Below are 923,485 nucleotides of genomic sequence, written 5' to 3' on the forward strand. Positions count from 1 at the left end.
TTGTTAATATTACATAGTTTTTATATAGAGACTTTTTTGTATTAATATAACTCATATTGATTGTTAATTGTTGTGATCAATTTGATTCACTTTATCTTAATCATGGTTCATCAGTTTATCATCATTAATTGATTCACATTGAGGATTGAGGATTAATCTTTGATTCCTTAGCATCAAGTTAATTGTTATTATTGGTTTACCTGTAAATTTTGATAAACTTTAATCATCTTGATAGTTTGATGTTGTATTTGTAACAATTTAATTTACCTTTTCTTGTTAATATTGTTATTGATGATTACAATTGATATTCAATTAAACTTTTCATCTCATCAGTCTTGATCACAATTGATTGTTGTTATTGTTGTTATTTTATTGATAGTTAATTAAATGATTATTATCACACTTGATCAATTGAAATGGTCCACTGATTAGTTAATTGATTTTTACAGGTTCTTGATATTGAGAAAACTTTTTTTTTCCAATCATAATGAATTACCAATGGTCACTACTAATTGTCAAAGTTAATTGTTGATAAATCAACATTTTCTAATAAATATATTAGATTACAATTGAAAATTGATTAACTTTGCAACTTGAAATTTAATTTAACTCATTTGATGACCAGTTAATTAGTTAATTATGACAATTTGATGATATTTATTGAATCTTTTTAATGTCAAACAAAAAGATTAAACAAATTTGATTCAATTTTCAACAATTAACATGGTTACAATCAATAATCATAGAGACAATTTGATTATTTAACCAATTACTTTAGCAAGTTGATTAAGTGTTAAATCAGTTTGGTAATTGAAATGATAGCAAAAGTCAACAATCAAATTTAATTGTGACTTGGTTATTATTATGATAATTTCAACGGATTTTTAATATGTTTAAATGAGTTTCATTTGATTAACCAAATTAACAGTTAATCTATCCATGTTAATCCATGTTGATTATGATTAAAATTTAATTTGATTCAATTTTCTTGGTTTCAATCAATGCTTTTAAATCCCAAATACAAACAAGTTTAAAGTTAATTGTTAATCTTGTTCATGGTTTGATTTCAAGCTTATCACTCAATATATAAGACAATTTGATTGTAATAATCAAGTGAAATTACAAAATTTAAGATTTGACGATTAAACAACAAGTGATTTAACATGATTAAGGATGATTATCAGTGTTAATTGTTGCTGTTAACAATAAGGATTAATATAAATACCCAGAGGAATACTGAAACAATCAGATAAATTTGAAAAAAAAAAGTTCTGAACAATTTTGATTTTCAATTTTTGTTGAGTAAAAAAAGTTGTTGATGGAAATGACATTTAATCAACAATTTAACATGTAAATTTATAAATCAAATCAATTGTGAAGCCAGTGGGTGGTGTTAAATCAATTAAACAATATAATATATATTTATGATAACAATATGATTAGTTGATTGTAATCAACTGTTATCATTTCAATATCAATGTATAACCAATCAACTTGATCACTCTGAGTGTGGCCTGGGTTTTAATACAATAACAACAAAGGCTCCGGAGGTTGAGGTCAAGACTCACCCAAGTTGGACCACAGTGGCTACTATTTTGTTTATATATATTAAAAAAAAAAGGTGAGAAAGATTCATTATCATCATCATCATCTTTATCTTCATCTTCATAGACATGACAAGCTCTATTGCTTAAGAGATGATGATGATGATGCTGTAAGTGGAAAAATGGGTTTACCTTGATGAGTATTAACAGGAAAGTTTTAACAGCAAAAGCGTGAAAATTGTTCACCTATGTAATGAAAATGAAATGTTGTGATGATGAGCAAGATGATGATCATCCTCATCTCATCTTGGCGTGTTTTCTAATACCAGCTATCATCCTCATCCACTTGATTGGCGTTATATAAGATTCTGTTTTGTTTGCTCCTTGCAAATGAGATGAAGATGATGAGAAAGGTGAGACATACAAAGCACCTTAACAAGCCTCTCATAGTGAGATGGATAAGAAAACAACAAGATTATGTTAACTTGATCATCATCTTCTTCTCATCATCATCATCATCGTCATGATAATACCCTATTCTTAAAGGTGTTTAATTATACACAGACTTAATGTTGATGTTGATGGTTAAAGACGATGACGATGATGATGATGATGATGGGAAGAGGATGATATTAAAGGCTTTTTTACCTTCATCTTTGTTTTTTGTCAAGTTTAGGTTGTGTTTGTGAGGTGGATGAATAAAAGTGGGTGGCAAGGAGTAGATGATGATGATGATGATTACAATGGGATGATTATGATGATAAGGATGATGATACAAGGCTAAGGTGAGTCGGAAGGAATGTATTGGTGGTCTCCCATCAAATTATATGCTTTTGATACTTTAACTACTGTTTAAGATGAAGATGAAGATGATGAGGTAAAAATCAAGGTTCTTATGTTCATATGTACAAATGTAAACGTTGAAATGGTTTCTTAATATTTACCTCGTTTCATGATGATCTTCATCATCTTCATCTGATTACGGGGATATTTTGGTCTCTCTCTCTCTCTCTTCATCTTTTTTTTGCTTGGAAAACTTGATGTTACAATGATGATGATAATAATAGTTAGGTAATTGAAAATGATGTTGATGATAATGATAATAACAATAATAATGTTAATCAAAAGTAATAATCGTTGGGACACACGCATCAATTATATTGCCATCAGTTTTGTAACGATGAAACATTTTTCACTCTATTATTACAATCATCATTGACGACCTTTTCTTCATCATCATCTTCATCTTCATCGTTTTTTTATTTACTCAGCATCTTCTTTTCCCTTTCTCACTTAGTATCATCCTCATCTCTCTCTCTCTCTCTCTCTCTCTCGTCAGGAAACTCAATCGAGAAGAGGAACCGAACCTAATTGTTAAATTATGGTTTCAATTTGGATTCAGCTTCTTCTCATCATCTTCATCTTCATCTCTCTCTCTCTCTCTCTCTCTCGTTCTCTTCATCGTCTGAATGATATTTTCCCTTATCTTTTATCATTGGAAATTCTTGCTCTCTCTCCTTATCTTCATCTTCATCTTCATTTACTAGATATCTTTAGGATCGTTTTGTAATTTCTCATTGAGAATCAATGACAAATCTGATTGTTGTTTAACTTTATTCTCGTTAGTTAGTTAGTGATTAGTTAATTTGAATACATCCATAGCAATTTGTGAACATTTTGATGCTAATTAGGATATTGATTATTATAAATATATATTGATAATGATGATTAATAGGCTGATATAATATTAGGTGAGTGTTATAATGTTTCGTAACGAAACCGAATCAATCGTTTAAATTAAACACTAATCAAGGTAAGTTTTTGTTTTAACAGTTAACAACATAAATAAGGTATAATTAAATACTATCAACTAATTGTGCGACGAAAAATTTGTGAAAACTTTTACCAATCATAACTAATCAACTAATCAATTATCGCTAATCATGAGTTTTCATGTCAACCAGAAACACCCAGAAAAAAAAACCAGAATCAAATATTGAATAAAAGTGATAATGTTAATCATTCACCTAATCATTTACTTATTAAATTGTCAACAATTAAATCAAATCAACAAAGCGAAAGGATAACAAATAACATTGGAGAAACTGAGAGAGAGAGAGAGAAAAACTTTTTTCTACTTCGTTAGAACTTTTTTTTCTGCTCTCAATCTGAACGATAAATCGTTGGAGATTTAACATAAATTACGATCATGTAATTAAAGATATTAATCAAACAATTAATCAACTAAATGATGATAAGAATTTAAAGATTACGAAGGTTAAATATTTACTTTTAATTGAAATTATATTTGATGAGATTTAATTGTAATGAGATGATGAGATTACCCACAGGAATCGACATTATTATTAACTAAAGGAAAAATGATTTAAACTAATCAACAAATTGTTGGATAGTTAGTTAATTGTTAATCACCTTGAAGCTGCAAATCAATTGGTTTGTGTGTTTTTTTTAGTCAACAGGTAAAATTACAGGTAAATTTGTATCATATAATATTTTGGTTGGTTGATTCAGTTAGACTGAAAGTTAATTGTCACTTAAATTGTTCAACAATTTGTTGATTGTAAATCTCTCAGGTTTGATTATCTTTGTATGTGTGTCCTTTTAATCAATGATAATCAAATTATTAACGCTACATCAAGATTGATCCTTAATCATTGCGAACCATAATTCACCTAGAAAAACATTAAGATGATAATCACAATTAATCTTGTTGATTAATTTTCTTGATTGTTTACTTTTCGTTGTCTCAACAATTTATTACCATTTAGTTTTAGTTACCTTACTTTTAAGGTGAAACTGTGTTCTGATTATCGTTTATTTGATTACAATCAATTAATTTAGTTAATTTGATTCCTCTCAATCTTTAATCATCAATTGAGAATCAGTTTGGCTTGTTAATTGTTGGTGTTGATTGTGATTCTTGTTTGATTGTTATCGCTCTTATATTATATGTTTAATTTTGCTTCTTGGTGAAAAAATATTTATAACAATTTAGTTTAATTGTCTGAATTTTGTTATACACGCAAAGGTTAATTATCTTTACTACAATTGAATTTGTTAATTAACTTGATTAAGAAAATTATTTTTCTCTTCTTCATTTTCTGTTAATGTTAATTCAATTGTTAACGTCTCGATTTTAATAGTTACATTCTTGCAAATTGTTGGGCTTATTATTACAATTAACTTGTTGATTGTTGCCAGAATTTGATTATTCATCATTTACTATTATCACTGATCAATTTAAATATTGTTAATGATAACAATTTAAACTCTAATCTAATAGGAAACTATTAACATCCACTCGTTGAAAGTTTGAAAGTTTTTTTTTCAATTTCAATTTTGATTATCCAAATGATTAAGTTGATTGTTGATCTATTGTTAGATTAATTCATTGGGATAATAATGGTAACAATTAGCGGTTAATTATTAATAGTCAATCTTTTCAACTTAATTAAGGTGATATATTGAATTGGGAAATAGTTTTGTTGATTGTTACAATTAAATTAAATTAAATTACACATTTTGATTGTGAATGTGAAAGGTGAACAATTTATTATTAAACTTAATCGTTGTGTTTAATTAACTTCTAACTATGGTGATGATTTAATTTCAACTGTACAACAATTAACAAGTTTAATTGTGTATATATGTGTGTGTGTTTCTGTTAATTTAATTTAATCATTTACAGGTAAATCACGAAGTTATATTATTGTTAATTAAGATACAAGTGTCTTAATTAACTTTTGTGGTTAATTTTTCCTTCTGTTGGTGTTAATTGTGTTTCTTACTTAATTTTCAATCTAAATTAATATCTAATTGTTTCCATAATAATGATGATTATTTGGTAACCATAATTAACTAACCAGGATTTTGTTTATCTGTCTTGTTGTTTTTTTTAATATAATAATTATCAAATTACAATTTAAATTTAAATTTGCTACTTTAATCATTGTAACCATTTGTTGTGTTAACCTTAATTAACTTTTACTTATCATTAACTTTAATTGTGATAATAATAATAATTTGAATTGAATTTTGATTGATAAATCATTTGAAATTTTAGTTTTTCAAACTAATCAGAATCATTTTAAACCTTGATTATTGGTTAATTAACATGTTACCTGATCATTTAGAATCACTAATTGATAAACTTTTTTTACTCTTTACCTAATCAACAATTTATTACTTGATTTGAATAATCAAAGTCTCTCCATTAATTTTAAATTATATTGATTAGTGTTTGTTGTTGAATTAGTTAAATTTTTTTGTGTTCAAATGATTTAATTTTCGGGTTAATATTTTTTTCTCAACTCTGTTTATGCAAATTGTTAATTAATATCAATAATTTATCGCAATAATTAAAAGGTCAAATTTTTAATATCAAGAGAAAAAAACTTTTCATTTCAATTTAATTGCTCGAATTGGAATCAATTTCATTTCGACTTCTCCAGATGAGCTTCAATATACCGATTCTTCATTCCAATAATTTCTAATCACTTGAAAATCAAATGTAATCAATCAAAAAAAAGTAAAAAGTAAAAAGTAAAAAGTCCCGTTCGACTTTTTCACTCACCAGATGGCGTCACTTTCTATGCCACATGTTTATGTCAACACATGTGATTGAATATTGAAAAAAATTTTCAACTGATTGTTTATGTTTTTAGTAAATTGATTAATTTAATTGATTGATTTTCTTTTTTTTGATTAACTAGTTAATTAATTGTTCATCTAGAATGGGTAAATCTTGTGGTGTTGCCAAACGAAGGAGAAAAAATGCCAATCCAAGGTTTCATCATAAATCTAAATTTGCCAAAGATAAAAAGAAATTGATTCTTAGACAAAAAGTGAAAGAGTAAGTAAATTAATTGTTTTCTATTATTGTTTTTATAGTTTTTTTTCTGTGAATTTTTAAATTGATTGAATTTCTAATCTTGTCTTTTACCTTATTTGTTGTTTTTGTTCTGTCATAATTGTTTACACAGTCCTTTGGTTCGTCAAGGTTGGGATCTTAGTATAAGTAAAGCAAAAAATTTAAAGGAAATTGGAATAACTGATGATCCTAATAAAGTGATTCCAATTCCTAAACCAATCAAAGGATTATTAAAGCCTAAACAACCGCTGATTGTCAAGGTACCACCGATAAGTCAACCTAAAAGAAAAGAAGTTCTTGAGAAAATTGAAGAAAGGAGTAAACGTAAGAAACCACTCACCTTCCATTTTGGTCCTAATCTAGTTGGTTGGTTAACCGAAATGATGTCGAAACATGGAGATGATTATAAGGTATTGTCAATTGTCTTTCTCGAAAATATAAAACTAAATATTCTAAATTCTGTTCTGTTTTATGTATATATCATTCGATAGGCCATGGAAAGAGATCCTGATAATCATTATCAACACTCAGCTGGTTTTATCCGACGGAAGATCAAACAATTCTTGACCAATCCCTTCACTGGTGAAGCTTATGACAAAGCCATGGAAAGTTTAGAAACTGATCTGTATTCTGATGATGATTCTAAGGATGAAACTGAAAAGACTGAACCAGAACAATTAGAAGAACCCGAGGGAAAAAAAGAAGAGGAAAAAGTAGCTACAGAGGAAATTACGAAAAAGAAAAAGGAAAAGGGAAAGAAAAAAAGTTCTAAGAAAAGCAACTGATCTTAAATTCGTTGAATTAAGACAATCGTTAAATGGTAACCCATTTCATCAAAATCTTTTCAATAAATTGTCAAAATTTAAATTCTCTTGTAATTAATTGCAATCAAAGTTTGTTAATCTAATCATTCATTTGTAAATATCAAAGACAATTTGATGCTATTAACCTGAGAATTGGTTCCATTCAAGTGATCTATTATGGATGACAATATGTACCATTGTATTTTCTGATTGTAAATAACGGTATTAAGTCGTGGATTGATTAACAAATAAAATTACTAATTAATTAATCAAAATTATAAATTTTTCTCAGTCAACTTTTATTCCGCAACAATAGATGGAGCCACTAAACGAACATGTGATCGGATTAATTTTTGAATTTTTTGTTTACATTTTTGTTTAATTCTGATGATTTACTTTTAATTGTTACAATTATTGTTAATTTTTTAATTTATCGGCCGAACAATTAGCTGATAGCATCACTAATCATCTAGAGATATTGTTTTAATAGTCTTTCGATTGTGTAAAAGTAACTTTTGTTTCGTTAAACTTATTGTTGTTCACATTTTGATTGTGTTGACTTGTTGATCCATTTAAATTGGTTAATTAATGATGACTAACATCAAAGTTAATCAAATCAAAGAGGGTAAAGCATTAATTGAAAGTTCATCTGATGTCTTTTACAATCCAGTTCAAGAATTTAATCGTGATTTAAGGTTTGCTTAATCGTTTTGTGTACAATTAAAAATTTCCCTTTCAATTATTGGAAATGATGACTGATTGTTTTTTCTTTTCTCTTCTTCTAATTAGCTTAATTGTTCTGGACACTTACCTGAAAAACAAACTCTGGGAAAAGGGTCACAAAAAGCCAGTTGAAAGTAACTTCAAGATTTGTGAAGCTTTAAGTGCCACCGGATTGCGGAGTATAAGATATGCACTGGAATTGGAGAATCACAATTGTATTAGAAAATTTATTGCCAATGATCTGTCAACACGAGCAGTTGAACTGATGAATAAAAATATCAAATCAAATGGTTGTGATAAACTAATTGAGACAACAAACGAAGATGCTTGGTAAGTATTAAGATAATTTCTCAATATCAATGGAAGAAGAAGGAACAAAAAACCAATTCGAAGAAAAAAAACTCTCATTACTTTTACAGTCTTTTACTCTACAAATGTCGGCAACATTCCGAAAGATTTTTGGCCATTGACATCGATCCGTACGGAAGTGGAGCTCCTTTTATCGATTCTTCCGTCCAAGCGCTGGCCGACGGTGGACTTTTAATGATCACATGTACCGATGTCGCGATACTTTGTGGTAACGCAAGCGAAACTTGTTACGCCAAATACGGTTCCATGTCCCTGCGATTGGAATCTTGTCATGAAATGGTTCGTTGAAAACTCTAATCGGCCTTAATCTCCATCCTTCAATATCCTTTGATCCCTTCCATTAATCTTTACTCCTTCTTTTCTTAGGCTTTAAGGATTGTACTCAATTCAATCAACTCATCGGCTTCACGTTATGGCAAATACATTGTACCTTTACTGTCCGTTAGTGTTGATTTTTACGTTCGGCTTTTCGTTCAAGTCTTTTATGGACCTGGTCAAGCAAAGATGAGTGCAAGGTAAATGATGATTAAGAAGGAAGATAAATCAAGTTGACTAATTAAGTCACCTGAATGATTTCCGTTCGTTATCAAGTCCTTAATATGAGAGCCATTTTCATTTCCTTCTCAACGCCTCGTTGTGTCTTATTGCCCTTAAATCATTTTAAATTAATCTCTCACACAATCAACTCATTAAGAAAAAAAAAGTCCATTGTATCCAATTTGATTATCGTGTTAATCATTTTGCTAATTAATCTTTTACCAATGTAAACGGAACACATATTGGAAAAGGAAATTAATATTTAACATGGTCAACCCTTTTTTTTCACACATACGATTGTTAAACAATAATCACTAAATTGTGAATAATTTTTACTAATTGTTGCTAATTGTATTTTATCCCAGTAAAACAGGAATGGTTTTCAATTGTAATGGTTGTGAATCGTTTACCACACAACGACTTGGTAATGTTACCTTGAAGAATCCTAAATCAGATAAGTAAGTCGATAATTAAACTATTCTTACTCAATGTTTATCAAATTACAATAACGATGTTTTTTTTTAATTGTTATTACTCTTTCTCTTCCCATTTATGGTTTAGTGTTGCCGTACGATATAAATTTACACCCTGTACAGGACCACCGATTGACGAAAGATGTAAATTCTGTGATCATCATCATATAATTGGTGGACCCATTTGGTTGGACTCGATTCATGATAAATCATTTATATCACTAGTCAAGAATCGTTTAGATGAAATTGAATCAGGAAACATGAAATTGAAAACCTTGAAAAGAATTGTCGGTTTAATTGAAGTGATTAACGAAGAGTTAATCGATGTACCACTTTTCTATTCCTGTGATCAAATTTGTCGCATAATCAATTGTACTCCACCCAAATCGGAACTACTTCGATCAGCGCTTCTTAATTCTGGTTATCAAGTATCATCTTCCCATGCACATCGTTCATCATTTAAAACAAATGCTCCCAATCAATTTATTTGGGATATATTTAAATCGTGGGCATTAACTTTTACCGTTGGCGGTGAGACCATTAAAACAACCGATAAGATGAACGATAAAAGTGTAACCAAGAAAATTGTATCTTCACCAATTTTATCAACAATATCATTTACCCTTCATCCCGATGCTAAGCCTCCCTCACGAGAGAAAGGTCTCCTTCGATATCAGCCCAATCCGTTACCATTTTGGGGACCCAAATGTCGACCTGGCGAGAACAATTTAGAAGATGATAAAAGAATCAAAAATCAAGGGAAAAAGAAAAAGAAACTTGAAGATAACGTAACTTTAACCATGGAAAATGAGCAACAACAACAACAACAATTAACCGAACCACCAACAACTCAATTAACTTAATCTTCCACCACCTACATGATTAACCTTCAATAATTTATATCTTTATGACAGAGTAACGATAATAACGATGATTTTGTTTTCTCATTGTTATTAATTTGTGTTTAAAGTGTTCATTTAAACCATCTAATTGTCACTTCATCTTTTTTTTTCTCTCGCTCATTTTATCATCTCTATTTCACTAATGATTAATGATTAGTTAAATTGTCAACAATTACACAAACAATTGACAACAACTTATCGTATATTGTGTTGACAGTGAGAGATTTTCATTTTCACTTGAAAAGATTTTGTTACTTTTTTTTGTAATTATGTGAATTGACTTGACAATTAAGCAATTAACAAGTTTTCAATTAGTTAATCATATTACTATTACAACATTGGCTTTCGTTATTATCTTAGTTTAATCTGGTTAATTGAAAAAAAATTACTTTGATTGATAATAATATTGTTGAAGAGTAAAAAACTAAATCTTATAATTTATCATGATCAAGATTTAAATTTAGTTATGCTAATATTTAAATTACAATTAAATGGTTGAGTGGGTGATTTAACTAAAAAATTTCATTGGATAATAATTAAACTGAAACTTGAAACACTATTTACAAATTGTTAAAAGTTAAATTGTTACTTTGAAATTAATAACAAATCAACAAGTTGTTGTTTGAATTACAAGTTAATGTTAATCATCAAGAGGAATCAAGGAAATTCATTGATTGCTGATTATCCGTTTCGTAATTAAGTACAACAATTAGAATTGGAAATTATGATAAAACAGAGAGAGAGAGAGGAAATTAATTCTAACTCTTGATTGAAAAGAAAAAAATTCGATCAATTGATAATTTCGGCGTTTCAACTTCGATTTGAAAAAAGTACTTTTTATAAGCCGAATTTCCAACGACTCACTTACTCATCATTCTCTCGATGACTCACTTTAAGTCGATTTATGATGTAACTTGATGTCGACTAAAAGAGGGAAAAATGATAAAAGTGAGAGAAAAAGAAAGAGAATTCATTCGGCTGAGCCGAAGAATAGTAAATAAGCTGAGCCGTTTTCTTTTCTCTCATTGAGTTAACTCATCTATATTTGCTCCTTCTTTGTTGATGGTTATTTGTGGTTCTTTTTTTTGTTTTCATCTTTGATTGTGGTGTTAATTGTTAATTTTTTTTTCGATAATTGATTTGATTTTTACTAATTCATCTTCTTCTTTCTGATTGTCAACCATTTTATATGCTTCTACTGTTGAATCTATTTTACTTTTCTCTGTTTCTCTTAATCTAAAAACCAAAAAGGAAGAAGAACAAAAAATAGAATAGAAAAAAATTGTTTACTATGTTTAAGACCAAACCCATTGGTTCGGCAGCTGCTGCTGGAGCCCTTGATGAGGACATGTTCTTAAAGGCTTTCGAAAATCCTCCCAAGGTCAATTTACCATCGGTCAGAGATGCTGAACAAGAATTTCGTTCCATGTGTGAATTTTTATCCAATTCAAGTATTGATTGGCAACGAAGGGTTGACACTTTGAAACATTTTCGAGGCTCCATCAATGCTGGTATAATGGATTACAAGGAGATTGTGGATAGCCTGAAATTATGTGAATTACCCTTTCAAAATTGTGTTAAAGATTTAAGGAGTCAGGTCGTTCGGGAAGCTTGTATAACCATTGCTTTCATGTCCTTCAAGGTTGGATTAAAAGTGGCTCGATTTTGTGAAGCCTTGTTACCCACTCTGTTTAACCTGATACCCAATAGTGCCAAGATAATGTCCAGTTCAGCTTTGGTTTGCATTAGGTTAATCTTTCAATACACTAAATCAGCTCGTTTAATACCAATTGTAGCTTCTAATTTAAATTCTAAATCAAGAGAAATTCGTAAAGCGTGTTGTGAATTTTTGGATGTCATTGTTCATACCTGGTCATCATCTACCCTAGAGAAACATATTCCCATTCTTGTTGATGCAATTAAACGAGGAATCGCTGATGCCGATGCTGATGCCCGAAGATCAGCTCGTAAAGCTTTCTGGGGATTTGCTGAACATTTTAAAGAACAATCTGAATCACTTTTAAATTCACTTGATCAAAGTAAACAAAAAGCTCTTTTCAGTGATCATCCATCAGTTAGTAATTCAAGTAGCACCAATTCATTGATACAATCAGATTCTGGACACCATTCACTTCAGCCCATTAGATCAATTTACAGTTCAACCCGATCTCCAATGCCATTTGCATCAAGCAGCTCAGTTGAAAATCTCAATCGCCCCATTACCAATATCTCCTCAATTAATCGTAATCGATCCGGAATACCAATATTTAACTCACCTAAACCCGATCCAGGTTGGTTAATCTTTTTAATTGAATTACTTTATCAAACAATCAAAATACAAATCTCTTGTTTCCAAGAAACAAATTTACTATTATTTACTCCATCATTCATTGCTCATACACACACACACGATTCACACTCCCTCTGTTTCATCATGAGCTTTAATTGTAGATCATCATGATCGTCATCACCATCAACTTTGATTTATTTTATTGCTAATTAACTTTTGTTGTTGTTTTTTTTTATATTTTCAATTGTTAAATTATTAATTTGTATCTCTATTATTTATTTGTTTGTTAATTTTGATTTTCTTTTTCTCTTTTACCTTTCAATTATTCAGTTTCCACTTCTGTACCCTACCCTCTCCGCACGACAAGTGCCATTGACGTGGGCGCAGCAAGGCGGGCAAGAGCTCGAGCTGCTATTGCTGTCGCCAACGCCAGGTCCAATCATGTGTCTGGTGACTATTTGAGTAAGTTTTGATTATCATGATTATTATGATTTCAAATTCAAGAACAACCATTTTCTTGAATAGTCCAAAAATAGTCCATCAAATTTACATCTTTCTCTCTCTCTCTCTCTCTCACAAAACACTTATCACATCGCATCACAATTAAAATGCTTGATTACAAATAACATTTTCTCTTTCAACACTTACCAATCATATGTACCCACAAATAAACGCATCTTTATTCCCACTCTTATTCATCTATTTTTTCTTCTTCTTCCTCTTCTTCTTTCAGCTCGGTCTTCAGTTAAAAGGACACCATCAACTCTCTCAAGTAAAACAAATGCATCTTATCAAGTGTCAACACCGGTAACGGTCACTTCACCTGAACGAGTTGCTCGTTCTAGAGCAAGAATGTCACAATCTCAGCCCACAAGTCGTTCAAATTCACCAAGTCGAACGGGATCTTCCAGTTCTCAGGTTGATTCTGGTTTAAGATCAAGACGACGCTCAGGTATTCCAGTATCTACAAGTCGTGATACAAGTCCAACTCGTCCAGCGATCACCAGTTACGCAGCAATGGAACGTCGTCTTAGCAATAGTTCAACACGTTCCAAGATAATAACAAATAGTAACAATATAGCAACTCCAACCACCGCCACAACTACAATTGGTCAAACTGAGAATACAAAAGTAAACTCTAAACAATTAATGGCCGAGAAAATATTACAACAAAGTCACGAAGCTGAAGCAGCCATGGCCAGTGCTCTAAGAACCACCAATCCAATTCTTCCAAGGCATCGATATGGATTCGATGACCATTCAGACGAAAGTGAAACTTCAAGCGTATGTTCTGACCGATCATTTGGAGGCAGAAATATTGAGGTTAGTTAACAGAATAGAGAGAGAGAGAGAGAATTGATCTTGAGAAGAGAGAAAATAACAAAAAATAATCATCACGATAATGATCTTGTTCAGCAAGTTTGTTTCTCTTATTTTTTTTCTTATAAAATCAATTTGTTTTCTCACACACTTTTCATTATCTTCTTCCATCATCATGATCGTCATCATTTTTCCTTCTTATTGTATGATTATTAATTTTTCTCATTCACACTTAACATTTACTCAATACCCTGTTGATTTCTAACCTTTTTCTCTTCCAATATAAACAGGATGTATCCGAAATAATCAGGAATCTTTCAAGTGCCCATTGGTCAGATAGGAAGGAGGGTCTTCTTGGTTTACAATTTTTCCTCCGCCATTCAACTCGATCACTACACACCTATGAGCTGAAAAGAGTCACCGATATATTTACCAAGATGCTTTTAGATCCACATACTAAGGTAAATTTAAAACGAAAAGAAAAAGGAAAACATGATTAACTAATGCATATCAAGTTAATTAAAATGAGACTAATTGATTATTATTATGATTGTTTATTATTTTTTTTTCTCTCTCTCAATAATTAGACGTTTACTTTATTCTTGGAGATTCTTAATGAGCTGATTATTGCCTACAAACATGAGCTCAACAATTGGCTTTACATTTTGATGACACGATTGTTTTTAAAGATGGGTCATGATACTTTGAATTCTGTTCAATCAAAAATTGCTGAAACATTGGACCTAATCCGTGACTCTTTTTCACCCTGTGACCAATTACATGTGATAATTAGATTTTTATCTGATCAAACTCAAACACCGGGAGTTAAATCAAAGATCAGTACACTTCTTTACATTAATTGCCTTTTACCGACCATTGAACCTGGTGAATGGGCAACAAACAGTCAACATGAAACTCAAGTTGCATTAATGAAAATAATCTCCTGGACAGCTGATCCAAAAAGTTCTGAACTTCGTAAATGCTCAGCGGAAGCACTTTTAAACCTTTTTAACCTAAATGAGAATGAATTTCTTGACAATGTTTACGGTTTACCCAAAAATTATCAAGATGCAGCATTTCAAGTTATCCAAATTAAACGACGATCATCACAGGAGTCCAATTATGCTAAAATATCATCTCCCTTACACAATCCGGGAGCATCTTTTTTCAACACCTCTAGTCCCTCACGAAATACATACAACTCATCATCATCAACATCATCATCTGATATTGGTATATTAGGTATAATGGCAAGTGGACTAAGTGGCAGCGGAGGAGGCGGCGGGGTTAGTAAAAGTCAACCCGTTAATAGTCAATTAAAAAGCTCGAACCAAAATGATTATCTTTATGATGATGCGGAAAACATGAATCCTGAAGAGATTTACAATTCATTGAAACAAACAACTGATGAGATACAAAAGTATAAATTTGAGGTTTCCAATATGGACAAAACGTTGACCAGTTCACAATTACAAGGATTTAACGAAACAATTAAAAATGGCTCCTCAACTGAGTCCAGTCCAAAGAAAACTTTTCTCACCTCATCACAGGAAATGTCATCATTATCCAAAGATTCAGGAATCAGTCAAATTGATGGGAATATTAAAGCAACAACCATAATCGTTAATCCAAATCGGATCAATAACAATTCACCAACCAAAACAATCAATAATAATAGACATTGTACTGATTCATCAACATGTTCATCTTCATTTCAACCAATCAATAGTAATAATAACAATTGTCACAATGGTAATCAAATGATGGAAACACCAGAGAAACATTTTAACATGGACAATGTAACATTGGTTTTAAGTAATCTCAAAAGTGGATCAAAGGAAATTCAATTTCAAAAATATGCTCTAAATGAGTTAATTGAATTAATTCGTGAAGGTTCATCACTTAATTGGGATAAATTTTTTAAAGATATTTTGAAAGTTCTTCTCGATAAGATTAATTCTGATCCGAACAGTGTTATTCGTGCACTCTCATTGAAAGTATTGTGTGAACTTTTGATCCAACAATCAAATTATTTCCTTGATTATATTGAATTAACCATTTTAAGGATTTTGGAGGCAAGTAAAGACATGGAAAAGGAAGTTCAATCGGCCTCCTCGTCAGCGGCATCAACAGCGGCCGCTGTTTTACCCTCTCAACTTTGTCTCAAAGTGTTGAAAAGTGTTATAACCACCGGAGAGTTCCCAATGAATCAAGCAGCAATTAAAATGTTATTAAAGGTAAATAAACAATCATTTGAACAGCCTTTTCGCTACACTGATTTGTTCACCGCCAAATAATAATCGGATGGATTTGTCTCTCTCTCTCTCCCTCTCATCTTTCAGATAATTGAGAAACAATCGCAGGAGACAATTGAAAGTCTATTACCTGATATGATGCCTCCCTTGATCCAGGTAAAAACCTTGAATCTTTTTTTTTATGTATTTACTATTAATATGATAGTAGTAAGCTTGAAGAGGGTATTAAAATGATTACCATGGTTTGGAACGTGAAAAAATGATGATGATGATATTACTGGTAGAGAAGAAAAATATTCCCCCAACTATTACCATAATTATTGTATCATTACAGTTTGTGAGTGAATTTAATGCAACTCTGAATTTGTTATATTATGTATTTGAAATTGAGATGGAAAATTGTTATTTGAAAGTTTTCTTTCTGGTTTGATGACAAGAAAAACTGTCAGACTAAATCATAGACAAAGAATACATCATAATCTTGACTAATCATTCATCACTTTAATCACACATTTTCCAACCGAATTATCATTTGTACTTAGTTTTCCATTAATAAGATATATTACTGATCCTTATCCTTTTTTCTTCACATTTCTTTTTCTTCTTTATCTTTTTTTTCTACTTTGTTGATGTTCTTCTTGATTTCATCTCTCTCTCTCTCTCTCTCTCCTCTTCAGGCATACGACAATCCTGAAAGCGCTGTACGAAAAGCTGCTGTTTTTTGCATGGTGGGAATCCATGGTCGGGTTGGCGAAAGGATGAAGCCCTATCTTAATGGGCTTAGTGGCAGTAAGATGAAGCTCCTAAAGCTTTATATTGACAGAGCTAAAAGTCAATCAAGTGGATGTAATTCACCAGTATCACCGGTTACCTATGTCTCCAGCTGATGAAATGATGATGAGAATACAGAAAAAAGTCACAATCAACTCCTTCTTATTGTAAACATGTCTCTCTCTCTCTTTCCATTCATGAGGCTATTCATATGAAAGATGAGCTAAATGATCATCAGAAACAAAAAAAAACACGATCGATAAATCCGATCCTGGTTACATCATGAATCCACTAAAACTCCTTGTAAATCATGATCACAATTATGGTTATTATGATGATTATAATGATTAAGATGATGTAAGAGATGATAAATTATATATATTGAGTTTTTGATGCAAAGATGCAAAGATGAAAAGCAGATTAAGGATTTTTTTTTGTTTCCAACGTAGCTGATGTATCTAAAATGATTAAATCTAATTGCCAGATCTTTATATCTTCAACTTGTAATATATTACGTCAAGTTGGATGCACATCTATTTATATGGTAAATCACATCGGAGAGAGTAAAAAATGAATTACAATTCGAGTGCCACACCAGTGCCATAGTTTAATCCAAAAGACGTTGATGTACAATTGACTGGACTGTACATGTACCTGTAATTGTAAATCTCTCGTAACAATTGGCTGATTAATCAACTTGAATCAACCATTCAGATGATTCAGACATTGACACACATCAAAAGAAAATGAAAAAAAACTTATTAATTCTCAATTCCAACGAAGGCCTTTCAACATTATTCAACTAATCACAACACTAATTATAAAGCAATCAAATCAACAAAGAAAGAAATCATTCAATAGATTCCGAGTAATTGTAAACATGGAAATTCATTCCTCTCAATGGTGTCAAAGGAAAACTTTTCTCCTTCATTGTTCATCATCTTCCTTTTCTTTTCTCTCTCTCTTGGTTTATGTTACATCTCATTCTCTCATCATCCATCATTCTCATCATCATGATCAAGAACATGGCGATAAGATGAAAAGAATTATCAACGAACCCACCATAACCATTGACGATTTTTTGGTCTTCTTTTGTCGAAAGCACTTTGACCTCTAACCCCTTGGATCGTTGTTGCTTATTATTGACTATTATTTCGCTGTTTCTCTTATACATTATCATTATCATTCTCATCTTATATATTTCACTGATCATTTTTAAAATAGAAAAACTGAAAAATGTTGAAATTGAAATTCTCCATTCAGTTTATCTCCATTTTCCCCTGTATTATAGTCTTAATGGTAGATTTTTTCAGCCATTTTCTCCTCCCTTTTTTCTCCTTCATTCAACTTGATTGTTTTTCTTTTTCTTTCCAAAGATCTTTATTTATTTCAGACTATGGATCCTCATGAAAGAAGTAAGAAAGATTCGGAAGAGAGATGATCTCTCTCTCTCTCTTGCTCTTGCCAATGATTTGAACCAAGAAAGATACAATTTAAGATTTCAGTGTCAATAATAAACCGATGAACATGTTTATGAATTTCAGCTGATAACCTTGTGGAAGCAAAAACTTTTTGTTTATTGTTAAGCTGAACAAGAGGATCACGAGAAGACAATAGAGGAAACAAGGAAACGAATTTGGCTCAATTGATTACCGATACATTCCTTTATTATCATCATTCAATATCATCAACATAATCTTCAATTTGAATTAATCATAACAATCAAAAATCCTTCCATCTTCTTATCACCACCAAAAACATGAATTGATTCATTTTCCTTCGTTCTATCATGTATTTATCTTTCCGAATCCTTTTGATCCTTGTATCTCTCTCTCTCTCTCTCTCTTCACCTCTGACTTTCAATTTCTCACTGATCTCCTCTATCTCTTACACATCAATTCTTCATCTTTCTGAACCTTTTCCCCATTGTTCTTGTTTCTCATCACGATTTTCATCAATTTGCTCATCTCTTTCTCTCTCACACACACAAACAATCAGCATGATGAAAACACTCATGAAATTTAAGATTACTGATTGATACTCTCTCTCTCTCTCTCGCCCTCCCTCCCTCTTTCTTTAGTAATAACTTTCTCAATAATTTCTCAACAGTCTGTTGAATATAATGTAATATTAAATTGCCTGAGGATAAGTTTATCATATCCTTTATCAAGGCTGTTTCATGATGATTAATAACAAATTGATTCATAAAAATCATTTCAATCTAATAATCAACAATCAAACATTCAATGCATTGATTTAGTGTAGGGAAAACGCGAAAAAAAAAGTTTTAACCACAACAATCAACCAAATAAAAAGTTTCTATTGATATTGGATTGAATTTCTATTATTGAGAAAAAAGGACAATTTCAAATTATTATTGATACCAAACAATCAATTCTAATTGTTATTCAGTTAACAGAAAAACAAAACATGAGATGAATCAGGAAATGAAAAAGGACAAAATGAGGTTTCAAGTTTCATTGGAAATGTTTTTAATCAATGGTTAATGTTTAACAATCAGAGAGTTGATTCATTTTGGTTGTTTAGATGATTAAACGAAATGTTTAATTGTCTTCAATCAACTCGACCAACAGGTAATTCAGTTGTGATAAAATCTTTCAATGAGGATTCAGTGATTGCTGATAAAATGGGAGAGGATGCTGATGATGGGAATGATGAAGATGATGAAAGTATAAGTGATGAATATTGGACAATATGTTTAACTGAATCAACTGATGGTGGATTAGTTGATATTTCATCATCTAAACCATTTCCACCCTCACTTTGTGGTGGTAACATCATTGTAACCACTTGATCCTTTTGAATTGATGAAACTTGATAGGAACTTGTTGTTGTTTCCTCCAAGGTTGAACCAAGGGTTGAAAGGGTAATTAAAAACACTAGAGTTGATATAAATTTCATTGTTGCCAGTTAATTGTGGTCTTGGAAGGCACGAGAAGGTAACAATTAGGATGATTGATTGTTATCAATGGGAAAGGGTAACAGGTCAGTTGCAAGGTGGACACACACACACACGCAGACACAATCGTACACACGTTAACCTTTACCTTGAATGAGAGATCAGAGGAAGATAATAAGGTTAAAGAAGATGGAGAAAGGTAAAAATGACCTTAGGCTATTTCTTGTTTTCAAGACTGTTCATTGGTTCATCGAGTTTAAGTTCCAGGGGCAAAGTTTTCTCTTCAATTCTCCGGAATTTTCTTACTTTGCCTTCTTATTTTTTAGTACCTTTGACCTTTAAGACCAAAAGCTTCGGTCATTTTTAGTGAATATGTAGTAGCCTCTCTCTCTCTCTCACATTGGTCAGTTTTTAAACTTGAATCTTGAGCTGGTCAATATACATTGAAAACTAGGTCACTAATTTGGTTCTAAGATTTTTCTTGCCTCGTCTTTCAAGTTTCCAACTTATTATTTATCTTCCAATGTCCGATATTTATCATTTCACTTCCGGGTTGCAACTGACCACTCGTTTTCTGTGTCTTGTTTTGAAAAGAAAACTCTAATTTGAATATAAATTGTCACTAATTACAGTTTAGATTCATTTAAATGATTAAGTTTCCTTTATTTTTGTCTACAAAATAAAACATACTAATTGTTTTAACCTTCAAATTGATTGTTAATTATATCATGTTTCACTTTTTCTTTTAATTAATTCATATTCACCTGAAGAAATAGCTTTTTTATTTTTACCAATACAATTTTCATTCAAAACTATCCAATTGTTAATTGACCTAAATTAACAATTAACCATAAACTAAATTTACTCAACTGATTGTTAGTCTAGCTGTTAGTTTAAAGTTAATTAGTATGTGTGTCATTAAAGTTAAATTAATAATATGATTACTGATTATTGATCCATACTTATTAATAATAATAATAGTAGTATGAATTTCTGATTGATTTAGTTAATGATCATTAAAAATTAATAATAATCAACTGAAAAGTTATTAATATTTTTGCTGATGAGTTGATCAAAATTCAACAAATGGTTTACTTTTTACCCGACAGATGGCGCGAGGCGCTCGTTGTGTTTTCTGTTGATTGAAAATGATTTGAATTCCACCTTCAATTATAAGTTAAATCTTAAATTATATATGAATTGTTTGAGTTAATTTAGTGAAATACAGTTAATTACAACCTGGAGCATCTTAAAAATCAAAAATAATAAGGTAAGAACAAAATAATTACATGAAAACAAAGGAAAACAAAAATGGGGCGTAAGCCAAACAACTAACGGCTAATATTACTTCCGTTTCCTAAACAGTCACATGTTTGAAACACTTACCCTTCCTCACCAAATAATTTCTCATGTTAACACTTCCAAATCAATATTTAATCTAAATTACCTTCTAATTTCTAATTATTATTAATTGTTAGTGAAATCAAAGTGAAACAATGGCAGTTAATACAGTAATGGTAAAATCTTTGAAACAAGATTTAACAAAGAAACTGATCACCAAACAAGACTACGATGAACAATTAAAGAAAATCTCAATCACGGAGATTCTGGACTTGGCTAAATCATCATTAATATTTCTCAGATCACCGGAATTGCTTCGAGAACATAGTCTTGGACCAACGTATCAATATAAAATGAAATACATAATATCATGGCTGAAAAAATATCCACCTGCTAATCTAACAAGTGAAGAAAAATTAATAATTGATGAAGTTAATCAATTTGATACGACTAAATGGATTATCACGATGGATAATAATACTACAACAATTGAAGAAGAAGATGAGGAACAAATTGATACTAACCTTCAACCAAGAAACTATGGTGGTAAAGAAACAATTAATAATAGACGAGAGGAGCAACCAAGCACCTCATCAAATGAACAAAGATTATTAGTGGTAAATGATAAAGTGGTCTCACCGAATCAACTGATGCCGGAAGAAGTTCAGCTGAAACAACATTCCCTTAAAAGACAGTTTGTGAATTTCAATCTCCATGAAGAAAACATTCAAGTTACCTATGAAACAGCAAAAAAGATACGGAAAACTGTTTACAAACAAGAAGAAACTCCGATTCCATCAACTTGGAAACCCTGGTCAGCTCATTTAATGGAGCCAATTTTTCTTGTTCAACACCCAGAGCTCAATCCAACACAAATAAAAGACATTATTATTAAGGCAATTGAACAATCGCAACTTCAACCAATCATTGGTACTTTCATTACTGGAAATGAAGCCTTAAGAATCAAATCTCCAGATTCAATCACCAGGAAAACTAACATGTCTCGTTTGAAAGATTGGCTTCCGGAATTGAAAATTCTAAAACCCAAAGTCTTTGACCCAAAGATCAGATTATCAAGAGTTTATTATGAAGGCTCATTGTTGGATAAAGATCAGCTGAAACAGCTAATTATTAATATTTTGAACTCATCAGGATTTACTGAAGAGGACAAATATACAATTGATTCAGCCTACACAACGAATGTGAAAAATCATATTGATGTAATAATATCAATCTCTCCAGCTCTTCGAGATAAAATTCATGACAAACGAGGTATTTTGTACCATCTTGGCAATGAAATTAAGGTAAAAGATTACTTTAAAGTAAGTAATTGCTCAAGATGCTACTCATATCAACACAAAGAAAGAAAATGTCAGAACCAACAATGTTGTAAATTCTGTGCTCAGCTTCATAATTGGCGTGAATGCAAAATTATTAATGATCCATCAAAATATTGTTGCATCAATTGCAAAGACAACCCGAGGACTACTGCCCATGCAGCTGATGATTGGAATTGTCCAATTTATCAAAAGAAACTCAGGGAATCAATGCAAATGATCAATTATGAATACCGATGGATAATTCAAAACTAAAAGTAAGAATTATTAATAATTGCCTTTAATAACAAGATGATAATAATAATGATAATAATAATGATAATAATAATGATTTCATTTTCTTTATAACTGAAATCAGAAATTATGATTTTACACAGATTACAATTGAGTAAATCAAAAAAAAAAAAAAAAAGGGAAAATAAATTCGATTTCAACAAATTCTTCTCACACGATAAAATTCGATCTCAAATAAACGTAAGTTCAAACTGAATGTAAATAAATGAATATTAATAATTTCAATTCTCCTTTGATTTTAGCTTAAAGCTTCCCAAAAATTTCACCTTCATGAGTTTATCAGCTATGGCAATTTCCTCCTTTTTGGGTACCAAATTAATAATTGATTCCATTGGAATGGATTGTAGGAATTTACCGAGAGACTCATATTGGCTCAGGCATCGATATTCGACCCACACCAAATCAAAAGCGGTTTTAATTCCAAAACGCTTAGATAAAAGCTTTAAAGTATCGACGGTACTCAATCGTTGGTCAATTTTTAGCTCCGGAATATTAATAATAGATCGAAGATTAAGAGTTACCATATCGACACAATCATCATAAAAGAACAATTTAAACTCGTTAATATTATTATTACATATTAACTGATAATCTTTCCTTTTAGCAGCAATTGAATCAAAACCACCAACCACAAAATTATCAATAGTTGGCTGCACAGTTTTAACGATTTTAACACAATTTTCCTTGCTTTTACCACAATTAATAATATGTTGTTGAAAAAGTCTCAATTTAAACACCAAATTACATTTCTTACATTCAATCATTGTTTCCTCATATAATTTTCTTTCAATATTACTTAAATATCGGAAATAAGGATCCTTGAAATCATGAGGACAACCACCAGGACATTTAACTTCAGTTTTTCTTGATTGTTTGTTGAAAAAATTATTAGCAGGTACATCTGAAAAGGGGTAACAACAGGTACTACAAAATACCTTGGTACAGAATCGGCGACGATTACCACCATCATGTACCATTGGATCAAGTGCCAAATTAGAACACAAAGAACATAAAAAGTCTTTAACTTTGACCTTATCAACCACTTGATCAACAGTAATAATCATATTAATAATAATAATAATTCAAAATCAAATTAATATCAACAAATTAACTCGAAAATCAAAAATTCAAAAATTTAACTCTCCCTCTCAAAAATAAAGCTAAAAATCACCATAGCAACAGGGACCATTAATAAATTAACAACAGTAAATTCTAAAAAAAGAACAAATAATTTAAGGAAAACCAGTAAAGATAATAAGAAAACGCCTTTAAATTTGAATTTATACTTGTGATAAATAATATTATTATAAATAAAGATGTTCAACATTATTCATTGGAATTCTTGCAAATCGACAGAACAAACAAATGAATTATTAATGGTGAATAAAGACAATGAAGTAATCATCTCCTTAAATGAACTACCAGGAACATTTGTGATCGACAAGTTGGAAAAAATCATAGAATCTGATCAACTAACTAATATTAATTATATTAAATGGGAAAATTACAACATCTTTATCGAAGGAAAAACAGCGATATGTACATCTAATAATTATAAAGTAAAAAATTTAAACATGAAAACTAAAAATACGGTTGGAGTGGAGATCGATCATCATGGAAAATTATACATATTTATATCAACGTATGTAGAAATTGGACAACGAGAGAAAACCAGAAAATTTTGGTCTCTATTTAGAGAGGAATTATTAACATTAGAAAATCCAATCACTATCATGGGTGATTTCAACACCGAACACCCGATGTGGTCACCACGAGTGACAAAATGCTGCTATGACTTACCGGTCAACAACTTTAATTCAGTGTTTCCTCCTAATATTAATAATTTTACTTATGTTAACGGTGAAAAGAAGACCTTCATAGACGCAATTCTAGTACCTAAAGATACGATCATCCTGAGCTCTCGATTATTACGAGTTAGAACCAATGACCACCTGATCTTGGACACGAAAATACTAATTCAACTATCCAGAAAACCAACATCAACATCAAAGTTAAAATTTGTTATTCGGAAAATTAAACAACCTAATATTACGCTAGAAAACACAATGACCGCCGAATCAACATTAGTAAAAAATGGAAGAGAGATAATCAACTATCCAGAAGCAACAGGACGATGGATCACCTTCACACCAAGTCAAACATCCAATAATCTCCGAAATCTACGTAAAAAGTTGAAGAGAAAAAATGATACAAAGATCAAAAAAAGAATAATCGAATTACGGAAACAGTTCAATATTAATAGGAACATCAAATCGATTATATATAAAAAAGAAATCCCAGAACAGACTCGACTTTGGAAAGCGTTATCTCTCATTGTGAAACCACGTAATAATAATATTCTACCACAAAATTATCCCTCAATTTACTCAAATGCAGTTAACAATTACATCAGCAAATTCACTCTAAATCGACCGATATTTAATGATGATCATTACCAATTAGTCAAAGGAAACTTTCGAGAAGATCATTGGTATAAACTGGTAAACAAGGTTAAAGGATTCAAATCATCATTATCAGCTGATGGTTATTCCAAGATTCAATGGTACAAATTCTTTCAACGTAACCAACACCTGATAAAGAATATTATGATAATAATAATGAAATCATCATACATACCTTCATCATTTCGAGTCTTAGGTGGAGGATTCATACCCAAAAACAATACAACTAAAGTAAGAATGATAAAAAGTCCCAATTACCTTCTCAAATGCATTGATAATTTAATATCGATGCAATTATCTGAATTAATTGACGAGTATCTTTTACCAGAACACCATTTCGCTTTTATTCACAACTCCACAAGAGATAAATTTATATTCAAAATAATATTTGAAACTGATTTCGATAAATTTAATATTATCCAAGCTGACATAGAAAAAGCCTTCGATGAAGTCAATATTAATTGTGTGATAGAAAGACTTGAATCAATGGGACAATCATCATTATCAAAATTAATCAAAAGTTTTTGCTCAACAAGATATGTCAAAATTAGACATGCAAACAAAAATTGGTACTGTCGTGAAGAAGTCGGAGTTCCCCAAGGCTGCGCATCATCACCCCTACTCTTTTCCATGGCACTAGACTCGGTGATTAGATCTTTAAAAGACAGAAATATTAATATTATCTCATACGCTGATGATATCGTAATACAATACCCTATTAACAGTAATCAAGAATTGATAATGGAACAAGTAAAATCAACATTAATTAATATTAATCTTAAGATTAATAATGAGAAAACCAATTCATATTCAAAGAAGAACTTGAACAAACTAACATTAGTGGGTTTCAAAATTTTTCACCCATTCAATAACAGTCAATTGAAAAGCTTCTTAGCGTCGATAGAAAACTCCTTCATGAGTAATTTCAAATGTTTGAAATCAACCTTAATATGTTTACCTTTTAAACTGAAAAGATTAATTATTAATAATATCCTTTTTCCCAAATTCATAGCCACAGGGTTTTGGGTCTTCACCCAAAATAAAGAACAATACATTAAATATCTTGAAGCATCAGATAAACTCTTCTCAACATTGGAACCATCAACAATTTCATCTTCTTATCTAACAATAATATATGGACTAAATCATCCGCTAACAGACCAATGGTTAAAGGTGGTTGAATACACAAAAAGGAAAAAAATTAAGTTACATGAAGACTTTCACATTGAATCAAAAGAATTACTTCACATAACGAACATTGAGATGAAAAGGAAAATAGTAAACAGATTCACTCACCCCAAGTTCGAACCATCTTTAATGTATTACTACGATGAAGAGAAAGTTATAATTGCGGTTAACAATAATATGGAAGCGATGAAATTTGACCGTTCAGACCATTGGAATTTACTCCTAAATATTATTTATGCTCAAATAGTTTATCATGACAATAACAGAATAACTAACCCAATAATAATAATCCCTAAACAAATGACACTAAAAATAGACTCTAAATCTCCTTACATTTCAGATACTTTCTCAATCCTCTCGAAGATAATTAATTTCCAATGGAAATGGTCATATGGGACCATGTACCGAAATCATTTTACCCCTCACATTATACATAATATAACAATCTCATGGATACCAACAAAGATTTGGCAATCAGAAGTTCGAGATCAAATATTAATAAGACATAATAGTTGGACAAAAAATCAAAAACTCTCATGGAATCGAATGATAAAAAGTGAACGCTTAACTAACTCATATGGATACATAAGAAAGATCCCTTATTGGAAATTGACGAAATTATGGTCAAAATTTAACTTAAGAATTATTAATATTCCCTGCTGTCAAATGTTTAAAACAGGAAACCACAATCCAATAAATTGCAACAGATTATTGAACCTGATGAACGAAGAATGGACTGAAGGAAAAGTAATAGAAGAGAATTTAGAAGAATATATTATAATCGCAGAGCAAATTACACGAGTCTCCAAAGAATTTAAAAACTACTCAATTAATGTCTAAACAAACAAATCTAAATAATGTAATCTAATAATGTAATCAAAACACCCCCACTACCCTAAATGAGTCGTACTCACTCATAACATCATTTCTTAAAATGATGGAGTCTTTGGAGACTCGCTGTAATAGCTTATAATATATAATGAAAAATCATTTTATTGATTTGGTTAATTAATTATCCTTGTTAATTGTTAACTATTGATCAATTTATTTTAATTTGTTGGACCATTAAGAATCAAAATAAAGGGATGGATTTGATTGAGATTTAAAATTGTATTTGTGATTGATTCGCGAGTGAGAAAATCAATTGACTTTAATTTCAATTGATAATCAAAAGTTTTGTAAATTGTTTCCAATTGTTGATTTGTTTCTCGTTGATTGTTATGGTTTAAATTAAGGTTTGAGTGAGTGGAAAATTACAATTAATGACATCATTAACTGTCAAGTTTTAATCATCTGATGGGCAACAATCAAAAATAATGACTCACTGATACTCGAGATAATTAAAATGAATTAAATGTTTAAGAAAACAAGAAATCCTTGATTGTAGTTTAGATTTTTTCTTAATTGTTCAAGGTTAATTCGGGTTATTTACTTTCAATCAAATACACACACTGATTTAATTGTGATTATTTATAACTTTCTAGTAAATTCATTGAGAAAATTTAACTTTCTTTTAATCAGTTTAATTGATTGGGAATTAGATTTTAATTGTTGTGGTAAATTGTTTTCGTTTGTTTATTTTTTTCAACCTTTCCCTTAATTGTTAATAATATGAACAAACTTGTTGGCTCAATGAATTAAATCAATGACAAATGTTGATAAAGTTAATTGTTACACTGATTGTAATTTGATTGAACAGTTAAATTGTTGGTTGATTACTTTGTAATTGTTGAGTGTGTTTATTAACCTGAAACAAATTGTAATTATTATCATTACCTTGAAACAGATAAATTAGTTAACCCAACAATTAACTACAAACAAACTTAGTAATTTTTTTTTCAAAAATCAAAGGAAATCAAAATAACAACGGAAACTAATTAGTTAATTGTGAACGATTCTGTGATTAATTAAACTCTTTTCAAGTCATTTAATTAGTGGAAATATTTTTCCACAATTATCATTAACTGTTACCAGGAAAACAATCAACTAATTATTGTAAATAATTTCCGATCGTTTTGATTGTTTTGATAAAATTTGATTGTTTACTGATTCATGTTGATGATTTAATTGATTAATCATCCCAATCAGATGATTAATACATTAAATTGTTTGGAGATTGGTGATGCAATTAAAAATTGATTGAGTTCGAATACGAAAAAAAAACTTTCACGAAAGTTTTAATTGTAATTACAATGATCAATATTAGTTAATTGTTGTTGATTAAGACCTGAGTTAGGCTTAAGGATTGTATTATTTTAGTTTAACAGTGAATTAGGTTAATTGTTTGGCAAATTGGTTAATCAATAAGAGTTGAAATGTTTTTTTTGTTAACTATTTACTTTGATTGTAGTTAATTGCCATTCGGATTTATAATCAGTTTTGATTGTGATAATTTAATCAATCATTATCATCAGTAATCATTGTCACAATATAAGGACAGTTAACTAATTACAGTTAACATGTTAATCAACATGATGATGATAATAAACCAACAACAATCAAAAGTTAACCTTTTCAATGTAACAACAAGTTGATCAATTTGAACAATTAACTTGTTGTTATTACTTTTTATTAATTTAACTCCGTAATGATTAACTGAGTAATAAAATTAATTACTTGTTAATAATTAGAGAATTAAATTCTTAATCAACAATTAACAGAAAAATATTAACAGAGATATTGGCTCACCTTTAAGGATAAGAAGCAAATTGATTGTTAGAACTAAATTCAATTGGTAAAGTGTTAATTGCAATTAAGATAATCATCATGATGGAATCTAAATGATCCCTGACAATCATTTTCCTTCAATTCTTGAATCAGTCTGAGATTTTTTTTTTCTCATCTCATGTAATGATTAATCTGCGAATCATCATGAATTTCATGTTACTTCAACCCGAACCAAGAGATGAACATGAAATAGGAAATTTTTTTTTTCTTTTCATCAATTTTTTTTTTCATTCATAATCAATGTATAACCTTTTATGACGATGATGATACTTTAAGGTTATCAAAGTAAACCATTTAATTTACAATTAACCTTTTTATGCTCTCAATTTGTTAGATTATTAATTAATACATGATGTAACCAGATTGATAAATGATATTTTAACAATATTGGTTTTTGATTGATTAGATTTGATGGAGACAATTTATTTGACAATGATGAAGAGTGTGAAAAAAAGATGAGACGAGTGAAAGATGAAGGTGAGTGAGCGAAAGATAGAGAGAGAGAGAGAGGAGGTGGAGGTGGAAGGAGAAAGAGTGGGAAATAGGGAGGGAGAGAAGATAAAAGAGATCGCGAGGAGTTTTTTTCTCTAATTTAGTAACATCGGTGTGTAGTTATCCATTTACAGTAACCAACAAAATGTCAATATATGAAGTGGGGGCTTCCTTTTCCATTATGTTAACGTCGCCATATAATATTTTAGTTGTTGTTTATTTTTCGCTTGAAAAATTGCAAGCCTCCAAGAGTGGGTTCTTCTTTGAGAGTGTGTGGATTATGATTTTTGTTGTGTACGTTAATATGATTTCCTTTTATAATTAATTTTTTGTTGTGGCTTTTTTAGTATTCTTTTGGAATCACTTAGATAAAATGCGCGTAGATTTCACTTTGGTTAGAAAAAATACATTTACAACTAGAATCAACACCTCAAATATCTCTGGTATATTTTAGTTGCTTGTTTTGTGTTTCGTTTTGTTGGTTTTGTTTTTCGGTTGATCAATTTTTACTTCATTCATTTGTTAATTGTTGTTGTTGTTGTTGTTGTTGTTGGTTCTGGATGAAGTTTGTTTCCATTAACATTTTTTTCAACCTTTTATTATCTTTATGCTTATGCATTTCCCCTTTTCTCATGCGACTTGAGTTGTTAATAATCGTTGTTGAGACCAGGGTAACTTTCTTCTTCTTAAAAACCGAGGCCAAGGTAAAGGCCATTCCAGGGAACGAGGGATAACAGGAACAGGCGAATCACATGTACAAGATTGGCAAGGGGGATGATCACAATTCAAATTACGACAATTTTGAACTTTTTCAAAGAATAATAGCAAACGGAACCACCAGATACGTGACAAGTAATTAGTTGATGATGAAGTCTAAAAATTGAAGAAAAAAAGTAAAGAGTAGAAAGCAAAATGAGTATTGATTATTTAAAAAACAAGAGAGAGAGAGAGAGAGTAAAAGTAAAGAGTGAGCATTGTGAGGGTGTCAAATGATAGTAAAGTTTTCTTAAACAATGAATAAAGTTATGAGTCATGATTGTTGTAGTATTTGATGTGTAAATGTTACACCAACGCACACATAAAACACCACAATCAACAATCAACATCAAGTTGACAATAGTAATAGACTAAACGGTTAACCTGTATATTGTCGAGTCGTTAATACTATTTAGTTTACCTAAAAAGTCAATAAGTTGTCACTCTATTAAGAAGACAATTTAGTAAACAAGAAAAGAGTTGGAACTGTTTACAGTACTTTGATTAAGAAAGTTGATAAAAGATAGAGAGAGAAAAAGAAAGAAAAAAATTGGAACAATCATTCGACTAATTGAAAATTGTTCCCGGTTTCAAGCCAATTAGAGATAAATTTCTTAATCTATTATCTCTTGATCATTGAGATTAACTTTTTTGTTTGTCTACACAACGATTGTTGTTGTTGTTAGTTAAATTGATATTCTGAATAAAAACGTAAACAATATCAATGATCTCATCGAAAATTGTGCTTTGATGTAAACGTAATCATCTAATGTAGTAATTACCAGTAGTGAATGATTATAAACCAAAGTATGATAAATCCAAAAGACCATAGTGGTAACGTAATAAGCCAATATGATATCGATCAAATAATGACCTCGAGAAATGATCACACATATCACACCTCCAAAACATGAAAGGAAGAGCAGACAATGGAATAATTTCCAAGCGATTGTTCGGCATCTTGATGGCATGAGATATTCTCTTAAGACAAGAAAACCTGCGAAGAGAGAAGGAAAAAAAAATAATAGAAAATCAGTAAGTTATCAAAATAAAAGTCAGAAAAAGAGGTGAGATTACAAGGAAAAATATAAGAAAGGTAAGAAGGTATGAAGAAGAAAAATTCACAACAAAAACAGGTAAGTTGGCTGAGAAATTCCTTAAAGAAGAAAAGGCTTCAACAGGGTGTGAAAGAGAGAAGGAAAGAGAGCGAGAGAAAGAAAAATCTTGAAAAGTTACGAAAGTAGGAGGTGAAGAAAAGGATGCGAAAGGGGATGAATTCAAGGGAAAAAGTATAAGGAAAATATAACGGAAAGTCATGCTAAGGGCATTCTAAACCGGACTGATTGATTTGTACAAGTTCAACTAAAACCTGAATCATCATCATCATCATCATCAACCTAATCGTCGTCGTTTCTTGTAGGTCAAAGATTAAAGACCTGAAATGCTACACATTGACCGTTGTTGAAGCTACAAATTTCTACATTTCTCTCTCTCTCTCTCTCTCTCTCTTCTCATCTCTTCTCTCTTTAATTCATTGCCAAACCTGAAAAAAAACTAATGACAGAAAACAATTTACACGGTCAAAGTTATTCTGTTCCTTTTATATCTAGCAAATGATAGAGAGATGAATATTTCTCTCTTTTTTGCTAAATATTTACTTGCTAATCTTGATAACAAACATTTTCTATTAAACGTGTTCATGACTATTTACAAGTAAACATGTAATATCGTCAACACAGCATTTTGTGTGGTATAAGCAGCTCAGTTAACAGGATAAACTGACATTAAATACTAAGTCTCATTGCAATTGCATTTTACTTTTTCGTCTTTTTCTCATTCTTGCCTAATAGTTGAATTTGGCAACAAGATTGTTAAAGAAAATCATGTTAAAATGGATGAGCAAAGGGAGATGAAGATTTATTCAGGGGGTGGGATGATGGATAAGAGATGAGCAATATATTTTTTGTTTTCTTTTTGTTTTGAAAGAAAAAAGTTTGAAGGAAATAAACAGGGAGCTAGTTAACTGTTACAAGAGCAACATTTTGACAAGGGTTTGGCATAGTTTAAGGTTAGGGTTACACACAGAGAGAAAGATGTTACTCATCATCAATTTGAAGTAAATAGAAAATGTGAAAGTATGAATGATAATAACAGAGGAACAAGAAATGTTAGAAGGAGGGAAAACAAAGTTAAGGCCAAGAATAGAATTGTTTTCATTTTAAGAGAGAAAGAGAGAGAGAAAAATACTAACCTAATGTGAGAATGACTGTATGTCCACTGAAGAGATAATCACCACAGTAACTGTGTCGTCCATTAATGGACAATCCAAAACCCAAAAGCATATAACCGACTCTCGATGCTATTGTGGACACATATTCTCCAAAAGAAATGTCTAGGTGTTGGGTTCCATTGTGTAACTGTAAATAGAATAGAGTAAAAAGAAATGACGATAATTAATACACAGAGGTAATTAATCGGATAATAAAAGAAGAGAGAGAGAGAGAGAGAGAAGATAAATAGACGTATGAGTGAATTAAAAAGCCAGCGATGAATCAGTTGATAATGAGAGACGTGGAGAGAATAAGAGAATCAGATGATAAATGAAACAAGGTTAAAAGAGTTTCAGAGAAAAAAAATAAAAAAGATTTTTTTTACTTCGTAGTTAATTTAATTCATACCTGAGGTTGACAAGGGTAATGCCTATTGGCCAACGGGAATACTGTTGATATCATACAGATACCTCTGAATAAATATATGATTCCCATCATCAATGAAATTCTTTTAAATATTATGACCCTGAAGAAAAAGAAAAAAAAACGATAACGTTAGAGAAAAGAGATAACCATGAAATTGATGAACAATATAAATGAATGTTTGAGTTAAAAAGGTAAGAAGAATCGAGAATAAAGAAAAATAATGAAAAATGGTTATAGTGAAGGAGCCACACCAAAATCATTTTCATCATTTCTTTTTCCATCATCAATAAATTGCTTTCAAATCTTAATGGTGAAAGACTTTAAATGAGGTAAACATATTATCCAATGTGTAATAAGAGATTGATGAAGGTAAGAAGGTAAAATATACAACACACAAAGAGAGTGGAAGAAGGTTGAAAAAGAGTTGACCTTTACCTATGCCTATGAATAAAGAGTAGAAAAATAATAAGAGCAGAAACAGCAAGGATTATATATTCAGCAATATCCAATGTCCAATCTACTTCGGGTAAAAGGTCAAATCCTAAATCTGGTAATGGATGAGTAATATCCAGTGGTACTCTTTCATGGACTATCGCTAGTATTACTAAATTAGAGACCATACCAAAAAAGGCAAATAGAAAAGCAAGAATGGCCCGACAATAATCTTCATCACCATAATAATTACGATCAATTCGGGTTGTTACACAAGGATGGTGATGGTGGTAATGGTGATGTTGACCGCTTGATATTCCGTGATCGGCACCGCCAACTCCATTACAGGTTGAAACTGTTGAGGTTGTTTTCTCATTTTCTGAGGTGTTTGTTGAAGAAAGTACATGGCGTCGATTAAATGAATCAGGTATCTCTATCTGAAGATGATCTTTAGCTGTCGAAGGTCCAACTGCTGTGGTGATGATATTTGATGATGGAGAGGCTGGAGGGGATGATGTTGGTGGGGTAGATGTGGAAGCCATAATATCATCTGTGTATGTCATACATAGTAAAAGATGAGAATAATGTTAAGAAGGTGGTGGCGGTAGTGGTGTGAAAGGTAAAAGTGGGAGAAGTTAAAATAAGCACAAGTATCACCAAAAATAAATAAACACTTTGGTTAATATAATTACAAAGAACAATTATTTTTCTTTTAAATGGATGTTTTTCCTTCTTCACTCTCTATCTCTCTACAGTCTAAGAAATAAATAGTATATATACACACACATAAAAACAATAGAGGTTTACACTTGTCTCTTTTTCTTTCTTTCTTTCAAGTCTCTTTTTCTACTCAATCCAGAAATATTGTTATTCCTTGAAATATCGATTACAGATTAGGAGAAAAAAGGTTTTTGGTGTTTTCTTGGAAATTCGATGATGATGGAAACAATCCTTTTGTAACAGTAGAACAACTAACACAATAAATTCAACTAATTAATAGGAAATTTAAAATATAAGTTATACAATTAACACTTTGAGAGAAGAGAACAAATTTAAGATTAACAACACACAACATTTACAATCTAACAGACAAGAAAGAAAAAGACAAAACCTAAAAGAGAAAAACAGCTTCGAAAAGTAACTCCATCTATTGGAAACTATGGTAACTTTTCCAAGTTCCTCCCAAATTTTGCCTCCTTTTCCGCTCTCAAGAAAATCAAATTTTTGTTTCTTTTAATTAATTAATGTAACAGTTAATTAGGTTTTTTTTTTGTTTCAAATTAATGAGGGAAAACAATTGTCGAACACGTGGAAGTTGTTCTCCTTTTCTGTTTAACCCTTGACATTCAACTTGAAAGATGAAAGTCTTTTTCGCTTATTGGATGGAAGGGGAAATCATTTAAACAAAAGAGAAGAGAAAAATTAATGTTCTATTCTATTTTTTTTTCTGTTTGTTTGTTTCTCCTTTTCAGTTGTTTAGAATTTTTTTCTGTGGTAATTTGATTACATGAGTTTTACAGGGTGTGAAAAAAAAGTATACAAATTGATGTTTTTTCCCTATGCGTAGTGAAAAGGTTGAAAATGTTGTTGTTACAATTAATGCGCAGGGAAAAACAATCAACCTTGTAAACGTTACTTTCTTCAGGCCTTGTAAATGGTATTTAATGTTGGTCAAAATTGGATTAAATTTGTCATTTCCATTTTTGATCTAATCATTTAGTTAACTCAGTGTTTCTATATTAGGATTTTTCATCTTCATTTCATACAATTGTTACTGGTTATTTTTCCAATGTTTTCCATTTTTAGTTCACTTATATGGATCCAAAGTGAAGATGTGACGACGTACAAATAACATTTCTCCAACTCTCTTAATATTTACCAATTGATTGGTTTATTTAAATGATGGAACGTAACTGGAATGATTAACTGGATACGGTTTTGTTTTTCTCTATACACATAATGGAAAAAGATTAAAATTATCCGATAAAAAAGAGGCTAATTTAGATTTGAAAATCATTGTCTAGGATAATAAACCAAATTGGATGGATTTCTTTTCATTTTTCTTTCTATTTAGCTTATTTCCCGTTTTATGGGAATATCTCTAAATAGGATTAAATTGATAATAATGAGACAAAATCAGATGATTATCTGAACCATTTCCCTTATTTGAGAAGATTTTTTTTCTTCTTGTCTGACTCAATTAATCTTTATGATCTTAGGGATACTGTTAACAAAATGTAACTTAAGTTGTGTAGCTTCTAAATTGAATCAAAATTCAACTTGAGACAATTTAATAGATGAAATAAGAAATTTGTTGGTAGTTTAAAGAAATTGATTTCAAAGAAGATCATCAACTAATATCAACGAAAGAACAAAAGGAGAGAGAGAGAAAAAAAGATGGCGGATCAAGTACACGTTTGGGTTAACCCTTTTTTTTGTCAACTCATTCAAGTGTAGCTACTATTTGGTAGATAATCAAAGTTAAACATCTAACCGATTGTTGATAAAGATGTAGATTGTTTCCACCATGAATCGAATAGAAAATCACAACAATTAACAAAGGTTTTCAAACAATTAAGAATATTAATCATAACTGTAGAGAGGGAAGGAGAGAAGAGCAAAGAACATAAAAAGAAGAAGCTTGAATGTCACATACTTTTTCCATTGTTTTCATTGACAATTGATGAGAAATGAGCATCATCCATGGTACCATAAGTAGGACTGTTAAGTGGATAAAGAGATGATAATGAAGTTGTCTTAGTTAATTTAATTGAAACACCAAAGAATTGATCAGAAGTGGGTGAGCAAGAATCAGGGTAAGATGAAGGAGACAATGAAGGTAACGATGAGGAGAAAGAAACTGATGAAACTTGTGAAGATGATGATGGAGATGATGATGATGATTTATATGGTATTAATACTAAGGAAGATGACAACGTTTTCATGTAGAATCAATTTGAGGGAATAGAGATCCGCTCACAGGAAGAAAACCAGAAGGAAAGAGAATAGAAGAAGAAAAATATACACAGACAATTGGAGAAAAAAAAACAAAGAGAATAGAAAAACAAATGAAAAAGAATATTTATGACTTCACACCAAGAGAAAAGATTCTCTGTGTATTCAGTAATCAAACACTTCAACAATTAATTAATTGCGATGATTGAAGGGAATAACAATCAATGGAGACACGAGAACAATTAATGAGAGAGAAAATTGGAAAACAAGAGAGAAAAGTGATTCTCACATGTGAATATCACCAATGGAAACACAAGAGAGAGAGAGTTGAGAGGAGAAGGAGAAAAGGTTAATCCAAACGGCGAAAAGAATTTTAAATTCACTAATCAATAAGATCACTTTTAATCTTCTTCTTCTTCTTCTTCTCCTTAAAAGGATTAGAATTAATAAACTGTCTTCCAAATCATGGGAGAAGTTAATTAATCCAAAGAATTAGAAACAATGAAAATCCCAAGAGGAGAATAGAAAATGAAAAACTAAAGAGAATCAAAAAGAAAGAGAAAAATTTTTCGTCTCTTTTTCTCTTTCTTTTGGTTTGAGTTTCCCTCGTTTCTAAAATGTAAACAAAGAGAAGTGACAATTAGTTAATTGTTACTCGATTCACAATTAGAATCAATTTTCCAATGGTTAATCTTGGATCATTTTAATTGTTGATTTTTCACTTTCTCGATAATTTCACTTTCGCTGATTATCAAATTTTGAGAGTTAATTGTTAACTGGAAAAAGGAGAGAAAAATGAATTAATTTAATTTAATTCGTTGATTTGTTGATTCTAATTTTCCTCCTTTTCTGATGTTCCAATGATTTAATAATAATTACATTCTAATTGTTGACCTAATTGCTGTCAAATTTTAACCTGTGTTTACCTCGAGGACAATTAATATTTACAATTCAAGGTTAAAATGTTTTCAACAATTTAAATTCACAATCAAATTAATAACGATTTTTACCTTAATCATAATATTTAACGGGAAAAATATGATTAAAGTTTAATAACAATTAACAACAACAGTTAATTAGTATGTATGGTTTATATAATCAAGCTGATTAACTTGATATACAAAATGAGTTAATTGTTTTTTACTCTGATTAGTTTTGATTGTCTTAAAATAATTTCGATAATTTAAAGATTATTATTATTAGTATTTAGCAATTAGTTTCCAATGATTGTGATGATTAACTAATCGATAACAATCAATGAGAGATAATTAAAATGAAAATTCATTTCCAATTTTCACTTAAAGTCAAAATAACGGAAACAATTAAGTAACAATTAACAATTAGAAAGTGTTTACCAATCAATCAGAATGAAAGATTAATCAACAACATTGTGCCAACAATTTGATTTAATCAATTACAATTAACAAGTAACTTTGATAAAGATTAAATTGTAATCCAATGAAAAAAGTTTTTCCTTATTGTCAACAATTAGTGTTAACAATTAACAGTTTTAATCCCAATCAATTAATCTGATGAAATAATTATTGATTGAAATGAGACTAATAGTCAATAACATTAATAATCAACTTAAGATGATTAAATTAATCACAATTAAAAAAATGAAAATCACCTGGAATCATTTACTTGGTAAATATAATTCAAACAATTAGTTAATCAATCAAATTTAGCCAAAAATAAATCCAAGGACAATTTATTAATATCATTCAGTTTTCTGGTAAATTATTTTTAGTTAACTAATTGTTGATTGTTCATTTAATTTAACCATAGTAACCAAAATTGATTGTGTTTATATTGAAGTTAATTGTTACAATTGAAAGTTAATCAATTTGTCAACAGAAAAAATTTACCAATCATGAAAAGATTGACATGAAATCGATCACAATTAACACTGACAAAGTTAAATAATCAATAATAACTTGAGAAATTAAACTTTTTCATCTTAGTGATTAGTTAATTGTAGTTGATTTGAATCATTTGACATTGAATTTGGTATTTTTTTTGCTAACTAAATTAACTTTAACCAAAGTAAAAGGGTTAATTATCATTCATGTTTACAAGCAATTGGACATAATTTATTAATTGTTAGGCTCAACCGCACCCAGTCTAGAGTTAATCATCTTTAAATAATTAATCATTTAGATGATAATCAATTCTTAATCATTGGTTAACCAAAAATAACCATGAAAATCAAATGTCTTGGATAATTTAATCATTCACAAAATCGGAAGTTAATCCAGTTACACCTTTTACTTATGATTACAATCAGTCAGTAATCAAATCAAATTAACTTTAAATTATTGGGTGTTTACTTAATCAATAAAACCATATTTGACTTTAATTGTGACAATTAAAACATGGTAACAATCAAGTAAATAATTTAAATCAGATCAACTTTTTTCATTCAACCAACTCAAGGTTAATTGTGAATAACTAATCAGCTAATCACTTAATACTAACAATTAACCATTTTATGTCAATCAAATTAATTAATTTAATAATTTCATATTTATGATTAACATTAAACTAAACTAAAATTTACTAATTGTTACTCTAATTGTATCTCATTTCCTAATTAAGAGTTAACAAAAATTGAATACAATTGTCATTAATAATTAACCATCATGATTAATAAATTGTTGTAAAACTTTTTCATACCAATTTAAGTAAAACATTATAATTAATTTAAATCATAGTGGTAACAATTAGCAATTTAAATTGCTGCTCATTGGGATAAATTGTGATTAACAACAAAATCAAATAGTTCATGACCTCAAGTTTAATTATAACAATCAGTTGATTTGATTACTCGTCAAGATTTACAATATAATCACATTTAAATGTTGATATTGACAATTTAATAAATGATTTAGTGTAATTTGTAATCGTCTTAATAATAACAATTAACTGTCTAAATGAAAAAAGGTTAAATTGTCAATCGGTATTATCGGACAATTAATCGTTACTATTAATACAATTAAGTACAAAAATATATAAATACTGTTCAACCTGGACTATTAATCGTTAATTGTTGGCTCAAATTGATCAATAATTATGTTGATTTGTTATATATATTGATTGTCTTCACGGAATCAATCAACCGATTAACAACAAATCAACTGAACAGTTAATCAACTAATCATAACAGTCATTAACCTACACGATCAGTTGTTTTTTCAACAATCAAATTAATTCTGATACAATTCCTGGTTCATTTAATCATTGATTATCATTTGATTGTGGTATTTATAATTTAGCAATAATTTACCATTAGTTGATGCAATTAATTCAAACAATTAACGCCAAATTCAAGTGTAGTTATTGATTTATTTTATCATATTTTTCATTTAATTGTGAAATTTAATCATAATTAGATAACAATTGAGTCTGTAATTCAATTGTTAATCATTTACCTGGAAATGTCAAGGTGGTTAAATTGTAACAATCAACTGGTCAGTTAACAAGTTAATCAATTGATTAACTAACTGTTGTTGATGAAAACTTCAATCAATCAATACAAGGAAAAGCAATTAACTAAACACAATCATTTGAGGTAACAATTTATTCATGGTTACAGATAATTTTTAATTGTTGATTAATTGTTCTTGCTGTTATTGTTAATTAGTATCATTTGGTTAATTGTTTATGAAAAATGGGAGTTAATTGTGAAAAAATTTGTTAGTTCATAGTGTTAATTAATAAATTAAATTAATTGTCACCATTAATCACAATCAAAGATAATTATTTCTTAAATCAGTTAATCAGATAGTAGTTAATTGTTGTTATTTGTTGGCTCTTCCTCTTGAGCTGATTTAATCTCAATTTTTCAACAATGATCAAAGGTTAAACTCTAATTGTGACAATTAACAAGCCTTAATTATCTCAAACTATTACGAACATTGTAAACAATCAACTAATTGTTAATAGGATATTTAATCTTACCCAGAATCAGTAAACCGGTGCCATGAACTGATATCATTATTTTTATCCATATTGTTTACAATTAGAATTGACTAATTAACAGTAAATCCTGAAAATTTGATTGGTAACAATTAACATTTAATTTGTCGCGATGAAATCACCATGAAAATAAAACCAGTTGATTGAAACTGTGAAACTTTTTACTTCAACATGAGAAATCATTTGATTGGAAACTTTAATTGTAGTTAATCGTTGTGATTAAATTGTTGTTATTAAATCACATCAAGTATATAATTAACATGAAACTCACAACTTTAAATGACTGAGAAAAAAAAAGTCTAATGAACAATTTAGTTGAACAATTAAAAGCATCAAGTGAACAACAAATTAACTTAAATTGGTTGAAATGATCACCACAGTTACTAGATTATTGGTAAAAACGTTGATTAACTTTGATTAAATCAAATTAACGCCTACAATTTAGAGATGATGATAAAGATGAGGGAGAGGAAATGAATTAACATCAGATGATTATAATGTGATTAGTAAATGACAACAATCAAGTGTCGCGATTATTGATGATTAAAAAGTAAATAAGTTCAATGGTAAACCAACTAGACACAAATAAATTTCAATTAACTTGATAATAAAAGTTAATCAGTTTCATTGTTGATAAAAAATTAATTTCATCCAAAATCAAATCAATTGATTGTCAATGTTAAACTTTAACATACATAAATAATATTGATGATAATCAAGTAACAACAATCAATTTAACAACAAAATTGGTAACCAGGATTATATCATAACAATAATAAACAAAGTTGATTGTCAAAGTGATTAACTTTTTTGTTCAATGTTATCATCACCTTGACATGATAATCAACTGATTGTAGCAATTTAAATAATGATTAATCCAAGAGATTAAGATTAATTGTAGAGAAAAAGTAAAATGTTAATCAACAATTGACATCTCAGGTTCAGTGTTTCCAAATCATCATCATCATCCTCATCCTCATCATCTTAATCATCCTTGTCTTCCTCCCACAATATCATCATCATATCTTAACAACAAGTTAATTAATGCTCATTACAATCTTGACCTAATTCACCTTGAAAAAAAAGATGAGGATGACAAGATGATGATGAGATTTTCATTCATCTCAAGGTTCAATCATATTTGGTTCAACTGAATTAAATTTAATCATGAGAACAATTTTCTCATTTAATAACCTCACCACGTATAATGAATAATTAACAATCAAATAAATTGTCACAAATTAGTTAATATTATTACTACACTTTGTGCCATCTACTGAATTGATTAGTTAATTTGTCAATTGTTTTCAATTCTCAATTTCCTTAATCATTTTTCATCCGAAAAGTTTACAATTTAAAATCAATGAAAAGTGAAAATGATTTAACCAGAAAATAAAAGAGTAATTGATTAACGATATTAGTTAATCACCAAAATGGGTTTCAACTAATCAACATTTAATTGTTAATAATAATCATTGACTCTCTCTACTCGTAACCAAACGTGGTTGATTATTTAATGATTACAATTAGGAGATTATCACTCAATCAGTACAATTAAGTAAATCATTAGGATGACGAGTAATTAAATTGTATGTTAAATATAAATCTAAATATAAACAGTTAAATTACTGTAACGGTAAATTGTATGTTTGTGATAATCAACAAATTGTTGTGACAATTAAGTGAACACAAAAAAAAAGGAAGAGTAAAACTTATCAGCTTCACTGAATTGTTATTAACTACAATTGTTGACAATTAAAATAAATTTTAAATTCGCTAGCTATTAATATATTAACTTAATCAACTTGCATCAACTCACCTTAAATTTAAATCATTTTGCACTTTTCCTCACAATTAAGTTTAGCACAATAATTATCAAGATTTATTTGATTGTAATGAACAATTTAAACTATTTGAATACGTAATTAACTTGATTTGGTTTGATAATTAAAAACGATTAATATCAATGAAATAATTACTAAATTTTTCATTGAGTTGTGATTATAATGATAATCAGTAGACGAAGCAATTGAAGATGATGATTATTAATGTAATTGCAATGATTGGGTCATTGTAATTCGGTAAATTGTTTTAATTAATAATTATTTTCGTTGAGATTGTGTTAATTAACTGACCCGATTAAATTTTCCCTTTAATTGTTGACAATATAATAATTTATACGGATCAACTAAATTCCGTTTAGAGAGAGAGAGAGCTGAATTGATGAAGATTAGTACAAGAACATTGTGATTAACAATTTTTTTCACCACAATTAGAGGTTTGATCATCGTTTAGATGCTTAATTGGACGGTTAATTCTTGTGATTAGTTGATTGTTTGGTGAACAAAACTGAATCATGAATCTCGTACCAATAAAGATGTAAATCAATTGATGGATTTGTGGTTCGATTGATGAAAAGTTGATTGAAAAAGAGGTTAAATTAGTAAAGGAGGTTTGATATTCGTGAAAGAAGATGAATTTATGTAAATGATGGTGAAAAATGGCGACGATGAGTGAGTGATGGCAAAAATAAACGAATATTATTCTAATAAAATGTTTCCGTTCTAATCGGTATCGAACCAATCACTGACTCGGTCTCGAATTCCCTCCCAGAAATCGCCAGCGTTTTCTCTGAATCTTTGTAAACCTTCACGAGCTCTTCCAATTATTCCTGGTAAAGGAGCTTCGGTTGAATCACTTTCTTCTTCTCCAGGAATTAAAGGTTCACTTCCGCTTCCACTTCCACCTCCATAGTCTTGTCTTGACACTGGATCAGCTAATGAAGACACTGGAAGAGAAAAAGAAACAAGTAATTAATAAAATCTCCTCGATATCATTTTCGCGGAAAAAAAATGAAACTGATCATCATGAGAAAATCATCTCATTAATTAAGATTGAGAATCAAATTGAAATCAACAATTAGATAATAACAGTTGATTATTTCACAGTAAATCCTCTGATAATGAGATTTTATCAATAAACGGATTCTGGACTAAGCTCAACTCTATTGTAAACGATTTCTATTTGTACCAATTGCTATTGAAGAGTAAGTATAATCTAATGTTCAGAATTGATAACCGATAATCTTTGAAATTTAGTAAATTGATCAAACCAATTAGGTAGATTAATATTGTTCATTTGTTAGAAATCACAGCCTCAGGGATTGTTGAAGAGTTTCAACTTGTTAAGACAAAACTTTCTGATGAATTGAACAACACTGAGTAATAACATGGAGGTTAATGAATGAAATAAACACGATGAAATGAATTGTAGCAATTGAATTGTCACTGTAAGGAAGAGAAAGTGAATCTCACCTTTTTTGTCTGAATTATCCGTTGGCATTGATTGGGTTGTGTGGATAATCAATAAAACAATAAGCAAAGGGTAAACAATTAAACCAGTTGAAACCATTGTGATGAATTTGTGAGTTGGTGATGAAATTAAAATCCGTTGATTGCGAATGGGTTTCACTGAGTTGTATAAAAAACTGCGATTTCAATGTTTACTGAATAACTAACTGTCACTAAATAACAACCTCGACAAGTGAGAAAGGGCTTTTATACCAATTACTTAATGAAAGTATGCAAATGCTACAATAAGATAACAATTGAGGAGTAAATTGAAAGTTTAAATATGAAAATTATATAACATCTTATTCTCTCTCTCTCTCTCTCTCTCTCTCTCTCTCTCTCTCTCTCAAAAGGTTATTTACATTGTATTATATTAAAAGGTTTGATCTAATTGTCGACAAAATGGTTGTTTACCGTTAAAAACGCTCCATAACGTGATCTCGAGCCGCAATCAAGATTCCTGTTATGGTTCATCAACGGTGCGAGTAACTCCAATCTCCACTCATATAAGTTAGTTAACTTTCTCTCTCTTTGATTAGCATATTAATTAGGAGTTTTCTTCCATATTTTTATCTTTTACTTTCGGTAATTTGTATCCATCAACACGATCAAGATGATCATCATAATTATCAACGAGTTTGCAAATGATACCGATGGTCAAGATAACTGTTATGACGATAGTAAAGTCACTCACACGCGCAAAATTTCCCGCTAAGGGCCGCGAAAATCAAGTCCAAATACCGATTTCGAAATCAACTTTTATAAACTTTGAACACCAATACATTTACATTCAATTGAACGAAGTGGTTGATTCGAAAAATGTTCCAACATTTATTAGAACAGGATTCAGATAACATGATTTTTTTGTAAGAAAATCTCAGAATTCTCATCGTGAGTCTTTTTTTGTCCACCAAGGTTCATACGAATTCATTAGTAAAATGGTCATAGCAGTAATTCACGAAATGCTGACGGATCCTGAAAAGTAATCTCGAAGACGAAGGCGCTAAATAATCGAAACTTTTTTCGATTGTCACTCAACAGTTACGAGCAATAGAAACAGTCGAAATTAGTTTAGACATTAATAGCTCATTAAGGTAGTGACCAATCGACCTGGTCGATCTGGTGTCTAAATCAAATGTTTCCTTCGTTCGTTTTTACAGATCAAACCACGTTGACAGTTATCGTCTACCTATGTACGTAATCGAGCTACCTGTTCATCACTTAATATCTTTTAGCTTTGTCCTGTAAGTTTACTGACAATTTCGTCTAATTGGATTACACAATTTAATTAACTTCAATTCGTTCTCTCTTGATTTTCGCGCTTGTGACTTTGCTTTTTTTACTTTTGCTAATTTGAACTTGAACCTTGAAATTAGCCGCGAATATATGAGATAAACCAACGAATTGTTGACATGATAAGTGTCGAAATTAAGTTTTTGTGTTCACTTGATTTCTTTTTCATAACAATTGAAACTCGATGCTAGATGATCAGTGCAATTGTATTGATTTAAATACCATTATGATTAAGTTGATTGTGAAAATGAATCAATTTTATCATCGGTACAATTGTACTGATTAACTAATTGTTAGGGAAACGATGATAATTGCATAGTAAACATTTCGAGGTATTCAAATTGATTTTCATTTGATTGTCATGGAGTAATTTGATTTTAGTACAATCAAATTAAATTGTTTGGTATAAATTTTAAGGTGATAATCAAAAAAGTAAATCAATTAAATAAATAATTGCTATTATTTATTGATTGTTACAATCATTTTGTGAGTAATCAAAGTTAATTGTGAATAATTATTGAAAAATCATTCAGGGTTACATTTGATAAGATAACAATTGAATTTATTGTTAATATTTTCAATCAATTGTGAACAAAAAAAAGTGTAATAACAATTAAGGATACATTTTCTATCAGAAATCAATTAATTGCAGTTAGTTAACTACAGGAATTAACCAAAATCTGAGTGACCTGATAAACAATTACATCAACAATTAACTCAAATGACAATTAATTCATTGATGGTTTTCAAGACGTTGACAAAATGTTAATTTTAAACAATTCAATTAATTTTCAACAATTAATTTAAACATAAAAATATAATATTAATCCAATTGAATTGAGGTCAAAAATTGTCAGACTAATCAAGTTAATCAAACATTATTGGAATCAACAATTAATATTGATAACAGATGAAAATTGATCAAATCATTTGAAATATGATCAATGGATTAACCAAAATTTCAATTGAGATTAACTAACGATAACAAGATTAACTTAATTCAGTTTGTTTTGATTATATAAAAACTTTAATTGCACAAATAAAGTTAATCAATTTAGTAATTTAATCATGTTCAATTAGTTGTTTATCATCATGATGATGACGTTGTTGATGATGAGAAGGAGAAAAGGATAAAGATGATTAGATAATCATTAATAGTGAATGAGTTTAATGAAATTGGAAAAGTTAATCATTTGAAAGTTAATTGTGAAGATGATGATGATCAAGATGAAACTGATTGTTTCTAAATTTACTTGATTGTTTGTATGAGGTGATCATCAATGATCAGGTTATTAGTTAATTGTTATAAGGTTAAAAACAATGATTAGCACTTGCAGATTATGATTTAATGATTAGTTGATATGATTTTAAATTGATTGTAAATACTTAACATTAACAATCATTATTTGTAACAATAATGTTTACGGTGTTGATTAAAAGTGAATTAAATTTTGATGATTGATTATATTTGGTAAAAGATCAATATATTGATTGTTAATTGAAAGTTTAAATTGTGAACATAAAATCACAAAGAGATTGTTTGATTTTTGTTGTTGATCAAACACCAATATTATTATTGATGATTAATAAATTGTTTGGATCATTATGAAAAAGAGGAAAAGTTAATCAATCTCATCATGAGTATTTTGATTAACTTTTTCTTCCTCCTTATAATTAAATCATCATCATCTTCTTAATTGAATAATCTATATCGTCAACAAAATCTAATCAACATCATCATCGAGAATCAGGAATCACTGGAGTTCCGGTTTCAAGTGATTAACAAGAAACCAGAAATTACCCAATTCTGGTTAACCAGAAAATTGTTGTTTCTTTAATCAGAATCAGTGATTATCGTTACCCTTTCATGGTTAATTGTTAATTCATATTGAAAATTGATTTGATTACTTACCTTTTAGTCTGTAACATTTAAACTTTGTTTCTTTGATTCTAAATGGTGTCAATGTTAAATCACAATGATGGACACTAATTGTTGATTCACTTTTCAATCACTTCTGGTGATTAAATTGATTCACTTAAACATTTTATGCAATCGTAAGGGACAATTGAAAATGGCGACGAAAGAATCAGCTAAAGTTAATGAGAAGAACTTGTTGATTATGTAATAATAATGAGAAAATAGAACTTTTGAAAATAACAATCAAAAGAGAATAGAAAATATAAATTGTTCGAAAAAGAAGAGAAAAACAATCAATACTTTTCTCTGACTTTTTTTTTTGGAAATCACAGAGATTTTTAAATCTAAACACAACAATCAATCAATAGAATCACAAAGAAGATAATTAGTTAACTGTGTTGGTGATAATTAATTGCGATCAATTGATTTTCCTTTAATCAAATGGGAGAAAACAAAAAATCTCGTATGTCTCCTGTTTTGTTAGTTGACACAATCAATCAACATAATTAATAATAGCACTTCAATTGTCGATTTGATTATAACCTAAATCAAGTAAACTAGAACACGATGAACTGGCAAATGATGATGAGTTAACAGTTACAATTAAGAGAAGGTAATAGTTTATTTTAAGGAGATGGAAACAAGTTAAGAAAAAGACAAAACCCAAAAAAAGATGAGCCCGAAAAAGAAACTCAGTTAACCAAATTTTAAGATTTTACTCACAAACGAAAAGAAAATATGTTTACAGAAGAAGAAGAAGAAGAAGTAACAATTAACTGTTTGCATCTAATTGTTTACAAATTAAAGGTCGATTAAAAGTCACAATTAAGATAAACAAACAATCAACTAAAGGTCAACAATTAGAATTGTTGATGTAAACAAATGAGAAATTTCAATTTTCAAGGTTGAAAATTTCGAAAAAAGATTACCAGGTGTCGCTACTTTCGCGAATAAAAGTCGATGATTAACTTTGATTGTTTACATTTAATTCTGATTGTTGATTGTCTAGTTGATTCGCACTTCATATCAACTAAATTGGTGTTTTATTTGTCTTAACTTGAATTGATTATCAAGGATCTTAATTGGATGAAAATGAAAGGAAATGGACCTAATCCTTGAGATCGACTGTTCTTGATAAACTATTGATATGAATACGAATTGGTTGAAATTATTGATGAACAATTAATTTTCATGTTCTTTTATTGATTATTTTTTGTAAATCAATTCTAATTGAAATTTTTTAATATTTTTCTAAAAACGGGCTGATGGTGAGACTGGTACTAGTGTCGAACTGGATTGGCCTGAGTAAGAATGTTGAAGATGATAAATGACCGCATCATGGACCATTGGGAATATCGATGAATAATCAGCGGGTAAATGATCTCTGAACGAGGTTCGCTCGAACATGGCCATAAGTGAGGCTGTACATGAAGCGAGATGACATCGAATTCCGAATTCTTTAAGAGTGGTAATAACCTCTAAAATGACCTCGACACCGGTTGAATCAACGAAAGCGATGGTTGAACAATCGATGATTACAGTTTGAATTCTGAAGTGAGGATTTTGTTTCTTCTCCAAGAATTTCATTAGTTGAACGTAACTTCGATTCAAGCAAAGACGATAAACTGAATCACGGAAATTGACCTGATTAAGGAAGAAAAGAGCACTTGAAAATCTGAATATCTTCAATCCGGGAATCTCTTGAGCGTCTTTGAACTGATTGATATCAACGTAAATTTCCGTCGATGGTAAGATTCCTCTTATCGTTGCTTTCGGCCTGAAAAAGAAAGAGACAAAAAGTCAACCGAACCAAGGAAAAAAAAAATTAGCACCACACTAACGAAATGTCCAAGTTAACTAATTACTTACAGAATAAATTGAACAAGCAGAATGAGAAGCGAGGACGCAATTCCGAAAATGATTCCGTAATCAACGTCAATCGCAATGACCGAGAAAAAAGTGATCGCCCAAGAGAGACCTTCGAGTCGGGATATTTTCCATAATCGGACAAGGTTCGTCGATTGCATCAACATCCCTTTCAAACAGACCAGAATAATACATCCAAGTACACACTTCGGCAGAGTGTAAAACAAATGACCCAAGTAAAGAATGATGACCAAAAGGATGACCGACGAGATGATGGACGCTAATTGTGATTTAACTCCCGATTTCTCCATCAATAGACTTCGACTGATTCCACTTGTGGCCGGAAAACAACTAGTAAACGAGCCCAATAGATTAGCCGACCCAAGAGCGATTAACTCTTGACTTGGATCGACAACATATTTATACCGTTTACCATATAAAAGACCAGCGGTCAACGTGACCGTGTAACTGACCAAAGCCACGACAACGGCATCGGGCATCATAGGGACTGCCAGGTCAAGACGAGGAGCTTTAAACTCAGGTAAACCCGAGGGAATCTCACCAATAATGGGAACACCATATTTACCATTGAAATCAAATTTCCACGAAAGCGAAGTGGCAACAATTAAGAGTAACAATTCAATCGGAATTGAAATCGATGACCTTAACTTTTTCTTCAACCATGGGTCAAGAAACTCCTTCACACTGACCATGAAAAATATCACAATTATCGATATTATCAAACAAGCTAAATTAGTGGTGAATATTTTTCTCATCACTTCAATCCAAGTCTTCATTGTAAAAGATAAACATACAATAAGTTAAATCATTTGATTACAATTGTGATTTGATTTAATTTACTCACATAGATTAACTTGAGGCCTCCTGAATATTTGTTGAGCTTGATTCCCAATATTGATTCAATTTGAGCCGTTGCGATGTGAACAGTTGCCCCGCAGGCAAAAGCGGTTAACATTTGCTCTGAAAGGACTAACGATAAAGCTCCTAATTGAAATATTCCAGCAATTAACATGATTAACGCACAAATTAAGGATAAACAGGTGATCACCTCTTCAATTGTCGGCGGACGATTTTCAATTGATTCTAATTGAGTTGAATTCAAACTTGCCTGTGGAATTGCACCAAAGTTATTGACCACATTACTGGTCATTATACTTGTAATCGCCATTGTACCTAAAGATGCGTGTCGACTTTGTGACATAAGAGCATAAATTAGAACCGGAAAAAAGGAAACGTAAAGTCCGTTCGCTGGACTTGTACCCGCCAATAGGCCATAGGCCATTCCTTGGGGAACATGGATAATTGAGACTGTGACACCCGTAATTATATCCGAAAGTAAATTGTTCTTGATGTTATATTTTCTCATCCAATTGATACACGGGAATATCGCTAAAAGCCATTGGATTATTGGACTTTTGAGACAAAATGTTTCCGCTGTATCGGTCACTCTGGTCATCGTACTATCCTGATGTCGCAATGGACTTCGTCTGAATTTAGTTTCGACATCAGTCCACTCAATTGGGTTACGTTTAACCCGAATTGATTCAAATGGTGTTTTAAATTTTAATTTAGTGTTGTCATCGTTTAAAACTGTCGCAGTTAACGTTGTTAATTGTTGCGATGGTTCTGTAATTTAATCAAAAAATAAACCAAATTAGAAAACTCATCAAACGGATTTAAGTGGATAATTAGTTGATTGTTATTAATTATATTCAACCTGTTTTGTTTTCTGGATCCATTGTGAAGATTACACTTAATTTATAGTTATTTTAATCACAATTGAAGATTTTACAAATTAGTAAATAATGTGAATCAATTTCTACTTTAATAAGATTAACTAATTAATCTTAATTCTGTCCCATTTATAATTTTATTGTATTTTCTTTTCAAACTGATTAACCTGAGCAATTAACTTGATTTTTATAGCATCTTGGAGATTGACATCTAATTGATTAACTAATCTGCTTTCTTAATCTTAGTTAACTCCTTAATTGTCACCCAGGTCTTAGTCTCTTGATTGCGAATCATAAAAGTGTAAATTGTTGAGATAAATTGTCAGAAATATCAAGTAATTACACTTTAATTTGGTTAATTTGCTATTCAAATATGAGAATTATAAATCAACTAATTATCTGTAAGCTTTGTAAAATCACCAAGCATTTGATTGCTGTTAGGCTGATCAATTGAGATCAAATGATTAAAGTCTAACAAGTATATTAACTAATTACTGACAATTAAGAAAGATGATGAAACAATTAAAATGAGTCACTGAATATAATCAATTTGATTATAACGATAATTGTTAAATATCAAGTGTAATTGTACAAAAAAAGTAATTAAATGTCAATTTCAAATGTATTCAAATAACTTAATTATCATACCTATCAAGGGATAATTAAGTAATCAAGTGATAACAATTGATTCAAGCAATAAAAAGCTCACAATTAACAATTAATTGGCTAGAAAACATAATCATTTGTTAATCAAAATGGGACATGCGAAGTGTTAAATTGCCATGGATCAGAATTTTTGTAAACAATCAACTAATTGTTAACAAGATATTAAATCTTACCCAGAATCAATAAGTCGGTACAATCAACTACCAACTATTGTTAATTAGCAATAGTCTTGATAAATTGATTGTTAACAATTAACATTCAATTGAATATCAATATCGACGTGAAACTAAATTAGTTGATTGAAACTTTTTCAATTGAAATAACGATACAAATAGAAGGGAATTTATTTGTTGATTGAAACTTTAATTGTAATTAATCGTTGTGATTAAATTGTTGTTATTAAATCACATCAAGTATAATTAACACAAAACTCACAACTCAAAATGAATGAGGAAAAAAAAAGTCTAATGAACAATTAAGTTGAACAATTAAAAGCACAAAGTGAACAACAAATTAACTTAAATTGGTTGAAATGATTACCAAAGTTACTAGATTATTGGTAAAAACGTTGATTAACTTTGATTAAATCAAATTAATGCCTACAATTTAGAGATGATGATGAGGATGACAATTAAATTATGAAGAAAATAGATAAAAAATTTAACAAAATATAATTATTAGTGATTTGTTTCAATCAAATTAAAATAAATTAATTATTTCGGTTGGTTGTTGATCAGATCCTTTTAATTAGACAAGTTAATTTACTTCAATCAGCCTAATCAAATTATTCATTTATAATTATTTTTATTACTCAAAATTATGAATGGTTAATTTTTTTTGATTGTTGATACTCTGGGGGTTGATTGTTGAGCCTGTTGTATGTTAATTGCTGCATTAATTTCAACAATTATCCTTTTCCTTTTGGCAACAAATTTGATCAAATAAAATTAGAAATTAAGTTAATCTTAAAGGCAAGATGATTCCTAAATTGCTCAAAGTTTCAATGGTCAAGTAAAAAGTTTGAGTTGCAATTAGTTAATTTAGTATTTAAATTAGTTGAAATGTCAGTTGCATCCATTGATGTGCCAAATGTTTGAATCGAATTGATTTTTTGATCTAATTTGACCTGCAAGAAGCGGATTAATAGCATATAACCAATCATGTAGCTCTTTGTCATTGGTAGAGTGCAGGACAAAGGTTCGGTGTTTGGTCTCAATTGAAATCGATCGGCATTGATTAGAATCGGTCAAATAATCGGGATATTCAATGTTGGCCGTTGCCAGGTTGATTATGGCCCGTTCAATGGGATCACGTTCATCACAGTGGATAAATAGATATGGACGACGGACGATTGCCCATCGTTTAAAAAGTTTGGATGTTTTTTCATCCGATAAAAGGATTGAACCTTTTCGAGAGATAACTGGACTTAAACGTATCTCCTCAATTTCGGGGACAAACAAGGGTTTCATGGTTGGATCGAGTAGCCCACTTAGGACAGAGTCACGATCTTTATCAGATATATTACTATTTCTTTGTGACCAATCATTGGTACTAAGAGGTCGATCAGGTGATAATAGTTCGGGACTTGAATGGATTGATGAACAAAGGTCAGATTCATCACCCGAAGGTGTCCCAAGGGAAGCTTTTTTCACTTGATGTGGACTTGGTTTTGATGGTATATGGGCAAGAATATGATTGACACACTTTTGACATAATTCTTTCTCCCTTGGTGACATGTCCCATGGTCGATAAACGGCCTCATCAGTGACTGGAGTTGTTGCTGGACTGGCGCTTGCAGCTAAAGCAGCTAAATTCATTCGAGATCCACTTGATGTTAATCCACAGGAAAGTAATTCCGGTTGAGGTGAACCTTTTTCTAGTTTCTCTCGAACTGTAAGAACATGTCGAACTTTTTCCGTTAATTCGAGGCGTTTAATCTTCTCCAATTCCCATTGATGGTCAAATATCAACGAATCACCTCTAGGCTGCCAACCATTTAGATTCTCCTCTCCTCGAACATAAGTACCAGAAGTGTCCAGAACTCGACGTTGCCTTCTCTTTACTCCAGGAGACCCACAATCAACTGCCCTTTTCAAGGTCAATTCATAAACCGCCGAAACATGGTTACAATCAGCATTCTTATAAGCGCCACTGATCAAATGACGAAGTGCCTTAGTGTTTGGAGCTAATCGAGGAAGAGTTCGAGCATCTCTTTGGTAGATCATTAGACATAAATCTTTGGTTATAATGGCCAATTGATTACAATTCTCTAACTGTAACGAAATAGAAAATGAATGAAAAAAAATTCAGAAAAATTAAATGAACCATTGGAAGAAAAATTAATTGTAATTACCTCGAGATAAGCTGAGAGGGTTAAATAGATTCGTTCACCCGTTGGTGTGACTCTATTCATGAGGTACGAGTTGTGAAGCGACGTGTCCCAGGCCGCTTCGAACCTTCTAACGATTCTACCGTCCATTTTATCGAGATATTCAATGGAAAATAGACTAAGAGATAAAACTGATTCATCATCTTCGTCGTCAAAATTATCCGGATAATCAACGCTGGTTCGTATTCGTCCTAAAACCAATTCTCTTATATCTTTCCAAACGATATCTGGATCGTCTTCATGGATAACTGTTATTCTTAGACGACGTTGAATACCATGATGAAGAAGTAAAGTTCCCCTACAGGGTGTATCATCGTGATGATCAACAACAACGGGAATGTATTCACCGGTCGGTGCCAATTCACAGACTTCGAACCAAACAAGTAGATCGTATTTAGCATGAATATGAGCGGAACTTGGGGACGCGTTTAACAATGAGTATCGTTGCGATGGAATGGGCTGAGAAACGGGAATAAATTGAGGGAACATTCGTCTGGGTGGTTGACGAACAGAATTACTATTAGAAAAAAAAAGAAGACAACGAAACGAAAACAATATAATCGAATGTATGAAATTCAATCAGAATCAATTTTCGAGGGAAGAAAATTTCAACTCACTGATTCTGTGCTCCTGGAATAAAATCTCGTACATCTTTCGATTCTTTATGAAGAGGATGCTGTTGGTAATGTCCAAACACTTCGAAGACAATTGGATACGATTGTATGTAATCAATGAATTCTTGAGTTACCTGGATGGTGATATTTTGAATTCGAAAAAATCCCGGCGGTGGACCTTTACCTGTATTCTTGATTGGTTCCGTTGAAAAAGGTTCATCGTGACGGTGGAGAAAATTGAATTGACAGAAAATGTCCCCATACTCTTTGGCAATATCGATTATTTGTAAAATTATCACACGAAAGGTAAAATCTTTACCTAATTTAAGATGTTCACTTAATTTAGATAACATTTGATTATCGTTGTTTAGCTTATCCTCATTTTCACCTTGATCACTTGACGATTCTGGATCATCACCATTATTGTTTTTAAATTTATCACCGGAACAATTAACTAATTGTAATAAGTTGGGAATATTAAACTCCTTTGATCCAACAGGCTGACACCATTTTGATTTTAATGTTAACAGTTTAGGATCATCAGAATTAAATTCAATTCTTGCTGATTGTCGGATATTCAATGAAGTCGCCGAGCCGATATCAGGAACATTAGCTGAATCATCATCATCTTAATAAGAAAAGAAGATTTAATTTTAATTGTTGAAGGAAATAAATTGAATTAAGGATAATCAATCAATCAACTTGACTAAACCAACAAAAGCAAATCAATCAAACTCATAATATTATTACAAAAAACAAAGATACAAAATCAGCTGATTAATTTTAAATTATCACGAAAATTAAGATTATTATCTAATCTTAATCTTCCTGGAAACTGTTACAATCTATCAGAATGATAAAATTAGGTTATAATCAACAATTAAGGTTAATTATTGATCATCAAACTGATTTCATACAAACAACAATTGATTGTATTTCTTTTGTTGTTGTTCAATTTGATTCTCATTTAAATTGTTGGTTTGTTTTCATTTGTTTGCTCATTTCCATTGGAAATTGTTTCTAATTGATTGTTGATTAGTTAATTGTTGGAACTTACCAGTTACTGGTTGTATTGCTACTCGAAGAAAACCTTTAACATCACCTTTCTCAGTTACGATTGGAACTTTTTGAACCAAAGTCAGCGAATGGAAAAGATTGGAAATATAAAGAAAAGTTCGACCAATTAATCGAAACCAGGGGAATCTATCATAGAACGGATCACCTCCGGTCGAACCAGAATCGAAATTACATTCAGGTGAGGTTGGTGACATTTCTGCTTCGTTTTTGTACATTTCTCTCATCAGTTCTAATCGTTTTCTTTATTATTATCATATGATATCATTTGGAAATCAGTTGGATCATCATCAGAATTGATTATCAACCAGCATGAGATCAAGAAAAGAAGAGAAGAAAAAAAAACAAATTGAAATTGATAAACATCGAAAAGTAACTTCTATAGATGAATAATGATTATAATCATGAAGGAACATGATGATGATTGAATATTAATAATAATCTTAAATTGTGATTAAGTGAAAGAGAGAGAGAGAGAGAAAAAATTAAGACAGAATTTAGATTAAATCTAAGAAAACATGGAAAATTAAAGTTAATCTAATATAATCATTATCATTTGGATTCTGATGAATTGTGATAATTGATAATCTTTTCAGGTAGTTAATTAACCTTTCTTGAAACTGGATTTGATTCATCATCTCGTCATTAAAGAAGGTAAATGATTTCATCAATTGATCAGAACTTGATTCAGAACTTATAACATCTAAATCGTCAAAATAATGATAGTAAATATGACGCATCATCTCCAGTCGATGCCTGTGAAGGGATTGGATAAAAAATAAAGGTAAAAGGAGGAAACGGAAATTACAATTAGGTTTCAACTAAATTAACAAGCAACTACGATGAAACAAAAGGTAAATTGATTGATGCGTGTTTGTCAATGTTTAACATGGAAACAGTTACGAAGGTTAATCAAATCAAGGAAATCAAGGTTTTCACATTCATTTAGAGTTTGAACAATTTGAAATAGATTAACGGTAAAGAGAGAGAGAGAGAATTGAAAGTTAATTGTGATTAGAAATAAGTAGTGAACTAAACATGCAGATAGTTAATTGTTTAACCAAAATAATCAGAATTGAGATTTTAACAAGCAGCACAAAAAGAGTTAAATTAAATAGGGAAACAATTACAATTAGTGTCATGGAATTGAATTGATGGTCAGTTACCTTAATTTACTCAGTGACCAGTAATGTGTTGCTCCGTTTTTGGTGTCCAGCACTTCAACGGCCACTATGGTTCGAGGATCTTTCATTTGTGACGGATTTTCGTATTGTAAATTTGGTACATTTTCTAGTTGATTGTAACAATTAACTGATTTTAGATCAACTGGGAGAGGTGAATACATTGTGTCCGTTAGAAGGACGAATTGAAATTGAACGCGTTTCTTTAGCTCAACGGAAATTGCATTCGCTTCTTTAAGGAATATCGCATTTCCCCAAAGGTCATCTCGAAGGCTGGTGAACTGATGGTGTTTCCACTTTTCGAATGCACTTTCGACAATTTTATACTGGTCATCTGTCCAATTGATTTCTTCACTGAAAACATCTTCTAATGTTAAATCGTCTTTACAACTGACCATTGAGGTTACCATCGAGGTGACCATTGATACACAAGGTGAAGATAAGGTCATCGATTGTTCATCAACCTGCCGCTGTAAACTCTCAATTCTGGCCTCATAATTTTTCGTTGTTCTTCCTTTTCTTTTCTGAACTGTTCTTCAAGGGCAACAAGTTTCTTTTCCATTTCAACTTTCAGGTCAATCCCTTGTTTCTCTAACAGTTCAAGTTGAGCGAAACTCCAATCGACCAGTTTAAGGCCATTTTTCTCTGGATTAATAATCTCTTTCGGTGGTTCTCTTTGTAATCGAGCTTGTTCTGGATGCTGGAATCGAAACACATGATATTTACCAAGAATAACTCGAGAACCAGTTTTAAGTTCAACCGGTTTATCGACTTTCATTCCGTTGACATAGCAAAGAGAGTCTCGAACTGGTATTAAAGTGACCTTACCATCACGATTCTCGAAGATACAATGTTCAAGAGCAATGTGACTTCCATGGAGTTTTATATCTTGAGGTATTTCGGCCTCCGAAAGACCCACTCTGGTGAAACCATCTTTGATGTAGTAAATTAGACACTCGGACATCAATGGATCTTCATTAAGGTTAACTAGATGAGGTGTTCGTTGGGGTGAAAATAGGCCAACTGTGTCACCATCTTCGCCCGTTGCCACACCCATTTCGACGAGAACTGCTTCTCGTTGTAATCGAATCATTTCTGTTCGTTTTAATTTCTCTTCCCATGTTTCATTTAATTCTGACATTAATTTCTCGGATTCTTGAAGCTGTTCAATCGCCGTCTCACCAACTTGTGATACTGAACCAGTTCGCCGTTTAACCGATTGAACATCAACCTGAGCCGAATCTTCACCCATCTCTAAACCTTCAGCTCGAAGTAAAGCTTTCAATTTAATTATCTCTTCCTTTAATTCTCGAATCAATTTAGCATTGGCATCTTCATTAATCACCGCTTTGCATACAATTTGTTTCGCACGATCAGCATAACGTAATGTACTTAATGTTTCATCGTAATTAATATCAGCCGGACTAATCGCCGCTATCATTGCAGTCTTTGAATTTCCACCTTGAATTATCAAGCAACAAAAAAAAGAAAGAAACAATTTCAAAATTAGTTAATTGTTCCAATAGGAAAATAAACAATCAGTACGAACCTAAATTTTCCCGAAGAAGCCAAGTCAGTACCGAATCTCGATATGGAATATGTTCACCTTTTTTCTTCTTCTTCGTTGCCTAATTGTAACAATTAACAGAATCAATTAATTATCTTCTAATATGATTAATCAATATGATGAATAAAATTGATCCGATTAACTTACCGACTATTTTTGATAATCACGAAAACGTAGTTATGACAATAGGGAATAAGTGAAATTTTGGTGGAAACAAAATAAGAATCCAAGTTAATTGTTGACACATATGAAGATAATTAACAATTAATCAACTCACCATTTCAACGAGAGCCGAAATGACTTTACCTAATGTCGTTAATGATTTATTTATATTTGCGCCTTCCTTTAATCGGGTTCCTTGAGCGCCGGTTGAATCAGCTCGTTCGCTTCCGGCTAAATCAACAAGCGATATTTTTGAAACTTTCTCCGCCTCCAGGCCAGTAGCTGAATCAGTCCGTCGTTGAGTGAAAATAATCGTGAAAACGGCATGTGACCTACTACTCGTCTCGTTCATATTAGTTGCAGCTACAGTTCTAGAAAAATAAATCAACAAGAAAATGTATAACAAAATAATAACTTTAATCAAATGATGATGTTGATGATGATTAAAATTTTATCCTAATCTCCCAGAGGATTTAGTCTTGAATATGAATCAGGGTTATGACTTGGGGAGAGTAAAAAATGCTCACTGATCAACATGGTAACTGAATAAGTTAATTGTAGTTGATTAGCTAATGGAAAACTTAAACTCGATGTCAAGTAATTAGTTAAATTGTTGTTCTAATTGTTCTTACCTTGCCTTGTTACCTTCATCCATCAATTCCCTTATATCTTCATATGAAGTGACCGCAAGTCGAGATAAATCCTCGACGTATGGACCAAGAACTGGATGTTCACGAACTCGAAGTGATGAACGATTTTTAGGATTTAAAAGATCACGAACTCGTTCACAATAAATTTCCATGAAAGAAACTTCAACCGAATAGAGGGAATTCTCATCATCATCGGATAGAACTCGATGGAAAAGGTCACGGCAGATATGAGGGATGACACCTTCTTCCTCTTTGGTGCCCATCATCGTGTAACTTTTACCCGCTCCCGTTTGTCCATAAGCGAAAATGCAAACATTGTATCCCTCGAATGCGTGTTGTAACATTTTCTCACCGATATCTTTGTAAACCCGATCCTGGGAAGCGAAATTTGGATCATCCGGATTATGTGACCAATACGAGTAATCGAAGTTGAAATTTTTATCTGTATCCGAAATCTTTGGATTGGTAATTGCTGTCAGAGAAAAACAAAGAAGGATTAACAGTTAATCTTAATCATTGGACAATCGATTAGCAATTCAATACTTACTTGTTGTCTGTCCATTCATACCAATGATACATTTACATTTGTAGCTAATCTCACGATTATTAAAGGGCCGAACCCGAACAGCGACTTTAACTGAGGACATGGTCGATTATTATTATCGATTTGATTGAGTTGGTCTCGATTTTATAAATTGATCTAATTTCTAATTGTATATCACAAGGAGCGTAACCTGATTAGAGGAAAGAAAAGCAATTGTGAACAATTAAGATGAGAATGATTAGAGTTTATGATTTGGATTAATCGATGTGGAGATTTAATTGTGATGAATTGGATTGAGATCGATTTGATTCTAACTGATTGAGATGTAAATCAATATTCGTAAATTGAATTAATGAATGATGCAAATGAGAAAGGAAGAATTAATTATTTAAGAAAATTTCATAAGACTGAATTTCTAATGAATCAATTTTCATGCATAGAAACACATATACACATAAAGCTGGAATCAAATTGATAACATTGAGAGAGAAAAAGATGAGGATGATAAATTCTGGACAGAGAAGATAATTAAAGATGATATAAAGAGTAAAATATGTTTAGAATTTGGAATAGAATTTTTTTTTTCTTCTATTCTCTTTTCTAGTTATATTTTCCATGGGTGTTCAATGATAAACGCGCGCAGTTAACTCAATGTGGAATCATTAAAATGATGATGAAGAGATGATGAGATACAAAGAGAAATAGAAAGACAAAGATGATGATGATGAGAGAGAGAAGGAGGTGATTCTATCGTCGGAGGTTACCAGGCAGGGAAGGTTAACATGGAAGGAAGAGATAGAAAGAGAAAAAGAAAGATGAAGATAAAAGAGATTCGAGAAAATCGATATTCTATCTTATCCAATTCTATTCATTTATAAAGATAAATTCTTATTCTTTTTTTTCACTTAACCATCTTATTAGAACTAAGAATCTTATTTATTGGCACTTGTATTGATTGGAAACAATTAGCTGATCATAAACAATCAACTAATTGCGATTTCATCTTGTTCATCATGTTGAGTATTTGATTGGAAATCCTTGGAATGGATTTTATCAATTCTCATTTCAAATGGATTTTATTACTTTGATACTCACCTTTTCATTGAATTTGATGAATAATATTAATCACTTTTCAGCAATCAAGATATTAGGTGATCAGAATTTATAATTACACTGAACAAGGTGAATTTACAATTAGATTAAATTGTCAAATGTTACATTTGATTGGCGATTAAACAAAACAATAATCACGAAATTTTGTCAATTCTTGTAACGCATGAGCGTTACCTTGGAATTGAGATAATTGTGATTGATTAACTAATAGAAGTGTAACAATTAACTGATCATTTTGTCTGTTCTTTGGTTATCATAATGTCGAAATGAAATGATGATGATTAAGATGATTAATTGTTTTTATTAGAAATTGAAAGGAAAAGTTAATTTCAAATGAGAATAATAATTTAATTTAATCCAATTATCAATATGATTTATACACAAGAGGATAAATTGTTTTAATTGATTTTCTTGCTTATTGATTGAGTATTGGGATTAACCTATTAGTATTTTGTTACTGTTGATTTACCAATTGATTTAAATATAATTAGATTTGTGTATTTGGGAATCTCAGCAATTAAATTTCATTTTTCATTTTCATTTTCATAATTATTGTTTTTTTTTGATTTTTTGCTTCAAGTCTTTTGGTGATTTGTGTTGGGATAATAACGATTATTTAACATAATTGTTAATCAAGTTGATCAAAAGTTTTCGTGAATCATGATTAAGATTAAGAGATTAATCTGATTAAAAGATTTATACATAATTTATATTTACGAACAAAATTTCACTTGTATTTTCATCAGCAAACATTAACAGAGAGAGAAATAAAAATTCTGATTCCATATATTCATGAGATTGATTCAATTTCTTGCGATAAAACTGATCATCGAATCTAATTAACTTTCTGATTGCAAATATTTGATTTTCGAATTGATTTTCGATTAATCTTCAAGTGGATGAAATGAAAGTCAATCTCTTTAAGGTGAGAAAATTGGATAATATCATCAATCTCAGTTCCAATCTCGGATTAAGTTACCATGTATTAGAATGAGAGTGAAGGTGAGAAGCCATGATGAAGGGAACATGGGAAGATAGATGATGATGGTGAATAAGAGAAGAAGATAAAAGATGAATCAGGAATCGTCTATTTGGAATGCGTAAGGCCAATGAAGATTCGATGGAGTTGTTATTAATTTCTTTAAATTAAGAGGCAATTAAGGTAAGATGACTAGAGATACACAGAGAGTGAGAGAGAGAAAGTGATAATTAAAAGAAAAGAAAATGATTAATATGAAAATTGAAGAGAAAACAATCAAACAGCAAATAGATCATCCAAATCCATAGGATCCATTTTTTTAGGAAAAAAGGAGAAATTTTTTTTTCTTTTGCTTTTCAATCAATTGTAACACTAATTTATGATTTAGTCCCAGTTAACCTTAGAATTCAATTATTATATGTATATTTATATGCATAGCATTGTAGAGATAATTGTAGATTCAGATGATCAATTGTCTGAAGTCCAGTGTGAGTTCACTCAGGGAGAGAGGAGGGAGAGGGAATTGATTTCCAAGCCATGAGAAGTGATTGATGAATTAAGCATGACAATTAAATTGCAGAATCAAAAATAGCAACGAGAACAATGATAACAGTGATGAGTATATATTATATGAAATTTGCTGTAATGATAACTCGTTGAAAAGATGATGATAAACTGACCGCATCCATTATGAAGCTAAAAGGCCAATCGGCCGATAAAAATGTTCGTGTTTTCCTTGCATTGTACTGGTCATCGTGATATTTGATTGACCATTGAATGGAGATGATAATATGTTGCCAGTCAATTTGATGATCTCTCAGAGTAACTTTGGTGTCAATAGAAGAGTAGATTAGAATTAAATTGTGATGTTAAACGGTGAAAGTGATCTGATAGATGTGAAGAAAAAATTTGATTCTATTCAGATGATGATGAGAATAGAAGATGAATTAAAAAGATAACTGTAATTCCATGTGTGTGTGTGTGTGTGTGTAAATCCAGTGACCATTGAGGATTAATTATTTGAGAAGCTTTTGAGCTCTTTCATTAGCGGTTTGAATCCTAAGTTTATTGGAATCGGCTTTAAGGTTAATCCTTTCCAATTGAGCGTTTTGTGACCCAATTTCTTGGCCCATGTCGATGGCCATGTTTCGTAAATTACCGATCATTGTAGATACACCTTGCATATTTTCCTCCATCTCGTCTTCTCGAGCATCTTTGGTAACCCGAGCGATATATTGTCCACCCATTGGTCCACCGCCATTCCGTTCATCCATAACTCGAGCTGGTTGACCAGCGATTACTTTACCATCTTCACTTGATTTCCAGGTTGATTCGTTTTCTTTAAATTCTGATTGTTTATTACAAGGACAGGTACACAGTCCACAACATTGCTCCATACCAGTTAATGCTTTTTCCGCTTCCTTCATGTCGGCGTTTATTTTATCCATGTCCTCTTCGACCCTGTCCAGTTGTTCACCTTGTTCATCTAAAGCGACCAATGTCCGAATACCGGCTTCTTTACTGTCCTCGCATAGAGCAAGCATACGACGAGTCGATTCGAGGGACTAAAATAGAGACGAGGATGAAAAAAGAAACGATTAACTTACATTATCTGAAAGAAAATTATTCTTAATCTTAATGACTGATTATCATCAACACCTCACATGGTGGATTTATCATTAGTTCTGCAATTAGAATTGCAAATGATTTAATTGTTTAAGGGAGGAAGGAGAATTACAAACCTCATCAGTTACTTCATCAGCTCTCATTTGTAACCTTTCACCTTCGGTCTTGGGTACAACCGGTGCTGGAGGCTCTTCTGCTGGAGGAGGAGGCATTTTGATTGATTGCTTGTGATTAAAATTAGTCAATTAACTTGATGAAAATATGACGATTGGTCAGTTTATCCAAATCGATTGGCAGAGTGGATAAAACACCCAAAAGCCTGAAAAGGTCAACACTAAGGTGAATATATTGATAGAAGGTTAAAATGGATACAGAATTTGAATATGTTGATTGTTGTTTATGATGTTTCGAAATCGCTGGATAGTAAGGTGAAAGGTGAATTTATCCAGGGTAATGTTGATTCTGAGATGAAATTTATCACTAATCAGAAAGATTTTCGTAGTATAAATAACAGGCCACACAATAGAAATACAATTTTTCTCCGATTTTTGTTCAAATCTAAATCAAAGTATATTAATTGTCTTCTGTTCTTTCCAGATCACAACCAGATAATAATAGTAAATAACAGTCTTGAGAATTGAAAAGAATATTTTTTTCGTCTATTCTTTGCTAATCTAGATAAATGAAGAAAAAATTCAGAGAAAATATCAATAAACATTAATAGTGATTCTAATATCAGGATATGTATTCATTGATACAAGAATCAGAGACAATCCCATGAGTTTGCAAAGATTTTCAATGAATATTAATCATCTTCTTACCTTTAATGATGATTAGAAGATTTTAATTGTTTGGTGTAAATTGAAATGATCAACAAACATACTAAATTGTGAAGAGAAACATTAGATTAATCAAAGATAATTGTATTCAAGGGAACCAAGAGAAACAATTGTAATGTTATTGTGTCACCAAAGAATTAATTAGATTCTGAATGTGTTGATAGTCGATTCAGTGATTAATTAACATCATACTAATCTACAAGAAGATAAATATTATTAGTAAATTGGCTTAAATGTTAGATTAATATGATAAATGTAATAGAGAGAGAGAGAGACATTGAAAACAAGAGAAGAACCAAAAATATCTGAGCAGAAGCTTTTTAGGTTTCGTCGAAGTATTTTTTTCTTACCTTTCTCTTTCTCTCTCTCTCATTCTGACTCTCTCTCTCCCACTCTCTCAATACCATGAATACCACCACCAACACCCATTTACCACCCAAACAATTACTCCAAAAACCAGAGAAACGACAAAATAATAACAATAAACTGAATCCTTTTCGCAATCGAGACTTTGTTTATCTCTTTCTCTCAAATGTCCAAAACTTAATTGTCATCCTCGAATTGATCATTTTAATCATCATTGATCATTAGATTATCTTCATTTAACCTTCTCTCTCATTTGATAATCATCTTCAATCTAATCCTTTATTGTCAATCAATTAAATGGATTTGAAACTCACAAAGACAATTATAAATATTCATAAATTTCCATTGTCGATTTAAATTGTATTAGAACTTTTTTTTTCCAATTCGACTTTAATATTAATTTGATTATCTATTATTAGATTTGAACTTTTCATTTGCAATTAGTTAATCATTCAACGTAATTATCTTGAATCAACTTAATTTCATCACTACAACTACCTTGTAATTACAGTTAATTGAGTTTAGAAACTATTAAAGTAAATAATATATCAACAGTTAATTCAGTTTGATTTTCATTTAGAAGGCAATTTAAGTTTTCTGATTAACAGTTAATTTCTGATTCTATTAAGAAGTATTTTTAATTGAAACAATTTACAATATTTCACAAAAAAGAAGATAAATTGTTACAGCTAATTAGATAATCACCATGATTAGGTGATTAGTTTATCATTTAGAAAACGAAATTAATTTCTTCCAATATAGTAATTTAATCAAAAGTATCTATTATTATTACGATGATTGTAATCGGATTAATTGATTTTCATGTCTGGTTGATCATGGGAAAGATTTTGAAAGTTTTTTTTAATCACAATCAAGTTAATTGTTACAAAGAAAACTCAATCTACTATTGGTTTACAATAGTAAAAGATAATATTTACAACGATCAATTCTGATGATTAGAATTAACTTTTCCTCTCTCTCTTTAACAATTAATTGCTAGTAGTAATTTAATCGTTTCCTTGATTGTATATTGTTAACAATAAACATCATCAAAAATTAATCATCATCATGAATCACCAAAATAATGACCAGAGTTCCGGTTTCATGAGATTTACAATTAACCGGTTAACCAGAAATCAACTAACCAGTTCTGGTTAGTTAACCAGAAAATTTGTTTCTCTCTAATTTTAATTTTCACGGTTAATTGTAAGTTGATTTGAAGAGATTAAAAGTTGATCAATTGAATGAAGATTTACCAGAAAAACAACTTTCTCACAATCGTAATGATATTAATCAGTTAATAGTAACAATTAGTTGAAGATAATGTTTATTTTAAAGAGATTGTTAGAAAAAGAGTGAGAAAAAAAAAGTATGAACCAATTTAAATGATTAGTTACATGACATTTTCATGACAACTTTGTATATATAAACAATTAACTTGGATCATTAAGTGTGAATTGGTTTGTTAGATTCGATACACAATTAGAAGTCTAAATTATCAAATATTGATAAACATTTTTAACGAGCGGACAATAATTGTTATGTGGTGTAAATGTGTAAACAAGAAAACAATAGAAGACAATAATTTCTTATTAACCCGCTCTCGCAGGATAACATATGCATTAGACGCTGCCGAAAATGACCTGGGCCATTTTAAATCATTCCTTTTGTGTAATAATATCGGACGGATTTACCAGGAATGGGTTTTTGTTCAGGAAAATTATGAAAAAAAACAAACAAACGTGTCACAGTTTTAACAGGCGTCACACTCGTTGTGGAAACAAATGATTAGTAGATTAACTTACAATTCCTGGAATGAAAGAGAGATTCAAGTTTCATGTGTCTTTAGGATTCGGATGATGGTGATGATGATGATAAAGACAATTTACAATCAATAGGATAATCAGGTAAGATTGAAGAGAAAGAGGTAAATTAGAAAGACAGAGATTTTTCCTCATAAGTATCAAACATAAATATGTACTTCATGATGGTTAATTCAGTAAAATTAACAATTGTTTGGTTTTGTGAAACATAAAGAATCCATAGTTAAATCAACCATTTATAAAATTTTGCGTCAAAAAGATTGATGAGATGTCAAAGGTTGTGGTGAGAGAGAGAGAGAGAGAGAGGAGAGAGAGCACAAGAATTTCTCCTTGACTCTCTTTCTTCACTATCTAATCCTCTTAAACATAAAAATTCCATCTTCTCATAATCGACAAGCACTTAAGATAATTTGGTTTTCACTAATAATTTTTGTGTTCTGTCTTATTATCTTGATAATCTCCATTAGGATTGTAAACGAAAACGGAACCAAAAATGAAATCCAATTTAAAGAATCCAGGTAACAACTAGAGATTAAGGTTTCCTCTGATAAATAAATTTTCTTTTTTCTTCTCATGTAAATATTCAAAATAAAATTTAAGTGATGGTAATTGGGTTGAGATTATTTTGATTGTTGTTTTGATTCCTCTGTAAATAGTTTCATCTTTTCTTTAAATGTCAACTTTTCGGGTCCTTGGATGACAGCTTTGATTGGCTGATTCTTCATCTTTTCAGCTTCTATTTTCTCCCGAGGATCCTTGTAAACTTCATGAGCACCAATAACATTTGGATTGTAATTTTTGTTTTGATTATTCTCATCATTTTCATCATCCATTTCGAGCACTTTAATCATATCTTTAAGTGTGAAACTGGGTGAGGGTGAAGGTGTATAACTTTCACGTTTAATTGTATTATTTTTAGGGATAGTTGAATTTGTTGTGTTGTTATTCATTTTTGTGTTATTAATTGTAGGATTACTTGTTGCTGGTTTCATCACCCGAGGTGGTGGTGATGGTTGATTAAAATTATTGTTAACAAGTAGTTGCTGTTGATGATGGTAACTTGTTGGTGTTGGCGTTGGCGGTAATGAAGGACCATTGTAAGGAATTCTCATTGGTTGAATTTGTTGTGGATGAAGTTGTTGATGAATTTGGTGCGGATGAATTTGTTGATGAATTTGCTGGTGAATTTGTTGCGGATGAATTTGTTGTGGATGAACTTGAGGATGGATTTGCTGGTGAATTTGCTGTGGGTGAATTTGTTGTGAATGAACTTGTTGTGGGTGAGATTGAAGTGGATGAGATTGATGTAAATGTGACACTGGTGTGGCATTGTTAAGCACTCTGTGCTGAGGGGAATCGGTTAAAAAAGGTGAAAGTCCATTCGTGTATGCAGCTTGTTTGGCTACAACCAAAGTAACTGACATATCAGTTTGAGTAATTAAATTGGCAGCTACTTCTTGAGGAACATCAATAAGAGATTTATTATCTACTGATAACAATTGATCTCCAGGCTGTAGGCGACCATCCTAATTATAAGGAAAGAGTTTAAAATAAAAGATAAGTTAATAAGTAAATAATTTAAGAGGATAAGTAAAGAAGTAGAAAAATACTTACGATATCAGCTGTTCCTCCCTTTACAATTGATTTGATAAAAATGCCAACACGTCCAGTCCTTAAGCTTCGGGCAGCGACAATAGATAACCCTAAACTGTGTCCGATTTTGTTTAATCTTATTATGACAGGAGCTTCTACTGGTGCATTTCGTATTGGCATTGGTATGGGTGTTGGTGAGGGTGATGGAAGAGAGGATTCGCTCATCATGTATTTATTATGCATTGCAATTCCTGGTAAATTACCATAAATTCCTTGATTAATATTAATTAAAGAGTGATGGTAAGAAGGAGGCACTTGAGACATGTAAGGTTGGGAGTGTTGAGGTGTTGGTGGTAAAGGCTGTTGTGGTAATTGCATTTGTTGTGGCATTTGCGGTGGTAATTGTGGCGGCAACTGTGGTGGCAATTGTGGTGGCAATTGTGGTGGTAGTTGTGGTGGTAATTTTGGTGATAATTGAGGTGGTAATTGTGGCGGAATTTGAGGTTGATTTTGGGATTGAGGTGGTAACTGTGGTGGTAATTGCATTTGTGGTTGGGGTGTTAATTGTGACTGTGATTGGGGCTGTGGCTGTGGTGGTAATTGTCGATTCTGTTGAGGTTTAAGTTGTGATGGTGGTGGAGAAATAAATTGTTGCTGTGGCTGTGGTTGTGGTGTTAATTGTGGCTGAAGTCCTTCAGGTCTCTTTTGTAAATGGAAAGTAAGTTGACCTTTTGCAGGATCATGATGTTGCTTAATTGCAAGTGGACAATCATCGTCATTTAAAATATACTGAATTATATTATTGTCAGCTGTTGGTGAGTTGGTAGGATCGATTATTAGAACTAAACAATAGTCACGAGCAGGTTCAACTTGCTTGGGTGTTTCTTCTCGATTATTCTTTTCGGCAGATTTCGGGTAAATATCTCGGTATTTGTCCAATATCTGTTCAACAACAAAAGCAGCATTATCTTTGGTTGAAAGAAGTAAAGTTTTATAAGGAACTTCTTTATTTAAACATTCACCGAAAATTCTCAGAGTACCACCGGAATCTGGTCCATTTTCTTGTAATTGTTGAAGTTTTTGTTCTAATTTTTGTTTTCGGCGACGTTTCATCACTGCTTCCGGGTTAGAAATTGATCGGGTGAAACAGGTTTCTGGTAATTCATTGTACAACGTTTGGGCTAAAGTGTCTTTACCTGCTTGACCTTTCTCTTTCTCTTTTTCCTCTTTCTTTTTTTTCTCTTTTTTCTCTCTTTTGGAAAGTTTTCTCGACAAAAAGGAAGCTTTTAAATCAGTTGGAGGAAGAGCCGAATCACCACCATCAATTTTTTTCATCAAAAATCGTCCTTCCCTATCATCAGCATTCCAATTAAGTTGAACCAAGAGAGGACATTCATTGGCATCAAGTTTTCTCTCCTCACCATTCTCATGTACCTCATAAAGACCATATTCAGGTATAGAAAGCATCCTAATATCAGCCCTAAATTTATCAATTAACGTACGAATAACATCATTGGTAGTAGCAGTAGATGCAACCTGTACACACTTGGTTGCAACTCTTTGACCATCATCTTGAAAACAAAATCTCATGACACCACAAAATTCACCATTTGAATCAGGTAAACTAATATTAAAAAGAGGAACTCTATTAAGATTCCATTGGGTGATTAACTCAACTAAGTTATCCATATCACCCGTTTGAACACTTAACCGACACAAGTAGAAGAAGAAAAAAAAAAGTTAAACAACAGAATAAAAAAAAAAGGAAACCACCAAACAAACAGAACCACGAAAAAGCAAAAAGTATCAAAAAGAAACCAAGAAACAATAAAACCAATCAAATGTATGAGAAAAAATTAGAACAAAAAATGAGAAGAAGAAAAATTAATAGAAAATCAAAACAATTAACTTGTCACATTAGAAAAGTGAATTAACTTGAAAGGAATTTCTCTCAACCAAAATGGCCACAGACAGAGAAAAAACGTCATCACCTTTTCTCTCTCTCGGTCTCTCTCTTTTTCGATGTATCGATGTTTTCGATTTTCGATTAATCGAATTTGGGTTTGTTTTCATTTCTAATGTTGTTTTTTTTTCTATTCGCTTGCTCTTTGTGTTTATCTAATTTAATTTTTCTGTTCCATTTGTATTTTATTGAATCTGTTAAATTATTTCTTTTTTGATCTCAACTGATCGTTTGTGTATCTCATTCTTTTATTGTTTGGTGCTGTTTCATTTGGCTCTTTAGCTCTTCATCTTTGTCTCTCGATTTTTTTTATAGCTCTCACTGTCTCTCTTTCTTTGAGTCTGTGTGTGTGTCTCTCTCTTTCTCTGTGTCTCTGACTTTGTGTCTTCTTCTTTTTTTTTAAATTAAGAATATGAGTCAAACGGAAACCATGGAAAAAGAGTTTTCTGAGACGGAATTGGCGGGCGGTGAAAGTTTGATTGAAGATGAGGATTTGTCAGACGAAGAGTATGTTGAGGCTCTTGGTGAACACGATGAAGATGGTAATGAAATTGTCTCAAAGAAAGTTAAATCACCTGTTTCATCACCCATTCATCAGCAGAAGAAAGATTCTGGTAAAGATGTTAAAACTGTGAAGAAAAGTGAAAAACCAGCAGACGAGAAACATGATGTTGTTGCCGTAGCTTCTTCTTCTTGTATTGTTGATACTGATGTTAATGCTACTGATAAAGAAAAAGAGACAAGCGAAAAAGATGAAGCCATTTTAAAAGCCAAAGATGATAAGGATACTAATGATGATATTGATCAAAATGATGATAATGTGATGGATAAGACTCAAGTCAATTTGGGTGATGATGATGATGAGGATGATAATGAAGAAGAAGTAGAAGGTGGAGAAATTGAAAAAGAGGAAAACGAAGATGAGGACGAAGAACATGAAGATGAAGAAAATGAAGATGGAGATGATGGTGAATCTATCGAAGATGAAAATGAAGCTGAAGATGATCAGGTAAGAATTTTAAAATTTATATTTCTCTTTAACTTTTGTTGGTAATATTTTGGATTTCTCCTTTGTTTTATGTTACAGGAAAATTCTGATCTTTCCAAACAAGCTAATAAAGAATTGGATGATGATGAAGACAGAAGAAATCCTCAATATATACCAAAGAGAGGTGCTTTCTATGAACATGATGATCGTTTAGGAACTGATGATGAAGAAGAAGACGAAGAAAAAGAACCAGAAAAGGCTGAAGTTTCAGTTGAAAAGAAACCGGAAAATCCTGTGGTTGAAATAAGAAAAGCTAAAAAGCTTTGGTCCGATGATGCTAAATGGGGTCATGATATGTTTGATGATGATGAACAGAGGCCCAAACCTAGAGACGAAATTGTTTCTACCTATGGTTATGATATAAGAAGTGAAGATGGTCCACCCAAAGCAAGAAGACGCCGTCGATATGGTCGAGGTCCAAATAGATACACTCGAAGTTGGAAAGATGAAGGTGCTTATTCCAAACCTAATGAGGCCCCAGCTCGAGAAAAGGCCAAACCTGAAGCTAATGATAACCCGAAAAGGGAGAAAGAGCCAAATAGACCTTTTATCACAAAAGATGCCAGTGAAAAGCCCATCGATAATAATAGAAGTGGTGCTAAAGGTCAACAACAACCACTAGCACAACCACAACAACAACAACGACGTACTGAATCTAAATCAATAGCAATGGAAGGAAGTGATCGTAAAAGACCACAACGTGAAAGAGACACAAGAGATTCGCGAGACACAAGAGATTCACGAGATACAAGAGATTTACGTGGTCAACAACAACAACGTGATAATGATCGTAATCGAGATCGTAGGAGAAATAGTTCCAATAATAATATGAGCCCCGGGCCCTCTAAAGATCTAAGAGAGTTTATTAATAACAAAAATGAAAGATTAGCTGGAGTTGGAGGTGGAGATGTTAGAAGAAATCAAAAAAATTTCTTTGAAAATGATTTTCCTGAACTTCCACAAAACAGTAAAGATAAAATGATGATGAGACAACAGCATCATAATCAACAATTACATCATCAGCAACAATCAAGTGCAACAGGAGACACAAATCAACCCAATGCTTGGAGTAAATCACGACCAAAGCATTCAGATGCTAGAGAAACTATTCGAGGAGTTGAAAGCTCATTAGATTACAAAACGGAACCCTTAAGGGTACCCGAATCTTTTGACAATAAACACCGATCATTTAATCTTTCCGAGACAAATCCCAAGATCGAGATCGTTAAAACTCAAACTTTTGAAAACTCACGTTACTTTAATAGGCGACCATTAACCAAAGGAAGCGGAAGTCATCATCCAGAGCCATCGAATAATATTAAAAAAGATCTGTCAATCCATAGGAATAATAGAGGACGAACAAGACCAACCGGTGAACGGGATTTTAGAAGTGAAGTTGGTCGACCGATAACTAAAACAAGTCATTTGACTGATGATTATGAAGATGGTGGTAATAGTAGTGGAAATAATATGGAACAGCAACAAAGAAGAAATCGTTACAATGTTAATAAAGAGAGAGAATATCGAGGTAATCATCATGGTCCAGATGATCGTGATCGACGTGGAGATTCAGATCAGAGAGGAGGGCGAAGTTATCTTGACGATAGACATTATGAGAGTCAATTTAATGATAATCAAAATGACATCTCAGGTGGTCTGAATAAATTAACACTAATTGACAAAGGTAACAATCGATTATCATCTTCAGAGGTAAATGATTCAAATAATTTATCCAAACCTAAACGATACTCATCATTACGCCAACATCAAGCTCAACAGCAACAGTCAGAACCTTTGTCACAACATCAACAACTTAAACAACAACCTCAACCCTCACCAAATCAGCAACAATCAACACGAGATGTACATCAATCAAATTCAACTCAATATCCATCTACTTCTCAACATTTAAATTTGAATCATCCAAGACAGTCAACCAATGTTCAATACTATGAGGCAGCAACCGGTGCCAATCCACAGGCAGCACCACCACCACCACAACCCCCAGCCAGTTATTACATTGACAATCGGTCACCACAATCATCATTTGGTTTCATACCCTCAACCAATATTGAAGGAGCTTCAAATGCGACCCGTTTCCTTTCACAAATTGCCCCTCGTTTTATTCCACCTCCAACCGCTCCACCACCCACAGCTCCTGAACCAAGGTTCATGGCTCAAGCGGTCGCCGCTGCCGCAGTCGCTGCAAACCCTGCAGCAGCCGGAGCAGGTACTATGCCCCCTGTGATCCCTGGTCCACCAGCAGCTACTTACTTGCCAACCTATCCACCCGGTTATCCACAATATCCACCTCCACCTCCACAAACTGCAGCCCAATTCACAATAGCTCCCCCTCCACCTCCACCACCGCCACCAGCTCCTGAAATGTATCGCGGAGGTGTCACTTACTACGATACAATGACTCAACAAGTTAGCCCCCGACAATTACCCCAACGAAGGCCTAAAAACGCCTTACCCATTGTACCACCACCAGATTTACGTAATAATCCCGATGGAACAGTAGATAACCAAGGATATGAAGTCGATGAAAATGATTTGAATCAAAACGTTGAAACAATTACCTGTTAAAAATCATTGATTTGATGACAATAAGTAATCAAATCAACAAAAAAAAAAGTAAATTCAAAAGAACAAACAAATTTAAACAACAACAACAACAACAACAAAAAAGAATAGGAAAAAAACGTAAATCCAAAAAATCAACAAAAAATTTCTTATTACATTTATGGATAAAAAAAAACAAATCTTAAGATAAACAAGAGACTAAATCAAAACAAAATTTAAATCGACGATTAAATCAACTCTTCAATCAACAAACGAGAAAAAAAAATCATAAACAATTAATTTCTTTTTTTTTGAGTTGCTTGATTAAAAATTTGAAAATAAAATATTGTATCTTGACATTATCGAAAAAAAATTTCTCCTCAATTTTACATTCACTGATTAAGAGACAATTAAAAAATAAACAATTAAGAGAAAGTTGGATTGGTTGAAATTTGATTTGGAAAAGAAAAAAGTTGAAAAAGTAAATCTCTCTGGCGGGGAATCGAACCCCGGTCTCTCGCGTGACAGGCGAGGATACTGACCACTATACTACCAGAGACTTCACATGAAAGAGAAGGATTTTTGCAACATATAAACCTAATTAAATTGATTGTTATTGTTAATTTTTTTCTCGCAATTAATTTTGATTAATTTTCTCACACTTTATTATTAATCATTTAGTTAAATGGAAATATTTATCAACTTTATTGATTTCAAATAGTTAATAATGAATTGAATGTTGGATAATATTGTTTATATCAATATCTCTGTGTGTGTATATTTGTTTAGGTTAATTGTTTGATTGAGATTCTCATGATGAATTAGTTAATCATATTGATTTTGATTTGTGTTTACTTATCATTTTTCAATTGTTAAGGTTGAAATGTGAACAATTGTTGTTTTTTTGTTCATTGATTTAGTTACCTGGATGTTGAAGGTTAGTTATCAATGAATGATTTGATTTTGAGTTTAATTGTTTGATTACTATGGATTCTAATGGGATTGATCGTCGTCAGGTTAAATCGTCGACTCGATGTCCTACACCCAAACCTAGCGAACGGAAGTTGAGTATTGTTTCCTGTTCCTCTTTGATTGCTCGTCATTTTGGTGAAAATGGTGAAAACGGTAATAAGGTTTTTCCGGGTGGACATTTTGTTGGACATGGCGGTGGACAAAGTGACATTTTATCGATTGAAGATGTTGACCCAAATAATATGACGGATACTGAAGGTTCGGGGACACTTTTTGTTCTTAAAAATTTAATCTGGTCCATGAAGATTATCGGCTTATGGCCAAAAGCGCAGAGTAAATTTTTCGATCGGCTTAACCCTCAATCGTGGGTCGTTTTTGTTTACCTTCACGTTTACGCCGTTCACAATGTGGTCAACTGGTTATTCACTTATTATCAGTACTCAGGTGAGTTGACACTTGATCGAAAATATTATCACCTTAATTGGAAAATTGGAGGTAAGATTATTTTTCGATTGACGAAACTTTTAGATTTCACAATTTTCTTGGAAAACGCATCCATGGTCATTAGAACTGGAGCAACGGCCGTGACATTTGACCTTTTCTTCATAAAATACTTGGAATCGGTTCGATCAATTAAACAAGTTGGACTTTTCCCCTTCAGTGAAGGAGGGGTCAGTCTAATGGAGCTTAAAACTCCGATCAATCTACTGGTCATCGCTAGTTGGGCCTATCTGATTATGGTTCTTGGGTTCACTTCGTGGTCAACGGCAACAATGGGAGTCCAAAAGTTTATGGACTATTATTTTTATGGATTCAGGGTAATTATTTCAAATCAATCACGAGCCTTTCGATCACCAACAATTTAATCTATCCCTTAGGTCGGACATGTAAACGCCATCGTGATGAGATTCGTAATGGCCTTTGTTTGGATCGCTCATATTGGTATAACTTTGTCGGCGGAGATTTTTCTTAAATCCTTTTACGTTGCTTCGTGCCTATTGTTGGGTAAAACGGCTCGAGCTTATAATGCAATGGTGGCCAATCTTGGTGAACAGGACACGATGACCGGAGCCGATGTTAACAAGGTCAACAAATTACACACCCAATTAACTGACCTTGTCCATGGAGTGGACAAAAATTTCACCCTAAAAGCTTTCATCTGGATATCAACAATTTTCCTTAACCTTTGCATTAAAATTGGAATCATTTGTATCGCTACTGACCCAAGGTCAGTATTCAAGTTTCTTGGTACACAAATTTTGCCTCGAAAATTTTTTGATAAACTTTTGTTCATTTCTTTGTTTTCATTTTCGTTTAGTTGGGTGAGTAATGCTACACTGGACATTATTAACTATCTGGTCATTTTTGTCGTCATCTCATTGACCGCTGCTGATGTTTCCCTTCAATGTGAGATTTTACTTCCGCTTGCCCACCGATTAGCAGCAAAGCGGACATGAAAAACTTGACCGTTCTTTATCAGGCTAAATTGATGATCGCTAAGATGAGCCACCCGATCGCCCAATTAACGGGATGGAAATGTTTTGTTCTAGATCGACCCTTCATCTTGACCATTACTGGAACCATCTTGACCTATTCAGTTGTACTCATGCAAATGTCCAGATCAATGGCCGCTCAAAATAACATGAAAAACTTGATCGCTAACAATACAAATCTTATTGAATCAATGAAAAACTCAACAATTTGATTTAATATTCTTGATTACTTCTTAGTGTTGATAGTTAATTGTTAGTTAATCAGCTCTCTCTCTCACTCTCGTTGGATTTGATAAACTGTTATAATATTTAAATTCAATTGTATTCATGTAAAACTAAGTAATTAATTGTTAACCAATAAAATTATGTTGCACTTTGGAAAATTCAATTGATTAGATTTTATCAATTAGTTGAGAGTCAATTTTTCTCAGACAATCAATTGATTGTTAAGAAGTAATTAATTTAACAACAGCAACAGGAAGTGTTTTTATTCAAGTTAATTAAGTTTATCGTAATAACTTATCAGATTATTCTAGTTGATTAAACAAATTGTTTATTTAAGTAACAAGATTAATTTATTTGATTCGATATAAGTAATTAAATATCAATCGATTGACAAATTATTTAAATTATCTGGGAACAATTAGAATCAAGTTAATTAATAAGAAACTAATCGTCATTGAACTTTAGGCGATGACAATCAAGAAACTTTAATTTCTCAATTATTTTGTTAGAACTGTTTTTTTCTCCCTAATCAAATTAGTTAATTGTAATGGAATCAGTTGATTAACCGATCATAACCCAACCCTGTTCTATTTCATAAGTGCTAAATTTATTTCGTTCCTTGGCTTCTAATAACGAGATCCTTTGGTCGGCAATCATTTTCGTGTATTTCGCTTGTTCCGATCTCAAAAGTGACCTTAAACTTTCCAGAGAATAGGTACAAGTTCCGTTAATCTCTTTTTCTATTTGTGACCTTTCAAGGCGATTTTCTTCCAGAACAATTATATTGAAATACTTTTCCAAATAATTTTTAGCCTCTTCACGATGGAGCTCGTAAAGTTGCATTGAAGCGCTATTTTGAACATTAGGTCGAGTGGGAATGAGATCAGGTGAAAGGAGAGCCTCGAAATCATCGTCATCGAGACCATCATAAGTATGATAGGAATCATTTGAATAGCGAGATGAGAGTTGACTTGGTTTGTCCAAAAATCGTAATTGTTTATTATCTTCACTCGAACTATTAATCTATATAATAAGTGATAATAATAGACAATCAAAATCAATGATAATCAACATAAACAATTGCACGTAAAATTATAATAGAAATGAGAAAATTAAGAAGACAAATAATAGTAAAGATGAAGACGATAGACATTTAGAACATTTTGAACATTTGATTACGAATTCTTTTCGAAAACGAAACTTGAGAAAATTCATCGGAAAGTGTTAGATCTTTTCTTTTCTTTAGATTACCGAATAATTTGAAACATACCAGTGGCCTGGAAGTCGACGGCTCATCTAATAGTTCTGATCGAGATGTGATTTGCTGTCATTTAGAAAAAAAAGAAAAAGAAAATAAGTTGATTGTTCATCTCTCATAACTTATATAAAGTGAAAACGAACCTGGAATGAAGGAGAGTTAATTGTTGTATTGGACTGAGGTTCCAACGAATTAATTGTTCGATTAGAGTCAACGGAAAGAGGTAGAGATACATTTAGAACATCGGATGATAGAGTTGATTGATAATATGATTGAGATGATGAGTCTTGAGATGATGTTGATGAATGAATTGAAGGAATCGTAAGGCACAACGAATCGATGGAATCGTTTTTATCATCGATGTAAAAGTTGAACAATTTTTGCATGATCGTCTCAACGGTGTGAATATCTGGCCTGAGGGAACTATCTTTGTTCCAACAACGGACCATTAGATGTTCCAATACTTCGGGACATTCTTTCAGTAACGGGGGACGAAGGCCTGCGGCAACAAGCCAGAATATTCGGCAAGATTCGGTTGTATCTTCGTAAGGTTTTCGACGGGATAAAACTTCCCATAAGATTATTCCCCATGAATAGATGTCACATTTTTCCGAATATGATTTAGTTTGAAATACTTCGGGTGCCATCCAGGCAGCAGATCCTCGTTGATTGGTCACCTCTGTGTCCACCATACGTAGTGTCCCAAAATCACAGAGTTTAATTGTTTGACCCTCATCGAACACTAAGAGACTAATGGAAGATAATTAAAAGTATCATTGCAGTTAATTGTTGTGGTGGTCCAATATTAAATTGGTACTTTACTTGGGTGGTTTTAAATCACGATGCATCATTGGCTTTGGTTTGATTGAATGTAAATATGAGATACCACGAGCAGCTTGAAGGCACCAGTTAATTGCGTGCGATAGTTTATAATTAATGTCCATTCTTTCATGAAGAACTAGATTGAGATGGAAATTGAAAGGATAAAAAATCGTTAGTGATAAAATCATAACAAACGGTGAGGGGAATTTAGTAAATGTAAGGGAGAAAATGTAATCAAATATTTACATTCACAGGTAAATTAACTAATCAGCTGATGGGTGTTGAAGATTAATTGATGAGAATAACAATTAAAGATGAAAATCAAGGACAAATTGTCACAAAAATAGAGATAAAAATAGCAAGACAATAGAAACTTACTGTGATCTAATGAGCCTAATTCAGCATATTCCAAGACTAGAAGTGAATGTTTCGGACAAATGCCGAACAATTTAATTATATTAGGGTGTTTATCTTGGGGAAAGTGTTTGATTTCAGCGTGAAAATTTTGCTTATAGTGGAAAGATTTAGTGGCCACAACTGTACCATTCCAACGGGCGATCCGAATCTGACCGAATGTCCCATGGCCACAAACCTGAACAAAGAAGAAACAAAGACAACAATGATAGAAAAAAAAAGAAATGACAATTGGTATGAACAAAGTGATAGACAAATGGTAGAAAATGAAATGATTGAAATGAGGAATCAAATTAGATAAACAATCAATCAAAATCAGAGAGGAAAACAAAACAAAAGGAAAAACAGAAAACAAACAAGAAGAAAATAAAAACAAATAGAAAAACTCACTGGTCCATATTCAAGTTGTTCACTTGGAATTAGATTGAACTTTTGATACAGTTCATCATCCGATATAACTGACGACATAATTAGTTAATTGTTCGCGGTGAAGAAATAACAATAATCAACTGATTAAACCGATTCACTGCAAGTACGATTATCAAATGAGAAAATCACCAATTCGGATTAACTGTTTACTTTTACGCCACCTAACGAGTGGATCGAATGAGGAAAAACTCAATTGTACCTTTTTCTGTAATTAAATTTAGTCTATGATTTAATTGTGTGAAAAATAATCAGCTCATCAATTAACTGTCATTTCTGGTGATTAAGTTTCATTACAATTTGGTTAATTGTTACACGATGATGGACAATAAGATGGATACATGTGTATATAAGTGTATACAATGTATGAGATTTTTGTTTCAATGATAATGTTATAAAATTGATTTTGTTTTAATATCTTTGTTTGTTTTGGTTGATTTGATATAAATCCTTGCTGTTAATGAAGATTGGATTAATTAGCATCAAAGTCAATTAATTTCTTTCTTAATTTTAAATGACGGATGAATGTATGAAATGAGAGAGAGAGAGGAGGATAAGGATGGAGATGGGAATAGGTAAATGTCAACAAGATGATTGATTAAAAAACAATAATCATCATTTGGTTCACTTTTGTTTTTGTTTACATTTTTATAATAAGAAATCAACTTGAGAAATAAACAACTAATTACACAGATTATATATTAATTAGAGGAGAAAATAAGAAGGAAATTAAAGATTTAGATGGTGGAAAGTGGTGGTGGTGATGGTTTGTTGATTAGTGGATTAAGGAATAGGATTCACTTGATTTGGAACCGGAATTGATTGAATCGATTGAAGAAATTAAAATGTCCAAATCTTTTTTGTTTTCCCTTCCTTATTGTTGTGGTTAATTGTTTTGACTTTTTTTTTTGATACACTTTTGTCTCATGATTAAATTTACACAATCAAATGATGAGGACAAAAGGTATTCATGTTGATTTATTTAGGATTTTTGCACAATGGTGAATGAGAATTGAATCAGAATTAATCTGAAAATCCTCAGTTGTTTTTTTCTTTACACCAAATTAATTGTTCACAAAATCACTTATTGATTAACTGGTTGTTGATTATCAGCGTAATTTAAAGTGTTGCGATTTTAAATGTTATCCTTTTAATTTGTGATGACTTATAACAGCTGACCAATTGTGATTTGATTGTTTGTATATTATATTTACTATTGTTGTTATATGTTGGCTATATTGCTTTGCTGATGGTTTCCAAGCTATTTGACCAAAATTGTTGCAGCCAAAGGGCAAAAATGATCTTAATTGTGTCTTTGTCATTGTAGTTGTAGACAAGATCATGATAAGGAAATTTTCATTATTAATACATGTATTTGGTGTGGTTCATGTAGATGACAATGAATTTGTTATAGAGTTGAGGAAAAAAAGAAGATGTTGACAATAAGATTGTTGTTGTTGTTGTTTTGGTGGTGGTGGTTGTGTGTTGGTGATGTTGATAATTATGAATTGTCATCAAATTATAGTGAAGAACTGGTAAGAAATTGTTTTTCTCTTTTCTCGATAGTCCATTTAAATGTTTTCGAATCAATGGTTTCATCCCAATAAAAGGATTAATAGTAAACATAATGTTCTCGCATCTCATTAAATTTGGTGCAAGAATTTAATTTGTAGGCTCTGGCTTTTTCCTCCAATTCTTTATCCCCATAGCTTCGGGCTCTCCATAACATTGCATCTCCTAAACATTGAAAATGGGGGAAAAAAGTAAATACATTCATATTAATACGATTAAACTGTTACATAACGATGATATTGAATAGATTAATTAATATAGAAAATTAATATACTTACGATGATTTTTCTCTCGATAACAAGCTGCTCTTAGATTGTTAGCATATTCTTCTTCTACTAAAGCTTCTACTCGTCTTAAATTACTTTTGTATTCATTTTCAAAATTATCTTTTACATAATAAGGGACCTTAAATGAAGAAGTTGTTCTTTCATTTGAATATTTTCTGCAAAGAAACAAAAAGAGATTAATAGTAGAGAGATAAAACAAGGTGAGAACAAGAGCATAAATCTACTTTCAAGATTAATCCTGATTCGGACTTTGATATGGATTTTTTTTTCTCAACTATAGTTGAAAATCTGATGATCAACTAATTGTTTAGAAATGGAGAAGAGAGAAAAAGAGAAAGCTCACTGAGTGTGGATAACATTGAATCATTTTCTCTTTCATCTGATTTAAGGTTAAGAGATGATATTGAAAAGTAGAACGATTAACAATTGAAGAGTTGGTTGTGTTCTGTCACATGAAGTAGATTTACACTGATGATGTTTAACTGACTTACAGAGTTCTTTGTAAACTGAATGCTGGATCTGAGACAAAGAATGAGCTCATCATTGATAGGCAGACAAGGAACAGAACAGGTAACATTTGAATTAGGACACCAAAACCGCTTGGTTCTTGTTGTGGTGATTGATTTTGAGTCCTTGAACTAGGATAACGACCATTACGACGTAAATATACATTTCCACCACCAAAGAACATATTAAACAATTCTTCAGCTGAAACATCACCATCAAATCCTCTATGATATTCAAAGTAATTACCATCATCAGTAAAAACGGTTGTTCTTGAACGAGAACTAGTTTGTGATCGACTAGATCCATCTTCAGGTCCATATAGATCATATTGCCTTCTTTTCTCGGTATCTGAAAGAACCACGAAAGCATTACTAATCGCTTTAAATGCTTCTGAAGCTCCTGGTGTTTTATTCTTATCCGGATGAAATTGTAAGGCCATTTTACGATATTGTTTCTTTAATTCAGCTTCCGTAAATTCTTTGCTCACTCCTAATAGTTCATAATGATTTTTACACCGTTTGATACGCCGAACAGCCTCCAACTGTTCCTGAGTATATTCATTTGAGCTGGATGATGAGGGGGAATCCATGGTATTAACAAAATGTAAAAATCAAGGGGAACAAGTCTAAAAACAAAAGATTAATTAGTAGTCCCTAAATTATTAAGAAATAAACAAACAAAAACCGATTAATTTACCAATAAAAACAAATGACCAAATAAAATGAATCAACATTCAGATGAAAACAAGCAAATATCTGATCCTTTCTTAGGATCTTTTCAGAAACTGATCCGTTTTGATTCTGATGGCGGTTCGTTTGAATCGGTTCGTAATTGAATCCAAACTTTGGAATCCAAAGTTTGGATTGTGATTAACTGATTGGAATGATTATTTAGAGGAAATTCATGTTTTCGGTGAAATTGGTAAATTCGACTTGATGGGTTGGTGGATTTTAATGTGAGTAAATTAACAGGGGAAAGTGATTTGGGTTAAGATGGAAATGATCTTAGAGATTTGGTTAGTTAATTGTTCAAATGTTTATTGTTAAAATGAAAATTGGTTACATAAGTTTGATAAAGAGAAGAAAAATTAAACAGTAATTAAAGATTAAAAGGTATATTGAGATTATCATATTGTAAGATTATCGATTCTTGTTTTGGTAACTATTTTAGTCCCTGAATGAGAAAATTAAGAAGTAAGATTATAATTGATTTGGTTTTTTTCTTTAGACGACATTACAGTTCATTAAGAACTTAATTATTATCGCCATGATTGTTTCATCTTCTTTGGCTTTCTTGTTATCTTCTTCCTTGGTTTGATCAAGTTTCGCCTTCTCTTCATCAGTGAATTCTGAAGGTTTATTAGGTGCAAGGCCACTTTCCATGACCGAAACACCCGATTTAACCGAATCGGCCTCACGAGAAAATGATGAAATCTGAGTTGATTTTTCTTGCGATTTCGGTTGACTTTTGATTATCATTGGGGCCACTTTGGCTAATGGTTTCGGTTTAACAACCTGAGCATCGGATTTCGAGGATGATGACGATGTCGATTTAGTTGATGATTTAGGTAGAAATGGAGATGATTTCGGTCCCCCTGATGATTTAGAGGGAATTAAATCTTTCGGTGAAACAAGTAGATTCGACTTCAATTTGGTTGATGGTAAATTAACTCCAGGAGAAACTGATTTAGCTGGAATTTGTGGTTGAGAACTTTGTTTTGGAGTAATTAGTGGTGCTGGTGATGAGGATGGAGGCTCTTGTTTAGCTGATGATTTAGGAGGAGATGTTGATGATTTTAATCCACCTGATGATTTCGATAGAGTTAATGATTTCGGTGTAATAGTTAAATTTGATTTCGATTTGGTTAAAGGTAAACTGAATCCTGGAGGAGTTGGTTTAGGTGATTCAGTTGATTCTGATGATTTAAGAATTGTTTTAGACTTGGAAACGGGAACTGCTTTAATCAATGGTTTGGGTGGAGATGAAGTAGATTTTAAGCCATCTGATGATTTAGATGAAGTTACTGTTATTGGTGGGATAGACAATTTAGACTTGGATTTCGATGATGGTAAATTAAGAACAGGGGAAAGTGATTTAGGTGAAGGTGAAGATAATTTAGTTCCACTTGACGATTTCGATGGAGTTAATGATTTGGGTGACAAATTTAAATCTGATTTCGATTTAGATGAACTTAGATCAGGGAAAAGTGATTTAGGTGCAATTGATGGTTGGGAACTTTGTTTTGAAGTAACTAATGTCGACTTTGGTGTCAACGCTGATGAAGATACTGATCCTGGTTTAGTTGATGATTTAGGTGGAGATGAAGTTGATTTCAATTCAGTTGATGATTTCGGTGAAAGAGTTAAATTTGATTTTGATTTGGATAAACTCAATCGAGGTGAAAGTGACTTAGGTGATGGTGGAGATGATTTCAAGTCACTTGATGATTTAGATGAAGTTACTGATGCTGGTGAGACGGATAATTTGGACTTGGATTTCGATGAAGGTAAATTAAGAACGGGAGAAAGTGATTTAGGTGAAGGTGGAGCTAATTTAGTTCCACTTGATGATTTCGATGGAGTTAAAGATTTTGGTGAAAGAGTTAAATTTGATTTGGACTTTGGTGATGATGGAGATGATGGAGATAATTTCAATCCACTTGATGATTTAGAAGAAATCAAAGGTTTTGATGTGACAGTTAAACCAGATGATGGAACAACAGTTTTCGACTTGGAAACGTGTGATGATTTAGAGGGAATTAAATCTTTCGGTGAAACAAGTAGATTCGATTTCAATTTGGTTGATGGTAAATTAACTCCAGGAGAAATTGATTTAGTTTGAATTGGTGGTTTGGAACTTTGTTTTGAAGGAATCAATGTTGACTTTGGTTTCGATGATGATGATGATGCTAGAGATGGAGATCCTGGTTGAGTTGATGATTTAGGTGAAGATGGAGATGATTTAAACCCACCTGATGGTTTAGATGGAGTTGATGATTTCGGCGAAAGAGTTAGTTTGGATTTCGATTTGGAAGACGGTAAATTAAGACCCGGAGAAAGTGACTTGGGTGATGATGGAGATGATTTTAGTCCACTTGATAATTTTGGTGAAATTGGTAAATTTGATTTTGGTGATGATGGAGATGATTTTAATCCACCCGGTGATTTAGGGGTAATCAATGGTTTTGGTGGAGTGGGTATAGTTGATTTCGATTTGGATGAAGGTAAATTAAGACCCGGAGAAAGGGATTTGGGTGAAGATGGTGATGATTTTAGTCCGCTTGATGGGATTGATAATTTTGGTGAAATTGGTAAGTTCGACTTGGATTTTGATGAAGATACGTTGAGGCCCGGAGAGAGTGATTTAGGTGAAGATGGAGAGGGTTTCGAATCACTTGAAGGTTTCGGTGGAATTGTTGGTTTTGGAGTTAACCCAGATGATGCAAGAACAGTTTTCGACTTTGAAACGGGCGATGAAGGAATCGATCCCTTTGGTGATATAGTCAACTTTGACTTGGACTTAGCTGAAGGTAAATTAAGACCTGGAGAAAGTGATTTAGGTGATGATGGAGACGACGGAGACGATGGAGATGATTTTAATCCACCTGATGATTTGGGTGAAATTGGTAAAGTTGATTTCGATTTGGATGATAAGTTAAGACCAGGAGAAAGTGATGGTGGAGCTTTGAAACCAGTAGATGATTTGGACTTAATTAATGATGAAGGTGCAATCAGCATTTTCGACTTGGTTTTTGCTGAAGGTATTTTAAAACCAGGGGAAAGTGAATTAGGTGGTGATGGAGATGATGGAGTTGATTTCAAGCCAGTTGATGATTTACCTGGAGTTAATGGTGAGAGAGATAATTTTGACTTGGATTTTGATGTGAGTAAATTAACAGGAGAAAGTGATTTGGGTGAAGATGGAGATGGGGATGATTTTAATCCACTTGATGATTTGGATGGAGTTAATGATTTCGGTGTGACAGTTAATCCCGATGTTGTGGACTTGGAAGCTGGTGATGATTTCGGTGAAATTGGTAAAGTTGATTTCGATTTGGAAGAAGGTAAATTAAGACCTGGAGAAAGTGATTTAGGTGATGATGGAGATGATGGAGATGATTTCAATCCACCTGATGACGGAATTGATATTTTTGGTGAAATCGGTAAATTTGACTTGGATTTCGATGAAGACAAATTAGCACTCGGAGAAAGTGATTTAGATGCGATTGATGATTGAGAATTTTGTTTTGGAGTAATTGAGCTCGACTTTGATGTGGTTGATGTTGATGACATTGATCCCGGTTTAGTCGAAGGAGTAAATTGAACTCTACTCTTAGATTTTGAAGGTATCGATGGTGATGTTGATTTAGGATCCAAATTTACCTTAAGCAATGATTTAGGTGCTGATGGAGATGAAGGAGGTTTCAGTCCACCGGACGATTTAGAGGGAGTCAATGGCTTTGGTGGAGTGGGTAAAGTTGATTTAGATTTAGATGAAGACACATTGAGGCCTGGAGAAAGTGATTTAGGTGATGATGGAGATGATTTTAATCCACCTGATGATTTAGAGGGAATCAATGGTTTTGGTGGAGTAGGTAAAGTTGATTTCGATTTGGATGAAGGTAAATTAAGACCTGGAGAAAGGGATTTGGGTGAAGATGGAGATGGGGATGATTTTAATCCACTTGATGATTTCGATGGAGTTAATGATTTCGGTGTAACAGTTAATCCCGATGTTTTGGACTTGGAAGCCGGTGATGATTTCGGTAAAGTTGATTTAGATTTAGATGAAGACACATTGAGGCCTGGAGAAAGTGATTTAGGTGATGATGGAGATGATTTCAACCCACCTGATGATTTGGATGGAGTTAATGATTTCGGTGGACTTAAACCAGATTTAAATGACGATTTACCAACACTCGATTTACCAGTGGTCACTTTTTCCTTGGACATTGATTTATTGTCTTTCTTTCCTGAAAAGGAAGGTGGTTGTTTAGATGAACTCATCTTGCAAACCTTGTGATGATAATTTAATCACAATTAAAATAAAAACTTCCTTAATTGTCCCATTCACAATGGTTGTTACACTTTCACCTCGTCACAAAATAAAATCAAAACCCAATCAGTCAATCAACTTAATTACTTTGATACAAATTATTGGGAAAAACAAACAATACAATAAGAGAGTTAACTTGATTTAATTTAATTGTTGTAACAGTTTTCTTTAAATAAAAAAATTGTATAATCATTGTTTAAATTGCAATTTAATCTAATTGTTGTCATCTTGATTTGCTTTATTTTTAATATCTTCAACCTTTTTCTTGTTGTTTACAAGTTAATTTTTACCAAATGAGTTAATTGTAAGCAATTATTATCCCTCAACTATTAATGGTAAAGCTTTTAATTGACTAAAAGAACAATTTTCGGTTAATTGTAATTAGATTCATTTGATTTATTTTTGTAGATTATGAATTAGGAAACAAATCTCAAAGCTCAAAGACAAAAATTTACATCAAGGTGGGAAGGGAATTGTTATATTAATTATATGAGAAAAAATCAGGTTCAAACTCTGTAAACATTTTGGCAACAAAAAATCAACATTGCAAACAATTTAATTTAAAAATACAACAATAAATTGTATCTAAATTTTGTTGATTTTGATTGAATTCATTTAAATATCTGTTGTATCATTTTCCTCGAGTTGAAAGACCTTTACTTTCATAATTGGGTTTATGTTTTAGATTTAGGATTATGATTAAAATGGTAAAGATGAAATATTGATTAACTTGGAAAAGAAAAAGAGAGAAAACAAATCAATGAGTAAACAATTAAATCTTATTTCATCATTTCTTTGCTGAAACAATTTTCTTTCCATCGCCAGTACCACCACTGGCAGCGAGATTGGCCGCCGCTGCTTTAATAACGCTGGGAGCCTTTGATTCAGTCGGTGGGACTTTGGCAGCGACAACACCGTTATTTTCAACGGACTCATAGGGTTCGGGAAACTTTTGTCGAGTAGGAGTCACTCCCCAAAGTTCAGTAGCGTACTCAGATATCGCTCGATCAGATGAAAATTTACCAACAGAAGCGATATTGATAATGGCCATTTGAGTCCATTTTTCTTGATCCTATGAAGGAAAAATCAAATTAAAGTTAATTGTCTCTTGTAAAATTATTTCATTGATTGATCATTTTTTACCTGATAAGTTTGAGATACTTTATCTTGAGCATCGATATAAGCTTTATAATCAGCGAAAACGAAAAACCTATCATGATTCATTAAAACGTTGACGACATCTTTAAAAACGGAGGCATCGCCTCTTGAATAGAAACCATTGTCAATTTGATCTATCACAGTTTTCAGCTCAGGTATAGATTCATAATAATCATGAGCGTTGTAACCTTTGACTTTCAGGGCTTCGACTTCAGCATCGGTCATACCAAAGATGAAGATATTTTCATGGCCCATTTCCTCAGCCATTTCAACATTAGCTCCATCAAGAGTACCAATGGTCAATGCTCCGTTAGCCATGAATTTCATATTACCAGTTCCAGAAGCTTCAGTACCAGCAGTTGATATTTGTTCAGACAAATCAGCAGCGGGTATAATTTTCTCAGCTGAAGAGACTCTATAATTAGCTAGGAAAATAACTTTCAATTTATCACCAACAATTGGATCGTTGTTAACAACATTTCCTATTCCATTGATTAATTTAATTATCTGTTTAGCCATATGGTAACCGGGTGCGGCTTTACCACCGATCATAATTGTTCGGGGAACAATATCAGCCTCAGGATCGGCTCGGATTCGATTGTAAAGAGTGGCAATGTGAAGAGCATTAAGTAATTGTCTCTTATACTCGTGGATACGTTTAACTTGAATATCAAACAATGAACCAGAATTAATTTCAATTCCATATTCATTTTCCAATAGATTGGCAAGTTTCATCTTATTCTCCTGTTTAACCCTTTGTACAGATCGGATAAACTTTTGATCCGAAACAAATTTCCTTAATTCTTTCAATTGATATAAATCGGTAATCCAATCTTGACCAATATGATCAGCAATCAGATCCGCCAAACTAGGATTACACATCAATAACCAACGTCTTGGAGTAATACCATTAGTTTTATTGTTAAACTTTTCGGGTGTCATCTGATAGAAATCATTGAAAACATCTCTCTTGATAATCTCTGAATGAATCCGGGCAACACCATTAATCGAGTGTGAACCAATAACCGCTAAATTGGCCATGTTAATCTGCTTGTAAGGCCATTCTTCAACCAATGACATTCGACCCATTTTAGCAAGGTCATTGGGCCATTTAGCGGAAACACCTTCCAAGTGTTTAGAATTAATCTCATAGATGATCTGTAAATGTCGAGGGAGTAAAGTTTCAAATAGGGTAACCGGCCATCGTTCCAATGCTTCAGGTAAAACGGTGTGATTTGTATAGCAACAAGTTTTCACCACAATCGCCCAGGCATCATCCCAAGGCATACCTTCAATATCAACCAGAATCCTCATTAATTCAGGAATCACGAGAGCAGGATGAGTATCATTTAATTGAATTGCAACCTTGTCCGGGAATAAATCGTAACCAAGATGAGTCTCATTTTTCATTTTACGAGCATTCTTATAACGACGGATGATGTCATGAAGAGTTGCAGCAACCATGAAATATTCCTGTTTAAGACGTAATTCTTTACCTCCAAAATTATTATCATTTGGATAAAGAACTCGGGTAATATTTTCAGCCAGATTACGATCAAGAACCGCTTGAATATAATCACCGTCATTGAAAAATTTAAGCTTAAAATTGATTGGTGATCGAGCCGACCAAAGTCTCATTGTGTTGACAACATTATTTTTATATCCTGGAACAGGATAATCATGAGGTGTGGCAAATACGATTTGAGTGTCAACCCATTTAGATCTTCCATCCTCTTGGATAACTCGACCATAAAAGTTAACAGGTATGGTTGTTTCAGGTCGATCTTTTTCCCATGGATTACCAAATCGCAACCAATCATCAGGCTCTTCAACTTGTTCACCATTTTGAATACGTTGATTGAAAATACCATAGTCATACCTTAGACCATAACCATAACCAGCAATTCCTAAAGTTGCCATTGAATCGAGGAAACAAGCAGCCAAACGACCTAAACCACCATTTCCAAGACCAGCATCTAATTCTTGCTCTTCAAGTTCCTCAATTTCCAAGCCCATTTGATAAAGAGCCTCATCACAACTACCCTGAATTCCAAGATTCAACATCGTATTGGTCAATGATCGTCCAATGTAATATTCTAATGATAGATAATAGATTCTCTGTAATAAGAATCATTAGGATTGTGGAAGAGAAGAAAAAAATGAATCAAGACAAATTAATCAAGAGAAAAGAAAACAAATATACACAAGGTGATAGAGAAAAAATTTCTAACATCCGATTCAATATTGATCGTTATTTAATCATTTTCCACTAATCATTGGTTTACTTTTTAAGCTTCCATAATTAATCCCTCCTTTAATTAATTTTCTTTACCATGTATCAGGTGAAAACTAGTTGGAAGGAAAATTTAGAAAACAGATAAGATATTTTGTTGAGGTTTCTTCTTCTTTTTCTAGTGATTTATGGAGATATAAACTAAAGAAGAAGATGAAAAAAAAGAAATGGAAAAATAAACAAGGGTCACTATCATCAGGTTATCAACACGGGAGAGTCAATGGTGGAAAGACATAGCACCCATTGGCACTCTGCGTGATTGATTGTCAACCTAATTGTCCTTGAAAGAATTGAGCTTTTTATCTTATTGAAGCTTTTAATTTTCTCCTCTTTCTCTTGTTGTTTGGATAGAATTACATATATTCTCCTTTATCTTTGATTGGCGAGACTATATTGTTTTCGATATAAAAAAAAGGTTGTAAATCTTTTAGGTTGAAAGATTAGGTTAGGGAGAGCGAAATTATTATTAGAAAATAGAACAGAATAGAGAAGAACATTTGGAATAAAGGAGAGAATTTTTTCTTTCTTATAAGAGAATAGAAAATTTTTCAAGATGATGAAATTTCTAACCTTTGGATCTTCAGAATAATATCTTTGTTGGGTTCGTATCCATCGAGAGACAAGATGATCTTTGGCTGTGTGAGCGATTGCATGGTAATAATCTCGATTGGTGGCTACATTTCTATCCTTTACCAGAGTATAATGAAGGTGACGATTAAATGACTTCTTTATTGCTGTAACATCTTCCACCTCGGCTATACCACGAACCGAGATTTGCTTATGCTTGATGGCATCCGAAGTTGACATTGTTGACACTTAGTAAATATATAGAGAACTTAAATTGATTCAAACACAAAAAGAGAAAAAGAATTCAATTATATTAGCCTAATTGTTTTGATTGTCTAACTATCAACACAATTGATATAATCAAGTGATTGAAAGAATGAGAGAGAGAGAGAGTGTGTGTGAGAGAGAGCAACAGAGGGAGATTGTTAATGACAATTGTGAACCAGGAACAAAACAAACAGGATGATGATGAAGATGATGATCAGAGGAAACGAAACTGAGAGAGACCGAGTGAGTGAGAGATAAATAATATATTCCACAGAGGAAGTTGACCAATGAAAGAGAACAAAAGTGAGATTTACTCTCGAAATCAGAGAGAAAATGAAGGACTTTCAATTCAAGGACGAAAAAACTGGAGAGAGAGAGAAAGAAACTGAGAGAGAAACAATTTATTTATTCTTACAGCTTCTTCTCTTTGGCTTATTACCAGAGAAAAGAAAAAGAAAAAAACTCTTTTTAGTTTCATTTTCTTCCCACCAGATGGAGCCACTTTAGAATATCGCATAATCTCAATTAAATTAATTTCGTTTGGAACAATTTAAAGAAATTAATGAGAAAAAAAGATAACAATTTGATAGAAATCAATTAAAATTGAAATTATTCTTCTCTCTTTTTGATTAATGAAGAGTATTATCACTTTGGTTATTTATAATTTCTGTTAATTGTTTTTGATGATCAAAGAAAATGAAACGATCAACTAATTCCAAGGATAAAAATGATTAATTAAGAAAAATAAGTTATCATGTTAATCCAAAGAAAACAAAATCAACATATCGCAAGATCATCAATAGGATTAAATTGATTTTCTCCATTAATGAGTTGATTAAAAGTGGTAATTGAAATCAATTAATTGTCTCTTTCTCATTGAGCCAAAGTAAACAACATTAATGTGAAGGTAATTGAAATGTTATCTTCAATAGGGAAGAAAAGAAAAAAAATAACAATTGACTGAATAAGAACTGAAGATTTGATCTAATTGATTGAGAAAAAGTTCTATAAGATTTATATATGTTAAAAATCATTTAATTTTCAGTTCAAGGCCCGTTAGCTCAGTCGGTTAGAGCGTCGTGCTAATAACGCGAAGGTCGTGAGTTCGACCCTCACACGGGCCATTGAAATTTTTTTTCTCTTTCCAATCAACCAAATTTCAAAAGTTCTCATCAAAGATCCTCATCAACTATTAGAAAATAGATCATCGAGTCCAAAATCCGTTAGAATTTTGTCCATTTTCTTTGGTCGTTTCCAAGAGAGAAACTTTTTCATTCCCAATCGATTTTTGTTCGTCATGTTATTCCAGAGAAAAGAAAATCTAATCTCACGATTCTCAACTAATTGTGAAACTTTTCCACAACAATTAATCAATCTCATGGTCGTAGATTTATAATTACAATCAGTTGATCATCGATTCAACAATCAATTGAATTTTTGTTTTTCGATTTTCGATTGTTCTCTAAGTGTCTCCATCTATTAGCAGCGAAATAAAAATAAAAAGATTCTGAGTTTTGTTCAATTCAAGTTTCCAATTCTTTAATCATTCAACTTTCCTCTACCATGTCAGGTAGATTGGAGAAGCTAAAAAGCTTCAGGTGAATCAAAATTAAAGAAATTGAATGATTTCAATTGATTGTGAATGAAAATCTCTTCAATTTCATGTTGGTGTTTTTTTCTCGCCTTTTCGACTAATTAATAAAACCAGTGATTCTATTTCTCGGTGATTTTGTGAGTTTCTTTCTCCCTGAAGTTCACCTTATTTGGATATTAATCAATTCTACAGAAAAAGAATTTATTATAACGGATTAAACTGGTTTTCCACCAATACCTTAATCATCCTATCACCAGATTAATCACATTGGTAAATACAAATTGTTAATCTCCAAATGATATCTCATAATAATCGTGAAAAAAAATCATCAACAATCAACGTTAATTCAATGAGATTAATTTCTCATTAACGTTTGTTTCTCTATTCTAGTCGAAAGTTACAACAATTAACTAATTGTTCCCCAACCTTGACTCCAGTTAACTAATGATAAACAAAAGGATTTGACCATTACCCTGTTCTTAGTGTCATCAACAATTAACTGTTACAAATCATCACCATCATTAAGTTAATCAATTGAATTTCATACCCGCAACTATTTGGCAAATATTAAATTGTTATTATCACATCAATAACAACTAAATCATCATAATAATTGAAAAGTAACAATTTAAATCTCACTCACTCTCAGGTAGGTTTAACTTTTAACACTAATCAAAGTGATTTAATATAATTTATTACTCGCAATCAAAAATGAATGAAGGTAACAAATTGATTACAATGACAACCATTAAATCAATTTACTTGATTGTAATAATTTAATTTCTTATATATTAATACTTAATCAATCATCTCTTTCTTAACATGTTAATCGAAATTGTTGTTATTATTAATTTGATCCTTCACTTTTAAACTAATCCATTTGATTATATTTAATTGTCTCGATTATAATAAATCGTTTCTCTCTCTCTCTCTCTCTCCTCATTTAATTGTCCAACACAATTAAGTTTATCAATCATGACAATTTACTTAATCTCATTCTCGTTTTGGTAACTAAACAAATATTTTGATTTTCTGGTTTGTCTTTTTTTTTCATTCTGTTTCTTGTTCGTTGATCAAATGAGGACAAAATTAACCGGATTTACTGATTGTTGTTGTTGTTTTTTCTTCTTCTTCTTGATTGGATAAGAATTTTAAAATTAACCTCTCAATTTAATCAACCAGGTAAAAAGAATGAAGAAAAATAAAAAAGTTCTAAGAAAAATCTTAAGAGAAGAAGAAGAAAAAAAAAAGTTCTGAAAGAAACAACATTAAATTTCCTACGAAAGTTTAGTCTCATTTATCATGGTTAATCAACCAGGAACGACAAAATATCATCAACTCAATTCTCTCATATAACTTTCATCATCTTCTTCATCTTCATCATCATCTTCATCTTCTCATCCACCCAATTTTCCATCATCTTCCCAATGAATTTCTCACTTACTCCATCAAATTCACATAACATCATTTTCTATGTGGTGTGTGACTTTTTTTTACTCCCCGACTATTATTTTCTTAACGGATCATGATGATTACATGATCATATCAACATGAACATGAACATTAAATGAACATTGAAACTATTATATATCAACAATCAAGTCTCAACAAAAGAATCAGAAAAAAAGACAAACTAATTAACAGTTAATTTGTCAACAAGACTCATTGATATCCTAATCTAACAGACATCAAATTTTATTATCCAAATGTAACATTTTAATTATTTTAATTACAATCAACCAAAATCCATAAAAATATCCTTCAAACTAATCAAATCTATTTTTAATCATCTAATTTCAATAACTAATATCAACAAAAAAATCGAGGATATGAAAAATTAGTATTACCAATACCAATCACTATTATCTTAATGATGTTAAATTATTAATACAATTACTAATTTCATTATTATTATCATCCTCATCTTCATCTTAATCATGATAACAATGATAAATCACAAATATGAATCAGAACTATGATAATATTGTTGATTATTATTATATTTCTAATAACAATCAACTCAACATTTAAATATCCAATTGGAAATAACAACAAAAAAGTTTTTCTCGTTCATTTATCACAATTTATTTAATTTTTTTTCTTCTTTTTTTTGATTATTATTAACAAATATCCAAAATCATCTGATAATGATAATAATAATGATGAAATAATAATAGTGATAATAACAATCAAATCATAATAATAGATTTGATTGGTAGATCAAAGTAAAAAATGAAAAAATTAAAGGTAAATGTAGGTTAGTGTTAAGTTTGTATATGTAAAAGTTTTGTTATCATTTTGTTGTTATTAACCATTATTAGCATTATAATGATCATTTAATTGTAATTAACTAACAGTATTTAATCAGGCGTAAATATCTCAATTGAAAATTCATGTTTCCACCTTCTTCCTCCTTCCACCTCCACCATTAGAGATTTTGTTTTCCCACCTCCACCTTTTAGACCCAAAACCATGATAACTTTTCATCTCTTCCACCTCCTTTTCATCCTCCTTCAAGATCAATTTTGCTTGGTCAGTTTACAGGTCAATCTAACGTTTCTCTTTCTCTCTCTCTCTCTCGATGAATAAATAGTAAAATTGAGGTAACTTAATAATAATAACTGAATTCTATTCGTTCTTAGGAACATCATCATCCTGATCATCATCTTCCTACTCCAATAATATTTTCTATTATATATCAAATGTTATATTTCTGGTTTTTGTGGTTCATCATCAACCAGGTAACATAACTGGTTCTTATTATATGTAACTCTTTGGTCTTCTCATTTTCTGACCATCATCTTCATCTTCATCTTCATCATTAACATTATCATCTTGTTGAACCGGTTGATCTCTTTCATCTCTCTCTCTCATCTTTTCATTTTATCCTCATCTTTGAATTTATCTCATTTATCAGTCATATATTTTGATAATATTAGCTCAAGATCAACTCTTTTTTTTCATCCTCATCAATGATGATCCTTGAGTTGGAACTTGATCAGATTTATCTCTCTCTCTCTCAAAATATAAATTAAAATAAGAGGAACCTCAGTTTCTGATTGGATCCCCTTGGCACTAAATAGTTTTTCATCATCTTCATCATCTTGAGCATCATCATCATCATCATCGTCTCTTTATCTTAATCCGGGTCATTTGGTCTCGTTTGTATTACAAGAAAATCAATCCGTTGATTGACTTACAATTGACAACAATTTATCCATCAATTAATTACCATCATGATTGAACTTTGATTAACTTTCATTAGAAGTTTAAATTGCAAACCGTTATCAATGATAATCATCAGCATATAATCATATTAACATATAAACTTACATCTAATATTAAGTTTATCATTTCAAATGATGATAATAAACTTAATCGTTTAGATAATCTTAATCACGATTAACGTTAAAATAATAATAATTATCCAATAAGTAATGGATTAACCAATTGAAAATCATCAGTATCACTCAGTTAATATCATATTGATTGTTTATTTATTTATTTTTTCATCAACAATTAACACAAGCAAAAAAAAAGTTATAATCTAATCAACAAGATTATAATATAATTAATAACAATTTATTAATATAAATTAACATGTTGATCATGATAATATAATATAACAAAATGATGATCAGTAAATCACGACAAATCATTCAATCTCATTAATCTTTTAATCATAATCAACATTTTTTTTTGCTCAACCAACAATCAAGATAAAATAATACTTTAAATAGTAACTATTACAATTAACCGTTAATCATTATAACTTTTTTCTTGATTCACTTTTGGTAAGAGGAAAAAATTAAAGTTCAATGTAGGTTAAGATTAGATTAATCAACTATCCATGTTAATCATTGTTAACAATATAATCTTATATATATGATTAAACAGTTACCTGTGATTAGTTTTAATCATCTTGTTGATAATAAGAGGCCGATTTGATTATAATAATAATAATAATATAACAAAAAGGGTTAACCCTAAATTGTATTATGATAACAATCAATGATTAATCAATTGTGTGTGTGTCCCATTGTTAAATTATGTAGATTCAATGATGATGATGATTAACTTTAATTTACAAAGAGATGATGAAAAAATTAAATTACAACCATGAATAATGAATGGGACTTAACCGAGACAACACCAAACATAAACTAAAAATTGAATATGATTATCACAATTAACAACAATCAACAATTCCGGTTAGACCAGATTTGATTGTTACTTGATTGAATTAATAAAGCACAATGAACAATTTACTGATTGTGTGTGAGTGAGTGAGTGTGTGTTGATTGTTGTTGGTGTTGGCCCTCAAATAACAATCAGCTAAATTATAATCAAATATAATACAATATGTATACAAATTAAATGTTTTCAGGTCACTTTAACACGGACTTTTTTTTTGCGTGTTAATGGTTAATTGTTGGTCTTTTTATCGTTTAAATTGTGATCAACGTTTGATTAGGTTAATGAGTTGAAGAAGAGGTTGAAAATTAAGTGTTTTTCCTTCAACAATCAGTAAATTGTTGCTAATCAATGCTGGTTAATTTTGGTTATATTTTACATTGTTAATCTAGATCATTTCATGGTTCAATTAGATTGTAATTGTAATTGTTTTGTTTGTTATTCACAATTAACTTTTTCTGCCAACTATTTATTATCAATTTTAAATTGCTGATTAAAGTTATTTTTTTTAAGGTCTTCCCTTTGATTGAAATCTTGTTAATTGTGATGAGGTTTTTGTTTAATTTATTGATTCAACTTTAATTGTTGTTGATCATTTCAGAGTTTCTATTCAATTTGAAATCTTTTCCCATGAATATTATTTCACAATCTTGACCTGATTGTCAATATTGATTGGCACCCGTTAATCACTTACAATCCAATTGATCACAATTTGTAAATTCACTGAACTGATTACCACCTTTGCCAAATAACTACAATAATCAACCTTAATTACTAAACACAATTAACTGTTAATCTTGAAAGAAAATCATCACTTTCCAATCAACCGAAATGCGAGAAAAAAAACAAACAAACTAATTTACCGTTATAATTGTTGTTCGATTAAAAATCTTTATAATTGTTGTTTCAAATTTTCGTTGATCGATATGTTGATTATCAGTCATGAGAACTTTTGAAATTTGGTTGATTGGAAAGAGAAAAAAAAATTTCAATGGCCCGTGTGAGGGTCGAACTCACGACCTTCGCGTTATTAGCACGACGCTCTAACCGACTGAGCTAACGGGCCTTGAACTTGCAGGGAGAGGAAAATAAAACAATTAGTTGATTAGTGAGAAAATTTTAGTTAATCAGATCAACTTACAATTAGAATTGAAAAACTTTCTAATCACAATTTAAAGCTAATTGTTTCTCCTTCTGCTGAAAGCTTTGTGTTGCTAACGTTATGATAATAACTGTTAATTGTGATGTTATCTACTGATTAGATTAGAAAAGGTTTCAATCAATGTTTTCTCAAGATTGTCACAATTAACTAATAGTAAACAATTAACAACTTAATCTGAGTTACTTAACTTTTGTTATCACTTTTAATCATTCAATTAATCAGTCAAACTAATCGTAATGTTTATCAGGGTCTTGGTGTTACTTATGTTCAACATTTAGATATGTAACCTTATGATTAGAATCAAATTGTTAATTTTTTTTACTGGATTAACATGATAATTAATAAATTACATTATCTACTTTATCCTTTTAATGGTTAATCCTTGAATTTGTTAATCATTTTTGTTGTTTTTCGTGTAAATCATTTAATATGTTTACTCTTTGGGTTTGAACGAGATTAAGATTACTGATAATCATGTTTGTTGGTTGATTAAGTGAAGGATAAAATTAACTAATTGCTGAACAACAAAAAAAGGTGTGATGAACTTGTATCGATACAATTTAAAGTTTTTTCTTTCAATAAATTATATTTAATTCAGTGAATTAAATAATAAAGATCAATGATCGAGTCAAATGTAATATTAACGGTTGATTGATAATGATGATGATTTAGATTACGATTTAATAATTGTTGATGATTAGTTACAAAGTTAATAGAGAGACGGATGTTGAGGTCAGTTTTTAATCTTAATCTTAATCTTAATCCTAATCCTAATCTGGTTGATTAACTTTTCTCTTCCTCCTTCCTACTAAAAATCCGAGTTGATTAATTTTCATCAAATTTAAATCAATGAAATTGTTGAAAAAACTTTGATTTGGTTAATTGTTAACTATTTAATTTGTTTGAAAACGTTCAAGTTGTTATGACTAATTAAAGAAAGTTTAATGCTAGAATTGATTTGATTGTAATTGTTTCACTTTTTTGATCAATTAAAATGAAAACTCGTTAAAAAGGTTAATCAACTTTTTCTTTTTTCTTGTTTATCCCTCAAAACAATTAATCTAATCACTTTAATTAGGTTGATCATTTGTTTTTGTCTATTAAATGTATATAAATATAACAAACTTTTACAATTAATTCAATAAATCAACAGAAAGTAAATTAAATTTATTTTCACAATTTAAAATGTTTAACTAGTTACACCTTCATTATTTAATCAACTGAATTAAATCAAACAATAACAAAGTGAATTTAATTTCATCACAATTTGATTAATGATAAAAATGAACATAAATTGTACAAAAAGAAATAGTTAACGACAATTAATCAACCAAGTTAATAGTAATTAGATTAACCATTGAAAAGGAAAAAGAAAACAAAATGTTAATAACAATTAGAATAAAAAATTTCAATGGCCCGTGTGAGGGTCGAACTCACGACCTTCGCGTTATTAGCACGACGCTCTAACCGACTGAGCTAACGGGCCTTGAACTGGTGAGTCGAAGCTTATTTTGGTTTATAAATTTAATGGAAATTTATTTATCCAAATCAAATTGATTTTGAAACTTTTTTTGTCGTTGTTGTTGTTGTTGTTTTCAATCACAATTAGTTAATTGTTTGGATATGGAGTTTGCGCTAATTGTTTGTTTCCTCCCTTCTCAATAATGAAATGAGAAATTGTTTTGATTGAAACATTTTATTTGATTTGTTGATTTGGTTACGAGGAGAAACTTTTTTAGATTTTCGTTGTTGTTGTTAATTTATTTAAATTGTTCAAAGTGATTAATGAACTCATTTTGCGAAAGAAACTACAATGAGATTAAGGTTAATTAACTTAAACAGTTAAGGTGAAAGGACCTGGAAAGTGTAATTTAGATGACAATTGGAATTCAGAGAATCTTCTGTCTGTCAATTATCATCTTCTTTGTCTTCTTTTACCATTAGCAAGATATTAAGATGATGAGAATGAAGATGAAGATGAAGATGAGGAGGAGGAAAAGGACATTAAAATAGACAGAGAAACATTTTGAATAATCAAACAGTTATAACTGTAAATTTCTTGGTATTGATGAAAAATTTGCTTCCAATTGCCAAGAAAATGATTCACTTTTATTTACATGGGAAAAAATGTCAAATGAAAGACAGAGAGAGAGAGAGGAAAGTGGGAGGTGGAGGTTAGAAGATGCTGATGATGAAGATGATAATTAATTTACATAACATGATTATTAATAGATTCGACTGAGAAATTAATAATAATGAAATTGCTAAATTGATTATCAAATGACAATCAATATGTACGAAAAAAGCATCTAAATGGTAAATACATTATGATATTATCGTAATCACTTGGAAGGTGAAGATGCCAAAAATGATGATTAACTTAATCTTGTCTTCTATTTTTTTTCCTTAATCTTGATCATCATCATCATCATCTTTTATCTTTCTTTATCCTCGAATTGATGATAATTCATGTTTCTCTTTGAAAATTGTATCTCTTTTTGTTAGACTAACATTTACTCTCATCTTCATCTTCATCATCTTCCTTTCTTCTTCTTGAGACATCTCATCATCTTCATCATCATTCACCACACAACCACTCACAATTACTACACATCAGATGATCAACAATTAACATTAATCTGATTCTCATACTTTTAATTAAAGTTTTCCTTTTAATCACAATCAACAAACACTTTCCTTTTCAATCATTTTCTTTTCTCTTCCTCATCATCCTCCACACTATTGATCATCATGATGATGATGATCCATTGGAAGCCACAGTTAGATCCTTAATTGCGAAAAAGTTTCATCTTTAATCATCATAATCTTAATCACAATTAAGTCAAATATTCAATTTCTCTTCCGTTCTTACCTTATTTACCTTAACCTGTGCTCTATTCACTTGATTATTGTTTAGTGCTTCTCATTATTATTAACTGGATTTAATGATTGGTTTCTTAACTATAATAAACTTTTACGATTAAATAAATTTAATCATCATAATTAAATAAGTTAATCATATTTATAATCACTGAAAAGGTTTCACATTTGTTGTTATTGTTGTTTCTTTACCTGGTAACTATTAACAACCATTTAAATTGATCTCATTCATTTTTCTTGATTCTTTTGTTTCAAATTGTGATGATAATTTAGTTTCTTAATCAATCAGCTTGTAAATGTTTTAATTGTGCCTCTCTCTCTACCTCTTGTGAGCCTCTTGATGATTACTTGATTGTTAATTAGTTAACAACAATCTAATTGTCTGGATACCAGAAAATACAAAATAAATTGTGAAGATACAATGAAAGACAATGAAAGACAAATGATTAACCTAAAGTGAAGGATATAAAATGAAAAAGTGATCAAATTTAATTGTTTGTGTGTGTATAAAGTTATTTATTTTACCATCACCATAATTAACAGTACAACAATCAACTAATAATAACAACAATTGGTTAATTAACTTTTCTATCTTGTTCCTTGTCAAGGTCTAATTAATGTTTTATTTTTTTTTCTTCTTCATCTTCATCAATTATATTAACTCCTCACTCTCTTCACCCATTGACTTGAAACGTGTATCAGTGTATTTGTGTTACCTGTTCAATTATTTATCTATTAATCCTTTTGGTCCAATAATCAGCTAATTGTCTTGAATAATTAGATTGACAGTTAATCAGTGATGAATATGGATCTAGAACTGCCTGGAGGTGTTATCACCACCCATTGTGTATCCACAGTGATCAGACCTGGAAGTAAAGTAACTCATGATCCACTACAATTTGTTAAAATTCAATCAGCTGAATTGAGTAAAAAAGTGAGTATATTTTAAGAATTGAAGAAAATTTTTCTTTCTTTTCTATTTCATATTCATTATATTAATCATGTTCATCTTGATGATATCGTTACAATTATCATGATAATCGTATTATAATTATAATCATTATTCTGCTTTTCTAACAATCTTACGATTGAGACTGAGTAATCTTCCAACCATTTACACAATAATAATAATAATAATACTCTCATCATCTTATTTATCTTCATCTTTTCATTTTCTCTTGATCATGGTCGAGTGCCATTAGTCTGAGTACCTTTCATGATGATGATGATGAAAACGCACCCAACACACATACACAGTAAGGTGCATCTCATCATTTCCCCTCACTGACCTACCTACCGACTAGCCTATCAAGAGAAACCAGAAAATGACCTCAGGTTATTCTGGAAAGATGATGATAATAGACTGAAGATGATTCCAAATTCATGAGATGATAAAGATAAAGATGAATTGAAGATGATGATGGAGGAAAAACTTTTCTCTCTCTCTCTCTCTCTCTCTCTATCAAACAAAATGATGAAGATGAAAAAAAAGTAGCCATCAAGGTAGATGAACTGATTTAACAATATAACAGATCAACAGGTAGACATAAACAAAAAAAAAGTTAACCAATTTATTTGATTTTTTCTCATCCTCATCATTAACTGTTGATAGATTTCAACATTTCATCATCATTCATTTGATATCAACAATTGACAAGTTACAAATATCAACAAATGTTAACCAATTATTATCATTTATTAATATGATGAAATGATAATGATGATGATCAACTTGATACAATAAACTTAAAATAGTTAACAATTTAAAGGCTTTTGTTGTTGTTGTTTGCGTTCAAAGCTAACAATTAAGTGATTGTTACGATTATAATTGGGTTTATATTTAATTTGTCTTAATTGTTTTTCCTTTTTAATTGTAATTACAGGCAGTTGAACAGATTCGTTTAGCTGAAGAAGTGAAAATAACCAAAGATAAGATTAAGGAAGTAGAAGAGGAATGGCAGAACAATTTACTTAATTGGAAATCGAAGAGGCGACAATCAAGGACAACTAATTGCTCGTTAACTGATACTGAAGGAGATCATGATAATGAAGATGATGTTGGACATCATCGTCACCTTTCCCATCATCATCATCATCTTTCCCATCATTTATCTCATCATCACCTCTCTCACCATCACAATGATGATGATGATAATACCAATCGGAAAATTAAAACCTTCTCAGAGATATTGAATGAAAAAGCTAAATCAGGCTATCGAATTGGTTATAATCTTCATAAATATATTCGAAATGGTTCTGAAGATGATGATGAGGAAGAAGAAGAAGACGAAGATGAAGGATGTAAAATGATGGAAGATGATGTTACCTCTAGATTATCATCTTCATCTGATGATTCCTCTGATAAAAAGTCAATCAATCAATCATCATCATCATCACAATTAACACCAACATCTACAAACGATTCATATTCAGGTGATTATAATTAACGATTAATTTTATTTTTATTTTTCTTCATCATTAACAATTTAAATTGATCATGTGTTCACAATGTTTCAAATTTGTGTATAAGTAATTATGATAATAATCAATGAATTGTTGTTGGTCAATTAAATTACAACTTAAGTGAAACAAATAACCTTAACAAAGAGGGAAAGAGTTGATTGTAAATGTTAATTGTTAACTTGACCATGTTAATTGTTACTTTATGATGTTGAACAAATCGTGTGAGATTTTGTTTTATGGTTAACTCTGAGTACTAAATGAAAACAATAACAAACAAACAAGATTGATAATAGATTTTGATTGTTGATTAAAAAACAGAAATTCTGATTTCGTGATGAGCATAGCAACGTGTTCATAAGTGTTAATAAGATGTTGCACTTTCACCTGAGAGAGAGAGAGAGAGACATGAAGATGAGGATGAAGATGATGATGATGAAAAAAAAAGTGAAATGATAAAAAAAAAGTTCAGTGAACTGATTCAGATACAACTTTAAGTTCAATCATAATCATGAAAACTGATTAACAAGAATGAAAGATTTTTATGTTTTTCTAATATAATCAAACTAATTCATTACGATTTCAGGTTAAATTTTCATTTCAAATTTAAGTCAATTATCAAGTATTATTACTCAATGATTTAACTTTTCTCTCTCTCTCTCTTCAATTAAAATAATCAACTAATCAACTGAAGATATTTATTTATATAATAATAACAAAATTAACCACAAAAAAATAGTATTTACTATATAATTGTATGAATATATAAGCAATTAACTCTCGAGTTAAAAAACAACAACAACAATTCATGATAATATAAGCATTCATGTTCTGATTTTTTTTCCTTCGGAACTTGACCTGAGCATGATGATGATGAGGAATGAGAATAGGTTGTGATAAATTCAAGATGAAGAAAATGATTATGTTGATGATCATCTTGATGATGATGATGATGATGTATCATGTTTACAGGAAAAAAAAAACAAAATAATAAACAAGAAAAATTAACAATAACAGGATTTGAATGTAATTCATGCAATAATAATGACGATATTTAATGAACATGATTACTTGATAAACTTTTAATTAATTTGATGATGACGATGTTGTTGTTTCTTTCACTGAAACAATGGATAAATTGTCAACAATTTTCCTTCACAACAATTTAACTAATTTTTTTCTTCTTCTTCCAATTCAATTACTACTATTAAATTACAGGTTCCTTGTTGGTTAAGAGAGGAGTTGATGGAAACGATGATGATGATGATGATGATGATGAAAATGATGGAGATGATGAAGCAGCTCATGACAGTGTTGATGACAGGTCATCATCATCGTCGTCATCATCATCATCATCTAAATTGGTTAACGAGAAGACTATTAATTTAAATGGTTTGATGGCAAGGAAACCATTGGATAATGATAATGAATTAATTGACCGACGAAAACAACAACAACAACAATCAAATGAAGATGATGATGATGGACAACAATTAACTGATAAAAAAGAGGAGCAGATTAACCTAAAAAACGATCACAATAATAGTCATCATCTTGATTACCAGAAGCCTGTTAACAATCAACCTGGAATAATGAAAAAATTAACACTAGCACCATCACTATCATTACCACCTTTACAATCAAAGTTAATCAAGCCACCAATTTGTAAGATTAACAGTTACAATGATTCAGTTAATCCAGTTAATACCAATAGTAACATGGGTAAAAAAGTTATATTAAAATTTAAGATCGACAAAGATATCAGTCGACAATCAAGTTTACCGTTATTATCTTCATCAACAACGGCGATTTCTTCGTGCTCATCATCAAATTATGATAGAGAAACAATTAATAAACGATTCTCATCATCTGAGAATGAGATTAAGGAGATTAACGTTAATCAAGAAAATCAAGAACCTCGATTATCTTTTCGTGATAAATTGTCAAACTTTGAGAATCTTTCAAAAGGAGAAGACATTGGGTCGTCTTCTAATCATCCTAATAATCAAAATCTTCATCATTCTCATCTTCAAAAGGTTAGAAAATCAACAGAAATATCATCATCATCATCATCATCTTCTTCTTCATCTTCATCTTCATCTTCATCATCTGCAACTTGTGATAAAGAAACAATCAATAATTGTTCATCATCTTCCGAGGCTGAGATAATCAATGAGATTAAAGTTAATCAAGAACCTCGATTATCATTTCGTGATAAATTGTCAAACTTTGAAAATCTTGCTAAAGGTGAAGACATGATTGGATTAACTTCATCATCATCTACTACTACTAATCATCCTGCTAATCCAAATCATCTTAATCATCTTCAACCTCACCTTTCAAAAGACAGGAAACTCACAGAAGTAACTTCATCATCCTCATCTCTATCATCGTCATCATCATCTTCCACTCGAATCTCAGGTCACCAAACACTAACCTCTTCTCTATCTTCATCATCACTTACCAATCATCCTCATCTTCATGATGAACAGATTAAAAAAGATCATGATTCATCCCCTAAATTAGGTGAGAAATCATGTTCTGAAGCTCAATTGTTGATGAAAAAATCAAATGATAATCTAAAAGGTAATCAAGATCAACGATCAATGTTATCAATCAGTGGTAAAAAAAGATGCTCTAATTGTGGTGATGAATTAGGTAATTAAACAATTGTTTTCCTATTCGTATTAATAACCTTCAATTTGGATACAACAACAATTTAAATCTTAATCCCTTCTTAGATTTTAACCTTGTTTTCCTAATTCTAATCTTTTCTTGTTTTCTTTTTAATTGTCATTAATTTTTAATTGTCTCACTTTCCGTTCATATTAAAGGTCGAGGATGTGCTGCCATGGTTATTGAAACTCTTTCACTCTATTATCATATCAACTGTTTCCGTTGCTCTGTTTGCCATATACAATTAGGTGAGTAACACAATTAGCGATTAATTAACTGAATATCATCACTCTTACCTCTTTAATTAAACTAATTGCGTGAGTTACAATTTAGTTGAACGATTACCTTATTGTAGTCTGTGTCTTGCTAGCAAACTTAATTCAGACTCAATTGTTGAATGAAATGAGATTGTTACTCTTATGATTTCCAATTTAATTTGTTTAATTGTTATTGGAATAACAATTAGTTTTTCTCTCTGTTATTTTTTCATGGAAAATGTATGAATAATTTAACTTGATTTTCTTAATTGTTAAATTGATTGTTTTCGGTGAAAATTTTCGAGTGTAAATCATGATTCTTATGGCTTTCATCCAAGAGTAATTTACATGATATTCAGTGGAAAAATGATTAAGAGTAAAATAATGATTCTAATTAGTGAATTTAACAATAATAGTGACGACAATTAAGTTAAATGAACATAAATATGAGACAATTTATTTATCATAGAGGAGGAAAAGTTTTTGACAATTAACATCAACAATCAGCTAAGATCATTGATCGCAATCGTAAATTAAATAATAGCAACAGACAATTAACCTTTTCCATTTATTATTAATATCATTTCTTGTTGTATTTTAAATGATTAAACTTAAAGTTCATTGTCCAATAACAACAATTAACAAATCATAATTATTTGGAAGTAAAAAATTTTTCCTAGAAAATTAGTTAACCAACAATTTACTGATCATTTAGTTCTAGTTTTCAATGATTACAATCAACTAATGTTCATGTTCAGGTAATCAAATGATATCATCTAATTGTAACTATTATTATTATAATCAACTCGTGTAATAAGCATGACTAACAATTAACTAACCCAACTAATTCAATATTTAATTTCTGTTGATGATTTATAACTTAACCTTGCCCTTGTATTGTTAACCATTAAATCAACAAGTTTACATCATAATCATCAACAATTTATATTTAATTGTGGTGGCAAAAAAAAAGAGTAAGATTTAAATAATGTGAATCTTGTTTACATTATTGTTGGTGTTTCGTTGATAATTTAAATCATCATTAAGTTAATCACTGTTAGGTGAACACTTTGATTGCTATTGTCAGGTCATTATCATGATGATGATGATAATAATGATTTTCTTGATCATCATTATCAACACAATTAAGAAATACCATTGAAAGATAATCAAAATATTGACACGGACAAAAATGATCACAATTAACTTTTTTTTCACCATTAACTTTAATTATTATTATACTTCAAGTGTTAGTTTGTATTGTATGACTACAATTAACTGTTAACGACTAAGATTATTATCATGATTAATAATAAATCCTTAATCATTGGACCTTAAATTGTTAACCAGACATATTAGTTGATAAATTGGATAACAATTAGCATTGATTTGGTTACAATTTGATTTCTGTGGTAGTTATTATATTATGAGAACAATTAAAAATTTCAATCAATTGACAATCGGTTATAAATTGAATGAGTTGAAAATTTAATCTAATTGTTTCTGATTGTAAACTGATTGTTTGATTAATTGTTTCAATTCCGGTTTTTGGGTTGAGTAAATTGTAAAATTTGTCCAACAATTAAACTTGATCTTTGTACATCAACAAATTGTTACAATTAATAATTAATATAAATAATTATCACAAAATGAGTTCATGATTGTTAATTATGATAAAGTTTAATTTAGTTAATTGTGATGATAATGATTTAAAGAGAAGATGAAGAAAAAAAAAATTAAATTAATGAAAAACCTTAATGAGAAATTAATTTTAATTCATTTAAAATTATCAATTGAACCGACAATCTTTGATTGTTAAAGTTAATTGGTTATTCAGTACAATGTTATTATCATTACAATCAGTTGATTATCTTGATTTAAACTTTTCAATAATTAAAGTCTTTGTCATTAACATGATTATCGTTGATTGTTAATAATAATTGCGTGTTGACTTTTTTTTTATAGTTAATCTTGATTACGATTGATTATTAATAAATATTGATTCGGTCAGTGATTAGATTATTTAATTGTTTCATTGGCTCATTTATTTAGTTTCTCAATTGTAATTTGTTTATCTACTTTTTCATTTGTTTCCAATCACAGTCAAGGTTTTGATTACTATCAAATTAAATTATAATCATCAACAATTTAATATTAGTCATTGATTGTGAATGTCTATTGATTAATATGATATAAAAAACGCAAGTTAATCAACAAATGAATAGACTTGATAATGACCTTAATGACCTTAATCATATTTGATTAATAAACAATTTCGACAAAAAAAAAGTTCTAATCAAAGTAGATCAAGTTGATTGTTTATCATTGATCATTTCGAGACTTTTTTTTGTTGCTGTTGAATTAACTTCAATTTAATCTGCTACAACTAAATTAACCTGACAACAATCAACTACAATCAAATGGGTTTACTATATTTAATTGTTATCTCATTGATTACAATTTAACTGAAATGTTGTAATTACTTTTTTTTTCTTGTTACCGATCACCAATCAAACTAAAGTGAATTAACTTTACTAATCAGATAACATCACCAATTAAACTGTTTTGATTAGCTAATTGTTGAGTATTGATTATTATTAAACAGACAATTAACCTTGAGATGTTTAATTGTTTCGTTTTTAATTGTTAACAGGCAATGGTACTTGTGGAACTGATGTAAGAGTCCGAAGTAATCGATTACATTGTCAAAATTGTTATTCTAATGACGAAGGTAAGTAAACAATTAACTTTAATTACTCTATGATTATGTTGATTAAATTGTAATTCTTTTTGTGTAATCATTTTCTTTACAACAATTAGTTGGATTAACTCGTGTTTAAGATGATCAACAATCAACTCTCTCAAATGGATTAGGACGATAATCAAATTTGATGGCAAATAAAAAATTACGATTCTGATGATAATTAAATCTAATTGTAGCTTTGGCTAATTTATTAATCACTTTAATGTTTTCCATTACTTTAATCCTCTCTACTACCTTAATTATAATTGCGTTACAATTTAAAAAAAAAATTAAATTTTGTTTCCTTTTTTCCTCCTTACCAATGTATTACAATACACTTTACAATTACTATTATTAACTGTTACAATCAACAACAATTAAGCTTTAAGAGATTTATCCGCTGTTACAGTTTTCTCATGATTTAATTGTGACCACAACAAAATCAACATTTAAATTGAACAATTAAGAAATAAAAAGACAAAAAATTGACAAAATTTTACCAACAGAATCTCAATTTTATCTCAACTAATTAGAAGCAAATTGCAAACTGTAATTAACTTTTAATTAACACTGAAAACTCGTCAATTTGATTGTTCAACTTTTCTCACTGATTAAAACTCTAATATCGTTCTGGTTGATGTTGTTAAACATGTTAACAATTTAGGGCATGTTTAATGAACCATCATGATGAAATTAAATGTTATCCTTTTTCTAGATTTTAATTGTGCTGATTCTTTGAGAATTTTCGCAATTCTAATTAAACTGATTAACTTGAGACAGAGAATCTATTCTTTAAATTAGAATGTCATCTTAATTTTTTTTTCTTCTTCTTCTTTGATCTTGATAATCTTAATTTCCTCGGTTTGTTGTTGTTGTTTGTTTGTTTGTTATTATTTTCTTTCTGTCTCTTAATCTGACTATGACCCGGAAAATAATCAGATCAGTAAATGGTTATAACCTTTGCCTAATCACTTTGTTAACAATTAATGACTTGATGTTGATGATTAAAGTTATTTTAACCCCTTCTCTCTGAGGATAATTTAATGGACCATTAAATTTGGCAGATTCTTGTAAAAGTAAGATAAATTGTTTGGAAGAGACAAACATGACAATTTATAAAACTCCAGGAGAGTAAATGTATTTAACAAAAATTCACCAATGATGAACCGGATTCTTCATTTAATTTCAATTGAATCAAAAGTTTTTCTATTAATTGTTCAACTTTTCAAAAAAAAAAATTTTTTTCTAAAATTTCGGTTAACAGCGCCATCTATGGATTTCTTTTGGCAAATTGTTTGGACCATGTGGTTGAAGATTTCAAGTTGAAATTATTTGTTTACTTCTTGTGATTGAGTTTTTTTGTTGTTTAAATGATTAATTTGTTTGATTAATTGTCTGGTTATTATTGTTGTTTTTTTTTATGGTAACAATATGGATTTAGATCTGTTTGATGTGTTTGATCAAGATGAACCTGTGGAAGATTCAAGTTCATCGGGAAGGAAACGTAAACCTGAAGTTGATGAAGTGATTGAGAAAAAATCAAAGCAAGAAGATGTTAAAGAAATTGTTACAATTGATGGTGAAGAAGATAAAGTTAAATCGATTGATTTGGAATCGGTTAAAGATGTAAAAAGTGAAAAAAGTGAACCAAAAAAGGAAGACGATGATGATGACGACGCCATTATTGTTGATGATCCAATTGAACCTTTAGATGAAGATAGTGTGGAGCCTATTGAAGATCCTTTAAGATTGGATAATTTGATTGCTAAAGTTTCAATTCACCAATTAGATGCTGAAGGTGGATGTTTACATGAGGTTGTTTGCCCAGTTGATTTGGAATATGTTCCATTGCGAGATCCACAAGACAATGAAGGCTATAAACCCGCGAAAGAATATGAATTTGTTCTTGATTCTTTTCAGAAAAAAGCTGTTCTTTGTATCGAAAACAATCAAAGTGTTTTGGTTTCCGCTCACACATCAGCGGGTAAAACGGTTGTCGCTGAATATGCCATAGCTAAATCACTTCGTGATAAACAACGAGTCATTTATACTACACCAATTAAAGCTCTGAGTAATCAAAAGTATCGAGAATTTTTCGAGGAATTTCGAGATGTTGGTCTAATCACCGGAGATGTTACCATTAACCCATCGGCATCTTGTCTCATCATGACAACGGAGATTTTACGTCTCATGTTATTCCGTGGAAGTGAAATCATGAGAGAAGTTGGTTGGGTAATTTTCGATGAAATTCATTACATGAGGGATAAAGAAAGAGGTGTTGTTTGGGAAGAAACAATTATCCTTTTACCAGATAATGTTCATCACGTTTTCCTTTCAGCGACAATTCCAAATGCTCGACAATTTGCCGAATGGATAACTCACCTTCACCATCAACCCTGTCATGTTGTTTATACCGATTTTCGACCTGTTCCCCTTCAACATTACATCTTCCCGCTGGAGGTGAAGGTCTTCACCTTGTTGTCGATGATCAAGGTACATTTAAAGAAGACAATTTCAATCAGGCCATGAGCGTTATCCAGAAAGCGGGTGATGCGGCCAAAGGAGATTCATTCAGAACAAAGAAAGGTGGAGTTAAAGGTAAACAAAATCTCACAAAATAATCGATCCTCTATTCAAATTGTATTCTAATCAATTATTTTCTCTTCATATTTTTCATCATTTCTCTCATTAGAACAATCAAATTGTTTCAAAGTTGTTCGAACCATCATGGAAAGACAATTAGCTCCAGTTATCGTTTTTAGCTTCAGCAAGAAAGAGTGTGAAGCTTATGCTATTCAAATGTGTAAACTTGACTTTAATACGCGTAAGTTAATTTCTCATGTGTATCTAAATTGTTTACTGTTTCATTTGATCGATTTAATTGTTTTGGTCTATCTACTATTTGTCTCCTAATAGAACAAGAGAAAGATATGGTTGAGGAAGTTTTCAAAAACGCCATTGAGATTCTTAGTGATGAAGATAAGAAATTACCACAGGTAAATGGAGATTAATTTGTGTTTAAAGTTTTCTATTTTTACTAATCCGTTAATCTCTATTTTCTTTAATAATCAGATTCAACATGTTCTTCCACTTCTTAAAAGAGGAATTGGTATCCATCATAGTGGATTATTACCACTGATTAAGGAGACAATTGAGATACTTTTTGGTGAAGGTTTAATTAAAGCTTTATTTGCAACGGAAACATTTGCCATGGGTCTTAATATGCCTGCTCGAACTGTTGTTTTTACCAATGCTCGTAAATTTGATGGACGAGATTTCCGTTGGATAACATCGGGTGAATATATTCAAATGAGTGGACGAGCAGGTAGACGTGGTATTGATGACAAGGGTATTGTTATCTTGATGATAGATGAAAAAATGAGCCCATCAGTGGGTCGTGATTTAATTAAGGGTAAACCTGATGCAATTAACTCTGCTTTCCATCTAACCTACAATATGGTTTTAAATTTGCTTCGAGTGGAAGATGTTAATCCCGAATACATGTTACAACACAGTTTCTATCAATTTCAACACTACGCTGAAGTCCCAAATCTATTAGAAAGTAAGTGATCAACGACTCACAATCATTAACGCTTAAAATACAAGCGTTTTTCAATTGGCTTTATTTACATTTCGTATCTTACTTTCTTGTTTTTTTTTTGTTTATCTTATTTAGAACTCAAAGATTTAGAGCAACAATATTCCGAGTTGACAATCAAGGATGAAGAAATTGTTACCAATTATTTCAAAATTAAGAATCATCTTTCTAATCTCAATGATAGATTTTTGGAAACAATTAGACAACCAGGTTACTTGGTTCCTTTCCTTCAGCCTGGACGTTTGATGAAACTCATCTCCGATGATGGTGTTGAACTTGGTTGGGGTGCGATTGTTGATTTCCAAAAAAAGATGAACAGAAAACGTAATCCAATTCTTGATGAAACTGCGATCTATTCAATTGACTGTATCATCAATATCGATAAAGTTCACGAACGAGCTGGCCAACTTCGACCCCCAAACAAACCAAATGATGGAGAGATGCGAGTTGTCTCTGTGATGTTGAAAAATATAATCGCTATCAGTTCAGTTCGTATTTTCATTCCTGCCGATATTAAAGCTTATGATGCTCGTCAATCTGTTAAAAAGTCAATTACTACAGTAATCAAACAATTTGGTGATGATGTTCCTCTTTTGGATCCCGTTAAAGATATGAAGATAAATTTTAAAGAATTTAAATCACTGACGAGTAAAATGGAAACCGACAAGAAACGCTTGAAACAATGTAGCTCAATATCGGATTCCCAGAAAGCCGCTTATGAGAATAAAAAAACGATCGCAGATAAAATTAAAGCAGTTAAATCTGAATTACGAAAAGCTCAAAGTCTCCTACAAATGGACGAGCTTAAATGTCGTAAACGGGTTTTACGTCGGTTGGGCTATTGTACGACCGCCGATGTTATCGAGATTAAAGGTAGAGTGGCCTGTGAAATAACCAGTGGAGATGAACTTTTGATTACCGAAATGTTATTCAATGGACTTTTCAATGATCTTAATCCTTACCAGATCAATGCTCTTCTTAGCTGTTTTGTTTTCGAGGAGAAAACTGAATCAATGCCCAAACTGACCGATGAATTATCTAAACCACTTCGACAAATGCAAGAACTGGCCAAACGTATCGCCACAGTTTCCAAAGAAGCTAAACTAGAAATCGACGAGGAAGCTTATATTAGCTCATTTAAGCCCAATTTAATGGACGTAATTTATGCCTGGTCAAAAGGAGCAACTTTCGCCCAATTGTGTAAAATGACCGATGCTTTTGAAGGGTCAATAATCCGATGTATGAGACGATTAGAGGAGTTACTCCGTCAAATGTTTCAAGCGGCAAAAGTGATCGGTAACACTGATTTGGAAAACAAATTCTCCGAGGCCGATAAACTGATTAAACGTGACATTGGTTTTGCTGCAAGTTTATATCTCTAATAATCCAATCGTTTTTTTTTACCATCAATACAAATCATTTCATATTTGATTGTTGTAAATCACCACTTTCAACACCATCAAATTCATTCATATAAATCAACTAATCACTCAAAAACAGTAAAAAAAAGTCAACTCATTGATGATAATCTATTTTTTTCTTGTAAATATTGATAATAGTTAATGTAAACTTGACAACTAAATTACAATTGTAATGAAAGAAACAAAAAAACATTCAATCAAAACAATTGTCAACCTTATTTTCAAGATCAAAGTTGATAACTGAAAATTGATTTGGTTCAAGATTAACCTGATTGTTTTCACAACTTTAAATTGAGTAAAAATTGATGTTGATATAATTACAATTGACAAATGAAATAATCAAGGTAACTAAGATTAACCTAATCCAATCTCGTCTAATCAATTGTGTCACTTTCTAATGAAATGGTGAATTTTTTTTTCTTAAAGCTTTAATACCAACAAAAAAAGAGTAATCAAAATAACAATCTATGGAATTTGATTGGTAACAATCAGTTGATTAATAAACGATTTCTAATGGGAATGATGGTGTAACCTCGAAGAATCTCCAGTTCGTTGAGTTCGACGTCTTAGAACTTCTTTGGAAACTCTTCGGCGATCGTAAACTAGTCCAAGAGCAGCACAACAATCGATGAAAATTGTGGTTAAATTGATTTTCCATCCCAATTCCGAGGCTGAATAATCATAAGGAAAAGTGTGATGGTAATTGTGAAAACCTTCACCAATCGCACCAATAGAAACACCAATGTTTTCCCGTGGACCAATAGTCACATCGTAAGGCTGATTGCCCCACATATGAGCAGCTGAATTGACTAACCAGGTCATATTAAGGGTGAAACAATATCGGAAAAGGCCACAAACCAAGTAGCTTGTTAAAAGTGATTCGGACCAAAGGAAATGAGGAATGACCGTTGGAATGATAAAACAACAAGTGACCACCAATGGAAGATAATATCTTGATTAATGAGAGAAAAATGTTTCAATGATTGATGAAAGTGTTTGGAAAATTTTCGGTCCAAATGAATTGTTAATTACCTTCGTTGGAATCGGACAATCGGGTCTCCTAATATATCGGAACAATCAACTTTTTTACCCTTCTCAATGACCGCTGGGTGTTTGCGACACAATAGCCAACCAACATGGGCGAAGAAAAAACCTCGACGAGCATCATGAGGATCGGCATCGGTTTCAGAATACAAATGATGAACTCGATGGTCTCTAGTCCATTCGTAGATATCGTTCTGTAAATCGTTATAACGAAATGTTCAAGAAGAAAAATAACTAACAGTTAAATCATTGACTAAATGATCAGTTGATTGTTTAAATGTTCACCTCAAAAGCAATCGTATTTGCTAAGGCCAATAAAAGTCGCAACGGCCATTTAGCTTTGTATGATCGATGTGACCACAATCGATGAGCACCGGCGGTGATTCCCAGGCCACTGAATACATAAAGGAAATAAGCTGAAAACAAAAGGGAAACAATTAACTAACGATGATGAAACTTTCCCATCTCATGAAATACAAATTCAATGCAATTGATCATTTGATCTAATTAACAGCTAACCAGTTAAATATGTAACAATTAAAGCAAGAAAATTGAATCATTTTGTTGTCTGATTCAAATTTCAATCGTATCCTATTAGTTGATTGTTATTAGTTGATTGGATTTGATTAACTTACCAAAAGCAATTGTTAACCATTTGGCTGATGTAAAGCACAATGTGAATCCATAAAGAGCACCGATGTGAAGGATGGCAAAGATAATTACATTTCTCCAAACAATTTGTAAACGATAATTAGCTGATTGTTGTTGGTTATTATCCTTAATTGGTTCAGCAAATCGAACCAATTTACGGTTAACAATTGAATCACTTTTTTTAATCAAACTTTTGGGTGAACCATTTGGTGAGATATCAACAATTTCCAATGGTTCAACTTTCACATTTGGAGCCATTGATAATAGTTAATTGCTGTGATCAGGGTGATGATGATGATACTTTCACTTGATATTAAATCAAGTTAAATTGCTTGGATATATCAACAGATTAATTAGACCAACCTGATAGGAAGTCACATAAAAAATATTTCATTTAATTGTTACCGTTGGTTATTAATATTGTTGTTGTTGCTGTTAACTGATCAACAACTTAAATGAGATATTGTTGTTTGTGATCAGTTGTTAATCACAATTTGGTTTCTTAATTATAACCCAAGGTTGTTAAAGGTTAAATTGATTCAGTTTTTTTAGAAAGAGAAACATTTCAACAACAATTACCTTGATTAATAGTATTAATAGTTAGTTAATTGTCTCAATCTAATTTTTCCGGTGCTCACTGAATCAGTGAAATTCATGGAAACGGTTTCATTGGAACCATTTCCTTTTTTCGAGTCACAATTAACTAATTTTATGTTTAACAATTAAGTCGGTGATTAAAAAGCCTGTATGTTAACTGAATTTATTGATTACTGTACAAATTAATTGTTAAATTGTGAGATCTTAAATTATTATCCAATTGATGAAAATACGAAACAAATAAAACTTTTGATTGGTAGAAAATTTTGAGCGAAAAATTTAAATAATTAAATTGTTTGAATTGATTAGTTCAAGTTTCTCACGGGTAATTTAAATTTGGTTAATTAACTAGCGGATAGATTTAGTTTAATTTTCATTATCATCCAATTACCAAATTACCATAGTTTAAATTACTCATGAAATTAATTATTATCCGATTGTATGAAAAATCCTAAACAATTAACACTTTGGTTGATCAAAATTGATTTACACTTACAGTTAATGGTTGGTTAATTATTGGAAATTATTTAAAATTAACAATAATCATTATCACAATTAATTGAAAACATCAACTCATGGATGAACCATTTAAATATAATAGAGTTACACTTAAATTGTAACAATTAACTTTTGTGTCCAATTGTAAGGTCACCCAATTGGAGAGAAAGTAAATCAACTCAACTATGATGATTTAACCATGACAATTACAAGAAAAAATTAACAAATTGTCAAAGAAAATTAAAACCATTTCCTTTAATTACTATTTCCTTGATTAACAAAACAATCAATTGCTTAGATTGAAACATCTCAAAGCAAATAACCAAACAACAACAATCAAAATAAAATCAAAATCAAAATCAAAATGATCTAAAAAAAGTGATGATCATTGATTTGGTTAATTAATTCAATGAACAATTAATTACAAATCGTAATGGAAACTTAATCAACCGATCAGGTAATTTACTTCATCGAATAGTAAACCAGATCTAAACTGTTCAACTTTCTCTTTAATGACAAAATTAAATAAACAATCAGTTGATTAACTCTTCGATCAACATGATAAATGGTTAATTGTTAAAATGGAAAATTGAAAAAAATCAATTAAATTAAATTTTCCATTCGATTCAAAGTAACCGCTTCCCAATGGAAGATTCTGATTGGCTGATTCATTTCGAAGTTAAAATTGAGCAAAACATAAGTTACATGGAAGAAGCTTTTTCAATTTTTTGGTTCATCTTTTTGTTTCTCTTTTAATTGTTATTTAAATTGTTTAAATATTCGTTTTAATTGTTACTTAATCAATGTTGGCTATCATGGACGGCGATAATATAATCAAAGGTTCCAGAACCCGTCCGAACCCGTTCAAATTGATCTCATGTAAAAAGTATGGTAATGACACTGAGGTAATTTTTTTTTCTCTTCAATTTCATTCATTGTCTTTGGTCAGTTTTTAGCTTATTTTTATTGTGATAATTATCAGAGATTCATGTTTGTTTAATTGGTTGCAAGATTAATTAGTCACTATTGTGTAAGAATTTAATCTCAAGGGTAAGAGAATTTACGATCTTTAGTTTATTCTCTTACTTTTTGTTTCTTCTTCGCAATTGTTGTTTTTCTTTCATATTCTTTTCTCCTTCTTCTTGTTTGCTTCTCCAATGTAATAATTCATCTTGTTGATAATTAGTTTTGGGAGTTTTCCTTTCCTTTCCTTTTCTTTTTATTCTTTTCTCTTTTAATTGATTTAAAATTCTTTTCTGTGTTTTCTTCCTTATTTAGGCTCCATTTTTTCTTACATTAAGCGTTGAAGCTTTAGCCATAATCGATGTCCACTCTCATTGTGTTCAAACCGAAGTGATCGGACTTTTGGGTGGTTTATACTGTTCTCGATATAGACAATTAAATATCTTAACTGCCGAACCCTGTGAAAGTTTAACTTGTGGTACTAGTGATTTACAATGTGAAATGGATCCAGGTTAGTTACTAACTAGTAATTTCGACCCTCTTATCGAGGTTAATCCTCTAATTGCTAATTTTTTTCTATGACATCATTTTATTTGCTCTATCTTTTGATTCATTTCATTTCATTTTCTATTTGTTTTTGTTTTTGTTTTCCCTCGTTTCTTTTCAGTCTCTCAAGCGGATGCCTTGGAAAAATTAACGAAGGCGGGCTATCAGGTTGTCGGATGGTATCACTCACATCCGACTTTCGTACCCAATCCAAGCCTTCGTGATCTCGAAACACAAGCCAAATACCAACAACTTTTCGCCGATGGCAATCAACCTTTCTTATCTCTCATATTAAATCCTTACTCTACATCTAACCAAACCTTAAACAAAGGTAATCTTGTCTCAAAATACAAATGCCTTATGCTTAGTGAACAAATTTCACCCTCTCAGGTAAGTTATACGTTTTTACTGTAAAGTTATTCACTCGTGAGTTAAATTTCCGTTTTATCTTTTCATCCGTTTCTTTCAGAACGAATCAAGAACACCATTTGCCTTTAATCCACATTTAGTGAGAAGAGAAAAATTGTTTTACAATTTAACTCGTCGCTTGGAAGAATTATGTTCAAAAATCGAAGGACAACCGTCGACACTTTGTATAACCGACAAGCTAAGAGGCAAAGATATGCAATATTTGACAAAGGTAATTACGTGATTACCTAATTAATTTGGTTAATTATCTTTCTCTTTCTAACAATTATCCTTTTTCTCTTTGTTTAGATCTCAAGTAGTTTAAGGCACCATTTTGATGTAACCGGACTTTCAAAAATTGAATCGGAAAGATTAGTTGACCAAATCAAAGATATCCTGTTAGCCCATTTACGGAACAAATCAAATGGAAGATGAAACTTTTAATCAACAATTAAGACCCAGTGATCAAGTGGCATCCATCTAATTATCATCAACCTTTGAACTGCCAATTTTACCTCAATCAACAAAGACAAAGTTTCTTTGTTCTCGCCAGAGTAACAAAAATTGAGAAAATCAAATTACGTTACATTTAAATTACAACAATCAAAATCATCTCACACTTTTAAAATTAATGCTTCAAGTCATCATCAGAATCACATTAACGACATAAGAAATTTAAATTTCTTGTAAATGACTTTTATTTTGATATAAATATAATATCATCACTTAAATCATCATCAAAAAAAAGTCTCAATAACAATTAAAACTGTAAACTCTCTCTCTCCAAACAGTAATCAAAAACTATAATCAAATTACTATTTATAATCATCAAATTATAGATAAAATAAAATAACAACAATTACAATTGTTGTTGTGGTTAACCAGTTTACCAATTAAATAAACAAAAGATCACAATTTAAATTGTCTTCAAGTAGACAATCAGAATAATAACTTTTACAGTGAAAATAAATGTTAAGTAATCAAAAGAAAGGTAACAATTTGTTGTGATCAATTAAATGGTTAAATAAACAATAACAATCAATGGTTATTATTGAGAAGAGGAAAAAAACGACAATACTAATTGTATCAACAATTAGAATTGTCCATTTAAAATAGATGAACCAATCGGACATTGAACGATAGAGGAAGATGAGAAAGTGAATTAATATCGTTGGACAAGGATGATGATGATGATAATAATCAGAATGAACAATCGACCCTTGAACTTGATTGCAGACAGTAAATTAGAAAGAGAGTCGAGTTAATCTAAAGGTAAATCAAAGTGTCGTCAATTGATTTGGCCTCAATTTCAACCGTTCACCACCTTCTACCTTTAGTAACGGCCAAGATGAGGATGATGATGATGATGGAAGATGAAGAAAGGGAAAATTTAACTTATTATTATAATTGTGATGGAAAAGTAGGAAAGTAGTTCATCTAAATTTAGCTTGATTATGATGATCACCAATTGAAGTGAACGGTTGATTCACCAAATCGGTAACCGGTCTGAAGAATCAAATGTTTACACATTAAAGAAAACGGGACTTTAAGTGATTACTTTTACTTGTGAATCTTTTTTTGTTCATTAATCAACAACTACCGTTAATTTAGTGATTAATTATTGGTAATTTTCTCTGTGACTGTTTGAACAATTTAAAGTCCATGTGAATTAGTTAATCGTAAAGAGATTTGGTTTAGTTTGTTTCGGATTAATTTTTCATTTGGTTGTGTGAATTTTGTTTTTTTTTATATTTTCTGTTTTGTCGATTGTGATTAATAATTTTTGAATCTTTGGTGCGTTTTGATTATCACCATGAAAGTGATCAATTTGTTTGGATTGTTTGTTTTTATTGTGATTCTACAATCAACCTGTTCCATTATAATTACCAGTGTATATGCGGGGAGAAAAAAGTTCAAAACCTTTTCGTTTGATTGGCTTTTCCCACCGATTGTACTTGAACGGGCCAATAAATTGGGCTTTTCGTTCAATGGACATTACCGATTACAAAAGCCCAATTTCAGGATTAAATTTAATATGCCACTTAAATTTCCTATTCACATGAATTATGCCAATAATTACGATGAGATCGACGATAACTCTCAGCCTACACCAAGCGATTACAACGGACTTGGGATGCCCGATGCTGGTGCTCATGATCACGAAGATACTAATGAACCTAATCATGATTCAAATGGTGGTGAATATGCTGATTCTAATCAGAATCCATCGCAATATGAATCAACAGATCAAGGCGATGCTAATCAGCCCGATGAGAGTGACAATAAACCTGAACAATATCCCGTTTATAACGATAAGCCAAAATTCAAAGTGACACCGATCATCACATTAGGAGGTAAATTACCAAATGAATATGAACCTTCATCGTCCAATGTCAAAGTAGCCACTGGTCAAGGTGTTTCTCCGGATAAAATACCTTACACAGGTAAAGCTCAAGTGAGTTCTTTCATTGACAATGGACAATTTATCAATGCCCATCAAACAAACGTCATAATGAAAAATGAACCATCAAAAAACACTCAAGGTGGATTAGTAGACGAAGCTTTTGAAGATCAACTTGAGGGAGCTTATGGTAAATCGGCTGTTTCCTCTTCCTCTTCATCCACATCCTCATCATCGCCAGCAACAAGTGAATCATCACCCAGACAATCAAAATTCACATTAGAATCAATTAGGGAGGAAAAAGCTGATTCCAACAATCAACCAATTGATCAAGGATCGAGACGCGAAGACACAAGAAGGTCAAAAATTATCGCTCCTTTAATGGTCGCGAAAAAGATCAAAATGTTAAAGATTCCCTTGTACGCGAAAAAATTAGCGCTCAATGATTATTCCAAAATTCATACAGTTCGATTGGGCTACAAAGGAGCACCAGCCGAGAGCAGTTTCCTAACGCAATACGAGGCCACTCCGGACGTGGTTCCATTGTCGCTACCACAATCCAAATATAGTAATTATTATTCATCATTATCGTTCACCAATGGAATGCACGGAATCCCTTATGAGCCCGTTGGCTTTGGTCCGTTCGGTACAATCAAGTGGATCTCGAGGATGTTCAATAAGCCAGGAAACGTCGCTCCACCGGTTAAATATCGGCTGCCGACTAAACATGTTCACCTTGGATGATTCAAGAATTTAAAGTTCAACAAAATATTGATTTTCTCTTAAAGAGAAACTTTTTTTCTTCATCTTAATCAATGAGATTAACCATGAAAAGTATTAACCTTTCAATTCCACAATCATAGTCATCCTGATCATATTCATCTCTCCATTATAAGTGAACTCGACTTTTTTTTTGTTACACAAACACCACCGTTAATTTTTTTCCTTCTCATAACATTTAAATATAGCCATATAATAATAAAGAATTGATTATATTTGAATCCATGTAATGGTTTTGATGTGTTTTTTGTTTGTCTTTTGAAAGAGTTTAACTTGGATGGTAATACCGATATGTGAGAGATTGTAGTTTCTGGTAGTCATTGAGACAAAATTGTTTGATAATACACACATACATCAATCGGCTGTTATTAAACTTATTTTATTAGCGAATTGAAAAAACGCATGATAGTTTTTATTGTAAACCAACTACAAACGTCGTCCACGGCGACCTCCTTTCCTTCGTGAACTGTCAGATGGAATGGGAGTAACATCCTCTGTAGAAATTTAAAGATAAAAGAGAAAATTAATATGAGAAATTTAAGGTAAGAAAAAAATTAATTTCTATATGGATGATTCATTACCTATTCTACCAATTTTCATTCCTGAACGAGCTAAGGCCCGAAGAGCACTTTGAGCTCCTGGTCCTGGTGTTTTGGTTCTGGTTCCTCCGGTTGCTCTCAGTCTAATGTGAAGTGCATTGATTCCAACAGATTTACATTTTTCAGCTACATCTTGAGCAGCTAACATAGCAGCATAAGGAGATGCTTCATCTCTGTCAGCTTTGACTTTCATACCTCCAGTAACACGGGCAATAGTTTCTCTAAAAAATGAAGAAAACAAAAAAAAAGAAAGAACAAAATGAGAATATATAACCAAATAACGAACAGTATAAACAGCATGGTTTTTACAAAGGTCGAACACACAAACCAACCATCACCATAAATTAGCTTTCTAGACAAAATTAACTTACCTTCCAGAAAGGTCAGTAACGTGGACAAAGGTGTCATTGAAACTGGCGTAAATGTGAGCTACACCAAACACATTCTCTCCTGGTTGTTCTGAAGGAAGTTGCAAAACAGCAGCTTCCTGAGTGACTTTACCTTTACGTGGAGCCATAGCTTGGACTAAACAGAAACAGCAATCAAAGAAAAACAAAGAAAAACAATAAACAATCAGAAAAGACTTCTTTCAAATGATGAACCAACAATCAAAATACAAATTTAAATCATAATTAAACTTACCTAATTAATTTAACTAAACAAAATTATATAAATTACAAGAGACAAAAACAAAATTTACCATCAAACAAAATCGGATATACAAAACTCCGAAACCGAATTGAACTTCCGCTTTCACTGTGGTTTCCATGGCAACGCAGCTCCACCTGGAGAAACTTTCACCGCTCATTTTGAACGAACAAATTCTTAACGATGGAAGTTTGAAATTCCAAGAAAATATTGAATAATATCAATAAAACTAATTAAACGACTAAATTAGAATTATTTTGAGTTGGTTTTTCTATTCCCTTTCTTTGTATGACCAGTCTTTTTGTATTCTAATGACCGAGAACTGAATACATATATCGATTGGATTTTCTTATTGTACCTTGGTGATTACGATTGTTTAATTTGATTTGATTTCGATTTGATTAGAACTTTTTGTTTGATTTCAATATAATCAATCTGGAATTAACACAATTTCTGTTGAAATTTAAGTTTTTCATTTAGATTTTAAATCTGATCTTCTTAAATTGTCATGAATTCAAAAATAAAAATGAAAAGTTGTAAACTTTTTCTTTTGTTACGAATTATTTATTTTCGATTTTTTTTTACTTTAATTACATTTTAATTATAACAATTAACATTTTTTTTTCTTTAATTTTATGACTAAGAATTTATATAAATTCTTGTTTAACTTTGTAGGTTCGTTTCCAAATATCACATAGACAAACAGTTGAATGAAATCTAAAGAAAATGGTCAAAGGTGTCGTCACATGAGTGATTATGGTCCAAGCCCAGAAACCATAGAATGTCATTTGAACGGGATTTGAATCAGCTCGACGGGTCTCGAGGGTATTTATGGCCCACATCGCGAAATTACAAACCAACAGAAAGGTGATCATCTCTCGAGCGGGTTTTCTTCGTACCTTTTGAGAGCGAAAAGTAAAAAACAATCGAAAACATTATCATTATTATCAAAATGAGAATCTCTGGAGTTTCAATTTATTATCGAGCGAAAAAAATCAAGTTAATCGTTTAATTACTTGTTCAGGAGTGGAAGCATATCTTCGGGTGGCATCGAGTATGAAAACCGTTTGTAAAGTGGACTGGACCAAACAAGCGACAGCGTTGACCTTGACCAGTTGAGTGTTACGACTGACACTCGTATTCAAGAATTGGGCACCGATCAATGAGAACATGTTAAAAACGTAAAGACCACTTTGGGCGACAATTAACAGAATATTGTCCAATTCAACGTTACGATGTCGATTGTAATTTAATTTACGAATCTATATGAAGACAAATACGTTAATTAAGTAAATTCAGAGACACAATTTCTTCAAATCTCAATAATTAATCAATCCAACAATCAATCATATCTTTTCAATCAATGATAAAATTCAACAACTAAAATGTATAATCAACTAACTATTGAACAGCAATTCAAATGTTTGATTGCTGATTTTAAGTAATGATTAGTTGTCTGATTTTCTGAATACGGCTAATTAAATTTTCATTTTTCTCCAAATTAACTAACCTGAAATATTGCAATTAAACAAGCGACAGCATTGATCCCATAAACACCTATCTCAACAATATGAGCTTGAAGGACTCCCAAGTGTCGATAATTAGGTTTCTTAATTAACACGAAAAACAAAATTAACGATATAATACAAACAACGAGTAGGAAAATGCCACAGAATAAACCTTTATGAGCCTTAGCACAATCGACCTTAATTGTTGGAAAATAAAGAGACAATTATGATTAGTAGACATTAAATTATAAGCGATAGATTTTAATAATTACCTGATAATAATGACGTTGATGATGATTAACTGTTGATGTACTTTGGGCACTTCGGTGTCTAAGTCGATCAGTGTTCAAACTGTGAAAAAAACAATCAAATTAACAACAATTAGCCATCAAAATTAACGGAACCAATTAAAGTTAATGATAAGTGATTAGACTACTATAAATAATAGATCAAAAATGGTTGATTTAATTTTAGTCTTTCAATAATTAGCTGTGAAAATTACAGTTAAATCAATCAAATTGATTGTTATAAATCTGATTAACTGGATTAAATATTTTCAAAAACAATCAAATTGAAAATAAAAAAAGCGATTTAACAACTAATTGTTTCAATTTTTCTTATTATTTGAAAGGTTTAATGTTCTAACCGCCAATCACCAATCAACAATATTCTACTAGCAAATTGGTTAACAATTAGACGGAAAAATAATCAATAATTGGAACGAAAGAAATCAATACAATCTAAATTAATTTTCATAAAAAGAGTAAAAAAATCAACCGATTATCACAATAAACACTCAATTTATGAAGTGATTTAAATCATTTTGGTGATAAAATTGGTCGATTATAATTGTTCACAACAATTTATCAATTAGTAGAGTTACTATATTAAGATAATCATGCAATTAAGATCTTTATTAAATCTCTTTTGATTTCTCATGGAAACAAATTCTAAATCCAAGTCTGAATTAACAGGAAGTTGTAGTAACTTAATTTCATTCAAAAAGTTGATCCAATATTTCACATCTGATGCAACGACCATAGGAACTCAACACTGATGATTTAGAATAAGTTCTGTGAAATTATCGACAAATGACCTTCAGAGACACTAGTTAATCGATAAACTCAACGATTGACCTCTTTGACAAATGTGCAGCCCTCAAGTCCAGGCCATAGGCCGTTCGCAAGTCTCTAAGACTTATGAACGGCCAATTGAAAGGGCAAATTCAGAGTCTTTTGATTTGAACTCTTTGTACCAATATTTGATTCGTTTTATGAAAATGAAAGCGAAAGTTTTAAGACAAATTACATTCGAAGAGGTACTTTTAATAGTCCTAAAAATCGCGACGAAAAACCGACCGATCGATTGAAGATTCAAATTGCTTTGATTACTTCTTGTTATTATATCGATCATATTCTCATTGTTTTCCTATGTCATTTTATCGATGATAGAATAATAAAACTCTGAAATTCATCATAAATGTTATCGAAAATAACCTAAATGACCTTGACCTTTCGACTGTGAATCAAAGTATCGCTGTGACACTTGCAAATGTCAGTTGTTGAGCCACAAAATCAGTTTAATCAAATTGTTAATTCTGATCACTTTTGCCGATCAAAGTAATTAATAAATTGTTCAAGACTTGGATTGAAAATGTATTAATGTTTTTATAATTGAATGATATTTATCAACTAAAATAATCAAAGTTAATTGTTGTTGGTTCATCAACCATTTAATAAAAATGATTTAAATAGTAAAGTTTATAACTATGTTTATTAATATCTTCCTAATTGGTTTGAATAAAATTAAATTATTAACCAACAATTACGAAACTTCAATCATCAGACAAAATGATTAACTTAATTTTCAAGGGTAAATTCAATGATATCAAAATAAATTGAATTAATTTAAGATTAGCAATAGAATGACAATTAGATGAGTAAATCATTTCAACAGGAAGTTACTAATACTAATAACTACTTTCATATACAGCTGAATAACTAAGAATAACTAAGATAATTAAATTGTAATTAAATCAATTTCATATTAATGGTAACAATCAATTAATTGTACAAACAAAAATCGACGAAAAAAAAAAGTTACTTGAACTCAAAAGAAACAAGAAAACAAAATAAGGAAACAAAGAAGCAAAAGAAATTAAATCAAACAATTAACATAATCAGATACTAATCTAAATCATGATCATGATCATGGTCATCATCAATTGATCATGAACGTGATGACCATTAGCCTGTGGTCAATGGTAAGTTAATTATATCAACCAATTGAAGACCAGTGAACTTTTCAAATTGAATTTGATTACAATTGAATTGAATAAACTTTCAAAAAGTTTTACAGATTAACTTGATAATCCTAATTGTCTGTGGTCAAAATTACACAATAACAACAATTAATCAATTTCAATTCAATTTTGAATAACATTTAATTGTTAACGGAAGTTATTAACTGTTGTTATTTACAATTCATTCATTAAAATGGATGCAATTAAATCAAATTTAATTATCACCATTATAATAACTTTTTTATTGTTATTTTAATGATAACTGACAAGAAATTAAGTTAATTTTTAATTCTTGTTGATATTATTATTAACACTACAGTTAATTGTGATGACAATGTTAACACGGAAGCAAATTGTTAATCACAATCAACCATATTAACCATTCATTATAAATTAGCCAATTGATTGATTGATCATAAAGGAGATTATTGATCAATTATAATCAACTAATTAACTTTCAACAACTCTACTAATCATCTGATTAGTTAATTGTTGTTATTTTTCTTTTGATTTTGTAACTTTTTTTTTGACATGTTAATTACAATTTAGATTAATTTACAATTGGAGATGGAAAAGTTTTCCTAATCAAAAGTAAACATCATTTATGATTAAACTGATCAAGGATTCAAGTTCAGTCTCAATGAGAGTAACAATTAATATTAATAGTATTAATATTTATTCAATAACAATCAACAGTTCAATGAAAATATTGATTAATGAAATGAGTAAATCCAATCATAATAACAATCAGTGGTGAGATTAATTTTCATTTTATCAGCAATTAATTAACAGGAAATGAAGGTGATATTTTTTTAAATCGTCAAGATGATTAACTAATAATAACAATTAATGATAATTGTTAAAAGTTTATTGATGGTAAGCAATAAAAAACACACAACGTTAATTGTGATTAAAGGATGATACTGTCAGGTTACCGTTAATTGTGATCAAGTTATTGACAATTCAACACTTCCTGAGTAATATAATCATCATGATTGTCATGATATTTTAACAGAAATTAATGATAACTGTAATTGAATTAAGATTAACACTTAATTGAAGCCGAAGAAAAGAGTTGATTAGTTAAGAAAACACTCAACGAATTTAGATATCTAATTGTCTGATTTATCTAATTTGTGGATGATTAAAATCTCAACTTTAATTGTTGGTATTTTGTTTTCTTCTTCTTTTCTTAATTTCAAACAATTTGAAGGTTAATTGTGGTTAAATTATTATTCGCATTAATATATGAATATAATAGTAAAGATAATGACGAAAAGTTATTCAAGAATTAGCTAATTGTTGAATATTAGTAGACACAATTAGTTGTATTCTTTTATCAACTAAATTGTTACAATTTGATTCTTAATTGTTACAATACTTGATTCCTTTTTCATGGTTAAGTGTGATGATGAAGGTTATTTAAGGCCATCATTGTTAATCAATCATTATAAGATACAATTAAATTAACTAATCACATGGTAAACATGAAAAACTTCATTAAAAGATATAAAATAATTGTAATCAGATTAATTGGGAATGTTAATTGTTCGGGTGAGAAATAATAATAAGAGGCGAAATCAATGTAATTGTCTAATCGTTAATTAGGCCTTCAAGATTGTTTAATTATCGCCATAAGTCAATCAATAAACTTAAATGTTTAACTTTAATCACAATCAACATGATTTTTTGTTAAGATTTCAAATCACAAGAGACTAATAATCTTAATCATTGATGATTATGATTAAAACAAACTAACAATTAACTCGGATGATGAGGAAGACTTGAAGATGTATACACTTGAGTCTTAATCTTAATTTGCTATTAATCCTTTGATAATTAATTTGATTACTATTTCGTAATCATATCTAACAGCTGATAATCTATCAATTTTTATCAACAAACAATTAAAGTCAATTTTAATTATCAATCTAATTAAAACTGCACTGAAATAATATCAACACAATCAAAATGATAAATAACATTTTACAAAATTGAAATGATTTCAATGATAACTGGATTAAAGTTAATCCAGTAATCCAATGGTTACGACATTGAGCTAAACATATTAATAGTTTAATTGTTGTAAATGTTGTAAAATCAATTGTTAATCTGGAAACAAATTAGTGATTAACCTTGACTTAAGACGAGAGATTTAAATTGTTGATAATCAGTCATTGTCTTAATCTAAATCCTTGATTACTACACATTAATATTCAATATGATCAAATGTGATCAAAGTTAATTATTGACAATTAACACCAATAGATTAATTTTAATCCACCTTAATCACAACGACCATGATTAAATAATATTAGTTAGTAAATAACAACAATTTAATTATCTGTCACTAAACAATCAACCTTGAACTTGAACATAGACAATTAGATGACAATTAACTAACAAATCAGCAATTAATGGATAATATTACAATCAAATTAAATAAAGCAATTAACCATCATAAGTAATTACATTTGTAATAATTTGCTAATAATCAACTATCAATTTGATTGTTACTAATCAAAATCATTTGAATGAAATTAAATTTTTGACAATTGAGAAAATCATTTGAAAATTAATCAACAATTACTATTAGTTAATTGCTAATAGTTAAGTTGAGAATAGAATAGTTAATCAAAGTATATTAATGGAAAGTATCAAATTAAATTGTAATCAGAAAACAATTAACTATTAATTGTTGCGAGAGAAAATTAGTTAATCGTGAATAAGGAAAACAATATAAATGAAGACACGTTCTGATCATAAGTGGATGTTAATAATAGAGAAAGAAATTAAATTAAATAGTAAAAGTTATTAATCAACTTTCTCATCAATTGATTGTCACAACAATCAAAGTGAATTAAAAAAAATTACTATCACTGATTGAGTTATCGAGTTAAATTAGTAAATGTTGGAAGATCTTATTTAGTTAATCATGAGGAAAAAAAAATAGAGACGTTAATTTGATCAACATCCTTTGATTGTTATCAATCAATTTGTTAATTGTGAGAGATGATTTCTAATTTTTTTCTTCTCAAGGAAATTAAACTCGCAGAGATGATGATCAAGTTGATTAACTATTTCCGCTAAAAATTAAGTTGATTTTGTATCTTCCAAATATTGTCCTTGTCTATTGAGAATCAACTATTAACTAATTCGAGGCCAAACAATTAACCTTGCTACCAAACTAATCAAAGAGTTAATCATATATATAAGTGTCGCAGTTAAGAAAGCAAAAACTTTAAATTCATTTGAAAATCAAACAACAATTAAAGTTTTGTTTTTCTTGTTTTCCTTATTGATCAATTCATATGGTTTAAATTGTTATGCAAGTAAATAATGTTACAGAACTGAATCAGTTAATTGTAAAGGGTTAACGACCTTTTAAAGTGATAAAGATGATAAATGTTTCGATTGTCAGTAAAAGTTAATCAATGGAAACAATTAACTGATGATAAGTTGATTACGATCTTTACCTGGCCGAGTCGGTGTGTTTCCACATGATGTACAAAATGGCGGCACAGATCAGTGAATACTCAATGGTACAGGGGAACAGGAATTGGCTGGCATCTTGGACTAATTCACCGATGACATTGGATCGGCGGCAAACCCCGTGAGTGGTGAAAATTTCATGATCATCGATACTACGACGGGATATGTGATGAATAACTGATGAAGGTAATGATGAGGATGGAGAGGATGAGGATGAGGGATAAGAGGATGAATAGGATGATGCCGAAGATAATATATCTTCACCAAGTGAATTGATTAGTGATGAAGATGAATGAGATGAGGATGAAGATGAAGATGAAGATGATGAGGGTAATGATGATCCTGGAAATGTTGAGAAAGAACCATCAGTCGACAGGAAAGGATTATGTTTATCTTCATCCATTGCGAAACCAAAGCTTGTTAATTCATAATCAGGTAAAAATATCTCTCTCGAAGTGGCATTCGGATTAAGGATAATCATTATTTGATGTTTCGTTTCTTGGATTAAAACATGAAGCCAAACACAAAGATTAGTGGCAATCATATGCATTAATCCAAATCGAGCTAAGGAAACGTAAAAATAAATATTACAATAAGAGAGAGAGAGAGAGGAAAAAGTTAATTAATCAATTGATTTGGTGGAAAAAGAGTTAAAAATGTTATTTATCATTAATATCTCACATTTGATTGATTGTTAATCGTTAATTTAACGATTTGATTAACTATTACCTACTCATTTGATAATATTATAACAATCAACGGAAAAATGAATTCAATTTTTAGGCGCTAATTAAGTTAATCATATGATATATTTAGTAATCACCAGTAAAAGTATTATAATAATAATAAAAGTAAACAAGAGTAAATTGTTTTCATGTTGTTACAATTAATAGGTAATCATTGTAATTAGAAATGAAAATTAAAGTGACAATCAAATAATGTTAAAGATGAGGAACCTTTTTCTTTTCCTCATCTTCATTGATTACAATTAACTGATGATCCACTCTAATTATATTGCTAAAGTAAATACGGAAAGACTGGTAAATGTGAGTGTGTATGTGATTTATGATGATGGTTAATCTAATTTTAATCTAAGAAAACATGAACCAATAGGATGACAATTAAGAAAAAGTTGGTCAATAATATCAATAATCTTGATATCGATAAATTGATTTAGGTGAATAATCTGTTGATTGTTATGTAACAAGCGATTAAACTTACCGATGTAATTGTGTTTGGAGATGAAATTTTTTGAGTTCATGAAAATAAAGTAAAGTTGAAAAAAGGTAAAGGTCATATGGGCCGTGGGGGTGAATCCATAGAGGAAACTGTAACACTGTTCCTTGGATTCGAGTTCGAAATATTGTCCAAACTCGAGGCCTGAATAGATCATTGATCCAATTCCAAAAGCAACGGCTCCAAGTCGTAAATAAAAGGAGCCAAAATGAACTGGACCCGAAATTTCATCCTCAGAAAGTGAACTGTTTGTTGAACTTGATTGTAATTTGGTTTCACCTCGACGTCCTCCGTGTGAGCGTCCACTTCCATCGGTACCACCGTCGATTCCAGATTCAACATTTGACCAGAGGAAAAAAGTTTTCGCTCGAATCATGAGTGATGACTTTTTCCGTTTACCCGTTTCCCGGAACAGATAGATCAATATGAGAAATAAAATCGAACCAAGATAAAGGTAAAGGTAGAAACCTTCATACCAACCGATGGGTATTCGATGTGAGATGACCTCCGCCATTGGGAAACAAAGACCAATGATGACGATAATTTTAGAGTAAATGGCACTTAGAACGAAAACCAGGCCATCAAAGGCATCTGAGTGATTTTTGTATCGAGACGAATGAACAGTTCGAGGTCGATACTTTCGATTATGAGCACCACCGCCATTACCCCCACTTCCTCCTCTTCCTCCTCCTCCTCCTTCACCACCACCATTGGTGATACAAGTACCTGCAGTACTCCCTGGACCACCACCACCATTATTAACACTAGAAACACCAAAAGAAGCACCCGATGTACAGTTAATGATACCCCGACCAACTGTTGACCTATTTAACTCTGAGTATAACGGTGGACGGCCAGAATAATCATTCGACAAGGGTATAGTTCCGGTTCCTGTGGTTGAAGGTGAACCTCTGGAAGAAGGTTTCATTTGAATGGTCGTCTCAATATCATCCGATTTATTTAGTGGACAGTTTTCATCGCCAAGATAGAAAGTGGCATCTTTACGACTTCCGTTGTTGGTCATTGACATCCCATCGATACACGATAAATTGCTTAAGGTCACACGGTACTGATGAACATTGGGCTTACAGATAGACATTATTGGCCTTTGGACAAACGGTCAAGAGGGAAATAGAGATGATCACACCGAGGAGGGTAAATCTCCTCCGGGTGGGTTGACAAAAAGGGTTAGAACGTTGAATGGCCGATGGTGGGAAAAGGTGATCACTTTTTCATTGATTAGATTGGAAAAAAACAGTTAACCAAACAAAAAGGAGAAAAAATTTATTCCTTATTATAACTGTTAATCTCGTTTCGATCACAACAATTAGTGTTATTAAACTGAATTAGAATAGATAGAAATTCATTTAGTATATTAGTTGGAGTAACTTTCAGATGAACAATCAAAGAATATCAAATATTGTTGGTTATGTTTTTACTCTTTTAATGACTGATTAACTTAAATTGTGAATTGATTGTTGCTTTAGATCATGAGGTGGATATAAAATGTTGACAATAAAAAGTTAACTGAGAGAGAAAATAAGATTTATCAACAATCGAGTTTTAATATTTTCTATCTTATACTTTCTTTAGGTATTGAAGTGGTTTTTATGGATTCAGGTTTAGAATGAGACTCACGAATCATGATGATGATAAAGCACAGATAGTGAGAGAGAGAGAGAGAGAGAGAGAGAGAGAGAGAGAGGATGAATTTAATATTAGGGAAAAGGAAGACAAATGAAAGAGGAGATTTTGCTCAGTCGATTGAAATAAAAACACACATCAGAATTTAAGAGAATTAAGATTTCCCTTGATTCGCATATCAAGTAGAGAGAAACTCAAGATATCATCTTGAGAGCTTCTCCTTGATCTCCCTACTATTATCTTCCCTTATCATCATCTTCTTAATTGTCAATAATACGACAACAATAACCGGCGAAAACACCAAAACAATTAAAGTTGATTCCAATTCTCAGTAAACTTTTTCGCTGTTCATGAAATAATATATTCAATTTACGATTCGATACTTGAGACTTACAATTATCACATTCAATTCATCTCTCAACAGGTATAGAGACATTGAGGTCAGAGAAAAATAAAAAAACACTAAAATTAACAAACGAGAAACAATTAACAATCAAATGTAAAAATAATTCAATTGAAATACTAATTAATCATTTAATTAGCAACGTGATTAACGCCATCTATTAAAGAGTAAGATTAACATATCATTTTAATTGTTTTCATTTACTGAACAATTAAGTTATATTGGTTAGTTAATTTGAACGGAGAAAAACAAATTAACTTTAATCATTTGATCATTTGAAGTTCTTGATGATAGATTAATTTACAAAATGTTTATTAGAGTTGAATTTAGTTGGATGTTAGTTGATTAAATGTACAATTAAAAGATGAATTTTTGTTTTAATTGAGAACAATTTATACACCAGTTTAATCACTTGGAATTGATTAAAATAGTTTGGACTATTATTTCTCGTTGATTGTTGCTATATGAACAATCATCCGTTCATGAATTATTGCTGCGACGACCACGATCACGTGGAAAAGTTGATGTGAATGTCCGAAAAGGTCAACTGACCCTGGTCGGAATCGTTCAGGTAAACGGAATGAGTAAATAATACCACCGATTAAGTAAATTGTTCCCGTGTAGGTGATGCTGATAATTATTTTACTCGTTTGCGGTTGTGATGATTGACTGAACAATAGAAAGACGGGAATGATTAATGAAAGACCATAGACCATGTAAAGACCTTAGAAAGATAATTGAGAATATTAAATTTAATGAAGACAATTAAGAGAATCAATAATTGTGTCGTACCAGCTCTTTGGCCGCGATTGTTGCGTCCATTGAATCGATCAAGTTGTGTGATAACTGCGACCAAAAAACCACCGAAACAAATGGCATAAACATAGATCGAAGTGTCCACCGTATCCTCGTGGAAGGCATAATAGATCCAGGTCATAAATGATTCGGTGATGAAAACGGTAATTCCAATGTAATCAATTCTAATAAAAAAAGGAGGAAGAAGAAAATTCAATAACAATTAGAAATTATCTTCGCAATTAGTTGATTGTTTACCTTACAAGTAGATCACGAACATAATGTGAATAGCAACAGAATAGATGATAAATAGCTGAACATGTGAACGCAAAAATGGCCGATAAATGGTAAAGTCGCAGGAAAAGATCGTCATTATTGAGCGCTGAACAATTATTTGTACCGTTATATTGACCTACATACAAGGTGAGGAAATAAATTGCGGCCAAAAGATGAGACCAAATCGAAATGGTTTCATTGTGAAGATAACCCAATGAAACTAAACAAGACCAAAAAGACTGATTCGCTGGACGATAACCAGAAGTGACCAGGTCATTATCTTTCAACCAATCGGGTAATTCATTGTAATTAATAAATCGACGTCTTCTTGACCTTAAACTTTCACGGTTGTTGTTATTTCCACATCTTCGAGTTGAATCATTTGTTGACGATGAGGATGATAAAGTTTCCGGTGGATCCATAATAATGGAAACATTATTTAGTTAACTAAATGGGATGAGATTGGGATTCGGTTAATTGTTGACAATTAAACATTTAATTTCTTATAAACCAATTAACTGACCATAAACATATAACTTTCTGTCCATCACTTTTCATCCCGGTCAATTAAAAGATCAATTTTTTTCGTGTTCAACTTGATATCTTGACTTTATTTTGAGTGTTTTTTTTAATTCAATTCTGAATATTGATTTAATTGTTTTTGTTTCTTTTTTGATTGTCTCTTTAAACGTGCACATAAATATAAGAGGTAACATATGATTTTTGTTGTGAATTCTCATTATCTCTTGTATTAGAATTATTGTTTTTCTTTTTAATATCATATTATTATTGTTATTTTATATTATTGTAAATCAATAGTATTATTAGCATTAGAATTGTGAAGATGATGATGATGAAAATGTTGATGAGAATGATGATGATAAGAGATGAGAATCCTGAAAGTATTTTGTAAGGAAGGGAGAAAGAGAGAGAGAGAGAAAAAAAATTCTTTCTATTAAAACAAATAATCAAAAAGTGATCGATTTTGTTTTCTCCTTTCAAATATTTCATCGGGATCGTTGAAATTGTACACAACTGTTTGTTTGTTAATTGCTGTAGATGATGATGATGGCGGTAGTGATGATGATGAGCTTTAGACAATCAGTTAATTGAGTTGACAATCAATCGATTGTAAGTATGAGTTTACTGTAGATTAGGTTTTGTTGGCCGAGATTGTGAGTAAATGTTGGATTTCATTGGGGGAAATTCAACTGATCCGGTAACGAGTTATTTCTTGTCTTGTTTGTTGTTGATCTTATTTTCTTGATAATGATGATGTTACTTTTTGGTATGATGTTTGGTAGAGATTAAGATGAGAAGGTGAGAGAAAGAGAGAGAGATGAGAAGAGTGTTTTTGAAAAAGGATATTGACTGACAAGGATGGAAAAGTTTTCTTTTATAGCCCATTTTGATATTCTTATTGTGATTATGATTAACAACCAAACAGATATTAGAAATCAGCAAATTATTAGATGAGGTGAGAAATCATTCTACTGTTGTTGATTGGCTAGCTTAAGGTGATTTGTAATTTGAAATATCCTCGCTGATCAGAGTTTGTTGTTAACTCGCTCAGTCTCTTGGCAGCTTCGATGCTTTCATTGATATCTACATTATCGTAAATGGAGCAGGATCTTTGAATTTTACAGAAATCATTAACTTCCACACTGTAAAGAAAAGAAAAGAGGGAAAACATTGATTAGTTGAAATCAAATTAAAAGTAGAAAATAACAATGAAGACAATCACAGTCACAATAAAGGGGAAAAAAATATAAACAAGAAGCAAATTTGAAATAAGAATTGGACAAACATCGATCAATACATATAAAACTATTCTTTTTGTTTTCTAGACACTAAAGTTATTATGAACTTCTTATTACTATTTGAGAAGCAGTAGCTTCATGATGAATAGATGAGATTCAGGGTCCATCATCTTTCCTCTTTTCTTCAGGATTATGAACTTTGCGACTAATGGAGCAGCAATAAGAACAAGTTTGAAAAGAAAGAGAAAGAAAGATATTGAAGATTAGGAAGGATAAGTTTTCATAGTTTCGCTTTTCTTTTGATAGAAAAACACTGATTAATCAATCGATCTAAATCATTGTGGAAGATGAATTAAATTATCATGAATCTTTGGGTTTTAACAGTTCAAATAACAGCAACAAAAAAAACTGTTTTCATCATTCAATCCAACCATCATCATCTTCGTAATGATATCGGCAGGATATTAATTACTCTATTTAAATCTCTCACTTAACTTTCACTAAACTGAAAGATGTGATTAACATGTTTATAACAGAGAAATGAGACAGTTTATGTTACTGAGCAATTATTTTGAATTAGATTGTAACGATTATCATAGACTAAAACTAGATAAGGTTAGAAACTGAGCTTGAAGATGAGACACATGATTGCTTTTCCATCATTCACATTTAACATGAATTCATGATCTTTTTTTTCTCGTTGCTTGTTTGATGTTACTTTAATATCCTTTTCTATTTTCCTGTCATTTGCTTTAAAATTTTCCATTGGATTATGTGTATATTAAGACTTTTTTTCACTTTGAACGATTGTTTATCGGGTCTGATTCTTTTTTTCTTTCTTTCTGTAATTATCTTTCTCTCTTATGGTTCATTGTGTTCATGGTGGAAGAAAACATACTCATCCAGCTCAGAGTTTTCCAATTCATTTTGATCCACTTCACTACTTGTACGAGAGGTTTGAGCCAATGATACGGAATCAGAGTTTTTCAGATTAATACTGCCGGCAATACTACGATCATCATTTCCCGTCATTATTGATGCATTATCTGCCTGTAATAACATTCCGAATGGTCTGGTTGGTTTCTCAGCATCGGTGTTGTTTTTGGGTGGTGATTCCATCTTTTGTTTTCTAAGGGTTGAGATGATACAAGAGAGTGAATGAGAGAAGGGTTAATAACAATAAAAGACGGAAATTGAAATTAAAGTTTACCTTAATTCGGTTATAGCAATTTGAAGCTCACGAATGGCCTGGTCATCTAGATATCCGAAATCTTTTTCCAAATCGATTTGTAGGAATGCTATTAGATCTTCCATACTCTTTTCGAGAATGGATCCTAGGTGATAAAAGATGATGGAAAAATAAATAAAAGATTAATAATAATCCGAATGAAAACAAATTCGCAACAGATTAAGTGTTAAAATTCAGCGATTAACTTGATAAAATTTTGGCAAAGTTCCAGTTACACACTCACTAGAACTTGCGAAAGAAAATTATTGAACTAAAACTGTTCTTTTTTTTCAACTAATTAGCAAGGGAAAAAATCGAAAACTAAACCAATCTGAACTTGGAGAAAGTGTATAAACAGTTGATAGAATCAGGTGAAGGTGGAAAAAATTAGAGATAAACTGAATTACGGTGTTGAGATAAACATGATCGATAATGTGACAGAAAAAAACTATTGAAAATTAGTATGAACTGAGGTAAAGTCGAAAGTGAAATACTGGTAAACCTAAACATTTATCAACAATTAACAAGGTCTCACTTTTTAAATTGATCAATGAATAAAGTGTAAATTATCAATAATCTATTGGTAATTAATATTTAAATTGAAAAATGGTGATAATTAATGGAAAAACAATTCGTACTTTTGTGTAATTTAAGGAGAGTATAACTGAAACAGGTAAGTATTATCTCGCCATCTAACATGAAGCAATCCCAAATCCTATGATATAAATAAAAGATTAAAATAATTAAATTGATTAAATATGACTGGTAAAGGTAATTAAATAGGTGATTTACCTTAATGTTAAAGAGAAAGGGACTCGGTCGAGGAAACATTGGAAAAACCATTTAAGAGTATATAAAGTAGCATTGATGTCAAATTTCTGGTACAAAAGGGTAGTAAAAAAGATGAACATGATTAAGAAAAAAGTTCTGATTAGAAATGATAAATGTAATGGTAGCAAATTGTGGTAATGATCATGATAATGATTATGAGTAATTTGATTCAATTGAAGAGTTAAATTGAAAAGAAAGAGAGTATAATTTAAATTTACCTTAAAATGCTTATAAACTCGTGGGAGGAATTTTTTAAGAATTTTATCATGATGATCAGCAAATCGCGACAATTTAGGAAAACCGTCAATGAAAAACCCTAAATAATAATAATAATGAGAAAATTAATAATTAGAGTTAAATGGGCAGAATAAACATGCGATGATTTAATGTAAAGTTCAACATGGAGATGATAATTAAACAAGATGAGGAGAAAATAGTTTGTCATAAAAGTAAAGATTTAGTTGAAGTGTGATTTAGATTGTGATTAAATTGTAACAATTAACTTACCATGCATAGCATACTTTTCTCCTGACATGAGACGATCTAATGACCAGAATGCATCCTGGTTATGGTGTGGGTTTGATTCGTGAAGATACAAAAAGATGAACAAGAAAATAAATAAAGGAAATCATGATTAGTCTCAATAATAACCATGAATTAAACGTAAATCTAATGTCAATGCTATTGGATTATGATGATTTTTGTTGAATGGAAATTTTTTTTTTGAAAGATGAAAGATAATTTATCTAAATAGGTAAAAGATTGAGTGAATGATTAAAGGTTGTCAATGGATTGTCATCATTAGAGAAAATAAAATAATAAATGGTTGATAATATTTGGATTAAAATGATAAATTAAACGGTAAAACAAAAAGGAGAGAAAGATTAATTAATTATAGGGTTATTATTATTATTATTATTATTATAGATGATAGAAAAATTTTCAATATCAAGGAAATTAAGAAATGTTGATGATAGTATTTGAGTTAATTACTAATCTCTTACCTCCTCATTAGATGTGTACATCAATAGGAGGGCAGCGATCTGAGACATTCCTTGAGTATAGCCGATTTCCTGTAATCAGAATGGAAGATGAAATTAGTTAATTGTTGAAATGAACTTTTTGTTTCCATCATTTTCACATTACCTTATTGTACACACTGTAAGCAACAAGAATTCTGAACAATTCTTGTTGTTTTGCATTAAATCTGTCACGAAACATATCATTGTTTCGAAAGGTCCGGTTTATATCTAAATCAATTTGTCTGATATCTTTGGAGTTATAAAGACCATATTCAAGAAGCTCTTGGTATCGACCTGTAGGTGATGAAAGAAATAAAATTATAAGGATTAGAAGATGATTAGAGATTAAAGATATTTTCCTATGATTCAATTGTTTTTCAGCGATTATTTTCACAGATTATATGAGAGACTGAAGAAACTAACATGCATCTCGGTAATCAGGGTGAGATAATCTGTAGTTTTTTTTTTCATTAACAATATATAAACTTGGAAGGTCTGAATTCAAGGCTATTAATATATATATATTTACAATTATTATTATTACTTCAAAGCTAATCCTTATTACTTTAACTGGTATAGATTGTTAAGTGAACCGTCCCATAGAAAGCAGAGTAAAAGTTAACAGGGGCGAAAGTATTTCCAACAACAACACATAAAATAGTTGATAACGTTAATTATCAGAAAATTGTATCAACAGATAACATGACATATATCACCTGAATAAAACACCTCAATCATCAAATTGATATTCAATTGCTATACACAGTAAACATAGAGTTTAAAGTGAGAGAGAAAAACACTGATTATGTATGTACACTGGTTTGGAATAGATAATCAATGGAATAGCGATTCGGTGTGAATGTCGAAATGGAAATGGTTCTAATGTTTCAAATTGGGGAAAAAAAAGATGAATGGGAAACGATGAGTTGTACCTTCTTGCTCCTTTTTCACTTGAGGTACTTCCATTAATCTGGTCCATACTTCACCACGAAGTGAATTGGGTATACCTTTGTAGACTCTTTTTCTTAATTTTTCATTATTCGGAAAATATTTGTCCCATTGTTCTAACATTTTAAGCCATTTATTTGTTCGAGAGATCTCTTTTTGTCGAACCTAAAATACAACCATGGAAAAGAAAATGAGAAAATAAGTTCAATATATTGAAATATGAAGACATTTTCTATCAAAAAAGTAAATCAATAGAATCAATCAATTACCTTAGCTTCATGTTTACTTAATCGAGGTGGAAGTTGTTGATCACTGTTAATTTGTAGCAAGAAAAAAGGTAGAAAGAGAGAAGAGTTAAAATGAAATAGTCAGCGAAAGAGATCAAGTGTAGAAAGAAAGAGAGGGAGAGAGAACAAGAATCAATCAACAGTTAAAATCCGTGAACGATCAAAATATGCCAAAGGCGATTCCTGGTTAACTGTTGAGCCTTCAACGGAACTTACTGGATGAATCCATAACGGTCCGTGAAAAGGACCAGGTTTTGTGGATCTTCCCAATCACCAATCTGATCTCGAATCTATGGGAAGAGAAAAAGCAAAAATAGCGATTAATCATCTCTCATCCTGGATAATGTTGAAATGAGATTTGGGGAACATTATAATGTTCCAGAAATACAGTTGTTGACTGTTAACATAAAACAGAACAAATTAAAAAACGAGTTAAGTGGTGATTTTGATGAAAACAAACAAGGAAGTTGATGAAAGAGAATAGGAGAAAATCTACAATGTGAGAGAATCAAGTCCAAGGTAAAAGGTAATTTCTTATTTTCACATATCCAAACAGGATAGAGAGACAAAGGTGAGAAACCATAGGTTGATGGAAAGGAAAAAAATTAAAATAAAGCCTAATCAAGATGGAAAAAAAGGAGAAACAAGAGATGTAAAGATTAACCCCAAGTGACAAGCAAAAAGGATGCAAATGATATAAGCACAACACCCGAAAAAAAAAGAGGTTGTTTTCTTATCAGTTACATATTTTTCTCTTGGTGATGTAACGAATAATGAATCATAGTGATGATGATATAGAATAATAGTGATAATAAATAAGAGAATAGAACAAAAATTACTCAAGAATAAAAAGAAAAAAAAATTGAAATAAACAAGAAAATCCATCAAGATAATTCTCTTACCTTTTCTCTTCCTTTTGTGTATCTTTCAACGATTGTCCGACGTTCCTCATCGGGATCAATTCGGTGTTCATCCATTCATCTGATTGTACTCATAAATAGATTGAAATTGAAAATTACACCAATTAAAGTAATAAATAAGAAAATTTAATTTCACAAGAGATTATTAAACCCAAAAAGAAAATAAAAACAAATTAACTAACAAAAAAAATCCAAGTGAGAGATAAAAACATCAGAATTGAAGTGAACAAAAAAATAAAAAGCTCATCAGAGATTCGATACATCGAATTACACAATCGATAGTAGCCGATATTCGAAAAGATATTTTCGGATCGGATACTTGAGATATTCTGTCAATTGAATGTAAACAATTCGGTTGCATTTTTGTTTCTGATTAAAATTGTTATTCTCACAATTTTAATTGTTTAATTGTCATTATTTTCATCATGGTTGCTTCTTCCAAGGTTACACGTGTCATTGATCGAAGGGATGTCCACCCATTGTTGCAAATGCTTCGACAATGGTTTTATGGTGTAAGTATTTTCTTCCTTTGCCCTTGGAAAGGTTGATTTTTTTTTCTATTTTTTTTCACTTTAATTACGGTTAATTTATATCCTTTTCTAATGAATTTCTTTTTTCTTATCAATTTACACACTTACGTTGATTCATTGATACACTTTCTAGAGACCTTACAAAAGTCAAACAAGATGGAGGGAAGATTTATCACCCAAACCAGCTGATCCTTTAAAGAAGTAAAAAGAACCAAATTGGTTTTGGAAAAAACAAAATGTTCGATGATAGAAATCAAACCATTGATCATTCTAACATTTTCTTTCATCATGTACACAATGGTAGTTAATCTAAAAAAAATGGTTATTGTAATCTGAAGTATAATTACAATTGATTGTAATTAAAAGCAAAATCCAAATTAAAAGACTAAATAATTTAACCTTTTAACTGAATTTTGTCTGCGCCTGTGCATCGGTTCATGTGTTGGTTACGTGGTTAAAGTTAACATTTTCATTGTGATGTTCAGTTGATTGTCCCAATTTTGTTGTCACTTAAATGTTTCAATTTCTAATTGTGATTAGATTTTCTAAATTCTATCAAATCAACCAAGAGAATGTAACACTTTCCATCTCCCGTGGCAATTAATTCCAATTGTTTTCCAATTGATTGTTTCAACCATTTACAAAGAAATCATGTCAACACTTTTAAATAATCAATTACTGGTTAAATCTTATTCTTTACTAATTACTTAACTAACTTAATTTCTTCCAATCAAAAGTGAATCCAATTTAAATGGTTTACCTTGTGAATATCCAACCAGAAGAAATAATTTCATCTCATAAAAAATTCTTAACCATCAGTGTAAACAATTGGCAATTGGTTTTCTCTATACAAACAGAATAAGAAAATTCTATTCTCATCTCAACATAATCACCATCATCACCAACCTAAAGGAATATTCTACTTTGTTATTTTTCGTTGTTAATTCTATTCTACAATCTCTTATTTACACAATTCTAAATAAGATGAGAATGTTGCCAAAAAATGAGCTCATCATTGTGATATTATGTATATTGTGGTACACCGTTTCCTCGAGCAATGCGATCGTCAGTAAAACCATTTTATCTCATTTTCCATTCCCGATGACAGTTTCCATTGTACAATTATCGTCAATCTATTTCTTCCTTAAACCAATTCTCATGTATCTCAAAGCAAGTGAGAAACAAGTAACATTTGAGAGGCGATATTTTTGGAGAATGATAATTCCTCTGGCATTGGGTAAATTTGCTGCTGCTCTCTCATCACACATCTCAATTTGGAAGGTTCCAATTAGCTATTCACATACAGGTAATCAAATTTATCATTTTCATCATAATTGCCCACGGAACAATTTAACTAATCATCTATTTTCTTTCATTCTCTCATACAGTCAAATCAACAATGCCATTGTTTGTAATATTTTTGTCTCGGTTAATCAATGGAGAAAAACAGTCAACCAAAGTAAGCAATTAACTTCCTGTGTATTTGCTTATGACAATTCAAATCCTGTCCTGCCATTTTTCAACTGGATTCAATTACTATTATATTATTATCGTTCACCTTAAATTCAGCTAGTCCAAGGATCTATTGTAAAGGCTTAATCAATTTCCAGTTTGCTTGATTTATAACAAAATTAATCATGTTTCAAGTTGCTCTTTATCATTTCTAATGGCAGATATTGTATTCAATTTAGTATTCATCTAACAACAATCAGTCCAAGATGTCCCGAGTTAACCAATTAACCAACAAGCAATTATATTTTTCAGTTTACTTTTACTTTTTTTAATACTGATATCATCTAATTGATAATTAACTGTGTTAATACAATTATTTGTGCTTCGAGCAACAATATCTTTTTTTAAAAAAATGCTTATATAGTAGAGAGATTTTCTTTAAAAAATCAGCTCAATCAGCACCTCAAGAACGTGTTTGGGTTAAATTGTTACGATGTGAATCCATTTGAATCAACTGAATCAACTAAATCAACTTCAACTGTAGTCGTTTGCTCAAATAATTCCCGTTAAATCATCAAACTGGTTTCAAATTGTTCTCTTCCTATTCAACTCTCCTTCTGTTTCTCCTTTTAACTTAATCAAAAATCACTGATTGTTATGAGTGAAACTGTTTCATTCATTATTATATTTGGAATGAGCCATTTTTAATTATCTCTTCTCATGACATCAATAAGTTCTGATGATCATCTTAAATTTTGTATCATTTTCCATTGGATTATTGTGGCGAAAAGAGTTGATTGAACTTGAGAAGGAAAAAAAAAATTTTCTCTCCTTCATTGACGATGATGACAAACAGCATCTTGATTGTCTCACAATTTCTTAATCACAATCAACAAGCAATAACAATCTCAATAGTCAATCAATTGATTCTACTAAATTTTTTCTTCTCCCTTCATCTTTAACTTAATCACAGAAAACTAATGATAACAATTTATCTGTTTTTCTTACCATTTCTTTTAGGTCTATCTATCAATCATCCCAATTGTCGTCGGTGTTTCCATTGCAACCGTAACTGAATTAAACTTCAATGCAATCGGATTAACATTTGCACTTCTATCAGCATTTATCGTCTCCCTGTTGAATATATTTTCCAAGAACGTGATGAAGGAGAAACCAGGTCTCCATCATTTAGCTCTTCTCTCAATCATCTCTAAATACGCATTCATAATCTCAATACCAACCTGGATTTACATGGATGTATTCACGATAATTAAAACATCAAATGAAAGTCCACCCCATTTATATGGTTATCTAATTCTGGATGGTTTTCTCACCTCTCTTCAGAATATAATTGCTTTCACTGTTCTCTCCCTGGTTTCACCTTTAACCTACAGTGTTGCCAATAGCTCCAAGAGAATTGCAGTTATAATTGTTAGTCTAATTACGATGAAAAATCCGATAACCTTTACTAATCTATTCGGTATGTGTACTGCTGTAACGGGTGTCCTATTGTATAATAGAGCCAAACATGAGCAGAATGTCATAAAACACAGTTTACCTGTTTACTCAAAGATGAATGGCTCAATCAATGGTTCAGTTAACGGTTCAATTAACGGTTCCATCAATGGTTCAACGGTTAATGGAAACGCTTTACTCAATAATGGTTTAATGATGAACGGACATAAATCCTATGGACCCACTTATGTGCGCTATTATTGACCGATAATTAATAGTTATGATACTTAAATTGTATTCTCTGTACCATATATTATATATATATATACACTTCTCATGATACAGAAAGAATCATGTTCTGTGTTCATTGTGAAAGAGAAAAGAATTTTTTTTTTCGTTAATTATTGTAATTTAAATTGAAATTTCGAGCAAATTGTTTCTTGTTTTTCTCTCGCAACTTTGTGATTATGTTTTAACTAAATAGTCCAAAAATCATTTGCAATATTTACATTGTTTACCTGAGAGAAAAGTATCTCCAGAATAATGATATTCTCATTTGACCAGGAAATTAAATTTAAGAATAAAAATTAACTCACAATTAGTGTTAATTTTTTATTTGCAATTCGAAAACTTTTGTTATTTTAGTTTTTTTTTCATTTAGATTGAAATCGAAATGATCATCAAACGATTCGATTTCGTTGTTTAGTTTTAAATGGTCATTGGAATGAATTTATTCCCATGGTTACAGCGATTTCATGGTTTCATCTCATTCTCGTGATAACAATTAGCTTGATTAGTTTTAAGCAAATGTTGGAATTGACCCTGGAATATATTTACCCAAAGAAGCCAAACTGTTTGCCTGTGGAATTAAAATAAAATTTGATTGGATTAATTGGTGAGAAAATGGACTTAAAGTGATTATCGAACTTACTTCACATCGTTTGATGAAGATTTCCTGAGCTGCAACAATCTCTGAATGATTAGTGGACCAGACATTCTGAGCACTGGCCTGAAGAGCGCGTCCATAGCAGAAAGTTAGAGCCCATGGTTTAGGTCCTGGCGCTTGATTGATGGCGTTCAAGTTTATCGACGATTCCTCCTCAGATTGACCTCCTGATAGAAAGCCGACTCCTGGAACAGCGGGAGGAACAGTTCGTGATAAAGCCTCAACTGTGGCGATAGCAGCTCGTTCAGCGGTGACTTGTTCGTTAGATGAGCGACCTGGAAGTACCATGTTGGTCTTAAGGATAACACCTTCCAAGTGAACGTGATGGTCAACAAGAGCCTTAAAAGTTGCTGACCAAATCTCTTCCATTACCTTTTGGCATCGATCCAAAGTGAAATTACCTTGAATTGAGACATCAGGCTCAACGATTGGCACTAAACCGGCCTGTTGGGACAACAGAGCGTATCTGGCAAGTGTGTGGACATTTTCTTGAATGGCCAATGACGAGGGTGTGGTGTCGGTTATTGAAAAAGCCGCTCGCCATTTAGCAAAACGTATTCCCAAATTGTAGTAGTTTTGACAACGAGCTTTCAAATCATCGAGACCTTGAGTTGCGGTCTCACCTGGAAAACCTTGTAAATCGACAAGACCCAAATCAGCCTGAACTCCAGATAAAACACCTTTGGACAGCAGATATTCGGGAAAAGGGACTCCGTCATTCGTTTTATGATAAACGGTCTCATCGTACATTATGGCACCGCTAATATATTTCTCGATTCCCGGTGATGTGTACAAGAGTTGCCGATAAAATCGTCGACTCTCCGCTCCAATTGGAATACCAAATCCAACAAATCTCTTATCAATATCACCTAAATCACCACGAACACAAATTTAATCATTAAAATTTTCCCACTAATCAACAACAATACCAAATTAAACTCTCTTACCTGGTAAATCATCAGTGGCCAAAATACCTTTACCTTTGGTTACCAATTGTAAGGCTGTTTGAGTCAACTGATTTCTCAAATCTTCGGGAAGATATTCAAATTTACCTGCCATTCTGACAATTCAGCAAATCAAATTCTGTAAGAAATTAACGCAAATTAACAAATGATTAAAGTTTGCAAAACAATTTACTGTCAAATCACAATGAAAATTAACAATTACCTTGAACAAGCAAAAAGTTATGATCACAATTAACAATGTTAACCAAACCTGGATAACTGGTAAAGTAACATTCAATTTAAGATGAATTCAAATATTAATCATTACAATTTAACTCCTCTTTTTATCTTCCAAATCTTATCATCTCTCTCCTTGATTTCTTGGTATTTTCTTTCATGATTATCCACATCATCCTCATCATCTTCATCTTCATCATCATCATCATCACTTATCCTCCTCCTCTTTTCTTGTTCACCTCATCATCTTAACTTGATCCCCACTGAGGTTGATTATCATCTATGGACAAATAGTCATGGTGATTATCAAATAAGCAAAATGTTGCATTCCAACAATTTAAATTGCAAACCAAAGTGAGACGATAATCAATGTCTATGGGACATAAAAGGAGCTCGTGATTTAAGTGATTTACAGCCTACAATCAATATTAATCATAATTGATCAATATCCTTACCTGTTGTAAATTCAAGTCTATTTTTAATTGTCTGTCAACTCAAAGAGGTTTTTTTTTCATAACAATCAAACTGATTAGTTGATCAACGTTTTGACAAACAAATCACGATTCAACTTTTTTGATTGTTATTAAGTTCACAGTGGTTAATTGTTGGGAATCTAGAAATTCATCCCGATCAACTATCAATACATATACGAAAATTATTTGTTGATTGTAATCAAATTAATCCACAAATCTTTGATTATCATTATTAGCATAATAAACTAATTTATTGTTTCAATTTAATCTAATCCAGTTAGCTTTGATTAGAATGATTTAATTGCAAGTAATTAAAGAAATTAAATCATTTCAATTCATTATTTAAACTATACAAAGTTGCTATTCAAGTAATTGAATTGATAACAAGTTTAATCAATGAAATTTAATTGTTACCATTTTCTTAAACTGGATATGTTATTAAATAATTCAATTAAATTTGATCATAATCAATATAAGATGTTACATCAACAATTAACGTCACTAAATGATGTAAATGATTTACTGATGATCAGGAGTTAATTTATTACTGGTTTAACTAAATACTACAAAGGATATTCATTAATTGAGGAGAGTTTATGATTTAATTGGTGAAATTAATTGTTAGAAATCAATGGAATCACAAATTCACAGAAACAGAAAGTTGATTAAAACAATAAACAAACCATTGTGTCCGTGATTAAACATTATTGTTAATCAACAATTCAGTTTCTAGGGTTAAATAGTTTCAAGGATAATCAAAATAATCAAGGTTATCAATTGATTACATGTAACAACAATTACCTAATACTTAGCAACAAAAGTTAATCATTCTTATAAAACTCAAGCTCTTATGGTCAAGTAATTAAATTGTTCAATCAATTAAATTACTTTTAACGGTTAATTTAAATTACTTTTCACTAAATTTTCTCAATTGAGTAATTAGATCTTGATTAGAAAGGTAATACAATATATACATACAATTAGTTAATTTGATAATTTAAGATTTAATTTTCAGAAAAAATCTAATACACTCAATGTTTAAACAGAGAAAAATATGAAACTAATCAAAGTTAATTTGATTTGTTTAAATTAGTTTTCTTTTCGATGATTCCACCAACAAAACTGATCATTTTAAAGATGATTTAGGAGAAACAATTAGCAGGTAAAATTTCAATTAATCGATGATGACGATAAAGGAAAGTATCAGAAAAAAAAGAAATCAATAGATTAATAATGATGATTAAATGTAGACCAATTGATTAATTAGTGACCCAATTACAAGAAGTCAACCAAGGGTATTTGTCCATTTTTCCATGTCAAGTTTACCTTTGGTTAATTGTAGTTACAGGTTTACCATTTACTTTTGATTAATAACTCAGATCGATATAACAGAATAGAGAAATAAGATGACATATTGCTTGAAATGGTTAACAATTAAAGGGGCAAAAAGGCGTGAAGATTATGATTAAAAATAGATTGGCAACGATTGAAATGATTAACGAAATCTAAATAGAAACTAACAAAAAAGAAACGATCGAAAAGGAAAAGGAAATAAACAATAAGCTAAACTTGTGGTTCGTGAGCGGTGGGAAAGAAACAGAAAACAAATGGTCAAACATGAATAATAATAAGTGTATAAACTAGAAACAGTGTTAACTATTGTTGTTAAGTTGATTGTTAGGAAAATGATTAAATCAATAAGCATGATTTTTGATGAAAAGTCCTTCACCAGCAGCAGCTCCAGCGATACCACCATCATATTGACCAAGTGATGCCAAACTGTTAGCCTGTTGGTCAGCAGGGAAAAAAAGAGATTGAAAATCAATATTAGTCAATAAGAATTAGCAGAAATAATTAACATGTTAGTTGACACAATTTTGTACAAATATCAACAAGACGAGAGAGAAAGTTCAAGGTGAAAGTTGACCCAAAGTGAACAGAATTGGGTTAAGGGGTTAAATTGTTTGAGAAATTAACGGAATTAGTAACAAAAGCGAAAGGGAAACGAGTGAAAACCCAAAGCAACATGAAGAGAGTTTGAAACAATTGTTGCTTTAATCCCGACAAAGAATTAAAATTAATCAACCAGAAAAAAAACCAACACCAGATAATCAATTAACAGATAGAATTTGAAACAATACAAATAAGTATAAATTAAAGACTTATTATTATGTTTTACCCTAGAAAATGGTAAATTATCGTGAGCGCAATTAACTGAGTTAAATCTAATATTTGTGAGAAGCAACAAAATTAGATGAAACCGAAGCCAAACTAGGAATGGAACCAGCTTGATATTGGCCGACGCAGGCTAAACCATTAGCCTAAATTGTTCAATATTATAGTTGCAGTTAAGGATAATTGATGGGAGAAATTTAGAAATTAAAAGGTAAAATTATGCAATAAAGGTAGAAAATGGAGAATAAAAAAAGAGAGAGGAAAGTAGGAAAAGAAAACAGGATATCCAAGTATTCATGTACTTGAATTGATCTTTACTGACCTGAGCCCGTTTAAGGAATTCAGCTTGTCCAGCTCCAATATTTTCCTTCTTACCAGACCAAGCTTTAAGGGCGCTGGCCTGTAAGGCGCGACCATAGCTAAAGGTAAGAGCCCAAGGTTTCTTGGCGGCCAATTTGTTGATTGCGTTCAAATTAACTGAAGCTTCTTCCTCCGATTGTCCCCCTGAGAGGAAAACAACACCAGGCATAGCGGGTGGTACAGTTCGTTGAAGAGCAGTAACAGTAGCCAGAGCAACTTGTTCGGGTGTAGCCTTGGCGGAAGCGGATTGTCCAGAGGTAACCATATTTGGCTTGAGCAAAGTACCTTCAAGATAAACATTATGATCACTAAGAGCCTTGTAAACAGCGGCTAATACTTTCTCGGTGACCTTTTGACATCTTTCCAAGGTGTGATCACCATCAGGTAAGATTTCAGGTTCAACAATTGGTACCAAACCAGCCTGTTGACAACAGGTAGCATAACGAGCCAGAACATTGGCATTTTCCAAAATGGCCAATGGTGATGGTGTATGTTTACCGATTTTAAGGACACATCGCCATTTAGCAAATCGACAACCAGCATCGAAATATTTTTTACACCGTTTGGACAAATCATCTAAACCTTGGGTGGTTGATTCACCTTCGGTACCTTGAAGATCAACAACACCAGTGTCTACTTTAATTCCGGGAATGATTCCTCTGCTTTTCAATAGATCGGGAAATGGTGTACCATCATCGGCTTTTTGGTAAACAGTTTCATCAAATAAAATGACACCGCTAATGAATTTGGGCATATCATCATTACTGGTGAATAATAATTGACGGTAAGTACGACGATTCTCCTCATTGTTTTCCACTCCAATGTTTTGAAGTCGCTTTCCCATGGTACCTGAAAAAAAGAGTAAAAATTTACAATTAGAAAAAAATTCACAATGAAAATGAACATTTCCACAATTATCCTTACCGGTTGATTCATCGGCGGCCAGGATACCCTTGCCAGGGGCAACAATGGCATCAGCAGTAGCTTTCAAAGCTTTTTGTAATTCAAGAGGAAGATATTCAAAGTAGGCCATTTTTGAAGAAAAAGATGAAGTGGATGAAGATCTTTTCTTTAGACGAGTTACTGTAATTGTGAATAGAAAAGGAAGAAAAAAAAAATTAGCAAAGAAAACAGTTAATGATTAAGGTGATAAAATGAAGGGAAACACCAAGAAATCATAAAGAAATCAATTGCTTATTGGTGGAAAATTGTTGAAGATGATTAAGTTGATTATTGAATTGCTGTTTAACTCGATTATAATTGTCTATCTAAATTATCTTATTTTCTCTTATGACAAAAATCCAAAAACATTATTAACTATTTGGTGCGAAGGTTAATCAGATAGCAAGAAGATAATCATCTTTATAAGAAATGGAAAATAAGATTAAATGAGAATGAGAAACAAATAATGTGATAATAATTATGTTGATGGAGAAATAAAAAAAAGGAAATAAAAAGAATCGAAATTAAAACATAATAATTAGTGATGAGAATTGAATCAACAGGGAAAAAAAGTCATCTTCAAGGTTATCACCAATAAGCAATTCTTTTCATCATGTAGAGAGAATAGAAAATGATTCAATGGTGAATGTTGATTAAGTCATTTGAGAAAATTTTTACATGATCGAGATATTCTTCCCATCTTGATGAATAATAGATAATCTTCTAAATCTCAGGGAACAATTAGAATCAAGAGCAATTAATGAAATAATAAGAAAAAGAAAATAAATTAAAAGCAAAACATTGGATATTGAAGCTCTTTAGCTTTTCCAAAGGGTTAGAATAGAAGAAGAGAAAGAAAAAAAAGAGAAACAACAATTAACCTTAATCAACATTTACCCGATTGATTGTTGTGTTTGGGATACTAACAATTTTGGATTAATGGACAACATATCATTTTTAATAGTCAAAGTGTTAATAGAATAATAGATTAAATTGACTTACCTTAAATAAGAATCAAGAGAAACACAATTTGCAAGGGCAATCGGTTAACCAGAAGCAAGAACACAAATGATGTAAAAGACAAGGGAGGTTACATACTTGGTGGAAGATGCGCTCTTATGGTTAACTTTTTTGTTCGTTTCATTTCAATTTGTTGGAACAATTAAATTCATCCATCATTTGGTTTGATTGTCACAGAGAATTGAACAATTTTCTAGATAATTAAGAGAAAAAGAAATTTGATTCTTCAGGTTAATTGGTTGAGAAAAGAGGAGAGCTAAAAATGTAAACAAACCTTTTCATTTTCTTTTTTTTCCCATTTTCATTCCAATGGAACTTTTTTTCTTGTATTCTCTTTATTGGGAATTGATTGTAATATTGGTGTCACGACCTTGTACCTTGTTGGCATTTCTCGTTCATATGGTGGCCTTTATAAGGAGATGATAAGGTTAAGGGTAAAAAGGTTAGAGTTTATGTTTACATTAAAGTGAACATATGTGATTAGATTGAAGGGAAAATCATCATGAGAAAGAAAAAGTTACAGTTTTTGTTTTGTTTTCTTTTCTCCTTCCATTACAATTGACAAATCGAATCTGACCTTGGACTTTCTATTACTATTCTAGTTAACCTACAACCCTTTTCGTTGTTTAGCTTAACCCTAAACACGATACAAGGTCTTAGGTCACAACCTTTTCAAAACGGTAAACAACAGACGATTTTCATTCTATTGACATTGAGATTAACCATTTTAAAAGTAAAAGTGTTAACCCTTTCGACAATTTGTCCTTCGATTGTAACAATTTAACCCGAAGGGAACCTTTAGTGGCCTTGAAACATCAAAATCCAACCTGAACTCTAGGTTAACGGAACCAAAGGGTTACAAATAAAATACAAAAAAAAACAGAAAATCAATAAGAAAACCATGGAAAATAGAAAAGAAAAGAAATTAAAACTCTTACCATTTAAAAAGAGAAAAATATTCTGAAAAGATAACTAAACCTTTTAAACCAAAACAATCAGCTAATTGTAAAACCAAAATACTAATAACAATTAAAAAAATGAATCACCAAAACAATTAAACGAAAACATAAACAAACATTTAAAAACAGATTAATGATCAGAGTTTAAACGATAAAGATAAGAAAAACAACTTATCGTGATTAATAACAGTTCCAATAGATGAAAACAAATTAAAACAATTAATCACAATGATAACAAGAAAAAATTAAAAAGATAATTAAAATTAAAAAGATTAAAAAAAATCGCAAAGATGATTTCAAATCGCGCGCTCAAAATTCTGCAATGATTTTGATTTTTTTCTTCTCAAAAGCAACACCAGAGGGCGAAGAATTCCGATCCGAGCCTTTTAATTGTGTTTATCTTTTTTATTATGTTACCAATAGAGCCTCTGATGTCTCTTAATTTTTTGTTTTTGTTTGTTAATTAACTATTAGTTAATTAAATGTTTTTTAATTAGTATTCGAGTTATTATATATTGTCTATAAGTATTGGGTGAATCTTATTGTATCGGTGTTTTATTATCACAAGTGTATTTCTACCAAGAAATGAAGGTTGATGTTGAAGTCCAGATAGAGTTGGGCCATAGTGCAAGCCTCAGAGAAAAGCCTACGGCAGAAGGCTATACACATGATTGGACCGTATACGTTCAGGGTATTGATGGAGGTAATATTAAATATTATGTGGAAAAGGTGATCTTTTTACTACATGAAAGTTTCCCTAAACCGAGAAGAGGTGAGTAATCAATTGATATATCATGAGAAATTCATTTTAAAGCTTGGTCAAGGAAGAGAAAGAGAGGGAATTTTTTAGCTTCTTCTATTTTTCTCTTCTTCTTTTGCCACTTATATTTATATTATTTTTCTTTTTTTCTTCCTCTCTCGTTCTCGCCATCTTTCACTCTCACTATCTCTCTTTTTCTCTCTAATTTCATATCTCCCAAGGCCTTGTTGACTTGTTTATATCTATTTTATTCTATTAACTTGTATCTTAAATTTATTTTTCTTTGGTAAACAAACATATATAGTCACTTTTAGCTTCAACATCGATATTTGTTGTTCTTACTGTAGTTTTAAAGAGAAAACACTATATGTTTCTTTCTTGTTCTCTTTCTTTTACCTTCACTTTATATATGATAGTTACCTGTCAACCGCCATTAACGGCGCCATGATGGATATCATTTTTATGATGATGAAATTATTTTCTCTTATAATGAATATATTTTTTTATTAACGTTCTTCTCTTTTTCTTTTTTTTTCTCTCTCTCTCAACAGTTTTAAAGGAACCTCCATATCAAATATCAGAAAGTGGTTATGCTGGATTTCTGCTACCCATAGAGATATATTTTCGTAACAAAGATGAGCCAAAGAAGGTTGAATATACTTACGACCTTTTCCTCCAACTCCATGGGCCTTGTAACAATTCAAAACTCCAGAAGCTCACATTCAAAAATCCCAGTGATGATTTTAGGAAGAAACTTCTAAAAGGCGGAGGGGTATGTGTCATATATATCTCTCTCTCTCGCTCGCTCAATCCACTGACCATCTTACCAAATATCAATCAAAATTTATAAATTTCTAGATTATTTATATGTTAATACATTATGACACATATGTGATACGTAATTATCTTAACCCCCTTTATCTGTGTGCTCATGTTTACACCTTTCATGTTGCTCATTTTTGTCAATATGTTTCTGCTTTTAAACCAACGACCCTGTAATAGCTATAAAGCTTAACTCCATTGCGACAATTAGCTAATTCAAATGATTTTGATGAAAGCGGTTGTAGTACGTTATTACTTTAGGTAAATTAGAGATGGCGATTGTGAGCAACATGAATTGATGACTTTCTAATGAGTGTAAAGGCTTATTGTTCTATCTCCCGTCATTCCTCCCACCAGCTTACTCACCTGTTCTCCCAAAAAATTCTGCTATCTTATAATTTCTCTCCCTCTTCAACTCATTCACACCTTAAAATTATCTTTTCCCCCATCCACCATTTTCTCTCTCTCTCTCTCTCTCTCTCCTTGCCTCTCTAAAGTGCTTAAACCAGTCCTTATTACATTAATTTGATGTTGATCTTATTTCTAGAGAGTGAGGGGAGAGAGAAAGTTACATCTTGTTTGGAGAAAAATACCCAAAGAAAATATTCTCTTCTCCTCTCCTGTTTTTTATATGTTATTCTTTTTCTTCTCCACTGTTTTTTCCATCACAATAAGTGTCAACGTTAAATGTTAATTCATCCACAAGTTATTCTAATTAACCCCGTTTGCTATAGTGTTGATTCTCCTCTCTAATCGATAGGTTATAATTCATCAATCAATGTCGTGATATCTGTTTTCTAGTTTCTTTTCTTCTATTTAAAAACTGTTTCTCTTAGAGAAATAGCTTTTCTCATCTTCTTTTGCCTTCATTCATTCAGTTTCTTTCATCTGTTTCACTTACCTATCTCTCTCTCTCTTTCTCTCTCTATTTTTTCTCCAAATCCTCTTCACTTGTTTTTCTTCTTCACTTCTCATTATAACATTCATCTTTACCTTAATACTTGTTCATCAACAACATCATCAATATTTTTATATATCAACATTGTGAACCCAACAGATTTAACGCAATTCTGATACGTTTTAATCTTATTTTTGTTTTTGTTCTTGTTTTCTGGTGATGAAAAATCATGTTTCGATCCGGGCACAGGTTGGACAAACTTTTCCTATTTCCTCTTGTTTTCTTGCCTTTTAAATTTTGTCCATCACCCATTTAAATGTTACCCTGTAGTTGCTTTTGATCCGTTATGTTGATGAATGTTGATTTAACTGTACGACGTTTTAAGTGTATAGCCATGTGGCAAACAGGAATTGATGGCAAACAACTTTACCCCAATTTTATTTTTCTCTTTCTACTTTACTATTTCTCTTTCTTCATTCTCTTTCTTTCTTTCTTTCTCTCCCGTCTTTTTCTACCTGACTTGATCAATACTTTCACCAATTTCTTTTCTTCTGCTTGCTTTTTACCTGAAAACTCGCTCTCCTGTTTCCTGGTTTCCGTCCCGAAACTGGGACAAATTTACCCGTGTAAATGAGTAGCCAATTGTTTGATTGAATGAACATTTTTTCTTCATTTGAGAGAGAGAGAGAGAGAGAGAGAGATTTTGTTAACTCGCTCTCGTTCTCTCTGATTTTGATTGCATTATTTCTCTATTATTCCTCGCCATTTTACCTTTACTCACGATTCTAATTAACTTTGATTTCTATTTTGTATTCATTTTTTAGCTTCTCCATGATAGATCGCAAATTTCTGATTCTCCCTCTCGCTCTCTTCCTGCCCTGGCTTTGGGAGATGACAGTAAACACAGTCACAAATCTAGTAAATCGCTTTCCAGAGATGGTTCTGGGGAGAAGAAAAAGTCTAGTAAAATGGCGAGTGTCATACCTTCCAAAGACAAATCTCTACATAGTCAACAATCATCGTTATCTTCAACCCAAGGACAAACTACTACATTATCATCTCATCACTCACAGATCAGCAGTTATCACGAAAAAAGTGTCAACTCCTCCACTTTACCTCAACCTTCCTCATCTTCATCTCAGTCATTACAAGATCCTTTTACCGATCTTTTTGGTACCCCCATAAAGACCCGACCATCGCCCGATTCCCTGAATTTTAAGTCAAAGGTAAAACTCTCACACCAAATCCTCTTTCTCTCTCTCTTTCCATCTCCCTCTTTCTTTCAGTCGAAATGATTATTTACTTTTTTCTCCACCAATTATCTACCTCTTTAATGTTCATTTTTGAATACGTTGTCTTTTTTTTCCTTTCTCTTTCTCTCTCTTTCTGTCTTTCTCTCTATTCCATTTATTCAATCATCTCTTCTGTTCCACCAACTCACACGTTTACTTTTCTCTCCCTCTCTCCTTTTCTCCTGTTCTCGATTTATATTTTTCTTGGTAACTCATCATTTTTGTGTCTTTTTTTACTTACTTTGCAATTTTAGGATAACGGTGGAAATGGTAGTGGAACAAGCAAATCAAGCTTAAGTAGCCACAAATCAAGTACTAAGAAGATCTCACCGTCCGATAATATTAAATCTTCATCTGATCTGATAATTAAATCATCAGAAAAGGAAAAGAAACTGAAACCTATCAATGGAACCATAATTAGTTCGAAAGAAATCAAAACTGAAAAAGATGCCAAGCCAATAAAAGACAAGTCATTCAAGAAACGAGATGAAAGTCCTAAAGTAAAGAAAGATAAGCTTAGTAAGTCTTCGTTTGATGGAAGGCCAACAACTCCAAATTTAAGTGCCACTTCTTCAAATAAAAAAAGTTCCAGCCTGAATAATACAACTAGTATAAAAAAGGAAACCATCGATAATTTAAATGTCGGTGGAAGTGGAGGTATTAAAGACAGTAGCAAGAAAAGGAAACGAAGTCTCTCTCCGCCATCTTTTCCTCCTTCAACTGACAACACTGACAAGAAGGAGACCGAATCTCTAATCAAGTCAAGTAGTAAAGATGGTCTCTCGGAAAAAAGTCATAAAGAGAAATCAAAGAAACAGAAAGTTTCTTCTCGTGATCAAGTCTCATCAAGTGCAACAACTGGAAGCAATAGTAATCATAAAGTGAAAGATGTAAAGAAAGAATTGTCCACCTCGACAACAATTAGTTTAACCAACAATGAAAACACGGGTACAACAACATTGGAAATTAAATCGGTGAAAAAGGAGAAAACCTGGGACAGTGAGATGAAAAAGTCTCGATCAAAAGAGCATAAAAGTGACGAAGTAAAATCGAGTAGAGAAAATGTAAGCAAAGATGTTAACAAAGTTCAAGTTCGTGATAAAGAGATGCTCAAAGAGAAGGAAAAAGAACAACCTGTTCTCGAAAAGAAGGATAAAGAGAAAAGTAAAGAGAAATCTAGTAAAAATCGTGATAAAGATCGAGATCGAGATCAAAAAGACAAAGAAAAGGAAAAGAAAAGAAACAAAGAAAAAGATGCCATTCACGACGATCTATTCAGTTCAAAAGAACCCGTTATAAGTAAATATGCAAAGATTCCTAAAGAAAAGTACCTTGGTGCAAATTTAAACGTAAACAGTAACAATCATCTAAGTGGTCACGTTAACAGTTTACGAGAAACAAGTAGCAGTCCAGCATCAATTGTGTCCGGCTCTTTAACACCCGGAGGTGGTGCCTTCATCGGTGCACCTTCATCTGTTTCATCATTAAATGGTCCAATAACAACTTTAATGGCTGAAATGGATCAGGAATCATTACCTGTTTCCCCTTTATCATCAAGTTGTGATCCTCATTCACCTTTAACATTTGGTTCAAAAGATAAAATAACCTCATCTGATGATGAGAACAGTAATCCACCAATTGACCATAGAAGTACCAATCACTCAAGAGACTCCAATGGCAGTAAAAACAATAGCATAAACAATAATAATAATAATTCACTTAATATAAACAAATGTTCATCTATTCATGGTAATAATAATAAAAGAAAACAAGACAACACAGTGAGAGACGAACCACCGCCACCAATGAGGAATATACATTCAATGGAAAGGAATAAAAATATTCGAGAAAATCCTTCAAGTGGTAACAATAATAGTGGTAATAAAAAGAGGAAAGAAATTGATTCTTCACATCATGCCAAACAAATGGATCCAATGGATGACCCAATGGAAAACCAAGTATCTCCTAGACAAGCCAATAATAATTCCCGATCACAACCTTCATCATACGACTATGATTATATCAGCCAACTTAAAATATTACATCGTAAAATAAATGATCTGAGAGACCGCGATGTCCTCCAACGAATTGTAGATATAATTGAAGAAACAGGTCTTTTCAATATGACCAATGCTGCCTTTGACTTTGACTTAATGCAATTAGATAGAAACACTGTTCGTAAAATCCGACAATGTCTCATCTCAACCTGATGGAAACACAAAAGAATCAATTTAAACGATAAATCAATGGAATCACCTAAATAATAATATCAAACAAAAAAAGATAAACTCTCTTTCTTTAAAAACCATAATAATTATATCCAATATGTACATACCTTTGTACTTATGTAATAACTTCTTATAAATGTAAATATCACTTTTTTTCTTGTGCAATTTAATGTTTAAATGGTTACTTTTGATTAAGTAATTTCCTAATAAATATATAAATATATATTTAATTTGATTCTCGTCATTGTAAGTTAATTTTGTTTCGCGTTCTCTTGTAATCAACTGAGGATTTAATGACCGATCATATGTTAATCGATTTGGAGAATAGATAAGTTGACCATTGAAAGTCGAACAAATTTATTCACAAAATTATTGATCAATCCTAAATAGAGTTAAATCTAGTTAACATATTAATGGTGTTTATCTTTCGACCACCTTTAAAAGGTCTTCCTAGTATTGAGGAAACACTTTGGAACTGTAACATTTGTTTCCTTTAATTTACTTTTCTGTTGATAATCAGGTGATTTTTGTAGTTAAAGAGATGTTTAGTTGGTTAATTAGATGCTTTGAGTTTTTGTTTTTCTCCCATTGAAAGATTTTCCAAAGCTTTTTTCACCAAATCAACAGTTAATCCATGTTTGGGATTAACCTCGATACAATTAACACCTAAAGGAGCCAAATCATCAATGTTTCTTTTCTCGTCATCAAAGAGTATCATCTCTGAATAGGGAATACCAGTTGTCTCATGAAGATTGGTAGCATGGCGAGTTTTTCGAGCAGGGAAAACTTCTTGGTGTGAGAACAATTTATCCCAACCATAATAGAAAAGGAGAATCGGTCCTCCATGGTAATAGTAAGATCTTGAAACAGCAGCCAATTCAATTCCATGATCTTTAATCAAATTAAGAGCCTTCTCAGCTTCAGGGAAAGGTTCCATTTTAACACCTTTAGCATCGTAAACACTATTATCTTTCTTCATGTATGGTGGAACCATTTTAAATTGGTCAATTCCCCATGGCCATAAAGTATAATCCAAATCAATTAAAGCCAAACGAGGTTTTCCTGCAGCTCTCAACAAACTGGTAATTCTCATCTTCGGATTTTAAAGACTAAATGTACAAACACTGGGGAAAGAAAAGAAAATGAACACAGATTAATAACACAATTTTCTTCTAAAAAATGCAAATTATTGAGTCAAAAATTTACCGATTAATTAATTAATCACCGATGATTAAAATAAATTACAAATTTTAGGCTTCAAAACCAAAGATAAACACAGAGGCCAAATAGGACATTTTCCATTGTCGCCACCTGGTGGAAAAGAATTTCAACCAAAGCGGTGAGTTTAATTAACAATTAAGTTCCAATTGCAATTAATTAAGATTCAATGTGTGAGTTTTTTTTCATCGAACGAATTTTGCGATTTTCAAGCAATTAGATAAATTATTCAAGCAGAAATCAATGTTGATGTTTCTCGTTCTTGACTGGATCTAATTGCTTGTCTTAGTGATTAATTTTTTAATTATTATTAGTATTTTGGTTTTACAATTAGCTGATTGTTGTGGTTTAAAAGGTTAAGTATCTTTTCGGAATATTTTTCTCTTTTAAATCGTAAGAAATTTAATTTCTTTTCTTTTCTATTTTCCATGGTTTTCTTATTGATTTTCTGTTTTTTTGTATTTTTATTTGTAACCCTTTGGTTCCGTTAACCTAGTGTTCAGGTTGGATTTTGATGTTTCAAGGCAACTAAAGGTTCCCGTCGGGTTAAATTGTTACAATCGAAGGACAAATTGTCGAAAGGGTTAACACTTTTACTTTTAAAATGGTTAATCTCAATGTCAATAGAATGAAAATCGTCTGTTGTTTACCGTTTTGAAAAGGTTGTGACCTAAGACCTTGTATCGGGTTTAGGGTTAAGCTAAACAACGAAAAGGGTTGTAGGTTAACTAGAATAGTAATAGAAAGTCCAAGGTCAGATTCGATTTGTCAATTGTAATGGAAGGAGAAAAGAAAAGAAAACAAAACAAAAACTGTAACTTTTTCTTTCTCATGATGATTTTCCTTCAATCTAATCACATATGTTCACTTTAATGTAAACATAAACTCTAACCTTTTTACCCTTAACCTTATCACCTCCTTATAAAGGCCACCATATGAACGAGAAATCAACGGGTTACAAGGTCGTGACACCAATATTCTGTGTAAATCTCATCTCACTCTCAATATATTATTTAATATTCTAACAATTTAAATGTACTAACAATTATCATCTTAGACACAATGATGATTCTGAGTGAAAAAGATCTACAGTTATTATCATCCATGTCAAATACGAATATCACTTCGGAAGCTGATTCAAGTTTTAAAGACAGTGAATTAAAAATTGAATTTGATGGAACCACAGTTCTATGTCGTGTGTGGTGATCGAGCCTCAGGGTTTCATTATGGTGTTCATTCATGTGAGGGTTGTAAGGGTTTCTTTCGTCGTTCAATTCAACAGAAAATTCAATATCAACTCTGTACTAAAAATCAACAATGCTCAATCCTCAGAATAAATCGGAATAGATGTCAATATTGTCGTTTAAAAAAGTGTATCGCTGTTGGAATGTCTGTTAAACGCTGTTAGATTTGGACGTGTACCAAAACGTGAAAAGGCTAAAATACTCGCAGCCATGCAAAAGGTAAACGCTAATTGTCAAGAGAAACAATTAACTGAACAATTGGAAGATGAAAGTCGATTGTTATTAAATATTTTACAAGCTCACGAGGAAAACTGTGATTATACCAAAGAAAAGGTTATCCCGTTAATTGAGAAAGCTCGAGCTAATCCAGTTTACGCTCGATGTCCATCAACAATGGCCTGTCCATTGAATCCACTTCCACCCTCAATTGAAAATGGTGGTGGTGTTGGTCCACCTGATGGTGTAATGGAAGATTTTAGTGAAAGATTTTCACCCGCCATCAGAGGTGTCGTTGAATTTGATAAACGAATCCCCGGTTTTGCAATGTTATCCCAAGACGATCAGATAACTTTACTCAAAGCGGGTGTTTTCGAGGTGCTTTTAGTACGTTTGGCTTGTATGTTTGATAAATCGACCAATTCAATGATCTGTTTAAACGGAATGGTTCTTAAACGTGATTCCCTTCATTCACAATCAAGTGCTAGATTTTTACTTGATTCAATGTTTGGTTCTCTGAGATGCTCAATGCACTTGGATTAACCGATCATGAGATTGCCCTTTTCTGTGCGGTTGTTGTCATCTCACCCGATCGACCTGGTCTTCGTAATACTGATCTAGTTCAAAAGATTCACCGTAAATTGGATGATCTCCTTCAGAAAGCAATCATTTCAAACCATTCCGATAATCCTGGTCTATTCAGTGAACTTAAGAAAAAAATTCCCGACCTTCGAACTCTAAATACACTTCATTCAGAGAAACTTTTAGCATTCAAAATGGGTCCTAAAAATGGTCAACAATCACAACAATCACAACAATCACAACAACAACATCAACAACAATCAAATGGTTATCATAATTTATCAGCATCCTCATCACCTGTATCACCAATTTCATCATCATCACTTTCATCATTAAATCATCACAATGGTAACAGCAATAGTAGCTCAGACGGAGACAGAAATTGTAACTCACCTGGAAATATGAATACAACATCTACCTGTTCATATGCCTCATTATTACCCGTTCAATGGCAAAATTTCACGATTCGGGACAATAACGATGGACCTACTTCATCATCTTCATCTTCATCCTCATCTTCATCTAATTCATCATTATTATCGCGAACGACCAATAACATCAATAATTCAAATAACATTAACACCAATAGCTCATCTTATGGTTTAAATGAAGATGAAAGTTTATCATCATCATCACCAGGATCATATGATAGGAACAGTGTAACCTCATCAGATCACATTTTAATTACCAAATCAACTAAAAGTGCCAACGGATTAAATAATAACTCTAATAATAATAACAATAGTACTAATCATTATACAAACTCTAATTATCATCATCACCATCATCATCATTTAAATGGTCACAATCAACAAAATAACACCTCAAATAGCAGTTCATCATTAGCAAATCATTTTATTCTTGGTCAACGATTACTTCAACAATCAACTAATTCAACAATAGATACCAGTTCAAATATAAACAATAAGATGAGAGATAATAACAAATCTGGTTGCCCTCGAGATAATTTAATCAATTCATTTAATCATCATCGTTATCAAGAAAATAACAACCATCATCATAATAACCATTATGATAATTATCTCTCTCTCTCTCTCTCTCTCTCTCTCGACTTGTGTCGGCCAATGGTTGGTTGAAATTCGTCGTCGAACTGAAATGGAAAGTCTGAGTGCTCTTCAGGCTAAATCAGTCGCTCTAGAACAAGACTCTGTTCGTGCTCTATCGGTTCGATGTGCCTAAGTTTCAGTTCGAAAGGTTCGATTTGCTTCCGTTCAAATTATCGATGATATTGATATTCTCATCGACAATTTACCAGTAACTTGTGGACGACTTCGAGATTGTCAACACGATTTCAACATAATCTACAGTAACATTGTTAATCTTGTCGATACTTGTGCTCGTGGTCTTTTACGAGCACAAGTATCGACACCAACTTGATTAACCGATTTCGAAATTTACATAATTGTATATATAAATTAAATGTAATCACTGTAATTATTGAGTAAAAAATTTACCGATTTGAAATCATGTTTGGGTTTTTATTTAATCTTTTTAATTTTTTTCTTGTTATCATTGTGATTAATCGTTTGAATTTGTTTTCACATCTATTGGAACTGTTATTTTGGTTTTACAATTAGCTGATTGTTTTGGTTTAAAAGGTTTAGTTATCTTTTCGGTTTTGGTTGTAAATAGCTAAGCCCAGCTAAGGTCTAAAAAGCCAACTCTAAAGAGCAAAATCATAAGAGCTAATTTTTACAATGTGCATGACTTGAAAGTTCTTTTTCTCAATAGATGGCGCAATTAAAAAACTTTTTTTTTGAATTCATTATTCTGATTCAGCCGAGGGATAAATACAAATTATTGTTATCAATGAATTAATAATGGTCATTTTAATTAATGAAGTATTGTAGTGCGCATAGATCAGATGAAGCGTTATCTACTGCGCATAGTTTTGAGGAAAAAAAGTTTAATTATTCGAATTAATTAAATTCTGCTAATTTAGTGTAGTATTTGACCTTTTCAAGAAATTCAAAGGAGTCAATTAGTAGATTATCGTAATCAGAAGTCAGATTCAGGATTCTTTCATTGATATCTCTATATTTTCGGGTTCCAATTCCTGAGCGGGATCCATGAGCGGCCATGAGAAGCAGAACTTCATGATTATTTTGTTGTTTTATCAAACTTTCGATGAACATCCATAAATTTGCATGATTTCGACCAACTGATTTGTTGAATCCTGAGTGCCAGCCTTCTACGTGATTATTGGTCATCAAGTCAGAGTCATTATGATGATTCCGAATTTCCATGGGAAATCGCGATTCACAAAGTAAATATGTTCTTTCGAAATATTCAATAAAATTCATCATCATTGCATCATTGGGAGCTAAGGAACGGATTCTATGAAAACAAGGTACAATATCAGGTAACTGTAGAAAAGGTAGAGCCGATAGCCTTCTCACTGTGTCTTTCACTCCGTCCAATTCTGATTTGTATCTTTCGATTAATCCATGTTTACCTACATTCCGCCACAAACTTTGGCCAAAGTGAAAAAGACAACATTTCAATTCACATGATTGAAACAACTGTTTCGAAGATGATACTCAATTGAATCACAAATTGTACGATTTAGATTCATTTGCGTGAATGAATGATCGTAACAATGAACTTTTGATAGACTGATCTTTTGTCCATAAAGAAAAAACTCGCATTGGACCTTTGATTGTCAATTGTCGATAATTAATACAATGGTGATCAGTTTATTCCATTTCAACTTAACTTTTACCTGAAAGTAATTTCGTCTGAAACAACCGTTTCGAAGATGATACTCAATTGAATCACAAATTGTACGATTTAGATTCATTTACGTGAATGACTTCGATCACCAATCGTTCGTTTTTTACTATGTATATAATTGTCAAAAACTAGTAAATTTGCACCTTTATTGGATTTCACGAAGAAAAAATTATTTTCCATTTCATCAATTATTCGTAGAGTTAAAACTATCACGATGAATGGCGAAGGAAAAATGATTCAGAAAATATATTCTCCAAAAATTCAATAAATAATAAGTAAATCTATTTATTCATGAGAAAAACAATTTAGTTTAAACATTTTAATTTCGAATCTTCAATTGCAATTTAATCTACAGGGCAATTCAGCTATTTTTACCGATGTTTTTTGCGATTTTCTCAGCAACTAAAAGTCGTAAAGACACGAGACTTGAGTGGTATGAGTTTGAGCAATACTTGTTTGTCATATCAAAAGATCAAGGTCATTCAGGTCATCGGTAAAATAACACGTTTCGAGGTCATCTGAAGGTAATTCTACAAAGAAGAATATTCAGAGACACTACTGACAAGTTTTGAGGTTTCTATGAGCTTTGCAATGCACGTTATGATGAATTTATTGCATAGAAGATTTTCAGCAGTTATTCAATTAAATCCAATTATATTCAATTGCCCTGTATTTAGCGATTTTGAGTTTAGCCTTTTAGACCTTAGCTCTTAAGACCTTAGCCCTTTAAGTTTAGCTGTTTAAACCCTTTACCATCTTTTCGGAATATTTTTCTCTTTTAAATCGTAAGAGTTTTAATTTCTTTTCTTTTCTATTTCCATGGTTTTCTTATTGATTTTCTGTTTTTTGTATTTTTATTTGTAACCCTTTGGTTCCGTTAACCTAGTGTTCAGGTTGGATTTTGATGTTCCAAGGCCACTAAAGGTTCCCGTCGGGTTAAATTGTTACAATCGAAGGACAAATTGTCGAAAGGGTTAACACTTTTACTTTTAAAATGGTTAATCTCAATGTCAATAGAATGAAAATCGTCTGTTGTTTACCGTTTTGAAAAGGTTGTGACCTAAGACCTTGTATCGGGTTTAGGGTTAAGCTAAACAACGAAAAGGGTTGTAGGTTAACTAGAATAGTAATAGAAAGTCCAAGGTTAGATTCGATTTGTCAATTTAATTGACTCAATTGTAATGGAAGGAGAAAAGAAAAGAAAAGAAAACAAAAACTGTAACTTTTTCTTTCTCATGATGATTTTCCCAGCAATCTAATCAAATATGTTCACTTTAATGTAAACATAAACTCTAACCTTTTTACCCTTAACCTTATCATCTCCTTATAAAGGCCACCATATGAACGAGAAATCAACGCGTTTCAAGGTCATGGTAATGTAACAATCAATTTCTCATAGAGAGAATTAAAAAAATCCAATGTTTTTTTTCTCAAAAATTTCAACTCTTTTTTCCAATTAGTGAATAAAACGAATTTCTTTCATTAGAATAAAACAAAAACCAGAATAAAGTGAATAGAATACAGCAATTGGATACAACAATAATTCTACAATTTATTCAAATAGAAATCAAATAAAAATTGATTCTTAGAAATTGAAAAAAACTGATTAACTTCAATTAAAAAATAATCGAACTTTTTTTCTTCTTTTGCTGCCATCTAGTGTTCTATTTACGAAGTATAAAGATAAACACATGTTTGCATTTGGAAAATTTTCATTCTTGTTTAATTGTTGATCCACGTTGATCAATTTCTTTGTAATTAATTAATTTTATTTACAATTAATTTTCGATTCTTATTGAATAAGATTAATTCAAAGTCATGGAGTACTTGGAAGCTGATCAAATCACTCAAACACAGGGTAAAATGTAAGTTAATTTCAATTAATTGTCCATCAATTTTTTTGTTCTTTAAGGCTCATTCGTTTTTTGTTTATTCTTTCATCATTTAGATTATGTTGTGTTTGTGGTGTTTTAATTGACCCTAATCCATCTAATATGTGTGCATCTTGTTTGAAAACAAATTTCGATATAACCCAAGATATTCCTAAATCAAGTAATCTTTACTTTTGCCGAGGCTGTGAAAGGTAAGTTGATTAACTTTGATAAAACCACAAAGAATCATTTTCCTTTGATTGATTTTTTCCTTATCAAACAATTAATCTCCTAGATATCAGCATTCTCAAGGAAATTGGATTAACTGTGAATTAGAATCACGTGAATTGCTGTCTTTGTGTCTTAAAAAATTGAAAAATCTTAACAAGGTTCGTATATTTTGTATTGTTATTAATTTGTTTCTCTTGATCATTTTTTTATCATTTGATTTTCCTCTCAAACAAAATTGACTCTTCTCTAGGTTCACTTAACAGATGCTTCATTCGTTTGGACTGAACCTCACTCGAAACGGGTTAAGGTTAAACTGACCGTTCAACAAGAGGTCCATGGTGGAACCGTTTTACAACAAGTCTTCATTGTCGAGTATGTTGTTAACAATCAATTCTGTGAGGCTTGTCATCGACGAGAGGCCAAAGATTTCTGGAGAGCATTGGTCCAAGTACGACAAAAGGTTAACCATAAGAAAACCTTTTTCTTCCTTGAACAATCAATTCTTAAACATAAAGCCCACACCAATTGTACCTCAGTAAAAGCGACAACGGAAGGTGTTGACTTTTTCTTTGACAAGAAAGATGATGCTCGAAAATTTGTCGATTTTCTTCAAAACGTTGTACCTTGTCGATATGTTCCATCCCAACAATTGATCACTCACGATGTTCACAACAACACTTTCGTCTACAAACACTCATTTTCAGTTGAAATTATTCCAATCTGTAAAGATGATTTAGTTTGCCTTCCACCTCCGCTCGCAGCCTCACTTGGTAACATCGGGCCACTTTGCTTAGTTCTAAGGGTCACCAATAATATTTATCTACTTGACCCTTTCACCCTAAGATGTAAGTATTTTCATATTAATTTGTTTTCCCAATCAAATCGTTAACCATTTTCTTCAAATTTATCCAAATTAATTTAGATGCTGAACTGACTAATCAAAACTACTGGAGACATCCTTTCAAAGCTTTAGCCAATTCTAAACAATTAGTTGAATATACAGCAATTGCTGTTGACATAATTAATAGGAAACAAATTCCTGGTCAATCAAAAGCTCACATGTCCACAAAGGTTTGTTTTCATATTGATTCAAATTTCAGAAGAATCTTTTTCATATTCTAATTGTAACTAATAATCTTCTCTTAAATTTTGTAGCACGCATTAGCCGACGCTTATGTCCAACGAAGTAGTGACCTGGGATCGGCTGAATCAGAAATGCACACTCGAACTCACTTGGGTCATCTAATAAATGCTTTCGATCGGGTTATGGGCTATGATATGGCAAATTCAAATTGGAATGAACCAAATTTTGAGAAATATGAGATTGAAAATCGAGGTAACATTCCGGATGTTATTTTGGTTAAAAAATTCTATGGAGATCGGTCAACTCGTAAACGTCTTCGAAGATGGAAACTGAAACGAATTGAGGTTATCGATGACACAGCATCTTCGGAAGGTGATGATATCGCTGAATTTATGGATGATTTAGAAGAAGATCCCATGCTTCGTGAGCGTGTTAATGTTTACCTTGATAAGAAAAAGATTAATTCAGAAATGGCGGTTGACACGGACGATTTGGATCATGAAGGAATACCCCAGATCACTTTACAAGAGATGTTGGAAGATTTAGATCTTGATGAAGACGAAGATTAATCATAATACCATTGAAAACAAGAAGAGAAAAACAAAATCGATTGACAATTTGTTTTTCTCACAATCACAATTAACAGTTATAACTAATATAATATAAATTAATCAATTTATAATAATAATTTACAAGGGTGTTAGTTGATATTAATTTCACTTGAATCTTTTCAAATGATCAAAATCAGTTGAATGTCAATAAAACTTTTTCTTTGACTTTCATTTCTGTCAATCAAATGATAACATTAATATTATACAAAATTGCGATAATCAATAATGTCCAGTGAAAAACTTTTCCCCCTCTAATTGTCTTCTTCATCCTAACGATCATCATACTCATAATAATAACTCATTAATTCAATATTTCGGTCACGATGAACACAAATGAACTTAAATTGATAATTTAAATTTCTGTCCATCAACACAAAGATCCTAATGGTCATCAAATCTTTACGAGCCTCGTAATATCCTGGAAGTAAAATCCATCCATAATTAGCAACACACCCTCCAAAAATTAAATCAATTTTCACTCAGTATTTGAAACAAATAGACATTTACAATAAATAGTAATCGAGGAAAAAGTTTCATTGACAAATCGACAAACTAATTGAACATATGATTCGCTATGGAATCGCCACCTGGTGGTAAAAAGAGTTAATCTTGGTCGCACTTTTAATCATCACTGATGAGAAACAGTTTAATCAATTGTGTCACTTTAATTAGTTTGGAGAATTGAATCTCTCTCAATGAGATTAATTACCAATTACAATTATTTGTAATCACTATTCTTATTTGGGGTAAGTTTCTTATTCAATCAACTCTGTTTTTCGAAAATTTTTCCATTTCAATTTTTTGTTTTCTCTTTTTCTTCTTCTACATTTGCTTTTTTTGCTTCTTTTCTCTTTTTTTTCTTTATGGTCATTTTTCTTTTCCTTTCTGTCTGCAGTTTCATCTTTTGTGACATTTTCATCTCTTTACATCTTCTTGCCTATCCCAATGTTATTAATATTGTTCCATAATTTCTCTTTAATGATCATTTTTTCTCTTTCTCTTTAGAAAGCAAAAAGCATTTGACAAAACCACAGCGACACCGAATTCATAACAAACAAAACAAACCCTATGAGAGTGTAAACACTTATACCGGTAAGAGAAAAATCTTTGTTCTTTCATCGACATCTTTTTTAGAATTTATCATATTCTTTTAATAGATTTTACCTTTGTTTTTTATTTCAAATTCTAAATCAAGTAAGTAAATTATGGTCCATTGTTTAACGAATTAGCTCTGAGAATAGCTTTTAATGCTATTTCTAAATCTTTTTTAGTTTCTCCTTATTTTTTACTTCTTTCATGTTCTCTTCTACCGAGACAAGAAGAAGAAGAAGAAAAAAACAGAGAAACAACAAGATTAAGAATAAACAAGTGACCTCATCTTGATAATTCTTTAGAGAATATAAAATGTTTCTTTAAAATTTATCTCTCTCTCTCTCTCTCTCTCCTTCCTCCCTTGTTTCCAAGCCATTTCCTGTCTTGAGCGTTTAATTAATTTGCTCAATGAATGTTGATTCCATCGCTTTCTATTCAAACTTGAATATTTCCACCATCAACATGGCCCTTCATTTCTGGTCAAATTCTGTTTAATATTAACAAGAAGCTCAGGCCTGATTTGATTATTATATCTCATCTTTCGCTCTCTCTGTCTCTCTTTCCCTCTCTGTCTCTCTCTCTCTCTCTTTCTCTCTTTGCTTTTGTTATTTTGTATTTTATATGCTTATGCCTCTTAGCTTTTCTCTATACTCCTTGAAGGATCTTTTTCTCTTCTCTCTCTCGCTTTTTCTCCTCTTCCTCTTTATTCAATCCTCATCATTTTCTCTTCGTCTTTCTCTTCTTTTTTTCTCTTTTTCCTTGCCTCATTTTCCCAATTTTTCCATATCTTTACTTACTGTTTTTTCTCTCCTTTTTATTCTTAAAATTTCATTTTTTCTCTGTGCAAATCAATCGGTGAAATCTTTTTTTTCCTCGTTTAATTTTCTTAGATTGTTTTTATTTTCTCTCTTCCTTTTCAATATTCTACAGTTACAATAGTTACCTTATTCTTTTTGGACCTTATATATAGTTGTAACTCTCTACCTGTTCTTACATCTAAAGAAAACTATCAAAGATGAATGAAGAAAGATTAGATAGAGAAAGAAACAAAAGAATGAAGGTTAGTGGTGGTCGTATCTCAGGTAGCAACTCATCTACCACTCCAACAACCGATGCCTCATCATCTTCATCATCAGCTGGACCAAACAACAATTTACCTTCGACATCGAATTTTAATAACAGTGTCTCCCTTTCGATGCCAAGTTCTTCTAATGGTACCCATAGTGTATCGTCGGCTTCTGCTTCTTCTTCTCTATCAACTTCTACAACCTCCTCATCCACCTCCACCTCTTCATCTTCATCTTCAGACTCCAGTAATTCTGCAAGTCGTGGATCGATAACCAATGGATCCAATGGTCACATTGAATCAGGTGAATCGGAATCTGCCCGAAACGCAGCAACTCCAACTTCCACCGAACGAGTTAAATCAAGAGAAACCTCTCTCACTCATCGATTTCATGATAATCCTCGAATGCACAAATCATTATCAACCAGTGCTAAAAGGTTTGAATTGCTTATTTCTCAATCTGTTTCTTTGTTTCTCTTTTTCAAGAGAGAGAGAAAAAAAGTGCTCATGACTTTGTTGTTATGTCTCTTTCTCAGCTTACAAGTTGTCCAACTCCTCTTTTCTTCAAAGTGTTTCTCTATCTCTCTTTCTTTCTCCCTCCCTCCCCATTTCTGTCTATCTTCTCTTCTACAACATGATCGATTTAGTTTAGCGTTAACCATCATCATCATCATCTTGCCTTTTCTCTTTCAACCTTAGCCCTGTATTTCTATAACGCTTGTTTTCCCTCAAATCTGACTTATATCCTCATCATTTCTCCCTCTCTCCTTCTTCCCTCTTTCATCCCTTGTCTTCTCTCCCTCTTCATCTATTTCATCATTAACTTACCTCTCTTTTTGCTCCTTTTCTCTCTCTCTCTCTCTCTCTTTCTCTATAGGATTCAGAAAGAGCTTGCAGAGATTACCCTGGATCCTCCGCCAAACTGTAGGTAAGGTTAACATTTATTATGAACGCTCTTTTTATTTACTTGGTCAATGTTGACATGAGATGAAAAGTAGAGAAAGAAAAAAATTTGTTCGTTTCAAGTTATATCAAACTGTCAAAGGTAAAGTACTCTGATCGGATCTCAGAAAGAAGCTAAGTAAAAAAACAATATCTATGTAATCAGATTTGTTCTTATTGATATTGATTCAATAACTTTGTTAATCTTTACTATTTTTACGACAGAATAGCAAAGAGCAATGTGACATTACATTGAACAAATCAGTTGAGAAAAAAAGTAAACGACTCAAACTAATCAGTAAAATTGGAACAAATCTGCTCTCTCTCTCTCTAACTCACTCGCAATACACATTTGATTATTACACTATTTTCTCATTTTGTCATAGACTTTTCCACCTTTTCTATTACTAATTCTCAAACAAGATTTCTTAATCAATAGTAAATCACATTTTTTTAATAGCAAACAACTAACCAATTTGGTAAATGCAATCAAATTAATTCTCTAACATAATCGTCAGCTAATTTGATTGTTGTGACAGTGACCCAATATTAGAAAACGTTGATAAACTCATAAAGTATCGATCGTCTAGTCAACTTATCAACACCAAATTATCTCAAATTATCAAATTTCAAATTATTTTCATATTAATGTTGTTGTTGACAACACACACACACACATCTCGTATCAATCGATAAGCCTTCACTTGCGTGTTTATCCATTCAAATAAAGTGAGAGAGAAACTCACATATTATAAAAACTTATATCAAACTTGATAGAAGATAATCTGTATTTTTTTTCTCTCTCACTCAATTCAAACTCTATTCCGATATCAAAAAAAAAGTTCATGCACTTTTTTTCAATTCCTGTTCATTATGTTCCATCACCCTGATCATTATTTTCACCATTCACCTTTTAAAGTACATACAAATACGATTCGAAATGAAGTTCTCTCCATTTCCACCCATATCTATTTTCTATTCTTATTCATCTCGTTTACTTATCATTCTACTCTCTCTCTCTCTCTCTCTCACTCACTTTATTATTCGTCTTCTTTTCATCTTATTCTCTCCTTGATCATCATCCTCATCTTGATGTATTTTTTGAGTCTGTCAGCTTTTTATGCGTCTTCTCTTGTTATATTATTGTATTAGCCAGAAAGTGAATTGGATTAGATTAAAGGAAACAAACTGATTCCATGAAATAAAAATCTTCTATCATGGTAATTGTGAATATAAATAGATTTCAATTAGAAATGATCTTTGTTTCATTTCTCTGTATTGTTTGATTGCTATTTCCACTTTTACAATTAATTTAATTTCTTTAATTCATCTCCACCAAATTCCCAATATAATCAATCCATTTATTATACATCTATCTTACTATTATTATGTAAACAATTTATTGACAGTTTTCATTTGGTGTTTTCTTATAAATAATAATAATCTTATTAATCAATTTATGATGATGATTATTATTAACCAAATTATCATGATATTTATTTATTAATTATACTTTGATCTTTCATCTTATTAATGTTTTTCTCTTCCTTCTCATTCAATCATCACCTTATCATCTCATCTCATTTCCTCTTCTTCATTTTTACCCTCATGTTAATCATTGATTAGTTTTTCTGGACTAATGGATTGTTAATGAACTTTTATTCTGTCTATTGATTTTTATCAACATCTCTATGAATACATATTGTATTAATACTATCAATTATCTTAACAAGTAAAAGTTAAAGTGTATGTGCCCGTAAACATTGTTATTATCAATCAATTGGTTAATTAATTTCACCGCTAATCACCATTAGTGATTAGTTTTCACTCTGATTTTGTCCATTCAGATTAATTCATTGATTAAGTTTGTTAGCTTTTCATATTATCAACAAATTTCAATTAAAATGTCTTTTAATGTATTACTTCATATGATACAGTTGATTCATTTAGACACAGACTCAATTGAAGGAAACTTTCCTTATCATGATGATATTTAACCATGAAGATAACACAGAATTGAAATTCTCATTGATTTCTGTAAATCTCTATCATTGTTAGGTAAAAAAAATTTTTTCTATTGCAAGAAAATCACGAAACTGATATTAACTATGATACATTAGTTATTATACTTTTCATGAGAAATTTCAACACTTGAATTGATATTTTCTTGAATCCATTGAAATGTTGAATCAATGATAGTCTGTATAATTTCATGATAGTAAACTATTACTACTGATTCTGATTTGAAACGATTCACCCACCAGCAATTAGTTGATCTTATTTGATTGCTACAGATAATGAAAAAAAAGGTCAACAAAACTCAGCCAAGTCTATTAGGTTAACATGGTTAATAATTGAATATTCAATTTGAAATTAAAATTACATCATTGAACTTAATCTCTAATCTTTCCTCTCATGTAAATACTATTCATGTTACCATGAAGATCAGGCGTAATAAAGATATTACAGAACTTGTGATTTAATTGTTACTTTTTATTTATATTTCTCATTTTAAGAATTACTTTTGATACTTTGGATGAATTTTGATGAAAATTTCATTCATTTGTTTAAACTTTGATGAATTTACTGTTCATGTTGACATAATAGTCTCATAACTTTTACAATAACTAATATATTATGATTATTATTGTAATTAAGTTAATCTAAATCTCTTAATGAAATTATCCTCTTAGTGATTAAAACAATGTTCCCCTCAATCATTTACTGTCAACTTATGAAAGCTTATACATCTAATTGTGTCATCACTTACACTTCTCCAACTCTTCCAACTGAATCTGAATTTCATATGATCAGAAAAAAACAACTATTTGTTATTTTCCTTTATCCCTTTTTTTTATTATCATAATTATCAGACAAGATAACAGACAAGTTATTGGAACTTGAAAAGCCCTGAGGTCAATGAGAGAGTAATAATGAATCTGTATAAAAAAAATCAAGTAAAGAAGAAATAAAATCGATCATTTTCCTGCATAAAAATTTTCCATAGAATTTAAAGTGAAAATAATGATGAATATCATTTTATTCAGAAAAAGAGAGGATCAGAATTCACATGGTTTTCTATTATCTATTCTGGTCTATTCTCATACAGAACATCAACTTTGATCATTTTTCCTCAACACAGATTATTGATTCTGGTTTGAATATAAAGCTTATCAACAGAAATTCACTCAACATGAATTGATTTACTTTTGCTGGATTTTGTTTCAATGATATTATTATATTTTTACCTTTTCCAAACTTATTTCATATCAACGATTAGTTTGCAAAAGAAGCTCATCTATCATAGTTTATGGTTTATAACCCATGAAAATTGATATAAATTTATTTCAGTAATTAGCTAAATAGTAACAGTTTATTAACCGATGAAAATAACCTGATTATCTACCTGTGTTTATCTCAATCTTAATATTTATCTTAATATAAGTTTTTGCTTTTACGATTGATTTTGTATTTTATCAAATCAAATTGCAATGTATAATATTTTATGTGTTTGTATTGGAATTGAAATTGGAAGTGTTCATATACAACCAATTGGTTAGAGATTTTGATATAACAAGTTAATTTAAATGGATCACGAAGTAATTTCAGTTGATGATATCAAATGGTTTCACTTGATAACTACCAGAACAGTTTAACAAGGGTCAATTTGATGATGGTGGTGACGATGACCATCATTGGAAGACATGAGCTCTATTCATCTCTCTGTTTCTCTACCTTCGTAACTTCCCATTTTCTTTTCATATATTGAGAAGAAAAAAGCATTTTTACCTTTCTTCTAGTTTTCTTCTTCTCATCTTTCTCCTTCCTTAATCGAAATACATCTCTCTCTCTCTCTCTCTCTCTCTCTCTCTCTCTCTCTCTCTCTCTCTCTCTCTCTCTCTCTCTTTCTTTCTTTCTTTCTTTCTTTCTTTCTTTCTTTCTTTCTTTCTACTTTATTTTCCTCTATTTCTCTTGGTAGAAAAGAGAAATCAACTTTGTGAGAAATAAGGTTGACCTTTTTCTCGATTTCCACAAACAACTTAATCTCTCTCTCTGTCTATTTCTCATCTCCTCCTCTTGGAAATGTCTTTTTGATACTATTCAAGTTTCTCTTTCTGTATTTGGGTTCGGTTTTGTTCTGATAAAAAAATGAAAATGTTATCACTCTAATTTCGACCTGTTTGTTATTATTTTTGCTCTAATGTTTTTATTTCGTTTTCTTCCTCATTTAGTGCTGGTCCAAAAGGCGATAATCTATACGAATGGGTATCAACCATATTAGGACCTCCAGGATCAGTTTATGAAGGAGGAGTTTTCTTCTTGGATATTCATTTCTCACCAGAATATCCATTCAAACCTCCAAAGGTTGGAACTTTAATTGTGATCACAAAAATAATAGAAAAAGAAGACAGAAAGAAAGAAAGACCTTTTCATCATTGTACTAACTGTTGTCTCCAGAGGGAGTTGGTTACTCCTTACTTGCTGTCGTAGTAATAGTTTCCTTTTTGCCTTCGTCTTCCTTTACATCATCATCTTCCCAGTTGATTGGCAATCCTTTCGGAAAATTAAATCACCCAAACAATTTAATTGGAAAAATCAATTAAATCTTCTCAAAAGTCTAACAACTTGTCTTATCAAGTGATAAATTACAACTTTTTGTATCTATTTCAATGATAATCATTCAAATTCATCACTGATTTGATTGATATTCCTCTCTACTAATTGAAAGTTTTAGTTATTAGTTTTCTTCCTTTCTCCAAGTTAAATTACAATTCAATTTGTTTATACTAACCAATGAATGTAATTTAATCTTGATTAATTACACTAGAAGACCAATTAGTTTGTTCAATGTTATTCAAGTTAAAAGAAATGAAATTTTAAGATAAGAAAAATATTAATCATTTAATACAAAATTAGGAGCCATTATTGTACAATATATACATTTTCATACAGATCAATTTGAATGAATAGTTGATTTTTTTTATACAATTTACAATATTATCAAGGACTGATAATGTTAACATGATATGTTATTGAATGAAATGTTATCCTTGTTGAATTTTACTCAAATATGAGAAATTTTTGTTGATAATTTTTCTCTCTCATTCCTAAAGGTCACTTTCCGAACTCGAATCTATCATTGTAATATAAATAGTCAAGGCGTTATATGTTTGGATATATTGAAAGACAATTGGAGTCCCGCTTTAACTATTGCCAAGGTTCTGTTGTCAATTTGTTCACTATTAACAGATTCCAATCCTGGTAATATAAACTTTACATCAATTTAATTATTTGTTATGATGAAAATTTCAACTAATTTACGTTTTATTTTCTTCATTTAGCTGATCCTCTTGTTGGAAACATAGCCACACAATATTTACAACATAGGGAAGAACATGATCGAATTGCAAGACTTTGGACTAAACGATACGCGATGTAATTGTGTTAATTAATATCTTGGTCTCTCTTCACCCATTAGCTTCTTTGTCTCTATATTATCTGCACGAATCTTATGAGCGAAAAAAATTGATGTAAAGCTTATATTTTTTATTAATAATATACTCTCTCTCTCTCTCTCTCTCTCTCTCTTTCACTTTCTCGCCTCTTCTCGTTCATCCTCATCACCTTTATCACTGTTTCCTTTTTCATCTTCCTTCATCATCTTACTTCCTTATTCTTATTATTGTTCGTCTTCTCTCTCTATCTCCTTCTTGGTCAACTCATGTTGAAAATTTTCTTCTTCTTAGTCCGTAATCGAGTATATTGATACAATTTGAGAACAATTACATCTTTTGTACTTCGATGTCCACCAACTTTCCAAGAATTAAAGAACTTCGTCAGATCGGTTGATCTTAATCCACGTTTAGTCTTTAAATCGTCCTTTGGATTACCATTGAAGTTCCCACAAAGTCCACAAACTTGACCTTTATAACTACGAGGAATGAAAATCTGAGTTGTATCATGACGATTCCATGTTACACGAATTCCTATTAAGATAAATAAAATCAAATTTCCAACAAAAATGAACCAATTGGAAAATGAACACAAAATCAATTAAAATAGACGAAAAACAAAATCAAGAGAAAAATAATAAAATTCAATTGATTGAAAAGTAAAATTTGGAACAATTAACTTACCAATATTTGATCGAACTATAATCTTAGGTCCATCTCGAATGACCGAAAGGACACCGAGTTTGACATAAGGTAAATTGATCTCTTTTCGTCCAATTTTAACACTCGATTGACTTATTCGAACTTTAATTCCTTTAATTTTAACGACAATTGTATTAAATGAAGGTCTAATTGGTGGTGTTAATTTAGATGATTGGTCTAGATGATTACTTGTTATAATTGAATAATTTAATTGGTGATGATTGGAATTAGTGTTCATGAGGGGATGATGATCTTTAATTGTATTACTAGTCCAAGCAGCGGAAGTTGCAGGTAAAAATGATGAAGAAGATGAAGATGAAGATGAGGATGAGGATGATGATGGAGTTGATTCATTACCTGAATCAGTATTCACTAAATGAACTGAGAAAATTTTCTTTGAACAATCTCGAGTTGCAACATAATTAAAACGACCAATATACTTGTAGGAAAAACCATCAAAGGTCAATAATCGTGACGGATTTGAATCAATTTTACAAACACCGAAACCGTTTTTGTTGTTTAACTGTTGCTGATGATTAGAATTAACTTTATTACGATTGTTGTTATTGATTCCAATCGCAGAGACACTGCCACTACCGACACCATTTTGATATACACTTGCCTTGGCACTACCGAACCCTCCGGAATTGAAAAGCCCACTACCACTTAGTCCACTTCGACCTCCGCCTTCAAAACCGAAACACGATTCCCTTTGACATGTAACCTCACCAGCGACACATTTACATGATATGTTACATGGATCCTTGGGCAGGAACGGAACTTTAATCAACTGACCTTCGTTTGCGCACTTAATTGGTGAACCTGGAGAAATGGTGATTGAACGAGAAAAAGAATCATTTAATTAGTTGAGTGATTTAATCCAAGAATTAATCAATAATTTGATTGATAATAATTGATTGGTGATCGTTGTGATCTGATGTAACCAATGGTGGAAATGAATTGAGTAAAACGAATTAAAAAATAATAACTAAAAGCAAATTTCCTTGGAAACAATTGAATCAATGATTAAATTACAACAATTCAATCACAATAAAAAATTGATGAACATTATGATTAAGTAAATGATTAAAGATTTTGTACCTTGGATGAAACTTAAATTCTTGGAACATGAAACTTGGATAAATTTTTGATTAATTATGATAAAAAGGATTAAAGTTGATAGAATACAATCTACTATGAACGTTGACGATGAAAATACTGATCTTTTAATTGTTTCATTGGTAATTAATGTTATCATATTGTAGATATTAGATGACAAGATGAAAGATGAAAGATGATGAGGTTTATGGATGAGGATGATGAAGGATGATGAGGTATTTTGATATGTTCCAAGTTTTTCTCCTTCCAAAGTAACTTGTACTTTCTCTTGTTTCAAACGAAATGAAAACTGGTCGAGATGAAGAAGAGAAATCTCTCTCTCTCTCTCGCCTTGGTCATCATCATCATCATCTTCTTCTCTCTCTCAATCTCTCTTTCTCTCTTTCTTTTTTTCTTTCTTTCTTATAACAAACTAGCTCGTTCGCTCCCAATAATCTTCCGTTCAAACTTTTCTCTCTCTCTCTCTCTCTTTCTCTGTCTGTCTATCTCTCTTTCTTTTCATCTTTCCATTGACTCTCCCAATCATCTTCATCTTTCTTCATCCTCATCATCAACATACTCGTGACATCATCTCTTTACAAATTTTACGAAAGAGAGAAAACTTTCCCTTTCTTTTTCTCTTTCATTTAACAATTTAAATGATTATTAACTAGAATACCTTTTACTTAGACTTTTCAATTAAATTTCATTAATTTACTCAGTTTAACCTTGCAGTTAATTTGTTTCATCTCAGATTATTATTCAAACTATTATCATGCTACTGAATTTTATCAGATCAAGATAATCATTATTATTATTATCACTTTGATAACTTCGTTCTCGTTAATCATCAATTAACCAGCACGTTCTTCCTCATCTTTAATCATCAATTTATCATTCCATCGACTCTCTCTCTCTCTCTCTCTCTCCTCTACCCAAATTTATCATCATTTCCACCCACTTATTGTCTTTCTTTTCCTCTTTCTATTTCCCTGATAACCCAAATCCAGAAAAAACTCCTTGGCAACTCATTGTTTTGATTATCTAACTAATGATAATTTCTCAGTGTAAATCATTCAATTCTGGTGTCTACTTGTTAATTCATTGTCTACACTTATCTCAATCATTTAATTGTCACAATTAAAAGACACAATTATGTCACTATTTCGTGCTCGAGATTGGTGGACAACCAATGCAGGAAGTGATGAAACTTTCGGACCAGCGTCTTTAGTAATCGCTAATATTGATAATAGTCGAGACAATTCAGGTAAGAGAATTACAATTACAATTAAATTAACTACTCGAACTAAGGAAAAACACTAATCAAAATGAAAGTGATCACTTTGAAGATCACAAATCATTACCAAAGGTAAATTAGTGTAAATCATTGATGTTCAGCAACAATAACAATTGACCAAAGTGACCATAGTGATCAGAATGACCAGTGAAGCAAATTTAAAAACCAATATATTGACCATTCGAAGAGACAATAATGATTGGCAGAAGCAATAAACTCTAATAGTAATAATCAAAGTATCAATAGCCATGGTAATTAGATGATTATCATGATTTGTTGTTGTTGTTGATTAACAATTATGTTGATTGCTTTTTCCATCCTTTTGTATAATAATAACAAAGGCTCAAATTTAGGAACAGATTAAGAGGAAAGTCTCTCTCTCTCTCTCTCTCTCTCTCTCTCTCTTGTCCTGATTAAGAGGATTAACTGATTAATCTGACTGATAAACTTACACCGCACAAAGAAGCCGTTCAGTTAATCATATCTTAATCCTAAGAACAGTTTTTTTCTTATGTATCTAATTGTTTATATCATCGTATTGGTCACTCAGCTCTTCTCATCTTGACCACACAATAGATTTGCATGGAAATGAGTGTTTCTTTTCATGTACTAATAGGAATTGAATATTACTTGGAAAAATAGAAAAGGAAGATGATGAAAGAGAGAGAGAGAGTCAGGTAAATATCGCCGAGAGGGTTTTCTCTCTCTCTTTCTCCCTTTCTCTGTCTCCCTTGTCTTTTGCAAGAGAAATGATGAGAAGCGGAATTCTTGTTGAGCGTAACTAACAACTCTTCATAGTTAGTTGATTGTTTTGGTTACTCGAGTCGCGACAGAGATTAAAATGAGACTTGGGTTCTCCTCATCCTCATCACTAGTAACAAGAGTAGCATCATCTTCATCTTGAGAGTGTCCACCAAAAAGTGACTGTCAATTGTAGTTAAGGTTTTGGTCAATTTATGATGGCCTCATAAAAACCTCTTATCGATTGGTTGATATTTCAAGTCAGATTTAAATCTTAAGATAATTTAGTTTCTCAGGACAATTTACAGGGTGGGTGGTGATTCCTTTATTATCTACTGATAGTATCTAAAGAGAGATGATGATGATGGAGAGATGAAGAGGCGGTGGAGAGGGAGAGAGACAAACAACAAGAGAAAAAGGATTATCTCGTCATGATAAATACGAAGAAGGAAAAATGTTCAATCTACCGACCTACACAGAGAAGAGAGAAAGAGAGAGAGAGAGAGCGAGATAAAAAAGAAGATAAAAGATGAAGATAATACTTGAAGACGATGCTCAGGATGATGATAATGATGCTGGAATGTCAATGATTATTGTTATTAGTCAATGAATGAATTGATTTTAATCTTTAATAACTACTAATCATAAGAACGACTCTCGAAACCCATCAATTTAACAACAATTTAGACCAACAATTTACGACTTTCAATTCTCACGCTTTTCCCAATCTCTCTCTCTCTCTCTCTCTCTCTCTCTCTCTCCATCCTCATCTCTTTTTCTCCATATCAATCAATCAACCATGATGAAAGATTCTAACAGTTTGTCTTCAATGGAAATTCATCAAAATAATACAACATTCACCATAGACGATTCCATAGACTTGAAACGAATTGATCAAACTTAGATTTTACTGAATAATAATAATTGTTGTCATTCTGTTGATCAACTTGTTAACTAATTAGGAGACAATTAAGTTAATTGGTAAAGAGACAGGAAATCGTTTGGTTTGATTTTACGAGAGAAATAAATTCATTGATGATTATCAAGTTTTCGGATGATTTATGATTTCAATTGATGAGGAAAAAGTTTCATGATGATTCAATTTTTATCTCATTGACAATCAGAAAGATAATGATGATAATATGATGATGTCTTTTCTTTTTATTTTTATTTTTTTTCCAAAAAAAAAAAGATAAAATAATAACTGGAAGTCATGAAGGAATATTGAGAATCTATTCAACCGCCAATACGATTGATGATAAAACACTGAAACCATTTCAAGCCAATGATCTTCTTCTTGAAATTGACCTGCGACAACCGATCCTACAATTAGCCTCAGGGCAACTTCTATCAGCAAGTAAATCCCTTCATTTGGCTGTTCTACACCCAAGGAAAATATCAATCTACTCAGCGGCAGGTAAATTGTTTCCCTAATTCAATCAACATTATAATCAAAAAAAAATTATCAAATCTCATTCCCTAAATTGTTTCAAACCTTTCAAATTGATTTGATTGTTTATCTATTGTGTGGACACAGATGATCACTGGACTTATATATTCAGGTACACAGGTATAAAGATATTTACAGTTAACAATTTAACCCAAATTAGGGCAACAATTTACAATTGTATTGTAATAATAATAATAATTAGTATCATCATCTTATTGGAAAAGGTTTACCATAATCAAATAAACAGTTTGCTTGGACGTTTGCACAACTGTGATTGTATTAACCTGAAAACATAAATAATCAACAATCAATTGAACAATTAAACATTAACAATGGTAAATAATAATATTATTGAGAAAGAGAAAGTAAAAAAATTAAACTGTTGAACAATTTAATACATTGTGTCAACAATTAAACACTATGGATTCAAATACCTGTGTAACTAATGTAAATGTCAACTATTCAATTGTTAATTGTCATCTATTGATATTATGTGATGATTATGATTATCAGAATTAGTTATGCCATTAGGTATGCAAATTGTTTACAACAATTAAGATGATCATTTAGTAGGTAATTAGACGGTTTTGAGTATTTTAAGTCAGTAATTAAAGGATAAACTTACATAGGGAATTGTAAGTTAGTCAGTTAAAAGTTTATTTTGAGAGTCGAAAAACTTGTTTCTTTAATTGTTATTAACTTTTCAACGAGAAAATTAAGGAGTAAAAAGTAATTTATTAATGATTAGAATCATTTTAATCATAGTTTTCACCACTAATCGTCATTAATCAATTGGAAAACAATTTAAATTTAGTTAACCTCCTAATGTGTGTGGTATTATCATGATTATTGTTATTGTTGTTGTAAGATTTAAATCTTTACCTAAAGATGAATCAAAGTTAATTGTTAATGGTAATTTGATTCAGTTGTTTAATTTGATGGTGAACACTTTCAATCCACGCTTATGTTGAAGATAATCAATGAGATATTTAATATATTTAATTACTAATGATTGGTAACAATCAATTTGTTTATTATTCAACTGGTTGTGAAGGTTAATTAACAAAAAACGCACTCGGAACCTTTTGATAGTTAATTTAATCCGCAATTTAAATAATCATTTACTGAGTTGATTGTTTATCTAAATCATTTTGATGATTGGAAAAGGCAATCAGCCAAATTGATTAAATTAGATGGACAACAAAAAAAAACAATAATGTTGTTAATTGTTGATTTGATAATTAGTCTAAACTAAAGTGTAACTTTAATCACTTTCACCTTTTGTTTGTGATGTTTGATTGTTTACCTTTAATTGCTAATTAAAGATGAATGAGTTTAATTGTTTAAACAACAAAGCTGATCAAAGGAAAACAAAGTTAATCCAGTTTTCGTTTGCTTTTCAATTGTCCGGATTAAAAGATTAAAATAATTGTAAATGATCACATATCCAATTGAATTATCGAAACAACTGATTAGTGATTAAATAATTAGCGACAATCAGATGGATTGAAGTTTTCATGGGAAAAAAAGTGAATTGTCATCTAAATGTTAATGTTAAACAATTAACTCTTTGTGAACATCTTAAATAATTAAAGGATTGGAAATGATTTCTAAATCAGTGAAGATTAGTTTCCATGAGAATCAATGAAAAACCTCAATCTCTGTCCATGAGTTAATCCTCTTTCTCATCCCAATTACCACCGAAGGGATAATCCTCTATCTCCTTTTGCCTTTCGAAAATGCTAAGAGATTATCAAAGCCAATCAACGGCTAGACAAGCAAAAAGCCAGAATAAAACAAAAGGGAAACAATTGATTAACTAATTATCGGTTTTCTTTTCCAAACATTAGCGACAATTGGAGTCACAGAATATGGTTCGTCTTATAACGTGTTACTTATTTACGAACACAATTTACCTCAAAGTGCCTACAATTTCACGATTGGACCTTTCGGTCAGGTGAAAGGTCGTGATTTTCTGTGTGTCCAGTCAATGGATGGAACTTTATCTTTCTATGAGCAGGAAAGTTTCGCCTTCAGTCGCCATTTGACCAATTTCATGTTACCAGGTCCATTTATTTATCTACCGACAACCGATTCATTTATTATCTCCAATGGTTCTTGGTATCTTGAATCATTTCGCTATCAAGTTCTGGCCATTTCCAGGGGAACTGAGACCAAATCATTTGATGATCATGATAATAATCTAAGAGGATTATCTGGATCACCATCAACAGGTATTATCCCTTCATCGGGCTCCTCTGGCCGTCGTATTACACCCGATTGGTCATTGATGATCGGTGAACCATTACTCGAAATTCAGACTCACACGTTGGACAAAAGGTCAATCTGGTTGTGGCTCTTGGTGAACGTAATTTATATCTAATCAGAGATTCAGGAACAATCAGTTGGATGAAAAAGTTGAACTTTACTCCTTTCGCTCTCTCCTCACACCTCAACTCATCTTCCGATGGTGTTATCATCCTGGTTGCCAGTGAGAATGGTAATCTACTAATCTATTCAGGAAATTGCTTACGATGGTCAAGTCAACTTCCTTTCACTCCAATCGCCATGGGAAGAGGCTCATTTATCAATATTCATGGAGCTTTGTTACCCTTTCACCTTCCGGTGAATTGGCTGCTTCTTACTTGGGTACATGTCCATCAGCCTCTTTATCATCGACAGCAAATCGCACAGATGACCAAGGGTCAAGTGTCAATGTGAATTATGCAGATACTGAAGCTGAACTTTCTGAATTACGTCGGATTATCGCAACATTTAACTCTAATCCCTCATCAATACCATCGGGCGATAATACAACTGGACTTAGATCATCATCTAAATATGGATCAGAATCAGATGATGATTGTTGTGATATCAAAGTAACTTTGGGAAATGTGGTAACATCACTGGTCAGATCATCAACTGGACATGTTATTGATGATTTACTACCCATGGTTTCATTGACAATCTCGTTAAATTGTAAAAATTCAGTTTCCAATGTAAGAATTTCAATTGAATCATCCTCACCGATCGTCTTTGAACCACCTCTTTTAACTTATCCTTCATTAACGATGGGCAATGAAACCCAACTGACCACCTTAATTGCAACATTATCCAATCTAATTTTACCTGTTAATCTATCATCATCCATCCTGATTACTTATACAAACGCCTCAGGTAGTCCTCGAGTTTATCGTAAACCATTTCATCTTCCTCTATCCTTGATTTGTCGTTTTCACTCATCATCTTCATCATCATTGACAACAACAACAACAACAACTTCACCTTCATCTCCACCTCAACCTATCGAAGTGAATTTAACTGTTCAAGGTTCGATTAACCTAAGAACCATTTTCAGTGATCTCACCATTAATCCAACATCATGTTCATCTTCAGGTCAACCTTCATCTCCACCAATACAACCATCAATCTCTGCAAGTGATTCAATTGAATCAAACAATTTATCAATCAGTTTCTATATCGATACAATGTCAATTGTAACAATCACCAGTGGAATCAAAATGAAAGGCTCATTGAATAAGATTAAATTACGATCAGATAATCTTCATGGTATCTCGTTAATCGCTAATGAGCTAATCTACCGATGTAAATCATCAGGAATACATTTGGAAACAGTTTATTATGATCGTTCATCTCTTCCCCTTGAATTGTATCTTAATTGTTTAGAGAGACGATTTAATCTTCGTAATAGGATTAAAAGTCTCTCATTAACCCTGGCAATTAAGACGAGTTACTTTCGAGCGGTTCAAAAGCGATTACTGATCAAATTTAAAGATCGTAATCCAACTCCATTATCTAATCTCGATATACTTTTGGATGAAATTTACTCCAAGGTAAAAGATTTTGGATTAACAATTAACAATTAACTTTTTTCTCAATTAAATCAGCAAAATATTTAATAGAAATGATAATCGTTGAAACTTGTTACCTAATTTGTTTTTCATCAAGAGTTTAGATTCTCAGATTGATTAACATTATCATGATTCTGATTGTGATTAATAATATCAAGAGATCAAGAGGAAACGAGATCATCATTAGTTAATCCAATTTGAGTTTTTCTTTATCTCTCAATACAATCAGTAAATTGCGACAAGCTGATTACTAAATTGCTCATGATGATTAAGATTAGTAAACATTATAAACTTCAACCCAGTTTTAACTAATCATTGATTTAAATTCTGGATCAAGTTACATTTTTGTTTTAAATTGTGATTATCTTATTGTATCAACAACAACAACAAGAAAAATTTAATCCAAATTAATGATTGATTATCAAAAATTGTTGATTTGATTAATCTGAATGAAAGTTGTTCACTAATTATTAACTACTGGGTGTTGTTATTAATAAATAAATATCCAAGTAAATTGCAATTAGTTAATTGGAATAGGGAAAAATATTTATTAGAAAACAGGTAAGGTTAAGATTGATTGGAAAGTAGAAAAACAAATCTAATCAAATTAGATGATTTTTAATGATTTAGAGAGATGGTAATTTAATTTATTGATTCACAATTTACCTTGACAATCAAGTTTAAACAACTTGATCAGTTGATTACTCTTGTTGACAGTGAGTGTTGTTTGTCAACACAGGAAGAAACATCAATCAACAATCATTAAGAAAAACGTTAATATCATTAATTAACTAACTTTAAAGTAATAGTTTCAATGAGAAAAATGATTAACTTTAATCGTAATTAAATACAATCAACGTTGAGAAATAAGTAAAAAAAAAGAGAGACGATAATTAACTTGATTAGTTGATTTAATAGTTTGTTTGTTTTTTATATTTACTTTGATTCTTGATCAAAGTAAATGTATCAAGTTGGGATAAATTTGATTCTGATGTTGATTAAGATTAACTGGTGATTAGTTGATTGAATCAATTTTGGTTAATTGCTAATACCAAATGAATATAATATCAAATATACATGATATATAAGATTTAAATTGTTCACTTTTGATTATTTCTGTAATATAATTTATCCTCCCAATCAATTGATAATCAACTTATTAAAAGGTGATTCCAATTGATTATCAATCTTTAATTGTCTTGAAATCATTTGATTTAAATGATGAGAGAAACCTTTTTTTTCAGCTGATGATTGATTATTACATTTAAATGAATATTTCATCAGGAGAAATTAACAATTAAGTTAATTATACAGAAACAATTTATGGTTTAGATGATTAAGAATATTGAATCTCAATGAGATATTAAACTCAACAGGGTGTGAGCTTCAACAATCAACCAATTTTAATCATGATTGATTGTTTGGCTTAATGTTGATTTTGTTAAATTACATTTTCTCAACAATAACAATCAATTTAAATCATTTCCAATTGATGAAAATAATCCAATACAATTACCCTCCAGGTTAACTGATTAAAATTGGCTTGTTGATTATGATTATCATTTGATTAGGAAAAGTTTCACAATGAAATCTATTGATAATCAATTGTCTTTGTTATTTAATTAGTTTTTCGTGTTGAAAAATTGAATTTTAATTGTTTCATTAACTAAACAATTAAAATGAATTTTGATCAACCATCATTACCATTTAGTGTATCCAAAATTGTATTAACAATTAATTAACAACAGAGTAACATGATTGTGCCGTTAATTGTTCAATTACATTATTGTTAATTGTTGTAATCAATGTTTTCATTTAAAGGTATTGAACCTGAAAACGTTACAATCAAATAATTTATTATCACCATTAAAACTTTAGCCCATTAGTTAAGTATTATTATTATCAAATTAATTAAATTTATTAGTCTGATAATGTTAATCAACAAGAGGCTTAATAGATTGTTGATTTATTTTCAATTCAATTGAAGTTAATTACAACGATAAAATAAAAATTAACTAAATCATCAAGTAAGAAAAAAGTAAAAGTAAAAATTTTCAAGAGCATTAATCAAATAATGGAAATACTAATCAAACCTGATTAACTTTCACAATCAAATTAAAGAAACAAGTTAATTATAATTGATAAAGAGGAAAGAGACTCTTAATTGTGACCCAATTGCTTATCAATTGTAAGTAATTAAGTATTAATCCAATAGCAACAAGATTTGAATACTCGATCAATTTTGATTTTCAAGTGACAGTCAAAACTGACCAGTGGTCAGTCCACTTGGTTATCTTTGTATTATCTTGAAATCAATGGTATTTAAATGATATTTAACATCATCGTGATTACTTTGAAACTTACCTGTGGTCCAAACAATTATGATCATTAACATTTTACCAATTCTATCAATGGCTCTAAATGTCCACTTGATTGTCCATCTTGATTAGGAACCTTCATTGTCCTAATTAGTGATATCATTTTGGAAGATCTCATATTTATCTTAAGCTCATCTCTTTCAAATTGTAGTTTCAATTCATCATCTTCATAGTTTTAACCTTGGATTTTGTATCACCAATAAGATTTGATTGTTTTCTTGTATTTGATTAACTTAATTGTCATTTTTTTTTTGCTTCGATGTTGAAGTTTTCAAATGTTCATTAGTGTTGATATTTAATTGTTTCATTCTCAATTGTTTCAGATACTTTCATTAACTAATCAACTTGTCACTAGTCAAGCTGAATTTGAACGATCAACTAATCAATTGGCCTCTGCAACTCAATTAATTCACAATTTACTTGAAATTGTTGGTAAAATGAAACCTGATGAAGTTAAATTGATGAAAAGCATTTGGTCAACATCAATTAGACCTGATTCTGATGAGGTAAGTTAATAATCAACAATTAAGTCATTAATCAAATTGATTTGATTATATTTAAAACCACAAAGAGTCAGAAATTAAGTGTAAATGATTAACTGACTAATTTTCAATATCGTATAAATTATTTGGTGATCAAAGTGATTTGATTTATCGCTCACAATCAAACTGATGCAGCGATGATTAACTTAATTATAATTTTAATCATACTGTTAAATCAACCGCGATTATGAAGCAAATTAATTTTTAATTTTCTACCAATCAACAAAGTTAATCTTATTTGTACCATTTTTTTTAAATAGTTACGATCACGCAGATTTAATTATAATAAATTTAGCTACGATTTAATCAAATTGTGATCAGTGTGAATTAATCAGCGTGAGCTTCAAGTTTGTTTACAAAATTAAAATAAATTATCGCAAATTTTGATCATTAAGAAGATTTCAATCCAATTTAAAGTTGTTATACTAAATCAATCTAAATGCTGACTGATTAATTATTGATTCAAATTCATTTTATCGAAGAGAGAAATTTAATTTTTTCATTAATTCTTGATTCTCGTTTTTAATTGTTCCAGGGATGGGAAGAACGGGTCGAACTTGCTCTTAGTTCAGAGCTAACGAACAGTTCTAATCGTCCAGGTAAAGATCAACTTTCGACTGATTCTCAATTTACCAATGGTATTCTCGAAATGTCAACTGATTGCGACAATTTAAAGACGTTGATTACAAATTATGTTGATCAAATACTTTCATGTGGATCGACAACAATAACTAATCCGATTGAGATTAAATCTCCTCGAGATGGATCAACATTCATGATAACAACCACATCAGTAGCTGAAGTTATCAATGAAATTGATAATCAAAGTTAATCATCATCACAATCAATCAATATAATTACTATTATCGTAAACATTTAACCAATTTAATTTATGAATGAGATGAAAATAAAGGACTGATGACCTGAAGAGAGAGAGAGAGAGGTCATCAGATCATCAAGAAAACAATCATTTGTTTTACAATCTAATTGTAGACAATTAACTGATTGTCTTGTCTGAAAATCAAAACAAAGTTTAACCACAAATCATTGATTATCATCAGGATTGTACAACAATTAGCTTTGTAATACATGGAGTATATAAGTAATCAAGTAACCAATGTACTTGATTGATTCTCATTTTTGCCCTTTTGTTAATTATGGATTAGTTAATTAAATTGTTCAATTCGAACGCCAAAAAATATCTTAATTGTTCCCAAAATATCTGCCCTTTAACTTTTTTTTTGTTGATTTTGTTTTGATGCTTTTAAATTTTATCGCATTTGCTTTTCTATGAACACAATTATAATTTTTTCACTGGGCAGTTGATTAGTTGTGGTCATTGAGGTTCATCACATTTATGCGGGTTGAGGTGTGGTTGATTGCCCACTAATCTATTTCCTTGGTTGTTGGATGGTGTGGTTCTTTGGGTGGGATGGACGATAATCGTGAGCGGCCGTTGGCTTCTCATGGAATGCCTTGATTGCTTCGGGAGGGAAATCAGCGTCACCCTGTTTCATGAATAATAAATAAACGGAGAAAATAAGAGAAACGATTATTAGCAATTTATACAATTCCATTGACAATTTAATGGAAACATACTCGTGCAACTGCACCCGAAATAACAATATTCTGGGTCTTTGGTGGACTTTCAGATATCGGGATTCCAGTTTCTTCTTCGGCCTCTTCATCAACTGGTCGAGTTTCCTTTTCCTCTTTAGGTTTTTCCGGTTTATGTTGAGTGATTCTCATCCCACCAACTTTAACTGTTAAACAATTGAACGAAAATATCGATTAGTTATCATTGAACAATCAATTATGTTGTTGATTCGAGATCAACTTTCATATTTTACAAAATGGACAATTAATTTCATCCCAATGTTAATATTATAATACATTGAGAGTATTAAATAATAAGTTTCAAGAAAACAATTAATCATATTGGACAGTTAATTGTTGGTAAGTTGACAACAGCGCATTCAAAATTGTTTGATCGTTCAGCAAAAGTGAAAGCAATTGATTGATTATTATGCAATTACTTATATATATTTATATATATTTAAAAGGGTAGAGTGATAATTAGAGTATTCAATTTGAGCTAAATTTTGAGGGGCACATGAAAAGATATCATGATAATTGAATCATCAAATAGTTAACTGCGAATCGGTGATTAATAAATTGAACTAATATAATTGTTCAGCGGAAAAGATTGAAATAAGTTTCATTGAATGATCCAGATAAAAAAAGTGATATGAATAAAAAATAACTGTAAATATTATTCAACAATCAGGCTAATTGTTACTCGTGCGTAATATTAACAAACAATCAAAAAATTGTTTTCATTTAAATAAATATCATCAAAAGTGACAAATTCAAATCAATAACATTAACTAACGATATTTAATTCAATTTAATATCATTGCGATATAATTTGATTGCTTATAAAGTGATTAAATAACAATTACTTTACATTGATGACAATTTGAAACAATGTTAATCATTAATAAATCATATTTTCTCAGGATAATTTCATTGGCAATAATTAAGAGAAAGGTTAATTATTCATTAACTTGATTGTTTATCACTAAAAATCAAAGGTGAAAATAATGATAACAATCATCATGATAATTGTAAACAAAGCTAATCATATGTATGAGTTGATTGTAATCAACAAGATATTGATTTTAATCATTGTGTTTGCTTTTCCTGTACACTCAGGATAATAATTAAGCTTAAAGGGTTAATTGTAATTCAACAATTGATCAATCAAGAATCATTGAAAAAGGTTATCTACCTTAACTAATGACCATGAAAATGTTAATCATTAACAACAATTAAAATGATACAATTTCGTAAACTTGTAAATGATTAACTGATTAACTGATGAGAGCGATTGTCAAGTTGACCTTAAGTCTCTATGTACTAAACAATTTACTAATTGCTAATTGTAATAACATTAACAAAAAGTTAACGATTAAACAATTAATAAAACTAATCGTTAGGAATTGATAGTAATCATAAAAATAAATAATCTAAGAGAGAGAGAGAGAGAGAAAGGTGATTAATCAGTTGATCAATTTAGTTAATTGTCAATGTCCAAATGGGTGTAATCTTTAATTACAATAGTGGCAACAATTAAGAATGACAATTATAAAAGAAAATGAAACAATTTTAATCAACATTAATTAACTAAACACTTTGCTTAGTCAAGTGATGAATATATTATTATATAATTATTTTACTTTCTCTAATCAATGTCGAGGATAATAATAGTAACTATTATCACCCATTATCATTAACAATTGATATCCAATATAATAATGATCATGATTGTAATGATTAACATGATCATGATCACAATAACCCTGATTTATTTATACAGATTGTGATTAATCAATGCTGAGTACAGAAAACACAACAATCAATTTAAAAACAGTGATTAACTTGTTCACAGGTCCGAATGATCAATTTTTAAGATCATCATTATAATATCACGTTAAAACAAAACAAAAAGGCAAAAGTAAACTTAATTGTTGGTAATTAAAGTTAACTGTTAATCAATAACAGTAAATTAATGTTAACAATCAAATATCAAATTTACCATTTAAAGAAAAAAAAAGTAATATATTATTTATATTTAAATATAAACAATTAACTGATTGGATTGATTTAGTTTCTCAATTTTTTTTTCTTGAAATGATTACAAACATAATTACAAATCAATAACGTGTTCATCATTTGTTTAATTGTCAATCATCATCAGTTGATTCATGTCTCAGGTAAACCAACCGGAACCATGAAAATTGAATATCAATATGAAAACATGATAATGAAAGCAAATCAACTGGCAAGATGAATTAGTTGATTGAAATAAATTGATGATCAGAATTGAAAATTAATCACTAATTGCAATTCAAATGAAGATGAAATGAAAAAACTATCAATTGAAATTAGATTTTGCTCAATTTTTGCTTAATTATTCAAAATTAATGCAAAAAAATTACCAAATTAAAACGAAGGCAAATTAATTGAATTACAAGAAGAAACAAAAAAACAAATTATTCATTCAAAGTGTTAAAGGTTCAGAGTTGAAACATTCAAACAATCAGATGATTATCAGGTAGTTAATTAAGCTACAATATCTCAATTAAGAAACAATAACATGCGAGGCGTTTAATTTGTTGACAATGCGTTTAAATGGTGGACAAATATAACTGAAGATTTGATGATAATTTTGAATAAATGAAATAATGTTGATTCGCGATTAATGTTGTTTGATTAACTAATTATAAATGAGAAAAAAAAAGGTTATTCGCCGAGGTAACGGTCTGATAGAGAAGGGAAAGTATCACTTTCGTTGTTGGCCTTTTTCGGAATCATCGTAATGTTTTATTATGATTAACATCGATGTATAAATGGTTATATTAGTAGTTAAAGTAAATTAGTTGTAATATATCAGCAGCACAATCAAAATATCAACAATCATTGAGAAGAGTAAATAATTAGGCCAACGTACGGTGACAGAAACACGTTGCGAGTGCGTTTATAACAAGTACGTGCCGAAAGGGAGTAGATTCAAGGGGTGAAAATGTAAGAGAGAGAGAGAGAGAGAGAGAGATAATATTTCTTTCTCTCTCTCTCTCTCAAAATCTGATCATGATATTGTTACAATGATATGATCATGTTAATATGAACAACTCAGCATCTTCCAGGTAATCAAATGGATTGTTAAACCTTGAAAGTTACTCAGTCAAAGGGTAAATTGTCACCTTCCTTAAAAAAAAAGTTCTGATATTATCGGTACTTTTGTCAACCTTAAGTTATTCATGACGATAATCATCATGATAAATGTGAACAACATGTCGACAGAGAAATAGAAAGGTAGAGAGACATTTTCTCTTCGATTCATGTCATCGTTCAATACATTTTTAGGTGAGTTTAAACCTAACAATATCATCGCTATCATGTTCTATCTCATGTCATGATAAACTATTCAATTTGAAATATATCATCAAGGGAGGAGTTTATGTTTTCTTCATCAGGATGATAGATTATTGTGAGGAAATTCATTGGGAAGGAGTTAACCAGCTGATGATTAGATTCGGGGGAGGGATGAAAATTAGTATTTTCAATATGAGAGAAGATGATTGATTAAAATCTTGTAGTCAAACAATAGTGTCAATTGAATATTTGAATTACAGTTATCGAGAAGAAGATGAAGATTAAGATGATGAGAGGAGGGTATTCATGGAATCGTCCAAGCGAATAGGCTTGCGAATGGGTTTAAAACATCGGTGGGTTGACGGAAAATGATTCAGTTTCATGGAGTATCAACAAGTGAACAGTAAGATATAAAAGGAAAATAGTGTTGACAATTAAATCATATTGTGATTTGTGATCATCAACAAACAGGAGTAAACAAACAATTAATACTTTTCCTTGTGATAATTTAACAAAAGTTTTCATTTAAACGTTTGTGAGTGTGTAGAGAGAGACACTTAACTAATTCTCAATCCATTTAAAGCCAAATATTAATCAACTCTTTTTTTGTCACTTCCAATTAACGCAAATCAACAATGAGTCCAATTTGGAGTATACTTCTCATCGCTCTTCTCTATGTTAACCTGAGCCTTGTTGAGGCAGGTAAGAAGATGAATCAAGATGAAGTAATTGTAATCAACAACAATGGAGGTGGTAAATGTGGTGGACACACAAGGACAATTGTCAAAACCGCTGGACAAGGTAAAAAGGGAAAAGGCAAGAAAGGTAAGTTGACCAATATTATCGATTTGGGGTAGATTCAGCAAATCAATTTCAGCAAATTCACTTTCAGCAAAATCTTTTTGAGCAAATTGTGTTTGAGCAAAACAAGCAATTGCTAATCAAATGAAAATAATATTAACAATTAAGACAAAAACTTAGTTGTGACTCAATTTTGTGAAAAATTTGACTCTAACAACGGAAACCGATGGATTTAACTTGATTCTAATAGTCAAAATACTAATATTTGTTTGATTAATCGCAACTTCGGACCCAAAATTTAAGGTAAATTCATTGTTGATTAAACTATTTTAATCTAAAGGTAAAAATCTTCTATTCTGTTTTTGCTCAAAAACAATTTGCTCAAAAAGATTTTGCTGAAAGTGAATTTGCTGAAATTGATTTGCTGAATCTACCCATCACCATATTATCAATATAATTCATCGATAGGGATTAGAGATTATTAGTTTGCTATCATGGAAAATTCAATTTACAGAATTGAATTTTCAATAATTCTCAATGTAGATAATTAGTTTTATTTAGATTTGATTTATATTTGTTTTCTTTTTTATGTTTCTTTCTTCAATTTATATTGTCAATATATAAATTGATTATTATAAAATGATCGCAATCTAATATAATAGGTAAAGGTCACAAAATCATCTTATCATCTGGAGGTGGTAAATGTCCAGGGGAACAGAAAATTACTCATATTCCCTTCCCAATGCCTGTTCCTCACTATGAACATGTTCATCATCATGGTGGTTGGGGTCATGGTGGTTCTGAGAGACGAGAAAGTCAAATGGCTGCTGGATCAATGCCAGTTGGCTCAATGACCTCAAGCAGTTCACCAGTTCCCACAGCAACAGTAGCTGATAAAGGAGACAGAGGAATGATGATCCCATTCCCCTTTGACCCACAAAGAATGGACATGCCCTACGCACCTCATCACATGGAAATGGCCGGTGCCAATCCCGCTGTTGCCTATGTACCTCATCCATATGGTGGACAACAACAAGCTCACCATGGACACGGTGGTCCACATCATCATCATCATCAAGGTTATGGGCCAATGCATCAATACATGTAGACGATCATTTTAATTTCATCTCAAATACAACAATCATCTAATTAGAAATAGTAATTAATTTCTCTTGTATTTTTAATATTATTTTTTTTTCTTTCTTTCTCTCTCTCTCTCTCTATCTTATAATTTGTAATTCCAACACAATTAACTTTTTTTTCCACACATTTTCAGTCAACAACTAAAAATATAAACACGATCTCAATTTGAGACGCAAGGTAGATCCTTGGAATCGTAATCAAATTGGATCAACATTTTCTGTCACCCCAACAAATTAACATTGTTTTTTTTAAGCGATCAGCCTCCGAGAATTCAAAATGGCCACCGATACATATAGCCCTAAGGCCTATGATCAACGACACATAAACACACACACACACATACATCATTACCACAAACATCACACAAATTTCACCTTCATCATCATCATTCAATTATAACAATGACAAGATTTGATATCTTGATCAGTTAATTAACTTTTTTTTGTTCGATAACTTTTTTTTTTATATTCACAAGAAATGGGAAAACCCTCTTACAATTAAAAGAGTTTGTTTCTGATTTTACAACTGGTTTGGTATTTACAGTAAATTGTAAATAAAAAATTGATTAGATCAAAATCAAGTTTGTTAATTATTCCATATGATGTATATTGTTGTTGTTGATGAATATACAATAATAATAATAATAATATAGGAAGTTAATTAAGCTCTCAAGTTGAAACATTATCATCGTCATCAAATAAACAAATTATATCAACTTGATGAGCATAGAAACTGAAAAAATAAGTTTGTTAATTGTTCTAAATCCTCATATGTAGTAAAATATATAAAAAGAATTGTAAACAATTAACTGATGATCTTATTTGATTAACCTGTTAATGATGTTTTTCTCTTCAGTCAATTTAAAATTCATATAACCATTTAATAATAATAATAGGAAGTTAATTAAGCTCTCAAGTTGAAACATTATCATCGTCATCAAATAAACAAATTATATCAACTTGATGAGCATAGAAACTGAAAAAATAAGTTTGTTAATTGTTCTAAATCCTCATATGTAGTAAAATATATAAAAAGAATTGTAAACAATTAACTGATGATCTTATTTGATTAACCTGTTAATGATGTTTTTCTCTTCAGTCAATTTAAAATTCATATAACCATTTAATAATAATAATATTAGAAAGTCAAGTTAATTTGAATTGTTAAGGTGAACGCATATAAAAATTGTGTATTAATTGTTTAACGAAAAATGAATTGCGATCAGTAAACTCAAGCTTGTGAGTATCTATACTGATTATAATGATTATATCAAGAAAATTAGGGTGAAGATGAATGTGATTAAGGTAAAGGTAAGTGAACAAAATAATCATCAACGTACAGGGTTGATGATTTAAGAGAGAGAGAGAGAGAGAGATGAACAGATTAATGATATAAAAAAAGTAGCAGGTAATCAGGGCCAATCAACCAGCCTCATGTTACTTGATTACTATGATTATAATCATTATGATTGTTATATTACATTAAAATTAGGGCTTTACTAACTTGGAGAGTAACAAGATTTACCTTGGTAATGTTGTTACTGGTGTTTGAATGTTTATTGGAATCATTTTCATGGTTAACTGGTTAATAGAAAATGATGGTTAGTTGAACTGTTAATTTCTCACTTGCTAATCAATGAGGAATTATTTTTATGCATCATTACCGAACCGATTTATCGAAAGCACCCATAATAACTTAATAATACATATAAATGTATATAAAAAAAGGTAAAAATTGATATTGATGGATATTGTTTTCACCGGTAAACATTTCTACAAATATTCATTGATAGGAATTACCAAATAGGTGACACACAAGAAATACGAACAGAAAAAAAATAAGTGTGTTACTTAACCAATAAGGTAAAGCTATGTGATTACAGGTAAGTAGAAATGTTTACACCTCATCAATACCATTGAATTATCACAATTGTGTTAATAACAAACATAGAAAAGATGATGACGAAGCTAATGGTGACGACGATGAGAAGAGAATCATAAGAGGATAGAAAACAAAAAGAATATAGAAAACAAAAAGAGAATAGAATTTGGGTGAAAAAGAAAAAATTAACCGATTAAAATTTGATTTTTTCTTTTTTTTCCGCTGATTTGCTATTTTCTTCATTTCCTCTTACAAATCAGGTAAGAAGACATTAAGAAGAAGACTCATTTTAAAAGATTAAACAATAACGTTAATTAACCTTGAAGATGACAGATCAAATCAAATCGAAACACCATTAACCTGGTGAAATGGAGGTGAGAGGTGGGTTAACAGGTAAGAGAGAGAGAGAGAGAGAAAAAAAGAAAAATTTTGCAGGAAGATAAACACAAAGAGGAAGCAGAAGATGATTGGAAGAGAAGTTTAATGATAAGGTAAGTGAGAGAGATAATGGTAAGTTAAAACAAAGAGACAATCAGAAAGGAAATAGAAACTAATTAGAGTAAATAATTGTGATCAACAATAAATTACCTGCAGGAGGATGTCCAGCTTTAAGGTTACTAGTTTCTTCAGGTGAAGACATAATTTACTTAAGGTGAGAATAGAATGAAACAAAAATCAATTCAATTAAAGATGAAACAATTTGATCAAATTTCCAACAACTCGTATGGTTATTAAACTACAAATGGAAAAGAATAAAGAATAAAAAAAGAATAAAAAACAACCAAGAGAGAGAGAGAGAAAAGAAAACGATGTGAAAGAGAATAAAAGAAACAGAGAAAGAAAGAGAAAGAAAGTGAAAACGAAACGTAGAAATTAATTCTCTGTCTGTGTCTCTGTCTTTTCAATTCTATTCTCTTTCTCTTTGGTTTCGCTTTTTTTTGTTCTTCTCTTTTTCGAAAAAACCGCCTTAGTGTTAGGAGATATTTTATCGGATTCGTTTCGAGTATCGGATATTCTTTGATCGGCTCATCAATTGCACACTGAATGTGAATTTCTTGTATTTTTTTTTCTTGTGTCGATTTGTTGTGTGAATTTTTAGCCAATTTAATTAATTACCTCTTCTAATTATTTCCTTACCATTGATGGTGCTTTTATTATGGAAAAGCCTTCATCAATGGCTAATCATAAAACAGAAAATTGGAAATTAATTGTGGACCCAGCATTTAAAAAGGGATCTACTAAAGTTTACCGATATGAAGGTGTAGTAGCTGGGGTAAGTGGTTTTCTCTTTACTGATGTTTTCTTTTCTCTTTTTTTCTCTTTCTTTTTTTTTATTTTCTTCTTTTCTCATTCTACTTTCTCTCTTTTTCTCTCTTTTTCTCTTCTTCTCTATCACTTTTTTCTCTTAATCTCTCTCACATGAGATGAATTTTTATTTTAAATGTTCTTCCAATTTTTAGCCTTTTTTCTTCGTTAGGTTTCTTTCAATTTTCTCCTCGACCAAACAAATGGCTATTGATGGTCATACTTACATTAATCTTCTTCATTTGTTATCATGTCTTTTATCCTTGTCTTCTTGTTCTTTTTTTTCATTAACAGAAGGAATGTTTATATCCACCAGTTGTACCCAAAGATCCTCGATCCAAATTGAACATTCGATTAAAAAGCTCAGAGACATTTGAATACAAATTAACAAAGTTCAAAGTAAGAATTGAATCGCAAAGAGAAATTATCTCATGTCTAATATTTATTTTCTCTGGCTCTCACTCTCACTCTCACTTTCTCTTTCTCTCTCTCTCTCTTGTTTATTTTTCTTCTTTCTCTCCTTTATTTTAGATTGATAGTAATTATGTTGGTCCTCCTCCACCTGTAGAAGTTTCAATTTCAAATTTAAATGATAACGTAAAGGAAAATTTTTTAAAAGGACTATTGGAGCCATATGGTGAAGTTGAAGAACTTGAAATCTATTATCATCCCAAAAATAATAAACACTTGGGATTAGCTCGGGTAACATTTGCCAGCACAAATGCAGCCAAAGCTTGTGTTGAGAAAATGAATAATGAAACTGTCATGGGAAATATTCTCATTGTTTTTTATGATCCACATGGTCAGTATGACTTTTTTTTTTTTCAACTTTCCATGTAATATGTTTTTTTATATTTTTCTCTCTTCTTTTACATATTTTCATCTCTCAGGTAAAAAGATTAATCAACTTAAGGAACAGCATATCAATCCACCACCACCACCAAAACCAACTCAACCTCCAACTTCTAATAAACATTATACATCTAGTGGGACCGACATTGATGTTAGCCATCTCAACTCAAAACCATCAGAAAATTCATCTCTTCCTAGTGTACAATCATCTCATTATGGTTATAATTGTAAAAATAATGGCGCAACAATCCCTTATCCTGATCAAGCTGGATCAATGAGACCGCCGGATAGTAATTATCCATTCGGCGGTGGTAGTATGTCTTTTATTAATAATTCAACCGGTATGCCAAGCTGGGCTCAGGCAAGTTTATGGGATGCAACATCAAATGTTAACAATACACCAACTATCCCTAAAGGAAGTCCAATGAGAGAAAGTTTAGACTCAAGAATAGAATTGCTTCTTCAACAAAGGCATATCGGTTCAGCGCCAACTTTTCTCGGTGAAATTGGAGGTATGTCTGGTTTGGGTAGTCCTCCTTTCGATCAAACTGGATTCACACAAGAATTTACCCAATCATTTGGGACCAAATTGTCATTACATCAAGAAGACTCAAATACATCAGAACCCGATATGTTATTAGACAAAGCGGATTCTGTTTGTGAAACACCACCATCACCTTTTGAAACGGGAACGGCTTTCATTGAATGTTACAAAATGACCAAAGAAATTGATGCGGGAAGAGAACCTTGTTTAAATAGTGATGAAGGCGACGAGGAAGACGATTTTAACATTGATGATCAGGATGGTAATGCAACCCCACTTAAAGATGAAAAGTATAACCTCTAGTAAAAAGCGTTCAAAGATTAAAAAACTTCAAGCTGTAAAAAACCATGGTGGTGGAGATGATGATAGAATGTCTTTATCATCTTTAAGTAGCGGTGAGAAACTTCAAGTGACAGCTAATGAGCCTTCCATGACTTCAGGTATTGTTCATCACCCAATGTTCCCAAGTGAACAAGTCCAAATGATGGCCCGAATGGGTATTTGGAAACCCGGAATGGGTTCCGGTGTAATTGGAATGCCACCTACTGGTGGTGGTCAGCAAAGTTATTTTACTTCTGTTGGTTCATTCCATCAAACATTTCAACCTCTCTCATACCCACTAACCAATTTAGCCATAACACCTTCCAGACCTCCTTTTACTCCTTTTCCATTCACATCTTCAGGACTTTTTACCAGTTATCCGATCTCCGGTTTTTTAGCAATGCCAAATTCAAGTAACAACTTGGTCAACAACAAGATGCGATTGAATAACCATGATAACCATCAGAATCAACAAAAGTCAAATAGGGACGAAGGAAATTGGAAACAACGAAGATTAGAAGACAAGAGAAGACCTTTAACCCAACGTGTTTGTGAGAAGATTGTCCAAGAACTGAAAGAAATAATTGATAGAGATATTAGGAAAAAAATGGTTGAAAATACTGCCTTCCGAATGTTTGACAGTTGGTGGGATGATCACGAGAAATCGAAACAAAAAAGTCGAATCAAAGATACCTCATCAACAGTTACATCGGTAACAACAAATACCCAACCTCAGAATAACAATAATCAACAAGAAGATAAAAAGGAATCTAGTGCTATCAACTCTTCTTGGGCTGCAATATCAACTTTTTATGACAAAAGCAAGGAAATTAATACTTTTAAAATTAGTAATAATGCAGGCTTTGGTTTAGGCCTTGGTCTACGTTCAGTGATACCCAAAATGCCTTCTTTCCGGCGTAAAATGAGAAAACCACCAACACCACCACAAGAAGATGAAGAATCTCGAGATGCAAAAGTTGCTTCTGACGATGAAGATAGTAAAAAATCATCTGTTGACGAGGAAATGTACAAAAATGGAGCTACCGTAAGCAGTAATTGGAAGAAAAATCGAGCCGCTGCGGTAATTGAAGATGAAAGGCACGATTCGTCCTCCGATGAATCTGAATCTAGTCAAACAAAAGCACGAAGGCACCGAAGTCACAGTTTATCAAGTATCAGCAGTTCTAGTATGACTTCTGGGATCGCCAGTAGCAGCTCAAGTTCTAGTTCAAGTGATGAGGATGAACCTTTTGGTTCAGATTTAAGTTCAGATTCTGAGGTTTCCAGTGATGATGAATCAACTGTAGCCACAGATGAAGAGGGACCAGTGAAAATTAAATCCAAATCTAGTAATCGTAAATTGATCACATCAGAAGATGATGAAACTTCCTTCCAAGAGACTATTTTAAACAAGGAATTTAAAGACACTGCCAAACCAACAACAACAATTAGTAATAAACAAAAGTCAACCATCGAAGTGAAAATTGAACCTAAAAATGATCTTAGTAGACTTGAATTTGAAGCATCCGAAGCACTAGTTGCTTTATCTACATGTTTTAAACCATCCGGAGATAAATTACTTCATTCAGATGTTAAATCAAGTGAATTAGAAAAGAAAGATGGAAGAGTAAAAAGTGCAAGTGAAACCGATTCAGCTCCTGAATCTGAAAGGTTTGACAATTCAGAGGTCGATATGCCCGTTGAATCGGTCGCTTTTGATCACTCTTATTGTATTCGAAAAGGTTCTAAAGAGGTGTTGATAAAACCAAGTATTGATTCTGTTATTGACTCTGTTATTGACTCCGTTGTAAAAGGTCACGATGATGAAGATGATGTTGATATGGTTAATGATCATGTTTATAGTAAATCACATGAAAAGGCAGGGAAAAAATGGAATAAGAAAAAATCATCAACCACTACAACACCAGTGATACCAAGTGATTTCTCCGTCTTCCCTCGTGTTGCCTCTGAATGGCGTCGGGCAAAGCGTAATAATGCAAGTGAGATTATTGATTATGAAATTGTTGCCGATGATTTTATGGAACAAGTGAAAACTGTCTTTAAACCTAGAGAACCAATTGATGAGTTGAAAATATTATACGACTTTTTAACCAACGGAATTGATGCTGAAGATATCAACTATTTAAAACGATCATATGATCTTATGTTACTTCAAGAAGATTCAAGATATTGGTGGTTAAATGAAATCCATTGGTTTGACCATCCACCAACTGCCTGTAAAGACTCAGTGCCTAGAAAGAAACGTAAAACAGATGATAATCATCCTAAAGTTCATACAACGGGTTGTGCTCGAACCGAAGGTTATTATAAGATGACCAAAAGTGAAAAGATGAAGTATTCGTATCTCACCTCAACCTCTGTTAACGATGAGAAACAAAAAGCACTAAGGGTGCGAATGCCAACCACTCAACAGTCAACACGTGAAGCTCGTTCAAATCAACGAAGACTATTGGCCAGTGTTCAGGACGCTGCTTGGTCAGATCTTGTTAAATTTAATCACCTACAGGTATTAAATATATTCCTTACCTTATCTTACCTTTGAAACTCACAATCAATCTTACGATTTAAATTTCAACATTGATTTAATGCCTTTCTAACTCTCTCTCTCTCTCTCTCCTCTCTTCTTTCCTATATTCCAGTTCCGTAAAAAACAACTTAAATTTGCAAGAAGTAGAATCCACGATTGGGGACTTTTTGCTCTGGAACCGATCGCTGCTGATGAAATGGTCATCGAATACGTGGGACAGGCGATCAGGCCAATAGTCGCGGATCTAAGAGAAAAGAAATACAACGAAATGGGCATTGGAAGTTCGTATCTATTCAGGGTCGATTTAGAAACTATTATAGATGCCACCAAATCTGGAAATCTGGCTCGTTTTATAAATCATAGTTGCACTGTAAGTACAATTTATTACTCATTAATTGATAGTCTTGAAAAAATCAACACTGATCTTTTTTATCCACGAGGGAGGGGAAGAGTCATAAGTGATTAACATAAGGAAACATTAAACCCTAACAATTTGTCTGAAATTATTTTTCATTTTTCTGTTATCTAATCAGCTGACTGAGCTTTTTCATCATTCAGCCAATGAATCATTCATTTTATCATAAAGCTGATCATTTAGTCAAAAGATGGAGCCTTATTTAATTTTAGCGCGATAATTGTATTCTAAAAAACTGTAATTGTGTTTAAATTTATGTTATTAGGGAATTCATTTTTTACTTTTCTCAGTGTTAATTATATCATTTGATCATATTGATAATCATGGCTTATCAATTTACTTATAATAATAGTAACGTTTCTTTATCTAATTCAATTTTGTTTTTTTTTCTCTTCTCTTTTTCCTTACAGCCAAACTGCTATGCTAAAGTTATCACCGTTGAAAGTCATAAGAAAATTGTGATATATTCTAAACAACCCATAGAAGTGGATGAAGAAATAACCTACGATTATAAATTCCCTATAGAAGATGAGAAGATACCCTGTTTATGCTCGACACCGCAATGTCGAGGTTTCCTAAACTGATTTCTCTTAATCCATCTTCCTTTTACATCTTCTCAATCACAACAAAAGTACATCTCACTCTCTCTCTCTTTTCTCCTTCTTCCTCACTTTGTACTTTAAAAATTATCCTCTTCTCTCTTCAGACTCTCTCCACTCACACACTCATTCACATAAACACACACACACACACAAACGCTCCCTCTTTTTCTACCTCACTCCCAGTAAATTGTTTCTCTCCTTCTTTTACCCGATTCCCTCTCTCTCTCTATAAATATATATAAAATTCATTTGTAAACTCATCAATTCAAGCGACACAAAAAATTGTTGCATTAGTGAAAAAAGATAATATTTTGTAAACAAAAACAATTAATCAGTTATCATCAGCAACAAACAAAACACAAGTCCATCTCTACATAATAAACAAAACAAGAAAAAAAAACATCACTAATAACAATTAAGATGAAAAATCTAAATCAAAAGACTCTGATTTTTTTTTCATAATTTAAAATGTTAAAGTTTTGAAGATGAAAAATTAACCAAAACAATTAGCTCGCAAATCAAATGTGCTGGAAAACATTTAAATATAAAAGTTTAATTCTATTAACAAAAAAAAAACGATTAAGTTTCCATTTAGGTTAATTTAATCATCTGATTTATGGTTAATTGTTAATGAAGGAATTACAATAATCTTTAATCAAACACACAACGGGAAAACATTTAATCATTTGAACAACTGTACAAATTTGTGAGAACAATGAAAATAAATTGTTTATCTGGGAACAGAATTGAGGTTCGTTATTTAATCATCATTAACTTAATTGTTACCATCACATGAAAATATTGATATAAGGAAACAGGAACATGATATAAGGTAAACATTATCATGTGGATCACATAGGAAACCAGGAACCAGAATAAGATGTTGAAGTGATTTTAATACTTGATAGCAGATCAGAATCTCTCATGCTGGTTGAACTCTGGAGTTCTGGCTTCATGGTGGAAGATGATAATAGCAATGAATGAGAATTTTGATAAATGGAAGAAAAAATCATCATGAAGAGAGAGAGAGAGAGAAAATTGTAAAAGGCTAATACATGATAATGATGGAGAATTTGAAAAGTTGTATCAACAACCATGATGATTATCCCGATTTCTGGCTGGAAAAGAATCAAATGAAAATGGTAATTGATGTAATCGTAATTTGAACATTTACGTTTTTTGGTTCGAAATGAAAAATTCTGATCAACCAATCATTTTGTTGAGAACTTTTTCCTAAAACTGTAGGAATTGTTTTTCCTTCCATTGATTTGATTACCTGCGATTTTATTGATTCTCATTGAATTATCATGATACATAATAGATACACTTGTAAACCATTAACAGTAACAAAAGCCATTATTGATCATTGATTGTTAGTATATTATTTTCAGGCAACAATTTAATCTGATCACTTTAAGTGTAAAAATGTTGATATCAATCATTTCGATTGTATCAATAATTTAAATTTCACTTGAATCTGTCCAAATCAATAGCAAATAATAACTGTATTGCCAATTGATTTAATTGTTATGTACTATAAAAATCATATTTATCAATGACAATTGAATATCATCGTTTAATTGGATTAATCAGTGTCACTGTTACAATTAATATTGATGGAAAATCAAATCCAATGGTATTAATTGTTTACCTTTATCATTTGTGTAAATATTGATTATCATGATTGTTATCATCACAATTGATGCTTTATTCATATTCAATATAACAATCAACCATTGGAACTAAAATTAACCTGACAATTTAATCATGATAATCACATTACAGATAATCAACTTAATCATATATAACAATTATAAAATAGTCAACTATTAATATAATAATAAACATAATGATTTATTTTTGTACAATATGATTTGATTTAGTTTGTTGTTGTTGTTGTTGTTTTTACAATTAAATCATGTTTCATGTTAATCGTTAGCACAATAATAAAATTGATCATGTTCAGGGTGTTGAACAATTTGAATTTATCTCTGTACACCTCGGAACCATATCAATTGAACCATTGGTAATTGATTTAGTATTATTTGAATGGGTTGATCGAGTTGAATTGTTGGCATAATTTGATTGTTGCTTTTTATTACGATAATTTGAACGATAACCATTACCAATAACGACCCCACCAAGGCCGGTGGGACTTGTATTGGCGGTGTTATTGGTTCCACCGGCATTATAATTATTGGGATAGAATCTTTTTCCAGCAACTCGACGTCTCATTGACAAATTATTCCACTTTGAATCATATTGATCTTTATGATTAGAACAACAGAAACACAATATACTTTGGAAATATCGACGAAATCTAATCAAAAGTAAACAACAAAACAAAGCTAATTAAATGTCTTCTCTTTAACAATATTGTTTATCATCTTAATTACCTTCCATTCATTTTGTAATATATCACAGGATTGTAGATTGAATTGGACATTGCTAACCAATAGATCGCCAGGTAAATGTTTTGTATATTCTTATAATGTGATATTTTTGGAAAATGAAATATAATCAGAAAATAGATATGATAAGGTAACCAGCAGATGACGAAAATAAATACAACAGCAATTAACATGCGAACGATCTGATTAAATTGTTGGAAAATAGAAGAAGAAGAAAAAAATTACTTGTAAATTAAGTTTTCACTTCGATGATCAACTTGATTGAACAATTAACGAGTTTTCTATTAGATTTGATAACAATCAATTAACTTGAATTAATCGTTCTTGTTATAAATAAATTGTTACTCGATTTTGTTGTTTATCTTTTTTTTTCAGAAAAAACTTTTTATTTTACTTTCTAAGTTTCGAAGTCACGAATTTTTTTTCCTCATTGTGATAAGTTCAATTTTCATTAACTTTTTTTTTCTACTCTTCGATTACTCAATTAGCTGGTTTGCTGATTAATTGTTGAAAAGCAATTAATTGATTGTTTATTGTGTTATTACAACGTTTAAATATTAGATTATTGATAAAATGTTTCATCTAATCATGTCGATATTATTTCATCATGTTTCAGTTTAATCAGTCAATTGGAATGTAAATTCTGATGGAAATCTTGATTTTGTTTCCTTACATTTATCGTATGAATAGTCTGTGATTGCAATTAGCTTAATGAGATTATAATAAACATGCAATCTCATGATGGAAATGATTAAGATATTCAATCAAATTTGATGAATCAATTCAATGTTTCGTAACTTGTTGTTGCTATCAATTTGGTTATATTGGTTAATTGATTTTCTCCTCGTTAATTGTTACAAGTTAATGTTTCATACCTTTCTTTTGGCTTTAATTGCACTCTTAAGACGGTCAGTTATCTCACCGATACTTTGACCTCCCCAAAGGACAGAGATCATCTGAGGATAAGTAGCTGCCATTGTCATGACAGGCACAATGTAGGTTATCAAGAGGAAAACAATATTATACCTGAGAAAGAAATAAAAATAATATAAACAATCAAATTTACTATTAAATTACCAACAAGAAAAAGAGAGATGTAGTTATAAATAGAACTGTAATTTGATTCAGTTTCATGGTGATTTTCATGAGAAGGTTAAAACTTACACATAATCAGTTGAAGAGTAACCAGCAAACCCATCAGGCCACTTTAGTAGGCAAACAGTTCGTAGTGAACCATCAGGATAAATGTACGTTACCGTCAATGAGAATAATAAATTAGGCAATGAGATTATCGCACCGATAATCCAGATTAGATTAAGAATGATTAATGTCGCTCTTCTGGACATTCGTGAGCTTAATGGTCGCACAATAGCAATATACCTTGAGGGGAAAATAAGAGACAATTAGTAAATCGTAAGGAAAAAATAAATATTCAAATGTAAAACATTTCAAATTGATTGAGATTAGTTTACATTCATTGAACTCACAATATTCAAAGTAAACAAGGAAACTACAATTAAGTTAATTTGATTTCATTGATCAAATTTCCAACCCTAAATCTCAACACTTGACAATAGCTAATTGTCAGGATGATTAAATAATATCATTGACAATTGTTTTCCATTATGATTAACAAATGTGTTTACTTTTCTGTTGACAATTTAATCAAATTAAAAAGCCCAAATTTTGATTATACTAATTATTTAATCAACTAATATATTGATTAAAACTCTGTTTCAAAATCAAGGACACTCATGATGAAACATTTTAATTGTTATTATCAATACTTATTCATGATTAGCATTCAAATTGAAATTGTTGTTGTAAATTACTCAATAATCAACAATCAACAGATAATTGTAAACAATTTATCAACATTATTGGAAAATGTTGATATAAATTAAGTTTACTATTAACAATTAATCATATCAACATTTATTGTTCAGTGGTATTGAAGATACTTGGGAAAAGGAAAAAGGAAAATATAATTTACTCATATTAATAATAGAGGGAAACAAAGAATCGGTTACCATGGTTACTATACAGAATTCATTGATAAAAAGGATTCAGTTGAGAAAAATATGAGAAGAGGAAGAAAAAAATATCAAATGAAAATGAATTAATCTATTACTTAATTAAGGTAAAGAAAATACGTTAATAAAGTTAACTGATTAACTTATTAATCAATGGAAAAGATAATTATGCAATCATGTGTCTTTGTATTACAATTACTTATAAGAAGATAATTAATTGTAATCGGAAGTGTTTAAGATAATTAATCAAATCAGATTAAGTTATTAATATTAATTCTGTCTGGTTATCCTTTTTTTTTACCAGGATTTCTGATAATATTTATTTCCGCTTCCTAATTACAGATAAATATCCTTTTACAATGAGCTAATTAACTTGATTGTATTTGTTTGACTTTAATTACAATTAAATTGTCTACAAATCCTTTGAGATTATCAAGGTTACAATTTAGATTACACAATTGGAAGGTTAATTGTTTAAGTATCAATAGCATAATAAGAAGGTCAGAACAGTTCTAAGATTCGTAAGGTTAAGGTTTCTCGAAGACTCGAAAATGTTGAGAGAAAGTTTTTTTCTTCTCGAGTATTAATCCTTTCGAGTGACTGATTAACAATGAATAATGTTCATGATAAAATCTGTCCAATCAACGAATTGAATCAACTTGTTTTTCTTTTGCCTTCACCATGATGCTGATTATCATGATGAAATTATGATAAAAAGTGACTGAGTAAATATTTTATCATCATCAAGTTCATTATCAAGAAACTTTTACTCAGTGTTATGATGAATTTCATGTAGACTTTTGTTGAACTTTTTTTTTTATCAAATTTTGACGACACATTTGACTAATCATTTTGATGGCAATTGATTTGAAAAGTTTAACTTGTGATTTATTTTTACACCTTAATCACTATGATGAGAACGTGATTAACCAGAAAATCCTGAGATTGGTGGTGTAAATAAAAATTCTGGTGAATTAAAGTTTAGATTTTCAGTTATATTTACATACATGATGATACTTGGAGAAAATTATTCAACTGGATAACTGAACAAATTTGAAACTTTATGTTTATTATTGAGATTCATCATCAATTATCCATTGGGAATAAATATAATATAATATAATTCTCTCCATATGGTTCGAGAATCTTTTCAACAACTTTTCAGTTGGAACTTGAACTTTTCGAAAAGTTCAATCAATATTGAACTTCTAAAATAATAATAATAACAAAATTTAAAAGAAAAACACTTAATCCGATTTAGTGATTAAGATCTCAAGTTAAGTCAATTAAATTGAGGAGACATCATTTTCTAATTAAAATGCTAACACTACAAATAATTGATTAGATTTTCATTAACCATCACAATTAATTGGATGAAGAATATCAAACTAATTTGATTATTTATTAAAGTTCAATAAGTTATCATCAAATTTTCAGCATCTTTTTTGTTTAAAACCAGAAAATGAAAGTACGAAAACTTTAATCAAAAATCAAATTCTAAAACTGATTTTTGAAGATTATCATGATTATAATGAGAAACTGTCACTTTCACCACCTTTTATTTCAGAATTGATAAAAAGGGATAAAAGTTCAGACAGTTATTGAAATGGTAATGATCATGAAAAAGGTCAAATCAGATTTCAATTATCATGAAAACTGATTGAACAAAATACAAGGTGACCAATGGTGATTGGTCAGCAACTAGATACTGAATATCTTGAACCTCTGAAGTATCATAAGTACATGAATTTATATATTTATAAATTTCTTTCGCAACAATTTATCCGAATTCAAATTACTTTCTCTCTCTCTCTCTCTCTCTCATGGTATGAACATTTCAAATTGATATCACAGGTAATACAATTACCATGGACCTTGAAATGTTTTACTGGTCAGTTGGAGTAAATTGGGTTTCTCAAGGGTCCAAAATAAGAAGAGAATAGAGAAACTTATCTTCTCCATGATTGAAACTCTGAATTATCATGATTCAAGTCAAAAACAGACCATATCCTGAATTCTGTTGGACACAATAATCCATTGGAGGGAGGAAAAAAAACCGATTTAGTTATTTACTTTCATATTACATTATAATAATAATAGTAACACTTGAGATCAATTGAGAATTGAAAATGATAATATCACTGAAAGATACTTTTCCTGATCAACTTACTCTTATTCCCATGTAAGTTTATTGTTCATCAACATCATATCCTAATAACCATGAAATGACCTTCAAGTAAATAATATCAAGTCAATTTGATTTGCTATCGATTAAGTAAAATGTTGAGATGTATTATAATAAATAATACTCGATACGTTTCAAGCTAACAATCTGTAAGATAATATTTATTATCATAACGATATAATTGTAATCGTATCAAGATGAATCATGATAAAAACTGAATTTAGTCAATCTCAACTAATCACAACTATTAGCATGGTAACAATAAGGAACAAGGTTGACCAGCAAATCTATTACATCATCATCATCATCATCAGACCATTTCTTGTATAAACACAAACTGAATCCGTTTCAATGTTTCAGTTCAGAATTTGTTTCTCATATCATCAACTTTATCATGTTCAACAAAAGCATCAAAAATTGGGTAAGAAAAGGTAGTTGTTGTAATATATATTATCTTTTGTTGTTACAGAATAAAATTCCGTATGGAATAATATTGTCTCCAGAATTGAACAAAGAATACAAAGCTTCGGTATTCAGTTCCAATTCAGGTATTACATGAGCTCATGGTATTTCAAGGTAATAGTATTAACCTCTTGCCAGTAGACAGCAAAGTATTTTCAAGCATTGGTGGTTTTGGATATCATGTTATTTCATGGTGAATGCTAATTCGTCTGATTTACTTTTTTTAGCTCCAATAATATTATAATATTGAATTCTGTAAATAAATATTTTTTTTTATAATTGTTCATATCATATTTTTATCTCTAGCATTTACCAAAACAAAGTATATTTTTATATATATCATTCATGGTAAATGCCTGAGATCTGATTGACTGATTCATGTTTTTATCTTGGAATCATAATATTAGTAGAAAATGATTCTGATAAAATATGATGACACTTATTCAGTTAAAATAACAAATTGATTAGGAAAAGTATCTCTGGTTATTATTTTTATCAACATTCTGAAGAGATTCTGAAAGATTTCCGGACATCATGTTGATCTGAAATTCATTTTGAAAAGGTTATGTTCAATGTCAAATTAGAGCTTATTAACTTTCACCTTGATTACTTTCCCATTCAATTTCCATTCAGTTAATTTATCATGAATCAGGGTCACTCGGTTTTAATAGTTTTCCTTTATCTCATGCAACTTGAGTGACCAACAATAATCTTCACCTAAACCTTGAAACTTAATCTTACCTGAACTCAGAGTAAACATAAACTACACCCATGTAAGGATATTAAACTAATCTCAAGGTAAAAATATCTCATACATTCATGAATTCAGGTAATCATTTTTTTTGCTGAACTTTTTCATATTGAACTTTTTTCTTACTTCGTTACAACAACAATAATTTCAAGTTTACTTCCCTCAACTCCCTGTTCAGGGAAGGAGAAGTTGATAAGGAATAATAATAATTTCCATGGTTAAATTAGAATCAGAAAAATATTATTTACAATCATCATGGTAAAGGTAAGAAAAGACCACGATGCTGAATGGGCAGAAAAAAAATCTGATCGATTCATGTTGAAACTTATATTCATTCACCATGATTATTATTTGGAATGTGAAAGTAAATATTGAATTTGAATTGATGATAAAGATTATGAGATTAACATGATAATGTGAAAAGACAAATAAATTTCATGGTGATCATTTCAATGGATTGAATTTGTTTACCAAATATCCTGTTTGTTGAATATCATTGATTCACAAGTGATTATTATCGTTACGAGTATTCATTCACCTCTCATGGAATCTCAAATTACGCTGAGATTGTTATTTTCTGTGGAAACGATAATCTTAAAGTCTCTCCATGTATTCAGCAAGCTTTTCGAAAAGTTCTGAGAACTTTTTTTCTGCTTATTTTTTGTTCGTTTTGCTTTTTTTTTCCTTTGCTTCTTTCTTTCTTATTATTATCTTGGTTATTCAAGTTACCATCATCATCATCATGATCAGAATTAACTTTCAGAATTTAATCCGCAATTTCATGTAATACTTTTCAAGGTGATAAAAAAAAGTTCATAAATATAAATTCAGCGACAATAAGTAGCTCAGAGATGAAAAATTTTCTTTCTCCATTTGTATTAGTTAATAAGTCTCATCTGAATTTCAAATGAAATCACAAATAATTTGATCGGTATCAATCCCAAGAAGATCATCATGTTATATTTCATATGAATTCTCAGTGAGGAAGGAAAAAAAATAGCATAACAATTTAAATAAATTGTTCATGTAAATCAACAAGAAAAAAAGTTTCGAAATTACAAAATTCCGATTTGACTCTGAATCGATCATGTTAATAAGTGTATCGACTTTTTTTCAACAGGTATTTCAATCATCACTTGAGTTGAGATTCGAGATGAAAAAAAAGAGTCTCAAAAGAGTCTCTTATGAAATCTTACATTTCAAACATGATATTCAGACTCAGAACTTTTATCCAGCATCGGGATTGCATTTACCATATAACTGAATAGGTAAAAATTGGTGGAAAAGTAAAGTGGTGATTGAGCTTGAGAAATGTTGGCTTCTCATTGGAACCTCATCACCTTCTCATGGTCATGAAAATGAACATCTATCAGACTGAATTTTACAATAATCAGCAGAATCCATGGGAACTTATAGACGGAATAAAATTCAGAAGAAAAAGAAGAAGAAAAAAGTTCAACCCTTTGGTTACCTTGTTGTATTCATTGTCTCGTTGTTATTGTTATTGGATATTTTCACCCTGAAATAACAGGATCAAATTCAATCTTCAATTAGTCTCAGCGTATTCATGTGATAATAATTTTTGACAGAAAAATTTTGGCGATGTTGCAATTACCATGATAAGAGAAAATCAAATGGAAATTGGGTTCATACTTCAAAATGATCTGTAAATATGTTGAAAGTAATGATGATTCTCTAGCAAATTTCATGAGCTTTTATCAGAAAATCCATTAGAACCTTAGATATAGTGAAAGTCATGGGGGATAAAATTTCATTCCTGAAAAAAAGCTCTTTAGATTCATTGTTACTTTCATGATCATACTCTGAATAAGATGAATACAAAGTATTATTGTTTTCATGCTCGACAAAGCAAATGCTACAATACCCATGGTATCATCAGTGTTTAATTGTCATTTTTATATTATTAGAATAAAATTATCCCCATGTAATAATAGTTTTTAATACTTTTCTTATTATTACTCTCAACATGGATAATCGTACCTTGGATTCAGACTAATTGTTGATTCTTCAAATTTAATTTATTCTCAGATATTACAATTGTTTCAAGCAATTTTTAATCTGATTCATCAATTCTCAATTCAGGTTAACAAGATTTTCCATGTTGTTCATTTATGATTCTTAGATTCGTCGAGCAGAAATTCATTTATCTTTAATCGTCCAATCCAGGGAATTGATTAAATTTACTGATTACCGGTGATTATTATTATTATCTTTGGGCATCTTCAATTATGGTTACAATTGTCGTTGAAGAAAATGATACAGGTCAAATTCATCATTTCCGTTTCCGTTTCTCATTCTTAACTTAAGAAAAAGAAGAAGAAAAAAAAATAATAATAATGATAAAGATTCATCATCAACGGAAATGAGGAAAAAGCAAAGTTCTTGAATTGAATTTTCAGTTCATTTCCTTTAGTAATAATTCATTTCAAATCAATTTGATTTCTGGTTAAATGATCACTTAAACTATCATATCAATTAATTAAAATCAGACTAGTAATCATGATTAAGGTTAATTGTAAAAGCAAAGAGTATGAGACAAATCAATCTCTGAATAAAATTTGATATAATCATCTGATGATTACCATCATTGATGATTAGATTTCAATCAAATCAAAGTATCAAATATCAGCTATTTAAAGTTAAATTCAATCATCGCAATGATTAATGTTGTAATTGGGTTAATTGTTTATCATTAAATTGAGCTTAATACTGAACTTTGAAAGTTTCCAGATGAAAATTACTCAGTTGAAATGAACTGATTAACTGAGAAATAAACAAATAGCAAAATCGTGTATCAGTTTGATGGATTAAAATGAATTAATCATTTTCATCTTATGATAATCATCATCATCATCATCATCATCATCAGGAAACAATTCCAGATAATGATTAACTGGTGTCTCCATGATTCCATCATCATGGATTTTTCATCTTCAATTACAGTTGCAAGTCTTTTTTGCCTTTGTCTCCCATAGAGACTGTTGATAAATTGTTCAGTTTATATTACGAACTATTAATCTGATGTTTTTTATCATTGGAAACACAAGAAACCTTTTCAGTTACGATTACCATTGTTTAAGCTTCTTTGGGTAAACAAGTAACTTAATCTGGGTCAGTAAGGGTCAATATGATGCATCACACTAGTGACCTCTTCATCTGGATGGTCAGTTTCATGAAAGTATATGTAATGTAAAGTCAACTTTTGGAAAGAGAAACCAAAGGATAAGAAATCCTCTTTCTCATCTCTTTCTTTATTTTCTTTTTCTCTTTCTTTTTCTCTTTCATTTTCTCTTTCTTTTTGATTTAATTTCTCTCTCTCTCAACCTACAATTAATTAACTAATTGTTGCCAAACATTTATTGTTATTGTTGCTGTTGATCAACAACAACAACAACAACAACAACAAGTCAGTTGGTTACTTGATTAGGATGGTGATGGTTAATTAATTAATCATGTTGATGATTAATTAAAATGATTTCTAATTAATAAAGATTTAATTGTTTAAATTGGATTGAATTTCAATTAATAAGTTTTTATTTCAGCATCGATTGGTTTATATTTCCAAGGAAGTGATTAATTGGAATTCATATTCGGTGATAATTTCTGATTGGAAATATTTCTGTGAATTTCTGGCTGAAGCTTCATATTTTATAAGTCGACAGGATTATCATCTGTCGGTGATAATCCATTGATTAATTCTTTTCTTTTGGTGATCAATTAATTGATTGATTATCAATTGGAATCAATTGGAATCAACCAAACCAATCGCTGACCCAAACACCAACTCAATCGCTGAACCAATTGCTGAACCAATTGCTGAACTAATCGCTGAACCAACCAAACTAAACCAAACACTGAACCAAACACTGAACCAAACACTGAACCAAACACTGAACCAAACACTGAACCAACCATTGAACAATATGATTACCACCACCAAGCTAGTCACTGGTTCGAGAGATAATTCTCTCTGATTTCTCTCTGCTAATCTTTCACTTCACCCGCTGATAGACTTTAATCCACAGCCACTAAATCCATTTATGCCCACTGACCAACGCTGTTCACCATCTGAATCCGCTACCACCAACACTTTACCTTTTCCTGTTCCATCCACTATTGTCTGTTGTCCACTGCTGTCCATCCTCCTGTCACTGTAGTTGCTGTCCACCCATTACCACTGACCTGTTTCTGTCCTTCCATCTCTACTATCTTCTCATTACTATCCATTGCTGTTATCATTATCCATCCATTGACTCTGTCCATCTTCATACTGGTTCACCTTGATAACTTCGGTCCACTTTCATCATTGACATCAGTAACCACTAACAACCTTTGACCTAAGAGTAACTGGATATAATAACAAACTGGTGTTATTATTGTTACTCCAACTGCTGATTTCTTATAATCAACTAATAATTCATCCATCTAATCACATTTGCTGCTGTAACCAATCGTCCACTGAGAATCATGTCCTTTGATTCAAATGCTAAACTGCAGTTTCCCGATCGCTCAGGTGACCAAACTGTCGATCCGCTGATTAATTTCACCAGATTGAAATTCCACCAATGTGATGATGTTGATTATTACTGTGATTATAAGGAATATTATTCTCTACTCGCTGGATTATCTGAGTCAAATGCTGTTGCTTTGATGATTGAGGACTTGACATTTGAACTTAAACTATTTTTCATTGGTCTTCATGTGAAAACCTATGAACATTTTCGTCAAATTATCAAGACAGGTTATCAAACATTATTCGAACCAATGAAGTCACATCTTCAGATGAGGATGATGATATTCATATTGAGTATATTCATGAGAACTGTTCACCACCTTGTCTTCTCAAGACTCCGAGAGCTCCATGTTGGAAATGTTACATCGCTGGAAGACCAACACAGTTCCATTGGTATGATCATTGTCCCTTCGCTGCTGATCAAGAAGACCAAAGTACCAATGATGATCAAGCTGATACTCCCGCTGCTAATCAAGTCCATCAAACTGGTGATGAGATTGATTATATTCAAATTGACTGAATTATGCTGATAATTCCCTCCGTTTAATCATAAGGGTGGGGATGTAATGTAAACAACTTTGAAAGAGAAACCAAAGGATAAGAAAACTTTTCTCATCTCTTTCTTTATTTTCTTTTCTTCTTTTCTCTTTCATTTTCTTTCTTTGATTTAATTTCTCTCTCTCAACCTACAATTAATTAACTAATTGTTACAACATTTATTATTGTTATTGTTGTTGATCAACAACAACAATAAACAACAACAAGTCAGGGTTACTTGATTAGATGGTGATGGTTAATTAATTAATCATGTTGATGATTAATTAAAATGATTTCTAATTAATAAAGATTTAATTGTTTAAATTGGATTGAATTTCAATTAATGTTTTATTTCAGCATCGATTGGTTTATATTTCAAGGAAGATTAATTGGAATCATATTCTGATAATTTCTGATTGAAATATTCTGTGAATTTCTGGCTGAAGCTTCATATTTTATATATATTCATCTAATAATAATAGTACAATATGAAGGTCTAATTGGTACTATTAGAGGTTAAAGGGTATGAGAATTTTTTTCAGAATCATCTACTGACCCTGCTAATGGTCATTTCCTATTTCAAGTTCAAGATTAATCTTAATCGAACTGTGATTTAGAAGGAAACGAGAGAGAGAGAGAGAGAAAAAAAAATAATAAAGTAATTGAAAAGATTGAGAGTTCGGAGAGAAAAAAAATGTTCTTTTAGAACAAAAAGTTCTCTCTCCTAAACTAAATGACCATTCTAATGATATCATTACATATATTTTCCTATCCTAGTGGTAGATGGTCAGTTTGACTGATGATAGATGTGATTTTAAGTGACCAATGGGGATTGTTCAACCATAAGATATCATCTCAATCGTTGAAGCTTGAATTGATTCAGTTGACTGATTGATTGAAGATCATTTAGAAAATTTTTGTTTTTATTAAATTTCCAAGGAAAAATTTTCAAGATAATATTTAGACTTAAAAACAAAATCTACAAACAAAAAGTTCTGATCAAAGTCGAACTTCGTATTAATCAGAATAGATTATTGTCTTCATGTCTCATTACTTTTTCTCATGGTGATGATTCTCTCTCTCTCTCTCTCTCTCTCTCTCTCTCTCTCTCTCTGAATAAAGAGAGATCCAATTTCCTAATCATAAGAATGACAATCTATTGTTGATGGATCAGCAATAGATTGTCACCATTTAGATAATCACATTATAATTATACACGTTGATTGGGTAATCATTTTGTTGATATCTGCTAATTACACGGTTCCAAAGTGGTGATAATATAACATTATTATCATGCTATGGCGTTTCCTGAATAAATGAATATCAAAGCTCAGTTCTGATGAGATGAAAGATATTGACTTCAACTTATTGGGAAAAGAATCCAAATTTTGAGAGTAAACATTTTATGAATCAATAGATTTGATTAATAATCTAATCAAGTTGACGATTACACGATGACTATTAATCTGAATCCATAAGTAATCAACTTGTTAATCATTATTAATCATGATGAATGATTTTCTCTTCTATTTCTATGAGATTCATGAACTTTTATCGAATTGAAAAAAAAGTAAAAACAAAATTTTCTCATCAAACATTTCGTTCAGATTTTCATCTCTACCATTGAAAATTCAACAGAAAAATCCTAATCCTTTCATGTAAACATCTCAACAAAGATACTCATGAGATTATGTATCTCGTAAATTCATATGAAAAAACATCATGAAACAATGAACATTTGTCAAGGTTGAAAATTTCATTCCATGAAATTTTGAGAATCATAAGTTAACATTCATAGTATTTAGTGTTAGCTTGAGTTGTTACATTATTTTTTTTTCCATCATATGACATTTTGGAACAAAAAAAAAGTCCAAACAAAAATCAGGCAAACAAAGAGTCAGAAATTTCATCATCATCAGAATCATCATCTATTGTATTATCATGATATCTCATCATGTAGCTACTCCTACCAACAATTAAGGGTTGACATTTACAGTTGACAAAACTTTTATTACTCTCTCTCTTCATATTTACATGTAAAAGTTTATCGGTTGCTATTGTTACTCATAATATGATCAATTCTAGATATCAACCAAGCTGAATGTTAATGTACAATAATATATATACCTAATGATGAACAATTTCCGTTTTTGATAATAAAACTATTATTTATTACAACAAGTTCCAAGTCATTACAACTCATTTACCTATTGAACAAATAGTTTAACCATAAATAACCCGGAAGTGAATCATTACTATTAAGGTGTAATATTATTGTTTCCAATATTTATTCATATAATATTTCATCACTATGAATAAATTATGAAACCTTTCATGATAATATTGTCTAAAAAAGTTACAGAAAAATATTAACTAATATAACTGTAAACTCAACATCTATCAATATGAATAATAATTTTATCATTAAGATATTTACAAACTTTTTCAAATTAGTATTCAAGTAAATTGCTGCATACTAATTGTTTACTACTTTTCAATGATTTATTATGATTGTCATGGTATTCATTGCTGACCCGAGGGTATGCTGAAAATATTAATGCTTCATTGGTATGAATTTAAAATGAATCTAGAAAAATAAATTGTTACAACTGATAGTTTATAAGAAAAAGTTATAAATAAATTGTTGGGAGTGAGAAAGAAACTCAGTTAATCCGGTTAACTCCTGATTCAATCAAGTATCATGCTCACAATTAACTTTACAATTTAATAACTAATTTATATTATGGATTATTAACCATTAGTACTAATTATTAATCGTAATTAGAAATTGTTACGTTAATCATTTATTACTGTTTGTAAAGTGAACTTTTTTTCCCATTTCTCTAATTAATTTACCTTTTTTCTTGATTAATTAATTTAGATTCAATTCTGAGTTACAGATAATATTGATTATCTTGATATTAAGCAATTGAGTTTGTTTTTTGTTAATATTTGATTGATGAAACTTATCAAATTAAGTTCAGCTCTCATGATGATAATGAGAGATTGATTCAAGTTTTTTTTCAGCTAATTCTGATTCTTCATTGGCAACAACTAAAGATTCATCAGGAGCTTCCCCTGTATTATAAGCAATATATTTTTCATGAATAGTAAATGATAATAGCACTTGAACTTGTTGAAAATCAATTTCAAGCAATTGTCGTGAAAAAAGAGGTTCAGTTTCAGAGGAAGAGGAAATACTTAGGTGATTTTGTTAATGATTTCGAGGAAAAAATTAATAACCTGATAAAGATAAAGGGAAAGTCATTGATTTTCTTACAAGTTAACTGATGAAATGATTAATTCATAACCATGTTTGAGCTAAATACTTTCATGAAAATTCAGGATCAACAATTGTATCAACTAAATTGATATAATATTTCATGATATTGTTCAATATTTGGCTTACATTATCAGCAAATAGCTTCAATTGCATGGGTGCTTACAACAGAGCTTAATGAAAGTTTCAATGATGAACAATTTCAATTTCAAATGAATTAATATTATCTGCTGATGGTGTTTACCTGAGCCTATTTAGATAATACCTTTATTTGTTGTTTTACTTTAATCGTTTATGGTTTGGTGATCAATTAATCAACTTGAAATTCAGCTAAGTAACATTTATTGATTGCTGTTAATATTTAAATTTAGATGATAAATTAATGAGGGATATTGAAATTACTATTAGTATCAATAAAGAGATACTTGTATTAATATTTACAAGGGATAATATTAAATGTAACCCATTAAATTGTTTTTTAAACAATTAAGGATTAAAAGTGAAATAGGATTAATTTACTTTACTATTAAATTTTTTCACTCACATGGTAATCAATTGGATCGATTGAAAGTTTAATTGTACTGGAAGACAAACAATTCTAGTAATTAACTGGTAAATATCAATAATTTACAGGTAACAAAATCTTCAGGTAAAAGTTATTTATTCAGAATGAGTTGTAACTTTTTTTTCCCTATCGATCTAATAATATAAATCAGTTGATCACGATTGAGAATCAATTTTTTTTTACTCAATAAAAGTTCAGTTTTGTTTCAACATCATGTTATCATGTATTCAGATAATCATTTTGTTTATATTGTAAAAGTTTTCTATCAATTTGAATTGAAATTGTTACTTTTCAATAGTCTCCAGGTTGATGAGTATTTTTCCATGGGTTGGTTAATCTATAAGAGGATAAAGTTGAGATTTGGAAGGAAAAAAGTTCTGTTAACTTTTCTCAAGTTTCAAGAACTGATTGAAAACTTTTTTCTCCACCCTGGTAATATTATAAACATCACATGATTATGTGTATTCATGTAACGTTCATGATGCTGTTAACATTTACAATTGACTCACACTCGGATTTTAATGATGATAATGATGATAAAAAACTGATGATAATGATATAAACTCTGCTAATGATCAATAATTTTTTTTGATCATTTCATGATAATCATAATCATCATTATGTTAAAAAGCTCAATGAATTTTTCAGAATCAATAGAAGCTCAGTCAGATTGTTAATGTTTATCCATTAGACTCTCAAGCTTATCATGAATTCTTGAACAATCACCTAGTCAGATAATAGATAATATCAAAGCACGATTTTCATGAGAGCGAAACAAAAAGTTCTGAAACTTTCTTATCGTAAAGGTAAATGAAAATCTTTCACTCTTCAAACTTCAATAATACAGATAATTACATGGTGGTGGCCATGGTGAATTCATGATACAATTTTTTGCTTCTCCCATATAATTAATTAGATTTAAAGTTTCATTTACAAATGAATTTCATCAAGAAAATAGTTTCATTGAATTAGAATTTTTTTCTGATAATTTCCATATGATAATCTGCTCAGTTCCCTTTGTAAATTCATTTAACTGTTGATGATAATCATGATAACACTTGACCAGAATAATTAATTGGCCAACAAATCCGATAAAATTAACAATTAGCATTTCAATTACCAACCATTAATTGTTGTTGCTTCAAACGAAACATTTATCATCAATTAACTAATCTTGTTACTGTTGATTACAATTGATTGTTGATATGTTTATGATAACAATAGAAACTCATTAATTGTAAATCAAATTAAATCGCAAATCTGATCAAAAGCAAAATATTTACACAATCAAAATCTATGATTAGATTAATTAATGTATCATTTAGTTTTTATCAGGAAAATTCAAACAATTTAAACCATTGTCATTACTTGATTATCTAAATTGTTGACGTTGATTGTTCAATTTGTCTAAAGGGAAAAATGAAAAACCTTTCCTAATTTAAATAGTTAGTTAGTTAATAGTAATTTCCCCTAATCATATACCCTCAGGGCTATTAGACAATTTAAATATTCAACAATGATGATCACTTGAGAGTGACACTTAATTACTGATTGTTGATTAAAGTGATCAAATAAAGTATTTGACAAAAATTTTAAATGCTATTGGGTGAAAACGGTTAATCACAATTAACATGCTATTCAATTGCTGTTTAGATTTGATTACAATATTGAAATTGTTTTCAAGATAAAACTGTTTTGTTTTGATGTTTTAATTAAACACTTTGTCGTAATTGTTGCATCATCTTAATTGTCCTCATCACTTTCAATGAATAGATGCAGTTAATAGTTGCAATTAGCTTTCAACTTGTATTAATTTTTGATGATCTAGAGGACTGGTGATGACAATGATTAAGAGTAGCAGGAATTGTTGACACTCCTTTGATTAACTATTGATCAATAAATGTCACAACACTTTCTAACTTAATCATCAACATGCACAATCTAAACTGGTGAAGTTTATGTAACAACAATCGGAGGAAATGTTCATAAAGAAAAAAAAAGTTCACAACTCGAAAGAATCGAAAAAAAAAACAATTTTTTGACAAGAAAAAGAAGAAGAAAAAAATATCGAACAAAACAAGTTCGATTCTTATTTTTTTCATGTATCAAACTCTTTGATAATACCAAATATTATTTTTAGAACTTTTTGAGAATCTATCTTAACGATTAGATAATCTTACTAATATTGATAGTAGATTATCGTGTAATTATTATCCTGAGAATATATTAATCAATTCGAGAGGAAGAAAAGTTCTAATGGGCTATTTATACGTTTTCGATGAGACAAATTTTCTCAACTTTTTCTTTCCCTCAGAATTTTAGTGTCAATGTATTGACAGAAAAGTTTATCACTTAATTCTTACATTCTAGTCAATGGATTAGATTTTTTTTTCTCGAAATTAATACTCACCTATCAATACTCATAACAGTGAGGATAAAGACCGACGAGAAGACCGTTAGATGGGCCACGAAATTATTGATCGAACAGTAAATTGTACCAAAAGGCCAATGTGAGTTCAACATCCATGTAAAGTTGAATGCGGTGTTAAACAGAGCCATTAATAGATCGGCAAAGGCCAAATTGAGTAAGAACAAATTGGTTATCGTTCTCATTCGGACATGGGCCAAAATTATCCAGATAACGAGAGCATTTCCAATCACGGTTGTGGTTATAATACCGGTGAACAATAATATCCATATGATTCGTGCCCATGGAACCAAAATATAAGGTGCTGATCCGATTCGTAGTTTTAAACATTCAACCAGAATCCGAGAGGTGGTCAAGTTAATTGTCGCACTTTTGATTCCACTGTTGAGCCAAGTACCATTGTCTTTATCACTGTTTAAATTAATTAGATCATTACTAATATCACTTGCACTTGTAACACATTCAGTTACATTTGACCAGAAAAGTGGATCCGATTGATTGTAAAAATCAACTAAATTATAAACTCTGGAAGTTGATTCTTTCATAATTAAACCTGATTATTGAAATTATCAAAGGTTGTTGATGATAAATTGTAACCAAAATTCACATAAAATCAGTTAACAATTTATAATCAGTGTAACTTTATTATGATTACATGATGATAACGATAAACATTATGATTATTGTTTAGCTTTGACGAGATGATCATTGAAAGATTAAATTGTTATTGGTTAATTTGTGGCTTTGATTGACAATTAAAGGTGAACAATTTTGTTTCAATCACGTTTTTCACTTGATTGTCCGTTTTTCACACACAATTTAGATCACAACAGTTTAATTGTAACAATAAAAGGTAAATACTTTAATTCTGTTTCCTTCTTGTTCATCAAATTCACATCGTTCATCATCCTCTTCATCATCTTGTTCATCCTTGAAATTGCTCATTGAGAATTACAAAGGAAAGTTGAATGATGGAGAAAGCAAAGAATCAACTTGATTAACTAACTAACTTGGTTGATTATTGTTTCTTTCTGATTGTCAATTAAATCAGTGTGATGAACATGAAGATAACATGAGAAGAAAATTTTTCCAACTTTCTCTCTTCTTCGTCTATACTAACTAAGCTTCTGAAAACTAGTTACCTGAACATTGAATATAATAACTCACTCCTCATGTGCAATCGCTCCCATTTACGATTCTGTCTCATTCACTCACTCATTCACTCTCTCACTCTCCATATCGTATTGAGCGTTAATCATGACATATTAATATTTTCATTCATTTTCTATCTCCCTGAAGGGAAATTTCATCTTATCTCTCCTATTATGAAAATAGATAAGATTATTATAATGAACAAGTGAGACAAATTAACATTATCATGAAGATTAAGATCTTCTCATTGATTCTGATGAAAACTTGAAGTAACTTTTTCCAATTAAATTGATCCCCTTGAGGCGATTGAGATAAAATTAAGAAGCTCATTGTAAAGTTAATACTTTTATATTGAATAGTATTTAAAGTTAATTAATAACGTATGTACCTTTTTTTTAACGATAACTTTAATTGTCCGTTTAATTCTGTAAACAATTTTAACAGAGATTATGTTTTAATCAAGTTTTCCAAAAGGTTCTCATTTCTTATTATTATCAATGAGAAATTATATTGAATTTCAATACACACAATCAATGGATAAATTTTGAACGAGTTGTTATTTATAGTACAGTTCATATTTCGATAATAGTTCAGTTTCGATAGACACAAATGTAATAACTTCTAGTGACATCTCTAGGAGTTTAAATGTGATAGAATTCCAGATTCTATTAGTATCATATATGATAGAATCATCCAAATTTATTATTCTCTGCAACTAATAGGAGATTAATGTTTCTTTCTCGTAAGACTTTCGATTGAAAATTGATATCGGTCCAAGGATCAAGCATTTGAGTGAAGTTCAAAGGTCATTCTGGTCGTTTCACTTCTATTGATTCAATTTGAACATCGAAAATGTCAATAACTTATCCTAACTGACCTTGAATCTTTGGCTATAGTAGATAGAATTAAATAATTGATCTCGTGTTTGAGGTTCGATTTTTACTCTTCTCTTAATTGAGATGGAAAGAACTCGATTTTCACTTGGAACTTTATTATAAATCAATTTGATTTGATGTTTCAATCTGAAAACACTTAAATAGCCAAGTTTATATGAAAAGTCTGCATCTCAGCTGCCTTTTGACGGTGTATCATCAAACCCAAGACTTGAGTGTAACTTTTTGTGTTCTTTCACACGAAGACCTTAAAATGACCTTTAAACGCTACCTTCGAGAAATGACCTCAAAGACCTTGAAAATCATAAAGTCGAGCGCTTCAATTCTTTTCAGTCCTCTGGTCAATTCTGACATTCATATGACCTTTATTTCTTGAGATATTCAGCGAAATAGCCGAGGTGGATAAAAACGCCCTGTATACACTGGCTCAATGAGAAGATAATCTAAATACTCTCTCATTGCCACAATCTTTCCCATCAATAGTTCTTATGGGCTGATTTCTGAGTTGAAAATGTGTTCAATGTAAATTTTCTTGGACGATAAATTAGAGGGAATTCGCTATGGTGAAGAAGACATCATATCGGTTTTCCATGAGAATTGTTCTGAACAATTGCCTAAGTGGATTCATCCAATCAACGAAGATGCTGTAACGTATTATTATCTTCCATCTCTTGATTATCGACAATTGTCCTTGTTAGGATCTAGAAGATTCTAATGTAACGTCAACCCTAAGTACAATCAAGTACATTGTTAGAATCAATTAGTTGATCTTGTCGTTAAGAATTCATGACCAAGGTAACCTTTACATTTTGTATATAAAGTCTTGTGTAGGCAATATACAAGTAACCAGTTAAGTTCAGTTCACCTTTGTTAAAACAAACGTTATACCTTCAACTATTATAATTTACCCCTTGAACCCTTTCTTGATTATTTGCCTATTAAAGCTATTTTCTATTCTAAGTACGATCTATTCTAATGTCCTCTTTACGTTTCAAGAACCGTCTGTAATCCGTACATGTTTGGCCTTCGATAAAGGTCAGAAAGTAATGTAATTTTTGACGAATCAATTTTTCATTCTACATTTTCTGAGAGAATTTAGAGGTCAAAATTTGACCATTCGTTCCTGAAAAGTTTTATTGGAAGCGATTCTCTGGATCATATCGAGATGATTTCTTATCCCAATTCAGTTCTAATTTGTGACAAGAAAACCAAAACCATTTATCCATATGTGAAAGACACAGACTATTGGGAATTCATAATTAAAACTGAATCTTTCGGAAAGATGATTACAATTGTATCAATCAATTTACCGATTGATTCAGAATAATTAATGATTGTCCGAAATATTGATGGTCAATTGTTTGATGTTTCAATCTGAAAACACTTAAATAGCCAAGTTTATATGAAAAGTCTGCATCTCAGCTGCCTTTTGACGGAGTATCATCAAATCCATGACTTGAGTGTAACTTTTTGTGTTCTTTCACACGAAGACCTTAAAATGACCTTTAAACGCTACCTTCGAGAAATGACCTCAAAGACCTTGAAAATCGTAAAGTCGAACGCTTCAATTCTTTTCAGTCCTCAGGTCAATTCTGACATTCATATGACCTTTATTTCTTGAGATATTCAGCGAAATATCCGAGGTGGATAAAAGATACGCCCTGTATACACTGACTCTCAATGAGAAGATAATCTAAATACTCTTCTCTTAATTGAGATGGAAAGAACTCGATTTTTCACTTGGAACTTTTTTATAAATCAATTTGAAATTTTATCAAATGGTTGTTATTCAAACTCGTTCTCCATTACTATTACTTGATTGATTTATTAATCATTTCATTGAAACTTTCTCACAAATTAAATTGAAATCAAGGTAAGTCAGCAAAGGAAAAAGTTCTGAATACTTTTTCCCACAAATTCAATCAAATTTATATTTCCCATGGATTGTTTATTTCGTTGTAAAATTTAAAAAAATCAATTGTTGTTGAATATATTTTGAAATTTGATAAATTTCCCAATGATTTTATCACTTCATTGTCCTTATAGTGATTAAATGGTCAATTCAATGGATTCATGATGTTTTTGCACCGATGAACTATGGGCATAGCTAAGAAACCAGTAACTAGTAACAGTAAAATTCCCGCTCTCGCTACAACGATAAAAGAGCCTTCGTATTCAGTTCAAACGCCATTCTGTTCATCATTACCCCTACGACGGATATTTTGCTGGACTTTAACGGGCTTTGGACTCATTTGGCAAGTTTGGAGTATCTCAAGTGTCTACTTTCAATATGCAACTCGTGTGGACATTGACATTGAAGTGCCATCGCAATTATCAATGCCCGCTCTTTCAATATGCCTCAGTTTGGTCTACAAAATCGATGACCTTTATCCTAAATATTATCCAACCCGTGAATCAGTCCCACCCAAAACCGCTCTGCCCATTAACATACTCTCCCAATTACCGATTCCAAATATAACCATAAACTGTACGACTCCGTTTGATGAGCTCCCAAAATTGACCAAACCAAAGGCTACGCTTGTGAAAATTACTCGCCGATTCTGGTGAGCATTCATTATACCGAAGGTATTAACATTCGTAAATGTTTCACTTACTTTTATCGAAATGCAACTACTCCCGCCTTTCTGGTCAATTATGCCGATTCGAAGGATTTTTTTAACGTGGAACTGATTTCCAATGATAACATTTCCGTTTCCATTTTCGTTCATAACCCAATTGAGATTTTACTTGTAAGTGCCGCTGATACCTTCACCTTTCACACCAATGCCACTTCTGACCTTATATTATCTTCATCGAAATTGATTACGAAACTACTTCCATCGCCTTTCCGAACTGAATGTGTTGAATATCATGAAAAACGATTCGGTCGAACTGGTTGTATCTTCGACTGTCTTGAGGAAAGTTCGATGAGAGAATGTGGAGTCTGGCCTTCTACGGTTCCCGCTGATCCTTGGTTACCGCACTATTTCAATCGAGTGGATAAACCTTGTAGCTTAACGTTAGAACAGAAAGAGATTTGTACTTCATCGAAAGTAACTTGTCCCAACCAGTGTCTTAATCTTTGGTACACAACGACTTTGGTCACTCTTCATCAGCCCATTACACCGACAAATTTGACTCGTATCTTCATTCGTAGACCTTCAGAAGTTGAATTCACATACAGGTACACACCTCGACTTGATCGTATTGAATATCTTTGCTATGTTGCTTCTTGTTTCGGCATTTGGTTAGGAATTTCATTTCTCGATATCTTACAAAATTCAATCGTTGCCATGAAACGAAAATTGGCCGCACAAGAGCCTCAAATAATGGTCATCACACCAACTTACATTTACTTTTCTCGTAATCGTGTTAGTTCAATTTCCTCAACAATAACGACATGAAAACTACTTAGGGTTACATTTATCGTTTCATCTCATTCGATCCAAAATCAGATCACTTCATCCAATATATCCAAAATTTTATTCTCTACTGATAATTCAATCAATATTAATATTCTAAATAAAATCTTGGGTCCATATTCATCTTTGCTGATCAGCAATTGACTCAATTTTCATTTTTCCATGAACTTTATTTGTAGCAATTAACTCAACAAATAGAGATCAACTTTTGACACGAAACAGAGAGAAATTGAGAATAAGTTTATTTTATCAATCGTTACAATTTATTTGACAATTTCGGGCCATTTTCAGCTCATCAAATCTAAGCTGTTCTAAGTGATCCTAATGATATTTTACTTTTACCAGGATTTTTATGGTCAAACGGATTTAAGACCAAAATTTTAGTCTCCCGTCGGGTCATCCATGTATCAGCAAATTCGGATATTATATAGATTATATCGAGAAAGGAGATACCCAACCAGATACCAAAACACGAAGCAATGTAACATAGAAATTCAATTCCATTCATTCGAGGAAGATAAGTGTAGATTATTTCAACACCGAATGGACGTCGAACATAAAGTTCTGTCACATTGGAAAATGTTCTTTTCTCTTGATTAACAATTAAAGTTGTAGTATACCAATAGTTGATACACTGAGCTGGACAAAGGTCATTATTTGAACATTCAAACTTATTCTTTAAGTAACAATGTTTATCTCTTAGAGAAAATGATTCGGTTTGATCGATTTCCGCTGGAACTGACCAGGACCAAGCACTTTGACATTCTTTCTTGATTCGAGAAACTCGACATTTAAAGATACAACCAGTTCGACCATAAATCTCTCCAGAATAATTGTAACAACCAGTTCGATAGGGAGTTGGTAGTAAATAGGTGATCAATTTAGAAGTGGTCAAGATCATTCTGTCCGTTTGTTCAATAAAAAAGTGAAACGAATCTGCTTCCGATAAATGAAGTACCTCCATTGGATTGTGAATGTAAATTAAAACTGATGAACGATTAAAATTAAATATCGACTCTGCTCTATTTGTATGAATGAAAATTTTATAAAAATCTTTGTCATCTACTGAATTAAGTATATATGGTGACGGAAGTGTCAATGAGTAAAAGTAAGTTGAACATCTCCAGAAATCATCGGATCCACCATTGAATTGAATTGTTGTCTTAACTGTTGTATAATCTTCACACATCTCAGGAATATCTGATTGGGTTGATTGGTTTTGTTTCAAGGGTTTCAATTCAGGGAACGGAGTTTTACAAATGATCCTCACCGGTTGGGTCGGTAGTTGAGCTAAGACATTTATTGGAATATAACGGTAAATGGAAGCATTATGATTAACCCTTCGAGCCCAGTCGATAATCCCTCGAGCCGGAGGGTAAATCGTTTGAAGGTAAGTGTAATCAGTTGTTGTCTCAATCTTGAGGCACATCGTTAATCCTGGCATGGTGATTAGTGCTGGAGCTTCAATCTCCATGTCAACCTGAGTTTGGTACTTGAAATAGACTATGGATATTTGGTGCATTTGCCAACCTAATCCAATGGTTGATAAAATCCAGCAAATTAATCTGATTGTTGTTCCTGATCTGGTCTTCCTTTTAATTGCCATTTAGATGAACGTTGATGATACACAACAAGCACTGATACAAATCAAATTGCAATTAAGATGAAACAATCAATGTTATGTCTCAAACTTTATTATTATAACGATTGTGTTGATTATGTTGATCTGATTTCGAGTCACTTTGATTTCTGCTCACTGAATAGCTTAATAGTCTCAACATTTTTGATTACTACAATTTACTGATTGAATTTTACTTCTCAATGTTAATTAATCATCTCGATACTTTTTAATTGATGAATTTACCAGTTAATCTATCAAGTAATTGTTGACACTCTGATTTACTGAATCTTAGAAAAATGATTAACTTTTTGTTTTCATCTCTCGCAATTTGATTTATACCTTTTTTCTTTCAAGTCAACAATCGATTGATTATATTTTTCTTTTCAATTACAATTAATGTTAATTGTTATTATCTGGTTGACAGGAGGAGGGAAAACATAATGATTCGTTTTTACAATTCCCTTGGTCAACTAATTTAGTCTCCAATGTATTGATTAGCAGATTCGAAGATTTCTCATTCCTATTGTGAGAGGATCAATTAGAATTATCATTGATTTGTTTTTTTCGAGAAAATAATTAATTTTTCTTTTCGCATTTTCGACAATTAACCTAATCATTTGCCACCATTTTCTCAATCATGAAACTTTTCATCTTGAAAGTAAAGTTCTAACTCCATTTACAGGTAACAATCATTTTCGAGATCTGGTAAACATGTTTGTTGTTATTTCTTAAATGTTACCCAGTTAATTGTTGTTGAGAAATAGCTACAATCAGATTAACTTTTTTCTTATTCCTCGAAAAGGTCAGTCCAAATATCAATTATCATTAAATCATTTACAATCACATCTTATTGGTCAATAATTGTCTTGATTTTCTCAGCATTGATTCTTGATTTTTTTTCTCATTCTCTTGCTGGTAATAACTATTGGATAATTGAATAACGATCCATTAATTAGTAAATATAACTGAAGAACGGATAATAATCTTAAAAAGAATTTTTTTCTATGGAAATTCGATTAAATCATTAAGATAATTGCTTTGTTATTCTCGCTATCATTTGATTTACAGGGAGTTTTTTTCTCTCTCAATTGTTTGTTTTAAATTATTTATTCAGATTCACAACCGAAATGCACAGAATCCGTGAAAATTTTCACATCAAAACAAAATTAGCATTCAAAGTTGATTAATTAACAATTAATTTGAAATTTGGAGAAACTTATTTTCCCATATTAGCTATTTAGTATTAATATTCACTGAATAATTAGCGCCTTTTGAATGATTCCATTTCTGGGTAAGTCATGGAAACTTGGATCAATCTCAATTTTACACAATTCCGAATTGGCTTGGCCCCTGAATCCGAGTTCTATGATTGAAATTATAAGTATTAATTTGTATCTCTAATGAGCTTTTACCATGGAAGAGGAATTAAAGTTCAATGGTGAGATGTGTTTCCTTAACGCAGCTTCAAATAGGTATGGAAGCGATACGTTTACAGTTGGTAGGATAAAAGAATATGGATAAACGACATATTATTGTTTATTTCAAATTGAACAAATTGATTGTTCGAAAAATTTAGTCCATTTGAACTTTTTTTCCTGCTCGAAATCAAAATATTTTCCTGGACTGAAATTCTCCCCAGCGAAATCTATCGTCGATAAAAGTAACTACGGGGAAGAAGTGACGTAGCCGCAATAAAGTGTTTACAAATTTTTGTGCTGGAAAAAAGTCTCAACTGTTTTGATTGTTTTTCCTTAGTAATTTTTTTAATTAAATTAAAATTTCAACGATTGTGATAGTTAATTAGTCAACATGGAGATGCCAATTAGTTTCCATTCTAATTGATTGACTTATGATCGGTTTCATTTAGAAGATCAGTTTGAATCTTGGGTGTTTTACTTTTAATGTGAATGAAACATTTTGGAATATAATTATTTTCTTTTACCATTGATGAAATTTACTATTTTATTGGACAATTAAAAGGGTTAATTTGTTGTTATTATGGATATCAGAGAATCGATTGGAAATGGTGATACTGTGACTATTGGTGGCGATGGTAATATTGGCTCTTCAAGTGGAGGATTAGGAGGAGGAGGAGGAGGTGGTGGTGGTGGTGGTATTAGAGATGATAGATTAATATCATCTCCATCAACCAGTAGTTTAATTAATTCAAATTATATTTCCGCTCATCATCCAAATAATTCAATCTCTCACAATCACAATCAGCCTCATTTATCTTATTCTTCACCATCACCATTACTTTCACCAGACTGTTTGGATGACCATGATGAAAGTAAATCTCCAACCTTTGGCCGTTTCCTGGAGCGAAATGCAATCTACCTTTATGAACAATTTGTTAAAATAATCGAAGGTCGTGGTAAAGGATCACGTAGTCCATTTGTCACCTCTCTTTGTATATCACTTGTCGTTATTTATCTAATTAACCTGTTAACCAGTGAATGGGGAACAAGCGGATCATCTGGAAAAAATGGAAACAATAATAATCGGATATCATCTGAAAGTAATTCAGAATTTTTCTGGACCAATTTTGATTCACCAATAACCGAAATGTTCACTTTAACACCGGGTAACATTTTATCACCACGATTCTGGATCTGGTCAGCCATTTCCACCATAACCTATCCCTTAATTGAGCTTCATTGGTGGCAAGTGGTTAACGATGTACTCGCGATCTATTTAAGTTCAACCCTAATTGAACCTCTTTGGGGATCTCGAGAATTGTTTTCATTTTTTCTCATAATCAACCTTTCGGTTGCCTTTTTAACCACAAGCCATTACATAATACTCTATTCCATCTACGGGTCGGATGAGTATCTTTACAACGTACGATTGTACGGTTGCTCTGCTTATTGTGCGGCCATTTGTGTCTCCATTAAACAATTATTACCCGAATCAGTTTTAATTGGAACACCGTTTGGAAAATTTAAGAACAACAATGTGCCTCTAGCCGGTCTTTTTGTTCCCTCTCTTCTTTATATTCTTAACATTATCGAAAGTAGCCTGGTTCTTATGTTCTTCTATGGACTTTTGGTCAGTTGGATTTACCTGAGATTCATTCAAAATCATCCTAATGGTCATCGTGGTGATCTTTCTGATAGTTTCTCATTTGCCTCCTTCTTCCCAAGTATCTTGAAACCTGGTGTTTCAATAATATCTAATTGTATCTACTCCTTTTTCGTGGCCATCCGATTGTGTTCACCAATTGACAGTCGACAATATCAACCGTTAAGAGTATTAGGTGAACGTTTAAATCAAGAACATGATTCACAACCAATTCCCATGAGAGGTCATAAATTTAAGCATCATCAAAGTGGCGATTATCAATATTTATCTCAACCAATGCACGTTTAATGATCACTAAATTATGGTACTTTCAAGATTGAGATTGAACAGTAAACAACAACAACAACAACAACAATCAACGTAAATCAATGAAAGTAAACATGAATAATATCATTCGCTGCAACATTAATTGATCATCGTCATCATCGCTAATAAGATGAAATTTGGTCCAGAAATGATAAAGTTTGAACACCATTGAGAAGGAGGAGAAAAAAAAATTAACGAAAAAGATTAAATCTTATATCAAGAGCTAAATTATTTTAATACGTAAATAACTTTAATCATCATATTTCATCACTAACTGTCAAAATTGGTCAAATTTCACCCTTTCCCTTGATGACCTCGTATCCCTGTTAATCCCACTTTACAGCTACAATTATAAAGCATCACATCAAAATGTAAATTGTTTCCCATGGAAAGAAGATGATTAAGATAAAAATGGTGATATTTTCCAGCCCAATTAACGTCCATTAATTGCAGATCTTTCATATTCATTGATAAAATTAAGGAAATCCAATGAAAAGGATCAATACAATTACGATAATAATTTTGTTACCCTGTTTTTCATGATTGGAGCACAAAACAAAAAGCAAATCCTGAGAATTGAACATAAACAATTTACCGATTTAACTAATTATTAATTGCTATTATTGTAATAACAAGGAGAGAGAGTGAGACTTTCCTCCAGAAATTGGATCAGATTAATCACCGCAAATGATGACAATTGAAAGAGGATCTGGAAGACATTTCAATTTTTAATCTCTACTCTTAATCCAACAATCAACTGTGAGGTATTAATAATGTTACCTTATTTAAATTAGATAATAAATTGATTTTAAATTGTTTTTTTGGAAATTACAAAATCACCTTAATGTTGATTGTAGCGTAACAATGATAATCACAATCAGATCCAATTGAATAACAATAATGAGCTCTTTCTCATTGTAATCAATATGTTATATTCAAGGTTGACAATTAACCATAATCCTAATTAGATTTTGTTTCATCATCTCTGCATGTTAATTGTATTTAAATTGTCAGTGAATCGTCAACAGGATATGACAAACCTTGGGTCCGAAAAAGTTATTATATCAAATGGTTGGTAAATTTTGACAAATATAATTAATATTTTTCATCATCTAATCAAATTGCTAATCAACGAGCAAAATTTAACAATTAACTTTGTTTTTATTTGATCAACAAAATGTTTATTCAATGTAAACATTTTTTTTTTTACATAACCGGATATTTATCAATGATTAGACCTTAATATACATTTAGTAGGAGTTAATTGTTATTACTTGTCAAATTGATTAGACCAAAAGTTGTTTAATTAATTTGATTGTCCTTCTCTCTTGTCTGAGTTTTTATTATCATGGATAAAGGGGTATGTCAACCCTAAAATCGACCTCCGTCAAACACAAAATTAACAATTGTTTTAGTTAGAACATTTAAAAAACCTTCATCCGTTAGTCTTTAAAATTTGGTTCACAATCGGCGATCAAGTTTTGTTCGATCATAAATTAAACGATTCATCGATTTGCAGAATGTTGCCTGTTACGATCCATCGACGACAAAGCTCTAGGATTAGATACTATCCAGGAGATTGATCTTTTCTTTCGATCGCAGCTCATTTGTCGTTCACCGCAGGTTAATCAGATCAAACTAAACATAGCTCTATGTTGACCGAGTTTCGACAACTTTTCTTTGACCTGCTACAGCAGTTGATCTGATCGACACATACAACTTGAGAGCGTATAACTTCGGAATGAAACTAGATCACCCAGTTAGATCATTATGCTTCTGATTACAAGCGCACTAATATATCTAGAGATCAAAAGTCTATTTTATTGGAATTCAATACCCAACTTTTTGTTAACACGCTCGAAGTGGGGCAAATCTCACGATAAAGTCGGAAACTTTTGATCTCTAGATATATTAGTGCGCTTGTAATCAGAAGCATAATGATCTAACTTGGTGATCTAGTTTCATCCAGTGGCTCAGTTGTATGTGTCGAATCAGATCAACTGCTGTAGCAGGTCAAAGAAAAAAGTTGTCGAAAAAAGCTCGAGTCCAGCTATAGAGCTATGTTTGAGGTTTAATTTGATCTACTTAAATAAATTCCTGACGGTGACCTGACGAAATGAGAGCTTGTCGAAAGAAAAATGACCTCAAGTCCATATCCTGAGATAGAAAAATATCTAATCCTAGAGCTTTTGTCAGTCGATGGATCGTAACAAGAACTAACATTCTGCAAAAACGATGAACGGTTGGTTACATGATAATCGAAAAAAAACAAAAACTCGATGTAGCCTAACCAGAATTTTTTTAGAGCTTTTAAAAACGGATAGAGAGGTTTTATTAAATGTTCTAACTAAAACAATTGTTAATTTTGTGTTTGACGGAGGTCGATTTTAGGGTTGACATACCCCTTAATATTGTTATTTACTATTTTATCAAGGGAGATTTTTGTGTGTTATCAAACAGTAATCAATTTAACAATTTAATAATCTACCGTTGATAATTAGTTAAAAATGAACAATTAACATTTGAGCGATGATTAGTTGATCGGTGAGATATGGGAAGAGACATTGTGAGAGACAGAGAAAACAAATTGATCAGAGAAAAACTTGATAATGTCAATAAAGGTAAGTAATAATAAGATTTTGAGTATGATTAAGGTTAACCAATATAAAGGTGAACAAAGTTAATTAACTAACTAAATTTGATAATAGTGATTATAGATACATTTATATATATATCTCTCTGTTAGGGGATTTTCTTAGTAGTTATATTATTTACAGTTATTGACATAGACGATACTTATTCATGTTTATGTGAATCATTATGATTTAAAGAAACACAGAAATTGAAAATTTATCTACTTGGAAGAAGATAATGTTTAACTAATTACAGGGTGATAATTAAGTTCGTGTGAAAGGGGATGGGAATTGAGATGCGTTCGAATAATTAAAAATTGAAATTTGATTAACTGTACATCGTAACACTCCAAATACCTTTCACACGAACTTTTTTTTTTACCACCGTGTACTTGGTAATTTACATCCTTCCTCAATGAGATTATATAAATTTGGTAATGTTGCTCGAGGATCGGTTGTTTTGAGAGAAAGGTAATGTCTTAGTTGGGCGATATTCTTGTTTATCAGGTAAACAGCATAACTAAAGGCAATCCTTTTATCCTTGGAATTGGTATCGCAGTAAAGGGGAAAAACTCTTCCCGATTTATCTAATGAGGGATCAATATGATCAATAATACAGGAATTGGAACCATAAGGGATAAGTGAATATCGCAATGGAATATCTAAAAATTTCGATGTCATTAGAAGGAAATGACAAACATAACCAAGAGCCACCGATAGATGAAATGTATTTTTACCCTTGAAATCTTCGGAATCGGGAAGGTGTACATTACAAATGGAATATTTACCTGAGAAGAAAAAGAGAAAATAAAAAGAGAAAGAGAAACATTAGAATCATTCTGTTTTTCTGTCTTTATGTTTACCTTTATACAAGAAAAAAAAAGACAATCATTTAATGTAAATGGGGAAAATATGTCACATTTAAATGTCGTTTGTATTGTAAGTTGACCTCAATCTAATCTTGATACTTTAAGATGTAGATGAAAAGGATTTATATCAATAGACAACAAAAAATAATCTCTCCAAAGATGAATGTTTAATTTTTGATTGTTTACTTGTTTACTTGTTCAGCTGATTGTTAATGATATTAAAAAAGAGACTTAATATTTACCTTGATAGTTTTGAATTGGATAAATTTGACAAAGCTCCATAATTAGACTGTTTCGACGTAAGATGAGATTATAATTGTTACTGGCTAGTATTTGTTTCTCTTCGGCTAATTCATTTCGTCGGCTTTCCAGACATTTATAATCGATTCTCATTTGTTCCCTTTGAACATCCATGTCAATTGATGTCTCTTGGATTAATCGTTCATTTGAAGTTGATTTATCTTCTTGAGATTGGAAGCTTGAATGAGCTAGATTGTATTCTTGGTTTAGACATTTGATTCTTGCTTCAATCTCTTGTATATGGATTAATAATTCACGTTCACTTTCAATTTGATGAAGAATTGATTCCAATTTAGATTGTGTATCACTGATTAATTTATCTGTTCTTCGGATAACTTTATCAAGGACACATATTCTTTCAAATACTTTAAAACAATAGGAGACTCGTTGGTCTGAATTAGACATTATAAAAACTGTTAATTATCAGGCGAAGGTAGTAAAGGTGAATGGTGACTAATCACCGTCGATAATTAAAGATGATTATATATATAGTTAATAGAGTAACGAAGTGAGGGGAGAGAGAGAGAGAGAAAGACAAAATTGACACACTAAAAATACCCAATCAACAATTCAAGTCCCCAAGATCGATGAAGCAAAAACCAGACAAAATCGGCCATAAACATGAATGGTTGTGGTGGGAAATCGGGTTGAAATCATAATCCTTTCACGCTGTGAAAATGTAAAATTAGCAAGAAGATGGTAACCATGTAGACGATTTAGAGAGCAGCAGAAAAGAGGAATAGAACCAGAGATATATTGGAAAGATAGCCAAGAATAAGAATAAAATAATCAATATATCAAGAGACGAAAAATTAAATTTTGCCGAATAGAAAAATGTGCTTTCAATGGGTGGTGGTTGTTACACTTTACCAGAATAGAGAATCACTTTTTCCCATTAAGGCGCCACATCTAAAACAAATTCAGTTGAAATGTTCACAAATGGGTGGAAAATGAATTAGATAAACAGAATAGAAAATAATTGGATTAACAATTAAAACCACAAGAGAAAAAGAAAAATATGATAAAAACAATCAATTGATTAAACTAATTGTCTACATTGAGATGAGAAAAAAAAACAAATTCACTCACCGGGAGAAAGAACATTAGTGTCGCCATCTCATGTTTCTATTTGTAACTAAATAGAAAAGAATTTCTGTTTTCTTTTCTTCGGATCAGATATTCGATATTCGGATCTCTTTTAGAAAACATGATTTTCTGTTTATGTTCAATTCTTGTTTGGAAACAGTTACAACAACATCTCTCTCCCTCTTTCTTTCTCTCTCTCAACGAGTTTACTGAGTTTCGATCTGATTGTTGTTTAAATTGTTAAATGATTAACTGTTAAAGATGATTTTATGTGTGGATAAGTGAATTAATCTATTTGAACAGTTTTTCTTCAATTGTGTTAATTTGTTGGGCAGATGAAAATGTCATGAGATTTTCTTTCTCATTTTCTAAGTGACGGTGATTTGTTGGGGAGAAAAGAATTTCGAATGGCATAGAGAAAGAGAAAATTTGACTCAAAGAATAGAAAAAAAAATTACAATCGAACATTGTGATGAACAAATAATTGTTTTTCTCCTTCTACATTGTTTTATCTTCTTCTTACTCTTTTATTTTATTTTTTATTCTTTTCTTTGACATTTATTATTATCCTTTTTTTTCAATTTTCTTCCATTTCCAAGTAAATAATATATTACAGTTTCTTCGTCTCTCTCTCTCTCTTTATTTCTCTTTGCGAGAAAGTGGAGAAAATCACAGAGAAAAATCAAGAAAAAAAAGAGACAAAGTTCTCTCTTTTCTCCCTGGTTTCCATTCTTGGTCCTCTCATCGGAAGAATCATCATCAATATTAACTAATCGACATCATCAACATCATCCATTACTCACAATTTATATTCTTGTGACTCTTCAAAACTCTCATCGTCTTCTTATCATCAATAATCTTCTTCTTTTTCTATTAATCAACAATAGATAAATTTATAAAACCAGTGAATGTACAACTTGTCCAGAAGAAAAAGAGATCAACATTAATCCAATTTGAAAATCTTTTTCTCTTCTCTTTATTTTTCATTCTGGTTAACTTACCCCAATACATTTTCTCCAGCAGTGGTTTGGACAAGTGAGAGAAAATAAAATCTCGACACTAATTACATTCGTTTTAATTGATTTATAACCTGATCCAAAGAGTAATAAGTATAGTATCTCTCTCTCTCTCTCTGTCTCTTAATCATCTCTTCAAATCATCATGTGTTTTTAGTGCTTTATCATCATCCCAATCTTCAACTTTAATTCTTCATTCTCTCGATTTATTTTATAATCTCTAATCATCATAACCTTCAAATCCAATCAACAATTTTTTTTTCTCCACTGATTTTCTTGTGTATTTGTTGTTATCAACTTTAGCCAATGGCAACAGGATATATGCTATTAGATACAATTATTGTTATATTGTCACAGTTTGATAAAACAGAGAGAGAAAGAGAGGGGATGACGAGAGAGAGTAAAGCAAAAAGTTTAAGTGGATTTATCTTCTCTCTTATCTTATTAACTGTCTCTCTCTCTCACTTTTCTTCTCCATTTCTGTGATTTCTTTTTCATCATCATCAACCGATTATTAAATCATCATCGTTCTCCATTTCTATTACAGCTTCTCTACTCTGTCTAGTTATTTTTTTCTTCTTTTCGATTGATGATTAATCCACAGTTTGATGATCTTCTATTGTCTTCAAGTTGATAATGTACCTGAATTTATATGTCACACATAATTATTACCAATAGTGATTGATTCATCTGCTTTTCTTTGCTCAGTTTTGATTACGAACACAAATCATCTTCATTAATTCATCTTATTGATCGTTGAAAACCAAAGTGAACACTTTCAATTTAAACTCGTTCTTTAACTGGAACAATAAAAACTATCATCACCCAACACCCAAAGTTCAACAATTTAACCCTCATCATCTCAAGGTATGATTATAATTAACAATATAAAAACACTAACCATCAATTGAGAAAAAGGTTATTTATATTTCTTTGTTTTTTTTTCATCTTTACAGAAAATCGAACGAGTTTTTTTTTGGTTCTATGAGCTTAACTGTTTAATCAAGTCCAGCCATAAACTTTGATGACCAGTCTAAAAAGATTAATCAATCTGATTACCTAAAAGCAAAATTAATCATTACAAAGTACAATTATCATCCCCAATCACAACCCGTTTACTTGGCCGAGAGAGAGAGAGAATAATAAATTTCAAAAGGACCAAAAGGAGAATTAAAATTCTTAATGAGAAATGAAACTTCGCGGTGGTCATCGACTTAAAATAATCTATTTCAGTGTATTACTCGCACTGATACCCGCCTTAACCATATTGGTACTTTTCACTGGTGATATTACCAATGATCGATCAATATCAGGACCGTCTAAAGAAGCCATATTACAACAACAGCTGATTGAACTGAAAGAGAAATTAAATCACGTTGAGATGCTCAATCAACAGCGTAAAATTGAGGTTAACTATTTAAGGGAAACAATGAGAGCCGTTTCATCAAATGATAGTAAATGGTTTGATTCATCATCATCTTTTAGAGAATCAATCAATAATCTTGGTGGTAACAGTAATGGAGGTGGTTTTGGAATCGCTGGTTCCAATATTGGATTAGACATTCCCTTTCAAGGTCGCTCAGTTTCATCTGATCAAATTGAACTACCCACCCTAGTCCACTTTTTACCCCATCTACTAAAATCTTCTGACCCATTGACCCCTGCTTTCCGTCGAGCCTCATCTCGTTATCCCAATGGTCGGCCTGGAGTTACCTGTGTCCTTGGTATACCAACAGTGAGACGACCCGTTCAATCATATCTTGTACAAACAATTCGTAATCTAATTAACAACCTTAATCCAGCAGAAAGAGAGGAAACATTAATTGTTGTCTTCATTGCTGAGGTAAGTGTAACCATTTCTAATACACTTTAATTCAACTTATTTCCCTCTCTATCATCATTATCATTTTTTATTTACTTACAATTTGCTACAAGAGAGTCAAAAAAAATACTCAGTGTTAATTTTCATACTATTGTTGTTGTTGATTGTCACCCAAAAAGTGTTCCTCTTGTTATCATCTCATTTTAATGGTTAAACTCATTGAACATGATGATAAATCTGTATCATTCTCTCTTTGCATGGTAATGATTTTATCTTGAAATGTTTTATCTTTTTCTCCATAGTAACTCATTGTTACAATTGGAATTTTTCTTCTCCATTTCTATGTCTCATTTACTCTGATTTTGTTGTGATAAAGATGCTAGAAGAAAGAGAGAGAGAGAGAGATGATGTAAATAATCATCTTTCTCCTTCACTTTTGTTTTAACATGTATTCCCAGTTTAATGACCTTAATCATGGCAGAAATTATCATTACTTTCTTTGCATTTTGATTCATCATCATTAGCTGGTTTTACTCAAACTTAATCAGCTGAATGTTTTTGTTTTTGTTTTTGTTGACGCTTGGGATGTTCGGGGTGATGATAATTTAGTTTGTTGAAACAGAAAATCATCTTTCCCAAAGACACAATCTTGAAAACTATAATAACAATTAAAAAACATTCACATAAAAATTAAAGTAGAGTGATTAAGAATTAAATATTAAATGAGTTGTTAATTGTTGACTTAGTTTTAAGTATTAGATACAAAGGTTTTGCTCCTAATTCTGTTTATTATAATCTCTTTTTTTCTTTGTTAATTGATTGCAATACAAACAGTTACTTCATCTTTGTAATTACTTGAGAAACTTTCTTTCATGAATCGACCACTATCCTGATTGAATGAATTGTATTTTGTTTTACCTGTTTTCGAGTCACGATGTTGTCCTTTTCTTGAATTTTCGCTGTTCCTTAAATATTATTGTGAAAAAAGTGAATTTGAAATGAGATTTATCAACTTTTTCATGAATATCCTCAATTTTGTTGTGGTGATCATGAAAAAGATTACGAAAAAAATGAAGACGATGCCAGAATAATGTTAGTATATTTAATGATGATTATGTTTAATATTCATTATTATCACAGTTTGATAAAGATGAAAACTTGAAAAGGAAAGAGTTTATTTGGCTTGTGAGTGAATGTACCGTTACTTTTACTCATCCTCATCCTGTAAAATGGGGTCACTATTATTATGATGACGATTCACTTAGAATCAGGTATCCGGATCCTGAATTTTCATCACTTTCTGATATTGTATCTTTTCAGCTTTTTACCATCGTCATAATGGTGATAACTTTTTCTTTGGCATTTCCTTTATCTATTACATCATTGTGATTATTTTTTATCATCAATATCATTGTCATTAATGATCAACAATTTACTTGATTCCTTTGTATTAATAGTTAGATCATCATTGTAATTGATGTTTTATTTTTACTATTTTATTGATTCTTTCTAATAATAATAATAGTTCTTGTGATGAAGATGTATTATCTTGATCATTTTTCTCTTATTCCATGGAAATCAATCTTGTCTTATGTCAATCAATGTGATTTCCTGGTCTTTTTTACATCTAACTCATATTTCCATGATAAAAGATCTCATCTTACTGATTGTTGCGTAGATTGTTAAAAGATGACGATAAATAATAGCAATTAAAAGCAAAAAAAGAGAGTATAATCCATATAAAGTTCCTAATCTCTTTGATTAATCTAATCTTTAATCATTTCCAAACGTTGCCTCTTCACTATGAGATTAACTATTGTTTGTACAATATTTTAATTGTCCCACTTAGCGATTCTCAGTTGTAATTGTTTTTATTAACAAAACTTGTTTATCTTCATTCATATTTCATCAATTGTTGGAGAAATAACTTATTTTTCATGATGATTTAATCATCTTTGTAAACATGAAAATCTTACACAACGTAATTACAATTTTCTGATTGATGAATCTCTTTCTCTCTCATTTAATATTAATTTTATTTCTCTCACTTTTATTTTTATATGATAACATTTCTCATTTTTCTTGATAATATTCATAGATATTTTTATTTTCTCATACTCGGGACAAAAGTTTCCAGAATTAATTTAGATTAATTTGTTTGGTGATTAACTGTTTCCCACTTAATTGTAATTAACTGTCAAAAAAGTGAAACCGTAACAAGGTTTTTCTTTGAGCTTTTTCATTTTCTTTTAAACTTTAACTTAACTTTTTCTCTTCTCTTATGATTCTCTCCATGTATCAGCTGATGAATTTTTTTCTCTCTACCACCCTTTATGATTTGTTCACCCTGATTGACCTACTTTCATGATCTCTTACTATTATCACCATCATAAACTGTAACAACAGCATGATAACAATAACCAATTAATCAGAATTAATCTATTTCGCTATTTAATCATTTCGTTTTGCTATCATTTGTCTTGAATTGTTTTCTTTTTACTTATCAATCTACTTTATTTATAAACAAACAAATCTAATTGTTTGTTATTCAATTTCAATCGTTGGTGACCTTTCACTTTTTATATTGTCGTTTTTGTAGTCAAACAAAAACAAAATGTCAAGTTAACTAATTCCACTTATCATGATGTCGATTAAGTCTGATCATGATGATGATGATTTCGTGTGTAAAAAATAATCTTGAGAAAGTTAAAGTAACAATTAATAAAGTAACTTGATATTATTATGAGTTAATATTTAATTACTTTAACAAATCAATTATCATGTCTAACAGGAGTAAACAATTTAATATAACTTTCATACAGTATAACCTTAATTAATAATTTTAGACAACAATTAATTATCTAGAGGTCAGAATAACTTTTACCATTTGAGATTCATTTGAAAAGCTCATTGTTCTTGATTAAGTTATTAATATTATCATTATTTTGAGTTTACTTTCTTAATTGTAATAGATTAGTGTTCAGGTTGGATTTTTTTATTTCTCATCTACCATCATCATCATAATCATCATCATCATCATCATCAACTTAATCATCTGTCTTGAGATTTAAATGATTCAATCTAATACATGATCATCATGTTTAAGCTTTAATAATACTCTGAGGAAAAAAACGAAAGTTTCAGCAATGGGAGTTAAATTATTTCTGCTCATCATAATGATCACTTGTAATTATTATTTTCAATATTAATTACAATTACTTGAACTTGAAACTCTGAAAGTACAGTTAATTGTTATTGGTTGAACAAAAAATTCAAACCAAATCAAATTAGATTAACTAATAGCTATTGAACACACACACATATATACAAAAAAAAAGTTTAATTGCTAAACTGAATTTAGGTTAACAACTTGGTTGTTTAAATATTAAATATCTTGATTATTGCTAAATTTATACCAACTGAATCAACTTGATGATAACATTTGATTGTGATTTTATAATAAAGCCAATTATAACACTTTAAATCTATTCTAATTAGAAAATCGATAATTTCAGCAATTTAATAATAATACACTCCCAATGAAATGAGCTCATTATATTCAACTATTGATCTAATATGTTACATAGGAAGAGAGAGTGAGAGTTGACAAAACAAATTGTCACATTTAGAATACATCTCAGAATTAAATTAATTGCAATTGATTGTGTAGTTAATTTTGATCTTTCTGTTGATGATCAAGGTTGACAAAATCAATTGTAATTTAGTGATTATGTATATTGATATTAAGGTAATCATCAAATTTGTTGCGATAAATATTAATAACAGTAACTTTCCATTAGTTTAAATTGTTTATCATCTTAAATTGAGTAACAACACTGATAAATTAAATTTTCAAACCATTAATATGTTACTAAATTGTTACCATGCTGAGCCCTGATATTATATTCACATAAACATAACCTTGTCAAACACAAAGTCCTCATCAATAATGATGATGATGGTGATGATGAGGATGAAGTTGATGTAGATGATATCAAACAACAACAATACATGGTAATCAATAAATTGATCTGATATTATCATTTTATCACCATTAAGCCAACAATTGAAATTGCATTCGTCCAGATATAAGGTTTTGACAATTGAACAATCAAATAATAATAATGAACAATTCATGAAGACAATTGAATGTTTGAATTAAAAATACTAGAGAGAGAGAGAGAGAAACTTTTTCCAATTAATTACAATAATATTATAATTATTATTATATATTATGCATTCGGTGTTATATCAACTTTAACAATCGCCATTGTTAAAGAAGCAAATGATCATTTAATTAATTGATGATGATGAGCAATTTAATTAGCTAGAGGAGTAGAAAAAAACAATAGTTAAACTTACAATTAATCTCAATTGATTTTCATTTCAATTGTGATTAAAATCAATTCCTATCTTCTATTGAAGAAAAGATTTCATTGGAAACATGTTATGTTTCTCAGGACGATTTTCAATGAGATGAAATGTGATTCACAATTAATATTCCAGAAAAATAACAATCAAAGATCAATTTTTTATTCCATATAAAAAGTAAAATTAAGATGAGAATATAATTTTAATTATGAAATGATGAATAAGTTTTTTTGGTTCTTAATTAATACTATTGAGAAAAACTTCTTGATTTTCGTCAAATTTTTGTCAACTTTAGTTAGAAGATTATTTTATGAGAATCGCTTTTTGTAGTAAATTGAGCCAACGATACCTGCAGCAAATGCGACAACGAAGAAAAATGAACCTAAACCCATAGCGACACCAAAATGATCTGAACCTTTGACGACTTTCGAGTTTTGCGCAATTTTGGCCTTATTTAGATAAACTGAACAAGCTGTACTTGTTGAATCTGCCGTAACGAAGTTGTCTGAGCTTGATGATGAGAGACGACAGGTCACTCGTAAGTTTTGTCCATTTGTTGATGATTCGCAATATTCAAATGAATTACAATTTCCATCGTCAGAATTACAATCAGAAGCGCATCTTTCAAGACTAACATCACTTATCTCTTTGAGTATTTTAACGGAACCTTGTTTATATTGACGACCAACATAATGGGTGTAATCTCGAGATAATCTCACTGGAAAACAAAATGGATTATCGTTAGAATGAAATATTTCATATCCAAATATCAATAAATGATTTTACCTGCATAATGGTCACATGTCGATTTACTAAAGTCCCAAACGGCATCTTTAATCTCATGAGCTGTGTCCTCAACGGCATGGAATTGGTGAAGGAAACATTCAGTCCTAGAGTCGAAATAGTTTAATAGTTTAGAACCAAATTGAGATCGAATTCAATCAGTGGAAAACTTACTTTGATTCTGAGGTCGAACTACAAATGTCAAATGATTTACAAGGGAATTCAGTTGATTCGTAGCATCGACGAGCACATTCAGATTCATCGATGTTTGGAATAGTAGCAATTGCGTCTTTTACGAGACTTTGTCCAGGGAATTTACGATAAAAGGCAATGAACGATTCTGTTATAGATCAAATGAGAAAAAAAGTCTTTAGATGTTAAGTTGTGTTTCATTCGTTTAAATATTGACTTACTTTCGAAAACGTCACAACTATCAGCATGTGAAGTTTTATCGGACAGAGATTTGGTCAAATTGGCTTTCGATTCGGTACTTAGAACACACTCTTTGTGTTGATTGAAACAATATGAAAGTGAATAACAGTCATCATCATTTTGACACAGTTTAAGACAATCTGAATAACTAACAGAATCAACAGTTTCCCCAGAAGATAAACGCGAATCAGAAACAATAACACTGTATTCATCACCCTTCAGGGGAGTAAAGAATCATCGAACTCCTCTGCAACTCCACCAATCTCTTCAGGTCCACTGACAACGAACATATCTTCCGCCGATAATGAATATTTGGACAATACGAATTCACCAGAATTTACTTTAGCCTTGATTTGGGATAAAATGTTTCGAGTAGAGGCTAAAATGTTTCGATCGATGGCGGATTCGGGAGCATCGTAGGTTCGCTTTTGGTACCAGGAACATTTATCATCTGTGACTACTGATGAATAAGTTACCGTGGAAACGAAAATTTGACAATTTAAATCGCTACAATATGAAAACTCTTTACAATTTGGATTGTTGGTACAAACTTCGCCACAATCTTCTACATGGTCTCTAATTAAGATGGAAGTTGGATTTTCGATTTTGTATTGTTCTGTTGTTGAATAATGGAATATGAATGGAGGTCGTTCCAATAGTTTGGCAGTAATATAGTAATTGAAATCGTAAAGATTAACGACAACCTCAGGTATACGAATCTTGGGAATGAATTTTTCCAAAGTTTGTTCAAAATAAGTTCGTATGTTGGTCAAATCTTTGGTATTTGTTCCTGATGAAGCATCGGACATGACAATTTGGAACCAGGTAAATTCACCGGGGCCATCGAAACAACCTGATACATCAAAACGATCGGAAAGATCAAACTCTGATTCAGTATAATCGATAAAGACAATCTCAATTTGGTTCGGAACGGGATATGACATTGAAATGTACTGTTCGTTGTGAGGCTTGATTATTATTTTCGCTGGGGCTTGATTAGGTTTTTTAGTTCTGTCAATTACTGGGAAATAGTAGGTTACAGAGGCATCCATGTAGTTATCATCTGAGAAAAATGAAGTCAGATCATCTTCCCATACATCCATAAGTCCACCATCAGTGGTAACTTGTCCCATATAATTTGACCATTGTCCACTTATGTCCATTATGGATTTTAGTAAATTGAAACTAACCTGTTTGTGAAGTGGCCATGTAACAGCTAAATCACCAACAAATATTTCCTCATAATCTAAATCTTGAGCTTTACATTCACCAGTTTCAGTGTTTACTATATATCTTCCCATGTGGGCAGGATTTTGAATGATTCGAGTTGTATTTGGACCATCGCTGATCTCAAATGAATAAGTATCTTGATATTTCATCATCCGAAGGGAGGAAAGTAAAACTTGATCAGGATTATTGTACATTATCATGGCTTCAGCATCAAGTGAAAACATTTCACTATTCAAAAACGACGGTAACTTAGGTTGATCTTTGGCCTGACGATAGCAACCATAGCCAATTGGATATTGAACTACATCGTTAACCGTATTTGCTACTGGAGTAAAGATGAGGAAATTGTAAACATGAGGATCGGTTAAATTTTTAGCTGAGCTTAATGAAAATCTAAATGGTAAATTGTTTGAAGCTTCGAACCACCAATCAAGGTTAATCTCGTCGCTCAAGCAATGGAACCAATGATTGACAGTTCGACCATCAATCCTATCAGATCCAAGCCATTGAGCTTTATCACTGACACTTGCAGCATAAGTCATAAGCACAGAGGGACCGAGAATGTCCAATGAACCAAACAAATCAAGCTCATCCTTAGCCGCTTCAGGACTAATCCAATCATTGATAATATTATACTTTACTTCAGTTGTAAGTTCACTTGCCGGACAATCTTCGGGCTCAACTATATAGCTTTCCTTGGTTGCCTGATAATAGTAATGACTTCGAGTTCGACCCTCGTCCACCCAATCGATATCAAAAGTACCATAAAGCTTAGCACCGTTGTAAGTTTCGGTGATCATGATAGATTCCTCTTCGGGAGTGATTATCTCAATGGTGGCTGAGTAACCTTTCTGATCTTTGTTGAGTGATAAAATATCGGGAACTTTTTTACCTCCTACAGTACCTTTTTTTGGACAATCACCGTTAATTGAATTAACGGTGAAACAAGAAAAGGTGACACAGATAATCACAAAATTAACTTTAGTAAACATTTTCACGAACAATCAAAAAAGAAGATCCCAAACAATTAGTTGATTTGTGTTTTAAATGTGAACCTTTTAGAGGTGGAAATGTAAATGATTAATGAATTTATTTTATAATTGAAAGAAATCAACAGAGGTGTAAACTAAATTAAACCAAATTTCATCGATAAAATTTTATTCAATCAATTATTGATTAATTAATTGGTGTTGACGATTTATCTTGAAATTAATGGTTTCACTAATTAGGTTTACTTGTTTTGTATCAAATGTATCAAATGTTAGTCGCTTAATCATTTGACTTTTTCATTTATTGTTAATATTAATCAGTTGAGTTAATTGTTCAGGGTTGAGACTGATTATCTTGTCTATTTGAAGGTGTAATGGATAACATTTGAATTACTAATCTCTATTATTTTTATTTTCTAATCAATTGTAAATGATTGTTACAATTTGATTATTTGTTTACTAATTATGATGATAACGAATACACCCACGGGATATAACTATCATTATGTTGATTGTTACCAACTAGTGAATATTTATAAGAGTGTTTTGTACGTGAATTGTAATGACCTTTTTTCAAACGTGAACTGACCAAAAACATTGGAGATCTAAGGTTAATCCTTGACCCTGAGATCGTTGTAACTTTTTGGTAGATCCAAAAAAGTTTGATTCCAATGGGAAATACAATCAAGGTAAAGAGATAAGGTCATTACAATTAACTGTTTCATAACTAACAATTAAGATAATCACTAATTTTGTTGATCAATTCTAAGAAATCAAGTTTATTTTCATTCAATATGTTTCCATTTAATTGTTATAAGTGAAGGTGTAAAATTGATTAACTAATTGCTATCATGATATAATAAACGCCTAGAGATCGGTTGATAAAATAATGAAGAAAAAAAAACCTAATTGTTTATTTAGAGTATTTTATCAATTTAACAAAATGGTAATTGAATCAGAAATTTTTAAACGGAAATTAAAGGGTGTCCCGATAGTTTTTAAATAGAAATTAAAAATTACCGAAAGTTTCAGAGTTAAAAATTCCATGTTATTGATCCAACTTGCTAGCGCTTCGAAAAAATGACCTGATTCGTTTAAATTTAAACTTCGATTATTTAACTAAGGTTTTATTAATGATTGGCCACGAAAAAGTAACAGTTACTAAAGAGACATCCATTTATTAATGTTATGTGGTAGCTTTTTGATAATGTTCAATACTGTTAATGATTTCGTATCATTTGCTTACAATTAATCAACAATCAGTTTACTTGTACTGAGAGATTGAGTATTTTGCTTTTAAATGTTTATTAAATTATTTTTTTGAGCATAAATGAAACCAATGGCACCGATAGCGAATGCTAGGATAAAGAAAAACGAACCAAATCCAAAGGCCAAACTGGTTCGATCCTTTTGCTCTGGTTTGATATTTAGTTTATCTTTATTTCCACTTGATTTACTAATTTTCTCTTGATTGACGTAAATTGAGCAAATTGTTTCGTCCGAAAGTGATTTATCGAAATACTTTCTAAATTCTGGATCATTTGTGTTCGAAATGGTTGTTGGTTTGAAATTGGATAAACGACAAGTTGATTTAATAATAATCGAAGTAAAGTAAAACATATCACCCGAATCATCCTCAAGGTTTTCAGGCTTCTCACAATATTCAAAAGTGTAACAATTAACTGGATTAGAATTACATTTTGCTGCACACTCTTCTAAAGGTAACTCTTCATAAGTACCAATAACCTGAGTCGCTGGACTAAATTGATGGGCTACAATGTGCCTGTAATCGTGATCAGCTTTTTCTGATTGAAAAAAAGAAAACGTAAATTTGAATGAAATTGAATGAGACTAAATTGTTTATCTTACTTGAGAAATGGTCACATCCACTTTCAGCGATTTTCCAATTCGTAATATTAACTGAATGCTTTGGATCGGCTGTAAGATGATTGACATGTAGGAAGCAAACTGAATCATTTCTGATATTAAAAGCAGATTAGTAATGAATCACTTTTGTGAAATCGAATCTAATTTAGTGATTTACTCACTTTTGGAAATGGGAAGAACAGTAATCAAAGGATTCACAATTGAAATCTTTCGTATTGAGACATTCTTTGGCACAATCAGTGAACTCAATGCCCTCTTTGATTGCTGCAGCATCAACATCCAAACTCTTACCAGGATATTTAGTGAAATAGTTTGTGAAGGATTCTGAGAATGAGAATTTGAATAATCAATCATTACGAATTTAATAAGAGACTACAATTAGATCAGTACTCACTTTCATAGATGTTACAGCCTTCGGCTTTATCTGTCAATGTTTCTGTTGAGGTCTCCAAGTTGTACGTTGTCTCTGAGGATAAGATACACTCCTTGTTTTGATTTGGACAATATGAGAGTGAATTACAATCATCATCGTTTTCACATAAGCTTAAACATTCAAGATAATCAATTTTGATTAAGGTTGCAATTCCAGAATTTAGTCTACGATCAGGTTGAATTAGAGGGTATTCATCACCTTGAAAGAAATTAGGTAAATCATCAAAGTCTCCAACTTGTTGTTCAGTTAAATCACCAATCTCTTCAGGTCCATGGACGATGAATAATTCCTCAGCACTAGAAGAAATCGCTCTGACAACGAGTAAATCCTGATCGATTTTACGACGAATCTGATGTAATACAGATTTCATTGAAGATAAAAAGTTCTGTTTGACAAAATCTGAAGCCTCATTGTGAAACTCGACTGAATAATGAGTACAACCCTTTTCATAATAGACTTGTGTATAACCATTAGAAGTGGTCATTGAACAAGTAAAATCAGGACAATAACTGAACTCGAAACATGCTGGATTCGAGGTACAAGCTTGTTCACAGTCTTCAATTCGAGGAGACTTGACAATCATATCGGGATTTTCCAATCTACCATCTTGATTTGGTCTATAAGCTTCGATAAAATGTATTCGATCGAGAAGTTTAACGTTCACATAGAAATTATAATCTACAGGATTAATGACAATATCAGATATTCGAGTGATTGGGATAAATTCAGTGAGAAATTCGTGAACTTCACTACGAAGTATCTGCAAGTTGTAGGAAGTTGAAGATAACGATGGATTCGAAAACACAAGTTGAAACCAAGTGTACATTCCGAAATCTTCGTAACATCCGGAGACATCAAAACGATCTTCAAAGTCAAAATAATCTCTTCTAAAGTCAATGATGGTCACTTCGATTTGATCTGGAGTATCAGTTATGTAATTTTGTGAGCGATCTTTTGTAAATACAATTTTTGCTGGAACATTATCTGGATCTGTTGAACTGTTCGAAACAGGATAATGATAATCGACTATGGCATCGATACTATTCCTTATGAAGTTTTTTGCTCTATATTCTTCAATTATTTCTGGACCAAGATCAAAGGTACCAACGTAAGATGGTCGGGCCTCTGTGGTTGGTTTCATGACGATATAATAGAGAAGATTGAAACCTCGATCCTTAAAGAAAGGCCATCGAGTGACCAAAGTTATATGAGATTGATAATCTGATGTGTAGTATTTACATGATCCAGTAAATTCATCAACTTCCCATCGACCCAATGGAGGTGGATTCTCAATCGACCTGGTAGTACCTTCACTTTCCGTTATTTCGTACGAGTAAACATCGCGATGTTTCATAACACGAGCTGTAGATTTGATAATTTCCCCATTAGGATATGTTATAACGGCTTCCATGTCTAAAGTGAACTTTGTTATCGATGTAAATTCGGGTAATGGTTTTTGCCATTTACTATCTTTTCGAGCGCAACCATAACTGACCGGATAAGGCATCGGTTCGTAAGGTGAAATAACCAAAGGCTTAAAGATGAAAAAGTTGTAAACATAAGAAGAATGTCGACCTTCCTCTGTTTGGACAGTCTCATTTCCGAAAGTTTCCGACTTTGGATAGTAAAGCGAAAATCGGTATGGAAACGAATTCTCAGTGTCGAAATAAAAATCGATATAAGGACCAGCATCTTCGATACAGTAAAACCAATGATCTATCGAACGACCATCAATCAATTCGGTTCCAATGAACGAAGCTTTATCGCCTATCGAATTGGCGTAAATCATCAACACAGAAGGTCCAAAGTGGAGAAATTCTTTGAAAATTTCACTTTTTTCCACGATATCTGCTGGTTCGAACCAATCTTTTATCGATTCGACCTTTTCAGATTGTGTCAAGTCCATTCGCGCACATCTATTATCAAGAACTGCAATTTTTTCCTCTGTATCATGGTAATAGTATCGACGATTCATTCCGTCCTGTCTCATGGCCTGCAAGTCAACGAAACCAAATCTACTATCGACGTTAAAATATTCGTGGACCAAATTTTCGCGATCCTCATTATTCACCTCGACGGTCGAATAGTAACCATTTTGTTTATCGATTAGTTTCAAAATGTCGGGAACTTTTTTACCTTTTTTGGTTCCAATCGATGGACATTTAAAATCATCACAATTAACTAATAATATAAAACCAATTGAAAAGAAAATCGTTCGCAATAGAAAATTGTTCATATTTCGTATGAATTAATTACTTTTGCTTTTCAGCTTCAATATTAACTTTTAATTGTAAGAGACAATTTATTCTGATTGTTCAAAATCAATCAACTTTTTTTTGTCTTCTCTTTAACGACAATTAAGGTTGATTATTTAGTGGGCGTAAGGTGTTAATAACAATATAAGTTAATTGTTGATTAGTTTTATCATTTAGTAAAATTGTTTTCTAAATGCAAAGTGAATTCAATTGTACGTTCACAAATATCGCGTTGATTGGAAAACAATTAATCTTTACGATAAAATCATATTACTAATAATCAATTATCACCAATGATAAACGTTAATTGTTAGGTTGTTAATTAAGGTGAGAGATTTTTTTCATCAAAGTGTTAATCATTTGAACGCCCTAGAACTTGCAAGGTAAATCTTGCGACCAACATGATCGCTTTTCTCTGAGTAAATGCTAAGCGATTGAATGTGATCTTTCCGTCTTTTTTTGTGGTCGAACGGGACAACCGTTACTTTTACCTTAAGTTGAACAGAATAATCAAATGTTTGATTAACCTCTCGAAGTTTTAATATCCCCGAGGCGTGCGATCGATTACAATTAAAAGACTTACATTCATCTGATGTTGTTTTTGAATACTCTTTGCAAAACCTTATTTGCTAATCTATTCAAACCTCCCACCGGTGGAAAAATTTATATCAATATATTTACAATATTGATCTATTATTTTCAATGGAAAACCTGTCAACATGAACTTTCAGTTTTTACCATATTGATGTTGATCATCTTATTGGAATGATCATGAAAAGTTTATTTCAAACCATGATCATCAATAGTAACAATAAATGATAATAATAATAATAATAATACAAAAAGAGATGATTGTTGAAAGTTAAAGGGAAAAATAAGTGAGCTGTCATTCACAAAGTTGATGCTTTTTTTGTTTGAAGTGATTGAAAACACTCACCAAGTTTGGTTGTATTTTGTTTACCAAAATCAAAACAATAAACACATCATGTAAACAATTAAACTGTAAACTGATTGTTTACTGTTGAATATTGAACAATTTTTCTCATCTAATCAAAGTTGATGCGGTGAAATATCAATTTAGTCTATGATGTTTTCATTTTTCCATATTTGTTATTTTACTTTTTACATTTGTTTTGTTAACCTTTTCCTTTACATTTGCTAATCACAATATTTCATTTCTTAATTAACATCATTTAACTTGTTCATCTTTTCATTGTTTACTCTGTTGATTATCTTCTTGACCACACAAACAATCAGTTGAGAGATTTTTGTTGCTGATTACAATTATTATTTCTCAATTTCTTTGATTCTCCATGACCCTGGATAGTGTTTTCTCCTTTGGAGAAATTGAACAAATTCTATGATTTCTTTCAATCTCTCTCACTCTCTTTCCTTCTTCCTCTCATCTTTATTTCATGTTGATCCTCTTTTATAAGCTTCTTTTCCTCCACTATCCATTGCTCAGTATCTTCAATTGGTAGTAAGTGTTTTTTTATCTTCTACCCATAATGATCATCTTGATGATTTTTCAACTACTTCTAAGTATTAGAAACTAATGAATCTCTGATTTTTAAACTTCTCTTGCCACTCTGATAGTTGTCCTTTTATTACCTAGTTTATTTTTCACTTCTCTGGTCTATTTAGTATTTTTGTTACCTGGATTTTTTTATATACCTTTTCACAAGACACTGAATCTAAACATTTCATGACAATGATGCGTGAAAGGCTAGATGATGATGATGATGATGAAGATAATGAAGGCCTCCGACTCAAAGTTAATCAAATCTGAGAAAGTCCAAAAGGAAGAAGTAAAGAGTCTCAGTAGATAGGAAGAGAAAAGGAAAGGGGAGAAGATAAGTAAGATGATGAAGACAAGGAAAGTCCTTTTCTATTATAATGATGAACGCAATAAAATGATGTTGTTGAAGTGAGACACGGGAGACAAACAAGCTGAGAGAGGGAGAGAGGGAGAGAGGAGAGGAGGAGTAGGAGGAAAAAGAAGTGAAAGAAGATGAAGATAACGATGATGATGATGAAAAAAAGGATGAAGATGAGCATGATGACAAAAAGAAAAGCAAAGGTTAACATGAGCTTTAATAGAAATTTAGAAAGAAATAGAGTGAGTGAGAGAGAGAGAGAGAGAGAGAGAGAGAGAGGAAAGGGGAGATGATGAAATAAGAGAATGGTCAAGTTGAATGGAATGAGATGAGTGAAGACAATTGTTATCTTGATTACAGGTATGAATTATCTTTTAGAATTGGGTGGACATGAAAGATGATGATACTCATGATGGAGTAAAAGATGCAGGATGAAAATAGTAGCCAGAAAAAGATAAAGGGAGGCTCAGATATGTTGCCATTAATAATAGACATTGGGATGAAGATAAAGTTGAAGGTCGTGTTTGTAAAAAATAAGAATATCCTTTTTTTCTGTTCTTTTCTTTCTCCCAATTGTATTGATGGTGGTAACTTTTCATCGTAATTTTCTATCTTCTCTTCATCTCTATTCCAATCATCAGATAAGCTCACTATTCAGTCTGAACATTGCAAGTTTTTTCTTTCAATTTAAACTCTGTTAGTTTTTTTTTCGTTTTTAGTCTTATTATTTTTTTCGCTTCTCTTTCTCTACCTTTTCATCATCTTTCTGACATATGAAACTGATGGAGCAATAAAAGATGAAAAAAATTAGGATGAGAAAAAGTTCTGAAAATATTCAAAAGTAACAAGCATCATGATGATGATTATGTTTAAACGCATTATATTTGTTTATTTAACTCTCTCTCTCTCTCTCTCTCTCTCTCTCTCTCTCTCTTTCTTTCTTTCTCTCTTTATCTTTATTTCTGTGTGTTTTTATAATGATTGTTGTGTTTAGTTTTGAATTTAGAAGTAGAAAAAGTTTTCATGTATAATCTTGATAGTTTAAGTTTTAACGATAATGATGATTATGGTGATGATTATCATGATGATGATAATGTTTAAACATATATGATTTAATCATCTTTGGATCTAGACTAAAGATTATCTCTTCTACTGAGATTTTATCATGAGATTACAAACTAAGATGAAAGGAGGAAACATTAAAGATTATCTTGTTTTCATATCATGAGCATCATCATCATAATCAACATGTTACTAAATCTTTGATCTGTTTGTTGAAACATCAACAAATACTCAGGTAAATCTTTGAGAGGATATTTACTGTTTTTGCCTTTACTTTTTATCTCTTTATCATTGGAAAGTTAATTGTTTACTCTAATCAATATTCAAAAACTTTACCATGTTAAATATTCATATGATCAGAATATTAATCTTATGAGATCTCTCTCTCTCTCTCTCTCTCCACTTATAAAAATTGATTTAATCGGTTATGATCAATTTTTGGAAACAATTTATTCCCAATGGATCTGATTTTATTATAACAGAGTTTGAATAATTGATTATGATTAAATTTGATTAGGGACAAAATGTCATTGATGCATAACCAATATGATCGGCATCAGATATTACAAACTGATTTACATTATCTGGTTACTTTCATAATCAGATGTTAACATCTTGAGATGATAAATCTACTCATGTTGATGATGAAACTTTCAGGATAATATGTCCAACCATGAGTACTTTCATTATGAATATTGTCTTGATCGTCACCTTATCTGCCAGCTCATTATCCCAGTTTCATCATGATGTTATTTGAGGAATCAGTAGATACCATGGAAACAGATTTCACCATTGATGCTATTCTATTATTCCATTTAATATAATCTATCGTCATTATCTATTTTTCTAGAACAATTTCTCTTGACATCTCTCTCTCTCTCTTATTTTATCCTTTATCTAATACACTCTTCATCTTTAGCATCCTTCCTTTTCCTTATACTTCAACTGTTTCTTCATCTTCCTCCCAGGTTATCATGCATTTGATGACTTCTCTCTGTTACAGTTACCACTCTGTTAACCACTTTTCTATTCTTAATTTTCACCTTCTTCTTTTTCATCTCTCTCACCATGTCACTTTACCTCTTTTCATCCATCATCTTTAACCTCACTTTTATATATTATCTCTTTTCATTTCTTTATTTCTTCATCTTCACATGAAACCTGAAATGAGCTATCGCCCTAATAATATCATAGTTATCATTATGTTACTATTATCACACCATCTCACTTTGCTTGTCTCTTTCTATTTGCCTCTATTGTGATGAATTAACATGATGATGAAAGAAAACTCAATTCAAACTGAATTAGAATCACATGAGGCCAACAATGTATAATACGCGTGTCTTATATAACATTTCATGGTCTTTATAAATGGTAACAATGATAATTGTAGTAATAACTTTTTTTTAGAGAAAAAAACTTACAATCTGATTTAACGAATGGATTGTCTTATAAATTGAAGTATTTCATGCTTCCTTAACTCATATCAACTACATCATATGTGCCATCAAATTTTTTCTTCATCAAAACGACTCCTTTTCCTTATTATCTCTCTTTCGCTCCTTCTTTCATCTATGCTGTCATAAATTCAGTGAAAAAGCTTCAAGAATCTAAATCGAAAGGCAAAAGAAAATGTAATATTTTCAATTCACCTGATTGACTGACGTAGAAACATGAAGATTGAAAGTGAAAAGAGAAGGAGAAAGATGCAAAGAAAGGAAATAACCAAATATTTTCAGGAGAACATGATGATTATTATGAAATAGAACTTTTCTTCTCTCTCTCTCTCTCTCTCTCTCTCTCTCTCTTGCTCTCTGTTTACTTGACTTATAGTTAACAATAAGTTTACTTACGTTCATAAACAGTCACGTTACTCCTAGTATGTAACTTCAATTTACTTTCATTTTTTTATTCTTCATCTTTAACTGACCATCAACTGACCAAAGCTGTTTTTTTTGTTATTTCTGCTGTTGTTAACCTTTACCATCATGATTTTTACCATTGCTTTTTTTAACTTTATCGTATTTAACTTTTTCACTGGCTCGGTGAACAATATCTTTCCTTTCTCTCTCTCTCTCTCTCCCCATTTTTGTAACTTCCATGTTTCTCTCCAGCACGTATCTTCATCAACAAGAAGATGAGTTTGGTTCTTCTCTCCCTCATCATTTTTATCTCCATCCAATCAACCAATCCTTTCTGATTAAACTTAATCAAAGCTCTTTTGTCAATAAATGAAACTTTAACCTCATCTCTTGCTCATAATTTTCCATTGTGTATCTATCTGTCTGGTGAATCTTATTTCAGATTATCTGAGGAGAAAATGATGAGTGAGATGAATGAGAGATGTGGGATAGATTAAGAATCATAAAAGATAAAAAGGATGAAGATGAAGATGAGGATGAGGATGAGGATTGATGGTGATTTTGATGATCGTCAATTAATGTCAATATTATCAATGGTGATGATTGGCATGAGAAGGACTCGTCAGTTCACTTTTACTTATGTTACTCTCAAGTCAATTCTTTTTCAAACATCTTCACCATCATTATCATCATGCTCTTCATCAACATCATCATCTTTACAATCTTCATTCATCACTGATCATCTTTCTCCTTTACTCTCATCTTTATTGTTGTTGTTCATGTGTTGTACCCTCATGTTGTTATTACATATTCCCTTGAGATAATTTTTACTATCAAGAAAAATAGGTTTATTTTTATCGACAATCATGATGAAGATGAAGAGATAATCAAGATAAACAAAGATGATTACATTGTTAGATCATGTGAAGTATTAACATTTTACTTGATCTCTAATGAAAATGAAGCTGTCATTGCGTGATCACTTTAACTCATTCCATTCATTTCTCATTCATTGTTTCAAGTTCATTTAATCTCTGATATCATGTAAAACAGCAGAAAGAGAGAGAGAGAGAGAAAAGAAATGAGCCTGAAAAAAAAATTTCATATTCTGATGAGAATCGGAATTTTTTTCTTAACATTTTCTTCATTCATGAAAAAAAAAGACTCTATCTTTCATAGATACTCTTGTATTTTTCTGAAACTTATATTCACCCTGATATCAATCATGTTGATGGTAATTTATAACAAATTATTACGATTCAGGTAACAATATCATGTTTTCATGATTAAATAACTCAACTTTTTCATCTCTTGTTCAAATTTCAACAATTTATCAAATCTTACTGATCTTTTTTTTTGCCAATTGAATGTAATTTAATTCCTACCGGAGTCTTGGAAAAGCTTAACTCATCAACGTTTAGATTTCATGATGATTCAATCAATATTATTAAATTATCTGATTACCATTATAACTGTTACAGATTATTAAATTGTCAATGATTATTGAAGTTAATCTAATAATGAATCTTGTTTTTTCTTCACCGTTCATTAACTTATATCAATTATATATCCTTTAAATGGTGCAAATATTAAATCAATTGATTGTTTACTTGCTTATAGTTAATACATAAACAATTGGTAAATTATTATTAGTTAATAATCAACAACAATTGATGTTTTCACCATTAACAGTTAATTGTGATAATAATCGTCATGATGATCATCCAAAATGAACCATTATTAGTTTTATATGATTACCGTTATTAACAAATGAATACAATCAACACAATATAATGATAATCAATGATGATCCTTAATCATTATTTATTACTCAATTAAATTAATACCTTTTTTGTTTTCATATATTATATTATATTGTAACCATTAATCCTCAGCATCTTTAGTTTATAGTCAATACAAGTTTATTATTACCATGATGATCATCATCGACATCCTGATTAAATTAATTCAATCATAGGTTGACTAATATTATTATTTAAACAACAATCAATTTGATTATTTTCAACAATTTAATTTAGTGTTGTAACACCGATCAAAGTAATTTATTGATTGCATTTGGGAAATAGTAGATTAGTCGTCAATCTTTTGTCAATCGTTTTTATTAGGTATCCACATAAGTAATGTCGCTTTTTAGATAGAGCTCACTCGTTAGTGAATTTCTCGAAGACGAGCCAATAAAAAGTGGCAAAAAATTTACAATATTAAGATCAATTCTCCAACTATGAAATAATATAACTTTCGCCGAAATCGATTGTTCAATTTTGATAATTTATAAATTAAACTAAATCAACTTTTTTTCAATTTTTGAGATTATTTTTTCGAAACGATCATTTTTGACCTTAACAGTATCAGAAATTTTTAAAAACTAGATCAAATTGTAGAACATGAGTTGGACTATTCGATATAAAAGTTTGATCATTTAGGACAATTTCCTCGAAAAATAATAATAAATTGAATTCGGAATGAGTTAACATGGAAACTCCATTGACTTGTATTTTTCTTAAAATTTCCCTTTTTTCTGAATTTTATTTATGGTTTTTAAATGGTAAATAATGCATAAAATTCCTTAATTTTCGAATTCAATTTATTATTATTTTTCGAGGAAATTGTCCTAAATGATCAAACTTTTATATCGAATAGTCCAACTCATGTTCTACAATTTGATCTAGTTTTTAAAAATTTCTGATACTGTTAAGGTCAAAAATGATCGTTTCGAAAAAATAATCTCAAAAATTGAAAAAAAGTTGATTTAGTTTAATTTATAAATTATCAAAATTAATCAATCGATTTCGGCGAAAGTTATATTATTTCATAGTTGGAGAATTGATCTTAATATTGTAAATTTTTTGCCACTTTTTATTGGCTCGTTTTCGAGAAATTCTCCAACCAGTGAACGCTATCTAAAAAGCGACATTACTTATGTGGATACCTAATAATTCTTTTTTGGAAAAGATTCAAGTTGATTATGAAAACTTTTTACCATGAAGATGATATTTCTTAATCATCATGATTCTATTTTTAATTAGCTACTTTTTGTTGATTCTTTCTCTTTGAATACTTTGATAGAATAATAGTTTTATCTGATTGATTCTGTTCAATTTCTTTGTCTGAATCATCACCATGAATTTTGGGTGGAAAAAGTTATTCTTGCAACTTTTCACTTCCGTTTTCATGTTCTTCCAATCACAAGTAGCTCATTAGTCTCTCTCTCTCTCTCTCTCTCTCTCTCTCTCTCGCAATTTCAAAACAATTGAAAATGACGAATCAGATTAATCCTCTGTCCTAATGATTTCGATACGACAATTTATCACAACTTTACGTCTTTAAGACTGAACAATAAATAATAGCTAAAATGATTCAGATGAAGTGAAGCAATCATTTGATATGATTAGCATAAACATTAGGTTGACATTGATGATGCTTATGTTTTTCAAAACAATGAGATGAGGATACATTGAGAGAGAGAGAGAGAGACTTTAAGTGTAACTCCTCATAGATCAACAACAATCCAACTACATTTTATCATCATCATCATCGCTATTATTCAGTATTTTTATCCTATTCCAATGGATAAAAACTCTTTCATTTACTTAAATATAATCATCTCTACATCTTAATATATATCATGAAGGTTTCAACAGATCTACCAGAATATTCATTCATTTCATACTTCCTCCTCTCCATCCCAACTCCTCCTTCACCACTTTCCCCATGTACTGTGAACATTATCTCTATATTTTTCTCGTCTTATCATCATCATCATCATTATTATTATCATGATTATTATTATTATTACTTCTGTTCATTGTTGTATTGAAGTGATTGTAACAAAACGAAAAGCAAAAAAATAAGAAGCCAAGACACAATCAAACACTAACATGCAATTTGTTTTCATAGATGATAAATCAAAAATATACTCAGAACTCAATTTGAAACAGCATTTGCATCAATAGCTTGATGATTAAGAAACAATTTAACTAACAATTGAAAATTTAACTATTCAGAATGTTCATTGTTGAAGACTATTAATTACTCTTGTTAAATGGCTTCTCATCATTCAAATAATTATATGGGTTCATCTTAACTCATTAAATTTCATAGTTGTAACTCATTATCACTATTTTTTATTCAAATAGTTTAAAGATTGAGTTATAATCATTTGATTCCGTTTTTTATCCTCGATTATCCACTTATTCAGATTATCGGCAAGATTCTGATGAGATTTGTTATTATTAACTCTCTTGATGGATTTGAATCAAATATCCAAAATAACGATGAAGATTTAATATCCAGCATGACTTGTTTTCCCTGATTGTTAATCTAATTTGGTTAATCAGTTAATATTAATACTTGTTAATAGTAATTCCTCTTTCTATCCCTTTGTCTAATCCCGAGATTAGTCCAATAATCGGTTCAGTCCGTAATATTATTACTATTAAACTGAATGATGGTTATTTCCATATTTCTAGTAATTAATTGCTGATTAATAGCTTGATATCAATTAAGAGAGTTAATTGGGTTATCATTGATTAATAATACAATTAGATTACCAAATATTGTATGAGTTTCCATTGAATTTGGATCCATGTCTCGAGTTTGTTGATGTTTTTATTTAGCTGCTCGAATTGATTAGATTTTTGAAGAGGCAAAAAAAAACTCAGAACTTTTTTATCATTGATTTTCAATATTTGATGATTGTACCTGTTTTTTTTATCGCTTTTATCATATTTCAAATGTAAATGAGCAATAGGAAAATTTTACAACAATCTCCATGGAACAGAATCAGAATCTTGAGATCGATATATTTTATCCCTGATTTTTTATTCATGCTTCTGGGTTATACTTTGGTGGTGATTGTGTGGTGATGCATTTCCATCAATTGATAAAATAAGTAATAAGCTTCAATCTTATTCTCAAGCTTTTCCTTAATTAATGATAATTTTACTTATAGACAATCAATCTATTAATAAATGAATTATGAATATCTCCTTCAATTTCATTCTCTATTCATTTTTACATTGTTTTTCACCATAATCATCATTTTATCGTGATGAACATGATGATTATCATAATGATTTCTCTCTCTCTCTCTCTTCCTATTCAGTGTTAATGATAAGTAACAAACTGTTTAATAATCAAGAGAAAACAAAAACCAATTCAACTCCATGAACGAGTGTCTGAAACCTTAATGGGTTATACATCTGAAACTTTCAGGGTGGGTAAAAGGTAGATCAGGGTGTGAAAAAAAGGATGTGGTAGAAATGATTGTGGGTGATATTGGTGTTACCCATCATCTTCTCCTCCTCGATCATCATCTTTGATGTACATAGACTAATGGATTGACTCAAATTGATGTTATTTTTATTTTCTAAATCACCGAATCTTTTTTTTGTTCAAGCTTCGAAATCGATTTTTCCCTTTCTTTCCATAGAAAACATTATACTAACCATTCCCTCTTCCTCCTCCTTCACCTCCACCCTTTTCCACCTCCTCTTTTTTTCACTTTCCACTCTTTTCCACCATTATAAACACTTTCTTTTTTCACTACCTGGGCAGGGCATTTCCTAGTGCAGATAATGATAATATCATTATTATCTCAACACTCACGTAATCTTATTAAGATATTTATAAATATCATCGAGTTTTTCTATTTTCAAATTCTCCTTGAACTTTGTTCACATTTTCATTGTTCCATGTTTGAGTTATTTTCTCTCACCATGGATGAGATATAATTCTAGTGAAATTAGATTATCTTCAACAAATCGACTATTATTTTATTATCACCTTAGAAAACAGTCAACATCTTAATTAGAAGGAGACACAAGATGATTAGTTGATATTCAATTTCATACCTTTGGTTAAAAGGTTCAATTAATTTAAAACTGAGCTCATGTCATGAAAACTTTGAAGTTTAAATTTTCAGGATTACCAGAACTTTTCAATCGGGTTGATCAGTTTTCGAGTTGATGATTTAACTTTTCTTAGTAACAAACTTATCAAGATCTTGAGGTTTTAGTATTTTCAACAGTCTCAATTTGAATTGTCAATAACAATTAGTAACGTTAATCATGATTAGTGTCACTTTTTTTCATTGTCATTCATTTAGAGGTTTTATAATCCATTAATAAACTGTAAGATATTCATTGAGTTACCATGTAAACTTTTCCCTGGGAATCTTGAACATGTTGAACATTTTTGTTATTGTTGCTCATCTCCATCATTATCTATCTCCTAATGTTTACCCAATGAAGTTTTTTTTCCCTTAAATTATTTGCTATCATCATTAATTGATTAATTTACTTTCACTAATGCAAGTTAATCAGATAATCAACCATCTATTCTGAGCATGATTATCTATTCATGAATAGTAACATTTATCGAAAAATAAACAAACAATTTCAATGTATCATTAAAATACAAACTGATTTAAGATAACATTCATTAACATTACCTCAATTACAATGGATAATATAAATGCATATTCAATGTAATTACCATTTAACCTTGATTATTTAATTCACTTTGATTATTAATAAGCATCTTCTTTCATGATAATAGTAATTATCATGATAATTACATTATTCATTCAGATTCTAATTATATATATATCTTATCAATGAATTTCTGGATAAGAGATACTCACACTTTCTCACAATTTAGAGTAACAATTTTTATTCAATTTCATCTTTGATTAACTCTCAACATGATTCTAGAAAATTAATTCACATTTATATATAAATGATTCTGATGAATGAATCAAATGAATGAGTTAATTTTATCATCACCATGATTCTCATGAAATTATCTTTTTTTTACTTGGTGACGATGAGAATGATTCTGATAGGATAACATTATCATGATAATATGAAAAGAAACCAAGAGTTGATTTATTCATCAGAAATATTTTCAGTTCTATCAATTTTGATATAGTTAATGATCAGAATTATTTTATTGAATTTTTTGTTTCCATTTTCTCATCATCTAAAAATGATGAATGAAGACAAGATGATCATGAACAATAACAACAACAACAAATATATTATTTCATTGATGCATAAACTTTTACTACTGAATTACAGGTTAATACAATTAATATATTTGATTATAATTTGCTAACATTTGATATATATTGTATTTTGATATATAATTATTATTATCTTGTATTATATCATATGTAATTGATGATAAACCTGATAAAATGATTCATTCATGATAATTATGATTATCAACTATGAAAATAAACAAAACTCATGAAAAGATTAACCAAATCTAATGGTATCATCAGTATTTGTTTACATGATAATATAACAAAAACTTAGTGACCATTGAATTGTAGACACAACAAAAATGGTTACCGTTAGTTTTTGGTTATCATATCACATATAATATTTATAACCATAAATCATATTTATCACATTTCTTTATACTATTATCCTTACCATTGATATTTATTTCATATATTATATTTATATATATTTATACTAATATGTATCTTTTTTTATTCCTTTGATTTATATTTGTATCCATACATTTACCTTTTACTTTGGATTGGTGGACATTTGGATTTCTCTTTCTCTGATGATGATGATGATGATTATTGATCGATGATTATTTTACCTTATTTTGGACGATAGACTGATCTCAATTACGTTAAATCACAAGTCATTGAATTGGAAGGTGAATTCAGTGAATTCCTTGATTCCGGATTATTGGAAATAATTTCACCTTCTCCTGCCTATTATCCTGATTTTAATAATACCCTTAAGCAAACCTTAGGTGACCCAATGGACCGAGTTAAGTGGCGATCAAAACAAAATCTAGACTTTGCCTACCTGATGATGTATTGCCAATCAAAGGGGGTTTATTATGTTCAATTAGAAGATGATATTATTACAGAACCGGGTTTCTTGAGTAAAATGAAAAACTCTGCCCTTAAACATACCGCTGAACGTAAAGATTGGTTCATCATTGATTTCTGTTCCCTTGGATTTATCGGTAAAATGGTCAAGGCGGTTGACCTTCCTTTTCTAATAATCTTTTTCATCATGTTCCATAACGATAAACCTGTGGATTGGTTACTCTTTTCAATTGGTAATGTTCGTTATTGTCGAACCGATGGAACAGAGAAACAATGTCGCCAGGCCATCTCTCGACATTGGATACAACATTGGCCTTCACTATTCCAACATATTGGAACCCATTCATCGCTCAAAGGAAAGATTCAAAAATTGAAGGAAAAAAGTTTCGGTAAAGTTTCCGGTTACTCGCCTCATACCGATAATCCATCGGCAACCATAACTTCAACCGTTCAACATTATAAAACGTTCACACTTCAAGGTGCCTATGAGGGTTATACCTACTTTTGGGGTATCTCACCGAAAGCTGGAGATTATATATTAATTGAATTCACTGATCCAATTGTTATTGATAAATTTTTCATTCGAACCTCTAATTATGAACATCCGGAGGATAAATTTTACAATGCAACCGTAGAGGTTAAACCTATTTTCAAATTGTTACCCCCACCTCCGGATATCACAATAACCACATCATCATCTCAGCAACAATATCCTTTCCCCTCTTACCAATCATCATCTCCACCATCATCTCAATTTCAAAAATCGTTACCATTTTTATCATCTTCATTGTTAATGTCATTACAACCTTCATCTTTATCATCATCTCGTCCATTCACTGAACAACAACAACAGCAACAAGCATCCTCATCATCATCATCTTCTGATGTTGCAGGTCAACCAATATTATTAACTAATCAATATAATCGGACATCCGATGGTTTTGTGATTGTTGGTGAATTTAAATTATCTTCAGGAATCGCTGAAGGTTCTTGTAGTCATTTAGGTGCTGTTAAGATGCTCCGAATTAATTGTCACGTTAATTCCAATAAATGGGTTTTAATTAACGAGGTAAATTTAATAACAGTCAACATCAATTCTAATCCATTGATGAAAATTGAATCAACTAATTTATTTATCTTTCTTGTTTCTCTTCCTATTTCCTTTTCCTTTTCATCATCTATTTCCCATCAATAGATTTACATCAAGCCAAAGCTAAAGTGAAAAAGGCCTTAAACTTTAAACCTGATGAATATAATACGATTATAATACAAAAAAGTTACCAAAAAAAATCACCTAAAAATATATAAATTAATTGATTAAGATTGTTGATATATTTCTGTTTCGATGATAATTTGATGAAATTGTTTTTCTTTTACAATTAAAAACAAAATCAATGAGAAATTGGACAAAATTTTCTCCCTCTCCCTTTAATCATTTCATCATTGGGAAAGTTTACCTGTTCATTAAGAGTTAAATGACAATCTCCAAACAGAGCAAATCATTTAGACGGAATCTCAATTGTGATCTGAATTTATCGCGTAATTGTTGTTGATTCAATTGACTAACATTAACCAACCTTGATCAATTAGGGTGGAACTGATTGTTAAATCTTTTGTTCATCTTTCTCTCTCTCAACTCACAATTGTAATTAGTTAATTAGTTAATTTGTTTTCTTCTTCTTTTTCTGTTAATTTACTTGTATGTTAATCTATTAGTTTTTTTGTGCTTTCATATTCTTGACCTTTACCTGAGTAATTGTTGATTTAATTGTCTCTTCCCATTTTCTTTTCAATTGTTAACAATCAAATTAGCTAAAAGCAATTTATCGGTCATTGTTTAATTTCCTGATTATTGATGATTACATTTCCGTTGAGTTATTTTTCATGTCCTTCATCATTATTCAGTTAATTGCAACAATTAACTTCCGAATGAACCATAACAATCAACTAATTGTTGTCATTGTTTCTTTTTTTATTTTGATTTATGTCTCTATTTTTTTATTATTATTCACTACAAAATGAGTTGATTATGATTAACGTTTAATTGTTACTTTTAATATCACTTTTTTTTTTAGATTTTCTTGTTTACCGTAACAACAATTAACTTGATTGTTTATCGGAAGTTTAACCTTGATCAAATTTTCAGAGTTAATTGTTTCGTTCTCACTTATATAAAACTAATTGAAATTAATTGACTATCAAGTTGATAGTTTTTATTCAATTTAATTGTTGCCATTTTGGTTGACGTTCAATGTTACTTAGGTTACTAAATTAATTGAATTTAATTATTGATCTGATTTAATTTCTCATTGTCTTTTGGTTAGCTTTTAATTTCCTGTATAATTAATTGTTGCTATAATTAACTCTTCGTGGATTGTGTAATTTATTGATTGTAGTTTTCATTTTCCCTTTACCTTTTCCCATCGGAAATTTATTAATTCAACAATTAATCCTTTCCTGGTTAGAAATCAACTCAATTAATTGATTGGTTCAATTTTCAATTGTATCTAATTGATTGATAACTTGATTAACTTTAGTAAAAAACAGTTACTTTTGTGAGTAAAACTTTGAAACATTCAAATCCCATTGATAGTACTGTTAAAGTCCTTAATTGTGTTTACAATTAACACAATTTATTAATCTCATTTGATTCAATCTAAATCATTAACGGATCTCATTTGGGTGACAATCAAATCTTTGTGAAACCCTTGGGTTGACATTTAGATTACAATTGTTATCTTATATACATTATCACCAATGTTTATCGTAGGGTGAGATGATTAAAGTTAATTGTTGATTAAAAACTGTTTGATTAACAATTTACTAATTGTTTGGATTAAGCGAGTCACTTGGCGCCATCTATTGTCTCCCAATTGAACTAAACAGTTGATGCAAAAACTTCAAATATTTTGATTATTGAACAATTAAAACTGATTCATTCTGAGATTATTTAACTTTCTTAATCAGTCTAATTAATTTGAATTGATTGCATCTTCTTTTACAATTAGATAATTGTCAACTAGACTCAAATGTGATCAATTTGTGATCCAATTTTTTGTTTTCTTGTAATCGTAACAATTTAAACTTCGAGCTGATTGTTAAAAGTTGATACAATCATTTAATACGAGAAAATAATTAATCATTTCTATTTTTTATCCATTAATAATTGAAATTGATTATTTTTCATTCTAAAAACAGTTACAATTGTTGTGAAAATTGCCCCGAAGGTACAAAAGCAAATATTAACTACAGATAATTATTCAGGTTAAAAATAGCAATTTAATTTAAATTGTATATTAATCATAGAAAGTAATTATTTTCATCACAATTGTGTGGTCGAAAGTTTGATAATTTAAATCCATTGATTGAGAAATAAAGTAAATCCGATTAACCAGAAGTGACTTTTAATCATTTTCAGTTGTTTCTTGCCAAAGTAATAATAAAATGTCAAGTTACAATTAACTGAAAGATGATTGAAATAGACAAGCAATCAAATTATAAATCAATTGTTGACTCGAATCAGGAATGAAAAAGTTTAATTGAAAGCAAAAAAAAATTTGATGATTTCAATTGGGATCAATGATAAGTAATAATATTGATAAAAGTAAATGTTTCATTCAATGTGTCACTATGTTAATATTGTCATGGAAATGTTGAATTTCACCATGATGATAATAATAATAATAATCATCATGATGATTTCCATGCACACAAACTGAATTATCGACTGAATCTTGGATGCGCAACTCAATTTGATTCCAGAGGCAGAATTGAAAGCAAGTTTCAATATCTTTCATGGTGAAAAGAAGGTAACAGAAGAAGATAAAGAAAGAAAAAAAGAAAGACCAGTTCAGATTACTATTTACTCCTTCATCGTCATCATCATCATCATCTTTGTCACTTTCCTTCATTCACCAGTATTAACAGAGAGAGAACGAGAGAGAGAGAGAGAATCCAAAACAACAACAATGTTCAGAGAATTACAACTTTATCATTTTTACCTGTTCTCTTGTTAACTTTCATATATAATTTTCATTTTCTCTTCAATTGTGATTAAATTACGTTCTCTTGGTGTGTATCTAACTGTTCAAATTGAGCATTTATCTTCATCGGCCTTGAATTTTATTCTCCATCATCATCATCTTTGCTCTTCTCTCTCTCTCTTCATCATTTCCTCGTTCTTTTCATTCTGGTTGTTCATCACAATTTTCATCTCTTTTTCATTTCTTCCTCACTCTTATCCTGAGCTCTATCCTTCAATTTTACCTGAAAGAGAACCAGAAAAAAAAGTGATTCCAAATCGATTCTATCTGATTATCGGTGTTAATTGTTATCGTTACTCTTTAATTTACAAAACATTGTTAACTGTTAATTTCCATTAATTATCATGAAAGTATAACAATCAATCAGATACCAATTTGATTGCTTATTCATTTTTACTTTTCATTTGGTTTTCTTTTTATGGTGAACATTGTTACACCTTCAGCATCAGTTTCAATGCTTTTGGTAAGTTAACCAATCAATTTAATTATAATCCTTTTCGTTGAAACAATTAGATGAACCTAAATCACTAATTGTCAACCAATAATTGAATAGTTTAAACAACCTAAACGACCTTATCAAAACCTTTGAACACCTTAAATCATCATCATCATCATCTTAAGTGATTAAATCATTTACTTTTGTAGGAGAAGATGAAGAAAAAAAAAATCAATAAAATCAATGTTAATCTTTAAGTAATTAGATTACAACAATTATCCCTTTAGTAATTGATGATGATTGATAAAAGTTTTTCATACTCACACACACAATTTAAGTTGATTAAATATGATTTAGATTATAATCATTTACCATTAAAATTATGATAGATTTGACTTTCTGATTATTTCCTTGCATGATTAAGTTAAATTGATTAGATGATGATGATTAAAAAAAAGAGATTGAAAGATGATTGAAATAAAATTAACAATCAAAAAGTAATCAATTATCATTGTTGATCACATTAGTGGTGTTTCATATTCATTAAATTGTCATTATCATGATAAAATCTCCTTCAAATGAATGATATACTTTTTTTTTCATTCAAATTCCCATATTGTACCTTGAATGATGAAGATGAAGATGACAACGACGACGATGATGATGATGATTATGATGATGATGATGAAGCTTAATCACAAATAATCAACATATTATTAAGCTACAATGTTAAAGATATAATAATAATCAATAAAACTGCTATTGGGTGAAATAGAGTTGCTCAGATTACTCTGAACTGAACTGAACAATGATAATAGTGGATCCATTTTTGCTTTCTCTAAGCTTGATGGACTTACTATTTAATCATGATTACAAGGTTAGTTGTTGATCATCAATATTTGATGACAACAATTTACTAATTTACATTTAATGAACTTGCAATGAACAGGTAACACATACTATGGACCAATTAGTTGATTGAAATGTAAATCATATCATGTACACCTTATTGATCATCATGATAATGTATCATTTTCTTTACCTTTAGAATACAATTAACTTGATGATCAATCACAATCGTAAAGTAATAATAATAATAATAATAATCTTAATACAGTTTAATTGTTTGCTTTTCCATTGATAATGATTGTTGATTGTTCCTTGGAATAAATTATTCCATTGATTTCTGGTTACTTTTCTGGTGCCAATTTCTTTCCCTTTTTTTACTTTGTTATTACCTTGAAATGTTAATCAATTGATTGACAATTTATTTAGAACTTTTCGAATTTTTTTTCATCTTTTTTTCTCTCTTTTTCGTTCTCTCAGAACATTCTGAGAATATCTGATTTTCTATTCCCTAATAACTCATGAGACTTTTTTTCCCTTTGATTGTTTCTCTCTCCCTTTTTATCGTCAACAAATTGGACGAAATCAATGATTGACATTGATTTCTTTTCATAATTTACTTTAATTCTGATTGTGATTCAAGATGAGAAACAAATAAACACCAAAGCGAAAGGAATAGTATTCAAAGTAACAGAAACATCGTTCGTATATTAGATAATTTGGTTAACCAGAATCTGTTCTTTGTTCCCTGATAATCATCATGATAGCAATGAACAATTGTCTAATCATCATCATGTCAACACATGAATATATTCTCGAACATTGGAACAGACTCAGAGACAAAAACTCTAATCATTTCTTCAATGTTTCCATGAGATTTTCTGCTTTTCTCAAATGGAAATCACCATGATATCCATTAATATAGAGATCGAGATGGAAACAAAAAATAACAATAATAAAGGAGAAAAGAGAGAAAAAGTTCTTAATAATTTCATCTTGGAACAGAAAATCGACCTTGTAATTAGATAATCGAATTAAAGTTCTAAGTATATATATTTCTTTCTTTCTCCCTAATCAATAAACTTTCACTTTCCATCATCTAATTATAATCATGATAATCATCTGATAATTATCATGGATTCATGTTGATTGAGTGTTAAAGTTATTGTAGGAAAACTTTTTCCCCTTCTTTAGTTTTAATTATCAGTTAATTGTCTTCCAATGGTTTAACACGCAAGAATTGATAGAAAAGTGAATAATTAAAATTAGATTATTGATGATTAAGTTTCATTCTCTTGATTAATTCTGAGACATATATTATCATGATAAGAAAATATCGAGCTGATGAGAGGAAAGAAAACCAAAAAGTTCGTTCTGATAGTTGAACGATTATAATTTAAATGGATAATTTTTAATAATACTAATTGTTTGTCGTCACTTGATGATTAAACCAATTACTGTAAACCTATTTCTAATCTGTATCCATGTAAATTGTTCATTTACTTCAATTCTGCTGACACCGTTCTGGGTGAAATTGAAAGCTAGATTTATCCACGATTCTCAATATCAACTGTTGGGTTTATATACCAACTGAATGAGGAAATAAAAAAGATTCAGCTTATCTCAGCTAAAATTATCTCTTCTAACTGATTTATCATGGTAGACATAATGATGATGATGATTATCATCATCATGAGTCTGATCAATGTTACATTTATCATATGTGTGTGTCTCTGAGCAAATATAACTCAAGAATCCATTTCTATCATGTCCATATCGTTACCATGTTGACTTTGTATCTTCAAGTATTATTATTGGGATACTTCAGGTTGAAGATAAAAAATAAGCTTGAAAAGTATCGTTCTTCTTGTATTTTTCATTGCAAGATGAAGGATTAGCATCCTCATCATCCAATCGATAACTGAACAGTTGAGAAAACGATTTGGGAAAAAAAAGCAAGATAAAGATACGAAGGAGTAAAAAGAGTGAGCCTGAAGAGAGATGTTGATGTTGATGATGATGATGGAGGTGATAAAGATGATAACGTCAGAACTGTTCATCCTCATCATTCCCAATTCTATGTGAGAGATAACATGTGAATTGGAAAAATAAAACTCAAATAAAAAGCTAGAAATGGAAAAGACAATCAGGAACTTTGCAACTTTTTCCTTCCTTCAGTTGATAATATTTCTTATTCCAATTGGAAATACAATAGAAAATATATTTTCCTCCATTTCTATTTCATCTAAATCGCGAAAAATACTTACGATTATAACTTTTTATCTCAACCATTTTGTCCACCATTGAAATCACGGCGATGGAAAATCATCACCATGAGTCTCATCATTAACTCAAACCAATGAATTGCCCAAAATATTATAAACATTATCATGATTATTGAACAATCTAGAGTAATGGTTGACAGTTATTCTCATGGGATCAATGGATATACTCATGAAATATTTGCTTTTAGTGGAAGAAAAAAAATAAGGTTAAGTATCAGAATTATCTTAATCATTATCATGATTATCATCATCAACCATTCATTTTCATGATGATGATATAATCTTTCATGATGGCGATTCTTTTATCAACAATTTCGAGAAAGAATTTTTTTTTCTTTCTTCTTCTCTATTTCTTATATGTATGTAATCAGCTTTGTTCATTAATTCATCGTCAGCTGAATAGAGACATTCTATCAACACGATTACTTAATTAACTTACCATTATTAACTCAGTCATCATGATTGAGTTGATGACCATTGAATGACCATCTTCATCTTGTTTCCGTTTCTGCTGACAATCAATTGATTTAACAGCTATTACATATGATATTATGTTTCAAGGTTACAATCTAATCTTATATATTATTAGCTAATGAGTCTATTGAGGTTCATCAACATTGATTATAATCAGTTGATCAACTCAATTGATTGTTTGGGTTACCCTGCTAATTTCAAACACAATCAGAGGTAAATTATTATTACTTTTAGGTTGATTGTTGAGCTTACAATTAACGATGTCTTTGTTATCATTTACATTTTGTCTGAATGTCAAAGTGATTCTGGTTAGTTGAATTTATTATCGTTCCCCTGGTTTTCTGGTTTTCTGGTGAAAATTTCATTCTAACCAGAAAATTGATTTTTCTTTCACTCCATTTCAGTTGATTCATTGATGATGATGATGATGGAGGAAAACAGATATAAATTCATTACATGATGTAAACAGTTTCATGATATGAAAAAAAGAGTCTATGTTAACACAATCGATAAACTTTTCGTACGATTTCAATTTAAATTAGATTGTGATTGTTGACAATTCTCATTGACTATTATATTGGAAATGCAAATGATGCAATAAAAAATTAATCATCATTGAGGTAATAATAATGAGAAGGATTTGAAACTAATTAACTCGAGTGATTAGTAAGAAAGAGAAGGTCAAAGTATCACAATTAACTTGACAATCGATTTGGCTGAAAGTTCAATTATACATAATTCAATACTCTGATTGAGATAGTTTTAAAATTCTGAAACTTTCTGTCTACATTATTGTTTTATTTTCTGTCCACTGGTCAACTTTAAATTCAATATTTTGATTGCTCATTAATTTATCATCATCTTGTTTCTTGTTACATGGTTGACCAAAAAACAGCATCATCACAACCAGATAGACTCTGTGTGTATGTGTAACATTATGAGATTATATCATTTGGGATTTTATGAAGAAGATGATGAAGATAAAGTGATGATGATGACAAGGGTAAACCTTGAAGATGTCATTGGTTATAATAACTCAGCATCATCTTTATCATCATAGTAATAATAGCTTCTTATTATTACTTTGATTGATTTCAAGGGAAAAACATAGAAAGCAAATGCTGATGATGATGATGATGATGTTAATGATAATGATAATTATGATGATACACAGCCCACCCCACTTCAAGTAACTTTACTCATTATGAAACCCTTCAGATCAAATCTCTCATTTATTATACTGATTACAGTTATTCAATTGAGTTGATTAGTATTAATTTATATCCATCTATGTGATTATACCTACAGAGCATTTTTCCTTTTAAGTTTTTTTTTCAGAATATCATTGAGCAGTTAATTAGACCTCAAGTTCGAGTTTTGAGAGTTCGAGTGATACTCAGTTGTCATGTCTCAATATCGAAGAAGTTCAGGCCTGATAGGATTCATTTCGAGGGACATTTGATGGTCAGAATAAAAGTTTTGATCAACGTTTGATACAATAAAATGTAAGCACATTGGCTACGAACGGTTTGTAGATTTGGTCATTTGGTTTTCTCAATAAAAACACAGGTAGACAGAAAAAGCTCAAAAGCAATTAGATTGAGAAATTAATGTCAATCATGTTAGACAAATGTTCATGTTGAACCATCTAACGAATTCGGCTCGAAAGTCTAAGCTTATAAAAAGTTAATTAGCTCAATTTACTCCGATGAGAAAAAAAAATGTAAACAAAAATCGTGATATTATCAAATTTAACTTTCAATTTATTCAATTAAAAGGTATCATTGAAATTCATTTGTATCATCTTCTTGTTTTCAACTCGAAATAGAGTTGAGCTTTGTAATGAATCTCTGACGATGAACTGAATGCTGGACTCTTGAGTTAGAGACTTTCACAACAGAGGTCATATAATCTGGTTCGTTTTTGGTTCAATCGATTTGAGATCTTCAATGCTGGTGAAAGAATGAAAATATAATTTATATTATATGAATTTCTGGATTGAATTTGAAGCTGATTGTGATTATCGATGGTTCTTATACAAGGGTAGCAAAACAACGATGATAATATCATCCTGATAATATAAGAACTGATTTAAGGTGATGGTTAAATAAAAGCTTGAGGTTGATTGATTATGTTAAGAAGAAGATAGAAGAAAAAAAGTTCGAAGGCGAAAGTTTCAGATTGTTCTGAGATTCTGATAACGATGATGAGGTAGAAAAAAAATAACTTTTTTCACCGAAGTAAAAGAGACAGAAAAAAAATGGGAAAGAGAAGATGAAAAAACGAGGATGATGAGAAAAAGGAAGAAGAAACAAGAAAAATCCACTTCCAACCTCCTTCATCTTCCATGATCTATTCACCAACCTCTCTAGTCCACATATCATCTTCATCATCTTCATCATCTTTTCATACCCTCCCACTGAACCCTCCACATAGATTGTCATTCTTACCCTTTTGTGCTTCACCCTCCTCCCAATCCCAATCCCACTCACATGCCTCATGATTGATTGTTACTTTTAACCTGATTTCATGATGACCTTTTTTTGGTGTCTATCTACTGATAATGAATCCGATTCCAATGGTGGTCTATCTGCTGTGCTACCAAAGTTCAACCATAAAGTCAAAAAAATATGAGAAATCAAAAAGAAGAGAGAGAGAAGAGAAAAAAACTCATCATCAAGGTACCAATCAAATTATGACTCAATTTCCCATGTGAATACCCTGAATTGGGTGTAATAATGATAGGGAATGATGAAGATAAAGATGAGAAGAGTGAAGAGGAAAAAAAACTCTCTCAATCCAATAAAAAAAACAACATCATCATGAAGATTGAAACTGAAATGCAATAAGTTAACCGATTATGGAATATATATTTAATATATCTTTTTGAGTTTCAAATTCCATGTGAATTTTGAATTTTTCCTCTGTTATTCCCTGAGGGTATTCATGAGATAATGTAAGAGTAGCAACAACGAAAACACAATAACCATGTTGTATTTTTCCTTGTACCCTGACATTAAGATTATAAGATTACGATAGAGAGGTTGAATAAAATGATTCTGATCATGATGATAATTGTATCATGTTAAAATTTAATCATATTCCAGGCACCTGAATACAATTAAATTAATCATTGTGAAAATACATTGTGATCCATATTGATCTGTAAATTTATTGGAAATGATTTAAGGGAACAATTTACTTTTTTTTCTGGTTCATTAAAATCCAATTAACTTATTAATTTAATCGTTAACCTGTCAGAATGAGTTTACTATTAAGTGGTTATTATATCTCCTCTCAATATGCTCAGTATCATCATGAACATCACCATGAAAAAGATACAAGATTTATGGTGTTCATGTAAGTATCTGGGTGGATGATGGGGAGGTTGAAACTTTCACCCAATACTCTGAGACTGATGAACTTTTTATCTTATTGTTTCATATAATAAATTATTATATTCTGCTCATTCTCATACTCATCATACAATTAGTCTCACAGGGAGAGTGAGAGAGAAGTGAAAAACAAAAATGAAACCAATGATGAGAAAACAATACAAAACCCAAATGGATGTTCATCCATGATGATAATATATTAATATAAATACAAAGTTTATCTTAATCATTCAATTAACATGTTACATGGTAACCCAATCAAATCAATAAGATGCAATTTACCGTTATCTCTTAATCTATTAATAACTTTAATTATCCTGTTTTACTTGTATGATATTGGTAACAATTTATCACCATCAACCTCCGAGCAAATATATAACCACCATAGAGATAGAAAAAGTATCATGAAGATGAAAAAAGTTACTCAATTCTCAGCATGTGAAAGTTTTATTATGATAACTTGCAAATCCCCGAATAAGATGATAAACGATATTCAATGTAAATGGTTATTATTATGGCGAAACTATTAGTCAATTACATGGGAAAGAGAAAGAATATTTTCCCTAAGAATTCAGAATTTTCATCGTCATAAATGCTCAGAGAATTTTGGTTTTGAATCTTCTTCTTCTTGCTGACCAGATGAATTTTTCTCTCTTAAATTCTAACCTGAATTCTGGTTAATCTCCTGCAATTGATGAGAGAGAGAAAAAAAAAGTTTAACTGATCCATTATCATGATAAGTTTCAATTTATCTCATAAATGAAATTGGAATTGGTAATAAAAAATGACCAAAGTTGATAATCATGAATACGGTTCATGAAACAACATCAACAACAACGATGATGATGATATATTATAATATATAATTCAGGTAAACAGATATCTACAGGGTAAAGGTATTGATTTGATTGAATCATGAGTAATGCATTGAACCAATTGTAGAAAATCAATAACATTATTAAGGTGAGAGTATCTTTTTTTTTCTTACCTTGATACAGAAAATGATGTTTTGTATCTCAGACAATGAGGTAAAAAAAAATAAAGGATAAGTGGAAAGGGTAATGATGATGATGGAGGAGGAAGATAAGGTTGATTTGAAGGTGGAAATGATGATGATGATGTTGGTGGGTAATGACATGAGAATGTGATAAAATTGATAGCATTGAGTTTGGAACATTGTATCAAAATGTAATCATATGGATTCTATTGGAAGCGATTGTTTCTCACGTAATTTGGTCAGCCTTTAATAAGGAAGACGAAGGAGGATGAATACAATGGCTATGAAGTTCAGGGTATTGGTGGTGGTGATGTTGATCAAATGAATGACTCTTGTTACCTTTTCATGATATTCCAACTCAAAACCCTGCCCAAGTAATTTATTTTCTTCTTGATTTCTTATTATCAGATAAGAGGTGAGAAGTTATAACTTTTTTATGAAGAACAAGGAGAAGAAGAGTGAAGAAAGGAAAATAATAAGAGCAAGATGAACAAGAGAGAGAGAGAGAGAGAGAGTATTAGAATATTGTTAGAACTCGATGTTGATAATGATGATATCGAATTTGAACTTTGTTGCACTTTCGATAATTTTCTCTATCGATATTAACTTATACTCGAGAGTAACATATTGATTATCATGAACCCATGATGATGATAAATATATCATTATCAACGCCTTTGCGTGATCATTATCCGTATGAAATGTTATCATCATGATTATGATAAATTCTTGAGAATTATTATCATTAGATTGAGCTTTTGGAGAGATCGAAAATTTTATCTGCTATATTCCAGTTGATAATACATGAAAATTTTCTTCCAAATTCGTCCACTCTACATGAGGGAAAACTTCTGAATTATCGTTGGAATTATTTTATTATTAATCTCTTTTTTTTCATATTTGATTCTGAATCAGCATTTCTATTCATACTCAGGAGAGAGAGAGAGAGAGAGAGAGAGAGAGAGAGAAAATAGTTGAAAATTCAATATCTTCGTATTCATTTTTAGCATTTGATTTCCATGATAAATAAAATACAATTAATATTAATACTGATACAATATTATCATGTAAGATGAGTAATTCATTTCATGATATTGTATCAGATTTGTTTCAACATCATGGATTCACCATAATCATCATCATGGTGGAAACTTATTATATTGATGAAAAAAGTAAATCTAATCTATTTTTTTTTCTACTGAAAATTTATTTTCTCCTTCACTGAACTTTCCCTGTAATTTGACAAATATATTTACCATCAGTTTGTTATGATTACCAATCATGTCAACATGATAAAATTAATAATCGATTCTGATGAAATATGTATATAAATAAATCTTCAATTGATCAAGATTATTATGAGACAAGAGATTTTATTTAAACATTTCAATATTAATCAGCTCATCTGATTGTCACTTGTTCAGTACGATAATTATCATATATGAATTTGAGATGATTAGTTGATAAATTTTCCGATTAATCTGGAACTGGACCCTGAACTTTTCATTTATCATGATTGATCCATGGAGATGATGATAACTTTTTATTTTCTCTTAACCCTTTTCCTGTTTATTTGATGGATATTTTTATTCCCCTCTCATATATTTCATGAGATGATTATTATTACACCAGTGAGAGTTGTCATCATGATCATTGTGTTGTCATCATATTAATAAATTGTTGCCCAGAACCTGACAATGAGATGATATAGTTATTGTTATCCTCTTTATTGTCATCGCCATCATCATCATCATCATCCATTACAATTATCATTTGAACTGAATATTATCATGATCATGGTAGATTCTGTACTTGAATTGAGTGAAATGAAAAAAAAAGTAAATTCCTCTAATAGTTTCATTCAATTACGATGAAAAATTAAGTCACATAACAATAATAATGAAGCCAAAAATGTAATACAAACTAATTCATATTGTTTGTTAACAATGATAACTGTAAATGATTATCCGCCATTGTTGTTGTGCTTAAGCTTGGAATACTCAGTTTATCAACTATTTCATCATCATCATCATCATTACAATTACATGAATATGATTCATTGTTGATAAATTGCTATTCTGTATACTCAATTTATTAATATCTCAATGATATTTCATCATATCAAAGTATCAGTTGGAATTGAAAGTTTATCATGAATTGAAAAATTCTGGTTTCAATTTCATCATCAACTTTGTTTCTCATGAAATTTTCAGCAGACAATTGACTTAATTTTCATCAACAATAGTTCACATTCATGTATCTCATCATGTTAATTAATTTAATCTTCTTAATTATCATTCATAATCACTGTCATAATCAGTTGATTTTTTTTTCGTTACTAATATTAATATTTTCCTTGATTCGTTTTGTTATCGGTTCAATTATTTTCAATTTAATCAACGTTTTTCTTACTCATTGTAATTACAATTTCATTTGATTTACATTCAATTTAAAATTCATCTTGGTCTTTGATTGTTGAATCGGATAATTGTAATTACGTTTCATGTATTGATATCGTTATGATATTATTAATACATGAAATTAAATGAGTAGTGTGGGTTTTCAAATTCATTTGCTCATTGATTTGATTAATTGTTTTTGTTTTTTTTTTCCTCATTTTTATTCATTTATTTTAGGAGATTGAAAAATTGGTCCTCGATGAGATATCTGACTTTACACCTCCCAACCAGGGGGTGAACCTTTGTCCAGCTCCGGAAGGACATCGAGATCCAATTGCTAAATTATTATCATCAAGCAGAAAAAAGCGAATTGGATTTAATTCAAATTGTGATTCAATGATTAAGATGATGATCCATTGTGATTATGTTGATTGTGATGAGGATGAAGAGGAAGAGGAAGATGATGAGTATGATGAAGAGGAGGATGAGAATGATGAGAATTCAGATTCAAGGAATTATCATGATAATGGGAATGAAATTGATTCTAATTGTGGTGATGATAAAAGAAGAAGATTAAGAAGAAGACGAGGTGAAGAAGAGAGAGAAGGACGAGGAGGAGGAGGAGGAGGAGGGGAAGTTGAAGAAGATGATGATGAAGATAAAGAAAAAGAAAAAGAAAAAGGTAAAAGAAAAGTAAAAGGAATAAAAGTTGGAACTGGAATTCGAAATAGGATAAGAAGACGAAGACCAACCGGTAATACTACTGTTGATACAAATTCTGCTCTCGTTGAGATGAATTCACAACTTTTTCTCCATGAAGATGATTGTTGCCTCTCACCTGATCTCGATTCTAGGTCTGGATCACCATCACCAGTTCACCTTATTTCAGGTAAACAGTAATTTAATATTACTCTGAGGAAAAAGAATTTTTTTTTCTCTCTCTCTCTCTCTCTCTCTCTCTCAAATGATACACAATTACATGGATCATGATTCATTCTGAAAAAATGGTGGAACTTTTTTTCACACCCTAGTTGAGTGTAAGAACCAAAGTATTCACTTTATTATTAAGGTGGAATTTTTTTTCTCCATCAATTAAGGTTATCATTTAATTGGTAATAATAAGAATAAATTTATTAATCTAATGGCGATGATCATGAAAAAAATGAATTGAATCAAATGTTATCATGTTAATTGTTACCAAGGAGACTAATTTAAACCCACGTTTCATGGTAAATTAATTTCATAGAAAAAAAAGAAAGAGAAATTGTTAATATATGCAAAGAGTAACCATGGCAACGTTCTGATCGAATATTGAAAAAGTTTTTTTGATGAATTTTGTATTTCGAATCATCTAAATGTAGAGAAAATGTCGTGACGAATTTTTCTTTTCATTTTTTTTTTCTCTTTTCAAAGGTCCGAATGGTCATCGGTCAAACAGCAACAATAACAGAAATAGTGATCATGGTGTCCTTCATGAAACTGATCGTAGGGAGCAATTGAATAGTCCTGATGTGAATCAATTCCTAACCCATGAACCTCCTGATGGATGTGAAAAGGTTAACATAGTGAAAGATATTTCTAAGAAAAGGTAAATATTGAGCATTTTTATCAGTTCTCTCTTCAGATTTCATCATGAATCCATGGGAGAAATTTCAATTTATTACTTAATTTGGAAACTTTTTTTTAATAGTATAAATTGTCCTTCTCATTAAAGATAATAAGCTTATTAGTCAAGAGAAAGAGGAAAAAGAAAGGGAAAAATAATAAGAGTGAAAGAGAGAATAGAAAGTTGAAAAAGTTCGAGAGGAGAAAAGTTCTGACTGAATTTTCTGTTATTCAGAGTAACATGGTGATGATCATGATCATTATCATTATTTACTTAAAGTATTCTAGCAATAATAATAATTTCTATTCATCTATTAGATAATGAAGATGCTCATTAAAAGATGAGAATGAGCTTCATGAAAAGTAAACATGAATCAGAATTAAATGATAACAATGAAAGAGGAAAAAAAGTTCCGAAATTAATATAATAGTTATGAGTTATTAGTATAAAGTTGATCTTATGTTAATTGTAATGATACTAATCATTAATATCGTCAAAAGATAATCACTAAAAAGTTACAATGTTAATATAATATGAAGAAATGAGGGATAAAAAAAAGTTCCAAAAAATCTGAGTAATAATCATGGGGAAAGTTGATTAGTTCAGAGGTTTCCGATTCGATCCATGAGTAAAGTAAAGGTTCTAAGGTCTTTCTTTTTGTTGTAATTTTCTCTTTCTTTTGTAGCATTCGACCTTTGAACTCCCTGTCCCATGTCGTCCTTGCCCCATGTCCACAGAAACCATGTAATCCGGGGTTCGTTTTACTTCCCAGTCAAAGTTCAGCGTTTTTACCCTTGAATCGACCTTCAAGTGACCATCTCACCCATTTGGACAATATAACAAATCGTCTTAACAATACAGATCTAATCGGTAATGAGTATTATCAGTCAATCATTAACAATAATAATAACGAGAGCAACAATTAAGCTAATTGTTTGTTGATCAGACAAAAAGCAAGGATCAAAAATCACAATCAAATTGAGGAAACAAAAGTAAATCAATCAACTTGTTATCGGATCCTGAACAGAATCTCAATTAACTAAAAATACTAATTACAATTAACGATTCATTTTGAATTTTCGACAATTGATTTTCTTGCTATTCTCTTGATTTTTTTATTTGATTAAATATTGGTGACAATTAAAATCATTCATATTATTGACTATTGAGATTCATTGTTTTCTTTTTGTTTTTCATTTAATTGCAATCGAAATGATTAATTGATTATTACACAATTGCATCTCCCAATCAGTTGATAATTGTTTTCTTATAATTTAAATCCATTTTAAACTGTATTATCCAAAGATTAAATTGTCAATTACAATTAACTTTTAAATTATCAACACTGATGATAATAATAATTTGGACAGACAATTGATAAGATATGTAAATCATTACAATTAAGAAATTGATTATGATTAAAATAATTGTAACATGTATTTGATTATGATTTGTAAATGAAATTGAATCAAGTTTGATTAAAAATTAAGCAATGATTAACTTTTAAAACTTTTAATTAATTATTATGAGAAAATGTTATTGATTTAATTGAGGGGAAAAGTTAGTTAATTGTTGTTGCAAGTTTTCAATGAGAGTTCAATGTAATAATAAGTTGATTTAGTATTGGATTAACTAATCAATAGTGTTCAACAATCAACTAATTGTTAGTTATTCCAATTGTATTACTATTGGAGTTAGTTTTCAAAACTTTAAGAAAATCTTTCTGATTGTTGGAGGTACAATTAACTTTAATTGTTAACAACATTAAGTATAAAATGAGAAAGTGTAACTTTCAATTGAATTAAATTAATTGTAAAATGTTAATTAATCTAATGATTTGATTGTTAACTCTAGATGAAGTTTGATGATAAAAGTAATAACAATAACAATTGAATGATAACAATCAACTGAATTAAGTAAACAATCAAGTAGATTAGTTTTGAACCCATCCTGAGGGTAATAATTTGTTGATCATAATGATGATAATCAACATTTAACAGCAGCAATCAACTGAATCAACATTAAAATTGTATTTGTTTTACAATTAAACCTTCAAAGATAATAAATTATATTGTTGAAATGATGAAATGATCAATAATGATAATTCAAGTTTGTTTACCTGTTAATGATGATTGGGTTAATTGTTTTGAAAATGAGAAACTGAAACAATTAATTTAAATTGTTGAAGTTTTGGTTTCTTTTGATGGGGTGGTGAAGGTGCGGTTGATTGTTGGTATTGGTGAGATAAGTAAATTGCAACAATTAAGATGATTACATGTGATTAACTGTGTTGACAATTCAACTCTCAGTGTCAAACCAACCTGATCAATATATTAATCATTTACTTTTAAATTAACAGTTAATCAACAACAACAATCAAAATAAGGAGGTACAAGGTAAACACCATGTAATCAAAAAATCGTAAATTCAAATCAATTGATTAAGTTGATCATCGACAATCAGAAAAATGTAATTCATTGTTTCACTTTTTGTTTCTGTCAATTGAAATCAATTGTTAACTTGATCACAATTGGTAAATGAAAAATCATCAATCATTAATTAGTGATCACTGATCAGTTAATCATTATGATCGGTTTCAGTTTTTTGTGTTCAACAATTTAAATTTTGTCAAGTAAATTATGTTCATTTTTTGTTAACTAATTTGTACTTTAATAATTATTGTTACAATTAAAAGGTTAAGATATCAGTTAATTATGTTGATGATATTCCCATTGGATTAACACTTAATCATGTTATCATCTATATTGTTCAATCTAATTGTACTAATCAACTTGGCTGATTATGGTGGACCAGTTGCAATTTACCTTCCACAATCAAAAGTGTTACCAGTATTCATCCCAATGTAAGTTTTAATTTAATTGTCTTTAATTGTCCTGAGCTTAAAGTTTTAATCAGTCAACATGAACATAAGTTTTAAATTGTGATCAAATATTGCTAATCAAATAGACATCGTTATGTAAACAATTAACTATTTTCTCATCAGTTAAATTGAACCTTAATTGTAACAAATTAATATTAATAACATTGATTGTTACTGAGATGAGACAATTAAAATTATTGTTACAATTGTTGGGTAAATGTTTGTTCACAAACAAATGCAAATGATTAGTAAATTGTTACAATGTCATTGTAATTGATACAATTAAAACTATTAACATCAACACCGTTGAAAATGATAAACTATTAAAATTAGTTTATAATGATTAACAAATTATAGTTTATGATTTACAACAACAAAAATAAAGTGAAATATAATCAATATCAACGACAGTGAATTTGATTAAGGTGATCAAGAGTTGTTGTTAGGAGTGTAATCAATTATCATTGTTTAATTGATTACAATTTCACAGTTAAGGAATAATTAAAAGCTCATTAATTATAGTGGACTGAGTTTGTAATCAAATAAATTACAATCAACTCAATTGTGTTGGTTACTAACACTTTGAGTAACTTTGACCATGAAAATGTAACATTTTTGCATCAATGGTTCCAATGTTAATTTACTAATTATAATTGTACTAATCATGAGATAACCATGATTATATTAATTACTATCATGTAGGAAGGTGGAAAGAGGGAGAGAGAGAGGTAATATTATACAACTCGAACTAAATATCCAAAAAGAATATCAATTGGATGAATATCATGAGAAGAAAAAATAGAAAATCGAGAAAAAGATTCGATCGATTTTCCGTTTTTTTCTTCTATCATTTGATATCTGATTTCTTTCTTTCTTTCTTTCTGTTTCTCTTTCGAGTTCTGAGTAGCTCTGAATTTCGTTGTTTCCATCATGTTGTTTCGTTCTTGTGTCTTTCGATGAGTAAAAAATTCCAAATATTATCAATCTCTTTTTCTTTTGTTTATTCACCATGATATTGTTGTTCCAACGTTAGAACATCTTCTTGTACTTGTTATCGTTAGGAAAGAGATAATAAAATATTCTCCATGTTATCAGAATTTTCACCAGATTGGATATTATGTTTTCCTTGTTCTCTTTTCTCATCTTGGAATATCTTCCATGTTGTTGTTTTCTTTATCATTCACTGATTGTTATCATCTCTTTTACGATTGAATAGCAATTAACAAGCTTATCCCTTTTCTTGAAGAATTAAGAATTAAATTGATTGGTAAAATTGATCATCTCTTTTTCTGGTGAATTGATTAAAAGTTTATCCAGACAATCAAATATGATTGTGAAACAAGTTTAAACATATATGAGATATGATGATAAAAGCATCAGATTATTATTATAAATAATGAAGATAAATTCATTCATTCAATGATATAACTTCAAGTCTCTCTCTTCAATTTGTTAACGAAATGAGTTTTTCTTGGAAATGATTAGTTGATTGTTGTTGGTGTTTCGTCTGTTATTTCATCTACTTTACTCTTCACTTTTTGAAGGGCTTAATGGTTAATATTTGATGAATTACAGAAATGATTAACTTCGATCAGTTTTCATCTCTCTGACGGGTTGAACCTCAATTTCTGGTTCTTGTTGTTTCTTTCAATCGTTTCATTATTTATATTATTTTCAGCCATCATTTTGATCATCACAAATCAGTAATTCTATACCTTGGGATAAGCTGATATTTCAGTTTGGTGTATGAATAGATTACATCAAAGTCAAGATCAACAGAGACCAAAAATGCAAATATCATATCATAAGAAGACGATCATTATTATGATGATATTATTGACTTTCATTCTATTATTTGTAATAATGTAATTTGATAGATGTTTCCTTCAACTTCTCATGTAATTAATTCATCTTTTTTTTCTCTCTCTTTCATTTCATTTTCTCCGTTCAAATCTCTGGCGGATACACCATTTTCTTTCTGGACTCTGAAATCTTTGGGTTTTTGTTTCCTTCCGGTAATTAATTGATCATCAAAAGTAAACATGAACATGGTAATGACAATAAACAAGGTCCAAATCATAGTATCAGTGAGACAGATCAGAGTATGAATAAAGTGAGATCGCCAATGGGTGAAGATGTAAAAACCATGAATGAACCATCACCTTCATCAGATTCATCAGATGAAAATGATGAAGATTTGACCGGACGGATGGTCAATGGTAACATTATGACGGGCAAAGAAACCAAACCCTTGGAGGGCAGTGAGAATAGTAGTAAAAATAATGACAATATCAATGGGAACGATGTTGATAATGGTAATAAAAATGTTGATCAATCCATTGGTATCAATATTGAACAGCAAAAAACTACTCTGTTAACATCATCAAGTCATCAGGCTTCAACAATCAACCAGATTAGTAATTCAGCCATGAATCAACTTTTACTTAATTCACTTGGTTCATCATTAAATGAAGACACTTCATCCCTTAGGATTAATCCCTTTGGTGATACTCAATCTGGTCAACATGTTTTCAATAATGAAAATGTAAATGATGATAACAATAATAGTAATAGTAATGGTGATGATGATGATGGTGATGAGAAAGCTAAAGCTTTAGAGAAATTGATTGCTGAGGCTGATGACAAAAGATCACAATCAGAGTTGTTATCATCTTCATTGTCTTCTACAGGGGAAACATTTTCATCTTTACCAGGGTCAATGGAAGGTGACGTTGGACTGTCATCGTCTTTGGCTTCATCTTCTGAATCCTCGCCGTCTTCCGGTTCATTAACACCCTTTTCTGGTGTTATAAGTGAAGATAATATCAATTCACTTCAATTGAATTCGTTAATGTCATCAATGAAACCTTTCCAATCGATGTCTTCGTCCTCTCCGACTTCCTCTTCGACCCATGTTCGTGGTTCACCACAAACCTTGTCTGGGGTACAGAAATTTCAATCGCTTTTCAATTCACATCCTTATTTCAATTTGGGTGATACAAGTTTGACTTCATTGAATTCACCGTCCAAATCTAATCTTAGTCCATTAACTTTAACCAGTGATCTAACGGGATCTTTACAACAAGCCTTGTCCGCTTCCTTGCCAACATCCTCTCAGTCATTGTCATCGTCATTGTCTTCATTATCTTCTCCATCATCATCTTCGTCATCTTCATCTTCATCTTCATTCCTTCCTGGCCTGAGTGGGACTTCCTCTTCATCACCAAGTGATTTTATTAATATGCTGAGTCTATTTCAACAGCTCAATGATAACACCATGTCGACGGTTAAAGATGATCTGAATTTACAACTATTGAAACCACTTTACAATAATGGAAACTCTTATTCACCACCTTTGACTTTATCCTCCTCTTCATCTTCATCACCGACATCATCCTCATCCTCATCCTCATCAACTTCTCCCTCTGGATCATCTATCGGATCGCTACTGTCTTCAAATGGCCATAAGACTCGAACATTAATATTACCGATCCTGGGTGATTCTCTATTCCAATCTGCCAATCCTTTTTATGATGCCTTCTTACAATCGTTATCAGCTTCATCTTCACCTTCGTCTTCATCTAATTTACAAGCGGGTTCATCATTGAAATTATTTCAAGATGGACTGACGAGTAACGGTGAGCTGAATTTGGATGGGACAACTAATGGTCAACCAAGTATCGCTGATCTTAGTTCACTTTCAGGCCTTACTGGTAATAATGAGATGGATGATCAATCGATATTCACTCAAGGAGGTTCACTAGTTGGTACATCATCTATGGGTAAAGGTCATCCTTATGTCGTTGTTGATGAAGAGTTCAATGCTAATGGAATCAGTTTACCACAAGGATATAAACCAGATATGATTGGTATTTTGGCAGGTCCACCTTGTGTTGATACCTCATCACATGGAGATAAATCAGATAAAAACGGTAAATCGGACAAGGAAAGGATAGAAAATCAAAATGATAAAAAGCCAACTTGTCCATATCATCATCACCATCACCACCATAATCATAAAAATGAGAATCGTAATCAAGACCGTGATCAAGATCGCGATTCAAATCGTGATCGAGATAGAGACCGAGATAGGGATCGAAATAGTGATCAAGAAAGAGATCGAGATCGAGACCGAGATAGGGAACAAGATCGAGATCGAAGCCAAGTTTCACCACCAGATCGTTATCCTGATCAAAATGATGAAGATTCAGGAAAAAATGAAAACTCAAATCAATCTCCTCGGTCTCATTCTCATCACCATCATCACCATAATCATCCTCATCATTCTCATGAACCTCATGAATCTCATGGAACCAACTCACACCAATCTGAACCAGATAATCATCGTTCACCACCAAACGATGATAAAGATAAATATCATCGTCATCACCATAACCACAATCATCATAATGATGAAGATAAACCAATGTACACACCTCGCAATCGAACAGCCTTTCGAAGTGTACCTTTAATAAAAGGAGCCTATCGATATAAACCCGATCCAGGTTACGAAGGTTCCTAAATCAATCCACCAGTAAATTGTTGAACCGAAAATTGTGTGTAAAACTACAATACAATCAATTGTTAACATAAAGAAAGAAAATTAAAATAAGAATCAATAAATAACAAGACAAAACGACAGAAAAAAGCTAGAATATAAAACTTACCTCGCGACATAATCGGAACATCAAATGATTTCATCACAAATCAAAAGTAACACTAAAATTGAAAAGTTAATTAGCGATGAAAAAACAAACAATCAACAGAGAAAATGTAAACAAAGATCATATTAATTAAAACTCTTTGGAATCTGACCAACTCAATGGAAGACAATTAAAGTCAATCAGAGAGGGAAATGATCATCGGCAAGGAAAAGATGATAGAAATTGATTCAATTCTAAATTCATTTTCCTTCCTTAATTATCATTAGGTGAATATTAATTAACTTTTTCCATCGATGGCTCAATCCGATCAACAGATGGAAAAGAAAACAAAAATGATCGAATTACAAATTTCCCTCTTCTTCCGTTTCCATGGTTACCAAGAGAAAACATTTTCTTTCTTTGGGCCTCGTGATCAACTTTTCTTAATTAAAGTTCTCATGTTTTTTTCATCAATTAATTTCTTTTAATTAAATCGATTTCGATTATGAACACGGGAAAAGTGTCTTTTGTATTAATCGTTTTCGCAAGTCTAATGATTTGTTCGAAAAAAAATTTTTCCGGTTATTTAAACTTGGAGTTTTACCTTTTCCCTCTCTATTGTTGTGTTTTCATTGGTTTCTTGTTTACCCGGTTGTTTACCATCTCACTTGGCCCGCTCTCTTTTTGGCTCCTCTTTTTCTCTCTCACTCTCTCGTGTTGATATTGGTGTTTATTTATTGTTCTTTTTTATTAATATCGAGAAATTCAACTTTAATTGTTCTACTCTACTGAAATAATAGACTGATTTCTCTTTCATTTGAGCTTATTTCTTCTTTTGTAATTTCTTCCTTTCTCATCGTCCTTTACACATCTCCCTCTCTTTTATCTCTCTCATTCCCTCTTTCTCTCTCTCTATCCTTATCTCCCTCTCTTTGTTTTTGTTTTAGCGCTCTCTTCACTTCTCATATTTTTGGTAACTTCATCTTCCATTTCTCTCCATCATCACAATCACCACCATCAACTGAGAATCAGTATTTTCTTTCTCTAGTATTTATTTTTTTTCCAATTCGTTTTTTATACTCTGTGATTTCCATTTTTCTCTTAAGTGTAATTTTCTTTTTATTGTCTCATCTTCTCTTTTTTTTTCTTCTTTTAAACATTTATTTATTCCATCTTCGTCTTTGTTTTCCCTTTTAGATTTTACTCTTCACGTCGATCTTTTCCATTCTTTTTTGTTCACTTAATTCTGTCTGGTTGAATATAACAATGATATCAAATTCTTCTCCACCAAGAACAACACCATTAACACCGCTTAACAATTCACCTTTTAGTCGAGGATCCAGAGCTGTTCATCAAGGTCAGAAGAAAGCCAAAGCTTATAATATCAGTATTGCTGCAACTGATTTTGAAATCATGTCTGGTCTATCAAAAGATGGAGGTAACGATATAAACAATGGAAAAATAATCAGATCCCCAGGTGAGACTTCACCAAATCAAGTCTGTGATCCCTTAACCCCAATATCGAAAGGAATTTTGAAACGAAAAAGAGAAGATGAACTGGAAATTGATGATGGAAATGGAGCTACTTCTAATAAAAAGAAAGTTATTTTCGCTAATCCAATTTCGGCAACAAAACTCATAGAGTCGAGGAAAAATATCAATCCAAAAACAAATAGGAAACGTCGCCTTCGATATGAAGATCAATCTGAAGGTTCAGAAAGTGCTCTAAATGAGCAACAATCACAATCCGAGCCTGAAACTGTTGTGAATAATAATCAAGGTGAACCTGTAACCACCAATTCCATTGTTGAGCCTGTTGATATAATCGTTAATAATCTTGATACAGAAAATAGTGATCCTGTTGTAGAAAGTACAATTGCTAAACAGGCCAAACTGGATGGAAGAAATCGTAAATCTGTGAAAATTGTTATCAACCCGCCAAATGATCGTGATAATGTTAATTCGTCAAAAGATTCTATTAACAATAATAATCAATTACCAATAGAATCAAATGTTAATTTAGACTCATCAGAGAAAATCAGTGAACATTCCAATAATTCTAATACTAAAGAAAATGGTGGAAATGAAAATAGTGATGATGTTTTCAGCGAAATTGAATCTTTACTTAAAGTAATTGAATCACCATGTGCTAACAAATCAAGTTCATCTTCAAACCGAATTGACCCTGGGGTAGTTGATGATGTAATCAAAGAAAATCAAATTGAAGAGAATAACAATATTGAAGCTTTACTAATTGAAAATAATACTAAGTCTAACAATTTGGATGATAAAGTAGAATCTGAATCTGATTTATGTCCAATTGTTTCTCCGAATCAACAACAACCAAATTTGATTGAACAAACAACCGATCTAAATGAACCATCGCCATCGCCATCACCACCAACATCAACATCTACCGAACAAATTTTTACAACGGAGATCGAAGAGATTGAAGAAACAGCAATGGAAGTGGAAGAATCAATTGAACCCGCTAGTAAACCTCTTCTAGAATCGTGGGTCAATGCTAAGAAAAGTGTCGATCTTTTCATTCAAAGCTATTGTAATATGTTGACAAGTAAAATGCGAAACTGGCTTAGTGTTAAAGGAATCAATACAATTGGTGACTTTGCCAATCTCGTTGGAACTTCAAGTAATCGTTTAACTGAATCGCCGATTTGCCCACTAAATGAGGAGGTACACTGAACATAATTCTATCCTACAATTGAGAACACAATTCGATTAATAATTAATTAACCATTTTTTTTTACTCTTGACTGTATTTTCTTACAAAGAAAAGTTTTAAAAAAATAACACAAATTTACTCATCATCTTTTCTTGTCTCTATTACTTCATCTTCTTTCTTACAGACTATACTTTCCACTTTCCAATTTATGATTGATCAACAACTGAACATGGAATCAGATTCAGTAGAATTAGATGAAAATATTAAAGATTCGGAAACAATTAGCAAGATTAATGAATTGGATTCGATTTCGGTTAATGGTATTTCTAAAACCAAACTCGATATGAAAAAGTTTTCGACCTTGAAAGTGGTATGGATCTTGTTTTCTCCAATTTCTAATCAATGTTAAGCTAATTGTAGTTTTCTGATTTCTTCTTAATCGTAGGTTATGCCAATTTTACCATTGGAACTTTCGTCGAAAATTAATAACAATAGTCCCGATACTCCTTCTTCAGGTGAATATTTCGATGCTCATGAAAATATCACTCTCTTAAATCCTGTAGATGAATTGGGTTAGTGATTCAAGTTGATTGGTAAAGAAAATTTGACATTAATTACAATTAATTTTCTTTTCATCAGATTGCTCAGGAACAACAATTGAGCTATCATCGGATGAGGAATCGAGTGAAATACCTGTAAAAATGAATGAAAAGTTAACCAAATCCTCGAGTAAAGATGAACCCAAGAAAAGTTCAGATGAGAAAATTTCTCTGGAGAAAAAAGAAAATGAAATGATTCCAAAAAAGACAATCAATAGTAAAGGAATTACGAGTAATAAAGAGACTCCCAGTAAATCAATTTCTAAAAATGATGTTACAATTAGTGGAAAGAAAAAGGTTCAATCAAAGCACGAAGATTCCACAAAAAAAGATACTCTCATGAAAGAATCAGCTAATGAAGATTTATCCATGAAAAATTTACCTGTTGAAGAACCAAAGAATCATGGAAATGATTTCCTATCAACTTTAACCACCAAATCGAGTGAATTTAGATCCAAAAAGGACGAATCGAGAGTGAAGAGTAAACCTCGAATCGATCCTACTAAAATTGTCCCCAGAGCAGCAATTGTGATAAAGAGATTAACTAATGATGAGATCATAGAACTTTCCAAGCCAAAGATTATAAATAATTCAGTTGAAAATTCTGAGATCGGATTAACTGAAGATAAAGGTGATAATCAAACGACTGAATCAATATCGGAAAATAAAACAATCGAAGATAAATCGCCCAAAGTTCAGGAACCACAATTACCTCCTCCATTATCAAAAGATGATAAAGTAAAAGGTTTTCTAAATGTCCAAGATGACCTTTCGAAATCAGTACAAAGTCCGTCACGAAAATTGAGACGAAAGCGCGATTCTGAACTCTCATCAATTCCACTGCCCAAAATTACAACTCGAACGGTAATTGTTGTCGTTCGTCAATTCATCTAAAACTAATTAACTGATTATCTAAATTTCTAATTGATATTTTTTTTCCTTTTCAGAGGAGACGAACTGTGGGTGTCAAATTTGATTGATTAAATCACTTTAATCGTCATTAAGTGTCCATGACCATTACAATTGTCACCAAATCCCAAAGTAATAGGAGATGTTGATAATGAGAAATCATCATTATCAAGTATTATAATAAATTGCATCAATTAAACTGTTTAAATCATTACTAAATTGTTATATGCATGTAAATTGGTGACTTTATGTCAAATGATAAAACAGCATTTTCATCAACACAATTAACTAAATAATCAATTGGTGAAAATGGGATTGACAAAATTGAATTTGTATAATCCATTGAATCTGGTCGTCTAATCATCTGATCATCAACAATTATTGGGCAAATTATTACGATTATCTGATTTAAAGGAAGAAAACGTAAAAAAAAAGTTGTAATTATCATCATGTTCAAATAATTAACTGTTAAGTTGATTCTTCTCGATTAATTAATCAACTTGACAATCAACCAAACAACAACAAGCCATCAAATTGTCCAACGTGTCTTTCATCATAAGTGCCTTTATAAATAAGAGAAAAACAAAATAAGAACAAAATATTTTGTTAATTATCGTTAATCATCATTTTTTAATCATCATCAAAAGTCATCTTGTTAATTTTGTTGTATAAAAAAAAAAGATCAGCCCAAAACCCGTTACCCGAAATAAGATCAAGCCTGAAAATAAAACAAAAAACTAAAGTAAAAGCAGCAAAAACCAACCTAATGAACGGCAACAATTAACTTTAATCACTCGCGTTAACCAAGAAAAACTTTCAATTAACAATCAACATATTTTAATTGTTTGATATTAATTCACTATCCAGACAGTGATTCTAATAATTAGTTGTAATCAGATCAAGGTTAACCTACTTAGGGAATACAAATAAAAAATTAACCAGTAAAAGTAACAGAATCAACTGATTTTCACCTTAATCACGTTTCAAGTCCACCATTAATTAATGTTAATCATAATTAACAATCAACTTTAAAGGATTAAACAAGTTGTCTAACAACCTAATCAACTTACCTTAGGGTTAGAAAGTAATCAATTAATCAATTGATCAACATCAACTTAATCATTACTTTACTATTATCATGGATTATAAATCATTTCCCAAAGTCTAATTAAGAGAAAATTTAAATTCAACTAATTCATTAAACCAAATTTAAAGATGAAATGATTTATAAATTTTCATTATAAAAGTAATTCTTTAATTATGATTAGTTTTAATTTACTTTTTCTTTGAATAACAAAGTTAATCAATTGGTTTTAATTAAAGCGAAAAATAATTTCTATCTAATCCAAAATGATTATCTTTCTGGTTTAATAACAATTTATCAATTGTTACCCTAATTTTTAGGTAATCAAATTAACAACGGGAACAATTAAAACTGTTTCTAGATTAGTTTAACAATTAAACGATCAATTAATTGATTTTAAAGATGATGAGTAATCTAATTACATTTGGAGTGATTTTTTTATCACTTTTTTTTTTACATTCAAAAAAGACTTACAATTAACTGATTGTAGATTGTAATAAGTTAATTAGATTCTAATCTGATCAGCAAACAGTTAACAGTTGTTGGATCATTAATTTAAATTTTAGTTTCTGTTTAATTACTGACAATTAAACAACTCTAATCTAAACAATCAACAATCAACCATCATGATCAAGATTATATTTTGTTTTTGTTTTCTCAGTTGACAAAACTAATTCCGATTCCGTATAAAACAATTAGCTAATTGTCAGCAGTTTTATCAAATTTTGAAATCAACAAACTTATATTATTATCAACAATTTGGTTAATTGTTATCATGTGGAAAATGAGACAATCAAGATTATGACTAACCCTAAATTGATTTGTTAATCGTTATGATTTAACACCAATAACAATCAACGGTAATAACATATTTATGTTAAGGTGTGGGTTAGGTTAACCTCACCTATTCAGTGGATTAAGTTAATTATTATCATTTTAATTTGATTATTAGAAGAAAAAAAAAAGTTTAGTTTTTAATTCACTTTCATATTGAGCCAACGATTAGCCTAAAATTTAATTAACCACACAATTAACACTTATGATTAACTAACAACAATAATCTACAATAGGAAGAGTAAGAAAAATGTTAGATTGTGAAAAGTTAATTGTTAATTTAATTGTTGTTCCATTTTTCGTCAATCATCATCATCAATTATTTAAATGATGTAGGTTTTTACTTAATCATTACGTTTCCCTTTTCATTATCTAATCACAATCAACAAACTCCCACTGATTAATCAATCTAAACAATTACTGGTTAACCCTTTTTTTTTCATCAACAATTAAATCAACACAATTAACATAAACAGGAAGTTATTTAAATTATGATTATTATCAAGTGTCACAATTAATTAGACCACTAAACTGTTGTCCATCATTAAATTGACAATTAATTTTAAACAATAATCAATTAAACTGTTAATACTTAATCATGATTGTAAATACAACTTTCAATTCAAAGTTAAGGTTAAAACTTTTTTAATTGTTTATTGGACTTGATAATCAATATTAATGATAAATGATAATATTTTTTTTTCGCAATGTTATTAAAACTTTTATCTTCACAATTAGTTAATTGTTAATTGAATGGGGAAACAGTGATGATGAAGAGAGAGATCGAGAAAAAAAATAACCGATTCCCAGTTAATTGTATTTTCTATTGTGACAACAATTTAGTGTATTGAGAAAAAAAAAGCGGAATTAAATGGTTGTTTGATTGTGAGACTAAATCACTTTGATTGTTAATTGTATTTCAGATCCTTAAATTGTTTCTTAAATTGTTGTGATTAAACAAGATATTGAAGACATGAAAAAAAGGTTCATCTTAGAAATAGGGTAACCTTGAATTTAACTGTTTCTATTTGATTGTGAACCTTTTTTTGGCTTTTTAAAACTAATAACGATAAACCTGATTTAGAGGAATTAATTAGTTAAGTAATTAACATGATTGATAGGTAGAAATCAGTGAATTACAATATGCTGACAATCAAATTAACTTGTCTAACTTTCACCTTCACGTTAATCCCAATTTAAACCAAAACGGTAACTGTAAGTTAATCACTTCAACTAACAATTAAAATACACAGACTAATAAAACGATTCCTATTAATTAAACAATAGCGGAAACCCAATAGCAATCAACTAATTGTTGTCCCTTTCCTTTTTATTCTGAATCAATTAGTTAATTGTGATAATATTAACATAAAAATTAAATGATATACTTTAAAGTAATACAAATTGTTGTACATTAAAATTAAACCTTTCAACTTATTGAAAAGTAACAATTAGTTTGATTTTTGTGTATGATTAATAAATGGTGGTAACTTTTAAAATAATCAATTGATTTATTTACATAATTTAATTGTAATCAACAACAATTAGAGGTACAATTTGTTTCTTACAACGAAACTAATACGACATTAGTTTGACGAGAACAATTGAAATTAGAGTTAATCTATTTAATTGTGCCTGAATTTCAATCGATTGAAATGATTTTCTAATTGTTTCAACAATTAATAATCTTTAATCAGTTCGATATTATTCAGAAAACAAAAAGTAGGACAAAAAGGAACCTCAAAAAAAACGAATCATCAATTCTTATATTGGCAACGCTCAACGATCGCAGTTTTTTTTTCTGGTTCTGACTTTTTTTCGTGGAACCGGCTTCGTTTCATGAGCTTATTTCAGCTGAATATTTCAGCCTACTTCAAGCTTCATCATCTTCATCTTCATTTTCATCTTCTTCATCATGTTTAACTTTCTTTCTCACACTCTTGGAATCGAGTTCTAAATCCTTTCCTTCAGTAGTATTGAATTAACGGTAAACAAGTAAACATCATTTTCTGTTCAATTCATTTGTTTCTCCAACCTTTTAATTGTTATTATCTTTTTCCTATTTGTTTTTTTTTCTTTCTCATTCATTTCTTAATCATTTGGAAACACAATCAGTCAATTAACAGGTTAATCAATTGTTTGAATATTTAATTGTTAAGCTTTACGTATTTCTATTAGTTAAATGGTTACTTTGTGTTAACTTGATTTGTGTTTACAACTTTACCTTTGATATGATATTTGTAACTTAATTGTTTCCATGTTTTAATCAATAACATTAACAATCATCATCATCATCATTTTCTGTTTAAGTTTGGTAATTAATTTGGTTATTCATTGACATTTGTTAATTTAATTTACTTGTTTTACTTGATAAAATTATATATTTAAATCATGAACTGGTTAAATTATTTGCTAATTGTTTGTCTAATTGTTTCACTGGTGGACATTGGTCATTCTTCATATTATCATTCACCTTCATCTCATCTTTATGAGGATGAAGATGATGGAGATCATTCATCATCTTTAGACGATTCACCTGATCCAATTGCCGAAGGTGGAATCCGAAGTTCTCGAAGTTATCAATTTCCACCTTCGACAATTAATTCTTACACCGGTGTAGATAATGATCCATCGAACGATGAATCAACCCAATCAGATCCAATTTCATCAGTTAGACGATTCCCTCAATATCCATCCTCATCCCAGTCTTCATCTTCTGGATCATCATCCTCATCATCCTCATCTTCATCTTCATCTTCATATCAACCACCAAGCATAATACCCACTGGAGCTTTAGCAAGTGATAATAATAATTTTGTTTCCTCGCGTCATCAACAACCACAGGTAATATCAGTTCTCAGTGGAAACGCTTCACCACACCAAAGTATTACCTGGAAACCACCGGCGACACTTAATCCACCACCAATATCAGGCCAATCTTCTCGAGTCCAACCATCATCTTCAAGTTCGGAAAGTAGATTAACAGAGGATAGATCATCAAGTCGTTACTATCCATCATCATCATCATCGACAGTTGGCCCTCGTCAGTCTAGTTTATCATCAAATCCATCATCATCATCATCATCATCATCATCGTCATTATCTCTTAAGGATAAAGATCAATCTGGATTACATCAAACAAACAAAATCACTCGATCATCTTTACCTTCAATCAATTCATCAACAGGATCAACATCACCATCAACAAACAGCACAGGTAAAAAAGATGATACTGTCATCTACTATTATTATTATTACGACGATGATGATACTAATAAAAACGGGACCGTGACCCGAGTTACCAAAAATGGGGCTGATTCAAGTTTGGACACAATACCAAGTTTAGAGGGTTATGATAAGATAACTGATAAATTACCTAAAGGAACATTTTCTTCGTCATCTTCTTCTTCATCTTCCTCATCTTCATCGTCTTCCACTGTTCCATCTCGTTCGTTTGTCGATTCGAGTACACGACGAGAATCAACTGTAACCTCTAAACCTTCAACAAGATCTTCATCTTCATCATCTAATTATTTCTCTAATTATCAATCTCGTCCAATCGATACTCATATTCACTCCCCAGTCACTCCTTCAACAACAGTTAACCCTTCAACCGATATCTCTGTTTCCGTTTCCGTTTCAGATGATAGATCATCAACTCCAAGTTCTAATTCTAATCCAATTTCAAATGTATCTCGTTATGGTTCTAATCATAATCTAATCAATCGACCTAATTATGATTCTCCTCGAGTTAATAATGTCCAAGGAATTAATTCTCGAGGTAACTCATTTTCCCCTCAATTTCCTGGTCAAGCTTTTCGTCATATTCCCAATTCATCGACCTCTTCCCCTTTCACTGGACACGGTTTTCCCTCTCCAAGTCCACCGGTCACTCGATCACCTTCCCACCCACCCAAGAGTACTGACCAATCAGACCAATTATCTATTAATCATCTTCATCATCATCGTCATTCATTACCTAATGGTGAGTCTTAACTTGAGTATTACACAGAAAATTAGTTAATTGTTTCAAAAACTATTTCAATTGATTGAAAAATGAAAGGGAAACAATTGATTTGCTTAGAAAGGAAATCTTTTTTTTTACTCTTACTAAATTGACAATTAACTGTAGATGCACTTCAATTGATTAAGTTAATTTAGTTTTTGTGCAAATCGGAAAAGTTAATTGTATATTTTTGGCTCTACGAGTAGGGTAACAATTTAGATTACAATCAAAAACAAAGCGGAATCTAATGTTGTACTATTGAAGCCAATTTAAACTAATCAAGAATTAAATATTCATTACGAAAGGAAGAAAAAACAATTTGATTAAGTTAATTTAGTTATTTTAGTTAATCAAAAAGTTGATTGGCATTAGTTTTAATTCCTGGTAGAGGAAATGATGATTTAACAACAATTTAAAAAAGGGTTTGTTGTCTATCCAAATCATTTAGTTAATCATCACCAATTATAATCAAATACACTTGAGTAACTATTTTAGTAACTACTCATTAATCAGTCTCTTATATAATAAATTAACTACTTAATCAACAATTAAATATTCAAAAATATCGTTGACAATGGTTGACATTTAATCAGTACAAATAATTATCATTGATTAAATCCGTTTCAACAACAATTAACTAATAATTATTTTCCAATTGATTCTCAACTTATATGATTGTATAAACCATTCCGATAATTGTGATTAAGATGATGAGTTAATAATCAAGAAATTATTGTGACAAAAAAATGGAAACAATTTAATTTGATTGTAATAGCAGAAAAAAAAGTCAACAACAATTTAGCAACAATTTAAATGATGTGATTATCTCCTTAGCCATTTAAGTTGATTGTTAATACCAAAATAAAATCAAATGATGATTACCTTACACACTTTGATAGTTAAATTGTTATTAATAGTTGATTAGCCTTTTTTTTCCTACAGAAATCAAACTAATCACAATTTAAATATATTTCTATTATTTTTGATATTATGAATTAAATGAATTTACCCTAAATCATTTAACTAATCATAATCAAGGGAAGGCATAAAGATCATGTTGTGATTATTTAATCACGCTTCATCAGTCTCGTTGATTGTTAATAATTTATTTATATTTATTACAATATTAAGGTAACAATTTAACTCATCAAAAAGGTAACAAATTAACAATAGAGAGACAAATTAGTTCAAATGTTAATTGTGTTATCAATTCATTGAGTATATACAAATAATATTCATTATATTTGAATTTGTTTTCACTCAATGATTAGTTAATTTTTTTTTGTTCTTACTTTAATTGTTGTTCAATCATCGTCCGTTAATTGTGATTAACTACTTTCTATTGTAAATTAGTTTGGGTAAGTTGATGTTGATTGTGAGCGAATTGTGATTTTTTCATTTTTGGTGATTTTCTGTTGATTAATTTTGTTTGTCAAAGTGATTGTTTCATTTGGATTGATAAATTATGAGAGCAAGTGATTTACTGATTATTATTATATTATCCTTGCAATTAGATTTGTCACCAGGATCACAATCGTTTAAGTCTAAATCGTTGGCACCTTCATCGACAATATCGTTAACAACACCAACGACAACATCAACCACAACAACTACAACAGTTAAACCATCAACAACAACAGCAACAACGACAACAAGTTCACCCGCAGATGAGTCCAATGATATTCGAGGTCGACCAAGACCAGGTCAGTGTTTTATTGGTTTAATTTTACTGATTAGTGTTTTGATTGTTTGACAGCTTAATGTTCATTTCGATCGGCTTTTTGTTTCTCATTAGGTTTTGGTTCTAGAAGACGATTTGGTAATACATCGACTCGACCGAGCTCATTGACGCGTCCACGATCACCTTCATCGACTACCACTACGACTACATCGACAACAACAACAACAACGACCACCCCAAGACCTCGTCCAAGAAATTTTGGAAATTCCCTTCGAAAACCATATCGAGCCAATCGTCCTTTTGGTCGGACAAGTGAATTTGAGGCCAAAGAAGATGAAGATAAATCTTCATCGACAACAGTTTCATCAACACCATCAACTAGTTCAACGACACCAAAATCTTCACCCTCTTATTCAATGCCAACAACTTCAGCTCCTCGTCGATTTGGTTCTTCCCGTGGACGTTTTGGTTCAACATCATCAGTTCGAGGTTCAACTACAACAACAACAACCACAACCACCACCACCACAACACCAACACCAGAGACACGAAGCTCATCTCGACGATCAGGATCACTCAATTCATTAACATCGGTCACAACACGGGGACGAACTCGAAGTCGACCAAGTTTCCTTCGTGGTCGAAATACAAAACCGGATGAGGAAACAACAAGTTCACCTAAACCATCAACTCCATCAGTTGATTCACCAATCAGAGAGGAAACAATTAAAGATCATAACAATAATGGCGATGATTCCATTTCAATCATCTCAGGTTCTGTTGCTGAATCTCCATCATCATCTTCATCATCATCATCTTCGAGTAAAAATGATTCTTATTCTGAAGAAGATAAATCATCCGAATCAAATCATTCTCATGCTCCATCATCAACCACCGAACGTAATTTAACTAATCAACGGCAACGATCAAGAAACTCAAACCCATTATTTAAAAGTCGTCCAAGGCCAAATCTTTTCGGTGCCCGTCGAAATCAATCTCAAGGTGAACGTTCCTAAATAGAGTAAAAAAAGAAACAATTAACTTAATTGTCAATCGAAAAGGAATCTCATTGATCACAACCTATGAGCCCAATTTCAACTTCACATCAACTTAATTATTCTCATTAATTTTATTACTTCTATTATATATTATTAATATTTTTCTATCTAATTATTAAGAATCAATTGTAATCCTGTAAATCGAAATAAATTTATTTACTTTAAATTGATTTCTCGATCAATGAACGATTTATATACTAATAGACATTTACGGTGAAAAGTAAACACAATTAACTTTGATCTCCTTTTTGATTATCACTTTTGTTCATCTCAAAGAAAAGGTTGCAGATTATTATCAAATTAAATTCGTTGGATTTCAAGTAGCACAATTAGAAGATATCGTTATGATAATAATTTGATAGAATTTTGAGAGAGAAAAAAAAAGAAATAGATTAACAATTAAGTTGAGAAAATTTCACTCGTTCGGACATGAGAAAGATTTTTATCTATTGAAACATTAACTGTTTTCTTTTCCCTGCTCATCCTGATTAACGGAACTTTCTGAATCTTGTTTAGGTTTCTGGTTCTTTGGGTCATTTCTTTTTCTACTCTTGCTTTGTTTATCTCTTTTCAACCATTTTTACCTGAGAAAAGTTTGGATTGTGTTGTTGATACGGTTGATTGTTGTTTCTACTTTTGCCAATTCGATTTGATTGATACGCTTCAAGATAATCGAGTCAATTGTCAGTATCTAGGTTTTTCTCTCCTTTTTGTTAGACCATAAATTGTCATCAACGACATTAAATTGGATATTATCCTCTTGATTCAACTGATTATCAGATGAATCGTGATTTATATTTATGATGATATAATGGATATTAGGTTGTTATGATATGGAAAGGTTTTTATCGTGATAATTGAAAGATTAATTGAACAAGACGAGTCATAATTAACCGATAGATTTTTGCTTGCGCTAATTAGGCTAATTGGTATTAGCTATCAATTAACTTTGAAGATGCTTTGGTTATTTGTTATGATCGTTACGACTTTTGCTTGCTATCAAGTAAATATTTTGAATACAAATCATTTTTGAATGAACCACAACTCCAATTTGTTTGAACTCCAATCTCGAATGCTCCAAATTTACTTGCTTGTGTCAAATCTCGTTGCATTCAAGTACAACTATTATGTATTAACTATAGCCTAAGGCTAGAATATTCAAAACTAGTGTTTAATTGAATCGTCAGTCCATTCACTATCTACAATACGACTTAGGCGTTTCTCTTTGGTGAGTAATCACAATAATTTCAAAATTATCTCAATAACGTGTATCCTGTAATTGAGATATTTGAGTATTTTGGTGTCTACTCCCTGAGTCTCAAGGATCGATTACATTATCATTGGTACCGAACCTTTCGTGTTTAAGGTCATGGTGAGGTTTTCCATTAATTGTTCTGTTTGCTTTTCTAATTATCAGCAAAAGAATGACTTTAGATGATAAGCAATTCGATCACATTGGATGGATTAATTTATCATACGTTTCTCAACTAATCCTGACGATTTAGTGATCAGCAACGATGACGCAGAGACACAAGGAAATACTCACATAATTAAAGATAAAGATTATGATTGATTTGTATTCGTTAATTGTTGCTACTAGGAAAACAAATGGAACTACAAAGAATCTAATGAGCATCTTATAATGTCGTCATTTAGTGATTCAATTAACCAATGAGAGAGACAATTGATGATTGAAGATTAATTAATTAGCATGGAAAAGGTTCAATGTAAGAAAACGATATTCAATCAATAGATTGTAGATATTATTTGTTAGTTGAATGTTATGATTAAAAAGAGACGAGGATGACAATTAAAATGACAGTTTGATTTAACTTTATTAATTTGATGAAAATTTTTGATAAAAACAAACAATTTGCAGTCAACAAAAATATTAAAATTATCATTGATTCTGAAGGTAAATTTTTACACAATTAAAAGTGATGATTTTATGAATTAAGATGATGAAATGTTACAAATATTTTATATTCACAATTGATGATTAACTTTGTTTTTAGATTACAATTAAAATACAGATGAAATGTTGAGGTGTATTTAATACTTTTCTTAATGATTAACAGTTGAGTGAAATGATTAATATGCTTGTGTCTCACGTTTTAATTTAAGTTGGTCGGAGGTGAAAGTACCATAAGTTGATTTAGTTTTGTCGTTCAATTTGGTTGAAGGTGTTGTTGGTGTTAGGCCACGACACCGATAATTGTAAACGGCAAATAAAACACCACCACAAGTGATTGAAAGATAGGAAACAATTATGAGTATCCAAAAGTTTTCCAATGCAGGTATAAAAGCGACAACGATAAATTTAGTTAATTCAGCGAATATATTTACACTCGTTTGAACACCACCGATAAGCGCTGGATTAGTTGATTCAGTTTGTATCAATTGATTAACCGAAAGATCAATTGTCCAGAGACCAGCTCGAGAAACAGTGATACCAATGAGAAACAGTATAATGGGTCCAGTCATATCTCCCCAATTAAAGCCAAACCAATCGGGACTTAGAGCAATTACAAGGCACATTGACAGAGAAATTAAATCAATAACATAACCAATAAGTCCAGTTAGTCGTAAGCCGATATGTTTAGCTGACCATTGGAAAACAAGTGTACCCAAAATACCAAAAATGGCTCCGATTAAACTGACAACACCAATGAGACCTTCTTCGACTCCTTTTGAGGTTATAAAACCAACGGTCACCGAATCAAATCCTAAAATGGACAAATAGACCAGACCAAATGCTATACCAGGTAAAGAAAAAGTTTTCCAATACTTTTTCATTGCATCTAAATCAAAGATACTCAGATCATTGACCGAACCCGATTTACTTTGTTTAGGTTCAATGAGAGCGGGTATTCCCTGGTTGTAGAGCGATTTAAGGACAGCATATTCACAGAATCCAGAGAAAAAGTTCCAGAACATGAAAAACACCGCTGATGCCAATTCCGAGTATTGCATTAAAAGACCAACCAGAAAAGGAGCAATAGTTTGACATGATAAATCCAATCGTCGCAACATTGCGTTCAAATCTGTTCAGGAAAATTAACAAAATTAACTGATTAAGTTTACGCAATTTCATTGTTTCAGGTCTTTTATGTATCAAAATCTATTAATCTATTATTTTGTTTGCAGTAAGATAACAATTGCTATTGATTAAATGGTAAAATATCATCTAATTAAAGGATAACAATTGAATTAACCAAAGGGTGAAGAGGAATCAGATATAAACATAACTGTACATTGATTGTTTCAGGAAATAAGCACAAAATAATAATAATAATAATAGATTAAGTGATTAGATATAATCAAGGCCGATGTTTTGTTTGTCAATAGATTAATTTGTTTATCAAATCACATGGATTATCATTTAATGAGTACACCGGAAGATTTTCAATTACTATTGGATTTTTCCGTTCATTGTCATCAATTAGTCAGCATTAATATTTTGACAATTATCTCAATTGAAATTGGAAGCAAATAAAACTACTATCATGTAATATTAATACTAGAAATTAGCTAATGAATGATTTGAGAAATAAGTTAATCAATTTTTAAAACAAAACCATAAATGTGAAGACCATTTTTGATGAATTGGTCAGCAAGCTAATTAGATTATCAATTGATTACCTGTTAACTTTTTCTCATCTTCAGCCAAGGTAACCAGCCAGTCCTTTTCGAGGCACAATGTGTATCCAGCACTGGTTACTTGAGATATTAATGAGAATCCAACTAATACAATTGGAGCAATAAATGCAATTGTCTAGAAAAAAGAGCGAAAAAAACAATGATTAATTGATTTGGATCACAATTGGTAATAAATCAGATTGATCAGGTTCAAAAATGCATTAAATTAACTCAAGGTGACAATTGTAATGCTAACAAGTGACACTGCTGATTTAATGCTGATTTGAGGGACACAATTAGCTTCCAATTTACCAATAGTTATGATTAAGACACAGGAAATATTGTCCAAGTGAGTTACATGAAGATTAACGATGGACAATACAATTTAGAGGACAGTTTTTGTTTTCCTAAACATACAATTAGGTTTGGGTGGTTTAGTAATAATTACTTTTCGGATTTTTTCATCTTCTATCTGATCCTGGAGAAAGAAAAGAGCGACAAATGCTGAAGAAATGACCACAGCTCCATTTTGAATGAAGAGACAAATTTTCACTTCTTGGATTCGCGATGCTTTGGTTATCCAACGACCGAAAATAGGAGCCAAGATAATTGTAGCACTTGAGGCGAGAATCCCTTGGATGGCGGTCAACAGAAGAGACGAAGGATACAATTTAATTAGATACAATCCAATAGCGAATTCCCAAGTTCGATCACCCTGTATACAAGTGGAAATGAAAAAAGAAAACAAAAAAAAGAAAATCAAAAATCAAAATCAAACCACAAAAAGAAAAACAAAACAAAGAGACAAAAATGATCTCAAAAAGAATAAAAAAATTAACCTTAGAAACGATTAACTAACAAGTAGAATAAGAAATTGGTTCACAAGTCAACAGAATATTATATTGAAAAAAAATTAACAATTAAATTGTAACAATTTAAAACAATTAACAAAAAGAAAAGTAAATTGACTTCAATTAACCGTTTTCATGGAAATTTGATCAACAAGTTATTCTCACTTTAGTTGCTCGATAAATAGACTAACATGTGAACGAGGTTAAAGTTTAGTGTTTTGGTTTTGTTTGATTGCGAAAATTAATCTTGCAATTAGTTGATTGGAAAAATACTAACCCATGATGACAATAAACGATTAAGATACAATTTATAACGATAGTCCATAATATAACTTCAATCCAATGAAAATTAAATGATCTTTCATCCAGTTAATACAATTAACAAAAAAAAAAGTGAACACTAAAAGTGAATGAAAAAAATGTAAACAAATTTGTTGCTTTCAATGTAAAGGTTAAAATAAAAAAGGTAAGTTTAATTTTCTCGCCTTTATTTATATTTAATTCTGTTAACTGATTAGTCTTTTGATTACCAAACTTGATTAGTTAATTTACTTTTGTATTAACTTGTTTTTTTTCTATGAGAAAAAAAAAATGATATCTATTAATTGTAACTCTCTCAACAAACAGTAATCAACATCTCTTTTTTGTTGTCTATCCAATTCTGTCACTTGTTAGTTGTTTTTATAGATTTTCACTTAATTTTTCCATTAATTGTTCTGTTTGCTTTTCTAATTATCAGTAAAAGAATGACTCTAGATGATAAGCAATTCGATCACATTGGATGGATTAATTTATCATACGTTTCTCAACTAATCCTGGTGATTTAGTGATCAACAACAACAACGACACGGAGACACTCACAAGGAAAAGCTCACATTAAGATTTATAATTGATTGGTATTCGTTAATTGTTGCTACTAGGAAAACAAATGGAACTACTAGATTGTCATATTATCCACAACATGATTGGCTTACAATTATCTTGGATCGTCATTTAGTCAATCAATTAATCAACGAGAGATAATTGATGAGAAAGATGGAGAATTGATTAGGAAAAACAATTGACTTGCCTTCATCTGATTTATATGAGCAATCAAAAAATTACCTCTTGTTAATTTTAAGATTTTTCATGTCAAATGATTAACCTGATTGTGATTACTAACTAATGGCTTGGAAAACGAAAAGGTTATCAATCAAATTGCAATGGAAAAGTAAATCAAATGAACAAAGGTTGTTTGATAATTGAAGATTAATTTATTAGTATGGAAAAGGTTCAATGTGAGAAAACGATATTCAATCAATAGATTGTAGATATTATTTGTTAGTTGAATGTTGTATTCGTTAAATGATTAATTCCAATCGGAAATATTGATCGAGTTTATTGAAATCAATCGTTTTCGTCATCAATATTTGATCACATTTACTTCGTAATGGTAACAGTAATTTATACTATTCTATTGATTTGTAAATCATTTAAAAACAAAACAAAAAGAAAACATCAAATTGTAAATAGATTTTTGTATAAATTAGTAAACAAGGAATAACAATTGTGAGAAAATTAATAGACGCTCATGATTAACACTTCGCAGTGATCAAGGTAAATCATTTGGTTGATTAAAAAGAGGCGAAGATCACAATCAAAATCACATAGTAGCTTTTTCTTTGATGATCCATGGAAGAGACGATTTTCCAACAATTAACCTGATTGTTTCGATGGAAGAGCAATTTGTCCATTCTCAGGTAGGACAAGTATCGTTGATTGCCGATTCTAATAGTTGCCAATAAAGATATTTCTCTTCGTTGGAGATTTCATGAGATGAGATCAAATTACGATAAATACAAACGCTAAAAGGTACTTTTTTATAATTAATATTCTTGAGGTTATAGAGTTTAATTTTGGCTCTGGAGGCCACTAAACCCGTTAGAAAAATATCCTCCATTCGTAGATAATTAGTCGACAATGAATTCTGGTACAATCTAGTGAATAAATTGGTTCCTCGGTTAACCATTAGATAAGCAGTTCCACTTAGATAACTTGGGAAAAAGTTTCCACGATATTGGCCTTTAGGAACGAACCATTTGTTTTTACGATCGCGAATGGGCTTCGCTTTGGTGAAAATTTTACCATGAAGACCTGGTGAGAGTTCGTGTACTTTTGACAATAATAACGGTACATTGATCCACATGTCGCTATCGGTTTTGAGTATGGCCACGGCATCCGGACAATAGGCCGAAGCCCAATCGACCATGGAAATTGACTTTAAAGTTAAATTATCGTAACTGTCAATAAAAGATGAATCAATGATTAAGTCTCTTTCAATTGATGATTCTTGGGATAATAATTTGATTGTTTCCTCTTCCTCTGATTGAGCAATTAAGAATCCATATGATAGACCCTCATCTCGAAATGAGCCCCAAGTTTGACGGATCGTGTCCCTTGTTTCCCGATCTTTTGGTGCAATCATAACAAGAACAATTAACTTTCGTAACCCTTGAGGGCAAATTTTATCACCAATTACCGAGTAATGACCAGTATCTGTTGAATTGGTGACATTTATGGTTCGAATCAATTGGAAAGGATAATCACTATCAAGAGTTGAATAATAATTTGATTCTAATTGTTTAGGTACATTTGAATGTCGATAATAAGTTGAATACACTTGATGAGAACCAAAAACTGGATTAGATGTTTGATTAATTACATAGAGAACACAGAAAATGATTAAGATGGGAAGGAATATAAGGAATAATTTTCCCATTGAATTGTGTCCAAACGATTTTCTCGATCACTTGACCAATACAACAATTTGAATGAAAAGAGTAATAAAAAGATCCAGTGGTCATCAGGAAAGTTATTTCTGCAGTTTGTCTCAATTATTCAATTCGAATCAGTATGAACATTTGACAATACGAAAAGTTTAATATCACAATTAATAGATTGACACATTTTTGATAAGTAACATGTTGATGTCAACAAAGTCATCGTGTTGATTGAGTCACAAATTGATGGATATTGGTCATGGTAATGATGAGAAACACTGGTAATGATGATTTCCAATCAATGAAAAACACTTTGATTATGATGATACAACTACAAACACTCAACTCGATTTGTATTTGGTTAATGATTACAATCTATTTAGTGAGCAATCAGATAATTAAGACTCCCGATGAATAGCTTATTTACACGAAATTGTCGTTGGCGTGACGACGTTGTCACAATCGTGATGACAACGAATTGTTTTTCGAGTTAGAAAGAGAAAAAGAAAGAGAATTGACCAATAGGAACCATTGAGAAAATTTTTTCCATTATTTGGTTGACTAAATTGAGAAAGAAAAACAAAATTAGATTATTATTAACAATTAGAAGGTGGAAAAGTTTACACATCCATAATTTGTTCTTATTCTTCATCGGAAACGGAAATTAATTTGAACAACAATCAACAGAAAAGATTATTAATCGACCGGTAATTGTGTTCCAAGTGATAATCTTCATAAACGATGAGATGTTGAGAGAGAAGATTAAAGAATATCAATCGATGGTGTTAATTTAATGAAATTGAATTCTAATCATCAGTGATCAGAATAACAATTAAGAGTAACAGATGTTAGATCTCAGAATTTCAATAAATTCATCGAATTCATGATAACTTAATGTACCTTTTCACGAATTTACCATGATAAATATTCTGAGAATCAATTGAATTCAAGGTCGACAGTTTCTCTCGCAATTGTTATCATGAAATTAACTTCTAGCAAACACTGATTATAATCAACTAATTGTGAGACTTAATCTCAATCTATTGATAGTTTTCATATTGAACAGCAATGAAAACTAAATTTAATCACAATGATGTTTATTGAAAACAATCATTTCAAATAAACTGATTGGAAAACATCATGAAGGGTAGAAAATCATGAAATCCTCAAACTTTCATCTTCATCACTATCATGATTTGGAAACTTGATTCATTTAAAAACATTTTCTAATTTTCTTTAATTTTCTGTTTAAATTTTGTTTAATTTCTAACAATTAGTTAATTGTGCCTATGATTAAGCTTAAAGCTTTTCTTTTCTATTCAACAATTTAACTTTGTTTAATTCCTCCCACAACTATAATTGTAATTTTCTCATTGTTATAATTAACCAATACGCTTAATTAGTATCCTAATTAACAATTGAATTAATTATAATTAACGAATCCTGATTGTTAAAACCAATCAGATTTAACTAAAATTGATTTTATATCTAAAGATATAATTTTGATTCCGATTCTTAATTGTCACAATTTACAAATTTCTTAATTGTAAAACCCAAATCTCTTAAACTTAAGTTACTAAAATTTGGTCACCAAAGAAAGAGACCCGTTTTCCTTTCTTTCCTCTTTCTTTTCCCTTTCTTTTAGTTTTCATCTTTAGTACTAATAAGCCTACAAGCTTATCTTCAAGTTCATTTTTATCTTTAACCAAAACTCAACCATAAGTCTCACTTGTCGAGACATAAGAGTTACATTATAACCTTTACCTTTATCTCATCATTAAGAGATTAATTTGTTTTCCCCTTTTCTTTAATTGTGAAACCCTTTTTCTTTGTTCTCTGTTCCTATTAGAACAAGATTTTTCCCTCTTCTCTCTTCAGTAATGTTTTAACGTTCATTTGGTTAACTTACTCAATTAAAAATTCTTTCAAAAAACGTGTTAATTTTCAAATCCATCCATCAATCTGATTTATTCAGAAATCTTTAAATTTCTCCATCTTCTCAATCAATTCAAGAGAATTAAGTTAAATAGTGAAAACGAAGACACTTAAGTGAGTCTAGATTTGAGTGCTCTTGTTATTCAGTGATCCTAAACGAATCTGTTATCGGTTTTGTGGGACCGAAAATCTTCCTTCCGAAGTCTAGAGACTTTTCCGAGTTCTAACTCAAATCCATCCATCGATCTAAAAGTGATCATCAACCCCCTCATCTCAAATCTAACCCCACAAATTGGCGACCCAGGCAGGATCCCTGAATTTCTAAGTGCTTCCCTTTTCTTTACCGAATCTCAGATTCATTGTGCTTTTGTTTTCTTTTTCTGAACCCTCTTGAGTTATCTTAATCTCCATCATGCCCCTAAACGTGGAAGAATCGCTGCAATCACACGTGTTGCTAATGCCCGCTGCGAAAGCTGCGAAAGCTCGACCTCGCCCCACCCCAACTCTTTCTCAACCTGAACAATCAGAGGACGAAACTATTGTTCCTCAATCACCTCAATCCATCTTTACTCCGGTCAACCCGCGACCACCAACTCGTGTGTCCACTGTGATTCACACCCAAAAATCTCTCAGAGATCTTTCATTTAATGAAGTTCTCGACCTCTTTCATCTGTGGAAAGCTCCAATTCCACTCAGATCTTTAGCTACGAAAAAGCTAATCGACATCGTGTCAACCCATCTCCTTCTTCTCGACGGTGAAACTGCTTCATCTGAAGAAATCCTGAACATCCTCGTAGAGGAGATAAAAAATCAACAAATTCCAAATTGGATTTTGGAATTCGATCCCAAAGCATCTCCGAATGCGAAATTCAACTCTTAAAAATATTGGAAGAGATGATGAGACAATTTTAATTTAACTCATCCAGAACTTTATGCACTTCCCTTCCCTTGTGTGCTTAATAAAATTAAGAATATTCTAAATTCTTTTGGTGCTCATATTAGTGAGCCATCACCTCCATCCATCAATCCATCAGTCACTTCGAATGACAATCTCACCCCTGCTACTTTCTTCGAGTTGATGAAACAACTGAAGACTGACCCTCATGTCCCTGAGTTCCGATCAGGAGAGGACCAATACTCATGGTTGGTTAAAACCAAAGATCGATTGTCCAAGGAAAACGTGGACGATGAAACAAGATTAAGACTTCTCCAAAAGTCTATGGCGCATGAAATTAAAACAAGTGCTGCTGGTCTCGAAGAAATTACCGACTACAACGAGTACGTAAATTCCCTCTTCGAAAAATTGAAGACCCTGAGAGTCAATATAGTGCCGACTTCGAGCTGAGAAATTGTTGTAATCCCGAATTTCATCCTGAAAATTTTCTCTGATATGAGAAGATTAGTTACCAAAGCGTTTGGTCCAACTAATGATTCCTCTTTCTCAATCTCGTTCTCCAACATATCCTCGATATATTAGAGACGATATATATACTTTAGGTATAAATGATGATAAAACTCGAATTTATAATCATTTGACTCGAATTCATTTTGATTATAAAAATAATCAAAATAAACAAAAAGTTTCTAAAAATGTTCCAACTAAAACTGTTAGTAATCAGGATAGAAGTTCCGTTGCTAAATTGTTAAAGACTAACAATACCTTCCCTCCCTCGAATCCTAATTATAAAAAGCGTCAGGATTCATCGGCATCTAAAGATGCAAAATTTTGCAATTATTGCAAAGGTGACGATCACACGATCGAAAATTGTTCGAAACTCGCTTACCGTAAAGCTCAAGAAGCTGCAGGCATCAAACCTCCTTATCAAGGTAAAAATCAAGGTTATGGTCGACAACCATTTAACCCTCAACCCGCGGCTCATACTAATCTTGCTACCCTAATTCAGCATGATCAACCAGTCCCTCAAATTCAATTACCTCCCCAACAAGTAAACACTCTCGCTCCCATTTCCCAAGTTATAACTAACCCAAACCCGTTCGAAAATAGACCCCCGTCTCCCCCCGAACCAATCCAAAGTGGACTTAGAGGAAATGTTGGATTTGCAATATCGAAAGATATTAGGCAAATTTCTCAAGTAGGAAATACTGCAATTTCTCATATGCCTCAAGTTAACTTAACTCTCTGCTTGCCCGATAAATCCCGAGTCCAAGAAGGTAAAGTGTTGGTAGATACTGGCGCATCCGCTTGTGTAATTGATGCTGGTCTCGCTAATTATCTTCAGGCTCACATCATCAAGGTAAACAGAAGTTTGAAAGGTATTGCTTCTGGTGTGTATGTTGATTCTCTTGGATTTGCATATGCAATCTTCAAGCATAATGGAATGGACGAATCCCGCATCATCAAGTTCCAAATTTGTGAAAAATTTGAACCCGTTTTTCTCCTTGGTAATGCTTTCCTTCATGTTTATTACATGAAAATTTTCTCTGATGGAAATGAATATAATATTTCTGTTAAAGAAACTCCCAATTCTCCTGAATTAGATAACCCTGATTTCTATTTCCGATTCTGTACCCCCGATGAAACTGATTTCATCATTGAAACTTCTATTAAAGTTACTGGTAATGCTGCTTCTGATTATATCTTGGATTCTAATCCAGTTCCCTCAACTCATTCGAACAATCAAACCTCCTCAACAATTAATAATTCCTCGAATCTTCAAATTCATCATCCAAATTTAACAACAATTAACCTTCCCTCTAATAATGAAAAAGAAAATTCCAAAAACTTTTCGGAACAATCACTAATTGCGCGATGCATGTTAGTTAGTGAAAAAGAACTCAATGAATATAAAATTCAACCCTTCATCGAAAAAATTAAGTCAAGGATTAACCCTGATTTAAATCAATCTCAACAACAAGAACTTCTTGAACTTTTTGAAAGTTATCAAGATATTTTTTCAAAACATAAGAACGATCTTGGTTTCGTTCCATCTTCTGTGTGTTCAGTGAAAATCGATCTTGAAGATCAAATAATTCCCTATCAAAAACCATATAGTTGTAACATTCATCGTCGTGGTGTCTTTCGTGAAATAATCAATGATATGATTGATCATGATTTAATCGAACCTTCGGACGCACTTGGAGGTGCACCTTGTCTCCTCGTCCCTCGATCTGATGGTTCATATCGGATGGTTACCGATTACCGATTACTTAATCGACTCACCAAAATCCCTCGACATCCAATGCCACGAATCGACGACTGTCTGGAAGTCGTCCGAGGTGGAAAATTTTTCAATCTCTTTGACTTGGCCCAAGGTTACCACCAAATAGAGTTGCCTCCTTCCGAAAGAGAAAAAACCGCATTTGTCACCCCGGATGGTAAGTACCAATACAAGCGACTCCCCATGGGACTTGCCGGTGCTCCGTTCATTTTTCAGCGCTTCATGAACAAAGTTCTAGAAGGACTCCAATATGTTAACTGTATTGGGTACTTCGATGACATTCCCATCGTCGGTACAACTTTTGAAGAGTTGATCGCAAATACGAAACTTGTAATGGATCGTTTGCGAAAATATAACCTAAAGGTTAAACCCGAGAAGTGCCACTTCGGTCAAACCGAAATTCTCTTGTTAGGTCACCTAGTTTCAGGTGATGGAATTCGACCTGATCCTAAAAAGGTTCAAGCCTTAGTCAACCTCCGATATCCCAAAACAGTTCGTGAATTGCAATCCCTCCTGGGTTGCTACAACTATTTCTCCCGTTACATCAAAAACTATTCCTCAATCGCTGCACCACTTTATCGTTTAATTTCAAAAGAACGAAAATTCAAAATTCTCCCTGCTGATAAACAAGCCCTCGATTCTCTGAAATCATCCCTGATCAATACTACACTATTGGTTCATTTCAACCCTAAACTCCGTCGAAAAATTTCCGTCGATGCATCTGATGTTGCCGTTGGTGGAATCCTATTACAGGAAGACGACAAATCCGAAGATTTCAACCCGGATAATCCCATAGAAACAGTTACACACTGGCTTCCAATTTCATTTTTCTCCCAAAAATTACTCAAACATCAACTACACTACAGTGTAAGTGAAAAAGAACTTCTTGCTATTCTCGTTGGCGTATATAAATACAGCCATTATCTCGATGGTGAACATTTTCTGATCGAGACCGACCATCATGCTCTTTGTCAACTCCCAAAGATCAACTTTAAAAGTTCCCGTTTACAAAGATGGTCTATCATGTTAGCCTCATATAACTTCAAAGTTATATATAAAAAAGGATCAACCCATCCCCCTGATTGTTTCTCCCGTTATCAGTCCGAATGGGACCATAGAAAAACTATCGACCCTGAGGAAGAATTTCTGGACAAAATTTTCCTTAATGAATATGTCGAAGAACCTTCATGTCATCACTCTTATGATATCGGACTCAATCTCATCAACATCTCCTTTGAATCACCTCTACTTGATTATGAACAAATCAAAGAACCTCCATTCATCTTATATTCACTCTCATCTGAAATCGCTCATCTTCAACCTCAATCAAAATCAACTCCTAATGAATTTTCTTCATGGAAAGAAAAAGTTAGAACATCCCAACAAAACAATCCCGATGTTCAATCCATCATTTCTCAACTCGCAAATCCTAATTCGATCGCTTCGAAACGATATGTTCTTAGAGACAATTTACTTTATCGAAAAGATTCTCGAACTCCTTTTGGAACTAGACTAGTTATCGACCCTGAGATCTTAATAGAGATATTTAAATTAGAACATGAATCAACTTTAGGTGGACATTTCGGTACAGAGAAAACCTATCTAAATATCGCTCGACGATTTTGGTGTAAATTTCTGTATGACGAAGTCAAAAAGTTGTGTGAAAATTGTTTAATTTGCAATTTAGCGAAACCCTCGAACGTGATTTACGTTGATCCCTCGGCAAAGCCAATCCCTCAAGAAATTTTCCAGCGCTTCGAACTTGATGTGCAAGGCCCCATCAATATTGGTAATTCTAAGAAATATATCTTAGTAATTGTTGATGTTCTCTCCCGCTTCGTATATGCGAAGATGACCTTAAATCAAACGGCTTCAACCGTAATCAATTTTCTCTCTCCCTTCTTTCATCTCTTTGGTTTTCCTAATCATATTCAGACTGACTTAGGAACTAATTTCACTTCTGATGAATTCTCAAAGTTTCTGGACAAACATGGAATTGTTCATGATACTAGTACCCCTTATCACCCGCAATCCCAAGGTATTGTGGAAAGGTGTAATCGTACCATCGCTGAAAGATTACGCGCTTACGTTTGTACTAAAGGTACCAAAAATCTAATTTCCGCTCTGCAAGCATCTCTGTATGCAATCAATTCATCTACTCACAAGATAACCCGCTTTAGCCCATATTTTCTTGTTTTTGGTCGCGAGCCAAACAAACCCCTTGACAATTACCTGTCAATCAATCATAATTCCCCAGTGACCGTAACTGAAGCCCGTAAAATTGCTTATGCGAGGCTAAAAGCTCAACAGCTTTATCAGATCAATAGGACTAAATCCCTTCATCCTCAATCCCCATACACCATTGGAGATTATCTTTTGGTAAAAAATGAATCTACAGATTCGACAGTTTCTAAGAAACTTCGTAATCGATATCATGGACCTTATTTAGTTTGTGGTTTAAAGAAAGGTGCTTTATTGTTATTAGATACGCTAAGCTATAATCTCTTTACCTGTAATGTTTCAAACACAAAAAAGTTTTCAGGAAAGTTAAGCCCTTCGATGATATCTCTTAGAGATAACTTTTTTAACCCAGACTCTTATTTAGAAAATGAAGATTTCAATTCTCCTGAAATCGAGTTAATTACTAACAATCAATTCCAATCACTTAGTGATAATGGAAATGAAGATAATGATTGTCTTAATCAAGATTCATTTTTTAACGAAAATTTAATTGACCAAAATAATGATAAAAATCTCAATGAGTTTATCTCTAATTTTCCTAATCCTGATAATCTAAGTCCAACAATTAACCCAAATCTTAACAATCAGTTAATCCATAATCATTCCAATGATATTCTAATTAACCAAAATACTCAAAAATCTAAAAGAAAATATGTCACATCTGATCAGCAAATAATCAATCAACCAAATTTAATTGTCAACAATCAAGAGAAAATCTTGACCAGACAACAATTAAGAAACAAACAAGTTTACATATTGTTCACTTTCTCATTGTTAACATATGATAATGAAAATCTTTCTTTAATTAAGATTAATCTTAATTTTGATTCTAATCTTAATTCCAATTCTAAATCAAATCACTCTAATGATAAAAATTTAAATTCTACTCAAAAAATTAGCTTTAATTATTCTAATGATGAAAATCCGAAAATCGAATTTAAATTAACAAAAGAAAAAACAAAAATTCTATTCTTTTTTAACTTCATCCCTCCCACTCATGACGGCGTTACTTTCGCTTTTCTTAATTTCCCACCTTCTTCTTTGTCTTTACCTCATTTAACCCTTTGGTCATTTCTGGTTCACTTCACCTCATTTGATTTAAAAATTTTCCTTAATTTCAAAGTTCTTTTCTGTGAAATTTTCATCAAATCTTCAGATTTATTTGAGTCTATTCTTTTAATTGTTACCAAAAATTCTAATTGTTGTGAAAATTTAATTGTTACAATTAATTGTTTTCCATCATTAATTGATCACTTTAGTGATATTAATCATCTTGTCGCCATTTTCATCACAAGTTTAAGTGCTTCCGGTCATCAGACTAAAAGTGATTTACTTGACTCTCTCCATCTTAATCATCTTCAACTTAATTATCATCTAATTAATCATCAACAATTAAAAAAGCTAAATTCGCCCACTACCCAAATGGATAAAAACGCTTCTCCCCCATCATCACCTATCAGTGTACCAGTTCCTCTTGATAATCGCCGTGCTACCGCTCATCTATTGAAATCTCTTTGTGGTTACGAAAGTGATCCCGATTGTTACTACATTCCCGGACCAATTGTGAAAACTGTTCAACCCAAATTTCCGTGTCACGAACTCACCTCATCTCCTAAGAAAACTCTGAACTGAAAAGTGTTAAATTCGATTCACCAATTGTTCAACAACCATCCAACCTCAAGCGATCAATTTCGATCGAATCATTAGATTCCCTCTCATCACCAAATCCGAAACAAATTAGAAAAGTTTCCCTGAGAAATCCAATGGAGGAAGAAAAAGGTAAGGTCATGATTAAGTCTAATTCTCAGTGTTTCATGCCATCCACTTCCTATCCGAACAAATATCCAAAACCAGGTGAATACCCAAAAACTTATCCTAATGAAATTCCAGCTCCTCTCCCGTTAGAACTTCCTTCTCATATTTCTATTGAGAAATATAATCAAGTTAGATCTTTAGTTCTAATGAAAAATCAAAATTTTAAAAACATTCGAGAAAAATATAATCGAATGATCAGAGAAAAGATATTTCTAAATCTTTACCAAGATGAAGAAATTCATTCAATTGCTCTTCCGAAAATACCTAAAGGTATATCCAAATCTTCGGTTGTTCATGAACAATTAGATTCATTTATCGATGAAATTCGTTGTTTCTTTTGTGAACAAGTTGCTCTAATCCCCCTTGAGTGCGATTTTTGCAAGCATTGGTATTGCACCAAATGCATAATTTTCATCCAAAATTTAATTGCTGTTCTAAAATTGACCCCACCATCTAAGCCGAACAAATTTATTTGTCTCAACCCAACTTGTTTAAAAACTTTCGCTTCGCTTGATGAGTACCCAACTTACAGTTCGATTTCTTATTCGAAAACTTATGTGAATTATCGTAACTGTAAATTCATTTGTCGTTTTACTCTTTGCTCCAAACAAGTTAGTCCCAATTTATTATTCGAACACGAATCAAAGTGTCGCTTAGGCTTGTTCAGGGAAGAAGTTGATTTGAAATCAATTTCAGTTTTTCATCATGGTTCCTCTGTAAAGGAACTTTCTACAATCAATCCTAAGAGATTAATTAGTTTTATTCCTCCCCACGTTAAACTCGCACCTCAGCCTCAGATCTCTTATTCTACCCACGAGTTTAACTTCGAACAGAAATTCGAGTTATACGCTTGTCTCTTAGTCCAGAAAGAAGAAACCTGACGACCCACTTCTATCAGATACCAACATTCGTTCCCATGCGAACTTGAGATTAGGTTTCTGGGAAAGTTTTAATAAGTCGAAGGAACCAACTCTCCCTCTCTCAGAGAACGAAGAGTTTGTTCGTACAATTGGTTTTCCCTCCGTTGTACCTTATCCTCCCGCTCCTTCTCGACCTCGAACTACTTGGTCATCGAATAGTAAAAGAAATTCAATCCCTCACTACCTCCTAAATGATTCGGAAGAATGGCTGAAACTCACTGCAGGAAAAGCTAATCGTGATCTTCCTCTCTCACCGATCGGTTTATCTCCCGATGCTGGTGAACCAATTAACCCATTTACGGCCATTAATCCCTTCAATCGTCTAAAAGACGATGAACAAAAAGAAATCAAAAATAAAATAAAGAAATGTTTCCATGAGAGAAGAGAATGGTCACTTTTGATCAATCCCCGACCATCAACCCACAAAGACTCGAATATCGAGCCAATCGAAAAACAAAGGCATATTATTTTCAACTCGCTGGTCGATCAACAAGTAGAAGAACTTTCTCTCACCATCAAGAACTTTTAAAAGAATGTATAAGGAACATCCTGATCCATCGAATATCTACTCAATCAACGCGGCGTATGTTCGAATTGAAAGATTCACCGCCGAAGGAAATAGAAAAATCATTCCACATCCAGTATGGATCGTAATCATCGATGGAAACATGAACGTCGTTTACGAAACCCTCGTTCATTACAAGAACATTAATTACATGGATACTCAATTCCATGGATTGAAGAAAGAAAATTTAAAGTTCGCTAAACACTTAGCTTCAGTCCGAGATCAAGTTCTCTGTTATTTGGCCTGTGCTAAGCAGATAATCGGTGCTGGTCTAATCTCTCTATTAAATTGCCTCCAACTCACTCCCCCTGAAATAGACCTTCTTCGCCCGAAATTGAGAGATGTTACCATTTACTTTTCTCCCTACCGAACATCTCCAGCATCACTCTCTCTCCTCGCCTTCATTCTCTTCAGTGGTTATACAATTAGAGCCCAATCACATTCTCCCTCAATCGAAGCTCTCACTGCAATGAGAATGTATATGTTTTTCTGGCAGGAAATCGAACAAAAAGTCAAATCCACCGGACGTGGAATTCACAATCAATCAATTCATCTTTATGTAAGAAACGATAAAGTTTCTTATCTTCATAAAAGATTCAGTCAATTGGTGGAATCCAAGAAAGCCAAATGGCCAGTTGATTGGTCTTATTATCATAATCATAAAGAAGTCCCTGAATACAATTCTTTTAATTGTGTTTCACCCGCTCCGTCACCATCATCATCATCATCATCATCATCATGTCCATCAAGTGGACCTTTACCTTCATTTTCATTCCCTCCTAATTCAGATCGTGTTAACAATCAACCGACTGAATATTTAATCGATGGACATAGAGTTCCATTTACCTCATCAAATCAACTAAAGGAAAAATATAAAAATATTCCAACATCTTCATCATCATCATCAACTCCATCACCAAATACCAAGACCCTAACCGCTGCCGCTCATGTAATTCTAGAGAATTTGCCTGACCCTCCATCAACCTTTGGTTCCTTAAACAATTCCCAGGACCCCAGGAAACAAAAAACAAAATCTCCCCAACTCATTGAATTCAGTCCAGAGAATTCACCCCAACCAACATCATCAAGTTCCCCAAATCCCAATAGGATCTCCGCTGAAACCCTGAAGAAGTATCTCAGTCAAAACGCTGGGGACTGAAGGGTAGAAAATCATGAAATCCTCAAACTTTCATCTTCATCACTATCATGATTTGGAAACTTGATTCATTTAAAAACATTTTCTAATTTTCTTTAATTTTCTGTTTAAATTTTGTTTAATTTCTAACAATTAGTTAATTGTGCCTATGATTGCTTTAAAGCTTTTTCTTTTCTATTCAACAATTTAACTTTGTTTAATTCCTCCCACAACTATAATTGTAATTTCTCATTGTTATAATTAACCAATACGCTTAATTAGTATCCCTAATTAACAATTGAATTAATTATAATTAACGAATCCTGATTGTTAAAACCAATCAGATTTAACTAAAATTGATTTTATATCTAAAGATATAATTTTGATTCCGATTCTTAATTGTCACAATTTACAAATTTCTTAATTGTAAAACCCAAATCTCTTAAACTTAAGTTACTAAAATTTGGTCACCAAAGAAAGAGACCTGTTTTTCCCTTTCTTTTCCTCTCTCTTTCTTTTTCTTTTAGTTTTTCATCTTTAGTACTATAAGCCTACAAGCTTATCTTCAAGTTCATTTTTATCTTTAACCAAAAATCAACCATAAGTCTCACTTTGTCGAGACATAAGAGTTACATTATAACCTTTACCTTTTATCTCATCATTAAGAGATTAATTTGTTTTCCCCTTTTCTTTAATTGTGAAACCCCTTTTTCTTTGTTCTCTGTTCCTATTAGAACAAGATTTTTCCCTCTTCTCTCTTCAGTAATGTTTTAACGTTCAATTGGTTAACTTACTCGATTAAAATTTCCTTTCACAAAAAACGTGTTAATCTCAATTCCATCCATCAATCTGAATTATTCAGAAATTCTAATTTTCTCCATCTTCTCAATCAATTCAAGAGAATTAAGTTAAATAGTGAAAACGAAGACACTTAAGTGAGTCTAGATTTGAGTGCTCTTGTTATTCAGTGATCCTAAACGAATCTGTTATCGGTTTTGTGGGACCGAAAATCTTCCTTCCGAAGTCTAGAGACTTTTCCGAGTTCTAACTCAAATCCATCCATCGATCTAAAAGTGATCATCAAATCCCTCATCTCAAATCTAACCCCACAACATCATGATTTACCACAATTAGGAAATTAATTGTTATCATCATGATGGTTGTTTAATTGTTATCCGGAAATAGATGATAGATTGTTATGATTTGGAAAAGGTTTTTTTTTCTTCTCGTAATAATTGAAAGATTAATTGTAGATGACGAGTCACAATTAACCGATACACTGATAATATTTTAATGATTCATGATAAATTTTTTAATTACGCTAATTAGGCTAATTGATTAGGTTAATTGTCAGTTATATATATAGAGAAAAGAGAAAAGCAAACAATTAATTTTGATGTTTCTTTTGTTATTTGTTATGATTGTTACTACTTTTGGTTACCATGAAGTAAATAAGTTAATTAGCAGCAATTTAGATCTCAATCAATCATTAATCAATCGAATCAATTAATTATGGAAATCAATTGGATTTAATATTAGTATTAATGTTTATCATCATATTCATAATATTATGATGGTTCAGGAATCAGAACACAAATTAATTAGTTGCAGAAAATTTATTTCAATAGTAAATTGGAAATAAATATTCAATGAAACAGCAATTAAAATGTTTTAAGTTAATTAACCTTAGACTGAATCGGTTGAAAATTGCAATTAGATTGTTAGTTAACTGTCGATAAGAACACCTTAATTAATGGTAAAAGAAAATGATAGAATAGTAAATATGATCGACCAATGGTCAGTTTATATTATTGATGATCGATAAATGAAAAGGAAATGAAAAATGAGGAAAAGGATATTGTTGTTAACACAAATGATAATATACAAAGTGACAATTTACTTTTGTTAATGGACTCTGGTCAAGGTTAATTATTGATTGTCCACTTACACCAGATTCATGATGACTTAATGTAATTGATGAATTTGACATGGAAAATAATCATACCAATTGATTCAAGAGCAACAATTTAACAGTTTTTCTGGGTATTAATTGAATGTTTCACAGTTAAGAGATGAAAGTAATAATTAGTGTGAAATTAGTTGGTAGAAACAATGATTAATCAACTAATTGTGAAGCTTAGTTTCATAAGTTTTTCCATTAAACTGGAATTGATCGATGAGATTTATTGAAAATAGTCATATCATTTAGACTGATTGTAAATCATCTTCATTTACCACAATTAGGAAATTGATTTTATCATCATCATCATGATTTAAATGGATAGATGTTGATTTATATGGACTGACTAATTGTTTTCCGTAAATGTTATAGCTGATGGATTATGATTTTGAAAACAATTTATCGGAGATTTCAAATAATATGAGGTACAACAAATTGGACGGTTATGCCATCTTGAAAGAAGGAAAAATGAGCGATACGTTCGTCAGTCAAGTTGAGACAAACTTGAGTGCCTGCGGCCAAGTGCAGAGTTTTGAAAAAATTAGCAACTCTTTTTATATCAACAGTAACAGAGGCGCTGAGAGTTAAATCTAAACCATCTTCGTCCGTGGAGATATTGAGAAATTTTCTTGTGATTTCGAGTGATTCCCCTTTTACTCGGAACACCAATTCACGAGATCCGGTGGCAGAAATATAAAGATTGGAAACAAAGTTGCGACATTTCGCTGTAAAACTGTTGAGTTGAATTGTTGCAGGTAAGATAACGGTTATCTAATTGACAAAAGAGATTGATAAGAATTAGATTTTGATACTTTTGTGAGGTTAATGCAGTGGTTCCAGTTTGTTGAGATCAGTAGAACGCAATAACAAGACGGTCGACCAAAATGAGAAGACTACCTGTTATTGTGTTCGACTGGTCTTGTCAAATTAGAACCATTGTGAATAAAAAGAGCTAAATGTTAATTACATCGGGAGGTGGTAAATTCGGTTCGTCATAACGGGCCCAAAATCTTTTGTAGACAACTTCCACATCAATGTAATTATAAATGATCCTATTCTTAGTAGTCAGTTGACTCTGGAAAAGAGAAAATTTCTTTGATTAAACCAATTGAAAAAATCGGCTATATTGAATATTAAAATTACTTACGGATTGTTCAAATTCTAGAGATAAACATGGCGTCGTTCGCTGTCGCAGTTTTATTTTTAAAGATCGACAGTTGGTTGCGGTTTTCAGTGAATTCATCAAGTTTTCAGCTTTGGTTTTCAGATAGATTGTATTGTCCGGGGGAACACCAACAATCTCGTAATGTGAGAAAAGAGTTGATTGAGGTACTTCGGTCCATAGTTTCATCGATCTATCAGTTACTTCAGGCTCAGCAAGAATATATACATGATCCTTTGTGAATTTGAGAATCAGAGTCTTAGATTGCTTAGCGAACAAGCTAACAATCCCTAAAACACCAGAAAAACACAAAAACAAAATGAGACATTTAATGAGAGGGACAAGAGGAACAGAAGCAAAAAAGTAAACATTACTTACTTGTTACCTGAGTAACAATCTTCATGTCAATAGCTTCTCCGTGTAGTTTCATGGTTATCACAGTTTGGAAAAAGAAAAAAAATATTCCGATTGATTGAACAGCAAACAAACCTAAATTTCAACGTCGCGACAAAAAGTAAATATTAAGGAGGGAAAAAGAGAAAAGAATTTGGTTAACTTTTGTAAAAGACAATAGGTGACAGCACATGTTCGATACAATTAAACGAATCAATTTGATTTCAATGATATTTGGTGAGATAATTGTGGTCAACAATCAAACAATAGCAGGTTAAAGTATGAGTGAGGTCACTAGACAAGAGACCTTGAGGCCTTGAAAACAGAGTCACAATGTTTGAGAGATTTGAAGAGCAATCGTCTATTAATTAGTTGGAAAGAAAGAGTAACACAAGAGAGAGAGAGAGAGAGTAATACAAAGGAGAGAGAACAAAGGAGAAAATGGACAATGAAAGATCACAACTTACTGAGTAGCCAAGACTTTGGTCACTTCTAATGCGAGTTCAGCAGTGGGTGAGATTATCGGTGGAAGTGGTTCAAGGGAATTAAGACCATTCGGCCGAATGTAATTACGTCGGAATTTGGCCTCTTGAATCGCCGATTCAACATCAGTGTAACGAATACACAATTCCTCTTGTTTACCAGTTGGAACAGGAGAAATTCTGGACAGAATTTAAGTTTTAGAACAAATTAAAGGAAGACAATTAAATGAGAACAAAATTATAAATTTGCTTTGAAAAATGAGTTAACATGTCAAACGTTTTCTTTGTAACTATGGAAACCCAAAAGAGAAAAGAATTTTAAATTTATAATTCTCATTACGATTTTCAAAAATTTCTCCTTTTTCATTTCACATGAAATTCTTCCATTTCAAGTATTGAACATAATTTTTTATTCTTTTTTTAATCACCTAACCAACATTTCTGACCAATGTAATTAGATGGACAAGATGGTCGACAATTCTGAATGAAATCGTTTTATGGCAGCTGAACCATGGACAATGTTAAGTTAACATTGTTAACAATTGATTGATACTTTTGGATTGAACTTATACTTGGGTTACCTGGATCAGATAATTAATCTTTTACCCTGGAAGCCGTAGGATCATGATTGATTGATGACCAATAGTTACATAAGAATCTTTTATTGATAAACGAACTTTTCATAGCATCATCAACACTATCACCTAATCATAATTGTGATTCTCATCTCCGAAATTGAATTTCCAATCTTCAACCCTAAAAGCAGAATCAGTTTGCTGTAAATAACACGAAATTTGTTCGTTGGAGGAAAAGAAGAAAAGAACAAAATAAAAAAGAAGAAGAAAAAACTAAACCATCAAAAAAGGGTAAAAACTGAAATTCTCACAGTAGCCATTGATCCATATTCATAGGAACCGTAAGTCGTTCCTCATGAAAATAATTACCGATGGAAAAATCAACCATGACAGGCCGGGACTAGTGCAATATAGTCCGAACTGAATTAATTATAAATTAATCGATCACATATTGTCACCGGGCCAGGCCTGTTAGAGTTTCTAATTATAAGCAGCGAGAGAAAAAACCAGTGATAATCAACAAAAGAAAATGATGAAATGAAAGCACAAAAATTCTCAACACAAAGAGAAACAAAAAAGAACAGAGAAAAATGAACAAATTGATGTTACCAGAAAAAGAGTAAAAAGTGAACTAAACCGATAGGAAAAAGAAGCGACTGTATTTAAATCTTTTCCGTTTCTTTTCTTAAACGGAAGTCCAATCATTTTCGATAATCGTTTGTAGGGAACAGATGGACAATCTGTTTGAGAAGAAGTTTCCATCCCCTTTCTTTTTCGATGCGCTAACAATAGAAAGATAAACAATTTCTACTTGTTGACGCATCGAAAAAAAGGGAAAACTTTTCCCTCCATAAACTTTTCTCCATAATATCGATGGACATCTGCTAGTTAGAATCGATTATCGAAGATGATTGAACTTCCGGAGAAAAGAAAACGGAAAACATTTTTAAACTCATTTACTTTCTTAATCTGATCCCTTTTCGGATTTTTTTTTCTTTTCCTCTTTCTCTTTAGTCTTTTATGGATTAACTTAAAACTTACTTTTAAGATTACTAATGAGCTTTTCCAATCTTATAACAGTAAAAAGTTTTGGAAAGCAATTCAAATGTTTCCATTGTTTTTTGTTTCTCTTGTGATTAATTAACATTCAATTAACCAATTCAATTGGTCATTTTGCTTTTGCAAAACAACAACAACAATTATTATGTATCCAAGTCCAAGTTTAAATAACTGTAATTGTCCAGTTAATTAGTAACCTTTAAAATCAAGGTTATCAATTTGATCTCAATTATCAGTTATCAAGAAATGATATCAAGGATAAATTGTTGAGAGAGAGAGAATTTAAATTAAAGAGAAGAAAAAAAAATTAAATTGAAATTGATTAAGATGGAGAAATGAAAGGAAAAGAGGAGAAAACGCTGATGATGATGATGATGAGTGAGTGGGAGCATAAAAGTAGCCGGAAAAAGAGAGCGTGTTGAAAGTGGTTCTAAATGATGATGAAGAAGAGAACAAAAAGAAAAATTCGAAAATGATGATGATGATGATGACGAATATGAGGGAGGGGATAATCCTTTTGTTGGGAGGGCAAATTAATGGCGTGGCTATTGAACACTAATCACAATCAATTTGAATAAGAAAATTTTCTCCATTGAAAAAATAAATTCATTCGATTGACGTTAGAAAGATCATTTTATCGTCGCTACTCTAACTGGAATCATCGTAATCAACTTTCAACAGTTAATTGTTTTCAATTAAAAGTTTAACAAGTTAGTAAACTTCATCTCAATTCTTGAAAACGATAAACATGTAATTCAAGAGTTTGGTGTTGATTCAATTCGAAATAGATCATCTTTAAAACAATCTATTTAAAAACAATCAGCAAGTACGAAATAAATTACAGAATAAAACTAATCCACTAATCAACTATTTTCAATCATTTCGATAATTGATTTTCAATGAGTAATGTTTTTTTTTGTATTCTTTTTTTTTCTCTCTCTCTCTAAATCAAGTTATACGAAAGGATTAAAAAAGAAATTCGAAATCAATCTGAAAACAATAATCTAATCTATTGATTGGATTGGTGTTTTTTTTTCATGATATTTGATTTTCAACCTTAATCACAATGAGTACTTCTTGTATTTATCATCTGTTGTCATCAACGGGTTGCTTTTCATCATCATCAACAACGTTTTGTGTCCTTTTAATTGTTTTTTCATTTGTGCCTATCATCAATTGCAGCCAAACACCAACTCAAGTGATACCAAGTGACTTAACCAGCTCAATTCATTCCTCGTCCATATTATCACCTTCATCACCTTCCTATGCATCGTTATTAGATTCATCGCCAGCATCCATATCGTTATCCGCATCACCATTTGCCTTAGAATCCACTGGATCGCCAAAAACTACCGTTCAACTTGTCGCACCTTCGAGTTATTCCCAATCCTCTGAATGTGCACTTGTCTTGCAACGAACCTACGTCGTCAATGTTGCTCCCCAAGAGTCCAATCGAAGTCCACTTTTTGCTGGTTTCTTAAGTGTCATTAAACAACAATCGTAAGTGTGAAAAAAAACATCTAAAGAGAAGAAAAAAAAACCAAATTAAAGGAAAAACAATTAACTTTTTATCGATTAAAATCTTAGTTTTACTTAATCATCGTACTGATACAATTGAGGTTTTCATGAATCGAAAATAATGTTAATAGTTAATTATTGCTTGTAATTAATTGATGGATAAATTTCTGTTGTCAATAGAAATCTTTTGAAACTGATGATACAATTTTTTAGTTATTCATTTACTACAATGAATCAACAATCAGTTGATTGAAATTTGTTTATTAGGCAATCAAATTTCAATCTTATAATTATTAATTGATTCGTTAATAATCACATCGAATTAATCAATTGAACCGAATTCAATTGCATCATCATCATCATTATGATACAATTTACTTATAATTCAAGTTCAATTTGTTGTTCAATTCTCTTGATTGAGTTGATATAACAAGTGACCAATGAACAACAAAATCACTTGATTATTTGTAGAAAATTAGTTCAGTAATTAATAATTGTAGGCATTTAGATAATTCTTGATGATATGTTACCAATTTTTTTTACCGCAATCAAGTTGATTGATTGATTTAGATCTGGTCAAAGATTTGATGTTACAATTTGTTTGTAAGTTAATCACAATTAAAGGTAAACGAGGCTCATTATTAATCGAGGAAGAAAAAAGTAACGACTCAGTTTTACCACCAAGATGATAAATAACCTGAATAACAATGTAAATGTGACAATATAAATGAAAGAAAAAGAATAGAAAAGGAGTCGATTTTATCGCATCTCTTTTTCTTTGTAACGTTTTTTTCTCTCTTCGTAGAGAATAAGAAACGAAACAACAAGAGAGAAAAAGAGAATTTAAATTCTTGGGTCAGAATTTCTAGAGACAGAAGGTCATGTTTTTAAAGATCTTACCTTTTTTTCTTTCTGTTTCTTTTTTTCTCTCTTGTTGTTTATTCTCTTTGTGAATAGTAATGTTACTAGACAGAAAAAGAGAGAAAATAAAATGGCGAATAGAGAAGTAAACAAGAGAATTTACTTACTTATGGAAGTGAACTGAAGAAAAACCCGTTGGTCAATGGATCAAATGGCAACTGTGAGAAAATGAGTTTTTTTTCCTTTTTGATGGTTGAGTTTTTTTCTTCTCTTCTCTTCTTTTCCATTTTCTTCTCTTCTTGTTCTCCACCAAACATATTTCGTGTTGTTTACAGCAAACAAATACTCCCATTAGAATAAAAGATTGGATAAATTCAACACATGAGAATCACAATAATCAACAGATGATGAAGATGCTAAGAAAAAAATAATAGCTGTTGATCACTAAAAAAGAGACAGAAACAAATCAAATGAAAAATGATCATTCTTAGATAACTATTAATACATTTACCTTTGATAGCTCTCACAACATATGATCAATCATCGGATCAATGATGAGCCATCAACCTTCAGGGTAAATACACAAATGTCTTGACCCAGGTAACCTCAGTATAAGATCAACCCAAAGGTATCAATCAAATTGCCAACATAACCATAGTTCAGCTGCCAGAAACAGAGGAAAACCATTTTCAGTAGTTTTTCAATTCAAAACTATTTACCTTCAAGTCCATCTAATTACAAGGTCAATCCATTGGTCAGAAATGTTGGTTAGGTGATGGTCATCAAAAAAAAAACTAAATTAGAAAAACAAAGAAAATGATCCTCAATCATTAGATAATTAAACTAAAGTAAATTCAAAGAGTTAATATTAATAGAAAAAAACAGTTAAGAGAATAAAATTAAATTCTTTTCTCTTTTGGGTCTCCATGGTTACAGAGAAAACGTTTGACATTCTAATCCTTTTTTCTTTGTTAATTTGATTGTTTCATTTTAATTTGTTTCTCTTTTATTCCATAGACCTGCATTTTCTCCTGTTCCAACTGGTAAACAAGAGGAATTGTGTATTCGTTACACTGATGTTGAATCGGCGATCCAAGAGGCCAAATTCCGACGTAATTACATTCGGCCGAATGGTCTTAATTCCCTTGAACCACTTCCACCGATAATCTCACCCACTGCTGAACTCGCATTAGAAGTGACCAAAGTCTTGGCTACTCAGTAAGTTGTGATCTTTCATTGTCCATTTTCTCCTTTGTTCTCTCTCCTTTGTATTACTCTTTCTTTCCAACTAATTAATAGACGATTGCTCTTCAATTCTCTTAAATATCGTGATTCTGTTTTCAAGGCCTCAAGGTCTTTTTTTTAGTGACACCACTTACACTTTAACCTCCTATTGTTTGATTGTCTTTTCTTTCCAACTCTAATATTATTCTCTCTTTCTCTTTCTCATATTCTCTCATTAGGTTTAAATTGTCTCCTGATGAGATTCTTAATGGTTTACCTTTGATTGATCTTTCACGAACTACACTTTGGGATGAATGTCCAGCTCATGTTAAACCTATTCCATGTACCATTGAACGATACCGAACCTACACTGGACACTGTAATAACCTTAAAACACCATCATGGGGAGTTACTTTTACCCCATTCGTGCGTTACCTTCCTCCAGTTTACTCAAATGGTAAGAACAATCAAATCACCATAATCAATTCTCATTTGGAAATTGTTAAGTTCAATCATGTTTCCATTGCAGTAATTGTGTCAATTTATTGGTTGTCCGGTTCCATTTAGATATGTGATGAGATTGTTCAAATAAAAGGGTAAAGGACCAAGAAGTGAGAAAAATACAAAATCTTCACTTAAATTGGGTCAATTTTTACTTTGAAAGGTAGAACATAACTTAGTTAATGACCATTATGATTACTTTCATCACCATCATCATAATTTGATACAAAAACATTTTACTCAATGTGAGAGCTGATTTGCTTATCCAGAATTCAATGAAAAATTGGAAACTGGTTCAATTTAATGGCTAATATTTACTTTACAACTTGAAGGTCTCTCAACAATATGTACTTTGCTACCGCATGATTATTATGCAACTTGGTTAACTTAATCAATTCTAATTTAGTTAATTTGGAATGAATAATATTCCAATTACTGGTTGGATAATCATTGTTACATTAATAATTCTTTTTCTATTTGTTCCAGGTATCGATGGTTATCGACTTTCCGTTGTTGATGGATCACCTTTACCAAGCGCTCGTTTGGTTACAGCAACTGTACATCGTGATGTTGATAGACCCGATTCTGATTTAACTATTTTAATCATGTCATGGGGACAATTTATTGATCATGATTTAACTCTAGCAGCACCACCGAGAGGTAAGACTATCAGGAGTATCACATAATTGAAGATCGTCATTCGAGTTATTGTAATTTTGTTGTTTGATTGATGTTCAATGGTGATAATTAACTTGATTTTGATACCGAAAATCAACTTATCAACATCACAATCATCATGTTAATCTTGAAATTTAATCTTTATAAATGCTGATTAATTCATCTCTCTCTCTCTCTCTCAAGTTTGACATTTAGTTTGAGATTAAAGTTTTAGTGATTAAAACCTTAATCTTATTGTATATAAGTAATCATTAATTAACAAGTTTTTTTATTATTATTAACGAAACAGTTTGATTAACTTTTCAACCTGTTGAGATGATTCAATCAGCAGATTATTAAGATTATGGTCATCACCATTAATCGATTTAATTGTAGCTGATTGGCACTAATTAGCACTCAATAAGTGTCAGAATTTATTTACATTGACATTTGTTTCTTAATTTGCCATTTCAACAGATTCTGATTGTTGTTGATTATTATGCATAAGGAAATACAACAATAGATGCAAATTATTGAGCTATTGTATTTAATCAGAACCAGGAAGATGAACTAATTGTTGAGTAAATTATCTTTGATTTGTTAAGCAGAAAAGGAGAGTTTCTTTTTTTCTTCCAAATTAAAATCAATAAGATTCATGATTCTTTCATCATGAAACTTGTGCTGAATGAACTTAAGTTGATTGCAAATGATTTTATCTCAATCTAAAGATTTTGTGTAGGTGAAAATAAGATTCAAATTAGACGAATTTAGAAAACTTTTTCTTCAGAACTTGAGTGTTTTTTGTTGAATTTATTTAATTCAATTAAATGTGCTCATGATGATGAAGATGAAGATGATGACAAGGGAGAGAGAAAAGGGTTCGAAAAGGTTATGCTGTAAGGAAGAGACAAACAAAAGAGGCTTGGACCATGAATAGTAAAAGAATAGAAAATAGATAAGCTTCGATGATCGACTTTTCTTTTGACCTGAATTAACGATTTTTAATCAATTCGATCAAAGAATTGACTAATTGTCTCTAATAACTGTTTTTTTCGCTTTTTATTCAAATTCTTTCTCAATTTCAATGAACACTTCTTTCTCCTATCAATCTCAAAGTCTCGATTATCATGATTCTCGACAATCAATTAATAGTATCATCAAATTGTTAACTATTATTATCCTTTGTTTCTAGATGATTAACATTGAAGAGCCAGAAAATTCTCAGACTTGATTGTGATCCTATTTTCTTAAATTGAAACAATTAACTTAATTGTTGACCATTTTCACAAGTTAATCAGACACTTTGATCCATTGAAAGCGAATCAAATTAACCACTCATTTGTTTATCAATCATCTGATCGTTGTGAATGTTAATCAAATGAACAAAAAGTTTTTCAATCAGTCTCTAATTACCGTACTTATTTTTTGTTGTTTGATTGATTTGGTGAAATTATATTACTGATTTGATTAGTAGAAGACCTTAATTACAAATCACTTGTCAGATTTACTCTGAATAATTAACGAACTGAAATCCTCTAATTATTAACAACATTGAACAATAAAGATGATTGTTTTAATGTTGATTACAATTAAGCGAAACACAATTTTTAAGGAAATGAAATTATTAAAAAAAGGTTCACTTTTAATTGTTACTTTTATGATTAAAAACAATTCAATATCAACTTGTTGATTTGAATTAAATTTTTTTCTTAACCAACAATTAAAAGTACGAGAAAATTTTACTCTTCTTGATTAACTAGTCTGTTTGAATTAATCACACACCTTATTCAACAAAAGCCTAATTGTGATCTAAATTGTTACACTTATGTGATTATAATGGATGATTACCATTAATACAATTATCATTTTATCTGATTGAAAGGATAATTATTTTGTTTTATAATTAAAACCCAATGAATTTGTTTCCATCTGATTTAATTAAGATAAAATTGAACAATAGTTACAATCACAATTTAATATTCACTGCAAGCAATTAAAGTATCAAACTCACTTTAATTAGACTGAATCCTAGCATTGAGCCTCCATCGGCAAGGCTTTTAATTGTTGTTCAATATTAATTGTAATCAATTTGAGCAATTATAGTGATTAGATTTTCTTAAACATGATGAACCTTATTTAAAACAATCAGTTAATTGTTTCGGGACAGTAAATAACATGAACTTTTCCCTTAACAATTTAGACCCAATCAATCTTGAATTAACCTTATTAGATATTAAAATATGATGATTAGTAAATTAATAAATTGAGGTCAGCTAATTGTTTTATTATAACAATGATTTAATTGCTATTTGACTAACGCCTACCAAAGTTATTCAACATGATCAGTTAATTGTTGACTAAACCATTTGATACAAATATTTATCAATAATTAGCCTGTTTCAATGTTAATCAGCAAATTAACCTTCTTGATTTAATCAATTAATCAGTCTTGTTAATCATTAACAGTTATCACTTTTGTTTTTTTTCTAAATTCATGATAAACGTTAATTATTCTAGTCGATCACAATTAATACGAACAGTTAATAATTTCCTTGCATTAACGATTTCCCAATAGTTAATTGTAATTAGCCAAACCTTAAATCACCTTAATCCAGATTGATAATCAAGTTAATCAAAAATTTTCTTGTTAATCGTTGAGATTAAACTAAATTTCCATGAAATCAAATGATTAATTGTAATTGAGTTGACAGATCATGTTTAATTATGAGTAACTCTTACAACAGTTAAACAATACGAACAGATAATTGTTTAATTATGAAGCAATGAATATTAATTGTTGATTGAATCCGAGAGAAAATGTTTTTTTTGTTGATAATTGATTATGATTGTTGTTTACAAGTTAATCAAAAGTTTCACTTTTTCACAATCAATGTTAGGGCCAAACAATTAACGAAAATTAAAAGGTAAACACTAATGATTATTTCGTGTTGTGAAAAAATCTAAATCAAAACAATCAGTTAATCGTGACAATAATAACAGTTATGATTAGGAATCCTTAAAACAACATCAAATATCAACCTTAAATCATTATCAAACCACAATCAAAATTAATCATTTAATATTAAAATTAACTTTGAATTGATTAGCACAAATTTTCAGAAGCTATTGAATCAACTATCTCTGCCCACAATCAAATTAATTTAAATAGTAATCGAAACAATTTATGTTAATTTAATGGGGTAAATTTTTTCTTATTTCAAACAGTCAATCAATTAAAAGCCATTACCAACAATCCAGTGAGTTTTCATTTGATTGTTGTGAATTGAAACGTTTGATTAATTATTTGTTTACATTGATCAGTTTACAATCAAAACAATCAATAAATTGCTATTGATACACCAATTGAAGGATAGGATTGGTTACAACAATTAACTTTTTTTTTATATATAAAACGTTGAGACTTAAGCTATCAGAAAGCTAAATGAAACTGGGTTAACTAATTGTTAAATTTAGCAGCAATTAATTGAACATCTTGATTATTTGAATCACATCAAATCAATGATAATGATGAAAAATTTATATAACTATAATTTACATAACGATTGGCTAGCTTTCAACAATTGACAGTTAATTTGAATAGTTAACTGATTGTTGTTGATGAAAGTAAATCATGTTTTATGTTTAATCACTACGATTATGTAATAATATTAAATTGTGTTCAATTAAATGGAAGCCAATTAACTTTTGCTGAAATATTTAAAATCATCATCATGTTATCATCTCAATGATGGTGATGATTAAGTTAATTGTTGAGGATTATGATGATTAGTTAAAGTTAAGTTAAATTCTAACATGTGATTAACAGTGATTTTGACATTTTCACAACAATAACATTAATAATTTATTAACTGTAAATGAAAATGGTTTAATCCAACTAATTGTACCATGTTTATGCTAATTTGATTGTCAATGATGAAGTTTTTATTTGCTCACGAATTGAGATCAAAATTGAATGTCCATCTCAAATCAGAACTTTAATTTGTAGGTCAATCTTGTTGGTCAACAACAACCCACACTTGAAAGTTACAGATAAATATTAATAATTTTATCATAATTATGATGATTATGTTTCCTTCCTATAGTAATTAGTTAACAATCATAAAAATCTCAACTAATCTTGAAATGAGATTGAAAATCAAGCTGATTACCATCAAAATGGAGGAAAAAAAATTACCGATCATCAATAATAACTTTTGATTTGTACACACAAAATGCAATAATAATAAATACTAATTGTTTATCTTTCTCTATTATCTAGATGAAAATGACCTTGAATTTGACTGTTGTGAACTTCGTGAAAGAGGAACTGACCATCCATTATGTGCACCAATTATAATACCCGAAAATGACCCATTGTACAGTCCATATGGTAAACGATGTCATGATTTTAAACGATCTGTTGCTGGACATCGTCCAAATTGTGCTCTTGGTAAATATGATTAACCTAATAATCAGTGATTATGATGAAAAACAACGATTAAGCCAATTAATCACAATGGAATTGAATTATTTATTTATTTATTCATCAATTTGATTTTGGGACAAACAATTAAAACACTCACTCACACAGTCTAACCATACAAACAGTTGATTAGCCTGGAGCAATTTAAGTCACGAGTTTGCACTCCAGAAACAAATGAAAATGATTTAATCATGATTATGTATCATAATTTTTTTACTCTTTGATTATCATCATTATTCAATATGAATCAGCAATTAACTTCCTTAAACAAGATAATCATTGTGATAACATTAATCCCATGTACACTATGCGTTTTATACTATTGTCATTTTTGATTGTCTCATTTTAATTAACAATTTATCTTAATTTTTCAGGACCTCGTGCTCATGTAAATACTTTATCATCACCAATTGATGCTAATTTCATTTATGGTTCAACTGATGCTTTGGCTAGACGATTAAGAGCATTTAAAGGAGGTGAGTTACAATTAATCGATAACCAATATGATCAATCTAATCACAAGTTTATCATCAATCGAATCGATTTTTTAATCGTTTCATTTACGTTGATCATAACATAATCAGATTTTACTAAATAATGTTTATTGAAAGTTAATTGTTACAATCAACAATTCACTTGACCTTCTCACACTTTGAATAGACTTTGATTATAACATAAGTTATTTAAATGATTAATTAAATCGTACGATCATTATGATTAAGGTGTAAGGAAACACACAAAAGTTTTTTTTTTATGATTTAGTTGCGATGAAAATTGAACAAGGTAATTGTTACTTTTAATTAGATAAATTACATTATCATATTATAGCAATTAAGACTTTCGATTAAGATAAAACAATATAATGTGATTATCTTTTCGGTTCTCATTTTGTGTTGATTAGTTAATCGTCATTAGAGTTACCTGATTGATACAACAAGTAATATGTCCATGGACTAACGATATATCCTCTAATACCCACTCCTTTAATTGTTACAATATTTGATTAACAATTTACTGATTTGATTCTGATATATATATATTATGTTGCAAATTTCCGTTATTATTTTCTCAGGTTAGTTAATTAATCTAGATGAATAATTGCTCTCCCAGTCTCCTTATTAATTATCGTTAATATTTTTAATATGGTTACCTGATTTAATTGTTACAATCATTCATAGCTTCTCATTCAATTTCAAAATTGGTTAACAATTAGCTCAATTATTTAACCCGCATTATTTTAAAGCTGAACCTTAATTACCAAAACTAGAAATACAATCATTTGATTGATTGTTCACAAGATCAGCTATCAGATTGATCAATTCAAGGTATATGGTAAAGTGATTAAATTTTAATTCTTACACTTGATTACTATTAGTGTTACTCCTTTTTGAATGATCATTGTTGGTGGCAATTAGTTTATTGCCAAAGGGTAACCTTTTCTGATTCATTAATTACAATCAATTTCGTATAATACTAACAATTGATGTTGATACTTTGCAAATTGTTGATGATTAAGCAATTATAATCATTTTAAAATTACTGTTGAAAAATGTTTATGTTTATGTTTATGAGGCCTAAGATTTAATTGTGTGGTTAATTTGGTTTACACTCATGGCTAATTTTCAACAATTACCTTGATTTTTATCTTGTTTATATGTTTCATAATTAACACCTTCCCATGAACAATTCACGGTTAATTATTTCAAGTGTAAAGTTGAACAATTAACATGATCGTTATGATTAAATTTATCACATTATCTTTTACTTGAAGTAAATGAGCTTGCTGTTTATCAATCGATATCCAACTGACCAGTAATTAAAACTATGTCTTAATTGTTAACAGCTTGAGCTATAATCAAATGTTAATTGTTGTTATTTTAATGTTCATGATGATTAACTTATAACAATAGCTATTGATGGCTTAGTAAATTGATTTTAATGACCAACTAATAGTCTCAGCAATCAAACTAACGAATGAAACAATTAACCAAGGACACCAAGATATAGCCACAATTAACTATTCCTTGATCATGATTAACACGATTACGAAATTGATCTAATAATTAAATGGTCAAATTTCATCCATCATACTATTATTAATAATATACAATTACTGTTATGAGATTTTCAGTTGGGATTTCCCTTTGATTAATAACAATTAACTTTTATTCTGTTACTTTTGAGCTTAATTTCTCAATTAAATTAAGTTGTATTAAATTGTAGACATTATAGTGAACTTGATTGTTGATTAAGGACAAGAAAAGAAGGAATAAATTTTATTAAATTAACTCTTTTTTTTTCTTTGATTTAATTGTGCAAAAATTAACGTGTTGATTATAACAATTAAACTATTGGGTGTGATAGTGGTGTTAATACATATTAATTTAGTATCACACAAACATGGCAATTAGTGAGAATTAGTTAATTTGATTAGCGAGTCTGTAAATGGAATGCAATATAATTTAATTATTACAATTTACCTTAAACTAAATCTCGAATCAAGTGATTAAACAACAACAACAACAATCTATTGAATGATTGACCCAATATTGATCAAAATATTGATTATTGTTGATAATCAGAGTTGCAAATAGTAATCAAACTGTAAATGAACTAGTTTTAATTAATCAGCAATTAAATTAAATCTTGATTGTGAAACCATAGTTTAATTCTTGTTTGTTTTGATTATATTTTTTTATTAGTTAACAATCAAGTTAATCAAAACTTTCTAATTCAAGGTTTCGGCTTCCCTGACAATCAAAAACTTGCACTTAATCCGGAAATTATTAATTAATTGTAAAAATTAGTTTAAATTAGTTTAATGTTGGGTGTTGCCTGATTGTGATTAAATGTCCTCGTAAAAACTATTATTACTGATGCAATTAATTCACTTAACTATTATGATATTTATCCTTATTTATAATTAACTGTTAATTAGTAATGATACTTGTGATTAAATTTATTTTTCAGTCCAATAATTAAAAATTGCTAATGTCTTATAATTAGTTGGCTAATTAATAAAATGTTTCCACTCCTTTAATTGCATTTGAAAGGTTTAATGAGGACTTGGGATCGATTCCAAGCCTATGGATTGAAACCCTTATTGCCACCGGAAGGTGATAACCCAGAGCGCGATTGTACCGCTCGGCCTCGTCATTTGTTTTGTTTCATCGCTGGTGATGAGCGTGTCAACGAGCAGATCCATTTGACCGTTTTGCACACTTTGTACGTTCGTGATCACAATCGTATTGCCAACGCATTGGCTCAGCTTAATCCTCATTGGGACGATGAGAAACTTTTCCAAGAGACTCGACACATTGTGGCCGCCGCTGTCCAGCATATCACCTTGAATGAATTCTTACCTCTTTTATTAGGAACTGAAATGGTTGAAAGATATAATTTAACTGTCCAAGCCGATGGTTATCGTGATGATTATGATCCTAATGTGCACATTGGTCCTTCTCATGCTTTCCAAACTGCCGCTTTCCGATTTGGCCATACATTTATCCAAGGAATGGTTCGTCGTTATGATAAATTTCATCAATTCCTTGGTGAAGATCCACTTCACAATTTACTCCGTCAACCTTTTATCGTCTATGAACCTGGTAAACTTGATGAGCTTGTCGGTGGTTTGATCAACACTCCCGCTCAAACTTTCGATCCTTTCATAACCCAAGAAATATCAGGTCGACTTTTCCAACCACCACACAAACCCTTCGGCTTAGATTTACCTGCGATCAATCTTGAACGAGGTCGTGAACATGGTTTACCAGGATACAATGCATGGCGGGAATGGTGCGGTTTAGGAAGAGCTCAAACATGGCAAGACTTGGTCCCCGTTCTGCAAAATAATACCGCTTTCCTTTACTCACAGATTTACAAGTGAGTAGAATAAATTACGAAATAATTGTTTTTGTCTAAATTACTTCGATTAACTGATCCAATCAAGGAAATTCTCACAATTTAACTTGCATGTATTTTCAGTGTTAAAGGTGCTGAAACTAAAGATATAATCAATCAAGAAAAGAGATAAAGTTGAGTGAGGAAAACACCTTAAAATTGAATAGACTATTAAACCTTGTTTAGGTTGGAAGTTTGTTCAAATTCAATCAAAATTAATCCTCTAAATGTTTTAATTCTTGAAAATTGATCAATAATCAATCTTGAATGAAGAAAAAAAAACAAATCAAATTGAAAATATTTACCTTTTAACGGTAACAGTGTTTGTTGATTTAAATTGTTGAGTTTTCGTGAGATTCAAATGATTTCTCATGAAAATGTCAGGCAACACTTCAAGGATTAACTAATCATTTGTATTAGTTTGTTTAAATGATCACGATTTAGATATCTAATAATCTAAGAGTAATCAATGATAAATGAAATGAGTAAACAATTATTATCATTGGTTAACATTCATGACATTACAATTAGAGTTTTTTTTTGTTCTTTGGTTATAAAATTTCAATGATTTTCTTTTTAATTGTTACAATTAGACACCCTGATGATATTGATCTTTGGTCTGGTGGTGTCTCTGAGGTTCGTTTACCTGGATCCATAATTGGTCCAACTTTTGCCTGTATCATTGCTCGGCAATTTTCAAATATCCGACGAGGAGATCGTTTCTGGTACGATAGGCCAGGACTTCCGTCATCATTTACTCCTGAACAATTGTACGAAATTAAAAAGGCAACACAATCAAAGATTATTTGTGAAAATTCTGATGATATTCCAACAATTCAAACTTGGGTCATGAGACAAGCTCATCCAATATTGTAAGTCGATTAATTGTTCAAATTATTATTCCATTGATTAAAAAACTGTCTTCTTTTCTCCCTTTTCAATAGTAATCCTCGAGTTAATTGTGAAGATCTACCAAGTATTGATTTAAGATACTGGCAAGAAGATCCAAACACCGGAACTTTACTTTACCAAAGTAGAAAGTAAAATCTTATCCAATCATTTTCATCATTGGAAAATCAAATTTGATTAGTGAAAACAAATATCTAAATCTATTGACCACAAAATGATCAAGTCTTTTTGACCTTCTCTCCGTGAATGGAAACATAATTATAGTAATATAATCTTTATCTTCTGTTATTGTTTTCTCTTTTTTCTTTTTCTCTTCTAATTTTCCCCGAATTCTCTGTATCATCTTTTCCGACTTCTTCATAGTTTCTCCTTGTTCATTGTTTTGATTTCATTCGTTTGTCTTGTCCTTCTTTTCTCCTTCTCTATCAAGCCAATTGTATTTCCATGTTAATTGTCACATTAGAAAGAAAGAAGAAAAAAAGAGATCAAATTTTTCGTTAAATAATATAAATTTTGTTATCAAAGAAAACACTTTAAAAGGCAAATAATTTTGGTATTATATGTTGGTGGTATTTTTTGTATCATTCATTTTGTTTTGTATTAATACATCTCTGGTTCACTTATTGTTGTTGCTGGTTGATCTTATACTGTGTGTGTGTTGTGTTGTATTTGCGTTGATGTTATTTTGAATTTTTTAATTGACTTGAAAGCCAATCAAGACCTTCGTAAAGACCATCACCACTTGTCGCACAAGTTGCTTGTATGTACCAGTTGCGACTACGAAGGGAATGAAGACCAAGTTTATCGGTAATTTCAGCAGCATTCATGGCATTTGGGAGATCCTAAGAGAAAAGATAATAGAAAATGTGTCAAGGTGAGAGATTAATTGATCTTTTAAAGAAAGAAGAAAACCAAATTTCAACAGAGACAAAAGTCAAAGGTAAAAATTATGAGAGGAACACGTAAGCTTTTTAGATAACTGGTTGTAATTGGATTATTGATAATCCTTTTTCTTGACAACATTTACATACCTGTTTGTTGGCAAAAATTAAGAGAATTGCATCTCTCAGCTCATCTTCAGCCAGCATTCGATTCAACTCTTCACGAGCTTCACCTATTCTCTCCCTATCGTTAGAATCAACCACAAAAATAAGGCCTTCGGTATTCTGAAAGTAATGCCTCCAAAGTGGCCGAATCTTGTCTTGTCCACCAACATCCCAAACAGTGAAACTGATATTCTTATATTCAACCGTTTCAACATTGAAACCTGACAAAAAAAAAGAAAACAAAACAAATAACAAATAGAACAAAGAAAAACAATAAAATTACCAAAGAATCAACTCACCTATGGTAGGAATGGTGGTGACAATTTCACCGAGTTTAAGCTTATAAAGGATGGTTGTTTTTCCAGCGGCGTCCAGTCCAACCATTAGAATTCGGACTTGTTTCGATCCAAATAGACTTTGAAAGAGAGAACTGATTGCTAAGCCCATGGTAGGAGAAAAAAAACCTCAGTTAATTGAAACAATTAGAATAAAAGAAATTGTGGAACCAAGAAAATTAAAGGTTAATCAACAAGGGAAAATTCAAAGGTAAGAGGAAATTAATCAATACTAGAAAAAGACTTTAACTCTGACACGTAATTCTGCGAATGTGTCGCCATCTGTTGTGTCGAAAAGAGGAAACAATGAAAGGCGAAGATTATAATTTATTGAGAATAGAAAAGTTTTTAATTGTTGACTTGGAGAAATTTCAATTTAACTGATTATTATATTGGAAATTTAAATTTCATCATTTTGAGTTGTGTTTATTTCTTGATTACCATGGATGAAAATTTCTATAGAAATTGAATGATCATTGAAAATAAATCGAAAGGTAAACTGAGAAAACTAATTGGAAATTCATTTATGATAATATGAAACTTTAACTGTTCTCAATGTAAATCATTTACTTTCAACGTTCATCATCATTTTCATGAATGTTCACAATTCATGGAATCACATTATTTATACATACATATCATCTACATGTAAATATCTCATGAAATTCAAGCTTAACTTTCAACTGAATTTAAACTGACATGAAAGTTAATGAAAATTAAGCCAACGAAGCTGAGAATTGAAAGAGAAACAAGTAACATGAATGAGAAAATAGAATCAACTTTATCACGATTCTCATGAATCTCATGTTATGTAGATAATCAATCTTACAAATTCCCAAAGGATTATCGAGTAGCTTGTTATCATCCATAATCATCATGTTATCATCTTCATCTAGTTGTTTGTATGTTTTTAAATTGGAAATGGTTTCACATGAAAAACGTTTTTCATCCCGAACCAAAAATTCAGTTATTATCCTGATCATATTTCCTGATGCTCATGATACTTTGTTACAATTTCATGGTGTAAATTTTTCATATCACTTTAGCCCTGTTGTTATATTAATCACAAATCAATTTAATCCATAAGGTTTATCATCAATTTAATTTCTTGTTTCCTCTTGATTATAACTATCATGAAATTGCCAATAGATCATGAATCAAGCAATCAAGGATTAATTGTTGGTCAAAAACTGACCACTGACCAACATGATTTGTTGATAATATTATACTTTCAATGAAATAATCTGATTATCATGAATCACGATTGAATTGTATTAAAATTTCAACTTTAATTTACTTCAACTCATCAAATGAATTCATAAATTAATTATTGTATCAATCAAATTAACTTAAATCTCAGATTCACTGAGATGAAAACTAATTGTTCTTGGTAACATATTAACTATCATTTAATTAATTTCAAAGACGGAAATAGTTAATTTTGTATCATGAAGCAAAATGTTTCATTATAATGATTAAGAATAAAATTAGTTAATTGTTGAACCATTGTAATTTGATCACGTTGTACTAATTGTTCAGGTTAAAAACAATTGGAGCAAATTTATGTAATAATAACGATAACAATTGAAGGAAAAATCCGGAAACAGGAAATATGATGACAATTAAGTCTGTCTGATAACAATCAAGTAATGGAAAAGGATAAATTATAAATTATAATCAAGCTTAATTGTGTCTGATAATAAATAAATAGAGATAAATTAATTTAATCATCCAATCACTTTAAATGTTTACACATTTATAGCAAATTGTTTTCTGTTTTACCTTACGAGCAGATTAATTGTTAAGGATTAGCTTTGTAGGTTTTTATGATTAGTAAATTGTTAGAGTTAATTTGAACAGTTAATCAAATTGTATCATTTGGTTTTAGGTTAATGATTAACAGAAACCGTTACAATCCCAAAAGTATCAAGGAAAAGGTTTTCAATCAATGAGTAAACACATTGAATCCAATTTAGATTTTGTTTTACTCTTCATCCTGAAACTTTGTTATTACCTTTCAAACTATTAATCTAATCAAATAGATTAACTATGAAACCAGAATCTCTAACCATGATGGAGATAAAATCAGATCAGTCGTAAGAACAAAATAAGAAAAAAAGAAGAAAAAAAAACTCCAATCGAATCAAATTGAAAAGGAAGATTGAAATTTCTGAGCTTAATCTTTGATTAGTTTTCGTCCTTGGAGGAAATTGTCTTTCGCTATCAAATTAATTCTTTTCTTGTGGATTAATTAAAGGAATTGATAAGATGAAATATTCAATCTGAATTCTCTTCGAGACAATCAGTCAGATGATCCATGGGATTATCTTTTAAATTATTGACTGAGAGGCAACGCCTAAGAAAAAAGTTCATTTGTTCAATCGGATTCAAAATTTTTTCCTTGGTATTTATGAATTTGTGGTGATAATGTTGATCCATAAATTGTTCATGGGAGTTCAGGGGATAATTTAGATGATGAGATGTTCAATCATCAGATTTTTCATCAATTTATTATTAAAGATGAACATGATTGCTGATGATAATAATAGAAACAGCAAATTAATCAGATCATTATGGGTGTAGTTTAATTTAATCAGTATTTTAATCATATGAAAACCATTTTGATCATTAACCAGTTATATCATATAATTATCATCATCTCTTAAATTATCAAAAAATTTATTTTCCACTCAAAAATTCAATCACATCGGTTCAATATATAATTAGAAACCTTGATTCTGATTGAAAACAATCATTAATTGATTAATTAGTGAAAAATGAATGAAAAAAATTGATGAGACTTACAAGACTTTTCAATTTGTAAACGAATTAGATTTAATTGTTATCATAATTAAGATGAAAAACTATATTTATTTTGTTTTTAGGTCTCTTATGTGGCAAATTTCAACAACAATTAACTAATTGTAACCTTGATTGATGAGATAAACTGTGATTAACATTACACTTACGATTCCAATGTTAATTATCAACAATTAAGCTGAATAAAAGTGAACAATTAAAAATGCTGATAAAACTGTTACAAATTTGTTACATTGTATTGTAATTGGAATGATAATTGTTAAATTACTTTATGTGATTTAATGAGTCTATTACAGCCACTGTAGAAGAAATAATTAATTTAATTACAATTAGAGTTAGTTAATAATCGTAAGTTTAATATTAATGAAAAGTAAGATAAACGATTGTTGTAAAATCGTGAGACACAAATGAATGAAAATCAAGTTAAAACAAATAGAACAATTTTTTTCCTCTTTTTCATTGACATCAATCAGAAAACTAAGATGTAACCTCCAAGGAAGATGAGATAAACTTTTCCCTCTTTCTTTTCATCATCTTCATCTTCCTTTTGAATATTTTTCTCCCTCACTACGCATCTTTTACTCAACCATTAAACCCAACAACTCAACCCCAACTATTTCACTCCCCAGAATTTAATCTCACTCCCAGTCGATTCTCTAGCAGTTATCATCCTCTCCCAGTCTCTCTCTCTCTCTCTCCTTCATCTCTTCGTCATTCTCTTTCTCTCCTTTCTAACCCATCACATGATGGAACTCAACTTACTCAATACTCTGTGACTATCATGCTCAATCATGATTCTCTGATGATGCTGAGTATAGCAATTTCTACTCTCTCTCTCTCTCTGCTGTGTTTCTCCCCATTCTCCCATTTCCATCTTCTCTTTTCATCTTCATCTTGATCAATTGAATTTTCTCACACCCAACCAACAACAACAACCATAACAATTTAGTAACATATTCTTGTGCTGTTCAGTTATATTTTCCCTTTCTTGTTGTCATCCTCATCCTCATCCTCTCATCATCGTTATCACCATAATCTTTATTTTCCTTGAGTAGTTGAAGCATGTGTTATGAAACGAGAACAACAACAATATTGCACATCCGTTCCATCTTCTTCTTCTTCTTCTTCTTCTTCATCCTCATCATCTTCTCAGTTGAACAAAAACAACAACAAACCCGAAATTCAGATAAATATCATCATCAATAAGAAATCGATTCTCTTTTCCTTTATTTTCTAATATTTTCAATTTTTCTTTCCTTCTTTTGGTTATGTTTTAATTCATCTTTTTTTCTGGTGTTTTTGGGTTTACCATTTGGTGTATTCATGTGTTGATGTGGTGTAGATGTGAAGAGGAAAATGAGTTTACCAGTAAAATGGTGGATTCGGAAAGTTAACACTCTGGTTATCACCTTGAAGGCAAATCGAGCCTTATATTACTTTTTATATTCATCAAGAGTAACAAGACAAACACTGTCACCAACAATCAATTACAATCAACAATCAACCGAAAGTTAATCAAAAATGAATTATATCATAATCTCATCATAACATTAACCACCTTCATCTCCAACACCGACAACAACAATGTCAATCATCATGACGATAAAACTAATTGCTAATTTTTTACCTTAAAAAATATTCCCAATCAACATCTTATAATTATCTTTAATTAGTGATAATACAATTAACTAGAAAAATTAAATGAAAAAACAGGTAAATTTATAAATCAATCCAATTATATGATTTTGTTTTTTTTTGCTCAGTAAATTTTGAATCTAAATCAAGTTATATAAACTAAATCATTATGTTAATTGATAAAACAACTAACACTCAACAATTAAAAAAGTTAATTTGTCTGTTAAAACAACCAGAGGATTAAAATATAAGATTATTAAGATCAAAGTGTTTTTATTATCCTTAATTGTAAGTAATTAACTCAAAAGGAAATTGCCAGATCCCACTGTTAACTGTTCATTAGTTAATTTATATATATAAAGTGATTAAATTTGGTTCATCTTTAATGATGAACAATTAACTGAACATTTTGGTCGAATTGAAACTCGATTTTCAAATTCATCAATAGATTTTATTCTGATTGGTGTGAATATCATTTACTATCATGTGGAAAGCTTTTGGAACGGAAACTGATAGTAATGATAATCGACCTCACATTGGCTACTTCCGACCTCGAATATCATCAATTTCCGGTGCATTACATAGTTTAACTAAGCAACGTTTCCTTACCCCACCAACATCAGGATCTAAAGATGATGATACAACAACGGTGGCTGGTGGAGGGCGAACTGGACCAACTAATGGTCCAGGGGCAGGTGGAGGCGGTTCGAGTGTCTTAGGCCATCATGGTAACTATGGTGGTATTAACCCGTCCTCGTTTGATGTGTACAGTTTTGATGCTTCTCGTATAAATGGGACCTGTTTAACTGGGGCCACTGTTGCCCCTTCACCGACCCGATCATCATATGGTGAACTATTGGCCTATTCAAGGTCACCTTCAGCTCGAGCTTCCATTGATTCAACTGCAGCTCATGCAGTTTACGACATTGATTTAGATGGTAAGTCCAATTACTATTTAGATATTCATACATGATTCATAATTTTGAGAGAAAAGAAAAAAATATTTCTAATTCTTGACCACTTTCACCAGTGTTGACCTCCAATCACCCGCTGGTGAATATTAACAATTAATATTAAGATAATATGAGATAATGATATTAAAGTAAACATGATGAAAACTCATGAAATTATGAGAAATATATCTGATCATGTATATCGTTTTCATCCTTGATGATGGTCATCGAAAGTAGCCTCAGGTCATCTAGAGTTTTTTTTTTGCTATTCAATGTCTTTTTCTTACTCTTGACCATTACAACAAGTATTCAATGTCCAGGTAAACAATGAAATGGTAAAAAAAATGCCCCAAGGTAAATCAAATAGACTAAAAAAACAACACTAATGATTATAATTCATTTAATATTTTGGTATATTATCTGAATGGTCTTGATTCATAGTAATCGATAATTTAATTTACCATCATAACTGCTCAGTTGATTTTGAAATGTCCATTAAATATGATGATTTGGTCAGTCTAAAGGTACATTGAAATTCAAAGGATTGAAAATTTTATTTCTCCACAGAAAAAAAGTTATCATGATGATTTTCATCCCTGAGAGTTGAAACCATCACCTTGAACAATTTATTGTATATTTTTTTCACCATCAGTTACCTGAAAATAATCATTCAAGTGACAATAAATAATAACTCATGTCCACTGAATCAGTGGACATGTTTATTTACTTATTGTTATCATGATGATGACCATTATCATGATATTTAGTTAACCCTAACCAAATCTGATTTAAAAGGTTGACAAAAATATATATACAACACACTCAATACTTGAGCATTTCTAATGGTCAGTTTACATTTTTCTAGTGTCCATTTATCAGTATGGAAATATATTTGTGATCATATTATGGATTCATCTTTTTGTTCATGGTGAATCTTCATGCTGAGACTGAACTTTGTGTGTCTATTTATGTCTCGCACGAGTGAGGTTTTAATGATATCAAAGGGGTGCAAGTGAAAGAGTGAACCAAAAAACTGTGATAAAGTTCAAGGATCTTGGTCAACCGTAACAATATCACTCTGAATGGTTATATTATATTCTGTAGATATATTCAGAGTCTCCATGGATGATCATGTATTCAGAGAGAGAAGAATAAAATTGAGAAGGAACTAAAATTATCACCATGATGGTGTTGATGATGATGATGATGATGATGAGTGATCATCATGCTCCTTAAATAAGTTTGATATTTTTTTCTGCTTCTTTTGTGATTTGATTGAAACTTTTTTCATGATGATTGGGATAACATTAAATATCGTTACTATTATGATAATAATATTATATTACTTGGACATGGAGAGAGAAAAAAAAGTTATATCAATGTTATATTATTGTAGTAACAAAGGTAGACAAGAGACTTGAGTTGGGTGAGGTTGAGGGTGGAGTGGGAAGTGTGATATTATTATTATTATTATATAGATTTTCATCATTCTAACGGCATTAATGTCAACATCAGAATACAATCAACTCCATCATCTATCAAAGAATCAATAATAATGATAAGAAAGAGATGGAGAGGAAAATGATGGAAAAGTTGGAGATTTTTTCTTTTCTTTTTTTTTGATTCCAATGATTCGCAAATCTTATCAAGTCCAGAGTTCTCAAGTTGAATATTACTTTTTTGTCTTCATAAAGTTCACCTTTTTTTCATTCATTAATTTAGATGACAATGATGATGAAAATGCTTCACAAGGATAAAAAGGGAGAGAGAGATAATTGAAAAGTGGATTATATTCTGTGTCAATATTGATGATGCTCAAGAGAAACCAAATAACAGGGAAGAGGAAATGGTGAAAACGCTGAGAATGATGAAGATAAGGATGAGGAAGATGAAGATGAAGATGAAGAGGATAAAAGTGGTATTGATAATCAAAGAAGATGCATTTCGATAACCTTTTATTGAGAATGCAAAGATTGCATTATTTGTTATAATACGTAGACTGATTTTCATCCTTCATCTTCATCTTCATCATTATCATCTTTCATCACTTACAATCCATTCTCATACTATTATAAAGATGAACAGGATAAGGAAATGATGAGGGGAGTGAAAATATCAAAAAACCTTTTCTCTTTGTTCATGTTCACTATTGATAAGATTTTATTTTCATTTTCCAATGAGTAACAATCAAATTAATTTGATTACAAGCTGAACAATTTGATCGGAGTACCAGTTTATCATTGAATTTTATATATTCAATTGAAAAGGTTTTTTTTCACCTTAAAAATGAAGTGAAAATGAAAAATTTATTGAATTTCAATCACTGAAAATCAAATCAAATGAAACATTGCTGATTGTTGTGTGCAACATGAATAATTAATGATCATTTATGGCAATCAAGCTTAATTACAGTCTTAATCAGGAGCAGAATGTAAACAATTAGTGGAAATGTCTTGATTGTTTAACCTTGTTAACCCTTAGTTAGTATGAATTGTCTGGGTTACAATTAAGGTTATTGAGTGAAATCTGTTAATTGTCATCAGAGCAATACTTGGATTCACAGGGAGTGATAATTAATCCTCATAAGAATCAAGGTTAATTCATGAAAATAAAACAATCACCATGAAATGATTTAAATCACCGGACCATAACTCCAGATACTAGATCAAGGTCACCCAATCAACAGTTCCGATTCAAAAATGAATCAAAAAGCAATCCGTAATAACCAATCCGATTCAATTTTGAATCTGAAGGTTTTTGAACGTTTTTGATTCGCAAAAAATGAGAAAAAAAATTCAAAATTCGGAAACAATTGATTTATAGATTCATATGAAGATTTATTGGTATCTTTGTCAAAAAATTTAATAATTTAAGAAAAACATCTAGAATTCCATATCGATGAAGAAGATTCTTTTCCATTGCTTTCTTGATTCTCTTCCATTGAATTGTTTTCATCAGAATCAAGATCTATTGGTGTTTGTCTTTTTCGTGAGGCTGAGTTCTTTGCACAAAGCTCTTTTCCTATTCTTATTCGGACCTCTTTCTCTAGATCATCATTATATTCGAAGATTTTAGCTTTTCTAAATATGTGAACTGAAATAGATATTGATTTTATTAGAATTTTTTCTGCTGGATTTAAATGGAAAAAAAGTTTTATTCAAATAATTCTACTAACCAACAAAAGCTTTGACGCGTTCATAGCCTCTTGTTGAATCAAATTTGCCTTGAAAAGGCTTACCAAAAGGATCTTTGAAACCCCATACAAAACACAACGGAAATTTTTCTGTTACTTGTTCAGATTTGATCATTTTCAAAAAATCTTGAAGTTCATTTTCTTTATAATATTTTTTTCCGAACGTGACATTTTTAAAATATTGTTCAGGAAAACAAACGCTGACCAGTTGATAAGCAAAAGAGAAAGGAACTTTTGTTTTCGCTCTGGATACAGCTTCTTGATATTTATCCAATTCAAACTGTATCAAGCCCTCGATGAATATTCGATTTGCTTGTTCAATTTTATATGTTTCATCTTCCTCTGGTATCTTGATCATTATCTCTCTGGCCGAAATCTCTTTTTCTGATAGAATAAGATACAAATCTTTAAGAATATCAGTTATATCTGAAACCATTAGACTGATTGTATCACATTTGGCCAAATTGGGCTTTCGTTCATTACAAAGTGAAATTTTCTCTTGTATCCTCGCAAAAATGATATCTTTTTCCGATGCACTTTTTGGTCGATGGTGAGTTTCACTAATTGAATTTTTTCTCGAGGAATCATCTCGATTGTCTTTTTGCCGTCTTTTCTTTGTTTCTTTTCTAAGGTTTTCATCCGGTCAACAATCAGATCTTCCTTTTGTACTTGGGCTTTGATAGTATTATAATCTTTTTCTTCGGGTTCATCACGTTCAGCGACTAAATTCTCTATGAAATTTTTCAAACATTCGAAATCATTAGAACTTATTATTTTTTGCTTGGGACACTGATTTCTTTTCACAAGTGGAACATGTTTGAGCTCTTTAAATAATTTAGAATTTCCTATCATTTTTTCACAATGATTCCAGTTTGGATTTTTTTCAATACACTTGGTAAGACACACTTTCAATTTTTGAGGCGTTTCTAGAGAAAAAATTAGCCATGGATTAGATTCTTATCCTGAAAACCAGAAAAGATATTTTGAGAACTTACCTCCAGTAGCTATAATTGGTCCTGAAAGTTTGAATTTACCAAATTCAACTTCAAACAAATTAGATGAGAAATCAAAATAATCATTGAAAGGTAAATCAAAACCAAAATCTATGAATTGACTTTCCCGGATCTTTATCAAAATCGGTTGTTTGATTTGTTTCAAACTATGATCAAGTAGCAGCGGCATGAAGACAGCGTGGATAAACTCAGGTTGATTTTTCTCACTTAATTCGATCTCTTCGTTCTCCTCGTGCTTTTCAGAGATTATTGTTTCAGCAGAATTTGATCGTTTTTCACTAAGCAAAGATTCTTTTCGAGAAGAAAATGAATCACTGTATCCCGAACTGGATAAAATAGACGAAGTTGAAGGTGAGCATTTGAATGAACTTTTCACTGTTGATGATAATCCTTGGGTTGATGATGATCCTTGGGTAGATTTGTTGGATTGGGAAGAGCTCAGAACAGAATCAGATAATTTGGGTTTCTTGTTTCTATTTGGATGAAGAGGTTTAGTAACAGAATATTGGAGAACTTTCGATTTTCTCATCCTTAAATTTAGTTACACTTTTTTGAAAACAAAATCACAATATTGTAGAAATAAGATTGGAAAGATATTTATTTCAAAAGAGCTCCTGGTAAATGGAGAAATAATTGATTCAAATCAAATTCAAAATTGAGATTACCACACAAATAAGAAAAATTGAGGGAAAAAAATCAAAGTAGAAAAATAAAGAAAAAATTTCTTGAAAAATTTCAGAGCAGTTTTGCATCTAAAGGGAAAATTGTCAAAGTCATTCAAGACTTAATTTGTGGAAATCTTAGAAAAAGAAAAATTACTGAGATCAGATGATACCTGATAAAGGTAAATATAAATTGATTTGATTTTTCACTTGCCAATCAAAAGAAGAAAAATTTGTACGGGGGAAAAAAGAATTGATTCCAAAATCAAATACCTTTTCCTATTGGTCATTTTTTAGTAAATCAAGAAGCTTAGGTAACTTTTTCTTTCCAATTGACTTGAAATAACTTGAAAGTTTTGCCTTATCTTCCTCAGTCAAATCATCTCCAGATTCCTCTTCTCTTTCATCATCTTGATTTTTATTTCCGGATTCCTTTTCGGTTTCCGACTCGGAAGTGAGATCTTTCTGAACAATTGAAGACATTCTACATGAATTTTCATCTTTATCAGAGGTAGGGCTGGAGATTCGTGGTCTTTTGCTTACTCTTGGAAAGTAGTTAGATATCGTTCGACGATTTCTTTTCACAGGTTGACTAGTTGATTCCATTGTATCAGAAGAAAGATCCATGACACCAGAGTCTTCAAATGAGTTGATGGTAGAATTATCAAGATCTTTATCAGCTTCACCAGTAACAGACACATTTTGAACAAGAGATGTTTCTTCTCTATTGGAAATCTCAATTGTGACTTCTGACCCAATAGCGAGATTCAGATCTTCGTTTAATTCACTGAGATTCTCGTCAAATTCTGTAGAATGAGCTGTATCTAAATTTTGAATTTGATCTTTTTCGGTAAAAACAGCTTCTTCCGAATTTACATCATTTGGATTGTCTGTTTGATCAGCATTTTTATCAACTTCAGCGAAAGTATCAGCGTTGATAGTCAACTGATCATTTTCACTCGCAGTAAGTGTCAATTCGATATTATCGTCAGGGTCAAAATCATCGTCAACGAGTGGATTCCTAGCCAAACTATCTTCACCGTCAGAACTGACTCCCAGATTAATAGTTTTTACTGCTGAGATATTTGCCATTGATGATTGCTCAAGATCTATTACCGGAACATCATCAGCTAAGGAAAATGATTCATCATCATCATCACATTCGGATGAATGATCTTTTTTCGATGGCTCACTTCGGCTTCTGAGTGATATCTTTTTTCTCTGATTTGGGCGATATGATTGATCGGAAGGATGAGAATCAGATTCTTCTGAATCCGAAGTTGTGAAAAAATCCAAAAAGCTTTTCGGTTTAGATTTCTTTGGTGGGTCAACTTTAGTCCGTTCATAGTGAATTGATTTAGAAAGTGATCCAATGATACTTTTTTCCAGAGTTTTATCGTATGATGTCCGTTTCGATTTCCTAACGACATGATCTTTATCATGTGAATAAGATTTAAAAAAATCATTATCGGATTAAGAGAAATTATGTCAAACTTACCGATTAAAGCTCTTAATCTCGATTCACCAAGACCATCATCAAACGGAGCTGCACATGGATTAGCCAAAGGATCACGGTAGTTCCAAAGATTTAGAAGAGATATTTTTCCAGCTGACCCTTTTAACGTAACATTAACCAACCAATGTTTCGGAAAAGCGTATTTTATAATACTTTTTAGTATAGTTGCTGGCTCGAGATCATCAGAATTTGCAGCATATTTCAAAGCTTTTCGATACTTTTTCGAAGACAAAGGTAAAATACCTTCAACATATGTAACTGAATTTTTATGATAAGTATTATCTACAGTTGACAAGAATCTAACAGGTCTGAATTCATCACCGCCCACAATCTTATTCGGTGGAATGACAGGATTCAAATCAATAAGATTATTTTCGATTTTCTTTGATAAAAATTCAATTGCCTTAACAACTTCAGAAGCGAATTTTCTCATTGATGGTAAACAATCTTCAGCTGCTTTTCGTAAATTATCCAAATTCAATCCTGACTGATCGATGATCAGCTGATTATCTTTGTCCATGTCCACACTTTGATGTTCCTTCCATGAACTTTGAGATTCATCTCGACTTGCATCTCCAGCTTTCGACTTTGAAAATCCAGAAGTGGTTGGAAAGTCACTTGTTGATGGCTCATCAGTGATTGAGGTAGAAATATCAGTTTTTTCCCGGCGATTTTTTGTCTTTAAACTTTCAATAGCATGTAGAATTTTGTCAAAATCTACCTTTTCAATACTCGGCATTCCTCTGGCTTTAGCTTGAGCGATTTCTAATTGATCCATGGCGATCAAATTCACTGTTTTTGCTTGTAAATTTTTAAGTTTTTGTCGCTTGACAAATATCTTATAATTTTCACTTAGATCTTTTGAATCCTCTGATGAAGAAAAGAGAAAAATATTAAAAAATGAACAGGGAATAAGATAAAATTTGACTTACCTCCGCTTGAGACAATCATGGCAATAAATTGATCACATCCCGAGATATTGATATGAATCAAATTGGATGAATTGAAAGTGTTAAGCTTTACACCTTCAGGAAGTTTGTCTTTCTCATACTTGAAGCAAACAGGCACAATTTCCTCTTTTTCTTGTGAATATTTAACTCGCACCAAAGCGATGAGTAAGATTTCATTCATTTTCAATTGAAAATAACAGCCAAAAAGCGAACACTGATCGTAGACAATATTATTTTTCCTTTGACCGACCGATTTAACGAGTTTAATTGAATATTTTTTCCTTTTTACATCCATAAAATGTATACAAATATATAACTAAAATTGAGAATCATCCACATGTAAAAAGTAATCTTTTTTATCAAAAAAGGAAATTGAATTTAGAGATAAAGTTCTCTTTATTCTGATTGGTCAAATCAAAGACTTTATCTTATTTCCGTGGCAACGCTTCCTTAGCAACGAAAAAAACATGTGTTTGTTTATTTTAGAAAAGAATTTTTTATTTGTTCTCCAAAAAGAACTTTTTGGCTATTAAAGCTAATTGTTTAGCTTTTCTTCTTTAAATTTTTTTATTATACTTTTGTTTTGTTTTTTCCAAGCAATTATGATTAATTCAAGAAATAATCATCGCTTGAATCGATTCAAACACAACTATCAACAACGTCTTTATATTTATAATCTTCCTGAACGTGACCCAAATCATTTTGATTCTTCAATCGGTTCTTCTTCAAATGTTTCAGTTAATAGTTCTTCCTTTTCCTCCTCATCGAGCTCAACAAGTGTTTCTGAAAGTGATGTTAATCGTATCTTGGGTAAAAATCCAGACAAAAAAACTTATGCAAAGATAATTTTCTCGGCTCTTTTGTCACATGGTCTAAATTTAAGATCCACCGGATTAGCTGTTAATCTATTCAATTGTTGGTTAAAAAGATTTTCAGGTGATAATTTCAATCAATTGCCGAGCTTACGCTATTATTGGGATTCCAAAGCGAAAGAAATTGAAACAAATATATATATTCTCTGTGAAAATAACCATTCACATGGACCTTATTCAGGAGATAATAATTCGTATGAATCTTTTCAATGTGATGGTGATTTAATTCCAGTTACGATCAAATATGATAGATATTTTTTTCATCTACCTCTGAAAGGACAACTCGAAAAGGTGTTACCTTTGCTTCCTGATTCATTTTGGTTGGATGAAAATGTAGAAAAAGATATTTGTGCGAGTCAACAAGCCAAGAAAGTTAAATCAAGTTCTGCTCAAGACAATAACAAACTAACATTAACATTACATGCAGATGAAATTTCTACTTTCAAGTCATCAAGTGAAAAAATTTTCCCAATATTTATTTCCATTAATGAGATAAAACCTCAATATCGAAGAAAATTTTTCTTCTTGGTCGGGCTTTTTCTTGGAAAGCATAAGCCACCAGTTGAATGCTTTCTCGGGCCTATTTGTGCAGAGCTGGATTATCTTTCTAAGAATCCGATAATTTGGGAATCTGTGTCAGGAAAAGGATTCTCTTCCACTTTTCATTTGATCTCTCTTGTAGCTGATGCTCCAATGAGATCTTATCTCAGAGCAGTAAAACAATATAATCACACACATGGGTGTGATTGGTGTCTTATTCAAGCTTCAACCATCAACGGGGCTCGTCTATACCCTAATCAAACACTTGAAGAGCTGAATGATCTACGGAGAACTAAACAGGATTTCTTAGAATTTCGTCAATTTCTATCTCAAAATTTGAACGATAGAAACAATGATCTTATTCGATTGAACCCAAGATTTCAAGGATTAAATGGAATATCACCTTTACTCCAATTAGATGATTTTGATATTGTTTCTGGTACCGCAGTGGAGCCAATGCATAGCATTAGTCTGGGTGTTTTTCGGAATCTCATGATGAAGTGTTTTCTCACTAACGATGTTCCAAGTGTTTTTGAAAAAAGAATAGATCATAATCTCTTCAAAAAAGAATTGAGTCAAAGACTCAAATCAATTTCTGTAACAAGTGAATTAATTCGAGCTCCGCGAGATTTATCTTTCATCAAATACTGGAAGAGTAATGAGTTTGACTCATTCTTGTGCTACTTTTTTTATTCAACTACCAGAGGATTATTGAAAACATCAGTATTAAATAATATTCTAACTTTATCAAGAATCTATTATCTGTCACACATTGGAATTGGATCTGATTCAGTTGAAAATGAGTTGATCAATTTGGTGGAAGAATTTCAACACGGATGTGCATCTTTATATGGTTCTCGTTTTTTATCTTACAATCTGCACATTTTGTCACACATCGCAAGTTCGTACAGTGATTTGGGACCTAATTCCAATGTATCATCTTATCCTTTGGAGGATCATATGGGAGATTTGAAAAGAAAAGTACATCGATTTTCTAACCCTGGACCTTCGCTTGTTCGATTTTTCATGAATGATTTTCAATATCAAGCCTACAAAACATCGATATTGTCAGAATGGAATCTTACTCAAAATGAAAAAAGATATTTCGGTTGTGATAGTGAGAAAATTACCTTCACAAAGGTACAGAAAAGTTTTATTCCACAACAACAACAACAACAAATTCTATCTGAATTTCAACGATTAAATGAAGATCTTCAAAATGAATGGATTCCAATTCTAGAATACTACCAGTCAATCAAATTCAAACGAAAAAGATATTCTACGATTTCATACAGTAAAAAACATACTAGAAATGATTCTTTTTTCAAAGACAACGAAAGTAAATATTTCAAAATCATAGCTATATTCTCAGCCGAAAATAATATTTACTTTGGTTGTCATCAAATTCAAGTGAAAAAAGTCAATATAAATTTCAGCGGATTAACTGGATTCTTCAATTTCCAACTCGAAAATATTTTTGAGGTCCAAAAAGAGTTCAATTCAATTTCTTTGGTACGACTAGAAAAAGTCCGTGAAAAAGTTATTTTCATAAAAAGTTCCAATTTTCATTACCGTAACAAAGACTTAATTGTTGAACAATTTCTCAGAAACAAATAAGCTCACGAGTAAAATAGCTTTTTCAGTTAGCTTTTTTCCATGAAAAAGTTCTTTTCGCCTAAGAAAAAAAGCAAAAAGCAAGAAATTTTTTGTCCCACTTTTTTGTTCATTTTGTTGTTTACCTTTTGTTGTGATTTGAAATAATTCAAGTTCATCTTTTATATTTGTGAATTCATCATTTCAATTTTTAATTTTACTTCAAACAATCAACAAAGATCATTTTGTCAACAAAATTATAAAAATCGAATAGATATAATTCAAGAAATAACCGAAAACAAGTAAGTTGAATTTTTCAGTGATGTGATAAGCCTTTTTTGTTTACATTTTTTAATTTTAGTTTTTCACATTTTCTAAGGAAAAATGAATTTTTCTGGTCAATTTCACGTGAAATTTGAATTTTCTTTTAGTGTTGATCTACCAGCGGAGCAAGATCTTCTCATCCCAGTTCATCAATCATCAACACACCAAATAATGGATCTCAAGAATCAAGTTCAAATAGCGATAATCAAATGGAACAAGATCTTTCTATCGCCTCAAATTTTTCGCCAAGCCAATCAGCATCACCATCTCCATCAATATCATCATCAATGATTGCAAATTCTCCGTCTTTTAATTGTTATGAAGATGATTTTTGGTCTATTAGATCAACTGAATCAGATCCTATTTCTGAGGACAAAATTCAAGAGGAAATAGAATCTTTGTCTGTTGAGATTGATGCTATGGAAGTTGATTCTTGTGACACTCCAATGGAATATTGATAGCTTATTTAAGCTGAAATGATTCTTTTTCTAATAATTTTCTCATGAAAAAATTCTTCTTCTCCAAATTTTACTATTTTTCTATTTTTCACCAAATTTGTATGGAATCTGTTAGAAAATCTCAAGGAAATATTTCAATATTATATTTTTACCCGATTATGATCTCAATCTACGCCTTTCAATTTATAAAAAGATATTTTTCCAAACTCATTTTATGAAAATTCAAATTGTTACAATATCAAAATCTCAAGAATCACTTTTCTACGATTAAATCAGTTACAAATTTCCAAAATTAAACAACAAGTCTCTCATTTTTTTGCTTCCAGAAATTTGAAAATTTTCTTCTTCTCATTTTTTGAATCGGAAGAGTTCCGATGATGGTTTTGTCAAAAATTTTTGCTTCTCCGATTCATTTTTGAGTAAAAAAATCGTCGGATCTTGTCAGAAAAAAAGTGACTGTTGATTGGGCAACTATTTATAATCATCACCGAACTGACCAATTGACTAACTTGGTTAGCATTTATTTTAATTCTGATTTTAATTGTGAGGATTTATTGCTTTTTTTACTCCTATTAACCTAATTATCTAATTTTTATCATGTTCAATTATTAATATAATCTCAATGCTAATAATTAACATGATGATAATTATTGATGAACATAATAATTACCGTTGAATTTTTCTGTTGCCTAAATAAATCTGCTTATTTACTGACCATTTAATTGTTGAGGGTTAATTCATAATGAATTAACCATCAGAAATTCATCAATGATTCAATTTCCAGCACTTTAATAACTTGGAACTTTTTTCCCCAATCATTAATATAATGTTCATAATAATCATTTTCTGGTTCATTGACTTACCATCATTATACTGAATCATCATGTTACCATGATGGAAAGCTAATTATTGTTTCATATTCATATGAATTAGCAAATTAACCAACATGATTAACTCATGAAATCAAGATGTAAATTTGGATCAGTGGATAAGCAATAGTGAATATACCAAGTGCGAAAAAAAAGTTGTAACGAAAAATTTTCTCGAAATTCGTTCCATTTGAACTGTTCAAAAGTCGATGATTGAAAAAAGTTTTACTCAAATTAGTCAACAATTGGAAATGATCCAACTAATTGCTGGTTTAATTTTCTTAATTGAACATAATAATAATAAGTATTATTCATTTCGAAACTTTTAATTTGATTATTTTTTTTTTCTGCGAAAACTAATTGGCTTCAAATGAAGAAAAATTGATCTTTAGTTGTGAATGGTTCCCAATTGCGACAATTCACCATCTAATAGAGATAATTAATTATTTAATTAGATTCATTAGAAATTAAATTTGCTCAGAGAAACCGAGATAAATTTTAATCTAAATTAAATTATAACTTGAAATTACCATGATAAATGAATGGGAATAATAAACAGCTCGAACTGAAAGTTTATCCAAACAAGAGCAAGAGAAAATATTAATGAATGAAACAACAAGGTTACAATTAACCAGTTAATTTAAATTGAACTGAAAGTTAATCAATTTGGTAACCTTAAAATTGTGACCTACTTTCAAGTATCATTATCATTAAGATTTAATCAAATGTAAACACAGCAAATTTTAAATTGAAATCCATCATATTGAGACTGTAACACCAACAGGTAAAGAAGATGATTAAACATGATGATGGAAATGATAAAAATGATCTCATCATCAACAACTATGGTGAAAATGATGATGATTACACCAAAATGTGAGCTATTATGTAAAGGGAATCATGATAATATGAAACATGGATGAAGTTTCAACCTAAAACATTAAACGATTTTCATTTAATACAATCAACTCGACGTGAGAGATGAAAAAATAACGGTAAACTACCTGAAAGAAAACAAAAACTATTTCTTTCTTATTAATGTTAACATTCATTTCTAAATGTAATTGTTATGGTTTGTTAATTTACTGTTATCATCATGAACAACATGATGATGATTATTATTATTATTATTTACTAGGATAATGATGATAGATTATATTGGTTATCAAGAGAAAGTAGATTAACTTGAATTATCCTAATAGTGGATGTAAATGTTTTCACTAATCAATTTGATAAGATTTTGGTATTAACATTATAAGATCTCACAATTAAAGTAATAATTGCTGGTAATTGTGAATAAAATAACAATAATATTCAATGAATGATCATGTTTATCACTTTTCTGTTAAGATGATGATGATGATGATTATCATTATCATTATTATTTCATCAGTGATTACATTGGATTGTAAGTTATTAGTTTATTAAGGTTTGTTGTTGATAAATGATTGTACAACTATTTTAACCATTAAAAGTTACTTAATTTTGATTCGGGATTTTATATTTTGTTAGTTGATTGTTGTGTTTGTTTTGGTGATGAAGATGAAAGATGACAAAAGGATGATAATGATAACTTGACTTATTGGACCGAGTTAGTTAGTAATTACTTGTGTTCCCATCAGAATCAGTATCAGCATTATCATTAGATGAATCTAACAATAGTCTGAATTTGAACTGAACTTTTTTTCTTTGCGATACAAAAAAAAAATATCTCTCACAATCTCAATTCTGAGTGTAGATGATGATGATGAGGATGCTGGTGATATATAAATAAATATTAATGATGATTCTGATGATTCTGATGATGACCTAAGAGCTAAGTTTAAGTTGTTCCTTTACTGTTGAAAATAAGGAGATACAATTTCAAGTTGTTCCTCTTTTGATTGTATTTATCGAATTGACTTTTCCATTAGAACTTTTCTTCTGTCTAATGATAACTAATTAGACGATTTTTTTTTCTTCATCATCTTCCTCTTCAAGATTATCCTTTTCAGAATGAGTCTTTTGTTTCTGATCATTTGCTGGGAAATTTTTTCTTCCTTTTGAAATCTGAACTTTCATCGAAACTCATATTAGAACTTTTTTCTTCTTCTTCTTCTTCTTCTTGTCTAAATTAGTTTTCTGAATATTTTGATCTCCATGAGCTGAAAATGTTTTTACTCTCATATTTTAATGATGTTATGATGATCCATATCATGTACTTATCTTATGAGTACCTTTTTTTCATGGTGACTTGACTTCATATAATAATAATGACATGTCAGAGGTAAAGGTTGATTCCAATTCTTAAGGTGAGTTATCATTTACCTCAGTTTTTGGTTTCCTTTTCTTCACTTTAGTTAACCTTTTCATCGTCAGTTGCATCCTCATCTTACCTTTTCCTGATAAATCAATATTGTTACAAAGCTTTAGAATGGTCAATCAGGTGAACTGGGAATTCCTTTCATAACAATATCAGGTAAAGTGCAAGATGATAATGATAATTGTTATTTTTTTCGTTCCCTTTTTGTTAGAAATGAAAAAAGAGAAAAAACTTTTTTTTTCATATTCTTTTCAACTGAATAATATTTTGATACATTTCCTTTTCCAAGGTATAACATGAACACCTACACTCACTTTCACAAGCACAATTACCTTGATTTTCCTAGTAAATCATGAATTGGAATGAAAATTGAGATGCTCTACACATAATACTTATCATCTTCCAAGAATCTAATCATGTTATTATCACCCTTGAACTGACCAACACTCTCACATCGGTCACTAAGGTCATAAGTTTCTGATAACTTTTTATTCATCTTATCAATACATAGATATTGTTACCTTAATAGTGATAACAATTGATATCTCAATTTACCAACCATACCCGATAAGTGTATACACAATATATATTTCATGTAACAGAATTGGACTGAATCATCATCAGAATCAGAAATCATCTTGATTCATGATGAGAATCAATTTCTTCTTGACCTATTCCCACTTGAAGTTTCACCATGACACACAGAGGATTCAATTACAGACTCATTGTACTGTTACTTGATTACATTGATCACTATTATGATTAAAGATATAAAATTATCATTCCCATTATTTTATCATGGGAATTGATCCATTTAATACATTACCATTCATTGGAATTGAAAATAACTTTTTATATATATAAAAGTATAAATATCAAGCCACTGAACTTTTTTTCCCCCGATAACTGAATCAGAATCTTAATTTAGTCTCTGATATTACAATTATAATTGATGCAAGTGTATTACTATTGGTTAATTGAGATGATTGAATATTTATCAATAATAATCATCAACATGATACTATTATTTCAAGGATAATAATTTACTGTCGATGACAATTTAATCGTTTCCAATCATTATCGTTATCATGTTCATGATGGTGATGGTGATGATGATTAACCACGTCAAAAGATGATCAGATTAACCGATTGAACTTGTCACTTTTAATCAGCAATGAGAAAATCTAATAACCCAATTAATCGGTAATCACGATATCCAAAGTGTAATTAACTCTCTCTTATAATGATAAGAACCTGAAATAATCATGAAAGTTTTTCCTCTTCACTTTCTCAGTAATATTATTTACTATCTTCAACTTGGGTGAAAATTTCACCAATAGAAATAATCAATGAACATTTCATGGTGAATTTTAGGATTTGAAACTTGCAAATGTAAATAAACTTCCATATGATTGAGATGTCATCGAGCAGAATTTGTATTTATTCATGATTAAATCTTGATGGACTGGATTAGTGGATGAAACGATCATGAGGAAACTTTTCACTCCCAGGGAAAGATGAAGAATAAAAAAAAGTTCTGATCCGATAATATGATAACTCGATTGATCTTTGTATCGATTGTTTCTCTGTTTGTGTAAATTGTTGTAATTCCGAAAGATGATAATATTTATACTAACCTATCATTAACTTTTATCATGATAGAAAACAATGTTCATGAAGGGAATCAGATTTGTGGATATTATCATGATGATTCTGAATTTATATGAGTATAAACAAATAACTTGTGACCTAAATTTTTCTCATGCTTCTTTCATCCTGTAAATGGTTCAATAAATATTAACATTTTCAATCGACAAGTTATCAGAAAGATTTATTTTCAACATGATTATGTAATATTAATATTTGTGATTGAATTAGAAACCAATCACCATGAACCTCTGAGAATCAGGATTCCAGGAAACTCAATGTACATTTGATGGTATATAAGATTTTCAATCCATTGATTGTGTTACCAGGGATTGATTTAAGTTCAGTCAAGTAAATATATTTACTATAACTATCACTTGATAAATATTATCTGAATTAATGAACTGATTCTGAATCATCATCATCATGTTCAATTCAGAATCGTGACTTAAACTTGAATTCAAATTCAATATAATAAAGCTAATCAAGTTCATCTTTACCTGAGTAAAAAGTTTCTTATAATTATTTTCAATAGAATCTTCAACAATTAGTAAATTGTTTACAAAATATTAATAAGTTGATTGGTGATTTGAATTTAATTGTGATTATTTTGCATCAGGATGAAATCTCAGAATTGAAATTTAGATTTTTATCATTTATGATCAACATATTGATTTGTATTATATTTGACAAGTTGATTGTTGTTAAAAATATGCTTCTTTTATTATGTTATCAATGTTGATCTTGATTGTATTTCAATTGACAATCAAAATTTGAAGCTTTTCACCTCAGGCGATTTAATCATTTCTATTCATCATTTCATTTCAAATGTCAATCTATTATATATTATCAGCTATTCATGATCAGTAATCAGAATCACCATTCATGTTTTATTATATTGGATAAATTTTGATTCATTTGATTCTTTTGATGATCAATCTAATTGTCTGTAAATTTTGACACATTTAAACCCTTCAAATTGATCATCATTTCAATCATGATTGACTGAACAATTTAAGTTCAATTTGATTGTTAAATCACACTGAACAAATAATAATAACAATAATAATCTGAATCTAACTTGAGATTGTTGAGTTACTTTAATTGTGATGCTACTAATTGTTTAACGAATTGAACTCACTGAACATATTAAAATTTAATTTCTCTTATATAATATTGTACATCTATTAAGATTAATTAATTTTTCATGTAAATACTTTCAGATTGAACTTGCTAATTGTTTATAATTGATGATCAGTAATTTGTAAATACTTTTCCATGTACTTTAACATGGTATTTGAGTATATTCAGTTGGCTCATGATTAAATTGATTCTGATCAGAATCAGATTGATTGTTTTAATCATGAGTTGCCATCTATGGGATTTGATTCGTATTGATCATCAACAATTTAGCAACAATTTAGTAGTTTTCTAAGTGCCTATTAGATGGCGATACCATATTTGAATTTCCAACAATTAGTTAATTATTAATACTTTGAACGATCATGAGTTTAGCGCAGTTTCTGATTGCAATATAATAATTATTCATGAACTTCCAGTAATTAAGTTAATTAGTAATTTAAATTATAATCTCAGTGAATGTGTTTCAAAATTATAATTCTGGTTAGTAGATTTGATAACTAAAAGCTAATCATTAACTAATCATTAACTGGGTGTAAATGAATTTTAAAATATCATTGATTTTTTGTTCAATTAGGTTGATTGTATTTGTAAAAAAAAATCAATCAACAACTATTAATGTAAAACAGAAATGATTTACCGTTAGACCAATTGATTAGCTAAATTGTTAACGATTAGATTGATTTTGTTTTTCATGGACAATCAATAAATCATAAGTGAATAAAAACCGAAATAGATTAACAAGAAATATCAATTTTGATGTTATTTTAATCATTTTTATCATCATAACAATCATCATACTGACCATCATGTGACTCAGTGAGTAAATTCAATTCATACTCATGAGTATTGGTCAGTTAGATTCATTTTAATATTATTAACTTTAGTCTTCTTGTTTGACCAGCATCAAACTAATAACGGTAATAAATAAAATTACCTATTATTTATATCTTTATGAAATTATAATGTGATCATATTGCTACCAGAAAGATGATCGTCCAAGGAAAATAATAGCCAATGGTCAACCATAAATCTATTGCTAATTTTTTGTTATCGTTGTTATTCAAACAAGTGAATCTTCAATTTCATTGTTCTCAATGTCTTATCATCAACAACAGAAAACTTCATCATCTTAATTATCGTCTTGGTTACATTAAGTGTTTTGAAAAAAAGTGAGTGAGGTAAACAGGGAGGAAGAAGAGAGAGAGAGAGATGATGATGATGACGATAAAGGGAGTAGGTGGGAAGTAAAATCATCAAAGGAAAACTAAAGGAAGCGAAAAAGTAGAAGAAGAAGATAAAGAGGAGGAGAAAATAAAACATGATGATGAAAAGATGAAGAGTAAAAAAAGAAGAGTCTGTCAGTGTAAGTTTTGTTTCGATCGTAAATAGAACAGTTCATTTAGAACTCGATAAACGGTGAGTTGGAAAATATTCCCCCTTATTCTCATATCTTCATGATAAAAACATGAATATTGCAATGAAAAAAGTTCTGAACCAAAAAATTCGAAAGAAAATAAAATCGATTGAAGGAAAAACTTACCAAGTATAATTATTAAAGTTTGTGAATCAATATGAACACAATGAACATCTGAACAATCAACATCATCATCAGCATCTTTACCTTGTGTATGAAGTAAAATTGAACTTCATTAAATTGAATCTTAATCATTATAATTTCTCATAATGATTACGTTTTAAAGTTACAATAATCGAGCGATAATATTAGTTGGACATGTTTCCAACTCGAATAGCTAATCATTCATGGATTCACCTAAAACCGTTATACTCGAACTCAATGATTCCCACCATCACCTCCACCACCACACCTTCAGTGCTAATTCCCGACTCAAGCGAATGCCATCCCAGGAATTGAAATATGTTCTGGTCGATGATGTTACTAATCAATGTTCAAATTCACTATCAGGTAAATTGTTTCGATAAAAGAAAATTTTCGAAAACTTTTTCGATTCTTCATTTGAAAACTTTTCTTCCCAACAATCAATCCATGGTACTTCTTGAATATCAGTACTAAGCTTTTGCTTATTAGTGAAAATCTAAAACTTTGTTATACTTTTGATTAACTTTGGGTGTGTTCGAGTATGATATTGGTTAATTGTTTAATTATTCATTTTATTACTTTCCTCTCACCATCAACGGGTAATTAAAGGCCACCTTAATGGATTACATGCAACTGATTAAACTGAAATCTTTAATGATACATGTATCAAGTTAATTGTAGTGATTTATGTAATATTTACTTTCTTTCTGTTGATTATCTAATTTTGGTTTATTTGTTTCCATTATGATTATTATCTTTGAGTTCTGGTTTTATTATTCAACATTAACCAGAACTTTTGTTTTTGTTTCATTTTGCTTCTTCATTATTATTCATTTATCATGTTTGTTATGGTTTCTAATTCATATCCTTTTGTATCATTAATGAGTAAACCATTGGTAATTTCAATTAGTAGATAACTGAATTGAATCTCGGTGAAATAATCAAAAATTAACTCAACAAGAAGATGATAAAAATCATGATAATCTGAATTTCCATCTGATTTATTCAGAATTTTTTATTTTCTTCTCATTTTTCTTGATTTTATCATGAAAGGAAACAAATACCAACATGTAAAGTTCTGGGAAATCATTATAATCACTAATTTGGTACCTTTTTTACCTGAATAAGGTTAAATTGTTACCATTAAAATCATCAAGGTAATCATGATGTTCACTGATTAACTAAACTTTGAAACTTAAAAACTTTTAAAATGATGATATTGAAAAAAACTATCGATCGATGTAAAAAAGTGATAAATATTTGAACTAAATTAATAAACTTGTGATAATGATTAATGAGACCCAGGGTGATGATTATAATTAACTTTTCATGATGACAAGTTAGGCAATCAAGTTAATCACCAAAGTGTTGCAACTTAAATCATAATTAACTTGGGGGAAAAAATCTTACAACTGATTAATAACAAATCTGATTTTCGGTTCTTATAATATTTACAATGGTGACTCTTAATTGTGATTAAATTAATTGAATGTGTTTGTTTTTTGTGTTAATTTCATAGTTTCCTTGACATTACCATGACAATATGATGATGATGATAATTGAACACAGTTGTAAATGACAGGTAATCTTGTTGTCAACCTGAATTTTTTATCATTTTTGCCTCCATGATGATTATATGGTTGTTATTGTAATAGTTTGGGTTTGAATTGAAGATAATTGAATAATTGAATAATTAACTGATTCTTGGATGATTATAAAGAGAGGAATTAGTTTAATTAATGTTTCGAGTGAGTTAATATTTGCCTAATAATGGGAAAAGACAAGAGTGAAAGGATCAACTCTCATGGTGGGAAAATTTTCCCTCCTGGTGATATATTAAAAATGGAATTGATTTTTTTTTCTTCACAGAAAAACCTGAAAACATTTCATTTCCAGAATTTTGTTCAGATTGTCTTGATTTCTCATGAGGAGACACATGAGGATTCACTGAGGGTTATGACATCAATTTACTTTAGGTTTTTCAATGTAAGATATTATCATTATCATGTTTTCATCTTGATCCTGGAATCATGATCAGAATGATGAACTTTTTTTTTCCTTTCTTACCTTTGAAAAGAAAAGAGAATTTTTTGCTCTCAATTCTGACAATTTGATCTGGAAACTGAATCGTAACTTCAAATGAGGATTTTCATGGTATTCTGGATACATGAACATTCAATTTGAGATTATATCAAAAGTGAAAAAGGACAAAATAATCTGGTCAGTTTGTTTGACCAGAATCAAAGTTTGCTCACAATTTTTACCTTCATTCCAGGGGACTTGTTATCTTCATTTGGTAACAGTTTGATTTAGTTAATTGCTGTTGACTTTTATCGCAATTTAATGATGATTAACATCCTCTTATAGTTAATTGGATTGTTAACCTTTTGTTACACTTTAATAACTTTTCACTATGATTTGCATCACGTTTTCAATGGCAAATCAAATGATCAGGTTAATTTGCTTCTGTTTAGATTAACAGTTTACTACAAAATAGAGACCAATTAAATTCCCACAACACTAATAACAATTAACATACACATGGAATTAATGTTGGATAAATTATCAATTGATTATCGATATTGATTCAATATTAATCTATAAAAAAAACTCAGTTGAAGTATTAATATTACAATTGTTGATTTTTTTTCGAGTTAATTTCATTTAATTGTTTTGTCTATCTAATCAATTCTCAATGGGACACTTTGTATTCACATGATATATACAGAATGCTCTTGCTGTTCATGTTCATGATTAAAGATTTAGTTAATTTTGATTAGTAAATTTTTTTAATTCCATAGCGATCAATTTAAGTCTGATGATGGAAAAAGTTAATTAGTTGATGAAAAGTTTACCATGATTTAGTTGATTAGATTATGTTGATTGGTTTGAATGTGGTTCCAAAATAATTCACAAATTACTTTGTAATATTATAATTGAAAGTTATTAACATTTTTTCAGCTCTTATTTGCTTGAATTATTCAATATGTTCACGCTGAATATTTCATTCCGGATTATTTAACATTTTCAAGGAGATATACTTGTCAGTTGATGATGATGATGATGATGATGATGATGATAACCATCATCATAATACTAATAATGATAATCCGTCACAACTTTGGACATGTAATAATATTAATTCAATTGAAAGGTATCTGAGTTTTCGTGTTGAAACTTTACTCAGAATAGTTAATATTCATTACTGTCCAGAACTTTTTTGTTATGATTATTACACTTAAATTGATCTCTCGTTGTTTTAATATATATAAACGATTCATCTTCTCGTTAAAGTAATGTAAACCAATTTATTTAAATCATTCCAATCAAACGGAAGCGATAAAAGCGTTTCCCTTTTTCCTTTAACATGGTAAATCATTAATTCATGGTTGAACTTGCAATAGAACCTTTTGCAGAATAACAGTAAAGTTAAATTAGATGATTGATTTGATTATTTACTTAGAGAAATATAATTTCCATTCAAAAAGAAATAGTCAAAAGGTTATTATCAATGGAGAGAAATCAACAGTTTATTTCCACTCGATGTGGATAGATGGAGACAGCGAACAGAAAAATCCTGGAATTTGTTTATCATCATTTTCGTTGGTTTATTTTCACTGTAGTTTTTAGCATTTCGAGCATTTTTTTTTTGTTTTTATCTAAATGAGTTTTCGTTCCTATTTAGATCATCAATCATTTGGTGTGTTTTTTTTTATAATCAAAATATTATAATGAAAATAAAACGATTATTCTGAATGAGTGGAAATGATTTTTGATTGGAACTTTTTTTCTTCTCTTTATTATCAAAATTGAATTGATTTTCTTTTGTTTTTCCAAGTTACAGTTGATGAAATTCTGGATAATATTTTCCATTCTCTTCTGGGCTTTTCGTGAGAGAACTTATTCTTTTTATATCTTTAAACTTTTGAACTCTGCTTTTTACATCTAACGAATAAGGAAATTGTTTTAATCTTAATGATAAAATCAATAAATTCTTGAAAGAAAAGGTTCTTATCCAAAATCTGAAGATAATTCAGGTTATTCGATATTCAATCTATAAAAAACTGATAACCAAAGTGCCAAACAAATTCTGTCAAACTAGTTAACCAACATGATGAAAAAAATGTTAATCGATAAACATTCAAAGGGATAGACAATTCTAATAGTAGAATTATATTAATTTTAAAAAAGTTCTTTTCGATATCCAAATGAATTAGAAAATAATGAAACTGATGAGAATGGATTTTACATTTTTCGATTAAATAACTAATTTCAGTCAAATGTATTCAGAATATCAAATCTAAATGAATTCCTGGTATCATGATAAATCCAAAGAACATTATATTCGTAATGGAATTCCGTATTTTTCCAACTCAGAACATAATGATTGAGGTAAAAAAGAAGAGAAAAAAGTTCTCCCAAAGTAAATTATTCTCAATTCCAAGCATCCATTATCTCTGCCACTTTCATGGTGGAAATTTTTTCAATCCAGAATAATAATAATACTACTTTGAAAATGACGAACTCATCCAAATATGAATTCAACCTCATGGACAGAAAATGATTATCAATATAATAGTAAGAAATTAATTTCCTATGTTAATGTCGGCACCAAAATTTGACACTGATTTCTGTCAATTTTTGTCGATTGAATTTCAAGTGAATATATTTTTTTCTGTCAACTTTTCATTCTCCTTTCAGTAATGTTCCAAATCCTTCATGAACCTTTCAATAAGTCCATTGAAATTCAACTAATATTATCAAGAGACCTTTTTACTTGTTCGACAATATCATAGATTATCAATTTATTGATTGTAACTATTTTTAAAACAAATACTACGAAACAATTTATGATGTAATGCTACAGGAAATTTCACCAGAATGAGGTTAAAAAGACTGAAAAGTTTCAGTGCTAATTTGTTGTTTTCCATTAATTCTGAGATCCAAGTCATGGGTGTATTTTGTTCAGTAAAGAAGCTTACATGATAGAGATCATCATGGTGGAAAAAAATAAAGTAAAGTAATAGAAAGAAAGTTAAAAGAATTGCAATTGAGAAAAATAATTCCATCATTTTCAGAAGTCGATTCCATGATTAAGCCAATTGAAGGGAGTTAAAAATCAATATCCAACTATCGTGTTGTTGTTTTCTGATATTCACTAAGTTTCACTGACCAAGAGAACTAGAAAAAGGAACCATTTAGTTTTATCATCTCATTGAAATAAAATTGATTGTTGGTCAAGACCTTATAATAAATTATCGAAACAATCAAACGATTGACAATCTAAATGTTATATATTAGTTTCCGTTCTTTCATGGTTATCATTTAAATCATCATGACTTTTTTACTTCATCTTTTATCATTCCGTTTCTCTCCTCTTATTGTTGCCAATATATAAATGATTTCCAATAGTTTTCCATGTTAATGGCGAAAAAAAAATTCTTTTTCAGATAAAAAGTGAATATAATATAAGTGAAAGTAGGAATCAACTGCGAAGCCCATGGAATGTTCAGAAAAAGAGACTCTCTCTCTCTCTCTCTCTCTCTCTCTCATCTGCTTCCATCTCTCTCACTCCTCTTTGACTTTTCTCTCTCTCTTTTCTCTTCTTTCGATTTCCTTTTCCAACTTAACGTTCGTGTTTGATTCTATCTTCTCTACGCTCTTGCGTGAAAATCGTACTAACGATCGATAATATTTTAGTACAAAATATTTCTCATCCTCATCCACCCTCATTGGAACCATGTTATCACTCTCAGCTGAATCTTCCAACTCTTTTTTTCCTCAGTAAAGTAGAAAAGGTTTACCATTATCATCCTGATTCTCTCCTTTCATTTCATCTTCATCATTTTCATCCCGAATTCTATTTTATTAATATTTTGCTCGATTCTCTCTTTTTTCCATCATCTATCTCATCATCTCATCTCTTCTTGTATAACTTCATATCTGTGAATTTTTGTTATTAGAATTGTTTTCATTCTGTTTCCAACATCATGTTATCCCAATCATCATTATCTTCATCATCTAATTACCCTTGGCTCATAGTTCCAATAAAATAGTGCTAATAATTAATTATAATTGATACTCATCTTCTTCTCATCAGTTAAACTTTGTTTATATTCATAAGAAATTGAAAGATGATGAGAGAGAAAAATATTCAATTGTTCATCTTTCTCATCTCCATGAACCACAACATGAGACACACATGACATTGTGTTGAAATTGAGCCTTTTATATCATCCTGATTATCGTTAAATTGTCACTTCATTTGATTTAAATAATTGATGAACACAAATGAACCAATCTGATGGTCACTTTGAATAGTAAATTGGTCATGTTAATAATAATCAGTGTCCATTATCAAAATAATCAGCTCTTTATGGATCAATCATCATTATCATCTTGACATCTAATCTGATCAATTGTAGAATCAAATATAATGATTGTTTCCAATCAAAGTTAATTTTTGTGTCCAAAAAATCAATTGTTTGTCAATTTGAATCTTCCAAGATAATGATTAGTTTACTTACAAGTTTTCTAATCATAATTGTCTTCCAATAAACAATCAATCACTTGGACTAATTGTTTCTCTGTGTAAATTAACCCATCACAATAACTATTCACTTCCAATATTAGTTTATTTAATTGCTGAAATTAGACAACAATCATCTTAATCAATCGATCAATCAAATCATGTTTACTTACGGATTAGCTCACCTTGAATGTCAAAGTAAGATTATCAACATTTTAATTTAACTTAACCACAATTAAGACTCAATTAGTGTGTTTAAATTGTTGAACACAATCAACGAATTGAATGAAATTCATTCTTCAAATTTGTTTGATAAATTTCAAGCGATTTCATGATAACTAACTGACTAATTGCTGGTAGAAGATTAATTGTTATGATTAGTTTTAATTCAACAAATATCATAACACAAATTATTAATCTCGTTTGTTTGTCTCGTTATAATTGTGAATTGTTTATGGAGTACAATCAACTGAATTAAGTAAACACTGAATTTATTATAATCATTATCAATGATATACTATCATGATTATCATACGATAACAATACAAATGTAATATATTATCATGTTTGATTAGAAATGGAAATGATTTATTCTGAGTCTCATTTGTAATCAGATCTGAGAATCAGATTAGTCTTGGAAACAAATTGCTGACCAATAATTGGTAACGATAAATCATTATTGATATAATCGCTTTTCCATCGTGAAAATTAATGATTGATTATCGTTATTAATCAGATAGAAATTAATTATTGGTTGGAAAAGTGAACAATCTTCATCAGTTCATATTAATAATTAAATGGAAAAAATTTTGGAAAAAGTTTTCATATTGAACTTTTTTTTCTTAATAATGTAAATTGAATCAAAAATCTGATGAAAATTGAACAATCTAATTGTTAATATTATACAATATGAATTGTGAATTGTTTAGTTAATATCATATGAGGTTATTATTGTCACTTTCAATTCCCGATTGTGGATTCAAAATTCAACCAGAATGTCAAGGTTATTATCTGATGAGATTATTTTTCATGATAAAGTTTTTCTCAATTCATTTCAACCTTGGCAAACAATTTAATTTAACTGTCACTTTTTGCTAAATTAAATTATATTGTAGTTTGTAAAGTAAACATTCAAGGAAAAGTGTTAATTGTTGTTTCTTAATTTTTAATCTCATTAGGTGATCATAATTCAACTACGGAAGAGGAAGCGAATGATAATCCCAATAAGTGTTCAAATCGAGCTCGAAAATGGAGTCGAGGAATATTATTAACCTTGATCATATCGTTTTCATGGGTTGGCACTTTTCACCTGATTCGACTTTGTTATGAACGAGGATCGGCACGAAGTGCGACCATTACCAGCACCCATCCCAGCAATACTGATAATCACAATCGTCTAGTTAATCACCTTAATAATGAAACTGCAACAATTAGTCCTTCCAAAGAAAGTGATAAGGTAAAAGTTTCATTTTTTTTACTGATTGTTTGTTGATAATTGACAGAAATTTATTCTTCTTGTTAATAATAAGAGTTTTTCTTGTTTCAAGTTCCCAATTTAAATGATTACATGCAAATGGAAACACAGAAAAGAGATACAATTAAGTAGAGAGAGAGAGAGAGGAAACGATTCCATGAAAAGTTCAGTCAGATTCAGGGCAATGTGAGTGTTTGCTATTGATTATCATTGATTCTGAATTAAAGTGGATCGATAATTCAGGTTTAACTGATTTACCATCACTTGAGATGATAAACTTTATGAATATAAGATTTTCTTTCTCATGAAGCTCATAAAAATACACCAAGAACGTCACCATAATAACAGAATGATTAACTTAACCATTCCATGATTTTTAACGATTATTTCATGATAATATGAGAAGATTTTCGTTTCAAATCAATAGATGAGATGACAATATCCCTTTGATAGAAATACAAGTTTTATCTGATCAATTTTGTTTCGAATTTGATTTTGTGATTACAGTTACAATTAGCACGGAATAAAAATGTTAATCCAATTGAATCGACGTTCGATGCTCCGTTTTTCATGGCCTGGTACGCGTCTCTCTGGAACGTACTTTTCCTACCGATATTTGCTTCATTCAAAGTCTGTTGTTTCAATAAAGATAAAACATCAACCAAGAAGATGATTGTGTAAGTTGAAAGGTTCAATTCGATTAACTGATTGTTGGCTAATTGTTTGTGTTCTATGGGTTCATTAATGTTTTTCTTTATATTAATTCAGTGAATCTATTCAACAATTCATGGAAAGAGGTTTTCTTTATTACAATTTTTCACTCGATGTGGCTTATTCTGTATTCTATGGATTCTATCTAATTATCTTCTAATTTATACCATTCGAAAATTGGACACTACGGTTGTCGTGGCTCTTTTTGCTTGTTCCGTTTCCTTTGTCTATTTACTTTCATGGGTTGTACTTCATCAGCAGTTTGTTGGAATCAGGGTAAGTTTCAATTTCTCTTAATTTTCATCTAATCATCAAGAGTTAATTGTCTATCGTCACTTTGTTCATGATCAGATCGTTGGGTTCATACTTTGTAACACTGGAACTGCCTTGTTGGCTTATATGGATGGTGTTAACCGAACGACTCTTTCCAATGTTTTAATTGCGATGATTGCTTGTTGTGCTGCAGCAATTTACAAGGTAATTAATTGTTAGTTCGATTATTATCTGGGTACAATTGATTGATTGTTTCATTTTCTTTCGGAAGGTTTTTTACAAACGAACCTTAGGTTATACCACTTTCGCTCAAACTTCACTATTTTTCACTCTGGTGGGTTTTATGAATGCCTTTCTTATCTGGCCCATGGTATTGTTGCTTTATTTCACTGGGGCGGAAGTGATGTCCTGGTCACAAATTCCCTGGCTTCCGCTTTCAGGGGCAGCAGCCTTAAGTTTAAATGCTAACCTATTGGGAAGCTTTGGTCTCTGTTGGACTTATGAAATGTTTCTCACCCTCGGGCTTTTATTTGCAATACCTTTTTCAGCTGGTAAGTGGCCAAAGATCATCATAATTAACCAATTATCTATTGGTTATCATTGATTAATTTGATAGTTTCCATGGTGAAATCCAATCATGAACAACTCATACTTTTCAACATTCATCTGTGATTAATATTAATATTAATATTTAGTTGTTTGGTTATCACCAAATAATCAATCATGTTAGAAAACTTAATCAATGATTTAATCAATATAAAAGTGAATCAATCAAAAAAACATTATGATACAATAATCATAATCCGATTGATGAATTAATGATTAACCAATAATAATAATCGGATAAATAATATGAGTAATTCATCATGAAAAACAATGATGATGAAAATAAAAAGTATTTCAAGTTATAATTGATTGGAAATGAATTGAATCTATTATATGAATTAATGATTGGTGTTAATTGTTTGCTGTTTCAGTGATCGATGCTACAATTTACAAGGTCAGTTTCAAGGAGATGAAACTTGGAGGTATCTTGTTAATTATGTTTGGTTTTATAATTGTCTTATTACCCGACAATTGGAATCAATATTTGGCCAATATACTGAGGTCACGATTAGCTAAATGGAAACGAAATGAACAATTGAAAAAAAACGGATCAAGGGTCCAGGATACAACGACGGCTCAACTGTCACGACTAAGAACACCGAGCGGAAGAGTCAAATGATGATGATTAAAGGTAATAATAGTGATTACAATCAATCAGCTGCTAATGGTAAACGATTATCATCTTCATCATCGACATCGTCAACAATCAAATTACCTTATCATTGATTGTTACGGAAGCCGAAACGGACTATCCTGAGACCCGAAAAAAAAACAACACCGATAACGAAACTTGTATACAAATGTTGTCCCTTGTTCATAATTGAATCAACATTTAATTGCTGAATCAAATTTAAATCAACTCGCAATAATCAATCATTTTTGGTAATCATCACATGGAATCAATGACACAATCAATGCTAATGCAATTTAATTTTCAATTTTTCATTATTTTGCTCATTGATTGTCATTAACAATCTAATCCTGTTGGCACAATTAACTAATTTTATTTTCTATTTTGTTTTGTTATTATCCCCAATTGTTATCAATTGATTACCTATTATGTTAGTTAATTGATTGTAATCAATTTCGGTTTATTTAATATTATGGTTTTGTGTTTTAGTTACAATCAATAAATTGTGGTTTATTGTTATTATTAATATAATATTATAAGTTTAATTGGTAGTACTCTTGACAATCACAATTAGATTGTTATAAAATAAATTTGCTATTGGTTAATTGTTACAAATATTTATTTTTCTGCTCTTTGCTTAATTGCAAATGATTAATTAATTATAAATATATCACTGATGGCAATCAAATAATATTAATTATAATTGTATTTACCTTTTTGTTTCTTAAATTTGATTAAATTAAGTTTTCTTACCACAATTAGTAGTATTGTAAGAATCAACTAAAAGTCAAAGTGTATTTATATTAATTATTATGATTATATAATAATAATTAATTGTTATTAGAAGTGGTTAATAATAATAACCAATAACTGCTCATTTTTAAATTGCTACAATCCTGTGATTAAATTATGATTAAAATCTAATTATATGATTACAATCGAGAATCATTTTATTTGAGAAACTTTTTCTCTTTAAGTGGAAACAAAAATATAAACCAAACAATTAGTTAATTGCATGGAAATGTTTAAATTTATCGTAAAAGGTGAAAGAGAAATTAAACTTAATTAAGATCTGTTTGTGATTAATTCCATCCAAGGCAAGTAATTGATTAGATTGTTACTGAGATTGTTAATGAATTAGATTTTTGGAAAATTTTTAGTTTTAAAAAGTAGTGAGATTGTGAATCTCTGTTAAATAGTCATTAGTTAATTAGTGTTTTAAAAGATTAGTTGAGACAATTTAATCTTCATTAAGTGCAGATTATAATTAATGAAGGAGAAAAAAACGTTCAAATAGTTAATTGGATAGTTACCCCCAGTTGAGAATTGATATAAAGGTAAAGATAATCAGTTAATTCCAGAGTTTTTTTAGATTAGATTCATTCAACAAAATCTACTCCGACTTGTTTGAGAATCTCATCACTAATTTCACGAATGGTTAATATATCGTCGAGTGGTAAAATTGGACTTTCGGTTAGACCTTTGACCAAACATTCGTGGACATGTTGAGCTTCAAAGGTCAAAAGCCGCTGTTGGCGAAATTGTAACTTGCAACAGTTTCGGGAACTTGGAATTCAAAGTTTTCCTCCGTGGAAAGATTTTCACCAGTTAACATGACCACTTTTGTTGGACACCAGAAAGGAGATAATATTTTCAGAATTCCTTTGGTACCAATAATGTGAGCTTCATTGGACATTTGTCCTCGAATAGTATTGGACATAGAGGCTACTTGACCATCAGAATATTTGAAAGCAACGGAGATTGACTCATCGATACCTATCAATGGAAATGGATTCAATTGAATATTAATTGTTTCTTTTAAATTGTAGAAATATTGAGAGAAATAGTTGACAAACTGACCATCTTCATTGAGATGTCCGGTTGCCATTATTTGTGTTGGTTTCTTGTTACCAATACACATTTGGATGACATTAATTGTGTAAACACCGAGATCAAGAACGGTTCCACCACCAGAAGCTTTTTTGGTTAACCTTTCAACTTTGGTTAAATCATAGCCAAAAGTTGCATTGACCGAGACAATATCACCAATCGCCTTTGATTTAATTTTATCCATAACTAAAGCATAGGCAGGATTAAATCGAGACCAAATTGCTTCCATTAAGAACAAATTTTTGGATTTAGCGAGAGCGATCAACTCTTTCGTTCCTTTCACAGTCATGGTGATTGATTTTTCCATGAGAACATGTTTACCAGCCTCTAGCATGAGTCTTCCAGTCCACAAATGATGGGACATAACAGTTCCTATGTAAACAACCTGGACTTCAGGATCTTTGGCAAGCTCTTCATAGGAACCATAAGCTCGGGCGATATTGTGAGTGGAAGCAAATTTCTTGGCATCTTCAAGGTTACGAGCAGCAACAGCAACTACCTGTTAAAATCAACAAGATAATCAAATTAAAAGGTAATCGTCAAAATTTCCATGGCCACTTTTCCTAAAGACTTTACCTGATGTTCCTTTGGGTTTAAACTACGGACACAAACGGTAAAATCGTGAGAGATTAAACCAGCGCTTAAGATTCCCCACTTGGTGGTCATTTTGTTTAATCGGAAAGAAGAAGAAAAAAAATTAGAAACAATTTAATCTCACAGGTTAAGACTTCAACTGATTCTCAGAGAGCAGAGAATAATCTTCACTCTTAAATACATGGAGATAATGATAACGAATCTAAGATATTCCAGAATCTACCAAACAGGTGGTTGGAATGATTAGTTAATCAAAAAAGTTAATTGTCTACAAAACAAGCGACACGTCGATGAATCGATAAAAAGTATCGATGACGTTACCATGGAAACGATGATTTCTCATCACATGTTAACTTGTATCACGTTTTTAACTCAAATTATTTTTTATTTTCGTCTCTCAAATTAATCAATTTTTCATTCGTTTCTAATTAATTGTTGATTATTTTTGTTCAGTTTTTCTAATTCTTAAATTGGCTGTTGAAGTTTTGTATAATTTCTTCCTCTTCTTTTTCATATTCTTTTTGGTTTTCTTTCTCTTTTCTTTTCTTTTCCTCCAATGGCCTCTTTTGGAGATGTTGCAACTATAAGAACTTTCATTGATCCATTTACCTTTGTATCTCCATGTGTTACACCTTATGGATCAGATAAAATAATTCTCAGTGAAAGTAAACATCTTGCTGTTCTTTACGATCTAAACACTTGCCTGCCCACTAAATGTTGGACTTTCTCAGAATTAGATCCACTGGTTTCGCCCTTTATATATGACCACGTGAATGAGAAATTTATTGCTGTTAAACAGTTGAAAGTAGCTTTGTTTAAATGTGATTCGGAAGATGATCTTATCCAGATTAAATTGGGAAAGTTGGTTCACTGTTTGATTACCAATCCTATTAAAGAGTCTTTGGTACTATTTAAAAATGGTTATATTCGACCCTTGAGCTGGGTGATTGGTGACAAAGGTAAAACCACTGGACCAGATATCATTCCAAAGAATGAGGAGATTCTTAAAACTATCATCAATCAATTCAGTCCGGAATTTTCTTGGGTTGCACTTTTAACCAAAACCCAAAACTGTTTCAATAAGCTCTATATGATTAAGGCCAATTTAGCTGAAGAAAAAGGTGAATTGGAGGCCAAGTATACTGTTAAACAACAGTACAAATGTCTTACTATGAGGAAAAATGGTCAACCAATTGGTTTAACTGAAACTGGACAAATTAATCTTCTATTGGTAGAAGGAGAACAACAATTGGTAAGAATTTTTTTCCACGCTAATTATTGAGATCATCAAATTAATCACATCTCTCTCTCTCTCTCTCTCTCTCTCTCTCTCTCACTCACTCACAGATAACTCTTTACAATTGTTCAGTGGTTAGTGCCTTATGTTTACCGGAAGAAGACACTTTAGCTGTTGTCGTAAAAGAAGACCAATCATATACACTGAAGATAATCAACCTTAAATATAAGGTGATCACCAGCCAGCTTTCCCTTGAAATTGAACCACTTGCTGATTTCATATCACAATCAAATGGCAATATTTTCATCGCCAGTCGTAAAGCAATGTTGTCCATTCAATATGAGATCAAACCGGCATCATTGGCCAGTGTGATGGGCAAAAATTTACTTGCCAGAGAATCAACAACCTTAAACATAACCTCAACCACCAGTCCTCTCAAAAGAAAAGCTTCTTCTTCACCAGATCACATTTTCCTCGATTCATCAACCGACATCAAATTAACATCATCATCATTGAATGAAAATATTTCTCTCAATGATCTAAAAAAGCTATTACCCAAATCTGGTGAACTATTATCCGAAAAGGCCATTTTTTCCGCTTTAGCAACTATTCTTAAGTCAAAGTGTTTCTCACCATTGGATGATTCGTCCAAGCAAATATTAGATACAATTATCTCTCGACCATTTAATCATCAATTTATGGTAAACGTTGTTAAATCAGCAAACCTTACGGTCGATCAATTTATTCAAATAAGTGATATTCTAATTGAAATGCTTTCTATTGATAATGGTTATATTATCGATTGGTTAATCGTTATACTGGATGCGTGTTTAAAATTGTTACTATTCACAAGGACTGATGTGATTAAAAATACTCTTAAAAAATTAGGAAATAAATTACAATTAATGGACGAATCATTGGAAAAATGTCAAACAATATCAAATCTATTAGATGATCTATTAACATCTAAGACGAAATTATCTATCAATCAAATGTATAATGGTGTAAAACATGATAAATATTGTATCGAGATTCTTGAATTATAAATATAAATTTTTCATTTTCATTAATCTAATTAATCAAATCTCAACTTTTCTTCCACTTTGGCTTAATGGAAAATTAAATCATGGAGAGTGCAATGATTAACAGATAGTTTTGACAAGTGGTTTATTATTATTTAGATGTTTAGTTTAATAATTAATTAAGCAACCAACTCATAAGCTAATGGAGATAAACTGACAGGCTTGTTTACACGAGTGACCCTAACAAAATGTCCTTCTCTGGGTCCAATCGGTTGTCGCTTAAGGTTTGGTCGTTTAACTCCTTTTTCCTTGGCGAACTTTTTGAGTTCCTCGTTTTCCTTAACACGTGTTAGAAAATCTTGTCGACACTTGGAATGAGAAACATGTTCAATCCTAATGTTAATCTTTTTAGGGATAATTCGATTGCGAACTCGCTTGTTAACAACCACACCAAGAGCATGTTGAGTTACATTGAAAACACGTCCAGTTTTCCCATGGTAAAATTTGAAAGGCATTCCCTTGTGGAAAGCACCATTACCTTTGATATCGACAATGTCACCTCGCTTGTAAACCTTCAAAAAGGTTGAAAGATGTTCAGCTCCTCGCCTTCTGAATTTACGGGCAAAAGTGTACCTGGTACCACGGCGATAACCCTTAGTGTTAGTCATCTATAAAGAAGAGAAGAAAAAATATCCAATAGAACAAAAATTAAACACAAAGAACAAAAAACAACCAAACAAAGTGATTAACCTGCTGATAGAAATTAAATCACAACTAAAACTCACCTTTGAATTTAATCAATTATTAAATTAACAGTAATTAAAACAAAACACAATTTGTTAAGCCAGAAAATGTAAAGTAACAAAAACACAAAATCCAATCGGAAACGGAAAAGAATAAAATGGAAAAAGTTAATTCTCTCAACTATAGATGTCGCTATGAGTCGAATTTTTGGAGAAAAATTAATTCAAATTTTTAATTCTCGATAAATGAAGATGAATATTGATTGTTAATCAACAGTTAAATTTCTACTTTAATTACATGAAATATTTGATTATCTTCTAATTACAATGATTAGATGACTCTCTGTGTGGGCCATCAACTTATTCTTTCAATGTTTTCGTCCATTTGTCATCTAGACTGTTTTCCTTTTAAATCCAATCAAATTAACCGAAGCCTTAATTTTTTCTGATAATTTCAATTCTAGTCATAAGAATAATCAAATTTTCTTGAGTATTAATTATTATCATTTTGATGTTACGAGATTAAGCTTTGGATCTTTGTCTCATCAAATGAAACACGTTAATCTTATTTTCAACTTAAATGTATAACTAATTCAATTTTATTTACTCTCGTTTAAAAAGTAAACCAGAGTTAAACAGTTAAAAGCACTTTTAGTGAGAGATTAAATCTAATCATGATTGATTAGAACCATTTGAGAATCGATCAACTTTTAACAGCCAGTGACTGGATCACTATATGATCAACTGAGTTGTCGAGCTTTCGACTGATACTTCAGAAAGCTCACTAACTCGCTTGCATCGGCTAAGCTTCGGAGTCCATTTTATTTGGTGATCTTTCTTCGAGCCCATTTCAGATCGGTAATTTATTCAAGAAAAATGTCTCACTTCTGATGAAAGTTTTAATTCCACTTTCTTTTTTTTGAATACTTATGAAAGTTTAAAATCTCATCCCGAAATAAATGGCGAAACTTTAATCCAATTCAATGTTGTTGAAAAGCATCTTCACCGGTCAATTGATGTGCCCATAGATTGGGAAATGGTCAAGGAAGATCTTAAGATAGTGGTTCATCAATCATACAATCAAATTCTATCGAAAGTCAGGAGGTTTGTTCTGGTGATCGGCTTTTTCAAAGTCGATGTTCAATTGAAAATTTAAATTTGAATTTACTCTCGATGTTTTCATTTCTTTTTCCAGATACTAGATGGAGACACTTGTTCGAATTAAATGTACAGTCAGACCTCTCATATTTTAACACTTTCATTTATTTGTAACACCCTGGTGGGTGCAATGATTTAACATTCTAACTACAGTTTATGTGCTGTAGCTCCTCCTGGGGAGGAAAGTTGTTCCAGACAACTTCAGGGAGGTAATTACAATAGATTTGGTTTACAAATTATTAGGTAAAAACAAAAGAAAATTTACAAATTATATTAATTGACTGGTGGTTAGTTTGATTGTCCAAAGGTCCAATTTGATGATTGTAAATAAGTACCAAGGGTTGAGGTGGAAGTGGAGATGAGGTCCAAATAAGTTTAACTCATTAGGTATGATACAAAGAAAGGGAGAAAATAAAATTAGAATTTAAATCTTTTAAGATGTGAAAACAATTATTTTGATTATAAATGTTTTAATCAATTTGTTTAACTGTATTTAAAGTATAAAGTTTAAAGTATAAAGTTTAAAGTATGAGTTAGAGAAAAGAAAGTTGTATCAAATTACCAACAAAACTTACCAAGAGAACAAAAATGGTTGAAGTTATTACGACGCAATAAGAGTCTCAGTTTTAAGAGTAACAAAAAACAACTGAAGTAACTGTTGAACTATCGTGATTTCGGTACCAACTTGATCCGTGTGACAAGATAAACAATAATAACATGAAATTAAATTTTAAATTCACAGGTAGAGTTAATTAAATTAAAGTTTATCAGGAGCGATAAAAAATTTCATATTTTAACAAAATCGCTCCATCTATTGGGTTTTAGGTTTGTCCTCAATCTTTTTCCATGGGAAATTAAATAACACATATTCTCAATCAATTTCAGCCAATCACATCTCTTCATAGACTAGTGACATCTACTGGATTTACCTACCCGTTTTGTTAAAATATGAGAGGTCTGACTGTAGTATCTCTTAGTTACTTTTTGTTTGTTTATTTGATTCCTTTGGATGCCAGGATATTACTCATCACCTGAGTTAATATTTGATCATTTTGTATGTTACAAACCATCTTAATCGTTAATTTTATTGTGTTAAATCAATTAATTAATTACAATGATCAGAAGACTCTCTGTGTCTAGTTGGCCATCAACTCATTCTTTCAATGTTTCCGTCCATTTTCATCTAGACTGTTTTCCTTATAAATCCAATATTGACCAATGTAATTAACCAAAGCCTTAATTTTTTTTTTCTGACAATTTCAATTCTAGTTACAAGAATTATCAACTTCAGTATTAATCATTATCCCTTTTGCTGTTACGAAATTAAGCTTTGGATCTTTGTCTCTCATCAAATGAAACACGTTAATCTTATTTTCAACTTACATGTATAACTAATTCAATTTTATTTACTCTCGTTCAAAAAAGTAAACTAGAGAAATGTCATCTTTACATTTGAAACAGTTAAAAGCTCTTTTCGTGAAAGATTGGCTCATCCGTCGAAGACACTGGGTTTTAACAATATTGGAGTTGTTTTTGCCTCTATTGTTAACATGTATTATGCTAAGCAGCTTAAAATCTACTCAGCTAAATGAAAATTCAACCCAAGAAATCAAAGTGGTTCCTCAAGTAGCGTCAACTGTCAGTCCCACCGAGGCCAAATTTCTTTGCCGTTTAGTTGGAGATATAGCTTTGTTTACTCCTGAAAGATCAGATATTATAGAGTTTATGAATAACCTCGCCAGCACTTGTGAGATTAAAGTTCGGTCATATCCTGATGAAAATACGATAATAGAGCTTTTAAAAAGGGGAGAGTTGTTCAATACGTTAATTGGTGTTTCATTTCATTCTTTCGATGCTGATTTACGGAGAGCCAATTACTCAATCATCTCACCTAGTCTTGGTTACGATGAACCTTGGAGTGACTCATACCAACCAATTTCCGACTTCTTTTCATTACAAGCAGCGATCAACCTTTTGATGGCTTCAGTTACTCCAATTGAATTCAACTACACCAAAGAATTATTACCCGAGAATATTTCTACAATTGAACCTCCACAATCACAATCTGAGTTGGCCAAATTATCAAACATCGACTTTTTTGTAACTTTTACGTTCATAGAATTCATGTTCTTATTCACGGTCGCAATCATGATCCGTCATATTGTCAAAGAAAAGTCAACAAATTCGAAAGAGTTTCTTCTCATCATGGGAATGAGTAATAACGTATATTGGATATCACATTTCATCAATTATTTTACAATTTCTATTTTTCATGGTATCACAATCACGTCAGCATTTTACTTTTCCGATGTGCATCCTTTCGGTAATTGGACACCAAGCCTATTCTTTATATTTTACTTGATGACCAGTATTTCTGTGATTTTGTCAACCTTTGTCCTTTCGACCGTAATCAATAGACCAGTTATCGCTGTTTTAGTCGCAATTGTACTAAGATCTTTGTTGGGTTATATCGCTGTCAGTATGAATTCATCAGTTTCGTCTTTTCTTCTAGTATCGGTCAGAACATGGTCTTGTTTACTTCCTGACGGTGGATTATATTATTCATTGCAAGACTTAGCTATTCTAGGAAATTCTAACAGGTCGGCCTGGAACCACTTGTTAACTCAAATCAAAGGCTCTATTCCATTGGGTTATGTTTTCCTCCTCATGTTAATCTCCTGGTTCATTTATGGATTTTTGACTTGGTATCTTGATGCAGTTTTTCCCTGGCAACCAGGAATTCATAAGCCCTGGTATTTCATTTTCAATAAATTCTTGAATAATAACACAGATGAAACTAAAATAATCGATATTGAAGCTCGAAATCAATCTGGTCTTCATGAATCCATGTCATTTCGATCTGAAGCAAATATTAGATGTATAAATCTCCACCGTTCGTTTGGTTCTTTGGGTTTTAGATCAATGGTTGTTAACGGAATCAACTTAGAGATAATGAAAGGTCAAATAACAGTATTACTGGGTCATAATGGTGCCGGTAAAACCACTACAATGAATATGATTACCGGTATTTTACCTCCTACGTCTGGGACTGTTTTAATAAATGGAATCGATATTCGTAAACATGTGATTGCTGCTCGACGAGCTCTTGCTTTATGTCCACAAACATCATTATTTTTCGAGGAATTGACTGTCACTGAGAATTTAAATCTTTGTGCTGGACTCAGAGGATTAGAAGAACCTGTTAAACGCCAATTGATTCCCCTCAACATTTCTCGAGTTAATTTACAAGAAAAAACAAACACTTTAGCATGTAAGCTCTCAGGTGGAATGAAACGCCGACTACAATTAGCACTCGCTCTTACAACTTCTTCAGAAATTCTTATTCTCGATGAACCGACTTCGGGTCTTGATCCAGAATCACGAAGACAAATTTGGAATCTCTTGTTGGAAATGAGAAAGAATCTCACCATTTTATTAACTACTCATTTCATGGAAGAAGCCGATGCTCTCGGTGATCGTATTATTATCATGGACTCAGGTCAAATCAAATGTTCAGGGAGTCCAATGTTCCTTAAAAATAAACTGGGTGCTGGTTATTTATTGAGAATCGCTAAGAACTCAGACACTTTCGATTTCGAGAACACAAATACTCTAATCAAATCCTTCTTTCCAAACTGTGCAATAATTAATGATACAAATGAAGAAATTGTCATTCGATTAGCTAATGAAGACTCTCGACAAATTCCTGCAAGTAATTTACCGGATCTTTGTGATCAGCTGGATGAGGACAAAGAATCTCTCGGAATAATAACCTATGGTATTGATGTTTCGACCCTGGAAGATGTTTTTCTACGAGTTTCTATGGCAAACAACGATCTAAATCCAATCAACATTAGTACTGACGATTCAATGTTCAACGTCGATCAAATTTTTGCGTACAATGCTCTCAGTGGATGGGCCTTGACACTTCAGCGTTTCAAAGGACTAGTTTACAAACGTTATCATCACGTCAAAAGACACAAAAAGACTCTAATTTTCACTTTCCTTCTTCCAATCTTGGGCTTTTGCTTCACTTTCTTTTCTGTTCTAGGTGCTGTTAAGGTGTTTGATCTTGTCCATCAAGAGAAATCTGAACTCATAGAGATCAATGCTCGATCAATTTACGGAAATGTACAAAGTGTCATATTAACAGATTCAACGGAAAACCTATCCCCTTTGCTCAGAAATTACGTTGAAATAAATCGTGAAATGGGAATAGAAACAAAAATAATCAACTCATCATGGTCAAGTTTTTCGGATTATCTGACTAAAAATAATGAAGATCGAGCGACATTTCTCCGTAAATATGTGTTTGGGCTCATTGAAATCAGAGGGAATATCAAACTTTGGCATAATCCAAAAGCCGTTCTTGGTTTGCAATTATCAATCGATGCTTATAGTAATGCTCTCGTTCGTTTGAGAACAGGTCAAATTTACTCAAGAATGACCACAATTTATAAATCAGTCCCTCCGAAAAACTTTGCTGACAAAATTTTGAAAAGCACAATCGTTGTAGCCTTGGTATCGATCTTCGCTCCCTTTGGTATTTGTTTCATCGCTTCATCTTACTTTTTGTTCCCATCTGATGAATATAATTCAAAGGTAAATTGTAAGCCAACTTGTAGATCGTTTGAGTAATTCATTTTTCTTTTCCTCAGGCTGCATTAATACAAAGAATGAGTGGAATCGAAACCCTATTATTCTGGACAAGTCATTATTTTTTCGATATAATTTATCATTCAATTGTTTCCATACTAATTTTCTCGGTGATTTGTTATGTTGATCCATTTTTCTTCTGGAACCACAAATTCTTTGGTAAAGTTTCCATGTAACAATTTTCAATTTCCTTATTCTAACCAATATTTTTTTCTTCTTTAGTTGCTACACTTTCACTTCTCCTTCTGTTTGGATTTTCGTCAATTCCTTTGACCTATTTACTTACCTATTTACCAATAACTTCTGATGGAGGATTTGTATTTATCGTTGTGATTTCTCTCATCGCCTCTTTAGTCGGAACTGTTACTTTCTTCTTATTCAACTTTTTCTTTGGAGTTGCCTATTCGGAGGTTATGCTTGGATTCCTTTTTCCTCCATTTACGATGACCACAGCACTGGCTATTCTTTATTCGAAAGTAGTTCTATTTCGCCATTGTACGGAAAACAACGAAAAATGTGATACATTTCCTCTATTCGGTATTACCAGTTGTTGTAGCGATAAAGAAATCGAAATCTACTCAAACCCTTTTGATGTCGAAACCGGAGTATATTACCACACAATTATGCTCTCAATTGCTCCGTTTATCTACTTCTTTTTACTCATCATTTTGGATATGAATCTGAATCAATTGGGTTATTGGTACGAAACTTTATTGAATTTTATTCTTGGAAAAACAACTCATCCAGTTACAAGAGAAGATGATGATGTTGCAATTGAAAGAGATCGTGTTCACGATTTACTCAAGAAACCAAGTTATCCCGATTCTTTGATTGTTTATAATTTGACAAAAGATTTTCGATCTTTTCGAGCTGTTGATAATTTGAACTTTACAGTTCGACAGAAAGAATGTTTCGGTTTACTGGGAGTAAATGGAGCAGGAAAAACAACCACTTTTCGAATGTTGACTGGAGATCTTTTAGTTACTTCCGGTGATGCTTTTATTCGAAAAATTAGTCTTCGTAATGATATAAACAAGTTCCAGAAATCGATCAGTTATTGTCCACAATTCGATGCACTTTTAAATAATCTTAATCCTCGGGAAACTTTGGCTCTTTTTGCAAGACTAAGAGGTAATTACGATTTGTTTCTGATTCTTTACTTGATTTATTTCATTGTTCCGAAAATTACTAATTGTAATAACTCTCTTCTTTTGATATGACAGGTATGCCTGAGTATAAGATACGAGAAAATGTCGATTACATGATAAAATCACTCGATCTTAGTAAATTCGAATGTACATTAAATTGTCATCTAAGTGGAGGAAACAAAAGGAAACTTTCATTAGCAATCGCATCAATTGGTAAACCTGATTTAATGTTTCTCGATGAACCAACGACCGGTGTCGATCCTGTTGCTCGTCGTAAGATTTGGTCTTCGTTAGTTTATCTTCGAGACTTTAGTGGTTCATCAATTATACTAACCAGTCATTCGATGGACGAATGTGAAGCTCTTTGCTCTCGAATCGGTATAATGGCCCGAGGGAAATTACGATGCCTTGGATCAGCTCAATATTTGAAAGAGAAGTTTGGTCAAGGATTTTCTCTGTTAATTAAAATGAATCATGAAGCAATTAAAGATCCAGGGAAAGTGGAACAGATCAACTCTTATATTTCCGATAATTTCCCAAGTTGTGACCTTCGAGATAATCATCAGACTATTTTACATTATCACATAACCGATACTTCATCTCGTTGGGGAGACATGTTGAGGAAAATGGAAGCAGCAAGTCACAATTACCAATTGAAGATTATACATTAACCGGAACAACATTGGAACAAGTTTTTCTCTCATTTGCTAAGAACACATGATCATCATCTCTCAATCAGTCATCAATTATTGATCATCGTCAATCTAATAATAGAAATATTAACACTCGAATCAATTTAAATTAACTTTTCTATTAGGATTATAATTACAAATCTCTAATTATTATTATATTTATTAATCTCTCTGGCCTAGTCATATGCTGACATTTTAATTTTATAACTTTGAATTCCCAAACAAGATCAAGCCTTTAATCAATTCAATCAACATGCATTAATCAAATTCTCGTCCAAATTTTGAAATCTCATGAATTGTCCAATTCAAAGTCTCATGCGAACTCAATTATTAAAATAAAAACACTCATTTATTAATATTATCTGAAGATTGACTTAATCATTTTACATTCATTTTTCTATGTATCGATTGAGTTTAACCCTTCGAACTTTGAATCCAAATAGATTTTAATTGCTACTCATTCAGTTTCTTTGTGCGATATTTTCATCCTTATTCCAATTAACTGATACTTTGAACTTTAATTTCGCAATTTAAGTTCGAGAAAAACTAAAAACTTATTGCGGATCTAATTGATTTGATCTTATTGATGGTTCTTACCAAATGATCTTAATTTATTTATAAATTGGTTTGAGATTGTTGTTTATCATTGATGTGGACCAATAATAATCAATTACAAAATTAGTCTTAAATTGTCTCAATGAGAGTAAAATTTGATTAATGAAATTCAATTCGTTCTAATTTACTTGAGATTCATGGTGAACATTTTCATCTTTTGATTTTTCACTCATTCTTATAATCTCCTAACACTAATTACATATCTGATTATAACTCCAAATTACAACTATCCTTAATTGTATCTCGCAAAATTAATCCACTAATTTGGTCTTGGATTAATGGCACTTTTAATCAACTTCCAACTGATTAGATGAAATTATCAAATAGTATTTGTTTTTTGTTTATTCGATTCGAATCAAATTTCCTTTGGTCATTAATGTGAATATTTTAGTCTCGATATTATTTGGTCGCTCGAAATGTGGTCCTCACAATTTAACCAGTTGAAAGCTCTTTTCGTGAAAGATTGGCTCATCCGTCGAAGATACTGGCCTGTTACTATACTCGAATTGGCCTTACCACCTCTTTTGATCGCCGTTCTCCTAACAAGTCTTCCTTACACGAAAGAACTTCTTAGAGAATATTCTGATTTAGATTCGCGCCAAAGCCAACCCGTTCTTCCCTCTTCACGTTTCGATATCAACATTAGCTGCGATCTCGCACAAGAGGGAAGTCTGATTTACGCTCCAAACCACGAAAGAATCGTAGAATTTTTGGTCCAATTAAATTTCCTTTGTCAACTTCCAATCGAATCTTATTTTAATGAAAGTTCTCTTTTTGAATACTTTGAGAGAGAAAATCTCGCAGTTGGAATCAGCGTCACTCAATTGGATGTTGATGAACGTAAGGCTAGTTACTCTTTGCTCATTCCATCCTTTTTCTACCCGAAACCTTGGGCAGGTCCAATCGAAATCTCTCAGCATTTGATGATCGCGCTCGTTACTCAGATCAACATCAATCTCTTGATGTCTTACTACCCTGAATTGGCTTTTTCGGAAGAGTTAAAATTCACTGAGCAATTGTTCACCAGATTCGATCTTCCTCCACAAATCGCCCCCAAATTATCAATGATAGACTTTCAATTGACTCATTTTTTCCTTTCGATTTGTTTCCTTTTAATGGGCGCACTTATGATCCGTCGTATTGTCAAAGAAAAGTCAACAAATTCGAAAGAGTTTCTTCGGATTATGGGAATGAGTAATAACATCTATTGGATATCACATTTTATCAATTACTTTATGATTTCTATTTACCATGCGATCACAATCACTGCGGTCTTTTATTTTTCCGCTCGAAATCCCTTTGGTGCTTGGACATCAAGCCTCTTCCTCATTTCTTATTTGATGACCAGCATTTCAATAATTTTGTCAACTTTCGCTCTTTCAACCATAATCACCAGGCCGATTGTCGCAGTTTTGTTTTATATACTTTCGAGAGCTACAATAAGTTATAGTTCTATCAGTTCGAATTTATCTGGTCCATCATTTCTTGGGATCTCAACTGAAATTTGGTCGTGTTTTCTTCCTGAAGGTGCATTTTATTGGTCACTATACGATTTAGCTGAACTTGGAATATCAGGAAGGTCAGCTTGGGATAATTTATTTACTCAAATTAGAGATTCTATTCCACTGGGTTATGTTTTCCTCCTCATGCTGATCTCATGGCTCATTTATGGATTTTTGACTTGGTATCTTGATGCAGTTTTTCCCTGGCAACCAGGAATTCCTAAGCCCTGGTATTTCATTTTCGATAAATTCTTGAACAAAAATACCGATAAAACTAAAATAATCGATTACGATGCTCTGAATCGTCCTGGTCTTCATGAACCAATGTCATTTCAATCTGAGGCAAGCATTAGATGCATCAATCTCCGCCGTTCATTTGGCTCCTCGTGTACTTTAACTATGGCTGTTAACGGAATCAACTTAGAGATAATGAAAGGCCAAATAACCGTGCTGTTGGGTCATAATGGTGCCGGTAAAACCACTACAATGAATATGATTACCGGTATTTTACCTCCTTCTTCTGGAACTGTTTTAATAAATGGAATCGATATTCGTAAACATGTGATTGCTGCTCGACGAGCTCTTGCTTTATGTCCACAAACATCATTATTTTTCGAGGAATTGACTGTCACTGAGAATTTAAATCTTTGTGCTGGACTCAGAGGATTAGAAGAACCTGTTAAACGCCAATTGATTCCCCTCAACATTTCTCGAGTTAATTTAAAAGAGAAAACAAACACTTTAGCATGTAAGCTCTCAGGTGGAATGAAACGCCGACTACAATTAGCACTCGCTCTTACAACTTCTTCGGAGATTCTTATTCTCGATGAACCGACTTCGGGTCTTGATCCAGAATCACGAAGACAAATTTGGAATCTCTTGTTGGAAATGAGAAAGAATCTCACCATTTTATTAACTACTCATTTCATGGAAGAAGCCGATGCTCTCGGTGATCGTATTATTATCATGGACTCAGGTCAAATCAAATGTTCAGGGAGTCCAATGTTCCTTAAAAATAAACTGGGTGCTGGTTATTTATTGAGAATCGCTAAGAACTCAGAAACTTTCAACTTCGAGAACACAAATACTCTAATCAAATCTTTCTTCCCAAACTGTGCAATAATTAATGATACAAATGAAGAAATTGTCATTCGATTAGCTAATGAAGACTCGACAAATTCCTGCAAGTAATTTACCGGATCTTTGTGATCATTTGGACGAGGACAAAGAATCTCTCGGAATAATAACCTATGGTATTAACAATTCGACAATCGAAGATGTTTTCCTTCGAGTTTGCATGTCTGAGAACGAATGGAATCTAAGCCAAAAATCAAACATGATCGTTGATGGGAAAGATTCAATATTCAACACGAATCAAACTTCGAGTTTCAATACTCTCACTGGATATCGATTGACCTTCCAACGTTTTAAAGGACTAATTTACAAGCGATTTCACTTCGCTAGAAGATCTCAAAAGATTCTTTTATTCACTTTCATTCTTCCCGTTTTAGTTTTTTTCTTCACTTTCAAAGCCTCTTCCTATTCTGCATTCATTATCGATGGAAATTATCAGTTCACCCTCCGATCGAAGTGAATGTTCAAAAAATGTACGGAGATGTTTACGCTGTGATTCGAACCGATTCTCCTTACAACTTGACTCCCTTTCAGGAAATTTATACCAATATAAATCGTGAGATGGGCATCGAAACGAAAATAATCGACGCGTCATTGAGCTTAAATGATTATCTTGTCCAAAGTGGTCAAGATTATTACACATTCACTCGTAAACACTTGTTCGGTATTGTCCAAATTGGCGAAGAAACAAAACTTTGGTACAATAAATTAGCGAGTTTAAGTGTACCAGCCACGATTGATGCTTATTCCAATGCTCAGATACGGTTGAATCGTCCTAACACCCATTCGAGAGTAGTGACAACTTTCAGATCGGCTTCGAATCGAAAAGTTTATTTTGATCCCGGCCCGTTAAAAATCAGCTCGATATCGATTCTATCGGCATTCATCCCTTTCGCTGTTTGTGCGATAAGTGGATCTTATTTCCTATTTCCATCAATAGAATATAATTCAAAGGTGAATAATCAATCATTCGAATGTTCAAATTCAAATTTCGTTCATTTTTCGTTGCTTTAGTCTCCATTGATTCAAAGAATTAGCGGAATTGGAACATTAACTTACTGGTCAAGTAATTATTTATTCGATATGATCTATCATTTGATTGTTTCCTTTTGCATAATCGCTGTAATTTATCTCGCTGATCCATTGATACTTCAAGACGTGGGATCGAACAGTATGATTGAGACTCTCGTAGAAATTTCGAGATTTAATTCCAACTTTTTTCTTCTTTTCATTTTCTAATAGTTTTAACCCTTATTTTATTGTTCGGATGCTCTACGATTCCATTTGCATATTTGCTATCATATTTCCGAGTTTCTTCTGATGGTGGATTCGTTCTCGTTATTTCTATTCAGTTGATTCTCTGTTTAATTGGTTCCGTTCTGTACTTTTTATCTATCTTTATTACCGACGCAAATGCTGCTGATTATTTATTGATCTTTCTCTTTCCTCCGCTCGCGATAACTACGGCTTTGGCCACAGTCTATTCAAAGACAATTTCATTTCGACATTGTGAATACTTTGGAATATGTAATCGTACCAATTTATGCTGTTCTACCAAAGAAATTGATGAGTTTGCAAACAATTTCGACGACAAATTTGGATACAAGCATCAGTTGATTATGCTCTCAATTGCTCCGTTTATATATTTCTTTTTACTCATCATTTTGGATATGAATCTGAACCAATTGGGTTATTGGTATGAAACTTTATTGAATTTTATTCTAAGAAAAACAACTCATCCAGTTACAAGAGAAGATGATGATGTTGCAATTGAAAGAGATCGTGTTCATGATTTACTCAAGAAACCAAGTTATCCCGATTCTTTGATTGTTTATAATTTGACAAAAGATTTTCGATCTTTCCGAGCTGTTGATAATTTGAACTTTACTGTTCGACAGAAAGAATGTTTCGGTTTACTGGGAGTAAATGGAGCAGGAAAAACAACTACTTTTCGAATGTTGACTGGAGATCTTTTAGTTACTTCCGGTGATGCTTTTATTCGAAAAATTAGTCTTCGTAATGATATAAACAAGTTCCAGAAATCGATCAGTTATTGTCCACAATTCGATGCACTTTTAAATAATCTTAATCCTCGGGAAACTTTGGCTCTTTTTGCAAGACTAAGAGGTAATTACGATTTGTTTCTGATTCTTTCATTGATTTATTTCATTGTTCCAAACATTACTAATTGTAATAACTCTCTTCTTTTGATATGACAGGTATGCCTGAGTATAAGATACGAGAAAATGTGGATTACATGATAAAATCACTCGATCTTAGTAAATTCGAATGTACATTAAATTGTCATCTAAGTGGAGGAAACAAAAGGAAACTTTCATTAGCAATCGCATCAATTGGTAAACCTGATTTAATGTTTCTCGATGAACCAACGACTGGTGTCGATCCTGTTGCTCGTCGTAAGATTTGGTCTTCGTTAGTTTATCTTCGAGACTTTAGTGGTTCATCAATTATACTAACCAGTCATTCGATGGACGAATGTGAAGCTCTTTGCTCTCGAATCGGTATAATGGCCCGAGGGAAATTACGATGCCTTGGATCAGCTCAATATTTGAAAGAAAATTTGGTCAAGGATTTTCTCTGTTAATTAAAATGAATCATGAAGCAATTAAAGATCCAGGGAAAGTGGAACAGATCAACTCTTATATTTCCGATAATTTCCCAAGTTGTGACCTTCGAGATAATCATCAGACTATTTTACATTATCACATAACCGATACTTCATCTCGTTGGGGGGACATGTTGAGGAAAATGGAAGCAGCAAGTCACAATTACCAATTGAAGATTATACATTAACCGGAACAACATTGGAACAAGTTTTTCTCTCATTTGCTAAGAACACATAATCATCATCATGCATTCATCTAATTGTTGATTCTAAATTAAATCTCGATTCTCTGATCTGGAATATAACAATGGATTTACTTCTATTATCTCTAATAATCCAAAATAAAAAGATTGATCTTTCCACTAAAACCTTTCAAGTAACTTAAGGAATTGGATAGAAAATGAATATCTTTGACTGAAAAGAAATTCAGCAATCCAAATTGCTAAACGGACAGAAATAAATTGACAATTATATTTAGTACTTCAGTTAAATTATTTACTTCTGAAGATTAAACCTTTACAAAAAATGAAATCTTCATTGAATAGTGATTCCACCAGATTGTTGTTGTTGAAGTTCCTTGGCTTTAGCTTTTTCAAGTTTGGCCATCTTAGCTCTAGATCTAAAACTAAGAACACCACCACCCCAAGTTTTTCTCATTTCGTCGTATCTTTCATTGAAGTTGGTCTTAATGGTTTCACAAAGTTTAGCCAAGTTGTTCTAAAATAAGAGAAAAAGGTTGAAGGTTAGCTGATGGTACAATAGATAAAGATCACAAATAAATTCAAATAGACAAGTAACTTACTTTATCCTCAGGGTTTACATTAACAAGTGCAAGACAAGCAATGCTCTTTCGTCGTACAATATAACCCAAACGTGATCGACCACCTTTAACGATACAATAAGGAATACCCATTTTTCTGCAAAGGGTAGGGAGATGTAAAACAATTTCAATAGGGTCAACGTCAGCAGCGATAACAACCAGAGAGGCTTTCTTTTGTTCAACTAGAGATGTAACCTTGTTGCAACCTGAAGTTTAAGAAATAAACAAAGGAATGACATTGTAAGTATGTAAAAATCTATTGACGGTGTATTTTAAAACGTGGTTCAAAAATGTTACTTACCATATCGGACGGTTGGTGGTCGTTTTTGTGGTGTAACCTTCTTTCCACCTACTTTAGAACCTTGGGCCATTTCCTTAGCGATTGCCTTTAACCTAAGTTTCTTAGCTTTTTTATCTTCTGGTCGATATTTTTCCAATAAACGGAACAATTGAACAGCAGTTTGTTTATCAAGATTACATGCTCTGAATTGGTTCACTGGAGGTGGAACTTTAATTCTCTGGTTAAGAATTGCTCGCTTACGTTGGAGCAAAATATACCTTGGCCATCGAACAAACCTAGTAAGATCTCGTTTAGGTTGAATATCTTGACCAATTCCAAAGTTTTTAGGCTTCTTTTGAATCAATGGATTCTTTTTCTTCTCCTTTACTGGTGGGGCCACGGGCTTTTTAGGAGCAATAACTACCGGTGGTGGTGGAGGGGGAACCTTTTTCCTCCTGATAATTTTAACCTACAACACAAAATCACCAACGTTAAACATTTGAAAAAACATATTCACAGTACACAGAATAACAATAAAATTCTTACCTTTTTAACAACCATATTGTCTTGATTAAACTAATTAAATTTAAATTGATTAACTAACAAAATATCAACTTGAAATTAAAAAGTGTTGCTGTTGATAAGACGGAAGAGGAAATGAAGACCAGGGGGAAGCTACTGGCCTCTGGTGGATTCGAAAATTAGTGGCGCGCATTTTGAGTTGTAGAATTTTTCTTTTCTATTGTGTTTTATTCATTTAACACTTTTGTGTTTTTTTTGCGAGTTAATTGTAATTGGTTTTAAATTTTCGATTGAAAATTGATTTGAATTGTTTCATCAATTGTTTCAATTGAATTTCATTCAGATAATCAGAAGTATTGAAGTTTTCAGAGTTGAGAAAATGTTTGACTAAACTAATTCAGTTTAAATTTGAATTCGTTTTTTTTGTTAATTTTTTCTCGACTTTGATTTTATTTTGAGATTGAATGTGATTTGAATTAAATGGTAATTGGTTAATTTATTTTCTAAATATATTGACTGGATTTGAACGAGACAAAATGAACTCTAAAAAAAAGAGTCACAGTTTGTGTACCAAAGATTTACAATTGACAATTTGTCCATTTTAGTGTTTTGCTAAAAAGGATAAGATAATCAGGACTCTAGATGATCAGTTGAATTTAATTACTTGTTTCCAAGTTGATTAGTTATTATGTTCGTCCGGGAAAAGGTTCAACTCGATTTTTTCTCATTAGAAAAGCGATTTTCCTTGACATATCTTCCTCATAAATGGCTTTACATCTTTCAAAGTTAAATCTTCTCCTCGCAAGAAAAGGCTTCTCATATCGCATGTTACGCCTGAAGTTTTCAAAACATCCTTCACTTGCAAGTATCCTAGAAGACAAAAAAAACAAATCATAACAATTAACAATCAAATCAGAAAATAAATTGAAAATCAAAGAAAAAATTGAAAAAAAAATACTTACTTATTCATCACCTTAAAAGCAGCTTCAACTTTACCTTCTTTGACCAAAACCGTACGACCAAGATACTTGATGTGTCTCATGTTGATATGAGATGATTAAAATTAAAGAAAAACAATTAAATTAAGTGAAACAATTAACAAAACAATTAATTAGAGGAAAACCAATAACAAGTGAAGAAACATAAACAACTACTGAAGCGCCACCTGAACAACATGTGATTAGAATTAAATTTTTTTCTTTCTCATGTTGATTAGTTAATTGATTGTTGATTTTCTCGATTTAATTGTTTCATTTTCTAACCAATTTTATGTCATCTTTTGTTACAACGAAACTTGTATCTTTTAATTGTTTAACTGTTGGTCGTAATTTGTTTTGTTATCGTTCCTTTTATGGGAACCGAAAACATGTCATCAAAAACTCAACTGCTGGAGGAACTGAGAGAATCCATTTAGTTGATGCTGAAGCAATTAAATTTACTGTTGATTCGATTTCAAATGATTGGTCCAAGGAAACAGCAGTGGTCATTGATACTTCACCTGGACCTGGTTTACTTTTAGAATCATTACTTAAAGCCGGTGCTCCAAAAGTCAGAGGATTTCTACATGGATCTAGTCCTTACAGATCAGTTTTACAGGTAAACAAAATTGATTTGGATTCTTTTCTCTCTCTCTCTCAAATTGTGTTTAATTTTCTTTGTTTTCTTGTAATTTAGTCATTGAAGGAAGCGTGGCCTGATAGACTTGAATTGTGTGATTTTGATTTCACCAATTTCAGGAGTAACTTTGTCTCTACCATTGGTGTTGAGCAGATTAAAAATGTTCTTGACTCTGCCTTGGAAACTCAATCTGCCAGTTGGACTGAAGATCCTCCAATTAAATTGATTGTTACTTTAGCTCCAAGCACAGAGAGAAGAGTATTACGTCGATTAATTACCGAATTAACTTTACAGGGTGGTATCTATGCACCCGGACGATCTCAAATATTTACCTTCATCAGTGATCAAGAATATGGTTTCATGAGGGTCAAGAGCGATGTGAAACCAGCCCATAATCAGGCCTCGCACATTTTGTATAAAACTTTCTTCGAAATCAATCATCTTAGAACATTTAATTGGGACTGTCTTCATCCAACAATCAACGTGCATAAGGTAATTCAACTCGAAAGATAATACATGAATATTAGAAGTTTAATTCTCGATTTTCATTTTTCTTTCTTCAGTCAAAAGCCTCTTCAAAAGTACATTTAGTTTCCCTAATTCCTAAATTAGAATTACCTGATTTAATATCGTCAAAGGATTGGCCTGATTACAATTATTTCGTCAAACAAACTATGGCTCGGAAAAAGAATAGAATAATTCCTTTCATGGAGTAAGTGATGAAAATACAATCGAGTGAAACAGAAAATTGATTGTTTTTGCTTTTACTTTTTCTATTTCACAGAAAATTAGTTCCTGATTGTGGCCTTAAATTAGTAAAAACTGGAATAAGTGTTCATAAAACTTTCGGTGAACTTGATCCAGAAGAGTTTATCAAATTGTTCGTTGAGATCAAAAGTTGGCCGGAATTGGAAATGTCAAATTTAGCAAATGTCACCAAAGAGTATCTTTCATCAAGTGATCATTACATTTTGCAAGAAGATTTAATCAACAAGAGAGAGTTAATCAGTTCGACCAATCAAGACTAATTAGATCGATTTTTCTACAATTTTGATAAAAAATCACCATAAGTGCCATTTATCTATTAATACTTCCACACATTAAAGAGTTTTGTCAAACAATTACGACATTTATTTCGGTCTCGATGTAAATAGAAAAGGAAAATTAAATCATCTCAGTTTCCAATCGAATCTGAACTGAGCTTTGTTTTCATTTGAATCTGTTCTGTTTCTATGGATTCGGTTGCTTTTTCTATTCTAATTACAAAATAAGACAATTTGTTTTCCAAACAAAAAAATGTTCATTTGATTGCAATCAACCTGGAAAATGGATCCTTTGTTTTTGGCCTTGTCATTGTACCGACGTCGGCAACTCGATGAGTGTATTAAACTGTGCTCTCAAGCCTTGGATAAAACTCCTTTGGATCAGGTAATTTGTTTTTTTTTTGAGTTGAAAATTAACTTAATTAGTTGTTGTTACAGGCATTTTGGTTATTAAAGATGCGTTCACTGACCAGTCAAGTTTATGTCGATGATGTTGAGGCCGATGAAGAGGGAATCGCTGAACTATTAATGGACGACAATGTCATTTCCTCTGTACCCCGACCTGGAACCTCACTTCGAGCACCACCGACGGCAATAAGTTCGCAGTCGATTGACCATCCGTTGGTCACTTCAACACCTTTCTCAGCAAACAGGCCACTTACCCAATCGGGTCGTCCGATAACCGGAATGATAAGACCTGGAACTCAAAGTAACACTTCACGACTTGGAACTATGGAGAATACGCTGAAAACACCTCGAACCTCTCGAACAGCTCGACCAATGACCTCAGCTTCTGGACGTTATGTGAGACTTGGAACAGCGTCGATTTTATCTGCTGGTGGATCGGCTGGTGGGCAGGCTGATAGTCCATTTATTAACTTAGCGCGTTTAAATATTTCTAAATACGCGACCCTGTCGACTTTATCGAAATCACTTTTCGAGTACATTTTATTTAGAGAAGGTGATACTCGACATGCTCTTGATTTAGCCGCTCAATCGTCGCAAGTTTTAATGTTCAATGATTGGTACTGGAAGTTGGGCTTAGGTAAATGTTACTTTAAAGTGGGTCTATTAAGAGACGCTGAGACTCAATTCAGATCAGCACTGAAACACTCAGAGGCCCCGATTGATGTTTACCTTTGGCTGGGAAAAGTTTACCTGCGTCTTGATCAACCTTTGGCCGCCCTTAATGTTTACAAATTGGGTTTGATTAAATTTCCAGGGGAAACTTTTCTCCTTGCTTATTGTGCTCGAGTCCACGAAGCGTTGGTACAATTAGATGAATCAGTAACCATCTACAAAGAGATATTAACTTACGAAGCGATAAATGTCGAAGCGATCGCTTGTATTGCGATGCACCATTTTTACTGTGATCAACCAGAAATTGGACTCCGTTACTATCGACGACTCCTTCAAATGGGAACCAAAAATGCTCAAATCTACAACAATTTAGGTTTGTGTTGTTATTACTCACAACAATTTGATATGGCGATCACTTGTTTCGAAAAGGCTTTGAATAGCGCTCAAGACGATGAATTGGTCGCTGATGTTTGGTACAACATCGGCCTCATTGCAATTGGATCGGGTGATAAACAGTTAGCCGGTCAAGCATTTAGATTGGCTCTTGTGGCCGATAACACTCACCCAGAGGCCTACAACAATTTAGGAGTCCTCGAAATGACCAAAAGCAATCCAACAACTCACAATCTCCATCAAGCCAAAGCCTTTTTTCAGGCCTCAGCAGCGACTTCAGAATCAAATGGCTCACCAATTTACGAACCTCATTACAATTTAGCTTTGATTGGTGAGAAAACAGGTCACTTTGATTTATCGTATCAATCAATTAAAAAGGCTCTAATTATTTACCCTGAATTTTACGCAGCCAAAACAATTTACGAGAGAATCAAAAAAGAGTACGAAAATGTTTAACCAAGACAATTAAACTAATTGCGATTACAATTAAGCTCAAACAGTCACCACCAAGTAAATCATCAGACAATCAACAAATAGTAAACCAAATGATTGAATTATAATCAATTATTTCAGTTGTGTAAAAAATTTCTCGCTTAATTGTAATACTAAGAAATTGAATGAAATAAAGTTTTAAATTGAAAAGAAAATAGTAAAATTGTTGTTGATTAATGATTTAATCATTCTAATTATACAATTTAGACGATTATTAAACTTGAAAAGTACAAAAACATCGATAAAATTTTAAAACATTATCTACAATTGCGATTTAAAAAATAACAATCAATAAATTGTTACGATTACTATTAGATGATATGAATTTTATGATCAATTTTGTCTCAGATTAACGGGAACGCTGAATCCTGTGACCATTGAATTTACATTGTTAACAATACCAAAAACTTCATCAGTTAATTTAGTTACACCAACTGATCCATCTCCAGATGAAATCATAGTTATCTTTTTACAATTAGCCAATGGAGCAGCTACTTCAGCAGTTAACTATTGAAAGATTATCAAACATAATTAGTGTTCAGTTGATTAGTAGCAAATTATGAAAATCTTACCTTCGGAAGTGTTTCCAGAATCATATCGATTTTGGCAGCGTCGTTGTATTCCTTGTAAGCGTTGGCCTTTCGAGCTAATTGTTCAGTGTCCGCCTTAGCTTTGACCTCAATCGAATATGATTCAGCGGCTCCAAGTAATTTAATCGACTGAGATTGAGCTGATGCCTCGGCGATCATTTTCTTCCTATGAGCTTCGGCAAGTTTTTCAATCTTGTATTTTTCGGCTTCGGCGATTTTTTTAACGGATGATTCGAGTTCCTTTTCCCGTCGCTTCGTTTCTTGATCTTGTAGTTCGATTTGTTGACTTCGGTCAATTAATTCAATGGTCATCTGTTCGTCTTTAATTAGTCGTTTCATCTTGGCTGTTTGTATATGGAATGAAGAATCAGCTTCAGCTTTTTTAGCTTGAATTTCGATATCAAAGATGGCCTTTTTTAGAGAAAACTCGCATTCGGCCTTGGCTATTTCAGCGTCCATTGTGTATTTTACGATCATCTTTTCCTGTTCCGCTAACGCTTCTTTGATCAGCGAATCTCGTTGAGCCTCAGCTTCACCGATTCGAGCGTCTCTTTTTACCTCAGCTATACGGGCGACTCCTAATGCTTTAAGGTAACCTTGCTCATCGGTTATATCTTTAATCTTATAAGAGATGACAGTAAGACCCATATCAGCGAGATCCGATGAGGCCATTTCGAACATTTTTCGTGAAAATCTCTTACGATTCTTGTAAATATCTTCCACCGTCATAGAGGAAATTATTGCTCGCTGATGTCCCTCCAAGGTTTCTCGGGCTATGGTCATTATTTGCTCCTCAGTTTTACCAAGAAACTGTTCACATGCCGCTCTCAACATATCGGCATTTTGACCTTGTATCTTTACCAAAGCAACACCAGTAACTGATATGAGAACACCTTGTTGAGTATAAACTTGAGGACTTTCAATCATCAATGTCATTGAATTAAGAGATATTCTGTTTACAAAAAAAAACGAGAGCCAGAACAATTGACAAGAATGATCGACAATTAACCAGAACAACTTAATTACCTTTGTACTTTGTGAATTAAAGGCCAAGCAAATACCCAACCACCCGCAACCATATGAGGCCTCGAATGGCAACAACCTTAACATAGATTGGCAAATAATCAATCACCTTAATTTGGTTTAGAAAATCAACTTACCTGAGACAATTAAAGCTTCATTTGGACCACAAGTATGGAAACTCATGACAAACAGTTAAATTGATTACATTGATTATGATTAAACAATCGAATAGAAAAAATTAACTTTTGGATTAACATTGAAATAACCCAAAAATCACATCGAAATGATTATTAAAAAGGATATTTGGTTCATCAGCAAAATCCATTTTTGCAATCTCACCAACGATTGATTAACAACAGACATTATTAACAATAATCCATCTTTATGATTACCCTTAATTACCATAAACAATTGTAAAATCAACAGTCACAATCTAAAGGGAAAACAATAATAACAAACAATTAGCAATGTCCATTTGTCAATTGGATTTGAAGAGACTCGAAAACACAAACATTGATTCATATCGATTTCGAGCTGTTAATTGTTTCAGAAATAGATTTAACCAATATTATTGGAAGCAATTATCATCTATTCTCAGCTGATTCAGATTAAAATACAACAATTAATAAATTACTCGTGAAAATAAGGAAATATTATAATGGCGGGTTTACTATGGGTGTTGCTCTCGAAAATGATTTACGAGTTTCTGAGTCTTTAAGGTAATTAACTTACGTTTTTTGATTGTGGATTCATCGTTGGGTGTTGTTGATTGTGTGACAAATTAAAAAGGTTAATTTTTAAATTCGAGTGATTTGTAAAGGCCAAATAAACAATTAACTGAATTAACTGATAATCGTGAGAGTTGAAAGGTTAATCCAAAGCAACAGTAAACATGAAAAAAGCGCAAGCGCTGGAAATTAAATTACAATGAATTTGGAATCATTTGAATATTAATTGAAATTAGAGAGATTAGTTGATTGAATAAAGAATTAAACAAATTAATGTTAATTAATCAATAGAAAAGTTTTCATGGGCTAATTATAATCAAGTTGTTAAAGTTGAATTCTTGTTGATTAAACTTAAACATTGCAAGGAAACAATTAGAATATGATCTCAGAGCAATTGCATTTTGATTTGCTTCATTTTTCATTAATCAAACAATTGAATTTTGAGCACAAATCACTGAAATATTTCAACGATTCAAATTCTTAATTGTTGATTATTTTCATCGTTTTAGTTAATCGACTTTGGAAATTGAATTAGAGAAATTGAAGCTCACCAGGTGGAGCCAAAATTCGATCATGTGTTTGTTTGTTTTGATTTTGATTCCAAAACTGTTTTGTTAATTATTACGTTTGTATTTGATTGTTAATGTGATCTTATAATTAGTAAATTGTTCGGAAATCGATAAATGATTGCAAATTAGAAGAAGGTAAAAGAATTTTATTTGAAAGGAAGAATTGATGTTAAAAGAAACTCTTTAAATTCTATTTACTAACCAATGTTTTTTTCTATTCTTTTCTGTTTCGTTTTATCATCTTGACTAAATCCTTCATCCATTGGCAATGGTAATGTTTCAATGGATTGAATTTAGATTCGTTCACCTGTCGCCTGTTTAATTGTTATCTAATTTATATGAAACAGAAAGAAATCTCGAGTAAATAGAATTGTAATCTTTTCTGGTTAAAGAGACTTTGATAGTTTCTTTTAACAGGCCGAATAATCTTGGTAAATCTATTCGACTGGAAATCTTTTCTCTCATGGACAAGGTATAGTATTTAAACAAATTTCGAGTTGAAATTTATTGTCTTGAGGTGAATTCGCACAAGGGGTAATTGAAGTGTCCCTGGGAAGGTCTGAGAATGTCACTTAAGGTTCTAGCCGAACCTCTCCTTAATTAGGAGATCGGGTACTTAGAAACCAACCTGATTTCTTCATGGTTATGGGCATGTGAGACTAATTAACTAGTTGATGCCTTTACATGGGAATTCAGTTGAAATCGATCCGAGACTAGCTCATTCTGATTAAGCTCAATGTGCGAAGTGGTTAGAGTTAAATCCTAACCATTACTCAATTCAGACTATTACATCTCAAGACAATTTTTCTTTTACCAATTAGTTGATTGATTTTTTTTCCTCCTCAATTGTAGATCATTTCAGCTTTATCTTGATTGTTGATCTTTTCCATGTGCACCTTATGAAGATACCATTGGATATAAAGGTCCAAGTGAATTAGTTTCAATTTGTTGGTTAACTTATCGATTAGTTTTACAGTTGATTGATTGACCATTTTATTTTTAATTTTTTTTTCTGTTTGGAATCGTAACCTAATCAAACTAAAGTGATTTGAAGATGATCTTCAAAAATTCATTCAAAGTGATCGTACCAATAATCAAAAGGTTTCATCAACAAATTTCAGTGTTCCGATGTTACTCAAGTAAAACTAATTTATTGGAAATACCAATTCCAAAGGTATTAATTAGCAAAGCCAATGGAGCTCAAACCAGTCGATATGAAGCCTTAATTGATGAATTAAATCAACTTCATGAGATTTTAAATGATACAGAATCTAATTTAGAGGAACTGGTTAAAGAGGATCTTCGTAAATTACATGGAAAGTTTTTAGATCTTCAAAATGATATTGTTGATACTTTAGTTCGAGATGAATATTCAAACGTCAACGAATGTCTATTGGAAATCAAAGCGGGAGTCGGTGGTCAAGAGGCCATGTTGTTTGCCGCTGAATTGTTACAAGTGTATCTTAAGTATATCAAATGGCATGGATGGTTAATATCAAGTGTCGAAGATGATTTAAGTGAATTGGGTGGATTGAAACACGCGGCATTAACTGTAAAAGGTTTTCAAGCGTTTACATTTCTCCGTCATGAGGCCGGTGTCCATCGGGTCCAAAGAGTCCCACAAACTGAAAGAAGTGGACGTATTCATACATCAACAGCTTCTATCGGCATTTTACCATTTCGTCAGCTTGGTAAAATCGAGCTCAAGGATAGTGATTTAAAATTTGATGCAACAACTTCATCTGGTCCAGGAGGCCAATTTACGAATAAAATTGAAACCTGTTGCCGAGTTACCCATTTACCGACAAATCTTCAAGTTGTTTGCCAAGAAACAAGATCATTTTTGGAAAACAAGGGACGAGCCTTACAGCGATTGAAAAACCTTTTGGCTCGAAGGGAAAACGAACTTCATTACGCCAATTATCAGAAACTAAGGAAAGATCAATATGGTGACTCGGGTCGAAGTGAAAAAATTCGAACCTACAATATTGTTCAAGATCGAGTTACTGATCATCGGTTGGGGGAAAATTTATACAACATAAAGGATTTTATGAAAGGTGAACCGGATAGATTACATAATTTAGTTGTTAAATTAGAGGAAATGAGAAAACAAACTATTTTGAAACGTCTTCTTGTAGATTGTAAATAGGAAATTGAATCCAACCGTCGAAAATTGTAAAAAAAAGAGATGCTAATTCTATAATAAATATATACCTTTCAATAAGGAATATGTAAGAAGCGTATCACTTTTTTTGACTCTTTTTTTTTTAATTTACTTTAGATATTTGAAAAACAGTTTGATACTAGCTGAGTAACCATTGGAAAGGTTATTCAGCTGGCACTTCCACCTCTTTGTTATTAATCTTTTCGATCAGGGCATGTGGATTGATACCTTCAACTGTACATCCTACACTTTGACAGGTACCGAGAATTTCTTTCACTGTTCCTTCCAATTGTTTGGCCATACTTCGTGGTCGCATTGCTCGAGCTACCGACAAGATATCATCGAAAGAAAGATTTCCATTGTGTTTAACATTTTTAACCTTTTTACGATCTCTTGGTGGTTCTTTGAGTGCTCGAATAACTAAACTAGCAGCACTTGGTACGACATCAATGGTAGCCTGTCTGTTTTGAATGGTTAATTTAACAGTAACTTTAAGTCCTTTCCATTCAGATGTTGCTTTAGCAATATCGTCACCAACTTTTTTTGGTGATAAACCAAGAGGACCAATTTTAGGAGCAAGTGATGAGGTAGCACCAACTTCACCACCAACAGCTCTAAGGTAAACTGTAGAATAAAATTAAGACAAAGACAAAAATTAAAACAAAATCCAAAAAGACACAATTAACTTAAGCCGATTGCATTAGAAAACACGTTCAATCAAAAATCAACAAGAATCATTTATATATAAAGTGTACATACCAATTTTGATTTCCGATGGATCGGCTTTTGGTGGCATGATTGTTTAATTTAAATAAACTAAATTAATAGCAAATTAATAAAAATACAACAAGAAAATACAATTAAATGTGATTTTCTCAAAACTCAACTCAACAAACGGAAGAGGAAACCAAATGTTGGTAAAGTAAAAACCTTAAGCTTGAAGCCGAGAAAAAAAGAGCGCGTGTTTTGAATTTCTTTTAATTCTTTTCAATTTAATTAACCATTTTTCTGATTAAATAATTGGAAGAAACTCGCAAAAAATTACTAATTGTAAACAGTGGCGATGAAAAAAATTTCTAATTAAATGCAAAGAAAATGATATGAAGAGGGAAAAGATATTAATTCAATTGAATGGCTGGAAAATAATTTGAAGTGATCAAGTAAATTGTGACTCTTAATCACCAACAATCAACTTTTAATCATTTGAGTCATTTGAAATTTTGTAATTTTAGAAATGAAATAAAATGAGAGATATATAATTAACTAATACGACTAATAAAGAGATCAAATTGATTAGAGATGGCTAGTTAATTGTGATTCCATAATTAACCTGATAATTTTGTTTCCAAGATCAATTTACAAGTTTCGTTAGACAAGGTCAATCAAATCATAGGAATTATGATTAATTTGATTAGATTTAAAAAATTCTCTCTACTTTCTATCTGTTGATCTGTAAACAATTAAGATTAAAATGAAAAGAAGATTATAATTGACAAGATTGTTTGTTGGATAAACAAGAAAAACGATTAATTGAAATTGAAGTTTTTCTTCATCTTTTGTTTCTGTTTTTTAATACTCTTCTTGACATTGATATGGTTAATTAACTATTGATTGTATTGTCAATCAATGGAAAGGTAAACCTTTGATTCTTTGTGATTGGAGACAATTGATGAAAGAGAGTAAAGTTGTTCACTCGATTTTCTAAATAGTGAATTAGGTTAAAAGTTGATTAGATTCAATTGAATATCAAGAAACTTGTACTTTGTTATTCAAATGTCATAGTTTTTGCTTTTTTCATGAAATACAATTTGATATATACAATATTTTTTTTGTTTTTTGAAGATTATAAAAAAAACAATTTGATTTGTTGAGATAAATTGTTCAGTGGGTTGATTAAAACATTTGTTTTCATTTCTCCCTTTCTCTTCATCTGACTAATTACTATTAAGTGAGTTTAAGCTGCAAAAGATGTGAAGACCATTTGAAGTAATATAAGTATTACAGAGAATCAGAGGAAGGCAAAAAAAGAGAAATTTTTTTTTAGATAGAAAAAGAGAGGAAGAGATGAAGAGAGAGACGAAAATATGAAGAATATGAAAAAGATTATGTATAAACAATAAAAGAGATTTTGTTGAGTAGAAAATAAAACTTTTTCAACAGTCAAAGTAATTTTTGGTTTTTGTTGTTGGAATAGTTGGATTGAAACTTTTTTGGTAATTTGGTGGTAAATTGGATGGAATCAGTGGTAACCAATCTTGATTTCTTTCTTTATGGAAGCTTTTTCTTTTCTTTCACAGATCTGTAACAGGAACTGGGCTCCTTGATTGGCAGAAAAATCTCATTTCTTGGTTACAAGTTGCAGTTATATTGGTTCGACTTTGACGATATGTATGATTACCAAAATATCTTTTCCAATACTGTTTCTCGAGATGCCTCTGGCGAAGACGGTGTAAGATGATTGATAAAACAAGAAGAATAAAAAATAATACAACAAATAGTACAGTTCCTAAAACGGTGAGCTGATTAGATGATGAGGTGGATGTTGATCGTGTTAATGAATAATACTCGTGTAAGGCACATCGAGGCTTTTGGGAAGTCCAATTACCATGTCGACAGCGAATGTAAGGAGCACCATCACGATAGTAATTTGGATTACACATGAAGGTTATTAAAGTTCCATCAGGATAACCGGTAACTTTGGAAGATCCATTGTGACGACCATTTTCTAATGGAGTAACAATAGGGCACAGTTTGGGTAATGGTTCAGGGCAGTAGAAATCATCCACAGACCAAGTACCTTGAGAAGTACAAGTAATAGTTTTAATGGTTTTGTCATGACAACTAGCCACAACTCTTTCATTAGGTTTGAATTTAGACTTTAGTCTCCCTCGGATTGAGACACCGGAATGAGGTTTGAATGGAGGACAAGTGATCTCGACACATTCTGATAAATCTCCGATCCATTTTTTATCATGAGAACATGTTAATACTGATTGACTTTTTACACGAAATCCATAGTCACAGCGAAGCGAAGCAGTGGAATTGTAACGAAGTTCATTACTGTAGATAATAACACCATTGGCTGGCTTTGGTAAATCTGGACAAGTTTTGGCTAGAAAAAAAAAATAGAACAAAACAAAAACCAGATTAGACCAGAGTGAAAAAGATTGTAAAAAGGGAGAATGAGAAACTTACGTTGACATTTAGGTCGATCTCTATTCCAGTGACCATTTACACTGCATAATAGGAATGGTGGACCTTTCATCTCGTAACCTTTATTACAAGTATAATTAACCATGGAATTGTAGGTGAACACCGATCCAGTTCTTATGGCGTTTTCTACATATCCTGGGTCAGCACAAATCACAACTAAAAGAAAAAAGAAACAAGAAATGAATAGAAAAAGATGGCATAAGAATAAAGAGAAGACAACAAAAGCAAATAGATTAACAATAAAGTTATTGTTGTTTCAATTTTTTAACAATCTATGACAATCTTACCTTGACATTTCATGGATGTGTAGGTCCAAAAAGCTTCTTGAGATGAATTAGCTCCATAACGAACCAAACATTGAATTGTATTGGGTTCACCAGTTTGTCTATAACCATTTTCACAGGAATAGCTAACCTTTGATCCTGGTGCGTATTTAGCATAAGAAGCAGCAGCGCTATTAGCATGTGTAATATTAGGTATTGGTGGGCAAGTAACTGGCTTACTAACTGGCGGAGTTTTCTGAGTATAAACTATTGAAGTGTTATTATCAGCGTTTAGATCATTAACATTATATGAATAGGCACTGGTATCAGTGATATGATTATCAGTTGGAAAATGGAAATTATTTGAGCACAAAGTTGTGTTGAACAGAGTAAAAAAGAGTATAATAAATAAACTGGTACAATTGAATATTCTTTTCCGTTTATATTGATAATTATTAAACCATCCGGGGGAAAGAAAATCAAAGAAAAATGAACAAATTAAACACATCATTTATAGTAAATAGATTGTCCCACAATTTTATACATCTGAGATTCTATCTCTACATCTGTCAACACCAAAATAGAACCATAAATATTGACCCGTAATTTTAACCAAAGAAACAAAGATTCAAACAAAACAAAAAACAAGGAAACAATTTGATGAAATGATGATACACAACAAGAATAAACCAAATATAAAAGGGAAATTAAACAAATTAATCAATATTAATTGGAAAAGAAAAGAAAAACTAAATCTAGAGCATAAGTTTCATTTAGAAAATGTAACAATCAAGTATTTTCCATCATTAAGATTCTCCCTTCAGGATCTTTAAGATTTTTTTCTTTTGTTTTCTTCGAATTCAACGCCATCTACCGATACATTCTTTCTCTTTTTCGCATTTAGGATCAGCTGACGATCTAAAAGAGAATTTTTTTTCCATTTTTCTTTTTTTCTTTTTCCAGTTAAGAGAATTGTTCTTGTTTAATGGGACGTTTTTGAAGAATTTGTTAATTGGATGTTGATTTTAAGTTTAATATGAATGATGAATTTTGATTAACTTCTGTTTTTCTAATTAATTGGTTTAATTCTATTGAAAAAGGCGGTCGAAATTCCCAACAGGGGCAGCACTTTGGTTGTTATGGTTACGACGCGGAAACGGAAAGTGGAAAACTGATCGGTGAATGTTTGTTTAGACAAAAATTATCCAAGTTTTAAATTGGTTTTTGTAATTTAATTTGACTTGTGTTACTTTAATTAATTAAACAATGGCTAGATATTCAACTGACCCAGACAATCCTACTAAATGTGAGTTAGTTTTTTGTTTAAACTGTTTGAGTTCTGTGATTTTAATGTTTTAATTTTGTCTTCTCTTTTATTATCATGTAGCATGTAAAGCAAGAGGATCTAATTTAAGGGTTCACTTCAAGGTAGGTTTTTTTTATTATGAATCTTTGGTATTTGTTTTCTCTGACACTTGATTAATTTGTGGTTATTTCTTTTTTGTTTAATTTTGTAGAACACCAGAGAAACTGCTGCTGTTTTAAGGAAAATGCCTTTACGAAGAGCTCAACGATTCCTTAAGAATGTCATCGTCAAGAAGGAAATTGTCCCATTCCGTCGTTTCAATGGTGCTGTTGGAAGACATGCTCAGGTGTGAATTTTTCTTCTATTTGAATCTAATGCCATTACGATTGTGATATTTAATGTCTTTGTTTTTGTAATTTTTTTGTCTGTGTTATTAGGCTAAGGCATGGGGAGCTGTTCAAGGTAGATGGCCTAAGAAATCAGCTGAATTTTTGTTGCAACTTCTTCGTAATGCTGAAAGTAATGCTGATCTTAAAGGTTTAGATGGCGACAAATTGGTTATTGAACATATTCAAGTTAACAGAGCTCCAAAAATGAGGAGAAGGACATACCGTGCTCACGGTAGAATCAATCGTAAGTATAAACATCACATGTGGTTAATTTAGTTTAAAATTTGGCTAAACGTGTAAATTTTATTCTTTTTTACCAATTTTATAATATAATTTATTATTTCGACATCCAATTAACCTTATTTCTTTTTCTCTTCTTCAGCTTACATGAGCAGCCCTTGTCACATTGAGGTAATTCTTTCTGAAAAAGAGGAAGTAGTCGCTAAACCAGCTGGTGGCGAAGAAGCTCCCAAGAAGAAAGTATCCAAGAAAAAGTTGGCTCGTCAAAAATTGATGAACCGAGAATAGACCAACAAGTTTGTTTAAATATTTAAAAACAATAAATGTTCATCAACAGTAAATCTGGTGTATACAATAGTTATCGAAAAACATTTAATTTTATCACACCGATAATCGGTAATTCAACTTTAAAGTCAAATTAGCGAGAAAAACCTTTCGCGTTTTTCAACATATCAAGAAAATTGATCTTTGTTGATATAATTATATCTACTTTCATCAAGAACAAGTCGGCAATGTTGATAGTTATAATGACCATGATGATGATAATGATGATGATGAGAGATGATGGTGATGAAAAATCTAAAGGTGGGCTTCGCTTTACCTTGAAAGTGAGATGCTTTTTCACACATATTTGCCGGTTCATTTAAAAAGGTGAGATAAAAATGATCAACATGATAGAGAGATGAAGATAAATGAAATTTTCTTCCAAGAGAAAAGATTGAAAATCAGTCAAGTTGAAGAGAAATTGTTCTTCTGTGTTAACCTTCATCTCTCTCTCTCTCTTCCATAGATCAAATATTCCATTTTCTAGTCGCAATTATATTTCTTGTTCCCCTTCTTCTTATGTACATTTTCACCCCATTACCCCCGACCCTCGGCTTCTCCCTCTTTCTCCTCCAACGAACCAATCGGGAGGTTATAGTTAACCGCATCAAAGAAAAGCCGACAGGTCTTACGTTACGTTCTAACATGAGCTTTGAAGTTGCCGACAATCAACAAAACACAAAAAAAGGTCCACAAGAAACAAGCAAAAGAGAAAATAACATCAAACAGTCAACAGTTAGAAAAGAGAAGAAACAAAAATATCCATAAGATAAAAGAGACTTTTCATCTCTCTCATTTTCTTCTCTTCTGTGTATTTATCCCTTTCTCTCTCTCTCTCTCTCTCTCTCTTTCTCTTCTCTGTTTCTCTCTCTCTTCATGAATACGAATCATTCTCACTCACTTGCTGCTTCTTCTTCTTCTTCTCCATCCTCATCTTTTCTTCTCTTTCCACCTTAACTGATCTTCTTTTTGTTTCTTCTTATGTTCTAATCTTTTAATTGTTCTTGGACATTTTTCCTTAATTTACTTTCGTATTTACAGTTGATTATCTTCCATTTCTATTAGTAGCTTATTAATGTTCTTCTGTGAACCAAGTGGATTATCATCTCATCTCATTCTCTTCACTCTCTCTCTCTCCAATCTTAACCTTGTTCTAAACTCCCTGTTGCTTTATTTTCATATTCTCTCAGTTGTTCTGTTCTCTTACTCGTTGATTGTTTAAGTTGATCAAATTTTCTCTCGATCCATTTTTCCTCTTCGGTGGTTTACCAATACAATTTAGAGAAAACTCCATTTGCCTCTCTCTCTTAATTTCGTCCAATGTCTTAATTGTTCGCGATTCTCTCATCTTGATTCTCTTCATCACCTGTGGATCTGTGATTTATCTCATCTTCTTTTCTACATTTGTTTACATTCATTTGCTCTCTCATCTTGGAGCAATCACACGACATGGTGAAGAATAAGTTAATTTTATCTCTTTCCATGTATCCCCATTTAATTGTCACAATTTCAATCAATCTTTTTGTATCATGTTTACTTTTGTTGATCAGTTTAAATTGTTACATTTATCCAATGAGAATCTCTCATATTTCTAACCAACATCAAAGTCTCGGTAAATTATCACAAGTGATTCGTTTCAATCCATCAAATTGGTCACCATCGCCATTAAATTCACCTTCATCCTCATCATCTTCCAATTCTACATTATCTTCATCGGTGTTTTCATCTTTTTTACCGTTAGGATCATCGCCAGTGTCTTTCGAGCAACAACATGACACTGATGATACTCTTTTCTTCACCAAAAATCCTCCAGAATTATCCTCATCCTCCTCTAAATCCACTAAAGATTTTCCCACCTCCCACCCGAACAATCATCGTCATCACAATCACAACCACAATCATCATCACCAACATTCATCTTCATCATCTCAGAAATTTTTCTACGAATCTCTTCCGTTAAAAAGGTTCATGTTACGGAATAAAAGTGTCACTTGTAACGACGGAACCAAAGCGGGCTACTATTTCCGTTCGGCTCCTGGTCCATCTAAACGTTGGATCGTTTTTCTTGAGGGTGGTTGGTACTGTTTCTCTCCGGCCACTTGCCATCAACGTTGGCTTGGGATGCGCAACCTGATGACCTCCGCTCACTGGCCTCAATCACGATCAGTCGGTGGAATCCTTTCTCCAAACCAAAGTGATAATCCATTTTTTTATAATGCAAATCATGTTTTTGTACCTTACTGTTCATCCGATTCCTGGTCAGGTGATTCACCTGCAGCCACATCGGCTGATTTATCTTTCCTCGGCTCTCGTATAATCACCGAGGTAATTAGTGAATTGTTACACATGAAAGGCTTATCCGATGGTAAAACCCTTCTTTTGGCGGGAAGCTCTGCAGGCGCTGGTGGTGTTCTTGTTAATCTTGATCGTGTTGCCGATTTAATCTCATCAACAGGATCTAAAATTGAGGTGCGAGGCTTAATGGACTCTGGTTGGTTCCTTGATAATCAACCTTTTGATTTTAAATCTTCTCCATCATCTTTTCAAAACAATTACAACAATGAAGATCCTTTAGATCTCGATAACATGGATGAAGATAAAGAGATCGATGATCAAGATAATCTTAAAAAGTTCACCTTCAAATCTCAATACTCATCATCGCCATCATCATCATCATCATCATCATCTTCCCCTTCATCAACCTGTACAAGTGCAATAAATTGTTCACCAATTGAATCAATCAAACTGGGAATGAAACTTTGGAACGGTCAAGTTCCCGATAATTGCCGATCAAGATTCCCAAAGGATCCATGGAGATGTTATTTCGGTTATCGTTTATATCCAACGCTGAAAACTCCGCTTTTTGTTTTCCAATGGATTTACGATGAAGCTCAAATGATCGCTGATAATGTTGGTGCTCCAATAACCAAAGCTCAATGGAATTACATCCATCAAATGGGTCAAGAATTAAGAAATTCTTTATCCAATGTATCGTAAGTTGATTGACATTTTCTTCTCTCTTTCTCTCTCTCTCTCTCAAAAAAATCATCTAAGTGACCATCAAACCACTTAAGTGACCACCACAAAATCCTAACCATCTGTTTAAACGCAAATCAACAACTACGATTATCTCTACCATGAGGCGATCCTTTAATCTGTAGCAAAGTAAAGCTTTCAACCCACGAAATCAGCGTTAATCTAAACCAGATTCTGTGCGGATTTTAACACTTTAGTGAAAATTTTTCGCTTCTTTTAACTTCCAAGTTGTAATAATGTCAATTTCCTCTAAATCATCAATCCACAGGAATAAGAATCTAAATGTTAAACTTACTCTAAGTTCACACTTGGAGTTTTCTCATTGAACTGAACCAAATTATCAGCTATTAACAACTAAATTATCACATTTACTATTCTAATAACTTTGCAAAATTATCAAAAATCAATAATAAATTGTTTCCATATTTGATTGATAACATAATTATTAGAATCTACAACCAAAATGAGCAACAAACAAAACAATAAACCATTTCATTGGTTTGCTGTTTATTCAGAGACAATAATTAGTCTGAGAAAGTCTGAAAAGGATTCACAGTTTAATTAACGTCAACCCAAGACAATTAAGAATACAACCAGTTAGTATGAATGAATAGCTTTTAATTCATAGTATATTATCTGGGAAAAGAATTGAATCCCTTGCGAAATGCGAATGACTTGGAAACAGTTTTTAGAGCGTAACAGTTTCTAAAATTACAGAGAGAAAGTCAAAGAGCTTAGCCCATGATAATAAAGATGATGATGATGCTCAAGTCTTAACAATGTCTATCATCCTCATCTTCATCTTCATCCTCATCTTCATCCTCATCATCATCTTTCAACACTCGACTTTTCCTATGTAATTTTAGCACCAGTTGAAAAGGATGTTTGTCTTTCATTTCATTTTGCCAACATCGCTAAAATTGGTAACAAAAAGATTGCTCATTTTTTGTTCGTTATTTATAAATATTGTCATCATCAACAATTAACAACAATATTAACCTTTAACCAGTCTAAACCTAATTAACTTGGCGCGAAACCAAAGTACAACATTTTGTACAATTTACAATCTCTCATAATCGTCAAGAAAACATAATAACAATTGAATCAATTGTCGTGTAACATTATGAAACTTGTTGAGTTGATCTCTGAAATTAATGTTGCTGTTTTCAATTAAATTAACAGTTAAATGGTTGATTTTCTGGTTGATTATCATGTTGCATTTTCACACAATTTACAGGGCAAATGTTAATACTATTCATATATTTCTCGTTTACTATTAACGGTCAATTTAATCAGTGAATCATTTGAGTTAATTAAATTTTTTTTCTCTCCTAATTTACAGCGCATATTTTGCTCCATCATGTATATCTCACATCGTTCTAACTAAATCAAGTTGGAATAGCATTAAGATCAATAATATAAGTCTTCCGCATGCGATTCGTTGTTGGGAATTATCCTCATCTTCAAATGGTTCATCGTATTCATCATCTCGACGAGATGTTACCAGTCGAACTCATAAGAATCAATACTCATCTCGATCACAAGTTTCTACTTCTTCATTTGTTGCTGATGAATTTCGTCCAAATCATGAGAATCAATCATCATTTAATCAACAACCTCTTCCAATATCATCATCATCCAATCGTCAACAAAACACAAAACGATCGCCGTCAACAGTTTCACCTCAAATTGTTCCTAATTCACATTCAATCCAATCGTTAGCTTACCTAAGTGATAATACTAATCGAACTGTAAATTCTGATGTTAATCTTAATATACTGAGTAATTCAAGTTATAGTAAGAAAAAAAATGGTAAACGTCGACATAACAAGAAACACAAAAAACGTCAACAACAGTCACAAGAAACGATTCGTTCTAAGCGACTTGCCGCTCGAAATGAGCGTCGCTTGAGACTTTCAAAACTCGAAAACAAATCTCAATGTCGATTCAATCATATCGACTCATGTTCGTGGCCTCAGTGTAATTCAGGGTGTCCAAAACTCCACAATCCATTCACAGGTAACATTTGAATTTCCTTTACAATTGTAAAAACTCAATTTCTTCTGATTTACTAATGATCGTGATTAATTTTTCTCTGTTAATTGTTAGGCGAGGAAGTTAATTTCCTGGAGCTCTTAAAGTCCTATGGTTTCAATTTAATGGCAGTCGCTCAAGCTCTTGGATTGGAACCCAAAGCTCTCAATGAGATGGACGATGGAGCTTTACTCCAATTATTTCATCGAAAGGTGTCTTAATTGTTAACCATTTTTTATTCGAGATTAATGATTGTTAATTTAATTCTAATGGTCAATCTTACGAAATTGTTAAATTATTTGAGAAAACACACAATTCAACAAAACCAAGTTAATGGAATGATAATTGTTATCATAATTTTAACTCCTTAATTATTGAAACTAATTGCGAATTATAATTATTTTGTAATCGACAACTTTTAATTATCTCACTTTAATTGTAAATATTGTTCATTTGTAGAAAGCATCACAAATCAAGATCTAAAATTAAATTAATCAGTTTTAAAAAGTTTTACCCAATTGTCTGTTTCTAAATGGTGTCGGTTCAATATCGTCAAAGATAAACAATTAAGCCTCGAATCTTAATTGTTACAATTTAACCGAGAGAAAGAAGAAAAAAAGTCTCAATGATCTTCAATTAACCGGAAAACAATAAACTAAATTACAAAGTGAGGGAACAATTATCTTCCATTGGATCTCTATCCAAATGGTTAATCATCAGAAAGATTGTCATCAGATTTGATTGTTGGAGGGAAAATTGTGCTTCTAATTACAGCGAGACAAACAGATGATTATGATGATTGCGATGATGATAAAGGTGATGATAAGTTGGGAGTGATAATCATAAAAGAAGAAGAAGAAAAAAATAATCACTTTGCTTGGAAGATGAAGTTTACCGGTGGATATCTCGACGCCATGGGATGACCCTCACTCCACCCAAAATCACCACCTTTTACCCTTTCAAGGTAGAAAAGAAGAGGTCAAAAGTGGGTGGGGAACAGGTGATTAGAGAAGAAGAAGAAGAAAAAAGTTGAAGACAAACAAACAAAGTGACCAATGGTCAATGTTTGTGTATTTAACTAACCTTTATTATGATTATTCTTGTTAACTACAGACTCCATTAACACTTTTTTTCACCATTAAGGTAATAATAACAATCAACTTTTCTCATCCTCATCCTCAAATTTACTTCAATTCTTCAATGTCAAAGGTTAATTGTTACCTTTTTTTCTTGACCCTTTTTCTTGTCCCGTTTCTTGTTTGTTACCTTTGCGATTATTTTGTTTCTTTAATAGCATTTTTCTCAACACAATTTAGTTATTTACTCAACAAACACACTACGATTGATCACTTTTCATCAATTCATTGATGAATTTATCACGTTGTTGTTATTGTAATATGATGACAAATTAGTGAACATAAATTATATTTCAATTTGTATTATTATTTATATCAAAACACAACACAATCATCATGGTGATTATTATAAAAATTCATGTAACATTTTAAAATGGATGAGATTTTTGTTTTTTTCTGGTAAATTATATTGATTAACAAACAACGGCTTTTTAATTTAGTTTCATAACAATCAATCAATTTTTTTTTAATTCTTCTCGATAATATGTAACTTTGTTACTGATCCATTCGAGAGGCTAAAAGTGTCCCCTCGGAGGGTCGATCGAGGGTCTCACAATTAGTTCCTGAAATGTCACATTCAAATGTCTCTTGATAGGTAATCACGTAAATCTTTTTATTAACCGAATCAAGGGTTAAATTAATTGTGTACCAATTTTCTAGGGGACCAGTGAAAGGTGTCCACTCGTGTCCACTACCATCAAGGTTAATACGATGAAGGCTTATCTTGGTTCCGGTGAGATGGTCATCAACTGAAGGTGGACAAATCTCAATCCAGAATACTCTGGGTTCAGTTGAGTCAATTGTCGCTGCTTTAATTTGACATTGAGTTCGAGTGATTAAGAAACATTTATCCAATTTAGGATAATAACCAATCATTAATTGTTCATCCTGAGCCTTGGAAAATGATCTCATCGCCATTGGTTGGGAGGACAAGTATCGGTAAAATAGTAACAGTGGACCGGCCACTCTTGGGACACAAATCGATCCGCCTCGAGTTACCATTCCAGCGGCTGAACAGTCTTCTCGAACCGTGTTGTCCATCAAACTTTGAATATCTTCACATCCAGCAGCGGAAACATGATGGTCACTTCGAGTCCAGGTAACAATTAACAAGAGAATGACAGAAATTGTAATCATGATTATCTATCGAATATCAAACTGGACTAATAGAGAATCGAGAAAATAAAATTGGTTTCTCGAGAAAAAGAAACACAAACGAAATCAGCTGATGTTTTACTTCTCAACACCAATGGAATTGTGATTGTCTCTTTAATCAGTTTCGAAGTTGTTAATCAATTGATTCTTTTCTTCTTCTTCTTCTTCTTCTAATCATCAACAATTAAGGTTATGACCAAACAATCAATTTTAATCATCGTTCTCTTGGCAGTAAAAAAGTAAATGGAAATTTACCAATTTTTTCATATGGATAAGTTTCAGTTGGAAATTAAATTGTTAACTGATTGTTTTAATGATTAATTTTTGGCAATTTTCAACTTTAATTTCAAGTTAATTGTTTGATTATTTGACAAGGTTTTGTTCACCTCTTTATTCAGATGAATATTTTAATGAGAGTTGATAACAATATTTAAATGATGAGAGTTAATTTACATAATGAATTTTTTTTTTCTTCTCGATTGAATTGATTGTTTTTCCCTTTCCAATATTATGGTTTATATCCTTGCGATTATTTATCAGTGTCATTATCGTTCGCAAACCAGCCTCGAACTCCTCGACCACCGGCACGAACAATATCCCAAAACTCTGTGAAACTATTTCGAAAATTGTTCCAACGATTTCTACCATAGGTACTGACCGCATCTCTGAATGTCGGATCTTCATCTTCATCGGACTGTCGACTTGTGTAACCATTTCGGCTAATCGGTGCCATTTGACCTGGAATATCGGCAAGATTGAAAGACCAAACAATCGGTTCTGATCTTGATTCCATTGGCGGTGCTCCTAATTTCGGAGGGAACAATTAACATCAAACATATCAATCAATCACAGAAATCTTTTCACTGGAAAACTTTCATCTCACAATCAAATTTACTCTGCAACAATTAAATTAGGATACTTACCAAGAGTGGAAAGAAAACAATTAATCAAAACAATTATGGTTAGAATTCCAAAAACAATTAACTTCATATTTGATGATTTCTTCCTTTAATTTGTTGCGATTGAAAATCAATGAAAATTATATTATGATTCTGATGATTAACACTTTCCAAACCTGAGAAACAGTTAAGAGGCGATAATCAATTAATTGATTTAATCCAAAACCACTGAATATTAATAGTAATTATCCAGGTAAAAGAGTAAATTACAATTGATTGTCCGTTGGAATTAACTAATCACAACGTCACTTTGTATCTTTAGTTGCAGAGAAACACCAATAACAATAATAAAAAGATCACCAATCAATGAGCAAAGTTGATCAACTTAATCCAGTTTGGAGATTTTAACTTGATTTAGTTTGTGAAAGTAACAATTTGCCAATAAGTAACGGCAACAATATACCCGAAAAATTAAGTTTAACTTTAGCAATTGGAAAATAAGTTAATAATAATCAATCTTGATTCTCGCGAACTGACAACAATCAGTGTACTTGTTTCAAAGATCACAATTTACAGTCGCAAACGGAATCGGCTCACTCATTCACTCATTCACCCTTCATCATCGTCATTATCGTCATTAACTTAATCATAATCAATTGGTTAATTTACACCATCAACGACACGATTTGCATTTTGTTCAACAATTAACAAGCTGATCAATGATTTGGAAAAACATTTGAAGATTAATGAGAGAAGAGAAATTTTCAAATTCTCCCAAAAATCTTAATCATCATCTTCGCTAAACTAAACAGTACCAATTGTTTAGAATTAGCAAATTGTGATTAGTGGAAATGATTAACAATTTATCCCCATTTTTAGACAACTAATTCAGCGGTTGGTTGATTGTGAATATAATTAATTTCAATTGTTTCCTTACTCTCATTCTCATCTTTAATAAGCAGAAAATTATTTAATCACCAATCTCTTAATTACAGTTACAATTTCATTAACCAATTCATTCATTTGAACTAATTAAATATTCACCTAAATTTCAATTAACTTAAAAAAATGATGATCTGAATGTTAACTACTTTCTAATATTAAGCTTGTAATTAAAGTTAACAATTAAAAAGCAAATCAGTGGTGACATTTAAGGGAAATCACTAATCAATTTTTAATTAATTTCCTTGATTACAATTTAATATTGATGAAAATCATGTGAATAACTTTCTGACAATTAATCAATCCCTTGAAAGGTAAATTTTCATTAAACTTCAATTAATTTTACTTTAATTGTTAATTGATCAAACAAATCTAAATAAATATTCAATTTTAATTTAGTTAATCAGTTGATTTACATGAACAAGTTAATTATTCAACTTATTGATTACAATCAGCTACTAATTATTGTTTATTTTAGTTCCTTATTTGTTAATTGTTGATTTTTATCAATCCCTACAAATACATTAGTTGATTTAAATTAATTGTAATCACTAAATATGAGGATCCAACCTGAGGAAGTAAACAATTGTCACCAAATTATTGTTACAATTTTGTTAATCTTACAATTTATGCTTCAATGATTAACTTTCATGATTAACTTTCACTTTGTAAAAGACAATCAATTGGTAACAATTTATTAATAAAACAATTAACACCAAAATCCAACTATTAATGGTGAAGGTTTTAATATAACTAAATCAATTGAACGACTATTGACTTTCTAAATTAGCTAATCACGACTAAATAATCAACAAAAAGAGATGATTTAGTTTAAAACAATCAATCAAATACAAGGAACAATCAATTGTGAAATTGTCTCAACAATCATTAAATTGTAATCATAAGGATATCATTTGATAATTCAAAAGTAATTCCTCTAATTGACTATTGAATAAAACGATAACAATCAAATTCAATCAGATTCAATTAACAATCTAATTTCCATCACAGTTAAATCCTCAATCTTTTCTATGGTCAATCATTAATCATTTGGTGTTTTTAATTCACAATTAACTCGTAATAATCAAAAACCGCCAATTCTTACAAGTCTAACGTTCAACAACATGATCACTTTATGGATAACAGCCAACTAATCAGTCAATCAGACTCTTAATTGTTTCAGTTCAATTTACGTTTATTTCCAGTGTTAATTAAGTTAACTATTATATCCTCTCAAGATAATCATCGTTTTGATTACTGTAATTTACCCAAGGTAATATTCAATTGATCAACAAAGGTAAACAGGTTCGGTGATTAATAAACAGAAACTCAAACATTTAGCTTGAGGCTTTTTCTTGTAGTTTATATTATTTATATCACTTTAATAATGATAATAATAGAGTTTAATTTAATTGTTGAAGGACATTGGATTAATTTAGCGAATTTCAATCTTCGTATAATTTGATTGGATTTAATTGTTGAAGGACAAAAGATGAGAAAAAATCTAATCAATTTTTAACATGTCACATTGTGTTTGTATGACTTTCCAATTGAAAAATTAGATTAGATTTTAACAGTTTAATGATTTAACTTTTACCTAATTGTGATTAACTTTGTAATCTTCAAGGATTAACTTGAGATTATCTTTGATTTTGTTTGGAAATCATTTTCCTGGTTCATTCATAATCTTTCAGCTGATGAACACATCAATGTTTGATTTAGTTTCTGTTCAATTTTGGAAATGACTTTAAGTCAATCAAACAATCAAAAAAAGTGAACTTTGTAATTGATTGTTTTTCAATAACAATTAAAAGATGATTGTGAACAAGGTGCTTCAGTTTAATTAATTCGTAAAGAATTAAATGATTAACACGATTTTCGGCATTTCTTACATCATAAATTTCAACCGATTCATTGACAATCATCAACAATCAACTTTCTTAGAAGACTGTGTATTCTTGCAATTAATTCATTGATCGAATCAAGTTAATCAATTAAATCAGGAGAGAGAGAGAGAGAGTAGAATGATTTCTCTCTCATCTGTAGTTTTTTCCTTATAATCTACTAAATTGTTATGTCATTAACTATCTCTTCACAATCATCAGAACTTTCATCAATTATAATCATCTTTGCCTCATTCACAATTTACTAATCATCCAACTCTGTTACCAACAACATCAAAGTCATTTAATTGTCAACTCTTGTGAATAACTGATTGACCACAATGGTGAAAAAGATCTGTGTGATCGGCGCTGGAGCCTCGGGCTTAGCTGGAATTAAGGTTTGTCTTGAAGAAGGATTCGAAGTGACTTGTTACGAACAATCAAATTTCGTCGGTGGTTTATGGAAGTATCGAGATGACGACGAAGATGGTTTGGCCTCAGTGGCTCGAACCACAATCATCAATTCATCAAAGGAAATGTCAGCCTACTCTGATTTCCCACCGCCGCCCGAAGTTGCCAACTACATGCACAACACAGCCATGGTAAGAATCCAATTATTAACCATTGTTTTCATTGTTCCAATACATTAAAATCAATCAACTAATTGTTTGTTTCCATTGATTCACCCAACACACATTAAGCATGCTTATTTTGAATCTTATGCTGATCATTTCAATTTAAAAGTTCACATTCAATTTAAACACAAAGTGATCAAGGTTGAACAATCATCTGAAAAGACTGGTCAGTGGATGGTCACTACCCTTAATTTAGATACAAACAAAGAGTCATCATCAATTTTTGATGGTGTCTTGGTTTGTACGGGTCATCATGTTAAACCTTTGGTGCCCAAATTCAGAGGACAAGAAAAATTCAAAGGTACAAATGAGGAAAAGATTGAGAAAAAAAAAATCAATCTAATTGCAATTAATATTAATAGTTACAACTAAATGATCACATGTTTCATTGACAGGGAAAATCATTCATACTCATTCATATAAAAAGCCTCAACCCTTTGAAGATGAACGAGTTGTCGTGGTGGGAATCGGTAATTCTGGTGGAGATGCTGCCGTTGAATTGTCAATGTTTGCGAAGAAGGTAATTAACAATTAATCGAGCAATTTGATTGTTCTAATGGATGTGATTCTTTCCCTCTTCTTTCATATCGATATCATGATAGTAACTTGAGTTGATTTTATCTTTCAGGGTGATTATTGAAAATCACTTTTAATTATCATTTAAAAGAAAAGTTATTCAATTGTAATAACCTTCATAAAGTTTGTTAGTTAATCAAATGTATACTGATTATGATGTGATAATTAGTAGTTATTGTATTACGATGGTATCGGTCATTAGTTCTGGATGGGCAGATAGTTCAACCTCGAACCCATGATCGGCTTGATTTGGTTAATTTAAATTTTACAACTTTAATCTTCAATTAATTTAGGTTAACACTCAATTAACATTTGATCTACAAGCTCATTTGGGTCATGAGATATTTATGAGAGGCATTTAATTTTTGTTGTTTAACAACAATCAATTAATAGATTGACAGCCCAACAATATAATCATAATAATATTCACGAAAACAATCAACTAGTTTTAATAACTATTGTAACACAATCAAAAATCATCATCTTGTTGTCTACTAATTAACTTGTTACCAAGTTTTAAACATCATCATCATCATCATCATCACCATTTAACCATCACCATCATCTTAAATTGTTCACTCGGTTTTCCGTGATTAAAACCGTGAACCCAATTTAAAAGCTTATGATTATCTTACCCAATCAATTGATTTTTAATTTTGAAATTTATCGGAAAAAAAAATAATAACATTTAATAACAATACGATCAAGACCAGAAATGAAGGTCATTTATCACGCTAACGTTACATAATATTCAAGTGTTGAATGAGTTTACTGATTGTCGTTGATAATTTGATATCATGATGTGACAATTAAAAGAAGTTGACAATAATCTAATTGATGGAGTTAATCAAGTATCATTATCGTTAATTGTATTTTCCTTTTTCTTTTTCAGGTCTATCTTGCCATTCGTAGAGGTAGTTGGGTTTTATGGAGAGTCGGAACTAAAGGTCAACCCATGGATTCTCAATTTATACGAAGATTTTACTCTCTACTTAATTATTACGCGGGTTACAAACTGGCCTCACGATTGTTAGAGTATTTAGCTAATCTTCGCTTTGACCATGAAACTTTTCATCTTAAACCAGAACATTGTGCCTTCGGTCAACATCCAACGGTCAATGATACCTTGAGTAATCGCATCATTTCCGGAACCGTTATTGCCAAGAATAATATCAAAGAGTTTACAGAAAATGGAGTTATCTTTGAAGAAGATGATAACAAGGAAACTCCGATCGATTCTGTTGTTTTGGCCACAGGCTATGAGATTTCATTCCCTTTTCTTGATAAATCATTGGTTTGGTCGACCAACGATAAAATTGATCTGTTTAAATCCACCTTCCAACCCCGATTAACTCACCCTCACACTTTGGCGATCATTGGTTTAATCCAACCTTTTGGACCATTAATACCAATCAGTGAGATGCAATGTCGCTGGTTCGCTCAATTAATGGCCGGTTAGTGACAATCAACCATGAAAAGTATAATCGCAACGACAATTAATCCAAACCATTTATTTACTTTTACCTTTTAGGAAAACAAAAGTTACCATCTCGAGAGGTGATGGCGAAAGATATTGAGCAAAGACGCGCTGAACACGAAGAGCGTTACTATTCTAGTCCAAGGCATCAGATTCAAGTCGATTATTCGACCTTCATGGACGAATTAGGTGAACAATTTGGAGTTCGACCCAATTTGACCAAACTGTTTTTCTCGGACCCTGTTCTTTGGTATCACGTTTACTTCGGACCTTTGCTCCCTTATCATTTTCGAATCCATGGGACAAACTCTTGGTCAGGAGCTCGAAAGGCCATTATGACCGTCGAAGATCGGATTCAAGCTCCATATCGAACTCGAAAATTGAATCAAATATCCAATACAAAAAAGAGCAATTTTAACTTGATTGGTCTAATTGTCTTGTTTTGTGCTATTTTTTTCTGTTTCTTTTAAATTGTCATCTACTTTAATGATAAATTGCTCAACAGATCCTTTAATTTGTATAATTTTCACTAATCAACACTTAATTGTTACCCTTTTAACATTTTAATCAACTTTCCTCATCCCATATTCTTACAATATAAAGAGAGTAATATCTCCAATCAAATTAAGCTTTTAATTGTAACAACTAATAAACTAAATTCTCAAATTTTCCCAGTTAATCAACAATTTAAAATTGTGTACAATTAATAATAGAATGATTAACGAAAAAAGCAATGGAAATTAATCCAGTTCGTTAATCGGAATAATAAACAATATCAATTCATTAAAATCCATGAGAAACTTAAATGATGATGATTGTTACTTATTTGTGTCAACAATTAATCAGTCCTTAAAGTATTATTAGTATCAGGGCAGTTAAATTGTTCACACGATTTAGTTAACAATGAATCTTTGGACTTGCAATTTAGATCCAAGTATTTAGATTAAGATTTAATCAATCGGAAAATTGATTTAAAACGAAGATAAATTAATCTTATTGTGACAATTGGTGAATAAATAAATTGAGATAATTGTTGTTGTGTTTAAACATTAATTTTATTGGATCAGCAATTTAAATCAATACCAGCGACGATTAAAGTTATTGACAGTTTGATGGTTGGTTGTTTACTCGGCGGTTTCATTGAAATTAAGGTGACAATTAATGGTCTCTAATCAAAAGGACAATATTTTATTTAGTGGACGGTCTTAATTAGATTTAATTATCTTACAATATTCTTTAATTTTTGTTTGCTTATCATCAGGTATTAACAGAATAAGATGAGAATGGATTATCGTTCATAGACCATTGATTAAATGAGAGAGAGAGAGAGAGTGACCATCAATTGTCGTTAATTGTTGTTGATTAAGTGGCGACAAAAATAATCTAGAAAATAAAATGATTTATCCCTTGATGATGATGAAGTTTGAGACACAATAATCACAACGATAGAAACCATTGGGTATGAGAGTAATGATAATGATAATCAAACAGTGAGGGTTGTAAAGGTTGATGAAGATGATTAATTATATGAATGATGTTAATTGTGGTTTGTAAATGATGAAAGAGAGACAACAAAATCATCAACAGAATTGATTTGTTTTTGTTTGTTCCGATGTGGTTGAAAAATGAAATTGAGCTGGAAAATCAATAATCAATAATTGATGAAGAAAAACAAAGATATTTATAACATAGTATCCAAAGTGATTTAGCTTAATTGTTTGTTTGTTTGTTTGGTTGGTTTTTTTGGTCACAATCAAGATACTTTTACTTGACTCTTTTCTGTAATTGTCTTGTCCGGTAAATATCAAAAGCTGGTGGATTAGCTGGATTAGAGTTATCATTTTCTGCATCTTCTTCATCGTCATCATGTCCACCTAAACTCATATCTCCACCTCTCTCCCTGTTCCCACCACCAGGACCACCGTAGGGCCTTTTAACTCCTCCAGGTCCACCACCGCCCATACCAGAATCGCCACCACGACCCTCACCACCTCGACCTCCTCCTCTTTCACTTCGTTCACCTTTTTCTGGATTGTTCACAATTGAGTTAAATGTTTTAGAAGCGTTAATAGCGGTGTCAAACAATTTAAGATTATGGTGATTATTGGTGTCCGGTTTGTAGATCGGTTTATCCAGGTTAATCTCAATTTTAACGGCGGTTCGGAAAAGGTTCATCAATTCATCGACCATTATGAAGGGGCCATGGAAAGAGGTGGGATGAGGTAATTGAGCTAGTAAATGTCCAACGGCCGGGGGTGGAGGGAATATGCCACCGGGAACAGCGTGTGATCCAGGAACTAGAACTGAAATGAATTACAAAGAAAGAAATACAAATAGTTTGACAGAGTTATAATTAAGATTAAAGGATGAGGAAAATTTGGAAAAGGATACGAAACAATTACGAGGGAGAAAAGGGTTAACCATCGGTTTTTGTTTTCGATTTTGTCGATATGACAAACATTGTACAGAGAATTCGCGGTTTTCATGGTATTAGAAAGAGACGAAATTTTCGGTGTTACAAAAGACACAGAAAATTGCGGATAGAAAATCGAGAGAAGAAAAAAAGAAAAAGAGATAGAAATAAAAGAGAATTCGTGTTAACATGTAAGTTAATACTTTTATTATCAAATAGACAGGTAATTGTGCAAAGAGATAGAATAAGAAATAAAGAAAAGAAAGAAAAACTTAATAATATTAGTAACTGCTCACCGGAAGTCATGACTGGTTTGTAGGGGATCATCTGATTAAGATCTGGATTAACTTGATGAGTTGAACTTGTCTCGGAGCTTGTGGGTATTGTTGATGAATTTGCGGATTGACCATTGGTTGATGTTGGATTGTTAGTGTTTATCGAGGCTGCAGCAGCCGCTGCGGGTCCTAATAGGTTACCCAATGATTGTGATAGTCCATTAGGTAGGGATGATTTAAATGTATAACCAATTGATTTTAATTCGGGTGTTGAACAAGGCATCAGATCTGCAAATTTATATCTATCAACCAGATAGGCCGTTTCAGAGGTCGTTTTGGTTATCTCTTGGATTACTAGGGCTCGACGTTTTTCAACCTTAATTACCGATGAAAGGTCACCAATATTTGACTCGAAGGAGAGAAAACGGTTCCATATTTTCAACGAATCAGTTTGATCCAAGGTGTGTGAGGTTAAAACGCGTTCGAAAAGGACTCTCGCGTTGTTTTCTTCATTCTGGGCTGCTAGAAAGTCGATATAAGATGATATATAATCGGCATTATTACCATACCGTTTAAGGCCCAATTCGAATATTTTACAGGCCACATTTTTATCCTTTGAACAATAATATTCCATGAGAGCGGCACAGGTAAATACTTGATGACCACATCGAGTATCTTCTCGGGCTCGTTTAAAAACCGTTCGAGCGGCTTTGATTCCTTCTGATCGACGGGAAAATTTCATAAATTGAATATAGACTAGGGTAGGATCAAAGTTATCTTCTTTTACATCTAAAAGTCTGTTATAAATGTCAACAGCTTTACTTTTATTATTTCGACCTTCTTCAAAATCAGCATATGCAAAATGAATCAACATGCTTGTCTTGAGTAGAGTTGTTGAAGCTTTATCAAAAACCGCCGCTGAATCATCTTGTAAAAGCTTAAATTGATTAATATCTCCCTTGTCATTCATTATTCTTGAATTTTCTTCTAGGTAGGCTGCATATTCATACCAAGTATCGGGATAATGACCTAAACAAAGTAAACAGGTCTCATAGGCAAAAACAACTCTCTTGATTACTAAACCCATATCTTCACTTCGAAGAGGATTATTTTTCTCCCATGCAATGTATTTCCGCCAAAGATCAACTTGTTTTAAATCTTCAGGTCGACAGGAAGGTGGAAGGGCTGGAGCTGAACGATTTAAACCTCGAGTAGTGGCTTCATATTCCTTTGCTACTCGACGGGCATTCATATAGTCTCTACTTCTATCAGCGATCATTTTCTCGGCAATCATTTGGTTAATACCTTGTTCATAGGCAATATAATCACGCCAAAATTGATCAACGCTCATCATTGGGTTAATTACTCCTCGTTGATAGACACGGCGAACTGCTGTGATCTTTTGATTTTCTGCATAACTACCAACCGCTTCAACATTTTTCAAGAAAGAAACATAATCATTCCAAATGGGATACGAATGGTTATCAATTCCAATCTTTTCAAGAGCAAAATCATAAGCTTGAGCCATTTTTTCACGGAAAGATGTGGAAAGAGCTTTGGTCTCCTAAAAAAAAAAAAATAAAAAAGCGAGAGGAAAAAAAGAACGTAAAGCAAAAAGAAAGCCAAATAAGAAGAAACAAATAAAAAGGTTAAAATAATCATCAAAGAAAATAGATTAACATTGATACAAATATTAAAAGATAAATAAACTTACTTTAATATAGTTGAGATAACATCTCCACAGGTCAATATGAAGTACTTTAATTAGACATCTTTGAAACAATTTTTCCACTCTATCATAGTTTCTAGATTTCATTTCATGATCAATGTATAGTTTCCAATATCTACCAGTGAGAGGGAATTGGGTAACCAGCCTTTCATAGAAAGGCCTTGCTTCTTCCAGCTTTTTGGCTCCATATTCTTTGATTAAAATTTGCCAAGCTTCAGTATCCCATGGATTATCCTGTAGCCGAGCTTCGGCCTTTTGTCCTCTTTCGGTTGTCATCAGGGTAATCAAGATGTTACAACTATGGTAGATATAAGATTAGAAGAATATGTTTTCAGAGTTACAGAGAAAAAAGATGAAGAGAAAAAATGTTTAAGGGGAGACAGAGAATCAATTATAATAACAGATGATACTGATGAAGAAGACAGAAAGAGAGAAAGAGAAAGAAAAAAAGAGCGAAAGAGAGATAGAGAAAAAAGAAAAAGGGACCAAGAATAGAAGAGAAAAGAACAAAAAAAAGAAGAACAATTTTACAGAGTTAAGACCAGAACAATCAGATGAACCAAAAATAATAAAAAAAAATACAAAAATCAAGGAGTAATTAATGATAAATAGACTAAATTAATTGTTCTTATCGAAATAAAATAAACAGAAAATTTTGAGAAAAAAAATTCAACTAATCAGCTGTTCCTTTAAAGTGCTTCCATCTAGTGGAATAAAAGTGAACCGAAATTCGAAAAAAAAATCAAATTGTCAAATGTTCACTTAATTTATTCGGACAGTTAATTGTCTTTAAATGTTAGCAAATTCTATTTGTAATCATTATGAAACCAATCAATCAATTAATGTATTTAAAAGTAGTTTAACTAAATTAGAGTTGTAACATAATCTTAACCTGAGAAACAATGAGAAATTAATATTGGTATCAAAATTCAATTACGAAATTAAATTAATCGAAAGAGGATAAAAAAATTATTGATTGTTGAAGTTGATTAAATTTCCATGGAGATACTTGAGGAAGAAGATGGAGAAGAGAAAAAAAATGAGTGGAAAATAGTAATTGTAACAATAAACAAACTGAATTAACATCTATTAATATATCAACAACTATTAACCAATTGAGTTGAAAATGATGATAATCAAATTATTAGATTAAATTGTCAAGCGATCGAGTAGATTAATATATTAACTATGATGATTACCTTTTTCATCAATTATCACAATCAATCAATAGTCTCATAGGTGTAACAATGAATAGTAAACATAATAATCAAATTAACTCATCATCAAAGTTAATTTAGTTGTACAGGTACCAAAATAATCACAGGAAATTGGCAATCAAGGTGATTATTATTAAATTGTAATTCCATTGATTGTTATGATAATAATAGTAAACCAAATAATACAAGATAAACATAAAGATTGTATAAAAATCATCAACAAGTAATAATAATAAAAAAAAAGTTATTTTTTGTCAATGCAACAATTTGATTCATCAAATTGGATTATTTAAATTGCCATTCAATCATATCAACTTTTTATTAATGTATTTTGATTAACTCAATTACTGATCGGGATTAATTTATAATTGCTATTGAAATTATTGGTATAGAAATGAGAAATTATTTAGTTACAATAATAATAATAGTGAATTAATCTAATCACAATGAGTATTGATCATGAAAATGTGAATATAAATCATGAATATATGATGATGAAAGTGTAGGCGATGATGATAATATTAATATTATCATTAATGAAAATGATAACATAAACAGATCTTGATAATATTTATAATATCAACAGATAATCAACAATTAAGTATTAATATAATGAGAGTTGATGATTAAATATGACTGGTTGATGATCATCAAATATTAACCAAATCCTTGGCTTTAGATTAATGTTGTAGGTCAGAAAATGATATTACATTTATTTCAATTAAGTTTCTCTCTCAAGGTAACTACAATTTACTGAAATAACCCTGAGCCTTTTCATTCATTGATCTTGATCATGAATAACAAAAAAATTGATTCAAAATGTTGATTACATTTTGATTATTGCCTCAGACTATCAAATGTTTGATTGCCTCTGATTTTTTATCCTCTCATGGTTATCATTGGACTCATTTTGATTGGGAAAAGCAGACTGGATCCAGACAGAGTTTACAATCAATTTAATCATCATCTTCATCCTCATCTTCATCCTCATCTTCATCTTCATCTTCATCTTCATCTTCATCTTCATCCTCATCATCTCCTTTTCCATCATCATCGTTTGAATGATCAGCTTTTAATGAGACTTGATTAACCATCAAGGTGACAGTTAAAAGCTTGAGGGTTTTCACCAATTTCTGATCAATTGAATTTTCTTACCAATTGTAATTAAGTAAATCGGATTGGGCGTAACTTTATCTCATTATTATCACTTCTTATTTCTCATCTTCCCTCCTCCTTGTCATCATTTTTTTCTTGATAATCTCAAAGTTTAATTAACTTTAATTAGTCTCACTGTTTAACTTTTCCTTCAAATTGTCATTGATACTATTTCACCTTGATAATGGGAAACTCAGCTTTTCATTTGATTCATTTTGATTGTCATATTGACAATTAAAGGTTCACAAGTAATCACATTGAAGATTATCAAATAATCAATTCTAATTTCTTTCTGTATTATCAAACTAATTGAAGAAAAATATGAGAAAAAAAGTTTCATCGTCAATATATAATTATCGATAATTTGTCAAACAATTTACCTAACGAAAGTAACAGTTTCTTAACGAGATGAAAATAACGACAATGATCATAATTATCTTACTTAATCAACACACAATCATTACCGTGTTAACAATTTACCCTAAAGGGTCTGGGCCAAGTTTGTGATGCAAATGATGATAAAGATGAAGATGAAAGTTTATAGAAGAAAAAAAAAGTTACTAAATTAATTTTGATTGAAAAGAAAAAAAAATCGTACGATAATAAATCTAGTAACTCATTCCATAGATAATTAGTACTCTGTGTGTAAGAGAGAGAGAGAGAGAGAGATGATAATGAAGATAATTATGATGACTGATTTACCTGAAAGGATGTAAAGGTATTCCAGCAATTTAGCTGGAATAAAATTATTCCTTTAACAGTTACCTGTTAATGGATAACAATTTAATAGCTACTTTTGTGAAGATAATTTTATTTACATTGGATAATAAGACAACGAGCCGTAATTGTAACTTTTGCTGTAGGCTTTGTAGCAATTATCATCCCTATCACCATCATCAATTAATATGCCCTCCGGTCATTTTAATCCACCGGTGGTGGAGACTGTGGGCCTCTTGAATCATTCTTGGAATTGATTATCTCACCTTTGTAAACCATTTTCTTATAGTCTGTCTACAAATTATTAAGACAAAAACGGAACAAGAAAAAGCCAGGAAGAAGCTGAATAAAAATGATGAAATAATGAAGATGAAGATGAAGATGAATAGGATGATGATGATGATGATGAAATAGAGAGCTCAGCTCAGCTCAGATGAGCTGAGAAAAGTGGATTAGTTATTGAAGACACAAAAGGGCAACGATCTTAATATAATATAATTAATTCAAGATAACTGATAATCTCAATTTGTCTTTTTTTCCCTTTAATCTCCCATTCTCATCATTACCTTGGTTATTAGCCAAAAACTCAATGGAAATAAAAAAATTGAAAGATAATATTTGATTAATCTTAAAAGTAAAGATCTTTCCCAATCATCATTCAAGATCATTCATGATAATTAATTACAATCATGTGGTACATGATGATGATTATCATCTTAGACAACTTGACGCCATGGGAATAGTAATTAGCTGATGATGAATGAGAGAGAGAGAGAGAGATGATTAAGATTATGATTAGGATGAAGGTGGTTTACCTAAAATGCTGTTACCTTGATTTCGGGAGCCTTATGATTTTCCAATGGAGAGAGAAAGAGATAAATATTCACCTTGTTAATCTCCCCTCTTCATGAGTGAGTTCAATGAATTTCCTAGGAAGATGAAGATGAAAGAATGACTGGAAAAAGACCGATGGGAAATATAGTTCACCAAGATGACGATAATCTTAATTAGTTTTCATCATTTTCACCTGAAAACTAAGGACAAAGTTAAATTTTCACTAATCAATTTGTCAACAATTAGTTTGTGTCTATCAAAATTATCAATTCTTTCAATTGTATTATCCTAAGATTAGATTGTTAATATTTACTCATCTTCATCTTTATCTTAATACTTATCGATATCATGAGATTTGGGCGGGGATGAGGAGATGCTCATGATGATGATGATGATCATCATCATCATCATGGCCTCTTACCAACTGAACCCCGGAGGTTCATTGGGTCACCGAACCCTAAGGCTTTGATAATCCACCTTGACGAGCCTCCAACAACTTTGATTGAAAAACTTTTACACAGAATTAAGTTAATCACTTTTTAATCAACTTATCGATAGATTATCATGAAAGTATAACTGTTATCACTTTTGCTTCCCAATCAACAACAATCAAATCAATCTACAATTAAGGAAGCTGATAACTTAGACTCTCTTTTTTTCATTGATTGTTGTTCACAATTTACAATTAGACAATTTAATTTATTCACTAATTTGTTAATCATATTGAGGCCATTTGGAAACAACAAAAATAATAATCAGATTTAATTACTAATCATTTGAATTTATCTAATCAAAGTTAATAACGAAAGAAATTAAATTGTGATTAGTCAGTTTGATTAACTAAATCTAACCAAATTAAATTGAATCAATCAAATGTTGTCAAAAAATTTACTAATTGTAAGCTTAATCATTTGGATTTTACTTTGATTGTGATTGGAAATTGTAATTTACAATTAAACAAAATTTACCTTTTACTTTTCTTTATCCCTTAAATTGTTAATTAGTGTGAAGAAAAATTAAAATCAACTAATCAAGTTAAGGAAACTTTTTCTCCTTTTGATTACAATTAAAACAGTGATGATCATAATTAGATTGATTAAAGATGATGATAACAATTAGTGTCTTTTATGTACTTTTAATTGCTGATTTAACTAATTACTCATTTAAATAATGATGACAATCAACCTTCATCAATGTCTAGGGCAACTTTTAATTTCCAATTACAAGTCAAGGTTATTTGAATGTTAATTTCACCATTTTTCATCATGATTATCAATCAATTTAATTCATGATAATCAATTCCAGTTGATTGTTGATTGTTAATCATCATGAAAATCAAAAGAAAGAAGAAGAAAAAAAATTCGAGGAGAAACTTTTTAATTGTAACCAATCAACATACTAAATTAACTAATATGACGATTGAACAATTAACCAGAAACTATTAATAATTATAAATATTAGTTGATTTAATTGTGAAATCTAAACAATTACACAATCATTTAGCTTGATTATTATTAATTTAGATAAAGGTTACAATCGAAACGTATTTTAATTATAATTGCGACGAGAAAATTAAATTGCTACCTAATCAATTTTATTTTACATTTTAAATTAATTGTGATTCTAGTTATCAAATCGCAATTATCGTCATCACAATTATCTTAATTATCATAATTAAACCAACATTTATATCTGATGAAAATGTTTCAAATTGCTAAGCCCTAAGGCTTTTTCAATGATGATTACATTTAATCAACATGATTAACTATCACTTTAATTGCTATTAGGATAATATTGGTTAACCCTACAAACAATTAGATTAGATTAATTTAATCGCCTACACTATTACAACTGATCAAGATTAATTTGATTTAGTTTAGTTTTTTTTCGTCTACAATTTAATTTGATTATTTTCTCATCTTGATGATTATTTTACCTCACGATTGGAGTCTAATCCTTGATTGTCATATAATTATCATGACTATTATTAGATTTAATCAAACAATTAACTTAATCACAATTACATTTGATCTCTTGTTCCTTGTTAATTGTTCAATTAGCCAACGAAATCAATACAACAATAGATTTGATAATCAAATACAAATGACAATTTAGGTCTTGATCAATAAATCAAGTTACCAATTAATTGTTGATGATTATTTAATTCACTTTACACTGTGACAGTTAATTGTCAACCGATTTTAAAATTTACTTCACCAATATTGTCATAATTAAACTAATTAACCAACAATTATCTCGATTATTTATCATTTGAATTGTAAATTTAAACGCGACGATTATCAACTGATTATGATGAGGAAAATGATTTAACTTGCTAATTATGATCAGAGTTTTATCAATCAACTTGATAATTAAATAGTATAATTAGTAATCATTAACAATTTGAAAATCGACAATTTTTTTTCAATTGCTAATTTTCTTGATTAGTTTGTGTTTCCAACGATAATTAAGGCATTTATGAGTAGGGTTTGATATATTGTTTATTTTTAATTAAAGTTAATTATTTGGCCATTTCGCTGAGTTTCATTTGATTAATTTGATAATCAATCTTAAAATTGATATTATGGTGTTAATTTTTTTTCTTCATTTCTTTTCAACACTTTGTTTTTCTCGTTGTTTTTGACATATTCCAGGTTGTTCCAAATATTATTATTACCACTTTCGGCTTTGGTAATAGCACCATCACCAAAACATGAAAGTTTCTTTTAAAGTGAATTAGATTCACATGGTGATTTGATTATCATCGGATCAGTTGTTAAGTTATGAATACATGATGCGATTATAATATTTTATGGATCTATTGTGCGTCCTTGGCGGTTTTGGCAAAACACATTGAGATTAAAGTTGATTATTGTTGATTAACAAAAGAGTTAGAGGGATAAGTTCACAATTTTGAGATAAAGGGGAAAAGCAAAGAACAATTAATTTAGGTAATTCAACAGTTAGAATGATGTGACAAAACTTCAACTTTGGGAAATTAATAGCATGATATATCTCAGAGTTTTGAGAGTTTATCAAGTAGAGAGAGAGAGAGAGAGAGAGAGAGAGAGAGAGAGAGAGAGAGAGAGCAGCAATAGCATTGAAGCTGCAAAGTTACAGCAAAAAAATAGGAGGGAAAACAAGCAAAAAAGTTGATAGCTTTGGATTACAATTAAAAATAAAAATAGATGGCAATTAAGTATTGGTTGTGTAAAGAGAGAAAAATAGAACAAGTGAGTGTGAAATGATTAAGATGATAGAATAATAAATAAAATGGATTGGATGTAAAAAGAGAAGAGATAAAGATATTCGAAAAAAACAAGGAGGGGTAATGATGATGATTAAAACTGGAAAAAGATGTAAAATCACACAATCAGTGTTTTTTTGAATTACACAGTTGACGTCGGTGGTTAATTGGTTTTGATCTTTGCTAATCAATCTGTGTTAATTTATGCACCATGGTGAGAGTTGTTGGACTGAGAGAGATAGAAATGTTTGGTGCATGAATGATGTAAGTAAACTTTTTCAATGTTCATTTCCGAGCTTTAATCCTCTTTGGATGTGGTTGTTTCTCCTTTAGCTTTTTTTGTTTACGATAAATATAACATATATTTCATTTAATATATAGGGAAAGCTTGAGTGAGATAAAGAGAGATTGACTTCATTCAAATTAATCAAATTAAATAAAAACCTAAATTAATCTAATAGCTAATGTCATTGTTTATCAGGCTATAAGAGAGAGAGAAAAGAAAAAGAAAAAAGAAAAGAACAGTTAGTTTTAATTTGAGTCTTAGGAAGATTAGAGTTGACAGATTGTTAATTGTTTCAGGGATTAATTGCTTTGGGTGGATTAGTTAATTAGTATTCTTACCTGTGCTGGATATAAGAATGACTCGATTTTATCTTGGCCATATTGATTTTCAGCGACACAAAAATAACTTCCCATATCATCCCAAGATACTTTTCGTATTAATAAATCACCAGTTGAAAGAAGATCGTATTTACCGTCAGCTGTGAATGCATTTAATTCTCTACCATCTGAGTTAATCCATTTGATTGAAGAATCTGTTCTACCATCGGTTCGACAGTAAAGAATAACGGGAAAATCTAATTTCTCTAGACGTGTATGTGTCCACATAGAAATTGATGGTTTCTTTGATTCGTGTAGGGAACACTCGGTGTATGATGAAAAAGGTGACGATTCTATTGAAGGTAATACCTTAATCTGACTTTCAGCAGCGATTTTTTCATGATTATTTTCAGCAACACAAGTGTACAATCCAGTATCCTCTGGTTTAACACAACCCAAACTAAGCTTAGATTTAGTTAAACTTAATCCAAGTTCTGGACTTTCAGATGAATCAACTATTTCAGAGTTACCATAAATAGCTTGACCACTCTGATTATGAAACGATGAAAATAATGAGAAATATGATATTAGATTTCGACAATCGAAGAGATAGAAATTCTATTTTTTTAAAGTTTTAAATCTAAAGAAAGATAATTGAAAATATTTAGTTACCTGATCAATTCGACGTCCATTTTTAAGCCAATGTATTTTGGGTGGAGGACTTCCAGCAGCTTCGCATTCAATTGTGTGTCTCTGACCAGCAATTAGGATTAAATTACTTGCAGGCTCATGCTGCCAACGTACATAAGGCTCACGACGGTTTTTAGCGACATGTTTTGGACGAGTTTCCTGTTAATCATGAAATAAGAATAAGAAAGTTATATATTATCTAATCATTAAAATTGACAAGATTAACAGTTCAAGTTGTAAGCTTCTTGATGTTCAATGTTTCACTTATCAACAGTTGAGGATTATGTTGATAGATTAATTGGTGAAAAAAATCAACAAGGAAATTAAACTTACCGAAGATGATGTTGAATCCAATTTTGGGTTGAAAGGTTTAGCGGATGCTAAACTTATCACTATTAATACTAATAATCCGATAAACATTGTTAGTTGACTTGTTCGTTTTTTTGTATGTTGAGTGAACTTGAATCACAATAATATGTGTGTCAAAGAGATAAACAGTTTTAGTGGATAAGAGAAGTCCAGGTAATAGAAGCAGAAGATTAGAAAGTTGTTTAAAAGTCCAGTCACTAAGTCAAAAAATGATCAACGTTTGAAAATAAATCAACAGAAAAAGGCGAGATAAAAGAGGGAAAAAATCAATAGATTTTTTTTCTTCAAACTTTATCAACAGGTTAAAAGTGAAACAATTAACGGTTAACGGTCAATAGACTTTAACAAATTTGCTGAGAAAGCAAACAAATTGAGCAATGGAAAGATAAAGAGGTGAATAAAAAATTAAAACAAAAAATTAATATGTGATAATGCTTACAGGTTGAAGAGAATCGTCAAAGTGATTCCGTTTGCGAGAAATCATCTCCCTTTAAACATCCCTAGGGGAAGGGAGAAAGAAGAGAGGGAGAAGGAGAGAAAGAGAGAAGAAAGATGAAGATAGATAGGGAGAGAGAGAGAGAGAGAAAAAGGTGATGGTGATGATGATAGAAAATTCATCAAAACCACGTGGATTAAAGGGAGCAAGAGAGAGGCCGGTTTATAAGAGAGATGAAGTAATATCAGAAGATAGAGAGATGGATGATTGAGAGAGATGATTGCGCGAAAAAAAGATAGCGAAGACGAATGAGCATGATGATGATGATGATGATGAAAAGAGAAACAAAAAAAGAAAGGTAAACTTGATAAAGAAAAAAAAAGATATAGAGAAACGAATGAGTGAAAAAAAGCATCACAAGAAAGAGATAAAGAGAGAGCAAATTTAACTCGTCAGTGTCTTTACTTATCCAACATGAGTAAAAAAAAGGGAAACGATAAGATGATGAAAAAGATGATGATTATTACTCGTGTTGAAAATATTCACAGAATTGAAATGAAACAGGAAAAAGAAAACAAGTTTCATGATGGAAAATGTTGAGAGAGAAATGATGTTGATTGATTAATTTTCAATTTCTTTTCTTTTCTCTTTTTCTGTCTGGTCAATTACCATAGAAAAGAAAAGAAATTAAAGCGTAACCATGGAAACGAAGAAAAAGAGACAGAAAAATAGACAGAGAAAAGAAAAGAACTTTTTTCTTCCCTCCAAATGTTCGCTTCCATTTTCTTGTTCTTTTCATTGGGACAAATTAACTTGTTAATTAATTATTCTTTCAATTGTGATCACTTTTATTACGATTTATTCAACTGTTTACACATATGTAATTCTGTTAATATTGAACAAAGATATTCATTTACCCTTAGGCTGTGATAGTTCATCAATTTGATTATTTCTTCATTTTCTCTCTCTCCTCCAGGCATAACTCGTGCACTGGTTTATTCTTGCTTCTCATCAAACATGTATGTTACTAACCATTTACTTGTGATTATCTTTATTAATATTAATCATCTTTCATTTTTCTTTCTTTACATTAGTGATTTTCATCATCACCGTCATCGTCTTGCACTCAACATCATTTTTGGCCCTTTTTTTTATATCTTACACTCAACAGGTAAGTAAACACATGGAAATGATCAAAATATGAAGAAAAGAAGGATACAAATTGAGATCTTTTTTCTTCTTCTTTTGCTTAAAAGAGAATAAAAGTAAAACTTTTCACTTTCTCTCATCATCATCGTCAACAAAATCAGGTCAGTTAATCGTCATCATCATGAGTAACCTTAACACTTAACTTTTCAATCTTCATTTATCTTCCTTAGATTAATCAGATTGTGTGTTTATTGCATTGTCATCAGGCAACCAGGAGAAAGTAAAAGAACCAACAATTTGCTTGGATTTCATGCCTTTTTTCAATTCTTTTTTCTTATTAATTTCTCTTCTCTTTCATACAGTGATGACAAATACTCAAAGGAGGTCATTGAATCTCGTGATTTTTTATCCTGTGTGTTGATTAAACGAGTTGAAACATGATTTCAAGATTACCACCGCCACCACGGAAAATCAAGTCCCATAGACAGTTAAACTGTCAAATGAATTTAATCATAATAACTTCAAGGGCCATTTTTTGACTGTTCAATACCACCGATGAAATTTCAAGATTTTCCAATCCAAGATCATTTTTTTTTCATACAAGAGAATATGATAAACAATTAATTGTCTCTATCACTATAAGTATCAGTCAACTGATTATATTGTCATATGAGAAGATTGATTTACTTTCTTAATCCGGTTATTAACCAATTGAATTTGCCAATTTCATGTAATAACACAATCTAATTGTAGCTGACTCTCTGACCATTGTAATTATATTGTCACTTGATTGTCAGCAATTAACCTGATATTAACTATAACTACTTTTCTCTGGCAATGTTATATAACAAATCATGTGAGGATTAACATCACATTTCCTGTTCATCTATTAATCAATATAATCTTTATCCTCAGAATCAGAGTTATTAATGGAATCGTTTTAATGAAGGGAAAAAAATTTCCCATTAGAATGTTAATATTTCCTAATCAATTGATTTACTATTGAAGGAAACTAATTAACTAATCAGATCGGTTACTTTATGATCAGTTGATCTAATTGTTTAATTAGTGAATTAAACATCAGGTAATCATTTGGTATGAAGAGTAAAACTTTTAATTAGTTAATAACTAATCATTTCAGTTGATCAACTTATCCTTTCAAAGTTTGAGAAGATTTTAATTGTTGTTAATTAGTTTCCTTCCGTTAGTTGATTATTATGAATAATTTTAAATCAATTTTAATCCTAGTTGATTGGGAAATCGTTAAGATTAGTTGATTGATTTAATTATAAAAATCGTTAACATTTTTTAAGATTAACTGGGAAAAATTTCATCTCCTTGATTGTAATTGGTGGTTTTTTTTTTGTTAATTGTGATTAGTATCTAAATGCTTGATACTAGATGATTTATTAATTACACTAAATGATAATACAATTGGCAGCTATTGATTTATCAATTGATTACAATTAAGTGTATCTGCATAAAAATGATGATTAACTTGAGAGTGAAGGAAAAGCCCAAGTTAATCATGATCTTGATTACAGTTTTAACAATTGTAGATTAAATTGTTCAATCATTTCAAGTGATTATTTCAAGTAAATCACAGGTAGTTAATTAGTAAATTAATGTCAATTACAATTAATTATAATCATAAAAGGGAAAAATGAGGAAAAAAAAGGGAAAATCTTAATTTGATTGTTTCAAATATATTAAATTGCTATCAAAATGTAACTTTTTTTCCCCATTTCTTGAGTGTTAATCTTAATTGTTTAACATCTTTAATCAGCTGATAGTTAATTAACTCTAAATTGTCATTGTTATCTTGCAGTCAATATCATTTAATCTGATTGAGTTGATTAAATGATGACAGGAAAAAAGTTTTTCAACAATTATTGGAAAAGAGAAGCAAAAAATTGAAATATTATTCTTGGAATATTAATATTTGTTAATTGTGATTTGTTTCCAGCAATTAGTTAATCTTGAATAATGTTAACTAATTGTTTGTTCAATATACACTCGGGGAATATCACAAATTAAATACACCAATTGGAAATTGTCAAGTGATTTAAACAATTTATATAGTTGATTACACTTAGTGTTTAGTACAAAAATTGATTGTGATTTGATTTGATTACAAACGAATTGATTTAAGTAGTGGTTAAGAACACTTTTACTTTGCAAGTATATTTAATTAATCAGTAGTTAATTGTAGAGAATCAATTGTTAATCATATTTTCCATTCTGATTAGATCAATAGTATATTGGAAATTAATTGTTGACAATTTAATTGCTCAATTTGAAATCAATTGATGATATTACATTAACATGTAGTTAACAATATTTAATTGTTACTCTCATTTTACAATTAAATTGTAATCTCAAATAACTGAATTAAAATTGATTGTCTCAAGGTCTTCAATGTTATATTTATAATAATTATTAACTTTTCAAACAATTTAAAATTAGCAAAAGTTATTGATCACAATTAAGTTTAGTTTGCTTTTAATTCCTAATGAAAATTAAACTTTTAATTTGATTGTTGATCAACGTAATCGTTTAATTATTTTTAAACTCTTTTAATTAGCAATTAATTATTTGATTATTATGAAATTTAACTGATTTCAATTAATGATTAACAAAATTTTCCCGCCTTTTAATCAATTGATACAATTAGTTAATTATTGTCATCAAAATTAGCAAACAATTATATTTAATATGTTCAAAGTTAATTATATTTCCTCGTCGTGATGTAAATTGATTAACTGATTTCATCAACTATGGTTAATTACAATTTAATGTAATCAGCAAATGATATTGGATAAAAATGAACAATTTTTAATTGTTTGCCAAACCAAACTGATTAATACCGGTTAATTTGAGATTACAATTAATTAGATAATGAAAACAAAACAAAAGACTAACCAATTAACCATAATTTCAACAATTAGCAAATTGATTACGCTTAGATTATGATACTAATCACAATCAAATCAAGATGATTATCATAATATTATGTTTAGATTAACTCTCGGTAACAATAATCTTGTTGGTAACAATTAGAATTAAAAAATTTAATCACAATTAATGATCAACTAATTGATCACTGATCATGATTAGATTAATTATAAAATCCAATTAAATGTTTGTTTGGATTATTTTTCCAGCCAAAATTAGTTAATCAGTTGAATCTAAATCATGATTACATATAAAATTTACTAATCAATGGAATCAAATATCTTGATTGTTATTGTAAGAATCAATTGTCACAATCACATGGATTAAAAGTTAAATTGTTACAATTTAACTGGTAAATCTTTCAAATGAATCAATTGTTGAGTAAATTAAATCAATCACAAGTCACAAATATAATCATCAAGATTAATGATTAACTAAATGTCTAATTTAATACCATAATCTTAACCATTAAATTGCTCACAATAACAAATTAACTCTAATTAATCAAATCAAATTAAGTTGACATTTAAATTTAAATCTTGGCAGAGTAACAATTTCAATCCTTTTCCCTGAATAACAACAATTAAACTAATCATTACCTATAAAAAAGCTTACAACAATTAACATAATCAAGTAATAACATTAATTACAATCAAAATAAAATGAAACTTTAATCACAATTAGATTTATAGTAAACACAACAATTAATTTAAAAGTTAAAAGTAAAAGTTTAAGTAAACAACTTTAATCTGTAACATTTACCTTTTAATTGTGAGCAATTAAAGATGAGTCTTGTGATCACAATCAAATTTACAAGTTAATCATGTTGATGATTTAGAAAGTGATTGATTGAAATGTTGTTAATCAACTTTGTTGTTGATTAATTTTGGTTACTATTAATATAACAACAAAATAAAGTTAATCTTATTTTTACAATTTCTCGTGATTAAATTTAAACAACAACAACAACAACAACAACGATCATCACAATTAAATCAATAACTAGTTTACAATTAAGGTAAACCTGTAAATCTATTGATTGATTAAAACAATTAATCAATGTTAGGTCTGTTGGGTGATGAGTTAAATATCCTTGAGACATAATCAATGATGTCAATCAATTGTTTACAATTAAAACCTTGAATTAAAGTGGTAACATTAGTAAATTGATTACATTTAATCAATTTATCATTTGTTAATTGAACGAGTAATTAACTTTAATATTGAAAGGTTTTAATGATGAAATTATTGTACCAAACAATTAACAAGCTTCACCCTAATTGTTATATAATATAAACAGTTAATTATATCTTGATACACTAGAAATCAATTTCAAGTTTCCTTCAGCTATAATTAGATTAATCAACAACTGAATTAAATACATATTCAAACAATTAAATCAGTTAATTTACTCTTATCAATGGTTTTCAATTAGTTTACCTTTCATTTTCTCAATTAAATCAATTGATTTTCATTCTGATATTCATTTAATTGTGAGCGATTAAATTTAATCGTTAATCAGTTAATTTCATTTGTTTGGTTTTTGTTAAATTATCCAAATTTAATCAAATGGTTTTGATTTCATGTTGTGTTTACAAGGTTGATTTGGGGAAAATCAAATTAATCATTGTAAAATTGTTCACATTTATAATCATCAACAATTAAAAAGTTTTCATCACAATCATATTATCATGTATTCAATGTTACAAAAGTGATTAGTGATTAATGAAGAGGGATAGATAATCAAATGATAATAATCAACGAAAATGATGATTAGTAGAAAAGGTTTTAACTCAAATTATCTGTTTGTTAATTAAATCAACTAATTGAGTCCTTGGAGGTTTAATTAAAGATGAGGCTACAAAACAAGAATCAAGAATAATCAAATTGATTGAAATTCAGTGAAAATTTGAAGCCGAGTTATTGATGTTTCCATGTTAATTGTGATTCGTTATTGTTGTTATTACGAAACAATTTGTTTCAATTAAAGAAAATTGCCTAATAGTTGATTGACAATTTAAGGTTTCAATTTCTTTTCCCCGTCAAGCCATGGCCTCGAAATCGGAAGAGTCGACGGATAGTGAGTTCCTTTTCGCCTTGACAATGTGCCATCTTTGTTTCGCAACGGGTAAGTTGCCAACATGATCGGAAGTTGCAGTTTAATTGGTTTACTTCCTTTACCATCAACGATAAACTGTTAAAATAATAAGAGAACAACAATTAAGATAACTAATCATGATGATGGAAACATTAACTTACATAGACATCATATTGAATTTTAATTAGGTGGCAACCACGAAGATTTGTCGGTGGTAACGGTGGTATGTAGAGTAGTTCACCTCTCCATTGATCGGAGGCTTTGGGAACGATTTTGCCTCTTTCGATGGACGCAAGTTCCCGTGACTCGGAATGGGCCAGTTTATTTTTCGCTGTATATTGAATTGTCTGTAATTAGAAAAGGAAAACAATTATTGAGTTGACAACTTTTCGATTGTATAATAAAATCAAGTCAAATATTAAATGGACTGACCTCTGTTAGAATGGCTTTGGTCTTTTTAATTGTAACTTTACTATTGTTTTCGATGTGAGCATAGATTTTGATACTTTCTCCTGGAACGTAACCTCCACGGTCAAGACGAACACGGCAACTGACCAATCCTCGGGTTATACAGTTTATCCCAATTTTATCTTCAACTTCACAATGAAAAGGTTGCTGAATTAGGAGAGAATCAAGAAGAAATAAAAAATTAGATGAAAAAAGGGCTTGGTAACAATAAAATTATCTAATGACGAAAGGTAAAGTATCACACTTAGGAGTGGCCATTAGACGGGAATGGGGCTATAAATAAAAAGGTCAACAGATAAGAAAGGCTGAAAACTAGTGCGAGGACAAAGGGTCAAGAAATGTAAGAGTAACTACTAATCGCCATTGGTGCTTGTGCTGGTGTCTAATTGTCATTAGCGATCGTTATACAAATCGGTTTACCGTCAATAAAGTTGGTTCCAAGTTAAGGTCAATCGGGTTCATCACAATGAAAACTTGCTGGTTCTTATGAAGTACATTATGAGGATCCTTTAGAACGGCTTTACAATAGTATTGGACCCAACCGTGTTTACCTAGAAATGTTGACGGAAGACCCAAAGGAAGGCCTAATTTAAAGGGAAAAGTGTGAACTCCAGGGGACAAAATGAGCACTCGATTACTGGCCACAGATCCGTTCGCAGTGCTACCGATATCTTTTCAATGGGGAAAAAAAGAAAAACATAACAATTAGTGAAGAGAAGGAAAAAAAAGTTCTAACGGATTGAATGATGGAAAAGAAGAGACAAAAAGGAGGAAGAGATTAACCAGAGCATAGAAACAAAAGACTTGATGGTCAGAAACGGTGAGATGACCATCTTGATGATGAATTTTCAAGGAACAATTTGTCACATAATAAACTGTAATTCCACCAATTGAGTAAAAAGCCCTCAAGGTAAATGAACATGAAAACTTTTCCCATCTCCAAACAAAAAGAGTGGGAATATTTTCCCATTCACTTGTTGTTGTTTCTTCGTCATCTCTTCCTCCTCTCTTTTCACTTAATTAATCACTTAATCTTCATTATCACTTTTCAAGGTATTCACTCGAGTTTCCAGATTAATCAATGATAGAACAATGAATCACAATAGCATTTAAATTATCCATCAAAACGATATAATAATAAGAAATAGACAAGAAAACAACTTAACCAAAAATGAAAGAAAAAAAAACAATAACATTTACCACTTTTGGTTTCACCTTCGCCAAGAAGCCTCATCCGAAAATCGATGTAATTTTCTTTATCCGTTTGGATTATCCTTCCTTTATCCGACAGATTAACAACACCTTCACCAATGATGTGAAAATAAAGGCCTGAAGACGATTGAAAGCAAAACACAGTTGAAGATTATCTCAGATTGTGAATGAAAACAAGAACCAAGAGCAAAGGCCCAAAGAGACAAACTGATCCCAATTGATCACAATTAACCAATTTACTTTGGATTAAATCACAATAAACACTTACCTATGGCTGGTGTTGATTCCTCGAGTTCCAATAAAACTTTACCTGAAAGAAATGAACCAGGGAAATAGAGGAGACTTTCATCGTCCAATAGAATTAGAAATTTCTTCAATTTTCTGGTCGCCATTTTGTTTGAAAATGAAACAAGAAGAAGATAACAGTCAACACTATGGAATAGAAACAATAAACAATAACTAAATTAAATAGAGAAAATTAACAAAATTAAAAGACAAAATGATCAGGCTAAAGATTGAAATTACCTGAAATTTTATCTTCTATTTGATAATCATCATTATATTAAATTGTCTTCAATGTGAAGACTTCAATTGGAAACACCAAATAAGGTCAAGCAACAAGATTAAGAAACAACAATCAAGAAAACTTGAAAAACCAGCCTTGAGAAAATTAAGTTGGCAGAGTTAATCAACAATTACAATCAACTACGCATTTTCATTCACACAATTTACTAGGCGATTCCAATGGTCACTTCGATGTGATTACCTTGTTATCTTTATGAGAAAATCGTGAAAATTGCTAATCATCATTTTCTTGATTATTGACTGGTGATCGTTGAAATTAATTAATACGATCAAGTGTTTATCGTTGGTAAAAAGTTGTATTGATTGTTACGACTTTCGAAAGTAAAGTTTTTTTGTTAGAAAATAGTTCGACTAAATTTTTATCATATCGAATTTGTTTTTTTTCTCTTTTGATTAGAACTTTTTTTTCTTTCAGAATTTTCAATTATAGTTGAGTTTTTTTTTGTCTTCGATTTGTGGTCTTAATTATGTTTCCACTTTTAATGATAAACATGATCGATTTTTCCGACAATCTAATTATAATTGCAACAAGAAGTTAATTGTCTTTTTTCCGTTCTACTCTTAATTTCATCATCTTATTGATACTCATGACACTTATCACATCTAACGATTAACTTGACGATTCCACTTGAACGATATCAATTGTTAAACTTCCTGATTTAAGTCTTTGAATCATCCAGAGTGGTTGATGATGAAAAGAGGGAATCTTCAATTTCTTAATTTGTCATTAACAAATCAAGAGGAAGAAAATTAGTTATGTGATAATCAACACGTAAACCATTTTGAAGAAAAATTGACTTTCTCGAGATCAATAGTTGGGTAATGGAATCTTTTAAATTGATTATAATCACAATCATCGATGTAGATTAAATTGCAAGGACGATTAAGTAGACAGCAACTTTTTCATCACCTCGACATCATCATCATGACCTGACCATGAACTAATTTCTTCCTCATTGATTTGGTCCGTTTTCCATGTTATTCCAGATTCTTTGATGGAAATGATCATCATCTCATGTCCATTTCAAGGTTCGATTCCGTTAGGTTGGTCATCGCTTGGAACTTCATCTTTCTCGTTTTCTTTCCTATGGTTTTACATGTTCGATGTCTTTTTCCCGCTAGAAAATGTTGAAGGCTGAATAATATTTCCATCTCCGTCAAGGATTCCCATTAATTACTGATGTCTACTGAAGGGAAAAAGCAATATCGCCAGAGGAAATCCTAGTTTTCCACCGATGAAAGGGAATCTTAATCTTTCAATAGAATTCACCAGATCTCCAAGTCATTGTCATACTCTTTTTCCATGAAAATTTATCGTCATCTTTGATTGAGAAACTCAGGAAATGATGAATTGAGATCTACGATTGATCAATGACAACAGAAAATCACATCCGCTACTCCAAAATGATACATTTAAATGGATACACTTAAAAATAGATATGAAGAAAAAAAGTTATATGAAATCATCACAATTGTCATATAACTTGCATTGTTTATGAGATATCAAAGTTATGTTTATATTGTCAAGTTGACATCAATGTTAATCTAATTAATTAATCAAAGATGAAATAAGAATATGACTTTTAAGTGGTTAAATTGGTTCTGGGAGAGAGTCAGAGATATGATCATGTAATTAATGTAACATTTGTCAAGGTGAATGTTAGTGTGTTGGTAGGATAATATACACGTAGGTACATAGATGTATATAGATTATTATATAAATATCGATAGATAAAAGGAACTACCGAGTGACTTTAAATTGAATTCGCCGCCATAATATTTAAGTGTCGCTGCTAAAACTTTTTCTGGTGCTTTTGGACACATAAGGAATTGAGCGAATTAACAAAAAGCACTTTAACATCGACGGCGAAATAAGCCATTTTAATGAGAATTTTTGAAATTTTTCTATTCGATCAAACAAATTCCTTTTGTGTCCAAAAGCACCAGAAAAAGTTTTAGCAGCGAAACTTGAATATTATGGCGGCAAATTCAATTTAAAGTCCTTCGGATGCCAACAATCATCTGGTAGTAACAGTAACATAATTATTAGCACTTTATAGAGATACAGAATTTAGAATTGCTTTCAGAATCAAGTTGATTGAACATTGGGGGTATTTGATTATATCATTTGTATGATTTAGGTTTTGTTTTCATTCAAAAACATTTCCGATTCTCGAGAGTGAAAAGTATTGCTCATTGTGGGAAACCAACACAATTTAAGGTAAGTCGAATGGTTTAACCTTTCAATTTACTATTGGAAATTAACTTCAACTGTGTAAAGAATGAAGGAAATCAGCGACAATTAGATGCATCATCAAGATGGGTTCTGATAGTCGATTGTTTGATATTTTTTCATATCGTTCATCACTTTATCCAATTTGGTAATTTTTCTTTGGCCTAATGGAAATAAAGAGAAAGATAATTAGATATGAAATTAAGAATAGATAATTTTATAGAATTGATTGTTTATCATATGGTCGAAATTTGATTGTTACCTTGTGTTGTCCGTCGCTTAGGACCTGATTTAGGGAAATTGTTATATTTTTCTGGTTGTTCCTCGTCGAAATCAAATTGATTTGGTTCCACTGAACTTGGCTTATTTTCATTTGATTCGGTCATCTTATTTATATCAACCAAATCTCTTGAATCATCTGAAGGTGATCTCTTTTCTGGACAGACCCATTTCAGTTCAATGTAATCACATTTTTCTAGTTGCTTATACAAGGTCGATATCTTATTACCACTTGGTTCCCATACTTTTATCCCACCGGGTTGATTGAAAGGTATCACTAGATTATTGGATACATCATAAAGCTCATCATCAGAACAGGTGATACTCCAATCGTTATCCTCTTGATCCATTGACATTTCTCCTTCTTTTTTACTGGAAAGTAATAGAAAGTAAAAGAAAACAATGAAAACAATGTAAATGAAAAAAAATAAAAACACTAATCCAAATGTTGACTGGACAATTTTGTGAATAGAAAACAGGAAACAATTTACTTACCTTGTCACCTTTGTAAGTCTCCTAAGATGAGAGTGAAATGTTTAATTTGATTGTGACCAAATAAAAATGTCTAAATTGTAATTAAAAACATTAATCATGACAATTTTTACCAACAACAATGATGAAAAAAGGTTGATGTTTTCTCATTTCTTTGGTTGGATATTTTAACCGAGTTGATGAGATTATTTACTCACACACAGAAAGTAAACCATAAACTAATTAGTTGATAATCAATATAAATCAATAGTTAAACAGTTAACACAATCGAAAAATTGATTATCAATTAAATGAGATGGATTAAAAGACGAAGTTAATTGTTTTTCTTTTGAAAATAAATGAACTTCGTTGGATTTCTGATGGACAGATGGCGCCAGGAATTCGCTATTTTTAGATTTTAATTGTTAATTTGATTCGATTAGAATTGACGTAATTAACGAAGAAAACAACGAGAAAAAGACAATTTCATGACAATATACAGAATAGAAATTGAGACGAAAACAAAATCCAGATTCCAGTAAATAACAATTGACAGTTGGACGAAATTTAAAAATATGATAACAATCAAATGACGTTGAAAAGCAATTTAATAATAATAACAGATCAATGATGATTAAAGTGATAACTTTGAAACTTGGGAGAGAATTAGTTTATCATTAGATTGATTGAATAAAATTAAACACTAGTATCGATATAAATATAAGTTTTCAACAATGAACGTTAATCATTTTTTGGTGATTAAAGTAAAAGAAAAACTTAACTTAATGAACTTAACTTTAATTGACAAGACAATTAATGATTAAACGTGTTTATATGTTAAATTATATGCATCTTAGTATATCAATCAATTAATAGATAATGAATAAAGAATCACAATTTAATTGATTTTAAATGATGAAGCAAAAGAAATGAAAACAATGAAAAAGGGAAAAATTATAAAACCAGTTAATCATTGATATTGATTCAGTTACCTTGAAAGTTATTGTTTTGGACGAGAAACATTAATTAATTTAATCAAAGTCTAGGTCAAGGTTGATGGTCAAATAATTATCTATGTTAATCACAATCAAATTTGGACATAATATCATGAATATAAAGCTATGAATAGAATCAGAATCTTGACAGAATCATGAAAAAAAAAGGAAGAAAATTGAAAAGGTTCCACATGAGAAATGTTAGATGATGTAATGGATTTTTATTATGATTATCATGAAGATGATGAAGATGATGAAAATGATGATGATGAAGATGAAGATGATGAACAATTTAGTTGATGAGATTAAATTGCAATTGCGCATTAATCTTATCCTTTGGAGGGAAGATGATAAGTCAACCTGATTTTCAGTTCAACTTTTGCTTTTTGTCAGGTAATCAACAAACTGATTGTTAATTTACTTGTGATAATTTACGCTAATCATCATAATAATCTTATAATCAACAATTAAAAAGTTAACTAACCTGTTAATCCAATTAATCTTACAAGAGATTTGTGTAAAGAGAAACCCAATCAACTAAAACTTTAACAATATCTTTTTAATGGCAAATCCATTTGATTCAACATTTGCTTCAGAATTAATTGTTTACAATTTACCTTCATCATCACCGTTGAAATGATTAAATAAAAATAGTATTTAAATTAATTAAGTTGACCAAGGAAAAGAGAATAATTATTTTTTTAAATTACAAGTTAATTTTTCCCGCTTTTCTATTTCTTAATTTGCTAATAATAATTAACCTTTGAAAATCCTCGAAATCAGTTAAATGTATTATATAAGGTACGATTATGAATTCAATTGTTGAATTAATTGTTAGTAAATTTCTAATTGTGTCCGGTTATGGTTAAGTTATGGTTATACAATTTGTAAACATGTCGTCGTCGTCGGGGACAGCAACGGTAATCAATTGTTCAAATGTTAATTGTAACAATAATGATCATTACAGTGATCAGATTGGTGGTGGTTCCAATTTAGGAGGTGATGATTGTGTCGGTGTGGGTGTTGATTGTGGTGATAAACCAAGTCTCTCATTGAGTTTATCCAATAATTCATCGTCTTCATCTTCATCATCTTCATCTGTCACCGGTTGTATCGGTGTAAGTGGATACAATTTCAATAGACCGATAGTTGGCCTGAGTAAATTTCACCAACAAGACGCGGCCACATCACCGACAATCCCGTTACTATCAACATTAATCTATGATTGTAATTCATCAACATTTTACTCAACCAATAATTCCGGTGATGAAATTAACAACAACAATAGTATCACACCAACATCAACATTAACATCAATCGGATGCTCAAGTCCAATAATTAACCGAACCTCACCTCAATTTAATAACAATGGTTCTGATTTGAATAATAATAATATAATTAATAACTTTAACAATAATATTATCACCAATAAGAATACAAATAATCAACGATTAACCAATAACGGTAATGGTACAATTAAAACGTTACTAATCAAATCAAATTGTCGACCAAGTGACCTCGTATGTAGCCTGAAATCACCAAGTACTTGCCTTGCTTGTTATACAAATTGTTCAACTTGTAATAATAATAATAATGGTGTTAAATCAACAATCAACACAGTTAATTACGATTATAATAGTAATTCAAGTTTTGATAGATTAGTGGGTAATCACAATTCAAGTATAAAAAGATCCAATATCGGAAGAAGCGGATTAAATGGCCTCAACGGGATTAATGGAAACACTTATCTACCAGAATCGATGAGCGGATTAAATTATTATGGACCAATAAGTAATTGTAGTTCCAATTTAACCACTACAATTACAACCTTTTCCACCGCCAATACCACCACCACCACGATTGTCGGTGGTGTTAAAAGTACAATTAATGTCACCGATTTGGCTTTCAGTCAATCTCATATTCCTAAAACAACAACAACCATGATCAATGGCGGTGGTATTACGAGTTCGAGAGGAGGAGGTTGTGGTCCCGGCGGTGGTATAACTATCCCGTCAATCCAAATATCACCCACTGGTTATGATGATCATCATCTGTCATCATCGCCAACTAATAGTAGGACTTACGATAAGTTTGACAACTTTAATTCAAACATTTTCAATGACCATTGCTCAGCAATTAGCGCACCATTATCATCATATTATCTTGATGAGCCCAAAAATCATAGTTGTTTCCGTAAATCAATTCCAACTATGCCTATCGCTTTATCAGCGTTTCTTTTGCTACTTAATTGTTTTCTACCAGGATCAGGTAAGTGAACAACAATTTAATTTAATTCACTTTGAGATTATCAACTCTTTTCAAGAAACTAAACCAAATTGATTTCTCTGTTGTTGATCAAATTTCTGTTGATGTTATGAATGATCATGATTTGATTTAAAATGGTGATCCTAATGATCTGAGTGTAACAATTAACACAATCAACTCTTAATTGTGAATGTTGATCACATGAAAGTCTCATTGACTGGTTTGATTACTTCAGGTAATCAACTGATCATATATTTATTGATTAATGAATGTATGATGGTTATATTGACCATAATGATTAACTTGATTAATGTATTGATGAACAATTTGTATGCAAAAAAATATCAACCCAATAATTTGTCTCAATTTATGTTGATACTTATGTAAATTGTTGTCATCTAATTTTATTAATCAGGTCTTTGATACAGCTAATTAATATTAATTCTGAAGACGATTGCAATTAAAATTTAGGTTTTCAATGAAAACAAAATTAATTTCTAATTTGATTTGATTTGATTTGATTTGATTTTGAGTGTCTGCAAGTTGATCCTGGTTGACAATTAACTGTTGATCCTGAAAAAATTTCCAAATCCTTGAAAAGTTTTCAATCATCATGATTAATCATAAGGATTCAATTGCAATTGAATTATAAAATTTAAAGGTCAATTTAATCCCTAGATTTTTTGATTAATTAATAAGGTTTCATGATAACATTTGACCTGAAAATCAATTGATTGTTAACCTAATCATTCACAGATCCATAGCCAAAGAGAACTGAATTCTTAACGGTTTAATTGTTAACAATTAAAGATCAAACTTGAAAATATCTTAACCATTCAATTGCTACTAAATTGTTGATATTAATGATTTATGATTCTTTCATGATTGTTATTTACTTCATAAAACCAATTGGGAGTGGAAAGGAAAGTTTAACTCCAAGGATTGATTTGATTTCTTAATTGTGCTCTCGTGATATTATCACAATCATCTAATTATAATTGAGAAATTATCTAACACGGGCAACATAACGTAACCAATTAAAAATTAATAATGCTGTGGATTTTTATAGTTAATTATTAATGAGAGATAAAATTAATTGTTAGAAAGTCAAGAATGAGAAGAAAGTTTTAATTTGATTGATCGATTTTTCTTAATTACCTGATTGTTGTCTAGCATTTTCTCATTTGATTAATTGCCTCATTCCATGAGACTTTAATTGTTTCTATTGATTCCAAGTTTTTCTTAATACAAACAACAACAATTAACATGAATATTGAGTTAATTAAAGTAAATCGTTTCACCGTTAAAATCTAAATGATTGCAAAGTGATTTATTCATTTTCTTTGCCAGTATTAGTTAATTTCTTTCCTTAATTTTCATCTTTTTTCATGTCTCGTGCATTTCAATTAGTTCATTTCGTCTGAATTTCTCATGAACTGGTCCTCAGATCATGTTCGGACGATCGACCTTTCGACGTTACGAACTATGGGATTTGTGCTGAATTTTGTGCTACCGAAATATTTCATGGAACCCTCGTAGTTTTGGCTGAATCTTGTTCTGAAAATTTTGCTTATTGTAATTACGATTTAATAATAGCCTGATATTGATTTTAATTGTCAATTTTTGGGGACCACAAAGATAATTTATTAATAGTAATGTTTCCATGTATATATTCAAGGTTAATTGTGAAAGAAAACAATCAATTACAATTGAGTCTCTTGGTAAATTATATGTTACCTTTTTTTTTCATTGTTCACCTGAGTCAATCAAATAATTGTGATCAAGTTAATTGTTGTTGGTTGACCTGATACACTCAAGTATCAATTTGATACTAAAACTGTCCCATTTATTATTGATTATCAAATCATTTTAAGTACAATAATTATGTATCAACAATTAATCAACAAAGACTGAGATCTTAAATCAACAATAATCAGTCAATCAGTTTGATTAACTTTACGAATTGTCAATCAATTGGTAACTAATCACATCAATACTTGTAATATATATAACAATTAACCAAAGGAAAACAAAATGAAATGAAAACTAGGAAAACAATTAACTTTGATTGATCCTGGTTAATATTGATTAAAAATGTTTCACCTTAACCATAACCTTGATTGTTTCACAGTTAGTTAATTGCCCTTTCCTTGACTCTAAAAATATTTAGAAAAGTGAAAGAAATCAACAATTAACACACAATCAACAAGACAGAAAATCATATTGACAGTAACAATCAATGAATTTGTTTATCTATTTTTCAACAGATGATGAAATTGAATATATATCATTTGATGATAATCATCATCATCATCATCATCATGTTCATCATCAACAGAATCATTTTATCATCATCATCATCAACCTTTGAATAATATACCAACAATAAAAGTATTATATCATTACGATTGTGAATCACGTTTCCAACTTTTACCTTCACAATTCAGATAAATTCATTTACCGTTATTTTTTTTTCTCATGATTCTTTTCATGATAAAATACGATACATTCATGATTCTCTCTCTTTTCCTCTTTCTTTTTTTCCTATGGAATTTAATATTCTTTTTTTTCTATGGAACTTTTTTCTTCAAGAATTCTTTACCCTAATAATAGTCTGAATACTCATAAAATATGATGAAAAAAAAAATATAATTCACCAAGAATCATAATCATGATGAGGATAATAAAAGGTAACTTATATTGAACAATTTACCTTTGAATTTGTGGCATGAAAAAAAAAGTAAACAATTTAAATTATTGACCATAAATTGTGAACAGGAAAAGTTGATTATTATCATGATGATGATTAAGGTACCATGTTGAATTGAATTTGATTCAATTTCTAATGGTAACAATTGTAATCAAATTATAGTTGTGATAATAATCAGAGGATCATTTTAGCCTCGAGCTGTAATTGTTATTTTATTAGTTTAAAGCTCAATTACATTTGGTGATTATTATCACTGTTAGTTAATTGTTGCACATTGAAATTAGATTATCAAGTTTATTGTTAATGAGTAATTTAATTGACGAGTAAAACATTGGATTTAATAACTTTCTCTGGTTATAATTTATATAACATAAAATGATAACTTTTAATTTGATTAACAACAATTTAACTTTTAAACTGTTAATATAAAAGTTAATTTTATTAACACATAATCAACTTTGCTTTTTGTTCAATTTACCAATAAATTGTTCACAATTAACTAATGATTATCTCAACTGTATCGTTTGCCTCTACAATTTCATTGGACAATTAACTCCAAACTGAATTTAAATCGTCAATCTAACAATCGGTTAATTAATCACTTTCCAAGCATTTGGTTATCAAATTATAATCAAACTATTAGAAAGTGATAATAAGTAATTAGTAATTTTTTTCATTGAAATATTGATTTGGTTTGTTGTTCATTGATGAAGAAAACAATTTCTCATCTCCTCTCCTCGGGCTCAATTAAAAGGTTAATTGTTGTTTAATTACTTTGATTTACAGGTACAATATTGTCATCAATAACAATACTGTTCGGATGTCCAACTGAATATGGTAAAGGTAAATGGAAACGAGCATTTCTATTAACCTTAATTGCTGGAATCCTTCAATTGTTAACAGCGATTTTTGTATTCGGTTGGGTTTGGTCAATCATGACTGGAATAAACTTTATCAAACGTGAGTATTAAATGATAAAGTTAATTACAATTAATAACTACGATACCTTTTAACTACAAGTCCCAACGAATCATGTTGGTTAATTGTGATAGTAATTAAATTGTAGAAAGAGAAAAACGAAAGACAAAAGTTTCGAGAGGAAAATTTTCTTTCTCTATTTTGTTTGATTCTGTTAATCGCCATCATCTGAATATTAAATCAACTAATTGTTCCAGATCGTTGATTGTTATTATTATTTATTAACCAACTAAATTGTTATTTTTACTGGTCAAGATCACCTGAAATTCAGGGTCAGTCTTTGTTTTTGTTTTTACATGATTATCCTTGTAAATTATCAGTCCAATCGTTAATTGTTATCATTGTTATTTGATTGTTGTTTATTAATTGGTTCATCTTTACTTTTTAATTGTTCCAGATTCAAATAAGATGAAAGATTCAAAATATGGTTATGGTGATGCTGTTTAAATTTTCTTTGGTCATTTAACAATTACAATTAACTTGGAAATTGTGATTAACTGATTACCAACTTTCTCTTGGTCTCTTTTTTTTTATAACAATTTAATTAATCAATCAATGGATTTACTTTACGTTTTGTTTGGCTGATTATTCAAGTTTTAGATTGTTAATTGTTAGTGAAAAATTTAATTTTACTAACAATCATTGAGGATTAATTATTTGTTCAATTGTAATTAATTATTTTAATCTAATTAACTCTGATGCCATTTAAATACAATCAAAGTAAAAATTGAAGTCTCTGGAAAAGCAATGGAAGCCTTAACTTTATATTAGTTAATCAACAACAATTAACTAATATCAATCCGATTATCGTACAATTTATCATTTAAATTAAATTAAATTAAATTTGTTTTCTCTCTCTTTCGCTCAAATCATAATGAACAAATTAATTAACAATCAACAATCATAATCGTTATCAAACTAATCACTCAAAACTAAATTGTTACCTGATATTTGATCATTGTAAATATTTAATTGTTATTATATTAATACCTTAATACATGTTACATATAAATTACAATTTTAATTTCTCAAGCTAAACTGTTAACAATTAAAGTTAAACACTAACCAGATATGTAATAATAATCAACAATTTGTGACCATAATAAACACAATCAAATTAAATTGAAATCACACAAATGAAAAAATAAAACATGAAATTTACACCGGAAAAAAAAGTTCATTTCAATAATTAATCATTGATCTTAATCAATACACTAATTATGATTACAGTTTCTAATTGTGATAATAGACTAGGGATGAAAATTAATCAAACTGAATTAAGTTAATTGTCAAAGGACTTGGACCTTGACATGAATGAAGATCCAAAAGAGAAACGAGATTTTTTTTAACTTTTAAATGGTTCACTGATTAAATGATTATGTTGACAAAATTGTCCTCAAATGATCATAATCATCACAATTAAAGTTAAATAATTAACTTTTGATACTTGTTAACACATGGGCGAGGCCATTTTGATGAAAAAGACAATCAATTTGATCATTTAGTTAATCAATTAAAACTTTTTGGGTGGAATTAAAAATTTGATCAACTTTCTGGTTACAATTGAAATTGTAATTAAATGATTACTACAATTTGTTTATTTTGACAATTTATTAATCATTTTTAACATGATTAAGATAATTAATATACTTATATATTAATCTATTAATAGTTTACTTTTAAAATATGACAATTAAAATCAATTTTAATTGACACATTTTACAATATATTAAAATTTGTAAATGATTAAATTAAATCATTATTAGTATTGATAGATATTAAATTTGTTTCTTTTAGAATTAATTTAGTTTTAAATTTTTCAGCAATTAATTGAAATATAATCAATGCAAGTTGATCATTTTTTTTTCAATTACACAGTAATTTTGATTTGATTGTTGATCCGATGATTGTTGTGAATTAATGTTTTGTTGATGATGAAGGATGATGATACTTGAGTCTCTTGAAGGGTGCAAATGATAATATATATTTTTTATACCATTGATTTAATCTGATATTGAAATAATATATATTTATGACATTATGATGATTAAATGTTTATTGATTGTTGACACTTATTATCTGATGAATCCATCCGATAAAATTTGAGACTTTAACATAAACTCCAGGTACATCTAATCGTCCACATCCAAATCCCCATGAAACTAAACCGGTAAGCTCATAGAAACCATCAACCTCACAAACTAAGGGTCCACCTCCATCACCCTGTATGAGAGAGAGAGAGAGAGAGAGAGAAGAGAAAAAGAATAAATTAATTTGATTTATACAAACAGTAATTAGAAGTTATTAGAATTAATTGGAAAATATTTAATTTAGTTTATAAATCTTACCTGACAAGCATCATTTCCTCTTTCACCTCCTGCACAGAAACTGCTAGTGGGAAGGATAAATGTCTTCTCGGTCACTGATTGTATCTTCGTGGTACATTCTTGGTCATCTACTATGGGTACATCAGCCTCTCGTACTTTCAAAGCAATTGGACCAGCTGAGGGAATAGAGAGAGAGAGAGAGAGAGAGAGATAGAGAGATAGAGAGAGGGAGAAAGGGATGAAGGTGATAAATTATGAGGTTTTGAAGATAATCAAGGGATTTAATGTACAGAGATCATGGTGAGAAATGTGTGAACATTAAAGTGATCAATTGTTGGAGTCATTAGATTGCTGGGTGATTGTTATGAATCTCTTACTTTCTTCACGATAACCATAACCAGTGACTGTACATCTTTGTCCTGGTTTACGGGTTGATCCACGTTCAGGTAAACAGACTAAACAAATTGAATCATTTATCTGAACAGGAGATTGAATTTTTAATAATGCAATATCATTATCCAAAGTAACACCATTATGATTATGATGAATATAAGTTGTTGACACTTTCTGAGTTTGAGCTGATTTACTTTTAATTTGAGCGGATAAATCATAGTCACCAACACGAACATAAATCGATTCATCATTACGAACCAAACTGTTTCGAAAGAGAAAGAGTAACAATTAGATTAATTGTTGTACATTGGAATAAGAAATTGAATTTACTTTGTTATACAATGAGCAGCAGTTAAAATCCATTGAGATCCAATTAATGCTCCACCACAAATGTACTGATTGTCGGCGTTGATTAAGGCCACATGCCAACACCATTCCCCGGGAAGGGCATCGTTACCACCGACGATTCGAGGGGACTCACGACGCTGGTTACCCTTGAATCCACACGAATAAGGAGTTGCCTGTCTTGGAGGTGCTGACAATTAAAAGGAAAATTAAATAATAAGAATTGATTTAACTTTAAAATCGAGATTAATTTTTCAACAATTAACATTCGCACTCTGATTGTGATGAAAATCACTCAAATATCTTCAACCATAAAATGTTACAATTCAATCTTCTTAGAAAGTGAACAATTAAACTTAACAATTGTCACAGTTAAATTATCTTGATTATAATTAAAACTTTTGATGATCAATGAAAGTGTTTAACAACAATTAAAATGATTTTCTTTTCAATTTTTAGTAATACAATTAACATCTTGTTGTTTTCAAGTTCGTAGGTTAATCTTATTTTTTTACTCTCTCTCTAATTCAATTGTTAATTGTTGCGCTTAAAGTGTTAATTGTTAAAAATAATAGTTAACAGGATTTTAGAGCTACCAAGTTAAGGTCATAATCAATTTAAAATCCTGATTAAAATGATGAAAATGATTATTCAAGTTTCATCCCTGTGATTGTTGATCATCAATCACCATTAATATTAATTGAATAATAAAACAAATTTTTGTGTCATGTTAATGTTGACAATTAAATCGATAGACTAGATGTTATCTAATTGTTTCAAGGGATAATAATTTAAATGGTATAATTATAGATGAAAATAATTACGTTTAACTGGAGGTAAGATAATTGTTGGAGTAGTAACAGAACTCGACTCATCAAGTGATGATGAGTTAATCTTTGAGGGAATTGATGGTTTCCATACTCCATTATTGGCCTTTATATTGGCCTCGTAGGTTTGAATATCGTTAAGATCGGCGCAGCAAATTTGTCCTTGTTTGGCACAGAAAAATTTAGGATAGATTGAGTTCCCGCCGAAACAGGTAAACCGGAAAAAGGGTGCGATGCATGGGCCAGGACAGAAGGGAACACCGCCCGGGAATCCTGCTACCGATACACTTGGGTTATTGTCAAATCCGGGAGGATTAGATGGAGAAGATGATGAACTATCTGATAAGGGAACAAGAACTTCCATCTCAGCGGGATTTGTTTCTGAAACATTGGGCTCAGGTTGTGATGGGGGAGAACCAAGGAATCCAGTGAGTTCCAGTTCTTCATGAGGTGAGGCTACTGGTGGAGCAGGAATTGGCTGAGGTTTAGGTTGTGGTTGAGGTTGAGGTGGTGCAATTTGGATCTGTGGTTTTCGATTGGGAATAAATGGTGTGAAGTTATGTGGAGGTGATGGTGGCGGTGGGAGGCGAGTCTGTGGTTGATAATTCATTGGCGGTGGTGGAGGTCGTAAACCTTGAGGTGGACCTTGAGTATTCATTGGGATGTTTGGTCGTTGGAAATGTTGAATATTTGGTGGACCCATGGGATAATTGTTCACTGAGGGTGGAGGATGAACAGGTATACGAAGTGGTCCTGGGGGTGGACCATTGAATAGTGGTGGTGGTGGACGTTCATTAGCTGGACGACGATCTTGGTAATGGCAGCAAATTGTCCCCGACATACAATTAGCTGTTTTCAAGACAAGTTCAGAGGGAAGTTGACAAATACCACTTAACCAGGTTGGTATACAGGCCCCTGAACATCCTGGTATTGGCGGTGGAGTTGTTGAAGGTTCATGATTGTAGCAACATGTACCACCATTAGAACAAACTTTCGTTGTATCCGTTTCATCACAGACAAAACTGAGGAAAGGGATAACACACATTCCATCGCATTTATTTTCCTCTGAACTAGATTGATCTTTAACGGATTCTGAAACATTAGCCGATGAGCCAATGTTATTATCGAAAGATGAGCTTGTGGTTGTTGATTCAGTAGTCGGTGGGTAGTTTATCGTTGTTGATGATGGTGATTTTGATGGCGGTGGTGATTGAGATGTCGTTGAAGTTTCCAATGATGTGGTTGAAAATTGTGGCGATTGTGATGGTAATGATGATGATGACGATGGCAACAGTGGTGACTTGTAGATTGAAGGTGGTACTTGGGATGAATTACGGTTTGGGATGAGAGAGAGAGTTAAATTACTTGAATCTTTTTCTGATTGAAGGCAACATGTTTCCATGAGATTATCACAGATTCCATCGGTTGAGATATTACTACAATAAATAACAAATCGAGAGAGAACACAAACACCAGGACACCGGTGGTTAATCTTTACGGTGGTTGTCGTAGGAGTTGCGGTTGTTGGAGCAGAGGTTTGTCTTGTTGGAAGACTAAAATGTCCTGAATTAGATTGGGTGACTGGTGAAACTGAAGTGTACCAGGGTCGATTACTGGGATAAGGTGAAGATGAATAAAAAGATGGCGATGATGAGGAATAATAAGATGAGGATGATAATGGTGATGGTGATGAGAAAGGTGATGTACTAAAATATGAATATGAAGGTTCAGTTGATGAATATGAAGATGTGGATAGTGATGAGGATGAGGATGATAATGGAGATGAGGTTGTTGATGTTAAATTGTAATAAATGGTTGTTTCATTGGGATGATTGGTAACATCAAATGGAGGTGATGTTTCAACTGCTGTCCCGTAATTTGAGCCACTGGGCACACAACATCTTAGGAAAGGATCACCACAAGTAACTTCTTCCAGAACATGTTCACAAAAAAGCGATGCAATTGCATGAAGACATTCACCAGGACATGTTGGATTTTTACTATTGTGCATCAATTTATTGAAAAGATCTGACACCAAAGAAAAGATGAACATTATTAAAGATTAACCGATTAACAGATTAGAGAAAAGGTTTGATCAAAGCTACATTAAGATTGCTGAGATTATGGAATCACTGGTAAGGTCGTTTACTTGTTTATCTTATGCGAAGGGAGAATAGAAAATGAAATGAATGAAATTCGTTTCAATTTCTATTCAATCGAATTTCTTTCTCTCAAAAATAATGAGCGGTTTGTAGAATTACATGGAAGTTGTGGTGTTCGATTTGAGTAATTTGTCTCTTGGTGAGAATTTTAGAAGTTAAAAAGAAGAGAGAAAAAATAGAGAGAGAGAGAGAGAAGAGAAAGAGAAATCAGGAAGAGTAATGAAAGTAGGAAGAGAATATGAAAAGAGATAATTACCTGCAAAGATACTTGTATCACCGGTTGATGGTGGTGGTGGAGTTGATGTAGAAGATGATGGAGATTCTGATGTCTTGTCATCTGTGGAAATTATTGTAACTATGAACAGAGAAGAGAAAATAAAATAGCAAAGAAGTAAATCTTTTACTGTCACTGGAATGTCCATTATGGTGAAGATGGTGAATTATTTCAATGGCGAAAATGATGATTATGATGATGATGATGGTGAAAAGATGACGATGGATTAGAGATTAAACCAATTACTTCCTATCTCTTTTTGTTCTCTCTCTCTCTTTCTCTTATTATAAAACTGATAATTATAACTGAATGTTAACTTTTCAAGGACACAGAAAAAGAATATTAGAAGAAGAAAATGGAAAATGGAAAATGATGAACATAAAAAAAAAGAGCCAAACAAAAAAAGAGAAAAGTTGAAAAAGTTGAGATTCTCTTCTGAAGTGTATGAATGTTGCTTACGTACTTTGGAAAAGAGAAAAAAATTAACAGCAATACAGTTGATCTTCTGGCTGCGGGCGTTGTTTTAACATTTGTTGTTCTAAACCAACCAAGAGGTGAAACCAGTTTAATGTGAAAAAAGAAAAAGATAAAGAAAAACTCAGGTAAATAAAAACAAGTGACTTCAGATCAGTGACTTTTAAGGTGTCGGAGTAAAAGAGTAAAGAAAAACTGTTGATAGAAAAAAGAAAACAAAAATCCATTGGAAATTAACTTATACTGTTAATGTTCAATCAACGAAATCAGCGACAATTAGATGCACCATCAAGATGGATTTTGGGAGTCGATTGTTTGATATTTTTTCATATCGTTCATCACTTTATCCAATTTGGTAATTTTTCTTTGGCCTAATGGAAATAAAGAGAAAGATAATTAGATATGAAATTAAGAATAGATAATTTTATAGAATTGATTGTTTATCATATGGTCGAAATTTAATTGTTACCTTGTGTTGTCCGTCGCTTAGGACCTGATTTAGGGAAATTGTTATATTTTTCTGGTTGTTCCTCGTCGAAATCAAATTGATTTGGTTCCACTGAACTTGGCTTATTTTCATTTGACTCGGTCATCTTATTTATATCAACCAAATCTCTTGAATCATCTGAAGGTGATCTCTTTTCTGGACAGACCCATTTCAGTTCAATGTAATCACATTTTTCTAGTTGCTTATACAAGGTCGATATCTTATTACCACTTGGTTCCCATACTTTTATCCCACCGGGTTGATTGAAAGGTATCACTAGATTATTGGCTACATCATAAAGCTCATCATCAGAACAGGTGATACTCCAATCGTTATCCTCTTGATCCATTGACATTTCTCCTTCTTTTTTACTGGAAAGTAATAGAAAGTAAAAGAAAACAATGAAAACAATGTAAATGAAAAAAAATAAAAACACTAATCCAAATGTTGACTGGACAATTTTGTGAATAGAAAACATGAAGCAATTTACTTACCTTGTCACCTTTATAAATTTCCTAAGATGAGAGTTAAATGTTTAATTTGATTGTGAACAAATAAAAACGTCTAAATTGTAATTAAAAACATTAATCATGACAATTTTTACCAACAACAATGATGAAAAAAGGTTGATGTTTTCTCATTTCTTTGGTTGGATAGTTTAACCGAGTCGATGAGATTATTCACTCACACACAGAAAGTAAACTATAAACTAATTAGTTGATAATCAATATAAATCAATAGTTAAACAGTTAACACAATAGAAAAATTGATTACCAATTAAATGAGCTAAATTAAAAGACGAAGTTAATTGTTTTTCTTTTGAAAATAAATAAAACCGAAGTTCTCAAAGCCGACACTAGATGGAGTTACTTTCGAACATGTGTTTTCTGTTTTCTTTTCATTTTCGTTGTTCAATTTAAATTAGTTTAAACAATTAAATCTAATAACCAGATTCTGGTTTACTAATTCCAAGTTAATTATGTCGATGATTCTAAATCGTCTGAACATTCTTAAATCTACTCTGTTGGCTTCAAGATCTAATCTTTTAAGGAGTAACCCAAGTTTCTTATCTACAGTAACTTCTAGTCCATCAACTCAGGTAAACAATTAATTTTGATTGACCTTTTTTTTTACTATAAATTTAATTTGTTTGTTTGTTTCTATTTATTATAAGGTTCCTGAATCTGAACATATTAGTGAGTCAGCGGAAGAGCTTGATACTCTGTATAAATATTTGGAATTGCAATTAAAAGCTCACGAAACCCCAGTTTTGTATTCTTATAGGAAATTTGTCATTGCCACAAGTGAAGAGCTTGGAATCCCTTTTGTTAAAAGGTTAATTGTTTTTTCCCTTTCTATCCTTGATTAATTTAATTTCTCTCACATAATCATTTACAATTTAACCTTTACGACTAATCTATTCAATTTCGCATAGTCTGATTGTTATTAAGAATTAAGACTAAGAAATGATTTCAATGAGATGGGATAAAATTTCAATCCATCGATTGAATTTCAGTTCACTTTGCCCAAACTCATTTAAACAAATTAATCCTCATTGGAGACAATCCTTTAACTTATAATTATATCTTTATTTTGATAAACAATATATTTCTTTTTACAGTGAAGAGCCTTGGAGACACATTTTCGAAACCATTATTGAAATCACGTTTCATTTATAAGGATCATCGAGCTGTTTATGAATTTCGAACCTATTTTTTAAATTTACACTTTAAAAATTTGACTGGATCAACAGCGGACACATTTCTAGAATATATCCAACGTAATCTTCCTGAAGGAGTTCATATGACAGTAGTTAAAACTGCATTGGCCAAATTTCCTGACCATTTGAATCCACAACAAGCTATATCATCAGAATGAATCTTAAATTTATCACCAATCTCATGTTGTCAAATTGTTTGCTTGTTTTTGTACATTAATTTTCTCACCACCATGAGATTAGGAGAAAGAAAATTTCAATTTATATATATATATAATTAGTTAGCTAAAATAAATCAATGCTTATTTAACAATAAGTATTGTTTGAGTCGACAACGATTTAGCTCATGTAAACTTAAATTGTCTGATTCCAATAGCAAACAAGAGACAAGACCAACCAAAGCAGATATAAAATGTCGGAAGAACAGCCGAATGCCATGGACCTAAACCTCGAAGTAGAGTATTTCTCAGCCCTTGTGCCCCCTGAGTGACTGGAGATAATTTTGAAATAGCTCGTAACCAAGGAGACATTGATTCAATCGGCCAAAGGACACCACTGAATATCATGAAAGCAAACATGGCAGCAATGGAGAAAGTGAAAATTAAATCAATTCGACTACTTTGTGAAGAGATAACCATCCCGAGACTCATCCCGTTAATGGAAACAATGAAAAGGATGAAAAAAGATGTCAATAGTTGGGTGAACGCAGGCATGTCCAATATTTGTAGGACATAAACACAAGTACATAGAACCGTTGAAATTTGAATAATGTTGGATATTTGCCGGTTAAAAGCATGAGCCACCAGAAATTGTAACGGAGAAACGCCGATAACATAATGTCTGTCCAGCATATTATCATTTCGTTCAAAGCTAATGATAACCGCTGTAATAGTATAACCAATGGTGAAACAAACGGCAGCCATGAAGCCCGGTAGAGTGAATCGTTTGAAATTATTGTGGCGATTAACATTGGCCTCACCGAAAATTGGTCTTTCCATTTTAATTGGTAAAGCGGCGATAGTTGGTTTCCTGCCCTTTTCAGCTAAAGCATTTCTAACAAATGAATGAAAAGTCCGATCTAAACTTCGTGTTACATGGATAACCGTTAGATCATCTGTTAAATCAGCGTAAAGTTTGATCGTTGAGGAATCAATTGTTTCATTGGATAAACTTGGATTGGTAAAATCGATTCGATTCAAAATGGAGTTGGAAAAGTTATGCTTAAAATGAAGGACACCCCAAGTTCGTTGGTGTTTTATATCGTCCAGAGCTTCGTCCAACGATTCATATGGAACAGCATTAATGTGATAAGTATCAATGTGCTTAAGAAACATTGAACTATATTCACCGCCACGATCGTGATTAACTATGGCCACTCGAACATCAAATGGATCTAAACCTACAGCAATGCAAAGAAGTACAACTGGAACCACTGGAACGATAAATTGTAACACCAAGAACGGAAGATTACGAATATTTCTTAAAGTGTTTTTCCAAAAAATAATGGACACAATGGTAAACCAATGGTCAAGATTAACGGTGAACAATTTATTCAAATCAAGTGGACTATAAGCCGCTTTAGGTTGATAAATAATTTCACCTGAATACTGATTATCAGGGGGATCAGGAGTCTCTGTAATTGTAGCAATTTCTGATGAAGATGGTGATGAAAGGGAAAAGGTTGACGATGACGATGAAATTGGATCAATAGTTGAGTTAACAATTTGTTGATTGTTACAAATACAAAGAAATGCTTGTTCCAAGGTAACAGCTCCATATCTTTTCATTATAACTTCAGGATTATCTTCAGCTAAAAGTTTACCCTTTCTCATTAATCCAACACAATCAGCTTTTCTTGCCTCTTCAATATAATGAGTGGTCACTATAACCGTAATGGACAATTGATTTGAAAGATGAGCCAAATGAGACCAAATTGACCGAGTAACCATTGGATCAACACCGGCAGTTGGTTCATCAAGAATAACCAATTTAGGTTTACTTATAATGGAAGCTGCAAATGATACTCGTCTCATTTGTCCACCCGATAAACCGGAAATCATCCTTGTTTTTGGTGGAAGATCAAGTAAACTAATCAGATAATCAATGGCTGAATCAATTTTTTTACTCTCAAGTAAAAAGAGACGACCAAAGTATCTCAATGTTTCCTCAATGGTTAACTCATTATACAATTGACACTCTTGAGGCATGTAACCAACTCCAGGGCCAGGAATATTGAGTCTCTCGGAACCCAAAGGATAACCATGAATAAAGATATTACCACGAGCGGGTTTAAAATAACCCACCAGACATTTGATCAATGAAGTCTTACCACAACCACTGGGACCTGATTTTGGAGGAGATTTAAGATAAAACAAGAAGCAAATAAAAGAGAGAGAATTACAATTATAATCAAGACAAGATAATCAAAGGAATCAACTAATGTGATCTCAGTATGTGTAAGAACAACATTTAGAGAGAGAGAGAGAGAGAGAGAGAGAGAGAGAGAGAGAGAGAGAGAGAGAGAGAGAGAGAGAGAGAGAGAGAGAGAGAGAAGCCAAAAGTTAATTGAGTATTAAGTTATCAGGAATCAATGAGGATTAGATGATTACCTGATGGATTCTTATGTTTTCTTAATCATTTTGGACAAATCAACTTACAATAACATTCAACTATTGCCACTACTGTTTTTACCAGAATTTGATTTAATGAAGATAAGTAATCAAACTTAACTAACAAACCTGCGGATAATCAAGGGAAAGCAATTTAACGATCCTTGATTTAATTTTAGTTTTCTTTTGCTTCTAAATTCTTGTTAATCTGCTTTTCAATTTAATCAACTTGGAACCTTGATTTACCTTATTGGTAATATCATTCATGTATTAATTTACATCACCAAAATCATCATCCTCTGATCGGTTGTTTTAAATTTGATCAGATTAGATGAGGAAAATCAACAGATTAACTTACAATTATAATGATTACAAGTTAATTAAATTTGATCATCTCTCGTGTTTTTGTTACAATTTTGTTGGTTGTTTTGTTTTAATTACTCTCAATGTTTAATGGGAATACTTTTAAACAATAAGGATTAACTATAATTTAGTTTAATCCACTGAAAGATTAATTAAACATACGAAACAGTGTAAATTTCATTAATCATCAGTAATTAAGTTGATTATTCATCAATGATTGTTAATTGGAAACATTTGACTCATTTTTTTCGCAATTAAATTCAATTATTCAACTTTTACCTTTAGCAAAAAAAGTTACGATCTGACATTCAAATCATGATAAGTATTACAATCAGATAATAAAATAATTAACTAAATAAGCACAATCAAATTAAAGTCAATTCAATGATAATGGTGATTGAAATGATAATTAAAAAAAAACAGAATCTAAATAAGTTAAAAACTTTGATTAGATTTCGCTTGTTTTTTTTTACATCGCCAACGCAATTAACTAACTATTACAATCAACGTTTTCTGATGTTCTCAAATGAGCTAACAAAATCGCCAACAATTAACTAACTGTTGACGCAATTAAATTGATGTAATCGTAACGATTTAAGGTAAAAGTAATTGATTTAAATAATCAATGATTAAAATGAAAAGTGAAAGTAATTATATAATTGGGAAAATATAATCAACATCCTAATCATTTTGTACTAAACTACAAGAGTCTTAAACATTATATTATATAATCCAAATGATTAAAGTTTTGTTTAACCCTAGATAATATATTATAATGGTAGTAATCAATTACCATAATTTATCATAATAATCAACAAATTGTGAAGAAAAAATCAATTCTAAATCAAAGTTTAATCATGTTATTCATAGACTCATCTTTTCATGGATTAAATCAATTCAATGAACCAAGACCAAGATTATTTTGAGAGAAACTCCAACAATTATAATCAAATGAGACACAATAAGATTTACAACAAGTTACTGTTAACTATTAGTTAACTTAAAAAGCAAACTGGATTAAAGGTTAAATAAATAAATAATCAGATAATCATGATTAAGACTGATGATGTTGAAGAAAGCAAAGAAATGTTCAAATAATAATAACAATCACAGAATGATGATAATCATTGAAGCAAGAAAAATGTTTCTCAGTCCATTTTTTACTGGAAGATGATGAGGATGAAGATGAGGATGAGGATGAGGATGGAGATGAAGATTTGTAATATGATTAAAATCCATGATCTTTTTTTTCCATGAAAATTGAGTTTTCAGAATAATTCTGAAAATCGATTGAGAAAATTGTGAACAGAAAAAAAAGTTTTCTAAGTGATATTTTTAGATTCTCAATAAACTTCCCATGATTATCAATTCTCAGTTTGAGATGTTGATCAAATATTCATCAATGTGTCAACTCAAATTAGTTTTATCATTAAATTGTCCAAATTTAACAGTAAAACTTTCAACAGTCACTAAAAAATAATCACAATCAATAATGATAATAAATTGTTATTCGAATTGGAAAAAGATTTTCTTTTTTTAAATAACCTTTTCCCTCTTCAACTCTTGTTATTTATTTTTCTATTGATTATCATTAGTGTAAAACTCTTGAGGTCAGTTGAGTTTGCTGATGTTTTTGGCCTTTAAACAACACATTGAACGGACCATTAATCTTCAATCAATTTCCACCAGCTCATCCCACCCCAATATCCACTTCCTCCTCCTCTTCCTACACCTAATCATCCTCATCTTCATTTTCATCCTCATCATCAGCATCTTCATCATCAGTTTCCACCCACAAATTTCATCTTTTTTTTAACCTTTACTTTCATGATAATTTTAATCACAATTCAGTATTTTTCAATTTTATCAATCATTCATCATTCCCGATTATTAGATTGTTCAACTCACAATCAATTTGATTGTAACTTGTGGTTAAAAATTGTTGATTGTTGTGTTACATTTTTGATTGTCACATTCTCGTAACAATTACAGTTATCAACTCAATGTTTACAAATAAATAATATTCTGAATGAGACAAACAATCAACCAAGAAAAAAAAAGCTGGACAATTGCCTAAATTGTTACAATAATTGTAACAACTGATTGAAAATAATCAACAACAATTAAAAGTCAAACAATGTGATCATGATCAATATGAATCATTAAACAAACTAGAAAAGGTAAATTTGTCAATTAAATTGGTAAAACTGATCAAAAATTTGATATATTTCAACAATCAATTGATTTAATCAACCTCCACAATCACACAGTTAATCAATTGTCTATTAATAAACAATCAATCAGCTTAAAATGTTGATAAACTCTCAAACCTTTCCAATCATTATTAACTTTTAATTTCAATGATTAACAAGTTTTATAAATTGAACAACAAACTAATTGAAAGAAAGTCCAAACTTAAACTCAATGTAATTACTTGTGTATTGTTTGAATGATCATCATGTTCAATGGTATTGATTATCATCACGGCATCGAGAATCAAAATTAACCGTTAATCGACCAAATCAACTGATCATCATCAACGTAAACCCTTAACCAATAGTATTAACTAAATTACAATCATTTGAAAATGAAAATGAAAATCATCCTCATCACCTCCCGATTAACCGTTAACAATAAATACAAAGTTAATCAAAACTGACCCAAGCCCATTGATGGTCATCTCAATGATAATGATAAAAGTTTCATTGACCCAGTCATTGGTTTATCATCAATAAAAATATATATTAATATAAATACAGATAAAATTGTCCATCATCAACCCGAATGTTAATCGTTGAATGAAATGAAAAAAAGTTCAGTTATAATGATAACATGGTGAATCCATTGTAATATATATGATTTCAGTTTCTTTGTCTGATTATTATCAAATCTCAACTTCTGAATTACTTTTGTCATGATAATACATGATGATATAATGAACCAATTGATACAATAGCAATCAATGGTCAGTTTACTAAGAGATTGAGAGTGGACAGCACGAATTTGCCTCTTCCAATCCAATTTATTGACCGAAGACAATTTAACTTAATTTTCTTAATCTTCTTTGGCTTGATGATCATTAAACTTGTTGATTATTTTGATTAAACAATTTTTTCTTTCTCCGAATGTAAAAAAGTTAATTGTAATTACTATTTCGCTTTCTCATTGTTGTATATCTCTATTATCCAATTGTGTTAATCATTATCAACAATATTCTAATAATTTAACAGCAATCAACATTTATTTTACTTCTTAATCATGTTAATCATGAGAAGAAATTTTTTTTTCTATTCCAACAATTAAAAATTAACCTTAATAACTTTTTCCGATGATTCGATTATTATATTTTCCTGATCAACCAATGTTATAACATTGAAAAGGTATTATGATTAATATTGAATATTGATCAACTTGTAACAATTTAATTGATTAATATAATTTGTGTGTGTGTGTTGATTGATTTGAGACTTCATTAATCAATTATTAATCATTAATTGGTGACATTGAACATAAGAAGCAAAAATGTAAGTGTGACATTGATCAGGATTGAACTGAATCATTGATTGATTTACAATTTAATTTAATCACATGAAATTAAATTTTGAATAAAATTAACATTGAATTTTCATCTTACCATATATTATAAATCAAACCTTGTAATCAGATTAACATTTTACAACAATTTAATTTGAAATTCATCACAATCAATGAGCGTAAAACCATCAAATTAAATCACATAGACTATTAAATATATTGAAGAAAAAGTTAACAATTAAGAGAGAGAGAATCAAGTTGATTGTTGCTAACAAATCAAATATATTTTCCCCCCAATGAAAGTTAATTTTGTTCAATTAAATTGTTCCTATCAAATCCTCTTGGACTACAACTAATCATTACTAAATTATCTCAACAATTAATCACAATAATCATTGATTAGTATCCAATATTGTAGACAAACAAACAAAATCAATAAAATCTTTTTTTCCAATTGTCAGAATAATTGTCAGAATTGATTCCTGATGATTACCAGAGCAAATTAAATTGATTGTTTCTCTATGAAAACAACAACAATACAAATTAAATCCAATATGATCAAGTTAATTGTTTCATTAAAGTGAAAGAGCCGAGGAAAAAAAAATCCCATCATCAACAACAACAATCAGAAATGATGATTAAGTGAAAACAGTGATGAGATGAAAACATTACTATAACTGAATTAGATTTAATCACTGGCCAGCAATGAAATTGATCATTATAATTGTTGAAACAATTTACTTCATTTTCATCAGCAATCAGTTTCAGCTTCTTAAATTACTCAATGTATTATTATCATCATCACCTCATAAAGTATAATATTAACACCGTTGACCGTGAAACTGATGATAATTTTTTCATCCTCATCCTCATCTTCATCTTCATCTTCATCTTCATCATGATCATCATTATCATCTTCACCTTAATCATTATCATTATCATCATTATTGAATAACAATTGAGTTACAGTTAACCAATTGTACAGTTGATTTCAAATTGGCGCTGAATCAATTTAACTGTTGTTATTATTATTATATAACCAATGATTATTACAACAGTTAACAAAAATTATGATTATGATGATCATGATTATGATGATTAAAGTTTTTTTAACTGAACAATTTAAATCAAAACTGAAAATCAACTGAACTGGTTTAAAGGTTGATAATAAACATCACATTATGATTATCAACCTAAATATTATCAAGAAAAAAACTTTCTGACCTTAAAACTTGTTTACCGTTATTATCATGATTAAATTACAATCAATTGAAACTGATAATTGTTAATCATAATCATCGGTATCATCATTATCATCATCACAATTATTTAACAATTGAATCAAAACCGAGCAATCAGTTGATTAGTTTATTTAGAGGTTTCAATTTAGTTTCTTTTAAAAAGGTAAACTTCATCATTTAATTTAATTGTTACTCGCAATTTACTGATTTAGAATTAATTTTTTTTTCTTCTTCTTCTTCATTTTTAAATCTATTGAAAGAAATGAACAACAATTAAATTGAATCCAAGTTTTCGGTTAAATTGAAAACTAATTGTGATTCTAATTGATGATTGACATTGAAAATCTTTAAGCAATTTAGTTTAATCAGTTCAATACGTGTAATTAAAAAGTGGTTAATTGTTGAACATTATCAATAATAATTAGTGGAAAAATGTAAGAAAGTTAATTGTGATTCACGATAATCAAAAGTAAATTATATACTCTTGATGATCGTTGATTGCATTATATTATCATCACATTAAAATTAAATTAAGTGTTATGATATCGAGGAGAAAAACAAACAAATTAACATAAACTAATCACGATTAAGTTAATTTAGTTACACTTACACTGTCAATTGAATTCAGTTCATGTTGATTAACAACAATAACCACTTCAATTACCAACAGTTAACCGTTAATCAGTATAACAATTAAAACCAATAATATGATCAGAAAAACGTAAAACCTGATGAACACCTTAATTGTTAATCCAATATGATTAGCTAACAATTAGCTTACAGGTATTGTCAAATCAATACAACTGAATAATTGAATTAGTAAATTGTAAATTCATCGATTCAATTATTATCAAAAAAAAAATAGATCAGGTAAACAATCAATCTAATTTTCTGAATCTGAATCTCAATTGAACTTTTGCTTTGTTTTTCATGGTCAGAAAAAAATACTCACCATGAACTTGGACATTTCAGAAAATTGAGAAAAAAAAAATGAGAAAAAGAAACAACAAAAAAAAGTGATTGATAAACAATAAGAACAACAAAAATATATATCATGATATTATTCATGGTATATAATATATGTATCATGATGGTGAAAAAAGTTCTGGTTCTATTAAGGTCAGGAAAAAATGAATTGAATATCAGAATCGATAAAGTTGATTTACCTTTGGTATATCTCACCCAAAAATAACGGTAAAAAGTTATTGCCATTATAATTTATGGTAAAAAAAAGGAAAAAGAAGAAAAAAAAAGTTTCTTCTGGCAAAAATTTCCACAGATTTCGATCGATGATTGAAAATAGAATGAAAATAATGTAATGATGATGAAGATGATGAGGATGAGGATAACAAAGAAATAAAGATGAGGCAGGAGGGTGGAGTGTGTTTGTGAGAGAGAAAGAGGGGAGGAAAATGGTGTAAGAACTATCAGTGTATCAAATGATCAGTAGCATCCAGTTATGATGATAAGGATGATGACAGAGATGAAGAAAATAACTATTATAATAAAAATTATCAGAAAAGAGTGAGAGGTTTATGGGAGGAGGATGAAGATGAGGAAGAGAAAGTTAACTTATATTTGTAATTTCGTTTTTCATCATTTTCTCCTTTTTTTTCACCATCAATGTAACTGAGAATGGGGGGAGACGAGGTATTGATAATATTATTAGAAGATGGTGATGATTAGGATGATGATGATAAGCAAGAGAGAGAGAGAGAGAGAGAGATTGATGATGAAAATAGATGGATTTAGAATCAGTATATAATCAGTGAAGGAAAAAGTCTGTTGAATGGAAACTTTTTCCTTCCTAATAATATAACAAATAGGAATTGGTCTTTAGTCTTGATATTATTACACTATATCATCATCATCTCCATCATCTTCATCATCTTTATCATCCTCATGTGAACAAAATCAATGCTTTCTAACTGTAAACTCTTTCTGTCATCATCCTCATCATTGCTACTTTTTCTTGCCCTAGTTTCGGATCTCACTGACTCTCTCCCTCTCCCTCTCTCTCATTATTATTGTATTAAGATGATGATAAGATTAATAAATCATTTTCATCTATCACATGAAATAATATCTGAGCAAATGAACACTTTTTTTCATTATAATGACAAAAACAAATCTTTCAGATGAAATGATTCATAATTGTGATATTGTTGTTTGATTTATATAAAAAAATAACAAGACGATGAAAAATTATCATCGATTTGTGATTAATAATCAATTGAACAGTAAAAAAAATGGTTTAAACTTAATTGTGTTTTGTTTGAAACAAAATTTATTATTATTAAATTAAAGTTTCAATAATATCATATTAGTAATATAAAAATCAGCTCACGTTATTTCATCATTATCATGATTGTTAGGATTTAATGTCAGTTACAATCAAAAAATGTAACTAATGTTATTACAATTCAATATTTATTAAAAACAATAACAATAAAAGTTCAGTAATAATAAACATAAATTGAATTCAGTTGAAAAAACAAATCAACATGATACAGAGATTGTAAAAACTGTTCCTGACACTTTGGATGATTCTGAGTCTTGTGTCTACTCCCAACAAAAAGATTGACAATTTCAATTCAGAAATCACCATTATCATCATGTTCATCCATGATAAACCTTGACTGAATTTCAGATTTTCTTGTATTGTTGAAATTATCACCAAAAAAACAACAACAACAACAATCAGAATCATCTGTTTACCTGAAAGATTACATTAACCTTGAATGAAATTTTCTAATGAAACTTTTCAATACAAGTAGTTGAAATTGAAAGAGTTAATTGTTGTTATCTCATCAGTTTCATGGCTTCAGGGTGAGTTTCAAATATTAATAGATTTATCTGATTCTATCATCATATGGAACCAAGAATGAGTCATTGATTGAATCTAAAGATGAGAGAAAGTCAAACTTGGTTTCTTATTATTATTACTATTACATAACTTATCTGTTTCAAGGGGTTTCCTTTATTGTCTATTGATTGAATTAACTAACATGTCATGATAATTCATGAAACAATCAAGATAATGTCCAGAAACTGTCAAAATAATGATGATAATCGTATGAGAGATTCAAGTGACAATTCATGATAACAATTAACCAGAGTAACAAAACTTATCCTTCATTCATATCTTCCTATTGTCTTTGACATTGATACAATTAATTAACTTTGAGTTGATTATAATTTGATTAGCTGATCATCAACGACATAATCATCTCTCACCTAATCTATTATCACAAATCTAATATAATTAACTTGATCTCTCATCATCATTAATGCCAATTAACTTTCAATAATTAATGTGTCAACTAGTAAACAAACATTTTTTTAATTGTAATTAGAGTTTAATATTAATAATCATGATAATAATTAACTACTCAACCCTATTGATGGACAAATTAATTAGTGGAAAAGCTAATTATCAACTTAAATTGGATAAACAATTGACAATGTCGTTGATGATTGTTACCATTAGCTAGTTAATTACCTTTGCATGTTTAATTTAATTTAATTTAATTCAAATACGTACCATTAATTACTTTGTTTTCAACCAAATTGGTTGATTAGACACCAGCAATTAACCAAAACCCCCTTAAATTTACATTTATTATCCTAATTTAAGCTTTTTAATTGTTTTTTTTTTCGTCATATTCTAATCACAAACAATTAGCGTTAATTGTCTTGAACAAACAATTAGAACTCATCATAGTTTTTTGATTTATTCACTTGGCTAATTGTTAATCTACTGTATTGATTTTGTTTGACTTTCAACTGACCAAAAACTTATCGAGATCTTATTGATTTACCTTTCCAGCTTATTAGCCAGTTAATTGTTGATTAAATTAATCAAAACTTACCTAATAATCCGTAAATTGAAGCTGGTTTAACATTCATTTGAACGCCTTTCAATATATTCCCAGTTTGATTATAACCTAAGTAAAGATCATTAACTTGAACTGCTAATTGTTGAGGTGGTCGTTGATTGTTAGGCACAATTTCATCTGTTTTATCCATAATTAGTTAATAATTTAATAGATACACAAACAGTTAGTGAAAAAACTTTAAAACTAAATGGAAAAAACAACAACAAATGAAAATATGATTGAAATAATTAAGTAACAATTAACAATGAAAATCCCATAGCAATTTCAATGGGAACTTGTAAATATCAAAATGATGAAATTTTTGATTTTTTCGATGTTTATGTTGTTGTTTGTTGATTGAAAAATTAAAAGGAAATGTTGATTTAATTATGATTGTTAGTGTTGGATGATTTAAGATGATAATAATGATATAAACAAAGTTAACATGAGGAAAGTGAAACCAAAAGGTTAACTCATGATATCAAATGGAAAGTGAAAGTTGAATTCAGGTTCAGTTGGAATATGGAATCGAAAGGGATAAAAGAAAGAGAATACATTTTTCTCTTTCTTTTTTCCCTTCGTTCGGGAAAAGACCCTGAGGTGTTTAAGTAAACTACTAAACTGGTTTTACGATCATCCTTATCTTCATTATCATCATTATAAATTATTCGAAAAGATCGAATGTTGGAAGAAAACGAAGATTGAGAGAAAGAGAGAAAGAGAGAGAGAGAGAGAGAAACTATTTCGTTTTCGAACCGGTCAACATGTTCTAAATTTACAATCGAACCTACGAACCGATTGAACTTTTCGTTACATGAGATATTTTCCTTTCTTTCCATCATTTGTCTTCTCTCAGGTCAATTTTTCCCTCGAAATTTTTTGTTTTAACTCGACAACTATACTTAATAATAACTCTGTTAGCATTTAATTTAGTCTTCGGCTCTTTGATTATCCTGCCGTTGGACATTAATTAACTCACCTCAACTCTTTCCATGGGCCTTTCATTATGGTCAACGGATTGATGAACTGATCTACAAACCTGATATACAAACAAAGAGGAGGGTCGGCATTGATCTGGAGGAGTTAAAAGGCCCATGATGATCCTGGTGATGGCGGCAGGGAAAGAGGTGGACATGAAAACAAACGGAATAGATTTACCATCTTTGGTTATCATGGAATATTTTTATTTATTCTAACTTTATAAACTCTTTGATTTTTCCAATAATGAAGATGAAGATATTTTCATTAATATTTCTCCACTACTTCATTGATCTTCTCTTTCTTTTCTCACTTTCACCATAATGGATCATAAAAAAAAGATGGTGAGTTTAAGAAAAACTGGTTAACTTTACTCAATGACCAGATTCTTGATTAAGGTCAGTTCATTTCATTATTACCCAAAAGGTATAACTGGTTACCTGGTATCTTTTTTTGTGTATCAACTTTGTTTTACTTTAATTGAAGCAGCAATTTAATCATCATCAGCATTATCATTATCATCGTTTTGATAAAGTATTTGCATTTTCACCACCACCACAACCTCCTTCATCCTCTCTCTCCCTCCCTCTCTCTCTCTCTCTTTCTCTCTCTCACTCACTCGCATAACTCAACCTTCACTTACTTGACCTTCCAAAGTTGGTTTACCTTTGGCAAGAATGTTTTTGCCAATGTGTCCATCTTTTTGCCCCCAGGCAATTTGGGTGGTGCTGATCCCTTTAATTGTCTTCTGAATTACAATTAAAGCTTCTTACAATTAATTTATGATCAATTAAGTAACATTAAACCACAGGTGATTTAACTTGATGATTATAATAACGATAATAACAATAATTCAGTTGCTTAAGTATGTCGATTCATCATTAAACTTGAACAATGCAAATCTTAATTTAGTAACAATTAACTTAATCACATCAGTAAGTTGATAATTTTTTTGTCTTATCAATTATCATTTTAAATGTAATATTATAATACAAGTTATCAAACTGATCCAAACAGAATTAAATTTTTCAAATCATTATTTTCATTTTTACTACACTCTAATTGTAACAATCAAAAAGCAAATATTAACAAAATATTGAAAAAAAACAATAAGTTACAATTAATAACAATAAAAGATAAATATTATTATTAACTGTTTCAACAATTAACTAACAGGACAATGTGAATTAACCATTGAATTGCAAGAAACAAACTACTTAATCAATAAAGATTAACTGATTAAGATGATTGTTTAAATTAACCTGACCATTTAGAATCAAAATTGAAACAATTGAAAGGATGAAGTAAAAAAAATTACCGTTGGATTTTTTTTTCAGCGCTTGACCTTCACTGATGGGTCATTATTGTAAATGTAGAGTTGATTTTAACAGTTTAATTGTACAAAACCGTTAACCCACTAACTCAGGGTGTCCAGAGTTTAATCCTTAATCCAATGTAACCCAAAACAATAACCTAATCTAATAACAATCAAGTTAAATTGTTGTAACAACAAAAAACCCCGTTGAAAGACAACAAACTGCTCATGTAATGGGTAATAAGTAAATTCAAAAGTTAATCATCCCCTTAATCAGCTGGATTAACATAATCACCCTCATCCATGTGATGTATGATAAGCTAAGATGATAAAGACAAGGAAGATTATCGTGCCTCTCTCTCTCTCTCTCTTTCAGATTCCTTTACCATCGACATTGTATTAGTAGCTTGATGGGTTGGCAGTAATGATGAGGATGAAGATGAGAATGATAAAATGATCGGATTACATGAATTGAAAAGTTCATTTATCTTAGAACTACTAAATCAGCTAATAGAGGATAAGATAAAAAAAGAGCTCAATAAGTAAAGAGCAAAGAGAAAAGTTCTAACCAAGTTCTAAGTATCGAGAAAAAAAAAGTCAAAATGAAGTTCGTGAAAATGTTGTGACTCGAATATCAATCTAACTAGTAATTAGTTTATTTAAATGTAAATATCAGAATGCAAGCTCTACAAATGATAATAAGGTTTACCTTAAGGTACATACTAACTAGGATTTTCTGGTTCCCATGTTATCATGAAATGTTGTATTCATGAAACAAATCATTCATGTTGATATAATAATCATGTTATTGTCAATCAATATGAAAAAAACATTCAACATTTTGTAACAAATGTCATAATATTATGTGAGTTTGATAAATTACCCCAAACAATTAAATTAATCAACAGGCACCAAGATACAATTGATCAGTAACAATAAAATGACAATTGGTTCAATTTAATGTTGAAATTAAATCTTCCATTTTGATTACCTGACCATAAATTAATTGTGTATGCAAATTTATTATCAACTGTCCATTCAAATTGAATTCAAATTAAATATCTTTATGAAATATATTATATATAAATTGACCAATGATTCCGAATTGATTTACTAATTATAATCGCCATCATTGAGTAGATTTGTTTCTCTCCATGAATTTCATGATATAAAAAAAAGGAAAAGTGAAATGAACGAATTGATTGTATTGAGAGATATGTAATTTATTCCCTGAGTTTTATTTCCTGGTTTTCTGGGAATGAATTAATTTCCATTTCATTTCCATTCCGATGTATAATATTTTTGATACTTAATATCATGATTCAAATTTTAATGGATTATCATGATAATTATTCTTGATGGTGGAAAAGGTGAAAATAATATTCAAGATATTAATATATATGAGTGAAAGTTAAGTTTCTGAATGAATCAACTTTTCATTTGTGACTTGTATCAATGATAATCATTTGATATTGTTCATTGATGATTGTTAACATATTCAATCATGATTATGATTATTATATTTAGTAGGAAGATAGGGAGATAGAGAGAGAGAGAGAGAGAGAGAGAGAGAGAGAGAGAGAGAGAGAGAGAGAGAGAGAGAGAGAGAGAGAGAGAGAGAGAGGAAAAGTGAAGAGGACTTTATCTTCATCATCTTATGTATGTTTCGCAATGAGATGATATTCAATACTTAATTGAAAGCCATTGATGATCATCTTCATAATCAATGGAAAAAGGTTCATTCAAGTATTAGATTCATCATCATTCAGTCTAATGTCACCATGATGATGATCATCATCATGAATATTAGTCTCAAGTGCTAATCAGATGATTGTCAATGTGTATCATCATCTCTTACCCTTTTATCTTTCCCCCTTCACCTTTTCTTCATCCTCATGAGCTCTATTATCAGGTTGATTATTGTTCAGTAAGTTCATGATTAAAGGAAGACAAGAAATTGGGACAAGATGCTATGTAAGAATGGAACCAAAGGAGATGAACAAAAAGAGAAGGAAAAAAAAAGTTCTATTTGGGATCAATGATGGAAGAGATGATGATGAAGACAAGGAAGAGAGAAAGAGAGAGATGTGGGGTGGGGTGGGGTGGAAGTGGAGGTGGAAGAGGGAAAAGATTAAGGAAGTAAACATGAATGGAAAACCAATGAGAGGATTAACTTTTTTTTCTTGTTCTTTGTTTTGTCTCTTCATCTCTTTTCCAAGATTAACTAATCTCTCTTGCAACATGATTTGAGATTGTTGATGGTTGATTTATTATTATTTATCGATTATCATTGATAATCATTAGTTTATTGATTATCATCATCATCAACATGTTAAATTGTATCATGTTATTATTATTGTGAAACCTTGATTCTGATTATGTTATACTGACCTAAATTACAACTAAGTGTTAAAAAAGGTTCCAAGTTGTTTCAACTTATTGATTGTTAATTGATTATTGGCCTTACAATTAAGTAGCTACATTATCATATTGGTTTATAATTTCAGCTAATTGTAATTGATTTACGGCTAATTACAAGTTTAATTTAGTATTGGTTATAATGTAAGTGAGTGAATCAAGTTAATTGTGCCTCAATTTCATTAAACGATGGAAACACTTTTATCATTATTGATTTTAAATCATTTTTCAATATGAATTAAATTTTAATCTTCATGATTAAACTTTACTCACAATTTAAAATCAATTCAAGCTCTTGAGGCTTTTATTTTAATTCATCCATAGACAATTAATGGATTATAATTCAATGTGATCAAGATTATAATCCAAGTTAATCATTCTCATTATATTTTCCCGATTAAATGGATCACCGATATTTAGTGATTAACAAATTACCTGAACAATTAGTCTTATCGTTTATATTTAGTTTCTTCACGAGAGAATGATAATCGAAAAAAAGTTTTCTTCGAATTTTTTTTTGTTCAATCAAATTCGAAAGAAGAAAAAAGTTCTAATATGAAGACAAGGATCAATTTGATTCTCAACAATCAAGGAAACATATTCAAGGTTTTGTAATTCGTTAATTGTATCATCATTAAAAACTTATTTCCGTTGATTATGATCACAATAACATAATGATGATGATTTAAATATAATCACGTTCCGTCAATTGAGTTAATAACAATATTATGGAGAGAAAAGTTAATGATTGTAAATTAAGATCTCCCAATAGAAAAGGAATCAACAATTGAAACAAAAGGGAAAATTTCATTATCAGATTTTTTTTTAGAAAAAAAAGTTCTCAGAACGATAATGAACACTTTTCATATTCATAAAGTTCTGATGACAATTATTATGATAATGGTGATGTTGATGATGTCGGTGATAATATTGTTGATATTAAAAGCTTATTATACAATTAAGAAACACGATTTGAGGCCAAAATTGATGAAAACAGAGCAACAAAAGTTGAGGCGAATTTTTTTCCGTCAAAAATATACCGTTATGTGCCAATACCTTTCATGATAATCATCTGAACATCATCAACACCTAAATTCTGATTATCAGAACAAAAAACAGTTTTGTTATCTGAATTTCGAAAACAAAAAAAAAGGAAGAAAAAAAAAAGAAATGTTCTAACCTTTAACGCGTTTTCTTAATCAACTTGTTTCGTTAAGTTGAGTGTTCGTTACAACGAAATGACCAACAAGCCGATGAATTGTTGTTGATGATGATCTATGATGATATTTAACGATAACAATAATGATTATGATGCTGATGATGATGATATTGTTTATCAAAAGCAAGGAAGTCATTTGTATAAAATCAAAAGGTTGGTTCGTTGGTCCATCGTTGGTTCATCGTTGGTCAGTTTCGCTTTGTTTTTTTTTTCATCCTGATTTCGTGATAAGATTGGGAAAGTTTAATTTATGAGGTCAACACTTAACAGTGATAATAATATTATTATCATTGATGAAAAATTGATAATAGTAATGACGATAATCATGATAGAGAGAGAGAGAGAGATGATATCTTATCATCATCGGTTTCATGGATGATACAAAGGAGAGAGGGAAAAAACTGTTTAGAAAAAGAGAAAAAAATTTGAATGGAAAGTTTTTCCTTCTTCATCCTATTCAGATTAATCATCAATTCTGTTTGCTGATAACAATCATGATTCTTGATGATAATCATTTATTAACCAACATTGTCTCAGGTAAAATGATAATAACAGTGTTTCATGATAGATATACAATTGGTTTGCTTGATATAATGGCTACTTTTTTTCACCATCAACATAATCAACATGATGAACTTACCTGAATTTGATTTGTTTATGTTGACCATTCATTGGGATATCAACAATTTGCATCTATTGTGTTTTCATATCATCAAAAAAAAGCATAAAAAATGAATTGGCAATCAAATTATGAAACAAACTTGTTTGAATAATAATCATCAATTTGTTCAGTTCCTCATGAATCTGAATTTCATGATAAACTGAAAGTAAAAGCAATGTTATAAAAATCATATTCCTTATATAGTTTATCATTATCATTATTGTTTCGTTATTTGAGATGAAGAGAGAGAGAGAGAAAGAAAAAAATGAGAAAAAATTTCCTTTTCTCTTGTTTTTCATGATATCATGTTATCAGAATTGTTTCTGACAGAAATCATGATGAAAAATTGATCATCACTGAGAAAAAAAATTCTTTCTGATTGTGATCATCAGTTGAGTCTATTTATTATTACGTTTGTTACCTAACAGTAGTTATCATGGTTACTTATTCAGAAGAATATCAGGAAGAAGAAGATGATAAAGAAAAGATTGATAAATTTCCATGATAAATTTCCTGAGATAAGATTGAAAATTCTGACTCGAATTTTTCCTTTTCGAATAAACATTTTTTTTTGGTTTTCTCTTTTTAGTTTTTTTTTTGCCTGTCAGATGAAAATTTCTCCGAATAATCTTCAGAAAAGGAATTGGCATCATGATGACGATGATGGTAATGATGAAAATTCCGAATTCTCATGAAGGAAGATGATGAAGATGAAGAAGAAGACAAGAAAAAAAAGTTCCAAATCGATTGAGAACTGTGAATAGAAAATGGTTCTGATGATTCCCATGTTACCGAAAAAATATCCAATAATAATAATGATAATAATCAAACATAATCATAATGATCATGAGTAAAAAGTAAGGTAACATCATGATGATAATATTCATGAAAAATTTCAACAAAAATAACAGAAACTTAATAACAATCAAGTTAATTATGGTAATTGCTACAATGGTAACAATTTTGATTGATAAATGGTTTTCGAGTCCAAATGATAATAAACGAGTCACCATTTATTGTTAAATCTAATGATTGCTTGACTCTGATGATGATGATGATGATGTATTTTTATGAAAAATCATTGGATCGGATGAAAAGTCATCACCAGGAATCAGAATTGGGAATCAGAATCAGAGTGTATGACAATTTTACCCTGGGATTGAATATAAAAGTTTCAAATTTATTTCCAATTGATTGTTATCACTTTTATTTAGTATTTGTAATGATACCTCTTGATTAATGGGTTTGGAAACTTTCAAGTTACATCATTGTGATTAATTATCAGGTATCAAATATTTCATTCAGAATCGTTCAGGATTTAATAAGGTGAATACACACAAAATTCATGATCATGAACAAATAATAATATGAGATGATAAAAAAAATGAATGAAATATTTCACGGGCCAAGAGTAAGGGAAAAAAAATACAAATCAAATGAGTAAAATTAAGAAAATTACTCATACTAATCAACAAATTGGTTTGATACAATTGGTTGATCAATTGATAATCAGGTAGACAAACATTTACAACAATCAAAAAACATCAAAATCAAATGAAAACAAAGGAAATAAATGAAGCAACAATCAACGGCAAAACTATTACATTAGCTGAATGTTATTTCAATTGGATTTTTGTTATTGTTCTGGATTAATGTGAATCGGTTTCGGGTTAATAGTTACAATATAACAACAATCAAAAGGACCAGACTAACAATGAAGATGATCAAGTTGATGACGATTAAGAAGATGATGAAGATTAAGAGAGAGAGAGAGAGAGATATTAGTTAAGATCACTTCCTATTCCTGTAGTGTATTAGAAGGGAAGAAATAAAAATCTATTCTTTCTCAATGATTTTGTCGATATCGAAAACACAATTAACGTTAATTGTTGTTATTTAATGTAATTGTATGATGGTGATCAACATGATGACCAATGATCATAATTAGCTAATAACTATAACAAATATACCGGAAATAATTTCATGACGACAGTGAAAGTTAATATATATATTTATTGAATTAATAGAAAGTAAAACTTAATTACTATTAATTGTACACCATTGAAATTGGATCAATCCGGTTATCGATTAGTTAATTATCATCTGTGAACCTTTTATTAGACTTAATCACTAAGATTAATCATGTTAATTTACAATCAAACTGGATGATTGTGTATATTTATATTTATCTTTACTACAATAATGATAATAATAATGCTAATTATAATTTTCAAATTTAATTAATCAGTGAATTTATATTAACAACAATTAAGTTTTTCTTTCTTTCTCTTGATTTCAACAATTTAATAAAACCTTTTCAATGCAAATTCAATGATTGACCTAATTCACATTGTAATATTAATGGATAACAATTAACTGTTAACAATCAATAAGCAATCAGTTAAATATTGTCACCATCATCACGTATGTGATTAATTGAGGTACGAGAAACAAATTGAAAATTAGTTAATTATCATCATCATCATCATCATAAGGTTGATTGGTTTAAATTGTTAACAATCAATTTTAATTTAGTAATTTCAATTACTTCTGTTCAGATAATATAATTTATCATGTTGTGAGGTTTTTAATTTTTCTTGTTGATTAATAGGCAACAATCAATTTTAATCACTCATCTGATTGTGTCCAGTTTGTAACTGTAGCAATTAAATAAATTAAAGTTTATTATAATAACTATGATACAAATACACACAAAACAGTTAACTATTAATAGTTAATTGTTACAGTTTAAATGATTTGCTGAAATCAAATTTTATATTATTGTTTCAGATTATAAATCTAACAATTAATTAGACGTTTACAATTAAAGGGACAAGGTTAATATTAGGATTGGCTAATTTTATATATATGAAAGTTAATTGTTACAACTAAATGATAAATGTTTTTTCACTGATTGTAATCAATAAAGGAAATACAATAAATCACAATTAAATAAAATGAAAAAGGTTGAGTGTTAATCATTGTGGCAGAAAAAAAAGTAAATTATCTCATTGGAAATGATTATTATTATCATTATCATTGATTGTCAAGACAATTAATCCATTGAATATACAAGATATTGAAACAATTAATTAGTAACCTTTGGAATTGCCCTCAAGGTATTAATTATAATAAGAAAGCAAATTCAATACAATCAACACAATTAAAGTAAATTTCAGTTTAACGTAAACAAAATGTTAATTTTAATCAAATAATAATCAACTTTTTGTGTTTTAAATTACGTTTCATTTGACCAACTGTATATGTTTTTGGTTAAATTTACTTAATTTTTGATTGTTTGGGCCATGATCCCAATAATTAGTTTTAATTGTTATCAAAAGGTTGACTACCCAACCAATCAGAATTAAAATAAAAACAACTAACAAAAAACCACTTATAGTAGGTTAATTGTAACGAAATTAATCATACCAAGAGTTTAAGATAAAATCTTTAATTTAATTTAGATCAATTCTAATTTGGTTTAACTACATATCATGGTTTTAAGGTGACAACAATTAAGCTGATTGTGAACCGGGTGACCCGTGATCATCTCAAGAATGGTTGGTCATAGAGAGAACTGAATTCGACGACAATCATGAGCCCCCATGATTCTGATATAAACTAATAACTTTTTCAGAATTTTCCAAGTTCACTTGCGACTAAAGTTCGCGCTCAAAGGTTCGAATCGCAGTTACTTCTATTCAGAACTCACAATGGTGAAAAACAAAGAACATTAGATGATAGAATGACTTTCGAATTTTAATATTTTCTCCCGAGTCGTCCGTTCGCTTTTCAGGCCACTCGGTTTTGTGCAGAGCCGAAAAAAAAACTCGAGCGTTTCTGGATCTTTCACCATTCGAATGCACTTTCTCAAAAGGTTGAGAACTTAAAGTTCATGAGAAACTCTGTCAATATCGGTGACCTGATAATATTTGATTATCTCTATCAACTAAATGTATCCCAAGTTGATTAAATTTAATTGTTGCCTGAAATAATTGATAGCAAACAAAAGTAAACTTTCATCATTAACAAGTTTCATATAATAATTTTCCTTTGTGCTTGAGGTCAACCAATTAACAATTTTATGAATTGAAACTAATTAATTGTAACAAATAATAAATAGCATTTAATTGTTTATCCATTATTAATCTTGATTAACCTAATTCCCGATTCTATTGTAAATCAATGTGTAAACAAGTGTTGTTGATGTTGATCAATTTATTATCTGATTAATTATGATAAACACTTTCCCTTTTTTTGTTCATCATCATCATCCTGATGATAAAATTGGTTACATGGTTGGTTAATAACCAACATGATCATCATCATGATAATCAGGAGATAATGTTGATTAATATAAATGAACATTACCAATTCTCTTTTGTTATAATAGTTGTAAGAAGATAATGATGATAATGATGATGAAGATAATTATGACCTGTTAACCCTTTCTCTTCAATCTATCATCACATTAACTTGGATTCTGTAAATTGGTTGGTTTTAACATGGAGAAAATCATGATAAGTTGATCATGGAAAAAGTTACTACAATTTCATTGAGAATTTCAATCATTTCTATCTATTGAGTTTGAGAATTTTTTCCCCTCTTTCCGCTGAGAATTCAGAGTGTGCTCTTCATGCTGATGATCAGTTGAGACCTGAAACTTAAAGTCCGTGAAAATATCAAAAGTCTTGTAATTATCTGGAATCATCTGAATGTAACTGTTTCTGATAACCATGTAATAGATTGAGTAAAGATAGAAAAGTAAGAAATTCTGAAGAAAAAAATTGTGATTCAATTTTTGGTTCATTGATTTGTTGCTACTATTGTTTTTCAGAACAAAATCTCTTCACCATGGTAATGATTCCATGAAACTCGGCTCACGAACAATTTCCTTCCTTTAACTTGCCCAAATTGTGTCCTCATCATCATGGGAGGTGAAACATATTACATGATCATCATCATCATCATCATCACATTTTCTTGGCCACGCTTCATCTTCAACTCCATCATGAAATCAGCTGAATTTGGAATCTTGATTCTTGAAATCGAGTGACAATAATATCTAATCATCAGATAATTTTCATCAAATGGAACAACAAAATACTTGGTAAATCATTCAAGATGATTAATCGTAAAGTTAATCATGATTAAAGTCAAGTGAAAGTGAAATGTTAATCATGATGATTAATTGTTTGAATAAAGTTTGTTATTAATATTAATAAATTGTTGTTTATTGCTTGTTGATATTTGAATAAGCACAATTATTACTTGATTGTTGATCAATACTAAAAGATGAAGATGATTAAATAGGTTGCAGAACAATTTATAGTTAGCAAATTGAGAGATTCATTTTTAACAAGAAAATCAATAGCAATCAAATTTTGATTGTTTCATTGATTGTCATCATCAAATTTTCTTTAAATTAATTGCTTAACATTGTACATAATGAACAATTGATGAAACATTTAGTTAGTATTTAGTTCCTGATCAACAAGATGATGATGATGATTAATTTATTAGTTTGTCACAATCAAGAGCAAGAAAAAAAAATGAATGATAATATCTCTTTATATTCATCTTCAGCTACTCCCACCCTATCTTCCTCCCACCCTCCGCATCTCTCTCTCTCTCTCTCTCTCTCTCTCTCTCTCTCTCTAAATGCTCCAACGCCTTTTGTAAATCACTTTCATCATCTTCATCTTCTTCAAACTAATCAACCATGTCAATCTTACCTTTTTTGAAGATGATAAGAAAGACAATACTGGAAGATAAGGATGATAAAGAGAAAAGAAAGAAAAAGAGAGGATGTAAAATGATGAAGATGCTAGAGAAAGATATAAACAAGAAATGGTTCATCGTTTTGTTGATTGTTGCGTGATCAAAATTGTGTGGTTAGTGTGTAGATGATAATGATGATTTCTGATTGCTTTTGATGTTTGAATAAACAATAACAATAAACATAAAACACTCACTCACTTTCTCGCTCTCTCTCTCTCTCTCAGTGTATAATCATAACCATTGCATCACAATATTGATCAATTAATCCGTGAGAAGATGCGTGCCAATGTATTCAAATGGATAACAACAACAATCATCAACTTAATTGTCCAATATCTTAATCATACATAATTTATGGATCAATAGAAATTAATTTAGATAAAATTAGATGAATTACTTTTTGTTTCGTTTAAAAATTGAGATCCAACGTTTCCTCTCATATTTAATATTAATCATCATCATATTATTGATTATAATGATAAGGAGATGATATTATTAGATAGATTTACCGTTAATTAGCATATTATTGTGATAATAATCAATAAAATGATCAAGAAAGAGTGAGACATAACAGTAATAATAACAATCAATTTAAATAATGAATGAAACATGTTTTCAATGAATTTTCTGTATGAACTTTTTTTTTCATTTGTATTATTATCAATTTAAATTGTTCACAATTCACATTTAACATTAATCAATTTAAAGCAAATTTTAAAAGTTTAGTCTAAATCAACTAACCTTTTTTTTGCTTCTTTTTTTGATTCAGCAGTCAAATTTGATTCTCAGCTGATAATGTTCATTTCAATCTTTGTTGATACAGTTACATGTATGTGCGTCTGTATTTCAATTCAGGATGAAAAAAATGAAGATGCAGATGATGATGAAGACGATGATGTGAGCATGATATTGTTGATGTTGGCTGAGGTGATGGTGTTGATGATGAAGATGATGATGAGAAAGAAGATGAAGATAAAGATGGGATAAAAGTGGGAGGAAAGAGAGTGAGAGAGAGAGAGAGACGTTGAATATAAATAATAATCTTAATGGTAGCAAGAATGAAGGAAAAACATAAAATGAAAATGGTTTCCTTGTAATTGTTGTTGCTTAATTGTTGTTAAAAAAAATTTGCTGTTAAGTGGTGGTGGCATTGGTTAAATTAAATAATTGTCTCTCCTCTATCTTGTCAATCAACTCTTTCTCCTCAACAATCAATTTAGCCTTTAATTGTATGAACCTAGTGAAAGAGTCAATATCTTCATTGGAATCCTTGAAATATTTAATTATTATCTTATCCAAAATTGTTTGACTTGTCCTATTAATTGATTGCTTCAATTCAAATGCTTCCTCTAATTGTCCAAGTAATTTATTTCGTTTCAATAAAAGTGATTCCAATTCGGGATGCGGATGAGAAAGGTGAGCTTGGTGATGATGTTGATTGTTGCATGTATTATCTTTGTTGTCCATCAAGGCAGAGGCTGAATTTGGAAAGGCTATTAATGTGGTTGTAGTTGTTGTTGATGATGATGATGAAGATGATGTTGTTGTTGTTGTTGTTATTGGTGGTGATGATGATAATAGGTGATGGTTATTATTATCATGATTGTTATTATCATTTGAAGTTTCAAGACATCCAGATGATGAAGAAGATGTTGAATTTTTGTTAACCAGTGATGATGAGGAACTGACAATGTCTTCACAACCATTATTATTGTTATTATTATTATTATCATTATGATTATTATTTGAAGCGGAAGTAAAAGTGATGTTATTACCCACTGTACCTCCGCCACCCATTATTGAAGTAGATTGATTTGTTGCTGTTGTTGTTGTTGTTGTGAGAGCCTTGTGATTTGATTTATTATTATTATAATAATTGTGAATAGTTGATTCAATTGATTTTAAGCGACTTGACAATGATAATAAAAGTCGAGTGACCTTTTCAATCTCTTCCAAATGAATTGCAATCTTTTCTGATTCAGGACAGGTAATCCCAAGGTGAGTTAACTTTTTGACCAGTTCTAAGCCCAATTTATTATTGGAAAGTATATCATTTGTTATTTGGCGATGGTCAACTCGAAGGCAGTTTAGGTGTTCAGAAGATAACTTTGGAATAATTTCATGAGGAGAAATGGTAGTATTTGAAATGGAAAGACGAGGAGAAGTTAAAGATGGAGATGATGGAGAAGGAGGAGATGGAGGTGTAGGTAGAGATGGAGCAGAAGTGACACGAGAATGACCACAAACTGCTCGAGTATCAGTAGTAGTATTATTATTATTTGAGTTTGCAGTGAGTGGTTGGCGTTGTTGTTGTTGTTGTTGTCGATGATGATATAAAGAGGCAGAAGTTGAGTCAATCAATAAAATATCAAGAGATGATGGAGATGAGGTTGGTGACAGTGAGCCACTACTGTAACCATCTGAAGAGGCCGCTGAACCAAATCCAGTAAACAGGGAAAACTAAAGGTAAACACACAGTGAGAAATAAGGAGAGAAAGAAAGAAAAGATGATGATGATGATGATGATGATAAAAAATTGATGTGAAAATTGTGAGAATGAAAAAGGAGATTACGGTTTTTTAATGGTTTCTGTTTATGCATTAATATCATTTTCTGCATAAAATGTAGAGTCTAATTAATGTGTCATTTGCAGACAATCAAGAAAATGATGGTATTTTGATTAGAGAGAGAAGTGGGAGTCTGAATGGGTGGAGTGAGTTTGGTCAATCAAATAAAGAAGAGTAAGTTAGTGTGTGTGTGTGAGAGAGAGAGAGATAAAAATAAGGGAGAGAAATGATCATAGCAATAATAATGATGATGAGGGAAGAGAACAATAAGAAAAAAAAAATAAGAGAGAAGATGAGATTGAGAAAAGTGAATGCAAAGTAATCATCTGCTGTACTTTAGATAAATAAGAAAATTAAATTGTTGGTCAATTGTTAGTAAATTGCAAACCTTTTTGATAATTGTAGCTTTACGAATTGATTTGGGCATTAAATTGTTAGTTATACGAGGACTTGGGACAAAAAGTGAATTATATAGAAACCAATATAAACACCAACCACATGTAAAGACAATGATGAAATAAGATATCATGATCAAGTGAAGATAAGGTTTAAGAAAGAAATAGGAAGATGATATGGATGATATAATAACGATGATGATGGACTTGATGATGTTTGATTGTTGATGATGGCAAAAGAATAGTAAAAAGTGTATATATAAATAGAAAAGATTTCGAGAAACGAAAGTAAAACTCTTGAAAGAACAGGAGAAGAAGAAGTAGAAATAGAAACAGAAAGTTCTATTACTTTTATTTCTTTTATCAATCAACAAGATGAAAAAGGAGGAAAAACTTTGACTCTGAATTTCATCTTCTTTTCATGGTATTAGGTGTGTTTACCTGGTAAACAGTTTCACATTGGTTATCATGGTATTAATCAGAATTTTGGAGCATCAGGAGACTTAGTAAATTGAATTAACAGGTTGTAGTGGCACTAAAAAGATGCTGATATTATTGTTATTGAAGATCTTTTTTTGGTGTATTATCACAAAAGGATGATGAATATGAACTAAGATGAAGATTAAACTACTGAATACCTCTGAAGGACACTGAGGTGAGAGATGATGTTAAATAAAAGGTAAGCATAAATGATGAATAAATAACAAAGGAAGAGAGAGAGAGAGAGAGAGAGAGAGAGATGGAAGTGTTTGAGAGGATTTTCAGGTGATTCAATCTTTCCCTCTTCTACTATTTATCAGAACAACATTGAAAGATCATGATGATAAATAAACAAGATGACAAAAGAACAGCAGATGATGATGATAACGATGGAAAATTGAGAATTAGAGTGGTAGGAATCAAGAGAAATGTAAAAGGGACTCAAAAGATGAAGAGAGAGAGAGAGAGAGAGAGAGAGAGAGAGACAGAGAGAGGGAGAGAGAGACAGAGAGATGATGATGATGATATTACTCTTTTCAAGAGTCTAGTAAGATTGTTTTTATTGTTATAACTAATGTTGTTGTAGTTATCATGTATTCACTTTGTAATGTTTGTCTATAGATGATAAAAGTAAAAGTGAAACTGAAACTCAAGTATAAACACATAGACATAGACATGGAGAGAGGGAGAGAGAGAGCAAGAGCAAGAGCAATAGCAAGAAAATGGACTTACATTTGAAAGATGAAAAATGTTGCATGATGATGATTTTTCAATTTTATGATTTTTAGGATGTTGAGGTGTACATGTTGTTGTAGTTGTTGTTGTAGTTGATGTTGTTGTTGGTGTTGGTGAATTAGTTGTTGTTGTCGTTGGTGGTGTTGTTGGGGTTGTTGGGGTCGTTGGTGCTGAGTGTTTATGTTGTTGCTGCTTCTTTTTAAGATAAAACTCAAGAACGGCTCTTTTTTGAATGGCCTTAAGATCATCTTTTCTTAATCCATTGGATGTTGGTGTTAAAGTTGAATGGTTGTTGTTGTTGGTTGTTGTTGTGGTTGATGTTACTGCTACTGTTGTTGGTGTTATTGGTGATTTTGTTGTTGTTGTTGTTGTTGTTGTTATTGTCGATAAGGCTGATGCTGAGTGATGACGACGATTATTATTACCAAAAGCACCTTTACACTTAACACTGGCTGGAACGGTGGAAATTGAATTGACCCAACAATTTGATTTTGGTGGTAATGGCGGAGGGGTTATTTTTGATGAGTGTCGCGGTGGAGGTGGTGGAGGTTGATCGGCCTGGTTTGGGTTATCCATGGACAAATAAGTAACTTTGTTATAGAAAAATTTCACTATTACAATTTGCAAACATTGTTGTTGATTTTTGTTCTAACTCAAGAAAAGGTAAAGATTGTCAAGATGGAATCAGAGACAAAGAGACAAAGAAAGAAAGAGAAAAATGAAAGATAGATGGATAGAGATTGAGATTGAGAAAGAGAGATTGAGGTAATACTGACGATTCTTACTTTGTTACTTGACGAGAGAGAAAGAGAAAGATAAATAATAAAGATGATAAAGGTTAATCAAGAAATGAGAAAAAAAGGAGTTAAAACTTTTAAGGCACAGCTTCAACTGTTATCAAGTGTCCGTCAGCTAAAATTTTTGCAACTTTAAGCTGAGCTTTTTGTTTTCGGCTAAAGACTTGTGGCTCTTTGAGAAAACCGATTGACAATCAACTATTTAGATCAAGTAAATAGTTTGATTGTTTTCTTTTGTTCAATATCACTTATTAATCGTGATAACTAACAAAAAGAAATACCTGAGGACCCGAGAAAATGAGTCTCGTCAAGAAGCCATCATAGTCTTTACTCAAAGAGAAAAAAACAGCTTAAAGTTTACCAAATTTTCAACTGACGGACTCTTAACGTTTTGCCTTAGGAAGGAGGAGGGAGAAGGTGAGACAAGAAAGAGAATAGAACTGCGATTTTAGTTTGATTTTTGTTCGCAAGATGGAGCCACCAGTCGATTTAGAGAAATAAATTAATTGAAATGGTTTCGAGTTTTTTTTTTGATGGAACTTTTTGTGAACAATTTAGATGAATGTGCTTTTTGTTCGTTTTTTTTCTCGATGTTGAACTGTCGTCGAATCAAATTTTGGGGAATCAGAGAGCTTAAGAGGCCGATTAAGGGTTACGAGCGAGGATGAGTTGCTCATAGCAATTTGCCGTTTTCTATTCAATGTGGCACATCTGGTACTGTGATTCGTCGGGTGTCGGGTATTTGGACAGTTTTCGGCTTTACAATCCGCACATATCGGTTTTCCAACACAGAAGCCTCTTCGACTTTCTCTTTGACAATTAGACTTGTTACAAACAGAACAAACTGGGGCAGGAATAGTACACAAATGATTTTGTTCAATAGAAAAGTGTGCACAACAATCAGGGCATTGATCGAGGCCAACATTGTCTGCTATCAGATATTTCTCTTGATCGATTGTCAAACGCCAGTTAATTTCTTCAAAATCCTGCCTTGGATTGTCACAAGTAAAAATTACTCTTTGTAGATCATCCGTGGTCTTTTTAACATTTAAAACTTTTAGTTCCTCCCATTGAAAATCTGGTTCCATCATCAGCCAGAAGGTATTAGATTCTATGCAATCCATTCCAATCATGTCATGATAGACAACATAACTCGGTTTTTCAGTGTCCATTCGCTCCATTCTGAACCTACCATTTGTCCACCAGTTCTGTCTATTTAATGAGGAGAGGAAGTTCTCAAGTTGATCGACAACAATCCATGCTGAAACGTGATCTTCAAACAGCCTGACAGGGTTGTTGGACCAGGTGTGGTAATCATCACATGTTTGAATCAATTGTCCAAGAGACGGGAGAACCGTTCGATTACCATCAACCACAAAGAAACGTAGCTCAATAAGTTGTTGTATTTGCGAGATGAACATTATCCTTTTACCTCTAATACCGGTCCTTTTCCCTATATGCCCATTTTGGTGAAAATTGTCTTCTTCCATTTCAGCACAAGGAAGGGATGATGTAACACAGCCGAGATTGTTTAGTGAGTTAGTAGGTTATAGATAACAGTGATTATTGTTCTCAATAGATAAAGTGAGAGTGAAAGTAGTGTGATAGCAGGAAAAGGGTTATAGATTAATTGAATTGAACTAATGAAAGGAAAAAATTAGTTACAGATGAACTAAATTATAAGTTAGTCTTTGTAGGGGTGAATGATTAATGAGGTGATTTAAGATTCACAGGTTATTTGATTAGGGGTGAGTGAGTCTTAAAGTGGTGACCTCTTTTGTCTTAGAGCCAAATCGATAATCTGATTAGCTTAAGATCTTGTTGATAGTAAATCTCTTTATCTGCAATCAGATCAGTAATCAGATCATTCTCAATCTTTTTGTTGGAAGAATGTTCAAAGTATAGTAAGTGTTTCAGTAGATTTTTCTTCTTAATTTTCTTTAGTAGATTAACAAGTTTATCTGTTTTATATTCAAGCTTCAGTGTCTCACCAATTAGATCGAATGCCAAATAATAGGTCTCCTTGTATTTAACCATCAACTCTTTACATATAACGAGCCTGTCTCTAGCAACTCTTTTTAATACAATGTCCATTCTGTTAGTTTTTGTTGTAACTTTAGTCATCCTGACCAGTGAGACATCCGATTGGGTCCAGCTATTGTAGTAGATAAGTTGTTCTTTAACCACAGACATGGTGGAAGCATTTCTCTTGTCAATATAGAAATAGATAACCGTTTCATCTTCAGCACAAAGCAAAGTCAAGCTGGGATCAAACCAATCCGGCTCAGGGTCAGATAGATAACGCGGTAAGGTGATTGGCGAGTCAGCATCTGTAAACTCAGTGATTAATTTAAGAAATTGTTCATGATTGGGAGGCAGAATTTCTGTACCATTCATGTTAGATATATTGTTTACATCCATCTCACTGAAAGCACTCTGAGCACAAGGAAGCAGCGAGATATAACTTTATTCTTGATTCGCTCACACAGGCTCTCAAGATTTTGTTAGAAAGGAGAGAGGGTTTACTAAGGTCAGTTATTTATTTTAGCACCAATACAAAGAGATTTCAAGAAAACAAGTACAGAGGAAGAAGTGAAATAGTGACACGTAAAAGGAAAAGAGATTATTGTTTACAATTTAATCAGCAAGTGGCTCTACCTATCAGTCAGCACGAGCAGTATACGATAGGAGATTTGTATTTGGGTTTCAAGTGTCTATTTTTCCGCGTTCAGCTGAAGGTGTCGTATAATGACATGAGAATATGAGTGATTCACTCTTAGCAAGGCCATTTTTATTTGTCTACCAAATTCAGGACAGCTTGCACTCCAAGCGTTGTGCCCAATCTTTCCGCCACAGGGTTGACACCGATGTTTGGAGATATCGAACTTGTAAGGACAATCAAAGGAGCGATGAGGCTTACCACAATACGAGCATGACACAAGCATCTGACATTTGGTTGTCTTGTGGCCCCATCGTGAACATTGATAGCAGAGAGAAATGTCTAGATGATCAAAGAAATTTATTTTCCTCCAACCAATGTTGAGCTGACCTCTGAATCTGCTGGTTTCAAGACTTGTTCGTGTATTTGAGTTGATAGTTATCAGTTTGATAATGTTGTTCGATAAGCCATTCCACTTTTCAAGTTTTTCAAGCCACTTCTCCCAGTTCCGATCCTCATCAGGTGTCCTATCAACATCAATCGTAATCATTGGATCAGTTAGTGGTGGTACAGTGAAGTTGAATTCCACTTCCGCTTGTGCACCAGTTGACTTTTCACGAAGCATTACAATCAGTTTTTCTCTAGAATCGGGTGTTCGCACAAAGATCTTACAGCAGCTTCGCGCCGATTCAATCGTTACAATTTCCAGATCCTCTTCAATAGTGTCGATGAGTTGTTTCAGCCTATCCCTGGTTTTGAGACCAACTTCCAGCTTTTCGGCACAGCGAGTCGTGACGAGGATAAGAGGCTGCAGAGCAATATCTTCAACGTTGTACCACCAGGCAGGAACTTTCCATTCATTCTGATAACGTATGTTTATATCTCTCTTATTCTTTCCCTGTTGTTCAATGGAATTGGCTTGATGAGGACCAGCCCGAATACTTACTTTCCTGACAATCGGTGTAGTCAGCAGATTAATAAATCGATTAATCTCTTTTTGTTCAGGATGTTTGTCTTCTTTAACAAGGATGGCCAATAATTCATCAATATCCTCTAAAGATAAGGTCTCTTTGATCAGTTTCATCTGTTCATCAGGATGAGTGTTTTTCACAATATCATTCAGATACGAAAGGACAGCATTGGTATCTGGTGGAGCTGTTTTATCGAAGATTTCACTTTCCTCAGTTATGTTGGTTGTTTCATTAATCTTTCGTGGTCTCTTCGTCGGTGCCATATTTCCAGCAGTACATACGATGACAATGTAATTTTAGTTAAAAAAGAGAAAATAAATTAGTAAGAGGGAAAGGACACGGAAAAAGTTAATTCAAGTTGGGCAATGGGTAGAGTTTCAAAACAAATCTTCAAGTGAGTTTTCTTTCGAGTTGTTTCATTATTTATACTTTATTCTTTATTCATTTTGTCTATTTTCTATTAGAATGGTGTCATAAATCCAGTCGATTCGTTCAAGTTGCCGTGAGAGTTTCCTTTGATATTTAGAGCAATAGTAGTAATAAGCTGAGTGACCCAGTGAGAGGCAGGAGGGACATTTCCATTTATGAGGTTGAGTTTTGATGTCACAGCAGAGATAATGATGTGATCTGCTGCACTTGGCACATTTTATTACACCATTACAATATTTGCTAGTGTGATCGTATGAGAAGCAGATCTCACACCGTTTTATAGCAAAGTAATCCGTGAAGAAAAAGCTTTGATCATAAATTTTAATTGTGTCTTGGATTTTGGATCTGCTTTGGCCAGAGAGTTCAATTACCGCCGTATCCATTAGATTACCTTGACATGTCATAACCAGTCGTGTCTCTGAGTCTAAACAATTTTCTTGTTTGATTACTTCAACCAACCGACCAACGTTCAAACCTTTGTCAATGTAGATCTTTATCATCGGATTACTTAGTTTCGGAATCTTGACGAACCAGTTTGTCCTTTCAAGCACTTGTGTGATTATTGCCTCAGGACAATGCGAGAAAAGTTTTAAGCAGTCATAACCATAAACAATTTTGTCAACCGGCAGCATTGAGAAGAAGCGTTTATATAGGATCTTGGTTCTATAACAGTCCAGCCACACCCTTCCATTCTCATCATTGTCCTTGGTAGGAATTCTTAATACAATTAGTTTGTCTTTGGTAACTTTTGGGGCAGGAACTGATGTTATCTTCACACTCATTGTCATAGCACTAGTAATATTGCATACAATACGATGAACAGGTAAAACAACAAGGTATATTAAGGCACAACTTCAACTGTTATCAAGTGTCCGTCAGCTAAAATTTTTCAACTTTAAGCTGAGCTTTTTGTTTTCGGCTAAAGACTTGTGGCTCTTTGAGAAAACCGATTGACAATCAACTATTTAGATCAAGTAAATAGTTTGATTGTTTTCTTTTGTTCAATATCACTTATTAATCGTGATAACTAACAAAAAGAAATACCTGAGGACCCGAGAAAATGAGTCTCGTCAAGAAGCCATCATAGTCTTTACTCAAAGAGAAAAAAACAGCTTAAAGTTTACCAAATTTTCAACTGACGGACTCTTAACGTTTTGCCTTAGGAAGGAGGAGGGAGAAGGTGAGACAAGAAAGAGAATAGAACTGCGATTTTAGTTTGATTTTTGTTCGCAAGATGGAGCCACCAGTCGATTTAGAGAAATAAATTAATTGAAATGGTTTCGAGTTTTTTTTTTGATGGAACTTTTTGTGAACAATTTAGATGAATGTGCTTTTTGTTCGTTTTTTTTCTCGATGTTGAACTGTCGTCGAATCAAATTTTGGGGAATCAGAGAGCTTAAGAGGCCGATTAAGGGTTACGAGCGTTGGGGGTTCGGTTTATTGGTTGAACGATTTTCTTGTCGAATTGATTGAACTGTGGGATTAAAGGCTCAAGAGACTATGAACTTGCTTCTATTCTAAATTTTAATCTCTTCAATTACACATTTAAAGTTTAGATTTATTTTCTATTAAGATGTGGATATTCAGTTCTTGGCGAAAGTTCTGTTAACTTTTTTCAATTTTCTTTCCAAATCAAACAGTGGCTCCATCTCGTGAGTATGAAACGAACTTCAATTCATCGTAAATTTAATGACCTTTATTGTTTTTGGCTGTTGAATAAAATTCTTAGAATTTGGCGGTTTATTCAAACGATATTTATTCCAATTAAATCAAAAGTTCGTCGAAAGATTTTCTGCCCTTAGAACTTATTCTCAAGCAAATATTGATAATATTACCTTGAATTTCTAATCTAGAGTTTAATATTGATTTTTTTGTGACGATTAATTTAAACACTTTGATTAGATCATTTTAATTGTTGACACAATCATCATTGTGAATACTTTGCAATAAACTAAATTGTTTCACAATCATTTATTATTTGTTGAAGATCAAGGTCTAAGGTTCTATAATAATCATCTAATTGTCAAGATAATGCTTACCAATTCTGATCATTTAGAGAGAGAGAGAGAGAGAGAGAGAGAGAGAGAGAGAGAGAGAGAGAGAGAGAGAAATCAAATCAAAGTTATCGGTAATCAGTACGTTTGATTTGTGATTGGGAAAGTTTTTGACAGATCGGAAACAAATCATTCGGATGAAAATCAATTGTGAGTTGACAGTATATTGTTCAAGTGCCTAATTAACGTAGACAATATAGACTATAAACTTAATTTATATTCAACGAAAATAAACTTAATTGTTGTTTGAACTAATCAAATGAAGCAAAGAAAAAATCACCAACTATTATTTACTCAACTCGATAAAAGGGAAAATGTGAAACTTTGAGAAATGAATAAAACTCAAGCTGATTAACGATAAATTGTCAGGTTGATTCTGATGGTGAATTTCTTATTATATTAGTTGACATTGATAATGAAAGAATTGAATGATGATGAAGATGAAGATGATGAGAAAAAGATAGTTACGAAAATGAAGAAAAAAAAATGAAGAGAAAGTTTTTGTTTTTTTCCAAAGTAAAACATTTGATACAAAGAGAAGATAAAAATTATGAAGATAGAAAAAGTTCTCAATCAACTTGAACACTTTCTTTCCTCATCATTATCATCATTTTATCTTCATGCGCATGTTTCCATGGTTATCAGAATTTCTGATCATCATGCTCCTAATCCAAGTTCATTTTCAATCTCAAATTATCACACAGTCGAGATTGAGAAGTTACAAAGATAATTTCGTTATAAACCTCGTTCGTTGTGTTCATATCTTCAAAAGTATCAACTGATATACTATTTAATTTATCATAAGTATCAAATCATCTTCATCTTCATCATCATAATCATCCTCATCTCTTGATGACAACATGATGATAACAAGAAAACGATATTTCAAATTCATCAGTTTGAATTGAGAAGTGAGAAGAGGAAAAACTTTTTTTTTTCTTTCGCTGGAAACATGAGATGATCATCACCAATTCCAAATGATTAACAATTAATTTTATCCAAAGTGTTACTCAGATATTAATTTAGTTAATTGTTCATTTAAATTGTTGTTGTTACTGTTTTTCTTTTTGTGTTTCTTTGTGTTGGTTAATAGGTAATCATCAAATGGAGATTACATCAATGATCAATTCATCAATGATTCCAATTGTAAGAGATTTCAAAAGTCTCTGTGATCTTGAGGTGGTTACCCAAGTGTCTTCACCTTCAACCCCTTCACCTTTAGCATCTCCATTAGTGTCTATCGCATCATCATTAACAACAACATCCTTTGAGTATATTGATTTGATCACATTTCTAAACAAATCTGACCTTGAAAGCATTTTCGACCTTTGTAATGACACAACATTGGTAACCGATCCATCCTCATCCTTTGCCTCATCAGTTGCCACCTCAATAACTGGTTCATCATCATCAACCTTTTCTTCATACCATTCATCTTCCTCATCATCATCATCTGCCTCTTCATCCTCTTCACCATCATCATCTTCATCCTCTTCTTCCTCATCCTTTGGTACCCGGAAATTTGTACCCGACCTTCCGGTCCAAGTAATTTGGTCCATTGTTTTCGGCTTGATGATTCTTGTCGCTATGGTGGGTAACACAACGGTCATTTGGATTGTAACTGGTCATCGGAAGATGCGAACCGTAACCAATGTTTTCCTACTCAACTTGACCATCGCCGATCTCATAATGGCCACTTTCAATGGCGTTTTCAACTTTGTCTACATGCTACACTCCCATTGGCCTTTCGGTCAAACTTATTGTAAGATAAACAATTTTATCGCCAATGTAACTGTGGCCTCATCCGTTTTCACCATAACTGCAACATCCATCGACAGGTAAGTCACCAAATGACATCTTCTAATTATCACAATTATCAACATGACCGTTACATTGTTTACCTGTCAAGTTTCATCAAACATGATTGTTTCCTATTTTTTTCCCGTCAAACTAATTGATTGGCAATTAGCTTGATAATCAAATTAATTAACAATCTAATCTGATTGTGTATCCATCTTATTGATATTAACAATTTTAAATTGCAATTACAACACTCATCACAATCTCAACATCTCAAAGCTTAATCACTTTCAATTTTGTTTTTTTTTGTATTATTATCAATTTATTGTGTCAATAATTATCTGTCACATTTATGATTGACTTAATTGTGATTAGTTGGATTATTTTATTAAGTATTGAATATGTGAAAGTGTTAATTGTTGATTAATTATGACTACGACACTTGATAATCTTATCAAAGTTTTGATTATGATTATTGTATTTGAAATTGTTATTGATCACTTATCATTTTGACATTGTTATCATTTGATTGCTGTGTAAACAATTTCCGCAACTAATTGTCAGCAATTTATTTCCAATCTTCAATTTAAACGGATCACAATCAACATTATAATCGTAATTGTTGCCATTTAAAAGTTAAATAGTTTTCGCGACTATTAAAGTTAGAAGAAACTTATTTTTCTTCAGTAGAATTTAAGATTTTTTTTTTGGTTCTTCATAATTTCCATTTCTAATCCATGATTATCATGATTTAGACAATAAATTACACTCATTTAGGAATTAAATAATCACTGAATAATTCGTAGCACGTTAAAAGTTGTTGAACTTCACAAATACGATTCTGATTTCTCACAAGAAAAAAGTTCTAAACTCGAGAAAAGGATATAAACTAATTCACATAATAAACATTGAAACGATTGAAATGATTTAAAAAATGAGAAGAAAAGAGAAAAAAATACAAAAACGATAATATAACATAAATTGCATGATAAGTTCTGAATAAAAGAGATTCGAAAATTCTCAGAATTTTTATTCTCTCTCATTTTTTGATATCTCTCTCTCTCTCTCTCTATTCCTGATGATTCAGTTGTCTCTTATCATGATGATGATCATCGCCCTGTTGTTTTTATTCTTGATTGTTCATGGTGTAAAAAAGATATTATCATGATGATAACACCAGAACTTTATTCAGGCTCATGGAGAATGAAAAAAATGAGAAAATAGAAAAAAAGAAGTGAGAAAAACAAAATAATATCTCAAACGTGAGCAAAATGAAATGTTATCTATTGTTAACATACTGAACTTGTCAGAATTGATAATATCACCAATGGTGAGAGTCAGAAAAACGTCATCCTGAATCCGGAATCTATCATGAAACATGATGGCAATGATATTGATTCTTGAAAATATAAACCAAATCCAACGAATATTTTTCATATATTTTTCTTTATCTTCTTTCATCTTCTTTTTTTCACCTTTGATGATAACTTATCATCACAGCATCATGTTGATTTAATGATCAGCATTATGAGTTGTGAGAAAAGTTCAGCAATAATCTTGAAGATTGAAATTGATTTGAACCTCAAAGTTAATCCTCTGGACTCAAAATAATCAATTGATTTACGTTCTGAGTATTAGTTTATGAAACATAAGCTAATTTATTGTATTTCCAACAATGAATATAAAAGCAGGAAATTTTCAGGGGAAAAATCTAATATTATCACTTTTCTTCATGAAATCGTTTAACCTGAATTTCCTATTCAATCAATGAATTCACTTTTTATGTATTCATCACATATTACACATTTACACCTTCTCAACATTTAAATTGTGAACAATATTATTTTTACATCCAAAGTCAATCTTCATGAGAATCTGTTGAACTTTCTGAATATCTCTATGAACTTTTTGAAACTTTTTTTCTCTCCAATTTGAGAGGAAAAAAAGTTCTATCGTCAAGAAATTGAGGTTTCTTCATGAAGATACCAACAGTATCTCTTGATTTTTTTTCTTCTTCTTCTCATGATTTAACTACCTGAGAGTTTATGATGATAATCAATCATTTTCGAATAAAAAATTGTCTTAAATTGCCCGAAGGGCTTTCGTCGAAGGAGAAAAATAAAAAACACTTTCAGTCATCTACATCTTTTTTTGTTCTAATATTTTCTCTCAACATTATCTCACCGTTTTCCCAATGAGCATTTCATGAGCTATTTTCACCACAACTATGAATAACTTTCACACCTTTGGACCTCACCCATCAGTCTACCTGTTTTCAAGTTCACTTCTAGTACAATAATCAATGAATCTTAATTACAGGTTGAGGGATTAATTGATTGATTGTTGTTATTGTTTTCAACTCGTCTACGATCAAGGTTAATCACGAATTTCCAATAGTTAATCTGATTGTTATCATGTTGATTACAATCAAATATAACAAAGTTATCAGATTATCTCTTGTTGAACATTTCTTTCTCTCTCTCTCTCTCTCTTTCTCTTTCTCTCTCAAATCGTTGTCTATCTCATCTATTGATAATATCAATTCATTTACTTTAATCCAAAGCTGGAAACTTTAATTCACTGACCATGAACATGTTAATGATGATAAAGAGTAAAAGTAATTACCATTGCAGTAATTGGCTGAATCATCATGATGACTGTTTTCAAGTTAATTAGTTGATCAATTTGGTTTATTTTACTTGGTTCTTATCCAGAAATATTTGCAAAAATCTGAAAAAAAAGTTCCAACATCTGAAATTGTATGAGAATCAATGAGCAAGGAATAGTGTTAATGATGAACTTGCTAATGATAATGATGACAGAAATTATCTCACAATCAATATATATAAGATGCGAATTGACCTTGAGTTAGTTTTTGACATGATCAATTTTCCTGAACTTCTCTCTATCTAAATCAAGGGTAAAATTGACAAGAAAAAACCGATAATCCAGATTTTCAGAGCATTTCAGAATAACTCAGAGAATTGACTTTCTCTCATTAATATATCCCCTGATATTGAACATTGTATTCAATGAACATAAAGTATCATTATTTCTGGTTAAAATTGAGCTGAATTTTCAATTGAATTTCCAATATCATGATTATCATGGTATTGGAAAAAAAACCTCTGAATAAATTTTCACTCATCTTATCATGAATCAGGAATATCAATATGTTTATATTAGTATATCTAAATTGAGATCAATAGACAGGGGAAAGGTTAATCACTGATTTAAACCCACGCCAATGAACTGAATCAGTTGGATTTTGATTTAATGGTTAATTGTTTGTTTATTATTATTATTATCAAACAACTTACTCTGATTGTTATGAAGATTTTGTATCAATTGATATTTGATTGAAACAAAATTGATCGAAAACCAGTAATCTAATTTAATTTGAACTTTACAAGTTTATCAAAGTGATTCAACTCTAATTTGAATGACGATCAATTGAATGATGAGGGCAATGATGATAAAGGAGGAGTGGGAAAAGGTATAAAATTACATTAAACATGATAATGATAATGATGATTATACAAGTAACTTAATTATCAATCTAATTGGTCATTTCAAATTGAGTGTTACTGTTTTTCAGATAACCAAATAATCAACAAGGTAGGGAAAAAAAGATGATAAGATGATAATGATGATGATGATGAAAAATACCTGATGAATTAACCATCATTTACTTAGATGATGTGATGAAAAAAAGGATGACAATTGTTAACAACAGTCAGAATGATCAGGTGATTTCTTATTTACTTGAATCATGTTTATCCCTCTTTTTATCATCATCATCTTCATGATGATAATGAGCATCATCAGGAGTAAAATGTCACGTTGATTTTTTTTCACTCTTATAAAGTTCAGAGTCAATTCCTATCAGAATCAATAATTGAATATTGATAGTCAGAGAGAAAGAAAGAAAGAAAGAAAGAGAGAGAGAGAGAGAGAGAGAGTGGGGTAAATAAGGGTGGGGCATTTATGTACCTTATTGTTAACCAATTTCATAGTATATAAATTAATTATAACAATGAACATGTCACCCAATTGAATACATTCAATGTCTCTTCATGATTTTTGGGTCTCTTTTTGTTGTTGTTGTTACTTAGCTTCTTATGAGCCATTTCACTTGCCAGAGTAAATATTACATGATAAATATAATAAACTTGCATGATTTTCATGATAATATACATTCACAATTTGACAGAATTGTGAATGCTTCTTGAACACTTTTGCTTCCAGTAACATGCTAAGTGCATGATGTCTATTATAATATCATAGAAAACAAATTGACCTCGTTAGAATAAAATGTTTTCTTTTTTTCATCTTTCTTTCTCTCTGTCTTTTTTGTTCTTCCTTTTCACTTTCCCGGCTATTATATCATCATGAAGATGATATTATCATTGTTGTCGTTGTTGACATTGTTTTCAATTTCCTTACACAGTATATTAGACATTTGAGTTGATTCAGTCACTCACTCACTCAAAATGTGCCATATGGATTCAACTATTTCTGTCACACAGAATCGATTGTAAAATAGCTGCGAAAGAGAGAGAGAGAGAGATGAAGCTCTGAATGGGGAAGATTCCAAAGCAGATTCAGATGAATTCAGGGAATACTTAGTTAAGTCTATTCGACGTGAGCATCCGAAAGTAATATCGTAAACAATTATCAACTCGACTATTGTTTTCTATTCTCATGAGACAGATAATCAGGAAGGAATTTTGGAAATGGAATAAGTAGAAAAAAAACTTTTTTCTCTTCTTTTTCTATTCTATTTTCTCTAACTGTCTTCTAATATTTCATATTGGGTGTATGTTGAGTTCTCTCTCTCTCTCTTCTCTTTCTATTTACTTCCTCTTTCTTGTCATCATGATTTTCAGAACTTTGCAAAGAGAAAAAGTGAAAAAAATCATTCTCACAGATGAAAGAATAGAAAAAAAAACTTTTTTTTTTCGTTCCTCGATGAATGAATATGATCCATGGTGAAAATGTGGAAAATTCTGACAAGGACTTGTGACTCTCGAGTCAAGAACTTTTTTTATGAACAATCTTGATACAATTGTTACGATTACATAGTATGGGCTTGGCTCATATTATTATTATCATGTTTAACCAACTGAATTAAAATAATCAAGTGTAATGGACTAGGTATTGATGTAGTTACTGTTTGCCACCATGAAAAATGCTTTCTCCATCCATGAATTGAACAAAAAATTGGAAACATTTCTCAAGGTCAATTCCATACGATTCATTGGAATCCTTTAAGATCTTGAATTGAATCAAATCTTATCACTCATACAAAAATATCATGTAAATATTTACCATGAAATTGTTTATTCAACTGTTAATCAACTCATTCCAATTAATTTTACCCAACCAACTTTTAATCTCACGAGTAACAGTTGATTACAATTATATATTCACCATTAATTGTTATCATGATAACTTGATCAGCCACAACATTAATCAAGAGCTACTTAAACATTTAATTTCCAACATGATAATTGATCCAATTAAGAATATAAAAGCAAAATTAAATAATTTCCAAACATTTTGAGAGCAATTTAAACAACTAAATTTGTTTAATCAACTTTGAAGAAACAAAAAAGTTAGTTAAACTTATTCGTGCAAATCAATCAATCTAATAATTAATCAACTTGGAAAGGGAAAACTAATCAATGATTTGATGATAATTATTTAGATTTTCAAAAGTTTGATTAGCATGAAAACTAATCCTGGGTGATTAATCTTGATGAGTGAAAAATATGTTACACTTTCTGTTGATAATCATCATCATCATGTCTCAAAATTTTCCACCTTTCAACTTCCCACTTGTTCATCATCCTTCATCATCTTCATCATCATTTCCCTGAGTCTCACCATTATCCTTTCCACCCCCGATTGTTTCTCAAATAATAACTGTACATGGATAATGATGATAAGTTTCATGATAGAAATGGGAAGAAGATGAAGAAAAAAATGATCTCACCCAAGTGAATGTTCAATTCACTTACCAAAGGGTGGGCAACATTTCATGAGCTGAATTATTGAATCAAATGAAAATTGGGATTTTGAGCATCATCATAAACGCTGATAATATATCGTTACCATGAAGGAAGAGGAATCATCATCTTTTTTTCCCTCCTCATGTTCCTGATCCTCAAAAATGAATCATTTTCCTTTCACCCTCTCATGTTAAGATTATCTCTTATTTCTGAGTGTTAATCTTATGCTGAGAGATAAGTATCATGCTACTTGATTGTCTTGTTATTTTTTCTCAACCTTTAAGAATCAAGGTGTCAGATAAATAGGGTTGGTGAACCAACTAAATGAGCCACCTTATTGTTATATAATCACTTTTATTATCTTGTCTCATGAAAGGTTAACTCGAGCAATTGAAAATTCTGAAAGAAGTTCATTTTTTTTTCTCACTCCCATCATGGCTTATGCTTTTCCACCACGATCATCAAATTGATCCCAGCCCACTCTCTATGTATATATGTGTCTCTGTGTGTTTATATTAACCAACTTTTCCTTTCCACCCTTCATGTTAACAATGATAATAATCAGTTAGGTCAATTAGTCAGATCATCAATCTTATTCAACAGATTCTGAATACTCAGATTCAGATTTTATGATTATATTGTTACCATTAACTCCCAGTCACTTTTAGCTACATGAAATTTTTTTTCCCTTCCTCCATCTATTTATCCATCGATTCCTCCTCCTCCTCCTCCTTCATAGATGAAATTTCATTCTGATATATAATTCAGTCTATCGGCCATGTTATCATCATCATGTTCATCATCATAATCAATTTGGATTTCATTTTATCTCCTTTTACCTTTCAAGATATTAATCACCTACAATCTATCTATCAGTTGTTGAGTATATGAACTTGATTCCACTCCCTCATATCATCATCATGGTAATATCATGGCGATCATGTTATTAGCCTACTAGGTTTTTTGAATGATAAGTTTCTGAATTAGCAATTGATTGAAATCATAACTATCCTGTCAGTACATACGATTTGATTAGTTGAATACTATTATTATCATTTGTATTGGTTATCATGATGATATTACATATAAATATCTCATGAACCTCTGAATTATTGAGATAACATTGAATATCAAACCACTTGATCGTTATTAATTGGGACTGTTTTTACCAAACTATATATTGATATGATTCTTATCAATTCAGATCAGGTTAGTTTCCAATCGATATGAAACTTAGGAATTATTAGAAATTTAATTTTCGGAATTCTGAAATTCTCTTTTTTTTCCTCTTCTCAGAATTTCAAACAATTCCGTTTCTAAGGTGATTTACAATTTTGTTACTTCTTCTGTTCACCTTGAATATGTCTACAGAATTAGAAGGTCATTTGAATTCTAAGCATGGAGAGAGAGAGAGAGAAATTATATTAATTTGAAGTCTCAAAGAAACTTGAATGATATTGATTAGAACTTTTTCCCTCTTATTTCTTAGTTTATCTGCTTGTTATTACTTATTTAAGATGAAGAATCGTAGTAATCAAAATTGTTTCTATTGATTTGATACATGAAACTGAGTCAATTGTGATTGAGGAGTAAGATAACAATAATTTCATCAGAATAATCGATAAATTGTAAATCATTTGATGAGATAAAGAATAAAAAAAAACGATGAGAACATGACCGAGTTGAATTCGAAGGAAGGAAATAACAACTCTAAACTCGACTAATAGCAATTAATTGTAAGATGTTCATAATCAATTAGCTGAGAGAAATGTTCATTATCGATGATTATTCATATTAATCAATAATCATCATGATTAAATTTCGATTACAACTTTAATCTAGCAATTTCCTTTTTCTCTATCAAACTTTTTTCCCCATATATTAATATATTGCTAAGTTTTATCTCATCGAATTGAAACTTCTCCCCTGTTATATTACATGAATTAATGGAAATTTCACCCTAGTTATGAATAGATAACCATGATATTTGAAACAGAATGAGGAAGAAAACATATCAATCAAAAACTATGTTGCTCCTTGTCCGAAATTGATGTGAGGGTGAGAGAGAGAAAAAAAGTTCAGTGCATGAACTCGACAGAGAATCAGACAGAATCAGGTTTCCATGTTAGATAAGATATAGAATTGAATTTCCATCATGTTCATACAGGATGCTAATACAATTGTACAAGAAGAAAGAGAGAGAGAGAGAGATATAATAACAATAGATTGAGAAGTTGAGAGAAAATATTCTGATATTTCTAACGAAAAAAAAAACTATTCTCTTTCATCTAAAGTTCTGAATCAATGGTTGCGAATCAATATCAATAGACAAGAAGAAAAAAATTACATATAAATAGATATTCCAATAATCTCTTGGTAATTTAGGTAAATTATCGTTATGATTGAATTTCGGAATTTTCTTAAAGACGAACAAAAAGTTTCGAAAACTTTTCTTTCCAATATTCATTCAGATCATCTAAACTTTTCTCATGAATTTTCATGGTTCATTTAATGCAAATATACCTTTTATTTAGTGGTATGATTAGTGGTGTAAGGTAAATCATGATATTCATCTGAATAATATGATAGGAAAGACGATTGTAAATTGTTTATAAAACTGAGTACGTTTGATGCTGGTAACATCTTATTCAACGATTTCATCCTTAATCTTGATCATGTTTCATATCTTAATAACATAAACCTCTTCATCATGATCATCATCTTGATCCATCAATTTGATTTATCATCATCATGATTGATTCTGTCAATATATTTATCAAGAAAAAGAACAGAAAAATTTCTCTCTCTCCACTTAATCCAACTAATATTTGCTACATCATTTGATGTCCAACAATCAACTCCATATTATTGATTTATAATTGTTACCCTGGTGAGGGGAAAAAGTGAATTTGTTGCTTTGATCTCTTTGGAACTTTCTCCCCCATGTAAATCATGATCATCATCACCATTTGAGAATCACTCATGGTATTGGAAATTTACATTATCCATACAATCACAATTTCAATGGTAATCTTTGTGTTATGATAAGTAATGGTCAGTGAATATTCAGTGACCATGAGTAATGTTTTCAACTGTATTCCATTCATCTAATTCTGATTTTAAAAGTGATTACAAATCACCAGACAAGATAAAGTTTCAGAATCTGAATCACAACTTTTTCCTCCTCTATTTTGTCATTGATAATGTGAAACAAAATCGCTTTTGTATCATTGAGTTTCATTTTCATGGTCGATCTGTTGATATTGGCTGAGAGACTGAAAAAATATCCAACTAAAAATAGCTAGTGAACTAAATAAATGCTGGAACTTTGGAATTGAAATTGAGGTGAGAAAAATCAAGAAAAAGTTCTGATATTATTTCAAGTCAAGTTTCAAGTTCGTAAATTGTAATTGTTTGAGCTAGAAAAGTTATTATAAAGTATAAATTGAATTAATAACTTTAACACAAAACTAGTGATATAATGATTATCATGATTATTCATGGAAAATCATGAATATTAAAAGTTCATCTGTAACATATTATATGATAGAAAAAATATCTTCAAGTGTAGAAAAAAAGTTGCTAAATTATGCAAAATGCTTTCTTCATGGTTGTCAGAATTCCAAAATCAATTCTACATTTAATTCACCCGACTGAGGAATATTTATTTCACCTTAAAATCGGTCATTTTTTTTTTTCGTCATGTGAATAATTTTTGCGTTCTTTCAAGTGTTCAATGTCACATTCGAATGACGAAATGCGAACTTCGATAATTAAACGTGATAGTCCTAAGTGGTAATCGATCATTTCTGATAAAATATTTCAATATCACAGAGTAGCATAGGTAAATCGAGCCAGTTCTAGCTTTCTGATAAAACGCGGATAAAATTTCATAGTTTGATTATTGTAACTCATGTAATCGTTTGAATGTCGATTACTTTGTTGGATTTGATATAATAGAAGCGAAATTAACCAATAGCATAGCCTTGATTACCTTGTTTCAACCAACCAATAGAGTCATCTGAGCTTTTAGAGTCACCAAATTTTGTTCACAAAGTTTGACATATTTGCCATATTTGCCTTTAAATGCATTCATCATAATCTATTAAAAGTCCGGATATTTTGATGAGCACTTTACATATGACCTTCAAATGACTTCTAAATGTATTCTTCGGGGAGTGGCTGCAATGACCTGTGAGCTCGAAAGGTTAAACGTTCCAATACAGTTTACTCCTTCTGGTCCAGTTTGACCTTGACATGTTTTTGAGCTCTTAAGATATTGAGTAAAATAGCTTTAGTTGATAAAAAACGTCCTGCAGAATCCTCGTAGCTTGAGCACAACTTTGCCTGGAGGATTATCATCTTATTCATAAATAAGGTCTTCGGTTCTACCGAACATAATATGAAAACTTTCTTCCCTTTACATTGTCATCCTTCAATTCCTCTAGACATCAATAAAATTACAAGAACGATTCATGAGTCCGATCTTCAAGATGATATTGACCCAATTTTTATCAAATGCTTTGATTTTACAATCTCTTTTAAGACAAATTTATTTTTTAAATGATGTAAAAATAGTACATATATCTTATCATGAATGATAACTTTGCTCCAGAAGTTATTCTTGATATTGGTTCAATGATGTTGCTTATGATAAAAAATGCTAAATAAAACTAACTGAGAAAACTATCTAATAATCATTGAGATGTTTAAATAGTTATCAAACATATAAAGCTCATGTATTTTAGGATTACTATTTACCGTTATCATTAATCAACAATCTGATCTTGATAATTGTGCTCAGTAAACATTTCAAATAAAACAAACTCTTCATCAATCAACACCAATTAGTTTGTATTTTGAAACAATTAAGCTACCTAATAGTCACTAAAAAGAGGATCAATAACAGTCTGGTGAACCAAAATCTTCATGAGAGGTGAGAAATTTAAGAAAAATGTTACAAACGGAAACGGAAACTTGATGAAAAGGATAAACTATCGATATTGTCTGAGAAAACCTCATATTCCCCAAACAATTATTTCTCTTTGATTTTCTAACTTTCTATCTCTTTAAAAAATATATAAAAACTCATCAATTTTTCAACATTTCATGATGGGTGGAAAAGAGATAAAGTTGAAACCAGGAAATAATAAGACTAAAAAAGTTCCAAATAAATCATTGAACTTACTTACGAATCCTTAATCGTATCTCAGTTAATATAATACTTTAATTCAGTTGAAGAGAGGAAAACATGAAAAGTTCATAACCCAATCAGAACATCATGAGGATAACTATTGAAAGAAAAATATTCATTGAGAAAGTAAAAACAATAATAATATTTGGCATTATTTTCCCTTGTCACTCAAATGTCACCATTTTCATTAATGAAAATAATAAATATCAACTTGATTAAATTCAATTTCTCATGCAAAATAATCAAGAAGAGAAAAAAACTTTTTAAATAACTAAATTCAATTTCAATGAATGATAATCATGATATTAACCAAAAAAAGAGTAAAAATAAACTAAATTATTAACCATGATCAGAGTGATTGTTATATCATGAAAATTACGATGATTAATATTCTGAGAATAGTAATTAAATCTGTACATTTATCATCTCATTGTGTTCATTAAATTAATGAGCTGATGAGAAGGAAAAATTTTCAGAATCAGTTATCATTAAGATTCAGTTGATTGTCAGGTTTGGTAATGATGATTATTATAATTGTTTCCATCTTATAATCATTTGGTTATCTCTTAGAACTGAATCTAATCATGATCAGGTTTAAATTCATTCCCTGTAATTTAATATAAACATTGAGAATTGATTCTCATTATATGAATACCTTTATGTAAATATCATCAACTAAGCTCAATTTTTCATCACCATAATTCAATTAATTCAGTTGAGATTGAAATGATCAACATACTATAGTAGAGTTGATTTACTTTTATAATCAATTGTTACCTTGATTGTAACAATTTATTCATCAATTAACCCTGTCAATTGCCATGGATTTGTGTTAGTTAACTAATTAATTTCATTTTCAAATCAATTGATTTCTATGCTTTAGTGTCAACACTTTGCTTTTAATTGTTTTTCTAATACAATTTAACTATAACAATCAATCAATCAATCAATCTAAGTAATAATTGTTGATTAAGATGATTAATTATTTCTGCTACTTGATTAAAGTATGAAAAAGATATTCAAAGTTAATTAATTTCAATATACTAATTGTCAAACTTTGATTAGATTGAAATTACCACTTGAATAGTCAGTTAATTGTTGCTGTGAGTTAATTTATTGTTACGAATTTGATTCAAGTTGATTTACTTGAATATTTAATTGAATTGTTTATTGATGGATATTATCAAATGATTGATTAATTTGAACATCATGTTAATGGTATTATAATACTATTGACAATTAATGGTTGTCAGAGCTAATTAAAGTTTAATTTTACATTCAAATATCCCAATTTATCAAGGGAAATATTAAAATCCAAACCAATTAACTAATAGACTTCTGGATTAGTCAAACCTTAATTCATCATCGCTCTCAATAATTAGCATTGATCGTTAAGATAATGATCAGCTGATCATAATAACTAATTATCCGGATAAAATTTCATGATAAATTCAGTCTGAACTACTGAGTTATTAGTTAATTGTTACAGCTCATTTGTAATGAAATTGTATCATGAATCTTATCAAAATTCAAGTCTCTTATTTTATTCATTGAATAAACTAATTTGGAGACTGAAAAAATTAGATAAAGTTGAGAATCATGTTAGAATTTGATTAGAGTTCAATATAATTACTGTTTTAACAATTAAATCAGATTAGATATTACACCAAGGACCCTGAAAATGGTTACACTATCAACTATCAACTCAAGTTGAATAATAAGCTTGAACAATTTAGTTTAATCGTCAAGATAACATAAAGCAATCAATTATCACATAATTATTTAACTTAATTAAATGGATGAATCGGAGCATATTGAAACAATTAAGTTCATGGATAGTCACCACAATGACAATCAATGACAATCTGATGACTAAATGATTTTCATTAAGGAAGAGAAATTTCTGATTTTAACTTTTTCTACAAAAATAAGATAAACGGAAACGGAAACAAATGAATATGTTTCTCATGTTCATGGTGATAACTTTTTCTCTTCCTTTTCACCACAATCTATGAATCGACAGATTTCCGGTTCCAACATGAAAGTCTCACCAAACTGCAAAGGAAACAAGAGAGAGAGAGAGAGAGAGAGAGAGAGAGAGAGAGAGAGAGAGAGTTTATCACCAATTTGTGACAATCGAAAACGAAATGAGAATCAATGTTAATGATTAAGCTTCGTATTCATCAGTATCTTGATTATCTTTTATCTGATCAATGGGAAATCCTTTTCTGTACCTGGAGAAATTTGTGAATCAATTGCAACTCTCATAGATATCAACAGGAAATCTCATTGGTTTTCCGTTGTTGGTGTTGAAACTGATCAATACATTGAAGAAGATGATGATGAGGGAGACGAAGAGTGGAACGTGAAAATTGATTGATATTTAAGCTTCACTTGTGTTCACAATTTGTTCATTCACTTGATTCACTCACCTTGTTAATCAAACAATTACCAATTACATTTTTTTGTGAACAAAAAAAAATCCCTTTAAATCAACAAAAATGATGAACTTCATGGTTTCCCTTATCTTAGCAATTGTTGCTCTCTGTTTGTACATTGGTGTCCCAATGGTTGAGGCCGGTTTCCTCGGTGGTTACGGTAACAGGTAAGCTAATTTAATTTCAATCAATTTGCCAGCAATTAGCTAAATCATTAGACACCTTTATCCTTATACCAATGATGAGATACTTTAACTTAATCTCATGTACAAATCTAAGTGATAAGTGAAAATGTCCTTTCCTTATTAGCTTGATAATCAATAATAATAATATTTAGAGAGCTGATTAATTATGGTTTCTGAATCTATTCAAATCTCATGAGATGAGTATCATGATGATTATCAGCAATTTACTTGTTCTTGTTTATTATCCTCTGATAATGATGATTTATCCTCAATCAGATTATATAAATGTGATATAATCCATTAAATCAATTGCGACAACATGTAAAAGTTATTAAAAAAAAAATGTATCTAATAGATTATCATGTTAACTATTAGCTTGATGTTATTCTGATTACAATTAACTGATTACTTTTGCAAATTATTCACTCGTAAACCAACATTTTTAGCTAATCATTTCCTTGATTGTTCAGTTAATCTACTCTGATTATCCAATTGTAATCAAATTTTTTCTTCTTCATTTCCATTGTTCTGACCCATCAACAGAGGCTACGGCGGTGGATACGGCGGCGGATACGGTAGTGGATACGGAGGTTACAACCGAGGATATGGCGGTGGATACGGAGGATACAACCGTGGATACGGTGGATATGGATATGGCCGTTAAAATGTTCCGACATTTCAATGAGGTTTATCATCAATTATTGTTATTCATTGATAATTCCTAATCACATTTCTTTATTAACATGGATTCTGTGATAATGGTTATCTTGATTTGAATTTTTCTCACTCAAATCAAACATTTTACCATCATGATAATCACCATATATTATCAACTGATATAATGATTTTTAATGATATTCAATAGCAACTTTATCAACTACTATCATCAAATATTAATCAAATATTAATAAGTGTAATTTTTTTTACTTCACTTTGTATTTTACTGAGGGAAGATTATATCAAATTCAATTAAAGTTCTTGAGTGCATATTACATATTCGAGATTGATATTATTTATTAGAACTTTTTTTCTTCTCCTCTGAAAGTTTTTCATTATTTTACCTGCTTTTCTTCAGCTTATTATCCTTAAGATGATGATGCTGATGATTATGATGATGGCGTATTATCATCATCGTCATCATCGTCATCATCTTTATGCGAAAGTAATATTATTATTATAACTTTGATGACGATGTTTATGTTTATTTTTTTTTCTTTTCGTCTTTTATATATATATATTTATTTCTGTATCTTTGGTGATTCTGTTTCATCTTTACCATGAAAGAAGATGATAAATAAGATGTTGGAAAAAGTTTTAATCATCATAAGGAATACATATTGAGTCCATTGAATATAATACTTACCAATGGCCAACTAATTTAGTTGAATCTTTGATATTCTTTTCTATTTTTTTTGTTCTCTTATCCATTTATCATCATCTCTTAATCCTCATCTTGTTCATTGTCTTCATCCTTTTCGATGGAGATGATTAATTGAAATGATTTTTTCTTCTTATCATTATTATTATTAAGGAATCTTCATTTTATTTTCTCCATGGAGAAACTTGCCCTATCTCTTTCTTTCTCTCTTTCTCACTCACTGTCTTCATTTCCAGAACTTTCAGAACTTTTCTCTACCTATGTAATCATAATGAATACTAATCTATTTATTGTAACATATGATGATTCTAATGGCTCAGAATAATTTCTGGTTACAGTTTTCAGAGGATTAACTACCTGATAGTTTATCAAGATTTAAAAAAGAATGAAAAAATTTCCGAGCAAAGGAAAAAAAAATGATCGTTTATCATGATGATGTTCATGAAACAAATAGACTTAAAAAAAGAGGATATTAAGTGATGATTCTCACCACCATGAAATGATCTTGTTGAAGGTCAGGCTGTATATTCAACAAGCACCATGTCTACCATGAAATTCAGGTGAAAAGGTACAATCCTTTTCAAGAATGAACAAAAAAAAGGTACGAAAAGAGAAACTGATTTTTTCTCTTCTATCGATTCAGAAATTTGATACAAACTGAACAGGATGATACATGGAAGATGAAATGAAATGATAATCATCCTCATCCTCATCCTCATCCTTTTATTGAGGATAAAGTTTGGTATTAACTTTTTTTTTCATTCAACATTTGAAAGGAATGAAAAAAAATGTTATTTTAAATGTTATCAACTATTAAATTGACTTTGAGTTAATTTGGTTCTGTGTTAATCTATTATTTGCCTGTGGTAGTTAATTTGTTTTTCCAATGATAATCAATCTAATCTTGGATAATAACGATCAGCAATCAAGTTGTATGATAGTTTAACAATTAAATCGTGACAACAATTAATTGCTGGTATTTGATTTGAATAAACATATTAGACTGGATAAAATAACAATGTAATCAAATTGCTTCAAGATTAGTTTGTAATTGATTGTTAAACAATTAAACTGATTGTCTCATTGGTTTGATTGATTATAAGTAATGAGATTAATTTTTTGGTAAAACTTTTGCAAAAACTTAACGTAACTTACATATTATATTTATTATCAATTATTGATTGGGTCAATTGAAATCCTTGAGATTGACAATTTAGTTGATTTGGTTAACTCATTTGATTATAAATTGTTACACCCACTGATTGATGAAACAAGCAAGTTTAATTTTAATCATTTTAAAGGTAAATTATGATTGATTGTGAAAGCAATTAATCAAAAATTACAAGTCACAATAACAATGTAACGGTAAATTATGATAACGAAACTTTTTTTTTCACCAGCAAAGTTTTGACTAATTAATTGATTGATTAATTACAAAGGTACATTGCTGTTGTCCATCCATTGAAACCTCGGATGACCAAACATCGGGTCATGTTGATTATCATTATGGTTTGGTCATTTGCGGCATTATTATCACTTCCCAATCTACTTTACTCGAGGCTATTTACAATTCCGTTTCAGGACGGCGGGTATCGAGTCGTTTGTATCCTGGTTTGGCCTGATGGATACGCGGGACAATCAACATCCGATTACCTGTAAGTAGATTAGATTGATAAACTAATCAAGGCAAGAGAAATTTGTTCATTTAAAAACTAATTAGTCTTGAAAACTGAAATACATATGTATTAGTGTTTGGTATTAGAAACGAATCTAAAATGATTAATTGTCTTTTAATCACTTTTTTTTACTTTTAACTAGTGTATGGATTTTGTAACAATTAATCACTTCGAATCATTATAAACTCGATACTTGCAAGTTTTTGTTCTTTTCAAATTGTTACCTTAATTGTTTACAGAAAAAGAGACCTTGATTTAGTTTAATATGTGAAACAATTTAGCTAATCAATGATTCTCAAAGGGTACTTAGGAAACATTAGTATTTAATGTTAAGTTTGGTAGAGAATAAGATTTAAGGAGATTATCTTAGACAAATTGTCAACAATTCTTATCCTTTACAATTGAATAATCAACGAGAACACGCTGGTGAGATAATCAATACGAATAAGGAATATGTTCAAAGTTGACTTTTCGTTGCAACGAAAAGAGCTCAAAGATATAAGATGATGAAGCCAATTCTCAGCAGAGAGAGAGAGAGAGAGAGAGAGAGAGAGAGAGATGAATGTAGATCTTAATATAATGAGGGAGTAGGAAGATTATCATTCTAATGATATACTGAACTGGGAATGAAATTCATGGGAAGATATGATTTATATCCATTGATTTTCCTAGTTAAATTATCACTTGTTTCAGGCTCATTTACCTTGGATTTACAAGCATTTACATTAGTATCTATTTTTATTATCATTTATCATTTTCCCTTTGAGGATTTTTCTTTCTGAGAGTAAACAAAAAAAAATAAACATACAAAACTAAAAGTGATCCTATCAACATATCATTCAGTCAGATTGTGACAATACTTTGATAATCATGATGAGCTATAACTTGACCGTTATAAATACACCAAGTGGCTGTTGACCGTTATCATTATTGTCCATTGTTCATTATGTCCATTTGCCCCAAGCAATTCAATCACTCATACACTGTCACTTTTACCACTGAATTATACAAATATCATAGCAACTTATCATATAAATATAAAAGTTCATCAGGGAATTCAGATTATATTGAATAGATTGTCAGAATCATGATCATTATGAACATCATCGTTATTTTTATCGACTGTATTGTTTACATACAGATATAGACACTGGATTATAAGTACGAATGCCGAATGACCCTGTACAATCAAGATTATAAATTGAATGTTGATTTGATTATTTATTTTTTTTTGCTTCTTCGATTCTTATTAACCATCAAATTATATTGTGAATAATTGAAATGAAGAAGAAAAAATCTTGAAATGATCACTAATCAATCAAATTAACCTTTCATATGATCAGTTAATTCTGGTTAAATGATTAAATCAATTTACTGACTGAAAAAACAAACTTTCATCAGTGAAAAAAAAACATTAATCTGTAATTCATTTAAACGTTAGTTGTTCATCTGTCTCATCCTCAGCATCCTCATCATCTTCATTGATGATTTAATGTTTCTTGATGGTTCACATCAATTGATTCAGATATTGAAAGATAGTTTTATCTGTTCTGATTATTTCCAATTGACTTAATTTAATGGGCATTCCTTTATTAATAATAATAATAATAACTCTAGTATTAGTTTACAATGTACAATGTTTATCGTCTCTGTCCAATGGTCAGTGAATGGTCAACATATATTACTATTAAATCAGTTGAATGGAATCACCGTTGAAAATTGTTTCCAAGATAAACTTTTCCAAATCCAAAGTTAATCATCATCATGATTACCATTACAATTATCATTATGATTATAAAATTATCTCAATGAATTTGTCACTCGTTAACCATATTTATTTATTGTTTTGATTGCGTGTTAACCACACGTTACATTGTAATCATTTGATAGTTTAAATTGTTGTCTAATGATCAGCGTTAGTATCAATGTCAGATTAACTGAATTATCATGAAATTTAATAAATCAATCGGTGGGCAATCAATGATTATCATCTTAATCGTTTTGATTGTTTGGTAAAACAAACAATCAACTTCAGTGTTAATATTTCCCAAAGTTATCATATTATTTTCTAGCATTTATCAGTTATATATTTTTAATTGTTGAGCCCATTTCTTGTTGGCTATTAATCAATTGACCTTGATTGAGAAATATTTTTCTCATGATATTAATACACAATAATTTATCACTACGATGATTTAATAACGATATAATCTTAATGATATTGATTTCATTTAATCAGATAAATTAATCAACTTGAAAGTAAATCAAATCATCTGCAACTGACTGTTGATTGATTTTTCTGTATCATATTGTTGATTATCAATTATTTTATTGATTATCAACAGTGTTGATTTTGATCAATTTGATTAATTACCGATAATAAAAGTGAAAAATGATTAGGCAAACACACAGAGAGACAATTAATTTAATCACCACTGACAGATATCATGGTGATGATCAACATCATCATGGTATTAAGATGATAGTTGATTCAATGGTTTACGATATTTAGTTTATTAACCATCAACAGATTACAATTAAAATCACTCTTGATTGTTGGAAATTGTTGATATGTGATATTAAGTGGGTTTTGTTGCAATTTTTTTTTAAATTCAATCAATCACTTTGCCAGAACTTTTTTTTCTTGTTTATTTTTCATCTTCTTTCCTGGTGAGAATATTTTTCCAGAGGAAATTTTATTTTTTTTCCTCTCAAATCTTCATGATGCTAATGATGAGGATGCTAATGGTTCATGATAATGATACTCAGCATCTAACTGAACAATATGAACAACTTTATATTACCTTATATACTTGGAGGGTAAATTATTTGATACAAAATTAAACTTACAATCTAATGATTTTGGACCAGAAATCCGCATGAACTCAGGAAGCGAAAAGCTTATCAGACTTAAACTAAATTGAAAGTATTTTCTCATTCAAATTAAATCATCATGAACCCATGGATGAGACTGAAACAAACTGAATCTTCATCAATTTACAATGACAAGAATTAAACATAATCGCTTTTGATTCAATCAAATCAATATTAACTCTCCTTCTCAACTTGTATTTCCGTTTTTCTCAGTCCATTGACTTACAATGGACAAGAAAAGTACATGATGGAAAAAAAGTTCATCCAATTTGACCCATAGATTCAGTGTTCTGATGTGATTAACATTGACAAAGACTTGAATTACTCAGAATAATCATCAACTAACCATGAGAAAGTTTTATCATGTATTTACTGATTGTTACTTTGAATAATATGTTCATATGTTCATCACTGATAATGGTTATGATTGTTTTCCAGAATTAGTATTCATCATGATTGTTAAACAATGTAAATGAATATCTTTGCCTCTATTTTTTCAGTTCTTACGATGAAAATGTTGATAACTTTACTGATAAACATGTAACTTAATATCTAAGTCCGATAATAATATAATATCCACAATGATGAATACAAACTGATTCCAATATCAATGAACTTTATCTGACAGTTCAATGTGAAGCTCATTTCAAGCTTCTTATCGATGGAATCAGAAAATTTCATGGTGATACTCATGTTACCCTAAGATAAACATATACAAAAGTAAACAACTCATTGATAGAAACTCAGTTATAACTGATCATGTATATTGATCAAAGTAAAGAAGAAGAAGAAAAAAATCTAATCATTAACCTGATTTCCTTCATGATTACGTTCATCATATGTTATTTTAAATCGAAGCAGAATAAAAAAGTCACTCACAACAGGGAGTTAATCTTAATGATGATGAGCCTCAGTGTCATCATCACAGGGAGGATAAGATAACGGAACTGGATGACCAAAGTTCTGAAATGAAGAAAAGAAATAAATGAGAATCATCATGAAACCAAATCAAATGAACATCAGAATTGATACCAAGATAAACATGGAATAAGTTAACAGGGGAGAAAGAGAGAAAAGAAAAGTTCCAACTTGGAATTCTTAACTTTCTCATCAATGATTATTCATTCAAAGAATCATCATCGTCTAAATTATCACCATTTCTCCAACCATGTAACAGAATTCAACATTCAACTATCTTTTTCCTTATTAATATCAAATCTTTCACTTAAATTCCCAAGTTGAAAATTCAGTAAGTTGGAACTTTTTTGTTTCTTCGAAATAATTTCACTCTATTTATTACTACAAGATGAATTCTGTTTATAATATTTATCGTACTCAATTGCTATTAGTTATTGTTATTATCGTTATCATGCTCAGGCCATTTGATTATTTTTTTGAGGAAAAAAACAAAAGTAATAATCAATTGATTATGTACATAATAATTTAATATTACAAAATAACATTTTCCTTATCAATGAGATTTCAACATGGTTATCATATTATTACATCATATTTTTGATATTACTATCATCTTAATGTGTATCTGTTATTGATTTTTCATTCTCATCCATTTATCTACCTTTCAACCACCACTAATACAACCACCTTCATCACCATGATGATGATGATGATCATCATCATCTTTTCCTCCTCTTCTTCCTCTTTCTCTCAGTGTATATGATAAAAATATCTTCCAGTCAATGAAACCAGACTCGGAATTATCATTTCAATTGAATGATCGCTCCAGAATTCAGAGAATCTTGATAAACATGAGATATTAGATATTCACTTACAGCATTGGAAACAATTTCCAAGTTTCTCACTCCCAATAATCTCCCACCACCACCACTGAGCAGATACAAACCCACTTTCTTCATGATATATACTAATGATAATAATTTCATTTCCAACTGCTTTCAATTCTGATTCACTTAAATTATTATCAGAATTTATTCTGCCTTCAAAGTTCAATTGTAACGAGAATTGAATAGAAAGATAGAGAGAAAAAAACAAAGAAAATAAGAGAGTATTGGTTAATAATAACGTTCTAACAGAGTTTTATCGTTCCAAAGGTCGGATTACATATTGAACTTTTTGGAAGAAACTTGAGTTCAATTCTGACCTTTCTAATTGAGAAATGATGAAGAAAATTATTACATTAAATGAAAGATTAACTCTTTCTTTGAGATATTAATAACTTTTTCCTTTTGTCATAACTTTAATTTGCTCTTATTTTTTTTCAGATATAATTTAACCTTCTTAATGATAACCTATGTGATACCAATGATTTCCCTGGTGATAACTTATTCATTAATGTCTCGAGTTCTTTGGGGCAGTAAGGGTATCGGCGAGGAGACCGACATTCAACGGGAATCAATTCGATCAAAGCAAAAAGTGGCCCGAATGTTAATAGCACTGGTCATCCTGTTCGCTATCTGTTGGCTACCCTATCATGCTTATTTCCTTTATTCATATCATTATCCACATATAAATCAATCGGTTATCATTCAACATATTTTCCTTTTCTCTTATTGGCTGGCAATGTCCAATTCCATGTATAATCCACTCATCTACTATTGGATGAATAAAAGGTAAACCATTCATGATACTTTCACCTTCATTTATCATGTAAACAATATCTTCATCTATCTAATCGTTACTATCATTCAATTGTTTTTCCTTAAAAAAAACTTTCATCATTTTCTAAATGTTTATTTACCGTTATGAACTTTTCCTATTATATTTTGGCTCTTTTTTACTCTACAACTTTCTCGATTTTGATCCACCCTTTTTCATTGAAAGACAATTTATCTTTTCGATGCATCATTATAATCAAATTGCTTTTCAATGAAAACTGAATCAATTGATTGTCCAAAAAAAAATGAAGAAACTGCCCAAAAGTATATCAAGAAATTGTCTTTTCGTTCAAATTTTGTTTGTCAACAACTTTTGTTTTCCTATTAGATAAATATTTGATTGTCTTCATAATCTAATCAATGAATAGTTTAATTGTTACAAAGGTTAATGATTTCTTTCCGATTGTACAATTAACTATGGAGAGAAAGAGAAACAATTTAAATGGTAAACTTTTTCTCATTGTGGCAACAATTAACTCCAATAGATGTCATTAGTTTAAAGATTAATCAATGAGATGAAGTTATTGTTTTTCCTTGTTTATATTTGCCTTTCATCAGTTAATTAAATTAAATTGTCACCATAATGATCAACAGTTAACGTAAAAGTAATTATGTGACTTGGAACAATTAACTGGATTAACCTTAATTGTTGAGATTGAATTTCCTTGTTAACATGATTACATTAACTATTCTCATGGTTGATAATGTTTTCCCTCCATTTTGTTTTTTACTTTTTCTTTTCTTTTCTATTAAAACAATTAAAACTAATCTCATCTTCTAATGTTTTTTTTTATTTTCTCTTCCTTTTCTGATCATTTCTATCATGATTGATTTCCTAAATTGTTCCCATCATTTGGTATTGTCTCTAATTCAATTGGTTCCATCATCATCAATATTACCTTCATTTTATGGTCTCCACGATAATTTTGGCCCTCGAAGATTTCGAAGCTACTTTGCGTCCATTTTTTGTTTCTTGGCTCGAAATCGACTGAAAAAACAATCAAGTTACAATGTGAAAACTGACCTGTCATCAAATGGTTTCAATCAACATGGTGCAACATCAACTGGTCATCATTATCGTCGAGCTACCGTCCAAACAAGTAACCACTTTGAGCTCCATCAACGTAACAACAACAACAACAACAACAGTTCAGATAATCAAACTGATTCACCAACATTATTAAGTAATTGTTATGATAATCAAACGAGGAAAGGAGGATCACCACCCGAATCAAGTACAACAACAACAACAATTAAACAATCAACCAACGGATATTCATCACAATCAACTCAATTAAAAGCGAGCGATTCATCATCGTTACCTTTATTGTTGAATAATAATAACAATATGAATTTAATTTACTCAGGTAAAAGTTTAATATCAACTGACCATAACTATGGACAAGGTCAAGGGAATGATTCATTTAATTATGATAATTTATCGGTAAAAGTTAATCAACAATCACCGATAACACAAATTGTTGATTCTAATAATAAAATTAACGGTAACTCAGGTACTTCTAATGTTACAAATACTACCAATTCTGCTGCTGCTCATGATTGTAATCAATTGTTGACTTGTTAATTAAGTAAAAAGAGAAACAATTAAACATTCAAAGGAAGAGGATAATTATTATTACCAATTTTCACACTTAAATTACTTAAATCAAATCTAATTGAAATGAAACAAATTAATCTTTTTCTATCTTGAAAGTTGCATCTCTCTCCAATTAATTACTCATTAATTACGTTACCAAGACACAATCAATGGCGATTATTATTTAATTAACTCACCTTTGAAAAAAAAACAAAATCAAATTTAATACAATGTTAATTAATCTTTCTTTTTGGTGATTAATGATGATAATGATTATGATATATTAATATCGTAATAAACTATAATCGTAATCAAATGAATAATGTAATAATAATGTTGATGATATATATACATGAAAATAGATTTAAATAAATCAAATCAAGTGATCTTATTACAAGAAAATTAAATTTCTTTCAATTTCTTTCATCGTTTCAATATCTTATTACAATTAACATAACCAATATCAGAATGTTATCATGATGATAACAATTAAGACAGAATTTAAATTTTTCTACAATCAAATCACATAATATTTAAGTATTGAGATCGATTTTGTTGTTGCTAATAATTATTTCACTTATTTCAAGTAGATGACAATTTATCGGGATAAATTGTTACATTTGACTTAATTTTTGCATGTTTGATTGTTGAATGTAAACGATGGTTAATAGTTTTACATTATTTAACAATTAAGTGTGTTGGGTATACCATTTACAATCACCATCTTATTGTAAAATTGATTTATATTATTTCCTTGTTGATTTTTGACACAAATTATTGTTGATAAAATAGTAAAGACTAAAAAAAATTAAGGAAATATTTAAAGATGATGAAAATGTGGTTGGTGGTGTGTGTGTGTGTTTGTGTTTTGTTTGTGATGGTGGGTGGAAAAGGAAAGGGAATTGATGATGACATTCATTTTGTTATCCTAATGACTTCCGTTTTATCACTAAATGTTACAATTGATTTTCTTCTTGTTTCTATGGAACTACTAATATCAGGTGATCTATCAGCTGATTGTTTATTATCATCTGTTGGCTCTTCAACCTCCGGTATTATTGATGCTCTCCGGGAAACCTCAGATTCCTGGTAACCTGCGTTTTCAATGCCCGATTCAATTGCTTTAAGGGGATCATCTTTAACTGGGATCACTTCAATTCGACTTTGTTTCAATGATGATTTCCGGGGCATTAGTAAGCCATCAGGAGGTGAAAATGTTGGCCTAGTTATGGTTCCATTGGCAATGTCAGCAGCAACACTTGAAGCTTTACGAGGTATAATTAAATTTTGATCACTAGATGATTTAGAGAGAGAGAGAGAGATGATTAAACAAAAGAAAATCAAATTGTTAGTTAATCATCTTTTTTTTCAGCTACGATAATGAATGAGTATAATAAAAAGGAAATGCATTAAGGAGAAACCAATTTCTCACTTCCATAGACATTTATTATTAATAATAATAACAATAAGAAGTGTTAACAATGTAATTATCAACTTCCTATCTCTTGTTACACCAGAAAATTTCATCTATCTCATAATAAATCCGATTCTGGTACAATATGTAACATAATTAATTGTATGATTAGTTAGAAGTATAAAAAAAAATAATAAGTAAATACATTACTAAATAATGAGATCAATTTTGACACCATATTGATGATAATTTAAAAAAAACTATAATCAGTTGATAATTAAACTGTAATTGTAATGAATTTAAATCGTCAAAGTTATCACTTGTTCAATAGGTTTGAATGACATTTGATTATCAAATTAGTGGAAATGTTTTCTAACAAGTTTTTAATGTAAATGAATTAATCTTTTCACTAATGATTTTTAATTGTTTATAATCAAACTTTGAAAGATTACATATACATTTTGTTAGATGTAATTGTAATTAACTTTTGTTGTTAATTCATTCAGACTTTTTTTTTGTTGGTGACAATTAAATTGTCCTTGTCAATTTGTATCATAGAAATGATACCGAGAATATATATATTCAGATAATTACAATTTCCTCAATAAAAAGTCTGATCAAATGATTAGCTAATGTTGAACAGAAATACATGATTATAATTATGAATGTAAAAGGAAATTAATTAATTATGACAACCTAGAAGGACTCTAATCATTTTAAAGTTGATTAACACTGTTATATTATTAGTAACAACTTTTTAGCTTTGATTTAATTACTTTGAATGTGATATATGTTGAAAGTAATTAATGATAATATTACAATGAATCATATTGATAACGTGAAAGGTTTTGTCAGACTAATATAATTTATCAAACAATCATTGAAGTTGATTGTTGAACTAAATTAAAAAGTGTTAACCATTGCAGATGAAAATTAAGGTAAGAAAAATACTCAACACGTAAGGGAAATAATGTCTACAAATAGTAATTGAAATTTGAAACAATTAATTTCACAATCTCATGAATATCAAGTGAATCTTATTAAATTAAGTTGTTTCTATTGTGTCAAAAACTTACCCAGTCTCAGGGTGATGTCCATTTGAATACGAGTCATCGTCAGGATGTTTCACCTTTCGTAATATTAATGATAACGGTTTTTTCCTTCTCAATATTATTAAGGAAACGGAAAGAGCGGTTAGTAAGATTAAGCAAAAACTGGCCAATACAGAGACTACTACTGTACAGTGGCCTACATAATTACAATGGCGATCATTTAATTCAATTTCCAAAATCATGCAATTAGGTCCGATTATGTTTTCATCTTTGACTTGAGTGACCAGAATGATAACTCGGTAAACTTTGGGTCTTAGGTTGGTCGCTTTCTTGAAGACCACTTTGTCCTCCTTCAGGTCAAATGTATCGACATCAAAATCTAAGGTAAAAGGGAAATAAATTCATTAATAAATTACAAGTTCATTAAGGTTATTAAGATTAACATCATCATCATCGATTACTAATTATAATTGTAAAACAAAGTGTTCTTTGTATTATTAATAATTAAGAGCCACGAGTTCAACAATTAACATTGACAAAGGATAATCATTGTGATTATTGTAATATTATGGTAACAATTATCAAACAATTGTGATTATCATATTTTTCTCATAGTAAATTAACATTAATTATTAACCAACAACAAGTTTATTAACTAACCTTGAATCTACTGCTTATTGACTAATGAAGGTAAATCGTAATTAGTTAATTATCATTATCATCATGGTGTAAAAGTTAAATCTGATCAAGTTTCAAAAGAGATATTCAGTTAATTGTGTGATTTTTTTCTCGATTTGATTCAATTCTAATCATATAATAGCTCCGATTATATTAAGGAAAATACTACAAAATTATTGGCGTAATCAATTACTTAACTAACTGATTCTACTACTAATACTAGTAAACATGATTGATTGAAACTTGTATACTTACGCTCAGGTTAGTTGATTGTATTCAGACAGAATTAAAATACACTGATGATTATAATTATGTTAGTGATCAGTTGATTGTGATTAATTGTATTATGCAATTTATCAAAGTTTTTCTTTAAAAAAGAAAATGTAAAGTGGCAAAAGATGCTAATTAATTAACCAAATTTTCTGAACATCATAACAATATCAGTTAATTGTGATGGAAATGATAATAATAAGGTGAGGTTCAAATGAAGAGAATCGTGAAAAAATGATTAATGATTCATTGATTATCAAGTTTAATCATGTTCACTTGAACAATTTACTTTTTTTTTCATGGTTTGATGGATTTAGTTAAAAAAAAGAGACTAATATGATTACCGATAACTAATATATTAACTGAATTAATTTGATTAACTCTAATACTGAGTAAATCAATTGAGACAAACAAAAATAAATAATTGAAAACAATCAACTGAAAAGTAACAAACAATCAGACATTTCAATCGTAACAATTAATAATACAAAATAATTACAAGTTGACAAAGATCAGGTGACAATGTTTTTTTTTAAATTGACAATTACAAGGACAATTTAAAAAATAATGTTGTTTATCATTGAGATGATAAATTATGATTGATAAAATTGCCTTTTACTTCAGACTTGATATGACAATCGATGATGCTATTAAAAATCAACTGAAAAACTGTTTAATTAGTGATGAATCAAGCAGGAATTAATTGCTGCCGAAATTGAGCAATTGATCAGTTTGTCTAATTGAGAATCAAATGAGTAAAATTAAACAATCAGAGACTATTACTGTGTATTATTGATTACTAAGTATTGGATCAAGAAATCAAATATTGCATTAGTTAATTATAATTATCATTAACAGAACTAATATTTATCTTTGGATTGCATTTTTACCCTTGATTGCTAATCTTTCAAGGATTCAATTGTAATAATCATAAACCACAAATCCAAGGCTATCAAAGTTTCCTTATTTTAATCATGAAATTAAATTGCAAACAATCAATTTAATCAAAATCCATATGAATGCTTTTTAATTTACATTTGGTAAACTTGAAAGATTTTATAGTTGGTAACAAAAAAGGCAACCTAATTTTTTGACTTTTAATTCAGTTCAATAATTTGGTTAAATGGTCTGAATGCAATTTAATTAGATTAACTTTCTTACCTAGTTTTAGGTTTTGTAAATTTACCTTTGTAATTTCAATTGTTTTACTTTACTCTTTGTTTTCTAGGAGCAAAATAACAATTTACAATTAATGCCATTAATATATAACCAACACCACGAAAAAAACTCATCATCGGCTCAATGGCTTAAGTATAAATGTTAAAATAATGCAACTTGAATTGTAAAAACTCATTGAAAATCAAAAGCATGCTAATGATGATGATGATGATGATGATACAAATGGATTATTAGTTAATTAGCTTACCTTGTAAACTGAAATTTGTTTGATAACCTGTAGTTGGAACTTCAATTTGATAATAGATATCATCTCGTTTTGTTGTTGAGCAAAAAGTAAGTCTATTAATAAATGGAACACAATCATCATCTATTTCCACACAATTGATCACAGTTGGTAAAATGATTATAATTAGTGAAATTAACGTTAAATATGATGAGGATGAGGATGAAGATGAAGATGAAGATGATGATAAAATTGTCACTTTAAATAATGAAATAGGTAAAGATGTAGGTAATGATGATGACGATGGTGGCGAAGATGGTGATGATGATTGTTTAGAATGTGAAATTAAATTGTTAATCCAAATTGGTAATAATATCATCATGACGATTCAATTAATTAATTTAATTCCAGTGTACACAATTAAAGGCATCAGTTCACATCGTCTAAATGGATTAACTGATTAATTTACCTTAAAAGAAATAATCACTAGGTGGATAAAAATTGTTACCATTAAATTATCAAGATGATTAGAAGATGGGAGAGAAAAAAAAGAAGAAGAAGAATCAACATGTATTAGAATGAAAGGTAAACACTGTTAATATTATAAATGCAATAGAAACAGTGAGAATGGGAGAGAGATTTTCCTTAATCAATTGATAATAATAATCTTTAAATTTCTTCATTGATGGTGATTAACTTTGCTTCTCCTTCTTCTTGGTAAGTTGACGTTAATGACGGGATAATATTAGAATTATTGACGATCAGGATTGGTAAGATGATGGTTGATGATGATTAAATTTGTGATTAAAGATGCTGATTAAAATTATCATCGATAACGGTAATTATTTAATGAGAAAGAATTGATGATGATTATGATGAAAAGATTTGAAGATGATTTATCAATGTAACAGGAAAGTAAAAGGTATTAATAGATTGATAAAATAAGAATTATATCCAAAAATGTTTAATCCTTTAACAGGTAAAAGATGGAGAGAGAGAGAGATTAAGAACAATCAATTTAATATCAGAACGATATTGGTGAATATACCGGTAAATTGAATCAAGAAATTTTATCACCACACAATTGAGAAGAAATGAAGAAAAAAATGATTAATTGTTGTCTTCGATTTGGATTGTAAACTTATTGTTGATTGTCACCAAAAACTGTTACTTGAAATGATGGTTGATTTTGATTAGTTGAAGAAACGTTAACAGGTTAATAAAATAAACATGATTTACATTTGAGAAGGGATCATGTTGTTCAGTTGAAAGTTAATTGTTAACTGACACAAAATCCGGTTTAAACTGTTGATCTTGTCTTTTTGTTATTATTGTTGATGATAAAAGTTAATCGCTAATAATTAATTAGATGAGGTAAACAGTTGAAAAGAAAAGAAAAAAAAACAAGATAAGTTTCCAATTCTAACCGATTACAAATACAGAAAGAGATAATGTTCAATCTTATTAGAAAATGAGAGAGAGAGAGAAAGAAAAATGGTTAAAAAGAATAGAACAAAAAAGTGAGAAAAAAAATGGAGGCAAAAAGAGAATAAAAAATGTTCTTTTTTCTCCAAAAAAAATTCTTTTCTCTTTTGTTTCTTCTTCGACTAATTGTAACCAAGGAATCTCCTAATGATTAACTAATTAGAGGATAATCATTAAATTGATCATCACCAGAATTAAAACACTTAATGATTATCACAATAAACCATTATAATCATTTTTTTTTCTCTCTCCTAATATCATCATAATACCATTGGTAATGGTTCACTTGTTGCAGGTAAATTTGTCAACCTTGATATCCACTTTCACTATTGACGAGGTTTGTTGATGAATATTGTCCAGGTAAAGATGACCAAAGCATAATTATTAAGGTTTACCAATTGGAAAAGAATATGGAATCAAAAGAAAAACAAGAAAAATCTAAAGAGAAAAAAACAAAATGGAGAAATCACATTAGGATAACGTGTAGAGCTCCAACAACGTCAAAGGAAAAGAGATGACAAATTAAATTAAACTGTTTTTGATTAATTGATTATTTTTATGTTTGACTTTTTGATTAACCAGTGACTTACATTAATTAAGAACAGTTGATTAGTTGTTGTTTAATCACAAAGAGAAATAATAAAAAGGCAAACAGAAGAGAAAAAAAAATAAAAGTTAATCAAGAGAAACGACTGATCAACATGAAGACAAATTGAGAATAAAAATTTTCCCTCTTCTCTCTCTGTCTCTTGTGTTCCCTCCCATTTGTTTACTGTCTTTCTTTTTTCTTCTCTGTCTTTTTTCTTAACAATTTCTTTAATCTTAATTGTTATAAATAATTATCTTCTTCATCAATTTCTGTCTAATCATCATCATTAACAACAACGTTTATTATTATCAATAAGAAACCTCATCTTCAATTCATCTTTTCGGTTTGTTTATTTTTCTCACTTCATCCTAATAATTAATATAAAAGTGATAATTGTTTTGGATTGTTGTTCCTTCACCTTATATACTTACAATGTTATCTTTTGTATTTCTCTTCATTTTCTTGGTTAATTGTTACCTTTTTTTGGACCTAATTAACTTATTCTGTCTTCTGTAACATTGATTAAGTTTGTCATCTAATTTTGTTGGTTAATTGCTGGTCAAGGGTCACCGGTAAAGCTAAACAATTTTAATTTAAGAAAAATATTCTATTTGGAAAATTTTCTAAATTCTATTCTATTTTCTTTCATTTTTTTGTACATGGAAAGGAATAGTGGATCAACTCTATCATTTACCATCTTAATTGTTGGTCTGTTTTCTATTATTAGATGATAATTGTTACCATTGATTGAGTTGAATCTGAGCTCTGTTCCAAGTCCCTTATTGTAGTTTGATCTTCAACATTTCTCTGGCTCTCTGTTTGCTTTTGAGAATCAAATAATCTAATTTAAATTACAATGTTTTATTTTTCATCATATAATCTAATTGTTTCCTTTAATTTCCTCCATTACAGATTTTCTCTTGATCACAAGGCAATGGAATCGGAAGGAGATCAATAACTGAACGTACCATTGACCCAAGGAAAGACTTTAAAGGTTAACAAAGAGTAAAATTGTATCAATGTTGGCGGAGAAATTACAACAAAACTGAGTGTTTCAATTAACTGTTTAATCTACATGTAATTGCTCTTGGTGTCATTAATCAAAAGGCCTATGAACTTGCCTAATGTTTAATTTAATTTTTTCCCCAGAAAAAAAAACTCCAAAGCAAACAAATCAGTTGACAACTCACTCAATTAAATACTAAATGGTTCCAATTCCAATGGTGAAAGGAATCAGTGGTTTCAGTGTCTCTCTTTTCCTGTTTATCGTTACTAGTTAATCAACTTCCGTGATAAAATTTCCTTGTTTACATTGCAACTGTTCAGCAATTATCTGTGTATTTCCAGTTTACTAAATTACTTTCCAATGGTGATGATGATTAAATTGGAAAAATTAATTAATGAATTACCTGTTTTGAATCAATGCCAAATCAGTTATGCAATTGAATCACAATCAAGTGGCAATCAAAAAAGATAAACCAGTTTCCCTGATCATCTTCAGGTGAGTAAATCATTGTTATTTAATTTCTTCGCAATTATTTACCTTTGTTAAAGAATCAAATCAAATAGTAATTGGTAAATATTTTTAATAATTTATTTCTGAAGGTTTAACAGTAATTTAAAATTTTTGTTTACTTTTAGATGAATTTATTAAGCAACAAGAACAAAGTGATTACGAAATTTTAATTAACTGGACATTAAAAGGTCAATATGGATTAACAGTTATTTTAATTGGAAAATTTTAAATTACCCGTTAAACCAAATTGAAGATTGGACAGTTTACCATTTGGAAAATTAACTGGAACAATTAACTATATTCAAGTAAATTAACTCTCAAAATGGTTGATCAACTAATTGTTCATCTTCAATAGACTTGTTCAATCAAAATATTAAATTTGATTGAATTATTATCGACAATGTTTAACATGAGGAAAATACTGAACAACAATCAACTAATCATATTAAGTAAACATTTTATTCAATCGATCAATTTGATTGTCGCAATCGTATTGTTGATAAAAAAAAACAAGTCAACATTCAATGACAACAACATGAGGAATCAAAGCTAAGCTCAATTTAATCACTCTGAAAATTAAACTATCATGAAATCAATTAGCATACTCATAATCATTATCGTCATCATTATTAACATTTATATCAACAATCAAAATGATCACAATCAAAAAAACTACATTTATGATAAACTATTCAAGGATAACGTTGATATAAAACAGCAAAAAAAAGTTAATTCAGTTAAATGGTAAATAACTTGTCAATTTATCGTAATTATCATAAATTAACCGTTGATTATCATGTTAATCAAGTGAATCAATGATTGTCATAATAATCGTTGTGATTTTAATTGTAAGTAACAAGTAACTATCATAACAATTTAGGTTAAATCAAACAAATTTATAAATTGTATCAATTTACTTATATTTTATGATAAATATTATCGATTCATTGTAACAATTAACTCATTGTTGATAATTGTACCTTAAAAAAGTCAATGACTTTTAATTAACTAACATAGATTAACCTTTAATTACGTGACGAGATGAAATTTAATTTAATCAATGTATCAACAAGGTTAATAATCTTGATACTTATTTCATGAACAATTAACTTTAAATAATCATTTCATTGTTAATCGTTAATACAATCAGCTAATTGTGACTAAGAAATTTTAATTGATTTTCAACATTAATTATCCTGTTTTGTTTCACTAGATTAATTAATTAATAATAATCTTCATCAATGGTTGATAAATAGTTAATTGATTTCTAGCAGTTAATTGACTTATTGACAAATTAACTCGTTGATTGAGATACAGAGGAAAAAAATTAGACAAATTGTTTCACTTTAAGAGTATTAATTAACCTTTACAATTAACATTTCTTTAATTATCATCATTTTTGGAAATTTAATTAGACTAGAATTTAAATCCATAGTGCATTTAAATGTTTCATCAGTAAGAAAATATAATTTACTAATTGTGATGAGTTTTAGATTTGTTATTAGACGAGTGAAGAGCAACAATTAATATATTAATCGAGATGATTTAATATTAAATAATACAAGAGATGATAACATTTTCCAATCCTAATTGTGTAACATTAATTGTTACCATCAAATTAGTTTTAGGATTGGAAATTAAATTAATTGTTGGTGATTATGTTGTTATATTAAATATCAAGAAGATTTATAATTAACAGATAAAAAAAATGAAATCCTCAAGTGTAATTAATTGATTTTCGTTTTTCTTTCTTCACTTTGATTGTTAATTGTTCAATCAGAGTAAATGGTCAATCGGTTGCTTTATGGATTCTATATCTAAATCGGACATTGAAAGGTCACTTCGAGTTTTCTTTAGACGATTATATTCCAACACCGAGAGACCAAGATGTTTAGCTAATTGTTGGACTGGAGCAATTGCTGATAAACATTTCTGAATGTGAGGAATTAACTGATTTATGTATGATTGCATCATTTTCTTGAGTAAATCTGATTCAGGTTTTCCAATACTAGTTGATTCGGTTCTAAACAAAAGGGTAAAAATGATTTAGATTGAAAATTAATAGTTAATTAGATAAAGAAAAATATATTATGATAAATGAATCAAGTGATACTAATACTTACTTGTGGTAATTAATTAAGATTTGTGTTGCTCTGATAAGTGATTGATTGAGAATGTCACGAAATTGGATTATTAGAGCCAAAGGAATCAATTTACGAATTTGATTAAAGGCTTGAATAAGATCATTACAAAGATACGCCAATGGAGGGAAATTAAGGATTACAGAAGGAGGTTCATAATCACTTTGAGCCATTTCCTTTGAAGAAGATGAAGTTGTGATTGTTGCTGTTGTTGTCAACGATGAGGATGATGTTGAACTTGTCAGGGTGTTAACAGAAGAGATGGAAAAATTTTCCATATTTGCTTCAAATTGATCTACAGCTGATTCAACGTAACGAGTAAATTTAATTAGAATGACCCGTTGAAAGATTATCACAAGATCTGGTCTAAAATCTGCTCCAATTCTGGACATTGATAGACCAAAATAGAAACAGGGATCGAAAAGATTATCTATCGGACAAAGAGATGAATACTCAGGGGATAAACATTTATCAAGAGTTTCTTTAAGTTGCTCAAGAAATGAATCGATCTTATAGTTAAACCAACTAGCTAAAATGGCCGAATCACCGAAATCACGATCATTGTTTGATTCTTGTTGAGGTAAATGTAATGATGATGATGATGACGATTCATCTTCTTGTTCATCGGAAAATAAGGCTTTATATTGAGTTACTGTGTTGAATAGATTAACTCGATAGATTTCAATCAATTTACTCATGTGAATCAGAGGATTTGATTTTGGAACCTCTTTAATTAACCCTTGTAACCAAGAGTCTCGAGCCTACAGAATTAAAGTAGAAAAATAAATTAAATTAATCATTTAGAATTGATTGTCTTCTTTGTTATTATTCATATGACTCACATTGAGAAATTTGATTCTTAATTCAGTTTCATTGTAAACATTGATTCGTCTCAGGTAACCAATAATTTTCAGAGCAACAGGTAATTGAATGTCACCATACAATTCCTTGAGTAATTGGCTAATCATCAACTCCTTACATTGAGATAATTCACTTGATATGGTCTAAGGAATAGTAAAGATAATATATTTTACTATAGAATAGATTGATTATTGTAATATATCAATAGTTGGAAATATCATTTACCTGGATTAAAGGAGCTTCTTTACCATGTAGGCGATCAATTCTTTGAATGTATGAATATAATTGTAATGCTTCATCGTAATAACATTTCCGTACACATGATCCCATTAATTGGGGAATCTCAAGGAAACCTATTAGTTGACTATATTTGGAAAGCATTAATGATGCTTGTCTCCATCTAATTAACAAAGATAAAAGGATTAAATTAACAATAGACAATTAGATATCACCAAGTGAGGTTAATTCTTACCTTTTAGTTATGCCTTTGGCTTCGTCAGCAAATCCAGTTAGTTTATCTTGAAAAAATGGAATTCTATCAATAAATTTATCTAATTTATTTTCAATCTCTTCGACCTGTAATAAAATGAAACGAGAGAAAAAGTAATTAGTAAATAAACAAACTACAATTTAGATTAAATTAACTTCTTCTTTGACGTTTTTTGAACATTGATGAGCCTCCAAGAAGCAATGATAATTTTTAAATGCTTCTTCTTTCAGAGTTTCTTCTAGTTGATTCTTTTCATCCAACAGTCGACCTGGTTCTCTTTCTAATGAATGGACACCAATGGAGCACAATTTGTTAATATAAGATGTCGACAAATTGGGATCAATATTTTCTAAAAGAAAAAAAAATGAAGAAAAAAAGAGAAAAGAAAAACGAACATTTAAACAAAAGAATAGAATAAAATTTTTTGTTCTAACAAAAATGAATTCGTACCAATTTGTCTATGAGCTTCAGCAGCATCTTTCAATTCTTGGTAAATATCAAAATTAACATAATCAGTAGGCTTAATTGTCTCTGAGAACAGAAAATCATCACCATATGATTCATTTTCTGCAACGTTCACATTAACAGCTGATGGAATCAAATTTACTTCTTGACCATCAACCGATTCATTTACAATTCTATCATCAGTAACAGTGGTCATTGTAAAGCACAGATCATAAAATGAAGAAATAATCAACAATTAGAAAATAAAATCGAAAACAACAAATCAAATTAAAAGAAATTTAAATCCAATTGTTTTGAGAAAAATTTATTTTCAATTCCAAATGAAAACATCGACTGAATATCGATGATCAATTGTATCGATATTCGAATTCGATAGTATCGAAATTCTGTTTGCGGTAAAAGGAGTAACCGAAACAGAAACGGTTCTTGAATAAGAATAAGGTTTGTTATTAATTTTCTGTTTTAGAATTTGATTTAATTTCTCTTTTAGAATTAATTTTTTTTTTGATTTTTTTTAGGTAAAAATGGCGACAGTTACTGAAGAGAATGTTACAATTGAAACGGTTGATGGACAAGAAGAGAACTTGGATTTATCATCTGTTAACCTAAACGTTGCTGAAGATGAACCATGTGATAGTAATTCAACAACAGTGGTAAAGAAAAAAAAGAAAAAGAAAAATAAACCCAAAAAAGGAGGTGAAGGTGGTGGAGATAAAGGTGTTAAACAAACTGTTCCTCCTTCCATTCCAATCAGTCAATTGTTTTCTAATGAAGATTATCCCATTGGTGAGATAATGGATTATCCCAAAGTGGAAAATGACAAGTGTGTTATCCAATTTCTCTTTTTTTTCTTTTCTTTTTTTGTCCGATGTCAATTTTAATTCTTTGTTTTTATCTTTCTCACTGTTTTATGTAGTCGCACAGCATCCGATCGAACAACAAATGCTGAAAAGAAGGCTCTAGATTCTGCCAACATTGACATGTACAAAGAATTGAGACAAGCCGCTGAGGCTCATAGACAAACCCGTAAATACATGCGAGACTTTATTAAACCAGGAATGAAGATGATAGAGATATGGTAACATTATTTGTTTCTTTCATGATCAGAATATCTTTTGGCTAATCTATTCAATCTATTCAATCTTTTACCTCTGCTAATTTAGTGAAACATTAGAAGATATCGCTCGAAAGCTGATCAACGAAAAGGGTTTAGAAGCTGGACTTGCATTTCCAACTGGATGCTCATTGAATCATTGTGCTGCTCATTATACCCCAAATGGTGGTGATAATACAGTATTTGAATATGATGATGTTTGTAAAATTGACTTTGGAACACATATAAATGGAAGAATCATCGATTGTGCCTTCACTATGACTTTTAATGATAAATATGATAAACTATTGGAAGCCGTTCGTGAATCAACAAATACAGGAATCAAAGCTGCTGGAATTGACGTCCGTCTATGTGATATTGGTGAACAAATTCAAGAAGTTATGGAATCATATGAAGTTGAACTTGATGGTAAAACTTATCCTGGTAAGAGATTGTTTTTGTCTTCTAATTATCTTTCAATTAACTGTTGTTGATCTTTTTTTTCTCTCTTCTCTTAGTTAAAGCAATTCGTAATCTGAATGGTCACTCTATTGGACCTTATCGTATTCATGCCGGTAAAACGGTTCCAATTGTAAAAGGAGGAGATCAAACAAAAATGGAGGTAATGGAAAAAGGAAATTGATTTCTTTTTTTTTCTTTAGATTTTTAATTGTTATTTTCTACAATTAGGAAGGTGAAGTCTATGCCATTGAGACTTTTGGTAGTACAGGTCGAGGTTACGTTCATGATGATCAAGACTGTTCTCATTATATGAAAAATTTTGACGTTGGTCATGTTCCATTAAGGTTTGTTTCAAATTTTTCTCGCAATTTGTGTGAATTGATTTATTGATATTCTTGTTCATTTTGTGTTGCATTTTTCTCAGGTCAGCTAAATCCAAGCAATTACTCAATGTGATCAATCAAAATTTCGGTACTCTAGCTTTCTGTCGTCGATGGTTGGACAGGTTGGGTCAAAGTAAATATCTTCTTGCTCTCAACGATTTATGCCAAAAAGGAATTGTCTCTCCGTATCCTCCTCTTTTCGATATCAAGAAAAGTTATACTGCCCAATTTGAACATACGATCATTTTAAGGCCAACTTGTAAAGAGGTTGTCAGTCGAGGTGATGATTATTAGATTGTTGATGAAAATTGACTTTGAAAATTTCGACCTGTTCATTAAAAGGAAAAGCTAATTGGATCAAATCTCTCACACACTCTCTCTCTCAATGATTCTTATATTCTGGAAATTTGTCTGCCCAGGATATTTTCTGAAACACCAATTTGAAAACTAAAACACCAAATTACTAATCCAATGTTGTCCTCCAATTTTTACACTGATTTAATTTAAGAAAACAAATTGTCTAATTCAAAGTAAATCAAACCTTTGAATTGAGATTATTTTGAGACAACCCAACAATCAATTTGCTTGTTAATGTTACGCATTACATTTCAGTCTAATTTACCTTAAGAAATTTTCTTTAATTGAATTATAATATGAAATATATTTGATGAAAATTCAAACTTTTGTCAACTAATTGTGAAATGATTAACATCAGTTGGTTTGCTTTTCCTTAACTTATTTCAAAGTGAATTAATTGTGAATATTTGCTATTCTATTCTCATCAACTGAATTAAAGCATATTGAACATGGTGATGATTTAATCACAAGTCCAACAATCAGAGAAATGTTGATTACAACAATAAGATTTACCACTACAATTGGAAATGATCAAAATCAATTCGAGTTGATTTAAAATCTTAATTTTTTGTTTCTATTTATGAACAGTCCCTTGAACAGCTGATCGTTAACACGTTTTTTTTATTTGTAAAATTTGAAAATTGAAAACTGTTCATTCATTTGTTTTGATTGTTTCCATTTAATTTCAGTGATTATTGTTGTTTTAGTTTGGTGATTATTGTAACAACTTTACCATGGAATTGTTGAAGATTCACCATGAACACTTTTTCTCCCAAAAACTAAGAATAGATGGAAGAAAATTCAACGAGACTCGAGATTTACTAATTAATTTAGATTCAATTTCTTCAGCTGATTCATCCGTTACTCTCAAATTGGGAAGTACAACCGTAATGTGCGGCATAAAGGTGACCATTAATGAAGATGTCAAATCACTAGAGACCGTTAATTATAGTGATCTGATTGATCTGAAGGTGTCTTTACATGCATTGGATGAGGATGAAGGAGAACGAGATGAAATTACCAGTTTGGCGATAAAAACAATAAAAGAAAATGTTCTATTCGATCATAAACCTTTGATTAGCGAAGATGAAGATGGTGAAAAGCGATATTTAATTCTGAATATTGAATTGATTTCTCTCAATAATGATGGTAATCTTTTCGATGCCTTCATCATCGCTTTTCTGGCAGCCATTAATTCACTGGAGATTCCTGATTATAAAGACATTTACGATGAACAAATTGCTCAATTAATTCCTTCATCATCATCACCACCAATCCAAACCAAGATGGAAACAGTTGATGAACTTGGACATCTAACCTTAATTAAATATCCAATCAGTGTTACCTCAGTTCTGCTTGATGATGATTTAATTTTGATTGATCCAAATCGTGATGAGGAGCGATTGGCGATCGGTTCAATTACCACCGTGTTTGATATTAAATCAGGAAAGATAATTGTCCTGGAAAAGAAAGGAGGATCACCATTGGAAGAGATTCAATTAATTGAACATTTAACAACAACCAAATCAATTGGTGATCAAATTTTTAAAACTCTTCCATTCCAATTAACTGATGAATCAATGGAAACATGAAATCACCTAATCAATTATGATCTTGATTAAGTTTAAAGCCTCCAATTAGAGTAAGAGATCATCAAATTTCATGTAACTGGATTACCAAGACTCTTAATTCATGAGTCCATTAAGTTGTGAACTTATTTTTTTTTTCAACATCATTTCCTTTTCCTCTCAAGTCTAAAAGGTTCATAAAAATGAGGAGCAAATATTTTCCATCACAAACCGTGTTTATGATGACCACTGGAAGATTGATGGTAAACATTATGCAAGAAAATTGTCAACAATTAAAGGGAATCTTCAACTATACTCATTTTCATCTTAATCATTTTCTCATCTCTTTATTTGGTCAGTATTTTTCTCTCTCTCTCTTTTTATCTAAAAAATGACCTTATCTTTATGTATTACTTGGTGTTATCCAATTGTAAATATTGTCAACTGACCTGGGGTCTCACTTTGGGCTGAAAGGGAAAAAGATGACCATTGGTCAGTTTTTGTTTCGTTGTGTGAAAATAAAGTGAAAGGGAATTAAAGTAATTCTTGAGTAAATGTGAGTCGATTAAACCGATCGGTTGGACAACATTGGATAGAGACAATTTTTTTAGCTCTTTTTTATCAGGAAGTATAGATGATGAAGAGAAAAGGAAGATAAATAGGAAGACGATGATGATCATTATTATCTATCAGAAATTATTTGATCGACAGCCGTTGATCGTCCATTGGAAAGGAATCAAATCAATGTTATTAAATAAATTACTCGACATTGGATCGAGTTGAGTCACAAACAAAACTCATCATCTTCCTCATCCTTTCATCTTCTTTGGTCAACACAACTCTCTCTCTCACCCTTCATCTTCCTCCCTCGCTTTTCTTTGCAGATTGACCAAAGTAACTCGATGTTTTCTACCCTTCACCTAATACATATTAACGGTACCTCACTTTTTATCCAAAACTTGGACACAACAACAACAACAACAAAGAGTGAGATGTAAGCGTGAGTCTCACTCGTCTCTTTCTCTCTCACTCACTCTCTCATCATTATTATATCGTGTATATGGTTAAGAATGTTATTAATGTTCACAGCTTGAAACGGTTGGGCAGATGTTTGTTGTGTCCACTACAGAAACTATCCCTTACTCTTTCCTCCCACTCCCTCACTTCTCTCTCTCTCTCTCTTTCTCTCTTTACCTTTCAATCTCTCAAAACAATCAGTCTCTCTCATTCTCTTTGTAGAAACTCTTTCTCACTCTCCCTTTTCTCAACCCATTCTTTTCCATTTCTCTCTCATTCACTTCGATATCCCTTCAATCTTCTCATTATTCCCCTTTCATCCTCTCCCTCTCCCTCTCACTCTACTAAAGCTTATAATGAACGGGAGTGAATGTAATTCCTCAGATTATACTGATACATCAGTTTGAACCTTCGGTCATCAGTCGAAAGACGAGGACGATGACCACTAGAAAGGAGTAAAGATGCAGCCTCGAGGAAGAAAAGAGAGAGAAAAACAGGAAGAGGAGGAAGAAAAGAGTGTTATCATCCTTCCCTTTTTCCATAATAATAAAAGAAACAATAATAATACATTTCATCTAATAACTGAAAATCGAAAGAGCCAAAGAGTCCAAAGTCGCGATATCTTTTTCCCCTTTCCATACAAACACTAACCGTTAGAAAGACAAATCCATTGAATGAACATCGCGAAAAAAAAGCTGACCATTGATCGACATCCATTTGATGATCAACATTATCATTAGAATATCGATTTAAGCCATTTTTTTTTCTTCTACAAAAAAAGAGAAGGAAAAATAAAGGGATTGACTGAACCCTCTCTCCCATTCGGACACACACTCCAACCAAAATGATCTTTTGCTGACCCTCTCCCTTTTGCACCCATTTTTCGGGTTCTCTCTTGTCTTGGTCAACCTTTCACTCTGATCAAGAACAAAAATAAAATAATATATTACATTATAATCTATGAATACAAGTCGATACAAGATAATGACACTTGGAAAATGACATAACCCATAAATATAACTTGTTCCTCCCTATACTTTTATTGTCCAGTGATGATGATGACCATCGTCTTCTTGATTCTCTAATGGTAAAAAAGAGCTGACAAAGCTACTCCATATCACCTAATAAAGTATCTTCTTTTGATGACCTTAGCTTTATCTTCATCATCATCATCATCATCGTGATCATCAATGAAACTCCCTGTAACTAGTTGATGTTTTTTACTGACCTTTAAGGTCATTTACTAGGTCACTTTATTGCTCCTTTTTTTTATCAAGTCACAAGAAATTGTATCATCAATATTGTAATAAATTGATGATTATGATGTTTATTGATTTCAAAATATGAATCTATGTAAAACTAATGTAATCAAATTAACCAGAGGCTCGAAGCAATTTAATATGATTAATTGATTGCTACCAATGAAGAGACAAAAAAATAAATGATTAACTAAAAACAAAGCAAATTGCGTGATGAATGTAAATTTATTATTATTAATACAATCAAATTGATTGGAAAAAAATTATTATTATTACTTATCATTTTTTGTTTGCATCTTAATTGTGTGTTGATTGCGATAACTTAATCAAACTCAATTATGGTCAACACTGGACATTGTGACAATTTATATGTTAGATGATTAATGATTATTTATTTTTCTTGTTTAAATTGTTACAAATTTACAAAATGATGTTAACTTAACAATTGATTGAATGGTTTTAAAATGTTTACAATGAAAAGAGATGAAATTAATTTTTAAACATTTATAATGGTCAAGGAAAACTATTGATTTCCTTTTCTCAACTGACCTCTCTTTTTAAATTACTTCCTCCCACATAAGATGATGATGATAATGACGATGATTTATCTTCCGTAAATGATCAGGAAGACAGGAGATCGTAGGGACATTTTGACCATATCGAAACACGGATGACCAAAGGTGGACACTTCGAGGCCAATTTATCTTAATGGTAACACTAATCATTACGATCAACAATCAACTCTGTTTGCTTGTTGATTACAATTGGTCATAGTGATTAGCACAGTTTGAAACATTTTGATCAACTTTTAGTTAACTCCAGTAATGATTAAGTGTCCTGTTGATTAGCTTTCCTGGTAAATCATTTGTTTTTAATTGTCTTTCTCATCATTGATTCAAAAACGAGACAAAAATCACAAAGAAGATGATTAAAATTAACCATTGATATTATCCAACACCAATCAATCATCACAATAATAACAATCTCATTTTAATTTGACATTTAAAACAATCAACATTTTATTGTCAATCACTTTGAATGTAATCACGTTTTATAAAATTGTTAATCAGCAAGACAACAATTAAACCAAACACACAAACAGAAAACAGTTAATCACAATAATGAACATGATCATGAGTCCACTCAGCTAGTTGATTGAAACAATCAATTCCAGTGATGAAACTCCGATGATTGTGATTGTGAATTAATCACCATGGTAGTTGAACTTTGGATGATTAACTCATAATAACATTGGAATATTAAAAATTAGATCAACAATTATAATCATTAACTCAAATTATCTGTTGATGTCAATGGAGTTGTAACTTTGCCTAAACTGAGATGTGGAAACTTTTAGGTGAAAATAAAATGACCATTGAAACGATGACCATTGCCTATAGGTTGATAATACCTATATAATAATATATATTGTGATGTAATGATAAAAAAATTGTAGGGTGACCTATATTATTATCATTATTTCAATTATTATCCAATCCAATTTGATTTGACCCAAAAATATTGATCCAAATTAAGTGAAATTAATTTACTTTTTGTTTTCCATTCTAATGAGTATATGCTCAGAATCATGAAGATAAAGATGATGAAGATGATGAAAGAAAGATGAATGAAAGTGAATACAGTTTACTCTTTCTTTTAGAATCTCCATTTTGATTTATCTTCTTCTTCTTGGTCAGTTTGATTGTCCATCAATTGACAATCATAGTGAAACAAGATGGCGAAAAAAAAATGTCAATGATAAATTAGATTCACTAGATTAATTAATGAGATTTTACTCTTTTTTTTTCTTGGTTTGATGGTTTTTTCTTTCAGTGATTAGTTAATTAATGGTCAGTGTTGGTCATTCATCATTATCTTAATATCGTTAATAGTGTTTACTTTTAATCAGATGGGAGGAAGAGTAAAAGAAGAAAATTTCTCAACAATTTAAATGATTTCACATTTGATTTGGGCACTTTGAATTGTTAATCGTGTTGATTAAGTTAATTTTTTTTGTTACGCGTTTACAATCAATTGATGTTAATGATGAAAGGTTGAATTGATAACAATCAAATGGGGGGAGATGAAAGTAAATTGTGTCAAATTGTTATCAACGCAAATTAGATGAATAAAATGTGAACCGTTATGAGGGTTGGACTGAGGTTTTAGCTTCTTGCCTTAAGAAACATTTCCAACAATGAGAATCAATAATAATGATGATCATCATATAATAACAATAATGGACAATTTTTGAAAACTTTATAAAAGTGTAAGCACGTTGAAACGGACGCTCGTGCGGCGGACTTAGGACATTTAAGAGGCTTCGATGAAATTGAATAGTCATTCGTAACAATGGTAAATAACAATAAGTAAAGAGGGATAAGAAGACGTGAATGAGATGGTGAAAGAGATAAGATGAAGAGGTGAGAGAGAGAGAGAGAGAGAGAGAGAGGGGATGAGGTGTAGGTGGTTGTTGTTATTGTTGTTGTAGGAGGGGAAAAGGTTGATAAAAAAGTTGACGTAGACTTCGTGACATTAGCTACACGCCTCTTATAATGATAATAGTATGGATTCATGTTCATTCATTGAAGATGATGATAATAAGGATGATGAGGAGAAGGAGGATAAGGAAATGATGCGGTGGGGGAGGGGAAAGTCTTGAATTTAGTTATGCTTTTCAAGATGAAATTTTATGCTTTTACCTTTTAATCTGATCTCATTTATATCAAAAGAAATTAGTTTTTTTGTAATTGTTGTCTTTATGATTATAAGCATAATTTATGCTACGATTAGACATAAATCATGATTAAATGTGATTTATATTTAATTTGGTTTTGTTAACATTAACTTGCTTTTTAATTGTTTGATTGTGCTACTTTTTAGGTTAATTAATGATTTAGTTAATTGTGAATAACGAGATTTGTGTTATTCTTATTGATTTGAATATCTTTTTGTACACTGGAGGAAAGTGAGACTACAGGAATCAAGGGAGAGATTGAGAGAGGAAAAGAGTGGGAGTGGGTTTTATTGGAGGAAGAAGTGAATTACATTTGGTTACATTAGAAGTGAATTTGATGAAGATGAGAAGGATGATCGATTTTTTCTCTTCCATTCAGTTACCTTTGCTTCTTTATCTTTGAGATGATTTTTTCTGTATCTCGATTTCATAGAGATGATGCTGATGAAATGATCATCTTTTCATCTTCATCTTCCTCCATCATCTAAATTTGTTATCGATCTACTTTCTGATATCAAAATATGAATTGATATTTTCATCTACTTGTTTATTATCTCTGAAGGTTATTATTATTGTTTAGATTGTTGGATGAAGATTGAAACAATGAGATGATTTGGGTTAATGAAGATAAAGATAATCTTAAGGGATTAATTGATCAAGATGATAATTGAGTTTGCTCTGTTGGAGAAGGAGGAGGATGAGGAGAGGGTGGAATAGGAGGAAGGAGGAAAAGCTGGTTGCATCTTGATAAGCAAGAGAATAGATTGAGATGAAAAGAGAACCAGGAAGAGAAAGAGGTGATATGATGACTAAAAGAAGATGATGAATATAATGGAAGAGAAACAAGAAAGAGATGGAGAGCAAATCGACGAAAAGAAGCAAAAAAAACTGTACTCTGATTCTAAATGAGAATTTCAACTAGTAAACAAAGGATAAAGATGAAAGATGAAGATAAATTGATGAAGATGAATTGAAAAAAAAGAAGAGATGAGTAACAAGAGAGAGAAAGAGGAAAAAAGGATGAGGATGGAGAGGAGAAAGAGAAGAGAAAAGTTTGGGTTGTGATGATGGAGAAAGAGTTTGCTGACCAGAAGATATTATGATGATAGAACCAGAAGATAAAATAATATTCATCAAGAGAAGGGGAGAGAGAACGAGAGAGAAAGGAGATTGTGGGAGTTGGTCAGTCAGTCCGTCATTTTGATGAACAGAAAGAGAGAGAGAGAGAGAGAAATTGGAATAATAAAAAAACTGACTGAATGGTCACGAGACTGAAAAGTAATTGTTGTTGTTGTTGTTGTTGTTGACAGGGATAAAACCTCATCTCCACCATCCCCACCCTCGCATCTTGGGCTCGCGCCTTCAATATGCAACAACAACAACAATTGCCAAAGGAAATAAATTCAATGTAAAAAAAAGTCTAAAAGGAAACGAGATTGAAAAACCTATGGAAATTGAAGGAGGCTTAAGTTTGTTTACAATTAAACATTTTCACCCACTTTTTGTATTATTTATCTTGATTGTTAACTGTTTTTCATCATAATAATCGTCATCAATTGTCATCATCATCATCATAATCAACAAAAAATTGAAACTCTTGGCTTGCGATTTGATGAAAATCTAAGTTTGATTTTCATTATCATCATGATGATTATTTGTTACACAATGCAAATAATAAGTTTCATCTTGATTACAATTAGATAACAACAATTTACCAAATTAATCTGTGTAAATTTGTATTAAATTAAGTTTTCAATAGAAGTAAAAAAAATTGATTACAGTTAAATTGCTGTAAACAAATATCCAAGATGATAACATGATAATAATCAAAGATAAATCTACAATATCATCATTATCATTATTGATGCTACTTTTTTACCGTTATATTTATGATGATGGTGATGATGGAAGCTAAAAAAATGTTATATTATCCTAACCTATAATCATGATAAATCGATATGATGAAATGATCTGAGTTCTGGAAGCACGAGCATAGGAAAGTTTATCGATTTACGTGATTCGAGTTGTTATTTTTTCGACTTTTTTCCTGTAGTCAATTAGTTATAATCATAATCGACTTATGGTCATTGATGATTAGTAGTAATTTTTCAGTTTCTTCACCTGAAATTTAGTCTGCAAATCTTGACCAGAATCCTGAGAACTGGTTAGACCATTATTATAGTTCAATTCTGAAAGAGAAACCAAGAATTACCATGGAAACCAATTCGAGGTTAATGTCAATCAACCAGAGAGAAGTAGCAATTTCTGTAAATATAATAACATCAATTAACGATAATAATAACAAGTTATCATTATCTTTAGAATCGAAATAGCCAAATAATTAAGTTAATAACAATGGAACATACAATTAAATCAAACAACAGGTAATGAAACTGTGTCAATAGTTTCGTGTAAAATTTTCAGTTATCAAACATGTAAATGAAAATGAATGAAACAAATTAAATTAAGTAACAATTAAATAATAATGTTGACATAATGATAATGATATTATCCACCCACTCACCCACCCACCTACACACATCCTCCTCCACTTCCACCTCCTCGTCATCCTCCTTCATCCTAATCTCAAAGGTAAGTATACCTGAGAGATTGTCCCAAGATTATCAATCAAAGAGCAATTTTAATCCTGACATTGAATTGAACATAATTGATATGAGATTAATGTTAAAGGGATTGAATTACATTTGATTGTGAAAAAATCAACAACAACAACAACAACAATTGAATCCATTAAACTTAAATTCAGTTCACTCTTTGCATCATTATCATTATCATCATCTTCATCTTCATCTTCATCCTCCTCCAAGAAAAGTCCCTCGAAAAGTGTAAACAAACTGGTTCGAAATGGACATTGGACATTTGTTTATGATTGATTATCGTAATTTGATTCACAAAAAAAAGAAGCAAAAAAAAACTAAATAATAATACAAATAAAATCTCTCACAATATACAAAATGAAGCTCAATAGACTTTCACTATCATCATTAAGATGATTAGTCTTCATTAAAATGATAATCAAATGTTATTGATTATGTTGTTGTGATTTAAATGACTCAATTTAAATCTAATATGTCTTAATCACAATTAATCAAAAGTATCAACATAAAGATGATCATAATATGTAATCAGTAAGTATTGATGATAAACATTTTCATGATGCTGATGATGAACAATCTGATTGAGCAAATTGTTGACAATACAATTGAACTAATTAAATGTGATAGACTTTAATTGTTAATGAGTGGATTAAATTTGGCTCATGTTAATCATTTTAATTGTAGATTGTTAAATATTATTATTATATGAATGGTTTTAATTTATCAGCGGAGTCGAATCGATGTTGATAAAGATGAAGCAAGAGAGAGAGGAGGATAAAAGGAGGAGGCTGAAGAGATGGTGGAGTGATGGTGGGAGGTGGTGGTGGCGGTGGAGAAGCTAAAAAAAGGCTCAATGAAGATGAAGATGAAAAAAATATATAGGAAGGGGTGGAGTCGTCATAATATATAATAATGCTGGAAACGCATCACGTGATTTGATAAACACGTCAAATAAGGTGGAGTCAATTGATGTAAATTTAAATGATATTGGTTCATATCAAATGAAATAATAATCACAACTGAAAATTGGATGAAAATATAATATAATCGTAGGGAGAAATTTTCATTCATCAATTGTAATTGTCTTTTTTTTTTAATTGTGCTTCCAATCATCATCTTAATACTTGCTATTACTTTTTATCATCTCAGTTACTTTGTCGTCATCATTATCATCATCATCATCTTCACTTAGTCTTATACTTTTATCACCTTTATCATTCTGGTTTTTCATCATCTTATTATCTTATCATCATTTTTTTTCTGGTTAATTGTTGTGTCCTCATTGTACTGATTGTTTTTGCTTTTCACCTTTGGATTAATTCAAGTTTCATCTTTGTGTTGGTTTTTGTGTTTTAATTGTGCTCATTCAATTTTAATTGTTTTTAATTATGGTCATTGTAATTGCTCAAGGTAAGTTACAACTTACTTGCTATTGCTTTTTAATTTGATTGATTTGATTAACTGATTTGATTCTGTTGGTTTTAATCAGTTTGTTTGGTTTTCATTGATTCATATTTCATGAAAATATGGAAATTGGTTACTTCTTATTAGCTTATTTATTGATTGGTTTTTGATATTGTTCTTGGTGATTATTTACTTTTAATTATGTTCCAATTCAATCATCAATTTGCTAGTGATTTACTTTTACAGCTATTAATTAATTAATTGATTTGTTTTCATGGTAAAATCGTTAAACTAATGATTATCTTTAAGATCATTTTTTCACCTTCAAGTTTGTTAACCTTTTAGCATTTTAATATCATTTACATGACAATTGTTTGCTAATTAACTTGATTTTTACACTTCTAACGGTAATCAATTTAATGATTTCATATTTTTTTTGAGGTATTTAAATTTTACTTCATTTGTATTCATTAAATTAATTGACAATTTCATCTGATTGATTGAAGAGTCGCCATCTATTGAGTGAGAATCAGTTATCAGAAATGATGAATTAAAAAATTCAACATTCGAAGACAAAGTTTTATTTTCATTAATTAACAATTAGAAAAGAAAAATTTTAGATGATCAAAAGTAACTAATTAACCACCAGTAATTAGCCACTTCCATCAATTATAAATTTCACTATTATTTTCTGGTGTAAACAATTCTAATAGCAGAGTGACCATTGGTCAAGATTCAAAGCTCATCTGGTAGATGGCAACACGAATATCATTCATTACGATGTTAGATTTTTATTTATCTAAATCAGCTGTTAATCCACTAATTACATTGATTAGACTTAAAATATCAACTAATCAAAATTGAACCAACAAGTTAATTAATTTACTATTTATTAATACAAAAAAATCGCTTAAATTTATATCCAATTTTGAGAGGAAAAGTTGATATCTACCTGAGAAATTATCATCGAAACTCAATCCTTGTCCTTATAACCAATCAAACTTAATTTTATCCAAAAACCGATAAGTTATAACTTTAAATGCTCGAAATGACCTCGATAATAAAGTTTAAATATCGAAATCAAAAGATAACTTTTCTGATAAAATTGTTCCATATCAATAGATGGCGACACTTTATCCAATTATCGAAAATGTCAAATTTTTAACAATCAATTTAATTTGATTGTAAATAACTAAACTAATCCGAACCAACTATAATATACTAATAAGCTCATTCTCAGATTAAGCTGTTGAAACAATGAAAGAGTAATTTGATGATGATGGTCAAGGGGAAAATGAGTCGGCAATAATTATCGGTCAAAATTGATTGGAATTGTGAAGAAAAAAGTTAATTAGAATGATTGAAAATTATTGTTGATTAAAAGTTAATCAATAAACAATAGAGGTGTATAAGTCATGCTCGAGAAATTATTTCGAGGAAAAAAATATCTTTAGGGGGATTTTTGATTTAGGCGTGGTTTTCATTCAAAAGCGAAATAGTTTACGCATCTGAGGGAGGGGAGGTTGAGAGAGAAAGCGGAAGATAGGAAGTGGGAGAGGAAGATAACTGAGAGAGAGAGAGAGAGAGAGAGAGAGTAAAAAATAGAAAAAGTTTGAAGAAAAAAAAAGTAGATAGAAAAGAGAAGAAGAATTGAAATATCACTTTAACATAGAGTTAGATTATTGTCCAGAGTTTCTACTGGTCAGTTTTCATCATCAGAGAAAACAAATTGTCATCATTGAAAGTATCGTATTCTTAATGTGAGTGTTAAAGACAATAGATTAACGTTTCGTTCAACTTTGATTTTGATCGTTTTCATTTCAGTTTAATTGTGACTTTAAGAGAAGTGAAAAGATAAATCAACCAGTTTAAAGTTAATTGTGTAAATTGTTTCGTTTCCTTGGCCGGGAATCTAAATAACTTGAGCAATTAACTAATCATGTCCATGGTTGGCAAGATGAACGGGGAGAAAGTTGTTAAAACGGTTAATATATTAAAGTGCAAACTTGTTAATTTTGATAAACTTCAAGATCTAATTGGCCATTCAATTATCATAATTAGAGGAGTAATTAGTAAGTAATCAGTCAACAATAAGCAATTAATTGTTTAATTTGATTAAATTGTCTCAACAAAAGTTTAACTATATTGTTAGTTTTGTATTAATTGTTCAAGTAAAGTTATCAATTGATTTCATGTTATTCATCATTTGGGATTGAAAGTCAACTTATCGTGCTAATTAAATTTGCTTTTGATTGTCATCACTCAAGGTGAACCTGATCAGGTGACCGCCTTGACCGGTCGTCGTAGAGGTCGTTGTAAATGGTTCAACGTGGCCAAAGGCTGGGGATTCATAACACCAAACGATGGAGGACCTGATGTATTTGTCCATCAGGTAAGTGACCATTCAATCAACAATTAACAGCTCATGTAACATGATTCCAACTAAAGGAAACTACAATCAACTAATCAGTCGATTTGCTAAATATTCAATTGATTGATGTTGATATTAAATCAAATGGTATTGATTTTAGCCAGTGGTCATCAATTGAATCAACTTATTTTTCTAGTTGAAATTTTGATTAAATCAACATCAATTCAAAATCCTTAAAGTAAACATTGACCAGTCCATTATGATGATGATGATGATGATTATGATGAGGATGGAGATGATTTTAGTTTCATGTTTATTATTATTGAAAAACAAACTCGAAAAAGTAGAAAAATAAAACAACTAGAAATAGACTTAATCTCCCAAGAGATTTAATTTGATGTATCATCATCATCTTGATCCGCATCTTTTTTTCATCCCTTATCCTCTTTATCCTCATCTCCATGAACTGTAAAAAAAGTGAGTATTTTTTTCAACTATTGCTCATCCAATTTACAGCATCTTCCAACCAATTTCATATTACATCATCCAGTATCATCATCTCATCATCCTGAAACATGATGATAGTGATACTTTTAGACTATAAAACTTTCATCATTATCAAGATATTTTTCAAAATTGGAAAAACTTTGAACCAAAATTTTTAAAGAATAATTTTCAATAAATGTTATTAATATCTACATGATAAACTAAGATTTTGTACTTTGTATCAACTTAATGTAAGAGTAGATGATGAAGATGATGAAGGAATCAGTCTAATACCTTGTTGCATTCATGACAATTATAAGTAGGTCAAAGACCAGTGGTCATCAGCTTGATCTGTCTTTCTTTTTTTTTTCTTTCTTTCTTTTTTTATTCACTGTTGATTCTGATTGAAAGATGACCATTAGTATACTTAATAACCTTGGCCTTGATCGATTAATGACCAAGCCTTACAGGTCATTATATGATCAACATCTAATTCCTCCTCCTCCTCCTCCTCTTACCTCCCACTTTCATATGTCCAGCACAAGAAGACAAAACAAAACAACAACTCTAAACATTCATGAACCAGATGAAAACAATTTAATTCAATTAATTAATCATTACCAGCATCATCATGGTATCATTATGATTATTACACAAAGATATATGCTAATCATGATTGTCTAATTGCAATTAGGAGTTTTTTTTGTTGCAATTTGATTATTTTGTTTTTTTCAAAGAAAACTAAAAGTTAACCAAAATTGGAAATGATTACAATTATAATTACACAATTAATCAATTGTTTCCAACTCTCTCTCTCTCTCTCTCTTTTGCTCTGTGTGGCTATTGTGTGTCCATCGATTGTTTTTTAAACCATTATCATCATTATGATGATTATGATGCAAACATGTAATTTGAATACAATTCAATTGTTACTTTCTCATCATTATCATCTTCATCTGTTTTCAATGAATGAGTGAATTCAAAGGAAGATGATCATCACCATGTAACCTATTATTACTATTCAATGGATAAGGTTAACTTTGTTTTTCTATCGAATTTTTTTTTTCATTTTTTCTGCTCTTATATTTATTTCCTGAATACAATCATTATCTTTGATCATCATTGATTCAGAATTAAATGATTTAAAATGAGAATGAGAGAGAGAGAGAGAGAGAGAGAGAGAGAAACTCCTTTTCATCATGATGAGATTCCCCAAGTTACTACCCACTATTTCATGTTGTAATATCCTTTCAACTGAATCATTTGTCTATATGAATGAATAATGAAAAGTTTCATTGAAAAAAAACTCTAAAACTTGTTTTCAAAAGCAAATCAAAATTGATTGTTTATAGTTAAACCTATAAAATTTACAGTTATAAAAATGATGATGAGTGAAGATAAAAGGGAGAGAGACTTGTGGGAGCTGTTATGTTTTACAGTTTTATCATCGTAATCATTAGGGTGATATTATTATTATTTTATCATTGTTGTTGTTTGGGTTACTTAGAGTGGGAAAGTAATTGGGAGATTCAAATGTGGGGGAGTTTTTTTGGATGATAAGGATGATTAGGGTGAGGGCTGATTGTACAGGGAGGCTGCTTGGTTTTATAATCTTATGTATTAAAAACTGGTAACATTGTGAATTATTGAAGAGAGTTGAAGCTTCTGTAAAAATGTTAAAAGGAGGAGGATGAAAGTGAGGGTGGATGAAGATGGAGATGAAGATGAAGATGGAGGATGAGGATGAGGATGATAAAGATCCAGATGAAGATGAAAATTGATGACTTTTTCTTTGGATATAAAATTTTTTCTTCTCTTTCTTTATCATTATTATTTTATTATTGTCACATCAAAGTTTGTTTTTCAATGTGTGTAAAATTTGTGATACATTATTGGTAAGCTGAAGCTGAAGATGATAATGAGAGAGAGAGAGAGAGAGACCGGTGAGTGGGAGGAAGACGTGACTGGACATTTGTGAATGGAGGGGAAATTTTCCTTTAAGGGGATTGAAAAAAGGTTATCATTATGGAAACTCAATTGCATTAAATTTTATGGGGTGAGAGATGATGAAGGCAAGGGTGGGGTAGGTGATGAAGAGGAAGGAAGATGACTGAGAGAGTCTTGAATCAACAATTTCAATGATGATAAAGTATTATCATCATCTTGCTTTCTATTTTTCATCAGCTTATTCATCCTCCTCATCACAAACGGATGATGATAAAGGTATTTTTATCCTTGGTCAAAAATAGACGAAAATGAGTCAAGACTTTTTCTCTTCATTCATGATGCGTGTTCATTTCATTCATCTCTCTCGCTCTCTCATCTTCTCTTTCTTAAACCAAAAAGATTCTCCAAAAAAAAAACATCACTTCTCATTCACATTTGATTCCAAATCTTTAACCAACATCATTTATCACTACAGAAGATAAGAGAACTGAGTGAATTGTGGTGATGATTAAATAAGCATGATATTGAATCTGAATCAGATTGAAATTCATCATGAAAAAAAGTTTCACATTAGTAATGGATTTACAATCTAACAATCTCAAGATGAATAACTTTTTTTTTACTTATCATCTTCATCATGGATGATCAAAGGTGTTTTCATCCCAAAACTTTGTTCATGATGATGATTCTTGAATAACGTGATTACCTGTAATAATTTTCATCTTATTTGATAATAACAATCAACGATTATGTTGATAACAAAAACTAAACATGAGATTCAAATAGCAATCGAAATGAAAAAAAAATTCTTCATAAAAGTTTAATCATCTTTTTGTTTTTCATGGTCATCAGAATGACCATTAAACCAATGAAATCGATCACGACCAATACCTGAGTTGGAATGACCATTAAAACATTTTGGAAAAGTTGATTTTTGCTCATTTTTTGTTTCGATTACGTGATAACTTGAAGTTACTTTCAATGGAACTGGACAAAGGTCAGTTTCAATTTTCTCCTCTCATCTCCATCCCTTATCTTAATCATCTTCATCTTCATCTTTCCATTTCCTCTTCACTTGTGGTTGATATTATATTTTTTTTTCTGTTTCGATATTTTCAAGACAATAAACACAAAACCGGAAATCATTTAAAGATATTTCCTCATCAATTCCGTTTCCTTAATTCATAAAAATAATATTGATAATCCAATGGATGGATATCATTTAATGATGGTCAAGATTAAATTAGGATTGTAAATGATGATGATGATGATTGGAATTGTGAGAAGCAATTAAATTAAATGAGCCATTTGTTGTTGTTGTTGATTTAAGATGATAATTTAAAAATAAAAATAAAGGCTCAAGGTGGAAGTGGAAATGGACAATGATGAGGATGAAATAAGGAGGAGGAAGTGAAGTGATAGGAGGAGTTTGAAACAATTTCGCAAACTCAATTGAAACTTGACATGAAGAAAATGAAGTAATAGAAAAGAAGATCGATAAAGTTTTAAAAACTGACCCTAACTGACCAATGGCTAAATAAATGAACATAAAATACTGACCAGAATCTAAAGTGCAGCAAAACTAATCAACAAGAGTTATAAGTAAATGTCTCTCAACTTAACAAGTAAATTAAATTAAATTGAAAATTCATACGATAATATTAATCATCTCAGCTAATCATTGATATCATGTAACAGAGTTTTCAACATATTATATATGAAAAATAAGTTGAAATTCAATATTTGCACCATGGAACTTTTTTTACCTCCAAGAATTTGAAACTTGCGTGATAACCTTTCTTTTTATGATACATTTTCCTCCTCCTACTCTCTCACCATGAACCATTTTTTGCTCTCTCTCTCTCTCTCTCTCGCGTCCTCATCCCTCTCTTGCAAGTTTATCACCTTTAGTTTTCATCCATAAATTAACTTTGAACAAACAAAGTATCTTGAGAAACAGGAAAGATGCTCCTAATACATAATCTTTATCCTCATCATCATCAGTTGCAGCAGTTTGGATATCACTTTGTTTTTAGCTTCACTCAGCACTTTAATTCATCAAAATGATGATGATGACCAGATCATAAAAGTGACCAGTTTCTGGTGTAAAAGGACAATACAAAATTTTTTTATATCTTTGATTCCTTTCACTTTTTTTCATTGCATCTTCCTCCACCTACACCTCCTCCTCATCCTCCTCCTCTTCCTCATCCTCCAATATCACATACAGTTTGATAGTTATTATTTTCAGGAATCGCCTGGTCATCTCAAGCTCACCAATGGTCAATAGTAAATGATAAAGTGATGAAAGTGTCTGGTCAAGTTTTTTTTTCAGTATAAAACAACAGGAGACTCAAAGAGAGAGAGAGAGAGAGAGAGAGAGAGAGAGAGAGAGAGAGAGAGAGAGATAGTAAAAGTCTCAGGGAGTAAAAGTATCGAAAAGTTTTTGAAAGAGAGAAAACGAAATTGATGATGATGAAGGAGGAGGAGGAGGATGGAAACGAGAAAGAGACTTTGCCGTATCATCTTTAATGGTCATCATCATCATTCTCACAAAACTGACCTTTACTTTTTTTCTTTTCGATTCAAAAAAAAAAGATAAATAACCTTAATACATTATTAGATTTTCGGTTTTTCTTTTCGCGCAAAAACAAAACTGGTTCATAAGAATCGAACCCAATAGACTTTTTGTAATTTTTCATTCTGAACTTTTTTCCATTTCATATCAATTCCTTTATCCTATCATCATCATCATCTACCTCACCCACTCGCCTCCTCATCATCTTTACCCTCCTCCTCCTTTTCCCTCCCTCTCCCTGTTTCTCGCTTGTTGTTGGCTTCTGATCTTCAATATATTTTATCCTCCTTGGAGTCATTTTCGATCTCATCTTATAACATTTTTTTTCACTCTCAACATTTTATCTTCTCTTTCTCATTCTCCTTCTTTTTTATTCTTTTCTCTTCCTTCATCTTTTTTCATCTCTTTTTCTCCTCCCACTCTTGATTCACTTTTTGAAAAATCGATTTTCTCATTTCTTTTTTTTCTATCTTGGAGTTTTTTTTTCATTTTCTTCTTTTCTCTTATCATCCTCATCTTTCAACCTTATTTTCAGAACTTTTCTCATCATTCTTATCTTCCTTCTCTTTCTACATTTTATCTTCACTTTATCATCTTTGCTTCTCTCACTTTGAACAGTTATCATCTCTTTCTTTTCATGTTTGGAATTTCTCTCCCTCTTCTAACAAAAGGTCAGAGAGAGAGAGAGAAATCAAAAGGATGAAAAGATAGAGAAATATAAGGATGAGAAGGACAATATCAATTCTACCGATGACCATCACCATGAAGAGGATTCAGATTGCAGTTTTTTCAGTTTTTCAGTTTCCATTTTTGTTCTTGTAACATCATCATGCTTTTTCATCTTCGTTCTCATTTATCTTCCCTTTCTTCCTCATCATCTTTTATCATCTTCCATACTTGTTTCCAGTTCAATTTATTTTCTTAAGGATACAAAACTCATAGGAGATAAAATGTATTTTCCACATAGATGAACAATGTTTTTTTATTTCATTTCTTTTAACATCAAATATATTATTTCCTCTTCATCTTCCTTATCATCTCTTGTCCTCCATCTTCCCTCCCACTGAACACACACCTAATTACATCCTCATCCAATTTCATCATCATCCTCATTCCCATCGCTGAACTAAAAATTAATTTTCATTGGCTGGTTCAATTCAATTACACCAAAGAGTCAAATCAATCAACATCAACCCAAGCAACAAAAACAACAACAACAACCAAATTGATATACAAAATTATAAATCAATAAAACTTAACCATTGAACAATTAAATCGTTACAATTTCAATCAAATTAGTCAATTAAATTATCAATCGATAAAAAAAGTTATTGAACTTTCGATTAAAATTTCTCTCTCTCTCTCTCTCTCTCTCTCTCCTAAACTGACCATTGAAAAAAGAAAAGGAAAAATTAACTGGACAATGATTCCAATGATTCCAATGAATCTGATAATGATCATGATCTCATGATAATGTCTTTTAAAAAGCAATTTGAGGTTAACTTTATATTTTTATCTTCACTTTATATTGGATAATGTTTCATGGTTGACATGATTCAGTCTGATTCTCAGTTATATAATTAGTTTCAATGATAATGAAACTCAATCATTAGAAACTTTGTTTTTTTTGTTGGTTAATCGAAATGGTTTAGAAATTTTAATCACGTTAAAGGATAAGGATTAAGAGGATTTGGAGTGATGATAATGATGAGAAATATTAAAATTATGTTGACTTTTTGTTCTGATATCGTTTCAATTGAGTTAAGATGCGTGTTGAATCAGTTTATTCAGAATAATGAAACTTTTCAACTCTTCGTGATGAGACTTTATGAAAAGTTTTCTCTCTCCATTATATTAATCATGATGATGATTATGACCAGTTAAGGATGATAAAAGAGAGAGAGAGAGCAAGAGAGATGATGATCAACCCCTGAAAATATGAAAATTGCATGAACAGATTCAAATTACCTAACTGGACATTGAGATATGAGTAAAATGATTTATAATCAATCAACAATCATCATCATTGAATTCATTGTCTTGACAATTAATTGTTGATCATTTGAAACATTGTTATCGTAGCTCAATGAATTTATATCTATATTACATGTAACTAATTATCTTGATGATGATAATGATGGATAAGAGGAAGTAGTGGGAGTGGATGGAGGTTGTTTAAGGGTGTGGACATAGATTTAGATGTTAATATCAATTGAAAGTTTCGGATTAATCTGTGAACAGAAAATTGTGAAAAAAGTATTGATCAAGATACGATTTTGGATAATAAGGTCTCTCTCTCTCTCTCTCTCTCTCTCTCTCTCTCTCTCTCTCTCTCTCTTATCATCTTAATCTTCATCACCTTTTAAATGTTGATCAATTTAACTTAAGCTCTTAAACTTTTTTGTTCGTCCTCTTGTCTAAGCTTCACACTGAGAGTTCATTTTTATCATGGATTCAGGTGAAAATTTCATTGCACACCCACTCAGTTACTCTCACACTTTATCTGTATTTCCTTATTTTCATCCTGTATTCCAAATTTCATGGAGAAGAAAAAATAAATGAGATTAAGATTTTGCTCCATCTCCATCTCCATCACTCTCTCTCTCTCTCACTCTTTATCTTCTTCTCATCTTGTTTTATCCTCTGTCTTCATCTTCCCAAAAATTATCTCAGAAATAATTCTGATCAACTTGAAACTTGTTAATTTAAGTAATGATGAAAATTTAATTTCATCATCAACCTAAATAATTGATCATCAAGATAGAGATTGAAATTGGTGATGAAAATGGATGATCAACAATAGGTGAGAAAGAGAAAAAAATAGCAAAAGAATTATAATCATCATTGTTATTATCATGATTATTATATCATCGATTGTTCAAGAATACTGAAAAAATGTTCTTTTTTATATCGAAAGTGAAAGTAAATTGTGTTTGCAATATAATCCGTTTGATGGAATCGCATTACTTTTTTATCATCATGAAATTCATGAAGAAAAATGATGAGAAAAGAGAGAATGAGAGAGTAAGAGAGAGAGAGAGACGATGATTATCATCATGATGAGAACCTGGAAGGCTTGAAGTAATCATGGAAGATGAAGGAAAGAAAATGCAACAATATATAAAGAGAAAGTTTTTTTTTCTTTTTAATCCAAACTAAATTGACTTTTCTATCAAAAAAACAAACTTATCACCTTTTTTTCATCATCTTTCCATCTTCATCCTTTATCTTCAACATCATCATCTCCTCTGGCGAGAATCTTCATCTTCCGTTCTAAAAGTTCTAATGGGTTTTATTTTCGACAATCGATCTCATTTGAATAATTTCATTCAATTCGATATTTAGAACTTTTTTTTTCTCTTTTTCTCTTGATTTCCTTTCTTCTTGGCTGTGATTCTGTTAATTGCTATTGACTTACTTACCCTCGATTCTGATTTATTAATTGTTATCATTACGTTAATTGGTTCACTTGCGAAAATGATGATTGACATTAAAAGTTATCATGAAATTTCAAGTTTTTTCTTTTTCATCATCATGTTGACAACTCGTTAACTCATATTTTCTGTCTTTCAACCTCATCCCTAATAATCATCATCTTCATCATTATAACCATCACCTTGGTCTTCATCAGCTAAGTCTTAAAGGCTTCATGATAAATTATCGATTGAACTTATTGTAAGACAATCAGAACTTTATACTTTATATTTCAAATGGAATAGGAAAAAAAAACAGTCATCGGCACAGCCCATTATCTGATGTCAGAATAGTTTCAAGACAAGCATGATGATCATGATGAAAGTGAAACTTATCGTGTGAAGATGAAAACGTTGATGATGATGACGACGAAAAGATGAAACAAAATCTTTTCAAGAAACTGACAAATAATAATGTAAAGACTCACATCTAAGATGAAGATAAAATCAGAAATAAATGATGTCCATTTAAAAGGTAAAGTGAATAAAACATCAGCAAAAAAAGTGATGAGAGAGAGAGAGAGAGATCAAAAAGTTCTGAGATGAAGAATCATCATCATCTCATCTTTCACCATGAGGATTCATTGTCTGTAGAAAAAACTTTTCTTCAAATGCCTTCGGGTAAAAATAATCTAAAAGTGCTTCTCTTTTACTATTTTACTCAGATCATTTCAAGTTCTAAACATTATCATCATGTACATGATACGTATCATCTTCACCCCCACCATAGCATCAAAAGCAAAATAAATAAACTGAGTATCAACACATGACCACCAACACCAACAACAACAACAACAACAACCGGACAAACATAATACATTACAAGTTTACTTTTTTTGAAGAAAAAATCAACGGAAACACTAAGACCACTGGTTACTTTGTCATTTTTCAACTCCCACAGTCTCCCACTTCCTTATCCTCCATTTTTACTTTACCAGTGACAGTCTAGATAAACATACCCTGAGGGCATATTATGTATTTGTTGTTGAATTTATGTTTCCATCCAATATCATCCTTAGAATGAAAATGATGACCTGGTATATGTCTCTTTCTTTTTCTCCCTTTCATCATCACCTCCATCCCTTTTCTATTTCCGGTTGTTATTACCTTGACTTTCTACCACCTTCGATGCACTGAAAAAGAAAGAGACGAAAAAAAAAACTCTTCTTACGACGCAAAGATCATTCGATATGCTCACCAAATCATCATCACTCTATCACTCACCAGGAAGAAGAGAGAAAGAAATAAAAATCAATTACTTTTTGGGTTATTTTTACCCAAAAATTTTCTCTTTTTCTTCTTCATCTTCTCCTCTTAACTTCCTCTTATAATCTCAATTTCCGGTTTTAAAAAGGTACCTTTACCTGTCATGGTTAAAATTATAATCTATCAGCAAAACCATTGACCATAAAGGTAATTAAATGTTCCAACGCAACCTCAGTTATATGATATTAGAAATACAAGAATATATATTATTTGATTACAGAATTTCCCGCCAATTCATCTGAATACTGAACAGATGATTTTCAAGTTGGTCAAATTGATGAATTCTCATCTAATGAATGAATAATTTTCACCGGGAAACAGAAAATTTGGAATCTCTTTGAGAGAATCTTAGTTTGAATCATTCATCTCGAAGATGAAACAGAAAAATAATAATAAAAACACATGAGAAAATCCCAATAACTGATAAAATTGTTGGTGAAGATGATGAAGAAATGACATGAAATGTTTCAGGGGAAAATGTTTCATCCTGAAAGATGATGAAGAAGATGAAATGTTGACTAATAAATCTTAACCTGAATCAGTGACTACAATTTGCAATTAATTGATCCCATGTTTCTCACAACTTGTAATTCAGAGACAAACGATTCTCTCATAGTTATCAATTGTTATCTTCATCTTGATGCTCATTCATTTTACTCATCACCTTGAATCTTATTGAAAAGTTTTCTTTTCCATCAAATTCTGATATCAACTCCATTCATCTCTCTCTCTCTCTCTCTCGTTTATCCTCAAATTTTTTGCTCTACAATTTTTCTCCATCATGAAAAAAAGTCTTTTCATTAATAATACTGAACATTAGTTGAACTTTTTCCAAACTTAAGATGGACACTGAACTTTTCAGAGAGAGAGAGAGAGAGAGAGATGAAAAGGGAGGAGCCATTTTTCAAATGTTCCCTCCCATTTAACATTCTCTTTCTCTTTGTATCATCATCTTTCAAGTCTCTTGTCTTCTTTTACTTTCTTTTTTTTAAAGAAAGAGATTTGACTCTTTCTTCACTTTTTACAGTTACATCATCTTCATCCTCCCTCATCATCATCATCATCATCATTATAGGTTTTATTTTACCAAAAAATTCTTGGTTTTTTCACTCTTCTTCATCTTCCTCTCTTTGATTTTCCTCTTTCATCTTCCACCCACTTACTCATCCCCTTTTTTTCATCTTCTTGTTGTCCTGATAAAAAAAAGGATGCGGAGGGAGATGAAGAGCAAAAAGTGATGAGGATGGAGAGTGCAAGGGAGGGAGAGAAGACTAAGAATGTTAGGAAATTGAATTTTCTGTTTTTTTTATTTCTTTCCTTAAGAAGTGAAAGGAAGATGAAAAAAGATGAAGATGAAAATGATGATAATGGGGATGAGGAAAATGCTTGAAAAAGGGAGTCAGTGGGAGTAGAAAGATGAACAACTTAAGCAACTTATTTTTTAAGCTTCAACAACTTTTTGCCTTCTTTTCATCTTCATCTTCCTCGAACTATCATCATGATGATCTCTACATTATCTTCCTTGATGATTTCTCTTTGTTCTTCTTCTTTTTTTATCTTCTCGAGTCAGAATTTTCTTTTTCTTTTCTTCCATAAAACTTTTTTAGCTCCAATTTTTTCCTTCATCTTCATCATCATTTCTTATCATCATCTCTTTTCATCGTCATCATTATCATCAGTTAGTGAAAAATATAATTTATAGTTGGAATAAGTTGACTAAATGGACAAGCAAAAAGGGGAAAAAGTGTAAGAAGGTGAAGAAGAGGCGGAGTTTCGAGGGGGAAAAGTTCTGAAAGTTCTGAAAGTTCTGTTTCAGAGAAAGAGAAAGAGAGAGAGAGAGAAGAAAAAATTTCTCGAATTATTTTTCGTTCTTTTCTGTAGCTTTATGTTTAAAAAAAGTTTCGAAGCTCCTCCTTCTTTTATCATCATTCTCCTCCCAGTGATGTAACTTTTTTTATCCAATAAAGTGAAAGAGAAATAAAAAGATGCGGATGATAAAGATGATACGGTTTTCTCTCTCTCTCTCATCATTATCATTTCAATTTTCTTCGTTGATCTGAACAATCAGATTAATCCTTTTACTGGATCAATTTTCATTCATGTTAACAGTAATTTAGACAAATTAATTCTGAATAATATTCTATGTAAATTGTTGGGAATTAATTTTGATTTAGATGTGTTTTTTCTAAGATAAAGTAAAAGATAAGAACCGTTTTCGATTTAGGTCCAGTATTAGAACTTTTTTTTTCCAAATCGAACAGGATTTGCTTCTCTAAAGTTTTTATTACTTCTCATTTTGACCTCATTTTCTTTTCTTTCATATTATCTCTCCCACACACATACAAACAAATAATACAAATAATACATTCAAAAGACTTTTCATCATCTTCATCTTCATCTTCCTCATCATCAACATCATTGACCGTCTGTCAGAAATTCTATTGAACCAAACTAGAGACTGACCTCGAATCTGTTTCCTTGGTTTCTTTTTACTCCCACATTTGTTTCTCTCTCTCTCTCCTTCTCATCTTGTTTGTCCACTGCTCTCCCTCTTCTTTATCTTCCATCATCTAAATCGTTGTCAAACACAATTTCCACCCCTCATCATCTTCATCATCATTTGCGTTCCTAATCAAGTTACGTTGACCTCCGATTGAAACTTTATCAGATGAACTTTTCTGAATATCGAAAAAGTTTACTTTTCCTTTTTCAATTCAAATTAATCAATAGTCGAATTCAAACTAAATGTTACTAATGATGATGGTGAGAGAGTGAGAGATGTCAGAGACCATCATGATGATCATGTTGATGATAAACATCCCCACCCACTTTATTTGATAAAAAGTCATTTTTCAAACTCCAAACTGAATATGAATCCATTAAGAGATTCATTTTTTTCCGCCTTGACACTTACACCTTATAAATGATGTATCTTAAAAGTCATTTGCAACTTATAACTTTACTAACAAATCATTTCAATGATGATGATGATGACCAAGAGATGACCAACTAATGATTATCATGTTAATGATAAACTTGATGTCAACTTGAAAAGTGTTGATAAAATCAATCGAGAGGCTCAACAATAATAATGAATCAATCTTGAAATTTGAAATCATTCATCATACCAAATGGTTGACAATTGATTCAACTTATTGATTAGCTAAATTTTCAATTAAATGAGTTAACAATTTTGTGATATTGATCATTTAATTGCTCAACATCACCCGCATCACTTTTATCAATAATAATGTAATGATAATAAATCAGCTTAATCATTAACCATAGTAAAAAAAAAACAGCAACAACAACAATTTGAAATTAAAACCATCGGTAAAACAATCAACTGTTAATGTAAACAATTTACATCAAGGTAACAACAATCATCTTGTGTCTACAATTAACTGTGATTGTAATCATACAATTATAACCAATTTAAGTTAATTTTGTTTTTTTTTTCATCATGATACAGTTGATTGAAAGGCAGATTGTTTTTAATTGTCAATTTATTCAGTGAAAATTGTTATCAACTGTATCAATATCAATGGATACAATCAATAGCTAAACAATTTGTTTACATTTTCTTGTTGATTTTTTTTACACACACGACAAGATGTTTTTACAGAGATGAGGATGAAGATGAGGATGACAAGAGTTACCTTTGTCACTTTTTCATCATCCGAAACCCTCATCATCATCACATCATCTTAATTTTCAAATGTTTGTGTATGTTGATACTGTAAAGATGAAAAATCCATCAACAGAATAATCTGAAAATGAGATGATACGAAAGAGGAAGAGGAAGATGAAGATGAAGATGAAGATGAAGACGATGATGATGATGAGCTAAAGTGCTAAAGTGATACATGAGAAGATGATTTAAACCGATTTATTATATTAAATGTATTCTTCTTGCTCATCACGTTCTCATCTTATTTAAACAAGTTAAATCCTTGTATCAACAATAAGATGATAACGATGATGATGATGATGAGAGAGATAAAAAAAATCCTCATCATTACTGATTAAATATTCAATGGAATTGAAATTTCCATTCAATCAGCTGATTTCCAATTTCAATCTAACATCAAGAATGACCATAAGTTAATATTAGTTATCTGAATCATTATATTGACTTTTGATGATAATAATTACTATTATTGATTGTTGTTGATATTAAAAATTAATTAATTGATTAGTGATCATATTATTAACTCACATGGACTATTAATAAATTAAGTGAACCATTTATGTAATATTGTTATATGTAAATTCATTGATATGTTGTAACAATTACATTTTTTTTTTCATTCGATTGTCATTATATTAACCTTATTGGAGATGATTAACTTATTGTTGATAATCATCATGTTAATCAGCTATCAGATCATGATGAAAATTGAAAATTCAATTTGATTATCATATTGAATACGATCATTAATTTAGTTGAATAGTTATCATTATCATTATCCTCTCTCAATGAATTAACATCACTAATCAATCATTAATTCATTTTGATTAAATAATATGAAATAAGAATACTAAATTAATCTTAATCAATGGGATCATTAACATCATTATCATCATTATCATCATCATTAGATATAAGGTTAATTGTATCCAATTGAATTGGAATAATAATCAATATGATTACCAGGAAATATCATGTATATACATTTACATGGAGTTGAAATGGTGATACAGGAAGTAACATGATAAAGTTTATTAGTTTCCGGAAGTGATGAAAAGGTTTACAGGGGAAAATAATAAGTTATCATGTTAATTTCAAAGGTTATCATCGATTTGGATAATTATTGTAATGAGAAGATGTGAAACTTTTCATTCCAAAAATTAAAGTGATAACCAAATGCTGACAATATAAATGATAATGATAATGATGATGATGATGACGATAATCATAAGATGGAGGGAGGGAGCATGAAACCACCGAGGGAATTATTATATTTTTTTCTGAAGAAAAAAAAATTGGAAAATATCAATTCCATGAGATGATCAATATAATTTATTTGGACTCTTTATTATTACGATGATGATGATGATGATATTAGCCAAGTGGACAAATGAGATGACCATTTAAAATGGGGATTTGAGTTGACCATCTAAAAAGCAAAATCATCTAAAGTGGGTTGAGAAATGATAATTCAGTAAATGGTTTACAAAGGGATGATGAGGATGAGAACCATGATGATAATGATGATAATAATAATAATGATGATGATGAGAAAGACTTAAATTGACTATCGGACTGTTTTCCTTGTTTTCCTTTAATCAGAGTGTCCAGAAAGAGAGATGAAGAAAAAAAATCCTAAAGTGACCATTAAAAGTGAAAATCTATTGCTTTTACATTGGAAAAGGCAACTTTATTTTTCACCACCCACCCCAACCCACCCCACCCTCGACTGCCATTAGTTCAAATTGTGATATATTTGTTGTTATCCAATAACTGACTTACTTTCCCATTACGTTTATATATTTCTCTCTCTCTCTCTCTCTCTCTCTGTTTTTTGTTTTCTCTCTCAAAGAATAGAACTTTTTTTTTATCTTCCTCATCCACCACCCACTTTTCCTATAGAAATAATTTTACCTCCAAGTTGAAAATGTTTTTGCAAAATTTTCACTCTTCAAATATCATCATCAGGTCTCCCTTTGCGTGATCCCTATCATCCTCTTTGCCTCCCACTGAATTTAACATTTTTCATAATTATCATCATCTTCCCTCCCTATCATTGCCATTACCGAGAGAGAATCATCTTCTTCATCATCATCATTACCACCCTTCGATTATGATTGGTCATCATCATCATCGTCTCTCTATCACTATTTTTGGTAGAGAATGAATTTTTTTTTCATTTCATATTTTCAGCATTCTTAGCATCCTTTTATTGTTATCATCTCTTTTTTTTCTGTATCTCATCAAGTGAAAACTCATGAAAGTTTCCATGATCATCGGGCCTCCAAATGCTCAGAATTGAGAGGGAAAAACTATTATCGTTATCAAAAATGTCTCAATGTTTTACTGTCCAGTGTGTAATTGCCTAGAATTTGTTTCAGGGATGAGGATGGAGAAGATGAGTTGTAATTTTCATCCTTAAATCAGTTTCTATTTTTTTCTTCATTTTTTTGTTGTTCGTTATTTTTTCCAGTTCTTTTCTTCCTCGGCATCATCTTATTTCTGCTCCATAGATTTCTTAGTTTATTTCTCATCATCATTTTCTCTATCTTTCTCTTTGTCATCTTACTCTTTCTTTCTCTCTCTCTCTCTCTCTCTCTCTCTCCTTTTTTTATCTTCTTCTCTCAAGGCGATTTCTTTCGCTTCAATTATCGCCTTAGTTTTTTTTTCAAGAATTCTCATGATTTATACCTTCTCATCTTTTCAAATTATCAAACCTTCAGATGACTTGAGATTAAACATAAATTCAATTGCGAGTGACACATTTCTCCTAATTCTTGTCTTCTTGACCATTATGACGATGGTCATCGTTGTGATCATTTATTATAGAGATATGAATGTTTCGCATGCCTCGTTCATCTTCAAGGTGTATATTGTTTCCAGAATTTATAATCAATTATCAAGGTAAATCTGAAACAAAGAAAAATTTGCAATGGGTCAGTTTATCATCTCTTTCATTTCTCCATCAGTTTTTAATCTTGTTAAATGACTGGTCAGCTCTCTCTCTCTCTCTTTCTTTCTTTCTCTCTTCTGCTCTTTGTTTATCAATGAGAAATCCTCTTGCGTGACCAACACTGACCACGAGTCAGTAAATTAGTGGTAATATTATGATTATTAAGATGAATGAAAATGATGATCTGATATTTGAAAAAAAGAGGAGGTGATAAAGGAAGACCTTCCAGTGGCCACGAAAGTGAAAGGTCACTTGTAAATCGATTTCATTTTTATTTTTCTACTAGAAAATATAATTAAACCTCTAAAAGGTGAACTCTACTTTCCTTTATTTCCTTATTGAGGTCAATCCATCCAGAGGTCACGAAATTTACCTATCATAATAGTGACCACGACCACTTTAACGATTCAGGAGAGAGAGAGAGGTCAAAGTTGACAAGAAAAAGGAAGAGGAAATCGAGTAAGAGTAAAGTTAAACTGACCCTAAAGTTATCAAATATTACACAAGATATTTAATCGATTGCAAGTATTTAATCAAATTTACTAATAGAAGCTTCAATTCATTGATTATAAGGGATTAAAATTGATTATGAAACATGAAAATTAATTTTTCACTCTGACAGGATTAACATTAATCTTAAGGTAACCTGAAGGCTTGATCATAATCATTTAACATTATCATCCAGGTAAATTATTACCAATGTGCTGATAGTAATTTGTTGTCAATTTGATTTATTTCAAGTTTGTTGATTATTAATTGTCATGATAATGTTATTAGTTACATTTAATAACTAATGTTATGGGATAAACTATCAAATCTAATCAAGTGTAAATTGTTGAAGGATTAAGGTGAAGAGTAATTAGATGGACCTTGATAGTGATTAATTGATTGTTTACAAATTGAATAAACAATCGTATTGATTATAAAATTGTCGCCGTGATAATTTTAATCAAACGGTTACAATTAATGTTCATTTCTGTGGATAACAAATGATGAAGTAAAGTTTTTCCATTGGTAATCTAAATTATTACTCCCAAAGCAATTGAATTATCATGATGATCATGATGATGATGTATTTTCATGGTAAGGAAATGAAGATGAAGATGAAGATGAGGAAGACAAAAAGTAACTAGTTGATCAGTTACATGGGAGTGTGATGATGATGATGATGAATTGAAGGTTTAATCAATCATAATACAATTACCTTTAGGTTTAACCTTTAACTTTATTCAAGATTATCCGATTAAATCACCATGAACATGTTACATGAACACTAATTGTATTTATAAGAGATGAAAATACATATTGCAACAATTAACTAATTGTGATTTACTTTTTTACATTTTCTTTAGTCTGTAATTCAAATGAATGGTTTTCGTAGTTTGGGCGATGAAGAGGAAGTTGAATTTGAATGTAAGATCTCCGATAAAGGACTTGAGGCCACTTTGGTAACGGGATGTGAAGGGTTGGAGTGTAAAGGATCACACAGAAGACCAATGTCCAAGAAAAAGTTTAAAAAAGTTCGGTAAGTATCAAAATCTAATCAGAATTTTTTACCTGACATTAAACATGAAATCATATCAATAATAAGATACCGATGATCTCATGTATTAATTTAACGATGATAAAGATGATAAAAATGATGATCTTCCAATGAAAATTCAATATTGACCATCGGTCAAAAGTAATAATCGTTTTTGTTTACTCCAGGTAAAGGTGATTAATACACTTTTACCTGGATGGAAATTGTGAACAAAAGTTGTGACCAATTAACAATAATTTGCTATCATTTATTACTTGACCATTGATCTGTAAACATAAATATAACGTTTCCTGTTATTAACTTTATTATTTGACCATTGGTACTAAATTGTTGGCACGTTGTTGGACTGCGATAGGTCCGTGATGATCCGTGTGATTTTGTATTGAAGGTTTATAAACAATAGTTTCCTAATGACCAAAGGTAATAAAAGCAAAGTAAATTGAATTGAACGCGCGAGAGGAGCAAAAAAAGTCCCGATAATTGTGTTTGATCATAATGATTGTTAATTGTTGGCTTGATGATGTTTTGTTTGTCTGTTGGTAACAATTTAAACCTATTGTTTAATGGGGAAAATGATCCAAGACTATTAGTCGATAAGCAAGAGGTTAAAGGTTATCTTCTTATCCGGGTCAAGGTGCAGATGTGTATTATTATCACTCCAAGGTATTATTTAGACAATTGGATTGATTGGAAATCAATTTCATCAACAATTTATAATTAAATTAGATGATGATTCGTGAACCAAAGTAAGATATTAAATTGGATGCAAATTGTTGATTTAATTGTGAGGATGAGAGAAATGATCATCTCTTTTAATATGGATCAAGAGATTCTGATAATGATGATTAAAAATTTCTCGCTAATCATAAATTAATCGCGATTCTAATGAACCATAAACACATCAGCACAATATCAATGATATAATACCTTTAGGTATATAACCTTTGAGCTTTTACCTTTTGTTGTTGTTGCGATTGTAGGTTTATCATGTTCACGCGACTAACACCTTGGCACGAGCGATGAGGGTCATAGGGGAAAGAGAAAACTTTCTCTCTCTCTTTCTCTTTCTGACCTCTGGCTATCGGTTTAGTCTTTAAGGTAAAGTAGGTCACGATTCTCATAAGATTACAAATAATTTCTCGTGTGTGTGTTTATGTTTTACTCTGTGAGCGTTTTCGTGCTTAGGGTCAGTTTGTAATCATAATAACGTATCAATATGGAAACACACACACATACAACTTTTGGGGTTTTCCTTTCACTCATAGACGATTGAAGATTGACAGACGAAAGGGAGACAAGCCCCTTGTCCACTGTCCAGTTTGATTATCTTCATCAACTGACCCATGTTGTTGTTGATTTTTTTTCTTCCTCTCTTCTTCATAACTGTGAGTCCATTGTGTCAATTGAAATGTCCATTGGTGGTTACCTTAGTTTTTCCCATTTCTCCTGAACTTTGTTACGATTTTGATATTTCCTCTACCTATTGGTCAGTTGTTGTCAAAGAAAATGACCACTTCCCCATCTCTCTCTCTCTCTCTCCCTTGTTACTTTACAATAACTATAATGATGTAATAGACAACAATCAATAATAAGCTATGATGATAAGATATTTTTTTCATCTCCTCTTTTTTTTCATATTTAATTTCACGCAACTCAAATACTTCACTTGAAAATTATTTTTGCTGATTGTTGATTGTGATAATTTGAAGATGAAAATATTGAAAAGGACTTTAACTTGTTGAGTTGACCATTGGGTGTTTAATTGACAATAACAATAAACTTGAAATCATGACAACTCCAAGTATGATGGTGATGATGATTGCGATTGATTGTTATGGTGATAGAGATGAAAAATAATGTCACCATCAGTGTTATTATGATTGTTGTGTATTATCAATATAAACAATTTACCTGAAGTATAAAAATTTTGATGTGTTGAAGGGAAATTTGGGAAAAGTTAATTGTTGCCTTTTGGTGACAATTTACTGTTTCATTTTAATTGTAATTTCTTATGTTACATAATACAATTGAAGATCTTCAAGGCAGAGACTATGGTTGTCCGAAAAGTCCTAAGGTCAGAAAAAGACGTTGGTCAGATTAGAATCGATTCGCGTGTCTCTCGAATAATGTTAAAGGTCAATTTATGACTTTGACTCGTGGCAAATGTGTCCAATTGTGAAATCAGGTCAAACGGTAACTATCAGAAACAAACAACAATAACAACAACGGTCATTAGATTGTAGGAGGAGGAAAGAGGAAGGATATTCAATAGTTTCTATTAGAACTTTTTTTTTATTTTCTTTTCTTTAAATTGTATAATCCATTGTGAGAGTGAATAACAATGAATACGGAGAAATACTGGTAACTCCCCCGCACTTATGACCAGATTCATTGACCAGAGGAGAGAGAGAGAGAGAGACCTGAGGGTGGAGACAACATAGAAACTGGACTTTGAAATTGAAAGTGAAAGTACAAATAATGAACCAGGTTTTTTTTTCTTTCATCAATTGATAGAAAAAGAGAAAAGATTTACAACAAAAGAGATAAAGGGAGACAGGGTTATCTTCTTGCTTGTTTATCTTGTTGAGGGAGGATGAGGGAGTAGAAGATCACAATGAGGAGAGAGAGAGAGAGAGATGATAAACCGACACATTGGCACGAGCCAAGAGGCAACATAATATTATGTAGATTAGATATTCTATCTTCTTAAGTTGTAAGCAGAAAAAATTGTAATCTATTGTAATGATGAAGAAAAAAAGGTTTACTCTCTCTCTCTCTCTCTCTCTATGGTCATTTATTCGTTATGATGGCGATGACCAATGTCCAGCTGCCCTTTAGGTCCATTCTCTTTTTTCCATCTCTACGCAAACAACAACATCTCCCCCACAAAAGCAAAAGTTGACCATTGACCACCCCCTCGTGTACGATAATAGTGATAAGCGTAAAAGCAGATTGATCTGAAAACGCACAAAATTTGGACAAAAAAAACCTGAATGAAAATAAAGAAACACAAACAATTTGATATAATCAATGAATCGCGTACTTTTTTTTTGCACTCCTAAGATAAGGTCAGTCTTCTGGTCAGTTTTGACCCTCAGGGGCCTTAAGTTTACTGTTTAGTTTTACTGTCATGTTTTTTAAGCATCAGTATTATCATTCAATTATAATCCGACTTAGTTTTAATCTCTCTCTGTGTATAAACATACAAATGTATCAGTTGCACGATCTTTTGTTACATTGGACATCATCTTTATCTTTCATCCTTATCATTATCATCATCATCATCATTGGAATATCATTATTATTATTACAATATGATGATGATAGTAAAATTTTAAATGATCAACAGTTTTCTAATTTATCTTAATTGTTTAACTTTCTTTTTGTCATCCTAATAGATGTTATAATTGTGGTGAATTTGCAAATCACATTGCTTCAAAGTGCAATATGGACCCACAGCCGAAAAAGTGTCACCATTGTAAAGCCGCTGACCATTTAATTGCTGATTGTCCAGCTAAAGATGTTAAAAAAAATAAGAAAAATAAACGTCAACAATCAACGCAATCAAATTGTATTACATCAACTTCTGATGATCACAATGATAATGAATATCAATCAATATCTACAAGTGAAGTATCAACAACACCAACAACAACACCAACAGTGACCACAACAACAACAACAACGATAACTTTATCGTCATCATCTGAATCAGAATCTAATGAATCAGTATCTTCATCATCATCTGTTTGTATAATTACCAATAATAAATCACCTGAAGATGAGGATGAAGATGAAGTGGTTAATAATTGTTGTGCTAATGAGATTAACTCAATCAACTCTAAATTAGTTGATTCTTGCAATGTTAATGGTGAGACAAGTGAAGATGATGTTTCATTGGTTGTCATGGAAACTCAATCAACATCCTCATCAATTTCATCGTCATCATCATCAGCTGATGATCATCATGAAGGTAAACAGGCTCGTAGTGATTCTGGAATTGTTCATGATGATGAAGATAATAATTGTAATACCATGAGTAGGAACAGTAATTGTGATATAAATAATAACAACAATTTAACGATCAACACCTCGACCACAATTACAACCAAAATCCCTGTTGTTGAATTAATTAATGAGATTAATATTCAACATAGTGGAGAAATCAAATTGTCAACAATTAAATGTAAAGATGAAGTTGATTGCTCTAAATCAATTGAATCAACACCTTCAGATGAAATTATTACCACAACAATTAACGATTCAGCTACTACATGAATCAAGTTAATTAATTGTTTGTCCCTGTAAATAATTATCATCATCATCAAATCAGAATCTAATTTGTAACAATTTCATCATTCTTAATCATCAAACAATCTGATTATCTCAATCAACTTAATCAAATTGAGATTCAATAACAATTTTAATGATAGCAATTAACAATATAAGCAAATCAATTCTTCCATTAATTATAATAGTTAATTAATAATTGAATTTAAATTTAGTTTCCATCAATATATTTACTGTATTGATCCTAACAATTAACTAATTACTTTCCAAACATTTATCATACTATTAATATAAACTCATTACTTATCCAAAGCATTTCAATACAACAATTAGTTGATTACTATTAATAATCTAACTAATTGTCAATTGAATTAAAGGTAAATTAAAGTTCCTAAAGAAAACAATTAATTTCAATCATCACAATTAGATTTAATTTAGATGATTATTAGACTTGATTAACTAATTATTTAGATTTCAATTACTTTTTATTTTGTAAATTCAATTGTTTCAAATTATTAATAAATTAATAATATTCAATTGAGTCGCCATTGAGTTTCAATCAAAACAACAAACCCAAACAATTAACTAACTAATTATCATTTGATCAACAATTAGTAATTATTTTGATTTTTTTTATAAATAATATTTAAATCATCAAATCAATAACAATTAAAACTAAATAAACTTTGTAAAAATAACAATTTAACTAATCATGTAGTTGCAAAATCATATCATTAAATTGAATTGTAGATTAATCAATGAAAGTAAATTGTAATCAACTTTACTAATTAACAACAATTAACAACTGAATCAATAAAAACCCATTGACAATAAAACAAAAACCAAACAAAACCCAATTATTGTAACTGTAATTTAATTGTATCCATAAACAATAATCAAGGTGAACAATTAATCTGATAAATTGTGTATTGCAAAAACAATTAACTAATCCAATTGTAAATGTAAATTTAAATTATTAAACAAAATAAAATGTGAACAAAACAACAACAATTAAGGAAACAATTTAATTTCTTATAGGGTATTTTTTTTATATGAAAAAAAAGTTGATCCAATTGAACTGAATCAAATTGTTAAAAAACTAGGAGGAGGAGGAGGATGAGGATAAATAGGAGGATGACAAAAGAAAGAGAAAAAGAAAGAGGATCAGTGAGACGATCATCCTTATCATCCTTATCATCCTCATCTTTAGAAGCTTCTTGTTTATCAATCTCATGGGGATATTGATTTAACTTTACTGTTCAATTTAGTTTTCTATTTTATTTATATCATCAATTTCATTTCCAGTGACTCCGAAACTCAACTTTCCCCTCCACCAATCCACTCATTCATCCACTCACCATGTTCCCATGAAGGTGATAAATTGATTGGAGAATAAATTTAATCGTTGAAAATCAATAATATCAAAATGAAAATGTTCAATTGGAACTGTAAACTTTACAATTAGCGAATCAAATTTAATCTTCTCTCTGATTGTTATCAAAGAAAACCATTAGATTGATTTTAGATGTTTTTCTCTCTTTCAATTAATCAATTTATCGGTAATTAGGTTGAATCAGTTAATTGAAAAAAGAATTTTTTTTTGATAATTCACTTTTTCTCTTATTTTTCCAGGGAGAAAATTGTTCTATTAGTTGAATGTTTTCCAAAACATTTAACTTTCGCCATGTTTATGTTATGTTCATTTCAAGAACTCACAGAAATCATGATAATAATAATGATAACATGAAATTCATTCCGATAATAAGTTATCTGAATCAAGTGAAGAGGAAGAAGGAAAAAGTTTCACTTTCATCGGGTTAATTGATTTCTAAGGCCTAATGCCGAGTATTAATATCGATATGAAATATCATCATGGGAACATTTTTCATTCGTTTGACCAAAGTTCTGAAAAAAAAAACTATTGACCATTCAGATGATCAATTAATGTTAATCAACGAGGGATTGAGATTAATTTTGATTGATTTGATTATTTAGGTGGTGATGAAATTCAATGATAAAGTAATTGAAGTTGTAATTTGCAATTTTGTTGATTATTGAAAATTTAAAATGAAGAAAAAAGTTGTCGATGATTAAATGTAACTGTTTTAATCAGATTTGTTGATTGTTGACAACAGCAGCAATTGTCATCGAATTGAATTAAATTTAATAATAAATTGTTATCATTATTATGGTCCAATTGTCACTCCCTTTTAAAGAAATCAAAAAATTATTAGTTTCTCCAATTTCTTTTCACTCTATTATCATTATCAACGTTATAATATCTTATTCAACTGACCCTATTATTATGGGTCAATTGAACTGGACATCACTAGTGTAGTAGGTATTGTAACAAGGGAGACAACTGGGTAAGTATTTTATCATTGTTATTATAATAATCATTATGGATGCTAGCTGGACACGCGCCCTCCAAAAATGACCAAAGGAAATGCTAATATGTAAGGTCCACTTTCAGATTATCGTTGTAATAATTTCCAGAGTAAAAAACTACAACCGATATTAAAGGTTAGCGTTATTATGATGATAACAACAACATCAACAACAATCAGAATCAGAATCAATCGATAATCAAAAAAAAGAAAAAGAATAAAATTGCTAAAAAAATTCGGACAAAAGGTGGACACAACAAAGAAAATCTTGACCCAATCTTTTAAATCTCTCTCTCTCTCTCTCTCTTTCGTGTGTCCACTCTTACCTTAATTGAATTTCGAAGGATAGAAAGTTTTTTTTTCGACTTCGGCAAAAAGTATCACCGATAAAAAGATAAAACTTTAATATCGACACTTTGGTTCGTCCCAATAAACAACAATTGGGGTGTTAAAATTAACGCCATTTCATTGGATTAATAAATAGTTAAATCATCAATTGATTGTTAATCACAACAATCAACTAAAACTCGACTGGCACAATAAACGAGTAAAACTTTCTTGGTCCATTCAAAGGAAACAAATTAAATCACCATGATAACAATTGATTCTCAAGTAATTATCTGATTTCCCGTTCATAAACAATAAAAATAAATTTCTCCAACAATCAACGATTGACAACAATTCGAACAATTTATTTTTCTATCCTCCGTCTTTCATTTAGTTGAAGCAAAAAAAACAAATTCGAAAAAAGAGAAAAAAAGTTCTACCTTTCTCTTTTCTCCTAAGGTTGTCTTGCTGACCACTCAGATTAAAACTCTGATTTATTGCTAAATTATGGACCTGTAATTATATTGTATAATAAGCTTATTAACACAATCAAATTCTCTGACCAATGGTCAGTATTTCACTGAAAAATGGGTCCAAAAAAAGAGAGAAAATATAAAAAAAAACTTCCATAAGCAGCGATTCTCACGGTTATTGGTATGTTATTATTACGATTATGATTATCACCATAATCATCATGGAGATGATGATGATAACAATTTGAATCTGTTAACAATGTTTATGACTTTTCATCATAGATAATTTTTTTTTTCTTGATTGTTGTTGTTATCAAACCAAATTACATTTTCTGCTGTTTGGTCTGTGTACACAAACGAGAGTATAATTTGAATACTGATTCCATGTTATTAGAATACAGAGTCAGCCTGAAAATCTGAAAAGATTATTATTCTGAAAAGAGATAGAGATTTTTTCTCCCACTGAACTTTCTCCCCTTTGTTATTATCATACTTTTTTTCACTTTTCTCCCTCTCCCTTTCTCTCTCACTAAATTGACAATCTTATTTATATCATGATGATTATTATTGTTATTATATATCTCTCTCTCTCTCTCTCTCTCTCTCTCTCTCTCTCTCTCTGAATCTTTCTCAAAGTTCTGTAAGTTTCATGTGAGTCCTTTTAGCCTGGTGAAAAAATGGATTTTTCTTCCTTCTCCTTTCAAATTGTTTGCTTTTTTGATGCTCAAAGAAATAAAAAGCTTTCCCATTATCATCCTCATCATCATCATCATCATCATCAAATGATGATGATAAGGTTTACATGATGAAGGACTGAATCGCTGGAGTGATAATATATTTAATAAATTGCTGAAAAAGGACAAATATTATCTGAAGAGTGAATCATAAAGTGAAATGTTAATTTAATTCAATTGAATTTCATTTGATTAGAGTGACAATTAATGATCATTAACGGAAGTAACATTATGATTAGCAGATCATGATGATTCTGGAAAAGTTTCAGGGAATTTGTTATTTCAAGTTCAATATATTAGTTGATTCGGAATTATTTTTGGTGACAATTGTAATTGTTTTCTTAATCAATTTTAGCTTTCAATTAGTTTTTGATTTTCTATTGTGATTAATTGTGTTTTGTTTGCTTGTTGATTGTTTGCTGGGTGATTTATTAAAATATTATACAAATTAGTTGATTGATGACAGTCAAATTTGGTTTTAATTGTTTTGTTACAATCTTGTTTACAATTCATCTTAATTGCTCATCTATTCACACCATCATCATTAATTGTTATCCTTGATAATTATTCATTAAGTATCCATTTCTGTTTTCAAACATAGATTAGTACAATTTAATTAATACAAATTACTAACGATTAATTTACTTTAAATTAATGATGTGACACAATTAATTTAATTGTGAAGGGTGAAAGTTGACAAAAAATAAACTGTAACCATTGATTGTCATTAATTTGACAGTGAAGCTGAAAAACGTGATGATTAGTTGGTTAACGTCATCAACAATTAGTTAATCAATTAACCAACATCAAGATAATACAATCAAAAAAAGGAAACAAAATTTGTAAACATAATCAATAAATAACCAATTGAATCAATAAACTTGTGAATCTATCGTTAATTGTTCAAATAGTGATAGTATTGATTTTCCAATCATGATCAAATTTGCCTCCAAGATATTTACTAAATTACAATTTGATCCTTAGCAATTAAGTCTAACCAGACATACATAATATAGATGGATACTGATTATCCTAAATTGTGATTAAACAACCAAAGAAACAAAATGAATTAAAGCAAGAAAATTGATTTAGCATTTATATTCATCATTCAATTGAATTCATGATTCTGCTGAAAGTTAATCAATTTAATTCAAAGGTAAAAGTGGGAAATCAAATGAAAATGAAAAGATTGAATTGAATTGAATTGAAAAATCAACTTAATCAATGAACCAAATCAACCAGAATCTGAAAGCTTAGTTGCTGATGATCATCATGATGATATAACAGAAAAGGTTCATTTCAATTGGATCAGAATCATGATAAAATAGTGAAAAAGTGACTCAATCCCCTGAGAACTGAATGAAAAACCGATTCGGAATCGAAATGAAAGTTCCCATCAGAGTGAAAATTAGATGGACACAAATTTACACAATTTAATCATTTTCTCAATTTGATTGGGTTGCTTGAAACAAGAATTCAATCAATTAATTGACTGTGAGAATAATAAAAGAAACTAAAAGTGAAAATCAATAAATTGTTAGTCGATAACTAAATTGATTAACAATCGAGATTAAGTTTACAATTCAAATTACTAATCAACTTTCAATTATCAAATATGATTCTTCATTTTGTTCAACAATTACCTTTTCGATTGTTAATCAAATTGTTATTGATTGTTTCACTTTTACAATCAAGATGAGGATGAAAACGAGAGTCTGTCCATTTGGATTTTATTAGAATCCAACTTTTTTTTTCGATATTTTTTATCATCCTCATCCTATAAAATCTAATATCATAATATAAATTTGATATTGTTCTTGTTATTTTTTTTTGTTCCCTTCGACTGTAAAATTATTATCATTATTATGATTACTTTTCATATTAACTCGAGATAAATTGTTTACTTTTGATCATCATCATTTTTTATCCTCATCCTATTTTTTTATGATTCTCATAATTCTTGTTATTATTATTGTTATTATCGATGCTTTGTTTATTAAACTTGACACGGAATTCAAGTTTAGCTACTTAATTTTTTCCCCTCTCCTTTATTTCCGTATATTTATACTGATTATTATTACCGATTTCACAGTTTATTGATTATTGTTTGATTTTATCAGGATAATCTGGTTATTTTTTATATTCCACTTTTTTTATGATCATTTTATGTAGTTTAAGAGTTGGTTAATTGGTCAACAATATGTCCATTGATTGGTTTAATTGAATAACTTTTTTCTTTGTCTTTTCGTTGTCACTTTTTCCTTGGTATTAAGCCTTTGAGTCCATTTGAATCAAAGTAACTTCTAGATGATTATTATCATTATTGAGAGAATCTTTTCCATAATTTAATCAACATGAGATAATTGTTGTAATTTGATTATGTCCATGTTTGTTGCATCAACTATTACTTTTAGATGAGAGGTTGAAATGATATGATAATAGATGGCGATATGTTATGGTTATATTAACATTCAATCAGCTGATGATCAGAGTGTTTCTGATTTTAGAATTGGTTATCCATGAGAAATTTGATTGTGTAGTGATTTGAATTTGAATATCATATTATCGTCGTGATTAGAGTATTCATATAATGTCTGAAGATCCATTGAAAGAGCAAACAATTGAACAGGTAAGTGTGTTTTGTGTCTTTTGATTCACTTGAAGAGGTTAAATTGTACTATTATCAATATAACGTTTTTAGTTCTTGTTTTGATTATTTTTTGTTTGTTTGTTGTCTTTGTTTCTTCCAGTATATCGAATCGCTATTTGAAAGTAAGAACAAAGATGCTAAGAAGAGCTATTTTCCAGGTAAGTTTGAGCCTTTGAAATTACGCCGATTGATTATGTTTGTCATCTTTTCTTGCAGAAATTTTGTTTTTCAGCGGAGTTGCTTCGATGTCTTTATTAGCTGGATTCAGTTCATCACTTGTCCTTACGAAGAGAAAGGATCCTGAAGCTTTTCAAAAAGTAGCATTTGATTTGCATGATTTCGAGTGATAATTGTCATTAATTATGTTCTTCTTCTTGTCCTTCCGTAGGGTCTTCAAAATGTCCAAGCTGCTTTACATGAAAACGGCGTTTCTCTTGCATCGAAGGCTTTGAAAAGAGCTACAATTTATTCAGTTTCAGGAGCAACTTTGATATCTTTTGTGGTTTACAAATTTCTCCTTCCCAAAACGTTACCAGCAAAATCGTGATTTTTTTCAACAAAATTAAATTGAAGTGAATTGTTCCAAATGAAAGAAGTTTATCTTTCAACGTTCAATGTTCAAAAACATTAAAGTTAAATAGTAGATATATAATGTTATCCCATTTGTCGATAATAACAACTCATCAATTGGATCTGTAAGTCCTTTGGACCAATTAATTGTTGATTTGGAATAATAGTATTTATGATGTAAATAACTAGATTTCCAATTTCTAGAGCTCATCCGGACGATTGGCAACACAGAAAAATCTGGCAAATGCAACTCGTTCTGATTCCACTTGTATTATAAATGTCATCGATAATAAACCATCACTGTTTGTGCTTAGATTAAACTTACAAGCTTGATTTAAAATTTTCTGACTCAATTTAATGAATGACATTTGATAAAAATTAAGTTGATCCTCTTCACAGCTTAAAGTGATTACTCCTTCACAGTTTGGATACAATTCGATTGCTGATTTCTCGTAGCTACTTTTAGTTATAAACCTCAGGCACTCTGGATCTTTGGTAAATTCTATACCCAATTCTTTACTTGCAGAATCAAAATCAGCCCAAATCTCTTTGTAATAGGAAACATCAAGAATCGCTTTGTTATTAATATCGGCTTCATCAAGTTCTATGTTGAGAGAATCTTGTGGATCAAAAGTGTACAATTTACATTCGGTTATACATTCATTTTTCTCGATAAGTAAATAGAAAGGATCACCCATTCCTATGAGAAAAAGAAAAAAGAATAGAAAACAACAACAATTATTGATAGAACATGAAAAGAAAAGAAAACACTTGTTTAGCCATTTTGTTACCTTTGTATCGCAACTTGAGATTTGTTTCAGCATTTTTCGATTCGTACGCTGGATCAACATCAGCATCACCGGCAAAAATAGATAAGAACATGATAAGTTCCTTAGAATTGATCGAAAATGAAAATTGATCACCAATAGTAGGAGCTTCTTTAAACAAAGCCCATTCTAGGAAAATGGACAGTTGACAACATTTGGCTTGTTCCACCTTCAAAATGATCCCTTGTTGATTAACTATAACAGTAGCACGATCACCGAAACAGATTGATTGTAAAGCCTTTAATAAAACCCGACAATCTTCAATTACAGCCTCAAAACTAACATCTTGATTAGCGTTTCTCCGCTGGGAACCACCAAAATCCATTGAACAACCAACAGAACCGAAAAGTCTTTACCCGAATTGAAGAGGAGAAAAAGATCTCGAGAAACTGATCAATAATTTCACGAAAAATAGAAGAAAAGGAAAACTAAATTGCTGAAATTGTAACAACAATTAAAAAAAGAAACGAAAAATAATCTAAATCAAAAGAGAATCAAATTAACAATCAATTAAATTGCTTAACAAAAATGAGAAAATGTTGACTTGGAAAAAGGGACTTTCTCCTAATTACAATCATTCTCTTTCCCGGTTTATTCTTCATTCGAAAAAGAAAGAGAAATGAAAGAGAAAAATGAAAGGGGAGATTTTCCTTGATCACAATTTTCTTTTTTAATTAAACTGATCCCCTTTCATTTGTTTTCCTTTTTCAAAATGGAAAAATAAATTATTAGTTAAATTAATTGTTCGTTTTAAATTGTTAATTATGGTTATTTAATTTAATCTTTTCGATCTTATTTAAGCTGATTGTTACGGTTCTTTGATCTCTCTACTATTATGGTTGTTGCCGCTTTTCCAATAGTCAAACTTGGGGCTCTTGCAGCTCGACAAATAAGTAAACCTTTAGCTAAACAGATTCAGGTGAAGGCGAAAACATCACCAGTCCTAAGGACTTATTTGTGTTTGCCTTTGGCTAATTTTTATCATCGTTTAGAGGTAACATTTAAGATGCGATCGTTGAATCTTAAAAAACCAGCAAAAATCTCAAATCTCAGTGAAACCGCAGCCATCGAATTAGGAGCTGAACTACTTGGAGAACTTGTAATATTTACTATTGCTGCTTTTACCGTGACATTTGAATATAGAAGGTGAGTAATTGATAAAATGGAAAGAGTTTAGTTGATTCTAGAACAAATGTTCTTGATGATTATTATCTCTTTTCAAGGTTTCCATCTCATTATATCATCTTGATGTTTAATTAGTGAAGGAAATGTTTTTTCTTCTTAATTCTCTTTAGGCAATCGAAAATTAAACAAATAGAAGCAGCTTCAGCCGAAACAAGATGGTCCAATTTGGTTTGTCGTTTAAGAGATTTGGAAATGCAATTAGACAAAATGAATGCACAATTAAGACACTTTGAGAGGACTTTACATGCAACACAATCAAAGGATAAACAATTAACATCAAATGATTCGGGTAAAAAAAATGGTAATCAAAATTCATCATCTAAAACTTGGTATCAATATTTTTTTGGAGGAGGGAGTTAATTGTTTACTCATCTTTAACCTTTTTAGGAAATTGTTGATCTTTTTTAATTTGGTCTCTGGTCTCGATTCAATTGTTAATTGATCATTTTTCGTTTCGTCAATTGATGATAATCGAGTTTAAAAAAATGCAACGATAAACCAAAGGAAAGGAATCAAATTAATCACTTTCAAAAGGAACAATCAACAACCGTAATTGTAATCCTATCTTTTGATGGAATAATTTATTTCCAATTCTAGAAAAGCCTTTTAATTGCATTTAGGATTCTCACTGATTATGTGATACACAAAAGTAAATGCTACATGTAAGTTGAATTAAAAATTAGTTTCAATCAATCAGTAATCAATTAATTCTCAATGTTTTTCGTAAGATAATTGAAAGAGCTTAATTAAATTTATCTACTCAAATTCAAATAACGTCACGATTAACCAACAACTCCCATTGATGAGAGCGATAGTATTTTAATCACTTGAGCGCCTCACCCACTGGATCGTAATTGCGTAATTTTCAATTTCTAATTGTTAATTAATTGTACTAATTGAAGAGAATTCAATTGATTTGGAATAAAAATTTATCCCAACTTTGGAACTTACTTTTAATATCCTTTTGATTGGGATAGTTTTTACAAAGGAAAAAAAAGGAAATGATCATCAAAACTGGAATAGTGGTAAAAATCAATTCTTTCACGAATTTATTAATGATTAATTTCAATCGGGGTTTCAATTTTATGAATATTATCATGATAGTTTTATGAATTTGATTTTTCAATTTTAAGTGTGTACCATTTATAAATAAAGTATGTAACCTCATAGAGTACCACTGGAATCAATCAGATCTGACTAACAAAGTTGCATTTTAAATTAATCAACTTCCTCGATAGTTGGTCCACTACCAGTTCCTGTTCCAGCACCTGCACCAGCACCCGCTCCGGCTCCGGCACCAGCAGCACCAGCGGCAGCACCGAAATCAGGCATTCCACCGGGAGCTCCTCCTGCACCTTGGTACATTTTTGTTACTATTGGATTGCAAACTTCTTGCAATTCTTTTTGTTTGTGTTCAAATTCTTCCTTCTCGGCAAGTTGATTAGCATCTAACCATTTGATGACTTCATCGACTTTGTCCATGATTTTCTTTTTATCGTCTTCAGAGATTTTACCTCCGGCACTAGACTCTTCCATTGATGATTTCATGCTGAAACAGTAACTTTCTAAAGCATTTTTAGCGGATACACGATCTTTAACCTTTTCATCATCATCCTTGTACTTTTCAGCTTCTTGGACCATCTTTTCAATTTGCTCTTTGGATAATCGTCCCTTGTCATTGGTGATTGTGATCTTATTCTCACGTCCGGTGCTCTTATCAACAGCAGATACATTCAAGATACCATTGGCATCAATATCAAAGGTAACCTCAATTTGTGGTACACCTCGAGGTGCAGGGGGGATACCTGAGAGTTCAAATTTACCAAGTAAATTGTTATCCTTGGTCATAGCACGTTCACCTTCATATACTTGAATCAATACACCGGGTTGGTTGTCTGAGTAGGTGGTAAAGATTTGGGATTGCTTTGTAGGAATGGTAGTGTTTCTCTTGATTAATGGGGTCATTACACCTCCAGCAGTTTCAATACCCAAAGACAAAGGAGTTACATCAAGAAGAAGTAAATCTTGAACAGATTCATCTTTGTCACCACTTAAAATAGCAGCTTGGACAGCAGCACCGTAGGCAACTGCTTCATCGGGATTGATACTTTTGTTCAATTCTTTTCCATTGAAGAAATCTTGAAGAAGCTTTTGAATTTTAGGGATACGAGTAGAACCACCAACAAGGACAATCTCTTTAATTTGACTTTTGTCTAATTTTGCATCACGAAGAGCTCTTTCAACGGGTTCAAGGGTTGATCTGAAAAGATCTGAACACAATTCTTCGAATCGAGCTCGAGTTATGGTAGAGTAAAAGTCAACTCCCTCGTGAAGTGAATCAATTTCAATGCTAGCTTGAGAAGAGGATGAAAGAGTTCGCTTTGCTCTCTCACAAGCAGTACGCAATCGTCGAACAGCACGTTTGTTTGCAATGATATCTTTCTTGTGTTTCCTTTTGAATTCTTCAATGAAATGATTTACCATTCGATTATCGAAATCTTCACCACCAAGATGAGTATCACCAGCAGTTGACTTGACTTCAAATATACCATCTTCAATGGTAAGAATAGATACATCAAATGTACCACCACCAAGGTCAAAGATCAAAATATTTTGTTCTCCACAGCCTTTTTTGTCCAAACCATAAGCGATAGCGGCAGCAGTTGGCTCATTGATAATTCGCATAACATTGAGACCAGCAATAGTACCAGCATCCTTGGTCGCTTGCCTTTGAGAGTCATTGAAGTAGGCAGGGACTGTGATAACAGCATTACTGACTGGTTTACCAAGGTAAGCCTCAGCAGTTTCCTTCATTTTGGTAAGAACCATTGATGAAATTTCTTCAGGGAAGAAAGTTTTGGTTTCACCCTTAAAGTCTACTTGAATTTTAGGTTTACCATCAACTGAGACTACCTTAAAAGGCCAGTGTTTCATGTCACTTTGAACCATGGGATCATCGAAACGCCTTCCAATTAACCGTTTAGCGTCAAAGACAGAGTTTGATGGATTCATAGCTACTTGATTTTTTGCAGCATCTCCAATCAATCTTTCGGTATCAGTGAAAGCGACATAGGAAGGAGTAGTTCGATTACCTTGATCATTAGCGATAATTTCAACCTTACCATGTTGAAAGACACCGACACAAGAGTAAGTGGTACCCAAATCAATACCAATAGCAGGAGCTTTTCCAGACATTTCAAATTAGTTAATAAAAATTACGTTGGATGATGAAAATCAATTAACTACAATATTAAACAATTAAACGAATCAAAAAAAAGGGCTGGGTTGTAAAGTATTTAAGTTCAAAGAGAGAAAGAATAATCAACTTCCTTTAAACAACCGGGTTCGAAAATGAAACAATGGAACAGCGAGCAATCGATTAGTCAAAAAGAACAAAAAATGAATCGATGATTTTCGCTTAAGAAAAAAAAACGTAAATTCACACAGACAGTAAATTATCAAAGTGCGAAAGGTTAATTAGCACAATTATCGACAAAGATAATAAAAAAACAGTTCAACAATTTAAATTTATAGACAACTCATAATCTAATACAAAGATGAATGACAAAGACTGAACAAAGATGGAAGGAGAAACAGCATTGCAACAAAAAGGAAGTAAAAGAAAAGTTCCAGAAAATTCTAATCCTTCTCGCCTTTTCTGTTCTTTTCTCTTATGTGGTGACATCTGTTGACTTTTTTTCCAACCAAAAGAATCGATTCTTTTTCTCCAATTTTTTTATTCTCTTCAATTTTTAATTCTCTTGATTATCTTTTTTTTTAATTAACTTTGTTTTGACTTTCGATCTTTAGTCCAACTTATGTGCCAATCATTTAGACGAAATTTACAAGAGTAAATTGTTCCAATTTAATTGTAAGTAATCATGAAAAATTCTACGGTAAATTTACTTTACTATTTTTGTCTTACATGTAACATTGTTTATCTTTTTTTACTGATTGATTTTCTCTTTTGCTCTTTTTTTTCTTCTTCTTTCAAATTTGACCATCACAGTTTTTAGGTGATTTAATTAATTACCTTCAACTATTCCTTGGATTTTTATTTGTTTCCTTCTTCTTCTCCTCCTGTTATGTGAATGTGATTTTCTGGATTCGTCTATTCACCAAGGCCCATTTTAATGGGATTCCCTTGGAGACAAGCAATATTTTTCTTGGTCATTATCATTGCTGTTTTACAGGTAATTCACATATCATTATTAAGTCGATTGGAAGCCTTAAGAAATGACCGACGAAAACGAAATGCTTTGGCCTTCAAATTCGATAAAAATGACCATGAGCATCAGCTTATTTATACAATTAAAGATATTGAAAAGGATCGAAAATTGTTACTCGAAGCCGTTAAAGAGAGTTCAGTTCTTGATGCATTTGGTGAGATGCATATAATCAACAATTGGATTCGAGCTGAATCTTTGGGAAGTCGCAACCATATCCGTAAAGATATCACTCTGGTTACTCAAACCTCTATCTCAGGTTTACACAATTTAATCACCATAATACCTCATTGGAAAGGATTAATATCCGTTGGTTTATTCACATTAACCAAAGACATTTCAACAGCCATTGAAGCGATTCTTGTGTTACGTAAATGTTACCCGGTGATAAGATTTAACACAAGTTTTCATTTAGTTTACCCTCTCCATGTGCCTCTACCTGATTTGACAATGCACAATGATCTTTATCACCTTTTTCCAACATCACCTCCATCACTTTCATCGAAATCTCAAAAAGAATCTCTTGATGACAATACTATTTGCAATCATTTACCCCAAATATTAGTATCTCTCAAATCTTCTTCGCTCAATTATGATAATGAAGGAGTTCCATTCCCAAACAATTTACTTCGTAACGTTGCCAGAAGAAATAGTCTCACCCAATTCATTTTCGTCACTGACATTGATCTGGTTCCTAATCATAATCTTGACCGTGATTTTATTGAGTTTGCGATAGAAAATCGTTTATTTGAAGAAGAAACTAAAGATGAGAAAACTGTTTACGTTGTGCCATCTTATGAAATCGATTCTAGTCTTGTACCAGATCATATACCCCAAGATAAACGTGAGCTTATGTTAGCAGTTAATTCTGGTTACGTGAGGCCATTTTATTATGAGCTCTGCTGGAAATGCCAAAAATACACCGATTATGAAGCTTGGCAAAAAGAACCACAATCAAATAAACTAAACATATTATTCGAAGTCTTCTGGCATGATCCCTGGGAGCCATTTTATATTTCTCGTAATACAGTGCCAATGTACGACGAAAGATTCCGTCAATATGGTTTCAACAGAATTAGTCAGGTAAAATTTAATAATTCGATGAAATTAAGTTGATTCGCCAGAATAATTTACTCTTTTGTTATCATTTCCTTTAAAAGGTCTGTGAACTTCACATGGCTGGTTATCGATTCTCTGTTTTGAATAACCCTTTTGTTATCCATAAAGGAATGAAAAGATCCGATTCTTTTCATAAAGATAAAGACTTGGAATTGGAAAAGAATCGAATACTTTTCAGGCATTTCAAAAATGAACTTAAAGATCGTTATCCACATTCATCCCGAAGATGCTACTGAACTTAAATGATCTTTCATCAAACCCAAACTCTCACTGATTCATTCATGTGCCATGAAAATTTCAAGAAGCAAAAAAGTCGCAATCAAAAGAGTTCAAACATTCTAAAACATGGGCCATATCAATATTCCCAATCCTTTGTAATTAACACCGATTATCTAAACTGCATATCAGTTTTGATTGTTTGCAATTATTTATTATTTTATATTAAGTTAAAGCAAAGGGAAAAAATTTGATTACTATCCATCAATCATTTCTTCCTGTGTTCCATCAATGTTTTTACAGAGAAAACTTTTCTTTTTATTATGAAAAAAATACTATGTAAGTTTAAAATAAATAGATTAAATCATCTATTTTAAACAAGAGTATCAATGAAACTATCAATTGTCACAATTGATTACCTAATCAACTAACTACAATTTTTGTAGCTTAATTGTTGATCAAGGTTAACGTACAGTTACAATTAAAGTCTCTAAACCAGTTTACCTTTAAAAATGTTACTATTTTTGTGGTTGGTTTAGAGTTCACGTCAATGACCTTATTTCATTTCATTATCTTCACCTGATGGTAATGATCAGTTGTAAATAAGTAAACAATCAATTTCTCTGTTAATTATGTCAACAAGAACGAAAATCAATTCCAAAACAAGATCAACAATTAAATCTTCCCCTTGTGCCGATCCAATTGTCTCCAAAGACAATCCCAATGATGTCAACAAAAGTGAACAAAAATCAAAACCTAAAAAGTTAATTATTTCATCTTTAATCATTCTAATCGTTGCCATTGTGATTAATTTAATCATCAGCCATTTGTATGTTGATAATGGTTATCCAAATGACCTAATCATTTCTGAATCAGGTAAATCATCAAATGATGGAGTGATAATTAAATCTGAAGAAGGTAAAGTTATTACATCACCTGAAGAAAACAATAACAATGTGATAATAACATTGATGGAATCAAATTCAACCAACAATCAAGAAGAAACAATTAATTCTGAGAAAGTAAAAGGAGAAGAGGAAAAGATAGTTTATAGTTTTCTAGCAACAGTCGAACAAGATATTCAACAATTAAGGTGAGTAATCAAACTATCGATCATTTAATTGACAATTAATTGTTTTTCTTTCTCTATTCTCAGTCTATACCAACAACCATGTTCACCGACTGGTTATCGTTATGAGGATTCAATAGGATCAGCGCCAGAAATTTGTGGTGTTACATTCACTGATTATCTTGTTGATGATGAGGCGATTAATAGATTACAATTAATTGCCGATAATTATACTGAATTGTTTGGTGAAACAACAACAACAAACCGAGAATCGTATAACCTTCAATGGATCAATTTACATTCAATCTTCCGAAAACCTCATGGAAAAGGTTTAATTTCTGATGATGATTATCAATTATTACTTAATGTTTCTCAAGCAGCTAAAGTGAGTAAATTGTTTGTTAATTGTTTCGTTTTTAATTTTATTCTTAATCATTAATAGGCGGTTGTTTCGATGGCTTTTGGTGTCCCAGAGGATCGTTTATACTTTACGACTGTTTGTCAATTTACTCGATACGAACCGGTTACTACATTTTCTGAATTTCGACACATTGATAAAGTCCGATCGCCAGAATTAATTGTTACCTCTATTTTATGGCTTTCAACGGTTGATGAACATTTCAGTGGTGGACGATTAGAGTTTCTTAATGGTCCCGGAGAAGAACAATTTAATCCAATTTTAATTGAACCCAAAAAAGGTCGATATGCTGCTTGGACTTCATCCCATGAGAATCCACATGGAGTTCATGAACTTTTCCATGGTAAAAGATTAGCTCTGATCTTTGCATTTACCGCCAATCCTAAATTTGGACATTCAACTATTGAACAATTAAGAACCTGGGCAACTATTAAAAAACCTTCTTTTTACTATTAAGTTAATTACCAAAATTAACTCTTAAATCTTGTGATATGTATTAATATTCATTATTTTTTGACACTCACCTTCGATTCTATGATGATCATTCCACTTTTAAGGTTGTGGAGTTTTTCTCATGAATCGATTGATTCAAGTGACACTTTTGGACCAAGTTCGACTCCATTATCGTTCACAGGTTGTTCGGCTCTCACTGAATTGTTAAATAATCCATGAAAAGACTTTATCAGTGATGGAAAAATAAGGAAGAGAACCAAAAGAAAAGGAAAAATTCTCTCTAAATAAAGATGAATAAAACTCTAAATTGCTGATTCCAAAGTGTTAATCGCGAGATCTTAGTATTTACTAATCTTTGCTGTACAATTGATTAATTCATTTTCACGGAAATAATGAGAAATTGAAGATTCAAATTGAAACAACTTTTTGTTTCTCAGTGATTTTATCCACTTACTGGTAAATAAATTAGATTGTATCCTGGTTATCGAAGGGTTAATAATAGCTGAATGGAATCTGTGAGAAATGTGATTGTAAACATCACTCATTGACCTGTGACCCTTACACAAACGAGTGTATTTCTTGTTTGCATAATACTAAAGGTCCAAATTTTGATCAGTGTATTGAAATAATTACCGGAAATCCCTCAATTCCAGTAGGTTATTGTGTTTCTATTGAATAGCACAACTTCAATTCCAATTTCATGATGATCATTAAGACACAATCGAAAGAGTTAAAACTTCCTAACATACACCCAATCAATATTCTTAATCCTTTGTAATTAACACCAAGCATCTTAACAAAACATTCATCATCTTATATCAAGTTAAAACAAAGGAAAAAGTTCTGACGATTATCAATTATCACTCAATTTTTTCCAAATAAAACAAGTTGATTGTTTCATTTAGAATAGAAAAACAAAATCAATTAATCAATGAATCTGACGAACTCAAATGATCGTCAAAGATTTTTAACCTTGAACTTAATCTCCAGAAATAATCAATCGACTGTTGATTATTTGCTTCGCAAACAATTTAATCCAATTAATTTATCTTCTATTTTTGATTACTAACCATTAGATGTCACTATTTAACTTGCCATTGAGAAAATCTTTTAACTGTTTCGTTGGAAACATCAACAAGCCAATAATCATTTTGTTATTTTTGTTACCTTAATTGCTGAGTAATCTGTTTACCTATTAAACCAATTTTGATAGTTAACTAATTGGCCAACAAGAAACAATGAATTTACCATTAACTTATAATTCTGATCTTCATGATTTTCATAAGATCATGAGCCTAAGAAGTCATTACAATTTCTTGGGTAACACTGGATTGGAAGTTTTTAAAATTGGTCTTGGTGAGTTTTTAATTGTTTGTTTACCAATTCAGTTTAATTTAATTATTGCTTAATTGTGTTTAGGAACTGGTCTTATGGGTAATGATGTTGATTTTGATGAGAATGGTGAACCACATGGAGCCGAATATCAAATTAGAGCTTCAACTGTTTATCAAGCTTTGGAAGAGGGTATTAATTACATAGACACTGCTCCGCTTTATGGGGCAGGTAAGGCTGAAAAGATCATCGGAAAGGTAAGCAAATTGATTTGATCTATTGTTTAGACTAATTAATTAAACTGTTTTTGCAATTCGTTCATAGGCTATCCAAGGTTTACCTCGGGAATCGTTTTATTTGGCAACCAAAATTGGCCGAAATCATCAATGCCAATTTGATTATTCACCAAGAGGTGTAAGGGAAACATTTGAAAAGAGTCTTCAAAATTTACGAGTTGAAAGTGTTGATTTAATTACTATTCACGATGTTGAATTTTGTGACAATTTAGAGTTAATTGTTAAAGATGTTATTCCAATACTTGGTAATTACTATTATACAGCCAAACACTTTTAAAATCATTCACGTTGTTAATGATAATCAAGTAAAGATAACTTTTGATATCTAATCAGCTGACCATTTCAAGAGACTAATTAAATCACTTAAATGAGAGGACAATACTTGTGATCATATCTCTGGGTTAATTGTATCTCTCATTGATTATATTCAACTGTGTGAATGATTTAAAAAGTGTTTGCAAACTCAAAGTCTTTGGCTTTTTATTTTATCAATTGGAGATCATAGCGACTAATTTATCAATAATCTTCATCTATTTCAGAGCAATACAAACGAGAGGGTAAATTACGTTATATTGGTTGTTCTGGTTATCCTTTATCATCTTTAGTGTGAGTTTTAAGTTAATTTAGTTTGATTGATTTACTAATTAGCAAATTTTCATGCATAGTGATTTAACTAATCTAGCGAAAGGTAAACTTGATTACGTACTTTCCTATGGACGAACAACCCTTTTTAATACTGACCTGATCAAGTGTTCACCGTTGGTTAATAATGTAAGTTTTGAGTAAAAATCATGTTAATCAGCTGTAACAATTATTAATAAATTTCACCATCGATGATTTAACTCATTTAGGATTCGCTTGGTTTGATCAATGCTTCACCTCTTGGCATTGGTTTACTTACACCAAAAGTACTTGGTGATCCACCGGTTCCTTATTGGCACCCGGCGGATCCTGAATTGGTGCGAGAGTGTCAAAAAGCAGCTCAAATGTGTCAGGTAATTGAATCAATCACTAATTTCCCTTTTCGATTGTTAATTGTGACTTAATTGTGATTCTATTGCTTTTGTTTCTACAGAGAGAAGGTGTTAGTTTACCTCGATTAGCGACTCACTATTCTTTTAACAAATGTCCACGAGCGAGTTTACACTTGATTGGTATGAATACGTAAGTAGAATAATCAGTTAATCAACAATTATATTCTTCATTTAATTGTTCAATATTACTTTTTGTTATTTAATCATTTCTCTCTATTATTTAATCAACAGACCTGATGAACTTTCAACAAACTTATCCATTCTTAAAGATGGTTTAACTAATCGAGAATTGAAAATCGAAGCTGAAATCGAGCAAATGTTACATCAATGTTCAAAAACTCATTGGGAAGGAATTGAATTAACTCGATATCGTCAAGATCCGCAACAATTTGCTGATTATTTACTCAAAGGTCCAAAAAAATCTTGAAAACTTCCTATAAACTTTAGTATTTTACAAGAATAAAAAGTTTTCTTTTAAAATTAATCCACAAATGATCACAATTAGATCGCAAAAATGAAATCAATTAACAAACAATCAGATTGATGATCAGTTCAATTGAACCAATCACAAGAATAACTGTAAATAACGCAAACCGAATGTACAACGTTGATTAAAATTCCATCGGTGGGGACAAATGTCGCCTTTTAGCGTCAACTTGTACTCAGATCTTATTCGTTATTTTCTAAACTCACCTTGATATTTTTTTCTCTCTCAAATCGAGTTTATCATTTTCGAAATTTCCTCTTTCTCTTTCATCATTATCATCTTATTCTTCTCTCCGTCTTCTTACCTGTTCTCATCCAGAGTTTTCTTCATTAACTCAATAGACGAAAAAATATTTACCTTTTTTGTCCTAATTTAATTGTTTCGATATTCTAATAGTAAACAATTGATTCTTCTCGTGTTAATTGTGTTTTTATTTCGCCAATTGAATTCGCGTCATTTCTTAATCTCTGTTAATTCTGAGAAAGGTAAATCCGAAAGCGAATATCGAAATTGTCGTAATTAATTAGAAATTAACTTTTCACCATTGAGATATTAATCAATCTCTTGATCTGTATCGTAATTGGTAACAATTTATTCACTAAAAGTCACTCAATCAATCTCACTGATTACAATTTCGATTTAGTTTAGATCCTGGACCATCACAATTAAATGATTATAAACTGAAAATCGATCATTTCTAATCTTTTTAATTAGTTTATTTGACCAGTAATTAACTTTGTTATTTCACTGCGATATATATAATATTTATATTGATACAAAAGAAAAGAATTGATTTAGAAATTATCAATTACAATTCGATTTTTTGATAAACATTGCAAATCCAAATATTAATTAGATCTTTTTTTCTCTGTCCATTTCCTTTTCCATTGACAACTATTGATTTTTTAATCCATCAAATTGTAAGAGTGTTGTTATTAATAATATCAAGGTCCAGAAACTGATTGGATAATTGTGTTTGGTGGTTCATTGGTAGCACTCAATTGGTAATTATAAGATCCATTTGATTTGTTTAGTTAATAATCAGCAATTTAGGAAGTGAAAGGAAAATATTAAGCTTGATGATGAGCTGAAATGATGAAGATGATGATGATGAGAGAGAGAGAGAGGAAATGATAATTTGTACAAATGCATGATGATTGTACTAATAATTATGTATACAGATATAGTAACCATATTTTACAAAGTTAATTAATTTTTCATAATTAAACTTTCACTTTCGATGATCAGTTTTAATTGTTGTTCCGTTTTATGGATTTGTAAATATGAGACTCATTTGCTGAGTCCAAGTTTTTCCGTTTCCGGAAACATTTACCAGTATTGTCAACGGGATTAAAGGTGCTCGTGTTGGTGTTTGAGGTCATCGATTTAATGTTTTCCCTTTGGTCACTTGATTCATTATTTTGATTGTTATTTACAATTTTATCTTTTAATTGTAAACTATTTTCATCTAATTCAACTTGTAGCATCATTGATTGTTCTTGAGGTTGTTGTTGTTGTTGTTGTTGTTGTGATTGTGGTTGATCATCATCGCCACCATTTGTTGATTGAGATGTTACAGATTGACAATTAGTAGCACTGGAAGTGTCTTTTGATCCCTTAGGGCATGATTTAAAGGAAATACAAGTTAACCTTTTCTTTGACGATTCGGTGTCACCTTCAAAACCAGCGTCCTCATCATCATCGTTATAACTAATCACTGGACGTGATAATTTAATTATTTTACTTGTTTCACTTGATGAAGATGTTGAATCATCATCTTCATCACTTGTATTAATAAACTCTTTACTTTTAATTGTTGTCGTATTAACTATCATTGCCTTTGCTCGTTGTCGTTCAGCTTTACGTCGACGCCTTTGAACTTTACCATGGGAAAGTTCATCTTCATCTGAACTGGGCGATGAATTATCGCAAGATTTTAATTGACTTTTTTCTGGATCAGGAGATTTAATTTGACTCGCATAAGAATAAGATGATGAACTAGATGAAGAGGAAGAGGAGGTGGATGAGGATGAGGAGGATGAGGATGAAGAAGAAGATGATGATGACGATGAGCTACTTGATCCATTTTCATCTGAACTCGAAGTTATCGCATCCGGAGATTTAATTTGACTGATGCTGGACTTTGATGATTTTGTACCATCATCGGTATCACAATCGGTACTGTACAATGATCGATCTTCATCTTCACTATCATCTACCCTTCCATTGGCATAAGGATCTCCATTGGCAACGTTAAATAGATCGGCTAAATTGGCCAATCGATGAGCCATTCGAACTTCATTGAGAAGATCATTTCCTCCGATTAAAGGTGGATCATCGTCTGAATCGAAACCGAGCGGAGAATCTGGAGAAACACCTCCCCAAATTGTTCGAAGACGAGTCATCATCCGATTGAAATGGCCACGATTTCGTTTACATTCGGTGTCAATTTTCTGAGATAATCTTTCGAGAATTGCAAGAACATCTTCCAATTGTTTCTTCAATTTTTCTTTATCTTCCAAAGTGACACGTTTATTACTCGTTCCACTGGGTTTATCCTCTTCTCGGGCCAGGTACCTTTCTAATTTACGTAAACGAATTCGGGTTGATCGAAGAGCACATCGGGTCACTTTTCGAAGTTGATATTTCTTTTTATCATTAATGAGCAATGAAATTTTATTCGTATCGATATCGCCACCGATCGTCTCATTGGTGCGTCCATTAGTTTCAAAGGTTTGTGAAGTTGTTGATGAAGTTGATGCTCGAGATATTATTGTATTAGATTGACCACTTGAGGAAGGTCCAGCAAAAGATGTACTTGGCTCGGACAAAATATCACTACTATTGTGGTCACTTGTATTAATACTGCTAATTAAATTATCACCAACAAGGTTATTATTATCATTTGGCACATCAGGTTGAGATGGAGATGATACACTTCCGTAAAGTCGGTTAACCGAGGATTCCATTCGTTCACTGAATGATTTAATATAATTAACAATTTGATCGTCACAAATGTATAATAGTTCATTGTCTTCATCACTGGATGAGTCGGACATTGAATCGAGGCGAGCGTTATAACGAGAGGCCAAATTGTAACGTGCAGGAAGATCTGAATCATCGTCAGAATTTGAATCGGTGGTTAGACCTTCGATGTCTCGTTGAACAAGAGAGTCAAAGAAGGCGATCATTCGAGGATCTTCTTGGATCGATTGGTTACTATAATCGTGGGCGGCAAGTTGACCACTTTCAAGGACCAATTGAATGTACTCTTCATGGGAGTAAACCTTTCGATTGTCATGATTGGAAATATTTTTGATATCTTGTTTATCGGTTGGATCGAAGACATCGAAAAGAGACCAAACTTTGATTACTTTTTCAACACCCGAAGAGGCAATGGTTGAATTGGAATAATTGTAACGAACTTGATTCACAATTGAACGGTGACCTCGAAGAACAAGGTGAGTTTGATCGATCCATTTGATTCCATCGGAGGAATAATCTTTCTCCATAATTTCATCAGGAATTTTCCACATATACAAACGAAAATCATCCGAACCGGAAAGTATATATTCATCGTTAGAACCACCGAAACAACAGCTTTTCATGGTACACGAATTATAATAATCTTTATGGTCAAATTCAGCGATTGGATGAGGTGACATTGTATTATAAAGGATGGCTGGTAATCTCCGTCTTAGAGCAACAATTTTGGTTCCCGATAAATTGAATCGTACCGACATTGCTCCTTGAGAGGTAACCAGGCCACCATTATATTTAACCAGGTCAGTTCGAGGTTTCCGTATGTCCCAAAGGCTAACACCTTCACGAGAATTGGCTGTAACAATTAGCCGAGGTTCAACTGGATTATGCATAACCGCATGATAAGCGGAACGGGTTCTAATTAAAACGTTTAGATTATCCAGATTACATGATTCCCGAATATCCAATAAAAATACTCTACCCTCATCACAGGCAGTGGCAAATAGATTATCATTTTGAGGATCAATCGAAAGGCAATAGACCACTTCTCGGTGGGGAATTACTTTCAAAGGTTCACGAGTTTCAACATCATGAATTATAACCTGTTCATCATTTCCACCTGAAAAGATATGACGATTATCGGAATCAAGGCCAAGACAGAAAATATTTGACGTGTGTTCGGCTTGCATCACAATCGGATTATCTTTACTGGATAAAGCCTTTTCCACGTTCCATAATAGTACTCGACGATCATCACCACCTAAACAAAAAAAGGAAACAATTAACAGTTTATTGAATAGAAAAGAGTTGAAAAAATTAATCAACAATTAGTTTTCCTATAAGTCAAATTAATAAACCAACCACATCATCAACCTTAATATACTTGGAAAGGATTATCAATCCATTTTTGTTATCTCTAAATTAATCTTGTCTTTAAGCTATTGAACAACAAAAATCTAAGCCTAAGAATCAGTTAATTGTTACGATCTAATCGTAACAATTAAAATCGTTCAAAGGGATACATGGCAATTCTTTCAAGTGTAAAGATGAACAGGAAGTATGACAGAGGGAGAGAGTGAGTGAGAGAAGATGAGAGAGAAAGTGATCATCATCAGACATTTTTCTTCATTACTAACCTACTATCAGAGATAGACATAAATATCATCCATAGTCTTTGAAAAGAAAAATCAAGATGGAGGATAAAGAAAAAGGAAAATAAAGATATTAAAGAGATGATGGAATAGGAAGAGAAATATGGGAATGATGACAATCGCTTCAGAGTGATAATTGAAAATTGGAAAACAAAATGTCCTAAGAAACAGGGATTGAGAAATTGTGAGAAAAGGAGATTAGAAAAACTAATTGTGAGAAATTAGATTCTCATCTAAATTAACATGCTCCTTTCTCTCGGACAGTAAAGTCAAAAAAAAGAGAATATAATTAGCAATTATATTGTTAATCTTTTTCTTGCTTTTGCGTTTTTTTTTGTTGTTGATAAATCCATGGATTTAACAAGCATGGAGGTTCAATTGATGACGAATTAAGTTAATAATTGTTGTGGTTATGTTCTTGTTATTGAATTAAGAGGTTTAGTTGTAGGTCAACAAAATGAGAAGACGATGATTGACCAACCTGAGACCATTAATCGTCCATTGTTACTAAATTCAATAGCATTGATGCAGCCATAGTGAGCGTATAAATCTTTACTGTACATTCCAGTGGCTTGACGATATCGAGATCTAATTAGATAATCAACCGTTTGATTTTGAGCCAATGGTAAATTGTAAGGGTAACCATATTCACGGGCAGTTAGAGCAGGTACATTGTTGTAGCATTTTTTATCGGGTCCACAGAAATTAGAAACAATTGAAGAAAAGGAATGACCACCATCACTCTCTATTGTAGCCATGACTTTCCTCTAAAAAGGGATGGACTAAACAATAGAAGAAAATTGGATTTTAAGACAAGGTGGGAGGTGGAAAGGATAGTGTATGTGAGTGTCTTAAGGTCGGAAGGATGGTAGAGACTGTAGAATAGAATGAATTCCAAAGAAAACGAGAAGAAAACAGAGAGAGAGAGAGAGGGGAGAGAGAATGAGAAAGAAATTAAATGGATGACGAAGCCAAGAGAGAGATAGAGAGAGAGAGAGTAACCAAAAAAGAGATAAAGAAGTAGTGATGATATTAATTGAGTCTTTTAAAGACAGAAAATGAAAACAAAATGAAGGAAAAGAAAGAGAATAGAAAATTTTTGAGAGAGAGAGAAGGAGAAGGAGAGAAAAAGTAAACAATGAATTAGAATTGAAAAGACAATTCTAAATGGTGATTATGATTGAGAGATGATGAAAAAATGATGATCAACAAGGTTTAAGGCAATTGAAAACCATTGGAAACTGAATCCAAAGTCAATTGGAAGTTGATTGTTGATGAAATTGTGATAAACCCAAAATAATTAACTGAATAGTCACTGATATTATTAGAAAAATTATTCCAATTGGATAATAACATTTTAGCAGAGAATAAAATTAGTTAACAACCCAAAGTAGAAGATGAAAAGAAGAAGATGAAGCCTTCAAGCTAGAATCTTTTTCTTGTTGTTTTGAAAAAATCAAAAGAGAAAGAGAGAGAATGTCGTCATAAAAATAGAAAGAGAAGAAGACAGTAAACATTGAGAAGAGAAGAATAAAAAAGAAAGAGAAGAGAAAAATGGAAGAGAAAGAAGAGAAAGAGGCAGACATTTTTGTTTTTCTTTTCCTTTCATGACGAAAATGTTATTCTCTCTTTTATACTCACCATTTAAACGGAATATTTTTCCCTAATTAACATCAAAATCATTACGAATTTATTGTTGACTTTCTTTCACTTAATTTCTTTCAATTAATTTCCAACAATTAAGTTTTAATTTCTTCTCTTGGTTATATTTTGTTGATGTTTTTCTCTGACTCCTCCTCCGATCAGCTGTTTCTTTCTTCTCATTTGTTGATAAATTTTTTTTCTTTTCTCCATTAGTTTGTATCTCTTGTCATTCACTTTAATCTAATTTCTTGATTGTTGTTTATTCTAATTGAATGTGCAATTTTTCGTGATCAACAATCAATTGTTTTCATCTTTAAATTGTCTTTGCATCTTAAAGTTAATTTTGTTGAAAAGAAAATGTGTAAATGAAAGTTGGCGCGTTTTCAGAATTTTTGAAAATTTGTGAGATTTTTTCTTCTTTTCTCCCTGTTGATGGTTTGATAAAATTCCATCGTCATCATCAATGAATCACCTTGAATTGGATTGCTCATCACCATGGATAATTCTTGTTCTTATCTTCATCATTTTCTTAACTCGTTTTTGACGATCAACTTTAGATTGAGTATAAATGTTTCCATTAATTGTTGACTATCAACTTTGTCGATCAACAAGTTACTTCTTATGTTTTAATCTTCCATCTTGTGATGTGTTCAACTTTTCCTTCTCATTAACAATTAACTAATTCACTTTTACATTTCCAAGTTGATCAGTTTCTGGAACTTTTTGTCTCACTAAATTGTTGGTAAGTAAAAATCTAATCAATACTAAACTAAATTTCAATCCAATGTAAAAGTTGTAATAACTTTTTTGATTGTTTTTAAATTTCTTCATTTTTTGATAGATTATGACAGTTAATCGTCATTTGTTACAATCACTGGCTCGTAAATCATGTCCAGTAAAAAGACCATCAATTAATCGGACACTTTGTCCATTTTCATCGAGAATATCAACCGATCGGCCGAAACCCTATCAATCAATTCCTGGACCTGAACCATTTCCTCTGATTGGAAATACTTGGCGATATTTACCATTAATTGGTGAATATGATATCGAGAAAACACCCGAAAATGGTGAGGCCAATCTGAGAAAATTTGGTCCATTGGTGAGAGAAAATCTTTTCGGTTCATTTAGTATACTTCATGTTTTCGATCCGATTGATATGGAATCAATTTTCCGAAATGAAGGAAAGTATCCTAATCGTCGATCTCATCGAGCTCTTCTCAAATATCGCCATGATAGGCCAGAACTTTATTCCTCTGGTGGATTGTTCCCTGAGAACGGTGAAGCCTGGTACCGATTGAGAAAGTTAATCCAGACAATTTTACTCAATCAATCACAGATCAATCAATTTATTCCTGCGATTGACTCGATAGCCGATCAAATGGTTTCCAATATTTGTCAACTGCGAGAATCAAATGGATCCATTGATGATTTAATGCCACATCTTTACAAATGGGCCTTGGAAACAAATGGAAGGGTTTTTGTTGGTCAACCATTGGACTGTTTGAATTTAAAAGGATCAAAAGAAAGTCTTGATTTAATTCATGCTATTCATGAGACTCATGAAGCAATTTTAACAACGGAATTAGCTGCAATTGACCTTTGGAAATATTTCCCAACCTCTGATTATAAACGATTAGTTAAATCTCAAGATACTATGGGAAATATAATCTCCAAGTACATTGACAAGGAAAAGAATCGCTCTTCTAAATACTCTGATGATGGATCGCAATCAATTGCTAGTCAATTGTTGGAAAATCCTGAAGCTTCAGATCGAGATGTATTTACCCTGATCATGGATCTATTTCTTGCTGGTTTCGATACAACCGCTTTTGTTGTTGGTTTCACCCTGTACCATTTATCGAGTCATCAACTGTATCAAGAACGAGTTCGTTCAGAATTAATTAAATTGCTTCCTAAGAAAAGTGATCAAATTACAGTTGATACTCTTAAAGAAATGAAGTATTTGAAAGCTTGTGTAAAGGAATCGCTTCGAGTTAATCCATTTTCAATTGGAACTGGACGAGTGGCCAATAAGGAAATGACTCTGAGCGGATACAATGTTCCCGAAGGAACCATGATAATTGTTCAGAATCAAGTGGCCTGTAAACAAGAATCTAATTTCCCTCAAGCCGATCAATTTATTCCAGAGAGATGGTTACAAGAAAAGAAAAAACTTCTCCATTTACAATACTACCTTTCGGTTATGGGGCCAGAATGTGCATCGGTCGACGATTATCTGAGACGGAAATCTATGTTCTAACAGCTAAAATACTAAGAAACTATCGAATCGAATACGATAATGATAAACCCTTCCGATCGAAAACACGATTTATCAATGTTCCAGATGGACCTTTAAAATTACGTTTCATTGATTTACCAAATTAATTTATTAATAATAATTTAAAGATCAAAATTTAAACTCTTTTCTATTTCATTTACACTCTAAATTGTTAACAATTTTATGAAAGTGATGCTAAAACTTGCAGCAATTTGAAAGGCTTGAAACAGATCGCAATGGAATTCATCATTCAACTGATCATCAATCTGATTATTGTTCGCTAATTGATTTTGATCTAATTATGGATAATTGATCCCATTATAAATTGTTTCAATCCATTCAAATTGCTGCAAGTTCTAGCACAATTAACTCATGAAGTAACGATTGTTTCTGATACATCAAAAGTCTCATAATTTATCCCCAAAGGTCACTTGATAATCAATATTAGATCAATTAGACTTAGAATTGTAAACATTTGCTCCGCCAATTAGTTTTACATTTGACTCATTTGATTCGTATTTTAATTATCTTTCAATGGTCCAATATGTCTCCATAATTTTAACTGCCACCAGGAATCAATTGGTTTTGATCATTAGCAGCAAATTGTCAATCATTCAAATTGAACAATTGATAATTACAATTGGTAACTCAATTAGTGATCTTAACAACTCCCTACAATTAGAGACTAGAAATTGGAAATTAACCTCTTCCAATTAAGGAATCAATTATTGAGTAACAATCTCAACGATTTTGAATAATTCTCTTGTATCGTTAATATTGTCAACCGCAATTATTTAATCACTTAAAACTTGTAATTAACCTACTCATCATATCCTAGATAACTTCTTTATCTAAATTCTATCAATTGAAATTTTAACAATCGAATCATAATTAATTGTAAATATCCGCTAAGAAACAAGGATAATGTATTAGTGTCCAATCGCATCAACAGATTCTCACAAGGATTTAATTTCTTCAACATAAATCAACATCTAAATCAATGATAAAATTGATCACATAACAAGTTTGGCGATCGATCAAAAATCATCTAATTACAATTAAGGTGCTGCTAATATCTCACAACTTGGAATTCAAAGAAAACAACAATTCAAAAGTGAACTAGAAAATCACTAGCAAAGTGAACATTTAATTTTAAGTAAAAAAACGAACCAAATCAATCACTAATTAAGATACAAAGAGTAAAGAAATGAAGATGAGTAATTATCAAAATTAAGAAGCAACTTGAATGAAATGTCACTTGAAAAGACAGAAAACAATGAAATTTAAGGTAATCAATTGAATCCAATAGAATTGTGATGATTTAACTCGAAACCAACTCATGGAATCGGAATGAGCTACAAAAAAAACGAGATGGGAACTAAATTAGTGACTAACAATTAAAAAATCGTCAACAATACAAACCACTCTCGATAACTTGGACTCTGTACATGTGAGTTATGCTTTGCCCATCGACTAATTCACAATCGTATTCACCAAATGATCGGTCATTAGCACCATCGATCAATAAACTGTTACGAGTCGAATCCTAAATTGGTTGATTATAACAAATTAATTGCAAAAAGTAACAATCAACAATGTAAACTTACGATAATTTCAACTCCAGTTTGATTCCATGGACTGATTTTTCCGGTGGCTGATCCTGAATCGATTCGGTAAATGTCATTCGGAAAAGGCCCGAGCTTTTTGATCGTAAGAGTCCAAGGAAGTTGAACATTCGGGAAGTCAAATGAACAGTTCATCCAAAATGATCCACCACGAACAACTTCAATTCCTGATTAGATTCACAATTAACAAGGAACAATGAAAATGAAACAATTAACAAAGGTGAGAAATCAGAAAAGGTTCAAGTTAAATTGCGAACAATCAACTTACTATTTTCATTAGATTGACAATTTACGTGGAGATTAGAAAAACAAGTAAATAGAATAACAATTAGAATTGAATTTAAATTGAACATTTTTGATTGTTGAAGAAAAAAACACTGAACAAAATTGAACAATTAATTGTAATTGTAAATCCAAAGAGAAACGATCACAACGAGTGAGCAAATTAAACTAATAATCCTTAATCACAAATGGAGAATATGAAAACCATGTGACCAAAGCAAAAGACAAAAAACTTCTCTTCTTTTGTTAATTAGTCTCTTCTCTTTATTAATTGATTTTGAACCAATCATTAGAAGGTTGATTATAATAATTGTTCCACTAATTAGCGGAGAAAGTGATCTATCGCTGAAACGGTTAATCGTTTGATTATTAGAGCCTTTTAATTGTGCTTCTGATTTACTCTTCTAATCTAAGCAATCAACAGTTGAATGATTGTAACCAGATGATCATTTGGAAGGTTAATTGTCATTAGTTAATTTTAACAAATTTTAGTTCTTCAATCATTTCCACCTTTAAGTGTCAACACACCAAATTAAGTGTTGATACAATTAGAATTGATTGCTGACTCTCAATCAAATTGTTTACTTCAAATTGAAAAGGATAATTTAACTGATCCATTAAAAACAAATCCTTTGATAAGTTAATCAATCGCAATTAACGAGGCTTCTAAAATTAATTAGATCAGCTAATTACATTGTATTTGTTTCCAATTCATATCAAAACGCAATTATCTTTCTAATAATAACAATAAAAAAGAAAATGTTTATCATTGAAATCCAGCAATCGAAATGTCTCAATTTGATGAATTAACAAAAAAGAAACAAAAAATTAACAGTTCGAAACTTTTTTATTTCCAATTTCAAATTAACAAATTGACTAGTCTTCCAATAGCTGATTAATTGGTTATCGTCTTTCCGTTTCCTCCTCAATTGTCACTCTCGAATCTTTTGATTTCTTTGGTGGAGACTATAAGTATTGATTAGAACTAGCAAGTGACGATTTTTGGAACCACTCAGCGAACTTTGAACTGACGAAACCACCATGACACTGATTATCGGAGGTAAAGGCCATGATCACGACGAAATAGATGAACATGAACATCCCAATTGAAGAGACAATTTGAATGAATGAATTTGCGAACATTTTTTTTCAATTAACAAAACAATTTAACTTTACTATTGATTGAACTTGTAAAGACTGGTGAATCCAATGGTTGAATTGATTGATTTATACAGTCGTGAAAAATGAGTTTCGAATGGTTTTTAATCATTCGCGCAACAACTACTAAAATTAATTGATAATCTTTATCATCAGTGATAAGACTTAGATGATTTACTCATTGATTTTCTTATCTTGATTGTTTAATCTATTAATTTTAGTCGCTACGCAGATGATTAAAACCATTCAATCTCATTGACAACTCTCTACATAAGCAATTGATTAAACAAAATGAAAGGTAACAGACTCATAACCTTTAATATCCGATTAAAGTTCAACAAATGAAACTGGTGTGTAAATGTCTCTTGACTCTCAATCAGCTGAGCTTTTCACTGCTCTTACCAGAGATGAAGATCCTCTTGAACGTTGAGTTGCTTTCACTTTTCCAACACGAAAAAGTTTTATCGTTCCCAGTGAATCACAAGCAAAGGAAATCGTTTTGCATCCTAAAGTAAAAGTTACCATGAAAACTGATGGTCAAGATACAGAAGATGATATTCAGGTGAGTTTGACCATTTTGTTGAAATTTTGTTTCTAATTTTGCAACAATTTATACTTTTAGGGTAATTGTACAGTCGCTTATTTATCACATTGTTTGTCTTGGAATAAGTAATAAATCATCTTGTAGTTCAATGGGTGCAATTTCTTACCGATGGTTTCATGATGGTTGCTGTGAATGCGTTGGATCTTATTGATTTGGGACTTGATGAGTCCAAATGTCTTCATTGTCCATTGATTGGCAACAAGAACGACGAACCATCCGAAAAAGCACCGAATTCAGTAGTTAATGACTTGTAAATACACAAGCAAAACAATCATCTAATCGCATGTGAAACCTTGGAAATAACCGAATAATGTACATTAAATAATTTCTGGAACTTTTTGTGTCACTAAGTTGTTTGTAAGTAAAAATCTAATCAATACTAAACTTAATTTATATCAACGATTTGTAAAGTTGAACAACTTTTTAATTTTAAATTTCTTCATTTTGATAGATTATGACAGTTAATCGTCATTTGTTACAATCACTGACTCGTAAATCATCCCAGTAAAAAGACCAATTAATGGACACTTTCCATTCTCATCGAATATCAACCATGTGAAAACCTATCAATCAATTCCCGGACCTGAACCATTTCCTCGATTGAAATACTTTGATATTTACCATTAATTGGTGAATATGATATCGAAAAACACCTGAAAATGGTGAGGTTATTGGTTATTTGAAAGCTTGTGTAGGAATCAACTGAGTTAATCCGTTTTCAATTGAACTGGACGAGTGGCCAATAGAAATGACTCTGAGAGAGGATACAATGTTCGAAGGAACCATGATAATTGTTCAAATCAAGTGGCCTTAAACAATCTAATTTCCTCAAGCCAATCAATTTATTCCAGAGATAGTTACAAGAAAAGAAAAATCTTCTCCATTTACAATACTACCTTTCAGTTATGGGGCCAGAAATTAAGTGGTCGACGATTATCTGAGACGAAATCTACATTCTAACAGCTAAAATACTAAGAAACTATCGAATCGAATACGATATTAAACCCTTCCGATCAAAACACGATTTATCAATGTTCCAGATGGACCTTTAAAACTGCGTTTCATTGATTTACCAAATTTATTAATAATAATTTAAAACAAAATTTAAACTCTTTTCTATTTCATTTACACTCTAAATTGTTAACAATTTGTGACAGTGATGCTAATCAATCAATTGCTCTATGAAGACAAAGTCCAAAAGTGGTTGTTGTTAATTTCGACAAACTTTTCGCTATTAAAAATCAATTCTTATCGAATTTGTTTGAGGGGAAAAGTGATCAAGTGACCTGTGGGGATAAATTATGAGACTTTTTGATGTTTCAGAAACAATCAATACTTCATGAGTTAATGATGCTAGAACTTGCAGCAATTTGAAATGCTTGAAACAATTTAAAATGGGATCAATAATCCATAATTAGATGAAAATCAATTAGCGAACAATAATCATATTGATGATCAGTTGAATCACAACAATTACAAGAATAACGCGAAAACGAATGTACATTAGTAACTTAAATTCTCAAAATTGATTAACCTCTAATTAAATGAACTTTCAGATAATTAAACCAATCGAATACAAAAACTCAAACCAATTCGACTTAAAATCATTTAGAAAGTAATTTTAGTCCATAGATTTGATGGTGGGTTAGAAACAAGTTCCACCGGTGAGTACAAGCGTCCGCCTTTTAAGGTTAACTTGTACTCAGATCTTATTCCTTTTGCTAAACTTACCTGTACATTTATTTCTCTCTCTCTCTCTCTCACTGTTTTTCTCATTTTCTTGCCTGAGGGCTCGACTCTCCGTCTCTCTCTTTTTCTCTCTCAAACCGGGTTGATCATCCTTAAGATTTTTCTATGGCCCAAACAAGAGCGATAAACTAGTATAATTCTGTCTCTTTCTTTTCCTCTTTCTCTTTCTCTTTCATCATTATCATCTTATTCTTCTCTTCGTCTTCTTACCTGTTCTCATCCAGAGTTTTCTTCATTAACTCAATAGACGAAAAAAATGTTTACCTCGTTGTTTTAGATTTTCTATTTTTTTCTACTTGTGTTTTATTCTACTTTTTGTTCTAATTTAATTGTTTCGATATTCTAATAGTAAACAAATTGTTCTTTTAGTGTTGATTGTGTTTTTTTTCCGGAATTTAATTGTAGTGATTGTGGACAATCAACTAAATTCTCATCATCTCTTTTCCTCTGTTAACTTTTGTTGCTTTCTAATGGTTTTTGTTTACTTCTAATTGACCATAAAAAGGATTACTTCAAGAGCGAAATCATCAAAATTTTCTTAATTAACTAATTGTCGGCATCAAATAATGACTTCTAGAACTAGATATGGGTCGGAGGCCAGTTCCATTCGATTATCAACTAAATCAGACAGACGAATCTGGGGTCAAGGTAAGATCATCATTTCCATTGAGAACAATTTAACTTTCCAAAAGAGAAACTTATTAATTAGTTAAGGAAATCAATTAAGAAATTAACTCTACCAACTATTTATAGATAAATCTCTTGATTTTCATTGCGCAATTAAAGTTTACATCAATTTCAGGTTTACGTGTGAGTCTTAAATTGTTGACAATTTAAGTAAACAATTAACAACCAATGATTTCTTTGGATTAATGTTGTTTTTGATTAAAAACTGGTAATCATGACATCTAATTGCCACCTTTTAATCAATTACCTTACTAATGGTGAAATTTTGTTCTCAATTTATTAATATTTTCACTTTAATTTTAACAATCAAATTGATTGTATCTCAATGCCTTCAAGATCAATTGTCTTCAAAGGGAAAACTGATTTAGTTTCAATTGTGTTAAATTATACTCACCAAATTGCTTGACTAGTTAATTAATTGTCTTCTTTTGATTTTACTTTCAATCAATAATATGATCTACCAACCCGATTTAGTGACCTCTCCATCAGTTGCCAGTGGTGATTATGAGACGGGTAAAGGAGATGCCGAAGGTGAATCAAGTCCATCGACATTTTCCCGTCGAGATCAAATATTATTCATTTTCGCTCTGGTTTATGCCAATTTTGCCGAAGCTGCTTGTTATTCACTTCAAGCACCATTTTTCCCGAAAGTGGCCGAGCAAAAAGGAGCCTCACCAGCGGTCTATGGGTTTATCTTTGGAATCCTTGAGGTCACAATCTTATTGACCTCACCAATTTTTGGGAAATTAGTAAGTTTATCTTGTTGATTTGTGGTTCTTATCAAATAATCTCTATTCTGACCTTTCAATTAACTCCGATTCTAATTGTTTACTCAGGTCGCTTACATATCTTGTAATATTTTGATGCAATTTGGTCTTGCACTTTCTGGTTTAACTATTATACTTTTTGGGTAAATATTGGTAAAAGAGATTCGGTTCACAATTAACTAATTGATTGTCTTATTTTCTCATTAGGTTTACAATTTATTTGCCTTCAGGGTGGATTTTTATTTCAGTTTGTTTCATCATTCGGATTATCGATGGACTCGGTGTATCCGCTAATCTCACCTCAAGCTATTCAGCGATGGCCAAACAATTTCCCGACAGAATCGCTCTTGTTTTTGTGAGTATTTTTAATATTAGATTTACCTTTTTTTGTTTGGTCAGAGATTTTTGGTTTTACCTGTTGTTGTTATTTTATCCCTTGACCATCAAAAACGTCAACATTGAAAACGAAAATGACCAAAACATGTTTTTCATGTTCTAATACTGGTCATCTAATGGTCATTTCCTAAAACCAGTTTGGTTTATCAGTCAAGTTAACCTTTTACCTTTTAGGTTTTAGTTTGGGTCAATTTGAACAGAGAAAGAGAAATTATCTCAACAAAATTAACTCTTGATTTAAACTTTCAAACTCTAAACCATTTGCATTACAAATTTAATTTACTATCATTGGATTCATCTTTTTAATTGTTTCTCTTAGGGGCTTCTTGAAGTGGCCTTTTCATTGGGCTCAACCCTTGGACCCACTTTGGGTGGTTATCTTTACGAGGTCGGAGGGTATCCGTTTCCTTTCTTGGTTCTTGGGTTGATCCTTTTCTTTGCCACTTTCATTAACTATTGCTGTTCACCTAAGATTGGTAAGTAATAGTACAGAACTTTAATCATTGTGAAATTAACAGAAATCAACAGGTAAATCTGACCTTGATTTCAGATTGACTTTCAGTCCAACAACTTGTTTACCTTTACAAGATCATGATATGTAGAGAGGAGATCTCTTATTACCATTGCTAATGACCGATAGCAACTTTTCAGTTGATTTAAAATTAGATATTACCAAGTAATCGGATTTACTAATTTACTTTTTTTTCGGCTCAATTTTGATTTACAGGTACACCTGAAGTACGACGACCCGTTGCTTTGTCCACATTTTTGGCCGATTTCGAAACTATTGTTGATCTTCTTGGTATTTGTATTACCTTTGTAAACTTGGGTCTAATTAATGTCCTTCTTGAGCCTCATTTACGAAGTTTCAATTTGTCACCAGTCACTTTGGGTCTTGTTTTTGTCACTGAAGGTCTTGCATATGCGATTTCTAGTCCCATAATGGGCTGGATCGTTGATCTCGGAGTAAGTTGACTAAAAGATACAAGTATCATGATAATAGATTGTTAACTAATTTCTGTTGATTTCCAGGTTCCTCCAAAAGTTATGAATCTCATTTGTTGTCCAATTTCATTTGTTGGAGCTTTGTTCTTGGGTCCGATTCCCTTGTTTCATTTTGAACAAGAGGTTTGGATCATTGTGGTCAGTTTGATATTAATCGGCATCGGAGAAGCCGGAAGAGCACTTTGTGGTTTCGTTTCGATGAAAAAAGACACAATCACCCGTCGAGGTTTCCTCGAAAACATTGAGACTTATGGTCTTATTACAAGCACTTTCTTATCATGTACCAGTGTTGGGTAAGTTTCGATATCAATAGTTAACAAAATTTCAATGAAAACAATCAACTAACAATCAACCTGAACAAATAGTTTCGCTCTTGGACCTTCACTTGGAGGAATCGTCATGGAAGCATCAGGAACACAAGTAACTACTCTTCTCATCGTTGGAACAAACGTTTTTATGGTAATTAGTTAATTCACTTTTTCTTAATTTTCTACTTTTACTCACACAGTTAAATTAATTCTCTTTTTCTATGATTCTCTACCTTCAGGCTATTCTACTTACCATCAATCTAATTTATCGAGCTGGTCGAAAGTCAGAATCGGACTTAAATAAACTGACCGAAAGTTCAATGCTGCTCAACAATCAAAATCCATCTCAACAACAATTAACTTCATAAAATTTTTTCGATTTTTTTTCTCTTTTTTCAAAATCTTTTCTTTTTTGTGAATTTTTAGCTTCAAATCTATTAAAATTTATTTCTTTCTAAATCAATTTACAACAATTTAATCGAATTTAATTGTGTCACATTTAATTAGCTAAAATCTTCGCTAATTATACGATTATTAATAGACTTTAATCTCAACATCTATTAACGAATAAGCAAAAATTGTTAATTTGCTTTCACTTTTCGAGGACTGAATCAAAATAGATTATGAAAACGTAACTTTTGATTTAATTACAAAGTTTAATTAACATATGATAGTCCAAGTTACCTATTCGAAGTTCACAATTGATATTAGATCTTTTTTTACGCAATTAATGTTAGAAAAATTCCAGCAATTAGATTAGGATCAAGAGCTTATGAATAGAGAAATTAACTGAAGGAGGGAAAATGTGTCTATGATTTAAGAAACAAGTTCCACCGGTGGGAACATCATTAGGAAATCTTTTCAAGGTTAACCTGTAAGCGAATCTTAATCATCTTGATTGTCTCAACTTCCCATTAATTTTCTTCATCCCTCTAATTTGATTATTGGTTTGATTTACTCGATTAATTGAATCGCTTTCGATCAGTTAATGTAAATGGTTTTCAAAGTGATTCAACTTTTGGAATATTATTTCAATCGAGATTAATTGTGTTATTAGTTGCGAGCAATTAATTATCGTCAATTGTGTTGATTAATTTCCTAGAGATTTTAAACTTATTCATATTCTGTTTTTTTAATCACAATTTGATTAGCATGAAAATGTAATAAAAAATGTGAAATTGTCAACAATTAACATGGAATATTACTTTTTAATTAACAATATGGATCTTAATCAAACAGAATAGCACAGTAAATGATTAAATCAACATAAAAGATAGTTGATAATTATCTTTTCACCCTTGAAAATTAATTGATTACGGTTAATTTGATTAAAAAATTTTGTTTCTGGAGAGATTATAACATAGATATAAATATTATTGTTCAGGGAATAGATTGAGTTGATTAACACACAATTTGTAAACAATTGTTTTCCAATTTAATGGGTCATTTAAATTAACTGGTTCTAAATTAATATTATTATTCCAATGAATTGTAGATGAGAAGTTGTTTTAACACTTTCGATTGACTAGTCTCTCTAATTTCACCAGCAAGAAACATCTCATCGACAACACTGTAGACCTGTGGATAGTATGAGTAAAGAAAATTGAACAATTAGAAAACTTTTAAATGGATAAACAATTAAGATGATTGTAGACTTACTTTGTAGAAATTGAAAACCAGATCAAGTTCACAGACATTATGGAAATATTCATTAAGAACTTCAACAAAATTGTGAATAGCCTCAAGATAGGCAAGATTATTGTCGGAAACATCGACACAGATACAAAAGTAAAGTCCAGCATATCGACGATATACTATTTTGAAGTTTCGGAACTGTAATTAAATAGATAAAAAGCAATAATTAATTTCCATTTGATGAGAAAACTGTCAATTTATGATTCCATAACAATTAAGGGTGAATAGTTTTCATTTTCTCAACATTATCTGAAACCAATCAATCTAATCTCAACAGAGAGATAAATTCAATGGGTGTTAATATGAATCTATTTTGACGGTTTAAACAGTAATCTAATTAGTAAAGGTGTTCTAGAAATTGGAAAGGTTAAATTGAGAAAATTTCACCAATCAATTTTCAATGGAAAAAAGGCTCTTGATGATCCCTGTTGAATGATTTTTTCCCCTGAAGATTAACAAACCTCAACGAAATTTGTGTGTTTAGCATCTCTCACGGTAACAACAGCGTGTACTTCTTCAATCAGCTTTTGTTTCTCATCATCATCAAAATTCATATACCATTTGGCGAGACGAGTTTTACCAGCACGGTTTTGAATAAGAATGAACCGAATCTGAGAAAGAGAGAGAGAAAGAGAGAAAAGAATGAATGAAATAATTCAGAGAATAAAATAAAAGTAACCACAGCACAACAAGCAAGTTATCAGACTCTCAGTCAAATGAAAGCAACAAAAAAATGAACAATTAAAAATTACAAACCATTTTCAAGAAGCAAATTAATATTTGAAACCAGAATTTACAACCAGATATAAACTGTCAAAAAATACCAACAGTTACACTTGAAATAGTATTTTCAGGTTATAAGACTCAATCTGTTGTCCGAATTGTTTAAACTAGAAATCAATGGGATCTCATTAACAATTAATCGTCAATTTGATTTTCCAAAAAATGACCACAATAGTGAAACAATTAACAATTAAAAATCAACCGGAATCAAAATAATAATCAAGGGGGAGTTTCACCAAGTTACTTGGTCTGAATTGTTGCCATGGAAACGAAGGAAAAAGTGTCGCCATCTGGTGGCGGTCGAGGGTAAAAATCGATCGAAAATAAAAGTTATCAAAATTTTGATTTCTTTTTTTTCACAAAACAATTTAGCTTGGATTATGATGATCAACTGATTTTAATCCGATCTAAATGTGTGAAATTATTATCGCGACAAACCGATTGGAATATATTAGAATACTGAGATGGGAGCTTTTCAAGTTTTCGGAAAGTTATTAATATGTTTGGACGAAAGTTGAGTTTGTGATTCTAATTTATTTTTAATTGTTTGATGAACATAATTGATGAGTGTTTTTTTTTATTACTTTCTATTAAAGTGTTGAGCTTGGAACTGTAGATTGTTTTTAATGAAAATATAATTTAGCAAAATTAACATTGACTGTTCTAGAAGAAGATTTCGTTTGGTAATAATTATTTTGCTTTTCGAAAGAGACTGAGAAAGTTTTTCAAAGAGAGATAGAAAGAGAGATGAGTTTAAATACTGTTAATTGCAATAATTTAAACAATGATTTCTTGTTTTAAATACACATGAGAAAAGGAATAGAGATTGAAAGAGAAGAGTCAGTGGGAGCGACAGAAAGGGAGAGAGAGAGAGAGAGAGAGAGAGAGAGAGAGAGAGAGAGGAGAGCTGAAGAGGAGAAAAGAAAATTTTTCCATCCATTGGTTAAAAGCGCATTCGCATCATCATTAAATGATAATGATTAAGATGTCAAATCGATGAAGGAGATGATGAAATAATTCTGGAACTGAAAGATCATGGAGAAAGGGTGAAGAAAACAGGGAGAGGTGGGAGGAAGAGAAGAGAAGAAGTGAAGAAGAATGAAGATAATTAAGAAGAGGAAACAGAAGGTGAAAAAGAAAAGATGATAATGAGGTGAGAGATGGAACATAGGAGAAAATGATGAAAAGGATAAAGAGAGAGAGAGAGAGAGAGAGAGAGAGAGAGAGAGAGAGAGAGAAGAAGAAGAAGAAAAGAAGTGAGGTTAAGAAGGAAGTTTGTAATTAGGATAATTAATCTTCCCTAGTTAATTTAATTTTCTGCCTATAGTATTTTTAATGAATTATTTAATTTGGTGGAGGCTGATTAATCAGTTGGGATTAATCTGCAATGTTTTCTTTAAATTATTCCATTGGCCATTTTATCTCCTCATCGAAATACAAAAAAAAAATCATCATGTGCGCTCAAATTTTATCTTTTCCTTTGATATAAATCAATTTGTGTCTCTTTTGATATTGCAGACTCGGGATTTTCATATGACTTGAATGTATTTGTGTGTGTATATGTTTGTGTGTTGCATGTTTGGTATTAGTATTTTGCTTAAATTATTAACAATATGATGATGATTATTACTATTGATTATTTTATAATAATTTTAATTGATATCGCTATCCATTGTTTATCTCTTTGTTGATTGTTCCTCTGCACTTTAATTCCTTTCTGGGTTAATTTAGTTTTGACTTTTTGACTTTTTCTTTCGGTCCAAACAAACATATCAAATTGTAACACTTTCTCCAAGTTTCTATTGTTGTTAGTAGGTGTGTCTTGTTGTTGATTATTGTTTTCCATGATGTGTATTTAAATTGTCAATCTAGTAACTAGATATCGACGATTGATTACAGTTCCAAATCGATGGGGCTTTTAATCCAATATTTTAAGTCCATTTAGCATTTTCTTTTCTTCAAATGAGATGATGAAATTGGAGGAGGATGTGTTAAAGTTGATGCTGGTAATGAGATGATGGTAAGTTGATGATAACGATGATTTTTGTGTTGGTTGTTTTTATAATAATAATTTAAAGCAACAACAGTTCATATGTTTATATAATGTTGAGAGGTTGACGACGGTGTTGGTTAATTAATTTGTTTTCCTTTCTTGTTTTTTTTTGACAGAATATAAATATCGCTGGTATTTTTTTTTGTCTTTGTTTAAATCCTGAGCAATTTTGGTATCGTATATTTCTTGGATTCTTGACTTATTGTATCGGTGCAAACTTGTGAAACAATTTTTAAATAAACATTTGAAGATATACATTATAATAGATGTATCACAAATCGTGTGTATGTGTCACTGATTTTTTTCTTATGCTTTGGGTGATTTGGTTTTGCGTTTCTTTTGCTGACTTCCAAAGTTTTTTTTCCAATCATTTTTATCTTTCACTTATTTCAGTTTGTTTGGATCGCTTCTGAAGATGCATCCATGACTAGATAAATATTGTACATAAACTAGTAATTGTTAATAGTTGAGGAAGGTAGAGAAAGAGGAAGAGAAGAAGAAGAAGAGGAAGAAGAGAGAGAGAGAGAGAGAGAGAGAGAGAGAGAGAGAGAGAGAGAGAGAGAGAGAGAGAGAGTAAAAGTCGATTGAAAATGATTTAAACAAAATATCGAAGAGGCTGAAAACGTTGTAATTGTTGAGATCCAATAAAATTTGTTGTTGGTTTTTTTGTTTGTGAGTCCAAAAAATAAACGAAGAAACCATATCGCTACGGCAGTCTTGAGAAGACAACTAATCCATTGGATAGTATCATGGGGATGAAATGAAGTTTGCATTAGTTTAACTAACTTTAAATTATCCTTATTATATTAATGATGAGATCTTCAATCAAAATCTAAATCCGAAATAATTGATGAGTAGTTAGGAGGTTGAGGCCTACAAGGTAAAGAAATAAAAGAGAGATAAACATTAGATGATTTGGAATAACAAAAAATTTAAAGGAAATCAAATGCAAGTTTGTTATATAAAAAAAAAGAGTAGCATGAAATTGTGATAGTGACCTAATTAAATTATTATTAAATGATAATGATTAGTAAAGATTTGTGAAAGTCAATAACAATTAAAAAGGTAAAGACAAGTGAGTGTTAAAAATGATAAAACAAGAAAGTGAATTACTGAACAATTAAAACGTTGCAACGTTGCAACAAAAAGAAAGAAGAAAAAACCAAAACAAATTATAAAACTTCCTGGAGAAATAAGGTAACTAATAGCAGAGAAAACTAGAAAATTGGGAAATTTTTTCCTTCCTTTGATAGAAAACAGTTAGTTAGCTAATTAGTCTACTTAGATTAACAGTAAAATAAAGAGAGAAAGTGAAACATAAGAAGGTAAAAGGAACAGTTAACAAAAAAAAAGAGAGATTGAAAAGGGACTTTGATCAATAGTTTGAGGTTTACAGGTTCATGTGCTATCTCAATGCTTAACTCTAATCCTTTGTTTTCTCTCATTTAATCCATAGTGTCAAGTTAATCCCTTAAATAATATAAAAGGTCGATAAATTAGGAAGGAGAAAAACTGACAAAAATGTATCCCAACACACAAAAAAGACTATTGATGACAGGGAAAGGAAAGAAACTGAGATAGAGATAGAGAAAAAAAGTGAGAGTGTGTATGTTAAGTCAAGATAGATCCGTTTCCCGGATGAATAAGGGTAAGATATATATAAAAAAATGCATTAGCTTTTTAAAGGATAAACATACGTTACAGGAAAATCTTGGAAAGCTTGTTTCATCGATGTAAATATAGCTTTGTTTTCATCTTTATAACTTTCGGTGAACAATTGTTGCAGTTCATTCAAAAAATTGTCAAAATTGTCTGCTGAAGGCTTTTCCTCGAGATCGGGTATTCTTACATTGTCCAATATTGATATGAAATTATTCCTCAAAGATTCATAGTATTCCGTTAAGTAGGCTGTTTGTTTACTAATTTGATGATTTTCCTATTTAGTACCAACACAATTTAAAAGGAAGTAAAAAGTTGAAGAAGTTTTTTTTGGTAAGAGAGGAGAGAAAGAGAAAAGAGAAAAAAAAGTTGTTGAAAACAAGTATAAGTTAAGATACACCATTAAGATTAAATGTACACACACACACACACTTCGAGGTTTAGTGTTTTGATTTTTCATTGAAACAGTAAACTTATATATCAATTATAAGATTAATTAAAGGTGATAACTTACCCTTTCTGTGTGTTTAATTTGTTGCTCGATATGATTTATATCTGATTTAATTCTCATCATTTCACTCTCATATTTTACGTTTATTTCTTGAAGCTCATGAATCTCTTCTTCCAGGCTTTTATTATCATCTGGATGCTGATCATAATTTCCTTCAGGTTCCATGGATGCATATGAGCAACTAGACACACTATTAGTCACACTACCGGTTTGACTAATATGGTTACCATTGGTACCATAGTTTGGTGTCCAAATCATTGTAACATTTAGAGTATTTGTTAAATCATCCAATTTGTTACCAAAATTGCGACTTTCTGAAACCCCTGATCCAGCATTGCTGCTACAACTACTATTACCATCAACACCACCAACTCCAACACCGCCTCCACCTCCACTTGCTACAATATCACTACCATAGCCTCCGGTATTCATACTGTTCTCACATTGTTCAGATTGATTGAGACAATTGGCTAAAGAATCGGGTGAAGATGCCGCTGAAGAGGATGAAGATGTAATACCGTTACTTTTACCATGTAACTGACTCGCACTGGCTCTTGGACATCCTGATAGACTACGGTGTGTTAAAAAGCTGCCAGTTATGTGTCCAGAACCATCGCAGCCTATTGTTGGACAACTAAATGGTAGAAATGTAGACAATGATGTTGAAGAGAAGGAGAAAGAGAAAGAGAAAGTGAGAATGAGAGTGTGTCAAAAGTATTATACAATAATCTAAAGATGAACATACCGAATGTTAGGTTCAGTTTCTGGTTTTTCCACAATGGTTTTTCTAATCAAGGAAGATTTCTTTGGTTTATTTGCTCTCGGACAACCCGATAGACTACGGTGGGAGGAATAATTGCCGGTTATGTGACCAGATCCATCACAACCCGGTGTTGGACACTTAAGTTCGACATGTTGAGCTTGAACTTGAGATCTATCAGCATGAGGACACCCAGAAAGACTAGAGAAAGAAAGGAAAAAGGAAGAAGAAAAAAAAGTGTTACAATTGAGTAAATAAAACCAAGATTGAAGAATAGGAGAGAGAGAGAGAAAAACATAGATTAAAGTGAGTAAGAGAAAGGGAAAAGGGAAAGAGAATGAAAGTGAGAAGCAAAAAAAAAGAAGAGAAGAAAAAGTTAACTTACCTTCGATGAGTTGCATAGTTGCCGGAGATATGACCCATTCCATCACACCCTGGAGTTGGGCATTGAAGTAATTCTCGTCCATCTCGCATCCTTTGACTAAAATACTAACAGTAAATATATAAATTTGTATATATTTTGTAGGACTTAAAATCCTCAATCAGTAAACGAAAGAAACAAAAAATATAAAAAGAAACAAAAGACCAATAGAGGGAGAGAGAGAGAGAGAGATAGAAACACAATCAACTAAAGTCAGACCTGTCAAAAGTCCCCTTCTATGAGCCAAAGCTCAATAGATGGCAGATATAAAATGTAAATTGATTGTTTGAATTGGTTCGATGGAAGAAAAAAAATAGAAGAAATAGAAAAATAAGAGAAGCAAGAGAAACAAGAAGGAGAAAAAGAGAGATAGAGAGAGAAGAAATTAAAAAATAGAGAGAGAGAAAAAAGCAGAGAGAGAGAGAGAGAGAGAGAGAGAGAGAGAGAGAGAGAAAAGTGTGATGAATATAATTACTCCAAAAACAGTGAATAACACATTTAATTGTAGTTGAAAGTGAACAAGTTAAAGTGACTGATATAATTTGTAAAAAAATAAACAAAACATTAGAATAACAAGAAAACAGTAAATAGAAAAAAGGAAAGATGAAAATAAAGATTTTTCGTATTTGTAGATTTCCAACCAGAAAGGGGACTAAAGACTCTGAAAGGTCTGACTCTAGACTTTAGAGATCTAGTAACACTCTTCAATTCGGATTGAACATCAGATGAATTCACGATAATGAAAGAGGAATAGTGGGTTAACTTAATAGAGAAAAAAAAGTTTATGTAAGAGTTGAAGTTCCACCCACCAGATGCGCGATCATCTCACCATTCGAATCTCACCACCAGAGGTCGACCTTTTATTCTCTTTCTTTTTCTCTTTCTTTCCATTTAATCGGGGAAATCATTTAGTTTATATCACATTTTTTTCTCTTCTCCCCTTTCTCAGTGCAACATTTTCGCTCTCTCTCAGTTTCCATTCGGTTTTTTATTCTATTCAAAGTGTTTCCATCTATTGGATCAATTTGATACTTTCGATTTTTTTTTCTCTTTTTGTTACATGAAAAGTGAATTTTGGTTTTTTATTCTTTTAATTGTAACAATTTGATTTTTTGTTCTAATTTTTTTTCGCTGGTCATTAGTGTCCGTTGTTTTGGTTTTTGTTTCTCTTTCTCTCTGTTCTTGTTTTGTAGCTGTTTGGTCTGAGTTTTGTCTCTTTGGGGTTTTTGGTTTCGTTTTGGTTGTTTGGTCGATTTGGTTTTTTTTTCTCTTTTTTTGTTGGTAATTTTTGTGATTCTTTAATTGTCTAAGTGAATCAAATTAACCGCTTTTCTCTTTGTGTTTCTCTTTAATCATCAAGGTAAATCTCTCATCATCTCGGTTCTTGGGAAAAGTTTTGTCTCTCTGTCTCTGTCTCTCTTTTCTCTTACGATATGATTTACCTTTTTTTCTGTTTGTTTGGGACACTCGATATTGTTGGCATTATGTTTACAACTTGGATGGTGAATTTGTTGTTTACTTGGATATCGATTATCAAATTATAATCTAATTGTCCTCTATCATTTAGAGTTTTTCTATTGGTATTGTTTTCATCATGTTTAATTTAATTTCTTTGTCTCATTTGATTCTTGTAATCGAGATACTTGTTATTACCTTTTTTATTGGTTCATTTGATTTTACTCGAAGTTTGAAATTTCTGATCAAATTTGAATCAAATGATTTATGAGTTTTATTACTCTTCCAACGGTAACAATTAGTCTGATTGGTTTAAATACACGATCATCACCTTGGAACTTAGTACATTGATCGATCCGCGAAGCGAATGTCCACTTTTATCTTCTCTTTCTTTTTCTTTCTATAGGGTGATCATCATCGTAAATATTGTAACATCTTCTTCCTGGACATTGAATTTTGGTTCCTTACACGCTCAGAATATTTAATATACCAATTAGATGAAGTCGATAAAATTTTCCATCATTTTCAACTCGTTCTCGTTTACTTTCCTCCTTCGAATACACAATTTTCTTGTTCTAATCTAATTACGTCCAATGATAGATTATATCAACAATACAGAAATTAGTAATTATCAATCATACACAATCGATTTTTTAAAATCACAAGCGATTAGAACATTAATCAAACCAATAGAAAAAAAGTTCTAGAGAAAAATTTAATCTATTCCATGAATTTAATTCTATAAATTCTGAATTTTCAAACGATTCCCATGCAAATAGTAAGCCAAAAAGTCTCTTAATTCCTCCATAGATATTATTTAATAATCTCGACATAAGTTACTGAACAATTAGTTTGTCCATTAATCAGGAAAATCCAAATTTCGATAAACCAACAAAAGATCAATAAACTAATAGTAAATAGAAAACACCTTTTCCTCTCTCTAATCTCTTAATCCTAATCCCTAAATTCTAATCCAAAAGGGATAAAAAAAAAGTTCTAAAAATTGACCGTCAATAATTTGCTACATTTTCCTTTGTTGTTGACACATTTTCGTTGCTCGAAACTGACCGTTATCGACCTTTTCCTTGTCCCTTCCCCTCGAAATAAATAATAACCATCATTTTGGTCTCTTCGTCTTCGTACTTGGTTTGATTGTCCTTTTGTGCAGATCTAATGAACCTTATTAAGGCGGATGATGGTCCAATAAGACAACCATGTGGAATGAATGAAAATTGTGTCGAAGTAAAAAAAGTCCAACTTTCAATTTCGAGCAGAGAACCAAAGGTTTTTATTATTAGATTAATTTCGCCTTCGTTAACTCCTTGTTTCCTTCCTTGTTATTTACTATTACAAAGAGACTTTAACAAGACTATTTTCTTATATCTATCGAATCTTTCTCACTTTCACTCTCTCTCTCAGAATGAGAAAGTGGGAGAGGTGGGGAGTGGATTCCAAGTGGGAGTGGGAAATACTAACATATACTGTATATAATATATTGATTAATATTTTTCTCTAACAACAACAGGAAAGGAAAGTAATCAATTTTACCTCTGCAACTACACAAACACTTTGTACTTTATATTTTTCACTTTCATCCTCATCATCATCATCATCTCTCTCTCTCTCTCTCTCTCTCTCTCTCTCTCTCTCTCTCTCTCCCTCCCTCTCCATCATCTTACCAAAGCTAAACACCATTTTGTTTGCACTTCATTTATCGTCTTCATTATTATAATAATTATTATCATATCTGTCAACTAGAATATTTTAACAATGATAAGATACGAACACCGATTCAATTGTGATAATCAAAAAGTAAGAGTACAATCATTAGACAAAAAAAACAGTTAGATCTTCATCTTCATCTTCATCATCTCAACAGTTTATCATTCAAAAATTTCTGAATAATAACAATCACTTTTAAGATTGATTCAGTTAGAGAGAAGCAAAAAAAAAGATTCAACTATTAGATTTAATTGTGAACTTTTCCCTTCAACCTTATTAGTGGATTCTAACTGCTGTTACTCACTTTTAATACCTTAATTGAGTTGTTGTTACCCTGATTTAATCAATAAATTGTTAGTAAAAGAAAACAGAGAAAACAGAATTGATTGTAAGTGAAAATCATTAAAAACCTTGTGAGTTAATTGATGTTCATCAAAGGAGAGGAAAAGAGGAAAAAAAGTTTAAAAGTTACTTTTCTGTTAACCATTGAGATTAAGATTATTGACAATTTACTTTTGATCATCATTTTCATCTCTATATTATAATTATCATTAATATCATCATCAACTGTTCATCTTGATTCAGATTCAACTCTATATCCAACATGGTAAATTGTTGAGAGCAAGTTTTGTACAATCAGTGTGACTATTGATTAGTTTAACTTATCCTGTTAATTTCAAATGGCTTTTGTTGATTATTGATTTTATCCTCTTTCATTTTGATAATCTTACCTGCGCTTTAACAGATTAACATGTTGTTGTTAATATTATGAAACAATTAACTTTTCAATTGTTTCCAATTAAAAGTGTTTCTTTTTTTATTGTTTATTTTGGTTTCATGAGTATTTCAAAATTTACTGATTCACATTTTTTTTGGCTTATGGGTTTGAGATCAATTCAATTGTTTGGGTAAATTTTGGTGGGTTAATTATTGATTATAATGCATGTTTAAGTTAAATTAATCATCTGTAAGTTTTGACTTGCATTTAAATGAGATCAATTTAATTGTATAATTATGTTTTTCTGATGGTGGTCGGTTGATTTATTATTAAATCAATGATCCTTTTCTTTTAGTCTCTGATCGTAAGGTTATCACTTTTGATTGTTTATTGTTTGTAAGAGATGTTGTTGTTATTTGATCTTGTGTTGGTCGAATACGATTTTTGGTTAAAGGAACTCGACTAACGGTACTTGTTTCTTTGTTTTCCTTTCGATTGGTGGTTGATTGCATTTTTATCGCTTCGTTAGGAGATGAAGGTAACTTTTCATAGGTTGAACTGCGAGTTAAACTTGTTGTTGTGCTGGTTGATGATGAGGATGCTAACGGTGTACTTGGAGAGGGATGAATCGATGGTGAGGTTTTTATCTGAGAGAAACTCGAACCAAATTTATTCGGCCTGGACATTGTATTGTTGTTTACATTTTTATTGCAATTGTTGTCATTTTTAGCTGGAATGTAACTTTGATTAGTGACATTTTCTTTTTCTGCATGTGATCTTTTCCAAAGTGATGCAATTTTACTTTGAACTGGACATCGTTTATTCAGATGAAGGGCTGATGATGATGTCGACGATGAAATTGATTGACCAGTTGAAACAGAGGAACTTGTTTGAAGGTTACCGGACATTTTATCGGTAATATTGTGAATGGAAGTTGAATTGCACATCTTATTTGATGAGAGAGAACGATTTTTATAACCATAAGTGTTATTATTGTTGGTATCAGATTCTGAGGTGTTATTATTGGTTATCGTTGAACTACCGGTTCTCTTACGAACAACGTAAGTTTTTGATGAGAATTTAGTGTCATTATTATTAGTAGAATTTAATTTCTTTACTGGAGTTGTTGGAACTGAACTTGAAGTTCCTATTGACTTCTGTTCACTGGGACCTTCTGAGGTTGATTTTGATCGATTACCTCGAAGAGCAGTAGTTTTAGTTCCTTTGATGACCAATGATTTATTTTTATTCGATTCATTTGATGCAATTTTACTACTATTGGAAGATGATGTACTATTAAAACGACGAATTATTTTGTTATCATTATTGTTGTTGTTTGGATGATTAGTTGATTGAGTTCGTAGAACTGGTTTGACAATTCGTGCCCGTCGTGGTGAACATATATAAGTTGCTCTGGAATCATCTTCAGATTCATTTTGTCCATCACAATTAAATGTATCATTACGTTGAAATATCGGCTTTGGTAAGATACTATTAATCGATGGTGTTGTTGATGTTGTTGTTGTAGGGGTTGAACATTGATCTTCATCCATATTATGAGATTCTGTGAGTTGAATAATATCCTCCGTTTGTTTCTTGATTAATTTGGTTGCCTCAAGATCAAATTCTTTAACTATTGGGAAATTGAAATCATTTAATTCGGAATCAAGTGAATTAAGTGACCCACAGCTACTTGAGAGACCAGAAATTGCTTCCATGTCCGATGGTGGGTTAGTACTTTCGAGGAAAGTGTCAATACCATTGAAAGCACTTTTACCTCGAGGTTCAGTTGATAAAATAGTCGAAATAATTTTGGGTGGTTCTGGTTTAGTGGGTTCCATGGTATTTGTGAATTCTAATGATGGAAAATTAGATGATTCTAAACTCAATGAAGCTTCATCAATACATGAAGGTGGTTTTATATTGCTAATGTCATGGGATTCCAGTGAATATAATGAAACTGATGATTCTGGTTGAGTTGATGTAAGAGGAGGTCCATTGAGCATCTCGCCATTGTTATCATTAGACTTGATTCCTTTGGAATCGTAAACTCCAAGGTTATTAATACAAGATTCTTGGACTTGATCAATAATTTGAGTTACCTTTTCAAGTTTAGTCGTAATGGTTTCATTGATTTGAATTGATGGGTTTTCATCTAGTCCAGATGATTTATTTTGATTTATCTCAAGAGATTTTAAATGTTGCTTCTCAAAAATCATTCGAGTCTGACCAAAGTAGTGAATGTTTTCACTAGATAAAGGATTGGATGATGAATGTTGAGATGGTTTTACATTGTAATGAGTTTCAATTTCTCCACTAATTATTGTCGTGGGTTCTGTTTGTGTTGGTGAATCGGGTAAATCAGTGGGTGAAATAGGGTCGCTGGTAAATTTACTGAATTCAGAAGGAACTGAAGAAATTGAAGTTCCTATTGATTTAATTTCTAATCCCGAGATGGAACCAAGTGAACTTGTTCGTGAAAACATTATTGGAGTTGCTTCCATTGATGTTACACAGTTTTCACCAAAGTTGATTGATTGATTGTTGGTTGTTGAACTAATGGAACGATTAAGTGTTGAAGTAGATAACAATTCATCATCCAAAAGACTTTTCTCATTGCTATTGATCATTTGATTTTCCTCTTTTACTAAATTTTCTTCATTCTCTTCGACAATTGTGTCCTCACTTTTAACCTTTTTGGTTACATTTGATGGTGAAAAGTCAATTAAATTGCACTGAGATGATGATAAATCGTTTTCGTTTTGCGTTTCGTGTTTGCAACAATTGTAGTTCAATCGATGGGTAAATTTAGTTAAATTATCTTCAGATAAATTGGACAACATATGAGTCGAGTCGTTTTGACGATAGTTCAAAGGTTCATCAGGATGAGCAGATCGAAACAGTTGACTCTCAATCTCAGTTCCATCGGTACTTGATTTACGACGAGGTAATAATCGTTCATTGGGTTTAATCCCAATGATTGTATTTTCGTTATTAGTAAATTTGACTCCAAATTGATGGGAATTGATACATGAAGATAAGTATTGTCCATTTGGAGAAGATAAAAGGTTTTCTACATTTCGTCGAGCACTTTCCAAGATTTTCTTATCGAAAAGATCAGAATTCTGATTTATCAGAGTAGTTGGTACGGTGACCGTAGAGATATTATCATTCTCTTTCACGTCAGAAACCTTGATTGGATAAGCGTGGAAAAGATGACTTAAATCATTTGCGAAATTTATAGTTGAAGTGGAAGGTGATGGAGGTGGAGGCGGAGGATTAAAACCGTGAAATGATGAACGTGGAAGAGCGGGTTCCAAATGTGGTTGACTGTTGTTGGTAGTGAGTGTTGATTGTTGATTTAATGATCGATTGTTAAATGGATAGTATACTGGCTCTGAGTGAGTACTTCCAAGACTGTCCTTACTTGATGATTTGGACATGTAAGGATAAGGATTGGAGAGAGTGGGTACAGTAAATGAAGTGTACATTCTGTCGGGTAAATCATAACGAGTGATCGGTGGTGGTGGATGAAATCGTCGGACATGAGCGGGACTTGATTTAGGAGATTCCAGATTATCACATGTTTCAGACAAACTATCATCTAATTCAGGACGAAAACCATTATATTTACGAGCCAAAAGGGTGGGAGTTGTTGAAGCGCTTGTGGTGTTTGTGGTACTTGGTGAATTGCAAGATGAATTTCGTGATGAGGATGAGAAACAATTTGAATCAATCATTTCATGATAATTTTTAACTGATGAAAGATTCTTAAGAGCTGCTGCTGATCCCATTGATATCATTTTATGCTTCGAATTGATTAGATTACGTAACATTGGAATTGCACCTAATTCAATCAGTTTCATTTGATCTTGAATACATCGAGCAGATAAATTCCAGAGAGTAGCACAGGCATTGGAGACAATTGTTAATGAAGGTGATTCTAATTGTTCAAGAAGTATGGAAAGAGTATCATGTTCACGTAAAATAGCCCGAAGGTGTTCATGTCGAGCAATATAACTGGACACATTTCTCAGTATTCCTCCGCCATTTTCAATGATAATCATGGTATTGTTTGGTGATTGGTAGTTTAAAGTTGAGACTAGAAACTTGAGCGCTCCTTCAACAGCACAAATTTCCGCTTTATTTGTTGTCGAATGAGCTGACAGATTCCATAATGCCGTTAATATGGACTTGAGAGTTGATTCTTTTCTTGCCTCTAGTGCGGCTCGCATCAGTAATCGCACTGCTCCCATATCTCGTAAGGTGTCTTTCCCTTGATCATCGGCTTTCCAAGAAAGATTCCTTAAAACGGAAGCGGTGACTTGCCTCAGCTCTTCTGACGGCGAATATAATTGTTCAATGACACTTCGAATGACTAGTTTATTCGAACACAAAATTGACTTATTGGTTCCATCACCAAATGTAAGATTAGTTAAGGCCATGAAAGCATATCGACGAACCGTAATACATTGAGGTGAAGTTGTGTTTCCATGATATTTGTTATCGAAAAAGATTAACTCAGCGATCGCATGAAGTCCACCAAGAAGACAAATAGCAATTCGATGTTCCTCATCGAAGGAAATTTTCATCAATTGTGATGTCGCTTCTCCTGGATGAGCCATTGATACACTCAGGTCACCATTTCCTCGTTTAAATTTATCACAAAATCCTCGAATTTCCTCTAAAAGTTGAAGAACTCTCATCTCCTTTTTACCGGCTTTCGTGTCTTCACTGTATCTGATTATATTTCTCAAAGCAATACAAGCTTTATTACGTATATCAAGTTCCTTAAGATTATCTTCCTCTAAATCCAAACTCGATGCACATCCAAATTCACTATTTTCCCCATCATTTGAGTTGTCACCAAATCTACCATAATCATTATCGTCATCATCCTTTTCTGAATTTAAATTGACATCATCCCAATTATCTTCATGATGCTTTGTATCCTCTCCAATTGGATGAATCAATTGGATTAACAAGGGTATACATCCGTGGCTTCTCATTTCCAAAGAGATCCGTTTATCCAGCGACATGGAGTAAAATTTGTTACACATCTCTTCCTTAACGTTATTACATGTTAACATGGAGAGAAGTGAATAAACAGTTTCTGCTTTGATTTCCAGTTGCTGTTGATTCTTGTAAACATTTGAATTGAACTTATTGTTTGATGATCGATGTGAACCAAAACTAATTATCGAACAAGTATCCAATTCATCATCTCCACCACCTCCACCTCCCTTAGAAGAGGAAAGATTAGATCCAAAGGAAAGAGTCGATTGATTAAGACTGTTCATCATGGTAATAAACTTATTTACACTTCGATTATTGAAGACGATAAAAACCAAAGGTCAAACTGTAAGAGAGAAGAAAACAAAGAGAAAATGTAAATAACCAGAGAGAAACACAATTAACGTGATCGGATGAGGAATAACGGTAAAAATAACTCACACCTTTCACCTTCACTTCATAATTGACTGTATTCAATACAAAACAAAACATGACTAGAGGATTTAAAAAATTTATCCCATAGACTTGCGCTTGATAAGATTCAGCTGCTTAAATGATGATTAGATTAACATATTCGTGCAGATTAGTTAACCAAAAAAAAAGAGCGTTGAATTAGCTGTTAGGTATTGAAAATATTTAAACATTTTGTCTAAATCATCAACATTTAACAATAAACAAGGTTGGATTGTTAATCCTAATCATCCTGACAACATTGTAAAACTGTTAATCACTTGAAGTTGAACCAAGATTATCTCAAAGAATATAATCTAATGATGGTTAATTATGTGTCATGAAACTCATGATAATAATGAACAAAAACATGATGAGTATAGTTTATCATCCATTGGAAGGATAAACAACCCAATGGATAAAAAAAAAACAATTAGTTTATCCAATGTTTGTAATCTGTTGATCTTCACTTGAATAGGGTAACAATTGCGAGAGAAAAGTTAATTTTCAAGTGAATGATCAACAAGATCAGGGTAAGTTCAACATGATGTTAGTTTGATATAAACTACGTTGTTTGGGGATAGAAAAGTTCAAATGATGAGATAAATAAAATTTGGAGGGATTCCAAAAGGAGAGAGAAGCAAAAAGGAAAATGTCTCAACTGTATTTAAAGAGGGAATAATTAACCACATAGAAACAGAGATGTTGAGGTTATTACTGAAATTGTTTACAGATAAATCACTTGGTTAAGAAACAATCAAATCTTAATCATGTTAATTGGTTACAGTCAACAGGAAAATATGTGTCAGCATATTGATTGATGCAAGTAATCACTTTCGGGCTAAATTGGATAAAGATGACACATACCAAATCTTAGACTAATCTCCTTACACATGAATGAATTTGATTCTTTTCAAATATTGACATAGAAAAATAATTCACTAAGATTGTCGACTGATCATCTGAAAGAATCAAGAAAAAGAATAGCAGTTAATCTTTAAGAGAAAAAATTAGGAAAGAAGAAGAGAAAATGTAATAGAATATTTAGATTTCTAAGACAATTTAATATTCTACATACCTGAGTTAACAATTAAGTCTAAACATCATGGAAACATTGATTCTTGTGATTTAGGAATGAGAGATATTGATTCAATTGCTTAGACGAGATAAACAAAGGCAAGGCCCAGGAAGGAAATCATCAAGCAACCAGAAAATCAATCGGCAGGAAAAGGAAAACCAAAAATAGACAAGACTCACAAAGTGATTGACTATTACGGAAACGGTAACAGATAAGTTTAAGGTCACATTTAATCACCGGAGATAATCAACAAAATAATAAGAATAGAAAATTAAATCAGAGAATTGAGGTTGAGATTAAATAGAAAAGGCAACAGATTAACAAAGGAAAATTGTCTCCACCTAGAAAATAACTTCACCCAATTTAGAGATTGGAATTAAGGATTAACAGTTATTATCTAGATTCTTTCACCGATTCGATTAACAGGGAAAAGGGTTAAGTGAATTAGCTTACCTTGGAATTGAATTGTTCAATGTTCATTATTCGATTGATTCGATTATCAAAATAATTGATCAACATGACATAAGATTTAACCTCAAATAGACAAAAGAGTTTGGTGACTCATTGGAGAAAAGAAGAAAATATTTCTCTGTCTTTTCTCTGTCTTTTTTTCTCTGAGATCAAAATGAGATTATTTTGGTTTTCTCTTCTCTAGTTGGTTTACTTACGATTTCTCCTTAATTGTTGTCTAGTTTTTCAATCGAAAATACAATTGACAGTTAAATGTGTAAAAAGATTAATTGTTGACAATCACAAGGCGAAAATAAGGTTTTACAATCAGAGAGAAATTGATCTGAAATCGGTTAACCGAATCAAATTTATTGATCGGCGAAGCGGTTTTACCATAAACCGAATATTGGTCATGCGTCTCGTGGAATAATCAATTTTAATCCAGTTGATTTTTAATTCTTTTTCGTTAATATGCTGATAATTCCCCTGAAATAGAAAAGAGAGAAAAAAACTGTAAGATTAATTGTTAATTAACGAATGAGCTGACAAATCGATTGGATTATTTACTTATCACTCGAGAAATTAGTTAATTTGTTTGTTATTTGTTTCTATTTGTTTTTGTTAAGAAATTGGAAATAATTATTTACTCCAAAACTAATCATCTAATTGTTTCTAAATTTTGATAAGTAAATATTCAATTAACAATAACTTACAGATGACAGAGATTAAAAATTTACTCATGAATGAAGTCTCTTGATTAGGTGAGATAATCCCTGATGAATTAAAGACTCGTCTCTTAAATCTACCAATTATCGGGAGAAAACCATTATCATTAGTTAATGGAATCGTTGATTCGGGTCCTGAATCTGATGATAGTTCGGGACTAATTGCTCGTTCATTATAAAAATTTTGTTGCTTATTGTCATAATTTTTGAATTGTGACAATATTTGGATGTCGAAGTGTCTGGAGAGTGTCAAGTTCTCGAAAATTTCTGACGATACTCGAAAGAGGTTTTAGTTAAATCGATCACTTCAACAGCGATATCTTTAACAAGATATTTGGCCTAATAAACTTTTGAGAAGTTTCCAAAGTTGATCTTATCTCCGATCTTGAATCTTTTCTTGTCAAACATTTTCGTTTCCTCAGGTGAACATGGATTCTCATCTTTTTTGGGAACATCCAATCTCTTATCACCAGCCATATTAACATAGAATCAAGGAAAACTTTAAACGAAAACAAAATTAAATAAAGATTTGGCTACTTAATGGATTGGGTCAAGTTAACTTAATTAATAATTTTAAATTATTAATTTTAATTGTTTTGACTTCGAAGAACAATTTCTACCATCAGATGGCGCTGAAAAGAATAACCGCCAATTTCAAATGGAGATTCCAATCATATGTTCATTTAAATTCATCTGAGTTTTTCTAATTGTTGTCTCTTGATGATATTGTTTCCATTTCGATAATTATTAGCTAATTCTGTTTTAATCTTCACTTATGGAAGGTTTTATTCGGGTTTCGCCCAAAGAATTGAATTTATCTCTTACTCTAGTTTGTGGTCAATGTTTCAGATGGAAAAGAAGATCAAAAAAAGACAATGTTTGGTTTGGAATTATTTTCAATCATGTTTTTGAATTAACTCAGAATATTAATTCTTTGAAAGTAAATCATGGTGATGACGGTGATTCAGTTGACAGTTCAATCCATTGGAAACTGTTAAATTCTTCAAACAATAAGACTGGAAAAGCAGCGAAACGTAAAAAATTATCTCAAGATGACATATCCAATCTGTTGAGTGATTATTTTCAATTACAAGTTCCATTGGTTGATTATTATGATAAATGGTCAAAAATTGATTCAAATTTTAATTCCAAAGGATGTCAACTACCTGGTATACGAATACTTCGTCAAGATCCGATTGAAAATCTATTCAGTTTCATCTGTTCATCTAATAACAACATTCCGAGAATCTCAATGATGGTTGATTCCTTGTGTTCCACTTATGGGCAACAATTATTTGATGATCATGAATTTGGAACAATTTATAATTTTCCATCAATCAGTAGACTTTGTGAAGATGGTGTAGAAAGTAAATTACGATCATTAAGCTTTGGCTATCGAGCCAAATTCATCCATCAAGCAGCCAAAACAATAATGTCTAACGGTGAGACTATTCAATCACCTTCACAAAAGCAAAGGAAAAATTTTCCGATCGATTAATTAATTGTTTCTGTTTCTTTTCCAATTGATTTCAGATGCGAAAAATCCTGAGAAATGGTTATTCAATTTGAGAAATGAATGTTATGAAAAAGCTCATAGTCAATTGATGTCTCTTCCTGGTGTTGGTGCCAAAGTTGCTGATTGTGTTTGTTTAATGTCTTTGGATAAACATGATGCAATTCCTGGTTAGTTAACTAAATTTTTTTCTTCTAATTCTTCATCTAATTTTGTTCACTCCCAATGTTTCATTTAGTTGATACTCATGTTTGGAAAATTGCTCTAAATGATTATCTACCTCACCTAAAGAAAAACAAAACAATGACTGATAAATCGTATAAAGAGATTGGAAATTTTTTCCGTTCACATTTTGGACCTTATGCTGGTTGGGCTCATTCAGTTCTATTCACAGCTGATCTTGCAAAATTCAAGAAATTATTGGAATAACAATTAACTTAATCATCTCTCATCCATCAATTTTTTTAAATCACAACAAGAAAACAACATCGTTCTTGCTTACCATTAGTAATAGTCTTTAAATCAACTTCCAAATGATCAAACTCTTAATTTCTTTCAATCAATGTGTAATATATTCTCCTTTAATTGTTATTGTATTTTCATTTTGTAAATAAAATAAATTCACAATCAAAAGTGTTGATTTAATTCTCGATTTCGTTTCATTTTCTCAATTTGAATTTCGAGCCATCGAAAAATCTCCATGGTAACAGAAATGCTGAATTCTGATTGGTTTTCACTTCTCATGTTTTCATTTTCATTTCTGCCAAAAAATTAACTCTAATTGTCACATTAATTATGTCATAATTTCATCTATTTCTTAATCAATTAACCTTTTAATGTGATTGAATTTCACAAGAATCTCTATAGAATCAATTTTCGGTAAGTTTCGCGAGTGTCATCAACTTTTTCCCTTGATTATCATAAGCCGGTAAGAAGATATCAATTTATTGTTATTTTGCTGATCTCTTAATTTAATTAATTTAATTTCTCGTCTCCTAATTATCTTTACTATTTTTAGTCATTTTAAAAACCGTTATTGAACCTGTTGCATTATGAAACTGGTATGTAGTTTTTAGAAACCGTCATCTTAATCCTTTAACTAATTGTTTACTAATCCTCTGGTTCTCTGATTTTTTTTCAGATTTCTTTGAATGATAATGTTAACAAACCATGTAATTTGGTACAATTTAAAGACACCCTGATGATGTTTGATAGTGGTTTAGATGCATTATCAACTTTGGGCTTCATTCCATTACCTTTGGTTACATCTAATCATTTATCTTCACTTCCAAATTGGACACCGAGTAATAATCAAGATGCTCAATTAGAATCAGTAAGATAATTTTAAATTTAATTTCCAAGATAGAATTTATTAATCAATCCCTTTCATCTTTTTTTTTCTTACTTATAATAGGAGTTAAAGGAGTGTTGTGGAAAAGTATTTGTGGACAGTTCACCTGAATTCTGTTGTCCAGAGGTAAAAATAATTAGACCAATATGAATTGTTTTTCTAATTGTTCTTCTCTGTTACTTTTTCACTTTTTCTTCCAGTTTTCTACAATCAATTTTAAACATGTCGATGTTATTTTTGTATCTAACTACCTTTGTATGTTAGGATTACCTTATATAACTGAACGAACTGACTTTGAAGGTGTTGTTTATGCCACTGAACCTACAATTCAAATTGGACGTCAATTCATGGAGGAAATAATTTTTTATATTGAAAGAACACCTAAAGTTAAATGTGCATCAAAGTGGAAGGACAAATCAATCTATGGAAATATTCCTTTACCTGTTAATTTAGCCTCATTACCACCTCATCTATGGCGACAAATATATACTAGCAAGGAATTAAATAATAGCTTCTCGAAAGTAAAAGTGATTGGATTTGGTGAGAAAGTTGATATTTTCGGTGCTTTCGAGATCAGTGCTCATTCATCAGGTTATTGTATTGGATCGTGTAATTGGTTGATTGAAACCGCTCATGAAAAAATTGTTTATCTCTCAAGTACATCAACCCTCACCACCCACCCGAAGCCAATTGATTACGGACCATTTAGAAAAGCCGATGTCATGATTGTTACCAATCTCACACAAACACCAACCTGTAATCCGGATAACATGTTAACCGAACTTTGTGTTCGTGTAACCACCGCTTTGGCCACCGGCGGAAATGTCTTAATTCCCTGTTATCCATCAGGAGTAATTTATGATCTCTTTGAATGTCTCATCCCCCATTTAGACAATTCTGGATATGCAACGACTCCCGTTTACTTTGTTTCTCCAGTTGCCGATCAATCACTTGCTTACTCTAACATTCTTGCCGAATGGTTGACAACCAATAAACAATCAAGAGTTTATCTTCCCGAAGAGCCTTTTGGTCACTCATATCTAGTTCGATCGGGTCGACTTAAACACTACCAAGGTATTCATGTGGACGCTTTTAGTAACGATTATAAAAGTCCTTGTATTGTTTTCACCGGTCATCCCTCTCTCAGATTTGGTGATGTCGTTCATTTTATTGAACTTTGGAAATCATCACCAAACAATTTGATCGTCTTCACCGAGCCCGATTTCCCCTGTGCTGATGCCTTAGCACCTTATCATCCTGTCGCTATGAGAGTAGTCCAGTGTCCAATTGACACTTCTCTCAATTTTTTCCAAGTAAACAAACTATTACGTGAACTTAAACCAACAAATGTACTTGTATCAGAAAAATATACTAGCCCACCGCCCTTGTTACAACATAAAACTGACCTGGTTATCGATGCTGGACCAGAAACCGAGATGATTACTTATAAACGAAACGAGACAATTCAAGTTAAATTAAATCGTAAATTTGAACGAGCTGCTATCGACAGTGAACTAGCATCAAGTTTGAATCCAGTTGAACTGAAATCTGGAATCTCAGTGGCCACTGTTACAGGAACATTGATTGCAAAGGATAATAAATTTAAACTGAAATCAGTTTCAACAAATGAATTAAATGAAATACGACGAAACAATCAAGGACAATCAATCCCACCTCAATTTTACACCTATGGAACATTAGATTTACCAATGTTCATGCAACTACTTGGAAACGCGGGCATTTACGATGCAAGTATTGAACAAACACCGAGTGGTTGTATCGTTCAACTTGTAAGTATAATTATAAAAATCAATTAACCCAATTAAATTTAACTCTAACAATTTCTATTATTTTCCAACAGAGAAGCGAAGAAGCCTTTGTAACCATTGATGATTCTCTGACCCATATTGTTTGTGATGCCAATGATTCACTTCGTATTTTATTAAAAGATTTGGTATCTAAATGTTTAAAGAAAATTTAAACAATCAAGCAAATGATGGATAATTTTGTTAAATACTCTGTGTACAATTGATTGTATATTTTTTAAAAATTCAATTCAAGATAAACTGGCAATGATTGTTTTCCATGTAACAATTTGAGCTTGTCAATCATTGGCAATAGATGAATCTTGTGAACTATTGACTTAGAGAAAAGTTATTATTGAAGATAATTGTGTCATTTCAGATCACAATTAAATTTTTTGGCAAAAGAATCAAGAAACAAAGGAATCGTTTGGTTAATTGTAAACTCTTTTCCAATCTCTTGAGTTATCGATGTAACTTTTTTCCCTTCCAATCCACAAGGAATAATATGATCAAACCAAGAAAGATCATTGTTACAATTAAGACAAATTCCATGAGTGGTGATATACCGTTTACCATGAATACCGATTGCGGCAATTTTACGATTATCTTCAATCCAAACACCAGGAAATTGGCTGATTGTTGAGATTTTCCTATGAACCGGTAAAACTTTCTGACAAGTATCAATAACAGTCTCTTCTAAACGATGGACATAACACCGGATCGATTTATTGGAAAAGAAACAACCCAAATAGAGAATTGGATAAATTGTTAATTGACCATAACCATGAAAGGTTATTAAACCTCCTCTATCAGTGGTAACAAAATCAGCACCAAGTGATTTAAGAGAATCAATTAGTTTCTCTCCATAATCAGCTCGTCGTATACCAATAGTATAAACAGGATCATGTTCAACCAGAAATAATTTATTCTCATACTGATTAACCTTTAACGATGATGATGATGATGATGGAACAAGATTTAATTGATTAATCAATTTGTCCCTGGCTGAACATTGGGCCTGATAAGCAGCAGCAAAATTCAATCTTCCCAAATTGATCACTTGAACAACAGGCTTAGACATAATTTCCCTTTTCAATCATAATGTCAGTCATTGAATCAATCACAAAGAAACAAACTCATTTACATTAATTGTTGACAATTAACCAAAAAAAAAATAAATAAATAAAATAAACGACAAAACAAAACACAACAACAACAACAACTCAAGTCAAGATGTAAACAAATCATGTGACAATCACATGGATTTTTCTCGATCAAATGAAAGAGAACAATTTAATTCTAATTGAAAAACTAATCACTAATTAATTGGAAGAAAACTGTTTAATGAAAGAAAATCAAATGAGACAAGCAATTAACTCCAATTAATGGTAATTAATTGTTACTTTTACAAAAGAAACTGTAAAATTGAAGTGAAACAATTGATTGAAATAAATTGGAAATTCTTTCAATCAACTTGTTAATGATTCTGTTTTTACAGGTTCTTTAATGGGAAATGATGACTCGAGGTCTGATCATAGTGATGACATTTCACCTCAGAGGTTACGACCCTCGGAATCTGATCCCACCTAATTACTAATTTCCAATCAATAACCTCGAACAATTTATTTTATTAGTTACAATGTTCTCGTGTTTTGTTTTATCAATGAACTTGAATCAATTGATTGTCTCCTCCAATTATTATTACTTTTCCTCTTCAATATTATCAACCTTGATTCTATTGTTTTATTAGAGTTTCTCTCACTAATTTCGCTATTTAATTAATTGTTTTAATTACATTTTCTCTCTCTTAAATCACCCTTTTCTCTTTTTGTCTTAATTGTGACGTACAATCAACTTATGATTAACTTGTAACCTTTGATTGCGAAAAAAAAGATTCATTTTAATTAACTTTATATTAACTTTCTTGTTAATTGTAATAATCTTTAAACACGATCGGTAATAAATTGGCTTTTGTTGTTTAATCAATAACAATATTGATTGTTGTCACATTAACAAGCAATTAGATGATTAAATTGAAATTAAATGAAAGGAAGAGGAAAACGCAATCACAATTAACAAATTACAATGAACATCATCATCATCATCAATGAATTAATACAATTAAAAGAGTAAAAACAAAAAAAAAGTTAATTATAGTAGATTAACAATTAAATTGGTAAGAAAATTAGATTGTATATTTATATATATAAATTGGTAATGATTAAGCCAAAATTAATCTAATTGTCTCTTGATAGTTATATTTATATAATGGTAATTAAATTGTCAAAACTAAAATTGATCAATTAGTTAAATTAGAAACAATATTTTTTGGTCCATAAAGATTTGATTGTTGATGGATTGGAGTCAATAAAAATACAATAATAGTTAATTGTAGTTGAATGATTAAAGTTGATTATGTTGACAGTTTCATCATCCGAATGGTGATTGGTGAATTAAATTAATTTCAATTAACCATTTTGATGATGATGAGAGAGAAATAATTTTCATTTGTAGTAAGAGATACGAAGTAAAAATTTATCAATTGTTAACAATTAACAATTTAACTCAATGTTGATTCCTTTGATTTATAAGAAACTGGAGCAATTTGAATTGTTTCACTATTGTTACGCTCTTTGCTATTCCAAATACCATAGAAAAGGTAAATTGCCAACCCTGTGTGATAAAAGATGATGAAAACAATTAAAAGTTAATCAATGGGTTAATTATATTGTTACAGGTTAAAGGATAATCTTATAATTGATTTAATTGTTTCAAGAACAATAATAATGTCACAAGGATTTAACTCGATAGGGGTTAATCATTGATGGTTAAATAGATTAGTGAAAACTAATAATATCTAATTAGAGACCTTGATCTTGTTAAAACAAAGTTAATCATTAGCTAATATTATGTTTAAGAGGAAATTGTTTATCGTGATTATCGTTAATTGTTACCTATGATCATCCAAACTGCGAAACGAACCCAAGTAGCGATTGAAAGTTTCATCATTAAATAGACATTAATGAAGATCGAGATGATTGGAGTGAATGGAACCCAAGGAACCTAAAATAATAGAGAGAAAAGTTAATTTCAATCAACAATTAAGAGAAACAAAAAAGTAAAATCAGTTCAAGACAATTAATCTTGTCATCATTGATTTCTATTGATTCATTGGCTATTATTATATTGTTGATAATTAGTGATGAATGTGTATTAATTTGTGGAGCAAAATTAGCATGATCAATTCAATTGTCAACAATATAAAAATCCATGAATGAGTGATGGTTATGGTGGTGAAGGTTAATTAATAGGAAATAGTAATAATTATCTATCTTAATCAATGAAATGTTGACAATTAACCTTAAATCCTGAGCCAGTAGTTGAGATTGGCTGTCGGGAGAGAGCAAAAATCATCGTATACAGGTAGGCCAATACCGCGGCGACAGCAATTAAGGAGATCAGATTTAATTGACTGAGATGATTTTCAAGTAAAACTAACAGTAAATCCAATAGTATAATGTTTCCACCTGAAGAAAAGGTAAACCGATAATCAGTAATTAGATAACTATTTTAAGTAACATGAAAGTTTTGAAGAGATGAAAATTTACTTATATCATTAATTAACTTACAGATGACAGAGATTAAAAATTTACTCATGAATGAAGTCTCTTGATTAGGTGAGATAATCCCTGATGAATTAAAGACTCGTCTCTTAAATCTACCAATTATCGGGAGAAAACCATTATCATTAGTTAATGGAATCGTTGATTCGGGTCCTGAATCTGATGATAGTTCGGGACTAATTGCTCGTTCATTATCATCATTTGCTTCCTTTTCAACGTCATATCTGAATTCATTTTAAGGATTAAGGAAAAAAGGTCAATTTAATGAATGAATATCATCACTTGTAGTAATTAAATCAATAATAAACAGAGAAAGTCATTGTCATGTTATTGGTTTGACGAAAAAAAATAAAAATTAGGATAACGATGTGTTAATGATACGACAATTAAAACAACGTTGCCATGAATGGAAAACAAAAAGAAACAAATTAAATGATAATTTTGGGTTTGGAAAGTAAAATAATCAACTGATTGGAAACCAAGAATTTAATCTATTGATTAAGGAGGAAAATGTTAGTTAGTTAATTAACTCACTCATCGAATTGAGATTGGGTTAAAGGCTCATATTCAGAAGTATTTAAAGCATCAGTTTCATTTGAGAAACGATGATTACGATTAGCGAAACGTGTTTGTTTCGATACGATTAAAGACTCGTAACTGTAATGGTGATGGTGTTAATTGTGTGAGATTAATTAGATGAAAAGAAATGGACATTTTGATTAGTTTGAATTAGAGAGAAAGAGGTTTGATTAGTAACAAATACTATTAAATGATTATGAATGAAATACAAATAGTGATTTGGGTTTGAGGTGAAAATGATTAAATTTGTTTTACCTGAGGATCAAAATTGATACAGCGACTAAGGTGTAAGCAAGAAGGGTACCGATTGACATCATACCAGCGAGTTCGTCGACGTCAAAAAACACGGCCATGATTCCGGCAAATAGTCCGGATGCTATGGTAGCGGCGAGTGGGGTTTGTGTGGTGGGATGAACGTAGGCCAGAAATTGGAAGATTAATCCATCGGTTGCCATTGAATAAAGGACTCGAGGCATTGGGAACATGGCACCAAGAAGACTGGTTGAAAGGCCGGCAAGAGCACCGATTGTGATGAACCACCAAGCAAAGGAGAGATTGGCTCGTTCAAAGGCGAAAGGAAGTGGCGCTGAAACTGCGAGCTCATAATAAGGAGCCATCAGAGTTTGGATACTGGAAACACCGAAGTAGGCAAAAAATGAGATCAAAAGAGAAGCAACAATTGAGATTGGAATTGATTTCTGAGGATTTTGAGCCTCTTCGCCGGTCGTTGCGATGATATCGAACCCGACGAAAGAGTAGAAACAGGTCGCAGCTCCAGCCATCATTCCCGAAAATCCAAACGGTAGAAATCCACCTTTTCCAGCGGTGGCTGGAAGTTGATCTTTAACCGGGTCGAGAGCCCAATTATGAAAATCGACCTTAAATGCTCCGATAACGATGACGAAAGTCACAATGATAAGATTAATTACGGTGAAAATACTCGTAAATCGAGTTGATTCTCTAACACCAAGAGCCAACAAAACTGATCAAACAATTGAAAAGAAAATTGTAAACATAACAATTAATAAATAGAGCAATCAAATTGGTTGGTTGTTTCTTACATGATAAAAACATTGTAATAGCAAAAGCGAAAAGATCAGGATAACGAGACATGTTTGGAATATCAATCGGCATCCACTGTTCGAAATGTCGAGACATCGTTTTATTAAACAGCGAATCCATGTAACCACTGAATCCACGAGCAACTGATGCAGTTCCTAATTTCCAGGGGAAAAAAAGGAACACAATTACACAACGAAAAGAACGAAAAAGAAAAACCATCTTACCGATTACATATTCAAGAATCATATTCCAACCGATAATGAAAGCGATAAATTCACCAACGGTAACATAACTGTAGATATAAGCTGATCCCGCCTTGGGAACACGAGCACCGAACTCAGCATAGCAAAGACCAGCAAGAATCGAGGCGACGGCAGCGAAAAGAAAGGAAAAAATTACCGCAGGTCCAGCTTCTTTGGACGCGACATCACCGGAGATGACATACAATCCAAGACCAAGAGTACTTCCAACACCTAATCCGATGGACACACAATAATAAGAACAATAAGAAAAAAAGAAAATAAAAACTTTGGCCTAAACGAAAGAGAAACAAAATCGCACTCACCAAGAGCCGTTAAATCAAAGGTCGTTAAGCAGCGATTCAAAACGCTCGACGGAGAATTGGGTTCAATTTGTTTACGTCGTACAAGAGCTTTTCCAAATGATTTGACATTCATCGCAATTCACTTGATGGATTAACAAAAAAAAAGAGATATTCAATTTACCAAATTAACTCTTTGTTCCCTTGTTGTGTTGATACTTTTGTTGATTGCTGAAGAAAAGAGAGAGAGAAGAAAAAAAAAGTGTTGCTAACTAAAAAGATGTTGATAGTTGATTGCTGATCAGAATAAAGTTGATGTTGTTGATGATGATGATGGAGTTGATGTAATCATTTGATGAAGAAAAAAACAACTACAATAATCGCTCAAGGTAGCTTTAGGTAGGAATACCAGGAGAGGCTGAAAGAGAAAAAGAAAATAAAAAAGTGAGTTGAGAATATGATGTTGATGATGATGATGATAAACAGCGTGAGCAAAGGAGATTATGGAAGAGAGTGAGTGAGAAAGAAAAGGAGGGAGGTGATGGCTAATAAGTGAATTCAACGAAATAAGTAATAGTTGTTATGATCATTGGAGAATGGAAAACATTGTGTATAATTATATTGGGCAGAGAGAGAGAGAGAGAGAGAGAGAGAAGGATAAACACATAGAGGTAGAAATATAAACAATTAGAAGGCGATGATGATGATGATGATGATGATGGAGAACAAGATCAAGTCATGACGAGAAAAAGAGATAAAGATTAGTTGGAATGATGGAAAAAGAAGTTTTCAAAAAGGTAAATTTCGTAATCAACACTTTCGTTTCCATGTAAAACTCACCAAGATGTCAAAAGAAACATTAAAAAGCTACACCCACGTTAACTCGCCATCATTTAATTCACATTTAATTGTTGTTCCTTAATAATGATCAACTGAATTATGGTTCATGATGAGAGAGAAACAAGAATGAGACAATTCCAATGAGTCAATGGAAATGAATAATAGTAAAAGTAACATTTGCACTTTTCTTTGGATTAAGTGATTAACGTTAATTTGAACATTTAACGTGAAACTTATTGATTGTTGACAATATTGACAATTTAGAATAAATGTAGAATAGAATTTTTCCTTGTTCGTTTTCTTTTTCAGTAGATTTACTGATATGCTCATGGAAAAGGAAATGAAATGAAATTGAAAATCAAAATGGCGACGATTCGAAGGTATTTCGATTTTTGGTCAATTCTTTTTCTTTTCCTTTACCTTTTTTTTCTGATTAATCTTTTCTCTCTCATTTTCTCTAATTGATCTTCTTTTGTTTCATTGTTTAATCAGTTGGATAACATTAATTAATCCACTTGATTAAAAGTAAATTGTGTTACATTGATTTATCTGCTTTCTATCAACAATATTGGTAAAAGTTAAAATCGATTTCAATTTACTCAAGAGTTTTGGATTAAAATTGTCTGGTTGTCATTTGCAATTTAAATTCAATTGTAAAAAAAAAAGATGAAACAAAAAACCATCTAGATAATCAAACAGGATTAACTATAGAACCGGATAATCATTGTCATCAATATAATTAAATTTAGTTAATCCTGTTCGCATCCAATAAATAACCTTGTCTTCAGAAAACCAGAAAAAAAAACTCTGAAAACCTAACATATGGTAACGATTTTGATACATCTTATTCAATGGGATCGTTAATGAATTTGGATTAAAATTTCAACTGGATTAACGATAATTTGTTCAATAAATTTTCCTTTATTCAATATTGTGACATGATCAACATGCTGTCAACAATTAATTGATTTAATTTGATTCACTTTAAAACCATCAATCTTTTCAATTGAAAGGGAATCATAATCATAATGTTTTCCATTGGTGAGGATAATCAAAACAAACCCTTTAAGGCAAAGGTAATTGTTTTGTTTTCTAGGAACAATTAGAAAATGGAAACTTACATTGTAATTGATGAAGATAATTGTAATCAGTTGATTGTTGTTCAGCTTTGGTGGTTGATTAACATGATCGCTGGGTGAGCATTAATCATGATTCTTGTCTTTGTCTTGTATTTTGATGCCTTCAAGGGTTTCGTTTGATTACCTTTGTTGATGTGAAATTTTGTTCTTACAATTAAAATACAAATTCATTAATTATTATTGAATAATTTTTCCACAATATTGTTATTGTTCATGGAGAAAATAATATAACAAAAAAAAGGTGACAATTGTGATGATCATGATGATAATTTTTTCCTTTCTTTCTCTTTCTCTCACTCTTTGAATTGAGGTTGTTTGATTTAATTGTCGATGATTAGAATGAACCAGAAGAAGATTGGAAACAATGAAATTAAATGTTCGTCTCGAGAAGTTAATATTACATAGAAGAGATAAAGTTAATCACATTTGCTTTTCAATTTTCTTTCGTTAATTAACTTGAAGATCTTAATTACAATTGGAAAAGTTTGTCTTGTTAATTGTTCAATATCTCTATTAATAGCCGGTAGTGTTCATTATTATTTAGGTTAATCACTAGCATCTCATGGGTCTCAGCTTATTGATTAAAACACGTTAAAAACAGTAATCACCAAATGATGATGAGATGATGAGATGATAATTACACAAGAATTGAGTTTGATCAATCAACACATAGACATTTGCAGACATGTAACCATAAATAATCACATTAATTGGTAAAATCTGACAATCAAGATGAATGATCAACAATTAAAATAGAGGTAAAAATCATTGATCATAATGATGTTTACAACGATTATCTTATAAATTGCATCATGATCATTAAGCAATCAATTGATTAATTTTTGTTTCTCATCAATATAAAACTGACCAATTAACTCAACAGGTTTACTACAATCAACAATTTCATGTAATCATAATAATAACAATAAACAATCATTAACGTGACACAACATGATAAACATGAACACTAAATCAACTGACAATTATAAGTAATCAATGAATTATGATAAACAATAATATTAGTTAATTAATTTCAATCAGAATGATCATCAGGTAGATTAAAATTAATTTCTCATCACATTTTAATTGAAAATTAAATGATGATTCCAATGGTTGTGTGAGGATTTGATGGAGATGATGATGATTACGATTCGATGAGAATACAATTAATTTATATTGTCCTGATCAACCCATTGTTCCTGATACACAATTTAGAATAGCAATACTAGACAAATTAAAATTAAATCGCAACAATCAATGATTTACAATCAAATGAAGACATGAGACAAATAATAACAAAGAAAAAGTGATCGATGTTGATATTACATCATTTGTTTACTTTTCCATTACCTTGACAACAACGACGAGTTTACATCAACTCAAGTTAATTGTTGATCTTTTAATCAATTGTGGAGAGATAATTGTCAATAACTATGTTAAATTATTCTTCTGTCACTAATTGTCAATAGAATTTCGATTAGTAAACTTAATTGTTTCTTCTTCAATTATTATTAACCTTTTTCTCTGTTTACCTTTTTGTTTACATTTCTTGTTGTATAGAAAATTTTGTTTACCTATTTGTTGTTCCGAATTAAATTTAATTAATTGGTGGAAAGGTAAAGGGAAAGATTTTTAATTATTAGAGAAAATTAAACTTTAATTGTTTTGCTTTTCAAAATAGAGCAAAAAGAAGAAGAAAGTAGTTAGTGTTGTAATTGTGATTGAAAGAAAATAATGTTCGTTTTTCTTTGTGGGTTCAAATATGAGAAATTGTCATCAAATGATGAAAGGTGACAGGGAGAAGAGTAATTAGTTAATTAAAAACAATAAAAGTGGTTAAACATATATAAGATGCTGCTTAAATTGCAAAAATAAGCATTGTTACAATTAACATTCAACATTAAACATTTATCCTCAGTGAAAAGGGATATGGTGCACTCGTTATTTTAAATTATTCATTTAAAAATTAAAGATATTGAGGATAGAGTGTAATCTTTAGTTTCCTATCAAAATTATTTTTTTTTTTTGGTTGAGATAATTAAACTTTTTCTTTGTTGATAGTTTTAAGTGAAACAAACAGTAAGGGAGAGATAGAGAGAGTGAGAGAAGTAGATTGTTGAGAATTGATGAAGTGAGATGAGAATAGATTAATTGAGATTATGTTTCCTCGTTAAGAAGCCAATCACTGTTACGATTTGATCTCCTCAACTTGGTCCATGTTTTTTTGTTTAATGGTAAACGTGCAGGTCGAAGTTCAAATGCAATCGAATCAGTCGCTGGGGAAGATTGTTTTGATGGTTGACTATCTGTTTTCTCACTAAAAGTATCTTCATTTGATGGTGACATTTTTACCTTTAAACGATTCAATCGATCTTTCCAGTGAGCTTTTAGAATACGATCAATTTTGGCCCGAACAAAATCACAATCTTCTTTAAAATGGTTATCACAGCAATTCATTATCACATTTGTATAATGTTTAATCAATGATGAATTTGAACAAGATGAAGATAAAGAGGATGAAGATGAACATCGAGTAACTGGTCCAATAGCGTCTCTGACTTCATCCCAGTTATCATCATCATCATCGTCATCATGATTAGCATCATTATCATTATCAACATCCCCATGATTATCATCACCATTAACATGTTTATTACGTCTCATTGAATTACCATTTGTATTTTTTTCTTTTTCCCTGGAATCTTTCAGACAGGCCAATTCCTCGGATTTCTTTGATTTTGTAAATGATCTTGTTCTAGACCTTTGTTCACCATTATTAACATTTTTATTTAACTCACATTCATCTTTATGACCATTAATTTTACCATTACCTTTCCCGCCATTTTCATGTTCACCATTTAACCTTTCTTGATCATCTGAAATAGATGAGCGACCATTTGTAGCTTTGCAATTACGTTTCTTTTTTTTACCACGACCAGAATCACCATTTTTAGTCACCTTTCTCTGGTTTTTACCATCAGAAATAGTAGAATTGGACTGTAAAAGTTCAATTAAACCGATAAAAATGAGAAGAAAATACAAAAAAAAAGACATGAAAATACATTGAAAAGAGAAAAAATAAGCATTTGTTATAAATATTCTAAATTAAATCGACCAATCATAAAGAAAAAAAGAACATTCAATACTTACATCAACTGATATTCCATTGCCATTAACATTTTCCACTGGACAATTACCTGAAGAGAAAATAATTGAGCAAATTAAATGTTAATTGAATAGAATGAAAAAGAATAGAAAATTCAATTGTAAATGTTATATAGTCTCTTACTTTGCTTTGGTTTCTCTATTTGATTAGCGCCATTATTGTAGTCATCAAATTTTTCCGGAGGTGTCCAGACCAATCGAACTCTTTGTTGACGTTTATTTCGATTGTTGAAAAGACCTTTACCAGGCCAGAATGACATAGCTACATGTAAACTAATTGACACAAACAAATTTAAGTTAAAAATGAATTAATTAAAATCATTAAAATTAGAATTTAACAAAAAAAGTGAAAGAACAAACAACAACAAAAAAAAGTCGAAAGAGAAAATAGAAAGAGAAAAAAGATTCGATCCGAAAAAAAATATCCGAGAATAGAAATTGATTGAGATCCCGAATTCGGGACCGGAACGAAAATTGCATTTTCTTTTTGGAAAAGTCAAATTTTCTTAATATTTTAATTGATTTTTGTTTTGATTAATTGATTGTGTTTGCAATTGTTTAAGATAATTTTCTCTTTTTCTTTTCATTTTTCATGTATTGTTCAGTTGTTCGTAATCTCATCTTTCTGTTCATTTATTGTCTCAACTTTAGTTAACTAATCTATTGCCATCTATTGGGATTTGGTTCATAGGAAGAAAGAGATTTCAAAAGGTTTGACTTTTTTGGTTTTATTGCTTTTTGTTTGTTTCGCATTTTCTGTTTGTTTTTGGTTAAATAAGATTTTCTAATTATATTTGATTTCATTTTATTACATAAATTAGTTCAAAATGATTAGAGATGGGAAAGAATTACCTCAACAAATATGTCCGACTCCAGGATGTGATGGAATGGGACATATTTCTGGAAGACATGCAACACATAGAAGGTAAGTTTTCTTTTTCTTGAGACTTTTTCTTTTTTAGCTTCTTACTTTTATTCTCATTTATTTCACTCTGGTCTATGTTTTTTTCTCTCTTTCCCTTTTCCTCGATCTTGGTTTTATTTCCTCAATTGTAAACTGTAAACTTGTGTACTTTCTCTCTAGTCTAAGTGGATGTCCTCGTGCTGCTAAATCTCAAGCTCAACATGTCGAACTCAAGTGTCCAACACCGGGTTGTGATGGATCTGGTCACATAACCGGCAAACATTCCTCCCACCGTAGTCTATCGGGGTGTCCGAGAGCAGACAAACCAAAGAAATCTTCCTTGATTAGAAAAGCCATTGTTGAAGAAAAAACTGTAGAGAATGATAAGATAGAAGGAACCATCGAAGAAGAGAACGTTGTGGCGGAAAATGTTCTAGAAGATGAAGAAGAAGAAAGTGCAGAGGAAAATATTGCAGAAAGAGAAAATTTGGAAGTAAAAGCAAATTTGGAAGAACCAAAAGTTGTTCACAATATTCGGTATGTTCTCATCTTTCACCTTTATAGATTTGTATTAATTTCCGATATTCTTTTCTCTCTTTTCCATCACTATTTCTGATGCTATTTACTAATATTTAGTCCAACAATAAGCTCTGACAATTCTGAACAGAACATTGTAAAGAAAGATAATTCCTGGAATCCAATTTTTATTATTTTAATTGCCGCTATTGGCCTATTAATAGCAGTCTCTTTCACGATGACACAAACTGCGAAAAATCCACAAAATGACAGATTAAAACGATGGGAAACATCCTTTTCTGATCTGGTTTCCAGATGTGGATCAGCTTTACCAAATTTAAGCCAAAAAGTGATAAATAAAAGTGTCCGAACGATTCTAGAGAGAACTGTTCCTTCTGAAAAGTACAATAACATCGAACCTGCCGTTATCTTACTCGTTGGATCTAACCAGAACTCTCAAGCAGTTAAATGTCTTTCTCTTGGTTTATCACAATCAATTGCAACAATTTTCGAAGAAGATCAATCGCCAATCATCAATGCTGATAATTTATCTAAACTTGATCTTCATAATGAACTTCATAAAGTATTGGGATCCAAACAGTTACATTCTGTCGTTCTTGATGGAATCGAGCGTCTAGATGGAAATGCCGCTTTGTCTTTACATCCTTTTACCGATCACGACAAAGCTCTTTATCTTGATGTTATCATAGTTTTAACCGCATACACGGACACTCGTATTACTAATACAAGTTTACAAGTACAACAAATTGACCAAATTGCCAACAATCTGCTTGAATTTTCTTGGGGCACAATTTTACCCTCTGAACAAGTCGCTGGATTATTGAGTAGGGTGACATCAAGTGTAGCAATAGTTTCGGACACAAGTGAATAAAAATTTTCTATTTATTTGTCAACTACCTGTTGCTATATGATAACATTTTCACTGCATCATAAATACTTATATTTATATGTATTACCAAGTAATCAAATTTGATCTTAGAATTTGAAAGGAAATTGCTTCTCATTAATTAATTTCTTCCTGTATTTTGTGTCTAAAATCAAACCGATTGTCCTTGAAACCAATTTCTCTTACAAAGTTAGTGATATTTTCATTGGAAATGTTTGAAAATGTCAAATAATATTTGTAAACATAAATGAAAACCAACAAGAAAAGAAACAAATCTAGAAAATTTATTCTTCTAATTGTAAATTGTTTCTATTATGTTACAAATTGAACATTATTTACTTATGTCAAATATTTTTGTCGAATTTGCTTTATACCAGAATCAATAATTTGCCAATTTGATGATCAGATTGATAATTAATTGAATTGTGATGATTAGAAAAGAAAAAAATTCGGTGATTTGTATTTACCGCTTTTCTTTGTTTCTCTCAATGAGCAGCCGTTGACTTCTCATTAAATCACCAATATTGTTTTTCTTAAATTTTAATAGAAAATTGTTCTCTCATTTAATCACAATTAACTTTTTAAATTATGGATATTTTTGTTTCTAAATTACGGTCAACTGTGTCCACCACTGTATCTAATATAAATAATATATTACCAGGTAATCCAGTTACCAGAGATTATGAAATAACAGGACATAAAGCTTCAGGTGGTCCAGGTAAGTGTTTGTTTTTTTCTCGCTGTCATGATGATGATATTTATTTGTTTTTCTTATAATTAAATGTCATTTTTTTCATTTTCATCTTAATTCCAATACAATTTAGGTAAATTCTTCAAAATGTAACATTTTTAGCTAATTTTACTCTGTCATATTCTGGAAACTTTTACTTTTCATTGAGCCTCCTGTAGATTGATGACTAATACAGACAATTTAATGTTTGGTTTTTGTTAACAATTTGATTAGTTTTCCATTATTATATTGTAAATAGATTATCTTGAAAAGATTAACTGATTACCTAAAGTTATAAATGAATTTCCAGTTTCAGATTGTACCTTGAATTGGAAATACTCTATGGTTATTATTTTGTTTACCTTTTTTTCAAAGAAATTTGTGGGTTAATTGTTGTTCTTGATTGTATTTTGTTTTGTTCTATTCTAATTTTAATTTTGTTTTTCTATTCTCAATCTCATTCAGGTTTAACTTGGAAAATTTACTCTGGATTCAAGAAAAGTACCAAAGAAGAGGCATCGATATTTGTATTAGAGAAAAAAGTATTGGACAAATTTAATCGTCGAGATAGAGAATTAACTTTGGACATATTGAGAAAAGGAGTTTCTCAATTAACTAAGATTAGACATCCATCAATTTTAACAGTTCAACATCCATTGGAGGAAAGTCGTGATTCCTTAGCATTTGCCACTGAACCAATTCTCGCCTCTTTAGCCAATCTTTATGGTAGATATGATAACATTGAGACACCAGTTCCACCAGAGATTCGTTCATATGAATTTTTTGAAGTTGAAATCACTTATGGTTTACTTCAACTTTCCGAAGGATTAGCTTTTCTTCATAATGATGCTAAATTATTACATCGGAACATTTCACCTGAAAATATATTCGTTAATCGTAAAGGATCTTGGAAATTGGGTGGATTTGATTTTACTGTTCCACCAATTGATCCAAATGAATTTCCATTGAAATTTCCATTTCTCAATATAACAAATCATCCAGCTGAATATCCAATGCTAGCATTACCCAATCTTGACTATGTGGCACCAGAATATATTACCTGTAATTCACCAGGTACTAGTGATCCTAATCTTATCCTGGGAGCTGATATGTTTTCATTGGGCTGTTTAATTTACTATATTTACAATAAGGGAAAACCACTTCTTCCCACTGCGGGTAATATCAATTCCATGTCATCTTCACGTATTGATCGTTTCTCTCGTCTTCCAAGCGAAACATTTAATTCAATACCCGCTGATTTACAGAGACACATTTCATCACTTCTTTACATTGATCCAACATTACGACCTGATGCTCATCGATTTTGTAAAATTGAACTTTTCGATGATGTTACCGTTAGAACTTTACAATATTTAGATTCTCTCTTTCAATTTGATAACCTTGAAAGGTCGAAATTTTACCGTGGACTACCCGAGATTATGAATAAAATGCCCAAACGGATTAAAGTTGATCGAGTATTTAATTGTTTGGTTAAAGAATTTGTAAACGCTGACATGGTTCCATTTGTAATTCCAAATGTATTTATCATTGCCGAGGAACTTTCTAGTGAAGAATTTATTGAATCAATATTACCCCATTTGGTTCAAGTTTTACAGATGAAGGAACCAATTCAAATACCAATGCTGTTAATGAACAATATGGAATTACTTTTAAATAAATGTAAATCTCACCAGGATTCAATTAAAAGTCACATCTTACCAATGCTTTGCTGTTGCCTGGAAAACAATTCAATTGAAGTACCTGAATTGTGCCTGAAAACCTTACCAACAGTTGCCCACCTCATTGATCAAGCATCGATGAAAAACTCGATAATCCCAAGAATTAAGAAACTATTTAACAGTACAAGCCAATTGTCAACACGAGTTAAATCACTAATCTGTATCGCTAAATTGTTACCCTTTTTACACAAATGGCTAGTCCTTGATGATATTGTACCATTTTTAACAACAATCAATGTCAGAGAGCCGCCGATTATCATGTCAATCGTTGGTATCCTTAAATTAGTCCTTTCTAATGATAAATTAGGATTAACCAAGGAGATCATGGCGACCAAAGTGATTCCATTTTTGATGCCGTTGACAATTGAAAATGGTTTAACTACAAATCAATTTCTTCAAATTGTGACCATAATTCGTGAAATGATTAGTTCAGTTGAAAAAGAGCAAAAAAGTAAACTTGAACAATTGGATAACATGAGATCTCAAAGGGACAGTGCATTAGTTGCTTATACAGCCAAAGAATCATCTTCATCACCTTCGATTAACAATTCATCTAAACCCGAAGGTGAACTTGACTTCTTTACCAAATTAGCGATAACTTCATCATCCGAACAATCTAAAAGGTCAAATCCTGGTTCCATTGAATTATCTTCAGTTTCAAATGAACCAAAAGCAATTGGTTATCATCCGACTACGATTAATTCATCTTCTTCTTCATCATCATTCCCAAGTTGTCTTCCGTTGAATGTTTCAAGCTCATCGTCAGTAAATAAATCAACAATTTCCCCTCTCCCATTAAAACCCAAAGATCTCACCGAAAATTTGATTGATGAAAAAATCCGATCGTCAATGTCTATCAAACCAATGAATAATAAAACAAATGGACCCTCAGCAATTAACAATAATACTGGTCAATGGACTAACAATCAAGGATCATCGTCCAGTTTTAATAATATCATGCCAACAGCATTTACCAGTACTGCTAATGCCTATTCACTATCAACTTATCAACAACAATCAAATCGACATTCCCCCGCATTTCAGAATCAATATTCATCAACTAATCAGCAACAATTACGACCATCTCTTGATACTTCATCACTTGACAATTTAACTATCCCTGGATTGCGACAAAACAATGTTAGTCCTTCATTAAATTCAATGATCAGACAAACACCATTGATTCCGTTTACATCTAATCCAAAACCAACTACTGGCGATTCTAATGGTCAATCAATTAACAAACTATCTGAATCTGATCTTAAAGAGTTTCTAAGCTGAGAGTTAATCAACTAAATTAGATACAAATTATGTTAATTACTTTGAATTAATGATGAGTCCAAATGGATCACAGAAATAAAATGAAATGATGAAATGAAATGAAATCACTTATCATTTCAATCGTTGCAGTGAAACAACAATTCATCAAACAATTAATGACACACAATCATCGCGACTATTAAATTACTCCGACGTTATTAAATCAATCTATTTCTTTGAATCTTAAATCAATAAAATTATTAATCGTTGATTTACTAAATGTTATCGAAATACGAAAAATAAATATATGTAAACAATCAAATGAACAAGATCATTGATTATCTCAATAGGAAGTGAATTTATTAATACCAATTAAATGGTAAATAATTTCTGCAGTATTACTGAATAATTGAGCCAATCAATTAATATCAATTTCTTCTTGTATTTTATGTCTAAAACCCATTTATCATTGAGAATCAATTTCTCATACAAAATTAGTGATATTTTCATTGAAATTTGCAAATAATTATTAAATAATAAACATGAATGTAAACCAACAATCAGAAAAGAAACAAATCTAGAAAATTTATTCAACATTATTAAATTATTACAAATAATTGTGCGAAATTTACTATAATTTGTCAATTTGATGATCAGATTGACAATTTATAATTTATAAAACTGTAATTCGATTTCAGCTAATTTACAATTTCCTTTGTTAAGATAATTCAATTTCTAATGTGTCATCTTTAGTTGATTTTCTAAGCAATTTAGGAGCAGTTAATTTGATCAGAACAGCGCCGATTGGAGCAGTTATTAAAATGGAAAGAATTGCAACCGTTAGAACGAGAATTCCGTTGGAAATGGCCTGTTGGTCACCTTTGGTTCGAGCTAAGTCCAGAGCAACGGGACCGATCGCTGCTTGGACAGTCGCTTTCGGAAGCCAAGCAATAGAAATAAACAGTTTCTCTCTCATGTTGAGAGAGCTTCCGAAGACCGAAATAAACGAGGCCAAAGATCGAAGCACTAAAGAAATGAGAAGACAACAAGTGATTGGAAACAATCTGTCTAATTGTAGTTGATTGAACTTGATCTCAGCTCCAATTAACGAGAAAAGAAAAGGTTCAAAAATCAGCCAAGCAACTTTAAGGCCATTTTCAATTGGTAAATGAAGCTTATGAGGACGCCACCGAATCGCAGCCACGAATGTAAAAACTAAAGCAGCGAGTGGACCGATACCACCGACATCAAGATGATTAGTAATAAATACTGAAGCTAATCCAATGACAATAGTTAATCCAAATCTTTGACTAGTTAATGAAAACTGTTCAAATGAATCATTATCATCTGATTGAATTTTATTATGAGTATCAATGGACTTTAATCGAGGAAGATACCAAAGCAAGAGACCAGCAAGCGAACCGATAATTAGTCCAATTGTCGCTTCTCCAGGACCTTTAACAATATTCCAGAGTAAACTGGACTTTGGATTAACGAAGGCAAAGGAAAGGGCAACATCGAACCCAGTGATCGCTGCAATGTCATCAACTGACGAACTCGCTATTATCAAAGTTGGAATTCCTTGACTTGTACCATAACCTTGTTGTTGAAGGTCAATCATCGCTGGGACAACAACGGCCGGTGAGACCGCACCAATCACAAAGCCAAGTAATAATCCCCATTGCCAAGGGAATCCAATAATCAGATAACTGGTCATCGCAATTGAAACCGTTTCAACAATACAAGGAAAAAAGGCCAATCGGAAACAAACTCCCGATAAACTTTTAATGACTTCGGGTCAAGACCGAGTCCAGCTCGAAGCAGAATAATTGTCAAGGCAATTGAACGCAATGAACTAGATAATTGCGATTGTAGGGTCACAATATTACCTGGAAAATTAGCTAAACCGATACCGGCGATCATCATGCCCAAAAGAGGCGGAAGTCCAAGTGGAAGACACAATTGACCTAAAGCATAAGCCGTTAACCAGATAATTAGCAGAGAGAACAATGGACTCGAAGGTGGCAACGCAATCGAACCACAAACTGACCACAGCAATGACCAAATGAGAACACACAATATAACTCGAATTATCCATTGGCCAAGAAAATTAATCACATTCTCTTTAATTGTTTCCATTGATTTTCCTTCTGAAGAAACATTTTCATCCATATTAGACAAACACGATTAACTAATTACACTTTTCAACTGATTGTTGTTAATTTCTGAGATTAAATCATCACCTAACCCAAACTGTTCATAATTTAATTTCAATCGTTAGTTTGAAAAAAACAATTCATCCAACAATTGGAAACAATTAATGACTCACAATCATTGCGACTATTAAATTACTCCGATGTTATCAAATTAATCTATTCCTTTGAATCTTAAATCAATAACATTATTAATCGTTGATTTACTAATTGTTATCGAATTACGAGAACAAGAATATGTAAACAATCATAAGATCATTTCGATGGATTTTTATCCAATCGAATCGAGTTGACTCAGAACTAAATTTATATTCTGCTCATTTCCGATCTCTAAATTTAATTGTTAACAATCAACAAAAAATTCTGCTAATTATCAAAGTAATACAACTGAATTTGTTCATTTAACTTGTTAACCATTAATCTTCAGCTTGGATAATAATCATTGGATTAAATGATTAAGAGAAAAGTTAATCATCATCAACAAAATTGATCCAGTTAAGTATTTGATTGTTGATTTGATTGAATAAAAAACTTTTATTACTCTTTAAAAATTAATTAAGTCATTTGTTACAATTGTTTTACTATTATTATGTTTTTGTTTCCTCAAGAATTACAATTGACGATAATTATTAAATTTAAGGTTTTTAATGGTTTTGCCAATTTACTAATTGTTTCTTTTTTCTCTCTCAACATCGGAATAGATTATGATTAATCTATTTCGATGTTAATCAGATTTTCTTCACACACATTCACAATACAAGTTTCAATTGGAAAATAATACAATTGATCAATCATAATTTCATGGATCTTGCAATTAAATCATCAGTATTAATAGTATTTACTCATTTAGTCAAAAATATTTCCAATCTCCTGTTGACAAAAATTAACAAGGAGTGTTTCATATAAAGGGAGAGAGAGAGAGAGAGAGAGTGCGGGAGGGAGAGACAATGGTTGATGATCACAGCTCCAACAGCAATTAGTTAATGAGATAAATTGGGTTGTAGACAATTTAAATTCTTGAGCTGAATTAGAGGAGAGACACATAAAAGACGAAGAATACGAGAAAAGATTGTGAATTTTGATTCTTTTGGAGATAAAATATTCTAGAATTAATTTCCTCTCTCTCTCTCTCTCTCCGTCTCGATTTAATGTATATCAGGATACATTTAGTTTCGTTAATTGTTGTTGTTTTTGCCACGTTGTAATCTTAATGATGATTTGTGATGATTGGGTGATGATCAAATAACAATAAGCGATAATGACTCTTTTAGTTTGCTTCTGCCTTTTAGATTTATATTATTTCAAATGTCTTTTTCAATTCTATCATTAATTGCCAATCATTTTTCATTAAATCATCTCGGAAATATTCTTTAACGATATCAATTGATTCTCGAGTTATTTTTGATACCAACAAATCGTTGTAATCAAAGTGTCGTCCATAAAGTTTAGGTGCATCTCCGCCGACGTGTTCAATTTTAATACAAACTTCAGCACCACGACGAGCATTATCAACCTGCTTGTGATTCAATTCGATACTTGTTACTTGGCCTATTTCAAGATTTTCTGTATTGGATTAAGGGGAAAGAGTAAAGATAATGATAAATGAATGAATTAGTTGAAGGTTGTACTTTTTCGCTTCAAGTTAAACTTGAATAATTGTTGTCAATTACCTTTGGTGGGTACAGCTAACGGTACTCCAGGGACTAATAATCCTTCTTCGACAGAAACACCTAAAACGATTGGATCACGAGCATTAAAGATGAACTGAGGAAGAATTCGTAATTTACATGGGAAAACGGCGGTATTTTTGTACTGTTCTTTTCTCTTTTTCTTTAAATCATCTCGATAGGCAGTGAATTTATCAAATAAATGGTAAATAATTTCTGCAGTAAATATTTTTACACCTAATTGGTCAGCCAATTCTTGAGCATCTCTTTCAACTTTAACATCAAAGGCTAAAATCACAGCATAATCTGGAGCAATTTCCAACATGACGGAAGCTTTCATAACATCTTTTTTAACAACAGGTCCAATTCTTACACCCGAATAGGGAATCTTTGAGTCTTTCAAAAATTGTAAAAGAGCTTCTAATGAACCTAAAGTTGATGCTTGGACGTAAACGCCTTTATCGACACATTTAATGGACCTCATGGCTTCACCGAAACGTTTCCAGGTTAATTCCTTTAATTCAGCCAATTCTTTATCATTCTTGGCTACATGTAATTCTAAACCGGCAATTGTTTTATCCAAATCATGTCCAGTTAACTTAATACCCATTGAGCCGTAAACTTGTTTCAATTCTTGGAACGGACATTTAACCCGTAACTCTCTTAATGGTTGTGGGACTAAAATTGATCTGATTGTTGTTTCAAAGGGTCCCTCATGTCCAGCCATGACAACTCGATCTCCTTCACAAAGTTTACCATTGACAAGAACAACATCAATGGTTGTACCTAAACCAGGCAAAGCTTTTACCTCTAAAACGGTTGCTTGAAGTCGATTTGGGTCAAATTGAAGTCGCTTTTTTAACCGCTCTTGGCAATAGCTCACAATTAGATTGATTAGATTACCCATTCCATCACCAGTATGAGCCGATGTTGGAACCATGGAGACATAAGTCTTTGGATCGGGATTATTATAGTACAAAGCAGCGTTTAATTCATTCTCATTCATTGCAAGAATAACATCTTTAGTTGTTCGTTGTTCAAATTCAGATTTAGTGTGAGAACTTTGTGATTTAATCAATTCTTCAACATCCTTCCTTGGATTACTTTTCCATCCATAGAGACGATCAATTTTGTTTAGAGCAATAATGAAGGGAGTCTTACGAGATTTTAGAAGATTAATTGATTCAATTGTTTGGGCTTCCAATCCGTGCATAATATCAACAACCAGAATCGCTATGTCACATAATGAACTACCACGAGAACGTAAATTGGTAAAGGATTCGTGACCTGGTGTATCAATGATTAAAAGTCCAGGTAATTTAAGCTCACTAACATCTTTCACTATTTTACATTGGTCATTAATGGCTGAAGGAGGTACAAAAGTAGCACCAATTTGTTGGGTAATACCACCGGCTTCATTATCTTGAACATGAGTTTTCCTAATGTAGTCCAAAATTTTTGTCTTTCCAGTGTCTACGTGGCCTAAAACACAAATAACTGGAGATCGTAATGTTGGTGGCTGGTCAATTAATTTTTCTTGTTCACTTGGTGAAGTTACAGTTGAATCGGTTTTGTTGTTTGAATGGTTATTTGTATCAACTTTATTTTCCATAGGTTTCAATGGTTCCTTAGTTGTTTTGTCATTTTCTTGACTTCCTTTTTTGGCTTTTTTATCAGTATCTTTGTCCTCGGTTAAATCTTCCCAGTTTTCAATCTCCTCGTCACTAGATTCTACACTGATGACACTTTCTGGATCTCCTTCCGGAGTCTCATCGATTTTATCCTTTTCTTTATCCTCTCCATTGGTCGTAGTTTGACCAGTAACACCCGCAGCCGCTCTTTGCTCGGCTCTTTTCTTTCTATAAGCTCGATCTTTATCCACCTTACCACCGCCAACTTCTTTACCGACAATGATCGCTCCTTGTTGTTGCATCGCTTCAAGAGATGCTAATGCTCTTTGGCGATCTTTCTTTTGTTTATCGGTTAACAATTTACCTTCTTTCTTTAACCTTTCTTTCCTTTCCTTCTCTTTTTGTTTCTTTCTCTCCTTCTTTTCCTTTTCTTTCCTCAATTTTTCAAGTCGTTCATTTTCAGCTTCTTCTTCTCGACGAATCCTTTCTTCTTCTTCTTTTTTCAATCTTTCCTCTTCTTCTTGCTTTGCTTTAAGTTGCTCTTTAATAAGAGCTAACGCTTTCGCACCCGGACCTGCTTTCTTAGCGGCGGCCGAAGCTGGGGCACCGCCAGGTTTCTTTCCGTCATCTTTCTTGGTTTCGGCTGCTTTTTCCTTCTTTTTAGCCTTTTTCTTAGCATCTTTTTCTTTTTGTTTTCGTTTTCTTTCCTCCTCAGCAGCATCTAGACCAGCCTAAGATCGAAAATAGAACAAAAAAGAAACAAAAATTAGAACAGAATTAGAAAACAAGACAAAAAAGAGAGATGAAACAAAGAGAGAGAATAAAATGATCATAGAAAAACGATTAGACTCAATTGTAAGCCAAGAGACGATTAAAATGAAAATAAAAGTGAAAGATGAAAGGTAAAGAAAAGGAGTGATGCTGCTAATAAAGACTATGATTATATAATGAGTTAAATATTGATGACGACAGAAAAACAAATCATCAAAAAAGTCAAAAAGGAAATGAATCCCTTTGTAATTTACTTACTGCAGTTCCAGTTACCGGTTTCTCTTCTGGTTCTACCTCCATGTTGGATGAACTTCTATGGATAATATCACTTTAAACACCAAAAGAATTACAAATGGAAAACAAAATAATTGAACAAATAAATTGAAATAAGAATCAAATGAAAACTAAATTAAGATCAACTCGGAACAACATGGCAACAACAGTAACACATTTTCACTTTAAGCTGATCTTTCTTTCGGCTCACGATTGAAGATTTAGAGCGAAATTTTATCAATCCAATTAATTAATCAACCAATCCAATAATCTGAGCTTTTCGACACTTGTTGAGCTTTACAGTGCAAATTAGTCCGCATTTAACGACAATTTACAAGCAAATCAGTGAGAGATTGTGATGTTTACTTGTCAATCTTAAGCCGAAATGTTGAGCTGAATTGTGGTTTCATCTCTCAGCCACAAGTTCTTTTAACTTGAAGATCAACCACCAGATGGAACAGTTGGTCAGCTGTTTGGATTTTAATTCTTTTTTTTTCCTAACAATTGTTTGTTTATCTCGGTTAATTTTGTGTTTATTTATTAATTGTCGTTATGATTGGTCGACTTTTTGTCGGTTTTGTGGCCGGAGTTTATTTCGGTGTTTATCTTGATCAAAATTATTCTGTTCCCAAAGTTGATGAGCCTCGGGAGCTTTGGACAAAAGTGCAAGAGTTTATGGACCAATACAGAAAAAAGAAAGACTAGTTCTGGTTATTTTCTATTAATAATTCCAATTCTTTTAGTGTTTAAAGTGATATTGCCCATTTGAATTTCATTTACCATGGAGGTAGAACCAGAAGAGAAAACGGTAACTGGAAATCGGAAGACAAACAAGAGAGAGAGAAAGAGAGAAAGAGAGAAATTGTTCTCTTCTAAAAATAAAGGTAAACCGTTTTTTCACCATCACAAGAATAAACTGGTTTTGTTTATAAATTTCAATTTTCTTCTCATTTGTTACCACGTTACGACGTTTAAATGTAATAATAATTTAACGTGCTAGTGTTTAACTTTGATAACCTCGATATGAGAATGATGATGAAAAGAAAGAGAAGATAAAGTAGGTAAAGTAAGAAGAAGATGAAAAAAGATGAAAAATAAATTCGAAGTTAAAATTCATATACAAACCAGTTTATTCTTGTGATGGTGAAAAAACGGTTTACCGTTATTTTTAGAAGAGAACAATCTTTCTCTCTCTCTCTTTCTCTTCCCTCATCTCTTCATTTTCCTCTTTTTCTTACCCCCCAGATAAAAAATAATCATCGCTCACTTTTTGGTAAAATATTCGCTTAATTTAAAAACTTTGGATTCCCTTTGATCTTATCCAGTTGATTATCAATTTTCGTGATCATCTCAATCATATTTTGATTGCGATCATCATTGATCATCATCATCGTCAGCTAATCAAAAAATCACTTTGATCTTAACCTTTACCAACAATCAAATAATTGTGACCATTTTTGTTATCATCATGATAATCAGTAAATTAAATTGATTCCTTACCGATGATTACATATCAATTTATTATTATTCTTGTACTTTTGATTGCTGCTAATTCTGCTTCTCATATGTTTGGATTAAAAATATTTTAGTTATTTAGTTGAAATGTTTTCCAATTGTTTGGTCAATCAATAATAATTGTGACAATTTATTTCACGAAAAAATTGTGATCAACAAGTTGGGATTAACTAATTGTTGAAATACGGAAATTAGTTTACCCAGTAATCATTAATTATACAATGAAAACTAATGAACCAATGATTACAAGTAATTTACAAATTGATAGGAAACATTAGTCAACTATTTTTGAAACAATTTAACTAATTGTTGTAAAAATTTTCTATTCTAAAGTTAAATCATAAAATAAGTAATCGTTAATTGTCAATATCTGATGATAATATAAATTTGTAACTATTCAACAATCAATATATTAAATTACCGGACAAATTGACCTAAAATTGTCCAAATAATCAAATAATAATGATTAGTATCAAAATAAATTACAAGTTTGTTTTCACTATTTAAATTTAAATTGTTCACTAATCATTTCCAATTAATATCATCAAAATTTTTGGTGTTTATTTTTGATTTTTATATATTCACGATTTAATGATGTTAATCATTATGATTGAGAAAATCTTGCTAATCATAATAATCAAATCAACTCCTTCCGTTTAATTATTTCATCAACACTTGTGATTAAATCATTTGAATAGTAATCAACGATTAACACTAAATCACCTTCTTCCGTAAAATACTGTGATTAACTAATAATTGGAACTTTAAATTGTCACCTAATTTTTGCTCATCATCAAAGGTTAATCAAAATTTCGTCAGCGTCACAATTAAGCCTTAGGATTAACGGAAGCAACAAATAAGTTAATCAAGTTAATTAACGATAATCAGAAATTCAAATTTCTGTTTAATCTCAAATGTAACAAAAACAAAACATGAAACAAAATGATCACAATTACTTTTTGTCACAATTGATTTAGATATTAACCAATTGTTAATCTCTTTCACTACCTGTTAATCAGTTAAATCGTAGCAATTAAACTTTTCCCTGGGGAAAATTCAACTCAATCGTATAACAAAATGTTAATTGTTAAGGAGTAAAAGTTGATCAGTCACTTTAATAACTGTATTAGCATTATCAGGATGTATTACATTCAATTAACATGATTAATACGTTAATTAGTATCACAATTAACAATATTTACCATTTTCCATAAAATATCAAATCTAAATAAACAATTGAATGATGATCAATAAATTTAATCAGCTGATCAACAAACAAACAATTAATAATAATGATGGTCAACAACGTCCATCATAATCTTACCTTGATCCAAAGGAGGTGCAAATGATTAACAGTAAGTCTTAATTGTGTTACAATTTATTATTATTAACTTTAATATTTTACTCTCTTAATGATATTGTTAATTTATTAATAATAATATTGATTGCAATCAGAATTTAGCTAAATTGTTGTAGACTAGTTTTCGTCGCCGTTTTTTTCTCAGCCTCATTTCTTATACTCTTTCCCCTCGAGGAGGCTTCACCTTTCGCTCTCTCCCGCTCTCTCTCTCTCTCTCTCGTTCTCTCTCTCCCTCCCTTTCTATCATCATCCTCACTATTATCATCTTACCTCCTCCTCATCATTCTCATCACACTTTCATCTTCTTTCCTCTCGTGATAACTTCCAATTCATATTCTGCTCTCTTTCTCTTCCATTAACCTTTTTTTCGGTTACCAAAAACACTCTTACCTTCAATTTACCTTTTTTTCTAATACGATCAGTTGATCATTTTCATTAATCATTAGAGTTTAATTGTTATGGACAAACTAACTGATTAAGATTCGTAAAATTTTTTAATAATGATAAACAAAAGATGATAAAGTTGATTAAATATCAATCGTATGATGAATCTTTGATTTGATCTTAGTTATGGATCAATGATTGATTCAATTTCCATCAATTAACCAATCCTTTTTTATTTTATTAATTAATTGTTTTCTCTAATTTTATTCTCTCTCTCTCTCTCTCTCTCCTTTTAATTTTCTTATTGGTCATCCAATTAACCATGAAAAGTAGACTCAAGGAGATTAAATCATTTGAAGATAATCAAATCAATTGGAATCGTCCTGATGATCAGTTGAAATCTTCAAATGTAAGTTCAATTTGTTTTAATAGTCTTTCTGATCATCCCAATCCTAGTGACAATTTATTAATTAGTTCACATACAAAGTGGTTTAAAAAATCATCCTACAAATTAAATGGAAATATAAAAAGTGATCCAATTAAATTACCAATCATGATGATTACGTTAATTGTTTTGTGCCTTGCAATTGTGTCCAATGGTCAAAGGACCGATTGGTTAAATCCATTGTTTTCCTATTCATCATCTTCACCTTTAAACTTGCCAATATCATCATCATCTTCATTACATACAATTCAAAGGAGAAGCTCATCTTATCCTTCATTATCTTCACCTTTCTCTCCCTCATCATCATCATCATCATCTTCATCTCCATCAACTGGATTAAAATCACTATTCTCATCTTTAATACCAAGCTCATTAATTCCTAGAGCTCTTGGTGGCAATAATGGTGGCGGTGGTGGTGGTAATCGAGGTTCATGGAGAAATTATTTTCCCTCTTCGATTTTATCATCTTCATCCTCTGATCAATCAAATCCTTTCGTTAATTCATTAGGATCTTCCTTGTCATCATCAGAATCATCATCAATCCCAGCATTCGCTTATACACCTTATACGGTTGAAGAATCAGTTCCAGCACCAATATCGTTTGATTCATTTTCCTCTTCATCATCTTCATCCTCAACAGGTTCTATGCCAAATCAATATGTTCCTTCAACAATTAACAGTAATCTTAATTTCGGTAATAATAAAGGATTTCTGTCAACTGGTTCATCAACAATTAACATGAACAGTGCCTTCCAACCAATGTCATCGACTAACAATTTTGTCGCAGTTAAACCAAGTCAAACTTATTCATCAGCTGAATCTTACCCTTCGGTTGGCTATGCATCAACCTCATCGGGATCTAATTTAGTACCAAAGGTCAGTTATCCGTCGTCAATGACCGTACGATCACCTTCAATGGTATCTCCTGGTAAACGAAGTAAATCTCAACAATCAGAGGCTTCTGAACAATCATCGGGACCTACAATTAGTATTGGAGGTGCACCGGGTGGTGGGACAGCAATTAGATTCGGTAAGGCACAGATCACCTTTAAAAAAGGTCAAATAAGTGTCGGTCCAGCGGCTAATGGACAATCAAGTAAACCGATCAAGAAAAAATCAACTTACTCATCAGCACCGATCGCTGGTGGTTTACCTTCAGCAAGTTCAAATCGAGGTATTTCACTTGATTTAGGTAAGTTTAATTGTAGTAATTAACTAAATTTCAGATAATCCAGAGTTTCAGATTCAACAATCAACCTATTCGATTAATGTTGATCATGTTGATTAAAAACTTTCATAATCAACTTTAAATCTTTCACTTGTTTGTTTGTTTGACTTGTTGATTTAATATCCTTCCTCTAAATTGAAATGGAAAGTTAATTAACATTTATATATAATTGTAATTACAGTTTAATCATATTCTTTAGATATTTAATTTGTTTATTTATGGAAAAATTTTCAAAGGTAAAAACTTTGATTAGCTTGATTGTTTCAAGTAAATTGAAAACAATCAAAAAGAAAAAGAAAACGATTACTTCTCAATCAAGTTAACAATTTATCTTATAATTGATTCAAAGTCAGTTTGATTAAGAGCATTAATTAAATTGTGATTATATCTAAATAAACTAATCGTTAAATCAGCAAACTAATCAGACAAATTATATTAAAGGTTGAGGTTATATTTATATTTATAAAAATTGAGAACTGTAAGTTTATATACTTCAGACATGATAACGATTATGATGAAGATGAAGATGAGGATGAAGATGAGGATGAGGATGAGGATGAGAGTGAAATCTTTATATTAATAGTATCCTCGAGTTATTATGTATACGGTGGACCAGTTTTACCTTAACTCTCACCTTTCCTCCTCTTCATACCTTTAAGCAGTTGCTCGTGTTGATCAACATTCAGATCATCAATATTGTCAACATTTGCTTTTTAATCATTTAGGTTAATTGTCCAAACCTCTTATCAAGTTTTGTATCATTTATATTGTTTCATCCTCATCATAATCGATCAATTTTGATTAACTTAATCATCAGTAAATTGTTTGAATGTTTCATCCTTTTTTGTTATTATTTCAAAGATTCATTCACTAAATTAGATTGAGCAGATGATCACTTTTTGATTGTCAACCTTTCATTTAATTATTTCGTTGATTACCCAATCCTTTTGTTATATTGTTATGATTAAAGTTTTTATACACAATTGAATAGTCTCTAATTAAGAAAAGTAAACAATTATCATGATGATGACCAATTAAAATTAATTAATTAGTGTTTACAATTCATTGTCACTCAAATTAACTTTTCAATTGGGAAAGAGTGTTAACAAATTAAGTTTAATTGTGAGTAGATTAAATCACCCAGCAGGTTGATACTTTGATTGTTCAATGGATTAAGATGGGATTATGATTATGATGAATTACCTGTAATCCCAAAAATATAAACAATCAATAATCTGGAAACAAAGAATCAAATTAAATGATAACAATAATGATTCAATAGTTGGATAAATTGCTGATGATTAACCTGTTGATTAAATTTTCTGATTGTAAATCATGAAATCGACGATAATGATTAGTTTCATGAGAATATAACATTTTCAGTAATCACCTGAATAGAAAAATAATCAACTATTATTAAATTAACTCGAAAGTAAAAAATTAATTGTTGTTTCCTTTTCCATATTAGACTTGTCATCTTCATCTTAATTTAAATACCAAATTATTTACTAATTAGAATGAAATTGTGAGTCCAGCAATCAGCTAATTGTCATTAACAATATAACAATAGATTAACTAACAAACTCAAAATCCATTTGAATCTAATCTCAATCTAAAAGCATCTTCAGGTTGATCTAATTTTAGTTAATTGTTACAATCGTTATCTTTAATCATCTTCTTTTTTTCCTTGTGACAATGTTAATTACCTTAGACTTGACAACAATTTACACTAATTACATTCTAACAGACTGATAATCATCAACAATTAACTGTAAATCATTCTCATTGCCTTTCATTGTGGTTTATTAAGTTATCCATTTTTAAGTATCAAAGGTAAAAATCTAAGGTCAATCACTTTTAATCACTTCCAACAATCAGCTGATTAGTTTTCTTTATGAAAATCTATTTACTACTTTTTCTCTCTTCCATTTTAAAATTAGTTAATCATAATTGTAATAATAGATTAGGAATTACCACTAATCAGTTGATGAGGTTTCCTGTAGGATGAGGATGAAGATGAGGATGTTAACGGTCATCACTTTGTCACCCGAACAATTTATATAAACAGTTACATCCTCATCCTTTTTTTTTAGGATAAAAAAATCATAATAATTTGCATCATCATCGTAACAATCATCAAATTGCTGTTTTTTACTTCTACTGATTAAGTTAATTGTGTTTATTAAACTGACCTCATCCTGTTGTTTAAAGGTTGGAGTTGTTTAAGAATCAAAGTTTTAATGATGATGAATATTAATTGCTTCTTAATGAATGAATTTTACTTTCATCAGAAAAAGTTGATTACTTTATTATTAACATCTAATTGTTTAATCACCAATGTTTTATTGTTACTTGATTGTCATTTTAATTAGGATGCAAACTTAATCTGCTGGCTAATAGGAGAGATTGAGATTACCTCTAATAAGCTTAACTGTTGTTAAATTACTAAAAAAAGCATTTAAATTGTTACTATTATGATAGATCATCAAATAAATGAAAGCTCAACATCATCTTACCTTTTTTTAAATCATCAACTTAAATTTGCATATGATTAAGGAGACAATTTAACAGTTACAAGTGGCAATGATCAAAAAACAACAACAACAAGATACAATTAACTGATTATTATAAACGATTAACTTTTCTTACTCTTTAAATTGTGACAATTAACCTGTCTGCAATCAAAGGGTAGACATTGTTAATTGACCTTTGATAATGGAGATGGACATTGAGAGTATTGGATTAGTTTTCTAAAAAAAAAGTAATTAAGCAAAATAATTTAGAAAGAGAAAAGAATATAAAAAAAATTCCTGATTATTACAACAATTAGTTAACTATTATGACGAAATATGTGTTTGTTTTAATCTAATTGTTCAAAATCAAAAGTGAAAATCAATTGTAATCATAACAATCAACACACAATTAAAGATCCAATTGTGACATGATGAAAGCTTTTCTTAATATCGTTTATTATTATTTTTTTTCGTACTTTTTAACTAATCAAATTAAATGAATTAAACTTTTTTTCTGGCTCATTGAGCAATTAAACAACAATCAACAATTTAAAGCTCAATTGATTTCGCTATTGATATTGTCAAATCATCAGCTCATTGTCAAGTTCCTAATCATCATGATTAGAACAAAACTTTTTTTTTCTCAATTAACTTTTTTCGAGTTTTTTTTTCTGGTCACTATTATTGGATTGTTAATTGTTAATTATAATTACTTACAATTAACTCTTTAATCATCGTGCTTTTGTCTTACCAAATTGATTAGTGTGGGCATAAATTGTGAATGAAAAGGTAAAAAACAACAATTACAATTAACGTTGACCAGAAACAATTAAATTCATTTGGATGTTTTTTTCCTTCCCATCTCATCACATTTAATTGTTACGAGTTATTTTTATAATTAAATTTAATTCTTGATTAAACTTGATGATTAAATCTGTTGATTTACTATCAGTATTATCATATAAGGTCAGAAAAAGATGAAGAAAAAAAAATTTAGAAATTAATTTAATCCAGTTTATCAATTGATTATAATTTATTAGTTTCTTTTGATTTAAGTTTTTCGGGTTAAAGTTTTGTTGTTGTTGTTGTAAATTTATATCAATTAATTGTTTACAATATAATCAGATTAAATTGTTGTCTATTAATACTGAAAATTAGTCTAATGTGTTATATTTTAATACACTTAATTGTCAAGAATTAATAGATTAATCATTTTTCAATGAAAGACATTTGATTGACTTAAACTGATCAATAAAATAATTACAACGTGATTAATATTGACCTGATTAAATTGTGATGATTAGTAAATGATGATGATGATTAACAAACTGCATTCAAATGAGAAACATATTGATCAAAATTGTAATCAAATCAATTTTCAATGAAAATCCCAATGATTGACATGAAAATGGAAACAAGTTGATATCAGATTTGAAATAATCGGAACAATTAGTTAATTATAAACTTTAATTTCTCTCCTCTTTTCAAAGCATCATTTTCCTTGCAATCAAATGATTGACAAAAGCTTTAATTGTAATCTAATTTAATTCTGATTCCCCTTATAACAGGACGAGGATCCTCAGGTCGAGGTGTGTCAATCAGCTTCGGAGGCGGAGGTGGCGGTGGGTCATCACCTTCAGGGAGATCGAGAGGTCAATGTAAGTATTGGTCATCGAATTGATTAATCATCATTTCAATAAGAATATTAAAAAAAAAATGAGATTTACAATTAGAATGGAAATGATTAGTGATCAATCTTAAATCAATTTCTAATAACTAATCATGATTTAAATGGTTGAGAAACTTGGATTACATTTGATTGACCGAGTAACCAAAATAGTTTAGTGAGACTAACAAATTAATAGCCTGAGGGTTAATTTTACTTTTTATCAGCTAACAAACTTGATAATAATAATGTAATCAAGTATTTCCTTTCAATTCAAAGTAAATTAACACGATTAAAACAAATTGTGATCCAATTGAATCAACACAATCAACGATTAATGGTTGACGATTAACGATATGATGATGATGACTCTAAGATTTAATCAACTTTAAGGAAGTTAGTAAATTGTTTGTCCAACAATCTAATTGATGCAAAATAATTTAATCATATTTCTAATCACAATCAGTATTAAGGCTCTTCCTGGTTAATGTTTTAATTCATTGTGATTAAATTGTGTTGATTATCATTACAACTAATCAACAATCAATCAGACATAATGTGTGAGTGTATTGAATTATGATTAAAAATCAATGTTTGTTATTTCAATCAATGAACCAAATTAACTGTTATCTTTGTTGGTTAACAACAATTAAGGTTTCTTTACCCTTAACCTAAATGTTTACCAATTTGATTGTTGGTTGATTGTTGTGTAGTTTAAATAATTGATAACAAAAGGTTAACATGATGATCATTTAAATGGAGGAAGAACAATTAATTGTGATTGAAAATTAATTTCCAACTTAATTGTATTCTCAATATTCACATATATCATTTCAATTGATTGTTATCATTGTTGTTGATTGTTGTTGATTGTAAAAAAAAAAGTTATTAAAATATATCAACACGAAATCTTGAAACTTTTTTTTTCTTGATTGTTGTTACTAAATTATTAGTGTAACGAAATCAACTAAAACTTTATTAGCTTTTTCCCCTTCAGCTGATTCGATATGATCATTCAACTGAATTAAATATATCATCATGTTGATTATCATAATAATTACCAATTATGATTAAGAAGCTTATTCATTCATTTCTCATTATCATCTTTTTTTTCACAATTTATATGATTGTTCAACGAGTAATTGTTATCCAACCGATGATTGGATTGTAAATCGATTGATTTAGTCTTCTTAAATTAGTTAAATCAGCTTTGATTGTGTAAACAATTAGGTTACTTGGTTAAATTTGGATTTTCTTGATTAGTCGGGTAAATGGATTATGATGTTTTTACCTTTGATTAAGTTGATTTAAGATTAGTGATTTATGAGATTGTCGAGAGTATTAATTAATTTGTTTTTCCTCTTTTCTTTTAACAATCAGCTGCTGCTTCTGCTAATCATCATGATGAAGATAAAGCAGGAAGTGAAGGGCCAGGAATCTCATTCGGCGGTGGATCAGGTATTCGACTTCCATCAATCAGCTTTGGTAATGGTGGGTTAACCATCGGCGGAGGAGGTGGAGGGGGACAAGATGATTACGCTGATGGTTCGGGTAAAACAGCCGCCGAATCATCTTATCCCAGTTACCATGGAAGTGGATACGGTAAATCGTACTACAAGCCACCTCCTCGACCCCGAATAAAGCTCAAGTTGCCGCATTTCCCCAAGACTTACATTGAATCGAACCTTAAATTACCTCCTCTCAAGGTGAAACTTCATGCAGCTCCGAGAGTAAAAATCACCACTGGAACCAAAGATCCGCTTGAGCCAAAACCAGTTGAAGAAGATCATAACATGAGTGATATTTTCCTTCCACCTGAACCTTTTCCCAAAAAGACCAACGGATCGGAAGAGGATAAAAATAAAGATAAAGTTCCCATTGAACCACCGCCACCTTCTCCACACTCTCCTGGTCCATATCCATATCCACCACATCCTCATCATCCTTATCCTCCTCCTCCACCACCTTATCCAGGACATGGACCATATCCACCTCCACCATCAGGTCCTCATGGTTCACCCAATCCATATTATCCTCCACCACCAATACCAGGAAGTCATCCAGTTCCTCCTCCTGGACATGGTAATGGTCATCCAGTTCCACCTCCACCCTCATATCATCAATCATACAACAATTATGAGACTGAAAAATATGCAAATAATTATCAATATTCATCAGGATCAAGTTACAAATCATCAAGTGGTGATAGTTACTCAGCACCATACAAAGCAGCCGCTTCAGGTTATTCACAGCATTTCAGCCCATTAATAATAACGGTAAATGGTCTGGTCCACCGGAGGGAAGTCCCCATTCAACAAACAGGGTCACTCTCGCAGCAAATGGTGCAAGTTACCCAGTTGGAGGTAATGGTCAAGAGATTGCACCAAGTGGAAGATCATATACAGGATATGGTCCACCCCATCAACCACCACCACCACCACCATCACCTCCTTCTGTTCCTTATCAACCTCATCATGTGCCTTATCCTCCTCCACCTCCTGGACCACCCGGACCGGGATATTCTGGTCATCCATCACCAGGATACGAAAGTAAACCCAAATACGGGGGCAGTTACCCGAAAGAAGTTTTCGGTAAAAAGATCGTCAAATATAATCGAGCCACAAATGATAAACCTCAGCTCATTTTGGACATTCGTCCAAGGATAAGTCTACACAGTGTCAACGCAACTCACCCCGAAAAGAAGCACAAACACAAAGATCCATTCTTCAAGCTTAAACTCAACCCAGTTTGGCTCAATCGAACTGAATCTTATGGCTATGGGTCAGGAGATAATAGTGGTTATGGTGGTGCTTATGGTCAAACATATCCAACATCAACCACTTCGACAACACCAGCACCCGGAAGAACCGAAAGAGCCACAGTGACCACAGAATCAAGTCGAACGACATCAGTAACAGATGATTACGATTATCAAGATTCGACCACCGAGAAGAGTAAAAAGGAAGATAAAAAAGATGCGGATGAAAGTGATTACGATTATGGTGACGATAAAAAGAGCGACAAGGATAAAGACAAGGAGAAGGAGAAAGAAAAAGAAAAGGAAAAGGAAAAGAAGAAGGAAGATAAAAAAGATGGAGATGATTACGATTATGATGGTGATGAGAAGAAAAAGGATAATGACAAAAAGGAGAAGGAAAAAGAGAAGGATAAAAAAGAAGATAAAAAAGAAAAAGAAATCAAAAAGGATGGAGATGATTACGATTATGATGATAAGGAGAAGGAAAAGGAAAAGGAAAAGGAGAAAAAGAAAGATGAAGATGAGAAGAAAAAGAAAGAGAAAAAAGATGAAATCGAAGATGACAAAGAGAAGAAACCAAACAAGGAAGACAAAAAGGACAAGAAAGATGATGAAGATTTTTCATATGATGATTACGATGAAAACGGTAAAGGTAACGGTAAAAAGAAGGAGAGTAAAGACAAATCAAAGGATAAAAAGAAAGATGATGAAGATGACAAGGAAAAGAAAATGGAGAAGAAAAAGAAATCAGATGATTACGATTATGGGGACGAAGAATCAGGAAAATCGAATAAAAAAAGCGAAATGAAACCAACATCAGATGAGAAGAAAAAAGAATCGACCTCAACGACGACCAGTAAACCAGCGGGGAAAAAGGAAGATGATTACGATTACCAGGAAGAGAAGACAAAAGAAATGTCCGAAAAGAAAACGAAAAGAGATGAAACTGGTCAAGCAGTGAAAGCGAAAAAGTTGTACATCGATGATTATTCGTACTCACCAGGTTATCAGAATGGTTATTCTCAGGTGAGTAACGGTAAAAAAGAGGAGGACAAGAAAGAAGAGGATAAAAAGAAAGACGAAGATGTTAAGAAAGAGGATAACGTTGACTACGATAGTGGGTCATCGTCGGCGGTCACTCCTTCACCTTCAACAAGCTCAACTAAACGGGAAGATAATGAAGACTATGAGAATGACGATCTGGAAGGAGCCAAAACAATCAGGGGAACCGATGATTCAGTCAACAAGCAGGGTGATGAAGATGATGGTGGTAACAATGAGGAAGATAATTTAACTGATAGTGAAGGCGATGGGGGAATTATTAATGAAGAGATTGATGGAGATAAATTGACAACAATTAAGAAATCAGTTGGCAACGATGTCAAGATAACCACCATGACCGATAGTTTGGCCTCCGTCCAGGCCAAAATTGAACAGATGAAGCGGATGACCAATACAACGGGAACCGCTGAAGATGTTCCCATAATTGTTGTTCTGCTTCCTCCCGATTCTGAGGAATCATCAACTCCATTAACTGCTACAATTAAGAAACAATCAAGAAAAAGTAAATCAAACAAAAGTAAATCTGATTAAACAAAAAGTTCAACAAATCAAAAAGATTCATCATCATGATGATCATTTACTTTTCCAATATAAAGTTTCCAATTAATCTATTTTTTTTTAATTCTTTATTAATTCACTTGAATTTTTGTTCCCCTTTGTTAACAATCAATTGATTTGTAACAATTAATCAATTACTTTTCTCATCTCATCATAAAAACCTGTAAATTTCATCACTTTTCATCATTCTGACAATCAGAATAATCAATTTACTTTCAATTGAAAGATATTCATATTCATCCAATTATTAATTGCTAATTAACTGTTATTCTAGAATTGATAATTTAAGTTTTCATTATTAATTCGGTTTTTTTACTTCTCTTGATTGTGATTCTTAAATTAAAAAGTTAATTGTCAATCGAATCAAATGTTTTTGTTTCAAATTTTCTTTGATTTAATTATTTTCTTATTGGTAAAAGAAACAAAAGTTAATCAAGAGAATTAGGATTTTATATTGTTAATTTAATCTCTCTTAATTGTTATATCTTCTCAAATAAAACTAAATGTAAATTGTTAATTACTTTGTATCACTTATTCAGATATTCGAGTCCTTGATTGTTACAATTAATTGTTATTTACAAGAAGCATTAGACAAGTCGAGTTGTTTATTAATGTATCAAGTTAATCGTTGGAAATCTGGTTGATTGTTAATCCTTTTGGAGAGTAATTAATTTAATCTCATTGTAATTAATCATTGAGATGATAATCTGATGCTTTCATCAACAACGAGACACGGAAAATGTTTCAGGTCAAGGTCATCTAGAAGGTTAATCAATTGTGTTTACAATTAAGCTGACAAGTCTCAACGATCAATTAGCTTTCAATTAATTGATTTCCCAGATAATTTAATTTAGGAAAATTATCAATTGTTTACCTTAATCAATTTGCAATTATCTAAGTATTTCCACTCAACCCATTGAAATCAGTTAATTGATTAATCGTCAAATCGTTCAAGTTGTTACAATTAAAGGAGATCAATTAATCTGGTATTAAGTAAATTAGTTCAATCAAGTGTTTACAATTGAACTAATCATATTGAGATGTTTATTTGATTACCAGATTAATTAACTTTAATCTATAGATAAGATAATCAAGTTATTCAAGTGAAATTGGCATTTTTTTAATAATAATAATATAATTTGATTTGATTGTTTCCAAATTGTTATTTTGTACATTTAGTAATTCATATGAAAACATTGGTGACAATTGAAAGACAAGGTTAGATGATATATAATTGATCAATTAAAATAACAACTATAATAATAATCAAGGTGATAAAAGCATCTTTCGTTAATTATTTTAACAATAATCAGGATTAAAAATAATTTGATTAAGATTTTCATCAAAGATGAAGTAAAAGTAGCTTAATTGGTATAATTGATATGATAAAACAATTGATTGCTAAGCATTTGTTTTGTATTACTGTTGATGTTATTGATTGTTAATTGTTGTTGTTGTTGGTGTTGGTGTCATCTCACTTTGTTTAAGGGGCCAATAGTAATAATCTCAATCATTTTGTACTTTTTCATAATTAATTGATCAACAATTAACAATCAATAACATCAATTGTATTGCACTTGATTGTCGGTGAAATTGGATCACAGTTGCCGTTGATTGTTGTGACTTTGAGCATTAGTGACAGTTATTCATAATTAGATTTAACAAAAAAAAGGCAAATTGGAATGAAGAATTGAAAAAAAAAACAATTTGATTCCAGGGTTGTGATTAGTTGATTTCGATAGTTAATTGTCGTTTTAAAAACTAATTACTGGATTTTCCATAGTCTATAGTCAGATTATCTTTGGATTTCTTTAAGTGTTTTCACAATGCGCTTGTTAAGCTCTTTGAACATCGTTGGATTAAATTGTTTACTGATTGATTGTTGAATTTCTTGAAATCTTAGACTAGTGAATTAACTGTTTCAACGTCATTATGACAATTGTGTACATGACGATGGTGTGAATGGTTATCATGGTTATCGATATTCTTTTCTACAATATCTTCTTGATTCCCTGTAGAACAGCAAGTTTTACTCTTACAAGTTCCTCGATCTTTTGAACAAATGTAAAGACAACCACCAACTTGTGATTCTTTCGGGAATTCTGGTTGAACTGTTGCCAGAGTGATTCCTTCACGAGCTAAAAATTTACATATCTGGTTGGATAAAATGTTATACGAGTTACTGGTTAAAGCAGGAAGAGATATGTGACATGTAGCAATTATTTTATCACGAGTTAAACACCAAACATGAAAATCGTGAATCTCAATAATAGTTGGAAACTCGCGACAAAGAGCTTCTTTAACTTGATCAACTTCTATGTGTTTGGGAACAGTTTGTAATAAGATGAGTCCAGACTCTTTCATTGAAGGATAAATCATTGAGAGGATAATCACAATTCCTGCAAGTCCAGTGAGCGAATCAATCATTGAACAAGTATCACCATCGAGGTAGTAAAGGCTAATTGATGCTCCAATTAAAAGCAATGAAGTTCCAATAGATTTAATTATCTTCCATAGGAAATTCTCCTTCTTCTCAATCGTTTCCTCTGTGGTAGAAAGAAAAATATAAGAAATAAAAAATAAGTGACAACAATTAAGAAAAAAGTAAATATAAATCAATAGATAATCCTGATAATCTTCAATACAATCAAGTCTAATCAACTATTTGAAGAGTTCGTTGATATAAAATAAAGGTTAATTTTCACTGGGAAATATTGTCAACAATTTATGAGACTCGAATCATTGACCTAAAAGACAATTTAAATCACTTAGACTATTAACACCATTGGGTTTATTTTTAACTATTGTGATCTAATTAACTTTTTGCTCCTTAAATTAACTCAACTATTTTCGATGTTAATATAATAACAAGCAAGTGAGTTAATTAAATTAAATCATCACCACAATCACAACAATAGGTAAAACTTGCGTTTTTTAATTTAGTTAATTGTAACTATTTCCTGTACATTAACCAAATCAAATCAATTTTAATCATGAATCACTAAATGTTATTGCAATTGTTAATAAATTGATACAATAATTGACATATATTATATTTAGATATGTTTACTAAAATGATGATCAGTTTAATTGTTACCTGATCATAACCGGTAAGGTTATGTCAATATCTAATTTAATTGAATTCACATATATCGTAACATCATTAAATCAGGACAAGGGCAATCAAATTAATATATCAAAGAGTTAAATAGTCAATGATGATTGTTAATTGACAGATTTGATCAAGTATTATGGTTAATAATTAAATTGTTTGTATCATGAATCAGGTAAATACAATGAATAATATTAAAGGTACAATCACTTTAATTGTTTCTTTTTAATATTGAATAAATTACTATTATCTTGATTTAGTAATCAACTTTTCTGTAAATTGCCAATCATTAAATGAATTGAAATTAATACAATTACATTGTATTATTGTGTAAATTCATTGTACTGTTTAAATTGTTACTGAATTAAAATGATTGTTACTATCATTAAGCTAATAAAACAACAGTAATTAAAGCAAAGTTAAGTAGGTTAATAAAGAAATCAAGGTTGATTAAAAGTAGACAAAATATCAATTAGACAAATATAATTAAATTATATTGCTATGATTAGAATTAAGAAAATGTTATTAATAATAATTCATTTCAGGATTAGATTTGCTGTTTATGGTAAAGACCATCGACCTTGATTAACATTAATTGATTCAGATTATAATTAGATTTTAAGTTAACCATGAAATTTAGCATTGATTTGTCGGTAAATTTTACCAATGATTAGAGTAAAGTAGTAATCAAAAGTCAAGAGAGTAGACGTTAATTGTAAGATAATCATTAATAACCTGTCAAGATCACAAACCTTTACGTTAATCGTTCAAGTTAAATTGTAACTAAGGGGATAATCAATTTGGAATGAAGATTAATCAAAGAAAATAAGTTACCACTAATTGTGGTATCATCATCATCAATGTAATTAATTCTCATGGTAAAAAAATGTTTCTATGTTAAAAGTTACAATGTTTAAATTGATTAGTTGCCAAAAATAATTTAATCATCACCAAAGCATTTTTGAAGCAATTAAATTTTTCTCACTAATTAACCGTAAGAATCAACAATTGGATAATTCTGATTATCTTAATCAACCATTGACAATTTCAAACTTTTATGACGAATATCAAAAAAGATTTAGTTGTTTAGTTTTGAGATTGTATTGATTGTTAGGAATGGAAAAAAACTCAAATTGTTGGAACTTAATTATTTCGAATAATATCAAGAGGTAATAAACTTCTCTTTTCATATTGGAATTAACAGTTAATCGGTGAAATTAATCCTGTTTCTTGAGAAAAATTAAAACTAATCAACTGTAAACAAGTAGAAAAAACAAAATTTTCGTACAGGGTTAACAATCTAATCAATTGGTTATAAATAAACACGAAGGAAACTTGATTTTTCTGTGGTGAATATTTGATTGATTGCTGATTAACGGATTATCTTTGATTGTTTTTGTCTTAACAATAATTACCAGATTGATTGTTTGAATTAATTAGTAGTTTATCCTTTTCATCCTCCTCCTTGTCCTCGTTGGAACCAGTTTTGTTGGCGGTGATTTTTTGGGAGACAATCTCAAAGTCACCATTTACAATACAATTGACTTGAACCTCTTCACCACGGATACTTAATTGTACATTTTGTGTTCGAGATGATTCTGTAAGTGGGAGAAAAGAACAATTTATTTATAATTAAACATGTAAAAGATTTGTTTAAACACTGTGTATACCCTTTTGGTGTTTAAATTGATTGCTTACCATTGAAAAATAAACATCTAAACAAATTTAAGGCTAAACTGTTGATCCCAGGGATCAACAGGTAAAGAGGATTAGTTGATTGAGATTCATGATGAGATGAATGGATCAGATTGAGGATTCCTTCAACGAAGACGGAAAAACACATAGCCAAGATGAAGATGATGTTAAATAAGGCACCAAGAATTTCAATACGAGCCCAACCAAATGTAGCCCTTAAACTGACTGAATTAGAAATCTAAAGAGAAAAAAAGCAAAAAAAAAGAAGAACAATCAATCATGCTAAATGGCGAGAAAAGAATAGAAAATTGAACAGAAGAATAAATTAACTTACCCTGTTACTCATTAGAGTTAATAAAAGTGTCATGAAGATGAACATATTAAAATAACAATCGGATAAAATGACCAGAGAATGAGTGATTTGATTCATGATAAGCTCAGTTAAAAACAGTAAACTAAATAAGATTGTGATTAAGAAGAATGAGATTGTCTTCCACATCATTAATGAATTCATTGTTTCACTATTATTATAACTGCAATTGTTGAGAAGAATGCGAACAATCAAACAATTAGATAGAAGAAGAAACAAACATTAAAAAGAAGAAAACAGAACAAGAATAAAGAGAATAGAATAAAATAACATAAAATAATAAAAAATAAAAAAAGAAAAGAAAAATTAACTTGTTAGTTACAAAGATTAACTAATAAGTCAAAAAGACTCTTTCAAGAGTCTCAACATAGAGAAATGTTGACAAGTTAACAAAAAGACTAAAATAAATAAAAGAAAACCTTTTAAAGAAAAAAAGAAAGACAAAAAAGTGGTGACATCTATCGATGGGCTTAACGTTCGTTCGTTAAACGATCGACCGTCAGGTGGAGCGTAAAAGGTTCAAGAGTTTTGGTTTTCCCTTTTCCCTTGGCAACCAAAGAGCAAAAATTAAAGTCAAATCAACACTTTGACAGAAAATCAATTGTTAATTCAGTTGAAAATTAACAGAATTATTAAGATTCTGATCAATATGTTGACTAATTTTTGCAAGTAAAAGGAAAATGATTAAGTTTAACAATTAGATGAAGATGTTGAGGTGATGATGAGGATGGAGAACCAAATGTTCATAATAACATTCAGAGATTAAATTCGATATTTTAATGGATTTTCTTTTTATGTTCAGTCCAGGGAGATGATTTATTCTGTAAAACGCTTCGAAAAAATGGTCTAGATGGTTAAATTTTCAGTGGATCGATCTGTTTGGTCAATTTCGAATTTGAAAATTCGAAATTTGAATTTCGCGGTCAAAAAGGTTTAAAACTCTACCATTTGTGTTACTATGTCTCTCTCTCTCTCCTTTGGTTTATTTTTTTTGTTTATTGTTTAATAATTGGTTTGGTTTCCTTTGATCACCATGACCAAAATAAGGTTTGATGAAAATTATGAATATGGTTTAATTGTTATATGTCTCCTTTTGGTGTTAAATTTGATTGCCATGGCCATTAAAAGGCTGCAACCTGTTGTCAAAGATGTTCCCACAACGATTAAACAACCTCGATTTCGTAAACGGGATAAAGTCATTTTCTTTGGACGGAAAATGTTACGAAAGGTTCGAACATCTTTCCAAAAATCTGGTAACCATAGGATTTTCCGTCTTAATCCTTACCTTCATCCTGAATTTATTAGTTTAAGGCCAACATCTACCTTTACCAATGTTACCATTATTGGTGCTTCTGATGATGTTCCATTGGAAGCTTTTTGTATTGAGCTTAATCAGGCGTTAACAGCTCTTGGAACTGTGATTACCCTTTCCTCTGATTATATTCGTGAGGTTCTTGGTCAAAGAGCATTTGATGTCTCCAATGAAGCTAAATTGTCTTCCTGGTTGAAAGAACAAAAAGATCAACATCAGCTTATACTCTATCAATGTGATCGAACCTTTACAACTTGGAGTCATCGTTGTATTCGTGCTGCTGATTGTATTCTTGTCGTTGGATTAGCCAATTCACCTCCTACCATTGGTCGAGTGGAAAGACAACTTGACTCAATTGCAGTGAATACTCAAAAGGAACTCGTTCTTCTACATAGTAATCCCTCCAAATCTCCAGAAAATACTGTTCTCTGGTTAAACATGAGAGCTTGGTGCTCTTGGCATCATCACATTCGATGTCCAAAAAGAATGTTCATCAAAAAATCTCCTATGGAAATGAAAGAATATTATTCAATTGTTACTTCTGAGCCTATTGCCGTCCATTCAGATCTTTCCCGATTAGCTCGATGTCTAACTGGTACTTCTGTTGGATTAGTTTTAGGCGGAGGTGGTGCTCGTGGATCAGCTCATGCGGGTATGATTAAAGCCATTATGGAGGCAGGAATTCCTATTGACATGATTGGTGGTGTTTCCATTGGTGCCTTTATGGGTGCTCTTTACTGCCAAGAAGGTGATTACAACAAATTTAATCAAAAAGCTCGTCGTTGGGCTCTAGAAATGACCTCATATTGGAGACAAATTCTCGATTTAACCTACCCTGTTACCGCGATGTTTTCTGGTGCAGCTTTTAACCGAACAATTCATAATGTATTCGGTGAGAAACAAGCTGAAGATTTATGGTTACCCTTTTTCTGTATCACTACCGATATCTCGTCAAGTTGCATGAGAATCCATAGATATGGTTCTCTCTGGCGTTATGTTAGATCTTCTATGTCTCTTTCTGGTTATTTACCTCCTCTTTGTGATCCAGTCGATGGTCATCTACTTCTAGATGGTGGCTATGTAAATAATTTACCTGCTGATGTGATGAAAGAAGTCATGGGAGCTCATACAACTCTCGCTGTGGATGTCGGAAGTCAAGATGAAACCGATTTATACAATTATGGAGATACTCTTAATGGCTGGTGGTTACTTTGGAAAAGATGGAATCCATGGGCCACCCCAGTTAAAGTTCCCAGTTTACCCGAGATACAATCTCGCCTCGCCTTTGTTAGTTGTGTTAGACAATTGGAAAGAGTTAAAAATAGCTCTTACTGTACATACATTCGTCCACCAATTGATAGATTTAAAACCTTTCAATTTGGTAGTTACGATGAAATTATGAATGTTGGTTATTCTTATGGAAATACTTTTTTCAACGATGAAAAATTTGATTCATTAATCGCTAAAATTAACTGAATCACAATTAATAGTCTACTTTCTCTCTCTCTCTCTCCTCTTTGTAAATTAATCCTTTCACTTTCACTCTCTATCTCCTAATAATCACAAAAAAAAACCAAATCAAATTACCATTTAATATACATATTTTTTTTGTAAAATTAATATTTAAATTTAATTGATAAATGCCCTTCTTTTAATTTAATCATTTCATTTACCCAACGATAAAACAAAAATCTAGACAAAGTTAACAATTTACAATTCATATTAATCATCTGATTTACTGATTTTTTGTTTTTTTCCTTCAACCGTTAATATGATTAACAGGCAATGTCTTTTTTACATTGAGTTTGTCATTGAATTAATATCCAAGGCCAAATGGTTTACGCATTTTGTTTACAGTTAATTCACTTGTTTTGCTTTTCTCAACATTGATCATGTGTCGTTAACTCGTATACTTAAATTGTTACTTGCATCAAAATAATAACAATCAGTGAAAACCTGTTATCATTTCAACTCAAATCAACAGGAATCACTTAAATTGTGAATTAACATTTTCTAACCATTGGATTGCTTCAAGTAGACATTCACTTTCATTGGTAACAATTAACACTTGATAAACATTATGATTCTTATTGTTACCATCCTGGTACTGTGACTGATTATGGAAGATTATAAGTTAGCTAATTGTCTAAAAGGTATTTAGTCAGAAAGGAAACAATTAATTGACTTAAAACACAATCAACTGAATTCAGTTTTATAGATGAGGTGTGATGGTAAAAAACCAACACAAAGGTGAAACTTATTGAAGGATACAAATAAAACCAGATTATCAATGAGATTACAAGGGATTAGTAAAAGAGGCACTCCTAACAATTAAAGTACCCAACCATTCAATTAGATCACAATTAGATTAGATTGTTAGTTAACCGCCAAAAAAATGTCAATAAACCTCAAGAGAAAATGAGAAAATCTGATTTTCTGATTTTCTGAAATTCGTTCGCAGTGCCATCTCTTGGCAACGAAAAGAACTATTATTTACTCTTTGATTTTCTCAACAATTAAGGTTAATTAAAATGTTTAGTGATTTATCTTTGAGACGAATAGAATAATTGTTGAGAACAAATTGTTAATCCATAGATTCTGTTTCATTGTTTCATCTCATTAATCTATTAACTTAGTGCATATGATTAAGGATTTAAATCACATCTTGTGATTAGTTTGCAATTAGTTTATCAGTTAATTCATATGGGCTGAGTTAATTGTTATCGGAGTGTTGAAAACTTCATTAGGATTATTGATTAATTGTCCGATAAATCACAGAATTCAAGTAAATTCAGAAAAAAAACCAAAATCTTGAGATAAGTTAAATGTAACATAAAGACTAGAATATTATCAGAATTTAATTAGACATTTAATTTAGCTGAATCGAAATCGAGTTTAACAATTTAATTAAATACATTAACTTTAGTAAACAAAGATGATTAAATATAAACTACAAACTGATCGTGAAGTTAATTGACACTTATAAGTACATATCCACAGTTAAGGATATGATTAATTAAGAATACATTTAAGAAAATTAGTTAATTTAATCACAAGAAATAAAAAACATTCTGATTGTGACAATCAAGAATGGAAACTTTTCTAACCTTATTGATTAACAATTGTGTCAATTTCTGGTATTAAATTGTGAAAATTTGAGCCAATTGAGTGAAACATATTTGATATCATTATTATATCATTAGTAGAGTGTTGATTACTTTTTAATTATTTGATTAGATTGAGTTTACATCACAGAAATGGATTAATTAATTATTTCAAAGGTAAAACATTTTCCTTGAATTTTCCGATATAATTACCTGGTGGATAGTAATTACATACGACGTATGTACCTTTAGAACCTGTTGATTTACCGCATCCTAATTGTTTCGAATCTTTCCAAATTACTTGAGTAAAATGTCCTAACAATTAAATAATCGAAAAGTGAATCAAAATCAATTTTCTTCCAACAATTAAGGTAAATTGGTCACTTACCTGTTCCACTGGTGAATGTTGCTTTATTCCAGTTGTATAAATTGATCTCATCGTACCAAAGTTGAACTGGTTTCTCTCCTAACAGAGTAACAATTAACGTTAATTAAGCTAATCACCAATGTAAAAATTGACTAATTACCGTCACTATTTTTAGCTGAAGTCCAAAAAATGTTTTCACCATACTTATTGTTAGGCCTGTGGTACATAGCCCCGTTAGCGGCCAGTTTATCAGCCCAATCCTTAGCGACTTTACTTATCTTAAAAATTAAATTTCCAATTCATATTAAAAATTGATAACAATTAACTAATTGTATTTATATTTACCTCTTCATCAAGAACCAAAGGTTTAACTCCATGTCGTGATCGGTAATAATTATGTTTAGATAAACACTCTTGATCAAATTGTTTGTCAGCTGATTTTTTAACTTTCTTAAGTGATGAACCAGAACAATTAATTGTAACAATTAAAAGGCAAAATACTGAGAAACATGATGAACGATTAACTATTGAACCCATTTTAACGTATTAATAATTAACAAAACTGATTGTGACAAAAGTTAATTAGTCTCAGTATTTATACATAAAAAAAAGTAAATCAAATTACCAATCACATGGTAAATTATCATCATAATTATTAATATAATTAGTTTGATAATTGAAACAATTAGATTTCCTTAATTGTCAAAATGAATAAAATGAAAATCCAAACAAAGTAACAAAAATCAAAATGAAATAAACTTTTCAAATCAATGATTTATTATCAAATCTACATAATTATAAACAATCAGTTGATTGTTTTATCATGGAAATTGATTTAATTGTTTTGATTATTTCTTAATCAAAGGTAAAACATTTTCTTTGAATTTCCCCATAAAGTTACCTGGTGGATCGTAATTACATACAACGAATGTCCCTTTAGAACTTGTCGATTTACCGATTCCTAATTGTTTCGAGTTTTTCCAAATCACTTGAGTAAAATGTCCTAACAATTAAATTCGCAGTCAAATAATTACTTGTGACAATTAAGAGATGATGATTAACTTACCTGTTCCACTGACGAATGTTGATTTATCCCAATTGTATTTCTTAATCTCATCGTACCAAGAATCAACTGGTTTATTTCCTAGAATGTGATTAGTTTTAATTGTTGTGATTAAATTGTTTGATCAATTCTTTAATTGTTAATTACCATCAATATCTTTAATTGAGATCCAGAAAACATTTTCACCAAATTCACTTTTAGGTCGATGTGACAATGACCCAATTGAAGCCAAATGATTTGCCCAATTTTGTGCTAATTCATTTAACTGTGATTAGTTTTAATCACAATTGAAAAGATTAAGATTGTTAATCCAATTGTAAGTGTAACTGTTAATCTAATTACAATTATATTCTGTCAAAGTCGTTGACATTTTATGCCAATAATCAATATAATCAAAAATTTTACATCATATCTTAAACAATTAGTTGATTACTATAGTAATTTAATTTTCCTTTAATTGTGAAAGCTTAAATTTTCTGAATTAATTAACTATTAATAGCTCACTTATTATGTTTATTGTTTCAGAAGACAATTAGTTTTAATTGTTTTAAACAATTTTACCAGTATCTAAATCCAATCAAAACTAATTTGGTTCTTAATTGTTAGTGTTTAATTACCTTATCGTTAATTGTGAATGGTTCAACTCCATGAAGGGATCGGTAATAATTATGTTTATCAAGACATTGTTGATTAAATTTTCGATGATCAGTTAATTGTTCACCTTTTTTTTCTTGGTTTATTGGTTCAACTGATTTAACAATTAGCTGATCAGTTGATTTGTTTTCTTTATCATCGTCCAATAGTTTATCCTCAGTAATTGATTTACTATCAATTGTATCACCTTTAATTTGACCATCATCAGTTTTAATTGTAGCAATTGATTTACAATCAATTTTATCTTCAACTTTTGGAGTTTCAATTTTTTTAATTGTTGTTAAAACTTCATTTGAATTTTCATCAATTTTAATTGTTTCAATGCTCGTATCAGATGGTAATTGATCAAATTCAGCCAACAATTTATCAACATCATCACATTTATCACCTAGAGGACACAGAGAGACAATTAACTAATTGTGAACAATTTAATTCTAATTGTTACCTGTGATCTCCTCAACTGTTGTTGTTATTTCCTTGATTTTACCATTTTCAATAGTCTCACGTTTAATTGTTTTCTTAATTACTGTTGATGACGAGCCATTAATTACATTGATCACAGTTGTTGTTGTAATTTTTGATGTTGATTTACTTTCCATGATGATGATGATGATGATTAACAATTAAATTAACTTTTCACGAACACAATCCAGTAAAATAGTGAATCAAACTAAAGTTAATCAAGTTGATTATATATGCAACTTATCAGTTTGTCTTGATTGTTACTGATGCCGAATCATGATTAACCTAAATTGTATCATAATCGTAAATCCATATAAACATTATGACAATTAATTCCTATGGCTACGATAATATTAATAGTAATTGATTAAGAAACTAAATCAAGAGTAAAGAGTTAACAACCAAATATTAAATTAAGGTGAACACGAAAATAAATTGTTATCAGTTAATTATGACTTTGATTATTACTAGGATCTGTTAATTGTAACCTTGATTAGTGATGTGTCAACAGTTGATTTGATTGTATATTCAATTAAATTGCCTTTCTGTTGATACATATTCAAGTATTGTGAACGGATTAACTTGTAGATTAATTGTCAAGATACAATTTGATACATTTAATTGTTACTGATTGATTTGTGATAATAAATGAATTACATTAATCAATATTTCACTTAATTGTAGTAATACCATTAAAGTGTTGTCACTTTAATTGTTGATTAAATTGGACAATCAAAGGGCCAATTAATCACAGAATTGAGCTGAAAAACAGAGGAAACAGTTGACAATTAGTTTAATTGTAGTTTGGAAAAGTTTTTTAGGCTTAAATTGATTTATAATTAAACATGTTAATGATCTCAGATTAAGGAAATAATTGACAACAATTAAGAAAATTCAATTGGAATCAACCATAAGAAAGTTAATTGTTAAGATAGAAAAGATAATCATTATAACAATTACTTTTGATTCTGATTAATAGACTATGATTATGATATTACAATCAAGTAATTGTTGATGATTATGAAATGTGAGCCTAAATTAAGTTTATCACAAAATTTTGATTATTTTTGTAAATTGTTACTTTGGTTTTCACTTGTTCACTTTGATTACTACAATTAGCATTCACTTAGTTTTTTTTTCTTGTAATTAGATTAACTCATTGGATTAACTTTGTTTCTGTTATATTTATTAATACATACTGATGATAAGTATGATTAAATTGATCATTCTAATTGTGCTGTTAACACCAAAGGAAATTAAATCTAATGATGAGTACATGCAATCATCTGATTCTTATATGTCACAACAATCGTGTTCGTGTCCACCATTAAAGCCGATCATCAAGTATATCGCCGTCGAAGTGCCCAAAATAGTCCAAGTGCCAAGTCCCGCGCCACCGCCGATTCCGATGCCTCCACAACCAATGAAACCACGAACTAAATTCATCGGTAAGTTTAGTTGGATTCCAATAAATCCTTGGGTTAATCTTGCTCTTAGATTATGGATTGGATTAGTTATTAGTTTGGTTAAACTTTTTTTTTCTCTAATTAGAAATTAATTTTTCTTTCTCTTGTTCCTTAGCTATTCAAGAGATTCAAGTTCCCTCTCCTGCCTCGGGCCCAATGTCCGGTTGGGGTGGCCAAAGATAACCAATGGACAAGATGTTAATCGTGAGGATTAATCATCTAATTTTTGGCCGATTATCAGATTACCGGATTGAAAATCTATCACCTTTAAAAGGAGGTTAAAACCTTAAACATTTGAAAGATTAAATTAGAAAAATTAATCACTAATCATAATCTTCCCAAGCTATGTAATGATACCTTCTAAAAGTCAATCAATTTACCCATTAAATTATCAATTCTAAACTGATTAGAATTGTGTTCAAGAAAAAATATTCACTCCGAAATTATTAATCTCCGAAAAAGAGATAATCCCAAACAAGTGACAAAAAGAAAACGAAAAAAAAAATATTAGCATGATTGTGACACTTTTCAAGTAAATTAGAAGACAGGAAATAATAGTAATAAATTAATCTGTTAAAAAAAAAACATAACAACTAATTAGTGATTAGGATGCGAAAAGAAACCGGCAAATAATTAAGAAAACAAGTTAATCAGATTAAAAGATTAAATTTACCACCGAGATTAATGTTTTGACTGGGAAGCGACAGAGGGCGAACCTTGACATGTGTTTTATTCTTTTTCGCGGTGGCGCCATCTTACTGTTCGCTAGGAAACTTTTCTTCAGATTTTTGTCATTTGAGTGATGCGGTTGCAGAATTTGATTTTTCTTTGTGATCTCCTGGTTAAGGAGTTTGATAATTTGGTTTAATTGTTTCACTTAAATTACTGAAAATCTTGACGATGGCAGCTGAAGGTTCGAGTAGTAGTAGTGCACCATATTATTACAGTGAATTGGTTCGTAAGGATTTAATGTCATCCATCAATAATACACAACAACCACAACAACAACCTTTACAATCGCCTCAACAACAAGCTCAACCATTACAACACCTTCAGCAACAACTCTTACAACATCAACCCCAGAACCAACAATTGCAACAACAACAACAACAACAACAACCACAGTCACAGTCACAAACTCTACACCATCCACAACAATCAATCTACCGTGAACCCTTATACATGTTGTATGATGATTCTCATCGAGCTCGGGTGGAAGAAAATATTTACGAAGAGGTTGATTTTATGACTCTTTCCTCTTTACGTGCTCAATATGCTGATACCTTGAGTCTTCAAAGCTGGAGGAAAAAGGGTAGTAAGAGAACTCTCTCTGGAACATCTTCTTCATCCTCATTTACCCGGTGGTTTTCCACTAGAAAGAAAAATTCTCCCACCTTGAGTAATGAAGAGGAAAGTGCTTACATGGATGTTAAATTGTCCAAAAAACAGAGACCACCAATTTGTTTGCCTGACATACCGCCCACTGGATTAAGCCAAGAACAAATTAAACGTCGTTATATTGTTGGTTCCATTGTAGATTCTGAAAATTCCTACATTAATTCACTTCATCGTCTAATCAATGAATTCAAGAAACCCATGGAAGAATCAACTCCACCCATTCTGAGTCAAAATAAGATCAATACAATTTTTTACCGAGTTGAACAAATCCTTCAGTGTCATACAATTTTTGGCATTGCCCTGAGTCAATGTGTCCGTGAATGGGATGAGAAGGAGAAAATTGGTGATGTTTTTATTAATTCATTTTCCAAATCAATGGTACTCGATATTTATTCCGAATTTATAAACAATTTCACCAATGCAATGGAAACCGCTAGAAAAGCATCCAAATCAAAATCAGCTTTTGCCCAATTCTTACAAGGAAAAGCGACCTATAGTCCTGATCGTTTAAGCTTTTTTGGTCTAATGGTTAAACCGGTTCAAAGATTTCCCCAATTTATCCTTCTTCTAGACGATCTACTTAAACATACACCCTCCGATCACCCTGATCGTATGTCCCTTCAATTAGCTCTAACCCAACTTGAATCCCTTGCTGATCGGCTAAATGAACGAAAACGTGACTCTGAAAGGCATTTCGCTGTTAAACAATTACTAAAGGATTATCTTTCCAATTCAACAACAACCTCATCTAATCGTTACCTTCTCCGAATGGATTCTGTTTACGTTCTCGACCTTGACTCCTCCACAGGTCTAGTGTTGAAAACAAAATGTCGAAAGCTTTACCTTCTCAATGATATGCTTGTGTGTGTTAGTGTCCCTTCAAATAGGTTAAAATTTCAAGCATCACTTCAAGATGTGGATGTTATTGATGATGTTAAACCAGCAACCGACAATCTCATGGCTAATTCAGTCTTAAGGACCAAAGGTTGGTAATTCTCATTAATTATTCTACCAGCGAAATCCCTTAAAACCCATTGATTCATCAGCTAATTAACACTTCAACTTGAAATTGGAGTGAAAGTGAAGGAGCCCAAAGAAAAACAAAGATTTTTTTTTCTCTTCTCCTCATCAATTGATATTCACCGATAGGGGTCAGGCCAGAAAAAGAAGGGAAAATAAATCTATTGGATTTACCTTTCTCTCTATTCTACCCCAACCCAAAATGTTTATTCTCTTTCTATTTCTCTTTCTTTGAAAATCTTTTTCGCAATTTTCTTCTCTCAACAATTCATTTCAAGAGAAGAATATTATCTTAACCTGTTTCTCTATCTCTCTATCTCTATCTCTCTTTCTCTATTTTCTTCTTCTTCTTCTTCTTCTTCTCTCTCTCAACACCCTACTCATTTTTATTGTAGATTCTGTTTACTCAACATCAGAAAACTTTTCTCTTCAGAAGATTATTCTTGCGCATCTTTAATTCTATGTGATAACATTTAGAAGAAAAAAATGTTTCATGTTTCGATATTAGTAATATTTAATTCACTTTTATCACTTTTTATTATTCAATTAGTTGTAATTGTAACATTAACAAGATCAAAAGTAACGGAGAGAGAAGATGAGAAAGTTATCATCTTCATCAACGTGAACATCTATGACTAATCTTCATGCCTTTTCTCATGATTCCTTTGATCTCTCTCTCTCTCTCTCTCTCTCTCTCAAATTACTTTATTTATATTCTTATAAATAATATAATACCCTTACTGATGATCTGTCAAAATAAGATGGACTGAGTATCCTTGTTGACCGTTAAATTGACCTGATCCGATTTTTGATCTTACAGTCTCACGACTTTTTGATTAATCTTCAAATTGAAAACCTTCAACTTGGGTGACGAACCCTTCGGTTGTTATTACTCTTGATTATAAAGTATAAAACTGATGATAGAAAATCATCCAAATCCATCCTGATGCTTATCTAATATCATCTTTCATCATAATCTCAGTATCTTACTTATTTTCTTCCCTTCATTCAACTTAATCCATCTCCTTTGTCATGTTACCTGTTCCAACATTAATATATTAACCAATAACCTAAAGCTAATAACACTTTCTCATAGTTTACTGAGAAACCATTTTTTTCCCTACCTTATTGTTGTAATATTATTACATTAAAATCATTGAGAATTAATCTTTACCGTCATTAATATTATCAACAGAATCCCAACATTAGCTCAGAAATTCATAACATAACAATCAACCCAACACAACCACCACCCAAAGCTAATTTCCTCAGTGTATCATTAAGTAACAATCAACCATTGTTATTATCAAATTAGTATAATAATTAGTATATAATAATAATGATAATCCACACAGATTTATTATTTGTTTCTTTGCCATCTTGATTAATAGCAGTTAATTAACGGTACAAATTTTTAATTGGTTAATTTAATTTCCATCAAAATAGCAATTGAGCTTATACATAAAGAAAAAGTTGCAAGGTAAATTACACCTAAACGTCTTTAAAACAATTATGATGATAATCATTCACATAATTACTTTTGTCTTCTTTGCCTATCGGTATTACTATTACATGATGGGTGGAAAAATAATTAACAGTTATTTTCATCTTCACGTTAAGTCACAAATGATTACTTTTCCATCATGATCGCCAATTCAGCCCACAGAACATGAAAAAAAAAACCGCAATAACGAAGCATTGAAAATACATGATATTTATGAGTTTCCTTCTCAAGTGATTCCTTTTACTTTTTTCTCATCATTTTTTTCTTCTTCTTCTCTTCTTCATCTTCAATGATTGTTTACTTTAAAAACAATCAATGATTATTATCATCATTTGAATGCCTTCCGTTTTCATTATTATTATTATTATAACTACATTTATGTTTGTATGTCTCAAGTTTATATCTGGTTTGTAATCATTTCACTTTGCTTATATATATATGAGTAGCGATAGTTTATCATAATCATATGGTTACTAATCATTATCATCCAATTTTGTTTTCATTCAATATCATCTTCCCATCATCATCATTTTAAGTTAAAAAAAAAGGCAAAAATCATTTGCGTGCTATCAACCAGATAATAGTTTCTTTTAACCCGGTAAACGTTATGATGTTTATATTTATTATTTTCATTCAATTGTTATCTTAATATTGAAGTAAAATCTTAAAGAAAGAAAGAGATATTGAATGTTTTTCTCTTAAAGAATCAATTTCAGGGTAATTTCATCAATAAATATTGAATTTAATTCTGTATTTTTTTATTTTTCTCTATGCGAAAATACTTGATATCAATAGTAAAATGATATTAATTGTAATCTAGTGTTTACAACTATTTTGTTTTGCATGATAATTGGTTAACTATTTTTCAATTTGCATACAAAGAGTTTAGTTAAACAACCGGTTAACTATCTCGTTTACTTTAACTACGAATCAGGTTTTAAATTAATGATTAAAATACATTGTTAATCATTTTGTTATTATTATTGTTGTTGTTGGTCAGTACTTCATCCTTTTATCTTTCATTTGTCTTCCGTGTTTAGATTGCGTGGTGGTGGATATAAGAGTTTACTCTATGTTACAATAGTTAATTGTTGCTTTTGTATTTGATTTTTTTACTTTTATTTTCTCTCCATTCATTTGATCATTTCATTTCTAAATTGTTAGTTAATTAACTGCACCACCTTTTGTGATCCTTACTAAATTAATTACCTTGTTATCAAGTCAATCATTTAAAATTATCATTTAGACACTATTGAGTGTATGTGTCACTATTATATCATTAGAAGTGTCATTAACTTGATTATCATTTAATGTAATCAAAATTTTTGTAACACTGGACAACAATATCATCTCTCTCTCTCTCTCTCTCTCTCTCTCTCTCTCTCTCTCTCTACTATTAAACAGTTACATTTTAAATGTTTTAATGATGAATTCAATTAATTATTATCATTAGCATCTTATTTTCTTGATTATCCCAATCAACTTTTACAAACTCCACCAAGTAAATTGTTATAATCATTATGATTACTATTTATTATTATTAAGTTATCATGTTTGACATAAAAAAAATAATCAGTAAAACTAATGATTGTGATAATGATGATTATGTTAATGGTCTCATGTTGAGAATGATGAAGGTGAAGATGAAGATGAAGATGACCATTTCTATTTATAATAATTTGTGATAACAATTTTTCTCAAGTGATATTTTCATCAATGAATTGAATCTAATTAAGATGAATGTTTAGTATTAATTGTATTGATAACTGAAGATGTTAACTAATCAATACCAATTGTTTTTAATATTTGAAATTATTTATTGATTGAGATGAATCACCGATTATATTAATTCAACTTGATCACATTGATACTTCGATCACGAATTCTCAATTGAAGTTCGATTAACCTTTGATACTTATTAACCTCATTGATCCAACTTCTTCTATCCACTCGGAATCTCAGGATTTTCTCTATATATATACTTTCCAATGTAGAATTGATAATTTCACTCCCACCATAATCTCAGGGAAGGAACATTGTAAATCATTTAGAGTTTATACTTTGTGAGGTAACTTTTTTTCTTGGAGTGGGAGGCGAGGGTGGTAAAAGAAAGAATCGCTCATAATGGTTAATCGATAGGACTTTTACTCTCCAATGATTCTTACCTCTCCCTCTCTCTCTCTCTCACACACACAAACTCACCCAGTAAATTTATATAAATGATTTTTCTGTCACCCTTTTCATTTTATCTGAATTTTTCAGTATCTTCTCATGTATTTAATCATGATGAAAATTGATTGAACATTAAAAAGTCTGATACAAAGATGTGAGAAATCATTATTTTTGTCTTTTCTTTCAGCATAAACTATTGTCATTTCCGCTTCCTTTTTGCTAGAATCCTATTAGATAACAAGTAACCATAATGAACTTTACACAATTTTCTCAATGAAAAATAATATTTATTCACTTACGATTGTACAATATTAAATTGTTATTTATATATCAATAGAATGTTGAACAATTTTTACATTGTTAAATTGGGATAATAAACCAAATTACATTACCTAATTACTTTCCAGGACGAAAGTCATCATCATCTTTGCTCACTAATTTTCATTCAATGTCATTGACAATTGATTCGTTGACCTAATTGTTTTGCCCTTTTATCATCATTTATGATTGTTACCGTTATTATTAATAATAATAATAAAATAATAACATTATTTTTGATGATTAACTTGATTGTGTGTGCCTCTTACGTTAATTCACCATTAACAACAAAAACTTGATTATTATTATGATGATCACGCTTAATCAAATTCACCATCAAAGTCCGTTACTTTGCTGCGTGTTTTTTGTTTACGAAAAAAACAATATTATGACAATTGAAATATGACGGAACTTTCAAGTCATGCTATCATCATCATCATCATCTCCCAATTCAATCAAATATTGAACCATGATTTCCAATAATTCACCTAATTACTATCCTTGACCATGATGGTAAATATTTCTTTTCATCGGTTGATCAATTGAAATTTTTTTTCTTGTCATTAGGATTAAACGTTGATTTAGCAATTGTTGCCATTAGTTTGTTTTTAATCAATCAACAATTTTATTCGAGATGTAATTTGTTAATCTGATGGATTAATAAAATTACTACTTGTTGATTACTTTTGATGTTTCAATTGATTTCAATCCTTTACTTTATTAATCATTATCATTATCATTATCATTAATTGATTAGTTTTAACGATCAAATTGAGACTCACTTGATATTTTATCCCGCTTTCTTTGTAATTGTTTTACTGATTAAACTTGTTTGATTATCATGACTCATTGGTTGATTAACTGGATGATCTCACTTCATGATTTGGATACAAAACTTAGTATTCATGATTTTCATGATATTAATCTGAGTATTCAACTTGAATCTACCCTTACTTTCATTTCATTTTATAAATATAATTATTTTTTTTATCTACTATTATCACTCATTAATAAATTATCCAGCAATCAACATCAAAATGGAAACATGATTAACTTAAACTTGATCATTTCTTATCCGGATTGTGGTTGATTCATTTTTTTTACTCTCTCATATGTACACTTAATTACAATTCAATCTGATCGAAAGTTTCATTAATGGTTTACGATGAGTTGATCAAGGAATGTTAATTGTTGCATAAATTGAGGATGAAATATTTTATTCTTGATGATACCATCATCATCATCATCATCATCTCCATCTTCATCCTTATTCACAACAATACCTGAGGGATTACCCTCTACATCATGATCCACACCCTGAATCTTTCTGTCTGTTGATTGATTTTTTCACTTTGTTCGTTAAGCGTTATCACCTAATTACGTTCATTTCAATTGCTCTAGTTAACTGAATTATTGCGTATTTATCAAATTAATCAATATTCTTATACTAATACCGATTCAGAAACAATGTTTCACTTGATTTCTTAACTTTTTAAGGTTTCGTCAGATGAATACGAGATGAAAAGATGATACGAACTTGACTTATATCGATATTAGATTACCATCGATATTGATTGTTATACTGTTCATTGATGCTATCCAACTATTCATTAATAATTGTTTAATTAAACAATCAACGTATCTAAAATTATACAACATCAATGTTACCACTATTTACGTTACAATTTATCAATGTACAATATAATTGAATGTAATAGTCAACCAACTATTTCTTAACTTTTTGATTAATAATCAGCTTCACTTTAATTTAACCATTTCTGTTGACAATTAACTTCATTTCCCTGATAATTGTCATACTTTTTTCTCATTTGATTGTTCTTGTTTTTTTTTCCTGTCACAGAAAACTCAATACAATTTGACTACATAATCTTATAATACTTGATCGTGCTAATGTAACCATCATTAACTAATTAACCAACTATAGTGATTTTCCCATCATGATGTTTATCATTAACACAATCATTATCATTGAAACAGTGATGATTATCATTATGATATGATGATAATCATTACCAAGATAATCTCTCCTTAAGTCTTGATAATGTTTCTTTTGTTAACCTATTGATCATGAGCAATTTATCGTTAATATTTAACTATTTTCTCAGCACGAAACTGAATCACTTTTCATTGTTGAATGAAAATTGAAAAAAAAATGAAAGTTTTACTCTTACCTAATCCATAGTTAATCTGTTTCATTAACTTTTCCCTCTCTACTTATTATTATTACTCTTCAATCATTTATATCTCATTACAATCAATGATTAACTAATCATTGATTCTTGAATTTTGATATTCAAACTTTTTTTTTCTTGCTAAAGCAAATTAAATCTCATTAGAAATGAAGCCCAATTGATTTAGATTGAGTTGTTTTCTTCTTGATTTTGATTCAGATGAAATTTCAGTAATTATTATTACAATCAGACTAATTACCGATTAGAAATTCATTTAAATAGTAACTATCATCTATAAATAATTAATATTATATTAAATAATAGTTTTAATTATCATCAGAAAATAACTTAATCAAGATTTATCATTATTCAGTTTTCTTATTCTGATTGTCTCTAATATGGTTCATCAATATCAGACTGAATCAATTGATTGTAAACTTTTCTGCTTTCCAATCAGCTTATTTAACTAAATTGTAAACAGGTTTTAACAACAATAATCAACCGTAATTTGATTAGTTAAAATCATCTAATTCAATGACAATACAATTAGGTTATATTGAATATTTATCAATTCTTGTAAATGGCCAATATCTTGAGACTAACAGTTTACTAGGTTAACCATTTTATTAGTGATTTTTTCTTGGACTATTTTGATTAACCGATTATGATTAAATTATCATTTTTCACCGTTTACGCGATTTACTTTGATTAAGAAAACAATTCTCACTTTAAACTGTTAACTAACCTAATTACCTTGATTTGATTTTGATTATTTATGTTATTACTTTTCAATTGATTCCACGTACCAATCAAATTGTCTTAATCATTTTTTTTCTTCATTTCTATTAATACTAATCAAATGTTTCATTTAGGAATCATATAGTTTCATTTCTGACCTTAATTAATATCTATTTTTTTCTGTTAATTTCGTACATTTAATTTTCATTTGATAGTTGATTGTTTATTTACTTGATTCAATTTCTTTAATGAATTATTTAGTTGATTTATGATCTTGTCAACCCTTTGACAATCAGATCTTAGTTACTTGTGTGTCATTGGGAATCTTGGTTTACATTGAAATCGTTGATCAAATTTAATTTCATTTACTGATTGTCTACTTTTCTCGTTTAATTTATTTAGTTCATCAAATTAATCAACATCATGATCAATTCATGATGAGATATTATCAAAATGACTTTTAGTCTGATAGTTTCTATTATTTCTTAGCATGTTAATCTGATAGATTTAAATTTCATGATTGATTCACATGGGAAACTAAATTGTGAATAATTAGATTTATACAAAAACTGTAATAATAACAATACAAATCATAGACCAAAAATTTGTTTACATTTCAATTGTTGTATTTATATTATTAAAGTACATGACATTTAATTTCTATTCAAATTAAATAGTAACAATTTACGGGTTTTTAAACATTTTAATTACAAATGTCACCAAATTAAAACCAATGTTTGGCAAGTTTCTTGTTCTCTCTTTTATAATTGTAACAATTATAATGTCAACATTAATTGTTTACGTTTTTACGCTTGTTGTGAGCATTAATTGTTGATAATAATGATAATAATAGTTTATGTATCATATATAATTTAGATTGATTATCTGACCAACTGAGGATAAAATTTTGACAATCTAAACCATTATATTAATCTTAATCTATTCTCATCATAATCTCATTCCATGGTTAAAATGTTTCATCATTGCTATTATTATTATCACAATTGTAATCATGATGATCAGTTGATTATGTGTAATTGTTGTTGATGCCCTTTTCTTGACTCCAATTGTTTAACAAAAGGAAACTCAATGTAACGGAAAATTTTTCAATTTGAATTACATTCTAACGGTAACTAAATTGTTATCCTTTGAAAGGGTATCACTTTTTTTTATTACATCAAAACAACCTGAACAGATAATGACCATAGATTCCCAGATAAAAGCTTCTGAATTGATTATAATTATCACGATGATGATTATTATCATGATTATAATGAAATTTAGTGAAAAAATTTCTTCAAAAATGAAATAATCAATTACTAACCTATTATGTTAACTGTAATCAATGTCATTCACTTAAACATTGTTTCCCGATCTTATTTTGTAAACGTCTCTTGGAACCTTCAAAATACACTTGAAGTTAATTTGATGATAATTATGATGATTATCTAGATGATTTTAACTTCTGGACTTTTCTCTTGGCACCAAGTAATTTGGTCAATTTCATATATACAGGGAAGTAAGTTCCAGTTTATATGAGGTCAGTTTTATGTATATAATTACTGTTAACAGTCAATGAGAAGGTTATGAAAAAAAAATATGATATTTCATTTATTTATTACTTTCGAAGATGAAAAATGTTCTTGATAAAAAGTGATACACTTGAAAAGCGTATCCAATCATGATGATTATCATCAATTTTAACATCGGAAACTTGACCTGATTGATTTTTTGCTCCAATCAACAGGATTGATCAATACAAGTTCTTGTTTTGTATGTTATTTTGTTGATTATCATTTAATTGTTAACTTATCATTTATTAAATTGCTTCAAACTAAACATGTTCAAAGGCTTAGGATTGATTTTCCTTTTCCTGTATAAATAATATAACCTAACTAACTTTAAATCCTATCAACTACTTCATGATTTTTGGTCAAGTTGCAAAGGTTATAAATCTTGACCATGATTGTTGTTGATGATACTTGACTTTGATCAATTGATTAAAGCTACGATTTAACCGTATTATATTCAGTTCCTTGTCCACTTGAACTTCTAATATTGCATAGAAATGTTTATATACCAACAATTTAATTATAATTAGCGGTTCTTTTGCTACTTTAATTGTTTCTTTTTCTGTTATTTTAAATCATTAACTCTATTTATGACACTCGAGAGATCAATTAACTTTCAGGTTTTTTTTTGCATCTACTTGATTCTTGGTGAATTGGCTGAGGATTTTTTTCATCATCTTCATATTCATTTCTCCTCTTTCTGTTTTTATTACATCTTCTTCCACCATCTTCACTTGCCTCTTTTCTCACTCCCGAATCTAATTCAATATTGTTCAGGATAGAAAAATATTGATTGGGATTCTTATTTGTGGTGCATCTTAATACAATTTATGTAGCAAAATATGATGGAATCAGGATGAAATTTGGTTTATTATCTCATTATTTTCCTTGATTGAATAACTTTTCCTTGCATATTGAATCCATATCCTTATAAAGACTCGAAACTTATAAGCCTTATAGTTTTTATCGATAACTAATTTCATCTTTTTTTTCTCTCTTTGATTATTATGATAGATTCAACGCCAACATCAACATCTCCGCAACATTGTACAATTGAACGGATGTATTGTGATCTAAACAATTTAATGCATGATTTAGAAATGATGAGTCGGATTAAAAATCTCATCTCATCTTTACGATTTGAATACAATGGATTATCACATGAATTGGTTGAACAATTATCGCGACAGATTCACAATGAGATACGTCGTAAAGATAATCAGATAACACTGATTGATCGTAGTTGTTTCCAATTACGAATTAGATCAAAGAACTTTAAAGATACCATTTGCATTCAAATGTCCGATCCAGAGGCAAAGAAAGACTGGCTGACCGATGTACGTTTAGCAAAATTATCCTTAGATCGTGCCAATAATCCAGCCTGGGATATCGTCAGTGAAAATCTATCCTCCTCCAGTGGCAATATCAATGCAATAACTCAACAACGAGTTCCTCTGTTTGTTAAGTCACTTCCCATTTTCGCAACCACTGAAGGTAGTCAATTAACCTGTGCCCTGTATTATAAACTGTACCAAGGTTTACCTGGATATGATGATACTGGATCAGGTGTATTGTGGATATGTAATGTTAATGAAAATGGTTCACAACTTGGAGCATTGGCAACCAATGATTCTGAAATGGCTCTTATCCATTCATATGAACTTTGTGATTCTCATGTTACCTGTCTTGAACTGGTGGCTTCTGATTTAATTTGGATTGGGTTGAAAGAGGGAAGAGTCATTATTGTTGACGCAAATTCACCTGGAGAATGGCGTCAAATTGCAGCTCTAGAGATTCCTGGTGAAGTTTCTTGTATCAAACAATTTAACCAGTATGTTTATGTTGGCCTTACCTCGGGAGTGCTAACTGTCTATGAAATTGATAGACTTGAAGATCCAATTATTTTATCTCTTAGTTCATCTCCGGTTACCTGTTTACTACCTATTGGTAAAGATATTTACGCTTGCTCATCAACCAAAATATGGGTTATCAATGGTGCTAATATTGAGAAAAGTTACTCTCTAGTTCCTGAAAATGTTGGTTCCACTGTCTCACTTGACGATCTAGTTATTAAAGAGGAACCTAAACCTAATCTACTAGCTCACTGTGGTATCGGTTTATGGGTTAGCCTTCTTAATTCATCTATAATTAAATTGTATCATACGGAAACTTTTAAACACCTTCAAGATCTTAATGTAGCTCCTAATGTAAAAAGAGTTCTAAATGAACCTTTAACCAATGATATTCCAATCCATGTAACCGCCATGTTAGCCACTCGAGGGTTACTTTGGATCGGTACCTCAGTGGGTATTATTGTAACCTTAACATTACCTCGACTTCAAGGAGTTCCTTTAGTTTCTGGATGTTTAAATGTCGCACTTCATCGTCACATTGGTCCGGTTACCATTCTACTTAGTCTAACACCCGGAGTAACCCTTTCACCGGTAACCAATCCCTCAGGTAACCCAAGGGGAGGTGACAAATCTCAAGGCCATGGAACAGATCACCATTCCAAGCAAGAAGATGTGGAATCAATTTACGGGCTTTATGCAGATTTGATGAAAGTTGGCGATTACGATGAAGTTAAAAAACCCTCTGGACAAACAAATCTTAATGCAACTCGTATGACTTGGGATCTCTCTAATATGACAATTTCAGATGACTCAACCTCCGAGTCTGCCTCAAGCAGTGCCATTTACCAGGACAATCATCAACGATCTCATGGATCAGCCAATACAATACCATTAACAGCTCAACAAGGTTCAGGCCATACATCACCCAAAGATGTAAATAATATTAATAATTTAATGTTACAAGCAGTAGTTAACCAACAACAACAATCACAAACCCAACAACCTCAGCTATTACAACAAAATCAACCTTTACAACAATTACAACCTTCACAACTTCAACCTAGCCAACAATTAACAGCATTACAACAATTACAACCCCAATCCCAACAATCTGATCCTCAACAACTACCTCGAATGGCTGCTAATTCATTATATGATTCCAAAAGGTCTAAACCATCAACTCACGGTTCTGAACCTAACATGGCTTCTACCTCGTCAACAATCAATCATCGTTCCAACAATGCCTCAATTTACGGAACCAATGGATCCGTAAATTCAGTGCAAAGTAATTCAGTCAATTTAAAAACCGCTCTTCTCATGACCGGTGGAAATGGTTATAAAAGAGGATTAATAGACAATCCATACTCAAGCCAACATGCTCATTGCATAATCTGGGAATATAAACTGTGAAATTTAAAACGTTTCGATCTTTTTTTTTATCACCTAAAATCATCAATCGGCGTGAACAATACAACAAACATTAATATCTCACTTATTATCATCTCTTCTGGTTCGTTTCATCTTACAAATGGCATTTTCTTATGAAATTCAGACAACATTCAAAGGAAAACAATACAACAACAAAAGATGCACAAATGATTCTTGGATTATCTTAAACACCCTCACCAATACACCAGCACCCACTTGGATTTACATGAAACGATAATATTGAGCCAATATTTTCTTATGTTGTTGTAAAGTGTTGATTAACTTGAACCACTTTAAGAGAGATGAAAAAAATGAAGACAATCCTTCAACGACTCCACCTTAATTATTAATTATAATTTTATTATTATTGACCACTTTCAGGTCTCTCTCTCTCTCTCTATCTCTTTTCAAGTCACTAATGTCAGATTACATAATGAAATCGTCAAATCCACAACAATCAAGCTTCTCAATCAACAAACTGTTAACAACAAAGAAAACAAAAACAACTATTATGATGACGACGATGAAAACGATAACTTATTCTTTCCAACAATTATCTTTTTTGGCCTACCTTTTCAAGACTTAAAGCTCATTCTTCTTGTCTCATCTTTTTTTCGCTGCATTTATCATCCACATCATCATTAATATCATCATCTTCTTCCTAAAATCTTCTACTCTTTCACATAACTGTTCCTTATTCTCATCAATGTCATAGAGAAAAACATTAAATATTCAACAAAAGACAATACTGATTACATTCTTACACTCGCCAATCTACATCCTTATCACCATCACATCACCACCATCATCATCACAATCATCATCATTGCAATCATCATATCGTCAGCATCATCATTTGCCATTTTCAATCATCTCATGCCAATCATCTCACCTTCATCATTTATATATGAATATAAATTTATATCTTCATAATGTGTGGATAAACAACCCATGAAAACATTGGAGATAATTAAAAAAACTATGCATTTGTTATGTGCAAGAGAAACAAAAACGAACATGAAACAATTGATATTAAGAGAAGGAGTCAAAACAAAAGGATTATCCCCAATTTCACTAATCCCAAGCTCTCCCTTTCCGGAATATATTTATTGATGTAATTAAGGAGATTGAAGAAATCACAATTAAAAAGGAGATATTGTATTCCTTTTGAAAATATTTAAATCCACAACAAATAGGATGATGGTAATGATGTTTATCATGTGAAAATATTTTGTTTTTTTTATTACGTTATTGATGCGTTTGAATCTGATGGGTTATATTGTAATCTGTTGAATGAGACAAACACATAACTTATCCGACAATCAACAAATTGCAACATTTGATGTGACCACTGGACACACTCTTCATTGAGATGGAAACTCTTATGTTACTCTGAACCAAATAACCGAGTCCACTCAGTTGATGACCATCATCATCATCATCATCATGGGGAACCATTGGTTAGATGGATGAACCCAAAGATCAAAGGCCAAGTTAATTGATAGAAATGTAAACCAAATCAACAAACAACAATAACCATTGAAAGTGAAAGGATAAACGTTTTTCTTTGTCTTGGTCCAGAAGGAGTAATAATAGTTAATTGTTGAAAGATTGTCATCATCATTTTCTGCTCCGATTTGCATTTTCATCCTCGCGAAATATAAATACTAACTTTTCTCATCTTTAATACTGAATCATCTTTTTACTCACATCATCAGCGAATTCACAATTTATCACTACAATAACTTTCTATCTCTCTCTCTCTCTCCACCATGTTCCAGTGATTCTTTTCTTTCCCACCACAATCGAAGCTCATCCAACACAATGTCACACAGAATTGGAAGAAGATAATTACAATTACTAATAGAAGACAATGAATGATTATTTTTCAATTTTTTTCGCATTATTTTCAACGCTCATTCAACTATAAACAAAGAAAACCACCAACTTTATGGAAAAGGAAACAAAAGACATTTAAACAATCAAAGAATCGACACAAAAACACCCAAACAATTTAAATATCGATTTCGATGAAAAAAGAAACATGTAAATCTTTTTCCTTTTCCTGTTTTGATCCACAATGTAAAACATTTAGAAAACAACAAAGACAGAGAGTGATTAACCCTTTTCTCGTTCTCTTTCTCTAATTATGATTAAACAATAAACAATTTGTAATAAGAATTAATTCTCAATCTTGTCAAGTATTAATCCAATTATTTAATTTCAACGATTAACCGAATTAGAAACCAAGTCGTAAAAATTGTGACAGTTTATCTCAACTTATTCTTTCATTTTCTTTCTTTTATTACTTTTATCGCGTTTTCATAGTTAATTGTAATTAAATTTACGTATGAAATCTAAATGATTAAGATAAATTATGTAGATTGGATTGATCTTTTATCCTTCACAAGGAGGATAATTAACTTCATCTCATGGTCAATTGTCGTGAATCAAACTCTCTGATCTCGAACAGTAAATAACAAACATTTAATCGTATCAACAATTAGAAATCACAATGATAAGGAATCGGAAAAATCTTTAAATCAATTGATTTGTTTACTGTTCAACTTTTCTTTGTATTTGAGTTGCACAATTGTTACATAATTTGTGTTTAATTAACTAATTGTTAGTTAGATGATAATCTCAACATTTGATTGGGAAACACTTTGGACGTTGGTCTTTTCGTCCACAAGTCCAATTGTGGTGGGGAAATCAAGCTCAGTGGTGATGTTGATGAACTGGTGGCGGTGGTGGAGGGTGATGAGGATGCGGTGGGTGCGATGGGTGCGGCGGATGATGAGGATGCGGTGGATGATGATGAACTGGCGGTGGTGGTGGAGGCTGATGTGGGTGGGGTGGAGCTGGAGCCTTTCTGGTCACTGAAATAACCACTGGAACTTGAACTGGCACTGGAACCACGACTGGAGGTTCAGGGTGGTGAGGGTGATGATGAGGCTCCGGGTGGTGGTGAGGATGATTAACCATTTCGATGATGGAATATAGTTAATTAAGTCAAATACAAATTCCAATTAAGTTCAGTACTTTGAATGAAATGAAAGTGAACATAAATCGTTGACAATTAACCTTTTTTATAATAAATTGAATTACAATCGTGATTTAAATGATGAGTAATTGGAAAAATCAATTGAATTGGTTTAATTATCTAATTATGTTTACCTAATTAAAATTGTTTTATCTTCAATTGAATTAATCAGATTATCAATAAACCATAATTATGAATAATATTTAATTGAATTACTTGTAAAACGAAATAATTTTTCATAATGATTAACTGGAATCATTGATTATTAATCAAATTGGATTGACTAAATATGGACACGATTAGATTGTGAATAAGGATAAAAAGTGAAACATTTTGATTTGGTAAAATTTTAATTGTTGGGATAAAAACAATTCCAATTGTAATTAAAGACAAAGTTTACCATTTGTCATATGATAGTAAACAAGTCAATTGGGTTGTCTAAATGATTGTTGATTTGATTGATTTATGATTAGATCAATTAAATTGTCGATTTAAAAGGATTTGTGTTAATACTTGATGACTTGAAATCAACTCTTGATTGTTGATTGTGATCAATGATAATCAATTATCGATCAATTGATCAGAGGAAAAGATGATTACTGGTAACAATAAATGAAGAGGAAAAACCTGGAACAATTTAAACCGATGGCGTGATAATTGTTGATCAACAAGTGTAATTGTTGAAGATAACTTGTAATTAACTACTAATTGAGAAAACGGTTGATACGAATGATTTAATTAACAATTCCATGTCAGTAGCTCGTTTTGAAGCAACTTCCAGCACTTCACCGTGATTTGGTTCATCAACCGAGTCCCAATCCATGATTGTTTTATTGGTAACCAAAGATAAACCTAAAACTTTGAGGCCACAATGAGCGGCAACGGTCACTTCATGAGTTGTACTCATTCCAACAGCATCGGCACCAAGTAGCCTGATGGCTCGACACTCGGCCACCGTTTCATAAGCCGGTCCAGAGACCATAAAGTAAACACCCTTGCGAACACCTTTCTCAAGACCTAACTGGACGGCAGTCGATTGGAAAATGGACATTAGGCCAACATCATAAGCTCGATTTAACGGAGGAAATCTGGGTCCCCATCGATCGTCATTCGGACCCTTAAGTGGACTGTCCCCTGAAAGACCCGGTAAACTAATGTGATCTTTGATTATCATTATATCACCAGCGGCAAAATCGGGATTCAATCCACCAGCAGCATTGGTAACAATTAGAATCTCAATTCCAAGTAATTTCATCACTCGAACGGGCAAAGCGCATTTCCAGGGTTCGTATCCTCGTACGAGTGGAATCGACCCTTCATAGCGACAGTGGGCACACCACTCAACATGCCGAATACAAGTAGACCATCGTGACCAGCGACTAATTACAATTAAATTAAAGAGAAAGTTAGAAATTGGAAAATTGATTTTAGAGGAAAAAAAAATTCATTCTTACCTGTTGATTGTGGGAAATCAGGGATTTCTTTGTATTTAACAATTTGACTGTTAATCAGTTGATCAGTGATTCCATTTAAACCTGATCCACAAATTATACCTAATTTAGGTTTAATTGTTGTCTTACTTGAGATGAATTTAGCAATTGCTTCAACTCGTTCATAATTGTAACTAAATTCATTTGGTGTTGATTCACCGTTACAATTAACACCATTATTGTTAATTGTAAGCTGAGTTGGAGACATTGTCTCTAAATTGTTAACAGGTATTTACTTAAATAAACTTTAAAAACACAAAAAAATCTGTTATGTTGTTAGTTGAGAAACTAAATCTAATTTGATTGTAATCACTTTGTTTCAATGGTATCATTAAATATAACAATTAATTATCATTACAATCATTGATTTTTATTTGATTACTTTGTAAATCATGTTTATTATTATCATTAACCATGGAAAAAACTTAAGAGATTAATTAGAGACACAAAGACGGTGATAATTGATTAATAACAGTTAAGAAATTAGTTCTTACCTGTAACAATTAACAATAATTACTTTAATTGGTAGACTTGTAATTGGATGATAAGTTAAATCTTATTTGTTTACTATCAATATTATACAATTAAAAATGATTACAGTAATTGTCTAATTACATCTTTTTCTTTCTCTTAGTATCTTGTTTTTATTACTATTAATTGTTGATTTAGATAAAAAAAATTGATTATCATCCATTAGATTAATCAAAACTAAATTATTTCTCAACTTTAATCAACAATTTATCTTTTTTTTAAACATTCACATTGAGATATTAAGCTTAATACTTGACTTAAAGTTGATCAAGTTTGGCATTTAATTGTCGTAATAAAGACAAATTTGAATTGGATTAACTCGACGATTAAATTGTTAACAATTAAGAATTTTGACTATTTCACCGAAAGTTTTTGTGAGAATAGAATTTTCTCTCGAGGAATAGCCCAAGTGCTATTCTCAGAGCATTTTCATTTTCTTTTCAATTGTTTCAATTTTCCTCTCTTATGATAATTAGTTTTGTCTCCTTTTTGTTGACTAATTTATTTTCTAATTAAATTGATTCTTTTAATTATGGTTAAAGGTTCACCTTCAAGTTCTAAATTAAATTGTACAGATAATGTATGGAAACGTATGTTTACTCCTAATTCTTCATGGGAAGATAAGGTAAGACATTGATTCAATTTGTTTCTCTTAATTTTCATGATTCTATTGACCAATTTAACTGTTTGATTATTTGTTCAATTTGCTTAATTGCAGGACCAATTTTTGGATGTAATTTATTGGAGTAGACAAGTTTTGGCCATTTTCATGGGAATTATTTGGGGATTTTTAGGTATCTTCATTGTTATGTTTTCAACATTTCTTTTTGTACATTGATGATGTTGGAGATTTTTTCTATTCCATAATAGATTAAGTCATGTGTTTATTTTAATTGAAATTCTTTTCTCTTTCCAGGAATTACCGGCTTCTTTGGTATATCTTCTTTTGTTGCTCTTAATTCAATAGCAGTTTATTTGTATTCAGGTGAGTTTCATCTTATTGATTAATTGTTCTCTCAACTAATCCGTTCTCCTTTCTCTCCTTTCAATAGTAAGATTTAACAATGACACTGAAGATATAATGGAATTTGTGAAAGAAGGTTTCATGACATCATTTGCTGGATTTCTGGTAATTTCAATCAATTAATATTTTCTTGTCAATATTCTAAATTTACCTTAACCTATTTAAGTTAAAGAACTTGTCACAATTACTAATTGTTTTCATTTAATTCTTCCCAATAGGTGACATGGACCATGATGTATTCAGCGATTTATTTTTAACATCAATTTACTCAAAATTTGATTTAGATAATTGTCTAGATATTTTTGATTTTTGTATAAATTATTTCTTATTGGTTAACTGAAACCAATTGAATAAATGGATTGTCATTCAAGTGAGATGAGAATCACCTGTATTCATCTTGGCCTTACAAGAGATCTAATCAACTTTCAGTTTGGTCAAGTGAAATTACGGTTATTCTCTAACTGAGAATAATTATAATCTGAATTCAATTTAAATGGATCACGAATATTGGTGATATTTTCTCCATTCAGATCATGGAGAAAAATCTTCAGTCAAAATAATGACAAATCAAAAAAAAAGGTAATCGAGGTCAACATTAGATCCTAATTGATTTTCAAATTGAATCAAGGTGACAATTTATTTTCAATTGAAAAAATTTTGATCTTTTTGTCAACATTTTTACTAATCGCTTGATCAATGTGATTAACTGTAATTTCACCTCTCTGGTTACAAACTCGAACCGAAGTTCATTTTTTCGGTAAATTAGCCTGGAAAAGTGGCCTCAGAATGGAAACTCTTGTACATTGACCTGAAGTTAATTGACAGCATAGATTAAGGACTAATTCTTGACGACTTAATCTCATGATTGTCACTCGTTTACAATTCACTAGGATTGATAACAATCAACTCGATCGGAAAAACACTGTTGACAATTTCACTAAACGAGAACGATAATAATTATAAAAAAATGACATTTCGAAAATAGTGACAAATGAAATGTTACCCAAATTTAACGACTTTTATCAATTATTTCAAACAGGGTAGATTAATGAAATAGTAGATTTATTCATCAATAAGATTTAATATCAATGAAACTCTCATGACATTCACCAATAAGATGATGAATCGAATTTTTGTTTTTGATGAAAAACGATTAGTTTTTTGTTTGTTTTACCACAAAAAAAAGCATTAAGAGTTTCTTTTCACATATGTAAGGCAAGTTTGAAAATATCATGTTCCACAAAGAATGAATCTCCGAGAGGCTTTAAGACAAAAACCTGGTTAAAGGTGTGAGGTGGATCATCATCTGTTTTAAGTTGACCAAGAACAACAATTAAAACACCTCCATCAAAGGTTGGCTGACAATCAACGGTGGTAACAACATGTTTTATTGTCTTGAATGTTAATCCTTGTAATTTTTCCATTATTTTAACTCGACCCAAAAGCTGTTCTCCCTCAAATGTCATCAGAGAATTGGTTTCCTGAGGGAGAAAAGATTGAGAAAAGAAAAAGAAGGAAATAAATAGAATAGAAAAGAATGATGGAAATAAAGAGAAATCAGACAGACAGACATGGAGAAAGAAGAAGAGAGAGAAAAAAGAAAAGTCAGAAAGGACATAAAAGAAGAAGAAAAAAAAAAGTAACAGTTAAATGGAGAACAATTTTGAATTGGAAAAAGACAAATAAGCTCTACAAAGATAACCTCGTGTTCTATGGTAAAGTAATTAGAAGAGGAGACAAAGAAGTTGGTCAAAGGGGTGAAGAGAAGTGAAGAATTGGTCAAAAGTGGACAATAGATAAATTTGGAGGAAAAGAAGATGAAAAGGAAATACAAGTTACCGAATAGAGAGGGAGGATACCGGCTCTCAAATTGGGATCATCGAATAAGGTGTAATATTGTTGAACGAAATTTTTTCCAATCTCAGCGTAATTAGGATTGAGTGTCATGATTTGTGATTAATTTGATTAGAAAATGGGATTAAACAAAAGGGATAAAAGACTGAGAAAAAGTAAAATGAACAAACAAAAAGTAAACACTGAATGAGAAAGAAAAAGGGAAAAATATTGAAAAGAAATTCAAGTTGTTCTTTTTCCCTCCACCAGATGGAACTTTCAACTCTTTTTCTATGGAAAAATGTAAATATTTTAACGATCCCTTTGGTAATTTTTATCGTTTTTTTAATTGTTTCAAGTTTAGAATTTTAATTTTCACAATCAGGAGAAACAGGGTTAATTGTTAAGATTTAATTGGAACTGAAAAAATAACATAGGCTCAAGTGGAAATGATGAACTGACTCAAATGTTGACACTTGCCGACAATTTGAACATTGGAATGATCGGAAATCAATTAACCGCTACCCGAATATAAAAACCCGCTAACTAAATGTAAACATTGAAATTTTTTTTTCTTCCTTTTAATTGTTGGTGAGTAAACAATTAGATGGATTAATTCTGGTTCATTTTGATACTTTAATTCAGTGAATTTGAATTTACCAGATTTTTGGGTGTATCTTCTTGTCTTCGTTACTCTTTGGTTATCTCACTTTCTCTCTTTTTATTGTTCTCTGTCTGTGTTTCTCTTTCTTTCTTTCTTTCTTTCTTTTCTCTTGTTTATTGTTTTGAATTTTGTTCTTTTCCATTTTTTTATGTTTATTTCTTGTTTGATTTTGTAAGAGAAAAAGAAATGACCAAACAATTTGATGATTCTTTTGATGATTTATTCTGTGCCACCGAATTGATACCTGAAAGAAAACAATCTCGTAAAGAGCCAACAAGTCATTATGTGTAAGTGTTTAAGCTCCGTGTCATTAATTTACAATCGAATTGATTATTTTAATTTACCTTAATAATCTTGGTTTATTTCTCTTTCTCTCAGGGAGGAGTATCTCAGAACATTCAAACATGAGGATTACTTGTTTAAATTGAAAAGACAATCGATTGAAGTACAATTGAGAAGCTGTCGTTTTCGCAGTATCGCCTGGAAGGTTTGTCCATAATTATCTCTTCTTTAATTGGTCATTTTTTTTATTCTAATTCTTGAAATATTTTCTATTTCTTAGGTTTTTCTTGACTGTTTACCAGACCGATCTGAAGATTGGGTGTCCACTACTCGTACATTTCGAGAAGAATATCAAGCAATTCGTGATAAATATGATACGAATCCTTACCAACATTCTAATCATAATTTTGAAGAAAATAATCCTCTCTCTCAAAAAGAATCGGTAATATTTTCTATTAATCAGCTGATTATTATCTATTCGCTTACTCGGCTACTAAATTTATCTATTTTTTTTTCCTCAGAGTGTTTGGAATAAATATTTTCAGGATAACGAATTGAAAACAACAATTACTCAAGATGTTGTCCGAACCTTTCCAGAGATTGATTTCTTCCAGAGTAAATCTATGCAAGAGATGATGTGTAACATATTATTTCATTTCGCCAGAGAAAATCCTAAACTCGCCTACAAACAGGTAACAATTACCTTGAACCTTAATCCTATTCACCGTCATAATCTAATTCATTTACTAATCAATTCCCAGGGCATGCATGAACTTTTGGCTCCAATACTGTTTGTAGTTAACTCGGACCAACAAGCTTTGCTTCATGCTAAAGATTTGCATCTTTTAGAGTAAGTGATTAACTATTATTAATATTTCTTCACAATTAACACTTTCTAATTTAATTTTCTTCCTTCTCTTTAGAAACGCTGATGAATCGATTCGGTAAGAAAAACCAAACTCTCGAATAAGCTTGTAGATTCTATCATCCGATTCACCTTTTAATTTTGTTTCTTTCTGAAAAATGATTCTCATCAGTGATGAAATTGAAGAGCTTCTTAATCCTGATTACATCGAACATGATACTTATGTTATGTTCCGTCAAGTGATGGACACCGTTGAGCCTTGGTACAGTCATGAGATGATTTCCTTTAAAATGGATTCCATTAATTTCGAGCCTTTTTCAACCTCATTGGAACCAAGTTCATGTTCTGTCTTAGGAATTAAGTTGAGATTCATTAACGAGAAGATTTTAAAACGAGTTGATCCCGAACTATATTTTCATCTATTCAACATGACAATCGAACCTCAAATATTTGGAATGTAAGTGATACAATTCCGTTAGAATTAAATTTAAAATGGTTCTATTTTTAATCGGAAAATTTTTCCATCCTTTTAATAATCAGCCGTTGGTTAAGATTATTGTTTGGTCGTGAATTTTGTCTCCAAGATCTTCTAGTCATCTGGGATGCCGTTTTCTCGGATGGAATTTCCTTCTCTCTATGTGATTACATATTTGCTGCTATGTTAATTGTTATTCGAGATATTTTACTTTCTAGTAATTACTCACAATGTATGAACCATTTAATGCGATATCCAAGTATTCCCGATACTCAATTTATCATTGATTTGGCTCTTCATCTTAGAGATCCCGTTGTAAGTGAAGATGTTCAACTAATTTTTCGATTATTGTTTATCATTATTTTCTAATCTATTTCTTCACAATATATTTTTCTCCAAAAAAAATATCTAGAATTACTCTAAGCCCCGTGGATTTACAGTTGAGTGTAATTCTATAGAAGTTAAACCAAGTCCAATTCACGTTGTTCTTCCTGAAATAGTTGAACAAAGAATAGTTCAATCGGCATCAAATGCATCATTATCATCAGCAGCTCGAGGGCCACAGGCTAATCGGAGCTCTGAGTCGTCTAAAATTCTGAATCGTCCAAAAACATTACCCATACATCAGGTTAATTTCACAAAGAATCAAAATTCAGCTCAACATCAACGGCCTCTCAGTGTTAATGAAAAACAACAACAGAATCAACAATCAACATCATCCTCACAAAGATCATCAAACGGAGCATCAGCATCTCCCACTAAAGTTGTAGATCACCCGTTGGCCAATCCACTCTTCTCAGACGATGCATCTTCGTCAGGATATTCACCAACTCAACCTTCATCTTCGGGATTCCCCTCAATGATTACCAAGAAAAGAGCTCAAGAAATGAAAGCTTTTGGTAAACAGACTAATCTTAATGGCAAAGAATTAGATTATTGTTGTGAACTATTATCCGATCAGATTGAGATTTTACAGAAAAATTTAGCTGATGAAGAGCTGAAAAACAGTGATACAATCTTCTTGTCAATCGCTAAATTGAAAATCGCTCGAGATTTCCTGAAAGGAACATTAAAATTAAATTAATTTGATTAAAACAATCAATCCATCATTAATCTCATTCGAACCCTTTAATTTCTAATTTGTATAACATTTAATGGAAGAAAAAAATACAATCAAGGTGTAAATTTTTTATAAAAAGAAAATAACATTTTCATTATCTAATATATTTTTAACTATTTCCACTCTAAATTGTGTTAACAATTTAAAAATCATTTCTCTAATCAAATCAAGTAAATCCTAAATAAAAAAACATCTAGTTGTCTCTCTTAAACCATCAACAAAATCAATCCACACAATCAACATGGACTTTAACTTTCGAAAAGGCCTGAAGGCCGAAGCTCTGAACAATCGCTCAGTTTTGAATTACAGAAAAAGTGGAATTTTTGTCGGGTCAATTGAGTGGAAAATCACAAGACGATTAGGCCCATTTGCACTCGGATTTACCAGCCAAACAAAATTCAAGTCCATCATTAATAACCAAGTGTAATAGTAAAGAGAGAAAGAACAGTTAATTTTAATGTTCGAAACAGTAAATAAAAGTTTATAATTGTTCGAGTTTTATGTTTGAGGTGAATTTCTTTTCTTTTGTAAGTTTTATTTTCTTAAGGTTGAATTTTGTACTATTGATATTGCTTAATTTTCTACGAATTTGGTATCGGAAGATAATTAATCCTTGCTAAAAGCAATTATTTAAAGAAAAGTAAGTATATTTAGCGAGTTTGATTTACCTTTAATTAGTAAAATTGAAGAGCTCGAAAAACAGCTCGACTCAAAAAAGACAAGAACTTTATTAGTTATTCTATCGACCGGTAGATGGAGTTAAATTTAAATTTATATTTGCAGTCTTGATATCGGAAGCAGAATTTAAGTTGATTCCTTTTTCTGTTACATTATATGTGGTTTTTAATTTGATTTCTTTTTTTTCTACAATTAATTAAGTTAAGGTTCTAATTTTTTGTCAAAATGATTTTACTCAATAGAATATCATTAATATTACTTCTTCTAATACCTTTAAATTTAATAACTCCAAGTAAGTTGCAATCATTGTTAATCTAAAATATGTCTCTTTCTATTCAATTCTTTGCTCAGTCTTGTTGTCCACTGAGAGTAACTTTCAACCGGGTTACTCTTATGTGTAGCACTTACGTGGCAACTTAGATTCTCATGTCACATTTTCTCATTTTTTTCTCTTCCAACTTATTATCTACTAGTGTTTATTTTTATTATTTTTTCTATTACAATAGTTTATTAATATCAATTGTGTGTGTTTTCTAATTTTGTTATGAATCTTTTTGTTCTTTTTCTTCAGGTTTTCCTGGTGTAGATGCTGCTGATTCTAAAAGTGCCGGTAGTGATACTGTAGAAGGTGAAGATGAGGCTGCTGTTGAGGAAGAAGGTGCCGTCACTGGAACTGGAGAAGAGGAAGATGATGGAGGTTCTTTAAAGCCAAGTCCCGATGTGGATACTTATTTCATGTTCACAAAACCAGCTGGAAAAGGCTTAGGTTGGTGTTAACCTTTAAGATTTTCCTTTCCGGAGAGATGTTCACTTGTCACAATTGTCCAATCTATTATTTATGTTTATATATAATATTTGAACTAATTGTTGTTTTTCCTTCTTTTTGTTTCTCATCAGAATTACCTGCTAATTCAGATGCCCACTTTTTAGTTGGATTTGCCAACAGAGGACAAAAAGACTTCATCATTGAGACCATGGATGCTTCATTCCGTTATGCTATGGATTTCAATTTCCATATTCAAAATGTATGTTGATCTACACTGAAAATTACTGAACAAGAATCAGTATTTTAATGAGTGAAATCCTTTGAGTGTACAGTTTTAATCACAATCTTTATCAAGTGAGTCTAAGTCAATTGCTGAGACTGCAAATCTTGAGTTGTCTGTTTATACATCTCGCCTTACCCATGCTTAATCTTTCAAACATCGTCATCAAAGATGATGTGTTATAAGTATTACCTGTTGAAACTATTCAAACAATTTCACTCATAAACACTGGTCTTCAAGTCTAATTTAAACAATCTAATAATCATGTTCCCTTTTTGATTCCAGTTCTCTGCTATACCTTACAACAAAATCGTCAAACCAAACCATGAAACTACATTGGCTTACTCTTTCTTCATAAGTGAAGCTTACAGCACTCGTCCCTATGGTTTCACTGTTAATCTACTTTATAAAGATAAGGTAATGTTGATGCTAATTATGATTTATCCTTATCTTGTTTAATTGCAAACTAATTTGTTTATCCTTTTAATTTCAGGATGGTAATCAATTCATGAATGCTGTATACAATGAGACTGTTAATATTACTGAAGTTGATGAAGGATTAGACGGTGAGACCATTTTCCTCTACATCTTCTTGATTGGATTAGTTGGTCTATTGTTATTTGGGGCTCAACAATTAGTTCTTTCCATGAGCGTAAGTTACTCTTTATTATTTTGTTAATTTAATCATCCAATTGATTGGAAATTATCTATAACGATCTTTTGTTTCTCGTTCTTTAGAAAAAGCGAACATCATCAGCACCCAAGCCTAAAGTTGAAGTTGGAACTGTTAGTACGACGGATGTTGATTACGATTGGTTACCACCCGAGACTCTATCAGCAATCAGTAAGTTGGAATGAAAAGCGATTTAGACTAATATTGAGAGAAATGTAAAATCCAATAAACAAAACTAATCTCATTCTCTTTTCTTTTAAAATTACAGACAAATCGCCAAGAAACAAACAATCCCCTAGGCAGCGAAAAGTGAAAAGAGGAACTGGTTCCTCCGAAGATAAATAGTTAATCATAGATGAATTTATTACAAAAAATTGTATTTTACACTTAAATGGTGCCTATATAAAAGGGAAAAAAACAACAAAACGATTCCTTACAAAAACTAAAACGATAATTCCAGTTAATGCTACAATGATCTCATTCGTTTGTGGTATTATAGCATTTTTTTTTCTCTCTCTCCACTTGATCTACTACTAAATCTAGATCAAAAATCAAAACACAATCTAAAACAACAGGGATTGTGACCAACAATCAAAATTAGATGTGATTACCAACAATACTCAACTCAAATTGTTGATCTTACATAACAATTTATTCCTCCATCGGTCTTTGGACCAACTTTGAATGTCGATTATAAACTAAAAGGGACTAATCCAATTTTCGGGAAACAAAATCAATTAGGGAATCAATTTTTGATCTAAATACAGTTGAAATCAAATTAATCACGAGCTTCTCAATTCAACAATCAAACGGAATCTTCATCTTAATTTGACTTTATCGCCTTAATTTGTTTACAATTATTTTGATTACCTGATGTTAACAAACAAACAAAAAAGGATTAACCAAAATTTGGATAAGCAATAAAAAGGATCGATTGAATCAATTAATCAAATCTTAATCAATAATATAACAACTTGACAATATATAAATCCAATGATCACAAAATCCAAGTTGTCAACGTCAAGAATATAAAAGATTAGTTGTCAAATATGATAAACTGATTAATTAACGTTAATATGAAAGTTAATTGTTAGCATCATAAAGTAATAGTAACAATCAAATTAACTTAAATGAAATACGATGATTGAAACAATTGAATGAATAGTTTTCTCAATTAACTCTGACAGAAAAGTCATTCACAAGTCTTTAACTGAATGGACAATTGAGAAAATAAAAATAACTAGAAAGTTAATTAAGTGAAATTAGAATTGATTGTTGGTGTAAAAGTAAATCATTAATTAATGATAAAAAATCAAATCGGAATCTAAATAATTTGTATTATTGTAAGTTGGCAATTAGAGTGACAATAAATGAGCCATGAAACTAAGTCAGACTAAAATTAAACAACCTTGTCATCCTTTGATGATCACAATCAAGAATCGCAATCAAGGATCGCAATCAAGAGTCACAATCAAGTTAATTTTTCTCGTTCAAAATGAACCTAAATTTCAACTCTTTCAATTGAATAACACAAGATGAAAGATTAATGAGATTAACAGAGGATTAAACGATAATCCTTACACTTAATCGTAACCAGGAAAGTATATTAACATTGATTAGTAAATTGTGTTTTCTTTTTGTTTCTGTTGTTTATTTTTAATTGTTGAGGTCACTAGGCTCATGAGTAGTTAGTTAAATTTGATATTTTTGGTTCGCAATGACAAATTAGTGGTTAGGAAAATAACAATGATTGTGTGTTAACTTAATCAACAGAACTTGGCAACAATTAACTTCTATTTTAATTGTATTATCAATTTGACTACTGTTTCTCACTTTAAGCCAACCCTAATCATCAACAACAATTAAGTAAATAGCATAGAGTAAAAAAATATCATAACAACAATCAACACGATCACAATCACGATGATTAAGTTAATTGTGTAGTTTATTTGATGAAAATAGTTTTGATTGCGATGATTTTGTCTTGGAAAAAAAAAACTTTTAATTTTGATTAATTGTTAATTGTTTCGTTGTTTTTTATGTAAATAAAATATTAATCGTTGTAATGATTAAAACATCATTGATTTAGATAATAATTGTTGCGGTATTAATAATAATCAATAGTAATAATTGTAATAATAATTAAAGGATTTTGGGATTGAATCAAATGTGAATATGAATTAAATCAGCTGACGGAATTTAAATTGTTGCTTGTTAATTACAATTACTTTTCATTGAACAGCAAAGGAACATTTTTTTTCTTCATTTAGTGAGTATTTGTAATTGTTGGTTAATTGTAACAATTTGATGATTCTCACTTGTTCTTTCTGATTAATTTAATTGTAATACAATTGTTGTTCATTTGTTAATTGTTACTTTTTCTTTGGTAAATTTTGTTGATAATAACAAGGAAAACACAACGAAATCAAAACAATGACTTTGACTAGAAACAGTTGATTAATTAAATCATATATATAAGAGATTCAATTAGAAGATAGTTAATTATGGCAATTAAATTGGCCTGATGTAGAAATAAAAAATTGATAAATCACATTTTTGATGATCACAATTAACGGCACAATTGTGATTCTATATGTTCAACAATCCAAAAAGATCAATCAATTAACTGTTGAATGATCAATTGATGATGATTTTGTTTACGATGAAATGGTTGACAATTAAAAATTATTATTATTATATTTTTGGAATTGATGAAATCAGCATTTAGTTGATTGTTGGACAATTTATCAAACCATTTACTGATTTAGTCCAACAGTTTTTGGCACTTTTTGTTTGTTTGTTTGTATCACAAAAGATCATCTAACAATCAAATTAAAATATCTACAATCAAAATGATCCTTAATTGTATCCATTGACCATTGACCATTGTGAGATATCAATTGTTGGCACAATAGTAAATTGTTTACAGTTAATTATTATTGTTATTATCATTATTATTGTAATCTATTGGTATCGATAGTTTAATTGATTGTTAAATGTAAGTCTTTTTCGTTTCATCCAATGTAATATTAACTAAATTAGTTAATTGTGGTTGTTTGGTATCACATGGAACTAAAAACTGTGGAGTTGTCGACCTGAAATCAGGTGAAGAGGGAGATGTTGGTGCTGAACCATTTCCGAATCGAGGTTTCGGTGAATTAGATAAATGGATTCTCTTGGGTGGAACAGAGATTCGTCTAATTGAATGGACTACATTGGATAAATGTTGACTTCGAAATCCTTTACTGATAAAATTGAGAATCATCGACAGATAAGCGAGGCCAAAGATGATCCAACAAACCGCTGCGATCTTATAAATCCAAACCCACTTTTGATAAAATTGACCTGAGAAAGTTAATTAAGAAGGTCGAGTAAATAGAGAAGATCAATTTTAAACTTTCGATGGAAGTTGATTGAAGTTATTGACAAACCTGGAACCAAATCGCCAAATCCAATGGTTGAAAGTGTAACAAAACAGTAGTAGAAACTTTCGAGGAAAGTCCAGTTCTCGATAATTTGAAATAGAAAGGCGGGAATAATGAGGAATACGATGAACCATGGAAGAAAGAAGAGCAATGCATGACGAAGAACTAAAAGTTTATGAGAGAAAACACGATGAGGATCCTTCCTAATTCGACTCATCTGAAAAGAGAAAAGAAAATTGAACATTTCGATTAGTTACTTTTCCAACTTGGAACAAAATAAAAAACTTTTCTCACCTTATTAAGAAAACATCGACTAAAACGATCACCGATAGCACCTAATAATATACCGGTCATTGGAATGCCAAATAATGCATAGATAATACAAAATATACGACCCGCTGGGGTCGAAGGTGACAAATGACCATAGCCCACCGTAGTGACCACAGTTATCGCAAAGAAAAAGGAATTGAAAAAACCCCATCTCATTGAATATTCTGGATCGAGGGCCGATTCACGTTCACCGATAATGTTCAACATGTTATTACGTCGCTCGTCATTTAATTCATTAGTTAAATTCATGTCTATTAAAATATCTTAAGAAAAAGAGACAATCAACAATTAGAATTAAGTTTCCATCATCATCATCACCAATCCTTGGGATTATCAAAATGTGAAAACTACAAATGAATCTTTGAAAATTAATTTAATTGTAAAAACTTTTCAATTTACTTTCAACTGTTTATGTTTCATTGGTAAATTGTGTTGACAATTTGTTGTTAAAATTACATTTTAACAAAATTAATTGTAAACTGATCCGTTTCAAATTTAACTGAATCAAGATGATTGACTAGATGGGAGTAAATTAATATGTAAACTTTGTATAATTTAGTTGCTAACAATTTAGATTGACAGAAATACAAGAATTAAATAAATCTCTCTAATTATCTTAACAATTTACTAAATAAACCACAAAGTTTACACTGAATTATTATTAACTCACATTGAGATGGGGAAAAAAAAGCTAATTGACTTTTTAATTAACTTAAATTGGTTCTTTTGTCATCTGATTAGCAGTTTATTTAGATTGTTAATTGTTAATTGTGTTGATTGTTTTACCTTTAATTTGAAGTAGTGTGTCTCTTTCCCGTTCTTTATCTGATTCGGACTGAGCTGATTCCAGAATCATGAAAACGGTTCCTCCAATTACCACATAGAGTATAAAGAAAAGTAGAAGGCAAAATAATTGCCGAAGGTCCATTGAAATTGCCTGTTAATTAATTGTGATTAAAGAAGACGTCGAGTCAATTAACAGTCTGATTAACTATTCGAAACAATTAAATGGACAATTTGATTACATTTCATGTTTACATTTACAACTATCGATGAACTTGACAATTGATACACCGAGTGTGTCTGTTTAGATTGTTTGATTTACAAGGTTGACAAATTGAAGCTGATTAACACAATCAATGAATTAATTTAGTATCAAATTGTCAGACAATGAAATAATTTAAATTATTGTTATTAAGATTATGGATTAATTTGTATGAGTTAATTGTATCTTTGATGGGCATTAGAATCTTTCCTTTTCAAACTTAATGATAATTAGTCTAATCGATTACAATTAAGCCATATATTCAATTGTTAGACTGTTACATGGCCAATTAACTGATTGTTACCGATGTAATAATTTGACAGTTTAAATTGTTCAAATGAGATCATGATCACAATTAGTAAAATATGATAATCCTTTTGCAAGGTGATGACCATGCCCTGTCAATCAATTTCCTGGCAATTTATTTATCACAACAATTAACCGATAGTTTCATTGATTATCCAACAGAAAACAAGAAAAATTATCAAAAAATCAACAGTTTAATCAAAGAGTTACAATAATCAGTTGATTGTAATAGAACCTAAAGTTAAATTATCCCGGAGAGAAATTAATAACAATATCAGCTGATAGACTATTGGACATGTAATCAATTGATTTAGTTAAATTTGTAGCAATTTCTACAGAAAATTAACCAATCACAATCAAAACCATTTCTCCATTTGAATTACTAAATTTGAAGTTAATTCTGTTTGCAATTATAATTGAATCGAAACTGGATTAACACCTTAACCCACGTTTTCTTGTATCTAACTAACCCAAATCTTAAGAAAGTTTATCTTGATTCATATCAATTTTTAATTCTAATTAACTGGTTAATTATGTGGATGAATATAATTAACTCTTGATTAACAGGATTAACTTTAAATTTCCAGTGTCTAATTGTAACCATTTCAAAAGTTGTCTCGTTTTCTCAGAGGGAATAAACTAAATCTAATTGGGTTCACATGCCAACATACAACATATGATGTATCCAGATGATTAACTAATTGTCCCACAATCAACTAACAATCAATTTAACCAACCAATATATTCAACATTGTCTTGCAAATCCTAAAATAATTTCAACTTACACGGATACTAATCAATTAGAATCAATGGAAACAATTGAATGAATCAAAATTTCATACAATTAGAAATCTAATTTTGTAGCAATTTGAATTTCCATCAGTTTATCAATCAATTGGTTATTATAATTGTTTCTAATTCATTAATTGATCTGCTCGTTCACAGTAACCAAATGGTTAACCAAACAATTAACAATCGTACACTTAATCGTCAGGAAAAAACAAAGGTTCGAGTTTAGAAATAGAAAGTAACTAAATTGCTATTGGAAAGTTGGCAATCGTAATTTAATTAGACCTTGGGTTGGTTAAATGATTTAGTTTCTCCAAAGGGAACAACTCAATTTCTGGGTTAACCTTTAAACCTTTCCTAATTGTGGAAATCATCATCTCTCATCTTTCCACAATTTAAACTAAATCAACAGATGAAATAGTTAACCTACTAAAAAGTAATTGATAGAAATTGATTATCACTAATAATTATCATCACCAAATTGTTCCCAATCAAAGGTAACAATTTAACTTGTACAAAGTTTATTGTAATTGTTGAAAACTTGTCACATAAGTTTAATTAAATAGTGAAAGTTTTTCTAACAATTATAATTGTTAATTCATTTGAATAAGATTCCTCTGTTTAAATATTGATGTGTGACTACAGGTTGACATTGGTTGTTAATTGTTGAAAAACAAATCAGAATTAAATTTATTTTAATTACTTTGAGAAAGAAAAACAAATAACAATGTAAAATTTAGTTAATTGTGATGGAGACAAAGATATTTAATTTATTAATTGTTAATCTTATGGTTGATTGATTATTAAATTGAAGTTATCTTACCTTTGGAATCATTTTGAAATAATTAAGATGAAATTTATATTGATGATGATTTGGATTTTATGATGAAAATTAACAATTTGTTAATCCACTAATTATTTGTAAATTGTATTATGTTGATTGAATTAATACAAAAACGAAACTAATTCAATTATTTGTTAAACTTTTTAAATTAAATCAACGTGGAGGATTGACCACAATTAAGTTGATAATTAAATCACATCCTTGTCTCTGATAAATTTTTGTTTTACATTTGAATTGAAAACTCACAATGATTAGTTGATTGTAAAGAATTTAGTTTTTATAAGTTGGAAAAAAAATCACAACAAATATCACGGAATTAATTTAATTGTTGTAAACATGATTGTTGATTGAGTGATGAAACAATTATGATGAAAAACTTGAAGCAAAAAAAAAAATAAGTGAAAAACTTAAATTGACGGACAACAATTAGACTGATTTAATTGTGATTATCCAAGATGAAGATGATTAAGTTGATTGTGATGATGATCCTTTGGAGGACATTGATGATAATGTTAATTGTTACTCTTCTTTGATTTTCTATTATTTTTTTTTCTCTTCAAATGTTTTCTTTGTTCATAAAACATTCGAACCTTGTCTTCTCATCGTCATCGTCATCCTCATCCTCATCATCACCATCTCTCTCTCTCTCTCTCTCTCTTTCTTTCTTTCTTTCTTTCTTTCTTTCTCTTCTCTCTTCTCTTGTCTTCTAATTTCTTCTTCATCTGCTGATGATGATGATAATGGTAAAAAAAGACAGAGAAAAAAAGGAGAACTCAATATTCCTCATCACCATCTCACTCTCACTCTCTCTTTCTCCCTCTCTTTCTCTCTCTTTTGGTCTCTCCCTTTGACGCCTTCTTTCTCTCTCTCTCTTTTCATCATCGTCATCATCTTCTTTGTCTTCATCTCTGTCTAAATAGTGTCTCTCTCTCTCTCTCTCTCATTCCATAGACTCTGATGATAAATTTTTCATTAAACCGAAAATTTAACCAGAAAATAAAAGTTAAACTCCTCCCGTGATAAAAAGTGATGATGAAGATAATTTATTTCATCGAACTGATTCTTGGCTTCATTTATGATTATCATCTGATAATCACGACAACACTTATTATCATCACAATCAACGACTCAGGTAAGCAGGATAATCAACATCTCCAATTGGAATAGAAGAAAAAACGAAAATAGAATCAAAAAAAAAATCTAATAACAATTAAAAGATTCTTGACTTGAATCATATTCCAATGGAGAGACAATATTTGTGTAGTTATGTGATTGTGATTGTTGACACAATTAAGTAAGATTAAAGATGGAAAAACAAGTAAATTGATGTATTCAGCTATTGATTGAAGATAATTGATTAGCTGATTAACTGATTAGTCTTAATGATCACAAATTTCACCAACAAATTGACCTTATCCAATGTCGCTGTTTTTTCCCAAAAAAATTGATGCTTTTTTATTTTTGGAAAGTCAACTTAAATTGTCACTTTATTTACAATCTACTCATCATCATTTGGACTTAATCCAAGAAGAAGACGATGAAAATAATGATCATGGTGATGAGGAAGATGAAAATTCTGAGAGATATTTAAATTCAGTTGAAAATCATGAGATTGAATTTTGATCAACAATAATAATAGAGTTCGAGAAGATGAAAAAAAATTAAGTTCAACAAGATTAAGGCCTATTGATAAAACCTTTTTCTTTTAATTTCTTTTGATTGTTGCTACAATTAACTGTCGTTCATTATCACAATTAGTAGATTGTGAGGTGATTATTGTCCTTGGGTTAAAGCTTTCAAGGTGGATATTGATTGTTATGAATTAAGATTAACTGTAAATACATAAAATAATATAAAAAAATTATTCTGATTGTTATCATTTAAATTGTCATGGTGAAGATTATTACATAACAATTAATAACAATTAGATACAACTGATTTTATCTAACTCTCACTGGTTTAATTAGCTTTCTCTCTCTCTCTTCAACTCTCAATTAACTGTAAATCATCACAATCAATTTTACTATCATTTCATATGATTACTTTTTCTCTTTACCCTCAATAATTATAATCATTAATTTGATTGTGATTCGAAGAGTATAAGAGTATTTATTAACTTCGTTTTAATTGTTCGGTGTTTTTTTTGTCATTTTCTTTTACGTTAACAGTTGATTGACTAATTAATTGGATCTAAATCATGACCGTTACCAATCGGAAGATCAGTGGGGCAACAGAGTTCCGTGAATTGACCAAGAAAGATGCTCCCGCTGTTCTCAGGTCAGAATTTGAGAAATTAACTCGAGATGTTCCCGCTGGTCAACGTGAACGACTTCTCCAGGATTTCCAAGGGTTCGAGAAACTATTCGCCAAATATATGGTCGAAACTGGACCTTCCATTTTCTGGGAGAAAATCGAACCCCCTCCGCCTGATGCAATTATCGACTACGGAGATTTACAAACACCCAACCTTGAACAAATTCGTTCGTATCTTGATAAGTTGGTCGTCGTTAAACTGAACGGAGGCCTTGGTACTTCGATGGGCTGTGTTGGCCCAAAATCGTTAATCGCTGTTCGTAATGGACTAACTTTCCTTGATTTAACTGTTCAAAACATTGAACAATTGAATAAAAATTACAACGTCGATGTGCCTTTGGTCCTGATGAACTCATTCAACACCGATGCTGATACCGAAAAAGTGTCCAGAAAATATCGAGGCTGCAACGTCAAGATTTACACCTTTCTGCAAAGCCGTTACCCTCGACTCAACAAGGAGACACTTTTACCTGTGGCCACAAGTATCGACGGCGATCCAGAAGATTGGTATCCCCCTGGTCATGGCGATTTCTATGATTCTTTTGCCAAATCTGGCCTATTAGCCGATTTCATTGAACAAGGTGAGTCTCGATTACTTTGAAAATTATATTCGGTGCAATTGATTACAACTGTACCGAATTACCTTGTATTCATAGCAATCAAAATTTTCTTACACAATTTAACCCAAGTAATAATTAGCTCTATGATCAGTTAATCAGAATTGTTAATGTGATAGTAAATTAGAAATGAATTAATTATCAGTATTTTTCTATCTCTATGGTTTTATTTTTCTATCTGAAGAGCTAATCTTTGATAATTCTACTTATATTTTGTACTCTCACCAACAAACATTTAATCACAATGATTACCGATTATATGGAATCTCAAAAGTTCATGAGAATAAAATCAACTGAAGATTATAATTAAAAAGTAAATTAACTTCAAGTTGATTAGTTAAAACATTAGACCTTTAGAGTAACTTAAACAATGGGAATAAGATCAAAGTAACAAACACTTAAATCAATCAACTGATCAATCCAATAAGATAAAATGATAAAAGACAATTAATGATGATGATGATCATTTTTCATTTTCTTCCAAATTAATTTAACTAATTGTTAACAGGTAAAGAATATGTATTCGTGTCCAATATTGATAATCTTGGAGCGACCGTTGATATTAATATCCTTAAATATTTACTGGACACCGATTCCGCTCATCGACCTGGTTTCGTGATGGAAGTGACCGATAAAACTCAGGCCGATGTTAAAGGTGGAACCTTAATTCTGTACGAGGGTAAATTACGATTACTTGAAATCGCTCAGGTACCAAAAGATCATGTGGAAGAGTTTAAATCGGTGAAAAAGTTCAAAATATTCAACACTAACAATCTATGGATGAGCTTAAAATCAATTGATAAACTGGTCACTTGCAACGGGATTCACATGGAAATCATTTCCAATCCGAAACATTTAGCCAATGGACTGAATGTTATTCAATTGGAAACTGCTGCTGGAGCTGCAATGAAAGATTTCACCAATTCCATTGGTATCAATGTACCTCGAAGTCGTTTCCTTCCGGTCAAAAAGACTCAAGATTTACTCTTAATCATGTCCAATTTGTATTCCCTTAATCAAGGAAGCCTGACCATCAATCCAGCTCGACCTTTTCCAACGATACCTTTGGTTAAATTGGGTGACACTCAGTTTGCCAAAGTTCGTGATTTCCTCCGTCGATTTGCTTCCATTCCCGATATACTTGAGCTCAACCATCTAACGGTATCGGGAGACGTGACCTTTGGATCGGGTGTTAAACTCAAGGGAACCGTTATAATTATCGCCAATCATGGTGATAGAATTGATATTCCTTCGGGTTCAGTTTTAGAAAATAAAATTATCTCTGGAAATTTAAGAATTTTAGATCATTAATTGATCGACAATACTCTTGATAATGAAAAGGAGATTTAATTATCTACCTGTTTAATTGCTGAAATTAATTCTAATAATTTTCCAATCGAGGAGACACACAAATACTAATCAAATTGTTATCATTGTGATCGAAAAAAATATCCAATTGTTTACCTTTGCGATCAACTGTCAATCTTGTGAAATCCTCTGAAATTTAAAAATTAAAGAGTCAATTACAATTAATTTAATCCACTCCAATTAATCAGTTTTGATTGTTGTTGAAAGGAAAACCATGAGCATGGTAATGATAACATTTCAATTACGTTGTCAAGGTTTTTTCACCTTTTCCAAAACAATAACAAAAGTTTGGTTGATATTTTTTTCCACTTTTTGTTGTTGATTTAATTGTTTATTTTACTAATTAACCAATGGTTGATTTAGACACAATTGAATCATCAAGTAATCAAGATGATACTCGAAGCCCTGGTTATCATTTTGTTTCCAATTTCCAATGGATGCAAAATCTAATTGAAAAATTGATTCTTCTCAAATATGATCAACAATTTTGTCCTGTTTACAAATGTCAACCTTTACACAGGTAAGAAGCTGATCTTTGACAGTTATGATTTCGTGATAGTTTGTTAATTGTTACACTTTTACCAGGTACTACTTTACGATTCAAACGAATCCCGGTGAACAATTTTACGTTTTTTCCTGTCTATCGGTTTGGTTGATTAAAGATAAATGTGGATTAGAATTGGAAACTGATCTTAATCCACAAGATTATGAAGATCCAAATGTTACCATTCATGGGATTCTAGATGCAGTTCGATTGATTGTCGATAAAGTTTCAATTGCTCCGAATAAAATTAAACAAGGTTATGGACCAGAAGTGATCTGGATCCTCAACACTTTAGCTGATTATGGATTAACCAAGAATCAACCAACTCGATCACCGATTGTGGTTAAACTTTTATCTGGTGATCAAGAGATTGAAGATGAAGATGAAGGTGATAAGATATTGGGTGGAGATGGTGATGATATTGAAATTAATTTCGATGATCAATTCACCCTATTAGATGATGATGATGATTATGGTGTTGATACTGTTGATGTTTATGGTGATAATTTGATGACTCGAAGAGAGATCAATCAAAATTCAACCTATCAAGAAGGAGAGATTATCTCTCGACCCCAAGGAATCATGATGAGTTCAGTTGATTCAGCTGAATGGAAATTAGAAGTAGAAAGAGTTCTACCTCAATTAAAGGTCATTCTCCGTTCATCTGACGCAAAAGCGGACTGGAGAGTCCATGTCAACGAAATGTATCACCATCGAGATGAGATTGAGAAACATTTCAATTCCACCTCAAGTGGACTGAGAAAACTGACCGATGAGATTTCTAAAGGAATGAATCAAATCTCTTCGAGAGAAAAATATCTTCAATTACAATTAGAAACTCTTACATTGGAATATAATTCATTGGAAACGCACCTTAAACAGGCCACCGAATCGTACAAAATGGTCTCCGGTGGGGTAACGGAAAAATCGAGGAGATTGGCCAACATATCGGAAGAATTGGATTCGGTGAAAGAGGAAATGGAGGAAAGAGGAACCGCAATGACCGATGGAACTCCTTTGATTGCAATTCGTAAATCACTCGCGACAATTAAACAAGAAATTATTTCTCTCGATATTCGAATCGGTGTGGCCATGCACACTCTCCTTCGAATTAAGATCACCGAAAGTACCAAAGATGTTCTTGAGAAACAACAACCATTCAAAGCCAATCGAATGGAACAATTGATTTTCTGATTGATTGTTTCTTCTCGAAATCATTTTTGTTGTTTGTTTTCGTTAATGAATATTAAGAAAAACAAATTTTCGTTTACAATTTAATTTCCATGTTTGTTTAATTGTAATGATTACTTGATAATTTTCATTGATTAAGTAAATTGATATTACATTTTAACAGAGAAGTGGAAAAATCCAGTGTATGTATAAGTAAAAAAAAAGGTTCATCCTGCCTTATAGTTTGATTGTTGGTGGCATTAGTCAGAATTGTGGTTAATTGGATTGAAAATAATATTATACAAAAATCAGATTAAATACTGAGATATTGACTGATTATAAAAATTGATAAAAAAAACAATTAAAATCCATAATTAGATCAGGAACTCAATGTGATTGGCTATTGGACACAATTGATTTTCCATGTTCAAATGTTGATTCTTTCATCAGCTCTTGAGTTATCATTAACTTTTTCCATCCATTACAAGGATCGTTTCTTGATGATTAATTGATTGTTGTCTTATTATGTCGTACATTTATTTATGACTCTAAAAATGTCATCAAATAAATTCGATTTTTTATCTAGATTTACTTTTGGCACAGATAAGTAATATTATCATTAGATAAATATGAGAGTGAAACAGTTTCTCATTGCCTGGTGTATTTTAAATTGTCGAGTTGATTGTTGTTATTTCTCCGTTGTTTAATTGTCGTCGGGTCGGTTAATTGGCACCGGACAGTTTTGGTGTTTTTAGAAAATATATATATCTGAATATATTTTCTTGTTGTAGTATGAAATGAGATTACATATCAAAATGGTATAAAGTACTAATGAAATGAGGGACACTCATTTTTATAATGAAAGTTGTTAAAAATATGATGGCTGATTTTATAAAATTATGAGATGAAATTGATGGCAAAAAACAAATGCTTGGAACGTCATTCAGATTTAACTTGAGTAATTTGAGTTTGCATTTCTTGATATAGTTGATACTTGTTGCCCTCTTTCACCTTTATCGGAGTTTTGAATGTCAATATATTGTCTAATGAGACGAGAGATTTCATGAGCCTATGGAGAAAGATGAAGAAAAAATATCATTAATTGCGAATTCATCGATAATAATTAGTCAAGTTGACTTTTTTTCTCAATTAATACTAACTTGATCAGTTTGAATTCTTGTAATCTTTTGAACCATCAGGTTACCACATTTCATGTCAAGGAAGAGAGTCTCGTCTTCAGCTCGGATCTTTCTAGTTGAGATTATTTGATCAAATGGATATTTCCAAACAGTTTCCTGAGAAAAAAAAATCAAATAAAAAAACGATTAAGTATTTTTTTCTCTATTATTAATGATCATCAACATATAATAATAAAGATTCTTACATGAGTTAAAATGTCTAAGAAGTGAGCTCCTTCTTTGTTTAAGGCTAAAATGTAATCAGGATGATTTGGTGAATCCGTTTGAATATACTATTTGAGAGAAAAGAGAATAGAGAAAAATGAATCAAGTGAGCAATTGAGCGAGTGAATGAGTTAGTGAGTGAGTGTGTCTGAGAGAGAGAGAGAGAGAGAGAGAGCGAAGATAAAAAGGATACTTACCCTGATCGCAAAGAAACATGAACCAAATAGAGGCCATTTTTGTAGAATATCTAAACATTGAGCTTTTGCTTCGGTTGTTGTTAAAGCTCCCATATCATTCCAATTGGCCTGAACCATTTCGACCCATTGAGGAGGACGGATCTCTTTCATGGGTAGAATGGGTTTGGGAAGAAGATACTTAACTTCATCTTTTGTTGGCTCATGATTCATATTGGCAGCCCGATGAAGAAGAGCAGCAATACGAGCAATATCAGAAATTTGATCATCCTTTAAACGTTCACCAGGAGTAATTAAAAGTAAACCTTCAAGGTAATCAGGTGCAACTTGATTAAAGATAACCTCAATGTACAGTTGACAATCAAGTCTTAATGGGAAATACCAAACGGATCGGCAGAAAATTAAATAAAAGGTTTGTCCATTCTTGAGTAATTCAGTGGTTACATCTAGAATGTACTCTTCTCGATTAAGAGGCATAGTGTAAAGATCTGACAAATTAATGGAAGAAACATTTGATTAGATAAGAGAAAAAATAAATAAATAGTATTGCCATTAATTGTAATAATATTTACCTCCGTCAATAATACAGTAAAGTGAAAATTCTTGCATTTCAATGGGGTTGTTAACATTAAGCATGGAACAAATTTCCTCAATAATATCAGACACCACGGTGCTTGATTCAGTGTTAATTATTCTCTCTGTTCCACCAGGTAATCTGTACATTTGTCTCTTTGAATTTCTACCTGCAGCAATAGCGGCAATTTCCTCGATACTTGGAACGTTCTTACGTCCACCATATTTCATTGTTTTACGTAAATTTTGCAGACAAACCATGGCTAAAGCATAATAGGCTCGTCTTTTATCATAAGCGGAGGTTTCAAGGAATTTGTGTAAATAAGGTCTGAGATTCTCGGAACAGTCGAAATAAGCGGCAACAATTGAGAATAATCTCCATCCACGTTGGCAACTGTCACTTTTTTTTCAAAAATTAGAAAACAAAAAATGAAAGATTAGATGAAAATCTTTTAAAAATCCAAAAACGTGCTAATGTTGAAAATTGATGGTTCAATTTAATTGTAGTTAACCAATTTCTTGGCAAAGGTAGCAAGAGTTAAATAAACAACAGAAACATCAACTCAGGTAATGTTGTAATTTAACTCATCAGGTAGAAAGACAAAAAGTGGTTGACTCTCATGGTTGATTAACTTACGGAATTGCACTCTTGTTATTTGTTGTTTGTTTCATAAGTTGACAGTAAACTTCATCCCGGAGTTGGGGCCATTGATAACAGTTCTGTTTTGACAATAAATAAAAAAAAGACAGGAAGAAATGATTAATATTCTGAAAAAGTCATACAAATTGAGATAAAAGTAATTAGATTAAATTAAAACTTACCACCAGAAGAGTGTAAACACAATCAACTTCTGTTTGATTTTTCATTAGCGGAAGATCACCCATGAATCTCATAATTGCTGATTAAATGAACAGATAAATGATAAAGTTAATTAAGTAAAACTAAAGAGTAAACAATTAGTGGTCAATAAAAGTATCTTACAGGCAAAACAATCAATGGCAATCTTGTTCAATTCCGATGGTGCTAATTTGAGCAATGAATTGGTAATAGGATTCTAGTGAACAAAAAAGAGAGAATTGAGTTAATTGTTAAGTGAACATTTCTAAGATAAATGTAATCGATTAGTATTGGAAACAAACCTTTGAGAACTTGACAAGATCGGACAATTCTCTCCAAGTCCAATCGGATCCATTTGCATTCTTCTTTTTGTTTTTCTTTTTAGATTTTAAACTTTCTATTAATTTAATTGATCCACTGAATGAACCGTCAGCACTTCTTATCAATTCATACCTAAAGAAAAGAAAATGTCACCAAGTTAAATCAAAACGAAATTTAATAACGAAGATAAATTAACTTACTTGTCAACAACATCACGGAAATTGTACAAAGCAAATTGCAATAAGGAAATTTTGCCATCATTCATATTTGAACTTTGAGTAATATCACTTTTACTGTCATCCACATGATCCTGAGGAGAAACACAAAAAGACAAAATGAAGAAAATTTAACAAACGTTAAAGTCAAACGATCAACAACAAAGAGAAATGAAGAGCGAGATATAACTTAGCCCACCTAAGAAAATCTTAGAGGATAAGGTAAATTTAAGATACAAAGTTTCAAGGTGAAAGATGGAGAGAGACACACACAGGGAGAAAGGTATAAAGTGGGCTAAACACTAGAGTTTTAGGTTAAAAACGAAAAGAAAGAGAAAAGGTAAGAAGAAAAAACAAACAAAGAGAAAAAAAAGAGAAAAGAACAAAATTAAAAAAAAGAACTTACATCTTTAGAGCTCATGATGATTGCCCCAGGATATTTAGCTAAAAGAAGAAAAGTTGAGAACAAGATGATTAGTAAGAAACACTTAATCAATGTGAAACAATCGATAACCAAAACTGTTGGTTAGTTAAAATTGGAAACAATTAAGATGGTTGATTAAATTATGAGCGATCACAATTAAGCTCAAGTTACAAAAACGACTGACAATCAAATCCAAACAGATAAAGAAAAGTTTCTATCAGATACTAAAAGATATTTGGAAAAAAATTGTCAACCAGAAAAAAGCGCAAATTTTAATTTCTATTTTGAGAAAATTTTTTCTCTCCAACAATTAACTTAATCAAACCATGGAAATAAATTTTAAATATTACAATTAAATCACATGAACAGCATGTTATCTGATTGTGTACAAACAATTAATAGACAATTGAAATGGAAAACAATTAGATGATCATGAGGTTTGATTGTTGATTAGAAACAAAATTTTGTTCGTCTAATTAAATTTGATAAATGACAATTAATTGCAGACAATTTGTAACAATTTAACTCTTATTTTCAGTATTTAAGTTGAATCGTAAAATATAAATCATTTATTATCATGATTAGTATGATTAACAATCAATTTGTGATGCAAGTGACAAGAAAAAAACACAAGCAAAACTTTTTTTTTCAATGCGTTTCAATTGAGACAATTAGCTAATTGTTATTACTTGATGTTATTATTTTAGGATTATAAATGATTATTATTGTTATGGTTAAAGATTTTAAATCATCTTCATTTTTTTTATTTAATTTTAAATTGTCTTGATTATGATATACAAAAGTAAATAGAAACACTTTCAGAAAATGAATCTTAAAATTAATTCATTTTTTGTTTCTTATTATTTATCATGTTATTAATTTAATTGTAGTATATTTTGTTGATTTGATTGTTTTTATGCACTGCTAATTCAGTTTTGCTATTTTAATCGACCTGATTCGGTCAACCGTTGATTGTGATCAACAAAATTGATGATGATTACGATTAATAATAAATACTTATGTTGATTGTGATTCATTGATTTGGTAATAATAATAATTTACAATTTAATGTTTATCACAATCAAAAATTCATGTTAACATTATTATTATTAATATAATTTTCAATCTTAAATACAATCAATTACAATTGTAATTTGTCAAACAATTTACAAAATATTTAGTATATTATATTGTTACTTATTTAACTTGGGCAACAATCAATCAGCTAATGATTAGTTAATTGTAATATTTAGGCCTTTCATTTGTTATTAAATGAATTTCCTACTCTTCTTAAGATATTAATAGTTAATTATTTGTCTAATTAATCACTTGGACAGGTTAATAATATTAACAGTGATAATTTGATTGTGGTTAATGAAGCTTTTAAATTGTTTGTTGTTACGTTTGATTAACAATCATGAGAAACCTAATTAATTAATTATTCATTATGATTCGCATGTTAATGATAATCATGTTAATCATGATGGTGGTTTGCTTACTATCAATGTATTATTTAATCATCGTTAACATTGACAATTAAAGGTAAACAATTAAATGGTAATTGAGAAAAAGGTTGGAAAATTTTTCTTCACGGTTACATTAACATGGGAAAACTTTGAATTACTTATTAATAGTTAATGATGATTAAAGCTGATTGTTGATGAATTTCAAATCATCATCAACATCAAGTAACATCAACAATTAACAAATTGTTACGCCTAAAGACAAACTTTCATCATTTAATCAGATTTGATTTGTGTGGGTTACAATTTGAGACAAAATTATTCAATAATCAAATCAATGAAATTAAAGCCAAGGAGAGGACAATTAATTTAATCATTGTCTAAATTATCACAATTAAAAAGTAAACATTACCTTATTAAGATTAATCAAAATCATCATTGGGTGTGAATCATGATGATTAAATTGTAATGACAATTTAATTTCAAATTTTAACTTTGAAATTGTTCAATTTTTTGAATAATTTAACGACAAGGTTTACACTTGTAGTTAGTTAATTGTTACTGTTAATTTATTATCATCTTTAGTCTTAATTGTTGCGTGTTTTACAGGACACGAATGTTAACCATTTACTAATTGTTACTATTAAATAAAATCTTGATAGTGAATCTTGTTGATTGCGTACCAGTCAATGATTAAGAAACTTTGATTAGTATCAAATATCAACAGAGTTAATTGTTTACATGCAATTTACTTTGGTAACCAAATGAGTGTTGATTAAGTTAATTGAATTGTTTTAACCGATACAAAAGAAACCAATTTACTAATTGTAAACTCGTCTAATTAGATATAATTAACTTTTTAAATACCAATCACGAATACAAACAATTAAACAACTACAAGCAAACTTAATCATAGACAATCAAAGACAAATATAATACTAATGGATAGGTAATGGTTAAGTTAATTGTTGAGGTTGTAAATCATTCACTTTCTGATCAGTTACTTAATTAGCTAATCTGTTAATCAACTTTCTCATAAAATTTGTAAATGATAGAACTGATTGTCAGGCTAATCATTACAATCTAATTGAATTGTGAACTTTTTTTCATGTAACTTCAGTTGATTGGATGAGTGATGTAAATGGTTGGTTGATTAATTGATGAGAAGCTAATTTATCAATTGATTAAAGTGATCAACAATTTACTATGAGTTAAATGCCCATGAAAGATTTAGGCTAATTAATTGATAATCAATATCACTCACCTTTATTCAACTGATTGTTATCAGTTGATTGAGTTAAATCTCCTTTTCTTGATTGTAAGATTGGTTCATTGGATGAATAGTTGACCATTGATTGAACATAATCCACTTCACTTTGCTGCTATTAAAATGTTAACAATTAAATGATGAAAACGAAGAAGAATAAAACAATTAGAATCAGATTGATTATTCCAATAAAACAAAAATCAAATGGACAATAAATTAAATCATATCATAAGTTTTGGATTGATGATGATGATCAATTGATACAAGAAAAGGTAAATGTATTTTGTTACTATTGTTATGATTGTTGTTGTTGATAATCAGTTGATTGTTGTCAAGTAATAACAAATCAATTTGAAGGTAATATTGGGACAAATAGAAAAAAAAAGTTTGATTGAGATAAAAACAAGATTGCGAAGATGAGACTTAATCACAATCAAGAACTAGCAAAATAATAATACAACAATTGTAATAACAATTCATCATCATGATCCGGGAATCAGAGGGATAACTTTGGATGGGGAAAAAATGATTACCTTGTTGGCTTCAGAACTGAAGGTATCAATCATGGCTTTGATTTGGTTTGCCTGTAATCACAATCAAGAGTAAAAGAGGTTAGAGAGAAGAGAGAGATGAAAGATGAGAGGGGAGGTGATGATGAAGAGAATTCGGGAGAAAAAAGAAGAAAAAGAAGAAAAGTCAAAAAGACAGAGAAAAAAAGTTCATATTTAAAGCAAAAATCTAATATGAGATTCAGTTTGGTTTCTTGTTTCAGTTACTTTCTTGGTCGAGATCACATCATTATTATCATGTTCAGCGTCGACGATTTTGGATGACAGAAAGAAAGAAAGAAAGAAAGAGAGAGAGAGATATGATGGTGAAAGAGAGGAAATTTAGACCAACCTTGTGAGAGTAAAGAGTCAACCATCCACCATTGAGGAGGAGCAATTGGAAAGTACTACTACCAACAACATTCGCTTCCTTAATCTCACCAAAACTGTGATCATCATGAAGGAGGTGGTGATGGTGGTGGAATAGGAGGAGAGACAAGAAAAAAACAAGAAAAAAAATGTCAAATTAAGAAGCAATTTGGATGATCTTTTTTAGGTGATGGGCAATCACCACCATGGCCTAATCTTCGTGATTAACCTAAATTGTTCTATTTGGATACACTTACCTGAGCGTGTCCAGTATTCTGAGATAATCACAAATTGCATCTCTTTCCCTTTTGATTAATTTAACACCCGAATGAGAGATTCCCAATAGTTCAACATCGGGTAAATTGTCACCTCCACAGACGGGAAATAATCTAGTGAAATAAGTTGAAAGATCTTTGGCAAATTCAATTATATTTCGTTGGACGGACAGTTTGTGATTAGATGAATTCATATTATCACAATTAATTTGATAATTTTCTAATTGCATTTGTAATTTTTGTCTCTCCTCTCGAGTTAATCGGATACAATTAGGTGAATATGCATCTCGAATAATTTGACAAAAGATGAGGTGAAGTTTCAATGGACTTTCAACTTTTTCCAACGGTGAAAAAACCTAATCAACAATTAACAAGCCAATTAGTTACTGATTATAATATGAGATTGATTAGATATCATTAGAAAACAATTAAATTGATTTTACCTCTTTTCTTAATCGTAACTCCCAAGGACCTTTTGAATAAGTTAATGAAAAATTGTGAGCCGGTGGAGCTAATTTAGTCTTCATTGAATCAATTGCTTTCTGATCACGACGATTAATTTGATTTGATGAATCAAGAGGCTTCAAAAATTCATTTGATTCAATGTATTCAAGACGATCAAGTGACAATCGGTGATTTGGTGATTTATAATTCATGGCGGGTAAAGGAGGTGGTTGATCTTTTCTCCTCATCATGACTGGTGTACTTGGACCATAATAACTGGACGAAGCGGCAATTGAAGGTGGTCCACCGTGATATCCACTGGGTGAGTGGTGGTGATGTGAATGATGGTGCATTACCGAATGATCATCGTTATTTAATCCATTTGGACCATTGATTGATTCCGATCGAAGCTCTAAATTAGATGAAGGTGGAGGTGGTGGTGGGACTGACATTCGTTTAATTGGCCGAGTAACATCGGTACGTGAAGAGGATTTTGTATGACTAACAGAAGAAATCACTGAATCTTCATATTGAACACTACTTCGAGTGGACATTTGATCTATGAACGTACCTCCCATTGAGGTGGATAAATGGTCACCATCACATTCAGCAGCTACTGTTGAAGCGATGGTTCCACCTCGATTATGAGGACCAAGTTCATCTCGACGTTCCCTGGACTCACGAGATCCACTTCGTCGAGCAGCGGAAAATCTTTCCTTAAATTTGGACAAATTTTCCCCTGAATCACCTCGATCAAGTCGACCATGTGAACTTGAGTGAGACAAATGAGGATTATGATGATGAGATGAACTAGATACCGTTTTTGTAACTAATTGAGGTGAAGATAAGGTCACATTTGAACTTAATCCAAGCGGTTTATCATTTGACTTTGATCGAGTCAATTGATTTTTACTATTATTATTATCACCGTTACCGCTAAGAATCAACATTGATCCCATTAACTGTTTTTCGAGTAAATTTTTTCTATGTTCAGATAATTTTTTCACTCCATTCATAGAACCATTTAAACCATTTCCTGATTCTCCACCACGAATATCCTCCATGGATCGAGCTAATTTTTCTCGGCCATCCTTTTTAGATCGAACTGTTTGATCAATCGTTAACGCTTCTAATTTAGCCTTCATCTCGGAGCTTATTCTAAGTTTACCAATTGACCCTTTACTTGCCCCTTTAAGACCATCGGCCATTATTAAACCATTAGCATCTCCTTTTGACACTTTATCACTTTTCTTGTAACGCTTTTGATGAATCAATCCACCTTTAGGTGATCCTTGTTGCCCGGAGGCCACAGTTGTATTGATCATTGTTACAGGTAATATGACCTCTTGTTCAATTGCCGTTGATATTTCATCGTTTTTATCACAGTCACTGTTTTCCTTTTGTTTTGAATGTTGTTTTTTCATCTTGAACTCAAAGAAACTCGCTGACCCCTCGGTCACTCCGTTATCTCTTGGCGGAGGCCATCGCCATTTACCAATACGAACTGTCTTAGCCCGTCCATAGACAGAGGTAAATGAGGGTGACAATGGTGGTGGCGGTGGAGGTGGAGGAGGAGGAGGTGGCGGAATAGCTGATCGATTACCAGAAGTGTTTAATTGTTTGATTGGTGAAATAATCTGAAACATACACATTGGAAAAGTGGAAACAATTAGTCAAAAATGATTGAAATCAATGGAAAAACAAATAAAGAGCTGAAAACAAAATCGAGAGCAAGAAACAAAAAAAAAACCAACAATCAAATTAACTGTTTAAATGTGTTGAACAATTTAACTAAATGATTAAAAGTAAACGTGTGATAAGGAAACACTGATTAGTCCATAGATGAATGTGTTACACTTTAAAAAAAGGACAACAATCAAACGGTGATTAAACTGAATTAGTGGCCTCTATTTTTCTAGACCAGACTGAGTTGATGTAAGAAAAAAATCAAAAGTCATGGTAATAAGAGGAAAGTAAATTTATAATTTAGAGGAAGGAGATTTAACTGTGTTCAGAAATCATGGTTAAGCATAGTAATCAATGTTAATTGTAATTGTAATTGAAGTTTTTCTGGTTTAGTAAAAGCTGATGGACAAGAAAGTGACCAGGAATTCATTGTTAACTTTTAACGTTTTCGTTGTAAAATCAAGACTAAACTTGTATTTTGAATAAAGTTTTACCATAATTGATTTATCCCAATCAATCAAAGGTTAAACTTGACAATTAGTAAAAAAAATCAAACTCAAATACTATCATTTAAATTTGCAAGATTATCAATCGATTAGAGTATTTTTTTTTACCTGTCCATTGGTTTGACCATCATGATTAGGTGATAATAATGAAGTTGAATCAAGTGAGGTATCTGCTGTTTGTAGTAAATTGTATGATTGAGTTGATTGTTGAATTATTGGTGATAATGGTTTGGATGAGCCTTCAATGCTTGGTGATTGATTGCCCACCGGGGTGTTGAGTAATTGTTGAAGGGCTTGATTTTGTTGTAATAATTGTTGTTGAATTTGTAGATTTTGTTGAACTGCTGAAGCAAGAAAGGCTCGTTGAATCATTTGTTGATGGACTAATTGTTGTTGAATAATTTGTGAGGTATCAACAATTGGAACGGTCATTCCGGCAATATTGGTGAAAGGCATGTTAGTGTTGATTGTTGGTGCACCTTCATTTGTTGCCCTCAGGGCAGCACCAGGTGAGAATGATGAAAATCCCGATGAAAAAGATGTCGATCCAATATCTTGATGACCATTATTATTTGCACCAGAGGTTCCAAAGCTAATTGTTGTCTCTAAATTGGATTCATTAAGTCCACCACCGCCCTTAATTGTTACTACCAAATCTTCAGCATTTGATAAACTTTCCAAATCCTCTGAGACTCCAATGGTTTCCAAATGAGTATTTCCAGTGTTTAAATAAAGAGGAGCGAGAAGACGATGATTATGATCAATAATTTCATCTTCATCATTAATATTTTCATCATTTCCTACCACAGGTAATGAGATAAAATCTAATGGATGGTGAGTATAAATGTAAGAATCACAAACTGATGAAACAACCTCAGATTGATCACAATCACCTGAATAATTTGATTCAGTTGCAATACTGTTTCTCGTACCAAAGGTAACGGTTGATGAGCTTGTTGGTCCAATTAAACTGATTATTTCATTTTCAGTTTCATGGTTATTTTTATCAGCACCTCTTGTATCAGAAGTGGAAGGCGATTCAGGATAACCACCGCCTTTCAATGAGTTTGCAAGATGTTTGGCATCGGAAAGATTGGCAAGGTCAGAAATATCGATATCAAGATCTTGAAGGCCACAATCAATTTCGGAAGGAACCAGAGTGTAAGTACCATCATGATCGGAATCATTATCTTCATCATCATTAAAACTACCACTGAAAATTGAATCAATATAATCATCGGCAACACTTTCAGGTAAATTTTCACTAATTAGATAATCACTTGTAGTATTTGATGATGAATACTCTGATCCACCTTTAATTGACGCTGCAAGAGATCGGGCATCACTCAGATCGTCAAGATTAGCATCGAGAACGGGATTAAACAGATCATCTAGATATTGGTCAAGATCTGAGGTGTGAGAAGGTATTTTGATATTTTTCACATGAGAAGCCAACGAAGGAGCTTCAGAGGTATCGGACATGGCTGATGATCGGACACCAGTGAATCCATATTCACCTTCACGGGTCACTGATCGGTCGATATAAGCTTTTGTTGACTGACCATAGGGTAGATAACGCGAAGATGAACCAGTTGATTTATTACCAGAATATTTAACGTATCGAGAATCTGAAGCTCGGCGACGTATCTCAGCATCTATTGCACTATCACCTAAACCATGGTGAGAACCAGTATAATCGGCTGAAGATATTGATGAAGCGGAGGATTGACTTGAAGATGGGCGAATACCTTGTTTGGGGGTTGCCTTAATAATCGACTCGATGGGTTCTTTATTATTCCGACCATAAGCACCGCTTGAAGTGCCATTCATGTCACTTTGATTCATCTCGAGTAAACTATTGTGACTTGTTGTCTTTGAAGGTCCACTTTGAATCTCTGGATTTTCCGATCCACCGGTAAGCGAAGCGGGTTTCTGAAGAGCGGCAGCAGAAGCACCTCCAGCACTAGATCTTCCTACATCACGATTATTATCAGTACCACTGGTTTGAGCAAAGTAACGATCGTTTAATGCCGATGTGGCCAGACCCAATTCTTGCAAAGACATTGATCGTTTACTAAGCGATGGCCTGGAAGCAAAAGTATCCGATGGACTTGAATCTTTATTTCGTAAATCTTTCCTATTAGAATCACCGGTAATTAGTCCATATCGTTTATTTAGTTTACTTGTTTCGGACAGTTTAAGGTTCGTAATTGTTTCCTCTTTACCACTTTTGTGTAGGTAACGACGATTAAGTTTACTATTTTTAGATAAACTTAAATTAACTTGATCAAGAGACATGAGGCTACAAGAATTACGAGTAGTTCCAACTGGATGATGGACATTAGCACTATGAAATGAACGATGTTGACCCTCATCGGGTAACGAATCCTCAACATCTTCATATTTATATGAATCATCAACATGTGATGTTGAATTTGCATGATTATTGTGAACAAGATGTTCCCTTGACACTGAACGTGCTCGTAAATGACCTGGAGAAGATGACTGATAACTATGTTCAAGGCCACTACTTCGTCTTCTGTCAGCTGATTCTCGAAGATAATTATCCTTTTCTCGGTGGGAAGATAAATGCTGTTCGAATGAGGTTTCATCGAAATCAGCATCATATTCAAATTTGTTGATTCGTTCAGGATTGTGTGGGCTAAAATGATCAATAAAAGATGGAAAAGTGAAAATGAGTCAAGTGGAAAAAAAATATCACAAGGACAATTAACAGACAATTGTCCAATTGTTGATGATTTAGAGAACATAAATTAACTTACCTGTTCACAAGATTTGCTTTACGATTTCGATTATTACGATCAGGGGAAACTAAGAAGAAACTTTTACACACCGGGAATGAAGGAATCACTTCCATTTCCGAGATTAAATCAAATACATAATCTTTTCCATTAAGTTCATAAATATCACCTTCGTCATCTAACTCAACTGTCCACCCAAAGGTATCATCAATACCTTTGGCACGAAGACAATCAGCTGCGAAAGTTTCACCATTAGTCCAAGAAGTGATTGGAGCAACTTTAGTATCACCTTTTATAAGAAAAAAAAAGTTGACAGAATAAATAACAATTCTAATATCTAATCACAAATATAAGAATGCTAAAGTTGAACAATTAACTAACCATCAGATAATTTTCCTTCCAAACACATATTAGCCTTCTTGACCATTGATTTCCATTCCAAATAACAAGGTGGATAAGTACGACAATTTTGTGGCTCAATTGATTCACTTTCGAGTAATTTAGTTTGACAGATATGTTTAAATCCATTATACGCATAATCAGAGGCATATCTATATAAGATGATTAAAGACAATCAATGAGAGAGAGAGAGAGAGAAACACAATTAAGTTGAATGAACAATGAACACACAAAAATACAAATGAAAATGAAAATGAAAATCCCAAAGTTTTCGGGTTAATTTGATTAATCGCTGATTGAACTAATCACTTGATCACTCACTTTAAGATGTATTTGTACAGAATTGGACTCGGAGAGAAACATGATAAACAATTAGCCATTAAAAGCCAACCACGTTCAAAATTGGCTTCCATTTCATTTTTCCAGGTTTGATTACATAATTGGCACAGAATCTCATCTCTCATCATCACATTGGATAATCCTTTCTGGATAATATAATCAGCTAATAGTTTCTCCTTGTGTCCATTTAAATTGTTGTCATTCATGAAACGAAGTATCTGAAAGATGGTAACAAATTAACAATACGATTAATAAAATAGTGAAACAATTTAAAAGCAAAAGTTGAATACAAGAGTAACAATCAAAACAAACCAAAAAAAAACAAAGTTCATAACAAAATGATAACCAAATTTAAAACTTGATTAATCTTAATGAAAGTTGTTTTACTTATGTCACTACACAATTAACTTAATTGTAATAAAATAGGATAGGTAAACAGTTTCAAGTTAAATTAATTCTAATAGTTAATTGTGTGTAGGTTTAATGTTGAATGTTAAAAGTTAACACAATTTAAAACTATTGAGTTTAATGTGTAGTTGATTTTGATGATGATGGTTGATTGCTACTTGTATTTTTTTTTGCAATCTTAATTGTGATCATACCAATTTAAAGATGGACAATGAATCTTGAAAATCATTCTCATTTGTTTTAGACAAAAATGGCGTCCTAATTGGTTCACGCTTCATACCCCAAACATGAGCTCTAAAATAGATGTTGGTAAATTTTGTGAAAGCGTGTTGATCAATATCCAATGGAAGGAAATTATTACGATCTTTTCCGGAACAATCAAAATGCTCCACTGATTTAACAACTTTTTTATCCGATTGTTGACATTTCCATTCTGTGATAATCAAAAAATAGAAGAAGATGAAAAAAACAAAACAAAAGAGTTAAATTCTTGGACAATTTCATGTACATATCAGGTCATCAACAATCAACAATCAGATTAAATTGTAGTCTCTCTCTCTCTCTCTCTCTCTTGATTTTTTTGTCGAAATTGTCAGACAACAATATTGGATAACTTTCATTGAGAAAACTTATAAGTTTTTGTGAGTAAAGGTGAAATAATATGCAGATAGCTAGTGAGAGATTAACTAATCGTTTAGGATTAAGATTGGAAAGTGAATGAAATTATGAGTGACAGTTTGGGAAACTTTAGATTAAGAAATTGAAATATTTCCATAGTTTTTTTCAGGGATTGATTTCGTTGATTGTTGATGTTGCTTATACTTTGGAGAGTTAATTGTTTACCATCTAATTTAGATAATAAGAAGGCCAATTCTGCGGGAATTTCTAAATGATTAACTCCAGCCACTGATCGAGAGATTCTTTCGAGTTCTTCCTTGGCGTTTTTCTCTTTCGCCTTTTCATTGGCAATTCGATCTGATTCTCGTTTCTTTTCGAGAATCGATTTAATCTAATCACAATTGGAAAAACATAATGAAAAGAAAAACAAAATTAGAATCAAGAGAAAAAAGTTAATCAGTCAAATTTAAGTTTCAGTTAAAAATATAAGGATTCATAAGATTATTTGACTGGATTAAGTTAAACATAAGCTTAAGTATTAAAATGTAAGAAATGAGGTTCAATGTATCATGTTGAATCTCATCTTATCATCTTAATTGTACTGATTAGATTGAGAAATAATAATAATAATGTGGAGGCGATGAAACAATTTAAGAGAAACAAATTGGTTGGATATAAGTTTCTCGAATGGTTAATAGTCCAATTGATTTACCTTGGTGTATTCTCGCTTTTGTCGTTTCATCCTCCAATTGGCCTGAACTTTAACGACTCCTTTACGAATTGAATTATACCGATGTCGACATTTGTATCCTCGGTAAACCGATTGTATCCTAATGGCACTTGAACGGATTTTTCGATATCGTTTACGGGCAATATACGCTCGAATATACCTTTGAATGGTAATCACTGATGATCGAAGTAAATTGATTCTTTCCTTTTCCAAAGCGACCTCGAGACTTTCTTTCATAAAAACCTAATAACAATTAACACACATAAATCACAATTAACAATGTAATCACGTCAATCCTTTTCGATTAAAGTTAATTACCTTTGTTGATGCAAGGACATATTGATCAACTGATCCACATGAAAGGTTATCCAAGATGAGTTTACATATCTCTTTGGTTGAGTAATTAGTTGGTGTATCATATTTTGAAATGAGACATCGATACCTGTGGTTAATCACATTAGTAAACAATTAGTTGATTGTTGCTGATTGAAAACGTGGGAACAATTTAGAGTGAATACTTTTCGATTACTATTAAAGTCAAGATGATACTAATGATGATGACAAGGTAAATATAAAACTACAGGTAAACCGTTAAAAGGTTAATCTTAATTTGTTTACGTTTTCATATCAATTATTATCGTTTATTACTGTGGGGGGAAAGAGATGATGAAGAAGATAAATTGATGATGAATAGAGAGAGAGAGAAAATAGAAAGGAGAACGTTAATTAGCTAATGGCGATGATGATGATGATGGAAATTTCGAACAGAAATTAAGAAAATTAATAGAAAGAGAATGAAAAATAAAATGAACAATCTACTTCATGGAATCAGAATTATTATTAACACATTCAATGATCACCAAGAATAACAGTTTGAGAGCAATTTAAATAGCCTCAGGCTATTAATGACCTTTTATGAATTTATCATCTTAAGATGATCATCTTTCAATAGCCTTTAACCAAATTCAAGAGTATTTTCAACTCTCACTCCAATTTAACCTCAACAATTTAACTAACAGACTCAACAATTTGTCTTTACATTCACTTTTCTGACAATTTAATGGTTACAATTATCTAACAATCAAAAACCATAATTACTAGTTTACATAGTTAATTGTTAATGAACTATAGTCATGAATTTAATTAAACATTTCGTCCTGATTATTTTTGCTTTAACAACAATCAAAAAAATAGTTTGATTGATGTTAATTGTTAATTGTTTATTACTGATTATCATTTAGATTTGATTCAATTTTTTTTGTATCACAAATTGTTCAAAGTGTTTTGTTGACAATTAATTTGATTTAACTATTACAACTTGAACGATATATTAATAACCTTCATAATAATAGCAATTAAACAATAATAGTAACAATTAATTTGATTGCTTTTAATATTGTTTGCTCATCATAAATAAATAAATCACTATATTAGTGATTAAGATGAATCAAATTGTTGCAATTGAAAGTGTACCTGATTAATTATCAACTAATTATGTTGATTAATAACAATTTTCTAAATATTGACAATTAATTGAAAGTGGTCACAATTAACAAATTGCTGGAGAAAAAAAGTTAATTCTGAAAATGGGGAGAAAATTAAATTGAAAAAAAAAGTTGATTTTCTACTTGTAACTAAATTGTAATCAATTAAACTGTTATTTAAAATTTAATCTGATCTAATTGTTGAGCTTCATGAAAAGTGATTAAATCCTGTAAAGCAATTAAAAGTTAATCAACTATTTAAACAAATAGTCAATGTTATCATTGACCTTAAATGGTACACAAGAGACAAATAGAAATTCAAATCTAACAATTTACTAATTGTTTGGACTGAATTCATATCAATCAAACCTGGAAAATTTAACTAATCAACTTAATCAATTCAACAGATTAACTATCAAATTTATCAACAATTAGTAGAGAAGAGAAAAATTTAAATTGATGAAAATAAAAAGGAAAACAATGATTAATATGATTGATGATGATCAAGGTAACACCGAGCAACAATTTAACGAGCTCATGTTAATTGCATGGAAATTGTAATTAACATGTTACAGGTTAAAATGATTAAGAAAATTTTGATTAAATTGTGAGGTTAAAATTAAATTGTTGGTGACCAACATGAAAAAGAAGTTGAATCAAAATATATATTAGTCTTTTTCTAATGGAAAGTACATATAGAGATGTTATTTTCTTATTCCTCATCTTTATCTTCATGATACCGGTTTTCATGTTGAATGAATTCAGGAATTTTATCATCTCAATGAGGTGAGAATTCCGGTTTATCATCATCATTATCATCATCTAACCAAAAATTGAAAAGAAGATGAAATTAGTTCCTGTTTCTACATCATCATCATCTTCATCTTTTATGAAATTATTAGATGATGAAAAAACTATTTAGTCTCATCATCAACATTGCCCAATCAAAGGAAACCCTTTGATCAACAACAATCAGCTGTTAATTGTTGTAAATTTAATCAATTCCAAGTGAAATGATTAACCCTATGGGAAAAGAAAAGCGGTAACAATCAGAATACTATTAGAATTGAGTAACTTTCATTGTTATCAATTGAAAATTTTCTCGATTTTTTCAGTTCATTTTCATTGAGAAAAAAAAAGTTTCATCTCTACTTTGTATTAATATTTCTCATGAAATTTTATTCCTTTATCATTGTAATCAACAAATCAACAGTCACATACACACAAGCACAAATTAAGAATTGATGATTTACTTTCAGAGTAATTGAAACATTGAAAATTACTCTTGATACTAGTAAATTAACTATAATCATCATGCTAATGATGAAAATAATAGTCAATAGATTGGAAATTGATAAAAAAAACTCAGGTGATATCATAGAAATACCTGAGGTTGATGATAAAGTTTCTAAAGGGTTAATAGAGATGAAAAGATTTACTATTTGTGTTAATCATTCAGGTGAATCTTTTCATTTCTTTATCATGATGATAGTTTTTTTCATTCATCCTTCCCTTCAACAGAACTTTCTTTCACCCTGCTCCACCCTGTTTCCTACCTTTTACAATAATTTCATGCTTTTCTAAACACAACCTAATCACCATCATCATCATCATCATCTGAGACAACAATCAATTCTGTTAATAACTAAACTGAGAAAGGGAAAGTAATATTATTGAGGAAATGATCGTCAAGGAGGTTAAAGGTTAATTTCAAGGTTTCATCTTCAACAGATTCAACTGATTTTACCTTGAAACGAAGGCTGGAAATTTAACTCGAACCGGGTAACCCAGTTTACGAATTTTAATTGTCACCAGCATTCCAGAATAGCGAAGTTGTTCCAAAACCACTGAGATGTCAAACTTCATGGTTGCTTTTTCGTTGTTTGGTTTTATACATCTAACGAACCAGGGATTACATTTGGACATTGAATCGACCAGTGAATTGAGTGAATCTTGAAATCGTGCAGATACTGTTGGTGCTCTTGGTTTCATGGTGATGAATCGTCCATCAGATCGGTTATAAGTCTTGACAGATTCATTTGTGTTCCGCAATTCTTGAAACATTTTACTGATCATAGTCATTTTAGAATTGATCATTAGCTCGATAACATCGTGACGAAGTGTATCTCGATTCTTGTCTAGAAAACCCTCAACATTGTACCAAACTTGACCTGCAAAGTGTTTAATACCAAATTCCATTGATGAGAGACGAGGTCGACTGTACAGATCGTTAAGAGCGTGATTGTAATGGCACTTTTCAAGAAACGAGTGATCAGAGGCTTTCGGAAATTGGACTCATCGTCCAATAAAGGTAATATACCGATGGGTTTCTTGGAGATGAGGTGAATCACCGCTTGATTATCGGGATATGCTAATGGTACCCAATCGATTTTTTCTTTCGCATACTCTTGTTGTTCCAATTTGAAAACGTATTTCGTGAAATATGATTGTAAAGTTTCGTTGGCATAATTGATACAAAGTTGTTCAAATGAGTTCTCTTTGAAATCTTCGAACCCGAAAATGTCCAAAAGTGCTAAAGTTCGTCTTTTATGTCCTTTGTAAACCATTGAATTGATTCGTTGAACCAACCAAGAGAAAAGGCATGAGTAAAGTGCCTTGGCCATGGCATCTCGAGCATCTAAAGCCTGGTCAATGTTAAGAGGGGTCATCATTCGTTCATTACGAGCTTCGGTAGTTCGGACAGTTAGTGCTTTAAGAATACCTTCCAAAGGTAATTGAAGAAGGTGAGAGGTCCAGCGGACTTCTGAATCACTTCCGATTTCGACACCTTCCTGTCCGTGTTTCAATTGTTTACGGTGGAAGTAAATGTTTCCCATGTGAAGAACCGATGAAAGGATTCGGAAAATTGTATCTTGCTCTTCATTAGTAAATCCAAGAACTTGCATTGCGGCCAAAAGAAAACGGAAATCTTGACCGTCGTTTTTACCCTCAATCTCGGACGAAGAACCTTGATTAAGATAAAAGTATTTGTCGCTTGTTTGAAGGCCATATTTCTCCTTCTCTTGGTCAGTTAAACCGGACAATAGTTCATAGAAAACATGATAATTTCTTTCATCTGGAGCTTGAGTAACGATTCTCGATTTTTCCAAAAGATATTCCGTTGAACGGGCACCAGTTATCAGGCCATCTTTAAAATGGATCTCTAAATATTTACCAAATCGACTCGAATTGTTATTCTTAACAGTTTTAGCATTTCCAAATGATTCTAGCAATGGATTAGCCTCAAGTATCTGCTCGGTGACAATGTTACTCGCTGATTTATTGACAGCGGCCAAATATTGCATAATTAACTTTGAGCTCTCAGTTTTACCCGCTCCGCTTTCACCACTGTACAGGGGACAAATTATCATAATTAGATTTGATTGATTACCATCTAAGAATTGATACTAACCAAATAACAATAACTTGATCTTCTTTGTCCTTGACCATCTTTGAATAAGCCGATCCAGCGATTGCAAATAAATGGCTGCAAATACAAACAACAATCAAAGTTAATTCAGTTTAATCTTAATATTTCTTAGTAATTCAGCTTGATTTGATTGAAATTTACTTACGGTGGTAAAGTGCCAAGTATTTTGCCTTCGTATTTCTTGACCAAATCAAGACCATAAATATCAAACATTTTGTATGGATTAACAGCAATTAAGATACTACCAACGTATGTCTGTGATTTAATTGTGATTAGATTGGAAATTGATAGTAATTAGTTTGATGAAACTTGTACCTTATGAACAATTAACTGTTCAATCATTTTCAAATTCAGTAATCAGGGTAACTATTGACATTATTGATTAAATTGTGAACACAATCAACACCCAAATTAATGATTGATTTTAAATTGTCAACCTTATTGTTTATTTATTGATCATTAATAATCAATTTTATTAAAGCAAAATTCAGATTAATGATAGCGAGTTGAATGAATTGATAGTTTATAAATATTGGTTAATGGTTAATTGTTGATTGATTAAGGTCATCATTTGATTAAATCATCACCATGACAATTAACTGCGAACGAGGGAAAAATTTTAATTAAATTATTCCGTACAGTTTATAAATATAATCATGATGATTTATTGATTTAAAATGAAATTTGAATTGAAATGATATTTAAAAATTGGCATTTAAATTGATTGATTAACCAGAAATACAAATTAATGATAATGAGAGTGGACATTGAAACAATCTAATCAGATTGTTGGGTTGGTAAAATTAAGAGAAAGTTAATTGTAAATAATACAATTTACATTGTATACGTAATGATACTACATTGATTGTTAATCAATTGAGTGGGAAATTGTTCAATCAATCAAATTTGAACAACAAAAAATTAGAAATAAATTCATAATTACAATTAGGTCAGAATAAGAAAATGAAGAAATTCCTTAACAATTTAATTTACTAATGATAAAGAAAACGTGGTTAACTGTCAAACTGAATCAAGAGTAACAATTTAACAAAATTGATATAATATAACTGATTAGTTGGGTTGGAAAGTGGTAATCAATGAGAAATCATATCAATTTAATTGTTAACAGTTGACCTTGTAAATAATAATAATCAACATACAATCAACAATTGATATTAAATATCATAATCAAGTATCATGAATGAAAAATCAATGAAATTAACAGTTAACAAGTTAATCATGAAAAAAAAAGTAATGATAATAAAGTTATGATTATGATGATTAACTAAATCAATGGATTAGTAAAGTGAAATTAAATATAATCAATATTATTATATTGATATGTGATGATAATATTGATTAATGTTAATCCATTTTGATTGAATTAACATTTAACTGGATTAATAAATTGGGAACAACAATTTCATGTGAAAACATTTCTCTCACTGATCATCGTCTTCATAATCAAGTTAATTATAAATCAACTGAAAGATTGATTCTCAAACTTTGATCCAATAGTAATTATCATTAATAATAATAGAATCAATTAAAATGATTTAAAAAGATTGAAAAATTAAACAGAAAACTGATCAAAGTTAATTGTTTTCATTTTGTTGATAATCTTAAAATAAACAAGAATCCAGGCCAAGAGAAGTGACTTTTTGTAAATGGAAATCGTTTTACAAACTAATCATGTAATCCTTAATTGTTGGATAATCATACTAATCAAGATAAATTATTTGATTACATTTGTGTACAAAACTTTAAATACAATTGTGTATCCGGAACAATTAAACAAACTGAATCTACAATAAGGTCCAATGATTGATAATGAGCTTTAATTGTGTTCAACTTACAGATTAAAGTTTCCAATGAAATTAGAAAAAATAAAATAAATTGTTAGTTGATTATGAAAACAATTTAACAACAATCAGATTCATAATCAAAGTTTATTGTAAGTGTGTGTGAGAGGAAAAGGTCAGTTTGATATAATTAAGGTCCAGTTAATAAACTGACCTGGAATAGTTTAAGACAATTGATTAAATTGCTCATTGTTACAATTTTAAATTGTCTATTCACAAGAAAAGTGTTAACAATTAACTAGAGAGAGAGAGAAATGTTTTCAATGATTCTTGATTAGTAGATTATAAGATAATTTAGCTTGTTAATTGTTGAGGTAATTAGTTGATGATGGTGATGGTGATGATTGTGTTAGCAAATTTGATGGAAATTGTTAAATTAAATCAATTTTAATTTGCTCACCATTTTCATCTTCTTGTCCAGTTTATGAGTTATCACCATCACTTTGGTCATCACAGTGGTCATCATCATCATCATGTTAATCAACTCAATCTCATTTTTTGTCATCTTTCGTCTTCTTATCATCTTTTTCTGTTCTATTATCATCCTCATCTCATGAGAATGAGTATTCTCAGTTCTCATAATTAGTTTGATTCACGAGAAAATAATTTCAACTTGTTGATGATGAAAAAGCAACATTATTATTAAAACAACTGAGATTTATCATCGCAATTACTATCAGATTAACAGTAATATTTTCCTCATTTAATTATCATAATAATCATTAAATTGTGTGTTTGTTGATTGTTGTTGTAAGAGGACAGAGAGATTTGATGAAATGATTAACAGCACAATTAGCAAAATGATAGACTTTTTCAACATTACAATTACAATTTAATACTATGTACAATCTGATTAATCAACTAATTCTGTTTTTCTTCAAACAAACTTTTTCATCTTTTCTTAATCATCTTCATATTATTACGGTTTTATTGTGATCATCTTTATCATCATTAAGGTAAAACATTGTGATGATGGTGAATTAATCACTTACAATTAAGGGTGTCTTCATCCTACAATCAGTTAACTGTATTTGACTCCCAAATATGTAGCTGATGATGATGATGACAACGATGACGTCGATAATGATTACGATGATTATTGTGATCGTGTTAATAGTTGAGATGAATATTTAAGTAAATTGTAATTCATTGAGTGAGTGAGAGAGAGAGAGAGAGAGAGAGAGAGAGAGAGAGAGAGAGAGAGAGAGAGAGCTACACCCATATGAGTTAATGGATTAAAGTTAATTGTCATTTGGAAATTTTAACCAAAAAAAGAAAATTAAACAAAAATAATAATCGGAATCCGTTTATTGTTTATATTTTGTATTAAAAACTTTTAAGATGATTAACCGGTAGATCACAATTTAATCCCTTTTCTCAGGTCATCAACAACAATCAAGGAAAACAATTTGTTGATGACCAGTCTAAAAACAAGTAACAACCAGACAATCAAGTTAACAAGTACAATCAAGATGATTAAATGTTGATTGTTATTGTTAAAAGTCAAATATACTAAATAAGCAACAGATTAGGTTTAATTTTAAGGTTAAAAGGGTCACAATTAAGAGATGATTGTATAACAATCAACCTAGAATTTTGATCAACTGGTCATCAGAACTCTTTAAATAGCATTCAACCTTCAAATTCTGTTACTATTTTGACCTCGAAAATGACCGGAAATGTTGGTCATTTTGCTTTTTTTCAATTAAGATATTAATCTGTTCTGTCCAAGTGATTTGTGGTTAAAAGACCTGACTGATTAATTAAAAAATTGCTGATGGAAATGATTAACAACGAGAGGATTAACAGGAAGAGTTAATTTCAGTAGGATAGTTAAGATTAATCTTGATTAACTGTTGAGATTGAATCTGTTTTTTTTAATCAAGGTTGAAATAAAAGGTAATTGATATTTGGTTTAAAGTAAATTGTTTAAATAATTTGGTTAGTTAACTTGCTTGATTATTAGTTATTAAATTTACAATAATAAAATGATGAACAAGTAAAAAGTTGAACAATTTAAATACTAATTATGTTGATTGTGATCATGTTGATGTATTCATATCATTACAACTTCCCACTTACATGGTGAATGTTAATTGTAATCAATTTAAATGTTTCCTAATGGTAATCGATTAAAATGAATTATCCTATTTACTATTAATAGTTGATTATGATTATTATGATTTGTGATCATGATTATCTATCAACAATTTCCCAATATCATTATATAATTTAGTGGTTTGATTTGCTGATGATAGGTAAACAATATATGATTTTTGTTTATTATATTAACTCACGATGTTTAACTAAATTAAAATTAAGCTTGTTTATCATCATCATCATCATCATCATCGTTATTATTGAATCGACAGTTAAATTGTTGATTTGTAAAATCCTTTCTATTGATTAAGGAGGATTTTCATCACAATTATCATTATAATCATCCCAAGGTTAATCTCTATCTAAATACTTGTACAATTATCTTAACAGTTGATTAACTATTATGATTATGATGTTAGATTTAAGTGATGAGGGATAATTATTAATAATATAGTTACATAATCAGTGAGCAAATTAAGGTAATACATTATTAAAAGGTAAGCCACAAAGAGTTGATTAAAGGAATCATTAAAACAAATACCAATTAATCAGTGAATCAATTCAGAAAGATGAGTCTGAATTATTTCATCATCAGTAAAATAATCATCATATTGGTTAACCATAAGCGGGTTGATGATGATGATGATGATGGAGAGATGACAATCTAACCCTTCATCTTTCATCTGCTTCCTCTCTCTCACCTTAATTATGAAACCGTAGCAATGACAATTTACTGATTGTGTGTCTAGTGGACGGTAACAATTGTTTTCCAATTGTGTGAATGGAATTTAATTCCGATAAATATCATCATCATGTTGTAGGTGGTAAAAAGATATTGTCCTTTTTTCATGTCAAAGGTGATCATTGGGAAGAGATAATCAATATAATCAACAATTTATCCGATGATTCTGATGATGAAATTTAATCAATTGAATCGTTGAACTTTCTGTCTGTCTGCCTGTCAGATTTGTCTCATGTAATAATAATACCCATGGTTCACTTGATTACAGAATTTGAGATTGATTGGAATTGAAATTATAACAGAAATGAACTTACATAAATCAGTTGTTTCTGATATCTAATTTTGAGATTCCATAGAAGCGCTGATTCATTTAAATCTCTGTTAATGGGAAGAAAAAAAAGAAAGAAAATTTATAATTAAATTAATGATGATAATAATTATTTCGTTGTAGTAGTAATTATGGATGATTACAATTAACTAGAGACCTGAAGACATTTAACTAACAAAGAAGAGGTTGCATTCAATTGCTTTTGATTTTTAATTCAATATCAACAACAACCAATCAACAGCATCTTTTGCAAGATCTTCCTCATCATTATCATCATCAAAAACCGGCAACATTGTATAACCATCAACTAGGAAGGGTCTAATCTACCTGAGGGCTAATATGAGAGTCAAAAGATGCTGATGATAGAAGAGAGAGAGAGAGAGAGAGAGAGAGAGAATGATGATAAGGAAGAGGGTTCAGGTTCTAAAATCACTATGATCGGTTTCTGATTTTTCCTCTTCATCTCCATCTCCTTTTCCATCATCAAGCTCGGCCTTCTTCATCTCTCTCTCTCTCTTTCTTTCTTCATATTAGATTCCATGATGAAGATGAGGGGTTGGAAGATGAAGGTTATATCCGGTCATTTCCGATTTCGTCAAATTATTCAAATAACAACATTTTTTTGATGACATCGATGATTATGCTTGATGATAGTTAATGATTTTGTCTGAATTGCTTGATAATTTGAATATCTTTCTTAATTGAATTGCTATTGAAATGATTGCATTGAAAGTCAATAAGCTGATTAATTGATTGAGGAATTTGTTGATATTACAACCACTACTATGAGAGATTATAAATGTCTTAAGAATCATTATTAATTGTTAGTTATCGATTAGTTAATTGATTGGTTATTATACTTACACTAATTCCACCATATCTTCAAATCCATTTTCTCCTAGATTATGTCGTCGTTGAATTTGATTAAGATTATCGATGATGAATATTTGAGGCTTTAAATTGGAATGGAAAGAGAAAGAAAATGATTCTAATTAGTATTGGTGTAATTCAAATTTCTTCTAATTGTTGTGATTATTGTTCTAATTGTTCATCTTAAAAAGCCTAACGTGAATAATAGCGGTATTGGTTACAGACAATTGATCATGATTGTAACTACAATTGAGTAATAAAAGTTGACGGCTCAAACAGAATCCTTATTAAGTGAGGTGATCAACTATGTTAACTGATTATTTGAGTTTAGATGAAAATTATTGCAACAATTAGCACCATTATCATAATCATTTATTGTTAAATAAAAGTAACAATAAATCAAGAAATAAGATGATGTGATATTTGGTGATATCTAATATCTTGATGATGATATATGATTGTCAATAAGATTACAGTTCAAGGATGAAACTAATTGTGATCAACAAATTTATATATCTAACTGACTGTTGATTCCTGATTGAGATGATAATAATTATTGTTGATTAATTTGATTGAACGATCAGATGAAATAAGAAGAATTTTTTTTTCTTGATTGAGATGAGATGATAAATGATTACCTCGCCATCGAGAACTGTTTCAACGGTAACGACCTGAGCTGCGGCCGAGTAATCAACAACTACTCCAGGTAAAAGGTATCCAATGTCGGGATCAAACCAGACAAGATCATCTTTTGAATAGCAGATTAAATCTTGAGCCATTTTGGATTAATTTGAATTTTAAATCACTTGAAACAAAAGGTTACACTAAGGAGAGACTAGTAAATGGCGATGGATTGATGATGAATCACAGAGAAAGAGAAACAAAAGGTCCAGTGTATTGTTTCAACTATTGATTACAATTAATTGATTCCTTGTGATGCGAAATAAAATCATGATGTGTGTTGGGTGAACGATACAAAAGACAAATAAACAACATGAGCAGACAAAAACAATGTATTTTTTGTTGATCACAATGAAAACACCAAACACCAAACACTTTAAACACAATACATAAAATGAAACAATAATAATACTTGAGGTTAAGGTTGTTGTTGATATTGGGTAATGTGCTGTTGTTGTTGTTGTTGTTGTTGCAATGAAAGTTTTACCGGAGAAAGTCAACCATTTATTGTAACACGGTTCGTTTAGTAGCTATTTCTTGGTGTTGTATTCACGATATTTGTTCACCCAAGATTAACTAATCCATGGTTTGGGTTATCTGTTTCAATAATGTCCAGGTTGACAGGGTACATGATGCTGAGAGAGAGAGAGGAGGGAGAGGAAAGATATATATTTTGTATAGAGATTTTTGGATAAAGAGAGAAGGTCAACTTTTATTTGACGTTGCAGGCAAGTTATGAAGATGATGATGGAAGAAAAAACTTGAACGGAGAGAGAGAGAGAGAGAGATGAAAAGGTAAGAAAGGTAAGAGAGAGAGAGAGAGGCAGGTTGAAGAAAGGGAGAGAGAGACAAGTTATTCCAGATGATGAAAATGATGATGGCGATGCTGATGATGAGGATGGTTGTTGGTACAAACAGGTCCAAAGTGAGACCGGTAGAAGATGCTAAATATTAAGATGATGAGAATGGAGAATGATGAAGAAGAGGTAAACAGAAAAATTAGAAAAGAGCTTTTTTTTGATACCAAATAGAAGATTAAAGATGAACACAAATTCTAAAGAGAAATTTATAAACAACACCAACGGATAAAAGAATTTAAATGGTCCGATTGATTAAATTGTTACACTTGATTAATGAAGATCGCAGGTAAGACATGAGGCACAATTAACGATTATTAATTATTGAGAATCAATTAACATCAATCATGTGAAGAGAAATGCGAACACAAAACATTAAAAGAAAAACGGAGAAAAAGGAAAAGCAAAAAAGTTGAACGTGTTTATGTTAACCGATGGAAGAGAAAAACGTTCAGGTTACATAATGGAAATTGTTTGTTTTCCAATGTTGATTATTGTCGGAAATTTGGGTGACAATTAGGGAAACTCTTCAATTAGAAAAATATTTTCTATTAAATAACAATAAGAGATTAACAATAAAAGAAAAGAAATAAACAAAAAGTGTAACTCAACAATGGAAAGTTAAAAGAGAGACACAAGTTAAGGTAGACAGAGAAAAGACCGAAGATAAAGTGAAGAGAAAGAAAGAGAAACTGGTTTTCTTTTCTCTCTTACCTTTTTTCTCTTTCTTTTTCAGTCTTAATCTTTTTCTATTCTTAATCATCTCTCTCCCTCTTAATTGTGATATTAATTATTTCATGTTAAACAATAACAATTAACCGAATAACTTTCACGTTCTTCATCATCTCTTTAATCTCTGTTTATATTAATCACATTGAACGTTTTCGTTTATCGGTTAATTGTTTTGTCTAACGTTTCAATTAACTAATTGTAACCAACTAACTTTGTGATTTTGTTGTTTTGCTTTAATTTAGTTAGCTGGTTAATTAATTCAGGACCACTGATTATTGTCCATCGTTTGAATATATTGATTGTTATGATTTTCTTTAATCATTGTTGGTGTTTAAAGTTTGTTTTGATTTGTTGGTAAATCTATTGGTTTCCATTTAAGGTAAATTTGATTAGATTTGGTCCAATTGTTAATCACTAATTAGTGGAATTAATCAAACTAAACGGAAGTGTAAATAAAATTTATTCATTTTGTCTTCATAAGGAAACACCTTAATTAATTCACTTCTCTAGACAAGTTGATTGATTAACTGAAACTAATGGATTAGTTTAGATTCCATAGGTTATTTAATTGGTGATTCAGTTCGAGTAGTTAGTCAACTTTGATTGTAAATTTTTGTCGATTTATTAGTTTAGAGTTGAATTGATTAGTTTTATTATTTTTCTTTCGCATTTTACTACATGGGAGAAATTAGTCAATTTAGAACTAATTATCTTATCCGATTCGATTTGTTATTTTGATCATTAGAACGGAGATTTCATGGTAAACGATAAGTATTCTGGCCTCATGATCGAAAGGTACAATTTTAAATGGATTATATTCTTTTCTTGTAACCATCTCTTTGGAATAAATTGTTTGACTTGAGGGGAATTCGATTCTGAACAATCATCATGTATCTTTGGAGGATGTTGTAACATCTTAGTGTCATTTTCTTATTGATCGATGGTCCAGTTTCAATTGAAAATGTACCAACTCGAAGCGATTCATTGACGAAAATACTTCATTGATTTAAGAGTATCACCAGTAGTTTGATTAACTCTTCAATTGTTGACCAACGAACGTCTTTCCATTTTTTTCCAAAGTCCACTCGACCAAAGTAAAGGTGTGGCATTCGTTCATTAATAGATTCACAATAGATAAATTAATTAATCGGTGGTTGATTAAGTAAAATTGTTTGGATAAATCTTTTCAATCCATAACAAACATCACTGTTTTCAGGAACAAACCACCAGAGGAATAAAGTTCTGGTCTACCATGGCGATACTTGAGAGAAACTCGATATGAATCGGATATTTTTCTTCATTTCGTAAATTTTATTCCAAATCCATCGGATTGAAAATGTTCAAGTAACTGAATGAATCGCAAGAGAGAGTTTTCTTCACCAATGGACCAAACTTTCTCAGATTGGCTTCAACATTTTCGGGTGTTACAAATATCGACAATTATTTCCAGTCAAAGCGATTATCTAACTCTTGGAATTGCTTCGAGAGGTTTTTGTACAGTTGATCCAACTAATTGAAAATCTTTTTACTGGACATGATTATAGAGTCGATTATCTAATAAATGACAGTTAATTCTCATCACCTGAGCGGAAAAAAAGATGAACAATTTGAAAAAGAAATATAAACAATAGTAAACACTAATCAAGAAAGAAACTTAAATGATTGATTTGAAATTTGAAAAATTCAAATATTCACGAAATTTTCAGCAAACACTTCATAGAAATCAATTAATCAACAATAAATTATTGTCAATAATCACCTAATCCATATTCAAAGTAATCAATTCAAATCATTGATTCCTAATTGAAAACCAATAAGAAATTTTTGAAAACAAAGTTGTTGTCGCTTTGTTGTCATGGTTACAGCGGTAAATTCAATTTCCCAATTAAATTGATTGTGAACACAATTAAATTATAAAATTGGAGAATATTTCTTATTATTTCAATTAAATTACACAATTAACAAGTAGCCACAATGATATGTTGATATGTTGATGAACAATTGTTAGATTTTAGTTATACTCCATGAAGAAAAGAAAACGGAAATGTTAATAAAACTAATGAATGAAAATTGAGTTAATTGTAATTGATTGCGAAAATCGCATGACTTCAATTAACCACGACATTCTATTGTAAATTAACCTTGATTTACTTTTATTATTCCATAAAAATTAACTCAACGATTACATGGAAATAACAATAACTTAATTCCTCGAGAGAAAAGTAAGAAAAAAATCTTCATTTCTTTTGAATCTCTCGAGTCGATGAGTTTGTTTATATTTCTTCACATTTGATTTACTCTCGACTTCGACTGATGGCAATTTATTAATTTCTTTCTCTTATTAGATTTCTAATTATGATCAAATTTCGATCATCTTAACAACCAATTCAACAAACTTAAATTCTGATAATCAGTTGATTATTTGAAAAATCAAATCGATACAACAAAACAATAAAAACAACAGAATGAAAATTTTTACTTCCAAAGTCCAATGGATTATTTATAATCAGTTAATTACCATCACACTAATTGTTTCAATTTCTCCAATTGTGACCAGTCAGCTAATCAATGGTAAGTAAATAATTAAATCATAATTTGCAACAATCTAAAACCAGACAATTTAAATGTAATAATATTTTTACTTCTTTTCCCTCTAATGTAATACATTTGCTTTTCCAATCCCTGTTGACATTTGTTTACAATTTAAATTTCCACCTTTAATTGTGGATTAACTGATCATCTAGACAGAGTGATTAAAGATGTAGCTCAACGTGTAAAGAAATTACTAGATGGTAATCTTGACGAAAAGGGAGTTCTCAATGTGAACAAATGGTTCAATGACAATCTAGAAGATCCAATTTACATTTCGACAATTAATATCTCCGAATCGGGAACTTTGACCTCATATAAGGGGACATTTCGTAAAATGGAATTGACCGGATTAAAATCATTCTTTATTGAGACAATTGAATTAAATGTTGGCTCTCTTGATTTCAATGTGACCGCTCGAATACCCAATCTACTGTTAACTGGACAGTACAAATTAAAGGGTAAAATTGCCGTTCTTCCGGTTTCCGGTAATGGCTCATTTTATATGAACTTTACCGATGTATTGGTGACCTGTGTCACCGGTTTTACCATTGAAAGTGGTACAATTAAAGCGTCAACGGTTAAATTGGACACAATTCCAGGGGAAATTGATTTACAGTTCGAGGGTCTTTACGGCGGTGGTGCGGCCTCAGCGTTTTCCAACACGATACTTAACGTCCTAAGTCACAGTTTATTTGATGGAATCAAATCAAATACCTTACCCTCAATGGAGAGACAAATGAAGGAGAAAATTAATTCCAAAATAAAGATAATCAATATCAGCCGATTATCACCTACATCCGATTCTCTGGTCGATGGTTGGATCAGTAGAGTTCAAACAATGATTAAAGATAAAGATTACGATCCTTATCCATTGGTCAATGAGACTAAATCATTTTCGATTAATCTACTTGGATCTAAGATTAGTGGTCAATTGGCTAATGGGACAATTTATGGTTTATCAACTTTAGTCCGAACTGGACCAATTAAAGTGATCTATGTTAATGATACTCTTTTACTTGAAATCACCATGGGATTAACTGGATTAACGGCAACCTTTGACTGGTCTCTATCCATTGGGTCATTGGAACATCGATCTGGTTCATTAACATTCAATGTAACTAATTTATCGACATTCACCCGATTAGTTCAACCGCTGGTTAAAGGTTCTTCTTTGGAATTGAACGATTTTTCGATAGTCGAGTTTGGACATATCTGGTTAGATGTTGATGGACTGGGAACATCTGATTATATCCTCGAGATTATCAGTAATTTAGCTCTGAATAGTTTCAAGAAATCTTTAGGTGATATTCTTGCCCCTCCGATTAAAACTTCAATGAAATCAACTTTATCTCAACAATCAATTACTTTCCTCAGCTGATCAACCATTGGTAATCAAGGTAAAGAAAACTAATGCTACTGGTTTTGAATTTCATGTTTCATTCATGTGAATGTTTCAGAGATTCATGAATTCAATAAATCATTTTTATAGAAATGATTCTGTAATTCTCGTACGTCTAATTAATAAATCTGAGTTTAATTTTTTGATTAATCAATCGATTCTCTCATTAGCATCAACTTCGATCACTTCTTTTTGAATTTCTTAGAGAAAAACATGAAAAAGGAAAAAGATTTACATGTAAGTCTTATGGAGATTTTCAAGTCGAAAATTTTTTAGACTTGAAAACTTTTAGAAAAACCAATCAATCGGCAAAATTATTGATTGTTGATCACTTTTTCTAATTATTTCGACAATTGAGATTTCAGATTACCGATGTTTACATTGAACCTTACCGAAATTCGTTATAACAACATTTCGGCTGTAAACTTATTAGCCAACGAAGTGAATTCGAGTGGCCACTCGTCGTCATGTGATCTCGACCCTTTTGACTTTGATTCAATTATAATCTCTTACTTTTGGCAAATTTAAATTAGTTTCGATAGAAATTAGATTATTAATTATTTATTTTCATAGAAAGAATTCGAAACTTGCAAATTATTAATAGTTTCAATATAATACATGAAATCAGCTCGAGTAAATTAAGTAATATTCAGGCCGATTGAGCGAATCACGTTAATTAAAGTGCTTGTGAAATTTTCGTTAAATAAATTGTGGTCTGATTAGAATCATTTACCTGTGAAAATAATTTCGCTTTTGTCAGCAAAACATTTGGAAGCCTCTTTGATTGTATTATATAATTTGATTCTCAGTAAATCAAAAATCAATTGATTCAGTTGATTTATCGTTGGGTGGTGTTTGTAAAAGACAAACAGTTGAGGTACTTTTTAGTTAATCAAGAATTAGTTGATTACTTTCAGCTAAAAAGATTGAGATTTGCAAGGAAAAAAGTCTTCGCCCAATAAAGTTTTAATTGTTGATAAACAATTAAAATAGTTCAAGAAAATGAACAATTTATAAATTGACTCATTCTATTAATGGAAACTGTCAAAGACAATAAATCGCAACGTTTTAAAATTTAATTGTTAATCATTTTGATTTATTGGTTGTAATCGGATTTGTTGCATTAATTTTCTTCGCATATGACTAGATGGATATAAACGGTGGTAGAAAAAAATTACAATCAATTTAGAAGAGAAAATAATTGTAATAAATAATTTAGTTTTTGGATCATTTATAAGAGATTAAGGATCGACTTGGAAGGGATTAGTAACACCGACATAGGGATTTAGTCTTTGCAAAAGATTCTTAGAGACACCAAAATGTCTAATCCGATAGATTCCAGGTTCACAATTGGCTGGAATATCCCATGTGATTATCGTTTCACTTTCGCCCAAAATTCTGCTCGTTCTGATCCAAAAGAATCTAATCAATTGAAAATAGTAAAATGGTGAGTTAAATTGTCAATCAATCGGTTAATCTAAATACTCACTTAGTTTCCCAATTACCATCGGTAGCAATTACATTCCATTCCTGTTTAGCTGAATCTAATTTTTCAACAGTTAGAAATGTTTTCTCTGTTTGTAAATCGTTACGAGGATTCGCCGCGACAAACGAAACTGTAACAACGGATCCCCGTTTGTACCTCGATTCTGGCTGAACCAAAACATCACCGAAATTTTTACCTCGACCAGCGGAGTCCATAACTACTCCAGGTTTGAAGGAGATTTGTTTACCCAATAGATTGGGTGGGGAAGGTCCATTTTCGACATCCTTCTTAGCGGCTAAATGGCCTGTTAACATACGCAACTCTTGTTGGTAAGCAGCCAAAGTGTGCGGACCGAAAATGGTTGATGCAGCTTCGTACCGTTGCTTTTGATACTCCTCGAAAGTTGTCACATAAGATGAATACGCGTTTGCAAGACCAGCGATAGTTACGATCACATTTGATCCTGGTTTGATTCTTTCGTACTCTTTTTTAACAGTCTCACGAACTCGTCTACCCGCCATAGTAGTAAACTCACCCGGTAGACCAACAATTATCAACTGTCCAATTTTCAACAATTGTACTGGTAGTATTGAGGGTTGCCATGGATAAGGGAACATCATCTCTCCGGTGTCAAGTAGAATCGGTTTGGGGTAATGACAGTTGATCATCGATGGACTTGGTCGTTTGATGAAATCCCGAACAAAATTCCAGAAAGGTGTTGATTGGGTGGCTCCTTGATGGAAATTAAAAGCTCCAGGTCCGTCTGTTGTTCCAGCGGCGAAACTGTAGCCCATAGCGGGTGGACAGGTTCTCACAGTTGAATTGTCAGAAAGAACGACCAACACATTGGACATATCGACATATTGTTGAATAAACTCTACTGGTCCATTAATTGTGGTCTTGGCATTGTCCCAAAGGTCTTTTGCTTTAGTACATTGTCGTTCACCGATTATCTTAGTCGATTCAAACATATCTCGTCCTGGTCCAGAGGCGATACAAACACCCTTTTCGGCTGGAGGAGTTGGCGCTTTATTAGGATCATTAACCAAAGTATCGTTGTTAATATTACGTTCAAATGTTTCCGAATCACGAGGTCGACGTCGATGTAAATTTCCAAGAATCTCATTTGAATCATTATCGGTATCATATCGTCTTCGAGCTTGTCTTCTTATAGTTCGCACGTTGTCAAATCGTTTTACGGTTTGAATTGACGAGCCGGTTCTCATATTTGATCTTCTATGTAAAATAAAAATACGAATTAAATCTAAATTCAGATTGTAACAATTTAAAAGATTTACCTCTCTGAACTTTCATTACAAGTACTTGTCTCAATGTCACATGGAATACCAGAGTTGGTACATTTGGGTCCTTTTATATTCGGTGAGACATCACCTTGATTGGAATTAGCGAAAGCGGCAACGAATGGACCTTCTCCAGGTAACGAATTCTGGTTCATTAATTTCTCGAAACAATATTCAGCATAACCTTTATTATCCCCACTGATTAAACGATTAGTATTGTTCATACTAGTTGGATGAACTGCAAACCAATTTAACAGGCCAATCGGTTCATTAGAATTGGAAACAAATTTCAATATTTGCATTTGTTTATCCGTATCATGTTTGTACCTATTCAATCAAAATGGTAATTAAGATCATAAGTAAACTCGACTTGATTGTAACCATTTTTTGTATCAATAAGAAAATCGGTTAATCAAATATTATATTGTAACCACTTTTTCTTATCTTAGATATTTGGATTAAGTAAATTTGGATAATAAATTAACGTACTTTCGTCTCTCATCGATTGATTGTTCATATACGAAGCTGGACTCCGATTTATATTAGATTCCAATAATTCACCTTCGTTGTAAAAGATTTTACCAGGTTGAATGTTATGATGAGCTCTATCAACACTCTGAAGGGAATATGAAAAAAAACTCAATAAGATTGAAACTGTACTCAGAATTTTCAGAAACCAATTTACCCTGACGATTCCTGAAACGATTGCGTTGAAGTTTTGCCAAATGAAACCCTGAGAGGAGATAATGTAAAGTACATATTGAAGAAAACCCCCTGGGCCAGAGTGTGTATGAGTCGCACCAATTAAAGTGTTTTTCCTCGAATAGATTCCTGGATATTTGTCTTCTATTTGTTTGATAACCTAAATTGGTACCAAAAAAAAGGAAGAAGGATATGAAAAGAAAGAAAAAGCTTCATTAGTTTTCATCTTTTTCAAGGTCAACCATCAACATCTCTTAATGTATTATCAACCATGACAGAAGGAGAAACGGATGATAAACACCAAATAGTTGATGGTCAAGGAAAACAATCACCAAACCTCATTGTGAACCGCTTGCGAAACCATCGCCAAATCGGTGTTCACATAACAAACACGAGACCCTTGTGTGTCGACAATGATAAAAGCCCGAGCATATAAACGGAAATGAATACCAGCCGTGTCTTGGCCACTTTTAGCATATCCCATCTAAAGACAAAAGGTCAGTTAGAGATCGGCACCAAAATAAAAACAAAAGAAAACACTTCCAATGGGATTCACAGTAAAAGCCTTTTTCTTACTCACCATGTTGATCTCAGCTGCTGGTCCGGTTATGTCACCGATACCAACACCTATTTTATAGTCACTGTCAGTTGTTGATTGGATGACCAATGGAATAGTGGTCAGAATGATAAGGACACTGAGTGTCCATTTTTTCTGAATCATTGCCACCAATTAATCAGAGAGAAGGAGAAACAACAAAACAACAAAAGAGAAAAAGAAAACTCCAAGATTTGTTGAAAGGAAGAACGATACTTGAGATTGGAAGAGAGAATAGAAAATAAATAATCAATTCTGGAAATAAGAAGAAGATGAATTGTTAATGGTTGAAGATGGAATAGTGATGATAAACTGGATTAACAGAAAGTTAAGTATCGATTGAATCAACAAATTCCAGTTTGATTAACGTTCTCCTCCTTTTTCTGTTGTTAACCAATTCAACTATTGGTGATTATGTTGTTCCCCTTGACACTTTGCATCTTTTTGTTTATCATCAATTTTGATTAATTATTTACCAGGAAACACGCGAACAATCAACAGATTATATAACATTGACATTGATATGGAAAAGAGATTGAGAATTAAATCATTTAATCAAAATAGACAATCACAATCAAAAGAGATGTTGACAAATGAGGGAAACAAAATTGAGCCAAAAATCCAATCAAGTGAAGGGAACAACTATTGATTTAGAAAAGAAAACAAAAGAAAAAAATTAATTTTCTCCAATTTATTAATCATTTTTTCCCTATTTGATTAGATTGTCGATTAATGGAATTGATTCATAATTAACATGGTCTATTTTCCAACAATTTAAATGAAATAGTAAAGGGGAACATTAATTTTGTTCATTTTCTGATTTCAGTTAATTGTTTCGAGTGTTTTTCTAATACCAATCAATCAATCAATCATTTTAATCATTCACAATTTATATTAACATTTGTTGTTATTTTTAATAAGAAGTGTCAATGTTTAAGGCTGAATGCACTTAATTGTTTAAATGCAATTTAGTTACAATTTGTATACACAGATTATTAAGATAACCTAATGTTGATTAATTAGTTTTCTGTAAAAAGAAACAATTTAAATTGTTAAGATAATTAGTGTTTGTTTCTCATTAATTTTGATAGATTAACAAAAAGTCAACAGTAAACCAAAAATGATAATAAATAAAACTAATTTACTTTGTTATCCATCTCATAATAAATTGTATCTCCTTTTGTTTCACCATGATAATCAAATTTGGAAGATGATGATTAGTTAATCAGTAATGTTTCTTGTTTGGTTTAGTGTTGAGCAATATAACAGGTTAGTCAAAATTAAAACATTAAACAGGTAATATAATAATGATGATTATGGAAATGTAAATAATATTAAACTTGATTGGTTGTGTGTTGATGGTAAAGTTGATTAAATCTCGTTGGCTTTTCAGGATTGTTGTTCCAGACTAATTTAAACAGGTAAACAATTAGATGAATATAAATTTAACATTATCATTGATGTTTCATTGACCGTCTACATCTCATGATAAGTGAATGAGACTGATTGTTGTATTGGGAATGATTAAACTTTCACCAAACATGTTTTTAACTTTGACCAACAATTAAGACCATTGGAATGATAATTCAAGTTAAATCAGGACATTGATACTGATTTTGATCAGATACAGTTAATTGTCTCTCCTCGTTGATAAAATATAATAATGGAATTAGTAGACCAGAGATGATGAGAGAGAGAGAGAGAGACAAATAGATAGAGAAATAGGGAAAAGATAATTAAATCTAATCACTTTGAGTGATTACGATTCATTCAGAGAGATATACTCTTAGTTTTCACCAGAATTTCATATGAGTTTCTTTATACAAAAGTTCAAAAATAAAAATAAAATATCGGAATTTACAATAAAGGTTAATAGATATAAATTCTGGGTTCACTTTGGAGATTTGATCAATTAGATTTGCATGATTAATATCTCTCTCTATATATATATTGATCGACTGTATCTTTAATTATCCTTTGTTTAAGTCATTTTCTCCTCTGATTGATTGTGTTCTAAGATGATTATGATGATAGTTCCAGCAGAGAATCTGTTGCGATTTATCTCCTTGTTGGTCAAAATTGGTTATCGACACTTTCTGATCATTGGTTGATTGATTAACAGGATTATTAGATTTTCACCAGATAAATCTGTACACACAGTGAAATTCAGTCATCATGTAAGGCATTATACTGATTCCGTTTTGTCTTATTCTTAGTCTTGCTCGACATGTTACTTGATTAGCTGTAACATTATCCAGAATGGGAGTTTGTGAATTATTCTTAATTGTTACTTCAACACATTTCGATCCATAAGATAGTGTAACAATTAAAAGAGTTGATCTATCACCAGTAGCTGTAAATACATTGTCATAATTGTCAATAAAATTTTCATCACATCTTTCCAATTTATGTGGATCAGGACCAGTTAGATCAAACATTTGTGGGTTAATTGAATTTAAAACTGGCACTTGGTCAGATTCAATATCAGCTGATATAGTTTTCACATGAAGTAAATGTCCATCAAGATTATCCGAGTCAGGATTCTGTTTATAAGATAAACGAAACAGTTAATCAGTTAGTGAACATAATTTACTAATCATTTTTGTCTGCAAAAGAAACAAAAATTGTAACAAAGAAATGTATCATTTTGCCAACTCAAACAATCAACTCATTGGCCGATATTCGTTAGTTGTGTTAACCAGTGGTCACTATTTCAATTGTAACATTTAACTGATTGTTTTTACTAAATGATTAACTTACAAGATTAAAGAAAAATGTAGCCACAATATCCATATGCTGTTGGTGACTGCGAAATTTACCAATGGCGATTAGTTCATTTTCAGTTGTCAATTGGTACATTAATGTATTGGCATTGGCATTTAGAAGAAGAGTATCCAAACCAAGAACATGAGGATTCCAATCAATTAAATTATTTCCTCCAAATAATCGGACAATTTCATCTTTATCATTAAGCCTTATATTCCGAACAGCAGCACCAGTGTTAACAATGGAGACTTTGAGACCGTTAATCCGATTGTTAAGAGTAAACCGTCTAATTAGATAACCTGGTTGGAGGATCATATCCTCCTCAATGTTGATTAATTCATTCTCGTGGAGCATCTTCTTCATTTAATTGAAATTCTATAAAAAGAAGAAAAAAAAAAGAAATACAAAAATCGAATTAAAAAGAGAATAGAAAATAGAAAAAAGCATGTAAACAAAACATAAGAATAGAAAATGAAATAAGAGGTCAAATGGTAAGAAGAATAAGTTGAAAGGGAAAGAGAAACAAATTAGAGAAACAATTAAACTGATACATACCTTTAAATGATTCCAAAGTTAACTAGAATAATCTGTGAACTAAATTAACAAAAGAAATTGAGTTAATTGAAACGAAGAAACAGTTTAACAATTGAATCAATTTTCTTGTTTTCCTTTCTCTTGATAACAAGAAACAGAACAAAAAGAAACCGAGATTTCAGCTCACTCTTTCGGTTTAGAAAGAGAAACTATTTCTCTCTCTTTTAATTCTTTCTTTTTCTTTCTCTCAAATTATATTAATTGTTCTTTAAATTGTGATCAGTGAATCTGCGAAAATAATTAATCAATTAATCGACTGTTCAATATGTTTTTCATCGAGAATACAAACAATTGAAGTTCTATTCTCTTGTCATCTTAACTTAGTCTTCGTTGTTAGTTATCCTCTAATACTCTAATCATTTGTGTTGTTTTGTTTTTTCTTGAGAAAATTTTCATTAAATTAAATTATTGTTGACAATTAAGCTGGAAAATTTTCTCAATAACTGTTTTTCAATTCTAATTACGATGTAACTTCCGATTCAATTTGATTAAATTCCTTCGAATGATTTACTTGTAATGAAAAGCAATTTAAATCAAAACAATAGAAGACAAAAAAAAAGTTAAAACAATCGTTAATGTATTGGAAATGAGATTCAAAATTCTTACAATTGTGACAGTTCATTGACAATTAACGATCAACAATTAAGAACTTCATAATCTTAGCGACATCTAATGTTTCGATAAATCAACAACCAATCTAATTTTTAATTCCAAGACGAGCAATCTAAATGAATCCAATAAATCACAGCACCAAATGATTAGAAAATCAAATAAACGAAAAATAAATTCTCTTAAAAGAAGCAAATTGTAAGATGATCCAATTGAAAGAACAGAATAGAAAATAAAAAAAAAATTCTCCAAAGACAAACGTAAACAAAACCCAAAGATCTCCACAAAAAATGAACCAACTAAAAATGAGAATAGAACCTAAAAGGGAAAATCAAAACAAAAGAACAATTAACATTTCTAATTAAATCAAAAAACTCAAAAGACAAAACCATCAACCCAAAAAGACAAATTCAAAATGTCGGGCGTTAACATAATCATAATTAAATCATAAATTATGATTCATAATTACCTAGAGAATGTATGTAATTACCAACAAAGAAAAAAAAATCAAAATGACAACAACAATCAACAGTTTTCGCCAACAAAATACAAAATCAATTGATCACCGCGAGAATGGAATCAATTGTTGAAGAATCAATTGCAAATCAATGGACAAAACAATTAAACTAAAAGACAAACAATTAACTTAATCAAGTGAAAGAAAACAAAATCCGTTGGTTTGCTTGTCCACCGCGAGATGGACCTCTGGTCGACCCGAACCCCGCCCCGACTTTGATTTTGGCGCCATTTTGGTTGGATCATCATCTCAGTCAAGATAATGAATGTTGACTAAATTTACTTAATCATTGATTACGGAAATTGATTCACTTTTTAATTCAATTGTAATTCCAATTTTAATTTAATTTGACTACCGTTGCTTCATTAACTTATTCACAGTGATTTAATATAACAAGAGTAATTATCTATTATCATTTAATTACCAGTTTGTATTTTATATAAATGGTTTTGTGTTGTTTCTAGTTTTTGGTTTTCTTTTTTTTCTCTCTCTCAACTTCTTTTACCTTGTTCTCTTTCTTTTTCTCTTTCTTTTATATTCTCTGTGCTGTTCTCATTTTTCTTCTCTATTTTCTTTTCTCTTTTACTCTTGTATCTTTTATTTTTTTTTTGCCACCATTCAGTCTATGATATTTTGTAAGAGAAACATTTGGTATCATGTCTAAAAGTGAAATTGATAATCTTAAATCTCGCTTTGCTGATGGAGTTTCAAGTAGATTAAGAGGAGGAGGTGAACGACAAACTGGCCGTTACTCTGATATCTATGATTTTGATACACCCAAAGTTAATAGGAAAACTCCTGTAAAACCCAAGTCTGTTTCTGCTTCTGAGAAGAAGAAAGTGGCTCGTAGTCCATTACGAGCAACTTCACCTCGAAGAGCTCTCTCACCGAGAAGGGCAACTTCACCTAAACCTCGTCCAGTTTCACAGAAAAAGAAGGTTGTCTCTACACCAGCAAATAAATCGAAAAGTGACTCTGTGAAAACTTTTAAAACGCCTAAATCTGCCACCAAAAATGTCCCATCAACTTCGACCCCGAAAAGTAACAAAGGGCCACAGCAAGTGAAGAAACGGAAACCCGATGATGAAGATAACGATGAAGATTCAAGCAAAAAAAGAAAGCGGGAAGCTGATCCTGACGCCAAAACTTCCATCAAAAGGCGATCAACTTTAAGAAAGAGAGTTTCTTTTAGAGGAGATGAGTTAGATACTATTCCATCTAAATCATCAAAATCATCTAAATCAGTAAAATCACCTAAAGATGATGAAAAAGTTGACACGTCAGATGCTAGTGGTTCTTGGTGGTTTTGTCATATTATGTGACCAAATTGACAAGATAATATAACATTGACAATGTTTTTTTTAATCGTTTCTCATATATCATCACAAATGCATCATTCATTATCCATCCGCTTTTTACAGTTAATCTTTTGCATTTAACTTCACACCACATTCTTTTTATTATTTAATCAAATTGATTCCCACTTTTAAGAGTCAGTTTACTCTTGACCAGTTTAATTTCCATTCTTTTCTTTATCGCTATCCCTTGGATTTATTTAACTTTCCTCTGTGTGTGTCAAAATAAGGCTGAAACAAGTACAAAACTCACGAAAAAAAAACTCATCTCACTTTAAATTATCGAATCCCCAATTCATAATTAACCCATAGCAATCTATTTTTAGCAAAGAAACAAAAATCTAGACAAAAGACAATCGATAAAGAATCTAATTAACTTTGTAAATTCATCGCCAATATTATGTTAACTATTAGATTCATCAACTTATTGACAAGTTTCCTCCATCATCACCCAGGACAAGATTACATGGCCATTCATTTCCAGTTTTCAAGGGCAAAGTTCATGTTAATGATGTTGGAAACTCTTTAAATTATGTTCACAACCAGTTACAATTAGGAGCCAAGTATCAACCCTACACACCTAATGGATCAAGTGGCAATGACCTTTAATAACATTAATTTAGATGTAATTTCATCTAAACTTTTTGTATTCACTGTATTCAACTTTGGATAATCCTGTTGTTGCCTCTTACTCTCTCTCTCTCTCTTTCTATCTAGTTAATCAAAAGTTAAAGCTCAGTTTTAAGCAGTTAATTTTGAGGGTTATTCTGATACATAATTAATATGATCTCTTTTCTCTCATTTTAAAAAATCAACTAAATGTAATCAAAATTTAATTTCTTTTCTTAATCATCAGTTGTTTGATGATAACCAGCATTAGAAAAACAAATTGTAACCTTCAACGTACAAGATTTGTCAGCCATACACATTAAAAGCAAATTATTATAAACAAAAATCAATTGTTAGCAAAAAGAGCAAAACTTTTTGTTTTTAATTGTCAAGTTATCATTTGAATTTTCTGATAAATTAACTTGTCCAAAATTCAAACAATTCAATTTAATTTTCATCATTTATTGGGAACAACAATTTAATTTCTTCCATTATTTCTGATAAACTTAAATCTTTCTTAATAGTTTCAACTTTATCGTTATCAAGTCGATGATTTTGTCGATAATAAGAAAATTCAAATAACGGGATTTCTTGTTGGGCTTTTTTACCGACAATTATATTGACAGGTATTCCTAAACATTTTGAGACAACTTGCCGATAGCCAATGGTCAATTCTGATCTATCATCGATGACCACATCAGCATTTGTATATTTGGCTAATTGTTGAGCTAAATCTTCAGCCAATTGGTTAACATTTGATTCTTTGCTGTTCATCTGCAATTAAAGATAAAGAAGAAGATACAAATCAAAATATTAATTGTACATGTTAATTGAATAATTTGATTGTCATTAAATTACCTTTGGTGGTATAACAGTTACATGGAAAGGTGCAATTTGTTTAGGCCACTTTAATTGTCGAGGTGTCGATAAAATTTCCGCACAAGAGGCCAAAATGCGAGTTACTCCTAAACCATAACTTCCCATTTGTAGTAAACTAGTTTAATCGGTTAGATAAACAATTAAGTTTATTATTAAAAGTCAACGAGAGTTTAATAAGTTTTATCTTTTACCTGTAATTGTTTGTCTTTGACCGATAAAAACATCTAAATGGTTGAGTGTATCTCGTTGCTAAATAAAAGGCATGACCCACTTCTATTGATTGTTTAGCTTGTAAATCACAATTACAAGAATCACAATATTTACTTTGATTAGATTGTTGTTTCTCAATATATTCCTCACTAAATCCTTGATTACAATTTGAACAAAGGTGAATTGTATCTTCACCAATGTCCGATATTAGATGGTATTCATGTGAATGATTCCCTCCAATCGCACCAGGATCAGCTTGAACTACACAAATTAAATCAAAAATATTAAATCATTTCGACAATCATACTGATTAATTACCTTTGATAACATTAATTTCCAATCGATCGAAAATATTTTGATAACTTTGACAAACTCGATTATAAGAGTTTTGAGAATCAGCTTCAGTTGCATCGAAACTGTAAAGATCTTTGATAGAAGGAAAATATTATAGTTGAACGTTAATTGTGACAATTTAGGATAATTGAGATTTGGAATTACCTTTCATCATGAATTCTTTGCCCCTGAGTAGGCCACTTCGAGGTCGAGCTTCGTCTCTGTATTTTGATGCGATTTGATATAAGTAAATGGGAAGTTGTTTCTCAAATATTTTCTCCTTCGAAAGCCAATAACAAAACATTTCTTCGTGAGTCTAACAGACAAAGTGAACAATTAAATAAATGGTTAATTATCCAACTAATCGACTTGGTTAAATTGTTCAACTCACTGGGGTCAAGAAAAGGTCTTGGCCATGGCGATCTTTAAATATGAACACATCTTGTTGATGGTCAGGTAGTTTTCCTGTAAACAATCAAATGGTTTCAAAACTATCATAATGTTTACAATATTACGATATTTCCGTTGCAATTTACTAATTACCTGAGATTTTTAGGAGACCAGAATGACCTAAAGTTGGTAGAATCATCTTTTCGCATCCGATTGCTTCCATTTCTTGGTCAATAATTGAGATTAATTTGGTTAATGATCGAGTTGCCAAAGGTAAAAGATAATGTAAACCAGAAAGATTTGATGCAACAAAACTACGTTCTTTTAATAACTGAATAGAAATGAAAGTGATTAGTTAACGACAATTAGAAGGAGATATGAGAATAATCAAATTAAAATACTCACCGAGAAACTTTTAGAAATTGAATTATCAAAATTTGTCTTGTCCAACAATAACACACGACTCATACGATGAGGTTTCTTTGAATTAATTGAAGAAGATAAATGTAATAATCTTCTCAGCTCATTGTTACTCTTGTTAATTAATTTCATTTTAAAATTAGATGATTAACAATTGGAAAAATTAAAAGGAATCAAATAAAAAGTGAAAAGATTTCAGTTAACCGGTTCAAGTGAAAACAGTAAACAGAATCAGCTGTTTACGTTAACTGTTAACGCGCTTCATTTGATTGTTGGGTAACAATTAGTTGGGGCAATTTGATTAATTTACCCTTTGCCTTTAATTTAACAATTTGATAGTTTAAGTTTGTGAATATACAATTTTCCAGATATTTGCTAAGCAAACTGATGAATGGTAGCGATAGAAAAGGATGAAAGGTTGACAAATGTCAAGAAAAATAGTCTGAGCGATATGAGCCTGATCGTCCTTTTGAAATTTAGCCTTGGCTCGAAAAGCACCCGATGTCCAAAGAACGAGATTTAAAGCTATAAGTAGGGTGATTATCTGTCGCCCAGGTTTGTGTTGACTTAGATAATTAGTATCACAGATTTTTGATGAAGCAAAGTAAATAAATATCGCTTGTAATAGAGGTTGAATTACACCGAGAATCTCAACTGTGTGATCGATTGGTCCAAGTTCAACGGAATAAACATCTAAATTTCTGATATAACCTCGAATACAGAAAGCAATTAAAGGGAAAAAAAGTAACATCATGTCAGTTGATCCAACACAATTTTCAGTTGATTTTCCAAGACCAGATAATTGAATAGAGGCAATTAACAGAGAGAGTAAAGATGAGGTCAAGTAAAGTAAATCTTCCCAAATAATGAAAATTGAGATCGAAGCAAATAGATTAGGATTACCAACGGCAGAAAAATAGTAAACCAATGATATTAGTGAACCAATGGCACAAAATAGTCCAGCAAATAATCCGCGGCCACTTTTATGAAATCCGATCGATTCAGTTAATTCATCGATTTCATCATTTATCTCATGAGCTTCAGTTATTGTCCAATAATCAGAAGCTCGAGTTTCCCTGTAATGACCAATGTGCTGCCAAATGATTAGCCATTGGATAGCAAGAAGAAAATTGAATTCAATGGTGAAAGGGTCAATATAAGGTAAGACTTTGGCAAAGTTAATATTGTAAATGTTTTCAGTGGGACAATTTTGGTAAAACTTGTCTCTATGATGGAACAAGGGTGACAATTTGTGAGAAATTGGTCCTAATTCTGACTGGTCATCTTGAGGAAAAAAATCCGCCTCAACCGCGATCGTCGTGAACCATTTGAGTAATGCAACGGCAATTAAGACCATACAACCAAAACTGGCAACATTTTTATGCCTATTGACGATTATGTTGGAATGATTTTGGATGAAAATTAATTGAACCAAAGAACTGATCAAATCAACAATACTTGAAACTAAACGAAGCCCATCAAAACAATTAGATCCATGAGAGCAATAGTAAACCTCTTGAGTTAACAAAGTTGTGGTTGAAATCAAATGAATGGCACAAAAAACTGTTGATAAAGTAAAAAAAAACGGTTAAATCAGTTAGGTGATTAGTTTTAAAATCGTAATCAAATTAAACTTACTTGTCAAACCAACTTTAAGGTAAAAACAATATGAATGTGGAGCCTTGAGGTAAGTATAATAAGTCCATTCTTTGTGTGTCACATCCGATGGATTATCCAAAGAGTGATTAAGTCTATCTGCAATTAGATATAAATCTGTCCATATAAATAGGAGCCAAAATATGCCAACAGTAGACAAAGAAACTCTAATAAGAAGAAAGGAAGAAAACAAATGACAATTAGGAAACAATTTAAATTGTTGTGAATAAAATAAACTTACATGAAAACGTTATGGTAAATGTCATTTTGAGCAGTCCATGATTGTAATTTAATCCCAAAACTGACCAAGATGACCATACAAACCAAAACAACGTATTTACCTTGAGTACATGGTTGAACCTCATCTTCATTTGGGTAACTAGGCATTGGAATCACTTTAACCAGTTAATAGAAACACTAATCATTGGGTCAATGTTGACAAATTGAACTAATTAATTATCCTTCTAATTGAAAGGATAATTTTACCTTTTTTTTCAAAAATATTGAAGGTGAACACTGTTAAGTTGTCCAATTCAATAGATTCAATTGTTCTCTTTGGACACAAATCAATTCAATCACAATCAAAGAAAAACAGATTAAGATCAATTTCTTAAATGAAGGACAACCTTTAACTCCATTAATTAAACGAAAAGATCGATCATCGATTCCAAACGAAATTCCATAAAATGATTACATAAAGTTCCAACCAAGAGCAATCTCTTAATAAACAATTGAAAATCTCTTTTAAAACACAATTAATTTCCTTAAACAATTAAATTAAAATGACAATAAATTTAATCGATCATTTGTCAATCATTAATTGTGATTAGAAAAAAATTCTTTTCTTGGGTGGTCAATAGATGTCACCACTTCCGTGGAAAAAAAGCTGATTAATCATCATCATTGTTTGGTCTTGATAATTGAATTTAGAACAACAATGATTGATTAATTTCTTTGTTTAATTAATTAAATTATTCTTATTTCATTTAATTGTGAGATTAAAGTGTTGATTATTAGGTAATCATGACTGGTGGTGCGGTTGCTGTTCATTCGAGGAAAATTTTACCCACTGACAAATATCCAAGTGATGAGATTCTCAAGAGCATTGGTGAGTAGAGGTGAAAACAGTTTTGTCATTCTCTTGATAAATTTATTTTCCTTTCTATTTTTAATTTATTTATTATTCTATTTTTCATTTAATTGTTAATTGGTTTGACAGTTGAATCTATTGAACCTCCTAAAGATGAAGAATGAGATAAAGATGGAGAAAAAGCCATTCTTGATCTTGGGCAACATTTGTGTAAATCTGGAAAAGCTCAAGGTAAATTTTCATTTTTTTGTTTATTGACTGTTTTTGATACTTATTATATTTTTCTCTTCTCTTACAATTTATTAGAATTGGCATCCTTGATTCAAAAAGTCAGGCCTTTCCTTAACTGTATCTCTAAGGCCAAGGCTGCTAAATTGGTCCGTCAGTTGGTTGATTTATTTCTCGACATGGAAGCCGGTACTGGTCTTGAGGTTGATCTTTGTAAAGAAGTTATTACCTGGGCTAAGGAAGATAAAAGAACTTTCTTAAGACAATCTCTCGAGGCTAGATTGATTGCTCTTTATTATGAGAATAAACTATATGATGAAGCCCTTGCCTTGATTTCTTCTCTGCTTAGAGAATTGAAAAAACTGGATGACAAGAATCTGCTAGTTGAAGTACAATTACTAGAGAGTAAAGTCTATCACGCTCTAAGTAATCTCCAGAAAGCTCGAGCTGCCCTAACATCGGCCAGAACAACAGCCAACGCAATCTACTGTGCTCCTAAAATGCAAGCAGCTTTGGATCTTCAATCGGGAATTCTTCATGCTGCTGATGAAAGAGATTTTAAAACCGCCTTTTCATATTTCTATGAAGCCTTTGAAGGCTATGACTCCATTGATAATCCAAAAGCAGTAACTGCTCTGAAATACATGTTGTTATCGAAAATAATGCTCAAACAGTAAGTCAATTGATTAACTATTATATGATACGATTATATGATAAGTTATTACCTGGTATAACTTCAAGTCCGAATAACTTGGATAACCTTAATAACTTGTACCTTTTACTTACCACCCCTCTTTCTACATTCCTTTTATCTCTTACCTGTTTCTCTGTCTGTGTCTCTTTCTATTTTCACCTAACCTTTCTCTCTTTCTCTCTCTCTCTTCGCTCCCTCTCTCACCATCATCATCTTCGCCGTCCACACCTGTTGTTTTTTTTCTTTTTTCAAAAGTAATTGAGGTCGCCATTAGATCCTCGTTGATCCTCGTTAAGTTAACAACTTTTACCCAAAGTGAAAAGAGGATTTTGATCATTTTCAGTTGTAAACATTTGACTTTTTCGCTAATCAGTTAATCACTACCAATATGGATAACAGTAATTACCTTTCTGGTCAATATTTTGATCGGACATCATCAACAGTGCCAGATAATCTTGTCTGTGACAATCAATATTATTCAGGATACACTATTGTTAACAATCAACAATTAGCTGAGCAGCAACAACATCAACAAGTTTACCAATTTAATCAAAATGTGCAGCAGCGTCTTAATCCTCAACATCAAATACAACCCCAACAACAACCACAACAATTAACAAATCATTTGGATGGGAACAATTACAATTATGTTTACAATCAAGCAGTTATGCCGACAACTAATTACAACAATTATCAGTTAGTTATCAATGGCGATGCTAACGACAATCCCCATCACCAACAACAGCAACAACAATACAACTCCAATCACATAGCGACCACAACCACAACCACAGGCACAACCACGACCACGACCAATAGTAATGTTATTAGTGCTGTGAAAGAGGAAAATAAAGTTGTTAAGACTAAAAGGAAGAAGAAAATAAACCGTAAAAAAGAGCCGTCGAATAATAAGAAATCGGCCTCGGCTTATGCTCATTTTTTTAGAGATAAACAAGCTCGAATTAAAGAAGAAAATAAATCGGCTTCTTTTGGTGAGATTTCAAAAATTGTGGCCTCAGAATGGGAAGCCTTGTCCATTGATGAGAAAGCGGTTTACAAACGGAAAGCAGAAGTGGCCAAGAATGACCAATTCAAGGACATTGCTCTGTCTCACGCTATGGCTGTTGCTGGAGCGAAATTCAATAATAATAATACAAACAATCAGCTTGACAATAATCAAACTAATCAAAACAATTTACAACAACAATCAACACAACCACCGATACAATCAATACAATCAACTCATCACCACCAACAACAATAACAAAAACAACAACAACAAAAACAAAAACAACAACAACAACAACTACAACAACAACAACAACAACAACTACAACAACAACAACAACAACAACAACAACAACAACAACAACAACAACAATAACAAAAACAATAACAAAAACAACAACAACAACAAAAACAAAAACAACAACAACAACAACAACAACAACAACAACAACATGAAGCCAATTATAATTATGTTCAAATTAATTATCCCGATAATGTTGGAGTCACAAATGAAATGTTGTATACAAATGAATCCATTTATCAATATTAATTGTTTCAAACAGGACAGTTAATGAAATTGATGAGTGGGGATGATAATTGAATAACGGGTACTAATTCAACGATATGATTGCATGAATGAAATTGCGAGTGGATAAAATTGTAATTAATTTCTACAATTAGAGATGATCTGAGGTATTGATGGATTATAACAGTGGATTAAACTTTGGATGAAATATCGTACAGATCTTCCGATTTGGAGTTAATTTCCGTTTTATCCTTTGGTTTTGATGGCGTTTCAACTGTTCCCCAAGGTTGAGGCTTCGTTGTGGCAAAGGTTAAAAATGAAAAAGCTCCGATCATTTGTAACCCAGCGAAAGTATAAAATGTTGTATTCCATAGACTTTGAGAATGAACCTTTCGATTGAAAAAAAAGAAAATAATAATAATAAATTGAATGCAAAAGAGAAAAAGAAATAAAGTTCAATTCGATATACTCACTTGTTCATCAATAATCGATGCTATTATCACGGGGGCGATAAAACCCGAAGCACAACCAAGTGTATTAGCGAAACCAAAAGCAGTACCAACAAGATGCGGAGCCATTTCCATGACTATCGGTGTATCACCTCCAATGGTAAATCCATTACAGAACATACTTGCGATTAGAACAATTATAATCACGTCAGGTCGATTTCCAAGACTTGGTATGATACCCAAACAAAGAGCAGTACCAAAAAGAGCTGAATACGAGAAAATAGATTGTAACAATTAAGAGTTTTTTCGATGGTTTTCGATGTTATTAGAATTAACTTACCAATCGACTCAAATATTTTTCGAGTAACTGTCCTAGAGAACCATTTTTTACCAATCACCCATCTCGCCATTGGTCCAGAGATTAATTGAGTTGAACAAATTGCAACATAAAAAAGTGAATTAATTAATCCATTCCCTTGTAATTGATAACCTAGAACCATTTCCATATAAATGGGTATCTTTGTGTTAATCGCATAATAGATTGGCCCATTGATACCACGAGTTATCATAACTGACCAAAGAGGTAAAGAGGTTAACATGCTAATCCATGGGGTTTTGGTGATCTGATTAAAATGAAGATTAATTGTTGTTAATGATAAAATTGGTGAATATTTTCTAATGATGAATTACCTTTGATTTGACCACTTTAGCACTGGTCATTTTGTCGAGAAAATTTTTCTCTGATTGTGATACCCAACGATTAGCCGAAGGGTCAAGAGTCATGGTGATTATCCAGATAATTATGAATAAAATGTTGACCGCTGCGGTTACATAAAATGCTGAAGGCCAACCACCCGCGAATCCATTATCACATAACCAAGCGGTTAACGGCATAATAATTACTATGCCGAAATTTGATCCAACAGCAACACAACTTTGGGCAAATGCTTTTTCCGTGGATACTAACCACCTTTCCATGAGTATATAACACGAAGGGAACAATAACCCATGGGCTAAGCCAAGGGCCATTCGAGCTGCGACCAGGTAGATTATCCCATATTCAGCGGCAATGGGACACAAGAAGGTACAAGCGATCGCAGCCAATTGCGAGGCCGTCATCAAGTGGACAGCGTTGAATTTATCGGTCAAAATCCCTGAGATAATGGTGAATTCAATGGTGAAAGGGTCAATATAAGGTAAGATTTTGGCAAAGTTAATATTGTAAATGTTTTCAGTGAGACAATTTTGGTAAAACTGGTCTCTCAGATGGAACAAGGGTGACAATTCGTGAGGAATTGGTCCTAATTCTGACTGGTCATCTGGAGGAAAAAAATCAGCCTCAACCGCAATCGTCGTGAACCATTTGAGTAATGCAACGGCAATTAAGACCATACAACCAAAACTGGCAACATTTTTATGCCTATTGACGATTATGTTGGAATGATTTATATCTAATTGCAGATAGACTTAATCACTCTTTGGATAATCCATCGGATGTGACACATAAAGAATGGACTTATTATACTTACCTCAAGGCTCCACATTCATATTGTTTTTACCTTAAAGTTGGTTTGACAAGTAAGTTTGATTTGTTTACGATTTTAAAACTAATCACCTAACTGATTTAACCGTTTTTTTTTACTTTATCAACAGTTTTTTGTGCCATTCATTTGATTTCAACCACAACTTTGTTAACTCAAGAGGTTTACTATTGCTCTCATGGATCTAATGTGGAGAAAGGAAGAAAACAAATGACAATAAATAAGAGCCAAAATATACCAACAGTAGACGAAGAAACTCTAATAAGGAGAAAGGAAGAAAACAAATGACAATTAGGAAACAATTTAAATTGTTGTAACAACTTACATGAAAACGTTATGGTAAATGTCATTTTGAGCAGTCCATGATTGTAATTTAATCCCAAAACTGACCAAGATGACCATACAAACCAAAACAACGTATTTACCTTGAGTACATGGTTGAACCTCATCTTCATTTGGGTAACTAGGCATTGGAATCACTTTAACCAGTTAATAGAAACACTAATCATTGGGTCAATATTGACAAATCAAACTAATTAATTATCCTTCTAAGTGAAAGGATAATTTTACCTTTTTCAAAAATATTGAAGGTGAACACTGTTAAGTTGTCCAATTCAATAGATTCAATTGTTCTCTTTGGACACAAATCAATTCAATCACAATCAAAGAAAAACAGATTAAGATCAATTTCTTAAATGAAGGACAACCTTTAACTCCATTAATTAAACGAAAAGATCGATCATCGATTCCAAACGAAATTCCATAAAATGATTACATAAAGTTCCAACCAAGAGCAATCTCTTAATAAACAATTGAAAATCTCTTTTAAAACACAATTAATTTCCTTAAACAATTAAATTAAAATGACAATAAATTTAATCGATCATTTGTCAATCATTAATTGTGATTAGAAAAAAATTCTTTTCTTGGGTGGTCAATAGATGTCACCACTTTCGTGGGAAAAAAAGCTGATTAATCATCAAAATTAAATTGTCCTTATAAATTGTTAATTAACTAAATCAAAATAACTAATTAAAGTGATAATTTTGCTAAAGGTGATTAAGATAGTGTTGTGCTTTCAATTGACACCAAAATGGCCAAAACACCTAGAAAGACAGTCAACTTATCAATAACTGAAGATTTCTTCCAAGAAGTTGACTCAGGTCAAATGGAGCTTTCCGACATCTTGGCGCTAATAAAAGATGAAATAACTAGAACCTTGAATCTTGTCCAGGAGAAATTTGTTACACAAAAGAATTTAAACAATTATGTTGGAAGCAAAAAGGTAGTTCTGGATCACATGGAAAATCTGATTAAATCTGCTGAGTCCAAACTCAACACTGTTTCAACGGAAGTGATGAAATCGACAATGGACAACTCAACACAAACAAACAACAAGAGAAAAACACGAAATCACACTCCGCTGTCGAAGATAATAATTGATGATGATGAAAATAACTCGAAAGTCGATACAATTGCAAATATTACCGCTGATCTACTGACGGAAGGTGAATCAATTAAAAAGGTTATCAATAAAAGAGAAAAAATCATCATAATTGGATACCTTCCCGCCAATATCAAGTGCTCAGAGATTCTCAAAGAGAAGGCAATAAATCATCGACATCTGCAACCACTACAACCACAATGCTCGGTCATCTTGCCTCCAGATGTAGCAACGGATGAAATATTATCAACTAATGGCCTCTCAGTGGTACAAATCCTTGAAGTTAACAATAAACTTATAAAAATAAAAGAAAAGGAAATGAGGAGAATCATCTATCGCTGCGCTGACACCAAGCTCTATTGGAACCTAATTGACAAAGGACTAGATATAAACGGAACAAATTACAAAGTAAAAGAAAATGTTTACGTTCGAGCTTGTTTCAAGTGCTACAATTTTGGTCATCATACTCACCAATGTAAAAAGGAAACCTTCAATTGCAACTCATGCAAAAATCAACACATCAAAGAGATAAATTGTTCAGTTAACTGTTCATTCTGTGAGAAAAGAAATAGACCCAGTGATCATAATCCACTCTCACGAAACTGTTACTCGAATAAAACACAAATCTCTCAATTGAGAAAGTGGATCGACTATGGTGACAATTTTGAATTGGAATGTGAACAAAGAGAAATGGAAACTCGATCATCTAATCCAACAATTACTAACCACAGAAGAAATAATGATTCTGACAATTCAAGAGCCGAATCAGAACTGGTTACTGAATCAACCGATTTTGAACAATAAACTCTACTCAAGCTTCTCCTGTGGCAGAACGAGTACAATAATTGAAGATAAATTGCAACCAAAACTCTTAGTGCTACAAAATGACACAATTATAACAACATGTAAAATAAATCGAAAAAGAATAGCGATTGTCAACCTTTATATTGACCGAACTTTAAGTGAAAACAAAATAGTGAACATAGTTAACTTCATCAAAAACTCCCTACAGAAATACAATATTGAGAATGTGATAATCACTGGTGACACCAACTCGACCCATCAACTTTGGACCCCAGAAGAAAAATTAAGTCCAAATCGAAACACTCCAAGTGAAAAAAGAGGTAAGATTGTATCGACTATCTTCTCTGAGCTTACTAGTGCCTTTTCCCCCTCTAAAGAAAATTACACATATTTCGATTCAGGGTAATGAAACGTTCATTGACGTTTTCTTTCACTCGCGAGGATTAGAGATATTGAGTAAACAAATAGAGACACTATCCTTTGATCATCGACTTATGAGTGTTAAATTTGATGTGAAAAATCTGATTGCGATGAAGGAGACGGTGAGAATTGTCAATAGAGAAGGCCAAAAATTTTTTCATAGAAAATCTTTACAAATTATCAGAAGTGAATGACGAAGAGCTAATAGTAAAGGTAAATCAACTCCTTATTGATCAAATGAATTACTTGTATGGAGAAAGCAAGTTAGTCGCTGTAAACAAAACAAAATCAGGAATTAAAAGAAAGATCAACAACTTTTCAAGAAACAACAAAAGTGAAATATCAAATCTGATTTATAATAAAATCGAGAGTAGACTAAAAAATGAGAGGGAAGAAATCTTTAGGGACAAATTGATCAACAAACCTTGGCAGATAATTAACGACAAACTGAACAGAAATCCACTTACTGACAATTATAACACTCAACTACTAATGAAAGCTGAAGATAAAATTATAACAGCCTTTAAGAGATACACGGTAGAAATGCTGATAACAGAAAACTCTAACACCACTGAGTCTTCCTTCCCTGAAATCAGTGAACATGAAGCTCTATTAGCTTACAAACGATTAAACAAATCAGCTTCTCCAGGTGTAGATGGAATAAGCCTAAAGAAAACTCCTGAACTAGCCCAATACCCTTTCATTGATCTAATTGTGAGAATCTTTAATCGACTCTTATCAACAAGTTGCTATCCATCTACCTGGAAAGTGGCGAGATGTGTACTAATTCCTAAAGCCGACAATATTAGACTAAGAGAACTACATGTTCAATCATCTCTATCTAAATGGTTAGAGAAAGTAATACTGATGAGACTAATACCAGAAGTTCCAATTGAAATTTTTCAGAATCAATTTGCCTATCAAACGGGAAAGTCAATAAATGATTTAATCCTAAAGTGTAGAAATAGATTAGAAGATGAGAATGTCTTGGGAATACTCAGTCTGGACATTTCCTGTGCCTTTGATCAGATTAACAGAGAAGCGATTATCAGATGCTTACAAACAATTAAGGTATCTAAATACCTCATCGAAATTATTTCATCTTATCTTGACTGTAGACAAATAATAAAAATAGACAAAAATGGACTAATAAGTAAACCGAATGATAATGGAGTTCCCCAAGGCTCGATTTTAGGTCCTTTTCTCTTTATTCTAACCCTTCAGTTTAATCTTCGTCATTTCGAATCAAATTGTCAGAATGAGGAAATTGAAAATCATGAATTATTGATCTACGCAGATGACATTTTTGTGATCCTCAAAAAAAGCAAAAGAAAATGTGAACTGGTAGATCGTTTAAAATCTGAAGATGTACTAGAAATAGAGAATAATATCTACTGTGTTGTCAAAATCTTAAATAAAACACTCAATAAGATAGACCTGAAACTAAATCGAAGCAAAAATAAAATATTACTTAAAGAAGAAAAGATCAAATCCAAACTAAACAACAGCATTAAAATCGTAGACCCAATGATGGTTCTTGGCTGTCCTATTTTCTCTAATCCATTGAGATTCAGAAGATCAAAAACAATCGATTTTCTACTTAATGATCTCGAAGAGAGGAGTCTAAAACTACTGAATTACACAAATCTAATCAAAATTCTACCGATAAGATTGATAAAATTAATTGTAACAAGCTTATTAGAATCAAGACTCATGGTCTATGCGCCAGTCGTTCTCAAAGAATTAACGTCAAAGTGGGAAGAAGGAAACAAAATTAACAGAGTTACAGGAAAAGTAATTAAATTATTAACGGGTCTACATGATCGAGTACCTACAATTAGCTCCTTCATCGCAATTGGGTCATTACCTACATCAATCAGAATAATAAAAACAGGATTAGCTTTTTACTTTGAAAGAATGAATCAATTTGATACACAAGATTTCATAATGAAAAATCCTGAACTAGCACCTATGATAAGCTCAGAGAGAAGCTGGTATGGTCTTAAGATTATAGCTGAAGAAATTTCGATGAAATTTTTCTCGGTCATTTGTGACAAAAACATGAGAACCTCAAGAGTTGCCTTACCCTTTTACCTTCTACCCGAAAAACAAATCAATTGGCCGATTGAACAAAAAGTAAACAAATTAATTAAATGGTCCATTGGCTATTATGAGTTTTTGTTGACAAAAGATAATCTTGTCTGTCCATATGACCATCAACCATTAAGTATGAAGCATATATTAATTGAATGTTGCGAAACGCAAACAAAACAACAAGTCGACATCGCAAAGAAACAATTAAACACTGGAAGAATCAAAAAATATCAATTAACAACAATTGACAAAATTATCAGAAAAGTGACACAAATTTACTTAGAACCACTACAAGTGGACATTAACTCAGTTTGATCTCAACCTCAACACAATCAACGACCAAAAGAAAATAAAAATAAGTGAACCATCAAGAAAAATAGTTCGTTCATCGTGTTTCAACAAAGACCATGGAAAATTTACTACAATTTATCTTCACAACCTCGATCCTCATCTTAATCGCAATGTATATAAAATTCAAAGTGACACCACAAATTACTGGAGAAAAGAATCCCAAACATCAACATCAAATCGTACCTGGAGAAGATGCCCAACGTGCTCAAGGCTCCATAGGAATATATAAAATTATTGAAACTATACTGAATTAATCTCAATTTAATCATAATTTTCCTCTCCTGATTAACTAAACACTTTTGCCAAACAAAAAATTTGTAAAACGCGCCAGCGAACAAAAATTTTTAGTGTAACCTTGTTACAAGTATGAAATAAAGAAATCATCATCATTGTTTGGTCTTGATAATTGAATTTAGAACAACATTTTCCTGATTAATTTCTTTGTTTAATTAATTAAATTATTTCTTATTCCATTTAATTGTGAGTTTAAAGTATTGATTATTAGGTAATCATGACTGGTGGTGCGGTTGCTGTTCATTCGAGAAAATTTTACCCACTGACAAATATCCAAGTGATGAGATTCTCAAGAGCATTGGTGAGTAGAGATGAAAACATTTTTGTCATTCTCTTGATGAATTTATTTTCCTTTCTATTTTTAATTTTTAATTTATTTATTATTCTATTTTTCATTTAATTGTTAATTGGTTTGACAGTTGAATCTATTGAACCTCCTAAAGATGAAGAATCTATCCGGGCACGAGAACAAGCCATTCTTGATCTTGGGCAACATTTGTGTAAATCTGGAAAAGCTCAAGGTAAATTTTCACTTTTTTGTTTATTGGCTGTTTTTGATACTTATTATATTTTCTCTTCTCTTACAATTTATTAGAATTGGCATCCTTGATTCAAAAAGTCAGGCCTTTCCTTAACTGTATCTCTAAGGCCAAGGCTGCTAAATTGGTCCGTCAGTTGGTTGATTTATTTCTCGACATGGAAGCCGGTACTGGTCTTGAGGTTGATCTTTGTAAAGAAGTTATTACCTGGGCTAAGGAAGATAAAAGAACTTTCTTAAGACAATCTCTCGAGGCTAGATTGATTGCTCTTTATTATGAGAATAAACTATATGATGAAGCCCTTGCCTTGATTTCTTCTCTGCTTAGAGAATTGAAAAAACTGGATGACAAGAATCTGTTAGTTGAAGTACAATTACTAGAGAGTAAAGTCTATCACGCTCTAAGTAATCTCCAGAAAGCTCGAGCTGCCCTAACATCGGCCAGAACAACAGCCAACGCAATCTACTGTGCTCCTAAAATGCAAGCAGCTTTGGATCTTCAATCGGGAATTCTTCATGCTGCTGATGAAAGAGATTTTAAAACCGCCTTTTCATATTTCTATGAAGCCTTTGAAGGCTATGACTCCATTGATAATCCAAAAGCAGTAACTGCTCTGAAATACATGTTGTTATCGAAAATAATGCTCAAACAGTAAGTCAATTGATTAACGACTTTCCTCAAATTGTTGATACTAAAATTGCCTGTTTTTCTTTCATTCATTTATCCAGGCCCGATGATGTTCAATCAATTACTGTCGGCAAGTTAGCTCTTAAGTACGCTGGTCCCAACATCGAGGCGATGAAAGCCATCGCTAAAGCAAGTGCAAATAGATCTCTTTCTGAATTTCAAGATGCATTAAACCAATTCAATACAGAGTTACACGGAGATCCCATCATTCGAGCTCATTTCGATACATTATACGATAATATGTTGGAGCAAAATTTGTGTAGGATAATCGAGCCCTACTCTCGAGTTCAGGTTAGTTTTTGTTGTTATCTCTTTTACGTTGATATTAAGCCAGTCAAAATCTAATATCATTTTTGTTTTCTCTCATTTAATTCTAATCACAGGTTGATCACATCGCTAAAATCATTAATCTAGGCAAGGACACAGTGGAAAAGAAATTGTCACAAATGGTTTTGGATAAGAGCTTTCATGGTATTCTCGATCAAGGAGAAGGCGTTTTGATCATTTTCGAAGACGCTCAAACCGATAAAACATACGAAGCATGTTTAGAGACCATTCAAAATATGAGCAAAGTTGTGGACGCTCTGTACCAAAAAGCCAAGAAATTGTCTTAATCTTAAATCAAACAAACAAAAGAGAAACAAATTTGTCAACCTTTTCCTAAAGAAAACCTTTTTCGTAAGCCATTTCTCCTTCCAATTCCTGATGAAAAGTTTAATTTCCTATTTAAACCCAAAGCAAAAAGAGTTTGAATACCTGAAAGAGTAAAATAGTTAAACAAAACACTAATTCGATTTCCAATCAAAATACTAATTATCTACCATCTTAATTTTGTGTGGGGTGTTAAAATTTGGTAAAGTTAATCAATTAGATATATTCTCTTAATTGTAATCACTTTGAATTACAAAATCATTCCCATTTACCTTGAATCCTTACGAAAATTAGTCTCGATTAACTTAACCCTTAATCCAAAAAAAGAGTAAATTGTTCAAGAAAATTACTCAAGTTTCTTTGAAACTTGTCACTCGTTCTGCCTTCTAATCATTGTGCATTCTTTGAAACTGAATTTGCTGATCAACAGCCAAACAATCTTAAAAATAATCAACTCGTCAACAACAAGAATCTATTTTCTACCTCACAATTAACCTGCTCTCACTTACAATTAGCCTTTTCTGATTTTCTCCATCTCAACACTTACACTTTTTTCTCGGTTCAAAGGATCAACTTTGCTTTTTTCTCTTCCAAATTTACTAAATTATAATTTAACATTTACGATTATCAATCAATCTAAATCATTGGTTTGATCCAATAACGAATTTAAAACAATTGGGTAACAATTATTACACAAGAACAATAAAATTAATAACATGGAAAATGCAATCAAATCAATTGTTGGAAAATCTTTAAATCAGAGATAAAAGTTAACTGAGACTTGCGATTGTATTTAAATTGTTTCACCTTAAATGGTTTCAATTAGAATCAATAATTTGATTTTCTACAGTGAAAAGTGTTAATTGTCATGAGAATTAATTTGTGTAACGATTCATTGAAGCAAATTAATTATTCACATTTAATTAACAATCTAAATGAAAATGTATCTTTTTATCATTCGAGACAATGTTTAATTGTTCATTCTGTTTTCTCTGTAATTAATTAATCTTCTTATTATTAAATCTAATTCCTGATTCGTTGCACATTGACAATCAATCAAATTGTTGTTCATTTACAATGACATCAGTTTGACAGGTTGATTATGTTTCTACATTGTTAACATTTACAGTCGACAATTAAAAAGTAAGGTAAGTCTGAATACTATGAACAATTTAAATTGTAGTAATTAATACCTCGTTTGTTGATTTACCTTTTATGGTTAAATCGGAATTGATTAATCTAATCTTGTAGTATGAACAATTTAGAGATAAATTGTTAACTCGATATATTAATTTAAGTGTCGATTGATGATTGAATTGATCTTAAATCAAATGGGAGAAAACAATTTAACAGGATTAAAGATTTGATTTAAATCCAATTCTATTGTTAATAGTTGATTAAATTGCTGGTTAACCATTTGTGCATGAATATCAGAGTACAATTAAATTTGTTTACTTTTCTGGTTAATCAACTTTCTGATTGCTCCAAATAGGAGACAGATTAATTTTACATATTCACTTGACTAATCAAGAGCAATCAATTTTGATTGAAAGAAACATAATTGTCAACAATAAGTAAATTGTTATAAAAGATTGAAACGAATAACAAATGACAAATTGATTCGCTTGGAATAAACTAATCAATTCAATTAATTTCCATTCGTAATTATAACAATCAAATGATCCAAAAGACGAACACCATTTAAATTGTAACAATTAAGTTGAGAGAAAAAAAATGTTTGCTAACTTTGAGAATCGAACGACGAGAATTTAAAATTCTCATGTTCTAATCAATTTAATTTCTTCTCGATTACCTGATGATCGGGAGGATGGAAGATGAGATGAAGATGAAGAGGAAAAAGAGAAAAAATTGATTCGAATCACAATTAAATCAAATTCTCTTTCTTTCCGCCCTTTTCCCTTTTCCATTTTCTTTCTTTCATATTTTCTGGTTTCTCTTTTTCTCATCTCTCCCAATCTGTCATCTCTCTTTAACTCTCTCTTTCTCTCTCTCTCTGTGGATTTTGATATCATTTTTTAACTCCTCTTTTCCTTGTTAATCCAAATCTAGTTCTGTTTTTCATTAGTGACAGAATTTAGGGCGATTAGTGTCTAAAAATATCAATTCTCATCTTAACCAACGAACGAAAAAGCAAAAAAAAATTGGGCCTTAACCATCTCTTAGCAACGGGATCTCTCTCACTCTCTTTTTTAGTTTTCTCTCTCTCTTTTCTCATCATCACCTTTTCTTTTTCTTTCTTCATCATCATCATCATCATCGACAACAACAACAACAACAATATCTTCTTGTCTACAGTTCACCATCATTCTCAGTTGATAATCTGAAATTCAGGTTTTCCAATCAAAGAATACAAATAATCTGTTTTCATTTTTTTTTCTTCTGTTTTGTTTTCTCTTGTTCTGTGATTTTGTGAGTTCTTTGCATTTGCTTTTCTCTACCTTTGAGCTATTTTTTTTATACAATTAATTTAATAGTTTCCTGAGCTTCATCATCACCTTACAGATTAACCATGATTAAAAATCGTAAGTTGATTTAATTCTGTTCTATGTGTTGGGTGTGTGAGAATAAAATGTTATCATATTAGTCATATGTTTCTATTGTTAACATTTTCTCTATGCCGGTCTAACTATTTTCTTTTTTTTTGTAATTTTCTTTTCTTCTTTTCGGTTAACCATAATTCCATGGAACTGTCACAAATGTCCTGATATTCTACATTTTCACTGTTGTTCTGTTGTTCTTTTTTTCATCCTTCAATTCTCTTCTATTGTAGAGAGTGTATTTGCCAGTCTTCCACGAACAACTCGAGGTTTACCTTTGGTTTTAGGAGGTGACCCCAAGGGTAAACATTTTCTCTACCCAAATGGTAATTTCATCATAATCCGTGACATTGAACATCCAGAAATCGCTGAAATTTACACTGAACACTCAGCTCAAACAACGGTAGCCAAATATTCACCATCCGGTTTTTACATCGCTTCCGCTGATCAAAGTGGTAAAGTACGAATATGGGATACAACACAAAAAGAGCACATCCTGAAAGCAGAGTATCAACCCTTTGCTGGAATTGTCAAAGATTTAGCTTGGTCACCCGATAGTCAAAGGATTGTAGCTGTTGGTGAGGGTCGAGAAAAATTCGGCCATGTTTTCATGATGGAAACAGGTACATCGGTCGGAGAGATATCTGGCCATTCAAAGGTTATCAATAGCTGTGACTTTCGACCCTCTCGACCTTTCCGTATAATCACTGGTGGTGAAGATAATTTAATCGGTATCTTTGAAGGGCCACCATTTAAATTTAAACAACAATTGGAAAATCATACCAAATATGTACAATCAGTTCGTTACTCACCTAACGGTGAAATCTTTGCCTCTGGTGGTTTCGATGGACGCATTTACCTATTTAAAGGTAAAGACTATTCTCTCATCGGAGAACTTGGATCACCAGCTCATTCGGGAGGCTGTTATGCCGTTGCCTGGTCTCCCGATGGATCTAAATTAATCTCATCTTCCGGTGATCGTACAGTTAAAATGTGGGATGTTGAAAAAATGACCTGTATTCAAACTTACAACATGGGCGATGATCTTCTTGACCAACAAGTTAGTTGCCTATGGCAAGGTAAAAATATCCTGTCCGTATCTTTGTCGGGTTACATTAATTATCTTGATGAATCAGATGCATCTAAACCCTTGAGGGTTATCAAGGGTCACAATAAGTCAATCACAAGTCTTACCGTTAATTATAACTCTGAACCACCAAACATTTACACAGGAAGTCATGATGGTTTTATCAATTATTGGAATTCAGTTAATGGTGAAAATGATCGAATCAAAGGTAAAGGTCATGCCAATCAAATTCAAGATATGAAATATCGCGATTCGACCGGTGAAATAATCACCATTGGTTTAGATGATACAGTTCGAGCGATTGATGTTAACGATCAAAGTTTCAAGGAAGACATTCACATTAAGCTTCCCTCTCAGCCCAAATCATTGTCATTTTTAGCCAAAAATCAAGACAAAGCCGTGATCGCCGCCTATTCAAGTATAACTGTGGTCAATTTGAAGCAAAATAAAATCGAGCAAAACTTTTCGGTCACCTATGAGCCTACCTCAATTTCAGTGCATCCAAGTGAAAATCACTTTGCCGTTGGTGGACTTAAAGACCACAAGGTTCATGTTTACACCTACACCGAAGGATGTGATTCAATTACACCTAAAATTGATTTAGATCATCGTGATTGTCTTGCCGATGTAGCCTATTCTCCAGACGGTCAATTCTTGGCCGCTGCTGATGCTAATCGAAAAGTTGTCCTTTATCGATCCCCCAACTACGAATTGGCTCATAACGTTGAATGGGGCTTCCATACTGCAAGAGTTAATTGTCTTGCTTGGTCACCTGATTCACTTCATCTTGCCTCAGGATCACTTGATACTGGTTTAATTGTTTGGGATGTATCCAAACCTCATAATCATATTGCTCTGAAAAAGGCTCATCCTCAAAGTCAAATCACCCGAATCATTTGGTTAGATGGAAACAAAATTATCACCACTGGTCAAGATTCAAATGTTAAGATATGGACAGTTGAATTCAAATGAACATTTCTAAATTATTCTTGATTTAATCCACTCTAACTTTCTTACACTTCGAAACCCACCTTCCTTTTGTTTTCTCAATATCAATATCTCTCTATTATTCAATATTTTATGATCTTTTGTTTAAAAAAATTAACTCTCTCAACTAAATCACACATAAATTGTCATGATAATCTAAAAATTATATCACAATGAATTGAAAAAAAAAACTGGTTCAATAAATGAAAATTTTATCTACAAACCTAATTATCAACAATTTATCACAATTAATCTGATGATAACTAAATTGTTTCAAAACTGAGAGTTCATGAAGAGTAGATATGAACAATTAGCTAAATCAATAACAATTGATACAATTGTATCACAATAATGAACATTGTTGATTGTTGGATAACCTTAATTGTAATTAAAATAGAAGGTAAAATATTCTGAATAACCAGTTTCTGTTTTTAACTGAAATAGTTAATTTTCACTTGATTAATCAACCATTGAATCTTAATTGTTAAACTAAACAACAAAAATAAGAAACCTTAACCTTAACTGATTCATCCTTAATCCTTAATCAATTAACAAATAGAATCAGCAACGAGAGGCCAAATAATCAAATTAATTTCGGTCATTGATCAGTTTGATCATTGTGATCAATATGAAAATCAATTAGTCACAAAATAATTGTCACAATTAAGCTCAATCTTAAACTAGATTATCAATCTCTTTACAATTAACGGGTTACACTTGATTGATTACTTGATTTTCCTTATTTAGCCTTCAATTAATGAGACAATCAATGTCATCAAGATAAATTTACCAATTTCCCGAAAAAAAGTGAAACAATTTAAGTGATTATATGAAAAAAATTGATTTAAATGATTAGATTGAAAAAAAATGTAATCAAAAAAGTCCGAGGTAAAAAAGTTACAGCAATTTGATCAATAAACAATTAAGCAAATGAAAAATACAAATACAATTAAAAGTTAATTATATTAGTGGAAATTATTTCTCCCTTGGCAATCATGTTCACGATGATTAAGATGATTGTTGAGTGTCAATGATGATGATAATTAAATTAGAAATGGATAATATAAGAAATCACCAGCGTTCCCATGCAAAGATAAAAACATCATTGTGATTAGTTGATTGCTGTTAATCCTGATTACTGAGATAATCCCGATGCTACAATTTGAATGCCACAAATGTTAGAGATGTGATAATCCATACACGCTTGATACAATTGAATTTGGGCAATTCCAGAGGGAAATTGTTCCTCGGCCTCTTTCCGGCAATCTTTGTGTTGATTAATAATCTGAGGCTGTTTGGTAACAATTAAAAGAGACATGAGAATCATGATTAACATAAATTGTAACAATTGAAATAAAACGCATCAGTTACGACTCTTAAGTTGTCAAATAGCAGAATAGTTCAAACAATTAAACAAAGAGAAAAAAGAATTTGCTAATTATTCTGATATTTTCATGAACAAGGTTAAAGAAATTTAATTCTTTTGGTTAATTGTTGATCGTATTCTTAATATTGTTGATATTCGAACTGATTGGAATTATTATTAGATTATTTTACCTCGATGGTTGAATCAAGTTTCTTGTTCTTAATTTCGCTTTCTGCTTTTTCGAAACGATAATTTCCATCATCGGTGAACCAATTTTCGGCATTTAGAGCACATTTAGCGACCTGAGTTCGATGTTTTTCGACACTTTCTTGGGTAATATTCTCAGGTAATGGAATAGATTTGAGGCAAGTTCGAATGATTTCGGCCTTTTGTTTCTTTTCAGCTTCTTTGGGTTCTAATTGTGGACATTTGCCCCAACTGATGGTCGGTGGACGAGGTGGACCTTGCAATGGAACGGGTCCCCCAGCACCAGCACCTTCATCTCCACCTTCACCTTCACCTTCACTTGAACCTGTACCTTCCTCACCTGACGAAGCAGGTAAGGGTTGAGGGGGCGAATCATTCACATTGGCAGTTGAATCGGAAGCTCCTTGGGCCAAATTACGAGCAAATCGCTGGGGTTGAGAGTAAACCGAACTGACGAAAAGTAAACATAATATTGTGAGACAATTAAACGATTTCATGTCAATAAATCGAGACATTATTACAAATTAAATGCTCAGAACTGAATAATTATCAAGGGAAAAAGTCCAACAATTAACCAAAGACACACACAAAAAAAATAATGACAAAGACCTGAAGTCGTTACGATAATCACAACTAAGAGAAAAGTAAACAAGTTAACCAAGCGATCGTAGTAAATCAAATGATCAACTAACCAAGAAACACTTTGGAAATATATCAATGAAGTAAATTTAAATTAGAGGGAGTTGATTACTTAAATGAGAGAGAAAGTGAGAGTTAGTGAGAGTCAATGGCAATTATAATTAACGAAAAAAAAGTAAAAGGAAAGGAAATTGATTAGGAAAGAGAAAATATTGTAAAGTTGAATAGATTTAATAGTCTAGACCAACAATTAACCAGAAATCGGTAAATCATGTCAAGGAAAATTGTTGATTCTTTAGTTTCGACTTGGTTGACAATCATCATTGATTTAATTCATTGTGACCAATCAGTAAATTAACGGTAAAAAACGGGGAGAAAAATTAAAAGTTTTCATCAGAATAAATTTAATTCAATTCTTTTTTGTTTATGAATGGATATTCATTGTTGATTCTTGATTGTTGATTGTTACCTTTTCACTATTGAGTTTTGTGTTGATGACAATGTTGATTACATTTTCGTTGGAAATTGAATTAGATTCCTACATTTTCCTTGACATAATTAACGCTTGGTTAATCTATTAGGTTACTGATTACTGATTAAGCTTTGCAACCTTTTCTCACTTTCACTTTTACTATTATCTAATTAGTTGACCGTTAAACAATGGATTAACCAGATTACAGTTAATTGACTTTTCACCGAGGGAATTTACACTTTCAATTAAAATTAAACTTCCTCATGTGGAAACATTTTGTAGAAACTAACAGTTAATCAACAATTAAATTTGATTGTGTCAAGTGTCAAATGTATTTGTAATTTTCCATCTTGATTCAATCAAGTTGATTGTAATTAGTTTTTTCCGTGTTTAATTTAAACTTGGGGACACTCAGTATGGATCTTTTTAATTAGTTTTTCATTCATTCATCTCAATAGGTATCAGAAATTAAGTTAATCAATATCATTCAAGTGTTAATTGTTTTTCAATGTCAACATTTTTCTAATTGATTGGTAACTTAAGGTAATTAAACCATATAAGGTTGGTAATGGTTGGATAAATTAACCTCGTGTTGATACAATGTTTACACTTTTGTCAATTAAAATTGATTTGATTTTCTTTGTAAATGAATAAATTAATCACGAGAATGATGCTAATTAAATATGGTAATTAAAAAGTAACACTTGATGAGTATCCATGAGAGAGAATGAGAGAGAGAGGAAGTTGATTTTGTTGGCCGATTATCACTGTTGGTGTATCACAATTAACTTAATCTCAGTCCGATATTTCAATTGTGTCAATATGAGAAATATTTATTTCAACAATCAAAAGTAATTTGATTAATTTTTTTTTCTTTTTTTTTCGTATGCTTATGCAGGCTTAATTTCTTCAATTAATTAGTTTCCCTTCTGATTTGTTTGGGTCACACTGATTTAATTTAAATTGATTCATCTTGTTTGGTCTGGTGATTGAATTGTCTTGGTGTTGAATTTGAGTGAATCAGCGTGTGTTGATTATAATTAAACCAATTTGATTAGGATCGTAGTCAGTTAGTAAATGAAGAAGAGTAGGAAATTGGTGAGTTTTTTTTTCTCTGTAAACATTAGGGAGAATCAAATTAGACTTTGAAAATTGTCTTTTGATTTTCACCAACATTTCATGTAAAAAAAAAATATTAACTGACTTTAGATGAGAACAGTCTTGATAGTAATTAAGACTTATCAGCAACATTTAACTCAGAAAGCTCTTCTTCTAGATCATCCAGATCTTCATCGTCATCAAATAAGTTCTCATCTATAGGAATGTCGTCAACTTTAACTCCAGACGTTGATGATGATGAGGTTGTTGCTTCCGGTAAAGGAGCTTCGGTTGTTTGTTGTTTTTCATCTTCATCTTTAGTGTTAAATTGTCGCTTCCCAGAAATTTGTGTACCACTTCCGTCGACATCACGAAGATCACTTTGAAGAGCACTAAAGTCAATTTCTTTAATTTGATCACCACTTTCAACATCATCTTGATCTTCCCTTTTAAGATTATCAAAAGTGGCTTCATCATCATCTAAAGTTCCGTCATTGACAAGTTCGGGATTGAAAGTGAACATTTCCCGACCACTAAGACCAATATTACGACCCGCTTTGTATTCAGCTCGTCTTCTTTCAGTTTCTTTTCGACTTTTCTCCTTTTTATCGGCAATCTTTCTTTTCTTCCATTCCATAAATGATTGTAATGTAATCTTTGGAAGGTTATAATCTAATTTAGCTCTTTCCTTTTCAACTAGATCTTCAATTGATATTTCATCTTTTTTATCTGCTTTTTTAAGGTCCTTTTTTAACACAAATCCTGGTGGAAGAGCATGTCTATAATGGCATTTATCACCGTTAGGACATTCCCAGAACCATCCATATTTACTTGATTCAAGAGCTTCTAAGAAGAATTTACAAATAATATCAGTTTTAGGTTTTGATCTATCCTTTTCTCCATGTTTCTTTTCCACCACGTCTTTGAGTTTATCTTCATCCCAATCCTCCATTTTATCCTCATCACGAGTATCTTCATACATATTACGTTTCTCTCCTTTCTTTTCAACAGCCAGATTGTGACTGAATTTACACTTATCACCTTTACTACATTGTCCTTGCTTGAAAAACACACAAATAACTGACTTAGGGTCAACACCTTTTTCCACCTTTTGGGTTACCACCGGTTTAAATAGTTTATTAAATTCTTCCAATTCTTTCCTTTTCTCCTCCTTTTTACTTGCTGCTTTCGGCTGGTCTTTACCTTGATTGGCATTGTAACATTTAGCAACTTGTTGGATAAATTTTTGAGTTTTAGCTCCTTTCTTATTCTTCAGGCCAAAAGTCTTATCCTCAACAATTTTCTCCTTCTTTTTCTGTTCCGTCTTCTTACTGGCTGCTGGTGGAGCCTTTTTGGGAGGCATGGTTCACTTCAATAGATAGAAGATCTACAACCAAATTAAAAGAAATAAACAACTAAATCAATTAAGATAATCAATTAATTAACAACATTAAAAAATAAAAAGGTAAAAATCTATAAATCTAAACAAAAACACCGACGACGAAACACATGTTCGAAAACGCCCTCTATCGTTTTCTAAAGAAAAGACTAACATCCGAGGGAATTTTAACCAATTTTCTAATTCTAAAAAGTGAATCATCAATTTTGTTAATTAATCAGTTCTAAAAAAAGATTATTGATAATCACATTAATCATTTGAAGAAAAATTATCTCCATCTTTGGAAAACTTATTTCAAGATTGTGATCGTGAGGTTTTCCCTTTAATCGGATTAGAATTAAACTGTTTACATTAAGAGAATTGGTTTACCTTTTGTCTTTTCTTAGGCCTAACCAGGTAAACGTTTCTTTTTGTAATGTGAACCTTTTTAATTGTTAACTTTCGTTAATCAGTTCACTGTTTTTAATTAAACAGTTTAATTCTGTGAGAAGAATATAAAAAGGAAACATTTTTCTCCATCCTTTGTATTTCCCTCTCAAAGTTGCAATTTCATGGTTAGTCTCTTATCCATGCCTATTGTTTAGTTACCATTAGTTAGTTTTGGTTTTCAACAACAACAACATTTCTGTTTTTGGTTTGTTAATGTGTATCTTTTAATTTGTTTGGTGATATTTGGTTCTAATTAAACAGAGAATTCCTAATGGCCTCTGATCCTCCACAAGGTTCAAGCTCCATGAGACCATTAAGTGATCTAGATTTTAGATCGAGCTCATCTGATGATTTAATTTTTCCTTATTGTGATGATGTGATGAAATATGAAAGATTGGCTAAGATTGGCCAAGGTACATTTGGTGAAGTGTTTAAAGCTAAACATAAACAATCAAAGAAATTTGTTGCTCTTAAAAAAGTTCTTATGGACAATGAGAAAGAAGGTTTTCCAATCACTGCCTTGAGAGAGATTAAAATCTTACAATTACTTAATAATGAAAATGTGGTTAATCTCATTGAGATTTGCAGGTAAATATGAAACATCAGTCAGCTGATGAATTACTTTTTGATCTATAATCACAATTTTCAATTGAATAATTTGATTTTTTTTCTCTTAATCTTTTTTCAGAACCAAAACAAAAGCCGATGGAGTCAAAGGTTCACCGGCCACATTTTACCTTGTATTTGATTTTTGCGAACACGATTTAGCTGGTCTGCTAAGTAATATGAATGTTAAATTCAGTTTGGCTGAGATAAAAAAAGCGATGCAACAATTGTTCAATGGACTCTTCTATATTCATAGTAATAAGATCTTACATCGAGATATGAAAGCATCTAACATTTTAATCACTAAAGATGGTAAACTTAAATTAGCCGATTTTGGACTTGCTCGAGCATTTAGTGCAAATAGTACAAGTAAAAAGTATACCAATCGTGTGGTTACCCTTTGGTATCGACCTCCTGAACTTTTATTAGGTGAACGTAATTATGGTCCACCAGTTGATCTCTGGGGTGCCGGTTGTATAATGGCTGAAATGTGGACTCGATCTCCTATTCTTCAAGGTGGAACCGATCAAAGTCAATTAACTTTAATCAGTCAACTTTGTGGATCAATTACTCCAGAGGTTTGGCCTGGTGTTGAGAATCTCGAATTATTCAATAAATTGGAATTGATAAAAGGACAAAAAAGATTAGTTAAAGAGAAATTGAAAGGTTATGTTCGAGATGCTTCTGCATTAGATCTTCTCGATCGATTACTTTGCCTTGATCCATCCAAAAGAATTGATTCTGATTCCGCTTTAAATCACGATTTCTTCTGGTCCGATCCAATGCCCGGTGATTTAGGTCGAATGTTGTCCCAACATTCAACATCCATGTTCGAGTATCTCGCTCCACCACGAAGAAGAGTTACCAACCACCCGGCTGCTCCTGTAAACCAAATGAGACGAACAAACAACAAAGATGGACAATATCATGATAGAGTTTTTTAATTGCATGTAAAAGAATCAAAAAAGTCGCCGATTGATTGTAAACCTTTTCCCTCTCTCTCTCTCTCTCTCACCACTTTCTCACTCCCACAACCTAAAAACAAACAATTACTTCAATTATCACCCATTCTCGTGTGATTATCGTTCACTTTTTTCTTCTCTGTAAATATCACTATTTACATTTATGATCAAACAACAATTAATCTCATCTCAATTAAAACAAAATCTGTATCACAAACATTCAAGTATCAAATTAAACCTTACGTTCAATCTCAGACCAAAATTTACCAATGTATCGACCAAAACACATTCAACTCTTCACAATATCAACAACAAAAAAATTCCAACTAAGATCACAATGAATTAGAATTAAAAATGAAAAAATTAAATGCAAATAATTAGATTCGATTAAATTTACCGGTAACAATTAAAGAAGAATCAAAGTGGCGCCATCTCGTTTTACGAAAAGTTAACATGGAATTTGAGAAACTGAGTCTGAGTTCAATTGGTTTTTAACCAGATTTTTATTTATTAATCTTTTGACTTTTATACAAAGTAGTTTATTTAATTAAATTGGTTTTCTTTTAATTTTACTCAACACATTTAAGATAAAATGGTTCTTGATTTGGATCTGTTCCGTGAAGATAAAGGAGGTGACCCTGAAAGAGTCCGTGCCAATGCTCGTGCAAGATTTGCAGACGTGTCCGCTATAGACTCGGTTATATCCATAGGTTTGTTGATTTAATCTGTTTTTTTTTGTAATTCTATTGATTAATTTTGTGTAATAGTATTTGAATTATTGTACATAACGTCTGGTTCTTGATTAGTATCTTATTTGGATACCGGTAGTTTTACCTGGTTCCATTTTTTGATTGATTTGCCGGTTTTACTATTTTTTTCTATGTTTGGTTAACCATATTTTGTTTTCTTTTCTTTCTTTCTTCTTATACTTGTTGTTTTACTTTTTCTAATAGATAGTCAATGGAGGAAAACTCGTCACACCCTTGACCGGTTAAATAAAGCTAAGAATACAATTTCTAAAGAATATGGTAATGTGATTAAAAAGTTAAAAGCTTCTGGTACTCCGGTTAATGAGAGTGAAGAAAAATCAACCGTTGATGAGGAACCTCTTGACTTAACTAGCCTATTGGATAAGATAAATGAACTTGGTGGAGGTAATGATGAATCTTTGGGTAAATTGAAATTTATCGATCAGAGGTTGAGAAGCAAATAATCAAGGTTAATGAGGAACTCGATTCTTATGAAAATGAAAGGAATGAAGTTCTTAGAGAGATTGGTAATCTTCTTCATCCGGAAGTTTTCATCTCTGATAATGAAGATGAGAATCAAGTAATAAGAACCTGGGGTAATGTTGAACTTGGTAAAAAAGCAGAATTAGAAGCAAATGTCGTTGGTGGTGAAGGTGATTCTCCCAGTGGATCAACACTACAATACCTCAGCCATATGGATTTAATCACCATGATTAATGGCATGGATGCTGAGAGAGGCTCAGCTATCGCTGGATCTCGTAGTTATTTCCTAACTGGACCTGCCTTCTGGTTACATCGTGCCCTCATAGATTATGCTTTACATTTTATCTCTGAAAAAGATTTCAATCCTATTTATACTCCATTTTGGATGAAAAAATCACTCATGGGACAAGTTGCTCAATTGAGCCAATTCGATGAAGAATTGTATAAAGTTATTTCCTCCAAAGGAGCCTCATCTGAAGACAGTGAAGATAAATACCTGATCGCCACATCAGAACAACCAATAGCTGCTCTTCATCGTGGTGAATGGCTTAATCCATCAGTGTTACCTCTTCGCTATGCCGGCTTTTCTACGTGTTTCCGACAAGAAGTTGGCTCTCATGGTAGAGACACCAGGGGAATCTTCCGTGTCCATCAATTTGAGAAAATTGAACAATTTGTCATCTCAGCACCTTCAAAATCTTGGTCATATTTCCATGAAATGATCTCCAATGCTGAACAATTCTATCAATCACTCGGCATTCCTTACAGAGTGGTCAGCATTGTCTCTGGTGCTCTTAACAATGCAGCCGCCATGAAATATGACCTGGAAGCTTGGTTTCCAGGCTCAGCTGCTTTTAGAGAACTTGTTTCTGTCTCTAATTGTACCGATTATCAGTCACGACGTCTTCAAATCAGGTGTGTAAATAAAACAACAAAAAATAGGTCATGATAACGCACATGATGATTCAGATTCTCTCACAATATCCTCAACTTCCCTTCCAACATTCACTTTAACGTTTACGTTACTTTTAACTTGTTAATGATATTTACTTAATTTTTTTTTATACCTTTCCTTTTCTTATTTCCTATTCTCATCAGGTATGGTCAAACAAAAAAGATGACCGGTCAAGTTGAGTATGTACACATGTTGAATGGCACCTTGTGCGCTGTCACTCGAGTTATTTGCGCTCTTCTTGAAGTCCATCAAACCGCCGAGGGAATCAATGTTCCCGAACCTCTTAGACCTTTTATGCCTACCAAATTCAAGGAATTTATACCTTTTGTAACTCCAGTTAAAGATCCAGCAGCTACTGTTAAAGAATAGAAAAGAAAATATATTAAAATGGAAACAATAATTACAAATAAAATCCCAATTCTGTGTTTAGAAACAATTAACTCTAAAAAGTAACATCATGGATAAAAGAGAAAAAAAGAGAAAAATTGAATCAAAATCTTTAATCAACCAATAAATCAATCTGACGACTTACTCATCATCATCATGACACTTTAAATCAAAAAGAAAAAGAAAATTTCAATCCAAACAATTAACTAAATAAATGATTCCAAATAAACAATCTACATTTAAAGATTACCTCAATTGGATGTTAACTAGACGAAAGTTAAATCATTCTACAATTAAGAGACTAATGAATGGCCGTGACTCGATTAATAAGGATTAGTTGAATATAAAGTCCACCGGTGCTTATAACTGTTCAGTCATTTATTTGACTAGTTTTTGAACAGTTCGGTTTATTGAAATTGGTTATTAATTATTAGTCTTTGTGGTTTATAATTAATCGTTTCCGCTCTGGGTCTTAAATGTGATCTTAAGAAACATTTTTCTGAATTAATTTGTTTGAGATTTGATGTTGACTTGTAAAGACTCATTCATCAGCCGAGTGTCACTGTGCTCGAAATTACACTAATTGTTAGCAAACATCGTCTATTTAATAAAACCTTTCTTCAATTGTCTTTCTTTTGAACAATTAAATCAAATTTTCTAATTGTGATAATTGTCCCTAACTATGGAAACGAAAAATTAATCAACCAGAATCCAAATGAAACCACCAATTTTTGTCACTAAAAAAGTGAAATGATTTTTCCGAAAAAATAAATTTACTAATTTCTGTTATTTAAAAGGGATAATTTAAACACAATTTAACTATTAATTCACTATGATTTAGTGATTAGTGACATTTGATTATTGTGATTATGGATTTAAAAAGGAAACTATTGAAAATTGATTCGATTATCATTTCATCCAACATCATAATCATTGTGCTCTTGAACATAACACGATCTAATTGTCAATCTCGTTTCCTTTATTCATCAGGTAAGCTTATTAATTTGTTTTCTTTTCTCACAACTAATCAATTTTCATTTATTTCAGTTCAAATTTACGAGCATTGCTACAATAATCATACAATTTATCCTGATTCATTCTATTTAGTTCATGATAGAGACAATGACATCTCGCTCCCAAATTGTCACATCACACTTGAAATCGATCGTTTTGTTAGAATTAATATCCATGTCCGACATCTGAAAATGACCAACATGGTCATCGACATAGCAGAGGCTACTTGTCATGATGGCCCACATATTTTGAGTCATGTTTTGATAGACGACCAGGAAGATTTTATTAGCGTTAGCCCTGGATTAGTACCTAATGTTGTTATAATTAACCCGAGGATTCTGGATGCTTCTTTTCCTGGTAAAATTAACGCGAATATAACAGTTACGCTCTATCAAAGTGAGTAAAATGAGAATATCAATTTAGCGACAATTCACTAATTTCCTTCTTTCCTTTCGCATCTTCAAGAAGTTTATAACGAAAGACAATGTCACGAGTTAGGTAGCACGAACCTTTTCTGTGGAAATGGTCAATGTTTATCTGAATATTTTAGATGCGATGGTGTCGAGAACTGTTTATTTGGTCACGATGAAAAAAACTGTTCAAGTAAGTTGGAAATTGTGAGCTTTTAATCGGATCAAATTAATTGTCTATTATTGATCAGCATCATCACCTCCTTCTCAATCAGATCAACCCTGGTTGCTGATTCTATTATCCATTTCGACGGCGATCATGTTTCTCATTATTTCTTCGGCCCTGATTTGGTTTGGATGGACCAAGATAATGATCACGAGGAAAATAGTGACCACAGCAAAGTCCAGTAAAACTGTGGATTTAGAAAATCATCATTCACTTTCAATTTAGTTCTCTTATTGTTCAAAATATTCCGATGAAAATATAAAATCAATCAATGATTTATTGGTCTGTTTCTTATAATTACTTGAAGCTTAACTTAATTGCATTTCATTTGGAAGTTTTCAATTTCAGTGAAAGTTGTTAAATCAACAATTTAATATCTATCAGTTTGATTAACCATAACCTTTTTCATCTAAATCATCTTGCAGTTTTAACCAATAAGAGTTGACTATCACTATTATACATAAGATGTAATCTAAAATAACCATTAATATAAAAAAGGGATAATTTAAACATGATTTAATTGTTGATTAATCAATTGTGATTATTTGATTATGAATTTAATTAAGAAATTATGGAAAATCAATCCTATTCCAATTGTCATCAACATGATTATTATTTCAGTTTTAAACATAATAAGATCCAATGGTCAACTTCCTAATTATGGTTCATGTAAGTTTTACGATAAAATTGATTTTCTATCCTCGTGATTAACTAATTTTCATCTATTTGCACATCAAATTTACAGACACTGCGATTATGTTATACCTATTTCTCGTTCTTCATCATTTTATTTGGTTCATAATCAACACAATGCAATTAATCACGATTGTAGATTGTTCATAAATACCACTTATCCTGGACTGAAAACCTTCATAGATCCACTTACATTGAAATTGACAAATATGCAAATCGGTGTAGCGGAGCTCGCCGAGAGATTTGAGCCGATTTATTTCTGGGGTGGTGAACCTCATCAAGCAGTAATCGTCGGTATCATCGATGGACGCCCATTCTCAACAATATATCTCGATTTTGTGCTGATCGATTATAGTCTTCCTGCTACAATAACAGCCAATATATCGATAACTTATTTCGAACGTAAGTAAATTGTAAGAATAACAATTTATCGAGAATTGTAACTATTGTACTTTTGCTTCATTCTCGTGTTCCAGATAGTGTAAATGCGAGCCTTTGTACCACCTCAGGTAAATTCTATTGTGGAGATGGTCAATGTTTAGATCAAAGATTTCGTTGTGATGGTAGAGTAAATTGTTTTGGTAGTAAAGATGAAGAAGATTGTCAACTCAATCAATCGAGTCAACACTGGTTTCTGATTCTATTATCCATTTCGACGGTGATCATGTTTCTAATTATTTCTTCGGCTCTGGTTTGGTTTGGATGGACCAAGATAATGATTAGGAGGAAAATAGTGACCACAGTAAAGTCCAGTAAAATTCTGGATTAAAAATCTCATCATTGACAATCTTATCATTTAATTGTCATTAGGTTGAAATATTGGCAATAAGAATCAATTGATTGTTCTAAGAATAAATTGATTTCTGATTGTTTCATGTTACAATCAGTTTGTATTATTTGTGTAATATTTGATAATTAATTTAAAATCTGACCTTAAGAAACATTTTTCGGTAGAGCTCAAGATATGTCCGTAAGCTCAACTTTCCTACTTTCAGCTGACTTTTTTTCGGCTTACGATTCGCGGCTTTTTAGGAAAATGATTTAATTGATTAAAACAATTAATTCAGTTATCTAAGATTATTTGACTCCTTGTGGGTATAGAGGGTACATTTTAATCAGCATTTAACAATGAAATGAAATTTATTAGCGGAAAACGGGGCTGATTAGCTGCCGACAGTAAACATTAATTTAATTGTGTGATAGTTGGATTGTCCCAGGCCCTCCGGGCCTTTCTTTGGTCATGGTGACCCTTATTAGCGAAGACCTAACCTAACCTAATTTAAACAAACACAATTAATTGAGAAATTAATTTAATTTCCATATGTAGCTGTAATCATAAGCCGAAAAAAAGTCAGCTGAAAGTAGGAAAGTTGAGCTTACGGACATATCTTGAGCCTTACCCTTTCTTTTGAACAATTAAATCAAATTTTCTAATTGTGATAATTGTCCCTAACTATGGAAACGAAAAATTAATCAACCAGAATCTAGATGAAACCAATTTTTGTCACTAAAAAAGTGAAATGATTTTTTCCGAAAAAATAAATTTACTAATTGCTGTTATTTAAAAGGGATAATTTAAACACAATTTAACTGTTAATTCACTATGATTTAGTGATTAGTGACAATTGATTATTGTGATTATGGATTTAAAAAGGAAACTATTGAAAATTGATTCGATTATCATTTCATCCAACATCATAATCATTGTGCTCTTGAACATAACACGATCTAATTGTCAATCTCGTCCCCTTTATGCACCAGGTAAGCTAATTAATTTGTTTTCTTTTCTCACAACTAATCAATTTTCATTTATTTCAGTTCAAATTTACGAACATTGCAACAGTAATATTCATGCATTAAATCCTCCTGAATCATTCTATTTAGTTCATGATAAAGATGATGAAGTTCCGATTAACCCTTGTTTTATTGTTATCCATATTCCTCATTTTCATAGAATCAATATCCATGTCCAGCGCCTGAAAATGACGAACATGTTCATCCAGGCATCAGAACTTGATAACAATGGTGGTTTCACTCTAAGAAACATTTTAACCGATGGTCAGAACGATCACCTCACCCTTGGCCTGGTCAATAGAATATTCTCAACTAATAATACTCGAATTCTTTTCGGAAAACATGATATGTATCTTCCTGGTAAAATTAACACGCTTATTACAATTACGCTCTATCAAAGTGAGTAAAATGAGAATATCAATTTAGCGAGAATTCACTAATTTCCTTCTTTCTTTCGCATCTTCAAGATGAAGTTAACGAAAGAAAATGTCACGAGTTAGATAGCACGAACCTTTTCTGTGGAAATGGTCAATGTTTACCTGGAATTTTTAAATGCGATGGTGTCGAGAACTGTTTATTTGGTCACGATGAAAAAAACTGTCCAAGTAAGTTGGAAATTGTGAGCTTTTAATCGTATCAAATCAATTGTCTATTATTGATCAGTATCATCACCTCCTTCTCAATCAGATCAACCCTGGTTGCTGATTCTATTATCCATTTCGACGGCGATCATGTTTCTAATTATTTCTTCGGCCCTGATTTGGTTTGGATGGACCAAGATAATAATTACGAGGGAAATAGTGACCACAGCAAAGTCCAGTAAAACTATCAATTTAGAAAATCACCATTCACTATCAATTTAACTGTCAAAATCATCATCAATCTATTAATACAATAAATCAAAATATTGTACAATCAATATATTAGCTATTAATAAATCAATCATTTATTGGTCTCATTCCAATTATTTCTTTAAGCTTAAATTAATTTTGTGTTTACTATCGGAATATTTTTAATTTCAGTGAAAATTAAATGAACAATTTAACATCTATCAGTTTGATTAACAATCTTTTTATCTTGTAATTGAAGTTTCTACTGACAATTACTTATCATATTGTACATATGATGTAATTTAAAAAAGGGATAATTTAAACAGGATTTAACTGTTAATTAATCCATTCAATCAATTGTGATTATTTGATTATGAATTTAACTAAGAAATTATGGAAAATCAATCCTATTCCAATTGTCATCAACATGATTATTATTTCATTTTTAAACATAATAAGATCCAATGGTCAATCTTTTGACTATCCATCACGTAAGTTTGACTTTAAAATTGATTTCTTATCCTGATGATTAACTAATTTTCATCCATTTGCAGATTCAATTTACGGTGGTTGCAATCGGAGTTTTGCTGTTAACAATCCTATTTCAGTCTATTTGGTTCATAATCAAAACGACGCAATTAGATATAATTGTTCATTCTCGTTAAATGTCACTCCAGGACTGAGAACTTACTTAGCTCCATATACATTGGAAATGACAAATATGCAATTTATTGTATCCGAGTACGAAAACGTCGGTTTGTATTATGTATTCGATCGTGAACCTTATCAAACAGTAAGCATCGGTGGCAATTCCTTCCGGCACTCACCAATATACCTCTGGTTTCTTCTTCTCGATAATAGTCTTCCTGGTACAATAACAGCCAATATATCGATGACTCACATGGAGCGTAAGTAAAATGTGAGAATAACAATTTATCGAGAATTGTAACTATTGTACTTTTGATTCCTTCGCGTGTTCCAGATAGCATAGATGCGAGCCGTTGTACCATTACCTCAGGTAAATTCTATTGTGGAGATGGTCAATGTTTAGATCAAAGATTTCGTTGTGATGGTAGAGTAAATTGTTTTGGGGGTAAAGATGAAGAAGATTGTCCACACAATCAATCCGGTCAACCCTGGTTGCTGATTCTATTATCCATTTCGACGGTGATCATGTTCCTGATTATTTCTTCGGCTCTACTTTGGTTTGGATGGACCAAAATAATGATTACGAGGACCACTAGTACGAGGATTACGAGGATTAGTGACCACAACGTGGTCCAGTAAAATTCTGGATTTGTAATCTCACCATTGGCAATATGAATGAATCTATCGAATCAAGTGATTGATTGTTCTAAGAATAAAGTTGATTTCTGATTGTTTCATGTTACAATCAATTTGAATTTGGTAATTAATTCATCTTTTCGTGAGAGTGAAATTGATTGTTGAATAACAATCAGTGTAATGAGACTAATTATTTCACTGGGTGGTAAGTATGTTATTTATATTGATCAGAATCTCTTAATTAAATTGTAATTCAAATGGTTGTTAGTCCTTGAAATTTTGATTCTCTAATTGTATATTATTAATTGTGTATTCGCAATCAGGTTGATTATTAATAAGATACAATTTATATCTTTGAGATGAATTTAATTTTTTATTTATAACTCTAACACTGGGTAATGAAAGTGGCACAATTAATTACAATTAACTCATCATCGTAACAATTAATTGCTACCAATGATTGTAAGGTGGTTATATTGATTGTAGTTATCATTTTGATTATGATCGTTTAATTTAATTTCAGAGTCAAAGTGATGTTCATTATGTTAACAATTAATTGTTATCCATTTAAAAGTGTAATTAATTTTTTCCTACTAAACATCATCATTTTATTAGTTAATTGTTACCAATTTGTTTCATCAAACAGCCATGATTCAAGTAAGTAATTAAGACTATTTTAATCCAGTTTAGAGATCCAGCAAATCTTTTAATCATTAAATTGTTTAAAAATCCTTAAAATTATTGGTAATTTAAATTTTCCTTCAATTGCTATTGATTGTTCACAATTTGATCACATTTTTAATCAACTAATTAATTGCTAATTATCACCATGTTTTCAATGGTGGTATTGTTATCACAATTTTTGGTTAGTTAATCATGAAAATTTTCATATTAATTGTTTGATTGTGAAGGTTGTTAATTGTTATTGTGATTGAATTGATTTTCTAATTTTAAGTTAATTTTTTTTCTTTCGCTAATCAATTTTGGAGGTGATTTAATATCCCATTGTTTACCTCGAGATACTTCAAATTTAAATAAGATAATTAAAGTTAATGATGTCGAAGGCGAATCATCAGTCTACCTTAAATCATCCGATTCTGAGAAACAATTAACTGAATGTGTTACAATAATTCAATCATCGCCTGGTTTTGGGTTAATTGTTCATCCATCTTACCTTAAATTAAGCACGGACAATGTTGCAATCAATGTCTATCAATTGCATTTAGCGACTAAATCATCAAGAAAACTGTTCAATTGGTATGGTCACAATTCATTTGATTCAAATGATCAACATCAAATTGAATCAGTGGCCTGTGATTTAGCACCAAGAGATAATGTCACCACGATTCTGATCACTTTCGAGCCGATAACAAGTAATGTTACTTGGAAATCAGTTGATTTAAGAATTTTGATCACTTCTTTCATTCGTAAGTAATCACGATAATCTATTACAATCTAAATGTAATTTTATTAAATTTAATTTCTCTCTAATTGTTAGCAATCAAAGATCCACTTGCTTCTTGTCCTGGTTCACTTTATTTTGATTGTGGTTCTGGTCAATGTATTAGACAATCATTACATTGTGATGGATTTGCTAATTGTGGAAATGGTATCGATGAACATGGTTGTAGTAAGTGATTTAATCGATTATCATTTTCTCTAATCGCTAATTACTTGATCAAATGTTGTCACAATTTAATTTACTTTTAGGTCTTTCCATTCATGAAATATTTTTCATTGTAATTGCAATAATTATCATGCTTCTGATTGTAATTGGTTTAATTTGGTATGCCCGGAGAAAGGAAATCAAGGAAGATCATGAATCACAATTAGAACCTAATAAATCAACACAATCAACAATTACGACCCTTTAATTATAGAAATTAACTTTTTTATTTCAATTTTACACTTTTACTTATTATTTTCTCGATAATTAAACGACCAAAGTTAATCTATTTTCCCCAATTCATCAGCCAATAATTTACTAAAAACACTTTCGGCAGTAATCTCTGAGTGATTAATATTCTTGGAAAATCAATTAAACGATCTCAATACAAACTAAATAATAAATATTTAATTTTCTAATTGACAATTAATCAATTTTAAGATCAATTTAATTCTCACCACCAGATGTCACTTTTGTCGCAGTTTCTTTGATGATGTTAACTTGTTGTTAAAATTGCTCAGTTTAAATTTGTGATTAAATACCTGATTAATTAAATTGTAATTATAATATTTTGTTATCTTCTTAATCGTGAGAAAAAGGGGAACATTTTGATATAAGGTAAGAAAAATTTTACTTCCTCTTAGATCTCAAGTGAACATTTTTAAATATACTGAGGCGAACAAGACAAAATGGTGAACAATCTATAGGCGAACACGAATGAACTTCCGAGACTTAACCCTCTCAAAACGGAAGTCATGTTGAAAAATGCAAAAACAAACAAATTACAAACACGAAGATAATTAAATCTAATATATTGATTACTTTTATTTGAACACAGAAATGGATAAATCTGAATTGGATAAATTCATAAGGAGAGTGAACACAAAAATTCCGACTCGGAAAGAATGGATGGTGGAAATTGCGACGATCCCCATTAAAGATTTAATGGACATAGTCAACAAGACCACACTGATCTCGAAAGACCTGAAGGAGGGGAAAATTACCCTACAGAAAGTTTTCATTTCAAAAATATCTCACGTAGTCTCTTATATGAAGGATAATCCAACGTTAATCAATCTTACAGAAGAAGAAAGAGAAAAGTTGAATAATTTGGAGTCAGATCTTATTATTGTTACACCGCCAACTCCGATGAGTGAGGGTAAAAAGATTAGAACGTACTCTGGCACCTCCAGTGAGAGATCAGCATCAAGCAGATCAACGAGGAAAACAGCGAAGGCGAAGTCGATTGCTACTGGTGTGAACCAAGGAAATGATACACTTTCCACGAATTCAATTGACTTTATGAATTCAGAAGCGTTTCAGTTACCATCAAATCCACAAATTCAAGATCAAATAGAACCAGGAGAACCTTCGGGTCATTCGACTCCGATAGAAACCGAGACTGTTGGTCAGAAAACGATAATCGAGGTTATCAAGGAGTCAACTCAACCTGAGACAAGTGATCAGCTTAAAGAGGTGGAAGTCGTCCCGTCAACATCGAAAGGCATCACGAATGAAAAGAAGAATATTGAACTGCATTTGTCAAAAGATGATTGCATCTCAGAAAGCTCAGAAGAAGAACAGGATATACCAAGTATTGAAGGCCTGGAGGGGTTAGACGAGGTAATGGACTCACCGCCAAGAAACCCATTGAAAAGAAAATTCGGCTCGATAGACCTGCATAAGGAAACAATAAAAGTAAGGTTGGATAAAACAAGGAAGATAAAGAAGGTATTTCATCGGGTTGAAGAAAAACCAATTCCAAGTTCTTGGAAACCCTGGTCTTCATCACTCATGGATCCTATTGTTTTGGTCACTCACATTTCGATACCTCCATCTAAGCTTATGCAAGAAATATCTCAAGCTCTTAAATCGAAAGCTCTAGAAGCTTTCCCAGCTAAAATTATAAAAGGCAGAGATGCAATAAGAGTTGTATGCTCTGACCTGCAAGATATTCAACTGGCAAAGTCATCGTTATTGGCATGGAATTGCGATTTGACCATTAAAAATCCAAGCTGTTTCGACCCGAAGATCAAACTCACGAAAATACCAATGAATATTGAAACGGACGAACAAGCAACGGCATTAGTGGACAGGTTAATGATACAAAACGGCGCTGGAGGTAAAGGAAATTGGTCCTTCTCTATGCGTTTTGCTTCAAAACAGTTAAATAGAACGGACATCATAATCAACGTCTCCCCTCGAATTAGGGATTTCGTACAAGAAAGAAGAGGAAAATTTTTCTTCAATTTCAAAGAGATCACGGTCGTTGACTATTTTCATGTGAGCCTTTGTTATCGTTGTTTCTCATACGATCACTCTGCTAAACTGTGTAAAAACCAGATCTGTTGTCGATACTGTTCAGGCTCTCATGACGGTAAGACTTGCGGGGTCAAATTCAATAAGAACGCCTACAGATGCGACGTTTGTAAGCGAAAGGGAAAAGAAGAAAATCATACTCCTTTCGATTGGGAATGCCCTGAGTATCAGCGTCGACTACGACACGCAATTCAGCTTATTAATTATGATTATCAGTGGATAATGAGAGAGTGAAGTGTCAAATTTTTCTCATTGAAAATCCCTGAATATTCAAAAAAAAAAAAAAGAAAATGTTCTTTTCACTAATTTTTTTATTATTCTAATAATCAGAATCTCTTATTCTCATTGCAACTATTTAATTATCGCATCCAAAACTTTAAATTTTCCGCCAAAAATTATTTTACTAAACAACCAACAGAGTAACTTCATCAAAAAAAAAAAAACAATAACAACCATTGTAACCTTTTATATTTTTTCTATTATTCATTTGAATAAATAAAATGTTGAACTTTCTCCATTGGAATGTGCATAAAAGTTGGTCAAAAATGGACCTCATTTTTGACTCGTTTGTTTCTAGTGATACGATTGTGTCTATTAATGAAATCTCATCGAAATGGCTCGCCTACCATATAAACGATCTAACTGATAAAATAGAGTTGGGTCGAGAGGTGAAGTCAAAATTCAAAGTGAAAGATCAATTACTGATACTAAATGGTGAAACTTGTCTGGTTATCCCGGAAAAAATGATGTGGACAAATATGAATGTTCAGGTAGTAAACACAGTGGGTGTTAAATTGTTCATCAAAAATAAACAATACGTAATCATATCAGCGTATAGAAAAAGTAGTGATAAACTGTACCTTCTAAAGTTAGAACCTTATCTTAAGGAGACAGAGTCACCCGTTATTCTCTGCGGTGACCTGAATTTAGAAACACACCTTTGGTCACCAAGAGTGGAAAAATATAATCAAATTGGGGAGAAATTCCTTGGAGGAAGATTCTTTTCAGCTCACTCTCCGAGAACAGCAAATTTTACCTACCAAAGCGGAGACCTCAGGACGTTCATTGACTGCCAGATTTTGACAAAAGAATGGATATTGGTCGACTCGTCGATTGTAAACACGAAATCAGATCACAATATTCTGAAGATGAAAGTGATACCAATGGGTGGTTCGAATCTGATATCTCAGTGGAAGCTGAAATTCAAGACGAAGATGATAAGATTGGAGGAAAATGAAATTGATTACCCAGTAACCAGTGAATCGTCGCTTGTGAAAGACATCAAGAAAGTTATCAACTATCCAATTAAAAATGGTCGTTGGATTTGCACCACGGAAGCCAAGACAACGAAAAGTTTTCGTCGTTTCCTGACAAGAACAAAGGATAAATCAACGGTGAAAAAGAAAAGATCATCAAAAAGTGATCTTGATCGTAAGAACATCAAGCAAATGAACATGTGGAAAATAATTAATATTCTAAGAGTGAGGTCGAAACAATCGGTGGTTCGGGCTACAGAGACAAAAGGAAGATATTCTAAGTCGATCAGCGAATATTTAAAACACTTCTCGTCAAATAGACCAATCATGGCGGATAGAGGAATGGCCTTTTTTCCAGGGAAATTGGAAGAGGAAGAATGGGAAAAACTCTGCAAGGAGATTAAACACCTCAAATCATCTCTTCAGTCCGATGGTTTTACTGTGCGATCATGGTTGAAGTTTTTCGAGAGAAACAAAGAAAATATACGAAATATACTTGAAAGAATCTTCAAATTGTCGTATGTACCAGAAGTTATTCGAATAATGGGAGGAGGTTTTGTTCCGAAAGCGAATTCGGACAAAGTTCGCATGATTAAGTCACCAAATTTCCTGTTTAAATGCGTCGACAAAATCATCAGTTATAGACTCATTGCCTTATGTGATTCATTTCTACTACCAGACTCTCAATTCGCCTTTTTGAGTGAATCAAACAGAGAGAGACTTATATTAAAAATGACGTTTCAGTTAGATTGGACAACCACTAGGATATTGATTTTAGATGTTAAAGCAGCTTTCGATTCAGTTGACCTGACATTCTTGGTGAATAAATTGGAAAGAATCGATCCGGCCTTGGCTTGTTTGGTTAAATCCTTTAGCGGGAGACGGTGGATCAAATTGGTGGAAGAAAGAAGAGAAAAATACTCCATGGAAGAAATAGGAACACCACAAGGCTCAGCTTCGGGACCTTTACTTTACATTTTGGCCCTGGATAGAGCTCTGAGGAAACTTATTCAGAGGGGAGTAAAGATAATGGCTTATGCTGACGACGTGGTAATCCTCATGTCTCCGGTGGAAGAGGAAAAGTCAACAGTGAAGGAAGTAAGTGGACATTTCAAGGAAATTGGTCTGGCTCTGAACGGAGAAAAAACAACAATTCACTCAAAGGAATTCAACAATCTCGTTTTCGTTGGTTACAAATTCTTTATCCCGTTTAGATACACGAAAGTCAGAGATTTCATGGATACCATGTTTTATGAATGTCTGTCGATTTTCAAGTGCTCGAGAAAGACACTTTCTTTTTTGCCCTTAAAAATCAAGAAGATGATTATGCAAAACGTCATATATCCAAAGATTAGAAAAGTTGGGTTTTCGGTTTTCTTGGAACCAAGAAAAATGTTCATGCAAATGTTCAACATGCTGAATAGATGTGTGACAATTCTTGAACAAGGAACTTTTTCGGGCTCATTTGTGTGGTGCCTTTATGGAATTCCCCATGTATTGGAAAATCTTTGGTTGGAAGCGCTCAACTTTTCGGTAACAAACGAATCGAAAATTCATGAAGATTACAAATTTCAACTGGATTCGCCGCTGGGAGTACCACCGAGATCAGTGAAGCTCGAAATCATGAATCGCTACATGGACCCAGATTTTACACCCTCACTGGAATACTACATCACTGATGAGGACATCAACATTGGGGTCGGTCCTTTTAATGTAAATGTTTACCAGTTTAAGAAATCTACCGTTTGGGACAACTATCTTATACTTATTCAAGCGCAATTGGAATTCGTTAAACTAGAGGAAGAGGATTTACTGGTGGTCATTCCGAAGAATTTAGTATTAAATGTAAATTCCAAATCGTTATACGTTTCGGACGCTTTCTCCATATTGGCGAAATTCATACAATTCAGATGGACATGGACCTATGGGGAAATAATCAAATATGAATTCACTGCAAAGAGAAGAACAATTTTCGAGAAAAGGTGGTCATCGACGAATACATGGAGAAAAGAAGCTAGATTGTTGATTAGACAGAGACTCACATCCTGGTTAGCGGAAGAAGACGATGTAATTAGCAGATTATTTCCGAATAATGACCCAATCGTGAATGAATGGGGATTTGTGGGAAAAATACCTTTCTGGGAAATAGTTAAGGATCTCAGACATAAATTTCTCAGATTTAATAATTTCAGATGTTGCTCAGAGAACGACAATCACCATCCGTACACGTGTGAAAAGATTATAAACTTCGCTGCGATAGACTTGGAGGAGCAAATGGTCTTCAAAAAAGGATTTAAACTAAACAAAAATAATATTGAGAATTATCTGAATTTGTTATCCCACATTAAAGTGACCTTGGGGGAGGCGAGAAGATCTAATGATATATGTTTGTGATTCAAGAAATCACCGTAAACCACTCAAGCCCATGTATCCCACCCCAAATCCAATTCTTCCTTTCCTTATGTACGGTAGTCGCCACCGGATACGATGAATTTCAATTCATCGGAGCCTCCCCTGAGGTCGCTGTCAAAGCTTCAATAAAAGTTAACATATTTGTTTACATTTGGGTTTTAAATTTTTTTCTGATGATTTTGTGTTTACAATTAATTTGTTCTTGTTAATTAACTTAGAAAAGTTGAAATCATGATTGAGCTACTCAATTCTCGTAAAATGATCCTCGGGGTCATCATATTGATCATCATGTGTATTCTTATAGTGATTTTGGAAGGTATTTTAACGGAAAGTGAGATGAAACCTCTTCCCCAACGGTTACCAGTTTCTAAAGGTGATTCATCATTTACTAATCTAATTGGTAATTCAACTGAATATTGTTGGATGTTTGAAGATTATACTGTTGTTGAAGAGTGTGAACCCTGTACACCATCAGATAAACAAGGGAGTAAAAATGTTTCCATTTGTACGCAAACGGGATTTAAAAAGCTTGTTCATTGTCATAAGACTGGTAATGTTTACATCAGCTGTACACCAGGAACAGTCAGAAAATTTTGGATCTTCCTGTTAATCATGCTCGCAATTTCACTTTTGGGTGTATTGGCAATTAGACAGAGAGTTAATTATCTGGAGCAACGTATGATGGACAAGATGCAAAGTAAAATGGACTATGGAGTTTAATTTAATCACCTCGAATATATAAAACTGTACATATGATGTATATTATATTGTAACTAAATCAAAGATGAAGATGATCATTTGCATTTTGGTAATTGGATACAAATTGGTGATGAAAATCATCATCTATAAGTGACATTTATTTATTTTCCAAACAATCAACTCTAATCAATAAGATCATCAACCTAATCCTATTTGATAATCTTTATCAAATATTTGTATTTAAATCTAAATACTACTCGTGTATTAAAAAGTATTGTTTTAATTTACTTTCCTAAATTAACTCGATATCGATTTCAAAGTTTCACCCAAAGTTTGAAAAGAAAATCAATCATCTGAACGTGATAATCAATATAAATTCAATCGGAATTTTAAATTGTCATGAAAAAGGATTTATTTTCAATTTGAAAAATGCAGTTGATTTGTTTTCTTTTGTACAAATTTGATGGTCCAGAAAATATTGTTTGTCATTGATACTGATCGTTGATGATTGTTGATTGTGTATATATAAAAAAATTCATCATGTGTATATTTCCAATGCATTAACGAGGTAAAAGCAAGTTGAATTAATTGATTGTTGCTGAATACACATTGAAACAAAAATAAATCAAATAAAAATTAGGAGAGAGAGAGAGAGAGGAAGAAAAAAAGTTAATTAAGAGGTAAAAGGTAATCACATAAACATCATTTAAATTAAAACTGGCAAGGAACACTTGAAGTCACTTGAATGGGTTCGAAGGCTTAATTGTTTTGTATAATAATTAGTTGATGAGGTAAATTATTTGTTGGTGTTGCAAAAATTAAAGGTACAATTTGTTGTTGATGAGTTGGAGGTGTTGTAGAGGTTCAAATTGAAAAATAATAGCAAAAATGGTTGATGATGATGACGCCTAAAAGATTAGTTGGAAAAAAATTAATTAAAAATAGAATAGATTAAAAGAGATAATTGTAAGTTGCAATTGAACTTAAAATACTCTGGTACGATTTTGTTTATCAATCTTTGGTCGTGGATTTCGCCTTCGCCGTGAATTTTTATAATATTCAAACATGGATTGGTTAAATTGTGATAATACTCTACTCAAATCACCGGGCAATGGTTCAGTCCAAAGGAAATCGTGATTCAAAGCATCTGAAGCATCGATCCGTTGACATGGGTCCAAGGTAAGTAGTCGGTCTAGAAGATCATGTGCATTTGTATCCATAACAAAGGTGCTTAGGCGATCCTTTACTCGTCGTTTTTGTCCCTGACTTAGTTCCAATTTATTGAACAAATCTAATTGTTTAACAGCAGGCCAAACATCGGGACAAATAGAACCACATAATTTACAAATCAAATTTAATTGTTCCGCTTCAGAGTTTCCTGGTAAAAGAGCAGATCGAGTCCACATTTCGGCCATTATACACCCTGCACCCCAAAGGTCAGCAGAAGGTCCATATCTACGGGCTCCAAGTAAAAGTTCTGGAGGACGATACCAAAGAGTAACCACCCTATTGGTATAATTTTCATCGGTTTCATTCATTATACGACCAAGGCCAAAATCGGCTAATTTTAAAACACCAGAACGCGTAATGAGAACATTAGCTGATTTCATGTCTCGATGGAGAATCTTTTTACTATGAATGTAACAAAGTCCATTGAAAAGCTGACGGATAACACTTTTAATCTCAGCAAGGTTAAACTGGACATTATCATTAGCCAATAAACCAGCCAAATCATGATCACAGAAATCAAGAACCAAGTAAAAAGAAGTAGGTCCTGGTGGCCTTCCAGAACTGTGATAGGCTTGTGACTCACCTCTAAAAAAAGGGAAAGAGAGAAGGTAAACAGAAAGAGAGAGAGAGAAAGAAAAGAGAAAGAGAAGATGAAAAAGAAGAAGAAGAAAAAAAAAGAAAATACACATTAATACAACAAAGGAATAAGAAGAGAAGAAGAAGAAAAAGAAAAAAAGAAAGACACATACACACAAAAAAGAGAAGAAGAAATGGAGAGAAAAAAAAAGAAAAGAGAGAATAAAAACTCTATCTAGTTTATATACATTAGAACAAAGAAAACGAAATTGAATTAATAAAACATCATCGACAGGTAAATACAAAGGTAACATAAACAATTGGATGGAAAAAGAAACAGAGAGAGAATAGAATTTATTTTCTCTAAAACAACAAAACTAACCATAAGTGTTTATGTTAAGAAGTGAATGTTGTGTTTATATAAATTGAGAGTGTTGTTGATGATGTTATATTAACTGAAATGGAATAGAATAATTTTGCAAAAAGAATAATTGTTTTAGATACTTAACCTGCAAATCTCAATTAAATTAACAATATTCTCATTCTTCAATATTTGAAGAATTTTTATTTCTCTAATAGTTGTGAGCGGGAAACCTTCCTTTTCCTTTTCCAATAGAATCCTTTTTATAGCAACATATTGATTAGTATGACGATGTTTCACTTTGAACACTTCACCATAAGTTCCTTGGCCAATTTTCACTCGAGATTCATATTTATACTTGTAAATATCTTCACAAATCGGGTAACGCTGAGCAATTGACCCATTAAATGTTGTAGGCATAGTAGGAAGAATTGAGAATAAATTTAATGACACCAAGAATAATACTGATTAAGAAAAATTGATTCCGTTCTTTGTTACTTTTTGTTGACGCAGAAAATGTTGATGGTATTGATGTTAAGGTTGTTGGTGTTGCTTCCACTCTTGCTGGTATTTCAGCTTCTACTGGTTCTGTTGATGGAGAAAATAATGACGACGATGATTGTTGCTCTTGCTGTTGCTGCTTCTGTAGTTGTTGTTGCTGATGATGATGATGTTGATGTTGCTGCTCCTCTTGTTGATCATACACTACATTTACTAATGTTTTCTTTAACATTACAATTTCCAATCAAATCACAAATATAGTCAATAGATTAACATAATTGTTGTTCAAATTTCCAATCTTACAACATTTAATTTGTGTTACCATTAAGAGAGAGAGAGAGAGATAATTTTTGGGTTTAAATCAGAGTATAAGATGTAAACATTGGTAAGGGTAACAAATGGAGCACTAAAAAAGATGATGATTTGGATTGGGTCAGATTTTTGTTTCTCTTTTTGTTTCTTCCAGATTTCAATAAATAATAAAGGTGAACATTTGATGATATGATGGAGAGTAGAGTTGACAGTTTGATGATTAATTTAGATTGAGAATAAAATTTAATTTGTACTAATTGTGAAATAGAAGCAAAGAGAATTAACAAAAAAGATTCTTGGTCATCAACATGCAAACAAATTGTTCCTTCACAAGATGAGAACTGATTGTGCTCATGTAGCCACGTGATTCTCATGTGTTGACATGAAAAATTTTCGCATTTAAATTGTTATTTTCATTTTTTCTTTTTCTTTTTCTTTTGATTTTCTCTTTTTTTTGTGTTAATTGTTAATTGCATTGGTTCTCTTTTTTTATGTGATAGTTATGGCATCGAGTTTGAAAGGTTTGGTTGCTTTTGTCACCGGAGGTTCTTCGGGTTTGGGTCGGGCGACTTGTCTTCATCTTTTGTCGAAAGGAGCGACCGGTTGTTACTCTTATGATCTTCAGGCTTTTCCGACTCAACAATTGGACCGTTCGATGAGTGAGAATATTGGAAAGAAAATGGTTTCCTATCGAGGTGATGTTCGAGATTCCGAGAAACTGGCCAAGGCTTTGAATGAGTGTAAAAAGAAATTTGGTAAAATCGATGCGGTTATCAATTGTGCTGCTGTTTCGGTCGCTTTTAGATTGTACAATTTCAAGACTAATGTACCACAAAAATTGGATGATTTTAAGGCCACTTTAGATATCAATGTAATGGGAACTTATAATGTTTGTCGATTGGCAGTTTCTCATCTTGCAAGTAACGAGATTGATCCGGAAACTGGACTAAAAGGAATCATTATCAATACTTCAGGAATCGCTGGTCAAGATGGACAAATTGGTCAGACAACTTATGCCGCTTCCGCTGGAGCGATTGACAGTTTAACTTATCCTTTGGCTCGAGAATTTTCATTGCAAAAGATACGATGTGTCTCCATTTGTGTGGGTTATTTTGACACTCCAGTTCTGTCCACTTTCCCTGATTGGGCCAAAGAATATCTAGTTAATTATAGTATAGCTCCGAAGATGATTGGATCACCTGATCATTATGCGACATTAGTTGAGGACATAATTACCAATCCATTTATCAACAAGACGACAATCAATTTAGATGCCGGAATGAGACCTCAAGTTCATAAAACATAGACAATAATACAACTGTAAATGTTTTTTTCCCGATCAATTAACTAGTGATTGTATTTACAAATCCAAATCCAATTTTAGTCCATCTTTCATTAATCCAATCATCGACTCCATCATCAAAAATCAACAGCGTTACAATTAAATTTGTGAACAGAAATTACCATTAACTTCTTGTGATTTGTGCAATTGACTTTCGAGTCAAAATAAACGTACAATTGTTGGAGACGAAATTAATTGAAGGCTAAATGACCATGCAAATTGAAATTTCATTGAATGAATTTATTTAAAAGGAAAGTCTAGAATACAGAATTGAATTAATTAATTCGGGGTCGTTGAATGGTTAAAACGCTTCAGGGTCAATTTAATGTGGTGTATTTTTCCTCATGTTGAACTTTTTGAGTCTAAAGAATAAGAATTTTTTTTTGATCTTGATCTACTTTACAATTCTTCACCTTTAAAAGCGCACCGAAAGGTTCATTTACGATTTTTTAGATTTTGCGAAGCGACCTTTGGGTTGGGAGTATCGAAGACTGTTGACTCTCCTCTTTCTAGTGACCTTCGATACATACACACCTTTACCTCGACACGAACGTGGACACGACGATTTACACTTATGACCTGGACCACCGGGCACAGTGCAACCTTTTTCGTGGGCAATTCCTTCCGATCGAGAATGAAGTGTAGTCTTACAGAATCGACATTCGTAAGGAGCGTCAGTGTAAAGGACTGTATTTGGATCCAATTTTCGTAACAAAAGTTTAGCTTCGGGCGATATTCCATAAGCTATTGAAGGTTGATCGTAAATTGAAATATTTTCAAAATCGAGAATTGATCTACACCATTCTACTTCGGCAATTTTCCGTATTTTCCCTTGAAATTTGACCTTTTGAATGCCAACAATAAATCGTATATCATAATAACCGAATTGAGCTGCGACAACTCCATTCGATGTTCCCAATGAATCAGTAATATTTGATGGCACTTTTGAAGCCCGTGGTCGTAGGGTCACATTAGATGAGGAATCATTAGCTGACCAGGGAGTCGGAGATATCGAAACCACTTTTGGCCTCGGAGACGAGGTCGGTGTTGAATCAGACGAAGATGAAGTTGAAGTTATTGAAATTTCATTTATCATTGACATGGTTGTATTCAGTTTAAATTGTTAGCAAATCAAATCAGCAAAAAAACAATAATCAAAGTTTGACTTTAGAATCACAATTAAAGTTGATTGGATCTACGGAAAAGTTTTGTTGTTAACTTTTCACAAGTTAATTAAAATAAGATGACCAGTCGTTAACAATTGACCTTAAAAAATAACCAAATTAATCAAGTTTAATCTAAATGACAGTTAAATTTGATGATATATCAAATCATTAGCATCTTGTTTACAATTTGATTATAATCTAGAACTAAATTAAATAAAATAAGATCAAGATAAGCTCGTTGTTGAAAATAGTTTTTAATTGTTGAGATTAACTGTAAGTGTTTGATTAAACTCACACCCAAACAAATCAGATCATATGTTTGTGTTGATTGTCAAAGTGTTGATTTAAAGGTTACAATTTACTAATTACTAAAGTCAGTTTACTTTTTACTGTACATAAGTTTCATATTTACTGTACATATGAAACCAAGATGTTTACAATCAGTTAATTATTACAATTTACCTTAACTAATGTGCTCATTATTATTACATATGAAAATATGAGACTGTTAATCTAATCTCCTATTTATCATTTGCCAATTACTTTATCTTAGTAATTAAATAGTTGTACACAATTAGATTTTGTTTTGATCGAGGTGACAATTAAAAAGAGATCACTTCAGAAGTGATCTTATAATTGGTTAGATTATATCAAGATAGAGATGAACAATTAAGAATCTGATTGTTCATCATTAAAAGTAATAGTAATTTAGTTGATTTTGCTGCTACTATTTTGAGTTTGTTGATTTAATTACAATTAAAAATGGATTCCAAGTCAAGTCACCTTGTTTTTGTCTATGGAACATTGAAAAAGGGTGAACCAAATCACCATGTACTTTATAACGGTAAACATGGTTTCGCTCAATTTGTCTCAAAAGGATTAACCGTTAATCCATATCCATTAATCATCTACTCAAGGTACAATATACCATTTCTATTGGACAAACCAGGAATGGGAAAGGTAATGATTAATTTTAATTTGGTTCCTTTCAGATGATAATTTCATTTGTTTTTCCTTTAATTACAAGAGAGTCTATGGTGAAATTTATGCTGTTGATGATTCAGTTCTTGCTGATTTAGATGATCTTGAAGATCATCCTGATTTCTATCAAAGGAAACAAATTGACATTGAATTAATCAGTAATAACGGTGAATCAAATGAACCAATTAAAATTTGGACTTACTTGTTTCCCAAATTTAAATCAAGTATGTTGGAGGTTAAATGTTTCGATAATTACTCTTCTTATGGAGATCATGGATTGGAATATGTTATCAGGTAATTAACTTAATTGTTCACCAATGAGATTATCTAATTTTCTTCGTGTCATTTTTACCTCTTTTTCTCGTAGCGAGGAAGTGAGAAGCCTCGATGAACTTGAAGATTAATTGCCTTCGATTACAAACTGCAGTACAATCACAATTTAAGACAATCAACTTGATAATCAACAATTAAATTGATTTTCCATCTCTCGTGGACTTAGATTCCAAAATTCAATTACCTTTCTGATCATTAATCGTTGTGATACTTTCTCTTTGTTCAAATTGATTGTTACTTGATATCTTTAATTGTAATTTTCTTTCGATTAACTCAATAATTTGATTGAACAATTAAAAGTTAATCAAAGTGTTAACAAAAATTCCAAATTCCAAATTCAAAAGAGATCAATTTTTCCGCCACAATTGTTTGTTTACTTTTCTATCAAAGGTTAAGCTCGAGATTTTCGAGTCGAAGATTATTTTCAATGTTTGGATAAATCATTTTCTCTTTTTCTTTTAATCATCACTGTTAATCTTTTTGATTTAATGATCACAAGGTGAGTAAATATTAGATTGGTACATTAATCATGTAATTAAAAGTAGAAATTAATCAGAATTAAACGTGACAATTAATCTCTGATCTCATTTCCTTTTTTTTTGCTTTTCTATTTTACTAACATGTCACATTACCTTCAACCTTTTACTTTTTTGTCCATCTTTTAATTAGACAAAAGTTAATTACTCAGAATCTATACAAAGAGAATATTACAAATTCTTCTAATCATTTGACTTAATCATTTGGTATTTCTCCAAAGTTAATCATTTATTTCCCTCCAATTATTTTCTCCAACAACTCAACATAAACACAAACCATTGATGGTTAATAAATTGTTATCTTTTTTGTTGTTGTTGTATCAGTGAATATAGATTGTGATTTATTGTGATTTTATGGAATTCTGGAATTGTCTCAAGACTGATTATTCAACAATTATCATCATCCAACGATAACCATCAAGTCGAAAGGTGAAACCTGAAGTGTATCCAATGAGATTGTGAACGACACATAATATTCACATAGATACAGTGGCCATGAGGAGTTTATTACAATGAGGATGATAATATGTATCATTTTGTAGCAATCACAATTAACAAAGGAGGGAGATTATGACGACAGAGCGAATGGAGGTATTACCAAGGTGGAATGATCATCATGACAGTTCATCGTCAATTGTAGCCTCATACAACTCGATCAATAGTGATGAAGATAGTTCCATATCCTGTGTAATCTACAAAATGAATCCATCAGATTTTTCACCCACCAGTGGAACTGGTCTCACCTTGGGAATAAGAGGTTTAGAAAATAATTCTGTTATTGGATCAGAGATTAAATTGTTCAAGAAACGTTTCCTTATATTGTTTATATTTTGTCTCTACTCGGCTTCCAATTCGTTCCAATGGTTACAATATACGATAATTACTCAGAAAATTTCAGCCTTTTATAAGGTTGATGATCTTTCTGTTAATTTAACCTCAATGCTTTACATGTTTGTCTTTGTTCCTGGTACCATTCCAGCCTCTTGGTTACTTGATCGTAAAGGTTTACGATTTACCGTACTGATTGGATCGTTTTTCACCTTTGCCGGTTCTCTGGTTAAATGTTTCAGTCTTCAACCCAATCGATTTTGGGTAACAATGGTTGGTCAAACTATGGTTGCCACTTGTAATCTGTTTGTGATCAATTTACCTCCTCGAATTGCTGCCGTTTGGTTTGGTGAACGTGAAGTGTCAACGGCAACTTCCATCGGTGTTTTCGGTAACCAACTTGGTATCTGTTTCGGTTTTTTCATACCTTCACTTATTGTCACCTCTTCAAATGTTGACGAAATTTCTTCGCAATTATCTTATGTCTTCTATGGTACTACTGCGTTCACTGGTCTCTTATTCATTGTGATCGTGGTGTTTTTCGAGGATAAACCGGCAAAGACACCAAGTAACACTGCAGCTCGAGCAAACTTTTTACAGGAAGATTTGTATTTCCTTCAATCATTGAAAGCGTTAATCACTGATCTTGATACGGTAAAGTTGACAATCAGCTATGGGATCAACGTTGGTGTGTTTTATGCAATCTCAACTCTTCTTGAACAAATGATCTCTTCAGCCTTTCCAGGCCACGAATCGGATGCTGGTAACATTGGTGCAATAATCACTGTTGTCGGTACAATTGGTTCGATGATTAGTGGCTTCATTTTGGACAAAACTCACCGTTACTACGAAACAATTTTAGCTCTTTATTTATTTTCATTCGTTGGTTTGGTCGCTTTCACGTTGACCCTCAAATACAACATACTCTTCGTATATATTGTCTCAGCTCCGCTTGGTTTCTTCATGACGGGCTACCTTCCGATCGGCTTTGAATACGCTGCTGAAATTACGTATCCCCAACCGGAAGGTAATTCTGCTGGTCTACTCAATGCTTCAGCTCAGGTAAGGCTCAAATTTTGATTAGTTAACCAAAATAAAGTTGATTGATAACATTTAATTTTTTCTTTGCAGTTTTTTGGTATCGTGTTGATATTTGCCTCTACATTGGCCGTCAATCGATTAGGCCATTTAATCTGTAACATTATTCTATGTGTCGTTCTATTAATTGGTCTAATTCTCACCATATTCACTCGTGGTACATTAAAACGACGAACTGCTGCTTTGAAGAGCATTGAATATATTGTCACCTGATTGTGAAGATGAAGATGATTAATTAGATTCCCAACAATTAATTGACAATCGGTTAATTCTCACCGTCCTTAATAATGATACATTCAACTCTATTCTTCACTTATGAATTGTTCCCTTATCAGATCCTGTTAATAACATGAGATTATTTCAGGATCAATTGGTCACCATTGTTAATCAATGAAACCATATCAACTAATCAAATCAAAATGATCTGATGACTTTATCACGAAGAGACACGTATCATTGAGTTTGTGTGTTTGTGTTTTAACAATTTACTGATTAATTGAGTTTCAGAATCACAGTAATCATGTGTTTCCACCTTCAAATATTATCATTGAAACTTGAATTTAACTAGAAGATAATTTTTCCCTGATTAGATTAATTATAATTACTAAAATTAGTAGTTATCAGTGCAACTAAGTTTAGCATCTATTTACTAAATATCCTTTTAATTACAAGTTGAAATGATCACTAATCATCATTACAACAAATGGAATCAAGTCTTTCATCATTTTCCGTGAAACAATTAAGCTCCAAGATGATAACAATCAAATAATTTGTGATACAACAAATCAAGCAGTTAATCATTTAAATACAATTTGACTGTTTCCATCACTGATCACCTCATGTCTTTCATTAATGTCTTATCAATAACCATCATATCATTTTAATTTAATTACCATCGCTGTTATAAAAAGTTAATTGTTAGACGAATGATGATTTTAATCATTATTTAGACTTACACGTTTTCTTTGACTGTTTCATACCATTAATGATGTAATTATCTAATCATTTGCTTCTCAATTATACCCTAATTTTCATGAACAATTAATTTTCAAGGGGAAAGTACAATAACTATAATTAATTAATTATGTAATTGTTTCGATGAAACAGAATCTCAGATGAATAAATTTTGCAACTGAATCAATAATTTAAACACAAATGTAACAAAGTTAATCTGAGATCATTTCAAATCATCACAACCTAATTAATAACAATTAACATCTAATAAAAAATTATTTATCAACCGAATAACTTTAATTAACTAATTGTCGTTCGATTACAATCAACTGATTTTGCTTCTGTAATCTCGTGATTCTCATGTGTTGACATAAGAAAAGTTTTCGTGTTTAAATTGTTGTCAAATTGTTTTCTTTTTTTCACTTTAAAGTAACGAGATTGACCAGAAACTGGAACACTAGTTGAGGACATAATTACCAATCCATTTCATAAACATGGACAATAATATAACTGTAAAAGTTTTTTTCCATGATTAATTAACTAGTGATTGTATTCACAAATTCGCATCCGATTTTAGTCCATCTTTCATTCACTCAATCATCGACTCCATTAAAGAGCTTGATCAAAATTGAAAGTAAAATAAACTCTTAATGAAAAGACAAAATATTTTAAATTGGTTCCATTTCTTTACAAACTAAAAGTTCGATTCAAATAAATCTCAATAGCGATTTTGCAAAAAGAGGTCATATAGTTTTGATAAAATAGAGTTTCGCACATGTAGCGGCCCCAGCGAGACCCATTCCGAGTAAAACGCCCCACTTTATGTGGAATAGAGACATTTTCGAGGCTTCTTTTAGACTTGATCGCGGCAGTTGAGGAAAAATTTCGCGGGTGTGCGCGAAGAACTGGACCAGCTCCAATTTTGCAATGTCGATTTCATCTTGCTCATCGTCGATTAATTCTGTTTTTTCATCAAACAATTCAAGAGCTGCCGTTTCAGCGGCATCGAAATGTTCTTTTTGGAGAGCTTTTTGTTCAGATTGTTCAAAACATTGAAGTTGCTCCAAATAATGATGTCTGGCTAGTAAATGAGCATTATTGATTATGGAAATGTTACTGGTCAATCCATATTCCTCAATATCAATTGATTTGATTGCTGAATGAAAGTAAAAGAAGAGTTAATCATCAGAGACAAGAAATTTTGTAAATGAATTAAATTTACATGTAAGTTGTTCGGTCGCTTCTTTAAAGAGATTCAAGATCCTCCAACATTCAATTTCCTTTCCTCCATATAATTTGGTGACAATTCTATCGGGTGACAAAATAGATGGCACTAACTCTCTGAGAGCTTGGACAAATCCAGGTTTCAATTTACTTATTTCTCCATTGAAATCGAGATCTTCAGCTTTGTCTCCCAGTGAAGGTAACAAACAACAACCAATGTCCGAATAACAGTTCTCCAATTTGGCCCATGGAGAACAGAATTTATCTTTCTGATTTTCTTTCTTGTATTCCAGGAAATCATATCCTCCTTTGAGTCCAAATTCAAATTCCTTACGATTAGACCAATCTCGGATCATGAACAACAATCGCTGGAAGGCTTTGACTCCAGTTTCGTTTGCCACTCTATCAGCATAATCACTAAATTTGGATAAAATTGTAATATCATTTGATTGAATGGTTCCCTTCTGATTATAGATTTGAATCGATGAAATAATCGTTGCAATTGTAAAAAATTGACTAACTGTATCGTGGTTTGTGTGATCATCATAAAAACCCTGAGTGTCCATTAAAATAACAACAATTTTTGAACCATCTTTTCGAGTCAATACAAAAGGTTTAGGCCATAAAACGATCCCGACAGTATCTCTCTCAACGCCATCTCTCCATGAGAAACCTCTTAATGGTTCATCCAGATCACCAATCCAATCTTCTTGGTCGTGTCGTTGTAAATATCGAAGGAAAAAGTTCAATAGAAAAGATTTTCCTTTTCTCGCATCACCGACAATGGAAACAATAGCAACAGGCAGATTACTTATACCATCTTCCCATGATAATAACATCTCGTAGTAGCCTTTCTCATCGAAGACAAATTCATTTGATTGCGAATCAAAATAAATAACTTTCAGAGGTTCGATCATTATAATTCTACAGGAACAAAGGTCACAGTTGGAAAATCGGTAAAAAAATAGAAACTAAAACGGAGAAAAGTCCAATCGGTCTTTCAAAAAGGTAACAACATCGTTACTCTTGAGATTTTGTTTTGAATCAAAACTTTTGATCCGAAAAATTGATCGATCACATCGATTTCTGATGAAGAAAATTGATCGATCTCGACTTTCAAAAAAAATCGATCGCCCGTGGAAAATTTCAAAGTCGAAAATAGATAATGGATAGAATATTGATAAATTTGATCAGAGAAATAAACGTGAAAATTTCCAGTCTCGAAATGAACTGATTGAAAAAGATTAATAATTGAAACTAATCAATTTAATTGTTTGTTTGAATAAGTTTAGGTTTCATTGTTGAAGGGCTAAAAAAAGGCTCGGAGTGCCTAATAAAATTAAACTGCTACACAATTGAATACTTTGTTCAATTGTTTCAATCGTCAGAACATTTGATTATCATTTGCTAGTCATTAATGTTTACAATTAACTTTAGATGTAATGCAAACGTATGAGCTTTGTCGAGTGACAATTTATCGTCTTTTGTCAGAATTGGTCAAATAGATTCTGCTCCTAATGAGGAGATTGACAATTTAACTTATATTTTGACTCGAAAGTTTTCATTATGAAAGATTTGATGTATCTCCTTTATGGATTGTTTTTGATCCATCGAGTGTTTATTTATAAAACTCCCCGAAAAGCTCCGATTGAAAGTGTTATCAAAATTTAATCAGTTTCTGTAAAATTTCCCAAGGGGAGTATTTATATCGAGTCATTTATCTCTCTGGCTTTCAAATGAGTGTTAGTTTTAAAAACTCATAGTCTCTTTAGCAAGATCAGTTTCCCTACAGTAAAGGCGATTGTGGCTACGACTCCGCTCACTTTGAGCCAATCGATATTTCTTGGCCTACTGGTGGAAGCTTCGTTCTTTTTGATGGCCTCATCTCGAATACGTTCACAGTAAACAATTAACTCCGCGCGTTTAGAAGACACGTGATCATCATAAATTAAATCTGTTCTGTTGTCATACATTTGAATAGCCAGTATCAGTGCAAGATCAAACGTTTTACCAGGAAATAAGGCATGGAAAAATGTTTTGGAATCATCAAAAGCCTCAATGATGATGGGGCCGTTTTTTATAAATTGCGATTTCTTAGATTCCATAACTAAAGAAAAGAAAAGAAGAGAGATATAAAAATAAGACTGAATCAAAGGTAGAAAATTACCTTTATTTTTTGCCAATTTCTTGAAGATCTTTAAGACTTGCCAACATTGAGCTTCCTCTCCTCCAATTGATTTAGTGACAATTGTGTCTGGTGCTAATAGTGATGGAACTAATTCTCTGAGAGCTTTGACAAATTCAGGTTTCAATTTACTTATTTCTCCATTGAAATCGAGATCTTCAGCTTTGTCTCCAAGCGAAGGTAACAAACAACAATCAATGTCCAAATAACACTTCTCCAATTTGGCCCATAGAGAACAGAATTTATCTTTCTGACTTTCTTTCTTGTATTCCAAGAAATCATATCCTCCTTTGAGTCCAAATTCAAATTCCTTACGATTAGACCAATCTCGGATCACGAACAACAATTGCTGAAAGGCCTCAATTCCATTTTCTATTTTGGCTTCACCAGCATAAACTTTAGCATATTCACTGAATTCGGATAAATTTATTAAATCATTTGATTGGATGTTTCCATTGAGATTATAGATTAGAATCGATGAACTAATCGTTGAAATGGTGAAAAATTCGCGGACTGTATCGTGCTTTGTGTGATCATCATAAAAACCCTGAGTGTCCATTAAAATAACAACAATTTTTGAACCATCTTTTCGAGTCAATACAAAAGGTTTAGGCCATAAAACGATCCCAACAGTATCTCTCTCAACGCCATCTCTCCATGAGAAACCTCTTAATGGTTCATCCAGATCACCAATCCAATCTTCTTGGTCGTGTCGTTGTAAATATCGAAGGAAAAAGTTCAATAGAAAAGATTTTCCTTTTCTCGCATCACCGACAATGGAAACAATAGCAACAGGTAAATCTCTTAGCTCTACATCGAATGATGATAACCACTGAGAGTAAAGTTTCTCATCGAAAACAAATGTATTCCATAGCGAATTAAAACAAAATACTTTCAAAGGTTTGTTCATCTTAATTCAATAGGTACAAAGGTCACAATTTGTAAAACAAGATTCAAAAATTAAAAAATTTTTAATTTAAAAATCAAAACAAAAAACTTTTCCAAAAAAGTCTAATCGGTTTTTCACTCAAGTGAATTAATAGTTGAGCGCAATTTTCAATATTCACAAGAAAATCAACTAATCAATGAGATTGAATTTCGAGCCAAGAAAATCACTTTGGTAACAATTAAAATCTTGTCTCTTTCCAATTCTAAACTTTACAATCTAAACATTGTTGCAAATTGTGATTTCCAATTGTTGTTTGTAAACAAAATGTCGAATCTCGAAGATGATGATGATCCTCCTCATCTTTCGGCTGAATCGTTGGCAGCATTGAATGAATTCTCTTGGAACAGAAAACAATCAACAAGATGATTCAAAGAGCTCTGAAGATTGGGTGAGTTAGAACTTTGTATTAATAATCATTTGATTTACAATTTGTTTCTTATTCTAATTCTAATTGTGATTCTAATTCTTTTCTCTCCATTGAAGGAATTGAGTCAATTCTGGTACGATGAAGAAACGACTCAATTCTTGGCCGATTCTCTCATTAAAACGATCAATGGAAATGGAGTAATCGGTTGCATCTCATGTCCAACTGTTTACATTAAATTACTTTCCATGATTAAGGAAAATGACAAATATTCTGATGTTCAAGTTTATCTTCTTGAATTTGATCAACGATTCGCTCGGCTAGGACCTAATTTCGTGTTCTATGATTATCGCGATCCTTTGGCCGTAAAAGAAGTTTTGTCCAGTTCATTTTTCGATATTATTGTTTGTGATCCTCCATTTCTATCGGAAGAATGTCTCACCAAAGTCACCGAGACGATTAATTATCTGAAAAAGGAGAAAATTATTCTCAACACTGGAGCGATTCAAAGTAATTTGGTCGACAAATTGTTACAATTAAAACCAAGCTCAACTTTCATTCCAAGACACAAAAACAATCTCGCCAATCAATTTGCTTGTTTCTCTAATTTCCCAATTTAACCATCAAAGAAAATAAATCAACAATTAAAAGATGATCAAAGAAAATTTTATCAGCATTAACAGTCTGAATTTCATATTCATCCATTTCTTAGAAACTTTAACCAACATTCACATTCATGTATTCATTGATTGTTCAGTTTATGCATTGGAAATGATCAATTAAAGGAATCAAAATTTCTGAAGGAAATTTAAACATCTACATAATTGTCAATCAAAAATCTCTATTCAATTGAAGTTATTTAATTGTTCCCTTTCAATTCCCAATTGTTAGCAACAATTTGTTACTGTATGAGTAAATGAATTTATTGTTGAAAACTCAGTAAATCAAGCAAGAAATTTATCCATTAGAGTGACCATGATAATCAATTGATTTTTAATGATGAAAATGATTTATCATCGTCAAGAACAACAATTATTAGATAATCACCTGAATGGTTTAATTGTCGAAAGGGTTTTTTTCTCACTGATAAGCGTTGTAATTTACGAAGCAATTAATTTAATTTCTGTTATTGTGATTTTGGTGATCAGATTTTCTTTGAGTATTTTTAATGATTAAACTTGAAACAATTGTGATGATTTTTCTTATGGCGCGATGAGTTTATTAGCACTTTTGGGCGATTTAGTTAAGTGTCTATGTGACTTTGATATGTTGTACATTTTACATGATAAGATAGATGATTAACTAATATAAATGAAACAATTGAGATGTTTAATTTTTGATACACGAGGAAGAGAAGGGGAAAAATAATATGGCTAATTGATTAGTGATCACTTTCTTATTAGATGGTCGGAGAAATTTTTTCTTTCCGCTAAAAGAGCTCTGATTATGGAGCTTCGATTGTTGCTGTTATTGGTTTCATCGGTCGTGATTAGATTGGCGTTATTTTCCTGTGAACTGCAATTAGAATTGGAACCTGAGGCGGAGGTGAACAGATTCAGTGACGATGATCGATTGCTCGTAACTGTATTAGCGAGTTGACTTGAGTTTCTTTCCGATGACTTTAGTCTGTACAGTTCACCTTCCAGTTCAGCGACGGTTCTTTGTGAGGCTTTGAGTGAATTGTCAAGAAGATTAATCAATTCCCTTTGTTCCTTAATCGTTAATCTTTGAGCTTCCAGTTCATTTTTCTGAAGATCTCTTTCTGCTTTTAGGTTATTATTCTCTTCTCTCAGAATTCCAATGTCTATTTCCAATTTGAGACGCATGTTTTCTCAATTTTCCATTCTAGTGAAAGACATAGTCAACTCTTCATGGGCCGCATGAACTTTTTGCAATTCCAATTCAAGCTGATGGAAGATTCGTATGGATAGAGTTTGTTTTCCATGATGGTGGAGATGAAGATCACAAGTGAGAGAAAAAAAAAGAAGAGGGAAAGAGAGAAGAAAAGAAAATGTTATAGATGATTGACACTGAAAGAGAAAAGAGAAAAACTCACTTTTTGTAATTTGCTTGTTCTCAATGAACAATTGTCTAAACAAGGAACATCTTTATTGTCCATCCTTTGGTTCTCGAAGTAACTGTAATATCGCTTCAACATTTCGTACTTTTGTACCTCCGCCATTCTCATATCGGTCCCCATGCAGTTCAAATTGTCGGACATTAAAGGTAAATATCAATTCGTTTAAAACAACAACAAAAACAAGAGAGAAAAAAATAAACAACAAATTTTTGTATCGATACTTTTACCGATACTTGATCACTTTTTGTGTTGATATTTCTTTGCGTATTGTCGGCATTTTGTTGGAGCGAAAAATATTCACAAAGAGAAATAATTTAACGATTGATGTGACAAATACCGAAATTTTCGTATGTTTAACAAAATGATTTTTTTCGATTTTCATGGAAAAATTCCAACTTATTTCGATATCAATTCTAGAAAATAGTATTTTTATCTTAGTTCTCGATACGATTCTATGGATCCATAAACTATTCGCCAAACTTTTGTAACTGACACTTCGATATACAGTCGAAAGAAAAAATTGATATTCTTCAAGTGAAATTACTACTGTACTTAATTCAATCGATGACCAAACCATTTAGCGAATGCACCTAATTGCTTACTCGCTTATAACATTGAACTGGAGCTCAATGTATTAGTGTAGATGAGACTCAGGTCCTTCTTGTTTAAATTTGTTCACTTTTGAAACTGATCTAAATTATGAATTTAGCTTAATTGTACGATCGAAATCGAAAATAATCGATTAGTCCCGAGAATAAATCATTAACTATTAGAAAGAGTCGAACTTATAAAGTATCTATTTTGAAATCTTTAGATTAAATTCAAAAATTCAATGGTTCATAATCGTTAATATTCATTAATTGGAAAATAAATTTGGTAAACTAATCAGAAAATCCAAAATCAGTTCATCATTTGGCTGGAAAATTGTTCGTGATTATTTCATCAAATTTGGTTACTTTTTGTACTCTCGTCGCCCAAAAATCGTACTTCCGACTCGCACATTACTACTTCCCATTAGAATCTAAGAATAAAAATTATAAGAACAATTGATTAGAAAATTTTCTCGATGAGTAATTAAAAATTGGCCTAAGTAATAACAACGAACCGCAGTCTCGAAATCAGATGACATTCCCATTGATAACTCAAATTCATCAGGATCGTAGTCAAATTTACTGCAAACTTCATGTTTACATTTAACTAATTGTTCAAAATCGGGATTAAGATCATCACTTTGACTATTATCGTAAGAGCCAATAGTCATAAGACCAACCAACTCGAGTGATTGACAATTAGTACGTATATGATTAACCAAATCAACAACCTTTTCAGGCTCCACTCCACCTTTATCTAGTTAGCAAATTAAACATCCAAATGATGAAATAAAAGTTGATTAAGTGTCCATTTTATGCCATATGAATAATGGTCATCTCGACATTATTAATAGGACTCACTTTCCTCTCCGCTTGTATTAACTTGGACCATAATTTTCACTCTTTTGCCAGGAAAGTTGCGTTTCAATGAGGAATTGGCAAGATCAGCAATCAATTGACTATCAATTGTCTCCCAAATACTCAAGTTTTTTGATCCTAATTAGAAAGAAAAACAAACAAAATTAAATATCTGTCAACAATTAACAACATTTCAATCTAATTACCAAGTAATTTGTTAATCTGCTTCTTCTGTACTCTCCCAATGAAGTGCCATTGAATATCTGGACATTTATTCAACAACTTGAAATATCCTCATAATATTAGAGTCATTTACTAATCACAAAGTTGACAATTAACTTACCTCTTGATCATGACTTTTCTCAGAAAGTTCATTAACCTGATTTCAAAAAGAAAACAATGATTTAATTGCAGCAAACAATCAAAATAAATCAAATGATAGTAAAGACACTTACATAATTTTCACCGAAATGTCTTTGTCCATAACCATAAGCGTCGATAATTAATTGTTTTGGTTTTGTTTTACTCACAGCGACTAATCTTACATTGATTTTACGAAGATTCTTTAAGAAAAGAAACAATTAAAACCATGAAAATAATCAATCAATGAGAATTTACAAATGTCAACAAAAAACATATGATGAAAGGAAAATAGGTGAAGATAATCAAAGAGGAGAAATAAAATTGATTCTGATTAATATACTTACCTCTGGCCTTTTATCACAAGCTTGTTTGATCCTATTGAGAACTTGGGCTAATGAAGAAGCGACAGTTAATTCACTCATATTTCTAATCATTTGATTATCGAATCACAAAAGCACAATTAAGAAAAAGAAAACAAAATTCAAACAAAAACAACGAGAAAATGAAGTAAACAGTCAAGTCTTTTTCCTCCACAAGGACTCGAGGGGATTTTCACCTTAACTAGATTGTGGGATTGAGGAAATTAATCAGAGACGATGAAGATGATTAAGGAATTAAGGAATTAAGAGATTTAAGTTAGTTGTAAATAGAGAGATGGGCTTGTTTTTTAATTATTCTTATTAATAATTATTGTTAATAGAATTACAATCAAGTGTTTTGATCATCTTGTGGGTTTAAAGGTTCGATAGCCATGGTTAGTTTATGGTCGATTAAATCAGATTCAAGTTGGATTCACTTTTCTCCACGGGGCTTAATTGTAGGAAAATAGTAGAACAAAAAAGAAGATTATTATTTAATTGTAACATTTACTTAATAGTTATTAATAATTAACATGTTTGATCTTCTTTCCAATTTACAATTAACATTAAATTCTCAATGTTACAGAAACAAATTGCTTTTACACATGGAAATTATTCAATTGTTCTTAATTGGTTATGTTTCAATTATAATGAAAACATAAATCAAATCGATGGTTGAATGATAATTAATCTTCAACAAAGATTTAGTTATTTTATCAATGGTCTAAATGGTGAAGATGATGATTAAGAGAATTTATGGAAAAGATGATTAATATTTAAGATTTTGTGACAGTAAAAACAATTAAATATCGACATTGATCTTGACTTTTTCTCTCTCTTTCTCTCTTTTAAATAAAATATTTCTTAGATGATTAACAAAATACTAATTAAAAATTTTGGAATCACAATAAGAAATCTAAGAGCTTTTTAGACAACGGAAAAAGGAGTAAATGTAATTAGAGTGGAGCGGATTGGCGATACAAAGGGAACGAAAATGATTAGCAAATTTTCACAATAATCTCTAATTGTCAAATGGGAAGATGATTTTCCTTTTCTGGTTAACAATTAGTTGAATCAACTAAAATTATTGTATTATCAAATCTGAGTAATCTTTTTCTCTTCGCTGGATTGGTTAATTATTAAATCATCTAATCATTTTTTTTTCTTCATTGGTATAGCATCAAATTGCTGTGATTTGTTATCGTTTGTTAACATTACAATTTATCAGTTGTTCAATAATATTTAATTATTGATGGTACTGAAGTTTACTGAACTGGATTTATTCATATTTATGTTTTCCCATACGAAATATCTAACTGATCTTTCTCTCCAAAAATTAAATGAAGTTATAATCAACGACGTCGGTTAGGTTGACGATTAGATGAATTGTCGAGTTCTGGGAATTCGGGAGATCGTAAAATGTAATCATCATGGTGACCATAATTGCTACGGGGAGTTCGAGGGCTGCTAAATCGCAAGTTAGCATGTCTATTAATGTTTCCTGAGATTTGCGGTGAATTTTGTTGATATTGACGCTGCGGATGAAAATTAGGTGGGTCGTTACGTTTGAGATGATGATGATGATCGTTATTATGATGATGATTATTATTGTTAAAATGTGGATTACTATTGCCAGATGAGGGTCGCCATATCGTTTGATGATTAGATGGTTGTTGACGAAAGAATTGTGGTTGATGATGAGGATAAGACTGGTGTGAATTGGTATTAGGATTGTAAAGAGTTCTATCACTTGTTCGATAACGTTCATTTGGGCTATTGGCCATAATGCCGCTCATAGAGGGAGACGATAACTCTAAATATTGTGATCGGTTTGATAGTTGACCTTGTTGGGATTTTTTAAGATTTAAACGCTGCATCTGACGCTGAACATTATGTAAAAGTGATTGTTTAGAAGGAGATTGTACTTCGTTATCCAGATACTCATTTAAAACAAATGCTTTTCGATTTCTATTTCCTTGTTTTAATTGCTTTAAAATGGCTCTTGGTGAATCACCTTTATTTTTACCTCTAATTCTCTCAGGGCAGTTATTCTTTTGATGACCAATCCTGCTGCAATAATGACATCCTCGACCTCTTGGAAAAGGTCCATCATTTAGATAACGAGCATCAAAGAAATAATCAGTCCACGAATTATATCCATCAAAATTATCAGGTTGATTACCTAATCGATTTCTTCCAAGAATTATAGAGGCTTTAATGTAACGAGCCATCTCTGATTCGATACCTTGGCCAAGATTGTGAGAAAGTAAGAATGGATCTGAAAAGAGAAGGATAAATATGAGACAAACAAGACGAGAGAAAAAAAGAGAAAATTAAATTAAATTTACACAGGGATTAAAAGAAAATCTTTTCAAGATTCTAAATAAAAGGCTTATAAACAGAGGAAGATATTAATTGGTTGACTAAACAATTACCCTCAATAGCAATACGCCTTCCAGTCCATTTCTTTTCCATTTTTGTGAGATCTTGTGATCGCCGGATACAAACAACCAATGCTTCGAATGGAAAAATTTCAGCGTAAAATTTTAAAAATCCATAGAATAGATTACCAACAGTTAGCTTATTAGAATTGTAGTGAGTCCATCGTTGTGCAAGTGAATCAATATCATCGAAAAACCATGTATTGTAACCATCGACAGTTCGCTCCGGTGGAGAGTCACCATCATAAAGCTCTTGTAAAATTGGTATAACTGGAGGGCTGCATCTTTGTAGATAGTAAAGAGTCATCAGAGTATAAGCGTAAGATGATAGACTCCCTTTGGATGCATCACAGATACCACATTTCTAAAAGAAAATGAAGATGATTAAGATTAAGATTGAGATTGAGAGGATGTTGAGAGATGTTTTTATCTAAAATTAAGAAAAGATAAGTAAAAGATAAACCAATAGTAAATGATAGAAAATGAATAAACCTTGAAAAATTGTTTGACAGTGAATCCCAACATCGCCACACGATCATCGACTTGACAATAGGTACGAAGTAACCTGGTATTATGGCTTGCGAGTAGATTGTACAGACTAATATCACAGTCGAAATGTTCTGGAGTTGATCTTCCTTTTACAATTTTTCGATTTGATTTGAATCGCAATTTAAGCACTGGAACTTTAGCCTGTGGAATTGGTTGTAAATTTGAGATCCTTTGGCCATGTTTCTTAAATTCATCAGCAAGTTTTTTAATGACTTCCGTTTGATCAATACCTCTACCATCTTCATTATCTCTAAAAGTCAAACAAATATCAAGATCACATTTTTTTGCACCAAAACCATTTTTAGATGAGCCAAAAAGTTGCAAGTTAGCGTCAGGATAAATCTCACGAACCAAACTCGTGAGTGATTCCAATATAGATTCATGAACTTGTTCATAATTATCGTCCAATCGTTCGCTGTAATAAAGTCTAGAGCAAACTTCGTCTAATCGAGCTGATTGTTCTGGAAACAAAGTGCTAGGAACAGGAATCAAATCAGGTAACTTCTCAGCGGGACAATCCTTTTTGAAATGATCGATACGTTTACATTTTATACAATACTTTTGTGGTAATTTGAAACAAGGGTTAAGATGAAACTCTAGTGTATACCAAAAGTGTTCGTGTGTAAGAGAAGCCCATCTTACACTAATTTCGTCTTTAAGACGGTAAGAAATTCCGAATTTCTTGGCCAGTTTTATATTATAAGTAAAATTAAGTTCTTTTTTACTTGCTTTTGTTTCACCACGAGATTCGTCAGCATCAAATTCTTCATCTGATCCTTTGTCTTTCGTTTCATCATCATCACTATCTTCAGAAGCCATTAACGTTCGGAAACAAGGTGAACGAAGTTCTTGGCTGAAATCGTCAAGATTAATAAGACACCTTTCTGCAGTTCGAGGAATCATGAAGTATCTGTAGGTTCTAAGCAAATTGTGTTGATAATTGTAATACAGTTCTTTTCTTCCGATACTCCGACTCAAATTATGACTATGGTGGACTGGATCTTCAACAGCAAGAATGCAGGTAGTCCAATTTTTGGAAGACAAAGTTAATTCAAGGCCACGAATGTTAACAACATTATCTCTATTGAAATCTTTGGCGTAATAAGCCAAAAGTTGTAACCACAATTGACCAAGAGTTTGTTTATTTCGTGAAGGCCAATTGCTTCTTAAAACTGAATATTTTTCTTCTATCGCTTCTTTGGATGGTGTTGATCCATCAAGTGGGAAAAGACTTGGTAAAACGGGAGGTGAAGTTTGTTGTAGAAAATGGATCACCATAATGTGAAAAGAGTGTGATGGCCAGAAACCATGATCGGCTCGATCAAATCCACAATTACGGGCCCATAATTTGAAGCAAGCGGCAAGTTTAGCGACTCTTGGATCAAAGGATTCATATTTTGCCAATAGTTCAGCAACCTCAAGACTTGAACTGGAGTAAACACCAAAATGAATTTTCGGTTTTTCTTGACCAAGAAAATGAGATGAATACCGAAACGAGAACCTTGGAGATGAGATGTCAAACTCTTTCTGAATCTCAGTATAAACTTCCATATCTAATGACATTTTCATTGCAACATTTTGCAATATCTGAGCAGAATTATATTTATCTTCATTTTCCAAAACTAATTCAACATTAACATCAGAATTGTCCAAAGCAAATCCTGATACTATTGAACCGTAGGGTCTTAAATAGATCCTTGTTCCAGGAAACCAAACATTAATTGTCGCTTCAATCTCTCGGACTGCTGCCATTCGAAGATCTTTTTGCTTTTCAGTCAATAATCTACCAGAATATCTTTCAACCATTCCATCAATGGCACGTAATTGAGCTTTACAGGGTTCAGGCAAACTGAAGATAGTGATATCTTCCTTGAATGAAGTACGTTTATTCCGATGTTTTCTATCTTCTGAGATATGCGAAGAAAGGACATATTCTTTGAATTTAATCCGACATAGTTCACACCTATAAAGATATTCTTGATCAGTCTTGCTGATACAATTCTGATTATATAAAGCGAGAAGCTGACGATCAACATTTCCATCCGTAGTCATCATGATTATCACGAAAAAAGAACAGAAATCAAAAGATCACCAAAAAAATAAAACAAAACACAAGAGAGAAAGAAAAAAGCTTCTTTGGTTTAGATGAAACCAAAACCTTGAAAGAAACTGAAGAGATGAAGGAATAAAATTTCCAGTGGAATTAAAGTAAATTGAAACCAGTGTCAAACAAAGCAATTAGTTGGACCATGAAGAACGCAAATTAAATTTAATTAAAGAGAAACCAATTAAATGAACTCAAAAGCATAAATTAAAATCCATTAAGAATCTTAAAAAAATTTTCTTAAAATGTATTTTCTCAAATCGATTGATCGATAAATTGAACAATCGAACATCGAAAAAGTGCTACCATCTCTCGAGGAAAAAACAAACTATAAATGAGAATTTTTTTAATTTTAATTTTTCACTTTTAAAATTTTTAATAATCAATTAACATTAATTATCACAAACATGAAAACTAAAATGCAAACCCAACAAAATTTGTCCGTTTGGACCTTCAGGTAATCCTGAAGTATAATTTGTATGAAACATTGGCTTGGTTGAAGTACAATTTACAATGTAAATTAAAACAGAATTTCACTAAAACTTTAATTGTACTCAAGATCTTTTTGTATTAACAATCAATTTATTGTCGAGAAATAATTTACATAAACTTGATTGAGATGAATAAAAGCAAAGATTTTTCTTCCAATTGAGAAAAAAGAAAATAAATAAATTGTTCGATGTTGATTTTAATAGTTGACAGTTTATTCAAACGCACCTTACGAATCGTTTACGATTGTGATCACAATTAATTGTTATAGAAAATGGATCTTACATATTGGGTCATATTGTAAACACTATTTCGAACACTATCAACTGTATTCGACCATCGAGCTTGTTGACCATCATGAAGAGAATCAGTTCCAATCTGATGCTCGTAGTAGGAGAAAAATTCAATCAACTTGAGCTGTTTAACAGTTCGAAGTTCATTATTAATAGATCGACATTCGACTTGGAAGATTCCAAGGGCTTTGGCTTTAGCTGAGGTGAAAATTTCCATTAAATTAGGATCCTGCGTAAGATTTCATAATATCATCGATGAACTGAATTCGAGCTTTTTCAAGGCATTTTCAGCACTCGTTTCTTCATGAGAGATAAACAGTTTTTCAACATCAATCTTATTGTGATCTATGGAAACATTAATATTTAGGTCAATTTGTAAATTCTTTCAATCGATTAAATGTATTTACCATTTAATTGTTTCGCAAGTAAACTGAATCGATTAGAAACTTGCCAAAGTTTCTGCTCTTCTCCTTCCCAAGATTTGATAACAATATTTTCTGGCGACAATAAGGATATGACCAATTCTTTGAGATATCCAACGAAATCAGGTCTTATTTTGCTTATCCTTCCATCGAAATGAATATCATCAACATTTTCTCCAGGTGAAGGCAAAAGAAAACAGTCCATATCAGAGTAACATTGATCTAACGATCTCCATGACGATTCAAGTTTCGACATTTGAACGGTTCGTTTATAGTTGAGAAATTTTCGACCACCTTCATTACCATAGTTATAGTCTGAGACGTAAGCCCAATCCCTCACGAGAATCAATAACTTTTGAACAATCTGATCACCAGGTACTCGAGATTCTTGGGGAAGACATTCACTGAATTTACATAAGTTGCTTATGTCTTTACTCTGAATATTTCGTGACTGATTGTAGATTAGAGTGGAAGAAATCAGGTTGGAGATGGCGAAAAATTGTTCCTCTTCAATAGATTCACTGGAAAAACCTTGAGTGTCCATCAATAGAACTACAATCTTAGTACCATCTCTACGTTTAATGATCAATGGTTTAGACCATAACACGATACCGCGTATCTCTATCGATTCCAGGTCTCCATGAAAAGCCTGGAACAAGTTTGAATCTCATCATGAAATAATTCAAATGATGATGATGATCTTCAGTAAATACCTGTTAATGGTTCGTCCTCTGAACCAATCCAGTTTTCTTGGTCGTACCGTTGTAAATATCGAAGGAAAAGTTCAGAGAAATGATTTACCTGTTCTCGAATCACCATTAATGGATACAATTGCCACAGGTAAATCTTTGATACCTTTTTCCAGAGATTCATCTGTAAAAAGCATATCGACAAACATCAAGTCATTGAATTGAAATTTATGAGTTTTTGGGTTTAACCAGATGATTGGTAAAGGTGAGTTCATGATTCAAATGAATTAATTGCTATCACGATGATCAAATGGAACCATAAAATTAACTATAATTTATTTCATAGATTGGCAACCAAAATTACAAAATACATCAAGTAAATACAAAAGTGTCTTTTGAGTGTTCAAAACAATAGGAAATCAATCAATTAATGATGATGGTAATTGTATCAACCTCCTGATTAACTTTGACAATCTTATCGATTGAAACAAAGTCTAATCCTAATTATAAGCATCATTGATCTAGACTATTCCATAACTTGAGTGATAATTAGGACAATAGGAAAATGAAGTAATTTGTTAATTCGTCAACATAATTATCGTGAATTTAAGAGAAGCGAAAAAATTTTTCATTGGGAATTAATTACAATTACAATTTCCAATTTATTCAAAAGATCCGCATTTTCACAACTCATTTTGTTTGGTCTTTAAGAACCTTTGTAAATTGTTTAGGACAATTTCAAATTGTCAATTTGTCTTTGTTCAGTTTTCTCTCCATCTTTAATGTTATCCTGTTTAACTGAAAAATTGAGAATTTCTAATAAAATGTCTTCAGTTTGTATTAATAGTAAAGAAGATATTTTCTTTGATGTTTACTTTTATTTGCCTTATGATACAAGAATCTCACCGAGTCTTTTTAAATTTGTTATTTCTGCCCCAAATAATCAAGTTGAAGATTCAATTTTGGATTTTGAAAGTGTTCCAACTGTTTGTAAGCGTTGGTTGAATGTGAAAATGACCATTACCAAAGGTTTCAGGACTTATCTCGATCAGGTTGACATGATTCTAGTGATCAAAGGTAACTTGGTACCCGTTTTCGACCACATTGAGGTAGAAGCTCTATTTCCTTCATTTGTGAAGGGTAATCTGGATTCTATTGATTTTGATAAATTAAGTTCGCTACGGTGCATTTTTCCGGGAATTAGAACAATTTGTATTGAGGTACCGGCAAGGTTCAAGGATGAGTACCAACGTGTTGAGCTTTTCAGAGCTGATCTTGGCCGTTTGAATTACCCGATTAATTAATAGTTAGCTGTTAAGAACCTTTACCATTTTGACTAATAAATAATTTTTCGAATTTTGGATCATCTTTTAATTGTTGATTTATTTTCTTTGATGGTTAAATTGGGAAATTAGAGAAACAAGCAAATTGATTGGCGAGATTGTTTTTGTGTCTTGGAATGAAAGTTGAGCTTGGTTTTAATTGTAACAATTTGTCGACCAAATTACTTTGAATCGCTCCAGTGTTGAGAATAATTTTCTCCTTTTTCAGATAATTAATCGTCTCGGTGACTTTGGTGAGACATTCTTCCGATAGAAATGGAGGATCACAAACAATAATATCGAAAATGAACTGGACAAAACTTTTACGGCCAAAGGATCGCGATAATCATAGAACACGAAATTAGGTCCTAGCCGAGCGAATCGTTGATCAAATTCAAGAAGATAAACTTGAACATCAGAATATTTGTCATTTTCCTTAATCATGGAAAGTAATTTAATGTAAACAGTTGGACATGAGATGCAACCGATTACTCCATTTCCATTGATCGTTTTAATGAGAGAATCGGCCAAGAATTGGGTCGTTTCTTCATCGTACCAGAATTGACTCAATTCCTTCAATGGAGAGAAAAGAATTAGAATCACAATTAGAATTAGAATAAGAAACAAATTGTAAATCAAATGATTATTAATACAAAGTTCTAACTCACCCAATCTTCAGAGAAGCTCTTTGAATCATCTTGTTGATTGTTTTTCTGTTCCAAGAGAAATTCATTCAATGCTGCCAACGATTCAGCCGAAAGATGAGGAGGATCATCATCATCTTCGAGATTCGACATTTTGTTTACAAACAACAATTGGAAATCACAATTTGCAACAATGTTTAGATTGTAAAGTTTAGAATTGGAAAGAGACAAGATTTTAATTGTTACCAAAGTGATTTTCTTGGCTCGAAATTCAATCTCATTGATTAGTTGATTTTCTTGTGAATATTGAAAATTGCGCTCAACTATTAATTCACTTGAGTGAAAAACCGATTGGACTTTTTTGGAAAAGTTTTTCTGTTTTGAACTTAAATTTTTGAATCTTGTTTTACAAAATTTGACCTTTGTGCCTGTTGAATTATGATGAACGAACCTTTGAAAGTGTTTTATTTTAATTCGCGAGCGAATAAATTTGTTTTCGATGAGAAACTTTACTCTCAGTGGTTATCATCATTCAATGAAAAGCACCGAGATTTACCTGTTGCTATTGTTTCCATTGTCGGTGATGCGAGAAAAGGAAAATCTTTTCTATTGAACTTTTTCCTTCGATATTTACAACGATATGGTTATGATGATTGGCTCTGGGATCTCGATGAACCATTAATAGGCTTTTCATGGAGAGACGGCGTTGAAAGAGATACTGTTGGAATCGTTTTATGGCCTGAGCCCTTTGTACTAACACGAAAAGATGGTTCTAAAATTGTTGTTATTTTAATGGACACTCAGGGGTTTTCTAATGATTACGATACAGTCGATCCTTTTTCACCATTTCAGCGATTATTTCATCGATTCTAATCTATAATCAGAAGGGAAACATCCAATCAAATGATGTTACAGTTTTATCCAAATTCATTGAATATTCTAAAGTACATATTGATAAAGGATTAGCCAGTGGAGTTGAGGTCTTCCAGCGATTGTTGTTCGTGATCCGTGATTGGTCTAATCGAAGGGCATTCGCATTTGGACTCAAAGGAGGAAATGATTACCTCAAATACAAGAAAGAAAGTCAGAAAGATGAATTCTGTTCTTCATGGGCCAACTTGGAGAAGTGTTATTCGGACATTGATTGTTGTTTGTTACCTTCGCTTGGAGACAAAGCTGAAGATCTTGATTTTAATGGAGAATTATGGAAATTGAAACCTGAATTTGTCCAAGCTCTTAGAGAACTAGCTTCATCACTATTGGCACCCGACAGAATTGTCACCAAATCAATTGGAGGAGAAGAAGCTCAATGTTGGCAAGTCTTAAAAATCTTCAAGAAACTTGCAAAAAATAAAGGTAATTTTCATGCTTCTGATTAGGTCCCAATTTTTAATTCTCTCCATTTCATTTTAGAAATACAATCAAATGGAAGTACACGCGCTAAGGACGCCGTCAGGACAGGAGCTCCAATCAATAATTTAATGGATTGGGTCACTAATAATATAATTAGAGGTGGACGTTTAATTGCCGTAGCGGCAATGGTAGCCATTTATACTCTTATTCCGCGAAAGAAGCCTACAAAAAACTCATAAAGTCATGAGTTGTACTTTTCTCAACATTTATATGAAATCTCAACTTGAGTTTGAAAGACTCGAAGAGTACAAATAATATTTATTAAATATCTCATTTGAAAGATTCATTCGAACTGTCCAAATTTTGACCATTCTTTCGATTCTAAAGCATGGTCGATGAAGCGAAGTGACTTTGATTTAATGGAGATTTGTAAATACAAATTGTCTCGAAAAACACTCGCACAAATGGAAACACATCTTTCACGATGAAAACTTTCAAGTCAAAGTCTACAGGTTTAAATTGTCAATTTCCTCATTGGGAGCAGAATAAATTTGACCAATTCCGAAAAAGACGAAAACTGTCAATTGGCAAAGATCACACGCTCCCAATACATCAGTATCCAAAGTGACCTTAAAATTATTCGATTTCTGTGGACTCAAAAGTCTTGAAATTACAGTTAATCCATTAATAAAAACGGATGATTTCTGTAATTTATTAAGACTGTGAAATTTTCCATAGTATCCTAAACATGTAAGGATTTAATATAATTTCAATTTGACGTTGTTATTGGATATACGATATTAACGTTATTATCAAAATGATAAGTTGATTTATGAGAACCATGATAACGATAAATGATGATGATGAGAGTCAATTATAACTTTCATGTTATCTGTTGCTGTTTTCAAAATGAAACTACTAACAAGCCAATGACAATATCATCATCTCATGGATGTTAGTTTAACTTGAACATGATGAGAGTATATTAATTATCATCTAAAAGGAAATGGAAAGATGACAATAATGATGATAATAAATGAAACCTTCAAAATGAAAAACAATCTCATCTCATGAAAGATCATACCAATAGTTTGGATTGTGAAAAACTGGACATGGATTGATTAGATTCATCATGATGATGGTCATCATCATCATCGATTGGTCATCATTTTCATTCTCGTTCATCTCAGTAATATCATGTTGTCTTACTATCTAACATTAATATCTTTATTATTATCATCATTATCATCTCTTGAAATGTGATATTTTCAGAGGATAAATGCAATTGGAAGACAAATGAAGATGGAGGAATCAAAGGAGGAAAAGGAAAAGTTGAGAAAATCAAGATTCTCATGGGTTTTATATGTTGATTGATGTGAAAAAGATATTTTCACATCTTTGGATATATTTATTTTTTTATTTCGATTTAAGATTATCCCATCATCATCCTGATCATCATTTGTATCTGCAACATTAAACCATCATCAATAATATCGTTATCATCATTATCAGAGTTCAGAAAGAGAGAGAGAGCCAGAAATCAATGACATATCAAAATGAGAAATGATAACTGATAGTGAAGGTGAAATAATGATAAAAAGTGATAACAATAATATCAAATACTCGGATATCCGTAAACACAAAGATGGATAATCCTTTATGCTCATTTGATGTAATATGTCACCAATCCAATTAGATTAACATAAGTTAATACGGACCAATAATCATCATCATCACCACGATAACCATTAGTATTTGTTATTGTCCCAATCAACATCATCAAATTTTTTGAGTAAAAATAATAATTTTTTGACTCTTTTTTGACTCTTTCATTGAGTCAAATGTTAATCAATTTTTTATGAGTAGTTTTTATTCAAAAAATAGTAAAAAAAAATCAAAATTTAGTAAAAATTTACTCAATTTTTTTTTGAATAGTTTTTATTCAAAAACACGCAGTTTTTTTAAATGAGTAAATGTTGAATCAAAATTAGAATTGTGATTCTAATTTTCTTGATTCATCAACTTACTTTCGTTTTCTGTTTGCAATAAAGTTAATGCATCAAGAAAATTAGAATCTCAATTCTAATTTAAAATTTTGATTCTAATTTTATTGTTTTTTGGAAAATTCATATTCATATAAATGATGAGTTCAATTTTTCACCACCCTAACCTCCCACTCCACCAACTCCATCAACAAAAATGACCACTCACCTTCATCATCTTTCACCTTTGCCAAAACTAACAACAATTAATTATTTTCAGTTTCAAAATTTCTAATTCGCGAGATTCGTAGATTCTTTGAAAACTAATTGTTAATTAAATTTTGAATTCAAATCAACAAATTACAAAGTTTGGCGTAAATAAGCATTTGAATGGAGTCATAACAAAAATTTATACTAGATTCTTTGATTCATTGATTCTTTAATGAATGTTTTAATTGACATGAAAATGAGTAAATTCTGAGGTTGGAAATCAACGGAAATTTGCAAAAATTTAACATTTTTTCATGTAAGATTCCATTGATCTTTAAGAATTGTCGGTAAATGTAATTCAAGCTGTCGTCTCAGATTATTATGTAAAAAGTATTTGTCTTCACGAATTAAAGCAGGAATTGTCCGATTCTCACACTGGTAAACACCATAATCTTTAGGTTCACCTGTAAATGGACCATGAGCATGACCATATTCACATATTAGATAAACTGAGACGGGATTAGCTTTAGAACGTTTTCTTTAAAAATACTTAAGATTCGGTAGCAAAATTGGGTCACTTGAGAATCTTTGATTCACATTGTTAAACAGATTAACCACTATTTCCGCTGAATTAAGATGTAGACCACCATGAGCCATAATAGATGAGAGAACAGCATCACAATACTTTTTGTTGGTGGTTGATAACTAGTGACTTCTTGGACAACTTCACCATCACAAACACTATTTTCTAAATTGTCAGAATTTTCAACTGAATTGCTTGATGGCATACCTTGAGAAATGGATTCATCATTAGAATAAGAATCTTCATCATTTATTGCATCGGGCAATTTTTCAATGTACGATGTAACTGAAAGATTGTGGGTTTTCTTTTCTTCTATTGAAGCTTCTTTTTGAAATTGGTTCATCCATTAATCTTCATCAATTGATGAAAGATGAAAGATGAAAGACGAAAGGTTGAATGGGTCACTCTAAGGTCAGGTGAAGGTCTCACCTTTAAATTTCAAAGTCACTTAAATTACTTTTCACTTTTAGTAAATCACTAAATTACCGATTACAAAAATAAATTCACGAATCTTAAAGTTCATAATTAATAGAAGAAAAAAATAATTAAGATTTGAAATAAAATAATCAAATTAACTAAAGATTTAATTAAAGATTGAAAGATAAACACTAATTCAAATTTTAGAATAGAAAACCACATGTTCTCTTTAGAATTTTTCTTATTCTTTTCTAAAGTAACCATAGCAACAATAGATAAGAGGGAAGATTTAAATAGAATTTAAATCATTTTTTAAACGGAAGTTGTTAACCACGTTTTAATTTTCTTTTAATTCAGTTGAATTTTTTTCTCAAGTTTTCCACTTTAATTGTTTTTCTACATTTTATCGAGTGTTTTATTGAATGGGAAATTCATCTAGACGTAAAAGTCACTGTATAAAAGTTCCTAATTCAAAAAAAGGTCATCAAAAAGTTACATCCACAGACAATCAACCTTAATTGCTACACTTTGCCAACTCATGGCCGACCAAAAACTGTTAATAGCTCTTGTCAGAGTGAAAGATAAGGCAGGTAAAGAAAATACGATTCCTGTAGGATTCAAATTGGATTCTAATAAAATACCGTCACAGCTTAAGGCTGGTTTGATGCATCCTGATAATCTCATTAAAATTACGATTGACGGATTTAGACCAATTAGCTCGATGATTGTATCTGTTGGTGGTAAGTTTTTCTTTTCTATTTCTATTTAGGTTCTGAGATTCTAATATTCGATCTTTTACAGATGATTCTGAAGACCTGATGGCCTCTTTTAAGCTTTTCTGTGATTACGTGAAGCACCTCAAGCTACCTGGATTGACTGCAAGGATTCAACACTTTTTAGCTTTGGAAAACATTTTAATCGAAAGTGTGAAAGCGAGTGGCCTGAAAGTAACCTCTAAAGGTGACTTTGATTCTTTTCTTCAAAGAGCTGATTACCTTGAGCGAAAAGAGAAAGACGAAAAAAGATTTATAAAGCCTCGACCAGTACCCATACTGAAACAATTGATCTATCGATAAATGACATGAATCAAGAATCAGAAGCTACTCTTAGAAAAATCGAAATTCACAAACGAAAATATCATGGTAACCAAGTGGAAACTTTGCAACAAAAACGTGAAAAGCTTAACCTTCGCTTAAAAAGTCTCCGAAATATCATAGATAAAAGTTCGACTGCTGATTTCTTTATTGATGAAATTTCACGAATTTTTGATCAGTTTTTTGCTCTATTAACTAGTCATGAATCTGGTATCCAAATTTTCCGTGACTCAGTGGCAGATCACATTGCAACAAATCAACATGAAATCATTCCTGAAGATTCAAATTACACAGAGGATAAGTATGCTTATTTGGAAGGTGTTCTTCCTGTATTCACAAAAAAGTACAGAAAAGTTATCTCAGATTTGCCCAAGAAACTCGAAGAACGAGAAGCAACAGTCATACTTACTAACTTTGTGAGATTTACTTTCCCAATCATTGGATACAAAATGTGACACTCAAAGGAACCGGCTACAGAAAATCACAGATCTCTGTTTGGAATCACCAGTTTCCTCTCACTGACCCCGAAACAGGAACCATTGATAACAAACTCGGAGAGTTACGTTATCAATCTTTTTTGGGTAAGTTGTAGAATTCTCAGAATTTAGATTTTAGAAAAATCAAACTAACATTTTTCTATTTGCAGATCATTGTGTTCGACAATGTGGACGCAAGTCATATGATTTGTCGACCAAGAAGTGTTTAAAAAATGCTTTGTCAAAGGCCATTTGCTACGCTCGTTCAAAGATTAAAGAGAGAAATAGTCCTGCTTGGGATTCGAGAGCACAACAACAGAAGATGACCCCGATGATATCTCTGAAATCTCTTCCGACTATCATAATGATGCTTTGCCCAAAGGATTCCAACGGTCTCTTAGAAACAAAGTGTTCGATTTTAATAATTTTGCCTCAAATGTTGATTCACAGAATCAGAATGAGAAAATAGAACAAAAGATCCAAGAATCTGTTCAATCTCCATCAACTTCTGCTGATATTATTGCACATCCAGCAATCATTACTTGTGAAAATTCAAATAATGCTTCTCTCAGTTCCAAAAGCCTTAATCTTTCGAGAGATGGTCAACCTTTAATAAAATTTTGGGTTTCAATTTTAATTTCTTAAGTTCTAGGATTCGTTATTAAAAGTTATATGAATCGTTAATCAATGAGCATACAGGTTCAACAAATAAACGATTCATACAATTCAGATTGTTGATTCTAAATTTAAAAATCTAAGAATCGTTGCTTTGTTTTTGTTTAATAGAAGAAACGAAAAGAGAATCGCGACTCAAAGATTCAACGAGTCATTTAATTCAGATATTCGATTGGTGATCTTAAATAAAAAATTTACGAATCTAGGAGTCATTGATCGTTGTTGTTCAATTGATAAAACGACGAGAATCGCGACTCAAAGATTCTTCGATACCTTTATTTCGATTACGCGGTAGACAGAAAATCACTATACTTTTTTTTTATTATTTGGATTCGCGAGTTCTTTTAGTTTTAACCGATGAAAAGAAGTAAAAATGAATCAATTTGTCGTCTTTTCAGGTAAATTTTGAGTAAAAATTTACTAAAATAATCTGGTTTTGATTCAAAACCGGTCAAATATGAGTACAAAAATAAGAAAAAAACACTCATTTTTGGTATTCAAAGTTGATTCAAAAATGATTGACCAAAATTTTGATTCAATTCTCATCAAAATTGAATCAAATTATGTAAAAAAGTCTTGAGTCAAAAAAGAGTCAAAACGTCCCAAACAACACTTTTTTTTACTCCTTTTTGAGTCAAAAGTGTTGATTGGGGTTTCAATACTTTTGTTTCAATCAACTAATCTCAAGAAAAATCACCAAAGATTAAATCACTTACAGTTTGAGTTGAATATCAAACAATAAAAAAGTATTCAAATCAGCAAATTGAACATCAATCATAATACAGCGTGACAATTGATATGTGACTTTTTTGAAACTCGTCGTATTTTCGCATCCGACTTTTTGAATCAACTAATTGCATGCCAAAATTACCGTAGATAGTTACGGTTTTGTAGCCCGTTTCCGTTTTCGAAAAAAAAAATTTCGAATTTGAGTTATGGTGAATATTCGACAAATTTAGTCCAAATTTTCTGATTTTTCACGATTTCTCATAATTGATATATCTCTTCTATTTTTTAACTTTTTTTGTTGATTTTTTCAAAGTTTATTCATGTTATCATTCTAGACAAAATATCCAAATATCAGAAAATTAACTCAATACCCAACGCCATAATAGAATAATTCGCAATTCTAGGCCTGACTTTACTGCAAGACATTCATAAATGTTGCAAAATAGTGACCAATATTTAATAATTTTGCAAATTGAATTCATAAACCGCATTGACTTAGCTATCGAATTATGTATTTCATGTGAAGAATACTCAAATAACAAAAAAATTAAAGGGGGTATCAAAAAAATCACATACCAATTGTCACGCTGTACTTTAGATGAAGTTTTATTTTCTAATCATATCCAATTGATTTAAAGCTTTGAAAACAATCAAATTAAGTTGAAATGGGAAACATTTCAGTTTCAATAACCATTCAATGAAGGAGAGATACTGAATCGTTTCATTGATAAAATGCTTTGAGTTTTTTTTATCAATGAATATCAATTGTTATTCATAGGGAAGGAAAATTTTGGCGAAAAAAATTAGGTCAAGATGAGATAGATAAGTTTCCGAATCTTATATATATAAAACATGAATATTAGTCGAACATGAGAAAAACTTATGACTAGATAACATCTTCTTTTGCATTATAACCTTTAACTGGTCACCTTTTTTTCTGTTAACCTTTGGTGACCACTGTCCATTCATTCAATGAACATCAGAGCAAAAAAAACAGATAAAAGAAAGACCATAAAGACTAATCAACCAATTGTCCATCTTTTGTATTCTATTATTTATTTTTTGTTGCTTTCACTTTCTATCTGGAATCGTAAACTTATTTATGTGTATTCAGTGAGATGGTCAATCTGTTCAAACAAATCATCAATCAATCAGCTGATAAGAAATCAATCTGTTAACAATCGATCACCGATTGTCTTGTTATCAGGCAAAACCAAAAGCCATCACCAAGTGATCATCAACTATCACTACCATTTAATCAATCAATCAAATAATCATTCAATTAACTTTCAGTTGAGATGAACTAAAATCACGATGAAACTTTGTTTATATCGTTAATGATGATGATCGTTTCAAACGTAATATTATTATTATTATCATTTAGCTAAAAATAAGCAGAAACTTTCATCTGAAAAGATTTACGTTAAATTGTTGCATTAAACTTTCGTTTACCATTAGGTAGGTACACGAATAGAAAGTAAATTCACAAATCATTAGCCTAAGGCAATTTACTCTACATTATCTGGGAAAGAGTTTACTTCAAATATATGATGAAAAAAAAAGTAACTCACAGAGGATCAGAATTTGTGATGAATAAAAACTCAACTTCAACTCTATTTACATGATTATTGTCAGATAAATATTCCAGTTCCTTGTGAATACCATTATCGTCATTAGCAATTGTTACCCGGAAATGGAAACAGTTATTAGGTAAATCTTACATTTTCACCTTTCAAATCAAATGATACTAATAATCTGAGTATCAAATTCAATTCATGATCATTTCATGTGAGTTTATTGATTTTTTTTGTTCATTCTCAAGGTTAACAAGGAGCTTTATTTAATCTGAGAATCTAAATCATGCCTCCATTCAAATACAATTAAATTAATAGGGATCATATTTTTCAATATGATTACTAAATTTTGTGATTTAATGATAATGCCTGAAACTGATGGTTATCTGTGGTGATTACAATTCAATTGATTGTTTTAAAATTAATGATCTCATTTGCTTTTAATGATCATGGTTCAGGGTAAAAGTTTCATTTTAAATTGTAAATAATAATTTTCTGCTCATAATATTTAAATGGGTCTGTTTTTGACCTTAAAAGAAACAATAATAAGCCTTACAATCAAATTGTTCCCAATAACCATAAATATAATTATTTCTCGATCACTGAATATGATTTGTAAAGGATAACACAGATTCGTAGCTAATTAAAATGTTAGACCAATTCGATCGTTTTTTTTTTGCTATTCAGTCAAATGATATTAATTTTCCTTTTCGATTCTGACAGAATGATGGAAAATCTCATTATCAGATGAATCAGAATGATCATTTTCCTTTGATAGATATCAACAATAATATCGATATTTCCTTTAAGATTTAGGTCTCTTACTCTTTCAGATAGTCTATTTACATCATCATCATCATAGAAAACTTTAAATCTTGAATAAAAATTATATTCTCATGAGGGTTTTCTCCTTCCATGATAAGTAATAGAAAGAGAGAAATAGAGTATCTGATGAATTCGTGTGAATACTTGAAACTGGAAATGTTTACGTCGATCAAAAATTTCAACACAACGTGAGATGCATACAATCAACATGATTATAAAGTTTGAAACTCATAACTGATAAGGTAAAAACACTGTTACATATTCAACACATAGACTGATACACATACACACACCTACATGAATCTACATATAAAAATATCAGGTGAATTATTATTGGCATGATGATGAAGAGAGAGATAGAGATGAATATGCCTGAGGAGTAACTCGAAGCACATCAGAGGTAACTCAAGACTCAAGACAAAAACACCGTCTCAAGTGGATGAGATGATGATAGAAACATGGAACATGAAAGAGAGAGAGTAAAATTTTACCTCTTTGAATTGTAAGTAGAAAATGAAAAATAATCGTTGGAAAACTGAAAGCGTCAACTGATGAAGAAGATGAAAAGTTGATGAACCATCGGATGATAAAAGATTATTACATTAATGTATTCGAACAACGTTTTCGTTTCTCTCTCTCTATTTTATCTTTTTAGGTCAAATGTTCAATATCGTCCAAGTTTCTCGTATTTTTGCTGCTTCTTTGTCTGTCTTTTGGTCGATAAGAGATAAACACCAGAGTTCCATGTACAACATTGCATATAAATCAAATTCATGATGGGACAAGAACTAAGAAGAAACTAATTCTTACGAATGGTGGGAAGAAAAAAAAGAAGATAAAATTCTGAGAAAAAGAAAGAATAAAATTATTATTACTATTATTGAAGAGGTATTTTTATCACAAAGAAAGAGATAAAAGTTAGAATAGAAAAAAAGATGACCATCAGTATGACAATGATTATGATAAAAGATGAAGAGGAACAATAAATTTATTATTAATAGTGAGATGACCAAAAAGATACAATTCAATTGACACTTTTCTTTATGCATCACATCCTGTTATCAGAACTTTCAATGTCTCCACATGCACAAATTTATTCAATAAAAAGGAGGGAACAAGAATAGAATGGTCATGAAAATCCCATGATGGTCATGGGGCATCTTTTCAAAAATTCTCTAAATGAAAATAGCAACAAGCTAAAAAAAGATTAGATTCTTTTTTTACTCAATTTCTTTTTCTTTGGATTTCAAATTTTGTCCAGAACTTTGAACACCATGTATTCGTTGTCTTATTGAACAGTTATTATGTATGATGACCAAAATTCTTGGATTTTTCTTTTTTTTCTTCAGTTGAACCAGAAAAATGAGGAAGAAAACTCAATCTAGATAATAAAAGTGAAGAGATTGAGAGAAAGAAAGAAAGAAAGAAAGAAAGAAAGAAAGAAAGAAAGAAAGAAAGAGATGATCATGAAGTTTCATCTTCTTTTCCCACCCTAACGTTGAACTTACCTTTCTTTACATTTCATTATCTCTATTATTAAATACAGTTATCATTGATTCAGCAAAATTCATTGATTCAATTTATGTCACCTCTTCATTCATCTCAAGTTTGAGATGAATTTATCCCATTTTCCGAACTCATATCATGATAGTTTTTCACCTTTTACCTCACGATCATGACTCTGAATCATATGACATGATGAATGTAGTTGATTGATGAAAAGAAGAAAAAATAAAATAAAATTGCAAAGAATGAACCAGAAGAGATCAGAGCGGAAAAATTAGATTTAAAAAAAAACTTATACTCGATAAAAGCTACTGACCTTAACAAGAGATTCCAACATGATCTCTGATGAAATATCACTAACTATTCATGATAATTTCAATCTTCATCTCATGGAAAAAAATTTTCCAAATCCATCTGATCGCTTTGAATTATTTGACAATATCAAATGAATATTAATGATCCCTAATGTATACCATCAGTATAAACCAGCCTGGTAACGATCACTGTACACGATGAACCCTGAGGCCATGTTATGAGCATTTGATCTTAACGGAAACGTTAATCTGATTTAGTTGTTCCATTTCAACACTTTCCACTTTGGATAGAGATATCCAACATTATCTGAGGATAGAGCTTTTTCCCACACATACAGGGATCATCATATGTTGATTCTTTATCATGATTGCGTGTCAGCTAATAAAATACCAGAAGCAGAAAAAAATGATGCAGATAAAGTATTGAAATATCTGATTCTGTTTCTCCTCTCAAATTCAATTTGCCTCAAGATACACATTTAATATATGTATTTATAGCATCAGTCCGTGAATATTATTGACCAATAGACTTCATATGATCATCTTTGCGTGTCCAAATGTTGTGACAGACGAAAGATCATCAAAATATTACATATATCATATTAGATAAATATCAATGAACATAATCTATCATATGATTCAGAACTTTTCTCCCAAATTATTCTGATTCTTGAGTGAAAAAGGTATTTCCTTCCTTGAAAATGAACAAATTGACATAACAGTTATTCAACATTTCGACGTCAAAAAAATTTACCATGTAAAATTTACGAAGGAACATTTTTAATCGTGTTCATGGTTGAATTATATTTTCTAATTGTTGTTAGGATTCACTTTCACCTTGTCCGACATTTCTTCAATCAAAATCGTGATTAGATTTACAATCTGAACTATTTTTTCCCTTCGAACATTTGATAATATTATAACTCATCTTCTCTGAAATGATTTGATCTGAAAAACACGAACAAGATGATAGACCAATTCAATATCATATGTAGAAAGTCACGCTATTAGATAATATCGATTAACGAAATTCCTATAATTATAATTGGCTAATTTACTGATGATTGAATTGAAATTGAAACATCAACTTCACTCGATTAATATAATTACAGAACAAAACTTTTCAAAGTGATGACAGTTCTCATGAAAGTTACAAAGTGTTGAATTATTTTCCTATCAAAATATAATAATAATTGTTGAGACAAAAATAATAATAAATAGTAAATAATATGAGTATATGTTAACCTGATCTACCTGAAGTTATCATTGTAATAATAAAATTTCAATACTTGATGAAAATTGGCCAATTACATGATGATATATATATAAGTTTCAAGTATCTCTGAGTGTTGGTAATAACATTCATGGAAATGCAAATGAATCAGAATGAGAATCCAATGGTAATATCAATGATGATAATGTTATGTTAACATGTTACGTGACTTAATTTCATGATAAAATTTTTTGGTGTAAAAAGTTTTCCTCTCATTTCAAGCATAATAATAATAAGATGCTGGTTAATAGCAGTTAAGGTTAATAATCATAATAAGAATAATAATCAAGCTTCCTAATCATATGGACTAAATGTTGGAGTTGATAATATTAACTCCCATTTGAATACATATCAAAGTATAAATATCAATTTGGAATCATTAATTTGGAAAATTTTGTCTAATTATTCATAGTTAATAACTGGTAACAATTTATCTTCACTCTAAATCCAATTAGAAACCAATCTAATTGTAATTGAAAATTGTGAGGATAATTTGGAAAGACTAACACTACAATTATCCCATTAAATCAAATGATCACCATCATGGATGAATATACGATAATATTGAGCTCGTTACTGGAAATTTATACATTTCTTTTTTTTGGAGAAAAATTCCTCGAATTATGTTTTATTCTTATTCTTATTGTTCTCAATGTATTCATGGTATTTCATTCATTTTGAGAATGGTAAATGTTCATGTGAATACATGGGATATTTTTCAGGTTCAACGATTCACTTAGGGGTTTTGATATAATATTTATATGGAAATATATATAAAAGAGAACGGGAAAGAAAGTTTTTTTTTCTTTCTTTCTATTCATGGATTATTATTAAATATCTTTCCTAAGACGAAATTCATGATGATGATATTCATGAATATCATGATGACAATGAGGATGTTACAATGTTTCACTCAGATAGTTTGAATGCTGGAAGGCATTTACTTCTTATCTATCATGTAAATCAGTTGAACTTTGTTTTTATCACTCATGCTTATTAGTATTCAATCTGATCACTAGTTAATTTACATACAGATAAATGTTCAACCATGATTAAGGTTTTTCACCGATTCAAGTTTACCATGATAATGGTCGATTCTCTAGTATAGATAAGATAACGATAATATTAACAGGCGAAAACAAATGTTCAGTGTTTCTACTCACAGGGAAAATTCATCTTTCTGAGTAATTAGCTAATTTGGTTCCTGTTACAAACACACACACACACACACACTTTATCTCCCTAATATTGTTGATTGATGGTGAACTTGATTTTGTTCAATTAATTGTCCGTAAAAGATGATAGTGTAAAATGATGATGATGATGATGAAGATAAAGATGATCAATCAATCATTTAAAGTTGATAAATAATATACACATGAATGAGATTGTGGGTTAAAACAACGAAAACCATGATGAAAGTTGAGAGACTATTTTTATATATACAATTTACATCTTCATTTATCACTTTTCATCATCATCATCATCATCATCATTATCTTCATGAAAGGTTGGAAAGAAGAAAGAAAAAGAAAAGTAAGAGATAAACAAAAAAGAAAGAGAAAAGTTCTGAACTGATACATGAACTTTTCTGTTGTTCTGAATTGTTTTTACCACATTTTTCGGTATATTTTCACTGTATAAAACATCATGATAGATACACATGAGGGAGCTAAATTATCTTGACTGGCTGAGTAAATTCATGATAAAAGTGATGCAATAATTTAGATTATTCAATAAAATGAAAATATTGAAGGATTGAGTGATCAGTTCAATGTTAATAGTTAACTAATTACAAGTGGCAAGGTTTCAACACTATTTAAAAACTAATAAATCTAATAAACTATTCGAGTGAAATTTTACCTTTCATGGTAAATTCTGAAATATATATTGATCATGATAATGAATTAAAGAGATACAATGATGATTGATATGATGATTATCCTATGAAAATCATAATCAATCATTCTGAATGTTGACTATTCGTTTCACGAAAATTCATTGTGACGTCATAATCTGGTCCCCATGAATTCCAGCTAATTTACTCAGGTGAACTGTCAGTGTAAACTTAATTATGTATTATCTCCATCACTATGAGCTTTAAATCTTCATTTTTACCAGGGAAATGCAGGTAGATACTCGAGAGGAGAAAATCTCTTAATCTGTTATTCATAGAATTTTCTTGCGAGAAGGAAGAATAGAAGAAAAATTCATTGTTATTATAATCAGCTGATGGTATCATTCCTTTCAACGAAAATGTGAATTTATCATTTCATCTCTCTCACTTTCTCCATATAATCGAATGAATTTGTAACAACATTGATATTCAAAGGGCAAGCATGATAAAATCAAGAGAATGAGAGATAATGTGAAGATTTGAGTAAATAGAAAAAGAGAAGAGAAATTATTTCTGTATTTACCATGATAAGAATCTAATAATATGAATCTACCTCCAATGAATAAAATATAAAAGGTTAACTCAGATTTTCTTATCATTGTTTTCCTCATCTTCGATCTGAATACCTTCATTATTTTCATGTAAGAACCTAATAATATGATTGAGAAGGCTGAGTATTATTGTTATTAGAATCAAGATATCAGCTTGATAGAGAAGAAGATAAGGAAAAGAATCTGAGAGTAACAAAGAGCAGGGAGGGAAAATGCTTTCACTCCCGAAATAAGTTCTGAGAGTCTAACGAGTAACTCCAAAGAGTTAGTGAACCATAGATTGACAAGCGAAACAGAGTTTAATCAATGTACTCTCCATGTCCATATTACATATATATTTGAGTATTGGTCAAGTAGAATGTCAGAGAGATAAATAAAAAGGAAAGAGTGGAGAAAGAAAGAAAGAAAGAGAGAGAGAGAGAGAGAGAGAGAGAGTAACAAGACTTTATATGAAGATAATCATGAAAATGAACATGATGATGAGCAGATGAAGATGAACAGAAATAATCATATGTGAGAGAGTTAACTAGTTGTTATATGAGGAGAGATGCATGTAAGCATGATTACTCATGAGAATAGAGATGAAATTGATTAGCTTAATGTCAATATGAATGGTAATGAAAGCTGAATCTTTGAGTATATTGTTATTAACATTATTGTTACTGAAACACAAGGAAAAGTATCTTGTGAATATGGGTAGGGATGGATTATGTCCAGAATCTTGTCCAGTACCAGCTGTCCAATATGTTCAGTCAATACTGACCTAAAGATAGATCCAGATAGAGAGCAATTATTACTTTTCGTTGCTCATTGTCACTTCTTCAAATCAATACAAGTTACTTTTCTCATTATTATCACCAGAATCTTTATCATAGACATGAGATGATCTTTATACCTTCATATTGAACAGAAATCTTTTCTACTATTAGTTATACTTTTTGCATTGACAATTATTGTAACTCTTCACTTATTTACAGTCTGTTATTGTCCTTCAAAAGAATCCAATCCAATATAAGATATAATGATTATGTGTATGCATAAAATATATTCAAGTACTAAATCCAATCCCTTTGATTAGATTCAGATGTAATCAGAATGGAAAACAATAATGTTATCATATGAAGAAAAGACAGAGAATAAGATATGTGAATGATATTTGAAGGGTATTCATCTTGAAATCTGATGATCCATTATTATTATCATTCTTTATGAGTTTAAGGTCTTTCACGAATCAGAGAAAAATGAATCAGAATTATCCATTGTTAATTTAATCATCGTACGGAAAAACTAATCTGAACACGTTCAGTTTGGTTGAGATGAGATATATCTCATTATATCTTCATGACCTTACTGACATTGCTTTAAGGAGAAATGGAGACAGAAGAAAATAAATATAATCAAATTGTTGTGATCATAATGGACCTGAGAGTGACAGTGTCAATATAAGAGGATGATAATGAAGATTCAGATTCATATTTCTTTCATGATGTAATTCAGGACAAAATATGCAGCCATATACAGAATCCAAATCATCATTATCAATATTCAACTCGACGATAACTGTATATAAATGGGTGAAAATTGCAATTTAAAAATAAATATTCATTATATAAACTGTTCAAAAGTGTTAAAGATTATAAGCATTAATCAAAGTCTTTGATCAACACCCAAAATTGATTCAAATGCATTTTAGATTATTCAGGGAAAAAATCATTAACACTATGTTTACATTTAGTATTTCGTTTGGATACAAATGTAACAATATGATATTAACGAGTTTACATTTCATCATCATAAAGCAAACCGAGGGAAATGTGAATTGCAACTAATCATCAAGCTTTTAACCTGAGTAAATATATTTATACTTTTATCTCTTATCCATGACTTAGAATTACAATATCACCGACTTTCCATGTATGTTATTCAAAATTTTACTTTTAAACTTTTCATAAACTGAGCTTGATTCTGTTGCTTTTGCTTTTATAGCCAAAGTTGTTGAGCTTCTTGATTATTATCTGCATTTGTTTCCAGAAAAACTTTCATCATAATCATCATGCCTTCAAGGTTCATACTGTTAATACATGTATATGCGTTTCCTTTATGAAGATCATACATTCATCAGATTATATTCACAATTCATGACTTTGTCTCTATACAAAATATTTTATATTAGCACTTTGATGTTTATGCTATGAATGTGTTAGAATAGGATAAAACATGAGTGCAAAAATATCTTGATCATTCATTTTACCATGATATTATTTACAATAATCTTATCACAAGGAAATAAAATAAATGAAAGAGAAAAGTGAATCCGAGGATTCCATATTTATCGATGCAAATAATGATTAAACAATTTGAACACCATTCAAATGTACTAGGACACTGAATCTGTAGTGACTTATGAGCACGAGTTTGTTACAAAAAAGACAGGACACTTTTAAATAAAAAGAGACTCATGTATATCATAGTGATAATTTATCGTATAATATCCAGAGTGCTAATAAAAGGCTCATAAGAAAGCTCGTAAAAAGTAATTTATGATAACATAATTTAATAATGGAGCCAGAAAAAAAGTCACCAAGAAGAGAGAAAGAGAGAAAAAAATAATTGTGATAATAATAATGATAAAAGTTCTGGGATGGTGAAAGCAAGAAAAAAAAAAGATCTGATAATTTGGTCAAGAAGAAGGGGTCATTTTGTATAATGATAATCTTTATCTTTCTCTACTTTTTTCCTTATTTTCGATTCTCAGTGGATATGGAATGAAGAAGGAAATGAAATACACATGAAGAAGAAAAATTATCATTCAAAACAAGTTGAACTAGTTAACGATATTTTTTTGCTTCGTTCGATAATTTCTCCTGATGTTGGAACGATGAACTTTAGTATGTCTCTTAGATGAATCCTTTTGCTAACACGAACACTTTGAACGTTTATAACTTATAATGAATGGAATATAATATACAAAGATAATCAGCCGTTAATTTACTATCATGAAAAAGCATAACAGTTTACATGGTACATTAAAAACTTTTCACCTATGAAATATGTATCACTAATAAACGTTTATAACTTTAAAATGTTAACCAAAACTTATAGATTCCAATCAGGATTCATCGAAATCATGGTCAGCATGTCATCATGTTCATTATGATTAAGCTTCTTTTTTCCTTTTAAAAAGAATCAACAATTTAATCTCACTTGTGACCTGGTTCCTTCCTTTACATCAGGTAAGTTACACGGTAAAAAAGTCGATGAGTTTATTACAATATTTTCTTTTTTTTCTACTAAAATGTTTCTCTAACTTTCTATTCAATCCACTGGATATTACGAAATATTATCATCAGTATTGTTCTGAGAGCAATTTCCTTTGTATCAGATTTTTCATCATCATGGTGTGTATATCATTCAAAAGGAGGAGATGTAGGTAAAAAAGAGTTACACCAGGAAAATTATCCCTCCCGCTAAATGTGATAATATTAGAGAGTAAATAAATTTTGGTCAACTAACCTATTGTAATAGTTTATTATGATGATCGTCATCATCACTTTCTTTCCTGTACTTTTATCATTCCAGCTCTTTCGAGGATCGAATAGCCTTCTATCCATTGAGATGATACACATATTCAGTCCATAAAATAATAACAACTTATATATTTTCTTATTCATCATCTTTCTCATCGTCTCTTAGCCATGTTTCTCTCATCATAATTTACTTGAGATTAAATTCTCTTACAACTTTACCTTATAATCATTGTTAAAGTAGAAAATCTTGTCTAACTTTTGTTCCATTTCGACTTTACTTTATCCTAATTCAACTTGAACTCGTTAAACAATTGTAACAATAATAATAATCATCACTAACGGTTATATTATCATCATCTTTTGATATATACACCAATGTTATCATCGGGAGGGTGAAAAATCCAATTTAACTTCTGATCTTTTCATAGCTACTTTTAATAACATTTTCAATTCTAGCAAAATTGTACAATTATATTTAATAACATGATAAGAAATCTGTAAAAAAGAGACGAGAATTAAATCATTTAGAAAGTTCCAATTGTTGTCGTGGTTTTCATTGTGGTAGATTTTTAAATGTTCACGTATTTTTCATTAGCAAAAATTTTGAAATTATATTAATAATTCCAATTTCATATCTACTAATATATGAGAGAAAAAATCATTATATTAATAAGTTGACAGATGGAACTGTCCAGTTAACATTGAACCAATCTCATATCCTCTCTCTATCTCTGATTAATATTTTATTATCCTGGACTCAGATTGGATTCCCTTTAGGCATTCGGGTTCTGATTTAGGTTTTATTAACAAGTAGAGAGATTGGTTACCAGAGATTAACTTGGCTTCAGTTGTAATAAGGATTGAAGGGCTGAAGCTTATCCATGCAACTATTTCATATTCTACCTCAATATCCATACTCATTTACTATTCATATAAATTAATGCCACTGATGAAGATATATCATGAAACCTGATGAAATTCATTCAATCCACAGATTAAATATCCTGAACCTCATGTATTTCCTAATACTTTCATTGAATATAATATGTGTGAGCTTCACTCAAGTAAAAGTCTCTGTAAATATTATCGATGCCATGAAATACCAAACAGCAACAACAATTCATGGTAAACAACAAAAACCAACTGAATTATATTCTTGAGATTTTCATTATTATTATTCTCAGTTTTAATAATATATGTATGTATACATATTGTGTTATTAATGCTGAATGCATACTCACCTCGGTTAATTTATGTATTAATCTCATCTTTATCAAGATTTAAGTCAAGAGATTGGGTTAGATTTTTATTGATCAAAATTCTGTGTTGATGATGATTGTGATCCTGAATATAACGGAATCCACTTGAACTTATGGTGAAGTTCATAGTTTCATGGTGTTCAATCAATCTTATGCCTTTTGATTATTAATATTAATTTATGTATAAATACTAACAATATAATAATGAAATAGTAATCATAAATTTCGAGGAAAGGAAAGAGAATTCGAAGAGAGAAAAAAAGTTTTGACAATTTTCATGTAATATTAACGAAGAAATATGATTTTTCGAGTTTGTTTTTTGTTCTTTTTTTCTTTTTCTTTCACAAAGTCAATCTTAGAACTTTCGATTCGATTTTGATTGATTTATCCCTGAAACTTTTTTTGTGAAGAAAAAAACTTATTTATAAGTTGAGATTATTGGTGAACATTAATTTTTGATTATCGTTATTGAAAAAACAATTAAAAGGTTGAAGATCATCAATGGGCTGGGTTATCACTTGATTATGATTGTGATTAAGATGATACACTTTTAGTCCAGTTGATAAATATTGAATGTCAGTGTTAATACAGAGAATCAGGAAGATGATCCACAAGAGTTTTTCTAATTTCTTTTTTTCATCATCATCATCTCTTTTTCTTTTTGTGTACATTTCTTATTTTTATCTATTATCTTCTCATCTCTACTCTTGGGAGTTATTTCCAGTTAAACTTGATATTACTTCATTGTTTCACTTTTCCTTCTGATTCTTTCCACTTCCACCTTATTCATTTCATTTTCTTCCTTAGCTATTCAAACAAACAAGAATACATACCATCCATAATCTAAACACCATTTTCAACTTAATCTTTCTTTCTCTCATTCCAAACCTTTTCCAAGATACATCTTGAAACCCCATGTTTATAATCAGGGCAAAAATGTAAACTCTAAATATAATTTGACCAATTTAGAGTTTACCGAGTAAGATGCTGACAAATAAACTGTTTCTCTTAATGAAAATGATGACAGTTTCCATAGGTAAAGACACAAATTCATTAGTGCCAGAAAATCTTTGATATAATTAAACCCCATGATAGTTGTCACCATTATGTTACCCATTGTGAAAAACAAGATTCTGTTCAATATCAGCTTTGATATTTTGTTTTCCTTTGTGATATTGAGACAATAAGCAGGATAAATGTCATTCATCGCAATCATGGAAATCAGATAATAGCAAACTATCATAATACCAAGAAGCGAATAAAATTTGCTCATTTGAATTTATCAAATTCTTTATCATTCTTAATTGGTTTATAACAAATCTGAAGGATTCTTTCAAATATTATCAATATTTAGCATGTGGACTCGAATAAACTGAATTTTTACACCATTTCAGAACAAAAATTTAAATTCCAAAGTGTTTATTGTGTACCACTTATCACAGCGAGTAGACAAACAAGAAAATTAAGAATTGCACATAACTGTGATCAATAATCTCACTTTTATCTTCATCCGAATGATCAAATTGGATCGATTACAAAGTTTAATTATAAATCTGAGTGAGAGTCTTACAAACTGGAATCCAGTTACTGGATACTGATGATTATATATAATATACATACATATATGTATATGTATATAGATACTGAAGTTTAGATTTGATAATAGTCATTAAGTAAAACAAAAAAAACACCAACACTATTTATATTGTACCTTAACTAACCATTAAAAGAAGCAAGGAACCTGATGCTTCACATAATGATATAAACGATAAATCAACTAATGAATTAACAACCATTGATTGATATGATCTGATGAACTATTGATATTAACGAATATTTTGAAATTTTAGATAGCAATCCAATATAATCATTGGTTTAGTTGAATTTTCCACTAACCTAATAATTCATTTCAGTTTCTGGATCTCTTCTTATCTTCCTAATTGGATAAACCAGTTTAACCCATAATTTTGTCAATACAATTCAATTTATGTAGCATTAGCTTATCATCTTATTCGTGATAGCAGTTTAACTTTATCTCTTTCCCGAGAAGGTTATATTTATCCAGGTTATTGCTATTCTTAGCAATAGTGGCTTTTCTTTACGAAAAAATCTTCTGATATCACATTTAATATTAGATTTTAGACAAAATTTTCAAGTCAAAAGCTAAACTCTAAATGCTAGTTAAGGTAAGTTAAAAACCAGAAAAAAGAAAAAGACAATTAAAGTTTAAGGCTTCAGGTTTTAATACTCTCAGCTCTTTGCAAATATTAATCATTGCTTGATCAAGCTTAAGATCAAGCTTTTTACCACGTACATTGTTAATCCAATATTTATTATACGAACCATCGTCCAATTCGAGTCCAATAGGAAAGTTTCGAGAAGAAAAATTGGAATCAAAACTTGCGGTCCGATAAATATCATAAAATTTCTTGATTTTACATAAATGAGGATATTTCTCTTTATTCTTGGAACAAATCTCGGTTGCTTTAGTAATATCTTCAACGAATTACTTACTCAAAAATAGAGGTACAAAAGTCGGTACAAAAAAGCAATGTCCTCTTATACTAGGTAAGGTGATCACGTATTTTGGTTGATAACTGAAATTATGAAATTAAAGTTTATAAAGTAACAAATAAACTTACCATTTGTATGAGAAATACAGTTGATTGTAGCTTTAACAATAAATCATTGGCTGCGAAAGCTTTTGCCTTCTTTTTACTTGTTGAAGTTCCATAACCAATTATGTTTCGTTTTGGAGTTTTTAGCGATAGTTTATATTCGTATAAAAAATAATTAATCTTGTCCACCTTAATATTTTCCGTAGCCATTGATGATTCAGTAAACTGCTTTGCATTTTTGAGAAGAACATTACTAACTAAATGTTTCAACGGTTCTTCGAATAATTGTTCGTTGTGTTGTTGTAGTAATGCATTGACCAAATGCGTTAAATTTTCGTTTTAAACTTATGCTTTTTTATTATTGTTGACTTGTCCATTTCCTAATATGAAATAATTAAACGACGATAAATCTAACTAATTAAGGTACTGATGAATTTAATTTAGTTTGATATACACCGTGACCAGAAATGATCGACGAACTTTTTTTCGCATTTTCTCACGAACCAAGTCTCTGATGATGCTCAAATTTTCTGGATGTCATCTTAGACCAAAAGGTAAATGTTTGACATAATTTTCGAATTCTGTAAAAATTCGAAATCTCTATGAGATTTTACATGATGAATTTTACAACTCTCAGAAAGTTGATTTTTATGGTAGTTCTAGATGGCATGAGACATTCTGCACTTTATGCCAGTATTTTTATCCACCCATATGAATTGTCAACGTTATAAAGGCTCTGAACATGCGCAGAACATTTTTATGGATTTGACCATTTTATAAGTCGATTATTCGGAAACAAAACTTGATCACACCTTTGTAAGACCCAAACTATCGAATTCACGAAAAAAAATCGACTTGCTGAGACTTGTAAAATTCAGCATGTAAAATCTCATAGAGATTTCGAATTTTTACAAAATTCGAAAATTATGTCAAACATTTACCTTTTGGTCTAAGATGACATCCAGAAAATTTGAGCATCATCAGCGACTTGGTTCACGAAAAAAAGTTCGTCGATCATTTCTGGTCACGGTGTATACAACCTATCCTATTAAGAATTGTGATAAGTTAAAAAGGTAAGCAATCTTCAAGTAATAATGAATATCATTTACCGATTCAAAATTATCACAATTCTTATTTCAAAACAATAATAAAATGCTCAAACTAAATTGAATATCATCATAACCTGTGCTCTAATTATTACTGTAAAATTGTATTTTCTCGTATCCAATCTTACCTTGAAAGGTTTTGATTGAATTCAATAAATTACCTCCTTAATCCTTACTCTTTGCTTTCTTTCTTTCTTTTTGTTTGACCTAAAGATATAAAGTATTCGCTTTAGTAAAGGTTTAATTATAAAACGATAATCAAGCCAATAGAATAATTATAATTTAAGATCATCTTGGAAGAAGAGGATTTTTTTGTTCTTGTTTTGTTTGGAGCGAATGGTATTACCTGTAACATGAAGAGTAGAAGGCAAATAGAAAGAAGAAAGAGAAAAGGAGAGTCAGAGAAAAGTGTAAAAAGAGAGGAAAGAATGAGAAGGAAAGAGAAAGAGAGAAAGAGAGAAAGAGAGAAAGATACTACTGACATTGGGTTTGTAGTGGAAGGAAAAGAGAACCTCAGTTAGATAGAGAAATAAGAATAGATTTGATTAGTTTGGGTTCTCTTTTCATTGGCATTACAATTAATTAAGGGACCATTATGATCGATTAGTGATGGCCAATCATAATTGACCAACTAAATTAGCTAATTAGTTGATTAGAAGAAGAAACAAGTTGAAAATGATTCTTATTACAAGCCGATTACTCTCATTTCTCTATCTATGTAATACAGACCAAACTCTATCTACTATTGTTGGTAAGAGTTTTAATTTTTTTCTGATGTTTTTATTTAGCCCTTTGGTTAATTGTAATTTTTTATGATTGACCATCGATAATATTGACTATCGTTAATTGTTATAGATATTTTTCAAGAAGAAAAAGTTCAATATATTAAAAATGGATTGTTGTCCAGAATACTAAATTATATTAACCAAAGTAAATTCTTTGGATGAAATGAAAAATTTGACAGAAGAAGCTAAGTTTTATTATCAAAAGAAAAAATTCGATCAACAGCAACAGAAGCATGAGAATAAAACTAGGAAATTTTGATGAACAAGGATAATTTCGAACCCAAAAATTCACTTCTACAATCCAAGAAGATATATCGAAAGGTTTTCAAAATTTTAACAAGCAATTTCAAACACGTAGAAATTTTCAACAAGGTTATTCAAATTACAGTTCTAACCAACTGAACAATTCAGACAAATTAACACGAACTTAATGAAAAATAAAGAAGAGGTTTATGATAGGAGGGTCTCCCCTTTTCTTCACTTTTATGCTTTTTAGTTAAGGACACAACTATTTTTGGTAATAGATTTTGACAGGCTATTCAAAAATATCATCGGTTTTCATTTCTGAACTCAAAAACGGAAGATATATAAGGCCAAAGTGCGCAACTTTTCTATATTGTAGTGACCTGGGGATTTTTCAGATTACTACGATATTTGAGATTTAGATAGGACTTTATAAGGTCTACCGAACGCTATACTTAACATTGGTTTGTGATCAATAATTTCGGTTCTATTTTAATTCGAAAAAATCAGACGATTAGTCCGCGATCGTTGAATACTGATCTAAGACTGATGAAACTTTTTTTATAACATACTCTAATAATGGTCTACAAAAATGAATTGAAATATTTGCGATATCTAACATATTATAGAAAAAGTTTTTAAACGATCCGAGGCTCAAAACACATGTAAAATCCCATAGACAAACAATCTAAACATGGAAAAACTTTACTTTTCGAATTCTGGTAGATTACTTATGATATAAAAACACTTAAAAAAATGAGTTTGGAATTTTGATTTACTCATAATCGTAAAGCGTTTTTATGGAATATCTGTTAAATGAAATACAGAAGTTGAAAAGATATTGTTTATATGATACATTTATGATGTATTAGGTTGTTTCATATGGTTTTTCACCTTTTTATTTCTTTATAACTTTTGTTCTAAAGGTCATATTGACCTGAAATTTTGAGTTACAAGTATTGACCTTTAGAATTAATCACACGTGACCATCTATCGGGTAGCTGTTGAATACCATTCATGTGACCTTCGCTATTAAGGTTATTTACCGCTGTTTCCAAAGCTTGTTCGAATTCATCCCAATTTTGGTGGTTGATTCCCTTGAGTCGCCTATTTAATTGGCCAAAACAACAGAAGTCCAAAGGGCTTATATCGTAAGAATAAGGAGGATGAAACAAACATGGAACTTGTTTTTCTGCCAAAAACTCAGTAACTAGAGTTGCCTTATGTGGTCTCGCGTTATCATGAAGTAGAATAGGTCGCTCAAATGGCTTTCCGTCTAACCACTTCGGTATATACTCGTCAAGAAACTGTTTATAGACCTCAGCCGTTACAGTCGTTTTTGGCGGGAGGAGCTGCCAGAAGCAAATTCCAAAGTAATCCATGGCCATTATTAGTAATCGTTTACCAGCATGAATATTTTGGGATACCTGAATTTCCGGTTCCTCACCTGGAAGTAGCCAAGATCTTGATTGGTTCCTATCTGGCGCCATGTAAAGTGCGACCCATGACTCATCAATAGTAACTGTTCTTTTTAACAGTGTTTTGTCCTTTGATAATCGCTCTAAATTGGATCTACAAGCTAAAACACGATGTTCCATTTGAGAAAACGACAAATCATGTGGAACCCATTTCTTCAAAATCTTCTTCATCTTAAGGTCATGGACTACAATCCTTTGGACGGTACTCAGTGGTATCTCTTCTCGATTGGAAATTGAGCGAAGACTCCAATGTCTCGATTCCTCGAAACAAACACGAATTTTTTCAATTCGTTCATTATTTTTCTCTTCGTCAACTGATCGACCAGTATTTCTGGATGCGACAACAGGGTCACCTTGTTTAATGGCACACATCCAATTTTGGACTGACCTTTTACTGGCGGCCTTATCTCCTAACATTTTCTTCAATTGATCATGTGTATATCCCGCTGACCACGTCATAAGACACGCAAACTTACAAAAACATGTTGTTCCTGGTAATTAATTGAATTCACACAAATTTCACGAGTTTCCATTTTGAATATAAACTTAAAATAAATCACTTTAAAATGACGGTTAAATAAGCTTCAAAATGACCTATCAACGGTTTTTGTAAGTTTCGGCAAACCTAAGATAGAGGGCGCCAAAATAGTGCAAAACCATATGAAACAACCTAATAGTTTGGAAATATCGCGCCAATTGCCAAAGTACCTCCATTTTGAAAAGAATTTTTTTTCTTACCTTCCTCCATCATCTCTGTTATGCAAAATATGAATTAGTGATTATTGTTATAAACTGTGATCATAATTAACTCAATAAAATCTTAATTCTGATTAAAAACAATTGTGCATTCTATAATCTTAATTTACATATCATTCATTAAAGCTCTTATACATTCAATTCATTAAGATAATCAATCTTTTTTAGCTTAGGTAAGCAAATGAATTCACAAGAGATGTATGATGATTATGATTATGTTGCGGTTACAGAAAGCTATTAGTAAGTATTTAGCGTTTTATATTTATTATAAAATTGAAAACGTTTTCAAACTAATTCCATTTTATTCTGTTCATATTTTAGCGAACACATCATGACCCAAACCAATCGTTTATTTTGTGCAAAGTGTGGTGAAAATGGTATCACTAATTTGGTTTTAAAAGAATACTGCGCCAATCAAAATTCCACCATGCATTCATGTGATAAATTCCCACAGGTACCATTCAAAAATTTAACAAAATGCTACATTCACCAATTATGCTGAAATTTTGCAAGATGGAAATGCTCAAAAGGATTAGAATTCTGCGAACCCTGTCATGTAAAGAATTGTCTCCTTAGTAAAAAATGAAATGATTTGTCAACCGATTCCCCTATTCATCATTACTACTGACAAAGGTTGTTATTTGGAAAAATATTGACGCGGAATATGGTGTTGATGATCAACCTTTATTATGCCATCGTTGCTACACAAACCGTGGATCTACAGCAAGCATTGGATTGATATCATCGCAATCAAGCCATAAGAAGTAATGCTGATAAAGAAAATTTGAATGATAAGGTGAAAAAGCTTTTATTTGATAAGGGGATATAACATGGAAAATCTTGTCCGTATACACCTGAACAAAATGGTAAACAGAACTTTACTTGAAATTACTCGTTGTTAATTATCGGAATCTCAATAAGATCGAAAATTTTGGGCTGAAGCAATTAGTACAGCAGACTATTTGTTAAATCGAAGGCCATGTTCAAGTATTGAGTTCAAAATTCCGTTCGATATTTGGTTCGATAAGCAATTTGGTTATTCTCATTTGAAAACTTCTGGATGTATTTGTTTTGTTCATATACCAAAATCACAAAGAAATAAACTTAATTACAGGTTAACGAAGAATATTTTCATGGGATATTCAGATGATCATAAAGAGTATAGAGCTTATGACTCTGAGAAAAATAAATTTTTTGTCTCCCGTGACGTCATTTTTGATGAGTACAATTTTCTTGTGAATTAAACTACTGTTGTTAATATTAATATTAGTGATCCAAAGTCTTTTGCTGAAGCGATGCAAAGAAATGATCATGAGAAGTGGAATGAAATAAAATGGAAAAGGAACTTGTCGAAAGAACAGACATGATGGATATTATCAACTGTCGATGGGTATTTGTTACAAAAATTGACGGTGATGGTCAAATTAGTCGATACAAAGCTCGATTGGTCGCAAAGTGCTATACACAAATGGAAGGTGTTGATTATCGTGACACTTTTGCTTCAGTGTCAAAGTTGATTTCAATTAGATTAGTTCTAAAAATAATCATGATGATGAAGATGAAAGTAAAACAACTTTATAATAACTTTAACTTTTCTCTACTTTTTCTTTCTAATTTGCCATCTTTGTACTTCATCTAACCTTAATCTTGAATAACAATTATCATCATTTTCTAGACTAGCACATCTAAAATTAAACGTCTAAATGATTCACACATAACCCATCAAAATATCATGGTTAGTGCAATGTAAAAATTATATGAAAAATTAAAAGGGGTTGAATTCGTTTCTATTTGATCACAATTAGTTGATTATTTTACCTTTAGCCTTCACTGGCTGTTAGGTTTGAGTTCAATTTAAACATAATTAATTATAAGAATTAATGTCTTCACTGACTTTAATTCTTATACACAATTTAATTAACTAATTAGTATTGGTCTTCACTGACCAGTTATATTTTCACTTTTTATTTAACTTTTAATAAAAACAAATATTAACTAAAATACAATTAAGGTGATTATTGGTGATTTGACTTTGGTTACCCATCACTGGATAGCCAAAGTCAATAATTGATCTTTCTCGATCAAAATGTTGTTGTTAACTAATTGCTATATCTTTTTTCTTATATACTGATTAATTTATCTCTAGTTAAACCAAATTGAAGAGGTTTGTTTTTCTGTTTAGATTTTATCAATCAATTAATATTGATTAATATTGCAACAGTTTAGATGGAAGAGAATTGAAAATCAGTGTTGAGAATAAATTTTTCGGCTGAGTTCTCAATGAAAACGATAACAAATTTAGAAACAAAAAGAGAAATTCTTCTAATTAATTATCTAAGCACAATCAAGGTAAAAAGTCATTAGAAAAGATTTTAGTCTTCTGTTTGTCTTATTAGGTAAACACTAAAGTTTTTTCCGAAAATCAAAGGCTGCGTTTTAATTGTAATAACTAATTCAATGATTTTTTTTCTTTGATCAAAATAATTTCCATTTGATTCTACAACTTTTCGCCACAACTCAGGTAGTTTTCCAATTCCCTTTCGATAAAAATCTTGATTTTTTGAGCCAAAAAACGAATCAAGAGCGTTTTTTACTTCCGGATTTGATTTGAATTTTTTTTCCTGAAGGAAGTTACTGAGAGAAAGAAAAATAGAAATAATCTGAAGGAGCAATATCAGGGGAATAAGGAGGATGAGGTAAAATTTCCCATTTCAATTCTTTAATTTTGTCTCTGACTATTTTAGCGACATGAGGTCTCGCATTGTCGTGCAGGTAAATTACACCCTTACGATTGATCAGAGATGGAGCTTTTAAAATCAATTGATCTTGAACTTTTTGGAGCTGATCAGCATAGTGTTGAGCATTAATTGTTTTACCAACATCTAACAGTTCATAATAAATGATTCCTTGACATGACCACCATACACTTAACATTACCTTAGGCGCGTGAATTGAGGGTTTAGGGGTTGAAGTTGAAGGTTCTCCAGGTTCTAACCAAGCATGTGACCTTTTCCTATTGTCTAACATAATCCATTTTTCATCGCATGTTACAATCCGACTCAGAATACCTTCATTTTACTGTTTTGATAACAAACAAGAGCAAGTTGTTAACCTATTCAGCTTCTGAGATTCAGTAAGTTCATATGGTACCCATTTACTGAGTCGCCATTTTTTTCTTAGTTTATGTAGACACTTTCTGATTGTTTCCTTATTAACCTCGAACTCTATCGCTAACGATGAACATGTTTTCGTTGGATCCTCACTGATTACCTGATCTAAAAGTTCCAAATCAATGTCACGTGGTTTACCTGATCTGGGTTTATCTTCAATATTAAAATCACCTGAACGGAATTTTGAATACAAATTTCTTACTGTACGATCAGTTACACAATTAGGTCCGAACACTTTACATAATTTATCAAAAACAACCGGTGCTTTGGTTCCTAGTTTAAACTCATAGAAAATGGCGACTCGAATTTTCACTTTTTCACTCAACATAGTTAACAAAAATTTACGCATTTAACTAAAATGAAACAAAATTACAAATGAACCTAATTAACAACAACTATTTGCTTAATGGTTTGCAAGAAACCCCATCTCGATATCATCTTACTAATTGAATTAGTAGCCTGACAATTAGCGACCTCTCGAAAACGGAAAAAACTTTAGTGTTTACCTAATATATTGTAGAGTTCGTATTTTACTTATTTCTACTTAATTACAATCTTTGTCGAGAAAAGGAAGGAAATTACAACACTAATGAAAATATGAGCTCAAGGTTTCAGGAGTAAACATATTCGAGGAGTTGCTCAGTTCAGGAGGGGCAGGTTAGTTTTGGTTTTGAAATTGGTTACTTTCATTGTTTTATGATGGTTTGTTTAAATTTAAATTTTTTTCTCCATCTTGCTTATTTATTTTCGAGGGTCCACAGTGAAGGATAAAACTCTCAGGAAATTGAAAACACCATAGTGATCATTGGCATAATCAGCGCAAAGTTTGTTTCAGATGGTACATGACGGGTGGTTGCTTGGATGTTACTTTGCTTAGCAAGTGTCTTACATGTCCTACATTCCGGCTTTTCTCTACATGTGTAAGAGCTACATGATAGTCTCGATTACAAACTAGACAAAAAGGTACCAAAGAGCAGGGACGGTAATTCTTAGGTTCAGGCATTAAGAAGTGACAGCGTAGGCACTGTTTGTGTCCAACATCATCGATAACTTAAGCTGTTTCATCATTTTCAAGGGTGAATTTCCATCTATGATGTATCATCTTTGCTCTTTAACTGGTTCTAAAGGTAATGAAGTTATAATTTGGTATGATTGGAGCAAAATAGCTGGCGGTTAAGCTGCTTAATCCAATGATTTCTACTAGATCTTCTACCACCGTTCCTATTGGTAACTGTTCTCCTTTATACATAAGCAAATAACTTGGTATCTTCATCGCATTTGATACTACCACATTCTCACAATCCACTTGGCCATGTATGACTCTGTCAAGTTCAAAGGATCTATTCTTTTGCAGTTGACGCTCACAAATTGTTATTTTTGACTGTAACCAACTTGCCACAATCTCGGTCTCAATTAATAGTTCTCCTATGGTTAACATCTATTAGGCAGTCGATGGATCCATGAAACGGAGGGAGTATTTTAGCGTCTGTGCCCCTGACAAATCCATCACTTTCTCTATTTATAACTATCGAGTCACTGATTGTCATTGTAATTGTCTTAAAGGTTGTAAACTGAGTTAGAGGATATTGTTGTGAGTAGGGGCAAAGCCAACGCCTCTCGCACAAACCAACTTTGTTCGCCCCCTTTTCCCTGTCCTTTCTCTTTTTTTCCCTCACCGGCTCTATTGCCTTCACCCTTTCCTGATTTTATCTCTCCTTTATTATCATTAGTTGATTAATTAAGATAATTATTTTGTTTTTCTTTTTTATTGAGCTCATTTTCAACTAATGATGATAATAAAGGAGAGATCCAATTAAATTATACAAAATAGCAACATAAAAGTTTAAAAGAAAAAGAAAGAAAAACTTCATTTAAGTTTTTTCTCTCTTAAGTTGTGCATTAAATATTGTGAATTTTCATAATTGTGTTTGATATAATAAAAACAACAATAAAAACAATCAATAAAACAACAACAACAATAACAACAGCAAATAACAGCAACAAAATAACAACAACAACAACAAGTAAATAGAAGTAAAAAATTTTTTTCTCTCTCTCTCTCAATCTCATCATCTCTCCAGTTACTCTCTTAGTTCTATTCACTTGCCAAAGAGAGACCATATTAACAATTTTAAATAAAGGTTTCACTTTCTACTTTAATAGATTCGTACTCTAACCAATACACGATACAAATAAAAACCAGTTGAAATAAGAGATTGGACAAAATTACAATTATCTCCATCATCTCACTCATGGCTGTTTCCGCTTTTTATTTAACCGTCGTATTCAAATTATATGACGTAATGGCAGTGCTCATCAATGATAGTCCCATTTATCATATTCTGGTGACTCTCGTTAATTATCGATGCTCTCTCACTTCAAGGCTGCAACGCATGAGTGAGAACATGATCTCACCAACAGATGGTCAAGAGGGAGATGATGGTGAAATGACTGCCACTATAGATGGAATGATCACTAATCTTAACCGTTTCATCAATTTATTGTCGACCCGAAATAATTTCAGATCTTGTGTTTGTTCACAAATTCCAGGATACTGTGATTCTCTCACTCCCCTACTTTCATACGCAAATTCATCGAATTCAGTTAAAGTCACCTCTTCCACTGATGGACTTCCGTCCTATTCTGAATCTGAGTAAAAGTAATTTTTCAAGAAATTTTTATTGTTTTCTTTTACTAATCATTTTTTCTTTTCTTTTTTGTATTAGAAATGCAACGATTGTTGGAGAGGTTGTCTAATGCCTTGGAGGATTTCCTGACATTCGGACTCGATGAAAATATCGAGACATTGATGGAGAGGATGTTTGGATTCATCACCAGACTAAAATGGGATAGGTCGACTTTGTAATAAGCTCTGATGACGAAGTCCAAGATGAATAATATCATCTTTATACTGATGCAATCGCAAAACCTTAAACGAGCTATGTATTTAGGGAACATAGATGAGACAGATTGTTACCACTCTCTTCAAATTTTCGAAGATCTCATTAGTAATAGCTTGAACTCTTTTGATCAATGTGAAGAAATTAATCAACCAAATAAACGGTTTTTACTCTTTTAAATTTTTTACTTGCATTTTCAAATATTAATTTTTTTAACTTTCTTTTTTTCATAGTAATTGCAGCGTTTTATATATCAATCGGAAATAGAAAGTTTTAGAATGGTGCTCCAAATAGTGCGAAGAGGCGAACCATATCAATCCGTATTCAATGATATGCTGCTGCTTAAAAGAGATTTGGAAGCTGCTGTGGTTTTAATGATGGAGAGTCAAGTTTCATCGACTGATAATGAAAATTTAGAACAAACAGATAATCCTTATATTGTAGCCATAAACGATATCAACATTGTTTTAAGTTTAAAAGATCAAGAAAATTTATCAGGAAATTTTTTCATTAGAAAATGTTTAGTTTACCGAATTATTAATATAATACAGGGCTATTCAGCTATTTTTACCGGTGTTTTTTGCGATTTTCTCAGCAACTAAAAGTCAGAGAGACACGAGACTTGAGTGGTATGTACACTTGTAGAAGGTCAGTCCATCAACAAGATCATCGCAAAATCCAGAAACGAACAAAGAGTTAATACACATCTGATATGTCCATGTTCCGTCATTGCTTTTCTTTCGTTCCAATACATAATGTTGTGTTATTGGCTTTGAACATTTTGCATAATCAAAAATAATTTCCGACTTGTCCATCGTGTTCACAAAACTAAACTTTTTTTATGATGTGAAGTCGGCTTTTATACTTTTTACTTTTGACCATGTTTGTTCAAAGCTTCTTCAAACTTTTCTTCGAAGTCTTTACTCTTCAGTATAGCAATCATATAAGACTTTAAAAGTTGTCCACCTATGTAATGATAACCCATAGGATCATCCAAAGTGATAAGAAGCTTTTTAAATTTCTCCAATGAACACTTAGCACTGAAGTTTGGTCCATCAACAACATCGTCATTTGCCGTTTGTGGCATCAATGAACTGATAAACATTCAGTAAACAAATGAATCATCTATTTTTTTCTTAATTAGAAGGAAGGTATTTACTTCATCACGTGAGTTGGCTGAATAATTAAACAAAATTTCTTCACTATTATCCGCACTGAATACAAAAAGAAACTATACTTTAATTATTAACTTCCTTTTCTTTTATACCTTTTCATTATTTAGCTTTAGCTTAAGGTTTCATTTTCAAGGTTAAGCGTTTGCGTAATTTTTCACGGTTGAGTGATCACAATTTTGTTAAATTTTGGTTATGCATGAGTAAATCTAGGGGTGGGGTTTGAGAGGGTGAGGGACCGGAAGTAGTATTCTTCACCCCCTTCCTCTGCCAGAAGCGAATGATTTGCCTCTACTGTTGTGGGTGGTTCACTTGAGGTAAATAACCTTAAGATTGTATAATTTTGTCGAGCTCTTTCAATCGCTACTGTCTGAACTATCAAGCAGCCTTCGTTCTGCTGTTTAAGGCACAAAGTTGTCTAAGTGGGATCCTGGTCCTGAGTCCCAATAATCGTCACTCAACAGCCACATTGCTTCAGCAACATGTTAGCAGAAAGAATTAGTGTAATATATGGTCCATAAGAAATGCCAACGCTGAGTTTAGTTTTTCCAAATGATAAATATGGAAAAATCTGAATAAAAAAATGCGGGTCGAGAAAAAAGTTACTAACATATATGAATTGTTCATGAAAAGTTACATCTAAAAAGTCCGGTGCATCATGGTGTCCCAAAGAAGTTGCGTTTAATTCCCAAGGGAAAAAAGATTTTTTTATTTTGATCAGATCGTTCATGTCATCGAGAGCTTTCGATTGATACCTATTTAATATAATTATTATTATTAATATTATAAATACAGCCACGAAAAATGAGATGAGAACAAAAATTATGTCTTATAAGCATAGAGAGATAATTTTTTTCTAATTGTGATTACATTTTTCTATTGTTCTCCATTTAAATCAATTCAATTTTTCTTTTAATTTTGATTAAATTGTAACGTAAATTTCGGTCTCATTATTCATCACTGGTTACAAACCCGTACAAGGATAAATCCGTTCATTATCAATAATCAATAACCAATTAACCCTTATTTAGGATTACTTCCTTCCGTAACCAATATGATCTTTACTATATTTGGATCATAATCATTAATTACTAATCAACCTAAATCTCTATTACTAACCGACAAAGATGAATAAACCTTTGACTCACGAGACACTCGTGACTTTGATGATCTTGTATAAAATCAGATCACTTACTAATAGAAGGTTCACTTTTAGAATCAACATAACATTCAAGTTAAAACATTCTAATAGATCTTGTCATCATCTTTTAATCAAGTTAACCCATTCCAATAATCTGTGTAATTCATTACAATCATTTAATCGGCTATAATCTAGAATAGCCCCACCCTCCGATCTTCTCCAAACTTTTTCTGTGTATAGGTCTCTATATGAGTGTCATACATGTGCATGGATTTTGTGCGGAAACTTTTAGTTCAGAAGATAGAGCTAGCTAAAAGTCGATTTTGCATAGAGGCTTATGGAGTAATAGGAAGTTTCATAGAATCATACAGGATGACGCTGGAGAAATAATTTTCTAGCAAATATATTTGATATTGCCAGCACTATAGACTAAATTATGGACCTCTAGCTGCATTGGATCAGTACAATATCTGGCTTCAAAGTTGGATTTTCAAAGAAATCAGATGTAACCAATGAACCATACATCGGATTCTTGTAATATTTAGTGCAGATGATTGTCAAGGTCAAATATAGTAGTCAAGGTCATTTCAAGGTTAAAGTAATAATTTTACTTTTGACTGTTTTGGCTCAATTCTAATGGAATTTCACTCCAATGCAAAACTTTGTCCACCATTACATGTACGAATGAATGTTAGCTTTGAAATTATCTATTAAGTTCATGTGGTGAAATAGAACTGAATTACGCTTAGACAAGATGCTCGCGATAGAATTTTTATTCTTCACCACCGGCGTGGTCAAGCAGCGCCACCCGCCCACGTGAAGGTAGATTGAATGGTAGACACCATTTTAGAGCACCATCTCAAGTATCTCTCTAATACAGGCACATGACAGCACAATGTAGCGCCATCTTCTAGCAACTCTAAGCTGAATGCGAACCATTTGAAAACAGTCAAAAAGTAAAATTATTACTTTAACCTTGAAATGACCTTGACTACTATATTTGACCTTGACAATCATCTGCACTAAATATTACAAGAATCCGATGTATGGTTCATTGGTTACATCTGATTTCTTTGAAAATCCAACTTTGAAGCCAGATATTGTACTGATCCAATGCAGCTAGAGGTCCATAATTTAGTCTATATAGTGCTGGCAATATCAAATATATTTGCTAGAAAAATTATTTCTCCAGCGTCATCCTGTATGATTCTATGAAACTTCCTATTACTCCATAAGCCTCTATGCAAAAATCGACTTTTAGCTAGCTCTATCTTCTGAACTAAAAGTTTCCGCACAAAATCCATGCACATATATGACACTCATATAGAGACCTATACACAGAAAAAGTTTGGAGAAGATCGGAGGGTGGGGCTATTCTAGAGTCTTACCATTTAATCAACAATTGGATAATAAAGTTCATTTATATTAGTTAAAGTTCTTCTAATAACGTTTCTACATTATTTAATTCGTTCGTCACTCATTCCGTAACTTTTTCACGTTACAATTGGTGGCAGCGGTGGGATCCGCAATTTTCAACAATGAGTGAAACTAATCAGATTTCGTACACTTTAGAAGACTTTACCAAGACAATGAACCGAACCTTCCAAACTCCCATACAAATTCATCCGTTTGTAGGTCCTCCATTCATGAATGTTCATGAGTGGTTATCTACTTTCGAAAACCAAACAACACAGTCTAATTGGAGTGATGACGATCGATTCAATAAAATCGGTTGTTTTTTAGGACCCGACCTACAAGCATGGTTGGAAGAGACCAAGAAAAGTGAAATTCGGACCTGGCAAGCTTTCAAACAAGTTTTGATACAATGCTTCCCTCCCAAAGAACATCAAGATTACAAATTTCTCCTTTACAATACGAAACAAGGAATGAACGAAGATCCAGTTGCTTACTGCAACAAGATGTACAATTATGCTTTGAAGACGAAAACACCCTTCAATGAGTTCCTCAACACATGTATGAATGGATTGGACATTAATATCAGTTATGAAATCAAAGATAGATACAGTATCAAAAATCATCTGGAACTTATAACGAGAATAAGAAGAGCCGAAAGAGAAGCCGAATTGAGAAAACGCGGGCTCGAAATGAATCAGAACAAACTTCCTAGTTATTACGACGTATCGTGTTTACCCGCTGTAACCCCAACAAGCGTTAAAAATGAAGTTCACACTTCAAATCCTGAAATCAAAGAACTAATTGAATTAGTCAAAACTATGGCTAATTTACAAATGAGTCAAATGAACAAATCACGAGACAGGACCCAAATCACGTGTTTATACTGTAAAAAGGTAGGGCACATTGCAAGGGATTGTCGTGCAAAAATGAGAGATCAGCGATCTCAGAACTCACGTAGAGGATCGAACCAGTATTATCAAAATAATGAAGTACAACAGGCACAACCCAATATGAACAATATTGGACAACAACCACAACAACCGCAGCAACAACCATCATCCTTTTCTCAACACCAATCGACAACACAAAATTTGCCTCCTCAGTCTCATAACACTAATGTACAAACTTATTGTACTACCACCAGTGATTTACATCAAAAAACAAATAATCATATAAATGATCCTTCAGCGCCATTTACAATTGTTTCGCTCAATTCTGAAAGTTTAAGTGACACCAAATTAACGGGACCATTGATTCAAGTAAATGCTAAACTTAATGGACACGAAGTTGCAGGAGTAATTGATACTGGTTCGCAAATAACCATAGTTACTAAACTGGTTGCTGAGAAACTAAACACTCCAATGGAAGCCTACGTTGGACCTTCAATATCTGGTGTTGCTTCTACCAACATAACTCCTGTTGGCCAATTTGATTATGACTTAGGTCTAGAAATAGATAACGTCATTCGAACCATGAGAGCAACCGTTGTTATTGTTGAAACTCTACCTGCTAATATCCAACTCCTCATTGGACAAAATGTAAACACCTCTATTGGCATCTTGGTCGATCCTCGAGGCCGATTGATCCTTAAAGAGCTCGATGGTAATTTATATCTAAAAAAAGATCTAGTTTTACCTCCAAGAACAAGAGTTTTAACTACAGCCACTGCATCTAATAAGCGACATTTACCAAAAGGTACTTATATGGTATCCACTAATGACTCAACTTTTACAAAAAATAACATAAGTGTTGCTAATACAATCACTAATATTGTTGGTGGTGAAACGATTGTCCAGTTATGTAACTTTACCCCATCTACCGTCAATTTAACCGGCGGAACTACAATCGGAAATTTTGAGAGCAAACATCCTGAAGATATCATTGAGATACCGGATGAGAAAACTGATGAAAACAAAGGAATCAAAGCTCAACAAAACTTTAAAAAGGATTCCACTCTCACCGAAGAAATGGCTTATTCAGACGGAAAAATTAAAATTGGTAAACAACTTGACGATAAACAACGTGAAACCTTAATCGCTTTACTCAAGAACTATCGTCAAGCATTTGCATTCAAACCTGAAGAAGTTGGATTAACCAATAAATTTGTTCATGAAATCGACACTGGAACACACAAACCAATCTCAGTGGCACCTTATCGAGTATCTCCCGAGAAACGAAAAATAACTAACCAATTAGTCCAAGAGCTTGTCGATACATCAATCATAAAACCATCATGTTCACCATGGGCTTCACCTATCGTGTTAGTTAAAAGAAAACCGAGATTGGCGTTTTGTATTGATTATCGAAAACTCAACACCATCACCAAGAAAGATCATTACCCTCTACCAAATATTAATGATGCTCTCGATTATCTTTGTGGCGCCAATATCTTTACGAGCTTAGATCTAAAATCAGGATACTATCAAATTGGTATTAAAGAAGAAGATAAGGAAAAAACAGCTTTCACAGTCATGGATGGACTTTATCAATTTGACGTGATGCCCTTTGGTTTGACAAATGCCCCAGCAACATTTCAACGATGTATGGATGTCGTTCTATCTGGATTAAAATATAATTCATGTCTAGTATATCTTGATGATGTGCTAATTTTCAATAAAAATTTCGATGATCATATCGAAAGTCTTCGTCAAGTTTTAGACCGAATCATCGATGCTGGTTTAAAACTAAATCCATCCAAGAGCATGTTTGCCATTCCAGAAGTTACTTACCTTGGTTACAAAATCACCAAAGATGGACAATACCCAGAAGATACCAAGATTGAAGCTGTGAAGAAATTCCCTGTGCCTAAATGTGTTAAGGATGTCAAATCGTTTGTAGCTTTTTGCGGTTATTATCGTAAATTCATCAAAAATTTTGCTACCATCGCCAAGCCCTTAACTTACTTAACAAAACAAGATGTTAATTTTGAGTGGGGTCACGATCAACAAATGGCCTTCGAAACTCTAAGAGATGCAATGATCAATGCTCCAGTTTTGGCTCATTACCAATCTGATTTACCAATTGAAGTTAGAACTGACGCTTCTGGGACTGGAATCGGTGCTGCTCTCCTACAGAAACATGGTGACAATTGGAGACCGGTAGCCTTTGCCAGTAGACAATAGAATTCCCATGAATTGAATTACCCAATCTCAGAGAAAGAGTGTCTCGCAATCATCTTTGCTATTGAAAAATTCAAAATTTATCTGGACCAAAAAACATTCAAAGTAGTGACAGATCATTGTGCACTTTCATTTCTACAATCTAAAAAGAAACTTCCACCCAGATTGACTCGTTGGGCTTTGCTTCTACAAGAATTCGACATGACTATCGAATATAAAAGTGGTAAACATCATGCCGATGTCGACTGTCTAAGTAGATACCCAATAGGCGAACCCGAGGAAACTGCTGAATACGAAGATCGAGTACATGCTTTCACTGTACAATTAGAATTAAATTTAGAAAAATTTAGAGAAGAACAATCAAAAGACCAATTCTGTGTTCGAATAATGGAAAATGTCAAAAATCATGATTCACTTTCTAACAAGAGAAAAAAGAAGTTGGAGAAATTTTTAATCAAAGATGCGCTATTGTACAGGAAGATTTGGAAAAATCAAGAATCCTTTAATTTATTGGTCGTTCCAAAATCGTTAAGAAAAGAAATCTGCCAAATCCACCATGATTCCGTTTATGCTGGTCACCAAGGAATAACCAAAACTTACGAAAAGATTCGTAGTAAATATTATTGGTCGGGAATGACGAGTTATATTAATAATTATGTTGCAACTTGCTTCCTTTGTCAAACAAAAATGCATCACCATCTTCGCAAAATACGGCCAAATTTATCAAACAACAAATTTTCTGTCGCCATGGTGCTCCCACGTTCCTCGTTTCAGATAATGGGACAAACTTTACGAGTAAACTAATCAAAGAACTTGCTGATAATCACAACATCAAACACTGTTTTACGACACCGTATCATCCTCAATCAAATGGACAAGTAGAACGTGTAAATTCTAATCTAGCTGCGATGTTATCAATGTATGTCAACGAGTATCATAACGACTGGGACGAATATCTACCTTATGTCACCTTTGCTTACAATATTTCAACTCATTCCAGTACGAGAATGTCACCTTTTGAACTTTTATACGGAAGAAAAGCTCTCACCCCTGACGAAGCTAATATTCCTGTTGACACCCCAGCATATGATGAAGAAGAGAGAATCGAATTTATCAAAAATACTTGGCCAAGATTAAGAGAGTTTGTCTTTAATAACATGGAAGAATCTCGCTCCAAGAATCTTGATGATTATAATTCAAGACATGAAAACAAAGAATTCGAAATTGGAGATCTTGTTCTTGTGTATTATCCTAATCCAATTACTACCGGACTAGTCAAAAAATTACTTCATAAATATCATGGTCCTTACGTTATCATCGAGAAACCATCGCCTCTAGTCTACGTTGTTCAAGAAATTGGTACACAAAAAAGACAAACTGTTAACATAAAACGACTAAAACATTATCAACAAAGAGATGAAAACTGCGACCACGAATCACACAAGACCACTCCAATCACCATCAGGCCTAACCTTTCATTCAACTTTAGTCGAAATCAACTGATAAGTAACCAAGATCTATCACAATCATCAAATGATAGCTGGCATGATACTTGTGACTTTGCAGAGACACAAACAGGACCAACTTGCAGTACGCCCGCAAATAACCGGACATTCACAGTACAAAACCCAAAAAGAATCATTTTTGATAATTCTTTCTCAACTAATCCATCTACAGATAATGATAGTTCAATTGATAGTAGAGACAACTGTCCTCTTTGCAGTGAATTATCTCAAGAAGTTCAAACTCCAAAGGAAAAAACAACTACCCCTGTACCAAAAAGAGTACGATTTTACGACGAACTAACCGACGAAGAACCATCTCCTCCAAGAAAATCGCAACATGATCCTGATTTTTCACCGCCTAAGACTTCAGCAAGAAACTACCAAACTGAAAGAAGAGTCACCCGATCGAAAAGCGCCGGATTAACAGGACTCGTCTTCACCTTGGCTTGCCTGATTCCACTTCAAACTAACGCTGATTTTAATGTCATGAATCCTCTCTTATGGCAAAAATCAAATAAACCTGTCATCGATATGGAAGGAGAAATTTTATCTGAAATTTCACTAATCAACACATGTCCCTTCCTTTCGAAATCACTTAAGCTTCCAGAACAAAAACGAAAAGATTTCCGAGATTGGTGTAATAATCAGTACCAAGAAAGTACGATAAAAACTATCGTAAAATATTGTGATACCCGAGTGATAAGACCTAAACGAGAAATTATATTAACTGCTTCAACTCTCGTGTTTGTAGGAATATCTGCTTTCGGAATTATAAAAAGCTTTTCGGACAAGACAAAAAAGCTAGAATCAGAAATCGGTAATACAAAGATAAACATGGCAAAATTGGAAAGCAAGGTAAATGAACTCAGTGCTGCGATAGACAAAGCCATCGCACGTATCAATAACAACACAATAAGAATCGACGAATTAGAAAACTCGATATTACCAACCATCTTATCAGCTACAGGAATAGCCAATTATTTCACCACCCTCAAAATACAATTGATTGACATATTTAAAGAAATGCAACAATCTAAAGTAAGTCCTCAAATGTTTAATTTACTTAATATCTCCATCGAAGACGAATTTAGATACCCCGTTGAATTGATGACAGTCCAATCATGTCATTTCAACATCGAAACATCAACTTTAAAGTTCTCAATCCACGGTTTCCGACGAAATGACAACTACATGATAACAGAGGCTGACCCATTTTGGTTAAAGACAAATAATAACAATTGTGTTTATTATGTTGGACCCACTTACGTTCTATTTCACACAAAAGAAAAAAGAGTTTGTGACATCCAAAATCGAGCAATCCAGAAAGGGCCCATAGTTGTTGATACCAATTTCAAATGCAAAATGAACAAATCAAACTCTGAAAATTTGTGGAAAACTTCGCAATGTGAAAACACTTTTACCGATTTACAAATCAAATCCACTTCAAATGGTAGATACATCTACTGTTTTGGTCATAAAATCACAATAGCTGATGAAGAATTCGATTGTCCCAATTGGGTCTTTTCGTTTCCAAAAGATGTTAAACTAGTTATCGACGGTGAAACCCACGAGTTCTTCAAACTACATTTCAAGTACAAAGCCGGTTTTCAACAATCTGACTTGGATGCCATAAACCACTTCTTTTCAGCCGGCCAAGTACACACCCAACTCCTCGAAAAACTCGAATTCAAAAATGAAACATTCAGTGTTATTTTGAGTAATAATCCTACTTATTTAACATCGTTAATTATCTCCATCATCATTATTTTTTCTATCATCACTTTCCTCATCTATCGTTATATTTATCCAAAAATCAAAGCACTTCGTCTTCATTACAAAACTAGAACACCGAAAAGCGACTCAAACGACCCTCAAGGAGAATTGGCTCTGAATAATCTAGAAAACGAACAAGATTCAACAAAAACAACAGATAAAAAACCAGTAATCCTATTCAAATTCTAATCATCATCAAAATCATCATCAAAATCATCATCAAAATCATCATCAAAATCATCATCAAAATCAACATCAGAATCATCATCATAAATATTATCCTAATCTTTAGCTCAAATTTTCAATTAACCCGATAACCCGAAGTACAATAAATAAGAGAAACATATTTTCAATTTAAAATTCAAACTTTTATTATTAAGTTTTAGTTATTATCATAAACATCTCCATCAACGTCTTCGTCAACATCATCATTGTTGTCACCTAAACCATCATATCGATCGTTCTACTAACACTTTCTCGCTGTCACTCACTACATTACCCGAATAAAAGAATAGAAGAGGTTATTCCAGTTTAAGATTTCAAATTTTAATCAAATTTTTTCATGAGTGATAATTATTTCACCATGATTTAACTGTGTTTGGAGGATAAATAATGCCTCGACCATATGAAGGACACATGAGGCGAATGTAAAAATTGCCGTAAACTTCCACTCCTTCAATTGAGCACAGATAATCTTGTACGGCCTCGAATCCCTTGTCTTGATGAGGAAACCGATATCCTGTCAATTGATTCCATGTTTTGATAACTGAACCAATAGTAACATGTTCTTTCTCCCACGAAGAATTCCATTCCAGAGTGGAAATCACTAACCTAATAGAATCCTCTAAAAAAAAAAAGAAGAGAATGATAATCCATAGATAGAATAAAAAAAAAACAAGAACAAAACTAACCCATTATTAAGTAAGCAAATTAAGAAATTTTCACAGTTAAACAAAGTAAAAGTTGACGCAAAGAGAAGTTTAACCAACAATGAATAGAGACGAACAAATAATGATTAATCAACCTTAGTTCTTTACTGCTTTTATACCAAGAAAATCAATTAAATCTTCCAATACAAACATTAATTTTACCAAATTACTCATAAGTTCCTGAATGAAACAATTAAAACCAATAATTACCCTTCCCATCATTAACCTCCTGATTTCCTTCCCGAAGATCCATGTACTTCGAAACATTTATGAGAAAATTAGACAAGAAAAACTAATGATTTCTTTTAAACCAATTAACAATTTCCTGAACAACAAAATCAAGTTAATTAATAATAACCATTATTTTCCATCTCCTTCACGAAAAATAATCTTACCTTTTCCGTTTCTCATAAAAAAAAATATACACAGAAAGGTGTTTAATTGAAAATGAATATAAAAAAAAATCAGAGAAGTAGAAACATTAAGTTGATTAATGATCAAAATAACATTAAAATGCAATAAAAACACAAAACACGTGAACGAACATAGCTCCGCCCCCATAGCTCATGGCAATTTTTGGCAATTTCCTAAAATCGACTCTACCCTGACCTTTCACCAGACACCTTAAACTTATTTCTATGATGAGGTATTATCGGGTACTGGCGTTAAATGTTAATTACCTAATTGTAAACTTTGATGCTGCTGATTGTTACGGTTGTTTTAGTAAACAACATTTGGTTTAATTGTCGATTGTTGATTAACAACAATAATCATTTTCACTTGATTGATTTACTTATTGATGATAATGGTAAACAATATTCATAACAGCAACAAGACTAATAATGTATTAGCTTTTGATGGTGATGGTTCAACTAATTAATATATTTGATTGAAGGTTAATAAAATTAATTTACACGTAGGTTGATCAGTTTAAATTCAAGATTTAATTTGGTTTTTCAAAATTGAGACAAGAAAGTTTATTTCTTAAAAATACCAATATCATACTTAATTTTTCCTACGACCCTGCTTGCGTCACTCGTCGATCAACCATGACCTTGTCCCAAGCAGTTTGCTGATCTTCGGGGAGTTCAAAATCATGTCCTGTTACCTCGCCAGTTGTTGGGTCAGTTATCTCAATAAACAAATCAGGGTTGGTACAAACCACTTTCCCCCATGGAAAAACGGTAGGTGCAGCACTAGGAGGAACTCTCGATGTTGATTCGAGTCCGTCAACGACGACTCGTTCCTCGCAAGTTATTTTTAGATACCGTTGATTTTTATCTCTTTTTCGGCCGATTACATGATAAATTAATTGTGTCAGCTTCGGCCAAGAAATTCCACAATACGCACATTCATATAAAAAACAATGTTCCTGTTTATTGACAACGGCTTCTTTCTCCTGGACCTCAATTAATTTATCCTCTCCGCCAGCTAGTCTAACTAATTGATCCCAAGGCAACATTTTCGCACCTTCGAGGTCTTTTGGATTAATAATCCGATCACCAGGAATGATGGAATGTTCCCAAATGGCCAAATAAAAAATTTTACCACCACGCAACGCACAATACGGCAATGATTTTACCGGAAATTCGTCCATGTCAGCAGCGACCCTAACCGATTGAGTTCCATCACCATCATGATTCAGCGAATCACAATCCCGCTCCATTGAGCTCGTTTGTTCATCTCCATCAATATGGCCACTGATTAAAGAGGAAGCTCCCTCGTTGTCCCCACTATTAATCATTCAGCGCTGGTACACGAATCCCCCGTTTGCCGGTTTAAACTTGAGTCTTGACTCATATTTTTTTTTCTCTTTGTTGATACGTTTTAAGGAAACAAAAAAAAATACTAAAACTGAAACGTAAACAAAAAAAAAACAACAACCAGAAAGAAACAATAACAATAGAATTATTGTGGAAAAAATATTAGTAACTAATCGGAAACTAGATCACCTCAATATCCTATTTACGCAACGACATCTATTTCCATTTCAACTGCAAATAATTTCCGCCAATTTTGAATACCAAAAATGGAATAAGCAACACAACGATCCATATAAGGTATTTCCGATTGAAATATCGCAAGATAATTTATTTTCTGCATATAAACGGTTGATTATTAATCAAACTCATCACTCAACCTGAATCCACAATTCAGTTAACATCAATATCACTTCAATATTAAAAAGTTTAACATCAATCCTACATCAAATCATAATTATTAGTGATCATCTTCAACTCAGTTCTATTTCATCTTTAAAACAATTCACCATGAGTCTCAGTAAAATATTAACTGTTAATGTTAAAGTTCCAACCTTCAATGGATTCGAACCATCGATAGAAAATTGGATAAGTGACTACGAACAAATCACAAATATCATTGGTTGGTCCGATGAAGCTCGTCTCGTTGGATTTCCCGATTTTTTAACTGGAGTCGCCCAACTTTTGTTCAAAGAAGAGTATTCTTACGAATATAACTTCCCGCAAAGTTGGTCAGAAGCTAAAGAAAGGTTGATCAAAGACTTTACTCCAATAACCAACAACAACAATCAAAATAGTGAACTCCTGGACAAACCCAAGTCACCTTTCTCGGTTTCACCGATGAAATTTGCCATAATATTATAAAGGCACAACGAGAAAGGGTGCGTCTGGATCTGCTACTATTGAAGTGATTTTGGACATAGCAAGTACACTGGTTGAGACCGCTAGACATCTCAATACTCCTATCCAACCGAAGGACGAACCAAGCAAAGAACGTAAGATTATTTGTTACTTTTGCAAAGAACCTGGTCATATCCGACAGAACTGTCAACAACTTAAATATGAACGTACGTTAGCTATCCTCAGTCCAACATGCGAAAGCTCATCTTCATCATTGAATTGGCGTGCAACTTCCTCTAAGACTAAAGGATCCAAGAAATCAACGACTTTGCAACAGTGAAAAACTGAAACAAGGGACTGTTTCAACTTCTAGTCGGGGGAAATGTAACGTAAATTTCGGTCTCATTATTCATCACTGGTTACAAACCCGTACAAGGATAAATCCGTTCATTATCAATAATCAATAACCAATTAACCCTTATTTAGGATTACTTCCTTCCGTAACCAATATGATCTTTACTATATTTGGATCATAATCATTAATTACTAATCAACCTAAATCTCTATTACTAACCGACAAAGATGAATAAACCTTTGACTCACGAGACACTCGTGACTCTTGATGATCTTGTATAAAATCAGATCACTTACTAATAGAAGGTTCACTTCTTTAGAATCAACATAACATTCAAGTTAAAACATTCTAATAGATTTCATCTTGTCATCATCTTTTAATCAAGTTAACCCATTCCAATAATCTGTGTAATTCATTACAATCATTTAATCAACAATTGGATAATAAAGTTCATTTATATTAGTTAAAGTTCTTCTAATAACGTTTCTACATTATTTAATTCGTTCGTCACTCATTCCGTAACTTTTTCACGTTACAAAATTATCTCTTTATGCGCAATTGATATAATTTTTGTTCTCATCTCATTTTTCGTGGCTGTATAATTAATTACGAAAATCCCACATTTGGCTATCCTCCTTCCGGGATTCTCTACAGACTAAACAAAATCTATAGACTAGATGAAACTCATTTATATTGTTGATCATTTTGGAGTTACCTGTTACCATAATGAAGCTAATTTTCTGTAGAGTAAAATTCATTCAATTCAATGGTTAACATGATAATTCAAACGAAAGTAAACTCATTAATGCTGACCGCTGAGAATTTGAAATTATTTGTTATTTTTGCTTTTACCTTCTTAATAATGAAAATTCATTATCTATTACGTAGGGTCTTGTCTCAATTAGCCGATCATGATTAAAATGAATCAAAATTTATTGATTATTGATGAAGTTTAATTAAGTTGAAATCATCAGGATATTAAAAAAATCATAACTTTGTGTTTACATAAATTTTGTTGGAAAATTGATAATTTGTTTTTTATTGTTCTCTCCGTGATTGTTTCTTGAACTTTCTCATTATCATGATAAAGTTTCAATGATTTTTTCTCCTTGTGGTTAAATTTACATTTTCATCCACATTGTTTCAACCTAGTGGCATCTATTCATGATGAATAATTCGAGGTAATTAATTCACATGTATTATATTCAGTGGGAGGTTAGAATAATTTTCTAAGGAAGACAAAAGCCAAGGAGGAAAGAAAACAACTTGAAAACATTGCAACGAAAATCATAATAATAAGATAATATTAGCATGAGAATTAAAGAGAACGATAGAGATAAAGATGAAGGCTAGAAAATAAGGTTGAAAGTATGTTCTTGAAGGGAAATTTCTCATCAACAATATTCAGTTATTTTCTCCATCACCAGAAATACTAATACCAATTCATATTCTACACTCAAGTGATGGAAATAATATAATATGAGAATTGGTTACTGGGAGATGGAAGATAAGAAAGAGAAGTGGAATGAGGAGGAAGAAAATGTGATGGGGATGGAGAATCGTAAGTGCATAAAATTATAACGATTTATTTTCTCTTCTGGTGGTAAGTTTCTCATCTCATTTTGGCAAACCAAACGAGATGCAAAATATTGACCTGAAATCGAAATGATATTATCAGTTCTTTTTGTTCATGTTCTCTTAATAACGATTCAATTTCTGTTCATGGTTATTCCTATTAAGTGAACTTCTCACTCTAATCATATATTCATATTCTTTCATCATCATTATCATCTTCACTTCAATTTCCATGCAACTCCTCCTTTTTCCTCTCCTGTCGTAAACATTCATTTCGCTTTACTATTCATCTCTTTTTCTTTTCTTTTTCTTAATATTTGATATTCAGCATCCATTTAAAAAGATGATGATGATAATCATCGATGCAAAATTTTCGAAGGCAAAAAAATGGAAGGTAAAAGATCATAAAATTGATATAATTAGAACTAAGGATAATAAATAATAGCATCAGTGGGTGGAAAAGTTTAAAAGTTGTATTTCTACTCCTTTTCCTCTTCACTTTTCGTATTCTTGGAATTTTTTCTCTCTTTTCTTCGTTCTAATATCTTTTTCGATTCAGTACGAAAAGAGAGTCATGAAAGTTTAAAAAAATGATGAGGATGAGCATTAAGACGAAAGTCTCTCAGTTTTAGGTGACAACGATTATGTAATCTAATCGCTTGGAAAGTTAGTAGTTGATTGTATTCATTAAACTGTTTTCAGCAACAATCAATTGGAAAATTTACCTTGATACAGTTTCTTTCCTTTCTAAAAGTCATTAAATCTTTTATCATCACCATCATCATCACTTTCTCAATCTTCTTTTCTCTTCTTTCTCTCATTCTTTATACTTACCCTTTCTCCTTGATTATTTTCATCTTCTTCTACTTTATCACTAACTAATCTTACAGGATTACTGTTGTTTCTTGATTGTTGTTAATAGTCTCCATGTAATAGATTGATTTTAGTTAACTTTAGTTGATTATAATTACTTGAAATTTGATCAGCTAAAAGTTATCGCTAAAGGAAAATAAGGAGAGAGAAAAAAAACCAATAACATGATGTAAATCAATTTCAGTACCAATGAAATCATTCAACGAGTTAGAACATAAATTGAACTGAGAGTAAGGAGAAAATTGTTTATATGATAACAAATTACAAAGTAACAATTTGATTATCTTACACTTTCCTCAATATATCCAGTGATAGTTAATTGTTACTAAATCATAAAGTATACTTGTTACTATTGAACGAAAATAAATAAAAACAATCATTAATCTGAGAGTTTATTTCAAGGTAAATCTTTTGGAAAGTTTCACTTTTTCACCAATAGATTGCATTGTTGACAAAACTTAGAACAGGAATAAAAAAGTTCCTAAACTTTTCCAAGGATTAAGAGTAAGGATTGAATATTTTATCTATGTATTGTAAAAGATTAACACCACAGGAAATTATTGCTGGTTGTTCTGTGGCTGAAGAGGCTCAAATCTTAACATATTAGCAGAAAATATATCAATTTTGATTGAGTATTGAAAAAGATATTGAAAGATTGGACCGTCACTTAAACAAAAAAAAAGTTAATCTCTTGATAATGTTAATCCTTCAATATAATAATATCTTTGGTAACTTTAAGCGAAAGTTATTGCACTTTGAAAATTTCATCCATCATGTTATTACCACTATTATTACATGTTGAAATTGAGTAACTTTCATCATTACAAACATCATCATCATCATTATCATTGTAATTATTATTTCAATCATTACATTCAACAACTCACAAAATATATAATCACTGATACACTTAAATACTTTGCCCTATTTATACACATTTAACAGTGATTTATCATTACATTCATTATTATTATCATTATCAACAACAACAGCAACAACAACATAATCAACTTGATCATTAAAATAATCATCTGCAAATCATCATTAATATAATAAACATAATAATAAGCTATCAACATCATTTCCCTCCCTCAATCAACATCATCATTATGACATCACCTTCATCCTTTTCCTACTCTCATCGATGAGAATATCTTATTTACCTGAAATTATGGTAAAAAAAAACTAAACCATTTTAATCACAAAAATCTATCAACACGCGTTATAACACGAGCCGCAAGCTAAATTTTTTTGATTGATCTGATTAATTTGATTACTAAATTACCAAAACTTTGGGTTTTATGTTTACCAAGAAAACCATCAAATTTTCATAATCTTTCAATGGTTTCACTTTTTAAATCTATCAAACTGTCATGTTGATATCTTTCAGATTAATCAGCTGATAGTAAACATTTTCATAATGATGATGATAATCAGAGTAAACAATGGATCTTGATTTGTTGATAGACTATTTTTTACCATCATTTCCCTCAAATCTCAACAACAATAGGCAAAAACAGCAAACATCACTATCATAATCATCATAATCATCATAATCATCTTACACTCACCCAACCCTCTTCCTCCCTGGTTGCATATCAACTTTCACAGTGAAAAAATCAGCTCATTATCAATAATATTGATTGTGACGATTACATTGATTTCACAACTGCAGAAAAAAAAAGTTTAAAAAGATTCAATTTAGATTGAAATAGATTTAAATTGTTGCAATAATCATCATTTAAGAAGCAAGGAGAAAAAAGTAATCAAAATTAAATTATTACATTAACACTAGCAATTAAACCAGCAAGTTCCATTAGGCCTCTGGTGATGATAAAGGTGGGATTACAATCTAATATTGTATTATTACCAACGATCGCAATTAAACTTTTGCAAAGGTATTAAAATGTTTGCAATTAAAAGTCAAGCAATCAACTGAATTACCTATGTGAATGAAAGAAGTGATTATTTCATGTTTACCTTTGCAAAAGTATTATTATCTTTTTTGAGCCTTAAAAATAAAGGAGTGGCACTTACAAGATGAGAGGATAAAAATGACATAGAAACTCATCATTTTTAGCTTCTTCTCTTACATTATCATCATCATCATTACCTTTATTCATTTTCTCAGATTGTATTCAATGTGTAAGAATGATGATTCTTTGATTAGTTTTTTTTTTCTTGTAAAAGTTACACTTCTACCTAGTTTTCTGTAGATATTAAACTAACTCTCAAAGTTTTTTAATTGAGACCCACCTCATGTAAAATAATGAGTCTACATTAAGCAAAGAATCAGATTTAATCTTAATTATTTATAAGCTAATTAGATTTTTCCTTATGATACTTCAAGATTTACCATCCACTTAATTTTGTAAATTTTATTTCTTTCTCTTCCCAAATGATACATACATTTCATTAGTCTATTTATTATGTTAGCCATTTTTTTACCTTCTTTGTGAATATAATGCTCACCCACCACCACCACACCACCAGCTACGTCTCCACCTCTTTACTAATTTAACCTAAATGCACCATATGAATGGTTTATGACAATCAAGGAAACATATACGAAAACAAGAGTAAAACAATTAACTAATCACCTTTGAAAACAACGACTAATTCATAATGCAACTATTGGATTGTTGTTATTGTTTCAATTACAAGGAATCACAATGACAGGAAATAAAAGTGTTACCATGATAATAATTCATGATAAACTGTGAAAAACTTATCCCATTGGTGATACATTATCATTATAACCATTGAACAACAATAATAATGATAATGTTGTAATAATGATCAATAATCAATAATATCAATTGACTTAATCACTTGTTGTTATTACCATTATCATTATTATTAATATATGAGACACAGAAAACTGAATGCTCTTGTTAAGGGTTAAATGTTGATTTATTAATTGTGATAAACTTTTCTCAATGTTTTTAATAAGTTTTTTTTTTACTGTTGATAGAAAAGTTTATATTACAATTAAATGATTTATGGATGAATCAAAATTTCCAATCGATTATTAATATTTCAATCACATTTAAACTGAGCTTATTCATTGGTAAATCAATGAGATCAGATAAATTGATTACAATTAACGATGGAAAACAATCAAAGTAACATTAATAATAATGGGAAAAAGTTTACAAACAAAATTAAAGTTTCATAAGGAATCAACTTAAAAACAAAAAGATAAACGATTAATAATAACAATTAATTATTAATATTGATTTTTAAATTTATCATCAAAATCGTGAGATAATTAATCAACTAATTGTAATCAGTAATGATCAAGGGCAAGGGTAATGCTATTAATGAATTATCATTTGATTTCTTGTAAGTTAATTAATTGATTTTTTCCCATTGTCAAAATTGATTGTTTACTTACCAGGGAGTAAAAGATTTAATTTGATTACAATAATAATAATAGTTTGATTATTTAGTGGCAATTTACTGGTTATAATTAATCATTTAAAATCAATTGTAAACAATGAAAAATCAATATCAATTGTTGTCAATAAATGTCGATGATCAATTATAATAATAACTAACCAACTGATTAAACTAATAACAGTTTACAATAATCAAGTAAACATCATTATCTATTAATAGTATTAATATTATGTTTGATTGACCTTAAATTGTTATTAGTTCAACGATAATAAATTAAATGAATCAGCTGATAATGATTACATTTAGTATATTCATTCATATACACTGTAAATGTTTAATGATTTCAGGTAAAAATGACATTTCGACAAATACAAAATGTTACCTTTAGATTCAAGGTCAATACAATCATTTATTATTGTCAAAGTTGATGGTATTGTAGCTATACATGTATTAACATTGATTGTTAAAATCTAATGAACAATTGAGACGCAACGTTATAAGGGGCTCGATTGTATTAATAATAATAATAATAATATGAATGATTGAATCAATGGGGATGAGAATCAGGATGAAAGTAATGAAAGAATTGAAAAGACCCATGAAAATAATCACAAGTCAAGTACACAAGCATTAATAATGATAATCATATTAACTCGTTAACTGTTCCCAATGAAAAGTAATGTTAACAAATACATTTATTATCCAATGGTAGTAAGAGTGAACCTTTTTTTTTGTTCTCGTCGATTCATTCACTTTCTCCGTGGGTGTATTATCATTAGATTCAAGGTATTACATAGACATGGAAGCAAATTACACACAATTGCTACTAACAAGTAGTCAGTCTATGAGTGTTGTTGTTGTTGTTTCTCTCTCTCTCTTTTTACATTTGACAAAAGTAAATCCATTGGAAGGTAAAAAAAGAAAATGAGAAAAGCAGATTATTCTGATAGAATCATTGGAATGGTAATATTGTATTACAATGGATTCTTTTCGGTGACTTCTGTAAACTCAGCAGAAAATGTTATCTCTCCTCCAATCTGTCAATGAGAATGCTGTTCAATGTTCATGAGATGCAAAATAAATGATCGTTTATATTGCATCAAGTTTTACTCTGATTTTTTCTTCTTCTACTCTCGAACTTTGTTTATTTATGATAATTTGTTTAACAACAACAAAGAGAAAAAAGTTCAATGATCGACTGATGAGAGTTCGTGATGAAAAGAGAGAGAGAGGGAGAGAAAAAAGTTTGGGAGTAAAAATTTAGTTATCTGAAGAAAATATTATCACTATTCTTTCATCATGTCAGATTATATGATGGAATCAGATTATTTTCAGAAAAATTTTCCTTCCAATTCTAAAACTTAAATACAATTTATTTATTTGTCTCTCTATTTCATTGAAGAGCCTGCTGAATCCTCCATGATCTCAGCTATCTGCTAGTTTATTTAAGCCTTGATCATTATCGATATTGAATTTAAGGTTACATTGTAATCATTTGATAACAGTTCATGTTCACCTTGTAGTATTTATTAACACTTTAAGCTTTACAGGGTATCTTCATTGTTCACAATTGTAAAGGGTCAATTGTAATTGCAATTGTTTCTCCTAAAGTCCAAAGAGTTTGGATAGACTTTTGATTTTAATTATTCTTTAGCTTGATTCATGTTCATGTAGTATTTTCATTTGTTAGCTTGTGATCCTATTCTTATAATCAAGTAAACTGAATTAAATTTTAGGTTAATGGTTAATTTATTATTAATGAGTTGATTAACTTTGAACAATAACTAAATGAAAAGATGATCAAGCTAATGTTAATTATTGTAGAAAATGAATTTCGCTAGATGATGAAAAATATTATAATTCTGAGTTTGATGATCAGTATAATCAATTTAAATTGATAAACAACAGTTAACTTTGAGCATTATCAATAATATTAATGATAATTTTGATTATCCTTCATCGTGTAACCTAAATTATTATCATTATCTTTGATTACTATTAACCCTTTTTCATTTTTAGGGATTTTTTAACTTCTTTTTTTCCATTAACATTTCACTTTCATGATTCTTATGATTATGAACATTTCCCTTTGCACCAGAGATCATCATGTAATAGTATGTAACAACGGTAGTGTTGGTTACTTTTGGTAGAGATGAAGGTGATGGTGTAGGTACATGAAAGATTGAAGATGATGTAACAATAACTTGAGAATGTAGGATAGAATTCATAATGATAACATGAGAAAATTATGAAAGTAGGAAGAAAACCATGATGATTATGACGAGAGAAAAAGAAGAAGAGAGGAAGAGAAAAAACAAACACTCTATCGTTATTTCATATATATAAGAAAGAAGATCTTCTATCGAGTTCTAACCTCCAACTTCATCTTTATTTTCATCTTTCACTCTCTTCATCTTCTTGGGTTGGAATAGTGTGTCTCTCCATTAGAAGATAATGCATTATATTGGTTTGATACATGCTTTTAAACGGAACCCAACCGAGAAGATGTGGAGAAGGATGAGGATTGAGATGATGATAAGATGGGTAAGAGATGTAATAATTTCCAAGGCAAATCTAATTTAGACTCTATGCAAAGCTCTCTCTCTCTCTCTCTCCTTTTACACTTTTGCTCTTTTATTAATATTATCATTATATTATTTTATTCTGTATTATTATCAGCCCAAAAATACTGATCGTATTTAATATTGATTGTGTGCTTTGTGTTTGATTATAAATGAGCTAAAGATATCAAATAGTTGATGATGATGATGATGATGATGATGATACAGCCAATTGGGACTAAACAAAAGGGGCGAGGGTGGGAGTTGAGGAGGAAATGGGAATTATGGGTTAGTCTAGTTGGACGCGAGGGATAAAGTTTTTATTACAATTTTAGCTCCTCACTCGAAGAAGAGAGAGAATGAGAGATATACAGAAAAGCTCTGGGGATAGTAGAGGGAGAGGGTAGATTAACAATATAAATGAACTATTGATGGGTAGACAAAGAGACAAGGTAAAAGGCAAAGCGAAGACATCCAACCATCATCATCATCATCATCATCATCATAAGGAACATCAAACTCACGCTAATGAAACATTTAATGTTTTCCTTGAGGGCATAAAGATAACGATAAGAAACGTAATCACATGAGGATTTAGTTTTGCTCATACAAACTGAAAACTTGAACAAAAGTAACTCACAATTGACCCAACAAACAATCATGTTTTGATACCCATCATCCCTTACGGTTTGATTACTTTCAAATACTCCTCATGGATGTTTAAAAAAAACACTCAACTAGTAACAAAAATTTAAATATATTCTAATGAATAATTTTTCTTTCTCACAATAATTCACAAATTTCCATGTGTAAAAAATAAAATGTCTATGACATTGAGCACAAAACATTATGAAGAAGCCAATTAACTTACTATTACCATTATACATAACATATTAACATAGACATTTGAATATTTTTTGTTACAGGGAAAACCGTTAATGATGATTAAAGAGTAATTTAAAATGTAATAAATGATTAAATACTGCAAATGATTAACCTAAATATCATTCACATTGATAATGATATTGATTATGAGTATCTGTTAAAGAAAATGTTAACATGTTTCAATGACAATTTTCATAATGAATGGAAGAAAAATGTATAAAAAAAATCCATAGACTCTCATTGATTGTGACAAAACAATGGGCTATACGATAACAAGTAGATGTACCCACTTGACAATTTTTATATATCACAACATTATCATTGATTAAACTAAATGTTACAATCAAATTACGTAATTGATTATCATAATACTCACAGAGTATTGGGAAGGGAGAGACTGAGAGATTTTTAGTTGAAAATCTGAATTTGTGTAAGTCTGATCAATGGAAACTCAGTCAATCACATTGTCGCCTCTTTAATCAATTTAAAATTTTGATGGATTACATTTAGTCCAGTGTAATAATAATCACCGATGTTTAATATAAATAATGATGAGGGGAAAAGCCTCAATGCTACAGCCTAAGAGAGAGCGAATCATCAATGTCGATATTCAATATAATATATCAGCAACAATGTTCCAATATACATAATATTGTATTCGAGTAGAAAATTGAAACATTTTTTCTACGGATTTTGTCCTTTTTTTTTGTTCTATTTGCATTTTAGTTGATATTCTGTAGTCAAGGTTGTTGTTTATTATCATTATCCTCCTTTTCCTATGGCTACTCCTCCCTCACATCCTTCCAGCCGATTCTGTTGGACTTTATCAGATAAACATTATTATCCAAGATTTTACCATTGGATAAGCAAACCAAGGTTAAGGGCAGTTATCACTAGATAATCATACTGATGGACTTTAGAATTTATTACCATCATCATCAATGGGTGAGTCTTGATTAGTAAAATGAGTCATAATTTTTACTATGTACTATTATTATCATTGTTATGATTTTTGTATCCTTGGTGTTTCTGTATTATAATTTGATAAATTGAACATTATTATTAGTCAAGTTGATATTTAAAAGGTTATTATATTGATTGGTCTTGAATTTAGGCAGTAAATTAACTAATCAACTCATCAAAAGTTGGATAAGTTTTTGTTTTCCTCTCGAAAACTTTTTTTTATTTCTCGATTATCATCATTTACTTTATATATTGATTATCTGAGGGTTGATCTTTTGATTGTGATAACAATCAACAAAACAATAACTTGGAGTGATTAACGTAAACAAGTAATCAAAATAAACAATTAAATACTCTGATGAGTTAATTAAAAGCCTCGTTAATTTAGACTCTTCTTGCATTATAAATGCGATTCTCTCTCTCTCTATTTGGTTTATTCACATTTTTCCTATCAAATCTAATATATTTTTCTTAATTAATTAAACTACTTTTATCTTCTCTTCTTCAGAATCCTCAGAATCCTCATCTTCTTATTAATATCAACTAAGCTTCCATCTGAAAATTCAATTTGATTTTCTCACAACTTTTCTTTCTTGTATCATTTTCTTATACCACTTGAACACTCAGTTCAATTTCACCATGATCATTATCAAGTGATACTTCAAGTTATTATTATCCATTTTTTTCTGTTAATATTTCAACAATATCGCTTCAAGTGTACATATTAAAGCTTTTTTTCTGCCCTCCTTTAAGATCTGAATCTTGAATCTTACAGATTTTCATCCAATCTTCATGGAGAAAGTAATAATAATCAACCATAATAGAAATATAATGATCATGATGATAAAGGTGGCGGAGGTAAAGGAAGGTGAACAATTTGGCCCTTGGTTAACCAGCGGAAACATTGAACATTGTAACAATCAAATTTCAATTCAGAGACTCATTGTGTTCATATATAAAAGATCAGAAGCCTCATGTATAATACAGGGAACACAATCTACTTTACCTTAAATCCCATTCAAACAAATTACTTTGTAACTATTATTGGCCATATATATGTATCTCCAATAGCCACAATAGTTTTATTATTCGAGCTAATTGTTAATATCATTAGTGACATAATTTATAACATATTCAAGAGGACAAATGTGTTGAAATATATTAATTCAAAATAAATATTGCATATATTTTATTATGAAATATTAATCAAACCATGATGATGATTTCTAATGATAATTTTTTCAAAAAATAAATCTCAATATATTCACATTGAAAAGTATTAATATTTCAATATCAAATGAACAGAGACCACAAATTTACATATGAAACTTTTTATTTAATTAAACTAATCTTATGAACCACAATTAACTTTAGGTTAACCTTTAAATAGGGATAAACTTACAAGGATTAATATACATAAGTATTAATCAACTTTCATCAAGTGCATATGATAATAAGTCTACATCCCAAATGAATATCGGAAATATGTATTTACATGAATATATCCGGAAATGGTTGGTTTTCCTTGAGGATAAATGATCATTATTTCACAATAGAGAGAGAGTAAAAAACAAAGTGACCATGATAATGATACCAAAGTGTTAGCATATGCTAATGATTTCGCAATTGTTGGTAATGGTCAACTGATTAGGATGTGTGCACATCCATAAGTTTGATGGTCAATAGTATTTACAGTAGATAATTGTAATTAAATTGTCCAATTGTTGTCCATTCATTTAATATGCTTACGCTATTATTATGATTATCATCATTCTTATATTAAATTACTGATTATTACTATTATTTACCATATACAACTCGAGTAAATTCAATATTTATATTATTTATATTGTATCTGTTTCTTTCAACGAAAACCCTTAATGAATTACAATTGAATCAACTGTTAATTAAATATAAACCAGAATAGATCCACACACACACACACACACATAGTATTATCATTGTAATCACATTTTTACCAGAGAAAAAAATTATCTTCATCATAATCATCATTTGTATCACATGATTAGGATGTAGTTTATTACTTATTGGGATGAAACAATAATCATTTGTATTCACATTGACAATCTAATTGTTTTCCCTGGTCAAGTAGTCAGAGAGTGAGAGAGAGAGAGAGAGAGATGATGATGGTCAACAATATCATCTATTATAATTCTGATGCTGTTGTCTCATTAATTTTTTTCCATGATACTTATTATTGTAATGGTTCAATTGCCTACAGGGGTAATTGTCTTTATCATCTAATTAAAGTTGTTATTAGTTATAATTTAATCAATTCAATCGATCAATTATTCATCAAGAACAATCAACTGATTCAACAATTTGTAATATATTTTATTGTCTCAATGAAAAACTTAATAAATGAAATTTTTTTTCTCTCTAAACTAATAATGAATATACTTAAATTGTTGACTATTAATTTTGTTTTCATCCTTAATCATATTGTTCATGGTAAGGAAACACTAGCGGCGGAAATTGAATTAATTTAATTTTCATTGATAAATTGCCAACATGTTAATGTTTATATTTATATATTTGTACTAAATAAATTAATTTGAAGATGATGATTATTAATATTGATCTAATATGTAAAATTTTAATACAAAGTGAGTATTCAAATGTATTCATATATATATATGAACATTTAGATCGTACCATTAATATAATCAAAAGGTTATGATTAAAATTCAAGCAACAATCTTGATTTGATTTAACATTTAATTCATATGCAATCTCATTTCAAGCCAATAAAATGAATCAATTAAACTAATTGCTATGGTTTGATTGCCTGGTAAGATTAATTGTTTTTCATGAATGATTTTCAACTTTTCAACTAATCAATAAAGTTAATGAAAATGAATTAACATGATATTGCAGATTCACAGTTAATTTGACAGTTAAAAGTTGGATAAGAAAAGCAAATCAAACAATAATGTTAAGTTAATTTCTCCTCTAGATTGAGGAAACAATTAAATGTCAAGCCCGTGAAAGTGGATTATCATTTGTAAAGTATTAAATACATTAAATCACGAGGCAAATGATTAAAAGGCCGAAAAAACAATCAATAAGGTTATCAGTATGTGTGTAAAAAGTGTAATGATTATATTGTAATCAGCAGTAACAAACAACACGAATGACAATCCATTTAATAGTTACTATTGGGGAACTCTGAATATCCATCATTATCAGTTCATCATCACCACCACTCTTACACTCACTATTTAGCATCCTCATCCTCATCCTCATCCTCCTCTTCAACAGCCTTGTTGTTTTTTCATCTTTTTGTCAAATCATTTGTCTTACGATGTTTTCACGCTCCTCTGATCCCTCATGGTTTTTTTCTGATCCGATGATCCGTTGATTACTCATATATACTATTGTTATTTTTTTCTTTTCCTCCTCTTATCTTCATATATCGACTCATCCCAAGCTCATCATCATTCTTATCATCATCTTTTTCTCTTTCGTTTTTCCCTCTATTCTCATCATTTCTTGTTGATTATTTGATTCGTATTTTGTATTTCATCGAGTTAAACCTTTCCTTCCTCATCATCCTCCTTCATCCTTTTATCTTCTTACTGTGGTTACCTTTGGGTTGTTACTTTCTCTCCCTTTCTCATCTTCGACATCATTTCCTCTTCTTCTTCTTCTTCTTCTTCTTCTCAATCATCTTCCACCTCTCTATCAATCTATCTTTGGTTTCTTCTTGAAGGTAAAAATGGATAAACATTTTTCTCCTAATGGATTAAGGCTTTAATGCTTATTATTATGTCAAGTAAACATCTTCATCCTCATCAACCAAGTAGCTCTAATGGTCAAATCGTATGATTTGACTAAAAGATTTCAGAGTTTCTCCCAATTAACAAATAATCGTCCAATTATGATTTCCCCTTTCATCTGTTTGTCTCATCTCTCATCATTATCAACCCTTAACCATCAACCAATAAGACCAAAATGTCATCATACAAAATCTATTGTTCAAACAAGATGAAAACAGGATAACGGTAAAAGGGCAAAGGACAGAATCCACCTTATCTTTTCTGGACATTCAATTGTATCATTCGATCAACTGGCCAAATGTCAATCTATCCTTTTTATCCCATCATCATTCACTTTCTCAGCATCATCCTCATCCTTTATCTTTACGACAATTAACAATGCTCAACAATACCTTGTTAGTTAATCACATTAGGCACAAGAACTAACAAGCAACTTTTATCCAAATTGAGTCTCAACAAACAGAATGAAGAAAAGAGAGAAAGATGAAAACAATATAAATAATTCATCAAATTTAATTACAATTAAGAAGCCATGAAATTACAATTGATACATGTATTCATCCTGGTTCATCCTTTATAAAAATGAGCTTTGAAATGTGACACAATCATAATTAGATGAAACTTTGAACAACTGAAAAAACGTCAATAATTAATTATCCATGTTAATTGAACCAATTATTATACAATTAGTAGTGTAAACACAAACAATATAACAATTAAAAGCAATTAATAATTAAGATTTACTATGGAAAATACTTATCACTTTTAAAATAGAGACTAAAATGAGAAGATGAAAATGTTAATATTAATGAAGAGATAATTTTTGCTTTTTGTATCTATGGATTAAAAAAGTGATTAATTAACTTTTGATTTAACTTGAAGCTTTTAAAAAACTTTATTCTGTTAATTATCACATCGGACTAACCCAATTAAATGCTTGTTAATGTCCATAAGTGTATATATTAGGAGTAACACACAATTAGCATACTTTGTTAGTAGGGATGAGATTTTAAATTAACAGCAATTAACTATTATCATGATGATCAGAGTATTAGAAAAGGTTGAAAATTTATTAATAATTAATAGAGAAAATTTTTCCTCATAATTATTGAATTACCATAATAATTGAACTAATCAATCACAATTAATATTGTTCCATGAAAACTATACATATGAATGACAGATGAATTCATATTCCAATTCATGATTTCTCATCATTCTCATTTTTTTTTTAATATCTTGATTATCATTCTTATTCTTGAAAAGTAAAAATGTCACCATTGTCATTATTTTCTGTTCTATTGAAAAAAAGAAGAAGAAAATTCTCAAATGTCTAAAAAAAATGAATATAATATTCTAGATAAACAATATTCATAGATAATGATAAAATTTTGGTTCATTCACCATGAGGAAATGTTTCAAATTCATTCATTCACTGAATTCATTAACATGGATCTTCTTGAAAAGTTATAACCGAAAAATATCAACAGAGATAATATTTGATAACTTTTGAATTTTTCAGCTAAAATCTCATGAAACATGAGGAACATAACAACAACTATCATTAAGGAATAAGATTTAAAAGAAAAGGACAATTTTCAAAGTATAGATCATTATATTTTCGAGTTAAGTTTTTAATAGAGAAACTTTTTCGAAAAAGTTTCGAATTGGATTATCTGGTTAAATAAGATAGAGATTGAACAGTTTGAGAAAAAAGTAATTCTCACAAGAAACTTATGATGGTTGGTGCATTATTATAAATTAAATCTCGATAAATTATCTAGAATTTTGATTCATTAATCAAAATGATAGCAGGAAATTTGCCATGTTCACAATTTTTCATCTACGATTTTCTGTTAGACGAGATAAAATTGATACCAATTGTCATTTCATAGTCTCTCTTTTGGATAGAATCTCAATCAATTGTCATGACCATCTTGGTCTGATTGTGTTTCCAGTTCTGCTTCAGTTTGCATCTTTTCAAGTGGACACATGAAATCACATGAAACTCTGGATCAACTCATTTAAAATTTTATCAAATGATCTGCATGTAAAATGCTAATAACTTGGTGAACAAAGTTCATACTCTCTCTCTTTGAAATTTCTCAATTTACTAGAGTTATTGCCTCCCTCAAGTTCATTTTCAACTCTCTTATATTATCTTCAGAATTTCATCTAGATATAAATATATAGAACCATCAATAACTCTTATTGTAAACTGAATAACCCATTACGATGAAAATTGTTTATTTCAAGTGGGAAGAAAAAAGTTTTCATTTCAAAGTATTCATTATATTTTCTATCAGTAAGATATCATCATGAGTCTGATGATTATTGTTATCTAGATGATTTTAGTTATCATGATGTTTTCTATTATCATCATCACTTATCATTGAGATGTTTTCATTTTTTGCTCTCTCATTGACTTGAGATTCGAGCTAATAATCATCATAAATGAATTTTCATCATCAAAACCACCATTACAACTGATCAATGAACTATTTTAAGAGAAAACTAAACTGACCAGTTGTTCATTAATTGTAAAGTATTATATCGGCTGATGTTCATGTTGTTTTTAATGAATAATAAAGTTAATACAATAATGGAAATCGGTTTCTGTGAATATGAATTCATTCAATTTATCACATAAGCTTTTAGTGCTCAGAGAAAACAACTCCTTGCAAAGAGATTCAATGTTCCCGTTGAATCGTTAATTTGATTATTCCATTGAAAAAGGATGAGATGAAAGGAAAGATAAGGAAAAGATAATATTCTGTCTTTTAATCTAATACCCAGAGTATTTTTGATGTTACAGTTACCAGAGAAAGTCTAATAATCTCAATGAGATGATTTAGATGCTGAAGGGAAGGTTAAAGATGATTCAGATATAAAAAGTAAGTTTTTCATTCACTCACTGAATAGATACATGAGATTCATGAATTAGTGTGAAATAAAATGAAGATGAGAAAGTTAACATCCCGATAATTGGATGAGATGACAATGAAAAATTAGCAACATCACGGTGAGCAATTATCAAGAGAGAGAGAGAGAGAGAGAGAGAGATGTTCGGAATACATGATATTCTCAGAAATGATGATGACGATGTATCTTCATCTTCATGATAATTTGAATTCTAGTTTTCAATTTTGTTTTTTCCCTGGTTTTCCAAGTGTTTATTCAGATGCCTACAACTTGGTGTCTAAACTTTTTTCTGACTCTGTTTACTGTTTCCTTTCAACATGATGTATAAGCATGATAATTTTTTTGAATGCTAATATTTAATCAGTCACCAGACAGTTTCTTACTTGACAGTCTGAATAATAATCATGTAATAGTTATCCTGAAGATAATGGTAATAATAATAATTTAACAATCATATTAATACTTCAATGATAATGGTAATTTAATAATAGCTTCTGTACTATCTTTAATATGGTTAATGAGATGATTATTTCTCATGAATTTGAATCATAAAAAAGTTTCTCTTTTTTCTTCATGATGAATCAGATTACTTTGGATAGTTTTGTGTCACTCTTTTGACTACCAAATGGGTAATAGAAAGTTCTGTGGGCCATTCTGAACTTTTTCAGATATAAAAGTTAATCGTCTATTTATCCTTATGGATTAAGACTTAGATTTACATGATACTCTGAGTCTTTGGTGCTTGAAATGAAATACAAAGTAACAGGAAAGGTAATAAGATAGTTCATGTAGATAAATTGATTAACTTTGAGTCAATTTAACAAAAGGTAATTTAGTACAATTAAGATTGTTATACTGCAGAATCAATTTAAAATTCAAAGTCTAACTTTCTGATCTAATTCTATTAAGTCTTGGCCCTTTGATTTCCCGGATTATATTCACTGAAATCAAATTAATCTACACCATTTGCGGAAATCATGTAAACTTATCTGGAGACAAAGTTTTCCTAGGCCATAAAAGTGATCTAACAAGAAGAGTTGTAAACAAAATTAATCGAGAGCAATTCATCATGATTAAGTTCAAAAGCTCATATAATCAAAGTGAATAAATTTACGCAGTTAGCAAATCTCAGATTTTCAGTGATAATAAACAGCTTGATTGCATATAATAGTTAATTGATTTACTTTATTAATTTATTATCAATTTGATTTCTTTCTGGTCGTACCCTAAACAATCAGTATTGCGATCAATGTTGACAATTATTTTAGGATATTATCAATATTTAATTACTATGGTCACATAAATAATCCAATAAAATTTTCATCTCATCTCATCAACATCATACAACTTTACAATATTTCAGCACAAACAAAAAGTCCCATTCAATTAATTACAGTTATCTTGAGGCTCATTCATCATCTTCATTTGAGGCTGAGCTCAGAGACTCTCATATGACACATTTAGTTTTCATAATCTCAGATACTTATTATTGTTACAAACTCATGTCGAAATTTAAAACCTCGGCGTTATTAATTCGTTCCGTTTCAAGTAGATAATATGTTCGGTAGAAAAGTTTTAACGAAAACAAGAATTACAAAAATCGAAAATAAAAAAAATCTTTACTACTTATTTTCTGTTATCATCATTATTTCAAGTCGCTTTTCTTAGTTATTATTGTCGAACAATTTTTTTTCTCTATCATTGTTTTTCATCAACTCAACTTTCATCTTCCCAGTTGAAATCAGCTTTTTTCATCATATTCCTGAGATATTTTCAAGTTTCATGAGGTTGATCATTCATGTATAAAACCAGAGGCAACGAAATTGCATTCACTTTCCAAAGATATTTCATCCGATTTTTTCTTGAGTCTTTTGCTATCATCATCATTGTACACATTCTTATTTTTTTCTCACTGAAAAAAAAAGTTCCAAGAGATAAGTAAAAGAGCAATAGGGAAGCTTTGATGGGTCTCATGGTGACCTCAATATTCTGGTTCAGTTTAATATATTTTAAGTAAGTTAGTTGAGTAGCAATAAAATTTCATGCAACTTAAATGAATTACATGAGAGTTGAGTCTTAAATCAGAGTAAAACAAACAAAAAGGAGGAAGAGTTGAAAGGGGAAAAGATTCAGTAAGATGAAGATAAATTGATGCGCTAACATGATGGTGATTACAGAAAAGGACAGGAGACAAAGATGACAATGATGATCATGATGATGATGATGGTGAGATGGAAAATCAACAATGAAAAAGTTCCAAGTAAGATTGAGAACTGTGTGTGTGTTTGTGAGAGAAGAGGAAACAACAAAAGACTCGAAAGATAATGTCACATATTCAATGGTCACCAGGGAATCCAAATTTTGTTATTTTGTTTAATAAAATTCATTCTTTTTGGACTCTGTCCAAAAATCTCATGAAATCCTTACTTTTCTCGAGTAATAAATTGTCTTTGAGTTTTCCCTCAATGGAAATAATAATATAACAGAAAATAATGATAATAATTTAGCAATTTTCCCTTTCCCCCTTCCACTCATTTCAACTCCGCCAATTCACTAGAATCAATAATTCAATCAGGATCATGATACTTTGCTGAGCAGCTTTTAACCATCTAAAATTGATTCAATGGACAATGTTCAAGGAAGCAAAACTGGTTAACCATATCTTTAGAGCACAATAAACTTTCAATTTCAAACGTTTATTGAATTTCGGGTTTTTCGTAAATTTTTCATTGAGAATCTTTTGGCATTCTCAGGATTGGAAATTGTAACACAGATTATCAGATCTTTTCATATGGTCAATTACAATGTATCCTCTAAGATATAATAGTAAATAATAATCAAAACTATTTAACACAATTTTCTGATCTAAAAGATTCGTTCCAGTTGATTAAAGTTTAGTTATCATGACCATGAACACATTTTCCGATAATATATAAAAGTTTATCATCTACATTAAATATTAAATTGAGCTTAGTTTATCACTTCATCATCAAGATAATATTGAATTTATTAATAATAATGAACCACCTGAGTATTAGATTTGTAGATTATTGATTGTTAATCATGTTAATCAGTTGGAAAGCCCATAAAATTAATCCACATTTTGGATTATCTTTAATAAATACGAATTAAGGTAAAATAATCAATTTCTTTCAATGTGATAATCCGTTTCTTATCTATTAATGTATTACAATCTGAATACTCTCGAGTGATTAAGTCTAATCATCAAGTGGAAAACCTTTACTATCAATTCTTGATTAATTATTCTCATCTACCTGTGAGTGGATTTTTTTTCCTTGTGATTCTGAGTGAAATAATAGAATCACATTGATTGGAAGGTTGATTTTTTGTTTCGAAAGTATTTCAATTGAATGGAAGAAGATGAAATGATTAAGAATACAAGAAGAGGAAGATTAAGGAGAAGATGAAAAGATGAAAAGATGAAGCTGATTCGTTTACCTGGAATCGAAAGTGAATGTACAAAGAAAACCCAAATGATAATAATAAGAAGAGAGATAAGATGAAAGTGTTAGAGATAATCATCATTAACTTGGATAACAATTTAATCTTGATAATATTATAAGGTGATTAGTGTACGATTAATTGTGTCTAATCGATTTTGTTTCAATTAGTTTTGGGAAAAGTGATTCAATCAAATCAGTTTCACTTGAGCCTCATTAGGAATAGTAAAACAAGAAGAGAAACAAAATTACAATGAAAAGCAAAATACTATTAGAAGGTGGTAAAAGTACAAGAGTGAAAGAGGAAGATGAAGATGAAGAGGAAGAGGAGGTTGAGAAGGGTGGGAAAAGTTACTCAAGGGTGTAAAAAAGCAACTCCAAATCGTTGTTCACTCCATGTATAATGTAATATATTCACATGGTATATAAAAGTTACTGAACACCAACAGCTATTAATGTGAACATGAACATTTACTTAAGTAATATTTTCATATACACTGATTATTACTTTTCATTTGGTTGAACAACATTGATTTTTACATTGGAAATTTTTGCTTTTCTCATTTGTTTCCAAACTTTTTCATATTCTAAAAATCAGCTGATCATCAGATGAGTTTCAAATTGTTTGACAGTTTCTTATTTGCTTTGATAATCTAATATACAGTTGGATGTACATTAGATATCAAAGTTGATTAAATTAGATGTCCAAGCAATAATAATTGAGTAAATGGATGGTTGTGGTCATTATGGTGATCGGGATAATAAAAAGATACATGAATATGATAATGGGATAGTTACATCCGTCTGACCTAATTTACATTGTTTTCAGATTCACAAAAGTCGATGAGTTTTTTTTTCTCAACTTTTTTTTCATCATGAAATGTGTATATATTGTTGATTCAACTCATGGCGGTGATATAATGTATCATGAGATTGTTTTGAATGATTGATTATCACCATGTTGAAATGACTGAGGATTTGTTTCTCTACCAGAACTGAAAATTGTTTGTTTATCATTACAATCTAGTTGAATGTGTATCAACGGAAGATGAAGATTTTTTTTTCTTTTTCCATGTCCTTCCCTGAGTATTACTACTGAACTTTTCCTCCACCCACTCTTATAGTAGTGAATCATCATCAGAATCTATTGGACTTTTATTATCCAGGGAAAGGCTGAATTAAGAATTGAATTAAGTTAAGATCATCATGATGGTATAAGACTTATCACTTTAATGGGAAAAACTTGATCTCATCAATCTTAACAATCTCATCTCTTTGAGATGATGATGATGATTATCATTTTGTTGATGATAATCGCAATGACTTTTAAAGTTATTATTGAATTAGATTAACAATCAATCAAATTGTTAAACAATATAACAAAATCCATGTAATAATATATTGTTCATATTCCAATCATCTCTAATCATTGCCTAATTAATTACTCACAAAAAAACGACTACAAATTAAGTCTTTGATTTGTTTACCAATCGATAGTTTTGTTGATTAATTTTCTCAAGTAAAATGAGAACCATGAAATCTCATTGAAGTGAACATTTTATCATGTATTTATATCTTTCATTTTACTATGATGAATTGTATTATAATCGAGTAACTTTTTTTTTCTTCCAAGAAGAAACAAAGAAAAAGTTCTGATGGAAAATCTGTTCTGAATACATGAATGGGTGATAATCTGAATTGAAAATGGACGTGATATCTGTGGTTATTGGTGTAAACACCGATTTGATTGCCAGGATAATAAACGATAATAGTGATTTGTTAGTGATGATTATTAGGAGAATGAGTTTCCAATGATCTCCATTCAATCCAATCAGGATAAATCCCAATGAAAAGAAATTATTATTTTGCTTCTTGCAACCAATATCATCTCAACATCTTTCTGTCATTATCATCATCATCATCATGTAAAGAAAAAAAGTTCCATCAAGATGAAAATGATCAAAACAATATCAGATATCGATGATATTAGTTGCATTTCCTTTTTATTTCATCATTTCTTTCGCAGTTTCTGTACATTTGATACGGTTATTTTTTCATATTATCCCTTTTTTGTCCTCAATCTGATTCTGATGTTTATATGATTCCTTATTGGTTGTAAATAATAGTTGTGAGATGAACAGGAGATAAGCTTTTGAGTAAATGTAGACGAAATTTTATCTCGAACTTTTTTATCGTTTTTTCATCTTTTTTGTACATTCGTGTTTTCTTCGTACACCCCCGCATCTCTCTCTCTCTCTCTCTCTCTCTTGTTTTTTGTCTGGATCTTTATTTAGAAACCAAGATTACATTTTAACTTCATCATTGACCATCATCATGTTTCCATTCATTGGGATTTCAAGCGATTCAAGATATTACCTCAGTAGGAATAAGATACACAGCCTCAATCATTATCACATTTATGATTATGATATTATGAAAGGAGAAGAGGCATTATATCAAAATGAGGCTCAACATTTTGGTTGACATTTACGTTATCAGGACAGGGAATTCTATCAATACAACAAATCACAATCAAATTGATACCATTATCAGTATTATAATCACCATTAGAAACACATTTAATGAAATACTATGAATAAAATGTAGTAAACATTTCAATTCAAGATTAGGAAATACTAGTACATGTATAACAAATTCATAATCCAAACGTTTTCTCAATAATTTAACCGACAATTTGCTCATCTATCGTCCAGTAATTCATTGATTTCCCATGAATTTAAAACGAAATCTCATCAATAACAAAAATATCTTGAGAATAATCTTTACATTAATAGAAACTTATTGGTATTGAATGACCACTTTTGACTGAATTTAACCTCAGAATAGACACTATTATTAACATTGTCTATGGAAGATGAATAAAAATGAATCTATTGATCCAGCAAAAAGTGTATTTCCTTTTCATAACCATCATTATCAACCAATATCATCACCAATTTAAACATGAATGTAAACAATAATAATAATATTAGAATAATATTTGAATCAATGACATTCATGAAGTCTTTGTATTCAATGTTGTTCATACTTCAATTGGAAAAATATATAAATTCAGTTGCTATTACATGATTTGTATTATATTATTTCATTTATTTCATCATATTTTTAAAATACAATAAATACATTACCTTTTTTTCATCAGGTTGGTTTTATCATTGGAAAATCAAATTATTCAAATTGAACACATTCTTTTTGTCAGAATTCTTGAAATTCTAGACTTTTCCTTTCAAAGTTGAAAACTGTCTCAACAATCAGCAATTAGCATGGAGAAAGTTTGAAACTGTCAACTTTATGCATAATTAAATTGAATAAAAAAAAGGATGAAAATCAATTTGTGTTTAAATTGTTGTCAATATGAATATCTGATCAAATTATTTGCGATATTTATTATTATTATTAATACTTCATCAACCATTTATTTTTTTTTTATTTTTTCGTTCTGAGAATTTGAAAAACTGAAACATTTCTGCTATCATTAATACACCTTAATCGGATTTCAGGATATTCTCATGTGATAAAACTGTACATTAATTGGTTATTCAGTATCGCTGCTAATACAAGTATAAAAAACTTAAACATCGTTGTGAAATTAGATGTTACCATGGAACAGGTAGAGATAAATGGAGGTGAAAATGATAAACATGATGATGAAGATGAAGATGATTTGAAAGGGAAAAATTTTGTAAACATTTTATAATTAGATTGCCCGTCATTGGAACTTGTGAATTCTGTTGAGCTTCCTTCGTCATTTTGAGGCCAATTATGGGAAAGTTGCTTCGCACCTAAAGAAAGTTTGTTATTGGGAAGAATTGGAATTAACAATTTAGGTCAAATTTTCATTTGGAAATTTTGTCTTTTCTCTTGAGATCAAAATTCAAATCAGCTGATTGAACAATAAAGATTCAAACTCACCTTGGAGAACGTGTAAAAATATGGAAGAAGGTTCAATATTAAATGGTGCACAGGTATAATTACCTGAACTATTGTAACGAGCATTTCTCAGGGTTAATCGTGAGATTAAGGTATCACTTTGAATAGGATCTTTAATCAGGCTAACCTGACCTAATCCTTCATTATTAAGATCATAGTTAATCATGCGATCATTGTGATACCAGAAAACATATGAAGGTGGATTAGGTGATTGTGATATAATACATGTTAAGTTAATTGTTGATCCAGCTGAAACGATTATATCATTTCCTGATCCGGCAATCCGTGTATAAGGAACTGGATTAAAAGTGATTAGAAAACAAGAATGAGAGAGAGAGAGAGAGAGAGAGAAATTAAATTCAAGATAAAATCAATAGAAATTTCTGTTAATGAGATTGAAAAAAGTTCAATCATATTAATAATCAAATGCTAATTGTAATTCACTTTTCTAGCAGTTTATTCACATATGTATTATTTAGGTAACAATTAACAGTCGTGATCAGAAAAATCAATTAACATTGAACCGTTTAATTAATACATTGAAGGGTTTAGGTAGTAATAAAAGTTTAATTGTAACTAACAATCAACAAGAAAGGAAAAAATTTATTACAGTTAACTAACTATCCTACCATTATGATGATGATTATGATTACTATTATTGTCTATTTCACCATTATGATTAAATCTGAACAATCGTTATTATTTTTGATCATTGTAATTGTTAATTTAGTTTGTGATCTCTATTGTTTTCCAATGATTTATTATCTCATTTCGTTAATTGAGTTGCTTGATTGTGATTTACCTTTTTTTTATATACAGATAAAATGTCACATTGTTTTATCAATGGGTAAGCCTAACTTTTAAGATGATCATTCATTTGAGACTAAATTAATCATTAGCTATCACTTTCATTGTTATGATTAAATTGTTACAATTAGAGATAGAGAGAGGAAAAAATTTGACCTCAATTTGACAGTTAAAAGTGATGCACATCAATCAATTGATTGTTTCCATGTTTACTGTTTATTTTTCATAATTAACTGATTATCATCACAGTTCTGACTCTGTTCAGGGAATTATGATAACGAAAACTTTTCGGAATCTCTCTCTCTCTCTCTCTCTCTCTCTCTCTCTCTCGTGACTTTTGATTGTGATAATTTATTATTATCATCGTCATAATAATGTATTCATTATCATTGGTTTCAATTTTAATGATTCTTATATTAATGAATCATGAATACAATTTAATCCATTCCAATGAAATCTGAGTATTAATTTTTTTTTGCTTTTCTTTTCCATAAGTTTGATTTATGAACTAATACTATATTTCATGATGAAATAATTTTGACCAGAAAAACTTCAATAGATTTTGAAGTTTCCTCTTATGATATTTGTTTACATTCATGTTGATTTCTAGATGATAAATTGATTAACATGATGATTTTTGATGATGATTGAAAGATGAATAAAATTTATCGTCTTTGTTACTTGTAATGATATAACTGTCGGAAAATTATTTCCTTTGATTCTAATGATAAGTGTTCATCAAATTTAGGTTTTGAATTACAGATTATTATTATTACTATTATTGTCAGAATCTATTGGCTTTTTCCCCTTTTACTTTCATGATAAATTTTTAGTTTTCATCATGATCATGATGATGATAGTGTAGAATTTGCAAAATGACAACAAGAATTTGAATTACATAATTCAGATTATTATTATTATTATTGCAGAGGAAAATCAATGAAATGAGAGTTTATACTTGGACTAAAATTCACCATGATTATTATTCAATGAATGAATTTTCTGGTTTTGGAATAAAAATTCTTATTATTATCATAATTCTATTGATCGTTTTCCCCATTCTTTTGGTCATGGACACGTTTCAATGAGAGAAGGTGAAAAAGTTATGTGAGACTTCAACATCAATTAAAGTTCTGGTCACTATGTGGTCACTATCATGATTAACATAATTTGAATTCTGCAAATTATG

The 923,485-nt window shown here is 31.1% G+C and overlaps 157 protein-coding genes, 4 long non-coding RNA genes, 4 other non-coding genes and 1 pseudogene across 213 annotated transcripts; 85 read left to right on the plus strand and 81 right to left on the minus strand.

Annotated features, from left to right (window-relative positions):
- The first annotated feature begins 6,178 nt into the window (after positions 1-6,178).
- On the plus strand, positions 6,179-7,520 carry LOC128393184 (nucleolar protein 16-like). Its single transcript, XM_053353312.1, has 3 exons — positions 6,179-6,417; positions 6,548-6,845; positions 6,927-7,520. Exons 1-3 carry the CDS (start codon positions 6,299-6,301, stop codon positions 7,218-7,220), a joined length of 711 nt encoding a protein of 236 aa, XP_053209287.1. The 5' UTR covers positions 6,179-6,298; the 3' UTR covers positions 7,221-7,520.
- Positions 7,521-7,641: 121 nt separating this feature from the next.
- LOC128393173 (tRNA (guanine(26)-N(2))-dimethyltransferase-like) lies at positions 7,642-10,341 on the plus strand. The gene is made up of 6 exons (XM_053353301.1): positions 7,642-7,933; positions 8,028-8,291; positions 8,381-8,609; positions 8,697-8,845; positions 9,233-9,325; positions 9,429-10,341. Exons 1-6 carry the CDS (start codon positions 7,827-7,829, stop codon positions 10,201-10,203), a joined length of 1,617 nt encoding a protein of 538 aa, XP_053209276.1. The 5' UTR covers positions 7,642-7,826; the 3' UTR covers positions 10,204-10,341.
- Positions 10,342-11,288: 947 nt separating this feature from the next.
- On the plus strand, positions 11,289-19,075 carry LOC128393163 (CLIP-associating protein 1-like). Its single transcript, XM_053353290.1, has 7 exons — positions 11,289-12,533; positions 12,863-12,994; positions 13,266-13,855; positions 14,143-14,313; positions 14,440-16,089; positions 16,195-16,263; positions 16,785-19,075. The coding sequence occupies exons 1-7, from the start codon at positions 11,534-11,536 to the stop codon at positions 16,992-16,994; spliced, it is 3,822 nt and encodes a 1,273-aa protein (XP_053209265.1). The 5' UTR covers positions 11,289-11,533; the 3' UTR covers positions 16,995-19,075.
- A 10,349-nt stretch (positions 19,076-29,424) lies between these two features.
- LOC128390198 (phosphatidylcholine:ceramide cholinephosphotransferase 2-like) lies at positions 29,425-40,753 on the minus strand. Of its 4 annotated transcripts, none has more exons than XM_053349884.1 (7): positions 40,439-40,753; positions 36,180-36,244; positions 33,527-34,073; positions 33,074-33,191; positions 32,647-32,812; positions 31,178-31,392; positions 29,425-30,512 (listed from the first exon to the last, which is right to left on the minus strand). In XM_053349884.1, the coding sequence occupies exons 1-7, from the start codon at positions 40,486-40,488 to the stop codon at positions 30,270-30,272; spliced, it is 1,404 nt and encodes a 467-aa protein (XP_053205859.1). In that variant the 5' UTR covers positions 40,489-40,753; the 3' UTR covers positions 29,425-30,269. The 4 variants fall into 4 exon arrangements, with proteins under 4 accessions (XP_053205859.1, XP_053205865.1, XP_053205854.1 ...); XM_053349890.1 differs by lacking the exon at positions 40,439-40,753 and adding an exon at positions 36,768-36,984; XM_053349879.1 differs by lacking the exon at positions 40,439-40,753 and having other exon boundaries at positions 36,180-36,727.
- A 1,771-nt stretch (positions 40,754-42,524) lies between these two features.
- On the minus strand, positions 42,525-50,797 carry LOC128390186 (sulfate transporter-like). Its single transcript, XM_053349868.1, has 5 exons — positions 50,622-50,797; positions 49,749-50,530; positions 48,887-49,674; positions 47,012-48,794; positions 42,525-43,244 (listed from the first exon to the last, which is right to left on the minus strand). Exons 1-4 carry the CDS (start codon positions 50,641-50,643, stop codon positions 48,269-48,271), a joined length of 2,118 nt encoding a protein of 705 aa, XP_053205843.1. The 5' UTR covers positions 50,644-50,797; the 3' UTR covers positions 42,525-43,244; positions 47,012-48,268.
- A 720-nt stretch (positions 50,798-51,517) lies between these two features.
- LOC128390136 (kinesin-like protein unc-104) lies at positions 51,518-60,735 on the minus strand. Its single transcript, XM_053349817.1, is given in 12 exon segments — positions 51,518-53,576; positions 53,657-54,209; positions 54,310-54,934; positions 55,364-55,623; positions 55,990-56,136; positions 56,547-57,066; positions 57,069-58,022; positions 58,111-58,189; positions 58,406-58,661; positions 58,923-59,412; positions 59,488-59,674; positions 60,580-60,735. Coding segments are annotated over 11 exon segments (5,193 nt in total). The 5' UTR covers positions 59,588-59,674; positions 60,580-60,735; the 3' UTR covers positions 51,518-52,367.
- A 189-nt stretch (positions 60,736-60,924) lies between these two features.
- Positions 60,925-64,647, minus strand: LOC128390251 (synaptosomal-associated protein 25-like). The gene is made up of 3 exons (XM_053349945.1): positions 64,024-64,647; positions 63,319-63,876; positions 60,925-63,141 (listed from the first exon to the last, which is right to left on the minus strand). The coding sequence occupies exons 2-3, from the start codon at positions 63,412-63,414 to the stop codon at positions 62,593-62,595; spliced, it is 645 nt and encodes a 214-aa protein (XP_053205920.1). The 5' UTR covers positions 63,415-63,876; positions 64,024-64,647; the 3' UTR covers positions 60,925-62,592.
- A 1,070-nt stretch (positions 64,648-65,717) lies between these two features.
- On the minus strand, positions 65,718-69,780 carry LOC128390176 (bromodomain-containing protein 4-like). The gene is made up of 2 exons (XM_053349858.1): positions 67,845-69,780; positions 65,718-67,756 (listed from the first exon to the last, which is right to left on the minus strand). The coding sequence occupies exons 1-2, from the start codon at positions 69,510-69,512 to the stop codon at positions 66,851-66,853; spliced, it is 2,574 nt and encodes an 857-aa protein (XP_053205833.1). The 5' UTR covers positions 69,513-69,780; the 3' UTR covers positions 65,718-66,850.
- A 134-nt stretch (positions 69,781-69,914) lies between these two features.
- On the plus strand, positions 69,915-73,772 carry LOC128390157 (protein CASC3-like). The gene is made up of 2 exons (XM_053349839.1): positions 69,915-70,795; positions 70,874-73,772. The coding sequence occupies exons 1-2, from the start codon at positions 70,199-70,201 to the stop codon at positions 73,421-73,423; spliced, it is 3,147 nt and encodes a 1,048-aa protein (XP_053205814.1). The 5' UTR covers positions 69,915-70,198; the 3' UTR covers positions 73,424-73,772.
- Positions 73,773-73,886: 114 nt separating this feature from the next.
- On the minus strand, positions 73,887-73,958 carry Trnad-guc (transfer RNA aspartic acid (anticodon GUC)). Its single transcript has one exon. It is a non-coding gene; the product is annotated as a tRNA-Asp (tRNA).
- A 25-nt stretch (positions 73,959-73,983) lies between these two features.
- On the plus strand, positions 73,984-76,247 carry LOC128390231 (uncharacterized). The gene is given in 5 exon segments (XM_053349922.1): positions 73,984-74,815; positions 74,900-75,189; positions 75,250-75,599; positions 75,690-75,811; positions 75,814-76,247. Coding segments are annotated over 5 exon segments (1,455 nt in total). The 5' UTR covers positions 73,984-74,385; the 3' UTR covers positions 76,077-76,247.
- A 153-nt stretch (positions 76,248-76,400) lies between these two features.
- LOC128390223 (mitogen-activated protein kinase kinase kinase 7-like) lies at positions 76,401-80,148 on the minus strand. Its single transcript, XM_053349911.1, has 6 exons — positions 78,974-80,148; positions 78,548-78,761; positions 78,170-78,305; positions 77,491-78,097; positions 77,360-77,413; positions 76,401-77,112 (listed from the first exon to the last, which is right to left on the minus strand). Exons 1-6 carry the CDS (start codon positions 79,049-79,051, stop codon positions 76,651-76,653), a joined length of 1,551 nt encoding a protein of 516 aa, XP_053205886.1. The 5' UTR covers positions 79,052-80,148; the 3' UTR covers positions 76,401-76,650.
- Positions 80,149-80,481: 333 nt separating this feature from the next.
- Positions 80,482-82,104, minus strand: LOC128390241 (dnaJ homolog subfamily B member 12-like). The gene is made up of 3 exons (XM_053349934.1): positions 81,360-82,104; positions 80,860-81,023; positions 80,482-80,746 (listed from the first exon to the last, which is right to left on the minus strand). The coding sequence occupies exons 1-3, from the start codon at positions 81,962-81,964 to the stop codon at positions 80,622-80,624; spliced, it is 894 nt and encodes a 297-aa protein (XP_053205909.1). The 5' UTR covers positions 81,965-82,104; the 3' UTR covers positions 80,482-80,621.
- Positions 82,105-82,395: 291 nt separating this feature from the next.
- On the minus strand, positions 82,396-86,645 carry LOC128390146 (proteoglycan 4-like). Its single transcript, XM_053349829.1, has one exon. The coding sequence runs from the start codon at positions 86,379-86,381 to the stop codon at positions 82,599-82,601; it is 3,783 nt and encodes a 1,260-aa protein (XP_053205804.1). The 5' UTR covers positions 86,382-86,645; the 3' UTR covers positions 82,396-82,598.
- Positions 86,646-86,794: 149 nt separating this feature from the next.
- LOC128390167 (glycogen phosphorylase-like) lies at positions 86,795-91,117 on the minus strand. The gene is made up of 3 exons (XM_053349850.1): positions 90,452-91,117; positions 87,574-89,706; positions 86,795-87,502 (listed from the first exon to the last, which is right to left on the minus strand). The coding sequence occupies exons 1-3, from the start codon at positions 90,686-90,688 to the stop codon at positions 87,218-87,220; spliced, it is 2,655 nt and encodes an 884-aa protein (XP_053205825.1). The 5' UTR covers positions 90,689-91,117; the 3' UTR covers positions 86,795-87,217.
- A 648-nt stretch (positions 91,118-91,765) lies between these two features.
- On the plus strand, positions 91,766-91,839 carry Trnai-aau (transfer RNA isoleucine (anticodon AAU)). Its single transcript has one exon. It is a non-coding gene; the product is annotated as a tRNA-Ile (tRNA).
- Positions 91,840-92,262: 423 nt separating this feature from the next.
- On the plus strand, positions 92,263-109,189 carry LOC128390359 (LIM and calponin homology domains-containing protein 1-like). 2 transcript variants are annotated; one of them, XM_053350076.1, is made up of 7 exons: positions 92,263-92,958; positions 101,248-101,479; positions 102,429-102,978; positions 104,224-105,663; positions 105,840-105,929; positions 108,592-108,669; positions 108,759-109,189. In XM_053350076.1, the coding sequence occupies exons 2-7, from the start codon at positions 101,345-101,347 to the stop codon at positions 108,776-108,778; spliced, it is 2,313 nt and encodes a 770-aa protein (XP_053206051.1). In that variant the 5' UTR covers positions 92,263-92,958; positions 101,248-101,344; the 3' UTR covers positions 108,779-109,189. The 2 variants fall into 2 exon arrangements, with proteins under 2 accessions (XP_053206051.1, XP_053206057.1); XM_053350082.1 differs by lacking the exon at positions 92,263-92,958 and having other exon boundaries at positions 100,751-101,479.
- On the minus strand, positions 97,496-97,569 carry Trnai-aau (transfer RNA isoleucine (anticodon AAU)). Its single transcript has one exon. It is a non-coding gene; the product is annotated as a tRNA-Ile (tRNA).
- On the minus strand, positions 99,078-99,151 carry Trnai-aau (transfer RNA isoleucine (anticodon AAU)). Its single transcript has one exon. It is a non-coding gene; the product is annotated as a tRNA-Ile (tRNA).
- An 804-nt stretch (positions 109,190-109,993) lies between the features above and the next one.
- LOC128392558 (exosome RNA helicase MTR4-like) lies at positions 109,994-113,807 on the plus strand. Its single transcript, XM_053352602.1, is given in 6 exon segments — positions 109,994-111,127; positions 111,130-111,279; positions 111,374-111,505; positions 111,598-111,677; positions 111,754-112,243; positions 112,358-113,807. Coding segments are annotated over 6 exon segments (3,171 nt in total). The 5' UTR covers positions 109,994-110,112; the 3' UTR covers positions 113,662-113,807.
- A 276-nt stretch (positions 113,808-114,083) lies between these two features.
- Positions 114,084-116,141, minus strand: LOC128392727 (stearoyl-CoA desaturase 5-like). The gene is made up of 4 exons (XM_053352808.1): positions 115,380-116,141; positions 115,030-115,160; positions 114,733-114,938; positions 114,084-114,652 (listed from the first exon to the last, which is right to left on the minus strand). The coding sequence occupies exons 1-4, from the start codon at positions 115,651-115,653 to the stop codon at positions 114,211-114,213; spliced, it is 1,053 nt and encodes a 350-aa protein (XP_053208783.1). The 5' UTR covers positions 115,654-116,141; the 3' UTR covers positions 114,084-114,210.
- A 1,035-nt stretch (positions 116,142-117,176) lies between these two features.
- Positions 117,177-119,225, plus strand: LOC128392788 (histone H2A deubiquitinase MYSM1-like). The gene is made up of 5 exons (XM_053352869.1): positions 117,177-117,395; positions 117,769-117,964; positions 118,121-118,389; positions 118,469-118,639; positions 118,717-119,225. The coding sequence occupies exons 1-5, from the start codon at positions 117,294-117,296 to the stop codon at positions 118,840-118,842; spliced, it is 864 nt and encodes a 287-aa protein (XP_053208844.1). The 5' UTR covers positions 117,177-117,293; the 3' UTR covers positions 118,843-119,225.
- Positions 119,226-119,531: 306 nt separating this feature from the next.
- On the plus strand, positions 119,532-121,719 carry LOC128392654 (uncharacterized). Its single transcript, XM_053352716.1, has one exon. The coding sequence runs from the start codon at positions 120,221-120,223 to the stop codon at positions 121,550-121,552; it is 1,332 nt and encodes a 443-aa protein (XP_053208691.1). The 5' UTR covers positions 119,532-120,220; the 3' UTR covers positions 121,553-121,719.
- A 232-nt stretch (positions 121,720-121,951) lies between these two features.
- On the minus strand, positions 121,952-185,877 carry LOC128392822 (uncharacterized). The gene is made up of 5 exons (XM_053352904.1): positions 185,866-185,877; positions 122,830-122,881; positions 122,559-122,712; positions 122,170-122,408; positions 121,952-122,082 (listed from the first exon to the last, which is right to left on the minus strand). Exons 3-5 carry the CDS (start codon positions 122,702-122,704, stop codon positions 122,015-122,017), a joined length of 453 nt encoding a protein of 150 aa, XP_053208879.1. The 5' UTR covers positions 122,705-122,712; positions 122,830-122,881; positions 185,866-185,877; the 3' UTR covers positions 121,952-122,014.
- LOC128392601 (proton channel OtopLc-like) lies at positions 123,379-133,403 on the minus strand. The gene is made up of 6 exons (XM_053352651.1): positions 131,359-133,403; positions 130,122-130,701; positions 124,616-124,694; positions 124,346-124,540; positions 123,852-124,097; positions 123,379-123,734 (listed from the first exon to the last, which is right to left on the minus strand). Exons 1-6 carry the CDS (start codon positions 132,470-132,472, stop codon positions 123,483-123,485), a joined length of 2,466 nt encoding a protein of 821 aa, XP_053208626.1. The 5' UTR covers positions 132,473-133,403; the 3' UTR covers positions 123,379-123,482.
- LOC128392777 (adiponectin receptor protein 2-like) lies at positions 133,580-135,152 on the minus strand. Its single transcript, XM_053352857.1, has 4 exons — positions 135,015-135,152; positions 134,474-134,938; positions 134,213-134,400; positions 133,580-134,144 (listed from the first exon to the last, which is right to left on the minus strand). Exons 2-4 carry the CDS (start codon positions 134,911-134,913, stop codon positions 133,861-133,863), a joined length of 912 nt encoding a protein of 303 aa, XP_053208832.1. The 5' UTR covers positions 134,914-134,938; positions 135,015-135,152; the 3' UTR covers positions 133,580-133,860.
- Positions 135,082-141,689, minus strand: LOC128392640 (USP6 N-terminal-like protein). 2 transcript variants are annotated; one of them, XM_053352704.1, is made up of 14 exons: positions 141,470-141,689; positions 140,784-140,857; positions 140,550-140,592; positions 140,265-140,445; positions 139,457-139,626; positions 139,315-139,383; positions 138,818-138,872; positions 138,529-138,626; positions 138,272-138,357; positions 138,118-138,194; positions 137,462-137,585; positions 137,150-137,380; positions 136,369-136,456; positions 136,014-136,155 (listed from the first exon to the last, which is right to left on the minus strand). In XM_053352704.1, exons 1-13 carry the CDS (start codon positions 141,542-141,544, stop codon positions 136,408-136,410), a joined length of 1,332 nt encoding a protein of 443 aa, XP_053208679.1. In that variant the 5' UTR covers positions 141,545-141,689; the 3' UTR covers positions 136,014-136,155; positions 136,369-136,407. The 2 variants fall into 2 exon arrangements, with proteins under 2 accessions (XP_053208672.1, XP_053208679.1); XM_053352697.1 differs by lacking the exon at positions 136,369-136,456 and having other exon boundaries at positions 135,082-136,155.
- Positions 141,858-145,554, plus strand: LOC128392709 (solute carrier family 35 member E1 homolog). The gene is made up of 4 exons (XM_053352782.1): positions 141,858-141,999; positions 142,151-143,323; positions 143,406-143,476; positions 144,490-145,554. The coding sequence occupies exons 2-4, from the start codon at positions 143,002-143,004 to the stop codon at positions 145,186-145,188; spliced, it is 1,092 nt and encodes a 363-aa protein (XP_053208757.1). The 5' UTR covers positions 141,858-141,999; positions 142,151-143,001; the 3' UTR covers positions 145,189-145,554.
- Positions 145,523-147,194, minus strand: LOC128392718 (fructose-bisphosphate aldolase A-like). The gene is made up of 4 exons (XM_053352794.1): positions 147,038-147,194; positions 146,818-146,953; positions 145,856-146,739; positions 145,523-145,783 (listed from the first exon to the last, which is right to left on the minus strand). The coding sequence occupies exons 2-4, from the start codon at positions 146,927-146,929 to the stop codon at positions 145,724-145,726; spliced, it is 1,056 nt and encodes a 351-aa protein (XP_053208769.1). The 5' UTR covers positions 146,930-146,953; positions 147,038-147,194; the 3' UTR covers positions 145,523-145,723.
- On the minus strand, positions 148,509-152,173 carry LOC128392679 (fructose-bisphosphate aldolase-like). 4 transcript variants are annotated; one of them, XM_053352770.1, is made up of 5 exons: positions 152,004-152,173; positions 150,984-151,142; positions 150,022-150,908; positions 149,704-149,845; positions 148,509-149,311 (listed from the first exon to the last, which is right to left on the minus strand). In XM_053352770.1, exons 2-4 carry the CDS (start codon positions 151,090-151,092, stop codon positions 149,750-149,752), a joined length of 1,092 nt encoding a protein of 363 aa, XP_053208745.1. In that variant the 5' UTR covers positions 151,093-151,142; positions 152,004-152,173; the 3' UTR covers positions 148,509-149,311; positions 149,704-149,749. The 4 variants fall into 4 exon arrangements, with proteins under 4 accessions (XP_053208745.1, XP_053208722.1, XP_053208737.1 ...); XM_053352747.1 differs by having other exon boundaries at positions 151,929-152,069; XM_053352762.1 differs by lacking the exon at positions 152,004-152,173 and adding an exon at positions 151,680-151,716.
- On the plus strand, positions 153,383-159,210 carry LOC128392578 (protein AF-9-like). Of its 3 annotated transcripts, XM_053352626.1 has the most exons (4): positions 153,383-153,752; positions 154,292-154,512; positions 156,285-156,686; positions 157,007-159,210. In XM_053352626.1, exons 1-4 carry the CDS (start codon positions 153,566-153,568, stop codon positions 158,960-158,962), a joined length of 2,766 nt encoding a protein of 921 aa, XP_053208601.1. In that variant the 5' UTR covers positions 153,383-153,565; the 3' UTR covers positions 158,963-159,210. The 3 variants fall into 3 exon arrangements, with proteins under 3 accessions (XP_053208601.1, XP_053208608.1, XP_053208615.1); XM_053352633.1 differs by lacking the exons at positions 153,383-153,752; positions 154,292-154,512 and adding an exon at positions 154,813-155,709; XM_053352640.1 differs by lacking the exons at positions 153,383-153,752; positions 154,292-154,512 and adding an exon at positions 155,731-156,086.
- On the minus strand, positions 159,297-160,322 carry LOC128392812 (magnesium-dependent phosphatase 1-like). Its single transcript, XM_053352893.1, has 2 exons — positions 160,187-160,322; positions 159,297-160,104 (listed from the first exon to the last, which is right to left on the minus strand). The coding sequence occupies exon 2, from the start codon at positions 160,071-160,073 to the stop codon at positions 159,534-159,536; it is 540 nt and encodes a 179-aa protein (XP_053208868.1). The 5' UTR covers positions 160,074-160,104; positions 160,187-160,322; the 3' UTR covers positions 159,297-159,533.
- Positions 160,457-163,733, plus strand: LOC128392612 (nuclear hormone receptor E75-like). The gene is given in 5 exon segments (XM_053352663.1): positions 160,457-160,591; positions 160,695-161,394; positions 161,396-161,591; positions 161,593-162,166; positions 162,169-163,733. Coding segments are annotated over 4 exon segments (2,073 nt in total). The 5' UTR covers positions 160,457-160,591; positions 160,695-161,260; the 3' UTR covers positions 163,338-163,733.
- Positions 166,687-168,962, plus strand: LOC128392622 (60S ribosomal export protein NMD3-like). Its single transcript, XM_053352675.1, has 6 exons — positions 166,687-166,859; positions 166,943-167,077; positions 167,161-167,254; positions 167,347-167,941; positions 168,019-168,167; positions 168,252-168,962. Exons 1-6 carry the CDS (start codon positions 166,813-166,815, stop codon positions 168,747-168,749), a joined length of 1,518 nt encoding a protein of 505 aa, XP_053208650.1. The 5' UTR covers positions 166,687-166,812; the 3' UTR covers positions 168,750-168,962.
- LOC128392736 (ubiquitin-conjugating enzyme E2 E1-like) lies at positions 169,381-177,747 on the plus strand. 6 transcript variants are annotated; one of them, XR_008326033.1, is made up of 8 exons: positions 169,381-169,537; positions 169,797-169,883; positions 170,814-171,386; positions 171,827-171,877; positions 176,124-176,256; positions 177,006-177,153; positions 177,234-177,422; positions 177,639-177,747. XR_008326033.1 is itself a non-coding variant. In XM_053352828.1 (8 exons), exons 4-8 carry the CDS (start codon positions 170,899-170,901, stop codon positions 177,329-177,331), a joined length of 918 nt encoding a protein of 305 aa, XP_053208803.1. In that variant the 5' UTR covers positions 169,381-169,537; positions 169,797-169,883; positions 169,949-169,985; positions 170,256-170,898; the 3' UTR covers positions 177,332-177,586. The 6 variants fall into 6 exon arrangements, 5 of the variants coding, with proteins under 5 accessions (XP_053208803.1, XP_053208809.1, XP_053208795.1 ...); XM_053352828.1 differs by lacking the exon at positions 177,639-177,747 and adding an exon at positions 169,949-169,985 and having other exon boundaries at positions 170,256-171,386; positions 177,234-177,586; XM_053352834.1 differs by lacking the exon at positions 177,639-177,747 and adding an exon at positions 169,949-169,985 and having other exon boundaries at positions 177,234-177,586.
- Positions 177,289-179,446, minus strand: LOC128392665 (BMP-binding endothelial regulator protein-like). 2 transcript variants are annotated; one of them, XM_053352735.1, is made up of 4 exons: positions 179,148-179,445; positions 178,404-178,868; positions 178,029-178,157; positions 177,289-177,878 (listed from the first exon to the last, which is right to left on the minus strand). In XM_053352735.1, exons 1-4 carry the CDS (start codon positions 179,302-179,304, stop codon positions 177,607-177,609), a joined length of 1,023 nt encoding a protein of 340 aa, XP_053208710.1. In that variant the 5' UTR covers positions 179,305-179,445; the 3' UTR covers positions 177,289-177,606. The 2 variants fall into 2 exon arrangements, with proteins under 2 accessions (XP_053208710.1, XP_053208702.1); XM_053352727.1 differs by having other exon boundaries at positions 178,029-178,868; positions 179,148-179,446.
- LOC128392569 (protein PTHB1-like) lies at positions 179,623-190,625 on the plus strand. The gene is given in 7 exon segments (XM_053352614.1): positions 179,623-180,411; positions 182,375-182,599; positions 184,483-184,971; positions 184,974-185,234; positions 185,237-186,486; positions 189,206-189,388; positions 189,960-190,625. Coding segments are annotated over 7 exon segments (2,817 nt in total). The 5' UTR covers positions 179,623-180,299; the 3' UTR covers positions 190,257-190,625.
- On the minus strand, positions 190,294-198,964 carry LOC128392831 (death-associated protein 1-like). The gene is made up of 3 exons (XM_053352918.1): positions 198,776-198,964; positions 191,024-191,187; positions 190,294-190,932 (listed from the first exon to the last, which is right to left on the minus strand). The coding sequence occupies exons 1-3, from the start codon at positions 198,825-198,827 to the stop codon at positions 190,816-190,818; spliced, it is 333 nt and encodes a 110-aa protein (XP_053208893.1). The 5' UTR covers positions 198,828-198,964; the 3' UTR covers positions 190,294-190,815.
- Positions 194,642-196,817, plus strand: LOC128392798 (uncharacterized). Of its 2 annotated transcripts, XR_008326037.1 has the most exons (3): positions 194,642-195,187; positions 195,826-196,321; positions 196,440-196,817. XR_008326037.1 is itself a non-coding variant. In XM_053352880.1 (2 exons), exons 1-2 carry the CDS (start codon positions 194,998-195,000, stop codon positions 196,269-196,271), a joined length of 636 nt encoding a protein of 211 aa, XP_053208855.1. In that variant the 5' UTR covers positions 194,643-194,997; the 3' UTR covers positions 196,272-196,330. The 2 variants fall into 2 exon arrangements, 1 of the variants encoding a protein (XP_053208855.1); XM_053352880.1 differs by lacking the exon at positions 196,440-196,817 and having other exon boundaries at positions 194,643-195,187; positions 195,826-196,330.
- A 256-nt stretch (positions 198,965-199,220) lies between the features above and the next one.
- LOC128392550 (histone-lysine N-methyltransferase SETD1B-like) lies at positions 199,221-205,214 on the plus strand. The gene is given in 7 exon segments (XM_053352591.1): positions 199,221-199,460; positions 199,787-199,891; positions 200,024-200,294; positions 200,383-201,188; positions 201,190-203,736; positions 203,870-204,127; positions 204,583-205,214. Coding segments are annotated over 7 exon segments (4,278 nt in total). The 5' UTR covers positions 199,221-199,343; the 3' UTR covers positions 204,757-205,214.
- Positions 204,923-225,234, minus strand: LOC128392631 (tachykinin-like peptides receptor 86C). The gene is made up of 5 exons (XM_053352687.1): positions 223,943-225,234; positions 208,350-208,565; positions 208,061-208,211; positions 207,171-207,367; positions 204,923-207,094 (listed from the first exon to the last, which is right to left on the minus strand). Exons 1-5 carry the CDS (start codon positions 224,503-224,505, stop codon positions 206,737-206,739), a joined length of 1,485 nt encoding a protein of 494 aa, XP_053208662.1. The 5' UTR covers positions 224,506-225,234; the 3' UTR covers positions 204,923-206,736.
- A 2,228-nt stretch (positions 225,235-227,462) lies between these two features.
- On the plus strand, positions 227,463-229,550 carry LOC128390854 (uncharacterized). Of its 2 annotated transcripts, none has more exons than XM_053350637.1 (2): positions 227,463-227,878; positions 228,052-229,550. In XM_053350637.1, the coding sequence occupies exon 2, from the start codon at positions 228,103-228,105 to the stop codon at positions 228,571-228,573; it is 471 nt and encodes a 156-aa protein (XP_053206612.1). In that variant the 5' UTR covers positions 227,463-227,878; positions 228,052-228,102; the 3' UTR covers positions 228,574-229,550. The 2 variants fall into 2 exon arrangements, with proteins under 2 accessions (XP_053206612.1, XP_053206606.1); XM_053350631.1 differs by having other exon boundaries at positions 227,470-227,878.
- A 3,180-nt stretch (positions 229,551-232,730) lies between these two features.
- LOC128390449 (uncharacterized) lies at positions 232,731-235,253 on the plus strand. Its single transcript, XM_053350167.1, has one exon. The coding sequence runs from the start codon at positions 233,047-233,049 to the stop codon at positions 234,415-234,417; it is 1,371 nt and encodes a 456-aa protein (XP_053206142.1). The 5' UTR covers positions 232,731-233,046; the 3' UTR covers positions 234,418-235,253.
- A 1,645-nt stretch (positions 235,254-236,898) lies between these two features.
- Positions 236,899-239,306, minus strand: LOC128392202 (UV radiation resistance-associated gene protein-like). Its single transcript, XM_053352188.1, has 2 exons — positions 238,180-239,306; positions 236,899-237,856 (listed from the first exon to the last, which is right to left on the minus strand). The coding sequence occupies exons 1-2, from the start codon at positions 238,640-238,642 to the stop codon at positions 237,447-237,449; spliced, it is 873 nt and encodes a 290-aa protein (XP_053208163.1). The 5' UTR covers positions 238,643-239,306; the 3' UTR covers positions 236,899-237,446.
- A 145-nt stretch (positions 239,307-239,451) lies between these two features.
- On the plus strand, positions 239,452-268,623 carry LOC128392196 (alpha-1,3-mannosyl-glycoprotein 4-beta-N-acetylglucosaminyltransferase B-like). The gene is made up of 4 exons (XM_053352180.1): positions 239,452-241,206; positions 241,296-242,182; positions 266,998-268,290; positions 268,417-268,623. Exons 2-4 carry the CDS (start codon positions 241,529-241,531, stop codon positions 268,441-268,443), a joined length of 1,974 nt encoding a protein of 657 aa, XP_053208155.1. The 5' UTR covers positions 239,452-241,206; positions 241,296-241,528; the 3' UTR covers positions 268,444-268,623.
- LOC128392185 (uncharacterized) lies at positions 246,662-250,136 on the minus strand. The gene is given in 5 exon segments (XM_053352172.1): positions 246,662-247,250; positions 247,319-247,422; positions 247,490-247,655; positions 247,729-247,974; positions 247,977-250,136. Coding segments are annotated over 5 exon segments (2,919 nt in total). The 5' UTR covers positions 249,970-250,136; the 3' UTR covers positions 246,662-246,840.
- On the minus strand, positions 251,119-254,604 carry LOC128392176 (uncharacterized). The gene is made up of 4 exons (XM_053352160.1): positions 252,248-254,604; positions 252,015-252,177; positions 251,836-251,945; positions 251,119-251,771 (listed from the first exon to the last, which is right to left on the minus strand). The coding sequence occupies exons 1-4, from the start codon at positions 254,520-254,522 to the stop codon at positions 251,263-251,265; spliced, it is 3,057 nt and encodes a 1,018-aa protein (XP_053208135.1). The 5' UTR covers positions 254,523-254,604; the 3' UTR covers positions 251,119-251,262.
- Positions 268,624-271,032: 2,409 nt separating the features above from the next.
- Positions 271,033-284,871, plus strand: LOC128393227 (protein dopey homolog PFC0245c-like). The gene is made up of 4 exons (XM_053353351.1): positions 271,033-271,727; positions 282,334-282,985; positions 283,510-283,684; positions 284,388-284,871. Exons 1-4 carry the CDS (start codon positions 271,683-271,685, stop codon positions 284,626-284,628), a joined length of 1,113 nt encoding a protein of 370 aa, XP_053209326.1. The 5' UTR covers positions 271,033-271,682; the 3' UTR covers positions 284,629-284,871.
- Positions 284,872-285,335: 464 nt separating this feature from the next.
- Positions 285,336-291,238, plus strand: LOC128393195 (serine-rich adhesin for platelets-like). Of its 2 annotated transcripts, none has more exons than XM_053353330.1 (2): positions 285,336-286,565; positions 288,621-291,238. In XM_053353330.1, the coding sequence occupies exons 1-2, from the start codon at positions 286,453-286,455 to the stop codon at positions 291,103-291,105; spliced, it is 2,598 nt and encodes an 865-aa protein (XP_053209305.1). In that variant the 5' UTR covers positions 285,336-286,452; the 3' UTR covers positions 291,106-291,238. The 2 variants fall into 2 exon arrangements, with proteins under 2 accessions (XP_053209305.1, XP_053209298.1); XM_053353323.1 differs by lacking the exon at positions 285,336-286,565 and adding an exon at positions 288,074-288,448.
- A 526-nt stretch (positions 291,239-291,764) lies between these two features.
- Positions 291,765-296,165, plus strand: LOC128393211 (TNF receptor-associated factor family protein DDB_G0272098-like). Of its 2 annotated transcripts, none has more exons than XM_053353340.1 (6): positions 291,765-292,333; positions 292,424-293,920; positions 294,094-294,279; positions 294,355-294,481; positions 294,549-295,372; positions 295,456-296,165. In XM_053353340.1, exons 2-6 carry the CDS (start codon positions 292,493-292,495, stop codon positions 295,486-295,488), a joined length of 2,598 nt encoding a protein of 865 aa, XP_053209315.1. In that variant the 5' UTR covers positions 291,765-292,333; positions 292,424-292,492; the 3' UTR covers positions 295,489-296,165. The 2 variants fall into 2 exon arrangements, with proteins under 2 accessions (XP_053209315.1, XP_053209317.1); XM_053353342.1 differs by having other exon boundaries at positions 294,355-294,424.
- Positions 296,166-299,266: 3,101 nt separating this feature from the next.
- Positions 299,267-304,250, plus strand: LOC128392924 (uncharacterized). The gene is made up of 3 exons (XM_053353020.1): positions 299,267-301,320; positions 302,856-303,044; positions 303,137-304,250. Exons 1-3 carry the CDS (start codon positions 299,727-299,729, stop codon positions 304,036-304,038), a joined length of 2,685 nt encoding a protein of 894 aa, XP_053208995.1. The 5' UTR covers positions 299,267-299,726; the 3' UTR covers positions 304,039-304,250.
- A 1,640-nt stretch (positions 304,251-305,890) lies between these two features.
- LOC128393018 (solute carrier family 40 member 1-like) lies at positions 305,891-308,990 on the minus strand. The gene is made up of 4 exons (XM_053353125.1): positions 308,848-308,990; positions 308,168-308,434; positions 307,723-307,855; positions 305,891-307,124 (listed from the first exon to the last, which is right to left on the minus strand). Exons 1-4 carry the CDS (start codon positions 308,893-308,895, stop codon positions 306,172-306,174), a joined length of 1,401 nt encoding a protein of 466 aa, XP_053209100.1. The 5' UTR covers positions 308,896-308,990; the 3' UTR covers positions 305,891-306,171.
- Positions 308,991-309,960: 970 nt separating this feature from the next.
- Positions 309,961-312,423, minus strand: LOC128393054 (beta-1,3-galactosyltransferase 5-like). Of its 2 annotated transcripts, none has more exons than XM_053353166.1 (2): positions 312,230-312,423; positions 309,961-311,890 (listed from the first exon to the last, which is right to left on the minus strand). In XM_053353166.1, the coding sequence occupies exon 2, from the start codon at positions 311,326-311,328 to the stop codon at positions 310,306-310,308; it is 1,023 nt and encodes a 340-aa protein (XP_053209141.1). In that variant the 5' UTR covers positions 311,329-311,890; positions 312,230-312,423; the 3' UTR covers positions 309,961-310,305. The 2 variants fall into 2 exon arrangements, with proteins under 2 accessions (XP_053209141.1, XP_053209149.1); XM_053353174.1 differs by having other exon boundaries at positions 309,961-312,059.
- A 12,466-nt stretch (positions 312,424-324,889) lies between these two features.
- Positions 324,890-327,374, minus strand: LOC128393083 (checkpoint protein HUS1-like). Its single transcript, XM_053353212.1, has 5 exons — positions 327,102-327,374; positions 326,620-326,730; positions 326,227-326,531; positions 326,047-326,154; positions 324,890-325,850 (listed from the first exon to the last, which is right to left on the minus strand). The coding sequence occupies exons 2-5, from the start codon at positions 326,669-326,671 to the stop codon at positions 325,491-325,493; spliced, it is 825 nt and encodes a 274-aa protein (XP_053209187.1). The 5' UTR covers positions 326,672-326,730; positions 327,102-327,374; the 3' UTR covers positions 324,890-325,490.
- Positions 327,375-329,344: 1,970 nt separating this feature from the next.
- LOC128392935 (peroxidase-like) lies at positions 329,345-343,332 on the plus strand. Its single transcript, XM_053353031.1, has 10 exons — positions 329,345-329,576; positions 329,704-330,250; positions 332,147-332,347; positions 332,593-332,810; positions 333,341-333,514; positions 337,791-337,961; positions 338,369-338,470; positions 341,048-341,876; positions 342,488-342,766; positions 342,839-343,332. The coding sequence occupies exons 2-10, from the start codon at positions 329,817-329,819 to the stop codon at positions 342,936-342,938; spliced, it is 2,508 nt and encodes an 835-aa protein (XP_053209006.1). The 5' UTR covers positions 329,345-329,576; positions 329,704-329,816; the 3' UTR covers positions 342,939-343,332.
- On the minus strand, positions 330,135-332,118 carry LOC128393154 (uncharacterized). 2 transcript variants are annotated; one of them, XR_008326077.1, is made up of 4 exons: positions 331,641-332,118; positions 331,297-331,573; positions 330,799-330,965; positions 330,136-330,270 (listed from the first exon to the last, which is right to left on the minus strand). It is a non-coding gene; the product is annotated as an uncharacterized LOC128393154 (long non-coding RNA). The 2 variants fall into 2 exon arrangements; XR_008326083.1 differs by lacking the exon at positions 330,799-330,965 and having other exon boundaries at positions 330,135-330,270; positions 331,641-332,084.
- LOC128393103 (ADP-ribosylation factor 1-like) lies at positions 343,294-344,414 on the minus strand. The gene is made up of 3 exons (XM_053353235.1): positions 344,149-344,414; positions 343,835-344,070; positions 343,294-343,645 (listed from the first exon to the last, which is right to left on the minus strand). Exons 1-3 carry the CDS (start codon positions 344,294-344,296, stop codon positions 343,484-343,486), a joined length of 546 nt encoding a protein of 181 aa, XP_053209210.1. The 5' UTR covers positions 344,297-344,414; the 3' UTR covers positions 343,294-343,483.
- A 3,489-nt stretch (positions 344,415-347,903) lies between these two features.
- Positions 347,904-379,010, plus strand: LOC128392971 (putative thiamine transporter SLC35F3). The gene is given in 8 exon segments (XM_053353069.1): positions 347,904-349,577; positions 375,940-376,217; positions 376,743-376,912; positions 377,004-377,035; positions 377,038-377,222; positions 377,298-377,423; positions 377,491-377,770; positions 378,197-379,010. Coding segments are annotated over 8 exon segments (1,773 nt in total). The 5' UTR covers positions 347,904-349,123; the 3' UTR covers positions 378,445-379,010.
- Positions 379,011-379,565: 555 nt separating this feature from the next.
- Positions 379,566-381,166, minus strand: LOC128393067 (trans-1,2-dihydrobenzene-1,2-diol dehydrogenase-like). The gene is given in 4 exon segments (XM_053353188.1): positions 379,566-379,984; positions 379,987-380,232; positions 380,317-380,845; positions 380,923-381,166. Coding segments are annotated over 4 exon segments (1,014 nt in total). The 5' UTR covers positions 381,013-381,166; the 3' UTR covers positions 379,566-379,835.
- A 178-nt stretch (positions 381,167-381,344) lies between these two features.
- On the plus strand, positions 381,345-383,252 carry LOC128392981 (uncharacterized). The gene is made up of 2 exons (XM_053353080.1): positions 381,345-382,192; positions 382,288-383,252. The coding sequence occupies exons 1-2, from the start codon at positions 381,497-381,499 to the stop codon at positions 383,221-383,223; spliced, it is 1,632 nt and encodes a 543-aa protein (XP_053209055.1). The 5' UTR covers positions 381,345-381,496; the 3' UTR covers positions 383,224-383,252.
- A 75-nt stretch (positions 383,253-383,327) lies between these two features.
- On the minus strand, positions 383,328-384,139 carry LOC128393124 (60S ribosomal protein L21-like). Its single transcript, XM_053353254.1, has 2 exons — positions 383,985-384,139; positions 383,328-383,867 (listed from the first exon to the last, which is right to left on the minus strand). Exon 2 carries the CDS (start codon positions 383,865-383,867, stop codon positions 383,379-383,381), a length of 489 nt encoding a protein of 162 aa, XP_053209229.1. The 5' UTR covers positions 383,985-384,139; the 3' UTR covers positions 383,328-383,378.
- Positions 384,140-386,088: 1,949 nt separating this feature from the next.
- On the plus strand, positions 386,089-391,957 carry LOC128392914 (phospholipid-transporting ATPase ABCA1-like). Its single transcript, XM_053353008.1, is given in 5 exon segments — positions 386,089-389,702; positions 389,759-389,915; positions 389,979-390,887; positions 390,980-391,534; positions 391,537-391,957. Coding segments are annotated over 5 exon segments (4,875 nt in total). The 5' UTR covers positions 386,089-386,537; the 3' UTR covers positions 391,626-391,957.
- Positions 391,958-392,483: 526 nt separating this feature from the next.
- On the plus strand, positions 392,484-397,711 carry LOC128391783 (phospholipid-transporting ATPase ABCA1-like). The gene is given in 8 exon segments (XM_053351732.1): positions 392,484-394,886; positions 394,888-395,303; positions 395,471-395,801; positions 395,862-396,035; positions 396,077-396,974; positions 397,067-397,420; positions 397,423-397,638; positions 397,641-397,711. Coding segments are annotated over 8 exon segments (4,719 nt in total). The 5' UTR covers positions 392,484-392,627.
- A 243-nt stretch (positions 397,712-397,954) lies between these two features.
- On the minus strand, positions 397,955-399,275 carry LOC128393074 (60S ribosomal protein L7a-like). The gene is made up of 4 exons (XM_053353201.1): positions 399,120-399,275; positions 398,595-399,042; positions 398,276-398,499; positions 397,955-398,190 (listed from the first exon to the last, which is right to left on the minus strand). Exons 1-4 carry the CDS (start codon positions 399,132-399,134, stop codon positions 398,008-398,010), a joined length of 870 nt encoding a protein of 289 aa, XP_053209176.1. The 5' UTR covers positions 399,135-399,275; the 3' UTR covers positions 397,955-398,007.
- A 296-nt stretch (positions 399,276-399,571) lies between these two features.
- LOC128393144 (28S ribosomal protein S21, mitochondrial-like) lies at positions 399,572-400,255 on the minus strand. Its single transcript, XM_053353276.1, has 2 exons — positions 400,058-400,255; positions 399,572-399,965 (listed from the first exon to the last, which is right to left on the minus strand). The coding sequence occupies exons 1-2, from the start codon at positions 400,135-400,137 to the stop codon at positions 399,782-399,784; spliced, it is 264 nt and encodes an 87-aa protein (XP_053209251.1). The 5' UTR covers positions 400,138-400,255; the 3' UTR covers positions 399,572-399,781.
- A 5-nt stretch (positions 400,256-400,260) lies between these two features.
- On the plus strand, positions 400,261-401,930 carry LOC128393034 (dimethyladenosine transferase 2, mitochondrial-like). Its single transcript, XM_053353146.1, has 4 exons — positions 400,261-400,691; positions 400,770-401,204; positions 401,276-401,424; positions 401,497-401,930. The coding sequence occupies exons 1-4, from the start codon at positions 400,365-400,367 to the stop codon at positions 401,738-401,740; spliced, it is 1,155 nt and encodes a 384-aa protein (XP_053209121.1). The 5' UTR covers positions 400,261-400,364; the 3' UTR covers positions 401,741-401,930.
- Positions 401,931-402,003: 73 nt separating this feature from the next.
- On the plus strand, positions 402,004-403,850 carry LOC128393000 (tetratricopeptide repeat protein 8-like). The gene is made up of 2 exons (XM_053353102.1): positions 402,004-402,140; positions 402,194-403,850. The coding sequence occupies exons 1-2, from the start codon at positions 402,039-402,041 to the stop codon at positions 403,682-403,684; spliced, it is 1,593 nt and encodes a 530-aa protein (XP_053209077.1). The 5' UTR covers positions 402,004-402,038; the 3' UTR covers positions 403,685-403,850.
- A 33-nt stretch (positions 403,851-403,883) lies between these two features.
- On the minus strand, positions 403,884-406,225 carry LOC128393027 (flotillin-1-like). The gene is made up of 5 exons (XM_053353134.1): positions 406,066-406,225; positions 405,471-405,766; positions 405,337-405,412; positions 404,293-405,262; positions 403,884-404,227 (listed from the first exon to the last, which is right to left on the minus strand). The coding sequence occupies exons 2-5, from the start codon at positions 405,514-405,516 to the stop codon at positions 404,054-404,056; spliced, it is 1,266 nt and encodes a 421-aa protein (XP_053209109.1). The 5' UTR covers positions 405,517-405,766; positions 406,066-406,225; the 3' UTR covers positions 403,884-404,053.
- A 383-nt stretch (positions 406,226-406,608) lies between these two features.
- On the plus strand, positions 406,609-408,873 carry LOC128393043 (peptide chain release factor 1-like). The gene is made up of 3 exons (XM_053353158.1): positions 406,609-406,765; positions 406,928-407,102; positions 407,483-408,873. Exon 3 carries the CDS (start codon positions 407,685-407,687, stop codon positions 408,777-408,779), a length of 1,095 nt encoding a protein of 364 aa, XP_053209133.1. The 5' UTR covers positions 406,609-406,765; positions 406,928-407,102; positions 407,483-407,684; the 3' UTR covers positions 408,780-408,873.
- On the minus strand, positions 408,874-409,713 carry LOC128393113 (60S ribosomal protein L12-like). Its single transcript, XM_053353244.1, has 2 exons — positions 409,554-409,713; positions 408,874-409,418 (listed from the first exon to the last, which is right to left on the minus strand). The coding sequence occupies exons 1-2, from the start codon at positions 409,588-409,590 to the stop codon at positions 408,958-408,960; spliced, it is 498 nt and encodes a 165-aa protein (XP_053209219.1). The 5' UTR covers positions 409,591-409,713; the 3' UTR covers positions 408,874-408,957.
- Positions 409,714-410,528: 815 nt separating this feature from the next.
- On the minus strand, positions 410,529-413,072 carry LOC128393009 (E-selectin-like). The gene is made up of 3 exons (XM_053353113.1): positions 412,295-413,072; positions 411,990-412,163; positions 410,529-411,906 (listed from the first exon to the last, which is right to left on the minus strand). Exons 1-3 carry the CDS (start codon positions 412,779-412,781, stop codon positions 411,086-411,088), a joined length of 1,482 nt encoding a protein of 493 aa, XP_053209088.1. The 5' UTR covers positions 412,782-413,072; the 3' UTR covers positions 410,529-411,085.
- A 351-nt stretch (positions 413,073-413,423) lies between these two features.
- On the plus strand, positions 413,424-414,546 carry LOC128393094 (60S ribosomal protein L17-like). Its single transcript, XM_053353223.1, has 5 exons — positions 413,424-413,576; positions 413,658-413,698; positions 413,788-413,922; positions 414,014-414,209; positions 414,348-414,546. The coding sequence occupies exons 1-5, from the start codon at positions 413,537-413,539 to the stop codon at positions 414,491-414,493; spliced, it is 558 nt and encodes a 185-aa protein (XP_053209198.1). The 5' UTR covers positions 413,424-413,536; the 3' UTR covers positions 414,494-414,546.
- A 113-nt stretch (positions 414,547-414,659) lies between these two features.
- Positions 414,660-420,103, plus strand: LOC128392955 (palmitoleoyl-protein carboxylesterase notum1-like). Of its 2 annotated transcripts, none has more exons than XM_053353049.1 (4): positions 414,660-414,856; positions 414,996-417,522; positions 418,908-419,584; positions 419,675-420,103. In XM_053353049.1, exons 2-4 carry the CDS (start codon positions 415,979-415,981, stop codon positions 419,818-419,820), a joined length of 2,367 nt encoding a protein of 788 aa, XP_053209024.1. In that variant the 5' UTR covers positions 414,660-414,856; positions 414,996-415,978; the 3' UTR covers positions 419,821-420,103. The 2 variants fall into 2 exon arrangements, with proteins under 2 accessions (XP_053209024.1, XP_053209032.1); XM_053353057.1 differs by having other exon boundaries at positions 416,494-417,522.
- A 918-nt stretch (positions 420,104-421,021) lies between these two features.
- LOC128393135 (uncharacterized) lies at positions 421,022-423,118 on the minus strand. Its single transcript, XM_053353265.1, has 2 exons — positions 422,814-423,118; positions 421,022-422,694 (listed from the first exon to the last, which is right to left on the minus strand). The coding sequence occupies exons 1-2, from the start codon at positions 422,878-422,880 to the stop codon at positions 422,420-422,422; spliced, it is 342 nt and encodes a 113-aa protein (XP_053209240.1). The 5' UTR covers positions 422,881-423,118; the 3' UTR covers positions 421,022-422,419.
- A 2,310-nt stretch (positions 423,119-425,428) lies between these two features.
- On the plus strand, positions 425,429-429,108 carry LOC128392992 (flavin-containing monooxygenase 5-like). Its single transcript, XM_053353091.1, has 5 exons — positions 425,429-426,216; positions 426,316-426,550; positions 426,645-426,769; positions 427,718-428,279; positions 428,357-429,108. Exons 1-5 carry the CDS (start codon positions 425,956-425,958, stop codon positions 428,770-428,772), a joined length of 1,599 nt encoding a protein of 532 aa, XP_053209066.1. The 5' UTR covers positions 425,429-425,955; the 3' UTR covers positions 428,773-429,108.
- Positions 429,109-429,469: 361 nt separating this feature from the next.
- On the minus strand, positions 429,470-433,352 carry LOC128392945 (cleavage stimulation factor subunit 3-like). The gene is made up of 3 exons (XM_053353042.1): positions 432,705-433,352; positions 431,012-432,554; positions 429,470-430,605 (listed from the first exon to the last, which is right to left on the minus strand). The coding sequence occupies exons 1-3, from the start codon at positions 432,993-432,995 to the stop codon at positions 430,067-430,069; spliced, it is 2,373 nt and encodes a 790-aa protein (XP_053209017.1). The 5' UTR covers positions 432,996-433,352; the 3' UTR covers positions 429,470-430,066.
- Positions 433,353-439,125: 5,773 nt separating this feature from the next.
- LOC128390327 (zwei Ig domain protein zig-3-like) lies at positions 439,126-442,272 on the minus strand. Its single transcript, XM_053350038.1, has 4 exons — positions 441,516-442,272; positions 441,165-441,341; positions 440,514-441,041; positions 439,126-440,371 (listed from the first exon to the last, which is right to left on the minus strand). The coding sequence occupies exons 1-4, from the start codon at positions 441,600-441,602 to the stop codon at positions 440,357-440,359; spliced, it is 807 nt and encodes a 268-aa protein (XP_053206013.1). The 5' UTR covers positions 441,603-442,272; the 3' UTR covers positions 439,126-440,356.
- A 70-nt stretch (positions 442,273-442,342) lies between these two features.
- On the plus strand, positions 442,343-444,021 carry LOC128390335 (uncharacterized). The gene is made up of 5 exons (XR_008325601.1): positions 442,343-443,006; positions 443,082-443,158; positions 443,244-443,297; positions 443,367-443,416; positions 443,499-444,021. It is a non-coding gene; the product is annotated as an uncharacterized LOC128390335 (long non-coding RNA).
- Positions 444,022-447,559: 3,538 nt separating this feature from the next.
- LOC128390389 (arrestin domain-containing protein 2-like) lies at positions 447,560-450,552 on the minus strand. The gene is made up of 7 exons (XM_053350100.1): positions 450,395-450,552; positions 450,138-450,301; positions 449,858-449,986; positions 449,078-449,328; positions 448,622-448,804; positions 448,351-448,536; positions 447,560-448,285 (listed from the first exon to the last, which is right to left on the minus strand). Exons 2-7 carry the CDS (start codon positions 450,259-450,261, stop codon positions 448,109-448,111), a joined length of 1,050 nt encoding a protein of 349 aa, XP_053206075.1. The 5' UTR covers positions 450,262-450,301; positions 450,395-450,552; the 3' UTR covers positions 447,560-448,108.
- Positions 450,553-451,890: 1,338 nt separating this feature from the next.
- Positions 451,891-453,784, minus strand: LOC128390399 (PAXIP1-associated glutamate-rich protein 1-like). The gene is made up of 3 exons (XM_053350111.1): positions 453,462-453,784; positions 452,950-453,338; positions 451,891-452,851 (listed from the first exon to the last, which is right to left on the minus strand). Exons 2-3 carry the CDS (start codon positions 453,320-453,322, stop codon positions 452,769-452,771), a joined length of 456 nt encoding a protein of 151 aa, XP_053206086.1. The 5' UTR covers positions 453,323-453,338; positions 453,462-453,784; the 3' UTR covers positions 451,891-452,768.
- A 1,045-nt stretch (positions 453,785-454,829) lies between these two features.
- LOC128393238 (probable serine/threonine-protein kinase DDB_G0272282) lies at positions 454,830-461,560 on the plus strand. Of its 2 annotated transcripts, XM_053353364.1 has the most exons (3): positions 454,830-456,700; positions 460,194-460,367; positions 460,783-461,560. In XM_053353364.1, exons 1-3 carry the CDS (start codon positions 455,305-455,307, stop codon positions 460,830-460,832), a joined length of 1,620 nt encoding a protein of 539 aa, XP_053209339.1. In that variant the 5' UTR covers positions 454,830-455,304; the 3' UTR covers positions 460,833-461,560. The 2 variants fall into 2 exon arrangements, with proteins under 2 accessions (XP_053209339.1, XP_053209349.1); XM_053353374.1 differs by lacking the exons at positions 460,194-460,367; positions 460,783-461,560 and adding an exon at positions 458,108-460,177.
- A 785-nt stretch (positions 461,561-462,345) lies between these two features.
- Positions 462,346-481,528, minus strand: LOC128391794 (uncharacterized). Its single transcript, XM_053351743.1, has 9 exons — positions 481,011-481,528; positions 469,737-471,735; positions 467,657-468,045; positions 466,696-466,872; positions 464,275-466,305; positions 463,436-463,640; positions 463,090-463,367; positions 462,734-462,888; positions 462,346-462,608 (listed from the first exon to the last, which is right to left on the minus strand). The coding sequence occupies exons 1-9, from the start codon at positions 481,165-481,167 to the stop codon at positions 462,441-462,443; spliced, it is 5,559 nt and encodes a 1,852-aa protein (XP_053207718.1). The 5' UTR covers positions 481,168-481,528; the 3' UTR covers positions 462,346-462,440.
- Positions 466,981-468,497, minus strand: LOC128393256 (PAXIP1-associated glutamate-rich protein 1-like). The gene is made up of 4 exons (XM_053353397.1): positions 468,169-468,497; positions 467,657-468,045; positions 467,177-467,558; positions 466,981-467,029 (listed from the first exon to the last, which is right to left on the minus strand). Exons 2-3 carry the CDS (start codon positions 468,027-468,029, stop codon positions 467,476-467,478), a joined length of 456 nt encoding a protein of 151 aa, XP_053209372.1. The 5' UTR covers positions 468,030-468,045; positions 468,169-468,497; the 3' UTR covers positions 466,981-467,029; positions 467,177-467,475.
- Positions 468,556-469,726, plus strand: LOC128393246 (28S ribosomal protein S10, mitochondrial-like). Its single transcript, XM_053353387.1, is given in 4 exon segments — positions 468,556-468,773; positions 468,849-469,009; positions 469,296-469,316; positions 469,318-469,726. Coding segments are annotated over 4 exon segments (537 nt in total). The 5' UTR covers positions 468,556-468,653; the 3' UTR covers positions 469,553-469,726.
- Positions 481,529-494,011: 12,483 nt separating the features above from the next.
- LOC128390441 (DEP domain-containing protein DDB_G0279099-like) lies at positions 494,012-498,737 on the minus strand. The gene is made up of 2 exons (XM_053350162.1): positions 497,563-498,737; positions 494,012-495,848 (listed from the first exon to the last, which is right to left on the minus strand). The coding sequence occupies exons 1-2, from the start codon at positions 498,139-498,141 to the stop codon at positions 494,523-494,525; spliced, it is 1,905 nt and encodes a 634-aa protein (XP_053206137.1). The 5' UTR covers positions 498,142-498,737; the 3' UTR covers positions 494,012-494,522.
- A 6,447-nt stretch (positions 498,738-505,184) lies between these two features.
- LOC128392037 (tachykinin-like peptides receptor 86C) lies at positions 505,185-530,483 on the plus strand. Its single transcript, XM_053352019.1, has 4 exons — positions 505,185-506,313; positions 522,924-523,139; positions 528,278-528,625; positions 529,610-530,483. Exons 1-4 carry the CDS (start codon positions 505,580-505,582, stop codon positions 530,253-530,255), a joined length of 1,944 nt encoding a protein of 647 aa, XP_053207994.1. The 5' UTR covers positions 505,185-505,579; the 3' UTR covers positions 530,256-530,483.
- On the plus strand, positions 519,927-521,098 carry LOC128392091 (keratin-associated protein 19-2-like). The gene is made up of 2 exons (XM_053352081.1): positions 519,927-520,088; positions 520,650-521,098. Exons 1-2 carry the CDS (start codon positions 519,985-519,987, stop codon positions 520,768-520,770), a joined length of 225 nt encoding a protein of 74 aa, XP_053208056.1. The 5' UTR covers positions 519,927-519,984; the 3' UTR covers positions 520,771-521,098.
- An 89-nt stretch (positions 530,484-530,572) lies between the features above and the next one.
- LOC128392072 (uncharacterized) lies at positions 530,573-537,297 on the minus strand. Its single transcript, XM_053352057.1, has 6 exons — positions 537,159-537,297; positions 536,838-537,006; positions 536,132-536,437; positions 535,108-536,053; positions 532,758-533,112; positions 530,573-531,561 (listed from the first exon to the last, which is right to left on the minus strand). The coding sequence occupies exons 4-6, from the start codon at positions 535,463-535,465 to the stop codon at positions 531,183-531,185; spliced, it is 1,092 nt and encodes a 363-aa protein (XP_053208032.1). The 5' UTR covers positions 535,466-536,053; positions 536,132-536,437; positions 536,838-537,006; positions 537,159-537,297; the 3' UTR covers positions 530,573-531,182.
- Positions 537,265-539,284, plus strand: LOC128392101 (uncharacterized). Its single transcript, XR_008325931.1, has 4 exons — positions 537,265-537,500; positions 538,070-538,234; positions 538,307-538,658; positions 538,799-539,284. It is a non-coding gene; the product is annotated as an uncharacterized LOC128392101 (long non-coding RNA).
- Positions 539,285-540,196: 912 nt separating this feature from the next.
- On the minus strand, positions 540,197-542,958 carry LOC128392045 (conserved oligomeric Golgi complex subunit 8-like). Its single transcript, XM_053352029.1, has 7 exons — positions 542,616-542,958; positions 542,321-542,514; positions 542,148-542,251; positions 541,901-542,075; positions 541,657-541,818; positions 540,797-541,575; positions 540,197-540,696 (listed from the first exon to the last, which is right to left on the minus strand). The coding sequence occupies exons 1-7, from the start codon at positions 542,824-542,826 to the stop codon at positions 540,450-540,452; spliced, it is 1,872 nt and encodes a 623-aa protein (XP_053208004.1). The 5' UTR covers positions 542,827-542,958; the 3' UTR covers positions 540,197-540,449.
- On the plus strand, positions 542,942-545,262 carry LOC128392056 (methionine aminopeptidase 2-like). 2 transcript variants are annotated; one of them, XM_053352046.1, is made up of 7 exons: positions 542,942-543,071; positions 543,149-543,453; positions 543,547-543,708; positions 543,794-544,167; positions 544,242-544,345; positions 544,414-544,529; positions 544,610-545,262. In XM_053352046.1, exons 2-7 carry the CDS (start codon positions 543,155-543,157, stop codon positions 544,860-544,862), a joined length of 1,308 nt encoding a protein of 435 aa, XP_053208021.1. In that variant the 5' UTR covers positions 542,942-543,071; positions 543,149-543,154; the 3' UTR covers positions 544,863-545,262. The 2 variants fall into 2 exon arrangements, with proteins under 2 accessions (XP_053208021.1, XP_053208015.1); XM_053352040.1 differs by lacking the exon at positions 542,942-543,071 and having other exon boundaries at positions 543,102-543,453.
- Positions 545,263-545,401: 139 nt separating this feature from the next.
- Positions 545,402-547,036, plus strand: LOC128392083 (exosome complex component RRP43-like). Its single transcript, XM_053352068.1, has 2 exons — positions 545,402-546,567; positions 546,679-547,036. Exon 1 carries the CDS (start codon positions 545,660-545,662, stop codon positions 546,515-546,517), a length of 858 nt encoding a protein of 285 aa, XP_053208043.1. The 5' UTR covers positions 545,402-545,659; the 3' UTR covers positions 546,518-546,567; positions 546,679-547,036.
- Positions 547,037-554,997: 7,961 nt separating this feature from the next.
- On the plus strand, positions 554,998-582,135 carry LOC128391037 (uncharacterized). Of its 2 annotated transcripts, none has more exons than XM_053350874.1 (4): positions 554,998-555,534; positions 557,796-557,920; positions 575,646-575,818; positions 579,235-582,135. In XM_053350874.1, exons 1-4 carry the CDS (start codon positions 555,513-555,515, stop codon positions 580,112-580,114), a joined length of 1,200 nt encoding a protein of 399 aa, XP_053206849.1. In that variant the 5' UTR covers positions 554,998-555,512; the 3' UTR covers positions 580,115-582,135. The 2 variants fall into 2 exon arrangements, with proteins under 2 accessions (XP_053206849.1, XP_053206841.1); XM_053350866.1 differs by lacking the exon at positions 554,998-555,534 and adding an exon at positions 557,129-557,600.
- A 4,394-nt stretch (positions 582,136-586,529) lies between these two features.
- On the plus strand, positions 586,530-587,594 carry LOC128391098 (transmembrane protein 242-like). The gene is made up of 5 exons (XM_053350947.1): positions 586,530-586,676; positions 586,798-586,855; positions 586,914-587,014; positions 587,086-587,392; positions 587,472-587,594. Exons 1-4 carry the CDS (start codon positions 586,638-586,640, stop codon positions 587,242-587,244), a joined length of 357 nt encoding a protein of 118 aa, XP_053206922.1. The 5' UTR covers positions 586,530-586,637; the 3' UTR covers positions 587,245-587,392; positions 587,472-587,594.
- On the minus strand, positions 587,465-588,640 carry LOC128391064 (cell cycle checkpoint protein RAD1 homolog mrt-2-like). Its single transcript, XM_053350911.1, has 2 exons — positions 588,059-588,640; positions 587,465-587,967 (listed from the first exon to the last, which is right to left on the minus strand). Exons 1-2 carry the CDS (start codon positions 588,417-588,419, stop codon positions 587,468-587,470), a joined length of 861 nt encoding a protein of 286 aa, XP_053206886.1. The 5' UTR covers positions 588,420-588,640; the 3' UTR covers positions 587,465-587,467.
- A 144-nt stretch (positions 588,641-588,784) lies between these two features.
- Positions 588,785-590,225, plus strand: LOC128391074 (putative OPA3-like protein CG13603). 2 transcript variants are annotated; one of them, XR_008325741.1, is made up of 4 exons: positions 588,785-589,240; positions 589,390-589,580; positions 589,667-589,941; positions 590,008-590,225. XR_008325741.1 is itself a non-coding variant. In XM_053350921.1 (3 exons), exons 1-3 carry the CDS (start codon positions 588,930-588,932, stop codon positions 589,675-589,677), a joined length of 513 nt encoding a protein of 170 aa, XP_053206896.1. In that variant the 5' UTR covers positions 588,785-588,929; the 3' UTR covers positions 589,678-589,979. The 2 variants fall into 2 exon arrangements, 1 of the variants encoding a protein (XP_053206896.1); XM_053350921.1 differs by lacking the exon at positions 590,008-590,225 and having other exon boundaries at positions 589,667-589,979.
- A 74-nt stretch (positions 590,226-590,299) lies between these two features.
- On the minus strand, positions 590,300-592,852 carry LOC128391008 (heat shock cognate 71 kDa protein). Its single transcript, XM_053350836.1, has one exon. It carries the CDS (start codon positions 592,472-592,474, stop codon positions 590,498-590,500), a length of 1,977 nt encoding a protein of 658 aa, XP_053206811.1. The 5' UTR covers positions 592,475-592,852; the 3' UTR covers positions 590,300-590,497.
- Positions 592,853-592,999: 147 nt separating this feature from the next.
- On the plus strand, positions 593,000-595,211 carry LOC128391029 (beta-1,4-glucuronyltransferase 1-like). Its single transcript, XM_053350856.1, has 3 exons — positions 593,000-593,150; positions 593,289-594,588; positions 594,666-595,211. Exons 2-3 carry the CDS (start codon positions 593,413-593,415, stop codon positions 594,858-594,860), a joined length of 1,371 nt encoding a protein of 456 aa, XP_053206831.1. The 5' UTR covers positions 593,000-593,150; positions 593,289-593,412; the 3' UTR covers positions 594,861-595,211.
- Positions 595,212-595,356: 145 nt separating this feature from the next.
- On the plus strand, positions 595,357-597,087 carry LOC128391051 (2-oxoglutarate and iron-dependent oxygenase domain-containing protein 3-like). Its single transcript, XM_053350885.1, has 3 exons — positions 595,357-595,933; positions 595,997-596,294; positions 596,352-597,087. Exons 1-3 carry the CDS (start codon positions 595,473-595,475, stop codon positions 596,781-596,783), a joined length of 1,191 nt encoding a protein of 396 aa, XP_053206860.1. The 5' UTR covers positions 595,357-595,472; the 3' UTR covers positions 596,784-597,087.
- An 811-nt stretch (positions 597,088-597,898) lies between these two features.
- Positions 597,899-600,121, plus strand: LOC128391057 (uncharacterized). Its single transcript, XM_053350899.1, has 8 exons — positions 597,899-598,136; positions 598,200-598,369; positions 598,437-598,653; positions 598,948-599,014; positions 599,074-599,179; positions 599,260-599,403; positions 599,484-599,572; positions 599,674-600,121. Exons 1-8 carry the CDS (start codon positions 598,019-598,021, stop codon positions 599,867-599,869), a joined length of 1,107 nt encoding a protein of 368 aa, XP_053206874.1. The 5' UTR covers positions 597,899-598,018; the 3' UTR covers positions 599,870-600,121.
- Positions 600,122-600,620: 499 nt separating this feature from the next.
- LOC128390993 (uncharacterized protein DDB_G0284459-like) lies at positions 600,621-606,346 on the minus strand. Of its 2 annotated transcripts, none has more exons than XM_053350824.1 (3): positions 606,205-606,346; positions 605,045-605,345; positions 600,621-604,172 (listed from the first exon to the last, which is right to left on the minus strand). In XM_053350824.1, the coding sequence occupies exons 2-3, from the start codon at positions 605,319-605,321 to the stop codon at positions 601,180-601,182; spliced, it is 3,270 nt and encodes a 1,089-aa protein (XP_053206799.1). In that variant the 5' UTR covers positions 605,322-605,345; positions 606,205-606,346; the 3' UTR covers positions 600,621-601,179. The 2 variants fall into 2 exon arrangements, with proteins under 2 accessions (XP_053206799.1, XP_053206791.1); XM_053350816.1 differs by having other exon boundaries at positions 605,045-605,438; positions 606,205-606,345.
- A 1-nt stretch (position 606,347) lies between these two features.
- On the plus strand, positions 606,348-608,615 carry LOC128391020 (cytochrome P450 302a1, mitochondrial-like). Its single transcript, XM_053350847.1, is given in 3 exon segments — positions 606,348-606,949; positions 607,049-608,396; positions 608,399-608,615. Coding segments are annotated over 2 exon segments (1,542 nt in total). The 5' UTR covers positions 606,348-606,949; positions 607,049-607,051; the 3' UTR covers positions 608,596-608,615.
- A 988-nt stretch (positions 608,616-609,603) lies between these two features.
- LOC128391087 (uncharacterized) lies at positions 609,604-610,871 on the minus strand. Its single transcript, XM_053350936.1, has 4 exons — positions 610,382-610,871; positions 610,096-610,280; positions 609,911-610,034; positions 609,604-609,843 (listed from the first exon to the last, which is right to left on the minus strand). Exons 1-4 carry the CDS (start codon positions 610,464-610,466, stop codon positions 609,743-609,745), a joined length of 495 nt encoding a protein of 164 aa, XP_053206911.1. The 5' UTR covers positions 610,467-610,871; the 3' UTR covers positions 609,604-609,742.
- Positions 610,872-611,911: 1,040 nt separating this feature from the next.
- LOC128391804 (twisted gastrulation protein homolog 1-like) lies at positions 611,912-612,411 on the plus strand. Its single transcript, XM_053351753.1, is given in 4 exon segments — positions 611,912-612,115; positions 612,176-612,223; positions 612,225-612,298; positions 612,300-612,411. Coding segments are annotated over 4 exon segments (438 nt in total).
- A 1,768-nt stretch (positions 612,412-614,179) lies between these two features.
- Positions 614,180-617,528, plus strand: LOC128389931 (MFS-type transporter SLC18B1-like). The gene is made up of 9 exons (XM_053349589.1): positions 614,180-614,554; positions 615,068-615,342; positions 615,430-615,503; positions 615,568-615,715; positions 616,076-616,232; positions 616,484-616,722; positions 616,789-617,054; positions 617,127-617,220; positions 617,309-617,528. Exons 1-9 carry the CDS (start codon positions 614,473-614,475, stop codon positions 617,435-617,437), a joined length of 1,464 nt encoding a protein of 487 aa, XP_053205564.1. The 5' UTR covers positions 614,180-614,472; the 3' UTR covers positions 617,438-617,528.
- A 729-nt stretch (positions 617,529-618,257) lies between these two features.
- LOC128390012 (AP-2 complex subunit sigma) lies at positions 618,258-619,771 on the minus strand. Its single transcript, XM_053349679.1, has 4 exons — positions 619,521-619,771; positions 619,226-619,375; positions 618,729-618,902; positions 618,258-618,647 (listed from the first exon to the last, which is right to left on the minus strand). Exons 1-4 carry the CDS (start codon positions 619,521-619,523, stop codon positions 618,546-618,548), a joined length of 429 nt encoding a protein of 142 aa, XP_053205654.1. The 5' UTR covers positions 619,524-619,771; the 3' UTR covers positions 618,258-618,545.
- A 524-nt stretch (positions 619,772-620,295) lies between these two features.
- Positions 620,296-625,586, minus strand: LOC128389975 (myelin transcription factor 1-like). Its single transcript, XM_053349636.1, has 5 exons — positions 624,916-625,586; positions 624,516-624,731; positions 623,774-624,404; positions 623,298-623,536; positions 620,296-622,473 (listed from the first exon to the last, which is right to left on the minus strand). Exons 1-5 carry the CDS (start codon positions 625,002-625,004, stop codon positions 622,422-622,424), a joined length of 1,227 nt encoding a protein of 408 aa, XP_053205611.1. The 5' UTR covers positions 625,005-625,586; the 3' UTR covers positions 620,296-622,421.
- A 3,306-nt stretch (positions 625,587-628,892) lies between these two features.
- Positions 628,893-637,107, minus strand: LOC128389829 (adenomatous polyposis coli protein-like). Of its 5 annotated transcripts, XM_053349485.1 has the most exons (6): positions 636,551-637,107; positions 635,841-636,323; positions 635,388-635,577; positions 635,177-635,271; positions 634,303-634,404; positions 628,893-634,205 (listed from the first exon to the last, which is right to left on the minus strand). In XM_053349485.1, exon 6 carries the CDS (start codon positions 634,147-634,149, stop codon positions 629,176-629,178), a length of 4,974 nt encoding a protein of 1,657 aa, XP_053205460.1. In that variant the 5' UTR covers positions 634,150-634,205; positions 634,303-634,404; positions 635,177-635,271; positions 635,388-635,577; positions 635,841-636,323; positions 636,551-637,107; the 3' UTR covers positions 628,893-629,175. The 5 variants fall into 5 exon arrangements, with proteins under 5 accessions (XP_053205460.1, XP_053205445.1, XP_053205453.1 ...); XM_053349470.1 differs by lacking the exon at positions 634,303-634,404; XM_053349478.1 differs by lacking the exons at positions 634,303-634,404; positions 635,177-635,271.
- A 141-nt stretch (positions 637,108-637,248) lies between these two features.
- Positions 637,249-638,727, plus strand: LOC128389996 (N-glycosylase/DNA lyase-like). Its single transcript, XM_053349654.1, has 3 exons — positions 637,249-638,004; positions 638,096-638,245; positions 638,314-638,727. The coding sequence occupies exons 1-3, from the start codon at positions 637,338-637,340 to the stop codon at positions 638,502-638,504; spliced, it is 1,008 nt and encodes a 335-aa protein (XP_053205629.1). The 5' UTR covers positions 637,249-637,337; the 3' UTR covers positions 638,505-638,727.
- A 99-nt stretch (positions 638,728-638,826) lies between these two features.
- LOC128389914 (integrator complex subunit 9-like) lies at positions 638,827-641,520 on the plus strand. Of its 2 annotated transcripts, none has more exons than XM_053349583.1 (6): positions 638,827-638,954; positions 639,094-639,136; positions 639,217-639,408; positions 639,490-639,552; positions 639,627-641,216; positions 641,288-641,520. In XM_053349583.1, exons 2-6 carry the CDS (start codon positions 639,128-639,130, stop codon positions 641,405-641,407), a joined length of 1,974 nt encoding a protein of 657 aa, XP_053205558.1. In that variant the 5' UTR covers positions 638,827-638,954; positions 639,094-639,127; the 3' UTR covers positions 641,408-641,520. The 2 variants fall into 2 exon arrangements, with proteins under 2 accessions (XP_053205558.1, XP_053205550.1); XM_053349575.1 differs by having other exon boundaries at positions 638,838-639,003.
- Positions 641,332-642,696, minus strand: LOC128390005 (putative lipoyltransferase 2, mitochondrial). Its single transcript, XM_053349666.1, has one exon. The coding sequence runs from the start codon at positions 642,310-642,312 to the stop codon at positions 641,602-641,604; it is 711 nt and encodes a 236-aa protein (XP_053205641.1). The 5' UTR covers positions 642,313-642,696; the 3' UTR covers positions 641,332-641,601.
- A 607-nt stretch (positions 642,697-643,303) lies between these two features.
- On the minus strand, positions 643,304-650,489 carry LOC128389891 (high affinity cationic amino acid transporter 1-like). Of its 4 annotated transcripts, XM_053349546.1 has the most exons (11): positions 648,998-650,489; positions 647,877-647,968; positions 647,061-647,454; positions 646,720-646,968; positions 646,495-646,650; positions 645,689-646,415; positions 645,389-645,511; positions 644,861-645,078; positions 644,592-644,758; positions 644,186-644,294; positions 643,304-643,904 (listed from the first exon to the last, which is right to left on the minus strand). In XM_053349546.1, exons 3-11 carry the CDS (start codon positions 647,170-647,172, stop codon positions 643,792-643,794), a joined length of 1,974 nt encoding a protein of 657 aa, XP_053205521.1. In that variant the 5' UTR covers positions 647,173-647,454; positions 647,877-647,968; positions 648,998-650,489; the 3' UTR covers positions 643,304-643,791. The 4 variants fall into 4 exon arrangements, with proteins under 4 accessions (XP_053205521.1, XP_053205513.1, XP_053205538.1 ...); XM_053349538.1 differs by lacking the exon at positions 647,877-647,968; XM_053349563.1 differs by lacking the exons at positions 645,389-645,511; positions 647,877-647,968 and having other exon boundaries at positions 648,998-650,460.
- Positions 650,490-650,816: 327 nt separating this feature from the next.
- On the minus strand, positions 650,817-652,556 carry LOC128389986 (probable serine/threonine-protein kinase clkA). Its single transcript, XM_053349646.1, has 3 exons — positions 652,305-652,556; positions 652,166-652,212; positions 650,817-652,012 (listed from the first exon to the last, which is right to left on the minus strand). Exons 1-3 carry the CDS (start codon positions 652,438-652,440, stop codon positions 651,173-651,175), a joined length of 1,023 nt encoding a protein of 340 aa, XP_053205621.1. The 5' UTR covers positions 652,441-652,556; the 3' UTR covers positions 650,817-651,172.
- Positions 652,557-652,704: 148 nt separating this feature from the next.
- LOC128389958 (myelin transcription factor 1-like protein) lies at positions 652,705-654,514 on the plus strand. 2 transcript variants are annotated; one of them, XM_053349620.1, is made up of 4 exons: positions 652,705-652,891; positions 653,002-653,105; positions 653,265-653,621; positions 653,721-654,514. In XM_053349620.1, the coding sequence occupies exons 2-4, from the start codon at positions 653,008-653,010 to the stop codon at positions 654,490-654,492; spliced, it is 1,227 nt and encodes a 408-aa protein (XP_053205595.1). In that variant the 5' UTR covers positions 652,705-652,891; positions 653,002-653,007; the 3' UTR covers positions 654,493-654,514. The 2 variants fall into 2 exon arrangements, with proteins under 2 accessions (XP_053205595.1, XP_053205602.1); XM_053349627.1 differs by lacking the exon at positions 652,705-652,891 and having other exon boundaries at positions 652,898-653,105.
- A 471-nt stretch (positions 654,515-654,985) lies between these two features.
- LOC128389871 (SCY1-like protein 2) lies at positions 654,986-658,696 on the plus strand. Its single transcript, XM_053349518.1, has 2 exons — positions 654,986-655,225; positions 655,703-658,696. The coding sequence occupies exons 1-2, from the start codon at positions 655,096-655,098 to the stop codon at positions 658,255-658,257; spliced, it is 2,685 nt and encodes an 894-aa protein (XP_053205493.1). The 5' UTR covers positions 654,986-655,095; the 3' UTR covers positions 658,258-658,696.
- A 116-nt stretch (positions 658,697-658,812) lies between these two features.
- On the minus strand, positions 658,813-660,716 carry LOC128389939 (sodium/hydrogen exchanger 9B2-like). The gene is given in 2 exon segments (XM_053349603.1): positions 658,813-660,027; positions 660,030-660,716. Coding segments are annotated over 2 exon segments (1,452 nt in total). The 5' UTR covers positions 660,409-660,716; the 3' UTR covers positions 658,813-658,954.
- A 247-nt stretch (positions 660,717-660,963) lies between these two features.
- On the minus strand, positions 660,964-665,162 carry LOC128389880 (eukaryotic translation initiation factor 5B-like). The gene is made up of 3 exons (XM_053349531.1): positions 664,777-665,162; positions 662,120-664,478; positions 660,964-662,012 (listed from the first exon to the last, which is right to left on the minus strand). Exons 1-3 carry the CDS (start codon positions 664,816-664,818, stop codon positions 661,741-661,743), a joined length of 2,673 nt encoding a protein of 890 aa, XP_053205506.1. The 5' UTR covers positions 664,819-665,162; the 3' UTR covers positions 660,964-661,740.
- Positions 665,163-667,966: 2,804 nt separating this feature from the next.
- Positions 667,967-678,646, plus strand: LOC128389863 (atrophin-1-like). Its single transcript, XM_053349505.1, is given in 4 exon segments — positions 667,967-669,687; positions 673,805-673,894; positions 675,283-676,152; positions 676,155-678,646. Coding segments are annotated over 4 exon segments (4,374 nt in total). The 5' UTR covers positions 667,967-668,372; the 3' UTR covers positions 678,254-678,646.
- A 729-nt stretch (positions 678,647-679,375) lies between these two features.
- On the minus strand, positions 679,376-683,844 carry LOC128389949 (proton-coupled zinc antiporter SLC30A1-like). The gene is made up of 4 exons (XM_053349612.1): positions 683,422-683,844; positions 683,091-683,325; positions 682,808-682,990; positions 679,376-680,826 (listed from the first exon to the last, which is right to left on the minus strand). Exons 1-4 carry the CDS (start codon positions 683,599-683,601, stop codon positions 680,180-680,182), a joined length of 1,245 nt encoding a protein of 414 aa, XP_053205587.1. The 5' UTR covers positions 683,602-683,844; the 3' UTR covers positions 679,376-680,179.
- Positions 683,845-684,449: 605 nt separating this feature from the next.
- LOC128390262 (patatin-like phospholipase domain-containing protein 6) lies at positions 684,450-686,478 on the plus strand. Its single transcript, XM_053349955.1, has one exon. It carries the CDS (start codon positions 684,491-684,493, stop codon positions 686,243-686,245), a length of 1,755 nt encoding a protein of 584 aa, XP_053205930.1. The 5' UTR covers positions 684,450-684,490; the 3' UTR covers positions 686,246-686,478.
- Positions 686,479-687,972: 1,494 nt separating this feature from the next.
- Positions 687,973-690,711, minus strand: LOC128391814 (uncharacterized). The gene is made up of 9 exons (XM_053351762.1): positions 690,403-690,711; positions 689,921-690,345; positions 689,451-689,568; positions 689,307-689,384; positions 689,098-689,243; positions 688,586-688,786; positions 688,401-688,518; positions 688,262-688,339; positions 687,973-688,188 (listed from the first exon to the last, which is right to left on the minus strand). The coding sequence occupies exons 1-9, from the start codon at positions 690,554-690,556 to the stop codon at positions 688,040-688,042; spliced, it is 1,467 nt and encodes a 488-aa protein (XP_053207737.1). The 5' UTR covers positions 690,557-690,711; the 3' UTR covers positions 687,973-688,039.
- On the plus strand, positions 689,484-692,307 carry LOC128390272 (uncharacterized). Of its 2 annotated transcripts, XM_053349975.1 has the most exons (3): positions 689,484-689,619; positions 691,629-691,867; positions 692,001-692,307. In XM_053349975.1, exons 2-3 carry the CDS (start codon positions 691,630-691,632, stop codon positions 692,066-692,068), a joined length of 306 nt encoding a protein of 101 aa, XP_053205950.1. In that variant the 5' UTR covers positions 689,484-689,619; position 691,629; the 3' UTR covers positions 692,069-692,307. The 2 variants fall into 2 exon arrangements, with proteins under 2 accessions (XP_053205950.1, XP_053205941.1); XM_053349966.1 differs by lacking the exon at positions 689,484-689,619 and having other exon boundaries at positions 690,709-691,867.
- Positions 692,308-692,675: 368 nt separating this feature from the next.
- Positions 692,676-708,264, plus strand: LOC128392347 (rho guanine nucleotide exchange factor 10-like). Its single transcript, XM_053352364.1, has 2 exons — positions 692,676-694,268; positions 703,813-708,264. The coding sequence occupies exons 1-2, from the start codon at positions 692,786-692,788 to the stop codon at positions 706,059-706,061; spliced, it is 3,732 nt and encodes a 1,243-aa protein (XP_053208339.1). The 5' UTR covers positions 692,676-692,785; the 3' UTR covers positions 706,062-708,264.
- A 352-nt stretch (positions 708,265-708,616) lies between these two features.
- LOC128392374 (purine nucleoside phosphorylase-like) lies at positions 708,617-710,974 on the minus strand. The gene is given in 3 exon segments (XM_053352392.1): positions 708,617-710,418; positions 710,421-710,501; positions 710,577-710,974. Coding segments are annotated over 3 exon segments (924 nt in total). The 5' UTR covers positions 710,821-710,974; the 3' UTR covers positions 708,617-709,819.
- Positions 710,975-711,567: 593 nt separating this feature from the next.
- LOC128392392 (respirasome Complex Assembly Factor 1-like) lies at positions 711,568-712,537 on the plus strand. Its single transcript, XM_053352417.1, has 5 exons — positions 711,568-711,768; positions 711,862-711,937; positions 712,060-712,128; positions 712,196-712,272; positions 712,386-712,537. Exons 1-5 carry the CDS (start codon positions 711,676-711,678, stop codon positions 712,422-712,424), a joined length of 354 nt encoding a protein of 117 aa, XP_053208392.1. The 5' UTR covers positions 711,568-711,675; the 3' UTR covers positions 712,425-712,537.
- Positions 712,538-713,212: 675 nt separating this feature from the next.
- On the minus strand, positions 713,213-714,223 carry LOC128392384 (probable nuclear transport factor 2). Its single transcript, XM_053352405.1, has 2 exons — positions 714,007-714,223; positions 713,213-713,648 (listed from the first exon to the last, which is right to left on the minus strand). The coding sequence occupies exons 1-2, from the start codon at positions 714,112-714,114 to the stop codon at positions 713,370-713,372; spliced, it is 387 nt and encodes a 128-aa protein (XP_053208380.1). The 5' UTR covers positions 714,115-714,223; the 3' UTR covers positions 713,213-713,369.
- Positions 714,224-714,359: 136 nt separating this feature from the next.
- Positions 714,360-717,605, plus strand: LOC128392357 (TBC1 domain family member 5-like). Of its 2 annotated transcripts, XM_053352384.1 has the most exons (10): positions 714,360-714,591; positions 714,841-714,951; positions 715,043-715,151; positions 715,227-715,388; positions 715,468-715,638; positions 715,708-715,796; positions 715,870-715,890; positions 715,984-716,268; positions 716,352-716,601; positions 716,699-717,605. In XM_053352384.1, the coding sequence occupies exons 2-10, from the start codon at positions 714,851-714,853 to the stop codon at positions 717,368-717,370; spliced, it is 1,860 nt and encodes a 619-aa protein (XP_053208359.1). In that variant the 5' UTR covers positions 714,360-714,591; positions 714,841-714,850; the 3' UTR covers positions 717,371-717,605. The 2 variants fall into 2 exon arrangements, with proteins under 2 accessions (XP_053208359.1, XP_053208351.1); XM_053352376.1 differs by lacking the exon at positions 714,360-714,591 and having other exon boundaries at positions 714,598-714,951.
- Positions 717,606-718,216: 611 nt separating this feature from the next.
- On the plus strand, positions 718,217-720,229 carry LOC128391391 (translocon-associated protein subunit alpha-like). Its single transcript, XM_053351280.1, has 7 exons — positions 718,217-718,376; positions 718,656-718,850; positions 718,982-719,109; positions 719,416-719,547; positions 719,624-719,782; positions 719,869-719,974; positions 720,072-720,229. Exons 1-7 carry the CDS (start codon positions 718,310-718,312, stop codon positions 720,146-720,148), a joined length of 864 nt encoding a protein of 287 aa, XP_053207255.1. The 5' UTR covers positions 718,217-718,309; the 3' UTR covers positions 720,149-720,229.
- Positions 720,230-721,614: 1,385 nt separating this feature from the next.
- LOC128391385 (potassium channel subfamily K member 16-like) lies at positions 721,615-727,701 on the minus strand. Its single transcript, XM_053351267.1, has 5 exons — positions 726,522-727,701; positions 724,345-724,495; positions 723,523-723,821; positions 723,235-723,445; positions 721,615-723,148 (listed from the first exon to the last, which is right to left on the minus strand). The coding sequence occupies exons 1-5, from the start codon at positions 726,531-726,533 to the stop codon at positions 722,796-722,798; spliced, it is 1,026 nt and encodes a 341-aa protein (XP_053207242.1). The 5' UTR covers positions 726,534-727,701; the 3' UTR covers positions 721,615-722,795.
- An 851-nt stretch (positions 727,702-728,552) lies between these two features.
- LOC128391266 (UTP--glucose-1-phosphate uridylyltransferase-like) lies at positions 728,553-731,005 on the plus strand. Its single transcript, XM_053351121.1, has 2 exons — positions 728,553-729,436; positions 729,981-731,005. The coding sequence occupies exons 1-2, from the start codon at positions 728,740-728,742 to the stop codon at positions 730,781-730,783; spliced, it is 1,500 nt and encodes a 499-aa protein (XP_053207096.1). The 5' UTR covers positions 728,553-728,739; the 3' UTR covers positions 730,784-731,005.
- Positions 731,006-731,145: 140 nt separating this feature from the next.
- On the plus strand, positions 731,146-732,915 carry LOC128391340 (intraflagellar transport protein 57 homolog). Its single transcript, XM_053351206.1, has 2 exons — positions 731,146-731,360; positions 731,426-732,915. Exons 1-2 carry the CDS (start codon positions 731,191-731,193, stop codon positions 732,576-732,578), a joined length of 1,323 nt encoding a protein of 440 aa, XP_053207181.1. The 5' UTR covers positions 731,146-731,190; the 3' UTR covers positions 732,579-732,915.
- LOC128391190 (unconventional myosin-XV-like) lies at positions 732,645-761,317 on the minus strand. The gene is given in 31 exon segments (XM_053351041.1): positions 732,645-733,623; positions 733,715-733,849; positions 733,939-734,025; positions 734,155-734,639; positions 734,724-735,124; positions 735,362-735,444; positions 735,547-735,623; positions 735,707-735,779; positions 735,865-736,015; positions 736,084-736,193; positions 736,505-736,542; positions 739,250-739,367; positions 739,786-739,836; positions 740,153-740,246; positions 740,427-740,800; positions 740,888-742,525; positions 743,189-745,742; positions 745,864-746,131; positions 746,224-746,393; positions 746,563-746,798; positions 747,183-747,421; positions 747,832-747,997; positions 748,319-748,579; positions 748,655-748,778; positions 751,568-752,111; positions 752,114-753,168; positions 753,233-753,307; positions 753,396-753,505; positions 758,269-758,332; positions 759,147-759,235; positions 759,791-761,317. Coding segments are annotated over 31 exon segments (10,131 nt in total). The 5' UTR covers positions 759,932-761,317; the 3' UTR covers positions 732,645-733,503.
- Positions 761,318-763,639: 2,322 nt separating this feature from the next.
- LOC128391330 (uncharacterized) lies at positions 763,640-765,557 on the plus strand. The gene is made up of 2 exons (XM_053351194.1): positions 763,640-763,993; positions 764,167-765,557. The coding sequence occupies exons 1-2, from the start codon at positions 763,888-763,890 to the stop codon at positions 765,390-765,392; spliced, it is 1,332 nt and encodes a 443-aa protein (XP_053207169.1). The 5' UTR covers positions 763,640-763,887; the 3' UTR covers positions 765,393-765,557.
- A 930-nt stretch (positions 765,558-766,487) lies between these two features.
- Positions 766,488-770,104, minus strand: LOC128391227 (putative neutral ceramidase C). The gene is given in 8 exon segments (XM_053351081.1): positions 766,488-766,835; positions 766,903-768,135; positions 768,198-768,527; positions 768,690-768,705; positions 768,708-768,816; positions 768,886-769,062; positions 769,240-769,386; positions 769,483-770,104. Coding segments are annotated over 8 exon segments (2,334 nt in total). The 5' UTR covers positions 769,624-770,104; the 3' UTR covers positions 766,488-766,654.
- A 917-nt stretch (positions 770,105-771,021) lies between these two features.
- LOC128391450 (uncharacterized) lies at positions 771,022-774,077 on the minus strand. 2 transcript variants are annotated; one of them, XM_053351345.1, is made up of 5 exons: positions 773,936-774,074; positions 773,464-773,784; positions 772,819-772,857; positions 772,258-772,638; positions 771,022-772,040 (listed from the first exon to the last, which is right to left on the minus strand). In XM_053351345.1, the coding sequence occupies exons 4-5, from the start codon at positions 772,624-772,626 to the stop codon at positions 771,633-771,635; spliced, it is 777 nt and encodes a 258-aa protein (XP_053207320.1). In that variant the 5' UTR covers positions 772,627-772,638; positions 772,819-772,857; positions 773,464-773,784; positions 773,936-774,074; the 3' UTR covers positions 771,022-771,632. The 2 variants fall into 2 exon arrangements, with proteins under 2 accessions (XP_053207320.1, XP_053207326.1); XM_053351351.1 differs by lacking the exon at positions 773,464-773,784 and having other exon boundaries at positions 773,936-774,077.
- Positions 774,078-776,297: 2,220 nt separating this feature from the next.
- On the minus strand, positions 776,298-778,449 carry LOC128391308 (probable proline--tRNA ligase, mitochondrial). Its single transcript, XM_053351170.1, has 8 exons — positions 778,165-778,449; positions 777,913-778,090; positions 777,761-777,834; positions 777,535-777,685; positions 777,355-777,462; positions 777,018-777,297; positions 776,806-776,941; positions 776,298-776,721 (listed from the first exon to the last, which is right to left on the minus strand). Exons 1-8 carry the CDS (start codon positions 778,309-778,311, stop codon positions 776,395-776,397), a joined length of 1,401 nt encoding a protein of 466 aa, XP_053207145.1. The 5' UTR covers positions 778,312-778,449; the 3' UTR covers positions 776,298-776,394.
- LOC128391247 (proton channel OtopLc-like) lies at positions 778,444-780,664 on the minus strand. The gene is made up of 3 exons (XM_053351101.1): positions 780,077-780,664; positions 779,818-780,002; positions 778,444-779,742 (listed from the first exon to the last, which is right to left on the minus strand). The coding sequence occupies exons 1-3, from the start codon at positions 780,220-780,222 to the stop codon at positions 778,520-778,522; spliced, it is 1,554 nt and encodes a 517-aa protein (XP_053207076.1). The 5' UTR covers positions 780,223-780,664; the 3' UTR covers positions 778,444-778,519.
- A 124-nt stretch (positions 780,665-780,788) lies between these two features.
- On the plus strand, positions 780,789-792,793 carry LOC128391348 (26S proteasome non-ATPase regulatory subunit 11-like). The gene is made up of 5 exons (XM_053351218.1): positions 780,789-780,943; positions 791,198-791,299; positions 791,374-791,968; positions 792,046-792,295; positions 792,388-792,793. The coding sequence occupies exons 1-5, from the start codon at positions 780,859-780,861 to the stop codon at positions 792,616-792,618; spliced, it is 1,263 nt and encodes a 420-aa protein (XP_053207193.1). The 5' UTR covers positions 780,789-780,858; the 3' UTR covers positions 792,619-792,793.
- LOC128391292 (putative inorganic phosphate cotransporter) lies at positions 783,371-786,285 on the minus strand. 2 transcript variants are annotated; one of them, XM_053351159.1, is made up of 5 exons: positions 785,797-786,285; positions 784,521-784,984; positions 784,171-784,453; positions 783,855-784,096; positions 783,371-783,770 (listed from the first exon to the last, which is right to left on the minus strand). In XM_053351159.1, exons 1-5 carry the CDS (start codon positions 785,840-785,842, stop codon positions 783,573-783,575), a joined length of 1,233 nt encoding a protein of 410 aa, XP_053207134.1. In that variant the 5' UTR covers positions 785,843-786,285; the 3' UTR covers positions 783,371-783,572. The 2 variants fall into 2 exon arrangements, with proteins under 2 accessions (XP_053207134.1, XP_053207125.1); XM_053351150.1 differs by lacking the exon at positions 785,797-786,285 and having other exon boundaries at positions 784,521-785,240.
- Positions 784,886-786,250, plus strand: LOC128391524 (uncharacterized). Its single transcript, XR_008325811.1, has 3 exons — positions 784,886-785,026; positions 785,097-785,408; positions 785,484-786,250. It is a non-coding gene; the product is annotated as an uncharacterized LOC128391524 (long non-coding RNA).
- A 1,731-nt stretch (positions 792,794-794,524) lies between the features above and the next one.
- LOC128391237 (actin-interacting protein 1-like) lies at positions 794,525-797,515 on the plus strand. The gene is made up of 2 exons (XM_053351091.1): positions 794,525-795,198; positions 795,447-797,515. Exons 1-2 carry the CDS (start codon positions 795,186-795,188, stop codon positions 797,270-797,272), a joined length of 1,839 nt encoding a protein of 612 aa, XP_053207066.1. The 5' UTR covers positions 794,525-795,185; the 3' UTR covers positions 797,273-797,515.
- A 597-nt stretch (positions 797,516-798,112) lies between these two features.
- On the minus strand, positions 798,113-800,638 carry LOC128391475 (uncharacterized). Its single transcript, XM_053351376.1, has 2 exons — positions 798,845-800,638; positions 798,113-798,578 (listed from the first exon to the last, which is right to left on the minus strand). The coding sequence occupies exons 1-2, from the start codon at positions 799,373-799,375 to the stop codon at positions 798,423-798,425; spliced, it is 687 nt and encodes a 228-aa protein (XP_053207351.1). The 5' UTR covers positions 799,376-800,638; the 3' UTR covers positions 798,113-798,422.
- Positions 800,639-800,777: 139 nt separating this feature from the next.
- LOC128391356 (zinc finger CCCH domain-containing protein 15 homolog) lies at positions 800,778-802,562 on the minus strand. Its single transcript, XM_053351231.1, has one exon. The coding sequence runs from the start codon at positions 802,430-802,432 to the stop codon at positions 801,203-801,205; it is 1,230 nt and encodes a 409-aa protein (XP_053207206.1). The 5' UTR covers positions 802,433-802,562; the 3' UTR covers positions 800,778-801,202.
- A 107-nt stretch (positions 802,563-802,669) lies between these two features.
- On the plus strand, positions 802,670-804,727 carry LOC128391367 (cyclin-dependent kinase 9-like). The gene is made up of 2 exons (XM_053351242.1): positions 802,670-803,485; positions 803,586-804,727. The coding sequence occupies exons 1-2, from the start codon at positions 803,169-803,171 to the stop codon at positions 804,445-804,447; spliced, it is 1,179 nt and encodes a 392-aa protein (XP_053207217.1). The 5' UTR covers positions 802,670-803,168; the 3' UTR covers positions 804,448-804,727.
- A 202-nt stretch (positions 804,728-804,929) lies between these two features.
- LOC128391254 (probable serine--tRNA ligase, cytoplasmic) lies at positions 804,930-807,288 on the plus strand. Its single transcript, XM_053351111.1, is given in 4 exon segments — positions 804,930-805,175; positions 805,419-805,646; positions 805,649-806,612; positions 806,796-807,288. Coding segments are annotated over 4 exon segments (1,536 nt in total). The 5' UTR covers positions 804,930-805,057; the 3' UTR covers positions 807,022-807,288.
- Positions 807,289-807,428: 140 nt separating this feature from the next.
- On the plus strand, positions 807,429-809,181 carry LOC128391428 (uncharacterized). Of its 2 annotated transcripts, none has more exons than XM_053351321.1 (4): positions 807,429-808,029; positions 808,087-808,449; positions 808,519-808,656; positions 808,715-809,181. In XM_053351321.1, exons 1-4 carry the CDS (start codon positions 807,909-807,911, stop codon positions 808,912-808,914), a joined length of 822 nt encoding a protein of 273 aa, XP_053207296.1. In that variant the 5' UTR covers positions 807,429-807,908; the 3' UTR covers positions 808,915-809,181. The 2 variants fall into 2 exon arrangements, with proteins under 2 accessions (XP_053207296.1, XP_053207303.1); XM_053351328.1 differs by having other exon boundaries at positions 808,739-809,180.
- A 191-nt stretch (positions 809,182-809,372) lies between these two features.
- Positions 809,373-810,200, plus strand: LOC128391505 (uncharacterized). The gene is made up of 2 exons (XM_053351410.1): positions 809,373-809,784; positions 809,859-810,200. Exons 1-2 carry the CDS (start codon positions 809,592-809,594, stop codon positions 810,149-810,151), a joined length of 486 nt encoding a protein of 161 aa, XP_053207385.1. The 5' UTR covers positions 809,373-809,591; the 3' UTR covers positions 810,152-810,200.
- A 608-nt stretch (positions 810,201-810,808) lies between these two features.
- LOC128391412 (uncharacterized) lies at positions 810,809-812,159 on the plus strand. Of its 2 annotated transcripts, none has more exons than XM_053351301.1 (4): positions 810,809-811,143; positions 811,201-811,575; positions 811,644-811,781; positions 811,840-812,159. In XM_053351301.1, exons 1-4 carry the CDS (start codon positions 811,023-811,025, stop codon positions 812,037-812,039), a joined length of 834 nt encoding a protein of 277 aa, XP_053207276.1. In that variant the 5' UTR covers positions 810,809-811,022; the 3' UTR covers positions 812,040-812,159. The 2 variants fall into 2 exon arrangements, with proteins under 2 accessions (XP_053207276.1, XP_053207284.1); XM_053351309.1 differs by having other exon boundaries at positions 810,812-811,143; positions 811,864-812,159.
- Positions 812,160-812,309: 150 nt separating this feature from the next.
- Positions 812,310-813,409, plus strand: LOC128391465 (uncharacterized). Its single transcript, XM_053351364.1, has 3 exons — positions 812,310-812,497; positions 812,561-812,914; positions 812,989-813,409. The coding sequence occupies exons 1-3, from the start codon at positions 812,380-812,382 to the stop codon at positions 813,291-813,293; spliced, it is 777 nt and encodes a 258-aa protein (XP_053207339.1). The 5' UTR covers positions 812,310-812,379; the 3' UTR covers positions 813,294-813,409.
- Positions 813,410-813,777: 368 nt separating this feature from the next.
- On the plus strand, positions 813,778-815,255 carry LOC128391402 (uncharacterized). Its single transcript, XM_053351290.1, has 4 exons — positions 813,778-813,947; positions 814,280-814,717; positions 814,789-814,920; positions 815,001-815,255. Exons 1-4 carry the CDS (start codon positions 813,824-813,826, stop codon positions 815,162-815,164), a joined length of 858 nt encoding a protein of 285 aa, XP_053207265.1. The 5' UTR covers positions 813,778-813,823; the 3' UTR covers positions 815,165-815,255.
- Positions 815,256-815,796: 541 nt separating this feature from the next.
- Positions 815,797-817,561, plus strand: LOC128391824 (uncharacterized). The gene has a single exon (XM_053351774.1). It carries the CDS (start codon positions 815,797-815,799, stop codon positions 817,507-817,509), a length of 1,713 nt encoding a protein of 570 aa, XP_053207749.1. The 3' UTR covers positions 817,510-817,561.
- A 3,510-nt stretch (positions 817,562-821,071) lies between these two features.
- On the plus strand, positions 821,072-821,967 carry LOC128391496 (protein JTB-like). The gene has a single exon (XM_053351397.1). The coding sequence runs from the start codon at positions 821,175-821,177 to the stop codon at positions 821,661-821,663; it is 489 nt and encodes a 162-aa protein (XP_053207372.1). The 5' UTR covers positions 821,072-821,174; the 3' UTR covers positions 821,664-821,967.
- Positions 821,968-822,029: 62 nt separating this feature from the next.
- On the minus strand, positions 822,030-824,913 carry LOC128391377 (cyclin-dependent kinase 9-like). The gene is made up of 2 exons (XM_053351253.1): positions 823,958-824,913; positions 822,030-823,457 (listed from the first exon to the last, which is right to left on the minus strand). Exons 1-2 carry the CDS (start codon positions 824,227-824,229, stop codon positions 822,626-822,628), a joined length of 1,104 nt encoding a protein of 367 aa, XP_053207228.1. The 5' UTR covers positions 824,230-824,913; the 3' UTR covers positions 822,030-822,625.
- A 41-nt stretch (positions 824,914-824,954) lies between these two features.
- On the plus strand, positions 824,955-826,159 carry LOC128391441 (3-hydroxyacyl-CoA dehydrogenase type-2-like). Its single transcript, XM_053351333.1, has one exon. It carries the CDS (start codon positions 825,125-825,127, stop codon positions 825,926-825,928), a length of 804 nt encoding a protein of 267 aa, XP_053207308.1. The 5' UTR covers positions 824,955-825,124; the 3' UTR covers positions 825,929-826,159.
- Positions 826,160-827,752: 1,593 nt separating this feature from the next.
- On the plus strand, positions 827,753-828,780 carry LOC128391514 (gamma-glutamylaminecyclotransferase C-like). Its single transcript, XM_053351422.1, has 3 exons — positions 827,753-828,090; positions 828,158-828,405; positions 828,479-828,780. Exons 1-3 carry the CDS (start codon positions 827,893-827,895, stop codon positions 828,513-828,515), a joined length of 483 nt encoding a protein of 160 aa, XP_053207397.1. The 5' UTR covers positions 827,753-827,892; the 3' UTR covers positions 828,516-828,780.
- A 27-nt stretch (positions 828,781-828,807) lies between these two features.
- On the plus strand, positions 828,808-832,151 carry LOC128391277 (uncharacterized MFS-type transporter C09D4.1-like). Of its 2 annotated transcripts, XM_053351131.1 has the most exons (3): positions 828,808-828,943; positions 829,305-830,870; positions 830,940-832,151. In XM_053351131.1, the coding sequence occupies exons 2-3, from the start codon at positions 829,551-829,553 to the stop codon at positions 831,117-831,119; spliced, it is 1,500 nt and encodes a 499-aa protein (XP_053207106.1). In that variant the 5' UTR covers positions 828,808-828,943; positions 829,305-829,550; the 3' UTR covers positions 831,120-832,151. The 2 variants fall into 2 exon arrangements, with proteins under 2 accessions (XP_053207106.1, XP_053207114.1); XM_053351139.1 differs by lacking the exon at positions 828,808-828,943 and having other exon boundaries at positions 829,065-830,870.
- A 360-nt stretch (positions 832,152-832,511) lies between these two features.
- Positions 832,512-836,294, minus strand: LOC128391317 (atlastin-2-like). 2 transcript variants are annotated; one of them, XR_008325783.1, is made up of 3 exons: positions 835,252-836,294; positions 833,083-835,191; positions 832,512-833,016 (listed from the first exon to the last, which is right to left on the minus strand). XR_008325783.1 is itself a non-coding variant. In XM_053351180.1 (2 exons), exons 1-2 carry the CDS (start codon positions 833,999-834,001, stop codon positions 832,604-832,606), a joined length of 1,332 nt encoding a protein of 443 aa, XP_053207155.1. In that variant the 5' UTR covers positions 834,002-834,151; the 3' UTR covers positions 832,512-832,603. The 2 variants fall into 2 exon arrangements, 1 of the variants encoding a protein (XP_053207155.1); XM_053351180.1 differs by lacking the exon at positions 835,252-836,294 and having other exon boundaries at positions 833,083-834,151.
- Positions 836,295-836,455: 161 nt separating this feature from the next.
- LOC128391486 (EEF1A lysine methyltransferase 1-like) lies at positions 836,456-837,513 on the plus strand. The gene is given in 3 exon segments (XM_053351388.1): positions 836,456-836,557; positions 836,559-836,606; positions 836,702-837,513. Coding segments are annotated over 3 exon segments (624 nt in total). The 5' UTR covers positions 836,456-836,482; the 3' UTR covers positions 837,203-837,513.
- A 265-nt stretch (positions 837,514-837,778) lies between these two features.
- On the minus strand, positions 837,779-846,158 carry LOC128391201 (terminal uridylyltransferase 7-like). Of its 4 annotated transcripts, none has more exons than XM_053351050.1 (11): positions 843,766-846,157; positions 843,268-843,637; positions 842,847-843,110; positions 840,818-840,864; positions 840,566-840,673; positions 840,454-840,489; positions 840,317-840,392; positions 840,114-840,248; positions 839,768-840,009; positions 838,639-839,683; positions 837,779-838,489 (listed from the first exon to the last, which is right to left on the minus strand). In XM_053351050.1, the coding sequence occupies exons 1-10, from the start codon at positions 845,875-845,877 to the stop codon at positions 839,615-839,617; spliced, it is 3,459 nt and encodes a 1,152-aa protein (XP_053207025.1). In that variant the 5' UTR covers positions 845,878-846,157; the 3' UTR covers positions 837,779-838,489; positions 838,639-839,614. The 4 variants fall into 4 exon arrangements, with proteins under 4 accessions (XP_053207025.1, XP_053207032.1, XP_053207046.1 ...); XM_053351057.1 differs by having other exon boundaries at positions 842,859-843,110; positions 843,766-846,156; XM_053351071.1 differs by lacking the exons at positions 837,779-838,489; positions 838,639-839,683; positions 839,768-840,009; ... (3 more) ...; positions 840,566-840,673; positions 840,818-840,864 and adding an exon at positions 841,110-841,283 and having other exon boundaries at positions 842,859-843,110; positions 843,766-846,158.
- A 785-nt stretch (positions 846,159-846,943) lies between these two features.
- LOC128391833 (atlastin-2-like) lies at positions 846,944-848,003 on the minus strand. The gene is made up of 3 exons (XM_053351787.1): positions 847,932-848,003; positions 847,116-847,779; positions 846,944-847,053 (listed from the first exon to the last, which is right to left on the minus strand). Exons 1-3 carry the CDS (start codon positions 848,001-848,003, stop codon positions 846,950-846,952), a joined length of 840 nt encoding a protein of 279 aa, XP_053207762.1. The 3' UTR covers positions 846,944-846,949.
- Positions 848,004-848,573: 570 nt separating this feature from the next.
- LOC128390847 (EEF1A lysine methyltransferase 1-like) lies at positions 848,574-850,037 on the minus strand (annotated as a pseudogene).
- A 36-nt stretch (positions 850,038-850,073) lies between these two features.
- Positions 850,074-851,480, plus strand: LOC128390839 (atlastin-2-like). Its single transcript, XM_053350613.1, is given in 3 exon segments — positions 850,074-850,617; positions 850,620-851,141; positions 851,199-851,480. Coding segments are annotated over 3 exon segments (1,095 nt in total). The 5' UTR covers positions 850,074-850,223; the 3' UTR covers positions 851,378-851,480.
- A 3,388-nt stretch (positions 851,481-854,868) lies between these two features.
- On the plus strand, positions 854,869-855,939 carry LOC128391841 (uncharacterized). The gene is made up of 2 exons (XM_053351799.1): positions 854,869-855,070; positions 855,132-855,939. The coding sequence occupies exons 1-2, from the start codon at positions 854,869-854,871 to the stop codon at positions 855,404-855,406; spliced, it is 477 nt and encodes a 158-aa protein (XP_053207774.1). The 3' UTR covers positions 855,407-855,939.
- A 19,793-nt stretch (positions 855,940-875,732) lies between these two features.
- On the minus strand, positions 875,733-876,677 carry LOC128391850 (histone-lysine N-methyltransferase SETMAR-like). Its single transcript, XM_053351809.1, has one exon. The coding sequence runs from the start codon at positions 876,675-876,677 to the stop codon at positions 875,733-875,735; it is 945 nt and encodes a 314-aa protein (XP_053207784.1).
- An 18,479-nt stretch (positions 876,678-895,156) lies between these two features.
- LOC128391866 (uncharacterized) lies at positions 895,157-895,885 on the minus strand. The gene has a single exon (XM_053351823.1). The coding sequence runs from the start codon at positions 895,883-895,885 to the stop codon at positions 895,157-895,159; it is 729 nt and encodes a 242-aa protein (XP_053207798.1).
- A 25,005-nt stretch (positions 895,886-920,890) lies between these two features.
- On the minus strand, positions 920,891-922,522 carry LOC128389821 (uncharacterized). The gene is made up of 2 exons (XM_053349457.1): positions 921,472-922,522; positions 920,891-921,341 (listed from the first exon to the last, which is right to left on the minus strand). Exons 1-2 carry the CDS (start codon positions 921,653-921,655, stop codon positions 921,067-921,069), a joined length of 459 nt encoding a protein of 152 aa, XP_053205432.1. The 5' UTR covers positions 921,656-922,522; the 3' UTR covers positions 920,891-921,066.
- Between the last annotated feature and the right edge of the window lie 963 nt (positions 922,523-923,485).

The sequence above is a fragment of the Panonychus citri genome, unplaced genomic scaffold (assembly GCF_014898815.1).
Source record: "Panonychus citri isolate SS breed McGregor unplaced genomic scaffold, ASM1489881v1 Contig00011, whole genome shotgun sequence".
Taxonomy (NCBI): domain Eukaryota; kingdom Metazoa; phylum Arthropoda; class Arachnida; order Trombidiformes; family Tetranychidae; genus Panonychus; species Panonychus citri.

Bases quoted from the DNA above. Each gene is read 5' to 3' on its own strand.
- LOC128392578 (XM_053352626.1), top strand. From the start codon at position 153,566: ATGAAGGTTGATGTTGAAGTCCAGATAGAGTTGGGCCATAGTGCAAGC. The intron at 154,513-156,284 runs GTATGTGTCATA...TTCATTTTTTAG, and splicing joins AACTTCTAAAAGGCGGAGGG to CTTCTCCATGATAGATCGCA. The intron at 156,687-157,006 runs GTAAAACTCTCA...TTGCAATTTTAG, and splicing joins CCCTGAATTTTAAGTCAAAG to GATAACGGTGGAAATGGTAG.
- LOC128391308 (XM_053351170.1), bottom strand. From the start codon at position 778,311: ATGAAATTAATTAACAAGAGTAACAATGAGCTGAGAAGATTATTACAT. The intron at 777,835-777,912 runs GTAATTAGTAAA...GATTGTTTACAG, and splicing joins TGGTCTCCTAAAAATCTCAG to GAAAACTACCTGACCATCAA. The intron at 777,686-777,760 runs GTGAGTTGAACA...TTTGTCTGTTAG, and splicing joins AAGACCTTTTCTTGACCCCA to ACTCACGAAGAAATGTTTTG.
- LOC128390012 (XM_053349679.1), bottom strand. The intron at 618,903-619,225 runs GTTTGTTAATCT...ATTTAATTACAG, and splicing joins AACACACAAATTTCGTTGAG to TTCCGAAACTTCAAAATAGT. The intron at 618,648-618,728 runs GTAAGTCTACAA...TACTATCCACAG, and splicing joins TGGTTTTCAATTTCTACAAA to GTCTACAGTGTTGTCGATGA.
- LOC128391367 (XM_053351242.1), top strand. From the start codon at position 803,169: ATGGCCTCTGATCCTCCACAAGGTTCAAGCTCCATGAGACCATTAAGT. The intron at 803,486-803,585 runs GTAAATATGAAA...ATCTTTTTTCAG, and splicing joins AATCTCATTGAGATTTGCAG to AACCAAAACAAAAGCCGATG.
- LOC128393184 (XM_053353312.1), top strand. From the start codon at position 6,299: ATGGGTAAATCTTGTGGTGTTGCCAAACGAAGGAGAAAAAATGCCAAT. The intron at 6,418-6,547 runs GTAAGTAAATTA...TTGTTTACACAG, and splicing joins CTTAGACAAAAAGTGAAAGA to TCCTTTGGTTCGTCAAGGTT. The intron at 6,846-6,926 runs GTATTGTCAATT...ATCATTCGATAG, and splicing joins AACATGGAGATGATTATAAG to GCCATGGAAAGAGATCCTGA.
- LOC128392622 (XM_053352675.1), top strand. From the start codon at position 166,813: ATGGAGTACTTGGAAGCTGATCAAATCACTCAAACACAGGGTAAAAT. The intron at 167,942-168,018 runs GTAAGTATTTTC...AAATTAATTTAG, and splicing joins TGACCCTTTCACCCTAAGAT to ATGCTGAACTGACTAATCAA. The intron at 168,168-168,251 runs GTTTGTTTTCAT...TAAATTTTGTAG, and splicing joins AAGCTCACATGTCCACAAAG to CACGCATTAGCCGACGCTTA.
- LOC128389996 (XM_053349654.1), top strand. From the start codon at position 637,338: ATGGAAGGTTTTATTCGGGTTTCGCCCAAAGAATTGAATTTATCTCTT. The intron at 638,005-638,095 runs GTGAGACTATTC...AATTGATTTCAG, and splicing joins CAAAACAATAATGTCTAACG to ATGCGAAAAATCCTGAGAAA. The intron at 638,246-638,313 runs GTTAGTTAACTA...TGTTTCATTTAG, and splicing joins TAAACATGATGCAATTCCTG to TTGATACTCATGTTTGGAAA.
- LOC128391514 (XM_053351422.1), top strand. From the start codon at position 827,893: ATGGATTCCAAGTCAAGTCACCTTGTTTTTGTCTATGGAACATTGAAA. The intron at 828,091-828,157 runs GTAATGATTAAT...TTTAATTACAAG, and splicing joins ACAAACCAGGAATGGGAAAG to AGAGTCTATGGTGAAATTTA. The intron at 828,406-828,478 runs GTAATTAACTTA...TTTTTCTCGTAG, and splicing joins GGATTGGAATATGTTATCAG to CGAGGAAGTGAGAAGCCTCG.
- LOC128390146 (XM_053349829.1), bottom strand. From the start codon at position 86,381: ATGAGTTCATCTAAACAACCACCTTCCTTTTCAGGAAAGAAAGACAAT.
- LOC128392935 (XM_053353031.1), top strand. From the start codon at position 329,817: ATGAGTACTTCTTGTATTTATCATCTGTTGTCATCAACGGGTTGCTTT. The intron at 332,348-332,592 runs GTAAGTTGTGAT...TTCTCTCATTAG, and splicing joins ACCAAAGTCTTGGCTACTCA to GTTTAAATTGTCTCCTGATG. The intron at 338,471-341,047 runs GTGAGTTACAAT...TGCATTTGAAAG, and splicing joins ATTAAGAGCATTTAAAGGAG to GTTTAATGAGGACTTGGGAT.
- LOC128390223 (XM_053349911.1), bottom strand. From the start codon at position 79,051: ATGTCGTCAGTTATATCGGATGATGAACTGTATCAAAAGTTCAATCTA. The intron at 78,306-78,547 runs GTAAGTTTCTAT...ATCTCAATCTAG, and splicing joins ATTAGGCTCATTAGATCACA to TTCTTCATGAAAGAATGGAC. The intron at 78,098-78,169 runs GTAAAGTACCAA...ATCTTCCATTAG, and splicing joins CGTGATTTAAAACCACCCAA to TCTCTTAGTGTTCGATGAGG.
- LOC128391850 (XM_053351809.1), bottom strand. From the start codon at position 876,677: ATGTTAGGAGATAAGGCCGCCAGTAAAAGGTCAGTCCAAAATTGGATG.
- LOC128389986 (XM_053349646.1), bottom strand. From the start codon at position 652,440: ATGTCATTCTGGCCTGGTAAAGGTCTTTTCAACAATCGAAATAAACGT. The intron at 652,213-652,304 runs GTAAGAGACTAT...TTTTCTCTTCAG, and splicing joins AATAGAGAAACCAAAGCAAA to GTAATTGTCCAGTGGAAAAT. The intron at 652,013-652,165 runs GTAAGTATTGAA...GAACTTTTACAG, and splicing joins GCAATGGAATATCAGTTGAT to TCCAATTCTACTATTTCTGA.
- LOC128389891 (XM_053349538.1), bottom strand. From the start codon at position 647,172: ATGAATGTCAAATCATTTGGAAAAGCTCTTGTACGACGTAAACAAATT. The intron at 646,969-647,060 runs GTGAGTGCGATT...CCATCGGATTAG, and splicing joins CTTTGATTTAACGGCTCTTG to GTGTTGGAAGTACTCTTGGT. The intron at 645,079-645,388 runs GTGAGTTAATTA...AAATGAATTCAG, and splicing joins ACCCAATCTCAATTCGATGA to ATATGACGTTGAAAAGGAAG.
- LOC128390241 (XM_053349934.1), bottom strand. From the start codon at position 81,964: ATGGATTCCCCCTCATCATCCAGCTCAAATGAATATACTCAGGAACAG. The intron at 81,024-81,359 runs GTAAGTCAGTTA...GTTTCTTTGCAG, and splicing joins TTCAGTTTACAAAGAACTCT to AAAATATTCAAATGAAAGAA. The intron at 80,747-80,859 runs GTAAGTATATTA...TTCAATGTTTAG, and splicing joins TTATCGAGAGAAAAATCATC to GAGATGCAATGTTATGGAGA.
- LOC128391008 (XM_053350836.1), bottom strand. From the start codon at position 592,474: ATGTCTGGAAAAGCTCCTGCTATTGGTATTGATTTGGGTACCACTTAC.
- LOC128391428 (XM_053351321.1), top strand. From the start codon at position 807,909: ATGGATTTAAAAAGGAAACTATTGAAAATTGATTCGATTATCATTTCA. The intron at 808,030-808,086 runs GTAAGCTTATTA...CATTTATTTCAG, and splicing joins TCGTTTCCTTTATTCATCAG to TTCAAATTTACGAGCATTGC. The intron at 808,657-808,714 runs GTAAGTTGGAAA...ATTATTGATCAG, and splicing joins CGATGAAAAAAACTGTTCAA to CATCATCACCTCCTTCTCAA.
- LOC128391412 (XM_053351301.1), top strand. From the start codon at position 811,023: ATGGATTTAAAAAGGAAACTATTGAAAATTGATTCGATTATCATTTCA. The intron at 811,576-811,643 runs GTGAGTAAAATG...CGCATCTTCAAG, and splicing joins TACAATTACGCTCTATCAAA to ATGAAGTTAACGAAAGAAAA. The intron at 811,782-811,839 runs GTAAGTTGGAAA...ATTATTGATCAG, and splicing joins CGATGAAAAAAACTGTCCAA to TATCATCACCTCCTTCTCAA.
- LOC128391814 (XM_053351762.1), bottom strand. From the start codon at position 690,556: ATGGAAAGTAAATCAACATCAAAAATTACAACAACAACTGTGATCAAT. The intron at 689,569-689,920 runs GTAATTAAACAC...AACTAATCACAG, and splicing joins CATTCACAATTAACGATAAG to TTAAATGAATTAGCACAAAA. The intron at 688,519-688,585 runs GTAAATATAAAT...TTAATTTTTAAG, and splicing joins CTTTGGTTCTTGATGAAGAG to ATAAGTAAAGTCGCTAAGGA.
- LOC128391505 (XM_053351410.1), top strand. From the start codon at position 809,592: ATGCAAATCGGTGTAGCGGAGCTCGCCGAGAGATTTGAGCCGATTTAT. The intron at 809,785-809,858 runs GTAAGTAAATTG...CTCGTGTTCCAG, and splicing joins ATCGATAACTTATTTCGAAC to ATAGTGTAAATGCGAGCCTT.
- LOC128392601 (XM_053352651.1), bottom strand. From the start codon at position 132,472: ATGTCTATCTGTAAGCCCAATGTTCATCAGTACCGTGTGACCTTAAGC. The intron at 124,541-124,615 runs GTAATTATTAAA...CCAACAATTAAG, and splicing joins ATCAACGTCATTATTATCAG to GTCGATTGTGCTAAGGCTCA. The intron at 123,735-123,851 runs GTAATTAAACGA...CGCTCTCAAAAG, and splicing joins ATGCTTCCACTCCTGAACAA to GTACGAAGAAAACCCGCTCG.
- LOC128391051 (XM_053350885.1), top strand. From the start codon at position 595,473: ATGTCAACAAGAACGAAAATCAATTCCAAAACAAGATCAACAATTAAA. The intron at 595,934-595,996 runs GTGAGTAATCAA...CTCTATTCTCAG, and splicing joins CAAGATATTCAACAATTAAG to TCTATACCAACAACCATGTT. The intron at 596,295-596,351 runs GTGAGTAAATTG...AATCATTAATAG, and splicing joins ATGTTTCTCAAGCAGCTAAA to GCGGTTGTTTCGATGGCTTT.
- LOC128392347 (XM_053352364.1), top strand. From the start codon at position 692,786: ATGGCAGCTGAAGGTTCGAGTAGTAGTAGTGCACCATATTATTACAGT. The intron at 694,269-703,812 runs GTTGGTAATTCT...TTATTATGATAG, and splicing joins TTCAGTCTTAAGGACCAAAG to ATTCAACGCCAACATCAACA.
- LOC128393074 (XM_053353201.1), bottom strand. The intron at 398,500-398,594 runs GTAAGTAACATT...CTTAAACTTCAG, and splicing joins ACCACCAACCGTCCGATATG to GTTGCAACAAGGTTACATCT. The intron at 398,191-398,275 runs GTAAGTTACTTG...CTCTTATTTTAG, and splicing joins ATGTAAACCCTGAGGATAAA to AACAACTTGGCTAAACTTTG.
- LOC128389880 (XM_053349531.1), bottom strand. From the start codon at position 664,818: ATGGAGGTAGAACCAGAAGAGAAACCGGTAACTGGAACTGCA. The intron at 664,479-664,776 runs GTAAGTAAATTA...TTTCGATCTTAG, and splicing joins AACCGGTAACTGGAACTGCA to GCTGGTCTAGATGCTGCTGA. The intron at 662,013-662,119 runs GTAATTGACAAC...AATCCAATACAG, and splicing joins GTTAGCTGTACCCACCAAAG to AAAATCTTGAAATAGGCCAA.
- LOC128393018 (XM_053353125.1), bottom strand. From the start codon at position 308,895: ATGGACTATCGTTATAAATTGTATCTTAATCGTTTATTGTCATCATGG. The intron at 308,435-308,847 runs GTTAGTATTTTT...ACTTGTATACAG, and splicing joins ATCGTTTATTGTCATCATGG to GGTGATCGAACTTGGGAATT. The intron at 307,125-307,722 runs GTAATCAATTGA...TTTCCTGAACAG, and splicing joins AGATGAGAAAAAGTTAACAG to ATTTGAACGCAATGTTGCGA.
- LOC128391201 (XM_053351050.1), bottom strand. From the start codon at position 845,877: ATGATGACTACGGATGGAAATGTTGATCGTCAGCTTCTCGCTTTATAT. The intron at 840,865-842,846 runs GTGATTCACCAA...CTTCTTCATTAG, and splicing joins AATTAGAGGTAAAAATAAAG to CCCAAGTTCTCAATAGGATC. The intron at 840,249-840,316 runs GTAATTAGATTG...CTTTCTAATTAG, and splicing joins GCAGATTAACAAATTACTTG to GATCAAAAAACTTGAGTATT.
- LOC128391377 (XM_053351253.1), bottom strand. From the start codon at position 824,229: ATGCCTACAACATTTAATGGGTCAATTGCTCAGCGTTACCCGATTTGT. The intron at 823,458-823,957 runs GTTAAGTATCTA...CCCTTTTTTTAG, and splicing joins AATTTAATTGAGATTTGCAG to AGGTGAGTCACAAGCCTATC.
- LOC128389958 (XM_053349620.1), top strand. From the start codon at position 653,008: ATGATTAGAGATGGGAAAGAATTACCTCAACAAATATGTCCGACTCCA. The intron at 653,106-653,264 runs GTAAGTTTTCTT...CTTTCTCTCTAG, and splicing joins AGACATGCAACACATAGAAG to TCTAAGTGGATGTCCTCGTG. The intron at 653,622-653,720 runs GTATGTTCTCAT...ACTAATATTTAG, and splicing joins AAAGTTGTTCACAATATTCG to TCCAACAATAAGCTCTGACA.
- LOC128392640 (XM_053352697.1), bottom strand. From the start codon at position 141,544: ATGGATGAACACCGAATTGATCCCGATGAGGAACGTCGGACAATCGTT. The intron at 140,858-141,469 runs GTAAGAGAATTA...CTCTTCCCATAG, and splicing joins ACACAAAAGGAAGAGAAAAG to ATTCGAGATCAGATTGGTGA. The intron at 138,358-138,528 runs GTAAATTTAAAT...CTTTTGTACCAG, and splicing joins GAGTTTATAAGCATTTTAAG to AAATTTGACATCAATGCTAC.
- LOC128391496 (XM_053351397.1), top strand. From the start codon at position 821,175: ATGATTGAGCTACTCAATTCTCGTAAAATGATCCTCGGGGTCATCATA.
- LOC128391356 (XM_053351231.1), bottom strand. From the start codon at position 802,432: ATGCCTCCCAAAAAGGCTCCACCAGCAGCCAGTAAGAAGACGGAACAG.
- LOC128391385 (XM_053351267.1), bottom strand. The intron at 723,822-724,344 runs GTAAAACAATCA...CTTTTTCTTAAG, and splicing joins CACACTACTTCAAATTAAAG to ATATTTTAATAGACATGAAT. The intron at 723,149-723,234 runs GTTTGTCAATAA...TAACTTTCTCAG, and splicing joins ATTTGGCGATTTGGTTCCAG to GTCAATTTTATCAAAAGTGG.
- LOC128392045 (XM_053352029.1), bottom strand. From the start codon at position 542,826: ATGACCACTGTTACTGATGATAGAATTGTAAATGAATCGGTTGATGGT. The intron at 542,252-542,320 runs GTTAATTTAATC...ATTTTATTACAG, and splicing joins CAAAAAACGTCAAAGAAGAA to GTCGAAGAGATTGAAAATAA. The intron at 540,697-540,796 runs GTAAGTATTAGT...CCTTTTGTTTAG, and splicing joins ATCTTAATTAATTACCACAA to AACCGAATCAACTAGTATTG.
- LOC128391833 (XM_053351787.1), bottom strand. From the start codon at position 848,003: ATGAATCTCTGGAAAAAGGTATCAAAGATTTACCTGTGGCAATTGTAT. The intron at 847,780-847,931 runs GTAAATCATTTC...AACTTGTTCCAG, and splicing joins TAATGGTGATTCGAGAACAG to GCTTTTCATGGAGACCTGGA. The intron at 847,054-847,115 runs GTAAATACATTT...ATGTTTCCATAG, and splicing joins ACTTGCGAAACAATTAAATG to ATCACAATAAGATTGATGTT.
- LOC128391866 (XM_053351823.1), bottom strand. From the start codon at position 895,885: ATGATTAATAGTGGGGACAACGAGGGAGCTTCCTCTTTAATCAGTGGC.
- LOC128390449 (XM_053350167.1), top strand. From the start codon at position 233,047: ATGGATATCAGAGAATCGATTGGAAATGGTGATACTGTGACTATTGGT.
- LOC128392822 (XM_053352904.1), bottom strand. From the start codon at position 122,704: ATGGCTCCACGTAAAGGTAAAGTCACTCAGGAAGCTGCTGTTTTGCAA. The intron at 122,409-122,558 runs GTAAGTTAATTT...TTCATTTTTTAG, and splicing joins GTTACTGACCTTTCTGGAAG to AGAAACTATTGCCCGTGTTA. The intron at 122,083-122,169 runs GTAATGAATCAT...AAATTTCTACAG, and splicing joins AATGAAAATTGGTAGAATAG to AGGATGTTACTCCCATTCCA.
- LOC128392091 (XM_053352081.1), top strand. From the start codon at position 519,985: ATGATGAACTTCATGGTTTCCCTTATCTTAGCAATTGTTGCTCTCTGT. The intron at 520,089-520,649 runs GTAAGCTAATTT...ACCCATCAACAG, and splicing joins CTCGGTGGTTACGGTAACAG to AGGCTACGGCGGTGGATACG.
- LOC128391057 (XM_053350899.1), top strand. From the start codon at position 598,019: ATGAATTTACCATTAACTTATAATTCTGATCTTCATGATTTTCATAAG. The intron at 598,370-598,436 runs GTAAGCAAATTG...ATTCGTTCATAG, and splicing joins CTGAAAAGATCATCGGAAAG to GCTATCCAAGGTTTACCTCG. The intron at 599,180-599,259 runs GTAAGTTTTGAG...TAACTCATTTAG, and splicing joins GTTCACCGTTGGTTAATAAT to GATTCGCTTGGTTTGATCAA.
- LOC128392981 (XM_053353080.1), top strand. From the start codon at position 381,497: ATGGCCTCTTTTGGAGATGTTGCAACTATAAGAACTTTCATTGATCCA. The intron at 382,193-382,287 runs GTAAGAATTTTT...ACTCACTCACAG, and splicing joins TAGAAGGAGAACAACAATTG to ATAACTCTTTACAATTGTTC.
- LOC128390993 (XM_053350824.1), bottom strand. From the start codon at position 605,321: ATGGCTACAATAGAGAGTGATGGTGGTCATTCCTTTTCTTCAATTGTT. The intron at 604,173-605,044 runs GTTGGTCAATCA...TTTTTTGTTTAG, and splicing joins TGGACGATTAATGGTCTCAG to GTGGTGATGATCGTCGAGTA.
- LOC128393211 (XM_053353340.1), top strand. From the start codon at position 292,493: ATGATATCAAATTCTTCTCCACCAAGAACAACACCATTAACACCGCTT. The intron at 294,482-294,548 runs GTTAGTGATTCA...TCTTTTCATCAG, and splicing joins AAATCCTGTAGATGAATTGG to ATTGCTCAGGAACAACAATT. The intron at 295,373-295,455 runs GTAATTGTTGTC...TTTCCTTTTCAG, and splicing joins CCAAAATTACAACTCGAACG to AGGAGACGAACTGTGGGTGT.
- LOC128389821 (XM_053349457.1), bottom strand. From the start codon at position 921,655: ATGATTAACTATGATCTTAATAATGAAGGATTAGGTCAGGTTAGCCTG. The intron at 921,342-921,471 runs GTGAGTTTGAAT...AACTTTCTTTAG, and splicing joins ATTTTTACACGTTCTCCAAG to GTGCGAAGCAACTTTCCCAT.
- LOC128389975 (XM_053349636.1), bottom strand. From the start codon at position 625,004: ATGCGAGATGGACGAGAATTACTTCAATGCCCAACTCCAGGGTGTGAT. The intron at 624,732-624,915 runs GTAAGTTAACTT...TTCTTTCTCTAG, and splicing joins AACTATGCAACTCATCGAAG to TCTTTCTGGGTGTCCTCATG. The intron at 624,405-624,515 runs GTATGTTCATCT...TCTACCATTTAG, and splicing joins GAAACTGAACCTAACATTCG to TTGTCCAACAATAGGCTGCG.
- LOC128393027 (XM_053353134.1), bottom strand. From the start codon at position 405,516: ATGAGTTTCCATACTTGTGGTCCAAATGAAGCTTTAATTGTCTCAG. The intron at 405,413-405,470 runs GTAAGTTGATTT...ATCTATGTTAAG, and splicing joins TGAAGCTTTAATTGTCTCAG to GTTGTTGCCATTCGAGGCCT. The intron at 405,263-405,336 runs GTAATTAAGTTG...TTTTGTAAACAG, and splicing joins TTAATTCACAAAGTACAAAG to AATATCTCTTAATTCAATGA.
- LOC128391841 (XM_053351799.1), top strand. From the start codon at position 854,869: ATGGCCGACCAAAAACTGTTAATAGCTCTTGTCAGAGTGAAAGATAAG. The intron at 855,071-855,131 runs GTAAGTTTTTCT...GATCTTTTACAG, and splicing joins GATGATTGTATCTGTTGGTG to ATGATTCTGAAGACCTGATG.
- LOC128391340 (XM_053351206.1), top strand. From the start codon at position 731,191: ATGGTTGATTTAGACACAATTGAATCATCAAGTAATCAAGATGATACT. The intron at 731,361-731,425 runs GTAAGAAGCTGA...CACTTTTACCAG, and splicing joins AAATGTCAACCTTTACACAG to GTACTACTTTACGATTCAAA.
- LOC128389829 (XM_053349489.1), bottom strand. From the start codon at position 634,149: ATGATGAACAGTCTTAATCAATCGACTCTTTCCTTTGGATCTAATCTT.
- LOC128390262 (XM_053349955.1), top strand. From the start codon at position 684,491: ATGACCAAAATAAGGTTTGATGAAAATTATGAATATGGTTTAATTGTT.
- LOC128393163 (XM_053353290.1), top strand. From the start codon at position 11,534: ATGTTTAAGACCAAACCCATTGGTTCGGCAGCTGCTGCTGGAGCCCTT. The intron at 14,314-14,439 runs GTAAATTTAAAA...CTCAATAATTAG, and splicing joins TTTTAGATCCACATACTAAG to ACGTTTACTTTATTCTTGGA. The intron at 16,090-16,194 runs GTAAATAAACAA...CTCATCTTTCAG, and splicing joins CAATTAAAATGTTATTAAAG to ATAATTGAGAAACAATCGCA.
- LOC128393054 (XM_053353166.1), bottom strand. From the start codon at position 311,328: ATGGGAAAATTATTCCTTATATTCCTTCCCATCTTAATCATTTTCTGT.
- LOC128392812 (XM_053352893.1), bottom strand. From the start codon at position 160,073: ATGAGAATTACCAGTTTGTTGAGAGCTGCAGGAAAACCTCGTTTGGCT.
- LOC128391330 (XM_053351194.1), top strand. From the start codon at position 763,888: ATGAAAATTTTTACTTCCAAAGTCCAATGGATTATTTATAATCAGTTA. The intron at 763,994-764,166 runs GTAAGTAAATAA...CTGATCATCTAG, and splicing joins GACCAGTCAGCTAATCAATG to ACAGAGTGATTAAAGATGTA.
- LOC128390854 (XM_053350631.1), top strand. From the start codon at position 228,933: ATGAGAGAATGTGGAGTCTGGCCTTCTACGGTTCCCGCTGATCCTTGG.
- LOC128392709 (XM_053352782.1), top strand. From the start codon at position 143,002: ATGAGAATGTTGCCAAAAAATGAGCTCATCATTGTGATATTATGTATA. The intron at 143,324-143,405 runs GTAATCAAATTT...TCTCTCATACAG, and splicing joins AATTAGCTATTCACATACAG to TCAAATCAACAATGCCATTG. The intron at 143,477-144,489 runs GTAAGCAATTAA...CATTTCTTTTAG, and splicing joins GAGAAAAACAGTCAACCAAA to GTCTATCTATCAATCATCCC.
- LOC128390359 (XM_053350076.1), top strand. From the start codon at position 101,345: ATGAATATGGATCTAGAACTGCCTGGAGGTGTTATCACCACCCATTGT. The intron at 101,480-102,428 runs GTGAGTATATTT...TTGTAATTACAG, and splicing joins CAGCTGAATTGAGTAAAAAA to GCAGTTGAACAGATTCGTTT. The intron at 102,979-104,223 runs GTGATTATAATT...ATTAAATTACAG, and splicing joins TACAAACGATTCATATTCAG to GTTCCTTGTTGGTTAAGAGA.
- LOC128392176 (XM_053352160.1), bottom strand. From the start codon at position 254,522: ATGAACAATTTTCTATTGCGAACGATTTTCTTTTCAATTGGTTTTATA. The intron at 252,178-252,247 runs GTGAGTACTGAT...TCTCATTCTCAG, and splicing joins AGGCTGTAACATCTATGAAA to AATCCTTCACAAACTATTTC. The intron at 251,946-252,014 runs GTGAGTAAATCA...TTTTAATATCAG, and splicing joins TGTTCTTCCCATTTCCAAAA to AAATGATTCAGTTTGCTTCC.
- LOC128391277 (XM_053351131.1), top strand. From the start codon at position 829,551: ATGACGACAGAGCGAATGGAGGTATTACCAAGGTGGAATGATCATCAT. The intron at 830,871-830,939 runs GTAAGGCTCAAA...TTTTCTTTGCAG, and splicing joins TACTCAATGCTTCAGCTCAG to TTTTTTGGTATCGTGTTGAT.
- LOC128391794 (XM_053351743.1), bottom strand. From the start codon at position 481,167: ATGGATAAAACAGATGAAATTGTGCCTAACAATCAACGACCACCTCAA. The intron at 466,306-466,695 runs GTAATTATCTCT...CTTTGGTGTCAG, and splicing joins TGATACAAGTATCTTTGCAG to ATCTTTTCAATAAATTGATG. The intron at 462,889-463,089 runs GTAAGAGATTCA...CTATTCCCTCAG, and splicing joins TTATGGTTATCGTGAAGAAA to CTGGTCCAATTGCTTTGAAA.
- LOC128391402 (XM_053351290.1), top strand. From the start codon at position 813,824: ATGTTCATTATGTTAACAATTAATTGTTATCCATTTAAAAGTGTAATT. The intron at 814,718-814,788 runs GTAAGTAATCAC...TCTAATTGTTAG, and splicing joins TTTGATCACTTCTTTCATTC to CAATCAAAGATCCACTTGCT. The intron at 814,921-815,000 runs GTAAGTGATTTA...ATTTACTTTTAG, and splicing joins TATCGATGAACATGGTTGTA to GTCTTTCCATTCATGAAATA.
- LOC128390389 (XM_053350100.1), bottom strand. From the start codon at position 450,261: ATGGCGACCAGAAAATTGAAGAAATTTCTAATTCTATTGGACGATGAA. The intron at 448,805-449,077 runs GTAAACCGATTT...CTCCTAATTCAG, and splicing joins TGGAACCAACTTTATTGACG to CAACCTTTTCATTGTGAAGT. The intron at 448,286-448,350 runs GTAAGTTAATGT...TTATTTTAACAG, and splicing joins AAATTCAATATGATGTCTAT to TTTATCGTTGATGGTAAAGG.
- LOC128393043 (XM_053353158.1), top strand. From the start codon at position 407,685: ATGATCTTCAAAAATTCATTCAAAGTGATCGTACCAATAATCAAAAGG.
- LOC128389931 (XM_053349589.1), top strand. From the start codon at position 614,473: ATGACTTCTAGAACTAGATATGGGTCGGAGGCCAGTTCCATTCGATTA. The intron at 615,343-615,429 runs GTAAGTTTATCT...TTGTTTACTCAG, and splicing joins CACCAATTTTTGGGAAATTA to GTCGCTTACATATCTTGTAA. The intron at 615,504-615,567 runs GTAAATATTGGT...TTTTCTCATTAG, and splicing joins TTAACTATTATACTTTTTGG to GTTTACAATTTATTTGCCTT.
- LOC128392992 (XM_053353091.1), top strand. From the start codon at position 425,956: ATGGTGAAAAAGATCTGTGTGATCGGCGCTGGAGCCTCGGGCTTAGCT. The intron at 426,770-427,717 runs GTAATTAACAAT...TTTCTTTTTCAG, and splicing joins TGTCAATGTTTGCGAAGAAG to GTCTATCTTGCCATTCGTAG. The intron at 428,280-428,356 runs GTTAGTGACAAT...TTTACCTTTTAG, and splicing joins GTTCGCTCAATTAATGGCCG to GAAAACAAAAGTTACCATCT.
- LOC128391247 (XM_053351101.1), bottom strand. From the start codon at position 780,222: ATGCCTAGTTACCCAAATGAAGATGAGGTTCAACCATGTACTCAAGGT. The intron at 780,003-780,076 runs GTAAGTTTATTT...TCTTCTTATTAG, and splicing joins ATTTACCATAACGTTTTCAT to AGTTTCTTTGTCTACTGTTG. The intron at 779,743-779,817 runs GTAAGTTTAATT...CTTTATCAACAG, and splicing joins CCTTAAAGTTGGTTTGACAA to TTTTTTGTGCCATTCATTTG.
- LOC128390272 (XM_053349966.1), top strand. From the start codon at position 691,621: ATGATAAGTATGATTAAATTGATCATTCTAATTGTGCTGTTAACACCA. The intron at 691,868-692,000 runs GTAAGTTTAGTT...CTTGTTCCTTAG, and splicing joins ACCACGAACTAAATTCATCG to CTATTCAAGAGATTCAAGTT.
- LOC128392679 (XM_053352747.1), bottom strand. From the start codon at position 151,956: ATGATATGTTGTCCATTAATCCAAAATT. The intron at 151,143-151,928 runs GTTAGTATCCCA...TCACAATTACAG, and splicing joins TTGTCCATTAATCCAAAATT to TAACTCGTCTAAAGAAAAGA. The intron at 149,846-150,021 runs GTCAGTAAAGAT...TGAACAATTTAG, and splicing joins AATTCCTTAAACGGGCTCAG to GCTAATGGTTTAGCCTGCGT.
- LOC128391441 (XM_053351333.1), top strand. From the start codon at position 825,125: ATGGCATCGAGTTTGAAAGGTTTGGTTGCTTTTGTCACCGGAGGTTCT.
- LOC128391266 (XM_053351121.1), top strand. From the start codon at position 728,740: ATGACCGTTACCAATCGGAAGATCAGTGGGGCAACAGAGTTCCGTGAA. The intron at 729,437-729,980 runs GTGAGTCTCGAT...AATTGTTAACAG, and splicing joins AGCCGATTTCATTGAACAAG to GTAAAGAATATGTATTCGTG.
- LOC128390157 (XM_053349839.1), top strand. From the start codon at position 70,199: ATGAGTCAAACGGAAACCATGGAAAAAGAGTTTTCTGAGACGGAATTG. The intron at 70,796-70,873 runs GTAAGAATTTTA...TTTATGTTACAG, and splicing joins ATGAAGCTGAAGATGATCAG to GAAAATTCTGATCTTTCCAA.
- LOC128392798 (XM_053352880.1), top strand. From the start codon at position 194,998: ATGAGTCCAATTTGGAGTATACTTCTCATCGCTCTTCTCTATGTTAAC. The intron at 195,188-195,825 runs GTAAGTTGACCA...CTAATATAATAG, and splicing joins AAAGGGAAAAGGCAAGAAAG to GTAAAGGTCACAAAATCATC.
- LOC128391824 (XM_053351774.1), top strand. From the start codon at position 815,797: ATGGATAAATCTGAATTGGATAAATTCATAAGGAGAGTGAACACAAAA.
- LOC128392072 (XM_053352057.1), bottom strand. From the start codon at position 535,465: ATGATGATATTATTACCAATTTGGATTAACAATTTAATTTCACATTCT. The intron at 533,113-535,107 runs GTAAGCTAATTA...CTTTTACCTTAG, and splicing joins AACAAATTTCAGTTTACAAG to ATTTTGATGTCGATACATTT. The intron at 531,562-532,757 runs GTAAGTTTTTGA...TAAATCATCTAG, and splicing joins GGACATCACCCTGAGACTGG to TGATCAAAATTTAATTATAC.
- LOC128390251 (XM_053349945.1), bottom strand. From the start codon at position 63,414: ATGCCTCCTCCTCCAGCAGAAGAGCCTCCAGCACCGGTTGTACCCAAG. The intron at 63,142-63,318 runs GTTTGTAATTCT...TCTCTATTTTAG, and splicing joins CTGATGAAGTAACTGATGAG to TCCCTCGAATCGACTCGTCG.
- LOC128391087 (XM_053350936.1), bottom strand. From the start codon at position 610,466: ATGTTCAATTTAAATTCAATTCTAATTGTTATTCTATTTACTTGTTTT. The intron at 610,281-610,381 runs GTAAGTTGATTG...GAATCTAATCAG, and splicing joins TTGTCAATCTAATGAAAATA to GAATTGAAGTTGTTCGTGGT. The intron at 609,844-609,910 runs GTTTGTATTGTT...TTTTTTTTGTAG, and splicing joins AGTCCAAGTTATCGAGAGTG to CTCATTCCGATTCCATGAGT.
- LOC128390441 (XM_053350162.1), bottom strand. From the start codon at position 498,141: ATGGATAACCCAAACCAGGCCGATCAACCTCCACCACCTCCACCGCGA. The intron at 495,849-497,562 runs GTAAGTCCATTT...GTTTACCTTTAG, and splicing joins ACATTTTTCATCTTTCAAAT to TTTTCCCTGTTTACTGGATT.
- LOC128392788 (XM_053352869.1), top strand. From the start codon at position 117,294: ATGTTGGCTATCATGGACGGCGATAATATAATCAAAGGTTCCAGAACC. The intron at 117,396-117,768 runs GTAATTTTTTTT...TTCCTTATTTAG, and splicing joins AGTATGGTAATGACACTGAG to GCTCCATTTTTTCTTACATT. The intron at 118,390-118,468 runs GTAAGTTATACG...CGTTTCTTTCAG, and splicing joins AACAAATTTCACCCTCTCAG to AACGAATCAAGAACACCATT.
- LOC128391465 (XM_053351364.1), top strand. From the start codon at position 812,380: ATGAATTTAACTAAGAAATTATGGAAAATCAATCCTATTCCAATTGTC. The intron at 812,498-812,560 runs GTAAGTTTGACT...ATCCATTTGCAG, and splicing joins ATCTTTTGACTATCCATCAC to ATTCAATTTACGGTGGTTGC. The intron at 812,915-812,988 runs GTAAGTAAAATG...CGCGTGTTCCAG, and splicing joins ATCGATGACTCACATGGAGC to ATAGCATAGATGCGAGCCGT.
- LOC128390327 (XM_053350038.1), bottom strand. From the start codon at position 441,602: ATGTTTATCGGATTATTAGTATTAATAGTGATAAGTTTAGCATCCGCT. The intron at 441,342-441,515 runs GTAAGTTTAATT...CATGATTAACAG, and splicing joins TGGATTCAACATCATCTTCG to GAAACTCGTCCAAAACATGT. The intron at 441,042-441,164 runs GTAACTAAATAT...TTTCATAATCAG, and splicing joins ATGGACGTCGAATTGATCAG to AGTGGTCAAGCTATTTATGG.
- LOC128392357 (XM_053352384.1), top strand. From the start codon at position 714,851: ATGACCAAACAATTTGATGATTCTTTTGATGATTTATTCTGTGCCACC. The intron at 715,891-715,983 runs GTAAGAAAAACC...GATTCTCATCAG, and splicing joins AACGCTGATGAATCGATTCG to TGATGAAATTGAAGAGCTTC. The intron at 716,602-716,698 runs GTAAGTGAAGAT...AAAAATATCTAG, and splicing joins TTCATCTTAGAGATCCCGTT to AATTACTCTAAGCCCCGTGG.
- LOC128391450 (XM_053351351.1), bottom strand. From the start codon at position 772,626: ATGAAGAAGATGCTCCACGAGAATGAATTAATCAACATTGAGGAGGAT. The intron at 772,041-772,257 runs GTAAGTTAATCA...TCTTATAAACAG, and splicing joins CTACATTTTTCTTTAATCTT to AATCCTGACTCGGATAATCT.
- LOC128392718 (XM_053352794.1), bottom strand. From the start codon at position 146,929: ATGGCAGGTAAATTTGAATATCTTCCCGAAGATTTGAGAAATCAGTTG. The intron at 146,740-146,817 runs GTAAGAGAGTTT...GTGGTGATTTAG, and splicing joins GGCCACTGATGATTTACCAG to GTGATATTGATAAGAGATTT. The intron at 145,784-145,855 runs GTAAGTTCGATA...TTAATTCCACAG, and splicing joins TCTTCATCAAACGATGTGAA to GCAAACAGTTTGGCTTCTTT.
- LOC128391292 (XM_053351150.1), bottom strand. From the start codon at position 785,222: ATGGTCTTAATTGCCGTTGCATTACTCAAATGGTTCACGACGATTGCG. The intron at 784,454-784,520 runs GTAATTCATCAT...CATTTTAATCAG, and splicing joins CTAAAGTGGTCAAATCAAAG to ATCACCAAAACCCCATGGAT. The intron at 783,771-783,854 runs GTGAGTATATCG...TTCAATCGAAAG, and splicing joins CATCGATTATTGATGAACAA to GTTCATTCTCAAAGTCTATG.
- LOC128392727 (XM_053352808.1), bottom strand. From the start codon at position 115,653: ATGGCTCCAAATGTGAAAGTTGAACCATTGGAAATTGTTGATATCTCA. The intron at 115,161-115,379 runs GTAAGTTAATCA...TTTTGTTTTCAG, and splicing joins ATGGTTAACAATTGCTTTTG to CTTATTTCCTTTATGTATTC. The intron at 114,653-114,732 runs GTAATTAACAAT...TCATTAATCAAG, and splicing joins ATTGTCCGATTCCAACGAAG to ATATTATCTTCCATTGGTGG.
- LOC128391037 (XM_053350866.1), top strand. From the start codon at position 557,468: ATGTCCATGGTTGGCAAGATGAACGGGGAGAAAGTTGTTAAAACGGTT. The intron at 557,601-557,795 runs GTAAGTAATCAG...TCATCACTCAAG, and splicing joins CATAATTAGAGGAGTAATTA to GTGAACCTGATCAGGTGACC. The intron at 575,819-579,234 runs GTAAGTATCAAA...TCATCCTAATAG, and splicing joins AAAAAGTTTAAAAAAGTTCG to ATGTTATAATTGTGGTGAAT.
- LOC128389914 (XM_053349583.1), top strand. The intron at 639,409-639,489 runs GTAAGATAATTT...TACTTATAATAG, and splicing joins AAGATGCTCAATTAGAATCA to GAGTTAAAGGAGTGTTGTGG. The intron at 641,217-641,287 runs GTAAGTATAATT...ATTTTCCAACAG, and splicing joins GTGGTTGTATCGTTCAACTT to AGAAGCGAAGAAGCCTTTGT.
- LOC128393256 (XM_053353397.1), bottom strand. From the start codon at position 468,029: ATGTCAATGGATCAAGAGGATAACGATTGGAGTATCACCTGTTCTGAT. The intron at 467,559-467,656 runs GTAACAATTAAA...TATTTCCATTAG, and splicing joins TAAGCGACGGACAACACAAG to GCCAAAGAAAAATTACCAAA.
- LOC128392831 (XM_053352918.1), bottom strand. From the start codon at position 198,827: ATGTCTTCACCTGAAGAAACTAGTAACCTTAAAGCTGGACATCCTCCT. The intron at 191,188-198,775 runs GTAATTTATTGT...ATTGTTTAACAG, and splicing joins AGCTGGACATCCTCCTGCAG to TTAAAGTTGGTGGGATGAGA. The intron at 190,933-191,023 runs GTATGTTTCCAT...TTCATGAAACAG, and splicing joins TTTCGGGTGCAGTTGCACGA to GGTGACGCTGATTTCCCTCC.
- LOC128392654 (XM_053352716.1), top strand. From the start codon at position 120,221: ATGAAAGTGATCAATTTGTTTGGATTGTTTGTTTTTATTGTGATTCTA.
- LOC128392665 (XM_053352727.1), bottom strand. From the start codon at position 179,304: ATGATAACATTAATTACCAATGAAACAATTAAAAGATCAGTATTTTCA. The intron at 178,869-179,147 runs GTACAAAATCTT...CCATTTCTCCAG, and splicing joins GAATTTAAGTTTCATCCAAG to GTTCACCAATTAAGTGCGCA. The intron at 177,879-178,028 runs GTAAGTTAATTG...TTATCTTAATAG, and splicing joins TATAGTTCGATCAAATATTG to GAATTCGTGTAACATGGAAT.
- LOC128392202 (XM_053352188.1), bottom strand. From the start codon at position 238,642: ATGTCTAATTCAGACCAACGAGTCTCCTATTGTTTTAAAGTATTTGAA. The intron at 237,857-238,179 runs GTAAATATTAAG...TTTTCTTCTCAG, and splicing joins TCCAATTCAAAACTATCAAG to GTAAATATTCCATTTGTAAT.
- LOC128391098 (XM_053350947.1), top strand. From the start codon at position 586,638: ATGTCTGAAGATCCATTGAAAGAGCAAACAATTGAACAG. The intron at 586,677-586,797 runs GTAAGTGTGTTT...TGTTTCTTCCAG, and splicing joins AAGAGCAAACAATTGAACAG to TATATCGAATCGCTATTTGA. The intron at 586,856-586,913 runs GTAAGTTTGAGC...CTTTTCTTGCAG, and splicing joins TAAGAAGAGCTATTTTCCAG to AAATTTTGTTTTTCAGCGGA.
- LOC128392083 (XM_053352068.1), top strand. From the start codon at position 545,660: ATGGAATTGTTGAAGATTCACCATGAACACTTTTTCTCCCAAAAACTA.
- LOC128391475 (XM_053351376.1), bottom strand. From the start codon at position 799,375: ATGTCTCGATTTATTGACATGAAATCGTTTAATTGTCTCACAATATTA. The intron at 798,579-798,844 runs GTAAAATAATCT...GTTACCAAACAG, and splicing joins AACTTGATTCAACCATCGAG to CCTCAGATTATTAATCAACA.
- LOC128393083 (XM_053353212.1), bottom strand. From the start codon at position 326,671: ATGAAACTACACGGAGAAGCTATTGACATGAAGATTGTTACTCAGGTA. The intron at 326,532-326,619 runs GTAAGTAATGTT...CTGGTGTTTTAG, and splicing joins GATTGTTACTCAGGTAACAA to GGATTGTTAGCTTGTTCGCT. The intron at 326,155-326,226 runs GTAAGTAATTTT...TCTCTTTTCCAG, and splicing joins CTCTAGAATTTGAACAATCC to AGTCAACTGACTACTAAGAA.
- LOC128392924 (XM_053353020.1), top strand. From the start codon at position 299,727: ATGAACTGGTTAAATTATTTGCTAATTGTTTGTCTAATTGTTTCACTG. The intron at 301,321-302,855 runs GTGAGTCTTAAC...CCTTGCAATTAG, and splicing joins TCGTCATTCATTACCTAATG to ATTTGTCACCAGGATCACAA. The intron at 303,045-303,136 runs GTCAGTGTTTTA...GTTTCTCATTAG, and splicing joins TCGAGGTCGACCAAGACCAG to GTTTTGGTTCTAGAAGACGA.
- LOC128393094 (XM_053353223.1), top strand. From the start codon at position 413,537: ATGGCTAGATATTCAACTGACCCAGACAATCCTACTAAAT. The intron at 413,577-413,657 runs GTGAGTTAGTTT...ATTATCATGTAG, and splicing joins CCCAGACAATCCTACTAAAT to CATGTAAAGCAAGAGGATCT. The intron at 413,923-414,013 runs GTGTGAATTTTT...CTGTGTTATTAG, and splicing joins CTGTTGGAAGACATGCTCAG to GCTAAGGCATGGGGAGCTGT.
- LOC128393135 (XM_053353265.1), bottom strand. From the start codon at position 422,880: ATGAAGTTAATTGTTTTTGGAATTCTAACCATAATTGTTTTGATTAAT. The intron at 422,695-422,813 runs GTAAGTATCCTA...CTCCGAAATTAG, and splicing joins TTGTTTTCTTTCCACTCTTG to GAGCACCGCCAATGGAATCA.
- LOC128392736 (XM_053352828.1), top strand. From the start codon at position 170,899: ATGAATGAAGAAAGATTAGATAGAGAAAGAAACAAAAGAATGAAGGTT. The intron at 171,387-171,826 runs GTTTGAATTGCT...CTTTCTCTATAG, and splicing joins TTATCAACCAGTGCTAAAAG to GATTCAGAAAGAGCTTGCAG. The intron at 177,154-177,233 runs GTAATATAAACT...TTCTTCATTTAG, and splicing joins ATTAACAGATTCCAATCCTG to CTGATCCTCTTGTTGGAAAC.
- LOC128391391 (XM_053351280.1), top strand. From the start codon at position 718,310: ATGATTTTACTCAATAGAATATCATTAATATTACTTCTTCTAATACCT. The intron at 719,110-719,415 runs GTATGTTGATCT...TTTTGATTCCAG, and splicing joins TCAATTTCCATATTCAAAAT to TTCTCTGCTATACCTTACAA. The intron at 719,783-719,868 runs GTAAGTTACTCT...CTCGTTCTTTAG, and splicing joins AATTAGTTCTTTCCATGAGC to AAAAAGCGAACATCATCAGC.
- LOC128393124 (XM_053353254.1), bottom strand. From the start codon at position 383,867: ATGACTAACACTAAGGGTTATCGCCGTGGTACCAGGTACACTTTTGCC.
- LOC128393103 (XM_053353235.1), bottom strand. From the start codon at position 344,296: ATGGGCTTAGCAATCAGTTCTCTCTTTCAAAGTCTATTTGGATCGAAA. The intron at 344,071-344,148 runs GTGAGTTGATTC...TTTTTTTGTCAG, and splicing joins CACCACCATTCCTACCATAG to GTTTCAATGTTGAAACGGTT. The intron at 343,646-343,834 runs GTATGTAAATGT...CTTTTCTCTTAG, and splicing joins TAATTTTTGCCAACAAACAG to GATCTCCCAAATGCCATGAA.
- LOC128391074 (XM_053350921.1), top strand. From the start codon at position 588,930: ATGGTTGTTGCCGCTTTTCCAATAGTCAAACTTGGGGCTCTTGCAGCT. The intron at 589,241-589,389 runs GTGAGTAATTGA...AATTCTCTTTAG, and splicing joins GTGACATTTGAATATAGAAG to GCAATCGAAAATTAAACAAA.
- LOC128393113 (XM_053353244.1), bottom strand. From the start codon at position 409,590: ATGCCACCAAAAGCCGATCCATCGGAAATCAAAATTG. The intron at 409,419-409,553 runs GTATGTACACTT...TTTATTCTACAG, and splicing joins TCCATCGGAAATCAAAATTG to TTTACCTTAGAGCTGTTGGT.
- LOC128392392 (XM_053352417.1), top strand. From the start codon at position 711,676: ATGGTTAAAGGTTCACCTTCAAGTTCTAAATTAAATTGTACAGATAAT. The intron at 712,129-712,195 runs GTGAGTTTCATC...TCCTTTCAATAG, and splicing joins AGCAGTTTATTTGTATTCAG to TAAGATTTAACAATGACACT. The intron at 712,273-712,385 runs GTAATTTCAATC...TCTTCCCAATAG, and splicing joins CATCATTTGCTGGATTTCTG to GTGACATGGACCATGATGTA.
- LOC128391317 (XM_053351180.1), bottom strand. From the start codon at position 834,001: ATGATCGAACCTCTGAAAGTTATTTATTTTGATTCGCAATCAAATGAA. The intron at 833,017-833,082 runs GTAAATTTAATT...ACTTTCATTCAG, and splicing joins AGCGACCGAACAACTTACAT to CAATCAAATCAATTGATATT.
- LOC128390198 (XM_053349879.1), bottom strand. From the start codon at position 36,468: ATGAAAACGTTGTCATCTTCCTTAGTATTAATACCATATAAATCATCA. The intron at 33,192-33,526 runs GTAAAGGTCAAC...CTTTTTCTTCAG, and splicing joins CTCTTTATTCATAGGCATAG to GGTCATAATATTTAAAAGAA. The intron at 30,513-31,177 runs GTAATTACTACA...TTCAATTTTTAG, and splicing joins TTTATAATCATTCACTACTG to ACTTCATCATCAACTAATTA.
- LOC128390186 (XM_053349868.1), bottom strand. From the start codon at position 50,643: ATGGATCCAGAAAACAAAACAG. The intron at 50,531-50,621 runs GTTGAATATAAT...ATTAAATTACAG, and splicing joins GGATCCAGAAAACAAAACAG to AACCATCGCAACAATTAACA. The intron at 49,675-49,748 runs GTGAGTAAATTA...TTTACAATGAAG, and splicing joins GAGGCCTCAAGTTAATCTAT to ACTTGGATTGAAGTGATGAG.
- LOC128392777 (XM_053352857.1), bottom strand. From the start codon at position 134,913: ATGGATCCACCGGAAACTTTATCATCCTCATCGTCAACAAATGATTCA. The intron at 134,401-134,473 runs GTAAACAATCAA...TTTTTTTATTAG, and splicing joins GTTCGTGATCTACTTGTAAG to AATTGATTACATTGGAATTA. The intron at 134,145-134,212 runs GTACGACACAAT...TATCTTTCTAAG, and splicing joins CAATCGCGGCCAAAGAGCTG to GTCTTTACATGGTCTATGGT.
- LOC128393000 (XM_053353102.1), top strand. From the start codon at position 402,039: ATGGATCCTTTGTTTTTGGCCTTGTCATTGTACCGACGTCGGCAACTC. The intron at 402,141-402,193 runs GTAATTTGTTTT...TTGTTGTTACAG, and splicing joins ATAAAACTCCTTTGGATCAG to GCATTTTGGTTATTAAAGAT.
- LOC128390005 (XM_053349666.1), bottom strand. From the start codon at position 642,312: ATGTCTAAGCCTGTTGTTCAAGTGATCAATTTGGGAAGATTGAATTTT.
- LOC128391029 (XM_053350856.1), top strand. From the start codon at position 593,413: ATGGGATTCCCTTGGAGACAAGCAATATTTTTCTTGGTCATTATCATT. The intron at 594,589-594,665 runs GTAAAATTTAAT...TTCCTTTAAAAG, and splicing joins GTTTCAACAGAATTAGTCAG to GTCTGTGAACTTCACATGGC.
- LOC128393238 (XM_053353364.1), top strand. From the start codon at position 455,305: ATGGTTATACAATTTGTAAACATGTCGTCGTCGTCGGGGACAGCAACG. The intron at 456,701-460,193 runs GTAAGTGAACAA...TTTGATTTACAG, and splicing joins TTGTTTTCTACCAGGATCAG to GTACAATATTGTCATCAATA. The intron at 460,368-460,782 runs GTGAGTATTAAA...TAATTGTTCCAG, and splicing joins TGGAATAAACTTTATCAAAC to ATTCAAATAAGATGAAAGAT.
- LOC128392056 (XM_053352046.1), top strand. From the start codon at position 543,155: ATGGCGACAGTTACTGAAGAGAATGTTACAATTGAAACGGTTGATGGA. The intron at 543,709-543,793 runs GTAACATTATTT...CTGCTAATTTAG, and splicing joins ATGAAGATGATAGAGATATG to TGAAACATTAGAAGATATCG. The intron at 544,346-544,413 runs GTAATGGAAAAA...TTCTACAATTAG, and splicing joins GAGATCAAACAAAAATGGAG to GAAGGTGAAGTCTATGCCAT.
- LOC128392945 (XM_053353042.1), bottom strand. From the start codon at position 432,995: ATGACAACCGAAAGAGGACAAAAGGCCGAAGCTCGGCTACAGGATAAT. The intron at 432,555-432,704 runs GTAAGTTTATTT...TTTTTTTTTTAG, and splicing joins GTTATCTCAACTATATTAAA to GAGACCAAAGCTCTTTCCAC. The intron at 430,606-431,011 runs GTGAGCAGTTAC...AATTCATTTCAG, and splicing joins CAAACCAGTCATGACTTCCG to TTCTAGTTCCTGGATCACAC.
- LOC128393173 (XM_053353301.1), top strand. From the start codon at position 7,827: ATGATGACTAACATCAAAGTTAATCAAATCAAAGAGGGTAAAGCATTA. The intron at 8,292-8,380 runs GTAAGTATTAAG...TTACTTTTACAG, and splicing joins ACAACAAACGAAGATGCTTG to TCTTTTACTCTACAAATGTC. The intron at 8,610-8,696 runs GTTCGTTGAAAA...TTCTTTTCTTAG, and splicing joins TGGAATCTTGTCATGAAATG to GCTTTAAGGATTGTACTCAA.
- LOC128392631 (XM_053352687.1), bottom strand. From the start codon at position 224,505: ATGAAAGAATCAACTTCCAGAGTTTATAATTTAGTTGATTTTTACAAT. The intron at 208,212-208,349 runs GTAAGTTTTAAC...TTTCTTTCTCAG, and splicing joins TACTCTTCAACTGATTATGT to GTATAATATTGTTTTCCTCT. The intron at 207,095-207,170 runs GTAATTAAGATG...ACTTTTGATTAG, and splicing joins TATTACAAAATGAATGGAAG to ATTTCGTCGATATTTCCAAA.
- LOC128391348 (XM_053351218.1), top strand. From the start codon at position 780,859: ATGACTGGTGGTGCGGTTGCTGTTCATTCGAGGAAAATTTTACCCACT. The intron at 791,969-792,045 runs GTAAGTCAATTG...TCATTTATCCAG, and splicing joins TCGAAAATAATGCTCAAACA to GCCCGATGATGTTCAATCAA. The intron at 792,296-792,387 runs GTTAGTTTTTGT...TTCTAATCACAG, and splicing joins AGCCCTACTCTCGAGTTCAG to GTTGATCACATCGCTAAAAT.
- LOC128390176 (XM_053349858.1), bottom strand. From the start codon at position 69,512: ATGGATAACTTAGTTGAGTTAATCACCCAATGGAATCTTAATAGAGTT. The intron at 67,757-67,844 runs GTAAGTATTTTT...CCTTATAATTAG, and splicing joins AGGGAGGAACAGCTGATATC to GATGGTCGCCTACAGCCTGG.
- LOC128393034 (XM_053353146.1), top strand. From the start codon at position 400,365: ATGTCATCTTTTGTTACAACGAAACTTGTATCTTTTAATTGTTTAACT. The intron at 400,692-400,769 runs GTAAACAAAATT...CTTGTAATTTAG, and splicing joins CTTACAGATCAGTTTTACAG to TCATTGAAGGAAGCGTGGCC. The intron at 401,425-401,496 runs GTAAGTGATGAA...TCTATTTCACAG, and splicing joins AGAATAATTCCTTTCATGGA to AAAATTAGTTCCTGATTGTG.
- LOC128389871 (XM_053349518.1), top strand. From the start codon at position 655,096: ATGGATATTTTTGTTTCTAAATTACGGTCAACTGTGTCCACCACTGTA. The intron at 655,226-655,702 runs GTAAGTGTTTGT...AATCTCATTCAG, and splicing joins TAAAGCTTCAGGTGGTCCAG to GTTTAACTTGGAAAATTTAC.
- LOC128393009 (XM_053353113.1), bottom strand. From the start codon at position 412,781: ATGATGTGTTTAATTTGTTCATTTTTCTTTGATTTTCTTTCCCCCGGA. The intron at 412,164-412,294 runs GTAAGATTGTCA...TTTTTCTTTTAG, and splicing joins CACATCCATGAAATGTCAAG to TTGTGATTTGTGCTGACCCA. The intron at 411,907-411,989 runs GTAAGTTTCTCA...TTTTTTTTCTAG, and splicing joins AGATCGACCTAAATGTCAAC to CCAAAACTTGTCCAGATTTA.
- LOC128390167 (XM_053349850.1), bottom strand. From the start codon at position 90,688: ATGTCAACTTCGGATGCCATCAAGCATAAGCAAATCTCGGTTCGTGGT. The intron at 89,707-90,451 runs GTTAGAAATTTC...TTCTTATTACAG, and splicing joins ATTATTCTGAAGATCCAAAG to AGAATCTATTATCTATCATT. The intron at 87,503-87,573 runs GTAAAAAATGAT...TTTCCTTCATAG, and splicing joins AAGTATCTCAAACTTATCAG to GATCAAGAAAAATGGACTCA.
- LOC128390399 (XM_053350111.1), bottom strand. From the start codon at position 453,322: ATGTCAATGGATCAAGAGGATAACGATTGGAGTATCACCTGTTCTGAT. The intron at 452,852-452,949 runs GTAACAATCAAA...TATTTCCATTAG, and splicing joins TAAGCGACGGACAACACAAG to GCCAAAGAAAAATTACCAAA.
- LOC128393144 (XM_053353276.1), bottom strand. From the start codon at position 400,137: ATGAGACACATCAAGTATCTTGGTCGTACGGTTTTGGTCAAAGAAGGT. The intron at 399,966-400,057 runs GTAAGTATTTTT...TTTGTCTTCTAG, and splicing joins GCTTTTAAGGTGATGAATAA to GATACTTGCAAGTGAAGGAT.
- LOC128392037 (XM_053352019.1), top strand. From the start codon at position 505,580: ATGGAGATTACATCAATGATCAATTCATCAATGATTCCAATTGTAAGA. The intron at 523,140-528,277 runs GTAAGTAGATTA...ATTTTTTTTCAG, and splicing joins CAATCAACATCCGATTACCT to ATATAATTTAACCTTCTTAA. The intron at 528,626-529,609 runs GTAAACCATTCA...TGGCCCTCGAAG, and splicing joins TACTATTGGATGAATAAAAG to ATTTCGAAGCTACTTTGCGT.
- LOC128392196 (XM_053352180.1), top strand. From the start codon at position 241,529: ATGAAACTTCGCGGTGGTCATCGACTTAAAATAATCTATTTCAGTGTA. The intron at 242,183-266,997 runs GTAAGTGTAACC...TTTGGACGATAG, and splicing joins TTGTTGTCTTCATTGCTGAG to ACTGATCTCAATTACGTTAA. The intron at 268,291-268,416 runs GTAAATTTAATA...TCCCATCAATAG, and splicing joins AATGGGTTTTAATTAACGAG to ATTTACATCAAGCCAAAGCT.
- LOC128391064 (XM_053350911.1), bottom strand. From the start codon at position 588,419: ATGGATTTTGGTGGTTCCCAGCGGAGAAACGCTAATCAAGATGTTAGT. The intron at 587,968-588,058 runs GTAACAAAATGG...TTTTTCTCATAG, and splicing joins TCTCAAGTTGCGATACAAAG to GAATGGGTGATCCTTTCTAT.
- LOC128392955 (XM_053353049.1), top strand. From the start codon at position 415,979: ATGGTGAAGAATAAGTTAATTTTATCTCTTTCCATGTATCCCCATTTA. The intron at 417,523-418,907 runs GTAAGTTGATTG...CCTAATTTACAG, and splicing joins AATTCTTTATCCAATGTATC to CGCATATTTTGCTCCATCAT. The intron at 419,585-419,674 runs GTAACATTTGAA...GTTAATTGTTAG, and splicing joins ACTCCACAATCCATTCACAG to GCGAGGAAGTTAATTTCCTG.
- LOC128389949 (XM_053349612.1), bottom strand. From the start codon at position 683,601: ATGAATTCATTAATGATGTGGAAGACAATCTCATTCTTCTTAATCACA. The intron at 682,991-683,090 runs GTAAGCAATCAA...TCCCACTTACAG, and splicing joins TAGATGTTTATTTTTCAATG to AATCATCTCGAACACAAAAT. The intron at 680,827-682,807 runs GTAATTATTGTT...TTTCTACCACAG, and splicing joins TAATTCAAACAATCAATCTG to AGGAAACGATTGAGAAGAAG.
- LOC128392384 (XM_053352405.1), bottom strand. From the start codon at position 714,114: ATGACACTCAATCCTAATTACGCTGAGATTGGAAAAAATTTCGTTCAA. The intron at 713,649-714,006 runs GTAACTTGTATT...TTTCTCCCTCAG, and splicing joins GTATCCTCCCTCTCTATTCG to GAAACCAATTCTCTGATGAC.
- LOC128393227 (XM_053353351.1), top strand. From the start codon at position 271,683: ATGGTGAACATTGTTACACCTTCAGCATCAGTTTCAATGCTTTTG. The intron at 271,728-282,333 runs GTAAGTTAACCA...CATTTATTTTAG, and splicing joins CATCAGTTTCAATGCTTTTG to GAGATTGAAAAATTGGTCCT. The intron at 283,685-284,387 runs GTAAATATTGAG...TTTCTTTTGTAG, and splicing joins AAAGATATTTCTAAGAAAAG to CATTCGACCTTTGAACTCCC.
- LOC128393195 (XM_053353323.1), top strand. From the start codon at position 288,330: ATGAATAGATTACATCAAAGTCAAGATCAACAGAGACCAAAAATGCAA. The intron at 288,449-288,620 runs GTAATTTGATAG...GATCATCAAAAG, and splicing joins ATTCTATTATTTGTAATAAT to TAAACATGAACATGGTAATG.